Source organism: Ambystoma mexicanum, chromosome 4q (assembly GCF_040938575.1).
Source record: "Ambystoma mexicanum isolate Mex_15411 chromosome 4q, UKY_AmexF1_1, whole genome shotgun sequence".
Classification (NCBI taxonomy): Eukaryota; Metazoa; Chordata; class Amphibia; order Caudata; family Ambystomatidae; genus Ambystoma; species Ambystoma mexicanum.
The window spans coordinates 46,143,293-47,281,191 of NC_090928.1; the positions used below are offsets into that span (position 1 = coordinate 46,143,293).

At 47.2% G+C, this 1,137,899-nt stretch overlaps 2 protein-coding genes across 3 annotated transcripts; both read left to right on the top strand.

Annotated features, from left to right (window-relative positions):
- The first annotated feature begins 105,523 nt into the window (after positions 1-105,523).
- Positions 105,524-655,699, top strand: ABCB10 (ATP binding cassette subfamily B member 10). Of its 2 annotated transcripts, none has more exons than XM_069607430.1 (13): positions 105,524-106,020; positions 135,749-135,949; positions 167,797-167,999; positions 273,784-273,918; positions 356,554-356,700; positions 416,978-417,113; positions 443,684-443,779; positions 477,077-477,286; positions 520,561-520,640; positions 538,811-538,991; positions 566,404-566,447; positions 570,572-570,606; positions 652,565-655,699. In XM_069607430.1, the coding sequence occupies exons 1-13, from the start codon at positions 105,660-105,662 to the stop codon at positions 652,809-652,811; spliced, it is 2,076 nt and encodes a 691-aa protein (XP_069463531.1). In that variant the 5' UTR covers positions 105,524-105,659; the 3' UTR covers positions 652,812-655,699. The 2 variants fall into 2 exon arrangements, with proteins under 2 accessions (XP_069463531.1, XP_069463532.1); XM_069607431.1 differs by lacking the exon at positions 105,524-106,020 and adding an exon at positions 106,699-106,871.
- A 177,409-nt stretch (positions 655,700-833,108) lies between these two features.
- On the top strand, positions 833,109-969,166 carry LOC138467444 (alpha/beta hydrolase domain-containing protein 17A-like). Its single transcript, XM_069607432.1, has 4 exons — positions 833,109-834,600; positions 908,416-908,610; positions 917,540-917,719; positions 968,697-969,166. The coding sequence occupies exons 1-4, from the start codon at positions 834,269-834,271 to the stop codon at positions 968,911-968,913; spliced, it is 924 nt and encodes a 307-aa protein (XP_069463533.1). The 5' UTR covers positions 833,109-834,268; the 3' UTR covers positions 968,914-969,166.
- The last annotated feature ends 168,733 nt before the right edge of the window (positions 969,167-1,137,899 follow it).

Consider the following 1,137,899-nt stretch of genomic DNA (forward strand, 5'->3'; position numbering starts at 1 on the left):
GGGAGAGTGGTAAACAGTGAAAAAAGAGGGGAGAGCAAATACAATTGCAGAAGTCAGTAGTAACACATAATGTCGCAAGCCAGGATACAAGATGGGAACAGCATGATTCAGAGTACAAGATGCAAAGGAAGTTCAGCATGAGAGTTGAGAAAGGGTGATGCACCGTGAACCATTGAAGTCCATAAAAGTCAAATCCAGCATTGGCCACAAGACTGTGATGGTGAAACCAGAATGTATCAGGACAGACTCCTGCAGAAGTAGGCTGAAGGGGGTTGGAGCAGGGTAGAAGAATCAAGCAAAACAGGCACAACCTATGTGCGAGAAGAGGGGGTGGGCACAGGGAACATCACGGGGGTGGGGATGGCTTGTGGGGACAGAGGGTGTAAACACATGTTGGTGTATGCTTACCTGCTGTCTGAGAAAGGGTCGGGCTCTGGATCCTTCAGGGCCAAACAGGAATTGCCCTTTTCTTCATCTGCCCTTCGCTTTGGAGTCCCGGGCAATAGACGCCCTTGATCTAAGAGTTACAAGCAGGAAGGAAGAGGTAGGGCTAAGAAGGCACCAGGTGCCTTTCACAGAGACTTTTGAGTGGGCTACTTCCTTTCTCCAGACCACTCTGTTACTTGGTATGTTGTCTTTTAGTTCAAACTTCATTCACAGGTCTGCCTTTCCTTGTGTTTAATCCACACGTGTGCAGCCTTCACTTGTGATGTAATGTTGCTACTTCAAACTTTAACACACACTGGTCTTTCAGGTTGCTTGCCAACACACTGGCTGTGTTCCAATATCCAATTCATGAGTCAAGGTTAGTACCACAGGCTTGCCTTGCCTCCCAGAGGGTTTTCGACTTGCTGCTCTTGACCCTTGGTCCGTCGCTCTGCTCCAGTAGGTTTGCCTTCTTTCCGGAAGTTCTGCTTGTGTTCTGCTTTGCTCAGAGTGTGTCTTTGGGTTCTGCCTTTTATTTGTGGGAGGGGAGCCAATTGGTATCCGATGTATGCACTTAAGAGTTAAGTGCCTGACTTTGCCTCAGCCGATTAGCAAGACATGTCACGTACCATGTATGAAAGTTAATGTTGTTCCTCTCCGTCAATCTCTTCCTCGGCTCAGTGTTTGTGTAAAAGAAAGGGAGGGGGAGTTGGGACCTCGTGAATCCTAAAAAATAGGATGGGTTGGGTAAACAAAATAAGGGAAATACTGCTTCTCAAAATCGGCTGCCTCACCCCCACTCCCTGAAGTCCCCTCGCCCAGGGTCTGGATCCAAAGGCTATGGCCGTGCCCTGGCCACCTGAGAGAGATCTCTGGGGACTACCGGGTGAGACACCCTCTGGTTTGCCACCAGTCATAGATGAACTGTTCTGACCAGGTTGTTGGACTCTATGGATAGGGGCTATGAGTCCTTAAACTTTGAGCTTTGTGAGGTAAGAAAGGTGCTGAAGGATCTCACGGGAATGGTAATCATTCTCGAGGGTTTTATTGTAGCATCTTCAAGACCACAATGTATCCAGGCATGTTGTGTGAAGCCTAAGAGTTTGATTTCTCCTGCTCTTATCCCACTTGCCTCTGCGGGATTTATTGAAGAGGTGTCGTTGCAACCGGATAGCTCAAAACGTTGCTCTCAGTTTCATGTCTGGGGGGGGGAGAGGGTGGAGATGCACAGACGATCCTAAGTAGTAGTCATATACACTATCACGCCCCCCTGAAGATTATAGAAAAATGAAACCGGTAAAAGAATGCAAAAAAAAATGTTACAGAGCAAGCAGAAGAATAAGGGATCTCAGATTTTTTTTTTAAACCAGCTAAATCTTCAGATCCCTAAGGCACCACCCTCGGCCAAAATAGAATGTGCCCAAAATAACTGCACCAAAGAGGATGCCCCTAAAACAGCTTCATAGGTGGTTGCTGTCCTGGTGGAAGCTCCGACAGGGCGGGGGGGCGTGAGTTGTTAACCAGTTCATGGTCTCTAAAAACCAAGATAGTCGAATAAATAGTGCTGAGGACCCTTTGTTTCATTTAAGTAATGTTTCTGTCTATGATTGCGATGAGGGAGTGTGCTTTGATACTGTGGTGATTCAGGAACAAAGCTCGAATCAGGTAATGGTTTCACAAGCAGGGCAGGGCAGTGGGAAATATTGTGTTCTAAGGGACTGTAATGTGGAATTTTTGAGGGGGACAAAGGCAATCTATCTCTTTACCAACAAGTGTTAATAAGGAGGCAGAGAAAGTGCATCCCCTGTGGAAAATTGAATTTCAAGGGGATTGTGTCCTCCGACGTATTCCAAATCTATGACAGTAATGTCCACAGCTGTGCTGCTTCAGAACATTTTCGGCAGAGGGCCTCCTGCGTCAATGTTGTCGATCCCATGTCCCTCGAGGGTCGACGTCACTGGATGTTCTATATAGGATGCAGGACGCCCGTAGCCTCAGTTACGTTTTTTCCATAAACTCGTTTGCTTCGGCATCTCGGCGCGCTCGATTCTTCTCTTCGAAAGTGATGTCTTCATCTTCCTCTACTACCCCGAGGCCGGGCTTTAAGAAGTGTCAGGACTGTGGGTCGAAAATGTCCATCATGGACCCACACGACATCTGCCTCTGGTGTCTCTGCGAAAGCCACGCCACAGAGGACTGCCAGTCCCTGATGTCTAAAGGTAGGTAGGGGAACCAAGCCCCGTAAATCGAAGTCCACTGGGCTTTCGACCGATGACTAGAGGGGTGACTTTGTGTCGGCGAAAATCCAGGACTCGGTCTAGGAGTGGTTCCCGCCATTCCTCTGCCTCGTCGAGGCATTCTAGGAAGCGCCGTCACCGGTCGCCTTCCTCATCGAAGGACTCCGCCAGACGGTTGACTTGTCCCACCAAGTCTTCATCGCGGGCCGAATTGGATTCATTCCGCCAGCAGATGTTAGCAATTTTTCAGTTGCAAGGCACAGTTCCGTCCGCGCCTTCGAAAGAAGCCTGCAAGGAACGGGCTCGGTCCACCACTCGCACGCCTTTGGGCTCAGGAGGTCGGTGTGATCATCGTGCGCTGTTGCAGTCCCGATCGGACAAGGGAGATCGCCATAGCCATGCCAGGTCCAGGTCCTTGACGCCATTGAGACCATCGAAACCTGTGAAGTCTTCGAAGAAGGCGTCGGCGCCATCGGCGTCGTGTCCGGTGGAGGACGTTTTCGAGGCTCCGGCCTTGAAGTCATCAAAGCCTTTGGCGCCGTGTCCATCGAAGGACTCTCTCGTGGCTCCGCTCTCGAAGTTGGCGACGCCGCCGGCACCTCGGTCGACGCCGATTCCGTTGGGGCCCTCAACGCTGTTCGTGGAGGATTTGTCGGAGTTGCCCCTGAGGGCTGTGGAACCTCCAAGGAAGGCTCTCAGTAAAACTGTGAGGCCTGCTTTTGAGCCCTTTTCTGTTCCTCCTAGATTGGAGTTTTTCCAATCTTTGCAAGAAATTTCAGAGGTTGATGAACTGTCTGATCAGGAGATGGGCTTGCCTGTGCATCCTGAGGTCTCTGATCTTTTGTCTGGGCATAGTCAGATGGAGGAACTCCATCAGTCATTGCATGATGCCAGTGGCCTTGACACCTCCCCGGAGGTGGAGTTTGGCCTGCCTGAACCTGGGGCGCATGCTGTATCTTCCTATCGGCGTTTCATGTCGAGGGTGACGGAGTACTTGGTTGGTCTGCCCCCCCCCCCGTAGAGTTTGATCAGGATGATTTGATGGATATCCTGGATCAGGGTCCATCCACTGACCTGGTGTTCCCCTTTCACATGGCTTTGCAAAAGAGGGTGGCAGCGGCTTGGACTGCTCCATAGTCTGTCAGCAGCTAAGAGGTGTTCCTGAAAAAATCCCGCCATCCAATAGTGACCCCTGCTACTTATCATCGCACCCTTCGCCGGCTGGGTACCCTACCATCCCTCCTGATAGGGACGACAAGCGCTTTGATGGTTGGGCAAAAAAGATATTTTCTGCTGGGAGTATGGCGTTGAAGTCTGACAACTCCACTTGTGCCTTGGCGAAGTTTACACACACTCTCTGGAACTGTGCGTCTTTGGCGGCTCAGCATATTCTCGAGGGGGAGGAAAGGGATGGTTTTCTGATCCTCGTGCAAGATGGCAAGGATGCTATGTGCGAATCCCATCAGTCGGGTTTGGACACGGCAGATAGTGTCAGCCGGTCCATGGCTGTGAGCACTGATACGTAGGTGTGCGTGGTTGCAGAAGTCTGGTTTTGCCCCGGATGTGCAATCCCGTCTTCTGAGCATGCCTTTTGACGGTGTTCATTTGTTTGGCAGCAAGGCTGACGAGAGCCTTGAGAGGTTGCAGACCTCCAAAGCTGCAGTGAATGCTTTGAGTGCTGCAGTACGACAACCTCTGCCTTTTCGTCCTAGGGGACAGCAATGGAGGGGAGGTTCCTTTCGGTACTACTCCTCGTTTGGTAGATCGAGAGGGGCTGCCAGTCAAAGGGGTCAGCTGAAAAATACCCGTGGTGGTCGGGGAAATCGTGGTGCCAAAGCCGCTCGATCTCAGTCATGAGGCCAGGTCCCATGGTTCACCGGTTGGAGTCAGGCTAGCACAGCATCTCGGAGAATGGCGAGCCATTACTTCAGATGTGTGGGTTTTGGATACCATAGCCCACGGCTACGGCCTTCCCTTCCTTCAGCGGCCTCACAACAATCCACCGGGGAAGCTCTCTTTGAAGCGTCCGGATCCGCTCCTTGCGCAGGAAATCCTATCCCTGCTGGAGAAAGGCACCATAGAACTGGTGCCTGTGGCGGAGAGGAACAAGGGATGGTATTCCCCATATTTTCTGATTCCCAAGAAAGACGGTGGGTTGAGACCCATCATGGACTTGCGTTGGTTCAACAAACTTCTCAGGAAGGACAAGTTCAAGATGATTACTCTCTCTAAGGTCCTCCAGGCTCTTCAACTTCAAGATTGGTTGGTGTCTCTTGTCCTTAAGGACGTATACTTTTATGTGCCGGTTCATCCCAAGCACAGGAAGAACCTGAGGTTTACGGCTGGCGACTCGCACTTTCAGTTTCGGGTCCTGCCATTCGGTTTGACCTCCACCCCAAGGGTCTTCACCAAGCTCATGGTGGTGGTGGCAGCGTACTTCAGGTGAGGGGGGATTCATCTCTACCCCTACCTGGACGACTGGCTGGTCCGAGCGCGCTCTCCCGAGCAAGTGTTGGATCATCTCAGTCTCAACTGCCGCACCCTCCACAGGCTGGGCTTCTCCCTGAATTTCAAGAAGGCGCATTTGACACCTTCCTAACAGCTCCAGTACATCAGGGCTGTGCTAGACACGTCCCTGGGGAAGTGTTTGCCTACCCAGGTCAGGGCTCATCACATTGTGCAGATGGTGGACAGGTTTCAACGTGCCCAGCGTCTCCCGGCTTTCAACTTCCTAAGGTTGCTGGACCCCATGGCGTCCTGCATTTGTCTGGTGCTGGAGGCCAGACTGCGGATAAGATCTCTGCAATTGGCTCTCAAACTGCAGTGGTCCCAGTTCTCGGGCAAGATGTCGGATCCCGTTCAGATTCTTATCTCGGTCACACAGGATCTTCTGTGGTGGGCTGACGAAAGGAACCTACTGAAGGGGGGGGGGCCGTTTTGGCAACCATGGCCGGAGGTGACTATTGTGACGGATGCTTCCCTCACAGGATGGGGTGCTCATGCCAATGAGCTCGCCGTCAGCGGTTGTTGGTCTCCGTCGGAGTCCAGACTCCACATCAACCTGTTAGAGCTGAGAGCCATCAGGTTTGCCCTGAAGGCTTTTCTGCTGACTGTATGGGGAAAAAGTGTACTGATCATGACGGACAACACAGTGGCCTTGCATTACCTCAACAAAAAAAGGGGGGGGCAGGGTCACTCCCTTTGTGCAGGGAAGCGATGCAGCTCTGGTTCTTGGCCATTGAACAAGGTCTTTCGATCTTGGCAGTTCATCTGGCCAGAGACGAAAACGTGGCGGCGGACGCTCCGAGCAGGCAGAGCGCAGTCTCTCCCGAGTGGGAGTTGGCTCAGGAAGTCCTTCTGGAGATCTTCGCCATTTGGGGAACCCCGCAAGTGGATCTCTTCACCACCAGTGTCAACCTGAAGTGCGAGAGATTCTGCTCGCGGGAATCTCCTCCGAGAGGAGCCTTAGGATATGCGTTCATGGTGAATTGGTAATTCCCGCTGCTGTACGCGTTTCCTCCAGTCCCTGTCATTCCACAAGTGTTGAGGTGGTTCGGGACCTGCATGACCCTTGTGTCTCCGAATTGGGCCAGGAGAGCGTGGTACCCGGACCTTCTAGAATTGTCCATCTGCCCTCCACAACGTCTTACTTACCGAGAGGATCTGCTCTCGAGGGGGGGGTCGGGTCAAGTTCTCCATCCAGAGGTCAGGACTCTCAACCTTCACGCTTGCTATCTTAAAGGTTGAGATACAAGGATTGGGACCTTCCGGATGACATGATGGAGGTGTTGCTTTCGGCCAGCAACAAAGTCCCTGTACCATTGCTGTTGGCGTAAGTTCTGCAACTGGTGAAGGAGGCAGAATGTTGATCCTTACCAATGTTCTCTTCCTAAGGTTTTGTCTTTTCTGCTTTCTTTAGCCCATAAGGGCCTTCAAGTGGGTACCATTAAGGGTTATCTGGCGGCGCTGTCCATATTTAAGTGCTTGTCTGAAAAGTGTTCTTACTTTAAGATACCTTTTGATTTTGCAGTTTCTAAAAGGGCTGACTAATGTTTTTCCGCCATCCCCTTTCCAGGTGCCGGTTTGGACTTGAATTTGGTTTTGAAGTTTCTGATGGGTGCTCCGTTTGAGCCCTTCCACTCTTGTCCTTTGAGGTTGTCGTCTTTCAAGATGTTTTTTTTAGTTGCGGTCACTTCCGCTCGCAGAGTGAAGCGTTGCAGGCACTTTCGGCCAAGCCACCCTTCACTGTTTTCCATAAGGACAGGGTTGTCCTTCGGGTGCGGCCTTCTTTTCTGACAAAGGTTGTGTCTGATTTGCATCTAAGGCAGAAGGTAGTTCTTCCAGCGTTTTATCCTCCTCCGCATCCTGGAAAGGCCGAGGAGAGGCTCCATAGGTTGGATCCGAGGAGAGGCTCCATAGGTTGGATCCGAGGAGAGCTTTGAGCTTTTACATTTTACGGATGTCCCGGGTCATAGTGGACGATCAGCTCTTCATCGCTTATGCTGGACACAGGTTGGACCAGGCTGTTACCAAACAGACCTTGTCCAGGTGGATCATCCTCACTATTACTGAGTGTTAACGTTTGGCGGGTAAGGACCCTCTGGTATGATTACGTGCTCACTCTACTAGGGGCATGGCTACCTCCACTGCCCTTCAGAGGGGTGTTCCTATTCGGAATATTTGTGAAACAGCCACATGGGCCTCTTTACATACTTTTGTCAAGCATTACGCCCTGGATTCAGTCCACAGGCAGGATTTGGCCTTTGGTAAGGCAGTTCTTTATTCCACCATTTGATTGGGTATTCTAAATTTCCCAAAAAATGTTTCCCACCTCCATAGTTTGGTACTCCTTTGGGAGTCTGTCATAGATTTGGAATACGTTGGAGGACACAATACCTTCGAAGAATAAGTTACTTACCATATCTCGTAAAGTTCTTTCGATGGAATGTTCCTCCGATGTATTCCACATCGCCTTCCCGACCTGCCCCTCGAGAATGTCCTATGCAATTGTAGCTTACGTTTCCGCAAGGCTATCTGCAGTTAGGCTGGCAGGAGATTGGTGCCACACGTTCTGGGAATAAACTACAACTGAGGCTATGGGTGTCGTGTGTCCCATATATAACATCTGGTGACGTCGACCCTCGACGGAGGCCCTCGAGGGATATGGGATCAATGGCATTGACGCAGGACACCCTCTGCCGAAAATCTTCCGAAGCAGCACAGCTGTGGACATTACTATCATAGATTTGGAATACGTCGGAGGAACATCCCATCGAAAGAACGTTACCAGATATGGTAAGTAGCTTGTTCTTCTTCCCAATATTTGAGAGGCTGAAGAGGGATGAAGAATTTGTCCCTCCCTCTAGTAGCCCGCATGTATTGTTGAAAAAAGTGTCCCCCTTGTTTGGAACTATTGAGGGAAAAAGATCTGGCCCAGCAAAAAGTAGGCAATTGCCAGATGCATCTTGTTCAAAGCAGATTTTTAAGGAGCCACAAAATAAAACCCATAAAGGGTGCAAGCTCAAAGGAGTGACTTCTTCAGAATTAAAAGTAGAGAAACCTCTGAATGATGCTAATTGTGTCCATTTCGGTCGCTGATTTGAAAATTCCAATAGGATCCCCCTAAATAGAGCATACATTTTCCCTACTTCTTGAAATTCCAAGCCTTCCGGTTGGTGACATCAGAGGATATAGAAATTGTGGTGTTAGATATGATGGTTGTTTCGCCATTGCTAAAATTTACCTGCAATCTAAAATTATTAAAAATGCAATCTTGGCAGAGGAGGCAGGGTTTCTATCCTTGGGTTTTGAAGTAGTGGATTGGGGCCGTCTGATTCTCTAAAAGCCACCTGCTTTAAGCGGAGATAGAATGCAAATGAGGGCACCCCTTCCTGATGAGTACAGGTATGAGATGTACAATGTCGCTGAGGAAACATTGCCAGGATAGGAGATATTGGTTGCAGGATTGGATGCAAAATATTTTGTTTTCACACATTCCAAGGCCAGGAAATGACTGGGAAGGGTGAAACACTGGGGGGAGGATTCTATCATGGAATATCAGAGGGTTTGCCAGCATTGTGAGTAGTCAGGCTATGTTGACTCAGTTCGATATTATATGCTGTCAGGAAACTTTATCAATGAGCGTTCTTCTGATTGATGGGTTTGATGTAAGGTTTGTTAAGGCCTAGCGAGGATTGAGGGGATGCCTGTATGGGGCAGGGGCTGTTGATGGCGGTTAAGCATAGTTTAGGTTTTAAACTACGACAGAGAACTTGAGGAATGATATGTTGGCTATCCTCTTGGCGTGGCATGTTCAGGGCTCAACTCATCCGAGAAGTGCTTATTGGTCAATGTTTACTTAAATCCTGATCTTGTGCGGTTGGAGGAGGTGCTTTCCTCACTCGTTCATTTTGCTGGGAGAAATCCTAGAGTATGGGCCTACAATAATTGTGTTGGAAGACTGCAATGCAGAGTGTTTGGAGGACCATTGGCATCAGGCTCCTAATGGGGTAAAAACATCCAATATAGTGTGGGAAAGAGATTGCTTGGTTGTAAGCGGATTAGAGGCATGGGGCCTGGTACTATTAAATGGTAACTGCTGAGGTGATCTTCCACCATCCTTTACTTGGCATAATGCTACAGGCCGCTCTACCCTGGATTATGTCTTTGTTTCCAGGGATTTATTTGAGGGAGAAGTCTGGATAAATGTTTTTAGAACACCCTAGCAGGTGTTTTCCAATGCTGATTGGTCAATCTGCGGGCTATACGACCTGGTATAGCCTGCAGATTGATTACAGCCCGCAAATCGGATTGAGCTGCCGGCAGCCGTGGAAGACTGCAAACTGGACACGTTGGTCTCTGTGTATGTTTGGGAGGGAAAGAGTTAACTTTCCGTCCTGAATTACCCACGTTGGAAGACCAACGTGTGCCACGTAGGGCCGTCCACAGAAAGGAAGGCTTCCAGGTAATCATTGTTTTTTTCTTTCCACCGGACAGTCTAGTCTTCAAGACACCTCCGTATATAGGACCCCCTCCTCCCCGGCTCTGCCCTCTTGGCAGGAGTCACAGCCACATATCTTGCAAAACGAAGTGATATCTTTTTGGTGGTTCTTTTCCCACCCAGCACTCCTGGTTCTTTATTTTTCTATTTTTCACACTGCTTTCTCCTCGCTGTATTTCCCCCCCCCCCCCTTTGACCTGCTTTGATGAAGAAATGTCTCATGGCTAGCCCGGAAGCGTTTGATCTCTATCATGAGTCAGGGTTGGTACTGTTGTGCTGAACACCCCTCCCAGGGAAAGCAGCATGGCGATGCTGCGGTGCTCAGCAGTCCACAGCAATTGCTGCTGCTTGCCGCACCTCACTCTCCACACTCTGTCTGACTGTAAGTTTTATATCTTTTTTTCCAGTTTGACATTTGTGCCTTTCCATTCCCCAACAAGTAGAACCGCCTGACATTTCCATCGGTTGTGTGAGAAGGGGAGGAGATGTATTTATGCATTTATGCAAAGTCAGTTTGTAGGTGGGTGTCTGGGGGTACTGGGTCTGCACTTTGCATCCTATAAATAGGACGTTTATAAATATCAGTGTTGATTCATCTCAATACACACTGGCTAACTGTTAATAAACACTAGTATTTATGCTTTATGTAAATCAATATATTTACATTAACTACTTTGGCACTACATTTGCATTTGTCTTTTTTTCAACTTTAATTAAACATGGAGGGTGTTCTAATAGCTTTATAGACCTGCAGCGAGGGCCGTACTGGGCTTTATGGTCCCCCATACCTCGTTAAAGGCTTGAGCGAAGCGAGGGCCATTAACTCTGTCTTCAGGGCCTCTAACGCAGGTCTATAAAACTATATTAAAACAGAGCAGAGTGTCCACTGTATGATAGCTTGGGAAATTACTAGGATTTGCCCGGGGCTACTACGCCAGTTGGGTTCCAAATGGTCACAGAGGATTTCTCAGGCCTTTGATGATAGGATCTCAGATCTTTTTCTGAGTAATGATATGGGTGTAACAACTCCAAGGGGCTTTGGCCGAAGTGTTACTGCCGTGTTGGGTGCCTTGGTTCCGGTAAATAAGTTGGCTAAAAGCTCAAGAGTTGTGGGGCATGCTCATGTCTTTGATCGAGAAGTGAAGGATCATAAAAAGCAGATGTTTCCTCATTAAAAATATTCACTTCCAATGACCTGGGAATGTTGCTAAGAAGGTGGGCATTGTAAAAAGGTATTTTTCAAAATTGTCTGAGAGGGCACACACTTTTTGTGTATTAATGACGCAGAGAGTATGTTGGGATGCATCACCGGGAATAACAGTAATATGTTTTGGAAACTTATTAAACCACAGGGGGCAGATCAGTATTTGCAAGTTCAAGCAATCCAGGAAGATGTATGGTTGGAGCATTTTAAGGAGTTATATGTTAAAAAGGGTCCAACCATGCTTCAGGCATACTCTTCTCCGAATTGGGAGGGGGCCCTTTCTTGGTGTCTGGAAGACGTTGTGTCCCTAATCAGGACAAGTAAAAAGTCTAATGCCCCCAACCCTCATGGGCTAACAAATGTAACATTTACACTTAATCCACAATTCTGGGCAGGTATATGATCACGGCTGTTTGCCAACATACTGTTACAACAGAAATGTCCAGAGTCATGGGGCCCAGCCTGGATTGTTTTCATCTTTAAGGAAGAAGATAGTTTGTCTCCATTACAATATCGCCCTATATCTTTGTTGGATGCTTCAAATAAAAATTTGCCAGAATACTTTAACAGGGACAAATAATTTGGACCGTTGTCAGTCAGGTTTTAAGAAGGGCGTGAGATCATCTTTACACAGTTTTGTATTTTTGCTTTTGGCAATGCAGGCTAAAAACCAAGGCGGCTGTTTTCTTTTGGTCTTCCTTGACATCCGTAAAGCATTTGATAATGTCAATAGGGCTATCCTTTGGAAAAAACTAGATGCTAAAGGATGCCCTGCCCCCTAATTAAAATACTAGAAGCCCTACATCGAGGGACAGAATAAAGATAAGATTGGACTCTTATAGGTTTTTTTCGGTTTGGATTGAAACCAATCGATGGCTCTGTCAGAGGTGTGTCCTAGCGCCTTTCCCATTTAATTTTTATATTATGGACATGGTGTCCTGTTGGAAGATGGCCTGGACAAATCCCCCAGTGTTCGGGCAAGTGAAATTACAATACTTGAATTATGCAGAGGATACAGTCCTCTATGACCTGATGCCAATTGCTCTCCAGCAAGCTTTATTGAGCATTGCAGATTTTCTGGGTAAATTGGACCTTACTTTTAATACTCTCAAATCAAAGATTCTGGTGCTGTATGCAGAGCGCTCCAAATCGAAACGTTTTAAATGGTCACTGAATGGACAAAACATGAAAGTAGTAAAACAGTTTAAGTACTTGGGTTCTGTGATTTATTCCCAGAGTGGGATCGGGGAGAGATCTCCATACAACATTTTTGACAGCAGATTCTCAGTTGACGCTATTTGATGAAATTATATAGGCAAACAATTCTTCCCCCATGAATTTTTGGTGACCAGACTTATTATGTAGGTATAGCTTGGGCAAAACTGGAGGCAATAATGTGGTAAAAGATGTTTTGCCTCCCGAAGTCTGTCCCTTTGGCAGGTATTCTGCATGAATTGGGGCAACCCGCAGTGCAGACTTTCATTACATGGGGACCTTTGAACTTTATGCGAATATATTGGTTCCTCCACCTGCTTCATTTTTTGTGCATTTTAACTATATGTTGGATGAAGTGTTGTGCAGAGTATTAGATTAATGGGCTCAATCTTGTAGTGATCTGTTGGGTAAAATTGAGTCGTCAACTGAGGAGCTAGCTAAAATTCCAAACAGAACCAAGGAGAAGTTGTATAGATATGCATGGCCTAAGTACCGCCCACCTGGTGCCTTTCTGGTTGCTGCTCTTTTTCCCTATGTAAAGAGCCCTCCTGGTTTAAGCCTTGCCCACCTGGTGCCTTCCTGGTTGCTGCTCTTTTTCCCTACTTAAGGAGCCCTCCTGGCCTAAGCCCCCACCCACCTGGTGCCTTCCTGGTTGCTGCTCTTTTTCCCTACTTAATGAGACTTCCAGCCTTTTTTCCTTTGCAGATGGGGAGCAGGAGCAAGTGGATCTAGGTCACCTGGCCTAAACCCCGGCCACCGGGTGCCTTCGTGGTTGCCGCTCTTTTTCCCTATTTAAGGAGCCCTCCTGGCCTAAGTGCCGCACACCTGTTTCCTTCCTGGTTGCTTCTCTTTTTCCCTGCTTAAGGAGCCCTCCTGGCCTAAGCCCCACCCACCTGGTGCCTTCCTGGAGCCCTCTAGCCTCTTTTCCTTTGCTGATGGGGAACAGGTGCAAGTGGATCTAGGTCACCTGGCCTAAGCCCCGCCCACCTGTTGCATTCCTGATTGGCGCTCATTTTCCCTACTTAAGGAGCCCTCCAGCCTCTTTTCCTTTGCAGATGGGGAACAGGTGCAAGTGGATCTAGGCAACCTGGCCTAAGCAACGCTCTCCTTCTTAGCCCTGCCTCTTCCTTTCTGCTCATAACTCTTAGATCAAGAGCATCTCTAACCCGGGCATCCGAAGCAAAGGGCATGCGAAGAAAAGGGCAATTCCTGTTTAGACCTGTTCGGACCAGGAGGATCCAGGACCCAAACCCCTGCCCAGAAAGCAGGTAAGCATGCACCAACATGTGTTTATTCCCTGTTTCCCCACAGGACATCCCCACCATCATCTGGGAATGTCAACTTCTCTGGTGCTGGGGTGAGGACAGGTGCTCTGTGGCACAGTAAGTTGTGCATTTGTAAAAGTTATATTCTCTCACTGCAGCGTGTGTGTGGTCTGCTCATGGCTGCGCCTCCCTGAATGTGTGGTTCCTCGCAACTCCATATCGCATGTCCCTCGCACCCCCCTTCTCCAGCCTCTTGCACCCGGATGACCCCTTTTGCTTTTCCTCATTAACTGCCCTGATTTGCATTATATTGCTTTGTGTTCTGCATTCTTCCTTCTATGCTTACATTGGTTGACTGCTTTGTTCTTTTGTATTTTGTGCTGTGCTCTGCTGTGCTCCACCTTCCTCTAGGTTCTCTTTTTAATGACTGCTCTTTTCCTGATGCCCTGGTAACCTGATTTGTTTACCGGACTGCCTTGCTTTATGCCTGCTCTTCCATCTGAGTTCTTGTTTACTTAGTCAATTGTCCACTATTGTCTTGTCCCTTTCCGTCCCATCTGCTTCCACCCCTCCTGTGTCCTCCCCTAGTGTCTCCCACCCACCTTTCCCCTCCACCCCTCTTCCTCTTTCCTCTTCCCCCCACCTACTACATGGTGCTCTTTGTTTCTCCTACCTTTTCAAACTGCTTCTCTATCAACTATCCTACTCTCCTCACTAAGTCTGGTAGGAAGAAGTTCAAAAAGGATGTCCTGGTCTCCAACCCAGGCCTCTCTATCGCTGACACCTATACCAGTCCTCCCTCCAGACAAACAATCACTGACATCCTCTTTGTCGTTCCGTCGCCAGACCTATGGACTCTTCATATGGTCTCTATGCTCTCTCTCCTTTCGCTTCTTCTCCCATTAATGGTGGCACCCGGTGGGAGGCCCTCCTGGCCCCCTTCCACTCCTCTAAGGTCATCATTAATGTTTACCTAAATGGCACCGTCTTGGTCCAAGGCCCTCAGTCCAACCTTCTCTTTGATAGGCGCTTCCCGCCCCTCATCAATTTCCTTTCTTCTGCTGCTGCCCCTTCTCTCTTTTCTTTGCCTCCCCCCTCTGCCTCCTTGTTGTTTACCTTGCCCTCCCCTCCTTCCTCTTCTGCCCCCCTCAGGCTCCTTCTACACCCCCGCAGGGCGTACCTCTTGATTTGTACCCCTCCCTGGAAGTCTTTCAAGGTTGGCAACCTTCTCCGTATTGCCACTCTCAACTCTTGCTCAGCTGTCAAACACTCCTCTGACATCTACCGCCACCTGGAAGAACTTGATTTCGATGCCCTCGGTCTCACCGAGACATGGTTCATGGTCAGCTCTGTCATGAGCTTTGACACTCTCCTCCCTGATGGCTACAAGATCCTCTCTGCGCCCAGATCCAACTGTTCTGGAGGGGGGTGTAGCCTTGATCTTCCCAGAGTGGATTTGTGCCTGTCATTCCTGTGCAGGCCTACTCCTCTTTTGAATGCCTTGTCTGCAGGCTCTCTCTATCTCGCCGGGCCACTCTTACCGTGGCTGTGTATTGGCCACTTGGTCAGATCACCTCCTTCCTATCTGAGTGGGCGGACCTCTCCTCTTTCCTGGCCTCGACCACTCAACTCCTCCTTGGAGACTTTGACATCCACCTGGATGCTTCCTGTCCTTCCTCTGGACTCTTTTGAGACCACTGCGACTCTCTCTCTCTTTCTATTCTCCCCTCTGGCCCGACTCACTCTGCAGGGTACACTCTGGATGTTCTGATCTCCTCAGACCTCCCCCCTCTTTATCACCCTCACTACTCCTCTCTCCTGGAGTGATAACTTTCTCCTGTCCTTCCATCTCTCCCTCTCTACCCCTCAGGCCAAGCCAACTCCAGCACTGCCCCCTACCTTCTTGGTCATCCGACCTAGGAAGCATGTTTCAGTTGAGGCTTTCGCCGCCACTTTCTCTCCTCCTCCTCCTCCTTTGGCTGACTCACATCCTGACACAGGCCTTTCCATACTCCACTCTTCTATATCTGATACTCTTGATGTTCTTGCCCCTGTCGTGAGGATCCGCTTGAAGCCCAAAGCCAAGTGCAACTCCTGGTATAACTCTGAGCCCGTCACCCTTAAACGCAAGTGCAGGGTGGCTGAGAGGAACAGGCTAGCTTCCTACGCATCCTCTGACAAACTGGCCTCCGGCCTGCTCCAGAAGCAATACCGGCTTTCAGTCTGCACTAAGAAAAGAGCCCACATTGAAGCCTGTGTCTTTGCGGCATCCCCACTGAAGCACTCTTGTGCACCCTCTTCTCAAGAAACCCTCAGCCAACCCCTCTGGTCTGGCTAACTATTGCCCAATCTCCATCACTCCTTTCGTAGGCAAACTCCTGGAAAAGCTGGCCATCTCCCAGCTTAATCTTCACACTGATTCTGTTGGTTGTCTCCATGACCATCAGTCTGGTTCCAGAGCAGCCAGAAGCAAGGAAAATGCTCTTCTGAACATCCGTGAAGACCTTCTCTCTAAACTTGATTTTAATCTCCCCTCTGTCTTCATCTTACTCAATCCCTCTTCTGCCTTTGACACAGTCAGCCATGCCGTCTTGCTCAAACATGTCTGTGATGACCTGTGTATCACCTATCAGGCCCTGGCCTGGATGACCTTGTTCCTCTCTGACTTGGGTCCTTACTTTCCTCTATATTGTTCTCCCTGTGGTGTTCCCCAGGGGTCTAACCTCTCTCCCTGGCTGTTCAACAAATACTTGGCACCTCTCGCCCACCCCATTGCTGCTCTCTGCACCAACTTTCAGTTCTATGTGGATGACACTCAGCTCGTTTTCAGGCTCCCCTCTACCACCATTTCTTCTTCTCTCATCTCTGACTGTGCTATCTAGGAGTGGTGTGCCGCCAACGGTCTCTGCCTTAATGCCAGTAAAACAGAGATTCTCCTCATCGGCACACCTGCACCCCCCTCTCCTGTCACTCTTTGGCCTCCCTTGGCCCTCTTCCTGCTCCCACCTGGGAGGCCAAGTACCTTGGGGTCATCTTTGACTCCACATGGGCTGGACTGTCCCACCGGGACATCCCCCTCGGGGCCTCTTTGGCAAGGAGCGGAAGGATACCGCATTAGAGGAGCAACGATCACATGCATCGTGTGATCCGCTTGGTTGGTTCACATTGAATAGGCTACTGCCGCCACCACTGACCGATGCACGTGGCGCTGGCACATTTCTTTTCTTCCCCAGCAGCTTGTGCCTGCGCATGGTGATGAGGTCCTGGGAACTGCACGTGCCCTGCCTGCTGCTACAAACACATTGCAGCTGGGTGGCTAAAGTGCACTGGGGGAGTGGGCAGGGCAGCAGCCAGCCAGCCACAGGCCGCTGCCTGCTGCTTGTGCCTCCCGATGACTCAACGCCACAACCACTAAGGTCAGTGGTCAAAGTGAGCGGAAGCGGACGGGAGCGGTGCCTCTACTTTTTTAAATTACCTTTTACAGCTCCTATACTTTTATTTAAAAAAGAAACCGTTCCAGAATGGTTTAGTTTTAAAATAGAAGTGTAGGAAGAAGTTGAAACTTGCACTTTCAGTTCACTGCACTGAACGTTCCCTTAAACAGCAGGTGCAAGTGTTTGGGGTGTGTATTGTGTGTGGGAGGGGACGTGGTGATGGGGTTTGTTGGGAGTGGGTGCAGACCGGCAGGGAACATAGTTCCACTACTTCTTTTTGGACACTTAGACCACTGACTAAAGTAGGTGAAAACGGGATAATTGAGGGAGCAGCTGACTTGTTGGTGGTAGACAGTGCAGGCTGCACACCCTGGGCTGCCAGTGTTGACCTCTGTGCTCGACAAATGAGTCCAGGTGCTGACAATTCAGGTGTGATTCGTCTTTAAATGTGTGCCAATAAAAATATCAGCCCTTAGACCTGTACTACATGATTCAGCTGCATGATCCATTTAACATGTAACATGGATCATGCAGCTGCTTCATGTAATCCGTGGGTTTGCATAAGGCAGCAGCAAACCTCTGTCTCTGTTTGCCTGCCTGCAGTGGGCTCCTGCCGATGGAGCAGGCCTGGACACTTGGTGTGAAGGAAGGAAGGCCACTCTCAGCCCATAACATTCACGGTGAGGTGAATTAGCGGTGCCAGAAGGGGGCCAAGTCAGCGCTGCTCACCTGACAGAGCTCCTTTTCTTGATATTAAAGAGAGGCTCCAAGGTTGTGTTTGAAGAGGACTGTGCACGCTGGCGCTGGTCCTTACGAGGGTGCTCAACAAGCCTGAATGACGCTCATCCGCCTTCACACAGTCATGTGTACATATGGTATGAAATTGCACAGCATAATGACAGCCATCCTTATGCAGAAGCGTCATTCTTTGTCGTTAAGCAGGAATGTTGATGTCTGTCTTTTTATTTTTATTTACTGCGCCGTGCTGCACCACGATGAGGCGCACATTGTTCACACAGGTCTGTATTTTGTTAGCATTGCATTGTGGGACTTGTAGTTCTGCACGGATGGTCTACTCGCACGCCTGGTCTGAAGGCAACGGGCAGCTCATCTTAATAATGCACAATAATAGGATATATTTAGTTCCCCTATTAAAGCTCCCCTCATCCCAAGATATGACTACGTTTCACCTATGCCACACTAACTGCACTTTAGTTGCCCCCCAGAAGCTGGAGTGTTTGCCTATAAGTGCAGTTATGCTTGACTCGATCCTTAGCCGGTATAAAGGCTGCATTTTAATACTTGCCATAATAGCTGGAGTGCAACACCTGGCATAACCCTGATTACCCCGCCCAGTATATTAACAAATGTAGGCCTGAAAAAGCCACATACTTATTTTGTCAAAGCACAAGCAATCAATCTGTCATGCATGTGCAATACCTAGGCACATGGTACCTACCATCTGACTAATTTCTCCCGATAGCCATGCTGAGGAGGCATAGGGTGCTCAGCGGCAGTCCCTGCCTTATGGAACAACGTTCCGAGCTACATTAGCCCAGCCACCTCCCTGCTGCAAAACAGTAAACTTGTAAGGGTTTTGCTAATCCATTAAGAGTCAGAAACCTGCCCAAGAGACTATTTTCTCTACACATTACTTTTCGCTCTCCCATTATTACTGCAATTTCCCCAATATCTCTCTTAGCGTTAGTACCAGCTTACTTATTGGTGTGCTCTGATGCTGTACCCTGTATCATGGATATGCCTGGCATACAATGCTGTGTTCTTGGCAGCACCCAGGCTGAGCCTGTCATAAAATGGCAGCGCCTCGCCATATGAGGCTGCACCTAGTATTTGATGGCAGCACTTTTGGGTCTTTGTGATTGTGCTGTGGACATGCCATACGCCGGAAGAAAGCTAACACAACTCACCATTCGTCAACTGCTAGCAACAAATAGATCCCTGTCGCTTAAATGCATTACGTTAACACTTAAATGATGTGTATATATTACCAAAGTCGAGGGCAAATATTATTGCTCACATTTTCAGAGTGGCATGATACCAGGGCACTGCAGCTGAGCAGTGGGGTAGCCTGTAGGTTGCTGGAAAGGAAGAAAGGGAGCCTCCGAAGAAGAAAGGAATATTTGACAGCACAGCAAACCACTGCAAGAAGTAGAACGCTGGGGGCCACCCCATGCCTTATTGCTGAATTCTCTGGGCTACCTCCTTAGTGTAGTAGGCAGACTCCAGTTCTCCTTATTGTCACCCCTTTTCCTCTTTCCTGTTCTCTCTCCCGCACACTGTTTTTATCTTCCACCTGTTCTCTTTCCTATCTCTTGAATTCTCTCACTCCTCTTATGCTCACTCCTCTATCTAAACATTTCTCTCTTATCCACCTCCTTCTCCTTGACAATCTTTTTCTCTGCTCTCTGATTTTATCTCTACAATATACCATTATCTATTGTTATACTTCTCCTCTCTGTTAGAATCTGTTTCTCCTTCCTTCATCCCCTTTCTCACACGTTCTCCTCTTTTTTTGCTATTTTATGTGTTTGTCTCTCTTCCCATGATATTTTGTATTTTGTCACTGTTTCTTTGCCTACCTCCATTTTGAAAAATCCCATCACCATGAAGCACGGATGGGTGGTGCTGGCCAGGACATTGCATAAGTAAATCTTCAAATGTAGACTTCCCAGCAAAGCATGGGGCAAGACATCTGGGCAGACACAGCTGGATCACGGAGGGAGGGAGCCTGGGGGAGTCATGCTATGGATATTTGTTATTGAGATTTACATTGTGTACTGTGTGGTTCTCATTGTATACGTATACAGATGCGCAGTTTACGGACCATAGCATCTGTCATATCGGTATTGTACTCGCCTCTAAATTATATTCAAAGAACTTGTCTGGCTGATCTTCTCATCCTCCCAACATCAACTCCCAGAATCCTACTATCCACTTTCTGACCCTACGGTGTCTTTTGGGACACAAAGCGTGAACATGTTGTTTGGTTATTTATCCACCCATTGACTGCCCATGGCCATGTTACTCCCCATTGCCATTTCCACCTGCTTTCTGCCCTTCTCCACCCAAAACACGTCCTCCTGGGATGTTTTTGAGCTAGCTTTATCAAGCCTTAGCATCAAAGTGTGTGCTTTAAGTGCCTGCCAGTTTTTTCTCAAAGCAGTTTTCTGAGAGTTAATGACTGAAATGGAACTATAAATGTGCTACTCGTGAAATAAAAATGTTAACCAGGTTTGATATGATATGGCATTGATAACACGCCTATACACAAGTGTTTCAAGGCGCGATGAAGCAAGGAAGGGGAAACAGAGGGAAGACAGAGACAACAATCTTACTAGGCCAGGTGAAATTAAGATTGCATAAGTGCAGGGGAAGGGAAGGGGAAAGTGCAGGTGGCAGGGGAGGGGGCAGTGCAGTACATAGGATAAGCGTAAAATAAAGACAATAAATAAAATGTGCGGCCAGCTGGTTGCAAGTGCAAGGGAAAGTGCAGACATCAGGTATCGAGTGCTGGTAGGGGCCTGTACGGATACAAAAACAGTCCCCGAGAGCAGGGGTGCAACTGGCAGGGAGGGGACCTGGGCTCGAGATCAGAGGGTAGCAAGGTAAGCAGTGCAATTTCAGCCAGCATATCAGCAGGGGAGAGGAGAGAAAGCAGAAGCAAAGAGGAAGGTCTTGAGGTGCTTCCGGAGATGGTTCTCCTCAAGTTTCAGTGAGACAGGGAGGCTGTTCCAGAGGAAGGCCCCAGCAGAAGAAAGAGATCTACCACCAACTTGTTGCTTGCAAAAACGACTGACCGTGAGGGAGTTGGAGGTGGATGAGCAAAGAGCTCGAGAAGGAAGATATTTTGGAAGAGAGAGTTGAAGGTATTGAGGCCCCAGAAGGCTTTGTGGACAATGCAGAGGGTTTTGAACTTAATCCTCTCCGCCACTGGGAGTCAGTGCAGAGATTTCAATCTTGAAGAGATGTGATCCCTGAGCTTGAGGCGAAGGACAAGTCTTGCAGAGGGCGGAGAGTAGAGGCAGGCAGATTTAGAAAGAGGCTGTTGCAGTAGCCCAGCCTAGAGAGAACCAGAGCTCTGGAGACAGTGAGCTTCTAGGGGAAAGAGAGGAAAGGAAGAATACATCTGAGGAGGTGCAGCTGGTAGTGTGACTTCTTAGAGATGTCAGAGATGTGAGAAGAGAAGGAAAATGTGGAGTCAAAGATGACCCCAAGGTTTTTAGCCTTGCAGGTGGGAGCCGGTAGAGGGCCAAGAGAGGCCGGCCAGAGAGTGACAGGAAGGAAGGTAGCAGGTGTGCCGATGAGGAGAATCTTGGTCTTACTGGCATTAACGAAGAGGAGGGTGGAAGGTGCACACACTAAATTTCTAGAAATACTGATTCATATGGCAGTTTGTCAATAGTTAAGGATTTTTGGGGTGCAGGGGAGGAAATGTAGCCCTGGCACAGGGTTACTAAAAGTACAAAAAGGAGAGAAAAGAGGATCCAAAATTGGAACCCTCCCGTCCCTTGCACACCTTAAGTTTGCGCCAATATGACGCCTTGAGATTGACTTTTGTCACAATAAATTAGATATATATTCCAGTAAATTTCAAACGATGAGAGGCCACCAGGGGGCGCACAGGCAATGGCAGCCTGATCTGCGAGCTCCTCCTAAGGCCGGGCCGGAACGGGATTTGAGCCCCCCCCCCCCCGAGACCCCCCCACGGAGCGCAGCGGGCCGTATGAAGAGGTGACCCCCCAGTGCCCCTGCAGGGCGAAACAACGGGATCCGGAGACCGCGGGACAACGGAGATCCGCGTACGCGGCGGCTGTGACGGGATCGTCACAGCAGGCCGCGAGCACAGCCTGGGGAGGAGCGAGCGGGCCCATCGGCGCTGGCCTTCGCCTCCCGCTTCATGAGGCGCGAGTCGGGGCGCGGCGACTCCAGCCACAACAGGAGCACCAAGGAAGCCTGAGAGGTACGAGACACGGAGGGGGGGCGGATCCGTGGATGCCCCCCCCCCCGCTCCCCTTCACCGCCAGCAGGATCCCGCGCAGGACGCGGGCAGGACTTCGGGACCCGCCGCCTTAAGATCGCGCGGCTCACCCCTCCCCCCCGCCCCGGTGGGCTCGGCGGGATTTGCTTTCACCCCCCCGGGTGTGTGGCCCCCGCTGAGGGCAGGCGGGGCGTGTGCCCGCCCGGGGGCAACTTATAAGGAGGAACCAGATCTCCCAGGAGGGAGGGGGGGGAAGGAGAGAACCCCAAAAGAAACGAAACCAGCGCTCCACCCTGCGGACTCAAAAACGCCCCCCACACACCCCAGGGGGGGAATATCGAGGGGCCAAAAACACGAGCGAGGTACAGGGGAGGCTCTGTGGTGGCCGCCCTGGGTGCGAGGCCCCCGCCGGAGGCTGATGGGGCGAGTGCCCGCCTGGGGGGCATTAATCAAGACCCAGAAAAGACCACTCAGAAGGAGTGGGGTCAGCACACCTTGCCAGGAGAGACCCCCAACTGAAAAACAGCAGCATTCTACCCAACGGAGGCAACAGCTCCCCCCTCCCACCCTGAAGGGAAATCAATCCTCCGGTAACGTAACCGAGGTACGCCTGAGGCGCTGTGGTGACGGCCCGGGAAGTGAGGCCCCCGCCTGACGCCGGTGGGGCGAGTGCCTGCCCGGGGACAACCGCCAAGACTGAATAAAGGCGCGCCACAAGACTGAGGGGCCCCACTGCCGAAGGGAAACCAACGGCCCAACGAGGCAAGCCCACTTGGACGTGAGGCAACATTTCTAACAGTGCACCCGGGGGGCCAACCTAATGGACTGGCAGCAGAACCTGCAACAATATCGTTACCGAGACCAGGTCCCCCCGGCTGTGGAACCACCCCACGGAGAGAGAATGGCCCATCAGGAACCCCCCGCACCCTCCACGGCCGCAATGGAACGGGGATTTGCCTCAATACTGCAAGAGATCCGAGACATGCGGGCGGACATCGCCCAAAAGTTTGAAAAAATGGACCGTCGGGTCGACAAAGTTGAGGACAGACTCCTTCAGGTCGAATCCAACCAATCATCAGCGGCCACCCTAGAAGTGGAGGTAAACATGAGGCTAGCTGCCCTGGAAAGAAGGGAGGAGGAGAGGTCTAGACAGATGGACGACTTCGAAAACAGGGAGCGGAGAAACAACCTCAGGATTTTTGGGGTCCCGGAGTCGGAAGGGGAAACGGAGAGGGAGCTGACCCGCGTGGTCCGCAACATAATTGCTCTCCTCTTCGAAGATGAGATGACAACTGAACTCACATTCGACCGGGTACATAGAGCAGGAGGACGAACAGGGGGCCCCCGGTCGATCCTGGTGCGGTTCCATTACTACCCTGAGAAGACGCGGGTGCTGGAGGCCTCCAGGAAGGCCCAGGAGATCACATACAACAACTCCCAGATCTCCATATTCCAGGACCTTTCAGCATACACCCTGGCCAAACGGAGGATGTGCCGCCCCCTCACGCAGTTGCTGAAGGAAAAAGGAGTGCGATATAGATGGGGCTTCCCCTTCTCCTTGACATTCGAGTACCTGGGCCAGAGAACGACATTGATTTCGGAGGAAGATATCAAGGGGGCTATCCAGGACTATGTCTCGGATCCAGCGCCCCGGCGGGAGCCGCGGGGACCGGCCCGAGCCGGAGCTGGGGACCCAGGCCCGCCGAGAGAAAGACGGAAAAAATCAGGAGCGAGGAAATTCAGGAGGATGAATACGCCCTCCCCTAGGAACGAAGGGCAGCAGAACAACCCGGAGGGTCAGTGGCTGGGCAGCCCCAGTGTGAACGGGGCCCCTGGAGATCCCGGAGGGCATGGGTGTACTTGAGGGTGAGAAACCCGGCAAAAGATATGAGAAGAGGAGGAAACTAGAGTCCCCATACAAAGGAAGTTGGGTGAGCAAAAGCAGGGGGGGATTGAGAGGGGGGGGGCTCACAATAATGTGCCTGTTAATGATGGCCTGGCCGAGAGGGGCAGGCTGGTGGTCCGGCCAAAGCGCCAGTGATGGCTGAACTATCTGGCTGGACGCCGGGGCAGGGGGTGGGGGGAGGGAAACAAGTTGGGGGTGGTTTGTTTGGGAAGGGATATAGGGGTCAGTTGGGGAAACATGTTAAAAGTGTCCACAAGTCAATTCATGGGGAGTTAGAGATCAGAGATGTTGCGAGGCAGCCATCCGTTGAAATAGAATTCACAGACAATGGCTGATGGTCTGCCGGCCCTGGGGGTGGGCACCCTGAATGTTCGGGGCTTGAATACCCCATCGAAGAGATCCCTAATCTGCAGGGAATTTAGGAGGGCCAAATTGGACCTTCTGTTCGTACAGGAAACGCACTGGGCAAGGGGGAAGGAGCCCCGGTTGCGGGGGGGGGAATCGAGGAGGTCTTCCACGCTTCCCACAGGACCAAAAAGAGAGGGGTGGCCATCTTGGTAGCTAGAGATGCAGGGTTCGAGAAGGCGGATATCCTAAAAGGCCCGGAGGGAAGATACCTGCTGGCCCGGGGCACCCTACGGGGCTCCCCCCTCACTCTGGCAGTAGTATATAGCCCTAATGAAGGACAGGCCCTGTTTTGGGAAACGGTGAGAGACAGGATCAGACTATTTGTGCAAGGCCCGCTAGTGGTAGGGGGGGACTTCAACATGGTCCTCGACCCGACTAGGGACAGGAAAAGGGTAGACCCCCTTACTCCCAGAGCTGCAGAAGAAGCTATGGCACAATCTTTCCAGAGGGTAAACGCGGAACTAGGCCTAACCGACACAATTCCTCTCCCCAGAGGGGGAATCCCTTCCTTCACCTACTACTCAGCTATACACAACTCTTTCTCCCGTATAGACTACGTCCTGGTAGAGGAGACACTCAGCCCATATGTGTCAGGCTACAGAATAGACCCGGTGCCCTGGTCAGACCATGATTTGGTTAAAGTCACAATAGCGATGGGGTGGTGCAGGGAACGCAGAGGGCGCTGGAAGTGCAACAACGCTTTGTTAAAGGATGAGGTCCTCTCTCAGGAAGTCTCGGACTCCATAACAGAGTTCTTTGACCTAAACGACAACGGGGAGGTCGCCACGCACACGCTGTGGGACGCCTTCAAGGCTACTCTGAGGGGGGTCCTTATAAAACTTGGGGCCCAGAAGAAAAGGGAGAGGGGGACACAGGAGAAGACTCTGAGAGATAGGATATCCCGCCTCCAACCGGCGAGCTCTCCGGGGCGCCCATTAACGGGAGAACAGGTGGCCGCCCTTGAAGACTGCAGGCTACAGCTTAAGGACCTGCTCCTACATAAGACAGAAAGGTCCCTCCAACTAACTAAACAAAAGTACTACGAGAAAGGGGACAGGGCGGACCAGATCCTAGCCTGGAAGTTGAGGGAGGTCCAGAGGAATAGAAGGGTGAGGGAGGTGAGGGACGCCCAGGGGTTCCTTGGCAATGACTCCCCCCATATCGGTGAGGCTTTCCGCCAATACTATACAGCTCTCTACTCCTCAGAATATGATGGAGATGATGCCCAGATTGAAACCTTCCTTGACTCAATACAGATTCCATCCCTCTCAAGAGATTTGGCGGAAGGGATAGAGGGCCCGGTCACAGAGGATGAGGTGGACAAGGTGATCTCTGGGATGAGGGTGGGAGCCTCCCCCGGGGAAGATGGCTTCACAGTTTTCTTTTACAAAAAGTTCCGGTCCTCTTTGATCTCATACTTAGTGAGGGTCTTTAATGAAGTCCTGGACGGGGGCATACTCCCCGAGTCTATGATGGGAGCAGTGATAGCAGTCTTGCCCAAGGAGGGGAAGGACCCCACGGAATGCTCCTCCTACCGGCCCATATCATTATTAAATGTAGATGTGAAGATCCTGGCCAAGGTGGTGGGGAAAAGGCTGGAAGGCATAATGCTGAAGCTTATTCACGGGGACCAGGTGGGCTTTATAAGCGGGAGACAGGGCTCGGATAACATCCGGAAGACCCTAAACTTGCTCCACTTTGCCCAAACATCGGAACTGGACGCTTGCGTCCTCTCACTGGACTCAGAGAAGGCCTTCGACCGGGTTGAGTGGCGCTACATGGAGCTCCTCCTTCAAAGAATGGGCTTTGGGACCCACATCATGAGCTGGGTAACTGCACTCTATAGAGCCCCCACAGCGAGAGTGCAGGTAAACGGGACACTGTCTGGGCCATTCCCCCTCTCCCGAGGAACAAGGCAGGGATGCCCACTCTCCCCCTTGATCTATGTCCTCACCATGGAGGCCCTGGCAATTGCGGTCAGAGCGCACCCGAACATTAAGGGAATAAGAAGGGGAGAGATAGAATTCAAGCTCTCCCTGTTTGCGGACGACATTTTGGCCTACCTAGTAGATCCGGGTTCTTCTCTTCCTCCCCCCCTGGCCCTGGTGTCAGCATTTGGTCGATTCTCGGGCCTAAAAATAAATACTGCAAAATCAGTCCTGCTCCCAATGCGAAAAATAGACCCAGTGCTCGACCCCCAGAATAGGTTCCAGGGGATCAGGGTGGAGAAGGTCGCTATACGGTACTTGGGGGTCCTCCTCCCCAGAGATATGTCAAATCTGGGCCCCGCCAACTACGGACCCATGATTGCAGAGATCACCGCGGACTTGAGGAGATGGGGTAAAATGATTCTCTCGTGGTACGGCCGAATGACGGCGGTCAAAATGAATGTCCTGCCACGACTCCTGTATCTATTCACAGCACTCCCGACCAGGGTCCCGGCACAGAACCTCAAAGACCTGCAATCGGGGGTCCGTGACTTTGTGTGGCAAGGCAAAACCCCGAGAATTGGGAGGGCTGTTCTGACCCTACCGAGGGAGGAGGGGGGATTTGGGCTGCCAGACTTTCATCTCTACTTCTGTGCTGCCCAACTGCGTGTCCTCCTGGAGCACATGAAGGAAGGGCTGAGAACGTACTGGTCCTACCTGGAGGACATGGACGCCCATCCCCACAAAGTACGCGACCTCCTGTGGACGCCTCGCAGGGAAATACCGGGGCGTCTAAGGGCTCATCCAACCCTGGGGGTCCTATGGGGCATTTGGAAGGAAGGCCCTCAGACCGCTCACCTCACCACATGGCCGTCCCCAATGTCATCCCTCTGGGGACACCCCATTAACCTGGGAGGAAGAGGGTTCAGACACTCCCAAATCTGGTCAGATAGGGGGATGGAATGGGTGGGGCAAATGTTCAGGGAGGGTGAATTCTTACCCTATGAGGAGCTCAGGGAGGCACTGGGTCGTGACTCAATATCCATCTTTGAATACCTTCGCCTGAAGGGTATCCTCTGTGACCCAGCTTGGGGCACCAATCTGCGAAGACAGTTGACCCCCTTTGAAAAGCTCCTCGATTCGGCGGCCTCCAGGAAGGGGGCAGTTTCAAGTCTATACAGGGTCCTAAACACGTACAACCTTCAGGGCAGGAGGAGCTTCCGCTTGTTCTGGGAAGGTTTGGCAGGTGCCGAAATCTCTGAGGATGATTGGGCCAGGATATTTAAAATTGCATTTCACGGAAATCTTTTCACCGCTGACATGGAACATAATTTTAAAGTACTACAGGGATGGCACAGAGACCCCGCAAAATTGTCCAAGATGTTCCCGGGAGTATCACCAAGGTGCCCAAGAGGATGTGGGGAGACGGGGACCAGAGGCCACATGTGGTGGCACTGTGCGAAGGTCCAAACATATTGGGAGCAAGTGAGGGATTGGATGGAGGAAGTGACTGAGGTCCGTATACCACTTAATCCCCTGACGATGCTGTTGAGCCTCCCCCCAGAGGACACAGAGGTGCACCGATACCCGAGGATGTGGGAAACCCTGTTAAGGGCTGGAAGAGTGGCTCTGGCCCAGAAATGGAAAAGTCCGGAGGCTCCTTCGAAGGAGGACTGGCTGAAAAAGGTCAAAAATATGTTTTTGATGGACAAATTGACGGCCATGGTAAACAACAAGACTAGCTCATTCCTAACGGACTGGTCGGGTGTCCAGCAATCCTGGGGATGGGACGTGCACTGACCCTCCGAGAGACCCCTCATCCTGGAGAGGAGGGGATGGACTCCCTTTTTGGAAGGTCAACCAAACTCAGGGCCACAGGACCCGGGGAAGGGCAGAAGCCAGCCAACTGATGTAGTGGATATGCATCGCAGCATCTCAGCGATAAGAAAGACGGCGGCCTCTCCGTGCGTCTCCCAGGACGAACACATTGGCCCTCATTACGACCCTGGCGGAAATCGAAAAACGATGGCGGAAATGCAATACCGCCATCGAATAGCGCTCGGTGCGACTATGACCCGTCACCGCAAAGTACGAAGCCATTAGCGACACCGTAGTGAACGCCAACGCTAACTGCACCAAGCACGCGCGCGCGCGCCATGCCAAACCGCAAACACCACCATGGTGCAACGGTACGCCAATTCCGACCCTAGCGGACATGTACCTAACGCCATCAGGCATGGCGGAATGTACCATTCCGCCATGGCGAGAAGTACGGCATCGCGAATCAACCGTAAACGGCCCCACTGAGTGCCTGTACACCGCTCCCTGCCCACAAAGTACAACTCCCGGTAGGTGCAATGAAGTCACAATGCAACCATTGAAATGTACAAAGCACCCATGCATGCCAACGAACAAAAGCAACACAAGAGGGGCCAATGGGAGCTGCAGGTCACAGATGGCACGAATACAGAAGCCATCCCAATGGACATGACCACAGTCCCCCACCAAGAAACGCACGCAAACACAGGCACCTGTGCCCAGCAACATTCCGAAAATCACATCATTCCACCAGTCCACCTGGCTGACCGGCATCTGTTACACAAAACCCAATCCCCCGCACCTGAGCATGACAACATTCAAACTGTCATATAGGCAGCCCCCATCCCTGACCTCACGGGCTTAGTAGGCAAACGCGCCCAGTACAGTACCACGCAACTAAACCCCGAAGCTGGAACCCAATGCAGATCTCCTCACAATACATCGCCCCCCAAATAGGCATATGCCACATCACTTGCAAAGAAAAACGCTACACGGGCCAAATCAGAATAGCAATTTATGCACATCAAAGACACCAAGCCCATACAGCCATCAGGCCATGAACTCCAAAACACTAATCACCATTGTGGGCTGCATCCGCAAGAAATGACCAGCCACTACTTGTGTGTCGCCCTGTACCCCCATGGTACACAGAGCCACATTCACGTACGAAAAGGCAACATGGAAGCGCACAGAACCGCAGGGCTGTCCCAATGGGGAGGCACTAGTCCAGCTGAAAGGCCGAAATGTTGCTCCGAGACACCAGTACTGCGTAAGGGCATGTGGGCCATTGGCGATCGTCCCATAAGATCGTAATGCTGCTCCACCGATTAACACGAAGCAGCAGGTGTCGGGAGTAAAATCCATCTGCAGGAGTGGCATACAGATGGCAGTGGCAAAAGGGGAGGAGATACCTGTCAACCAAAAGAAAAGAAAAAGAACAGAATGGCCATCAGAACTACATTCGAACAACTCACTTCAATGATCACACGAAATCCACAGCCATATGCATGCTAGCCCACTCAAAAGGATCATCACCACCCCAAAACCACTTGCGACTCATAACCATCTATATCGAGGTGCAAACACCATCACAAACGAGTGTACCTGTGCATGCGTCTGTCAAAACAGAATCCATCAGATGGGAATGTCAACGTGCATGGACACAAGTGTCTGAGGGCGCCTCGAGACAGGGAGGGCTCAACAAGGCCAGATAGACGATGGTCCCACTATGGCAGGCCTGCATCACATAGCGTAGGGGAGGCGGATAGATCCCAAGAAGCCCTGTACATGGCAAACTCTGTATCAAATCACCTGCCCATGCATCCATTCATCATTCCCTCATCCCGGGATCAAAACGCCTGAATAATTACTCACATGACATTAGAAACATCCATTGAGTCTGTGCGTTATGCAGCCTGCAAAATCCACAGTGCCCCAGCCCGTAATTCCAGTGTTGTGAAGTAACATGTATTTGGGAACGGCCGGCCTCATCGCCCACGTAGCTAATGCGCATCCCAAACTATTCATATCAATCATTGCTCCCTCGCCATGGGCCCTGTCTCAAGGACATTGAACAATAGAACGTTATATTTGCAGTCAGACCTGTGGGCATCTCCTCGCCGCCAGCTGATAACCAAAAGCGCCGCCCTTCGAATTCCTCATTTGCAACATCACGTCGAAAAGGCATCTGTGGCCGTTTGAAATCACTAATTATTCCATCGAGTGCGGCTGTGTGTGAAAATGGCAACTGCCTTCACCCACGAATGGGACGCCCCGCCCGTCGTTGCAACTCGGTACAGTGATGCATGAGGGCCCACCGTTACTCGAGTACTACGTTCCACTGACCCTTCACAAGTCTGTTCGCGACTGCACAGATAGAATGGGAAACAATGGGACCATAGCCGAATGAACATAACAACCAATCCAACACGCCCATCGGGTACAAATACATGATAGCAATAGCAAGATACCATTCCCCGAATTGCAGCGTTGTGCGCGTGACGTGCTCGGCCAAAGGGGAGAGCAGTTTGCACAGGTGGAATGAATCACCACAGGTGGAGGCCATACAGCCTGAAAACACATGAATTGCACAGCCAGTCTCCTCCCACAACCACACCGAAATGCTACCGGCAGGACTCGCGATGTTGGCCCTGGGGGACCTGATAGCACTGCAAGTGCTCCAACTCCAAGAGGAAGACGAACAACTACAACCGGCCGCACGGAGGAGACGCAGGAGGAGGAGGAGGGCAAGGCAGGGCCAGCAAGGCCCACCAGCACAGCCACTACCACCACGCAGGCAGCCCGCAATCCCACGCCTCCGAGCACATCCGTTCAACCTCACTGATGAGCAGATCCACACCCTCTACCGTTTGGACCGGGACACCATAGCCGCCATTGTGGACATGACACAGGCTGACCTTGTCAGCATGATAGATAGCCCAACCGCCATCCCACCCCTACTGAAGGTGGTGTCTGTACTCCACTTCCTGGCCACAGGCACCTACCAGCACACAGTCGGACAGTTGCATGGCATTTCTCAGCCACTGTTCTCACGGACACTATTGCAAGTGCTCGATGCCCTCCTGCAGCACGCAGACGACTACATCTCCCTACCACGCTCGGAGCAGGAAATTACAAACACGAAAGTGGGATTCCATGCACTTGGCGGCATACCGGGTTGCATTGGTGCCATCGACTGCACCCATGTGGAATTGGTCGTCCCACATGCCATGGAGGCCCAGTACCGCAACCGAAAACAATTTCATTCCCTGAATGTACAAATGGTGTGTGACTCCAACAGGATCATTACACATTGTTGTGCCCGATTCCCTGGATCAACCCATGATTCTATGGTCTTGAGGAACTCTACAATACCACGCTACATGGAGCGACACGCAGGGAACAGATCCTGGCTACTCGGTGAGTCTCATTACATGCATGATGATGTGGGGTATGTGAATTGGCAATGACCTGGCAGGAAGGGGGGGGGGTGTGCGTACGTATCAATGGCATTCCACATCATACGTTTCTCGTCCACATACAGGTGATGCTGGATATCCACTGAAGAGATGGCTCCTCACACCAGTCCGGAACCCACGGGACCAGCATGAGGAGGACTACAACCATGCCCACTCACGTACCCGTGTAGTCATAGAACAGGCATTCGGCCTACTGAAGGGCCGTTTCCGCTGCCTCAGCAGGTCTGGCGGGGCACTCCTGTACCGCCATGAGAAGGTTGCAAAGATGGTGATGGCATGTGTCATGCTCCACAACATGTGCGTACGTAGAAATGTGCCCATGCCCCCTGACGCAGAACTGCAAGCACCTGATGATGGTCATGATGAGGGTGGGGATGTGGCAGCACCTCATGGAGTCTGCGAGGCACCGGAGGCCCGTGACATTCGTCAGCATCTCATTGATGTATGCTTCTAGCACTCACGCCTGGTGGCTGATACATGGACACGGGACTCGTGGCACTGCGTGTGTCTGGGACATGCACAATATGGACTGTACGCCTATGATGGCCTAGTACACAAAGATCAATGTCCACACATCTCATTGGTTGATCGTGCACTTTTTATGGCATATGTGATGTCATGTTGAACACCCTATCGACCCGCCACCCAAGTGAGCCCAACACACCCCCTCCACCCCCCTACCTCCCCCCCGAACACCAGTGTCCAAAGATGCTCATTGTCAGTGGGCTGTCGCTATTGCAAGCCCCCTCTGCGGGTATCAGGGGCACCCCTGCCTGTGGAGCGCAGGTTCCTTCCAGATCTACGTTGGGGGCTGCCCTGGACGGAGCTTGCAACGGATGATGTGTCTGCCTGCTCACGTCCATGCATGTCCCTAAGGGTTTGCGAGAGCTCAGTGAGCACACGGCGCACTGCGGCAAGTTCGGCACATACGTCCTTGGCCGTCGCATGCAGTTCCCCCCTGAGGCTCTCGGTGCTTCTCTCCATTTGGACTCTCAGGCTCTCGGTGCTACTCTCGATTTGTGCCCTAAGTGTCTCAGTTGATGTTTCTATGTCTGCCTTAGTGCCCCCACATTCATCAGCATGGTCCTTGAGGAGCGTGGCCAGTTGCTGCTGTTGTTCGATCCACTGGTCGAGGGACTGTTGCCTCTGCTGGGCCAAGGCCATTTGCGGGGGTGTCACAGAGGGGCTGTTGTCCTCATGTTGCATTGCCACAGGGCTTGTGGGGGATGGCCAGTCGTCGTCTTGTGGGTGCCCCTGCGTGGTATCCTCATGTTGTACGGGATGGGACAGACAGGGGGATTGGGACAGGTCATGGATGGATCTGACTTCGGCATCCCCGTTTTCTGTGTCGGAGCATGCTGCCATCAATGGGGTGTCACCTATGGTGCTGCTGCCACCGGAGGCAGTGCCTTCTGTGGCATCCATTGGGGGGACCTGTGGTGGTGGTGTTGTGGGCATGCTGGCTGCTGGGGTGCCTGTTGATGTTCCCTCCTCTGTGCTGCCACCTGATTTGTGCTGCTGCCGTGTCTTGATGCGTGCAGCTGAGGTGGAGGGTCTCTGGCCGTTGGTCTTGGCCCTCTTTGCAGGTGTGCTGGTAGGGGTGTCCTGTAGCTCGTCGTTTGGATCGGACCCTGTGGTGGAGTAGAGGAGTGCGAGGGTTATTGGTGGGTCTGTGGGAATTGGAATTGCATTGTGTCACATGCATTGGGGTGGTACCTGAGGGTGATTTGGGCCGGGCCCTTGGAGGTGCTTTGATTTGTGTGTGGAGTGAGGGTGCAGTTGTTTGGCAGCCTGCAGTTAGGGTGTGCCTGCTGCACGTGTAGTGCGTGTATTAGGGGTTTTTAATTATTTATGTATTTATTGTGGGTTTTAACGTGCGCTATCAGGCCGATGTGTGTGGACGTTCTCCTGGACATGTGTTTCTGTTGCACTATGTGGACGCATGGTACTTCACATGGATGGACTGTGTGGATTTGGCATTGTTTTTCCTGGCCCACCTACCTGTATCTTCGGATGTCTGCACTCCTTTCTCCATCCCTCCGACTCCCTCTATGCTCTCCATTCCGATGGTGGAGGCACAGATTTCTTCCCAGGGGGTCAACTTGATGGGTGATTCAGGACCTCCCCCGGTGGCTGTGGCAATGTTGCGGTTGGCAGAGAGTATGCTGCGGACGCGTATCCGCAGGTCGTCCCATCGCTTGCGGCATTGCTGTGGGGTGCGGTCCCCACCGCACTTACCCGCTGTGCCACCAGAGCCCATATGGCCTTCTTGTTTGCAAGTGCCGTCCTGGTCATTTGCGTGCAGAAGACGACGGCAGCATTCTCCTGGAAGGTCTCTGTTAGCACGGTGAGTTCCTCACGGGAGAAGTGGACCTGCCGCTTGCGGTCGCACGCTTTCTTCGCTGCTTTTCCCATTATTCTTGGTTTCGCTAGGGTGGTTGACGGGTTGGGGTGTGTTTCAGGGTAGTGATTTTAGTGGTTGTGTGGTTTTAGTGTATTTATAGGTGTACGCCGGGATGTTTCCCGTTCCGGGCCCATGTTTTAACTTCCGTTTCCGTATATTTCCGGCCACCGTACTTTCCGGTAGGCGCACACTGCGGTGACCGCTAAGAGGGGTGGCGGTATTGCACCTGGGGCGCCGTACGGCGGCGGTGTGGGCCGTTTTGGGGTCATTTCCGCCATCGCAGACTTTGCACTTCCGCCATGCCGTGGTGCTCGTGCCCGATGGGTCGGAATGGGCCGCACTTTACTCCTTCGTGCAATGGCGGAAACGCTATTTACGCTGTGGCGCTCCGGTCAGTCGCTTTCCGCCAGGGTCGTAATGAGGGCCATTGACCTGGACACGGGGAAGGGGGGGGGATCCAAGGGTGGGGTGGGAGAGGGGGGGGGGGGAGGGGTATCCACGGTTCTTTTTTCTTCGTTCGCCTGTTTGTAAAATTTAAAATGCCAATAAAAACGGAAGTTTAAAAAAAAAAATTTCAAAAGATAATACAATTTTTTTAAAAAGAGTGTAGTAATGACATCCAATGTAAAAGAAGATTCTTTATTCCAAACGCGTGAAACAGGAAGGATTCAATTCATTTGATTGTGGCTGACGCGTTTCGAGAAGTTCATTCTCTTCATCAAGAGCCCAGAATAATGAATTAAACACTGAAAATAAAGAAATATGTACAATCAGCTATTTGTGAACTCTCCACATCACTGCTACATGTATTTAGCGTTCGTTAAACATATAACGTGATTGAACCAGACAACAGTAAAGGCTTCGGTCATACATTGTTTAGGGAAGCAAGGGTAGAATACAAAGAATGGGTCAACATGACCAGCACCTGTAAATAGAATCCAGAGCCACAAGCTATCGGGAGAAAAGAACGGCCATTTTGCTAATGGTAGATTGGAAATGCATTGTAAGTTACTCAGGAATAGGGCAACTTCTGAATTCATTATTCTGGGCTCTTGATGAAGAGAATGAACTTCTCGAAACGCGTCAGCTACAATCAAATGCATTGAATCCTTCCTGTTTCACACGTTTGGAATAAAGAATCTTCTTTTACATTGGATGTCATTACTACACTCTTTTTAAAAAAATTGTATTATCTTTTGAAATTCACTGGAATATATATCTAATTTATTGTGACAAAAGTCAATCTCAAGGCGTCATATTGGCGCAAACTTAAGGTGTGCAAGGGACGGGAGGGTTCCAATTTTGGATCCTCTTTTCTCTCCTTTTCTTACTGGCATTAAGGCAGAGATCATTGGCGGCACACTACTCCTGGGTAGCAGACAGACAGTCAAAGATGGGAGAAGAGGTGGCGGAAGGGAGCCTGAAAGTCAGTTGAGTGTCATCCGCATAGCACTGAAAGTTGGGGCAATGTGGTGGGCAAGAAGTGCCAGGTATTGGTTGATTAGCCAGGGAGAGCGGTTAGGCCTCTGGGGAACACCACAGGTAGTGATAGAGGAGAGGAAGGACCGAAGTTGGACCTGGGAGGGTCGATCAGAGAGGAAAGAAGTCAGCCAAGCCAGGGCCAGATCAGTGATACCCAGGTTATCACAGAGACGGTTGAGCAGGATGGCACGGTTGACCATGTCAAAGGCTGAAGAGAGATCAAGTAAGATGAGGACACAGGGGGTGTTGGGATCAAAGTTGGAGAGCAGGTCTTCATGGATGGTCAGGAGAGCAGTTTCTGTTCTTCTGGCAGCTCTGAAGCCAGACTGATGGTCATGGAGACAACCAACAGATTCAGAGATTCAGTGTGGAGATGTGGCGTAGGGTGCAACCCAATCTCTTCCTCCCCTGTAAGCACACTCTCCTCACCTGAGCTGTCGGTCTCTTGTAGGCGTCGTCATGCAAGGTAGTCTCTCCCCTTCTTTAGATGGATATGCTTGTCATGGAGGGAAGCCACAGTGACTGCTGTTTGAACAGCTGCCCTGTGACTCCCTTTCCGGAACAAAGCCAGAAATCAGGGAAAAACCCAAAAAAGGAAAAAAAAAACCCTGTGGTGTAGCGTCGACCCTTCCAATCCATATGACGGGACAATCGCTGACAGGAGCAATGGTGAGAGGCAAGGCAGCAGAGTTTGTAGCTTTAGATTGTCCAAGTAGTCGAAGCCAAGGAGTAGCGGTGTCAGGGAAGTCGGAAGCTCCTTATGGCAGTTCGAAGATGTGGCACTGGATCCAGGAAGAGGGAGAAGGTAAGCAGTAAGCACAGCTCAGAGGAGCCCAACGGGAATAGAGAACGGGAAGAGAGAGAGAGAGAGAAAAAAAAAAAAAACAAACAAACAAAAAACAACAGGTACATCAGAGAACAGGGAAACCCTCTCGCAGATCCGAAGACGGATGGCAGAGGATTGGAGCGAGGAAACCCAGAAATAGGAAAGCATCCAATGGGGGTTGCAACACACCGTCAAGCCGGGAGGCGGGGAGTTAAATACTCCCAGTGGCGCTGTGCTACGTAACTGGAACTGGAAGCAAGAACACAGAGACGGGACTAAAACACCCTACCTCTGTGTCTCCAGCTCCAATGCGGAAGTATCCGTCAATTTTGGCTATGGCCATGATGGTGGATGACAGTATGCCCCTCCCTAGGCCGCAACCACCCAGGCTTCCCCGGGTGCAAGCGGTGGAATCTGGCAAGCAACCGAGGGGCATGTACCTGGGAAGCTGGCTCCCAGGAGTCCTCTGACTCCGGGTAACCGTGACTCCGGGTAACCGTTCCATGACAGGAGGTATTCCAACCGGCCACAGTAAAACCTAGAATCTCTAATAGCGGAAACCTCATATTCCTCCTGGGTGGATGTAGACACAGGAATTTGCCGGGAGAGAGTCCGGTGGTGTGGATCTGGATAGTAGGTTTTGAGGAGAGAGGAATGAAAAACAGGGGTAATGCGTTTAAGAGATGGGGAGAGTTGGAGACGATAGGCCACAGGATTGACCTTGGAGAGAATGGGGAAAGGACCCAGGAAGCGTGGAGACAGTTTGGAAGGTCGTGTCCATCGGGGAAGGAACTTTGTAGACAACCACACCTTGTCTCCCGGCCTCCAGGAAGGGCATTCTCTACGGTGCCTGTTAGCTCCAACCTTATTCCATCGTCTGCTGTCTTCCAAACCTTGCAATGCGCTGGTCTGAGCCTCTTGGATATTTCTCAAAACTTCTTCAGCAGCTGGTGAGTTGGAAAATCGGGCTACCTCTGGTAATAGAAATCGTGGGTGGACTCCGTAAGTACAAAAGAATGGAGAAAGGCCTGTGGCGGAGTGCTTTGAATTATTATAAGAGAACTCTGCCATGGGAAGTAGAGAGACCCAATTGTCTTGATGCTGGGAGATGAAACATCTCAGATATTGTTCTAGAGCGGCGTTGAGTCGCTCGGTTTGGCCGTTGGATTGCGGATGGAAACCGGAAGAAAGGGCTCTTTCTACTCCCAATCGGGTACACAAGGCTGTCCAGAATTTAGAAATGTACTGACTTCCTCGATCAGAAATGATCTTGTCGGGGAGACCATGCAATTTGAAAATATCTCGGGCAAAGGTCTACGCCATCTTGGTTGCGGTAGGGAGTCCCGGAAGGGGGGAGAAATGTGCCAACTTGGAAAAAGCGTCCACAGTTACCATGATACAAGTGCATGATTCAGATTCCGGGAGATCCACTATAAAGTCTGTGGAGATGAGTCACCATGGGCGAGTCGGCTTCTCCACCTGGGTGAGGAGTCCTAGGGGTTTGCCCGAGGCATACTTGGCCCTGGCCCAAATTGGACAAATCCTTACGTACTCAAACACCTCTTTTCTTATGTTGGGCCAGAGAAACGACCTTGTGATGAGTTCTAAGGTGCCGTCTCTGCTTCTGTGTCCCACCAAATGTGAGTCATGACACCATTTTAGGATCTTTCTGCGTAGCGGGCCTTCTGGAATATACGACTTCTTCTTGTAGAACACCCATCCATCCTTTACTTGGAAGGGGGAATCGGAAAGGAAGGAGATTTGAGGCAACTCTTGTGTGACAGCGGCCTTCACCTCTTGAAGAAAGGAACCCGCCATTGCTAGGATCTGGTTTCGGTGGAACATGGGCTCGGTCTTGACAGACACTGTTTCAGTGTGGGAGTCCTTGCGAGACAAAGCGTCAGCTAGTCGATTAAGCAACCCAGGAATGTATGTGATCCGGAAATCATACTGTGAAAATAGGTAGGCCCATCTCGCCAGTCTGCAGTTGGAACACTCCATTTCCTGTAAGGCTTTCAGATTCTTGTGATCCGTGCGGATGAGGAACTGGTGGCGTGCACCCATGAGGAGGTGCCGCCATTCTTCACAGGCCAATTTCATCGCCAGTAACTCCTTTTCAAGAACGGAATAGTTGAGTTGGCTGGGAGAGAGAGTCTTAGAGAGGTAGGCGACCGGGTGTTCTACTTCCTGAATGGTCTGAAGTAAAACGGCCCCAATAGCAATGGCGGATGCGTCCGTTTACAGAATAAACTGTAGCGTCTGATCCGGATGCTGCAAAATCGGGGCCGAGCAGAAAAGGCTTTTCAGATGACAGAAGCTCTTCTTCGCCTCAGCAGACCAGGAAAACGGGTACGCTTCCTTTTTGAGCAATCGGGTAATGGGAAACACTACTTCTGAAAAGTTCAGAATTAATCTCCTGTAATAGTTCGAAAGTCCCAAGAACCGCTGCACCTCCCGGACAGAAGTAGGGGCCGACCAGTCGAGAATGGCGTGTAACTTGTCTGGGTCCATGGCGATCCCTTCTTCCGACAGAACATATCCCAAGTATTGCACCGAAGGTACGGCGAATCTGCATTTTTCTGCCTTGACCAGTAGATTGTTCTTTTGAAGGCGATCCAGAACTTGCTTGACTTGTTCGATGTGTTCCCTCATGTTAGAGGAAAAAACCAAGATATCATCCAGATAAATGATGACTGATATTGAAAGCATGTCGGAAAACATTCTGTCCCTAAATCTCTGAAATGCCACTGGGGCATTCACCAATCTGAACGGCATTACCTTACCTTCAAATAAGCCCAAAGGGGTACGGAATGCTGTTTCCCACTCGTCTCCTTTGGCAATCCGTAGCAGATGGTATGCGTTTCGAAGATCAAGCTTGGTAAAAACTCTAGCTCCTTGTACAGCCTCAATGATGTCATTGATAAGGGGCATTGGATACCTGTCACGAATGGTAACCTTATTTAGGCCCCGGTAGTCTATACAGGGTCTAAGGTTGGCGGAGTCTCTTTTCTTGATGAAAAATAAAGGAGCTCCTGCAGGGGACTTTGAAGGTTGTATTAGGCCATTCTCCAAATTGGTATCTAAGTATTTCCGAAGAACCTGTTTCTCCGTCTGCGTGAGGGAGAACATCCGACCAAACGGAACCAGGGCATTGGGTTCCAGGTCGATGGTACAGTCCTTTGGCCGATGAGGCTTCAATTTGGCATGAAGGCACTCATGAAACACCTTGGAAAACCCTGAACAAAAACTGGGTAATGCATGGACTCCCACGTGGTTGTTGGAAAAAATCTTAACCGGCTGTAGATCTCCCCGACTCTCCAACAGAAAGCAGTTGGTTGCGCAATACGGGGAAATGAAACTCAGATGATTCTCGGTCAGTTTATCCATGGATTATGTCTACGGATCCATGTGATACCCAAAATAATGGGAAAATGGCGGCTCTGATGATGTCAAAACATAAGACTTCCTTGTGTTGGTTTATCGTCAAGGAAAGTTCCTCCGTGGTATGGGTAATGGGACCAGAAGACAATGGTGACCCATCCACTCCTTCAACCTTCTGACCTTCTTTCCGTGGTATCCGGCGGAGACCCACCCAGTCTGCCCACAGGGTGTCAACGAAGTTTCCCGCTGCACCACAATCCAGTAGAGCTAGGGTTTTTACCTGTCTGCTCTCTAGGTCGAGATGTACAGGAATCACCAGGAGTCTGAAGTCGTCTTTAGACTCGGGAGAGGAAACTGAAAGAGAGACCTAGGGACGAGGAGAAATGTTGGGAGACCCCCGGTCGCTTGTCCCTCCTGACCCGAGGGTATCTGTTTCCCGATCTCTTGTTTGGCAGTTCTGTGCAGTCCTTGAGAAGGTGTTGGTCTGAACCGCAGTAGGCACATAGTCCCTTCTCTCTTCTGCAATGTCTTTCAGCAGCAGATAAAGGTGCTCTGGTGGCGCCGATCTGCATTGGTTCTTCGGAAGAAGTAGCAGTAGAGCGACCAGGGAGTGAGTGTGCAGAGGGTTCTGGAGTATAACCAGGGCTTCTTTGTTTGCGACGCTCCGCCTTTCTCTCCTGGAGACGATACTCTATCTGAAGAGCAGCAGCGAGCAGATCTGAAAAAGTGGGTGAATAAGGAGACCTGGCCAACTCATCTTTGATTTCTTCCTTCAATCCTCTCCTGGATATGGCGTATTGTGCTGTTTCGGGCCACCGTGCTCCGGCTGCCAATGTTTTGAAGGAGGAGATGTATGACAATACATCCAGAGAGCCTTGTTTGACGTCAAGTAAATCTTCGCAGGCGGTGAAGGACAGCTCTGGGTGTTCAAAAGTCTGCTTCAGTAGATTCTGAAACCCGAAAAAACCTGCAAAATGGCGTTTCCACTGGTCAGCAATGGTGTAGCCCAGGACAGTGCGTTTCCTGTCATATTTGAAATTAAGAAACCCACCAGGCTTGATCTGTAGCGAAGGTACGAGGCCTAAAGGTGAAATAAACCATGCATGCTTCCAGAAACTCCTTTACTCTTTTGGGAGAGCCATTGAATTTCCCAGAGGACAGAACCATGGGTGGTAATTCCGGGGGGGGGCAGGTTCTCTAGCTGAAACCATCTGTTTAAGCAGAGCATTCTCAGTCTTTACTCCTTGTAGCTCCTGAGACATTACTTGGAAAGCCTTCCACAGCTCTTGGACCTGTTCCTCAGCAGTCATCTTTAGACCTTTTGGGCGTTGCACTCTGTGGCGTAGGGTGCAACCCAATCCTTCCTCCCCTGTAAGCACACTCTCCTCACCTGAGCTGTCAGAGTTGTCGGTCTCTTGTAGGCGTCGTTGTGTAAGGTAGTCTCTCCCCTTCTTTAGATGGCTATGCTTGTCACGGAGGGAAGCCACAGTGACTGCTGTTTGAACAGCTTCCCCGTGACTCCCTTTCCGTAACCAAGCCAGAAATCAGGGAAATACCCAAAAAAGGAAATAAACCCTGTGGTGTAGCGTCGACCTCCAATCCAGATGACAGGACAATCGCTGACAGGAGCAATGATGAGAAGCAAGGCAGCAGAGTTCGTAGCTTTAGATTGTCCAAGTAGTGGAAGCCAAGGAGTAGCAGTGTCAGGGAAGTCGGAAGCTCCTTGTGGCAGTTCGAAGATGTGGCACTGGATCCAGGAAGAGGGATAAGGTAAGCAGTAAGCACAGCTTAGAGGAGCCCAGCGGGAATAGAGAACGGGAAAAACCAGAGAGAGAGAGAGAATGAGAGAGAGAGAGAGAGAGAGAGAGAGAGAGAGCGAGAGAGAGAGAGCGCATTCCGAGAGAAACAGGAACACCGGAGGACAGGGAAACGCTCTGGCAGATCTGAAGGCGGATGGCAGAGGATCAGAGCGAGGAAACACAGAAACAGGAAAGCATCCAATCGGGGTTACAACGCAGCGTCAAGCCGGGAGGCGGGGAGTTAAATACTCCCAGTGGTGCTGTGCTACGTAACTGGAGCTGGAAGCAAGAACACAGAGAAGAGAAGGGATTAAAACCCCCTACCTCTGTGTCTCCAGATCCAATGCGGAAGTATCCGCCAATTTCGGCTATGGCCGTGACGGCGGATGACAGGAGATTAAGCTGGGAGATGGCCAGGAGTTTGCCCAGGAAAGGAGTGATGGACATTGGGTGATAGTTAGCCGGGCAGGATGGGTCGGCTGAGGGTTTCTTAAGAAGAGGGCGCACAAGGGAGTGCTTCAGGGGGGGAAGGAAAGACTCTAGTGGTGAAGCAGTGGTTGCAGAAGTCAGCCAGATCAGGAGCCAGAGTGTCAATGTGGTCCTTGATGGTTTTGGAGGAACAGGGGTGAACCTGTTTTGACAAGACTTTCATAGATCGGACTTGTCTGGAAACCTCATCTGGGGAGAACAGGGGAAAGGCAAAGAAGGAGGGAGGAGAGGTGGCCGAAGAAGGGCCAGGGAAAGAGCAGGGAGTAGAGGGAGGAGGAGGAGAAAAGAGAGAGGACAGGATGTCCTGAGTTTTAGAGATTTAATGAGATGCCAGGACTGTGCAGAGGGCCTGAGAGGGGAAAGGAGATGTAGAGACTGCAGCAGGATTGGCCAGCTCCTTGCATATTTTAAGGAGTTTGGCCCGAGTTGTTAGAAGCCACAGGACGCAGGCTTGGATGTGGGCTCTCTTCATGGTGTGGATAGAGAGCCGGTATTGCCTTTGGAGCAGGCGGCAGGCCAGTTTGCCAGAGGATGTACCGGAAGCACACAATTTCTGCTTAGGCGCCATGCACTTGCGTTTGAGGGTGATGAGGTCTGAGTCGTACCAAGAGTTGCACTTGGCTTTGGGCTTCAAGCGGATCCTCATGACAGGGGCAAGAACATTGAGAGTATCCGATATAGCAGAGTGGAGCATCGAAAGGGCTGTGTCAGGGTGTGAGTCAGCCAAGGGGAGAGGGGGGGCGGAGAAAGTAGCGGCGAAAGCCTCAACTGACACACGCTTCATGGGTCCAATAACCGTGAAGGTAGGTGGCAGTGCTGGAGTTGGCTTGGCCTGAGCGGTAGAGAAGATGAGCTGGGAGGAAAGGAGAAAGTGATCACTCCAGGAGAGAGGAGTGGTGAGAGGGATCGAAAGGGGAAGGTCTGAAGAGATCAGAACATCCAGAGTGTGCCCTGCAGAGTGAGTTGGGCCAGAGAGGTGAATAGAAAGAGAGAGTGGCAGAGGTTGTGAAAGAGTCTGGAGGAAGGACAGGAGGCATTCCATTTATAAGCTCTATGTCTGTCCCTCACTGAAGTCCTGTTAAAAACAAGCTTTGGCAAAGCCAACAGTTTAGGCTTGTATATCAATATTAGGCATTCACCAGGCACTGCTATGTTATGCCCAGGCAGTTTTACCACTTTGCAGCTGCTACCATCAATGGACAGTTAGTACCACTGTGGCAGTGCCTGGCAAAATGCCTTTGCCATACCTACACAAAAGCCAAATCTCTTGCCATTGCCAATGCTTGTTTATGAATGTTTTTATCTGTGTGCCCTTCCCAGCACGGGATAGGGTGAAATGGATTAGGGAATGGATTAGGGATGCATGTTGTCTGGGCACCTTTAAAAACAGCTGAATTAGTTTTTCTCATCTGCAAAATGTGGAACGTCCCAGGTCCCTCTATCATTGAAGATCTACTTTGGGAGATCATTAACTTATTTAAAACATGGCTTTTTAATCAGTGTATGTTTAAAACATGCTTTAAGTGCACTCATTTTGACAAATTTATTGAAGGTTTTCCTGGGGGATACTGGCAATCCCCTGATAGAAGGGTTGGGCTCACGCGGTGTGCTCGCTTGTTCGGCGAAATATGGGGCCATTTTGAAAACATTTTCCTTTTCTCCTCACTTCTCTGACGTCTCTAAGAAGTCAAACTACCAACTGCACCTCCTCAGAGGTATTCTTCCTTTCCTCTCCTTCCCCCAGAAGCTCACTGTCTGTAGAGCTCTGGTTCTTTCTAGGCTGGACTACTGCAATAGCCTCTTTCTAAATCTGCCTGTTTCTACTCTGTCCTCTGCAACTCATCCAGAACAGGACTGCGAGACTTGTCCTTGGCCTCAAGCCCAGGGATCGAATCTCTCCAGCACTGAAATCTCTGCATTAGCTCCCAGTGGCCGCAAGTATTAAGTTCAAGACCCTCTGCATTGTTCACAAGGCCTCCAACTCTCTCTTTGCAAATACCTTCCTACTCGAGCTCTTCATTCCTCCACCTCCAAAACCCTCTGGATCTGTTGCTTCTCCAAGCAACACGTTGGTGGTAGATCTCTTTCTTCGGCTGGGCCTCCCTCTGGAACAGCCTCCCTGCCTCTCTGAAACTCAAGGAGAACCATCTCCAGTTCAGGAAGCACCTCAAGACCTTCCTCTTTGCTTCTGCATCCTCTCTTCCTCTCCCCTGCTGATTTCCTGTCTGATACTGCACTGGTCACCTGGCTGACCTCTGATTTTTGGCCCAGGTCCCTAACTGCCCAGTTGCACACCCGCACTGCCTCCTGGCAACCCTTGCAAGTGGGTCTGTATCTGTAACCCTATAGTCCCCCTACCTGATGATGTTGGTCATCGCATTATTCCTCAGACTGCATTAAGTTCATGTGTATCCATACTTGGATGATTGGCTCCTGGACAGTCTTTGCGCCCAGGCTGCTGCAGCCAATCTTCAGTCACTGCTTCAGCTCCTGTTCCATCTCAGGCTGTCGGTGAACTGGCGGAATACGTCTGACGGTCTCGCAAGACCTGAACTTTCTGGGTTTCCATTGGGATGCTGTCAGCCTCTTCACCACATGCCAGTTCTTCCTGCAGCCCTCCCATAAGTCAGCCTGGTGGTTCCACAGACTTCTGGGCCTCATGCCATCTTGCGTGTTAGCTCTGAAAATGAGATGCACTCAGCTTGCTCTTCAGAGCTGCTAATCCCAGGCTACAGATCCAGATTCCAAGACGATTCCAGTTCTATCTTGCGTGACGGCAGATCTTCAATGGTGGTCATCCGCCAGCAACCTTTCTGTGTGAGTCTCCTTCCAGGAGCCCTGCCCACAAGTAACAGTTATTACAGACTCCTCCCTTTTGTGGTGTGGTGCGACACTGCGTCACCTCGTGGTGTACGATTTGTGGGTGCCTCAAGACAAACTGTTCCCTATCAATTAGCTAGAGTTCCTGGCAGTTTTTCTGGTGCTCAAGGTTTTTCAACCCTCTATCGAATTTGCACAGACAATTCCAGATTTGTTGTAACTGGGTTATGCAGCACAATGTATGGCTCCAAACTGTACACATTCTGGGCCACATCAATGTGGCTGCAGACTCCCTCAGCCACCATTCTGTGGCGTGTTACGAGTGGGAGATGAACACTGATGTTCTCACCAGGATCTTCCAGCAGTGGGGTACTCGAGAGGTAGACGTCCTTGCAACGTCATCAAACTGGAAACATTCTCTTTATGCTTCCAGGGACAAGCTCAGTGTCTCTTCCTTGCCAGTATAAAAAACATTTTCATGCTGTCTGTGCCTATTTGTATTTTTGCCAAAGGCGCTGAACAATAGAATAATCCAAAAATAAGCAGTACAATCATGTGGGTACAAATGAGAAAAATTGCATCTGCAGAGAAACAGCATGTTAAGGTAATGGAGAAAGGAGATAGAGTTTAAGATTAGTCTGGAAAATACGAAGAAATGAGGGGGTGCAAAGTGAAAGAGAAGGAGCGTTTCAGTGTTTGGGGGCCAAAAGAGAAAAGGAACAGAAATGAGACGAGGCACCAGGGGGTTTAGGAACATTTAGGAGGAATAGATTCTGAGATTGCAAAGAGTGTGACGGCAAATGGAACGAGAGTAAAAAGGAAAGGAAAAGAGGGGCCCAAGCTATGCGTGCATTTGAAAACAATTGAAATAAAGTGATACAAAAGACAAGATTCAAAAGGAAGTAATGAACTTGAAAGTAGGGAAGATGTGATAGAGGCCCGAGAGGGGTGAAGAACAAAGAAGGCAAACACAAGAGTTACAAATAGAATGAAAAGGGAAGAGATGACAGGCAGCGAGACTAAGCAATAAAGATGAACAGTAGTCGATACAGGAAAAAACTAGAGAAAAGAGAAGAATTTTAGTAGCATGAAAGGAAAGATAAGCGCAAGCACGACGAATGTTAAACAAAGCATAACTGCATGAACAGGCAATAGAAGAAATATGGAGAGAAGGATCAAATTTAACACCCAAATTGCATGCTGAAAGAGGGAAGGAAAGAAAAGATGGAGGAAAAAAAAGGGGGGGTGGAGTGGGAGAAATGGTGAAGGGAAAAATAGGACTTCAGTTTTTGAGCGATTAAGATGAAGAAAGTGAGAAGACATCCAGTTCTGAACAGCTAAAAGACCGTCTGAAAACCTAGACCGCAAAACGGGATCAAAGGAAGAAAAGGAAAGAAAGATCTGGGTGTCATCTGTGTAAAGGTGAAAGGAAAGATCAAAGGAAATGATGAGAGCAGAAAGAGGTATAGTGGGAAAAAAGAAGCTGGTCAGCTACAGAGCGTTGGTGAACACCGTAAAGAAGAGGGATCCAGCCCAAGTGACAGAATAAGTCTGTTGTGAAAGATAGGAGCGGAACCAATTGAGAGCAGACCCTGAAATGTGCAGAAATAAGAAGTGTGGTCCACAGTGTCAAACGCCACAGATAAATCGAGAAGAATGAGAATAGAAGACAGCTTGGAGTGACAAGCTGTGAGCAAGGAATTAGAGACATGAAAAAGTGCAGTATCAGTAGAGTGAGATGGGCGGAAACCAGACTGCAAGGGGGGAAGAAGAGAAGGAAGAGCTAGGTAACGGGTTACCTGAGTATGTGTGGCCCATTCAAGAATTTTAGAGAGAAAAGGTAGAAGGGAAATAGGACAGAAGATAGCTGGAGAAGATGGATCAAGAGAAGGTGTTTTGGAGAATAGTATGAATAAGCGAATTCTTAAAAACTGCAGGAAAACAAGATTGTGAAAGAAGAAAGGTAGGGGAGAGGATGGGGATATATTTGGAGGATCAGAGAAGATGGAAGAGGGTAGAAGGAGAAGCCATAGGATGAGCGTGAGTTAAGCGAGCAGAAGTATCGAGGGTTGTAAGGGGAGAAAATGATGAAAAAATGTAAGGTAATGGAAAAAGAGGGGGAGAAGTAGAGGGAGTGAAAGCAAGATGAAGATTAGCTACTTTAAAGGTAACGTTTTTTGCGAAGTCAGAAGATGAAAGAGATGAAAAGACAGAAGGATCGAGAGCTTTTGGAGAAGGAATAATGTGTGATAGCTGATAGACGAGGGTGGTGAAGTAGAGAAGTAAGATTTCTTAGCAGTGAGTAAGGCAGAGTCAAAAGAAGAATGCAACATTGAAAGCGTAGCAAGGTGTGAGGGAGAGTGAGCATTTTTCCAAGGCTGCTCAGCTTTATGCAGATTGTGGCAAAGGGAAATCAAACTAGAAGTGAGCCAAGGCTGTGAAAATTTGATTAGGAGAGAAGGAATGTAGATAGAAAGTAGAGTCAAGAACAGATTGTACAGAAGAGTGTAAAGTAGTAGCAGCTGAGTCAGAGGAAAAACGCAAAATGAGACGGAGACAAGAACTTAATAACGAAAGAAAGGAAAGGAATCAATGGAAGAAAGATTATGATGCGAAAAAGTGCTCGGAGGGGGGACAGAAGGGACAGAGAGAAAGAAAAGAGAGGTAAATGATCAGTAGCATAAAAGGGAGAAGAATACAGACAGAAGAAAGAGTAGAAAAAGAAGAAAGATTAAGTAGAGGCAACAGCCAGACTGATGAGGAGAAGGAAGGAAATGGAGATAAGAATCAGCAAGAGAAAACAGAAGAGGGAATGAAGTCCATCGGCGGCCAGCTCCAGGAACCCAAGTCCCATGCACGGCCTGCCCGACTGATGTTGTAGAGGGGGTGGCGCTAAGCAAACCAACGCCATGAGCCCCAGGCGGCTCTACTCACTAGCACGGCCAACGGGCTCTGGACCTTCAGCAAGGCGCCTCCGTGGAAAGAACCCCACCGGCACACCGTACGAACGAAGGGGGCAGGGCCTGCACGAGGCTCAGATGCCGGGCTACACACGTGGATCGCAGCGGCCACATGGAGAGTGGGGGCTTGGTGGGAGGTCCTGGCACAACCAACAGAGCAAGGGGAACCGGAAGGGGGGTGGCAGCTCTTTTTCTAGGGGCCTAGGGGCAGGACTCCCAGGCTATCAACCAATCCCAGGGAGGGTGAAAGAACTGGTCCCTGATTGACAATCATACAAGCCTGTCACAGAGGATAAAAGGAACTGGACTGATTACCTTTTTGTTGCTCATTGCAGGGAGAAGGAGAGGAGAGTGGAAGAGACTGGTGGGCCTATCCGGGCTCGAGTGAGTGGGAGAAGCCTCCATAGGATTACTTACCCCAGACTTTAACCCCACAGTGACGTAACTGCCTTAAAGTCTGTGGTTCCTCTGTTCTTGAACATTTGCAGGTCCTTGAATAAAGTATTGTTTAGCATCAATACCGGCTCCTGTTGTGATTCCTACACAGTGCCAACCCCACGCCTAAGTAGGGGGGCTTGTGGGGAGTATGAGAAAAGGAAGTAGAAGCAGTATGTAGAAAAGCAGGAGTTACAGAATTATTAGGGGTGATCCAGATTCCTGTTAGAGAAAGTGAAAATTGGAACGAAAAAATAGATCAAAACTAGAATGTGATTTATTACAAATAAAATGAACATTTAGAAGACGAAAGTGAAATTGCTGAAGAGCATCAGGGGAAATGGGGGAGGCAAGACGCAATTAGATAGATTAGATGGACCATGAGGGGGTAGCACTGAAAAAGTGCAATCGGTTATCCTAGATGGGATAGGACAAGACATAAAAGCAAAAAGAAAAAAGAAATGTAGGCAGGTAAATGACTGATCGGCACATGATTTGCCAAAACAGAAATAATGAATGCCAAAGCCTTTCAAAAAAAGGGTCACATGTAACAATAAGGGGCCTGGGGGAGTTCCCAATGCTACATATGGCTCCTTCGGTTAGCAGTCACCAAACACAGGAAGTGGGATGAGATGTTGAACCTGCTGCAATGGCAATGAAATGGCCACAATTAAGTCAAATTGAAGGTCCACGGATGATGATAAAAAGTCAGCGGCAAATGGTAATGAGAGGACAGCACAGACACATCCGCGCTATACATATCCATGGAGTATGCACCAATATGTAACCACATTACAATATAAAAACCTACTTCTGTTGGCTTTACCAGTAAAAAATGCAATGCCACTGTAAATATGTCCAGACTGGACCACCAATGCCAGTGTCACGTAGGAACACTCATGCTGCCTTCAGCCTTGATGCACAGTAATAAATCCCATGCCAAAGTAAATAAACATGTCTAGACTGGACCCATAATTTTGGCCCAGTACCATGTAGGAGCACTTTTGTTGACTTCACCCTTGATGCCCCTCAGGACCGTCAGAATAGCTCAAGGGCAATGTGCTTGTCTTGGAAGCAAGACCGCACGGTGCAGCACAGGTTCAATACCGGTCCTGCGGTTAGTGGCTACACTCTGACATGAAGCATGATATAAGATATATAGGGACGTTATGGTTAAGTTGCCCTAACAAAAACCTGTACACTTCACTAAAAAAAAACTTTCCTTCTCCCCTTTATGCTTCAAATTAAAACCGAATACCCCCTGAAATTCAACAGTTATGGTAAACTAAGCCCCCAACCCGGCCACCACCCCTGTGCACTGCTAACACTAACACCCAGACCATGAAAGATGTCATCCCAAATGTCAATGCTGACATCAATGACGACATCACTTGTTTAGCCCCTTTCTTTTCCTTCCCTGCCATACATATATATGTGCATTCAGTAAAAGAAATTCACTAAAGGAATGTTATACTTCACAGTGCAACCAAACACCACTGCACATTCCCCCATTATAGTAAGCTAAGCAACCATAACTCGCACCATCTACGTGCATTGGTAAGACTAACACCCAGGACATCAAAGATGACATCACATATATCATTGATACAACTTAACCATAACGTCCCCTCAACAAAGTTTTTTTGTAGTGAATTTCACTGGTTATTGGGAGGGCAACTTAACCATAACGTCCCCTTAACAAAGTGTTTTGTTGTAGGGAATTGGATAGGTTTTTGGAAGGTGGAACTTAAGCATGAAATTGTGGCAGTGAAGTCATTGAGCAGAATATACACTGTAATCATGTGATTTTGAGAGATATGTAGTATAATCTACGTACTTGACATACATTTAACATAGAACATACAGAACCCTCTCCCTATTGATATTGGAAAAGGATGGACTGAGCACCAGTTTGCGGACGGGGTTGGACAGGATCAACATTAGCCAAAGAGGCGAGGAGTAGCTGAAAATGTACTATTGTCTTACACAAAAAGTGTGCAACATAGAAGAAGGACATAAAGATATTATAAGTAGTAATAAGTAAATGTGGAAACCTGAAGCTGGGAAAAGAAAATGACACATTTAATAACCATGTAGAATGAAGTGGATTGTACCATATAAAAGAAAGGATGCTTCCAGTCTAATCACTTCACAGAAACTCGGCAGCCTGGAACGACAGTGGACCGACGCAGTAGGACGAAGGGAAATTACAGCAAAAGAGTGAGTGCAGGTCATTTTTTTTATATGGGTGAGGTTTTTTTGTGGTATGTGGTGCAGAAATAATAATTTCTTTCTGTTGTTTTGACTCAGAAATGGCTAGTACTTTGGAGTGGCTGGAGGAGTATTTCCCACATGAGGAAATGTCTGAAGACAGCGACAATAATGGTACACAGTGCTCTGCATATGCAAAATAGTGACCAGTATTTTAGAGGCATTCAGCTTATGTATTTTATTTTTAACTGACCAGGAAAGAAAAGAAGAAAGGGCAACAAATGAGACAGAAGAAGACAGGATAAAAAGGATAGAGCAGAAAATGGACATATTGAACGACACTAGTAATTGAACTTTCAAAGTTTATGGGAGTTTGTGGATGACTGTGTGAGAGGAAAAGTTTGTTATCATTGCCCCACCTGCACCTGCCCTGCTTCTCCATTCCCTAGTGAATCATCCCCAAACCTTGAACAGGAAAGTAGACGTTTTGACGAAATATCCATCCCATCTTCCCTCACAAATCTTTTCCTCATAACCAGCCCGTGTTGAATCTAATTCCCCCATATTTGTTTCAGTGTCCGCTTCCCCCGCTATTTCTTTAGATTGATGTGTGTGAGTGTGTGTGTGTTTGAAATGTTTTTGTACAGTAGTTGTAGAGAAAGTTTGTGTGTAGAATTTTTTTTAAAAAGACGTAAAATGTTCACGAACAGCGCACCTGTTCGACCTATCTGCAAGGAATGGAATGTGGGTGCTGTCTAATGTCAAGTAAGATGGATGTGATATGTGACTGCACCATCTGTTGAAATTGTGCGTACATAAACAGAAAGGGGTGTCCAAAGAATATACTACCTCGCCGTACCGCTTGGAAACGAGATAATAGATGTTCGTAGAACACACCAGATGTCTTGGAATGGGTGTAAATGAGGAAAATGTGTTTCCATTGGTGAAGGACAATATAGCGGTCCGTATCGGGCACAGCCAAAATGGTGCTGTCCGTAGAACAGGCGCGGTGGCCGGCAAGTTTATAGGCAAACAAATGGAGTTGTCCTAAGGACACTGGAACTGTCCGTACACTGAACATAGCATGCGTGCACATGCACTTAGAAACGTAAGTATTGCGAACATCGCGCCTGTTCCTAACTGTCCGTCTCACTTGTGTCGCACTTTGAAGTAGTTTGAGAACCCGAACACTGTCCGTAGGACAAATGTGCGCATGCGCACGTTTGATTCTTTGCATTTGCTGTCCAGGGGACTTTCATTACTGGCGCAGATGTGTTGAGGACATCATCATGTGACTGCACCTATGCTGAGCGTGGGGACTAATTTGCGCAGTTGGTGTGCTTCCGCAACAATACAAAAGAACTTGTAGACACAAGGCAAAGTATTGTACAGTGTAACAATGTAAATTCACACTCGCAAGGTGGTGCCATGTGAAGAGAGTAGTCGTTTGAGTTCCTCCACAGCATCCTCGGTATCCGATCCTCCCACCACAAGAGACACTCCTGTGGGGGAGCGCCTCCCTCCAGCTGCCTCACAAGCCATTTGCAATGCTGATGACCCTTACCTTTCAAAGGTGACAGTAGTGTGCACGTATTGTGATGCAGTACTCTGCAGGGGGGAGAGTTTTCAAAGTGCTTTTGAGGCTGCAGTCACAGAGCACCAGAAGATCTGCTCCTTACCTAAATAAAGCTCACCCTAAATCTTTCTCTGTTCAGTTGCCCTTTTTTTTTATCCCCGTGGCTGGTGTCCCTTCCTTATCCTCCTTTGGCCTCTTCTCCTAGTGTGCCGTGTGCTGTTAAGCAATGAACGTAAAAACAACAAAAAATACATAAAAGGCTCTTTTCAGAGCCGCCTTTCTCAGTATAACAGTAGAACTATGAAGTGATGGTCGTAGACCCCTGCAGAGTTCTGAAAAAGGGAGGGTGCAAGCGGAGCAAACGCAATAAAGTGTACATTGGGAGTAAGTGGCAGCTCTGAAAAGAGCCTTTTGTGGTGTGTTGTGTGGTTCGAAAACAGTGGATTGGGGAAAACAGATTGTCAGATAGGTTAGTGAGATTGCAAAAGAGGTCACAATGCATTTTGTACATTGCGAAGAAAAATCTGATTGCCAGCATATGTGAGGTGGACTCCATCTCTGCGGAAAATGAAAGTGCTGCGAAACAAAATGCTTTCATTGTGGAAAGAGGACATGCCAACATCTCTTAAAAATGCACACACAGTCTTATTCACATTGCGTCTCGCTTTCTCAATTTGTGGACCAAACGCAGAAGAACGCAGCCATATTTGTCTTTGGGCAATACGGGAAAAAAGTATTTGACAATTTGGAAACATGTCCATGAGCTACGCAAGTCCTTCCTTCATTGCAAATTGCAAAGAAATTCCAGATACATGGCCTAAACTGTTTCCTCCACAATGAATGATCAGTATATCTGGAGGACGCTCTGTCAGTAAAATAACACAGGGAGGTACCAAGTCCAGCCATCTCATGCCACGCACGCCATGCCAGTGCACTTCTGCATGAGGAAATCCGAGATTTGTAGATAAACTGCAGCTTTCTGCATGCACCTTTAACCAATGTATCCATTAGTTTCCCAAAATCCAGATAATCTGTTTTCGTACATGGAAAGCCATGGCTGTGTGGTCTCCTGTGAGGGAGAAGACGGTCTTACTAAAGTATGTCGTTCAGAACACACCTAATGAACTTTATGGACCAATCCCTAGTTCCGCTCATTCTCATTTACATGCGGCTCCACCCTTGAATCCCCGGTGGTGATATGTGCTGGCTGCTAACTACCGCCATGTTCGCGGACATGTACAGGATCAGAGCAAGACAACGGTACATTAAAGTACTATTCCCCTTTTTCCCCTTTAAGGAAGGCTGTGAAAAGAGCCGTTTATTTTTTTTTTTGCCCAGATACCGTACAGACATCTGGTATTTTATGTATTTTTTTTATTTTTTGTCCTTGCTTTACTCTTGCAAACATTACAGAACCTTCTCTTAAGCAAGCCTTACGTTCCAAAAGAACATCGCATTTCCCAAAGAAGATAGCGCAACACCATCTCCTTCAAAGTAGTACGCATTGCTTGGAGTAATGTTATCGTGGCTGCAAAAAAACATATCAACTCGTAGCAAAACATACCACATGAATGCACGCATGCCGCGATTGATGATACACCTCCCGATGCTTTGATCTGGACAGAAAACAGAAGTGTTGTTCCATTGTACTCTCGGGAGTAAAGCAGAAAAAATGACTTTCGTTGTTGGGGAGATGGTCATGAGTGCTTCAACCAACTGTGCCAAATCTGCCAGCAAAGTACGTGAAGTCACGTATCCCAAATGGCAAGCACCGTAGTGCAAAATTACCACATGAGGAGTGGTCATTCTAGGCATGCCTCTACTAACTTGCAGAATTGCCGCAGCATTGGCATCAGTGTCAGCGCTCCACATCAACTCCACTCCTCTCACATCAAAATGGTGTGCCACACGCCTACTCTCGGCATAGTGTTGTAAGCCTTGCACAAAAATGTCTCCAAGCATCAAAACCCTGACCCTCTCCACCTCTGCCATCTTCAGTGTGCGCACCGTCTTTCGACACAAAAAAGTAATGTGAACATCTGATTGGCTGATGCCTACAGTCGCCTTTCCATGCAGGATTTGCTGTAGAAACCCATATGTGACACTCCCTACCAGCGGAGAAGCATTGCCTACGTGCGGCACATAACTCTTACCCAGTCCTTCTACCCTTTCTACAGCGGTACCAAAGCGAGTCCCGCATTGGACACAACTAAGCGGTCGCACAATCATCCACCAATCACATAGAACATCGCTAATTTTAACTCCGTCATCAACATTGCGCACTTCAAAATTACTGTCGATGATTCTGAATGGAAGTCGCATACCATTGCAAAGCACCTACTTCACAAGCTACTATGCAAGGATTGTGAATTTCTACGTACAGCTCCATGCATGTCCACATGCATCAGTATAGAGTATAGGTATGCATATTTTCATCAGAGAACATGTGGAAGCCTTATGATTTACTTTAGACAAAATAATGCTGCTAAATGTCCATAGGGAATACATAACAACGCTCCCCCTTTAAAGTGCATTCACAAATCGCATGACTGCTTACTGTCTTCCGCATAACCTGTACATATGTTGCAAGCATGCCTATTTAGGGCAGACCTCAATTTTGTATGTGAAAATGTCAGAGTTGTGTACTCTGTACAGCCTACAGTAATGCTACTTGCAATGTGATCGTATGAGAATAGTAAGCGCTCCCGATTGTGGTGGTGACATTTCCTTCTGAGGGTCGCCGATTTTTCAACATTGTTCTTTTCATTAACAAGTAGAACATGTTTCCCCATCTAGTACTATGCCCTATCGCTTACAAACCTCTCTCCTATGCATAGTACACTTTATAAACAACAAGTAATTGCCATACCCTTAACAGTTTTAGTTATTTTGAAGGACTTTCAAGTACCATATTGCAAGTACTATGCAAAGACTGCACAGAGTGAAGTGAAATGTGCACGTGCACTGGGTTGAAATATGAAAGTTCAATGCTCTGACGAATTAAGCACAAATAATGTCTGCAAACACACAAAGTAATTGATTTTGTTTTTTTAATTCGCAGTGAAGACTACTCTCCTGAGAATCAACAGCATCTACACTGCAGACGACATATCCGAAGAAACCTGGTCATCTTGCACAAAAAAGTAAATACAGTACAACCTTTATATTGTAACTACTCCTTAAAGAGGCTGCATGGGTTATTTGTTTATTTTGGGCACCAAAGCAAGCATTGATTTGTAAACCATTCTACCTACAAATATCCATTTATTGAACAAAGAATAACAGGCAGAATGGCTGACAAATCCCTGTGTGTTTGGTACTCAAATAACATACGTAATCCTTAGAAGGTTAGATTGTGAAAAGAAGTTGCTGTAGCAAGTTTTTGGCATTTCGGTTATTAATAATGGTTCTCGTCACAAGTAGGCCACTTTGTACTCTCATCTGAAGCATGTTGTAGTAGTATACAAACAGTAAAGTAGCCTTACCAAATAATTGTTAGAGTTCACTGTACGTTGGCACCTCATGACAAACAGCTTCCCCATCAGACTTATGCACACATGCACACTGCCCACACACATTGGACAACAGACCAAAGTATATTTTTTTTCTCAACAGACACCAAAGAATGCCTACGAAAAAGCAACTCTGTAGAAAGGATTGCAGAATTAGAGCAAAGAAAAATAAAGGTGCCCAATGTAAGCATCCACCTGTTGTAGAGTTTGTAGAGAATGTTGGTACAAACCAGCTAATGCAGTTGGGTAACAAAGTAAAGGAAGTCTCAACTACCGAAACTGCACCTCCTCCATCAAAAAGTGTCACAAAACACAGAAACGTTGTCAAAAAAACGGCTGCCAGTACAGCTAACAATGTTCCTAATAATCCTGATAGTGTAAGAAGAACCCATAGTAAAAAAAGTATTTTAGCAAAAATGTTTCGTCACAGAGTCCTTCAGAATCTACTAAGAAGAGGACCAAAATCATCCTCACCCCTTAAAACCTACTGTAGAAAGTTAATTCTACAAGCACTCGTGGACAGTGCTATCCTTCTCAAAAGGAAGTTGTTCATATTAGTGTTAAATAGGATGAAAGCACTAACAAAACTAAGTACCAAACTACAAAAGAAACTCAGCAATAAACGGAATGTGAACAAAAATAATTTCTTGCATGTTTGTGGTGGTGAATGGAGTCACACAACAACCACAGAGCCATATTTTAATGAAGAAGCATACAAACAAAATCAAACACAATTGCCATCCATGGCAGTGAACGAGGGTATGAGAAAATCAATACTACCATCATGGAACAAGAAACACTGCTTACAAAATGATCCCCTGAAAACTCAGACTTAACTCTCGATTCAGCAGAACCACACCGTCCAGTATACAAATGGCCGTGCACATCAATGTGTGCCATTCCAAACAAAGCTTTCAAATCTTTACGTCAGTTCCTCAATCAATATGTAAAAGGTAAAGACAAAAGTAAAATGAAAATGCTGCAAAATATGGATATTTGTCCAGTGCGGAAAGACACAGGACTAAAAGAACATTCATTAGCCTGCATTTCTGGGCCTATTTGCAAAAGTACCTTCCATGATATCAAAAGAATATCAGTACATCATTACAAGACATTTAGTGTATAAAATATACTATGCAAAAAGTCCAGCTTCAGAATTAGGCAATTTAAATACCATTCTTCTGCATGGTACACCCAAATACTTACAAGAAGAAATGGACCGTATTCAGAAAAAGTATTTTGGAAGTGAGAGCCACGTACAAATTGCAACAGTTTTATAACAAAGTAGCGACAATTCTGCACATAGCAACCTTCCATTACACACATACAGAAAAGAAATAGTAAAATTTAAAAGGTCATCGGCTGAAGTACCAAACCATGTGTGTGTGTTGCTGCAGAACATTTTACAAAAGGAACACAAAAAATGTGGACATAGCATACAAAATAGAAGACAATGAAGACTCTGAATGGTTGAAATAGCTTTGTACCTTTTAGCTGAAAACAAATATGAAATAACTGAATGCCTAATATGTTGCAGTTAATGTACTGCAAAATTAGACAACAACCACACTCCTTCACGTGCTATTACAAATAATTTGGAATTGTTTCCATTACCAAAAATCTTGCAACAGCTCAATTTGTATGAGAACATAATAATTCAAACAGTTCACCCATTTCAAGCAATTATACGCCTTCATCCAAAAACAGCAAAATTACCTTCCTCTGAATTGGTTAAAGGCATTTGTGGCAAAGTAATTTACTTGCCATTAGATCTAACGGAAAATGTACACACTCTAGAAGTGGAACGTTCAATAGAGCATTCTTTAATAGTCTTGGTAAATGGAGTACCAACAAAGGACAAAATAATTTGGCAACAATTAGTGGATTTACACAAAGTTAGACAAGCATTGCAATATCTAAAAGACAATAATGAGTACTACAAGGAAATAAATATTGATGAAAGCTTAAGGGAAACAACTGAAATAATTCAAGAGCCATCAGAAACTGGACAATTCAAACTTCTGGATCCAGCTACAGTATCCACTCTTTTGGACCATAACGCAATTCATCCATTGCATTCCAATGAAAGCATAGATGATGCACTAGAAACTTACCAAATGCGACAAACCAAAGGGTCACCAATGAGTATTTGGGAAAAAAGTATAGAAGTACGTGCTTTTCCACTGCTATTTCCTACTGGCAAAGGTGGAAGATACAATGATAGACCCACTCAGATTGGGGCATCAGAATACCGCTCATTACGAATGTATTCGCAAGATCCCAGATTTAGACAAAATGTGGAATACATATTTCATCTACTCTATGAAAGTGAATTAGCAACCCTATGTTATGGAGTTGCACACATTCTTAAATCTGGAACGCACTTTCAAAATATGTCAGCTACGTAGTTAATACAAAAAGTACAAGAAAAAGATGAGGTTTTACAATCAAGTATAACAAATTTGTTTGCAAACATGCGTGGTACAAAGGAATACTGGTTCAGACGGCACAGAGACATGGGTTGCATGATCAGAAACCTTGGACCACCAACTTGGTTTGTTACGCTAAGTTAGCAGAATATGCATGGGAAGATTTACATGAGTTCCTACGCATAGCAAATAGCAACAAAAACAACATAGATATATTAACACCTGGATAACTTTGCTCTCTAGATCCAGTTAATGTCTCAAGATATTTCCATCATCGTTTCATTGCAATGCTACACTTTATTTGCAATAAAACTGTTCCTCCCCTTGGAGAAGTGCAACACTTCTTTTGGAGAAAAGAATATCAAGCGAGAGGAGGGCCACATATTCACATGCTGTTATGGATCTAAGGTGCACCGAAATTTGGGCACGACAGTGATAGCACTGTTTTGCAGTTTATCCAAAAATATGTCATGTGTGAAATCCCTTCACAACAGACAGATAGTGAGCTGCATGGGCAGATTTTACAATTTCAAAGACACAAATGTGGCAAATATTGTCGCCGCAAATCCAAAAACAATGGTAAATACTACACCAAATGCTGCTTTGGTTTCCCTAGACCAGTTACAGAAACAGGTGAAGTAAACAACTTCATGTCTTTAGTTCGACATAGTGTTAAAGGTAAATCACCTAAAAACACGTATTACATAAAAAGAAGGGAAGAATCAAAATATATCAATGATTACAATGCAATCGTTGCCCTATTATGGAATGCAAACATAGATGTGCAGTACATTGCAGACAATTCAACTGCTGTTGCACGATATGTTACAGCCTACTTAACAAAAGCAGAAAAAACAAAGCTTCAATACCTCTGGGATGACCTAGCATCAGACAAAACATTATCACAGAAATTGTACACCCTAGGCATAAAAATGCTCTCTCATAGAGATTGTGGGGCCTATGAAGCAGCAGATCGTTTAACCGGCACTGCTTTGTATGGAAAATCAGACAACATAGTATGGCTCAGTCTTGGTCCTGCAAAATCTAGAAAAAGAGTGCTAAAATCATATGAGGACATATAAACAATTGCCAGAAATGATCCCAACAGCCAAGAAATTCTAAAAAACAATTTACTGGACACATACTATCCGAACAAGAGTACTACTCTGGAAAGCATGTGTCTATACCACATAGCTCAAAACTTTGCATACAAAAATAATGTAAAACCTGATGAAAGCAAACATAGATATAGAGTGACCGATTGTGAAGGGAGCTTAGTGAAACTTAACAAACAAAGCTTAATTAATCATGTGAAATTGTCATTAAAAACTCCTCAACAGAAAGAACTATATTACATCTCTCTGTTACAACTTTTCAAACCATGGAGAAAAGAGGAAGACATACTAGATAATTATGAGTGCTATGAAGATGCTTTCAAAGCAAATGAAAGCACTATCACCGATGTGAACTTTACGCAGTACAAAACAATGTTACACAATGAGCAGCAACAGGAAGAACAACTTCAGGCCCAACTAGATAAAGACTCTTCCGACAGTAGTCAACCTTCTGTAACAGGAATTCAAGAACCATTAGGACAACCACTAATAGCAAATGAGGCTGAAGTAGCTATGGCAGAAGTAGAAAACACCATGTATCAGTATCAAGAAGATACAGAAGACTTAACTGTACAACAAGCAAAACTTAACAACGATCAGCGCACCATTTTTGAAGACGTAACAAAACAAATTGTACATGGTGTACAACACGAAAATAAAGAATGTACCTGCCAAAATTACAAACCTATACTGCTGTGCAATGTTAAAGAAAGAAATGCAAGCAATAATAGAAATTAGCGCCACAGACAAACTAGACGTACATGGTATGACAGTACCCATGTGTGAACAAGCCACAACAAGACTAAATAGTTTAGAAAATTCAATCTCCAACACAGCTGGGTTGGAAAAAATATTGAAATTATCCTTAAATTGTAGAGCAATGCTTAAACGTAACCTTGACGTAGAGCAAGGGCTAGTTAATGGAGGACTGGGCACAGTTGTTGGCTTTCAATCATACCCATGTGATAGCAACATTCAGTTTGTAAATATTCGCTTTGATAAAGTTTCAGAAGTGAAAAGGATAGGGCGCTCAATTGCTCGATTCCTTCTCTTCAAAGACATGTATGTATGTAGAGAACAATTTTCTCTAACTCTTGCATATGCAGTTACCATTCATAAATCCCAAGGTCTTACCCTAGACAAAGCATTGATAGATATAGGAAACACAGTCTTTCAAGAAGGCATGAGCTACGTAGTATTATCACGCTTACGTACACTTGACGGTCTATTGCTAATAAACTTTGATTCAAGTAAAGTCAAAGCTGATATTCCTTGCATTCTAGAATACAATAGATTGCGTTCACTGTACACCCCTAATCTGAAACAATACCTTGTTCCAGATAAAGTGAAACGTGGTAAAAGAAAAGTAAATGAAACAGAAATACAACAGAATGCAACAGCAAATTCCGCAAAGAAAAGAAAAGAAGCTAAAGTTTCATCAATTGCCGCAAACATAGAAGAACCTATAAGGGAATGTAAGAAGCAACAGAAAAACCGAAAAATGCACTCAGATACAGAACTTGCTGGCCCATTCAAATTTGCAAATGAAAGTAGGGTAAGTTGCTATGGAAATGTAGCAATGAATATTCTATTTCAATTGCTACCAATTGTTAGAAATATTTACCTGCACAGTACAGACCAATTGTGTTTGCAAATGTTAGTGCTGCATAGACATGCAACAAGCAATCCTGGCAACACATACAGTGTTCATGGAGTAAGGCAACAATTGGACGACTGTGCTGGAATGGTGAGATTCACTATGAACTCACAAGAAGATCCACACGAATTTCGAATGTATATACTATTAGTATTGGAAAACATACATGCACTCTCTGTAGCAAAGTGATACAGGGAGAAATCCCAAATGAGCGATATGTGTATGTTTCCATACCAAATAGTGAGAGCATTTCATTTCAGCAACTTGTACAAAATGCATACCATGCCAGATTATGTAGTATTTGCAATTCAGACAATCGCTCCGCCTTACTGATACAATCGCATAGTGCCTGCATAATACTTATGCTTCTACGTTATAATGCAGATGGCACCAAAAACAAATGCATACTGAACGGATTCACACACGGTCAAGTGTCACTTGGAAAGAAAACCTTTACAACAGTAGGAATAATCTACCATGCAGGAGCTACAACCAATGCAGTTCACTACACTGCATACATTAAAAAGAATTCTGGATGGTTTGAATGTAATGATAGCACCATTAATCTAAAGCAGAGGTTGCCAGCTAACCTAACAAATGCATATTTAATGTTCTTGAAGCCAAAATTGTCAACAAATTATGTGAAAGACTACAAACAGTTAGAATACGTCCACAGGTATCTAACTACCCAACAGGATGGAAGAATGACACAAATATATGATTATCACAGATCGTTGGAAACAAATGCACAGGTAGAATACGCCTATAGGTATCTAACTGTTTTTAAAAATTGGCAGGAAGGCAACAAACAAAACATTAATGGGAAAGATGAAAGAAACAGGATATAACAACGACACAAATTAATGAGTATCACAAATCTGTAGGAACAAATGCACAGTTAGAATACACCTACAGGTATCTAACTATTGTTAAAAATGGGCAGGAAGGCAACAAACATAACATTAATCAGAAAGATGAAGAAAACACTGAAAGGAAAAATGGAAATAGTTAGTACCTTAGGAAATTAAGTTTTTTTTAAATCCGACAAGGATTTTTTTCCCCAGACCAAAGGTTTAGAAAAGCAAACACAAAAACCGAGCGCAATGCACAGTACACTAGTTTGTAAACTAAATATGAGGGTAAAAATAAAAGGTTAACTGTCTATTATGCTATGTAGTAAATTTTAAAAAAATGCAAACACTAACACACCTTTTTCTTTCATCACAGAAATGGAAAAAGTGATACTTCCGCCAAGTACGATAGCCAATTAAAAGAATGTATGTGGATTCTGAACAAAGTAAGGAGTAAGTATATTGGCAGGCATTTTCTACACATGGGAATCTACACGTCTAATCTATGGTACTAATATGCTGCAGTGCCTGTAGGCTGCCCTTCCATCTTCGGTGAGTAACCTACCACCTACGCCTTACAACCAAGGTACAAGGAGTATAGTTCCTATCCACAACCATTGTTGCATATGAATACCATGGTCCTTGTAAATTAGCTGCTTTTCGGATCATCGACTGCAGCCATGAAGTTAAGACACTAGGGCATCAACACAACTAGCGCATTCCGCCACACCCATACTGACTTGTAACTCCACAGTTTATGACTTCAGTCTTGCGTGCATGGGCTTTAGCCATGCACCCAAGAGTGCAGGGTCTCTCCACAAACACCTCAGTGAAGTGTGGTAGTGGCGGTTTTTCTATAGGTGTGATATCCTTCAGTGCTTCTGGCCAGAGGCTTCGCTCCTAGCTGTATGTCCATAGATCTTACATGGGATGGGTGTGCAGTGGCTTGCACGTCTAGTACTTATAAGTTTGTTTTTGGGTGCATGGCCTTTGGCTATTCACCCAAGACTGAACATACTCCCCACAACTTGCCAATCAAAACGCAACACTACGGGTGTATGCAGGGGTGGCACATGCGGCGGTGGTTGTGGCCAGGGCCTACAGTCTTGGAAGTAAGGCCTTCGACCTTCGTCCGACGGCCATGCATCCAAGACTCTAGGCCCTGGCCACACCCACTGTAGCATGTGCCACCCATGGCGGCATACTAATGAATATAATGATAGCCATTGGAAAAAATAATGCATTCACGGCATGTTGTCAATTTCAATGTTGCCTACCAATACGCGTGTGCTTTCAACAGTTACAAATTTCCTGTCCACTGCATGGACTTAAGTGCTATCGTTATTAGACCCCACATTTACTGCGCGTACAAGGTGTCCATAGAAATTACATCATGACGACCGACCCCCAGAACAAATGCATTGATCACCCATGTCTTACTGTCTGAACCTTTCCCAATGCTCTGTGACACAGCAAAATAGTTTCATGAAAAAAGCATGTGTACGCTGGTTGTTGCTCCGCTTTCCGTGGATCCAATATGTCGGGACGCAGAACACGTCTCGCAGCAGCCAATGGGCAGAGACGTTGCATGTCCGCGGTCATGACGCCAGCCCCTTAGCCAATCCTTATCTTGTTCGTTGACCGAACAGGGAAGTGTGACCGCGGAGCGAACATAGATATCACACATTTTTTCAGACCTACTTTTTTTTTTTGAAAATCAATTTTTTATTACGTTTTGTATATGTAGTACGACATTACATAGCATGAGTAAGCATGAGTTAACAAACAACCAATCGTAACACCCCATCGCCCCTCCCCCCTGTCCCTCCCACCACCCCTCTACAGTTCAAGTTCTCGTTAGTTGCTTGTTGCTTGTTTGACAGACTTTCCTGAGACAGTAGTATCATTACATAGTGCACTTGGCGCGCCGAGGTCATGAGTCCAACTGGGAGAAGTTCACAATCAGGTCGGTGTGCAATGGTCCGGCGCCCCTGGGGGAAGACCCCGGGCCCAGGCGCGGGGCGTTAAATTGGTCGGCCATATTTGTCAGAAAAGGGGAGCCAGATTTCCTCGATGTTGGACTTGGACTCATCGAGTAGGTGTGTGAGAAACTCCATGTCATATATGGCCCGCACCTTGGTCACCCACGTTTTTCCCCTGGCATTTCCGGGTGTTTCCATTTTTGTGCAAGGCAGCATCTGGCTGCCACCAACATGATTCAGAGCATATAGTCTTGAGTGCCCTCCTGACCCTCCCCACTGTCGATTCCAAAGAGGAGGAGCCAAGGGCAGGGAGACCGCTCAACCCCGTCCACCCCTTTGATCCAGGCGAGCACCTTTTTCCAATAGTTTTGGACCACTGGGCATCCCCACCACATGTGGATATAGTCCCCCCTCTCAGTCCTACATTTCCAGCAGTGTGGGTCATATCCTGGTTTTATCCTAGCAATCCTCTGTGGGGGGTAGTGCCATTGGTGTAGTATCTTGAGGGCTTGATGGCGATATTGGAGGGAGGCCGTGGATCGGTTGGCCCGCCTGCACATCTCCGCCCATCTTTCATCATCAATCTCCTCTTCTAGGTCCCTACCCCACTGTGTGCGTGCCGGTGGAGGATCCCTGGGGACAGAGAACGGGAAGAGTTTGTAGAGGCAAGATATTATCCCCTTGGAACCCCTCGCAGACAGGAGAAGCGTTTCGAACTCCGTGAGATCCCTCCTGAGGGTGTCGCCCCAGGATGGCTCGGTGAGGACACCCTTAAGCTGGAGGTAGCGAAAGGGGGACAGGGTGCCAATTCCCAGAGCTTCCTCGAGATCACTTAAGGGCAGGAAAGAACCCTTCACCCACAGATGGCCGGTCCTACTAAGACCTGCCTCAAACCACGACTGATACGCCGCTGGTTCCGCTATTTTGGCCAAGAAGGGAGGGGCCCAAATGCAGCTCAACGGGGACGGCCATGTCGTGAGCCACCGATAGTAACCTCCCTCTCCCCACAGGGACCACAGCACCTTCAAGATTGGATGATTCAGGACGCTTCTGGGGATCTTTTTCCTTGGCACCCAAAGCCATTCCTCTATTGTGGCCGGGGCAAGGGGCCTGTTATCCATGGCAACCCATTGTTTTTTCGTATCTGGGGAGAAGTGATCGACCAAAACCCTCAGCTGAGAAGCTCTGTGATACGTTTCCAGGTCAGGATACCCCACTCCCCCATCTTCCTTAGAGCCTCATCAACACTTCGTAGGAAATCCTATGCTTTTTGCCTGACCACAGGAAGTTGAGCAGGACTCGCTTCGTTTCTATAAAGAAAGTCTTGGGGATTATCACGGGGAGTATTTGGAAGAGAATTAAAAACTTTGGGAGGAGAACCATTTTTATGAGGTTAAGACACGCCATCCAGGAGAGTCCCGATCCCGCCCACCTCTCCACATCTCCTCTGATTGCAGACCAGAGTGGGGGGAAGTTAGCTGTGTACAGTTCCTCAAGGTCACAGGTAATCTGCACTCCCAAGTACCGGAATCCCTCTTCAGTCCGTCTAAAGGGGAGCCCTTTCACAAAGGCCATCTACGGATCTGACAGGTTCCCACCCATAAATGCACTGACTTATCCAGATTGACTTTATAACCCGATAGCTCCCCATAATGAGCTCCCCATAACGCGAGAGGCTCTGTAATAACCGGGGGACTGTTTGGGACGGTCTGGTGACGTAGAGTAGGGCGTCGCCCGCAAGAGGCAGATTTTGCATTCCATGTCTCCCATCTGTACTCCCCTTATAGCCTCGTCATTGCGGACTGAGATTGCCCATGGTTCCATTACTAGTGCATAAATTAGCAGGGACAGGGGACATCCCTGCCTTGTACCACGTTGGAGGGGGAACTCTCTCGATTCTGTCCCGTTTGCCACCACTCTAGCCGAGGGGGAAGAGTATAGCGCGGCCATCCACCCCAGCCACCTAGGACCCATTCCCAGAGATGTGAAAACCTCCCCCATGAAAGCCCAGCTGACCCTGTCGAAGGCTTTCTCCGCATCGAGAGCCAATAAAAGAGCCCCCTCGTCCCGGACCCCCACTGTGGCAAGTATATGGAGTGTCTTCCGTATGTTGTCAGAGCCCTGCCTGTTGAGGACGAATCCCGCTTGGTCAGGGTGTATCAGACGTGGAAGGCAGTTCTCAAGTCTGGAGGCCAAGATTCTAGTAAAAATCTTGGCATCTAAGTTAAGGAGTGAGATGGGTCTATAGGACCCACATTCTGTCTGGTCTTTACCAGACTTGGGTATGACGGTGATGAGGACTTGCAGAAACGTAGGTGGAATTGAGTTTCCGCTCCTAATCTGATTGAACAGTTTGGCTAAGGGCTTCACCAAGATCGATTGGGTCTGTTTATAGAAATCAGCCGTGTAGCCGTCCCCCCCGGTGCCTTTCCTGCCTTCAGTCTCTTAATGGCGCTCTCCACCTCTTCCTCTGAAATCTCCCCCTCAAGGGCCCCTAGGTCTTCGTCGGATAGCTTGGGGAGGGGGTGCTCCGCCAAGTAGGCTGAGATATCTTCCAGTGATTCGCCTGCTTGCCTGGAATAAAGTTTGCTGTAATAGTCAGCAAAGCAGTCCGCTATTCCCTCCCGGCCCCTGTGAGTCCTACCTTCCCCATCGCTAAGCTGGGCAACCCCCCTTTCCACCCTGCAGCCCCGGGACCTTTGTGCCAAAAGAGTTCCCACCCTGTCTCCCCGTTCATAGTATCTTTGCTTGGTGCACCGCATTTTCTTAATAACCTCCCCTATAAGAACCGTGTGTAGCTCTTGTCTTTTGCCCTGCATCTCCTCCAGAAGTGCGTCTCTGTCTATCCCGGGAGCGCCCAGTCTGGCCCGCAAGACCCCCAACTCCGCCCGGAGCTTGCCCTCAATCAGGCCCCTTTCCCGTTTACGCCTCGAGACCTCTGCTATGAGGAGACCCCTAAAAGTGGCTTTTCTGGCTTCCCATACTGTGGACATGTCGGTCTCACCATTGTCATTTGTCTCAAAGTAAGCCGACATTTCTTGTTTCATAAAGTCCCGAAACGCGGGATCCCTAAGAAGCGTGCCGTTGCACCGCCAACGGGTGGATCTTGGGGCGACAGGCAGTGACCAGTCAGCCACAAGCAATTTGTGGTCCGACCACGTTATGGCCTCCGCCCTCGGCCGTTAAACCACCCCGTCCCCCTCTTCGGAGATTAGCATGAGATCAATTCTAGTGTAGGTACAATGTGGGGGAGAGAAAAAGGTGTAACCTCCCTGACCCGGGTATGCCTTGCACCAGACGTCCACCCAGTAATGGTCCCTCAGGAGGGCCTGCAGGGCCAGATTATCCTTGGAGATCCCCTTGGGCACCCCTCCCTTGGCAGACCACCAGTCCAGACGGGGGTCAGCTATCAGGTTGAAATCCCCGCCTAGTATCATGGCCCCTTCTGCCCATTCATCCATGACATTAAAGATCCGAGTGAGGAACTGCACTTGACCTGAATTGGGCGTGTATAAGGTGGCCAGGGTGATGCGTTGTCCCTCGCAGAACCCCTTGCCGCCTAAGAATCGGCCCCCAAAACCTCTCTTGGTTTCTACCCCTGTGAGGTGGAACGCTCTTCCCAGGAGAATACCTACCCCCTCTTTCTTGGAGTTCGCATGTGAGGCCCAGTAGTTGGAACCAATATCCTTCCCCTTAATTCTGGATTCCCTTCCCCGTTTGTAATGCGTTTCTTGTAGGAAGAGGACTGTTAGATGTTGTTTTCAGAACAAATTGCTCGTAAGGGACCTCTTATTTTGGGAGTTAAAACCCTTGACGTACAGCATGCCTATCCTTCCTTCAATCATTATCGTCTTTTAGGTTGTGCACCTTGAACCCCTCGTAACATCTGCGTTTCAGAGCCTGCAGCCAAGCAAGTATCTGTGATTTGAACTGGTTCCCCCCCTTCCTCCCCATCTCTTTCGCTGGTCATTCCACCCCCGCCCCCCCAAGCCCAAGCCTCCCCCTTTACCCCCTCCCCCCACCCCCCTTTCCCTTGTAATGTAAGGCGTTCGTCCACGTCCCCCAACAAGTGTCGGGGTTGGTCAACGAACCACCAAGGACTCTAACCCCAGCCCCGGGATTTTTTATATTAGGGAATCTCAAATCTTAAAATCAATGTAGGTCAACCCCACCAAATCCTCGGTGCAAATGACCGAGGTGGTATTCTGGAACCGTGAACCCCCGCTTCAGCCTGTAAACACCAAACTCAGACTTTCTGCGTGGGTCACCACAACAAAACAACTAACATTTAACAAAGTTCTGCACGCCCTCCAAAGCAGCAGGCTGCATGCCGTGCTAACGCGGCGCCCAGGCGTGGCCCCTCCGGGCCCCAGGACCCCTTACTGCTAGATCCTGGAACTGATGCTCATTGTAGGATTTCCTCGACCTCCGGAAGGGTGATGCTGTTATGGCTTCGGGTGGTCCTCGGAGGTCATTGATGGGTGCCTGGTTTTCCGAAATTTCCGAGCCCCCTTGACTTTAGATTTGCCGCTAAGCTGTCCCAGTCTGTCGGGGCCCCTCGGGGGGTCCCGGGCTCTTCCTTCTTGGCCATTTGAGTGGCCCGCCTGGTCGCCAACCAGGTCGTCCGTGGCCCTTTGAATGTCTTCCTCAGACACCAAGCGATGTTTCTCCCACAGCCACTCAAATTCCAAATAGAAGGGGTGGCCCCAGCGGTATCGGACCCCCTTTCCCTGAAGCCATCTTGTGAGATTTCCACATTTCCTTCTCATTGACAGGGTGAGAGCTGATAGGTCCTGAAAGATGGACACCCTGGAGTCACTGTATTGAATATTGCCAAGGTTCCTCGCTTTCTCCAGAAATTTAGCTTTGTCCTTGTAATAGTGCAGCCGGGCCAGGACCGAACGCGGGCCTCTACCCGATGGACCCTGTCAAACTTAATCGCACCTTCGGCGTCTGCTCCCAAGACAATCCTTACTATGTCATGTACTTTGCCCTCAAGGCCTTGTATGGTTTCTCCCTCGGCCTCCACTAAACCAAAAATACGCAGGTTATTTCTTCTCTCCCTGTTTTCCATATCGTCCACCTTGAGTCGGAGTTCTTCTTCGCGTCTTTCCATGTCCCGGAAGCTGATCTCCATTTGGGTCTCAAGGAGGGTTGTGGAGAGCTGTTTTCGACTCCCTCTATTCGATCTTCCAAGGTGGTGACTTTAGTCGTGAGGTCTGCCAATTTGGCACCCATGTCTGTCCTTATCCCGCGGATCTCCTCCAGAATCGTTTGGATATTGTTCTGGATAGCGCCCAAGTCTGGGGGCTGGGTGGAGGGGCCCCCGGTCGCCATGATGTTCTCGCTGGCCACAAATTGGTATTTCGACAGGTTTTCTTTCCAGCTTATGGGAGGTTTGTTTTGGCCACCTGCTAATGGTGGGGTGGCGGGGTAGCGCGTTTTCCGTGGTTGTCCCTGTACGTGTCCGGCTTGTCTGGATCTGTTAGTTACCCCTGTGGCGGTGATTCCCGGATTTTGCGGCTCGGGGGCTCTGGATCACAGGTGTCCCTGGATGTCCCCCTCTAGTGACCACGGGGGAGGGGTGTGTATTGGGGGGGCACGCTCCCGCGTCGGCCCCTGGGCTCCCAGGCCCCCCGGGTCGAGGGGGACTCGCTGTGCGGTGATGGCCTCCTGGTGGCCTGTATGTCCGCTCAATGTGGAGAGGGGGCGGGCGTCCAGTTTCCAGGGCCCCGACACTGCTCTTCTTTACCCGGTTCCGGGGTCCCGGGATCACCCCCGGTAGCGGCCGGTGGGATCGGAGGAGGGGAGGTCGTGGGGTGCGCTCCCGCATCGGCCCCCTGGCGATGTTGCTGCTCTGTGGGCCGGTGGCCCTCTCTGATTCCGCCCTCACCCGCGTCTCTTTTCACCCGGCTCCGGGGTTCTGGGATCACTCCGGGTCGCAGCCCGTCACGATGGGAAAGGGGGACTCGGGGGGTGTACTCCCCCATCGGCCTCCCGGCGACTTTGCCATTCCGTGGGCCGTTGGCCGTTGGCCCTCTCTGATTCAGGCCTCTTCTGCGTTGGGCCACGTCATTCGTACTCTGCCCGATCCGTGCCCAGTATCGAGGGCCAGGGCGGGAAGCCCCGATGCGCTGCGGGTGTACGGCCTCGGGGTCTTCCTCCGTGCAGCGCCGCCTCCTTCTCACCCTCGGCTTCCTTATTCCCACAGTGGGCGCGTGTGCGCGGGAGCTGCGGCGTCCTTCAGTGCGCCACGCCGAGCCGCGGGGGAGGGTCCACGGGAACTTCCAGGCCCGTAGAGCTCGGCCCAGGGGTGTTGGATCGGCACCGGAGTTTGATGCAGCGGGGGGCCACAGGTTCCCGCAGTGTATGGTGGGGGTCTCGCAGCTTGTGGGACCCTCGTTCCATGCTAGCACCGTCGTTCACCCGGGGCTGGGTACGGAGCTCGAAGCTTAGGCGACCATCCTGCCTGCGCCCCCTGGTGGCCTCCCTCAGACCTACTTTTTGATAATTATAAAGAAAAATACTGCAAGGATTGTTACCAAATTTACAAAAGCACGCTTTCTTGACCAAGCCCCTGTGCCTGCCGCAGATTTCGTCAAAATTTGTCCAGCGGTTTCAACTGTAGCCGTGTGCGCAAAGTTTTTTCCCCATTCAGTCTCTGGGAAAAAAAGACGTTTTGGCACCCCCCCTATAATTTTGCCCCCCCCGGGCCCAAACATCTCCAAACTTTGCAAAAAAATTCAGAGTGATCCACATACTTTTTTTGCAAAGTTTGGTGAGGATTCGTCCAGGGGGAGCAGAGTTATAAGCCACCCAAAAAGTGCTCTTCCTATGGAAACAGCAACTTAACCATTATATATATATATATATATATATATATATATATATATATATATATATATATATATATATATATATATATATAAAAACAGGGCCTGCAGTAAATTTTGTCCATGCGTACAGCCACTGGACGGATTTTCACCAAATTTGTGGCAGGAGCGGCGGCTTGGTCCCGAAAGCATGCTTTTGTAGATTTGGTGTAAATCCATCCACTATTTCTTTTTAAAACAACCAAAAAGTAGGTGAAAAAAATGTGGCGAATCATGGTTTAGCCCACGGACTCACTTCCCTTTTCAGTCTGTGGACGAGCCTCCGATTGGTGCAGGGGCTGACGTGAGGTCCACGGACATCTGACGCACCCGCTGATTGGATGGTGAAAAGCGTGAGGTAGGTCAGATCTTTGGAAACACCTGCCATGTTAGATTTGCAGACAGCTGCCGGTATCCGCGGACAACGCAGTAAAAGCCATATTAAAAAACACAACATTGCACTTATCAAACAATCTCTGCGGAGGTGAGGGGTGATGAGGATGGGATGAGATGGAATATGGCCTTAAAAAGCCAGAAAACAGGCTTTTTTCTTCCCTGATGTCCGCAAACGGTCCGGGACAATCCTGTGATGTCCGCCAACATCTTGGATGTTCAGGGCCATCTATCCTTGTTTGTGCATTACAGGGTTGGCGAAAAAAGTTATAAGCCATCCAAAAATACAGTTTTTGGATGGCTTATAACTTTGGTGTCACTCGATGAAACTACATGAAATTTGGGAATTTCATTGTAGACCTGATTCTGAATGGCTGTGGGAAGTGTGATGCTGTTTTGTCAAGAGGGAACAAAGTTAGAGTGGGGTCCCAAAATATTGTAAAGGCTTATAAATGTGGTGCCATTTGACGAATATGCACAAAGATTTGCAAAAAGATTTTAGATCTAGATATAAATGTTTTTGCAAAATTTGGTGGGATTTTGTCAGGCAGGGGCAAAATTAGAGGGGGGTCCCAAAATATTTTAGAGGCTTATTAATGTGTCATTTGACCAATCTGTACACAAGTTTGCAAACATATTTTAGATGTAGATATACATGTTTTTGCAAAGTTTGGTGGGATTTTGTCAAGAGGGGGTCTCAAACTTTTTAGCTGGTTTATATGGTATTTCTTTTTTTAAATGTGCTATTAGTATTTTCGATACAACAGTTACAAACAGTAACAATAATGTAGATAATCATATTCTTCAAATTTGCTTTCCAATGTTTCCTTTTAAACTTACCAACCCCTAATCCCTTCAACTGCCTGTATACATAGTTCTAGCTTATTATTATTCTACCACACTTCCCCCGGTTCCGTCTTGTGAGCCTTGGGCAACGCCATCACTCTCGTGTTGTTGGAACAATGTCACTGTCAAGGCAATCCATTGAAGAATGCCTGTTGCAAGTTCCTGTTTTTGTTCACCCAGTGCCTTTTCCCACACTCCCGTTTCTGCCGTTGACCTTTTTCTCAGGTCTTCCCACCATCTATCGATACTTGGCTCCTTAGAAGCTTTCCACTGCATGGCTATGCTATGTTTGGCTAGTATATAAATTAGGCCTTTGATCTTAACCAGACACTTCTGCTTCATGTTTTTCTTAAACAGGCCCAGCATACATGTTTACGGGGATTGGATATCAAGGTTAATGCCACCTTGAGCTACTTTACTTGCTACCTTCCTCCAAAACACCTTCAGCAGCCAACATTCCCAAAACATATGTATCAATCCTGCATTCTCTTCCTTTAGTTTGGGACATGCCTGCTTACTCGCCCCTTTGAATTTTGCTGTTGCAGCTGGTGTTAGATATGCCCTCTGTGTAATGTAGAGTTGGATTAACTGCAGCCTGGCATTTCTAGAGACTTTTTTGTGGTATAGGACTGCCACTCTTTGTTTTCAAACATTCTCCCCAATTCTTTCTCCCATCTTCCCTTGCAATTCAATTGAACTCTCGATGTGCGATCAATCAATACTTCAAAAATTCTGGAAATAGCATGCCCTAACTCTGAGATGTTTATGAGTGTTTCCGTGTCTTCTCCTCTGTGACGTCTGGCTGCCTTCCTTTTATTGTACTTATCATGGTCCTGTGTAGCAGGAACTGACCCTCATGTATATTCATGGCCTCTATTAGTTCAGTAAAATCTAGCATCCTGCTTTCGTTCCTCAGGTCCCCTATCGTCGCCATCCCGCAAGATTCACATTGTGCCCTTACTCTCGTTCTATGTCCGTGTATATCTGCCATTACCATTGCTAAAGGTGTCTGTGTCGAGACAGGGTCTCCTAGTCCCATGGTTTTGCAGGTCCTCCTCCACATCTGTATCCCTAGCTTCACTAAATAGGGGTTGCTATACTGTTCCTTTGGGGAAGTCCAGATTAAGTTTCTGAGAAGTAGTCTTTTTAATGCTGGTTGTAGGAGAAGTGTATCTCCAGTAGGGTCATCTGCCATCCATTGCACTACATACTGTAGCTGGCATTCCAGAAAGTATCATTCAAAATTCGGAATCTTCAATCCACCCTGTGCATAGGGCCTCTGAAATACATTAAGTGCAACTCAGTGCCTGTTCCCTTGACAAAGGAAGCCCATGCATGTTTTGTCCAGCTCTAAAAATAATTTTTTGGGAATATTGTATGGACATTTCCAAAGCAGTGCATGAGTCTCGGCAATGCCACAATTTTTAATAGTGTCGCTCTCTGTTCTAACTTGATGGGTCCGACTTGATGGTCGTGCAGTTATGTAATGCCTCCGTCCCCAAGTACCGCTCGAGCAGAGAGTAATTACTGCTCAAGCAATCTTTGAGGCCACAGGTGGGAGTGTTGTTGTCAGCCTGGTATCGGGAACGCCGGAAGGACCCCTGAGTACTGTAAGGCAAAGGGTTATAATCAAGGAAACACTCAAAAGGCAATTGGCAATGGTCAGAAGGAGTAAACAAGATGCAGTGACACCAGCTTACCTAAAAGGGGTGAAGTGTAGGTAAGGAACCTATGCAGGGGAACCCACAGCAGGCTGGAATGGTGTAGCTGACACTCCTGAAAGCACCTGGTGGAACAAGACTGAATCCGTGGAAAAGCGTGAAGCAATCCGAGGGTTGCAAAAACTGAGGGGGCAATCCAATAGCAAGTCCAGAGTACAAATAGGTGTCAGATGTCCGGGAAATCCGAGAGCGCGCCAGAGTCCAAGGGTAATCCAAGAGCAGTTCCAAGAAGCGTTCCGAGGTCGAAGCAAGGAGAGAAAACAAGAAGCAAGGGTAACGCCTGGCAGTCCTCCGTAGAAGTAGCTGTGAAGCAAAGAGTCTTGTTTGCCGGCTTCTTTTGAAGAGGCGAGCGGTATCACGTGACGCATCACGTGACTGCTCGCGCACGTCGCGTGGAGCGCAACGTGGCCAGTGATTGGGGCTGTCGGTACGTCCTGGTATCCTGGCGTTGCCGGCTGTGCTGGAGGCGCCATGGCAACCGCCAACGCGGAAAAGGGCGAAAAGAGGCAGGTCTGCCCAACATGGTATTCCGCCTGCCGTGTTTCCCCCGCTGGTGTGAATGGGAAATACGACGGCGAGAAACGCCTGATGAAGGAGACAGGTGTGAGGGGGGAAGTGAGAGATGGGTTGCGTGAGAGGGCGTGACAGAGCCCCCCCTCAAAGGCCCACGACCGCGTGGGCTGGAAGGATGCTCCCGGTGAAACCGGGCCACTAGGCGAGGAGCGTGAACATCCCGGGAAGCAACCCAGGAGCGGTCCTCAGGGCCGTACCCCCTCCAGTCCACTAGATACTGTAATCTGCCCCTGTGCATACGGGAACCCAGAATAGCCCGCACCTCAAATACATCGGGGGACGAGACAGAGACCGGGGCAGGAGGGGCAGCCAATCTGGTAGGGCCAGGGCACGGTTTAAGCAGGGAGATGTGAAAAACCGGGTGGATCCGCCAGGCGGGGGGCACCGCCAGGCGCATAGCCACCGGGTTCAGGACTTTGACCACCTCATATGGACCCACAAAGCGAGGGAGGAGTTTGCGACAGCCAGGGATGTGTAAATGGCGGGTAGAGAGCCAAACCCGGTCCCCCACCTTGTATGCAGGCGCAACCGCCCTCCTCCTGTCAGCAGCGGTTTTCATAGAGGATTGGGCCTCACGCAGGTGGACCAATGTTTGGGCATGGACCGAGACCAAATCCCGAGCGCAGGCCGAAGCGGCGGGGGTATCAGAAGAGGAGAAGTCCGGAATGGGAAGAGTACGGGGATGTTGGCCATAGAGGGCGAAGAAAGGAGAGAACCCAGTAGCAGAGTGCAATGTATTGTTATAAGCAAACTCGGCGAGATGCAAGAGGTTAAGCCAAGTGTCCTGATACTGCAACGTTAGGCAGCGTAGATACTGCTCCAATGACTGATTGACCCTCTCGGTTTGCCCGTCGCTCTCTGGATGGTAAGCAGAGGAATAATGAGCATCAATACCCAACAGAGAGGTGAGGGCCCGCCAGAATCGAGAGGTGAACTGTGTACCTCGATCGGACACCAAAACATGGGGCAGGCCAAAGAGACAGAAGACAGACTTAAAGAAAAGCTTGGCTAAGACCGGGGCTGAGGGTACCCCCTTGCATGGTACGAAACGGGCCAGTTTGGTATAGGAGTCGACAACGACCCAAATAGTATCGAAACCCTGTGTGCGTGGCAGGTCGGTAATCAGGTCCATTGAGACCGTATGCCAGGGACGTGGAGGAACCGGGAGAGGAAGAAGAAGACCCAAAGGTCGGCCCCTGCGTGACTTGCCCTGGGCACAGACTGAGGACGTATTGACGTAATTTTGTACGTCGCGTTTCATAGTCGGCCACCAACACCAGCGTTTGAGTAATTCCAGAGTACGATGCTGCCCGGGGTGACCGTTAATGGCAGCATCATGAGACCACTCCAACGCCAGGTTCCTGGTTTCGCTTGTGGGAAGGAAGAGCTTCCCGTGTACAAAGGGTAGCCCATCCTGCATGACCGGATCCCATTCTGTTAGTGACTGTGGATAGCGGGAGACCCACTGTCGTATGGTGGACTGTAATGAAGGTGATGGTGTGCAGACACAAACTACATGAGTCTCACTCAACAAGGTTTCAGGGAAGAATGGGAGGACCTCCCCCCCAGGGGAACGAGACAGAGCGTCTGCTTTCCCATGCCCGACCCCAGGTCTATGTTTGACCACGAAGTCGAACGCGGCAAAGAAGAGATGCCAACTTACTTGTCGGCTGTTTGTGCATTTCAGGGAGGCAAGGTCTTGGAGATTTTCATGATCGGAAAACACCACCATCTGGTGTTTTGCGCCCAGGAGGTGGTGTCTCCAGGTCTGTAGGGCGTCCTTAATGGCCAATAGTTCTTTTTCTGTGACTGTGTAGTGCAATTCGCTTGCCGTGAACTCACGAGAGTGAAATGCAACCGGATGCAAACGACCAGTGGCAGGACATGGTTGGGACAGAACAGCTCCTAGTGCATAAGAGGATGCGTCTGCCTCGAGGACAAACGGGAGTTCAGGGTCAGGGTGTTGTAACACCGGAGCAGTGGTGAACATATTTTTTAGGGAGTCAAAGGCGTTTTGTTGTCTCTCTGACCAGATATAGGGGACTGAAGGGCTAGTGAGCGCAGTGAGTGGTGCTACAATAGAGGAGAACCGAGCTATGAATCGTCGGTAAAAGTTGGCGAAACCCAAAAATGATTGCAGTTGCTTGAGCATGGTCGGAATTGGCCATTCGTTAATAGCCCGGACTTTGGACTGATTCATAGAGAGACCCCCAGGAGAGATATGGAACCCCAAGAACTCAACCTGACTGGTGTGGAAAATGCACTTCTCGGGTTTAGCAAATAGTGTGTTGGTTTGAAGACGCAACAACACTTCCTTGACATGCGTGATGTGTTCGTCGAGGGAGGAAGAGAAAACCAATATGTCATCCAAGTACACTACCATGTAAGCGTTCAGAATATCGCAAAATACGTCATCCATGAAGCGCTGGAACGTAGCAGGAGCATTACAGAGGCCAAACGGCATAACTGTATACTCAAACAACCCCTGACGTGAGCAGAAGGCCGTCTTCCATTCATCTCCCTCCCGCATGCGTATGAGATTGTATGCTCCCCGCAGATCCAGTTTAGTGTAGATTGTGGCATGAGTGAGTTTGTCTAACAATGGGGTAATGAGAGGTATAGGATAGCGGTTTTTTACCGTGATGGCGTTCAAACGCCTGTAATCAATCCAAGGACGGAGATCCCCTTCCTTCTTTGGCACAAAGAAGATAGGACTTGCAGCTGGGGATGTTGATGGGCGAATGTGACCCAGACGCAGGGCCTGCTGTATGTATTCTTGCAGGACTCGCTCTTCTGTCTGGGTTAGTGAGTAGATCCGCCCCTTTGGGATGGGGGCGTCCGGGACTAAATCAATGGGGCAGTCGTAGGATCGATGCGGAGGAAGACCTTCCGCAGAGCCTTTGTCAAACACAGCCCGGAATTCAGAATACTCAGGAGGTATATTGTATGTGACCGCCCCTATCATGTGAGTGTCCTGGGCGTCGGATCCTTCTTCTATGGTTAAAGAAGCGACTACCCCGAGAATGTCTGCGGGACTAGAAACCCGAGGTGTCTCGAGCAGACAGTAATATTGGCACGTTTCTGATTCAAAGGAGACCTGACCCGTGCCCCAGTTTATCAGAGGATTGTGCCTCTTTAGCCAAGGAATGCCCAGAATAATACCAAACTGAGGTGTGGCTATGAGATCAAATGACATGGTCTCTCTATGAACGTCCTGTATGATCAATTCCATAGGGGCTGTCTGTTGTAAGATAGGTCCAGAGGCTAGGGACATCCCGTCTACTGCATGAACCGGTTCGGGGCGTTTCTTTTTGATCAGAGGTAAGTTTAGCGAACTGGCTAGAGCTATATCTATAAAGCAGCCTGTGGCTCCAGAGTCGATCACTATTTGTACTGCATGGGAGACATCTGCGGCTGGGTTTAAGGTAGCTTGTACCACCACAGGTCGGACGGGACCAAAAGCAGGATCAGAGGTATTTTGTATAGGACTCGCCCCAAACCCTGATCTCAAGGGCGAGTCTTCGGAAAACCCGGAGCTTTGTTCCTTGGCCGGCGGGGACACTCCTTTACAAAGTGTCCGTTGAGACCGCAGTAGAAGCAAGCGTTGTCCGCCCTTCTGCGTTCTCGTTCGGCATGAGTAATAGGACTGCGTATCCCGCCAATCTGCATGGGTTCAGGTAGGGTGCCAGATGAGGTAGAAGGCGTGGTCTGGGATAACCCTGCTACCCCCTTACGTTCTGCCCGCCTAGCGTCAATTTGCAAGGTCAAATCGACTAGGTCGATATAGAGTGAGGGAAGAGAAGGCACCACAGATAAAGCATCCTTCATGGAACCACACAATCCCCTATAATAGACCACTGCTTTCTTGCTCTCTGGCCATGAAGTCTCAGTAGCGAGTTGGTTGAACTTGGTGATGTATTCAATGAGAGTGGATCGGCCTTGAGTAAGATCTAAGAGTTCCATGTCTCTGGATTGGGCTTTATATCTAGTGTCAAAAACCTTGGCCATTTCCTGGGTCAATAACTCAAAATCATACAGAGCAGGATGGTTGCCCTCCAACAATGGATTAGCCCATGTGGCTGCCACACCCGACAAATGGGATAAAAGAAAAAGCCGCCTTAGAGACAGGATCAGAGAAGGCCTGGGGTCGGCATAAGAAATGCAGTTTGCACTGATTTATGAAGGTGCGATATTTCAAGGGATCCCCCTGATACCTCTCAGGGGCTGCTAGAGGAAATGGGGTCTGAACCACCACAGGCGGGGTTGGCAGAGTGGGTGGTTTGACGGGAATCGAGTTTTGGGATGGGGCAGCATCGCCGAACTCGGCATCAACAGGTAAGGGATGTCGTGTGCTTTGCATGGCGTCAAGACGGTGGTTCAGTGCGGTGGTGGCAGAGGCCAGGTCAGTGCGGAGGGCAGTGGTAGCAGCTGCCATATCTGTCCTAAGCGATGTCACTGCTTGCATTAAAGCGGTCACAGGGTCCCCGGCTGAAACATCCATAACTGGACGACCATAAGGCTTCACAGTCTGTTCTAACTTGATGGGTCTGACTTGATGGTCGTGCAGTTATGTAATGCCTCCGTCCCCAAGTACCGCTCGAGCAGAGAGTAATTACTGCTCAAGCAATCTTTGAGGCCACAGGTGGGAGTGTTGTTGTCAGCCTGGTATCGGGAACGCCAGAAGGACCCCTGAGTACTGTAAGGCAAAGGGTTATAATCAAGGAAACACTCAAAAGGCAATTGGCAATGGACAGAAGGAGTAAACAAGATGCAGTGACACCAGCTTACCTAAAAGGGGTGAAGTGTAGGTAAGGAACCTATGCAGGGGAACCCACAGCAGGCTGGAATGGTGTAGTTGACACTCCTGAAAGCACCTGGTGGAACAAGACTGAGTCCGTGGAAAAGCGTGAAGCAATCCGAGGGTTGCAAAAACAGAGGGGGCAATCCAATAGCAAGTCCAGAGTACAAATAGGTGTCAGATGTCCGGGAAATCCGAGAGCGCGCCAGAGTCCAAGGGTAATCCAAGAGCAGTTCCAAGAAGCGTTCCGAGGTCGAAGCAAGGAGAGAAAACAAGAAGCAAGGGTAATGCCTGGCAGTCCTCCGTAGAAGTAGCTGTGAAGCAAAGAGTCTTGTTTGCCGGCTTCTTTTGAAGAGGCGAGCGGTATCACGTGACGCATCACGTGACTGCTCGCGCACGTCGCGTGGAGCGCAACGTGGCCAGCGATTGGGGCTGTCGGTACGTCCTGGTATCCTGGCGTTGCCGGCTGTGCTGGAGGCGCCATGGCAACCGCCAACGTGGAAAAGGGCGAAAAGAGGCAGGTCCGCCCAACATGGTATTCCGCCTGCCGTGTTTCCCCCGCTGGTGTGAATGGGAAATACGACAGCGAGAAACGCCTGATGAAGGAGACAGGTGTGAGGGGGGAAGTGAGAGATGGGTTGCGTGAGAGGGCGTGACACTCTCCCCGCCATCGACAGGGGTAGCTTGCTCCAAGACTCCATTGATTTAACCAAGCCCTCCTTAGCCCAAACTGTTTTAGATGTGTGTTCTAGCTTAGGATCATGGCATATGTTCAGCCTGAGATATCTGAAGGCAGGGGAGTTGCTAGGTCTGGAAAAGACCCGGGGCTAAGCTGATGTCGGAACTGTTGGGACTGGGGGCTAGCTAGTCTTTTGGCTGTAGCTCCTGAGATTCTATCCAGGGCTACAACCAAAAGATCAGGGGCTACAGCCCCCTTAGCCTCCCCCTAGCAACGCCCCTGTCTGAAGGAGTTATTTCTCCATGGTAATGGTAGAACCGGCAAATCTGTTTCTCTAAGAGTCGCCATTCTTGCTAGTGGGAATAGACATGATTTGCTCTTAGTGTACCGAAATTGTCCAACACCTCCAACACATATGGCAAATTCTTCTCTGGGTTACTCAGGTACAGCAACATATCATCTGCGCACATTGACACTATATGCCCCACCCCCATCTATTTCTATGCCAGCATCGCTATATTCCTGTTTCAGAAAGGCTGCAATGGGTTCTGCTGCCATTATGTATAGCATTGGGGACAGCAGGCACCCCTGTCTCGTCCCTTTATGTAGTCCCCATTTATCAGAAAACATAGTACTGGTCCTGACCCTAGACATCGGTCGAGTATATATTAATTTCACTTACTTCATGTAGTTTGGACCTATTCCCATCTTAACCATGGTGGCGGATAACCAATCCCAGTGGACAGAATCAAACTCTTTGCGCATCCCTGTCTTTCGTGCTATGGATGACATGATACAGTCGTCTCAGAGTCCCGGCAATACTCCTCCCTGGGACATATCCAGTCTTATCATTATTGACTAAGGTCGGTATTACTTTCCGAAGTCTATTTGCCAGGAGTGCCTTAAGGATCTTACCATCCTGGTTTAATAAAAACAACGGTCTGTAGGAACTACGGTCTGTGTTTGTCTTGCTTGGTTTGAGGCGCAGGATTATCATAGCCTCTTGCATACTTGCTGGGAGAATTCCCAATTTGTATTCCTCATTATATACCCTGGCCAGTAATGGCACCAACGTATCTATGTAAGCCTTATAGAACTCCCGTGGCAGCCAGTCCATACCTGGGGCTTTTCCCGAGGGCAATGTTCTTATAGTGGCTATCACTTCTTCTGGGGTTATGGGCACCTCTGGTATGTTCCTTTGTTGTTCCTCTAGCCTCGGCAGGGGAATAAGATCTAAGGCGTCCTGTAACTCTTCTTCCCGCTCTGTATGCGGGTCGGTGTATAACTCCTTGTAATATTCTGAAAAAATGTTATTAATACCTGCTTACGTGTTTACCTCTTTCCAATCTGTGTTTAGAATTTGAATGTATTGAAGACCTTGCATTCCTATTTTTATGTAGCCAGGCTAGCATTCGCCCTGGTTTATCCCCTTGTGCATTACTTCTTTCTAGATATATTGCATAGCTAAACTTACCCAGCCTATCCCAGTGTGCTATACACACCTGCCTCAATCTGATTTCTTCCTCCAGGTGTTCCTCTCTCGCGTCCCCCTGCCTTTCCATTTCCAATAATTTACTTTCCGTTTAACTTAAATCTTTAATGATGGCTTTCTGCACCCCCCATGCTGCAGTTATCATCTCTCCTCCGATCACCACTTTATATGTTTCCCAGATCGTGCCAACGTTTTTAACACAGCCCTCATTGACTTCCATAAAATCAACAGTGCTTTTTTTCATATGTTCATTAAACGCTTTATCCTGTAATGATTTGCTTCTCAATCTCCAAGTAGGTATGGGCGGTCTCGGGGCTGACAACCTCCATACAGTTAAAAGAGGGCCATGGGCTGACAAAACCCTAGCCTGGTGCTCAGCCTCTCTAAATTCCATCACGCGTTCTTCCACTGTGAACAAATAATCAAGTCTAGTGTGGAAATGTGAGTATTCTCTTCTGTCTCCATGTAATGTCCTCCATGTGTCTCCCAACTGAAAATGGTTCATGAGTGTGCTCAAGACCTTGGCGGGGGGCGGTCTTTTGTACTTTGTGTTGGACTTATCCATAATGGGATTCAGGGTACAATTGAAATATCTGCCCCATATCACGACTCCCACTCTGTAAGGGCCTAGCCTTGCATGCAATGACCTAAAAAAGACAGTGGCATCATGATTAGGCTCATAAGCCTAATCATACATGATTAGGCTTATGAGGCATAGTGATTGCATGCATACTTCATGCAATCACTATGCATACTTCCTGGTTCTCTAACATACCATGCAGTACAGCCATCCTACCTTCATCATCAGTCTTAGTGTTTAGTACTTTGGGATGGCAGGGTTTAACCCTATTAGGACCTCTCTTGCGTATGTTGACTATGTGGAACCCACCATCACCCCGCCCCATGCGCTAGCAAGTTTCTTATGTTTATGTGCATTCAAGTGTGTTTCCTGTAACAGCACAATCCCAACTCTATGCCTTCTTAAATACGTAAACACCCTTTGACGCTTGACATAGTTATTGAGACCCCTGACATTTCAGGTCATTATTCATACTGCTTCAGCCATCATGCGCTAATTCCCAAAGTACTGGTGGGACCTTTAGACTGCCCTCAGAGCCGACCGGGAGAGTATTACCTATTTTTACAGGCTTCCCCTCCTTCTTCCCTCCCCCCGGTACCCTAATACCCAACCCACCACCAACACATAACAAAACTTTCCCAAACTGTAACTGTCCACTAATACTGCACATGCTTAGACTTATCCCGCTTCCGCTCCTCGAATACCCAGTCAAAATCTGGGGCTCCTGGTGTCCAATGGGTAGGTACAATAGCTTACCTGGTAAAAAGGTGTATGGGCTAGTAGGTGGTCTCCTTTCTTGTGTGTAGTTCCTGTTGCTCCTGCAATAAGTCACCTCTTCTGGCTGCAGAATTATTATCGCTCTTCTTATCAGTTTTATTCCCCAGTTGTCCATTTTAGCAAATCCTCTAGCGTCTAAATGTGTCAGTCGTTCAAGACATCCCATAGGTGCAGCTGGGCCTTCTGGTCGTCTCTCCCTTCTGTGATCACTCCCTGAGTGGTGGGATCTTCTCATTATCCATCCAGTCCTGTGCTTCAGATGGCATCTCAAAGAACAACGCCTTTCCATTGTGGTGGATCTTCAACTTAACCGGGTAAATTAAATTGTGCCCGCTCTTTTGTACCTGAAAAGTATAGTCTGGGTATATAGCCAGCTTCGCAGAGGCCCACTGTATGTCCCCCCATTCCTGGAGAATGCTAGGATCTTCTCTCTGTCCTTATAATTGAGGGCCTTCGCTATTATAGGCCTTGGTAGAGCTCCTGGTGGTGACCTCCTAACCAAGGAGCGATGATCCCGCTCTATACTAAACCACTGAGTCAAGTTTCCAGCGCCTAGTTCCTGTAGCAGTAGATTCTCTATATAATTGGTGGGGTCAGACCCCTCCATTCCCTCCAGTAGGCCCACAATCCTAATGTTGTTACGCCGCGACGGTCCCTCGGCATCTTCCGCTCTTTCCTCCAGTAACTTCACCTTTTGCCATGGAATGTCTACTTCTTTGGACGTCTGCTTACACTCTGTCGTGTTATCTTGCACTTGTGTTTCAAGCTTCCATGTACGCTCCGCCAGCCCATGTACATCTTGCCGCAACAGGTCTACATCTATCCTGACTTCATCAATCTTGGATTCTAGGTTGGCCTCCGATGCAGAAATGGCATTTAGGATTTGCTGATTTCCATGGTCAGCAGCTTCATTGTGGCCATTAGCTTGTCCCGTTTTGCTAAGTTTGATTGTATCCTACAAAGTCTGTTTGCCTTTCGCCTTGGTGCCTTTTCCTTCCATCAGTTCTGTTGAGTCTGGCACCTGCCCACCCTTATGTGGTGCGCTCCCTGGGTCTTTTACAAGTTTATGGCCCTGCGGTACCTGCACTTCAGGTGTTCGTCGGGACATGTTGTTGTCACTACTTGTCGTGCAATTCTTTCAAGCGGCTGTTGTCACTATCTCCTCTGTTGTGCACTGGAGTGCATCAGTGTATTTGATTGGTGCGGTTCACAGTGTCTCTTCCTTGGAAGCTTGTATCATGCTTCGTGGGTTCGCACTTAATTGTCCACTGTGTTTTGGCTTAGCAGTCCTCTGCCAGGCGGTATTGCCCTTCCTCACAGTTCCCCCTCAGCTTCATTGCGGTCTGACCAGCCCTCTGTTGGTGGACTGACCGTCTGATAATTCCATTGATTCTTCGATGTCCACTATGTATCACGCAGAGCCTGTCAGGTAGGAGGTATATACGCTGACAGTGGTGGGTCTGCACGTCTACTATCAGGATTTGAGTTGTTACCTCCTGAGGTCTTTGAGACAGGGGGGCATGTAGGCATCAATGATTATATTGCTCTTGTTTGAAGTCGATGCCTTGGGATGCGTGTTGCATCCCTGTGTGCGTCCCAAGCTTCAGATGGCTGTCGGGCCCTTGATTGGGCTCCCCCCTTTTTATTTTTTTATGTGATGAGAAGAACCTGGGCTGGGTTATATTTCCGCTGCTTGTCCAGCCCGCTACTGTTGGGCCTACATTAATGTCTTACCAATGCCCTCCTGCGCTATTACTCAGGCCTCCGCGTCCACTGAGTCGGTAAGTTGTTGCTGTATCCGATTTTTGGTATTCTAGGCCTTCCTCTCCAGGCTAGTGTACCTGGATATATTATTTTCTGTATAAATAATTTTGCCTTAAGGAGTTTGGTAACTGACGCGCTGCTCGTTTATAGAATGCTCATTCTCCAGGTCTTCGGCAGTCCTATCCATGCGCTGGTTCTCTGTCACCTTGCCCTTTTGTGAAATATAGAGATGCAGCCGTTGGTGTCCTGTTCATTAGCTGGTTATCTGGCAGTCTGCCTTCTTGTGGCATCCGGTGTCTGGGGTCTGTCCTACAGTGAAGCAGCCCCATAAGGACAGGCTGTCCCACGAACCTCTGAGCCGTGTTGTGATGAAAGATCAGTGAACTATTCAGTTCCTTAAAGTTGACGGGAAAGATATTGTAGCTTAGGAACAGACACAGCCCTCTCCCGCCTCTGTAACGCGGCCAGCTCCCTCTCTGGTTCGCTTAGGTACGGCAGTAGGGGTCTGCTTCCAATGTGGTCCGCCCTGCCATTTCGATTTTTTCAGGGTTTATGCACGTCCCGGTGGCACTGTACTACACTGCCATAAGGGGGTGGGGTGGGGCGAGTGCCTCACCGAAGTCTCACCTGTTGTCTTGCTTCTCAAATACCGGCACTGTTTCCGCTGAGCTCACCTTGCCAAGTTTTACACTGCTATCGGCTGGGCATTCGCAGCTCGGTTTTGTCCCTCACGGCAGCCAGGTCTCTTCTTTGCTCGGCTCACTCGCCCAGTCCTTTGTTCTCACAACGCAGCCATCTTACCATCACATTAGCTTCTCCGGTCAGAAGCTTCTCGCAGTCCGCTTTAAGTAGCTGTTCTCTCCGCAATCTTTAAATTAGCACTAGCCTGTGCACTGCACCTTCATGCCTTCAATGGTATCTCTGCTGGCATCTGCACTCAGTATAGCCACCATAATACTCAGGATCAATGTCGGATCTGCAGGAGCAACTTCAGGATGCAACCTACTGCATGGCTGTCTAGCCACGCCCCCAGATGGCTTATAAAGTTATGGCGATTTGATGAATGTGGACAAAAGTTTTCAGAAAGATTAAAGACTCTACCTTGAATGTTTGTGCAAAGTCTGAATGGATTTTGTCAAGTGTGGGCTAAGTTATATGAGTATTGTATGTACGTACATTTTGACACTTTTGAAAAAATCAAACATGGGGCGGATTTCCTGCAAACTTGTGCGAACCCACGAAGCATGATCCAAGCTTCCAAGGAAGAGACACTGTGAACCGCACCAATCAAATACACTGATGCACTCCAGTGCACAACAGAGGAGATAGTGACAACAGCCGCTTGAAAGAACTGCACGACAAGTAGTGACAACAACATGTCCCGACGAACACCTGAAGTGCAGGTACCGCAGGGCCATAAACTTGTAAAAGACCCAGGGAGCGCACCACATAAAGGTGGGCAGGTGCCAGACTCAACAGAACTGATGGAAGGAAAAGGCAGCAAGGCGAAAGGCAAACAGACTTTGTAGGATACAATCAAACTTAGCAAAACGGGACAAGCTAATGGCCACAATGAAGCTGCTGACCATGGAAATCAGCAAATCCTAAATGCCATTGCTGCATTGCAGGCCAACCTAGAATCCAAGATTGATGAAGTCAGGATAGATGTAGACCTGTTGCGGCAAGATGTACATGGGCTGGCGGAGCGTACATGGAAGCTTGAAACACAAGTGCAAGATAACACGACAGAGTGTAAGCAGACGTCCAAAGAAGTAGACATTCCATGGCAAAAGGTGAAGTTACTGGAGGAAAGAGCGGAAGATGCCGAGGGACCGTCGCGGCGTAACAACATTAGGATTGTGGGCCTACTGGAGGGAATGGAGGGGTCTGACCCCACCAATTATATAGAGAATCTACTGCTACAGGAACTAGGCGCTGGAAACTTGACTCAGTGGTTTAGGTAAGGAGCAAGGACCTGAAAACATGGTTTTGCAAATGTCTGTGTTTTTTTATTTTTTGACAAGTGTCATAATGTAGGTACAAAAAAATAAGTAGAATCTACTGCTACAGGAACTACGCGCTGGAAACTTGACTCAGTGGTTTAGGTAAGGAGCAAGGACCTGAAAACATGGTTTTGCAAATGTCTGTGTTTTTTTATTTTTTGACAAGTGTCATAATGTAGGTACAAAAAAATAGTGATATACCATCAGTGACTGAGGTGTCGCCTGCGGCCATGGGCAGTGGCCAGGTTGTCCGGGCCATGGCATAACGTCATGACCCGGACAATCTGGCTAATGGCCATGACCACGAGGGCCGGCCAATGGGGTTAAAGTGACCATGTCCACCAGGGACTGGCTGTGTGGAAAGTTTTTTTAAATTGGCATAGGTTTGAAAGGGTAAATAAATGTGCTTGTATTGCAGCAAATATGCATAAGGAGGGTCAGCAAGAACTGGAAAGCATGGTTTTGCAAAAGTATAAATCGTAAGTACACAACGCAGCGATATAATGTTGGTGTCTGGGCAATGGGCCTGACAGTCAGCAAGGAGAAATGTGTACTGTCATTTGATTATTGGGGCATGCACCGTGGCTGAAGCAGTAGGTTTGAATGGGAAAACCTATTCTGCTTGCGATTACAGCCTGAAGTGGTGGACTAGATTACAACAAACATGCGCGACAACCATTAGCAAGGACCTGCTGGCATGTTTTGGGAAATAGGTCTTGTGTTTTATTCTTCTAAAATGTAAGAATGTAAGTTGAAAAACTGGTGATGATTCCAAGATGGCAGCCGGCAGAGGAGGACGTGCTTAGGTGTCTCTCCCCACCAGGCCGGGCCAGAAACCGAACACAATAAAGCATTGTGTGTAATTAACACAACCCTGCATATCTTTGGACCAAGACAGTGGCGAGCGACCCCTGGCCATGAAGAGCTCAGGCGCAGGCTGAGTGTCATGTCTTGAGATAGCGAGGTGTGGGTATACGCAACACAAATCCACACTTGTGACAGTGCAGCGGATTCGACGGGTGCCACGGTAAAGGTGGCAGTCTCCCCCAGGACACACTGTGGCAATGGGGAAACATAGCCACGGTAAAGGAGGCAGTCTCCCCCAGGACACGCTGTGACAACGGGGAGAGGTATTAGCATAATTGACCTAAAAACATTTGAACACACTTTTTGGGTCTGATTTAATTAAATATATATATATGGGGATGGGTAAGGGTATAGATTTGGATGAGGGGAAGTGGTGGGGTTGCGGGGGGTAAAAAAGGTTAAATAAATTCGATCAAATGTGATTAGGTCAAATGTTTTAGGTCAATTAGATCCAAACCAGAGAAATGAATGCCCGGAGCGCAACAATAGAGTAAGCCATGGATGATCCGCGATCAAGTAAGGGTGAGCGGCCGCTGCGTTATACAGCCTGCTGTGGACACCCATCCCAGCAGCAACAAGGCAACCCCACCTTCAGCAGTGGGGAGAACGCCCCAGACCCGGGCAGCAACAGGACCACGCAGGAACTCGAGACGCGCTTTGGAGCAGGTGCAGCATTGGTCTTGATCGCGAGCTGAGAGTGGAGTGCTGGCAGCTAATAATAACGAGGCAAGTCCGCCTCCGGCTACAGATAGAGCGTTGTGGTCCTGGGCATGAGTGCGAGCACAGAGAAAGTGGTGACTGCAAGTGACAGGAGCTGCAGGGCCCTCGGTCGAGACCCAAGAACGGCAAGTCTGTCCTCTCCCATCCTTACAGTAAACCCATGACCAGTTGGGGGGCAGATCTGGTAAACTATCGCCTGGTTTCCCTACTGGATGCAGACAGTAAACTGTTATTCTTCTCATGCCCACTCGGTGCAGTCTCTCCATCTGGACTGTCTTCTTCGGGTCCTCTGCCAATATTTCTGTAAATAGTTGTTGGATTGTATTGCCTAGGTCTTTGTGGTCCACTGTTTCAGGGAGGTTTTTGATCCGAATGTTGGACCTAGTTCACCGATTTTCCAGGTCCTCACATTGGATTTCAAAGTTGCTAGAGAGGCGTGACAAGAGCTCCACCACCTCTTTGATCTTTTGTGTATCATCTTCCATGTGTTGGACTACTTTTTCCAGGGTATCGGTCCTCTCCTCCAGCTTTGTGATATCTATTTTTACTTCCTGAAGTGATTGTTCTATGTCCTCGTTTAAAGTTTGAAATTGTTCCTGAAAGGAGGTTAGGAATTGATTCTGAAATTCCTTAAACCAACCTTGCATGTCCTCCTTACTCATAGCCACTGCCCCGTCTGCTTGACGTTCTTGGGGCGGCAGATCTTGACCTGCCCCCACACTGCTGATTGCCATTGCGCTGTCCGGACTCCAAAGTTGTTTAATACTTTGGGGGTTTGCTGCACTGGAGTTGCCGCTTTTGTTTTGGCTTTGAACCTATATGCTGTTCCAGTGGTGATGCCCGTTCTACTCAGCCTCCCAGGATCCTCAGATCGCCGGGGCTACACAATGTCTCTGGCGGCAAACCCTTGCTCTGTTATCGTGCCCGGGGTGTAGACTTCTACTTGCCCCTCCCCCAACCACCGGAGATTTATCTGCAGTTGGCTCCTGCAGTGGGCTTCACTTCCCCCTTTTTCTACTAATGGGTATATAGTGGAATCATTATTGGCATACTCCAACTGGAAGGGCAGCTTCTGTAATGAAGTATGTTTTTAAACAAGGCCAACAGAATTTGAGACCATAGAGGTATATTGGACTTGGCTATAACATTTGTAAGAACATTTGGTCCTGCAGCTCTTGAATTTGGCGTGTTCTAATTCAGTTCTGCTATAGGTTCTCTATTTAAATTAAGTGACCAGTCAATACTGTCCTTCCACTCATCCTAACTGTTTGCAGGATTTTTATAGCGGTCATACAAACAATTTATCCAGTCCTCTTCTGACACCGAATTACTCTGGAACTGCATTTGGGAGCCCTAGTCCTTTTTTTTATTAATGACCAGAAATTTCTCGCATTATTGGACACCAGGGTATTGAACATAGATTCTCCATCTTTTTGCTGTTTGAGATATTTTGTCCCTCTCCCAATTTTGATATTCTGACATCAATTTTTTCTTAGCTTGCATAAATTCTGATTTTGATGTGCACTCCTTTCTCTGTGTCCTAATATTTTTCTCAGTTCTTTTTTTTTTTGGCAAGTTGTCATGATCATAGACATGTTTATGCATGAGCCTAGGTTCATATAGGTTTATCTTTTTCCCAAAAAGAGTTAAAACAAGCATTGGCAATGCCAATAGTTCTGGCGTTTACTGTTGTTCTTTGCATTTTGCATTTATAGGCACCTTGGTGCAAGGAGGAGAGTGCAATGTTTTAAAGGAGGATGTGATAAGGTGTGCAAAAGTGCAATGAAATGGGAAGGGGAATAGAGCAACTGAGTAAGCCATTGATAAGAGGGTGCTGGTGCTATAAATGTCCATAAATGAAAGACTAACTGCTTGTTTATTATATGCAGCTAAATGCTGACCGGTATATCAGTGCTCTTAATTCAGGCAGATGAGAGGAGTAAAGAATGAGTAGGTGGGACTCTATGCACAAAATCAAATAATGTGTTCGACCGTAGAGCTGGGCTCAAAATGTGGGTCATGTGCGTGAGCTGCCTGCGAGCTAAGCCTGAACCACATATGCTCCATTCAGAGTGGAGGGCACCTCATATCTTTTAGCAATTGTGGGTTCTAGATTTCCAGGCGGCATAGTGACTGGCGCTTTAGGTCGGGGCACGGGGGCTGCTCTATATCTGTCGCATGTGTATGCCCAATCGATGTGCGTTCACGAGTGACCTGACCAATCAATGCCGGACGCTGCGTTTTCATCACAGCCGAGTTTCATTCAAAAAGGTGTGAGATGCAACTTGATGCAGGCAAGGTGTGACATCAGTGCCCCCCGGCCTCCACAGCTGGATAGGGATGCAATAATTTTGACTATTGTATATAAAGCATGACAGACACACACTGAATTGTGAGAGTGCTTGGAAAACAGGTGTTATCACTCACTCGCTCAAGGTGGTTTGATCTATGGACTTCGGAAAGATGAAAGGCTGAGTTGGACCTGCAAGGAGGCGAGCCAGCAGCCAACAGGTTGCACTTAGATGTCTGCAGGAGGTGCATAAAGCAACTGAGCTAACATGCCAAAGGAGTGGAAAGACATCACCAGGAAAAGAGGTGAGGTATTCCAACCTTCCATAGAACTTCCAAGCAAACTAAGCTGTGTCTTGGCTAGCATATTAATTCCTACACAATGGCAGACCACAAATGCACAATGCGTGTTTCCTACGGCCAAAGGGACACATTACTGCAGCTGACGATCAACAGACTGAGCTATCCAATGATTACAAGGTACACACTACAAACAACAAAAACTGAGGGCTCCTGATTATTTCATAAATATTTCCCCAACTCTGCTCCCTCCCATGGCAGGCATTGCAAGCCTTCGCTTCTTGGGAGTGCCTTGCAGTATAGCTTTTCCATATTGCCTTTGGGGTCTCCATTTCCTACCAGTACAACTCAACCCCATGGCAACACCTTGTACCAACACAGGAGATGTCTGGTGAGGGGGTCTGGGCGAGTTGGATCGGATCTTTGGAGTGTTCTTACATGCTCAGCACAGATTTGGATGGATTCGGCTTTTCCACAATGATGCACTCAAAAAGGGCAGCAGGTCTCCTGGTATTGTGGTTCTGCAGCTTTGGAAGCTCCTAGGAACTCGGGAGAGGGTTTGTTTCAAAGTTCATCATAGTACTGGTTGTTCCCACCAGCCAAAGGGAAGGAGTCCTCTTCGGAGCTCCTCTGTCGCATATAAAACGGGGTCAGGACAGCTGTGGTCGCTTCACTGTCTTGCAAAGGGTCTGCAGGCATCTCTGGTCATCTTCTTCTTTGTTTACTTCTGTTTCCTTTTTTGGTCGACTTGCTTTACACTCCCAAAGCCTCACCTTTTATACAGTTCCAGCATACACACCTCTGCAATCTCTCTAAAGCATTTTACAGAAAGGGCCATTTGGCTGTCCAATCAGGAGAGCAAGACCCCCTGTGGGTGCTGAACCTATTCAGGCACTCTGGCAGACAAAGTACAGGGGGGTGGAAGACTCCTCCCCCACTTCCTGCCTGCCCAGACAACCTGGAGCCTAGGCGGGGATACCTACTGGTTCCTGCTGTGAGAAACCTGAAAGTGTCTCACTTACTAGGCACTGGGGATCTCTCATCTATGTGGCCAGGAGACGGCCATCGCTATTGGATTCAGTTCCTTGGGGTAGACCAATGGGGGAGGATCACCTGGATGGGGGTCTTCGGGGAGTGGAAGTGGGACACTGAAGGTTGAGACGCGGTATTCCCTTCCTTTTGACACCTTTTCCCCATCCTATCCAGCAAGATACTTAGAAACTCCCCCGCCCCCTTTTCCGACACAAACACTTTCTCACCCCGTGAGCGACAACAGACTAATATCAAGCCGTTTACCAGACATGTCCCAACACAAGGTACAGGCAGAGTCAAGCAATCATCAGCAACTACACACATGTTACTGCCCTTTCCCTTCCCCACTGGGCTAAAAGGCGGAGCACAAGAGCACACTAAGAGCAAGGCGGTATGCATGAGAAAGCCGCTATTCCAGGACGGCAGTTCAAGCGGATGAGAAATGCGGCAAGACCTTAAAGGACGTCAAGGAGGGAATTCCCTTGCCCTTTGCAACCCAGACCCGTGAAGCCTCTGACAAAAGAAACATAAGACCGGTAATTGCAGCTAGCGAATGGTGTCATGGATCTGAGCGGTACATGGCACCGTCCCGCACTGATAGCCACGGCGGGGAGATGTGGTTGCCATCGTGGTAGTGTCCTTGACTCCAGCGGCAAAAGAAACGCACACAAGTTCAGCACAGCCAGTGAGTCAGAAGACCTTAATAGTGGGCCGGACTGTGTTAGACTCAAGGTTGCAGTGGCAACATTAAGAAGATTAAGAGACAGAGGTCTCTGTGAATGAACTTGGTACCAGAGATAGAGTGGTCTGGCACCATGTGGGCACTAATTTGAAGGCCTCTGACTGGTACCCCTCTCCTGAACAAGGAAGGTATTGATCAGTAAAAATAGTGAAACTACAATTACCGAGAGGCCATAGAGAGAGCTGGCGTGAGATGTGAAGGTGGTCATGAGAGAGTCAAGCCAAACCCCTTGTACAATCAAAAGCCTTTGACACTTGTGGAAAGTGTGAACTCCACTAAGGGAATTGTGAGACAGGTGTTTGCGCCCGACGGAGGGGAACGTTGTGTGAACTAGTTGTTGTAAATAAACATGCCCTTGCCATAGGCCAACAAAGTGACCTAGCGAGACGTGATTGCCATTGGGAAGTCTTTGTGTTAAAGGTGGCAAGTGCTGTGGAAGGTCTGAGCATGGGTGAGGGGGACTAACAAAAGGTGGTTGTTTAAAAAGACATTGAGACTTTTGAATATTACAAATAAGGAACTTGATTGAAAGACGATAGTGAACCCGACTGAGGGACGTCAAGAGAAAAGTGTAAAGAAGCTAACGGAACAAAATTGTCTGAGCCCAAATGAGGGAAGCTAACCACTAAGAGGATGATTGGAGCCCGGCTGAGGAGGATCCAAGGGTGAAGAGTAATCACCCTACGGGAAGGAACTTTTGTTGTTTTGGCTGAAGAATAATCATTCGACGTGAACGTTATCAGAAAGAACTATTGTTTTGTTATTTTTTATATATCAGGCCCTTTGAAACAAGAGACTTTGCATAAGAAGAGACTTGTGCACAGAAGGCCCTGATATAGAGGAAGGGAACTGTGAGCTTGTGCCAAAGAAGTCCAGGAGTGTGCTGTGCTCAAGAGTCCAGCCTTGTCCCGTGCTAAAATAGCGGGGAAGGAAGACCCTGGCCATAATATCCTGACTTATCATTTTCTGAACACTTCTTTCTTTTCTTGTGAACATTATCCCACACTATTTTGTAGCATAACGTTAAGGATTGGAAATAGGTTTTTGTAGTATAGGCCCTTTTATTTGACTAGACTCCACTAGGACTGTATTATTATTATTTGATGGTCGTAGCTTGCTCCCAACTTAGATTTAGGTTTAGATAGGTGTTTATCTGACCCATTGTACAGTTTAATAAACACCCTTGAACTGTGATCACTTGTGTCTGTCTTACTTTGATGCCATGCCTTTCTTAAACCACTAAACACACACACACCTCCCCCTCCCAGAATGGCAGAAGAAGGGCTAACAAAGAACAACCATGCTAGTAATGGCAAAAAAAGAAGAAGGGGGATCCCAAGTTGGTACTTGGGTTCCCCATTGTGCACAACCGGGGCTATGGATGTGCAGTATAGAAAATACGCAATAGTTGGTAGAACATGTCCACTGCCCCAGCCATATCTAGGTGATTGTCTATGTGACTAATAGGTCACAGGCACAGAGTGAAGGGGGATTCTAAGTACCCTTTTGGCACTCCACTGAAGGTGGTGTGTGCCAATCTCTCAGACTATAGTGTTTTGGGATAGATACTAAGTAAGTATCTCTCTATCCTTAAGAAATGTAGTTACTTGAGGATATAGAAAAAAGGAACTTAAAGGGGGGCCCTAAGGGTCCCCAGCAATAATGCCCATACTTCTCTGTGTGCTGCAGTCATAATACACAGATGCCTTTAAGAGCCATGGAGCAGAGAGACTCCATAGTACAGGTTGAATACAAAGAATAGAGTTCCAAAAGACAGAGCCCAAAAGAATGAATGGGTGGGGAAAGGCTCCACTCATTCAGGATTGAAGGAAAAGGGTCCAAAGGTCCAGCAACAAGTGCTGGGGTCTCACTAGGAGAGAGGATGAAGCGGAATAATGATACAACTCCCTAACAGCCTCCTTGTCTCAGTACCTAAGTGTTGTGCATTGGGAGTAGGTTGTCTAGGAAAATAGGGAAGGGATTGATAATACCCTATAAAGACTTGGGGAAAATAAGTCTTATTGGAAAAGAGAAATATGGATACCATGTATCACCCAAGGCTACTCATCCTCCTCCCCAAGTCTCCTTCACCTGGGTGATCCTCCCTCGTGTATCCATCCCAAAGGTCGGGATCCAAAAGCGACAGCCATCTGGGAGAAGGACATGTTGGGGTAAGAAGTGAGGACACCCTGAGATTCCTCACACAAATCAAACAGGGATGTGCATTGGCTCCTATATTGTTTAATATATATTTAGCTGATCTACCAGAGGCTTTAGGTAAAGCCTCAAATTGCCTCCCATCAGTAAATGGAACCAAAGTGTGTTGTTTGTCGTATGCAGATGATTTGACTATCTTTGACTGCATTTTCTCTTCAATAAAAAGGTCTATGACAGCATTGTTAGAGTATGCTGATAAGAATGGGTTGGTAATTAACCTGGAGAAAACTAAGATGATGCATAGCAATTATAGAAAAGTAAACAGACTCAGACTTGACATTGCGGGGAACAGCACTGAATACATGAGTAGTTATAAATACCTAGGAGTCGAAATAACATCCAAGGGAGATTATGGTGAACTAATAATGACCAAATGTAGAAAAGGTATGATTGTCATGAACTACAGAACACGGCCCTTTTGGACTTCCTGGTCCTTGTCTCAATGGGGCTTACACTCCCTTGTACTTCCAAAATGGCTGTCCACTGTGAAACACCTTCCTCGCTCTACACCTTGGACGTAACGTGTTCTATTAATAGACCACGCCTCCCGCGGCTCCGCGCATCTCAATGCTATTACGAAGTAGCGACCAGACGTGTGCTCCGTAGTTCGCGGTATTGTTTTCCTTGCTTCTTCCAGCCAACCCCATTCCTAGTCCCTTTCCTTCCTTTCTTGATTCCTGGACTCGTGTGCTAATAGCGCACTCTGTAAATTTCCCAGATTCCTGGATCCTTCAATCCCGGAACTTTGAACGTACGCTGGAGTCGGAAGAGACTCGTGCAGCCTTATTCAAGACTCGATCCACCCGCAAGAAGGCATCGATCAAGAAATCCAGCAAAGATCGAACTCAGGTGAGAAGGGGGGAACTCCTTGACAGTTTGAGATGCCACCCGACCAAACTCGATATGGACATGGAAGCGGCTGTCCAGGATCTGATGTGTGGCATGCAAGAGCTATCAATCGAGGTGCAGAATCTAAAGGCGGAAAACGCTGCTCTCAAACAATTAGTTCTATCCCGTGATTCTGCCACAAAAGAAAGTGTGTTGCCGGGCAGCATAGTGGACAAATACGATGGGTCGGCAAAAACCCTTCGCGTATTCCTGGATTCATGTTTGGTCCACTTTACTTTTAAGCCCTACTACTTTTCAACTCCCAGGGCTAAGGTGGGGTTCATAATTTCCCACCTTTCAGGAAACGCATTAACCTGGGCTACGCCCCTTGTTAATTCCGGCGATGCTCTCCTAGATGACTATGATGGCTTCATACAAGCCCTTAAGACCATGTTTGACTGTCCAGAGCAGGTCTATAGTGCCCAGGAACGCCTGTTAGACTTTCAGCAAGGATCCCAGGATATGCTCACCTATGTTACCCGATTCAAGCAATTAGTCAAGGAAGCTGATTGGTCCCCTGAGGCGAGTTTTACCCTTTTCAGGAGAGGACTGAATGAGGAGATTAAGGATGAGTTGGCCAGAGTGGCTCGCCCAAACTCATTCCAGGCACTAATGGACCCTGCCATGCAAATAGATTTCCGTATCCAGGAAAGGAAGGCAGAGAAGAAGAAATCCAGAGGTAATCCTCCGAAGCTGTCCTTTGAGAGTACCACCAAGACGGACACAAACCCAGACTCAGTCTCTGAACCAGAACCCATGCAGATAGGAGCCTTCCATGGACATATACCCCCGCAAGAAAGGATGAGAAGGATTCATACGGGGTTGTGCATGTATTGTGCCTCAGACAAACACTTTGTTAGGGAGTGTCCACTAGCCCCTCCTCAGCGTTCGGGAAATGCCAGCTCCCGATCCTAGATGGAGCAGAGCTTCGAGAGAGAGATGTTTGCTCCACATCAATTCCATCCTTGAACTCTCCTGGACAAAACAATTTGGTGATACTATAGGCCTTCCTGTCGCCCTCCAAGAATAAGACCTATCCCATTCTGGCCTTGGTAGACTGCAGAGCTATGGGAATTTTCATTGATCAAGACTGGGTTGTTAGTCATCATATTCCGTACGAGACACGAAGCATCCTGCAGCCGGTGGAAGCAATCTACGGAAGACCCCTCACTTCAGGACCCATAAGCCTGCAGACAAAAGAGATCCAGCTTTGCATAAACCATCACCAAGAGCGGATTACATTCGACATCATTAAGTCAGCTCATTACCCCATGGTATTGGGTATGCCCTGGTTACAGAAGCACAATCCGTATATCAATTGGGCAGCAGGATCACTATTCCTAGGCTCAGAGTTTTGTATGTCCCACTGTTATTCCTGGATCCCTCCTCGACACCCCCTAAAAAAACACTAAGAGACCAGCAAACAGCACTCATGGTTTCCAATATCATACAAGTCCCAAAGGCCTATCAGGGATATGCTGATGTATTTTCAACTGCCATAGTCCAGGCCTTACCCCCTCACAGATCTGAAGACTGTGCCATAGATACAGATCCCTCAGCAGTGATTCCCTTCGGGAGAATGTTAATCCTTTCCGAACCAGAGAAAAAGGTCCTCCGAGAATACCTGGATATCAACCTTAAAAATGGCACCATAAGACCCTCAAAATCTCCAGCGGGTGCTTCGTTGTTCTTTGTTCCCAAGAAGGACACCAAGGAACTCAGACCTTGCCTCGACTATCGTGGCTTAAATCAATGCACCCTCAAAGATCGGTACCCACTGCCCCTGATCTCGGATATCTTGGAAGCTGTGAGAGGCGCTGTAATATTCACGAAGTTGGATCTCCGGGGTGTCTATCATTTAATCCGTGTCCGGGAAGGAGACAAATGGAAAACAGCCTTTAGAACACCCTTTGGTCACTATGAATATCTAGTCATGCCCTTTGGACTAGCTAATGCCCCCGCAGTTTTTCAACGTTTTATGGATAGGGTGTTTTCTGACATGTTATTCCTCTTCGTCATTGTCTATCTGGATGACATATTGATCTTTTCCAAGGATCCTCTAAAGCATGAAGAACATGTAAGGCAGTATTACAACAACTCCGTGAACACAAACTTTTAGCCAAACCCGAAAAATGCTTGTTTCACGTTACTTCTGTTCACTACCTAGGATTCATCCTTAGCCCAGAAGGGAATTGATATGGATCCTTCAAAGGTAAAGGCCATACTGGCATGGCCCACTCCCACGTCTGTGAAACAAGTTCAATCCTTCTTGGGGCTTGCCAACTTCTACCGGAAGTTTATTTCTACATTTTCCGAGATCGTTCAGCCGATCGTTGCCCTCTTGAAGAAAGACACCCCCTTTATCTGGTCTACACCGCAAGATAAGGCATTCCAACGTTTAAAGACAGAGTTCATGCAAGCCCCATCTTGGCCCAACCCGACATAAATCGGCCATTCCTAGTGGAAACGGAGGCCTCTAACTACGCCATAGGAGCGGTCTTGAAGCAGGAACTTGAGGATAAACTGGAACACCCCATTGCTTACCTCTCACAAACCCTGACTCCCAGTGAGACACATTACTCCGTCCTGGAAAAGGAACTGTTAGCCATCCGCCAAGCCTTCACTGAATGGCGACATCTACTTCTGGGTGCTAGATATCCAGTTCAGGTCCGCACTGACCATCGGAATCTTCAAATTCTACAGTCGTTGGAGTGCAGGAACAGTCGTCAGGCGTGTTGGGCCTACTTCTTTGCCCAGTACCAATTCCAAATCACTCATGTTCCCGGATTACAAAACATGATTGCTGACGCCTTATCTTGACGTCCTGACTATGTAACTACTGAAGACAGGGCCTATCCTAAGATGTTTCCCCACATGATCTTTGTAGCTCAAGCAGTCAACCTCCTGGAAAAAATTTGAGTGCAAACCCAATCCTCTGATCTCTGGAAGGATATTTTTCCATGGAACCTAAGAGTTAAGAAAGGATATTTATTCAAGGACAATGCACTGGTCATTCCTACACAGGAATTACAACAAAGAATAATAAACCTCTGTCATGATCCCCTTCACTCCGGACATCGTGGCATAACCAACACCCTCCGTCTCATACAAAGACAGTTTTGGTGGCCTGGAATGAAGACCAATGTACAGCAGTACATCAAAGCTTGTACTATCTGCAGTCAAAATAAACATAACAAGAGACCGGCGGGTCTTCTACTGCAACCTACACTGCCAACAAGGCCATGGGAATTCATTGCTACAGACTTCATTGTGGAATTACCACCTTCCCGAGGATACACGACCATCATGGTTACCATAGACTTGTTCACTCATATGGCTCATTTTACACCCCTGTGTAAGCTACCATCCTCGTCCGAGCTTGCTGGAATCTTCCTGGAACACATATTTCGTTTACATGGACTTCCTTCCAAGATCATATCTGATCGAGGACCTCAATACGTCTCTCAATTCTGGAAGCATCTCTGTCGCATTTTGGGAATCCAACGCGCCCTCTCATCTGGTTATCATCCCCAAACCAAAGGGACCACAGAACGTGCTAATCAGACCCTGGAGCAGTATCTTCGATGTTTCGCCACCAAGGTTCAGGATGACTGGTCGCTCCTGATACCCGTGGCTGAATTCACCTACAACAATTCCGATCATTCAGGACTTAAAACCAGTCCCTTTTATTGTAGCCAAGGTTTCCATCCACCGGTTCTACCCTCTGTTCTCCCTCATCCTACACCAGTTCCTACTGTCGACTCCTGGATAGAAACCCTCATCAACGTACACCAGGAGGCCAAAGAAAACTTAGAGAAGGCCAAAACACAGACTAAGAGGTATGCGGATTCCAAAAGAAGACAGGGTCCTTCTTATGCAATTGGTGATCAAGTCTGGTTGTCCTCGAAATTACTACCCCGACATCTACGGCCAAACAAGTTGGCCCCTCGGTACTATGGTCCATTTCCCATCAAGGAAATTATCAATCCAGTTTCATACCGGATCAGACTACCATACTCCTGGAAGGAAATTCATCCAGTATTTCACACATCCTTATTAAAACCCTACACCCAATCCTCCCGGAAATCCTGCCGACCTCCTCCTCTGCTGGTTAAAAACCAATTGGAATATGAAGTATCCCGAATATGTGACTCCAGGTATAAACGGGATCAGCTTCAATACCTGGTTGAATGGAAACAATATCCTCCTGGTGAAAGAACCTGGGAACAACTTTCTAATCTCAAGGCCCCTCGACTGCTCAGAAGATTTCACCTTATACACCTGAGCAAACCCAGAGGAACGGGTCTTCGGAGGAGGCATGCTGTCATGAACTACAGAACACGCCCCTTTTGGACTTCCTGGTCCTTGTCTCAACGGGGCTTACACTCCCTTGTACTTCCAACATGGCCGTCCACTGTGAAACACCTTCCTCGCTCTACACCTTGGACATAGCGTGTTCTATTAATAGACCACGCTTCCCGCGGCTCCGTGCGTCTCAATGCTATTGCGAAGTAGCGACCAAACGTGTGCTCCGTAGTTCACGGTATTGTTTTCCTTACTTCTTCCAGCCAACCCCATTCCTAGTCCCTTTCCTTCCTTTCTTGATTCCTGGACTCGTGTGCTAGTAGCGCACTCTGTAAATTTCCCAGATTCCTAGATCCTTGCATCCCGGAACTTTGAACGCACGCTGGAGTCGGAAGAGACTTGTGCAGCCTTATTCAAGACTCGATCCGTCCGCAAGAAGGCATTGATCAAGAAATCCAGCAAAGATCGAACTCAGGTGAGAAGGGGGGAACTCCTTGACAATGATACTTACCTCTTTGATAGCCAAGTTTGCAGATGAAACATTGGGATTCAGCCTTGCAGGGGTATTAGTTCTGTACAAACAGTGTTTCTGCCTTGTTCAGCCTTAGGGTCTAGACTCGCATTGGCCATGAAAGATTGAACTTGGTTCAACATACTCGAAGACACATTTTGGAGGAAGATATTAGGATTGGGACCCTCAGTGTCAATTATGCTACTTAGACTGGAGTTGGGTCTAATCTCACTTCCTGCCATGTTTATCAAAAGAAGAGGTTTACTCTACATCAAATCTAGAATGAGACCAGTCTGCCCAGTTTTAGAACTTTTGGGATTACCAACAAACGAAGTTCATAAACACGTCGATTTAGACATGATATTGGGGGTCATTACGACCCAGGCGGTAACCATGGCGCTAGTAGCGCCATGGTTGCCGCCGGTATTTTACCGATTGCGTCATGGTGAATGGCAGAATTACCGTCCCATTCCAAGGTTGGCAGGGCGGTAATTCCCCATTCACCATTGGCCCTTCCCCATTCCCATTTTTGCCCCCACAGGGCTCAATGGAAATGGGGAAGGCGGTAGTTACGGTTCCGCAAATTGCGGTACTGTAAATACCTCCAAGGTCCCTTTGCGGGTCCAATCCTTAACGGTTGGTAAAAACCAGCCATTAAGGTTGGGACCCGCAAAGGGACCTCGTAATTAGGCGGTAAGGGGTTAACAGCGCCGCCACCTTTTACAGCGCTGTTAACCCCTTAATGCCTGGGTCGTAATGAGGCCCATTGTTTGATGTAATACAATGCAAGATGGATATCACGTGTTGCACAAATCCTTTGTTAAAAAATTCGAAGGTTGGGATTGGACAAATAACTACCCTCATATTGTGAAATTGAAATGTTATAAAGAAATGGAGGGCATTTCCCATCAATTTAAATCCTTCCACACATATTTAATGCTGTCATCTGCAAGGTCTATAATGAGATTTATGTTGCTGTTGCGCATACATAGATTGCTGGTATTGACAATTGTTGGGACAGAATTGGTATAATGGACGATAGCGGTTACTGTTGCATGTTGACTAGCATGAGAAAAACTATAAAACATGTGATGACAGAATGTAAATCACTATGCAAAACTTATATGCGCACGTTAGGCAGATTTGTGTCCCAATATGATAGCATACTATGGCCTGCTTTTGGACAGTATGGTTTAAACTCACAAAATAGAAGTCTGCAAATCGGACTTTACCAGCTATTGCAAAGGGTATCTGATTTTATGAAAACGCTGGAAAATGAACTCACTGAAATCTTAAACAAATAATAGATAATTAAGTGAATAATGTTATGATCAGAAATATTAACTATACTGGGAATTAATGTTCACACTTGATTTAAATAAGGATGTTTAGTATTGTGTGATTTTAGGTAATTTTTTCAATGTTTTTAGATAACAAGTTTTATGTAATGTTTGTGAAGTTGTCTGTCATATGAAATTTTAGGTGATATTTGATGTTTACTATAATTTCATGATTATTGTTATGTGTAAAGTTCTTTGTGAACTAATCACATTAATACTGAATGAATAGATAAAAATTGACTGCAGTACATACTGATTTGACTTGGTCTACCTTCATGTCTGCCATTAGTTTATTCAAATTTGTATTCAATTTAGAGCTGCCTTCTCTAAACACTGACTTCCTATTTTCACCCTGGTTAACTACACATTTCTGTTTCACTTCAGTTTCTATGCCCTCTAAGAGAAAGTTTGCAGTTAGAATTGTGATCGCTATTGACAGTATTCTGAATCGGTTGCCAGACATTTGGTCGAAAAAAATTGGTCGACCAGACAAATGGTCGAACCAATTTGGTCGAAAACCAAATGGTCGAATTTTTTTATTTTTTTTATTTTAACCCTTTTTTTTGGGGGGGGGGGTCCCCCCCAACCCCTTTTTTTCTCTAAACACCCCTTTTTTAACTAAACGAAAACCCGAAAAATAAATATATAAATAAAAAAAAAACATTCGACCATTTGGTTTTCGACCAAATTGCGTCGACCAAATTGCAGTCGACCAGTTTTTTTTCGACGAGTTGACTGGACACCGTCTGAATCGCTATACATATACATTGATGGGACATGTCTCTTGATAACACCAGATAATCAATGACAGAATTAGCCGCCCCATTCTGCCATGTTGGGGCTAGATGGAGATCACCAACACATTTCCATTCCCTATTATCAAAACCCTGTCTTGTATATATGTCGTCCACACCTTCCTGTTATCTCTTGAGATTTGATTATTCTGTCATTTATTGTCAATTGGTAAAGAGTGAGAATTTAGACCTCTCTCTGCTACAATTATACTCATGACCTTGTCTTAAGAACGTGCCTCCAATAAAACTGTGGATAATTGTGTCAAAAAGACTGCTTGGTCGGAATTCGCAGGGTTCCAGTAGAGATTGATTAACGTTATTGCTCCCAAGACTTTGCCGTGTTTGTAATACAATTTGGCAGCCAAGATACCAGAGTATTGATTTTACAAGAGCTCTACGTTTCTTATTTTTGTATTCCACACAACACAGACTTTGACAGAAATGAACACGAAAATACACATGATTTCTGGAAAGGTAGGGACCATAACAAATGGAAAAAAATAATTAGAAAAGAACCTTCGACTGCTAACGCTCGGCGCCGTGGCATTGGGGCCGGGCGTGCCTCCTGCTGCGCGCCTTCTTTTTTTAATCTTCCCGCTTTGCATGCTCCTTCTCAGTCTGCCTTTGCTTTCCTCATAGCCGCACCGGGATACCTCGCAGAACGTTCCCGGTCCTCCCCATATGGGGTCTGCTTCCCTCAATTGTCGGTGAGTTCCCAATGGCTCTAGATCTCACCGGGTGTGGATCAACCGCAATCCCCCGTGGCTAGCAGCTAGCAGGTGCCGTTTGCCATCTTTTCTATAGGGCCTCTCTGCCGCCTCGCCCGTTATGCCTTCTCCTTCTCTTGGTGCGAGGTCGTTCCACTGCTCCCTCTCGTTGCGCGATGCTCCTCTTTCACAGCTCACAATATTTCTGTTATTTGCAGATGCGCCAGATGCCGGTTTCCATGTTATTTCATTGTGCCGGCACGGAGCTCATCCATAGCACGTCCGCTCAGTCCACCATCTTGGCCATGCACTGACAATAACATTTTTCAGCGAACTTCCCCTTCAAATCTGAATCATCAAATAGACCAGATTTAGGCCATTGAATAAGACTGAGGGTTGAACTGACTTACATTTTTCTTTGCTGCTTTAAAAAGAATAACATTCTGCAGCTGGACGTATTGACAATGAATTTCAAAGAGACGAAGTAATTCATTTGATACCTTCATTGTTTCCACCTATATGTACTAGGCCAGAAATGTAACATCTTCCCTAACACAACTCCTCCTTGGAAACACTGGTAGGGGATACTATGTGTATTACCTACCTACTATGTTCATTATGCTATGTGTACTATACTTTTTTTTTTACTTTAAATTATTTATACGGCGCATCCAAAGTGGCCCGGAGGCATACGGGTGCAGATAAGACAGGGAGAGACAGAGGTGTTAGAGGATAGGACGGGGGAATGCCAAACCCAGAAATTAGCTGAAAAGATATGTTTTAAGCTGTTTCTAAAAACACTCCAGGGAGGGGCAATTTCTTAGATCAAGAGGCAGAGCATTCCACTTAGTGGGTGCAGCTTCCCAAAAAGCCCCCTTTTCTTTACCAGTTGAAGGGATGCTTTTGGTATTTGCAACAGCTTCGCACTACTTTGTAGGTAATCTTAAGTAACCTGAAATATATCCTAGCGGCAATAGGCAGCCAGTGCAGACTTCTCTGCACCTCTGACACATGTCACATTTCCGCATCCCCATGATCGCTCTAATAGAGCTAATTTGCACTACTTGAAGTTTGGCAAATTCTCTTTTACCCATCCCCACTAGGGGGGAGCCACAGTAGATGATTTTCGATTAAATAATAGCTCAGGCAACTGTTTCGCAGCCCTTTTGGGGGAGGAATGGGCGAATATACGAGAGGAGCCGTATGTAATAAGCCGATGCTGAGACAAAACTATTACCTGAGCTATCATATTTAATGACTGATCAAGTACCACTCCCAGTATTCTTATTTTCCCTTTAGTGGGGATATTGTGTTTCGCAGTGTGGAAGGAATCATATTCTGCATTGAGCTTAAGTAGTCTAGGCCTAGAACCGACCATCATAAGTTCTGTTTTTTCGTGGTTCAAGGCCAGCCCACTCATATCCATCAACTCATGTATTAGTTTGTAGATTTCTGATACCGTTATGAGATCTTTCTCATAAATGCCTGACAGGGGAATGAGGCATTGAGAATTGTCCATATAGTTTGAGAAAGATATATTTTTCTCCTCTAGTATTTGGAAGAGTGGGGCCGTAAAGATATTGTACAGAACAGGGGATAGAGAAGCCTCCTGAGGGACTATGCTCTACAGATGCATATGTAGTGTATATGAATTGAACAAACATTGATCTTATGATTTTAATGATTGCTGACTTATTAACAACAAATGTAAACACTTAAGAAAGTATATTTCTCCTTTCACAGGGAACATGCCTAACGATGATGTACAGAATATGCAAATACAAATGTAATATGTAAACAGTTGTAATATTTAAAACTGTGTTTTAAATTTGAAAAAATGTGTTCTAAATTTGAAAGCTATGAAATTATGTTTAACTGTGTATTTGTATTTGAAAGGTTGATTTTCAACCGAAACAAATAAAGTAATTTATATTATTTCCAGGGCCACTTTCGGTTCACAGCAGCATTTACAATTGCAATTACATGCTGCCTGCACGTGTGCATTCGGCCGTGCAAATGACCAACATTTGGCGGCAGGGAGCCACCTACTTGTATCTCTACACCTAACAGCTCTCCTCCATCAAATACACTGTATGGGGCAGCATTGGACGGAGTTATATACAGAGTAAGTACGGCACGTGAACCACCATTCACCTGCCTAATGCCTACAGATATGTTGCTTGTGCCCCCATACATAACCACATCTGCCTTAAAGATAGTGCTACGTTCCTGGGGCATCTCTGGCGCTATAACTGTTATTTAATGCTGTACAGCAATGTTATGTTGCACGTTATCCTAGACTGTCTACTGGATCACACTTCCAAACAAGTGCTACAAGACGAAGTGTGGTTGCTTAGCCTTTTATACCTTTCGAGGTGACGTTCGTAACATGTTCACAACCTAACAGCTTTTTACCAAAAAGAAAAAAACAGATCTATTCTTTTTGATATTTGCTGGTTTCCAAGCGTCACCTTCGGCCCCCTCTTCACATCTAATACAAACGATTGAGGGCTACTTTAATTCTCCGCGGGAAAAAAAAATTAAGAAAAGGAATTTGCATGAAGCATTTTAATAGTTTGTTTTAAAAATATGAGCTGCTAGTTTATATTCCCAATCTTTGATGTTAATAAACAGTTCTCACTATGCTTACTTCCTCGTGACAGTAGTACTATAGGATGCATGGGCAATGTGGGCCATGATTAGGTTGGGACGGGTGTGCCCCACTCCTTGCATGTGGGCTGCTGATTCAATGGGCTTGGTAGAGCCGCCGCCCTCCAAAGGGTGAGTTTGCAGGAAGAAGCCCTGAATACTCTTATCGGTGAAGACCAGCACCAAGAAGTGACTTATGACAGGAGACGGGGCGGCTGCTGTGTAAGACAATCTTGACCCGGATATAGGCGTGTCTACGTCCCAACTGGCGGCCATGTTAGTACCAGGCAGTGCCCTCTGACTGTTTCACCCATGGGTAGGGACTTGGCGACTTTGTTCCTTGAGCTATGGCGCAAGCAATAACTCAGGGGGAGGCTTTGCCTGACCCTTGCATGGTTTCCAGGCTGGGCATAGCGTCGCCCATGCGCAGTATGGAGCTCAATGTCCATTGACTAAACAGGCAGAACGGCGCCTGTCACTTGCAGCCGGTTGTAAGAACCTTGCGCTGCTCCATTGGGTACTGCTAGACTGGCGGTCCTGGGAGCAGCGGGCATGGGATTCTATTATTGCTTGACCCTCCTGCGGGGTGGTAGTGGGGTGCCATTGATGCATAGAGAGATGCTACTAAGGGTGCCGTGGAGAGGCTGCGGGCACCTGTTTATTCCACAACACCCCAGTATCAATCGCTTAACACGCTCATGGCACCTTCCTGGACCCGTCTTGCTTCCGACCAGAGCAGGGTTGGCCCCGCAACTATTTAGAGTTGGTAGTGCCCAGAGCCTCGACTTCTCCGTATCTCATTCACCCTCTGCAGAGAACGCGCAGACGCTATCGCCAAACAAGAGAGCGCCCGAGGCGCAGGAGCTGCACCGTCTCCTGGATCTCGCGCGCCCTGAGCGCTGGAGGCTGGCAGGTAACTTGCACAGGGCGAGTCACGCTAGCTCACTATATGACTGTCACACTTGGAAGCACTTCCTTACTTTAGCCTCACTCACCCTAATTAGTGGTGTGCACTGTGCCTGTATTTTGTTTCTGGAATTGTATTCAAAGTCTTAGCAAGCCAATTCACCCCATAGACATTGCGGATCACTACCTTTAATAATCTTGCACCAGTTGTCCCCTAAAATGCTTTAGCATCTATTGACTTTAATGATTTCGTTTCTTGAATCGCAACTTTCTTATTGGAGAATGTATTTTTTTACTTTGAGTGTGTGTCACATTAAACAGGTTATCATTGTTTTAAAATCAATTTACTTTGCATAATCACATTGTCTCGCTTGTGCGCTGTCTTGGGCATTATGGTTGACGAGTCAATACTTGAATTCTCCATTAGGAGCGCCAGTTTCTCGTGTGAATACTATGTGGCTCAGACATATTTGCCAACACTGTTTTATCAAAAAAAGAGGTAGGACTTTCCAAGTTTAAAAAAGTTGAACAAAGAGTAATTAGAATTATGTTGATAGCAGAGGCAACATCAACACGCGACCTTTGACCCGATGACATGACATTTTGATCAAAGTAGATGTTTCCGTTTCTGGCAGGACAATGGCTGACCGGAAAGCATTTACAGGAAACACATGGCAGCCCATACCGCTCTGTATTTCACCTGCCAGCCAGAAAGTCTACCTGTACATTGACAAACTTGTTGTTAATTCGGGAATCTGAAGCTCAATCTCTGTGTTGAAAACCAGAAGTAGTTTGAATATACAGTTCATGCTGTTGGAGTAGGGCGGGGAGACGGAAATGGTGCAAAGAATTGATCAGGTAATCTGTGATTCCTTCTTTTGTCTGCCCGCAACTCATTATTTTAAATACTCGCTGCAAAAAGGAGCTTGAAGTGCAAATGTAACTAGTTCTGAGTAATCCTTGTATACAATGTAACAGCGGTAGGACCACTTGGTGAAATCTGTGGGCAATTGGACTACTTCAGAAGCATTAACTTCTACCCACTTAATTTCAGAGATAATATGGCAGCCTAGAATCACACAGTGGAGGTGCAGTGTTGCACCACTTTCATGTGACACGGGGGTCAGCCCGAATACATTTGCTTCCTTCCAAACCTGAAGACTGGTAGAACCCTTTTGGGCAGTCTTTCAAAACGTTTTGACACACCTGCCAAACATTTTAAATCTCCAATTGTGCGGGGGCGGAGATGCAGAGCAACGGGATATAATCTTACACTCGTATGCACCGACCATCTAATGACTCAAGGCAGTCTAAATACATGGCAAACTTTGTGACAATCTGCAGAAATTTTTTTCATACTTCTGCAGAGTTGGACAGCCCATAGTTACCAAGGGGAAACCTGCTGGAACTGTCCAGACATTTCAAAGTGTGCATGAACTTTGAAAGTCTCTGCTCATTAGAAATCTGAATTTTCTCCGGCAAATCTGACCCACGCATTTGGTCTTGTTCCACGAATGCCTGGCAAGTTGTTTCATTGTAGAAGAATCAGTAATTGTATATAACTTTGCCAAATAACCGAACCTATCCCATACCTCTGTGACAGACTCGGAAAAATACTGCCATCTCTGCCTTTTCAGGTCCCTTAATGTTATTTAGCTGCAGAATTTTTTTTGTAGGCACATTTCAGAACTTGGATCTGCTTCAAAACTACTGTATTCAGAACGTTTTAGATAATGGTTACAATTGTTCTACATGATTCCTGTTCACTGACCATATAGTTCCTAGGGGGTGTGTGTGTGTGTGGGCTTCTTGGTGAACAATTAGTAGAATGTTTTTGAACTTGTTTCTAATTGACCCTCGCAATACCGTTTCAATGTGCTCCACCAGACTCCTCAATGCTCTCTGTACCCAATACGCTCCGGCAAAACCAAATAGTATGGCTTTAACGTGAATACGATTTTGTATTTGTTGTGTCTCAAAGGAGGAAAACAGGTTTATCTGCTTTTCCAATGCGTGTTCATGTAGATCTGCCACTGAAGAGAATCAGCAACGATTCTACTTCACGTTGTGTCCGACGCTTTAGCGAGCTCCCCTTTTGCTCGGCAGATGTACGTGTTTTCTTTTCTCCGGGCGCCCTCTATCATGCATGATGGAGAAATCAGCCAGATCTCGTTTGCTTACCCACGAAGGCCCGTCGTTTGCAATAGATGCTGCTTTCTTCCTGTAAATCGTGTTCTATTTTCATGCTTTATTTATCACACAGGGTAAAGTGGATGGAGTTGAGGATATACAATTGTGTGAGCATAAACATGGACATGGTATCATTTCACTGTACTTTGGAAAAGCTTGTTCAGCACAACAAAGAATAGCAAAAAATATAGGTGGCTTGAACAGAAGCGATGTGCACATACATTACCTCCACGTCCACTCTTCCTCGTCCTAGTACTTACTTCATGAGGCCCCTGCCTCCGACACAGGACCTTCTTCTATTTCTTTAAATTCCTATAACTCCTCCCCCACATCCACGTCACTCAGTTTAATTTTTCCTGCCTCCGGCAGATTGGACTTTTTCTTCCCGGTGCGGGGCACTGGGGAGCACCGATTGCTGGCCCCCTGGGGGGGGGGCTGTGTGGCGGGGCCCTCGGCTCCCTCAGGTACGGCGCTGCTCCTGGGCCACCTGCGGGGCTTGGGGTCACAGTTGAGCGGGATTGCCTCGCTCGGTTCTTTGCTGGGCTCCGGACCGCAGCGTGAGCATTGTGTCCCGGGTCCTGCATGGCCCGGGGGAAGGTAAGGAGAGGGGAGGACTGGGCTTGATGTTTTTTCCCTCTCCTCCTGTTTTGGCCATCTTGATTCGACAGGCCTTTTCCTCGTGCTCTGTGTACACATCTTTATTGGAAATGATGGCAAGCACTTGGCAGTATGGGCTAGCCTTCCCTTTTGTTGTTTGGCCTCTCTGCTTCTTGTCGTGCGGTGAGAGTGGCAGAGAGTCTTTGAAAGTGCGGGGGCTCTGTTCTGTCGCAGGCATGTCACATACCACCCACTCCTCAGACACACACAGCACAGGATGCACCGGATGTTAGCTGCATTCTCTGGGGGAAGGTAAGGAGAGGGGAGGACTGTGCTTGATATTTTTCCCCTCTCCTGCTGGTATGGCCATCTTGACTCCTTCAACATGCCGTTTCCTCGTGCTCTGTATACACATCTTTATTGGAAATAATGGCAAGCACTTGGCAGTATGGCCTAGCCTTCCCTTTTTGTTGTGAGGCCTCTCTGCTTCTTGTCGTGGGGTGACAGTGGCAGAGAGTCTTTGAAAGTGCTGGGGCTCTGTTCTGTCACAGGCATGTCACATACTACCCGCTCCTCAGACACACGCAGCCCAGGATGCACCGGATGTTGGCTGCATTCTTTGCGTGCAGCCTGTGAAAACGGCGCATATTTGGACGCGTCTGCAAGCGGCCTGAAGGGTACCGGCCTGGCATAGTCTACACTTTGGGTTCGAGTCTCTGCGGTGCTGACTCGGCATTTCATCCTTCCTAGACCGACGCATTGGAACAATTTAGAGCTTGGGCTACCAGCTACTGGATACAGGGCTCAAGCCACCTCTCAGTAATGTGGCGAGTTAGTGGTGTGTTTGCGTCTGTGCTAGCTATGGACGCAGACTCCTTGTCCTCTTCCTCTGAACTGTATCAGGGAAGGTCAAAGGAGATGATTTTCTTTTCCCTTGTCAGGCATGGAATTATAGAAAATGTATCATGGAAGTAATCTCCATTCAGAGGGTTCCCAGTGTCTCTTCTTTTAGGGCCTAGGTCCTCCGGTGCTGACGTGTTGCTTTCACGCCTCCTCTCAGACTTGTGGGAAGTGATATGGCACATGTCTGTGCTTAGAGGGGTTCTCGGAGCCCCTGGTGCCTGTGGAGGGGGATGTCACTTCAGTGGGTTTTTCCAGTGTAGGAATACCCCAGGTGGGGGGTTGCCTTTGATGTCTGCTATCCGGGATGGATTGCTTTGCCCTGCTTTGTGACAGTATTCTGCCCTTTTGACGCCAGCCTGGTGGCTCCTCTGTCGGCTGGGGGGGGGGGCCTGGTCTGCTGGACTTCTGGGCTGTCCTGTATCTTCCTTTTGATAAGTCGGATCTTTTTGTGGGCTGTGCAAGCATGCTGTTATATTGTGGCGCAGGCATGCTTCAACGTCCTGTGATTTTCCTCTGGTGCAAGTGCGGTGACTGGCGGTTTTCCCTGGCTCCTCGTCTCTATCTTCTCTGAGGTGTATGGGACCGGTGGGGTTCGGCTTCCTGGCTAATGGGCTCCTTCCGGAGGGGGGGTATCGGTTGCAGTTCCTGTCTCCTCCTGTCCAGGTTTGCATGGTTAGGACTTTGGTACCCAGCTCACGGTCCAAGTAGTTGGCCATGGGATCCGTTCTCTAAGAAGGATTGTTGTGGGTTACCGTCTTGCCAGTTCCTCTCCCTGTTCAGGGTCAAGTTTTCTACTTCCGGGTGTTCCTGGTCCCTATGCCTTCTAGGATGTGTCAACTGCTTATGGGTCTCAAGACCCTGCACTGCTTGTCCGGATGTCTGGGGAGAGTGTACTCTGGATGTTGTGCAGAGGGGGGCGCTTGCTGGCTGGTCTGGGCTGGGTTCTCAGAAGGCAGTGTGTCTCGGCTCGCCTGTTGCTGAAATTACGGGGCACGTGGCGTCTTGCGTTTTTTTCGGTTCCTTGAGCCCGTCTTCGGTTATGTCCCCTGGTGTCTTATTCTCTCTCCCACTGGTTTCCGACGTCTCTGCTTTCGTAGTTGTGTTTTCGGTGTCCCCAGCGCTGCGAGTCTCCCCGCTGTGGTGGCGGGGGGTTTCAGGTCTACAGGCTGAGGTGTGCATGGTCCATCCTCCTGTGGCCTCTCTTACTACTGACGCCAGCAGAAAGGGTCTACATTGGGGGTCCTCTCAGCTCAAGGGTTGTGAGATCTGGGGAGAGCCGGCGATCATCCAATTGGCAAGAGTTGTGCCATTGTCCAAGCTCTGGTGTACTACAAGGAGTTGCTGGACGGTCGGCGGTTTTGATCCGATCAGACAATACGACGGCCTTGGCATATGTCAACTGCAAAAGGGGTTCCGGCTGTTCCTTGAATGCTCTGGCAGCGCTGATAGGCACCTGGGAGAAATCTCATCTGGTGTCTCTGGTGGCCTCACGTATCAGAAGGGTGGGCAATGTTCAAGCGTATCTTCTCAGATACCGGTTTTCACTCCTCGGCGGAACTGGTCCTGTTGGCCCAGGTCTTTGCAGTGACCTGTATCAGATTAGGGTCCCCGGTTCTAGACCTGTTTGCATCCCCGGCCTCAGCAGAAGTTCGCCTCTTCTGCTCTCGGTTTCAGGCCGGGGGGATTGGGGAATGGATGCCCTCTCTGTACAGTGGCCTTGGGGTCTTCCTTTATGCCTTTCCGCCTATTCCCCTTCTGCCCCGGGTAGTTTGGCGCATCAGAGTGTCCAGGGTGACTGTGTTGTTGTTAGCTCAGTTCTGGTCCCGCCATAGTTGGCGCCCCTCTCTGTTGGAGCTTCGGTCCTAGGAACCTTGGCTGATTCCAAGGTGGCCGTGTCCCCTTCAAGGGGATCTGCGGTTGGAATTCCACTGGATGCAATGGGCAGTGTGGCTATTGCTCAGTCTAGGTTGACATCTCGGGGGTTCTCAGATCCTGTAGTTGAGTACATAATGGATGCTCTTAGACCCTCCACTCTGAAGGTGTTCTGATAAAGGGCTTCCCCCTTGGGATCTCCCTCTTGTATTACGGTTCCTTCAAGGGCCTCCTTTTGAGCCCTTTTCCGAGATTGATATCAAACATCTTACACTGAAATCTGCTTTTCTTATTGCCTTCGCTTCTGCCCGTAGGCTTGGGGAGATTGTGGCGCTCTTATGTCACCCTCCTTTCCTGAGGGTGCTGCCAGACTCGGTGCTGCTGAGGTGTGGTCCGAAGTTCCTCCCTTAAGTTGTCTCTCGGTTTTCATACCTCTCAGGATCTGGTTCTCCCTGACTTCTTTTATGATCCGAGAATGCATGAGGGGGTGGCTTAACATTATGTCCGGCGGGACGTGTTGGAGTATTTGGCTAGGTTTGCTTTTTCCCACCAATCTGATAGTCTTCTGATTGCTTGTGGTCCGGCTGGGGCTGGGCAAAACGCATCTGTGGTTTCCATTTTCCGATGGTTCCGGGTTGTGATCCCAGTGCCTATATGGCTTTTGGCCTGCCTGTGCCTGCGCACGATTATGGGCGGTCCGCCAGGGTTTTGGCGGCTTCCTGGGCAAATGCAAGGAGGGTTTTTCTCTGCAAGAGATTTGTATGGCTGCCGCCTTGGCTGGTCTAGGGATTTCCATCAACCGCTATGGGTTGAGTTTCTCCCACTCGGGGGGGTTGGTTCCTTCGTGGTTGGAGTTTTATCTGTGGGGATGTGAATTAAGAGTTATTGTGGGTGTGTTTGCTGCACTGTTTTTAGCTCTGTTTCTCATTGGGACCTTTTTCCCGTTGCTGCTTTGGTATACCTCATGAAGTAAGTACTGGGACGAGGAAGAGTGGACGTGGAGGTAATGCTCTGATTACTTACGGTAATCTTCATTACTCCTAGTCCTACTGTTCCTCGTCACAGTACTGATGACCCTCCTCACCCTCCCTGCGGGGAAGGTCCCATGCTCTGGCTTGGTAATATGAAACTGAGTGACGTGGATGTGGGGGAGGAGTTATAGGAATTTAAAGAAATAGAAGAAGGTCCTGTGTCAGAGGCAGGGGCCTCATGAAGTACTGTGACGAGGAAGAGTAGGACTAGGAGTAATGAAGATTACCGGTAAGTAATCAGAGCATTACCCACCTACCCCAGCAGTTTTGTCAAAACTTTATGGAGACAATTGCGCTATTTTATTTTTATTTATTTTATTTTATTTTATTACATTTGTTACATGCCCAGATCCTCATCACGGCGAGGTTACGGACAGCTTTAGTAAAACATCCGCAAGACAGTTACAATCATAAGGTATATACAGTAGCCAGAGGGCCATAGTTGCAGGAGAAACAATGTGATTATACGTGAGGGGTACACACTGTGTTTACTGTTATTCCGAGCGAGCCAGCACGCGCTCAGTGATAGATCAGTGCTGGCAGGCCCAATCTATTTAGTCGATAGTTGCTTAGTATTGGTTGAATAGCGAAGTTTTCAGGGTTCTTTTAAATCCTGAGATGAATTCCTCATTTTTAATATTGAGTGGGAGTGAGTTCCAGTGGTTAGCGGCAAGGACTCAGAAGCTACTACCTCCAGCTCGAGAGTATTTGTATTGTGGGATCTCCAGAAGGACAAGGTTGGTAGATCTGAGGGATCTACTAGATGTTTTTTTCATTGTGTTCAGGTAGATGGGGGGGGCTTTGTTCGTGAGGCATTTATGAGCGACACATAAAGTTTTGAAAATGATTTTTGCTTTGATGGGCAGCCAGTGAGTCTCCCTCCTGATGTCGGAGATGTGATCACATTTCTTTATGCCCAACGCAGCCCTTAATGCTTTATTCTGCATTAATTGTAACTTGCTGAGGTTGGCATTGGAAGTTCCTAATAATAGGGCGTTGCAGTAGTCCAATTTAGTTAAAATCAGGGCTCTGGCTGAAGTAATACAGTTGGTAGGTGTAAAGAATTGGCGGCTTAATGTGATGAGTTTAGAAGTGTATGCTGTCGATGAAGCAAGTGCTGAAATATGTTTGCACATGGTAAGTTTGGCGTCTAGGCAGTGCTCCAGATTTTGAGGTGGGAGTATTTTACGCATGATTTTTCAAATTGGAGAGTAAATGCAATTTCAAGAGAGTAAAAATGAGTTTTCTCCTCTGCAAGAGAGTAAAACGTATCCAACATACACCCAATGCATAGGTAAAATCGGACCCGTAAAATACCTGTAGAGCAAAAGAGTTGTAGATCAAAGTTGTCTGGCTTGCCTTTAACCATTTTATTACACTTGTGGAAAATATTCTGCCATAATAACTTGTAAGTACATGCTACATACACAGCTTCATTTTCAAAATTCTGGACCCTAGAAACTCTGTTAAGAACTACTATAGATAGACTAATGTATTGCTTGCAGAGGGACGGTGAGTAAGCAAGTGTTAGCATATGATTTACTTACAGGAACTTGCACACATAATCTCAGCAACAGTCACAAACTGCTAAGCTACCTTCCCTGCTGTCTGCTGCAGGAAATTAATGTGGCTCCCCACTTTCTGTACAAAACCAAAAAACATGATTCTGGCAATTACAGTTGGGAAGAAATGCAGACAAGTGCATAAGTTAGACTGGTCCAAAATCCCAGCTTCAACACTAAAGTGTGTGATCCTGGGCAACTAATTTTGCCACTTTGCCTTTTTTAGCAAAACCAGAAATGTCTATGACAAGTGATTTATAACCAACTAGTTACTACTCAAAAAAGCCTGACTGACCCCTTTTCCACTGTTTGAACTATACCATTATTAGTAGTGACCATTTATATAATGCACATGACAAAGGGCCTAATTCATTGAGCGTTTTCCAATGGGGTGTTGCCATTATAAAAGGTTTCTGTGAATTAGGCCCAAAGTGTACACGTCTTGTGGCTTGCTCCTTGCTGCTTCTTTAATATAAATTCACATGAACTCCTCGAGTATTAAAAACTCACCCGTTCCTTCCCCCATCTTGTACTTCCATCATAGTCTTGATTGCCCGATAGGTTTCTTCCAAGATAGTCAAGAATCTGCATCTCTGGCATGACACGCATCACAGCCAATTTAGCCCATAATTGCTAATCACATCAGGGGGATTAAAGAGTGGTGGAAGTGGAAAAAAAGGAACTACTGGTACTCTGGCTGCATCCAAAAAGGAGGGAGTGTGGTGGCCAAACAGATGGGGCGGGTAGGCAAGGGAGGAGTGCGGGACGGGACCAGGATCACAAACTTTGCCTGAACTGTGAAGCAGGGATTTTAATCCACTCTGCAAATTTGACCACATCGCTTCCAAGCTTTACTTGGTACAAATAGCTTGGATTTCAAGGCCAACAGTAATGATGTCTTATAGAGTTTACTTACAAAAAACACAAATTGCATAATAACACCACATGACAACATGTAAATCCTTACAGCTACCTGTTAAGCCAAAAGAATATCATTGTGGTTTTAATGTTCGTCCTGAATGGTATACTAAAAGTCCCAGAATGCAAGATAATGTCAACCTGAAAGATATAGTTAACCCCACAGTACTTTCAGTGATTTAAGACCTGTAATAAAAGATGTTGTGTAATAAACTCAGATATGGATATTCTTTGCAACAAACCTCCAGCTCATTGTTGTTCATGATGTTGAAAACATTTGATTAATGACTTAAAGCAACTTTTTTTTTTTGCGTGTCAAGCTAGTAGACATCATAGACATATAAAGCACCCATTTAATTATGTGTTAATAAAAACACATAATTAAATGGGCGTGTGGGGTTGCTCACTTTAACTATCATGCATATGAAAGGCTCTGCCACTGACAAAAGAAATGTGTTTGCAACCTGAGCACTTAACAACCTGCAGAGCTGTGTGTCTGCCTAATGAGACCTGGTAAACTGTCAGTGCTTGAATGTCGGCCTGAGCCGATTCTAGAACTGGCTCGGGAGAAAGAAAAATCGTCCCAAAGCAAGTGAGATAGCAGCAGCAAAAGGCAGGATGCTCAACTGGCTGGTGTCTCCTGGCGTCACCACTCTTGTGGATTTGTGGCCTCCTGTCTCAGCTGCAAGGCCTCCTATGAAAATATGCAGTAGTACTGTGGAGTGAAGGACACTTGCGCAGGAAATGTCTTGCGGAGGGGAGGGGGCGAGCGCGAGCCCTGGTTACATGTCTCAAAGAGACCGGGAAGGGGCGAGCGGGGCAGAGCAATGCACTTATTATGCCACATGCTGCACATGCGTTAACTCTGCAGGAAGGCCAAAGGTGTGGAGAATGCGTTCACAACTTGACACAGCATGATTGGTAGTGAGCCTGGTTTCACCTTGTTTAAGTTTAAGGCTTCCCTTCCCGGTGGTTGTCCAGACTGCTATTCACTGTTCACACTGCTATTTAATGTTTGCCTCCACGTCCCTGGCTTGCTCTGGCCAATCGAATCAAAAAAAGGCTCCTCCTCCTCGAGCCCTTCAACAAGCGAGGCATTATTGATCCATAAATACCCTCCCCACAGACAATTACTGTTCTTATGAAATGGTTGAATTCTTTGTTTCCGTTTCTCTAGGTTTTACTCCTATCATGCGGAGCTCCTGGCCCACATGGGAATTTTCCCAGAAGTCAGGGAATGCAGCAAAACATTCCCTGGAGGACATCTATGGCCTGTATTTCATTTTTAGGGGCTTGTTCCATAAACCCCAAGACCCAGCACGGCACACTAGTGCAGATCCAAGACACCTTTCGCACTCTAGAGCCATCTAGTGGAGGAAAGTATGCTTTTTTTAATGAAAATAAATACAACATAAACGGTACGCAGAAGAAAATGAAATGCTCCGTAATGGCCATAATTACATGCTTAAAATGGAGCAATACGCACCTTATCTGGAGGGCTGCATCTAGGTATACGCCTAGCGTTTTGATACGCTTGAGTTCTGGAATCATCGTGCCATCAATGTTGATAGCTGCATAATCTGGGTGGAGGGTACCAATTTTAGTTTGGGAGCCCACAATAAGAATCTCTCTCTTCTCATCGTTAAGGCAGAGACTATTGAGTGCTATCCAAATTTGTATGATGGCATAGACTTTGTTTATAGTCAGTGTGTCATGGGCATAGTCCCCAGTGATGGGGATGAGGATTTGAGTGTCATCTGCAAAGTTTGTGTAGATGACACCCATATTGTCTAAGGCTGAAAATAAGGAGCTTTGTATAGGCATTGTAAAGGGTGGGTGAGAGGCATGAGCCTTGGGGGACTCCAATAGGGACGGGTATGGGGTCAGCAGCGTCTTTGCCGATGGAGACTCTGGACGTGCGTTCTGCTAAGAATGATTTAACACAGAGAGTGGCGTAGTTAGAGAAGCTGAAGTCTTTAGCTAGTGTAGATCATAGTTTGTCATGGTCTACGAGATCGAACGTGCTGATAAGTCCAGCAGAAACAAAATGCAAAGTTTCCCTGTGTCTCTAATGGTATCTATCTGGATTTTCAGATCGATGAGTGCAGTTTCTGTGCTATGGTTGGGCCTGAATCCCGTTTGTCTGGACCCTAGGAGGTTGTTCTGTTCAAGGTGTGTTTGTATTTGATTATGTGTCAATGATTTTAAGAAGGAATGGGACCGTAGCTATTGGCCGGTTGTTGGTGAACACGAGTGGATCTAAGGAGTTTTTTTTAAGAGCGGTGTATCCCAGGCTTCTTTGATGCTAGCTGGGACCAAATTAGTGTCAAAGAATGCGTGGACGAAATTGGTGATAATAGGGGTGAGGGTAGGGGCGCATAATTTAACTAAGTGGGCTGGGACGTTATCTACTTTGCAGTTGGAGGCTTTCAATTTGGCAATAGTATTGTACACTACTTCTTGGGAAACGGCCGTGAAATGAAATAATGGTACGTTACATGCTTTGGAGATGGTAGGAATGTTGGGGGTAGTATGTTTTTCAGTTAGTATTTTTCTTTTGGTGATTATTTTTCTTTTGTAGTCATTCAATTTTGGATGCTAGGGCATCCTGAATGGTTGTGCACCATTCTTTGCTCGAATGAACTGGAGTAGAAGTGGGAATGGGGTTTTCCAGCTCTTTGAGGATGGAGAACAATTCTTTAGAATCAGAGGAAGCATTACTGATAGGGATGTTGTAGGCTTCTGCCTTGTGGGCGATGATAGCTGCTTTGTAGATTTTATTGACGGTGTTAAAGGCATTTAGCGGACTCTGGGGTATGCGATTTTGTGTGGAGGTGTTCAAGTGAGTGTTTAATTCGCCTAAGTTATAATAGCTCATTGTTGAACCAGGTTTTTTTGTCGGTGCATCTAGTCTTAGTGATACGGGATGCTAAGGAAGCTATCTTTTAAAACCACTTACCTTTAAGCATAAATGTACTATAAAATAACAGAGATCCATTCACTATAATGTATGGTCACTGCTCACAAAATTCTCACACACAAAAACGCACACTAAATAGAAACATTAAAACAAAACCATGAAAATACAGTTTTGGGTTAGAAGCAGTGGACTAAAGAAAGGCACTCTGCATCCCGGAGCAATTCTTTGTTGTGGATTGCGAGTGTTTTCTTTAACCACACTAACAGAGGCAGCCTTTGACAAAGTGCAAGTTCAAATAATAATAGTGAAAAGGGAGCACAGAAGTTGAAAAAACATCAATGTTCCATTCAGTAAGAATACCAAAAAATGTAATGCAGGACAAAAGAGCAAAGCACATGAATGTATAAAGAAGCGTGGAAGCAAGATAAGCTCTTAAAAATCAATATATTCAACTCCTCTATTCCCAAAATATATAGCAACACCTACACAAAAAGGGCGACGCCATAAGAGTTTTCGCCATGGTACACTCTTTCTGCATTACACAACAGCTGATTGCCACTTGGGATCTTCCTGCTAACTGTTGAAAGAACTCTGACAGAAGGCTAAAGCTCTGTAGCCAGACCTATAAAGTTGGCCCACAAAATACTACCTCAAAGGTGCCTTGTGATCTGAAAGACAAAAGGACTCCACCAGTACCCGGTACATGTTGGAAGGCTCCTTTCATGGAGAGGGGCATATTTTCTCAAATTCCCATTTAAGCACCAACGAGGTATCAGAGTTGGTGGTAGAAAGAAGAAAGCCAGCATTCAAAGATCAGATTAAATCATTTTTGAATAATAATACATATTGTGCTCATGAAGTGATGGTCTAAAAATGAGACTTTGCAGAAGATGCCAATAAAGAAGTCTAGTAGTTCTGAGACAAGCAGACTAGCTTTAGTCCAATCATCTGTGGACTTTTACCTTTAAAAGGAGGAGTCTGCCACCACTTCTCAGATTCACTTTGGAGCCAACACCTAAGAAGAATTTCAATGGGAGAGTTGACTTTCCCGAGCCCTCTACCAGTGAGGTGAAGACTGAGAGTGCAAGGCTGAGGCAAGCTCTGTTCCTGACCTATCCCCAGGGCACATTGAGGGTAATCCTGCTGCGGAACAGACCTGTATCTCTGCCAGTCATAAAGCTACCAGGACTTCAACTTGCTGAAGGTGTGCAGCAGTCTCCCTTGCTGCCTGAAAACAAGGACTGCACTTGTCCCTGAGACCCCAGAGTAGGACTCGGAGCATCCTGAGAGCCAAGCCAGCACAGAATCTGGTGTTTCAACGCATTGCACTGTTCAAACGATCATTGAACCAAATTCACAGCATTCCGAACCAGCAAGACCCTCCGGGTGCCTTTGGCACTCAAGTTCTTCAAACCTGTTCACCGCGGAACCATGCTAGCTCAGCGCATTGTTGCCTCGGCTCGAGCTACAAGCTCTTTGTTGCATCTGCTGCTCGCCCTTCTAGCATCTTCATTGCCAGTCGATCCGACCCTGGTGGAAACTCAACCCTTCGATCATTGGATGCCGCTTCACACCAAGCCTGCGCATCCAGTCACCAGCATCTTTGCATCTACTCGACAATCAAACTAACCCTGGTGGCCCTCACGATCCACAGCTGATCCCACCAACCAGTGCATCCAGTCACCGGCTTCCTCGAACCGACTCTGGTGGCCCTCGCAATTCGCTCGTCCCCAAGCATCTCCTTTGAATTGCAACAAGCTTCGTTCAACCCCTGCTCGACACAGCTTCGAGCAACATGAACAGCTGGCAGTGCCGTGATCAAACCTCCAACAAAGTACTATTGGCCCATAACTGCCCACTTCTTCCAGGTGATGTGTTTTAATTAAGGTGTATATACCTTGATTGACCAATCCCTTTATTCTGAGCTGTGATACTTTGCCATTTGCTTTTATAGCCGTTCCTCTGCCCACGTTACCACAAAGTGTGAAGGAGGTATATCGCTTGACTGTTCCTTTTTTCGCTTTATGATTGGGATCACTGTTAGTTTGTAGAAGTATTAGGGCTGAGTAGGTGGATTATTCACCACTCACTCTTTTACTCCTGCAGAGCAGAAGTCAGTTTGTCACTAAATAAACTGTGCAAATAGGTAATGTATTAACAGGTCTTTAAAATAAAAGAAATTAAATAGGACAGTTATGAAAGTCATGCAGATCTTATGGGATGCTTTGGTTAGAATCGTCTCAGGAAGCACCTGCAGACTTTTCCTTAAAACCCCCCCAACTGCTGCCATGAAGGTAGGTGACTGGTCAGGGGATGAAAAGAGAGGTGAGGAAGGAGGATGCTTCACCAAAAACTAGCCCCAGGTCTTTGAGAAAGAAGAGACATTAGACCCAAGAGAGAAGGGAGAGAAACGAAGGCCTATACCAGAATGTGAGCATACCTGGCAAGCAACCCAGGGAGTAGTTAGGCCTAAGGAGACCAATGTCGATCCATTTCTTTAAGTTGAGGAGTAGGCCAGAATGTAGTACTTGAGATACTGTGGGTGAGATGAAATATACACGTTCAGTGATCACAGAGATCCGGGTGTGGCCATAAATGACTCACTGCCATAAGTGTCCAAGACCCAGTGAGCCAAGACCACTTCTGGCCAGTGTGGTTGGGATGTCTGGAGTTAATTCACATCCTGAGCCTTTGTACAGGAGACAGCCTGCAAAAGTGAAATGTGGCCACCACTGCCAATTGGGTGGTTGCCACAAAGTTTGATTGGAAGCAGCACAGCAATTGGGGCTCAGGTCGAAACCCTCAACTCCATTTCTGATAAATATGCAGGCCCTGCCTCATTGCTTTGATGTATGAAAAAAGATGCCTAAAGAGTGCAGAAAATATGCAGAGAAGCTGCAAGACTTGCTAGGATCTCCTAATAGAGAAACTATGCTGGCATCTAAGAGAACCATATTTCCTGCCTTCCTGCACACGAAAAGGACCAGTGATCATCATTCTCGTCCCAGCGGGGGCACCCAGGACACACTATTAGCAGCCACCGCCTCCCCTGGGAATAGGCAACACCCTGAATTATTTGGTTTTCCTCCCTTTTTGCTGCAGCCTTTTCCCTCTTCCACTACATCTGTACTTTTTCTTTTTTTTTTTTTGGTTGAATATTTATTTATTCATTTCTAAATATACATAATCTACACATATATACAAGAATAATCCAATACCCCACAATCACCATTAATACATCTTATTAGTCAAACCATTCATATATCAAAATGCCTAAAATCTAACAGATCGTCTCCTCCCCACCCACCACCCCAGCCTTTGAGCCAAGTACATACATTAAAGCTACAAAGTCTAGTATAGCGATAGAAATCTCCCCCAAACCTTCTCAAGCAGGGAGAAGTTTCTTTTCCTTTTATAAATAACATTCTCTATATCCGCCAATTCATGCATCCCCTTAATCCATGCATTAAATTTCACAGGTAATGTAGATTTCCAACTAGTCAGAATCCGTTTTTTTTTACCAATCATTGCACCACGAAACAGCCATTTCTTCTGACTTGTAGTCAAATCATCTAGAAGTTCATCACATCCCAACACCAAAGTTTTGAAGTCAGTCAATTCTTTCAACAAGCACTTCCTCCCATACTGAACCAAACTCAGCCGAAAACCCTCACCCTCAAGCAGTCCCATATCATATGCTCCAAAGTCCCCACTTCATGAACACATGCCCAGTTGTCACTACTATCATACATCTCTCTTCTCCACATCTGCTCTGGCGTCCAATAACTCCTATTCAGAATTTTGATCTGCCGTGATCTTTCACCAAGACTAAACAAGCATAGTTTAACATTCTGGCACATATTCGACCATTGCATAGTTGAGATCTCACAAACAATGCGACAACTCCAATCATCCTTCAGACAATAATTTCCTTTGTACTCTGATACTATTTGACGATACATTTTGCTGGCCAATCCTCCCTCTCCTTGTGCGAGATTATTTGTGAAAAAATCAACATCCAGCCCAGAATCCAATTCCATCAATCCCACAGCTTTCCTGAGCCTTCAATAATCACTTACTGAAAAATTCACAATATTCCACTTTCCCTGAAGTTCGCTGACTACCACTTCCTATCTTTGAAAAGATCAGAGACCCACATTATTCCGCCCAGGAACCAGTCTGACCAGAAGATAAATTTGCCATTAATCCTAATTCCAGGATTCATCCATATCGAAGATCATGGGTCCAATAAAGCATCCACCTTCAATAACTCTCACAACTTCTTCCATAAAACTGAAAAATTCAGTCATCGGCTTCTTGACGGTTGTATACGAATTGTTCGAACAACAATTGTTCGAATTACAATTGACCTTTGGACAATTGACCGAATTGTGAAGGTCAATTGTTACATATATGCGCGGGGAAACCCCCCCCCGCAACCCCCATTTAATATATTCAATTGTGCAAAGGTCAATTCGGACCCTCGACTTTCGGTCAATTAGGTAATTCGAACAATTTGGGTAATACCTTCTTGACGCTTCTAGGTCCAGGAGCCGTCGAGATAACTGCTCTAGGCGAAAGAGGACCACTGTAACTAGCCACAACCACCCATTCGTCTTGATCGTTCTTAAGAAAAGGTACAAAAAGATGCAACATGAATGAGAGATGGTAAGCCCTAAAGTTGGGCTCTTTACTACATCTCTGTCCTTGATACGTCACATTAATCTTTAGTCTAAATGGCATCTCCCTGAGTCCTGACAACAGAACACAGAGTTTTAGTATCCAGCCTCGTTTCAAAGTGTGCATTCCAGTGAGAGGTGAGGGTGAGCAAGTCAAGCAGTTCAAGTTCGAAGGATGAGCCGAAAAAAGTAGCCCAACTGCAAGAGTTTAGGTCTGGCAGCCAGACTCTGGCTGGGTCAGCGGTTTTCAGATGAATATATTACCAACCAGCAAGAGATGAGGACTCTCTGGAAATTTGTGGCTGCAGAATCTATGGAGGAGTCTACAAGAGATTTGTAATACAGACACTCTGGTGGGTGTTGAGGACACATTTTGACTCTTGTGTGCAGGCCTCAAGTCCTTAAAAAATGTTAGCAACTCTTATGTCCTGTGTAGTAAGATGCCAATAGGAGACATTTTGCAGTTCAACCATGCACGATTGCTGTGGTCTTGTGGTTAAGTATATCGTTTCAGAGGCCTGAGGCCAGAGTTCAATTACCGGCCGCATCACTGCACCCTGTTCATTTCTTAAACACACAGGGAAGACGCCGTCCTCCCTCTCAAACTAGTCAACCTGCGTGGTCCCTTGACTTGAGCCCTACTTGTGTGTGACCCCTACTTGTGTGTGAGCCTGCTATCCGAGGCTGGCGCTAGAGAGCAATGTTGCAGAATGGGGAAGAGCAACAGAGTAAATCACCAAGTGTACTGCCCAGTACACGCAGAGCTCTTGTAATGCAAGAAATAAACTGCATCACAGCGGATGAGCCAAGAGTGAGGTTGTTCGCTGCAGACGCTTGCTGGTGCCATAGAGGAGAGCAAAACGGGCAGTTGAAATAGGAGGGTTACTCCCCGAAGGCCTCTACTGTGATGATGAACAGAGGAGGACCCAGAGTACAGGAAGGGACGGTGAACACATGGAATGCCTGGGCCTGCGCCTACGGATGGGAGGTTTTGGTGGGCCCTACCCGTAGTGGCGGCACCCACTGCAGTGAGCAGGCCCTTAATACAGTGTCCCTGAAGCGTGAGGCTGGGGTGGGGGTGGCAGGGAGGAAGCAGAGGGTGGACAATTTGGGGTGTGGGGGTAAGGGATAAAGCTGCAGAGAGATAGGAATAGTCTCAGGGATGCTAGAACTGTGATGGGCGCCCCTCCCCCCAACCTTTTATTCTATATATAGCTGAGCCGGCCCCACAACCTCAATCCGCTGATCCAGCTTCAGGACATTTTCTTTCTTCCATACAAGGCCATTTGTCCATCATATCAGATCTGATACTTCGATTGTTTATTTGTGACCGAAACGTGGCTACATGAGACCTCCACACAGGCAGCTGTATTTGCCAACTCACCAGGTTTTAGAATCTGTAGAGTTGATTATAGCAGTGCTCGGAGGGGGGTTTTGCCATTATTGCTCGTGACTCATGGAAATGGCATTTATCCAACATAGATGAGCTGGATAATTGCAAGTGTCTACATCTTAAGCTTAGTGTTAGCTTTAACACCACTGTGGCCTTTGTTGTCCTTTTATAGACCACTACAAAACACACCATTTCAAAGAACAAATTATGTCCCTCCTTAGTGGCCTATTGATGGTTCTTGGCGATTTTAGTCATTGAGCATTTAACAACTCTGATCTTAAGGCCAGTGCCTTAATTTCTGCTCTTTCTGCTATGGATTTTAGTCAGCACATGAAATTCCTACATATAGGGATGGTAACACTCTTGACTGGTCACAATCTTTGTATGTCTGCACCACCTGTCCATGGTCTGATCACTTTCTTATGTTCTTTGACCTTTTACTAACTAGTGCTCCTTGTCGAGTTAACTGTAATCCCAGACTTACCGAGAGAGTACGCTCAGGCTACCTGTGCAGTCTTTGCCAACCTTGCTGCATCTCTACTTATGGGCACGGTTCCCTCTTTGGACAATGAGGTATTAGTGACACGATTAATGGAGCTTACTTCAGCAATAATTGAAACTCTTGCCCCAGAAAGAAATGAGAGCTGTAAAAACCAAAGTTAAGAATAAAACCTAGTTCAATAGCAACATTATTTTACACAAAAAAGTAAAGAGGTCCTGTGAACAATCATGGCGTAAGGGATCCTTGTGCAGAGACTAAGCTTGCTTACCAGCTGGCTGCTGTTGCCTATAAAAAGGAGATTATTTTAGCCAAGAAGGACAGTTTTAACAGCAGAATTGCTAATTCTATATCAGGACCCAAGGAACTGTTCCATTCCTAAAGAGCTTTAGGTACTAAACAAAATGACCGCAAAGATCACATGAGCGATAGTTGGTGTGAAGCTATCCAGATTGGATTACTTCGTAAAATTGATTCTCACCTTTAGAACATTAGAGCCCGACAGGCTGGTCTATCTACAGGGTAATCTGTTGCTGTCATATCTGGGGACCAGTGGTCCAGGTAAAGTGGACACTGTTACCCCTCAGTTTGACTTTTGTCAAGTCACAGAGCAAGACCTCTATAAGACCGTATTTGGCCTCCAGTCCACCACTTGTAAAGATACCTGTCCTGCTAGCATCATTAAAGGGTCTATTAGTTGTCTTGCCCCTTTAATTACCTGCATTTTGAATTTGTCCTTCTCAACATCTAGTGTGCCTACTAGGCTCAAGGAGGTCTGGGTGTCTGCCCTACTTAGGAAGGCATCACTTGACCCTGGAAATACAGGCAATTACCGTCCTATAACCTCTGTCCCTTTGCACAGCTTAGATCCACCTGTGCTTATATGACCAAGCTAATCAAACAGATTAGGCCTTATCTCTCTTTCAATAATCTGTCTTATTTTGCTGGGGCCCTGATAAACACAAACATTGATTATTGTAATGGCTTGATGATTGGTACCTCCAAAACCAATATAAAATCACTACAGATAATTCAGAATGGAGCCATCAGAGCTGTAAAGGGTCTAAAAAGGACGGTGCATGTCACTGGGGCAAGGAGCGGGCTCCACTGGCTTCTGGTGTGTGACAGAATTTCACATAAAATCCTGTCATTAACACATACATGCTGCTCAGGAAATTCCCCTGGCTACCTTGCGAGCCAAATTTCAGGATGCAGTGTCATCTAGAGCACTCGGATCCAATGGGAAAAACAGATTCTCGCAGTCACGCATCAAATTAAAGAACTTTAGTGGAATGAATGTTAGGCAACATTGTATGCAGTACCCTTTGGGTGCACTACAACAACCCTGACTACAGCTAATAGGAAACCCAACCATTGGTATAAGCTTGTACTTCACATGTTGGTAGCGTGTTGAGTAGCCAGGCTTATCTCAAGAGTGGTCAATGTGAGCTGTAGGGGCGTTACATAGAGATTCACAGTGACAAGTATTCAAATAAACACTTACACACAAGTTTTCTTGAATAAACAATTATTAATTTATCAGTCAGTTAGAATAAGCTTTCTTCAGAAGGGAGCAATATAAAAGTAACACACAAATACACTTCAAAACTGTACAATCTTCGTTTCTAAATCAGTAAAGACCATTTTGGGATGGCCCACTGACACAACCTACACCTTCAGTTGACTTCAATAGCTAGGGTGCTGAGGACATTGATATCTTACTGTTTGCATTTAGAATATTTTTTTAGAAGTTGGTTAAAGGGAAAGGTTATTAGAACAAATATTCTTAAGCAGGCAAATACTTTTGGATCCCCCTAAGAAGTGTCATTCAGCACAACAGGCTAAGCCAAAGTCAATGGGCAAAAGTCTGATATGGGATGAAGCACTTCTTGTAGGTAAGTAAGAAAAGTCTTTGCACAATGTTTTAGAAGTCTTTGAAGAAAAGAAGAATCCATGTAAGGCCACAAGCTGTTTAGACTTGTGAGTAATAGAAGATGCAAGCAACTCTACAACAAGAGGTAAGTTCTCTCCGACTTTTACAGCACCTTTGTATTGAAAAATAAGTGCAGCAGATGACTTCTTTTCCTGAGCAGTTCTGGGGACTCCTGCACTGCAATGGGAAGGTCACCGCTCGCAACCGGCAATCTTTCCAACAAGTGGCACTTCAGTTTTTCAGCTCCTCGCTGCGACTACCGCATATAGCAACACTGCGGTTCCTGGCTGTCGAGATGGACTCTCCATGCTTCTGGGGTCCCGCACTCTGTTGAGGGGGCTTAGACTCGGCCAGTCCTGCTTCTTGGGAGTCCCGAGGATCTTCCTGGAGCTCTTGGCCAACTTAAAAGCAACGCACACAATCTGGTGTTCCTCTCCCTGGCTATTGGGTTTCCAGCAGCAACTCTGTGGAAGAGCAACCAGCTCGGAGAGTGTGTCCAGGTGGCTTACTTTGGAGTTGATTGGTCCCACCAACTCAAGGGGAGAAGTCGTCCTTGCAGGGGCTTCTCTGTTGATACGAATTTGGAGTTTCAGCACAGCAGCAGGGCTTCTTCGAGCACACCAACGGTCCAGGAGTACTCTCCCATACATTCCAGCCTAGCTCTCAGTCACCCAGCAGGGTGGCTGTCCTTGCCGGACAATCAGCCGGCCAATCACTACAGAGTGCATTTGGGTCTCCTAGGAGACTAAGCACAGGGAGTTTCGGGCACCTCCCTCCCTCCCTTCCTGCCTACCCCAGACACCCTGGAGCCAGAGGCGGGCTTCACTCGTGAATCCCACCAAAGGCAAAGTGAACAATGGCACCAAACCTAGTTTGGTGCGCAGAGTAAATCTCAAGAAGGACCTTTCCACAAAGAAATGGCAAAAAAAAGGCTGGGGCCTTTTTGACAAAAATGACACCCATGGGTGCTTTACTGCAGCTGCGAACGCAGCCCGTGGTAAATGCACACTACGGTAGTTAAAATTAAGACACTGCCACCAGCAATTCAGTGAGGAAAGCGTAACATAAAAATGTTACATGAGAAGCTGGTCAAAGGGAATACTAGGTAACCCCTCCAGCACCTTAGTGTAAGATAGTGTGCCTAGAAAGTTACAATGTAAGTAAAGTCATTTTCGCTTTACTGCTCTGGCAAACAGTAGTTTATCCCAGAGAAGGTATTTAAACCTTTGGGAAATCTGAAGGACTTCCCTGTGCCACTGCACTGCAGGTGCTGTTTGACACAATGTAAAAGATGATGCCTATGGAGTTTGTCAGGCTCCATAAACAAACACAAAGCTCAGAAATCGGATTAAAATACATGACAGTGGGGGAAAAAGGGTCTCGCTCTCTCCAGGTAAAAAAAATCAAGTTCTCAAAATCCAGCAAAGTTGCTGGGGGTCTCTAAGGTGGAGGGAATTAGCACATTTCTGAGAATTCTCCCTAACAACGAGCTATGACTTCTGTGCTCCAGAGCTTTGGAATAAACCCCCAACTAATCTGCTGGATGCTATGAATCTTGCCAGCTTTTAGAAAACTAGAAAGACTTACTTATTAAATTCAAAGGATTATCTTTGTTCTCCCTGTTTCCTTTTGGACCTCCTGCTATTTCGAATTCTCATCGGAGTATTGATGCATTTCATGTTGTGTTTGTCTTTAGTTTTTTTTGTGCACTGAGGCCTGAGGGCGAGATGCGTGTTATAAGAAGTACAAATAAATAAGTTCATAAGGGGTTGGCAGTTGAAGATTGTACTGGCATTCAAAGCCTGTCTTTCGTAAATCCAGACCAGCCAATTTCTAAAGGCAACCCAGGGCAGTGCACCCGAGCTGGTGGGGTGTGTGAGAAGCGGGCCGCTGGCAAAGGGGGGGAGACTCTTCAATGTCACCAGTCACCTGCGAGTCGTGGTGGAGTTATGGGGTACAACCACGTAAAAGTGCTGGTTGAGACCACGAGGGTCTAGTTCAGCCAAGGGTCAGAGCACGGCACCCAGGGGTACAAGACCTTTGTTGAGGCCATGGGGCATTGCAGTGTTGGCGGGTCTTCCTCCCTGGCACAGTGGGGTCGCCAGTTCATCTTAGAACCCTGACACTGTGATATCCTTTACGGAGGACCTGTAAATTAACTCCTGCGTAATATGGCACGCCGCAGGGGTTTTTCTTCCAACACACCACTTGTCCTGTGTCTTTGTCTGGTTTTGGGGGGTGGTTGTGGTTGCAAAGGTTTGGGGAGGTGTCATTACATGCACGAAGGTGGTATATTTCCCCCTCTAGCCTTGCGGCAGGCTGTTGTGGGCTGCCACTGCTATGCAGTGAGATGCTGAGAGAGTGCAGCAAGCGATAAGCCTGGGTTGCTGTTGAGGTGAACTTCAGGGAAAGCAGTGAGGCACTGAGGGATTGGAGCAAGCCAGCAGCCAGAGCCTTAAAAAGAAGCTTGTTACAGCTGAAATAGAAAACCAGGAACAATATACATTGTTTCAAGGAGGACTCTCATGATCTGGAACCGCGAACATCTTTGGAAAAAAAAAGCAGTTGAAATGCACTTCGCTACTTGCTTATGCCCAGCAACAGACCGGCAACAGCAAATCATTATGTGACGAATCTAGCAATATTGTCACTGGTTCTCCAGTGGGAAGCTTTTCCTACTTGGTCAGGGAAAGGCAGAATCTACCTGAAATTTACCCTAGGGATGGCTATATGCGGGAGAACCACGTAGGGGAGGACAAACTCCATGGAGGCAAGAGAATATTAGATTTCAACAACTCTTCAGTGATAAATCCTAGTAACACCCAAGGACTTGTATCACACTCCTGTATGTAAAGTGGGTGCTTAATTACCAGGCTTTTCTAGCCAGAATCAGTATGCACCCCTTCCCCCCTCCCCTTTTTCTAGTACTGAGATAAAGAGGGAAGGAGTAATGCGGATGACCGAACATTGCAAACCAATGCTGCATTCTAGTTATTGGAATCTCCTAAGTAAGACCGGGCCATTTAAAATACACACAGTTGAGCTAACAGTAGGAGAAAGACAGAGCCTGCTACTGCATCCAAACATGCTCAGAGGTTGTTTGGGACACCAAGGTGAGCGGAGCACAGCTCAGAAGCTGACGGACATGGCATGCAGTGAAGTGAAGCTGGGAGAAGTTCATCATGTCCCTGTCAATGGCTGCCGGAGCTGCCAGACACTGGGAGAAGCAAAGCGGCTTGCAGAAGGCAATACCGGTCATCAGGTGAAACGTGGCGAGGACAAAGACCCACGACGAATGCTGAAGACGCAGAGAAACACCAGTAATCCCTGGGAGAGCACATGGGTTACCGGGAGTTTTAACGGAGACGACCGCATGCCGGCCCCAATGCTAGAAAGCACCAAAAGAGAAGACAATATAATTAATACAGAGACAAACATTGTGAAAAGCTTAAGAGAAAGCGTTATAATTAATACAGATACAAACATTGCAAAGGGCCTACGAGAAGGCGATATAATTGATACAGACACACATATTGTGCAAAGCATAAGTGAAGGCAACAGAATTGATACGAGCATTGGGAAAAGCCTAAGTGAAAGCAGTAAAATTAATGCAGAACCGAGCATTGTTGAAAACTCAAGTAAAGACAGTACAATTGATAAAAAGCTTGTGGCGAAAGGGTCCGTGACCCGATACTGGAGACGTGATGTTTCTTGGATACAAGAGAGAGTGAAAAGAAAGTGAAGAAGCCCTGGCAGGATATTGAACAAGGTTAACCATGAGTCTGGAACTCCCACCCAAATAAGAAGTTGTGACACCCTGGCAGGAGAGTAAATCGGGGTGGAAAGAGAAGTGATAATAAGAAACAAAGGGGTTAAGAAGCCCAGCTGGAAAGTATGGGATAGTCCTAAAAGGTAAGACGCATACCCTTTTGTAAGAATACACTACAATACCCAGGCAGGAGAGTATACCAGGTAGAGGAGAAGGATCAAAGCAACAAACTATAACTGTGGATCCAGAAAGATAAGAGTTTTACCCCTTTGAGGAAGAAATAAAATGAGGGAAGAAACCAAAACAGTGAAACGCTGCAGGAGAGTAAACCCTGACAGGTAGTCCAGATCTTCCCAGTGTGGATTCCTGCCTCTATCATTCTTATGCAGGCATTCTCCTCCTTTGAATGCCTGGTCTGTAGGCTTTCTCTCTCTCCTGGCCACTCTCTCACAGTTGCTACTATCTACTGGCCAACTAGTCTGATCACCCCTTTCCTCTCCGAGTGGGCCGACCTCTCTTTCTCCCTCCTGGCCTCTACAAATCAACTCCTCCTCCTTGGAGACTTCAACATCCACCTGGATGCTTGCTGTCTGGCCAAAGGACTCTTTCACGACCTTTGCGACTCCCTCTCCCTTTCCGTTCTTCCCTCTGGCCCGACTCACTCTGCAGGGCACACTCTTGATGCTCTGATCTCCTCAGACCTAACCCTCTCACCACTCCTCTCTCCTGGAGTGACCACTTTCTCCTCTCCTCTCTACCCTCAGGCCAAGCCTACCCCCACACTGCCACCCACCTTCTCAGTCATTTGACCCATGAAGCATGTGTCAGTTGAGGCTTTTCGTTGCGTCGTTCTCTCCCCCTCCTGCACCTCTGGCTGACTCGCACACTGACACAGCCCTTTCCTCGCTCCACTCTGCTTTCTCTGATACTCTCGATGTACCTGTCCCTGTCATGAGGATCCGCATGAAGCCTAAAATCAAATGCAACTGCTGGTACGACTCAGTCCTTGTCACCCAGTGTAGGGTGGCTGAGGGGAAATGGCTGGCATCTTGTACATCCTCTGACAAACTGGCCTGCTGCCTGCTCCAACAGCAATACCGACTCTGTCCTCATTAAGAAGAGGGCACACATCCAAGCTCGCGTTTCTGCGGCCGAACTCTTTAAAATCTGCAAGTAGCTGGCCAATCCTGCCGCATTATCTACCTCTCCTGTCCCTTCCCAGGCCCTCTGTTCGGCCCTGGCTTCTCACTTCATCTCTAAAACCCAGGACATCCTGTCCACCCTCTCAACTTCTCCTGCTTCTCACTCCAGTATATCCTCTTCTTCCAGCCCGCTGCAGCCACCACCCCTTCCTTCTCTACCTTCCCGCTCTTCTCCCCTGATGATAATTCTAGACAAGTCCGATCTATGAAAACCTCATCAAAACCAGTTCTTCCCTGTTCTTCCAAAACCATCAAGGACCACCTTGACACCCTTGCTCCAGCCCTGGCTGACTTGTGCAACCACTCTTTCACCTCCGGAACATTCCCCTCCACACAAAGCACTCTTGTGCACTCTCTTCTCAAGAAACCCTCAGCCGACCCCCTCCCCTCTGGCTAATTATCAACCTATCTCTATCACACCTTTTCTGGGCAAACTACTGTAAAGGCTGGCCATCTCCCAGCTTAATCTTCACGCAGAATCTCTTGGTTGTCTCCATGACCATCAGTCTGACGTCAGAGCAGCCAGAAATATGGAAAACTCTCTCCTGAAGATCCGTACAGACCTGCTCTCTAACCCTGACTCTAATCTTCCCTCTGTTCTCATCCTACTTGATTTCTCTTCTTCCTTTTGACAGTCAACCATACCATCCTGCTCAAGTGTCTCTGTGATAACCTGGGTATCACTGATCAGGCTCTGGCCTAGCTGACATCTTTCCTCTATGACCGTTCCTCCCAAGTCCAACTTGGTCCATCCTTTCCTCTATCTCTATCTCTCTCTCTCTCTCTCTCTCTCTCTCCACCTGCGGAGTTCCCCAGGGGTCTAACCTTTCTCCCTGGTTGTTCAACCAGTATCGGGTACCGCTCGCCCACTGCATTGCTGCTCTCTGCTCCAAATTCCATTGCTATGCGGATGACACCCAGCCCGCTTTCAGGCTCCCCTCTGCCGTCTCTCCTCCTTTCATCCTTGATTTTCTGTCGGCAATCCAGGAGTGGTGCGCCGCCAATTATCTCTGCCTGAATGCCAGCAAGATCGAGATCCTCAGCACACCTGCCCCCTCGTTCCTGCCACTCTCTGGCCGGCATTCCTTGCCCCTCCTCCTGCACCCACCTGTGAGGCTAAGAACATTGGGGTTCTCTTCGACTCATCACTCTCCTTCTCTTCTCATATTACTGATGTCCCTAAGAAGTCGAACTACCAATTGCACCTCCTCAGAGGTGTTCTTCCTTTCCTCTCCTTCCCCCAGAAGCTCACGGTTTCTAGAGCTCTGGTTCTCTCTAGGTTTGAGTACTGTAACAGCCTCTTTTTAAATCTGCCTGCCTCTACTCTCCGTCCTCTGCAACTCATCCAGAACAGGACTGCAAGACTTGTCCTTGGCCTCAAGCCCAGGGATCGTATCTCTCCAGCACTGAAATCTCTCCATTGGCTACAAGGATCAAGTTCAAGACCCTTTGCATTGTCCACAAGGCCTTCTGGGGCCTAGGACCAAAATATCTCCAGCTTTTTCTTCTGAAGTATCTTCCTACTCAAGCTCTTCTCTCTTCCACCTCCAACCCCTTGAGGGTCTGCTGTTTTTCCAAGAAACTAGTTTGGGGCAGATCTCTCTTTTTGACTGGTGCCTCCCTCTGGAACAGACTCCCTGCCTCTCTGAAACTTGAGCAGAACCATCTCTGGTTCCGGAAGCAGCTCAAGACTTTCCTCTTTGCTTCTGTATTCTCTTCCACTACCTTGCTGATCTCTTGTCTGACACTGCACTGGTTACCTGGCTACCCTCTGAACCACGGGCCCAGGTTCCCGCCCTCCCAGTTGCACACCTGCACTGCCCCTGGCAACCCTGAACTTGGGGCTGTATCTGCAACCCTACAACCCCACTACCTGCACTTATCGAATACTTATTTTTCTGCACTCAACCCTGCACTGTCACCTGCTAGTTGCACTTCTTGTTTTCAATGTTTGATCCCATGTCTTGCACTTGCTCCTCCTCCCCTTCCCCTGGCACTTCTCCCCTTCCATCTCCCCCGCACTTGTGCGATCTTGATGTCACTAGGCCTAGTAAGACTCTCCTGCCTCATCGCGCCTTGAAACACTTGTGTTTAGGTGCACTATACATAAAATATCATATCATAACCAGGGAGAAGATAAGTGAACAAACCTGAAGTTGTGGGATAGTGACAACAGGGGAAGCCATACCCCTTGAGAAAGGAACAAGAAAGAGAAAGTAAATATCTCAAAAAACAGTGACATTGACGGGAAACAAACCCTGCCCCCTTTAACTGTGAGATAACAGTGGATAAAAGGAGTATCCAGGGAGAGAGTTATCTCCTTGGGAAACATTCAAACATTATTCGACTTTGCTGTAAGTGCTGGACTGATTGTGAGAAACTAAAAGAAACCTAGGGGAAGGGAGGGCCCTTTTCCTGATGGAACATTATTCCTTTTTGTTTTGTGAACTTTAGAACTTTGTTTGGCACTTTAAGAATAAGCTATATTGCTCAGAAATCCCTGTTTTGTCTGTGAATCTTGGCATTTTAAATTCAAATCAAGCATTTGCTCTCATTGATATAACATGGCTTGCTGTACAATCATTTCCAAGCTAGTCTCTCGGGTACACTCAGTAAATGTTGTGACATGTACCTGAAAGGTTGGGGGTTCGATCCAATCCTCCAACTTCAAAATTCTGAAAGCGTTGTGAAAAATAACTACAATTTTAATTACAGTAGCCACCCAACCATGCAAACCCGCGACTGACAGTGATTTCCCCGGACTGTCCCGGGAAAACCGGGACGTCTGGTCACCCTAGTATAAAGACCAAATCCAAAAGAGTTCTGGTGATTTCTGTCTTCAATCTCTATCCCCCCCTTTTTTTTAATGTTTCGGAACCAGTTCTAAAAGTCTGAATCACCACTGGGCAATGGTATGATTGTAAATATTAGTGCCTAGAAAGTTCAGATTTGTTAGATTTTGTACATATGTACGACTTATGTTAACTCAGTCTTTTCTTAACAGTTCTTGGTTTTGCACCTATTTATTGTAATCCACATGGACCTACAATTTGATAAACAGCAAACAACTTAAAACAGTTGGGGGCTAGCAAACCCCTAGAAGTGCCAATCAACTCCAGAGCTTCCTTGGGTTGCAAAGTTTTATCATCGGTTTATTTGGGATTTCTCCAAATTCGTGTCTCCACTCAAGAAGCTCCCTAAAAAGTGGGTTGCATTTGTCTGGGCCGAAGAAGCAGAAGAGGTATTTGCAGAACCATTCCTGTTGCTCCCAGATCCTTCTCCGCATTTCTTTGTAGAAGTTGCTGCATCTAATGAAGCCATGAGGCAGGTCAACTACACCCAGTGCTGTTTGTTTTCAAAAAAGCAGTCTGGAAGCTAGTCTGAACATTAAAGACTAAATCCTGCATACAAGTAAAGTGATAATAGCATTTTTAAAACGCTATGGACATGCAAGTCTCTCCCATAAACATTGCAGGAGGAGATACTCCAACTCCATCTATAGATGTCTGCGAACCCTAGAGCACTTTTGGAACCACATGTGGGTGTTGTGTGCAAGCGTGTAGGTGCTTGGCTGGGACCTCGACCCTTTTTAGTTACTTTGGGCTCTTGGGTGGCAGAGCCACTTGTAAGCAGAAACTATTGCGTTAGAGACTTAGAGTACAGATTGGGAGAAGTGGCATATGAGGAGGGACACAAGCTTGAAGGTTATTTGCCCACCTGTCGACTGCCAATGGTCATGCTAATCCCTATGGCTATTCCCACCCCTCCCAAAACACCTCCTCATGGGAACTCTTTCAGCTCGCTTTAATCCAAACTTAACATCAGATGTTGCACTCAAAGTGCCTGCCAGTGTTTTCTCAAAGCAGTCTTCTGAAAGTTAATGATTTAGTTGGAGCAGTAGACACGCTACTGGTGTAATGAACTATCGAAACCCGGTCTGCCTTCAGCCACTCGATTTATAAGCACTATGCAGGTCCTTCACTGTGTTCCTGCACAAAAGCCCAAGTTGTGTGTGAAACTTCAGTAATGTGAAAAAATTCAATTCATTCTCTGAATGTCTAAATGAACATTGTGTTGCGAGTTATAACAAGTACCTTACTGGTGTATGAACCATCCGGTAGAAAGTTCTTCTGAGATAATGGGGGCATTGGACGACGGTTTTCTTAGATGTATTTGCGAGTGCGTATTGATTGTTTTGTGCCGATCCAGGTGCCACTGTAAACTAACAAAACTTCTTTTAACCTTTTTTTATTTTTTATTTTTCCAGCTGCCGTCGGCTTTCTTACAGTATCCAGTGTCATCACCATGTCTGCACCCTTTTTGCTCGGCAAGGTGATTGACGTAATTTACCTCAATCCTTCCGAAGACGTGACTGCCAGCTTGACCAACCTGTGTGCCTTGCTCAGTGGAGTCTTCTTGTGTGGTGCTGCTGCTAATGCTGTTCGTGTCTACCTCATGCAAATCTCAGGTGACTGAAAGTGTCCCACTTTAGTTCCTCTTACAAAGATTTTTTATTTTTAGTAAGGTTTTTTTAACGTGTCATGAGCGAACGGAGAAAAGGTGGTAGGGGGGGTCATCAGTTTTCTTTTGTACATGTCTCTCGTATTTGAGTTCTCGTAGTTGAACATAGTTCTTTGACCAAGTACTACACTCTCTAATTAATTTGTTGCAGGCCTGCAAAATTAAATGCTTAACGTGCAATTTTGCATTGCAAAAATATCACAATTCACTAAACTTGCACTGTCGGAGTTATGTTTAACGCTTTAATGCAATAACGTTTTCACTGCAGACATAATGCTGTAAATTATGCAAGTGTGCAAATACCACTGCGTTTTCTTCTACCAAATCAAGAGACCTCCTGAGATGAAGTTAGCAGTTTCATTAGCTGATAAATTGGTGAATGCAATTGCTTACTGGATGGATGAATGCATCGTCAATGATACAACTAAATCTATACGGAGACTTGCAGATATTGGTTTTAGGGAGGTGCATTGTATGTAACATACTTTTTTTTTGCTCATTATGTTTTCCCATTTGTGGAAATTGCAGGACCAACACTTCTTTCACAATGTCCATTGTGATTGTCACCAGCCCCCACAAAACCTTCCATCAAATGCATCTCTACATGCCTTCACTCGTAGCCCCCCAACTCCCCCAACCACACCATGCTGACTGCACATCACTCGGAACAAGAATGACCACCAGGCCAACCCACTCCCCACTAAGATACCTGACAACCAAAGCCTCCCCTCGTCCCACCACTGAACAGTTCACAGTCACTCGTCACAAGTCACCCTGAATACGCTTTCCTCCACACTTTCAAACAACCTTAATACTGTAAATAAAACCCACAGATGCAAACTGGCAACGTTCTGGCACTCCAAACGGATCTCTGAGGACCTGATTGCCATCAAAAACACTTGCATGGTGCCCACACTCGCCACCCACGAACAGAAATCTGAACTCCTACATCTAGCCAAGTTGTGAGACAGAAAACTAAAGCTAAAACCCATTTTGAGTGCTCAAACAGTGTTAATCCCCTCCAACCATTTCCCATCGCACATTCTCATGAAATCTACCAACGTTAGCCAATTTATCATTGACCAGATTAACACTAAGGGACAACACATTGAAATGCTCCAAAATAAAAATGGATTCCTGCACATTCCCCTCCACAACATCCTTCCCAGGCACACTTGTAAACCACTAACCCTGGCCTCCGTTGACACCACACTTCAATCCCTCAAAACACTTCAAATGGCAATGTTACACTTCCCTTATCTCTTGCACCAGCCACCCATCTGCTATTAGCGATCCTCGTCAACTCCTCCAGCCTACCTAGGCACCTGATGAACTGGAAAAGGAATGCCCCATCACTCACCTCCCTGTCCATGTGGAAAAGGAATGCCCCATCACTCACCTCCCTGCCCATGGCAAAGTCTTCAGGAAGGCAGTGACATACCAACCCCAAGACCATATTGACCACCACAAAATTCTCCTCTGCTACCAATCTACCTTTCAACCATGCTGTTGTGCAAATACTGCTATCATTCAGTTAATTGCTTATTCCTTCAGGAGCTCCAACAATAGTGACCCCAGCCTCCCAGACATCTCTTCAGCATTCTACATGGGTTGTCGCAAAGTGCTGCCCTCCATGCTTCCCTCAGCTGGTTCTCCCCATTTTTTTTGTCAATTGGCTACAGTACTTCTGATTCGAGTCTTTTTGATTCCTCCCTGATATGGTGGGAGGTTCTACTGTCCATGCAAGACCACACATCAACCTGCTAATGACTCACGGCTCTATCTCAAAGATATTGTTTGGTTACGATCAGTCTCTGGTCTTTCCTTGGCACCATTCAAACACGGATGCTCTCAGTTTACCTTAAGTTAAGTATGTCAGCAGAAGCAGACCGAGAATATCATGGGAAGGTTCGCTATGAGGAAAGTGATGCCCGCAGGTTCATCACCTTGAGTCAAATATTTTTGAGCCAGATACCAAGTTTTGGAATTTGTGTGACCTAATTAATTTTCCTAAGTATTCTGTTGCATCACCTTGTGCGTGTATTGGGATTTATGAAGTGTTTTGTTGAAAGTGCTGTATGATATTTTTTTTAATGATGCAACGGAGTACATTAAACAAGCGTGAGTGCTGAGTATGAAAAGGGTAAACTATTAGGGACAGTAGACAGAAGATTAGATTTGAGAGAAGTGGAGGATCTAGAGAGTAGGTAAAGATCGGATGAATAAGGGAAGGGAGTTTTAATATTTGGGAGGTAGTGGTGAAAAGGAGCAGACATGAGATGGACCACAGGGAGGTTTGAGAACAGAAAGGTGTAGAGATTGAGAATGGCGAGCTCATCAAGGAGAATGTAGAGTGGGTATAGATGAGAGAAAGTGGAGTGAATCTATCAATGCACTCGTATGCCGTTGGTTCATCGCTATGATTTTTACCAAGCATTTGTTTTTGATGCATTTTCATCGAAAAAATTCTCCGAAATGTTTGAGGCGATTGGGTAAATGGTTACAAGGTATGGGGTAGGGGATTGGGGCAAACATTTTAAAAATACAAGTTTCAAAGAGATTTTTCGAAACGAATGCATCGGAAAATAAACGTCTGAAATAAAGTGGTTGATGAAACGACATAGAACCAGATGCAATTGTAGACAAGGCAGAGGAAATGGAAAAAGGTGATAGTTGAACGGGAGAAAATAGAAGGGAGATAAATGATAGCGCAGCGTAATGGGGGAGAGAAGAAAAGACAAATAGCCAACATTATAGACAGATGGAAGGAGGGTAAGTTGGGAAACAGGGAGACCAAACAAAAACACACAGCAGTAGTCGAGGCGAGAGAAAATAAGGGAAATAATGAGGAGTGTGGTAACTTGTAACAATTGACTAGCACGTGAACAACGGATGTTGAAAAGAGAAAAATGACAGATCCGAGTAGTGTTAGAAATGTTAGAGGAAAGATGGAGGGGAAAAGTCAAAGGTGGCACCAAGATCACGAGCGACCAAGGGAACGAGTAGGGAAGAAGGGAAAGAAAGAGCAGACGGTGGTAACTTTGGTTGGGGGCACAGTGAGTGAAAGCTGGGGGGAAAAAAGAGGACTTCAGTTTTTGTCAGATTGAGGTGAAGGAAGTGGGATGCATCAAAAACTGGATAGCAAGAGATGGTTAGCGACAGAAGTATGGAGTGTGTCGTGACCAATGAAAAGAAAAAAACTATGAATTAATCGTCTGCATAGAAGTGATATGATAGACTATAGGAGGTTATGAGAGCAGAAAGAACTAAAGTATAAAGCGTAAACAACACAGGACCAAGTACAGAGCCTTGGGGGGAACACCATGTAGAAGAGGATGAGAAGAAATGGGTCCAGCCCCTGGCACAGAATATGTTCCCTCAGTGTGATGGGAGCAAAACCATTGGAGAATGGATCTGGACAATCCCAGAGAGGCAAGTGTGGAAAGAAGAGTAGGGTGATTGACTGTGTCACAAGCCACAGGTAGATATAATAGGATAACTATTGAGATTTTAGCATGACTGATGGAAAGCAAGATTTGAAAGCAGGAAGAAGTGAGTGCAAATTCAGAAATGAGACCTGTGAAAAGACAACATGCTCCGGTAGTTTAGAAAGTAAGGGGGGTGGGGGGATGGGCGGTGGGTGAAGGGGGGGGGAGAAGAGGAGAGAGAGAGAGGGAGAGAGAGAGAGAGAGATACGCGCTGTGGAATTATTATAATTGGGAAGAAAGCAGTGTCTGTAAGAAGGGAAAAGGAAGATGGTGAAGAGGGAGAGGCATAGAGATGAAACAGAATGAGATGAGGTGATGGTAAAAGACAGCAGGAGTGGAATGAAAAAGGTCTGCAAAGTCAGAAGAGAAATGATGGTAAGATAGAGGAGGATCATGGGCCAAGGCAGAGTATGTTATTGAGGAGTTGGAATAGACCAGTAGCATGATGTGCGAGAGAGGGATAGGAATGTCAGAAGAGTATATTTTCTTTATCAACAAGAAAAGAGTAGTCGGAGAAAGAGTGAAGAGAAAAGGACTACAAGATAAGTAGGAGATTGGCTTTTCTTCCAACGCCAGTCTGCTCATTTATGGAAGAAAAGCCATCCTTTCTGTCAGGGGCTTGAGGGCAGAGTCGTGCCCTCAAGCTGAGCGGAAAATAGTGCACACGAGACAGGAGTGTAAGGAGTCCTGCAGACAAGGAATGATGGGTAATAACTACAGACGGGCAACAAAGGCGTAAACAGAAAGGGGAAGGGAATATAACCAAGACAAACATTGATGATGTGCAGCGTTTCCAACTGGGTGCTCATTGAATTTACTTCCCCGTTGATGGTGGCACTGTTAAAATCAAGTGTTCAAGTCTTAGAACACATTTTGATTAACCATCTGTCATCAAATTGAGCCAGTCTTGGAAAGCTTACAATCTCCCACAGCTACTACTCATGCTATTGCTCCCCAATCCGCTGAGCTACCCATCTTGCAAGCTGCTCAACTCTACAATGGACAAAAAGCAGAATACCGTAGAGAAATTGAACAGCGGTTCTCCAGAGCGGGTTACTGAAGCGGCAAATCGACAGTTTCTCACCCGACGGCCTTTGAATTGGCTATCATGGAATATGTGGGGTTACGGGCCTTTTCTCACTCATCCAACTGGATTTTCCATAATTGTGGCCTCAGATTTATTCATTCTACATGAAACGTGGGTTTCCAAGTGCTTTGAAGTAGACAGTTACGTTATACTTCATAACTCAGCGACACCATCTTCTTGGGGACGAGCTAGTTGGGGTTTGGCAATAGGAACCGGGTATAATTTCCAGCTAGAGAAGTTTCGGGGCAATATGAAGTCCCCTGATGTTTTGTCAGCTATGTTCTTTCCTTCCCAAAATTCAGTAGTCAGAACTTGGATTATTAATGTTTATGATCTGCAAAATGGCCTGTATACAAAAATAATTCTATCTTGATTGCAAGTGACCTAAATGTAAAAGATCTTCACTTAAAAGAATATCCTCTGGGTAATTCTGACTGTCAATGGAAACGATTTTTAACCACGTACAGTCTAGAATGTTTGCTTTATAATACACCTACAAACAATGCCCTACATTCCATTTGGACTAACGTGCGTTCCTGTTCTCATATTGATTGTTATTGACTCAGTAATGGCAAATCGCTGTGGCCCAGTCAAGATTCAATTAAAGAATGTGAGTGACCACGCCTCAGTAAATGTTGGCCCTTCTTGCAAGAACATTTTTAGAAACGCCAATATTGGACTTAATAAGCAAGGAAACCGTATTATATGGACTGGCACTATGATAAACAAGGTTAACATTATCCCGTTAGTAAATCAACCTTTTAATGGAGCTTTGGTTGGACCAACACAGTTGGGAAATAGAGGCGAGGATATGGTGTATAACGAAAAGTACTCACTTAAGCAACCTTCATTTGTTCGGTAAAACTGGCAGTGGCCATCTGGTTCCTTTTGGCATTCTGATTCACCAACAAAAGCTAGTTTATTGCAAATCTAGGGCTAATATTAGAGGGTGAGTCATCATGCCTAGTAACGAGAAAGAGGCTTATTTAAATAACCTGGCCACTCTCTACAAGATTTGGCTATGCCAGCACAAACACTCTTTGCGTAATGCCAATTCGAAATTAATGGCTGGCCTGTTTAAGTCAAACGACAATTGCAAATTCTGGTCTTGATTCAACGAATTCCAGATGACTCCTTCTGCATCAGAATTAAATCCTGTCCCAGTAACCTCATGGGGATCCCATATTGCCGAGCTCTACCTTGACCCAGAAGGTGAACGTCATGACGGGATTTTACATTTTTAATATTTTAAAAGATGCACCATTTGGTTACTGCTTGGATGACGTCATCACTATTAAGAACATTAAGGCCTCACAGGCCCCTGTGCCGGATGCATTTCTAACACTCTGTTCAAAGCAAACCCTCAATTCTGGGCCAGTGTCTTGTTAGACATTTTTAATAGAATAGAGTTTAGTGGAGCTATCCCAAATTGCTAGGAAAATGCTATTTTTACACTTGTCTTCCAAAAAGGAGATGGACTTAACCCAGCAAATTACCGTCTATTGGCAATGCTCGATTCTAGCCAAACATTTCTTTGCAACTATATTACTAAAAAAGCCTTTCCAGACTGGATTTAGAAAGGAACACTGCACGCTACATAACATTAGTGCCAGTCAGTATTTGAGGGCAGAGGCTATTCATTCCCTAACCACAACTTATCCTGTTGCTATGTAGATTATAGTAAGGCCTTTGATTTAGTCGTACGTCCATTGCTATGGAAAAAGTTAGTCATGGAGAATCGATTCTCATCTCTTGTTTATCAAAACTTTATACACAAACGTGTCAGTTACTATCCGCTTGAGTCAAGCTGGCGAATTCACAGAATATTTGAACACAAATCAAGGCCTTCAACAGGGCACCTCTTTTGTTTAACTTGTATGTAGCTGACATGGCTGACACCATCAATACCGCTCATTATTTCCTGCCTAAAATCAATGGTGAGCCAGTCTCTTGGCTGGTTTACATAGACGATACCAACTTACTCGCTTTAAATGTGATTTTGCTACATCGCTCGATCAACGCCCTTGCTAATTACGCCATGAAAAACACCATGGTAATCAACATCTCAAAAACGAAAATGATGTACCTTGGAGGAAATATATTCCTAAAAAAACTTTATTTACCTGGAAACTCAATAATAGCAAATTGGTAGTCCTAGATAAATTTTGGGTTTACTGATTAAATGTTATCCTCTTACACGATTCTATGGCAAGTTAATTATTCCAAATATTTGGAAAAAATGGATAGTGGTGAAGCAACATTGAGAGTTTATTGTATGGCTAATCTGTGCTTTCATACAGACACATCAGAAGGCTCGATGAGATTGAGGGAACAATGATATGATTGTGTATGGGCGCTATATAAATAAACTGTGCGTTTCAAAGCGCTTCAGGGCAAGGGAGGGAAGAAGGGAAAATACAATGACATTCTTACAGGCCATGAACAGTAAGGATGTGAAATTAACTATCATACTCAGCCTGACGACATTTCAGATAGTGCAAGAGCTAAGACATAGATAAGGAAGGGAGGGGGAGAGTGGGAAGGAAATGGAAACAGATGGGTGACTACCGTACTACCCCTGACGACGTTTCTGGTAGAGCCGGAGAAAAATAAAAGGTGAGGGAGAGGGATGCAGAAAGGGAGGGGAGGGACAAAATAAGCGACTATCATACTAGGCCTGACGACATTTCAGATAGTGCTAGAGGGTGTGTGGGGAGGGAAAAAACAGTATTGGGAGCGTGGAGGAAACAAACGAGTTTGCCATCATATTAAGTCCAGGGACAATTCTGATAGAGTAAGTGCATAGAAGAAAGTAAGGGGAGGAGATGGGAAAATGGAGAAGGGAAAGGAGGAGAGAACGGAGAGTAAGCAGTCAAAAAGAGTGGAGAAGCAAGAGTGGAGAACAAATACAATTGCAGAAGTCAGTAGTAACACATAATGTTGCAAGCCAGGATACAAGATGAAGATGGGAGAACAGCATGATTCAGGGCCACCATGTGTACAAGATGCAAAGGAAGTACAGCATAAGAGTTGAGAAAGGGTGACGCACTGTGAATGAAGTCCATAAAAGTCAAATCCAGCATTGGCTACAAGACGGTGATGGTGAAACCAGAACGTATTAGGACAGACTCCTGCAGAAGTAGGCTGGAGGGGGTTGAAGGGGTAGAAGAATCAAGCAAAATGGGCAACACCTGTGTGCGAGAAAGGGGGGGGGGTTATAAGGGAACATCACAGGGGGACCAGAGGGGATGGGGATGGCCTGTGTGGACAGAGGGGGTAATACATGTTGGTGCATGCTTACCTGCTGTCTGAGCAGGGGGTCGGGCCCTAGATCCTCCTGGTCCGAACAGGTCCAAACAGGAATTGCCTTTCTGAAGGACAATTCTATGTTCATTAATAAATCTTCCCTGCTCTCTTCCTGTTGAATCTCTAAGAATGGAATTCGGGGTCTCTCCCCTTATTTCAATGTGGTATCTACAAAGAACATTAATTTATCTTAAGATCGCTTTGTCAAAATTAACTTCTAACAAATTGCTGAGCTTAATTGGCAAACTTCTGACTGGTGACAACGATCCGTAAATTTTTAACTACAAAGGACTACTTCACAATATTTATCATCTTGCCACATGAAATTGTTTTGACCACTCCAAATATAGAAGCTGTCCTGAAGGCCAAGTCGAAGATTTGGGGGGATAAACTAAACAACACTGGAAAATGATCTCTGAAAAAGAGACATAATGAATACTCATCAGACCTTCTCCCTAAATACCCCTGAAATATATTTGACCACATTCTGCTCCATTGATTTAAAGCGTTTTGTTTTAAATTTATGCATAAACATTCTTCCTACAATGGAGTATATTGGGGCTTGGGTTAGAAGAGCGACTATGTCGCCTTGCAGGAACAACATAGAAACAAGTCGCCATATATTATGTTTGTGCACCATACTAAAAGTTCAATATGCCGGGGGTTACAGTAATTTTCAGTCAAATCGAGCAGTTTGAAACTGATCAATTTTGTTGCTCACTCCATTGCCATCACTGGAAAGAAACCCTAGAGCTATTTGAGGCTTCTTCAGGTACTCAAACAGCCTTTTAGACAACTTTTTATGAAATTATGCTAATATATAAACTAGTAAAGTTCTATATTCCGTACATCGGTATTGTCTTAATTTCATGAATTATATAATGGTTAACTTTCTTTTCACTTATGTATGAGAAAATCAATTTGAGATGCAGTTTAATATTGTTTTTAATGGTGTTTAAGATGTATTTGTAAATGTGCTTAAGGTTTGTCCAATAGCCAAACACACAATAAAGGGAAAAAAAGAAAAGAAAAAAAATTGGTTCACTCACCTGCCAAGCTCTGTGTTCCTTTTTATATTGTTCTCACAGTTCTTTTTATAGTCGCTTGATGTTACTTACAGGCTTGGTTTACTCCCTTCCAAGTTCTGTCTTCAGATATATTGCTCTCACAGTTCTCATGGTGGTTTCTCTTGCGACAGTCATCTTCCCTAAAAGTACTACCACGAAGAGGCCTTTTTATATCCTGATGTCCTATTCTCAGAAGGATCGCAGACCCTATTTCCCTTGTTACCATGTTTTGGTAAACTGTCACTTGTGATTGCGCAGGGGCTGTCCTCGTTCCCCCACCTTTCATTCATTATGCTTTTTAGGGTTTCCTTCACCCTATGGGGACTGCCAACCACAGGCTGTCACCCAGTTACCTCCAGATTCTTGGCTGCAGTCCTCTGGTTGGTTGCAGGCTTCCCTGTGTTCTTTTCTGATTCGCTGGACCTCTGGCGTTCCTGTCGACTTGCTGTAGCGGTTCCGCCGGCATCTCCCTCTTCGCAAGACCGCCTGTTCCTTTTGGCCTGTGCTGCTCGCACTTCCCACAGCCAGCCTCTCGATTTGTTTAGCAGTACAAGGTGAAGATTGTCCCTTCTACATCTCCATGCCTGGATCTGCATTTGCCAGCCTTCTCTGTGAGCCTCGGCCCCTCTCGTGGTTCCTCTCCGCAGTGTCTGACAATCGGGTAAGTCTGTTGGTCTTTATGCTCCTAACCAGTAAGCTCGGTAACTGAAGACTAGACGTTCAGATAGATTCCTCTCAGTGATCTGTGCATCTCTGTGCCTGTTCCTCGTCACAGTTTCTTGCTTCAGATCTACATTGTATTCATCCCTATTCTTCCTTGTCTCTGTCCTTCTCACTTCTTCCATGCTTCAGAAGTGTATAGTATATGAGGGTGGGGGTGAAGGAGAGATGGTGGTACAAAGTTGATATTGCATTCTCCCACTGTCACTGGTCCACTAGGGGTTTTCCACTTTGTGAGATCCACCCACTGATTACCAACCCCAGGGGGACCATTGTGTAGTGGCCTCACCTCCCTGGCCTCATGGAAAGGGGCTCTCCAAACGGAAGCAGTGACGGCATTCTGGGATTTCGTCACACTACCCATCGGGCTATATGCACTCCTCCAATCTATTCAGCCTTTAGTGGTTTTCTTCCTTCACGTTTCCCTATTATGTATATAACGTAGAAACATTTGGCTAACTTAAGATACAAAACGGGTCCAGTGATGTCCAACACAGTCCGTTATGTGTGTGTATATTGCTGCTTGTATATTATCGACTAGTGCCGTTCCCGCAGGAGGCTCAAATGCATTCAGGAGGAATGATCTATGTCCCCTTTTTGTTGTAACCAACCATAAATCTCTTCCTTAAATCTTTGTTCTCTATGGCCTCATGGGGTATGACACATTTTTAAAATACATTAAGACTCTAGATTTCTTAGTTTGGGCATTGCACTTTGATTTGTGGCATACCTATTTATAAATGGGCCCCACTCTTCATTGAAGGTTGTCCCTTTCTGTGCTGTTAGCTTTGTAATCAAACCTGTCCCACACCATGTGGAACCATTCTCTCTTGGATGGAATTGAATCGTACTTCCACCTTTTTGGCCTTGAGCCATATGGCCTACATTCAGAAGTTCCTTAGTGAGCATGGGAAGGCCAAAACTTTCCCCCTCTTCTATTTGGATTCCTAAGATTATCACACTGGGGTCGAGAGGCCTGATAGTTGCTCTTATTTCTTTAATCCAACTTTGCAGTTTCCTCCAATAAGTCTTCACTAGTGGGCAGCTCCAACACGTGAAAAAATAGCTTTGCTCCTACACCCTCGAGAGGCAGGCATTGTTTACATGAGGAAATATCTGACAGCACCACTGGATCCAAGTACCACTTGTGCAGTATCCTACAGGGTGGTGCTACCACATGTTTGGAGATCAGACTCTTAAACGTAGATATACATATAGTTTTCCAGGATTCGCCTTGTAATGCTACCCATAGGACTCTTTCCCATGCTGCTGTAAATCCTAATCTATTTTCTTTCTCTTTCCTCAGTAAGTATTTATACATTTTTGATATTCTTCCTCTCTCTGGAGCTGATGCGCATATAACCTTCCCGAATTCTGTCAATTATCTATTTAATGCATCCTTACAGGAATGGTCTGTTAGTATCCCTTTCATCCTGCAGGATTGAAAAATACCTATACATACCGTACCAGCCTACTCATGGATCTATCCTAGCTGTTTAAAAAGTCCTTTCTCAAAAAGCTGACCTACCCTTTTCCATCGAACCCATAGGGCACGGCAATGTGGTTAAACTCTCATTCTCCATGATGCTTCTTGATATGCCAGATTATGCCTAGTACTGAGTGTTCATATCCTTTTTTTGGGATTGCTTTTCTTGGGCACCCCAGTAATTATTTCACTTTCGATGGAAATTTCCATTTGTCCTCTCTGTCTACCCATAATCTCTTCACCTCTTTTCTCTGGTAGTATTTTACCACCCTCCGTTTGGCAGCTTTATAATATTTTCTAAAGTCTGGGAATGCCATTCCCTTTTTCTCATTGGGGAGACCTAGAACTTTTCTGACAATTTTTGGGCTTCTTGCCATCTCTCAAAAATTTGGACAACACTGTATCAATCTCTGTAAATGGTGAATCCAGAACTTTAATCAGTAGCATAGGAAACAGAAGTCTTGGTAACAAGTTAATTTTCACCGGAAGCAACCTGCCCCACCAGGAAATGTTCATGGATTTCCGATGGTCCAAGTCCTCCCATTTGTATACCTCTTCAGGTAGAGAAATGTCCCTGACCCGACCCCCCCCCCCCCTTTCCCCTAGTGAGAACACCCTCTAAGTGCAACATGGTTAACATTTTTGGTGACCAGTTTCTTCTACTGCTTATAGAAGCAAATTAGTAAACCCTGCCTATGTTCAGGCGTGAAGCGTATTGTTCTTTCCTTTTCCCTGTGGACGGGTGTTGGTTTTTTTAACTTACCTGAATCCTGGCATCTTTCTTCTCCAAGGTGGTGTATCAGTCTACATGTTTGACCCTGGCTCCTGCCTCAGTTTAGGATTGTAGGTTTCAGACTTTTCAGCATCTATTAGTTTCTCCATAATTAATTGTATATCTAGTTCATCCATTTAGTGGTATCTTTCTCCTTCCCATTTGAAAATCGTAGCGAAGGAAAATCTCCATAGATATCTTATATTTTTGTCCCCAAGTCATGTTGTAATTTGCTGACAAGCCTTCCTCCTCTGTAAGGTAAGGGCTGATAAGTCTTGTAGGATCACCCCTTTCTGGCCTTTGAAAGCTATTGCTCCCTTCCCGGGAAGTTTTTTTCAGGACCGCTTCCGTATCTTGGTAGTGGTGGGCTCTCACTATAATGTGCCGTAGACCAGCTCCTGTTCATGCTCCTTTGTGGGCTCTGTCCAGTTTAATTTCCCTGAATCCTTCTAACTCAAGTATTTGGTTGAACAAGTTTTTGGCTATGTTTTCAAGGTCTTGCGCCATTGCTCCTTCTTTTTCTGGAAGCCCACTAAATCAAGGTTGCACCTTTTTGTTTTCCTTTTTCAATGTTGTCTACTTTATTTGCCAAGTCTTCGCTCTTCTTTCTGAACACTCTAAAGTTTTGATTCCACACCACTTCCTTCACCGCCCGTTGCGACTGCTGGGATTCCATCCAATCCACTTTATCCACGACTTTCTCTATTTGAACTCTGTTAAAGTGGCTGATACTTCATATTTCATTGCTCTCCTCTCGATTCCTCTAGAATGTTGTTTCCATCCTTTTTCGTCACCATTCTTTACCTCCGGAACTTCTATTTGTTGTGCTTACTTTACTTGAAAATGTATGTACTTAACACTGATGGTCTAAACAAGCTTGCTCTCACTGGTGCTTTTAGCGTACAGGGCAGTGGTAAGTTCTATAAGAGATTCTTCCTTGGGATTTGCAGTGGTGGCTGGTTTCTGAACCCCAGCCAAATGTCTTTATATCTTCTTCCAGATATTCTGCATGTTTGGACAGTTCAGACTTCAGGTTTGCGCAATGTCTCTGTATTCTCTGCCTTGGGTACCAGTCTCCGTTTCGTTTGATTGGTCTTTAAATTCCCAGTCATGTATTGTAACGCTCACCTGGTTCCCACGGAGGCGCGGCGTCGAAGGCGCAGAACTCTGAAGATGGACAGGAAGGGCCCCTCTATTCTGGCTTCCCTGGCTCGTTGGATACCCTCCTGTGCGTGAAAAGGGAGTATTACCAACTGTGGAAGAATGCTCAAGCCTCCCACCCCTCCACGATACCTTCTCCACGATTCCCCGTGAAGCCTCACCTTAGGGTTTGGAAGGATGAGCTCTCCATCCTGCTTCTGATGCAGGGGCGCGTTGAAAGCCAGTTACTTCACTGGATTGAGGATTGATGGGAGTTCAGGTAAGCTTGACTGTTCAGGTAAGGCGCTGTAAAAGTACTGTTCAAAAGTTCAAGCTTAATAATAATGTTCGTTGTCTAATTGCAGCAAGCGCTAATGCTTATGTCTTTTTCCCCTTAGGGGCCGGGGTTCGGAGTGCCGGAGATATGGCGCCGACCCGAAGTGAAACAGTTCTGGAAGAGCGCTCAGGAAATGTCTTTGCATTTGCTCATTCAATGTCTTTGTCTTTTTTCCCCATAGGGGCCGGGGTCTGGAGATGCCAGGAAGCGGCAGGACCCGAAAGGCAGTGGGAATAATCCAACAGGTAAGACTTAAAAGGAAACTGAGCTTTCCTTATTCCTTTTCTCCCTCTCACCTTTGTTCTTGTCTTTTTTCCTCTAGGCGCCGGGGCATAGCTGAATCCGGAAGATCGCTGCTGAAGATGGAAGCGCCTTGCAAAGATGAGTAAAATGCAGCGCTGCAGCGATCGAAACGAAATGCCTTTAAAATGATGTCTTCCTTTTCAGGGCCATTGGAGAAATAACTCCGGGATGCAGATTTAGCAGGTAAGGGCTTTTCTCCTCCTATTCTCTTCCTTTCTCCCCTTGCAGGTGTTCCAGGGTGCTGGCAGGCGTGGCTGAAGTCAGGATGCAGGAGCTGACACGGTGAGCGTCCAGCTGCTAGGTGCAGAACAACGCGAAGCACGTGTGGCTGTTCGGGTGGGGCTTAAATAGCCTTGGAAGAAGTTCCTGGTATGTATCCTTCCCCCGACCACACCCGGGTGGTGAAGTAGTCCTACAGGTAAAGTAGTCCCATTCAGGCCTCAAGAGGGCCTGGATGAAGCAGCAAGGTCTGCATCAGGTAAGTGTGCACCCAAGCACTTAAACACATATCCTCTTCTATGAGCCTGGCGCCTAAGGCGCAAGGACTGGGATCCGCTATGAGCCTGGCGCCTAAGGCGCCAGGACTGAGTCCAAAGGGCCCCGACTTGGGCCCGCTGAGACTTCCCTGGGGAAAATGATGTCTGCCTCTGGGGTTGCTGGGCCCGGCCTGGCTCCTTAGAGGTAGGCATCATGATATGTATATTATTGTCTTGCACACCAAAAAGGGGTGAATCTGTTCCTTCTCCCTGCTTGGGAGGCTTTTGATTAACATCTGGACTTGGAGTCTTGCTTCTAGCACCCGGCCCTACGTACTCCCCTGTATTCTATATCGTGTTAGGGTTTCTTCCGTCGCATTGCTTTTTTCAGTTTTGTCTTTCACCACCACCTTGGAGTATCTTGAGTCTTGCCCCTTCTGGGCCTTTCAGGTTTCTCACCCCTTATTAGCTTCTCATGGGTCAGGTTTTTTAACCATCCCTTGATTCTCAGCCCCTTCTTGGGCTATTGTCAGGCCTTGCCACCCTCATCACGGGTTGTGCTAACCCACTTCGTCTATACTGCATTGCTTATTGAAGGAGGTGGTCCCGGTGGCCGGCACAGAGCCGCAGCTCCGGTATCCATCTGGTCCTCTTCGTCATGTTGATTCCTCCCATTGGTACACAACAGGACTTCGGTGTCGATTGAAGCAGGCTCTGGTCGACTGCTCCAGAGCTGGCTCTGTTTTTCTGTTCTGCCTACCCAAGTTCCACTGGCTTCAGGCCATGAGGAAGGTAACAGTGTTCCGTGGACTTAATCCACCCACCAGGCCATCTGCAAGGTGTTGCTCACAGGCTCTGCCTCGAAAGGAGACGTTCCCTCCTCTGCATTCCTCTGTAGGTCGGTCAGGCTCTCCCTCTCTCCCTGCCCTGCTCAATTCCCATATAGCGAACAAACAAATTGGATTCTGTATTTAAGGGATGATGATTAAAATTCCTGCTTGGGGTTTCCCCCTTGCCCTATCCCCTAGGGGTTGTTAGCAGTAGCCTTCTCTCCACCACACAGTGCCAAAGGGGGAGGCTCCTGTGACGGTTCACAAGGTGTTGTCACTCCTCCCCAGGGGGAGCCCTTTTCTATGAGGCTAAGGAGGTGCAGCTGCTACCCAATAGTCCCCTTAGGGGGTGGTTTAATGTGGGAGGACCTCATGGGGAGGGACTCCCCGTCCGGGGATAAGGACAATCACCTGGGCTACAGCCCAATGAATGTTGCCACTCCCTGACATCCCTTAACCCTCCCTAATGTCCAGAGCCAATACATTGGGAACAAGCTTATGTATTGTTGTCACATAGGGCCTAAAAACCAAAGGTACTAGAACGTGGAAGAACACAGCAGACAAAAAGATTATGAGCTGTGATAACACTAGTACAAGGTGGCCCTAAGGAGGCATGAGGACTAAGCCGATAACAAAGAACGACTTGTGTGATCTGCATGGGAGGAATTGGACACAATGTATAAAAATGAACTAAACTCTATTAGATCAGAGAAGCCCAGGGCCGAAGGTAGCTGTAACAAGAAGCACAGTGGTGGCAGGAGCAGCAGTAACCAGTCCTGTTGGGGAAAGCAGTCTGCACCGAAATTCTCCAGCGCAGGAGATTCAAGTGCTGACTGACAGCTGTGGAGAAGTGGAGAGCGGCAAGAGGACACCAAGGTAGTTCTCCACCTGCCGAGTGAAGACGGGCTGCATCCCGAAGCCAAGAAGAAACGCTAAGCCACGAGAGCAGGGGAGAGAAGCCCACAGAGTTGTGCCCTGGTCCCAGGAAGTCCCAGCAAGGTTCCAAAGCCCCGTAAAACATAAGGGGAGCTTTATGAAACCCAGAGGGGGGCTCATGGTTGACACAGAGGCTTAGGAGGCTTTTCTTCAGCCCAGTATTAGCAAAGATGTTTATGGGCATAACGAAGGAAGGGTCTGGCACCCCATCAGTGAGAGGGTTAGCATCAGATGCAATCTTCCTCGGCGCAGTGGTAACGAGGAAACCATGGACCACCACAGAAGGATCTGGGACCCTAAGAAGAAAAGAATCGGAGGAAATAGTCCTCAGCGCAGTGGTAGTGAGGAAACCACTGACCACCAGAGAAGGGTCTGGGACCCCAAGGGTGAGAAGGTGAACATTAAAGGAAATATTTCTCGGCACGGTGGTAACGAGGAAACCACTGGCCACAAAATAATGGTCTGGGACCCCAACAATGAGAAAAGCATCAGAAGAAATCTTCCTCAGCACAGTGGTAGTGAGGAAACCACTAGCCTCCAGAGAATGGTTTGGAACCCTAACCGTGAGAAAGAACTGTATCAAACAATACCAGGGGAAGGGAGTCATTCCCCCTGGCCATATTGTGAATCGAATCTAGCAACACCAGGAGAACGTAGCCATTCTCCTGGTGTAGGCCCAGAAGCTGTGTTAAAGATGGCAGGGGAAGCAAGTCAATCCACCTGGTTCTATTGGGATCTGCTTAAGCTTTATTAGGTAGAAGGGAAGTCACTTGCCTGACAATTGGATAAAGATCGGATGAAGTCCGTAAGCCAGGGAAAGGGAGTCATTCGCCTTGGTATTTTCTGTTAAAAGAGAACATTTGTTGGACACTGTTCAAGAAGCAGTAGAAGGGGGAGCCATTCTCCTGAAGGAGGATCCTTGTTAGCTTGTTTAGTTATAGTGTAAGGGTTAGAGCATAATTTGACACAGGACCGTGGAACTTTGTTTTGACAGACATTCTGACAATTATTTTGGTTTTAGTTCGAGACAGGGAAACCCCTCTTCTATATGGGGACAGTGAGGCCACCAAAACAGTGCCACTTTTGTGTTGGCTTCCTTCTTCGACACGCTTCGACAGGTGGAGGAAGGAAACAGACGATGGGCCCCCCCAGCAATCTTCACCATCTGTACTTTGGGTCGACCCTGTCATAGACTCTCTTCAAGGGCCCCATCTCCAGCCTAGCCTCTGTCTCCAATAGAGAGGAAGAGGACCCAAAGGGTTCACTCGCCCAGGTTCCTACGCACAGCAGCAGCTTCAGGCACTTCTCCGGGGTGGGTCGGGTCCTCCCTTGTCCTGCTGGGCTTGGGGGAGAACCTGTGCTGGGCTTGGGGGAGAACCCCCTGCTCGAAGCTTCACTCTCACCGCTCATCCACTCCTCACAGGTCACCCTGTGGTCCCCGAGGACACAGGGACCTCAGCATTCTTCATCACACACCATCCAGCTCGCCTCCACAATCCTGCTTTTCAACCTTGAGCTTCTCTGCCATAGCGCCACTTCATCCAACAGTGTGGAGTGGGGGGGGTCAACCGAGTCTCCGAAATGAGGCCTTCCTTCTCGGCAGCAGGTCTGGGCATGTTCCTTACTGATCTCGCTAGGATCCTCTCTGCTTCTATTGGCAGGAAGCACCCCTGCTTTTCACCCAGTGATCATCACTCTTTCGACAGCAACCCTCTTCTTCACTTGTCCTGAGCGGGAAGCGGGCCTACCGCAGGCTCTGCAGTAAGGCACCCATTTGCCACATATTTCCCACTGAAGCGCCTCTGTCGTCTTCTTTTCTTTTTTTTAAGATATGAACTCAGGGCCTGGGTACCCCTACATCACTCTTCTTGGACGACTACAACTACACTCAATGGTATCAGAACTCCTCCTGTGGACCCATATTGCTTAATTTCTCAGCCATGTGAGTCTGAGCTCTTCTAAAGAGACACCAGGGTCATTCCGAGTATGCTGGTAGTCATGGCACTATTTGCGCCTTGACTGCCTCCCATACCGGTACCGACTCAGGTTTGGTTCAATGGGGACTTACGGGTGTAGTCTGACCTTTGCGGGACCGGTAAGTCCCCATTGAAAATGCCATTCCCCATTCCCATTTGAGCCCCCATAGGGCTCAATGGGAATGGGGACGATGCAAAAAACGGGCTTGCGTATGTCCAGCCCGTTATTTGCGCCCTGGTCCCTTAACGGGTCCCGTCCAGAACGCCAGGTCAGACTCTTGACAATAGTGTTATGGTTGACTGCATCAAATGCTACGGAGAGGTCGAGTAGCATCAGTGCTGAGTTTGTGTTGGAATCTGTGCTGGTCTTTAAGCAGCGAAGAGGAGAACCCCATGCTAACAGACTCTCTAAGAACTCTACAAATGGATGAACACTAATAACCTCAAAATGAACCCAGACAAAACGGAAATCATGATTTCACCCAACAACCAAGAAAACAGCCAGTATCCCGTGGTCTGCAGAACTTGTAACACCACCGGAACCATCCAAAGTCGTCAAAAACCTTGGAATTGTTAGGGAGAATTCTCTAAAGGCTAATTTCCCAAACCTAGTGAGTCCCCCAGCAGCTTTGCTGGATTTCTGGGGTTTATTTTTTTCTCCTGCTAAGAGAGACTTTTTCTCCCACTCTTAGACATGATTTGAGGTTTTCCTTTGACTTTGTATGTGCTCTATGGGCTATGGGGTCCTTTACCCCATAGGGCCTCATGTGTTTTTGATATGTGGGTTACACAGCACCCTCCGTGCAGTAACCCAGGGGAGTCGTAGTGACCCACAAACATAGACTCCATACCCTGGGACTGACTACTGTCTCCCAGGGCATGTAAAGTCACCATTGGCTTTACTAGTCTCAAATTGTGAACAGAACCAGTATAAACCATCATATTGTGGACATAATGATCGGGGCAATTCGATTGCCCCGGGGTCTGTTGTGCGAGGGGGCACTGTCCAGTCCCCCCCCGACCGAGTTTTGGCTGGTGGCAGTGGATACTACTTTTTATATTCGACCGCAAATATATTTCTATGGGATTTTCCCATTGTTCGAGGCTACCACTTTTTAAAATAGCCTCGAACATACCGCCGGTTTATTAAATTAATATAAATTCACTGGTTGTTTTTTTTTTTTGCCTGAAACTTGGTTCCAAATGGCGTTTGTGTTCGCTTCTGTGACTCCAACCAAAGTCGAGCCCTTTGTTCCACTTTTTGGCGGGCTTCTCCACAGAAGCCTCCAAAAGTGGTGCCACTCTGTTTGGGTACCACAGGGGGTGTGGGAGGGGGTTTAGGCACCCTGGACTGAGTTGCCTCGGCAACTCAAGTCTCACTCTTGTGTGATTGGCCCAATGTTTGAGTGACAACTAGGCTGAATGAATGGGGGTTTTCTGCATAAAAGCAGGGCTTTGGGGACTGGAACTTCAGAAGTCGCCACAGGACCTAAAGAATCCGAGGAGGGAGAAGCCGAGCCGACCTGCAACGACGACACCACCGGTGGAGCCCCGCTGAACGTCTCACCACTTTTCCCGACGACAGAGGAGATCTCCAGTCCGGAGAGTCTTCTTCCTTTGACTAGTGGGGATAACCAGTTTGCCTGTCTTTTCGCCTTCCTGGACCATCTCGTGGCCGCCTTGCCCGTGCCAAGCACCCCGGCAACCGGAATACCACGGTTTACCACTACCGCGAAGAAAAGGGTAGTGACTTGTAACCGGGAAACTCTGCGGCTGGTTTCTTCCCTGGCAGTGCAACAACCTTCATCTTTCCTCCACGTCGAGACCTCCTCTTCCTCTGGACGAAACACAGACTTGCACCCGCAGCCAGGAACAACTGCCCCCGCTGGAGCATTCTCCCCATTTCAGGTACTGTATCCCGCCTGGCTTCCCTTGCGACAGATCGTTTGGGGTGACAGTAAATCCTCGACTTTGTAACCTGGGTTAGCCTGGGGCCTGTTAACTAACTTTTCCTGACATGATCTCAATCTTTTGTGAATTATCTACAAAGACTCTTTGGGCATAGCCCCACTGTGTGATCCTGGACACATTTCGCTTGCTCTCTCTAAAAGTGGGCCTGGCCTTTGAACTTCCTTGCTCTCCAGTAGACTTTGCCTAACCTGCCTCATTGTGGTTCTTTGAAAAGTATTGAAATTGTGTGCTTCCATAACTCTGCCTTTTCCCTCCCTTTTTATATAACTTATTAGAGTGCCATCTTGGGTTAAGCGCTCACCTCTGTCTGAAAATAAGTGGTGTTTCTCACTAAGACTTGTCTAATAAGTAATTAGGGTTGTATATATATATAATAGTGACTGTGTGTTGAATTTACTTACCTCTTTTTGTGCTAGTGTAATTTACAAGTGTGTCTTTAAATAAATAATTATATACTTTTACACCAAAGCTCTGGTCAGTGTTTGCCTGTGCTACTGGATCTCTGTACCTATTGTGTATACTCTATATACTGCCTAACTCATCTTTCGAGAAGTCTGACTGCTCAGCCACAGCTACCAGGTAAATCTAGGTGGTACAGACTGCAACCAATTGGGTTTACTGACAACCACCTGTAGTCCTAAATCTTTTGCAGTGGTCCCTAAAGGAACTGCACAGTTTTCTGCCCAACAGGAATCCTAATCAACATGTTAATTAAGAAGTGCTTCCATCACCATCAAAAAGATACTACCCTTCCTTTCCTTCACGCATCAAATACTTGCCATTATCGCCCTCATGATGTCCACGATAGACTATGCCACCAGCACATACCTTGGAATGCCAGACTACTTGCTTAGGAAAGTGCAGCAAATACAGAATGGAGCTGCCAGACCTCTCCTCGGGCTTTCCCGAAGAGACTCAGGGGCAGCGTGCTCGCCTTGAAAGCAAGACGACATGGAGCAACACAGGTTCGATCCCCGGGTTTGCGCTTAGAAACCTCTGGGTATTAAGCGTGTTATAAATAACCAATCATAATCATAACACCAGCACGAAGGATGCTACATTGGCTCCCTGTCAAAAACAAATCACCTTCAAAATAATGTGCGTAACACACAGAGCCATCCATGGCCAGGCAGTGGAATTACTACCAAAAAATCACCATCTACAAACCAACAAGAACATTTAGATCTAGCAAAGCCATCCGACTAGGACCGAAACTCTACACGAGAAAAAAAACTTTGAGGATCAGCTTTCTCTTGCATAGCTGTAAAACTCCCTCCCCAGAGGAATACGAACTATGGAGGACCATCTAAAATTCAGGAAACTCATAAAAACCTGGCTCTTCAGCTCTGAAGGAGATGAAAATGACCGGGCAACATCTACACACCACAAAATTGAACAAATACATGGTAAGGAGCCCCATAAAACCATGGATTGAAAGAAGACACCCGACATGAATCTAGACCGAGCATAGGAACCTACCCCCACCAACACAATCCAACGTGCTAAACCAGACAAAATCTAGCAAATGAAACCTGCCAGAAAAATCAGGGAGCACAACCACTAAAGTACTCCAGGAAAACCCCCTTTTAAATGACCGGATCCCTTCTACCGTCCTGCATTTAGCCTACCCGCATAGGCTGTCTTATCCTGCATGTAACCTAATTGTGTCAATTAACCACTTCCGGACTTAGCCTGTATGAGTAGGCCAGCTACACTTTGCACCTTGTCTAATAGAATCACTAAGTCGTATGCTCCCTGCTGCGACCTGAGACAGGCACTATAAAACTTCTGGATGGATCTTTTCGGGTCGATCGAGACAGATTGTTGGTATTACCCAAATTGGTTGTTTCTAATTGACTGTATGGTACAACTGACCCAATTCTGGCAGTAGAATTTGGTTGTTTAGAAACGACCAATTTGGGCAATCACTACCAAACATGGGAAGCGGGGGTTTCCCCCGCTCCCCATCTTTGGTAGTAATTGCCTTTGGGGATAGCAGGGGTGACCCTGCTCCCTAAGTCTGGAGAACCAAGAAAAAAAAAAAAGAAAAGCAGACCCCACGGTGTCGGGTCCGACCTGCATAGGGGGGACGGATCCGACGCTGCAGGGTCACAACTTGCACGGATGGCGCAAAGGTAAGTAGGAGGTGGGTGGGGGGGTGTTTGGAGGCTTTTAATTATGTTTTGGCTGTGGCAAAATTGGTTTCGCGGTCGAATTGATCACAGGCAATTCGTCCGCGTACCATTTGTTAGGCAGAATCCCGTGCAGCTCCCTTAGGGAGCACGACAGAAGATTAAGACTACAGGTATATGCAATAAATCCCCTTTGGTATCAGTCTGTACCATACAGATTTAGTTGGTAGCTGTGGCTGAGCAGCCAGACTTATCTCAAGAGGGAGATGAGCAGTATTCAGGGTTTACACAATAGGACCACAGTACTATGGGACAAGGAAACGCCGACCAAAGCTTTGTATCAAAAAGAATATGTATTCATTTTACACACTTCTTAACTCGACACACAAATCACTATTATTAAAGCAAGTTGAAACAGTCAATAAAAGTATACACAACTCCCTATTTAAATAGTAGCCAAGTTTGAGCAAGAGTGAAAACTGAGCAAAATGGCACAGTGTAACCCAAGCAGAAATGGCACTCTAACAATTTCTTCAGAGGGAGGGAAAGGTCAAGTTATGCAGGGTTAGACTCCTAAACACACCAGCAACACTTCCCAATTGGATTGTGAACTAGTTAGGCAAGGTAGTACTTTAGCATAAGCAATACTAGGGTGAAAACCGAGCAAAATGGTACTTCAACAATATATAAAGGGGAATGAAAGGTGGTTATAAGAGTTTAGGTGCACCAACACATTTCTTGATGAAAAGCAATCTAGAGAAGGCAGTTGTAACAGATTCAGCCAAAGTCAATAGGCCTGTGCCAGAGTCAGTGGTACAAGGGATAGTGCCCAGGATCAAAAACTGTTCTAGTAGCTGCAGTCAAGTCTTTAACGGTTGAAAAGGAGGGTGCAGAGGGTAAAAGACAATGTTAGACGAAAGGGACGGCCAGCCCAACAGGTAAGTAAAGGATTTAAAACACCTTTAGCAGTACCCAACGAAACGGGAGGCCTAGCGGAACAATGTAACTTAAAAGTGGAAGCGGCTCCTGCAGTGGCAGTCGTTCCTGGCAGTTCCTGCAGTTCGAGAGATCCAGCAGAGGAAGAGAGGCTCTCGTCATGGAGGAAGGTTCGAGGCACTGCACTGCCCAGGGAAGAAGCCAGCCGCGGTGATGCTGAAACGGAATAAAAGGTACGCTCCTTTAAATCGCGGTCGTGGTGGAGGGGTGCCTGGCTATCCGGTCTCAGAGTGCTTGGTACTGGTGATTCGACCAAGGCAGGTCCTGGAAGGCGATTGGCGAACTGGTTGGTCCCACCAACTCAAGGGAAGAAGGCTCTTGCAGGGGAAGATCTTCTCTTGTCGTTGGAGAAAAGTGGTGAGAATCTGCAGCAGGGCTTCACCGGTGGTTCAGTCGTTGCAGATGTCTTTGGCTTCTCTCCTCTTCGGGTTTCTTTGTTCCAGTGGCGACGTCTTGTCTTCCTGTCCTCCGGTCCCTGCTTTTATGCAGAAAAGCCCCCATTCATATAGCCTAGCTGTCATTCAAACAGTGGGGTGGCTATCCTGGCGGGATAACCCCCCCAGCCTATCAGGGCAGAGTGCGACTTGGGTTGCTTGGGCAACCCTGTCCAGGGTGCCTATTCCCCCTCCCACACATCCTGTCTACCCAGACTCACTGGCGCCTGAAGGAGGGCTTCTGTGTAGAAGCCCACCAAAAGAACGAACAAAGGGGACCCGACCTGGGCTTGGATTACAGAGAAAGACACGAGAAAGAAATATTATCTAAGATCTGGCAATAAAACTCCACCGGAGTAAATTTTTTATTATAATTACTCGGCGGTATGTTAAAGGCTGTCATTAAAAGTGGTAGCCTCGAACAATGGGAAAATCCCATAGGGAAATATTTGCGGTCGAATATTAATGGTAGTAACCACTGCCACCAGCCAGAAACTTTGGAGAGAGGGACTGGATAGTACCCTCTCGAAAATGAACACCAGGGAAAAACTATGAACCCTGCCCAGTACCTCCATAGTAAGATGGGGTGTACTGGTTTTGTTCATAGCTATTGACTAGTAAAGTCAATGGGGACTTTACATGCCCTGGGAGACAGTAGTCAGTCCCAGGGTATGGAGTCTGTTTGGGGGTCACTGTGACACTCCTGTGTTACTGCACTGAGGGTGCTGTGTAACACACATGTAAAAAGATGATACCCATGGATTGAGAAAAACTCCATAGCCCATAAGCACAAAGATAGTCAGAAACACATATCAAAATACAACTAAGAGTGGGAAAAAGAGTCTCACTCTTAGTAGGAGTAAATAATAAACCCCTGAAATCTATCAAAGCTGCTGGGGGACTCTATAGGTCCATCCGTATGGTTTGGGGGGATGCATCAAGAGAGTGTGATCGAGTGTTGAGGGTGGAAAATGAGCCTCTAGGATGGGCCCCGCCGGTCTTTCCCCGAGGCACACTTAGATGGACTGCCGAGATGTGATGTGCGCCACACTTGGAGGAATTGGTTGGGGGGCAGAAACCATGCCCCACATCGATGGAACTTTGGGGACTGGGAATGCACCGTACCTGGATGAATTCCTGGGGCTGGTAATTGCCCCGCACTAGAATCAATGGAGGGGGTTGGAAATGGGTACTTTTTTTGTTGTAATGCTGGGTGTTGGAAATGTATTGCCACTGACCAACCATACTCAAGCTCACCCCTCTGCATACACGCTCACACTATGAACTAAACGCAACCAATCCTCTACAGCACCACAAACTGCACGCACGCTCTTCACACCACCAACCAAAAAGGCACCTACGCTCAGTGACCGGTTTCTGCGAACTGAAGCTGCCAACGACGCATCACATCTCTTGCCCTTCTGCCGCACAATCCCACTAACAAACTCTGAAACCCTCCTTGCACTGCAGATCTGCCAGAACGCCAATAAACCATGCAAGTGGCAACAGTGTGCAGTACAAGCAAGACCCTTTAACATTAATATGACGACACTTCTCCAACAAGTTCAGGCGCCATTAGACCAGTAGGGTGTTTTTTGGCAAAGTATCAATACTGAAAAACATGACATAACAAACTATACTCTATAAACCCCTTGAAAACAAATGCCTGCAATTAAACAGCCTACTGCTCATCTTCAGTTGGCAATTGAAGACATCTCTTGTATACCATTTACAAGGATTGGCATACAGTGGTGGCTGGTGATTAATTTTAAGTGGACGGTGTTAATATTTCCCCCAAATATGCCCTGGTGACCTAGCATAGCGAGGGTGTGCCTGAACCTAGTAAACTGGGTTCTGAGAGGTACCACCCCCCCCCCAAAACTTCAAAATAATAGGTAAAAATGTTGCATTTTATGGCATGCTTATTAGAAAAATTGGGGAAAAAACCCAAACAGTTTGCAATTAAGTTTTGTAGGATAACTCGTGAAAGAATTCAATAGATGCAAGTCGCCACAGTGCATTTCTTCAACACATTTTCATGTTGCCTTTGCTCACAATATATGCTAGTACAAAAAAATGTCATGCTGGCTGCACCAATATATGCCAGTAGATCTTGGGTAATGCGTGCAAAGCCTGATCCTGCTGTTACTCCTATAGATGGCTTGAAGAAGGTGATTTTAAAGTGAAATAAGTACTTACTGATCCAACCAGTAAATACCATAGTGGCGAGTTTCTGCTGTAATTCAATAAACGGGTGATATGTCCTTCTTACCAAGTGGATTATCCGAATAACCTCCTTTATTCATTAATATTTGAGTTTTAAATTCAATCTGGGTAACGCTTTAGAGGTTATAGGAGCCAGATTGGGGCTATGTATAGATAGACTGTGTAGACTATGTGGTGACCAGGTGATTAAATCTGCAAAGCACTTGATAGGATGCAAAAGCCTATCCCCCTAAATGTTTTCTTTTTTTTTCGCTTGTATAAAAAGCCTACTCAGCTTTATTATACCAATACAAATATATGCCAGTATACCCATATAAGAACATACTCATGTTTGCTTTGCACATAATGCCAGTGATGATACTATAAGAAAACATCTCTGCGCTTGTTCTAATATATGGCAGTATCCCCACATACTCCCATTGGCTTTATCCTTAAAAATTAATGCCCCATTATAAAAACATATGCAAACTGTCTGCACCAAAATGCATGTCCAGCTATATAATAACACTTTTCATGCTGGCTTCCTCAAAGCTGCCTGGTACAAAATGTCATGCCACAGTAAGAAATGACTAGACTGTTGGTACCAAAAAGCCACTCTAGCATGTAATAATAGCCATGCTTCCTTTATCATAGATGCCCAGTAAAGAAATTACATGCATGCCCTCTTGGGGGGGGGGGAGAGACACACATGCACACCCCTGGGGACGACTATATGAGGGAGGAGACCGCCTCCGGGGAGATGCTTCGTTGGATGAGGCATGGTATCCCCCGTTTGCCAATTAAGAAAACGCCTTGATACCCAATACTCCAAGGGCCTATTGCCATGCATCTATACCCCCTTTTAGGGAAAATAGAGAAACCTTGATCCAAAACCCTTTAGGCCGAACTTCCATCCCTCGACATAAGGGTAAAGGCTCCAAAACTGTCTTTTCCAGTTCTAATCATCATCTGTCACACCCTGTCTCACAACCCCTTCCTGACCGTGGAAGCCAAATGTTAGTTGACCCCTCCCACCTTGGTTGGCACGTGTTCCTGATTCTTACTAACGGGTAACCTCAAGGCAGCCAATTAGGGGGGGTTAGGGGGTTAGGGAGAAGTTGTGGATAGGGAAGGGGTGGTAAGGAAACCATGTACTTGTAAAGGGGATTGTAGGAAAGAGTCGTACACAACGGACACTGTGAGAGGCCAAGCCAATATCCTAGCCTTTCGTTTAGAGATACCCTTCTTATTTAGGGCCTCTTACTTCTGGTTTCACTTTCCTACAGTGCTGAACACTTCTTGGTTTTCGGACTATGCTGCTCCTAACACTCTTATTCCATCAAGACATAAACATGAATTGCAACATACATAAGCACAAAGAATCAAGGGGACTGAACATGGGGCAACAAGCCCAAGACAGTAACATGAGAATCAGCATGATACTTTAGCACATAGATAAATGACATTAAGCTTGACATGACGAAATTAACTCCTGAACATGTTTGCCAGTGGAGTTATTACCAAAGTTCATGTACTGCTCTCAGAGCTTGTGGAGCAACAATATGTTCAACAGGCAAGCAGCAAAAAACGAGCGTAAGCATGAACTATACACTTGTTTTCAATCAATGTTTTTTCTCAGTTCGAATTCAGCTGCCAACATGCTCCTATCTCTCTCTCCAGTTTATCATTGTCCCAAACAACAAACATTGAGGTGCCAGCCGGATCCCCTGAGGCCTGGGGGTGGGAGGGTTCGGCTAGCACCTCCCCAGGCTTTGATGAACTTGCGTTGTAAGAAGCCGAAAACCCTTGACCTCGCAGGTGCCAATCTTCCTGTGAAGCGGAGGAGCAACTGTGAGGGAGGAGTTATGCAGAGTTAGATTATACCGTCCTTCATTCTACGTAGCGCCGCCAAAACGCCATACCCGGAAAACTCTGAACACTTCGCCGCACTCTCCTCCGGCCTGTGCCTGCAGTAGCCAAAATCACTGGCGGGAGAGGAATCGTATAGGAGGCAGAACTCTGCGCGCACATGCGCGTTTCAATGCTGATCATGGCAACATGGGAAATGTAGTTCATCTCACCGTTACCAGTTCCAACGGCACGCTGAACCAGCCCAACATAATGTAGTTCACAATAGACCGTGGACCCAAAAGACCACACCACCAGGGCTTATTAGCACTTGAATTGTGGCTCATGCCACAAACTCCCCTGCTTCACCCCCACTCTCCATTTCCTCACATTATCATTTGGAAAGATTGCAAGTAATTTCCCAAGTAATCTGCATCAGGCAACCTCCATGGACTCCATCTCCCACAATTACCTAAGTACTGGAACGAGGAGGCTGAATGGAACGATACAGAGCGGAAAGAGCCTCAAGCTCAATGAGCGTGCTAGTTATTTTCAGAATGCACCTGTGCGCAGGACATTTACAGATTGAAAACCAACTGCAAGCTGCTGCTTTCTGGGAGAAATAGTTGCACCTCTCCGCGAGGCATGTGGAACTTGGAAGCATGAACCGATGTGGCGTAGTCGAGGGGCTCGCCAACAACGAGGCAGGAGAACACTGCTCAAGCAGGACATGCCGCAAACATGCCTGGAGCCAAGGGAAGATTCCTGGGCGTTCGGCAATGGAGAAGGCAGCATTGCACCTACCGAGACGTCAAACAAGATAGGCGTGCTGAAGCAAAGATGTGAGAGAAACTAGAAGCAACGTGAAAACATTCTGGAGTGGAACGCGGGTGGAAAAACGTTGCTGCATAAGAGCGAAGGGTACTGAAGACGCCACACAGAGCCGATGAGTCAACCCAAGCAAAGTGGGGAACCAGTGGGGTGTTTCGGTGACTGCGCCAAATGCAATCTGTAAACATTGAAACATTGAAACTGAGGCATTAAGGAGACTAATTGCAAATCAAGGAAACGCACTGCGAACAAAGTTCCCAGCCATATGAGGGTATGGAATGCAAATATGGGGGGGGACCACAGAGTGAATGTTGAATCAATCAGATGTACAATATCCAAGAAGATGTATGCAATTGTGGAAGTAAAAGCTGAACTGTTACCTTTTGATTATAAGAAGTCCTATCAGTCAAGTAAACCCAGCAATTACAAGTGCATAAGAAGTCCTGGCAGGGGAGTATACCAGGCAGTTTCAAATCTACAGGAAGTTCCAAGTAAGGATACAAAGCTAAATTTGGTGAATGTAAAGGAACTTTTGAATGAAGGAATTACACGGCTGAGTAGCTTTATAGCTAAAAGGAGTGTTGTGGGCCAAGAAAAACGCAAAGAACAGTTAGACCAAGAATCATTGGCATTAAGAAGGGAATTGACCTCTAGGATCAAGGCTTGCTACTCTTGGTGCACTTTTATGTTAAAGAATTAATTGGTGAGACAAAATCCAAGAGAAAGCAATGCCCCTGGAACTAAGACTTTTTTTTTTTTTTTTTTTTTTTTTTAACTTTGGAGAAATTTGTATTTAAGAGTCATTGACATTAAGAAAGATTCCTGGGCAAAGGACCCACCCCATTGGAGTCAAAGGTTTTGGTCTTGGAAAACGTTTGTGTTAGAGAAACAATTGTGTGAAAGAACACAAGTTAAGAAACGCCCATATGAACCAAGGTACATTTAGCTTGAATTACATTTATGCTGGAGCTGTTCCATTTTCTTTTATGAACATTTTTGGAATCACCAGGTTAAAGATATATTCCATTTCACATTATAGTTTGGTATGTAGTGTGATGGTCAGGATAGAATGTTTGGAGACAAGGATAGTTTTTGATTTTGACATCCCGACACAGATGGATCCTTAGTTTTTGGTTTTAGGTAGGGAAATTCCTCTTTGAGCAGGGTCAGAGGGCCCTTTTCCCAACCTTCTTGTGTTGATAAGTCTTTAACCACAAACATGATAACGTTATGTCCCACTTCACTCTCATTTCTGACTCCTCACGGGGCAAAGGGGGCAGACATAGTATTTTCTACTAGACATATATCATAGATGCCATTAGGAAAAAATCCTGCCTGCCCCGTGCCCCTCAGCTCCTCACACATGCACACAATCAATGTGGTTGTGTGCATGTGATGCGCTGGGGGGGCACAGGGGGCAGGCATCGTATTTTTTACTAGACATTTATTATAGATGCCCAGTAAAAAAAAAAGAAATACCACCCCTGTCCTCTGGGTCACCCAATGCCTCGGAATGGGAGTTGATTTTGGCCGGTTAAAATTCGGTTGTCCAACCCCCACTCGCCAAAATCAGTTATCTGGACCAGCAGAAGCGCACACTCAATTTCTACAACCTTTACATGCAGCATGCAATCGCTCATTCACACACGTCCACCCATCATCACACAGTCACTCATAACACAAGCATGCATCCATACACATTTAAATTAACGTAAATGTACCTTCTGCTCCGGGTCTCAAGTTTCCTCCCACCTCCTTGCACATACAGACATACAGTTCCCTAGCCAGCATTCTCAATGGGCTATGCAAGGCTGAGGAAGCAAAACGGTCAAGCCTTGCATGGCTCATTGAGCATGCGCGGCAGGGGGAACAGAACTTTCAAAGGGAAACCGCATTTCTCTTTGACAATTCAGCCAGCCCAAGAACGCTCCCTCTGCTACAAAAAGCAGCTGAGGCAGCGCTCAGCGTTTACACTGGGCTGACTCCTCCATAATGGGCTCTTTTTGACGACTATTGATATCGGTTTGTTGAGTGGTTGCAGAAGACTGCTGTAGAACAAAATCTAAATTGAAAATATCAATCCAAGGAGGGCCAGCAGCCCTGTTTATTCTACTTACTTGCCTTTGTACTGTAAGAACACAACCTGCCCGGTCTCCAGTTTCCCTACTAGAATTTCTTTACAGTATGTGGCCGGAGTTTTACTTTTTTGTTTCTGCTCTGGGGGGACTTGGTGCATAAGGAGATTGTATGCAGTGAAAATGTGAACAGCAAAAATGTAGTCTGTGAAAAAATCGTGGTGAAAGTACCTCTGCAGTGAAAAAGTAGCCAAGCAAAAAGCAGTCAAAAATGCAGCTAAAAAGTGGCTAAAAATACAGTGCTCCTATGCAGCCATCTACAACCTGTGGCTCGTCAGCTGTTAGGATCAGGATAGGGGTTAGTCAAGATTTTGCTTGGAATTAGTGTAAGTATTAGGGTTAGGGTGGTTGTGGGAGGGCTGGTGATGTTGGGGTTTAGTTAGGGTAGATTGTCAGGGTAAGTGTTGTTTAGGGGTGATGGTAAGGCTAATAGAGTAATGGTGTGGGTAAGTGTTAAAGAATGAAAAAAGTGAGGTTGGAGAAGGGCGGCTGATGTTGGTGTAGGGATAGGGGTTAGGATAAACCTATAGGTAAGGCTAGAGTAAGCATTACGTTAAGTGTTAGAGTTGTGGTTAGGACAAGGCTAAGGTTAGGATTGCGGCCAGGACAAGGGTTATGGAATGTGTGGTCAGCTTGTGAGGGGGTTGGAATTAGTTTCACTGTTCATTTTCTATTTATTTGGTGTTTTGTAGTAAGTCAAATAAAGTGCTTTTGTGCGCTGAAGGTTTAGTGTCGTTATCGGTTCAGCATAAGGGTTGTAGTTAGGGTAAGAGTTAGAATGGAGTTGGGGTGATTGTGGAGCTTTTATTAGAAGTTTGGCTCATTTTTAGGTTTGCAGCCGTGTACGTTTGTACTTTTGTGTATTCAAGAATAACATTTTTGGCAGCCTTATAACTGGCAACATTGTAAGACATTTTTTTTAAACATTTTTTTGCGTACTACTTTCTCAAATGACTTCATTTTCTTGGACATTTTCAAATATAACTGAGGAGACTAGTTCTCATGCAGCATGAATGTAACTAGCAAGAAACTGTAAAATGGGACCTTGCTTCTTAAAATACCACACGTGCCAGACATCCATTATTTTTCTAAAAAAGTACCAATGGACATCTATGGAGAACATTACATTCTCAATTTTTCTACTGAAAAATCCCCACCCTTGAGTGCTCCAAATCTTAGCATATATGAAATAACGTTGGTGAAAAAACTAATTTAACAGTATGACATTAATAATCGTACATATTAAAAGGTTTAAGAACTTTCTTGATCAGAGCTAGATTTTGATTAACTGAATCTTTTTTTTTGTTTTTCTTAATAGGTCAGCAGATTGTGAAGCGATTGAGAACGTCCTTGTTTTCCTCTGTTTTGAGACAGGAAGTTGCATTTTTTGACAAGACTCGCACAGGAGAGCTGGTTAACCGCCTCTCCATGGATACGGCCCTGTTGGGTCGATCAGTGACTGAAAACCTTTCCGATGGCTTGAGAGCTGCGGCCCAGGCATCTGTTGGCATCGGAATGATGGTATGTATTTGTTCATTGCAAATCGCTAGGTCTGTGCTGCCATTTTACTGTCTCTTATACATTAGGATTGATTGTTTACTTTGAAAGATGGCAATGATTGGGCAAAGGACAATTTTTTATGTCGCGTGTGCTCCCCTTCCTGTCCTCTGAATTGTGCCCATTCTTCATATATCTCATGTTTCCTCTTGGCCATATTCTTATTCCATAAAAATTCAACCTATAACTGGTGCAGCACCCACCCAATGGCAAACGCACAAAAATATTGGGCCAATTGCCATCCTCTTTCAAACCACTGATAAAACCAACCTGGATCCCTAAAACAGAAATATTGTGGTGATATCTACAACTCTCTTCTTTATCATGATGGTTCCAACGGCAGCTGTAGAGCAAGTGAGACGTGACCTGTGGGGCTTATACCTTCAATGACTTTCTAACATACTTGCTGCTTCACATGCGTCATGCAGTGACCGTTTATGTGGTGATGAGAAGTTCTGTACGGGCCCCACAGGAGACGGAGCTGTCTCAAACACTTTGCAGGCAAAGTAAGCCACAGGTTTTTGCAGCCCTGCCGTGGGATGCTGCGCCCTGCGCGGAGAGGACCAGGAACACAGTGAGGACATCAGAGGAGCACTGCAGTAGCCAACAGGACTGCATAGGCAGCGAGCAAAAAAGGCAAAGCACTGAGGGGTAAGTTGAAACTGCAGCTTAAGTCCATCTCCATGCCCACTCCACTCCCCCCCCCCCCGCACCCCCCGGACACATTAGTTAAGCATCGGCATGCATGTTGCTCACTGACGGCGTGACAGAGGCCCAGTGAGCAGGTTGCCTACAGCACCTGGTCAAAGTAGGCCAGGCAGAACAAGCCCATATATCTGCATGGGCACTACTAGTTAGGAGTTCTCAGTATCAAACTTCTAGCAAAGCCATTGCAAGAAAAAAAGATGCTATACAATACATTCTGCTCTTGTGATCAGTTGACCCAAAATATTACGCAACAGCACTTCCGGGTTAGAGGTATTTGTATTTAATATATATATATATATATATAGCGTTTTAATCCAAAGCGTAGACAACAATTACCATGGATTAGCATCTGCATTGCATTCTTCCATGCAACATTTTCTTGGCTGTACAGGAAGAACAGGAAGAACCACCCATTCCATGGAAACGACAATAAAAGGGTCCTAACCACTTTGCACAAGCCTATGGTGGTGGAAGAAAGAAGACCTTCTGGATGCACTGCTGGGCAGGACCAGTTTGAAAATCTTCCTCCCTTGATCCAGTCTGAATCCCAAGGCCTCAATGTTTGAGAAATGCCTCAAGATGTTGTTTAAGCACTATGGAAGAAAAAGTAAGAATAATTCTGGAGCGTTAGCACTTTGGGTAAAGAGCACAAACAGAGGGCAAGTCCGTTGAGCAACATAACAGCATTTCGTGGTTTAGTTGCATGGGTTTAGGTTGATTTAATTGAATCTATTTTGTCATTGAAGAATTGGTCAACTTTATTTTTTTATCAGGTTCATTTTGCCGCATATATATGTGGGGGAGAGCGCCCACATCCCCCTCTACCCTCTGCATTAATTATCGCCTTAAACTGTAATCTAGCAATCCTGCTGCATGTTGTGAGTTTGGTATCCGTTTAGAAGAGCACCTTAGAGATCAGTTCATGCTGGAGTGTAGAAAAAAGTAAAGTACGGGATGCTTTATGGGCAATGGGCAACCATTCACTTCATGAAGTTCCAAGGGTCACAAAAGAAGCAGAGCATGCCACCCAATGTGTCAAGTAACTAGACATGAAGGGTTGAAAGATTGTTATGAATCAGGGTATTCGCCCCCTCTCCCCAATGGGTAGCCACCCCCTTTCTGATTAAGGAGGTGAGCCTGCTAAGCGTCGTACCCCCTGAGGGACGGGGCCAGCATGATTCCACTGGTGGTGACCTTCTTTTGGGGATATCGGTAGTCCTCCCTATTTTCATTATTCCAATATCTTTGTTGGCTATATGTGACTTAAACTGTGGGATGACTTGCTACAAACTGTAAGAATGGGTGATATGCTTTCTGACACTGTGTGCACAGGACTCGCTTAGCAGGAAGGCACGCTTGATTGGCCCCCCTCCTAGCAGAGTTAGCGATAAAGAGCCAATCAGCTTTGACAACGGAGTGAGGTGAAGCTTGCAATGCCAGAGAAGCGCAAGGGCCTCCTCCTGGGAAGTGTGGCAGGAAGAGGGTACACTAGGCTTGGCAAATGAAACTGCTGCCGAGCCTGCAGAAAGCTCAAAGCCCTGCCAGAACAGGAGCCGTAAGCTCCCAGCCCAGAGGAGCAACATGTAGTACCCGGAGAAGCAGAGAACTGGTATACTGAGACGTCAGCACAACAGCCTTGCAGGAAGCCCGCGGGAACAGAAGGGCAAGCTCAGCCCAATATGCAACATCCAAAAGGAACACAGGTGGTGCTGCATTGTCAGAACTCCTTGACTCTCCAGAGAGAACAGATCTACGTGGTGGCTCCAGGAAACTAGGAGAGGGTAGGCAAGGCCCAAAGAGACCCCAAGGTGGGGTGAGTGCCCAGAGACCCCAAGGTGGGGTGAGTGCCCAGACCAGAGACCCCTAGCTGGAGACCCTCAGGCAGGGTGAGTACCCAGAGACCCCCAGGCTGGGTGAGTGCCCAGAGACTCCAAGGCTGAGCGAGAGCAACCAAACCTCAAGGCTGAGTGAGAGCAACCACACCTCAATGCTGGGTGAATCGAACCGAAACCAAATTTGGGGCAAAGACCAATAACTGCCTAGCAGGAGAGCATGCCATGATCTTTTTTGGGGCAATAGTACAAGGATAATAGTCAGAGGTGGTGGGGAGATTGAGCAGATGTCCCCGCGTGAGAACAAAGAAAAGAGATCTTAATGGGACTGAATTGAACAGTACAGACAAAAGAAGGTTGCAGAGCCTACTGTCTTAGACTGCACATGGGGCGGGGAGGCCCAGTTGAGAAAAACACACTGGAGTAGGGCATCAGAAGCCAACCACCAGTCATTTTGCTCAGAGCCTAGACCTTTGTTGAATTTGTTTTCTTTTATAGTGGTAGGAACCGTAATTGGGTAAGCATGTGATTCTGGGTGGAGGACCATCTCTGAAGAATTTCAAACCAGGTAGAAGAAGCTTTGTGATAACTGATACCATTTACATCGGCTTAGGTATTGTTTTGTTACAGAAGAAAGCAGCAAGGGACTTTACCATAGCGTTCATGTCAATTCAAGGAGTTTGAAAGGAGCAGAATTGAACTATTCCAAAATAGAAAAGCATCCTTTGGCCATCAATTGAGCCATGTCTTTTTGTGGGGTACAGAGTTCGAGATATGCTCCGATCATAAACCATTAAGAGAAATTCTAACCAACAAAGGGTTAGATAAAGTGTCGTCCCACATCAGGAGATGAGTCTCAAGTCTTCAGGAATACATAGTGAACGTCGTCTATGTAGCAGGGGCCAAGAACAGAGCCAGTGACTTCCTCTCTAGATGTACACATTTGGAGGAATAAGAAATCTCAGAAGGGGAAGACCGAGTCCTATCTGTCTAAAAAGGGGTCTTGTTCAAGGATGTGTGGGAAGTGGATATGCAGAATGATGTATTCCTGAATAGGATAAAGAATGCATTGGAAAGTGATGAGTGCGATAGAAAGTTACTGCAAGAGCTATGGTGTGGAGCTTTTTGGAGATTCTGAGGGGATCCTGTTTCCCCTCATAACAAAACCTAGACAAGATTGTAGCTCTCTTAGGGATCTGTGATCATGTTGTCAGCTTGGCGAATGAGGAGCACCAGGGAATGACTAAAAAGAGAGTAAGAGAAGACTTTTGGCAGCATGCATGCAATTTAAAATTGGAGCGGGTAGTTTGGGAAAGTCCCACTTGTGAAAGTAGCCAGAAAGTCTGTTCTACTCGCTCACACTAGCCCCATGACCATTTTGACAGATCCCAGTGTACCATGGGAAACGGTAGGCTTCGATCTAGTCTGACCCATACGATGCAACACGACTCGGTCCTACTGCATGATTGTGGAGACCTCCTCATTAGGAATGTAGAATGTGGGTTTGCCATCAACGTTTGCACCAAAGATGTTTACATTTCTGGATTACATTTTAGGAGCAATCCAGGGTATCCATCAATTCTCCTCACTTATAAAGTGAGTCAATTAAAATCTGAGGGGATCGAACACTGAACAAATGCCGGTATACCACCGTGAAACTATGGGATGGTTGACAGTGTCAAAGGGATTCCCAAGAGGAGCCCCCTCATGATTGGAAATAATTGGAACCATGCAGTCCATGAGACTGTCAACCCACACTGCTTCACCCCCTATTCCACTACTCTCGCATCACTTTTTTGAATTTTTCGAGGGCATAACTTCACACTAGAATGTTCCTACCATGGCTCAGGAGAGCCAACCACGTGTATAGAGATGTTAAGCATGGTCAAGGACAAAACGATGGCGTTGCAAATCCGCAAAAAGTTGTTCTACGACAAACTCAAATCCGTAGCTTCATTTAGCTTCAACATCAGAGTGCGAGGTTGAATACAACTTCCACACACTTTGAGGGAACAAGCCACTGCATGGTTTTGTCCATTGTGACGTATCCAGGGAATTCTCCCCTTCTTCCCAAGGGGGAGCCACCCCTTTGGGACTAGGGAGGTGAGCTTGCAGTGCAATACCCTCCCTAGGGGACGGGGAAAGTGGGAACCCACAGCGGGTAACTCAACCCCACCCACCCCCCGACCTCCTCTGTGGGGACGGGGCCCTGCTGATAACATTCCCTCTCCCCTTTACTTGCAGTCCGACATGCTTGTAGGGTATATGGGGAATGAACATGACCATTATGTACAAGGTTCCTTTAAGGTGGGAGGCTGGGTTTTTGACTCAGATATGGTGCTGCCTTTCACTGGATACCTGGACGAAGAAGATCGGAGGAGCGTAACCAGTCAAGGAAGGAGACCTTCGCATGACTTGTGATGAGGTGGGAAGCAGAGGTAGGAGCTCTAACGAAAACAGAGCCCCACATACTACAGGACTGCTGAGGCAGAGCGCACCACCTCCACACCAAGCAAAAGTGAATTGTACCTAGAAACGCAGAGACCACCACTTCCCTTGCAGGCTGAAGCCCAATACAGGCCAGTCAAACTGCCAGGGCCAGTTGAGCTCATCGCCCCCAAAAGGCCAACTGAGAAACCAAAGGGGTGAGACATGCCTACACCCCACGAGGCGCAAACCACAAAGCAACTGGGCCTAGAGGAGCCCACAGCCTTAAAAAAGGCAAAGCAACGAACCGCAGAGGCTAGAAACGCCTATCGCCTATGGTGGGCGAATCAAAAAATCGCATGGGACTCAGAAGCCCGCAGCCCGCAAAGGGCTAAGAAAGGAACTGAAGAAGTGAGAAATGCCAATAGCCCACAGAGGACTACTAAAACTTTGCTGGAGAAGCCCCCCGCCTACCCAAGGCTGACGACAGAAGAGCTTACCGCCCACGAGAGGCGAGTCAAAGCATGAGAACTACACACAATCGTAACTCACAAGGGGTTACCCAAAGCACTGCAGGGGCGAGAGACTCCCACCTCCTAAGTGGAAATACTTATAACCAGGCTAACGAAACCCACTATGGAAAAGCCATGAACTCGGATACCAGCATCCTTGGAAGTTGATGTTCCAATATCTCTGGAGACGGGACACACTGCAGGGCTGGTTGGGAACATTTGTTTGTGTCATTTTGTTTTCACGTAGAAAGAATGTTTCGTCTAACTTTTATAAAAGACTAATTTTGCGCCAGAAAGAATGAGAGACTTCCTGAACCAGTGGGTTTGGGTCAGAAACCAGCCTCCACTATAGTTCCCCGGGATGGAGTAACCCTAAAATAAGCTGCAGCTTAAGATTTGATGCTGTCTTCTTTTCTCTATAGAATAGGCTAGTGATAGGCCAGTATAGGTTTTGGACCAAGGACTTTACTTTTGTTGTGACATCCTGACGAGCACCCGTTTGTTTGCATCTACTACTCGCACCTACATCACGAGGGTTCCAGAATGTGGCACGGTCAGATGGGATGTGAAGAGCATTTTTTTGAGCGAGTAAGACACGTGACCCTCGGGCATTATATCTTCATTGGCTTTCTAACTTGCCAATAAAAAAAGACTTGCCTCTTTAGCTGTTTCACACACTGATCACTCAAACATTCTATCCACCTGCAACCCTCTTCCACCTTTCTCTCTGGACATTCACCAAACCAGATGCATAACCAGAGGCGCGTGGTGTTTTTCTGTGTTTGCCCCTTGCTTATGGAATTCCTTGCTGCTTCCTGGACTTTGTCGTTTCATTTGCTTCTGGTAGAATTTTTAAAAACTCACCTCCTTTACTTGGCGTCCCATTTTTGCACAATATAACTATACAATACAAATCCATTAAAAGTGCCATCCTTCCTGCGGTGGTGCTGCTGAATGATGGAGTGTGAGGTGCAGGGTTTTCAATGTGACAACTCTGCTGCTCTTGCTTGGTTAGGCGTGACTGTGGGCTTTTCAGCAGTCTTATTATTGATCATTACTACATTGTTCATTTTACCACTGCTGCTGTTTCAAATGGCGGCCTCACGGTCAGCAGCAGACGTTTAGCACCTTGGGAGTGTGTGGGGTGCAATTTATATTCAAACTCTAATGCATGCTAGTGGATGTATTACATTGATGTCTGGATTCGTCCCACATTTGGAAAATGGGGTCATGTGTGAGTGCAATAGCAATCTAAACCAGACGTATCTGAGATCATTTATTGTCTTTTCCCTAAATAAATTGCTTGTCAACTGATTATTTTGTGATGCAAGACTAGAAACGTAGCTACAAAATACTGCTGATTTCAATATTTGGTTACTGTGATCACAAATGTACTTCTTGCACGTTGGCCAAATCATGGGAAGAACACACAAATAATTTATCAAATTATTATGTGCTGATTTGTCTTGTTTTTGTAACTTGAAACCGAGACTACGCTATGTAGACTACGCTACTACCATGTATTCTGATCATGGTATTATTGCTTTTTTTAAATTTTGTTCTTATTGTGGTAATCCTGTATTTGTATAGGCCACTTTTGCCAAACAAATTATCTATACATAAAATAAAGAAATACCGTGTCTAAAAATATTGACTTTCTAAAGCAAACGCCTCAATCTGAATTGTCATATAGAGCAGGCAGGGGCAAGATGGGTTAGAGCCTGGCAGACTAGACACGCCTTTAAGGCATCCAGCACTCCTTTTCCACCCTTGTCATATGCATAATAAGAGCCATTGTCAGTTCTTTACTGGAGAAAAAAATACAGGGTTGAGGATTTGATAAAACGTTATGGGGCCTATAAAACATAATTATATTGTAAATGTAATCTTACTTTAATCAACAGAACAGCCAACCTAGTGAGTTAATATTTGGAACAATATGACGATTCTATGAAGGTTTGCCGCTTTTTTTTGCTGAATGGCAACTTTGCCAAATTTGTTTTTCTCCAGATTTACCAGTTTATTTACCACAAACAGCAGGGAGAGAGCCCCTGCACTCCCCCTTTCACTCCCACCCCAATATATGCCATACCCCATATTACTATCTACCGGTTTGTGGTAAAGTTGCCATTCGGCAAACGTGATTGATGTATAGCTAATACAACTGGTCTTTTCAAACAAGAGGCTGCAATTACTTGTTATAATTGAACTTTGATGCCCGTTCGACCAAATAGATTTCTTTAAGGCTTGATGGTAGATGCACCGCCACTACTAAGTTGACGGACTAGATAAGCAAGTGGAATTGCCAACTGTTGTGTGCCATTTCATTTCCCACCCTAGGTAGATACTACAAACACTATGTAAGTGTCTCTCCTGTGAGGCAGTAGGCCAGAAATTGCATTTGGTACATGTAAGGGATCAAGAGTAAGAGCTGGACACAGTTTCAGGTTTCGAGTTTGAAATTGTACTTTTATTGTCGAAATAACAAGAGGGGTTGGGGAAATCCTACCTGTTCCAAGGTCTACGAGGGGTTTTCCTACCGCAACAAAGGTAAAGGGCGTCTGTCTCAGGGTGTTCAACAAATAAAGCATCCTCCATCTTGTGTCCAAAACCCTAAACTGACCCTCACATGCTGAACTAAATACCACATAAAAATGGGGATTTCTCTAAGCTATGAACGTATAACGTATTCTTGAAGTTCTAAACATAAAGTTCTAAGGTGCACAAAAGTAAAGGAATAATGTTCCACCAAGAGAAATTGGTGCTCCCTTCCCCTATGTTTCTTGTGGTTTCTCACAGTAAGTCTGGCACTTCCTGCAAAGTCAGTGTTCCAATGTGCCCAAGGAGATGACTATCTCCCTGGATACTCCCTTTTTATCCATGTTGTTATCCCACAGTTTAAAGGGGAGGAGGAGGAGGAGGAGGAGGGAGGGAATGATTCCATCCTTCAATCCCTTCAGTCTTCACTGATTCAAAGGTCTTCTTGTTATTGTTAGTCAGAAGAAACAGGTTTACTTTTTCTCCCTCCGTTTCTGTTCAATGTCAGTTATTTACTTTCTCTTTCTTGCAAGGGGTACGGCTTCCCCTGTTATCACTATCCCACAGCTACAGGTGTATTCACTTATCTTCTTACCACTGGAGTAGTCTCCTGCCAAGGTTTCACTGTTTTGTTTCTTCTCTTGTTTCTTGCTTTGATCCTTCTCCTCTCCGTGGTATACTTTCCTGCCAGGGTATTGTAGTTATCCTTACAAAGAGGTATGTGTCTTCCCTTTGATTATTGTTGCATACTTTCAGGATGGGCTTCTTAACCTCCTTTTTTGTTTCCTTTCACTTCTTATTTTGCTTCTCTTATCACTTTTCCTTCCACTGGTGGTTTACTCTTCTGCTAGGGTGTCACAACTTTCTTATTTGGGTGCGAGTCCCAGACTCACTGTTTGCCTAGTTCACTATCCTACCAGGGCTTCTTCACTTTCTTTTCACTTCTGTTGTACCCAAGAAACAAAACGTCTCCCATAGTGGGTCACTGATCATTTCATTGCAAGCTTTGTATCAATTTTACTGTCTTTACTTGTGTTTTCAACAATGTTCGGTTCTGTATAAATTCCACTTTCTGCACTTAGGCTTTTTCCAGAGTTCGTATCAATTCTATTGCCTTCAGTTAGGCGTTTTGCAATGGATGTACGTTAAAAGAACGTATCCCAAAATATCAAATTACAGCCCACTTGCCTGCATTTTGTAATTCGATCTTTTGGGATTTTGCCTGTTTGTCCCCCGCACTGCCTTTTATTTATGCGGGGGCACCCCCGCTGTCACATATACTGGAGAGCAGGCAGGGGCAAGATGGGTTAGAGCCTGGCAGACTAGACACGCCTTTAAGGCATCCAGCACTCCTTTTCCACCCTCTCACAATCGGGTACACGTCGGGGGAATCTGATTGTTTCAGCCACACTTCCTGTACACCCAAGATGGCCCCTGGCAGCCTTCCTGTGAATACAGTAGCACGCTCTAGCCTCTGGCCGTGATTGGCTATATAATCCACGCCAAAGGCAGACCCGTGCTTCGTGTTGCATCTGTGGCTTCAAGCAACACGCTCACCGCGATCCTTGAACTTCACCTACCTTGGCATCCACTCCGGATCCTTCGCGCGCACGTTCCTGAACTCCGCATCTAGGAGAAAAGGAAACACAGGAAAGTCAGTACCTATAAGCGCTCGCGCTAGACCCGACTCCTTCTTGCAAGTGCGCACGCAATCTACGGTATCACTTACCCGATCTTCTTGGAAACTTCAAAGCAGCATTCTGAGTTCTTGCGCACGTCTTCCCTCGGCGAACTCATCTGAAAACAGCCTGTGGAGAGAGAACAGGGTTAGAATTAGCATCCGCAACTTCTTTCTTGTGTGCAGAACTCGCCAAGCTTTAAGAACACGCAGCAATCGCGCGGTATAACCAGAACTTACCTGCAAATGCACCAGATTCAGTAAACACCTGGAATCCGAACTTAACTGCAACAGTACCAGTGAAGCACCTGGGATCCAAACTTATATGCAACAGCACCAGTGAAGCACCTGGGATCCAAACGTACCTGCTATATCATCGCTGGGTGAAGAAACAAAGTGAGTGGCAGAACAGAGACTTACCCTGGGTCTAATGAAGTACCGATCCGAGGGTCCCAGAAACACGGCGCCCTTACCTAGTTTAGGATGGAGAGTTCACCTAATTCATCCCTAAGGTGAGCCAAACTCCTACATTTCACCGTCCCAGTACACACAAGGGGAGAAGGGAGAAAGAGGGTTCTGGTTCCAAATCCGGGTAGGCTAAGCATCTCACCTTTCTATTTGACAGGTACCTGTAGTACAACTCTACTAACCTCGGGAAAGCAGGGAAGGGGTCCAGAAGACTGCATCGCTCCCTCAGAGACCCAGGTGAGTGTGACAGAACACAAGGCCATTTGAAACACTGCTTGAGTGATGGAGAATTCTGAGGTTGACCAGTTGGCTCAGTTGTTAAGGGAGTTGCGGGCTGAAGTACATGCGGCTCGCTCGGAGACCAACTCATTGAGACGAGAGCTAGTGGTAAATAGAGATAAGATTGAGGAATTGGCTAGGCAGTTAATACAGACTCGGGCAGGTTTGTCCCCTCTTCCGGGTGGGGTTTCCCAAGGGCTGAGCCCAACACCTTCATCAGAGACACCCATACAAGTAGTCATCCTTTGGAATGTACCCTTGCCCCCCAGTCTCCCCGAGAGGTTCACAGGAGATCCAAGACGGTTCTGAACCTTCATGAATCCGTGTCGCCTACACTTTTTGTGCAAGCTCAGACTTTTCCCTACGGAGCAGTCGAGAGTAGCTTTTGTGCTCTTGTATTTAGGGGGTCATGCAGCGGATTGGTTGGTCCCGTTGGTCAGTGGAGATGACCCCTAACTACAGAACTATGCTGGGTTCCAACGCGACACACAGGGTCAAGCACTTGATGAGGAATTACTGTCTCTTTGGCAGGGTAACCAGGAACCTATAGCTTATGTAGCCACTTTCAACCGCCTGATTGCTGAATCGAACTGGCCAGATGAAAAACGTATCACATTATTTTACCACAGTTTACGAGGAGAATTAAAAGACATCCTTGCCCAAGTAGTTAATCCTCCGGACGGCTGTTGAGTATATAGATTTAGCTATGCAACTAGACTATCGCCTACAGAACCGCAAAGCCGACCGGGCCCGTACGGAAGGTCGGACAATTTACGTGCGACCTAAGGAAAACTCGACCCGGCAACATGCAGAATCACATTCAGAACCCACGCAACTGGGGGTTCTTCGCGGTCCTCTTACTAAGGCAGAACGCGAACGAAGACGCCACGAACAGCTATGTTTATATTGCGGCCAATCAGGTCACTTTCTCCGAAACTGTCCCGTAAAGCCTCCACGAAAGACGGTAGGAGTTATGGACAGTACCAAAGGGGAAGATGAGGCGGGAAACGCCAATGCCCGGCAGACTTAGAGGTCGGTTTGTCGAGCACAAGGAAGATTCACTTGACCTCCCATTTTGCAATTCCAGTCGTCATATTATCCCAGCAACAACCAAACAAAATGCATGCACTTGAGGCGTTTGTGGACAGCAGTGCAGTTGGAAATTACATGGACTTAGAGACTGCGGGCAGGATAGAGTTGCCAATCTGCACGAAGAGGAACGTTGAGAATGTGACGGCAGTGGACAGAACCCAATTACTTTCAGGCCCAGTAACTCAATGCACCGCCGATATCACGTTAATTTGCCAAGACGGCCATAGGGAAAGCCTCTCATTTGATCACATCACTGCTCCCCAGTTCCAGGTGATACTCGGCATACCCTGGTTGGAACTGCACAATCCACTCATAGATTGGCGCGCTCGAACTCTAACCTTTCCCAGGGAATGCAGCCACTGTTACCGTCCAGACTGGGAATCGGAACAGCCACTACCAGCATCCCTTAAGGTAATATCAGGCTTGGGTATGATAGGAACATTACCTACGGAGTATCAGGAATTCCAGGATGTTTTTGCCAAAGAGCAAGCAAACACCTTACCTCCTCACAGGGTTTATGATTGCCAAATTGACCTGATATCTGGAGCACAGATACCCTGTAGTCAAATTTACGCCTTCACCGAAAAAGAGAACGCTCATCTAAATAGTTATTTAGAGCAATATCTGGCAAACGGTTTCATCAGACCCTCTAAATCCCCTGCAGCCTCGCCGCTTTTCTTCGTACCCAAGAAAGAGGGAAACCTATGAACATGCATCGACTATAGGGCCTTGAACCAAGTAACGATAAAGAACAGATACCCCTTACCACTGATCCCAGTATTACTCGACCAGGTGCGATGAGCCAAAATCTTCACGAAATTGGATCTCCCCGGAGCCTACCATTTAGTACGTGTCAAAGAGGGTGATGAATGGAAGACCGCTTTCTGGACCAGGTACGGTCTATTTGAATACCAAGTGATGCCCTTTGAGCTTTGCAACGCTCCAGCCGCATTCCAACACTTCATGAATGATGTTCTCAGAGAACTGCTGGACGTCTGCACAGTCGTATACATCGACGACATCCTCATATATATTCGACCAATATGCAAGAACACGTGTCACATGTACGAGCAGTGCTTCAGAAGTTAAGGGAAAACCACCTATATGCCAAACTCGATAAATGCTCGTTTCATATCACCGAAGTGGAGTTTCTGGGTTTTGTATTATCAGTATGTGGAATTAAAATGGATAACAGAAAAGTGGAGGCAATTGTTAAGTGGCCATCGCCGACATCAGTAAATGGAGTGCAAAACGTTCTCGGTTTTGCGAATTTCTACCGGCGGTTTATACCTGAATTTTCGCATCTTGTTCATCCAATCACTTCTTTATTATGCAAAAACCGAAAATTTTAGTGGACACCAGAAGCAGAAGAACCATTTCGAGCCTTGAAAGACAAGTTCATCTCTGCACCGGTGCTACAACACCCACAAGCAGATCTTCCATACATCATGGAAACGGACGCCTCCAGCGTTGCCATGGGGGCTGTCCTATCCCAACAAAGTCCAGAAACAGGGTGTTTACACCCTGTGGCCTTCTGGCCAGGAAGTATATTCCAGCAGAACTCAATTACGCAGTTACTGAAAAAGAACTGCTTGCGATTAAGGACGCCTTGTCGGAATGGAGACACTACCTGCTTGGGGCCAAACATACCATCACCATTATAACAGATCACCGAAACCTACAGTATTTACTCTCTGCAAAAGCAGTCATCCCAGCAACTCCGGTGGGCCCTGTTCCTGTCCGAGTATGACTTTGTGATTACTTACCGGACCGATATTAAGAACGGCTAGGTTGATGCCATCTCTCACATAGGTAAGGGCGAAGATGCTTACATTACCCCCGACCTGGTAGATATTATTCCATCACAAAATCCTGGGGCTTTGTGAGAGACCTTCCACATCATTAGATACCCTCCAACAAACAATTAAAAATAGCTTCTCAGAAGATGAAAAAAAGGCCTAGGACAAAAAAGGAAAACAGTTCACTGTGCACAATGGTCCGCCTTACTATCAAGATCTATTCCTCCCAACTTTTGCTCTCCAAGAGGAAATTATAACCAGTTACCATAACTCTCCTCTGGAAGCCCATCCGGGAATAACAAAAACCCTTGAAGGTCAAGAAACATTACTGGTGGCCGACATGGCGGGAAGATGTGGTTGAATTTGTAAATTCTTGTGGGGTTTGTGCTCAATACAAAGCATCCAGACAGAAATCAGCTGGTCTATTACAACCCATGGCAATACCACCTGCACCTTAGCATACCATCTCGATGGACTTCATCACAGATCTACCTTCAAGTTCTGGTTATAATACCATACTAGTGGTCGTTGACCTCTTCTCCAAAATGGCCCATTTTATAGCATCAAAAGAAATTCCTTCGGCATCAACATTAGCACAGGTTTTCCTTGAGCGCATCGTAAGTGTACATGGATTCCCCTCTGTGATAATTTCGGACAGGGCAAGTCAGTTTGTGTCTTATTTCTGGAAGAAATGTTGCGCTCTGGCAGGGACCAAGATCCGATTGTCAACTAGCCACCATCCCCAAACCGATGGCCAGACAGAACGCACTAACCAGTCCCTCAAACAGTATCTTCGCTGTCTATTACATCAGACCGATCAAGCTTGGACAGAAATCTTATGGATGATTGAATATGCCTATAATCACTCAATCCATGCTTCTACACAGCAGACCCCCTTTTATACCTTGTATGGCCGAAATCCACGAACCTCGGTGTTCGACCCACCGGAAGCAATTGAAATGCCTGCAGTAAAAACTTTGCATGAGCGAATAACTCAAGAAGCACAAGAAGCAACCAGACATTTACAGACAGCCAAGGCTACACAGAAGAGGCATGCAGACCAACATCAGAGGAAAGCTCCGGCTAGGGGATTGGGTGTGGTTGGCAACTAAATATATAGCCCAGGAAATTTCAACCAAAATACATCGGCCCATTTACCATCGAAAAAGCAATCAATCCAGGAGCCATGAAACTAACCTTACCATCTAACATACAAATTCACCCAGTATTTCACGTCTCGTTATTAAAACCTGTACACTCTGGCACTCAAGTGCAAGTTCCTCAGGCACCAATTGTGGTCGAAGGAGAAGAACCTGAATACAAAGTAAAACATATCCTGGACTCTAAAATTGTCAGGAAGACCCTGTACTATTTGATAGACTGGAAAGGGTATGGACCCCAAGATAGGTCATGGCAACCTAGTGAAAACATCCATGCCTCTCGATTACTACGCAAATTCCACCGAGATAACCCTACCAAACCAGGGGCAGGAAGTATACCCTTAGGAGGGGCCTTGAGAGGGTAGATTGTCACATATACTGGAGAGCAGGCAGGGGCAAGATGGGTTAGAGCCTGGCAGACTAGACACGCCTTTCAGGCATCCAGCACTCCTTTTCCAACCTCTCACAATCAGATACACATTACAGTTGGCCCCGGCCCCCTCGGGGGAATACGATTGGTTCAGCCACACTTCCTGTACACCCAAGATGGCCCCTGGCAGCCTTCCTGTGAATATAGTAGTACACTCTAGCCTCTGGGCATTGTTGGCTATATAAGCCACGCCCAAAGGCAGACCCGTGCTTCGTGTTGCATCTCTGGCTTCAAGCAACACGCTCACCGCGATCCTTGAACTTCACCTACCTTATCATTCACTCTGGATCCTTCGCGCGGACGTTCCTGAACTCAGCATCTGGGAGAAAAGGAAACGCAAGAAAGTCAGTACCTATAAGCGCTCGCGCTAAACCCGACTCCTTCTTGCAAGCGCGCACGCAATCTACAGCATCACTTACCCGATCTTCTTGGAAACTTCAAAGCAGCATCCTGAGTTCTCGCACATGTCTTCACTCAGCGAACTCTTCTGAAAACATCCTGTGGAGAGAGAACAGGGTTAGAATTAGCATCCGCAACTTCTTTCTCGCGCGCAAAACTCACCGAGCTTTAAGAATACGCAGCAATCACACGGTATAACCAGAACTTACCTGCAAATGCGCCAGATTCAGTGAAGCAACTGGAATCAGAACTTACCTGCAACAGCACCAGTGAAGCAACTGGGATCCCAACTTACCTGCTAATCATCACTGGGTGAAGAAACTCAGTGAGTGGCAGAACAGAGACTTACCCTGGGTCTAATGAAGTACCGATCCAAGGGTCCCAGATACACAGCCCTCCTGCCTAGTTCAGGATGGAGAGTTCACCTAATTAATCCCTAAGGTGAGCCATACTCCTACATTTTACTGTCACAGTACACACAAGGGGAGGAGGGAGAAAGAGGGTTCTGGGTCCAAATCCGGGTAGGCTAAGCATCTCACCTCTCTATTTGACAGGTACCTGTAGTACAACTCTACTAACCTCGGGAAAGCAGGGAAGGGGGTCCAGAAGACTTCATCGCTCCTGTAGAGACCCAGGTGAGTGTGACAACCGCAGCCCATAATACCGAAATTCGGAATGGGGGACACCCCCACAACACCCGCTCCTCTGTTCAGTATTATGAGCTTCGATCTAATCTACTATGCAGAATGCACACTAAACATGCATTCAGCATTTTAGGTTTGATCTTTTCGTCCATTTCCTTTTGTAATGGTCGTATCCGTAACAATTATATTGTCGTCTTTTAGGCTTTTTGCAATGTTTGTCTCATTTCTACTGCCTTCACTTAAATGTTTTGCAGTGTTTGTATCTATCACATATATTACTTTCTCTTAAGCTTTTCACAATGTTCATCTCTATATTAAGTTGCCTTCTGTGTTTGGGCACTCTCGAATTTGGGCCGGCATGTGTTATTCGCCTTGAAGTGCCCCAGTAACTCATGTGTTTTCCCTGGACTTATAGGTGTTTCTCGGCATCTTTGGCGTTTGTCGCACTTCTCTGTCCTCTCTGAGTCTCACCCGTTGATTGGCAATGCCTCCTGATAGCCGTTTCATTCCCGCTTGGTCCCCATCTGTTTCTGACAGCTCAGGCTGTCTGTAACAGGGACGCAGCAAACGTCTCCATGCTTCTCTTGCTGCAATCCATATCAGTCACCGTCTGACCTGCATTCCACACTCCGCTCGCTCTGGTGTCCCAAACAGCATCGGAACAAGGTCGCGTGCAGTGACATACTGTCTTTCTCTCGCTGGTTTCTTAGCGGTGTGCATTTAAATGTCCCAGTCTTTCTTACTAGTTTCCAACTACCAGAATGCAGCGTTGGCTTGCTGTTTGGTCATCCCCATTACTCAATCCCTCTGTCTCGTTTCAGTACTGGAAAAGTTGGGGGAATGCTGTTTACCAAACAAACAAAAGGAGAGGTATAAGGGGAATAAAGCCCACATCTAGCGGTCCCTCGTACAGGCGAAGCCTTTAGTAACAGACAATAAAGCGCTAGGGGGCAGGCTTCTCTGTTACTGTAGCAACCTCACAAAGCGTGTTGACTAGGCAAATCTAGCTGTAAGTCGCACTCGTAAGACTCAGATACTAAAAAATAGACAATTTTATTAATAGTAATACAATTTTAAAAAACATGAAAGGAGTTCTATCGATGTAATTCACAAATTATTCTCTGACCAACAATTGGTCATCGGTCATTGGTTAAGTGCAAATATGCAAAAGAAGACTAGGTAACGTATCTGGGGCTTCTAAAGTTTGCTCAAATTAAGTTCCACAGATTGAAAGTGTCTTGTGCTGTGCAAATTCAACGCAATGTTTCTCATCAAACACTTCATTCATACAGATCTTCACTCACTCATACTCGTTCTTTTCATCTCTAACACTCATCCCAACATGTTTCTTTCCATTTATATTTTTGTGCAATGTAAACAGGAAATTCTTCAGGGGTTGTCTGCATTAAACAATATGCCTCAATGACTGGAGTTCTTAGAAATCTAGCATTGTGATCTCTCAAATACTAGAAGGAGCTTGACAATAGCTGTGCAACAAAATATCAGTACAACTTAGTGCGCGCTGAGGGGTCCAAAGAGGAAGATATCAAGTGGAGCCCATCGGTATTCTACAGTCAACCAGCGGTAGTGGGTGTCACCTGCAACAAGAATAATACAGGTAATTATGTATCTAATCTGGGACTTCCTAAGTAAGTTGTGCAAGAAAAAAGACTAATTTAATTCTATAGACTAACCATTAGTTAATTAGGGGTCAATAAGCCGAAGTCATGGTAGCAACTTTAACAAATCAGAACAAAGAGTGTCAAAGTCCTGGAGGAAAACTGAGCTACAGTGTCATTTTGAGAAGGTAATACTACTATGCTTCTAATGAAGTGGCGGCATCTCAAGGTGAATAAACGAGATGAAATAACGAGACCGGAAAGTCCCTTCTACTGATTCATAACCGTATATCACAAGTTCTAGTAGAATTTTAATAACCCGGGAGATAACCCAGCCTTTCCTAGTGTTCAATCACTGCTAAGGAGTAACCTGATATATTGAGAAGTATAGCCGTACCGAAAGATCAGTGCCTCGGTCCTTCCACGTCGTAGAATTGTGCGGATTCATCCGTACGTCCAGAACGGAGGAGGATAGTGGACGTTGAGGGTCCTGTGACAGTTCGGTAGGGTTGGAGGTGTGCTCTCCTTCGTGTGTATAGGAAGAGGAGCGTAGCAGAAACGATCAGTGAAATAGAGTGTGTACATTTTAGCTGGAAAGGGAAGGAGCGTATTAGTATACTGTGTTCCAACTGAAGTGTTACCTTGATTTGTAATCGTATACGTTATCCGTCCTTTAATGAGAATGCTGTTGGTCAGAAAAGCCTCAGACTTCAGCATCCACATTACAGTAAGCCATACTGGAGTGTGGTACAAATACTTGGGTGTTACTAGGATTTACCACTGAAGGGTTGTTTAAATCTAATATTCTATTGCCTCCCTGGAGTTTGTCTTCCTCTATGTGGTCCTACCGAAGATAGCCAATCCCGTGGTAAGTGTCAGGTAGCTTCTGCCTTTCCCTGGCCACGCAAAGGAGGTTTTCGCCCAGAGAACCAGTGTCAGCATTGCTAGATTCGTCACACACATTACAAAATTATAAATCCAAAGGTGGGCTTAGACTGCCATACCTCCAAATATACTTATGGACTACTGAGTTAGAGGAGCTCACTAGATCTCGAATAAGTAATTGGGAATAGCCAGACAAGTTGGACTTGGGAGAATTCCTGCACAAGCCGCTAAAACATTGGTTTGGGTCAGACATGTGACATTTATCCCCTCTTGCAATCTGATACCCACATTCGAGAGCAGAATGGGTATGAATACACAGTTGAACTAGATGTAATCCTGCACCAAAGGAGATACATTTAACCAACAGACATGTGGGAATCTGTGTCTGATGTAGGAGTTTGTGAGAATAGTGGTTTGCTGACAATATCTTTGGGTCTGTGGGACTGTGATGTCATGTACGCCTGGTGGAAACGTACCTGTTGTACTACAAAAAAGACTAGTCTTGGTCCTTACTTGATACCTATGGTCTACTGGATCACCTTTTCTGCAGTTGCGCCATAACATATGAAAATTAATGGAATACTGGAGTACAATAGACTAAAGCATATAATCATACCGTGAAGGGGCACCTTCGATGTACTTTTGCATAGCTGATTAGAGAACGATATTAAAGATCTAGAATTTAGATACCTTCTTAAACTGCGCATTTAGTGCAAAATGAATGACAACTGTTTGCTGGTTTTAGGGTTGATTTCCCGTCTTTGTGGCTAACGTGTTAATTTTCAGAAACTTTTTCTATACATCCAAATACCTTCTAGTTTACTCTTTTATTGAGAAGTAGCTGTGTCATGCTCCAGTCATAGGCATAGCCACACCATCCTATTAAATGCCGTCCTGCTGATGTCATTTGAGAGGGGTCACAGCATTGCAAAAGGTTCTATCTAATTCCAAGTTAAACTGCTAATATGTGCACGTCAGGGGCGACAGCCACTCTGATCACTCACCTGCTATCAGCTGCAAGAATGACCTTAGCGCAGAACCGGAAAAACGAAGAGGGCCCCATTATAGCATGGTGGTGGGTCAAGGTCTGGGGAGTGATGGCCATGGAGAAAATATGTGCACTCAGTGTGGGGGAATACCTAAAAGTCTTGACGGTCTGGACCCCATTCCACGACTGTGTGAGTGGCAGAGAGGCCAATACTTCAAACCCCGTCTTCTCAGGAACACACATGTCATATAAGTTTAATCAACAGTAAAAAGGAATGAACACGAATCAAACCCTATCCATGGACCCCACACATGTTGATCTCTGTATTTTTGAAGTTATGGTTAAAGCAGGGAGGGGGTGAGCTTGGGGAGGGGGGTGGAGGGAAATGGGTGAAGGAACTGAAAATTGAAAAATTAGAACATTCAAAGGCTAAGAGATTTCGATCATCTTTGAACAATATCAGAATGAGAGAGAGGCTGAACAGTAACGATAACTTAATAATTCTGTACTCTTTTGTTGTACCTGTATGCCTTTGATCCAAAAATAAAGTGTTAAAAAAAAAGGTATGTGCACAATGAAATGCACATGTCAGCCCTGCAAGCAGTAAAACCTACTTTAAAATATAGCTTGCCCAGTGCGACCCAACTTCTTGGGTAGTACTAGGGGCGGGGGTCCAATTTCCTGCATTGTGAACAGGGCTGGCTCTGGCTTTTGTCCTCATGGGCCTCCTGCTCCAGGTTGGGAGGTGTCCCTGCACCATTGACAGGCTCATGACCCTGACCCTGACCCTGTCACAGTGCTACACAAACCAATAACATTCCAATATCCAGAGTCGTATGTAATGTTGCCAGCATTCTCCCGCCTCACCCTGTGCCACTAGACCCACTGCGGTCTGAAAGAATGTTGGCCAAGCCTACCGGCATCGCGTTGTGAGCCGCAAGCACAAAGCCCACATATAAGCAACAAAGAAGTTCCTGCACCTAAAATTAGAAGAGTTCAGATGGCCATTGACCTTGTGGTTGAGTAGAGCTGCATCCAGGAGCTCCAGATCAATAGCTGATTTATGCAGGATGCTGCAGAGGTCTGCTCATGAACCGGAGAACTTCCAACATAGCAGTGAAAGTCCAGGCTGCATTTGTAGAAGCGGAAGGCACAGGTGAGAGGAGTCTCCCAATTAACCAGTGTTAATCCAATGCATCAAAGATATTAAAATATCTATTGGGTAAAGTACATGAACGGGACTTCTCCAAAACCCTGAACCTAAATCATAGTCAACCTGGCTAATTTGATGGGGCGTTAACTGCCAATTCCATGGAAGCGCTTTAAAAGAGGGGGAAAGAAGGAAAAGTGTAGAAGTTTGGAGGGTCGCAAATGCACTTTGAAGCCATCACTGGTTACAAATGGACCAAGTTACCTGGGAAGAGGTAAATCAATTCTTGCCCAACATGCAGCAGCTATTCTAGTGAAGGCTAATCCAAAACCCCGACCCACAAAAGGACTGCCTGGACATCCCCTGTCCACCTTAAGAAGTTCTTGGAATGTAACAGACTGTGAGGCAGTAGACTCGTCTCTCTGAGGCTGATGGACAGTATGGACCATCCTCTGACTCTGTCACTGTCTTAATCCAGGCCATTACGACCTTGCAAGCAGACATGACAGCATCCAGTGCTGCTATTAACCAGAAGTTGGATGCCATTCGAGGGGGGTCATAATCTGCTATCAGCTGATGTGGAATTTGGGGATCTAGAATTGTCACAGCCTGTTACAGCCCCTACACCATCGCCTCTGGCAGCCGCTGCTTCTGCGTCTGTTCCAATGCCTTTTCTGCTGTGCCCTCCCGAACACTTTATGGGCTACATACAGAAATATCGTACCTTTACTAACCAATGCACGGTACACTTTTTGTGTAGGCCTACTGCGTTTCCTGATGCAACCTCAAATGCTTCTTTTATATTCACATCTAGGAGGGATTGCTGCTGTTCTATGATGTTTTACTCACTTTACTGATTTGGCCTGTTACTAGTTCCAATGTTTGTTGGCACTTGTAGCTCCCTTTGGATTTTTGGGTAGTCTGTATTATCAAAACGAGAACATTGAATCCTGCATCTCGGAGGTGCTGATGAGCTTAGGGAAGCATTTAACTTGAGGTTCTTTCTTAGGACAACCTAGCCATTCTAAAGGCAGCACAGAAATTGTCCACTAGTTGTCAATATGATAGTAAGTGCTCCAGATTCTACGACTGTTGCGCAGTGAAAGGAATGTTCACCTGCACATTTCCTCCTGGATAATGTCCTCTTTCATATATCTGTTGGGATCATCAGGCATTAGGTTGCAGTCGTGTAGGACTTTTGTTTGACCACCTGGCCTACATTGCTTCAGTTTCCAAGGATATCTTTTTCAAACTCAGTGGTTTAAAAGCTTTTTAACAGGCTACTCAGGATGTACCCTCAAATGAAAATCCTTCACTCTGGGATCTTAACATGGTCTTTTCATTGTTGGCAGATGAACTGTTTCAACCTACCACCACAGTAGATTTGAATTTGTGGCATGGAAGAACGCTTTCCTTGCAGCAGTTACAATGCATCAGTGAGTTTCAGGCTTTGTGTTGTAAAGAAACATGATGTTCTACCTTGGGGTGCTTAGGATGCAAGTTTCGTTTGTCACAGAGGCACCCTCAGAAAGTAATCTTAAAGGAGTGGTATTCTCTGGAGTTTTAATCGACCACTGGACAAGACATCTATTTTTGACCATATATCGATCGATTACATTTTTCTTTCAATGCATGTTACCTTGCATTTTGAGACATTTATATCTGCTGTGAAAAGCATTGGTCCAAAACAACATCTTTTGATAATATAATCAGTTGATGGATTCCCCAAAGTTCAAGAGCCCTGTCGGCAGTACATCCTACCCATCGCTTCTCTATCTGACATCAACAGCCAGTAAGCACCTATTGTCATGACGTTGGAGCACAGCATAGCCAAACTCCCACTGTCCACATCTACGAAATACCGTTTCTGCACGCAAAACCTGGCCAATGACACTCATTTAATGTGTACAAATATTTATTTAGTCGCTTCAGACAAAAGCATTTTTAGCTTTCAATAAATCCAGAGTTGAGAATTTAGTATATTGGTATATTTTGTATTTAAATGCACTTTTTTAAGTACTCTGATTGCAGCCACTCAAACTCTTTACTGGCAAAACCATTGAAAGAACAAATCATCCAACAAGATTTTCAGTGGTGCAAGCAATTGGAAGCATGTTATAAGAAACGATAGTTCGTCCAAATTGTAGATGCAATCATAGTTTTACATTTCTATTTTTATTTGAGATAATTTGCAAAAAACGTTGTTTCTGGGAATATTTCTCATTCCAAGTTGAATTAAGAGTTCTTTATGTTGAAATGCATATGTTGCATTGACACAAAGCACATGGTGTTCCATTAAGTTGGAAAAAGGTTTGTGTAGCATCCGATAAACCGGTCTGTGTGATGAATCCTCACAGCATCCCAGCCTAATGTATCCTCCCATGTGGCCAGGGGAAGGCAGCCGCTACCTGATCCTAACCCTGGAAGTGGTATTAGCTGGGTGGATTACATGGGAAGAGAAGGCCATCAAGGGAATGTGAGGACTCCGTCAGACTATACCTGGTATTTACCCTCTTCTAAGGGTGAAGGATATATGCAGTATTCATCCTCTTCTAAGGGTGAAGGTTCCCTGATGCTTGAATATTTGATGGCATGTTGTCATATTAAGGCATCCTCTCCCAGATTTGCCCAAGATACAAAGTATAAGATTATTTTTTTGTAAACAGGAAAACAATATATATAGTGAACAGGGAGATAAGACAACTACTTTCATTAGTCGTGACTTTCTACTGGGTTTAGAAAAACCTAATGGGGAAAAATTACCTCCTCTGAAAACTCCCCATAAAAATATATGAACCGCTTATTCAAAGTAGATTTAAGTGAGGATAAAACAACTAAGAACATTGTAAACTTCAAGTCCAATAATGACCTTTGTACTGTGAGAAACCAAAGGGTGTCTCACTTACTAGTCCCCATGCATCTCTCTCTCAGGTGGCCTTGGCACGGCCATTGTCTTTGGATCCAGACCGTGGGGGAGGATCACCTGGGTGGGGGGGATCTTCAGGGAGTGGGGGTGAGGCAACAGATTGTGAGACGCTGTATTCCCCCTTTCCTGTGCCCATTCCCCATCCTATTTTGTAGGATTCTCCAGCGTTCCAACCCCCCTGCCCCTTCCCTTCTACACAAACACTTGGCCGAGGAGAGGACAACCGAGAGTAAAGAGGTTAATACTTGCATATCTCATTGGACATGTCCCGTTAATCAGGTCAGGCACTTGGTCTTACTTACACCTGATACCCATTAGCCCCCCCACACGGATAAAAAGAACAACTTAGAGAGGCACTTTGAGCAAGGTGAGACACACGAGAAGGAGCAGATCTTCCTGAGCGAAGGCAAACTCACTATAGCAGGATGACTGGTCGAGGGACCAGAGCGAAGGGTAGGAAACCCCTGAAGATCCCTGCAGGAGGTTGTTGCCTCTGGGGAAACCATGAAGGATATACAGAGAAAGCCAAATCCCAGACAAGAAGAAACCTGCGTTGTTTTTCAAGGACACCAGCGATCCTCTTTTCTGATTGTGGTATGGAACTACCAAGACCAAGAGATACTAGGGCAAATAACATAAGGAAGAGCTGAAGTGAAAGTCAAGAGGTCCTGCAGAGGTCTATGGTAAAAGTCTTGCACATTCGATAGTCTTCGACATTAGTGAAGGGTCCGACTCTAACTGAGGGAGACCGGAAACATGAAATAAGTTGGGGGACGCGAATCCCTAACGAAAGTGAATGAAGCTTGGGGAAGGGAACCCTTGCAAGTGCTGTGATTGTGAGGTCCGAGTCCGGCTGAGGGAGATCTGCGTTGAATCGGGTACTTTTGTTAAAAGGGCCGAGCCTGACTGAGGGAGACCCACATGAACTGTTGATTCCTTGAGCGGTCCGAGCCCGACAGAGGGAGATCTATGTGAACTTTTGTTTAACTGTGAAAGAACTTTTAGAAAACTGGAAATAATTTATAATAATAATTTGGCATTTATGTAGCGCTACGAACCCTCGGGTATCTGAGTGCTGCTTATTATTACCCACGGTGTGTGGTGCTCGTTTATGGACCTTGGAAGGATGAAAGGCTGAGTTTGGCCCCGCCGGGATTCGAACCTGCGCTAGCATGCTCTGCACGGATGTCAAAGCGATCGCTCTACTCGCTATGCCACTTGACTGGAATAAGTGACTTTAATGTGGAATGTCAAGTGGGCCTTGATTCAAGTTTTGAACTGCCTTTTTGTTGTTGTTGTTGATAACTTCAGCCAGATTGTGTTATCCTGTTTACAGGGGCCGCCTTACTCCATGCTGTCCCATGTGTGGAGGAGAGCTGACTCGGCCACCTTGATACTTTGTTAAAACACAGACCTTCCTTTGCATACACGTTCTCCTTTACTCACTTGTTGTATAAGAGATAGGGCAGGCATTCGGTTTTGTTAGTTATAGGCCATTTTTGATTTGTCAGAGATTTACTAGGACTGTGTTTTCTTTATTATTTGATGGTAGAGACTACTCCCATCATAGCTATAGGACAAAGAACTAGTTTTTCGACACCCCAAGAACCTAATAAAGGTTTTGAAATTCTTGTGTCAGAGTCATGCTTGTGCTACCATGACTGCTTTGCAGTACTGAGATGAGGAAGAGTTATACAGAGTTACTAAACTGCAGTGAGCAGTCTAGTTGGTGTAACCACTATGAACACCCTACCTAAAGTCTCTTCTTAGGTGACCAGGGAAAGGCAGTCGCTTCTTGATCCTGACCCTGGCGGCGGTATCAGCCAGGAGGATCACCTGGGAGGAGAAGGGTCCCGGGGAAACAGGAGGACTTCATGGGACGAGAAATGGTACTTGTCTACCACCAGGAAGGTAATATCATTAATGCCAGTACATGTAATAGCATGTTGCCAGAGAGAATGGGTAAAAGTTAGTTATAACAAGGTGAATGAAGACTTTGTGTATTGTGAAGGCATCATGAAGCAAGAGACAGACAATGGACTTAAAGTTCAAACAAAAGATATTTATTAACTTAAATGTCAGGATGGTTGAAGGCCTAATGTGCCCTAGGCTAAGGTGGGATATCCCTACCTGATCAAAACTAAGGAAAGTGAGAGTCAAAGAGTTCAACTTAGGTCTGTGTCCAAAACCTATCTTTGCCCTCACAACTAATACAAAAGAATGTGTAGGGATGTCCATGATTAAAGTAATGGTAATCGTCCAGATTTTAGCTTCTTCTCCAGCTCCCCCTTCCCCAAGTTCGAAGCAATAAAGTTTAAAAGCAAAGGGGTCTTGGGACCTTGTTCTCAAGACAGAGTTCACAATTCATTGAGTCTCAGGATGCCCTTCCCCTAGACTTTGGTTTACACAATGTCTTTGGACTTGCACAGTCCTGGGCTGACTGGTCTAGGTGCAGTTGCCAGACCGCACGTTCCACCCATCACAGGTTGTGCAACCAGGATTCCTAGGTTCTTTGACGCACACAGGTTTTCCAAGATTATCCATGTGTACAAAGTTGTGTTCTTGTAGTGTCTCTTGGTTGTCCTCTTGGCTTATTTGAAATGTTCACACTCATTTGTCTTCTGCGAATAGCCTCTTGGCTCTGGCCCAAAGTGTCACACACCTCTTGCCAGTCTTTTGACCTTGCCACGCTGTAATTGTCCATAAAGTTCATTTTGTGGTGGTCTTGCTCATGCCCCACCTTATTATAACACTTTTCCACATGTGCGCTCTTTCCTATGCTCTTTTTTCCCAAGGGCACTGTCTCTTTGGCTGACCTCTTATTCACTTTCTATATTTTCAAGCTTTAATTCAGTTTGATGTTCCCTGTGCATTTGTTATACTTGAGTTCAAGTCTTTCTTCACTTTGATATTTAAATATGCATCTGTTATATTTTCCAGTTCGATATTCAATAGATATGCATTGGTTAAAGTTCTCACAGATATGCATTGGGTAAAGTTCTCTTTCAATTTGGCATTCAATATAGACTTGCTATGGTTTAAGTTCAAGTTTTTATTTCATTCGGTATTCAATAAATGATTATGCTTAATTACAGCTGTCTGTGCAGGCCTGTAACTGGAATGCAATAATTCCCCACTCGTAGCCCGTTTAGGAACACCCTGGTCATTGAGCACCTCCCCCTGACACTCATTAGTGCTTGGCGGGATTCCCGAACGGCTCCTGCTGCTTCTCTCTTCCATGTAGGTCGCATACCAGTGCCTGCCTCCCGCACGCTGCTAGCTCCACTGCTTCTATAGAGACTCGGATGGCGTTCTCCTTCCTCCTGCACTGTTCAGCAACATTAATCCGGAAGACATGTCTGCATTAATGACAAATTTGCTAAAGACCGCTACAGAAAAGTTTGCTCCTATTAAAAATAAAATGAAATTAACAGAACATAAACACAATTGGTTTTCTAAGGACCTGGCAGAACTTAAAGCCATGAAAAACAAACTCTTCCCTGCATGGAGAAATGACAAATCTCCAAGCAATTTGGAAGTATATAAAACTATGGCAGCAGACTTTAAAAGAGCAAAAAGGTAGGCACTGAATGACAGAATCATCAATGCTAAATCAGATAGCAAGGAGCTGTTTAATATCCTAAAAGAACAAACACTCACTCCAGGACCCACACAAGATTTGATCTGGTCAAAAATAAAGCCTGGTGCACTGAAATTCAATCAGCTATATCTATGAAACTAGAAAAAAATCAAAGAAACAATAGATAATAAAAAGTGCCCTGAATATAATAGGACAGGAAGACACGGTACATGGCCTGACAGACAAAAACAAAGATCTACCTGTATTCAGATTCAGGCCTATCTCTGAAGATGAATTAGCTAAAACCATCAGCCAATTTAAAAGCACAACTTGCAAAGGAGACCCCTGTTCCTCCATTATAATCAAGGAATGTCTACCCATCTTAATTCCGGCACTTATGAAATTTGTCAATGCTTCCCTTCAATCTAATCTAGTGCCAGACAATTATTTAAAAAATGCGTGGATCACGCCTCGCTTGAAAAAGCCTAATCTGTGCCCGTTAACAGCTTCCAACTACAGACTGATTACGAATACTGCTTTTCTTTTAAAAATCTTAGATCGAGTCGCGTACAATCAAATATATGTGTTTTTGGAACAAAATCAAATCCTGCACAAATAACAATCTGGCTTTCGCGCTAACCATGGAACCAAGACAGCTCTTCTCGCCCTCAAATCACATCTCATTCAAAGCATGGACAAGGGTCAGATTGTTCTCTTGATGATTTTAGATCTTTCTGCAGCTTTTGACCTGGTGGACCATTCCATCTTGTCCACCAGGTTAAGGGAGAATGCATTATTTTCTGAAGAAGCAATCCAATGGATATCTTCTTTCTTGAAAGACGGACGAATCAGAGTGGCTTGAGAGTCGGCAGAAGCCGATCCTATGCTTTTACTGTATGGGGTTCTACAGGGAGCCTGCGTATCACCATGTTTTTACAACATCTTTATGATCGCCTTCTTCCAGATGTTGGAAGAGGAGGGGATCATATTCGCAAACTATGCTGATAAGCAATGTGTTCTACCCATTTCGGGCCTACATCAAATAGATGAAGCATTCATCAATAAAATTGATCTAAAAATCCAGAATTGGATGGTCTCTAACGGGCTGGCATTTAATAGTGCCAAAACCAAATTTGGATAATTGCATCATTGAAGTCCTGAATAAGGTTAAGACTCTAGGTGTATACCTGGATAAACACATGAATGTGAAGGCCCGGGTGAATAGTCTTATTTCTTCATCCTCATATTTCATTAAACTCTTCCGCCACCTTTGCCCGCTTATTTCTGAAAAAAATTCTGAAACCCTGGCAAGGGCTATTATCAGATCCAAATTGGATTATGGGTGTAGCCTACTGGTGGGCATCCCGCAGGCAGAGATTCAACGCCTTCAGGTAATTCAGACTGGGGCGCTTAGAGTCGTGAAGGCTCCAACTAAAAGAGATCATGTATCGAAGCCAGAAGGAGTCTCCATTGGCTTCCAATCAGGGCAAGAGTCTTATTTAGGCTTATTCTCATTACCCACAAATGTATCTTGGGTTAAATGCCATCCTACCTAAAAGTCGGGGGAGGGTTAGGTTGGTCAAAAATAGGGAAAGGGGGGATACCATGTCTCGCTTGCGGGCACTCCACTCCCAATCTCTGAGGACCCTCCACCCAGGTGATCCTCCCTTGCTACTCCACCCCCACGGTCGTGATCAAAGAACAATGGCCTTTCCCTGGCCACCTGAACAGTGGATCCAGGGAGTTTAGGCGTGAGGATCCCCACTGGTTTCTCACTGTATTAAGAGTGAGAAAAGCTCTTGTAAACATTTTGACACTCCTAGAAATAGGAAATCCTATGGGTCTCAGGAAAAGCTTGCAGAGATGTCTTTAAAAATGACCAATCTGAAACTGGAAAACCCTCAATCCTCTGTAAAACCAAAAATATATTTTTATCCTTGTGATACTCCTTTGAGGAATATGAAAACAGACTTTTGTGTTATTGACTCTAAGTCCCAGAATTCCCAGAGTACTGGGACGAAGAAGAGGGCTGCAGAGACACGAGGTTGTGCAATGCAGCTCATTAAGGTTGATGACTCACATCTGAAGGTGGTTGAAAGGCATAAAAGGCCCCCTCGGGTGCAGGCCATGAAACCAAGCTGCTGGCATGCGAGGCAGCCGAAGTTGGTGTAGCAGGATAGCAGTAGTAGTAGTAGTAGTAGTGTTTGGAGGAGTTTTGAAGTCTCCAAGAAGCAGCAGAGGAAGACATTGCAGAAGAGCCAGGAAGCCGGGACTAGAGTGGCGTGAGAAGTTGATGCCGGTCCTGAGAGGGTGGTATGGGCTCGAGATTTCAGTGCAGAGGTTGCGCAGCATAAAAGCGTACCTTTTTGTGTAACATTTCCCACTGTAAAACGTTCAGTCACTGGGGAAGCCGTTAGAGCTGGTGCCGAGGTCGCTCAGTGGAAATCGCACCTAGTAGTGACTCTCCCCACTGTGAAGTGGTTAGCAGTGGCGGACGAGCACCGGATCGCGGGGTAGCCGCAAGAGCTCTAAAAGTCCCTGACGCAGGAAGGCGTGCAACAGATGTGGCCAGATGGCATAGAATAACTGAAGCAGACGAGCTGGAAGCAGCGAGGCAAACTGACGCTCACACCAAACCTGGTGAGTTCACTATTCTATTGTGACCACAGAGCACTCCGTGACTGCCCGTCGCTTGAATGCAGTTTTCCTTTTGAATACCGAACTGATCTAAAACAATTTGACTGAGACGCATAACAAGCTGATAGAAACCAAAGTAGATGGCATAAAGAGACTGCCAAGATTCCATCTTGGAGGTGACTGTTGCATATTGGGTTATCCTAAAAGCCAACCACACAAAGGGACAATATCTCCAGAAGTGAACTTAAACCATCATTGCCTAGGCTAACAGGGGCTCACATGCAGGCAATTGATAAACAATCAGGGTTGTGATTCTTGTTCTCCTTGAAGACATTCTCATAACTAATTGTGTGAAGCAGAAGACATTGTTTAAACCTTTTGAAGTCGACTCTTACCACTGAAGTACTTAGAACTGGTAATCTGACATGGCAAGGGAGTATACCAAGTCAAGATCTTTGTGACCATTGGTTCCGTTCTGGCAAGAGTACAGCGGAGCAGAAAGTTGAAGTAGCAGTAAGCCTTGCATGAGAATAAACCAGGTGGAAGTTCATGAAGTACTGTGGTAGGTTAAAACTTATGAAGAAGTAGTACTGAAAGTTTAGTGGCGCCACCATATCCTGACAAAGACATTTTGTTTTGAAAACGAATGAAGTTCTGAAATATTCTTTGTTGCAAGCCTGGCATGAGAGTAAACCAGGTGAAAGTTCATGAAGTACTGCAGTGGGGTCATACTTATGAAGCATTAGTTGAAGAATCATTGAAGTGTTTTGCTGGAGTAGTACTGAAAATAAAGTGATGCCAACATATCCTGACAACATTTGTTCTTAAAGAAAATAAAGTCCTGAAGTATTCTTTGTTGATAAACTGTTTCAAGATCTTTATTGAACTAGACATTGTCGATGGCAAAAAGATGTTTCAAGATCTTGGCTAGAAGTGGAAAGAGAAAAACTTTGTTGAACATCATTATCAATACGTATGCCCCCAACCACAATGCTACCACCTTCTTTAGGTCATTGGGTCCTAGACTGGCACTATACAGGGGTGCGCTGTGGATACTGGGGGGGGGGGGATTTTAACTGCACACTTGACCCTGCACTGGACAGATCGGACGGAAAGCACAGGAAACGGGCACCACCAGCCAAAGCTCTGAGCACACTGCTGCAGAAACGGGCTGAGAGACATCTGGAGGCAGCTGCATGGGGCTCAGAGGGGCTACTCATACTATTCAAACCTGCACAATGTGCACCCGCACATAGACTAAATGCTTATGGGAGCTGGGTCCTTAGGCAAATTTGTTGCAGATGAGCATAGGGCAAGGATCCTGTCGGACGACGCGCCACTCATTGCAACATGGCATAGAGCAATGGTCAGACCCCCAATCACGACGTGGAGACTAAGAGCAGAAGCACTGCTGGATGAGCAGTTCCGGTCCCAGTTGGGGGAGAGGATAGAGGAGAGTTTTTTTGCCGAGAACACAGGGAGCGTAGGAAGCAAAGGTTTCAAGGTAGTGATGAGGGGAGAGGCAATGGGCAAAATGGGGGTCATAAGGAGAGACCTGCTGTGCAGCATCTGAAGTACGGAAGCGCAGATGGAAGCTTTGGCAGAGGACGTGGAACTACCAACAGGCTGGGAAAGGGAACTCACTGAGCTTAGACAGACGTGTATCACAGATTGGGAATGGTTGGGCAAACATGATTACACCAGGTACTTGGAGAGACTCCACAAAATTGGGGATAAGCCTGGGACAGTCCTGGCCTGGCTATGTCGTACAGAGGAAAAGAGGGGTATGATCGGCACCATCAGGGATGAATGCGGGGAGGAGTGGCAAGCTCAAAGCGAGATTAATGCGATCTTTGGCCGATTTTCATCGATAGTTATATAGCGCGGATGTGCAGGGAAACGCTGGAGAAATGGAAGAGACCCGTGTATATATTGCGCTGCCGCACCCCGAAAAAGAGCAGGCGGAGATACTATGTGCCCCACTTAGTGAGGAGGCATTGAAGACAACTATACTCTTGTTACCTACTGGCAGAATGCCGGGGATGGCGGCCTCCCGCAGAATTTTATAAGAAGTATGTGGGTGAACTGGCGCCAAATCTCCTTCAGACACTAGAAGAAGCATTGAGGTCTGGCTACTACTGCCTGCAAGTCTACGGGAATCGATTATAGTGCCAAAACTTAAACCGGGGAATTCGCCACTATAGTGCGGCATTTATAGATCGCTTTCAATAATAAAACAGGACTGTAAAATGCTAGCCGTGCTTCTAGCAAACAGGCTTGGCAGTGTAGTCAAAACCCTAGTGCACCCAGACCAGACAGGCTATGTCCCTAGCAGGAGCACATGCTGGAATTGCGCAGACTGCACCACATAATGGACAAGACCAAGGGGGCTGGAGGAAGCGTATTCAGTGGCTTCGCTGTTTGCGATAAAAGCGCTTGACTCAGTGTGGCGGGAGTGGCTGCACCCGGTCTACAGGGGCTTCGGGGTGGGCCTGCGATTTTCGCGGTAGGTGCATCTGTTATACAAGAAACCGTCCAGGTGAGGATGGGAAAATATATTTCAGAGGCATGGGAATTTTGAAGAGGAACCAAACGGGGGTGCCATCTCTCCCATGCTGTTTATTCAAGGGCTGGAACCCCGAGTGCCCTTCCTCAGGGCAGATTTCAAAGATGCAGGCATCCCGTTGGGCAGCAGCACGCATGTGGTCTCACTGTATGCAGATGACGTACTGTTGTACACACAGAAACCAGAGGTCAATTTGCCATATATGTTGGAGGTTCTGGACTGTTTCCCTAAACTGTCGGGCATAACCATAAGCAGGGAAAAGTAGAGGTTGTTCCCACTGGTGAGCCTAGTGGGGCTGGAACAAAGGTCCCTATCAAACTTGGGATTGCAATGGGAGGTGGATACCTTCAGGTTTATGGGTGTGGATGTTTACCATGACCCAAGAAAGGAGCGTGAAAAGAACACACTGACGGTGCAACAGGGGGTCGAGAGATCCATGGAGTTTTGGCAGAGACTACCTCTGTCCATGATGAGCTGGGCAGCACTTCTTAAAATGGCGGTACTCCCCCGTTTGTTATACCATTTTGTGAACATACTCTGACATCCCAGGGCAGTTCTTCCGCAGGCTTGACTCGCTGGTAAGTGGATTTATCTGGGGGGGGGGGGCAAGAGGTGCAAGATTTCACTGGGAACGCTGACCTACAAAGATTGGGGGATCAAGCTGCTGCACTTCGAAGAGTATTATCTAGCAGGTAAACTGCAGTTTGTCATGGTTTGGCTATCAGATGAAGGCTCGCTGGATACTGGGCTACTTCAGAGTTAAGTCAGACCGTACTACCTGAGGGAGGTCCTCTGTGTGGGAGATGCCAGCTTGCCGGAGGCACCGGCACTGACACTAATACCCGCAGGGCATATATGACCCCACAAGCCTTTTCGCAGTTGCCGGGGGTGGGCGAGTAGAGATGCCTGAGATGGGCAAGTGTTACAGTGGGTATGTAACACATGTTTTGGTTGTGCCCGTTATCAGGTCCTTTTGGCAAGACACAGCAGGCAGGGTCACAAGGGGAGGGGGGGCAATATTCACGAGTGGCCGCCGCAGGCATGCCTGCTGTCACTCTTCGCGAGACGGAGTACAGAAGCACACCTAGCCAATCTGAAGGATCTCATTTGTGTCCTGGCCAAACATATGACTGTGCTAGCGTGGAAGTCAGCAGAGGGCCCCCAAATAGAGTCATGGTGAGGAAACTTAAAGAAGTGGGCCAAAGCTGAGACAGCGGTGTGGCTCGGTTATACAGGGGGATAAAGAGAAGTTAGTGAGGATGTTGCAGCATGGAACACATTAGTGCAAATGATGTTTGCACCACAGGACGACATGCTACCCTGAGACCAGCAAGGACGCAAGGGAGAAAGACCTTAGTGGCAGACAAGGCAGGGACCAGGCTGGGCATTGGGTGGGATGGTAGGGACGAAGAAGCATCCACAGTTTAGTTGTATTTGTTAAAAAGTGGAAGACTAAAATACAGGCAATGGTGGGCAAGACCAGACCCAAGGGGCACTGTGGAGGGGGGCACCAGGAATATGCAAAAGGAGATTGTAGCAACAATGAATGCAAAGATGCTGACTGAGCACCAGGTGCTTCTGTAGCCCGTGAGTGCATTGAGTAAGATGTATGTATGCTTTTTGCTTTTACTCTCTTCATTGCTATGAAATGCCTATTGTCTGGTTGTTGAAATGCAATAAAAAGAAGTAAGAAATAAAGCTTTGAACATTTGTGAATTATACTTTGGAATCCAAGTCAGAACTTTGAGTTGTCAAGTTGGATTAAAAGAGGACTGAAGCAAACCTTTGTTTGAACAGTTAAAAAGTAGCTATTGTGGTGTGGATTATAATGTTGATTTTGTTGTTAAACTGCCAAATGTTTCCTTGTTTATTTGTTGTATTAGTATGATGGCCAGAAACTTTGTTGTTAGAATGTTTCCTTTAGTTTGTTTTAGGCAGGGAAATCCTAGTTAGGGTAGGGATAGTGAGGTGTTTATCCAACCTTTCAAATCTAATAAAATTGCATGTTTTGAAAAACATTCACAAAGTAGTCCGCCTCGCATTTCTGACCCCTCACACTACCTACACCTGATTGTGACCTTTAAACATTTAAAGACCCTTGAGGTGCAGGTTAATGAGGAGAAGCGGCGTGAGCTGGGGAAGATATGTAAGCGGCAACAGGAGAAAGTAGAGGAGAAGCAGGCTCTCTGTATCCTGTCACCTAAGCGCGTAGGGAGCAGTGGGTGCTCCTGTTACAGCCAGCATAAGCGGAGGAAGGTGAGCCAGAGCTGTCAGCCTCAGCGATGGCCCTACGTGTAAGAAAACAGAAGCAGCAAGTCTACCGGAGCCATCCCATCAAACTGGCGAGTTGGCTTATTAGGGGAAACCTGGGGCTCTCCAGAATAGACCGATGGGCACAAGTGCGAACTTTGAATACCGAACCAGTAAATGAAAACCAACAAATGTACTCTCCCATGAGGGAGACAGCGAGCAGAAGAATATTGTAACAAGTATTGCCAAAGACGAGGGGGCAACAACTAAGCAAAGTAGATGTAATCTTCCAAGAGTGAGATGGCGAATGAAAGAACACTATAACCAGTATTCTCAAAGCCAAAAGGACCTGACTAAAGAGCAAAAGGGATACCACTTGTTTAAAGAGGGATATCCAACCAAGGGACAGTATAACCTATATTACCAACAGTCAAGAGGTTTGATACAAATAATTCAGAAACTGTAGGACAGAGGCCATCCTTGTAGAGAGGATCACGGGGGAGAAGAGTATCCTGCATTGCCGAAGGCAAACTGATACATATGAGAAATATTGTCATTTTGGTTCTGTATGTCTGGAAAATAAGTTGTGCTTAAAGTCAAGAGATTGAATCAAGAAGCAGTTAGAAGTTGTGAATCAAATGTGTTGAAAGCTTGAACCAGAAGGATTGAATCATGAGTATTTTATTTCCCGATTGAGGATTTAAATGTGCAAAGATTGGAACAAACCTCACCACAAAGCACAAATAGTAGTGGTAAGAGTTTTATCCTGGCAGGAGAGTACACCAGGAAAGGGACAATATGAGGTTAGTCCTGGCAGGCTAGTGGACCAAGAAGACAAGAAGATGATGATTTAAAGTTCTTTGAAGTGGTAGAAGGTTGTGGTGGAAAAGAAGTGACAATTTCACCAATGTGTTTTTGATTAACTGTTATGTAAGCATCCTGACAAAATGATGTCGCACATGAAGAAGAAATGTGAAACGATAATAAGTGATTTGCTTTCAAGTTGAGACTATTTACATTGACAATTAGTTTGACATCTGAAGAGAGAACCCTTTTTGGTTTACCAAGCAAAGATGAACTCGGCCACAACAAAGGTGTGAGAAACCAGAGGGTATCCTCACTCCACTTTTAAAGGTGGCTGTGAGGATGGGTGCAGGGGAGCTGGAGTGGGCCTGAAGCAGGCCGCCCGTACGGCAGAGCCTGCTGTGCCTCAGTCGGCACAATCAAAGCACGCAGGGGAGACACCGCCGCGGGCTGCGCTGACGGGGAGCACCAGGGAGGAGTCCCTGACAACAGGGACGCCTTGCTGGCGTTTCCGCAGCGGAGCCGCCTTCACTGCCATGGCGCTGTGCCCTCCCACAGAGGCCCTAGTCACTGGCGCTGCGGCTGAGCCGCCCGGGGACACAGCCTGACATAGCAGCCTCCGACGTCAAGTGGCGGCGGGGCTTGGGAAGCCAGGAGCCAGGCTCGCGCCGACCGCTCGGCCTCGGAGGAAAACAATGCAGAGGGGAGAGCAAGAGCAAGTGGGGGCGAGACAGAACCCCCTCCTTACCTGACAAAGCTGCCGACGCGGGGCCTCAAGCGGGACAGACCTTCAGTAGAGCACCATGTTTGGGGGGGGCGGGGCCTGTGGGGAAAACCTGCATCAGGCACGACCCAGGTGCAGTAGCAACCTGGGAGGGGCTGAAGGCGTGGAAGGGGAGATGGGACCAGGCAACCAAGGGAAAGGAGGAGGAAGGCAGAGGGCAGCTCTACTTCTAGAGGGTGGGTGCCTAGAGGCTCTACCAATCAGAAGGGGGGGCGGGGAAGTGTCCCTGATTGGCCCTTTTTCCCTCCTAGCACCGGGTATAAAGGGGACTGGCCTAATAGCAGTGTTGTTCCTTTTTGCAGGGAGAAGGAGAGGGGAGTGAGAGCAACTGGTGGGCCTATCCGGGTCCGAGTGTATAGGAGACACTTCAAAAGGAGAGCAAGTCCTGGTTCTTTTCCCACCGTGAAGCAACTGTGGGACAGCCAGGAATCCAAGTATCATGGTTAATACAGAACATTTAACCAGTGTTTAATAAAGGTCTTTCAACAGCAACCTCGGCTACTGTCCTGATTCCCACAAGTGGCGTAGTCGGCAGGATTGAGAACGCCGTGGAGAAAATTATCCAAACGCTGTCGGAGGCGCAACAGCAGCTACAACAGCTTCTCCAACTACAGGCCCAGCAGGCGGCTGCTGACCGCCAAGCCTTCCAACATGCAATGCAGATGCAAAGTACCTTTCAGTCCACATCCCAGTACAAGCATCAAGAGACTATCAGACACCTGACGGATGCCGTGACCAGCACCCGAAACCAGCCTGTGTTCCCCTCTGCAGTGTTACAGAAATTTAAGGAAGGCGAAGACCCAGCTTTCTTTTTCACCACATTTGAGAGGATCGCTCAAAACACACAATGGCCGGTGGACCGCTGGGGCCAGTATGTCGCACCCCTGTTATCAGGCATCATGCAAGAAGCTTACCAGGCCGTTAACCCAAACTGAACCACCCCTTACGCTGAAATTAAGAAAGCAGTGTTAGTATGGGACACTAGGCTCAAACCTGGGGAGAACCCCCGGCAGCTCTTCTACCGGTTAAGAGAAATGAAATGCAAGCACCGGGAGCAAGCTTACAGGATGTATTGGATAAAATCACCCTTGAGCAGTTCATCGGGGCCCTACCCCCCGATGCAAAGGTGGGTCCGACAACATCACTGACCCAACCGTATCTGAAGCTGTGGACATAGCGTCCGCCTACCAAAAGGCCGGGGTGGGAGGTAAACCCTTTGGAACTGCTCTTCCAACTGTAGTCCGATGCCCCTGTTGGAACCCTTCACGACCAAAAGTCCTAGAGTGGCTCCACCTAGATGGAGATCGATGGAGGAACGTCCTTCCAGAGCAGACGAGAAAAAGAGCAGTCCCGATGGCCGACCCACCCCATTACCCACAGGATTCCAGCAACTACAATGTTATGACTGTGGAGAGTGGGGCCATATAGCCCGGTTTTGTCCCCGAAAAAGAGGCACCGAGCCGATGGAGATTGGATTTATGAAGGCAGAACAGGGGCCACAATGCCAGCGTCTCTACGACATGGACGTCCAGGTGGATGGGAACCCGACCAGGGCCCTAATCGACAGTGGAAGCCGGCAGACGGCGGTGCTACCAACCGTAAGTGATTCCCCTTACCTCACTAATGTTGGTATTCCGATTCGATGTATTCACGGGGACGTGAGCACATATCTCATGAAAACCATCACAGTAGAGGTGGGCCCTAACATTGCAGAGATGAGAGCTGCCGTCCTCCCTTCCTTTCCTGCCCCGGTGGTAATTGTAACCGATCTGCCCCACTTCCACCAGGCCCTAAAAGCCATAGACCAGGGATGGCGGGACGAAGCACCCTTTGCCAGGGAGCCCATCCTCCCGAACACCCAGGGCTGTGAGAAAATCAGTACGAAAAGAAGGGAAACCCGGCTTGCTAAATGCGCATCCATGTATACCACCCAACGGATAGCATGGAACCCCCGAGGATCATGAGGAATCCATCCGGGGAGGTATCCCTGACGGACCCTACCTTGAAATTTGCCCGCGAAAGAGCTACCATAGACGAGGAACCCGACCTTACCAAGGGAGCCGGTTTTACCTCTAGGCACGGTCTACTCTATCAGGTTTACCAGGCGGAAGGAAGAATACGAAGGGAGCATCTACTCCTACCCAAACCACACCGGGGTATTGTCCTCCAACTGGCACACAATCACCCATGCAGGGGTCATATGGCCTCCCTAAAAACGCAGCAGAATATCCTAAAAGATTTTTGCTTCTGGCCCGGGATCTATGGGGAGGTGGCAAAATTCTGTAAAGAGTGCAGGACCTGCCAGCTGATGAGTGGGGAGAAGCCAGCCAAGGCACCTTTACAACGGATGCCCTTGATCACCATACCCTTCCAAAGGATAGGTATGGATCTGGTAGGCCCACTAGAACCAGCCCGTCGTGGGTACCGATACCTGTTGGTTATTGTGGATTATGCCACCAGGTATCCCGAGGACTTCCCCCTAAAGGGGATGTCAGCTAACCAAATATGCGACCAACTCATCCCTTTTTTCTCACAGGTAGGCCCACCCACCGAAATACTTACCGATCAGGGTACAAACTTCCTATCGGCTGTCATGCGACAAGTCTGTGAAAGACTACAGATGAAACAGTTGCGCACCTCCGTCTACCACCTCCAGACGGATGGCTTGGTGGAGAGGTATAATCAAACTATAAAGAAGATGATGAAAACAGTGACCAGTCTGGAGGGGAAGGACTGGGTCAGGATCATACCTCTGATCCTAATGGTATTGAGGGACACCCCCAATCCTCGACCGGGTTCTCACCATTCAAGCTGCTATTTGGGAGATCACCCAGGACTATTCTAGATCTGGTCAAAGAAGATTGGAAAAACACTAAGGAAACGTCTCTAACCGAGTATGCCGAGGGCCTTCGGGAACATCTAACTACCTTAAGGGGTTTAGCAGAAACCCATCTAGGTAAAGGACAAGACCAGCAGGAGAGGACATACAACAAGGGGGGGAGTCTAAGGAAGCTAGAACCAGGGGAGAGGGTACTAGTGTTGTTACCCACCAGTACCAACAAAATGTTAGCCCGGTGGAGCGGCCCGTATATGGTAAAGGACATAGTGGGGCCGGTGAACTATCGAATACACCAGCCCGACCGGACCCGCTCGCATAAAATATACCATGTCAATCTCCTGAAAAAATGGACCGAACCTGCCCCGATCAATGTTCTGACCACTCACGAGACTGGGGTGGATTACACAACCAACCATTTGGAGACGGTACAATGGGGTGAATCAATAACTGAACACATGAAGAACGAGATCCAGGAGACCCTCAAACCCCACCGTGACGCCTTCTCCCATTTACCTGGAAGGACCAACCTCATGGAGCATCGGATTGAAACCTTACCCGGACACATAGTCCGGCTGCGACCTTACCGAATCCCGGAGGCCCAGAGGTTGATCATTAAGAGGGAGATCGAAGAAATGATCAACCTGGACATCATTGAGCCCTCGACCAGTGCGTGGTGTTCCCCCATCGTACTCGTGCCCCAGCCAGACGCGGCTGTCCGGTTTTGTATGGTTTTTAGACAACTCAACACGATCTCACGGTATGAGGCCTATCCCATGGCTAGAATGGATGAACTGCTGGAAAGGCTAGGTGCTGCCCGTTACCTCAGTACTTACGACCTCACCAAGGGGTACTGGCAGATCCTGCTACGGAAATCAGACAAGGAAAAGACAGCCTTTGCTACACCTCAGGGGCTTTTTCAGTATAAGGTTCTACCCTTAGGGTTACAAGGGGCTCTGGCCATCTTCCAAAGGCTAATGGACGTCCTTTTGCAACCACACCACACGACCCGTACGCCGCAGCATACCTCAATGACATCGTAGTGTACATTGCGTCATGGAGTGAACACCTGGTCCATCTACAGGAGGTGGTCTGCACCCTAACCCAGGCCGGGCTCCACATCAATCCAAAAAAACCAGTCCTCGGGGCCCGTGAAACCAAGTACCTGGGACATGTTGTGGGGGGTGTTGTGATCAAACCCCAGGTGTCTAAGATCGAAGCGATCCAGATGATTCCAGTTCTGACCAACAGGAAGCCAATAAGGGCATTCTTGGGGTTTATTGGTTACTACAGACGCTTTATGCCCGGTTTCTCATCCCTGGCCGTGCCACTGACAGAAGCTCTGAAGAATGGAGGTTCCCCAGACCGATCGTCCAATCATGCAGCCATCCTGGCGGTGGAGGAGTTGAAGCGCAGTATATCGACACACACGGTGTTGTTGTGCCCTGACTTTCAGAAGCATTTCTTCCTGCAGACGGACGCCTCAGGCCTGGGGTTGGGGGCTGTCTTGACACAGGAGGTGGATGATTTCCTACAACCAGTTTGTTTTGTGAGCCGGAAACTTCTTCTGCATGAATTGGCGTATTCCACAATAGAAAAGGAATGCCTCGCCATCAAGTGGACGGTGTACACCTTGCGTTATTACCTGCTGGGTAGGAGGTTTACGCTGTACACAGACCATGCTCCTTTACAGTGGTTGGCGAGGCACAAAGACACTAACCAGAGGGTGCTGCTTTGGTTCCTGTCCTTCCAGCCCTTCGACTTTGTCACCTTACATAAACCTGCCAGCTGGTGGCGGACTACTTGTCCAGATGCTCGATCCGGCCCGGATCTGTGGTCGGGGTGTGTGAGGATGGGAGCAGGAGAGCCGGAGTGGGCCTGAGGCAGGCCGCCCGTACGGAGGAGCCTGCTGTGCCTCAGTTGGCACAATCGAAGCACGCGGGGGAAACACTGCCGCGGGCTGCGCTGACTGGGAGCGCTGGGCAGGAGTCCCTGACAACAGGGACGCCTTGCCGGTGTTCCGCGGCGAAGCCGCCTTTGCTGCCACGGCACCGTGCCCTCCCACAGAGGCCCGGGTCACTGGCGCTGCGGCGGAGCAGCCCTGGAACACAGCCTGACATAGCAGCCTTTGATGTCGAGCGGCGGCGTGGCTTGGGAAGCCAGGAGACAGGCTCGTGCCGACCGCTCGGCATCGGAGGAAAACAATACAGAGGGGAGAGCAAGAGCAAGTGGGGGCGAGACAGAACCCCCTCCTTACCTGACAAAGCTGCCGATGCGGGGCCTCAAGTGGGACAGACCTCCAGTAGAGCACCATGTTGGGGGGGCGGGGCCTGTGGGGAACACTTGCATCAGGCACAACCCAGGTGTAGTAGCAACCTTGGAGGGGCTGAAGGCGTGGAAGGGGAGATGGGACCAGGCAACCAAGGGAAAGGAGGAGGAAGGGAGAGGGCAGCTCTATAGAGGGTGGGTGCCTAGAGACTCTACCAATCAGAAGGGGGGAGGGGAAGTGTCCCTGATTGGCTCTTTTTCCCTGCTAGCACTGGGTATAAAGGGGACTGGCCTAATAGCAGTGTTGTTGCTTTTTTTCAGGGAGAAGGAGAGGAGTGTGAGAGCAACTGGTGGGCCTATCCGGGTCCGAGTGTATGGGAGACACTTCAAAAAGAGAGCAAGTCCTGGTTCTTTTACCACCGTGAAGCAGCTGTGGGACAACCAGGAATCCAAGCATCGTGGTTAATACAGAACATTTAACCAGTGGTTAATAAAGGTCTATCAACAGCAACCTCGGCTACTGTCCTGATTCCGACAGTGGCCCAGGTCCAAACCAAGTCTTCTAAAACTAGACTTCCCCCAACCAATGAAATCAGAATCTCTCCATTGTGAGTAGAAAACCAGTAGGGAAGAAAGCAGTTTTTTCTTAGTGGTGGACCCAGTTGTCCAAGAAGAACAACCTAACCCAAAAAATGTGTGTTACCCTGGACCTTCAACCTTGCTGCTTCACAGTGGAGACCAAGAACAAGGTAACATGAACTTCCTCGCCCGGTTTCCCTGTGAAGCATCCCGGTCCAACCCGCATTGGGTAAGGGTATGTGAGAAACCTGAGGGTATCCTCACTCCTACTCCCCCTGGATCCACTGTTCAGGTGGCCAGGTAAAGGCCATCACTCTTGGATCCTGATCCTGGGGTGGAGTAGCAAGCGAGGATCACCTGGGTGGAGGGTCCTCAGAGATTGGAAGTGGGGCTCCCGCAGGTGAGACATGTTATCCCCTTTACCTATTGATGACCAATCTAACCCTCCCCCGACCTTTATGGGTTATTGTAAAACCTCCCCCTTCATTTCCTCACATTTGCCTTTAAAAGTTCTGGGATGAGGAAGAGGAGATGAAGAGTAATGAACACTACACCTCCATTTTTACCACTCTGGTACTGGGATGAGGAAGATGCCTGTAGAGTATAGTGGGAGTCGGGCATGGCACCTTAATTATAGTCCGCCAAACCTACTGAAGGATTCACAACCTACAACCTGTTAGAGGTTTGCAGGTGTATAAAAGGAGAGCCAGAAAACAGAACAGAGAGAATCAGGATGGCCCGTGGGAGGGAAATCAGCAGGGGACCCTATCCAGGAGTCGTCAGCTGTGGTGGGACCTGTGAAGTAGCCAGGACGCCGGCCAGTAACCCAACGAGGGAGCATCTGTGTCGTGGCGCTTTGCAGGATGAAGAGGGACGTCGTTCGCACCCTCATCGTAGCAACGGAGTTACCCCCATGTGAAAGGCAGGCCCTGGTATGCGAGCGGGGCTCCCAGGAACAGCTCCGCCGATCTGCAAGGAAGAAAGAAGCAGCGGGCGCCGTTCGGGAATGACACCAAGTACCAGTGAGTGTCTGGGAGAGGCACTGGATAGCAGGGCGTTCCTAAGCGGGCTGCGAGTGGGGAATTAAGGAATCCCAATTATCGCACTGCACGGACAGTTGCAGATAAGCACAGTGAATGCTTATTGAATACCAAGCTGAATAACAGCTTGAAATTAAACCACGCCAAATACATATTGAATACCAAATTGAAGGAAAACTTTAAACCATGCATGTCTGCCGAATATCAAACTGAAAAACATATTCAGTGCTTATTTAAACACCAAAGTGGAGAAAACCTTGAAATCAAGCATAACAAATGCACATTAAATGTCAGACTGAATGAAACCTTGCAATTTCACTTATTGAATATGGAACTGAATAACACTTTCATGGGCAAAACAGAGGACGGCTAAAGAGAGAGTGCCCATGGGAAAACAGCGTTTAGGAAAGGGCACAAATGTGGAAATGTTTTATTGGAAGGTGGGACATGAGCAAGACCACCATAAAGTGAACTTTATGGACAATTACAGTGTTGCAAGGTCAAAGACTGGCAAGAGGTGTCTGACACTTTTGGGCAGACCCAAGAGGCTAATCAGGAGAAGCCAAAGGAGTGTGAATACTGCACATAAGCGAAGAGGCCGAACAAGCGAGACTACAACAGCGCAACTCTTTACACAGGGACAAGCCTAGAAAACCTGTGTGAGCTGAGGAACCTAGGCATCCTTTTTTGCAAGGCCAGTGATGGGTGGACCGTGTGGTCTGACAACTGCTCCCGGACCAGTGAGCCCGGAACTGTGTGAATCCAAAGACCTTGTGTAAACTAAATTCTTGGGGAAGGGGTGAAGGGGGCCCCTAGGGGTCCCTCGCAATATGGAAACAAGTCAATAACCATACACGAAAAGATGCGCCAGACACGAGGTCCAAATTCCCAATGCTAGGGTTTATTGCAAGCAAAAATAGTCCCATTTGGCCAACTGTGGTCTCACGCCCCGCGACGTGAGTTTCCTAGACCTCGAGGGACGCAAGAGAGCGAATTACGTACATCAGTTACATATATACAAAATGCATATCATACAATCAGCTATGTCATGTTTAACAACCCCCCTTTATTAAGTTTCTTTGAACTCGGGATGACGATGGACATTTCCGACGGGTATGAGAATTATGACACTTTCGATGTCTATTCTAGTAACAATGTGCAATTAGAAAGTGCGGAGGCATCTTTTATTTGTTGAACAGAATACGGTGGTTCTGTTCTTGGAAGCAAGCTGCACACAGGGGAAGAGTCCCATTCCAAGCTTTGTTATCTATGAGGTACTATTCGTGTCCTGGGAGCCGACAGGCTCTAAAGGGTTTTGCGAAGGGGGGCCGTAAGAAGAGCATAATACAAGCCTTTAGCTGCTTTATTCTAACATATTCTACCACAGTACGAGACTGGCTGGCAGCTGTGAAATGATTAAATGCCCTGTAGCTCTCCCTCAAGGCTACAGAGCGGGAGCGTGGGCATTCCTTTCTGGGTTACTCATGAGGAGTTTCAACGAACTCCTCAGTCCCGCGACCTTGCCCTTTCATTTTCAAACAACAATGTTAACAGTTGTGCAGAGTAAGCAGAATTCGCAAGAATTGCAAGCTGCAAAGCAGTTTTAGACAGAAAGCAATGAGCAATGGTTAACAAGCGAAATGGCGATTCTTGCTACGTTTAAAATGACTGCTTGTTGGTCAAGCATAGCAGTCTGTATTTCTATAATTCGGTGCATGAGACGGTTGGCCTACGGCCATCAAGTTACGTCCGTCATTCAAATGAAGGGTATTCACTTTTCCAGATTGACAAACCCTCCTTTTGGCCGTAGGCCAAACGTCTCATTCATTGTATCCTCCTCCGATGAGGATAAGTCTGGGGTATCTATGTCTGAACCTTTCATGCTATCATGAGCATCATCTTCATCATTAATGTCTATAGCCATGAATTGTTTTACTGTTTTTGTTTCATCAGTGTCTGTTATTTCAGCCATGCGTTTGTTTTCCTCTCGACACCATGTGCATACATCCTTTAGTACATCCCTCAGTTATTTCAGTGCAAACTATTGGTAAGCATTGTATGCAACAGCAACAGGTTATGAATATACCAAGTACCACCATTAGTATCGAAATTAACTTCCATCCCCAGGACCGCAATAGTCCCCACAACCAGGATCCTATCTCCCAACCCCCTTCTTCAGTAGAGTGTGTGGAACTTAGGACATGTAATTTCCGGATTGCTTTAAATATCGTAGGGGAGTAATCATCTATATACACACAGCATGCAGTTTTTACGAGTTTGCAAACTCCCCGACGATCAATTAATATTATATCGAGAGCCATCCTGTTTCGTAGGGCCATTAGTCTTATTCCTTTCTCTTCTAACGCCATATTCAATAAAATATCCGTTGTTGAATCTATTGTATTTTTTTATATTCTAGACAGTTTTTTTATATTGTAGGAATTTTCTATTTGGGACAAGAATGGTATAAATGATTTGGCTATATCTATTGCTATCATTCCATCCTCGCTACTCCTTTGAGTTCTACTTTTTGTTCATCTAGCTACTTCTGCTGTTTCTAAGAGGAACACTCCTGGAAACAGTAGACCTAGGTAGCATGTACCTCCCAAGGTCCTAGGTAACCAAGGATATGCTTTTTTCCCACATATAAAGTAAACAGGGTCCCCTACGTACACGGGTTCTATTTTGTGCTTTAAAACCACCGTGTTCAGGCAGTTGCTAAACGTTCCTACTTCATAGGAACCTTTTTTCTGTAAACATAGGGGAGCAGTTTCGGGGCTGTGATCCACTGTATAGGCAGGGGGCACAGCATCTTTATTCCATTCATCCCTCATTCAAAATATCATTACTGATGTTTCTTCTGCTGGCGGGGTTGGTCTATTCTGCCTATGTAATCTATCTAGTCTTGTTGTCTTTCGTGCATTCTTCCTCATGGGATCTGGTGAAAACACGCCAGCTTTGTGGAATATGGGACAACCCACAGGTCTCATGATCACTTCCTCAAATTCATTCGTATTGGTCTCATCTAGCTGACCCGTATTACTCTTGTTCCATTTCCCAAAGAACATTGCACTCAACGATACTTCACATGAATAAACCAATGGTAATGGTTGTACATGCCAGCCTATCCCTTTCCCACCGTGCTTTGGTAAATGGGCACAAACCCAGCAATCTTTTTTCTTTAAAACCGCATGGGTATGTTCATGATGAGCAACAATGTATTGTTGCCATATCCTTCTGTCTTTCTTCCATTGGGGACAAAGTACCAGTGATTACATGAACCGGGCTTTCAGTAGCTGCTTTTGGCAAAAGTGTTTCTAATGGGTGCGCGGACTCCAGGAACCATAGTGTAATAGCTATTATTGTTGGTACTACCATACTTAAACACAGGACCAATGTCCAAATCAGTACCTTATTTCTTTTACCATGCTTTTTCTCTAAATCTATCATCTTTTCAGCAGGGGTGCAGGAGGAGGCTGAAACCGATCTTGATTTGTTCTTCATCGTCCTTCTTCTTGCTGGCAAAGTTCGTCGCAAATGTCTCTCGTTCTTGATGCCAGAAAAGTTAAACGAACATGTCACAGTTCAATTCTGCCAGCCCTTTCACAGCCTAGATCACTTATCCATTCCAAGCAAGATTAGTTGAACAATTCTTTATTGATAGAGTACTATGTGCATCCAGCTTGTCCCGCTCTGGCTTAGGACACATGTACTTTTTATAAGCGCACCGAGGAGCCGTGAGTCTTGAATTGTCCGACTTGCACAACTCTCACACTTCTCTCCTCTACGCCCCTGGCTCCTACTCCGTCCGTGAGTGGAACCAAAGGCAAAAAGAAAAGCCCCAAAGATCTGCGGATCACTTTGCCTGTCGAGGCCACAAATTATACTGTTTCACTCCTGGTATTGTAAGATCCGTGATTAGTGCCGTTGCACTTCCAGTATCAGGCTCAGTGGCAGCCTGCGGCACAATGATGGGTAGCGATGAGCGCCGTGGCAATGATGTAGTTTCTTTCTTTGGCTTTGGTGCATTTGCAGAAACTGGCGGGCACCAAAGGGGTACACGCGTTGTTTCTGGTTGTGTTTGCAATGCAGGGTTTGTGTCGCTCGGCATTGATGTCTCTGCTGAGCAACGTTGGCGCACTTTTCGCCCTTTCCCCTTTCTGGCAGCCTCCTCAGGCTCTGTTTCGAGTTTCACTTCTCGCTTGGGCTTTGTTTCAACTTTCACTTCTCACTCAGGCTGATGCTGTGGCAGTGGACTGGCAACAGTTTCTTTCGTTGCCGAGACTGTTTCCTTTCTCTGGTCGTCAGAAGTTGTCAACAGTCCTGGGAATCTTTTGGCATGTGTCGCATGGATCCATGCCTTCCGTCCGTCCACTCGAATAGCCGTTTGCGTTGCCAAAAGTACTTGATGGGGGCCGCGCCACCTGGGTGCTAATGCTGTCTTCCGCTCAAAGTTTTTAATCAGGACCCAGCTTCCAGGCTCCAGCGAGTGCCCCGGTCCGGTGTATTGCACTGGCAACGCCTCCTGCACCTGCAGATGAATTAAACGCAACTTCTGCATTAAAAGGCCACAGTACGTGCTTAACATAGGATGCGCGACCTCACATAATCTTTTGGGCTGCGGTGCGCACCATACATTTGCCTGTCTCCCCATTACAATTTCATAGGGGGAGAGCCCAGTTTTGGCCTGCACAGACGTGCGCATGCACAATAGTGCTAGGGGTAATGCATCCACCCAACTCAACTTGCTCCCAGCACAGATTTTAGCTATCTTTGACTTTAAGATACCGTTATGTCTCTCAACAAGCCCGGCAGAACTGGGATGCCTGGAACAGTGGAATCGTTTCTCTATCTGTAGACCTGCACAGATCTGTAAAACTACTGCGCCCACAAAGTGTGGGCCGTTGTCTGACCACAGGACACGGGGCAGTCCGAACCGGGAGAAATACTCTTTCCACATTACTTTTGCCGTTGACATGGCAGTGCAGTCTTTTAAAGGATATGCCTCCACCCACTTGCTAAATGCACAAATCACCGCTAACACATTTGTAGTTCTGGCACCTTTCCATTTCTATGAAATCAAAATGGATCACCTCAAATGGCATGGAGGGTGGGCCAAAACTACCTACTGAAGTCACGGTTCCCTTCCCTTCCCTACATTGTGTTGCAGGCACATAATACAATTCTGCACTAGCCTTTCTGCATTCTTTTTTATGTGCTCATTTTTCCATACTGTGGATAAATGCTGTACCATCTTCTTCGCGCAAATGTGGGTAGGGCTATGCGCCATTGTAACCATTGCAGTTACGTAACAATTTGGCAACATCCAGTTCTTGGTCTCTTTGTCCACCCAACATCCTTCCAAATCTAACTCAGCAGAGCCCTCAGCCCACCCCTGAATCTCTTCGGTCGTGGCCTCAGCCTGCATTTCTTTGACTGTGGCAACTCCATTCTCTATCATACAAGGTACTTCCTCAGTCTGTACTGTCATCATCTTATTTCCCAAATCTGTGGCTGTTTGTTTTGCAATCCTGTCTGCAAATGCGTTTCCCTCTCCCACATTACATGTTACATTTTTATGCGCCTCGCATTTCACTATAGCTAGGCGCTTTGTAAACGTGAGTGCAGACAACAATCGCACAATCAAAGGCTCATGCTGAATCCTGGCCCCATGTGATGTCAAGAAACCCCTCTCAGCCCAGAGCCGGCCAAAGTTATGAACCACGCCAAAGGCGTACTGGCTGTCAGTATAAATGTTCACATTCAAATTCTCAGAGTTCACAGGCTCGGGTCAGTGCTATTATTTCTGCGGCTTGTGCCGAATTGTAGGGGATTCTTCTGCTTTCTACAACACTCTCTAGGGTAGTAATTGCATATGCGGCCGTAGATGTGCCATCATGTAATTTAAAACAAGAGCCGTCACAAAACAACTCCCCATCTGGCTCTTTCTGTGGGATGTCGCTCAAGTCAACTCTTCCCTTTGTTTCTTCTTCAGTGACCATTAAACAATCGTTGTCACCAATTTCTGCTATGGGCAGTGGCATTAATTCTGCAGGATTCAATGCGCTACACCTCATAATTTGGATGTGGGGTGCAAACAAGATGAGCTCATATCTTGTTAGTCTAGCAGAAGTGAGGTGTTGCGTCTGTGTTCTATTTAATAGAACGTCTATAGCATGTGGCACCATCAGAATTAAAGTGTGCCCCAATACCATTCCTTCCATTTTGTTTCACTGACGCAGCAGCCGCTGCGACGGATAGCAAACATTGTGGTAGTGCGCGCTACAGTGTCCAGCGCGGAAGAATAATAGCCGCACGGCCTATTTCTTCCACCTTGTTCCTGTGTCAAAACCGCCAATGCACATCCTTCACTCTCGCTCACAAATAGTCTAAAGATATTTTTATAGTTAGGAGTGCCTAAAACTGGCACAGCACATAATTCAGCTTTCAATTGCTCAAACGCTTTCTGACATTCCTCATCCCACTGTAAAGGCATCTCTGCATCCTTTTTAGTTAACTTTATCATCGGCTTCACAATAAACGCAAAATTACTGATCCACTGCCGACAATAAGAGGCCATGCCTATTACAGCTCTCACTCCTTTTTGAGTTTTTGGAATAGGCATACTAGAAATACTTTCTATGTGTTCTGGTGTTAATCTTCTCCCTTCTTTCGAAAGTAGGTAACCCAAATAAGACACCTCCTTTTGATTATACTGGAATTTCTTCAAACTTGCCTTGTGACCATGGGTCGCTAGGTGTGTCAATAGTAATATAGTACTTTATTTGCAGTTCTCTTTTGTGTCAGCAGCTAGTAATAAGTCATCTATGTACTGCAAGAGTACGCAACCTTCGGGTAATTCTAACATGTCTAGCTGCTGTTTTAGCGCTCTGCTGTAAATGCTCAGGCTTTCTGTGTATCCTTGTGGAATGCGTGTGAATGATTAACCTCCTAGAGTGAACACGAACAGATATCTACTGCGTTTATCCACTGGAATGCTAATGAACGCTTTCTTCAAATCAACTATACTAATGTATTCTGCAGTGGCCGGTGTCATTGTTGTGACATCTGGGACCAAAGGGAATTGTGGGTCTACCACTTTGTTCAGTGCGCGCAGATCAATTATGAAACGATATGGTACTTCATTGCCTCCTTTCTTGTAAACTGGAAGGATCGGACTGTTGCACGTGCTACCTGCAATTTCTTCAACCACCCCCAATCTCACTAGGTCAGTAACAATACTCTTTAATCCCTTCTCACCATCAATAGAAATTTTATACTTGGGAATTCGTGGTAATGTGACACCTTCTTTCAAAGTTATTTTTGCTGGCTCTATTTTCAAGCATTCTACATCGTTATCATGCATTGCCCACAGACAGGTTGGTACTCTACTTAGCTCTTCTGGTAACGCTTTTGACATAAATTCCGTCACCGGTGCATAGTGAGGCCACATCGTGAGGAACACCCCATCTGCCGTACAATGTATAACTGCCCCCAATTTTCTCAAATTTAATCCTAGCAAGTTCTCTCCACAATTTTCTGTCAGAAGAAATGGACACTGTTCTGTAAATGGTCCTATTGTAATTGGGACAGCTTCGGACATGGGGTTAATTACTGGTGTACCTGCGAACCCTACAGAAACATTCTTTTGCCCCGACAGCGGGATCTCCGGAACCAAGTGGTGGTCTTTCGAACACTTCTGTGCCCCTGTATCTACAAGGAAACGGTGCTCCTTATTCCCGACTCTCATTTCTACCTAGGGTCCTCTCTGATTCACGGGAATAGACACTGGTTCCGACCCCTGCCGTGGGCTGTCCTATTGCGAAAATAACATTGTCTGATGTGTAGTCACCGGTGCTGCTATATTACGTGTTTGGCTGTGTATAAAAAATATTCCCATTTCCCCCTCGGTGTCCTCCACTCTGATCATTTCTCTGTTGGCCCTGCCCACCCTTATTTTGGTTCGGAACACTTTGGTTCAATACCTGGTTCTGTTGAGCTTGATTTCGACCATAGGATTGGTTTTGATTACCTCTATTGGTATATCCCTGTTGCTGCTGTATGCTATTTCTGCTTGGGCCATTTGACCCCTGATGTCCTCTATGAGGCCTTCTCTGGCCAAACCCACCTCTATTCTGTAGGTGCAGGCATTGCGCTCACCAGTGTCCTTCCTCAGTACGCACATTGATTTACTCCCAATGACACCCCGTGCATATTATTAAAATTTCCCCTGCCTTGTGCATTTCCTCTACCTCTATTGTATCCAATGACCTGCTGCAGTAACACTCCTACTATCGTTCGCATCGCTTCTTTTCTCATCTCCAATGGGTACCCATTACATATCTCACTTACTTCCTTCACTGACGTTCCTTTGTTCGACATCCATCACATTGTTTCCCCCCCCCCATGCCTGCAATCTTTGTTTATCACCTATTTGTCCCGGTACCGGCAAATGCTTTGGACCACCTGGACAAACTGTCGGCCACGATTTTTGCATATAAAACCTGTCATGAGCGCTACTCCCGAGCAGCCAAGACTGGCCCAGCGACCCCTACAGGGGCCCTTTGGACCATGTCCTGGCGCCTCTGGCGCCAGGCTCATAAGGAACCACAGTCCCGGCGGCATGGGCACCGGGCTCATATTCTTAAAGTGTGCAGTAGTGATTGGGTGGACCTACCTGTGGCAGACCATGCTGCATACTCACCTAGAACAATCCAAGCTAGGTGAAGTCCCAGCCACTGGCTGGGAGGGACCAATCCTCTGTGACAGGAACTCTTTTCTTACCTGGGTGGACTGGAGGAAGAATACGCACCAAAGCACTTCTCCACTATTTAAACCACGCCCGATAGAATTCACGTGCTTCGCGTTATTCTGCAACAGCAGCAGGACGCTCACCGAGTCGGCTCCTGCATTCCAGGTCCAGACACACCCTCTGCTTCTCGAGCAGCAACCTCTGGATGAAGAAAAGGCACAGGAACATCTACTCACCAGAATTCAGCCACAAGAGTCCAGTCTCCGACAACCTGCAAATAAAGACATAAGGTTAGAAAACGGGCAACACGCTCGCAGCTGCGCTCGCTTACCTTATCCATCCTTGATCACACCGGAGTTCACCGCGGCCTTCGCTTCGGCAGCATCCCAGCACCTGGAAGACAAAAGACATTGTTAGTGGTGTCCGAGCCGAAGGATTCGCAACTCAGTTATACTTATGCGCTTCTTCACGCGCAGCAGCGGCAGCATCGCCCTCAGCATTTCGGCACCTGAAAGGAAGGAAAAGACATTATCAGAGGCGCCCATTTGGAAACGGCCACAATTCAGTTATACTTACGTGCCACCGCACGTGCAACAGCGGCGGCATCGCCCACAGCATCTCGGCACCTGAAAGACAGAAAAGGACATTATAAAAGGGTGCTCCTTCAGAAGCGGCCTCAGATCTTCTATACTCACGAGCCTCTTCTTGCACAGCAGTGGTGGTGTCGCCAACAGCTCCTCGGCACCTGAAGGACTATTACAAGCCACAAAAGGACACTGAGCCTAAACACTGAAATCATCCAGTGACGTAACTGGATTCCACGCACCCCTGCACCAGAAGCAGGATGGAGAGCTCGGCTTTACTAAACCAAAGGTGAGAGTTCGTGGAGACCAGTCGAGAACCAAGAAGTGGGAAAAGCAGAAGATTGGTGGAAGAACTTATCCAACCAGCTTGTAATTACCCCTTTTTCTTCCACCTGCAGAAAACGCACCTTACAAGCCAGACAGTCAATATTCGGAGGTCCTGCCCAGAGCGTCTTCCGCGTTCTACGCCTCATCATAGTCATAGAAGCAACTGTAGCAGTCCAGTTTGTGTCAGCGCCTCCATGGGAATCAGGTGAGCGTTACAAAACCTCGACGCCTCCTTCCTACCTTTCTTAATACACTCCTGACTATATTCAGGTGTAGCAAACATTTCAGCATATCTATCTTCCATTTCATTTTTCAGTTCAATGAGTTTGTACACATGTTGTCTTACATCCTCATCTCTTTGCTCACTGCGTGCTAACTTATTCAAATCTAACAATCGTTGTGGCGGTAGATTCCCAAGTATCTTTTTCCATTCTTCCACCAAAATTCCCCCCATGCATTCCAACACTACCTATCTCTCGTTGCTTCTTTTGTACCCATACAATGAGGCCAATGCTGCCGTCCCATCGTTTCCTTCTATGTTCCTTTCTGCCTCTTGCTGTAACTCTTTCTTTCTTTGCTTATCGCGCTTCGCGTTACCCGTACAAATCCTGTTCCTTCAGCCCCGGCTTTCGCCTCCCCGGTCTCAATTTCGACTTCGGGAGGGGCGGATGGTGCTGAATCTGTTTCTGGAGCGGGAGGTGCGGATGGAACAAGTGACACAGGTGGCATCTGTGAAGGGCTTTCCTGGGTGCTGGGAAATTGTGTGTCTGCGGTCTGCGCTTGTGGGAGGACTCGAGCTGTGGGTGGGGCTTGGGTTAATGCTTGCGTGAGGGGAAGTGCTTGGGCTTTGGGTCGGGGTATGAGAGCTACTGGTTGGGCCTGCGCAGTTCCTACTGGTGTGTTTGGTTTCGATTCTGGTTTTGGGCCTCGACCCGTATTAGTTAACAAATGTTCCATTAATTCGTCTGCTATGTGTAGTTCCTGCTGCGGGTATATTCTTTCTATGTTCATTTGCTCACGTCTCCCTTCCTGTCTTAGACTTGCCGTCCACTCCTCCTCTTCTTCTGCTACCTCAATCTTCGATTTGTGCCTATGCGCATGCTTCTCTCTACTCCTAAGTTGGATCATTGCTTCCCGCCTCCATTCTTTGACAGTCTCAAAAGCTGCGGGTCGTGCTTTTTTCCTAATCGGCACCCTTTCTAGGTTATCTATCCTCGCAATCTCAAAACTACCATTAATCGGCCACTGATGGTCCTGTTGCTTTCTGGTTTGCCTATGCCAAATTTCACAAAATATTATCGCACCCACACCATATTTTGCATACATGTCATAAGCCGGCTTTCCCCCAGGCGGTGCACTTTGGCCATATTCCAAGGACTGTCTACCGCAGCGGAAAAGCCCCGCTAAAGTGGACAGTACTCCAGGCATGTTTTTAACCTTCCCCTTTGGTTAGCTAACCTTTACCTGGACGTTTGAATTTGCAAAATCAACACTCTACCAAAAATCAGGTTTTTGTTTGAATCGGGGAATGACTCACCTGATAAAACAAGTCGCTTGTCCTAACGCAACCTCTCCCAACGTAGTGTCTGCGCTTCTCTGGCTTCTGCCTCGTCTCGGAACCCTCGCCTCCTTTGCCCTCTGGCCCGGTATGTCGATCAGGGATTAGATGTGTGCAGATCTGCGAAGGAATCTCTCCTCACTTCTACAGGGTGCCCCGTACACCTCTTGATCCCGGCTCGATCGTCCAGTCCTCGCCGTTCTTCCGCCTTTACTCCGTTACAACGTATACGATGGGGCAAGTGGGGGAGGGTCCCTATTGGGGTGCCATCTTGAAGGGGGCCCCTAGGGGTCCCTCGCGATATGGAAACAAGGCAATAACCATACACGAAAAGATGCGCCAGACACAAGGTTCAAATTCCCAATGCTAGGGTTTATTGCAAGCAACAATAGCCCCAATTGGCCAACTGTGGTCTCACGCCCCGCGACGTGAGTTTCCTAGACCTCGAGGGACGCAAGAGAGCGAATTACGTACATCAGTTACATATATACAAAATGTATATCATACAATCAGCTATGTTATGTTTAACACCACCCCTTTATTAAGTTTCTTTGAACTCGGGATGACGATGGACATTTCCGACGGGTATGACAGTTTCGATGTCTATTCTAGTAACAATGTGCAATTAGAAAGTGCGGAGGCATCTTTTAGTTGTTGAACAGAACACGGTGGTTCTGTTCTTGGAAGCAAGCTGCAAACGGGGGAAGAGTCGCATTCCAAGCTTTGCTATCTATGAGGTACTATTCGTGTCCTGGGAGCCGACACGCTCTAAAGGGTTTTGCGAAGGGGGGCCATAAAAAGAGCATAATTCAAGCCTTTAGCTGCTTTATCCTAACGTATTCTACCACAGTACGAGATTGGCTGGCAGCTGTGAAATGATTAAATGCCCTGTAGCTCTCCCTCAAGGCTACAGAGAGGGAGCGTGGGCATTCCTTTCTGGGCTACTCATGAGGAGTTTCAACAAACTCCTCAGTCCCGCGACCTTGCCCTTTCATTTTCAGACAACAGTGTTAACAGTGGAGCAGAGTAAGCAGAATTCGCAAGAATTGCAAGCTGCAAAGCAGTTTTAGACCGAAAGCAATGGTTAACGAGCAAAATGGCGTTTCTTGCTACATTTAAAATGGCCGCTTGTTGGTCAAGCATAGCAGTCTGTATTTCTATAATTCGGTGCATAAAACGGTTGGCCTACGGCCATCAAGTTACGTCCGTCATTCAAATGAAGGGTATTCACTTTTCCAGATTGACAGGGTGAGAATCTTGAAGATGTCTCAACCGCCAGTCCCTGGTGATCTGGCATCCAGGTGGCCAGGACACAATCATTGCTTTTGGATCCAGTTCCTGGGGGTGGACCAGTGCAGGAGGATCACCTGGATGAGGGGTTCTCGGAGAGTGAAAGTGGGACACCGGAGAGTGAGACGCGGTATCCCCTTCCCAATAACACCTTTTCCCCATCCTACCAGGTCGGATACCTAGGAACTCAACCCCTCCTCCCCCTTTTCCGACACAAACACTTTCTCTTGGACAGTTGCACCGTGAGCGACAACGGACTGAACATAAGACCGGGAATTAAAGCTGAAGAATGGTGCATTGTGTGTTGAAGGTACCCAAGGCTTTCCTGCATTGATGGCAGAGATGGGGAGGAACGATTGCCACTGTGGTACTGTCCTGGGCTCCGACAACAAAGCCGCTCCAATAAAGTCTGCACCGCTGGTGAGTCAGGAGTACTGTTAGCAGACCGGTATGTGTTGGAACCAAGGTTTCAAGCAGCAACTTTGTCTGAAGAAATCTGCAAAGAGCAGAGTTTAAGGTGTATGTGAGGAGTGATGTGAATATAATTGACTATCCAAGGAGTCACTTAAACTTTTGAAGCTGTCCGGCGCCACGTGGGTGCTAATTCGAAAGGTCTTTTTTAGGTATCCAACTGAGAGTGGAAAATTGTGAACTGGGACATCGAAGTGGTCCTGCAACAGGTCAAGCCAAACCATGTGCACATTCAAACGTCTTGGATAGCTAATACAATCTGTAATTGTGAAAGGGGGATCCGGGATGAATCGTGAGTCACCTAAGAAAAGGTATACTAACTGTAATTGGTCCGAGCCCGGCTGAGGGAGATCCAGGGTGAAGAGTGAATCACCTGACTTGAGTGAAAGGGATATGAGCTCGGAAGAGGGGGATCCGGGGTGAACCGTGAGTCACCCGCAAAAAGATATTGCTGTGGCAAATGTGAACCTGACTGAGGGATGCCAACTAATTGAACTGAGACTGGTCTGAACCTGGCTGAGAGAGACTATAAAAGGAATCTGAGCCCAGAAGAGGGAGATCAAGGGTTAAGAATGACTCACCTGACTTGCATATTCGTGAAAGAACCTTTCTTTTCTTTTGGTACATCAGGCCCTCTGAATCAAGAGACTTTGATAACATGGGCGACTTGAGCTCAGAAGGCCCGGATATTGGTAATGGAAATGTGTCCTCGTTCTGAAGAAGCCCAAGAGTGTGCTATGTTTGAGTGAACCGCCTTGTCCCGTGCTGAAAATGTGGGAAGGCAGGCCAATGGCCTGAACAACCTGACTTATCATTTTGTGAACATTTCTTTCTTTTTCATGAACATTTCCCCACACTATTTGTAAATTAGCAGTAAGGATTGGCAATAGGTTTTTTAGTATTGGCCCTTTTATTTTGACGAGACTCCACCAGGACTGCACTATTACTATTCGATGGTCGTAGCTTGCTCCCATCTTAGATTTAGCTTTAGATAGGCGTTTATCGCACCCTTGATAAGGTTCAATATACACCCTTGAAATGTGGTCACTTGTGTCTATCTTACTTTGATACCATGTCTTCCTTACAAAGGGCACCATGAAACTCAAGGAATTGTGAATCCTGTCTTGATTGGAACTTGGGGAAGGGGGAGCTGGAGAAGAAGTTAAGAGCTGGAAGCAGCTCAGCACTTTGTTGATCACCAAATATTGTTGTTATTCACATCCCTACACATTATTTAGCTTCTGTTGTGAAGGCCAGGATAGGTTTTGGACACAGACAGACTTTTAAGTTGAACACTTTGACTCAGTCTTTCCTTGTTGTGTTCAGGTAGGGAAATCCCACCTTAGCATAGGGCAAGTTAGGCCTTCAACCATCCTGACATTTAAGTTAATAAACACCTTTTGTTTGAACTTTAAGTCTGTCTGTGACTTGCTTCATGATGCCATCACAAAGTACATTTTAGAACTGTGCATTTTACATGGCTATTGAAACTGATCTTTCGGTTTAAACCATCCTGTATTGATCCAGGGGAAGGGGGATCCAACCTGGATCACAAGGATCCGTGTTTGTGTTTCTGAATTTTATGAGTTATTGTGTAAAGCCCACAGAACCAGATATTTCCTGTTTGTTTTGTCGTATGTATATTAGTGGGTAGGGAAATCCTTGCTAGGTTAGGGAAAGATAAGCCGGTTATCTAACCTTTTAATTATTTTATAAAAGGGCTTCTTTTTAGAACACTACTTGTCTGTCTCGCTTTTCTGACCCCTCACTTCTATTTTTGAGCTTGATTCCCATTTGTATTACTGTCACGTTGGCTCGTAGCACGGGAACTGTAAAGGGGCAAATGAAGGCAGCACAGTCATCGTCATCCCAACTCAATAAAATAATCAATCCATTGGAAATGGAGATGCTTCAGTGCTGAGAATATATTCCATTCAACGGAATATGGCTTACTTGGCACACATGTTTTTGTCACATAACTAGGAATCAATACAAAAGTATTTCAGTATTTTTTGACTGGTGATAAATGTAAAATTTTCTACATTTAAAGTATAGATGATTTCTTATAGATTCTGCAGATAGACACCCTGGCTGTTCTGCCAATATTTTTCGGTTTTGGGTGCTGGCAAGGTTTGCCTGACATTTTAAAATGTTTGTCCATGCAATACTATTGACGGAAATCAACAGTGGATACACATTGTGGATTTAGTACTGCTGCTTTACTAATTTTAATTGAGGATTGGCATTTCTAAAAAACACAAAATGGTTACATGCATTAAGACACCAATATCTACCGACAACCAAATTATTAATCATTGTTTACGTTTTAGGTCCTATTCAAGATTATAGTGTTCTATTAAAAATAAATAACATTTCATTTGCATCATGTTCAGAGCATCTATCACTGTATTGTAGTGTCATTTTTGCTTGTCTATTACTATTTCACTCTATGTAGTATTTTAGGAACATAATATTCATTCTATATGGTCCTTTTCAAAGGAATATGCCATCATTAGAATATGTACTTCCTAAAATCTCAGGCATAGAATCATCGAGAGAGAGAAGTTTACTAAAGCCACTCACCTAGATCACACTTGATTTCAATCTTCGTTTATACTTTATTCACTGCATAACTTTTTCAAAGTGGAATTTACCAATCAAACACAAAATCAAATTAAAATTGTAGAATTGTTATAGTACAAACATTTAATTGTTAAAACAATTCTTCTTCGAAGACGCAAGTAAAATTTAGTTTTGTTTTATTCATTATGTTCATTTGTTTGTGACTTTTGACAACAAATAAGCCTATATTGAATGAAGCTTGATTAGAGAAAGGAGTGGCTGAGTGTCCTTGTTTAACTGCAGTAGAAGACAGCGACATTGATCAGTTTTTATAAAGCGTTTTCCTTGGGAAAACTGCTTAATTGTTCCCATCGAATACACTTGATACACACAAAGTTAAATAGATGCAAACATATGTTATGTTAGTAATATTGAAAAATGGTATGGATATCTGGGGTATTTCTTTAAAGAGAGTGATGGAAAGAAAATTATTACATACAGTCAGAGACCACTTGAGATGGAGGGAGGGGATAATGAGGTATAGTGAAGGAGGTAGGCAGAGGCATGGGTAGATTGGCAGATAGGGTAACAATAGAGTAGGGCAAGGACATTTAGGTAAGACATGTAGTAGTACAGTCGCTGTGTCTCAATTTATAGAGGTATATTATTACAGATAGAGACACAGTCAGAGATGACACAAAAGAGAGACACAGACGGAGACATACAGGGAGTGAGAGATTAGTGTTATATAGAAAATAAAAGAAACAGAGAAATGGTTGGAACAGAACGAACACAAACTAAAAATTGATGTTGAAGGGAGAGAGAAAAAAAACAAGTAATTTGTTAATTTACTACATTACATTCTAAGTGGTTAGTCTTATAATGATCACGCCTGCAGTTATTGACAAAACAATTATTGATAGTGATTTTTCTTTACTAAATTGACTTCACACATTTAATAGGAACCCATGTAAAATTGTATATATTGATTAAAGGAAAATGTGGATTCATCTACAAAAATAATTAAACTAATTTAAATATGGAAATCAGTAAATCAATCAAGACAAGCCAATACAGATAGACAGGATTGAAATAATTATTGAAATTGGGAATTAAAGATCATTTGAAATTAAGGATTGAAATAGAGAAATATTGACCGTAAGTATACTCTAATATATAGAGATACACATTATAAACAGAGAAGTAGGTAGCAACGGCTTAAAAAATATATTTTCACAGGTACATCGCCTTCACCTTGTAAACCGAGAAAAAAATAGATGGCAGAGACAGATATAGAAATAGAGCAATACAGATGGACACAGAATTGAATATATACTAAGAGAAATTATGAGCAATATATAGGGATAAATAATGACAAATGGATATAAACAGATTCATGAACAAACATTTAGAGATTGTAAAGAAAATAGACAAAAAAGAAGCTGTTTTAATTAGCGAGAGTAAAAACAGGTAAAAAAATAAACTGCTAGAGAGATTCAGACAAGGTGATAGAGAAGACAGACCAAAACATGAAGTGAGGAATAAAGAGATAAGGCCACAGATATGGATAGAAATAGACCTATAGTATTTTGTGTGAGAGTTGAAAAGGTTGACAAACGAGAATTGCACTAACACAAATCTTAATAAAGAGCACAATTATAGACAGACATAAACACAGAAATATATAATGAGTAATAGTTGAACAGAGAATGAGAGATTACAAAATTGAAAAACAGATCTATACGGTTAAATATAAAAACCTTTGTTTCCAGAGATGCATAGAAGGATCGATCTAAAAACCGATGGAGGGAGAAATCATGAGAAAGAGAGCAATGTATCTATAAAGACAGATGCTGAAAAATGAATAAAAATATTGAAAAATGGATGGAACTATAAAAGAAAGATAGATTGACATGCCAGACATAGATTGAAATATGGTTTTTGAAATATGTGTAGATATAAGGAAAAATAGACGCATAAAATATAGAAATATTGGAAAAAAGATTAATTGTGTAGTAGGAAGAAATATAGGTGACGAGAGAGAATAGAGATGGTAAAGTATAGAAATATATTGGAAATTTAGACGGTGAGAAAAATGAAAAGCGAGAAGTAGAGAAAAAGCAAATATGTTGAAATGGATACAAACAGGTCCCACAAAGTCTCATCTCAACTCACAGCAGTTTGAAAAGCGGCATCACGCTTAAGTGGTGTGGCCTGAGACTTCCTATTGTTCTTTTTCTTAGCCCTCTATTAAAAAATAATTATTTCTGATTTTATAGACATCAATGTAAACCTTACAATATAATCTACTATAACAAATGTCAAAATAACAACTTTGGTCAAATGTATGAATAACAATGTGTTTTTCTAATATTTTTTTTTTAATCGGCCAATGTGCTGATATCTCCGTCTGTAATAATACATATGAAATAATTGGTCATCATTTATAGATCTGAAAGTAAGCTATGAACATGAATTTGAAAAATCATCAATAATGGTAAGTGAAAAATTATCTGAACATACATTAATACTTATAGAAAGACTTCTAGTTTGACCTATACAATACAAACTAATTCTTTGCATATGAATTTTTTATAAAAGTATGGATAATTTCATTGAATGATGTTTGTGCCATAATAAAAGTGTAATGCTATGATTTTGTATCTATTAAACAAGGCTACGCACAAAAGATGAACACAATTTCAAAGCAATTCCATACAACTTGAAAAAGGGCATACAGGCATACACTTATCATAAAAAATATATAGAAACCATTTTCAATTTTAAACATAATGGCAAACAAATGTCAATTGAACGTTTGTACCTGTGTCCTTGTTTTTCTTCCTGGTCCACTGCATCAGTAGTAGAGTCCTTGTACATAGCACATATAAATACTATCAAACCTTATTAATCATTTGTATAGTCTGTTTCTCTTTCATGTCATGTGAAATATACTACATTGTAAAATATGCTACATTATAAAGTGAGAATATTATTGGTCTATGTACCCAAACCATGGATGTGAACACAGAAAAATGTGCTGTATAGCCGTCTACCCTGTGTGTGCTATTGCTTGGTATGTAAACATGATTTGCATTTGCAGCATCATACCACAGCACAATAAGTGAAAAGAGATGCAAATTAACATCATTATAAAGGCATAATCTTATACATAAGGATCCAACAATCTATTTACCTAAAAAGATGGTTATTAATTCACCATTAAATAGTGTTACTTATGGCAAACCAGAAGGACTCGGACTACAATGGGTCATTGTATAGGTTGGTTTATTCAAATAAAAAGAAAAATGCCTAGCTGGCCCTATCGCTATGAAGGAAGTTCCCTGCCTTCTAAAACAAAAGCTAAGGGTGCTTGTCGTAGTCAAAAAAATAATGAGTTCTGTGTCCAAATTGTTAGTTACTAACTGGCCCTACCACCCTACCCTAACACTTTAAAAAACCTAACTATAAGGAAAAGGAGGCTTGCACAATAGCCTTGGCATGGACTTCTGCCTGGCCCGAATTTTAGAGCACTTGCCGTTGCAATGTCTTTACACAGTGCACAGTCTTCATATGTAGTTTGTTGGTTAAAATGTTAAATGTCTGTCTTTGGGCATGGATGAATTGTTCATCCTGTCTGTCTTTGGACATTGACGAATTCTTCTTCCTATGTGCTTTTTAGCTGTTTACCACTAGTTAAATTCTTCCAGGATCACTGTGCATATACTTTTCTGCATCCCACCTTTGTGGCACTGGGACTCCCCAAAGTCCTGTGGCTCTTTGGTAGGGTTATTGGTTCTCAGTCCAACTAATCTCATATTTGTCGGCTTCCCCAGCCTTGAAACGAAGTACACATATCCCTACCACTTACTGGTTCACCAGACGTGTCCATACAGATTATTATGCTGTGAACTTCTTCCCAATCTTCATACAGAGTTCGTATTTCTTTAATTCTGATTTATTTGTGTTGCATGCCCATTCCACTATTACAGGCTTTCACACTCTTGGCGGCTTCTCCAGCCTTTATATGCAGTATTTGCATTTCACTCACCCAGTGTTAACTGGGACTTGTGCCTGTTCCGGTTTCCCAGCTTCTCCCACTGTGAATGTCTTTGGAAGTCTTTGACCCCACAGTTTACAGCCCGCGCTGGCAACCTCACATTGGGAGCATTTGCTTACCTGTTTGGGCTCACCTCGCTGGTACGAGCACTCGCTGTGTGGAGCTTGGAGACTTGTGCTCCTTTCTTTCTCCTGGTCTGTGTCGATTGCTGGGTGTCCGTCCAACCACTGTTTTCTAGTGGTTGGGCCACCAGGGAAGACGGTTTGCTTCCAGTCTGTGCTCCGTTCCTGACTTGAGCCTCTTGCTCTGTTCAGCTCACCCGCCTCGAAGCTTCCTGCTAGTGGGTCTCTCTCCCGCTACACCACCACTGGCTCTGCGGCTTTGTGTAGCTCCGCCCTCCAGGGTGTGTCCACAGAGGCTTGTCTCTGTGTATCGTGGATTCTCCTCTAGGAGTTGCACACACCGTAGGAGGTATCTCTCCATTCATAGTTCTTACTGTGTTTAGGTACACCATTCCACTCAAAAAAGGTGTCTTTCCACATTACCTACACAGTGGAAGGAGGATTGCGGGTATTTGTGGTTAAAATCTGAGAACAAACAGTTCTTTCAAGTGCAATGTAGGTGGACAATGTAGTCAATTCAGGGATGTCCTCATTAGACTGGGAGTCCTTGTCCCTGAGAGGGTAGTCACTCCCAGTGAGGCCCCACTTGCCCAGACCCCTAGGGAGGGTGTAGCCGTGCAGGCTCACGTCCCTAGCCTCATAGGGGGTGGCTCCCCGCTAGGGAGAAGTGACGAATTGTCCAGGTTTGTCACATACTGTAGATATTTTTTTGAAGCCAGAGCTGCCTCTAACCTGCTTTAGCACACTCTAACTATAATACCTAGGTGTATTGTAGTCTCTGTGCTTTATATTTGCTGGGCAGCACGTGAAGTCGAGCCCGGTCCATGCTGTACGGGCTGTTGGGCTGCGGAGCGAGCAGGTACTTTGCTTTTTTCTTATTCATTGTACACAATATATCGTTCTCGCTATGCATCCTCTGCAAGCGATAGCTAGAGCCAAATCTAACCAATGCTCTGCTTCAATAACACGATAGTTCAAAACGTGCACAATAATAGAGTTAGTGTACTGTGAAGGCATCAGGAAGTAGACACAGACAACTGATGAAAGTTTGGGCTACAAACCTTTATTTAAAATTTAAGATTTCCCTACCTAACTGAAACTAATTATAGTATGTTTCAGGAAGTCCAAAGTAAATGTCTGTGTCCAAAACCTATACTTGCCCTCGCATCCATTTGTTCAAACTGTGTGGTGATGTCAGCATCAAATGAAAAAGTGTTAAAACAAATGTTCAGCGCTTCTTCCAGCTCTTGGTTGGAAAGGGTTTCTCCCAATAGTTTCCAAATAGTTCACTTTCAATCTAGTTCATTTTCAATCACAAGGCATTCTCTTCCCCAAGCCATTCAAGTCTCCCACTCTTTTCTCAATAACACAATTCCTCAGGATTCTTCTCAGCTTTCAGGCTTTTTGTCTTTCATCAATATCATAAAGTTCAACTCTTTGATCTCACAGTGTACCAGCTTCTCTTGTTCTCCAGCATGGGGTGTGGAGTGGATTCACATTCTCATCAATATTCCCTGTCGTCTGGTTGGGAATCCTCTGTAAAAGAAAAAACAGCTTCACTTTAACTTTAAAACTGTATTTCTCCTCTAAACCAATCGCTGTCCTCTGGATCATAATGCTCTCATCCAATGACAGTCCTCGCCCTAAGCTCCACCCATGGTGGTCAACTTCAGATTTGTACTGCACAATTGTGTCGGGAGTCCTCGTTGCTTTCCAGGCTATTTCTGTGCTATTTTGAATTTATTTTCATAAAAAATGTTGACGGATTTTTGCTTGTTCGTCTTTGACGAAGGACCGAGACCGGCAGCTGGGATCTGCTACCGGCGAAGATCTTCATCCACCGTCGGATCGTCATCGAAGTTTCGAGAAGGCCCGGTCTTGGGCCTACTTGGCGCCTTTCAGCCATGTCTGAGGAAAAGAAGGAAAGCAGACGCATCTTCAAACTTTGCCTGAAGTGTGGATTAAGGATCATATTCGTGGAAGATCGGCATCATAAATGCTTATTTTGCTTGCATCCGGACCACAATGAGGAGGGATGTGAGGTGTGCCATGGTTTCTTGAAGAAAACCAAGAAATACTGCGACATCAGACTGTCAGCGTGGCTCAAGTCGAGAGAGGCCACTGACTCTGCCTCTGGGCAGGGCCAGGCCTCATATAGGACTGGCCGGTCCGAGCTGCGGACTCCCTCTGAGAGGAGGTCGCGATCCTTTAAGGACACCCCACTTGCGGGGGTCTAAGAGAAGGCCAAGCTCCGCGACGCTGGCTCCTCTAGATTCGCGGAAGCTTCTGGTCCTGAGTCGGGCAGAATGCATTCACCATCACAGTCCACCGCCACAGTGAGCGTGTTGACGAAAAGGACCTTTTCTAAGAGAAAGTCCCTAAACCTGTCCAAACTGTGTGTCAGTGGATAAACCGATGAGGGATAAGTCTGGAGAGGACTCATCAAAGGTAATGAAGACCTTGCAGTCTGCCAGGTCAACTGAGTCAACAGCGGCGCCGTCAAGGAGGGCCTTGACGGGCACATCGTCAACGAAGACGACGTCTAACACAACAGTTAGCTCCTTGGCATTGAACAAAGAAAAAACTGAGGTGTGGCTTGTTGGCTCCAGTCAGAGAATAAAAGTTAGGTCCATGGTATAGCCACTTCACCATATCCAGTTGTTATTCCAGTAAGCCCCTTTGTTCAAACACTAGGGGCCTTATGATTAGTTGGGCAGTATCCTGGTGGTAATACCGCCCAACTGTATTTGTGTTAGCGCCGCCCAGTCCAACATTATTAGTGCTGGATCACAGGTTGGGCATTAACGGTAAATCCCCATTGGTTCCATCTAATACAGCCTGCGGTAATTGCGCCGAAAACAGGGTGCTAAATGGGATTTTCACAGCCCATTTAGCGCCCAACCTGTGATCGGGCCACCACTTAAATGCAGCGGTAATAGCGTTACCGCCGCAATTAAGGGGTACCGCCCAACTCGTGATGAGGCCCTAGATGTCATCTTAGATTCTGGGTTGACAATGAAGCGACATGTAAGTCCGAGAGCATTCAAAACACACCTCTTTAAATCTAATGATTAGTCTTTTTTTTCTGACTGCTTATTCCCCGGTTTGATCTCTTTTACTTTCTGACCAGGTCCTGTCTTTCTGTGCACTAAGGCCTTTGGGCGTATTGCACAGTATAAAAATGTTATAATGATATTAACATTTTAAACAAAGTTTTAAAGAAATAACTGGCATACTTTGCTAGTGTCATTGGAAAGAGCTAACAGTTTGCACTACTGTATCCTATGGCACATCGTAGATAAAAAGTGATTGGAACACAATATAAAATCAGAAACGGAAAAATATTCTTGTACGCTTCATGCATTGCATATGGAAAGTAGAATTCACATTTAAAAGAAACAGCAAGTAAATGTAACTAATCACACAATTTCACTTTAATGCTCACTTTTACACATTGATAGGTACATCACACCACAATACATAGTAAATTATGACTCTTACTTTAACTATTCTACCTGTGCTCCTTGTGTTTCCTCCAGCTCCACCGCATCAGTAGTAGACTCCTTATAAATAGCAAAATATGAAATAAGCATATGAAAAATGATTGATAGAATGAACACTTGCTTCAATTGCATTTCATTTTTGATTACAGATGTGGCACTATATGTAGTTCATAGTCTACATATGGTAATGTTATAAGGCATTTGTATAATGTGTAAGGAAGGCATGGTATCAAAGTAAGACGGACACAAGAGACCACAGTTCAAGTGTGTTTATTGAACTTCATCCAGGGTGTGATAAACGCCTATCTAAACCTAAATCGAAAGATGGGAGCAAGCTAAAACCATCAAATAATAACGCAGTCCTAGTGGCGTATCGTCAAAATAAAAAGGATCTATATTAAAAACCCATTGCTAATCCTTATGGTTCTTATTCTTGAGGGCTTGTGAAAGAAGTGGTTTTCTTCCTCTGAAAAGGCCAAAGGTAATTCCCTCCTTGCAACCCTTTATGGTCTTGCCTTCTTTCTGTGAAAAAGTTTGTGTTGGGGAAAGCGGGAGGGTGGGGTTTGAGTTCCTATGTATCCTACCTGGATGGGGGATGGGGGAAAAGGTGTTATTGGGAAGGGAATACTGCGTCTCACTCTCTCTGGTGTCCCACTCCCACTCCGAGGACCACTCATCCAGGTGATCCTCCTGCAATGGTCCACCCCCCAGGCCGTGTCCTGTCCACCTATATGACAGATCGCAAGGCACTAGTGGGTGGGACGCCTTCAGGTTTCTGACAACTGGCAATGGTAGGACCTCAAAGCGTTGTAGGTCGAATGACTTTGGAAGACCATAGGCAGAGGTTTGAGAAGTGATGAGGATTTATTAAAAGCTTCAGATGAGAGGACAGGTGACATGATACATTGTCAAACATGCCAGGAGAGCCAAGAGAGTAAAGAGTCAGGTTATGTGAACGGCTGCACCGAATTTTGCATGGGACTCTGCTGTATACTATTGAAGGTGGCCCTCGGGCCGAGAGTGCTGTGTGTGGAGACGTGTGGGCAGAGCCCCAAGTGGGATGCAGCTATCCTATGTGAGATGGAGCACTTTGGGCCCTACAGGAAGAAAAATGCAAGCGCGGCAGCGCAAAACAGCATTAAAATTCAGGACGGGAAAACCCACATCCTTGACCATATGGGAAGAAAAATGCAAGTGTGGCAGTGCAAAACAGTATCAAAATAGTAGCAAAAGTCAAGAGGGAAGACCCCATATGGAAATAAATGCAAGTGTGGTAATGCTAAACAGTAGAAATTGTAAGAATGGAAGCCCCCCACCCTGGACATTATGGGGAAAAATATGCAAGACTGATGATGCAAAACAGTAGCAAAATTCAAGTGGAGACCCCCACACTGGGCCCTATGGGAAAACATGCAAGTGCGGTAATGGAAAACAGTAGAAAAATCCAAGCTGGAAGCCCCCACCCTGGACCCTTAGGGAAAAAACGCAAGTGTCGTCATTCAAAACAGCAGAAAAATGTAATGTGTGGTAATGAAAAACAGTATCAGCAAGTCCCTACCTTGGATCCTTAGGGGAAAAGATGCAAGTTTGATCAAATAAAACAGTAGTAAAATTCAAGTGGGGACCCCCACCCTGGACCCTATGGGAAAAAACACAAGTGTGGTAATGCAAAACAGTAGCAATTTCAAGACAGGAAGCCACACCCTGGATTTTATTGGGGGTGGGGGGGAGAGCAAGTTTGGTAATGGAAAACAGCAGAACAATCCACACGGGAAGCCCTCACCCTGGACCCTAAAGGAAGAAAATGCAAGTCTGGTACAACAAATCAGTACCAAAATTCAAGTGGGGACCCTCACACTGGACCTTTTGGGGAAAAAATGCAAATCTGGTAAAGCAAAACAGTAGCAAATTCAAGCAGGAAACTCCCATACTGGACCCTATGAGAAATAATGCAAGTGTGGTAATCCAAAATAGTAGCAACTTTCAAGCAGGAAAACGCCACCCTGGACCGTTTAGGAAAAAATTAAAGTGTGGCCAAAGAACAACAGTAGCCAAATTGGGGTAGCAGACTTACAATTTGTGGTCTCTGGGGGGGAAGCTGTATGAGGGGCCGAATATATGAACAATGGCCGGCTTGAGTGCAAAAAACCTACACTTGGAACAGAGAGTTATGATGCCAGTGTAGCAACAACCCCAATGGTAAGAATCAGTGAAGACGTTCGTAGCTGAAAGTAGCTGCAGAGGGTAGACGTGCCCTTTGGCGGGCTGGGGTGCACAGGGCATCAGGTGCCCTTTGTCGGCTGCCTGGGCAAGGCTGCCCTGGGGAGGACTTTTTAATAGTGTGGGTCACGTGGTCCAGCAGCTGCCTCCAATCAGTGGCGGATGCGTGGGGAGGAGGGAGTGGAGCCGGGATGCGCTGTGGGATCTCCATGGGTGTGTTCTCACCTGATCCTTCTGTGTCTGCTGGGGAAATGGGAATGGCTAGGTGGGTGCGGTGTCCCTGAGCATCTGTGTGGGTCCCATGGTCCAGAAGTTGCCTTCAGTCACTGCGCGGATAAACAGGCAGGAGGGAGTGGAGGCAGGGGTGGGTAGAAAAAGATGCTGTGTGGCTGCATTGGGGCTGGGGGGCCGTGAGGATTATTTGCCTCAGATGCAGGAAACCTTGATAAACACGAAAGAGCAATCAGGCAAGTGGATTTGTACTATGCTCCTGAAATGAAGGCAGCCGTAACCTGATTCAACTTTTATATGGTAACGCAAAGAGCTGAGGAAAGTATAGAAGCATTTGACTGCTTTTAAAACCTTAGCACTATCCTGCAGATTTAGGACAGGATTAACAATCGAATATCATACGAATGACCAACCAAAACGTACAAGAGAGACAGTGGATGTGTGGTGTTCAGTCCTTGGAGGCAATGGCAAAGAAAACAGAAGCCATACAAATCAGTTCACGGGACATAAATATGGAGATTGTATTTCAAGGAAAAACGGAGAAAGCGGGAAGTGTTTATGGTGCAGTGCAAATAAATTTAATTAACCAAAAACTCTATACCATGACTGAAAGAAAGCTATAATAAAGGATAGAGGACAAAAATTCAAAGAGTTTGACAAAGACCGCAAAAAGCAATGGCACATGACAGGTGGAAATGAGTTTGAAATTGAAAAGAACAATTATCAAATGGCATAATAGGCCATTATGCAAATTTGAACTAGTGCATTGTTGAATATCTGTAATCGGAAAGGCCATTGAGATGTAGTGTAAGGGATCAAGAGTAAGACTCAGACAAAGTAACTAGTTTGATATGATAAGTTATTGATATCGCACCTGTACACAAGTGTTTCTAGGCGCAAAACATTATGAAATGGGAAATGTATTGTTAAAATTATAATGAGGGTTGGGGAAATCCTACCAGTGCCTAAATCTGAGGGATTTCCCTGCCTCAGCAAACAAATGATCATCTGTGTCAGGGTGTTAAACAAACTAGCGTCCTCTCTATTATGTCCAAAAACACTAAACTGACCCTTACACTCTAAACTCAATATAATGTGTACAAGGGGATTTCTGTAAACTATACTCTTGTAGCTTTCTCTCAAAGTTCTTAACATAAAGTTTTAAGTTGTAGAATAGAAAAGGAACAAACGTTCTGCTAGAGAAAGGGATCTTGCCTTCCCCTGTTTCTTCTAGTCCTTTTACTGTCTATGCAGTGCTTCCAGACAAAGGTCAACAATGTTCCACTGTTTTAAACAAAAGGGGTTTCTTCACCTTTCTCCCAATATTTAACTTCACAGTTTCAACGGGGGCAGGAGGTGTCTTCTTGCTTGAGTTTCTCCACTTGTTATACTTCCACAGTTTTAAGGAAAAACCTCTTGCTTGATTCCTTCTGTTTTCAATACGTAACACTTGAACACAGCTCAGCTTTACTTAAGGGGGATTAATCTTCCCTTGAGTTTAGTTTAAATAAACAGTTGGTTGTTCAGTTTCTCACACTCTGTATCGCTATTAGATTAGCAAGTGGTAGGGTCCTCCCTCTTACATTCACTGTTCTTCTTTCTGCCCCTGGTATACTCTCCTGCCAACATATTTGCAACTTTATTATTGATCCTTAAAAGGGGTATGATTCTTTCCTTTGGTATTCGTTCATCATTGTTCCACAATTTCAGATACACTTCTCTTCTCATTCCTGGTTTACTTTCCTGCCAGGATATTCACTGTTTCACAATTTCAGGTTTACTCCTCTTCTCACTCCTGATTTACTCTACTGCCAGGATGTCACAGCTTTATATCTTCCTCTCCTGGGTCCTAAACTCACGGTTTGCCTGGTTTACGAACCTGCCAGGGCTTTTCCGTTCTCCAATTACTCGCTCTTTAATCAACAAAATAATGCTTTTCTAATGTTGGGTCACCGCCCATTTCTTAACAAAGTTCATATTTGTTTCAACTTCTCTTCTGAAGTATTGGATCACTTACCATTTCTTAACATTGTTCATATCATTTTCTTCAATGGTTTCAGTTGGTCTCTCTCGTCTTGGTAATGCCATTCACCCTCCGCCCTGGTAACCCATTCACTCTCCCTGGGCTTACCAGGCAGCTTTGTTGTTCCTTGCGTGTTTACTACTTCTTCCTTTTAGATCCGCTGACTGGATGTGCGTCCCATCAGCCGGTTAACTCTTGCTTTGCCTTCCACTGCTCCAGGCGGCTCCAGCTGCCTACGGCCATAAAGCAGTAAACTCCTATCGGCTCGGTCTTCCTGCATGCCATTCATGTCGGCCTCTGTTTTGCTTCTTACAGTCTGCTTGCTTCCGGCTTTCCGACCGGTGTCAGAACAAGTTGCAAACAGCTTCAGTCTCTGCTTCGGTTTCGTAATCTGGTCAGCTGTGGCCATTTTAAATTTCCCGGCATTGGTTAAATTTTTCCAAAGACTAGAACGCAGCAATGGTTTACTGCTTCTGGTTATCTTTATTGCTCCAGCCCTCTTCCTCATTTCAGTAATTAAAATTGGGTTCTACATTCTTTATCAACACCACAAAAAGCCATAAAGGCATGTTAGAAAGATGTATAGGTGCCATTAGGAATTATTGCTGCAGGATTAGTTTGATCCAGTATTTTCCTGCCGCTCTGTAGTTTATCTCCCCTCCCCGCCCCACATGGTCCTACCGCATATGGCTATCCCAAGGGACAGAGTTGGGTAGCTTCTGCCTTTTCCTGGCCACGCCACGCAAGAGAAACTTCCGTCCAGAGAATAGGGGACGATATTGCTAGATTCATCACAGCAGGAACAAAAGAAAAGTGGCATTCATGCAATAGGATAACAGCTTGGAGGAGGAATGAGTGATGATAGTAAGAAACAAAACAGAGCAATTGGTTACACAAAACACACTTGAAATGTCCAATCTGCAAAATCAATAGATAATTGGAGAGTGAAGATGGACAGTGGCTCTCTTTATACCGTAATATCAATAGACGGGAAGAGTGGCGGACATTAAGACTTTGCACACAACTTAAAAAGTCAGATATAAAGAACACTGGTGGATTTGAAGGGTCAAGCATTGAAATTCTAGGATTGTTACATTTGGTAATTGAGTTCAAAAACAGGTTTACCATAACAAAGATCTGTGGCAAAGAATTGAGTTGACATCTTTGGATGGAAAGATCAGGCAGCACTTGGGCAGCACTAAACTATGAATAGATCCATGTCTAGATGAGTCTGTATTAAGCATTCAAGGTGAGGCAGAACAACAAAAGAAGAGTCCAGAGATCTACAAGCAAGCCATAGGGTTTTGTCCTTAAACCAACAGCAGTACCATCAGCTCATAAGTAGAGGCCCGTGCACCTTGCACTTAGAACGAGTGGAGAAGGAACTGGATAGATTAGATGAAAAGGGCAGAATAGAAAGAAATTAGTTGGCAGAGTGCATCAACCCTATTTTAGTTGCGGTAAAGAAAAATGGTACACTCAGGATGTGTGGACCTAAGAGACCCAAATAGGAATATACAAGTTGATAAATACCCATTGCAAGTAATCTGACATGCTGAACTGTCTAAAGGGCATCAATCTATTTAGAGCATTGGATTTAGCAGAGTACCACCAGATTACACTGAGAGGACTGCAGGAATATCTCAGCATTCATAAATCCAATTGGATAATACAGATATTGTAGAATGACATTTGGTCTTGCTTCTTCCACTGCAGTGTTTCAAAGGTTTAAGGTGCATATGTTATCAAGACTTCATGGAACTTTGGTGTACAGGAAGAGGGAAAGAGAGCACGATAACAGATTGCACGCAGTAAAAGAGGAATTGACGGAAGGAAAGTCTCCTTAGCCCATGATGCGTGCCTAGGAATTCCGGGGACCAAACAAAGTTAAGGAAAAATATTGGTGGCCAGGTGTTGATTAGTGTGCAGAAACGGTTGTGGATAAAACCTCTGGCCTTGCCAGACCTCTGACAAGTGTTGTAAATTGAGGAGGCAATTGACATCCCATTGTGCCTCATGGAGACAAAAAGGAATAGTCATTTTAGGGCTGTATCACACGGTCTGGTGCCAGATTTGTGTTGGTGATGACAAAATATTTGTCCAAGTGGCCGGAGGTAAAATTGGTGAAGAAAGTAAGAACCTATGATGTAATAGAGTTCATGGACCAAGTTTCAGGGAGGAGGGATTTCCTCAGAGAATAAGTGACAAACGTACCCCAGTTTTAGGGGAAGCCCATGATGGATTATGCAAGGAAGGTAGGGAGGGATAAGGTGGAGGTCCACAGCAAATTATCACCCTGAGACGAATGGATTGGTAAAAGGTTCAACTGTGTTGTAGCAGAGACTATTGAACATTCAATAAGGAATGCGACAGAGATTGGGAAGGCAATGGTGTGACGGATTGCGCTTTGGCAAGGTTCTAAACAATACAATGATGCAGGTAATTCCATCTCTGAGTGGTAATCTGCTGATGAGATTCCCCTTTCATGAGCTCCATGCCAAAAGCAGTGTACACCTTGCACTACTGCCTCAGTAGCCTGATTGCAGGCCTTTCCTTAAGTGGCACAGAGCAGGTTTAGGTTGCATGTGCCCTCTTGAGAGCCAAAGTCACTGCAGCAAAGGCGTGGCATTTAAGATATGCCCCCTGTTCTAAAGTATCATGATTAAGAGTGTCCCATGCTGGTGATGGGCCAAACTCTAAAAAAATAAGCAATGCCCGACCAAGAGCATGGTGCATGGCACTGCACATAATCATTGCAGCAACATTCAATTTGATATAACATGCGTGTCAGGCCTATAGGCCCAGTTCAGCTGTGGAATGGTTATATCTATTCTACCCAGACAGGCTGCACCTTACCCTACTGGCATGAATGTAGCCTGAGGGGATTGTCCCCATTATTCCTTTGTAAGGCCAGTTAACACCCTTTCTCAGCGACAGCCACTCCACAGGAACCTGACCTGGAGATAAGAATCAAAGGGCTATCCATTCACAAAATTCTTGGCCTCACAGTACGGTGCTGCACATCTAAAGGCCTTTGATCCTATTAGGAAGGGGTGGGATTAGTGTAGACCGGGAGTTCTCTGTACATGTGCCGGAGCTTTCCACCATTTTGTTCTCTGCTTCTTGACCCCTCCACTTCCTCTAGCACAAATCACTTCAAGTGTTGTCAAAAAGACAAAGTCCACTTGTTTCAAGAACAGGAATTGTACCCCTAAAGCAGGCTAGCTTTAGTTCCAATCACCTGTGAAACTTCACCTTTAAAAGCAGGGGTCTCGCACTACTTCTTTGAATAGTATTGTGGACTTCAACATTTTGTGAGGGGTCAGAAATCCGAAACGGACACAACGGTAAAGTTTTCTCAGTTTGCCATGTATTCAAAGTAAAAAGGGTTCTGATAAATGCATAATGTACCCTAACCAAACAAAGCGTTCCCTACCTAGCAAACTAAAACTAAAGCAAACCTAGTGTCCAAAATCCTTCTTGCCCTCACACTAATACATACAAACAAATCATACAAGGAAAAACAGTTTTTACTATTCAATCTCAAATATTTCTTGGAAACATTCCTTGTGATCAGGGTTCTACTCCCACCCCCTTGATCAATTCAGGAATTTTCAAATTATAGTTCTGTTCAGAGAAATAGAAAAGTCTTTTCCAACCACAAAGTCTTTCTTGAAGATTTAACACGTTTTCCTTTTCCATAATGGAATAATAGTTCAAACAACACTGTCTTCCACAATATCCTTTTTTTTAAAAATACTTTGTTCCACAACGGAAGTTCAAAGATACTTGCCTTAAATGGAATCACTCTGTTATCCTGGAAAACCTATTGTCAAAATAGCATTCTTTTGTCAGGATAGCAAACAACAACTTGTTCCATTGATGCTATGATTTGGTCAACATTGAATAAAGCAAATAAGTTATTTCATTCAACAAAGGTTCTTTCCACACTTCTTTCTACTACAAGGTTATTGAATTGATTGTTTATTTATATAGCACTTATACACAATGGGCCTCATTACGACCCTGGCGATAGTGATAACGGTGCCGGTAGTGCTGCTGGCGCCGTTACCACTCTACCGCCACATTACGAGTTCTGCTTGCGGGGCCGCTCTTCAGGCCTGGTCAGACCAGACGTGCAGTGCGGCACCCGCTAGCAGAATAGGATGGTAGCAATGGTCCTGTTAAGAACAGGACCATTGTTACCATCCTCCCCATTCCTATTGAACCCTATGGGGGCTCAAATGGGAATGGGGACGTACCAGATCCGGGTCCCACGAATGGGAATTAGCGGGCCTGCAAATGTCGGAATGGTCCGGTTATTCCCATTTTGCGGGACCCTGGACTCGAGTTTGGGGGTAGCCATGCCGGTAAAAAACGGCATGGCTACCTCCAAACTCGTAATGAGGCCCAATGTGTTTCAAAGCGCTTCAAGGGAGGGAACAAGGGAGAATCCAGTGACATTCTTACGAGTCCTTGATACGTTCAGAATGTGAAATTAACTATCATCTGCCTGGCGACATTTCAGATGGTGCAAGTGCTTTTGACAATAAGGAGGGTAGAGGGGTGGGAAGGAGAATGAGACAGACGGGCGGCTACATTACTATGCCTGACAATTGAGGTAGTATTGGAATTTAACAATAGGGTAGGGTGGGTTTGAATAAGGGATAAGGCGAGGAACAAAACAAGCGATTATCGTACTAGGCCTAACGACATTTCACATAGTCCTGGAGGGGGAGGTGGAGAGGGAGGAGAGAACAAATGAGGAAGGTGGGGGGGGGGGAGACAAAACAAGCAGCTATCATAAAGGTCAGTTGACATTTCTGAAAAGCGGAAGTGCTAAGGATGCAGTGAAGGGAAAGGGGGATATGCGAGGGGGGGCAGCAAGAAGAGGGATTCAAGTAGGCAAACATTTCAAGAAAACCCTAGAGGGCGAGATACAACAGGTAGGCAAACAGGCAACCAGTGGGAAGGTTTTAGAACGGAAAGAGAGAGAGAGAGAGAGGGGTAAGGATGGACAATGATGATTGCACAAAGCTCAATGTATAGAAAATGCAACGAAATTCAAGTGGCTCAAGCATGAAAACACAGCTAAGTTAGAAAAAGGCCCAGATACAGAATTTAGAAGTTGTTGTGAACATGTAATAAAGTGCAAACATGGGGGTCAGACAGAGAAGGAGGCTGAGGCAAAGGAGGGTAGAGGCGAGTGCAGAGAAGGCAGTGTACCCATAGTTATTGAGTGTTATGGCAAGTCAAGAATTCAAGATGGGGTTATTGGTGCACCATCTGGAGCTTCAAGTCTAGGGGTGTGCGTACTCTCCAGTTCTTTGGATCTTCACCCGTTGGGGTGACTTCTGCTGGTGGGCTTCTCTCCTTGGCTGCACCTGCACCATGGACGGCTTGAGCTTCTTCTACTGCGCCTCCTGCACGGATGCAAACTGCTTATTCCTCTGCTTCAACTTCATCACAACACGCCCAAGACTTCTGCTGATTCTTAGCCTGGGCTTTAAATATCCAGCTCAGGTGTTCCAATTGATAATGACTAGATTGCACCTTTGAACACTTGTACTTCTAAGTCTCCAGGGCCTCGGAGTTCCTCTTCTTCATCCCAGTAAGTACATTTGGCATTCTGGGAAATGGAGATATTAAGAAAATGAGAGATATCAAGTTGTTCTCTTTTTTTGTCTATGGCCAAGGAGCAGAGTTCCTAAAGAAAAAAAATACTGTCTACCATCTGACAAGATCACTCAGATCAAGCAACAACATTCCCTTAGAACCAAAACCATACAAGAAAAGAAAATTCAGAGGATCATCCTTCACTCACCTGGTAGCTCTAACCTGGAATAACATACCAAAAAACATAAGTAATACGCAGGATCATCTGGAGTTCAGAAAACTACTGAAAACCTGGCTTTTTGCTCCAGTCTCAGGAGGAAACATCTAGAAAGCAGGGACCCTAAGGGAAACGTGAGCCCCCCCCCGGGAGGAAACTATAACCAAGCTCCTCCGTTATCTTGGCGGGGGTGGATGCACACCAGCCACCCATGTCCACGACGTGCGGCCAATCCTAAAGGGAACCTGGATAGGTGGTGACATCCGACAGGATTGGCAGTGTGGGACCAGTCTTGTGAACAAAACACTACCGTCCGCAGGGCAGGAGAACTAGCGGGAAGCAGATAGATACACAAACCACTGGAGTCACACAAAGGAGGGCTCCCACTCCGCAACATGCCTGCCAACTAGACTGAAAAACTACAATACCAAACACACAGGACAACCATAGAGGTTGGACGCAGAAACGCAAAGTCAAAGTGGTAAGAAATTAACAAAAATTAACAGTACCTTTATGCCCTCAACTTTCCACATACTCCCCACAAAGAAACTCGCACTACCACCTCTCTGCACAGCAATCTGCATGCACTTCACCACATTGCAACAACAGAATAACAGTACATAGCCCGGCACAACAGCACATGGGAATTTTGCACCGAACTGAAAACCGCAATTAAGCTCAGCGAACGGTGCAAACCGAACTGAAGCTGCCAACAGGACGTCACAACTCACTTTCCTATTCCCACTGAACCCTACTACCACCCCAATTTTTCTCACTCTCCTTTTCAGTTCCACCAGAGCACCTGGCGACCACAGCAGTGGTGACGGTGCGCAGTACAAATACCTTTAACATTAACTTTAGACTGTTTTATAGACTTAGTTATCAGAGAAAGGGGGCTTCTGATAAGAGACTTTATTTTCACATTAGAGGAAGAGGTTCTCTTTCAAATAGACTCATGAAATTCAAATGCTTTTATCTCTAATTCCTGAGCTTCTAAGGTGCCAATTTGACTCTGTGTGACTGGTTCTTAATAATAGGTATTTGGAACCTTGATGCTCGAAGGAGAAGAGCATTGATAATATGCCATTAAATACCTGGGAATGCTTTCACCCTTACCTTCAGAGGACCAATACTGCTCCTCTTCTACTGGAGTGACCACTCCCACCTGAATAGCCGTCTCCTCCCATGTGATCTTTCCCTCTGAAACCACCCCCAGGGTTAGGATCAGGTAGCGGCTGCCTTCCGCTGGCCACACAAGAGGAGACTTTATGCTGGGGATTAGTGATGACTCTCCACAGTTCTTGCTAGAGAGGTAAAGACTGGGTGTCCTAGGCAGTGGCAAGCTCTGTCCCCCAACAACCCCCAGGGCCCATTGGGTGGAATGGGGGGGGGGGGGCTGCTTTTGGGATAAGACCTTCCTCTCTGCCAGCGACAACAATACCCAATGCCTCACCTTGTTGTAGGACTCCTGCAGTTGTGGAACAAGAAGGACTAGAAGGACTAGAATGTTTCCTTGAGCCCTTGGATTGGGACTCACAGCAACCAGAGGACCAAGCCAGTCAGGAATCCTGTGTTCTCCAGTCAAACTCCTTCAAACCATCATTCAAGCCTGCTTTGCCTCGTGTTTGAATAGGTTTACTGCCACTCTGCGCCAGCTGAGTGTGCCGTTGCCCGGGCTTAAACCAGAAAATCTCCCTTGCAGCCTTCAAACTACTAGCACCTTCGTTGGTGATCTTTGACAGTCAAGGCAATGGGGGACGCCTTCGAACAGCAATCTTCAAATGCCACCTTGAACCGCTCAAACCTATCTGCAAAACCATTCACCAGCATCCTCGTTGTCATCTGGACAAACATACACAGGTGGCTCTCACAATCCGCACCTCGTCAAAACCCTAATGAAACACAGTTCCGAACTGCAACATACTTCTGGCTCAACACCTGGTTGCTACCTGGAACCACGCAGATGCTGCACTCCAACTCTTTGATCCAATGTGCTTGCACTCATTGAAAAACCTCAACACTGCCTCGTACCTCATGGGGCCAGTCATCTGCCCAGCTCTAATCAACTGTTCCTTGCCAGCTTTAGACTCGAACCAGGATGGTTGTCACTCACCGACTGTCTCCAGGCTGTTGCCACACGAATCGATCACGCTCAACCCCAAACTAACACATCGCCGGACTGCATACTCCAATATGAAAGTCACCGTTTTGAACCCATACCAGACCACAGTGCAAACTGCTGGAGAGCCACTGACTAATCCTAAACAGCAGATACTCCAGTCTCGAACCGGTTTGAATTCAAACCGACCATGGTAAACATTCTGACCTACATCACTCGAGTGCTGTTTTCAAACTCCTGAGCTACAGTATACGGCTAGACTCGACACCCTCTCCAAGCTTAGATAAGCTACGACAGTCATCGAACTTGATTCTGCACTTGCACAACAGCTTGAAGCATGGTTTGACGCTATCGAACTGCCAAGAACCACAAGACGCTGCTATTGACAATGAACAGACTCCTTCGTCCAGTTTTGGGTCCTTGAGACTGGTTAGGTCCTTAATCCTACTTTGCATCCAAGAAACATATCCTTTTTAAAGAATCTTGTGGTTTTAACTTGCCTTACACCTCAGATTCATTACTGAATTGTGCTATCTTTGCTTATTCTCTGTTCTTTCCTCAGGGGTGGGTTTTGTGTAGTGTTTTTCTATTAATGTTTGTCAATAGTGGGCCTCATCACGACTTTGGCGGTAACCCTTAAATCTGGCGGTAGTGCTATTACCGCCGAATTTAAGGGTCCGGCAAAGCAGGACTATAGCGGATTTCTCCCCAGCTCTGAGCTGGGGGGAAATTCCCCTGAAAATTTGTGCTATTACTGCCGGCGGGAAATCCTCCGGCGGTATTAGCGCGAAATTTCCCCATTGAGCCCAATGGGGAATGGGGCATTCCCGAATGGGCTCAATGGGGAATGGGGATTGACATTACCGCCGAACTTGTGATCCGGCGCTATTAGCGCCGGGGAGTTCGGCGGTAGGGCTAATACCGCTGGCGTTACCGCCCAAGTCGTGATGAGGCCCAGTGTCTTTTACTAAAGTATATCTATTTGTATAGAACCTTCATTGGTCATTCCCTTTATTTTGGACTGTTATGCATTGCTGTTTGGGTTGCTACTGAATCACACTTGCACCCCTTGGGAGTATAGTTTTCCCCCAGCCCACGTGACCACAAAAGGCAAAGGAGTTGTATATCTTAACTGGGTCTGTTTTACCTATAGGATTGTGTTGGCTCTTGGTTTGGAGCAGTATGAGGGCTGAGTGGGCCTTTTAGCCTCTACTAATTCTTGTACTTCTGCAGGGCAGAATCTAATGCATCATAAGTGAAGGATCGGTTGTGGCGTATTAGGATGTCGCTGAATAAGTTGACTGGGTGTCTCCTTTTCACCTTATGAGAGGTAGGGAATATAATACCAGGCTAAATCGAGCTTGGGTAAATTCCTTGGTGAAAAATGATGAGGTTTCTGCATGGGATGTGTGAGAAACCTGAGGGCGGCCTCGCATCTACTCCCCTTGGGTGGTCTTCTCAGGAGGCCAGGGAAAGGCCATTGCTTTTGGATCCTGATCCTGAGGGTGGAGAAGTGAGGAGTATCACCTCGGTGGAGGCTCTTTGGGGATTGAGAATGAGATGTCCTCAGGTGAGACACAGTATTCCACATTTCCCTTTCAGGAAGAACCCTGTATCCCAGAGGCAGTTATAGGGTACTGCTTCCATGGTCCCATTGACCAGGAAAATACCCCAAGATACTACCAAGCTAGAAACCGCAGAAAGAGGGTGAGTAAAAGAAGGGTACCGCCAGGCAAGACATGGAATCCTCCTTTTCCCTGTGAAAGCCAACCAAAGCCGCACACCGGCCTTTCTGGGCATTGTACAACATTTCCCCTCCATTTTCCTCATTCAGCCTACTACAATTCTGGGACGAGGAAGAGGCGACTAGGAGTAGTGAAGACTGGTAACCAATTTCACCACTCTAATACTGGGATGAAGAAGATGCCTGCAGACTATTGTGAATGTTGCGCATGTTGTTCTAATCGCAGTCAGGCAATTCTAATTGAAGACTCACACCTGCAACCTAGCAAGTGGTTGCAGGTGTATAAAAAGGGCGGAAACCAGCAACACACAGACCAACAGGGAGGCCTTTCTGGCAGAGTCCAGCAGGCAGTCCCGTTTGGAAGGAGGCAGCCGTGGTGGGTGCTGCAGTGCAGTCAGGAGGCCAGCAGAAGACCCAACAAATTTGTGGTGTGCAGGAGCATACTGGCCGTGAAGGAGACGCAAGTCTGGTACCTCTGTGGTCGGAGCAGTGCAGCCAAAGCTGCGGGTGGAGAAGGGGAAAGACGGAAGCTAGGAAGCGAGAACCAAAGAGCCCCAGGAGAGCGAGGAGAGCTCCAGAACAAGGGGAAATCGGCAAGTGAGTCTGAATACAAGCAACGCAGCCACCCAGAAGGAACGCACAAGACTGTTGAGTGAAGAAGGCAAGTCACTTGGACCAGGGCGCTCCTAGGGGTTGTGGGGAATGAGAGGAAACTGCTGAACAAGTGAAATTGTATGAAATTGATCAAACGAACCCGAGGCCGTGTGTTGGGTGAAATCGAAACGGCAAAGCAAACGGAACAAGTATTGAATGCCACACTGCATGAAACTTTTATGAGCAAAGTTATAATACATAAGATATGTATATAGAGTACAACCATTTGTTTTGTAAAAGCCAAGTAAGTGCGAGAGAACATAATGGCAAGGTGAACTTTTATAATTGAACACAGTGTGGCAAAGCCAAGGATTGATCTAAGTTGTGTGATACAGTGTGGCAAAGCCAAGCGGCTGACAAGGAGAGGCCAAGTGAGTGGGAGCACCCACATAGGAATAAAAGCAGAGGAACCTGTGTAGGTCAAAAGGCCTAAGGTTCCTGATTGCACATCCTGTAATGGGTGGACTGTGTTGTCCGACAACTGCGCATAGACCATGGAACCCTCAACTGTGAAAGATTACGTTGAAAGAGTTATTAAGCTTATCCAGAAGGAAAGATCACCTTGTTTTGAACAGAGACAGAGGTCAAACAGAGGTTGGCAAGTTGAAGTCTTGGACAAGGGAATCCGGAGACTTTATGAACTTTGATGTAGTTTTGAGTGCGGAATCCTCAAGCCCCTCTTCTGTGAAACTTTGTTGCCTTGAACTTGGGGAAGGGAACCCTGAGGATTTGTGGAACTGTTTTGAACTTAAGAACTGCAATCCAGGGCAAGGCCACGGGTCCCGATGGGCTCACAGCTGAGTTCTACCAAGAGCATGTTGCCATACTAGCGCCCATACTCCACGGGGTCTGGACGGAAGCACTACGTACACTCATCCTTCCTCCCTCCCTAAGAGAGGCATTGATCACTGTCCTCCCCAAGCCCGGGAAACCCCCAGACGAATGTAGCTCCTATAGGCCCCTGTCGCTTATTAACACCGACACGAAGATTTTTGCCAAAATAATTGCCAACAGGTTTCTCCCGTCCATGCCCTACTTGGTCCATGCCGACCAAAGCGGATTTGTCCCTGGGCGCTCCACGGCACTCAACATCCGGCGCCTCTTTAATGTCCTGTCCAGAATTGATCCAAATGCCGACGCAGTGGCAGTCACACTAGATGCCCAAAAGGCATTCGACATGGTCTCATGGCAATACCTATGGGCTGTGCTGGAGAAAATGGGGATAGGCCCGAACATGATCTCCTACATAAAGTTGCTATACACAAGGCCATCGGCGAGGGTCCTCATCAACTCCGTCCCCTCCTCCCCCTTCGAACTACACAGAGGCACACGCCAGGGCTGCCCGTTCTCCCCCATCCTCTTTGCGCTGTCCATCGAACCCATGGCTGATCACGTTAGGAACCGCCACACCCGTAAGGGCGTACGCTTGCAGAACTCACCAGAAATCATCTCACTATATGCGGACGACGTACTCCTTTATGTCAGACAGCCCTCCATACACCTTGACCCTATCATTCGCGACATAACCAAAATAGGAACGTACTCGGGCTTTACTATAAATTACTCCAAATCTGAAACCTTCCCCCTAACTAAAACAACTCAGCAACCGTCCTGTGAGTTCCCCCTGCGCTGGTCCCCGGGCGGAATTAAATATCTAGGAGTGCAAGTGTCATTAGCTAAAACATCCCTGTTGGCAGACAATTACGCAGCCACAGCTCAGCTCATCGAATCCAAGCTGCTTAAGTGGCGCAACCTGCCGCTATCCCTGGCGGGCAGACTTTCCCTAATCAAAATGATCGCGATACCCAAGCTCCTCTACATATTCGCCAACGTGCCGGTATGGCCAGGCAAGCAGTACTTCAAGAACCTCCACACAGCGTTTGCCCAATTTTTATGGCACTCCGGAGCAGTCCGCAAGAAGTGGCTACACATGGCCCTCCCTTACGAAAGAGGGGGCTTCACTGCCCCCGATTTGACTCTATACTGGAATGCTGCACAGGCCCAACATGCCACCCACTGGTACACTCACCCAAATCCGCCCCCACACGTCAAATTAGAGAAAATGGCTGGCGATGGCACCCACGCCATGACCTTACTATTACACTATACATACCGTACTGATGCCCCATCGGACCCAGTGGCCACTACAATAAGGGCTTGGAACAATATCCTCCCTTCCACTCGGGAGCAGCGTCCGTATTACAAGTGGCTCCCCCTATGGCGGTTCCCTGGCCTTCCTCCGACACATGATCACCTTCTCTCTCGGCGGTGGGAGGACCTGGGATATCGGGCCCTAACAGATCTCTACCACGATGGCACATTTATCACTCCCCAAACATGGCGCTCAGGACACCCCGGCTCAGCACTGGACCTGTTGCAGTACTACAGGTTGAGAGCAGCGGTACGGGAGATGTGGCCCTCCTTCCCTGATGAGCCTCCTGACTCCCCTGAACTCCAATATATAGCTAACTCCTCAGGCTGTAGGGGTATAATCTCCTCCCTGTACAAAATGCAGCTGGACAGACTGGGTAACACGACCCCAGACTCACGTCGAGCATGGGCGGAGGAACTGAACACAGAGATCACCGACGCAGTCTGGAGCAAAATGTGTGCACACACGCGCAAAGTCTCACTCAATGCCAGGTTCCGCTGCATGCAATACAAACTTCTCAATAGACTCTACTACACGCCACATAGAGTGGCAAAATTCGCATCCAACTCCACACACACATGCCCGAGATGCAGAGCTCCCGAGGCAGACCACGGTCATATGTTCTGGTCCTGCGCTGCGCTCGACACATTTTGGGGGGAGGTCACAGAAGCGCTATCGGAGATAATTGGCTCCCCAATTGAGTCGACCCCACTAGCCTTGCTGTTCGGTATTTGGACTGGGGAGGACGAGAGGAAAAAGTCGAAATTCTTAAATGTCGGTGCTATTGTTGCCAAAAAATGTATACTGCAATGCTGGAAGCGCCATAACCCCCCATCCTTCAACATGTGGCTGAGGGCCCTCACGTGGGTACAAACGTGTGAAGAGGAGTACATTGGATCCCTGCCCACCCCCTCCCGCCCCAGGAATGTCTGGTCAGAATTTTGCAGCTATTTAAGTAATAAGGATGGGGTTGAATGGACCTCCACCCCCTCACCTGCCCAACCGGAATAAAAATGAGGCATACCCCGCCCGAGCTATTCCACAATATCCCCCCTGCTCTTATGTACTGTTGATTCTATCTGTTTTGCAATGCATTTATGTGCTGCCATGATGCTCGCTTACATGTATGCTATCCATGCTGTACCTGTTTTGACTTCCTGCCAATAAACAAAAGTTCAAAAAAAAAAAAAAGAACTGCAATCCAGAGACTTTTGTGGAGCTTTCTTGAATTTGAAAAGGGAAGCTGAAAAGGAAGCCAAGAACTGGAACAAGTTCAGAACTTTTGTTTAATCACCATTACTGTTATTGACATCCCTATGCATTCTTTAGCTTTAGTTGTGAGGGCAAGGATAGGTTTTTTTAAGTTGAACTTCCAGACTCAGAGATGTCTTAGATTTGTTCAGGTAGGGATATCCCACCTAGGCGCAGGGCAAGTTAGGCCTTCAATCATCCTGACATTTGAGTTAATAAATCCTTTTATTTTGAACTTTGAATCTGTTGTCTGTGTCTTGCTTCATGATGCTTTCACAGATGTTAATCAGCATATTGTGGATGGGCAATCCAAGTGCAGAAAATTGGTCGGTGTTAAGAGAACACCAGTTCACAGGATGATCCAGCCCGGAGACTGGGTGAGGTTTTAAAAAGAAAAAAGGGGCAAGCAGTACAGATCCACTGTATCTGGTCATGCCAAGGGAAGTGTTTACGAATGCTGTAAGATTCGTGGATGGTTGAATGTGGAATTTAAGCAGGACCGTGAAGTGGAAGTGCTCTGATCGCAAATGGGAGTTTAGCGTTTAAGAAGGGGTTCTACAAGAATTACATGTATTCTAATAGCAGGCTGAGTGTGTGAAGGAGAAATCGAACTTTCTCAGGATGAGGGAACAGTATGTCTAAGGAGAGATGATTCAGGAGAACCTAGAGGGGAGCAAAATACAAAAGTGAAGTATGGATACAGAGACAGCTGGATCGGTTACAGGTATTTAATGAGACTCATCAAGCCCATTAGCAGTGCAGTGGGGCAGCCTTCTCACCTCCACCTCTTTCAACTGTCCCTCCTTCACCTGCTTCCGATTCTCCTCCAGAACACACTCAGACGCATAGATTCCACTCATACACACACATGCCATCATCGACATGCATCACTAAGCACACTACAAAAAGTTAGAGAGGTGGCATATGGTAGATGTGTACCATTATAAGGAAAATAAATGCCTCAAGGGTGCAGAGACCGCCTGTGTGGGCAAAAGAATATAAAATGCAATGTAGTAAGGTTCCGAATACGATTAAACTTGGTGTTCCAGTTGTGACTTCACTCGCAAGTTGTGTAGGTGGCGTTTCTGTTTAATGTAGGTTATTCTTCAAAGGTTCACTGCAAATAATTATTTGAGGGGCAGGGGATGTGTTGTATGCAGGGCTGCATGTTCCACTTTCCAGGCCCTGGAATGTGGAACATGTAGAGTTGGTGACAGAGGGGTTCAGAAGCAATGGTTAGACGCGGGACTGCTAGAACGGTGAGATTAGTCACAATACTCTCCCTCCGCTCAATCTCTTCTTCCCTGCAGACTACGTGCTGGTTAACCTGGGCGGGGGCACACCCCGCTTCCATCAAGGACAAAAGCATAGTAACAACTTCACATACATTTTCTGCTAAATTCGTCTTCCTCGCCCCCAAATTACACATACAAGAAATTGATTATTGTAGTGCTGAATTCTTCAGTCAATATAAGGTTGATTTTGTTCAGTTAATACATTAAATCAAATACAAAATAACATTTTGTATTATATTGTTTATTAATGTTTATTATGTTGACTTTAGGTATTCATTAGATTACACATAACATAGAAATATTAAACAATATATAATATCATATCTGATTATAGGCATTTATTGTATGTATTAAAATTAAATATATTTGTTAGCGTTACGGTCACTCTTGAAGACAGAGCTTAAGCAGCAGCCCTCTCAAGGGGTGCCTTCCACAGAGGGCAAAACACGTCTAGAAGTGAAACTTAGTTTTAGAATGTGGGCTGGCAGTGCACTGCGTCCCAATGGAATTGTTGAGCATTAGCTCTTTAAGGAGCAATAGCCTGTTAATGCACGCTATGCACGTTGGGGGGATGGGGAGGATGTGTGTGAATATATTAAAGATCCAATACTGGGGGGACAGTACAACTGGATAGTCAAATATTTAATTTAAAAAGCTGTTCTCAAATGTTAACACATTTTCCAAGGTTTATTTGTACTAAGGCAGAGAATTTGAAAAATGACTGGATAACTAGAAGCAAGCATAAACATGGAGTAGCATGGCATTGACAGGAATGCCCATACAACAGTGTTTGCAAGCATCACAAATCCCATTAGTATGGGATTATATGGAATTATAGTGTGGAAATGTGGAAGTACATGTGAAATGTGTTGTGCTAGACAATGGCAATAAGCAAACATGTCCTTATTACTTTTGGCAATGAAAGTGTGTATGTAATCTGGTTTACCATGGGTAAAAGACATTTTATTTGCTGTTAAAGAAATACATAGTCAGCTAGCTACATGTTTGACATTTGTTTACAAAAGAAATCGTACTTCAAGTCTTTATTTTCAATGACAGAACACTCCACGCAACAGAACCATTTTAATCAGTGACTGTCATTGTTTCCAACAGAAAAATATAAACTGCTCCACCAGAATTATATTTTAAAAACATAAAATGATGAATACGCCAGAGACAGAAGTTTAAACATGTTTATGGATGCTTGTGATCATCATGGAAGAGAACCTGTAAAACTAAACAACAAAAAGAGTTGGTGAGTGTTAAGGCATTACAGGTCTACAATGTTTCATGTATGTACAAGTCACTTGTATTTAAATCGGAACCTCCCCTTCTTGTAAAACCTAAGATAACTGAAGACTTCCTATAGCAGAAAAATAGAATTTGGGCCAAAGGGCACATTTCAAACCCACATTTCTTATAGAAAAACAAAACTTTGTTCTATAAGACTTGTGTGCCGCATATTGGTGTGCCCTCAGTAACCAGCAGGATTGTAAATGTCATTTTGGAGAAGCAGATTTTTTAAATATAGAGTTTCTCAATCGTAAGGATCCAATTCATAAACATAGCAGCAACACAGCGCATGACTGAGTGTGTAAGTTCCAAAAAATAGCTCTCACTATATCAGGCACCCCGGAAAATGCCTCCCGGCTGCCAGCATGCACATACAGAATTAAAATGGGTAGATGACAAACTCAAATGAGGGCATTCAAATGAGAGCATCTATTTAGAAAATAAAAAGGTTCCACAAATAAATCATGCCGATTTCCATGGAGATCGGAAGCTCCTATAGGAAAGAATGGACAGGGTTGGTAGAATGTAATTAAGATGGGGTTTGTCACAAAAATCCCCCCAGAATGACTGAAACACCTGCCAATGTGGGGGTGGTGCACGAAGAGACTGACACTGCTTAAGAGACAAAAGGTTTTCTGAAATGAGCAAATCGAACATGGCACTCTATTGTCTTTGGATTATTTTCAGTTCAGTCAAAGATATAAGCATACTTTTTTTTAAAGGTTATTTGGAGAACTAGATGCTATGGGCCTGGACAAGAATGCCTGCATCTGCTTATTTGGTGGTGTAAAGAAGATTCTGGAGGAATTTGCAGTTTGTAAAACTGAAAAAAATTGGTAGGTGAGAACAAAAAGGCCCTGAACAAGAAGCACCATGCCAAGTAAAGGCGTAGTCTACCTAAGGAAGAATTGGAAGGAGTTTTCATTTAATGAATCATAAGTTGCTTGTGCCCTTGTCTGCTCAAAACTACTGCAACTCACTGCTCTGTGGCACATCCTTCAAAAACATAAGCAAACTTCAAACAATCCAAAACCATGCACTGCGTGCAGCACTTGACATTGGGAAGCGCCGTCACGTTAAGGAGGCGAGAAAATCCGCCCACTGGCTACCGGTAAAGGACAGAATCCACTTCAAGGGCCTCTATATTACGCACTGCTGTCTCTCCAACAATGCCCCTTTGCACCTTGCAGCAAAGCTCAAAAGACACTCACCGGCAAGGCCCCTGATATCGACCTACAAGCATTGTCTCGCCAAGTTCCACCGCAAGAAGGCAGCCGGGTACATCTTCCCAATTCGTGCCTCCACTCTCTGGAACAAGCACCGAGACGAACCTTTGTATGGCAGCTTCAGGAAAAAGCCTAAAGCACACCTATTTAACGGACACTCCGATTCTCTGTCGTTTCACTCCCCTGTTCCTATTCTTTGCCTGACTGTAGCTAGCACCCAGATGCCCATGGGCTGGGTGCGTTTCTACAAATGCCCAAATACATAAATAAATAACTGAGTATGCCTGTTATGTAAATAGGAGTAAAATATAACGTGTACATTTTAATACCTAGGTTTAAAAAGACTGTTTGTGTTATGATCGTTTGTGCCATTTATATTTTGTAGATTAATACAACTGCCATTAAATGAGAGCAAGTCACAAACTGTTTACATGACCATGTATACAAATTCACAGCAACATGACCTGTATATGCTGAGCAGCAGATTGCAAGATTAACAATCAGTTTAGTGAAAACATGCTGTGAGAAAGACTGCAAAGAACAAAGTAAAACAGCCACTTGTAAATGAAGTGGTCATCCCCATTTTTGTTGACATGTTCTAAAAAGCGTTGATCAGATTCACAAAAAATAGATGCCTAAATTTTGTCTCATCTTCAACATCCAAGTTTTTGTGAAATGAATGTAATACGTGGCTGCATGACATAACTTACAATGGCGACAATTTTAGGAGTACAAACGATTAGGCATGCTTGCTTTATAAAACAAAGGGTGATCACACAAAGATTTATGATGTAGGCTAGAGGTTTAATTATAAGGGTTGCAAGATGCTCAAATAAGGATGACTTCAACTTATTCAATTGCCACGAAGCAGAAGGCATGAATATAAACCCTATCGCTGAGTGGATAGGGTAGTGGATTGTCTACACTCAGCCCAATAAATGTCATTTCTTTCTGGCAGGGGAGAAACAGAATTTAGTGAGAATTATGACTAAATTTAGTGCCATGTTATGGGAATGGGTTGAATCTAAATTGGATTATGACAATTTAAAAAGGTGGTTAACTTAGCTTTTTCTGATAAGAATTCAAAGTTGGCTAGTCACCATTAGAAACCAGCTAATTTAAAGATCTTGTATCATACAAATCAAGCCTATGATCAATCCAAAGTTGCAGCTAAGAATGTATACAGACTGGTTGCAATGCGAAGGCTGACACAGTAGCCCTGTGAAACTACAAGACCACGTTGATCTTCCACGCTACCTTTCCCAGAGGGAAAGATGCATGGGGATCATGGACTATAATTAGCAATCTAAATGTTTAGCATGTGTGAAATCATATAACAAGTTCAGAAGTGTGGCCTTTACAGCATCATTGACCAAATAAATCACTTTTTCTAAAAACTGTTCTTGATTCAGTAAAAAGTACAAGTTATAAAATAAAACGATCACATATATACCTGTTGGATTTTGCCAGTGTCATAGGGACTAGACGTCATAATTAGCATCACAGTCTTCTCCTTTAAATAACATTTCAAAATTGGTAGGAACACAGTAGTAGTTGCAGTAGTTGAAAGATTGTGTAGTTTTCTTGCGGTTTTGGTCTTTGGTATAGAAACACGTACATTGAGCATTTAGTGGAGAAAACAAATGATAGAAAAGACAGTATAGCACAATCACATCTACAAAGCAATAGAACTTAAGAATACTTTCATAAAAAGGTCAAATGTGATACACATTAAAAAAAAGTCTAAACTGTGTATGTGATACCACTTCATGAACAGTTCCAAATTAAGAAGAGTATGGTGATAACGTACCAGTGGGCTGCTGTTTATGAACGCTAGTTGGTATGTTTATAAAGATGACAAAATCAGGGAAAACGAAGAAATTCATATTAAAAATATTTTTCAAAAATATACATTTTAATACCACAAATACAGGTTAATGTTTCAAATATAGCATGTGACGGCATACAGCTGCAGTCTACATGCTCACACACTTATAATTATAATAGGAACACTTGAAAGGCAAGTGAGGTCTCCGTTGATCCAGGAAAATTGGTTGATGTTGAAGCATGATACTTTTGGAAATTAATGCATCCATGAACATACTCTATTGATGGATGATTAAATACAAAATATTGCGCCTAGAAACACTTCTGTACAGGCTCGTTATAAATGTAATATCGTCTTAATCTCTGTGCATGTCTTAACAGCTCACTGGAGGGTTAGTAGAAATGTCTATAGTCTCTTCTTCTGTACACGGCTGTACTTCCATCTGCTGTGTCTACGTAATTAAAAATGTTGAAATTAATAAACTAAAATATCTAAGAAAATAACAGATTTCCATTTCTTGCTAACCTGAAGGATGACATTGCTGTTTTGGTTACCCAAAGTTAAGAATATAAGCATACATAAAAAAATTCAAGTGGCCATATATGACCAGCTTTATTATATACATTTTTAAAAGAAATGTAGCAGACCATCATTACTGTAGAAATCTGGCCAGCTTTTTTATGGATATTGGGAGTAATATATACAATAATTATTGGTAGTACATGCTTACCCATGTGTGTGATGATACACAACAGCATTGGGAATTAACTTTCAAGACAACCTGGAGAGACCCTTTTGAGTGAACTTGTAAGATTAATACATATCTGATGAGTGGATTTTATTTATTATTTTTTTCATTTATTAAGCGCACCAAACCCCTGGGAATCAGGGGGTAGTTACAACCAGGTACTCTTACATTGTGGGTCAGACGGTAGTAGAAGCAGAAAGGGGGGGGAGAGACAGTAGCACTATGTGAACAGCCACGTTTTCAGTGCTTTTCTGAAGGCCCAATATGATTGTTCTCAGATGTGGTGGGACAGTGTTCCATTGGTGAGCAGCCACATAGGGGAAGCTTGAACTTCCACCCCTGGCCAGTTTGAATTTGGGCAGGACAAGTCTATGGGCGTAAGATTTTCTGATGGGTCTGGAGGACTTGGCTTTTGCAAAGCTTTGGGTGAGGTACGGTGGTGCTGAGTTCAACATGCATCAGTGTCTGATGGAAAGAGTTTTGAAGATGATCCTTTCCTTAATTGGCAGCCAGCAGGCATTGCTTCTTGCTTCTGAGATGTGGTCTCCTCTGAGGATGTTGAGGGCAGCCAAGATTGTATTGTTCTGTATCACTTGTAGTTTGTGAATGTTCTGGGCGGAGGTTCCAGAAAAGAGGGCATTGCAGTAATCCAGTCTTGCTCTGACGATCTCTCTCGCAATGGTAAGGTAGTCAACTGAGGCCAGAAAAGGTCTGGCAGTCTCGGTGAGCTTTGTTGTGTTGGCAGCGGATGTGGCAATGGCTTTGACCTGCCATGTCCAGTAGACTGAGGATTCTAGGTAAACTCCTAGGGTCTTTAGGGAAGTGGAGACTAGAATCTGTAGGTTGTCAATATTGAAGCTGGCATATTGGGGGGGGGGCTCTCTAAGGACTGATGGTGGACTGACTTTCAAGATCTGTCTTCTCGTCATGAAGACAAAGGCTGTTAGTAGCCATCCATGCCTGGATGCCAGCGTAGATAGAATTTAGGGTGTGGGAGTCATCCCTGTGGTTACCCATTAGGGGAAGCAGAATTTGAGTATTATTGGCATAATTGGTGTAGGATATGCCGATGCAATCCATGAAGTCAAATGGGAGTTTGGTGAAAATGTTGTAAAGTGTCAGGGAGACACATGAACCTTGGGGCACTCCACAAGTGACAGGGGAGGTGGGGGTGCAGGTGGTGTCGGAGAAGACTTCCATAGTTCTGTCAAATACGAAGTAGGCTACCCATGACGTAGCATTTTCCGAACAATTGGCAGCTGTGGTGAGGTGGTGACAAAATGTTGTGGTCAACCAAATCAAAGCAGCAGAGAGGTCTAGGAGGATGAGGAGGAGCAGTGCAGGCTTGCCTTCGTGTCTGAGGGAGTTGTGAGAAACCTGAAGGTGTCTCACCTGCTAGTCTCTGGGGGATCTGTCATCCAGGTGGCCAGGACACGGCCATCGCTTTTGGATCAAGCTCCTGTGGGTGGACCAGTGCGGGAGGTTCACTTGGATGAGGGGTCCTCTGGGAGTGGAAGTGGGACACCGGAGGGTGAGACGCGGAATCCCTTTCCCAATAACACCTTTTCCCCATCCTACCAGGTAGGATACCTAGGGATTTGACCCCAACCTCCTTTTCCGACACTCTTTCTCATGGACAGTTCACAGTGAGCGACAAACACCAGAGCCGTATACCTGACATGTCCCAACACAAGTGTCGGGCAATTACTGATAATTACACACACCTTATTGCCATCACACTTCCCTTCATGGATAAAAGGCGGAGCACACAAGCACACTCTGAGCAAGCTAAAACACACAAGGAAGCAGCAGTTCCGAGATGGCAGTTTAATACGAGGAGAAAGACGGCAAGACTAGAAAGGATTGCAAGGCGGGAATTGCCCTTGGCCTTTTCATAGGAAGGAAGCCGCTACTTTCACAAGCCCTTGAGAATAAGAAAGTTAACACCGGCAATTAAAGCTGAAGAAAGGTGCATTGATTGCCAAGGTGGGGAGGAGCGATTGCCGCTGTGGTACTGTCCTCGTCTCCTACAACAGAGCCGCCCCAGTAAAGTCAGCACAGCTGGTCAGTCGGGAAGACTGATAGCAGACCAGTCTGTGTTATAACCAAGGTTGCAAGCGGCAACATTGTATGAAGAAATATGCAAAGAACAGAATGTCAGACGTACGTGATGAGCGACACAAATATAATTGAATATCCTTAGAGTGACTGAACATTTGAAACCAAGGAAGATGCCATATACAGAGTGGTCCGGCGCCACGTGGGTGCTCATTCGAAGGTCTTTGTTAGGTATCCAACTGAGTGTAAAATTGTGAAGACTGAAATCGAAGTAGTCCTGCAACGGGGCAAGCCAAACCCTGTGCACATTCAAAAGTCTTTGATAGCTTATACAATCTAATTGGTCCGGTCCGAGCCTGCTTGAGGGAGGCTAATTGTGAAAAGGGAACCTGAGCCTGGCTGAGGAGAATCCAGGTTGAAGTGACTTACCCTACTTGAATACTTGGAAAGGAACGTTTTCGTTTGTTTGATACATCAGCCCCTTTGAATCAAGAGACTTGGGCATAGAAGGCCCTGATGCTTGTAATAGAACTGTGTCCTCATGCCGAAGAAGCCCAAGAGTGTGCTATGCTCGAGTGAACTGCCTTGTCCCATGCTGAAAGTGTGGGGAAGGGGAGGCCAACAGACTGAACATCTTGACTTATCATTTTGTAAACACTTCTTTATTTTTCATGAACATTTCCTCACACTATTTGTAAACTAGCGGTAAGGATTGGCAATATTTCTTTTTTAGTATAGGCCCTTTTATTTTGACGAGACTCCACTAGGACTGTTATTATTTTTTGATGGTCGTAGCTTGCTCCCATCTTTAGATTTAGGTTTAGATAGTCGTTTATCACACCCTTGATAAAATTCAGTAAACACCCTTGAACTGTGATCACTTGTGTCTGTCTTACTTTGATACCATGCCTTCCTTACAGAGTGCAGTTGATTTTTTAGGTCTAACACGGCTGATTCTGTTCCATGGCCTGGTCTGAAACCAGACTGGCATAGACCCAGAACCTAATTGGATTCTAGATATTGCTGGATGTGAAGATAGGCAACCCTATCCAGGTACTTGAGCAGGAATGGGACTGTCATGATGGGGCGGTAGTTGTTGGGCATGGCAGGATCAAGCAATGTTTTTTTAGGCGAGGGAGGACCCAGGCTTCCTTTAAGAGAGATGGGAACTGTACTGGAGGTGAAGGACGTACTGATAAAACTAGTGATGAAAGGGATGAAGGCTTATCCACCTTCTTTGATGGTGGTCTGGCAGGTATCTCCATTACATCTTGAGGGTTTAAGACTTTTGAGGATGGTGCACACCTCGTTTTCAGAGACCTGGCGGAAGTGAAATGAGTCTGGGTGAGGGTAGTCGGTTTGTGGCAACGAAGTGGCTGGGTTGTGATAGAGGTTTGTTAAATCGCAATTTTGTCTACACACATGGAAGTGATTACCCCATACGTCCTCAAAGAAATCCTTGACTCGGCTGTGAACCTTGGAATCTGGGATGATACCATTGAGCAACCATACTTGTATCCAATACATGCCCTCTGGGAACAAGTACAGCGCTGTACTGGAAGTCCTAGCATGGCTGCAATTCAGACAACCAAAACCATACAGAAAGGCATTGTTTGCGGCACAAGAAGCTCCAAAATTAAATTTGAAAAGGAAATTTTAATTATCGAAGTATCAAACTGATGTATAAAACAATACACATGGTAGTTACAAATAATAATGTTTATACCCTTTTAAAGATAGAAAAATGCAATTGATTGTGGAAAATATATAAATATTGCAGATGTAAATAGGGAGGAAAAACAGCATAAAATATACTATACATAAACTTGATGGATAATAATGAGAAAGCTCAATTACCTGTGGTTTCAAAAATATACGTGTCTATTCTGCAACAAAGACAAATAGTCGCATGATGCTAATATCCGTAGCAGAATGCAGTGGTTTCTGACTAAAGATTTGAAGTAGATTCTATTTACTTGAATAGGTGAGTATGTATTTTAAATTTGCACGGGGAAGGACTGCCCTTAAGTTCTGTTGCTAGTTTTTTTAAGGGACATGATATACATTCAGGACATACCCTAATATGGCTGTGTGTAAACCTTGAGGTGGGTGCAGAATTGATGGCGTAAAATAATGTTCAAGAACATGGCCCCACCCACGACCATTGGGAGTATAGGGACAAAGTGAGAACTGAATTTGATAAGAGTGGCTATGGGGGGGGGGCAGGATGAAATGAGCAGAAAAGGTCCACGCCTGCGTGGGCGATGACCTACAGCTCCTGATTCAGTGGACATTGTCTTAAAAAGGGGAGTATGTAGACACCAGGTCGGGGTGACCATGTTGCCAAGGGACAGTACATTCAAGACCCATTTGAGTTGTACATTGTGTTCTGGTCCTGGGAGGTTCAGGACAGGGCCCCACCCACCTGAGCCCCCTATACCCCTGATGGAACTCTGTCAAAGCAGTCAAAATGACGTGTTGATTGGGCACATGAAACTTATATTTTTAGACTCTGACGTATTGATGGGCTATGGTCTTGGTGGCTTTGACATGATCTATTAGTAATGTTTCATATAACTAGATCATTACTTTCATTTGAAATGCCATAAAAAGTGACAATACTTTGTTCACATTTACTTTTTCTACTAAACTTTTAAGTATTAATTAATGTAACACCAGAAAATGTGCAGTACGCGAGGCAAGGATAAGAATAAGAAATCCTTCTCATTGGGACGCCTCCCCCCCACTCCTTGCCTCCTACTGTGGTCGCTTTTCCTGGGCCCCCTCCCCTCACCCTCATGTGAGGCTAAAAACCTATGTGTCAACTTTGACTCCTCTCTCTCCTTCTCACCTCCTGTCGCTGACCTTGTCAAGAAGTCTCATTTTCAGCTTCACCTCCTCATAGGCATTCTCCCTTTCCTCACCTTCCCCCAGAAACTCAACGTCTACAGAGCTACTGTTATCTCCAGACTGGACTACTGCAACAGCCTCTTCCTTAATCTGCCTTCTTCCCTCAGCTCTCCAACTAATCCAGAATAGAACTGCAAGACTTATCCATGGCCTCAAGCCCGGAGACTGCATCTCTCCAGCCCTAAAATCTCTCCACTGCCTCCCTGTGGTTGCAAGGATCACATTCAAGACCCTCTGCATCATCCACAAGGCCTTCTGGGAACTTGGACTTCACTACATCCAACTCTCTCTCCCTAAATACCTCCTTGCTAGAGTCCTTCTGTCCTCTAGCTCCAACTCTCTGCAGATCAGATGTTTCTCCAAGCAGACAGTGGGGAGGGGGGGGGCAGATCTTTCTTTCAGCAGGAGCCTCCCACTGGAATGGCCTCCCTGCCACTCTCACTTGAGCCTTAAGTTCCGGATGCTTCTTAAAACCTTCCTTTTCCCCTCCTCCTTTCCTCTCCCCACCACTGCTAGTCTCCACCTGCCACAGCATCTGGATGCCTGTACCCTTTATGAGCCTTACTGGGGCCAGGCCCCCCCTCAACTAGTCTTCTTCCTTACCCCTTTTTCCAGCACTTGCCCTCGGGCACCCTTACACAACTAGCCTACCAAGTCTGGTCCACCACCTTTCCTTGCACTAGTTGACTCCATCCCTGGTTTCCCCCAAGCACTTGCTCTCCTGGGCTCTCGCCACTTGCTCAGCCCCTGTGCCCCCTCCCGCCTGCACTTATCCCTCTTCACCTCTCCCTATTCCATCCTTTTGCCCTAATCTGCCCCTTCCCCCTGCACTTCTTACTGCACTTGCACGAAGAATTACAAGGCCTACTGGACTGTTTTTGTTATTTTCGCCTCTGTCCTGCACTCCCCCCTTTTTGTCTTGTGACGGCTTGAAACACATTTTGCCGTGTAGGCGCCATACAAATTTTCCATAAATCAATCAAATAAAAAATAAGCAGTGTGATCTCTTATAGAATTCATGTAGTGATGTGTATTGTCACGTAGGTTTAGGCTTTACAGCATGATGTGAAACCTATCAAAACAACATATGTTTATGTGGGTTTACAGTAAAACAATTTAGAAAAAAAAACATGACTATCAAATAATATTAAATTGTTGTTTCTCATTCGAAGTATGACTATTTTAATACATTGTTAAAGTTTGTCAGAACCCTTAGCTTAAAGAAATTTTAGAACAATGATAATAACTGCAAGTTATATTGATTAGGACTTGGGATAGTCTGCACGAATGAAGTATATTCCCTAGAATGATTTGGAAATTCGTCCCAGATGGCTTTTATGACACAAGCAGGCTTGACTAGATAAACTCAGAACCCAATGAATTCAACACCTGTACAATGTACAGGCCACACACCTGAACCATCTGTGTAAAAAAAAAAAAAAACATTGAGAAAAAGTTGTCTTCTAATTAAAATAAATTATTTGTATATTTTTCGCAAAACTTAAAAGTAGGTATAGATAGGAAAAGCAAAACATATATTTGGCGATAAGGCGTTAAACGTCAAATAGTTACAAAATGAGACATGCAAAATGATATTTCCAGGGACTGAAATATTTTAAAGGAAGTATTTTTGTGGTAGGTTATTCTTGTGACAAAGAAAGTTGAAGACTAGCAAAAAAAACAAGATTGAATCGTTGAGCATAACATAAGTAGAATACATTTGTCAATTGAAATATAGTGAAGTCATGAGATCACATTACCAATGTAAAATAATTTATAAGGCAATGGTGCAAAGTTTGTTTCACAAGTTTGTGGACACAATACTTACTCATTGCTGGTAATACAAGGACAAACTATTCCACTAAGTTTGTGCATAAGCACCATCCTAATCCTGAACATGGAACATCTAAGGTAGGCTAGCCGGTAAGTCTCGTTGCTGGGTCACGCATAGTGGGGGAGGCTCATTTTTGGATATGTAGGCCAAGCTGCTGGAGTTTTCACTACAGCATGTGTTTTCGATCAAAATTTAAATAAATGTACATCTAAGGCAAGTGCAGCAACTGCAAAGTCTTCCATTCTTGTGAATCATTGACACCACTTTTAGTTGTTTGAACATTTTGTTGCAGGCTTTCCCTCGCAAGCATTTCCTCATCCATGTATTCCAGTTCATACATGAACTCCTACTGGCCATGATGTTTTAGAATTGTAATTGGTGAATAAAAACTTTGGTTAACATTTTTTTGCATTTATAATAAAGTATTTAAACATATATAATGCCTTAGCTCTAGCACAAGGTATAGTTAAGGTTAACATGAAGTTCCTATCGAGTGTCAGAAAATGACTTTTCTTAACTTCTGAAGGCTTGCATGAAAAAATCTGAAAGTATTCCAGAGTAATATTCTGAGGCAGCCGCCTGTCATTGTAATATTACAGACTTATACATGAATGGCTTCATAGTTTAAAAAATGTTTACTTTGATTGTGTTTAACATGGGGGTGTTCGCATAGCAAACAAAAAAGAATGTGGCCAAAATATCTCGAAATTGGCAGCTTCAATTTCCTAAATGGTTTGCAAGCGCCTAGATTGTAGCTTGAATTGGTGCACTGAAAAATTATCTGAAAATTGATTTGGCCAATTTTGAGATAATAAGGATTGAAAATGTATCTATATTTGACGCATGTGCACCAGATTTTCGAGCAAAAAAATACAAAATAAGTTAAAATAATACATGCCAACCATACACTTAGCAATCACACAACCCCTAGGCACAGCAGCCATGACCACACAATGCATACGCACTCACCCCTGCGTTTTTACACGTTCCAACAGAGTAAAGCAAGGAAATACATGATCGAGCACCAACCACGCCACTTATACGCACAGCAGCTGCAACCACACCCAGCATACACACTTGCCCCACTGCATACACATTCCAACATACTCAAGCAAGAGAATACCAAATTCGTACACACTGCGTATTCATCCCAACATACAGTCAAGTCTTATGACCACACACAACATGCCTACTCGGCCCACCGCATACACATAACACACCTACACTAAAGCAAGGAAATACACAATTTATTTACAAAAAACAACCATGTTATATACACTAACAGAAGTAAAGCAGCCCATTATTGCAAATATTACAAAGCCATTCACTAAAATTAAATGATTCTCCTTATTACTTAAAGGGGTAGTCCAACTAAAAATGTTATTTAAAAAATAGATAGGCAACATTAAAAAAAAATACTAGCACTTTTTTTTTAAACTTCCTATGTAAAATTTTGAGCTATTCAAGCTCAAAATTCGCAAAAGCAAGCTCATGGGCGCATCCATTTTGTTAAATGGATGCCCGCCTGTGCTGGCTTTTACTTTTGCGGCACTAATGAAGGAAAAGCCACTCAGCTGTAGTAAACAAAAGCTCCCGCTGGGTGGCTTTTCCTTCATTGGTGCTGTACGCGGAGGACGGGGACTGGAGACCAGAGCAGGAAAGCTGCAGCTGAATCTCGGTAAGTGCTATTTTATTTTTTTTAAAAAATAAGCACTAGCTGCTGTTTTGTCTCTAAGTTTTCCGGGCTGGAGGAGCCCGGAAAACTTAGAAATAAAACCGCAGCTTTAAAAACGCTTTTGAAGCGACCGCAAACATAAATACAACGTTATTGTGTTTGAAAACGCTGCGGTTTTTCTTTCCAAGTTTCTCAGGCTCCTCCGAAAAACTACAGCGTTTTCAAACACAATAACGTTGTATTTATGTTTGCGGTCGCTTAAAAAGCGACCGCAAACATAAATACAACGTTTTTAAAGCTGCAGTTTTATTTCTAAGTTTTCCGGGCTCCTCCAGCCCGGAAAACTTAGAAAAAAAACTGCAGCTAGTGCTTATTTAAGAAAAATAAATAAATGGCACCTACTGAGATTCAGCTGCAGCTTTCGTGCTCTGGTCTCCGGCCCCCGTCCTCCGCATACAGCACCAATGAAGGAAAAGCCACCCAGCGGTAGCTTTTGTTTACTACAGCTGGCTGGCTTTTCCTTCATTAGTGCCGCAAAAGCAAAAGCCAGCACAGGCGGGCATCCATTTCACAAAATGGATGCGCCGATTTGCTTGCTTTTGCAAATTTTGAGCTTGAATAGCTCAAAATTTTACATAGGAAGTTAAAAAAAAAAAGTGCTAGTATTTTTTTTTAATGTTGCCTATCTATTTTTTAAATAACATTTTTAGCTGGACTACCCCTTTAAATGTACTCCATCAACTCTAAAACGACTTTCAGTTTGACTTGTTAAATTGTAGTGAAAAATATAATGTAGGCCATGTTGAACTGCAAATTTATACATACAACTATTTACATTAATGTGGGCACAATTTATTTTTTGATGTTTCACACTTCCACGCATCCAAGTACGACATGCTGGCAAGCATGAAAATACAGTTGTGTTTCCTGGAAACAATCCTGATAGCCGGACCAAGTCATTTTTGATTTCAAAACATAATTCAGTTCCTCTTCCGCATACCAAATTGGAATTAAGCATAGTTAGCAATACAAAATGTTCTTTCTGCAATGCAACACAAGATAACCAACAGGTTGATTCTTTAGAAGAACCTATTGCTCAATTAGGTATTCCATGAGTTTTTTTGCTAACATTGACCATGAACTTTTACATGAAATATGTCTTTGTGAATGCATACACTTTAAACCAACCCAAAGGTTTTGAAACTTGCAGCTCGTGTCAGTGTCTACTTGTGATACCATGCCCCCCCCTCAGCTATGGTGTCAGATAAAGATTGTAAATCAAGATTGTCATGGAATTTAAAAGATGCTACATCATTTATGTAAAAGAACAAGAGCAAATTAAAAAAGTGATAAGTATATAAATTAAATGAATCTCAAAATCTGGTAATAAAATGAATTCATACTTTAACATGGTTCCGCAATGTCTGGTGATTTTTGTAATGATACCCAGAAAAATGTGAACAATCAAAGTATTCATATTATAATGTGTATATTAAAAGAATCTTTAATTGGGATTTTGCAAAAAAATAATTATAAAACAAATAGAATATAATTAAGGGATGGCTCTCGGGGGCAATGTGGAGGCGGTCAGACAATTAAAATAAAACATTTCAATGAAATAATTAGCTAATTACCATACATGAAAAATTGCTGTATCATTTAAAATATGCCTACACAATTTTATTTTAAAAAATCAGCAAGCACATTCCTAGAGTTATGTAATTAAAGAATATAACAAATTAAATTTATTAATATAACACATTAGTATACCTTTACAGAAATTCGAGATATTATGTAAAGGTATACTAATGTGTTATATTAATAAAGATATTTTTTATATTTATAAAATATCTTTATTAATATAACACATTAGTATACCTTTACATAATATCCCGAATTTCTGGTGATTTTTCGAAATGATGCCCAGACAAACTTTGAACAAGTAAATTAAATCATGTTATAAATTGTATGCAAATAAAGCCTTTCATTTGTATGTTTCAAAAAGCTGTTATACATCATGTCATTATAATTGAAACTTTAAAAAATGTTAAATTCGTTTTTTAATTGGACTATTTTTAAAAGGTTCTTAACATTTATACTCGAAATAAGTGGTGTTTTTTTATATTTTAATCCAACTCTTGATAATGGATTATAGGTATAGATATTATAATGTAAGTTTTTAATTATCTTTTTTATTTGAAAAAGATGTTGCACTTTCTTCGAATTTGTTTTAACCATGTACATTTATTTTTGTTTTAATAGTTTTACATGTTTTAGAATAACATTTTATGATGCGCATGATTTTACTATTTTTTAAATAGTGTTACATTTTTGGCTGAGTTAAGATTAACATTTAATTTTAATATTGCTATTTGTATAAATGTTTAGATAACAATTATCTAACTTTTTGTTGGTTTAACCTTAATTCTTTTGTAAAAGACATTTTTAGAAATTCCTTGCAAATTTCCATAATTGCACAATTGACAGATGCGTGTGCTAAAGCAGATATACAAAATATTCATATATTAGTACCTGGTTTCATGTGCAAATTATGACTTTGCATCTTTTTGCCTATTGCTGTTTTTTGCATGGTGAACAAGCCTTAAAGGCCAGAAATAAATTTGACGGACACGAAGGCAGGAGAAACTATAATGTTGTCATGGACAAAGGGTTTGATATTTATTGAGTGCTGAGGCGTCTTGAATTTCTACGGAGACACGTCAATACATTGCGTCCGTAGGACATTTCTCTAAATCGTGCCCAGACATGGTTAGAAGGGGGCGTAGTATAGCAGTCAGACATGCTGGTGTCACATAGAGGGGCGCGTGTTATGATTTATTGCTGCTGGGACATTTGAACTTGGAGCAATCCCTTCGACTGATTACATGTCACAAGATGGTGTAGATCTAAATGTCTCAGAATCTACGGTAAGATGCATTGAAAGAAAAATATAAAAGATTGATATATGGTCAAAAATAGATGGCATGTCTACTGGCCAATTAAAACTCCTGAGAACCTCAAAATGTTTCCCGATTTGTTCTTTTTGGAACCTCAATCGGAAGTCGAAAGGTCACTTCATTGTCTGGTTGCAGCAATGGCTCTTTAATTTTATCTGGAATGGAAAAAGGAATTTGGGTCCAATGGCCGTATTTTTGTCACTTATGGTGGCACTTCTTTGTTCTGTCGTCCATAGCCAGATGGGTAGTGTCATGTATTTTGGATACATTCAAAGTTAGTAAATAAGTGTGTTTTCCCTCCTCTTGGTTGGTACTTTAGGGTATGGATTTCACCTGGGCTCTATGGGATGGGATGGTTTGTGATTAATTTGCAGAGAGTCACGTGCGCTGAAAGGGGAAAGCTTATTTCAAGCTTGGCCACCATTTAGAATTTTGGAACTGGACAATTTGTTGTGGAGGACTCCTTCAGGAAGCTCTGCTGCTATTACCGACTTTACTCTTGGTCTTTCTGCTTGCTGTAAGAAACCAAAGGGTGTCTCACCTACTAGTCCCTGAGGGTTCTCTTTCAAATGGCCAATTTATGGCCTTCACCTTTGGATCCAGACCCTGGGGGTGGACCAGGGCAGGAGGATCACCTGGGTGAGGCGACCGATGCTGGGACTTGGCATTCCCCCCTTTCCCGTACAGATGACCCATCCAATTTTAAAGGATTCTCCAATGTCCCAACTCCCTCCACCCCCTCGCCCCCCTTTCTACGCAAAAAGTGGGCCAAGGAAGAGTGTGACTGAGAGTAAAGAGGCTAACCTTTACATATCTCATTCGACATGTCCCGCTAATTGGGTCAGGCAAAGTCAGGCACTTGACTTTAAGTGCATTCGTCCGATACCAGTTAGCTCTCCTCACATGGATAAAAAGCGGAACATAGAGATACACTCTGAGCAAGGTGGAACACGAGCAAGAGCAGAACTTCCGGGGCGAAGGCAAACCTACTGGAGCACAGTGACGGATCAAGGGGCGAGAGCAAAGGGTAGAGAACCCCAGAAGTTCCCTGCAGGAGGTTGTTGCTTCCAAAAGGCAGTGAAAGACGTGTGGAAAAGGCCACATCCCAGACAAGAAGACTGCATTGTGTTTCAGGGATGCAAGCGGCCCTGCCGGGTGAACCGCAGAGTTGGGGAGGCGAGACCAAACCTCTGGCACTAAACTTGACTCATGAATTAAAAACTTCAAAGACAAGAAAGAAATGCACACAGCCTTTGAGTTGGCAAGCGACATGAAAAACCGGTGTGTGTTGAAGAAAGATTGAAATTGCAATAGTATATCGCACAATTGAATGCTGCACATGTGTGGATGAGGCACAAAGGAAGGCAGACCTGTGATGAACTTTGAATTACTTATAGCTGTGAAACCAGCGATGCTGAGTAGCCGAGTGGTCCGGCGAAAGGAACTAGCCCTCTTGAAAGTCTGTGAAAGGTGAAATGTTTTTGACTTGAAGTGATAAAGGGAATGAACTATACAAATGTAAGTGAGCACAATTAACCGTGGATAAAGGGAAGGGAGTAAAAAGGTGAACATTGAACTTTTGTGCTTATGACATCGAACTACCCAGACCAAGAGACACTGGGGCAAATAACACAAGAGTGTGACCTAAAGGGAAAGTCGAAATGGTCCTGCTGTGGTCTATAGTAAAAGCCATGCACATTCGAAAGTCTTCGACATCAGTAAAAGGTCAGAGCCTGACTGAGGGAGACCGGAAGTGTGATACGTTAGGCGAAGGGAACCCCTAAAGGATGTGAATTAAGCTAGGGTAAGGGAATCCCTGCAAGTATTGTGTTTGAAAGGTCCGAGCCTGACTGAGGGAGACCTATGTGAACTTTTTGCTTTGAAAAGGTCCGAGCCAGACGGTGGGAGACCGGCGTGGACCTTTTTGTTGAACTGTGTTTTGAAAGCTGGAAAGAGAGACTTTAACGTGGAAGTCCAGGCGGGCCTCGATCCATGTTTTGAACTGCCTTTATGATATGATATATGATATGATAGTTAATTTATATAGCGCCTAAATGCGATTTGTTTTGAAAATCTGAGCCAGAGTGTGTCATCCAGTCTACGGGGACCGCTTTACTCCGTGCTGTCTATCTTGGGGAGGAGAGCTGACTCCGCCACATTTATTCTTTGTTCTAACACTGATTTTCCTTTGCATACATATTCTCCTTTACACACTTTTTGTACAAGAGATAGGGCAGGCATTAGGTTTTGTTAGTGTAGGCCATTTTGATTTGACAGACTCAATTAGCACTGTTCTATTTATTATTTGATGGTAGAGACTATTCCCATCTTAGCTATAGGGAAAAGTAGGAGTTTTTCTAAACCCCGAAAATTGAATAAAGGTTTTACAAATGTTACCTTTTGTGTCAGTGTCATACTTGTGATACCATGCCTCCCAACATTGCCTATCGTATACCGGTCAAAAACCACCATTTCAAGCCTGTCAAGCTGTCTGGTACTTACATAGCTTCAACGTCTAGTGGGCAGTAGCAACTTTATTTCCCTTTTCTCATGTCAATTTTGCTTTATTTACACTTTAGTGTGTACCCGTACGGCCTCCCCACTCGGTATCGGCCGAAAAGGGCAATACAAAATAAAAAAAGTGACCAAAATTCTGAATCCCATTATAACGAACAAGGGGAGTGGGGTTGTCCCCTGCTCCCCTTGTTCAGTATAATGGGTTTGCGAGGATGTCACCTGCTTCCAATATATGGATTTACATGTATAGCGAGGTACAATAAAGTTGAAAAGAAAAATAGGACCCTGCAGCACCAGGTCCGACCCACCTTAGTGAAAGGGTACTGACGTTGCAGGGATAGAGGGGAGTCGCCAGCACACAATGAAGTGTCGCCCAGAGCTAAGTAGGGATATAAAAGGGTAGCAGGAAAAAGTGATCTATGTGATCACTGTGCTGCGTGATTTTCAAAGTCGACATTTTCATAGTCGCAAATTCGGGGGGCACGCATTTTGTCACCTCCCCGCTTTCCTTGTGTACGACACATAATGGAACAAATGTCCCTCTGAATTGTTGATGAAGAATAAAATATATTCCCCTGATTGCTTGTGGCTTTGCAGTGTTTCAAGATTATTTCTTTAAAGAGGAAAGTTTGATTTCCTGTGCTGAGGGTTTGCATATTGCCAGGGAGTTGCAGTGGCTATCTAAGGGGGGGGATCAACCTGATGTGGAGGGGAATTTTGATGGGTGCCTGCCCCACCCTTTTCACATGGTGGCCCTGGGTGTCTGTAGGTGGAGGGTGAGTGCACATGCTGCTGTGATGGCCCCCTGCCTTATTAAGGGGAGCTAGTTGGGTTAGCCTGGGGATCCACTATATATCTACTCTGGGTCCAACAAATATTCCCATGTTGACTTTGTTCATCGCAATATCTCTGGGTGGCAATACTATACACTTATTGTGAAAAACAGCAAGTGCTTTCACTGGGACATACATGTTGTTGTACTTGTGCTTGAATTGCCATATTTGAAAATGTACATTTGCTTCAGTTCGACCATGTCACATAGTGGCTTATAAAACCTTTTAATTTTTTTGCAGTTTTTTGTTTCACCAAAACTTGCAGCGTTTGTTTTGAGTGTTGTGCCACCTCTTGCCATTATTGCTGTGGTTTATGGAAGATATCTGCGGAAGCTCACCAAACTCACCCAGAATTCTTTGGCAGAAGCCTCACAGGTAACCATCCACATCCTTGTTTGCTTTTATTAGCTGTCCTAGCATAACTACACACATTTTGCTGTATTTAGTAAGAATGATGAGTGGTCATGGAGAGATGTAGAGTCTTTTCCCTGGAAAATGTGTATTGTCCTTGCAATTCTAACTCACAAATTAAGTTTTGTGTTTACACCAGAAAACTATAGAAAAGTTCAATTGTTTATTTTAATTTAAAAAATTGACGCATAAAACGAGATTGATTTAAAATAAAAGAATGGTATCACTACATAATATTCCATTCAAAAATATTGGCGATATTTTTGTATGGCGATATTTTTGCAGGGATATTAACACATGGAACCAAAAGAATGCCTCAACACAATACAATAAGTACAGAGTATGGGTGAAAATCCTGCATTAGCCGTATAGGCTAATATTGAAAATTCTCAGGCATTCTGCTGCAATGTACAATTAAACCAAAATACAAATGGATTAGCAGCCTTCAGGTATACGAAATCATATGCTAATTAATTATTTTTTGCCTTTAATCTTTCTTTCATAGAAAGTGTTTGCAGCAGAAAGTATATCAAGTGATAATAGTAGGTTCAGTTAAGTAGCAGGATCAGATTGTTAGAGTCCACTACTTAAATTTGTCTTCTATCTTCAAACTCATCCTCTCTCACCCCCTCTTCAACGCCTACAATTCCTTCTGTCTCCCCACACTCACCAATGTCTTCATTCCCCCTTCTCATCAATTCTGATGCCTCCTCTGTTCTTGCTAAAGCCAACCCGACCTCTACATCTTCTGATCCTCTTCCCCCTCGGATTCCTTCGGCAGGGATGTCATTTGGGGGATGCCAGTGGTCGCAAATGCGAACCCCAGGGGCCCTAGTTGCAACCCCTGGGACTCCCTTACAACACCAACTTAAAACATCTTTAAAAAAGAAAACGGGTGCTCCTGGTGTAGCGGGCCCTCCCATGGCTCGGGGGGGGGGGGGGGGGCGCCACTCCAGGTCTGGGGAGTCCTCGGCCCAGTCCTCACCCATCAGGTTGAAGGCAGGGCCGGGGATGCACTCTGTAGGGGTTGGAGTGGACCGTGACATGTGGCACATGTCACATGCCACGTTAGCACCAACTCCTTCTCCCTTGACTTCCTTGCAGCTCACATACAGGAATCAGGAAGCTCTTGCAGCTTCCAGGTCCCTGTTTGTGAGCAGCACATAGGAGCTGTTGGGGCCTGGAAGGACACACTGAAGTTGCAAGAAAAAGCAAAGAAGGCTTTTTAAAAAAATATGATTTGTGTTTTGCATGTGTGAAGTGCGTGTCAGATATATTGTATGTGAATGATGGATGGATGAATGAGAATTGATGTGTGTTTTTGAATATTCTGTGTGGGTGGGTGTGTGCCTGTGTAGTGAATGCAGTGGGTGGATGGAAGAGAGGTTGTGACTGACTGGTGGGTGAATAATAAGTGATGTAATGTGTGTTTTTGAAAGTTCAGGGCAGGTGGGTATGTGCCTATGTAGAGCATGCAGTGAGTGGATGTAATGGAGGGTGTGAGTGACTGGTGGGTGAATTAGAAGTGATTTGTGTTTTTGAATGTTCTGAGTGGGTGGGTGGGTGCCTGTGTAGAGAATGCAATGAGTGGATGGGTGTGTGCCTGTGCAGAGAATGCAATGAGTGGATGTAAGAGAATGTGTGTGTGGGTGAATGAGTATGAATGTGATGGTGTTTTTTAATGTTCTGGGTGGGTGTGTGTAGCGCATGTGTAGAAAATGCAATGGGTGGCGGTAAGAAAAGGTGCATGATTGAGTGACTCGTGGTGAATGAGTATGAATGTGATGGCGTGTTTTTGAATGTTCTGGGTGGGGTTCAGTGTGTGCCTGTGTGGTGAGTCCAGTGTGAGCGAGTGCAAGAGAAGATGTATGGGTGAGTGACCGGTGGGTGGAAGGAGATGCATGTGTGTGTAAGGCCCTGGTAGACGGGATCACTGGGGCATTTTTGCTACATCCTTTATTGACTTTGCATGTTTTACTGGTATTTTTGGGCAAAGGCAAGTTCATGTGTGCCATTCCCTGACTAGACTAGCATTTCGGTGCCGTCAATCTAGCCATTGCTTACTGTGGCATGACATTTATTACTCTGCATCTTTAAGAAAGCAAGAATGATAAGTAGTGTTACCTCTCTATACTGATGTTTTGGCATAGCGGCCTGTATATTCTTCACTGTAGCATGACATTTTATTGACTGAGCATCTATGATGAATTAAGCAAGGCAAGTGTTCTTATGGGTCTAGATTGGCTTACATTGGAACCAGTTTGGACAGGTTTTCCTATTGCGTCATGTCACTTTTAATGGCCAAACCAACGGGAACATAGGGGTACTGGCAAATATTGGCAGAGCCAGTTTTGTGCCCAGTGCAGTAATGAAAAACGCCTTAAAGCGAACATAAGTATGGTCTTGTATGTGAATACTAACATATGTTGGTGGAGCCAGCATGGAAATGTATGGGCACAGCCAGCATACAAATATTTTTATACTGACATATATTGCATGGACTGGCATGATAATGCATTGGGAAATGCCCTTTGCACTGTTGGTGACTTGCTTTTTTCATGATTTTCCCTACACCCTACAAAACCGATTGTTGGCCTTTTACCCACATTGTTGGACCTTTACCCACATTTTCCCAGAAAGTGTGCTTTGCAATGCACCATTTTAACCCATTATTAAAAACATTCCCTCTGGGGAGGGAGGAGAATCCCACCGGCTCCCCCCAACCCATTTTCGTTAGTTAGGGTTCCCTCGCTAAGATCACTCGCAATCACATACTTGTGGCAAATATTTACACCCCTTCTCTCTATTACATTAAAGATTTAAGCTTTGATTGAAAAGCATATTTACATCTTTCAATTGCAGTAGAGCATGCCCCTATAGCAGCATAATCATCATGGACATTCCGCACACGTGGTGGTCCGTACGGGCTGGGTTGTGGCATGTACTGTGCTTTGTTAAAGAGCCTGGGGTGGGGGGGGGAGGTGCCCACACAGCATGTCTCGCATGGGAGCTGCCAAATTGTGTGCTGTGCCGTTGGGGTCTGACAAAGAGGTAGTGTGCAGTGCGCGCCTTGAAGTCTGCCAGTGAGTCCCCGGGTGAGAAGCAACTCATGGGTGTTTTCAATTTTAAATAACTGTGTGGTGCTATGAATTTGTGTGCAGCAATGATATTACATTAAATGGTGTTTTTAAATTTTTTTCAAAGTCCTCTAGAACCCAGTATTATGCTTGGATAATAAAAACTATGGGGCGCTCCTGAGTATATTGAAAAACATTCCCAGGTATTATACTCCAGCAAAGATAACATTATCAGGTGCACCCCCCTCTGTGCATGCAGACCAGTCTTACAGGTTTCTTCTATCGTAGTGGTAGCTGAATCATGTATACATTTATAACCAGGGAATTTTGTTGATACTAAATCCTGGTCAATTATTTAATTGTCAGGCCTTGCTCGAGCCACATTTTTCTCCTGGTTGAACAGCTGTGCACACCTCCCAGGGCAGTGCTTTATTGGCTTGTTTAACAAAGCAACGCCACAGATAACACGTACTTCTGTGTACATGTGTCTATAGATGTTTCATACACCTGCTGTAGCCTGCATTACAGATTTTGGTCACCCAGTTAGAAATACTGCATTATGTATTTCTTACATATGAACCCCAGGTCGAATCTGGAAAATTGCATTCCCAAATGTGTAATCATGGACAAATCATGCCTCCCTCTGTGCCTCGGTTCTTATATCTGGCTGAAATGAGAGCACCTGGAAACACGGGTGCTAGATGCATCTAAAAAATCTGTAGGTAGTACGCCATCACGTCCTGTGACGACATTTCGGCGTTCAAATTACATCACTTCCTGTTATGTCATCAGGGGTCAAGGGTTGTGTGATGTCATGTCCGCTACCCCAGGCATTTTAGTGAAATGACATCCTTGTCTCATGGATCCCTCTAATGCTTCCCTTTCTATTATTATTATTATTTATTATTCGTAGACTGCCACCCTCCCATGGGTCTCGGAGCACTAAAAAAAAAAGGAAGAGCAGATAGAGCAATAGGTGTCTGTCACAGAACATAAGAAGGATCAACAACCAAGATCAGACCAGGAAACAAAGAGGAATCTAACCAGGAGCAAATACATAAGTCTTAAGAGCTTTTTTGAAACATAGGGTAGAAGGAAGACCGCAAAGGGAGGATAGGCGACTGTTCCAGAGCGTTGGGGCGGCAAAGTCAAACATGGAATTGCCTGTAACCTGAGTCTGAAAAAAGTCTTTGAAGCAAAGACATCTCCTGGGAATAGAATGTTTGATGCGGCTTGCAAAGTTAAAATCTTGCCTGGACTGGAAGCCAGTGTGGAGACTGTCTGGCAGAAGTAACATGACCCCGACTGGCAATATTAAAGACAATATGGACCGCACTGTTCTGGATAACTTGCAATTTAAGAAAAAGTTAGCTTGAGAAGTACCTATAAGAAGGCTGTTGCAGTAATCCAGCTTTGAGCCCATGATTGCCCTACCTAAAAGACAGCAGTTGGTGTTCGAGGTGGGCTCTGATGTGTCTGAGTAATTTAAGACCATACGCATAAGAGGATCTAAACTGGTTAATATGAGGCACCATAGAGAGTTCAGAGTCCAAGATAAATCCTAGTGTCTTGACTTTGTCAGCGACTTGGTACAACCACTGATGGAAAAGGAGCAATAGTGGGCTTCTAACTTTTTGATGTGTTGTACCAAGGATGAACAGCTCAGTCTTTGCATCGTTCAGTGCAAGAGAGTTAGCCATCCAGGCCTGCATGCCGGAATAAACTTGATCAATAGCCACAGAGTCTTTGTCAAAATCACCATGTCCCCTTTCCTCCATACTGTATGCGGCGTCCCTTCCAAGGGACAGGAGACAGAACCTTTTTCACTCGAAAAACCTTCTTCCCCTTTAAATTTGGAGGCGTGCGGGGGTGCAGCCCTGGGAGCATGCGCTGCCCTGACTCCACCTTCCGGCGCCGCACCTCATTCCCCTTTTCCGCGTCGACGGGAACAGGCCAAATTCACCACCGTTCCTGGGTTTGGCTTCGGCCATTTAATTCCACACGCAGATACTTCTTCTTTGTCTTTTTTGTCTTTTTTATCATTCAGGTACTCAGTCTTCAGGTGTCGCGCTCCTCCCCGGCGCATGTGGTCAAGAAAATCAAACAGTGGTCTGGTGTAGATGTTAGAGAGGGTGGGAGCTAAACAAGATTCCTGAGAGACGCCACACTCGAAAAGTAGGTGATGCAGAAGCATCATAAGCAAATACTTTGGCTTGTCTATTAGAAAGAAACGAGTTGAACCAGGCAGAGGCAGATGGAGATAAGTTAGCAACAGCAGCAAGGCTATCAACCAGGATGGCAATGATCGACCAGGTTGAAAGCGGCCGATAAGTCCAGTAGCATAAGAAGTGCAGCATGGCCATGTTGGAGGGGTTAGCTTTTAGATCAATCAAGGCAGTTTTCAGTGCAATGGTGCGATCGGAAAATCAATTGCCTAGTGCTTAGGATACTAGGAGTTTCCAAAGAGTGCTGAACCTATAGGTAGGTCACCCTATCAAGAATTTTGAGCAAAAAAGGGGAGACAGGTAGTGGGCCTGTAATTGGAAGGAATTAGTGGGTCAAGTGGTTCTTTTTTCAAGAGCGGAGTAATCCAGGTTGTTTAAGATCACTGGGTACAGAGGCTGCATCAAAGCAGGCCTTAATCCTGTTAATGAGAGGTATTAATGACTGGGCACAAGATTTAATAGAGGCAGGACAAATGTCTCACTTACTTGCTGTGGGCTTGTGATTATTAATTAATTCTCTAGTAGTGTTTTCAGAGACATAGTTAAAGAGTAAATAAAGGAAGAGGAATTCAGAAGGAATGATGGTGCCAGGGCAGGCCAGCAAGGGTTGGAGTTCCGATCAAGATTGTTTTGAATGTTCAACGCGTCTGTAATTGGGCCATCATGGCATTTGTGAATCATCTGGCACCAAGCATCCTCCTCAATAGTACAGGTATCCTGGATGTCTTTGCCCTCGAGTTCTTTCGGGATAGTAAGGCTCTTCTTGATAGTAGATTTGGTCGAATTAATACATGTGTCAAAAGCAGTTTCTTTTTTGACTCAATTGTGTTTATATAACGCACCACAAGCATAGACTACTGGGATTTGTTCACAGGAGATGATAGCTTATGCCAACATCTCTCAGCCTTCCTTTTCTCCTTGCACAGGGTGATATTATCAGAAAACCATGAACCTTTATTGATGTTTTATTTATTTATTTTGCATTTATATAGCGTTACGAACCCTCAAGCATCGGAGCGCTGCTTATTATTACCCATGGTGGGTGGTGCTCATTTATCGATTGCACAAGTATTAAAGGCTGAGTTTGGCCCTGCCACGATTCAATCCTGCATCTGCAGGATCTGCAGGGATGTCAAAGCAAGCTCTCTTACTCACTGTGCTATCTGACTGGCTGGTTTTGTTTAACCGGTTTCGATTTAGATGGAACAAGAGTCAATAGTAGTGGTACAGCAACATTATATAGAGGCACAAGGTCAGAGACATGGGACAAATCATTCATGTGATTAAGTAGGGATTGGATGACTGAGGCAAAAGTTTCTGAAGTGACTCTCAAGGTTGCGACAGGTTATGGTTTTTGGGGGGGAAATGAGGAGGAATACAACGAGATGGTGTATGAATATCAAAGGCCACAAAGAAGTGGTCCGACCAAGAACGGGGGTAGTGTGACAAATCTGAGGGTATTCTCACTCCCAGCACCTTTGGATCCTCTGCGCAGTGAAGGGCAGGCATGTCCCTTTAATCAGAGTCAGGCAGGGCTGAATAATCATACACACCTTCAGCCTGTCAAGGGGCTGCAGGTGTATAAATGGAGCCCAACCCAGTGTCAGACGAGAACGACAGGAGAAGGACCAGGAGGCCGGTGCAGGCAGCAGTGGGCCTTGGAGCATGGCGTGGGAGTGGGGCCACCCTGGAGCAGACGAGGAAAGGTGAAGGGAGCCATGCTAGAAGGCTGTCCTGTGCCTTTCTATTCAACATGCTTGTTTCCCTGTGGAGGAGGAACACCCCCGAAGTGTCTGAGGGGAAGGAACTGGAGCCCCGACACTGAAGGAAGAAGACTGTGTGAATCGTGCTGCAGCACAAACATTCAAAATGACTGGTGAGTTTCTGGTGCTCGAGAAACCTGGTGCGCGTGTGTGAAATACATTGAAACTAACAATTATATTTGTTAATTATATAACAATGGGAAATATTTTGTATTAAAATGGGCACGTTTGGCAAGGAACACGTTTTTTTCAAAGGTCTCCGCACTATGAACTCTTCATTTAAAGTGAAACAAACAACTATGGAACTTTTATATGAAGGGAAAATGAACCCTAAACCAAGAGAACCAATTATTGAACACCGAATTGATTTAAATCGTTGCTGCTAAACGGAATTGAAGAGTTTTGTGGCACTTTGAAACACAATTCAGTTGTATAAGCGCCTAACAAATGCTCAATAAAATAAAGATAAAATAAACTGTTAAAATCTAAAAGAGGAAAGTTTTAAATACATGCAAACCATCATATATTTAAGTGCTAAAATGAATGTAATTATAAACCAACCACATTATGCTGAAATATAACATGATTTTAAAGGAGAGGAAAACAAAGGAGACTGAAGCATGATTTAGAGAATTCTGTCCTTCATGCCACCTCAACATCCAATTACCACTTGCGCGACCCTACCCAGCACCAATTTATCCAATAGCTCACAACCATTGATAATTGAGGCACCTCTAGTGCTACTGACTAGCATCCCTTGCCCTACTATAGACAGGAATACAAGACTCCGAGCTAGATTAGCCAAAATCCACGAGCCACTCGCCCGTTCCATACCTACCTCCAAGAGGCCCAGAACCATTCCTACTAGCCCTAACACCCACAAACCCGAATTACCTCTGAACCACCATACTAAACATCCCCCTCATCCTACTAACCAGAGAAGTACCAAACTTACCCAGAAATTGTCGGCCGCTATCACTACTACATCCATAGTGAGCCCCCAAATTAAGGGAGCTCTAACCAACGCTAGATCACTAGTAGCCCACGCAACTGAAAGTGCAGACCTAATCATCAATGAAAACCTGGATTTCCTTGCAATCACAGAGACCTGGCTCCATCCGGCAGCAGACACCATGCTTATGTTAGCAGTCCCTGATAATTACACTATCCTGAGACAAGACCGTCCTCACGCTAGAGGAGGCGGTGTCGTCATCATTCATAAATGTAGCCTTCCGATTAGAGCAGCTACCACCATCACCGTCCCTTCTTGCGAACTACTCTCAGCCAAAGTTCCTATTAACAATACCCAAACCCTCAACATCCATGTGATCTATCGCCCTCCAGGCACATTCGATGAGGATCTCAACACTATCCTATCCACTAACCTAAAAAACGCCACACAGGCGCTCACCCTAGGAGACTTTAACATGGGTTTCAACGACCCCGAAGACCAAGCTGTCATTACCACGATTAACACCCTCACCGAATTAGGATTTACTCAAAGAAGCCTAAAACCCACCCATGACAAGGTTGGAATACTTGACTGGGTAGCTGACCACAATTGCCTAGCCAGCATCACTGACATCTCACCATTAGCCTGGACCGACCACCACTTGGTATCATTCTTGCTGTCCACCACTAGACCTCCTCCCACGCAGTCCATTAGGGCCCCACCCACACTCACGAGAAACAAAAAGAGCATCACTGTGGAGAGACTTATCCCCAACCTACTCCCCACGCTCAATTCTCTCCCTGACAATCTGGATCCTGAAACCCTGGTCGAGGAATATAATAAAATCATGTCCACTTCCTTGGACCTAATTGCCCCTCTCAAACTCGGGCCAAGTAAGCCCAGAACACACCTGAACAACTGGTATACACCATTCCTCAAAAACCTCAGACAGCAAAAAAGAAATTGTGAAACTATCTGGAAAAAAGACCCATCAGTAGCCAATAAAATCAAATTCTCAAAACTAGCGGCCCTGTATAAAAGGCCCTGTATAAAAAAAAATCATACTAGCAAAACGTACCTCCTTTGACTCCCGTATCACCCAAGCCAGTTCAAACATGAAAGAACTATTCTCCATTCTGAAAGAAATAGAAACCCCCATAGTACCAGCAGACACCTGCATTAAAGATAAGAACTGGTGCACCGACATCCAAAATGCCTCGGCTAACAAAATCGCCACGCTACAAAACAAAATATCTTGCAAAAAAGCATCCTTAAACAACCCTGCCTTGTCCAAGCCACCCGAGAAGCAGACCACAAATGAACATACACGTTTCAATTTCACCAAAGTGACCATACTTGAAGTTGAAAAAATCATTTTGTCATTGAAGCCTTCCAACTGCCAGGGAGATTTATGTCCAGCACAGCTCATAAAAGACGCGGCCCGTGACCTCTCCCCATTTATCACAAAGCTAATCAATGCCTCCTTCTCCACTGGGTCCATCCCTACCAACCTAAAAAGATCTTGGGTATTACCTCTATTAAAAAAAAAACACTCTTGACCCAGCTACCCCCACCAATTACAGGCCCATAACAACCGTACCATGCCTCCTGAAAATCCTGGATAAGGTCGCCTATATTCAAATACAGAAGCACCTGGACGTGCACCACTTGCTAGGGGCTAGACAATCAGGCTTCCGACCCCAACACGGGACTGAGACAGCCTATCAACCATAAAACACAGATCGATCTGCTTAGAGATAATAGCCAAGCAGCATTACTCCTCCTCCTCGACCTCTCTGCAGCATTTGATCTGGTCGACCACCCGGTCCTTTGCTCCCACCTTCACACGGCTGCCCACTTCTCCCCCGAGGCCATTACATGGATTAGATCTTTCCTCGATCGCAGAACCATGAGGGTTTTCTCGCCTACAGATGCTGCAGACCCCATACCCATCACTTGTGGCATACCTCAGGGCTCTTGTGTCTCCCCTACACTGTATAACATATTTACCAAGCCCCTTTTCGATGATCTGGATCATCTCGGTATCACCTACACTAACGATGCAGATGATACCCAGATCCTCCTTCCGCTTTCTGGAGATTATGGAAAGGATTTGGCCTTGGTGAATACGGTATACATCATCATCCAGGCATGGATGGCCATCCATGGTCTATGCCTGAATGATGATAAAACTGAACTCATCACCCTGGGTACCACCGCCAGCCTAAAGAAACTAAGCCCAGCTTACTCATCCTTCATAATTGATGGAAACACCACATCAGAGTGAGACATGAAGTCAAAACACTGGGCTTCTACTTGGACTCCAACCTCTCCTTTAACAGACAGGTGAATGCACTAGCCTCCTCCACGGCTTACACTTGTAAACTGATCCGTACAGCCAAACCTTTTCTATCCGTCACCAGCTGCTTGACCCTTGCCAGAGCCCTCATACTATCCCATTTAGACTACTGCAACGCCCTTTATCTTGGGTGCTCTAAGGCCACTACCAGCAAGCTACAAACGCTCCAGAACAATGCTCTCAGAGCGGCCTTGGGCGTCTCAAGAAGAGGCCACATTACAGCACATAGCCAGCAGAACTGGACCCCTATCCTAGATAAAATCTCCCTAAAAACTGCTTCACTAACCTACAAGTCCCACAATAACGCGGCCCCCACCTACCTGACCGACAGATTTCACAGACTGACATCCTTGAGACCGACAAGGACAGCATACAGAAACTGCCTCTCAGTCCCTAACTTCAAACGTTCCCCCATAGGTGGTAATAGTTTCCCAGTAAAAGCGGCCAAACTGTGGAACTCCCTACCACCCACTCTCAGAATGGACCCACCCTACCAAAACTTCCGCTCCAAGATAATGTCTTGGCTGAAGACAGCCGCCGTCTGAAACATAGTGGGCTAGGCTCCGCCTCTCCCTTCTGCCACCTGACATACCAGGACACACATCTGCTAACTGTATATATGTACATATTCCTGCTTTCCTTCTTTATTACTGTGTATATGCCATGTATATGCCATGCTTATATTTTATTGTCTGTAACTAAGTTTAGCAAATTCATGTATCTGCTGCGCCTTGTTACCCTAGGGTATTCTGGCGCATTACAAATAATAAACTAAAACTAAACTAGAGTGACATTTTCACCATGTGTGAAACTTACAAAGTTATCTGAACTGTACACTTGAAAACAACATTACCTAAACTGTGGAAGACAAGGACATTTTGTGTTTCTTTTGGATTTGTGGCACTTGTAACATGGGAAAGGGAACCCGGAGTCCTGACTAGAAGCATTTAATTTCAAGGTCATTTAAATTGTGTGATTTGGAACTTGGGGAAGGGAACCTCGAAGCCTGACATGGGGAAGGAGACCCCGAGATCTGAAAACACTATATTGCATCTTAAATTCACAAAAGGAAATCCTTACTCCTTTCTGTATGGAACTGTTTTATATTTGGGGAAGGGAGCTGAAAGATAGCCACGAGCTGGAAGAAGCTCCGAACTTTCTTGAACACTGTTTTCTCTTGGTTGCTGACATCCCTACACATTGTATAGATTAGTTGTGAGGGCAAGCATAGGTTTTGGACACAGACGAATTCCTAAATTGAACTCATTGACTCAGACTTTCCTTAGTTTTACTTCGGTAGAAAAATCCCACCTTAGTGTAGGGCAAGTTGCACCTTTTTCCATCCTGACATTTAAGTTAATAAACTTGGTTGTTTTGAATTTGGAATCTGTTGCCTGTCCTTCTTCATGATGACTGCACAGTAGTTAGAGGGTCGGAAGTGGATATCTTCCTGGTGAGGTCGCAGACGAGAGTGTTGCCCTCTGTGTGAGTAGGAGAGAGAGTTTTTAGGAAGAATTAATTAGCAGTAAGCATGGACTGAACGGAGGCAGCACATTTATCAGTAGAATCACTAGCCCAATAGTTGAAATCACCTAACAATAGCATACATGTGGATAGTTTCCGCAAATCAGACAAAGCGTATAAATGATTTTCTAAGTCCTACATAGATTGAGCAGGTCGATAAAGAGTAAGGAAGTTGAAAGTGAGGTTGTCACGAAAATGTAACCATGTTTCAGATAATAGCTAAAATACATAAATCATTATCAATAATATAGTCAGAAATCTCAGTACAGTGATTCACAAGACAATAAGTATTGAGTAACACAGTTTTTAGGCTATCATAGTGTGGCGATAATGCACAGGAGATTTTATTAATAGATTTCGGCAAAGAGGCTGATGGCATGTCAGGAGACTTGGTTTGGGGATTGAGTTTAGCTAACATCATAGCTAGTTGTTACAGTATCAGGCGCAGAGTTAGGCGTATTAAAAGGAACAGTAGTATTCAAAGTAGGGATGGACCATAGAACACGATGAGGGCAAGCCATGGGTTAGATCGAAACAGCATGACTAAGTGTAGTATCATCAGGCTTATGAGCTATGTCATCCTTAGGAGAAGGAAGAGCAGTGGATTCCATGTGACAAGTGCAATCGGAGCCAGGATAGTGCTCGAAAGTAGTAGGGTCTAAAGACAAAGCCACGATGAAGGATTTAATATTAGAAGGGAACTTAAGTCAAAGAATCTGAAATATAATCAGCTACAAGGTATGTATTAAAACTACTATTAAAAGCACAGAGTTTATCAGATACATGTGTGGTGGGCGGTGCATTAAGGCTAGTAGAAATCTTAAAAATCATTGAATCAATTAATGCCAATGGGTTGGTGATATATATATTCAACATGTTGAAAAATCAATAAAAAGCTGTAGAGCAGCAAATGACCCCTTAAAGGTTTAGAAGCAGTCGAACACACTGTCGACGGCTGCAGTGCATGAACGAAAAAAGTAATCCTGTTTCTCTTTGGCAAACAGCAAGAGAGCTGAGGTATCAATCAAAACAAAAATAAGACACCAGATGAGGGAAATATAGAACATGTCACACATCAAAGTCCCAGATTGGTGAGGATCGAGAAGAGCGTTAGCAGAGATATGTGAGGAAACCTGTACCAGACTGGTGAGGAGCGAGAAGAGTGTTAGCAAACATATGTGAGGAAACCTGTTTGCAAACTATACACTCGAGGAGCTTAGAAAGGAAAGATTGAAGAGAAATAGGCTGAAAAAGAGCAGGCAGAATAGGGGCAAGAGAAGGTTTCTGCAAGATGGTAAGGGTAGAAGCGTGTTTGAAAGAAGAAGGGAATAGCACCGGCACCGGTGTAGTGCCGCTAGCTGATCCATTTGTAGCTGTTGATTCCTTTTGTAGCGTTCTCTTCTTAAAATGCCAGTTACACTTTATTAACCTTAGCCTACAAGCCTACCAAGTGTTGTGTCCTCTTGCCTTATTTGTGCGTTCTATTGAACTTGCAGGACCTTTTCACCTGTGTTTGTTCTATATTTCCAAAACACACACACGTATTGGACTTTAAGGGTCTCAAACCTAGAGACTATCCTAATCAGCTATGTCACACATCAAAGTCCCAGGTAAGTTTAATACTTAATTTTCTATTGTCACCAAATGTGGCCCTAGTTTTCCTTGCCCTTCAACCACACCGACCTAAACCCTTGTGTTGTTCTGCCCCTAGGTTGTGCTTGTTGCTCCGCTTATCTAGGGTGAGGGGATAGTGGAGAGAGCGTGCCCTATTACTAACCTTTTTCCCACAACGTCAAGATGGTTGTTAAGGTTTTGCTAAAAGGCACATGTCATGACCATCAGGGCATGTGTTGTCTGCCTTACAAATGAAAATGTTTCATTTTTTTAATTTGGCTTCTTAGTTTGGCAGAAGTGTGTAAAATCAGCAATTTACTTAAGTACTATCGGATCGTGTATTTTTGTTTGGAAAAACACGAAACAACCAGTACATGCTGTCAGGAAATTCCCTACAGGTTTATATTTCAAAGATCTATTTAAAAAATATTTCAAAGGTAAAACCCCATATTTTACACAGAAAAGTGTTGAGTAATTCGATCTATGCCCCTCCTCGGTTTCTTGGAAGGGACTATTTCTGACCTTTCACCAGCTCACTGGTCAATTTGTTAAAGCAAGGTCGGATTAAGCCTACCGGTTTCAGTGGACAAATGTTAATGAGCCACATTCTTCAGGGCTGTTTACAGCACAATACTATGTGCTGTTTGTAATGGGTTTCAACTGAATATGCATTTTTCTTATGGTACCCCACCTGCAGAGGAGAGAGAATGGGGTACGGGGTAGAGAGAAAGATATGAAACTTAATTTAGTAACACTGTTCGTGTCTATATTTGTTTCTTCACCACTACAGAGTGCACAACATGAGAGGGTTAGTTTTGCTTACACTGCTCTTCATGAATTTGATTTCTTAATTCTTTAGAAGGAGCGGGTGAGGTCTGCTATTTCATTTTCCCAGATACCACAATTCTCAGCATTCCATAGTACCTAGAAAGTTCATAAATATATAGTGAACTGCTAGGCAAGTTTGCGGCAAGATGAATGCAGGCTTACTGCTCATATTTCTTTTGATGTCCAATGGTTGTTTTCAGCGTCATGTTTCAAAGAACATGGCTGTTTTGTCATATACATATATATGTTAAGAGATACTCTGTGTTTTAAGGGTTTAAGGAGCTTATCTGTGCTCCCTCACTGCATGGTGGTGGTATTCAACACGCAGTTCTTCTATGTGGTGTACCCGAGCAGTGTCTGGCCACTGCCCGGCTCGTGCTCACTGTAAAGCCATATTCGTAAGTCACTGATTCTCGTGGGAGTTCTCTTACCTCATATGGCGGCGTCAGAGACATCCGCCGTCACTCTTTCATTCAGAGCGGTATGTGATGTGAATCGCGTCTGCTTCCATATTTGTTTGTTTTCCTTTCATCGCATGGCATGGCCAGGCCTCCTAGAGGTACCCTCTCACTTATGGAGTACCTCAAGGTTTCGTCCTGGGTCCCTTAAGTTTTCCTCTCTACACAATCCCACTTGCTTCTATAATTTCATCCTTTTCGAATCTCCCATCTTTATGCAGATGATTCTCAATTTTTCTATCCTTTTCTGCCTTCACTCTCACTATCTGCCATTTTCCTCATGTCTCCTTGCGATCCAAGCATGGATGACTACCCACTACCTTCACTTAAACCGAAGATAACATTTTGTCCTGCTTCTACTGCCCCCCCCTCTTCCGTATATTTCTTTTCCACCATCCTCAATTGTACCCTCACCGATGGGCCACAATTTGGGTGTACGCTTTTACTCTTCTTTATCTTTCTCTGCCCATATCTTTGCAGTCCCTTGGTCCTGTTGCTTTCAACTTTACAATATTCATAACTTGTGCCACTAAACCTTTACTCTCCTCTCGTTTTCTTGATTTTTTTTTTTCCTGCTCTATCTTTCTTGGTTTCTCTGCCCACCGACTTTCCCTCCTCCATTACATCTATAATTACGCAGTTAATCGACTTCATTTTTCTCCTGGTGATTCCATTTCTTCTGCATTACTTTTCCTTTATTGGCTTTCTTTTGACTCTTTATTATTAAAACATTTCCTTTGCGGGGGATCCAAGATGGCCGCCGGCGAGTGCAGTCGCACATAATCGGCGCTCCGCCGGGGCCGCCAATCTAAAGCACTACCCACAGCAGCAGCGGCCGGCTTCGCGCCCCCCCCGAATCCCCCCACGGACAGCTGAAGGCCTCCCCGCCCTTCTCCCCCCGGGGGGTGCTGGAGCGCCGATCGAGCGGACGCGCGAAGAAGGAAGCGAGGAGAAGCGCGGCCGCCCCCTCCCCCACCGGGGTCGAGTGGGACCGGCTCTCCCGCGCGGGGATCGACGCGCGGGGCAAAGCTACGCAGGGAAGCGGCCCGCGACACTACAATCGCGGAGGCAGAGCGGGGCCTCGCTCCGGGGGCCCCCGGGAGGGAGAAGCGGCATCAAGGAGATCGGGGCGGACCGCTGGAGAGGAGGAGCGGAGGCCGCCCTGAACAGAAGCCGGAAAAATAGAGGTGAGCCTGCCCGGGGAGGGGGGCACAAATAAACCTCCCACCCGCCCTCACATGGACTGGGCTTCCCCCGGGGCCCATAGAAGGGATCTTCCACAACAAAGGCCCACCAAGGCCTAGGCAGACAGAAGGACTTGCCCACTAAGGGCTGGTACGACTGACCACCCACAAAGCCCAACCCAAGAGGGCACGGCAACCGGGGTGGGGGTCTCGGGAGGGGAAAACCCGAGAAGCAACCACAATCAGCCACTAGAGAATCCTCCGACGGGCCGACGTGGGAAGGAGCAGTTTCCACTCCAAGCCAGGGTTCCCCCCCACCCACAACAGCACAATAGGGGAACAGAACCGGAGGGGGACATGACGACGCAACGCCCCCCCCCACAGGCACCCCAACGAAGCACAATACAATGTCAAGAGCAAAAGGTAAGGGGAACCCCACCCCACAGACACCCCAAACGTCGAAACAAGGTGCAGATATACTTCAACTGTGGTCAACAGAAGGGTCAACGCAATCAAGGGGGAGAACTCAGGGAGAACCGATGGGAGAAGCAGAGGCTATCTCCCAGAGTCAACAACCACTGACCAAGGGAGACATGCAAAGCTGGCTCATGAACCTGCAGGAAAATCTCATGTCAACAGTCCAAGAGCAGTTTACGACCATGAAGGATGAACTAAAACAAGTGGTGCAAGACATGAGAATAGACATAAATAACCTCGAGGAGAGAACCGACGTGGTGGAGAAAGCAGTACAAGGTCTTGAAGAAGACACGAGACAGATTAGCGAGACACAAGAACAATTGGTGACGCTCACACATAACATGGAACTACAATGTGAAGATCTGGAGAACCGCTCAAGACGCTCCAACATCAGAATCAAGAACATGGCGGAGACAGTACTAGACAAAGATCTGAAATTGGCGGTAAAGGAAGTGTTTAGAGACATTCTGGGGGTACAAGAAACAGAAGACATCGGAGTCGACAGTCCATAGGGTTGGACCAAAAAGAACGGGGGCCCCAGGGGAAAGACCACGCGATGTCCTAGTGGCCCTCTCCTCTTACCCGCAGAAAGAACAGATACTCAGAAGGGCCAGGGAAATGGAACATATCAAAATGAATGGGCAAGACATCCAACTGTACCAGGATCTGGCTCTGATTACCCTTCAAAAAAGAAGAGCAATGGCCCCATTGGTGAAAGTGCTTACGGAAAAACAAATCCGCTACAAATGGACGTTCCCATTCGGACTCCTATTTTCCTGGGAAGGGAAACAGAGGAGGGTGACAACATTGGAAGAAGGCCTAAGCACCTTGGGGCTACCGGAAGGGGAGACGGAGCGGGGGGAAGCTGCTAAAAGGAGTGAGCGCACGAAAAGGCTTATGGGCTGGGAAACAACCAAACGGAAGAAGGCAATGACGGGGAGGGAGACAAGGAGGAAAATACCTTGAACTCAATAAAAGTATATCTGAGGGAACGGATTCGGGTATGGAGACACCGGAACCGGGTGGGGGGGGCGCGGATGCTGCGTCGAACGGACAATACACTGAAGGCGGTCTGGCGGAGTCCAGGCGGCTTGGAACTCGGTAAAGTCCAATGGAACAATGGGGTTTAGGAATCCCCACCACATACCCCCTGAGAGATGGGAGGGCAGGGAGCGAAGGGCGCAACGCCCTAGCGTCAATAGGAACCCTTGCCCCACTCGGGGGACAGTTTTTGTTGGGGTTTAAAGTTAATGGTTGGGGGGGAGAGGGAGTTCAAGGGAGGGGGAAAAGTCGGAGAGCTCTGATTAATGAATCATACATCACAGGCGCACCGAAGCAACGGCACTTGAACAATACAACATGGGGATGATACGCCTTGTTTCATACAATATTAGGGGGATGAACCACCCAACGAAAAGAGCGAAACTGGAGCAACAGTTCAAAAGGGGGAAGGCCGACATCCTACTCCTTCAAGAAACCCATATCAAAACAAGGGACAAACAGAAAACAAGGATAAAAGGTTACAAAATATGGGCACAAGCGACGGCAAAGGAAAAAAAGGCAGGGGTCCTGATTGCGGCGAAGGAAGGGAAAGATTTCAAACTTCTGGACATAACAGTTGATAAAGAAGGCAGATACGCTTTCGCCAATGCAGAAATCGAGGGATCTCTCGTCACACTAGCCTCGATATACGCACCAAATCAGGGGCAGGATGGCTTCCTCAGGGGGACACTGTCAAAACTGGAGGTCTTCGCGAGGGGGGATGTGATCCTGGGAGGGGACCTTAACATGACGTGGAACCCACAATTAGATAGGAGTACAGGTAAAACACAATGCCAGGGGGCACCTACAAAGCGCCTGCGACAACAAATGGACCAATTGGCCCTAAATGATGTATGGAGGGAGAGAAAAGGCGAACAAAGGGGCTACACCCACTTCTCACATGTCCATAACACCATGTCCAGGATTGACTACTTCTGGGTGTCAGTGGGCCTGCTGGGAAAAATACAAGATGTAGACAAGGGAGCAATAGCCCTCTCAGACCATGCCCCCCTTTGGCTAGACGTGACTTTCCCAGGGAGAAAGAATGGGCTGTGGAGATGGAAGCTACCCCAGGATCTGATCCAGGACCCTATAACCGGGGAGGCAATCAGGGAAGCGATTGAAGAGTACTTTATTCAAAACGACACAGGGGAGGTAGCACTGAGCGCAGTCTGGGACGCGTTCAAAGCAGTACTGCGGGGAAAGATGATTGCGCTGAAATCTACGAGAGACAAACAAAGGTTTCAGTGGGAAAGGGAATTGGAAAAGGCGATTGAGGACATTCAAGAAAAAATGCTAACACATCCCACGAAGATACTGAAAAAATCACTAAAACACACACAGGGCCAACTAGAGATGCTACGGACGAGAGGCGCAGAAAAAAACCTACTCTATCTGAAACAGATATTACATTAAAGCAAACAAAGCGGATAGACTCTTGGCGAGACAGCTCAGGACAAAACAGAAAGAAACAACGATCAAGGCCATACGCGATTCGAAGGAGGACATTCATACACGCACACACGACATGGGGGAAACACTGAGACAATTCTATCAAACTCTCTACTCCACAGAACGCCCAGACACTTCCGCCCAAGACTCATATTTAGAGGCCCTACCGATTCCGAAAATATCAGAAGAAGAGAAACAGACATTAGAGTCCCCTATTAGTGAAGAGGAAATCAGGAAAGCAATAAAAGAACTCCCAGTTAACAAAGCCCCAGGCCCAGATGGGTTTACGGCCCAATTCTATAAAAAATATTCTGACATACTGACCCCGATATTAACCAGGCTCTTAAACTCCTTTAGAGAGAAGGGCAATATAACTCCCACAATGAACGAAGCGAAAGTATTAGTTTTCCACAAACCAGGTAAGGATCCAACGAATCCGGCGTCATATAGACCAATCTCCCTGATTAACTTGGATGCAAAAATCTACACAAAGATTCTGGCCACAAGATTGTCCCAACTACTCCCGAAACTAATCAGCGAAGATCAATCAGGCTTCATCCCCGGTAGACAAACGCATGACAATACAAGGAGACTCGCCCACCTGGTGGAACAAATAGGCATATCCCACACCCCTGCGATTCTTCTGTCTGTAGACGCAGAGAAGGCCTTTGGCCGAGTCGAATGGTCTCTCCTATTCAAAATCTTGAAGTGTATGGGGTTTGGGGAACAGTACATAGCGAGCATCAGAGCGAACTATAACTCCCCATCCAGTAGAATTGTCATTAACGGCGAGGTTACGGATAAGGTAATCATATCAAGAGGCACGAAACAGGGATGCCCCCTCTCACCCTTACTCTATGCTCTATTTTTAGAACCACTCCTAATAAAAATACGGGAGTCAACCAACATCAAAGGGATAGACATGGCGGGACAACAACATAAAGTGATCGCCTACGCGGATGACATGCTAATAACCCTAGAGGACCCCGAATTAACCTTAGCAGTAGCGGTGAGGGAATTGGAACACTATGGAACCATCTCGGGTCTAAAAATCAATAGGAAAAAATCAGAGATCCTGATCCTGGCAGGAGACACCGCAAACATAGAAAGGGAAGCCAAGTTGCAGGACCTTAAGATAGTAAAAAGTAGCATAAAATATCTGGGAATAGTGCTTCCACATAACATCGAGTTATTCTACGGGGAAAACTACCCATCACTAATCGCAAACATTAGAAAGGAACTAGCAAAATGGAACCCGCTACAGATTTCGTGGTGGGGCAGAATACAAACTGTCAAAATGTCGATCCTCCCAAGGGTCCTATACTATTTCCAGGCTATCCCGGTGGGAGTCCCCGACACCTTTTTCAAGACCCTGACCAAATTAATATCATCCTTTATTTGGAAAGGGAAAACCCCCAGGATAGCAAAAATGGTCCTAACGGCCCCAACCAGGGATGGGGGGATGGCGCTCCCACATTTTAAAAAATATTATCAGGCAGCACAGCTCAAAGTCCTGAGGGAATGGATAAGGGAGAACCTGCAGAGGATATGGGCCAAGCAAGATAGGGCAGTAGCTAGGACCCCACTGGTTGAACTCCTTTGGAAACAGAGGCAATACAGACATGAAAATCTGAGGATTAGCGAAATTATGAGGACCACGCTAAAAGCATGGGACCACCAAACACGAACAGGTATTATGTCCACGGAACTCGGACCCTTTACTCCCATTTGTAGAAATCCACAATTTCCCCCGGGGATGGAACAAGGGGCATATGACAGATGGGAAGAGGAGGGCATAACCAAAATAGGGGAGATGTTTGCAGACAAAGAAATTATCCCACTGGAATCCTGTTTTACTGGCTCAAACCCCCCAAAAGGAGAGAGATATAGATATGAGCAGCTGAAACACTGGCTAAGTTCCCCGAATATCACGGAAGCAGCAACCAGAGATCTCACTGCCTTTGAGACATACCTCATATCCAACACGGGGGAAAAAAAGTGGGTGGCAACTCTTTATAAATTCATAAACACACAAGGGGAGGATATTAAATGGTCCTATAGAATAAGGTGGGGCAGAACATTAGGGAAAGAACCAACGGATAGACAATGGGAGGACCTATGGAAGCAGATCCCCAAGATGACCCGCTCGGCACAAACCAGGGAGATGTGGGTCAAAGTTATGACTCAATGGCACTACACCCCAGAGCGACTCCACTCCATGTACCCAAATGTGTCAAATCTATGCTGGAGAGGATGTGATGAAGTGGGTACCTGGAGACATATTTGGTGGGACTGTGAGGGTATTAAACCATTCTGGGAAGAAATCAGAAACGACTTGGACAAAGTATTCCCAGATGTGGGGCTGCTTGGGGAAGAGGTCTGGCTATGTGGACTCAGGGATGGCACTGCAAGACTATACAGTAGATCACAATGGAGAGCATTCACAGGTCTACTCATCGCGGCATGGACCACCATAGCACAGAAGTGGAAGAGCAAGGATACTCCACTGAAATTCACATGGTTGCAAAAGTTTGGGCCCACATTACAATGGAGAAAATCACCCACAAAATACAAGGTTCCGGAGACAAATTCGGAAAAGAATGGGAAGGAACCCTGCAATACCTCCAGTCAGACTTTATGGAACAGTGGTGCCCCCACAATATTAAAGTCTCAGATATTTTCAATGCCTAATAAAAGCCAGAGACAATTAGAGCTCTCCGATACAGGGGGAGGGAGGGGGGGGGTAGAAGGGTTTATTAACCAAAGTTTCAAAGTTAATTCTCGTTGTATCCATGCAAACTAATAAAGATATGTTTTTAAAAAAAAACATTTCCTTTGCATTGTCTTTAAATGTCTCTATGGTCTGCCCCACCCTACCTTTCCTCTCATCTCTTTTTATTCCCTGTCTCGATCTCTAAGGTCTCATTCCCAATTTCTTCTATTTACTCCACGTTCCCCCTGGGCTTCATCTCGCTTTCGTTTTGTCTCTCTTATAACCCCTGAATCTTGGAATGCTTTCCCATTATACGTTCTATCTCTACTTCACCCCTTTTAAAAAAATTGCCTCAAGGAACATCTGTTCTCTGCCTAATCAGGATGCCTGCAATTTGTTGTACCGTACTGTTTTCATATTTGTTCAGAGCTTTGGCTTAAAGCGCTATAGAAATACAATAAAATACAAATGTAAAATCCAAATGCATGATACAGGAAAACAACTCTACTAACATGCTGTCACAGATGGAGTGGATTTCTCACAGTGGGTGACCTCTGTCTCAGGGTCTGACCAATCCCATGATGACACGACGTGTCGAAGATGGCTCTACAAACTCCTAGACTTTAAAGTGTGATTCAATAGTTTTTATTGAAAACACAATAAGGTGTTCAAACTTACGTTGTTGGAGCCGGCACTGAAGCATCCCCCTCTCGTATTTCGAGAGCTTCCCATCTCCGTAGTCCAGGTGTACATTAACCCCTTTAAATGCTGAGCATTAATCAAGTCTATGCAAAAAGGATGAGCAAACTCATAATTGGCATTTAAAGGGGTAAACCCCAGTGTGGTAAACAGAGATGGGTAACTCCTAACCCCTTTGATGTAAGGCCTAACTAAAGTGAGGACCTAAAGGCTATAGCCTTTGTTTCCCTCCTGGATTTCCAGTGCTTACCTATACTAACCCTTCCTTAGGCCTGATTGTGTGATACTAGGTTTTCCAATATTGTGCCTTTACAAAAGCCTGGCTTAACCCACCAAACTCTCACAACCACTCTTGCACAATATACCGTTCTCTCACACCACCAACACTTTACTTGTAATATCCTCTTCCTATTCTCCTTAACACTTTGCTCCACTGTCTTTTCTCAAGCTGGTCCCTCAGACCTCCTCCTCTTCTCCTGACCTGACTACAACACAACTCACTCTGCCCTTCATGTGTCTGTCTTTTATATTCCACTCTTCCTGTTCCTTATCCTTCCCCCTCCACTCTATTGGTCTGGCTTTTCACCTTACTACCTGACCCTTCAGCTGATAACGCCTTTATGTCCTGCCCATCTGAATTCAGGTTTGGGCTCGGGATACTGGTGTTTGTTCTGCTTGCCCCCCTCACACTATGCAGTAAGTGTATTTGCTTCAGTACGGCAAACGTCTCTCTTATTGCAGGTGCTTCAGAGACTTTGGGAGCTCTTCTCCTTTCTGGCGGTTTCTTCATGTCGCAGTGGTCTGGCATTGGCAGGGCATGCTGTTTTTTTATTTCTGAAATGAGACAAAAAGAACTGCGGCCAGCACTGCAGCGTCACGGTATAGTATGATTGCCATTGGCACCATATTCATTCAACAGATGGCACATGCAGAAGGGTGCAAAAAAGATTATGGTCAACCCTACTCTCTCATTCAACTTCTGTGGCAAGTCTGGCTCTAGTAAAAACGCTAATATACTGCCTTCCCCTGGCTGGAAGGGTCCCAGTACCCGACTGACTGGGTCAAGCCCCCATTCTCTTCCGAATAGATATGATATTGAGAAACCTGAGAGTATTCTCCCACCTACTCCTTCAGGATCTTCCATTCAGGTGGCCAAGGAAGGGCCATCTCTTTTGGATCCCGACCCTGGGGGTGGACACGCGAGGGAGAATCACCTGAGTGGAGGGTCAACAGGGATTGGTAGGAGGATAAACAAGGGCGAGACATGGTATGCCCCCATTCTCAATAATACCCCAACCCACTTATACCCCAACTCACTCTCCCTGAGCCTTCATGGGGTATTTTCATTCTCACCCACCCCAGCAAATACTGAGACGAGGAGGAGACAACTAAGGTCAATGAAGATTACTCGTAGAAACAACATAGGGAAAGGGAGGGAAACCTATAGAAAGAACACAAAATGTCCCAATAATAGTCGGGCAGGGTCAGGCATTTGATAATGACCACTCACACCTGACTCCACTGGACTGTTTGGTCAACCATAAAAGTTGTAGTTTTTCACAGAGGAGAAAGCGAGCTGGGGATGTTGTCTGGACAAGGAGCAGAGAGCAGCAGGACCTGAGGCATGGAGGAGAAAGGCGTGCAGAGACACTGGTCCAGTGTTTGTGAGGGGCTGCAGCATGGCAAGGGAGCTGTCTCCAATGAGCAGGAGCAAGGCAGCCTGCATTCTGCTGTTGGTATCCAGCAAAATTCTTGTTCCCTTGGTGTCTGTCCCAAGGGTGTCTGAAGGTGCAGGTGGTGAGACCCTGACCTCAACCCTGTGTATCCAGAGAGACCGCTCATCAACGCAACGCTACGCTGCCGGTGAGTTTCATGTCAGTTAGAGAGAAACTCAGGGGCGTTCAGTTGATTGGAAAAAGCGGAGAAAGATACAGTTTGTAAAGCGGCCCAGCGAGCGAAAGTTAATAAAGCCGCATGAAGCGAAAAGCGAGAGGAAGCTTAAATAAGCCATTTAAGGAAAGCAGAAAGAACTAAAAGGCACTGGTGGCACAGAAGGAAAATACATACATTTAAAGTGTGTGCAAGTGTGCATGTTAAGGAAAGGAAAGCGTGTAAAGTGTGCAGAGGCACTGGAAGAAAACGAACAAGTGCAAGTGTGCGCGTTAAAGAAAAGAAAGTGGAACAAATCAAGAGTGCACAAAAAAGTAAAATAAACAAAGGGAAGCAAGAAAGGGGTGCAGGAAACACCTAAAGGTGAGAAGTTGAAAGGAAAGAGCAAGGAACAAATTGAGGGGATACCGATCAGAGTGGTCACGCCTAGGAGAAGCAAAGAACCTGGCGGTTTTGAAAGTCTCTGATTGTACCCCACACGTAAAATGTGTATGAAAGAACTCAATATAAAGGAAACGTACATCCTGACAAACTGAACTTGTGTTTGAATCCAAGAGGGGTCTAAACTCTGAGGGGCCTAACAAAGTGGAGTACCTATTATTTTGTGACAGCTGAACTTGTGTTTGAATCCAAAAGAAGGGGAATACTTATTGGTTTTGATGCTAAAGGAGATAAAGCTTGGGGAAGGGAACGCTGAGGATCTTGGAGAAGAACTGTATATATTTTTGATTGTGTTTTTGGAACTTGGAAGAGCTAAAGCTTGGGGAAGGAAATTCCAAGGAACTTAAGACATTTGAAGCTGTAAGACTGCGACAGGAACTATGTAGAAGGTCTGCTGAAAAACCCTTTGTTGATTGAATTATTTTTTGTGAAGCTGACTACCCCACACCTGGTGAGAAAGTCTCCTGAAAACAACTATGGTTTCCTATTTTTTTGTTGAACCACTATTCTTCGTTTTTGAAGACTTCCTAACACATTTTTGTAAAGAGTAAGGGCAAGCATAGATTTCGACACAGACAGACTATTGTTTTGGACTCTTGGACATCGACGGCCCTTAGACACATCAGTTAAGGGAACAATCCCTTTATAGTTGGGGCCAGCTAGGCATTACACCAACCCCGAGATCCGTAGAAAATAAAGGTTTTGAAACTAACACATTTGTGTCTCTCTTGATACCATGCCTGTCATATATATATATATTCACAAAAAAAAACTGGAATTGGGGAGACCAACTGAGCGCACCTCAGCTGCGTGGAGTGAGAGTGTATATAGGGGAGAGTGATTTATTTCCGCTCCTACTTGCTCAGTTTTTCTTTTGAAATACCACCTTTTTTTTACAAACCAACCAAGGTGGCAGATCAGGTTGAAGCAAAAAGACGAGCCGCGGCACAAATTCTTTTTAGCCATGATAAAGCAGCCACAGCAGACGTGGCAGATGGGAGCTTACCAGCAAGCTTAACCGTGCAGCAGAAACTAGACAAATTGGAGAAAATAAAAGAAAAAGGAAATTTCCAAGTGGTGGGAGGCGATGACGCTCCAAACATATTTAGAAGTCCGACGCATCCCAAGGGGCCTCAGAATCTTAACCATTCCCACGTTCGAGGATATAGACCCTAAACTAATAGAGGAATGGACACAACATACCGAGTGTTCCTTTAAAATGATTGAGAGCCTAATTAAATATGCTAAAACTGAGTCAAGCTCATAAAGGATATTGAGGAAATGGAAGAACTGTTTGCCTCTGAAGATGGAGACGAATGCAAGAAACGTATGCCAAGAGTGGATGAAAACCTTGAAAGACACGGGGGTGAAATTAGAATTAGAAAACAACAAAAATTCAAAAGAGATCGTTTGGATTATGAACAGGGCAGAATATACACAATCGCCAAACATTTCGATGCCCCTATCAAACAATGACTTGAGCAAATGGCAACTAATACTCAAACTCCTGCTGGATTGTCAGAAGAACCTAGCAGTTCAGAGATAGACATCTCGGAAACAGATGGAGCCACCTCAAAAAGGCTACATTTTTTAGAGTAATTCAAATTACTGCATCTAGACAGAAGAATGGACAAGAGGGGAAAGGGACAATATTCCGGACAAGGAAGAGGTGCAGCAGGAAGAACAGGAAAAAGAGGACGAGGCAGGGACGCTAGCACAAGCAATGCATCAAATATGATCACCCGATCTGGCAACAATCCGAGGGGGAGACCGAGAGGCAGGAAGACTTACAATTAAAGATTTTCAATATATCTTCCAGAAGACTTGCTGAAGAAGAAAACTCGGTATTGTCCCTAGGGCTATCCTTCAGCCCCACGTACCTCTGACTACACATCTACGAGGGTCGATCTCTTCAAATTCCTTAGAAAGTTGAAATTAACCAAATTTCATGCAATGAAGGTTAATGAAGGAACTAGAAACAGAGAAACATCCACTAGAGAAATATATCCCCTCACAGATAAGGGCATGACAAGTCTAATATGTCTTGCGAATATGGGATCACAACTTCAATCTGAATGGGAGTTGGCGTCAACATTGGACAAGGCAACATTGGAATGAGAATTTGGGATACCCACAGACATCACTTGTCCTAGCAAGTTAAATCCCAAATTGATTTTTTGTCCAAACATCATTTGTGGCCCTATTTACACTTTTGAAAGTTTGGTTATGAAAGATCTTAAGAAATTGCCGGTGAAGATACCTCCATCATCTAGGAATCTTAACTACATGCAACATAAGGCATTAGAGAATTTAAGAGACGACCACACTATAGTAATACGCCCTTCGGATAAAGGGGGTGGCATGGTGATCTTGGACAGTGATCAATACAACATGGAAGCAAGGAGGCAATTGAGTGTCACCAGTAATTATACATTGGCAGAAAACAGTGTATTACTGGAAACCAACTTATTATGTTACTCAATATTACGTAAGTGGTGTGACCTGGAATTGATAAGTGATGAAGAGTACTGGTTTTAAAAAAATCCTTTTCCAGTTACTACTCTAATCTACTTTAATCCTAAAATCCACAAGAGCCTAACTGATCCACCTGGTCGCCCTATAGTCTCTTCTATAGAGGGTCTTCTTGAAAATACCTCTAAATTCCTAGACCATTTCCTACAACCGTTTATCAGTCTCAGTTCACATATACGAGACACTTCTGACCTGCTTACTAAAGTAGACAACGTCAATTGCGAACCACAATACATCCTAGTTTCCCTTGATGTTGTCTCGCTGTATACATCTATTATACACAAAGCGGGTATTGAAGCATGTAAATTCTATTTAGAATTTAGATCAGTTAGTCATTGACAGCATAACAAAATGTTATTGGAAATGCTTCAATTTTGCTTGGAGCACAACTATTTCTTACATGGTACCTCCATTTACAAACAAACTCGGGGAACGGCCATGGGGTCTTGCATGGCACCGACTTAACGCCAATCTCTATATGGGTTGGTGGGAGACACAGATAGCTTGAAGAGAAGAGATGGAAGAATTTACTAAGCACATAGATGACTTGTTCATCCTATGGGACGGTACCGTGACTCAGCTACATAACTGTCCACACTCTCAATGTTAACAATTTGAATTTGGAATTAACATGTATACACAGTTAAATAATTGGTCTTTCTGGATGTGTTGTTAATTGTTGAGATTAATAGTTTAACATCTAAGTTATTTAGGAAAGAAACAAGTTTGAATTCCTCTCTGCATGCTAAAAGCCACCAGCCTATTCAATTAAAAAATTAAATTCCCTATGGAGAGTTCCTGAGAGCAAAAGGAGCATGTAGTAAAGAACCAGATTATCAGGCAGAAGCCAAGCAGATAGGTAGAAGATTTGTCAAACGAGGCTACAATAAAAATGTAGTTACAGACGGCTTTAATAAAGCAGAGGTCAAAAAAAGATCAGAATTGTTTGGGGCACAAGCCCATAAGAAAAAGGAAAAGATAAGATTCATAACAGGGTACAATCATCAAGCCAATAATGTTAAACTAATTATGAAAAAACATTGGAATGTGCTCCTGACAGATCCTGATCTTAAAAAGGTGTTAGATGAAGTTCCTAATGTGACATACCATAAAGCGCCTACTCTTAAGAATATATTGTCACCGAGTATGGTCGGCACAGAAGCCATCAAGTCAGGCCACTTTATGACACAGGATCTGGGAGGTTTTCGCAAATGTGCGAATTGAAAATTGTGTAGTTTTGTATCGAAAACTCAATTTGTTAGTTCTAAGGGTTTATTATGGAGATACAAACACAAAATGACTTGCTTGGCTAAATTTGCGGTATATGCTATTACTTGTACCTGTGGTCTTCATTATATTGGATCGACCATAGGAATGCTCAAGCTTAGGATCCTCCAACACTATAGAGCCATTAAGAATGGAGATGTTACCAACCCTTTGACAGGACACTTTATAGAGAGACATGGTGGCAATGTGATGGAAATGTCGTTTGTTGGTTTTGCCCATGTCCCACAACATAAGAGATTGGGAAACCGAGAACTGAAACTCAGGCAATTAGAGGCATCTCTAATATGTAAATTTGATACCTTAAGACCTAATGGACTCAACATTGAACCAGAGTTGTTTCTATTTCTCCAATAGATTTGATCTATGTCTATGAATGTGTATGAAATAACGGGAACCCAGTTGGCATTTTTTTTATATCTCTTTGGTGCTGTCTATCTAACTTGAAGGAATTACTTATTTTAATGCACAAGAAAAACTACAGCTGTGTAGTATTAAATTACAACGCAGGGTCGATTGCACTAGCACTTTATTATTTAACATCATGTTGATATTTGAAAACCTGAAGCATTTGCACTATGACAAAGTTTTGCGGTTTTCTTGCCACCCGCTGTATGAGATCACTAATCATTTGTTGTCTATATTAGTATGCACTAGTCACGTTATGAAACCATGTCTGCTGTGGTAAATATATGTACCTTTGCAGAAACAGGATTGACTATCGAAATGGAAATGCATTGTACAGGTAAATGCAATCATTGTGGAAATTATTCCGAGCATGCTATAGCATTATGCTGAAGACTGAATTAAAACAGTTATCGTTTTTCTCCACTAGAGGGCACTGTGTCTTGCACACACAAATGAGAGCTTTGGTTTTTAATGGGGTTTGTTGCCGTGCCGTGTTTAGCTTGTAATACAACACTACAAACCCAGGGGCATAATGGATAGACTCTCGTCAAGGTTGATGAGGTCTACCCATGTTAGAGAAAGGCGCATTGGCGCAATAAAACACAAGAAAATGTGTAAGGAAATTAAAGATTTTAATTAAGGAAATGCAGCGTGGAGCGAAGAGCTCATTTCCCCAATACTCACATTTTATGCTGGCATTTAATTTATGGCCAGCACACTGTGTTCACAGTGAACACAATGACAACATAGTCATTCAAACAGGGCGGCCCGCTTTATGTGGTTTTCATTGCGGTATTACGCGATCACATGATCGGAGATAAGGGGGAGGAGCTGCTCGCTCGAGGGGGAGGAGCTGCTCGCTCGAGTTGCTTTGCTTATGTTTTAAATGTGTTGTGTTTTCACGGATGTGGAGTTTGATCAGCCTGAGGAAGCTTGGTATATCCAGGCGGAACACGTGGCGATTTCCCACCCTGGCGGGTGAGTGTTTAACCTGTATGCCATGGAGAGGTTTTTGATTTATACCTGCCCTTTATTGCATATTTGCACAGTTGGTTGTTTTTATAATGAATAAAAACGAAGTAATTTTTGTAAAAAAAGGTGTTTTGGTATTGAGTGCTGGGAAACCTTGTGGCATGTTTTGTGGGCTTTTTTTTTTTTTGTAGTGCTACAACCCTCCATTTACATGTTTGTCATATATATATATATATATATATATATATATATAATATATATTCACAAAAAAAAACTTTGTTTTGTTAAGTGAACGTTATGGTTAAGTTGCCCTGCTAAAAACCTGTGCAATTTACTAAAAAAAAAACTTTGCACATGTGACATTATGGTTCAAAGTAAAACCGAAAAACCCCTGAAATTCGCCAGTTATGGTAGGCTAAGCAACCATAACTCGCACCACCACCGCTAACTCCTAAGGACACTGTACCTGGCCTTACAGTCTGCACATCCTGTACGCACATGCGCACTACACCCATAAGTACTGCGAACATCGTGCCTGTCCCTAACTGTCCGTCTCACTTGTGTCTCACTTTTAATTCGTTTCAGGACCCGAACACTGTCCGTAGAACACTTGCACGCATGCGCACGTCCGTTACTCGCGGATGTGTTCAGGACATCATCATGTGACTGAACCCATGCTGAGCGTGTGGACTAATTTGCGCACTTTGTCTGCTTCCGCAACATTGCAAAAGAACTTATACAAACATGGGAAATTATTTTACAGTATAAAATCACCATTTCACATGTCCCATACAATGGCTCTACCCTTGAATGTATTTAGAATTTTTGCAATGCTTTTGAGGGATCAATATGGTCATGCGCCGCACCCCTCCACCCCTATAAATGGCCACACCCCCGAGCTCTTCATTGTGCTTCTGGCTATAGCAGATTGAGTTGTGCTGCCTTTACTGCTGTATCGACCATTAGCCAACTAATCCTTATGGCATCCATGGCTACTGCTGCTTCATTAGCCTCAGCACCACTCCCAAACCCTCCACCGCCACCACCTCCCCAGGGGCCTGCAGAGGGAAATACGGGTGAGGATGTAGAGATCGAGGAAGAAGAGAATGAGGTGGAGGAACTCCGCACTACAAGCACTCGCCGGGAGTCGTGGGTGTGGCGGTTGTTTTCCGTTTTTGGGAATGTACCAAAAGCACGTGCAAACCTGGTCAGGTGTAACCAGTGCCAGTTGGTGCTGAGTCGCGGGAGACCTGGTACGTACAGCTTTGGTACGACAACCATGAAGCGACACCTAAAATTGTTCCAAAGTGCGGACATTAGGAAGGTAGTACCATGTGAAGAACGTAGTAGATTGAGTTCCTCCACAGCATCCTCTGTGTCCGATCCTCTCACCACAAGAGACACTCCTGTGGGGGAGCGCATCCCTCCAGCAGCCTCACAAGCCATTTGCAATGCTGTTGACCCTTAGCTTTCAAGGGTCACAATATTGTGTATGTACTGCGACAGAGTACTCTGCAGGGGGGAGAGTCTTTGAAGTGCTTTTGAGGCTACGGTCACGGAGCACCAGAAGAACTGCGCCCTACCTAAGTAAAGCCCACCCTACATCTTTCTCTCTCCACCTGTCCTTTCTTATCCCTGTGGTTGGTGTCCCTTCCTTACCCTCCTTTGCCCGCCTCTCCTAGTGTGTTGTGTGCTGAAAAGCAAAAATCTTTTCAGAGCCGCCTTTCTCATTTAACAAGAGAACTATCATGTGACCGTTGCAGGCCCCCGCGCATTTTTCAAAAAGTCAGCGGACAGTCGTAGGACGCACAAAAATGGAGGGTGCAAGCGGAGCAAAATCAATGCACTTTTCGCTGGGAGTAAGTGGTGGCTCTGAAAAGAGCCTTTCAGTGGTGTTTTGTGTGTTTCAAAAACTGTACATTCGAAAAAACGGATTGTCAAATGGGCGACTATGAATCCAAAAAAGGTTGCAATCCATTTTGTACATTGCGAAGAAAAATCTGATTGCCAGCATATGTGAGATAAAAGTGCTGCGAATCAAAATGTTATCATTGTGGAATGAGGACATGCCAACATCTCTTAGAAAGGCACAAATAGCCTTATTGAGATTGTGCCTCGCTTTCTCCATTTGTGGACCAAATGCAGAAGAACGCAGCCATATTTGTCTTTGTGCAATGCGGGAAAAAAACTATTTGGCCATTTGGAAACATGTCCATGACCTTCGCAAGACCTTCCTTCCTTCATTGCAAATTGCAAAGAAATTCCAGAGACATGGCCTAAACTGTTTCCTCCGCAATGAATGATAAGTATATCAGGATGACGCTCTGTCTGTAAAGTAGGACAGAGAGGTACCAAGTCCAGCCACCTCATTCCACGCACGCCAGTGCACTTCCAAATGGCGAAATCCAAGATCTGCAGATATACCACAACGTTCTGCATGCACCTTCAGCCAATGTATCCATGAGTCTCCCAAAATCCAGATAATCTGTTTTCGAGCACACAAAGCCATAATTGTCTGTTCTCCTCTCAGGAAAAAGACGTTCTCACTAAATCTCTCCGTTCAGAACACACCCACTGAACTTTACTGACCAATCCCTACTTTCGCAAATTCTCATTTGCATGCATCTCCACTCCAGAATCCCCGTTGGTTATATGCGCTGCCTGCAAACTACCACTATGTCCGTAGGCACGTAGAGGATCAGAGCGTGACGACTGTACATTTAAATATTATTCCCCTTTTCCCCTTTAAGGTGGGCTCTGAAAAGAGCCATTTTATTTTTCGGGCAGATGCCCGACACCTGTTTTGTCATTTTTTGTATTTTTCTTCTTACTTTACTCCTACAACCATTACAGAACCTTCTCCAAAGCAAGCCTTATATTCCAAAAGAACATGGCATTTCCCAAAGAAGATAACGCAACACCATCTGCTTCAAAATAAGCCGCATTACTGGGAACAATGTTCACGTGGCTGCAGAAAAACATACCAGCTCGTAACATGAAAGCACACATGCCGCGATTGATGTTACACCTCCCAATACTTTGATCAGGACAGAAAAAAGAACTGTTGTCCCATTTTCCTCTAACAAGTAACCCAGAAAAAATTACTTTCGCAGTTGAAAAGATGTTCATGACTGCTTGAACCAACTGTTCCAAATCTTCCAACAAAGTACGTGAACTCACGTAGCCCAAATGGCAAGCACCATAGTGCAAAAACACCACATGGGGAGTGTCATCCTACGCATTTCTCTGCAAACTTGGAGAATTGCCGCAACATTGCGATCAGTCTCAGCGCTCCACACCACCTCCACTCCTCTCACATCGAAATTGTGTGCCACATGTCTACTTTCGGCATAGTGCTGTAAATATGGACAAAAATATCTCCAAGCACCAAAACCCTGACCCTCTCCATCTCTACCATCTTCAGTTTACGCACCGTCTTTCGACACAAAACAATGTGAACATCTGATTGGCTGATGCCTACAGTCCCCTTTCCATGCTGGTTTTGCTGTAGGACCCTGTATGTGACATGCCCTAACCACAGACAAGCGTTGTCCTAGTGCGGCAAGTAACTCTTAGCCAGTCCTTCTATCCCTTCCACATCACTCACAAATCCATTCCTCCATTGGACAGAGCTAAGCAGTCACACAACCATCCACCAATCACATTCAACATCTCTACATCTAACTCCGTCATCAAAATGTTGCACTTCAAATGCACTATTGATCCCTCTGAATGCAAGTCGCATATCATTGCAAAGCACCTACTTCGAAAACTACTGTGCAAGTGTTGCGAATTTCTACGTACAGCTCCATGCATGCGCACATGCATGAGTATAAAGTACAGGTATGCATATTTTAATCAGAGAACATGTGCAACCCTTATGATTTCATTTAAACAAATTAATGCCACTAAATCTGCATAGCCAGTACATACCAACGCTCCCCTGTTAAGTGCAAGATGTCCGATTTTTCATTGACAAACCGCACTACTTCTTACTGTCTCCCGCATAACCTATACATACGTTACAACCTTCCCTATTTAGCGTGAAACTCGATTTTCCATGAGAAAATGTCACAATTTTTTACTGTGTACCGCCTACATTAATGCTACTTCCAATGCAATCGTATGAGAAAAATAAACGCTCCCAATTGCTGTGGTGACATGTCCCACTGTGGGTCTCCCGATTCTTCGGTTTCGTACTTATAATATGAAAGTAGTGAAATTTTTCCCATCTACTATAATGACCTATCACTTACAAACCTCTCTGCTATGGATAACACAGCTTAAAAAAGGGCATTTTCATAACCTAAAAATTGTACTCCTTTCTGATTCACGTGCAACTAACGTACTGCAAATAACATACAAAGGCAGTACATAGTGAAGTGAAATGCACACATGCATTGTGTTGAAATATCAAAGGAGAATACTCCGACGAAAGATGCAAAATTAACGTGTACAGTAACATCACTGCTTTGAACACCCTAAGTTACTAACTTCTTCTTTTTACAATCTCAGTGAAGACTACTCTCCTGAAAACCAACAGCATCTACACTGCATACGACATATCCGAAGAAACCTGGTCATTCCGCAAAAAAAGTTCAGTACTACCTATATATTCTTACTATTCCTCAAAGAGACTGTGTGGGTTATTAATTTAATTTGCGCACCAAAACAAACATTGATTTCTGAACCATTCTATCCACAAATCCCCATTTATTAAACAAAGAATAACAGGCAGAATGCCTCACAAATCCCTGTGTTTTTGGAACTCAAATAACATACAGAAGCCTAATAATATGTAAGTACTAGAAAACAAATAGCTGTTTCAATTTTATACCATTGCGTTCACTATTAATGCTTCTGCTCACCACTAGCTCACTTTGTACTCTCATCTAAAGCACATTGTAGTAGTATACAAACAGAAAAATAGCCTTCCCAAATCATTGTAAGAGACCAATGCACATTCACACACCACCACAAAGAGCTTCCCCATCAAACGCATGCACACAGCACACATACATGTTACAACAGACCAAACCATGCCTTCTTTTTTTCAACAGACCCCAAAGAATGCCTACCAAAAAGCAAGTCTGTAGAAAGGAACGTAGAAATAGAGCAAATAAAAATAAGTGTCCAAACTAAGCATCCATCTGTAGCAGAGTTTGTAGAGAACGTTGGAACAAAACGGCTAATAGTCATTTAGCGAAACAAAGGAAGCTTCAACTACCAAAACTTTACCTCCTCCATCAAAATGTGGCACGAAACACAAAACTCTTCACAAAAAATCGGCTACCAGTACTGCTAACAATGCTCCTATTAATCCTGATATAGTAACAAGAACCCATAGTAAAAAAAAGTATTTTAGCAAAAATGTTTCGCCACAGAGTCCTTCAGAATCTAATAAGAAGAGGACTGAAATCATCCTCAACCCTTAACCTACCGTAGAAAATTAATCCTGCAAGCTCTCGTGGACAGTGCAATCCTTCTCAAAAGGAAGTTGTTTATATTAGTGTTAAATAGGATAAAACCACTAACAAAACTAAGTACCAAACTACAAAAGAAACTTATCAATAAACGGCATGTCAACAAAAATAACTTCTTACATATTTGTGGAAGTGAATGGAGTCACACAACAACCACAGAACCTTATTTTAATGAAGAAGCATACAAACAAAATCAAACAAACACAATTGCCATCCATAGCAGTGGACGAGGGTATGAAAAAATCAATAATACCATCATGGAACAAGAAACACTGCTTAGAAAAGTATCCCCTGAAAACTCAGAATTTCCTCTCGATTCAACTGAACTAGACCGTCCAGTATACAAATGGGCGTGCACGTCAATGTGTGCCATTCCTAACAAATCTTTACGGCAGTTCCTCAATCAGTATGTGAAAGGTAAAGACAAAATTAAAATGAAAGTGCTGCAAAATATGGATATCTGGCCAGTGCGCAAATACACAGGACTACAAGGACATTCATTAGCCTGCATTTCAGGACCTATTTCCAAAAGCACCTTCCATGATATCAAAAGGGTATCAATACATCATTCAAATGTAGGAAATATAGTGTATAAAATATACTATGCTAAAAGTCCAGCTTCAGATTTAGCCAATTTAAATAACACTCTTCTGCATGGTACACCCAAATACCTACAAGAAGAAATTGACCGTATCCAGAGAAAATATTTTGGAAGTGAAAGCCACTTACAAAAAGCAATAGTTTCAGAACAGAGTAGCAACAATTCTGCGCATAGCAACCTTCTATTACACACATACAGAAAAGAAATCCTAACATTTAAAAGTGCATTGGCTGCAGTACCAAACCATGTGTGTGTTGCTGCAGAATGTTTTACAAAATATACACAAAAAATATAGACATAGCATACAAAATAGAAGACAATGAAGATTCCAAATGGTTTGAATTAGCTCTCTACCTTTTAGCAGAAAACAAATACCAAATAAGTGAACCCCTAATATGTTGCAGTTACTGCAGTACAAAACTGGACAACAACCAAACTCCTTCACGTGCTATCACAAATAATTTGGAATTGTTCCCACTACCAAAAACCCTGCAACATCTCAATTTGTATGAGAGCATCATAATTCAAACAGTTCACCCATTTCAAGCAATTATACGCCTTCAACCAAAAACAGCAAAATTACCTCCCTCTGAATTGGTGATAGGCATTTGTGGCAAAGTAGTTTATTTGCCATTAGATCTAACAGAAAATGTACAGACTTTAGGACTGCAACGTTCAATAGAGCATTCTTTAATTATCTTGGTAAATGGTGTACCAACAAAAGACAAAAACAGTGGCAACAACTGGTGGATTTAAATAAAGTTAGACAAGCCTTGCAATATCTAAAAGACAATAACGAATACTACAAGGAAATAAATATTGAAGAAAGCTTAAGGGAAACTGAAATAATTCTACAGTCATCAGAAACTGGACAATTTGAACTTCAAGATCCTGCTGCAGTATCCACTCTTTTGGATCATTACACAATTCATCCATTGCATTCCAATGAAAGCATAGATGATGCAGTATAAACTTACCAAATGCGACAAACCAAAGGGTCACCAATGAGCATATGGGGGAAAAAAAGTATAGAAGCACGTGCTTTTCCACTGCTATTTCCTACTGGCAAAGGTGGAAGATGCGATGGTAGACCCACTCAGATTACGGCACCAGAATACCGCTCATTACAAATGTATTCACAAGATCCCATATTTAGACAAAATGTGGAATACATATTCCACCTACTCTTTGAAAGTGAACTAGCAACCGTATGTTACAGAGTTGCACACATTTTGAAATCTGGAACCCACTTTCAAAATATGTCAGCTATGCAATTAATACAAAGAGTACAAGAAAAAGATGAGGTTTTACAAACAAGTATGACAAATCTGTTTGGAAACATACGTGGTACAAAAGAATACTGGTTCCGACGGCACAGAGACGTACGTTGTATGATCAGAAACCTTGGACCACCGACTTGGTTTGTTACACTAAGTTGTGCAGAATATGCATGGGAAGATTTACATGAGTTCCCACGCATACCAAACAACAACAAAACCAACATAGATATATTAATACCTGGAGAACTTTGCTGTCTAGATCCAGTTAATGTGTCAAGATATTTCCATCATTTCATTGCTATGCTACACTTTATTTGCAATACAACTGTTCCTCCCCTCGGAGAAGTGCAACACTTCTTTTGGAGAAAAGAATACCAAGCGAGAGGAGCACCAGATATTCACATGCTTTTATGGATCAAAGGTGCACCTAAATTTGGTCACGACAGTGATGCCACTGTTTTGCAGTTCATCCAAAAATATGTCACTTGTGAAATCCCTTCACAGCGGACACATAGTGACCTGCATGGGCAGATTTTACAATTTCAAAGACACAAATGTGGCAAATATTGTCGTTGCAAATACAAAAACAAAGGGAAATACTACACCAAATGCCACTTTGGTTTCCCTATACCAGTTACAGAAACTGGTGAAGTGAACAACTACATGTCTTCAGTTCGACATAGTGTTAAAGGTAAATCACCTAAGAACACATATTACATAAAAAGAACAGAAGAATCAAAATATATATTGATGATTATAATGCAATCATTGCCCTCTTATGGAATGCAAACATAGATGTACAGTACATTGCAGACAATTCCACTGCTGTTGCACGATATGTTACAGCTTACTTAACAAAAGCAGAAAAAACAGAGCTTCAAGACCTCTGGCATGACCTATCATCAGACAAAACACTATCTCAGAAATTGAACAGCCGAGGCATAAAAATGCTCTCTCATAGAGAATGTGGCGCCTATGAAGCGGCAGATCGTTTAACCGGTACTGCTTTGTATGGAAAATCAGACAACATAGTATGGCTAAGTCTTGGTCCCGCTAAATCTAGAAAGAGTTATGAAATCATGTGAGGACATAGAAAGAATTGCCAGAAATGATCCCAACAGCCAAGACATTTTAAAAAACAATTTACTGAACACATACTATCCGAACCGGAGTAGCACTTTGGAAAGCATGTGTCTATACCACGTAGCTCAAAACTTTGCATACAAAAATAATATAAAACCCAATGAAAGCAAATGTAGATATAGAGTGACAGATTGTGAAGGCAGCTTAGTGAAACTTACCAAACAAAGCTTAATTAATCATGTCAAATTGTCATTAAAAACTCAACACTAAGAACTATATTACATGTCTCTGCTAAAAACATTGTAAACCATGGAGAAAAGAGGAAGAGATACTAGATAACTATGACTGCTATGAAGATGCTTTCAAAGCAAATGAAAGCGCTATCACCGATGTGAACTTTACGCAGTACAAAACAATGTTACACAATGAACAGCACCATGAAGGAGGTCAGGCCCAACTAGATAAGGACTCTTCCGACAGTAGTCAACCTTCTGTAACAGGGAGCCTTGAACGACTAGGGCAGCCACTAATGGCAAATGAATTAGCTATGACAGAAGTGGAAAACACCATGTGTCGCTATCAAGAAGATATAGAAGACTTAACTGTACAACAATCAAAACTTAACAAAGATCAGCGCACCATTTTTGAAGACGTAACAAAACAAATTGCACATGGTGTAGAACACGAAAATAAAGAATGTACCTGCCAAAATTACAAACCTATACTGCTATACGTCAGTGGTGAAGCTGGGTCAGGAAAAACATTCTTAATCAAAATCATCAGCAAGTTCCTTCAACGATTGACAAACAATAAACTGTCAGCTGTTGTAACTGCCCCCACAGGTTTAGCTGCCTACAACATAGGCGGTGTCACTTTACACTGATTACTACTCCTTCCAGTAGAACACCAAAAGAAATGAGACTGTTACAAACTTTCTGCAGAAGCTGCAATGGAACTACGCAGAGTATTAAAACAAATGAAAATGCTACTAATAGATGAAGTGATCATGGTCTCCAACCTAATTGTTGGCTTTGATTCACCTCAGATTGCAAGAAGTACTTAAAACAAACTACAAAGAACTCTTTGCAGGGAAACACCTTATCGTTTTTGAACATCTTTTACAATTGACACCAGTGAAAGGTGAACCTATTTTTAAAACCTTAGGACACAAACTCTGCCGTAAAACTGTTGGCAGCATAGGAAATGTCAACCTTTGGCAACATTTCCAATACAGAGAATGAGCAGAAAACATGCGGCAATCTGCAGATCTCACTTATGCCAACATCTTAAAGTATTAGAGTTGGGGTACTATCTCAAGAAGCACAAGCAATATTGAAAAACCGGCACATTCATGCACTTTATGGCACTAATGCATGTGCTACTGATGTTATGGAACAATTAGCGCACAAAAATGTCTATTGTATGGCCTTAATGCCAACTCTTGCAAGCTGTTTCAAATTCAATGAAACAATGTTCAATAAAGAAATGCAACCAATAATCGAAATTTGCGCCACATACAAACTAGTCTACATGGTATGACACTACCCATGTGTGAGCAAGCCACAACAAGACTAAATAGCTTAGAAAAATCTCCAACACAGCTGGGTTGGAAAAAATATTAAAATTATCCATAAATTGTAGAGTAATGCTTAAACGTAACCCTGACGTGGAACAAGGGCTAGTTAATGGGGCACTGGGTACAGTTCGCTTTCAAACATACCCACGCAACAACATTCAGTTTGTCAATATTCGCTTTGACAAACTTTCAGAAGTGAAAAGGATAGGGCACTCAACTGCTCGATTCCTTCTCTTAAAAGACATGTATGTACGTAGAGAACAATTTTTTCTAACTCTTGCATATGCAGTCACCATTCATAAATCACATGGTCTTACCCTAGACAAAGCATTGATAGATATAGGAAACAGAGTCTTTAAAGAAAGCATGAGCTACGTAGCACTATCACGCTTACATACACATCAGGGTCTATTTCTATTCAACTTTGATGCAAGTAAACTGAACGCTGATATTCCTTGCATTGTAGAATACAATAGACTGCGTTCACTGTACCCCCCCCCCCACCTGAAACAATATCCTGTTCCAGAAAAAGTAAAACGTGGTTAAAAAAAAAACGAATTCAAACAGAAATGCAACAGAATCTGACAGCAAATCCTTCAAAGAAAACAAAAGAAGCTAAATTTTCATCAATTACCGCAATCAAAGAAGAACCTATTAGGGAAGTAAACCAGGTACTTCTTCAAAGAAGGAAGAGAAACTCTGAAAAAAGCACTCGGGTACAGAACTATCTGGTCCATTCAAATTTTCAATTGAAACTGGTGTAAGTTGCTATGCAAATGTAGCAGTTATTTATGTAAGACATATATGGATTCTGAACAAAGTAAACAGTAAGTATAATTACAGTCATGTCATACATATTCAAATCTACACATCTAATCTATGGCAGTAATATGGTGCAATGGCTATAGGCTGGGCCTAGCGTCTTCGATGTATAACCTACCACATACACCCTATGGCCAAGCAACCAAGACTATAGGCCCTACCCACAACCATCGCAGCATATGAAAACCATGGTGCTTGTAATTTCACTACTTATAAGTCAGTAAGCCAGTACCACCAGGGGGCGCAGAGCATGGCAGCCTGAACCAGCGTCTCCTTCATTCAGGCTGAATCATTCTGAAATAAAACAGTTTTATCTGCAATTCTGCCCCTCACCTTTCTCTGTTCCTGTTACTCACCTACTGGGGCTCCTCTGACGGCATTTCCAGCAGGAATCGGGTCCGCCTTGTGTGGTTTTTAGATCAAGCCTTGGGGCGGCCTCCTCCTGCTCTACCATCGGACCCGGCCCTTGCGGGATCCTTACCGCCTCGTGGACGTCCTGATCAGCGGTCCTCCCCTCCTGCCGTGACTCACCCGGCGCCTACTGCAGCTCCTAGGACCTCCCTTCGGCTCCTTCCCATCCTGGGTCCTGATGGGGACGGGACAGCTCTGCGTGCCTCCACACTGCCTCCGGTGCCCCTTCTTCGACACCCAGTGATCTGGTGAGTCTACAGCCGTCCGTGGAGCCAGCGTCTGGACCTGTCTGCTGCAGCTCCTGGGGCCTCCATTCGGCTCCCACCCTTGTGTCCCGGCGGAGACAGGGTGGCTCTGCGTGCCCCCGTAGCCACTCTAGAGCACTCTGCTTTTTCATCAGCTCTCAGAGCCCTGGCGGGATCGCGGCAGTCTGGGGTGCCGCCATCTTCCATCTTGACATTGACCCGCTTCCTCCATTCCTCCGTGCTCAGGTGCGGGTCCAGCCTTCCTCTTTCTCCTTTCCCAGTCCTGTTCCTACGGTGCCCCCCCCACCCCTGGAGTACGGCGTTCTGTGTCCTGGGATATCTGCTTCAGTCCGGGGTGCCGGCATCTCTACTCCTCTGCTGCAGCCCTTGGAGCCTCCATTTGGTTTCACCCTCCTGTGTCCCTACGGGGACGAGACGGCTCTCTGTGCTTTCACACTGGCACCTGAACACTCTGCCTCCGCACCGGCTCTCCGAGTCCTGGTGGGATTGCGGCGGCCGGGAGTCCCACCATCCTCGTTTTGCCCGCCTCCTCTACTCCTCGGCCAAGAACGGATCCAGCCTGCCTCACTCTCCGCTCTAGCCCTGCTCCTACGGTCCTCGGTTCACTCAGCTCCGGATGCAGGCAGGACGTGGCTTTGCCCTCGTTTTTCTTCCTGCTTTGGGCTGCCTTATCAACTGGTGCACTTACAGTCCCTGTGGGGTTGTCGCTGCCTGGGGTAGCTCCATTCTACCCTGGTGCCACCTACAGCGGTCCTGCCCGCCTGAGATCGATTGCTCACACCCAGGTACGCCTTCTCCATCCTGGCTCCTCCTGCCCTCCACCTACAGCGGTCCTGTCCGCCTGAGCCGATTACTCACATCCAGGCACTTGCAGTCCCTGTGGGGTTGTGGCTGCCTGGGTACCTCCATTCTAGGGCCTCCCTGCCTTGGACCAACGTGGCTGACCGGGACCCCCTACTACAACCATCTTCCTCTACTGCTGCAAGTCCTCCCGCCGGTGCCTCCTTTCCATCTTCTACGACAGCTGGCAATCCTCCCCGCCCAGGGGTTGGTTGAGAATACTGAGCATCGCTGCACCGGCCATCTAACCTGACTCTCTTCTCCTGATACCTCCACTCTAATCCCGGACCATTCCCTGCTGTCCCCTTGTCCTAACGTGACTCCAGCTTCTTGGTTCCCTCTACCTCTCCGCATACCTTGGCTGCGTGATTTCCTCCACTGGCGCCTCCACACTGTACCTGGTGCCACTGCTGTCCTAACGTGCCTCCAGCTTCCTCGGATCCTTGTACCTCTGCATACCTTGGCTGCGTGATTTCCTCCCCGGGCGCCTCCACACTGTACCTGGTGCCACTGCTCTCCCCTTCTAATTGTGGATCCAGCTACCTACGCCTCCTGCACTTTTACCATTCAGGTACAGCAGCCCAAAATTGCTACCTCATTTTCCTGCCTCAGGTACCTGGTCTTCTCCAACTACAGTTTTGAGTGCCTGCTCCCTCTGACTCTATTGGTTCCTGCCGGCCATCTCTCATCACTGGACCCAAGACCACCTTTGGCGCCATCCTGTACCTACTCTTGTTACTATCCTTTCCCCATACCACACTTTGGTCCTACATTGCACACTGCCCCCCCTTTCTGTAACTATCACACTTGTCTCTACACCCTCCATTTCTAACTCCTACAACTACGGCCCTTCTCTACTCGTCCTTTCTCTGTGTCCTTTGGTATGCTATCTTCCATAACTCCTTTCCACCTCCCTCTCCCCCCCTTCTCCACCCTTCCACCTTCTCCTTTCCCTCCTACTCTCCTCTTTCCTCCCAATGCCTAGTCCTCTTCACTATCCTCACCCCACTCCTCCAGTCATGCTCCTTCCTTCTCTCACCAGCCTAATCTTCTTTACCCCCCTACTCCCAGCGACTCTGCCCTCATGAACACTGCTCTCTGGAACGGCAGATCCATCTGTAATAAAACCACAGCTATTCTTGACTTATTCTTTCGCCTTAACCTTCATTTCCTCTGCCTAACTGAAACCTGGATTCCCCCTCATAACACCTCTGTCCCGCCTCCTTAACGACCTCCTCTTCCTCCTTCATTCACACCCCCCACCCCTCTAGCCGTGGCGGAGGCGTTGGACTCCTCTACCACCCCAAATACATCTCCTCCTCTTCCTCTCCAACTCTCCCTTCTTTCCCTTCCTTTGAATTCCTCTACAAGTCCTTCTCCTCTCCCCACCCTATTTCCTTCCTGATCATCTATCGTCCCACTGGCCCTCTCTCTTCCTTCTATGAAGACCTTGATCATCTCCTTTCACGTATCTCTCCCTCCCACTCTCCTCTATCAGTACTTGGCGACTTTAATATTCATCTTCCTTCTCCCCCTCAATCTTCTCCCCTCTTCTCCATCCTTGACTCCTACCTCCTCTTCCCCCTTCCTTCTTCCCCTGCTCGCTCCTCTGGCTCCACTCTTGACCTCATGTTCAACTCTTCCTATCCCTCTTCCCCTGTCTCTTCTCTTCCTGTTTATCTCTGACCATGCCTTATTCTCATTCTCCCTTTCTCCTCTCTCACACTCCCCTACTGCTAATCCTTCCCCTCCAATCTACTCACATCGTGACCTTCGTGACTTCGACGCTACCCTCTTTTTCGCCACCTGCTCTTCTTCTCTTCCATCTCTCCAGGAATTTGCTTTACTCTCTGCGGACGATGCTCTATCCTCCCTTTCCTCCTCTTATCTCCACTGCTCTTGATCAACTTTACCCCCTTTCTCTCTTCCGTCCTACCCGGAAGCCTTCTCAACCCTGGCTTACTTCCCATCTCCTCTCTAAGTGGCGCCTTCTCCGACGGTTGAAGAGACTCTGGATCAAAACTCCCTCGCTTTCTAATCAAACCTCTTACGTCTCTTACCACGCACTATACAACTCTTGTCTTGCAGCAGCCAAATCCTCCTACTACTCTAACCTTCTCCAGTCTCAAGCCTCCCAACCCTCGTCGGATTTTTCAAACTCTCTCTCGTCTTCTCTCTCCTCCTAATCCTGATCCCTCATCCAATTCCACACTTTCTCCTTCTGACTTTGCCAACTTCTTCTCCTCCAAAATCCTCACCCTCTGGCAAAAAATCAACTCCCTCTCTGACTCCCCCTCTCCTCCTCCCCTTCTCCTCCCTCTTCCTTCATGTCCATCTTCTCACCTGTTTCCCCTTCCGAAGTATCCTCCCTTCTATCCAAAGCCCACCCCACGTCTGGCCCTTCTGACCCTCTCCCCTTCGTTCTTATCCCCAAGATCTACCCTCTTCTTATCCCTTACCTTACCACTTTCTTCAACTCCTGCCTCTCCTCATCAACCTTTCCCTCTGCTTTCAAACATGCAACGATTATTCCTATTCTAAAGAAACCCTCTGCCGATCCACTTCTCACTGCTAACTACAGACCTATCTCTTCTACCATTGCTTTCTAAGCTTCTTGAGCGCCTTGCCTACTCTCAGCTCTCATCCTTTGTCACTACTTCCTCTCTCCTTCCTCCCTTCCAATCTGGCTTCTGTCCCAAACATTCCACAGAAACTGCTTTCACCTCTATCCTTAACTCCCTCATCTCTGCTTGACATGCCAAGCAATCCTCTATCCTTATTCTCCTTGATCTCTCCGCAGCTTTTGACACTGTCGATCATCCACTCCTGCGCCACACTCTTTCCTCCTTTGGGTTTAAAGGCCCTGTTCTAAAATGGTTATCCTCTTACCTCTCCTCCCGTTCCTTTGCGGTATCATGGGGAGGCCAGACCTCTCCTTCCTTCCCTCTTATTTACGGTGTTCCTCAAGGTTCTGTACTTGGTCCTTTCCTCTTCTCTCTTTACACCTCCCTCATTGCACCCGTTATCTCCTCGTTTGGCATCTCCAACCATTTCTATGCTGACGATACTCAACTCTGTCTCTTTCTCCTCCTTCTCAACTGACCTTCAACTTAAGCTCTCCTCCTGCCTCACTGCTATCAAGAACTGGATGTCCTCCCGCTTTCTCTCGCGTAACACAAATAAAACCGAAGTCCTTTTCTTCCCCTCTAATTCTCTTATACCCTCCTTCTCCTCCCCCCTTCATTCACTTTCCTCCCTCCAATCTCCCCAAGCTCGTAATCTAGGCGTTCTTTTTGACTCTCCTCAAACACATTTCACTCACCTCTCGCACCTGTCGATACCACCTCTACAATATTCGCAAAATCCGTCCCTCCCTCACATTCCATGCCACCAAACTCCTAATTTCCTCTCATCTTTTCCCTCCTCTTCTACTGCTCTTCTCTACTCTTTGGACTTCCCGCATCTCATCTTGCCCCTCTTAAATCCACCTACCACTCTGCTGTTCGTACCCTTTGTCTCCTTACCTCCCGTGACTCCATCTCTTCCTCGCTCTCTTACCTTGCTGGCTACCATTCCACTTACATCTAAAATTTTACTTTCTCTGCCTTGTCTTCAAATCCCTCCATGGTCTTGCTCCTCCTTATTTCTCCTCCCTTCTCTCCTTCTACTCCCCCTCCCGGTCCCTTCGTTCCGCTGACCATTTCCTTCTCACTGTAATTCCATCCCCATGCGCTTCCTCCCGTTTCCGCTCCTTCCAACTCCTTGCACCTCTGCACTGAAACTCGCTCCCTCTCACCATCCGCTCTATCACGACCTTCACCTCATTTCGCACTTCCCTTAAATCCCTCTTCCTCCATTCTCCTCCTTGAAAACTCCCCCTCAGCCCTCTCTACTTCCCCTCCCCCTCTCCCTTCCCTCTGATTTCTCTCTCCCCTGCTCCTCCTCTCTCCCTTCCATTTTTCCTCGTCCAACTCATCTCCACCCCACCACACCTAATCCCACTCCCCTTCCCCCCTTCAGTTAATTGCTCTTTGCACTGTTTTGTCGAATGATTCATGATGTCATTTTGCTCCCACTGTTATTTGTTGTTGTTATCTTGTATTATGTTGTTCCACTGTACAGCCCTTGGTGTAAAGCGCTCTTTAAATAAATAAATCAATCAGTAAGTTTCCTCTTGGGTGCATGGTCTGCAGCCATGCACCCAAGACGCTAGGTCGTGCACACAACCACCGCACCACAGCACACTCATGTTCACTTATAACCTCACTACTTATGACTTCAGTCTTGGGTGCATGGCCTTTGTCCATGCACCCAAGACTCTGGGTCCTGGCCAGAACCACCATAGCATATTGCACCCATTGTGGCTTCTAATTTCACTACGCATTAACTTGGTTTTGGGAGCATGGCCTTTGGCCATGCACCCAAAACTCTACGCCCTCCCCACAACCACCTCAATGATGTTTGATAATACGAGTGTACCTATACCTGTAATATGCTGCAGTAGTTGTGGCCACAGGCTACAGTCTTGAGTGTAAGGCCATAGATTTTTCAATGTATGGGTATGCAGTATATAAAATCCATAGTGGTTTATAACTGCAGTGCTTATAACTTTGTTCTTGGGTGCATGGCCTTCGGCCATGCACCAAAGACTCTACGTCCTGGCCACAACTACCACAACAACTACCACACCATATCGCACCCATTTTGGCTTGTAACTACACTACGTATAAATGTGCTGATTGGTGCATAGCCATCGTCCATGCACCCATGACTGCAGGCCCTCCCCACAGCCACCTGAGTGATGTTCAATACTACGGGTGTACCTCTAGCTGTGTTATGCTGCAGTGGTGGTGGCCAGGGCCTAATGTCTTAGGTGTATGTCCATACATAAACCAATGTATGGATGTGAAGTGGTTTATAACTCCAGTGCTTATAACTTTGTTCTTGGGTGCATGGCCTACGTCCATGCACCCAAGACTCTAGGCCTTGGCCACAACCACCGCAGCATATTACACCCATGGTCGCTTATAAATCAGTAGCACACCCATAGAATGAAACATTGTAACTGTAGCATGTACTCAATTTCTGCCCAGGACTTTAGGCCCTGCCCACACCTACCAGATACATGATCGATTGTATAGGTGTGATGTACGAATCTCATATGCTGCAGTGATTGTGGGCAGGGTGTACACGCTTGGTGTATGGCATACAGCCTGCAGCCATGCACCCAAAAGTCTACGTCCTGGCCACAACCACTGCACTATATAAATCCCATGTTGGCTTATAAATTAAGAGGTTAGAACTTTGTTCTTGGGTGCATGGCCTCTGGCACCCAAGAGTGCAGGCCCTCGTCCACAACCACCTGAGTAATGTGCGATACTAAGGGTGTATCTATAGGTGTGGTATGCTGCAGTGGATGTGGCCAGAGTCTAGACTTCTAGCTGTATGTCCATAGCTATTGCAATGTATGGGTGTGCAGTAGCTTATAACTCTAGTGCTTATAACTTTGTTCTTGGGTGCATGGCCTTCGGCACAAGTCTCTACACACTCTCCACAACCATCTGATCAATAAGCAATACTACAGGTGTATCCATTACTGTGACATGCTGCAGTGTTTGGGTTCCATGTAATAATGTTGCCACAAAAATCTCGCCATGCAAAAATATAGCCGAAAAATGGCTGTTTTTTGTGGCGACATTATTGCATGGAACATGCGAGGTACACCCCCGCAACCTCCAAACTTTTTTTTTTGTAAAAAAAATATTTAATTTTTTTGTCCCTGGCCCCATATATATGGTCACCCAAATAACATCGCCACGACATTTTTGCGGCAATATTATTTACGCCGACCATATATATGGCGATATTATTACCGATACCGGTGGTTGTGGCCAGGGCCTACAGTCTTGGAAGTATGGCCTTCGGCCTACGGCCATGCATCCAAGACTCTAGGCCCTGGCCACAACCACTGCAGCATGTCACACCCATGGCCGTGTACAAATCAATAGCACACCCATAGAAAAAAATAATTTAATTACAGCATGTACTCAATTTCAATGTTCGCTCTTAGAACAGTTTCAAGTTGCCTGCACACAGCACGGACTGAAATACTACCCTTGTGAGACCCCTCACTTTCTGTTCTTACAAACATCCCGAACAATGCGGGCATAGGGAATACATCAACACCTACTGCCTGAAAAAATACATTTTTTCACTCATTTCTTACTCATCGAACCTCCCCAAGCACTCTGACACAGCAAAACAGTTTTCGAAATAGCATTTTGCTGCTGGTCGCCGCGGCGCTGTCGGCGGATCCAAGATGTCGGGCGCATCCAAATAATCTGACGCAGAACACGGCTCACTGCAGCCAATCCGCAGAGACGTTGCGTGTCCGCGGTCATGACGCCAGCCCCTTAGCCAATCGGTATCTTGTCCGCTGAGCGAACAGGGAAGTGTGACTACGGAGAGGACAGAGATATCACTCATTTTTTTTAGACCTACTTTTTGGTCATTTTAAAGAAAAGTACTGCACGGATTGTTATCAAATTTACAAAAGCACGCTTTGGTGAAAATCCATCCAGCGGTTTGCCCTGTAGCCATGCGCAAAGTTCCTCCCCGCCCCCATTCTGTCTATGGGAAAAAAAGATGTTTTGCCCCCCCCCCCATAACTTCCCCCCTCTGGACGAATCCTCACCAAACTTTGCAAAAAAATTGAGAGTGGCCCATATACTTTTTTTGCAAAGATTTGTTCAGGGGAAACGAAGTTATAAACCGCCCAAAAAGTGCTCTTCCTATGGAAACGGCAACTTAACCATAACTACACAGCCACTACTGTGAAAATAGTAAAGTCCATATGAGCCAAGTAACACATTCTACAACGCCACCTAGTTGCCATCGCTGGAAGTTCACCCACAGTTCTGAGCCACAACAGCAAGGCATTGTGGGTATGCAAATTAGCTCAAATGCAAACCTTTTTCTCTAGGAAATTGTCTTTGCCTAAGAGGGCAGTGCTACTTTATACATACCTTAATCAACCCAAGACAGACATTTGAAAGGCTGCCAGGACAACTACATACCTGGTTTCACCCTTATTAGGGATCATCAGTGCAGTATAGTCCTGACAGCCCTGTCAACCACAGGGCTGTCGGGACTATACTGCACTGATGATCCCTAATGTATGGATGAGTAGGTCAGTGTGAGTATTAAATTGAGTTTGGACTATTTAACTGTGTACTATTGAATAGAAACCTTTGCTTGTTTTTTTATGGGACTTTTACAGTTCTTTGTCACTCCCCATACAATAATGTATATTTGGAATACCTATATCATCCATCAAAGATATGTCTAAGTTATTATAACTTTGATGGATGATAGTATCAAGAGTCATGGGTATGACCTTGTCAAGGTGTCTGTGGGACCTCTCGCAACATGAGGTAGGCAACATATCATGGCAGCACCAGAGTCAAACCTCCTCTGGGGTACATATGCTCCAAACTGCCCAGGCATGATACATGGGAGATGGTGAGCAACAGCGGCGGGACTGGAGCAGCACAGTACTAGTGTAGACCACAGAACACTGCCCAAAATGTTAATGACAGACTTGAGCCAGGAGAGAAACGAACAGCAAATGATGCAGGCGACCTCATAGCAAGAGTGAAGGAAATGGTAGCTGAAAATGGAGCTGGGCTAAGGGCCCTTATAAAGACTTGCAGAGGAAACGTAAGCCCACAAAGGGAGCAAATGGGATTAGCTGAGTTTAAGATTGGCTTGCGAAAGCAGCTGACTCAATCATCCAATGCTAGTAGAGGGAATCTTATAGACAAGAGGAGGGCTATGAAAAGCCAGCAGAATCACTTGTCAGTAAAAGGTATTTGGGTGACGTTGGAGAAAGACCAAGATACCAGAGAAATGTGCAGCAGATGAAGGAGGACTTGGAGGAGGATTTTGGTGTGTTTGGAGAGAGTGAAGGTAAATTGTTGGAATGAAGAAAAGGATTCAATATTTATGCTTGGGGTGATTGAGGGTGTTACTGAAGATAATGTTGTAGTGAAAACAGGATAGGTTTGAGAGAATTAGGAGTGAGGAGAAATTGGACAGGAGCTAAAGACAGGAGTATGGAGGTGTAACGCTCACCTGGTATCCACGGGGACGTCCCTCAGCCTGTTCTGACCTCTTATGACCTCGAACCCTTCCCTGGGGGCTATTCGACTGGAGACTGGGACTGAAACACAGGATTGATAGAGTTTAACTCTCTATTGTCTCTGTGTGCTTGAACCCCTTCTTCCCCGGTGTCCAACCTTCCCTTTGATCCACACCTCACCTTGTTTTCTTGGATAGTGTGCTCTCTGTCCTGCTTTCAGCGCAGGGGCGCGTTGATTGATGCAGGCTCGTTGCTGCCTAGTTACTTCTCTGGCAAGAATCATACCGGTAAGTATAATGAGTCTTTTGAACAGTTCTCTAACTTCATTCCTTTCCTTCCTTAGATGATGGCCGGCGTCCGGGGATGGCGGCGTGCTGCTGATACGAGTAGCGCTGAAGGCGAGTGAGAGCACAATGTGCGATTCACCCCTTTCGTATTTGTATTGAACTGAGTTCTTTTTCTGTGTCTTTTAGGTGCCGCAACGTTTTCAGCGTGGATACTGGTTATGAAGAACAAATGCTGCGAGTAAGTGTGGTATGCGGCACCTCTAGATGTTTCCACGCTAACCTGGAGTGTCTTTTCCTTCTTGCAGATGGATGAGAAGTTCTGGAGCCATAGTTCCCCCAGAGCGGCTGGGATTCAGGTAAGTGTTTGAAGTTCGAACAGTATTTAAAAATAAGTGAAGATTTGCAGAATGCTTACTAATGCCTTTTTTCTGTTCTTTTCCCTTTTCTTTAGGAAGCGGCGTGCCGGGATGGGAATGACGCCGCCGAAGATGCCCACAGGAAAGGAGCGATGAATGTTGGGCAGAAGTACTGCAAGGTAAGGCTGTTCCTAACGGCGTTCTTGTTCATGCAGGAACTGAGCGCAGAAGAAAGATGCAGGCCTAAAGGAGACCGATCCGAACACAGTGAGTGTCACGCTGCAGGTGCAGAAAACGCAAAGCATGTTTCTCAGCCTGGGCGTGGCTTAAATATTCTCTGGGTATCCCAGGTGTCTATGGGCTGAACCACACCCAAAAGACTAGACTGCACATGCAGATCTGGGAACCAAAATATGTGGGGGCATCCATCTTGTCCCCATCAATGCACTGCAAGTCCAATCCCCAATGTTATCCTAGGGGAGTGAGTGAGTCTGGTGCCACAAGCGCCAAGTCTGTCTCCAAGTGGGTCTTTGGAGGGATGGAGAGGCCCTTGAGGGCCATGTAGGTGATCGTGGCCTGGCTCCAGCCTAACATCTTGGAGGCCTGGGGACATGAGTGGCAGGAATCATGACAGCACTCCACCCCCCCACCCCCCAGGGCCCCTCTCAAGGTGGCTCTTCTGTCTGGTCCTGGTTTGGTTGGATGGTTTTGATGAAATAGTCTAAGCAAGCGAGGTGCATGGATGTACTCACAAGGCTCCCATGTCCTGTCTTGTGGACCATACCCCTTCCAGTCTACTAAGTAGTACAATAAGGAGAGACACGTGGAACACAGGATGAATCTGCATGTTTGACGGCAAAGCTAGTCTGACCGCCACAGGATTTATCACGGAGGTGACGGTGAATGGACCCAGGTATCTTGGACGGAAAGTTTGGGTTCCTTTAATGGACACGTGTTTAGACGCCAGCCAGAATTTGTCTCCCACTTGGTAGTTGGCGGGCCTTTGCTCAGTGTTGATCAGGAAACTTCTTTTGGCGATTCTTAGCTTGAAGTAGGTGTTCAGCTGCCCTTTTAAAGGTTTGTGAAATGGTCATGTGCAAGGTTTTGACTGCTGGCATTTCCAGGGTTGTCGGAACGTCCAACTCAGGAGTACGTGGGTGCCTGCCATACATGGTATAAAAGGATGTCTGCCCAGTGCTGGTGTGTAGGGAATTGTTATAAGCATATTCAGCTATCCATAATAGGTCGAACCAGCTTCCTTCAGCTTGGTGTAACATGCAACGCAGATACTGCTCGAGCGTCTGATTTGTCCTCTCAGTTTGACCATCCGTTTGGGGATGGTGACTGGTGGACAGCCGGATGTCGATCTGGGCCATAGAGCAGCATTTTCTCCAGAAGTTAGAAACAAACTGGGTACCTCGGTCTGAGACCAAAACTGAAGGAAACCCATGGAGCCATACGATGCCTTCAAGAAATACCTTTGCCAGAGTGGAAGCGTTTGGGAGCCCTTAAGAGGAATGAAATGTGCCATTTTTGAAAATGACTTGTTTTGAGCACACACTCCCAAGATAGGATGAATTGGATAATGTTTTTACGCCACGTGGGCCACCAATAATTTCGTTTTACCTTGGCTAGGGTTTTAGCGATTCCGGGGTGGCCCTCGATCAAGAAATCATGATAACCGGACATGACTTGTTCTCGTAGTTATTGGTTTGGTAAGAATAAACGATTCCTGAAGTAGGGCAACTGATCTTTTATCATGTAATGTTCTCCTTGCACACTCCACGCTTGTAATTGCTCCGGACTCATCAGGTTTTGGATTTCTTCATGTAATTCTTTGAGTTATGGTTGCTGTGATTCCTAGGAGCTTGTCACTCGGGATGAGTGCTATTGGGTCAGGGGTCTGATACCCTGGCTCTTCTACCCCCATACGGGAAAGGGCATTGGCCTTCCCGTTTTTCATCCTTGGTCAAAATGTAATCACGTAGTCATATTCAGCAAAAGAAAGAGCCCAACGTAGTTATCGTGAGGATTGGGCCTTTGACATTTTTAGGTACTGGGGGTTCCGGTGGTCAGTTATTGTGTGTCTGGCGCCCATGAGGTAGTGCCGCCATGCCTTAAAGGCTGACTTAATGGCCAGGAGTTCTTTGTCTGTGATAGCGTAATTGAGTTCAGGGGGTGTGAATTTACGCGACCAGAAGGCAACGGGGTGTAACTGGCCCGTTTCGGGGTCCTTTTGTGAGAGGACGGCTCCCATAGCCATGCTTGAGGCGTCCGTTTCCACCAGGTATGGGAGATCAGGGCGAGGGTGGCGTAAGATTGGGGCAGATGTGAATCTTGCTTTGAGTTCCTGGAAAGCCTCCTCGGCTTCTGTTGTCCACTGGAACTTTTTGTTGCTTTTCCTTAGTAATGACATGATGGGATGCACGATTTGTGAAAATCTTGGGATGAACCGGCGGTAGAAGTTTGCAAAACCAGGCATACTTTGAACCCCCTTGAATGAATTTGGGGATGGCCAGTTCAGGATAGCATCTACCTTATGTACATCCATTCGGATTCCATTCGGACTGAGAATAAAGCCCAGGAATTCCACCTCGGAGACCTGAAATGAGCACTTTTCAAGCTTGACGTAGAGCTGGTGTTGATGGAGTTTCTCCAATACGGATCAGACGTGTTTAACGTGGTCCTGCTTTGATGCAGAATATACTAGGATATCCTCGATGTACACTAGAGCACAGACATCAATCAATTCCCGTAGGACATCGTTCATGAAGTATTGAAATGCAGCAGGCGCGTTGCAAAGGCAAAAGGGCATTACTTGATATTCGTACAAGATGTATTTGGTGCAAAAAGCGGTTTTCCATTCGTCCCCCTGTTTTACACGAACAAGGTGATATGCCCCCCTCAGGTCTAATTTTGTGTAGATTTGGGCATCTTTGACTTGATCAAGAAATTCAGGGATCAGTGGCAGGGGGTAGCGTTTTTTTACGGTAATCTGGTTCAGTGTACGATAGTCGATGCAGGTTCTCAAGTCCCTCTCCTTTTTTGGTATGAAGAATAGAGGACTGGCTGCTGGAGACTTTGAGGGACGGATGAACCCGTTGGCCAGGTATTGGTCAAGATAGGCTTTCAGGTGCTGGTTTTCTGGTTCCGTGAGTGCGTAAATTCGCCCACAAGGGATTTGTACACCGGGTATCAGGTCGATTTGGCAATCGTATGGTCTATGCAGTGGCAGGGTATTAGCCTGTTCTTTCTGAAAGACATCTTGAAAGTCCTGGTATTCACTTGGAAGGGTGCCGATTGCCACAATCGCAAGCGTGGAGGTTCTGGTGTCTATTGGTTGTTTCTCTTGGCGATAACATGTGTGCGTGCAAGTCTCGGGAAAGGCCAATTCTTTTGTTTGCCAATCGATTCGAGGTTTGTGAGCTATCAACCATGGCATTCCCAAAATCAACCGGAGCTGGGGTGCTTTAATGAGGTTGAAAATGATAGATTCTTGGTGTCCATCCTAGCACAGAAGGGTTAAAACTGCAGTGCATTGGGATACTGGACCAGAAGCTATTTCTGTGCCGTCGACAGTGGTAACAGTCTCGGCGGTTGATTTAGGGCGTAACGGAAGCCCCATCTTTGCCGCAAGATCCTGGTCGATGTAATTCCCAACGGCTCCACTGTCTATGTACGCTCTTACTGCGTGCATCCGAGATGGTTGTTGGTGATTGATCAAGACCACAGATGGTGCAAAATGGGAGGTCTGTAGGTCACTTTCTTCACTCGACAAGTGGACCCCTACACTTGCCGGGCTGGGGAGTTTTCCGATTCCTTGATGGTATCTTCCTTGTCCGTTGTCAGGTACTGTTAGGATACAGTGACATATTCTGAATTACATTAGGTCTGGGGAAAATTAGTATAGAAAGGTTTTTGGAAGTTGTTATGAGTTTAATTTTAAAACAGCCAATTTTGCCCTTAACATTCATTGCAGTCTATGGAGAATGCCCCAAGCGAAGATGGAGGTCCTCAGTCTAAGTTCTGATTGGCTGGTGATTGTTTATAGGGAAGACAGTGAACATTCTAAACTGCCTTTCATCGTCTTTGCCCAGCTGAGAGGTCGTGTATTAAGCTGCTCCTGCTTAACTTGTTCAGGGGTTTCAAGTTTCAAGCGGTCGAGCGGCTTATTTGGAAAAGCAAACAGGAATCTTGCGGAGATTCATTTTGGCACTGAACAGGAGTAAGAAGTTTTCGAGTTATCCAAAAAGAAAAAAGTTTCAAAGACTCTTCACAAGATAAGTCCTTTTAAAATTCAAGACTCTTTCATAGTAGAAGATTTAATCTGATTTTCAAGTTCATATGAAAAATATTTACTAAGAACTATATTGCGTTCGTATGTTTGGCTTTGCTACGCTACTTTTTCCATCAAGCGCGTGGTTTTTCCGTTAACAGAAGCCTGCGCGTGAGAGTCTTCGCTTGAGTATCTTGCGCGAGCTCTTTGGTGTCGCGTGATACTATTGTGCGTGTGTTTTTTCTACCCGCGGTTGGATTTCCGCGCGTGTGCTTTTTGTATTAAGCGCGTGTGGATTTTTCCCGCTGTTTCGACTTTAGCGCGTGTGATCGCATCTTGGACTAAGCGCGTGTGGATATTTCGCGCGGTTGAACTTCAGCGCGTGTGCGTGTGATCGCATCTTGGACTAAGCGCGTGTGGATTTTTACCCGCGGTTTGTCATCAGCGCGTGTGCGTGTGCTCGCATCTTGGACTAAGCGCATGTGGATATTTCCCGCGGTTGAACTTCAGCGCGTGTGCGTGTTTTCGTTTAATCGCGTGTGGTTTTTTCTCTCGCGGTTCGATTTTAGCGCGTGTGAGTTTACTCGCTCCTTGGATAAGCGCGTGTGGTTTTTCCTGCGGTTTAATCTTCAGTGCTTCAACGATCTTCACTCAGTTTGGATCCCTATGCGAGTTCAAGAGATTTCCACGTGAGATTTTTGACGCAAGTTTCAAGAACTGTTTATTTAAGTAAAAACACTCTCTAAAATAAAAAAAGAAGAAATATAAATACTTTCCAGAAACACTAGAACTTCCATTTACTTTTAATGAACTTAAGACTTTGTTCAAGCTTCTTGAGTTTAAAGAAGATTACCTGCAAAGTTAATTTCACATTCATGGACCTACTAAGAAGGCTGAATGATCGTTGAGATTCAAGTCAACTAGTAAGGAAGTCTAGTCAGCTTATCACTTCTCTGGGCATTTTGTAGAGAAGTTCCAGGTATGGTTTTTACTTTATTTGGTAAAGGATATTGATACTTAAGGTTAGTATAGTACCCCATGAATAACAAGGTGTATTATATGTTTGTTTTACTACAGGTGAAGAACCAGCTTGCCTTAGCTTCCAGCCTGGTGTTTGTTAATTTGTCCCTTCCCCCTTTCCCCTGGAAGTGAGGTAAACTGAGCAGTTTATAGTATCAGCTCAGAGTGCCACATTTTGGGTGGATTGTCGGGGGCTCAGCAGCTTCTGCAGACACCAGGATCTCAGCCTGACATCCGTGTACCCTACCGTCCTCCTCGGTGGCTTCACAGGGCACTCTTTAAGGAAATGACCTGACCTTCCACATTACAGACATAACTGCTGCTGTCTCCTTTTATCCCTTTCCGCCTTAGTCCAGGGGGATCTGACCCCCCCCAATATGCATTGGTTCTCCTGAAACTTCCGTTGTTCGGGCAGTATTGTCCTTTCAACGCACATACTTAGGGCGAGGGTCTGGTCTGGTTAGATCTGTCTTTCGGGGGGTTCACTACTTGTGCGAGAACATCCTTGAGCTCCCCCCGCAATCCCTGATGAAATAACGTGGTTCTCTTCTCCACTGGCCATTCTGCTTCAACTACGAGTCTATTGAACGTGGCTATGTATGTTAATAGGTCTTGATTCCCTTGGCGTAGGGACAGAAGTTTGTTGTCTAATGCCTGCCCATGAGTACGACGGGCGAACAGCTTTTCCATCTCCTGCTGAAAGCCCCTGAAGTCATGCAGCAAAGGATCGTCTTGGGCCACAAAGGGTACAGACCAGTCCGCGGCACTACCACTCAGGTAGGATAGCACAAAAGCGACCCGTGATTGGTCATTCGGAAAGGCCCGTGGCCTACAAAGGAACTGCAGGCGGCACTGGTTCATGAATGTTGCAAACCTCTTGGGATCCCCCGTAAATCGTTCGGGCGGGGCCAAGGGAACTGCCCCAGGAAGGGTTATCTGAACGGGATTGGATGATGGCGCTGGCATCGAGGGCACGCTTCCCGGCAATGGTGCATGCCCTGCTCGTGACTGGAGAAGTTGCCGGCTTAAATCATCAGTGCGTTCTTTGGCTACTATCAGCTCTCTCCTCAGGGTGTTGGTCTCCTGCCTGGCTGCATGTACTTCAGAACGTAGCTGCCCCAACATGTGGGCTAACTGGTCGGTTTCTGACTTTTCCATGACGCCCAGGTGGATTTTTATGTGAGGCTTTGCGTTTTGTAACGCTCACCTGGTATCCACGGGGACGTCCCTCAGCCTGTTCTGACATTTTATGACCTCAAACCCTTCCCTGGAGGCTATTCGACTGGAGACTGGGCCTGAAACACAGGATTGGTAGAGTTTAACTCCCTATTGTCTGTGTGCTTGAACGCCTTCTTCCCCCGGGTCCAACCCTTCCCTTTCATCCACAGCTGTTTTCTTGGATAGTGTGCTCTCCGTCCTGCTTTCAGCGCAGCCTCTAGATGTTTCCACACTAACCTGGAGTGTCTTTTCCCTCTTGCAGATGGATGAAAAGTTCCAGAGACAGAGTTCCCCCAGAGCGGCTGGGATTCAGGTAAGCGTTTGAAGCTCGAACAGTATTTAAAAATAAGCGAAGATTTGCAGAATGCTTACTAATGACTTTTTTCTGTTCGTTTCCCTTTTCTTTAGCAGCGTGCCGGGATGGGAATGACACCGCCGAAGAACAGAAGGAGCGATGAATGATGGGCAGAAGTGCTGCAAGGTAAGGCTGTTCCTAACGGTGTTCTTGCAGGAGCTGAGCGCAGAAGAAAGTTGCAGGCCTACTGGAGACCGATCTGAACACAGTGAGGGTCACGCTGCAGGTGCAGAAAACGCAAAACATGTTTCTCAGGCTGGGCGTGGCTTAAATACTCTCTAGATATACCATGTGTCTCTGGGCTGAACCACACCCAAAAGACTAGACTGCACATGCAGTTCTGGGAACCGAAATATGAGGGGGCATCCATCTTGTCCCCATCAATGCACTGCAAGTCCAATCCCCAATGTTATCCTATGGGAGTGAGTGAGTCTGGTGCCACAAGCGCCAAGTCTGACTCCAAGTGGATATTTGGAGGGATGGAGAGGCCTGTGAGGGCCATGTAGGTGATCGTGGCCTGGCTCCAGCCTGACATCTTGGAGGGCTGGGGACATGAGGGGCAGGAATCATGACAGGAGGAGACTGGAGGCAGGAGAATGAGGGAACTGAGGAGCAAGCGAGGAGAGGCAGAATTATTGTGTTGCATTAAGAGATACGGGGGGAAGAGGGTAAGGTCAGGAGGAAGCTCCAGAGTAGAGACAGGAGGAGCAAAAGGAGAGATTACTACGAGATGGAGTATGGATAGAGAGGAGACCAGTGAGAATGAGGAAACGGTTAAGAGAAGGTGAACTGGAGGGAGAATGCCAAGGCAATCAGACTACCCTGCTAGCCCACGTAGGAAGTCCCTGGGATAGTTAGATAGGTACTGTGACAACTCTGTGGATGTCGTCCCTTCTTACCTACGGAGGAGACCCTGCCCATGGGCCTAGAGTGGTGCGTCCACAGTACAATAGTCCACCTGGGCGTGATGAGCAGGGGAAGGATCACATGGGAGATGAAGCCCTGTATGGGATCAGGGACAACCGTTCGCAGAGAATGTGCTATAATCCTGCTTTATCTCAAACCCCTCTCCCCTTTACATAACACCAACCCTTCTTTCCTATCTTGAGATAGGGCCAGCATCCTTTGTTGTACTGTCATTCAGCTTAATACCTTGGACCAGACTAGAATACCGAGGGACACTATTCGCTTTCCACATAAGGATTACTCAAGCACTGTGAAGAAGATGATGTCCAGGAGGATGCAGATCTCTCCAGAGAACCGGAGTGAATGATCTAGTCTTCTACAATATTTAATTGGTCCCGATCAACCCAACCGGGAAGTGCGGTAGTTCAAATCCCTGTCAGCTGGGACACAGGGAGAAAGCTACCCTCCGAAGAGGAAAGTTGAGGGCAGCTAGCAGCTGCAAAAACCACACCGTCAACCCCGGTAGAACAGGGGGAGACGCTATGCATGGACAATGGCAGTACGCCCCTGGTGGTGAGTGCAAGTACCCAAATCAACCTCTGGCCGTTCCCCGAACCGGAGAGTTGCAACACAGAGCAGAGCCGCTCCGAGAAGGAAACCGAAGAGGGAACCAAAGGCAGCGAAACAATGAACAGCGAAACCAAGTCTCCATTTGCTGCCAGAGCCTCGCAGAAAAGCCCCATTCCCCAGGAGATGCAAACCAATTGAAAAGGTACGTGGGCATACAGAGAACGGCTGGAACTCTGGGGAAGACGGGGGAGAAGTATGGAAAGCATTTGAGTAGAGTCTGGTACTCTGAAAGCAATATGAGAGAGTCTGGTATGCACACCTGCATTAGAAGCGGAGAACAAATGGGTCTGGGACCCTAGAGAGTGTCAAGACATTTAAAAAGGGCATATTTACTTGGCAGGAGTGTAAACCAAATAGTGCTGTTGCAGCATTGCGAGTCTGGGACCCACACCAATATGAAAGCATGAAAATGAAGAGGGTCTGGGACCTCAGCACAAGAGAGATAGAATTCTATGATTGGCTGGAGAGTAAACCAAGTTGTTATGATTCAAGACTGCGTCGGGCAACCACACCCATGAGAACCAGAGGATAATTGTATTTATTTATTTGTAACACATTGTTAACCCTCAGGCATCTGGGCACACAAAAACACAAATACAACGGGACGGGAGCCGGGGCATTATCATAGGGATTTAGGAGCTAGGAGATCGAAAGACAGAGAGAAGAGCAGAGAAGTTCATCTATCAGAGAACCTATGAAAAGAGTCTAGTTTTCAGGGCTAAGCGAAAACGCCTAAAGTTCCAGAACTGGGCTTCCGGTATCGGAAAAGCGCTTCTAAGGCCCTCAATCCTTTTAAATTTGGAAGTGTATGATATAATACGATTTGATAGGTTATTTATAGCAAGCTTAATACCCAGATGTTTCTAAGCGTGGACCCGCGGATCAAACCTGTGTTGCTCCATGTCGTCTTGCTTCCAAGGCAAGCACATTGCCGCTGAGCTATCCTCCCGAGACTAAATGAGGTTTGCTGAACGGAGGGCTCGACTAGGTACATACAGTGAGATACGTGCTCTCAGGTAAACTGGTGCTTTCCCAGAAAGACTTTTGTGAACTAACAGAGCTGTCTTGAAATTGATCCGAGCAGAGATGGGGGAAGCCAGTGTAGTAATTACCTGAACGCCTCTAATAATGCACAGAGAGTCATTCTGGAGAATCTGTAGTTGTTGCATACATTTTTTATTATCCTGCACCAGTAGGGCATTGCAGTAATCCACACGTGAGAAGATGGTGGCCTGAGAAATTGATGCACAGATGACTTCGGAAATGAAGGGCTCAGAGGTTTTAGGTAATAATGGCAGTTTTTGGAGACATGGTTGGTTTGACTTTCAGTGCTAAGTGAGGCATCAAAGAAGACCCCCTAACTCTCGACTTTGTCCACTGCAGGGGTGAGGCAATCCTTAATTCTGAAGCGTGAGTATTCTCACCCAAGTTTAGATCTTAACATGGAGCTGCCGAAAAGCATGGGTTTGGTTTTTGAACCATTCAGACAAAGCCAGTTCTTGGTCATTCATTGTTCGATGGAATTCAGGTTCATTGTGTCAGTGTTATAGTCCCTGCTGATATCCAAGATCAGTTGGGTGTCATCTGCATAGTTGGTAAAAGAGAACCCAAGGGTCTCTAGCAGGTCACAGAGGTCTGACATATAAGTTGAAAAGAGTGGGTGAAATGATGGCTCCCTGTGGGACACCACAAGTAATGGGGGTGGATCTGGAGGAGGCACTCTGCTAACTAATCGAAGATTGTCTATACGCAAGAAACAATCTAATCCAACTGGTGTATTGGTGAGCACAATTTCCCAACTCCGAAAGGGAATGGATCAGACACTTGTGGTCCAGCAAGTCACATGCTGCAGATAGGTCGAGGAGGACCAGGAGACCCAACTTCCCCTGGTCCACCAACTCAGCCATATTAGTTTGCAACTCAATCAACGCAGTCTCCGTGCTATGTGAGGCTCTAAAGCCTCACATAGCACGGAGTAGGGAGGAAGGATTATAAGTGGGCTTGTAATTGGAGAGTGGCAACTTTATCTAGAACTTTCAACAAAACAAAAAGTTGTAGTTGTTAATTGGCCTAAGATTTTTAGCGACCTTATGGTCTAAGCCTGTTTTCTTCACTAGTGGGGTAATAGTAACTACTTTAATGGCTTCTGGAACGGAGCCAAAGTCAAAAGAGGCATTAACAAGAGATGATGATCTCCCAGCATGAGGTATGGTGCATGGAAAAAAATATACTTTCCATCTCAGGATGAGTGACATTTTTAAACAAAAACAAAAATGTAGGTTGTCCTTCTCTATTTTCAGGCGGCTGCAGGCAGCTATCTTCCGAGCTTAAGATAAACCGTAGGTCATGTCAATTTTTGTCATGGGCGGCCTTGAGCTTATCAGAGAAGGCTTGTTGAACTTCTGCACAGTCCTAGTCAGACGGGCAGATTGGGGGAGTTAAAACTTTAGGATTTTCTAGACTTCAAGATTTCAAAACGTTTTTTACAGTCCTTTTTCTCCCCAAATATTTCTTCATTGAAGACATTTTTCTTAGCACATTATTTTATCTTTAAATTTGCGCTCTATAATCTTATAATCTTCCAATTAGCCTTATTAGTGGCGGTAGGGAGTTTAGCCCAGATTTGTTCCAAGCTCCTCTTCTGTTTCTTTAAGACGGAGAGCTTTATAGAAATCCACTTTTTATGATTAAAAGTACCCCTCATCAATTTCCTCCTGATAGGGGCAACTTTATCCCACATTTTGGAAACTATCTTATTGTAGAACTCCACAATAAATTCAGGTGAATCTGTGTCTGCTGTATTAGACATAACATCAATGAGACAGTCCTGTAAGTAAGGGCGTGTTATGTTTGTGAAGCTCCGATTATACCCCACCTTGCTGGGGGTAGATGGTTTTTCAAAAGTATCTACTAACATAATAGAATTTATAACACAGTGGTCTGACCATATGCAAGGTCTTTAATAATCACGTTGAGATTTCTGGAAATTACCCAATCAAGACTATTGCCCGATTGTGCTGTGGGTTTGTGGTTTTTCGACTTTAAAATTACTTTCCAGGAGTAACTCCTCTAGAATGGTTGCTTCTTTATCTCTAGGATAAGTGGGTCTGGGACCCTGAGAGCCAAGGAGATAATAAGAGAAGCTATATATATATGCTTGTCAGGAGAGTACACCAAGCTGGCACACTTCTGCGTGGCGAGTCGGAGACACGCACACTAATGAGAGCCAAAGGCTAATGTGACCTTATTCTGAGAGAGTGTTGTGAGCTTTCAAGAAGACCACATAATAAGGAGTTAGTTAAGTGTAAGAGTGCAGAATCCAGAGCAAAGGAGCCATTCCCTGGGATTACAACATTCAGCTTGATTCATGGAATTATTTGTGCGAAAAACGCAGATTTGCACGCCTTTCTGCCTGAAAATCCACATTTGAAGTATGGGGATTTTCGGGCAGAATGGCGTGCAAATCTGCTTTTTTTTCACGCAAATAATTCCATGAATCAGGCAGATTGTTTCTTTTTGGAAAGAACATTTGCTTATTTTGTTGGCAAAGAACCTTCTACACTATTTCCTTAGTTGAGATAATATTCTTTCACATTGGATTCTGGTTAAGAGTGTTAGGGTCATTGATAGGGTTTTTGGACACAACAAGTTACTATTTGTTTGACATTCCGACATCTTCATAGGTACTCTTTGACGCAGGGAAACTCCTCTTAGCTTTATGATATGGTATTTTATTTGTATCGTGCTTGTACACAAGTGTTTTTTGTGCATGACCAGGCAAGGGAGGGGAACAAGGGAGAACAAAAACAATGATCTTACTAGGCCCAGTGACATTGAGAACGCGCAAGAGCATGGGAGGGAGAAAGGGGAAAAGTGCATGGAATGGGGGAGAATTGGAAAGTGTGGAGCAAAGGAAAACAGATAAATAATTAAATGCATAAATAATAGAAGGCAACAGACCATGGGAGTGCAGCCGGCAAGTGCTCGGTTTAAGGCAGCAGACAGGTGCCGAGAGAGAGATCAGAAGGGGAGGGGAGGGGCATAGGGGATGGAATGACATTTGCCAACCCTTTTTATGTCGAATTAATGTTTCACCCAAAACATGTCACCTCTGTGTCCGAGATTTGATTCAGCACCCTTACAGTATGTAGTCTAAAGTCCGTAGACTACTCTATCGTAGGGCTAGCCTAGACAGTAAGATTCACCTGGCTATTGAGGGAAATCTGCATTGTCACCAGACCTATTGGGGTAGGGAGTCGGGGCTACAAAAGTGGGACCCACCCTTTCAAGGACGAGAGAAAGGATACAACCCTATACCTGGGCACATAGTTGGCTTGTTTGGAATTATTTTGATAGTTAAAGTGGAAAACCTATTCCTTTCCTCATGTGATGTGTTGACAAATGTGTCTATGAAATTGTTGAAAATATACATGTAACCTTTTCCTGTTTATAATCTGCATTTAGTTACATGGCACTATTTTGAAGTAATTTATTATGAATTCATGTTCATTAGTGTGACTTTCCTTATTTTCATGCAGGAGTCATACACTACTAAACATTCTATTCCTTCCTTCTTGTTGTTTTCTATGTGTGTTCTAATCTAGTTCCGCAATTTAATTCTATGTCTCATCACTCGCCATTCGTTCCATCAGAAGGGCTTGGGCTAGACAAATGTAAGCTTTTCCACACTGTGACCCATAACATGTCTGTGCTTAATGTGATAACTCCCCCAAACATCTGCCTAATTCCTAATGGTTACAGTGGTGGCAACAGCCTGTTAGAATCTCAGAATGGGAAAGAAAAAAGCATTTTCTTCTTCAAATGGCCAGCTCCACCAAGCCACAGAATCCAGTACCATGAATGGCAGTTAGATGTATTTAAAAGCATAGATTTGTTATCATTGATTCAATTGGGGAACTGCAATTTGACTTATCCAACCTTTACATTGGCCCACCCTGATATCCTGTATAACCGTATGAGGGGCAAATTGAAGATCAATGTAGCTATATGTTGGTACCCAGTTCAAATTATCTTTCCCAGTCTGATCAGTGTTAGCAACCTGGTGCTGACCTGACACGGTGTTCTTTACATTTGATTTGGATAAGTTGATGCTCAATCTCGCTTTCCCCTACATAGTTTAAAATTATCAATTAAGCTTTTGTGTGCCCAAAGTTCTTGGGGTCATCTGCATCATTACTGCATCGTCCAAGTGACTAGCTCCAGTTATCTTGCTATCCTTTGTGACGACTGACCTGCTTAGCTTGGAGGGTAAGCAATGAGGTGACCATGGGGGTTGATGCCACCATCTGCTAAAAGATGCAGGACCTACGGCCGATTTGGGGAGGATATCCTGTCTACCCCCTAGGTGCATTACAGGGACCTGTCGCATAATACCCTCAACAGGCCCTCTCCCTTTACGGCAATGGTATTGAAACTTTTTCATACCCAGACCCCCTTGAGTAAAATATTGTTTGTGTGCCTCCCCCAACCCCCACCTAGGGGTTGCCCCCCCCGTAGGGGGTCCAAAGGATGCCCAACGGGGCCCACGCTATTTAAAGGATTAAGGTGACTGCGTTTAACAGAAAATATAAGCAGTAAAAAATATGCTTGTATGTTATATGACAGTCATCTTTTTAAAGGGTCCCCCCCCTAAGCCCCCCAGACAACCTTCGGACCTCCTGGGGGGAACCGCCCCTCAGTTTGATGACCACTGCTTTTAAGGGGTGTAGAGACATGCAAACACACTTCCTCAGAAAGGGGATATCAGAGCAACTGCTACACAGTGGCGACCTTGAGGGGAAAAGACAGTTCTGGCCATATCAGTGTCTGTGAGAGCCCCACATGCAGGAGGAGGAGGAAGAGGAGGCCCTGTTCTCGAGTGCCAGAATTCGAAAAAAAAACTCTGAAGACTCACACAGCACTCTGCAGAACTGACGGAGCATACGTGAATACCAAATCCAAAATGTCGCCGGCCCCAGTTATCGGTTGAGTTAAACTAACAAAACCGAAATCTGGAGCCTGCAACATTTTGGATTTGGTTGCGTCACATGCTCTCTCAGTAGTGAAAGGGAGGAGCCCACAACGCGGGCAAAGCCACGACAGTGAGTACAAATCAACCATTTCTATTTGAAACACAGTTATCCTGCACACCTGAGAGATATTGAGGAGGGAAGGTTCCAGGAATTGGAGACCAGCCACTGTAAACTAGGCAGAGTTTGGCAGAACGGGTAGAGAGCAGAGGTGCAGAGAAGAATAATGTTGGAGTCGAGCCAAGAGGGCTGGATGGTTTGGAGGTGGCTGGAGGAGAGGAGGTGATTGGGGGTGGAGAAGAGGTGACATGGAGTAGAGATTGAAGAGGAGGTGGAAATAGGGTGAGGGAGGAACTGGAGAGGTGCTGAAATGTCACGAGGAGGGGAGGAGGGAAGGATAAGGGGACGTTGTGGGCAAATCAGAGTAGAGGGTGAGACAACATGGGAAGAGGGAATTGTGAGGATTACCACAATGTATAGAGTGCCCAGATTACCATTTGTAGTTCAGCCAGGAGTATAGTGCTTGACCCACTTCTTCTGGCTGCAGGGTTATAGTGCCATTCCTAAGGGATGTTGCACACTTCTCAGTCTTAAGGTCTACAGCGCCACTCCCACTAATAGATTATCACACCCGTTTTACTGGAAAGCAGTCGGAATTTTCAGGGGTTCCATCTCCTAGGTTTGTTCACATTTTTCAACATCAGCAACTTGACCAGCTTTCCAGGTGGGCCCTGGACTCTTAAAACATCTGTATTTGTGTCTATAGTACCTCTGCGGCTCTCCTGCATGGGGCCGGTCCCTTCGCTGCCTCTCTGCTCACTACTGGAGCACCACTGCTGCCCTGTCTGTCTTGTTCTAGTCTACTTTACTTTCATAGGACTTTGCCTCCTTCTTTGGCTACCTTATTTTCTGATTGGGTCTTAACTGTCTCATGTGGTATGAGTCTTTTGGATTGGTTTCATTGCCTAGTTGTATTAGCCGTCCCACCTGCATAGAATCTCTTAATGTGTTTAGTATTGCTCTCCTGTGGCTTCTTGTGTCCTTTGGCATTTCTACTGCCAGCACTGCTATATATACTGGAAATTGCATAGCCGGTATGGACTTCGCGTGCATCTGCAGGGATTCCTGTTTGAGGACAGGCCCATGTGAAGGTATTTTGTGCCTGGCTTTGTTCTTTGTTGCAGTGTCAGCACAGGATGCTGATCATGCAAGTGCCCATAGTGTAGATGCTGTGGGTTCAGCATGTTTAATCTCAGTTCTACAATGCAAGGCACTCTTAATTTGGGTCTCCCCTAGTCCATAGGGCTTTGCATAGAATACCCCCCCCAGTCTTGGGTCACCATAAGATTTTCAGAACACAAGTATAGCCTATGGTCACTCTTAAAGCAACTGGGATCACCGTCTCCTCGAAATTCATGGAGCAACTGGGAATAGGATATTGAGAAGAGGACCAGTGTGGTATCCTCATGTTCGGAGCCCTCTACCTCAACCTCTAAGACTACCACACTCTGTTGAGGGTATGGTCTGTTAGTTGTAGTGATGCTCTGCAGCTTCCTACCTGTCCCGCCTAAAGGAAGTCAGTGATTCCACTTTGTCAGAGGAGAAACCTCTGTATTTGTGTTCTTATTAGATTTTTATAGTGCTTGACACCTGAATGCCCTACATAATAACAGTAACAGTTAACATGAGCAAACAATCATAAAGCCAACAGATAAAAAGGTTAGAAGATATGTTTTTAAGCAAGACTTGGAAAGAGAAAAAGAAGAAATGGTATCTAGTGAGAGGAAGAGCATTCCAGGACTTAGGAGCAAGAGGGGAAAACGTGATGAAGCACATAGAGGATAAAGAACAATTAATAGGAAAACAGATTCAGAACGAAGTGAACAGGATGGAGTATAAAAATAAATTAAAAAATAAATATCAGGAGGGGCAAGCCATTAGAGGGATTTAAAAAACATAAACTAAAGGAGACCATTTTAAAAGGAAAGCCAATGCAAAGCTTGAAGAGCAGAAGTAATTAACTCTCGAGGAGCAAGAGTACAGAGAACACAGATGGAAGAATGATATAGCGCAAGGGGGCCAGATGAGAAGCAGGAAGTCCAAAGAGAATAGAGGAACAATAAAACACAAAAAAACTAAAAAAGAAACCAGCTCAGCCATAGAAAAAGTAAGAAAACAGCAAGTATTTTGGCTATTGAGTTGGTAACGACGAGAGCGCAAAATAGAAGAGATCTGAGTAGAAAAGGATAAACAGAGTCAAATCCTTAACACAAGGGTTCCAGGGAATTGCAAAATAGTTTGCCTCAGACTGTAAAATATGGCTTTAGAGCAAATGTGTCAAGCTAACTTTCATATTTAGTCAGACTCTGAATCACAATTTGACTGGCTCGATACACATCTCGACTTCAATATAATGCATTGCCAGTTCTGTATTTGTAACAAATGTGGAGCCTGAGTTATGTAGGCCCCATATACACTTACATAAACAATTATCTTCTAATGATAACCCCTTCACATCTACCATCTACCATCTCCCATTGTAAAAAATCACAAATGACCTTGTGAGCCACAACATCTGGGTCGAGGATTCTTCTGATAAATATGACTGCTGGATATACTATTGTGGTTGAAAGCATTTCCCTTGGTGTTATCCCACCGAATGTTCTGACGTACCCTGGTCCCCACATTATCCTCCAAGTGAGGGAATGTAACATCAACAGTCTTAGTCATTGACCATCTAATGGTTAACAAGATTGCATGGTAATCACTAAAAAGGTCGTTCAAAAAAGTAAAATTACAAATTGAAGGCCATATATTGATAGAAACACAAAAAGAATCAATTGTCGAAACACCCTGGTGACCATTAAAAGTATATTCCCCAGGGCAGTTCAGCCTAAATTTACAATTCAAATAACATAGACCATGCTACAATAACAAAGTAAACACTTTGGGATCCTCAGAGATCATTCTGGTATCAAGCATGATTGGCAATCCTACATTAAACATACAATCCTATGTTATCATAAAATTAGTCCTCTGAACCATGGACCATTTTGTAGCAGAGTCAGAAACAAAGTCCAAAGCTTCCACCAGATTACTAACCAATGAATATTCAGTGTAGTGGCTATTATAAAAATGTATTTAAATTAAGGCATCACCTTGAGCATTTAACCTTCTTACAACTGATATATTTGGGCTATCAAATGGGATCTGTGTGTCTTCCAGAGATGATGATGATGATGATGATGAGAAGTATAGATAGGTCAAACAAAACAGCGACCACAGTTACTAATATTTCTAGCTGGTACATACCAAACGTAATGAAACCATCAAGAGATGTATCAGAGGTTGCCCACATCTCTTGAAACAATATTATATCGTACGCGAGTAATTTTGTTCTAATTATTAGAATTGTAATCTTACGGTTATAAGGTTGTCGAAGAAGGAAGCGGACACAAAAGTGGCCTGGTGGTTGGCAAAAACTTGTATTTGTAATAAAAGAAACCCTCGCTATCCCGATCTTCTAAAAGGGGTTTCTCTGCCTTAAACTAATGCTAAAGATGGGCTGTCAGAATGTCAGTTGAAATTAAGCTCCACCGTCCTATGTTACAACCTACTTCTATTCCTTACACTTGTGAGGTAGGCATGGTATCAAAAGGTAGACACAGACAAAAGGAAGCATGTTTGTAAAACCTTTATTAACTTGAAAAGGGCTTGAAGACTTCCTAACTGGCCCTATTTCTAAATGGGACTAGTTTCAACCATTAAACTAAGTCAAAAGGTAGTCGAATGGCTGTCAGTCAAAATAATAGAGGTCTGTGTCAAACCTATGCTTGGCCTCACTTCCTTCTAGAGCAATAATGTGTACAGGATTGGATCAAAATAAAATAGTGAGTCAAAATAATATCAGGATGGCCCTGGAGCTGTCGCACACCTCCCTTCCCCAAGCTTGAGTTACTTGACCTTCAACAAAGTTCCTTGGGTTCAAATAATTCACACAAAGTTCCTTCACGTTTCTAAGGGCGTTCTGTCTCTAAAGACTTAGCCCTTCTCGTCTCCTTCTCTCAGGAATTTCACAGTTCACAATATTTTGCTTTAACAAGACTCTCCTGCTCTTGTTTCATCAGGGGTTTCCTCCCCCTACAATTCCAACAACTTGACAGTTCAATGGTTTCTCTTCACAACAGATTCTCTTGTTCAAAAACGGGGTTCCCTTCCCCGAACAGTTCTTAACAACTCAAACTCTTCATATCAGAGATTTTCGCGAGCACACAGTTTTACTCAGCCCTGTGCGGGACCACTCGGATACCTTTAGCTTCTTTACTTTTTCACAAACAGGTTGTGCCCCAGGCACTCTTAATCATCTTCTGGGGTTTCAGCTCGCTTTTCCTATCTTGCGCCGCTCCACTCTCATGCTTTCTATTTTGCTCCTACTTCGAGCTTTGCACAGCTCCCATGCACTTTCGGAGAGTGATTCAATTTCAACAGAATCTTTCAACAATGTGTAAATGTAGACGGAACCACTCTATTACTTTGTTTCCTTCGCTTTCACAATTATCACTTTCACATTACCGTTCACAATGGAAAATTGAAGGTTTCTCTTCAGCACGTCTTTCATCCTGCGCTTGTCCTTCACTTGTAACAAATTATCTCTCGCGCGTTGCGTCTTTCACCAACCGGGCTCCCATCTCACTTTGAACTCACTGGTTGTCATTACTCCACCGTAGCTTTTGCTGTTATGTCGTGTCTAGGTCGGGGGCTTCTTGCCTGCTCCTCAGACACTACTGGGCTGCCTCGCTGGCCCAGGGGATCAAGCACCTCTTCAAGGATTTCCCTTCAGAGATGAGCATACTACGCATTCCCCTTCTGGCTCCTTGGAGACACAGCTCCCTCGCCACGCTTTCTCTAGCCTTCTCAAACCACAGGCTCTCAGCGTCTCAGCGCTCCGTTCTCCGACAGCAGATCTCGGGTTGCTCATGCCTTCCCAGTTGCCTGTCAGCTCATTCTCTGACTCCGGTTCCTTCTTAGGCTCCAACTTGTTCTGTTTCTTGCCGCTATTCCTTTTATACACCTGTGGAGTATTAACATGCTTCAGGTGGATACAATCTTCATCCAGTGCCTGACTTTGTCTGAATGTATTAGTGGGACATTCATGAAAATAGTAGAATGCATCTGAATGTAGTTTCTTTGTTTCAATGGCACTGCAATTTTTTTGGAAAGGAAGATTATACTGGTGAAATGCTCCTCTTCCTCGTCTCAGTCCTTTCATCAAAGGAATGGGGAAAGTGGGTGTCTGAGGAACAGTAAGCCATGTAGGCTGAGGTAATGTCAGGCAGGGGGGGTTACTTGAAAAGGGGAGATAGCATGTCTCACCTTTGGGTAATCCCTCCCCGAACCCAGAGGACCCTCTACTCCCTCGCTAGTCCACCCGCAGGGTCGGGATCCAAAAGCAATGGCCCTCCCCTGGCCACCTGTTTAGAGGATCCCTCAGGACGACTTTCAGTTTCCTTCCACTCTCGGCACCAGGAGAATGACTCCCTTCTCTTGGCAAAGTCCCAAGTCCTTCCCAGGACCTCATTGGACTCTTCTCTGCCACTCTGACAAGGATGCTTTCCGCTGATACTTAATATACTTCTGTCGGGGTCCCAGACCCTTCTGATGGTCAGTGGGCTTGTTGCTGCCACTGAGATGAGGAAGTTCTGTGATGCTCAGTATCCTTGCATTCGGGTCCCAGATCTTTCTCGGGTCGTCAGTGGGATAGTTGCGGCCGCTGCGACAAGGACATTCTCTGATGCTCAATGCACCCTTCCCAGTATTTTTACTGTTACTACTGGGTTGGCGGAGTGTCACTCGAGCATGCCTCTCTTCCATCCCTGTGTCCCCTCCAAGTCTCTCGTACTTCCTGTTACCTTTGTTGGGACTTTGGTACACCACCAAGGCTTTTTGGGACTGAGGCGCGTCTCTGGCTCTTCGTGCTTCTCTTCTCCACTTCTGCAGCAGCGCGGTGGTTCTGCGCTCTCTTGGACTGCTCGGCTACCTCTGCCTGCGTCACATTCGGGTCCGCTCCAGCTGGACTCACAGAGAACTCCCTCAGCACCTCGCTGGTGTCCTCCGCTAGTGGTTCACTCCAGTCAGCCGACAGGATTCGAAATTCCCACTCGCACCTGCTGCTTCTCCCGGCTCGGCTGGACGACATCTCCAGTCCTCCTCCTCTTCTGATATTACGTTGCCAGGCCTGCCATGGCGGATTGTCAAAGTCCTTTGATGTTGTTGATGGATTGATCTTTATGCATCCTCTGAGTCACCTGGTACTAGTACTAGCACAGAAAGTAATCTTCATGTCTCCTGTGCCCTACTTCGTCCTGGTACTTTCTGTTGTGGTTATTTCTCTTACACTACAGAAATACATGGATCTACTTTCAAGAAAGTTGTTTGGCATGGGGGGAGTTTTAGGGAAGTTTAGGTTGTGATGTTGGCCATTGGGCTATATACCCTTTGTGATCGTCCTTATCCCCATAGGGGGAGTACCGCCCCATGACGTCCTCCCGCATTACAACATCCCTAGGGGGACTATTGGGTAGCGGATGCACCTCCCTAGCCTCCCTGGGAGAAGTGACGATACCTTGCAAATTGTCACACTGTACTCCTGATATGTTCCATGAAAGCAATGATATAGAAGTTAGCACATCAGTATTACAGTTATTAGATTTAACATAATCATGTTCTGTTGTAGAGCATGAGCTGCATGATAGATTTAATGTGGGAGTAGAGCCGTTCTCTAGGCAATGTTCTTTTTTTTTTAAACTTCTTTTTATTAAGTTTTCAGCATACAAAAGAGAGAGAAAAAAAAAAGAAAAACGCTCTCCTACCCCCCCCCATCCATCCTCCCCCCACCCCCAAGGCAACAGAAGTCCATTCATATCTCCATGGCTTCCTGATGCATTCTCTCCATGGTTGTGCCTACAAACCCAACAGTACAGTACCCCCCAACGATCCCACCTCCCCCCGGAATGGCTTCTCCTTGTTCCCGATCCATTAACTTAATGAATCATTGCCAGCACTCAACACAGGTCCAATAGTTGCAGGCGTTGAGGGCGCCACCCAATCAGGAAATCGTCTTTAAGAAAAGCCAACATTTCTTCCCAATCTCCAGCCAAGGACTGTAGTTTGTTGTCCTTCGCATACGTTGCCCATTCAAGTGCAATGATTTCCCAAAGTTTGCGTAACAGGTCCTGCAATAAAGGGACCCCCTTACTCTTCCATCTTTGTGCAATTACCGTCATAGCTGCAATTGTAAGAATTGCCCTTGCTTTCCCTCTGGATTTAGGTTCTCCCGCACCACTGATCCACCCTAAACCCATAATAATCTCCTCAGGGGGTCTGCTACCCCCCGGGCCGAAGGCCTGCTCCTCAGCTCTCTGCACCTCCAGCCAAAAAGGCCTTATTTTCGGGCATGTCCACCAAATATGCTGCATCGTGCCCTCCATCCCGCAGCCTCACCAACAGATCCCGGGGGTAGCGGGGTAAATCTCCCGCAGTCGAGCTGGTGTATAGTGCCATCCAAGTAGAACCTTATACCACATCTCCTGTAGTTGGGATGCTCTAACTAGCCTGGGGATCATCCTCCACAATCTTTCCCACTCCTCACGCTCAATCCCCCTTCCCAGAATCCGTTCCCACCTTCCCATGTACGCCCAGGGGCTTCTAATAGTGGCTTCGTCTAAAATCCTATAGAGATTAGATATGAGACCCTTGGAGCCGTCGTTAGATAGAAGGAATCTCTCAAACCTCGTGTTCCCCCTTGTTGCAGCTTCTTTGTTCACTGGGTGAAGGGCCCAGTGGCGCAGTTGTGCGTATCTAAGTCTTTCTCCCTCCCTCTTACACTCCTCAAAAGAGAGAATCTTCTAGTCACGAAACGGGTCACCGAGCCTCCTACAACCCCCCTCTCGCCAGTGCTCAAATGCCCCTCCCTCCATCCCCGAGGTGAAATCCCCATTTCGAAACAATGGCATAAAGGGGGAGGGGAAAGTTGTGATTCCTTTACTCCTCACTAGTTTGTCCCAGTTCTCTGCCATCAGTTTCGTAATAGAGCTCTCATATACATGCTTGGGCCTGAGCTGCTTCGGGAGCCATAAAATTTCTGCCAAGTTCCGGTGTGCCACTGCTCTATCCATTGCCACCCATTGCTTATCCTGTGAGGCTTCCCCCTCTCGAAGCCAATCTCTAATCACCCGCAGTTGTGTTGCTTCGTAGTACTGTTGGAAGTTTGGTAATGCCAGGCCCCCCTCCCGCCTCGGGGCAGTTAACAGGTGTCTACTGATTCGTGCTTTTTTCCCTTCCCACAGGAAGTCGCCCGTCACAGACCTCAATTCTCGAAAGAAGCTCCCCGGTATGGCCTGGGGTATAGCCTGGAAGAGATATAAAAGTCGCGGGAGAATCGCTATTTTAATTGTGGCCATTCTACCTAGCCACGATATCCGGATGGATAATTTGCATGGTACCATCCGCTCAAGGTTGGTGTGATTTTTACCCCTAGGTATTTAATCCCCCCAGGACTCCAGATGAAAGGGGTAGCTTTTCTCAATAATTCCCTATCTTCTACTCCTAGCGTTAGATTCAGGAGTTCCGATTTACTAAAATTAATTTTAAGACCAGAAACTTCCCCAAAGTCTTCTAATAGCTTCCTGCTCAACCAAATAGATTCCAATTGTGATGTTAAGGCCAATAACATATCATCGGCAAAAGCTGCCACTTTTTGTTCCACTCCTCCAAAGTAAATCCCTTTTATCCCCTCCGCCTCCATGATTGCCTGTAGTAACGGCTCCAGATAAATTGCAAAGAGCAGGGGGCACAGGGGACAGCCCTGTTTAGTCCCCCTACTCACTTTGAAGGCTCTAATCGTGGCCCCATTCACCGCAATTCTCATAATGGGCGTTTGGTAATTAGCCTGTACCATGCACAAAAAGTCCCCTTCAATGCCCATCTTCTGCATCACCTTGAACAGAAACGACCACTCCACACGGTCCAACGCCTTCTCCGCGTCCAGCGATAAAAGGACCACGGGAGTGCCCGTTCTATTAGTCTTTTCCACCAGGTGAGCCACCCTCCTGATATTGTCCACCGTTTGCCTGCCTCTTATGAACCCAGCTTGGTTCGGATAAATTAGGTCTGGGAGAAGGCCCTCCAATCTATTCGCAGGATTTTTGTGAAAATCTTAGCGTCAATATTAATCAATGCTATCGGTGTATAGGAGGACCGCTCCTCGGGGTTCTTATTAGGTTTCAATATAAGGGTCAGTCTAGACTCTTCCATAGACGGAGATATTTTCCCCGCCAGCCGAAATGCATTAAAAAGTTGAGTTAAATATGGGACCAATACCGCGGCAAAGGTTTTGTAAAAAGCTGCAGTGTATCCGTCGGGGCCTGGGGCTTTATTTAGAGGAAGCCCTCTGATCACCTTCGCCACTTCCTCTTCCATAATCTCCCCGGATAGTTGGGCCAGCGCCCCCTCCCCAATCCTTTCCAACTCTACCTTATCTAAAAACGCTGACTGCAAGCAATCTCGGGGGCCCTGTGATTTATAAAGAGACTCATAGAAGGATACCAGCAGCTCCTGTACTTCCCCTGATTCCGTTACCCTTTCCCCAGTCTCCGTCAGTAAGGCTGTGATCGCGTTCTTGGGTTTCACTCCTCTTAGTAAGCGGGCAAGTAGAGCATCCGCTTTATTCACTTTGGCGTAATAATGTTGTCGAACCCTTAAGAGAGCCCCTTCAGCTTTTTTTGTCCTAAGGATTTCCAACTGTCCCAGCGCCCCTCGATACTCCCTCATGGAAGTTCTCGTTGGGGCCGCCTCCACCTTGCGCCGTGCCCTTTCGACCTCCTCCTCGAGCCGGTTTTCCAGCTCTTTCAATTCTTTCGCCCTAGGAGATGCTGCCGCTATTAGTTCCCCCCCTTAGCGTGGCCTTAAAGACATCCCACCTTATCTCTTCCTTTGTGTCCCCCTTTCGGTTGGTGGCAAAGAAGTCCCTGATTTTGTCTTCTATGTCTTGTCTACTGATCGGGTCCCTGAGAAGGTGTTCTGGGTACCTCTAGGCCCACCCCCTCCTATCTCTATGACCCAGGTCCATTTTCATTGACACCACTTTGTGATCCGCTATACCTATAGGGCCCGTTGCCACTTCCTGAACCTGACCCACCAGATCCGAGGATACCCAATTATAGTCTATCCTAGATTGGGATCCATGGACCCCTGAGAGGAAAGTATACCCTTCTTCCCTACCCCGGATCTCGCGCCACACATCTCTCAACCCTGCACCCCGTATTCTGTCCTTCAGGTCTTGCGAGGGCACTGCTCCTCCCCCGCCCACCAGTCGCCCCGATCTATCTCGTTCCTTCTCCCATGCTATATTAAGGTCGCCTAGTAGAATGATTGGTCCTCGTGCCCTTTCCCCCAGAATCTCCAAAATATGTGACAGAAATCGCTCCTATCCTGCATTTGGTGCATACACCACTGCCAAGGTGTACGGGTTGTTCTGATGCATCCCGAGGGCTATTATGTACCTGCCTTCCTTGTCCCTAATAATTTCCGACGTTCTAAAGCCCACTGAGTTTTTAATTGCCAAGGCTACCCCCGCTGATCTACTCCCCCCCCCCCCCCCCCCGACGCCTGTAATATCAGATCAAACCCCCTCAGCTTGAGACGCCCCTGGTCCCTGGGCTGGCGGTGCGTCTCTTGCAGCCCCAAAATATCCAGATTCTCTCGCCTCGTAAATTGCTCTAGCTTTTTCCTCTTGAGGGGCGTGTTCAACCACCTCACATTATGCGTTAGCCACTTTAGAGAGGATTAATACAACTTCAGTGTTATAGCCCCTGGCCTCCCTGCAGGACCCGCTCACATTTGAATGCCACACCGCTGGAGCGGACCAGGAATCCCCTGTGACCCCTCCCTACTGCCACTGATGCCGTGTAAAATCCCCGCCTTCCATACCCTGGCTCTTGCATGAAGCTTCTGTTGCCCACCCCTCCGCCCTCCACCCTCCCGTATCCCCTGAAGGGCGTGCCCTTCCCGCCTCCCACTCACCCCACAACTCGGATATACCCATCCTTACCGATCCATAGAAGGGTGCTCACCTCCCTGCCAATTGTCACCTTTAGTGGCCCACCACCCGTATAAAGTTACTACTACTTTGTGGTCTCCTCCTGTGCATCCCCTTCCGTCCTTCCAGAACCATCCATGTTGCTGGCCAGATTGCTTTTTGCAGTTAGCTTCATTTTCCTCCTTTTCTCTCCCACTGTTGACCAGGCCCATTGCCTTGGTTGTTTCTCAACTATTGCAACCTCCTTCCTAGATTTTTTAGGGGCGGCGTCATCCTGGTCCAGGCGCAGAATACCCTCACCCTCCTGCACAGTAGTTATGCGTCTCTGAACTCCCACTCGAACACCAATCCGAACGGGAAGGTCCACCTATACTTGACCCCTTTCGCATTTAGAACCTGCAAGACGGGAGCCATCTGGCGCCTCTTCGTTAGAGTGCTACTTGCCAAGTCCTGAAATAACGCTATGCGATGCTCGCGATAGAAGATGGGCTCCTGTCTCCTCGCTTCCCGGAGGGTTTCCTCTTTTTGGACATACTTGGTGAAGGCCACGAAAACATCCCTGGGCCTTGACTTCGCCCCCATGCCCCCCTCTTCCCACTCTGTGAACTCGATCGAGCTCAATGCTTTCCGGGGGAGAGATTCCCAAAATCCCTGCGAAAACAGATTGTATCACCCCTTTTAAATCCTTGTCCTGGACGGTTTCCGGTAGCATTTTGACCCTTATGTTACTTCGGCGAGATCTGTTTTCCATGTCCTCCATTTGAATGTCCAAATTACGCGTAGCCACGTCAAGTCTTTCAATTGCCTCGCTATTAGCCGTCACCTCTTTGTCCAGATCTTGCAGGCCCCTCTCCAATAAGTCCGCCCGCTCCCCTTGCTGTCGCAACTCCTGTTTAATTTCACCTAAGGCCGAGTTGAGGTCTGCTCGAAGAATCTGGATTTGATCCTGGAACGTTTTTGCTAAATTGATCTGCAGGGTATGAATCTTCCCCCCTGAGATCTTGTCGTGACATCGCAACCATACACTCCCCGTCCGGGGGGGAGGCGCCTCCCTCCGGGTCCCCCTTCGCGATCCCAGAGGTTTCCCTCGCCTCCTGGGTTGGCCAGATGCTGGGAAGAGTACCCAGAGCCTCTCCTGGGGTGGACAGCGTTTTCCCGCTCTTTCCCTTTACCTTCGTAGCCATGGCCGTACTCTGGAGACCTCACTCACCTCCACGGGGTCTCCAAAACCTTCCCCACCTCGATTTCCTTCGGTGATCTTCGTCTCCGTTTGCTCCGATTACTGCTCAGCAGTCCGTATCATACAGACACTGCCCCCGCCTCCGAATAAACACTACTCCAAAAAAAAAAGGGGCGGGGGAAACGGCCCCCCCCGCCTTTCCTCGGGATAGGGGCCCAGCGGTGCCACCCGAGTCCGGGGGGGTAATACTCTTTCTCCTCACCACTCACTCAAACCGGGCCGCCGACCAAAGTCCTGCACCGCGCCCCGGCTCAGTAATGACTTTAATCGGGCCTTTATGTTGCTCCTCTAGGCCCCTGGGCGGTTACTGTCTGTCAGGGGGGCCTCCGCCAGTCCTGCCCGAGTGTGCCCAGTGAAGATGTCCCCTGCTGTTTTCCGTGGCTCCCGATGGAGCCGCAGGGGTCCGCTTCTTTGCACCCCTCCGCTCCTTCCCCCACCAGTGCGGGGGACGGTCTTCCAAATCCACGTCCCACTCCGCAATGCCAGCGGGCGGGCGCTTTCCCCTCCAAAGTCTGGCCCCCACGGGACCCGCTCCAACAATCCAAGCGACGGGCTCTCCCAAGGTCCGTTGCGGCTCCCGATGGGGCCGCTCAGCTACCGCTCTCCCTCAGCCGGTGCTTGTTCCCCTGCCTCCAGCCCCACTCACTGCCCTCCTCAGGGGGAGCAACCTCTTTTTCCTTGGGGCTGTGGGAGCTGCGCACTTCTCCTTCTATATGTCGTGGACAGCCAGCAATCTCCCGAGAGCCTCCTCCGGGGGACGCGCACCGCTCTCCCTCGGTTCTTCCTAGGTCACCGGAGCAAGCAATCCCGCTCTCCGCTCCGCCAGCTCTCCCTTACATGGTCGGTTCCCGACCCGCTCTTCCACCGCGGGTGCTCCCCTTCCTCCGCCTCCGCTCCGTCTCTCCCGGCGCCCGCGTTCCTTGGGCCTCCGGGCTCCAATGCTCCGCCAGCCCCCGCAAGCCCCGAGGCTCCGATCCGCCTCCACCTCACCAGCTATGTCGCCGCTCCCAAAATATGTCCTGTTTTGCCGGGATGCAGATAGTGTCGCTAAGCCTCGTATGCTGCCGAACCAACAGGGTGGTGGGCTTTCCCCAGTGTTAGGGTTCGGGAGCTCCGCCGGCGCGTCTATCTGCAGCAGGCGGCCATCTTGAATCCTCTAGGCAATGTTCTAATGAGACCATGCCTAGTCAATCTATCTATTCAATTGTGGACAAAACTTCAAAGCGGTTCCCTGTTAAAATTGAGCCACTAGTATTTTGGGATGGATTTTGTACAGATGGTGCAGGTATATTGGGGGGCACGTACAGTCAGCCGTGAAGAGCAAGACAAAGATTGAGTATTAGAATTCAGAGAATTAATCGATTGATGAGAGGAACTTTGAGATAAATGCTGGGTCGCACCTTTATGTAGCAAAGAATGAGATACATGGGGAACAATAGGGTAAAGAGACTACACCTAACCATTTGGAAGGGGATTGTATTATAATAATCTTTGGAATGATCCACTCAAAATGCAGAAGAAAAAAGATAGACCAAGAAAAATACTTCCAAATATTTTCTAGCCATGGAAGGCCCAGTTTTGTATGATAATTTAATTGTAGTTAACAAAATGGGTAAATAACACTGCCATCAATTTGAAGATACCACATGGTGCTCTCACACAAAGAACTTTACCTTGAGTGTAGAGTTCCAAGCCTCTTTATCAAGAGTCAAATTACCCAAAAAGAAGGTAGCAATATAGCAACACAACTCCTACTTAGTTTTCTGTGCTATTTATTCAGTGCCTCCATTTCACTTACGCCATGGCCTATGATCTCTTATCCTGCAAAGTCCACACACTATTTCTTTAAAGCACTTGATGGCATTGTGTTTTTGTAGCCTAGTAGGAAATTCCTCTGTGTTGCCTGCATCTTGCATGCTTTATGTAACTCATTTTATGGAAGATTTGCTTTTCGTTTTTTTCCCATGTGGCTACCATATTGCTTACTCACCTTTGTTTTGGCTTGCTTGTTTAATTTCTGCTCATGCAAGACGTGCCCTGAGCCACGCTGAGTTTCTCCTCCGGCACCCATTAGTGGAGCGAGAACCCACCACCCCCTGTCAAGGAGTGCACCGTCCCACTGATGAGCTGCGACCCAGGACTTTTGGACTGTGGGGTGGCGCACTACAAAATACTTGCGTACCTCCTCCATACAATTGTCTTGTACATGAGCACGCCTCCTAATGTGCACCACCTCTTTGCTGTTTCAGCCCTTTGCAGTGCATACACATAACTCCCACTCCGTGTTCTGGGCACATCGAAATGCCTAGTAGATGGGCTACAGTAACAGACCGTTTCCATTGAATGCATTAATGGAAAAGATATTTCACCAACTGAGCGTGCATGTCCGCATTCATGCCACCGAGATGGTTGGTGTAACAAACTGCTGCAATATTGTCCATCTTGAGCAGAATGCATGTCTCCACCTTGTCTCTGCTCAGTGCTTGGATTGCAAAAGAACTTCAGGGACCACATTCTTCCTGTGGACACTGTGCCACGCTGAACACCACAGTCTACTCTGATGGTCCCTGACTCGATGACCAGGTTCAACACCAAGACTGATATAGCTCCGCCGCTCCATGACTCCATTTGATCACACAAGAGACAAAACATTAGTAACCTAACACAACACAAAGTGATTTTAGTAGCACAATATCAAACAGTAATCTCAATAGATCCTATTTTAGGAATCCGGTGCAGAATTAATGTTAGACCTACAAAACACATTTCAGGAGGGGTATCATCAGGACAAACTAAGTAATAACTAAGTTTAACTAGTTATTACTTAGTTTGGCATTTTTATAGTACGCACACTCACTAATAATTAACAACTTTGCAGACCCTGCAGAAACGGCCCTCGGATTCCTTTCAAGGTCTTTCAGAATCCCAGCACTTCCCGGAGAGCCTATCCACATACCACTCCTGTTTTGCCCATGCGGGCAGTGCAACCTCAGTGGTGGCATTGCAACATTCCTGCAAAACGCATGCACGACGATCTAGGTCTCCAACTACCAAGCCAGTCCCACATTGGGGGGATTCCTCTATCGCTAATGGTCTCATGCTACACTAAACCCCAAAAAACACAGTAACCTCCTCGTTCTTAATGCCTTTTTTCCCCCCTCTGGTTCAGCTTCTTTCAGCAACGGCTGGGGTGGCTCTAGCAAATGAGGTTCAAGTAATATGTTAAGGGAGGGAATAGAGAGGACGGGGTGCATAGAGTGGGCAGAAGTCACCCATACTTCACATGGAACCCTGATGAGAACTGCTACTTTGCATTACTGCTCCAAGTGCTCCTCTGCCTGCATATCCCCCGAATAAGGGCGAACAAATTCTGCCCCAGTGCGCGATGGCTGATAAAGTTGTGAAAATACAAACTGGAGAACATCCTAAATCATTTTCACCCATGTTTAGTTTTGAATTGTCCTGAATTTGAAATGGTTTTAATTTTGTGTTGCAGTTACTGGCAAATTGTCGCCTAACATTTATGATAATGGACTGTATGTTTTTGATTTACATATTTAACCCCCTTGCTCTCCCTTCCAGACCGTCCCCTCCAAAAATTAACAAGGCACCTTACCTCTCACCCCACACCACAAATGATTACTATAACATAGCATGGCGATCAAGAAAGCTGCAGCCCCTCCTGCTCAATCCCTCCCTATCTCTCATCCCAGGATGGCTTCAGGGTGAGGGTGAATGGGAGCTTAGGAAGTCGCAGGAGAGCTAGTGACCAAGAGGAAAGTTAGAAATATGTGTCCAATACGATACACCAGATCCAGCTAGTAACAGACATTGTTTAGCTCAACCAATGTATTTTCTGCATTTCACCATAATCCTTCTCGAAACAAAGTACTCATGAATGAGATTTACATAGCTTCTGAGAGATTTCGGACAGAGTGGAGAATTAACTGAAATAGGAACAGTCTTCTATCCTTTTCCTTCCAGACAAGTAGTAGGCCCTGGTCACAGTCAAAAGCCGAGCACTGCTTCCATTAAAGGAAGACACTTCACTTTCATAATCTGTACAGATGTTTTTCCCCCTACTTCTTTTTTGATTTATGTTTGCCTATTTACCGAGTTATGCCTTACATCCTGTGTTTTGTGGTCAGCCTTGACATGACTATAGATGTGTTACTGGGAACGAGGTTGCAGCTGTTCCACATCTTGTGGTGATCCACAATGTTTACACTTGCACCAATACCTCTGAGTGAACATTGATTTTCAGAATACACTTGATTCTTCATTGTTGCACCCATCCCTCCCTCCCTCCCTCCTAAAGACAGTGGTACCATATCCATGTCCAGGGAGACTACATTTGTGCCGTGAAATCTGTTAGAATTGTTTTGCCCGTTTTAGAGTACATATGCTACTAGAATCCGAAGCATGCCATCCTGTTCCTGTAGTAAGAGACCTCTCCCAGCTGGTATGTTTATGCTATGTTTCCTTTTACCAGCCTGAGAACTGTCACTCGACATACATAAATGTGCCACAGATCATTCAAGGACGGACATTTATCCTGACCCCCTCTGTAAATCGGTGTAAATTCATAGCATCAATGTACTCTATGCAGTGAGTTACACATTCAATTTCTATGCAGATTGTCTGATCCACCTGAACATGATGTTAGTTTCTAACACCTCTGTCAGTCTGGATACGAGTCTGTCCAGCAGGTTCGCTTGAGGAGTTTGCGATTGCTTATAGTGTGTTATATTTATAGAGTCATGGGGTTTCTGTTTTTTGCCTTTAAACTTAGTTAGCCGAGGAACGCATTGGAAACATCCGAACAGTCCGAGCTTTTGGGAAGGAGATGATGGAGATGGAGAAATATTCAAGCAAAGTGGACTATGTTTTACAGTTGGCAAAGAAAGAGGCAGTGGCTCGAGCAGGCTTCTTTGGAGCTGTAAGTATTCATGGGCTTGACTATTTTATTAATTGTGAAGATCTTTACCCAAGGTGTGCCGGAACACCTCACATAATATTGTGTAAATATAACAACGTTTGGAATAGTCCTTGCGGGGGAATGTGTGTGCAGGGTACGTATCATGTGTATGATGATTTCACGGGAAGGCCGCAGTGATTAGGCAGCTGCTTAATATAGGTACGCAGATTTAACAGTAGATGTGTTTTGGTGCATGCCTGTCAGGCTGTTTTCACTGGTGCCAACAGCACAGCTATTGGCAACCCATGCCACAGTATCTATTTCTTTGGTTAATTTGTTTTTTCTTGCTTTTCCATTTTCTATCCACTAAGGTCCAGGTTTCTTCTTAGTTAGCTTTCATGTCTGTTTTTCTTCCTGTAATTTCTCTTTTTGCTTTGTGCGCGTCATAATTAAAAACAGATATTTAAAGCAATATATTACATTTTTGAATATGACCGTATGACATTTTTAACTGTCTTAAGTGGCAAACTGAAGCACAAAAGCTTATCAGCAGGAACTCTTATTAATGGGGAAACTGGAGGACTGAGTGGTGTAATAAATTCTTTTGATGAACTATGGGGGTTATCTAGTGGTTTGACCAAGGGCATTGGGTGCATTCCCAAGCTACTGTATAATGGGCCCACTGGTGATCTGGTGTGGATCCCCATGTCACCCACACTTTGTTCCAGCCCATTTGCAGAGGGCCTTCCCATGAGCGCATTTCCGCACAGTGCCACTCTTATGGAGACCACTCCTACACTTGCTGAGCTAAAACAATATGCATTGAGAAATGCAATGATTCCCAGTTCTCAGAGACATACCTTTTTGTATTCCTGCAATAGATGAATTTGTAAACACTTCCCCTTTATGAAAATTGAACTCTGCCATCGAAGGAAGCCCTGTAGTGAAGGAATTAAATCTCCAGTATGCCGGTAGAGAACACGCGCCCAGACATAAGACATATATTCCTTCAGCACTTGCACAGCAAGTCCACTCAAACACTAGGGGTACACCATACTAATAATTAAACCATTTAGAAATGGATGAGCCACAGAGCTCGTGCAGGGCAATGGTGCCGCATTCAAAAGTGTGTTTAGTTTGTTCATTATCATTTGACTGTCGGGCCACTCTCCAGGTCACTGGCAAATGAAAGGAACTCTTTGGACAGCCTGGAGGGGGAGCATCAGCACATTTGGTCAAAATAAAAAACACGACAGATCAGTCTTTTGAAGTCCTGATCCACCCCAAAGTTCTAAAGCAAACGCAGGTAAATCAATTAACTGCAACCAATCACAGCCCCTCACTCATTCACATCAACAGGCACAGACTCTCAAAGGAAACCAAACCCCACATGAGGTGTCACAGGTTTCCCACCAAAGCAGTGTGGGCTTTTGAAGTAAGAGCTGGCGGTAGGAGTTTGGAGTGAGTTGTGTAACGGGAATGAGTTTTGAGTGACAACATAGAGAGAAGGAAGATGGAGAGAAAAAGGGGACAAAAGTAAGTCAAGAGGAGGATAACTGGAGACATTGGGCGGTGTCTAGGTGGATACATTGGGAGAGGGCTGGCTGAAGACATTTGAATGAAGCAGGCTTGAAACATGTGGGAGAGGTATGAGAAAAGTGTTAGAGGGAAGTAAGGGGGGATGCTAGCAAGGCCTTAGCTAGCAGGATCCAGAAGGTATGAGAAGGAACGCTTTGCCCACGGCAAGGGGGTAGGTATGAGACCGCATCTGAAGGGGGTCAAGCCCACTTTGGGAGAAATGAGCATCTAGCATGGTGTCGAAGGAGTGGGAGTAGATCAGAATTAAAGGGCTAGTGAAGGGTGAGGCCAGGACCCTACGAGAGAGAGGTTACTGTGCCCTCTTAAACACGTCCCTATAAACTGGGGAAGGCAAACCAAGTTGGCTCCGTCTTACAGTAGAAGAGAAACTCGATAATTTCCTAAGGCTTGTGGTGGAGACACAAGAATATCTACAGGAACTACAAGGCGAACCAAAGGTGGTCATATCCCACCAACAATCTGAGATGAGCAGGAAGAAGCTGTGCGACAGATTACCCTTGAGTCGGTCAGTGACTGGGAAGTACCCAGAACCATGTAAATATTTTGTTTTGCGTTTGACCCAGTAGAGAACCCATGTATGTTATATAAAAATCTGTTTGGTTTCTGCACAACCCACTCTACTGTATGAAAGAGGAGAAACCCTGCGCTTGTGTATAGTTTGCCACCTTGGTGACAGGGACTATAGTGAGCCTATACCCCTTCACCAGCTTTGGAGGATGACCAGATGGCACTTGCCTGACAAACCTATTAGAGGGCTGGCCTTATATTTTAAGGGGCAAGGAGCTGGTGAGCCTTTCATGTAACGGGTGATTCAGCAAGCTGAGGCCAGGCCGTCTCACCCTGGAGCTATGCCTGTCGCTATGATGTATTGCTAGTGTGCCACTATGGTGTGGAGAGGCTGCCAACTGAGGGTGACTGAACTCCTACTGGAATGCTTGTGTCTTACCGGAGGGCCGTGAAGGTGCTGGGTTCTTGGTTAAGATGATGGGTGACTGCTGAGTCCCCAAGGCAAATGTCCACCCAGGAGAAGTCTTTCCTGCAACAGGGCTCATCACCACAGGATATTGCTGGTCCCACCTGAAGGCAGTATGATGCTAGAAGGGGCATGCTATATGCACAGTCCATGGTGTCAACATGATCTTATGGGGAGCAGCTACTGCTGCAAAAATTACAAGAGGTACTTTTTGATGTGGAGATCACCCAGAGCATGTGGGATGAGAGAATGCCTGTGGTGGATGGTCCCTTTTCATGAGGCTATGCCTCCAAAACAAGTTTCAGCCAGATGACTAAGAAGTGGATGTGCATCGGTCAATTAATGGGAGCTAGGTGGGTGGAACAGGGCACCAATGGGCAGTGTGGCTGTGTGGACAGAGACCAAGTGCTATGGAATCATGGACCCTCACTCACAATTTATATAACTGTGAATGGGCCTGGGGAACAAGAACCTCTGTTGCATCTCTCTTGCAGAGGCAAATGAGACCCTGTTTGAGACTCTCGGGCCGTGGTTAAGCAATGTGATAGTTTACTGTGCGTGGAGACCATGTGTCAGGAGAGGCTATTATTCTTATTATTTTCAGTGCTTGATTGTGGTTGTGTTGTTGCTCACTGTGACTTGTTTGTAAGGTAATGTGGTTGGGGCTCTAGGGCATTTTGGTGATCTTCAACGGCTGCAGAACTGTTATGTTTCCTTGGGACCCACTTTTCTCTTCTACTCAAAGGAGGAAGGGATGGAGAGTTGTTGGTATGGTGATTTCAATTTTAGTGAAGCAGACGTGTAGAAGTGGGACCTATAGCAAGTGATATGCGTGTGACATAGCTTCCTCCTGAAGTAATTGACTTAATAAAAGGTTTTTAGACAGAAAAAGCGAAATATATAAATATTAAGAAAAAGAAAGACTGGCAAGCAACTTGTCTAGGGCGCATGTTCTGAGACAAATGAGTACTGTATTACAGCATGCTGGCACAAGGGTGGGTGGTATGAACTGGAACACTTGACTGCAGCGTCCTCAGGGGGAAAACTGGCCTGGATTGTTGCCTGACCGGGGTTCTCATACCACTCAACAAGACCAATGTACTGGACTTGTCACAACATCCTATGACACATCAAGAGTGGTCTAGCCATTCCTGCTTATTGGAATAGGCCAATGTTCACGTTTTCCACATAAACATCCAGGCACAAGAAGAAGGTGTTGGCCTGTAAGTTGTCCGTGTTTTCACTAGGCAGCTACAGGATGTTAGCTTCAGTTCCAAAGAGGCAGTCATTATTTAGAGGTTACAGTATGCTACGTTAATGCCATCTGGCTTCAGACCATGTTTACAGAGAAGCCTCTGATCTTAAATTGTGCAACTGTGTCACCTCTTTCAAAATTCTATAGGTGGGCGTCAATGTTTTGTCATAGTGGTTTAGATAATTTCTCCCCAGTTGGTCTCAGGTTCTCTACCTACCCCTGTTCTCTTCTTCCCTGTCTAATGTTACTTGTGGGGTCCCCCAGGTCTTGGCTACTTCCTCCCTGCTTTTCAATGTCTGTCCTGCCACTTGCTAGATTAATTCCCTCCCACGGGTGTCTCTTCTACGCTTGCGGATGACACACAGTTTGTATTGCAGATTGATTGCAAACATGATTCTGTGGCATCCCGCCTTAGGACCCGTTTATCCAAATAAGGCCATTGGATGAATGACAATTGGCTTAAACTTAATGTAGAAAAGACTGAGGTCATTGTGGTGGGTCGTTCTCCGGACATATAATCTTTGTGTACGTCTGAGTTTAGTCCCCCTTCACTGGGCCCTCTATCCCACCCCTGTTTCCCTAGCCAAGAGCCTAGGAATTAATATTGCTATGTCCCTCTCTGCTGAACTGCAATTGGATGCCAGATGTGGTTCTGGGCATCTCAAATTAAGAACACTTAGAAGGGTGATCCAGCTCGTCCCCATCCACCTGCAGGGTATTGTGGTGTCTGCTACTATCTCAGGGACACAAGATTACTATAGCTCCATTCTTTTTTTTGTCCAAGCCTAAATTTCATCTTGCATTTGGGAACGTACTGAAGATGTTCTTATTCCAGTAGACGAGAGATCCTGCTCCCTTTCTCTCCTCATGGTTGGCTGTTCCAGCATCACGATACCCACGGGTTTAAGTTGCGCTCTACAAGTTCAGATTCATTCATTCATTCAACTGTTAGAATTTCTATGTAATGATCTTTGGTATTTCACCCATTTGTAGCCTGGTAGTCGGAGCATCCGGACAAAGGCGGGACCACAGCCGAAGGCCTCCAAAGTTTTCCATAGATAACCCCAATCCATGCAATCTAAGGCCTGTGTAGTGTCCAGAGCAGCAATTTCTGCCCAGTTCGTCTGCCCCAGTCAATGACATTGGCAGCCCTCCTAGTGTTGTGCCCAGTGTGCCTGCCCTCTATAAATCCTTCCTGATCAGGATGAATGATCTTGGGGAGTACCTTTGTCAATCTCCGAGCCAATGTATCTGTGTAGATCTTTGCATCATTATTTGATAGGGTTATGGGACAGTAACTGCCGCACTCCATGGGGTCCTTCTGTGGCTTGAGAAGCAGCATAGTGGCGGTGATACCCATGTCCCATGAGATCAGAACCCTCTCCCGGATCACATTAAATAGCCTGTTAAGGGTGGTATTAACCATGGTTTGAAAGCTTTTTAAAAGCTGTTCCCGAACCCATCTGGGCCCAGAGACTTGTTGGGTGGTAGGTAGTCGATAGCTTTACCCACTTCCTCCGATGTGAGTCAGGTTTGCTCTCTGTATAAAGGAGTTTTGATCTATCTGTTCCAGCTTTTCTGTTCTCACCCACTGCCTATAATATGCCTCCATTAAGCCCATCTTCTCCCCCTCTTCCCTACATAGCTCCCCAAAGTCTGCCTGAAGCTGCATGATACAATTCCTGTTTCGTTGCTTCCGTTATCTGGCAGCCAAAAAGCAGTTAACCTTCTTCCAATTACAATAGTATGACTGTTTAGGCTGGAGCAGCATCTGGGAAGATCCACGGTGTGCGCCTCCAAATGGGCTCTGGTTGTCTGGAGCCCTTGCAGAGAGTTTATGGTGTTTTTGTGAACATGGGCCTTCGCTGCTGCCCCACCTCCTGTTCTAGCGCCACCCATACTGAATCCCTCACCAATACAAAAGCTGCAGTATCAGAGATGAGCTGCCCTCTAAATGCTGCCTCAATAGAGTCCCATACCACCCTCCAGTCGATCCCCTTCATATCATTCCCCTGAAAATAATTCCGGATAGTAACCTCCATATGTGCAATACTAATTCGTTCAACCGCCAGGGTTTTTCTTTCTTTCTGCAACACTGCCCCCCCCACACCCCCAACTCAACCTGTGCCAAAATAGGGGAATGGTCCACGAGGTACCACAAACCTATGTCCACAGAGATGACCGAGAGAACCAAAGAATCCGACACCAACATCAAATAGATTCTAGAGAAAAGCCTGTGCACAGCTGAGAAGTGTCTGTAATCCCTTTCCTCCTAACGGAATAACCTCCAGGTTTCAATTAGGCCCAATTCCTTTAGAAACCTTGCCAATTCCTGTCTATGCCTAGTGTGTTAAGATTTTGGAGGTAATGTTTTGTTAATTTTAGGGTCCATTACACAATAATTCTCTCAGGCGCAGCCCCAGCATCTTAATGAAATGCTTCTGCCGTTCGTTAGGGCCATACAAAGTGTACATTTGGTCCCCAATCAGTCCTTTAAGAACCAAAAACCTCCCCTACGGGTCTTTGTAGAGTAACCGTTTAGTGAAAGTGACAGAGCCTCCAACCAGGATTCCCACCCCTTTTTTCTTGGTCTCGGAGGTCGCATAACACTGCTGAGGGAATAGTTTGTGATTCATCTGTGTCGCACCAGCTAATAAGAGGTTCTTCCCATGAAGGAAGACTATTGAAGCCCTCAGCTCAACCAATCGCCTATGGATAGATCCCTGTTTTCAGGGAGAATTAAGCCCCTGATCATTCAGTGTGACCATCGTTATCTCTTCCATCCCCTTTTCTCAATCTCGCCCTCATCACACCATCCTGAAGTGAAGAAGCACCGCCCGCCACATGTACTGTTGGACCCAACATCATGCCACAGCAAACAATAAAAAACGTACCCTGAACCAACTCCCTCCCCAACCTTGCACCAACCTCCCGATGCTTCTTCTGCCCTTGTATTATGGTATGGTATCCTACCATATTCAAAGTGCAGACTGCAAAGGCAGGTCCATCGTTACTGCACTCCCTTTTTTCGCAATCCAACCAGTTGGCATCCACGGGCTCTTCCTCCTTTGCAGGGCCACCTGTACCAAGTCCTGGTAGTCTTATGGAGGCTTCTCTAAACCTTATTGCATCTCGTTACCTACTGCTCCCATTATATCCCCTCCTTCAGCTGAAAAAGGTGGACCTTGGTGAGCACATCTGGTGCATGCGGTCCAGGACAATTTCTTCCTCCTCCGGAGTGCCCAGCATATATCTAAAGAAGACCTGCACATATGCTTCCAGATGTGCATCTGGTATTCTTTTAGGGGATCCTCATTATTCCGTCTGGATATGTTCTCTGCATTCATCTGTTTATTCATCACTAGCTCCATCTACTGTTCCAGCTCCTCAAACACTTCGAGATTTGCTCCTGTTCAAAACCCTGCTCACATAGGATGGTCTCTGCTTCCTTGACTCTTTTTAACCATCACTACCTGCTTGCTCAGATCTGCAATGGTCTTAGATAACGTTGCCATGCTGTCCTTTATCTCCCGTTTAATTTCTGCTAGCATCATCTGGAGAGCCAACCTTCTGGTGGGGCGTCTTCAAAATCTGGCTGCTGGATATCCGGAAGTGCACCTGGGCCGCTGCCGCTATCTGATTCTTGTTGGTGCCCTCTTGGCCCTGCAACACAGACTTGATGCCCCCTGATGGAAGACCCTCAGTCTTGGCTGCTTGCTTTGCCATTGCAAAAGGACACTTGCACCACTTCCTCACTTCCAGATCCTCACCAGGGTGATGAATGGGTAGTAGCTCCAATCCAGCCTGCAACCCTCACCAGGCGCTGCCCAATAGAATGCTGTGTGGGAGGCAGTATTCTGAAGGGTTGCCTCTGCCGGCACCAAGTCGTTGGCCAGCATGAGGGATACTCCAGCCCCACCCCGCTGCGTATGTCCTGCCTACGGGAGCGGGCTGTCATCCCCGCTGAGGGTAGATAAGCCTTAAGAATGGGGCCTGAGCCGACTGCTTCAAAAAAGGGCCCGGCCAGCAATATGCGACACACCCGCTCTCCCGTCACGAGGGGTCTGGTCTCCCTCCTCTGCTCCCGGCCAGGCTGGGCCACACTTCCTCCACTCGCTCCGTTCAGCTGTTGGCAACTGAATTAGAGGCACTCGTCCCACAGCACCCACCCAAGCCAGACCACTGCCAGTGGGGTGTGAAAAGACGCTCCTCAGCATTGGTAGGCATGCCTGCCCCTCTCAGCATGCAGAGCTGTTTCTACACCGGCCGGCATCATGGTGTGAAGGCGGCCACGCAAGTCACAGCCCTAAAAGAAAAACATTGCTTCTGTACCTTGGTGGGGGCTAACATTTCACCTACGTCTGCCCTCAACCTTCAGACACTACCTGGGGCCCACAAAGGAACTGATGCTCACATCAGTGAGATAAGGAAAATGCCAGCAGGGGGCGAAGCCTGGAGCTCACCGTGAGCACGTCGTCATGCTGCACTGGCCGACCACGCCCCTTAACTACTTCTATTCTACTCTCTCTCTCTCTCTTTATTCTCTCTCTCCCTTTCTTGTCCTAGCTCACTCCTTTGGTCATCTTTGTACTGTCTCTTCTGCCCTCCCTCCGACACTCTCCTCTCTTTTGCTCACTGCAAGCTTTTTCTTTTCTCTATTCAACCTTCTACTTTCCTTCTGTCTTCTACTCTTCTCACCCATCTACTGTACTCTGGTTTCTAGACCACTTACGACTCTCCTCTCTCCTTGCCTCACCACTCTTCTACCCATTATCCCAGTCTACATCTCTGTGCCCTAACCATACCACTCACTCTCCAGGTATCGCTTGTAACTACCTTCAGCTCCACATGACTCCACCTTCACCACTCCTCAAACTACCGCTTCTCATTCTCTCTCCACCCTCCTACTACACTCTCTCTCGTACTTGCACTCTCTCTAATCCCGCCTACGCCTCTGCCTCTCATCTATCTTTGTTTCTCTGTCACTCACCTTTCTCACACTCCACTACATACAGCTGATATCACTCTCGCAAACATCTCACCTGAACTCTGGTACATTCTGCTCCTCCGTCCATACTCCACCTCCTCTCTCGTTCACCTCTACACCTCCGGGCCTCATCCCTGATCCCCATCTGCTTTTATACTGTGGTCCTTCTGGATCGGTCTCCCTTTTCCCCCTCCATTGGCTGTAGCACTCATCTGACTCTAGGGACGTAGCAAAAGGTGTTTTTTCCCAGGAGCTGGGTAATACAGGTGAGAGGCATAAAAAAAGATCTCTAATCCCTCAACATTCTTCATCAAGGTTGTGTTTGCGGTCTCTGATAATCTCTTTTGCTGTGGGTCGGGAATTTCATTTTTTTTGTTTCATTTCCTCCTGTGCTGGTGAGTTTGGTTTCAAATTCAGTTTTAGGAGGATTTCATTGTCTCTCCTCTTCTCCTGCAGTATCTTCTCACTCCATAAGTTTTCTGCTGCTCCCTCATTAATCCGGGTCTGCTTAAGGTTGGCAGGTCATATTTTTGGTGTTCGCTATCTGACAAGAGGAAAACAAGTCCAGTCCCTCTCTGTTCTTGATTCCGTTACCCAGGCTTCGGTATGGGTTTTCTTGGTGGCACCCAGGTGCACTCTGGAAGCTTTAGTCCTGAAACCGAAAAGAGAAAACACAGGCCAGAAAGAGTACAGGGAGGCATCAAGTGATAGTAATATTAATGACATTAATTGAACATGGGGTTCAGGGTCTGCAACCGCCCCCCTACCAAACTACCACTACATGCAACAGGGCTTGCTCTGACTTTTCTCCTGGTAAGCCTCGTGTCCCAGAATTGGGGCATCTTTGCCACCCTTGACAAGATTATGACTTTGACCCTGTTGCAGGCTTCTGGTGAACCCAATTTCACAATATTCCATGTTTTCCGAAGAGGTGAAGTGAATCGATCTTAAACTGGATCGCTTGCTTTATAATTTAAGGCATTTTTTGTAGCTGTCGCTCTGGTCACAAGACATTTGTGAGTATTGGATGGTCCAGCTGAGGGCCTTAGGTTTCCAGCTCGGGTGCAGTGGGTGGTGGATATTTTGTGGGACGCCCGGGGCAACAGAAGGTGTCTGAGCACATGAAGCATGCACTCCTTATAGCAGTATGTAGTTGTATGTGCTTTTGGGTTTCATGCATGCGCATACTAAGCCACAACATGACCAACAACACATTCAGAATAACACACTGTCACAAAGAGATCAACACAACACAGAAGCAGTCAGCGTGGTACAACAAGTTTTATTAATCACAAAGGGAATGGTTTGGCTAGTACCTACATACGCTAGGAAATGTACTGTAGAGACATTACGTAATACTTATACTGAAGGTGTTCATTTTGGGCAACTCAACATGATGTAGAGAACTATCAGTGGGAATACAGGCCTTCATTTCTTCTTGCCAACTCATATACACTCTGGGGTTTAGAGCCCCTTGACTACATCTTAAGTTCACAGTCTCAGATATTAACACCAAGCTGTTTCTTTCCTTTACTGACTCTCAGGGATGAGTGCCACATTGCTTTTTGCTTTCCCTACTGGCAAGTTCTTCTCTCACACACCTTGCCATAGGTTCTGCATCAGGTTTCAGATATCACTCTGTGAGTCGCCCTTCTGGCCCAATGAGAATAAAAAAAATGACACGTTTTTACATTCCACCAATAAGAATGTATTTCTTCCTCATCGCTTAGGCTTTTGGCCAAGCTATTTTCTATTACCCACTATTGAGATATAGGCCTCAGCAAGGTTTTCATCTCTTCTTGGTCTCTGTATCTGATCTCTGTCAGGGTCTGAGATGTATCCCTCGGCAGGCTCCTGAATGTCTCTTCTGCTTGGTTGCTAGTCTTTGCCAGGGTCTTTGACATAAACCCTAGAAGACATTTTATCTGAACTATTTTGCGCTGCCTGGTCTGTGTCAGTGTCTGTGATCTAACCGCCAGTCAGATTTGGGGGTTCTCTGCTCCTCTGGAATTGCTTTGTACATGTGTCTATAGGATATCCCTCAGTGGGCTTACTTCATAGTCCTTTCCCTGGTATGCCCCTGGTGCTAGCTCTGTTTTTGGCTCTGCTTCTCTACTCCTTCCTCTTTCCACTTTCGAATTGATAGCCTGGTCTATGACCCTCCCTGAGCACCATGCGCCAGTTTATACTGTGGTTGATTGCTTTGATTGTTTAATGTACTCCTTTTTCTTTTTGCCGCATCTTTCTAACCTTGGGTCCCACTTAGTTATTCCCTATTTTTCCTTACAAATACCTTGAAACTGAACAATTGTATTCCCCCTTATGGGTTTTCTTCCTTCTCTGAATGGGATGTGGGTTCTTGGCCAAATGAATGGAAGTTCTGATGGTTTACGCCGGTAAGCAGAGTGGCACTCATTCACATCTGTGTACATGTGTATGTAGGCTGTGCATCCATCTGACACACTCTGCAGCCCATATGATCCTCAACTCAAGCACCCCTACTGCTTTTAGGCTCGTTAATAAAATGTCAATTATTGTGCCATGTTAATGGTAATCTATTTAACTTGATGAAAAGCTAAGTAGGCACTGCCGCAAGATTCGAACTTGCGAAGTGCCTTTTGCCCTTGTTTTAGAGGCCATTTTTGTATTGATATGTTTTGTCAAAAACAATCAAAACAAAACGCCCACCCAAACCTACTGTCTGACCCTCTGATCCTCTGTGTCATCTATCAAGTTATTTTACAGAACATTTACTGCCCCAGTTCAACCAGCTCATCTTTTCCCACACATACTTTCTGAATATGTTTGTATAAATAAAATAAATGCACTGCTCTCAATCTGCATAAACATAGTAGTTCAGCATTTATCACTGCCAATATAGTCCAGGGGTCTCAATAGGAGGCTGGCGGAATGGGTTTAACGGCGCCGGCACCGTTCATCCTATTCCGCCCTATTACGAGGTTCCCTTGCAGGACCCGCTCTGGACATCTGGTCAGACCAGACGTCCTTTGCGGGTCCTGCGAGGGGATCAGGGAGCGAACAACAGACCCGTTATTTACGGGCCTGTTGTTAGCTCCCTCCCCATTCCCATTGAGCCCTATGGGGGCTCAAATGGGAATGGGGATTGTCCAGGTCCGGTTTCCCTGAATGGCCTATGTCCGAATGGCCCGGTATTTCCCATTCAGGAAACCCGGACTCGAGTTTGGAGGCAGCCATGCATGGCTACCTCCAAAATCGTAATGAGGCCACAGGACTTGGTGCTATACATTTGCAATATCAAATATCATTGCGATTCACAACAGATTGTCAGGGTGATGTCCTCCATGAGGCCACATAGATAAAAAATGGCTTAGTAGTTTGCTCACTAGGTTCGACACAGTGTCTTCTATTGTAAACCCCATTATATTATGTTTTGTTCTTAGTACCTCTTTCCAAAAGACCATTAGCTTCAGACAGTACCGCCGCATTTGTAAGAGCTCACCAGTGCCCTTCTAACATCTACAGGAATCTTGTCAGATGTTGGGGAACTGTCAGAAGGCCCACATTTCACTCTTGTTCCTGCCACTTGGGGGCATGATTTGGGAACTGTTTCCCATTGGACTTTCCTTCGAGACCCTATGACACAGTACTTTGATTTGGGAGCTCCAATCCCCTATTTTCCATCCCTTCCAGATCCATTATGGGTTTTGTGGCAGCCAGTATGCTTTTTTATTCAAAAGACCAGGCTACCCAGTATTCCTTGCCCACTGCTTCATCTCCACCCTTGTAAAATAAAGTGCGGTGGAGGTGAGGGAACACACCTATGGCTGCAGGTGTGTTTTGCGTTTGCTGAGCCACATGGGGATAGCTTTGTACTTACCGCTCCTTGCCCCCTGGCAAAACCAGTGATTGGACTCAGACAGGCACGAAATCACACCTAGACCATTATGTATGGTAAAACATATATATATCTCAGCAAACTGATTGCTGCACTTTGGGAGGACCCGTGAATTTTGTAATATATATTTTGGGAGGACCCATGTATTTTGTAATATATATATGGTGTCACCCCAAACCCCCCCCCTTTTTTTTTTTTTTTTTTTTTTACTAACGAAAGCAAAAAAAAACATAATTTAAAAAAACATTGGAAACATTTTTTTTTCGACATTTTGTTTTCGTCAAAATGGCATTTCAAAAATGTTTTCGTAGTATAAACCGGATACCAGTCAATTACATAGAAATATAGGAAAAAAGTTCATCACCGTTATTAATGTAGCAGAAGGCACCTTCATCTTGGCCCATAAAACACTGCTTAATCCCAGAGCAGGTAGGCAAAGAGATAATGCGCAATAACAGGGTCCGGAGCGGAGCCTCTTCCCTCTCAGCGGAACTGCATCACCCAGGGGTCCAGATTCTAACTGTTATAGAGGAAAAAACGTCTCTTTATGGGGGCATGACCCCGCGCTTCTCAGTTATGACTGCCCTCGGTCTAAGAGCAGATCACAAGTGGAAGGGAGCTAAGAGTGGAAAAAACAGCTAGAAGTGGAAAAACCCAGCTTCCTTCTCCTCTCATTCTCCCAGGACCCCTTATCACTGCACCTGCAGAGCGCTCCGTCTCCCTCTCTGGCTCGTCCTTCGGCAGACAATACAATAACTATTCTCTACAGTCACTCCAGAATTTGTAAATTCAATTTTTGGCATTCTTCTTTGGCATCAATACCAGCACAAAAACTCTGCTCACAGCGCCAAAATGTTTTTATATACTGGAGGGGCAATTTGAATACGATTTTATGTCTAGCAGAAACAGATCGGTTTACCAACCCCATGTGTTCGGGGGTTTCTACATGAATGGCTTCTTTCATAGCATGTTCCCTTAATCTTTGGATGGCCTCTTTCATTGTGCACCATTTTCTTCTCTTCGGTCGACCAATCCGATGTAATCGGATACTTGTGGTTGCACCTGTGGGCTGCTAATTGTAATAGAGCTATTTGCCCCTCATCCCCATTAGCGTCACGAGGAGGGCCTGCATGTAGGGTCTCCTGTATCTGGGCTTCCTTTGTAAACGGTAGGAACCTAGCAGAATCTGTAGCATCTTCCAGGAGACCCTCTCCCCCTCCATCTAATAGTCTAACCATCCAGCCTAACAAAGATTCGCCAGCCCTCTGTTTCAATTGGTTAATGATCTCCGCAATCTCTTGTGAATAATCCTCCAGTGCGGTCATATCCTCCACTCCTCCTCCAGGATTCATAGGATGACGACCCATCCTTCTACGTACTACAGGTTTGACCGGTACCTCTTTTCGGCCAGGTGCCGGCTTGGATACCACCTATGGCTTGGAACCACTTTCAGTACTAGTGCTATTGAATACATCTCCATCCCATTGATCTGGGTCCCAATCGACCCCTGCAGAGGCAATCACAGTCTCCACTTACGAGAGTTGTAGCAGGCCACCCTGACTGTAGCTCGCTCGGGTACTGCCTGATATTTGTCTGCCTTGTCATGATACAATTTCATTTGAAGCTGCTGCATCAAGGCAATCTGTTTTTCAGCCGGCAACACCTCCAATCTTTTGACATTTGTCTGTAATTCCACATTTTGTTGATGCATCTTTCGAAAAGCATGCAACAAAATCCAACCCCTTCTTCCTAGAGCTGAACACTCTCTCCCCATCTCTACTAACACCTGTTGCAGACATTTCGCCACTTCATCTGGGCTTGCCTCTCGTATACTGGTGTCCCAGGTTTCGCTCAACCCCGCACCACATGCCCAAGTTTGTGCAACCTTATCATATGGACTCTTAGTCCACCCTGGGATGGTTACCTCAGGACAGTCTCTGCCTATGGAGCTTCCTTTTTTCCTAAATAGGGAACTCATTGTATCAAATGGATGATCCACTTCCTCATCATTAATACTTCAATACAATAGACATACACCCCCTTCCCCTTTTTTTTTTGTTGCCATTCTGAGTCCAATTACTGGTTTTGCCAGGGGCCAAGGAGCAGTAAATCCAAGGCTATCCCCATTTGGCTCAGAAAAAGCAAAACCAGGTGCTAGCAGGTATCAAACCTGAGGTCTGTGATCGTTAGCCAGCTTTAAAAGCCTCAGTTTGCTTCAGTCCAGCGCTGCTCATTGTTGCAGTGTCTCTTTGTGATTGGTCCCTTCTTCCTGATTCATATGCTTAGTTTCTAGTTCCTTATTTCTTGTTACTGGATCCTTGCAATTTCGGATGTAGCGTGCGTATTAGTATTTTCTGCTTCCTGGATTCCCTTTCTGTTTTCCTCTGTTTTGAAGACTGCGCTTTCCAGAGCTTTCCTTTTCCTGTGCTGCCCAGTTGGTCTGTTCTTTAATTCTTTGACCATGGCATGTTCTGCACTGGAGCCGTGATCCTTTGGAACACCCCTCATTGAGAGAGTTATTATTTGTGTACCCTTTTCCTTTACTTCCTTGGTTTTGGGCTTGCAATTTAGTTGTTCTGGCTCCTGTTCTTTGACTTTCCCTTGGAGTCTATTCGTGGTTTCCCCTTGCACTTCTCTCTTCATTCCTTATTGATAGGTGTGCTGTTGTGTCCAGCTCCTTTCAGAATGCCTATATTTTCCTTACTATTCTGTAAGCACAATTCCCACTTGTTAGGAGTCGTATGCATTAGGTGGGCCTCCCCTTGTTGTTATAGCCTTTCTGGGTCCCTGTTTGATCAGCAGGGTTCATGTGCTTTGCTAACATTCCAGATGGTGTTTCTCGTCCTGAGTATCCTCTTTCAGTTGCCTGATGAAATATCGTCATGGGTGACGGGTCCTGTCATTACTTGTTCTGTATGTGGGCTTAGCGCTGACGGTTCCTTTAACAGCAATTTTGGGTGAGTAGCTTGCAGACTTTCTTTGTAATCATACCGAGCTTCGAAGTGCCTACCCCACATCCCTTTTCATATGTTTTTATCACGTTCCACTTGCACATCTGGGATTAGCATGCATGTTTCTTGGTTCAGGAGTGCATGTTGTTTGAAACATATTATTCCCTGTGTGATCTGGAGCACATTTTCCAAACCATATCCTCTGCCATTTGCCTCCCCATGACATGAACATGCAGTATACCCTACATCGGATCTGGGGCCAGCCATACATAATTTCATACAGTAACTCGTTTTTGTTAGATGTACAGCTATTCCTTTTCTTCAAATCTATCCATGGGTTTTCCAGTCTTTCTCCGATATAGGTCTCATGGCAATTTCCCACCTTTTCATGAAGTTAGAGCTTCAAATTAATCCTCTTTTGTAGAATATATATATATATATATATATATGCGGCAGATAATACATTTCTCAAAATCAAAGATCTTGCAGCAGCTGCTTTAAATTCAGTATGTAGAAGCCTGCGGTTTAGAGGCGCCTAATGTGGTCTCTCGATTTCCCATATTACAAATCCTATTTTGCGCTAGCCAACAGAGTTCATGTCCTTTCTTACAAGCATCCCGCAAGCACCCTTTAGTTCTTGCCTCCGGGGTTCAAATGGGCCCTTCACTAGTGCAGGAGTGAGTTACTGTAAAGGATGCCGGGAGTGCAAATGTGGTACATCCAGTCTTCCCTAGCAAATAAATCTGGATGGAAAGTGCATTACTACTGAATTTTCCCAAACATTGAAATCCTCTTTAAATGCAGAAAATCCAATTTTACTCAGTGGATTGCATTTGGCTTCCTTTTGGCTAATGCACCCAAAATATGTTAATTAGCAATCCTCAGTGGCAGAAATCCAAACGCAATGCAATCCCCAAACAATCCACCAAAAATCCAAACGAAATGCAATGCGCAAACAATATACTAAAGATCCAAAAGCAAGGCAATCGCCAAATAAATAAAAAAGCGATGGATTGCATATGGCTTCCCTTTGGCTTAATGCAACTGAAATATGTTAACTAGAAATACTTCCTGGTAGATATCCAAATGCAATGCAGTCCTCAAACAATTCTATAAAAATCCCAAAGCAATGCAGTCCCCAAATAAACCTTTACAAAAGCAATGCAGTCCCTAAATATTCCTTTAAAAATCTAGAGGGGAACTCCCTGAATAAACCTATAAAAATCCAAAAGCAATGCAATCCCTAAAATAGGCCTGTAAAAATCCAATGGCAACGTCCTACCCAAATAATCCTTTAAGAATAAAGGCGATGTTTTGGTTTATGCACTGGAAATAAATCAATTTTAGAAGTTTGAATCCAAAAACAATTTTGTTGACTATAATCCTGAAAGAAATCCTTAAACACACATTTGGTGGACCTTGTTGAATTGGCTCGAAAAGGATCAGTATGGCTTGCTGCCCATTTCAGAGAGCTGGATTTTGAATTGCTATTAGAACAGTAGTGATTACACGTATTAGGTCTTAAAAGTCAGTCAGGTAAAATGGCCATGAAAGTCAATACAATTTAATGGGATATTACCTTTATTTAAAAAGAAGTCATTTTTCCCCATTGTATTTTTTAAATGAGGCACCCAGGGGTTCAACCGAACTGTGTACATAGCACAAAAGAATAACTGTAGCAATCCCAGAAATGGGTGCTTTACAATTAGTTGAAATGCAAGGTTGAAAAAAACACAATAACAGAAGGTTAGAGAGAGTGTGGGATAGATCTATAAAGGGTGGAATGTAATGCAAATCCCACCCCGGAATGTGAGGTTTGGGAAGAAGGAAGCCCAGACCTCACAGAGTGATGGGAGGGTTAGGAGGCCAGAGCCAGTCCAGGCATCCAGGTAGTAGGGGGGACCCAGAGCTAGCCCACGAAGCAAGAAGGTGGCCAGGGAGCAAAGGGGAGGTGGAAACGAGAAACAGCCACAGTGGGGGTTGGGGGCTTGGGGGAAGAGTCTGGATGGGACCCAGAACCTGCAAGTGAGTTAGATGATCCCCATTTCCCCCCAACCCAGAGAGCAATGAATCAGGAGGGGAGTCAGAACCAGCCAGGAAGACAGCTAGGTACCCACCCCAGAGAGCAAGGAAGTCAGATGGGGACCAGTACAGGGAGCACGAGTGAAAGGGGACCCAGAACCAGTCCAGGGAGTCAGATTAGTATCCAGGCCCAGCCCAGGGAGCAAGGGAGTCGGATGAATATCCAGGTCAGAGAGTAAGGGAGTCAGGTGGGAACCCAGTCCAGGGAGCAACAGCGAGGGGTAACCCAGAACCAGCCAGGGAATCAGATGGGGACCCGGGCCCAGCCCATGGAGAAAGCAATTAGGGTGGGGTCAGGGCCAGGGCGCAAGGTTGGAACCCAGAACCTGGCTAGAGAGCAAGGGAACCAGATCGGGACCCAGGTCCAGCCCTGGGGGCAAGGGAGTCAGGTGGGGGCCCAGCCCAGGGAGCAACAATGAGGGAGGGGAACCCAGAACCAGCTAAGGAGTCAGTTGGAGGCACAGACACAGGCCAGAGAGCAAAGGGGTCGGGTGGGAAACCAGAACCAGCCAGGGAGTCAGATGGGAGCCCAGCTCCGAGAACAAGGGAGTTAGGTGGTGACCCCGCCCAGTGAGCACAGAACCAGTTCAGGGAGTCGGGTGATGGCCCAGCTCAGGGAGCTAGGGAGTCGGATGAATATCCAGGCCCAGCCCAGAGAGCAGGTGAGTCGGGTGGGGTCCACCCTAGGGAGCAAGGGTGAGAGGGGACCCAGAACCAGTCCAAGGTGTCAGGTGGGGAACCAGGCCCAGCCCAGGGAACGGGTGAGAGGGGACCCAGTCCAGGGAGTCATACGAGTATTCAGGACCAGCCCAGAAAGCAATAGAGCCAGATGCGCACCCTTAATGCACAACTAAACTTGTGTAGAAAAGACCATGTTTGATGCCTTCCTTTTCATCCCATAGGTCCCAATTTTGTTTTGAAGGGCTTTTCTGTACTCTGTTGCAGCGAGTCTTGGAGAGCCAATTTCCTTGTATTTTACATGAGTACATTCTGAAATGCAAAAAAGGTTTGTGGAAATAGTTTGAAAAGAGCAAGAAAAGAACATCCAATGAACAGGCATATGCGAGGAGGTGTTCAGGCATTATGAATTATTTATAGAACATGTGCCTGCCACAGGGAGATACATGGTTGTGTGAAATTAAGAATAGTAGACCATTTTCGCTGTACACAATTTAGGTACCTTGTATAGCTTCCTGTCGATGACGATCCAATGTTAACCTCCCCTCTGCTGCCATCAGCTCTTTTTTGGTGAACAAAAGATCCAGGAGCTTGTTCAGAAGGTGACGTGATTGGTTGCTAGTCTGTGGTGATTTTTTGGTGATCATGACAATCTCCTTCAGGTTCACAGGGTTCACCAATACATCTGCAAACCTGCATGTTCCATCTGTCAGGTCATTTTCTCTGTGCACACAAGAAATGAAAAATTGCTACATTTCTCAAAACTGTCAATTTGGACCAAACCATGGACATTCCTTAGATTTTAATATATATTAGAGCCACTTCCCCGGGAAAACTCTTTCTCTGTTTATCTTGTTTTCCATTTCTTTGCATTATTGTTATATTGTGAAGAAATTACCAATCTCATGTTTCCCATGCACAGCGTATTGGTAAATGAGCTATAAAAGCAAAACTAATAACATTTAGTACTGCAAGCAGAAATGGAGGCCAACCATATTTATTTCTTTGGGACTCACGCCTTATGGGCCATAGTGTAGGCATTTAATGAGTGATGGAAAATAAGTGGTGAATACATGAACTACAGTATTTGAGATACCTTTTCCCACTCAACAGTGGTGTAGAAGCCCTGTGGCTTCACAGGAATGTTGGGGAGGAGAGTTGGAGATTGGGCAGGAGGGACACAGATTCTTACACCCGAGTAGCATTTTTATTGAGAAAATAAAGCATGCATTTATTTCATAGGGGCACCAACCAACTTTTGTTCATCTCAAAAGGAACTTCCCTCTGATGCAGTTGATGGGCCAGGATTGGAATTTGGATCAGGATCAGATAAAAATGTTTCAGTGGTTCCCGTCCTCCTCCTCCTCCTCTTTTATCCACTGAAGGGCCAGTTCCAAGCAGTGCGCAAATGCTACCTTCTGATGGGAATCCATTGTGTCCCAGTATGCTGAAATAATAGCACAAATATTATTACACATTTTAATACAGTACACATTCTAATTGCAATTAGTAAGATTACAATGCAGTTATTCAAAGCACATACCGGTTAAGCTTTCCATCACATTGTCATCTTTTTCTATCGGGGACTGATCAACCCTTTCCATTGATCCTGGTCCATAGTCCCAATACACCCCCTCAAGACACTGCTCATGTCTTCATGTTGACTTGGATCAGCGTCTTGTGCACAATGGGCTTTTCCTGCCCCAACAAAGTCATGGTGCAAGTCTAGTCTGCGTGGCATAAGATGTGACGCAGTGCATTGTGGGGGGCTCGGGCATGATGACCTCTTGGGCATGTTTTGAACATCTGATGAAGCCTCAAAGTTAGGTTGCATTCCCATGTCTTGTCCTGTAGAGCATGATGTGGCAACATAGCCTCAAGAGTACCTGTGTGCTGTGTATGATGGTGCCCTCTTTTTGGTTGGTCAATGGTGTGGATTGGATACGGCTCTGGTTTGGCTGGATATTGTGATATGGTTCACATCCTTGAGCAGGTGTAGTCCATTGCCCTTCAGAAGGCGAAATAGCCTGGAGAGGTAGAGGCAGTGGTCTATGGAGGCCTTGATCAGATGTACTTTGGAAACCCCTGAATTTTGGAGGTGTCAAAACCTCTGGATTTTCAAGCCTCCCTACAACTCCACTTTTGAATTGGAGACTGTCCCAAATTTTGGCTCCTTGGAATCTAAGCTTTGGTTTGCACCTCCCAAGTACCACACACACCTCTGCATTAGCAAACTATACACAACACTCACATCACACACCCAGCACAACAAACACTCACAAACAACAAACAGCCCTGGCACCTCTCCCTTAACAATCCAGCACCCAATTCCAAACCAACCAAGAAAACAGATCCGCACAGAACACCACTTTCTCCTGGTTCCAAAAGCATGATACGTATGATATGAAATTATAGGTTATTTATAATGCTCTTAATACCCAGGGGTTTCTAAGGGCATACAGAGCCTCTACTTGACTCTTCCCTTAATCACAGTAAAAATCTACTGCCACAAACACATGTGGTGGAGTTGCCCAGCCATAGAAAACTTCTGGAAGGATATCAAAGAGCAAGCAGGGAAAGTGGTGCAAGGAACTATAGGGTATGGCTGGCAGGCCTTCGGAACCCGGCACAGAGAACACGCACACAAAAAAACAGCAGAAAGGTATAATGATGCTAATCCTAGCAGCCTGACTAATGATAGCACAGCACTGGAAACGGACAGGCCCCCCCCCCCCCAACACAACTGCAATGGCTCCAGAAGGTATGGAATTTCATTTCATTGAAGTGGATGACGTATAAAATTCAGGGGACTCCAGAAGAATTCCAGTCAAACTGGGGTACCATCCTGACATATCTGTAGAGCGACTACATGCTTCAATGGAGCCCGCACAAGATCTGTATCCTGACCATAATATAGCAAGAACAAGAGAACACACACGACAAACTCAAGGAAGACGCCCGCCATCCAGGGGTAGTGGGAGGGAACCGGGAGGGGGGAGGGGGGGGAAGAGGGGAGGTGTGGGTGGTTTGTTGAAATGTTGATATTTATATTCAGATGTAAAAACAATACAAATATTCAACAAAACAAATCTACTGCCACAGGAAGCAAATATGGTATTGCTGCTATGCCAGTGTTTTCCCAACCCCCCCACACCACCATTTAAGAATACTCTTCATGTTGGTGACCCCGGTACAACCCTTATGGAAAAATAGTAACCTCGGCGAAGTGGACAAACGACAGATCTGGCTGGAATGGGTGGAGGCCCGGATCATGGTGGTGGGAGACATTCTCACGGAAGGGAAGATCATTTCTTTTCGAGGAGTTGAGATGCATGTCTGGACTCTCGAACACGGAAGAATACCACCATCTACAGCTTACCCAAGCACTACACAGGCATCAACATTCACTCTCGGATATTCCACAATATACCCCATTAGAACGCAACGTTCTTCCGGAACATATACCCACCAGAGTCACATTATACAACGCTATAACTGCTTTCGCAACACTGGAACTGTCCAGCCTTAAAGCGAAATGGGAGGCAGATGTGGGCGCTATTGAACCAGAGGACTGGGTAGTGGCAGTGATGTACTCACAGGAGATAGCTATTGCTTCTAGACTCCGTCTAATACAGCTCAATATTTTACATTTTACATCAGGTGTACTATCCCAGGGTTGCGTTATACCGATGGAACCGAGCCACCAACCCAAATTGTTTGCGCTGTCAGGAGGGGGGAGGGTACTTTTATTCACATTCTATGGGAATGCTCTCAAATTCGAAACTTCTGGCAACAATGCTGTGATAAATTGGCTGGGCTGTTGGCAAGGGAGGTACCAATGGACCCCAAGATGCTGCTGCTGGGCATTGGAGAGGAAGGTGCCATCTGCCGAAATGAAAAACTGTTTCTGTCCACAACGATCGGACTGATCAAACGGAACATAGCTCAGCGATGGGGGGTCACATGAACGCCCTCAATTCCTACAATGGGTTGCTGACGTGGACATGTGTTTGGCCATGGTACGTCGCATATATACAGCATGATGATGCCCTGACAAGGCAACGAAGATTTGGGGTAAATGGGAAGAAGGGAATCGACATGTGTACAATGTTCTGCCTGTTTGAATGGCATTGTGGGCGGTAAGATCATCAAAGGTATATGAAACACTGATTTAATGGTAATACTGGCATGCTATGATGAAGTGAATGTCTGTTAGGATTTATTGTCTACAAAATCACTTAAATGTTATATTTAAAAAAAAAAGAATTCTCTTCATGTTGACTTGCCCTCAACGTCAGGAATGCACCTGCAATTTTTTTAATAATCTTCCATGGCCCAGCTTCTACTTTTGTAAGTATTCCCTGAGCAAAATTAAATTTTGATATGTTTCTAGCAATTAAAAACTATAAACCTAGAGGGTGAATAGCTTCCAGCCTGTGTGGGGGATGAACTGTTTTAAACCCAGCAAAATGGCACAGCTGTGCTCCAATACTTGGACTGTCAAAGCAGTACTGTCTCCACTCTCAGCATGTAAGAGCACACAGCAAATGGGCCTTGCCGGCAAGTAAAAAATGGCATGCTACAAAAAGAAAATGTACAGTCTGCCTGCCTCATGTTGATGATAACCCCCGCCCAACCCTCCTCTATAAAAACAACGGTCATCCAGTTGACTTTACCCAAAAATACCAGCTAAACATGCAAGAAAATGTCTCCAATGCCCCTTTGTTGCTCCCCAAATTTGCACGTACACATTGATACCCATGGTGCTTGTTTTTTTGTTTGTTTTGTATTTTTAAATTAGAGGGGTGTGTACATGACAAAAGCACGATTTCTGTGATGCCGTTTGCAAATAGTCGAGAACTTGGGCTATATTTGGGCTTAGTTTTTTGGTCTGTTGGGCTACATGGAGATATCCCTTTCAGCCCGTCTGGATTATCAGGCAAGCACCTCCATTTTAAACGTAAATATGTTTTCAGTATTTTGTTTTATATATACCCTGTCACAGACTACAGACATCCCCCTAGCTCGTACCCATCCTCTATGGTAGAGCTATACAATCAAACCCTACTAGCAGCCGTAGACAAAGTAGTACCTTTGGGTATGCATAAAGCCAAGCCATTTTCCCACCTTAACACACTGTATACCCCTAACCTTAAAACCATGCGTAGCACCAAAAGAATAGCAGAGACCAACTGGAAAAAATATCCCAATTAATCTAACAAAGAGAGCTTTTCTATCGCCTCTAAAAACTACAAACATGCTATCCTCCAAACTAAAAGTGCCACTTTACAGCGAGAGAATCACCAAAGCAAATTCTGGAAATAAAGCGCTTTTCTCCATTCTCAGTGAATTAGAATCCCCAGTGCCACCAAAATAATCCTCTCTCAAAGACATGACTTGGTGTACAAACATCCAAAAAGCCCTACTCGACAAAATTGCCTTACTACAATCTAAAATTGAATTCAAAAATTGTAACTTAATTCCAGATCCACATACAAAGGTGCTCACCACCAGCCTTGTGAAATCTAACACACAATTCGAATTTGCACAAGTCTCAAGTCCTATAAAATCATCACAAGCCTCAACCCATCCAGGTGTCAAGGAGATATCTGTCCAGCCTCAGTCATTATAGATGCAGTAGCTGAGCGTACCGCTTTCACCACATCACTAATGAATACCTCCTTCGAAATCAGCACCGTCCCAACTAACCTCAAAGATGCCTGGGTCCTACCACTACTTAAAAAACCCACATTAGATACTAACATCCCGACCAACTATCTCCCTATAAAAACAGTACAGTTCCTGCTTAAAATACTGGACTGGGCAGCCTACCTGCAAATTCAAAAACCCTTAGAATCCAACAACCTCCTTGGCCTCCGCCAGTCAGGCTTTAGACCCGGACACGGCACTGAATCAGCCCTCGTAGACCTCAAAACACAAATGGATGAGATTAAAGACAACAGCAACCTTGCGCTCCTCCTCTTACTAGACCTCGCAGCGGCCTTTGACTTGATCAACCACAAAATACTCTGCAAACAACTTGCCTCTGCCGCCCATTTCTCAACCAATCCTATACACTGGACACAATCCTTCATATCCAATAGAACCATGAGGGTATTCGCTCCGACAGCAGCAGCAGAACCAGACCCAGTCACTTGCAGAGTTCCACAAGGTCTTCACAAAACCACTATTTGACCATCTGGACAACTTGAGTGTCACATACACTAACTACGCTGACGACACCCAAATTCTCAAATCGATCACAGGCACCTATGACTCAAAATTACTAAACGAAATTCACCAAACTTTCCAGGCTTGGATGGCTGTTCACGGTTTATGCCTAAATGATAACAAGACCGTGTTTCTCCTCGTAGACTCTCAAAACTGACTGAATAAATTAGGTGACATTTTCAAATCCTTCGTCATTGACCGCATCACGATCAAAGTATCTAAAGAAGTGAAAACTCTAGGCGTCTACCTCAATTCTACCCTCACATTAACCAGACAAGTCAACGCCATGGCCTCGGCGGCAGCTTACGCCACCAAGCTCATTAATGCCAGCAGATCATTCCTCTCCTCAGACAGCGATGTCACCTTGGCTAGAGCCCTCATCTTATCCAGACTAGACTACTGTAGCACACTGTACGTGGGCACTAACAGCTGCAATTTAAAAATAACGCCAAGTGATCCAAAGTAATGCCCTAAGAGCAGCCCTTAACATCCCTAGAAAAAATCAGAATACCAAGGCAAGGCGGAACGTCCACTGGCTACCAGTGCAGGATCGAATCTCATTCAAAACTCTCTCACTGATGCACAAGTGCCTATCCAACTCTGCTCTCAAATATCTGGCAGACAAATTTACTAAAAACCAAACTAACAGACCAACTCGTTCAACCCAGGCACACTTACTTACCATTCTGAGGTACAAACGTCAGAAAGCAGGGGGCTGTAGCTTCCCTGTGGTAGCTGCCAAACTTTGGAACACCCCTGCACTGCCATTAAGAGCTGAACCTTCATGCTGGACCTTTAGAAAGTCTGAAAACCTTGCCTTTCGCACAAGAGCGGTAATTATTACCTTCCCTCATAACAAAACTTTTGGCTTGATGTTATTTCTCTGCATACCTACACGCTTCTGTGCAATTATCTCACTGCTACCATATCTGTATTTGTATTCTGTACCTACATTGTAATTGCATTGCTCCATCATGAAATTACATGTATACAATCTCTGCAGATGTAACCTCATTGTAACTATCAAGAATTGCGCCCAGATGCCTGAGGGTTGGGTGTGCTGTACAAATGTATAAATAAAAATAAATAAATCTAGATTGCGGATTGCCGTGCGGGCCCGCCTGTGAGACGGTGCAGCGCCCTCACATCGATCACATCAACTAGAAGTGTGGCGGCTGTGCTGGTACAGTCGTGCGCCCCATACATGCATGAGCAGCACGCCAACACAAAAGAAATATGCCGGCAGTGATGTTGCCGGCGCCCGTGCTGGATCATGCATGGTTGCACGCCATCCCCCCTGAAAACAGCACGTACCAGCCTGCGCTGGATCACAAAGAAATATGTGCCGGTCGCCATCCCCTTGGCCGGCACATAAAGCAAATCAAGAAATTCAACATTGCGCTCAGCCAAGCGACCACACGGGCCTGTGTGGCCTATAAAAATGCAAGCCACATGCATCTCTGCAGGAATATATTCCAGAAGTAATCTTCAGCTCGATCCAGTTCAGAAATTCCAAGTGCGTTTTTGAGGCAAATTGACCATTCACACATCCACATGACCCCACCTCTATGCAGTTTTGCTGGTCAAAGGGAAAAAATAAGCTGACTGCCCCTTCAAAACAAGCTGACTGCAAAACAAATAGCCTCTAAAACACTGTGGATGGGTCTCTAAAGTAAGAAAAACAACAATAACTCAAACATACATACAACACAAACATAATATATTAGAACAAAAAGCATTTATTAAAATTGCATTTTATTTTTCTAACAATTCGTGTCTTTTTATTTCTTGTATGTGTGTGACTTATACAAGCACATCATTGACTTTTTGGATCCTTGGCTTCTCTGGTCCATCATCCAACTGGTCCTTGATTCGTTGCTGTGCTGCGGTACGTTTCTTCTTTGTATACCTGCCACATGGTTAGACTGGGACAAGAAATAGGCCCGGGCCCACAAAAAAATAGTGGCCCTTATCCGTGGATTGCAGCAATTCACGACGTTACGTAAAATGCTACTTATGAAGTTTGTCGGGTTAATGGTGTTTGTTGAATGTGATGTTTTGTGTAAAACTGTCTGCTCGCACTTCCTGGTTTATTTGCCCATTTTTGCACCGCCAGAACTTAAAATAACGCCATGCAGTAATAACGCTCGGATTCGAAAATGCCTATTGAAAAACTATTTGCATATCCGGCCCCCTGTGCCTTCTTTATGCAAGGCAGTCTTTCATGCAGTATTTTCAAACCACATGAAAAAATTGCAGCACACTGAAACACATCAAAAGTTTCCGGTATTTACAAGGTCATTTGAGCGTCTTTTAGACACTGGTCAAAATGAGCCCCAGAGTTGTAATGTTCAACACAGTGACAGTAACTTTCAAAATGCTATGACCGAGGCCGACACACTCTCATTGCGTTCCTCTAGTCAACTGTTGAACCTGTAAAATGACAAAAAGAAGACCATATTAGTCACGTGATGTGCTGTGCCATCTCCCATGCAGTGCACCATCTTCATTAATGTATATTTACCGTCCTGTAACGTACTACCCTGCATCTCATATATCCTCTAGTGTGCCCTGTGACTGTATGGCAGCTCATCGTGTCGGTTGTAGGTCAGATCATGAAAGGCAGAAACAAAAAAACATGCAACCTTGCTAGTGGCAGCAGAGCCACTTGAAGAGCAAGGAATTCTGCGGGATGAACCGGGTTTGTATTATAGGCTGTAAAATGGCCACTAAAGGGATGGACAATTATTTGGGAGAGGATTGGAAGTGCTAAACTCTTGTAGGTAAAAAGCGTAACCTGCATGGGGCTCTAGCGGGGTGCGCCCATGCTATATGTGCGGGGATCTATCTCCTGCCAAAAAGATCATAATGGGCCTCATTCCGAGATTGGAGGCAGCCATGGTGCTACTAGCACCATGGCTGCATCCATTACCGGTACCGACTCCGACCTGGTTCAATGGGGACTTACCGGTGTAGTCCGACATTTGCGGGACCGGTAAGTCCCCATTGAAAAAGGCAATCCCCATTCCCATTTGAGCCCCCATAGGGCTCAATGGGAATAGGGAGGGAGCTAATAACGATACCGCAATTTGCAGTACCGTTATTTGCTCCCTGGTTCCTTTGCGGCTCCAGCTAAGGGTGCCTGGTAAAATCAGGCGCCCATAGCGGGACCCGCTAAGGGACCTCGGAATAGGGCGCAAAGGGATTACTGGCACCGATGTCCTTAACGGTGCCCGGTATTCCTTTGCGCCCAGCTCGGAATGAGGCCCAATGACACTTGTCATGAATTCTCTGCACAAGTTGTAGTAGTAGTAGTAGAGGCAGCACAGGTCTTTCTTAAGATCTCCATGCAGGAGACCCATGCCATGTTCCCTGCAACAAAGTACCCTATGGGAAATCTGGGCTTCCAGTATGAACTCCCCCATCAAATGATGTCGCATTGGCTCAGAGCCCTGCACAACTGCACCCCTTGTGTCCACTCCGCTGTAAGAAACACCCCACCGCGTTTCCTCCCTGCAAAGGATTCTGTTGCGTGTCGTGTCTACGGCTAGTACTGCTGTGCTCCATGCACGAGCAAACTCTGAACCTCACGCTGCTGAAAACGTCTGAACAGCAGCCAGAAGACCGCTGCGCTGCACAAATGCTTGGCAGCAGATGCATGTCGTTGCTCACTTATCACGCGGCTGGGCCGAGATGGATCTGCTCCAGGACCAAGTGTTGCACAACCACCCCGGCCCCCAAAGCTAAAGTGGCCACACATGCAAACAAATGAATAGCGCGCGTTCTAGCACCTGATTGTTTCATTCAGAAGGGATTGGGGGGGGCGTTGCCGCCAGGACTGGCTCATGGTGTCACGCATGACATGGGTCCCCCCACTTGGCAGCGATGCCATTGTGCGTTGCCCCTCTCTTTGACTCCCTTGTGAGTCACTCTCCTCTGGTCAGTCGCCCTTCTGGTCTTAGGAAACCACACTGCTTGCAAAGACAAAGTGCTGTCACTGTTACTCCAGTCCAAAAAAACTGCTTTAAGGGAGCGCATAGCAGCGCTGTTAATGTATGCAAGCACCCAGGATGCTAAGTAAAGGAAATGTTCACTTCTGCCAAACATGATGTATGAAAGGAAAATGACAGATATTAAAGAAAATAATAAACTGCAACTGTGTTAAATGAAGATTGGATGCAATGTCCAACAAGACAATGGATAGAGTGCTATTCCTATTGCTGCCAATTGGTTGGTTTGAGAATAGCCTGAAGATCAAGCTTAGTGACTGGGCATTATTTTCTGATGAAATAGTGAAGTGCAGCTGAAAATAAAACCTAAACTCAGGCAAATGTTTTACATTAAATTGCTAAATAACTAACCAAAAAGTGGAAACTAGGTTGACATTGTTTTGCCAGAATTTCAGGAAAAATGTTTGCCTATGTTACTGGATTGCTTGCAAAAAATCCATAATAAATCCAGTAAAAATGTGTGGTGTTACTGTATTGTTTTTTTTATTGAGAAACCAGTTTAAAAAAATCCAAAATAAATCCTCCAATTTAAGTCAAAACAATCCTTGCTTGTAAAAAAAAAAAAAATCCTAAATAAGGCCAATACATATCTGCCACTTGAAAACAAGACAGAAGAAATCCCTCCTTCCTATTGCTTTCCTCGCCTTCCAGTGTCCTGCCTTTCCTGGTCCCTCCATTTACTGGCTGCCTCCTTCCGTTTTTCATGCCTGCCCTTAAGACCTGCTCAGCAGCAGTTCTGTGTCAACTGGCCTTGGCAATCTGTTTTCTTGCAAGTGCCTTCCTTAGAACTTCAGAGGTTTTTTTGCGAACTGTCTTTTTAACTCTGTGCCATTTTGGTCAAGACTACCCTGAGAGCATAGCTATATTCCAGGCTACATATCCTAGGTGGCTTTCTACCGTGATAGTCCCTACTTCTACCACAAGCACCTGACACTACGCAGGCGGTAAGTGGGGATTGGGTCTATTTCAGAATTTGGTATCCAAACACCCTGAAATGTGACAATCGCACAGTGAGTAGATGCATATGAAACATGTACTTAGAAAACAAGATACATACGCGCTAACATCCAGGATGTGCAAGTAGAACGTGATAAGAATACAAATATGTAAAAAAGAATCTGGGATGAGCACTTAGAAACTCCTTATGATTACAGGGAAAGTTAGCAAGCTCACCGACCACAAATGCTATTACAGGTGCAGCCAGCGCTAAGCCCACATAGGGCAAGCAATGCCACTGTCTGTGAAAGGACATCTATGATGAGATTACATAAAGGTAACATAACGACAATTCTAAAATGGACGAGAAGAATCTTGAATGTCAGTGAAGACCAAAAACCCTGCTGGTCAAACAGGTACCTAGAAAGGCTATATAGAGAGGATAACTTAAAACATATGACACCCGACACATAGGAATAGTGTTTACAGGATAGGCAGGAACACGGGCATTCATACAGGATCTGGACACAACAGCACACCACACCTAACAATCAAACGAGGAACAGACTCAAGCAGGGTGTCGAGGAACAGGAGCAGGGAAAACGAATTTACAAACCCCAAACCTCCCTCCTCCCGACCCAGGGAAGGAAAGGAAAAGGGTACAAAAATAGGAATTTCATCAGTGAGGGGTGTCAAAAGGTTAACTGTTACACTGCCGTACAGTGCAAGGTCAAAGAAATATAAAACGCTTACAAATTGGGCTGCACAGGAAAAGGAAAAAACTGGAAAGCGCTGACTGCAAAACAGATAGAGGAAGCTTCAAAGTGAATCCAGGAAGTCGAACGTACTAATAAGCACACTAAATTCGAGATCCTGAAACTAGAAACTTAAGAATAAAAAGGCAGAGACAAGGGACCAGTCACAAACAAACTCCACAACAATGTTTAGAGCTGGACTGAAGCTTTTAAAGCTGGCGATCGGTTTTGTGCCTTAAGTGTGATGTTTGCTAGCATCAGCTAGCCACATTTGCTCCTTGCATTTGCTCTTTATCCTCCACCGCACCTGGTTCTGCTAAGATGGAGATGAAGTAGTGGGCAATAAATCTGGAATGGTTGGTCTTTTGAATACCAATGCCAAATACCCAAAATGGATCGGAAGGTAAGCTAAATGGAAAGTCCGGTAGAAGCCAGAAAATGATAGAAAAGTTGGATTGCTGTTTTAATCCTTTCCTATTGTGATATTTATATGTGTATGTTGAAGGCCTACAATATTTTAGTATATTATGGAAAAATTAATTGCCCCTATTATTATATTGATTGCAATGTAATGCTGTTAATGTGCTTAAGGTTTCTTTTGATCACCAAAGGCATGAATTTAAAGAATAAAGAACCAAGGTGCAGGCAATGTTCTATTTGCTGCAATTGTTGCGGCAAATCCTGCCGTTTATTCCAGATTAAGGCCATGCGATGGTGGTGGGTGCCTTAACGAATGCCCATCTGGACTACTGTAATCTTTTGATGGGCTTCCCAGCTAAACAACTGTAAAGGCTTCAAAAAGCTCAGAATGCGGCTGTCAGATTGGTCTGCAATCTAGGCAGATCGGCCCATGTACTCCCTTCTCATTGAGTATTGCATTGGTTGGCAGTGGAGGACCACATTAAATTTAAGGTGGTGTGCCTTATTTTTAAACACTTAAACGGACTGGCTCCTGCCTGTTTGAGACGAGATTTGTCGCTACCAACCTTCTAGGCTTTTACGGTCAAGAAATCTGCTCTTAACTGTTCCCCCGTCAGTATTTGTGTCGAGGGGAGACCGAAGATTTACAGTCTTTGGTCCAAAGCTGTGGAACAGCATCCCCATAGAGATCAGGGTCCTTGAGACGCTCCATCAGATTCTCAGAGCTATCAAGACGTTTCTGTTTAAGTAAAGGGGCAATGGGATGGTGATGGGGGGCCTTCCTGGTTATTAAAATTGATATTTGTGTGTACACTGCTTCGTTGACTCTTCACGTCCGATAACAGCTGCGCCGCTATATGGTTAAGTTCATCATGAGCGCGTTATAAATACTCAAAATCAAATCAATGGGCCTCATTACAAGTTTGCCGGTCTGGAAACAAGGGTACCAGTAAGCCCACCAGCACCCATGTTTCCGGACCGGCAGACTAGGAGTCTGCCTGCTGGAGCTGCTGTGCCCGACAAGTCTCTCCCTGCGGGTGCAGTGCCCACGGTAGGCAGACCGGTCACGGAAGAGCTGGCACCATTAACAATGGTGCCAGCCTTCCAAGTCCCCACTCCCAGAGTCCTATGGGACTATATGGGAATGGGGACTTAACATTTTACCGGCGCCTGACTTCCCTGGCTGCCAGAGTTGTAATCTCCCAGTGGCACCGGGAAGTCAGGCGGTGGTAACATTTTACAAGTCCGGCTGCAACCCACTGGTAGCACCGGCAGGGTTACCGCCGGACTCATAATGAGACCCAATGTCTCCCTGCAGCTTCAGACAGATATGCAGTCTTTATGGGGGCACCTGTCCTCGTAGCGCAAACCTTCTCACTGGGACCGGGGCTTTGTGACTAATCTCAGGGTGTAATCACTGCTTCCGTAGAGGGAGCCCATGGGGCCAGGGAGGTGAGGCTGCTACTCGATAGTTCCCCTGGGGGTGGTACAGAGCAGGTGGATCTGATGGGAGGGGAAAGCCCTTTGGCACCAGTGACGAACCCATCGTGAGAATGCAGTATTCCCACACAACACATGACCCTGATTTCCATTTTCAGAGGCACCCCACCTTTCCTTCCTCCCCTCACTCCTCTTCATGCTTAGTCACATCCCATTTATTTTGCAAAGTCCAATCCAATAAAGAATACTGAGACGAGGAGCTCTAGTGAGTTACCACTTGGGACTCACACAAGGAGTAAATGCGGAGCAATACCGAACCGCATTGGAACCGTGTTCAGCAGTCTAGTGGTTCATGGTCAGAGATTGGCAGAAGCAAGATAAAAACCAGCAAAGGACGAGAGGGTCAAGCCTTCCCGGGAGGAACCACGAGAGCCAAGGAGAGTCTGACGGGGACACAGTGCAGAGGTGGAGCGAATCTGGGGCCGGTTCAGGAAGCGAGGATCACGTGGCACAGAGGTGGAAAGGAGACTCCAGGCATCCCAGCGACTGATGGACTGCGAGGGCACATCATGCTGTCACTGAACAGAAGAGACCTGGGGACCCACTGCAGTGGGAGAGACGGTCCGGGAAGTTACCGGAGTATGGCTAGTGAGCCCAGCTGCATCAAGGGAGCCAGCATTCACATATACCACGCAATAAGGTACGCAGGAAGCTACAGGGGCTTAGAAACCTCAAGGAGGTCATTGCTGAAACCGGAAAGGCGAGTCTGGGACTTGCACCCAAATAGTACACAGACTTGTAATAAGGTTTGGCAGGTGAGTAAACCAAGCCTACAGAAAGCAGGAGTAAAGCCGGAAAGGCTAGTCTGGGACTTGCACCCAAATCATACATGGAACTGTAATAAGACTTGGCCAGGAGAGTGAACTAGGTCTACGGCTTGGAGAGAGCATCCAGGCAATGCTTTCACAGTGCATGACTTGGTGAAAGGGAACCAGGCCTGCGGGTCAGCGACCCACACAGCTTGGAAGGAGCACACAGGCAACGCTTTCACAGTGCATCACTTGGTAAATGGGAACATGGTCTGCACCAATGAGTCAGGGACCTATCCAGCTTGGAGAGAGCTTATAGGCAAAGTTTTGCAGTGCTCTAGCTGGCGAGGATAAGCCAAAGCTACCAACCAAGGTCTGGGACCCCAAAGAAAGGATTTGGAAGTCTGAGAAAGGCTGGGGAAAGACAAACATTTCTCCAACAGCCAAGGAGTGGCTGGAGATAGATGAAGAGAATCTGACAAACACTGCTTGCCTTTTGTCCAGGGGAAGGGAGATGCCCCTCTGGATGAAGAAGATACTTCCTTTTTGTTTAGTTACCTTAGTGTGTATGGGACAGAGTTAGGATGTTGACACTGGACAGTGGGACGTTTACTTTGGACATTCTTACATTGGTGTTTTCTGTTGAGGCAGGGAAACCCCTCTTCGAGTTGGGGCAAGTTAGGGTTTTCTTTTCCTTTTGCACCTTTCAATAAAGGTTTATAGCCAATACCATAACCCCTTCGTGTCAGTCTTACTTCTGCACCCTAAGAGTTCCTTAGTGGTGAAAGCTTTCAGTGTATCTACACTTGCAGTTCTGGTTCCCCTTATTCACCAGCCTCATGTAGAACTGGACTATGGGTGATTGGATCTAAACCATTTCTGTTGCGATACAGTGGCCCAGACTTAGAAAGTATGCCAAGACACACAGATTTTGTTCCAACTTTTTGGGGGGTTTAAAGTACACAAGATAGGTCACATTCACATAACAACAAGGTATTTAACAAATAATAAGATTGTCCGAGTCCCCAGTTTGGATTGCCTCTTTCATTTTAACCAGATCCTCCTGGTTATACCAGGTCATCGGTTTGCAAAAAGGATTCATCACTCCCCTCATAGATCATTTTGCATTGCAAAACCTATCTTCGTTTACTAATTAGCTGCAGACCTCTGGGTCCTGCACCCCAAAGACTAACTCTAGCCAACCGCCCTCCAACCATTCAGAGAATTGCTTTTTATCCCAGGAATATCCACATTGTCCCATATGCTTTTGCGAGTAGTTTTAGGGTAAGGGCATAAAGTGGGGTCAGGGGGAAACCTTGTCTCGTTTCCCTTAGTAAGTGAAAATTCACAGACTGGTAACCATTTGGGTTGGTCTCAACTGTGGCATTTTTAAAGGTGGCCAAAATGTGGTATGGCTATATATTTACAAAACCCATTTTATCTAAGACCTTCTCTGCGAATGACCAGCTGACCCGGTCAAAACCCCTTTGACATCTTTTCAAAACATTGGATGACTGGATGTAAAGTAGCATGTACATGTCTACCATGAATAAAAACAGGTTGATGTGCGGGGTGGGGTGGGGAGGGCTGGAAGTTAGGACATAATATAAATCATAGTGGCTAATTTGACATCCGAGTTAATCGCTGCAATCGAGGGTATATTGCACATTGGTTAAGGTCCTTGCCCGCGTTTGTGATTAGGGAGATGTCTGCCTTAGCCATTGATGTAGTGACTACAATTATGTCCCAGAAGGAATTGAACAACTCGATCAGTGGTTGTTTAATTGTCTTGCAATCGTTATGTAGAGGATGTGGTAAAGCCATTAGGGCATGATGCCTTATTACACTTGAGCCCTCTAATAACCCCTGTGACATCCTCTTGGGAGATCAAGAGTCCAGATAAGCTCTTTGTTTTTCCGTTAACATGGTTATGGAAATGTCTTCTTGGTAATGACCCTGCTCAGTTTCCACTCTCCTCCTCCATGCAATTTTTGTGAACATGTCTTGAATGCCCCTAATTTTCTTTGTTCCATTGGAAAGGGTTTGCCATTAGAAACTAATGTTTCAAATGGGTTGTGTCCTCCAACGTATTCCACATCTTTGACATGTAATGTCCACAGCTGTGCTGCTTTTGAAATTTTTCGGCAGAGGGCGTCCTGCGTCGATGGCGTCAGGTCGATGTCCCTCGAAGGCCTCCGTCGAGGGTGACGTCACCGGATGTTATAAATAGGACGCACAGCGCCTGTAGCCTCAGTTACGTTTTTTCTGCAAACGTGTTTGCTTCAAGAACTCTGCACGCCTCGTGTGATCTTCTTCGAAGAAAATGTCTTCATCGTCTACCCCTCCGACTCAGCGGTCTGATTTTAAGACATGCCGGGACTGTAAGTCCAAAATGTCGATTACGGACCCGCACGACATCTGCTTGTGGTGTCTGGGCGAAAGTCATGATACCGATGACTGCTCGAAGGGCCAGTCATTGACTGCCAAGGCCTTGCAAGAGCATAAGGGGAAATTACAGGTAGGTCGGGTTTCTAAACCTCGGAAATCCCCAAAAACTGCAGGTATTTCCACTGACGATTCGAGGGGCTTCTCTCCTCGTCAGAAGGAGTCCTGGGGATCTCGATCCCGGAGTGGGTCCCGCCACTCGTACTCCTCATCTCGCCACTCCAGGAAGCAGAGTCACCGGTCGCCTTCCCCGTCCTCGTTGGATGATGGCTCTGTGAGGAAAACGGCCTGTCCCACTAAATCCTCGACCTCTGAGGAATGGGGGGCATTCAGGGAGCAAATGCTGGTGATTTTTCAATCCCAGGGCACAGTTCCTTCTGCGCCTTCAGAAGAAGCCGGCAGGGAACGGTCTTGGTCCGATGCTCACACGCCTTCGGGCCCGGGCACTCTGCGTGATAAACATCGGCAACCGTCGAGGTCCCGTTCGGACAAGGCTCCGGTGGATGGCCAGAGACGTGCCAGATCCAGGTCTCGGTCTTTGTCCCCAGCAAAACCACAGAAATCTGGTAAGGACTCGAGGTCGGCGTCAGAGCTTTGCCTTCTATCCAGCACTCTGATCCTTTGGCGCCCTCAAAGCCTTTGGGGCAATTTGGCTGCAATTTGCTGGTGGAGGCCCCGGGTACTGTGGATCCTCCGACCAAGCCTTGATGCTTGCGAGCTTCAGCGCGTTATAAATATATAAACAAATAAAAATAAAGGGCTTTTTCCAAGACGGTGAGGCCTGTTGTGGACTCCAGGGCTGCTCCTGTCCCTAGGATGGAGTACTTTCATTCTCTGCATGATATTTGAGGATGAGGAGAGGTCAGATATGGAGTTTCAGCCTGTTGAAACTCATGAGGCTCCTGACAATGTCTTTTCTGAAGACAGTCAGTTGGAGGAGTTGCGTCAGTCGTTGCATGATGCCAGTGGCCTTGACACGTCTCCTGAGGTGGAGTTTGGTAGGCCAGAGCCTGGGGCTCATGCTGAATCTAGGAAAGAGGTTGATGTCGAGAGTTACAGAATATACAGAATATCTCGGGAGGACCGATCCTCCGGTTGCATTCGATCAGGATGACCTGACTGATATTTTGGATCAGGGTCCGTCCACTGACCCAGTGTTGCCTTTTTATTTGGTATTGCAAATAAGGGTGGCGGCTACTTGGAAGACCCTGGAGGCTCTTCCGGCGGTCAACAAGTCATTAACTAAGAAATACCACCTATCCAGTAGCGACCCCAGCTACCTATCCATTCACCCCACTCCGAAGAGTTTGGTGGTTCAGGTGGCTACGGCCACCTCGAGGCAGGCGGCGTACCCTACCATCCCTCCTAATAAGGACAAGCGGTTCGATGGCAGGGCGCGCAAGGTATTTTCAGTTGGGAGTATGGCGCTGAATTCGGACAACTGCACTTGTGACTTGACAAGGTTTTCACACACTCTGTGGAATTGTCTCTCTAGCAGCCGAGCATATCCCTGAGGGGGAAGAAAGGGATGGGTTCCTTGCTCTTGTGCAGGATGGCAAGGATGCCATGTGTGAAACTCTTCAGTCTGGGTTGGACACGGCTGATGGTGTTAGCCGGTCCATGGCTGCGAGCACCGTGATACGCAGGTTTACGTGGTTGCGGAAGTCGAGATTTGCTCCAGATGTGCAGGCCTGTCTTCTGAACATGCCCTTTCGATGGCTCTCATTTGTTTGGCTGCAAGGCTGAAGAGAGCCTTGAGAGGTTGCAGACCTCAAAAGCTGCTGCTAAATCTTTGGGGACGCAGCTGTGCGTCAACCTCTGCCTTTTCATCCTAGGGGACAACAATGGAGAGGGGTTTCCTTTCATTACTACTCCTCTTTTGGTAGAACGAGAGGAGCCGCTAATCAAAGGGGCCACCGTAAAGGTATCTGTGGCGGACGGGGAAATAGAGGTGCCAAAGCCGCTCGGGCAGCTGCCTCTTTGCCTTCAGGCACTGCCACAGCTGCTCCAAAACAGCTATTAGGCCATGTTCTATTGTTCGCTGGTTGGGGGCAGACTATCTCGGCATCTCGAAGAATGGCAAGCTATTACTTTGGATGCGTTGGTCCTGGATACAATAGTCCACGGCTACTGCCTTCCCTTCCTAAAGCTGCCTCACTGCAATCCACCAGGGAATCTCTCTTTGAAGCTTCCAGATTCGCTCCTTGTGCCGGAAATCTTGACCCTGCTGGAGAAAGGCGCTATAGAACTAGTGCCTGTGGCAGAGAGGAACAAGGGATGGTATTCCCCATATTTTTTTATCCCAAAGAAAGACGTGGGACTGAGACCCATCTTGGACTTGCGTTGGTTGAACAAGTTCCTCAGGAAAGACAAGTTCAAGATGGTCACTCTTTCTCAGGTCCTTCAGGCTCTTCGACTTCAGGATTGGTTGGTGTCTCTGGACCTACAGGATGCTTATTTTCATGTGCCGATTCATCCAAAGCACAGAAAATACCAGAGGTTTGCGGCTTGCAACTCACTCTTTCAGTTTCGGGTCCTGCTGTTAGGCAGAAACCTGTGCAGTTCCCTTGGGGACCACTGCAAAAGATTTAGGACTACAGGTGTTAGCAGTAAACCCACTTGGTAGCAGTCTGTACCACCCAGATTTACCTGGTAGCTGTGGCTGAGCAGTCAGACTTCTCTCAAGAAGAGTGAGGCAGTATGCAAAGTATACACAATAGGCACTCGGACACACCAATACAAGCAAACACTGACCAGAGCTTTGGTATCAAAGTATATAATTATTTATTTAAAAACACACTGTTTGACACACTCCAGCACTCTTATTGTAAAATATTCTAAACACAGTTACTATTGTAATATATACACCCCTTTTTCCTTATCAGATAAGTCTTAGTAAAACACCACTTATTTTCATACAGAGGTGAGCGCTTAACTAGATGGCACTCCAATAAGTTTGTGAAAAATGGAGGGAAAAAGACAGAATATGGAAAGGTACACCACTCTAAGATTCAGGAACACTGTTAGCAAGGCAGAAGAGCAAAAGTCACTGGTGAGCCAAAGTCCAAAGGCTGGGCCCACTCTTAGAGAGAGCAGAGCACAAATGCGCCCAAGATCACACAGTTGCACTAGGCTTAGAAAGTCTTGCAGAGAGTTCAAAAAAAGAGTTTAGAGAGGCTTAGGAAAGTTTAGCCAGGGTGTCCCAGGCTAACCCAGGTTCGAAAGCCAGGGGCTAAATCTACCCCGTACAGTCGGTAGCAAGGGAAGCCAGGCGGGACACGGTACCTTAAGTGGGAAGGATCCTCCAGGGGTGGCAGTTGTTCATCGCAGTGGGTGCAAGTCACGTCTTCGTCCAGGGGAAGAGAAGATCTCGACTTGGAGGAAAGATGAAGGTCGTTGCACTGCCAGGGAAGAAACCAGCCGCAGAGTTTTCCGGTTAAAGGTGGTACCTTTTTATTCGCGGTTGTGGTAAAACGTGGTGTCCCGGTTGCCGGGGTGCTTGGCACAGGCAAGGCGGCCACCAGGTACGTCGGGAAGGCGAAAAGACGGTGAAACTGGTTATCCCCACCAGTCAAAGGAAGAAGACTCTCCGGCGGGAGATCTCCTCTGTCGTTGGGAAAAGTGGTGAGACGGTCCAGCAGGGCTCCACCGGTGGTGTTGTCGTGGCAGGTCGGCTCAGCTTCTCCCTCATTGGATTCTTAGGTCCTGTGGCGACTTCTGAAGTTCCAGTCCCCAAAGCCCTGCTTTTATGCAGAAAACCCCCATTCACTCAGCCTAGCTGTCACTCAAACATGCTAAGTGGTGAGCCGGCCGGCTCACCACTTGGGCCAATCAGGACGGAGTGCGACTTGAGTTGCCCAGGCAACTCAGTCCAGGGTGCCTTAATCCCCCTCCACCCCTCCTAAGTACCCCAGACAGAGTGGCACCACTTTGGAGGGCTTCTGTGGAGAAGCCTGCCAAAAAGTGGAACAAAGGGCTCGACTTGGGTTGGAGTCACAGAAGAGAACACAAACGCCATTTTAGAATCAAGTTTTGGCAAAAAATACCAAACAGAGAATTAATATTAATTAAATAAACCGGCGGTATGTTCGAGGCTACCGTAAATAATTAAATAAAGATAGTAGCCTAAAACAATGGGAAATCCCATAGGAAAATATTTGCGGTTGAATATAAAAAGTAGTATCCACTGCCACCAGCCAAAACTCGATCAGGGGGGACGGAGACGTGCCCCCTCGACTAACAGACCCCAGGGCAATTGAATTGCCCCAGCCAGTACGTCCACAATATGATGGTTTGTACTGGTTCTGTTCAGAATTTAAGACTAGTAAAGTCAATGGTGACTTTACATGCCCTGGGAGACAGTAGTCAGTCCCAGGGTATGGAGTCTATACTGGGGGGTCACTATGACACCCCTGTGTTACTGCACTGAGGGTGCTGTGTAACACACATCACAAAAACACATGAAGCCCTATGGGGTAAAAGACCCCATAGCCCATTAAACACATCTAGATTCAAAGAAACACTCTCAAATCATGCCCAAGAGTGAGGGTAAAAGAGTCTCACTCTTGGCAGGAGAAAAAAATAAACCCCAAAAAATCCAGCAAAGCTGCTGGGGGACTCACTAGGTTAGGAAATTCAGCCTAAACAGAGAATTCTCCCTAACACCTGCCATTCGGATTGACCTCCGCCCGATGACCTTCTCCAAGCTAATGGTGCTGGTGGCAGCGTATCTCAAGCGAGGGGGGTGTTCACGTCTACCCCTGCCTGGACGACTGGTTGATCCGAGCGCATTCTCCAGAACAAGCTTTGGATCATCTCAGCCTCACCTGCCGCTCCCTTCACAAGCTGGGCTTCTCACTCAATTTCAAGAAGTCGCATATGACACCTTCCCAACAGCTCCAGTACATCGGGCTGTGTTGGACACGTCCTTTTGGGGGGGGGGGGGGGGGGGGGGAGTGCTTGCCTCCCAAGGTGAGGCCTCATCACATTGTAAAGATGGCCAACAAATTTCAACGTGCCGAGTCTTCCGGCTCTTGAATTCTTAAGATTGCTCGGCCTCATGGCATCCTGCATTTTTCTGGTGCCAGAGGCCAGACTGAGGATGAGATCACTTCAATGGGTTCTCAAGATGCAGTGGTCGCAATTCTCAGGCAAGATGTTGGATCCCGTTGAGATTCCACTGTCGGCCTCGCAGGATCTTCTATGGTGGGCCAGCGAAGGGAATCTGATGAAGGGGTAGCCGTTTTGGCAACCATGGCGGGAGGTGACAGTGGTGACGGACGCTTCCCTCACAGGTCGTTGGTCTCCGTCGGAGTCCAAACTCCACATCAACCTGTTGGAGCTGAGGGCCATCAGGCTGGCCCCGAAGGCTTTTCTGGCATCTGTGCGGGGGATGTGTCCTGATCATGACGGACAACACAGTGGCCATGCATTACCTCATCAAAAAGGGGGGGGGAGGGTATGGTCACTCCGACTATGCAGAGAGGCGATGCAGCTCTGGTTCTGGCTGATACAACAAGGAATATCACTCTCCTGCAGTCCATCTAGCCGGAGAAGAGAATTCGGCGGGGGACGCTCTGAGCAGGCAGAGCACGGTCTCCCACGAGTGGGAGTTGATTCAGGAAGTCCTTCTGGAGATCTTCGCTGCCTTTGGGGAACCCCTAACGTGGATCCATTTGTGACCAGTGCCAACCGGAAGTGCGAGAGATTTTGCTCACGGGAATTTCCTCCGAGAGGAGCCTTAGGGGATGCATTTGTCATGGATTGGTCATTCCTACTTCTGTACACGTTTCCTCCGGTCCCCATCATTCCTCAGGTGCTAAGGAGGCTGCAGAGGTTCGGATCCCACATGATCCTCATTGCTCCAGATTGGGCCAGGAAAGCGTGGTACTCGGACCTTCTAGAAATGTCCCCACAGAGAGGATCTTCTCTGGCGAGGAGGTCAGGTGGGGGTGTCGGGTTCTCCATCCAGAGGTCAAGACTCTCAACCTTCACGCTTGGTTTCTGAAAGGTTGAGCTGTAACTATTGGGACCTCCCGGATGACGTGATGGAGATGTTGCTTTCAGCCAGGCGGCCGGAAACCAAATCCCTGTACCGTTGCCGTTGGCGAAGGTTTTGCAACTAGTGCAGAGAACAGAATTTCGACCCTTTTCAGTGTTTCATTCCAATGGGGGTTCTTGCTTTCTTTGGCCCACAGGGGTCTTCAAGTGGGTACCATTAAAGGTTACCTTGCGGCACCGTCTACTTTCAAGGGCTCGTCTGAAGAATGTTCTTATTTTAAGATTCCTTTGATTTCCCAATTTCTAAAAGGGCTCACTAATGTGTTCCCGCCGTCCCCTCAGGTGCCGGTTTAGGGTTCTGAATTTGTTTGTTTGTTTATTTTTATGTAGAATGCGCACCAGAACCAACGGTAACTAGGCGCTTGTTTGGAAGGTAATGGTTACAAGGCACAGTGAATACATTTTATACATGGTTATGCAAAGGAAATGCAGTTTGTATAGTCAGGATGATATTACATCTCATAGTATATACATTTATACATAGAAGCAGTTTGTGTAAACTGGATATAAATACATACATAGGTAATTTAGGTTGGTCAGTATACATGGAAGTTATGTCATAGCAATAGTCCAGGCAGTGGAGGCAACAAAAGAGTAACGTTTAGGTTTTGTTGAGTATCCATGCAATGGCGTGGCTTCTAAATTTGTCAAATTCTTAGATAGTTTGAATGTTGTAAGGGAGAGTGTTCCATAGCTGAGCGGCTAATACTGGGAAACTGGCTCCACCAGCTCTTTTTTTAAGTTAAATCTAGGTAGGTACCACCAGACAAGTTGTGTTGGAAGATCTTGTGATTCTATTGGGCACTTTCCAAGTGAATTTGTCTGTGAGATAGGGCGAGGCTTGATGATTAAGCGCTTTGTGAGTGAGGCAGATGATTTTAAGGTCTTTTTTTTTTTTTAATTTTCTTGTATAGAGCCACTTGTGTTGCTTTCTAGTTACTGAAATGTGCTCTCTTTTGGGGATATGTAATGCCGCTCTAAGCACATTATTTTGCAGGATCTGTAGTTTATTTGTAATGGATTTATTGGCACCTAGGTATAGGCTGTTACAATAATCCAGTTTGGATTGAATGAGGGCTCTTGCCAGTGTAAGGCAGCTTGTGGGTGATAGTAAGGGTCTAAAAGCCCTAATCAGCTTGCCGGTATAGGCAGTGGCTGAGGAGGTCATGTTTACTTGTTTGATTAGGTTAGACTGCGCATCAAGGTAGAAACCTAATGTTTTCACATTTTTGACTACGGGTATATTATTTCCATCGATGAGGATACTTGTGTAGTTAGGACTCAGTTTAAGAAGGTTATTAGGTGAACTACTAGAAGTAACTTGGTCTTATCATTCAGGCAGAGACCGTGTATGGCCATCCATGCCTGAATAATGATGTAGACCTCGTTGATCCTTGCAACATCCTTGTCATAGGTACCTGATAAGGGTAGGAGTATCTGGATGTCATCTGCATAATTCGTGTAGGTGACACCCAGACGGTCCAGTTTGTCAAATAGTGGCTTTGTAAAAATGTTGTACAAAGTGGGCGAGACACAAGATCCTTGTGGGACACCACATGTAATGGGAATGGGATCAGCAGCCACCGAAGGTGCGAATAGAACCATGCGCGTGTTCTCAAGGAAGGATTGGATCCAAGTGACTGCTGAACTAGAGAAGTGAGCTGCTGCTGATAGGTGGTCACATAGTATTTTAAGGTCTACCAGATCAAAAGCGGCTGAAAGATCCAATAGGAGTACGATGGCCATTTTGCCTTTGTCTTTCAATTCGTCAATCTGGCTTTTGAGATCAACAAGGGCAGTTTCTGTCCCGTGCTTAGGTCTGAAGCCATATTGGCGGGTTCCGAGTAATTTGTTGGTTTCTAAGTAGTCTTGTATTTGCAGGTAAGCAATTCTATTCAGGATCTTCAATAGGAAGGGGACTGTCGTGATAGGTCTGTAATTGGTAGGTATAGCCGAACCTAGAGTCTGTTTCTTCAGTAGTGGGAGAACCCAGGACTGTTTCAGATTGCTTGGGACGGAATTACTGGAGAAAGGCGATAATGAGTTTTGTGATAAATGGGGATAAATCTCTAGCTGCGTCTTTTATAATTTGCGCAGGGCAACTGTCACCTTTGCAATTAGATGGTTTTAGGGATGCAATGACTTTTTGAACTTCCAATGTAGAGACTCTGAAGCCTGAATTACTGTGAGCAGTAGGAAGTAGCGTTGGTTTATTGGATGTTAGTTGTGTCCTTTTGTCAGCTATTTTAGTCTGGAGCCCCTTGATTTTATTAGATAGGGTGTTTTGAATCTTGAAATTCCTGATTGGTGCTCCGTTTGAACCACTGCACTCTTGTCCTTTGAGACTGTTGTCTTTCAAGACAGTTTTCTTGGTGGCAGTTCGATCTGCTCGCAGAGTGAGTGAATTGCAGGCACTTTCGTCTAAGCCACCCTTTACTGTGTTCCACAAGGATAGGGTTGTACTGAGGGTACGTCCATCCTTCCTACCTAAGTTAGTGTCTGAGTTTCATCTGAGCCAGAAAGTGGTGCTTCCTGCTTTCTATCCTCTCCCCTCATCCTGGTAAAGAAGAGGAGAGACTCCATAGGTTGGACCCTAGGAGAGCTTTGAACTTTTATATTTCTCGGATGTCCAGGGTCAGAGTGGACGACCAGCTTTTTGTGGGGTACACTGGACACCGATAGGGCCAGGCTGTTACCAAACAGACCTTGTCGAGGTGGATTATCCTCACCATTACTGAATGCTACAGATTGGCGGCCAAGGACCCTCCTGAGGGTTTGTGAGCTCACTCCACTAGGGGCGTGGCTACATCCACAGCCCAACAACGGGGAGTTCCTATTAAGAATATTTGTGACGCAGCAACGTGGTCTTCCATCCACACCTTTGTCAAGCATTACTCCTGGATACGCTCCATGGTCGGGATATGGCCTTTGGGAAAGCGGTGCTTTATTCTGCCATCTGATTGGGTATTCAAAATTCTTCTCCCTCCTCCGTTCACTTATACTGCTTTGGGAGTCTGTCAAAGATGTGGAATACGTTGGAGGACACAATCCATTCGAAGAACAAGTTACTTACCAACTGGTAACATTCTTTCGACTGATGTTCCTCCAACGCATTCCACATTGCCCTCTCAGCCTGCCCCTCTGAAGAATTTCCTATGCTATTGCAGCTTGCGTTCCCGCAAGGCTAAGTGCAGTCAACCAGCAGTTGTGCAAGAGCATGTTACACGTTATGGAGGAAAAAACATAAACTGAGGCTACGGGTGCCGTGCGTCCTAGTTATAACATCCAGTGATGTCACCCTCAGCGGAGGCCTTAGAGGGTCATCGACCCGACGCCATCGATGCAGTACGCCCTCTGCCGAAAAAATTGCCGAAGCAGCACAGCTGTGGACATTACATGTTAAATATGTGGAATACGTTGGAGGAACATCCAGTCGAAAGAACGTTACCAGTTGGTAAGTAACTTGTTCTTCCTGGACACTAGACCTTTTCAATTTGGCTTTGTGTCTGGGTTCAAGGAGTCTGTCTTATTACCACACTCATATGTGTTTTGTTTCACTATTAAGAGGGACCGTTCTGTGTTATCAACATAGCGTTTAGTTGGCTATTAGCAGTGTGTACTTTCTGGAGGTTTTTCTTGAAGGAGTTTCGACATGGGCTCTCTGCTTCTTTTAGTTCTACTGAAATCTTATCTTTATTCAACTCCCTAACCCTTGACCTGTTGGCTATAATCTTGTCACTGAAGACTGCCTTTAAAGCATCCACTACCACTGACCTAGGCGGTCCTGAGTCTTTGTTGAAAACCGAATACTTTGTTTAGATATATCCTGTTCACATATGGGATCTTTAGGGCTGGTCAGGCTAATGCATCTAGGTGGTTTGACATATATTTGTAGGATACAGTGGCTCATTGTTACTTACCTCTATGCAACCTATAACTGTGCTCATGCTATCACAATATAGTGCATCGCTAACCATGATGTGACCCACACTGATATATGAAGGATGCTTATGTGGATAAACCATTAACTCTGCCCCCCCATCCTTTTCTGTTCTGGAAGTCCATTTACAACTGACACTGACTGCCCCATGTTTGTCTGTTGTGGAATTCCATTCCAAATACTAGTCCCCAACCAGATTCCCCCCAATATGTGAAATCTGCAAGATCTTGGTGGATGGAAAATGAATACCTCTCAACTGATAATTGGACGTTATTATAGCCAAGGTAAGGTTTCTGGGCATGTGTCATGCCTGCTGGACATACCTCTGGACCAGGAACGACCTCTCCATACAAAATGAGTTACGCCCATAGAACCATTAGACCATTCTACTCAAAATGGAGGTTGTTCGATGCATTGCCCGGAAAACGACGTCTGCATTTTTCACGTCGTTAAAATTCACGTGACTTAGGTCCATCACGTGTATCACGGCAGTGCGTACATAAGCAGCGTGGAAACTCCGATCGCTGCTTCTGATTAAGTCAATTTTGGCGTTTTGGTAGCTGAACTCCGGACCTGCGTTCTCGCATTCCCTTCAGCAACTTCTTTGGCCTATTTTGAGCGTGTTTCCCTACACACGCTAATTCCGGAGCTGCGTGAATCCTGTTCGCATGCCAAATCTCCACGCGGACGCTGTCTGCAAGCGCGACTGTCCTGAGCTGCGTGAATCCTGTTTGCGTGCCAAATCTCCACGCGGACACTGTCTGCAAGCGCGGCTGTCCTGAGCTGCGTGAATCCTGTTTGCGTGCCAAATCTCCACGTGGACGCTGTCTGCAAGCGCGGCTGTCCTGAGCTGCGTGAATCCTGTGTGCGTGCCAAATATCCACGCGGACGCTGTCTGCAAGCGCGGCTGTTCTGAGCTGCGTGAATCCTGTTCGCGTGCCAAATCTCCACATGGACGCTGTCTGCAAGCGCGGCTGTCCTGAGCTGCGTGAATCCTGTTCGCGTGCCAAATCTCCACGCGGATGCTATCTGCAAGCGCGGCTGTCCTGAGCTACGTGTATCCTGTTCGCGTGCTAATATCTACACGCGAACGCTGTTTTCAAGCGCGGCTGGTCTGGCTGCGTGCATTCTATCGCGTGTAATCCTGCACGTGGTTTTCTGAACTATTTTTGAACTTTTGGTACCTGTGACAGTTAACAGGTGAAATTCTTATTTCTGTTCATCGTGGGAAAGGAAGTATTTCATGAACTATTGGAAAGTTATTGTGCACAGTACTTTGGACGCTATCCTGTGGTGCACCAACCCGGTATCTAGCGAGAGCCTCGTGCCGTTCGGGATAAGTCTCCCTTACTAATATTCCCTTCCTTTGTCGTTTGTTCAACTCCTGGTTTTCTTCAAGGAACTTCGTGGATTACTTCAGTTTTTGCCATAAGGTCAGTGTCTGAATTAATGCTAAAACTGTGTTATCTTAATAATTCGATTGGGACAGTTTCTTATGATACTTTATCTATCCTAGGCCTACTTCCTACACAATTCCCACGCCCTTTCCAGTGATCCATCTCTCTGCCTGTTTCATCCAGTCAGAGAGTTGTATCATTTGGAAGGTCTAAATTGACCTACCTACAATCAAGTCGTGTGAAAAAAGGATCCGGAAGAGCCCTACCAATTGTATTCTTTTTTGGTTACCGTATCCTTTTCAATTGATACATTGGTGATTTATGACAGCATGATGCCCTTCAGCATGCAAAAACAGACATTTCTAACTCTGACGTCATCCAGTTTGAACGGAATATCTTAATGCAATAATCTATACACCAAACATGTTTTGGGTTTTGCATATTTCACATAGGCCTGAGGGTGTTAAGGCCTGTGTTTGTACATTGTTTGACTTCCTCGAAAGTAAGTGGGTCTGCAAGCATATTTTTTCTGGTTAGCCTTCAGACTTCAATTTTTTATGTGCCTTAGTTTCTCTTTCCCGCTTGTTTGTATTGCGTGCAACGACCTAAAAAATACAGGCAAGCCCTGTGATACAGGGTTAACCAACAACCCCCAAACTATTAGTAGACTTAAAAAAAATATATATTTTTCACTGTTTTTGCGAAAAGACATTATGTGCTCAGTTTTACACAAATCTTCCGGGCAGGAGTTAAAACAATGAACTTTTAAAGTTAGCAGTTTAACAATCGTCGAGTCGCTTCTCTCACAGCTATTCAGTGACACAACTATGTAGACCTCGCCTGTGGTGACATATATGTGATGGATGACGTAATTACCTTTCTTGAATCTTCCCCATCTCACCCCCCGGGCAAAGCATCAAACAAGAAATAGAGTAAGAACCAATACACATTAACCCACACGTGTCACAATTAGTAGGTGCCCAAGGCACGGGAGTCTAACAAAGACCAGTCCCAGATACTCCTGGTACGTGAGTGCCAAATGTCTTCAAACAGCCCAGTCCCCGACCTCTCCAGGTTCTCCCACTCTCCATCACAAACATGGAAGCATTTAGGCACCAGATCATCCCCTTTACCACCAACAGTGGTTTGAGTTGCATCAATAGTATTTTCCATGAAGTCACTAGAACAAAAGCCGGAGCCCCGAGTAAGAGGAGATCAGAATCAACCAACAGCATAAGGTAGTTCATCATGGTGGGGCTTCTCCCATAGTGCTCTCATGAGCTGCAGTATCTCTGCTTTGTGACCTTCCTCCAGACAATGGGAAGTTCCTGATCTTTTGTATTCCTCTTGTTAGCCCTGTGGGTGTGGCGCGGTTGTGTGTCAAGATCATGAGGGAGATCTAAGATTCTGAAAGATTCGAATGGTCTCATCTAACTTGGCTACATAGTGTACTTTAGCTGTAGCGAAATGCCAGGCCAAACCTATGTGCCTATCTGTATTATATAGTTTCCTGCCTTGGTATTCAGGCATTATTTCCGATCTATCTCCAAGATAAAAAATATTACTGGATCAATATAGTGTGGCCCTTAATGAGATGTCTTTCATTCTCTTTGATGCAATCAATAATTATTCTTCCTGTGTAAAGTTATGGACTTTAGTATGGACATCTCTGGTTCTACCTATTCTTCAAGCTGCTTTTGGGCCTACTCTGTGCCCTCTAAATAGTTGAATTCCCATGGCCAAAAGGTCCACATTATTGGCACCTTCAGGTATTTTAATCTGATTGGTCTCAAGTCTGGGTCTATTTTTCACATTTTAGACCCATCACCATCTTTTGCTGCTCTGTAGATGAGTTCTTTTTGTGTTGCAGACTGAAAGGTGCTGAGGTTTTCAATCTGTTTCTCAGCATCTTCTAGTCTTTCATCCACTGCATTGCGTTGAGGCCCTTCTGAAGATGCCAACATCTTTTTCACTATATCGCATTGCGGTTCCTGGTGGCCCTTTGGCAAATATTTTTATTTGTTGCCACAACCTGGTCAGGAGATCATCAAGGTCCACTTTAGTCAATGAATCAGCCAGGTTTGCAGAGTTGTCACCAGTTCTACTGCTGTGGGTTGCCATGTTAGTTGTGTGGTTAGCGTGTTTGGGTGTGGACTGTGTGCCTTTTTATTCTTAGCAACTGATATGTCTTTTTGCCCAGGCTGTCTTGGGAGGAAGGAGGCATCACCAACTGAGGCAGGATTTCCGGGACATTCCCATTCGCATGCAGTTGCCAAACACTGATCGGCCTCTTGAGGACCTCTGAAACACCAGCTCATCGGGTTCCTTGTAGATTTTTATGAATCTTCTATAGGCACAGCTTATTCCCTGGTCAACCAACACAATTTCTATGCCCGTCATTATTTTACTGGTATTTCTTCCTTTAGTTGCCTTGGTCATACTTGTGTGTGCTAAGCCTCCCCGGCAACTTTCAAGTTCCCTCCCCATATGCTGGAGATACTGTTCAACTTATAGAACAAAGGGACATAGGCTACCCTACCTGTCTGGCACTTTCCGGTAGTGTTTATAGCACACTATTACTGATCATGACGTTTGATCTGTACATCAATTAAAGAGCACCAAATTATACATTTGCACATTCAACACATTTTATTATCTAGTGTAACATAAAAAGGACCTAATGAGGTCATTATACAGACATAGTTCATTGTGACCCCATCTTGTATGGGAATTGGTAGAAATTATATCATATTAAATATTCATATAATGGCAATTTGCAGTTGTTTTTCTCACTGTGGGGGTTAGTACAGTTTGTGACTTAGAATGTGGTTTCTATAAGCAAAACCTCTGTCTCGTCGACACTTGTGGTGTTTCTGGCATGAAAGAGGTTGGTATGGTATTCTAATGCCGTCTTCAGGACTGTGGAAGTGGACTGAGTGGTGTCACTGGGGTTTCCCTTGAGTGAGACATCTGAGCCATTGGTATCAGTGTCACAGGTACTGAGAAGATATGAAGAGTTCTTCCCTAAAGGTGCCTTCCGTGCGCCTTTGGTTGCTTGATCCTGTTCCGCGAACACAGCAGACCACGAAGGAGGCTGCCGCAGCTGAACCAGCTGCATACCAGACCCAATGTAAACCGGATCAAGCAACCAAAGGCGCATGTCTCGGGGCCTGCAGTTGCTTGGGACCTTCTTTCACTTGGCTTCTCTGCCAGTTTGTTGTCGCTGTTGTCTGTCTCTCGCTCTCTTGTCATTTGGCACTCCTGTGTCCCTTTTGGTACCATTTCCATGGCTGATCCCTCAGCGGATTAGTGTCAACGTCGTTACACTACAATGTCTTGATGGTCACACGACCAGTGGGTTTCTGGCTCTCGTACTCTTGGTTCATCACTGACCCTGCACAGTGGCTCTCCAGCATCCGCTGCTCTCGTCCCCTTCTGGTGTATGCATCTCTCCCTCCTCTGGTTTGGCATAGCCTCTCTTAAGCCTCCTCCATGCCATGAATTGGAGGTTTGTCCTTAAAGAGACAGATGCTGTTCCTTGATTATCATGGTGTATGTCGACTTTGTCTTCACGGTTTCTGGTTTTATTGCTGTTAGGCATGTCAGACAGTCCTGTGTATGCCATCATGGGGAATTGCTCAGGGAGTTCCTCAGAGGAACGGGTCTCCTTGTCCCCAAAGGAGGAATCTTCCCCTTGAGGAAAAGGGACAAATTCCCTTGATTCGTCTCACTCCTTTCCCCTTATGTTAGTGTCTTTTCCTTCTGGATCAATAGAAATGCTTTAAAAAGTCTATATTGCCTTGTTCCTGGCCCTTTCGATGTTCAACAGTCAAGCAAGAAGGTTGTAAGCCCACAAACCACCTAATTACTTGGGCATTGGTATCCTTTCGTAAGCTCATTCAATTCAATAGTGAGTGGTCAGTGATCAACCTGAATTGTATTCCGGTCAGTTAGTACCTTAAGTGAATGACAGCCTATTTCATAGCCAGTGCTTCAAGTTTGACCGTAGCGTAGGACTTTTCTTTGGAGAAAAGCTTTATGCTGGTATACAATACTGGCTCAATGGCATCATGTTCCTGTGAGAGCACTGCTCCTAACCCTACCTTTGATGCATCTATTTGCATCAGAAATTCTTTAGTTAAGTCCGTCAACACTGGCTTGATCTTATTTTCCCCACGGTAGATTCTGAGGCTGAGCGTTCTTTAATTTGTAAGTTAGGTTAGCGGCTATGCTGGAATAGTTCAGTATACACCTTCTATAATAGCCAGTTTACCCTTGGAAGACATGAAGATCACTCTTGGTCTTTGGAGTAGGCATTTGTTGAACTGCCTACACCTTTTTCTGCTTGAGGTTTGTATCAGGCCATTTTCCATGAAAAATCTGAGGTACTTTACTGCTGATTGTGCTAGATGACATTTCCGGGGATTTGCTGTTAGCCCAGCTTTTCTTAGGGCTTGGATGATTTCATAGAGATGATGAATATGCTCAACCAAACTATCATTGTGAATGACGATGTTGTCTAGATATGCTCCGCAGAATGTGGAGTATTGCTTTAACACTATCCATTAGTCGCTGAAAAATGTCTGGTGCACCATGTAGACCAAAAGGTAGGACCTTGAATTGGAACAGGCCCCGTAGTGTTCAAAATGCTGTCATTTTTTTAGTCAGCTGGATTCATTGAGATCTGGCAGTAACCAGTGGTGTGACCTAGAGAGGATATGTATTTGGCTGAACCCAGCTTTCCAATCAGATCGCTGATTCTTAGTTGTCAAATACCAACATCGAATTAAACTTTTGAATGGATTGTGTCGTCCAACGTATTCCTCATCTTTGACATGTAGTGTCCAGCTTTGGCTTTTTTTTTGGAAATTCTTCCGCAGAGGGCACTCTGCATCAATGGTGCAGAGTCGATGTCGCTCGAAGGCCTCCTTTGAGGGTGACATCATCGGATGCTATAAGTAGCATACACGGCGCCCATTGCCTCAGTTCTGTTTTTCCGCAAAATTGTTTTCTTCATGAAACACGGCGCGCCTCGTAATTCTGAAGTATTTGCTGTTAGTTTTTGTTATGTCTTTGTCTTCTACACCGACACCTTGGTCTGGATTCAAGAAATGCCGGGACTGTGGCTCCAAGATGTCCATCATGGACCCGCATTGAGTCGCCTTTGGTGCCTCGGCGAGCGCCATGACACGGATACCTGCTCCAAGTGTCAGTCTATGACCGGAAAGGTCTTGAGGGAACGAAAGGGGAAACTCAAGGTAGGCAATGTGTCCAAGCCCCATAAATTCCGACCGACCTGCTGGGCATTCGACCGATGAGTGAAGAAGCGACTCTCCTCGGCGGAAGAAGGGCAATCGTTCATGGTCCAGGAGTGGTTCCCGCCACTCGTCATCCTCGTCGAGGCGTTCGAGGGGAAGGCACCGCCGGTCGCCTTTCTCGTCGTCTTCCTCAGGCGACACCCCAGAGAGGGTGAGATGCCCGTCCAAGAAATCGACACCGGCAGAATGGGAAGCTTTCCGTGTGGAGATGCTTACGATAGGACAAGGCTTCGTCCGTGCCTTCTGTGGAAGCCGGCAGGGAGGGGTCTGGACCAGATACTTTCACGCCCTCGAGCCCGGGTAAACACCATGATCCACATCGAGAGCCCTCGGGGCCTCGCTCGGACATGGTTTCGAAGGGTAATTCAAGACCTGGAGAGAGGTCAAGGTCTTCGACACCTTCCAATCCTTCCAATCCTTCGAAGCCCTCGAAGTCATCAACGCCATCAGCACCATGCCAGTCGATAGTGCTCATCGGGTCCTCCACCCCTGTCAGACCGCCAATGCCTTTGACGCTGTTGTCGACGCCGACCACATCGGCGCAGTCTCTGCCAATTTTACCGGCGCAGATACCTGTGACTGTTGAACCTCTGAAAAAGGCGGTTGCTAAGTCCAAGTCGACTACTTTGAGGCCTCTGGGTACTAGACCAGAGAAAAGGCATACCTCTATACCAAAAAAGGATTTTTTTTAAGTCTCTCACTTCCATTTTTGAGGAGGAAGAACATGGTCTCCAGTTTTGGACCCCTAATGTGCCTGAATGCCTCATTTCGGAGGAGACTAGGATGCAGGATCTATGTGATTCCTTGCATAATGCTAGTGGTGTAGACACTTCTCCTGAGCTGGAGTTCAGCAAACCCAACCTGGGAGAGCATGCTGAATCCTCTTACAGGCAACTTATGTCGAGAGTGGTTGAGTATCTGGGCTGGTCAAGACCGCCTGTGCCTTATGATCAGGATGATCTTGCGGACATTTTGGACAAGGATCCACCTACAGATCCTGTATTACCCTTCCATGTGGCTCTGCAAAAAAGGGTGGCCAGGAATTGGGAAACCCCAGACCCAGACACTAATTTGGCGGGGAAAAAGTCTCTTACAAGGAAATAGCGCCCCTCCAGTAGCGCCCCCGGCTACCTGTCAACTCACCCCACCCCTGAGTCTGGTGGTCCAGGCAACCCCGGCTACCTCAAACAGGCAGCGTACCCTACCATCCCTCCTGATGGGGATAAACGCGTGGATGGATGGGCGCGTAAGGTATTTTCGGTCGGGCGTATGGTGTTGAAGTCTGCCAACTTCACTTGTGCCTTGGCTAAATTTTGGTACACTCTGTGGGTGTGCATATCTATGGCGGCAGATCATATTCCCGAAGGGGAAGAAAGGGGCGGCCTCCTGGCTATTGTTTAGGACGGCAAGGAAGCCATGTGTGAGTCCCTTCAGTCTGGGTTGGATTCTGCAGATAGCGTAAGCAGATGGCTACGAGCACCGTGATACGCAGGTTTGCGTGGTTGTGGAAGTCTGGGTTTGCACCTGATGTGCAGGCTAGGCTTCTGAACATGCCATTTGACAGGTCTCATCTTTTTGGCAGCAAGGCTGACGAGAGTCTTGAGAAGTTGCGGACCTTTAAAGCAGCCGTCAAGTCTTTAGGCACAGCTGTTCGGCAACCTCAGCCTTTTTGCCCTAGCGGACAGCAGTGGAGGGGTAGATCTTTTCGCTACACCTCCTCATTTGGAAGGGCGAGAGGAATGGCCAGTCAAAGAGGCCAATGTAAGTTACTCATGGTTGGCGAGGTACAGGTGCCAAGCTACTCAAGCAGCAGCCTCTTTACCATTGGCCTCTGCAGCAGCCGCTTCAAAACCACTCTGAGGCCTTGTGTCACAGCTCACCAGTGGGGGGGGCAGACTGTCTCCGCATCAAGAAGAGTGGTGAGGCATTACTTCAGATGCTTGGGTTCTGGAAAAAATAGCCCATTGTTACTGCCTTCCTTTTATACAGAAGCCTCAGAACAATCCACTGAAGAATCGCTCTTTGAGGATTCCGGATCCGCTCCTTGTGCAGGAAATATTGACCGTGCTAGAGAAAGGCACCCATATTTTTTGATTCCCAAAAAGGACAGGGGACTGAGACCCATCTTGGACTTGAGATACTTGAACAAGTTCCTCAGGAAGGACAAATTCAAGATGGTCACTCTTTTTCAGATCCTCCAGGCCCTCCATCTTCAGGATTGGTTGGTGTGATTGGACCTTCAGGATGCTTATTTTCATGTGCCAATCCATCTAAAGCACAGGAAATACCTGAGGTTCGCCATTGGCGGCTTGCATTATCAATTTCAAATCCTGTCATTCAGATTGACCTCCGTCCTGAGGGTATTCACCAAACTGATGGTGGTGGTAGCCCATCTCAGCAGTGGGCAGGGGGGGGTTCACATCTACCCCTGTCAGGACGATTGGCTGATCAGGGTGCATTCACCCCAACAAGCCGTGGATCATCTCAACGTTACCTGCCACATCCTTCACAGTCTGGGCTTCTCCCTCAATTACAAGAAGTCCCATATGACACCTTCCCAACAGTTCCAGAACACAGGGACTGTATTAGACACATCCTTGGAAAGTGCTTGCCACACAGGGCGAGGGCTCAAGACATTCTCCAGATGGTAACCAAATTCCAGAGTGCCCAGAGTCTTCCGGCCTTAGAATTCTTGAGGTTGCTCGGCCTCATGGCGTCCTGCATTTTTCTGGTGCCAGAGGCACGCCTGAGAATTAGATCACTTCAATGGGCTCTCAGAACGCAAGTCCCAGTTCTCAGGAAGGATGTCGGATCACCTTTCGAATTCCCGGTCAGAGTCTCACAGGATCTTCTGTGGTAGGCCTGCGAGGAAAATCTTATGAAGGGAGAACACTTTTGGCAACCATGGCCGGAGATAACTGTAGTGATGGATGCCTCTCTCACAGGGTGGGGAGTTCACGCCAACGATCTGACTGTCAGCGGTCGCTGGTCTCCATCGCAGTTCAAACTACACATCAATCTTTTGGAGCTCAGAGCAATCAGGCTAGCACTGAAGGCTTTTCTGCCGCCTGTATGGGGAAAAAATGTCCTGATAATGATGGACAACACGGTGGCCGTTCATTACCTCAACAAGAGAGGAGGCGTAGGGTCACTACCACTGTGCCGAGAGGCAATTACGGCTCTAGTACTGGCCGATTTAAGAGGGAATCTCCCTAGCGGCTGTTCACCTATCCGAAGAGGAGAACACGGCGGCGGACACTCTGAGCAGGCAGAGTGCAGTATCCCACGTGTGGGAACTAGCTCAGGAAGTCCTTCGGGAGATCTTCGCCCTTTGGGGAATCCCTCAAGTGGATCTGTTCGCGACCGGTACCAACCGGAAGTGCGAGCAGTACTGCTCAAGGGAATTTCCCCCAAGAGGAGCTCTAGGAGACTCGTTCATGGTGGATTGGGTATTTCCACTAAAGTGTGCATTTCCTCCAGTCCCCGTCATTCCTCAAGTTCTCGGGAGGTTAAGACTGTTCGGGACCCCCATGATCCTCATTGGGCCAGGAGACCGTGGTACCCGGACCTTCTGGACATGTCCATCTGTCCTCCGATACATCTTCCACAAAAAGAGGATCTTCTCTCGTAAGAGGAAGGTCGGGTTCTCCATCCAGAGGTCAAAACTCTTAACCATTGCACATGGTTTCTGAAAGGTTGAGATATAAGAATTGGGACCTCCCGGATGACGTGATGGAGGTGTTGCTTTCGGCCAGACGGTCAGCAACAAAGTCTCTATACCGTTGCCGTTGGAATAAGTTTTGCGACTGGTGCAGAGAAAAGAATGTTGATCCTTTTCAGTGTTCGACTCCGGATGTTCTATCCTTTTTGCTTTCATTATCGCATAAGCATCTTCAGGTTGGAACCATTAAAGGATACCTTGCAGCGCTCTCAATTTTTAAGCACTCCTCAGAGGAATGCTCCTATTTCAAGATACCACTGCTTACTCAGTTTCTAAAAGTACTCACAAATGTGTTCCCGCCTTTGCCTTTTCAGGTTCCGTTTTGGTCTTGATGTTTCTGATGTGTGCTCCATTTGAACCCTTGCACACGTGTCCGCTGAAGTTGTTGACCTTTAAGACTATACTATTGGTTGCTATAACATCTGCACGTAGAGTGAGCGAGGTGCAGGCACTTCCTTCCAAGCCACCCGTTACTATATTCCACAAGACAGGGTTGTACTGAGGGTAAGACCCTCCTTCCTACCTAAGATAGTTTCAGACTTTCAGTCAGAAAATTGTGCTACCAGCCTTCTATCCTCCTCCGCATCCTAGTAAGGAAGAGGAAAGGCTCCATAGGTTGGACCCTACAAGGGCATTAAGCTTTTATATTTCCAGAATGTCCAAGGTCAGGTTGGCCGACCAGCTCTTTGTGGGGTATACGGGACACAAACTGGGCCAGGCTGTTTCTAAGCAGACCTTGTCTGGGTGGATCATCCTCACTATTTCTGAATGCTATAGATTGGCCGGCAAGGACCCTCCTGAGGGCTTGCGTGCTCGTTCCACCAGAGGCATGGCCACTTCGACAGCCCTGCAAAGGGGTGTCTCTATAAAAAACATCTGTGATGCTGCCATGTGGTCATCAGTACACACGTTTACTAAGCATTATTTCCTGGATACTTCCCATGCTCAGGATGTTGCTTTTGGTAAGGCAGAACTTTACTCTGCCCTTTAAAAACAAATGTCTAAATTCTTCACCCTCCTCCACTCATGGATACTACTTTGGGAGTCTGTCAAAGATGAGGAATACGTTGGAGGACCCAATCCATTAGAAGAACAAGTTACTTAGCTCTGGTAACGTTCTTTCGACTGGATGTTCCTCCAACGTATTCCTCATCGCCTGCCTAACCTACCCCTCTGTAGAATTTCCCATGCTATTACAGTTTTTGTTCCAACAAGGCAGAGTACGGTCAGGCCTGCTTTATGGGCATGTCCGAAACGGTTCCATGTGTTAAAATCGCAGCACAAATGGCTGTGGACGCAAAATATCACGGCAAAAAGGCACTGGTTTTGCCACTGCAATCCATGTTAAGGATCCGGGGGACACCCCCGCAACCCCTGGACCCATTATACAATTTAAGGGAAGTGGGGGACACCCCCACTTCCCTTAAATGGTATAATGGGGTACGGTACACCTTTACCGGGTCAAAACACAGCATTTTTGCCGTTATTTTTGCACAGGCGACATTTTTGCTGCAATTTTATCTCTGCATACCTCTGAAACACAAGGAGGGAAAAACAGAACTGAGGCAACTTGCGCCGTGCGTGCTACTTAGAACATCCGATGACGTCACCCTTGACGGAGGCCTTCGAGCGACATCGACTCAACGCCATCGACGCAGGGCGCCATCTGCCGAAAAATTTCTGAAGCAGCCGAAGCGGGACACTACATGTTAAAGATGAGGGTAAGTAACTTGTTCTTCTGAAGTCTATGCAGAAGCGGCAAGACTGATCCGGTTTTGCGATTAACAATGGGTGAGGACCAGGGACTCTCAGAGGGCTCGATTATATCTGCCTTGAGTGTTTCCTCTACCTCCTTCGCAATTACTTATTTCCTGGGATCCTGCTGGGTTTTAAATTAATGTTTTGCCTGCCGGCGTTCAAAAATAGTGGAAAAAGTTAGAAATCCTTAAGGTGATGCATTTTAAATTTGATTGCACATTTTATTTTGTCTGCATGCACTAGGTAGTTGGATGGAGCACTCTGTAGAATGGAGGCCAAAATAGGTGCTCCTGCTCTAGGAAAAACAATCTAGAATGACATTTTCTGTATTAAAAGAAGCTTGGAGAAGATGTTATGATAAATTAATGAGCACCACCCAATTTTGGTTGAATACCCTTGTAAGAGCACAGTACGCCACTCCACGGAAAAGCCTAGGTTCTCTGAAACAACTATAGAGCTGATCTGACACAGTATAAAACTCTATTAACCGAACATTCTAAAGGGGTGTATGTGTATGAGAAACATGCAAGTCGCCAGTTCTAATACCAATAATATAGGTTAGTGGGGTAATGTACCCGCTTTAGATATCTATATGTAGGTTATAGGATACGATGCCAGTAAGATCCAGGATAAACTTGCCTGTTGCAAATGGGTCTGTGTGTATGTCAGATTGCAATACCAGCAAGAAAATTCATGTGTTAATTTGCTTACTGCAGAGTTGTTTGTTAACATGCTGGTTGCAGGTTCCAAAACAGTATAACTGAAGGGGCTAATGTGCCTGTTGCAATTCCATCTGTAGCATGCAGGTAGATGGTTTCAAATCAGCAAAATAGCTCAGACTACCGGAATATCTCCAGTGTCCATTCAGACTTTCATTGTGCCAAGGTTGATGCAATGAGTACCTTTTGAGAGAGGTAAAAGAAACTGGAGCACTACAGATCAGCGGGGATTTAAGCTGCTTTTACTTTCTTAAAGCAGGGAAAAAAACTCCCAGGAAAAAATAAGAATGAGTCAATCTGCATGAAGTAAGATTGAACATACTTGTAAGTGCAGGTTCCAATGATGGATCTTGCACTTGTAGTTAAGCTTCTCCTCATCATCCAGAACCACTACCCTCTATGTTCAAGTCCTTTTAATACGGGTGGAAAGTACAGTGATTCGAGAGAAGGAAGACACAAGACACAAGCACAGAAAGTTTGAGCCGCTAGCTGACAAGTAAAGTCCTGATCTTCAACATGATGGCAGTTCTAAACCTCACAAGTTTGAATCCTGCGGCATGGCTGACTTAGCCTTTCGTCTTTGAAAGGTTCCATAATCAAGAGCCATAAAATGGGATCGCTACTGCGCTTAGAAGCAAGAGCAATTAGCAACTGGGTGGGGGGAGCTAACCAATCATATAGCTAGGAACACGGGCTTGAACTGCCGGTACAAGCCAGAGTTCCAAGCTGCCCGACGGCCGGCTTCCCCGCCGCCATCTACCCCCACCCTCTGGTCACTTTTATTTTCTTTATCGATCCCCCACCCCCTTACTGACCTCTTTTCTGCGGCTGCGAATCCCACCGCCACATCTGCTCCTTCTCCTTGCGTTCCACAGGCCGCCATGGAAAGGGAAGAGGGGCTCCGCACATAGCCCCAAATTCTCTTTCCATGGTGGCCATCTTTGTAAAGGATTTTACCTCATTCAACGGGACATGCGCAGCGTCCTGTTGAACGAAGGAAAATCTTTTTTTTTAAAAAAACATTTTCTTAGCACCCCAAGTTATAGCTTTGGTAACCCGGGGTGCTAATGGCCTTAACACCCATTCCGGCACACCGATTCGGCTGTTAACGCCACATTGAGGCGCTACATAAGAACATACATGATTATAATTATAGAAGGTGATACAAGTTTGTGGCTGAACATTCAACCCATTTTCGGAATTCCATTTTTTTGTGCAAGGAATGTTCAGATAGGCTGTGTTGTGGCAAGGATATCACACGAGTCCTGAGGAATGGGAATGAAGCACTATCAAAACAAACGTTACTGCAGTAGGTAATTTGTACTTCATGCTTGTGGGGAGGGAAAATGTTACCTCATTAGTATTCTTGGTGGGCGTAGTAAATATTTCATAAATGTATACTGTAATAACTTTATATTGACTAACAATTGACTGATTTTCAAAAAAACAATACATTCAAGATCTTGTGTATTCACATGGGCCTAAAAGGGCCTCCCTAAATAAAAAGAACTATGTGCTTTTCCTGTTGCAAATTCAAAGCCCTGTAGCACTCTGAATGTTATGTTAGTGAAGCTTGTATAGAGCTGCTGCGACCCTGGGGTATCCTGGAGCTAAAAGGATCACACTTTTCTGAATTTGTGTTCAGCTCCCATCTTAAGGCTCTTCTAAGAGATGGTATTTTCAGAAGGATACTTTGTTTTATTTTAGTTTTTGTTCTTTTTTTATTATTGCACTTTTGTTAAGGTTCATATAGCTCTGAATACTCTAGACATGTCTCATTTACTACTATAGATTCCTGTGGCTGTATTGAATATGAATCAGTAGATGCAGAGAACAGCAGTTTGCTTTCATGGCCCTTAATCCAATAATTGTTTTTTTCGTTGTGGATGAAATCCACGGATTTGCAGCTGCTAAAGTGAATGTTCTTTTCTCCACAGACTGGATTATCCGGGAACCTGATTGTGCTCTCTGTTCTGTACAAAGGCGGATTACTAATGAGCAGTGCTCACATGACCGTCGGTGAACTCTCCTCCTTTCTGATGTATGCCTTCTGGGTTGGAGTAAGCATTGGAGGTATGCCAACAATCTGTACCTCCTGTGCAGAAAAGCTATGTGTGAAAAGGTTCCAAATCTGTCTTTTACTAAATAAACAGTACATAATTTTCTGACCCTGTCCATGATGGATAGCAATGGGACTAGCAGGTTGTGGCATAGTACAAATGTCTAGTTCATTCACCTGGACCTCATCTATATTGATCTGATGAATCAAACATATCTTAGTATATACTCATTCCTCAATCACTGAGCATTATCAGAATGCAATTCTATTCTCCATATACTGCATAGTTAAGACTGCCCCAACAGTACACATACAACTAAACTTGTTTGCAACTATTTGTGCGTATCCATGTGTAGTCTTGGAGAAACCTGTCTGATCAAATCCAAAAATGTCCTTCATTCATTCATTACTGTAAAGGGTTGATCAACTCAGTTTGTTTTAGAGTTTGAATTTGGATTGCAATGTACACTTCACTGTTGGATCAACATTCAATACATTGATTTAAATCGAAAACTGGATATCCATCAATTCAACATTGTGAGCATGACTGTCCTTGCAACACTGTTCCTGTCTATTTTAAAGGCTATAGCTCAGCTCATTTTTGGACTAATACCCCTTCTTAGGGACCAATATTAACAAAACAGTCATAATAGTAGAACATGTATACTTAACTGCAAAAATATTACTAAGTAGTGGTTTCTTTCAAAATACACAGGGGCCGTTTCTGACACATGCAGACTTTGTGATGTAGTGTCAACATCAGAAATCCAACCACAGAAATGTCAGATAGCTTGGTATTATGATATCCAACAATACACATACGAAATCAACAAAACCTGATTAGAATACTAAAAGCCACTACCAACAAGGCTGACACCTACTCTATGGATGAAGTGCTTTCAGACAGATGACACAAAACATTATGCATATGACCCTTTTATTAAGACCTATGCATAAGAGTATTTCAGTCAAAATGTTTGTAGTAACACAAGGCTGAACAAGTAAGTTACTCACTGCAGTAGAGACAGTGCGTGTAATCCATCAGCCCTGCTTGCCATGCTCCTGAGATACCATCCATGGGAAAGGAATGGGACCAAAGCTTGATGTACAGCAGCAAATAAAATTATGTAGCGGTGCATAAGCGACCCCCACCCTCGCACATGCCCTCCCTTGAGCATGGTACAACCCTAACCGTCGATCTATAGAAAAGATGGGTTCAGGAGGGTACCCAGTTTAAATAGGAGTACAGTGTCAGTACATGGAGTAATGTTCGCGTTCTCCTACATTCTGAACCCTTTCAAAAGTTATGGGAGATCATAAATCAGCAAACACAAGGGCTGTTGGAACTATTCTGTCAACACTGTAAACAAAAAACCGACCAAGATTCAGCTAACAAGGTCAAAAGAACTCATTGTAAACCTATCAACTGCTTTGGGCCTATTGAGTAGTGTTTATAGAAGGCATATGTGCTGCCCACCGAGATGCTTTTCTTTACAGTTTTCCTCGAAAACCATGTGTCTCTAGAAAGCAAAAGATACAGACTTGGCTCTCACTAAATGTGAATTTTCACAGATAGCTTCACAGAACTCCCTCACTCCATGGTGTCACCTACAGGTAGGTTTTGTGATTTATAGGGTATTGTGCCCGGTTACACTAGTAGTGGTCCCTCTGTCATCCTCCCATGGGTTCCGAAGTTACAGGGTTCTTCAAAGTGGTCCCCATCTTGATACTCTCCTGATTGGTTTGGAAGAAGATTATTAATATTGTGCCTCCACAGGCACACGGCTCCTTTCTCTTACCACTTGCTTGCTCTCTTGCTCTCCCTCTTGCTCTCCTTCCTCTGATGTTCCTACTTTTCATTGTTTTCTACTCTTATCCCTCTCCCTCTACTTCCTCTGGTCTCCACCTTCTCCCTTTGTCTGTTCCACAGATATTCAAACATTCTCCTCTCTCCCTTTCTTCCTCCATCTCCTCTGCCTACTCCTGTGCCCTCTCCTCTCTCCTGTGCCCTCTCTATCTCTCCTCTCTCCTGTCCCATCTCTCCTCTCTACCATGTCCTCTCACCCCACATTCCTCTCTACTCGCCCTCTCTCTATGCCTAGTCTCTCACTCACCCTCCTTACGCTGCACCAAGCCCCTTTCACTCTCCTTACCAAACACCAACACATTCCCAGCCTCTCTCAATACCACCACTTTACCATTAACAATCTCTCTCCGCTCCACTGTCTGTCCTCCACCTAGTCTCTCAGACCACTGACTCTCTTCCTGACCTCACCCGAACACCCCTTACTCTTTCTTTGCCAATCCTTTTATACTTCTCCTGTCCTGGTTCTAGCCTTATCTCCCCTCCATTGATTCAGTGCCTCAACTGATACTAGGGCCAATCTCTATCTGTACATTTCCCTCTGGCTCGGTTTTTGTGTTAGCCTTGATAAACCCCTTTTGGCCCGTCCCTTTTTTCCCTGCGACAATCAGTTAGTTCTGGACAAGTTGGGATTGTGCCCTAGCATCTTTGGGTGGTGCAGTGAGTCCTGTTTTTTCCTTAGCGACATGGGTCTCCTTGGGTACTGGAGCTTTGGAGACTTTGCTGGGGCCTCTGGTTTCTTTCTTCCCCTCGCTGCAGTCTTAGGTGGCTGCATGGCATGCTGGTATGGCCAACATTGACTTTGCAAGGCATGGAATGATTGTGTCATGAATTCACGTCTTTGGTCAGTCTGGGCTAGATGCATGCATCCTCTACATTTTATTGCCAACATTGTCCCCTCCAAGATGGCACCCGCGATAGGATGCAGGCTTATTTTTGTTCCCAGCCCTATATGGCGGCACGTAATGTGGCGACATCTCACGTTCCACAGATGCTGCTTGCCCGAGAGACCAAATGTACTGAATGATCTACTTGAGCCACTCTTCAGAGGAACTCCCCGCATCTCAACACTAAAGTACTGGATCCTAGCTCAGCGCTTCATACTCTTTGCCTTCAATCTTCCTAGTTCTTGTTCTCCTGGCTTCCAATCGCTGTTCCTGGTTTCCTCCTTATTCCTGCTCTCTCCAGTCTCACTTCTCTTTGCCCTGCTGCCTTCCTTCCTTTTCCCAGACTCTGGTTACTCCTTAGCTTCGTATGCTGCTCTCAGTCATCCTTTTGAGCTCAACTTGTAACTGAGCTTTGAATATCTTCATCTTGCTCTCCTTGAACCATCTTTTGAAGCAATAGGTTTTTTCCTCCTTGGAGGGTTTTTCCCTATATACTGGAGTCTGGCCCAAGGTGTCCACCTGTACTGTGTTCACTGTTACAGCCAGGGTGGCATCTGGAGAAAACCATCCTTATCTACAGAACTCCAGATTATGGCCTCGACATTGGTGCAGCGAATCCTCTTTACCAATCTGCTGCCTCAGAGCTCAGGTGAATCCCATACCTGTCAGTCCGAGAATGCCAACAAAGTTCTGTAGTCATGGATCCTATGGAGGACCTTATACAGGCTATGCAAGATCTTTCTACTGAAGTCCAGACCCTTAAGGCAGACAATGCAGCCTTGAAACAAATGGTTCTGGCTCGGGATGCCTTAACACAAGAGAACCCCGTTTGGGGCATTATTCTGGACAAATATGTTGGTTCCCAGAAAAAATCACGCCAGTTTCTGGGCTCTTGTATGGACCATTTTACTTTCAAACCCTTGCTATATACATTGAAAATCGCTGCAGTGGGATTTGTAATCTCTCGTTTGTCAGGCAATGCCCTATCCTGGGCCACTCCAAGGCATAAAATAAGCAGTGTTGCATAGCAATTTGCTATGCAATTATGTACGTTTGCTAATCATATGGACACTTGTGTAGCAAAGTTAGCTATTTAAGATGACCTCTACAATGAACGCACAGCTCGCCCTGCATTCCTCTCTTGCCCATGCTCTCTTCACCTGCTTTTCTCAGTTCACTTCAAGTGCTAATGGAGAGAAAGTGAAGCAGTAATAATCTCCTCCAATCGTAAGTGCCAAAGGCATGTGTGGGTGTGCAAGGCAAGAATTTCTTTTTCAAATAATTGCAAACCAGAAGTAATCGGGTTGATACTTTTATTAAGCTTTCTATATCCTGCCTGGTGAAGACCAGTATGTTTCAACTTTATATTTATTTACAAATAGTCATGCACTTCCATTCCTAAAATGTAAGTTGTTACATAATGCATAATTACAGTATTGATACTGTAACATACTGCATCATCCCCATGTGTTACACTAACCTAAACTGGTATCTAAATTTCATAGTGTCCACTGCATTTCATTTTGTGGGGAAAGATGCATCATATTGACAAGTGAACACTTTTGAAACTGTACATGATCAAATGCTTTTGATGGCAAACCTAGTTCTATAACCTGCAGGTTGTATACATCTTGTAGCTGGTGCTCAACCCATGAGCCAAACCCATATTCCTGGAAATTCTGTATTATCACTCTGTTGCTTTATACCAGGTACCCTAAAAGTGAGATGACCACAAACTACAATATTCCACGTAGTTTGTCCTTTTATATGGCTGCTAGACAATCCACTCTGCTTAGTCTCCTTTCTTAACTCTTACATAATGAATACACAAAGCGAACTAGGTGCTTATGCAAAGTACTGATCAATAGTTCCATCCAGTCTGTACATCTACAGATCTACTGCAATACCAAACACTGTAGTTGGCCTCCAGAGTACGCTTTGTTTTATGATTGAATTTTATATAACCACCTGCAGACAGCTGGCTAAACTGTTTTCAAAGCCTTTTTTTATCATATCTATTTATTTGTGTCCATTCATGCAGCTAACCTTTTACATTTTACTGACACTCATCTATGGCTCGCAGAGTCTTTTTACCCACTCACACAGTCAAGTAGATTTTTATAAAGGGCAAGAAGCATTCGCAAGAGATGTTTGAAACTTTTATTTAACATTTACTTTGCAGAAAAAATGTCAAAGGTTTCACTGCGAATGGCTGGCCTCTAGGTGGCAGCAGTGTGCCAAACATTAGTGGGTTTGTAGGGACATGCAACATTTTAAAGAAATCACATTTGACATTTTTAGGTTGAATAAGTATACTAAGTTACCCTACCTGTAGGTCTAGTTGAAGTTTAAAGAATTTGCAAGGCCTGACTCCTCTCACTAATGTCTTATTTCAGCGGTACGCAAAACTGCTGCATTGTTGCTTATTTCATGTCTTGGGTACAAATAACTTCTGGTGACATTAACAATATTAGTACAAAATTGCTAATCAAATGAGGGTGTTTGCTAATAAAAAATAATTTAATTTGCAAACTCTGCTAATCAATGTTTGAAAACTAATTTATGCCTTACCATTCCTCTATTCACCGCGAACGACCTCCTTTTTGAGAACTATACAGCCTTTCTGACAGCATTTAAAGCCATGTTCGATCGACCAGACATGGTCTTTCCCGCCTAAGAAAACCTGCTTAACTACAGACAAGGTTCACAGGACCTAATGACCTATACGACCAGATTCAAGCAGCTAGCTAAAGAAACTGGCTGGGTTGATGCTTGTTTCACTTTCTACTGGAGGGGCTTAAACAAAGAGCTCACGGATGAGCTGGCTTGGGTCCCTAGACCTGATAGCTTTAATGCCCTTGTAACTTTATTCCTCCAAATTAACTTTCCAATACAAGAAAGGCACTCGGAGAAAAGAAAAACTCGCCTTTTTGTACCCAAAGAAGTCGCTCTATCCTCAGGCTCTAGCACTCACACTCCTTCAGATCCTGAACCTATGCAGCTCAGAACGGCTTGTGGACCAATGACGTCAGAGGAAAGAGCCAGAAGAATGTCTCAGGAACTTTGTATGTATTGCGCTTCTCGCAATCATTTAGTTAAAGACTGTCCCATTGTGCCACCTCGACATTCGAGAAATGACTCCCATTTCTGAATGGAGTACGGAACTGGGAGAAGGTGACGAATGGAAGACAGCATTCAGAACACCCTTTGGTCATTATGAATACTTGCTCATGCCTTTCGGACTTGCTAACGCCCCGGCGGTCTTCCAACGTTTCATGGATCGGATGTTTTCGGATATGCTATTCCTTTTTGTCATTGTGTATCTGGATGATATCTTAATATTCTCGAAGGACCCACTCAAGCATGAGGAACATGTTAAGGCAGTGTTACAACGGCTACGTGAACACAAGCTCCTGGCAAAACCCGAGAAGTGCCTCTTTCATGTCCCTACTGTCCACTATCTAGGATGTGTTCTTAGCCCAGAAGGTATTGGAATGGATCAATCCAAGGTAAAGGCTATACTACCCTGGCCAAGTCCGACCACCGTGAAACAGATCCAGTCCTTCCTGGGCTTAGCTAATTTCTATAGGAAATGTATACCTTCCTTTTCCGAGATAGTCCAACCGATTATTGCCTTGTTGAAGAAAGACGCTCCCTTTCATTGGGGAACAGCTCAGGAGGAAGCCTTCCAATGCTTGAAAACAGAGTTCACTCAAGCTCCCATCCTGGCTCAACCTGATATTAATTGGCCCTTCTTAGTGGAAACAGACCGCTCTATCTACGCCATTGGAGCAGTTCTGAAACAAGAATTTGACGACAGACTGGAACATCCTATTGCTTATCTTTCACGGACCTCAACTCCCAGTGAAACCCACTACTCTGTTTTAGAAAAGGAACTGTTAACCATCCGTCAAGCCTTTACCGAGTGGCATCATTTACTCTTAGGAGAAAAACATCTGGTCCAGGTTCACACGGACCATCGAAATCTTCAAGTATTACAGGCCCTGGAATGTAGAAATAGCCGTCAAGCCCGTTGGGCCTTCTTCTTTGCCCAATACCAGTTCCAGATTCACCATGTCCCTGGAACGCCGAATATAATTGCTGACGCCTGATTACGAACCTCCTGAAGACCGGACATTCCCTAAGATGTTTCCACATAAGATATTTGTAGCTCACGCAATCAACCTCCTGGAACAAATTTGCTTACAAACCCAGTCCTCTGAACTCTGGAAGAACATTTCAAGGAAGAATCAATGGGATCTGAAAACCAAGGACGGATATTTGTTCAAAGATAATGCCTTCGTCATTCCCACACAGAAACTACAACAAAGGATAATAAACCTTTGCCACGATACACTTCACTCTGGACATCGTGGCATTACCAATACCCTCCGTCTCATACAAAGGCAATACTGGGGGCCTAAAATGAAGACTGATGTTAAGCTGTACGTCCAAGCCTGTTCTGTCTGTAGTCAGAACAAACATAACAAGAGACCGGCGGGTCTCCTACTGCAGCCTACACTACCAACAAGGCCCTGGGAATTTATCACTACAGACTTCATTGTGGAATTGCCAGCTTCCAGGGGATACACGACTATCATGGTCACCATTGACTTGTTCACTCATTTGGCTCATTTTACACCCCTGTATAAACTACCATCCTCATCGGAACTCGCTGGAATTTTCCTGGAACACATATTCCGGCTTCATGGTCTCCCTTGCAAGATAATATCGGACAGAGGACCCCAATACATTTCTCAGTTTTGGAAACACCTTTGTCGAATACTAGGAATTCAACGGGCTCTCTCCTCAGGCTATCATCCCCAAACCAACAGAGCTACTGAACGTGTGAATCAAACCTTAGAACAATATCTTTGATGTTTTGCTACCAAGGTCCAGGATGATTGGTCCCTAATACCTGTGGCTGAATTCGCTTATAATAACTCGGATCACTCGGCTGTTAAAACCAGCCCTTTCTTCTTTAGCCAAGGGTTCCACCCTTCGGTTCTACCTTCTGTCCTCCACCATCCTACACCGGTTACTACAGTCGATTCCTGGATTGAAACACTTATCAATGTACAAAGAGAAGCCAAAGAACAGCTAGAAAGAGCCCGGAATCAGACCAAACATTATGCAGACTCAAAGAGAAGACCAGCGCCCTCCTACTCAATAGGCGATAAAGTATGGTTATCCTCGAAACTACTGCCTCGACATCTACGGCCAAATAAACTGGCTCCCCGATATTATGGGCCTTTTCCTATAAAAGAAATCATCAACCCAGGCCTTCCACCTCAAATTACCAGATTCCTGGAAGATTATCCATCCAGTTTTTCATACATCTCTAATAAAGCCATACATCCAGACCTCTCGGACTAACCTCAGACCTAGCCCTGTCCTTGTCAATGACCAACTGGAATATGAAGTCTCCCGAATATGTGACTCCAGATATAAACGTGGTCAGCTCCACAGCTCCAGTACCTGGTGGAATGGAAAGGATATCCACCCAGTGAACGCACTTGGGAACCCGTCTCCAATTTGAATACCCCCAGGTTACTCCGAAGGTTCCATTTCATACACCCGGACAAACCTGGCGGGATGGGTTTTCGGAGGAGGCATGCTGTCATGACCCATCCGACACGCCCCTTCTGGGCCTCCTGGTCCCTGTCACGTCGGGGCTTACACTCTGTTGTACTACCAACATGGCCACAATCACTGAACGCTGCCTGCCAGCCTTCACGTTCATTGCAGCATGCTTGATAAAATAGCCACACCCCTGTGCTTCTGTGCGTCTCAACGCTACTGTTAGCTGTGGCTAGACGTGTGCTCCGTAGTTTGCTTTCTCTGAACCTTGTTGCTTTCCTGGTTCCCGGACCCTTGCTTCATTCTATCCCTTCTCCTTCTTACCCAACCTTCTCCCGGAATCCGTGCACCCGCCTCCGAGTGCTTCCCATATTTTTCTTCCTGGATTTCCTGGAGTTTACTATCGATCCCGGACAAGAAGTTGAACGAACACAGGCAGGCGGGCTTGTACAAGACCGGAACCATAAGGAAGAAAACTTCTACAATGGAATCCATCAAGCAGCGAAAACAGGTGAGAAAGGGGGAAACCTGTGACACTTTGCCTTTCTTTAGTTGTGCATTGCTGCCTCGTATGGTCTCTTATTGGTAATTCCCCTTATTTAGGACCCTCAGTGACGTACTCCACCACTTTATGCCGTGGTTCCTTCCCCTCAATCCCTGGCAATCATCCCAGCAATCTGTACATAAACACCTCTGTGTGTAGGTATCCCTCTCATTGTGCTGTGTGCATGGTATGCCTGAATCAGTACTGCCACTCGGGCTGGGTACATTCCCAGTGTGGAGCACACCATCCCATTCTCCGAGAATGAAATTGTGGTGTTCAATTTGCTGAGGAGGTCCCCTCCCAGAATATTGATGGGAGTGTCATTTGAATACAGCAGAGGTGCTACAATATGCTGTGTCTCTATTGTCAAGGGTCAATCTTTTGTCAGAGGAACTTTCAAAATTGTCCCCAAAAAGCCTTGTGTGTCCAAACATTTGTTAGATAATGGAAATCCTTCTTCCTTAATGCACGATCTGGTTGCCCCAGTATCTATAAGAAAGAAAATTCCCCTCTGTCCTATCTGAACTGCTACCTTTGGTTCCTCATCTGGGTCTTCAGTTACTGCTAGAACAGGACACACTTGCACGCACTCCCCGTGGGCAGCCCTATTGGGAAAAAGTGTTTGTGGATGACGCAAATGGTTTACTGCCCAGCATTGTCACTCCTGTGTATTGGGCTATGGTATTTTGTCCCAGTATTGTTGCCCTTCTGGTATCTGTGTCTGTGCTGGTGCCTGAAGTACGCTCACTGTACCTTGAGTTCCTGATATTTCCCCACTTTGTACCTGCACTTCTCCCTGGGTAGTAATACCCTGTGTCTATGCGGGCTGTATCTGTAATTGCTGTTGCTGCAGCATTACCTGCACTTGCTGTGGAGTCTGCTGCATGTATGACTGCTGTGGTTGCCCTGCATGTGCAACAAGTGGCCATGTTCATACGACCTGTCCATAATTCCCACATGTGAAGCACTGTACTCCAAAACGTGGAGTCCTTCCCCTGTATCCCATTCCCCTACCACGTGCATATTATCCTCTCCCAGCCTGATACTGTCCCATGTATGCAGTTGCTCTGCCTGCCTGCATAACCCCTGGCTGCTGCACATTTATGAATGCTGTTTGCTGTTGCATCTGTACAGTTCCCCACTGCTGGTTGGGTGGCACCTGAGTGTAAACTCATGCCAGCATTACCGCAGCCGCTGGAAGCCCTCCTTACTGTGCCTGTGGAACACCTGTGAATATGGCTCCCTCCATTTGTATTTTCGGCATTTTTTTCAGAACCAATTTGTTTACTGCCTTGGTAGCATTATCAACTGTCTCCTTATCCTTTTCCTGCTTTCTTTTGCATTAGCGTGCAATTGTCGCCTGTATCTCCGGCTACCACTTTGAATCTATTCACACTATTTTTCTAAAGAGACCCGCACATCCGCAGGGAGCCCCCTCACTAAGATGTGGTAGAACAAAGGTATTTGTTCGTCCCATTAATATTTATTTTCCTGCGTCCACATTTCCTGTATGGATCGTATGTATTCTGCGGGATCCTCATCGGGTTTCATTTTGAGAGCCAATATAGAAGCCATGTCTGACGTGTCTGGCTGCAGCTCCCTTAGAGCCTTCCAAACATGTGCTCGATGGTTGTTAAAAGGTACTCCATTGTGTATATTGGAGCTTAATTTTACCCCGGATTATCTGTCCTGTTGTCATATTTTTTCACTCCTCCCCCCAACCAATACTGCCAGTAAACCTTTTATGCATCCTACGGCCAATAAGATTCCTGCTGTCTCTTTCTCATAAACATAAATCCACTTGCTCGCCCCCACCATTAACAAAGGTAAACTGTAAACTAGATTGTCCCTGTCCATTGTCTGCCAGGGTATGTAATGAACCTAGCCCCTTGCTTTCTGTAAAAGGGGCATTTGCGTGCGCGCTCTGCGTTTATTGCCACACTGTGGTCTTTTTGCTACCGCTATTCTGGTTTTCCTGCTTCAGAGCCTGTTTCCACAGTCATCCAGTGATTCTTCTCTTTCCTCCTCTTCTCTTCTCCTTTCCCGTCTCCTGTCTGTCAAATGGTGGGTGTCTGTTTTGTCATTCCTTGATCGCTGTTAGCACTGTCTTCCCAGTCTGATATGGTGTGCCCTTCTTCCACCATGTCAGTTTCACTGTTGCCCTTGTCCTGTCTCCACACGTCTATTTTAAATTGTATACGTCCTGCTGTCCACCCCTGTTCATTGGCTCCCTCTTGTGTTCCTTTCCTTTTTCCTCTACTTCCCATTCCATTGCTTTTTGTGCTTCGTTGAACACACTGCCCTTATACATTCCCACTCGAGCCCTTTGCTCCTTCACCTCCAACTCCCTCAGGGTCAGTTGCTTCTCCAAGCAACGATTTGGTGGTAGATCTTTCTTCCGCTGGGGCCTCCCTCTGGAACAGCCTCCCTGCCTCTCTGAAACTTGAGGAGAACCATCTTCGGTTCAGGAAGCACCTCAAGATCTTCCTCTTTGCTTCTGTTTTTGCTCTTCCTCTCCCCTGCTAATCTGTCTGCTTTGGCAGCAGGTACCTTGTTACCCTGTGATTTCAGGCCCAGATCCCTGCCCTCTCAGCCACAGACCCGCACTGCCTTCTTGCAACGTCAGGCACTTGGGTCTGTATCTGCAAGCCTACAGTCCCCTTCCAGCACTTAACAGACACCTGTTGTCTACACCTTATTCTCACACTTACCACCTGTTTGCCGCACTACCTGTTGTTGTTAATCACGTGTTCAGCACTTTTCACTGCACCCGCACTTTCTCCCTTCCCTCTCCCCTGCACTTGCACGTTATCAGTGTCACTGGGCATAGTAAGATCGTTGTTTTGTCCTCCATTGTTTCCCGTCCCTTGCCTCATCGCGCTCTGAAACACCTGTGTATGAGCGCAATACAAATAAAATATCATCACTGTCAAGTTGTTGCTGCATGCTCTTTTTTATGTAATTTAAATATTTCTGCCTCTTTTGATCGTCTATGTTAATGATGCCTGTGTCGCTCTCCTCTTTTTTTCTCTGTCTCTTATTTATCTTGAGATACTCGTTTAGGATTTGTATACCTTGCAGCTGGTTTTAACAATGGGTATATCATATAGGGAGGGGGATGTGCACTTCCCTGCTCCTCCTTCTCGTTGCCCTTCACTGTTTCTTTCTCCTTTTCTTCCTACAGTTTCCAAAGCCCTGTCTCTCTTTAAGCTTTGCCCCTTTGTGAGTCACTGCCAAGTAGGAGTACATACTTTCTCTAATATCTTTATCAAACGTTCCCTCTGCGGGCCACTCTTTATAACACTTGCCCACTATGTTGTGTACACACTCAAAATGGTACTTTGATATTTTATCGTTGTATTGGGGCAACTTCCCACTCGTTGTTAAACGGAGCAGCCATCCAATAGGACGTCCTTGTCTCTGCCTTATTTCTTTCTATTGAAATATTCTTCTCTCCCTACTTCTTCCTTACCTTTATTAATTCAAACCTTTTAAAATGTCACTCTCTCTTCATGCAATACCACTCGCTTTATACTTACCACTTCGCTTGATCGCCCTATTTTCATTCACTTCGGCCTTCTCCACAGGCCCTGCCCTTTCACACCTCACAACCAATGCTTGCACACAATGTCCTTCTCCACATGCCTGTCTTGTTATATCGGATTAGTACAGAAATGGCCTTCTCCACAGGCCCACCACCATATCAACAAAGTCTTATATTAATGTGTTAGAAAAAGCTGTTATTACTCCTCTCGCTCAACTGTATCAGCAACTTGCGCTACATGGCTCTGCGCTACTTACAAGTTAGTTTTGGCTCTGGCTTTTCTGTTATTTTCACAGTGTGAGAAACCAAGCCGTGTCTCACCCGCTAATCCTTTGGGACTTTTCATCTAGGTGGCCAAAACATGGCCATTGCTTTTGGATCCATTTCCTGGGGGTGGACCAGTGCGTGAGGATCACCTGGGTGAGGGGTCTTCGGGGAGTCTGGGTAAGGCGATTATGGGTGAGATGCGGTATTCCCCCCCTTTCCCAAACCCATGACGCATCCTATTTCAAGAATTCTCTGATGCCCTGACTCTCCCTCCCCACCCCCCTTCTACACAAACACTGGGCCAAGGAAGAGGGCGACTGAGAGTAAAGAGGCTAACTCTTACAAATCGCATTGGACATGTCCCGCTAATCGGGTCAGGCAAAGTCAGGCACTTGACTGATACCAATTAGCTCTCTTCACACAGATAAAAGACCGAACCTAGAGACACGCTCTGAGCAAGGCATAACACGAGTACGAGCAGAACTTGTGGGACAAAGGCACACCTACTGAATCAGAGCGACGAACCAAGGGACGCGAGCAGCGGGTCAAAAATCCCCAAGAGTTCCCTACTGGAGGTCGTTGCCTCCGACAGGCCATGAAAGACACGTGGAGAAGGCCAAATCACACAAGTGAAAACTGTATTGTGTTTCAAGGACGCCAGCAACCCCCCACCCACCGGTGAACGGCAGAGATGGGGAGGCGTGGCCAAGCCTGTAGTACTAACCTTGACTCGTGAATCTGTAATCGCAAAACCACGAAAGAGATGCACACATCCAGTGAGTTGGCAAGCAACCTGAGAGACCGGTGTGTGTTAAAGTTTTAAGTAGCAACATGATATTGCAAGTGAAGGCTGCCCACGTGTGGGTGAGACGTGAAGAAAGGCAGACCTGTGATTTAACTTTGAAATAAGGACAGCTGTGAGATCACCAATACCAATTGGTCCGGCGAAAGGAAGTACCCCATAATCCTTGGCATAGATGGGGATATGTATAATGCCATTTTTAATTGCATGTTCTTTCGCACAATCTCAGCAGAATTGGCTAAATTGTCTCTTTCTTGGATCATACACGGTTATTGTTCCCTTAACTCATTTTCATACCTTGATTTACTGTTCCTCAGTTTGGGATTTCTCTGTTTCCTCTTATGTCCACTCCTGACCTACTAAGTGTGCCACATCCCTCCGCTCTCACCCGAATTTCTTGATATTCCTCCTCATCGGACAGGGAACTCAAGTCTTACTGTGTGTCTGTGTGTGTTTGGGAAGGGGTGTTAGGAAAGATTTCGTAATTGTGGGTAATTTTCCTTCCATGTGGCAACCCCTAAACTTTTTGCTGTTTTCACCATGATCTAGACTTTGCCAGAGAAGTGCAGCCTTCTGCCGCACTCCTCTGGGCTTTCGCTCCATTCTTACAGGGAAACTGACATGCCCTTAAGACAGTCAGTACCGGGAAACGCTGTTTTCCGTAGTTTCTTTTATCATGTTGCGGCTTTCGTACAACATGACACAAGAGGGCACTGTAAGCTAAGTTACTGCTCTCTTGGGTCTCTAGCCTTCTACAGACCCTAGATACTCTTTTTGGATTGTAACTGATCGGTGCAAGTGAATCACGGACGGGAATGGTGGCAGCGATCGTTTCTTGTGTTTTGTGCTCCTTTTGGCGTTTTAAGCGCGTTTCTCACTCTTAGCTCAAAATGGTGGCCTGGCTCCCAAAATGGCCAGACCACGAGGCTCCTTTGTCCCGTCCGCTGACCGTCTTGCTCCCTTCACCTTCCCCAGGTCGAGCCGACCCGGGGCCTTCCTTATTTGGGCATGTACTTTCCCGCGAAACACGGATGCTTTCGCGGGCTTCTACAGGCCTTGTGTGTGCCTCCAGGATGTTGGCTGGGATGTCTGGTCCCAATACACATCCTGGGTGCCAGAGAGTCTAGGGTGGTGTAAATGCCTGGGACCACCGTGGTCCGTGATAGGTCCACGTATGGTGTGAGTGTTGATGAGCGGATCTCCCATTGGGTCCCCACCGTTTTGGCGCGAAGGGAACCGTGGATAAGAGGGGGCTGGAAACACCACTACCATGTCGATCTCCTGAGTTCTCACGAACGAAGGAATACCGGAGCCCAGTATCCTGCAACCACGAGGCTGAACCGAGGAATCGCTGGTGACCCGCTCAAGGACTGCTCCTCTGCACTGCTGTTGCCTTGTGAAACCCTTTTTACCTCTGATCGAACCAGAAGGCCTGTACTGGTACTTCGACCCTTGGAATAGCGGGGACAGCTATTCTCGGCATCTTCACCATCTCCTGCTCGTAAGCCTTCGGAAGTGTCTCTGGGCCATCCAGCAGACTGACCAGCCTACACAGGAATCTTGCTCTGTAACCGCCGCCAGGTTGTGTAGTATTTCTAGTCCTTGTCACTCTCACACGATTCGTACACTTGGCGTTCCCAGGTCTGAAGTGAGTAGTGTACATTTGACTGAGATACACACGGCCGCTCCATTGCCCTGCTGTGGTAACAAACTGTGCGGGTTCACTTCGTTTGGGACATCTTTAACTCAACTCTGCTGCTGCAGAATCAACACGACGACGAGACGTCCCCTGCTCTCCTGAACCTGCCAGCGACTGAAACTGACGCGGAGAAGCCTGGGTCTGCTTGCATCGGGGACCGGTGAGTAGCATAGCTAGGAACTGGTCGCCCTCCTGCAGGAGCCCATAGCTTTTCCCCGCTGTGTCAAAACAGCACGCCTTTCCGTACTCGCGCTCTGCTTCTGCCCACAGTGGTGGCTGCGCTTGAGTCGCGGAACTCTGTTCTTCTTCATTTGTGCACTAAACTGAACTGCCTGATTCCCTCGAAGAGACTCCCCCTTTTGCCCGTTGGCACCAGCGTGTGCAGGTACTTTTGAGCACAAGGCTCCACTCTTCGTAGGGCTCGGACTTCCTTTTAGTTAGGTGCCTCTGAAGGCGGACTGGGTCTAAGCATTATTTTGCACTGCCTGTTTTCCTTCCCTTTTAGGTGGACTACACATTTCGTGCATCTAACGCTTGAGACTTGTTTGTATTTGTATATATATATTGTATTGGTATGGTATGTGTTGGTTTACTAGAGTTGTATTGTGATTTCTCGCTACGGTCATTGTTTTAAAGGCCTTGGAATAAATGTGTATATATTTTTAATATAACACCTGTTTGGAGTAGTTTGTAAGTGTCCTTGCTTTGTGTGCTCATTGCGGGCTTTCAGTCACCCTCACCCCTCTTGAGACCTAGTCTTGACCGCCGCGATCGCTACCCTGATTGGTCTGGCTTGTCCAGAGGTTACCCTGTTCCAAGTAATTAGGTTGGCCTTCTGAACTTCTGCGCCGCCAGGACAGAGTTCAGAAATCCGTCTTAACAAGGGGAAATGGCATGTCTGGTGCTCCTGTATCCTTAAGATGGCTATGTGCACCAAAGCCACCAGTAGGACTCTGGAAAGGCTCTGGGCAGTGGAGAGAAAGTCTCAGAAATTGGAGATAAGCTTCCTTCTTCCATGAAACTTGTGTTTTGAAACTGTGATTTTGACTCCACTGAATAGCTTTAAATTCTTGTCTCGGTCTAGCATCATGGTGTATTTCAATTATCATTTGCTACTATAACTGTACCAGTTGTTCCCTAGATTCATTCTGATTAGCCTGGGTAGTGTCGAACCCTCTTGTTTTGGAAGCCAATTACTCTTTCCTGTTTTGTAACTCCTGCCAGGAATCTTTTTCTTTATAATAAATATGTAATTTTTCCACAGACTCTTGATTTATCGATTGTGAGCTAGCTAATTCTTTCTCCAGGCGCTCAACCTCTGACATTGCTTCATCCAGATCTGTCATTCATTTTTCTGCCTTTTCTCTCACTGCCACATATTCTTCTATTCTTCCCACTAACTCTCATGAAGTCACCTTTCTCCGATCACCCTTTGCTTGTGCTACTGCCAATTGTAATGTGAGCTGATGTTTCCTGAATTGCAGTGTCTTTTCCTGAGCTAACCGGGCCCTTTGCTTCTTAGTGATTTTTATATAATTGTATAGCTGATCAAAATCTGCTTGTGAATCTAAATGCTTCATAATTAGTTTTGCAGCTGTTTCTTTATTCTCTTTAATTTGTGTTTTTATGTCAGCGCCTAGAAACACTTGTGTACAAGCGTGTTCTAAATGACTTATGTCATCTAATAAGCTATTGATATAAGCAGCTTGATCAGTTATTTTGTCTTTTAACTTACCATGTGTCTGCATGCACTGGCAATGAATCGGTCATTCGCATTTAAACATTTTTTCATTAAGCATTATTTGGCTTCTCTGCACACTTTGTTTTGTATTGCCTCTGATATTAACACATGCTTGTTACCCAGAGTTTCATACAACTGTTTTAGTCCTTGCTTTTGCAGATTGCTAGCTTGTTTGAGTGTTAATTCTGCTGAAGTATTTTGAGCAGTTTCTGTATATTGGTACAAATAATGTATGTTTTCATCCAATCTGTCCTGCGTCAGCTTGAGGTGAAAGAAGAGATGGGAAGAAAAATGTGCAAGCCTCTGTTTTCCTATCATCGCCATAGAGGTCATATTTCATTTTTGCAATGCCTAAATATCTATTCCTATATTTTGCTCAATTCCTTTAATTTTGTCTCTCCATGACTCCAGTATCCCATGTCAGCAATTGCCCATGCACAAAATGTCTAGTCAATGCATGATCAAGGGCCACCTCTAGCTCGGCCCTGCTGTCCTGTGATGACATGGCTAGACAATATATCTGATGAGAACTAGGATTTAATTTATACATCTCAATCGCTAACCTTTAAACAAATAAAGAAACTACCATTTTTCTCACATCACAAATCCACTATTTCTCACTATAGAACAGCACAGAGTCTAAGTCTGATTACTTCTATAATTCAATTATTTCTATAAAATCTAACAACCTGTGTACTCAAATGGGATCATACAATGGGGATCATCTAATTCAACGAAGTAATGCAACTTTACACACATCTGTGAACTTGAGCACAATTTGTGTCACACAATGCATTTCTGCCTCTCTTTTAATCGTCTATTATATGCATACTATCTCCCCCTCAATTCAGGGACAAATATGAGGCAGGCTGTATTTAGAATCAAAATGTTATCTTATTAAAAAAAAAAATCACTTGGAAGGTGGTCTCCTAATTTGTCCTGGGGAAGTCACTACAATAAAATATTGGTACATTTATAACTGTTTTACAAAGGTAGCGGGCGCCCCTCTCTCGCAAGAACAGACATAACCTGTTCAGTGGTTATTAACCACTTGAGAGTTCGCAGCCACTGCTTTTACTCACTGTGCCTTTCACAGATGGGAAATATCCATTTGCATATCAGTCTTTGTCCTGCCCAGGGGCAGTCCAGCACCGAAATACAATGGCAACTCCAATCTGAACGAGAGTACCACCAGCAACCCCATACACGTGTTTCACCCTTGTTGGGGATCATCAGTGAGGTGAAGCTGATGCCTCTCTAAGCACAGTGAGAGGGAGACCACGTCTGGTTGCCCCCAGGAGACCTAGGGTTACCAATCCCAGGTTCCTTAAATAGTTTTACAAAGGTAGCGGGCGCCCCTCTCTCGCAAGAACAGACATGATAACCTGTTCAGTGGTTATTAACCACTTGAGAGTTCGCAGCCACTGCTTTTACTCACTGTGCCTTTCACAGATGGGAAATATCCATTTGCATATCAGTCTTTGTCCTGCCCAGGGGCAGTCCAGCACCGAAATACAATGGCAACTCCAATCTGAACGAGAGTACCACCAGCAACCCCATACACGTGTTTCACCCTTGTTGGGGATCATCAGTGAGGTGAAGCTGATGCCTCTCTAAGCACAGTGAGAGGGAGACCACGTCTGGTTGCCCCCAGGAGACCTAGGGTTACCAATCATAACTGGTAACAGAAACGAGAATTGGCCTGCCTGTAGGAATCTTACTAGGAAACCGTGCACACATGCAGTCACAAAATAAATCAATTGTATTTGTGAATCTAATTCTAATAGGACAATGTCATTTCGAAACAAAACAATCGAAGTCCATAATTGCATTGCTGCTTATTGGCCAATGTATTTTAAGGGCAGCCCAATTTACAGGGTTATGCTTAATTATAAGGGTGGGCCTAATCACACTCACACCAGAGTAAAGTACACCACTCTAAGGAAGTAAGGCCAAGAGTCTATCTTGCAAGGATAACAAATGTATTATTTACAGAAATGAGGATGGGGGCAATGAACTCTGCTCCCTGAACGGCCTTCTGTCCCTCTTCCGTTCCTTTCTCCCGCAAACTGAGCCAGGCAGGAGCTTTTATACTCATGACTTGCTGTGGTGGCATCGCTGGATATGGGCATGGCTTTACCCCAACTCATCCTGCTTCCATACAACGGATGCTCCATTCTTGCTTTCTTCATTGTCAGTGATTTCTGTTACGACATGCTACTTTACATATTGCTAGCCTATGCAAAAATACACTGTATGATATATTTTATTTCTATCGCGCTCGTACACAAGTGTTTCAGAGCACGACAGAGCTCATGTTTTTCATCATTTTGCTACCTATGAACTTTTATATATAAAAACATGTTCCCGTCATGCTCTCCATATTTCATTCATTCTACTCATATTTTTATGTTGTCCTGTAATTTCTTTTAAACCCGGTTTTCATAATTCTGCATGTCGTCCATTGAGCATGTTATAATCCCCTTTTAGCATGCATGGGCTTTTCACAGACAGCTGCTGAGCTACTTCGTGCTGCTCTGCCAGCCTTAGTAACGCAACACTGCATGAGCCCTCCGATCCATTTTTAGCACAGACTCCATTTTTCCCAGCAGTGAGCTTGCTTCTATCATGCTTTGAGATTTTAGAACTACATAGGATTAACATTTACAAATGTATTCAGCTAATAGTTATTTTCACCTTATATTTAAATAGCTGCCTTCTTTTAGTGCCTGCCCATGTCTGTGTATATGATTATATTTGCATGAGAGAGCTTTCCCAGTGCCTCTCCTTCCCCCTGATGCCTTGTAGTGCTTAGAGGGAGTCAAAAGAAGTCTTGCCTAATTCTAAAGCGCTTGGGGGTGAAGGAAGGCGCTAGCTCCTTCCCAACATTATCCAACTACCAAATATGACATTTACATAGAACTACTTTTCTTTGTTAAAAAATAACAGATTAAAACCTTTGTCTCCAATATCAAAAGTACGGGTAGCAGAGAAATGTTGCATAGAAAAACTGCAGTAATTTAAAACATATTTGAAATTAATTCCCCCTATGTGCAGATGTGGAGCTGTGGGTAACTAGCATATGCATGTTATTTGAATGCAAACTGTTCTGAGTTGCATGAAACTGTTTACGGATGTGTTTAGGGACACTGTGCTATCAATTTAGAATGTACAGCGTTGGGGTTAATCCACTCAACATTGGAAAATAGCTTTTTGATTTTATATTAAAGAAGTAAATACCCCTCCCACTTTACTGCTCAGATCCGGTCCCGTTGGTGCAGGATCCTCCCCCCTACTGTATGATTTTATGTCTGAGGAGCTAATGTAATTTACTTTGGCATCATTTTTATGGAAATGAGACACACAACTAAGATCCCTTTCATCCCCAAATCTTTTTAAATATTTGTGGATTTCATAGGTCATAAATTATCAATCAGTCATGAAGATGTACAAATGGCATCCTTCCACAAATCAGTTGTCGGACGACATCTGTGAAAACCTGCAGGGTTTCATGAGATTGGCTTTGGATTTACTAAGAGCTGTGCTTTATCTGTGCAGAACTGCTATATATCCCCATGTAAATCAAACCTGCTTGGTTTTATGCAAAGTGCAGTTCCCACTTCACATGCTCAAGGTTGCCCTAGTAGAGGTCCCCCAGCCCACCCACTCCTGGAACTTAGCAGACAAATTGTTCTGGAAGGCCTTTAGCTAATTACATTGGGACTTTCACTTGTGAACAATTATCGAAGGTAATGAACCAGCAAGGACCCTCCATTGTTTCCAGGGAATGTCCAGTCATCTGGCCTGTTCTAGTTTCTGTCCCTTCTCTAGGTAAGCGGGTCTGCCTCAGGTTTCCTCATGGATAATGCCCATCATCTTCATATAATATACAAGCTCAGCACGCTTTTATTTGCACCAGCTGCTCCCTTTTTCTCCAGCCTTAACAATCTCTGCTCTTCTCTGCTCATTGCCTTTGTGTTTTTACTTTTATAATGAGAATTATTCTTACACTGTCATTGTGACCTTAAACTTTCTGATTGGCCAAGTCTTTCCATTGCCTTGCTTAACAGGCAGACACTCCATCAATACAGCCCTCAATTCTCATAGGTTGGTCATATTTCTAAACACTTGACGGGGAGGGGAAGTATGCTCTGGTCCCTTTTGACTTTCAAATCATATTTTAGTCCATATTTCATTGTAGCAACATGACACATCAATGCAATCTGGATTTCTGAATTCCCATTAAAGTTTCAGAACAGCTTTCCTTTTAATTCTGTGCCATATCATTGTGGAGTTAGTTAAAAAAAATCATATTTAAATGTATTTCTGTTGCTAACTTGCTAACTTTAAGTTAGTTTCATATCCTTCAGTTATGAAATATTATGTCCAGGCATGCTTTTCAGTTAATTATTAATCTAGTAAGTTGACAGTGGCTTCCTTTGTTTGAAAAGCCTCTCATAAAGTCGAGTTGGATAATTGTATTGGACTTCATTAAAAGTTTAGATCATAAGTGCAATTATCTTCCTTTGAAACATGGCATGTTGGAAACAGAGCTCATAGAATGTGAATTCTATAAATACTTTGCTTCAGATGGATCCGTGTGAGTGATGTCTTGAGCAGGTGGTTTTTGTTATAGGAATTTCAACATGTTTCAACTTGTTCATTTTATGCAAGTTGAATGAGCCTGTTCATCTCCAAATGGCAAGCCAATATCCTCGGATGTCAACTCAACACCCATCAACAATATCTGCAGGGCTGACCATTGGTTCAGCTTGTTGTCAAGTTCTCTGGAAAATCAGAGTTGCAGTGATAGTTATACACTGCAGTATGCCGCAAAGGGTCAGATCATGAATTTGTAGTGAGAAATAAGCTTCGTTCAAGACTGCCAGCGTTCCATGGTATGATAGCTGCCATTTGAGAGTTGGACTGCCAGTTGGCATAACTGAGGACACCAGAATTCCCCTTCCACCCTCCTTTTTGAAAAAAACCTGACTGCCATCTTGTCCATTACGATCAACACCCTGCAGCCACAGATGGAAAGACCTCCTAAAATCTGTCCACCAGGCCAGATTCTAGAAATTCATCTGAACACTTGCCCAGCACACAAGCCCTCTGTCGCTTCACTTTACGGTTTTGGTTAGGCCTCTCAGGGTTCCCTTCCCCAAGCTCTGGCCCCTTTCAGTTTCCAACTGAAATTCTGTTTTGTCAGGATGTACTTTGCTTTCTTTATTAGGCCTCTCAGGGTTCCCTTCACCAAGCTTAGGCCAATTGTTGGTTTCAAAGACAAGTTCAACTTGTCAGGATGTACCTTTCCTTTTTAAACACAGTTCTTTCACACACACTTCACTTGTGGGGCACAATCGGAGACTTTCCAAACCGCCTGGTTCTTGGCTCCTCCTAGGCGTGACCATTCAGATCTGTAACCCCTCTCTTTATTCCTTGCTCTTCTTTTTAAACCTTTCAGCTTCAGGTGCTTCCTGCACCCCTTCTTGTTTTCCTTGGCTTCATACTTGCGCACACTTGGACCTTTCCTTTGCTGTTCCTTCTGTTCCTCCGTCCACTCTTTCACTTTCCTTTTACTTTCCTATTGAGCCTCTTGCGCACCTCACATCCTTTTGTTTCACTGTGCACTCTTGCACTTGTCCATTCCTATCTTGTGCTTCCTGCACCCTTAACACACTATCTTTACTGTGCATGCTCTGCACTTCTCTTCCTCGTACATGCTTTTCAATCTTTAAATTCTTCACATGCCTTTCTTCCGCTTTGCTTTTCTTCTGCGACACTAGCGCCACTTTTTTCCTTCTATTTCTCTTCTTATTTCTTATACTATCTGTCCTTCGCACACTTTCAAACCTTTCCGCTTTGTGCCGCTTTAAAACTGTGTCTTTATCCTGCTTGCTTCAGTCTAACACACGCTCCTGTGTTTCTCTCTCTCTTACCGGTAGCGTCGCATTGACAAGCGGTCCCTCGGGATACAGGGGGTTGAGATCAGGGTCTCACCACCTGCCCCACAGACACTCTTGGGACCGGCACACGTCCCAAGGGAACAATCATTTTCCCAAACACCACCAGCATGATACAAGCTGCCTTACTCTGGCTCCTTGGAGGCACAGCTCCCTAGCCACGCTGCAGCCTCTCACTAACACCGGGCCAGCGTCTCAGCATGCCGTTTTCCTCCAGGCTTTACTACTGCTGCTCCCTGGCTTCTTGGGTCCTGACCGCATCGTCAGCTCGCTCTCTTCCTTGTGAAAACCATACCTTTTTATAGTTGAACAAACAGTCAAGTGGAGTCGGTTTGTGAGTGATCATTATTAAATGCCTGGCCTTGCCTGACTCTATTAGTGGGACAACTTGAGTTCTTTCTACAGTAGGTTGCCCTTACTTTCCCCATGTTGTTTCTATGGGTAATCTTTACTTCTCCCAGTTGCCTCTTCCTCGTCCCAGTATTGTTTGGAAATGGGGAGGGGGCTGATGGAAGAGTTTTGAAGGATAGATCTATTTCCTGCTCTTCTATCAGGGAATCGCCAATGGACATAGCAAAATCCTTTAGTCTTGTTTTCCCTCAAGGGGATGGTTGCCCATTTCCGTGTTCATGATGGTTGATTAAATAAACATGAGTTTTGAGGGTATTCCCTGTGATTTGAATTGGTAGAGGATGAATGGATATTAACATCAGACTCCTGGCTTTGTTTCAGTTAGTTTTTCTTCCTTCCCAATTGACTCGTTCCTTCCTCACCCTTGGGTCATTGATGACGGGATTGGAATTTGGGAAAATGAGACCTGGATTAGGGTGATTGGAATCAGTGTATCCCATGAAGGCACCCAGAACTTCCTTCTCCTCCTCTTCTGTCGCCCCGTCCGAATACCACATCTTGGCTGGGGTATTCCCAGGAAGGCAACCCCAGTGTCCCCTACCCAGGTGATCCTCCATCGCTCGTCCACCACGAGGGTTGGGATCCAAGAGCAATGGCCCTCTCTTGGCCACCTGAATAGTGGACTCTCAGGATCTTAATGGGGGAATATCCCTGGGTTTCTCACAAATGATTGTATGCTTGAATCACTAAGTAAATACTTCAGATTAGGCTTTGTGCTCAATTCATTTTTCACCACACTCGCCCTTAACATGGAAGAGTACAACCAAAAAAAGAAACATTTTTATTAAGTATAATATGGCTACGATAGTATCCAGTAATGCATAAATATATATACCAATATGTAATCACACGCATTGAACAATAGTAAAGTGTACCATAATATTGAAACACAGATCGCTATTCAAACAACCTTAGCCTCTGAATGTGAAACTAGAACTCCTTGCAGTACAATGGGGCTGAAGAGCCTTCTGGAGAAAATGCTTCCTTTCAGTCCGTCACATTTTAGCCAGGTCTCTTAGTAAGGATGTCTGTGCACATGCTCAGTTCCCAATGAAGAGGCATCCTAAACGGATTTTATATCTATAATATAGGGATTACACAGTGTTAATGGAGAGCCCGATGGGCACCAAATGTAGGTGGCATAAAATGAGTTTGGTTTTTCTGCATGATGGGCAGCAGTGTAAAACCAAAGTATTCAAAACATTATTTATGCATTTCATAATGCAAACCCTTATACTTGCACTGTAGAGCAGGGTTACAATCTTAATTTACTATAAAAGTGATTTAAAAAACATAATGAAATCATGGGAAATATGAGCTAAGCAAATCTTGAAACTTGTTTGAAATCTGAGTGCAGTATCGTCGTTTCAGACACAAGGAGCTGCACAAAGATCACCCATCCTCCCAAACCCGGAAGTCAAATCGTTAGTCAGTCTTGAAGGGCAGGTTCTGAGAACCTGAGGAATTCACCCTTTTGCAAAAAGCACGTTTTACATCCATAAACCTGTTTTTTCGTGTCTGGATGTATTCTGCATGTCTCTGCTGGTTAGTTTGCTTATTTGTCAGTGTTTATAAAATACCAGGTTTGCATTTTTCCATACACTAGTTGTCCATCGCAGTCTCATTACTTCTTACTTAACTACAGCTTCAAGTGAGATGTAAACCCTATATTGTTGGTGTTCTGTGGGATCATTGCCACAGTTTGTGCCTCAATTATGAGAAATTAATGTGCGAGTGTAGACGTTTGTGTTGGTGAATGTAGAGGAAGCAGAGCGAACGCTGGAAGCTCAGGGGTAATGGGGAAATCAGGGGGTGGCCAGCATTGAGTGGTATTTGGGAAGAGGGCATTGCTGGGGGAGCAGGAGTCGAACCCCTACAATACAGTGTTTGTGGAATTGCACTGTAGGAATTAGCAATATTATTGTGCCCTAGTACTCTATCTGCTTGTTATCTGTTTCTTCACCTCTAGGTTTGTGCTATACAACCTCAGCACATACCTATGCAGCACACATTATGTGCGGTGGAAGCTGCCACTGGAGTGGAGTGGAGTGGAGTGGAGTGGAGTGGAAAGATGTGCATCAAAAGGGTTCCATTGTTCTTTAACATATCATAAGGCACAGTAAAGCTGTTGGCACAGCTGTGGCAAGGCTGCCTCCTTGACATGCTCAGTCAGATGCAGGGATTTAATGCAGAACCAGTCCAGTAATAAGTGTAACTGAAAACTGTTCAGTTGTATGACTGTGTTGCACACTCGTGAGATAGATCAGCAAACGGGAAGCTATGTCGGGGGAACAGCCATATTGCCTCGTGGTCTTCAGACTCAAGATGTCTAATGAGCATGCTCTGAATTTCCATAGTGGTTATGCTAGAGTATACCTTTCTAGTTAGCTGTGCATGTCTCGTTCAGCTATTTTAGCTCTAAACAGTACAACAAGCCATCCATTGAATAGACCGATCGCTTTCAGTCAGCAACACATTTGTAGTTTGGTTACTGAAGAATTGAAAATTAAAATGAGTAGGGTGGGATTGGCAAGGGAGTCTGCTGGACTTCCACTTGTGTTTACCCGTGCACTGTGCTGATGTCCACGTCAGTAGACACACCTGTACGGAGTGTGCTTTTCTTTGAAAATTGTTTGTTTATATCTCATTTCAAAATCATTTATTGTTGTTGGTCATCAGTTCTTTGTGTGTGGACATAGATGAACAATATTGTGAATGGGGGATGGATGGTCAGAGAGAAGGGAGACAATGGCTAAACCAAGGAAGAGTTGCAAAAGAATGTCAGTCAGTCAAATGAATGTTAAAGCATCCGAGCCCCACAAAACAAAGACAACATTGAAATGAATGCAAACTCTTATCACTTGAATTTGCACTTCTGGATTTCTGCTTTAGTGGAAGACTCATTAAATCAATATAAGTGAGATGTTTTTGGTAAGCAGAGCATGCACCGGCGGAAAATACTCTAAACGGCTACAAAATAGGAAAATAACTGAGGGCCTGTTTGATGAGCACATTCATGCTCTGCTTAATCACTTCCACCTTGCTGTCCTCTCCAGGATATTGGTTACAAATAGTTTTCTCTAAATCACAATCATTTCAATGTTCATTTCAGCTGATCAGTGTTAGAGGTCCACAACAATAGATTAAATAAAACCCCAAAGGAAATAATTTGTGGATGAAGAGTTTGCAAAATGCTCTCATAGTCCGCTCAATATGCCTTTAGCTCAATGTAATAGTGACGTTTTGTGATTTTTTTTTTTTCTTTTTTTTTTTTTGATCCAGGTATGAGCTCTTTCTATTCGGAATTGATGAAAGGGCTTGGAGCAGGATCCCGCCTATGGCAGCTACTCGATCGAAAGCCAGTGATGCCATTTAATGGTAGGTTTTTAGGATTTTGCTTTTGTTTAGGAATAATTCTATGTTCTTCCTGTATTAATGGAAAATGTATTCAGTGCTGTACCAGGTGAAACTGTCCGAGCCAAAAAGAATGGATTACTGAATGAAAGCACTGCCTAAACTTGAATATTCTGGCCCGAGGCTATTGAACTTGATTAACGCTTGTTACCTTGAATACCCTGATTTAACATGCCAGAACATAGCAACCTTGGCAGGAGAGCGGACGCGGGGACTTCTCCCAGTGTCAAGACATTTATTTCAAATTCTTGAGGCCAGGAGGAGACTTGCAGCTCCTTTGACATCAATTACTGGCTCGTCAAGAAATGATTCTCCTTGTAACATACTGAGGACAACTAGGCATTTCTGGTTATGCCGCAGGCACAAAGACAGATTCCCACACTCTCCTCACTGGCTCCTCATTACATGAATATTGTTTCCTTTCTTCGCTGACAACCTCTGACTATCGATGAACCATCAAGTCTGATTTCATCACTTTTCTTCCCCAAGAAATCTTCTTTCCTCTCTCTCTGCTTATTAGTTTGCGTCCCCCTTCTCCCCTAAAATCACCAAAATATGGGAAACACTATCCACCCTTATGTTGCTCTCCACTCACTTATTTTTGCAACCTGTCACCTGCCCCCACCCTCTCCCCTCTATCCCCCTTCTCCCCCCTCGTCCACTGAACTTCTACCCATCCTTCATTTGGCAACCCATCCTGCTACCCAAAAAAATACTATTCACCACAGTGTATAGGAATTTGAATCTCAAATCCGCTCACCTGTCTTATTTAACCTGTCTCTCTCAACTGGTGTCTTCCCAGACAGTTAAAAAACAACCACAGTCTTACCTCTCCAAAAGGACCAAGTACTGACCCTAACATCCCCTTATTATACAGACCTATCGCACATCTTCCCTCCCCTCTAAAGTCCTTGAGAGGGTTGTCTTCAACCATATAGCCCAATATCTTGAGGTAGATTCACTCACTGACACCTCCATCTGTATCCTGTATCAAATACTCCACCTAGACTGATCTCATCCAGTCACCAATGGTCTTACTACTGCCCACCACCATCTCCTCTTCTCCATTGTCAGCTACCTTTGACACTATGGACCATTCCTCCCTCCTTCAAACCCTTTGTGGCCACGGTACTTGAATGGGTGTCCTCCTAAACTCTGTCTGCTCCTTCTCAATCTCATGGGACTCCAGCATCTCCTCCCCGACACCTCTTCCTGTGGTCGTTCCTCAAGGATCAAGCCTAGAGCAGTACTTTTTCTCCTTGTACATCACCTCTCTTGGCAAACTCATTTCCTCCTCTTTGGCATTAATTGTAAACTCTTTTGCTGACAATGGTCTGATCTTCTTGTTGACTGCGGCAATCTCCCAATACATAACCAACTGCCATCCACCACTGAATGGCTCTAAACTGACTCATGCTCAACTCTTCAATGGCTGTGGTCATCTTAATCCCTGCATTTAACATCAATCCCACTCTCGCCTGTTTCCCATCTAATCTCCTCACCCCACACCCATTGTTCACAACCTTGGGGTTCACTTGAACTCGACCTCAAACCCTATGGTTACATCCTGACAACTTACACTCCAGACAGACTCAACCTCTTAAACATTAGAAAGATCAGCCCACACCTTATACACCACTCAACTAAACAACTAAAACCCTTACCTTTACTCTGTTGCTCAGCAAACTAGACCACTGAGTGAACCTACTTCTTGGTGTACATCTCTACTCTTTTGCTCCCTTCTCCAAAGTACTCAACTTTGTGTGACGATTCCATGGATGTCATCACTTCTCCCGAAGGGGGAGCCCTTTCCCATGAGGCCAGGGAGGTTAATCCACTACCCTATAGTCCCAGTGGGAGTGGTACACAGCTGGAGGATCTCATGGGGGAGGGACTCCCCCTCTGGGGTCAAGTAAGAACATCTAGGGTACAGCCATTATAAGAAAGTCACCCACACCCACACTTTGGCCCCCTTTCTTCTAACCTCTTTGTAGACAGCAGATCAATGCATTGTTGCAAGTTAGAAAACCTGAGTATCCTTGAAAGCACTAAGACTTAGAAGAGCTACGGGAACCCAAGTAATCCAGGCACTGGTACGAGTTGGCACAGCAGAGTTATTAACATGGATCCCGGGAAAGAGAGGAAGGACTTAAACAATGCACCCAAATCAGCCTGGCAACTCTGTATATGAATCAACAATGGACTTACATTGTTGTCAAGCCAGACCCGGAGTAGCAGCAGGCATGGAAGCTGTTGAGACGCAGGGAATGAGCAGTAGCACAGTGAAGACCAGAGAGCAGTGAACACTGGTGGGTAGCAGAAGGCAGCTCTCCAGGATCGGAAGTCAATGGGTAAAGCAACAAACATGCTAGACAGTGGTACAAGTACCGTGAGAAGGGGGACTGAACGGTTCAACCATAAAACCGATACTGCAGGGAGCCAAACCACGCAGAGCAGACAGCTACCGAAGTCCGAAGCAGATGACCGGAGGAAGCAGGCGGAAGACCAGCTCCAGTCCCAAGAAGTGCAGGCACCGGACGCAAAGGTCCTTGAAGATAACGGGCAGGTTGGCAGGGACACGAGCAGTGCAAGAGGGTCTCCAGATCACACCACATGGGTCGCTGGGCTGAGAAAAAGACAAAGAAGGGTTTGGGACCCTGCGAAGAATTAAGAGGAAAGCTTCCTCATTGGGGTGTTCAAGTAAATCTCACTGACTACAAGGGAAGGGTCGGAAAGATACAGAGAAGTTGTATTCCAAGTCATCTTCCTCGTGCCAGTCCTTGGCAGGAGAGTGAACCAAGGGGGCCTGGTAAAAGAAGAGAACCAAGGGTTGTGGACCCAATACTGAATAATCTTCAATGTGAGAAGTCCTTTTCCTTGTGGCATTATTGGGCAGAGGAGTGAGCAGGTTAGCTCAAGTGCAAAGAAGAGAAGAGGAAAAAGAAGATCCAGGGGAATGGAGTCATTCCCGCTGGACTTGGCGATCATGGCAAGTCATACCAGGAGAAGTCATTATCCTTGTATTCGTCACCTAGGTACAATTATTAAGAAGCCATGGGAAGGCAGTCATTCTCACTGGTCGCAGTAATGAACTATAGAGTGGCCGTTCAGCCTAGGCAAAGGAGTAATTCCCCCTGGTTTTGGCTGAAAGAATAAAACCCTTGTTTAATGTGACTTTTTGGAACCTCATACAGGAGAAGGGAGCCATTCTACTGGTAATGGAACTTTGAGTTGTTAAGACTTTAGTTTGAAGTGTTGGGGACAGAGATAGGATTTGACGCATGACAGTAGACTCTTGAAGTTATCGACATTCTGACCGCGCTAGTAGTATTTTATTTGAGGGAAGGAAACCTCTTAGGATTAGGTAAAGTTAGGTTTTCTCTTGCTTTTGACTTGGCTAATAAGTCTAAAGCCCCAAACATGGCACCTGTTTGAGTCTCCTCCTTCTGCACCCTTACATTTGTGACACGCACTTTGTTTTCAAACAACCCACTTCACCCAAAAACCTCACCCTACGGTTGCTATGCTAGGTGGCACTCTATGCAAAATTGCTCTTTCAATTTCTTCCACTACTCTATGAACCAATCAATTTTCTCGCCTCCCACCACCATGTGGACTGCATCTCACAGTACTCGCTATCTTAAACATTCAGCTTCCTGTCTCTTCACAACCTACGAGTCCCCAACCCATGTGCCTTCTCCCACTTTTGCTCCTTTTTCCTAATTGCTCACTCTACCGGAATAGTCTCTGCTAGCGTCCAGGTTACCTCTTCAGTGAAACTCTTCAAAACAAGGCTCAAACTACACCTGCTAGAGATGGATTGAGCCCCTCCCACAATGCATCCAAACTAACCGCCCAACTCACTTTACCTGCATTCTGGCATCCGAAATATTGTATGTTATTTGCACACATGCTAATACTGGCCTGAGTTTCTCAATGTTAAAATATGACATCCTCCAGGCACTAACCCCGATGAACGTTCCTGCTATTACCCCTTTGTTATGGCATCTTATTCTTGGACTACCTTCCCACTCTTATATTGCTTACCTTGAAAGTCATTTCTGTTCAGTACAACTCCCTGTTCTTCTATAAGTGCATACAGTGCATTCGTTGCAATGTGGTGACAGTCTGTTTACTCCATCCACTGGCTATTTTATTCAGTATATGGGAAGGTAAAACTTCTCTAATGCGCGTTTCATTTGATCAAGTCTCACTATTTGTACAGCCCTATGTCTTAATTCTAACTATTCCAATATATTCATGGTTTGGTCTCACCTTCCGGAGTACATGATGCTATGCCCTTGTCTCACCCGGAATTAAGAAACTGGTGCTTTCAGCTTTATTTATCTGTCCTTAATCATATCTCATCGGTATATTTATTGGATTTTATATGTTCCTACCATTTCTTGCCGTCATCTATTGTCTGCAATGCCCCATGGATATTTTTGGATCTATCTCCAACTTTTCTTCTTGGTTCTTGGGTTCCTTTAAGGAAGCATGAATTTAATGCATTTTGCATGTGCCTATTTTTCTTTAGAGCCCTAGTTCTGTACTTAAAGCTCTCTGGCGCAGGACTTCAGAAGCTTGCTGTATACATTAAGGACCTGATAACAAGTTTGCTGTTATTACCTGTGGTGATACCAGTAAACGCAATTACTGTTAGCACATGGTCTGGTTATCCCCCGTTTTGGAGTGTCATTGGAATCCATTGGGGGGGGGGAGGGGGGCACATGCCATATTACTGCATGCATGAATACTGAATGACTAACAACATATTAATTGATGCATTTGTCTGCAGGTAAGTACCTCTACATAAAATCGAGTGTTATTTTCTGAGTTTCGGTAATGAAAGCCTTTAGGTGAATCAATGAAACAGGCTGTTCAAAACACAGCTCATTTTACCAAATTCGTAATTAGGCATGTGTGCATTTTATATTATGCTTTGGGCTGTATATGCTTAATATATGCCTTGTATGCAAGTGGTACCTCTCCTTACTGATTACCCAATAATCGCTTTTTGGTTTACTCAAAGGAAACCCAGGTGTTCATGTAGATTTATATAGGCTTTTTGGCAAAGTCCCTTGCCTGACCTTGCAGGGTGGTGGTCAACGAGGCCAGGTGCCACCCCAAGCAAGTGGTTGCTGGGATACGAAGACGCATATGGGGGATCCCAGACCACCCTCACTGGCTCTCCATACTAAGGCAGGGGGCGGTCACATGGAGATAACCCCCTTTCACCCTTTATTGGAGGGTAATCACAGGGCCACCCCCACTTCTTCATTCCTCCTGCCCTTGCCAATAACCAAGATAAGGACCAGACGCTGCACAAGATCCCTAGATAAAAATCATTCCACTGAGGTAATGGTTCCCAGAGAGCTAACCCAGCCGCTTGGCCAGACCCAGATCTCCGAAGCAGGAGGGACAGTCTCTTACATGAACAAAACCTTTTTTGCAACATTTGACATTCTCTGCTGTGCGGGTAAGTAACATTTCTCATGTAGCGCAGGCCCTAGAGGAAACCATTTGTAAAATAATCCATGCTTCTTCACACTGCAGGGGTCCCTTGGAATACTTGAACGATACACATAGCACGCTTTTAGCATTGCTGGTGTTAAACACCTACAATCTCTGTACAGCCAGGGGGAATTAAATGTAGGAAACAGCCTCCCCTGCTTACCGAGAGGTTTTCTATCTCAAAATTCAGAGCAGAGGGAGTCAGACTCACACAGACATTAAATCCAGGACTTTAAGGGGAATGGAGGTAGACTCCAGACATTCAGCAGGCCTTCCCGTAAGGCTAGGTGTAAGCTTATATCATTATATAGAACCTCAAAGGGTGAGCTGATAAGCAAGAATTTAACATTCACACACTTCAGAGAGGTCAAGATTTGTAGAGTCCTAAAATAAGCGCGAACATCAAAGTGCAGTTGTGACATTGTCGTGGCAGATACTAGAGTTCCATGTGAGAGGCATCAGTAAAGCGAAAAATCTACTCTAGTTTCAAATGTTGGAGTCCTGGTGCACGGACTACTCCAAATCCTTCCTCTCTGTTGGCAGCGTTTTGGGAGGAAGAAAAGGACACTACAATATCACCACACGCAAGAAGGGCACAGCAAACTACGGTTGTCACAGTTGGAGCGGGTGAGTTAACAGCGACTGAAGATTACTGATACTTTTGATGTATGCGCTAAGAAGTAAGGTGAGTAGGCCGAAAGGAATGCCAAAGGAGAATTCCCCGACAGGATGAGACCTCTGCTTCCAAAGACCTCCCTAACCCCCCCCCCCTCAACAAGCCACCAAGCACTTACCCTTGGCCTGGTTGTTCGGAGTAAGTCCCATTCGGCTATTGATAACATCAATGGACACCAACAATGATCAGCTTCTTTTCTAGAGCCACTGGGTCAATGGACTCTAGAAAGCCAGTGTGACTTAGAAAAACAGACCCTTGATCACAGTCAATTCCACTTTTATGTAAACATGGAAGAGTCAGCACTATCAAACAGAAGGTAAACCGCTGCACCTTCACCTGCACCTTCCTAGCACACAACCTTTAATGTGGTGTTGAACCGGAACTCATTAAATTACTTGCCAGATCTAGAAGTACAGGGCTCGCGCAGCCTGAAAGACATAGAAAAAAAAAATCAAAAAATATTTTTTAAATCCTGTGTCCAAAAATAGAGGTTCACAAATGTTTCTGAGCCTGGAGTTTGAGATGATACGAGTATCAGGATTGAGGCTCCAAAGGGAAGTGGCCCAGATAAAGAAGATAAATAGAAGCTGCAAATAAATGCTCCTAATGATACCCAAAGGAGCACAGAGGGTAACATTCAACCTTTCCCACAGAAACCCGTCATGTGGAAACTGATTTGGCATTGGATGAACTGTCAACCCATGATGAACTTGGGATATAAGAGAACAGCGCAAGTCCATGCAGTCCGGTCACTTCTACTATCAGAGGAAGGTCTTGATATGGCAACAATCCTAAACAAGCCACTGAACATGCATACAAAAAATGAGCGGCATATCAATCACCACCATGACTGTAACAGGCCACAGCAGGATTTGAACATAAGTTACTACAAGTCTAATAAATAACTAACTTGAAAACTATTAGAAGACTGTCACTGCGCACGGGAAAAGTATTCAACTAGTGAAACGAAATGTTCAGATAGTAGCAATCATGAGCCGATGCTATAAATAATCGAATCCACACATCAAATTATGAGAAATTTCTTCTTTATATTGCAAAGTAATAGCTGACACGTGTTTCGTCCCCGACAGTCGTTTTCAAGGCATCTGAATGCACAAGTTGTTGTTCAAGCCTTGAATAGGATATTTTCAAGTGACCTTGAGTCAAGATATCGCCTGGTCAATTGCAAAAAGTCAATGGGTTGCGAGCTTTCGGACTGCGGGGATTCCTGTACCCATTAAAGTGACGCAGGGATTTAACCCATAACTTTTCCTATGCGCAGTGACAGTCTTCTAATAGTTTTCAAGTTAGTCTTATGCACTGTGAACCATTGAGTGGGGGGTTCACCTTTAGAAAGACTCCTGCTGCCGGTAGTATCTTTATGCATTTCATTTACTAACGAATCTAAAGGCTGGTAAATAGCGCACAATCTTCAGTATCTCTCCCACTCAAATCAATTTATGCAAGTCTAATATATATCCTGGGCACCCAACTAAACGGTTTCATATTGATTTTGCTCCTGTGGATAGGTTGCCTAAAGAAAAATCCACTATATGCTGCCTTTATAGATCTATCCCCAGCATTTGACAAGGTGAGCTGGTTACAACTATGGGGGAAACGGGCAAGGTGGAATATTCCAGACACATTGTTGGAAATCCTTAGGGCCATACATAGGAACACTAAGGTTAAGGTAAGGCTGGGCATAAGAAGTTATATGCCCATTAGCACAAAACGTTGTTTGAGACAAGGCTGTATCTTAGCGCTGGCCCTTTTTAATTTGTATCTGTCTGATATAGGTAAGTATTTGGGTAACGCTAGAGCCTTTCCCCCTCGCATTCGGAGATTCACTTTAGTATTTGGCATACATGGGTGACCTGGTATTTTAACCCAGCCAGGTATATGAAAGAACATGAATTTGAGGTGAACTCCAGTAAGTCAAAAGTAATGATTATAATTAATTATAATTATTTTATAATGCTCTTAATACCAGCGAGTGGTTTCTCAGCGCGGGATCAGGATTCAAACCTGTGTTGCGCTGCGTAGTCTTGCTTCCAAGACAAAAGTGTTTCCCCTGAGCTATCCTTCCTCCCGGATCTGCAAGAATAAAATGAGTAAGAAGAATTGTATCTGTAAATTGAATTGAGGGGTGGGGGCGAGTGGAAAAAATGAACCACTATATCTGTTTAGCATTCACATTTATAAAAGACCAAATAGGGCTGCCCACTTTGAAAAACTGCATTGCACAAAGGAAAATATAAACAGAGATTGTCGATTTTCACTGCTACCATTACTTAAATATTACCATACAAAAGTTGTCCTTCTCTGTGACTCTGAAACACTTTTTAACATGAAAGATGCAACATGGCAAAAGTTGGACGGGTTGATCTGAAGAAAATGGCAAAAGTTGGACGGGTTGATCTGAAGAAAAGTCTTCTCCTTTCCAAACTTTGTTCCAATGGTGGCTCTGAGATACGAGCAATGGTGGGCTCCTTTCTCTGGCTAGTCGGATAAAATGGAAAACATTATGCTTCTACAGGAAAATTCTGAATTCCCAAGAAGTTGCCTGTTCACTGTCTTAAATCATGAAATGTTAGGGAAACCCTGTTCGTACCTGAATTTCGTGGATTCACTATGATTAACTCTTATAAAGAGAATGTGATTGAATGATCTTTATAGAATCATGACTGGTGTGTTATATGCAATACCATAAATAAATATACTCTATTTTATTACCTTGTTGGTGAAAAGCGGCACTACAATGCGTTAAACACGTATGTAAAATAAATTCCCTGCCCAAATGGAGATATACCTTTATCAGATTAAGACCAAATATATTACCAGTCCTGGACGTTATAGGTGTTAGAAGATGGGTCCCACGAGATTAACGTATTTGTCACCTTAGCAGGGTCAATAACTCCATAGAGACTTTAAAACACTTGCTGACCGAATGTCTGGTAACCTCTGTATATCGTTATAAATACTGCAAGGTTTTCGTAAATGATTGGAACATATATGATCCTTCACAATTATGAGCGAGGATACGGACAGGGATGCAGATATCTGTTATTAGCAGCGTTAAGATGTATTAATGATATTTTACCTATTCTTGAGAGCAAGACATACGATGGACCGGCCACCTGAGGATAATTGTTTAAAGACCTGCATTTATGATTAAATGTTCAGTTAGAAAAGGATTATTATGAACATTCCATGACGATTGCTATTCGTATGTTGTATTTATTATTGTTTCTTTTAAATAAGAATTGTATGGTTATAATGAAATGTGCTGAGATGAATGAATTTTATATAACTTAGATTTTGGAATGTATTTTATAATATTTTAAATGTTCTTTTCTTTTTCTTTTTTTTCTTCCTCTTATCTTTTTTCAAGATATGATTGTGTAAGGTTTAAACCAGAACACAAATAAAATTATATAAGATTATGGGGGTAATTCATGGAATTAAGCACAGAAGTGCCGCACGCGGCTGGCGCACAGAAGTGCCGCACGCGGCTGGCGCACAGAGTGCGCGTGCGGCAGCTTGCGCCAGCCGCGTGCGCCAAAACCCATTTAGACGCGCAGCGTATTCATGGATTTATACATCCATAAGCAGCCTTGGCGCAGAGTGGCGCAGCGAGTCTGCAGCAGCGCCAGTTACGCCCCCATCCCCGCCCCATGCGCCAAAAACATTGCACAAATCACCTACATGGCGCAAACCAGTATACAGCCCCCCAACAACGAAAATGCGCTAAAAACGCCACACGGCCCTCACGTGCCAGCGAAATCACGTGTAAAATCCCCCGCGCACCACTCGGAATATGCGGACCCCGCTCGCGCCAGCGAAATCACGTGTAAAACTCCCTGTGTACCCCGCTCGCGTCAGGTAAAATGCGTGGAAAAAGTCCCCCCTATGGTGTGGGCTGCCTGTGGGTCATGTGGTGCCTGCAGGTCATGGTGGATGGGCTGCCTGCGGGGCATGGGGAGGGTGGATGGGCTGCCTGCGGGACATGGACTGGGGTGATGGGCTGCCTGCGGTTCATGGTGGAAGGGCTGCCTGCAGGGCATGGGGAGGGTGGATGGGCTGCCTGCGGGTTATGGGCTACCTGCAGGTCATGGTGGATGGGCTACCTGCGGGTCTTGGGGAGGGTGGATGGGATGCCTGCGGGGCATGGGAAGGGTGGATGGGCTGCCTGCACGTATTTCGGGGGTGCACGTGGACTTTTACACGCGATTGGCCTGGCGCAAGCGGGGTACGCATATTCCGAGGGGTGCGCAGGGAATTTTACACGCAATTGGCCTGGCGCGAGCGGGGTACCTGTATTCCGGGTCTGTGCAGGGACTTTTACACGCGATTGGCCTGGCGCAAGCGGGGTACGCATATTCCGAGGGGTGCGCAGGGAATTTTACACGCAATTGGCCTGGCGCGAGCGGGGTACCTGTATTCCGGGTCTGTGCAGGGACTTTTACACGCGATTGGCCTGGCGCGAGCGAGGTACGTGTATTCCGGGGGTGCGCGGGGAGTATTACACGTGGTTTCACTGGCACAAGCGGGGTATGCGTATTCCGAGTGGTGCGTGATGAATTTTACACGCAATTGGCCTGGCGCGAGCGGGGTACGTGTATTCCGGGGTGCTCGGGGACTTTTACACGCGATTTAACAGTGTGGGCCCTCCCGGGTGTGCATCCCCCTCCCCATGTCCTGCAGGCAGCCCACACCACAGGGACCACCCCACACCCCTGGCCATGCCCCGCAGGCAGCCCATTCACCATGAACATGCCCCGCAGGCAGCCCACACCACAGGGGACCACCCCACACCCCTGGCCATTCCCCGCAGGCAGCCCATCCACCATGACCATTCCCTGCAGGCAGCCCACACCACAGGGGACCACCCAACACACCTGGGCATGCCCCACAGGCAGCCCATCACCCCACACCATGGCACTCGGGATCCCTGACACATGTCCCCCACCCCCAGTGATGGGGTCCTCTGACACATGGCCCACCAAACACCATGTCATACCAAAACAGACCCATGGCCCTAATGCCAACCCAAATCCCCCCCCCCCAGTACAAGCACACAACCATGCACTGCACCCATTCCCCAATTACCCATGCCATGAGAGTTTGAAAATAACCAGCATGGCCATGAATAAATGAAAAACAGAGCCACACATTGGCAAAACATGACTGAGGCAATGCTCATAGAGACATGCACAAAACCAATGAGAGTACACAACACCAATAATGAAGATATATGAAATGTATTTAAAAAAATGACATAATGAAAATCGCACATTCAAATGATGAAAGCAATTCCAAACATAAAGTAAAATCCAATGAAAAACAAAAATCGACGACATGAAAACAGAAAAAGTGGTCCATCGCCAAAGTCCATAAAAAACAAAAGCACAAAAAGCCATTGCCCCATGGAATGATGAAATAACGAAAGTATGTACAAGTTTTGTAATATTTACAGTGAAAGTCAGAAGGGTCCATGATCCCAAAACAAAAGGAAACCTACCAAAAAACCTATGAAATATACAACTATATACAAAGAGTGGAGCAAAGTCTGTGAACTCCAAATATAAACTAAATGAAACCTAAGCCTAAATAACTATATGCAAAGGTGGCAGGCTAGTCCCACGGCTCACTTTTTGATGTTCCGGACCAGGCCATCATCCAACTCCACGTCGATGTTCCGGAGGCGGGCCTGTTCCCTGGCCTCGAGGTCTCGCAGGGATGCAGCCATGGAATCCCTCAACTCCCTGCGAGTTTCCTCCAAGGCCCTCCACCCGCCTCAAAGCTTGGTGCATGGAGTTCTCCGCCCTGACCATCCTGAGCCGTGCCCTCTCCGCCTCTCTGCATCTATCGGCCCAACCGCTGCCACATGGAAGACACTCCCAGTCCGGGGTCCTCCTGCTCCTCAGCCGATGCCTGCCCCCGGGGTATTGATGGCACCAAACCATGATTCCTCCCACGCAGAGCCTGCTACTGCCTCTGACACAACTGCCTCTGCCACCATGACGGCCTCCGGGCTGATGGAATCCCCCGGCGCCGTCGTGCACATGCCTTTCCCGATGATGTTGGCACATCCTCCATCTTCTGGGGTCCAGTTGGTGGGGTGGCCACCACTGCTGGACCTCTGACTCCCGACTGTGGCAGGGATGGGATCTCCACCAGGCTGGCTGCGTTGTTTGGGGCAGGTCCACAGGGGGCCCTGGTGGCATCTGGGCCAGAAGACGGCACGGAGAACGACTGGCGTATAGTGTGCACAGAGGAGGAGAAGGCCGCAAGACTGTCCGACACCTGGAGGAAACCCCGACCATCATCTCTCCCAACTGGGACACGTTGCCACACAGCTCTTCGTGATGATGTGCGTGGTCCCCCCAGGAACCACGCACGTTTTCACGAATGTAACGTGTGCGCAACGCAACCCCAATCAGGACGGACTCAATCCTGTCATGGGTCCCCTCGTCTGCAGGTAGAGGAGTGCCAGATGACGGGGACCTCACCCCCCCCTACTTGCGGACGGGCCCGGGATGGGGCATCCCTGCTGGTGCATGGTGATGCAGTCACAGTGTCAGTGTCTGGGACAGTGACATGCACAAGCCCCTCCGCGGCGACCTGTGCTGCCTCCTGCCCCTGGACTGCACCACTTGCACCAGTGGTACCACCCCCACCAGGTCCCATGTTCGGCTCTGTAGCGTCCTCCTCCTCCGCACACGCCAACAACCTGGATGGCTCTGCACCGTCTTCCACCGTCGCAAGCCCCTGTGGGGGCTCACCAGCCTCTTCCGCTGCAGCCGTAGTGGCAGACGCGGCACCAGTCCCCTCGCTCCCAGATGATGGAATTTCCTGGGAGCGTGACTGGGCCCTGCGTCGCCGACCGGTGGAGGCATCTCTGCCGCTTTCCTCCACAGCGCCGTCTCCACCCTCTTCTTCACTCGCCGCTGTGTAAAGGGAGACATTGAACACAAGCATCAGGTTACTGTACAATAGTCCCCTAGACAGGAAGCAATAGCAGATGAGTGGCACTGTCAAACGTCACTTCCATCATGTCCCTCCACAACACATGGGTCAGTGCAGGCAACACCCATGCAGAAACAGGCATGGCACATGCAACGAACATTTGCATCCATGTCCAAGGCACCGTAGATGCATCCATGGTGGGCTGAAACTTACATGCATCATGGGACATGCTGATCACATGCACACACATCACCGGAGGGTCATGCATCTGGCCCTGTATACCCCCAGACACAGTGGATACAAGGATGACTAGGCAGTATCAGTGATTCAACACATCGTCACAGACATGTGTCATGCATCCATGGCGCACACACTACTCAGACACACAGACATGTACACCATGCATGTCCATGACGGCAACACCTATCTCTCACACCCTAAACATGTCAAAGTACAGACACAGGCATGTATGCATGTGTGCATTCCGCATGCTGCTCCGCATGATGCATTGTAACACATACACCATCCATGTGGGTTGCACATGACTGGACTCAAATGCAGCGCCATCATGTCCCTGCACACACACATCCATACATGACCCATCTCACACATACAGCCTTGTAGCTAACTAAAAGCACACTGCAACATGCACAGTTTAAAACGGGAATGCATGGGCACTTACTGCTCGACTCCAGACGGGCCTGCATCCTGAGGAGCTGGTGATGAAGCACTGGGCGAATGCGCTACAGGCCCCTCATCTGCTGGGTGGTAAGGTGGACCCGGCGACCCACTGCATCCACTGTGTTCAAGAGGCGCCAGGCCTTCTTGAGGGTCCTGGACTTGTAGTCCTCCCAGCGCTGCTGGACATGTTTGATGTCACGAGGTGCCACCCCCTCTGCGTTGATGGCACCCACTATGTCCTTCCAGATCCTCTTCCGTCCTTCCTGGTCGGCGCGCGATGGTGTGAAGAGGGCATCATAATGCCCCAGGACTTGCTCCACCAGGATTCCAACATCCTTATCACTGAAGCTGGCAGCCCTCTGCCTCTGTGCTGGGGGGATTGCCACTGGTCCCGGATGGTGTTGGGTCGGACATGGCAACCCTCAAGGCAGGTGTGGGTGGGCAACTGGGTCCTGGGGCTGGGCTGTGGAGCGATGGAACTGCAGTCGGGAGTCTTCTGTTCCAGCAAGGGTGGTCACAGTAACTGGACCCCTGCAGATGGCTGATGTGCAGGCACCAAATGGCAGAGCACTGTTGGCAGCAGGCAGGCAGGCAGCAGCAGATGGCTTATAGGAGGCTGCTCGGGACTCTGGGGGGCATTAAATCGTCGTCCTGGGCAGGAGCATGGTCTTCCGTGTGTTGTTGCATGGCCAGCTTGATACGGAGTGATTAGGCACGTGAAAAAACTGCACGTCCGCGTGTAATTCGAGGAAAGGCCCTTATCGCGTTAGCGCGTATGTAATGTAACACACGCAGGCGTTTCCCTCGGCACGGGTTAAAGGTCCCACATGGGTTCCCATCGCTCTCTACATGCTTTTCGTGGAGAGCGGTGCGTGTTTTTTCCAGACGTTGGGGTTCACACGCGATTACTTCACAGCAGCTACAGTGCATTCTTCTTCTACACGCTATTTTTCCCACTGCGGGTGTCCGTTTGTCGCATACCCCTTTTTTCGGTCATACTAGCCCGCATGTTGAGCACGTACGCATTTTTGTGTTCCTGGCTGCCACAGTGTGCTGTTTTTTTTACATTTTTTTTATTTTACACGCACAAGGGCTACAGGGGTCGCGTATCTCTTTTTCTTGCTATTTTGGGATGCCTGATCATTGCATGACCTGTCATTTTTCCTAAGGGGCTACAGGCAGCTTTGCAGGAGCACAGGGGTGCTGTTTGCATCATGTTCCTTGCCCCCCTCACCCAAGTTGCCCAGGACAATTGTTGTGTGCACCTCCCATTGGTACTAGTACATCTGTGCTATGGTTGGGAGGCCATAAAAGGTGAGGGGCGCCTCAGTTGGGTGGCCTCCACGTGCCCTTTCCCCTTACATGTGCAGCGCCTGTGTGTGGGGTTGGGGATGTGGGGGCACCACCATGTCCACCGGTACGCCCCGCCGTCTTGCAACATTGTGCAGGACACATGCCTCCACAATGATCCTGCACACTACTGGGGTGCATACAGTAGCTGCCCTCCAGAGCGGTCAAGGGACCAGAAGCGTGACTTGAGCACTCCATATGTGCCCTCCACTATGGGCCAGGTTGCAATATGGCTGCCTTGTATCTTACCAGGGTTGGGGTGGTGGTGTTCCGTATTGGCGTCATCATGTGGGTGCTCAGAGGGTAGGCACTGTCCCCTTGGGAGGTGATAATGGTTGTCATTAGTTTGGTTTGTGTATTTGTCTGTGTGTGACATGCATGCATGTGCACAGGCATTTGTACTCCCCAATGAGCCATGTGTCCCATGCTTCACAGCTTTCAGGTCCTGGCTCAGGGCGAACATTCTGTATATGAAACTGTCATGGGTGGACCGAGGATAGTTAGCATAGACGGAGGTAATGATCCCCTTTGCATCGCATACAACCTGGACGTTGATGGAATGCCAGTGCTTGCGGTGGATATTCCCTGTGGCCCTCGGTGGACATAGGGCTACATGGGTGCAATCTAGGGCACCAAGCACTTTGGGCAAGTGTGGCACCCTGTAAAAGTCCTGGACCATGGCCTGCCCTTCTGCGGGTGTTCTGGGCATGTATATGTGCCTGCGGACTGAGGGTCGCCCAGTCATGATTGCCAACACCTGGTGTAGGCAGCGTGACTGTGTGGGCTGTGAAACCCCCCCCCTCCCCACTACGGCAGTGGTCCGCTGAAATGACCCAGTGGCCAAGAAATGCAGTACATTGAGTACCCTTTCCAAGGGGCTCAGTGCTTGGGAGCACAAGGTGGGTGATGTGAGGTCATCCTCCCACTCCTGGAGCAGGTCTAGGATGATTTGAGGTGGAAACCTATACCTGCCATAGACCTGGTCATCCGGGAACCCAATAAGGCTGGTCCTGGACAAAACAATGCGGGGCCTGGCTATTCTCCTCCTCCTGTGGTGTCCCATGATGAGTGCTGCGGAAAATGGGACATTCATCGTAGCTGTATATACACGTTTGTTGTTTGCGTGCACTTTTATAATGCGCGGGGACGCTACCGCCTGCCTTTGTACGGCGGACGTGTTTAGGCCTGTGCGTGTCTTTTGCCATGCGCTGGTTTCCCCTATTCGATTCCATGAATACGTCTAGTTCGCGTGCGTATGGGCGTTCTGTGTACTTCCCACCAGTACTTTCCCAGTTTGTTCAGCTAGAGCTGGTGTGAGCGGTCGCCCGTAGCCCGGTGTGCGTGTTCCGAGGCTGCCTGCCAGGCCCCGCTGGGCCTTCAGTAAGATTTATTCATTTCAGGCACTGTAGTTTATTTTTGGTTTAGCGCTCCGTGCGCGTTTGTGCTGCCCCCTGCCCCCTCCCTCCAATTCACTTCCTGGTTCCTCCTCTCTCCTCCCGCCTCCCTGCCCGCCCACTCCCCCCTCCCCTTCCTCTCCTCCTGCCTAAAAGCCCACCCCCCTGGGCATTCCCCTGCCCGACGGCCCCCATCGGCTAAGGGCCCCCTTAGGCAAAGGGCGGCTCCTATGGCTGCGGCTCCCTGTGTCTGCAGGTGTCCGCAGGGTATGCCAGTCGCCGGTCCGCCTTTTCTGGTTAGCTCCACCTGCTCGCCCAGCCCAACTACCCACTCCTTCCCTTTCCTTTTCTTTCGCATGGTTTCTACACTTCAGTGTGTACCGCCAATTGTGGTAAATTAGGTCTGCTTTTCTCCCCTCGCAGGACTCTCAAATTTAGGTGGCCTCTACACTGGGTACCTAATTCGTTTTTACTGTGTTACTGTTGCACTGAAACTGTGGTAACTAGGGCTTGCCGCTTCATTCCTTTCCTCTTGATCTCGTCTGTCTTCCCCCCACTCCCTCCTTATTCCATGGTGCTCTCTATCTCTCATGTCTTCTCTAACTGCTTCTCCATTGACTATCCTGCTCTCCTCACTAAATCTGGTAGGAAAAAGTTTAAAAAGGATATCCTGGTCTCCAACCCAGGCCTCCCTATCGCTGACACCTACACTAGCGCCGCCTCCAAGGAAACACTTACTGACATCCTCTTTTTCGTGCCATCCCCTGACCAATGGACCCTTCATAAGGTCTCTGTGCTCTCTCCCTTCTCCTCTTCTCCCATTAACGGTGGCACCCGTTGGGATGTCCTCTTGGCCCCCTTCCGCTCCTCTAAGGCCATCATTAATGTCTACGCTAATGGGACCGTCTTGGTCCAAGGCCCTCAGGCCAACCTCCACCTCTTTGATAGACGTTTCCCGCGCCTCATCAACTTCCTTTCCTCTCCTGCTGTCCCCTCTTCTCTGTCCTCGGCTACCTTGCCTCCACCCTCTCACCCTGCCCTTTCCCTGGCTCCTTCTTCTTCACCTCCACACGGCGTACCTCTGATCTGCACCCCGCCCCGGAAGTCCTTCAAGGATGGCAACCTCCACATTGCAACTCTTAACTCTCGCTCTGCCGTCAAACATTCCTCTGATCTGTCGCCTTCTTGAGGAACTGGACCTTGACATCCTCGGTCTCAGTGAGACATGGTTCACGGCCAGCTCTGTCGCCAGCTTTGACACACTCCTACCTGACGGTTACAAGATCCTCTCCCTGCCCAGGCCCAACCGTGCTGGGGGGGTGTGGCCCTTATCTTCCCTGAGTGGATTCCTGCCACTGTCACTCCTACACAGACCTACTCCTCCTTTGAATGCCTTGTCTGCCGACTCTCTCTCTCTCTCTCCTAGCCATTCCCTTACCGTGGCTACTATCTATCGGCCACCTGGTCAAATGTCCTCCTTCCTCTGAGTGGGCTGACCTCTCCTCCTCACTCCTGTCCTTAACCACTCAACTCCTCTTTCTTGAAGACTTCAATATCCACCTTGAAGCCTCCTGTCCTCCCTCTAGACTCTTTTGTGACCTCTGCGACTCTCTCACTCTCTGTTCCCCCGTCTGGGCCGACCCATTCTGCAGGGCACACTCTTGATGCTCTGATCTCTTCTGACCTTCCCCTCTCTGTCCCTCTCTCTACTCCTCTCTCCTGGAGTGATCAATCTCTCCTTTCCTCCCACCTCACCCTCCCTACCCCACAGGCAAAGCCACCCTCATCACTGCCACCCACCTTCACGGTCATCCGACCCATGAAGTGTGTGTCAGTTGAGGCTTTCGCTACCACCTTCTCGTCCCCCCCCCCCCCCCCCCCTCCGCCCTTCGGCTGACTCCCACCCTGACACAGCCCTCTCCACTCTGCTATATCTGATACCCTTGATATCCTTGCCCCTGTCATGAGAATCCGCCTGAAACCCAAAGCCAAATATAACTCCTGGTATGACTCAGATCTTGTCACCCTTAAACGCAAGTGCAGGGTGGCAGAAAGGAAATGGCGTGCTTAATGTTCATCCTCTGACAAACTGGCCTGCCGCCTGCTCCAAAGGCAATACCGGCTCTCCGTTCTCACTAAGAAGAGAGCCCTTATCCAAGCCCGCATCTCTGCGGCATCTAACAATTCGGCCGAACTCTTTAAAATCTGCAAGGAGCTGGCCAACCCTGCTGCAGTCTCCACCTCTCCTGTCCCCTCCCAGGCCCTCTGCACAGCACTGGCCTCTCACTTCATTTCAAAAACTCAAGACATCCTGTCCTCACTCTCCTCCTATCACCTCCCCTCCCCTATTCCCTGCTCTTCCTCTGGCCTTTCGGCAGCCACCCCTCCTCCCTCCTTCTCTGCCTTTCCCCTTTTTTCTGCTGACGAGGTTTCGAGACTAGTCCGATCTATGAAAGTCTTGTCAAAACAGGTCCACCACTGTTCCTCCAAAACTATCAAGGACCACATCAACTCCCTGGCGCCTGCCTTGGCTGACTTCTGCAATCACTCCTTCGCCTCTGGAGTCTTCCCATCCCCCCTCAAGCACTCCCTTGTGCACCCGCTTCTTAAGACCCCTCCTCCGACCCCTCCTGCCCAGCTAACTATCGCCCAATCTCTATCACTCCCTTCCTGGGCAAGCTCCTGGAGAAACTGGCCATCTCCCAGCTTAATCTCCATGCTGAATCTGTTGGTAGTCTTCATGACCATCAGCCTGGCTTCAGAGCTGCCAGAAGCACGGAAACTGCTCTCCTGAACATCCGTGAGGACCTGCTCTCAAACCTTGACTCTAATACCCCTTGTGTTCTCATCTTGCTCGACCTCTCCTCTGCCTTTGACACTGTTAACCACACCATCCTGCTCAACGGTCTCCGTGATAACCTGGGTATCACTGGTCAAGCTCTAGCGTGGCTGTCCTCCTTCCTCTCCAATCGACCCTCCCAGGTCCAACTGGGTTCCTTCCTCTCTGACATCTTTTTCTCTACCTGTGGTGTCCCCCCAGGGATCTAACCTCTCCCCCTGGCTGTTCAATCAGTATCTTGCACTTCTTGCTCACCGCATAGCCGCTCTCTGTCCCAACTTTTAGTGCTACGCGGATGATACCTAGCTCATTTTCAGGCTGCCCTCGGCCTTCTCTTCCACTTCCCTCATCTCTGACTGTCTTTCTGCTATCCAGGAATGGTGTGCCGCCAACGACCTCTGCCTTAATGCCAGTAAGACTGAGATTCTACTTATCGGCACACCCACTCCCTCCTTCCCTGCAGCTCTCTGGCCGGCCTCCCTTGGCCCTCTTCCTGCTCCTATCTGCACAGCAAAAACCCTCAGGATCATCTTCGACTCCACACTCTCCTTTTCTCCTCACATCTCTGACGTCTCTAAGAAGTCACATTACCAGCTACACCTCCTCAGAGGTATCCTTCCTTTTCTCTCCTTCCCCCAGAAGCTCACTGTCTCCAGAGCTCTGGTTCTCTCTAGGCTGGACTACTGTAACAGCCTCTATCTAGATCTTCCTGCCTCTACTCTCTGCCCTTTGCAACTCATCCAGAACACGACTGCGAGACTTGTCCTTGGCCTCAAGCCCAGGGACCGTATCTCTCCAGGACTGAAATCACTACACTGGCTCCCAGTGGCTGCAAGGATTAAGTTCAAAACCCTCTGCATTGTCCACAAGGCCTTCTGGGGCCTTGGGCCGAAATACCTTCCACTCTCTCTTCCTAAATATCTTCCTTCTCGAGCCCTTCGCTCATCCACCTCCAACTCCCTCAGGGTCAGCCGCTTCTCCAAGCAACGAGCTGGTGGTAGATCTCTCGCCGCAGCAGGGGCCTCCCTCTGGAACAGCCTTCCTGCATCCCTGAAACTTGAGGAGAACCATCTCCGGTTCCGGAAGCACCTCAAAACCATCCTCTTTGCCTCCGCTTTCTCTCCCTCTCTCCCCTTCTAAAATCACTGAACCTGCACTAAATCTGCAACTGGGCCACTCACCGATCTCATGTCCTGGCCCAGCCACTCTTCCTTGCACTGCCTACATGCACTACAGGACTGTCTCTGTATCCTACAGCCCCTTCTCCTGGCACTTACCTTTGCACTTGCCATCAGCTGGCCCTATTATTTATCTTGTATTCTACTAACCATGTACTGCACTTCCCCTCTCCCCTGAACTTTTTCCCAGTCCCCCTACCCTTGCACTTGCGCGATCTGAATGACACCTGGCCTAGTAGGATCGTTGTCTGTCTCCCTCTGTTCCCCCCCCCCCGCCTCGTCGCCCCTTGAAACACTTGTGTATAGGTGCGCTACAAATGCCATATCATAACATATCATATCAGTTACACCCTTATTTTCACGCATTGTTCCCCATTCCGGGTGTTCCGCCCCCTTTTTGGTGTGTGCGCTAACGTTGTGTGCTTTCGCTGTGCGCGTTGCGCACGCCATTCGGGATGTTGCAGTGACGTGTGCGCCATGCGCAGATTTGGCGCACATCCCGGGGAAAACACGCACAGGGCCTTCCATGAATCGCACGTGTGCGCTTGCTTTTTCACGCTTGCGGCGCACATTTGTTCCATGAATCGCCCCCTATGTCAACCTTATTTGTGAAATCTAGGTGTGCTGTTTTATACGTAATGGGTATATCTTGATCAATAACGACCCACTGCAGAGGCTGAGAAATCATTGTTTCAAATAGGGCAAGCGCGCAATCCATTTTTAAAAGTCCTAAAATAGCCACAATGAAAATGAAAATGGGAGAGGGGCTCTTCTTACAGCCCCTATTTCGTTTCAAGGCTGTCCATTGCACAGCAGAGGTGGTGCCTGCGATCAGGGGTGTTGCTAGGTCTGGAAAAGATCAGGGGCTAAGCTAATGTCGGGCCTGGCGGGATTCGGGGCTAGCTATAGACTTTTGGTTGTAGTCCCTGAGCTTCTATCCGGGGCTACAACCAAAGGACCCGGAGCTATAGCCCCCAAAGCCCCCCGCAAGCAACACCTGTGCCTGCGATGCAAGGAAAGAGGTGTGCGAGAGGAGTGGCGGGTGGGGTGTGTAGTAATGGGAGGGAAGCCCAGTTCATGAAGTTGGTAACAGAAGGTAGGACGGTGGGAAGGCATGAGCAGCTGCAGTACAGAGCTTGCTCAGTACCCTGTTTTGGCTGCCGCACCCACTCAAGGTGCTCAAAACATATGTCTTGCATGTAATCTTATTTTAATAAATGTTAGACATCTAGTGTTTGTCTTAATAATTTTATTCAGAGAATAATTAGCTATAATATAAAAGCATCTTCATAAACATTCTTTCTTTAACGCCATGGCCTGTTTAAAATTATGGCCATACGTCTGTTTATTAAGTGCTCTAATTGGAAAAAAATGTACACAATTCTGTTGGATAAAGCGCCTTACAAATGCACAATAAAATGCATACAAATAAAAAACATTGTTCTCTGCTGTAAGCCCCCTATGTCGTTAAACGAGTATCCATCTACCAGTGAACAATGGTATCCAAGCTGGTCAGCTCAAAAATCCCATTACTTATAAAGAAGTATTCAAAACATTGGTGGCATAACTTTCTTCGTAGGGGCTTCTATGTAAAGTGTAAGATTTTGCTTTAGTTACGTTGCTTACACGTAGTCCTCGCATTGTGTATTTAAACATGGAGAATTGCTTTATCGATCTTTAAAATGCATCATATTTGCATGGCAATGTGTTTGCAATAAACCACACTCGTGCACACGACTTGCTCCGGAGAAGAAGTCTGTCCGCTTTCAAGCAGTCCATTAATCAAAAAATAGCCAGCAACAGGTTCTCCCTTTATGACTGACTAGTTGTTAAAAAGGTTTTAAAATTCAAAGATTTGTATCCTTAAAAAATCCTTTCTCTCCAGCTCTTACTCTACCCTACTACTGCCCAGATCGGAACAGTTTCTAGCCCTCCTGCTTAACCCTCCATCCCCACTTTTCTAGTGTTCGCTAGATATTACCAGACAGCTGGTATCTGTTAAGCAATTGTCAAATCGATATTTCGCTAGTTTGCCATAGGCTCAAGAGTCAAGGGGCTCAATATTTGGTATGGAGCTTAGCCACGTGGTGCTTTATAGTGATAAACGCCGCTTTCTGGGCCGGGCTGACCAGGTAACGACCCGCCAGTCCGCGCCAGTTAGGCCGGAGTGCAACGAACCCCAGAAAGATATTTTTTTTAGAGAAATTGCAGCTTAAACACATGCCTAAATGCCCTTAAATGCCTACAAACGAAGATGCCCTCTTCATTCCCCCGCCCCCACCGAAAATAGTAAAGGTTGTAGGTCACTTACCTACTTCAGTGGCAGCCATCTTGGTAGGGAGGGTGGGGAAAGGTTAGCTAGGCAGAGGGGTGGGGGATTCGGGGAAGTGAAGATCAAAGGGTACGGGGGGGTTCACGGAGTGGGGGAAATGGGCGAGCACATAATGGCAAGCCCACAGTCCTGGCCTTTTGAAAGGCCACCGTGTCCCCAGGCTGCTAATAGCCAATCCCCAATGATTACAGCGTCCCACATTTAAAGGATAGTTCCGGGACTTTTTTTTTATTGTCCCTACGGTTCGGCCATGTGTTTTTAAGCATAAATCGGTAGATCGTAGAAAACTTTCCTATGGACCTTACCCGACTTTTCGTCCATTAACGCACTCGAAATCAGCTGCCATTTTCTGATAATCCTATCATTTCCCCCCATCGACCTGGCTCACCTGCTTTTGCGGCACTAAATCAAATCCCCCGCCCCTGAAACAGACTTTATCAAAACATTCATATTCCCTGCCTCTATCCGTGACGTGACTGTGCTGCGTAGGCAAACGCGCCCAGGCGTCTTCTACACGACTCCACACAGAACCCGGAAACCAACACAGATCGGCTCACAACACAGCGTGCCACAATTCGGAATATGAAACTGTACTTTTAAATCAAACCGCAAGATTGTAAATTTGGTAAAGTACATTTATTTGACATCAAATGTTCAGAGAATATTCAGCGATTTGCATTTTTCTTTGCTCTTGATCCAAAATAGTTCGTTTTAGGGCGATGTTCGTGTGCAGTACACAGGGTGTTGGTTTACGATAAAATAAGCTCTTCGGTCGCACTGATAATCGCATGGCTGTTCCAACAACGAGGCACTAGGCCACCACAACGGTCTGTATGTTGCATCTAGCCGTTAGTACCGCGTAAGGGCATACTTGTACTTGGCGATCGTCCCATAAAATGGTCACGGTGGTAACGTTGTTCACGCGGAGAAGCAACTGGCGGTTGAAAAACCCATCCGCCGGTGTCTGGTACTCGTGACACATACAATAATGAAGGATGTACCTGTTTTAAAAACATAAAAAATGAAATTAGTCTCACCATCCGATCTTTATTAAAATTATTCATTTTATATATTAGGTAGGGAAATTATTTCATAGCTAGGACAGTGCAACAGGGTATTATACGTCATTTCCAGTAACCCACCCCCTCTCCTCCGCCTTTTTCAGAGCCGCCTGAGCGCCAGTGGACCACTTCGTCACTGATATGATATAATATGGCATTTGCAACACGCCTATACACAAGTGTTTCAAGGCGTGGCGAGGCAGGGAGGGGGGGGACAAGGAGAAGACAGACAACGATCCTACTAGGCCAGGTGTCATTCAGATCGCGCAAGTGCAGGGGTAGGGGGAAGGTAAAAGTGCAAGGGGAAGGGGAGGGGGAAGTGGAGTACAAGGTAAGTAGCATAAAATAATAAATACATAGGGCCAGCTGGTGGCGAGTGCAAGGTAAGTGCAGAACAAGTGCTGGGAAGGGGGGGCTGTAGGATACTGAGACAGTCCCCCAGTGCAGGGGTTGACAGGGAGGCAGTGCAGGTGGAGAGTGGAAGGGCCCAGGACCGAGGTCGCAGACAGTGGACCAGTTGTAGCAGGGGAGAGGGAGAGAGAAAGCAGAAGCAAAGAGTAAGGTTTTGAGGTGCTTCCGTAAAAGGAGATGGTTCTCCTCAAGATAGTGCGCGGTACAAAACAATATGCCACATAGAACTAACAAGTACAACTTAACCCGTCTTTAAAGCTACTGTATAGTAATTAAATTGCGGTATAAACTCATCTAAAGAGTTACTTACATTATATTTGCATTTTCCATTGTGTCTGTGCGTAGGGCAGCCCTGAAATACCACTCCTTCTATGCCGACGTTATTTCTTCTAATAAACAAACATTAAATGGCTTTCGTTTCTGAAATTATATTCATTATCGTTTCTTACGTTATTGCAACACACCCCCAAAAAGAAGTCTTTCGGGATGGTCCCGGCCTGTCAAGGTCAAATAACAATAGAACCTTATACTGAGTCGTGGGCCATTCCGGCACCCAAACAAAAAATCAAAGCAGCTGACCTTCACTTTGAACGAGCACACATTCCTAGTTAGCTACATTCAGTGTAAGGCCATCTCACAGGACTTGAAATTTATACTCCATCTTTGCATTTTGTCTGCGTGCATTTGCAGCCCCAGCGAACCATAAATACGGAGACATTCTATATTTTTTGAAAAATGATTTATATTACTGTTTAATTTAATGCGCAAATGAACAAGGGTGGAGAGACACATTGCATGTACACTGAGCAATCACTTTTATTTACACAATACATAGCTACACATATTCAATGGGCCTGCGACATGAGGAGACTCGAGAGAACAGACAATCAAATTACAATCATTTAAACCGTGATGTGTATTTCTCAATGAGCTCTGCTTTAGGTGGACATGGAACAGAGGCAATGTTGGGTGGCAATGCAGTTGTCCCCTGCACAGGTTCGTTCACAACTCCATGTATGTGCCTATCTAGGACATCAACAGTAAGTCTCTCAATAAACTCATATTGCATATCCTCAAACACTGGTTTGATCACCCATTGTTTACTTCTTTTAGTGAAGGCCTTATTGTAGCGAAGCGTCCCTAAAGTTCCGGTCGTCCTACTTTGTTGACGGCCAACATTATGGTTATGTGCCAAGACCGCTAGAAGAGTCCGATTTATCATGTCCTCCATGCCAAAATGCAATAGTTTTGGCCTGTACTTTAGGCACATATTGTGGAACACCTCCAAATCTCCTGTGTGGCAGAATTCCGTGAGTCCCCTCAAATCTCTTGTTATAGTTTTATCAAATACAATCTTTTCAATGGCTTTGTGAGTGGGTGATGAAGGAATCAACCACTTCTTCTTCCGTGCCTCCTCTGTGGACAAATGGCCATGTTCACAATTGTGGAAATGTTGGTTTGTGGTCCAGCGGTGAACGTTGCTACAGTGTAGCATTACTGACCACCATTTTTCCAGTAGAATTTCCAACGACCCTCCACATGTTTTTGAGCTCCACCAAAGATGGTTGCTGATTGACTTGGACCACTTTGAAATACCTTGCATATCTTTTTTTTTTACCTGCAGCCGACATTTTTTTGATTGTTTTTGCAAGATGCCAAACGTCAAATTGGTGATTTATATTTTTGTACTCTTCTCTCATTGTCTTGGCAATTGAAACGTGTCTGTCCGTGGCTATCAGGTCGATCACCATTCCCCGCGATTGTAGTTCTTGCAATGATGCTACAAAGCCAACTTTCTCCATGGCCACTGAGGATGTGCTTTGTGACACCTGCACGACCACCGAACTCACAATTTTCTTACTTTCCATGTCCTGAAAGTGGTAGGTGCAGTACTTGGCTGAAAATCCTGGGCTGTCGCACTGTCCATCACCGGCTAGCCTGAACCGTTTGCCCGCGAATGTACTATCAATAGACATTTTTTCCATTCTCCAAGCTTCGCTAATGGCTGGAAATAGATAATCAGTTTGGTATTTGTAGAACTGACTTTTCGCAATGAAATGGATTCCCACAAACTGAAAGAAAGACTCTAACTTTTTAAAACTTGAACCACTAAAAAGTGCAGCCGCTGCACAAAGTAGATTGCCTGCTGGCAGTTGCCCCAGCATGGGTTGTGCAGACCATGAGAAAGGATGATATTTTGTACAGGTGGCATGTATTTTAAGGTTAGTGCCTCGAATTGCACGAGTCACATTAATCAATGGCTCCCCACATACTTCCCCACCAACCGAATGCCCACATTTCATCCGAATAATAATATCAATCAAACAACTATCGAATACAATGAATTTGGCCTCTTTCCTTATACTGTCACTCTGCATCCCAGCTGGTTCGGCCTGTAACGTTGAGGACATGTCACTCACATGAAAGGTAGAATCTCTGATATCGTCTTCCGCTATGTTCAGTGATATTGATGGTGTTTCATTGTCGTCCACTTCATTCTCTTCCATTGCAACATCTGTTCCTTCTCCGGCGATGGGTGAATAAAACAATTTCTTCAACTTTCTCGCGGTCTTAGTTTTTGCGGGTGTGGATTCTGTGAATTGATCTCCGACTGCATCCGAACTACCAGGAGGACATTCACTATCGATGGCTGGATGTGGTATAGCTCCGTTGTCAATCACTTCATATTCTTCCCATTGGCACGATGCATCTCCAGTCTCAAGTCCCTGCCGAAAGGTTTGACGAGCAACATCTCTCGTTCGCTTCACTGTCTGTGTAGATCTAGTTCGTACACCCACTCGCAACTAGAGGACAGATTGGAAAAGGGATGTTCAGTTTAAACACAACTTACAGTATTGAACTATTAACAGTGAAAAACAACATAATATAGTGACCAGGACACTAACCTTCTTTTGCTTTCTTTTCTTTGAAACTTTCTTGCCTCGAACTTCAACATCGGGACGCTGTTGCTCCGACTCGTGTGTGCATGTCTCCACTTCCTCTTGCGCTGCAACGACTATATTTTCATGATAAGCACATCCATCACGCACTGACGCTCCATCGACTCCCTGAAACATAGAACTTTCATTAGTATGTATAATAATATTGAAAACACAAAATGTACTTGGGGACCAATACCCACGTACATCTCAATAGCAAAACACGAATGAACGATTTGTGTAGAACATACAAACGACAATTATTCACGCATTGTTGATCTAGTTAGATGGAACTGTCAAGATCCATACCTCGGGCTCCTCATAGACTTCCATTGATGATATTATTGAAGATGATGCTTCAGTAATCCCTGAAACACAGTAATTGCATTAGTATGGTTTTCTATTTTGTTAAAAAGAACATACACTTTGTGCAGGCGTCAACGGCTCATCTAAATAGACCTGCACAAATGATCAGTTGTCTAAAATAAATAATGGATATCTAAATATGATTCGATTTGCTCGATCGTTGGAAGTGTCACCACCCAGAAATCTGCATCAACTACTAGGGGTGATGTTCTTGTAGAAGAAGCTCCGTCATCTCCCTGAAACATAGTACTTGCGTTAATAAAGAAGGAAGTATAGCGGATGTAATCACGTCATATGATTTCGCTTGATCGAACTGTCAGTATCCATACCTCGAAATGCATAAGAACATCAAGGGACGATGTAACTGCGGTGCACACTTCTGCAAGCTGTTGCGCCGACCCGTAACTGCATGCTCCCCCTTCTTCTTGGACTAATGCTCCATCGACTCCCTGAAACATAGGACTTTCATTAGTAATGAACACAATATTGAAAAAAGAAGACACATAGGATGGCGACGACAGAAGGACATATCAATGGCTAAAAACGAAAGAAACATTGTGTGTAACAATCACGCTACAAGAATGCAAGATCTGATGATCTCCATCGATGGAACTGTCCGGAAACGTACCTCGAGCATCTGAGTGACATCAACGGTTGTCGTCAATACGTTGGACTCCTCAGCATCTCCCTGAAAGACAGTACTTGCATTATTTTGGATAACAATAATTATAACTGAAAACAAAGACTAGAGGACGAGTACAAGGGTGTACCATTAGGTAAAATAATTACACGATAAATTAAAACTATTGATTTACATGCCTAAAACAAGTCAGTGGCAGAATAGCTAAGTAAGATTACCCGATAGGCGCTTGAAGTGGCTGATGACTGCAATAACGACACGGATGGAGAATCTTCCGCCTTCATATTGAGTGGATACATAAATGGGGAAATTATTGTTAGCTAATGCTACACACTACCGCAAGGCCGAGAGATAAATACATAAACTTGACTCACCAGTTGAGGGATGTGGACGAATAGAGTGGGAATAGCGGTTGAGAGCAATTTTCGCCTCGCTCGCGGTGTGTTCTTCTTTATTAGCAATGATGTGGAGTACATGTCTGAGCTAAAGTGCCTGCTGCAGATGCGGTATCGATCACCCCTCTTGTCCGCAAAGACTTCTAGGACTCTACTTTCAAGCTCAGACGGTGGATATCCGCAATATCGGACCCATTCTCTTATCTGATCTATTGTCTTAGGGAAAACATGCATTATAGTACCTTCAGATTTATTATGGGTCTTCGAAGGGCAACCGCCAATGGAACAGGCAGGCATTGTGGAAAGTTCTGAAAAGTAAAGATCAACAATTCTCTATGAATACCAATGTGTTAAAAAATTAAATGACACATAAAAGGTTCAATGCAAGGTTCGTTTTGGTTCTTGGAACTATACACGTTATTCACATGCGGATAAGTATTTGAATAACTTTAAAAAAATAGAAAAATAATTTGACTAAACTCAGAACATGTGACTAGTTCCTTGCATGTACTGTCTTGAACGAAAAGAAATTGGATGCAAAATGATTATGGTACATGGCCTTACCTAGACGAACAAACAGTTAGATGCAGGGATCAGAGTAGTTTCTTGTCGTAGAACAGGGAGCAGTTCACAGGTTGCAAACTGACGAGTTTCCTCGAAGTGGTCACGGAAGTTCACAGAGACGAAGAGCAGATAACCAGCACCTTCACGGGTTGACTAGCAAAGCGCAAAGAAGTTCTCATTAGAAATATGAAGTGGGTTATAAAGAATTCGAAACAGGGGTGTGTTTGTGAATGAATGACGTGTATATGTCGTGGCATTATGCGGTTTGCAGGGGGGCGTCCAGCGTGAGGGGGGATGCTTGGCAGGAGACACGGGGTCTGGAGGTAGACATGGGAACAACAACCCATGCTCTATAGACCACTTTGAAGTGTACATGGTCTTTGGCACCTCTTGGCCTTTATCGCTCCTTGACAGCTCCACTTGCCAGCACAAGTACCCCGGTGCGAACTGCCTTTGATAGGGCGGGGGGTGGATTGGGGCGGTGGTCGTGCAGACAAGACACAGGAAGACTTGTGAATGGAGACACACTTATGTGGATTGCAGGGGGCCGTCCAGCGTGAGGGGTATGCTTGGCAGGAGACACGGGGTCTGGAGGTAGACATGGGAACAACAACCCATGCTCTATAGACCACTTTGAAGTGTACATGGTCTTTGGCACCTCTTGGCCTTTATCGCTCCTTGACAACTCCACTTGCCAGCACAAGTACCCCGGTGCGAACTGCCTTTGGTGGATTGGGGCGGTGGTCGTGCAGACAAGACTCGTTTGACAAGACATGTAAGAGGCAGGCTGCAGGATCTAGTACATGGAAGGCAGGGGGTGAGTTTATAAATACCTCACCCTCCCAGGAGAATATATGGGTGCAGTTCACCCTGGAGACCCTGGATGCCTAGGCAGTTAGTCAGCAGCAGGCTGGCCTGTGGTGGCAAGGTGGCACGGGCCAGAGGGGGTCATCTCTGTACCCGGTGCCCAAAAGGATGATTTATTATGATCAACCATATTGATTATTTACCTATAACCATGTTTTGTATCAATAAAATCCAACGGCCTTTTATGGCCAACGCTTGAACAAAGTGGTGTGGTGAGTATTTTTGGGGGAGGAGGCAAGGCCGGGAGGCTTGATGCCAACCCGCAAAATAACATATGTATGTCTGCTGCATATGGGTTCAACGGTTATGTGGATTGAAGGTGGGCGGCCAGCGTGAGGGAGGATGCTGGCCGGAGACATGTGGTGTGACAAGACAAGGCACAGGAAGACTATTCAATGGAGACACACTAGATTCATTTAAAAAATCAAAACAACCATTGTTAAAATATATGTTGGGTTTTATTTTAGATCTTAATTTCAATTGAACATAAATAATAAACATTACACATTGTAAAGTTCCGGTTGCAGCACATCCAGGGAAAATCCGCGGTATTGTCCACTGTCGCTGGGGAAATGTTGTCTAATGGCAAGTACCGCACAGGCAGGTATTACTCTCCGAAAGCGGTGTCCGAGCCTCCCGTGAAGCCACCAAGTGAAGCAACGATAGGCCACCAGCCTGTACCACCTGTGAAAATGAAAGATGCAAACTGTATTAAAATGACAAAACTTTCTTATCACTGTCGATTCAGGTAAAAAAATGTCATTCTGCTTTGAAAAAAATTCTATCTAGAAAATGCACAATATGGAACCAATTTACATGCATTCGAATGATATGTAGATGTAATTTTATATGTGGGAGACGACCATGAAATAGTAGTGGCATCACTGACATCACAACCAGAGTATACTTACTCGTTACTCTGATTACGCGGACGAACAGAGCCGCGAAGTTCGTGCATAAGCACCATCATCATCCTCAACACGGTCCGTGAGAGGCAGGCTTCCCTGAACTCTGGCAGCTCGGTGATGCATTGCGGACTTGGCTCGCCTTCCGAAATGTAGGCCAAGCACCCGGAATTTTCACAGCAGCAGCAGTTCTCCTCCTCAGTTGGCATTAGCTCGCACCGATTGCACGTGCACCAGGTGGAGACGCCGTCCATGCTACATGGTCCAGGCTCTTCATCCGTTGACTGGTCCTCCCAACTGCCGTCCGAATCCCCATCGTTTTCGCGTGCTTGCCTTTCCAGTAGTTCTTCCTCGGTGTACTCGAGCTCGTACATATGCGGCATTATTGTAGCCATTGTGTGGTAAAGAAAGTAAAATAATTTACAGAGATGGTACAGGTGTTCACAAGGCCTAGAAGCGGCGAAGGTAGCTGACCAGAGCACAGAAACGAGTCACAGAATACTCAAAGTAACACAGAGAGAGTAATGGAATCGAAAATCTGCTGCTGTGTGTTGTGAAACGGTGTGTTTATACTTATTGAGGAAAGAGGCGTCCTGCCATTTCCATGGCGACACTTCATTAGCTGAGGCGCAGCGATTGTTGACACGAAACGTGCTTTGGCTTTGGGAAACGGGCGGTACGCGTCTGCTGATGTCAGGCTCAGGGGCGGGGGATTTGATTTAGTGCCGCAAAAGCAGGTGAGCCAGGTCGATGGGGGGAAATGATAGGATTATCAGAAAATGGCGGCTTATTTCGAGTGTGTTAATGGACGAAAAGTCGGGTAAGGTCCATAGGAAAGTTTTCTACGATCTACCGATTTATGCTTAAAAACACATGGCCGAACCGTAGGGACAATAAAAAAAAAGTCCCGGAACTATCCTTTAAGTATATGACAAAGCTTTGTGGCTCTTTCAGAAATACACAAAGAAACTTGCCGTTTGAGGCAGGGTTTTGCTTTGTTATTCTAATGCATTTCTTGCATCATGTTAACACATAGAAGGTCTGCACCTGTGTAAGCATCTTAGCAGCGCGTCCTAAACTAATGTTGCGGCTTACACAGTTGGTTTTGATTAACCTATAAAATGCGCACTGTAAAACCAAGCTTCGAGTATAATGTATAATAACAGTATAATGAATTTGTATTAAGTGTTTCAATGTTATCTCAGTATAGTGCCTTTGAACCACACACTGTGGGCCCTTGATTTCTAAAGCATTGGACTTACAAACACTAGTATATTGTCTATGGCACTAGTCCATTATATATGAACGGGTTTGAATGTTACATATCTGTATAGTGCGTTGAAAACATGACCTCTGAGAGTTTAGGAGCATAGCTTAATCTGGTAATTGAAATGCATTTGGTGTTCGTTACACATTTATAAAAAAAAACATTCACACTTTATTACAAACTGTGGTACTCTGGGCATGGGGACTGGTCACTTTTACTGAAAGCAGATCCCCCCCCAATCCACACATCGTGTGACCAGGCATCATTTAGATGCTGGCACCTGTGGGGCCACTGAAGAACTGGGAGACCTTTCCTGCCGCCTTGTGGCAGGCTGTGCTCATTACAAGTGTTGCCTTTGTGGAGGGTGGCGAAACTCCGCCATAATTGTGCCTTTTGCTGCACCTAACTGCCGGCGCTCAGTGAGAATGCCTCGCTCAAGCATACTTGTTTATTTTGGTCTGGTCTTGATGTGCAACGTTTAATGTTGTGGCGCAGCACAGTGTATTTTTGACACGGTCATTGATGGCATGCAGACGTTTTCTTGGGTGCTCGGTCTTGAAATGCTGTATATTAAGTGGGCTATTGTTTTTTGAGCAATCTAATTAGAACTCAGCCACACATCACCACCAGAAAGTTGATGCTCCGTGGATATGTTTGTTCGAGCACAGAAAGAACGGTTGACTGTGCACATTACGTTATATTTTGAACATGTAGCCTCGTTATTGGATGTATTCCACATTTGGCTAGTTTATACAAATAGTAGCTGTTTTTGCCAGATGGTTGTGAAAATATGCATGTAAAGAAGCTGCCTTTACTCGTTTTACTTATGCCTTTTGTCATCAATAGTGTTTTTCCAATTGTTTGACTGGTTAGGTGATTTTAAATGACAACATGATGTTTCTGTATTTTACAGAGGGAATTATTTTAAGCCCAGAATCTTTTAGAGGTGCCCTTGACTTCCGGAACGTGCACTTTGCCTATCCAAGTCGTCCAGAAGCCTCCATTTTCCAAGGCTTAGATCTGTCCATCCCAGCAGGCTCAGTTATGGCTGTGGTTGGTCCCAGTGGCTCGGGAAAGTCAACACTGGTCTCTCTGCTGCTGAGGTTGTACGACCCGATTTCTGGTAAGTTTGGGGTTTTCATGTGCGGTTTCTGTTGGGAAAGGGGTAGCTTCAAGTGTGCAAACGTCTGTCTGCATGCGTCTGGGCAGGTAAAGGCAATAGATGATTCGGAACTGTTCCTGGAAATGTACAGTATTTCTGCATTCAGTACCTGCAGCCGCAATAAGAATACATGCAATCATATAAAAGTGCATCAAGCAACAACAGTAAAATGTATCTGTGAAAAGCCATTGCATTATTATAGATGAACTCACTGAACCTATTCAATTGGTAATTCTAAGTGGCTGTTTAAGAACTAATCATGAGTAGTAACACAAATACTTTTATTTTTAATTCAGTGTTAACTCCAATAGAATCTTACTGAAAGGAATTTGGTCCTTGGGACTGTGTTGGGCCAAGGGAATGGATAGTTCATTAGAGCATATCTAGAAGGAGACCAAATATGCTTGACGCTGGTGGAGGCAGTGGCTGTCTCAGAAAAGGAGCCGCCTGTTGTGTTGCATATTCCACTAGCTCTACTATTTTTGTAGCCAGGCACCACAAGCTAGGACACGGCAAGCCTCTGCAATGCACAAAAGACTAAGAGGCCGATTCATGGAATAATTAGCGCGGCGCAAGTGGGCAAAAACGTGCGAATCGCAGTGGAATAGCGAAAATCGCAGTGCAAGTGCGAAAATCGCACGAAAAGCAGCGCACGTCGATTCATGGAAGTCCGTGCACGAGAAAACCAGCGGATGTGCGATAAAGTGCGCGGCGCACGTTGGCGCACAGGCCATCTAACAGCGTGCGCCAGGTCACAGCGAAAATCGCACTGGCCACAGCGAAATTCGCACATAGCGCGGCGCACGCAACAAAAGTAGGCGGAACCCGGGCGTAACACTCGGAATGGGGAACAACTTGCCAAAACGTGGGCGTCACGGGGGAAGTACAGGGCACAAGTGCGCGGAACGCCCACACGCTCGCCTACAACACGTATTCATGGAATAGAATAGGGCAAAAAAGCGCACGCTCAAACCAGCGCACAGGCACAAACACGACCGCCACAAGAAAGCAGGCGGTAGCGTCTCTGCGGCTGTAAAAAATGTGCGCCAAAAGGTGCGCCAACAAATAGCACCTATATGCTGCCATGATGAATGTCCTATACTGTGGCCCTCCAGGACAAATGACGTGCAAAGGGGTACCCACAAACACGGACACCCGCTGACAAAAAATACGTGTGCGTGGGAAGTCTCACACGCGATTTGGCCGGGTACGTGGATTTCAGGGGTGCGCGGGAAGTTCCACATGCGATTTCAGCAGGGTACGTGTATTTCAGGGGTGCGCGGGAAGTTCCACACGCGATTGGCCCAGTGCGAGCAGGGTACGTGTATTTCAGGGGTGCGCGGGAATTTCCACACGCGATTTCAGCAGGGTACGTGTATTTCAGGGGTGCGCGGGAAGTTCCATACGCGATTGGCCCAGTGCGAGCAGGGTATGTGTATTTCAGGGGTGCGCGGGAATTTCCACACGCGATTTCAGCAGGGTACGTGTATTTCAGGGGTGCGCGGGAAGTTCCACACGCGATTTCAGCAGGGTACGTGTATTTCAGGGGTGCGCGGGAAGTTCCACACGCGATTGGCCCAGTGCGAGCAGGGTACGTGTATTTCAGGGGTGCGCGGGAATTTCCACACACGATTTCAGCAGGGTACGTGTATATCAGGGGTGCGCGGGAAGTTCCACACGCGATTTCAGCAGGGTACGTGTATTTCAGGGGTGCGCGGGAAGTTCCACACGCAATTTCATCAGGGTACGTGTATTTCAGGGGTGCGCGGGAAGTTCCACACGCGATTGGCCCAGTGCGAGCAGGGTACGTGTATTTCAGGGGTGCGCGGGAATTTCCACACGCGATTTCAGCAGGGTACGTGTATTTCAGGGGTGCACGGGAAGTTCCACACGCGATTTCAGCAGGGTACGTGTATTTCAGGGGTGCGCGGGAAGTTCCACACGCGATTTCAGCAGGGTACGTGTATTTCAGGGGTGCGCGGGAAGTTCCACACGCGATTGGCCCAGTGCGAGCAGGGTACGTGTATTTCAGGGGTGCGCGGGAATTTCCACACGCAATTTCAGCAGGGTACGTGTATTTCTCGGGTGCGCGGGAAGTTCCACACGCGATTTCAGCAGGGTACGTGTATTTCAGGGGTGCGCGGGAAGTTCCACATGCGATTGGCCCAGTGCGAGCAGGGTACGTGTATTTCAGGGGTGCGCGGGAAGTTCCACACGCGATTTCATCAGGGTACGTGTATTTCAGGGGTTCTGGGGAGTACCACACGTGAATTGGCCGTGTGGGCCCTCCCAGGTGTACGCTCCACAACCTCCACGGACCCTGCAGGCAGCCGACACCACGGGGGACTACCCTGCACCCATGCTCATGTCCCGCAGGCAGCCCATCCACCATGGGCATGCCCCCCAGCCAACCCACATGTCACCTTGCACTTCTGATCAACAATGCATGTCTCCCACCACCCCCACCCCCCTGCCACCATGGGCAGCCTCCACCAGGCCCCCACTCATGTCCCCCACCACCCCCACCACCCAGCCACCAGGGGCAGCCTCCACCAGGCCCCCACTCATGTCTCCCACCACCCCCACCCCCCTGCCACCATGGGCAGCCTCCACCAGGCCCCCACTCATGTCTCCCACCACCCCCACCCCCCTGCCACCATGGGCAGCCTCCACCAGGCCCCCACTCATGTCTCCCACCACCCCCACCCCCCTGCCACCATGGGCAGCCTCCACCAGGCCCCCACTCATGTCTCCCACCACCCCCACACCCCAGCAGTGCAGGGGCAGCCTCCACCAGGCCCCCACTCATGTCTCCCACCACCCCCACCCCCCTGCCACCATGGGCAGCCTCCACCAGGCCCCCACTCATGTCTCCCACCACCCCCACCCCCCAGCAGTGCAGGGGCAGCCTCCACCAGGCCCCCACTCATGTCTACCACCACCCCCACCCCCCAGCATCCAGGGTCACCCTCCACCAGGCCCCCACTCATGTCTCCCACCACCCCCACCCCCCTGCCACCATGGGCAGCCTCCACCAGGCCCCCACTCATGTCTCCCACCACCCCCACACCCCTGCCACCAGGGGCAGCCTCCACCAGGCCCCCACTCATGTCTCCCACCCCCCCACCCCCCAGCAGTGCAGGGGCAGCCTCCACCAGGCCCCCACTCATGTCTCCCACCACCCCCACCCCCAGCAGTGCAGGGGCAGCCTCCACCAGGCCCCCACTCATGTCTCCCACCACCCCCACCCCCCAGCATCCAGGGTCACCCTCCCCCAGGCCCCCACTCATGTCTACCACCCCCCCCCCACCCCCCAGCAGTGCAGGGGCAGCCTCCACCAGGCCCCCACTCATGTCTACCACCACCCCCACCCCCCAGCATCCAGGGTCACCCTCCACCAGGCCCCCACTCATGTCTCCCACCACCCCACCCCCCTGCCACCATGGGCAGTCTCCACCAGGCCCCCACTCATGTCTCCCACCACCCCCACACCCCAGCAGTGCAGGGGCAGCCTCCACCAGGCCCCCACTCATGTCTACCACCACCCCTACCCCCCAGCAGTGCAGGGGCAGCCTCCACCAGGCCCCCACTCATGTCTACCACCACCCCCACCCCCCAGCATCCAGGGTCACCCTCCACCAGGCCCCCACTCATGACTCCCACCACCCCACCCCCCAGCAGTGCAGGGGCAGCCTCCACCAGGCCCCCACTCATGTCTACCACCACCACCACCCCCACCCCCCAGCATCCAGGGTCACCCTCCCCCAGGCCCCCAATCATGTCTACCACCACCCCCACCCCCCAGCAGTGCATGGGCAGCCTCCACCAGGCCCCCACTCATGTCTCCCACCACCACCCCCCTGCCACCATGGGCAGCCTCCACCAGGCCCCCACTCATGTCTCCCACCACCCCCACCCCCCAGCAGTGCAGGGGCAGCCTCCACCAGGCCCCCACTCATGTCTACCACCACCCCCACCCCCCAGCATCCAGGGTCACCCTCCACCAGGCCCCCACTCATGTCTCCCACCACCCCCACCCCCCTGCCACCATGGGCAGTCTCCACCAGGCCCCCACTCATGTCTCCCACCACCCCCACACCCCAGCAGTGCAGGGGCAGCCTCCACCAGGCCCCCACTCATGTCTACCACCACCCCTACCCCCCAGCAGTGCAGGGGCAGCCTCCACCAGGCCCCCACTCATGTCTACCACCACCCCCACCCCCCAGCATCCAGGGTCACCCTCCACCAGGCCCCCACTCATGACTCCCACCACCCCACCCCCCAGCAGTGCAGGGGCAGCCTCCACCAGGCCCCCACTCATGTCTACCACCACCACCACCCCCACCCCCCAGCATCCAGGGTCACCCTCCCCCAGGCCCCCAATCATGTCTACCACCACCCCCACCCCCCAGCAGTGCAGGGGCAGCCTCCACCAGGCCCCCACTCATGTCTCCCACCACCACCCCCCTGCCACCATGGGCAGCCTCCACCAGGCCCCCACTCATGTCTCCCACCACCCCCACCCCCCAGCAGTGCAGGGGCAGCCTCCACCAGGCCCCCACTCATGTCTACCACCACCCCCACCCCCCAGCATCCAGGGTCACCCTCCACCAGGCCCCCACTCATGTCTACCACCACCCCCACCCCCCTGCCACCATGGGCAGCCTCCACCAGGCCCCCACTCATGTCTCCCACCACCCCCACCCCCCTGCCACCATGGGCAGCCTCCACCAGGCCCCCACTCATGTCTCCCACCACCCCCACCCCCCAGCCACCAGGGGCAGCCTCCACCAGGCCCCCACTCATGTCTCCCACCACCCCAACCCCCCCCACCCACCATGGGCAGCCCCCACCAGGTCCTCACAATCCCCAATCATGTGCGTAATGGACAGCCTCCACAGCCAAAAAGCCCTACCAAGTAACCCATTCACCCACATGGAAATGGAAATCACATGTTACACCCCCAATGTTCATTAAGCTAATGAACCCATGTCCGTCACACACAATGGTTGCAATTGAATGGGAAAACACACAACATGACATGCATGAAACCAATGAGATGATACCACACAGTGAAGTATGGAAACAAAATTGTATTGAATAAAATAAAGTATGCTAAAGAAAGAAAACAAACTACAATGTGAATGAGAAAAAAAAGCTGCATGTCCGTATAAAAACACAAAACTGCAAATCAGAATCCAAAAAATATTTGTCAAAAGTTAAAAAATCTCCATGCAATAAAGAACTATGGAAAAAACTACCAAGGGTCCATGAGCCCAACTGAACAAAGGAAACCTACTAAAAAGCCTACCTAAAAATCAACTATATACAAAAAGTGGAGCAGTGTCCGTCGACTCCAAATCATAATAAGAAAGAAAGGAAACCTAAAACTAAAGAACTATATACAAAGACGGCGGGCAAGTCCAGCGGCTCACTCCGTGGTGTCCCGGGCCAGGGCATCATCGAACTCCTGTTCGATGTCCCGGAGGCGGTCCAGTTCCATGGCCCAGAGGGTCCGCAGGGACGACGCCGTGTCCTCCTCCAACACCCTGCGGATTGCCTCGAGGCACTCGGCCCGCCTCAGGGCCCTCCGCATGGAGTTCTCCGCCCTGACCATTGTGAGCTGCGCCTCTTCCGCCCGCCGCCGCTCCGCACCTAAGGCGTGGCCCAACCGCTGCCACACGGAAGACACTCTCTGTCCTGGGTCCCCCTGCCCTCCGGCCGATGCCTGCTCCTCCGATGTCGAAAGCCCCGAGCCTTCATGTCTCCCACCATGTTGCTGCTGCTGCTGCTCTGCCTCTGCCCGTGCACTGCCTCCTGCTGCCTGCACATCCTCCGCCGGCTGGGGTGCAGTTGTTGATGTGGCCACCCCTGCTGGACCTCCGACTCCCGACTGTGGCAGGGATGCCTCCTCCACCAGCCTGGCCGCACCATCCGAGGCAGCTCCACGGGGCACCCAGGTGACTGATGGGTGGGAAGATGGCACAGAGGATGACTGGCGCGTAGGGGGTCCAGTTGAGGAGGGGGTCGGAGCAAGCCCCATCAGACGGAGGAATCCGGCCTGGGTGACCTGTCCCAGCAGGCTGACGTGGTCAACGAGCCATTCGAGATGACGTGCAGTCTCTCCATGAAAAGACTGCAGGTCACCTCGCATGGCCCGTTGACGCAACGCCACACCAGCCAGGACAGGCTCAACCCGGACCTGGATGGCCACATCCGCAGGCAGAGGAAGGCCAGTTGACGTCAGCTCATCCCCTGCCTGAAAACTGGTCTGGACGTAGGCATCCCTGCTGGTGCAAGATGATGCAGGGACAGGATCGGGGACAGGATTGCACAAAGGCACCTCCGCGGCCACCTGTGCTGCCTCCTGTCCCTGGTCCTGCACTGCACCACTAGCACCAGTGGGATCCCCACCTCCAGACCCCGTCTCTGGTGCTTGCACGGCCCCCTCCTCCACCAAACCCCCCACCAACCTGGATGACTCCGTGCCATCTTCCCCTGTTGGGCCCTGTGGGGTCCCAGCTGCCCCTTCTGCTGCCGAGGAGTCCAACTGCAACCTCCGCCTCTTGGACCTCCTCCCGGCAGCTGCGGCCTGGGACGCGGCACCGGACTCCTCACTCCCCGACGAGATGACAACACGGGAAGGGAGCCGGGCCTTGCGTCTCCGGCTGGCGGTCGGATCCCCGCCGCTGTGCTCCACAGCACCTTCTCCGCCCTCTTCATCAGTTGACGCTGCAGACAGGGAGAAACAAAACACAGGCATCAGGGCACTGTACAATGGACACATACACGCATGACAGTTGCACATGAGTGGCATTGGCAAACCTCAGACATGTTAACACAATCCCCAACACACATGTCATTGCAACTCACACACATGAGCCATACCACAGCCATATCATAACTGCCGCCACCATCCCTACACATACAACAGCATCAGCAGCCAAAGGGGAGCCAGACATCACATGCAACACAGGAAGTGCACCACACATGTACACACAGCACCACACTTGCATGCATGTCTACACCTCTGCCAAGTGTTGCACTGTTCAGACGGGCATCCATGTCACATCTGCCAATCAGGCTTCCACATACCGCTGTCACATGCATCCATGTTGCATCACTGTTGCACCCTTGACAAATACACACACATGCACATGTACACAGTGCTCATACATGCAGCCGAAAACAACATGCATGCCTGACATCGCGGACATGTCTACTTACATACACATTCATCCAAACATGTGTGCACGCACAACTGCATTTGCCATGCAAGCCCACACACACAAGCACCATCCATGTCTCACACATTACAGCCCTCGCATGTGTCAGACCCACGGCCCTGTACACCCCCACCCATACTCGACCCCATACAAACAGATGTGCAACCGGCACAATGCCGAATAATCACCACACGCACTGCTCACAATCAGGATGCATGTACACTCACCGCTCGACTCCAGACGGGTCTGCTTCTCTAGGACCTGGACGTGGAGTGCTGGGGATATGCGTTCCAGGACCCCCATCTGTTCTTCCGACAAGTGGCCCCGGCGCCCCTTGGCATCCGCTGCCTTCCTGTCCTGGACCTGAAGTCCTCCCAGCGCTTCCTGACATGTTGTAAGTCCCGGACTGCCACCCCCTCCGCGTTGATGGCAGTCACGATGTCAGTCCAGATCCGAGTCTGTCCTTCCTTGTCGGCGCGGGAACTTCCGAAGAGGGCATCATACTGCCCCAGGACTTGCTCCACCAGGACACCAACTTCGGTGGCACTGAAGCTGGTGCCCCTCTGCCCCTCTGCCTCTCTGGCCGGGGGTTGTCAGTGGTCACAGATGGTGTTTGCCCCGACATGACAACCCCAGAGGCAGGACTGGGTGGGCAACTGGGTCCTGGGGCTGGGCTGTGGAGCGATGGAATTCCAGTCGGGAGTCTTCGGTTCCAGCAGGGGTGGTCACAGCAACAGCACCCCTGGCTGATGTGCAGGCAGCAAATGGCAGTGCACGTGGGCAGCAGGCAGTCAGGCAGCAGCAGATGGCAGGTGGGAGCGTGCTCGGGGCTCTGGGGGGCAGTAGTTCGGCCTTCTGGGCAGGAGCGTGGTCTTCCGTGTGCTGACGCGTGGCCAGCTTGGTACGGAGTGATTTGGCACGTGAAAATCCTGCACGTCAGCGTGAAAACCGAGGAAAGGCCCTTAGTGCGTAAGCACGCATACGCGAATCTATTGGACCAAAGGCCCTCAGCGCGTAAGCGCGTCTGTGACGTGACCCGCACGGGTGTTTCCCACACAGCACGTGATGACAGAGCACACGTGGAAAGACTGCACGTCAGAGTGTCATCGCGTGTAATTGGACAGCACGTCAGAGTCTCATCGCGTGTAATTGGACAGCACGGCAGAGTCTCATTGCGTGTAATTGGACAGCACGTCAGGGTGTCATCGCGTGTAATTGGACAAAAGTGCGCGTACACGCGATTGGCCTATGTACGTGTATATCAGGTGTGCGCGGACACTTACACACGCAAGTACGTCAGCGCACCTGTATCCCGGTGTGCGTGGGAATTTCCACACGCTATTGGACTGGGTACTGGATTTCAGGGGTGCGCGGGTCACACGCTCGCCTACAACACGCGCAACGCATTAATTTGCGCGCTAAAAAAATAACAAGCTCAGACCCAGGATGAACATACCGTTCCTAGCAGCAGTGGGCGTGGCCTACCAGAGGAGGAGGAGGAGGAGGAGGAGGAGGAGGAGGATAGTCGGGGCCAGAATATTCACACCCAGAACCAGCCTTTTCGGGATGCCTGATGACCAGGTGCATGAGAGGTACAGGTTTCCACCACACATCATACTGGACCTGGTGAGTGAGTGGGAGGATGACCTCACATCACCCACCCTGTGCTCCCAAGCACTCAGCCCCCTGGAGAAGGTCCTCAATGTACTGCACTTCTTAGCCACTGGATCATTTCAGCGGACAAGTGCCATTGTGGGTGGTGTATCACAGGCCACCCAGTCACGCTGCCTACACCAGGTCTTGAACATCATCACTGCACGCCCATCAGTCCGCAGGCACATATACCTGCCCAGAACCCCTGCAGAAAGGCATGCTGCCGCCCCGGATTTCTACGCTGTGGCACAATTCCCCAAAGTGCTAGGTGCCATCGACTGCACCCATGTGGCTCTACGTCCCCCCAGGGCATCTGAGCACATCTATAGGAACCGCAAGCACTGGCATTCCATCAACGTGCAGGTAGTATGTAATGCCAAGGGAATCATCACCTCAGTATATGCCAACTATCCCAGGTCCACCCACGACAGCTTCATTTACCGAATGTCCACCCTAAGCCGGGACCTAGAAGCTGGGCGGCATGGCGATACATGGCTGCTTGGTGAGTATGAATGCCACTGCACATGCATGCATGTCAGATACTGAGCAAGGTCACAACCCCACCAATGATACCAATCACCACCTCCACAGGGGACAGTGCCTACCCTCTCAGCCCCCACATGATGACGCCAATTCGGAACCCCACCACGCCACCCCAGGTAAGATACAACGCAGGCCACATTACAACCTGGGGCATAGTGGAGCGCACATTCGGAGTGCTGAAGTCACGCTTTCGCTCCCTTGACCGTTCTGGCGGGCAGCTGTTGTACGCTCCCCCAGTAGTGTGCAGGATCATAGTGGCAGCATGTGTCCTGCACAACGTTGCAACACGCCGGGGCCTGGCCGTGGACATGGTGGTGCCCCCCATCCCCAACCACATGCACAGCCGCTGCGCATGGGAGGGGAAAGGGCACGGGAGGAGGCAGCCCGTACACAGCTAGTGGCTAATTACTTCACATAGAAATCACACCCCTGTGGAGTGCACACTGCCCTGGCACATTCCATCTGACAATCAATGATGACTCAACCTGACACTGACCCTGAATGTCTGGAGAAAGAACCGTGAAAACCATATCAGCCTGAGATTGTTCACCTGGAAGTGTCACAATGTGTGCATCCCTACCCACACAGACACCACCAATGCAGTTTTGTGAAGTTACACATTCAAGCAGCTAAAATGAATACCCACTTGCAAAATGCAACAAGAGGACAGTGCCATGTCAGCCAACCCAACCCCAGCACCGCCACACCACACACTGTGCCATGTCATGCTATTTGCAGGTAAACAAAGTAATCCCCACAACATGACACTAGTGTCACAATGTACAGTGTCCCTATTAGAAACTTGCAACACCTGAAATGCTCACAGTAATGCCGGACCAACAACAAACTTGAGCACGTACTACCATTAACATGACATCACTAATGTTAAATATTAGTAGTCTCACCACCTGGAAATGCCTGCACTCCCACCATTACCAACTGTGCAGTGTTGGCGCCATGTAGAGTTGTAGGTGCACTGCTGCCAACATGGACCACATCTCCAGACTAGAGGTCCTTGTGTAGACATGAGGAAGGGACCTGCAAATTGGGAGGTAGACACCGAAGATGAGTTACACATCAATGCAACATGCAGTGTACAACACAACAGCAATATGCACTAGGAATGTATACACAGTATTGACTACAGACTGCCCACACAGCTCATGGGAGTCCAACGTCACTGTGTAATTCACTGTCACTTGGGCACACCCTTTGCAAGCCCATGGAAATGGGAAGCAGGAGGGGTGTGTGTGACTCAAACCCAAGCATCTGAACCAAATACATTACAAGCCTGCATGTGCCCAGCCACAATGCAGCGTATGCCCACAGGAACCACGGAAGCCAACAAATCGTCCCATAAAAATTGGTGGTAAAATTGAAAATAAAAATGAAAATAAAAATAAAAAAAAATAAAAAAATGGCCATTGAAGGGCCGGGGGAGGTTGGGGAGGCCACCCAGGAGGTCCGAGGACAGGATGCACACCAGAACCCACCTGCGTGGATCCTGGGAAAAAAAAACACCTCCATGGGCTCATGGCCCACACGGCTACCCTATTGTGGGAGTATCACTGCTGTCGCTATTATCACCCTGTGCAGCTGCATCCGGAGGTGGTTGCACTATGGGAGGCAGCCCACGCAAGGCCCTAGTCTGCTCCTCCATGGCTGCAAGCATGCGGGTGTGGTAGGTCTGGTTCTGGAGGATGAGTGTGCGGAGGTCCCCATGCAACAACTCACGGGATGCCCGGACCTCCGCCCTCGTTGCCTGCATCTCAGCTGAGAGCGTACGGGTGAGACGCTCCAGCTGCTGTTCTGTCCTTTGGTGTGTTGAAGCCTCAAGCTCAACAAGAGTCGTCCTGAGGTGAAGGAGCTCCTGCCTCAGGGCTTCCCTGTGGCCCTGGGACTCAATGGAGATGGCCTCCTGCAGAGTCGCCAGTGCCGCCCGCCTGTCCCTGTTGGACCCCAACATGTCCTCCCTGTGTGACTGGCAGATGGAGTCGGTTGCCTGCTCTAGTCGCTCCATCAGCCTTTCAGGGGAGACAATGGAAGTGGCCACCTTATCCATGGCCTGAGCCATCATCTCGGATGATGCTGCCTGTTGGGTTGCCATACCGTAAATGGATTGCTCCCATGCGGTATTGCCAGGTGGCGTACGGCCACCACGTCGGCGGGCACCACACCTGTCTGGGGCAAGGCGAACTGCGCCTTGCTGTGCCGGCACTGCCTGAGGCTGCAGGACTGCATTCCCCCTCTGATCTGCTGGCCTAGGAACAGGATCAGATGTCGCGGAGTGTGACCCTGCATCCGTAACCACCAAAGGCGTAGCTGTCAACACTGACATCCCCATTGAGGGTTCTGACCCTGGTGCAGGTGGGTGGGACAGAACCGAATCCCTCCCTGGAACACTCACCTGCGACGGCACGTAGGTCTCATCCGAATCAACACCTGAGTACAGCTCGGGGGAGGTGCAGCCAGAGACACCCCTTGAGAGCAGGACCTGCAGCACTTGTGGGTTCTCACCCACCAACACACCACGTCCCTCACTGGTGGTTGGTCGGCCCTCGGACCCCTCCTGGGTCTGCACCATCTCCACAACCCCAGCAGTATCAGGTGCGTCTTCCCCTGCAAAGACATAAAAACAAAGAAATGGAAACGGGCATTAGCACCATGGCACACAATGAGGGCTGAGAAGCAAGAGAACCAGTACTTGTTTGACACATGTCCCACATGACTAAAACCCTCCTATGCATGCACCCTCACTGCGTATGAAGGGCAGGCAAATGGCACACACTGATGACACCAAGATGGAAGATGAACACATTTTCTGCATGCTGCCTGGCAGTGGCATCACACATTGGCCTGTGATTGGCAGGTGAAACACACATGCCATCACACAGATGGCATGTACCATTGCTATTGAGTGAAGATGGAGAGGAGGGCAGCACCTATTCATTCAGTCCAGTTCCCGCATGTAATAGCTTTTCTAATTCAAACAGGTCAGATTCTTCACCTGGAGCTGCCAGTCCGAAATGGTGCAATTGCACAGGGACATGTTTGAACAAATGATATCCAGGTAACACAGTCACTCCACTTTACCATAGCCATGTCAGACATGTGACTAGAGGACTGCGACATGCCTAGTAATAGTGGTGGAATGCAAACAATCTGACTAAATGAACAGTGAAAAATCGAGCAACAATGTTGTGGCAAGGTGACACTTCAAGGGCAACTGGCGTGCAGTTGGGCTAGATGTCTACTGTTGGCAGAAGGGATACTGCTATGGCCAAATGCAGCTGCGCAGGATGTATTGCATGAAGCACATGGCTGACCCATACGACTCAGGCGCACACACTCTCACCTGTCACACAAACAGAAGCCCTCACACACACCATGCACATGGATGACACACACATGCATGTGCACTCACCGGACAATGCCTCGTAATCAGCCAAATCTCCCACGCCATGGATCTGTTCCTCCGTGACGTAGGTCCCAGCGACTGACTCATGTGGAGTGAGTTCCATGTCTACTACTGGAGACCCACCTCCAGTCACTAGAGTTGCGGCATGACTTGAGGCCAGCTTACTCTTTGCCCTGCGCTTTAGGTCATTCCAGCGCTTATAGCAATCATTGGCTGTGCGCCTCACGATTCCAAGGGCACTTACGATGTCCGCAACGGTCTGCCAGTGTGCCTGGCGTCGTGCAGGTGTGGTCTTGGATCCTGCAACAATGACCATCTCGTTGTCATGTGCGGACACATACTCGACAAGTGCATTCAGTTCGTCATCCGTGAAGCTGGGCTTCCTGGATGGGCCGGACTGTGTAGCCGTGTCTGGGGCATCAGCCTGTGCCGGACGAGCACTCTTCCTGTTCCGCTTGGAAGGTGGTGGTGATCCTGAGTGTCCTGCGCCGCTCTGGACACTAGGGGCAGGAGCCCTGGTGGACTCTGTATCAGGAGTGTGGGATTGCACACTCAGCATGGGAGTTGGTGCAGACATTGGCTCTAGTGTGATGGTGTCAGGGGGAATGTCAGCAGCATGGACTAGGACCGACACTGTCCGGGCTGGGTGTGTGAGGGCTGGGGTGGATGGAGCCGCAGCTGCCCCTGCAGCCTCTCCGCCCTGCCTACTTGGTGCAGCAGATGACCTTGCTGCCCCAGATGCACGGTGACATCGTGCACCAGCGCACGTGTCATAGGTCTGCTGACCTGGAAGTCAGCCATGGAGTCAGCCAGGTCTGGTGCCGCAATGGCCTGGTCCAACAAGGGCTGAGCATGGATGGTGTCAGCCACATCAGCCTCAACGGGAGGGGGGGGGATTATGGGTGCCCTTGACTGGTCCTCCACACATGGGGGGGACAGGCTCACCCTGCAAGTAACGACCACGTCCCCTACCGGATGCACCACGGCCACCACTTGTGGCTCTTCCACCTTTGCCTCCCTTACGGAATCCTCGCCTCCCAGCCATGGCACTGATGTTAATGTGCCTATGGGAGTGGCTGTAAAATATTGTCCTGGGCAATTGGGGGTCAAAGGGGTTGGGTACCAGATGGTAATTGTACCCTAGTGCTCTTGCAAGGCTGATTGTAACCCCTGGGGAAAGATGACGGGTCACGCTACGCACAGGAGCCCCAAAAAAGGGAGATGACGTGCACGCAACCCCTCCTAGACCACGTTTGCAGAAAGAAAAACCTGCACTACGCTGTGGCACCCAGTAACACAAGAATGAACGTATGCGTGTCACACGCAGCCTAGAATGACCTCTGAAGGGGTAGGCTACACACGGGGCAAGCACAGATGTTAGATACGTGCGTGACTCACCGTCTGCCAGGTAAGAGCGTGAAAAAGGAGCGCGTTTGGTTAGCAACACCCCCGCTAAAAGAAGATTTGTACGCTGTCTGAGGAGACAGGACAACAGTAGAAGGGAACACTGTTTGAGGGAACAGGCCCAGGTAAACCAGTAAAGGAGAAAAAAGAGAAAAAGCTGTCAGAGGTAACAGGGAATACGAACTTTAAACGCCGTGAAGTAAATCGCGTGTGAAACGACAAGAAGTACAGAATTCACCCACTCGCTCTCCACGAAAAGCACGTACAAGGAAATGGTGTTCTACGCGTACCTTTCATACAGGCCCACACGTCCAGCGTCACTTACGCGGCGTGTACGCGCTAGGGCCATTTCCACCAATTACACGCTTTGTCACTTATGCGTGTAGGGCCATTTCCACCAATTACACGCTTTGTCACTTCTGCGTGTAGGGCCATTTCCACCAATTACACGCTTTGTCACTTCTGCGTGTAGGGCCATTTCCACCAATCACACGCGATTACACTCTGACGTGCAGTCTTTCCACGTGTGCGCTCTCATCACGTGCTGTGGGAAACACCCGTGCGGGTCACGTCACAGACGCGCTTACGCGCTGATGGCCTTTGGTCCAATAGAATCGCGTATGCGTGCTGACGCGCTTACGCGCTAAGGGCCTTTCCTCGGTTTTCACGCTGACGTGCAGGATTTTCACGTGCCAAATCACTCCGTACCAAGCTGGCCACGCGTAAGCACACGGAAGACCACGCTCCTGCCCGGAAGGCCGAACTACTGCCCCCCAGAGCCCCGAGCACGCTCCCACCTGCCATCTGCTGCTGCCTGACTGCCTGCTGCCCCTGCACTGCTGGGGGGTGGGGGTGGTGGGAGACATGAGTGGGGGCCTGGTGGAGGCTGCCCCTGCACTGCTGGGGGGTGGGGGGGTGTGAGACATGGGTGGGGACCTGGTGGAGGCTGCCCCTGCACTGCTGGGGGGGTGGGGGTGGTGGGAGACATGAGTGGGGGCCTGGTGGAGGGTGACCCTGGATGCTGGGGGGTGGGGGTGGTGGGAGACATGAGTGGGGGCCTGGTGGAGACTGCCCATGGTGGCAGGGGGGTGGGGGTGGTGGGAGACATGAGTGGGGGCCTGGTGGAGGGTGACCCTGGATGCTGGGGGGTGGGGGTGGTGGGAGACATGAGTGGGGACCTGGTGGAGGCTGCCCCTGCACTGCTGGGGGGTGGGGGTGGTGGGAGACATGCATTGTTGATCAGTAGTGCAAGGTGACATGTGGGTTGGCTGGGGGGCATGTCCATGGTGGATGGGCTGCCTGCGGGACATGAGCAGGGGTGCAGGGTAGTCCCCCGTGGTGTGGGCTGCCTGCAGGGGCTGTGGAGGTTGTGGAGCGTACACCTGGGAGGACCCACACGGCCAATTCACGTGTAGTACTCCCCAGAACCCCTGAAATACATATTCCCTGCTGGTATCGCGTGTGCAACTTCCCGCGCACCCCTGAAATACACGTACCCTGCTCGCACTGGGCCAATCGTGTGTGGAACTTCCCGCGCACCCCTGAAATACACGTACCCTGATGAAATCGCGTGTGGAACTTCCCACGCACCCCTGAAATACACGTACCCTGATGAAATCGCGTGTGGAACTTTCCGCGCACCCATGTAATACACGTACCATGCTCGCACTGGCCCATTCGCGTGTGTAACTTCCCGCGCACCCCTGAAATGCACGTACCCTGCAGAAATCGCGTGTGGAACTTGCCGCGCACCCCTGAAATACACGTACCCTGCTGAAATCGCGTGTTCAACTTCCCGCGCACCCCTGAAATTCACGTACCCTGCTCGCACTGGGCCAATCGCGTGTGGAACTTCCCGCGCACCCCTGAAATACACGTACCCTGATGAAATCGCGTGTGGAACTTCCCGCGCACCCCTGAAATTCACGTACCCTGCTCGCACTGGGCCAATCGCGTGTGGAGCTTCCCGCGCACCCCTGAAATACACGTACCCTGATGAAATCGCGTGTGGAACTTCCCGCGCACCCATGGAATACACGTACCCTGCTCGCACTGGCCCATTCGCGTGTGTGACTTCCCGCGCACCCCTGAACTACATGTACCCTGATGAAATCGCGTGTGGAACTTCCCGCGCACCCATGTAATACACGTACCCTGCTCGCACTGGCCCATTCGCGTGTGGAACTTCCCGCGCACCCCTGAAATGCACGTACCCTGCAGAAATCGCGTGTGGAACTTGCCGCGCACCCCTGAAATACACGTACCCTGATGAAATCGCGTGTGGAACTTCCCGCGCACCCCTGAAATTCACGTACCCTGCTCGCACTGGGCCAATCGCGTGTGGAACTTCCCGCGCACCCCTGAAATACACGTACCCTGATGAAATCGCATGTGGAACTTCCTGCGCACCCATGGAATACACGTACCCTGCTCGCACTGGCCCATTCGCGTGTGTGACTTCCCGCGCACCCCTGAAATACACGTTCCCCGCTTGGCGTTTGCTGTTTGCCAGCCCGGTGAACTGGTCCAGGGTTAGCGCAGCCCTTTGCGATGATTTAGCGATTTTGATGGCTTTTCCTTGCGCGAGGGCGTTCTTGGGGGCGTTACTGGCGCTGCTGCAGGGTCGCTGCGATTCTCTGCGCCACTGCTGGTTTGGAAGCCTAAAATCCATGAATACGCTGTGCGCGGAAATCGGTTTTAGCGCACGTGCCTGGCGCAGTCAAACGCACGCGGACACTCTGCGCCAGCCGCTTGCGACACTTTTCTGCGAAATTCTATGAATTACCCTGTAAGTCGGCTCTGCAAATATTGTAAACCTTTTGTTTAGCGCTTGGCACTCCAAGTAGACCCAAATCTGTGTCTGCCAATAGATGTGCTCCTGTTGAGCTTCACCAGTTTCCAATGTAGTACCCACTGACCCATTGTGCTTTGCTATATTGTTTGTTGTTACCCCTGCCCTGCTCCTAGGCCACCATTGCTTCGACCAACCTTGATGCCAGCCTGCCTGTACCTTTTGCACCAATCGGAAAAATCTAAATGAGCACTTGTGGAGCATTTATAATCAAAACAACCACCAATGTCTAGCAGTGCTTTGCCACCTCACACTTAAATTGCTTTATCATAAATGTTTTACAATCACTACCCCCTATTCACTAATTCCCAGCTGGCAATCAGGAGAGCCAGAGAATATGGCCCAAGTTAAACCACATACTCCATCCTCAAATGAGTTTAGTGTTGCAATGTGTTCAGTGGCAGTAATTAAATGAATCACTCCCATGATGTGATGAGGGTCCCACTCTTCATTTCCTGTATGCCCCAAAGCACCAATGCTGGCATAGCCTGAGCAGCAATCAATTTATCCATGCAAATATGTTGTTGTTCAGAGTTGGGCAAGATAAATAACCAAGAGCATCAAGCTTGTGCTAATACCTAACATAGTTTAAGATTTAGAACTGCAATCTATGCAGAAGCAGGTAACAACACAGCCCTGATCACGCAGCTACTAAATGCAGCAAAGTCAACCCTGGCCCAAAGATGGAAAAATTCTGAACGCCCAATAGTAGCGTGCTGGTGGGTCAAAATATGGCACATATTGGCAATGGAAAAGGTTGGGGCAATAAAGGACAACAAATACTTGAAATTCAGGGAAGTGTGGGACCCATTCATAGACTATGTCACAGACAGGGAAGCCTATTTCCACAGACCTAACCTGCTGAGAGCAATTCTGAACTAAGGCCCCTGATAAGGCCGAAACTCGAGGAGACCCACAGCAACTAAAGACCTAGGCAAATAAAGCCCGAACTACAAAGGCATTACCCATCGTTGTAAGAAAACGGAACCAGCCCAGTTGGGGGGAGGGAGGTACGAAAGGGGATACAAGTTCATAAAGTTATTACAGAGGGAGGGGGGGGTGTTACAAAATAAAAACTCATGGACTTCCAACAGACTTTGAAAGAGGACTGGGGGGTGGATAAAAGTACAATGCAACATTTCTGTATGTTCCTCCCGCACGCATGTCTGTAATTTCCGCCCATGAGAAGAAAATAGTCTGTTAAAAAAAAGATTTAGAACTGCTAACCTCCCTGTCACATAAAGAGGTAATCCATCTCCTGCTAGCCGGTTGGTTTGGGAATTGAGTAAAGAACATATTTGAGAAAAACACTGGGATATTTAGAACATTTATTGAGCAAGAGTGACTATCTTAATTTGTGTGATATGGCAGCCTGCCACAAATAACCATAATGACTCCCAGACAAATTCCAAGTGGTGTTTTTTTTTTTTTTTTTTTTTTTTTTTTTTTTTTTTTTTTTACAAAATATAAACATCGGCTGGCTCTGGACTTGTAGGAAAGGCCTTTTGGGTGTACTGGGATCTCTGGGAAGTTGGTGCTAGGGTCGTCCCACTCTACATGGTTCCCACTGGTTTTCCCCCTCCCTAGCCCAGGCGTCCCTTACAGGGAGGATAGTATCTTGCCAAAAGGGACACCTTTCTATCTGATGTTTCTTACTAAGGCTGATGGTGTTTTCCCTAACACGTTGGTTAAATAACTCCCTTAGGGCTTTCTACTCTTTCCCTGACCTAGCCTGCTTAGTACTCTAGGAAGTTAGAAAGGTACCTTCTTTTGCCCGGTGTCCCTCCTCCGTCTCTCGCATACACTCTCTGCCGACCCTTCTCCACACTGGGGTCCCAAGATGTACTCCTCCCACTGTACTAAAAGTCTCTCTGATCTCTCACTCTGCTTTTCCACCTCCAACCTTTGATCTTTCTTCTCTTCTTAACTCGTTCACTTACTATTATCACTACCTCCGCTATTCTCCTGGGGTAATCTGTCTCACTCTACATTGATAGTTAAGTTACTCCTATTCTCCCACTCACTGTCACTCTTGCTATTCTAGCTCTCCTACTATTTCTACTCTGTACTTAACTCCTTTTTATCGCCTCTACTAGCTACTACTGTTCTACTACTTCTTCTACCCACTCAAGCTCCCTCCACTTCACTCCACTTCCAATATTATCATTTACCCACTAATACCACCACCACTACTACTACGTACTCCCTCTCACTCGCTTGTTATTCCGCTACTCCCACTTTCTTCACTCCCCACTACTACTACCTCAGCCAAAACTATAACTCAAACTCACCTACTCCTACTCTATCTCTACTCCTCCCACTTTCTGCACTCACACTCAAACACTCCACAGACCCCCCCAACCCCTCTTACATTAGCCTCCGCACTCCAATTGCTCTTGCCTCCTCTGATCTCTTGGAGGCCTCCTTCCCCACCTCCTGTCCTCACCCTACTAACCCACTCATCTATTCTCACATACCTCCTTAAATACCCCACCCAGTATTGGTTAATTAGCGTGGCATATCGCTGCCCTTCCTTTAAGGGGCGAGTCTGGGAGGCTTAGTGGGGTCTTATAGGGGCTGGTAAGCTCTGCCCCTTTTCCATGCAGTCTAACTGCTTTTCTAACTTTGAGCTGGTAATGCCTCTCGGGCACTCTCAGGACCTCCTGGAGGCTCTTCCCCTAATAAGTTCCCTGGTGGGTTAGTGGATTTGTCCTGAAGCTCTCTATCGCACCCTTTCCTAAATGATGACAAGCCTCTCCAGGTAGCTACTGGATTTGTCCTTATGCCTGGGCTCCAGCTGAAACTGCCAGCTAGAGCCGTGCTCTCTTCTTGCTGTAGTGACTGTTGTTGTCACGGCTGCTGCACCCCTAGGTTTTGCGTCTGCCACCTCCTCCTCCTCCTCTGTGACTGGTGTGGTCATGTTCACAGCACACCGCGGGATGTTCCTGTGCCCGGCCGTGTGAGTCGGCCTGGCCTCTTCCACTGCTGCTCCCTGTTGCAGTTCCCCTCTACCAGCGTTTTCCCATGGCGGGGATGCCACAATCTGTACAGGTTAGGTGGGGAGTGGGCCTGCGTGCATTTGTACCTTGTGTTTGGGATGGGTTTTGTTTTTTTTATTTTTACCGCGCACCGAACCCTGAGGTAACTGGGCGCCAGAGACTTAGAAGCAGGTTACAACAGAATAAAGACATACAAGATAATAACAAGTGTAAATGACTGGGTTACATGGTGGTCGAGGGGCAGACACAAGAAAAAATACAGTAGTGGGACATTGGTTAGTGTATCAGACAATGGGAGAGTTCTTGTTGGCGAGCCAAGACTTTGTTTTTGCTCTGAAGGTCCAAAAGGATGGTTCTGCTCTAAGGTTCATAGGTATAGCTTTCCATTGTTTGGACGCTAGGACCGGGAAGCTGGAGTCGCCTGCTTTTTTTTTTTTTAGGGAGAATTCGGGGCTGGATAGGCAATGAGAATACAACTTTCTAGTTGGTCTGGCTGAGGTGAGTTTGTTGAACTTGTCTGCCAGGTTCTTTGGGGTGTCATTAGAAAGGCATTTGTGGACGATGACGAGTGATCTAAGGGTGATTCTGTCTCGTACACTGAGCCAATGGGCATCTTATCTGAAGCTGGAGATGTGTGCGTGCCACGGGTTACTCAGAGCTGCTCTGAGGGCATTATTTTGAAGCACCTGCAGTTTGTTCAAATTGCGCTCTGAAGTTCCAAAGAAGAGTATTGCAATAGTCGATTTTTGAGAGCACTAGCGCTCTGGCTAATGTAATGCAGCTGGAAGGCGAGAGGAAGGCTGTGCAGGCATTGTTGAGCGTATTAGTGTAGGGCCATGGAGGAGGCTGTGGCGTTTACTTGTTTTTGGATCGAGAGTGTGGAATCCAAATAAACCCCTAGGGTTTTAATTTCTTTGGCCACTGTGATTAGGTTACCATCTATGTTGATAGAGGTATGATGAGGGTCTTGTTTGTTTAGCCGTGGTTAGGAGCTCAGTTTTCACGTCGTTGAGACATAAGCCATGTTCTGCCATCCAGGCTTGGATCTCCATGTAGAGATTGGTAATCCGTGTGGAGTCCTCTTCATAGCAACCTGATAGGGTGATGAGGACCTGGGTATCGTCGGCATAGTTTGTGTATGTGACACCCAGGTCATCAAGGCAGTCGAACAATAGCTTTGTGAAGATATTGTATAAGGTCGGCAAGATGCACGAATCTTGCGGGACACCACATAGGATGGGGTGGGCTGAAGCCCCCAACGAGAAGATCTGGGTGGTTCAGTCGGCTAGGAAGGATTGGACCCAGGCGGTCGCCTGACTGGAGAATGCCGCGGACGCTGTCAGATGTTCCGTGAGGATCTGGTGGTCAACGAGGTCAAAGGCTGCTGAAAGGTCATCTCAATTTTTAAGTCCAGAAGGGCTGTCTCTGTTCTGTTCCTTGGCCTGAATCCAGATTGTCTAAGGTCCAAAGGTTGTTCTCTTCCAGGTGCTGCTGGATTTTCAAGTAGGCCAATCTGTCTAAAATCTTTAGGATGTAGAGGACAGTGGTGATTGGCCTGTAATTAGTGGGGTTGTTAGGATCTAATTTTTTTTTTTAAGAAGGGGCATGACCCAAGCCTCCTTGACACTTGTGTATAGGCGCATTTCAAATGCCATATCATATCATATATCATATCATATCATATCTTGAGGCTACTAGGGACTGAGCTTGTTTTCAAGGAAGCGTTGATTAGGGCTGTTATGAAAGGGGCCAGATTGTTGGCGCCTTCCTGAAGGATGGAGGCTGTGCAGGAGTCCCCTTGGCATCTTGAAGGCTTGAGGCCTTTGATGATGCTTTCCACTTCTTCCGTTGTGACAGAGGCAAAAGAGAAGGGAGGGCAGGTTCAAGTTTTAGAAGTTGGAGGTAGTGGAGTGTTTACTTTTTTGACTAGACTAGTCTTTTTCTGTACGATTCTAGATTGTAGCATGGCAATTTTGTCTGCCAAGGCTTTTTGGATTCTCTCACACCAGTCTGCATCCTTCACACAGGTTTCTGTAGATGCGGGATCCCTCCCTTCTCTGACAGGGCCAACAAAGTAGACAGCGGGGAAGCCGTTGTGGGGATGGGGAGAGAAAACCTGTCCGACGTGATGGCGTGATCACGACCATCCTGTGGTGGGCCATTGCAGAGGGGAACGCTGACAGCTTCCACCCGTCGGCATCCCTCAAACACAGTAGCTGGCAGAGACAAGAGGAATGGTACTTTGAAGAAACCAGAGACGAGAAGTGAGAACATGAAGCAGGTTACCAGAGTGAGTGCTGAGCTTTGCGATGTGGCCCTGGACAAATGAAGGTACAAGGATGAACGGGAGAGGCAGGAGGTCGCCGGGGCAATCGATTGTAAAGAGAGGAACACGTGAAAGACCTGAGGGCTACATTTGAACAGTAAACCTGAATAAGATTTCAAAGCACAGGCTAAAAAAATTAGTGACCGATTCATAATGAGAGGTTACTCTCAGAATATGGTGGATTAGAGTCCATCAGAAAGCCAGGTCAAGAAAGAGATCAGATATATTGAATGTGAAATCTAAGGTAGATGAAACTAGTACCATCAAATTCATCACTAGATATAATGTACAAACTGGTTCTATGAGGAAGATTCTGTCTAAGCACTGCCCAAATTTGTTAAGTGATGAGGATTTGAGTAAGGTACTAGCCAGTTCACCTCAGATAACATTTTCTAAAGTTCCAAATTGAAAAAATACAATTGAACCTAGTATGCCCAGATAATTTGAAAATAACCATGTTAATTGGCTGTGTAATGTTAAGACACCTAATGGCTTCTATAAGTGCAACAAATACAAACGTGTCCCCATGCCAAGGTTTGTGATCAAGTGCAACATGACCAAAAAAGGGTATGGAAGATCCAGCATGTCATTTGTATCACAAAGTTTGTGATATACATATTAGAATGTCCTTGTGACCTTAATTGCATTGGTTCGGCTCTACAACCTTTGTAACTAATAATTTTGCAACATCACAGAGCGATTTTAAAAAGGGTGGTCCAAGTTAATTCTTGGCTTTGCATTTTAAAGAATTTAAAAATGGTGATGTTGTATCAATGTCCTTTGTTGCCCTTGCACATATTAGAGAACATAAACGAAAGGGTAACAGAATTCAAAGTGCACCAATTAGAATCATGGTTGATAATACAGTTTGGCACTATGAAACGAAAAAGGCATAATGGTCATGAGGAGTTAAATGTTTTTTTTGAACTAACGTTCTCAATCTTTGACTATGTACTATGCATAGTGCAGATCTTGATTATATGTATTTTGGATCAACTGTGTGTTTTTCTTTTCTAATTGCTATGAATGTTTGGTATGTATTTGAATTGAGGATAGATCAGGTCCACTTGGGCTGGACAGCTTGAATTAATCTTCATGATAGATTTTTTTAGGAATACTTGGGCTGCTGTTATTGCTTTGCCCCATAGCTCATGAATTTGTCACAAATTTGCGCAATTTGTAATTCGTGATGGTTTAATTATTTTGTAGACATTGCGTTTCCTTATATAGGCTCCATTCCAAGATGGTGCTTCCATTGGAATTAGTTTGATTGAACCTCATGGTCGCATGATGTGATGAATGCTAGAGGAAGTAGGCAGTGAGGGTTCTGGTTTCCTTTATATTCATTGAGCTTTCAAATAACAAATGTAGAATTACCTGCTGCAATCCTGTTGAGGACAGAATGTGTGGTGACGTTTAGAAACCGTTTCATTGGTTTTTTACCTTATCCATCGGTGTATTACAAGCCAGAATGATGGATCTTTGGCTCTTTATTAAATGAAAAGCACTTTTTTGCACTTTAAGCACTTCAACAGAACGTGTTTTATTTATATTTGTATTTGAACCTTGATTGGACAGTGCTTTGTTTTAGATTGACACACACACACCACACACACACTCTGAAGATGGCAACAAACTCAGATCAAAGATTGATGCTAGTTTGATTGCATATTAGGAAGAAATAAAGCAGCGCAAACACAGAAAATGTATTCCAGATAGAAATGACTAAGACACTGGGAGGAGGTGTATACGTTTGCTGAACGTGTTAACTTTCTCCATAATGCACTGAGGCCTCAACTGGGAGAATCCAATCCCACAGCGGTTACATCTGCATCGGATGTCTAGAATTCTGAGAGTGATGAACACATTGTTAAGATTAATTTTTTAGGTGAGATGTGACTCCTGCGTCCAGATGGCAAATCTCAAAAAATAGGCAGGGGTCACGCCAGAAGTCAGACGCCATGTGTCAGTTGGAAGAAAACCTACAGAGGCCAATGTGGACGACGACTCAAGCGGGGACCCTCGGAGCAGATTAACTCGCTTTCGGGTTTGAGGCAGGAAGTCAAATCCATTGCTAATATGCAAGTGATCAATCTTTCGTCTCACCAATTGACTGAATCCGACTAATCTTTAGCGTTGGGTCTCCATTTTTGCCCCAGATTCATCTTTTGATTATGTTCAAACACTTTGGACTTTGATCTATTTTTTTACTAATTAAAATTGAAAAAGTTTTCTGCCATCAACCCAGCTAAGGGTAGTACTTCCATATCTCGTGTTGGCACAAATTAATTACTCATCTCTGATATTGATTCTTTGTCAGACTTGGCGTTGTTGGTTGATTCATCCTTTACCGCCACCAATATTAACTTTGAATATTTTGAAATAAATACTGACTGGTTTTGTTCCTCCCATTTGAAAAGCAAATCAAAGTTTAATCCCCCCATGCCTACTAGAGGTTGTATGAAAGCTATTCATGATTTATGTACAGCTGATTTACGCAAATGATCACAAGCATCCTCATCTCTCCGTGGTCGTAATCTCACTCAGTACCAATCGGACTCTTTGGTGGGATTGCAAAGATTGAGAGACATTATTATAAAGCTCTCGGATAAGGGCTCCAATTATTATCCTCCAAGATCAAGAGAACTATGTGGCAGATGCCCTCAGACAATTACAAGATTGTATGTGTTATTCACACATGTCTGCTAATCCTTTTCCTAGGTTACACACGGAATTAAGCTCATTAGTTACCAAATGGTGTGAGGTTACATTTGTGGATCCCCTTTCTTTTACCATCCCGAGTATTTATTTTTTGGCTAAAATTCACAAATCTTTGGTTAAGCCACCTGGGAGACCCATTGTTAATTTATCAGGATCACTATTGGAAAACATGTTCCCGATTTATTGATGAAACTTTGATTTCTTTTGCTTCAGTTTTGCCCTCTTATTTGCAAGACACAAAGGACTTCATATGGCACATTAATGAGGTCCCATGGGAGGAAGGTTTGATTTTGGCCACTTTGGATATTGTCATGGTACACCTCCAGAGATCATTTAGTGGGTGTCAATGCTTGTAAATATTTTTGGCAAACACGTTCACTCAATTTTTGGCCACACAGTACTATGATTTTGGAAATGTTGGAATGTTGTATCACTAAGAATTTGTTTCTTTTTGAAAAATTCTTTTTTCATCCAGTACGGGGGACAGATTGTTGCTTGGTGGTGTTATATTGATGACATCTTTGTCCTATGTTGGGGAGATTTTGTTAAAAAGATCAACTTTAACAGTGTAAATTTGGCTTTTACAGAAAGTCCTAGTACCTCTGAAATTGTTTATCTTGATGTCGAAGTCACTTTGGATATAGGTTGGTTACACACTTCTGTTAATAAAACAACCCACCAGTCTGAGTCTTCCATTTACAAGCTAGCACTAGCCACCCGTTAAGTTGTAAGAGGAGTATTCCATGTGGTGAAATTGTGCATTATCGCAGAAATCGTTCAGATCTTGTGCAATTTAACAAATGTTGTTCAGAAGCTTCTCAATTATTTAGCTCATGGCTATTCAAAGGGTCTTATAGAGAATGCTTATGTGAAGGCTAGACAACTCCATAGGGATCATCTTCTCGGTACAAATAGATCAGTTCATGAGACGATAAATGATTACCTGTGTTTTATTGTGACATATGGTGCTTCTTCACAAAATTGGCATGTTCTTAGGATGGACAAGGATCTATTGCCATTGCTTTCTTTGCAACCTACCCTAACTTTCAAATGGCTGCCTTCACTAAGCGATAAATTAGTGTCGAGTTTTCTCCAGCCCATGACCAGAGCTTCCACACAGACTTCATGGTTATCTACATCGCCAGTGAGGTTTATGAAATGTCACAAATGTAAGGTTTGTGTCCATGCCACTCCACGGAAAGCATTTGAACATCCAATCACTGCCTTACACCAGACTATCCAACAATTGATTACTTGTGACACCACCTTTGTAGTATATGTACTTTGTAGTCTATGCAATAAATGGTATGTGGGCAGCACCATATGTAAGATAAAGATTAGGATTTTGTAGCATATTGGAGCTATTAATACTTGAGACCGGTGCGATCAGATGGCTAAGCATTTTAAGGAGTAACATGATAACAAAGCACCGTTGTTAACCTTCTTTGGTGTTGCTCACATTGCCATTCATACCAGAGGTGGGGATAGGACTTTTAAATTATGCCTGCTGGAGACAAAACTCATTCTAGATTTTGACAATATAGCTCCACTTGGCCATAACATTGATGAGGAACTGTGCAACTTTATTGGAGTCTGATTTGCACTGAGTTTACATTGTATGTATCCCTATTTTCTAGGTGTTTATTGATGTTGTCTGTGACTTAGGGCCTCATTACACGGTAGGCGGTAGGGATTTAACGTTACCGGTAATGGAATACCGGTAACGTTAAATCCCCATCCAAATTACGACCTGGCTCACCGCTATTTGCGGCACCGCTAAGTATGGTGCCACTAATAGCGGCCAGTCCGCGGGCGTGCGACCCTCGTGTCCGTAATTTACGCCATGCCGCTATTAGCACATCATCACAAGCCAGGCGGATGTGCCAATAGCGGCATGGAAAAGCATCCAAAACCCCTTACCGTCAAGGCGCTAATACCACCATCACGAACCACCCGTTAAGAGAACTGAGCAGTGTTCCCACCTGCCACAGGTGGACACAATCAGCACAGGTAGAGGCAATGGAGACTCAGGCAGCACAAATGGAGCACACCACACCCCTTCCCACACCAAGATGGTTCCAATACTAGCAGCATTACATGGGCTGGAGGACATGATCGCAGCGCAGCAGCAGCAGGCAGCACAGAGGAGACGCAGGAGGAGGAGGGCAAGACGGGCACAGCAAGCACCACCATGGCACCTTATCATACCACAGAGGCACCCACCAATCCCCAGGATCAGAGCCAGTCCATTTAACCTAACCCCGGAGCAGATACACACCCTGTACCGTCTGGACTGGGATACCATCACCAGCATTGTAGACATGATACACAACCACATTGTGAGCCTCATAGATATCCGAACTGCCATCCCCCCTCTTTTAAAGGGGGTGATTGTTCTCCACTTCCTGGCCCCAGGCACTTACCAGCATACGGTGAGGCAGATGCATGGCATCTCACAACCAGTATTCTCACGCACGCTGACCCAGGTACTCGTTGCCCTCCTGAAGCATGCACCTGAACACATATTCATGCCACGGACTGCCCAGGAGATTGCAAACACCAAAGTTGGCTTCTATGCACGGGCAGGCATCCCAAGTTTCATCGGGGCAATCGACTGTACCCATGTGGAATTGGTGGTACCACATCACAATGAAGTAGTGTACCGAAACAGGAAGCAATTCCACTCCATCAATGTCCAAATGGTATGTGACGCCAACAAGATAATCACTCATTTCTGTGCCCGATTACCTGGATCAACCCATGATTCCATGGTCCTGCGGAACTCAACTATCCCACGATACATGGAGCGACAAGCCGGACAACGTTCGTGGCTACTTGGTGAGTAGCAGGGCAAGCACATGGCAGTGTGATTGGGGGGGCAGAGATGCATACTCCGATTGGGTGTAGCTTGTTGTCCGTTGGACAAATGCACATACAGATGTACGCCAACATCCATCTGGGTAGGCCCAAAACGTACCAGAGATGAATGGACATGCAAGTGTGAGCTACATAACATAGATGACAATCAATGTCTAGAAAAGTCAAACATCCATCCACATTGCACAACATTAAACACCTCAAAATACACAAATCTCATACATGCCACCAACATAGTCATACAAAATTAGCGCAGCACAACATCAATAATGCATTGTGGCCTTGAATGCATGCGAAGGGATCACCCCTAGCCATAGCATTACACCACAAACTTATAGCACAACTCAAGTGATGCCACTCAGCATGGCAACATCAATGTTGGAATGGCAGTACACCAGCAGTGTGTTACCAAATCTGCCTAGGACCAAGGATCCCCTAACACACGGCTTCAGCCAGGACATGTCAATTACTGTTGTAGGCATTGACTGGGCATGTGTACTTGCAGGGTCGCCCTTACCTTTGCACATTCTAGTCACACAGACAGTATGTAATGTATGTTATTAATTGTGCACTTCAATCACAATGCAAATTAAAAAAGCCTGAAATTAACTGGCCGCACTTGAGCTGAACAGTAACAGGTCCCCATTCGTCCCCCCCATACACGTGATGCTGGCTATCCCCTGAAGAGGTGGCTCCTTACCCCTGTACGGAACCCACAGAACAGGCACGAGGAGGAATACAATCGTGCACATACCCGTACCCGCAACGTGATTGAGCAGAATTTTAGCCATTTGAAGACACGGTTTAGGTGCATTAGCAGGTCTGGTGGCGCTCTCCTGTATGGCCATAAGGAGGTGGTCAAGATCACCAATGCATGTGTCATGCTGCACAATATGTGTATCATACGGAATGTGCCACTGCCCCCTGACGTTGAAATGGAAGCACCTGATGAGGATGATGATGGTGATGAGGACGGAGGTGAAGGGGATGCGGGACATGCAAGAGGATTAACGTGGTTTTTTACTGTCACATGGATATGGGTATGAATGCACTGGTGTATGTTTGGAAGCACGCAATGGACCCTGTCGCCAATAAAGTACACAAACACAATGATGATGTCCAAGCCTATGTTTTGATCAGACACCAGTGTATTAAGTAACGGAAAGATGAAAAAGTGCATGTCCCCAAACATCCCACCACCCTTCCACCCACCCTCCACAACAGACCCATAACACCCTTTCCCCCACCCCCCACAACAGACCCATAACACCCTTTCCCCCACCCCCCACAACAGACCCATAACACCCTTTCCCCACCCCCCACAACAGACCCATAACACCCTTTCCCCCACCCCCCACAACAATTCCTCATGTGTCTGCCACTATGTTTCCGTCCGGCCATGCACGCAGAAGCTTCCCCATGAACTCCCTATTGGCCATTGTCTGCAGCAGCATTTGGAGGCTGGCTAGACGTGCGTCTGGTGGTGCGTGTGGAGCGGCGGAGGCTTGTCTGCGTTGAACCGGCGGATGACGACGTGGCTGACTGTCCTGGTGGTGTGAAGTGGCGGTCCATTGTGTCCGCTATTCGAATGAGGACCTCCCTAAGTCTGCCTATCTCCTCACACAGCCTGTCTGTACAGGCCTCCGTCCCCTCCCTGGAGTGCCTTGCTGTCTCCACAATCTCCTCCCTGAGACGGGCAGCCTCCTCCACATGCTGGCCAACCAGCACAGTTAGTTCCTGTTGCCGCTGGCTGATGGTGGCCAGGTCGAGGGCAGTGCTGGGTGCCGGTGGAGTGGCTGCTGTGCCCTCTGATGCATCCATGTCAGCAGGTGAAGCCACCGTGGGGCTCATAGAACCTAGAATGTTATCCTTGCCAGTGGCATCAGACCCAGGTGTTTGGAGTGGTGATAGCTCAGGGTTTCCAGGGGGTTAGGGTGTGCATCTCCATTGTGACATCTGTTGTGTCCTCAACATCAGATAGTGGGGCAGTGGCTGCTGCCTCTCCTGCGGAGCTTGGCGCAGCTGATGGTGGGCCCTCCGTGGCTGGGATTGGTGGTTGTGGGTTCACCTCTGGTGGTGGGGCTGTAGTTGGTGGTGTGGCTACTTCTATCCTGGCAGTGGCACTCCTCCGATGCTTGACACTCATCATGTGGAACCTCCCCCCCCTTGCCCCTTGATGTCGTGGGGGTGTCCTCAGAGTCCTGTGCCCTTGTTCTCTTACTTGCAGGGGGTGCCTGAGATGCATTTCCGGCATCCTCACTGTCTGTATGTGAGCCTGTCAGGGGCAAGAAGGGGGATGTCATTAGTTACGTTTCTATGTACATTATGCAGAATACAGCAATAATGCAGTTGTGGCCATTGGGACTTCATTGTTGGGGATGTAGGTGATGTCAGTTCAGTGCCTCACCCATGCATGGTTGTGTTTGGCACTTGTCTCTGATGATGTGTGCATGTGTGTGTGTTTGGGTCTGACACTGACATGGGCAGGGATGGATGCATGTGTGGATGTTTGTCCATCCATGAGATGATTCTGGGCTCACATTTGGGGGGGACCAGTACATTCACATAACATCCTGTCATGTGTACACTCGCCTCCATCTGAAGTGGTTGCCACGCCATGCCCCATAGTGCCGACTCCCTCAATGCATTCCACTCCGATTAGGTTCGCACAGGTCTCCTCCCATTCCTTTAGTTTGATGGGTGAACCGGATCCACCTGCAGTGGCTATTTTGTGGTTTTCGGCAAGGATGCTTCTCACCCGGAGTCTGAGGTCGTCCCACCTTTTCCTGCACTCCCGCACATTGCGGGTGGTGGTGCCCACTGCACTAACTTTCACCGCAACATAAGCCCAGATTGCCTTTTTTTTAATGAGTGTCTCCTGCCGCATGTCGTTGGCAAAGACAACGGCGACATTGTCAGGTAGGGTCTGGGTCAGCATGATTAGCTCCTCTGAGGTGAATTTTTCTTTCCGCTGCCGGTCGGTGTTTTTTTTGGGCATGTTGAGGGTGTCCCTGATGATTTGCAACTGCAAGCTACTCCAAACCGGTCCAGGGGGCAGAGGATGGCAATGGATTGTGTTTTTAAAGATGGCTGCCGTGCTCTTTCCCGTTCCTGTGCGGTGACCGCTATTTGCATGCAGCGTGAGGGCGGAGTTGCTATCTGCACTTTCGTCGAGGGCTGTAAGTGACTTTTTGGGGTCTTTAGCGGCATGCGGTAGGGTCATTACCGGCATGGCTCTATGCTCGTGTTCGCGTACTCGTAATGGTACGCTATTAGCGCCCTCTTGCGAGGGCGGACACTTTAAGAGCGCCATGCCGGTAATTTGAGATTTTTACCGCACAATGTGTAATGAGGCCCTTAGTCATTGTATGTTTTATGATGCTGCTGCTCATTTAAATTTTATGATTCATTTTTAGGTTTAATTTTCCTTTATTTATTGGTCTCAGTTACAGGGTTTTGTTGCCCTTTTTTTTAGATCATGACCCCGTTCTGGCATATGGTTTCTCTTGCATTTTTCACCTTCAGTCCAATTGGCCTTGGTTGTAGGTAAGTTTAGTTTGAGTGGATGGTTGTTGCGTACGTGGTTCACAGCACGTGCGTCATTATTCCCTCATGATATATATGCATGTGTGTGTATATATATATATATCCATGAAAAAACAGGGTATTATGGTTACAAGTAAAACCGAAAAAAATCAGAAATTCACCAGTAATTGTAAGCTAAGCAACATAACTCGCGCCACCGCCGTGCACTGCTAAAACGAACACCCAGGACATTAAAGATGACATCACAAATGTCATTGATGACATCACTTGTGAAATTAATTTTGATGAAGTCCCTACAAGGGGTTGTGTTTATAATGTTGGTAACAAGATGTCCAGGGAGACCTATCATGAACTACCTAACCTATTAAACGATGTACTCCTCTGAACAAAACATTGTATTGGAGTGTTGTTGTTAATACAGGAACCTAATCGTACATAAACAAAGGCAATGGCTGCAGCATGCACGATAGAAGTACAATATTTTTAATCTTGTACATTTGGATAGTAAAATTCAGGCCATACCACACACATGAGTTGGGTTCTGATTTTCAACAATGAGGCAACTGATTTAAGTACTACAACCCCCAAGGGAAATTTTTAAGCAATGTTCTCAGACTTTTCCACCACTCATGTGGTTTCTGCAACCGATCTTAGCAAGGCGGCATCCCAACAGCAAAAGGGTTTCATTCTTTGTTGTAAGAAACTATTGGTTTGTGATAAATGCCATGTCTCTGGGTAAGGACAGCTAATGCAAAGCCATTTCTCTCATGGCAATATCGGGTGAACCCCTTCTTATTATCCTGAAGCCCTGAGGCAGGTGCAATGCTCAGGCTAGTCTTTATCCCAGTAAATACTTCTTGAGCCTCTGGGGACCACTCCAGAGGCTATATGATGTTAACTCCGCTGTACTGTTGTAGGGCTTTAACAATCTCAGCATATCCTAAAATGGATTGTCTGCAATATCAGACAATGCCTACACATGCTCTGATCTGTGTGGCAGTTTGGGGTTTCAAACTTTTGGATATTGCTTCTTTTCAGGAGAGGGCTTTTAACGTGTGACCCTTAGTAATGTCCCGACCCAAGTAGGGAATTGTCTCCCTACATAGCTGTAATTTCTGCTTAGAAGCCTTGTGTCAGTTTTCTGCTAGGGCTATCAGTAAGACTTGTGTTTTGATTAATTTGATTCTGCTCTACAGGAGTACAAGGATGATTAGGGGTAAAATGGCCCACTCAGCCCTCAAACGTATACAAACCAAAACACAACTCAATCATAAAGGTAAAATGGGGACAGTTATGAGATATACCTCCTTCACCTTTTGAGGTAACGTGGACTGAGGCAAGGCTTATATTCGATATTCTGCAATTGTATAATCTCCTTTCCATGTGTCTGGTGTTCTTTTAACATCATGCATGGCAGCATGGATGGTGTTTCGACAATGGAAATTGGTCAGTGGTCGGGTCCTTGCGGACCGAGATTACAACAGTCCTGTCTGCCATGCTGACATCAAGCAACAGTGTCATAATGGCCTTCTGTCGTCACTGGACATGGGTGCTCGCTCTGTATGTCTTCACTATGTACCATAAGATTCTCATTTGGCTCAGGTTTGTGCTCCATTCAAGTGCTGGGCAGATAGAGACCCGTGGAGTCGGACGAGAGGGAAAGAGCACTGTCATTTGCCACCCAAAGGGAGGGCTGGTCGGGCAGTGTGAAAAAGACACCTTGCTGCCCTGTTCCTGTAGCGAGAGGGAGAGAGGTCAGGCTGTCCATTGGGGGCTTGTTACAAGCTGCAATAAGTGTTTTTTTCTATAGAAGGGAGAGTGCAGCATAAACCAGAGAAAAGTAAATGCACGCACCCCCTGTCCTGCCAACACATGTAGAGTGAGCTCTGGGGCTCATGTATACAGCACTCGTTGTGCTCCAGTTCTGACTAAATGGGTGTATGTAAACAATGGAGTGCATTGGTCGAATTGTATGTTATCCCGGCTTCTGAAAACTTTTTCAGGTTGAACTGTTTTCATTTTGCTAAAATAAATGCTTGTGTAAAATCCTTTCCCTTAATTTTCTTTCAAAATGTATAGATTAGCCGAAAATAAACAGTGAAAATGTTTTTATTTTAGCATCCTCTTGTGGAAACAGGTCACAGAGATGTGTAATGTTTACATTTTAATAACAACTAGGTAATAAATTTAAAGCTTAGACTAGTGTCTGTTGAACTTGACTTGAGGTATGTAATCCCTTCTTTCAGTTTGGAAGGGGGGGGCATGGATTTCGGGGGTGACATGGGTTTTTGAGAGGGGTGGGAGTAGGAGAAGGGTTTTAAAGGGGCTGCCTATGCCCCGGCCCCAGAAACTGTTAAGATGTTCCTGTGGTGGAGTGGTTAGTTCATTCACTCATGGACTCCATTACTGATTGGGTCAATGGGGAATGCGCTCTGGGAAAACTGCTAAGAGTGGGTGAGTGAGCTTAAGCCGCTTCTTACTCCAGTGAGTACAATTATTTGGATCTATTGGCAGGCTACTAAACTTCCGGGGCAGAAGATGCCCTTTATGCCAGAGATGTTTCTGCAAGTTGGGTTACATATTCAAGCATAAGGGAGGGGTGGCGTAGGACGAGTGGGGCATGGGGCGTTTATAGGAGGCATCTACAAAGAGAACAGGGCCATCGCATTTCAAGAGTTTAGGGCTGCACACCCGTCTGTCTGCCTCAACTTTCTGAAGTTTGCTACTCTGATGTCAGGGGGTTAGGACAGCCAAAGACGCTTCGGATCCATTGGAATTAATGTGATGCCCATACAACTGGCTCGCTCTGGTGGGAATGTTCCTGAAATACATGCCGTGGATAGAGCTGAAAAGGAATGTGGAGGCATCAGCCTTTAAGCCAAAATGGGAAGGAGATATAGGGGAACAGTTTACCGATGGGGAATAGAGCAGAGTGTTAATACACATGAAGCAGGTGTCCAGGAATGTCCGGTTCCAATGAACTCAATATAAAATTGTGACGTGTGCATATATAACCCACGTGATGGTAGCCAAGATGATACTGGGCACCGATCTGAAGTGTTGGAGGTGTAAGCGGGTACTAGGGTCATATTTTCACATGTAGTGATATGATATGATAGCTTATTTATAACGCACTTAATACCCAGAGTTTTCTAAAAGCGGACCCGGGGATCTAACCTGTGTTGGTCCCTGTCATCTTGCTTCCAAGGTGAGCATGTTGCCCTTGAGCTATCCTCCCGAGATCGACCTTGGGAGTGCTACCTTGTTACATTGTTCTGAGAGGAAATGTTTTTTGTTGTAAACTTTATTAATTACTCGACAAGGAGAAACATATCAATAACATTATACAAGGCATCATGAATAAACATTGATCGTATTCAGGTAGTGTTGCGGCATAGCGACACTGTGTGATGTTAAAACCGAGAGTGACAGTTCTGTGACTTGTACATGCAGTAGACAAGGATCAAGAGGGGTCAGGGTGCTCAGGGGACACTGGGGGGGGGGTCATTACGAGTCTGGAGGTAGCCACGCCATGGCTGCCTCCAAACCCGGGTCTGGGTCCGGTCTGACAGAATGGGGACTTACCGGGTCTTTCCGACCTTGGAGGAACCGGTAAGTCCCCCTTCTGTAGACCATTCCCATTTGAGCCCCCATAGGGCTCAATGGGAATGGGGAAGGTGCTAAAAATAGGCCTGCACTTTGCGGGCCCGTTATTAGCTCCAGGGTCCCTTAACGGGACCCGCAGAGAACAGCTGGTCAGACCAGCCGTTCCTGCTGGGACCCGCTAAGGGACCTCTGAATAGGGCGTTAAGGGTTTACTGGCACTGGCATCATTACCGGTGACCGTTAACCCTTACCACCCAACTCGGAATGAGGCCCTGTGTCTCTGTGCCCATCTGCGGCGACTGTTTGCAGGTATGCTCGGAAGGAGGGCCAAATGTATGGTGGCGTGCAGCTGGTTGGTTGTAGTGAGATCCAACGTTCCTCAACCTCCGATGCTTATGTGACATCGCGAAGCCAGTGTTCAAAAGTAGGGCCAACCGGTCTAAGCCACAGTAGCAATATGCGGCGCACAGCTAGAATCATACAGAGACTGGCAAGTTTATGGCTGGTTCCCTTAAGTGTAGAGAACTCGTGAAACAGGAAGTTCATAGGATCAGGAGCAATTTCACAGTCTAACATAGCTGATATAGCAGAACAAACCCCCGGCCAGAATCCCGAGATGGTGGTGCAATCCCATATCATGTGAAAATAGCCTGCACCATCGACGCAGCATCTAGGGCAGCAGGAGGAGAGTGATCGTGAGACATGGAGTGTAGCCTAGCCGGGGTATAGTGAAATCTATGCAGCACCTTGAATTAGTTGAAAGCTGGCGTTGAGGGAACCCTCCCGGATTCGCATGCACATGGTCTCCCAGCCCTCGTCAGTGATATTAATTCCCAGTTCCCTACCCCATGTCTCCCATAGCCTAGATAGCGGTTTGTCATTCTTGTCATGGACCAGCTTGTACAACCTAGATACCACGCCAGTAGGCACCGCGCTGCCCATGACTAATGTTAAGAGTGGTTTTTCCGGGGAAAGCGAGGGGAACACCATCCATGTCTTCTTGACTGCATGGCAAAGCCCTGCATAATGCAGCCACCGGGATGACTGCGCATTCAGGGATTTAGGTAGATCAGCCCATGCCACAAATGAACCCATGTCGTACATGTCGGCCAGAGTTGAGTAGCCATCCACCGCCAAGCGGCAACAGCTGCTCTGCTTATTTTAGGGAATTCCGGGCTGAGGTTCCCCAGTGGGAGATCCCTGAAATGGGTGAGGATTGCCGATCGGGCTCCTTATTTTATCCCACGCCAACGCTGTGATGGGCGCAGGACTAGGCGCGCCAGGGTCTTTCCACAGTGGAGGGAGCACCAGAGAACGAATGTACGGAACCCCGGCAGTATACCTCTCGATTTTAACATGTGGAAGCAGAGGGCCATCACCAAACAAGTACACTGCGTATTGAGCCTGGGCCGCTAGACAATATTTACCAAAGTCATGGCCAGCCAGGCCTCCTTGATTGTATGGTCTCGTAAGCATGGACCGTTTAGCCTCAAGGCTCTGGTATGCCACAGGAATCCATTCACCTCAGTCCTCAGCTCATCAAACAATGCAGTACCAGGCCATATCGGGACATTCGAAAAACAGTAAAGTAATTGCAGGAGTATTATCATTTTAAGGCGGGACACCCTACCCAGGAGGGTGAAGGGCAGTTTTGACCAAGTACGCAGTTTCGGCTTAAGCCGCTGTAAGTAGGATCCATAGTATTGAGCAAATACTGAACTCTTGTTGCCTTGAGATTATAATCCCAAAGTACATGACCGCAGAGGCAGACCAAGTGAATCCCATGAGGTCAGTGGGGACTGTAGTAGAGTCGGTTAGCGGAAATAGTTCAGACTTGGCGCAGTTGACCCGCAGCCCGGTCAGAAATCCGAAGACTTGGACATCATGCTTGATGGGCGTGAGATTCTGCTCAGGGTCCCTAATGAAGAGTAACGAGTTGTCTGCGTACAGGGAAATGATCTTGTGAGAACCCGTGAGTCGTCTCCCCTTGTGCGCATGTTTCAATCGCAGCAAATCAGCCCAAGGCTCTATTACTATTGCGAATATGAGTGGGGAAAGTGGGCAGCCCTACCTATTCCCACCTGCATATGCCGAATGAAGCTGAAAGCCAGCCATTAGTGCAAACTCTGGCTACTGGCATGTTGTAGAGTAATCTTATCCATGAAATGAAACATGGGCCGAAGTTGCACTTATCAAGGACCATCCAGAGGAACTGCCAGGATACGGAGTCGAAAGCCATCTGGACATCTAGTATAGCAGCAACTGCCCCAACATCTGGATCGATGCGGGCCAGGAAGTTGAAAAGGCACCTGGAGAGATCCGGGACAAACCCACACTCGTCAGCATGCACGAGATAAGTCATGTAGGGGGCAAGCCTGCGGGCTAGCACTTTAGCAAATATTTTTACATCGCTATTGATGAGTGACAGGGGGCGATATGAGCCACAATGCGTTGCCGGTTTACCAGGTTTGAGGAGTACTGTAATGAAAGCTTCTCTGTGTAGGGGGTAGCTCTCCCTTCACACAAGCTTCGGCCAATAGGGCAGACAGTTGGGATACGAGGAGGGGCTTATAGCATTTGTAAGAGTCCATGGTGAGGCCATCGGGCCCGGGGGCCCCACCAGAGGGCAACGCGTTGATGGCACGTTCTATTTCCACAGCGTCAATCGGCCTGTTGAGGGCCTCTCTGGACTCATCAGAGAGTACCGACAACGGGAGTCCATCTAAGAAATCGGATATGTCAGATCTGGTGCCTCAACGTTATTGCCATAAAGCCTTGCATAGAAAGAGCGGAATACTTTGTTGACCCCCAGTTCAGTGTGGACTAAGACCCCATCCGAGTTCTCAATTAGTGGGATGTGTCATTCCCCCTTTCTTCTGTCGCACCAATCTAGCCAGTAGCTTACCTGGGTGCTCCCCCTCTCCGTATTGCCTTGCCATCCCTGGGTTGTCAAGGAACTTTCGCTCCCTATTAGCGTGACCCCTGAAGCTGTCCAACGCATCTTTGATTTCACCCAATGTGGCGGAGACAGGATTAGCAGCATATTGTTCCTCAAGTTGCTTAAGGGAGGCCTCGCTTTCCCGTATGTTTCGGCGGATTGCCCTGAGAATCCCGGACTCCTTGGCTAGGGCCATGCCACGGATATATATGCTTTGAAGGCATCCCAGAGGGTGGCAGAGGAATCCACTGTGTCCATATTCATCTTGAAATAATCGTCAACACACCCCACTAGCTCAGCTCTGAATATAGCGTCTATAAGCGCTTGAGACTTAAGCCTCCATGGGCGTCTGGGGGATTGCCTATCGCCTCAGGTCCTTGTCAGGGTGATCGGGGAGTGATCAGGGTAAGTCCTGACGAGTATGTCTGCTTCCACAACAAGGCTTATTAGTGTTCCAGACAGGAGCCACCGGTCTATTCTAGATTGTGAGTCATGAACTGTGGAGTAAAATGTTTATCACCGAGTTTGGGGGTGTAGCAGTCTCCAAATGTCCTCAACCCCAATTCAAGCCTGTCTATTGAGTACAGTATGGGCAGATCTAGACAGCTGTATGGCCCTACTCCCGGTCCTGTCCAGATTAGGGTCTACAATGGTGTTAAAATCCTCTCCCCATAATACAGGGATCAGGGAGTACAACGCCAGCAGGTCCGTCATTTGGGTATAGAAATCTGGGTCATCTATATTAGGCCCGTAGATATTAAGCATGACCACCTCTAGTCCAGATAGCACACCATGTGTCAGCACATACCTCCCCAGGGGGTCAACATGCGTGGCCTTAGCTACATATAGCAATGACTTTGGAATAAAATCATAACGCCATAGCTTTGTGTGGAGTATTGCGTGTAAAAGCGCTGTGTTCCCCAGCTTTTGGCAAACCTGACGCAGCCTGCCGCCAGTCCGTGTTTCCTGTAGGAAGAGAATACAGCCCTTCTAGTGTTCGGCGTACAGCTGCAGCTTTCACTTTTTAACATGGTTGCCCAGGCCCCTAATATTCCAACTCCTACACTTCAGTTTGTTATCCGCCATCCGGCCATTGCAAGTGGTAAGTAGTGTACCCTGCATAAGCAACTGGTGAGCACCTTGTAAGAAATACGTTGGTGGATGATTGCCCGGGAGTAGCCCTGTCGTGCTTGTCAAGCATTTTCATTTCAACCCTGCCCCTCCTTCACACCTCTCCGAATCAGAGGAGTGAATTCCCCTGAACTATGTAACCAAGAACATTTGCATCTTAGCATGGGGGGCTGTTTGCCCCTTACAGCCCGGTACAGTGGGGCAGAGAGTAGCAGGTCTTGAGTGTACATTTGTTTACAAGTAGAAACATCGCAGGGAGTGAATGGCGTCTAGCACTGGAGCCCAGGTGCAGAAATGCATATGATTCCTGCGATGATGTGAAGCAAACGCCAACGAGGTCGGTGACCAGCATAAGGGATGGTGCAATGGACTCATCCGGGGAAGTGTTGGTCCAGGAATTTCATTGCCTCGTCCGGAATCGTGAAGAAGTAGAATTTCTTGGAGTGTTCTATTCTCAGCTTGGCGGGGGAACAGCATGGCGTATTGGATCCCCCAGGTCGTGTTATCTCTTTTTAACTGCTATGAAAGATTTCCGTTCCTGCTGCACTGCGATGGAGAAATCTCGATACAAGTGAATTCTGTTAGAACCCAGCATAAGCTCACCTTTGGCTCTGGCAGCCCGCAACAGTGTATCCTGTCACGATAATTCAATACTCTGGCGAGGATCGGGTGAGGGGGGGGCGGCTCTTGGTTTGGGTTTTGTGGTCAGTGCGCGATGTGCCCTTTCTATGGCGAATTGAGGCGAGAGTTTAGGGCTCTCGAGCAGAGAGAAGGGTGCACTCCACTTAGTTTTCCTTAGAGCCAGCGATGATGATCTCTGGGATGCCAATTATACGTATGTTGTTCCGGTGTGAGCGGGATTCCAAATCTTCGTTTTTCTTACTGACAATCTGCACTAGCTTGGTGAGTCCTATCACTTCCGATCTGAGCGACTTTGTCGTCTTCTATCGGTTTTCTCCACACAAGCCTTAATGACACTAAGCGTGCCACTCATCTCATCAAATTTGGTGTTAAGAGTTGTAAAGCCCACACGCGTAAAGTCCATCATCTGCATCTCTGTGGGGTCCCCACTGGTGGACGGGGAGGGAGCTGCCCCAACCTCGTCTGTCTCCCCAGATGTTTTGGTGGCAGCTTTGGCGGACATATTTATAGAGCTTTGTTTCCTGCCCCCTCCTTTGGCCATGGCACTTCTTATTAGGGTATTGGAAGGAGGGGCTGAGTAGACCGATGTCAACCAATAAGAGGTGTGGAGGGATCGCTGACACAGGGAGCGTGACGCTCGGTCCATGAATCCTAACCTGAAGCACCAAGTGAGCAGACAGTGGCAATAGTGCCCAGCAGGTTGTCAGCAGCCCGACCTAGCACAAGAGAGCACCCAGGAGCTAGCACTGAGGAATTAGCAGAGGGGTGCACAGGGCAGCAGTCCAGTTAAACCCCAGCGAGGGCAGCCTAAGAAACTGGAGAAGGAGCAATTGGGCACCTCAGGAGATATCATAGGATTTGTGGGCTCTAAGTATGGAAATGCGCAGCCACTCACCACACCCCTGCTGGACAAGATGCGCACTTTAGGATATTTATATCACAGCATCCCGCTCTTAGCATGCTGATTGGCGGGGTCCTGCAGCCTCATTGCACGTGCACTGTGCAGTTCACCTAGCAACTGAGAACAAGTAGAGCCAAGTGGGCCAGTCCAGTCAAGGTTGGTGCAGTATCCAGGTGCTGTAGTAACTTGTAGGATGTCCAGGGATCAGTGCGGGCCTCCGTGCAGCAAGGTGGGGGAATAGCAGTAGTCTGTGGGAATCACAGGAACTCCGGTCACACAGGACAGCAGAGCAGTGCCCCCGGGATACAAGAGTAGCTGCGCGCCGGAGCAACCATGGGGGCGAGCCGTCACTTGTGCAGCTGTGATCAGCAGGGGTGGCCCACGCAGCCAGGCCCCAGGTCATCAGCAAGGGGGCCCGATGTTATGAGAGCCGCGGCATGGGGGATCAGCAGATGCAGCAAGAGTTAAAAGAAAGCGACTGTCAAGCTCGATGCAACTCAGGCAGCATGGAGGTAGGTGAGAGCCTCGCGCCGCGTCCGACCAGCACACTCCCCGCCTGCGCCACGACGAGCGTATGGGCTCCTCAGGGACGCCAAGCAGGCAGGCTCCACAGGGTTCAGGAGGGTATGAGGGTTGCAGGGTGCGATCGTCACTTTGCCCCTTTGGGCTGCCACCACAGCCCCAATTACGGATCCAGTCCTTCACTCTGGAGTCACCGGTGCGACCAGCACTGCCGTAGTCATCACGTCGGCAGACCGGGGCCCGGCAAGGGCCAGCCACGGCCCAGATGCAGCAACCGGTCCAGTAATCGGCAGGGAGATGTTCACCCTAGGAAGGTCACCTGCTAATTTCGCAGCGTTCAGTGCACCAGAATGCACGTGCCACTGTGTTATAGACCCTGCAGAGACCCTGGATCAGGCGGCCATCTTGCTCACGAGTAACAGCGCCCCCTCACAGGAGGAAATGTTTGAGCTGACGGTGAAGCACTGGCTTCTGGGGGATTTGGTAGAAAAGTGAAGCATAATAGGGCGCTGAATAGTATATTACAGGCCTCATCTTGGCAAAGCGTGCAATGGCGTTGAAGGTGCAGAATGGACCTAGGATAGGTGACTGTCGGAGGGCGACGCGAAAGTGGATCAGAGTGTAGAGGGATGTGGATTCATGTATGGGTCTTTCGGAGGATAGTGCTCACTGGTGCAGTGTCTGGTATGAAGTATGGGAGCTGCTCGAGACCCGCTCAGACCTGAAACCACCATAGGCTATCTGCTGGGTTGCTGCTGTTGTGTGAGTGCGGGGGTCGACTAGAGAAAGGTGTGGCGGGGCGAGATTGCATGTATAGCATAGTTGGGAGGAGTCACAATAAAGGTATATATTTCTGGTTACCCACGGGCTAGGGGGTAAAGGAGGGGATGGGTGGGGTGGGAGGGGGTATTTTTGCTGAGGGGAAGGCGTACTACGTTGCTGGGGTGGAATACCTGACAATAATAATGGTTGTGTCATGGGGTTTCGGGTTGGAGGGATAGGACCTTCTCTAGATGGAGGGGTCTATGTTATGTCCAAAATGTTATTTGGCACCACGCTGTTGAAATACTGAATGTGGACGGAACAGCCGTCAAATTATATGATAAATGCTGCATTTTTAAACTGAATAAAGAAAAGTTAAAATCAAAATATAGAAAGATGGTTGCTATGCTCCGCATTCCTGTCCGGTAGTGGGGGACTGGCTTAATGCACAGAACTCCTGTGTACTTAGTTCATAACCACTGCTAGCACGTTCATGGAAAGTTCCCGAGTTCTGTTCCAGTTAATAATGCCCCTGTCTAGATGGAGTATCACAGGCCTGCTTTATTTCTCACAGGATCCACAACTACCCGGATTTAGACTGCTGGTTGGTGCGGGCCTCCTTGTCTCAGAAGAATCAGTACACGCTAAAGCCTATCCCAAGGTGCAAATGATTAACTCTTGGTGGGAGGTGCTCCTGTCCTCTGATGCTAGTACATCCATGAGTTTGCAAGAAGGGGGGCGAAGAGTACAAGAATCCCTTTAGTGAGCAACGTGAACTACTGATTGTCTGGAAAACCTTCCTCGTCCACATCTCGGCTTTTTCTCATTTGGCTGTTGCCATCTGTTTGAGCATAGACAAATTCATGTAATAGAAGAAATGGCTTCCCTAGTGCCTGCTGCAACTTTTGACTTGCCCATGAGTATTACACATTTGCCAGGCACTGACATCAGACGGCCAGGTTCTTTAACCATGTTGTACCTGCTAACATCATTAGCCTGTTAATACCACTATACCACTTTCCCATGCCTGCACGAAAGCCCAAACTGTTCACATTGACAATGCTTGTTTTAAAAAAAAAAAAAAGGACTGGCCATTGTTTAATGGAGCGGATTTGATTTGAACGTTTTGTGAATACTAACGTTTCTTCATCTTGGATAATTGAATTCAGGTACCGTCTGCATTGATGGCCATGATTTACGAGAGTTAAACCCTCTGTGGTTAAGGAGTGCCATTGGAACAGTGAGCCAGGTAAGGCGAGCAGCCACTTTTAACTGATGTAATGCAGTGCATGCGTATAAAAAAAAGGTGTCACTTGGGTTAATGTGACTAAAGAGGATGATTGCTAACCAGTGTCACAGATGGCTTGAATAATTCCACGAGGTTAGGGAAAATGGTTCATCTGTATATATTTTTTTGATTGGAAGATGTTGAAATAAGGGGCATCCCAAACTAGTCCCTCTGTCTCCCTTGGACTCCCACCATCCTAATCCAGGCATCCCCATGTCCCTGGTTTGTAACTAGAGAGCGGTAACCCCTTCTGTCCAATGTAACCTACTCTGGCAGTGAAGGCCCTAATGTCCGCAGCCTTATCCATTTCACCCCCTCCAAGACTTTCTAAGGATTCCATATCCTCTTTGTCCCCCTCAAAGTAACCAATTTGGTTGGAGGTGGTGCCTGTTCTCTTACTCTTTCTGTCACTCCTTTCCCTGATCTTGTCACTCGTTCTGTTATTCCTCTACTATCTCTCTAATCTTCTCCTTGCCCTCTCTCTCTCCACTCCTCCGTCTGTCTCCACTCCTCCGTCTCTCTTGTCTTCTGTCTTCTCTCTTCCCACTCTATCGTCTCTCTGTCTCTCCACCCTGCCTTCTCTCTCTCCCCTCTCCTGTTGCTTCCACTCCTTCCTGTCCTGTCTTGACCTTCTCCCCTCATCTGTTCCTCCGGTTTTCTTATTTCTCTCGCTCGCTCTCTCTCTCCCCTTCTTCCCTCTCTCTCTCTCTCTCTCCCCATCCTCTCCTCCCCCCCCTTCTCTCTCTCCCTCTCTCTCCCTTTTCCCCTCGCTCTCCCTCCCTCCATCTTTTTCCCCCTCTCCCTTTCTCTCTCGTATCTCTCACCACCACAGTTTCACCCTTTCACACTTGGTACCACGCTCTTTCACTCTCAGTTCCTTACCTGCACTCACCACTTCATACCGCCATCACCTGACCTCACACGAATACCTGTTGTCTTGTTTCTTTGTGAGGATTGCTCAAGCCTGGGTTTGTCTGGCTTCTCGTTCTCGTTTCGCCGTGATTAGTTATATTCATGCAGGATCATGGGAGGCTGGTGTGCACTGGAATTCCGAGGTCTGTTGGATTCAGCGTCTATCTGCTTGCTCGATTTCTACACCAACCCTTTGCATTCTGAATCCTGTGACCCTAATTGTAATAAAGCAAACACTGGGCAGAGAAGAAGGGTGGAAGGCATTGAGTGATCGCCGGTGGTACCACCATTATCAAGCAAGGAACATTCAGGGGCTTCAGGCACTGCCCTCTGTCATGTCCGGGACATACACATCTTTATGTGTGAGGCAGGGCTACGGTGGAAAGGCAAGAGAGGATGTGACGGAACGAGGCAGGAAGCCTCGGGGTGAAAGTCGGTTTAGATTAAGGTTGAGCTGATGCCGGTTATTACTGTGTGAGCCTCCTTCATTTCGCACGCGCATTGCAATTGTAGTATTATTAAATATTGGCAACCACCAGCCTGGACGCTGGATATGGACACCCTCCACCCCAACTTCCTCACCCCAGCCCTGTGGTAGGATCAGCTCTGGCAAACACCCTGGTAGGCCGCCTCCCCCAGGTAGGGAGGGGTCCCTGTTGCCACTTGAAGTCCCTGACCATGTCTCACTAGGAGCACACCACATAAGTTTCATACAAAAAGGCCAACACATACCTGGCAAATTGTACCGCTTGTTTTTCTTGTGATGTACAGGGCTACAATTCGATGGCCCGTAGCTCCACAATGTATGTGAACATTCTTTTCCGATTTCACTAAACTGTAGACCTAAGGATTGTCACAAAGTATGAGTTTTTGCTGGGGTGAATTCATTCCATGGAAGACGTGGAGGAGAAGAATAGAGCCTTAACATGCTGTACTACAAGTCCCACCCCATCTGGAGTGTCAGTCACAGACCGTCATGAATCAAGTCTTCTTAATTTATCCCAGCTGAACATTTTGTAGCTTTTCTGCTTTCAAACATTAACCATAGAAACAACTTGGGGTCACAAATAGTCAACATACTCTAGCCGTGTTAACATTTGCATGACCAATGTGAATTCTGGATTAGGGTCCTTGAATACAATTTTACTCGAGTCCCATAAAAACATATTTAGAAAATGTTGACGTGCGCCTTCAGCAGGACAAGGCCCTGGAGCTGACAGACTTGTAAGGACCATTCTAAGTAAATGTCAAAGGTTGGTTTCGCTGTGCAAAGTTACCTCTACTGTTTTTTTTCCAACCATGGACTGGTTGCAGGCAGTGTCAGAGGAAGTCTCAATACAATGGATCTTTTCTACTATCTAGAAGGGGCGCATGCTACCTTTTACTTAATTTTGCAAGGAATTTGGGGTTGGTCACCCTAAGTTACCTGGGGAACCCAGACGTGGACCCCTTGCTCACTGTGCTCAGAGAGGCACAGCTCCACCTCACTGGTGAGGCCCAACCAGGCTGAAACAGGTGTCTGGGGATGCTGTTGGTACTCTTATTCAAAGGAGGTTAGCCTGGCATTTCGGTGCTGGACTGCCCTTGTGGGCGGGACAAAAACTGATATGCAAATATATATTCCTCCTTTGTGAAATGTACAGTGAGCAAAAAGTGATGGCTGCGGACTCTCAAAGTGGGAACAAACCACAGAACAGGTTATAATGCCATGTTCTATCTAGAGAGGGGTGCCTGCTACCTTTTTAGGAATCTTTTCTACTGGTGCCTCCGTTTTTGAAGCTGGAGGGTAAAGAAAATATTCAGTGTCGGAGCATGTGTGAAACATAGCTGTGGCTAAATAAAAAATCCTCGGATTGATGCAGGAGTAGCTCCTGCACAGTTCTTTTGTTGGTGCGGAAAGTCCTTGGGGCAGTCTCTGCTACACGGAGTGAACGAGGCCGCGGCCGTCGGCAGCTGCTCACATTCTTTCAGAGGCTCCTTTTCCTTAATGACCACGTGCAAAACTGGAGATGTCCTATCACCAGAAACGATGCTGACCTAACTGGTACTTTTCTCTGTTTCTGCGTCAGCATTGTCAGTTCAGCACAAGACTTCAAGGGGTTTTGCAGAAGCATCTCCAACCAGTGACCCATAACTTGGGCTGCTAAAAGCTTGAACCCCTTTTCAATGGCATTCTACGGAATTACTTTGCAATTCTTAAGGCTGCCAATTGGACTTAAAGGTAGGTGCCATCAAACCAGTTTCCGACTGTGTCTAGTGAAATGTCCTACCAGACAGCGAGGCCAACATGGAATGGGGAATCTTTATTCTATGTCCAAAAACACTGTCAACACCGACAGAATTGGACAGAGAAGGCATGGAAGTAGACGGAGGAGGTGGATGGCAGAGGAGAGGCAAACAGTTTCCTACTGGACTATGGTGAATAAGAAATTGATGGAGAATCAAACAAGACCGGCCATGTGAGCGAGTGTGAGACACTGAATGTTTGACACATACCTCGGAAGCAGTAACAATGACATGACTGGGTTTGATCACAGAATTCAGGAGAAGATACTGCAGAGGAGGGTCCAGAGCGTGAGGTGGGGTGCACCGCCAGACTTGGAAACCAAGCTGGAGGAAGATTTGCAGATGCCAAATATTGGCACGGAAAGGAACAGGGGGAGAAATCTTTGGCCGAGTGATGAGGTACGGAAATAAACTCAGATGAGGTGGTTGGAGCAATTGATTGGCTGCTAGCAGTAAATTAGAGGAGAGGGAAATGTCCTTGTAACATGGGAGAAAGTTCTAAAGGGATGAGGCAGCTAAGGAACTTCGAGGCAAGAGCCATTGCGGAATGGAGTGTAAAGAGAACCACTACATGCTGCGCCTTGAAGTCCACGTTCCTAGAGACACTGATAATCATGAGAACCATTGCCTGGTGGGATTAAAAGGCAAAGTTCCTTGAAACAACTAAGGCTACCTGAAAGTAGAAATGCTGTGTTTGTGGGAGCTAGAAGACCAATTTCCAAAAGGTCTTGTGACTGAGCAACATTGTAACAAAACAAAGGAACAGTATAGAGATCTGTACCACCGGACAAACTCTGTTAATCTAATATAAAGTATGAACTTTGTTGCTTTGTTGAGGTGCTTCATTTGAATATCTTGTCTATCACTTCAGACTGGTAAAAGACTTTGCACAACCATTCTAGCTTGCGATGGGGGGCAATTATACCCCAAGAAGATTGCATTTGGTATTCATGCTGGCACCTTTTTTGGGGACGGCTGAGTTTGTGGTTGGTACAGAATCTAACCAATCAGGTTCCCTCTGGAATCGACCAAGTAAACCAGCCAAGTTGGGCTAAAACCCGAATTGTGTTATGGGTTCTTACTGAATGGGCAAACATATAAGATCATATAACCCAACAATGGGAATGAGCTATTTCTTGGGATTCAACAGCAAAATGTCTCTGGGTTTCCTGTTCGTTCTCGGGGACCCTCCCCAAATAAGTGTCTCAGGCACTCTGTTATGGAGGTATAAGTGTCCCCACAATTCTTTCTCGACTGCTTCCACTGCCCGAGTCCTCAGCTGCTAGTTGTGGCTTCCTGTGCAAGACTACCATTCTGAGGTCGCTGGGACTTGTGTGTGCCTGCAAGCCACCCCGCGGTGACCGTAAAAGTCAAGGCTGAGTGGTATGGTCAAACCACTAAACTTTGATCAGGCAGCTGGCTAGCTAAGCGGTTCAGCCAGTATAGGTAATCTGGGCACCTGCTTTCTCCGACCCAGGGCTCCAGTTAACGTCCACTGCAACTAACCTTGCCGATTTTTGCAACCACTCCTTTGCCTCAGAATCCTTCCCCTCCCCTCTGAAGCAATCCCTTGTGCATCCTCTTCTCAAGAAACCCACAGCTGATCCTTCCTTCCTGTCTGGCTAACTATCGCCCAATTTCCATTACTCCCTTTCCGGGCAAACTCCTGGAAAAGCTGGCCATCTCCCAGCTTAACCTTCATTCCGATTCTGTTGGCTGTCTCCATGACCACCAGTCTGGCTTCAGAGCTGCCAGAAGCACGGAAACTGCTCTCCTGAACATCCGTGAAGATCTTCTGCTCTCCAACCTTGACTGTAACATTCCCTCTGTCCTCATCCTACTCGATCTCTCTTCTGCCTTTGACACGGTCAACCACACCATCCTGCTCAATCATCTTTGTGATAACCTGGGTATCACCGATCAGGCTCTGGCCTGGCTGACCTCTTTCCTCTCTGATCGACCCTCCCAGGTCATACTGGGATCCTTCCTATCATCTATCTCCCTCTCCACCTGTGGTGTTCCCCACGGGTCTTACCTCTCGCCCTGGCTTTTCAACCAATACCTGGCAACTCTCTCCCACCTCATTGCCATTTTCTACTCAAATTTCCAGTGCTATGCTGACGACACTCGACTCATTTTCAGGCTGCCCTCTGCCACCTCCTCTCCCATCTCGGATTGCCTTACTGCCATTCAAGATTGGTGTTCCGCCAATGATCTTTGTTTGAATGCCAGCAAGACTGAGATCCTCCTCATCGGCACACCTCCATCCTTTCCCCTCACTCTCTGGCCGGCCTCCCTTGGCCCCCCTACCCCCACCTGCGAGGCTAAGAACCATGGCCTCATATTTGATTCCACACTTTCCTTCTCCGCCCACATCTCTGATGTCTCTAAAAAGTCAAATTTCCTACTGCACCTCCTCAGAGGTACTCTGCCTTTCCTCTCCTTCCCCCAGAAGCTCACTGTCTCCCAAGCTCTGGTTCTCTCTAGTTTGAACTGTTGTAACAGCCTCTTTCTAAGTCTACCTGCCTCTACTCTTCGCCCTCTGCAACTGATCCAGAACAGGACTGCAAGGCCTCAAGCCCTGGGATCGTATGTCTCCAGCTCTGAAATCTCTCCATTGGCTCCCAGTGGATGCAAGGATTAAATTGAAAACCCTCTGTATTGTCCACAAGTCTTTATGGGGCCTGTGTCCAAAATATCTTCAGCTATCCCTCTGCAAATACCTCCCGTCTTGAGTTCTTCGCTCCTCTAGCTCTAACTCCCTCGGGGTCAGTTGTTTTTCAAAGAAACAAGCTGGGGGTAGATCTGTCTTCGGCTGGGGCCTCCCTCTGGAACAGCCTCCCTCCACTCTAAAACATGTGGAGAACCATCTCTGGTTCCGGAAGCACCTCAAGACCTTCCTCTTTGCTTTTGCCTTGGCCCCCCTCTCCCCTGCTGATCTGTTCTCCCTTGGCACCGTGCACCTGGCCACCCTCTGTCCTCCGGGGCCAGGTTCCTGCTCACCATGCCACCCTCCCGCACTGCCTTCGGGCCACCCCTTGCACTGGGCTCTGTATCTGTACCCATACACCCCATCCCATTTTTTTCTTCCTGAACTTATCTGACCTACCCTGTCTGCTGCCTTTAAACTCAGCACTTGCCACTTGCTGGCTGCACTATCATTTGTGTTCCTTTTATTATTTATTCTGTTCTCCTTTTGCCCTGCACTTTCCACTCCCCCCCCCCCTTCCTTGCACTTTTCCCCTCTCCCATGCACATGCGTGTTCTCAATGTCACTGGGCCTAGTAAGATCATTGTTTTGTTCTCCCCTGTTCCCCTGCCTTGCCTTGTTGTGCTCTGAAACACGCGTGTATGAGCGCGATATAAATAAAACATCAATTCAATTCAACCCTTTTTTTACCTCTTCTGAGTCGCAACGATCTGATGCCTGATGGAGTTTCTTCAACACCTCCTATTCTCTCCTCTGCACTACTTCTCTCCTTCACCTCCCTGCCACATGCTCGCACCTCCTGCCATCATTATTCTGACAGGCTGATAACACACAAAGGTGCAACTATGCTTTCGAAGGAATTGAAGTCATTCCAGGGGCAAGACGAAAATGTAAAGGCGCATTAAGGTTGAAACCTCAGAGACCATTTGGGATTTTATTTTATAAACCATGTAGAACATGTCTTCCATGTGTATTGAGTCTGCTACAGGTTAATGGACCGAACAAGTTTAGGATTTGGCAGGCTATACACAGGCATGTCTTTTTTTGTGTGATACTAGATTTGTTGCATGTAGTGCTTGTTTTATAAAAAAAAAATACGTTTTACAGAATAAGATTTTATGCAAAGGAATGGATTGTAATGCAATAACTCCGAATCGAGTCATATATATTATACGCATTTTCCAGAATAAATACAACAGAAATTAACCGATTGACATACAATGATTTCATAATATGAACAAGTGCATGAGATGACCTGTAACTGGCTCGTTTTGACCCTGCTGCAGGAGCTCTTTGCACCGTTCAAAATGAGTAAATCAACTGAAATATTTATGAACTCGATATTCTGAAAGCTGCTAATTGTGTGAATGCAGGGGCCTAATAAGAAACTGTGCCCACTGCGGGCGGTACTGTGGCAGCTGGAAGTGTCTGCACCTCTCTGGAAAAGGCCTTGGTGTTTATTGTGCCACTTTGAAGACTGGCAAGAATCCATTTTTGAAACCAGTCGGGCTTTGGTTTTATACTTGGTGAGGGTGGTGCCTATGGTTTGACAGTTATGCTATGGAAGGGGCCCTGAGCATATTTTGCAGGGGGGCGGGGGGTTCCACATTTTGCATTAGGGTACTGCATATTACAATCTGTAATTAAAGGATAGTTCCGGGACTTTTTTTTTATTGTCCCTACGGGTCGGCCATGTGTTTGTAAGCATAAATCGGTAGATCGTAGGAAACTTTCCTATGGACCTTACCCGACTTTTCGCCCATTATCGCACTCGAAATCAGCCTCCATTTTGTGATAATCCTATCATTTCGCCGCATCGACCTGGCTCACCTGCCTTTGCGGCACTAAATCAAATCCCCCGCCCCTGAAACAGACTTTATCAAAACATTCATATTCCCCGCCTCTATCCGTGACGTGACTGAGTTGCGTAGGCAAACGCGCCCAGGCGTCTTCTACGCGACTCCACACAGACCCCGGAAATCAACACAGATCAGCTCACAATACAGCGCGCCACAATTCGGAATATGAAACTGTACTTTGAAATCAAACCGCAAGATTGTAAATGTGGTAAAGTACATTTATTTGACATCAAATGTTTAGAGAATATTCAGCGATTTGCATTTTTATTTGCTCACGTTCCAAAAAGTTTGTATTGAGGAACGCGATGGTCCTTTGCTGTACACAGGGTCTTGGAGCATCTCACAATACAGCGCCACAATTCGGAATGTGAAACCGTGGTTTAAAAGCAAACGGCAAGATTGTACATTTGGCAAAGTACGTTTATTGGACATCAAATGTTTAGAGAATATTCAGCGATTTGCATTTTTCTTTGCTCTCGATCCAAATTAGTTCGTCTTGAGGGAAGCGATGTTCGTGTGCAGTACACAGGGTGTTGGTTTACGATAAAAATAAGCTCTTCGGTCGCACTGATAATCGCATGGCTGTTCCAACAACGAGGCACTAGGCCACCACAACGGTAGGTATGTTGCATCTAACCGTTAGTACCGCGTAAGGGCATACTTGTACTTGGCGATCGTCCCATAAAATGGTCAGGGTGGTAACGTTGTTCACGCGGAGAAGCAACTGGCGGCTGTAGAAGCCGTCCGCCGGTGTCTGGTACTCGTGACACAGACAGTAGTGAATGATGTACCTAAAAACATAAAAAATGAAATTAGTCTCACCATCAGATCCTTATTAAAATTATTCATTTCATAGCGAGGACAGCGCTACTGGGTGTACACAAGTGTTTAAAGGCGTGGCGAGGCATGGAGGGGGGGGGGGAGTGGAGTACAAGGTAAGTAGCATAAAATAATAAATAAATAGGGCCAGCTGGTGGCAAGTGCAAGGTAAGTGCAGAACAAGTGCTGGGAAGGGGGGGCTGTAGGATACTGAGACAGTCCCCCAGTGCAGGGGTTGGCAGGGAGGCAGTGCAGGTGGAGAGTGGAAGGGCCCAGGACCGAGGTCGCAGACAGTGGACCAGTTGTAGCAGGGGAGAGGGAGAGAGAAAGCAGAAACAAAGAGGAAGGTTTTGAGGTGCTTCAGTAAAAGCAGATGTTTCTCCTCAAGATAGTGCGCGGTAGAAAACAATATGCCACATAGAACGAACAAGTACAACTGAACCCGTCTTTAAAGCCACTGTATAGTAATGAAATTGCGGTATAAACTCATCAAAAGTTACTTACATTATATTTGCATTTTCCATTGTGTCTGTGCGTAGGGCAGACCCGAAACACCACTCCTTCTTTGCCGACGTTACTTCTTCTAATGAACGTGGCTCATTGTTTCGTTTCTGAAATTTTATTCATTATCTTTTCTTAGTCTTTCAGGATGGTCCCGGCCTGTCAAGGTCAAATCACAATAGAACCTTATATTGGGTCGTGGGCCGTTCCGCCACCCGAGCAAAACATCAAAGCAGCTGACCTTCACTTTGAGCGAGCACACATTTCTAGTTAGCTGCAGTTAGTTTTAGGGACATCTTGTCTGCGTGCCTTTTTTTTTTATTGTCCCTATGGGTCGGCCATGTGTTTGTAATACGGAAACATTCTATAATTTTTGTAAAAATGATTTATATTACTGTTTGGTTTAATTGCAATGGGCCTGCAACATGAGGAGACTCGAGAGAACAGACAATCAAATTACAATCATTTAAACCGTGATGTGTATTTCTCAATGAGCTCTGCTTTAGGTGGACATGGAACAGAGGCAATGTTGGGTGGCAATGCAGTTGTCCCCTGCATAGGTTCGTTCACCACTCCATGTATGTGCCTATCGAGGACATCTACGATAAGTCTCTCAATAAACTCATATTGCATATCCTCAAACACTGGTTTGATCACCCATTCTTTACTTCTTTTAGTGAAGGCCTTATTGTAGCGAAGCGTCCCTAAAGTTCCGGTCGTCCTACTTTGTTGACTGCCAACATTATGGTTATGTGCCAAGACCGCTAAAAGAGTCCGATTTATCATGCCTTCCATGCCAAAATGCAATCTTTTGGGCCTGTACTTGAGGCACATATTGTGGAACACCTCCAAATCTCCTGTGTGGCAGAATTCCGTGAGTCCCCTCAAAGCTTTTGTTATAGTTTTATCAAATACAATCTTTTCAATGGCTTTGTGAGTGGGTGATGAAGGAATCAACCACTTCTTCTTCCGTGCCTCCTCTGTGGACAAATGGCCATGTTCACATTTGTGGAAATGTTCATTTGTCGACCATCGATGTACGTTGCTACAGTGCAACATTACTGACCGCCATTTTTCCAGTAGAATTTCCAACGACCCTTCACATGTTTTTGAGCTCCACCAAAGATGGTTGCTGATTGACTTGGACCACTGTGAAATACCTTGCAATTCTTTTTTTTTTACCTGCAGCCGACAATTTTTTATTGATTGATTTTGCAAGATGCCAAACGTCAAATTGGTGATTTATATTTTTGTACTCTTCTCTCATTGTCTTGGCAATTGAAACGTGTCTGTCCGTGGCTATCAGGTCGATCACCATTCCCCGCGATTGTAGTTCTTGCAATGATGCTACAAAGCCAACTTTCTCCATGGCCACTGAGGATGTACTTTGTGACACCTGCACGACCACCGAACTCACAATTTTCTTACTTTCCATGTCCTGAAAGTGGTAGGTGCAGTACTTGGCTGAAAATCCTGGGCTGTCGCACTGTCCATCACCGGCTAGCCTGAAGCGTTTGCCCGCGAATGTACTTTCCATTGACATTTTTTCCATTCTCCAAGCTTCGCTGATGGCTGGAAATAGATAATCGGTTTGGTATTTGTAGAACTGACTTTTCGCAATGAAATGGATTCCCACAAACTGAAAGAAATACTGTAACTTTTTAAAACTTGAACCACTAAAAAGTGCGGCCGCTGCACAAAGTAGATTGCCTGCTGGCAGTTGCCCCAGCATGGGTTGTGCAGACCATGCGAACGGATGATATTGTGTACAGGTGGCATGTATTTTAAGGTTAGTGCCTCGAATTGCACGAGTCACATTAATCAATGGCTCCCCACATACTTCCCCACCAACCCAATGCCCACATTTCATCATCATAATAATATCCATCAAACAGCTATCGAATACAATGAATTTGGCCTCTTTCCTTATACTGTCACTCTGCATCCCAGCTGGTTCGGCCTGTAACGTTGAGGACATGTCACTCGCATGAAAGGTACAATCTCTGATATCGTCTTCCGCTATGCTGAGTGATATTGATGGTGTTTCATTGTCGTCCACTTCATTCTCTTCCATTGCAACATCTGTTCCTTGTCCGGAGATGGGAGAAAAAAACAATGTCTTCAACTTTCGCGCGCTCTTATTTTTTGCGGGTGTAAATTCTGTGAATTGATCTCCGACTGCATCCAAACTACCAGGAGGACATTCACTATCAATGGCTGGTGGTGGTATAGCTCCGTTGTCAATCACTTCATATTCTTCCCATTGGCACGATGCATCTCCAGTCTCAAGTCCCTGCCAAAAGGTTTGACAAGCAACATCTCTCGTTCGCTTCACTGTCTGTGTAGATCTAGTTCTTACACCCACTCGCAACTAGAGGACAGATTAGAAAAGGGATGTTCAGTTTAAACACAACTTACAGTATTGAACTATTGACAGTGAAAGACAACATAATATAGTGAACAGGACACTAACCTTCTTTTGCTTTCTTTTCTTTGAAACTTTCTTGCCTCGAACTTCAACATCTGGACGCTGTTGCTCCGACTCGTGTGTGCATGTCTCCACTTCCTCTCGCGCTGCAACGACTATATTTTCATGATAAGCACATCCATCACTCACTGAGGCTCCATCGACTCCCTGAAACATAGAACTTTCATTAGTATGTATAATAATATTGAAAACACAAAATGTACTTGGGGACCAATACCCATACGTACATCTCAATAGCAAAACACGAATGAACGCATTGTGTAGAACATTCAAACGACAATAGTTCACGCATTGTTGATCTAGTTAGATTGAACTGTCAAGATCCATACCTCGGGCTCCGCATAGACTTCCATTAATGATATTATTGAAGATGACGCTTCAGCAACTCCCTGAAACACAGTAATTGCATTAGTATGGTTTTCTATTTTGTTTAAAAGAACATAAACTTTCTGCAGGCGTCAACGGCTCATCTAAATAGACCTGCACAAATGATCAGTTGTCTAAAATAAATAATGGATATCTAAATATGATTCGATTTGCTCCATCGTTGGAAGTGTCACCACCCAGAGATCTGCATCAACTACTAGGGGTGATGTTCTTGTTGAAGAAGCTCCGTCAGCTCCCTGAAACATAGTACTTGCGTTAATAAAGAAGGAAGTATAGCGGATGTAATCACGTCATTTGATCTCGCATGATTGATCTGTCAGTATCCATACCTCGAAATGCATAAGAACATCAAGGGACGCTGTAACTGCGGTGCACACTTCTGCAAGCTGTTGCGCCGACCCGTAACTGCATGCTCCCCCTTCTTCTTGGACTAATGCTCCATCGACTCCCTGAAACATAGGACTTTCATTAGTAATGAACACAATATTGAAAAAAGAAGACACATAGGAGGGCGACGACAGAAGGACATACCAATGGCTAAAAAACGAAAGAAACATTGTGTGTAACAATCACGCTACAAGAATGCAAGATCTGATGATCTCCATCGATGGAACTGTCCGGAAACGTACCTCGAGCATCTGAGTGACATCTACGGTTGTCGTCAATGCGTTGGACTCCTCAGCATCTCCCTGAAAGACAGTACTTGCATTATTTTGGATAACAATAATTATAACTGAAAACAAAGACTAGAGGACGAGTACTGTGGTGTACCATTAGGTAAAATAATTACACGATCAATTAAAACTATTGATTTACATGCCTAAAACAAGTCAGTGTCAGAATAGCTAAGTAAGATTACCCGATAGGCGCTTGAAGTGGCTGATGACTGCAATAACGACACGGATGGAGAATCTTCCGCCTTCATATTGAGTGGATACATAAATGGGGAAATTATTGTTAGCTAATGCTACACACTACCGCAATGCCGAGAGATAAATACGTAAACTTGACTCACCAGTGGAGGGATGTGGACGAATAGAGTGGGAATAGCGGTTGAGAGCAATTTTCGCCTCGCTCGCGGTGTTTTCTTCTTTATTAGCAATGATGTGGAGTACATGTCTGGGCTAAAGTGCCTGCTGCAGATGCGGTATCGATCACCCCTCTTGTCCGCAAAGACTTCTAGGACTCTACTTTCTAGCTCAGAGGCTGGATATCCGCAATATCGGACCCATTCTCTTATCTGATCTATTGTCTTAGGGAAAACATGCATTATAGTACCTTCAGATTTGTTATGGGTCTTCGAAGGGCAACCGCCAATGGAACAGGCAGGCATTATGGAAAGTTCTGAAAAGTAAAGATCAACAATTCTCTATGAATACCAATGTGTTAAAACATTAAATGACACATAAAAGGTTCAATGCAAGGTCCGTTTTGGTTCTTGGAACTATACACGTTATTCACATGCGGATAAGTATTTCAATAACTTTCAAAAAATAGAAAAAGTAATTTGACTAAACTCAGAACATGTGACTAGTTCCTTGCATGTACTGTCGAGAACGAAAAGAAAACATGGATGCAATTTGATGACTACTAGCAAATATAAATTAAAAAATTGGGCGCAAAATGATTATGGTACATGGACTTACCTTGACGAACAAACAGTTGGATGCAGGGATCAGAGTAGTTTCTTGTCGTAGAACAGGGACCAGTTCACAGGTTGCAAACTGACGAGTTTGCTCAAAGTGGTCACGGAAGTTCACAGAGACGAAGAGCAGATAACCAGCACCTTCACGGGTTGACTAGCAAAGCGCAAAGAAGTTCTCATTAGAAATATGAAGTGGGTTATAAAGAATTCGAAACAGGGGTGTGTTTGTGAATGAATGACGTGTATATGTCGTGGCATTATGCGGTTTGCAGGGGGCCGTCCAGCGTGTGGGGGGATGCTTGGCAGGAGACACGGGGTCTGGAGGTAGACATGGGAACAACAACCCATGCTCTATAGACCACTTTGAAGTGTACATGTTCTTTGGCACCTCTTGGCCTTTATCGCTCCCTGACAGCTCCACTTGCCAGCAGCGCAAGTACCCTGGTGCGAACTGCCTTTGATAGGGCGGGGGGTGGATCGGGGCGGTGGTCGTGCAGACAAGACACAGGAAGACTTGTGAATGGAGACACACTTATGTGGATTGCAGGGGGGCGTCCATCGTGAGGGGGATGCTTGGCAGGAGACACGGGGTCTGGAGGTAGACATGGGAACAACAACCCATGCTCTATAGACCACTTTGAAGTGTACATGTTCTTTGGCACCTCTTGGCCTTTATCGCTCCCTGACAGCTCCACTTGCCAGCAGCGCAAGTACCCTGGTGCGAACTGCCTTTGATAGGGCGGGGGGTGGATCGGGGCGGTGGTCGTGCAGACAAGACACAGGAAGACTTGTGAATGGAGACACACTTATGTGGATTGCAGGGGGGCGTCCATCGTGAGGGGGATGCTTGGCAGGAGACACAGAGTCTGGAGGTAGACATGGGAACAACAACCCATGCTCTATAGACCACTTTGAAGTGTACATGTTCTTTGGCACCTCTTGGCCTTTATCGCTCCCTGACAGCTCCACTTGCCAGCGCAAGTACCCCGGTGCGAACTGCCTTTGATAGGGCGGGGGGTGGATTGGGGCGGTGGTCGTGCAGACAAGACCCGTTTGCCGCAGGGCCTCACCAAGGAGAGGCCATCTAACTGAATGTAAGAGGATGGCTGCAGGATCTACTACATGGAAGGCAGGGGGGTGAGTTTATAAATACCTCACCCTCCCAGGAGAATATATGGCGGTCATCTCTGTACCCGGTGCCCAAAAAGAGGATTTATTATGATCAACCATATTTATTATTTACCTATAACCATGTTTTGTATCAATAAAATCCAACAGCTTTTTATTGCCAACGCTTGATGCCAACCCACAAAATAATATATGTATGACTGCTGCATATATGGGTTCAACGGTTATGTGGATTGAAGGTGTGCGGCCAGCGTGAGGGAGGATGCTGGCCGGAGACATGTGGTGTGACAAGACAAGGCACTGGAAGGCTATTCAACGGAGACACACTAGATTCATTTAAAAAATCAAAACAACCATTGTTAAAATATATGTTGGGCTTTATTTTAGATTTTAATTAAACATAAATAATAAACATTACACATTGTAAAGTTGAGGTTGCAGCACATCGAGGGAAAATCCGCGGTATTGTCCACTGTCACTGGGGAAATGTTGTCTAATGGCAAGTACCGCACAGGCAGGTATTACTCTCCGAACGCGGTGTCCGAGCCTCCCGTGAAGCCACCAAGTGAAGCAACGATAGGCCACCAGCCTGTACCACCTGTGAAAAAAAAAGATGCAAACTGTATTAAACTGACCAAACTTTCTTATCAATGTCGATTCAGGTAACACATGTCATTTTTCTTAGAAAAAAATTATATCTAGAAAATGCACTATATGGAACCAATTTACATGCGTTCGAATGATATGTAAATGTAATTTTATATGTGGGAGACGACCATGAAATAGTGGTGGCATCACTGACATCACAAACAGAGTATACTTACTCGTTACTCGGATTACGCGGACGAACAGTGCCACGAAGTTCGTGCATAAGCACCATCATCATCCTCAACACTGTCCGTGAGAGGCAGGCTTCCCTGAACTCTGGCAGCTCGGTGATGCATTGCGGACTTTGCTCGCCTTCCTGCAGACTTTGCTCGCTTTCCGAAATGTAGGCCAAGCACCCGGAATTTTCACGGCAGCAGCAGTTCTCCTCCTCAGTTGGCATTAGCTCGCACCGATTGCACGTGCACCAGGTGGAGACGCCGTCCATGCGACATGGTCCAGGCTCTTCATCCGTTGACTGGTCCTCCCAACTGCCGTCCGAATCCCCATCGTTTTCGCGTGCTTGCCTTTCCAGTAGTTCCTCCTCGGTGTACTCTGGCTCGTACATATACGGCATTATTGTGGCCATTGTGCGGTAAAGATAGTAAAATAATTTACAGAGATGGTACAGGTGTTCACACGGGCTACAAGCGGCGAAGGTAGCTGACCAGAGCACTGAAACGAGTCACAGAATACTCAAAGTAACACAGAGAGAGTAATGGAATCGAAAATCTGCTGCTGTATGTTGTGAAACGGTCTGTTTATACTTATTGGGGAAAGAGGCGTCCTGCCATTTCCATGGCAACACGTCAATAGCTGAGGCGCAGCGATTGTTGACACGAGACGTGCTTGAAATGGGCAGTACGCGTCTGCTGATGTCAGGCTCAGGGGCGGGGGATTTGATTTAGTGCCGCAAAGGCAGGTGAGCCAGGTCGATGCGGCGAAATGATAGGATTATCACAAAATGGAGGCTGATTTCGAGTGCGATAATGGGCGAAAAGTCGGGTAAGGTCCATAGGAAAGTTTCCTACGATCTACCGATTTATGCTTACAAACACATGGCCGACCCGTAGGGACAATAAAAAAAAAAGTCCCGGAACTATCCTTTAATGTAGCACAAAAGCGTGTTGCTCAATGGTAGACCATTAAAGTACACTACTTCAGTGACATCTCTTAAGCTATTGTTTGCTCAATAAACGCGACATCTTCTGCTTATATTATGTTCTGCCGTGTTTTTCCAGTACTAAGCAAGTATTCTAAAATGAAGTTACTGTTATGTGGTTGTGTTTTTTATGCTGATTTTTTTGCAAATCAAGTGAATTGTTACCATCCAAGTAAATATAGTAAAACGTGTTGGTTTCTTTATTTTGCACATCTTATAAGATGGAACGAAAATTCTGCATATCAATTTTGCCAATTCCAGAAACATTTTTGTTGCTATCAAATGTTATCCTGAACATGTGTGGTTCAGAGAACCAACAAGCTCTTTCTACAGGCATTGAGGAAGCCTATTTAAATTATTTTTCTTATGAAGTTTTAAAGAAAATAATGCATTTTGATTACATAATTACCACTATGGAGCTCATGTTCCATGAGTCATATTGTAACTGGAATACGTTGAAGACTTGAGTAAGGCTTTCACGCCACAGCTAATTTTCAAACATTTGTTTGACGAAGAGGAGGGGCGGAACGTAACTTCTGTTTCTGCCGCCTCCCTTCCTCTATGCCATACATATGCTCCATTTGCGCCAGCATGGATTTTCATGCCGGCGCTAATGCTGGATATCCATGTGGAGTACGCCTGCTTTATTCATCACTATAAAGCAGGCAGACTCCATTGAGATCAATTGTAAACGCTGCCTGCCCTGATCGCATGGCAGGCAGCATGTACAATTGCAATTAAACCCTGGCCAACATTTGCGAACATCAGACAACATTTAATTGTGATTGTAAGCACTGCTTGTCATGCACGCATGGTAAACAATGTTCAAAATTGAAATTAAACCCTGCTCGTATGTTGGGCAGAGTTTAATTGTAATTGTGAGCACTGCTTGGCATGTGAGCATGCAAGCGGAATTCACTATTAAAAGTAAATGCTGCCTGGCATGCAACATGCCAAGCAACGTGTTGTAATGTGTATCTTGGGTGAGGTGATGACATCACTGTACATGGAATGTGGTGAGGTCAGAGTGAGTGGAGTGTTGGGATGTTTTGCTCTGAAGCTGGGGTTCTATGTTTTACAGTTGAGAGATATGCTGGCTTGAGGGGACATGCCAATGTTGTTCCTGGCAACTATACTACAATAAACCTACTTGTAACTTACCTGCTGGTCCGGGTGTTGCTTCAGGTACCTAGTTACTACACAACATTTACTCACTTTGCACAGAGGAGTGCAAAAGTGAAGGGCAAATGGCGGCATAAGCAGGTGTACGCCACCTTTTGCCGTCCACGTTTGCACTACGCCGTGCAAATGACAAAAATGTGGCAACGGGAGCCACATACATGTATGTCAACGCGTAACGGCTCCCTGCAGCCAAATTACTCAAATCATTAAAATGGGCCCCTTTGTCTCTATCCTTCTCTGTAAGAAGAGACTGTGCTATAGACCATCTTCATAGGCTGCCAAAGTGACCTGGAGGTTAAGACCTTTCAAAGGTCTTTGTTTTTGATTTTGACAGCTTCAGATTCTAAAGGCTCGTGGTGGTTCATGTTGTGACCCTGCTTCAGTAACAATGCTTTTTAATCTGACAGGAACCGACCCTTTTCTCCTGCTCTATTGCTGAAAACATCGCCTACGGCGCCGAAGACCCATCGTCGGTTACTGCTGCAGATATCCAACGAGTTGCTGAAATTGCCAACGCTGCTGCTTTCGTTGAAAACTTCCCCAAAGGTTTCCAGACTGTCGTTGGCGAGAAGGGTATTCTATTATCAGGTGGGCCTTTTTTACTGACATTAGATGACCGTGAAAGAAATGGAATTATAAAGTAACTGGCTGGGTGGAGAGATACCCCCTAGAAATATTAAATACGCCAGAGCCAGAATTCGAAAAAAATAACTGGCTGGCATAATGCATTTATTGTCCTTAACTATTGTGTTTTTCAGTAAAGTAACATTGAAAGTCCTATATTTTTAAATAAACAATCCAACAATATTAGACACTTAAATGGGAGTTTTACATCGCCTGTTTGCTGCCGTTTTGTGTTTTCTTTTTTGAGATGTATTGTGGTCCAGGCCTTGGATGGGACATCGGTGTTTCTTTCTGGAAAACCGCAGTTTACAGTGCCTTGAGCCGAAGAAATGGTCATCTGGATTAAACGTGGGGAAATGTAGAGATGGATGGGATGGGCAACCGTGACAGTTGAAACCAAACTAAGCTAGAACATGAGGGTTTGGAGCAGCGGTGTGGACGTTTGGAATGGGGAAACGGTGGCGTTGCATTGCACAATGGGAAGTGTCACTCATTTGTGCAGGCCAACAACGGTCTTGCTTCATAATATTGCCTCATCCTTCGTTGTGTGCTTGTATTGTACGATATGAGCTCATAGTGAAAGCACGGCTGTCGCAGAGCGCACCATTCTATACTGGGGGGAGGTGAATGGGCTGACGAGAAGAGCAGGTGTACAAGCAGAGGGTGAATGGCTTTTTGTACTGCTGCATTCAGTTACCATTCGCAGAGTCCTCTTCAACCCCTATATTGAGCCATGGTCGAGGCCTAACTATTCAGGGCGAATAATGTCTGCTGCATCCTCTACTGTCCCTCTGAGAAGGGAGTGGAACAATCTCGGCAAGAAGCAATAGCCTCCTAATTCAAAAGCAAGGCTGTCATGGAATCGCAGCAAACAGTGAGGTTTCTCAGGAGGATTAACTTGTAGAGCCTACACTGCCCCCTCGACAGTTACCCTAATATTTATATTGTGTTCCCTGTGATACTAGGAGTCCCTCATAATGATCTCACGCAATGTCTGAACACCCCTTTGTGGTGATAAAATCATCACTTCAAGTGTGCCTCTGAGCGCCCTTTGCTGGAATAGGGACAGTGCTCCCTTAAGGGGTGATTGGCACGGCTTTCCATCGTCGTTGTGTGCCAGAACGTGCACAAGCGCTCTTTCTGTGAGAGAAGTCGGTCCCAGAGTATGTAATAGTCACCTGCCCTGCTTGGCATGCTCCAGTGATGTGCTTTTGGCTTTTCTTCATTGTGTGCAACACGTTTACAATATGCATGATATGATTTGATATGATAGGTTATTTATAACGCGCTGGACCCGGGGATCGAACCTGTGGTGCTCCGTGTCGTCTTGCTTCCAAGGCGAGCACGTTGCCGCTGAGCTATCCTCCCGAGACTTATGTGGCAAATCATTATTATTCCGGTGTATTGATGTGCAATTGGTTATCTTTGTATTGCAGAAACTCGCAGCACACCGCCAAATAATCCAGTAGAGAGACGGATAGCAAAGTTGGAGGCGACGCTCATTTCCACAGAGCTGTACAGTATTGGGTCGAGAAATCAACATAGTGTCCCTATCAAAAAAAGGTTGGCCACAAGCTCGGGAATCTCAGGGGTATTTATATAGGTATACGCCGTGCCCCTCATGCAGAAAATGCAGTATGCTCCATTCAGTCTGACATGTTAGCAATGGACTTTCTAACGGCGCATCCTGGTGGCGTGGCTTTACAGGACCACCCAAGCTCAATGTAATTCTGCTCGACCGACCCACCCATGAGACATAGGTCACCTCCTTTTTGGAAGCTTCCCATTACTTTTTTATTTTTTATTTAATTTTTTATTGGCAGAAATGCCTTTAAAAAAGAACAACAGATATTACACTACAATTTATTCTCTCTTCTCTCCTTAAATGTCCGGGTAACTCATCTGTTTAAACCTTAACATCATAAGATCACAGGCCGCATTCGAGCCTTCGCCAGCTGGGAGCCTCTTTGATGCATTCTCACAGTTTTGCCCTTGTTTTAGGTATTATGTCAGTAGTTTTTTCAACAGGCTCAGGAAGCGAATTAACGCGTAGTTCAGATGTTTCTCCCGGCTGTCGAACAGGGCTTGCCACCAGTCGTCTGCACTTGGCGTTTGAAATTTCGTAAGATGAGGCCCTAATGTCCGTGTTCTCTCCCGATGTAGTCTCTTGCAATGGAGTGTCAGATGTTTTAAAGTTTCTTCCTTCTGATTGCAAAATCTACAGGCTACATTAAGTTCTTCTGTTTTGCGTAGCTCTCTAGACCACTCTCTTGTTTTAAATGCGTTTAGTCTGAAATGTAGAAACAGGGCTCTACTGCCGTTATCTGGGAACAATTCGATATAAGACTGTAGAGTGTTTAGATTTCTAGCTTCACACGGGACATCCTTCATTAAATTATTAGCTGATCTTAAGTTCCCAGTCACAATCCAGTCCATTCGCCAGACCTTAGTTTTTGCGGCATCCGGGTTGTCGTGTAGGATTTTTAAGTCGATGTCATAGAAAGCCAATATTTCCTCGCAGCGTTTATACCACAACGACCGCAGACAGTTGGGGTTTCCTTTGCTAGGATTTTGTAGTATTTCAAATTGCAAGGCCACTTTCTTCATGTTCACCTTTCTGAAGAGGCTCAACAGATTCCAGCTAACTCGTGCGTTGATTGATATTAAGTTTAGCTCGTATCTGATACATGCAGTTGATGTACCCTTTGGTAGTTGCAAAACTCTTACCCAGAAGATGTTTTCTAGGGTGGACCAGACATCCGCAGAGCATCCGAGAGCGTTTTCTGCGCCAAAGATCAGGGCCGGCTCTACCTTTTGGCAGTAGAAGTTCCTTACCGGTTTTATTGAGAATTTTCCATATTTCTTGTGTAATACGCTAGCTTGGCATGCAAATTGCCAGCAATTGGTTTTGGCTAACTGTTCCCATTGACTGTCGTTCAGGCTTGAATTGATTTGCATGCCTAAGTATCTTGTGTTTGTTGCATTACTTAGCCACTCTTTTCCCAAGTGCCATTTAGGTTTTTTGTGCTTTGATGTTTTCAGGTTTTGCAGTGTTAGCACCTCACACTTCTTTTTGTTGATTTGTAAGCCGTATATAGTTCCACTGCATCGATCTTTCGCTGTAGGCCTATAGGTGTTACATCTAACAATATTAGGTCATCGGCATATATCATCCAACTTAGTGGGGCTCTGTGTATTTTTGGAGAAAAGGAACGTACGCTGTCAATTGCTCCTCCAATGTCCGATAAAAATAAGTTGAATATTATAGCAGCCAGTGGGCATCCCCGTTTAACCCCGCAGAAGGTGTTTATCGCTTTGGACAGGGTGCCTTTTTGATCCAGGCGAATTTTAATGCTTGTACCAGTGTGGAGCTCTTAGATAGCCGCTATTAGATCTTCCGGAAATTCCCACGTCTTAATTTTCTCCCATAGTAGCTCTCTATGCTGTTGAAGGTATGTGAGAAGTCTATCAGTGCGAGGTACACCTTGGTTCTTGTTCTTATGGCTTCCATTTTGAGGAGAATGATTAAGAGGAGATTCAAGGCGCAGCCTACACCCTTGACAAAACCAGTCTGTCGTGGGTCCAGATGTTTTGAGTCAGCTGCCCATTTCACAAGTTGTTGTAGAAGAATCGCGAACACTTTGCCTATCACATCTAGCAGCGCGATGGGTCGGTAGTTTGTCGGGTCAGATCGATTCCCTTTCTTGAAAATTGGAATGATTATTGCGCATTTCCATGAATCCGGGCTTTTACAGTTAGCTACTATTCTTTTGAACATCGTGTGGCATAGCTCCGCCCACAGCTCCGGATTTTCTTTGATTGTGTGGTTTGTTAGACCATCCGGGCCTGGTGCTCTGGAGGGGTTAGCTCTTTTTATTATCTCCTCGATGTCATTTGTATCAAAATCTATCTTCCATTTTTCTAGGTTAGATGCTGGAGTCTCTACTGCGGTTGTTCTTTTACTGTACAGCTTCGAGAAGTGTTGTATCCACTCAGCTTCAGTAATTAGATTTGTCAGTAATGCCATTTGCGGGGCTCCTTCGTTGTTGATTATCTTCCAAAAATCAGAGGAATTTTTGTTTTGCAATTTTTCCATTATTAGTTCTGAATCATTCTGCATCATATCTGCTTTGTGTGTTCGTAACCAGTTTTTGTACTTTTTGTTTGCAATCTCTTTTTGCATTTTTATAACTATTGTAGTCCGTTTTCGGTAGATGTCTTATTTGCGCTCTTAATTCTCTTTCTTTTTCTCACCTCTAGGTCAAATTTATGTTTTGCAACAAAGCCACGAGCTTTGGATCCTTGATGTTTTTCTTTGAAATCGTCTAAGAGATGGATATATTCAGTCTCCTTTTGCTCATCCACATATGTGGTTAGTATGTTTTTAACCTCTGTCTTCTTTAATTTCAGTCTGACCCTGTTGGATTCAATCATTACCGGGAATTTCCATGTTGAGGATTTAGCTCCATAAGCTGTGATGCATGACAGAATGACTAAGTCATGATCACTATTAGGGGTGTCACGGTATTAGTTTTATGACGGTACGATAACCTTCTTGCCAAATGACGGTATATCATGGTTATCACGGTATAGCAGGTGGAGTTGACTAACCTTAACAAATATTTTCTAAAAGGTCATAAATTGTCAGATTTATCATCACAAACACCAGACACCCAGACACAGAATTGGGGTTTTCAACATACTTTCCACTGAAATGCCACCCCTTGCTTCCACCAAACACAAACACACGTGTGGAGAGGAGGAGGGGGGAGCCCTGTGGCGACTGGCAAAGCAAACTGAATTGCTTTTCTTAAGTGGTAATTTAGGCTCGGGCCAAAAGGTGTTAAGTAATCAGACATGTTACCCTTTGGTATGGCAGCAGGGAATACCCACAGAGATTAGTGAATTTCGCAGTGTGACTTATTATATGTAAATTCAATGATAGAACCAGGGAAATCCCCAATTGTCATATGTTTAGAGAACATTATCCATTATAAATATATAAACCCCAAAGCCGCCAACCCAAAGTAAACCCTTTTCCTTCTTGACACTGTATCTATTCTTCCTATTGCTAACATATTGATTTTGTCAGGCACGTGTGGTTTATGTAATGGCATTAAGAACTGCTCCAACTGAAACTATTTGGCAGATGACACATCCAACATTGCAATACCAAGACTGCGCAGCACTTGCTTACTGCAGCCTTTCCAAATCAGATTGAAAAGCACACTTAACGTATAACGGTATAAACAATGTGACGGTTATTATTGTTCAATTAAGTGGTTCACGGTATCTTTAACGGTATACCGTTATACCGTTACATCCATAATCACTATTGGTCATAGGGTGCACCACGAGTGATATTGAGTGTTGATGTATTTTCTCACTGACATAAAAGTAGTCAAGCGTCGATCGTTGGGTACCTCTAGACCAAGTTGGTTTAGCTGGAATGTCACCTGCTAAGTTTCCGTTCATCAGCATGAGGTTTCTTAGCTCCATCTCTGTCGCCCATTGACTGGCGAGTTGTGTTTTGTTAGTTATTTGGATTTGATTCGATGTTTGATGTTAGACAGTTCATATTCAAGTCTCCACAGATCACAGTATCAGCGCCAACGTCTGATTCGAACCAATCATCTATGACAGTTGTAACTTGGTCTATATATTCATTGCCGCTTATTATCTTGTGGTTCCAGTATAGATTCAGGATGTGGATTTTCTTGTTTCCTACGTTACTTTGTGCGATTGTCGTTGCCTGAATGTAGGGAGTCACGTTTTCGGTATTGAGGATTTGGTATCCAGAGCTTTTTTTGACCATGGTAATAAGGCCTGCCATGGGCCTACCCATCAGTTGTTTGATAGCTGGATTGAATGTGATCTCATATTCTCCAGAGATGGGACAGTTGTCCAGCCACGTCTCTTGAAGGCACACGACATCCAACCCTGGAAAGCAGCTCTCTTGGTATAAATGTACAAATCCTCTGGTGTTCCAGGAGCCAAACTTGACTGTTGGGGGCGAGTTTTCTAGTTGGCATTAGCTTTGAGTTGTTTTATTCAGGGCTTTTGCAAGCCACCCCCAGTTGTCTGATGATTCGTTTTCATTATTTTCCAGTTCCACTGTGCAGTTTTTCTTGTTGATGGCTTGAGTGCCAACGACTGTGATTTGGATTTGTTCCACCAAGTCGTTTTGAGCGTATTCCACTTTTTTTAGGCCACAATCGCTGTCGATGCTCTGGTTTCTATTATGTCGGCCAACCTTTCGCGTTTTCTCAGAACTCTTCACTTCATTACTTTTCTTCCAAAAGGGTGAGACTAACTGTGGTTCTGGAGTTTTATTAGAGTGGTTTTTATAATTATCTTCATTGGTTAATTCCAGAATGTCGAATCCAAGCGACATCAGCTCAGGCGTTGCATCTAAGATACTGTTAGTTATCATTTTTGATTTCAGATGTAGTAATACGAGATCATTTTGACCTTCCTGTGGAAATTCCACTGTTTGGATGTCATACGATTGTATCGTTCTCAGACGCGGGACACTGTGGAGTAATCGTAGAACATTATTGCGGTTCATGATCACGTCATCTTGACTTTCTAATCTTTCAATCTTTATTTTATAGATGGATATGGAAGTTTTGTTGCCTGACTGCTCATTTCAGTGAGGGGCACTTCCTTTTTCTTCGCAAGGCGCTTGTTTTATAGCAGGAGCTTTGATCGCCGAAAGTCCTTTCCCATAGCACTTGTTTGCAAATTTTCGAACATTGGCATAAAGCTCTCGATTTTCGTTCCTGCGTTCTGGCTGGGGAAGGCTTTTGGGTACTTTTGTCTTTTGACACTCTCTAACCTCGTTTTTCTTGAGCATCATTTCCCGTCTTTCTGTCAGAGTGAGGAAGATAGAACTAGCCTCCACAGGTAGGGCTTTTTCGGTGTTTGCGATCTTGGGGATCATTGTGCAAATTCTTTGTGGCGTTGTAACATGTGAAGACAACAATGTAGATGTTGGTTTTAGTTCTGTAATCATTTTTTCTGTCTCTTGTGAAGGCTCATTCTGACTTGAAGGTGACCCAATTGAAATCTTAGGTTCCGTTGGCTCCAATTCGTCAGTGTCCTCATAGGTTGACATATTCATCAGCTCGTTCATTTGTTCGGCTTCCTTGTCAGATTCCTCACTTTTATGATCAGAGAGCTCACCTGTCACCTCCTTTTCTAAGCTCTTTTTATTCAGGGTTGGATCCACAGGTTTTATGTTCTGGTTTACGGTTACATTTACTGTTTTTATGTTACGTAAGAAATTTCTGGAGTTGTTGCCATGTCGAGAGTTCTTAGTGCATTGATTTTTGGTTTTTTTAATTTGAGGTTGCTTACTAGTTTGATTTAAGTGTGTCCCAGTAATCTGATTAGTGTTTCCCTTGAAGATCGCAAAGATGCCATTGTTCCTTTCAGTCTCTGTGTCAAGATGCCCAGAGGCGCAATCTTGCAGTCTGCTACATTTCTCGATGTCAGTTGAGGTAGTTGGTGTTTGTGGATCGAGGGAGGCTGGATTCAGTGTCAATCTCGTTTTATCTAAGATTGTTTGAAAGCAAGGCTTGTTAAGTTGTTCCTGTAAGTGCATATTAGGTGGAATAACTTTTGTCGCGTTATCAAGTACTTCAGGAATCCTTATCTCCTCCGATCTTATGTCTTCATGTAAACTTTTCTGCTGTGTGGCATCATCTTTGGTTAGATCTATAGGTGGTGGCAGAGGGCTAGTCACCTGTTGGCTTCCGATTGTGATGCTCTCAGGTTGTTGCAATGGAGAATCACGTTTATTCAGATCGAGCTCCAGGTTGGTGCTCGCCCGAGGACATGTTTTGTTAGTCATGCAGGTCAGCTCTTGGGAATCCGGACGGATACTAATGCGTTCATCGTTGGCAAACTCTGTTGGGGTTTTCCTTGTTTTTAAAAGTTTGAGTGCTTCTTTAGCGATTTCTGCCAGTAACTTTTTTTCCGATCTGTTAGTTTTCCTTTGATCCAGAAGAGTATTCAGGTAAGCCTCAATTCTTTTGTTGGAGTCTCGTTGCACTTGGTTCGTCAATGTGATTTCCATGTCCAGACCTACCATTTTTGAGTTGATCATTGCAACTAGTGTGGACAGATCTGAGGTTCCCATCTACTTGCTCGTATAGTTTTAGAAACGGAGCTATGGGTATTGCAAGAGAAGACATCACAAGTGGTTGAATCGCTTTCATTATACATCCGACTAGTTCAGAAGAAAACTCCTCATGCTTATTTTGTGGGGATTGGTGCGTTCAGGGTTTGGGGCACCTTGGTTTGTTGTACTGTGGCTCTGAGTAAGAAGAGTCTGACGATGATGACGAAGGGAGGGGTGATTGTCTCGTCTCAAGGGCACCTCCGTGCCTGGATGGGGGTGTTGTTGGTCTCATTAAAGTCTGTAGAGGGATTTTTGTGCCTTTTCTCTGTGAACACGGTAGGGTAGGAGATAAGCTGTGGTCGATACGCCTACGTTTCCCATAGGTGTTTTTCCATTGCGATAGAGGCAGAGCTCCCAAGGTCTCCTTCATTACATCTACAATATCTTCAATGGCCTCGGTGACACTGGGCTTGTGGATCGGAGTGTCCGGTCTGTCTTTTACTGTGGCGCCTCGTGTTTTATTTATTAGTGAGATGTCATTTAGTATCTTGTTAACGACCTCCAGTGAATTTCTCCTGTTGGATCCCATAGCATTAGACTCATTGATGCGAAGGGTCTCGATTGTGTCATGACGTGCTTGATGGAAAACTTCGTCGTTAGGAGAGCCGACCCATTCGTCCCTAAGTCCCATTTTTTTGCTTTAGATGCAGATGCACTTCTCCGTTTGCCGGTAAGCTCTTCGAGGAGATTGAGGAGGAGTCAGATCTATTTGTGGTTGGGCTTTCCTTCGTCGCTTCCAGCTCGATGACCTGTGGTAAAATGCCACTTTCATTGTGGATCAAGGCCTGGCCCATGTCGGTTTCTAGAAGTAGTTTGCGAGGAAAACCATTAGTGCCTGACTCGGCGTCGCAGTTTCATTACTCAGGAGCGCGCTTGAAGGATCACTTTCTGGGGCTCCTTCTGTGTTAAGGGGAGCGAGACATAAAGCCACTGGGCAGCTCGCTATCCGGTTTTCCCCTGCGTTCTGCAGACTTATAGTGCGCAGCTGATTTTTGGTCATATCATCAGGAGTTTTCAGTTGTCCTTCTCTTATTTGCATCTGGTCTAGATCTTGGTCTAGATCTTGTCTGTTTTCGGGGTCAGATGCTGATGATAAACAGTTTATCTCCCCCGTGCAGTCACCGTCACAGTCTGACTTGCATTCGGGTTTGCAATCAGGCTTGCTCGACTGCCGCCGTGTGGGTTTGTGTGAGGTAGCCAGCGAGTTCCATCTTTGCAACTGTAATCTTGTTTGTGGGTGTAGCAAACTTTCCGCGTGTAGGCGGCCAGCAGACGCCGTTTTAGTCTGTACTAATAGGTCCGCGTTAAGTTTTCCAATAGGGCCTTGTGTTTCGGTCATTCTCTTTTTGGTGTGAGTGCTCGAGTCTCTACAGGTGTGTGTTCAACTCAGCTCAGTTTTAGAGTGATCTCTGTACTGTGGGGGATTAGGGATCAAAGGGGTCAGCCCCCCCCCCCCCACAAACACCCGAAAACACCCCACCCAAATGATAGACTATTTGAATCTGGCGTTATGCGCTTTTTGCTCGGCTTTCAGAAATAGATAGTATTGGATATTTACTTAGAGTGCGGGGTTAGCTCACCTTGTTTATCCGAAGCAGTGAGTTCAACCGGACTCCAGTCTCAGCTCTGGGTAAGAACACTCAGATGTTTATCCGTCAGTCTGTTACCTTTAAATTGCGCTCCTCCAGCGCCAAACAGCCGCACAACAGCCAGTGCCCTTTACCCCGTCGGGCTTATCGCCGCAAGGGTGGATTGGGCTGTGCTTTGTGACGAGGAAAGGTCACGTGACTGTTCACGTGACAGCCACGGTGCTCCGCCTCCTCCTGGAAGCAAGCGGGTGTCTTAGCGCGAGTTCTTGGAAACTCCCAGCGCAAGACAGCCGGGAACAGCAGCAGGCAGCAGCAGGCAAGAAAAGCGTTCGTTTTTTTCAAAGTTGCAAAACACGCGCCGCTCGCCTGGATTGGGTTGTGCTTTGTGGCGAGGAAAGGTCACGTGACTGTTCTCGTGACAGCCACGGTGCTCCGCCTCCTCCTGGAAGCAAGCGTGTGTCTTAGCGCGAGTTCTTGGAAACTCCCAGCGCAAGACAGCCGGGAACAGCAGCAGGCAGCAGCAGGCAAGAAAAGCGTTAGTTTTTTTCAAAGTTGCAAAACACGCTTCCCATTACATGTACTGTACACAACTGTAGACTCATTGCGCTCCGTTTCTCAGGCAGCTAAACCCACTGTCATGATCTAATATGGGCATGTAGGTAGGAGTATCTGTGCTTCGGTGCGCTAGCTTACCTCATCCGCACAAGGCCTTGTGGGCCCTCCTCCACCTGCCAACCAATGGCCAACCAGTGGCTATTTGTCCACTTCACTTCACGTAGCATGGCTGCAGCTTCGACGTCATTGCTACACTGATGGCTGGCATTTAGCACTGTCTGGGGTTCCTATATGTCCACGCACCTAAAGTAAAACACAACAACTTCAACTTTCATTTGACTTTTTCACGGACACAATTTCATTATTCATTTTTATTCACCCCTTTATGCCCCCTTATGAACTCCTCTGGTGTCTCATCTGCACCTCTACAGCCAGCTATCCAGCTCTATTCAATGCTGGTCATTGGGCTGGCTCTGGCCGGATCCGCGATCCGGCACCAGATGTGTAGCCGGATCTTGGGATCCGGCAAGTCAGCCGCCCCAAACCCCTGCTCTGCTTGGGGAGAAGGGGGAAAAAGCGCACGCGAGCAAACTGTTACTTCCTCTGGTGACCCCATGCAAGAGGACACAAGAGGAAGTTACAGTCCTCAGCCAGGACCTGGTCCCCAGCCACGTCCCGGTTTATTTAGGTATGCAATGTTTTTCAGATACATGGACCAGATTTATTTATTTATGCAATGTTTGTCGGAAACCTGTATCCACACAAACATTGCATAAATAAATACCCCTATTAACATCACACACGATGCAGCCACCCAACTGTTTTCACAGGGGAGCTGCAGGAGCTGTGCCGGGTGTGGTTTAAGTAAAAGAAAACGTTGTTTATGGCGAACAGAAAGCACTGTGTTTGAATAGTACCAAAGGTGGCGTTTTTTTTAAAAATAAAATGGGATGCAAATTGTGCATTTTAAAGAATATTTACTCAGCAACACTGGTCAAAACTATTATCTGCATAGTTAAGTAACTCATCCCCACTGCCATGCAAGTGGAATTGATTTACAGTTTGGAAAAGAAGCAGCATGAAAGAAATTGCACCGTTTTAAACTATTATTTTGGACATTTTCCTTTAATCGGAGGTCTGCCTCCTTAAACCCTGCCTCCTCGGGCAGCGTCCCTCCCCCCCTACCAAACTCCACCCTGGCCTTTGTGGAATCCCCCACCAATTGTTTTCCATTTCCACCACTGGCTATATAGGTATAATGTTAATGTGTTTAGAATTTTCCTTCATTGGCACTGGACACCACAGTTGCATTAGAACGCCAACAGTTGAGTACATTATGTGTACTCTGTTTACATCATCCTGAAATCTTCCCATCCATTAGGTAACGTGTGCAGCGTGGTCTTCGCCATGCTGTACTTCCGAGGGGAGAAATGTTGAGAGGCCGCGTGCGTGCGTGCGTGCGTGCGTTCTTACGTACGGTCGGCGTGTAGTCATGTAGGGGGTGGGGCAGAAAGAAACATTAGGAAGCAGAAGCAAATGTGCGCGTGCCATTTGGGATAGGCGGGGTGTGGAAGGTCAAGGGGTTGTGAGGGAGCTTGAGTAAGGAGTTGAGGGTAAAAGATGGCGCCCTCCTTGGAAAGGAACAGGTAGCTGTGACACCGGGCACACAGGGAAAGACAGCCCCTGTGTTTTTTACTGTGCGAAAAATAGCACAGTAAATGCATGCCAATTAAAGTTATGGAACCCATCCATTATTCTCAAGTCATTTTTACAAACACCCAGAGAATCAACATACTTTAACTCACTACGCCTAACTATAAAGGGGCATGATATGTTCATTGCGGATAGAAATATTTCTTTTGTGGCAGTTCCTAAAGGCAGCAACAGAAACAAAACGGGAATCTTACTATTGCAATAGCGATGGGCATTATGATCCCATTAGAAGGGCCAATTCTACGGTATTACTGCAGGTAAGTGTATGGCAGGGCGGTCAATTGGTGTGTGGAGGGAGACCACCAAGCGATGTTCAAGATCATCTTTAGGATGCACGCAACTGTCGTTCAAAAAGAAAATATTGGTACCAGACCTCTACCTGACCCCTCCCAGAACACTGTTACCGCAATGGTTATTAAATGGCTACCTTGTTACTTTATAGATTGTCCAATTGGTGCCTAGGCCAATCCGTATGTGTGGCTTCACTTGGGGCATGCTTATTATATAGCTGATTTCCCTTTTGATGCACCCAGCACTTACCCCCCACCCCCTTAGTCCTCCCCCTCTCTCTGCACTTGCACGTTCTGAATGCTCACAAAGCCTAGTAGGTCCGCCTCTATCTTTCATATTGTTTTTTTTATTCATTCCCATGTCCTCTCCTTGTTTCCCTGTGGGCGCTTTGAAACACAGTTTACTTGATGTAGACGTGCCTTACAAATGCACAATAAAATAAAATAAAAATAAAATGTGTGCCTCATATCCAAGCCAAATACAGACCTCAACAGCTGTGGTTCTTAGAGTCCTATACCCCTTCATCAATCTACATGCAAAGCTCACTGCACCCCGAAGGGTTACATCTTCATCTGATCTACCCAGAACAAGCCTGCTTTGTGACAGAGCAACATTTGACAATAGCAGGAAAATCAGCCGTTTACTAGACAAAGTCAACAGATTCCTTAACCGTTCTGCACTTCTCAACCGTGGACAATGAAAAGTCCTTTGGTATGGTCAATTGGACCTTCCTGCATAAAACATGAATGGCCATAGGGTTGGGAGATCTATTGATGAGAAATGTTTTGCCACCTACACAGCCTCCATCACTAAAGTTATGGTTCATTGCAATCTTTCAACAGTAATTAAACTGGTAAATTGCTCTCATCAGGGGTGTCCCCCTCCCTGTGATTTGCTATTGCCATGAAACCACTGGCCTGACAGATCAGAACAAACCCGAAAGTTCATGGCATTCAAATCAGAAACGCAGAATACAAATTGGCTATGTTTGCAACTGTTGCAGTTGCATCACTTTTCAAACCAACTAGAAGCCCAGAACTAATGCACAAACATTTTTTTCTGAAAAAAAGTGTTTGATTTCTGAATTTAGTGATTTAACTGTCACAAATTACATATTCACTTGTCCTAATTTGTATGAAGCACCATACACCCATGAAAGGATTGAACCACAGCAAGTAGAACTACAATTAGCACATGGAGATAGTTAATCAAAATGTATAGAGTGCAGTCAATAACTGCGGATATTGACTGCATGGTAATCATTCTATGTTCAAAAGCAGACAAGGGAGAAACAACGCCATTCCCATCCAATGTTTATTTCAAGAAGATGTTTACTATTTAACTCACGATACCGAGAGCTAAAACGTGACATTATTTCACTTTCCTAAAGAGAAACTGTTTACTTTTACATAAATCGAATGCTTGTTAAACCCGTTTCAGGTCAACCAAGTGTGCAATTAAAATGCTGAACTTATGAAGGCATCATGTTACTTAAATACTGCAAAATAAAACCATATTTCATTTATTTTCTGTCTATTTACCCGCTTTTAAAGTGCCGTTCCTTGCTTCAGCATGAAAACTCCAAAACACGTACTGCTACTACCACTGATTGGTAATAGCCGTATGGACCTTGGAGGGGTCATTATCACTTGGGCGGGTCTTCGCCACGTGGCCCATTCTGGAGGTCTGGGCGTTCCATGTATCAGGAGATATGTGCTTGCTGCGCCGCTTATTCCCTTGTTTGATGGGTTCAGGTTTCGACTGTAAGTTATGGGAGTGGATCTTGAACAAGATGCCCCATGCGCCCCTTTGTCCTTTCTGCGGTTCCTATCTAAACCTAAAAGATTCCTCAGAGGCTCTTCTCTGCACGATTCATGCTACATTATTGGGCCGTGCCTTGAACATCTTTAAACTTCGGGCAGGGTTGGGTCCTGTGTCGCCTGTCTTTGGGAACCCTTCTGTTTTTCATGGCATAGCAAGAGGAGACGGGAGGGTCCTCAAAACATTGTCTCAACTATACAAGTAAGTTGCTACCCTTTGCTTCCTGAAATTTAAAAAGCATTTTGTTTATTGGAATGTGAAAGATTCAGGCACTGGATCTTTAACCCCATAGTCGGATCAGCTGACTCGAGACAGCCCTCTGCACTGGGCCTTATCTTCATACTACGTATAAGTCGCTGGATCACTTTGACCCTTCGCAGAAGCTGCCCTACATCTGAAGGTGGGAATGGGAGTTGGGAGCACCAATCTAGGTGGGAATACATTTGTGGGGTGCACTGCTCGCCCTCAGAAACAGTCGGGTCCTCAGACCAGTGGAGTAAGTTTGCTGAAAATGTTGGGGGTGGGGGGGGACAGGGGTGAGGTGGTCAGAGGGCGGGTGGTGGCTCTTAAAGCATCGTTTCGGGCAAATTGTTCAATAAAATTTGGTTGAATGGTAGATTTGACTAAATTCGGTCACCACCATTAGTTCGAAGCCGAAGATACCGAACATGAAGAGCTGGAGTTGCGGGGCTGTCCCCCGCACCCATGTTCAGTATTTTTGACTTTGGCAGTTGTGGGGGTTTCCCCTGCTTCCTCAGCATCGGTAGCAGGGAACCCAACAAAAAAAAAGAAAATGGGACCCAGCAATGTCAGATCCAACCGCGTTAGATGGATGGATCTGACACTGCAGGCTTCAGGAGAGGTGGCGGATTGAGAAAAGGTAAGATGGGGGAGGGGGGTTATGGGTGTACTGGTGGTTTGGGTGGACATGGTTTTTTTTTGTACCGAGGTAAAAATGTATTCGCAGCGAAAATGACTACGGTCAATTTCGCCATGATTTTTTACCTCGGTCAAACAACCTAAATCCCTGAGGGATAACACTAGACTACTACACCACAAGAGTCCATTGCAGATCCTCTGTTATAACTTTCATTAGACTGGTGGCCTATCTTTAAAATTCAATTGGGCCCCCACACATCTCCAGCCGGCTTGCCATGCACCCAGTGACACAACATAAAATTCACAAACTTAAAGGCATGGTCTAGTAAAAAATGTTATTTAAAAAATAGATAGGCAACATAAAAAAAAATACTAGCATTCTCTTTTTTAAAACTTCGGAAAGAAAAACCGCAGCGTTTTCCAACACAACCGCGTTGTGTTTCTGCCTGAATCTGCTTTCCCATTTGGGGCTCTCGGGCTCCCCAAAGGGAGCCCGAGAGCTGGGGAGCCCGAGAGCCCCAAATGGGAAAGCAGATTCAGGCAGAAACAACGCGGCATTGCGGAAAACAACCGCATTGTTTCTGCCTGAATCTGCTTTCCCATTTGGGGCTCTCGGGCTCCCCATGGGGAGCCCGAGAGCCCCAAATGGGAAATCAGTTTAGGCAGAAACACTGCAGCATTTAGCATTTCCCATTTGGGGCTCTCGGGGACCCCCGTGGGGAGCCCAAGAGCCCCAAATGGGAAATCAGCTGTAGGCAGAAACACTGCGGCATGTAAACACAACCGCGTTGTGTTTCTGCCTGCCTTGGCTTTCACTTTGTGTCTCCGGTGCTCCCCTGGGAGCACCAGAGACCCAAAGTGATAGCCACAGCAGGCAGAAACACAACGCAGTTGTGTTGGAAAACGCTGCAGTTTTTCTTTCCAAGTTTCTCAGGCTCCTCCGAGCCGGAGGAGCCTGAGAAACTTGGAAAGAAAAACTGCAGCGTTTTCCAACACAATAACATTGTATTTATGTTTGCGGTCGCTTCAAAAGCGACCGCAAACATAAATACAAAGTTTTTAAAGCTGCGGTTTTATTTCTAAGTTTTCCGGGCTCCTCCAGCACTTAAATAGCACTTACCAAGATTCAGCTGCAGCTTTCCTGCTCTGGTCTCCGGTCCCCGTCCTCCACGTACAGCACTAATGAAGGGAAAGCCACCCAGTGGTAGCTTTTGTTTACTACAGCTGGCTGGCTTTTCCTTCATTAGTGCCGCAAAAGCCAGCACAGGAGGGCATCCATTTCACAAAATGGATGCGCCCATGTGCTTGCTTTTGCGAATTTTGAACTTGAATAGCTCAAAATCTTACATAGGAAGTTTTAAAGAGAATGCTAGTATTTTTTTTTTTATGTTGCCTATCTATTTCTTAAATAACATTTTTTACTAGACCATGCCTTTAATTCCAATAGAACATACAAACAATGCATTATTTATAATTTATTCAGACACAAAAGTTAACACAAATATGCTTGCATACACTGTCACTCACACACAAATGCACCCAGCACCTCCAGCGACATACACTGTGTGCACACAACATGTATATGTACATATCCAATAACACATGGAAACAGTGGTGCAACGTCCATTGAGCAGACCTGAGTTTATCAAACCCTGATCCCTAATATTTTGGGCTAAATTGACTTGACCCAGCTATATTAAAAAGCCAAAGCCATGACGGAAAGGAACAGATTCACTCGAATGTCAGCAATTCCCTTGATTTTTCCTTTCATTCAAAGAAGGAGCCATCGGTTAATGCAGTGCAGTGGGTGACCAAGTATACTTGGTATTAATTTCTAAATGCCATATATCTCCAAACTTGGGTTCTGCACAGCACCTTTTATGTGTACGTGCTGATAGATGTTTTCTACAAGAATCTGACTGATTAAAATTAAGGTATGTTTTCCTGTGTTCAAATGGCTCCAAGCAGTGGAGTACCAAGTGGGATAGGCAAGGGGGGCAAGCTACCCCTGTGGCTCTGTTAAGAGACAGACCAAGACATTTGTCATTGGGACACCTCTCCCGTTCGGCACATCAAAGAGGGCGCCCAACAGCAATGATGTCCTGCTGGCAGGACAATGTGTGCTGAGCAATTCCTGCTCAACACGCTCATTGTCCTGGCAACAGGACACCTTACCCGTTCCGATTGGTAGAGGTGTCCCGCTGCCAAGACAATGTCCCACGGAGCTCCGGGCAGCAGAAGGTCCTCACGTTGCTCTCTATCAACAGAGCACTACAATGTGAGCAATTAGGCACTGATGGGAGGGACGATGGGGTACTATTAGCAGGGACTTTTGTCCCTTTAGGCATGGGACTGCGAGAAATGAGAAGGGTGCATAATGTTGCATGCTTTATGAAATAATTACTATGGCTTTAAAACGCAAGGGGGATTTATTAGGCTCACCTTAATCTCTACATGATGCTATTGTGACTTTGCATGCAGAATGGGGAGGATAAAATGAAAGCCATACTCCCATTTCTCAATATATTTCTATGACAATGTATATAGTGTATGGTTAGTTTACTATGGAAGGCTAGTTTATTATGTAATGTGGTTTGCTTCCAAGGCATTGCTATAAATAATTATTTAAGCACATGAAATGTAAAGCAAAACCTTAATAAATATCTATATCAACTAGACCTGGAAAGATATGCGCTGTCACTTAAATTGTCCACATCCCAGTTTCACCATTTAACCAAGAGTGTGATCCTGAGCAAATAATTTAATCGCATTGTGCCTTATCTGCAGCTCTGCAAGTGACTCTGATTCACTTCAAATCTTATGTTAATGCATTATGGTATTGTAATGGAAAAGCCTAATGACTATAGAGTTGCTCCACATATAACAAAAGTGCAATTTAGGTATTTTGCACCACAAAGTTATTTGTCACTTGGCTTATTTATGGCAACTTATTCTAAAGTCATTTCCATGGTGCCTCCAAGTATCAAGGACTGATGATGCACCTTACAGTGTCCTTTTCTGGCAAGTCACTTTTGTTGGTGCAATCCATAAAATAATTAGCAAGTTTGCATGTATTTTGCCACAGAAGGCTTGTACAGAGCTCTAATAGATGAGTTTCCTGCATCTGGAATTATCCTTCAGTTTTATTTTATTTGTTGCGTGTTAAAATGCCATCTTCCACTAATGTTACCAAAAACGTAGATTGGGGTCTGGGTGGGTGGTTTGGGGGCGCCAATGAGACCATGTGAAATTACACACACTGCATTCCCCCCCCTCCACTCTTACAATGGTGGACACTCCCCTGCTTAACTGCTTAGTTTAGTAAGTGAAGCAGTTTTTGGTGGCCTGTAATCTGAACCATGACACCCATTTACTAATTTGCACCAAACTGTCCTGAAAATGTGTCTGCAAAACTTGAAATACTTTTTACCAGTTTGGTGAAGATTATTTTTGGCAGTAGGGACAAAAGTTACATATGGCTCCTAAAACTGTGCTTTTAACACAAAATACCATACAGTTCCTTCTGCGCACCTAGAGCAAAAACTGCTTAACAAAGGTTCACCATGTTTGGAAGGCGCATATCACTCAAATTAATTTCACAGAATTTGCAGAGTGCAACACTTTTGGGTCACAGGTTTTCTTAGCTCGACTCTTTCCACTCTACTTGGGGAGGGCGCACCTTCCGCCAACTTAATTTTGAAATTCGGATGGTGGTACTTTAGTAGCATCTGAAAAGTGGCAAGACTAATTTTAGAGGCGTTGCAGAGCTGTGGCTTGCCACAGAGCATGCACCATTTGTTATTAGTGTGTCTACATACCTGGGGCCTTAATGTGTAATGTGAGCTCTGCTCACAATGTCCAAATGTGACACACGCCCTCACTAGGGTCAGCCCACAGCCCAGCCCCCCAACAAACATACAAAAACACAATCCAATATATATATATATATAATTTTAAAGTACCTCTGCTCTGCTTTCAAATGCCGCCCGGGCCATGTCTCATGTTACACTAACCTAACCTCTTCTCACTCACGCACCTCCAGACAGAAACCAGCAAGCTGAAGGAGCTTTCTAGTTCCTGTCCGTGTGTCTCACAAACACAAAGCAGGAAAGTGATCCTCTGCGCCGTGGCCCCTGGAAGTGATGCTGCTAGTGTGGCAGCATAGGAGCCAGGTCCTGCAACACCCAGTTCAGCACCCTGGCTGCTGACTTTGAGTCAGGCCAGCAAAGGTGAGCGACTGAGCCATGCAGGGCATCCCGGCCCTGAAAGTGTTGCAGCGTGGCTGGCAGGCATCTCATCATTATGTAATGAGACAGCGCAAGCCTTGCTGTGCACCCCAGCCGGGCTCGCACTGTCCAATTACATCATTGATGACTGAGGCCCTCCTGGACTCCCTCCAAAAGTTGGGGGGGACAAAAAGGCATGCTACAGAAGTTGGGGGGGGGGGACCCCCTGCCCCCCTATAATTACGCCCATGCCTCAGACAACATCTAAATTGTAGATGGTTTTAAAGAATTCGGAGAAAGGGCATTCCATAGCTTAGGTGGCAAAACGCTAAAAGATTGGCGCGAGAACCCATACACGCTTGCCAGGTAGCAATTACAATGGATCCCTATGGAGCCTGCCTGGTTTATGCTGGTGCATAAAGTGTGTGGGCTTCATAGGGATCCCCAGCATTTGTGCCGGCATGACACAAAGCTGAAGACACCGCAGTCATAAATACAACGCAGTTGTATTTATGATTTCCTTGTTTTTCCTTTTAAGTTTCCCGGGCTCCTCCGTTCCGGGGGAGCCCAGGAAACTTAAAAGAAAACCATGGCTATTTATGATTACGCTGGCTTTCGCTTAGTCTCACGGGCTCCCCCGGGGGAGCCCGGGAGACTCAAAGTGAAAACCACTGCCATCATAAATACAACATTGTTGTATTTATGATTTCCGTGGTTTTCTAACCACGGCAATCATAAATACAACAACGTTCTATTTATAATTGCTGCACCTTTTATTGTAGGCAACTCCAGGCAATTATGAATACTTTGCTGGCATCCGGCAGAGTATTCATAATTGCTGCAACTTTTTCTAGTTTCCCGAGCACGGGAAACTAGAAAATAAAATTGCAGCAATTATGAAAACTCCACTGGCAGCCGGCGAAGTATTTATAATTGCTCTACCTTTCATTTTACATTGTCTGTGCTTCCCTGGGCTTGGGGAGCACAGAAAACGTAAAATGAAAGTGAAGGCAGCCTCCTCTACATTTTAAGCTCTGCTCTTGCTGCAGTAAGCAAAAGCTCCCAGTAGGGAGCTTTTGCTGCTTGATTAGTGCCACAGCAGAGCTTCACATGGACAGAGGAGGCTGCTTGAAATCACAAAATGGATTCCCCCATGTAAACACTTTGAGCCTCATTTGCTCAAAATGTTACATAGGAACTTTCTTTAAAAAGGTGTTTTAATATATGTTTTTGATTATTGCCCATTTTTTAAGACAATAACATTTTCGAGCGCACTATCCCTTTAAGTTCTAGCTGACATTATTTTTTGTCAATCGTTTTTTATTGGAATATTGTGATTCACACAAAACATCACCAAATACACTCCCTTAAAGCAGATGTATGCATAGACACAAAATCAGGCACTACAATCCCGTACATCCAAGTCCCCACGACCTCCATTACAAGAACATCAGGATTAGGTATAACCAGTTGGAACGATGGTCTCAGGCCGGTCCCAGACCCCTAACAACCAGAGACCTTTCGTTCCAATAACAATGGGCACGACAATACAAGAAACAAAAGGGGACAGTCCAGGAGAGAGCACATACACCAAAAACAGATTATGCAGCAACGGAAGAGCACTTATGCCAGTGGGGGCTGCAAGGGCTCTATGAATAAATGTTTAGAACAATCTTTCCATTTCTAAACTAAAAATATTTGAGTTGGAGTTAATATACGTCTGAACCCAGTCACATTCTCAATGTACTTGTTTCGGCAACACAATCCATTAATTTGATCCAAACCTCTTAGACTTAAAAACAAAATGACCAGAAGTGGCCAACATACACAAAATGTACAGTCCCAGCGCCATCTGCTGGAAATTAGACCAAAGTACAAGGAATAAAAAAAACAGCAATTTGTATATGAATATTTTGCAAGCACGCGACTGCATCTGGCCCATTCTAACTGTACTGTTTCAGGGCATTTTAATCTAGGTTTCTCGGTTTTTCTTTGGTTTATTTAGTCATTTTGTAAGGTTGTTTTTATTCAGTAGCACATGAAAAAAGGGAGTCTGGCCGTTAATGTGTATTCCCAGATTAAATTCACGCTTCATAAAATGAATTTCTCGGTGTTATTGTGGATTACTGTTCGCACTTCTATTGTAATGAATTTTATTTCTGTACTGTTTGAATAGTGCGCGGCATAACGTACTGCGGTCTAGTATCTATTTTGGGGGTTTCAATGCTAAGAAGGGTAGCGAACCTTAGTGAAACATCGTTTGACCCGCTGGAGGATGAATTGGCTGGTATTCTGCCTCCTGCTATGAAAGATACTAGAACCTGGAGGGAGGGGGTAGGCTTTGGAAACTCCTACATGGTTGGGAATTGCACTCAGTCAGTGGTCGTTTCCCTGAGGATGGCCCGGGGAATTTCACTTTTCTCTCTACTTTGGGATGTTCGACTATTGATTATTTTGGTACCTCAGTCAAGTTTTGGAATTGTGTCCACGGGTTTAGGGTACTGAATGACTCAGACAGCAAACAGTAGGTTTGACCTGTCCCCAGGCAATGCCACAATCCGCCCAGTACCGCCGGCTGAAATGGCAATCAGTGGACTGTCAATGCTTACTGAGGAGAATTGAGAGCCAATCGGCAGATTCTGGAAAGGTTCTTCTGTGGTAGTGCGCATCGGGGGGGTTATTTGGTCAGATTTCACACTTCTTCGGTCCAATCTTTCGGCCACATTTACTTTGGGGGGGACGGGCAAAAGGAAGGAAAGTGCTTATCCTAGGTGATTCAATTCAGAGTGTGAAAAACTGAAGTCTGCCCTGCTAAGAACACCGAAGAATCCTTTGTCCACAAAGCTCAATATAATTGAGGCCTGCACAGCGTATAAGAAAGCCACTGCCTGTAGAAAGCACGCAATTGAAGGGGAGACATGGAAGGAATGGATCAATTCTTCTGCTACCAACAACGCCAAACTCCTTTGGGAAATTGTCAGCAAGGGACCCTTTTATAAATGTATGTCTTGTAGGCAATCTGTGATGGTCTCGGAAACATCATGGATAGCTCACCATTCCTCCCTATTCAGTAGCAACTCTGCGAGTAGGTATAGCAATAGCCAATTTAGTTTGGGCCCTAGGGTGTCCTTTTGTCATATAGATAACATCGTATTCACAGTGGAAGAAGTTTGGCGGGCTATCAACAACCAAGGAAGGAATAGGGCCCATACCACGGATAATATCCCTGCAGACTTGTTCACGGCACAGCCACACCTGTTGGCCCCTGTTTTGACTATGGGATTTAATGCTGTTTGTGATGGAGGCCCTATTACCGCTTCTTGCTCTCGCTCGCTCGCTGACCTGTCCAATATATAAAAAAGGACCAAGGGCACAGCCGACGTCCTATAGACCAATCTCCCTCTTAGAGTCAGTATTTAAGATCTTGTGACGGGCTATCTTAGGGGAACTAGAGTCTTGGGCCCAGAGTTCGAACATCTTTTCCCCCATTCAGTTGGGCTTTAGACTAGGCCTGGGAACAGCAGAGCAGGCCCTGAATCTCTACTTGGTAATAGCACATTCGCTGTTCATCAAGGAGGAGCCTATCTTTTTGGTCTTCATGGATCTGAGTACAGAGTTTGATGAGGTCAACCGCGCCAGGTTGTGCAGTGTACTCTGGTCCATGAATTGCACTGGTGGAACTAATGGAGAGATTGCACCTCTCTACAGTGGCTCAAGTTAGGAGCAGTGGCAGGGGACAAGTCATCCCTAGTTTTCAGGTGGAATGTGGGGTGTGCTAAGGCTGCATCCTGCCCCCCCTGCTTTTCTGTCTTTATGCGAACAGCCTACATGAATATCTTTTGAAAACCTCCTCTGACTTTCCTAGGTTAGAACACAGGCGTTTGCCTTTACTTGCCTATGCTGATGACAGTTTTATTAGCCTGCACCCCAGAGCATTACAATGCTTGGTTGATGATTATTGTTGTTTTATGGACACACTCGAGCTTAAGGTAAATGTCCGGAACTTGGCCACTATGGCTTATTGCGTAAGGAAGCATTCCCCAAGGTTCTCAGCTGTTTCCTGTAAAAGGGCGGCAATCCAGAGAGTGAATCCTTTTGACTAGCTGGGGGTGAGATCTTCTGCAAATTCTGGGGCAGAGGCACATGCCGAGAAGCAGTCGCAAAGATTTAAGCAGGCAATAGGATGGTTAAACAGAGCTTTGTGTTTGTTTAAAGCAACGCCAATAGAATTTGTGCTGAAAGTGTACCATTGCAAAGCCGCTTCTATGACAAGATATGGTATGGGGCTTTTGTAAGCTGGAGACTATCCAAGTGGTGAAGAATGTTTTAGTAGTATCTTGGGGCTGCCTAGGTCTACCCCCAACTTTGCTGCCCATCAAGAGCTTGGCTGCCGGCTCCTGGGTGATCTGGCCGAATTCTCACCGGCTAGTCATGTGCTCAGGATTTGGGAGAACCTTTTTGAACCAGGAATTAATGAGCTACTTGGTGTCTAAAGACCCATATTTAAAAATCCCACGGATTAGATATGTTAAAGCGAGGCTGGCCAAAGCGAGGGTGGTTAATTGTTTCCATAGGCCAACTCTACTATCTTTAATGGATTCAAAGTTGGCGAGCACAAGAGTGCTCCAGTCTCTCTTGGCTAGAAAAGAGGCTTTGGAACTCATGAAGCCAGCCAACAGGGCACATTTGATTATTATATGTCCGGCATTCAAAAATATCACCCGTCCAAGCACTTTCTTGTCTCAAGGACCTGCTTCAACTGTAAACATTTGAGAGCCATGATGCCGATTTGGTCTAAATGGAGTGTGGATCAGTCATGTCCTTTTTGTAGGGCATCTAAAGAAGATCTGGCTAATTTATTTTTTGTTTTGTTCTATTTTTTTTAGAGATTAGGGAACAAACATTGAATATCGTTCTGCAGGCCCATGGCTTTCGTTGTTATGAGCCTGCATTGTATTATCTGTTACGGGCAGATTCGGTCCATGTGGGTTGGGGCGTCTTGATGTCATTCCTAATGCATGCCTCGTCACCAAGGGAACTTCTACTAAACTCTGATTGTTTATGAAAGCTCTTATGATGATTTTATCTGTTTAATGTTTTTATGGATATCATGATGTAATGTGTTGTGTTTTTATGGTATACTAGGTCTTACCGAAAAACTTTATTTAACAGAGGAAACCTTTTATGCTGTAGCATCGAGATAGAGGAGTCTAGCATTTAAATCAGTAGGGCAGTGAAGAAATATAGCAGCCTGGGGATCATGTTCATCTTAATCACCGTTCAATCCAGGAGGAAAGGGATGTTTTTAGGGGTATTGGCATTTTGGCATGTCATTTCATCAGTGGGTGTTTCTAAGAGTCATGTTTATTTTATAAGGGGATTGGATAACCAAAGAATTCGGATGTTTACAGGAGAGATACTCGATGCATGAACAATAAAGGTTTCATAAATTAAAATCTATAAAGTGCTTTGAAAAAGGTATTTGGGAGATTCGTGCACGGTGCCAGTTCCATTCTTTCTTCTGAAGTGTGGTCACACTTGATGCATAGCAGGTAATTATCCCCGAGTTGTGCTATGGTAGAGTTAATGGTTATCGTAAAAGATTTACTTAATATATGAACTAATTTGGCATGTCGTTGAAATGATGTTTTTAACGTTTTGTGTTGAATGATATTGGGCTTTGTGATTATTATTTATTTTTTATTGAATGTTTTATTATTCATTATATTTTGTATCTTGAATTGTGTTGTACAGCTGTGTGAAAGTTTTTGGGTTAAGCCATAATCACATTTTAATTAATAAAAAAAGAATTTCAATTTAAAAATAAAATCAAAACTAAGCATGTGTGGTCTCATTTCAAAATGCAACCCGTATGTATGTATGTATGTTTGTTTTTTGTAAATGTGTAGAAGTGGGATTGGTAATACACACTTACCGTAAGGCACAAAGATATGTTACACATTGCCCGAGCACTGCCCTTAGATTATGTCTCAATAAGTTAAGAATTAATCGGCTACCGTTATTATGGATCTATGGGGCTAGGTAAAATATCCCACGTCAAGCACACATTTGTCGTATTTGTAAAGGTAAGCTCTCATAAGAAACGGCTAAACATCAGTTTACTGAGAGCCCTTGGTTAGGATCCCTTATTAGGACAACGTTGGGTACATTTGTACATTGTCACGAAACTATTAAAACAGACTCTTTCTGGTCATATTGTCTCAATACTGAGTATGAAAGGGTGCACTTTGCCCTTTTCAGGATGTAGGGTACGATTAAAAAAACTGTTACCAAGCGATTATTGCCAGATTTCTGGAATAGATAGAATAGTAGGTTGAGAATATTTGTTAGAAACGCTGCCTTTATCAATTAAGAGTTTAGGTTTGATCTTAATATGCAGACTTTGTCCTGCAGTTTTACTATCTATAATAATAAATTTGTATTTTGTAATTTGGATAGTTGTGTATGTACTTTATTTTGGGTTTTTAAGGCTAAGGGAAGTTCATGATAAAGGCGTGTTGTGTTGAAAGTATGGTCCCCGCCCCCTCCTAATTAGGATTGGGCATAATAATAATAATAGTAATAATATATATACTATATATAATAGTAATAATATATGTGCACTGTATTTTAGAATATGAATTTTAGATTATGAATTTGAATTTCCAATTACAGTTGTGTAACTGATTGTTATATTGTTATCAATGCTCTCTATTGATTGAGCACATCATAATTGTTTTAACTGTGGTATAATGTGTTTGAGTTGTATGAAATATGAATGTATTTGTAAAAGTTTAAGTACTGTATACAAATATAAATAAATAAATTGCCCCTCTGTCAAGGGCTGTGTCACTCCCAATAAGCCGTTGGGAGTTTCAGCTGCAACCCTACATATACTGACTATGTGGGTGGTGGCAGCAGCTCGCAGAGATTTGCTGTCCTGATGCAGCAATAGTGTTAGGAAATATTTGGGCCCTGGCACTTATTGTTTGTATATAAGTGAAGCAGGTAACACATGCAGTCTTTTTAAGGTGGTTCCTAGCTTTCATAGCTAGAAGCACAGAAGAGCAGGGTGCCTGGGCACCCTGACTGTTGCCTATGCCAGGGTAGAGAGACCCCAGCACAGCCTGTCTTGCCACCTATATGGCACCTCCTTCCAAGGGAGTAAATGGGATACCTTCCCAATGTGATCGGAGTAATGGAGAAGGGAAACGGTTTAGAGTGCATGATCAACAACTAACCTCTGCCAGACTCCTCTGGGCATGCCAAGAGGAAGTCCCATGATAGACTCTGGCCATAAAGTTCACTGCTAAGTCTCTTACTGCTTTGCATCTATTTTGAATAGCTCATGGTGGCAGAAGTGTTTTATCACCCAAAGTTGTCTTCTGCCTTTGAACACAGGAAACTAACTTAAAGCTCTCACATCTGGGCAGAAAGTGGTTCCCCTTGTAAACAAATTCTCACTCGTAGCCACATTAAAGGCTCGGGCATGGGGTAGGGCCATAGGCTTACATGCACAAGTGCTACACAGCAGCACTCCCAAACATGGGACATACCATTCCGTGCACACTAGCCTCCACAGTCTTGCTGGGTGACAACCCATTTCGCTTGTCCCATAATCGCCACAAGATCAGTGGCCTATCTCTCTCCTTCCCTTGCCATACACTAAAGGGACAGTGCACAGGGTTGTCCAACTCCAAGCCTCGAAGGCCAGATCCATGCTTTGTTTTGAGGATATACCTCAATATTCATGAGATAAATGTGCATGCTATGGTTCTTAATGTATGCACATTTTGCCTCATGAATATTAATGAGGTATATACTGAAAATCTGTCCAGATTCCAGCCATTGAGGACCGAAGTTGGAAAACCCTGGCTGTAGAGGGAATACAAACACTGCCAGGCTATAGAACGTTATGGTGGTATAGAAAGAGCTTATGATCTTCAGACAGGGAGATTGCTTTGACAATGCAGTTATGTTTTTTGAAGATGTAGCACCCTAATTTCTAGAGAAGGTGTCCTAGCCTGAGCGGTTGCCTTTTTAATTTGTCATGTATGGAAGTGCTTATATGGAAGTGCCGATTTTTATTTGTACTTCATATTTCTCTATACCTCTAGGTGGGCAGAAACAAAGAATTGCTATTGCTCGCTCTCTTCTTAAGGTACGTTCTAGAATTGTCTCCTGTGTGTTTCTTCTACAGCATTCCCTAGATGTGTTGGTTAGAAGGGACTGCAAATGGTCAATTTGTCAATGAAGTATGCCTTCCTTGGTTTTAATTTTGATGGCCCTGATTGTAAACATTTCAAGGGAAAGAGATAAACTCTTCTGTTTGAAACTGCCACAATTTCAGGACTATTTGTTTTTTTATTCAAATCTGTTAATTCAAGACAAAATAGGAATAGTCAAATAAACAAAATTCTAGGCATCATTCCTCAGGCCATAAATGATATATCACCTTGCAATACATTCTGCCCTCTTTCACGAACCCAAGTGGGGAGCAATCGGATAAATAGACCAAAGTGGCAGTTTAGTGGAGTTTTGTTTGGAAAGGTAACAAAAGCAAGAAGGCTTAACTCAAACCTTAGGATGACTTTGCCTTGTATTAAAACAAGCAAGTAGACAAGTCTGTTTCGGAAATCAAGAGCCTTAAAGTCTGGGTCATACTGCCCAACAAGCCACAGGGGTTCATAGTCACTCACACTTAGTGGTGTTATGAGCTCCCTCAACATAACTTTCCCCAAGTCTGAATGGTATATTTTACTTACTGGATCTGTATGTTCTTGGTCCAGGGGTCGTGCACTGGTAGAGTCCAAAACTGGGAGACCCTTGGAAGGAGGCTGTGAGGCACAATGTTGTACCCAAGGTCTTCACCTAGTCTTTGTTGGCAAGTTATCTGGTGTCTCGGCGGGCAGGTCAGTCTTCTTGGCTTCAAGGGTTCCCTGACTAACCATCAATCCCACCCACTGGCTGCCCTCCTTGCACTACGTAATTCTCTTCCTTTCTAATGTGTTGTTCCTGCTCTCCTTATCCTCACTACTCACTCAAGGCCTCACTCTGAACACCTATCCACTACACTACTTCACCACATGCTCATAGCTCCTCCTGCCTCTGCTTGTCTGCCAAATGTCAGGCATATCTGGGCACTTTCCTCCTCTCTCTACCTTCCCACGCTTTCCTTCTTGCCTCTGCCTTTTTCTTTCTCCTCCAGTTCCTGTTTCACACTGTCTTCTTCTTTCCCCACTATCATTCTCCCGGGATGTCTGTTCTTTCACACCTCCTGCAAACTTTGCATGGCTTCTTCTTGCTTTTGTAGTTTCCAATCTTCCTTTCCCATGACTCTTTTGCCTCTGCTGCCCCTATATTTACATCTTTTCTCATCCTTTGATTCTCTGCCTTCTGCCCTCTCTACAGAACTTCCCAGGTCTCTCTCCTTTCAGACTACTTGGTCTCTGTCCTCCCATTTTCCTTCTGGTCTTCAACTCATCCATCCTTCCTTGTCCCAAAGCAACCTCTCCATTCTCCTCGAAGTCACCACCTCCTCCTCGTCCCAATCACATCACCTCATTTCCACCAGATGCTTCAATATTCATCTCCTCGTTGCCTCTCGCATGCTCCTTCTGCTCCCCACCTCTCTCTCCACAAACTCCCACAGTCCTTCCCTTTTAGAGGGCCTTGATCCCCGGCTTCCATCCTCACTCCAAGGGAACTTGTGTGCATCTTTTTATGTAAATGGTATGGAGAAAGGTTGATGACCGCCACCCCTGGTGACAGCTTTCAATTTTGATGCAGGACTTGGAGGTTGGTTAATGGGCATTCCTCTCTGCTTGTCCTACCGTCCGTTAGGACTTTCTCAGTGGGTCTGGTTATGGTTTCTGCTGCCACACATGAGGACCTTAGTGTGCATGAGTTGTTAGCTCTGCGGTACTGCTCCTTATGATCTGTTCCCTTAAAGGGACCATGCTTACACTTTGACGCTTGTGGCAAGTCCCTACCGTACTCATGCTAGTGGGTGGGGTGGTCCATGGGATTCCCCCCGCACCAATTCCAGGCCCTGTATCATGCAGCTGGTTGGTCACCCAATCCCCAAATCCTTGAGCAACGCAGGGCACTTTGTCACATCTCCCACCACGCCGTTTTTGTAATTCTCTTTTTGATCCCAGCATAATGTAAACTCCTCATGAAAGCATGAGATCACAGGGGCAGAGGGAAGGTGTGGGGGGGATTGTGATAATGAACTCCTTCACAGATCAATAGGGCATTTGGCACAATCCCCCAAAGCTGAGCGATGCAAGGCCAGTCCTCAAGTGCAGATATTTACGAGCACCCTCATTACAGTTCATCCTTCCCAGGATTCCAGATAAACAAAGAAGAGTAAGGCCTTTTCCTGTCTGTTACCTGCTCATAAACAGCCACACTGTCTGTATTAGCCACCTCATCATGCAGGCTTTTACTCGTTTGCCCATGCCAAGCACCAATATCTTTCTAGTCACTTGACGACTCATAGCAGATAGTGTGCGTTTGCTTCAAGTGACAACTCCATTTTGGATAAAAATCTCTGAATTGTGCATACCGCGCACAACCAACTGGGAATCTTGCAGCAGAGAATCCTCCAAATTTGTCAAGAGGAACCGATCATCACTATTTCTCCCAACCGGCTGCCTCCCTGCAGTTGTCCATTTTCACTGCACTTGTTAGTTTGGTCTGTGATTTTAAAATATGGCCCTCCGACCTACAGATGGCGTCTGGAGCCATGTATCGGTACCTCATTGTCACCATGCTGATCAAATCCGGTACATGGATTACTGTTCAAGGGAACACCTCCATCAACAATAGAGGTCCTCAACTCCTCCAAAGCGGTCACCCCTCTAGCAGTACACCTCATGTAAGGAAGTAATTGTGATGTGATAATTGATCAATCCTTAATTGTCTGCAAAACTGAGGACTTTTATTCACCGGGCACTCCAGTGCCCCACACACATTGAGAAATCTAATAGCAGCTAGCTTCCTAAGTGTACCATCCTGACGGCCCCCAGCATCTGCACGCTGTCACTGTACACCCTGCCTGCATATAAGCATTGTGGTAACCACTTTTAGTCTCCTAAAAATAGGAGAAATCTTGCAGCAAAAAAAGAATAGGGAATATAAACAATCCCAACAAAAAAATGGGAAACATTGGAGGACATATGGGAGCCTGCCCCTTGCTTCGTCCCATACAACCCCATGAATATGTTCAGGGTCAGAGGTACTAGCAGTGCCACAGGAAGGAGTTCTGATATTAAGAGGAACAGTAAGGTAAAAATGCTTATTTCAATATACTTTAATAACTAGTTTCAAATAAGTATGGATTACAAATAGTAGATACAATAGTTGGAATGGGAATTCGTTTTTTAACTCCAATAGAAATCATTTTACTCCCAATTTATAAGAACTAAACTTCATCGTATCTGGATCCTTGGGTACACCACTGCGTTTCCCAAATTGACTAAACCCCTCCCGCCGACTTTGTGTTGGAAGGAGACATGCTTTTCTGCCTCTCTGGTGCTCAATGCCTGCACCAGGTGCGGCCTGCAGATAGCATTGAGGTCCATCAAAAGGCATGAGGGGATTGTCAACTCTCCATTCTATTGCAGCTTTTAATTCTTTTATCCTGAGATGTATTTATTTTCCCTCATTGTACCGCTGTATCAGCAATGCGTTAATCTACTAAGCCGATGGATCAGATAGAGATGGGAAATACCGGGGGTGTTGCTAGGTCTGGAAAAGATCAGGGGCTAAGCTAATGTCAGGACTGTCGGGGACTCGGGGCTAGCTCGCCTTTTGGTTGTAGTCCCTGAGATTCTATCCAGGGTTACAACCAAAAGACCTGGGGCTATAGCCCCCTCACCCCCCACCTAGCAACGCCTCTGTGCAGACCTAGTATCTCTGTCTTCCTGTAGGCGATCTGCAATTCATAACGTATGCTTTACTGATGCGAAAAGTTCTAAAGAGCGGTGAAAGGGGGTAGAGGGATGCTTTTGTCAGACTTGACATTTTAATGAAGTCCGGTGTTGCTCAAATCCAGTCCAAGCAATAATTTTACAGATCAACTTCCCTCATGTAGTATAAATCACTTTGCTCACGACTTGCTTGGCAAAGTTAACTTTCGTTTGCAGAGGTTTTGTGTATAGATAGTTTTACATTATCATATGAGAAAATATACATTTCCACTGTCATAAAGTTGAGCAGAACTAAAAGCACTTGGATATTGCCTGCATTTATACCAATGTGTTCTGTTCTATTCTCCAGAATCCAAAGATTCTTCTGTTAGACGAGGCAACAAGGTAAGTAGATGTGAACTCTGTTTAGGCAATATTGCCCTGCTTTAAACATTAAGTGAAATGGTACATTTCTGTAACTCTCAAAAATAGCTTACCTTTGGGATATCAGTTGCACATTAATCATGTGGCGCCTATATCACTGTTGTGGCCGAAAATAAAATGTCCAAATCAGTGCCTATTATTCTGCAACTGTAGCCAGTAATGCCATGTTATTATGCAGGAAATTGCAGTCATAATGTCCTGAAGCTCTTTAAATGCTGCAAGTGGGATGACTGCGTGCATATCGGGGATCCGGTTGTAAAGCGAATGAATGGTACTGATCATAGAAAAAGACCTGTTGCCTGAACTAGAGAAACCAATTTTTAGGTTTTGGGTGATCTTATGCTAGTAGAGTGGTGAGTGGAGGAGGGTAATGGCAAATGGATACACATCTGCTCCTGCTTTAGCAATGTCCTCGCCCTCTCCACATTCATAGAGGCCAGGCATTTGTGTCCCATATCACAGTGGGACATGTGCGCATCTGCCATTGGCCCTTTGCTGCTGTCATTCAAGATCTTGCTCTTCAGATCCTAAATGAATAAACACACCCTGGATTTGGAATCTCTGAAGTTCAGATTCTGAATGACAGGAATGTGCCTATATGTCGCTAGGACCTAACCTTTTTCATTTTAAGCCCCATCTTTCCCCCACAATTTCTCCATTATGAAGCTTCTAGAATAGGGACAACTTTGAAACTTGACATTTTTCACTTGACGGTTACTCTTCCTCCTGCCTTTCTGATCAGCATGTACATATAGGGGTTTGGGTTAACAGTGCTGGAAAAGATGACTGTGCCAGGGGTACATTGTGCGCAGACCCCAAACATAAAAGAAGAAATGTAGGGTCTTTAATATATTTCGTGACATGGTCGACGCACCATCTGCCAGGTAAGTGCAGCTTTTTTGCTCCTCGCCATCCCCCCTTTTAGGATTTCTATACATATTTTCACCCCCCAGGAATGAAGGAAATATTGTGTTTGTGTCTTATACCAGGGCAATCGTTTAGGAAGGGAAAACAATGACACATGCCCCATGATGACATACATTTTGTGTTGAACATCCTACAGGAAAGGGAAGCCTGTTTTTTTTTATTTTCTTTTAAAGGCCCTCCTTGGTGCCATCACAATATTTATTTTTATGTCGAGCCGACAAGGAAGTTCCTACAGGGCTTCTCTCCCGACCAGCAAGCTTGAATTCAGTGCAAGTTAACATTTATTTAAAATGTCAGATTTTTCTCTTAATATGTGCACAACTAAAATGTAAACTAAATGTTACACGAGTTGTTGTTTAGTGGGGGAACTGATGAGGATGAACTCTGTCTTGTGGTAGAAGTTTGAGCTAGGTAGTCAACATCCAGGACGGATTATGACGAGGTAATCTCTGAGACGACTGTCCTGTGGAGTTTTTACTCTCATGTATAACGAGTGTCGTCTGCGCACTGGTGCGTGGCTACATTGGGATCTTTATACGAGGGTTCCCATTGGCTCCATATAAAGGCTAAAGAGGATCAATGAGAGGATGGAGCCTTGGAGGACACAACAGGATACTGATAGTCTTTTAAAAGTCAATGCTTTTATCTAGACGCCCTAGTGTCTGTCCAAGAGGAAGGAGGTAAATCTATTCTGGACAATGCCAGTGATTCCCATCCTGTGGGCGAAAAGGGAAGGAGGGAGAACAGGATGTGGTCGTTAACTGTGTCAAATGCCGCCAAAAAGTCAGTAGTTGTGGAGCGTTACTTTTTCCAAGATTTTGCTGATAAGCAGGAGGTTCGTAAAAGGTCAGTAGTTGACCAGGTTGCCTGGGTCTAGGGTGTTTGTTTCAGGAGGTCGTATAAGACAAGTCTTGAGGGTGTACGGGAATGATCCTTCACTGAGGGAGGTATTAATGATTCTTATGAGTGCGTTGAGCACCGGGCCCATCAATTGTTTACAGATGGAGGCTGGGGTGATATCCGAGTAGGAAGTAGGGTTGAGGGAGGGGGTGTTTTCGGAAGGTCCCTGATTGAGAGCGTATAGAATTCGGTTGAGAGGGGCAGTGTGCTTGCTGGGGTTCAGGGTTTGCTAACACAGTGAGAGGCAAATTAGAGCATCTGTCAGATTCTGTTTTTTCAATGAAAACGTTGATTCTATTGCATTTTTCCTAATTCCTAATTGATAGCACTTCTGGGTCGTGTGAGGGCTTAGTACAATGCCTTTCTACTTTGAAGAGTGAGTTGCTTCTGTTACAGTGGCAGGAGTCGTGAGCAACTTTCGCCTAGATGATCGGTATGCTACAATTTATACAGATAGACTTGAGGTTGGTGGGATCTACAAGATTCTTTTTTTTTTTTTTGCACCCCTGTTTCTCTAGAGCTCTGAATCTGTATTTTTTGGAGTCGAGATTGGGGATATACAAAGGGGCGCATAGTTTCGTCTTGGTGCAACTAGTTTTCAGGCATACGTGTCTGCCAGTTTCATAGTGGTGGTGGTGTTGAATAATTCTAGGAGGACTGAAACATTACCTATGGCATGGAAGTCTTCAAAGTTTGCTTGTAGCTCATTGACAGGTGTTTTTCAATGAGCGGTGGTCAGTGAGGGGGAGTTTAGCATGACCTTTGTGGGCCGTGTTCGAGTTGGTGATCACCAGCGGGATGGCTGTTTGGTCGATCCAGCCGATTGGCATAGGATCTGTGCAGGTGAGAAGGATCATGTAAAGACTAGGCCTCGGTGTTGCCTTTGTTGTGCTTGTGGAATACAACAACATTGCTTAAGGTCCATAGATCTGTTCAGTGCGACGAGGGGGCTTAGAGTGTGGTTGTCGGCATGTGATTCAGGGATGTTAAAATCTATGAGAAAGGCATTGTTATTGTGTGCTAATTTGGTAGAGTAAAGTAAGTTGGAGATGTCGTCAATGAGTCACTCCTGTGAGGTGGTCTGCAGATAAGGCGGAGGGTGATGAATTCCTTTTGTGATAAAGGGCCACAGAAGGATAGGTCGGGGGCAATGTGCTTGTTTGGAAGCAAGACAATGCTGATCAGCATGGATTTGATCCCCATCTCCAAGCTTAGAGGCTGAACTCATGCAGAAAGTGCGATATAAAAGCCCCATTTTTATTTTTATAACGAACTAGCAGGCGGGTGATTCGAACAAGCTTGTTCTGGATGTGGCTTAATGGAGTATGGCCAGTCGCTTCTGTGGGTGATTGCCACTCCACCTCCTGCCCTGTAGGCATGCTGGGTGCAGTAGTCAGGCGGACGGTCGGTAGAAGGACATCAAAAATATGAGGGAAGGATGGGATAAACCATGTATATATTTTTTTTTTTTTTTTTTTTTTTTTTTTGCTGAGTGCGGGGTTCAAGGTTGTTATACAAAATAAGGATGGCGATCTCTGCGGCGTGCGCGATTTCTGAGATCGGAGCTGGACATTTAGGGGTGCACTGGACATATGATGATAATCTCTGTTATTGTGACTTGTATATGGTGACTTACCCTGCATGTGATGGCATTGTTTGGCCATTTGAGACTGCATAAAATGGCAGCATCCGCAGGACTAGAATCTTCATATAGTGACTTAGAAGTCATATAATTGCATTTTAGCTACACCTTTCATATGACAGCAGGACCTGCACATTTGAGAGTACAGTTTGGAATAATGAGTGACAGCTAAAACTATATTTAACTTGTATTAAGGTGAAACTATCGCACAGCAGAGCAGTTTTTGGCCCAACTTCTAAGCATACTGGTATTTACAATGTCAATACATTTGTCTGTTGTGGATAGACTGACTTACTGGCTGAATGGGTGGATGGATGATTTAACAGATGTGGCTGGAGTTGACAATGTGGATGGATATGGGTTTGGGTGAAGCGATAGGTTGTGTAATTTGAATAATTGGTTGTCTCTTTATGCTGAGGTCGCAGCTGCATGGAGCAAAATGAGGTCTAATGTTTGTTGTGCCCAGAACAGCACTGCAAATGCCAGAGTGCTTACGGCAAGGTGCAGAGCAGAATCAGAAACGTGACACTTGAGTTTTTATAACATTAAAAAAACTGTCCTATTCCCACCGCCCATTCAAAAATCTATTTACAGCATTACATTTGAATGATTGTAAAAGACCGTTTGGAATATTCATAGTCTATCAGATCAGTCATTTTCATTTATGATGCAAAGTGTGAGTGATCTTTGAGGAGTTTCGATTTTGAAACTGAGACATGTTTTGATTAGTTCAGCTTGTTTATATATGAAGAACCCAATAACCCCGCTTTAAAAAACTAAATAAAATAACCACTGACCTCAAGAGATTTGTAAAACATGATGGGGGGAGACCACGATCCAAATGGCAATGAGCAAAATTGAAAAAAACCTCTTTGTGCCAGTGAAAAGACAGAACCTGTCTGTGCTTTTGAATGGTTCGGTGCGCATCCTCGAGGTCTAACCGCATCAACCAATCGCCTGGCCTTAACATGTCTTGTAACACAGCAATTGTCTCCATCTTGACGTGACTGTATCTCACAAACTGATTCAGAAACATCAGTTTGAAGGCTGGTCTGAAACCTTTGTCTTTTTTCCACACTAGGAACATATTTCTTTACAGATTACCCCTTCTGCCTCCATGCCCACCTGAATTGTTCTCCTTCTCTACTACCCAGGATTGCTCCACTGACCAATGGAAAGCATAGAGGGCAAAGAAGTTTGACCCAGTTGAGTGACAAAGTCTGCATGAAACCCTTGTACTGTTTCTAACACCTCAGCATCTCCTGATATGCATGCCCAATACCTCAGAAAAAACTAAATGCGACCACCCAACAGACCTATTCTGACATTGACATCCTGCATACCTACCACTAAATCTGAATTCTGGATTTCCTCTTCTGAATCCTCTAGCCCCATGCCTCTGACATTGGGGAAAAGTAAACTGGCCTAACCCTGCTGAAGTGATGTGCTTCATCTGGGCTTGCCCCGTACATGCCATATCACCCAGGTTTTCTAGGGGACTGTGCTTAGAGCGACCGGCCCTATTGGAATCCTGTGTTTTGGAACAACCTATTCAATGATATTTGGGCCTTAGCCGGAGCTCTAAATGTAGAAACAAATGTACTGCTCTGTTTCATGGCCATATCCACAATTGGCACTACTTCTTCATCAGCATCCTGTACCAAAGAGAGAAGCAGCTCAGTTGAAGCTGTGTCTTGATGCTGTCAGGGGTTGGATGGAAGCCAATTGGCTAAAATTAAACGGCAGAAAGACAGAATTCTTGATTATGGGCCCTAACAACACTTCCGCTAACTTGACCTCTGACTTTTGGCCACCTTCTTTGGGACCACTGCCACAGCGGCAGATGTGATTCGGAATCTGGGCGTTAAAATATCTTCCTCTTTAACTATGGATAGCCAGGTGGTGAATTCTGTGGCCTTGGCTTCCTTAAGTTGAAGCCGCTAAAAAAGTTCTTCCTTTCATTCCTAAGGAGCTCCATGCCCAAGTAGTTGCAGCCTGCTTTAATGGCAGTATTGACTACTGTAACGCTACCTACCTCTCCCAGCCTATATACTAATCCATCGTCTTCAGGTTTTTCAAAATGCAGCAGTTCGTTTGGTTAGATGTACCCCATTTGGGCATCATGTCACAAAGCACTGTCAATCTTTGCATTGGTGCCTGTTTCAGCACAAATTAAGTTAAAAGCTGCCTGTATCATCCATCGAACTTTGAGTGGGAAATGCTCCCTGGCCATTAAGGATAAATTGCAGCGTTACTGCCCAGGTCGTTTGCTTAGGTCCATGGAGGCGGCACTACTATGTATGCCAAGCTACCGCAAAGAGTGAGTAGGCGGTAGAGATTTTTCCAACTCAGGGCCGACACTTTGGAATACTCTGCTGTTGGCCCTGTGGTGCACAATGGATTTTGAGCTTTTAAAACGTGGATTAAAAACGCATTTATTTGTGTGATTGCTGTCTCTCTCTCTCTCTCTTTCTCTGTATCGTACTACGCCATGATGCCTTTGGTGATACCATCATCAGGATCCCCTTAACATTCTTTATGATGGATGCATTTGCATCACCCATCAACATAACGCCATATGAACCCAGACACCCACCCACACGCCCACCCGCTCACTATGTCGGGATCTAGAGTTGCAGGGGGTCCTGTGACATTTAACAGGCGGTCTTGGCAAGTGGCCCACCCCATTGGCAATATTCTTCCATTAATGCAAGAACGTTTTCGCATGCGCTAAGAATACAGTAATGGTAGTTCCATTTGGCGGTATGAACACAGGCATCACAGTCACACTTTTAATGGGCTACTTCTAATTACAAACCAAAACCTAAATAAATCACACATCACAAAACATGTCTTCCCCATTGTAATCTTATGAAAAACAAAATGTGACAATAGGGGGCGTGGCAAGCAGTGCCACCCATGTGGCTGCTCTATTGGCGGACTCGTTCGAATTGACAGCAGAATAACACTCCTCGGTTGATGCCACGGATCTTAACACCAGCAAGCAGATCCTGAAGGTGTCGGGCATGCTTTGACAGCTTCAGAGACATGAAGCGGCCTGGAGACTGAAATTAACACTGGGGTCGGCAATATCGTATTGTCTGCAACGAACTCCCAAAATGGCGCTGTGGCACTGCTAACGAAGCAAACAGACAGTGATGCAGTGATCCTGCTGGACACCAGGCATGATATAACCCACCCTCCCTCCTCACCATCGAACCACTATACGGCGAGCCGACAGCCCCGGCTGAAGAACAAACAACACCATTCCTTGGGGGGGGGACAGTCTTTTATGAAGAAGGACAGACGGTGCGGGAACTGCGGAAACGCTAGAGCACCCCGGGAGCAATGTGACAGCTGCTCCTTCTTCGCTGCTCCTCTGCCAATGGGAGGCTAGAGAACCACAGCACGGAGCCGCTCACCCCGCCGACCGGATCACCCTCGATGCGGGCCCGCGTGAGGGACACACCACACGCCAGCCCTGTGGGTACACAGCCTTCCCAAGGGAGACAGCGACATGCTTGCTGTGGGATTACCCCCGGGGAGCCCTGAGTCGCAGGTCGTCGGGGGTGGCTCCCTCCCCTGTGCCCTCGCCGGCAGGATTCTGATGGCCCACGCCTCTACTGCACCAACGCTCGCCAGACACCAGGGCGGCAAGCGGGCTTTCAGCATTTACGGCGAGCAGATCACAGCAGTCCCCCAACGCCAGGTAGGAGGCATAAACGCACTCCAGAATGGAACCTGTGCTCACTAGAAGACAGGCAGCACATAGAGGGAGAGAGAGCTCCTAAAAGCTGAAACACAAAGTTAACACTTTCAGCCTGCTACCCCCGCTCCCTTCACCAGCGGATTAACGCACAGGCCCTCCACTTACCCAGCAGATTAGTCCATTGTGCATATGCACTGCCAGTTGAGAGGCATGGACACTTCCTGAAGCGAAACACTCTTTCAGTAAACACCAAGCAAAGCACAAGGGGAAAGGGATCTCAGGAGTCCTATTTGCTTTCTTCTGATTTAAATCCTGACCTGGGCTCTGCTCGCAGTGGAAGGCCTTTATGGTGACCGGACAAGAACCTACATTGAATTTTGCGGTATCCAGCAGGGACCGCCAGGCGCAGTGTTGAAATGCCACTCGCTTAGGGGACTCTGTGCTCCGGGGTGCTCCCTATCCTCCCACACCTTCTGAGGAAGAGGCAGCAAATCGCTTGGTGAACCCCAACTTCTGGGAGAGAAGAATGTCTATAGAGAATACATATAGTAAAGTGAGATTCCACACGTCTCACTCCTAGGATCATCAACATGTCTAAGCATCCTAAGGCCCAGAAGAGTGTGGACATCACCACCATGCTTCTCCCAGCGGAGAAGGGGACAAAATTGGAAGTATCAAAGTCCCCGCCTCAAGCCCCATCTGGCCCCTCGGGGCAACTAGCTACCAAGTAGGACATTCAGGCGTTGATGCTTGACATTAAAGCAGAATTCCGCAGCTGCTTGACTGAACTAGCTACCAAATTAGAACATACGGACCAAAGAGTGATTGAACTAGAACAAAGACTGGGAGACGTTGAGGAACAAGCTTGAGATCATGCAGCCACCCTACTAGAGGTGCAACAGAAAATCTGGGCCTTGGTGGACAGGAATGAGATACTGGAATATAAACAAGAGGACATGGAGAATAGGTCCTGAAGAAATAATCTCCGTATTAGAGGGGTGCCCTCATCAGTTCAAGACCAAGATTTGTCAGAGTACATAGGGGATCTGTTTCAGTCTCTCCTGCCACACGTCGAGAAGCCTCAGCTTCTACTAGATCGCACCCATAGATTACGCACTCACAGGGGGCTAGACTCGGAATACCCACCGGATGTGATCACCCGAATCCACGACGAAGGACATTTTAGCAGTGGGTCGCACCTGAGATGAACTGACATTCCAGGGTTCTCCCTTACAGATCTTTCAGGACCTGGCGACCGCCACAATACAGAAACTAACAGCTCTCCGACCCCTAACTCTTTTCTTGCGGGATCAAAAGATCACAACGCTGGCTGTTTCCCACATACGTACAGTTCATGTTTAAGGGTGTTTCTCAGTCGATCTCATGCCTGCAAGATGCCAAGGGGATCTTGAACAATTCTTCACCAGGCAAGGGCGGTAGCTCCCCACCAGATACCCTTGTGGGAGCCAAAGAGCCTCCAACCAATTTCACGGCGCTCGGCCTGGTCAAGAGTCCAGAGGGGCCGCAACTCCAGTAAACTGCCTTCACACACATGATCAACTGGGAGTCGGCTGCTGCAAAGACCCACTAGCCCGCTCTCGACACCCAACAGCCTGGTCTGCTGGCATCATGGGAACATCGAATATTGCAGCGCTTAAGACGGGCTTCACGCGGTCCGCGCCTGACCTCAAGGAGGATGTCATCTGAAGTCCCTTGTGGTGTTTTGCCAACATTTTTTGCCAACTGGAAAGTTTGGAGTTCACGGTTTGGACTCTGTTTTGAGTTGTTTTGGGTTCATTTAGTTAAAACCGCGGTTGGAGCACAATATCAGGAATTCTCACACTTTGGATGGCAGCTCTCACCCACTTGATACCCCCCACCGCGGTGAAGAAGGAAAGTCCAGGGATACCCCATCAGAACTTGAATTTTGTCTCTATGAACGTAAAAGGTTTAAACTCTTCCGTATTTAGAAAATGTATTCTGAAGCGTCTGAAGGATGTAGAGGGTACAGTAACTTTCCTACAGGAAACTCATCTCCCGGAAGACTACACCCACCTTTGGAGCAGAGACTTTCCTAAGCAATTCTTGACCTCGGGGAGATCAAAAAAGGGGGAACTCGATCCTGAGGCATCCAGTTTGAAGAGTTGGACACTATCAAAGCCCCTGGAGGCCGGTATGATGGACTAAAAGGTATGCCCTTGGGTCAACTATATTCATTGATTTTGATCTACGCCCAAATGAAGGCCAAGAACTCTTCTTTGGGGGGCTAGAGGCATCCCTCCTCCCTTTTCTGGAGGGCAAGGTCATTATTGGGGGGATTGTAATGGCGTCCCTGACCCTGGCAAGGACAAAACACACACTCCCTCCTCCAAAGAGTTCAAGATTGCCCTAAGTATTCTCCATGTGTTCAGCTCTCTGGGAGTGGTAGATGCCTGGAGAGTACTACATCCAGATGAAAGGGACTTTTACCTTTTTCTCACAGTTTCACTGCTCCTCCTCTCGTATAGACTTGATTTTGGCTTCGCCCCAGCTCATGTCATTTACAAGTAAAGTGACAATTGCTCCGAAGGTTCTCTCTGACCATGCCCCGATTTTGCTACTAGTTAGGGCCTAGAATCCAGCCCGACTGACCAGACACAATGGCGTTTATATGACCCAATCTTGAATGATATGGCCTTAAGGGATGGGGTAGCGAAAGCCATCAGGGACTATTTTTGGGAGAATGCCACTGATCTAACATCCCCCACCACGACATGGGGCATCAGGGGAATTTTAATATCACATATAGCGGCATATTACAAACGGAAAAGACAAACTCTGGCCCTACTGGAGCAGGAAATCTCAGAGATTGAAGGCAAATATAGGAAGGGGTTCCCCATAAACTCTATTCAGCCCTCTGCATCGCCCAAAATAAATTAGAGGCCCTATACGCCGAAAAGACGGCGCAAACCCTGATGTCTGTCAAATAGGGATATTATGCGAAAAGCAACAAGGCCAACCAACTTTTAGCAAGGAAGTTGGCAGAGGCCGGACAATGTAATTTTATTATAGGTCTTAAGGATCAGCACAGGGTAACTCATTACGGGGGAGCAAGATAAACTGAACATAGCAAAGGCCCATCTACTGGAAACTATGTCCGCCCCGAGTAGATCGGCCTCGGCTCAGAGAAGGTACATTGCAGAAGCGATCCTGCCCCGTTTAGCTTGGCAAGAGAGGGAGGCATTGGAAGCCCCAATCCAACAGGAGGAGGTGGAGGCGGTAATAAAATCCCTGAAATCTAGAGCAACGGGCCCTGACGGGTTTTCACCAACAAGTTTTCAGTAGCCAACTCCTCTCTCCCCTAACAGCACGTTTTAACTCCTTTAGAGAAGTGGGTAGTGTGACCCCCCACCCCCCCCAGAAGGAAGACGGGTGATAGCATCAGACGGGCAATAAATCTAATGGTCTACCACTAAGAATAAAGGGAAGATGGCCCTCCTAGCCCTAGATGCAACTAAGGCGTTTGATAAGGTTGGCTGGTCCTTTGCATTTGATTTTGGACCCCGATTTAGAAGTATGATAGCTACCAACTATTTCTCCCCGAGCACCTTACTCCAGGTTACCCGCGAACGTTCACCTCCAATTCCCCTGACATGCGATACACAACAGGGTTGCCCCTTACCCCCCTTCTGTTTGCCCTCATTGTGGAACCAATGGCGCAACACATACGCAGGAATGTTTCAATTGAAGGGGTTGGGGCTCACGATTCTCCCCACAAGGTATCTCTGTACGCTGATGACGTACTTCTTTCTATTACTAACATTCGACTGTCCCCTCAAGCGGCCCTCCAAGAACTCTGAGCCTTCAGACAAGTAGCAGGGTTTGAAATAAATTATGGGAAATCAGTAGCAGTAGGGTTAGAGATATTGGCACAGGCCATCAGTTCCCTCCAATCACTATGCCCAATTCACTGGGATACCACAGCTATTGAATATCTGGGGGTCTGGCTGACGGCTTCCCCAGCGGATCTCTTTATGGCCAACTTTCTCCCCCTCATTAAATCACTAGAAAAGGATCATGAAAGATGGGCAGGCCAGGAAATTTGTTACGCTCACCTGGACTGGCCCACCTAGCTTCGTTTGCTTGGCCCGTAGGAATATTATTCTGCAATGGAGAAAGGGAATTAACCACCCGTGGAGTTGAGCGTAAACCCCCCACCCCGCTGTTCTCCCCACTGATCACCTTTGATGTCCCCTCTTATAGTCTCACCTGATGGTTTGGAAAGATGCTCTCCATCCTGCATTGAGCGCAGGGGCGCGTAGATAACCAGTTGCTTCACTGGTTCGAAGAAATTGGTGAGTTCCAGAACATGAGATTTCCGGCAAGACGCAGTAAGTATGTAGTTCGTAAGAGTTCCAATGTCTGACTTTCACTCTTGTCCAAATCCTTGCAGGTTGCAGCTTGACCCTAGCGAAGAGTTCCTTGTGGCAACCGGTAATATTCAGGTAAGGATTTGTATTATCGAACACCGTTCGATAAAATAATGTCAGTATGTAACCTGTTGCTTTCTCCCTTATTCAGGCGCTGAGAGAAAGCATGAAGTCTCGGCGGTAAAATTAGGTAAGTCTATTGTGGCGGGGAGGTTTCCCCTTGTTTGTCCCTTTTGTTTCACCTTGCTGTGCTTTTGTTCCCCTTAGGAGCCGGGGTACGGCGAGGTTGTGGTGAGGCTGCGCCGACCCGTGAAGAGGAATACTACCCCCGGTGGTAAAATCAGGTAAGTCTATGGGGGGTAACTAATATTGCCTCTGTTTATTCCCTTGGCTCACCTTGCTGTTCTTGTGTTCCCCTTAGGTGCCCGGGTGCGGCGGGAACATGCAGAAGGATGCGGTGGATAATGAAGATGTTGCGAAGGCCGGTGAGTTCAGCGCGGCGCTGCAGCAGGCGAGGCGACGCGCATCAAATAACTTCTTTCTTCCAGCTCGGAGGCGCAGTGGATCGGGAATTCAGGTAAGGATCAAAGGTATTGCTCTTGTTCTAACCGTTTCTCCTTCTTTCTCCCTTTTTCTAGGAGCTCCAGACTCGAGGCGGGCGTGGCAGAAGACTGGATGCTGACTGCAGGCACAGTGAGCGTTACGCTGCTGGATGCAAAATAACGCAAAGCGTGTGCTGCTCTTCGGGTGTGGTTTAAATAGCCTCCAAAGTAGTCCCAGGTAAGTATTCCTCCCCGACCTCACCCGAATAGAAAATAGTCCCAAAGTAAAGTAGTCCCTTTCAAGCCTCTTTTGGCTTGGAGCTCTTGCAGCATGGTCTGCATCAGGTAAGTTTGCAGCATGGTCTGCATCAGGTACGTTTTAATCCATGAGCCTGGCGCCTATGGCGCCAGGCCTGACTCTCCATATGAGCCTGGTGCCATAGACGCCAGGACTGCACCCAAATGGCCCCTAGCAGGGGTTGTTGGGCTTGCTTGGAATAACTTGATGCCTGCTTCCGGGGCTGCTGGACTTGATCTGGATCCCCGGGGATAGGCATCATGACAATTTCATTGATGGGCCGAATCAAGGCAGTGAAAATGAACAAACTTGCTTTCCTACTTTACTTTTGTTCGTCCCTCCCGGTAGAAATTCCAAAAATAGTATTGGACGTCAACGTAAACTCCTGGGATTCATATGGCGGGGTAAGAAATCTAGGATCCCTAAGCAGCTGATGATGGGGGGGGGGATATTCACGGTGGGGGGGGGGGTTTGGGTGTTCTCAACCTACGTAAATATGCATAGGCGGCACAGCTTTCACACCCGTCTACATGGCTGTCCAGGGCTCCCTCACCAAAATGGATGGAGATCGAACAATCCAGAATTTCTCTCTCCCTCCACTTTCTATCCTTCATCCCCCCATATGATACGAAAACAATGGCAGTATTTGCTCTCATCAACAAAAGCTACCCTAAAGGCATGGGGCGAGGCACTTAAGGGGAAAAAGATCCCCAGGGGCAAAGGCCCATTGTCTCCAGTCTTTGGCAACCCTACCTTCACACTGGGTGTGCAACCAGAAGCTTTTGGGAACTGGAGGAAAGGGGGGGGGGGGGGTCTGCTCACACTTACACAGCTATTCAAAGAGAGCCAACCATGCTCTTTCGAGGAATGCAAAAAGAAATTCCACCTTTCCGAAACATACAGGTTCCCATACACTCAGTTATGCCATTGGATCACGCACCCGGAAGTAAGGCAGAAGGCCACTCGAACTCTGAGCCCTCTTGAACGGACAATCTGGGAGGGCTTAGACACAGACAGGATCTCAAAACTGTATTAACTTTTGAGGATTATTCCGCTGACCTCCCACCGCCCGGACTATATGACATATAGCGGAAGCGGACTTGGGCCACCAACTGGAAGACGTAGAGTGGCTAGATATCTGGGCCAAGGGCCACTCCTCATCCAGATGCATGACCAACAAGTGCGCCTTGAAATTTGTGTTCCGCTGGTACTATTCCCCAACACAGATGCATCACTTCCAGGATTCGATTCCCCCCCCCCCCTCATCCCCCTGTTGGCGAACTATGGGACACGCGGCTCCTACTTCCACATGTGGTGGGATTGTCCCCTGATTTGCTCCTTCAGGGAAACCATTGTGGAGACCATAGATGCTAAAACGGGCAGCAAACTCCTGATGTGTCCCAGAACTTTGCTCCTTGGGGCCCCCACATGAAGAGGTATTCCCGAAATCGAGGGTACGGGCAAGGTTGTTGACACATTTACTACTGGCGGCTCGCATCACTATCACCTGTCGCTGGAAGTCCATAGAGGGCCTGGACTTGGCTTTATAGTGGATTAAGATTTGGGATGTGCTGTTGTCAGAGAAGGTTACGGCTGCAAAGGAGGGAATTATTCACCAATTTCAATCGATCTGGACTCTGCTATTGGACTATGACCTTAAATACCCAGCCTTAACCTTCAAACCCTGCTTGGTGCACCTATATCTGTGTCTGTGGGAAAGCGGGTGACAGTGGCAGGCCTGGGAGAAATAAACCTGCCGAACAGTGTGGGGTCTGGGGGGGAAACTGCTTCTTTGGGGTACTGTCCATCCAATTATGTGTACACAGAAGTACTGAAGTTGATTACTGTAACTTATGTGCTATGGTCATTTTGTCATGTCAGATGTTGATTTTGTATGCTCCAACTGGCTAATTAAGTAATACAAATATATATATTTTTTAAAGAAATGTGACAGTAGCTTTTGCAACTATTCTATGTTGGTGGGTCGTTTCTGCACTCTGAATATACCCAACCAGTTGCAGTCAGAGTGACTTAGCCATTCTTCCAGGGTGGAGTACAAATATTTCAGAAATTGCATGAGATTTATTTGAGTATACTCATGAGCTGTAAGGATTACATTATTCAGATTACTCCTCATAGTTTTTCTCTGTGCTACAAAGTTTGCTTTAGTCAGTGGATTAGGCATATCAAGATCCAAAAGCAAATTATGAGGCCAAGTATGAATTAACATAATTCACGTGTGGATATTGGAACTTCAACACACAATCCGTAGTCAAACCTGTAGGATGATCAGTGCATTCAGAAACCCTAGATTAATTACATCTGCATCGCTCTGAGGTTGGAACCAACGGTAGAAAGACAGATTTGTCGTATTGGAACACTGTGTGTGTTTTCTATGTAAAGAAGCCACCCACAAAATGTATTGGTAGGGCGATGAATACCAACACTTGGAGTTCGATATTCGAGATTTCCAATGAACAGTATTCACAGGTGGAACGGAATGACCTAAACGATAGTTCGAGGGGATTGGGTCCTCCGACGTATTCCATATCTATGACATGTAATCACCAGAGCTGTGCTGCTTCGGAAACTTTTTTCGGCGTCTGCGTCCTGCGTCGATGACGTTGATGCGCCGTCGTCGAGGGCCTCCTCCGACGTCATCCGATGTGATAAGTAGGACGCAAGACGCCCGTAGCCTCAGTTCCGTTTTTTCCGCGAACGTGTTGCTTCGTGTTTCTCGGTTTAAACGCCTCGACTCTTTGGAGTTCTGTTCTTCTCGGTTCTTCGAACCTGTTCGTTTTGTGAAAATCCTTCAGAAGATGTCTTCTACTTCGTCTTCGATCCCGCGTCCGGGTTTCAAGAAGTGCGGGGAGTGTGGGTCCAAGATGTCGGTGACTGACTCGCACGACGCCTGCCTCTGGTGCCTCGGGGAGGCCCACGACACGAATGACTGTATCGACTGCCAGTCGCTCACGTCCAAAGCCTTACGTGAACGTAAGAAGAAGTTGTCGGTAGGTCGGGTGTCCAAGCCCCGGAAGTTGAAGTCTGCGGGGCTTTCGACGGATGATTCGAGGGTGACTCTCCGCGTCATCGTCGGAAGTCTCGTGGGTCTCCTTCTAGGAGTCGGTCTCGCCACTCCTCAGCCTCTTCGAGGCATTCTCGGAAGCGCCGACACCGGTCGTCTTCCAGGTCCTCTTCGGAGGACTCTGCCCGGCACGTCGCTTACCCCTCCAGCCGTGCGACGCCGGAGGAATGGGCTTCCTTCTGGAAGAAGATGCTGGCGATTCTTGAGTCGCAGGGTACTCAGCCGTCCGCTCCCCCGAGTGGGGTCGGTCGTGTGAGGTCGAGAGACACCGCTCGCAAGAGTGGTCGGCACGAGTCACGGGAGAGGTCCCGTTCAGACAAGGGGACTCGTTCTCGACGTACCCGTTCCAGGTCCCGGTCCTCGACGCGTTCGAGACTGTGTGCACCGGTGAGGTCTTCGAAGAAGGCATCGACGTCTGCGGCGTCGACAGGCTTTCTCGAGGCTCTGGCTCCGAGGAAGTCGTCGATGCTGTCGACGCTCAGGTCGTCGAGGGACACGCTCGGGGCTCCGGCCTCGAGGGCTGCGTCGACGCCGCCGATTCTGGAGGCGCTGCATCTGACGTAGACGCCGATTTCTTCGACGTCGACGCCCATCCTCTCGGCGCCGATGCCGGTTCGCTCGACGCCATCGACGCCTTTCGTGTCGGAGGTACCCCGTGGCACGGGTGGACCCCCTAGGAAGGCTCTGGTTAAGAGCAAGCACTCTAGGGTGCCTTGTTTTCGCCACCTGGACTATATTTCAGAGGCGGATGAGGATTCTGATGGCCTGGTTCCTAGTCAGGTTCCGGATGAAATTGTCTCGGGCCATAGTCAGTTTGACGAGTTGAGACAGTCACTGCATGATGCCAGTGGACTGGACACCTCTCCGGAGGTGGAGTTTTGTAGGCCTGAGCCTGGCTCTCATGCTGATTCCTCGTACCGGCGCCTTATGGCTAGGGTTTCTGAGTACTTGGGATGGTCTGCTCCCCCAGGGGAGTTTGTGCAGGATGATCTGACGGACATCCTTGATGTTGGTCCCCCAACTGACCCGGTTCTGCCGTTCCATATGGCTTTACAGAGAAGGGTGGCGGCGGCTTGGACTGCTCCGGAGAGTCTCCCGGCGGTGGGCAGATCCTTGTCGCGAAAATACCGTCCAGCCAGTGGCGACCCCTGCTACTTGACCAGGCACCCCACTCCGGAGAGTTTGGTGGTGCAGGCGGCCACGGCCCCGGCGAAGCAGGCGTCGTACCCTACCATCCCTCCTGATAGGGACAACAAACGTTTTGATGGCTGGGCGAAAAAAGTGTTTTCTTCTGGTGGTATGGCGCTTCAGGCGGCCAACTCCATTTGTGCCTAGTCGCGTTTCACGCACACTCTGTGGAACTGTGTTGCGTTAGCGGCTGAACATATTCCCGAAGGGGACGAAAGGGATGGTTTCCTTGCTATGGTCCAGGATGGTAAGGATGCCATGTGTGAGTCCGTTCAGTCGGGTTTGGACTTAGCTGAATGCGTCAGTAGGTCCATGGCGGCGAGCACCGTGATACGCAGGTTTGCGTGGTTGCGGAAGTCGGGGTTTGCTCCGGATGTGCAGTCCCGGCTCCTCAACATGCCCTTTGACGGTGAGCACCTTTTTGGCAGCAAGGCTGACGAGAGCCTTGAGAGGTTGCAGACCTCGAAAACTGCAGCGAAGTCGTTGGGCGCTGCAGTTCGCCAACCTCTGCCTTTTCGTCCTAGGGGACAGCAGTGGAGGGGTGGTTCCTTTCGCTATTACTCGTCCTTCAGTAAAGCGAGAGAAGCTGGCAGTCAAAGAGGCCAACGCAGGGGTACCAGAGGTGGACGACAGGGTACCCGTGGTGCCAAGGCCGCTCGGGCAGTTGCCTCTTTGCCCTCAGGTAACGCCGCAGCCGCTCCCACTCAGTCATGAGGCCATGTCCCATGGTTCGCCGGTTGGGGGAAGGCTGGCGCAGCATCTTGTAGAGTGGCAAGCCATTACTTCAGATGTGTGGGTTCTGGAGATCATAACCCACGGCTACTGTCTTCCCTTTCGGCACAGGCCTCACGACAATCCACCGGGGAACCTCTCTTTGCGGTGTCCGGATCCGCTCCTTGCGCAGGAAATTCAAGCCCTGCTGGAGAAAGGCGCCATAGAACTGGTGCCTGTAGCAGAGAGGAACAAGGGATGGTATTCCCCTTATTTTTTGATTTCCAAGAAAGACGGGGGATTGAGACCCATCATGGATTTGCGCGGTTTGAACAAACTCCTCAGGAAGGACAAGTTTAAGATGGTTACTCTCTCTCAAGTCCTCCAGGCCCTTCAGCTTCAGGACTGGTTGGTGTCACTCGACCTCAAGGATGCTTACTTCCATGTGCCGATCCATCCCAAGCACAAGAAGTACCTGAGGTTCGCGGTTGGCGACTCGCACTTTCAGTTTCGGGTCCTGCCGTTCGGATTGACCTCCGCCCCGAGGGTTTTCACCAAGCTCATGGTGGTGGTGGCAGCGCATCTCAGGCAAGGGGGGATTCACGTCTACCCCTACCTGGACGATTGGTTGATCAGGGGGAGCTCTCCTGAGCAAGTCCTGGATCATCTATCGGTCACTCCCTTCACAGGCTGGGCTTCTCCCTCAATTTAAAGAAGTCCCATTTGACGCCAACACAGCGGCTCCAGTACATCGGAGCAGTGCTCGACACTACCCTGGGGCAGTGTTTTCCTCCCCAGGTGAGGGCTCTTCACATTCAGCAGATGGTGCACAAGTTTCAGCATGCCCAGACGCTCCCAGCGTTCGAGTTCTTGAGGTTGCTCGGCCTCATGGCATCCTGCATTCTTCTGGTGCCAGAGGCTCGCCTGCGGATGAGATCTTTGCAGTGAGCACTCAAGACGCAATGGTCGCAGTCCTCCGGCAGGATGTCGGACTCGATTCAGGTGCCGTCCTCGGTTGCCCAAGACCTTCTGTGGTGGGCCGTCGAAGGCAACTTGATGAAGGGGGCTCCATTTTGGCTTCCCTGGCCGGAGGTGACGATCGTGACGGAAGCATCCCTCACGGGATGGGGAGCTAATGCCAACGGGCTGACAGCGGTCGTTGGTCTCCGTCGGAGTCCAGACTCCATATCAATCTGTTGGAGCTGAGGGCCGTCAGGCTAGCCCTGAAGGCTTTTCTGCCGTCTGTGCGAGGGAAGAATGTCCTGATCCTGACGGACAACACAGTGGCCATGCACTACCTCAACAAAAAGGGGGGGGGCAGGGTCACTTCCTCTGTGCAGGGAGGCGATGCAGCTCGAGTTCTGGGCCATCCAGCAGGAAGTTTCGATCTCGGCAGTTCATCTGGCCGGAGCCGAAAATGTGACGGCGGACGCTCTGAGCAGGCAGAGCGCGATCTCTCACGAGTGGGATTTGGCTCAGGAGATTCTCCTGGAGATCTTCGCCCTTTGGGGGACCCCTCAAGTGGATCTCTTCGCCTCCAGTGTCAACCGGAAGTGCGAAAGGTTTTGCTCGCGGGAATTTCCTCCAAAAGGAGCCTTAGGAGACGCGTTCGTGGTGGAGTGGTCATTCCCGCTGCTGTACGTGTTTCCTCCAGTCCCCGTCATCCCGCAAGTGCTGCGGAGGTTACGGAGGTTCGGTTCCCGGATGATCCTCATTGCCCCGGCGTGGGCTCGGAGGACGTGGTACCCGGACCTTCTCGACTTGTCCATCTGCCCTCCACGTCGTCTTCCCTACCGAGACGATCTGCTCTCACGGGAGGGGGGTCAGGTTCTCCATCCAGAGGTCAGATCCCTCAACCTTCACGCTTGGCTTCTGAGAGGTTGAGGTATAAGGATTGGGACCTCCCTGAAGACGTGATGGAGGTGTTGCTTCCGGCCCGAAGGTCAGCAACAAAGTCTCTGTACCGTTGCCGTTGGCGTAAGTTCTGCGACTGGTGCAGAGTTCAGAATGTGGATCCTTTTGCATGTGACATCCCCATGGTTCTGTCCTTTTTACTTTCTTTGGCCCACAGGGGCTTGCAAGTGGGTACCATTGAAGGTTACCTGGCGGCGCTGTCCATCTTTAAGCGCTCGTCTGAAGAGTGTTCTTACTTTAAAATCCCTTTTAATTTCACAGTTTCTGAAAGGGCTCACTAATGTGTTCGCTCCGTCACCTTTCCTGGTGCCTGGTTGGGATTTAAACCTTGTTCTTAGGTTTCTTATGGGTGCTCCGTTTGAGCCTTTACATTCTTGCCCTTTGAGGCTGTTAACTCTGAAAACTGTGTTTTTAGTTGCGGTTACTTCTGCTCGCAGAGTGAGTGAGTTACAGGCACTTTCAGTTAAGCCTCCCTTCACTGTATTTCACAAGGACAGGGTTGTCCTTCGTGTTCGTCCTTCTTTTCTTCCGAAGGTAGTGTCGGAATTTCATTTGGCCCAGAAGGTTGTTCTTCCGGCATTCTATCCTACTCCGCATCCTGGTAAGGAAGAGGAGAGGCTCCATAGGCTTGATCCTAGGAGAGCTTTAAGCTTTTATGTTTCACGCATGTCCCGGGTCAGAGTGGACGATCAACTCTTTATTGGTTACGCTGGGAAGCGTTTGGGGCAAGCTGTGACGAAACAGACTTTGTCTCGCTGGATTATTTTAGCCATCTCGGAGTGTTACCGTTTGGCGGGTAAGGACCCACCGGCTGGCTTGCAGGCCCATTCTACCAGGGGTGTGGCTGCATTTACTGCACTGCAGAGGGGTGTTCCTATTCGCAACATCTGTGATGCAGCCACCTGGGCTTCAGTACATACATTTGTACGTCACTATTCCCTCGATTCCATCCGAGGGCAGGATCTGGCCTTTGGCAAGGCGGTCCTTTGCTCTGCTATTTGATTGGCTATTCTAAATTTTGATTCTAAATTCTTTCCCTCCTCCTTGCTCTGGTACTGCTTTGGGAGTCTGTCATAGATATGGAATACGTCGGAGGACCCAATCCCCTCGAAGAACAAGTTACTTTCTTACCTGGTAACGTTCTTTCGATGGGATGGTCTGACGACGTATTCCATATCGCTCCCGCCCTGCCTTCCCCGCTGCAGAATTTCTTTTGCGATTGCAGCTTACGTTCCGCAAGGCTTTGTGTCTGACTGGCAGTTGACTTATGTCACACATTCTGGGGGGAAAAAACTACAACTGAGGCTACGGGCGTCGTGCGTCCTACTTATCACATCGGATGACGTCGGAGGAGGTCCTCGACGACGGCGCATCGACGTCATCGACGCAGGACGCAGACGCCGATAAAAGTTTCCGAAGCAGCACAGCTGTGGTGATTACATGTCATAGATATGGAATACGTCGTCGGACCATCCCATCGAAAGAACGTTACCAGGTAGGAAAGTAACTTGTTCATCTCATTAATAAGCTACATGTGGTTATCAGGTTTGCACATTTCTATTTGTTTCCCTCTTTTGGAATGTACTGTTTGCAACTGCTCTTGAAAGCGTACACGGCTAGACTGTAATCGTTGGAATTGAAGGTCATCGTACATGTTTGAATTTAGTGTAATGACTCGGGTTAATATCTTTACTGGAGTCAGCTGGATTGATTTGGTCCCTGGTCTTGGTTTTGTAATCTTACACTGAGCTAGTAATGGACACCAATGCAGCTGCCTACCTCTGGTGGCCATTAAAAACACCAACAAGTATGACAATACTTTAAATAAGCTTGTTCCTAGTGTTAGACCTTTGCAAGTTTCTGCTTTGGACTAGTTTAGCAACCTCACATTAAGCTCCTGACTGATTTGCTTTGTACCCCCAATGAGTTCACACTCTACATTGTTGTAAGTAGACTGCAAGAAACCAGGACTAAAATAATGGTATGGAGAGGGTGGCATTAGGTGGGCTTGAATCTGTCGCACTTGTGAAATATCAAGTATTGAAGGGTTGTTGCCTCTCACTAGCCCCTTTTAATGTTAATCGGCTGCTTCACTTAATGCTGAGTCTGTAGTTTAGGCCCCACTAGTGACACTGACTCTTGAAATTACTTTGGAGCGTAACGTGATGACATCACTCTATCAAATATTGCCTGGGTTAACAATGTTTTCTATTTTCTTACACCAACCAGGCCTCACAACTCATTCTAGGACCCGCATAGTTATATAAACACACGCCAGTCATAGAACATGTGTGTAAAGCTCTGGATAGTTGGGAGGTGGGGGGGGGGGGGAATTGTTCTCCATTGCAACGTTTTCCAGGTACATTAAAATCTTGAAGATACAAAGATGCTGTCGAAGCTGTTCAGACTTGACACGTCTACAGCAGAGTTGTTTCTCTGTGCCTTCCATACCAAACTAAAGAATCTTGCGCCAATTTTTCAGGGTTTCACTGTACATGGTTTTTTAAAATAAAAAAAACGGTTTCCAAAGTCCAGGCCTGTAGACTCTGGTATCTGTCAATTACTGAGCATGAAAACATTTCAAAGTCCAAAATACAGAATTTCGCAAATGCACATTTCCCTACAATGATATGTGAGGGGGGGGGTTGGGGGTTATAAAAACTGAGGGGAGTAGTGGGGGTTGCGTGGGGTATTACCCCCGCATATAATTGTGGATACATTTTCAGAAGAAAAGTAAACAGTATTTTCGTCTTCACATCTTGTTTTCCGAAGTGATCACTAGATCCGGAGACTCCTTCCATTCTTTGATGACTGAAATGAACAAGGGCAGAACAGTTTTCCAATTTGACCTTAGACCTGTAAGTCCTATCAACCCTTTTCTCTCAGACAAACCTCTGGCCACAACTGCCAGAGTAATCGTTCGGGGTATCTGAGCCAATAGCAAGGTCCTCCCTTGGGAGATTTCAAAACAGTAATTTTGAAGACGTCCACATAATTCCTCATTCTGCTGCCTTGGACAAAAACGACCTATCGACCACCTACTATTTGTTGCCTATAATTCAAGAATTGCATTATTTGCATGTACAAATTATGTAGCTTTCAAGCACAAAAACTGGCCTATGCACCTTGGTATGTTAAAAAAAAACAGGCTCCAATCTGCATGTACTCTTCATTCAAGCACTGCTAATGTTCTCATGGCTACATAGATTAAAGGACTTGAGGGGAAAGAGTGTTTTGGTAGCAAGGAGCAGACCAGTTTCTTAGCAGTTAGAAAAGAGTAAAAGGTGTAAATTGAGAGATATCCTCATATCGGGATCCCGTTTAAAAAGTTAGCTTATGAAAGAAGTTACGAAAGGGTAGGGATACGCCTTGTTAGTTTTAGGTGATATTTAGGTGAATGAACCATTGTGATTTTAAATAACTATTATATATCAGTGTATTATACTTTTTTTTTAAAGAATTAATTTTTAATTACTGTTTTGATGACATGTATAATGTAATTTATTCGATCGTTTGGGATTTGGCGTTACCTATTCAAAATGTTCAAAAATTAGAAATGTGCTTTTCCCAGCACCGGCAGCATACATGCAGGGTGGAGAATTGTAAGCAGACCAAGCCTTAAGAAAATGACAAAAGGAAATGAAACATTTGCATATGATTAGACAATTGTAAATACTAAAAGATCAAACTTGATATGAAATGGTTTAATAACCTATGGAATTTCTTTTTTCAAAATTTTAAACATTGTATTTTTAGTTTTTTATTTATGTGTTGGTTTGGCAGATACTTTTACCACATATGCCATACATAGGACAGCAGTACAGCTAATGGAGGCAGTCCCTGGGAAGGATGCCTTTTACATTTTAAAATTATTATACCTGAGTGTGAGCCCATAGATGAAAGGTAATATATAATGGTACTTGGGACATTTAGTAGCAAGGACTGTAAATTCATATACATTTAGACACTGGGCCAGTACTTACTCGGGTGCAGTGTACTAATGTGCAATTCTTTCGTCTCCTGCTATGGCATGCCGGGCAGTCAGAGGTAGAGGGATGTCCCTTCACAGTCTAGCAAGTGGAGTTTGGGTTTGGTCTTGAATAGTTACATAGATTGAATTCCTTTGACAGCTGGGAGAAACAAGTATTTAAAAGGCATGAAGGTAGTAATTTTTCAAGGCCATACAGCATGCTGGCGTTACGTTGAGGTGGAATGGATCTCAGTAGAATGTAAAGGGTCCATGGAGCACAGCTCAGTACTTTGTTTAGGGGATTAAAAGAGTAGAAGGGAAAGCGTGGTTTAATCCTGGCCACTGCAGCAGTGGTAGCGATGAAATGATTGCGTTTGATTGCACAATCAATGGTACCTCAAGATTGCTGCGGGCCTTGGGTGGTGGGCTGAAGAGGAAAGGAAGTAGGAGATGGGAGAGTGGGTATGGCAATTGAGGCTGGAAGGAAGAGGACATCTGTCTTGGAGGATTTTAACATCAACAGTGCAGAGCCATCCAGTGACTTATGGTGGAGTGTCAGTTTGTGGTGTGCTCCAAGATGTCCCGGGGGAGGGAGGGAGGGAGGGAGGAAGGGGGGGAGGGAGGAAGGGAGGAATGAATGATCTGGGTGTCTCAGCAAAGAGGTAGTAGTGAAAGCCAATGTGTGTACCCCGGGAGGAGATGTAAAGTATGAAGGGAAGCCGGTAAATGACTGATACCTGAGGCACTCGCACTGAAAAGTGGCTAGGAGACGAGGTGTTAGAGTTCCAGTAGCTGAAGAAGGAACAGTCAGGTAGCCATAAAGTCTCGGAGGAAAGCGTTTCGAGGAGGGAGGGGTAGTCCACAGTGTTAATAGCTGCAGAGACATCAAGTAGGAGGAGGATGTGAGTGGTGAACAGTGGCAAGAACATTGAAGATAAGGTTGGGAGCAGTTTCGGTACAGTGTTTAATGTGGTATCCAGATGCGAGGGGGTCAGATAGTGCACATTTCTCAACGTAGTTCATGTTGTATTTGAGGACAACTCTCAAGGATTTGGTAGTGGTGAGGCAGAAGATAAGGCAGCAAAAAGAGGATTATTAGGCTGATCAGTAGATATGTTTCCTAAGGTGGAGTATGACTGTGGCCACCTTGTAGCAGGCTGTGAAGATGATAAATGCAGATAGATGGAAGTGAGAGGAGACATGACAGTAGGTGATCCCGGGAGGATAGCTCAGTGGCAACGTGCCCACCTTGGAAACAAGGCGACACAAAGCAACACAGGTTCGATCCCCGGGTCCGCGCTTGGAAACCTCTGGGTATTAAGCGCGTTATAAGTAAGTAACTAAGACATATTCCTGTAACAGCGCCTCGATGCCCCTGGGCTATGTGAGCGCTTTAAAAATGCAAATAAATAAATAAAAATTGCAGCCCAAACTATCAAACTGTGTGCCAAGAAACTCGCTGGAGCACACAAAGGTTAGCAGAATAAAATGAAGGGTGTTAGTTTGAAAGGGAAGCGTAAGCAAGTTAGCTAGATACGAGAGGGGGGGTGTGGAGTGGAAGAAAAGAAGGAGGAAGGGAGAGGAGAAAAGAGGGTGGGCAGGGTTTCCCATATTTTGGTGGTGTTGGAAAAGGACTATGAGGCAAAGTCATAAACAGAGAGGGAGGAGGCTATGAAGTGAAGTTTAGGTGAGGCAAGCATAACCTGGATGGTAATCTAAAACTTGCAAGTGTGCAAGCAGAGAAAGTATTATACTGGAGTATTGGGAGGATTTGGCAGAGTTGAGAGCAATGGAGATGTATGGTTTTCCTCATCTGTTGGATGGCTGGAGTGTTCTATGATAAAGGGCGGAAGGAAGGGAAGGCGTCCACCTGGATAGTGGTAGTCCAAATGGTAACCAGTGGTTTGCTGAACTCAATAAAGATTAGTTTGATAGTGAGAGATTACTGGAGAAGAAAGCTTGGAGGGATGTATTAAGTATATATGGTTTAAAATAAATCTTTATACTATACAATTCTACAAAATGTATCCATGAGACAAGCTCATATTAAGTTTGGACCAATCCATTCAACCTTTCATAAATTAATACATAAATTACCATAAATATACATTTTAATTGAAAGCTTCTGACGGTTAGCATTGGTGTGGCTTGATGCTTGGGCATCATTGGTGGGTCCTTTTCTGTAGCTCCTATGCCCGTTAACCCACTCAGTCCGTTCTCAGCTTGCTCGCCCACCTACAGCCACCCCATCGCTTTGGCATCCTTACAGGAGGCCTGGAGAGTTTGGAACTAGTGTTGGTAGCCAAGTGTCAGAAGTATTTCGTAAGGTGCTAATTAAGAAATATTCCTAGGCCATGATCTAAGATAGGGACTGTCCTCTTGGCTCTTCTTGGCCCCATCAGTCTTGCTCTGTGCATATTGTGCTTACTGAGTCCACTGGTAGCTTTGGTAAGATCTGTATATTGTGTAATTCAGGAGGGTTCCGCTATTGCCGCCCTTGAGCAGAAAGCCATTGCAGTGTGGCCCACTGCGCTAGAAGGACATTGCTGTCGGGAGCTGCTTGGGTGCCTAACCACAGAGTACCATCCTGCCACATCAGTCCCCACGCCATGAGGTGGCTTTCTTCCTGCCGCTATGACGGAACCTGGTGGTGTTCCCCGTAAGCTGTGTTGGAATACTGTGCAATGTATTTTTACCACTTATTGGATTATACCCTAATGCTGTGAGATCATGTGACAACGTTTGACAAAGGCATATATAGTACATTGTATATAGTACAAAGTGTATAAAGTATATTAAGGGTTTTCAGCCAAACGACTGCTGCAACCCACAATGTCGAGGGTGCCACTCCTACGCCATTAGGGCGGGTGGGGATGCCTAAGAGAGCTCTTCACTTCCACAGAGAATTGACTGATCTCTCGTTTACACTACCGGTGCCGTGGGGGACAGTCAGACTAAGGGTGCCCCTTAAGCCTTTGGACATTCACAGTATAGGTTGCACAATTGCTGCTTGGTGATCGTTACATTAATACTACAGCAACAGCAACCTTCATGGACCAGAAGACCGCGACCTTGGCGTATGCACTGGCCTTAACGGCCCTACAGAATTGGTAGGCTTTCTTCTTCCTCACCTTGAACAATATACCTAGTAAAGGAACATATATCCCTTGTTTTACACTTGCCCTCCATGAGTCCTTAAGAGCTTATAGCACTATGTAGAAGTGATCCGTGGAGGGATGGACATTTGACAGGCCCCTTGAGCTAACTTGGTGTTCCCGATACACGGGTGATATATCTCGTATACAATGGCTAAACATAAGGCCGGAATTTTGGAATTGCTAATTGTGCCACCAAAATAAAGATCAGGGTCACCCACATTATCTGCTTTCGACTTAGAATCAGTAAATGGATCCCAGGCTAAAGTTCTCATCGTGGAAATGGTACTGCTACTCGGGCATTGTTATACCTAGCACTAACTTTAAATCAAAACTGGCGGTTTCGGTGGATAAGACGATTATGGATGAAATTGGAAATTCACCACCAGCCCGTCACCATACTTCTGTTTCTCAATTAATAAATCTGATCCTCATATCCCGCATATAACTAAGGAGCTCATTGCACCTGATTTAACTGAGACACTGCGACAAAAGGACCAAACTGGCAGGGTATAACTATAAAGTAGCAGTTGTTACCCACAATTAAATTAACCCCAGGTTACCATGCTCCAACGGATTGCCCCCCTACAAGAAACACAAGAATTAGAAGATGTGGAATTAGATACAGAGGTGGACACTAATCACCTCTGTACTGTGACTAATAATACTGATGAAGGCCTACAAAATAAAAAGAGCTTGGACACAGACAATACTAGCTCAAGTCCTCTTCCTTCCTCAGCAAAGGTGATAAGTAACACTATAAAACACAATCCCTAACTGAAGGTTGCGTACACCGCGAGTCTCTGACTGGAAAAATTGAGGATTTACAAAATGTTATATCACATATAGAAGTGCAACCAGAGAGGCCACGAGGGGGCGCAGGCAAAATGGAAGCCTGATCGCCGCGTTCAGTCCCCTGCCCGGGAGTTTCTGTGGAGCTTGGGATCCCCCGATGGCGCACCCCCAGAGAGGATGAAGCAGTCCTGAAATAGTGGTGCGGAGGTTAAACCCCTGCGAACAAACGAAGAAGCCCATGCAATTGAGGCCTGCTCTGGAGGTGCAAAGAGCGGCTTGGCAAGAGAAGACCATTACCCCACAGGAGCACGTCCTTGGGATTCCTGGGGACAGAGCTGCAGTATCAGCGGGGGAACGCCCGCCCAGTCGGGGAGGCAGCCCCTCACCACAGAAGTTGGAGGAGAGGGCCCGGGGGGCTGAACCCCGTAGCAGTGCCCACTGAGTAGGAGGAGGTAGGGGGGGCCATTGCGGTGTCAGTCAAGCCGCAGGGGCCTCAACGAGGGGTGGTAGGCCCATAAGGAGCAGGAATCCAGGCGGAGAGCGGCCCGAGAGTGCCGCAGGGCCATGGGCATGCCGAGGCTCGCATAGCACAGTGGAGGCTGGGTGTGCAGAAAGCCTACGCCGCCAGCCTGGTGCACAGAGGGGCAGCAGCGGCAAGCTGGGATACCAGTCCTGGACCCAACATCAGCAGTGGAGTGACCTGTTGTGCAGCACACCACATGGGGAAGCCGGCAAAGGAATCCAGCTGGAGGCAGCATGAAGCAAAACACCTGGTGCGTGTTGCGTCAGTGCGCTTCTGGCCCGACGCTCAGGAAGGAGGCGTGAGGGAGTGCAGCAACACGAACCACAAAGCAGGCAGTCTACGCCAGATGGAGAGGCTCCATAGGAGGCCAGTGCGGCACCGGCAATAAGAGAATCATCTGTCAGTAGCAGACAGGCCCGGCTGCCAAGGTGGGAAACAGCTGGCCATTGTTAAGACGGATTTCTGAACTCTGTCCTGGTGGCGCAGAAGTTCAGAAGGCCAACCTAATTACTTGGAACAGGGTAACCTCTAGACGAGCCAGACCAATCAAGGTAGCGATCGCGGCGGTCAAGACTAGGTCTCAAGAGGGGTGAGGGTGACTGAAAGCCTGCAATGAGCACACAAAGCAAGGACACTTACAAACTACTCCAAACAGGTGTTATATTAAAAATATATACACATTTATTCCAAGGCCTTTAAAACAATGACCATAGCGAGAAAATCACAATATAACAATAGTAAACCAACACATACCATATCAACACAATATATATACAAATACAACAAGTCTCAAGCGTTAGATGCACAAAATGTGTAGTCCACCTAAAAGGGAAGGAAAACAGGCAGTGCGAAATAATGCTTAGAACCAGTCCGCCTTCAGAGGCACCTAACTAAAAGGAAGTCCGAGCCCTGCGAAGAGTGGAGCCTTGTGCTCAAAAGTACCTGCACACGCTGGTGTCAACGGGCAAAGGGGAGTCTCTTCGAAGGAAGTAAGGCAGTTCAGTTTAGTGCATAAAAGAAGAAGAACAAGTTCCGCGACTCAAGCGCAGCCTCTACTGTGGGCAGAAGCAGAGCGCGAGTACGGAAAAGGGCGCTGTTTTGACACAGCGGGGAAAAGCTATGGGCTCCTGCAGGAGGGCGACCAGTTCCTAGCTATGCTACTCACCGGTCCCCGATGCAAGCAGACCCAGGCTTCTCTGCGTCCGTTTCAGTCGCTGGCAGGTTCAGAAGAGCAGGGAACATCTCGTCGTCGTGTTGAGTAAAAGACGTCCCAATCGAAGAAACCCGCACAGTTTGTTACCACAGCAGGGCAACGGAGCGGCCCTGTGTATCTGAGCCAAATGTACACTACTCACTTCAGACCTGGGAACGCCAAGTGTACGAAGCGTGTGAGAGTGACAAGGACTCGAAATACTACACAACCTGGCGGCGGTTATAGAGCAAGACTCCCGTGTAAACTGGTCAGTCAGCTGGATGGCCCAGAGACGCTTCCGAAGGCTTACTGGCAGGAGATGGTGAAGATGCCGAGAATAGCTGTTCCCGCTATTCCAAGGGTCGAAGTACCAGTACAGGCCTTCTGGTTCGATCAAAGGTAAAAAGGGTTTCACAAGGCGACAGCAGTGCAGAGGAGAAGTCCTTCAGCGGGTCACCAGCGATTCCTCGGTTCAGCCTCTTGGTTGCAGGATACTTGGCTCCTGTATGCCTTCGTTCGTGAGAACTCAGGAGATCGACATGGTAGTGGTGTTTCCAGCCCCCTTCTATCCATGGTTCCCTTCGCGCCAAAACGGAGGGGACCCAATGGGAGATCCGCTCATCAACACTCGCACCATTCGTGGACCAATCACGGACCACGGTGGTCCCAGGCATTCACACCACCCTAGACTCTCTGGCACCCAGGATGTGTATTGGGACCAGACATCCCAGCCCACATCCTGGAGGCACACACAAGGCCTGTAGAAGCCCGCGAAAGCATCTGTGTTTCGCGGGAAAGTACATGCCCAAATAAGGAAGGCCCTGGGTCGGCTCGACCTGGGGAAGGTGAAGGGAGCAAGACGGTCAGCGGACAGGACAAAGGAGCCTCGTGGTCTGGCCATTTTGGGAGCCAGGCCACCATTTTGGGTTAAGCGCGGAAAACGCGCTTAGAACGCCAAAAGGAGCTCAAAACACAAGAAACGATCGCTGCCACCATTCCCGTCCCTGAATCACTTGCACAGATCAGTTACAATCCTAAACGAGTATCTAGGGTCTGTAGAAGGCTAGAGACCCAAGAGAGCTGTAACTTAGCTTACAGTGCCCTCTTGTGTCATGTTGCACAAAAGCCGCAACATGATAAAAGAAACTACGGGAAACAGCGTTCCCCGGTACTGACTGTCTTAAGGGCATGTCAGTTTCCCTGTAAGAAAGGAGCGAAAGCCCAGAGGAGTGCGGCAGAAGGCTGCACTTCTCTGGCAAAGTCGAGAACAAGGTGAAAAACAACAGCAAAAAGTTTAGGGGTTGCCACATGGAAGGAAAATTACCTACAATTACGAAATCTTTCCTAACACCCATGATCTGGTAGCTGCAGCAGTTGGGGGCTCGCTGGAAAAGGTGAGGATTTGATCCCCAAGGTAGGAGCGTGCAGTACCAACACCTGAGTGCTTTAGACTGCTGTGGTGACTTCCCCGGGACTGGTGTGTCCCCCTGCACACACTAAGGCACCCCCTCAGCCCCCTGAACACGACAGAAAAAAGAGGGGCGGTGAGGCCCGCTGGGAGGACTGCCCTAGACATCTGCCAGGGGCCAAAGCAGTGAGCAGGGGGTCCAACCAGGCTGGTCGACGAGAGAAGCTCAACAGCTGGTTGAAAGAGGCAATATTGTGGTGGACAGAGGGGCCTGGGCGGCACAGAGTGCTGTGTACAACCCCCCCCTGGTTGAGGTGCAGCAGAACCCCCCCCCCCCCTGTGAGGTGGGGGCAGTGTGGGGTGGAATGAAGTGTGAAAGGAACCTGGGGAGAAGGGTGGTCTTGTGAAGCTTTTTGAGGCCTCTGTCTAGCAGCGATGGGGCAAGGTGGAAAAGATCTTTTTGGATCAGCAACTTGGCACACAAACGTTGGGACTGGAAAGAGGAAGGAGAGGGGCATCTCCGCCTAAGTGTGACCCAACCTACCATGCCGACGAAGGAGGGCATAGGTATATAAGCTGGAAAGGTGCCTTCATGCAGTATCGATACCAGGGCGGCGAGGAGATCACGAAGGCCAAGGGAGAGGGGTACCACATCCATGCTTGGCACAGATTGGCACGATTAAAAGTGAAATCCAGGTCATCCTGGAAGAGATAAGAGGAATGAGGACAGACATAGGGGTGAAGGTGGCAGACCTCTCAGCAAAGGTGGTTACCCTGGAGGAGAGAGTGGAAGAGGTGGAAGCTAACCAGGCCTTGATGGGAATCCTGGGAGCGTGATTAGAGGCACGCTTCCTGGAGGTGGAACAGAGGGAGAGGAGCTGCATCACAAAGTGGACGACATTGAGAACCTGGAGAGCCGGAACAACCTCTGGTTCTTTGGACTGTGGGAGATGGAAGGGGAGCCCCCCGTTGGCTTTGAGAAGAATATTCAGGACATAATGAGAATGGTTTTGTGCTCCAAAGAGGGTGAGCGAGTAACCCTGCACAGGGTGCACCGTGCAGGGGGAGGGAGTAGAGGTCCACGCTCGGTCCTGGTACAATTGCACTATTACGCTGATAAGGGGAGGATCCTTGAGGGCGTGCCACCTGGTCAACATTGAGTACGGTGACTCCAGGGTGGCCATCTTTCAGGACTTGTCTGCGCACACTCTACAGAGGAGCAAGAAATGCAGGCCCCTCAGCAGATGGCTCCAGGAGAAGGGTGTGTAGTATAGATGGGGCTACCCGTTTTTGCTGGTGTTTGAGTGGGAAGCAGAGTGATGCCAGCTGGCCATGGAGGAGGTTGTCAAGCGTGCCATGGAGGACCTGGTGGGGTCCCGACGTTGAACCCTCCAAGAGGAGGAAGTGGGTGGAGTAGAGACTCGCCAGGAACCACAAGGCCCGAAGTCCTCTGTGGGAAGGTGCAAAATCCAAGGGCCCAGGTAATTTCAGAAACTCAACACCCTCTTGCCCCAGAAAGATGGCACATGAAGGGGGTCTGGGGGCTGCCCTGACCTTTGTGTCCTTTTATGGGCTCCAGACCTTGCTCTGGGGTATTTCTCATCCCTGTTGTAAGGGGGGAGAGATGGGAGGAGTGTCACGGCCCGTGATCCAGAACCCCACTGGCATGGTCACATGCCAGGTAGGGTTAGGGCTCGGGGTTCATTTGGGACCCCAAGGGCTTTGCATTGTCACCGGAGACTCTCCTGGAGTCAGTCCTGGCGTCTTTGACACCAGGCACATATTTGGAATGGCACTTGAAGGGACAACTTTTCATTTGGAGGCCTGCAGCCAACATGGAGGCACCCACAGTCTAGTCCCTAAGAACCAGACTGTGCAGTGCAGTGTTTTCGGTGTGGTAGCCCGGACTACTTTACCTGGACTACTTTACAGGGTAGGCTATATAAACCACACCCAAGCTAAAGAACGTGCTTCGCGTTATTCTGCAGCCAGCAGCGTAACGCTCACCGTGTTTAGAGACCAGCACCCAGCGTTCCTGCAATCGCGGACCTGCAGAGGAGACAAAAGAACATTATTAGCAGTTCCAGTTTACCTGCAGTCTTCCATCCTTCGATCCCAGCTGCTCGTGGTCTTCCATCCCATTGGCAGCATCTTCTGGACAGCGCGCTCGCACTGGAACGAAGCACCTGGGGAGGAGAGAAAAAGGGACAATGTTAAACGGGTTATTCACGCCAAGTTCAGCAGTAACCAAAATCTTCTCACCTGCCTGGGCATATCTTGGCCGGTTCCGATCCGGAAAACACTGCACGCCCAGAAAGACCATCATAACCTGCAAAGGAATATAGAATACAGGTTAGCCCAAAAAGACATTAGCGCACCGCACTTTGCGCTGAACCTACCTTTCTTCATACGCTCCGAGTCCATAAACCCCGGCAGGAGCCGAACCCAAGCGGCTCACCCAGCAAACCTCTGCATACCTAAGGAGGAAAAAATCAGGGAAAGACATTAATAGCCCGCAAGACTACTATAATCGAACTTTCCTCTTTAAAGACACTTGAATGGGTTGGCATCATTGAAGTTAACTCTGTCGCTTCAACCCGCGGAAACTACGCGCCCCTGGGCAGAAAGCAGGACGGAGAGCACCCCAGACATCATAACAAGGTGAGGAGGGGGGGCCTTCAGGTCGAGTCCAAGGGGCTGGTGGGAGGAACCGAAATCTGAACCTAAGCCCAGTCCTCCTGTGTTTTCAGGCCCTCCTACCATAGAAGACATCATCCCGAATTGAGTACATGTGGGGGAAATCCGGCAACAAGGGCATACAGGCGTCCCTGTGGATACCAGGTGAGCGTAACAGGAGTGGGAAAGGGTGCGCCCCTGTTCTTCAGGATGTTCATAGTTGGCATTTTGTTGTGCCCGGGGAGGTGGGAAGGGGTAATAGTGGGGCTGAAGGGGAGAGTTTGAGGGGGGGTTTAGGGTGCTTCAGGGTTTTGTTGGAATTAAGTCTAGGAGGGAGTGGGGGAGGCACTGTGGGAGTTTGGGGGGGGTAGATGGTGGAAGCGCAGGGTAGGTAACACGGCCAGAGCAGGGGCTGTGTCCCTGGTTATTCTACTGGTGTGGCCAGGATGAACGGGACACACACTCGGGCACCTCAGGGGGGAAATGGGGAGGGGATAGGGGAAAGGGGTAATGGGGGAGAGGAGGGAGGGGATCCCATGTAGCGGTCAACACAGAGGGGGAGGGAGGGATGCCTCCTGGTCGTTCGGAGGGTGAAGGTCTATGGCCGAGTTGAGGGTGGCCATGTTAAACGTAAAGGGGCTTAACTCGCAGAATAAGAGATCGTTGACTAGCAACATGTTCCACAAGCAGCGCCTGGCGATCCTCTTAAGATATTGGTAAGACTTATTGGACATCTCAGAAAGATCGTAAGAAGGAGGGGGGTAGGCATTCTAGTTGGAAAAGCCTTCCGGATGAAGGTGGTGAAGATCAAGAGGGGGCACGGAGGGAGGGTCCTTGCGATAGTGTCTCTACCAGTGAGTGTCGGTTACATTGGCCACATTATTCGCGCCGTACGCGAGATTCCTATGCCAGATCTTTGTGATGGAAGGCTGGGCAGAGGGGGCCACCATCCTGGGGGGGTGATTTTAATCTAGTGGCCAACCAAGCATTAGATTGGTGGTTTGCGAAGGGGCGATGCCCTAGGGTAGCGACCAAGGAAAACACTGACTTTCAGAACTTTCTGCAAGACTCCTACTGGGTTGACATTTTTCGGGGGCTATACTTTCTTTTCTCCCCCTGCACCAGTGGTACACTAGGACAGACTTGCTCCTGGTCCCCCGGGAGCAGGTGAGAGAGGTGACTGGACCTTAAGTTGCCGTGGTAACTTGGTCGGACCATGAATTAGTGATGGCAGAGTGGAAGGGGGCGAGACCAGCGCAGTGGCAGACGTGCTGGATCAGGTGTTGTAGGACTTCTTGGGGAAGGAGATAGGGGTGCATTTTGAAGCCAACGACAATGGGGCGGTGTGCATGGCTACAGTATATGAGACGGCCAAGGCCACGTTCAGGTGATTACTGGTCACGGAAGGGGCTCGTAAGAAAAGGGAGAGGTGCCTTTTTGAGGCCAGGCTCTGCGAGGAACTGAAGGCTTTAAGAGCGCAACTGGTACAGAAAGGCACCAATAGGGAGAGGCTTCTGGGAGATATGAGGGACAGGAGACAGGAACTCCATTCGGCATCAATAGGCAAAGAGGTTTATGTGGCAAAAGTACTACAAAAAGGAGCGATGCGATTGGCGTCATTCCTGGTGAACAGGGTGAAATGATGCAGGGTGGAGAGGCGGGTGGACAAGATATGCAGATCCAACTGGGGAATAGGGGACAAAGGGGAGGGGAGGTCATCCCAGCCCAATGCGCTGCTAACTATCAGCAGCTTTATGCCAGGCCGGTGGAGGCATAGTGTGAGGAGATGCGTGCCTACCTTGATGGTATATGGCTCACCAAGCTCACACCGGCAGAAGGGGAAGCGCTCGAGGCAGAGAATACGGGAAGAAGTGATAAGGCGATTCAAAAGCTAAAAGCAGGTAAGGCCACCGGGGAGGATGGGTTCCCTACGGACTTCTGAAAACCGCATCAGTCATTACTGACGGCTCCTCTGGCCAAGCTGTTTAACTCCATTGTTGGGGAGGGCTCCATACCACTGATGTTCCTCCAGGCCCGATTAGCGGTGATCCCAAAACCAGGCAAGGACCGTACAAATTGTGCTTCGTATAGGCCCACCTCCCTATTAAATGTGGACACGAAAATATTTGCCAGGGTGCTGGCATCTCGCTTGGAGTCCTGCCTCCCCCTGTGGATTCATGCATACATACAGGCTTCATTATGCACAGGCAGGGGGCAGATTATATGCGTAAGACGCTCCAGATCATCAAAACACCTGTGGTGGCAAGAGAGGGGGCCCTACTGTGGGCCTTAGACACAGAGAAGGCCTTTGATCGGGTGAGTTGGGCTTTCATGGGGGAGGTCCTCTCGTCCATAGGGATGGGCCCGAAATGGAGGGGGTGGATCGCAGCTTTATATTCCAACCCATCAGACAGGATGGTGGTGAATGGAAACGTGTTGCAGGTCTTCCCATTGTAGTGGGGTACGTGACAGGGGTGTCTGCTCTCCCTGTTGCTCTACGTGCTGGTTATGGAGCCGTGGGGATCAGGGAAGACTAAGGAATAAGGCGGGGTTAACGTGCAAACTCTGTCTCTTCGCAGACAATGCCCTGCAATATATCACTAAGCCAGCGCATTCGGTGCCATCTCTACTAGAGAGTTTAGGGAAATATGGGGAGCTATCTGGCTTCAAAGTCAACCTGGAGAAATCGGTGACCTACGTAGTTGGGTGGGGGTGTTGGTGGTAGGAAGGGAGTACATGAAGGGATTCAGGAGCAAGAGGACTCCTTTGATATCTGGGGATACGGGTACCACACCAATACGGGGACCTCTTCACAAAGGATTACCTGCTGTTATGGTTAGGGGTACGGAAGGATATGGAGAGGTGTGCAAGTTTGTGGCTCTAGTGGATGGCTCGCCTAAGGTGTATTAAAATGGTGGTGTTTTCCAAATTCCTGTTCTTGTTTCAAATGCTCCTGGTGGTGGTACCGAAATCGTTCTTGGGGGACGTTAAGGCGGCACTGTTAAAGTTTCTATGGGCAGTAGTCAAGCATAGGATCGCCTACAGGACATCGACCCTACCAAGGGAAGAAGGCAGAGTGGGGTTCGCTGACCTCTCAACATACTATAAGGCAGCCCAACTTTGTGTCCTGGTGGAGCATCTCGGCCCACGCTCTGACAAACAATGAGTGCCGAGGGACAATGTGATCTTGGCCCCTGTCTCACTGGGGGAATGGCTATTGGTGCCCAGGTCGAGCATTCTGAGGAGGGTGTGCACCACCCAGTTCTGGAAGTCCTGTGGTCCCTTTGGAAGGAGGGGGGGTGAATTGATGGCTATCCACGTGGCCGTCATCCTTGAGTTGTATTTTGACCCCACCGCTGCGGGACAGGGTTGAGGACCTGCTAGCGGTCCAGCTGTGGTATAAGGCGGGGCTAAGTAGGGCTGGGCAGATGTGGGAAGGAGGGCTTTCATTTCACTGGGTAGGTTAGAGGAATGCTTGCGGGTGGGAAAGTTATCAGTGTTTCACTAACTACAATTGAAGGGAGCCCTAATGAACCATCAGTGGTGCAATAACCTGCAAAGGGAGTTGACTGAATTTGAGCACATCCTTATCACGAAGGCGGGCTCTCTGGGGCTTATTGCTCGGTTGTACAAGGCAATACTGTTAGCGGAACCAAGGGACCCACTCCCAGCCAGGATCAGATGTGGACAGGACTTGGGGAAGGACATTGATGACGCCTTGTGTGCACTGATCTGATCTCACACACAACTGCGTCCCTGCGGTATAGACACCAGGCCCTGAAATTGCTGCATAGGTGGCACTACCCACCCACTGTGTTAGCTAAAATGTGTAAAGGGTACGACTCACATTGCTGGAAGTGTCACATGGTGAAGGGCAACTACAATCATATGTGGTGGGAATGCCCCAGCGTGCAAGCTTACTGGAGGGAATTTTTCTCGTGGATCAAGGGATGTACGGGATCCACAGGAAGCTCTCGCCATGGGTTCTCCTTTTTAGAGTGTGGCAAGAGGAGGAGGAGGACGAGGAGGAGGACAGCGTATGGTACAGGTCATGCTGGAAGCTGCTAGATGCTGCCAGGCCCAGTGGTGGAAGAGCCTACGCCTCCCGACAGAAAAAGAATGAGTGGCGAAGGTTAGAACATCTGTGATATGGAGTTGCTAACACACCTTTTGGACGAGTCCCGGTCCAATATTGAAGGCTTGTGAATGCCCTTTTTTGAGAAGTATGGCCATTGAGCAACACTAGGAATTGGGGTACCAAGTATGGTTGAGTTGTGGGGTTTGGTCGGGGAGAGGGGTGAGAATCGCTGGGTTGTGATCTATGACGAATTGGGGTTGTTTTACTGTGACTCAAACCGTCGCAACAGAAATGACCGCATGGGAAATGTACGCAATACAAACATGTTCATACATTTCCCATGCAGACATCCATTGTAAAACAACCACAAATCCATACAAACACACACCCTCCACCCACACCCCAAGCACCCTACATACCTGTCCTTCCAATGTACTGCGTCCCTGCAGCGCCGGTTTCCTTTCACTTCTGTGATCGGGAACCGGCGCTGCATGGTCCTTTTCTTTTCTTTTTTCTTTTTTTTTACTTTTGATCGGGTAAGCTGCGGGGGCGTCGGGGGGGGGGGCGCTGCAGCCCCTGTAGCCTTTGTGTTATTTTTTTTTTTTCACCGACCCCACCAAAAGACCCAATATCACAAAATGTTTGAACTTTTGATATTTAAAACTTTTTGTGGTGTGTGGTAGGTCTTTTGGTGGGGTTGGTAGTTTGGATACGGTAATTTTGGCCTATTCCTCTTTGACCGCGAACACTGACCGGAGATGATGACTCACTGTGGAACAGCTGTATAATCAGACTGGAGACCCTGAGACTGTCCCACCAGGAGGGGCTTATACCTTCGGTATGAGCCTACGGGATTTAACTGAAAACTGCTGAATGGGGAGGGTAAGGGGGTATGCAGGTAAAGAAGGTGGGGGTAACCGCAGAGCGGGATGTTCTGAGGGGTCTGTTTTTGTTGGGGGAATTGTGAGGATTTGTAATGTTCTGTTGGAAATGCCAATAAAGTTCAATTTGGAAAGAAAAAGTACAACCAGTCCTCCAGATAAGTGTCGTAACATGCCTTTTTTTTCATAACATGTTATTGGGTTTTACAGATGAGCATTACATTGAGCATAACGGCAATAACAAATCAGCAATTGCTAGGTATGTTAAAGTGATAATGTCTCTCTGTGAAATCGGTGGGAGGGGGACCAATTTGGTGGACTGAGCATTATTGTCCGTGGCCCACTCTGTCCGCAGTAGCCAAGCGGGTTTCGTTGTGCTGGATTGCTATGGTATGAGACTGTAGTTCAATAAAGCGGGCTGCTTTGGAGCCATCTGGTTAAAGGAGGCCTTCTGGTGAGAGCTGGAAACTTGGCGGCATAGTCCATAAATGGGTCCCGTATGTTTAGGGCTCTATTCAGAGAGCCTGTTCGGATTGCGGTAATCTTTTCAGCAACCGCTGTGTCCCAACATTTAGCCCCCCAAAGTGCCACTGAGGGTCCTTCTTTGTCTTTCCACACCCGGGCCATTGCAATTTTTGCTGCTCGGAGTAGGTGCATGCATAGCCGGGAGATTTGGCCTGAGAGTGGGAAAGCGCTGTCACCTGTGTCGCCCAAAAGGATGATTCCGGGATCCCAGGGGATGGAGAGGGCAGACATTTCCTTGATGTGTTTAATTACCTCGCTCCAGTACATTTCTGCCTTCGGGCATGTCCATACCATGTCGAATAATGTGCCGGGTGCCATGCACCCGCGCCAGCAGGTTCCGGGAATATTCGTATTGGCCCTGTTGATTTGAGCCGGAGTTGCATAGTACCTGTAGCAGAGTTTATAGCCCCCTTCCCTGTTTGTGATGCATTGTGAGCTTTTATGCAGCCTGGCCCAAATTTCCCCCCAGTCTTGGCCTTCAATTTCCTTTCCCAAGTCCTTTTCCCATTCGAGCATGCATCTTTCCTTTTTAGATGGGTCTGCCCTATCTAGGAGTCGGTAAAGGGCCGAAGTTCTGCCTTTGCTGGTTGGGTTCGTTAGAGATAGTTCCAACGCCGTTAATTCTCTGGAGCATTTCTCTCTGGTTACCCTGTGGGACAGCCAATGTCGGATTTGGGCATATTGGAATCTTTCTCGTTCATCAACCCCGAATTTTGCTTTGCACCTCTCAAATGAAACGGGTGCTCCTGCTTCTAGGAAATCGCTGGTCTTTTGTAAGCCTCCCTCTATCCAGGGTTGGAAGCTGTGCGGAGACATGCCTGGAGAAAATTCAGGGTTGTTCCAGATGGGAGTTAGGGGGCGCAGAGATCCGCGGATGTCACATTTCCGGGCTGCTGCCTTCCAGCAGCGGACTGTTATCGTTGCCAGTAGGGGGCTGTTGTTTGCTTGTGGTTTTATGGTTGGTAGGTGTAGGTGTGGGAGTGCAGAGGGCGCTACCGGACACCAAGCTTCTTCGAGATATGTCCATTTCGGTGTATCTGTCTCTTGAACCCATGAGAATGCGTGGGACAGTTGCGCTGCTAAGGTGTATCTGGCCAGATCGGGAACTCCCAAACCTCCCTGTGCTATCACCCTCATTATTCGTTTGCAGGTGCAAGGTTTTTCCCCCCCATACGAATTCTTGAATTTTCTTTTGTAGGGCTGTCCGGGCCAGACCGGGGATATGAATTGGTAATGCTGTGCATTGGTACAGCCATCTGGGGATTAGATTCATCTTGATGGCGGTAATCCGACCAAACCAGGATATTTCCTGGGGCTTCCACCTTTTAAGATAATTTTGGAGCTCTCTAATCAATTGTGGGAAGTTGCTTGAATGCAAGCGTAATGGGTCGTTGGGGATATGTACCCCGAGATAGTTAATTGCACCTGTTGACCATGGGATCGGCATTAGGGGGCTGAGGGAGTATTTTTCTTGTTTAGAGAGATTAACTGCTAAGGCAGCAGATTTGGTTGGATTTACCTTGAACCCTGATAGGGCCCCGAATTCTGCGATCTCCCCCCACAGGGCACCCAAGGACATTGCCAGGTTTGATGCTGTTATTAGGACATCGTCCGCATATAGCGCTATTTTATATTCATAGCCTCCCACGGATAGTGTTTTGCCTGATTTTTGCTGCAAAAGGCTCCATGGATAGAGCAAAGATTAGGGGTGAGAGTGGACATCCCTCTCTAGTGCCCCTGGATATGTGGATTGTCCCGGATCTGGTGCCATTGACCCGCAGCTGTGTGGTCGGAGATTGATAGTTAGCCATTACCCATGTGATAAAATTTGGGCCGAAGCCAAAGTGCTTGAGGACTGCCCAGATATACCCCCAGTCGACCAGATCAAAGGCTTTGTGTGCGTCTAGAGATATAACAGCCATTCCTACCTTCATTTTGTGAGCGCTTTCGATAATGTTTATCGTCGTCCTGATATTATCGTGGGTCCCTCTCCCTGGGATGAATCCCGTCTGATCTTGGTCAATCAGGGTTGATAGGATCGGACCCAGCCTTCTGGCCAATACTTTGGCAAAAATCTTACCATCATTGTTCAGGAGTGAGATTGGGCGGTATGAGGCGGCTATTTTGGGGTCTTTCCCGGGTTTATGCAGCAGTACTGTGAGCGATTCTGCCATTGATCCGGTGACTGACCTCGAAGATGGGAAGGAGTTAAACAGGGCTGCCATTTGGGGAGCTAGGATTCTGGCATATTTTTTATAAAAGTTTGCGGATAGACCGTCAGGGCCCGGGGCGGCAGGTTTGAGAGTTTTTATAGCTTCCATGATTTCTTCGATAGAGATGGGAGATTCTAGGGCTTCCAGCTGGGATGTGCCATGGGGGGTATGGTGCGCAGATAGTCTGGCAGATTGTCTAGTGCAGTGGGTTTTCCGGACATTATAGATTTATGGCGTTTCATCAGTTCTTCGATTTTCTCTGCCTCAGAGTAGTGCAATTTTCCATCTTCCCCCCCTTAGTTTGAGAAAATTATTTCGGGCGCAGATTTTTTTCAGTTTTTGCGCTAGAACTTTGTTTGCCTTATTCCCTTTACTGTAATAGAACTGCCTTGTGAACGCTAAGGATTTGGCCGTGCGATCGGCACAATGCATTTCGAGCGCTGTATTAGCTTCGTAACATGCCTTTTTACTCATTAAAATCTTGTAAATACACCTTTTATCTTTCTATGCGTACCGTTTATGCACACGTTGAGAGCAGAGGGCAGTGCAAAGGGAAAGTGACTTTACAGAAACCAGAACACATCTTTTAATTCTTATCTGCCAGGAGGAAACTGATATTTTCTTTTCTTCTCTAAGCTGTGTGCACAGAGGAAAAAGTCAGTAACAGCACACAGTGAGATGAGAAATGGTTACTTTCTATTCAACGTCTGCTGTCATTTGGGTCTGTATATGCTAATGAGCTTTACGCATGCATTATTTTCCTAGCATTTTAGGATTTTACCAGCAATAAGATGTCAAACTTAGTTACAATTGGGAAGCATCATTTAAACAAATAAATGTGTTTTCAGTGAATGCAAGCTTTCATTGCACAAAAGTAATTTTCAGAGTTCCTGCGTTGTGTGCATTTATCATAGAGCTGCATCTGTGTGGTTTGTTAATACAAAACAAGGTGCAGGAGAACTTTTTCCACAAATGTAATAATGTGCTTGAAGTGAGACAGCTTTGCTACACAACTGTTTTGGTTAGGTCTTATATTTCTCCAGCATGGGGTCTGGCATGGATTCACATGCTCATGAATATTCCCCGTCGTCAGGCTGGGAATCCTCGGTAAAGAAAAAACCAGTATCAGTTTCGTTTCTGATCTGTCTTTCGTAGTAATAACCAATCACTGGTCTCTGCGTCATACTGACCACAGCCAATGACTGCCCTCTACCTAAGCACCGCCTCTGGCAGCCATCTTCAGATTTTTACCGCACGTTCATGTGTTGGGATCCTCGTGCTATTGCTCTCGAGCGTTAGTGCTATTTTTTCACGCTTTTTCACAAAAACTTCGATTCTTTCGGTCAAAAGAGCCTCAAGCTCCACCGATCCTACATCCGATCAACGGGGACCCGTGTCGGATTCATCTGTGCCCCTCAAGGGTGAAGATTTCGTCGAGCTACACTTCGGAGGACTCCAGAAGCTTCTCAGGCCCGGTCTCGGAGATGGCCCAGGAGAAGGGAAGCTCGACGCCCGGAAAGCTGTTCAGGGCCTGCCCTGGATGCCAGCTGCAGAACGTCTTCAAGGAGGACGAACACTCTTTCTGCCTTTACTGCCTTCATGAGGACAAGACGCACGTGGAGAAGGACTGTGCGTTTTGCGGCAACATGTCGGAACGGACCATGAAGGACCGCCATCAACGTCTCGCCAACTGGCTGGAGGGTAAGAGCCCGTCTGGCGAGAAGAAGAAATCCGAGCGGTCTTCTAAGACCTTTGAGGGCGCCCCGGCGACGGGGGCCCAACATAAGGCCAAGCACCGCGAGTCCGCTGGCACCGGGAGCGCCGAACGGTCGGGCTCTACGGGCGCCAGGCAGGGCGCACCCTCCCCGGCACCATCAACCACGAGCCAACGCTCTGGGTCGGGTAAGAGGAAGGCCGAGCACCCGGCGAAGCTCCTGGAGAGGCCCCGGTCGAGCTCTAAGGCAGAGGAGGAGCGTGGCAGTGCCCCCTCCCTCAAGGATAAGGCGGTGAGCGCACCTAAGGTGGTGAAGGCCTTGATCCATTCGACCAAGCCCTCTATCGAAACGGTCGCGGCGGCCCTGGCCCAGCCTGTGGAGGCTGCACCAGTGGTGGCGGCCTCGGGGCCCAGAATCTCCCTGCCTCCTCGGAGGGAGTCTTCTTTTGTGCCCATCGATAGGACCCCCGTGAAACCCTCCGTGGGGAAGAAGGGGGGGCAGGGCGTCGTCGTAGATTCGGCCTCAACCTCAGAAGAGGAGCTGATCGAGGTCTTAAGCCACGGCCTAGGCGTGGAACAAGACCAGCCCGTCGGAATGGGCCCCGACGCAGGTGACGACGACGACATCGTCGAGGATACCGACGGGGCCCCTGCTCGCCCGTCGGATTCCCCTCTGCCAGCGCCGCAAGACAACTCAGCGGCCATTTTGTTGGCTATACAGTCCTTATGCTCCGAGATAAGGACGAGACTACCGTTACCGACGGAGGAACCTCTCCCGTCGGGGGATCCAGAACCGGGACCTTCTGGTGTTCCCCCTACCAAGAAAAGAAGGATCCATCCACCACCTCCTTTTCAACCGTCGCGCCCCGTCCAGCCCTCCTCCCCGTCCACCCGAGGGGATGATACGGGGACTGACACGGCAGCGACGGGTACGGACAACGAGGCATACGACGAGGATTTTCCGTCGTCGCCTCCCACCAGGGCTTCTCCGCCCGACGAGATTGGATCTTTCCACTCAATGATCGCCAGGGCATCCGAGCTTTTCCAACTCTGCCCTGAGGAGAAGAAAAAGGAAGGCTTCCTTTACCAACGGCGCGAGGCCAAGAGGAAGACGGTCCTCGCAGTGCCTCTGTTGGACGACATTTGGGATGAGGGCCTTTCCCTCCTCAAGAACCCTTCCACTTCGCCAGCGAAAAGAGACCGGTACGAGAAAAAGTACCGGGTCCCGGACTCGGCCCCCCTATGCCTCCGGGCGCAGCCTACCCTGGACTCCGTCGTCTCCGCGGCAGCCAGGAAGAAAGCGGGGGGGGGTGCGGCCTCCACGTCGACTTCCCCGCCGGACGGCGAGGGAAAGAAATTGGATGCCATGGGACGTAGAGTCATCTCGTCGGCGGCGACGACGATTAAAGCGGCCAACGCCTTGGCTATCGTGGCCCGCTACGACAGGGAACTCTGGTACAAGATAGCTCCCCTGCTGGATTTTCTGCCGGACGACAAGAGGGCGGAGGCCCTTGAGATCCTGCAGGAAGGTGAGGTGGCCTCGGACCACGCCATCACCGTGGCGACGGACATCGCCGACACTGGGTTCCGCCAGCTGGGCAACGGCGTTTGCCTTCGACGTCGTGGATGGCTCAAGGCTACGGACTTTCGGCAGGACGTCCAGACCAGGGTCCTGGACATGCCCTTCGACGGGAACAACCTGTTTGGGAAGACAGTGGACGATTCCCTTCAGGCCATCAAGGCGGATACTGAGACGGCCCGGGCCCTTGGAGTACTGCAGCAACGGCGGACGCCCTTTCGGAGCGGCGGAGGCAAGGGCGCCTCCAAAGGTTCCGGCGGCGGTTTCGCTTCCTACCGTCAAGCGGCCCGCTCGTCGTCGCAAGAGGCCTACAGAGGACGAGGCAAGTCTGGCGGACCCCGCCGTCGTCGCCAAGGAGGTCAAGGCGGCAAGGCCGCGTCCAAGCAGGATTGAACCGGCCGTGGGGTCGGGCCCCCACCGAAGCACCCCGGTGGGAGGCCGGCTGGCGGGCTTCGTCAGCGTGTGGGAGTCCATCTCCACCGACCGTTGGGTGCTGGACGCCCTGGCCCGGGGCCACGCGCTCGAATTTCAAAAAAGGTGCCCGCGCGTCCCCCCCGTGGCCAGGAAAGAACTTCACGTCCCTCAACTTCTCCGGGAGGTAAAGGCGATGCTCAGAAAGGGCGCCATCGAACTCGTCCCAAAGAGGCTTCGGGGCTCCGGAGTCTACTCGCGATACTTCCTCGTGAAGAAGAAGACGGGAGGATGGCGCCCCATCCTGGACCTGCGACGCCTGAACAAGTTCATCAAGGCGCAGAAGTTCCGGATGGTCACCCTCCAGCACGTCCTGGGTCAGCTGGAGGAAGGAGACTTTCTATCGTCTTTGGATTTGGAGGATGCCTACTTCCACATTCCCATCCTAAAGGGGCACCGAAAATTCCTCAGATTCGTGGTCCAAGGGCGTCATTACCAGTTCAAAGCCCTTCCCTTCGGACTACGGTCGGCACCCAGGGTTTTCACCAAGTGCCTCGCACCGGTGGCGGCGCAGCTGCGCCGCGAGGGGATTCACGTCTACCCCTACCTGGACGACTGGCTCATCCGCGCCAAGACGAGGGAGCTCGCCGTGGTCCACACGGCAAGGACCGTCCAACTCCTCACGGACCTGGGATTCTCCGTGAACTACGCCAAATCCCACCTGGTGCCCGCGCAAGTCGCACTGTTTCTGGGAGCGAGGCTCGACACAGTGTCCCTTCTGGCCTCCCCGTCGGAGGAGAGGACCAGGACCATCTTGGGCAAGGTGCAACGGATGTTGGTGGCCGACGCGGCCAAGGTGAGGTCCATCAAGTCCCTCCTCGGGATGATGTCTTCCTGCATCTACCTCATTCCCATGTGCAGGCTCCGGATGCGCCCGTTGCAAGAATTCCTGGATGCGCGCTGGATCCAGACGACGGGCAGCTTCGAGGAAAGGATCAAGCTCGACGAGAGTTTCCGACGAGCGATACGGTGGTGGGGCACCCGCGCGCATCTGACGGCGGGCATGGACTTCCAGACCCCAGCCCACCAGGTGACTGTGACCACGGATGCCTCCCTAGAAGGGTGGGGAGCGCACACCGAAAATCTGCACGCAAGGGGACTCTGGCTCCCGACGGAGAAGTCCCTGCATATCAACGTCCTGGAGCTCCGTGCAGTGTTTTGGGCCCTCAGGTCCTTCCTTCCGTCCCTCAAGGGCAAGGTGGTGAGGATCTTCACCGACAACACCACCACCATGTTTTACATCAGGAAACAGGGCGGAACCAGGTCCCCAGCGCTGTCCAAGGAGGCGCAGGACCTGTGGCATTGGGCCGTCGCCCAAGGGATTCTTCTGGTGCCGTTTCATCTGGCAGGGATAAAAAACACCATCGCCGACTCACTCAGCAGGGAGCTGCGCTCGTGCCACGAGTGGGAACTACGGCAGGATCTGGTGGATCGCCTCTTCCGACGGTGGGGCACACCCCAGATCGACCTGTTCGCGACGGCGACGAACACCAAGTGCCGGAGGTTCGCCAGCAGGTTTCCCCAGACGAGGAGCATGGGCGATGCTTTCTCGTTCCCCTGGGAGGGCCTGTTCCTCTACGCGTTCCCTCCCTTGCCTCTGCTAATCCGGCTCGTCAACCAGCTCAAGAGGTCACGGTGCAGGATGATCCTCGTCGCACCTGCGTGGCCGAGGCAGATATGGTTCCCGGACCTTCTGGACTTGTCGGCGTCCCTGCCAATCAAGCTGCCGGCGGACGCGGATCTACTCTCCAGGGAAGGAGGCGCCATCCTCCACCACGACCCGAAGTCGCTGAACTTGCAGGCCTGGCTCCTGCAGCGCTAGAGTTTGGAGGATACGACATACCGGCCGATTGCAGAGAGGTTCTTGCAAAGGCCAGGGCGTCCTCGACTCTTAAATGCTACGGACACAAATGGAAGAGGTTCTCTGTCTGGTGCCACGCACAGAAGATTAACCCTCTACGGATTACGGCTCCCCAAGTACTGCCGTACCTGCTGACGCTGGCCAAAGCTGGTCTGGCACACGCGTCCATCAAGATTCATCTTGCTGCGATCTCCCGATACACCAGAACCACGGGCCGGACGTCCTTGTGGTCTCATCGTCTGGTGAAAGAGTTCATGAAGGGACTGTTCAGATCGTTCCCGCCGGTGAAGGCTCCGGCCCCGGCGTGGGAGCTCAACGTGGTGCTGACCAAGCTCATGGGACCTCCGTTCGAGCCTCTGCACTCGGCCCCGTTGAAGTTTCTATCGTGGAAAACAGCTTTTCTCGTGGCCATCACCTCCGCACGACGAGTGGGAGAGATCCAGGCCCTTTCCTGCAAGGCCCCGTACTTGACTTTCCACGACACGAGGGTAGTGCTCAGGACGCACCCCTCCTTCATGCCCAAGGTACCGTCGGACTTTCATCTCTACGAACCCTTGGTGTTACCTGTGTTCTTCCCGTCGCCTTCGTCGCCGGCTGAGAGGACTTTGCACTCGCTGGATGTAGCTAGAGCGCTGAAGTTCTACGTGGACCGCACGAAAGGTTTTCGGAAGACGTCACAACTCTTTGTGAACTTTGGACCTGTCAATCAGGGGAAGGCTCTCTCGAAGGCTTCCATCTCCAGATGGCTCTCCGGCTGTATCATGTACTGTCACCGGTTGGCAAACCGACCGCTGCCTGGCCGTCCGAGAGCCCATTCCACCAGAGCGATCGCAGCTACCACGGCGTTCCTATCTGGTGTGCCCCTGCTGGACATATGCAGGGCTGCTACGTGGAGGTCGACGCACACCTTCACGAAATTCTACTGCGTCGACCGGGATTCCAGGGAGGAGTCCAGGGTCGGCCAAGCAGTGCTGCGCAACCTGTTCGCCTGAGGTGAGCCTGGTGAGGAGGTAAGATGCTTAATGTTGAGTTGATGTGATGCTTAATGTTGAGCCTTTGCCACCTCCCGTGGTTGTGCATGTGTGTACTGCTATGTATTCTTTATTCATGAGCATGTGAATCCATGCCAGACCCCATGCTGGAGAAGGAACAAGTTACTTACCTGTAACTGTTGTTCTCCAGCATGGGTCTGGCATGGATTCACATGCGAACCCTCCCGCCTACCCCTCTGCGGCTCTTCACTTGGTCATACTGCCACTTCACGTGCTTCCAAATCTGAAGATGGCTGCCAGAGGCGGTGCTTAGGTAGAGGGCAGTCATTGGCTGTGGTCAGTATGACGCAGAGACCAGTGATTGGTTATTACTACGAAAGACAGATCAGAAACGAAACTGATACTGGTTTTTTCTTTACCGAGGATTCCCAGCCTGACGACGGGGAATATTCATGAGCATGTGAATCCATGCCAGACCCATGCTGGAGAACAACAGTTACAGGTAAGTAACTTGTTCCTTATTTTCAAGGTTAGTCATATTCTGGTTTCCGGTCTCATACTTTTTACACTCTTGCTGACGTACATTTTCTTTACTCTCAATTAAATGTACAGTCTAATTATTAAAACTGTGTAAAATACAACCATTTCAAAACATTATCTGGGCATGGATTAGTGTGCAATGTCTACTATAAATGTCCATTAAATCTTAACTTGGAGTCAATGTGGTAAATGGTCAGCAGCAGCAGAGCCCTCGCTCAAGAGTGTGATATCATTGCACCAACCACACTTTCAAATGTTAAAGACCACACTTAAAACATTCAAAACCTGACTATCCAGCCAGGGAAATCACTTAGAAAACAACAATGAAATGGTTACATTTGCAAATAAAATAAAGCCAGCAAAAGATGTCCCTATGGTGCTAATCCTGATAGGTGTTTAAAATATTTATGTAGCGCCTCGTGGAGGATTTCTCCAACTTCTAAGCATTGTGCTTATTATTAGCTCAGCCAATAGCCAGTTTACTGACCTCTGAAGGATGCAAGGCTAACTCGGACCAGCCAACATTTCACCATGAGATTAGAAATCAATTTTAGCATTGAGCACATGCCTCTCTGCGCCTTTGTATCAAAAAACGGGCATACTATTAAGTAGTACTAGTTCCAGTAAATGAGACCTTTCATTAATCAACAGAAAATTCTGCTATCAACTTCAAAACGGAATACAAGCCATGTCTGCTTAACTGTGCAATTGGCCAGGTTTTTTTGCGTCTTGCACATTAAAATATATACAGAAGAGATTAACCACTCTGCATGTAACCCTGGACCTGCTGTACTTGACCCCCTTCCCCTCCCTCTTCCTGTTCTGTTCTGCACACTTACACGATCTTGAATGTTCTAGGCCTAGCAAGTCCGTCTGTCTAGTCCTCCCTCTGTCTCCCCTCCCTAGCCTGGTTGTGCTTGAAATACTCGGGTGCACTGGATGACCAACCATCAAGCAATCTGAAATGTTCGCCAGACAAGTACTGTTTATTGAGCTCTATGTTCCTTTCCCTCTTCTGCCCCCCCCCCCCACTCTTTCTCCCCTCACCATTTTTCAAGCACTTAACTAGTAAATATGCCTCTGGTCTAGTATGCTAGTTATTGTTGTTGGGTCATTCGGAATCTTCAAGGCCTAAGAATGACAATGGTATTCCCTTGTTCCTTTCCCAACTTGAAGCGCTTTAAAGCACTTCACTTGTGTATAAGCGCTCTACAAATAAACAATTACAATGGACATACATCTGTAGAGGCAAAATGAAAGACAGAACCAGCTGTAGAGTTGCTGGGAAATGGTACACAAAGCTTATGTTGTACTGTTAAATTCCTTCCAATTACTGTTTGCTAAATTCCCACTATGTGATGTTTCTCTGATTCCGGAAGCAGTTAGCCTTCGTATTTGAACTAGTCGCTATTAATGCTATATTATTTCTATCTGTGAGGAGCTTGCACTGCAGAGACAATTAACTGTTCCAGTTCTATATGGGTGGTTTTCCCACTGCTGTTATGGTATTCCTATTCTATGTGAGAGGAGCTTGTACCACGGAGCCCCTGCTGGGCAAGTTCTTTATGATGGGAATTTGTACTAATGAGGCATGTGATGTTCCCATTCTATGCTAGTGTAGCTTGCATTTCTAACTGCCTTAATTTTCCGGTTCAGTGTGGGTGTGCTTGCAGTGCTCCATCCAATGCTGTTCCTTCTCTATATGTGTGGAGCTCCTACTGCTGAGACTGACGACTTATCTGTGGTAATCTTGTTCTATTGAGACCCACAATGTTCCTATTCCATAAAATTCAAGCATGATCTACTATGCCCCATGTCACCTATGTTGCACCTTTTCTATGTGAGAGGAGCTTCTACTGCAGAGTCCCATGCTTTATCCGATTTCTGTTTGGGTATTTAAGGGGTCAGAAATGTGAGAAGGACAACGTTGTGAAGCTTTCTCCACAAATGTCATTTGGTTATAATATAAGGTTGGATGAACACCTCACTATCCCTACTCTGACGAGGATTTCCCTGCCTAAAATAAACTAAAGGAAACACTTCCCTCACACTTAAACATATAACAAATAAACGAGTAAAATGCATGGCAGTTCAAAACAATATGATTGTGTTCACAAAGTAACCAAAGTCTCTCTTCTAAACCTGGGATGAACTCCCCTTCCCCAGGTTTAAAAGTGATTCTGCTTCACAGTTCAAGAAAAGAACACAAGGAAATCCTATTCACAACTAAGTTCCTATATAGTCTGATGTAACTTCAACTTGTCAACAGAAAGTTCCAACACATATGTTTACAAGATTCTCCTCCTTGGAAAAGGTTCTTAGTTCCTCAATAGCAACAATGTTTATATTAGTCAGGATGACTTTAACACTACAGGAAATATAACGTCTCCACAACAGCCTTGCTTGGCTCTTTCCCAGTACTACTAACAACATAAAATGTCTGGTAGGACCACCTTGTTAGTACTTCTCCAATGTTCACCTGGTCTGCTTCTTTGCCAGACCTGCAATCCCCAAAGGTTTGCCATTCGGGTATACTCCCCTGCCCGAGCAGCATTTCACAACAAGTGCTTTTTGTGGTCAATGTCAACTGACTTTCAGCAGATGACCGCTTCAAGATTTTCAACAACTTTTCAGAGAAGATAACTCACTTGGATGCTCTTTAATACTTTTCTGCAAATGATGCTCCTCTCCTTATGGATATCTTTTCCCCACTTCACAAGCAACAAAAGACTGATGGGGATAGGGTCTATTCCTACCCCTCCCTTGCTTTTGAAAATGTGTGTACCAGATGTTGCATATAATATGGGCAACCAGTTCCAGAGTTCATATACCTTGCATTAGCCCCCTTCTGCCTTTTGGAATATTGGCTAGAGTTTGTTTGCCTTACTTTCAATTTCTCTTGGCTTGGGCAATGCTGATAAACTCTTAATAAAGTCGCCCCCACAATTGGTTGGGTTTTCCACAAAATCCCACTTTGAATAGTACAGTCATTTGGTTTTGGTATATTAGGTCTTCGCTGCTTTTCCATTGTTATGTATTCAGAAATCGCTTGGGAACCACTTTCACTCTTAGGCGAGTGCTGCTTCTGCTGTTTTTCCAATTAATCTTTTTATTTGATTTTAACAGTAAACATCTCAGGCACCTCAATTAACATCTTCTGTCATTCGTTTAGAGATGAACATAACATAATCAGGTGGGGATGGGGGGGTACTCTGGGGGAGGGACAATCGGGGGTGCTGTAGTTCTTGGGGGTGTTTTGGGCAGTTGTCTTTCACCATGAGGTCTAACTAGTCAATGTCTGCGGTGGGGCGCTTCTGGGGTTTCGCCTTTCCCTCCGCTTCTCTTGGTTCTGAGTTGGCCTCACTAGGGATGGTGAGTTCGTCGTGGGTTTCGGGGCTGGTTTTGAGTTGCGTTAGTTGTATTTGTCTAGCCTGCAGAGGGTTGGTGGTTTCCTTGCCATTCTAGGGAACTGGTCCGCGTAGTCTAGGAAGGGAGCCCAGGTGTCAAAGAACTTGTTTCCATTTCCCAGGTGGATGGCGGTTATTTTATCCGCGACTGCGATGTCCCAGCATTTGGCCCAACACAGGCTCACTGCAGGGCCCTCTGGATGTTTCCATAGTCTTGCTATGGCTATCTTTGCTACTGTGAGAAGTTGTGTGCATAGGCTTGCCAAGGTGCCAGTCAGCGGAAATTGGCCATCCCCTGTGCTGCCCAGTAGGACAATTCCTGGGTCCCATGGAATCGTCAGGCCTGTGATCTGCTTGATAAGGTCCAGAGTTTCCTTCCAGTATTTTGTGGAACTTGGGCATGTCCAGAGCAAGTGATACAGCGTGCCTGTGTCTGCGCATCCTCTCCAACATTGCGGTGAGATCGCTGGGTTGCTCTTGTTCAGGGTCTCTGGGGTTAGGTACCATCTGTAGCAGGTTTTGATCGACCCTTCCTTGTTGGTGACGCATTTCGAGCTCTTCTGTGTTCTGGTCCAGATGTGCCCCCATTCTTCCATTTCAATTGTTCTGCCGATGTCCCTTTCCCATTTTCCATATAGGCCTCCTTTTGGTTGGGATCTCCTCTGTCCAGTAGTCCGTATAAGGCTGATGTTTTCCCTCTGGGGGGAGGCGCTGTGAGCGTTTGTTCCAGCGCCGTTAGTTCTCTGCAGCCCTGGGATTTCATGGGCTTGTGCGAGAGCCAGCGTCGGATCTGTGCATAGCGGAATCTCTCTGTTTCCGGCACCCCAAATTTCCTCTTGCATTCTTCGAATGTTAGCGGGGATCCCTCCGCGTAGAAGTCTCCCACATGTTTCAGGCCTCCTGTTTTCCAGTGATCAAAATTATTGGGCGTCTTTCCGGGGGGTGAAGTCCAGGTTGTCCCAGATCGGGGATAGGGGGCCTATTGTGCTCCCACTGGTCCATCTCCTGGCTGCCCTCCTCCAACTCTCCACTGTGGTGTTGGTTGCGGTGAGGGGCCCCTCTTTGGGGGGGTCAATGGGTCTGACGATGTGTGAGAGCGCTTCTGGGGAGCCCAGGCACCAGTCCTCCTCTAGTTTCGCCCAGCGAGGACTGTTGGTGGTTAGTGACCAGGTGAATGCCGGGGAGAGTTGGACAGCCAGGCAGTATCTCTCTATTTCTGGGGCTCCCAGGCCTCCTGCTCCCTTGCCCCTCGTCACCACCCTTCTGGATATTCGTGGCTTCTCCCCATCCCAGATGAATTTCATGATGTTTGTTTGAAGCTTCTGTAGGTCTTTCCTGGGGATGGAGATTGGGAGGGCCTGGCAGTGGTCGACCACTCTTGGCACCATATTCATTTTTACTGCTGTTCTTCCCAGCCATGACACCTCTTGCTTTTTCCATCTTATTAGGTCTGACTAGAGCTCCTTGAACAGCGGGGGGGGGGGGAGTTCAGTTTGTGCGCCTCTTCCGTTTTCCGTGGTATCTTTAGCCCCAGGTAGGTGAAGTGCGAGCTGGCCCACTGAATGGGGTGGCTGGCGGCTAATGTTTCTATCATGCCTTCTGGGGTGTTAATCCCCAGGGCTGTGGATTTTTCGGGATTGATGGAGAACCCCGAGGCCGCTCTGAAGCTGGCCAGCTCGTCCCACAGCGCCTCCAGGGATGCCTCAGGCTTGGTCAGGGTTAGCAGGACATCGTCTGCGTACAGAGCTATTTTGTATGCTTCCCCCCTCACCGCTAGTCCACTTATTAAGGGGTTTTGGCGAACTCCACAGGCGAACGGCTCCATAGACCGTGCAAAGATGAGTGGGGATAGTGGGCAACCCTGCCGTGTGCCCATGGTGATATGGATTCTGGGTGATTTGGTGCCGTTTATCCTCAGTGCCGTGGTTGGGTGCTGGAAGTTGTCCAGGGTCCATTTCCGAAACTTTGGGCTGATGCCTAGGTGCTTTAGGGTTTCCTCTATGTATCCCCAGTCCAACATGTCGAATGCTTTATTTGCGTCTAGTGACAGGACTGCCATTTGTTCCCCTGTTCTGCTTACTGATTTGATAAAGTTTAGAGTGTGCCTGGTGTTTTCGAAGGTGCTTCAACCTGGGATGAATCCCGTCTGGTCCGGGTGGATCAGTTCTGGGAGGTATTTTGCCAGTCTGCTTGCCAGAATTTTGAAGAAGATTTTTGCGTCGTCGTTCAATAGTGTGATTGGTCTGTATAAGGAGCAGAGCTCCGGGTTTCTCCCTGGCTTCAATATCAGTACCGTCAGGGACTCCTCCATTGAGGGGGTGATGGAGCCAGAGTCCAGAATGGAGTTATAAAACGAGGCAAGGTGGGGGGGGGGGATCAGAATGTGGGAGAACGTTTTGTAAAATTGGGCGGTTAGACCGTCGGGGCCCGGGGAAGTGTTTTTCAGAGACCGGATTGTGTCTGCTACTTCCTCCGCAGTGATGGTGAGTTCTAAGGTGTTGAGCTGTGGGAGCGAGGGGTCTCGTTGGACTGATCGCAGGTATTGGGCTTGTGCTTCCTTGCTCGTGATCGGCCCGGACATGATCCCCTTGTGGTACTTGATGATTTCCATCTTCTATGCTTCTGTGCAGCAGGGCTTGCCCCCTTGGTCCTGGAGCGTTAGTATCCTGTTCCGCGAATGTAGTTTCTTTAGCTTCTGGACCAGCAGGCGGTTTCCCTTGTTGCTGTTTATATAGTAGTATTGTTTTGTATAGGCTAAGGCTCGGGCCGTCCGGTCTGCCAGGTGCATTTCGAGTTTTACCTTCGCTTTTTTAAGTTCTCTGCCACCCTTCACGGATTGGCGTGCTTTTTATCATGCTTCTGCTTCACCCACTTCTGCTTCCAGCTTGTAGAGTTGGAGTTGGTGCCTCCTCTTGTGTGCTGCTGTGCAGTTGATAGCCACACCTCTGATGACTGGCTTCATTGCATCCCAGACCATGGCTTCCGAGGTGTCTTTTGCTAAGTTCTCTGTGAAATAGTTCGCAAGGGATTCCTGGAGCTCGGTGCTAGATGCTATGGCTGCTAGAATGTAGTCTTGGTGTTTCCAGGCTCTCTGCGGAGGTGCTTGGAGGCCTTCGACTTGTAGGCTGGCTATGACTGGGGCGTGGTCAGATATGAGACTGCAGCTAATTTGAATATCTTCAATGCAGGGGTAGAGTTCGCTTGACATCAGCAGAAGATCAATCCTTGAGTAGCCTCTGTGTACATGCAACTAGAATGTGTAGTCTCGTTCTCCCTGGTGAGCCAGTCTCCAAGTGTCAACAGTGCCTGTGTTCCTTAGAAATTCTGCCATTCCCAGCGCCTGGGAAAAGTCCTTCCTGGAGGGGGTGTCTTGTCCATGTTAGGGTCTGGGGTGAAGTTGAAGTCTCCTCCGATTAGCAGGCGCCCTTCTGTGAAGGAGGTGAGCGTGGGGAGGATGTTGCTGAGAAAGCGATCTTGAGCGGTGCTCGGGGCGTATATCACTGCTATGGTGATCAGGTCTACCACCAGACGCCCTTTGAGCAGCAGGTATCTTCCCGCCGGGTCTCGTTTGACTGAGATTCGTGTTAGTGGTACCGCATGGTCGAGGAAAATAACAACCCCCCCCCTTCTTTTCTGGCCTGACGGGGCAAAGTGTTTCGTAGGGTATTGTTGGAAGTTTACTCTCTTCTCGTCCGATTGCAGGAGATGTTTTTCCTGAAGGCACACAATGTTTGCTTCCAGGTGGGCTAGTCTGTGCTCCACGGATTTCCGTTTTCTGGGCCCCTGCACGTTCCAAATTACCATGGTGAGCTCTTTAGTGGTCTCCATATTCCAGGGTGGTGTTGCTTATGTATTCCTTAGATAGCCTCCGCTGATACTCGTCCCGTAATCCAGCCCCCCCGGTCGATTACTGTGATTCTGTCCCTTATCCCCCCATCTTGCTCCCCCCCCCCAAAACAGTTTGAGTCTTTAACCCTTTAAGTGCCATGGGTATTTCTCCCCAGTGCCAGGGCCTTTTTTTGGTGATTTTGGTATGTGGCCATTCAATGGCTTGTAACTTTTTTGTTACATGAGATATCTCGGCCAAATTTGGCTCCTTTTTTTTCCCACACGTAGGCGGTCGTAACGCCACCCAGGAATCCCAGGTTGCTGTAGGGGGGTGAGAGGAAATAAGGAAAAAGTGTGACAGGGTGGCAGGGACACCTCATGCAGGCCTCCCTGGGCCTCCTACAAACGGCTGCGTGAGGTACACCCCACCTCCATTTGGGGTGGGGGGGGAGAGGGCCACCACAAAAGGTGGGGCAGGACCCCCAATAGATGGGGCAGTAGGGTTTGGGCACCCTGGGGGCAGATTGCCACACTAATGTGGCCATCTGCACCAAGCGAAGTTGGGTAAACAAAAAAAATAATACAAATTCATAGGCTGCTTTTTAGGGGGGCTGAGGGGAACCCTAAATTGGCAGCGAATGATGTACTGCAACGGAGGGTGGCCCTCAGCCCCCTCCACCCCAAATGGAGGGCCCCACCTCATGCAACCCTCCCTGGGGGCCCCCTTCCTGGCGGCAGATGGGGGGGGCCGCACCTCTTGGATCCCTCCCTGGGGTCAGATGCCCCTTTCTAGGATCGCGCGCCCTGCGCCCGATCCGTGACCAGCAATGCCTCATATGTGGTGTCCTTGGAAAGGGGAGAAAGTCCCCTTTCCAGGGACACCACTTTTTGATCAATCCCTGGTGGTCCAGTGGGCCCCAGGGCCCCAAACCCCCTCCCATCTCCCCTCGATTTTTTTTTTGCTTTTATTTATTTTTATTTTCACCCCTGGGGGCAGTGATTATCTTCCCCCAGGGGTCTCTGGCGCTGTGGCCCCATGCCTTGGGGCCACGGGGGGAGGGGGGCCGCTTACCTAGTAAGCAGCCCCCCTCCCTCCCTGCGTCACAAACGGATCTGCGTTGATCCGCTGGCATTGCTGCCCGCGGATCGCGCGCCCTGCGCCCGATCCGCGGGCAGCAATGACTCATATGTGGTGTCCTTGGAAAGGGGAGAAAGTCCCCTTTCCAGGGACACCACTTTTGTTCCATCCCTGGTGGTCCAGTGGGCCCCAGGGCCCCAAACCCCCTCCCACCTCCCTCCATCCCTCGATTTTTTTTATTTTTTTTTAATTTTTATTTCACCCCTGGGGGCAGTGATCATCTGCCCCCAGGGGTCCCTGGCGCTGTGGCCCCATACTTTGGGGCCACGGGGGAAGGGGGCCGCTTACCTAGTAAGCAGCCCCTCCTCCCCCCGCGTCACAAACGGATCTTCATTTGATCCATGATGTTGCTGCCCGCGGATCGAGGCGCCCTGCGCTCGATCCGCGGGCAGCAATGCCACACAATTGGTATCGTTGGAAAGGGGAGAATCTCCCCTTTCCAACGATACCTGCCTCGATCTCCGGCTTGAAATACAGCCGGAGATCGAGGCTGACAAAGAAGGGAACTCACCTTCTTTATCCACTGCAGCAGCCGAAAATGGCTGCTGCGGTGGATTTACTTTGTTTCACGCCGACGTGAAACTGAAGGTAATCCAGCCCCCTGGCAGTGAGGGGGGACCTCTCCCCCACATAGCCCGGGGGTTGGATTACAGTTTTGAGCGATCCCTGCTTTGCAGGGATTGCTCAAAACAAGGTGCCGAAAAGGACGAGCTATCTCGTCCTTGGCACTGCGTGTGCACTGTCAAGGACGAGATACCTCGCCCTTGGCACTTAAAGGGTGAAGGTCAGCCTTCGGCCAACGGAGTGTCCGGCCGGGCCAACACAGCCGACTATCTTGGAGGCAACTGTGCCTCAACTGGTGTTTGGTGACATGGTGGTTTTTCTGACATTCCAGAGCCCCGGTTTGCAGTTTCCAGGGTTGTATGATCTGCACTTTCACAGGGTGTGGTCCTTGTCGTGGTTTTCTGTTCGATGCTCATAACTTGAGTCCATCAGTGGGGGGTGCGCTCAGTTCTAGCCGTTCGGCTTGCTCTTGGGAGGTGGTCCGCGGCGTCTCTCCACTCGGGTCCAGGGGGGGTAAGGATTCCTTGCTCGAGCTGGCCGGGCGGATGTGTCCTTATCGGGGTCGTCATCTTCTGTAGCCGGGTTTAAGAGCATCTCGCCCTCCTGTAGTGTATGGATGAGGCGGGGCTTTCCCTCCCAGGTAAAGGCCAGAGCTGTGTGGAATGCTCAGTGGTAGGTGGTTTTATTTTTTCCTGAGCCATACCGTGATGGGTCGTAGGGCCTTCCTCTTCACGAGTATGATGGTGGCTATGTCCTGGTACAGGGAGATGGAGGCGTCTCTGAAGAGAATGCAAGGTGAATCCCTGGCTTCCTGCATGATTTCCTCCTTCACTTTGTAAAAATGGACTCTGGCAAGGACGTCAGGTGGGGTGGCTGCTTTTGCTCTGGATCTTGTCCGGTGCACTCTGTCCAGTTCCAGTGGGGCCTCATCTGGGAGGGTCAGAATGAAGCGAAACAGATCGTTGACCTAGGGGCCAAGGTCTGCGTCCGGGACTGTCCTAGGAATCCCTCTCAGGCGGATATTGTTCCGACAAGAGCGATTTTCAGCATCTTGTCTCGACTCCATGGCTTCACATCTGGCCTCGAGTACTGTGATTCTATCCGAGCCTTCCCCGGTCTCATGGCCGTGTTCGCAACAAGGTTGCCTTGACCTCTCCGGTTCTTGCCTCCACTTCTCCCATCCGTTTGTCCAAGACTGTGATCTTTTTCATGACCTCTTCTGTGCCCTTCTGATATTATTTTGTGAGGGCCTGCAGCAGGTCTTGTAGATCCGATTTGGTCACTGGTTGTGCCATGGGGCCAGGGTCCGCTTCCACGTGTGAGTTTGCAGCCGTTGTTCAGGTTGGTCTCCGCTTTAAGGCTTGTCTATGCTTGGGGTTGCCAGCAGGGTAGAGATGTCTGTCTGTTTTGTGGCTTTAAGTGCCTTCGACATGTTGGGGGGGAGGGGGCTAGTGTGTGCTCTTGCAGTGCCTCGGAGGAGGGCCTGTTTTCGCTTTTGTGGGTCTTGCCTGATCTCGGTTAGGCTCGGATTGAGGGAGGATTAAGGTCCGGGGTAGCAGAGCTGTCTGGCTGGGGCTTCTAGGATGGCCTGTATGGGTGTGGATTGCTCTGTGACCTTGAGGCTGGAGTTTCAGGTGGTTAGTCCTGTGCCCTCCAGGGTTTGGCTGTGGCTGGCCGTAGGCTGTCTCTTTTCAGGGTATGGAATACCCGAGGGAGATGGCTCCTTTGATGCTGGTCGGCTGGCCAGAGGCCTCCCAGGATACCCCTCTGAATCTCTCTTCTTTGTTGGTTCGGCTACGGGAGTAGGGCAGAGCTTCTCTGCTGTCCGGGTCAGGCGATCCTCTCTTGTGGTGAGTGTGTCACCTCCGGGACTGTCTAAGCCACTACGCCGCCGGACCCCGTCCACCAAGTCAGGCCGTTAACTCTACCACCATTTTGTTGTCCGGACGGGCACCTCGCTCCTCCGCAGCTCTCCCCAGATCTCGGGATCCCCACATCTTGGGGTGCCCAGCGTCTGGCACCTCATGCCTCACTGTTTTAAGGCTCGAGAGCTCTGAGCATTTCTTATGGAAAGTCGTTATCACCGGTGCATTTTCTTCAGATGCGCGGCGTCGGCTGGGAGCTCTCACAGAGCCCTTCCGACCTCCATGGCTCCTAGCTCAGCCTAGGCCCTGTGGTCCTTCTGGCCTCCGTTATTGTTTATGGGTTGCTGGTGGAGAGTTATCTCCGGCTGGCTTTGCTTTCTGTGCCTCTATCCTGAGTGGTTCTCGATGGTCAGGCAGCTTGGTAGTGCCTATGATTGGCCCCTGTACCTCTAGGGGGTTGTGTCGCTTGGTGTCCTGTTATGCCACCTCTGTGCCGTCTTTCTTCTCTGGCTTGGCCCCTTGCCGCCAGGGCACACACGGGTCCTACCCTCCTTGAGCATTTTGGATGTTGGGGGCTTCAAAGTCCACATGGGGACCCCCTCGCTGTTAACGGTCCCCCTGTTGTCTAGGGCTCTCAGAGTCTGGGGTCCTGTGTCTCTGTAGTAACTTCTGCCTTGGTTCTCCCCCAGCATTTTGAGCCGCCTCCTCCTTCTTTGGACTTGGCTCCGGTGTAGCTTGCGAGCTATTCTCCTCTGTGTCACCTTAATACCTATTTTTGTGCACTGTGGGATACTCTTCCGAACGCTGTTCACCTCCTGACGGTGTATTGGTGTCGGTAATGGCACATTTGTTGTTGCGCCTCCACCTACGGTCTGTTTATATTGTTTTCCCGCCTTGAGGTTCTCTATAAGGTGGATTCCATCTATGTACTTTGCTGTTCCGTAGGCTCCTTGGTGCCCGTTATGCTCCGTGCATCACAGTGCCCACACACCATGTACCCTCTTCTCAGCCACTGCGGAGAATTCAGGCTGTCGTGGTGGGTGTTCCACTTGTGTTTCTATATCAGTATCACCCCATATCTGATGTCGGACTCCCAGTTCTCTGGGCAATTGGGCCGTTATATTGTCCTTGCGCTGGTGAGGTTTGTATATTACGCAGCCCCTTCCATGCGCACTGGGCTCGCTTCTACACCCACGTTCTTTTCTGTGCCCCCGTCAGGGTATTGTCTATGCAGCCCAGAATCAAGTCGAGTGCCACTGATTAGCTCAGTATGGACACTGCGCCAGCCCCAGTCGCCTCAGGCGCTGTGTGCGCCCTGTATCGCTGCCGCCACACGTACCTTATGCCTCTGCTATATGGTCCGGTTCCGACGCAGGGCTTCCCTCAACCCTCCACGGAATGCACCGCTCGCTCACAGCGCACACGGTGGTCCGTCGGGGAGGGGAGACTGCCCCAGACGCCGGGTGATCGGCAGCTCTTACGTCAATAATCAGATGAAGGCTGGGCCAGTATACCTTCTGTTCGGCGTCACCTCTCATGCCTTCACAATATGTCAACGCTTCGCTCGTTACGTTCTCAGCGTCCACGCCCGAGATTCGGCAATATGTCGGATGCTTCGACCGGTCTCGCTGGAGCTCACCTCGCTGGCGCTGAGCCGCGCTGCTATTGGGGGATGGGCAATCGGCAGGGCTCCCGCTCTCTGGCTCAGCCCAGCGCAGCCTGCCGTTCACTTCCCGCTGGTTTTCTCAGGGATTTGTAGCTCAGCTGTGATCACAAGGAGTTCCTCCGGTGCTCCAAATGACAGCCTGTGTCCATGTAAGTTGGGCCCATTCACGCTAAGCTGGGTAGGACGTTAGGATTGATGACCTTATGGCATTCTAGGCCCTTGCCAGGGGGCAGCTATCTCCTGCTGTGTGCTGTTGTGCTATCTGGCCCTGCTTCTTACGATCTGGTGCAGGAAGTCAGACAGCCACCCATCTCCACTTGTCTGCCCTCTCTGTATTAATGGGGCCCAGGTCACCGGAAAGGGCGTACTGGGAGAAACGACTGGCTTCTCCGGGGATCTTGCTGTATCATGTTCTGTCTCTATCCGGAGACAGGCCCAAGCTTGAAGGAGGCAAAGCAGGGTGACAGGGGACCCATTCGGAGTCCCTGCAGGGTTGTGGTGCAGGGAGACCAGTGGGGGGGAGGTTGCGGTTCCAGGTGGCACCCCCGTATGTATTCCGGAGCTCTGAGGGACCCCCCTGACATAGGCTGCTGCTGTTATGGGTGCGTGGGGGTCCCTCCAGCCTCTGGGACAGGTCACGCACCTTCAGCGGCGCTCTCCTGGCCGCGCTGACACCTCGCCTCTCTGCACAGCAACAGCCGCTGTCCGGGATCACTCTCCAGCACACAGGAGCTTCCAGTCACCTCCGGGAACCGGGTGTAGGGGGTAAGAGGCGGGGTCCAGGGAGCAGGCTAGTGATGGTGCCCTGGGCGCCCGTCCGAATGGCAGGTGCTCGCTAGCCTCAGCCCCTCACCTCGCGCACCCAGCTGCAGCTGCTCCCGTCGAGGCAGGTGGTGTTCGTTTTAAGGCTTCCGCCTCACACACTGGGAACAAACGGCCGACGTGAGCTGTAGCTCACCACTCTCAGGGTCGCTGCCAGAAGGATTACCCACGTAGCTTCCAGTTTGAGTGGGTAGGTGCACATTCTTCCGCCAGTGCGGGAGGTTTTGGCGCGCACCGCACAGCCCAGGCTGTTTGTTGTTCCCTCCGCTCCGGCTCCCCACAGGCACCAGAGGAGTCAGATTTCGCTCAAATTGCCCATGTTGGTTCCTCGTCAGGTGCTGTTAGGAAATCTTGATTTCTTTGTGCCGGCTGACGCTTTGCTCCGCAGGATTTCCATGTCAGTCTTACATCAGGCGGCCATTTCTGCTGGCGCACAACAGCGCCCCCTGCTTCTGCTGTTTTTACAATTGTTCCATATTGAAAACAAACGCTTGGCTTACTTTTATTCACATACGAGTCCTGCTTTGCACTGAGTCTGCTTCTATGCAAGCATCTCACTCACACGCCTGCTTCCAACCTGTGAGCGGGGACAGAGCGCTCCAGATTCACTGACAATCTGTGAACTCACCAGTTTAGAAGTGCGCCTATGTTCCCCTCACATCTCACAGGACCCTCTGGTGCGCGCCAGCCACCTGAAACAGCCTCCTGCACGCTTACCGCTGTGCAGCCTCTGCAGAACAGGTCACAAGGGGGAAGCCTTCCTTCTGCACGCTTCCCCCTGTGCGACCCATGCACTTCAGATTTCTGAGAATACAGACCCTCTCACGACTGGCAGCTCAGGATCGGCAGCTGCTATCTGCCATGCAGTGGTCCCGGCTTCCTCTTTCCTCCAGCTTCTGTCTGAGCGGCCAGCTTTGTGCCTTCTGCTTCTGACTTCCTCTGCACTTTTATTCATTTCGAAATGGTTTATTACAAACTTTTCACAAACAAATTATTTCCATCCCAGCTTTCTTTTCAAATCACTTCTTGAATTTGACCTAATAAATCCTTAATTTAAAATGCATCAAGCCAGCCCCCACAAACAATGGGCCCCAGATATACTGAAGCAAGTTCATTAGGCTTAAGCCCCTAAAAACTCTCCAGAGAGGCATCCCCCTTCAACTCCCTCGGCCATTCTACTGCTTCCCTCCCTTGTTCCTCCATCCTTACCCTCCCCTCAATCAGTACATCTCCAAAATCTCTTTCACAAATTTCATTACTGCAAATATTCATGTGTTGTGCTCTCTTATAAGGAACATATTCCACCACTCATGTTTTGTTAGTGTAGTCAGTAAGTCCCTCCCCACCCCCCCATCAATTTAGAACTTGTCGACGCCAATGCAGAGCAATCTAGAATCAGGTGTTTGGATGATTCCACCTAGTTCTCATTTCTGCAAAATCTACAGTATGCTTCCTTTTGGGCTAGTTGTTTCCTTATGGCCATAATTCCTCTTATCGGTAGAGTTTTTAATCATAGTCTTATAAATAGCTCTCTCACTTTCAGACATGGGAATTCCCTTAAATAAAGTGTCAGTTGATTAATTGCCCTACTTTCATGGATGAGGTGAAGAGCCTTTTTATACCTCGCTCTTTTTTCTTGAGTATCAATACAGTCTTGTAGGCGTAATATCCTTTTCGCTCCCTCCGGGTTGCAGTTTAACGTCTCAGTAGATATTTCCAGCTCCCTCTGGCATCTTAAGCATCTACCATTCCATTCCCCAATAATCCCCTTTTGGGTATTTAACTTATTTCTTTTTACAATCGCAAAAGGCAGTGATACTTGATCCAGTATGCATTTGCGGAAGAGACTTCTATAATAGCACTGACTGCAATGATTGGAGTGCCAATTCATATCTTATTAGGACGATTGGGATGGTTACTGGCAGATGCAAAACATGCCGCCAGAAAAGAACCTCAATAAATTTCAAATCTCTCACGTCAATGTCAAGATGCCTTCCGCACCATATGTTAATATGGGTAAATCCTTCTGCTTGTAGAAGATTATTAGAGGTTTCATAGTGAACTTTCCATATTTCCTGTGTAGGCAATTGGCTTGCATTGCTAGACGTTTTACTTTTGATCGTAATTCTTCCTGCCATTTGTGCTCTTGAATGCTCCCATTCACTGACACTCCTAAATATTTCATAAATGGCACACATTCAAAGCTAGTATTTGCTACGTGCCATTTGAATAGTTTTTTGAACTGCACTCCCAACACCCCATCCAAAGAACATCAATTTTTTTTTGCATTTATCTTAAAAATAATTGTCCTTCGTGTAGGTTTCCAAGGCTGTCCATCTTGTTAGCAGACCAATGGGGGTCCGATCGAGAATCAACAAGGCGTCTGCATACATTACCCAAGGCACTTGCTGTCTGTCCCTGAGTCATCGCGGAAAGGCTCATAATTTTCCTAGAGAGGGTCCCTTGTTGTGAGAGTCTTACTTGAATTGAAATGTCTGAGTAAAGCGGTGCATAACGCATATACTAGATCCATTGGGCAGTTCCAACCACTTTGTTTTAGCCATAAATGTTCTCTATTTATGCTGTCAAAGGTCTGTTTTAGCTCTATGAATGCTGCATATTTTTATTTTCGTTTTCATGGCTTCAATTTTAAATAGGTGGCTATGAACAGGTTAAGACTCATTCCTATCCCCGTTACCAACCCCGTCTGTCTTGGATATATTCTTTTGTTCTTTATTATTAAGCATTCCATTAAGTGATCCAACAGGAGAGAAGCAAATACCTTGCCCATAGAATCTAACAGCCCATTTGGTCGATAATTGCAGGGATTGTTTGATTCCTTTTTTAAATATCAGAATAATTACGGCTGTTTTCCAGGAGGGAGGCACTTTTTTTATCAACATAAAACGCTTGAATAGCGAGGGTTGCCCATTCTTCTGGATTGGCCTTTAGCATGTCGTTTTGAGATGCCATCCAGCTCGGGTTCCAATATAGATTTACGATTTTCATTGATTTCCTGACCTTTTTTTTATCCCTCAACTCTATTGTTAAGGCTTGGGTATAAAGGCTAGGGTTAACCTCTCACCACCATAAACCCACAGTCGTTCTTGAGATAATTAGTCCCGAGCGAGGTCATCCGCTCTTGCCTCTCTCTTCTGGATTTAAGTGTACGGTGTATCCATCGCACAATGGGGTTGATCTCAACCATGTTTCCTGTAGGCATAAGATGTTGTATTCTTTCAAACTCTAATTTTCTCCTAAAAATAAGTTATTGAATTCTCTAGTATTCCACGAGCCAAGCCACAGGGTGTTCCAGTTGTTTAAATTGGATGTTAATTGCTGTTAATGTTTGAGAGAGTATTTAGAAGCCATTGCCATTCCTCTCCCCCTTCTTTCCTCCTAATATTTGGCTGTGGATCATCTAATACACTTGCCTACTGCTTCTGGGAGTTGAGTCCTGACTTTAGCATAGATCCAATTGCATCCTGAAGGGCAGTTTTTAAGAACTTACCACTTAATCCCTTATCTTCCCTTTGTGTGTGGCTCAACCTCTTACTTCTCCGTTTTTCTCCATCCCACTTGTTTATTTGTTGTAGGGTCATTATTAGTGACCCCTCCGTTAGCTCATAACCCAATGTTAGCATATCAATTGCTGCTTCTAGGAGTAATTTCCTTACCAACAAAGAGTTTTAAGTGCAAAACTACCCAATCCATCCTTGATTCTTCCACAAATTGACCGATTCTTATGTCATCTGTTTCGGTGTTTCTAAGCTTGGGTATACAGTGCGTCAGCTTCATAATGTTTGCATGATTTAGGATAAACTCATCTCTTGCTCCAAAGATTCTCTCGATGACCACTGTGCAGTTTTTTGTATATTTCTTTTGTTCTACCAATTTTCCTATCCTTTTTTGGTTGGCTGGCTCCCCCTTTCTCCTCTCCTTTATTCTCCAGCAATGTTTACTCTTCATCCGTCAATGTTTCTCTTTTCCTTATCTATTCATTCAATTGTCGATGGTCCTGATCCTTTTTTCTCTCTCTCTCTCTCTTCCCCCCCCTCTCTCTCCCTCTCTCTCTTCCCCCCCTCTCTGTCTCTGTCTCTGTCTCTGTCTCTCTCTCTCTCTCTCTCTCTCTCTCTCTCTCTCTCTCTCTCTCTCTCTCTTCCCCCCCCCGCACCCCCACATTGGCTTTCCCCATCTTTGGATACCGGCTCCTCAAATGTCAACCTTTCCTCTTGGGCTTCCTTCTGCTCATCTATTTCCATCAAATAAGTTGAAAGATTCATCTGCAACATATCCTCCAGGCAACCCAGTTCCTCCACCTCTAGTTCAAGGTTTTTATCCATTCTAGATTCTCCTTCCTTTGTTTGTTGTATGTTCCTTTCATTTATTTCAATCTCCTTGTCTTGATGCTTCTTTTTCCCATCAATTCCTGGGTATATTTTAGCTGGTGGTGTTTTAAGATTGCGGAGGAATGCTCAGGAGCTGTTTGTTGTTGCTTTTTTTTGGTGGGTGATATTTTTTGAGTTCCTGGATTTCCTTTCTCTCTTTTTCAAATATTGCAACGTTTTTTGGTTGCTCTTTGTTAATTTTCTCCACCACTTCCTTCTCTTGGGAACACTGACTTTTTCGATCTCTCTCTGTTCTCTTTAGTATTTGTGATTTATTTTGTGATGTTATTGTATTCCACCCTTCCACTTCTACATTCTTCCATATCTGTAGATTGTTGGTTTATCATTTGAGCCTCTACTGTTTTAGTGCTTGTGAACGGAACACTGAAGGAGGGATATCAGCAGCGGCCCGCCGAGAAGGAGATCAAAGGAGAACAATAACTTAGCGCGCAATGGAAGGAAGAAAGCATGATTCGCCCGGCATAGCCCATACGAAGGGGGTAGAACAACAATGTCAGGGACATACACGGTAACAGGCAGCTGATGGCCGCGAGTACTCGGAAGGCGGGGTTATAGAAGACCTGAATAGAAGCCTCCCGGCCGTACCCGCTCCCCTCTACCCGGGAAATATACTCTCATGCAAGCAGGGTGACATTAATCCGGCCTGATATGCTCCCCAACAGCCGGTGGATTACCATCGAGCGGTTCCGTTCCCATTGCAGCAGAAAGCCGCGACAGAGAAAAACGTGTGAGTACCGTATTATGGAGTTCCCCGCCAATGCTCACCTTTCATTTCTCATTGCAACGGTCCAACGGTCGCGGCAGTGCCGGCTCGTGTGGAAACCGGCGTTCCTCTCAGTTACCCAGGCTTGGCGGACCAGGCAAGGAGGCAGCCTTCGTTACGAGAGGAAGGGGGCGGGGCTTATGGGAACATTTATAGACAACCTGAACAAGACCTCCCTGATTGGTTCACTACACTCCAGCTCCTATATAAGGTGGACACAAATGACAGACTGTATGTGTCTTCTCCATTCCCTTGTAGGAAGCCGAGAGAGAAGGAGCTACACCCAAGACGCTGTGGGCTTATGAGGACTAGCTACACCTTCGTGAAGCCTCATCCTTACTATAGAAGAAAGAAGAAATCTTTCTTAGAACCTTTGAATTGAATCAGTAATCTCTGTATCCTGAATAAAGGCCTATTTAGTTCAACAATCCTTGCTGCCAGGACTCTCATTTTACAGTGCTCTTACTTTTTATGTCTTTCCTGCCTATTTCCATCAGTTTTATATCATCATAAGCTGATCCAAAATTAGATTCTCCTTTTTCTCCAGCATGGGGTCTGGCATGGATTCACATGCTCATGAATATTCCCCGTCGTCAGGCTGGGAATCCTCGGTAAAGAAAAAACCAGTATCAGTTTCGTTTCTGATCTGTCTTTCGTAGTAATAACCAATCACTGGTCTCTGCGTCATACTGACCACAGCCAATGACTGCCCTCTACCTAAGCACCGCCTCTGGCAGCCATCTTCAGATTTTTACCGCACGTTCATGTGTTGGGATCCTCATGCTATTGCTCTCGAGCGTTAGTGCTATTTTTTTTACGTTTTTTTCTCAAGCTCCACCGACTCTCCATCCGATCAACGGGGACCCATGTCAGATTCGTCTGCGCCCCTCAAGGGTGAAGATTTCGTCGAGCTATGTTTTTGGAGGACTCCAGAAGCTTCTCAGGCCCGGACATGGCCCAGGAGAAGGGAAGCTCGACGCCCGGAAAGCTGTTCAGGGTCTGCCCTGGATGCCAGCTGCAGAACGTCTTTAAGGAGGACGAACACTCCTTTTGTCTCTACTGCTTACATGAGGACAAGACGCACGTGGAGAAGGACTGTGCGTTTTGCGGCAATATGTCGGAGCGGACCATGAAGGACCGCCATCAACGACTCGCCAACTGGCTGGAAGGGAAGAGCCCGTCAGGCGAGAAGAAGAGGAAGAAATCCGAGCGGTCTTCTAAGACCTTTGAGGACGCCCCGGCGACGGGGGTCCAACACAAGGCCAAGCACCGCGAGTCCGTTGGCACCGGGAGCGCCGAACGGTCGGGCTCTACGGGTGCCAGGCAGGGCGCACCCTCCCCGGCACCTTCAGCCACGAGCCAAGGCTCTGGGTCGGGTAAGAGGAAGGGCGAGCACCCGGCGAAGCTCCTGGAGAGGCCCCGGTCGAGCTCGAAGGCCCCATCGTAGGGGGAGCGAGGCAGTGTCCCCCCCCCCTCAAGGATAAGGCGGTGAGCGCACCTAAGGTGGTGAAGGCCTTAATCCATCCGGCCAAGCCCTCTATCGATACTGTCGCGGCGGCCCTGGCTCAGCCTGTGGAGGCTACACCAGTGGTGGCGATCTCGGGGCTCAGAGTCTCCCTGCCACCTCGGAGGGAGTCCTCTTTTGTGCCCATCGATAGGACCCCCGTGAAATCCCCGACGGGGAAGAAAAAGGGGGGGCAGGGCGTCGTCGCAAATTCGGCTTTAACCTCGGAGGAAGAGCTGATCGAGGTCTTAAGCCACGGCCTTGGCGTGGATGAAGACCGCCCCGTCGGGATGGATCCCGACGCAGGTGACGACATCGTCGAGGGTGCCGACGGGGCCCCTGATCGCCCGTCAGATTCCCCTCTGCCAGCGCCGCAAGACAACTCGGCGGCCATTTTGTTGGCTATACAGTCCTTTTGCTCGGAGATAAGGACGAGACTACCGTTGCCGACGGAGGAACCTCTCCCGTCAGGGGATCCTGAACCGGGACCTTCTGGTGTTCCCCCGCCCAAGAAAAGAAGGATTCACCCTCCACCTCCTTTTCAGCCGTCGCGCCCCGTCCAGCCCTCCTCCCCGTCCACCCGAGTGGATGATACGGGGACTGACACGGCAGCGACGGGTACAGACGACGAGGTATACGACGAGGATCTACCGTCGTCACCTCCCACCAGGGCTTCTCCGCCCGACGAGATTGGATCGTTCCACTCCATGATCGCCAGGGCATCCGAGCTTTTCCAACTCTGCCCTGAGGAGAAGAAAAAGGAAGGATTCCTTTATCAACGGCGCAAGGCCAAGAGGAAGACGGTCCTCGCGGTCCCTCTACTGGACGACATTTGGGATGAGGGCCTCGCCCTCCTCAAGAACCCTTCCAAGACGCCAGCTAGAAGAGACCGGTACGAGAAGAAGTACCGGGTCCCGGACGCGGCCCCCCTGTGCCTCCGGGCGCAGCCTACCCCGGACTCCGTCGTCTCCGCGGCGGCCGGGAAGAAAGCGGGGGGGGGGGTCGCGGCCTCCACATCGACTTCCCCACCGGACGGCGAGGGAAAGAAATTGGACGCTATGGGACGCAGGGTCATCTCGTCTGCAGCGACGACGATTAAAGCGGCCAACGCCTTGGCTATCGTGGCCCGCTACGACAGGGAGCTATGGTACAAACTGGCTCCCCTGCTGGACTTCCTACCGGACGACAAGAGGGCGGATGCCCTGGAGATCCTACAGGAAGGTGAGGTGGCGTCGGACCACGCCATCACTATTACGACGGACATCGCCGACACTGGGTTTCGCCAGTTGGGCAACGGCGTGTGCCTTGCCTTAGGCGGCGTGGATGGCTCAAGGCTACGGACTTCCGTCAAGACGTACAGACCAGAGTCCTGGACATGCCGTTCGATGGGAACAACCTGTTTGGAAAAACAGTGGACGATTCCCTTCAGGCCATTAAAGCGGACACTGAGACGGCCCGGGCCCTTGGGGTTCTGCAGCAACGACGGACGCCCTTTCGGAGCAGCGGAGGCAAGGGCGCCTCCAAAGGTTCCGGCGGCGGTTTCTCCACCTAACGTCAAGCGGCCCGCTCGTTGTCTCAGGAGGCCTACAGAGGACGAGGCAAGTCTGGCGGACCCCGCCGTCGTTGCCAAGGAGGTCAAGGCGGCAAAGCCTCGTCGAAACAGGATTGAACCGGCCGTGGGGTCGGGCCCCCACCGAAGCACCCCGGTGGGAGGCCGGCTGGCGAGATTCGTCGGCGTGTGGGAGTCCATCTCCACCGACCGTTGGGTGCTGGACGCCTTAGCCCGGGGCCACGCGCTCGAGTTTCAAAGAAGGTGCCCGCGCGTCCCCCCCGTGGCCAGGAAAGAGCTTCACGTCCCTCAGCTTCTCCTGGAGGTAAAGGCGATGCTCAGGAAGGGCGCCATCGAACTCGTCCCAAAGAGGCTTCGGGGCTCCGGAGTTTACTCGAGATACTTCCTCGTGAAGAAGAAGACGGGAGGATGGTGCCCCATCCTAGACCTGCGACGTCTGAACAAGTTCATCAAGGCGCAGAAGTTGCGGATGGTCACCCTCCAGCACGTCCTGGGTCAGCTGGAGGAAGGAGACTTCCTGTCGTCGTTGGATTTGGAGGATGCCTACTTCCATATTCCCATCCTAAAGGGGCACCGAAAATTCCTCAGGTTTGTGGTCCAAGGGCGTCACTACCAGTTCAAAGCCCTCCCCTTCGGACTACGGTCGGCACCCAGGGTATTCACCAAGTGCCTTGCACCGGTGGCGGCGCAGCTGCGCCGCGAGGGGATCCACGTCTACCCCTACCTGGACGACTGGCTCATCCGAGCCAAGACGAGGGAGCTGGCCGTGGAGCACACGGCAAGGACCGTCCAACTTCTCACGGACCTGGGATTCTCCGTGAACTACGCCAAGTCCCACCTGGTACCCGCGCAAAACGCACTGTTTCTGGGAGCGAAGCTCGACAGTGTCCCTTCTGGCCTCCCCGTCGGAGGAAAGGCCCAGGTCCATCCTGGGCAAGGTACAGCGGATGTTGGTTTCCGACGCGGCCAAGGTGAGGTCCATCAAGTCCCTCCTCGGAATGATGTCTTCTTGCATCTACCTCATTCACATGTGCAGGCTCCGGATGTGCCCGTTGCAGGAGTTCCTGGATGCGCGCTGGATCCAAACGACGGGCGGCTTCGAGGAGAGGATCACACTCGACGAGTTTCCGCCGAGCGGTCCGGTGGTGGGGCACCCGCGCGCATCTGACGGCGGGCATGGACTTCCAGACCACCAGGAGACAGTGACCACGGATGCCTCCCTGGAAGGGTGGGGAGCGCACACCGAAAATCTGCACGCGAGAGGCCTTTAGCTCCCGACGGAGAAGTCCCTCCATATCAACGTCCTGGAGCTCCGTGCAGTGTTCTGGGCCCTCAGGTCCTTCCTTCCATCCCTCAAGGGCAAGGTGGTGAGGATCTTCACCGACAACACCACCACCATGTTTTACATCAGGAAACCGGGCGGAACCAGGTCCCCAGCACTGTCCAAGGAGGCGCAGGACCTGTGGCATTGGGCCGTCGCCCAAAGGATGTTTCTGGTGCCGTTTCATCTGGCAGGGACAAAAAACACCATTGCCGACTCACTCAGCAGGGAGCTGCGCTCGTGCCATGAGTGGGAACTACGGCAGGATCTAGTGGATCGCCTCTTCCGATGGTGGGGCACACCCCAGATCGACCTGTTCGCGACGGCGACGAACTCCAAGTGCCAGAGGTTCGCCAGCAGGTTTCCCCAGGCGAGGAGCATGGGCGATGCTTTCTCGTTCCCCTGGGAGGGCCTGTTCCTCTACGCGTTCCCTCCTTTGCCACTGCTAATCCGGTTCGTCAACCAGCTCAAGAGGTCACGGTGCAGGATGATCCTCGTCGCACCTGCGTGGCCGAGGCAGATATGGTTCCCGGACCTTCTGGACTTGTCAGCGTCCCCGCCAATCAAGTTGCCGGTGGACGCGGATCTACTCTCCAGGGAAGGAGGCGCCATCCTCCACCACGACCCGAAATTGCTGAACTTGCAGGCCTGGCTCCTGCAGCGCTAGAGTTTGGAGGATACGACATACCGCCCGACTGCAGAGAGGTTCTTGCAAAGGCCAGGGCGTCCTCGACTCTTAAATGCTACGGACACAAATGGAAGAGGTTCTCTGTCTGGTGCCACGCACAGAAGATTAACCCTCTACGGATTACGGCTCCCCAGGTACTACCGTACCTGCTGACCCTGTCCAAAGCTGGACTGGCACACGCGTCCATCAAGATTCATCTTGCTGCGATCTCCCGATACACCAGAACCACGGGCCGGACGTCCTTGTGGTCTCATCGTCTGGTGAAAGAGTTCATGAAGGGACTGTTCAGATCGTTCCCGCCAGTGAAGGCTCCGGCCCCGGCATGGGAGCTCAACGTGGTGCTGACCAAGCTCATGGGACCTCCGTTCCAGCCTCTGCACTCGGCCCCGTTGAAGTTTCTGTCGTGGAAAACAGCGTTTCTTGTGGCCATCACCTCCGCACGACGGGTGGGAGAGATCCAGGCCCTTTCCTGCAAGGCCCCGTACTTGACTTTTCACGACACGAGGGTAGTGCTCAGGACGCACCCCTCCTTCATGCCCAAGGTACCGTCGGACTTCCATCTCAACGAACCCTTGGTGTTGCCTGTGTTCTTCCCGTCGCCTTCGTCGCCGGCTGAGAGGACTTTGCACTCGCTGGATGTGGCTAGAGCGCTGAAGTTCTACGTGGACCGCACAAAGTGTTTTCGGAAGACGTCACAACTCTTTGTGAACTTTGGACCTGTCAATCAGGGGAAGGCTCTCTCGAAGGCTTCCGTTTCCAGATGGCTCTCCGGCTGTATCATGTACTGTCATCGGTTGGCAAACCGACCGCTGCCTGGCCGTCCGAGAGCCCATTCCACCAGAGCGATCGCAGCTACCACGGCGTTCCTTTCTGGTGTGCCCCTGCTGGACATATGCAGGGCTGCTACGTGGAGGTCGACGCACACCTTCACGAAATTCTACTGCGTCGATCGGGATTCCAGGGAGGAGTCCAGGGTCGGCCAAGCAGTGCTGCGCAACCTGTTCGCCTGAGGTGAGCCTGGTGAGGAGGTAAGATGCTTAATGTTGAGTTTGATGTAATGCTTAATGTTGAGCCTTTGCCACCTCCCGTGGTTGTGCATGTGTGTACTGCTATGTATTCTTTATTCATGAGCATGTGAATCCATGCCAGACCCCATGCTGGAGAAGGAACAAGTTACTTACCTGTAACTGTTGTTCTCCAGCATGGGTCTGGCATGGATTCACAAGCGAACCCTCCCGCCTACCCCTCTGCGGCTCTTCACTTGGTCATACTGCCACTTCACGTGCTTCCAAATCTGAAGATGGCTGCCAGAGGCGGTGCTTAGGTAGAGGGCAGTCATTGGCTGTGGTCAGTATGACGCAGAGACCAGTGATTGGTTATTACTACGAAAGACAGATCAGAAACGAAACTGATACTGGTTTTTTCTTTACCGAGGATTCCCAGCCTGACGACGGGGAATATTCATGAGCATGTGAATCCATGCCAGACCCATGCTGGAGAACAACAGTTACAGGTAAGTAACTTGTTCCTTCTGTTGGTATCATTTTATTAGGTGCATTTATTGTCTGTAGCCATTTCACTATGTCTATTATGCCAGCGATCATTATCTTTCTTTCAGAATCCTCCCCTCTTGCCAAATCACATAATTCAGCTTGCAACTGTGCTGATTGTTCCGCTTCTCTGTTCAGTCCTGTCTGTACTGTACTTGATAAGGACTCCAAAAAAGTCTGTTTGGAGTGCACCATTGCTAGAAGGGTGGCTTGATCTCTCAAGGTGTGATTTAATGACTCATATGGTTTAATAAATGGGGCAAGTGCTATTGTCACTGATGACATGATGGTATTTTGAAGTTGCATCATCTGTCTTGGTGAGAACTGCTCTTGTTTTTTGCAGATGTCCTCTCACTACCTTCATAATAGGGACTTTGGTCCGCAGTTGAGCTTTCAGTACTTTCTGAAGCTGCTGTATATGTCAGTCTTTCTCTTAGATGCAGTGCATTTAATCTCCTTTCTGTTGTAGTATAGTGCGTTGATTGTCTTGCTCTTTTTCATTTTCACACTGTGGAATCTTCAGTTGCGGGTCCTCTCTTTCGGGAATTCCGTAAGCAGGGTTTGTTGTTAGGTCATTATCCTTTCCAATTGTCAGTTTCCTTTCTCCTCTAGAGCTGCGATTGCTTGCTTTTTTTGATTTATTGGGAAAACTTTGCTTTGTCTCCTTTTGCAAACCATTAATCACTGTATTTCAGCGATTTCTTTGACTAGGCAAGCCACTAATTCCCCTGATTTGATATGTTGAGGATCTTCTTCTCCAAGGTTCCTCAACAGTTTTTTTTTTTCTCGCCTTCTTCCCAGTCTCTTACAATATCGATGCTCGTACTCGCAAGGACCTTCTTTTTTCCAAGTTCTTTCATCAATTCAGGATTATTGTAATCATATACTATGCTGGCCCTTTGACGGGTTTGGGCTTTGATGTATTCTGTTCCTCCCTGTTGTGGCATCACTGCGCTCAAGTCTATTGTCTATGCAGGGCTGTACAGTGCTTGCAACCCACTCACTCTAAAAATTCGGGAGCTGCAGGAGATCTGCTTTCATCAGTTGTCTCCCTGTCCGCCTCAACAGATGGTGCTTGGTGAACCTCCATTAATGATTTTTCGTACGTAGCTTGCACCTCCATTGTCACCTGATCTATCAGCAGGTCGCTTAGCGAGTCAACAGCATTAGCAGAGTTAGGCTTGTACGAGTTAGGCGCATTAATAGCGAACAGTACACTCACCTCTGTAATATCTGTTGCCAGCCGTCCGTTCATCATCTGGTCCTCAGACTGCTTCGTTTGGCGTCTCATCCCTGGGCCTCTCACTTCCTCTTCAATTATTAAGTCATCTGTCTCCTTCCACTCTCGCTCCGGTTCAACTCCGCCAACTCACCCACCGGCGCTATGCGCCTGTCAGGGGTTTTATGAACAAGGTAGTCTCCTGGAGTTAAAGTGACACAGCAGCAGTCTCTCTCCTTGTTACTCCGGTTCACCTTCACCTCACTCACTTCCTCTGCTCTTCACCAGCAAAGTCAACTCTCAGGCCTGCACCTGAGGTGGGCTTTTCAAGCCTCTCTGCTTCCCTCCGGTGTGTCTCATCTACATTAATGAACGGACCACTCTGACATTGCAACTCTTCCACCCTCTTCCTTGTCCCAGTACTTGGGGAATTATGGGACTTGAAGTCCCTAATTATAGAATTATGTGTTTTATTTCTATGTTCTACTTTCAAAACCCAATTTGTTCCTTGTAACATTCTTTGAAGGAACATTATGAGAATTAGTCATTTGTCTGGTGTGTGACGGGAAAGGCAATTCTTTTACACTGGTGCTATTCCTAAATTTTCTTTCACTGCATTTGTGGGTATTAGGAAGTTTTTCAGTTTTATAACTCTAGAATTTTAGAAGGATTTTGATTTCTCCCATGGCCTAGGGAGTGTATGATTAATTTCGACCTTATTTAAGTGTATCTTTTGTGGAACAGCAAGATGGCTATTACAACAAGCCCAGCCTTATGGAGCCATCCTCCCTAAAGGAAGATAAATAACGCTCATTCTACTGATTCTTCCCACTCCCCTGGGCCCTTTTTCCTCCCAGGTGATTATCCTGCAGAAAAGCACCCCCAAGGTCAGGATCAGAAAGCGTCTGCCTTTCCCTGGCCACCTGGGAGGAGACTTTAGGTAGGGGTTTAGTGAGGGATCCATAGGATTCATCACAGTATCTTCTATCCTTTATTTACCTTGCACTAATCCACTCGACCTGTTCTACATGTTGAAATCTTGTATTGCTGTACCCCAGATCCGTCTTTTCAGTTTGTGTGAGCAAAGCATTAAACAGATTACCCTGCTGATGTACCTATTCATGCATGCAAGTTAAGCTCTGTGTGGTGGTGTTCATATGTTCCATTTGTGAGAGGGTGTTTGTTCTACTGCACACTGCTTAATCTGTTAATTGCGCAAGAAACCTGCTTTTTTTGTAATGTTGCGAGCCGCTGCTGTATAATGATTTCCATAGTTTTAACTTATTGCATGCGTTGGCTGGATTGCACATACTATTTACTCTCTTGTGAAGGAGAAAACAATGTTTACTCCCTTAAAATCACATTTACTCCCAAATTTTAAAAATGGGGAGTAAAATACTCCCACCTGAAAATCTTATCTGTAGCACTGAGAGCAAATTAATTATTTTGTTGATATTTTAAATATATTTAGCAAAACTCTATTTAGTACAGGTGGCATTCATACAGACAATCAGTTAAACAGTAAAGCCTTATCCCCCATTGTAATACAACCTACTTAAACCAGTGACATTCAGACTAGGTCAGAACCAGATAACAAAATAACAGTGCCAATAATGTTATCTGTGTCCTCAGAAGTCCCACACACACAATAAATAGGAAAGTAACACACCAAAGTGTTTGCAGATGCAAGGCAAATCCCTGGCAGCGAGGGATGGGGAAAGGGGTAGTAATGGCCCTCTAATTAGTGGACTTCCTCCAACTGAGGATACTGCTACCAACAGATACTAACAGACCGGAAGGCATTGACATGCAGTGTTTATAGATGCAGACCCAAAACGATCAGGGAAGGTATGGGAGAATACAGAATTAAGGAATGCATACACTGGCTACTGTAAGGAACTCATGATGGCAACAGTAAAGATGGACACAAGTGATCACAGTTCAGGGGTGTTCATTGAAATTTGTAATGGGCGAGATAAACGCCTAATCCAAACCTAAATATAAGATGGGAACAAGCTACGACCATCAAATAATAGGGCAGTCCTAGTGGTGTCTTGGCAAATAAAAAGGTCCTATACTAAAAAAAAAAAGATTGCCAATCCTTGGTACTAGTCACAAAAAGAGTGTGGGATAATGTTCACCAGAAAAGAAAGAAGTGTTCACAAAATGATAAGTCAGGATGGTATGGCTGGGTCTCCCTTCCCCATGTTTGAAGCACAGGACAAGGCAGGACTCTCAAGCACAGCACACTCCTGGGACTCAACAGCACAAGGTTCGCAGTTCAGTTCAACAATATCAAAACCCCCTCAGAGGCGAAGTTTCTTTCCTGCAAAAGTCTCTTGCCTTAGAAGATTTGCTGATTCACAGTAACAAACAGACAAAAGTTCTCTGTGATCTTGCACCTTTGACGATTGCTCTTCGCCCCTAGGAGCTCACTCCACTGGGCTCGGATCCTCCTTGCAAAAATGGGCCTCCATCCGTCGGATTCACTATGGCCTTTCTTTGACACAGTTCATATATTCCTAATACAGTTCGTGTATTACTCAGTTCCATCAGAAAGCGGGAATTCTTTCTCCTAGCTTTCTTTCAGCATCCCTCTGTCGGGTTCACATTTGCCAATTATGACCGTTCACAATCGTAGTGGAAAGCGGGGTTCCCTTCCCCCAGCTTTCCTCTGGCAATCGGTCAGAGACTTTCGATTGAACAAGAGATTTGACGTGACCCTTGTAGGACCACTCTGACTCCTCACGCCACCCTTTCCTAGGACCTTCTGGTTCTTGTAGTTCAGCTCCTGGTCAGAGCCTTTCGAATGAGCTCCCACGTGGTGCTGAACCCCTCTGCACCTGGAACTCAACCGGGCTTTCTTTAAAGTTCAACCATACACACAAGTTCTTTCTTCTTGCGTTCGATATTTGGCTACCCGCAACCATGGGCTCAACACAGTTCGGTTTGCTATCAGCTTCCTCCGACTCGCCTGCTGCGCTGAACCCGTTGGTATCTTGGTTCTCTGGAGTCAAGGATAGTACCATGGAAGCCAGCTTGCCTCTCCGCCTGTGTTATCAATGCGGGAGGCCCCTGTGTACCATTGACATCTGCTGCTCCGTACACCAGCTGTAACTCTGGGTCTTATCATTTCCCTTTCAGAGGCATCGCAGGTCTACATTGAATAGGGCAAGGGAAATTCCCCCTTCATCGTCCTTCCAGGTCTCACCACTTTTCTTCTCCCTTTGTACTGCCGGTTTGGTGTAGCTGTCTCCTTGTGCATTCGGGCTTGCTCAAATTGTGCTTTCCTGCGCCGCCTTTTATCCCTTTGGGGAATTTATCCCTGTGGGAAAGGTAAAGGGCCGTCGGGTGTGCATGGTTATTGTGAGTTGCCTGACTGCCTGTCACGAGTGTTGGGCTATGTCCGTTAAACGGCTTTGGTGTTAGTCCGTTGTCTGTTACCGTGTAAGAAAGTGTTCATGTGGGAAAAGGGGGGGAGGGGGGTAGAGCTTCTAAATATCCTAGGATGGGGAAAAGGTGTTTCAGGGAAGGGGATACCGCGTCTCAACCCTGTGTCCCACTTCAACTCCCCGAAGATCCCTCACCCAGGTGGTCCACCCCCAGGAACTGGATCCAGTAGCGATGGCCATGTCCTGGCCACCTGGACGACGGATTTCTGGGGACTAGTGGTTGAGACACCTTCATGTTTTTCACACTACATCATACGAGATGCTGGCTCAGCGTGATTCGAGAGTCGTAGATCTTAAAAAAGAACAACCACTCATCATACTGGATTATTGTCTCCCCTGTAGCAAGCTTTCCAATGAAAATGTCGATGGAAACCGCTGAGGGATAACCTTGCAGTATTTCAACACTCAAATCAAATTTCTTTCATGGAACATAAGAGGCCTGGGTAGCAGCGAAGACTGTTGATGGACACAAATTAGTCTCCGGAGCACAGATTATATGTCTCCTGAAGACTTGGAAGATTGAGCCAGACAAACCTGGATATTTAACATTGTTCTGTCCTGCCTCTAAAGGCCCTAGAGGTCGCCCAAAGAGGGGATGGGGGTGATGATGATACAGATTCTTTACAACCTTGAAGTAAAATGCAGACTAATTAATTAAAAGTTCCCAGACATGTTAGGTGTTAACGTCAATTCTAAAGCCGGTGTGGTTCTGTCTGCACCTGCTTAATGTTTATCTGCGCGCCTCTCTAGAGTTATTGATATAATGATGGGATCCTTAAAAGAGTAAATCTGTAGTATCCTGATCAAATATTGGTAACAGGAGATTTCAATTGCCAATACGAATTTAATGGTTCAATATCTTCAGAACAGGCCTCTGAAGATGAATACTTGGGCGTACCAGAATTATGTTCACAGGTCACTCGGCGACCATAAGTACTAGACAAAAAGCTAGCTAACAATATTAACTCCCATGGCTTCAGGGCATGTAACGGCAGTATGACTGGGCACTGTTCTGCTGAGCATACTTTTAGGACCAATGTAGCTCAGACTTGTGTTGATTATATACTGGTGGATCTTTAGTTTTGGTGGAGTGCCATTTCGATGGAAGTAGTTGAAAGTCTTGAGCGAACCCCAATCCCTGATAGCTAGTGTACGTCTTAGCAGAGACTAATGCAGCTGCTACATGTCTCGGAAGGATAGCTCAGTGGCAACGTGCTTGTCTTGGAAACGAGACGACACAGCAACACAGGTTCGATCCCCGGGTCCGCGCTTAGAAACCTCTGGATATTAAGCGCGTTATAAATAACGTATCATATCATATGCAATCCAATTAATTTGCGACCATTTGACAATAATTAAACCCTGAAATGGCTCACGCTCGATAAGGAAACTGTACTGCCAGCGTTATACGTTGTAATAATGCCAACATTAACTGAACTCATGGAAGTAGGATTCCCCTAATGCTTATTTGTCTTTCTACGATACGGTGGCGGTCACTGTTCGGCCCTTTGTCACGGGTAGACTAAACATACATACAAGGGAAAATAAAACCTATAAAACACAATGGTACAATAAGGATTGTAGGTTAGCAAAGGCGGACCTGTTCCTGATATTGAACAAGCCAAGGGGATGAAACCCTGATGAAACAAAAACGCCTACAGTATAAAAATGTAATATCCAGGAAAAATGTAATTGCCAGGAAAAAGGGAATCCTAATTGAGAAACAATGGAAGACATTGGAACTAGCCATATCACATGACCATGGGGATTTCCGGAGCATAGTCACACATGGGATGTCGCCAAAAATAGTGACAACATTAACGGGCTCTGAATAGAGAGAACACAACAGAGCCCTGTACGCAGTTGACCAGCACATGAGAGATCCTAATGTAAGTGAAGCTAATGTTCCCAACATAGATGTGGAGTGCGAACAACCTGCCTTCCTAGGGGAAGTAATCAGGAAGGTCCTTTGCTATTTTCCTTCAATGAAGTACAGATTGCTTTTAAGCTAAGCAGGTGACTCCTAATAAGGCTCAGGTCTGGATCTCTTACCAAAAGATCAGATAAAGTGAGCCTAAAAGTAGTGTTAAATGTCCCTGAGAAGACCTGGAAGATAGTGTTTTTAAGTTTAAAATGTTGATGTTTTTAGATTATTTTATCATCAATCAACTTTATTTCGGTGTACAAACCCATAAAAGCAACATGCATAACATTTCAGACAATGCAAATAGGCAGTTAATATAGATAAGCAATAAATACATCTAAAATTACATGTTTCATACAAGGAAACAATTCCCAAAATATGTTGTCTCATATAGATCATTCAGTCAACCCCTATATTTTGCTTAAATGAATAAAAACAGTAAAAATAACAATTTTAATTCCTAAAAAAAAGTGGCTGTCATGTGAAAGCTAAAATCCCAAATCGAATTCCTTATAACCATTATAAAGTTTGCCCATTGCTACACAACACAATCCTCCTTCTGATCCACGCTCTATGAATATACTTGGCAATACAATGTAACATATTAGAATCTACACATCCTCTGCCAAAAATCGTATGCCTCTGATACCCTCCTGTGACCCTGTTGTCTACATATTGGCAGTAGATACCCTGCCTGGCGGTCGTTATACCTGGGGCAGAGCAGCATAAAATGAATGACAGTTTCATTCTGAGTGCGACAACACCAGCAAACAGGGCTGCTATTTTTCATAAAGAAGGCCACGCACAAGATCCTTGCTCTCAAGTCGAACGGTAATGAGCGAGCCAAGCACTGACTGATAGCATCCAGATAACGTTCAAAGCCAAATGTACCCTTCACCTGTAGATAAGACCAGCCACTAGATAGCCTTGCACAGGATGACACCAGTACCTGTCGACAGTGTTCTCTGCAGGCACCTTTAATTACTTGCCGTAGGGGCTAATGCGTGTGCGTGTCGGTTGCTCCCAATAATGTTTTAAGGCCCAGTGTTGTACACACACTTTTAACATACCTAAGCCAAGGAGTCATACCACTTTCTTCTATAGCCAAGGAGTTAACTAATAACTCCTTGAACACGCACAGCCCGGATGTTGACCATAAAAACAGGTTTGAAGGCCGCTACATGCTCTATGGGGCGCACATCGCATTCTAAGTGCAATGTGGTGTTCGGGGTGCTGCTTGGTTGCAACATTATTGACTTTAAAAATGTGTTTTTTGCGACCCCTGGGATTGTAGACCTTTTGCATCCCCAACTCTGTGCCGTATAGTGCTGCCGATAAGACCTTACACCGGTGTAACTCCAAGAATGGAGTTAAGGCACCTTTGCCATGCATATGATTACATTTCTTAATTCCACCACTATATTTAATCAAATTTGTGGTGGCTTTAGAGACAACTCGCCATGCAGCATTCTCTGCAAAATACAAGCCCAAATAATTGTAAATTCTAACCTGCTCTAGCACGTCACCTTCTATTTGTACACGCAATTTTGTTTGTCTTGTCATTCTGCCTCTAAAGACCAGTACCTTCGTCTTGGTCTTATTTATCTCTAGATGGATTTAAACTCTCTGCTTCATTCGCTGTCGCACTTCCCAAGTTGTTGTGTGGTAGAATTGAAGACAACTCTTCTAAGTATGGTCAAAGCTCTATACCCAGCACTCTTCACTCTCCCCAACTTCCTACTTGTATTGCACTTTGTTATGGTAATAGATAGATCTTTCCGTATATCAATTTTTAGCGATCCTCCGCTAGCTGCAGTGACTGCACTTGGTGCACTTGCTTCCACACACTGCAGGGGATAAAAATAGTTCAAAGTTTGTGTTCACCTCAAAGTGGTCCGTAGAGCAACTATTGCTCCTCAGTGATCAACTCACCCTGGATCGGGGACCATTTTGAGGTAGGGGACTATGGCGTCATGTTTTTTTTCTTTTCCAAATGATCAAAGGAGTGGAATGCAAGAGTTGAGGGGGAACTTAGATGGTGAAGTGGATGAGTGAGCGATGAGAGGGTGAAACATCAACAGAGTACAAACGAGCTGAGGGAAGAGGATAGGAAGTTGAGGTAGTGCAAGTGTGGTTTGGGAGCTTGTGTAATGTAACGAGAGAGTGGTCTCAGAGTGAAGACCAGCTTTAGTTGATAGCCCATGGACGGGGATGTTGGGTTCATGTCCCTTGAAATTATACCTATGTAAAATAGGATGCTTGCAAGGACTTTCTTTCCCCAGCACTCTAGTTTATAATACTGAACTATAGCCTTTCTGTTTTTTTACCTAGTGCACTTGATGCTGAAAATGAATACCTCGTCCAGGAAGCTCTTGATCGGCTTATGGATGGAAGGACGGTCTTGATCATAGCGCATCGTCTTTCCACCATTCAGAATGCTGATGCCATTGCAGTTCTTGACCAGGGCAGAGTCATTGAGCACGGGAAACACGAAGAACTTCTGTCAAATACAGATGGACTATTTAGAAAACTGATGGAAAAGCAAGCATTTCTCAGAAATACCTCGCTCAGCACTTGAATTCCAGAGACCATTTTTAAATAAAAATGAGACAGAAAAGTGTACAAAAATTAAATGTGGAGAAGCTCAAAAGAAGTTAATTTATGCTCCAATGAGTTATATTTTATAAATAGATTATAAATATATATGTATTTTTTCAAAGACTTCATAACGTATTGTCTGACGCTTTTTTATTCTGAATTTTTAATATGATTTGTACATACTTAAGTTGTATCCCACTACCCACTTACATTTATTGAATCTTTCATAAAAACAATATACATTTGGAATGTGTTGGTCCTTGCGTTTATGCTGTGATTACAGAATACTTCTAACTCATGCTGTTATTCCCTCGGAACATTTTTGTAGAGCCTGAATCTTTGACTGTCAGCAACACAGTTGCATTTGGTTAACTGCTTATAAAAGAAAAACAGCTTTATGACGCCCCTGCTAGTGGTTACACCATTTTAACATTTTCCTTTCTTCAGGCCATGCCCATTGTTGCCCAAGAGGGTGTTGAATGTGTTCCATTTAGTGCTTTATCACTGTGGGGTTTTGCTTTCTTTGCTCACTGAATTTATCCTGCACCTACAAACAGCCACAGAAATGTCAAAAATGAGGTTTATGACAACGTACAGCACCAACAATAAAACAATTAAGAAGATTTTGGAGAGGAATTGGAACATCTTAAGAACAGACAGCGACATGATGCACATCTTGGACAACCAACCAAACATTGGCTTCTGCAGATGAAAAAAAAAACTTCAAACAAATACTCAGTCCATCTTTTTTTGACAACATCAAGTACCAAAAATCGAAGAAGACAATAACCCAAGAACAACAGTCATGGCTCAAAGTACCAACGCAAGGAAACTACAAATGTGGCCAATGCCAAATTTGTGCACACATGGAAAATGGCAATAAAACGATTTTGAAAGCCAGTGGAATCCAGTCCATCATTAAACATCAAATCAGTTGCAACAGTACATATGTCATATACTGCATAGTGTGTATATGTCAGAAGAAATACATAGGCAGCACTATCAGGAAGTTATAAACAAGAGTTGGCAAACGTTTAAGAGCCATAGCAAATAGACACAAAATCACTGCTGGCAGTGCATTTTCAGGAACACCATCAAGAATCAGACATAGCGAAAATTAAGTGCTATGGGATTGAAAAAATACTGACCCCCAACACGGGGAGGACACATGGAGAAAAAACCGCGCAAGAGAAGCGTTTTGGATCTCTACAATGGACGTCAACTACACTGGTTTGAACATTGATCAGGAGCTACATTACTTTCTGTGATTAAGTGTATTTTTGTCTTTGTTCCAGGTGTATAGCATGTCATATCAAAGACAGGCACAATAATACACAACATAAGCATGAAAAACAAAACTAAGCAATGTTGGGGGGAAGCGAGGAAACATAGAGATAGCACAGCCTCCAAAGATTTGTTGTATACAGTTGCCCCATATGTTTCATAGGAGTACAACACATCACGATAAAAAACAAACCTACACGTATAGGGACGATGTATGCCCTAGAACAGATAATTATTCCACTCTCAGCCCAGAGTATAATATTTTTCACAAACTAGGCATTTGTAAGTAGTATTTCACAGTGATCCTATACATAACACATCATAAAAGTGAAAAGATAAGTTTGCAAGCATAAACAGTGACCACAATACGTTAAATATCCCTATCCAATATGGCCGACAAGCACACCAGTATCACGCGTTGAGCGCATGACATGAACATGCACTATAACAACATTGTACATCGTTGCTAGATGCACGGCAATCATACTGCACAGAGAGAAGGCACGGAATACAGCAGATAATCCGACCTTTATTCGAGAACAGGGTATGTGCATCCGTTTTATAGCCTAGCGTAACTGTGCCGTATAGGGAGTTGGCAGGCAATCTCTGGACACATAGAAAAATCCCAGAAGTAAATAATGGTGATACGTTCGCTAGCAACACAGCCAATGATTCGGAAATGGATACAACCACGATGCTTGACTGAGGGCCATTAAGCTATATAAGTCTGATCCATAGTAGAGTAAAAGAAACATGAATTTCAAAATATAAGTACATACTGAGAACGATCCTGTCTATCTCTCATATTTCTGCATTGATCAATCCAAGAATGTCTCTTTAGAAACACAGTCGGCAATCAGGACAACAAGTCCAGACGCACAGCAGCCACAGAGAATATACAAGACTTAACGAATAAGCTTGCAGATTTTATGTACTACACACTGCAGCAAGATAGCACAATACAAAGGGGCTAACCGAGCTTTTTTTCTCGATTTTAAAATTACAACGAATTGACAAATCCAAGTAAATCACACCAAATATGATCCCCTGAAGAACCGCCAGCACTTAGGCAGGGAAAGACGTGTCGGGCAAGCAAGGGTGCCGCCTGGTAATGGGCAAATAAAGGCATATCCCACAAATTGGTACAAGGACTAGAGGTGAAAGAAGTGCACAGAAAGCACAGAGACATAAGGACAAGTGGTGAAATAAGTGCATAGAAAGCACATGTGCTTAGAAAGAGTTGTGTATAGACGCATTATAAATGCCATATCACATCATATCAAAGCACATAGACAAAATCAAATCAACCAACGGGCAAGCAGTACCAGCACCATCCATACAAGCAAAGGGAGCATGTATCCGCAGCATACTGGGACCATTTCACTAAATGCAAGCTAATTCAATGAAACAAAACAAAGAGACCAATGTGAACAGCAAGATTTATTGTACCTTAATGACACACAATTAGGAGTGGGAGTTACCTTTTTGAATGTATGAAAAGAATACACTATTAAAATATATATTTTTTAAGGTTTATGTGAACACATCAATAAATCATAGCTGCGGAATACAGCATAAATCAAAGGAGTCCATTTTCTTTTTCTCAGCTAGTGCGCAGCGCGAGAATATATGGTCCAAACCCCTTTCCCTGCAAGTACATTAACATTTTTCCTGTACAGCCTCAGGACTGGAACCATATCCGCATGCAAGCGCTACCTACAATCAATTCAAAGCACAACGATAAAAAAATAATACCAAAGAGTAGCGCCAGATCCTGTTAGGCTGAACTTTTGGACCTTTTCAAATCCTGCACCTACATGTTTTGTGGTATTGGCTAATTGGTGTTAGAATTAACGATATGACCATCTGTTGTAATTATATGCTATTGCTGCTGTGGAGATCCCCTCAATCAAGTAATGCAGTGTTTGCTTTCATGTCATCATTTTCTTTATTTGCTTTATTTTTATTGTGCTATGGTTAAATATTAAATCTTGCACAAAAACCTTACAAATACAATATCCAAAATGCAGATACAAATTTGTTATCGAAACGATAAGATAAAATACAGATACAAATTCATCATTAAACAATAAAATGCTTGACAAATTCAGGCAATTCGTCCCATCTCTCCAAGGGGCAGCCACCACCTTTGGGACTAAGGAGGTGGGCCTGCTACACAAGACCCTCACTAGGATCAGGGCAAGCGGGATCTCACTGGAGATGACCCCCCTCTGGGGACACGGAAGGCCCTATGCAGGATATTATTCCACCTCCCTCTATTCACACTACGGCAATGTCCATGAGCTACATGAAGAGTAAACAGGTTAGTAGGGGACAGGGCCGCTTTAAGATGGATGGCTGGGAGACTGATTTTTGCTCACTGCAACCTCCCCTTTCAGGGAGGGACTTATGGCATGCCGAAGGACTTTGCCAGAGAGAGAAGGAACCAGGCAGTCCTGTTATACAGCCTGCACTGAGACGTGGAGAGCAACCAGCAGAAAGCTTTGCTATCCATCCTGTGCCAAAATGCAGAGATCAACTAGCAGAAAGTTCTGCTATCCAGGACATGGAGACGTGGAAAACTGCCAGTAGAAAGTCCTGCTATCAAGGATGCGCTGAGATGCAGAAAGCTGCCAGCAGGGAATCCTGCTATCGAGACAGCACCAAGCCCAGAAGAAGGTGGTCCTCCCGACCAAGAGAGGCGACCCACGTGGAATCAAAGACATCCAGAGAGCTCCAGCACTGCACCGACGGGTCAGACTTCGGAGGAGAGGACCCAGAGACGCCCATGGTAGCCGAGGCAGGAAGCACACTGTCCAGAGAATCAACAACCGGGCACAGCCCCGACAAGATGAGGAACAAATGCCAAAGAAATGCCCACGCAGACCGAGAAGGAGATTCAGAGCCACCAGGGACCGAGAGCTCAATGCCATCAGTACACCCCACTGCAAGAGAGAAGGTACAGGGCTGGAAGAAGAGCGGAATGGACAGCGATATCCAGGGCCACAGGAGTCCTGAGCCCACAGAGGGCAGAGGTATAAAACCCAATAGAGAGAGTGTGCCATTACCTAAAGTCATGGCAACCGAAGACCTGACCCAAAAGAGGGCAGAGAAGTATCAAACCCTGAAATTGGGTGACACAATACCACAAGCCAGGGCAACCAAAGTCTTGAGCCCACATGGGGCAGAACAATATAATGCCCCAGAAGAGGGCGACGCAAGACCCCAGAACAGGGCAATCGAAACCCCAAGCCCTACAGGATACAGAGAGGTATAAATCGCTAGGAAGGGGTGTCCCAATACCACAAACAAGGACAACCCAAGCCAGAGCCCAAAGGAGGCGGAGAAGTATTAAAATCCAGAAGGTTTTATCAGAAACAATCAACACTGCAGGGTTGGGGAAACCTAGACCCAATCTGGGGCAACTCAGTGGAACCATAAAATCATGGAACTTTGTGACGAGTGGACATTTATATCCGCCAAGGGAACAGAAGTATATCCCCGAAGGTGGCACAAATCCAGGGATTATTGAACTTTCTTTTTGACAAGAAAATTCATATTTTTTTTTTTTGTTGTTGGGCAATTTCTACTTGACGAAGAGCTGAACAAGACTTTGGAACTCAAGTTGGGGTGGAAGTCAGAGAGTACTAGCCATCACCAGCCTTAAAAGGGGAAAGCGTGGTCCCTACACTAAGCACATGCTTGGTCTTTAATTTTATCTTTTATTCTTTGTAGATAGTGGACCTCATAAGTTTGCCGGTCCGGTAACTACAGTACTGGTGAGCTTGCCGGTACTTGAGTTCTTCTCACGGGTGCCTTCCCGCCCGGCAAGTCTGACCTGGCGGGCATACCGGCACCCGCGAGCAGAGCATGTCGGATGCACCGGCACCATTCGGAATGGTGCCGGTGCATCCGACCTCCCCATTCCCATTGAGCCGGGCTCAAATGGGAATGGGGACCATTTCAGTCCGGCGCCCACCATGAGCAATTACCGGTCCGGCATTACCCGTAATGACCCGGTAATTGCCCATTTGTGGGCGCCGGAAAATTTTGTACGTTTGGAGGCAGCCTGACGGTTTTACCGGCAAGGCTATCGCCAAATTTATGAGGCCCAGTGTGGAAATAGTTTAGATGGTGTTTGGACAGAGGGCTTAAGGTATATGAAGACGTCCTCATGAGCACTATTTTGTTATTTTGAAGAGCAGGGCCCACATCTTAAAAAGTAGGAATTAGATGAGTTTTCATTAGTTGTTAAAGAAGGGTTGAATCCCTGTTTCTTCTTGTCCGTCTACTAAGTCTGACCAACCTCGATACATAATTAATCACATTAAGCATTTGAAAGGGGGAAATCTTTAAAACCAGACCTTCAATTGCTCTATATTAAAAGCACTCAATTTAGGAGGGTAAGGGACTATCTGTTGTATAAACTTCAAAGTTTATGATGTTCGTGCAAGCTGTTTACCCTAAAAATACATTGCCAAAATGCCAAGGAGTTTATTGACGAGGAACAGGATAGAAATTTGTCAAAGTAGGCTTCCTAATTCATCGAAGCGAGAACATTGCAAGCACAAAAAAAGGTCTCCAGTTCAGACGTCACCAAACAAAAACAGCATATGCGATGAAAGTGCGCGGTATGCCTGTTCTTGCCCCCAGAACGTCATGCGTAGGTAATGCGTTCAATCTAAAATGAAATAATTCATTTTGCCATTTATAATTTGGAATTTATTTTAGCTATGGTTGTTAAAAAAAAAAAAAACACACTTCTTCCTTCACTGGAAACAACACACTATAATGTATAACTCAGGATTTATTCTCACATGGAGAGCCGCTTTAAATCCCAAAGCTTTTTCTTTTTTACATTGGTACTGTTTTTAATTTGAGTTAGAGATGCTACTCCATTCCTATGCAAAAGGGACTCCCAGGTAGTATTAAAAGGGTTGATGGCATCATGCTGGAGGTAAATCCTTCACTTTAATGCCAAAAATGTGCAGAATTATCGCTTGTGGTAATTCCACCAAAATCCCAATGGAGGCCCATGACTCCAAAAATGGGGATTAATACTGCTTTGCCACTGCTCGTAATACTGTGGTAAATCCCTGGGATAGAGTACCAGTAACAGTAGTCGATTTTGCTGATAATTCTGAGGTTTTATTTCCAAATTATCGCCAAACTCGTAATGAGGTGTATAGTCTGTTCTGTGGGCTGGGACTCAATTATGTACGTTGTGTAGTAAATAATATCCATTTGAGTATCGGTCTGGCCCGATCCACAAGGGCAGTCCAGTATACAAATGAAATAAATTTAGAAAAATGTTTTCACTATAGTAACACTGATAGGATTGTGTGTTTCCATACATGGAACATACAAGCTCACTGATGTTACCCTGTCTGAAAGTGTGCGACCATGTACACAGAAGCTCAATAAAGTGTTTCTCTTTAGGATCTTGCCTAGCCATCTTTCCCTACCAGCCCCCCGCTTGCGAAAAGCGACGCTACCTACAGGAAGACAAATAGAGCCATTGGAACTAGAGCAGCCTGATTCCTACCACCACCACAGCAGGGTTGTTAAAATGCAATGCATGTTTTTTCGTTTGGGGGTGAATTGGCCACAATAATGTTGTAGGTGAGGATTGCACATTTGTCTAAGAATACACTTTGACTTGCTGTTGCTTTAGTGCATTCACCCAATCAGCTGTGGATATTTTAGCCTTGATCCGCCTTCTTACAGATGCAGATCCTGCAACTTTCAATTGCTTATTGTCTTGCTCGGACAAGGGCAAGATGAAACGAGATGTGTGCCCAGAGCTTTAGAAATGGACCGTGTGCGGCAGCTGTACTGCTCTTTAACTCAGGACAGAGGCGGGAAAGGAGTGTGTGTTTGTAAAGCTACTACTCATTGTCCACCATCTGCACCAATGTCCCATATCCTTGGTCAGGAGTGGTGTCTTTTATGTTCCTTCCTCACTGTGAATTGTAAAGAGTTTTTAGTCTCTGCGTAGGTGGGAGATTATCCAGAGCTGCCAAATTGTCAGTTTGTGTATGTAGGACCTTTTCATGTTTACAATGTACTTATCTGTGACAGTTCCACATTGTTTGTGTGACATTTTGAGTGGCTCTTAAAGGGGCATGGCAACCTGCGCCCTAATACAAACCGGAGAACAGAATGTGGCAGAGAACAGCTGGTTTTGCACAGTGGACCAGAGTAGGGGGATTCCAAGTTTGCAGAAAAGAGCTCTGAAAGGACATCTTGTCGAGGGAAATGTTACTGATGAACACCTGTTCCTTCCTACAGGAGGTCTTGAGCATTACATCAAGGCATTCTTGCAACCCTGCTCCTATGTGAGGCATTTTCCTTGACTTGCTGGAATGTGGCAGAGTGCCTTCAAATGCTTGAATGTCACACTAGATGTCTGTGTGGTAGGGTCATGGACATGACCCTGCCGGGGGTGGGGGGGGTGGAGACCCCTTCCAGAAGTGGGGTGAAGAGGGTGCAGGCTGAGGTCAAGTCCCTAACCTCTGAGTGTGCTGGGTACATGACTGCTGGTACCACTGTCCCTTCCACAATACCTGCAAGTTTTTTGTCATGATCTGCGGTGCTGCCTGGCTTATCACCTCCTGGGAAAGTGTAGCTGGCGGTTGCCATGGCACTTTGACCCTTGCCATCGGAGCAGAAACCGCAAATCCCTGCATCCCCAGCAGCCCGTAATGTCATCACGCAGCCAGGTGCCCAACCAATCAGATGCCCAAGAAAGACGTGAAAGCGCCCCAATGAGGAAATATAGTACCCACATTATGAAAGAACTGCGCTCCTCATATGGTCTTGGGGGCCATGAGTTGCGCTGCTTTTTGTGCCCATTATACCTGTAATTAGACCCTGGCCACCTGTTTAAGAACTTGCCTTTGAACTTTCCCTTGAGTTTTGTTGTTTCCAGAGATCTACCTACATTTTCTCTGGCTGAAAACATTGATTAGATCCCGATATTCAGTAGGGAGAATACCATCAATGACCCCAACCTCATGGTCTATTCCACCACAGGGCAATCGGAAAGAGGGGGCTCCCATCTACTGCCCTTAGGTGTTTGGGAGTCTCCTCCTTTCTGGTAGGTATCCCCTCCTGACGTGCCAAATTGATATCCATATAATTATCGGTTGCCCCAGAATCCACTAACATGGAAACCGGAGTATGCCCTGAGCCCAGGATCCCCAAGAAAGCTTGGAGGTACCCGGATAACGGTGAGGCACTAGAGGAGAAACCAGGCAGTGAATATTCAGGACTCACCCAAGAGGCCCCTTATATGGATGAGTTTTCAAGTTTTCCGTCTTCTTTTGGGACTTGACTGGGCAAGTATGAATATAGTGCTCTCAGCGCTCCCTTTCCTCTGTCGTGAGAGTCCCCCTTAAACTCCCTATATGAATAGGTTCAGGCGTGTCCGAGTTGCGGTTGAGGACAACAGATCCCTTTTTGTAAAGGTCTAAAGAAAGACTGGCGGCGCAAACCTCTTTCCAAGCTCGGCACATCCGCTTGCGGTACAAGTCAGTGTAGGAAGTAGGGAGCGAAGGGAAGCACTGTGATAAAATCCAGGACACGGTGAAGATGATATGGTTTTATTCTTGACCCCGAAGAGAAGCAGCCGACAGGGCCTCAGCAACAAATCAACTGACACGCCTGGAATGTTGATCTACGAGGTAGAACAGCATTCCACTGGTGCCAGACTACGACACATCTTCCCCCCTCCCTTAACACCCCAAAACCATATGCCATATTTTGAAAAGCAACTAAAATTATAGACATGGAAAATAACAATGCATTATAACAGTAGCACACATAGTCTCTGAAATTGATAAAAGATGGAAAAAATAACAGAATAATTATATATTAACACACACAGTCTCTAAACTTGATAGGAGGGCCACACCTCCTAAAAGGACCACCTGAACCATAATGAACCACATTGTTGAGCAAACCATTGCTAGCATGTGCTACATCATTGAATGACCTATTGCCATTGCCCTCTTCTGCAATGAGATCAGCGGAAACCACATCTCTTGGCCGCACCACATTCTCTGCAGACACACTCCCATGAACTCCCTGCAACTCTGGATAAAAATCCAGAGTTGCACCATCCAAACCATAATCCAGATGGTTACCCATTAACACACCATCTTTGCCACCGTCCGACACCACCATGCATTTTTTACTCCACCTTGAACCATCCTCCAATTGTACATGCCCCTCCCCACACTTCACAACTCTCATGGGGGGCAAGAATACACTCCTACCCTCTGGCACGAACCTGGGATTCTTAACACGAACCACATCATCCACACTCACACGTAACCTTCTTTTACTGTTTTGACTCATTCTTACAAATTCTTGACGCGCCAACACCCTCTGCTGCACACCACTAAGCTCCATTTGACATGGGCTGCCTCCACTCTATGCCATAGACCTTAATCTCGACCCTGCCTTCCTTCCTCTCATTAACTCAAAGGGTGTCTTCCCTGTGGCAACAGACGGAGTCCTATGATACGCAAATATTCCGCAACCACATCTTCCCATTCCAGACCATTGGCAAGGGCAAGTTGGATGGCACTCCTAATTACACCGTTTACCCTTTCTACCAGCCCATTGGCAATCAGGTTGTACAGAGTGGTGTAATGGTGCTCCACACCAAACTGCTCCAAAAATTCCCTCATTAGTTTGGAAACAAATTGAGCACCATTGTCTGTCACTAAGCTGGCATGCACACCCTGCCTGTCAAATATTTTTTTAAGAAAAGCAATGACACACTCTGTCGTCACTCTGCCAAAAGCAGCCACTTCTACCCACTGGGAAGTGTAATCAACTAATACCAGCAGAAATCTGCACTCGGGTTGTAAACACTCAAACGGACCCATAATGTCCATAGCCACCTTCGACCAGACTTCTCTGGGCACCTCCACCAGATAAATTGGCTGGGGATGCACAACCTTGCTCCAGATCCATAGATGGCCACCAGTATTCCTCCTGCAACCGCCTCTTGGTTAGGGAACGACCTAAGTGACCCTTGTGTGCCACCACCACCAATTTACTCCTTACCCTCACAGGGCGGAATTAATCTCTCGCCCCTCGACAAGCCCCATGGCCCAACGGCTAGCTCATCCAACACCTGGGCGTAACCCCTTCCTTCTGCCCTACCCCTGACAGCATCCCAACCTTTGAGCAGACCCTCCTTAATCCAACATAACTCAACATCCTTCTCGCTTTCCACCTCCCACTCTTCCTTGTCAATTGTAGGAAGAATACTAGCAACCTGAATATTCACCTCTCCAGCTACCTCTACTTGTACACTATTGGACACTGCAGCCGGTAAGCGAGACAAGCAATCAGCCACAACATTCTTCCTCCCAGGCAAATACTCCATAGTAAAATTGTACTCTTGGAATTCCACTACCCATCTGCTTATTTGTGGGGAAACAGATGCGGTGCCCCAGGTGGAGAATACATGTACCAACGGTTTGTGGTCAGTCCTGACCACATAAGGAATGCCCCATAAAAATGTTCTAAAGTGCTTGGAGGCCCATGTCACCGCTAGAGCCTCCCTCTCAATCACTGAATACCTAGCCTCAGCATCCCTCAGGGCTCTGGAAGCAAACGCCACAGGACCATACTCCCCATCACACCACTGCTCCCACACAGCTCCAAGCCCCATCTCACTGACATCCACCGTGAGAACTGTCTTACACTTGGGATCAAACAATCTCAGACACGGGGCATGATCCACTTCCTCCTTTACCAAATCAAACTCCTCCTGACACTTACTAGACCATTCGAATTGAACACACTTCTTGAGCAAAGCTCTCATAGATGCCGTCTTTTCTGCATAATTGGGAATAAACTTCACATAGTACTCCGTTAATCCTAGGAATGATCTCAACTGATCTTTGTTTGTGGGAGCAGGCATCTCCTTCATGACTTGGACCAATTCTGGTTTGACACCACCAGCACTGAGTGTATGCCCTAAATACGATACACTGGGCACATCAACTCGGCACTTGGAAAATTTCACCGTAAGTCCCTTCTGGCCTAGGACCCTCATGACTTCATGTACACTGTAATCATGTTCCGTGCGGCTATTGCCCCAGACCAGGATATCATCCTGAAAATAACTCCCACCAGTCAAACTGCTAAACAATTCTTGCATAAGACGTTGAAATACAGCAGACACTGATGCCAAGCCAAACGGCATGCAGAACAATCGGTAAGGACCAAAAAGAGTTATGAAAGAAGTAAGGGGCCTTGAATCTACATGTAAATCGATCTGATGGTAAGCAGCCGATAAGTCAAAGGTTGAAAACCATGTTGCTCCGCCCAGGGTCAACAATAACTCATTGATATTTGGTAACAGGTGGCGATCTACCCAGATGCTAGCATTTAAAACTCGGAGGTCCACACACATCCTCAACCCCCCATCACCCTTCTTCACAAGTACTACAGGAAACAACCATTCGGAGCACTCTATTTCTTCAATAATTCCCTCAGTTTTAAGCTTCTCCAACTCGCATCTCAGTCCCTCTCTAGCCAAAACCGGAATGCTCCTCACCTTGTGTACTTTGGGTATAGCTCCCCTCTTGAGAACAATGCGGGGAGAAAAACCTTTAAGCTTCCCCAGCTTATCAGAAAATACACCTGGATATTTATCCCGTAAAGACTCAGCTGTTAACCCACCCCCATATTCACCTCCTTTCCAGGGGGCCTGGCAGCAGTATGAAGCATGGTAATAGGCATCACCCAAAGCAGTTGAGTGATTCAGTACAGGTGCTGCCCACCCCAGTTTACGTAGGCAGTTGTCCCCTGTCAGGGGCACAAACAATGTGTTTGCCCCAGGAGTCCCTTTGCCGGCAGCGCAAGGATGCGTTAGTGTAAAGTCAAACAGTACTTGCCATGCAACGCTGCCCGTGTTAGCTGAAGAGTGCAGCGCGGGTTGTGCTACTGTAAGATCAAATAGTACCTGTAACTTGTAGTTCCTACGTGTAACTCCGTCGTAGCCAAGTGCACCTTGATGAACAGATCCTCATGCTTGTCATCTGACAAATTTAGCAGGGAAACTCATGCGAGCCGCGGCTGCCACTATGCCCATGCAGGCCTGGAATTGATCTGCATACTTCAGAGGACCACATCGACTGCCCGGGTTTCGTCAAATCACACCTGCCTCCTCCCGGGTAGCAATATGGTGCGCTTCAATAGGCCGCTGCTGATGGCCAATCAGGGCACGTGTACGCCCACATGACGCCTGAACAGCTGATCCTCCTCAATGGCCAATTGGGTGCACGAGGCAAGCCCACAGTTTCTCACCTCTTTCCGGGTAGCAACATGGTTCTTCAATAAGCCGCTGCTGATGGCCAATGAGGGCGCGTGTATGCCCACATGACACCTGAACAGCTGATCCTCCTCGATGGCCAATTAGGCGCACGAGGCACGCCCACAGTTACTCCTACATGGGTACGTCCACACACCACCTGCCGCACGCCTCCTTCCTCTCCGTCCGTGTGAAAGCAGCTCACACCCTTGCAGCACCGCCCACTCCCGTTCCAGATGAACGCCTACCCACAGCAGGCGCTAGCAGTGTGCCGGCGAGACTGCGGACGAAAGGCGGATGGCAGGGCCTGGGTTCGCGGGAAAGCACTGACCCCTCCACCCGTGGGGCGGGGTCCACAATACCTTCGTCGCCAGTGATAAAATCCAGCACATGGTGAAGATATTACGGTTTCATTCTGGACCCCGAACAGAAGCTGCCGACAGGGCCTCGGCAACAAATCAACTGACACGCCTGGAATGTTGATCTACGAGGCAGAACAACATTCCACGCGTGCCAGACTACGACACACTGCTAAGGCGTCCTTTAATGCCTTAATAGAATACAGCAGTGTTTTTGCTGTCAGACCACAAGGTTTCTGTGGCCAACTGATTAAACTGTACAATATATGTGAGCGTGCCATGTTTTCCTTGGGGCAAGTCTAGCAAGACGAGACCCTATGCTTGGGCTTTGGACCTGGTGTCAAATACCTTACCCAAGGCAGCCAACATGGCCACAAAGTCATAAAAACAGGATTGTCCTTTTCTACTAGGGGAGGTATCCGCCGAAACCTCCTAAATGGACAGAATAAACACTGACTTAGTAGTGGGGGTAGGAAAGGCTGACGGTTGGCACAAGAAGTGCAATTTACACTGGTTCACAAAGGTTCCAGAGGTAGCTAGTTCCCCACAGAACCTTTCCGGGGAGCCAAAGGAAAGGGATGGGGCATGACTACTGACAGTGGGCAGTAGGCACTGCTGGGCCTGTTGCTGCAGGAGCGGCTGCCACTGCCTCATCCTTCTGGGTCACGGGGCAGGGCATACAGATGACTCTGCAGTGCATTCATCCTTTGAGAGACGTGTGTGTGCCGTTGTCATGTCTGGCGCAATGCAGTGATGGCCTGAATAAGGGCACTCGCCTGATAGCGGGTAAGGCCTACGTCCATATTACAACCCAGAAGGGGGACTTAAGGCTCCTCCCACTGTTGCATAACTTCAGGACCGTACCAGAAGTATCCTTGAGGGCTGTAGATTTTTTAAGCACCAACAAAGAGAAATGCAAAAACCTGACCCAAGTGGAAAATGGACAGAAAACGAATGGAACACTGAATCAGTGGTTAGCGAAGGAGAACCAGCAAAGAACCAATTTGTCGGAAGGATCCAGAAGAGTGTATTGGGCTGCGAAAGCAGTTGCTTGCAAAGTTCCAACATCCAAGGTTCAAAAAGCCCATCCAAATGTGAAAGAACAAAAATAAGGAAGGAAAAAAAGGAAAAGGAAAAAATACCAGGGATGACTGGAAAACGAGAACATTCATGAGGAAATCCTATAACAGCAGGCTGTGGTCAATGTGCAGAAAAGTTACTGAAAATACCAGACATTCAAGGAGAATCCAAGGGCAAGTCCTTTAACAGCAGGCTGTGGTTAGAAAATGCAGACAGATCACTGGAAACATCAAAAACCAAGGAAAAGTCCAAAGGATAGTCCTTAAAAAGCAGGCAGGGTCTAAATACAGGTAGAACAGGCACAAAAAGCAACTCTACTCAAAGGCGCTGAGACTGTTTGAGAAGTGGGTTTCTTTCATGATGCAGCTACTATGTTTCCACATTGGTGAGCGTTTGCGTCTTTCTGAGCACCTGACTGATTGGTCACCTGGACGCTTGTTATAATGGGCCGCCGGGATGCTGGGATTTGTGGTTTCTGCGACAATGCCAGGCGTTCAAGCGCCATGGCAACAGCCATCAGCGCAGTCCCCGTGAGACGAAAAGCTAGGAAGCACCACGGATCGTGACACCTCTCTTCTGGGCAGAGTTCTCTTGATTTGTTTTTCACAACCACAACTCCCAAAATGCACATAGGTGCAACCAAGAAAAGCTTGACCGGAACCAGAGGAATGGATTTGAGAACAGGAATGTTTTAGGTTTTATTTTTTTTATTTATTGCATTGTTACACGCCTTAACCCTTGGGTATCACAGCGAGGTTACAGACTGCTTAATTAAACATTTGTCAAAAGACCATTTCAGTGTAGATACAACGGTAATAGGGCGAAAACAGTAATACAAGTATAGAGGTATTTACAGCAATGCAGAGATGTAATACAGGTATATAAGCAGACTACAAACTGTTTACCCCAAAGCAGGATTGCAACACAGATACAAAGTTATTCAAAAACTGGGTGGCAGCTTTATTGGTATTGGTTAAATAACCACGTTGTTAGCAGTTTTTTAAAGCACATAAAGGATTCCTCAGATTTTCTTATTCCAAGGGCTGCCCGTAGGGCTTTGTTCTGTAATAGTTGTACTTTATTAATGTTGGCCGTGGATGTACTGAGTAGCAGTGTGTTGCAGTAGTCGAGTTTTGATCAAATCAAAGCCCTGGCCAGACTAATGCAGTTAGTGGTAGTCAAGAACTGGCGGCTTAGTGCAATTAGTTTGGCAGTATAGGAGGTGGAAGATGAGAGAGAATTGATGTGATGTATTTCACCATGGTGAGGTTAGCGTCCAAGTAAACTCCTAGAGGTTTTTTTTTATTTGGTTTTATTAAATCTTCATAGAAACATGTCCCACAAAAGGGAGAAGAAAAAATAAACCTATACATATACATTTGGTTATGCACCAAAATATAATTTTCAATAATCCAATATCTTTGTTTAGCATATGCTTGGTTTGCATTTTCATTTGCAATATATAGAATCCTATAACCATTCCCGCTCCCATTTCTTCGGCCTCCTCCCACCCCACCGTCCACCCCCCTTTAAGGCTGGGCTTTTGTGTCACAAGAGTAGTATGGTCTTATGTGATGGTGGTTACTTTTCCAGATTCCGGGGGGCTCCCTTGTCAGGGAACACCTCTTTTGTGTTTTTCATCGCTTTTTGGATTACATACGGGACAGTGTCAAACATTGGGAGGGTATTGTATGAGAGAGGTGTTTTCGAATTTGGATTCATTATGTGTTTCTACCCCTTAATGTATTGTCCCTGGCGTGTATTTGTTCCAAAAATCCATCCACAGAATATCACATTGTGTTGACCTGCCATGTAGGGATGACGTTATTTTTTCCATGGTGCATATGTTAGACACCACATTGACCCATTCTTTCTCGGTCGGGGTTGTTGCGGATTTCCACTTTATAGCCAGCAGAGCCCGGGCGGCAAGCAGTAGTTGGGCGGCCAGACCCTGAACTCTCCTCCATTCATCCGCCTATTTCGCAAAGCTAAACAAGATGAGGTAGGGTCTGCCGTTCTTTGGATCCCGTCCAGGTTTCTGATCCACCCCAGGACCTCCTCCCAGTACATGTTATTTCGGGGGCATGCCCACCACATGTGCCAATAGCCTGTAGCTTCTCCACATTCACGCCAACACAGTGAACTGTCTGACTGGTACATTTTGGAGAGTCTATATGGGTCATACTGCCACCGGTGTAAGAGTTTGATGGCATGTAATTTATATTGACATGATATAGATGTTCGGGGTGCTGCTCTGCACATTTTCCCCCATGTATCTTGATCAATATCTTCCCCCAAGTCTTTTTCCCCATTTTGCTCCGAGATGTTCCGTAGTTCCTATACCTGCCTCTATCAGTGTTTTGGACATAGCCGATATCAATCCCTTCATTGCTGTCCTGGAGTCCAGTAATATTTCAAAAGGGGTAAGTTCCCTTCCTAATTTATCTTTCCACTCTGGTTTTGTCAAAATGCCCTTAATCTGTAAGAATTGGAATGTGGACAGTACCCCTATCCCTAGGGCCTCTACTAGCTCTGGGAGTGTGGTGAAGGAGTCACTTTTCAAAAGTTGGCCTACTCTTTCCAGTCCCACTTTATACCAAGTCTGAAACCTCTCGACATTGAGGATATGGTCATTGATTCCTGGGGACCACAAGTGACTCAGCGGTGATGGCCATGTGGTAACTTTCCTCATCTCCGTGCCTTCCCTCCATATTTCCCATATAGTTTCAAGGATTGGGTGTGCCTTCGATCTGTTCAGTACTCTCCTCCGTGGGGCCCACAGCCACTCTGAGACCTTAGCCGGGGATAGATAATAATTGTCCATTGAAATCCACTGTGGTTCTTTCTGACTATGCAGGTGGGTAATGAGCACCCGTAATTGGGCCGCTTCGTAATATTTCTTGAGATCTGGGAGGCTCACCCCGCCCTTGTCCTTAGGTAATGTCAGGGTGTCCTATGCAATTCTAGTTTTTTTCCCTTGCCAGAGGAATTTTACAATCGCCTTCTTCATCTCTAGGAAGAAGCGTCCTGGTATCTTAAGCATTTAAGAAGGGGTACGGAAGCATTTGGAAGGGGTACAAAAACCATGGGAGACGGACCATTTTTTATCGCGTTCAGGCGTCCTAGCCAGGATATTGTCAATTTATCCCATCTAGCCAGGTCCCCGTGGAAATTTTTAAGAAGTTTTGGGAAGTTGGCCTCATATAGGTTTCCTATTTGTTTTGTGATTCATATTCCTAAATATTGTAACATATTGTGTTATATCGTTAGACCAAGGAAGGAATATTTGGCTTCGTTTATCTCTGCGGACCCTGGTAGGGGGAACAAAATTGACTTAGTTCTATTGACTTCGAATCCTGATATTCAGCTGTACTCCTCAAGGAGGAGCATAGCTCTACAGATGGATGTTTTCGGGTTGGCTACATGCAAGTGTATGTCATCGGCATACAATGCCACTTTATACTCAATCTGACCTAATTGCATTCCCTCCACCTGGGTATTTTCTCTCATCTTCTGTGCCAATGGCTCCAGTGAGAGGGCGAAGAGGATGGCCGAGAGGGGGCATCCCTGCCTAGTACCCAGTTTAAGTTCAAACAACCTAGAGTATTCCCCATTCAGAAATACTGAGGTGCCATATAAACTACCTGAATCCCCCTTCTGAATCTAGGCCCTATCCCAACCTTGCATAAAACTCCCGTAATGAAGTCCCATTCTACCTTCTGAAAGGCTTTTTCTTCATAAGTGGAGAGCAGGGCGGGATCGTTGTTCATATCTTGGGAGGCGTGGACCAGGTGCAAGGTCTTGCGCATGGTGTCAGCTCCATGTCATTCAAGTATGAAGCCCACTTGGTCAGGGTGGATAAGACGAGGCATAAGTGTCTCCAGTCTAGAGGCTAATACTCTTGTCTACATTTTCACGTCCACGTTAAGCAGGGATATGGGACGATACAATCCACATCTTTTGGGGTCTCTTCCCTCTTTCGGAATCACCGTTATGAGGGCTCTAACGAGGAAAGCCGGGAGTTTCCCTGTTTCTAGGATCACGTTGAACAGTTCAACCAGAAATGGTGTGAGATGGGTACTAAAGGATTTGTAGAATCCGGCCGTAGATCTGTCTTCTCCTGGGGATGTGCCTGGGGTCAACCTTTTTATTGCGTTCTGTATCTCTTCCCCTTTTATGGGAGTTTCTAAATAAGCCGATTCAGTGTACGTTACTTTGGGCATGTTGATGGCGGCTAGATAAGTTTCTATGCCAGTCGGATCTGGGTCTGTCACTGGGGTATACAGTGTTTCGTAGAAGTCAGCGAAGACTTCAGGGATGGTGGATTTGCTTGCGTCCGAGCTAGGCCCTCCATCAGTTATGTCTTGCACCCTGCGTTCCGCTCGCTGTTCCCTCAACCTAGCCGCTAGCAGTGCATCCGCTTTGTCCCCTTTTTTGTAGAATTTTTGTTTCAGTAGGTGGAGTTTGCGTACAGTCTGATCATCCTCTACGAGGCAGAGTTCCTCCCTCTTCTTTTTTGCTTCACTAATTTTGGTGGGATCTACTGTGTCTCCCCTCTTGGCTTCCTTATCCAGCTGACAGATCTCCTCCCGGATTCTATTTTCAATAAGGGATCTTTCTCTTTTCTTACAGGATCCCTCCCTTTATGAGGACCCCCCCTCCAGGTTGTCTTTCCCGCATCCCAGACCCCCTGTTCAGAGACTTCCCCAGTGTTATTCAACCTAAGGTATTCAGTGATCTCTGTTTCCATCTCAATCTTGAAGACGGGATCTTTCCATAAGGCCTCATTACATCTCCATTTCCTGCCCCTAGCTGGTAGGTGCTCCCACTGTGTGTCGGCGATCACCATATTGTGATCCAACCATGTGATTGTGGTGATCTCTGTGTGTCGTATTATATAAATCTCTTTGAGAAGTAAATATAATCAGTGCGAGTGAAGGTGTTGTGCGGGGCTGAGAAAAAGGTGTAGCCTCTTTCGTTGGGGTGCATTCGTCTCCACACATCACTCATCCCATACACATCCATCATATCCGTAAACTCAGTATATTCCCCTTTAGTTCTGCCTCTCGTTTCCAGGTTACCAGTTTTTCGATCCAATGTGGGATCTGCCCATAGGTTAAAGTCGCCAACTAGGATGACCTGGCCAGTGGTCTCGAGCATTATTTTGGGGATTGTCTTAGACAAGAATCTAACTTGGCTTACATTTGGGGAATAAATCGTGGCAATTGTCACCTTCACATTTCCGATGGATCCCGTTACCAATAAAGCTCGGCCTTCTATGTCTGACCAAGTCTTGGTGACCTGAAAGTCTATCCCCTTGTAACTCTCACCTGACTCCCACGGGGGCGCTGGCCTGGTTCGCGCTGCTGTGACCTCGTCTAAGGCGATGCGCAGGGTTCGGAAGACGGACTGGACCGGGCCCCAGATCTGGCTCGTCTGACTCGCAGAAGTATCCTTCTGTAGGTGAGAATAGGGGGTTAACTGTCTGTGGGGTAATGCAATCGGCCTCCCACTTCCCCCCTCTCACCCTCCTCAAACCCTTCTGTGCTTCCCCGTAGCGTCTCACCTTAGGGTCTGGAAGGACGAGCTCTCCATCCTGCTTCTGATGCAGGGGCGCGTTGGTATCCAGTTACGTCACTGGATTTTCGGATGGGTGAGAACCAAACTTGCTTGGCTTCCAGGTAAGTTTTTCTATAAGTGGTTCCCCTTGTGTCCATGCATTAATGTTCTATTGCTAGTGTCTTTTTCCCCATAGGGGCCGGGGTACGGAATGCCAGGGAACAGGCACCGACCCGAGGTGAGCGGTGAAATCCTTGAGGAAATCAGGTAAGTCTTTAATGAGTGTTTTGGTAATGTCTTTTCATTCACTCATTAACGCTGATGTCTTTTTCCCCTTAGGGGCTGGGGTCCGAAAATGCCTGGATGCGGCGCGGACCCGAAATGAAAAGGGAATGACCCAACAGGTAAGTCTTGACATGGAGTTTTAGCTTCCCTTTTCCCTTCTTTCTCTCACCTTTGTTCTTGTCTTTTTCTCCCTAGGCGCGGGGGCGCGACTGCGAATCCGGATGGTCGCTGCTAAACATGGAGGCGCCCTGTAAAGGTGAGTAGAATGCGGCGCTGCAGCGATTGATGCGATGTGCTTTTAAAAATAAATGTCTTCCTTTTCAGGATTGTCGGCGAAATGTCTCTGGGATGCAGATTTAGCAGGTGAGGCCTTTTCCTTCTTCTGTTCTCTTGTTCCCTTCCTTTGCAGGTGATTCAGGATGCTGGCAGGTGTGGCAGAAGTCAAGATGCAGGAGCAGACACGGTGAGCGTCCAGCTGCTAGATGCAGAACAACACGAAGCACGTGTGGCTGATCGGGTGTGGTTTAAATAGCCTTGGAAGAAGTTCCTAGAATGTGTCCTTCCTCCAATCAGGTATGTATCCTTCCCCGACCACGCCCGGGTGGTAAATGAGTCCCACAGGTAAAGTAGTTCCTTTCAGGCCTCAAGGAGGCCGGGGTTCTGCAGCATGGTCTGCATCAGGTAAGTGCACCCAAACACTTTCATAATGAGCCTGGCGCCTATGGCGCCAGGACTGACGTTTTCTATGAGCCTGGCGCCATAGGCGCTAGGACGCTGTCCAAAGGGCCCCTATAAGGGGTTGCTGGGACCTTCCCCGGGGACTTGATGTCCGCTTTCAGGGACGCAGGGCCTGAGCCGGCTCCCCGGGAGTGGGCATCGTGACAGCACTCCCCTCCCCCCCCACAAGGACCCTCCCAAGGTTGTTCCCTCCGGGGGTTTTGGTTTGTTTGGGAAGAGTCGGTGGAATTTCCTGACTAATCGAGGTGCATGCACATGGTCACTGGATTCCCACGACCTCTCCTGAGGTCCGTATCCCTTCCAATCAATTAGGTAGAAAAGCTTTGACCTAAACATTTTTGAATCTAAAATGTTCTTCACTTCGAATTCGGGTTCCCCATCTATTTGAATAGGTTCTGGAGGTTTGAGTAGTTGGGTTCCGGGGACCACTGGTTTCAGAAGTGACACATGAAAAACAGGGTGAATTCGCATATTAGCTGGTAAATCAAGTTTAACCGCTACTGGGTTAATTATTGCCGTAATAGAATAAGGTCCCAGATATTTTGGGTTAAAAGTTCGAGGCCCTTTGAGCGGTAAATGTCTGGTAGCTAACCACACTTGATTCCCAATCTGATACGGAGGTGCTTCTCTCCGATGTAGGTCAGCATTCTCCTTGTATTTTCTCTTGGCTTGTTGTAAATGCGTGGTTGCCTCTTTGAAGGCTTGGGTAATGGTAGAATGCAGATGTTCTACTGCAGGCACTCCGAGGTTCTGAGGTGAGTTGAGGTTCGAGGGTGATGTCCAAACAAGGTATAAAAAGGACTATGGCCAGTTCCAGAGTGTACCGAATTATTATATGCGTATTCGGCTATCCAAAGAATGTCTTTCCAGTTGCTTTCAGATTGCTGTAACATACACTGCAAGTACTGCTCAAGAGTCTGATTTGTCCTTTCGGTCTGACCATCGGTCTGAGGGTGGTGACTGGTCGATAATCTTACGTCGATTTGTGCCATTTGACAACATTTGCGCCAGAAGTGGGAAATGAATTGGCTTCCCCGGTCAGAGATTAGTATAGATGGGAATCCATGTAGCCGAACAATATTTTCGAGGAATTCTTTGGCTAGGACAGAAGCTGAAGGTAAACCTTTCAAAGGAATGAAGTGGGCCATTTTGGAAAACAAATCCACAATTACCAGAATGGTATTGTATCCCGAACAAGGAGGCAAGTCCGTAATAAAATCCATTGATAGGGTGTGCCAGGGTGCTGGTGGTATGTCTAGAGGTTGAAGGAGACCGGCTGGTCTTTTCTTTTGACCTTTATTTTGGGCGCAAACACCACAGGACATCACAAAAGATTTAACATCTTTTCGCCAAGAGGCCCACCAGAATTGTCGTTTCACCTTTTCCATTGTCTTGGCAATACCGGGGTGTCCCTCTATTAATGTATCATGATAACCTGAAATAACTAGTTTGTGTAAATCCTTGTGGGCAGGAATAAGCGTCCTTGGTAATAAGGTAAACCATTATCTATGGTAAAGTCTGATCCCTTTTGTATCCAATCCTGTAGGACTGTAGGGTCCAGGAGTTGTTTCACTCTGACTTGAATGTCTTCAAGCGTCTGTAACAAAGTCATGCCTAGAATTCTCTGTTGGGGAATTATTGGTACTGGTTCTGAGTTTGTATCAGATTCTCCCATTCCAATTCGGGATAAGGCGTCTGCTTTGCCGTTCTTGCAGCCAGGTCGATGGGTAATCACGAAATCAAATTCAGCGAAAAACAAAGCCCATCGGAGTTGCCGTGATGACTGAGCCTTGGCGGTTTTCAAATACTGTAAATTCCGGTGATCAGTGATCACCGTGATGGTATGTCGAGCGCCAAGCAGGTAATGCCGCCAGGCTTTAAAAGCGGACTTTATGGCTAACAGTTCTTTGTCAGTGATTGCGTAATTAATCTCTGGTGCCGAGAATTTTCTGGACCAAAATGCTACAGGATGCAGTTGGTTGGTTTCAGGATCTCTTTGAGACAGAACTGCTCCCATGGCTAGGCTGGATGCGTCAGTTTCGACGACATACGGGAAATCTGGACGTGGGTGTTTCAATATAGGTGCGGAGGTAAACTTAGCTTTTAAATCCTGGAAGGCCTGCTCGGCTTCTTCAGACCATTCAAAACGTTTATTTTTCCTCAAGAGTGCAGTAATGGGTTGTACTATGCGTGAAAATCCCGGGATAAACCTGCGATAGAAATTGGCAAAGCCGAGCATGCTTTGAACCCCTTTTACAGAGCTAGGTGATGGCCATTTGAGGATGGCATCCACTTTTCTTGAGTCCATTCGGACTCCTTTGGGTGTCAGGATGAAACCGAGAAACTCGACTTCTGTGGTATGGAAAACACATTTCTCCAGTTTAGCAAATAGTTTGTGTTGGCGCAGTTTTTCCAGAACTGCCCTAACGTGTTTTCTGTGATCAGATTCCGAAGAGGAGTACACTAGAATGTCATCGATATTGACGACAACACAAACATCGATGAGTTCCCGAAGGACATCATTCATGAAGAATTGGAAGGCAGCAGGCGCATTGCACAACCCGAAAGGCATTACCTGTATTTTGTACGGAAGGCTGTTTTCCATTCGTCGCCTTCTTTTACTCGCACCAGATGATATGCCCCCCGGAGATCTAACTTGGTGTATATGCAAGCGTCTCCTTCACCTGGTCAAGGAGTTCAGGAATCGGAGGCAGAGGATAACGGTTTTTAACCGTTATCTGGTTCAATGCGCGGTAATCAATGCAAGTTCTAAGGTCGCCTTCTTTTTTAGGCACGAAGAACAAAGCCGAGGATGCCGGGGACTTTGACGGGCGAATAAAACCATTGGCGAGCTATTAATCCAAATATTGTCTCAAATGCAGGTTCTCAGGTTCGGTAAGGGCATAAATCCTGCTACAAGGGGGTTGTGCACCGGGCACCAGATCGATTTGGCAATCATACGATCGGTGAGGAGGTAACGTGTTGGCCTGTTCCTTTTGGAAGACGTCCTGAAAGTCCTGGTATTCCGGAGGTAATTGCATGGAGGCAGAGGTTACAGATGCTAGATTAATCTTCAGGTTTTCTGGGTAGCATGTTTGTGCACAATCCGGGAAGGTTATTCTCTTAGCTCGCCAATCAATTTGAGGATTATGTGTCTCTAACCAAGGAATTCCAAGAATAACCTGAAACTGTGGAGCCTTGATTACATCAAACACAACTGCATCCTGATGGCCGTCAGGACCAATAAGAGTCACCCCAGTAGTGGAATGTGTCCAGAGGCAATTTCAGTTCCATCGACTGTGGTGATGACATCTTTACTGGTTTTAGGTCTGAGAGGAAGGTTAATCCTAGAGGCCAATTCACAATCCACATAGTTTCCAATAGCCCCACTATCGATGTATGCCTTTATTGCATGCAACCGCTTAGGCTTTTCTGGATCTACGAGAACCATTGGCACAATGAAATGCGAGGTCTGAGAGTTAGTTTTCAAGCTCAGCAAGCGGACCCCTACGCTTGTCGGGCTGAGTCGTTTCCCGAAACGGAGTCTTCATGGTTTTTATCAGCGGCTCCTACCGCTTTTCGGGGCGGTTTTGCCGGGCAATCTCGTAGAAAGTGTCCAGAGTTCCCACAATAAAGACATAATTTTAACTGCCGCCTCCTTTCGCGTTCCTTTTGAGTTAAGGGTTCTTTAACCCCTCCAATTTGCATAGGCTCAGAGACATCAACTCCCTTGGGGTTAGCGTGGGTCTTGACCAACACCCGGGTCTCAAACCTGGACCGATCTGTTTTGAAGTCTGTGATCCAATTGGACCACTAAGTCTATATATTCTGTGCATTCTTGGGGCGGATTTACAACTTGGGCCAAGACATCTTTAAGTTCTCCGCTTAGACCTCGATAAAATAACGTGACTCTTTTATCCTCTGGCCATCCCGTTTCCACAATTAGTCTATTAAAGGTTGCAATATAGGATAGGAGGTCCTGATTGCCCTGTCGCAGGGATAGAAGTTCGTCATCCAGAGCCTGCCCCTGAGAGTGTCGAGCAAATAACCTTTCCATGCTTGCTTGAAATCCTTGAAAATCACGGAGAATCGGGTCATCTTGAGTAACCAGTGGAACTGACCAATCAGCAGCGCAGCCGCTGAGATATGACAATACAAAGGCTACTTTGGTCTGATCATTAGGGAAGGCCCCAGGTCTGCATGGGAAGTGCAAACAACACTGATTCATGAATACGGCGAATCGTTTGGGGTCCCCAGCAAAGCGTTCAGGTGGGGCCAGCGGCATGTTTCCAGGTAGATTAATCTGCACAGGGTTACTGGGAACCACAGGAGCGGGGTTCCCTCCGGAACAGGGTAGAGGAGTTTGTCCAGCTTGACCTTGCAAAAGCTGTCTGGCCAGGTCATCTGTTCTTTCCTTTGATATTATTAATTCCCTCTTGAGGGCATTAGTCTCTTGACGAGCGGCATGTACTTCGGCCCGTAATGCCCCCAGTAATAGGGCCAACTGATCAGTCTCAGAAGTTTCCATAGCGCCTGGGTGGGAATTTGTAGGAAGGCTTCGCGTTCTGTAACGCTCACCTGACTCCCACGGGGGTGCTGGCCTGGTCTGTTGTGACCTTGTCTAAGGCGATGCGCAGGGTCTGACTCGCAGAAGTATCCTTCTGTAGGTGAGAATAGGGGGTTAACTGTCTGCGGGGTAATGCAATCGGCCTCCCACTTCCCCCTCTCACCCTCCTCAAACCCTTCTGTGCTTCCCCGTAGCGTCTCACCTTAGGGTCTGGAAGGACGAGCTCTCCATCCTGCTTCTGATGCAGGGGCGCGTTGGTATCCAGTTACGTCACTGGATTTTCAGATGGGTGAGAACCAAACTTGCTTGGTTTCCAGGTAAGTTTTTCTATAAGTGGTTCCCCCTTGTGTCCATGCATTAATGTTCTATTGCTAGTGTCTTTTTCCCCATAGGGGCCGGGGTACGGAATGCCGGGGAACAGGCACCGACCCGAGGTGAGCGGTGAAATCCTTGAGGAAATCAGGTAAGTCTTTAATGAGTGTTTTGGTAATGTCTTTTTATTCACTCATTAACGCTGATGTGTTTTTCCCCTTAGGGGCCGGGGTCCGAAAATGCCTGGATGCGGCGCGGACCCGAAATGAAAAGGGAATGACCCAACAGGTAAGTCTTGACATGGAGTTTTAGCTTCCCTTTTCCCTTCTTTCTCTCACCTTTGTTCTTGTCTTTTTCTCCCTAGGCACGGGGGCGCGACTGCGAATCCGGATGGTCGCTGCTAAACATGGAGGCGCCCTGTACAATTGAGTAGAATGCGGCGCTGCAGCGATTGATGCGATGTGCTTTTAAAAATAAATGTCTTCCTTTTCAGGATTGTCAGCGAAATGTCTCTGGGATGCAGATTTAGCAGGTAAGGCCTTTTCCTTCTTCTGTTCTCTTGTTCCCTTCCTTTGCAGGTGATTCAGGATGCTGGCAGGTGTGGCAGAAGTCAAGATGCAGGAGCAGACACGGTGAGCGTCCAGCTGCTAGATGCAGAACAACGCAAAGCACGTGTGGCTGATCGGGTGTGGTTTAAATAGCCTTGGAAGAAGTTCCTAGAATGTGTCCTTACTCCAATCAGGTATGTATCCTTCCCTGACCACGCCCGGGTGGTAAATGAGTCCCACAGGTAAAGTAGTTCCTTTCAGGCCTCAAGGAGGCTGGGGTTCTGCAGCATGGTCTGCATCAGGTAAGTGCACCCAAACACTTTCATAATGAGCCTGGCGCCTATGGTGCCAGGACTGACGTTTTCTATGAGCCTGGCGCCATAGGCGCCAGGACGCTGTCCAAAGGGCCCCTATAAGGGGTTGCTGGGACCTTCCCCGGGGGACTTGATGTCCGCTTTCGGGGACGCAGGGCCTGAGCCGGCTCCCCGGGAGCGGGCATCGTGACACCCCTTCCTGATAAGGATTCCCACCCCTCCTTTTCGCAGCGGGCCGCAGCCCCAAAATTCTATTCCAATTAGTTTCCCTAGTACTGACCTCTCATCGCCCTTCATATTTGGTCTCTTGTAAGAGAAGGATATCCATTTTTGCTCTGCGGAATTCTTTGAACACAAGGGATCTCTTGGTCGGTGAATTGAGACCTTTAACGTCAAGTGTTCCCACCCTTATGAAGCCCTTTCTTTGAGATTCAGCGGTCATCGTAATTATGGAGTCTCAGAGTGTACATAATGTTCGACCGCAACCACCAACATTCCATCCGTTCAATTGACCACATTACATTTCTCTCTTTTTCAGTCTCTAAAGATGTCTCCCTAGCCCTTCCCTTAGCCTTACCCCATAACCCAGTCTCCCTCTCCCCTCCCCTTTCCCTATTTGGAGGCGTCCGATCAAGTCCAGTTGAAAGCACTGGGCTTGCATCAAACCACCAGTGGAGACCGTTGCCTCGCGGTCCCTTGCAAAATAAAAACTATTTTTTTTAAAAAAATGAGCCCCTACTACCTTCCCCTTGCACTTAACATATAAATAAAAATCAAGCATCTGTCTCAATGTTAATCTAATAACCAGTAATCGAACCTTGTGTTATTGTGAGACATTTAGATTAAATATACCATGTCTATCAGGGTCTAGTTGCCCCCGTCGGGGGAAATGTTGCCCCTGCAAAATTTCCTCGAGCCTTTCACCCTTCTTCTCTTTGGGCCTTGAATGCGCCATTCTCTTCCATCCTTTGTCGGGTCGTCTTGATTTTCTTTATGCCCTTTTCTGATATACACGCTTTGATCTTTCTCTGAACTCAACCTGATCTTTGTACCTTCGTGTTCAAAGGAGAGGGAGAAGGGCTATCCCCATCTATAGCGAGTGTCCCGTTCCTTCAACCATTTCGTGAGGGGTCCACACATTCTCCTGAGAGCAAGCGTCAGGAGGACAGATCTTGATATTTCGTTATTTGTGCTCCTCCTAGGGTGATCACGCCCCCACTCCTTACTTTCTCCAACACCCTAGCCTTGTCCTGGTAATGGTGAAATCCGGCGAGGACCAATCTTGGGCCTCCAGGGGGGCCACCGGCACGGTGGATGCGTTCTGTTTTGGGTTAATTGATGGCTTCGTCCGCGACTAGCAGCTTTATGATGTGAAGCGTTCTCTTGAGGTCTTCTTCAGTTTCCCCTTCTTGTTCGGGGATTCCAAAAAAGCGTAAATTGTTCCTCCTTTTGCGATTTTCCAAATCGTCCATTTTAAGTTTGAAATCTTCTTCTCTCTGTTCCAAGTCTGTTATTTTGTGTTCCAGCTGTGTCTCTAAAGTGTCTATTGAGCTTGATTGTTCTCAACTCCTTCTAGTCTATATTCAATGCTGTCTAGGCGCTGTGTGAGCTTGTCAATTTTCCCGCCTATATTGGCCCCCATGTGCTTTATCTCTGTCAGTAAGGCAGCAATGTCCCCTTTCGTGGCGGCAGTTTCAACATTCGGCTTGCCGTGGTTGCCATTCTGGGGCTGGTGGCGTAGTGAGTTGATGGAGCATATGCATAGATGGCGAGCTTCTGTTGCACGTTCATACACCTTAGATGTCCCCTTTAGTTGTCTCTTCAGGGCTCTGAGTGTTGCGGGTTTGAGAGCTGGGGTGTTGGGGTCATTCAGTGGGGATAGCTTTGGTTCACAGTGTCCGCTGAGTTCAGTCGCTCTTCGCTATCCCCCTCTATCACTCGACCTATGGCCTGGTCGTGGAGATTGTGCTGGATAAATACTTGGTCGCTGAGTTCGAAGCGAAATAGTCTGTGATTCTTGAATCTAGTGCCTGGCGTCTGCACCCCTTTCACTTGTTTTCTTGGGCATATGTTGCGTTTTCCTTCACATGCACAGCAGTTTCATTCAGTTCAGTGCCCCTCAGATGTGACCTTGGTCACAAGTGGCCCAGGTGTGATTTCAGGAAATATGGGTATTGTTAGGGAGAATTCTCATTTTATGGCTAATTTCCCTTACCTATAGAGTCCCCCAGCAGCTTTGCTGGATTTGAAGGGTTTGTTTTTTTTCTCCTGCTAGGAGTGTGACTCTTTTTCCCACTCTTAGGCATATTTGCTATGTGTGTTCTAGGCTATTTTTTTGTGCTTAATGTCCATGGGGTTTATCTAACCTCCATAGGGAACCATCTTTATCCACATGTGTTACACAGCACCCTCCGTGCAGTGACACAGGGGTGTCGTAGCAACCCCCAAACATAGACTCCATACCCTGGGACTGACTACTGTCTCCCAGGGCATGTAAGGTCCCCATTGACAGTACTAGGCAATATTTATGAACAAAACCAGTACAACCCATCTTACTATGGAGGTACTGGCAAGGGTTAATAGTTTTTCCCTTATGTTCATTTCCGAGAGGGTACCGTACAGTCCCTCTCTCAAATGTTTCTGGCTGGTGGCAGTGGTTACTACCAAAAATATTCAACCGCAAAAATTTCCCTATGGGAGGGTGCACTGTTGCGCGGCATTGAGAATGGTCACAGCCTGAGAGCGCTCTGCTGGAGGCTACAGATCCTTCTCCCACCGGAGCTGTTTAACACGCTGCAGATGCTCGGCTCTTTTCCCTAACCATGGCAGAATACCCGGGGAACACCTGGACGGCAGCTTGAGGGCTGCGGATGGCGGATTGCGGCAGCTGGCCTCGGGGCCTTGAGCGGTCTCGGACGTATGGAGCTGGTGTACCCCTCCCCACCCGCCTCGTGGAGCCCTGTGCATCGAGGGTCTTCGGTGGTTGCAGGGAGTGCTGTGGCCGCGGCTTCTGGGTGGACGGCGCTTGGAACTGGTGTGTGCGCCATCCCGGGATGGGGGCGGCTTCGCTATCCGACCCATGGCGCTGGTGCCCCTGCTCGGAGCCGCGGGCCCTCCTTTGGCGGATCGTTGCTTGGCTGCCGCTCGGCTGCCCCGGGCTTTGGAGGTGATGGGGGTGAGGGGTTGTGGGCCCCGTGGAGGTGGGTGGAGCTGCCCCTTCATGCTTGACATCAGTGCTTCGGGGAATGCCTCCCAGCGGCGAGTGGCTTTGGGCACCACTGTCCATTTGACTGTGGCTCCCTGAGAACTGTTGTGGAGAGGGGGGGGGGGCATTTGAGACCTGGGGCAAGTGGCGATCTTTTGTGTAACAGTGGCACTGTGGGAGACACGGTGGGGTAACCTCGCGGCACCCTTCTTAGATGTGGAGTGAAGTGCCCCCCCTTTCCGTGGAAGGCTTTTTTTTTTTTTTTTTCCTGCATTTCGGCTTCTGTACTCCTGGTGGCTCCTCCAAATTGGACTCATGATGGGATGGTCTGTGGGCTGGTCATTGGTACCCTCCCCCACCTGTCTGGGCTAAATAACGGTGGAGTGGGGCGCAGCTCGTGATCGTTCTTGTGGCTGCAGGGGGAGCCTGGATCTTTGCCCTCATCTTGTGTGTACTCGCCCCTCAAGTCTGGCAAAGTCTGGCTCTTAAGAATTTCACCTTCCTGTGCCTGGTGCCGGAACGACTTGAGCGTGGCCACCATTTCTGGGTCCCTGTATCCTCCTAGAATGGGTAACCCAAAGAAGCAATCCAAGATGGAGCAATTCGCGAAGGCGGACAGAGCAATTGCCGGCCAGGGGGAGAAGTCCGGGGATGCTCACGTGACATGTCTGCCTTAAATCAAACCCTACTGGCCCTCAAGGGAAGTACTGACAGCTTGGGAGCGAAAATCGATGCTCTAACCTGTAAGGTAGATGTATCGGCGATACAAATTGAGAAACTGTGCGGAAGGATGGCAGAGGCGGAGCAGAGGATTTGGGATGGGGAGGACAAGATCTCCGTTCTTCAAAGAGAGGTGACATCCTTGCAACAGACAGTTAAAAAAAATAACAGCAAAGAATGGTGACTTGGAATGGAGATCAAGGAGGAACAATATAAGGATAACTGGGGTGGCTGAGTCTACTTATATTGATAACATGGAACTCTTTGTTGAAAAGCTACTGAAGGAGGTTTTGGGCAATCCGCCAGTTTCGAATATGTTTATGGTTGAAAGGGTCCATCGTTCATTGGCAGTTAAACCACCCCCGGGCGGCACGGAAAGAGCTATTATAGCCCGAATTTTCAGCTACAGGGATCATGATACCCTGTTGCGGGTGGCCAGGGAAAAGAAGAACCTGCAATGGGGCTCATCGACAATACGCTTATTTCCTGATTTTAGCCAACGGGTGCAGGATCAGAGGAAAACGTTCTTAGGCGTCAAGGCCATGTTGCGGAAGAAGGGGATCCGCTATGCAATGATGTATCCTGCTAAATTTAGGGTGGTACATGATGGTAGGGTGTCCTTCTTCATTAATCCTGAATTGGCTGAGAGGTTTGCCTCGAGCACTCCGGACCCTGCGCCTCCTGCTCCGGTGTCCCCCTGACTGGGAGTAGGCTGGCGTGGTCACAGGGCTGCTCATTGATGCACGGCGGGTCCCGCTTGATGGCCATGTAAGATATCACTTAGCAATGTGACCCTACCAAGTAATTCTGTCCCCTGGTGGGTGATCAAAATGTGACATGTAACCATGGTATTGAGCCTCAAAGCTTTATGAGCCGCAGATGCCGCCAGCTTCCCCCTAAACCCAGTGGCCACTTAGCTTGGGTTTGTGTAATGTTTATGGGGTTTAGCGTGGTGGATGGGATGAGGGGGCCAGTAGATTGGGGTTTCTGGCGTCGTTGGAGGGAGGGGTCTGGGGTCTGGTTTGTTATTTTGTTAGAATTGATCAGGTGTTATTGGGGGGAGGGGGTTTCCCAGGTTACTGTATGCACAGACGGAGAATTAAGCATGATTATAGCTGGGGAATTATTTGTCTTTTAAATGACTCTGACCCGACTTCATACCCGTTGGGGTTCTTTCCTAGTCCCGGGCGTGGTTGTCCTGTTATACTCGTATCCAAGGGATGGGAGGGGTGAGCTTTCATTTAACATATACCCATAGAGTGGTGACATGAGTTCCCCCTCTGGGCCAGGATCCCCTGTCCCCTTGGACATAACTTTGCTTACATGGAACATTCGAGGCCTCACTAATGCGAAAAAGGTTCGACTCCTATCTAATTATACAAGGAATCATCAGATTAATGTGTTATGTTTACAAGAGACGCACCTGGGGAGAGGTCACAAACTCCCTGTCCTTTCTGGCTGGGGAATTCATAGATATGGATCTTCTTACTCTACACACTCCCGGGGTATTGCAACATACATACATCGCTCCTTAGGGTTTAAACTTCACAAGCAGGTGGTGGATGAGGAGGGACGATTTCTGTTGGTGGCTGGGGAGATTGCGACCCAATATGTCCTATTTGTTAACATCTATGGCCCTAATTATGACTCTCCCAATTTCTTTGAAGCATGCTCGGAGCATCTACAACTGTTCCCTGGTTACGAGATAGTGTGGACGGGGGATTTTAATGTAGCCCTCTCTTCCACTTGGGACAGGTTGGCATCGACTCAACGGTCGATTCCTCGCACAGTGCAAAATGGCAGTACATTATATCCGATTACCCCTTGTTTGATGTTTGGCGACGGTGTCATCCCGACGCCCGGGAATTTACGTTTCACTCTAGTGTAGACTGGAGTTCGTCCAGGATTGACTACGTGTTTATGTCCCTGGGCCTGGCCCGCGGGGTGGTCAGGGCAGATATTCTCCTGCGTACCCTTTTGGACCATTCCCAGTTCTTGTGAAATTCAAGGGACCCCCCCCATCTTATCCCAGGCAGCTTCGTTGGAGGTTTTGTGCCTGGGCGTTGGAAGACTTGGTGTTTCAGGAGGGGCTACACCAGGCCATTACAGAGTTTTTTCAATTTAACACGGAGTCTGTTCCCAGTCCAGGGGTGGTTTGAGAAACTTAAGGTGTTCTTGCGAGGCTGGTGCATGTTGCAGGAAGGGGGGTGCTTAAGAGTATTCGCAGAGCGATTGCACGTAAGGAGAGGGAAATTAGAGATCTGGAACTCCTTCAGGGAAGTGCAGATTCTCCAGATCTGCAAGCTAATCTTGCAGCGAGGAGGCGGGAGGTCCGGGCTCTGATGGATGGCGAGGAACGGTTCCAGGGCGACCCAGTGGCTGCAAACACCTCTGGGGAGCTGTCGCTGAGGTGATGGAGCCGGTGTTAGCGGCCTCGATCCCCTTCACTCCGGAAACTTGGGTGCTTTCGTGGGTAGATCTTCATGTAAGCAGTGATAGAAAGCTGTTTGGTATGGCCTCACTGGTCGCCAAGTTTCTGGTGGCAAGTGCATGGGGGGCATCTAAGGTAACTTCAGTACATCAATGGGTGAAATGCATGTCGATGTATGAGCATAGGGAGACGCAATACAACCAAACGCTCCCTCTTAACAGTAGACCCAAGGACTATTGGCACTCTTTCAGAAGCTACATGGCTCGTGAGTCCGACTCTGAGAGCGCCCTCTCGCCGCAGGACAATGTGGAAGGCACCTCAGGACGGGGCTGAAGATTATTGACTTTACAATTTGCTCAGTGTCTTCGTTAGGCTGTGGGCCTATTAGTGTCTGGCTCATTGTTTTATCAGGATAGTCTAGGTCAATGTGCCCTAGGAGGAGTTCTTAACATTTGGATGCTTTCTGCTGCATGTACAGATGACCTGGTGGTGGTTTAAGGGGAGGTTGTGGGGGGGGAGGGGGTTGGTCCCGAGCCGGACGTTGTTGATTGTCTTTTTTTTTTCTTTCTTTCTTCTTGAAATGCTGTATTGGCATTGTCTGATGTGTTGTTTGTTATGCAATTGGAAAACTAATAAAGAAATATAGAAAAAAAAAAAAATCCCTATGGGATTTTCCCATTGTTCGAGGCTACCACATTTAATGACAGCCTCTAACATACCGCCGGTTTATTTTTATATTAACCTTACTCCAGTAGGTTTTATTTGCCAGAACTTTGATATAAATTCTTTCTCGTGTCTTTCTCTAAACTCCTAACCCAGGTCGGGCTCCTTTGTTCGTCCTTTTGGCGGGCTTCTGCCAAGAAGCCCTCCTTTCGGCGCCACTGAGTCTGGGGTGGATCCATTGTGTGGGAGGGGGAGAAGGACCCTTGGACAGGGTTGCCTCAGCCACCCATGTCGCACTCTGCCCTGATAGGCTGGAGGGTCTCCCGCCAGGATGACCACTCCACTGTGTGAGTGACAGCTAGGCTGTATGAATGGGGATCTTTTTGCATAAAAGCAGGGTCCTGAGGACTGGAAGAAAGACGTCTCCGCTGGAACTAAGAAGCCAAAGAGGAGAGAAGCCAAAGATATCTGCAACGACTGAACCACCGGTGAAGCCCCGCTGCAGCGTCTCACCACTTTTTTCCACACGACGAGAGAAGATCTTCACCTGCAAGAGTCTTCTTCCCTTGAGATGGTGGGGCCAACCAGTTTGCCATTCGCCTTCCTGGACCTGCCTTGGTTGAATCGCCAGTACCCTGTACTCGGAGACCGGGTAGCCAGGCATCCGTCCACACGGACTGCAATTTAAAGGAGCGTACCTTTTATTCGTTGGGCAGCACCACGGCTGGTTTCATCCCTGGGCAATACAGTAACTCGATCCTTCCTCCACAACAAGAGTCTCTCTTCCTCTGCTGGATCACCCGAACTGCAGGAACTGCCAGGAACAACCGCCACCGCAGGAGCCTCTTCTACATTTCAAGGTACATTGTTCCGCCAGGCCGCCCTTTTCGCGTGGTAGTGCTAAAGGTGTTTTAAATCCTTTACCTACCTGTTGGGTTGGCCGCCCCCATCCTCTAACATTGTCTTTCACCTTCTGCATCCACCTTTTCGAATTGTTAACCAAAGACTTGACTGCAGCTACAAGAACATTTTGCTCCTGGGCCCTTTGCCATGTACCACTTACTCTGGCACAGGCCTATTGACTCTGGCTAAATTTGTTAGAACTGCCTTCTCTAGATTGCTTCTCAACTAGAACTGTGTTGGTGCACCTACTTCTTATAACCACCTTTTTCTTCCCATTTTTAAAACTTGTGAAGTGCCATTTTGCTCAGTTTTCATTTACGTATTATACATACAAAAGTACTGCCTTGACTAAACTTGTTCACAAATTTATGGGAAGTGTTGCTAGAGTATGTAAGAAGATATTCCTGTATAACTTATGTTTTCCCTCCCTTGTGAGAAATTGCTAGAGTGCCATTTGTGTTTGGTTTTCACTGTGCCGTTTTGCTCAGTTTTCACTCTTGCTCAAACTTGTCTACAATTTAACTAGGGAGTTGTGTATACTTATCTTGACTGATTTTAACTTGCTTTAATAACTGTGATTAATGTGTTGAAATAGAAGTGTGTAATAAATATATATATATATATTTTTTTTAATACAAAGCGTTGTTCAGTGTTTCCTTGTACCCTAGTATTGTAGTCCGATTGTGTAAACCCTGAATACTGCTCATCTCCCTCTTCAGAAGTCTGACTGCTTAGCCACAGCTACCAACTAAATCTTTGTGGTACAGACTGATACCAAAGGGGATTTATTGCTCATACCTGTAGTCTTAATCTTCTGTAGTGCTCCCTAAGGGAACTGCACAGGATTCTGCCTAACAGGTATATTTTAGGGTGTCTCGGGTCAATGGAGTTGTCTGTACTGTCCCAAGACACATGGTGGTGGTGCCCTTGTCACGGCGTTTCGCTTGGGGGTGTCTGTTCGTTTTTTCTTGTGCGCGACCTGTATGGGGAGTGGGGCCGTGTGTCGCCTCCTGCTGTGGAAGCAGCTCATGAGTGCCCGCTCCGGGATACTGGAATGGCGCAATCCCAGTGTTTCTGCAGAGGTTCGGTGAGGGTGAGCCCTTTCCTGCTCTGTATCTCCCAAACTTCCTTGGTGACGGTGTTCCTCTAGTATCAGTGGATTTGCTGTGCTTTCGGGTCCCGCTGGGGCCTGTCAGCTGTTAATGCTCACTAACGTTTGATTATCCTCTTGACGGGCTGGGCCTTCCTACGTGCTGGTTGGGGGGGACCATGCCCATCGTGCAGATACGCATCCATCCGGGCCCTGGCTATGACCCGTTCCTCCCTGGGGGTCACTCTCTGCTTGATTGGGGGCTGCTGGGGTGCGTCGATGTAAGGGCTACTGGAGGGGGACGTATTGCTCGAGGCAAGAAGGGCGCGCGGAGCACGGGACTGCCGCATGAAGGCCTCAGCTTCGTTCTCGCTCAATGCAGTCGTTTCACTCACCCTGCGGTCGCGGGATCCAGGAATATCCTTCGCTGCCTCTGAGTGGCTTCCTCCTTTGCAGGACGTGCCGTGGGGGCCTGCAGATTGACCACGGGGCTCGAGGCTCCGCAGGAAAGAGCCGCAGTCTCTCCGGGTGTTGGGGACAGGGGCTCACGTGCCGCGGCCACCCGTCTGAAGAATGGGGATTTTCTTCACGAAAACCTGTCTGATTTTCTTTTCCCCAGGTTTCGTCCAGATGGCGGTGGTCTGTTTCAATACTAGTTTGTGTGCTTTGCTGCTTTCGGGGGTGCCTGCAGGGGGGTCTTTTACTGCTTTCGGGGACCCGAAGCGCAGAGCTCACATGGAAGAGGAGAGCATCCGTGCGCCCCCTGGTGGCCAACCCTCCTAGAGTTTTTACTTGTTTCAACACAGGTTTCATAGTGCCGTCAATGTTGATCGCAGTGTAATCTAGATGAAGTGCGCTTATTTTGGCCTGGAACCCTACAGTGAGAATCTCTGTCTTCTCATTCTTAAGGCATAAACTATTTAGTGCCATCCAGTTTTGAATAATGTCAAAGATTGTGTTAATAGTCTGTGGGCTTCATTACGACCGAGGCGGTAAGGGGTTAACGGCGCCGTAAAAGGTGTCGGCGCCATTAAGCCCTTACCGCCTAATTACGAGGTCCCTTTGCAGGTCCCGACCGAACGCGCAAAGGGACTTTCGAGGTAATTACGGTACCGCAATTTGCGGTACCGTAATTACCGCCTTCCCCATTCCCTTTGAGCCCTGTGGGGGCAAAAATGGGAATGGGGAAGGGCCAATAGTGAATGGGGAATTACCGCCCCGCCAACCTTGGAATGGGGGCGGTAATCCTGCCATTCACCATGGCGGAGTTGGTAAAATACCGGCGTCAACCAAGGCGCTAATAGCGCCATGGTTAAGGCCAGGGTCGTAATGAGGCCCTGTGTATCTTGAGTGTAGTTCCCTGGGAGTGGGATGAGGATCTGGGTGTCATCTGCAAAGTTGGTATAGATGACACCCCTATCATCTTGGGCTGAAAAAAGAAGTTTAGTCTATGCGTTATAGTGGGTGAGAGGCAAGAACCTTGGGATACTCCTACAGGGACAGGGATGGGATCTGCAGCTTCCTGAATGAATGGACTGGGATTTTTCCTGTCCGAGTGGAGACACCCAACTCCCAATTTACCAACCCCACACTGACCACAGGCAGCAGCAAACTACCAGAGTGGGAAGAGACTGCAGGTGAGACACGCACACACACACATCTTCCCAAAACCCAAACGGAAATTAAAAACGCATGGAGAAAGCTACAAGAAAAACAAGCAGCGTGAGAATGTAGCTGCCACCCTGCAAATGGTGATTGAAAAGGTAGTAGGGCTAAACCCTTTCTTAAAGCCTTCTGGGAGATGGCCCAACCCCCAGGGGAATAGCTTAGCACAAGAGTCGCCATCAAGAGCATGTGACCAGGCAGACAAGAGGGAGCCAGGAGGAGTGTTGGGATGGAGGAGGCTGGCAAACCAGCACAGTAGAGATTGAAAGGTGTTTTAGTGAAATCATGTGGAGTAATGGTGGAGCAAGAGACCAGGTGGTGGATGGATGGTGGAGCGGATTGCTGAGGAGACTGGCAGTGTTGTGCCTGTGCAGGTAAGGTATTGCATGTGAGAGTGAGGGGTACCAGTTGTGTGTAGTATAGTGAGGAGGGTGGTGGTGTGAAAGGAGTGTAAAACACGGAGAGTGGGAAGAGAAAGTGTAGGGGAACTAGAGAGACAGTGTATAGTAGGAGGGTGTGGAGAGAGTGCACGGCCACAGTGGGAGTAGTGGCTAGGGAGGAGTGAAGCAGGAAAGGGGGGGCGGCAGTTGGAAGAGATAGGCGGAAAGAGTGTGATAAGAACAGGACACTGGTATAGATAAGGGATTGAGAGGAGACGAGAAGGAGAGTGAGGAGCATTGAGAGAGCAGAGATTGGGAGGGGAGGATTGGAGCTAGAGAGAACAGAGTAGGAAGCTCTGAGGGAGTGGAGTGGAGTGGGGATGTGGAAATAGAGGGAGAAATCGATGCTGAAAGCTAGAGACACAGAGTGAGAGACTGGTGGAGTGTGAGTTGTAGCTGCTGAGGTCTGATGAGGAGGATATGCTAGGACTACGGGAGACCGAGATAACGTCCCACATATGAAGGAGCAGCCAGGTCTGCAGTAGTAAGAAAGGGCCAGAGCCCTAGCACTGCCTGGAGACTGACAAGGATGTGTACAAATAGGACCGGCCTGGCCTATGGAAATCATACTTTAAAGAAATAGAAGCAGCAGCAGGGAACCAGCGGTACCCGTATTCTGTAGGGGGTGCATGTTGATAGCAAGCCTATGTATGGCATGTTGGACAGCGGTAAGCCTCCAAATAAGTGGTACCAAGGGAACTGGTGAACCCCTTAGCAGGATAAAGTGTATATACAGGGATTTCAAAACGAGTCCTACCAAGATGGTGCAGTTGCAGGTTGAAGATAAGGGAATAGGAATATGGGTGGCAAACCTTGCCTCCCTAACAGCCCCAGTAGTGATTGGTGCTAATAATCCCTAGTTAAAGTTAAAGGTATTTGTACTGCACATCGTCACCACTGCTGTGGTCCCCAAGTTCTCTGGTGGATCTGAAAAGGAGGGTGTCAATAAGGGGGAAATGGGGGTGGGGGTTAGTAGGGTGTAGTGGCAATAGGAAAGGGAGAGTTGTCATGTCCTGTTGGCCGCTTCAATTTGGTTTACACTGTTGGCTGAGCTGAGTGCGGTTTTCGATCGGTGTCAGAATTCCTATGTGCTGTTGTGGTGGGTTATGTGTTAGTCTGTTGTTGCAATGTGGTGAAGGGTGTGCGGATTGCTGTGCAGAGAGGTGGTTGTGTGAGTTTCTGTATGTTGAGTATGCAGAAAGTTGAAATTTTAAGGTACGGTTATAATGGTTTTCAAGTATTTGTCAATTTCTTACCACTTTCTCTTTGCGTTTCTGCGCTCAACCTCTGATTATCCCTGTGTTTTTAGTACTATACTTTGACTATCTAGTTGGCAGGCAAGCAGCGTGGTGGGAGCTCTTTTGTGTGGCCCCGGTGGTTTGTGTCTAGCTCGTCTAGCTCGTATCGGCTACTCCCACTGCCCTTTGGCAGGTGTAGTTTTGGTCACAGCACTTGTCCCTTATTGTCCATCCTGTTAGCTGTCCCCACCTATCACAAATATCCTTTAGGGTACCCCTGCTTTTATAATGGGGGTAGGTTAGAGTTTGATTTCCTAGAGGGGTATTCACAGGTTTTGTTGTGGACCTTTCTTCCCAGTTGATTCTTCCTGAATCTGGAGCAAAGAGACATGTTTTCTGAACTCCAAATGACCCCTTTCGTGGCGTATGTTTTTTGGTAGGTTATTCCAGGTCGAGGTTGCCAGGTGAGTGAAAGATGATCCTCCGAGTTTTCTTTTGTTGTAAAGTTTAGGTACTAGGCGAATGTCGTTGCTTGATCTGAGTTATCTAGTCTGTCTGGTGGTAGACAGTTATTTTTTTTCTTTTGGAACTCTGCTCCCTGGCCGTGGACTGCACTGTGCGTTATGCACATTGTTCAGAACTGAATTCTCTTTTATTAGCAGCCAGTGTAGCATTTTCAGCACTGGGGTAATGTGTTCTCTTCATGGTAGTCTGAGTATGATTCTTGCCGCAGTGTTCTGGATGTGCTGAAGTTTTTTTAACATTTGTTCTGGCATTCCCAGGTATATGTTGTTGACATAGTCTACTCTGGACATGATGTGTGCAATGATGGGGGGTGTTTTGTGGGTGAAGAAGAGGAATGGTAGGATCCTTTTTACTGTGTGTAGCAGGAAGAAGCATTTCTTGATTATGGCATTTACTTGTGGTTCAAGTGTTAGTTCATTGTCCATCAAGACTGCCAGATTCTTTCTATCGTTGATGGAGTCAGTGCTGTACCCAGTTCCATTGGCCATGGGATGTAGTGCTTGTTTTTCTCACTTTTAGCTATGATCATTATATCAGTTTTGCTTGGGTTGAGTTTGGGGCTGTTTGTGTTCATCCAGCTGTAGAGCTCTTGTAGGTAGTCGTTCAGCGTTGTGCTTTCTTCCTCTGTATCTTGTATTTTGTAGACTATGTGAGTGCCATCTGCATAAATGTAGCATGTGAGACCGTGTTTTTTGATGAGTTTTATTAGTGGCATCAGGTATATATTGAAGAGCAAGGGGGGGGAGATGATCCTTGTGGTACTCTGCAGTTTGATTCCCTTGAAATATATTTGAAAGGCTTGATCCAGACTGTTTCTGTCCTGTTTGTTAGGAAGGATTTAATCCATAGTAGGGCTGTATCAGTGATTCCTATTTTTTCTAGTCTCCCGATGAGGATTTCATGGTTGACTGTGTCAAATGCTGCGTAGAGGTCCAGAAGGATTAGAGCTTTGCTTTTGTCTGAGTCTGCATTAGTCTTTGGATCGTCCTAGATTGAGAGCAATGTTGTTTCCGTTCCCCTCATCGGTCTGAAAACTACTTGCACTTGGTCCAACAGTTGGTGCTCTTCTATGAATTCTTGTTATTCTGTAGACATATGTCTCCAGTAGGTTAGCTGGGTAGGGGGATGTAGGATATGGGTCTGTAGTTGGAGAGGTCTTCCACGGTTCCTGCTGTAGCCTTGAGGAGTGGCTTGATGTGTGCCGATTTGAATGATTGTGGTACTTTCCCTGTTGAAAGTCATTGATTGAAAAGGTTTCTGTAGTATTCCATGGGCTTTCCTTGTGTGAGGATTGATTGATTTATGTATGTCTGGGGGGCATAGATTCATTGTGGAGCCTGCATTGTTGCTGTTGCTTACCAGCTTGAAGAATGTCTCGGCTGATATTTGGGGGGAGCTTTGAAATTTGGTCTGGTGATCGTCGGGTGACTGGGTGGGTCACATGTCGTAGTTGATTGGTCTGCTTTGTATGATTTGTTGGATGGTGGTGATTTTGTCTTTGAAGTGGTCTGGGAGGTCATTGCATAGCTTCAGTGAATGTATCGGAACATTGTTGCAGCCAGGAGGGTTTCTTATTTCCTGTATGATTTTAAACAATTGTTTTTGGGTGTTGGTGTCTTTGGTGATTCTATTGTCGTAGTATTTCTTTTTGGCCTTATGGATTTCCTTCTTGTATGAGTGGATTTGTCGCTGGAGTTGTAATTTCTTCACCTGATCCTTTTTTTTTCTCCCTTCTAATTCAAGTTGCCTGTTTTCCCTTTCCATGTTGCAGAATAGCGGGTTAAACCATTTTGCTGTCACTTTTTTGCGTAATGGGTTTGAAAGGTTTTTCCTTTGAGATCCTGTTGATCGTTCCAGTGATCCGTTTATGGAGTAGTTCTGTTTTTATTTCGATGTCTACTTCGTCCAGGGTCGTTGTCAGTGGATTGTTGATTTCTAATTGTTCTGCTAGTTTGCTAGCTCTGACGGCTCTCCAGTTTCTTTTCCTGATAGTTGGCAGTTTGTCTTTTTATTTTTGCCGTTGTCGTGGGGAGGGTGTTCATAAATGGAATGACGAGGTGGTTGCTGCAGAGGATTTGTAGTAGTGGTGGTGTTGTGGCGATGAGATTTTTGTTGGCAAAGATTGCGTCTAGCATATGTCCCGCAGTGTGGGTTGCTCCTTTGACTAGCTGATGTAGTTTCATTGTCTTCATTTGTTAGGCTACTGATTTCTGTGAGTTAGTGGATTCCTTGTCAAACCAGATTTTAAAGTCTCAGAGGATTACCAGGTGTTGCTGCTCGATGGCTAGGTTGGTAATGGCTTCAGAGAATATGTCGGCGAAGCTTTCATTGTATGTTGGGGGTCTGTATACCCGGACAAATTTGAGGTTTGTTTTGGGATTTGCTATTAGGTGAAGGATCATGGATTCACAGTTTTTGATGTTTAGTGTTTTGTCTGTTTTAATTTTGAGGTGTTGCTTGTAGAGGTATTCCTTGTATGCTGTTGCCAGTCCTCCTCCTTTTGTATTTCCTGTTTACTTGTGAACACTTGAAGTTGTCAGGAATGCAGTTATGTAATGTGGTTTTGTAGTTGCCTAGCGTCGTTTCGGTTATGAAAAGGATGTCGATACCACCTTCGCACAGAAGGTCGAATCTCTGTGGCATGTTTGGACATTGATCTGGCATTGATGAGGTTGTAGTGGATCTTTTTGACGTGGTTAGAATAGTTTTTTAATCCTTGCTTTGCCTTGTGGTTGTTCTGTTGGGCCTCTTCTTTGTTTAGGTCACAATATGGTTGGTGCTCCATGTATTCTGCTTCCTTGCAGAAACAATCTGTTAGGTTGATTGTCTGAATGATGATAAATTCCTCTACTTTTTCATCCTCTGTTTTGCTGTGGTTGCTCGCAATGCCCTTGTGTTTTTGTGATGTAATGGGTGAGGGCGTTGATTTCATTCCTATCCCTCCTTGCATCATCTCTTCTCATCCTGCGCGGTTCCGGTCAGTTCTTGGCATGCTTGGACGTATTGGTGTTGATGAGTTGTCGAGGCGGTGAGCTGGTTGCGAGTTACAGTGTTAGATTTAGGGATTTATCTCTTCATGTGATATTTGTTTGGTTTGCTGCAGTGTTTTCCTGCGCGTGTTCTGTATTTATGACGGTTTTTGCTGGAGTCGGGCGCGTATCTGGTTTGTTTGTTCTATTTTCCATTTCTCTTTGGTGGCGTCCTGCTCTTTGACGGAGCATCTTAGCTTCTTTGGTGGTGCGATAGTTTAGGCTTAGGTTACAGGGGCTGAAGCCCGCCAGTAGGGTTTCAACAGTGGTTGGCCGGGTAGTGATTTATTTATTGTTCTGGATTTCTATCTTCCGATGGGCGAGTGTATACAATGAGCACAGTCTGGTTACTAATGGTTTTTCAATGGTGGGTGCGCGTCGTTGGACTAACTAGCTCCTGAAATTAGACTGTAGGTACGCGTTTGACTGGGGCAAAGTGCGGCTCTAAGCAATTGCCTTATGTGGCTAGCTGGGTGTTCCCTGAAGGTTGTGAGGTCCTGGGGTTAGGTAAATGGAATGCGCTGGGGAGCACACCTAGATTTGAGGTTCTTGTCTACTGGTACGGCTGCTAGGTATCACAATACAATAGGCAGGTATTGGAGGTAAATCTAGCTGTAACGCTCACCTGGTTCCCACAGAGGCGCTGACCCGTTCTGGACTGCTACCAATTCTTCTACAGTAAAGCGCAGGGCCCGGAAGATGGACTGGACTGGCCCTCCCCCGAATCTCGACTGTCTGGCTCGTAGGATAATTTTTCTGTAGGTGGGAAAGAGGGAGTTAATATCTGCTGGAAAGAGTATCTGCTCCCCCCTATGTCCCCCTTCTAAATCCCCTTGTCGCTAGTTCGGTTTTTGTGGGCTCTCACCTTATTTTCTGTAAGGATGAGCCCTCCTTCCTGCTTCTGGTGCAGGGGCGCGTTGATTCCAGTTACTTCACTGGGGTATTTAGTGGGCGCGATTCCTCTGGCTGTTCGATCCCACTTCGGGATTGCCGTAAGTATGTAGTCTTTAGATTATATTAAATGTCTTTTCCTCTTCGGGGCCGGGGTCTAGAAAAGGCAGAAAGGCCCTTCTGACCCGAATGGAGGATTGAGTTCAACCAAAATCTGGTAAGTCCTTAGGTGAGTATTCCCTCCTGTATCAAGTCCGATGCTCACCCTCCCCTTTTGCAGGAGCCGATTCGCTGCCGGCGTCGAAACCGCTGTTGTTCGTGGTAAGGCCTCGTAAAGGTAAGTGGAATAGGTGTGGCACAGGGTGAAGCGGAGCGCTTCTAATCTTGTCTTTCCCCTTTTTGCAGGTGCCGAGGTGCGGCAAGCTTTGTAGCCGTTTCTGCACGTGGCGCGGCCACGATAAGGTAAGAGAAAGCGGCGCTGCAGCGAGCATTGTGGTGCACTGCTAACCTTGTGCTTTTCTTTTGCAGGATTGTCGGAAGAAGGTTTCCCGAGTGCAGGATTCCGGTGAGTAAAGCTTTGGATGCTTGTCTTTTCTCTCCCTTTGTCTTTCAGGTGTTCCAGGAGCTGCGGGCGTGTCAGGAGCCAGGATGCAGGAGCCGACTCGGTGAGCGTCCTGCTGCTGATGCAGAATAACGCGAAGCACGTGAATTCCTTCGGGCGTGGTTTAAATAGCAGAGGAGTGCTTCAGGTGAGTATCCTTCCTCCGGCCCCACCCAGGTAAGAAAAAGAGTTCCTGAAGAGGAAAAATAGTTCCTCCCAGCCTAAATGGCTGGAGACCTCAGCCAGACTGGATTGCTCTGGGTGAGTAAGCAGCATGGTCAGCCTCAGGTAAGTCCACCCAAGCATTATGACATGTTTTGACCAAATGAGCCTGGCGCCTGTGGCGCCAGGACTGAAGCCTTTTATGAGCCTGGCGCCAGGACGTGGTCCAAAGGGCCCCAGTAGCGGTCTGCTGGATCCAGTGATGTGGGTGATAGGTCTGCTTCCGGGGACGCTGGGCCTGGCCTGGCTCCCCGGAAGCAGCCATCATTACACTAGCTTGGTATTCCCGTCTAGTGGGAGAAGGCCTAGGTTGCACGATATATAGGCAGATTGGGAGCGCACGCCTAGACTTGGGGTTTTGTAGATTGGTATATAGGCCTACGTTTCACAATACTATAGGCTGATATGGGTGAGTCGCACCCAGATTTGCGGTCACTGTATAGTGGGAAGAGGCCTAGGTTTCCCAATTCAATTATGAGATACAGGAGAACACACCTAGATTTGAGAGCCCTGTATAGTGGGAAAAAGGCTAAGGTTTCACAATACAATAATAGGTTTCACAATATAATAGGCAGCTATGGGGACACACACACACACACACCTAGATTTGAGAACCCTATATAGTGGGAGAGAGGCCTAGGTTTCACAATACAATTTGGGTACTGGAGAACACACCTAGATTTGAGAGCCCTGTATAGTGGGAAAAAGGCTAAGGTTTCACAATACAATAACAGGTTTCACAATATAATAGGCGCATATATGGGGGACACACCTAGATTTGAGATTCACGACGCCAGTGGGCTGGACACCTCTCTGGAGGTGGAGTTTTGTAGGCCTGAGCCTGGCACTCATGCCGACTCCTCGTACTGGCGCCTTATGTCTAGGGTCACCGAGTACTTGGGGTGGTCTGCTCCACCAGGGGATTTTCTTCAGGGTGACCTTACGGATATCCTCGACCAAGGTCCACCAACTGACCCAGTACTGCCGTTTCATATGGCTCTACAGAGGAGGCTGGCAGCGGCTTGGACTGCTCCGGAGAGTCTCCCGGCAGTGGGCAAGTCTTTGCCGCGAAAACACCGCCCAGCCAGTAGCGACCCCTGCTACTTGACCAAGCACTCCAGTCCGGAGAGTTTGGTGGTGCAGGCGGCTACGGCCCCGGCAAAGAAGGCGTCCTATCCTACCATCCCTCCTGATAGGGACGACAAGCGTTTTGACGGCTGGGCGAAGAAAGTGTTTTCTTCAGGGGGTATGGCGCTTCAGGTGGCCAACTCTGTATGTGTCTTGTCATGTTTCACGCACACTCTGTGGAACTGTTTCCTTAGCGGCTGAACATATTCCCGAAGGGGACGAACGGGATGGTTTCCTTGCCATGGTTCAGGATGGCAAGGATGCCATGTGTGAGCCCGTTCAGTCAGGTTTGGACATGGCAGATTGCGTCAGCCGGTCCATGGCGGCGAGCACCGTAATACGCAGGTTTGCGTGGTTGCGGAAGTCGGGGTTTGCGCCTGATGTGCAGGCCCGGCCCCTCAACATGCCCTTTGACGGGGAACATCTTGAGCGGTTGCAGACCTCCAAAGCTGCAGCAAAGTCGTTGGGAGCTGCAGTTCGTCAACCTCCACCTTTTCGTCCTAGGGGACAGCAATGGAGGGGAGGTTCCTTTCGTTATTACTCATCCTTTGGTAAAGCGAGAGGAGCTGCCAGTCAAAGGGGCCACCATAGGAGTGCCAGAGGTGGAAAAACAAGGTACTCGAGGTGCCAAGGCCGCTCGGGCAGTTGCCTCTTTGCCCTCAGGCAACGCCGCAGCCGCTTCAGCTCAGTCATGAGGCCATGTCCCATGGTTCGCCGGCATCTTGTAGAATGGCGTGCCATTACTTCAGATGTGTGGGTTCTGGAGATCATAGCCCTAGCCCACGGCTACTGTCTTCATTTCCGGCAGAGGCCTCAAGATAATCCACCGGGGAATCTCTCTTTGAAGAGTCCGGATCCGCTCCTTGCGCAGGAAATTCAATCCCTGCTGGAGAAAGGCGCCATAGAACTGGTGCCTGTAGCGGAGAGGAACAAGGGGACAGCATTACCCTTATTTTTTGATTTCCAAGAAAGACGGGGGATTGCGACCCATCATGGACATGTGCGGTTTGAACAAACTCCTCAGGAAGGACAAGTTCAAGATGGTTACTCTCTCTCTCAAGTCCTTCAGGCCCTTCAACTTCAGGACTGGTTGGTGTCTTTTGACCTCAAGGATGCTTATTTTCATGTGCCGATCCATCCCAAGCACAAGAAGTACCTGAGGTTCGCGGTTGGCGACTCGCACTTTCAGTTTCGGGTCCTGCCGTTCGGATTGACCTCCGCCCGAGGGTCTTCACCAAGCTCATGGTAGTGGTGGCAGTGCACCTCAGGAAAGGGGGGATTCATGTCTACCCCTACCTGGACGATTGGTTGATCAGGGCGCACTCTCCTGAGCAAGTCCCGGATCATCTGTCAGTCACCTGCCACTCCCTCCACAAGCTGGGCTTCTCCCTCAACTTAAAGAAGTCCCATTTGACACCAACTCAGAGGCTCCAGTACATCGGAGCAGTGCTCTACACGTCCCTGGGGTAGTGTTTTCCTCCCCAGTTGAGGGCTTGTCACATTGAGCAGATGGTGCACAAGTTTCAGCTTGCCCAGAGTCTCCCAGCGTTCGAGTTCTTGAGATTGCTCGGCCTCATGGCATCCTGCATTCTTCTGGTGCCAGAGGCCAGGTTGCGGATGAGATCTTTGCAATGGGTACTCAAGCTCCAGTGGTCTCAGTCCTCCGGCAGGATGTCGGACCCTGTTCAGGTGCCATCCTCGGTCGCCCAGGACCTTCTGTGGTGGGCCGTCGAAGACAATCTGATGAAGGGGGCTCCATTTTGGCTACCCTGGCCGGAGGTGACGATTGTGACGGACGCATCCCTCATGGGATGGGGAGCTCATGCCAACGAGTTGACAGTCAGTGGTTGTTGGTCTCCGTCGGAGTCCAGACTCCATATCAATCTGTTGGAGCTGAGGGCCGTCAGGCTAGCCCTGAAGGCTTTTCTGCCGACTGTGCGAAGGAAGAATGTCCTGATCCTGAAGGACAACACGGTGGCCATGCACTACCTCAACAAAAAGGGGGGGACGGGGTCACTTCCTCTGTGCAGGGAGTTGATGCAGCTCTGGTTCTGGGCAATCCAGCAGGAAGTTTCGATCTCGGCAGTTCATCTGGCCGGAGACAAAAATGAGACGGCGGACGCTCTGAGCAGGCAGAGCGCGATCTCTCAATAGTGGGAGTTGACTCAGGAGATTCTCCTGGAGATCTTCGCCCTTTGGGGGACCCCTCAGGTGGATCTCTTCGCCTCCAGTGTCAACCGGAAGTGCGAAAGGTTCTGCTCGCGGGAATTTTCTCCAAAAGGAGCCTTGGGAGACGCGTTCGTGGTGGAGTGGTCATTCCCACTGCTGTACGCGTTTCCTCCAGTCCCCGTCATCCCGCAAGTGCTGTGGAAGGTTACGAAGGTTTGGTTCCCGGATGATCTTCATTGCTCCGGCGTGGGCCCGGAGGACGTGGTACCCGGACCTTCTCGACTTGTCCATCTGCCCTCCACATCGTCTTCCCAACCGAGACAATCTGCTCTCACGGGAGGTGGGTCAGGTTCTCCATTCAGAGGTCAGATCCCTCAACCGTCGCATTTGGTTTCTGAAAGGTTGAGGTATAAGGATTGGAACCTCCCTGAAGACGTGATGGAGGTGTTGCTTTCGGCCAGAAAGCCCGCAACGAAGTCCCTGTACCGTTGCCATTGGCGAAAGTTCTGCAACTGGTGCAGGGTTAAGAATGTTGATCCTTCTGCATGTGACATTCCCATGGTTCTGTCTTTTTTGCTTTCTTTGGCCCATAGTGGCTTGCAAGTGGGTACTGTTAAAGGTTACCTGGCGGCGCTGTCCATATTTAAGCGCTCGTCTGAAGAGTGTTCCTATTTTAAAATTCCTTTAATTTCTCAGTTTCTGAAAGGGCTCACTAATGTGTTCCCTCCGTCACCTTTCCTGGTGCTCGGTTGGGATTTGAACCTTGTTCTCAAGTTTCTGATGGGTGCTCCGTTTGAGCCTTTACATTCATGCCCTTTGAGACTGTTAACTCTTAAAACTGTGTTTTTGGTTGCGGTCACTTCTGCTCGCAGAGTGAGTGAGTTACATGCACTTTCAGTTAAGCCACCCTTCACTGTATTTCAGAAGGACAGGGTTGTCCTTAGAGTTCGTCCTTCTTTTCTTCCGAAGGTGGTGCCGGAATTTCATTTAGGCCAAAAGGTTGTTCTTCCGGTGTTCTATCCTCCTCCACATTCTGGTAAGGAAGAGGAGAGGCTCCATAGGCTCGATCCTAGGAGAGCTTTAAGCTTTTATATTTCACGCATGTCCCGGGTCAGAGTGGACGATCAACTCTTCATTGGTTACGCTGGAAAGCGTTTGGGACAAGCTGTTATGAAACAGACTTTGTCTCGCTGGATTATTCTGGCTATTTCTGAGTGTTACCGCTTGGTGGGTAAGGACCCACCGGTCGGCTTGCAGGCCCATTCTACCAGGGGTATGGCTGCCTCTACTGCCCTGCAGAGGGGTGTTCCTATTCGTAACATCTGTGTTGCAGCCACCGGGGCTTCGGTCCATACTTTTGTACGTCACTACTCCCTCGATTCCATCCGTGGGCAGGATCTGGCCTTTGGCAAGCAAGGCGGTCCTTCACTCGTGATTTGATTGGGCATTCTAAATTTCTGTATTCTAAATTCTTTTCCCACCTCCTTGCATTGGTACTGCTTTGGGAGTCTGTCATAGATATGGAATACGTCGGAGGACCCAATCCCCTCGAAGAACAAGTTACTCTCTTACCTCGTAACGTTCTTTCGATGGGATGATCCGATAACGTATTCCATATCGCTCCCTCCCTGCCTTCCCCACTACAGAATTTCTTATGCAATTGCAGCTTACGTTTCCGCAAGGCTTGGGTGGTCTGACTGGCAGGAGACTGGTGCCACACATTCTGGGAAAAAACTACAACTGAGACTACGGGCGTCGTGCGTCCTACTTATAACATCCAATGACGTCGGCCGTTGGAGGAGGTCCTCGAGGGTGGCGTATCGACGTCATCGACGCAGGACGCAGACGCCGAAAGATTTTCCGAAGCAGCACAGCTGTGGTGATTACTGTCATAGATATGGAAAACGTCGTTGGACCATCCCATCGAAAGAACGTTACCAGGTAAGAGAGTAACTTGTTCTACACATTCATATTAATCCTTCCCTTATCTGCTTGCACCTTCAGCATGTCACCACCACACACAAGCCATAACCAAATAGTCCATCCCTCTCCGCAGAGCACACGGACAGAGAGTGAAGACTCTGACTCCTTTCCTATCAGTTGCCGCATACGCGATTAGCTCAGTAATCAGAGACAGTTGAACCACACTTGGTACGTCCCGCCAGACTCTCATTATTGCACTCTGTGCATCTTGAAAATTAAACAAAATACATAGCAGGGGATGTGCCCTTGCTTAGAGGCAGGTAGCACAGTCCCGTGTGCAAGCAAAGCACCTGGGTGGAATCTGCTGACAAGCACTGTGCTTTGGACAGTGAAAGATGTACGTTTAGATTAACATTCTAAATGTTAACCTAACCATGTACATCTCTTACCCAAAGCAAGGGAGTGAGGCCCCTTATTAAAAGAGCCACAGCTGCCAGCTGCACCCTACCCTAGAGACATTGTGAATACCCAAAGAATCCTAATAAGGCAAGTGACTTGCATCACCAACCTGACGCAAGAACAGTGAGTACCCGATGAAACACCCTACCCTGGCATTGTGACACCTATCCCTACTCCTCTAGTGGTAGAAGGTATTGAGAAACTGCTGAAAGTTGCTGGATTAAGATGCCCTGAAAAAAAGAACCTCAATGTTGACCAGATGACACAGAAAAATTTGGAGTAGCTGAAACTTCCCCACGTTGAGGATCCAACAAGCCTATTCTGGCACCGGCCATTCTGCTGTGAAAGGATGCAAGGAGGGCATGTGTTTCCTGTGTGAACTGGGCACTATGTACTGCTGATAAAACCCACATACTTCAAAGAGGCTAACATAGTCAACCATCGGAGAGTAATGACCTTTCATCTGGAAAACCTCTGCTACGTGTTAGCCTGCAGTGTTCAGCCCTACAGATCAGGGGTGCATCAGCCACTTTTACTCCCTAGAAATTGGCAAATACCTCCCAAAAAAAATAGGGGGTAAAAATACTCCGAACAAAAAATAGGAAAAAAACATGTAGAATCTTGCGCCCCTGATTTCACCATCATAGCTCCCTGGATATCATTGGACCAGTGGTTCACGTAGTACCACAGGAAGAAACTGCTATTTTAACTGCCTGATTGGAAGAAGTAAACATGTATTTTTTAATGTGCATGAATAACTAGGTGTAAATTTTACTCTCAACTTTAAAAGATGGTGGTGCTGCCACGCCTCCTGTATCATTTTGTGAACATACCTTATGAGATCCTGGGGGTGTTCTTCTGTAATTTAGATTCTATGGTGCAGGGATTCATCTGGGGGGGAAGAATTGTGTTGAGAACATTCAGCAGGGACTATAAGGGCAGAGGAATTTGACTGCCACACTTTGAAGAATACTACCTTGCTGGCCAGCTGCAGTTCATTATGACCTGGCTGGCAGATGAGGCCTCGCTGGACACCGGGTTGAATGAGGTTAGGCCATACAATTTAAAGGAAGTGCTCTTGGCGAAGGCTGTCGGCTTGCAGCGGGAGTCTGCCCTAGTGTTACTGGGGCGGAAACTATGGCATAAACTATGGAAGACGGTTGGCATGCAGGACCCGTATTCAGCCAACTTACCTTTAACGGCAGTCTGCGGGAGGGATCAAGAGGAGGTACGCAGCTTTAGACTCCACTGGGAGCCGAATGGCGTAATCACCCTGGGAGAACTGTGCCAAGACGGAATATTGGTGGGATTCCCTGAATTGTGCTAGGCATATGACATACCAATGGGACAGTTTCTGACACACCACAGGTTTATCAAAATAGTTGAATCTAGATGGCCCGAAATAAAGAAGGGCATGCAGGGGGATGTCATGCTGGAATCTCTTTACGATCTAATGGAGGTGATCTGTAGGCTATATGAAATGATACTTGACTCACTGGGGGGTCAGGACTAAGTGTAAGGGCCAAATGGGAGGAGGATGTGGGACGCACTGTCTGTAAGGAACTCATGCCGGCAACAGTAAAGACAGACACAAGTGATCACAGTTCAAGGGGGTTTATTAAACTCTAAATGCAGGTTGGAAAAATGCTTATCCTAAACCTAAATCTAAGATGGGACAAACTTTGACCATCAAATGAAAAATAAGGCAGTCCTTGTGGCGTCTAGTCAAAATAAACAGGCCTATACTAAAAACACCTATTGCCAAATCCTTACAACTAATTACAGAAAGAGTGAGGGATAGGGTTTTCAATAAAGAAATAAATATTCATAAATAATAAGTCAGGATGTGATTGCCAGGGGTCTCCCTTCCCCACGTTTTGAGTACAGAACATGGTGGAATCCCCTGAGCACAGCCCACAATCGAACTTTCCCAGCATGAGCAGACAGTGCTGTACCAGCTATCGGGTTCTTAGATAATTAAGTCTCTTTTCAATAAAAGTCTCTTGCCTTCGAGGGCCTGATGTATCCAACAAAACAAACAAACAAAAAGTTCCTTTCCTAATGTAGCTCCACGAGTTCCAGGGTGGGGGGTGGGGCAATCCTTTTCCCCCGGTCTTTCGCGATCTCCTGTCTGCTAAGTGCCAAGGGGGACAATCCACTTCCCCTGGTCTTTCGTGTTTCCCTCAATCGGGCTCAGGCACCTCTCGATTTTCAGCCTCCCTCAGCCCGGTTCACCATGGCTCTCGTTCCTACGCTTTCTCCTTTTTATATTCACCAGTCTTTAGGGTGACGGTCTTCCACCCTAGGATCCCCCTCATTCGGGCTCATATTCCTCTTGACTGTCGACCTCCCTCTATCGGGTTCACGATGGTCAACAAAAAGTTCCTCTCCAAATGAATGTTGGGGTGATGACTTTCCACGCCCTGGATCTCCCTTGGTCATGCTCCGATCCAATTGTGAAGGGGGACAATCTACTTGCCCTGGTCTTACAATCCTTCTTGCACTCACAAATCTTAATGTCTTTTCAAACAATTCACTGTGGACATACCTCTGCTGAGTTCACTCTTGTCAACACGCTGTTCATGGGACTTCAAACTTCGTACGTTCTTATTAGCATCCCTCCGCCGGGTTCACTCTTGTCAACCTTTGCAACGAACTGTTCATGCACTTCTTTCCCCACGTGTGATTCATTTTCCTTGGCTTCACAATCATATGTCGGTCAAAGACTTTCGACTGTACGGAGGATTTTACAAGACCCCTGTATCACCACTTTGACCCCCTTTCTCCTTTCCCTAAGGCCTTCTCATTACGGTAATTGCTACAATTGTGTAATCACTCCCAGAGTTTCCTACGTGAGCACCCGCATGCTGCCAGACTCCCCTCTTTGCTGGTTTTCCCCCTTTTCTATCAATAGCTCTTTAAGCCTTTCACAGTTCAAATTAGCTGTTTGCTGCTTTTCGTTCATCACAGTTCGGTTTCTTTTCGACTTTCCCCTCGACTCACCAGCTGTGATAAACTGCTGGGCTGTCTTTCTTCTTGGAGTCAAGGTTGGTACCACGGAGACCAGCGCCTCTCCCCTGCTTGGTTATCAGAGGAGGAAGGTTTCGTGTACCATTGACACCTGCTGCAATATTCACTCTTTTGTTCGCAGTCGTATGGTTCCGTCTGCAGAAGTTTCACGGGCCTTGATCGGAAAGGGCAAGGTCACTTTTCCCCTTGTCACCCTCTCAGTATTTGCCATCTTTTGCCTTCTCTTGAACTGCCTTGCTGAGTTAGCCCTCACGTTGTGCAGTCTGCCTTGCTCGACCTGTGCTCTCGTTCTGCACGTTCTATCCGTGTGAGGAAGGGAAAGGTCAGTTCGGTGTGTGTGATTCTGGTCAATTGCCTGACCCTTGTATTAGGCTATTTCAGGTAAACAGCTGTGGTATTAGTCCATTGTTTTTCATGTTGTGCAAAAGTGTTTGTGTCGGAAAAAGGAGGGGGCAGTGTTTTAGAATGTCGTACGTGGTAGGATGGGACAAAGGTTTTGAGAGAAGGGGGATACCGCGTCTCACTTGTTGGTGTCCCACTTAAACTCCCCAAGGACCCACCATCCAGGTGATCCTCCCTCACTGGTCCACCCCCAGGAACTGGATCCAACAGCGATGGCCGTGTCCTGGCTGCCTGGATGACAGATCTCTGGGGACTAGCTAGGGAGACACCTTCAGGTTTTTCACCTTTCACAGATGGGGAGTAGACCAGGGCGCTGATGTATGTGCAGAACATATCCAGGAATGCCAGATTCAAACAGATACAGCTATAAGTCACACACATGGCGTACATGACCACACACATAGTTTTACAGTCCACAGGAATGCGTAAGTCAATCAGCAGACATGCTGCATATGTTTTCGTCATGCAGAGTGATCAGGGTCTTCTCACAGGACATTGCGAACAGAGTCGCAAGTGAAGGGATAACAATGTACGAGTTGCTGCCTGAGGTGTGTCTGCTGGGGATATTTCTGCATTGGCGCACCAGGGTGCATTTAACCAGGATGAAAGACCTCATCTGTGTTTTGGCCAAGCACAAGATTGCCTTAGCGTGGAAGTAAGCAGAGGGCCCGCATGTAGAGGTATGGTGGGGGGGACCTGAGGAAATGGGCAGAGGCAGAGACAGTGGTGTGGCACAGGGTGGTGTACAGGATATAAAAGGGAGGTCAGTGATGATGTTACAGCATGGAACGTGTTAGTTCAAATGTTGTTTGCGCCCTCTGACGATATGTCCCCATGAGGCCTGCGCAGCAGTTCCTTGAGGTATACTGAACAGAGGAAGAAGTGGGAGAAGGGGTGGGGGTGGGGCTGGACGGGAGGGACATGCAAAAGTTTGGTTACATTTTGTTCAGAAGTTGCGGCCCGAGAGTCTGGTCTGGCCATCTGCAAATGTGCACACATGGAAGTGGCGGACTTGGAGGGGTGCACTATGAGCATTTATCACAAAGTGGTGGTGAAAATTGATATAGTGACACTGAAAGTGAACTGAATGAATATGTAACCCTCAATGTCATATTGTACATGAATTGCAAACATTCTGTTGCACTCTCATGCGCTCCTTCTGCTTGCTGCACAAGACCTCTTGTTTTTGTTGATGAAATGCAAATAAAAGATATATTATTTTTTAAAAGGCAGCATCAGTCTGGAGGAAGAATTCACTAGAGAAATCTGCTACTCTCAACACATGGTTGGTTCTGGCATAGGGCTCGTTTCAAGGTCGTATAACAGATTTCCTCCTCTTCTTCCCATCTGATCTTTTGGGGCTCAGCATTTTTCAATGTGTCTGTCAGTCTGGATGTTTTGCTAGAAACATTTTTAATAAATCTGCGATAATATCAAATTAATCCCAAAAAGGTCCTTAGATCTTTCTTAGTTTTTGGAGGGGGTATATCAAGCACAGCTCTCTCTCTCTCTTGTTGTGGTTGGACTGTGCCATTGTGTACAAAGAACCCCAAATACTTTACTGCAGATTGGACTAGCTTGCACTTTTTGGGATTAGCCGTCAGTTCTATTTATAAATAAAAAAATATGTAAATACATTTCTGCTTTTCTTAACCCTTTAACTGCCTTGGGCATTTCCCCCCAGTGCCAAGGCGTTTTTGGTGATTTCGGTATGTGGCCATTCATTGGCTTGTATTTTTTTTGTTACATGAGATATCTCGGCCAAATTTGTCTTCTTTTTTTTCCCCACATGTAGGCGGTCGTAACGCCACCCAGGAATCCTAGGTTGCTGTAGGGGGTGAGAGAAAATGGGCAAAAAGGGCGAACAATTTGTGTTTTTTCAAAAAATGCCAATAAAATGATGTACAAAGAAGCCTGTGTTTTTTTCCTTGTAAGAGCTATGAACAAATGGTTTGCTGTGCGGAATTCCCTAATTCCCTAATTTCCTGGTTTTCAAGAACAGGTTGAGTGGAAACATTAAAAAAAATATTTTGATGTGGTTATCAACTGTTTTGTGAGAGGTAGGCGATTTTGGCTATTTTTGCTAATTGGACATGCATGGACGGAATGGAAGAAAAGGGTAGTAAAGCCTAATTGGAGGACAGAAAGGCATATCTTTCTGAAAAGTACACAAAATTCCAAGTTCAGAAAGGTGTGATTTGCTTAGGTCGGGAAACAACTAGGTAGGAGAAAATGCCATAGATTTGGGGAAAAGCGGGAAAATGACCGAAAAAAAAGGTATGTGGTGGACATGGTTGGCTTGGTAATGCAATGGCTTCTATGAATTTTGAGAAAATCAATGCTCCACTACATTCCCCCGACTCTTGCAGTTAGGAGAGCACACATGTTTTCACTAAACAAAACAAGCAATACCACAAGCCTAAACACTGAGCCATGGTACACAGGAGTTTTATGCTTACGGCCTGAACAGACGCACTTAGCATGTGTAAATCACGAAAACCAATGTGGTGAGGAATAGCAAGCATACTTTTTTTGAAAGAGCACAGGCAGACCTTTTCAAGGGTAGGTGACTTGTGCAGGTTACAAAAGTGCATGGTGCCTAAAGCAGCGACTAAATGTAGGGCACATTTGGGAAATGAAAGGTTTGTGTGACAAAGGGCACCAGCAAATGGGTCAAAACGTTATGAAAACCACACAAACACAACAAATGTTATACCTTCCCGCGTTCCCACAGGTGTCCCGATGAAAACAGTACCTCACATGAGTGGGTGCACCTACATGGGCGCCAAGGGGAAAGCCTAAAACACAGGTAGCCCCAAGTCTGTTTTGAAACCTGAATTTCACACTTTCTCCAGACGAGCACACCATACAGATATGGGCCCCGGGTGTCCAAGCCACCAAGGAAAACCTCTCGCCCTCAACACAAATGGGTTGCGGGGGCACCTCATGCAGCCCTCCCTGGGCCTCCTACAAACGGCTGCGTGAGGTACACCCCCCTCCATTTGGGTTGGGGGGAGAGGGCCACCAAAAATGTGTGGGACAGGCCCCCCCGGTGGGTGGGGCAGTAAGGTTTGGGCACCCTGGGGCCAGATTGGCCCACCAATGTGCCTCTCTGCGCCAAGGCAAGTTTCATAAACAAAGAAAGAAATGGAAAATGGTAAACTACACTTTAGGGCGGGCTGAGGGGCACCCTAAACCGCCAGATAATTTTCTAATGTAGTGGGGGGTGACCCTCTACCCCCCACACCAAATGCAGGGGGGGGGCATTTCATTCAGCCCTCTGTGGGGGCAGATGCCCCTCCCAAGGAGCAGATATCTACCCACGGGGAGGACTACAAGGGGTGCCCCCATTTCCCCTTGGGGTGAGGGGGAGAGACCCTCCCCCCTTTTCTGTAAAAGAAATCCCTGGTGGCTAGTAGCCCCCCACTTCCACCCAAAATTCCCTTTTGTAATTTTTTTTATTGCATTTATTTTTCATTTTGCCCCTTCCCTGGGGGCAGATGATCAGCCATCTGCCCCCAGGGGGCCCTAACCTGCAGGCCCCATCCTTTGGGGGGCCTGTACACTTATTCCTGGTGGCCCTCCTCCCCACCCCCCAATTGGATGGGCCACCTCATGTACTCCTGCCTGGGGGCATAAATCTGCCCCCAGGGAGTGGTACAAGGGGTGCTCCCCCTTTCCACTTGGTGTGGGAAGGTGGGCCACCACCCTTTCAGGGGGGCAAACATATTCCAAGGCCCGCACCACTCACCCCATTGATTCTTTTTTTCTTTTGCCCCCTTCCCTGGAGGCAGATGATCAGCCATCTGCCCCCAGAGTTTATCAGATATGTGCCCCCATGCTTTGGGGGCTAGGGGGGAGAGGGCTGCTTACTGTGAGCAGCCCCCTCCCCCCCCACGTCACAAATGTATCCCTGGTGATCAAGTGGGTTGCTGGTCACGGATCGAGCGCACTGCGCCGATCTGTGACCAGCAATGTGTCATACATGGTGTCGTTGGAAAGGGGAGAATCTCCCCTTTCTAACACCACGTTTTCCTATATCCCTGGTGGCTAGTGGGCCCCAGGGCCCCAGACCACTTCCCACCTCCCCCCTTCCTTCAATTTTTTTTTTTTTATTATCTTAACCCTTGGGGGCAGATGATCACTGCCCCCAGGGGTCTCCAGCGCTGTGCTCCCATGCTTTGGGGCCGGGGGGGAGAGGGCTGCTTACTGTAAGCAGCCCCCTGCCCCCCCATGTCACAAACGTATCCATGGTGATCAACTGGGTTGCTGGTCATGGATCGAGCGCTCTACGCCGATCCATGACCAGCAATGCGTCCTACATGGTGTTGTTGGAAAGGGGAGAATCTCCCTTCCCCCTGCTCCCAAAACAGATCCCTGGTGGTCGAGTGGCCATTGCTGGCCATGGATCGAGCTCTGCGCCCGATCCGTGACCAGCAATGCTGTCACACAAGGTATCGCTGGAAAGGGGAGAATCTCCCCTTTCCAACGATACCTGCCTCGATCTCCGGCTTGATACAGCCGGAGATCGAGGCAGATGCAAAAGGGCTCTTACCTTCTCTCTTCACCGCGGCAGCCAAAAAAGGCGTGAATTTACTTTCAATTTCATGTCGGCGTGCGTCACACACGCCGACGTGAAATTGAAGGTAATCCAACCCCCGGGGCAGTGAAGGGGGACCTCCCCATCACATAGCCCGGGGGTTGGATTACAGTTTTGTGCGATCCCTGCTGTGTAGGGATCGCACAAAACAGAGTGCCTGAAAGGACAAGCTATCTCGTCCTTGGCAACAGGGAGGGAATCCCAAGGACGAGATAGCTCGTCCTTGGCACTAATGAGGTTAATACTCTCATGATTGTTTAGAGGTGGTGCAAATAATGTTCCCATCTCCTTGTAAGATTTTATCTATAAGTCTCTGGAATATTGAAGGAGCACCATGCAGTCCAAAAGGCAGGACTTTAAAATGGAACAAACCTATGGGAGTGGCAAAAGCAGTTTTTTCTTTATTTGGTCCATGCAAAGAAACTTGTCAATACCCTTTTGTGAGATCAAGTGTTGAAGGGTAGACAGCAGTACCCATCCGATCTATCAGATAATTGATACAGGACATTGGGTAAGCATCAAAGACAGGGATGGAATTTACCGTATGAAAATCTATACAGAACCTCCAGCTTCCATCAGGGTGTGCCACCAACACGATGGGTGAGGACCAACGGCTATTAGAAAGGGTTCAATGTTAGCTTCTAGCATGGTAGTCACTTCCTGAAAGATGGTCTATTTTCTAGCCTCAGGTAATAGATAGGGTTTCAGGTGTTACACTTTACAGGGGTGCAGATATGATGATAACTACCGTTTACTGTCCCAGGCTCTTCTCGAAATACATCAGTAAGCTGCCTTATAAGCTCATATAAACCTTGTTTCTGATTAGACTCTAAGGTTTTCCTTCCACTCCTTCAATAGATTTATGTGAAAAACCTGGGTTTTAAAACGGCAGTCTGGTTGTGAGATTTTATAATTACAAGAACCTACTTGGTCTAGTACCTCGTGGTCCATGCCATCTCGACACCAGCTTGTTTTTAGAAGTAGGCAAAAGTACCGGCATCTTTTCACCAATGGATAAGCACCTCAATGAAACCTTTTTTATTATAGAAGGTCTTTTGTTGTTCCTGTGCTTTAATCATATGAATCTGGACTAGCGATCTAACAGCTGTCGTATGTTCTTTCAGTCTATTTGTAGTTTGGGAGACTGGGATTGGGGCCTCCTTTCTCTCTTCCCAGGTTTCTCTCAACATATCCAGAACATTCTGTGGTTCTCTTCCATAAAGGAGTTCAAACGGGCAAAATCCTGTTGAGGCTTGAAGGGTTTTCCGGACTGCAAACAAAACCCTGGTTATCATTTGATCCCATTTCTTACCATCCTGCTCAACTAACTTTTGGAGTATGGTTTTGAGGGTCTTATTGAATCTTTCCACAAGACCATCTGTCTGGGGATGGTATACAGATGTTCTGAGGGTGGCAATGTGTAATAGTTCTTTATCTTCCCCCATGGGTTTGCTCATGAAAGTAGAGCCATGGTCAGTCAATATGTCTTACGGAAATCGTACTCGCGAGAAGAAAGGGAGCAGGTGTTCGTTGTGATATTACTGCATTTAAAAGAGAGAACAAAAAAAATGATTTTTTTTCCTGCCGTTTTTTGTGTTGGCTTTTAAATGCGGCAATATCACATCCTACCCACCCCCCACGTCCCCAAGATGACCCCTTCCACATCCTCTCCTGCTGGTTTTTATATTAAATGGGGTTTACCCCCATAACCCCTGACTTTCCCCATCCCCACCCACCCCTTCCCAGCACCACACACACCAAATCTGCATACATACGCTCACAAAAGAATTCACACAGAAACACACCCAGACACTCACCAGACATCCTGTCAGCCCCTGCGTGCACTTGTGTGTGGTAGGGGCTGACTGGTTGATTTAGAATGACCACTCTGTGCGGTCACAATGCGGTCATTCTAAATCGATCTTTTTCGGTCTAGTGAAAACTATGTTTTCACTTAGGACCGTTTCAGGATTTTTTGTGTTGGCTCTCAGTGGAGAGGCCTCGGGATAGCGTGTGGCATAATCTACAATCGCCAGGATGTATTTGATTCCCAGTTTGAAAGTCTCCAGGGGTCCCACAATGTCCATACCAATTCAGGAAAATGGAACCTCAATTATTTGCAATTAATTTAAGGGAGCTGGTGGTGGTATGTGTGTACTAGTTTTCTGGCAGATGATGCATTATTGAATGAAGTTCTTAATGTCCACATGATTTCTGGGCCATTAAAACATGTTTGCTATATGTGTTTGAGTTTTGGATTGCATCAGATGGCCTCCTGTCAGATATGAATGGACTATTTATAGGACCACCAATTGTGTTTTTACCACGCCCTCTGCAGTGGTACCTCCTCTATAAAGAAGCCCATGTTTCAAAAAGAAAAAGGGTCCTCCTTTCTCATGGCCTTCTGGCTCAGATGGGGCCTGTAAACATGCCAATAAGGGAGTGTTCCTTTGGGCAAAGGCTGCGTCGGCAGTGTTTCGGGTTCTTCCTCTGTAACATTTCTGGGTTTAGGGTTGGGAGGGCCTTCAGGTGTCATCTGCCTCTCCAAAGCCTCGGGTACCTCTATCAGTTTTCATCTCCCCAGATTCCTCCTTAACCCTGGGGAATACTGCCTTCTCAAGCACACCTTTACCAATCTTATCTCCTTGATGAATTTGGAATTGGGTCCTTCCTGTGATTTTGTAGCAAGACCTTAACATCACCTCTAATGTCCAGGTCTAGTACTCCCGATAATATACATATATTCCAAATCTCCATGCCAGCCCTGGCTTGGTTGTGATTCTGATGTATGTTAATGTTAATCTTAATGTTAAAGGTATTTATATAGCGCACCGTCACCAACAGAGTTGGTCTCCAGGTGCTCAGGCAGACCTGTAAACAAAAAAGGTGGGGGGTGGGTTAGTGGGTGAAGAGGGCATAGGAAAGTGAGAGGTGGTGTACTGTTGGCAGCTTCAGTTCGGTTTTCACTGTGCGCTAAGCTTGGGTGTGCATATAGGTGCAAAGCGGGTCCTCACGTTCTGTTATTGTGATCTATGTGTTATTTGTTGTTGAGGTGTGGTGAAGTCCGTGCGGTTTGCTGTGGGAGAGGTGGTTGTGTGGGTTTTTGTGTGAATTAAGTAAGCAGAAATTTGAGGTTTTGGTTAGTGGGTTGTATGTCTCATAATCCCTGAGGTTTAGTTTGTGTGTCAAGTTGTCATACTGGGTTGGTATATTCTTTCTCTTGGTTTACGGATTGTCCAGTTTCTGTAGCCATGCAGTGGCTGGTTCTAGCAGATAAATTGGCTAAGTACCCCATGTTTGGTGATCCATGTTCTCTAGTTCAATAGTGGTGTTATATTATCCGTAACCAGCTCCTAGGTATCTATTTACTGTTATTGTTCCATTGGGTGCTATAATCTTCTCTTTCCTTTCCTTACCCTATAGTTTCAGGGGTTGAGGCTGGCCTCTATCTAAATTTGACCTTAGTACACCCAGGAGGGGAGTATGATCCCTGCTTAGGTAGTGGAGTTATATTATCAATCCCCACTCCTTCCTATCTATTACTGTCAGTGGTCCATTGCTGCCTGTGCCTTCGAGGGATGCCCGGTGCTATTGCTGGGTCATACCCTGCCCTCCCGAAGGATCTGGGTGTTCCATGGTATGATTGATGTGGTTTGTTTTTAAATTGATAAGTGGATATGTTACAGATCCATATGTCCTTATTTTATAAGGGTGATGATTGAGGGAGTAAGGGTAGGTTCTTCTCTCAGCCTAGTTCCTCTGTGTATGTCCTTATCGGTATTCCTTCAGGTTATGGGGTGAAAAGCCATGATTTGAGGAGGCCCACCCTAACCAGCTCCTTGCTATCTATTTACTGTCAGTGGTCCATTGGGTGATATAATCGTCTCTTCCCTTTCCTTACTGTATAGTTTCAGGGGTTGAGGCTGGCCTCTATCCATGTTTGACCTTAGTACACCCAGGGGGTGAATATGATCCCTGCTTAGGTAGTGGAGTTATATTATCAATCCCCACTCCTTCCTATCTATTACTGTCAGTGGTCCATTGCTGCCTGTGCCTTCGAGGGATGCCCAGTGTTATTGCTGGGTCATACCCTGCTCTGCCGAAGGATCTGGGTGTTCCATGGTATGATTGATGTGGTTTGTTTTTATATTGATAAGTGGATATGTTACAGATCTGTATGTCCTTCTTTTATAAGGGTGATGATTGAGGGAGTTAGGGTAGGTTCTTCTCTCGGCCTAGTTCCTCTGTGTATGTCCTTATCGATATTCCTTCAGGTTATGGGTTGAAGAGCCATGATTTGAGGATTTTCCTGAATTGTAGGTGATCTCTTGTGTTCCGTATGTTCTTTGGTAGTTCATTCCAGTTTTTGGGCGAGGTGAGAAAAGGAGGATCCTCCGAGTTTCCTCTTGTTGTATGATTTGGATTCCAAGCGGATGTCGCTGCTGGATCTGAGCGGGCTTGCAGTGTGATGAACATTTAGTTTTCTTCTGAGGAACTCTGCACCTTGGTCGTGGATTGCTCTGTGGGTTATGCACATTGATTTGAACTTGATCCGCTGTTTGATGGGAAGCCAGTGTAGCATTTTCAGTGCTGGTGTGATGTGTTCTTTTCTCTGTAGTTTAAGGAGCAGTCTGGCTGTCGCATTTTATATGCGTTGGAGTTTATTTAGCAGTCGTTCAGGCAAGCCTAGATATATGCTGTTGGCGTAGTCTAGTCTGTACATAATGAGGGCGATGACAGCAGTTGTTTTGTTGGTGAATGAGGAATGGTAGGATCCTTTTAATTCATTGCAGGAGGAAGAAACATTTCTTGATTAGGGCGTTTACTTGTGGCTCTAGAGTGAGTTCCTTGTCCATCAGGACTACCAAGTTTTTTACAGTCGATGATGGGGCTGGGGTTTCACCAAGTTCGGTTGGCCATGGGATGTAGAGGTTGTGTTCTCCGTTTTTGTGATGATCATTATTTCTGTTTTGCGTGGGTTGATTTTATGGTAGTTTAAGTTCATCCAGTTGTATATTTCGCAAAGGCAGTTCTCTAGTGTTGTGTTGTCTTCTTGTGAGTCTTGTATTTTATTTGTGTGTCATCAGCGTAATTGTAACAGATGAGGCCATGTCTTTCGATGATTTTAATTAGTTGTGACAGGTAGATGTTGAGTAGTAGTGGCGAGAAGGATGATCCTTGTGGGACTCTGCATGATGATTCTCGTGGGCTTGATTTGTAAGGTTTCATCCATATTGTTTCTGTTCTGTTAGTTAGGAAGGATCTGACCCAAAGTAAGGCGTTGTCAGTGAATCCGAATTCTTCCAGTCTCATGAGGAGGATGTCATGGTTAACTGTGTCGAATGCTGCAGAGAGGTCTAAAAGTATGAGAGTGGTGCTGTTGTTTGAGTCTACGTTAGCCTTTAGATCATCACAGATTGAAATAAGTGCTGTTTCTGTTCCTCTCATCGGTCTGAAGCCTACTTGTGCCTGGTTTAGTAGGTGGGACTCTTCTATGAACTCTTGTGTTCTACATATGTGTGTTTCCAGGAGTTTAGTTAGCTGTGTAGGGGATGTTGGAGATGGGTCTGTAGTTGGAGAGGTCCTCTGTTTCCTGTTGTATCCTTGAGGAGTGGTTTGATGTATGCTGATTTGAAGGCTTGAGGCACTCTTCCTGTTGAGATTGATTGGTTGAGGACCTTCCTGTAGTATTCCATTGATGTTTCCTTGTGCGAGTATTGATTTGTAGATGTCAGGGGGGCAGGGTCTGCGGGGGAGCCAGATTTGTTGCTTTGATTTAAGAGTTTGATGAAAGTCTCCACTGATATGTGCGGGAAGTTTCGAAGTTTGTTCTGGTGTTCCTTGCATTGCACAGTGTCTTCAGTGTAGAGGTAGCATGGTCTGTTTTGAATGGTCTGTTGTATGGTCATGATTTTATTTTTGAAGTGGTATGCAAGGTCATTGCATCATTTCTTCGATGGTATTGGAGCGTTGTTGCAAGCCGAGGGTTTTTAATTAGGTTTATGATTTTAAACAGTTCTTTTTGGGTATTTGGTGCTTTGAGGATTCTGTTGTCGTAGTATTTTCTTTTTGCTTTTTGTATTTCCTTTTTGTATGAACGGGTATGTTGTTGAAGTTTGAATTTTGTTTCTGCAGTCTTTATTGATCCTCCATTCTAGTACTAGTTTTCGGTTTTTCCTTTTCATGGCACTTAGTAGTGGGGTGAACCATTTTGCCGTTGCTCTTTTGTGGGATGAACTGAAAGGTTTTGCTTTTGCGATCTCTTCGATTGTTGTGGTGATCCAGTTGTGAAGTATATCTATTTTAGTGTCTAGGTCAGCTTCGCCCATGGTCGTTGTTTGTGGTTTGGTGATCTCCAGTTGTTCCGTTAAGTTGGAGTTTTTTATGGTTCTCCAGTTTCTTTTCATGATGATTGGTAGTTTATCTTGTTTCCTGGTTATTGGGGAAGGCAGTGTGATTATGAAGGGGATGATGATGAGGTGGTTGCTCCAGAGGATCTGAATCGGTGGTGCTGTGGTAATTTGTTTCCTGTTGGCGAAGATTGCATCTAGTGTATGTCCTGCCGTGTGGGTTGCTCCTTTGACTATCTGGTGTAGTTCCATTGTTGTTAGTTTGCCGGTAAGAGATGTTTGTGAGGTTGTGGTTTCTTCATCGAACCAGATGTTGAAGTCTCTGAGAATAATCAGTTGGTTACACTTGATAGCTAGATTGGTGATTGCTTCTATGAAGTGGCCTATGAAGGCTGCATCGTACATTGTTGGTCTGTATATCAGTATGTTACGCTCACCTGATTCCCACGGGGGCGTCGATATGGACAGGCCCGCTGTTGCTTCCACCAGAGTAACACGTAGAGCCGAGATGACAGACTGGACAGACCCACTTAGCTTCGTTTGTTGGATTCGTACGAATATCTTTCTGCAATAGAGAAAGGGAATTAACCTCCCATAATCTGAGCGTTAACCCGCCTTCCCACTCCCCTTGGCTGCCCACAGAACACTCCTGAAGTTCCTTCTAAATCTCACCTGAAGATTTGGAAAGATGAGCTCTCCATCCTGCGTCGAGCACAGGGGCGCGTAGACGACCAGTTACTTCACTGGCGTGGAGGAATTGGTGAGTTCCAGTATTGACTCTAAGTCCAATTGTTCGTAAGAGTTCAAAAGTCTGATCTTCACTCAGATTCCTTGCAGGTTGCGGATGTAAACCACCAGAAGAGTTCCGAGTGGCAATTGGTAAGATCCTGGTAAGTCTATTGTGGTTCTCCCCTTTGGGGCCGGGGTACAGCAATGATGCAGAATTAACTGCGCCGACCCGAAATGAGGTGAGTACCCCCCTGTGGTAAATCAGGTAAGTCTTTGGGGGTAGGTTGTATTGTCCTTGTTTTTTCCCCTTAGGGGCCGTGGTGCGGCAGTGATGCGGAATTGACTGCGCCGACCCGAGATGAGGTGAGTACCCCCCTATGGTAATCAGACAGGTAAGTCTTTGGGGGTGATTTGCATTGTCCCTGTTTCCCCTTAGGGGCCGGGGTGCGGCAGTGATGCAGAATTGACTACGCCGACCTGAGATTAGGTGAGTACCCCCCTGTGGTAAATCAGGTAAGTCTTTAGGGGTGGTTTGTATTGCCCTTGCTCACCTATCTGTTCTTGTCTCCCCCAGGTGTTGAAGAATGGCCTGGAGATGCTGGATTCGCGATGGAGTAAAGGAATGCAGCCCTGGTTGGTGCGTTCAGCGCGGCTCTGCGAGGTGCGTGGCAATACACCTGAGAAGGCTTCTCTCTTCCAGATCGACGATGTGCTGGATCAAGGATTCAGGTAAGGGTTTTGTTCTGACCTCTTCTCCTTCTCCTTTTCTTGTTCCAGGTGTTCCAGGGCTGAAGCGGGCGTGGCTGAAGACTGGAGCTGCTGAAGACACGGTGAGCGTTACGCTGCAGCAAGCAGAATAACGCGAAGCACGTGTGGCTGTCCGGGTGTGGCTTAAATAGCCTTGGAAGAAGTCCCAGGTAAGTATTCTTCCACAGCCCCACCCGAGAGGAAAGGAGTCCCTGAGGTAAAGTAGTCCCTTTAAGCCTCATTTAGCTTGTAGCTTCGTGCAGCATGGTCTGCATCAGGAAGGTATGCAGCATGGTCTGCAACAGGTAAGATTTCTGTAATGAGCCTGGCGCCCATGGCGCCAGGACTGACTTCATTCTTATGAGCCTGGCGCCATAGGCGCCAGGACTGTAGCCAAAGAGCCCCTAACTGGGGTTTTTGGGCATGCTTCAAGTAGCATGATGCCTGCTTTTGGGGTTGCTGGGCCTGGTCTGGCTTTCCGGGGGCAGGCATCGTGACAGCACTCCCCCCTCAAGGCCCCTCCTAAAGCTGTTCTTCCTCTCGGCCTTGGTTTGTCTGGAAATTCTTGGTGGAACCTTTTCACTAATTGAGGTGCATGCACATGGTCACTAGGCTCCCAAGATCTTTCTTGTGGACCATAACCTTTCCAATCAATGAGATAGAAGAGTTTTGATCTCACCCTTTTAGAGTCCAAAATATTCTTGACTTCGAATTCGGTTTCCCCGTCTACGAGGATAGGTTCAGGTGGGGTGGTTAGTCTAGTTCCTGGTCGCACAGGCTTCAAAAGAGACACGTGAAAAACAGGATGAACACGCATATGACCAGGCAGGTCCAACTTGACGGCCACTGGGTTAATAATAGCCTTAATAGAATAAGGTCCCAAGTACCTGGTGTTAAAAGTCCGTGTTCCCTTGAGTGGTAAGTACTTGGTGGCTAACCATACTTGGTCCCCTACTTGGTATTGCGGTGCTTCACTCCTGTGTTGATCAGCATCCTTCTTGTATTTATCCTTAGCCTTTTGTAAATGTGCAGTCGCCTCTTTAAAGGCTTGTGTGATAACAGCATGGAGATGGTCCACCGCAGGCATCTCTAAATGCTGGGGAGAATCTAAGTCTGAGGTTCGAGGATGGTGACTATATATGGTAAAAAAAGGGCTTTGTTTAGTTCCTGAGTGTACAGAATTATTGTATGCATACTCGGCGATCCAAAGATTGTCTTTCCAATCCTCCTCAGATTGATGTAGCATACAACGTAGGTATTGCTCAAGAGTCTGTTTGGTTCTCTGTTTGACCGTCGGTCTGGGGATGGTGGCTGGTTGACAGTCTAACATCAATTTGTGCCAGCTGGCAGCACTTCCTCCAAAAATGTGAAATAAATTGGCTTCCCCGGTCTGAAATTAACACGGAAGGAAAGCCATGTAGACGGACAACATTTTCAAGGAATTCCTTGGCCAGGATTGAAGCTGAAGGTATTCCTTTTAAAGGAATGAAATGGGCCATTTTAGAAAAAAGATCTACAATAACTAGAATGGTGTTATAACCTTTGCACGGGGGTAAATCCATGATAAAGTCTAATGACAAGGTATGCCAAGGAGTAGGTGGTATGTCTAACGGTTGTAATAATTCAGCGGGTTTGTTCTTTTCCCCCTTTATTTTGAGCGCAAATGCCACAAGACATGACAAAAAACTTGACATCTTTTCGCCAGGTGGGCCACCAAAACTGTTTCTTGATTTTGGCTTCAGTTTTAGCAATGCCAGGATGTCCTTCCATCAAGGTGTCGCGGTAATGAGAAATGACAAGTTTCTGTAGTTCCTCTAGTGGCAAAAATAGCCGGCCTTGGTAATAAGGTAGATTGTTGGTGACAGAATACTCTGGGCCTTTCCTTGCCCAGCCCTGTAAGGCATCGGAATCAAAGAGTTGATGGACCTTTTCTTGAATGTCTTCCAGAGAGTGTATGGATGTCAGACCAAGGATCCTCTGTTCAGGAATTATGGGTACAGGTTCTAAAGCTCTTTCTGTTTCTCCCATTCAGGACAGGGCGTCAGCTTTTCCATTTTTACAACCTGTAATAGGTTATTACAAAATCAAACTCGGCGAAGAACAATGCCCAACGAAGTTGGCGTGAAGATTGGGCCTTGGCTACCTTTAGGTATTGTAAGTTGCGGTGATCAATGATGACCATAATGGTATGCCTGGCGCCCAGCAGATAGTGCCGCCAAGCCTTGAAGGCGGACTTGATAGCCAACAGTTCCTTGTTGGTTATAGCATAATTTAATTCGGGAGCCGAAAACTTTCTTGACCAAAACGCCACTGGGTGCAGCTGATTAGTTTCGGGATCTTTTTGGGAGAGCACTGCTCCCATAGCTGAACTGGATGCATCTGTTTCCACTATGTAGGGAAGCTCTGGGCGCGGGTGTCGTAATACAGGAGCGGACGTGAATTTCTTTTTTAACTCTTGGAAGGCGTTCTCGGCTTCTTCTGTCCATGTAAAGTGTTTATTCTTTCGCAATAGTGTTGTAATGGGATGTACAATGTGTGAGAAGTCCGGGATAAACCTGCGGTAGAAATTGGCAAAGCCGAGCATGCTTTGAACTCCTTTGACTGAGCTTGGCGAAGGCCAATTAAGAATTGCGTCCACCTTCCGTGTATCCATCCGGATTCCTTTCGGGGTCAGAATAAATCCAAGAAACTCTACTTCCGTAGTGTGAAAGATGCACTTTTCCAGTTTAGCGTATAACTTATACTGGCGTAACTTTTCTAGGACTGCTCGGACGTGCTTTACATGATCGGATTCTGATAGGGAGTATACTAAGATATCGTCGATGTAAACGACTACACAAACATCGATGAGCTCTCGGAAGACATCGTTCATGAAGAACTGGAAGGCTGCTGGAGCGTTACACAGTGCGAAAGGCATCACCTGGTACTCAAATAATCCATACTTGGTGCGAAAAGCAGTCTTCCATTCGTCACCCTCTTTGACGCGTACCAGATGATATGCCCCCCGAAGGTCTAGTTTTGTGTATATACAAGCGTTCTTTATCTGGTCTAGTAGTTCAGGGATCAAAGGCAATGGGTACTGATTCTTGATAGTTATCTGATTCAGCGAGCGGTAGTCAATGCATGTTCTAAGGTCGCCTTCTTTTTTTGGCACGGAGAACAAAGCGGAAGATGCAGGGGACTTGGACGGGCGGATGAAGCCATTAGCGAGATATTGGTCTAGGTACTGGCGCAAGTGGAGATTTTCAGGTTCCGTGAGGGCATAGATTCTGCTGCAAGGTGGTTGTGCTCCTGGTATGAGATCTATTTGACAATCATACGATCTGTGCGGTGGTAAGGTGTTTGCCTGCTCCTTTTGAAAGACATCCTGAAAGTCTTGGTATTCAGCAGGTAATTGTATGGCAGCTGGGATTATTGGGGCCAGTACTGAATTTAGAGTTCTCTTTGGGTAACAGGTGTTAGCACATTCTGGGAAGGTTAGTCTCTTCTCTCGCCAATCAATGCTGGGATTGTGTTTTTCCAACCAAGGGATTCCCAGAATCAGTTGAAACTGTGGAGCCTTGATTAAATCAAACACCATAACCTCTCGGTGTCCATCCTGACCCAGCAAAGTCATCTCTGCAGTGGAATGAGTTACGGGCCCAGAGGCAATTCCAGTTTCATCAACAGTGGTGACGATATTGGTAGTGGTCTTTCGGGTGAGAGGTAGATTCATCTTGGAAGCCAATCCGTAGTCCAAATAGTTTCCTATGGCTCCACTATCTACGTACGCCTTTACCGCGTGCATGCGTGATGGCTGCTCTGGATCTATAAGGACCATGGGTATGGTGAAATGCGATGTCCGAGTGTCCTTCTTTAAGCTCGGCAAGCTGACCTCTACGCTTGCCCGGCGTGATTGTTTCCCGAGTCAGGTTTCAAGTGGTTTTCGTCTGCTGCTCCTATAGTTTTCTTGGGTGCTTTTACAGGGCAGTTCCGAAGGAAAAGACCAGTAGCTCCGCAATATAAACATAATTGCTGTTGCCGTCTTCTTTCCCTTTCCTTCTGGGTTAAGGGTCCTCTAACCCCCCCGACTTGCATGGGTTCTGAGGCATCTACCCCCTTCGAGGGTACGTAGGTTTTAACCAAGACCTTGTTTTCAAACTTGGTTCGATCAGCCTTTCTGGTTTGAAGTCTGTGATCTAACTGGACCACAAAATCTATATATTCAGCACAGTCTAAAGGCGGGTTCACGACTTTGGCTAAAACATCCTTGAGTTCTCCCCGAAGCCCTTGATGGAATAATGTAATTCGCTTGGCTTCAGGCCATTCGGTTTCCACAACTAATCTATTGAAAGTTGCAATGTAAGATAAAAGATCCAGATTACCTTGCCGTAAGGATAAAAGTTCGTTATCCAATGCCTGTCCTTGGGAATGTCGGGCGAACAGTCTTTCCATGCTAGTTCGAAAACCTTGGAAATCTCGAAGAATCGGGTCATCCTGATTTACTAACAGAATAGACCAGTCCCCTGCACTGCCACTGAGATATGACAGTACAAAAGCTACCTTGGCTTGATCGTTTGGGAAAGCTCCAGGTCTACATAAAAAGTGTAAGCGACATTGATTCATGAATATAGCAAACCTTTTAGGGTCTCCGGCAAAGTGTTCAGGCGGAGCCAAGGGAACGGCTCCAGGAAGGTTTATCTGCACCGGGTTACTCGGTGGCACTGGAGCTGGGCTGGCCCCGAGTCCAGGTAGAGGTGTTTGTCCAGCCTGGCTTTGTAATAGCTGTCTGGCCAAATCATCAGTTCGTTCTTTTGACACTATCAATTCCCTCCTGAGGGCATTGGTTTCCTGGTGGGCGGAATGCACTTCGGCCCTTAGTTCCCCTAATAATTGGGCCAACTGATCGGTTTCCGAGGTCTCCATGACGCCCAGGTGGGTATTTGTGGGCAGGCTTCGCGTTCTGTTACGCTCACCTGATTCCCACGGGGACGTCGATCTGGACTGGCCCGCTGTTGCTTCCACCAGAGTAACACGTAGAGCCGAGATGACAGACTGGACAGACCCACTTAGCTTCGTTTGTTGGATTCGTACGAATATCTTTCTGCAATAGAGAAAGGGAATTAACCTCCCATAATCTGAGCATTAACCCGCCTTCCCACTCCCCTTGTCTGCCCACAGAACATTCCTGAAGTTCCTTCTAAATCTCACCTGAAGATTTGGAAAGATGAGCTCTCCATCTTGCGTCGAGCGCAGGGGCGCGTAGACGACCAGTTACTTCACTGGCGTGGAGGAATTGGTGAGTTCCAGTATTGACTCTAAGTCCAATTGTTCGTAAGAGTTCAAAAGTCTGATCTTCACTCTGCCAGATTCCTTGCAGGTTGCGGATTTAAACCACCAGAAGAGTTCCAAGTGGCAATTGGTAAGATCCTGGTAAGTCTATTGTGGTTCTCCTCTTTGGGGCCGGGGTACAGCGATGATGCAGAATTAACTGCGCCGACCCGAAATGAGGTGAGTACCCCCCTGTGGTAAATCAGGTAAGTCTTTGGGGGTAGGTTGTATTGTCCTTGTTTTTTCCCCTTAGGGGCCGTGGTGCGGCGGAATGCGGAATTGACTGCGCCGACCCGAGATGAGGTGAGTACCCCCCTATGGTAATCAGGTAAGTTTTTGGGGGTAGGTTGTATTGTCCTTGTTTTCCCCTTAGGGGCCGGGGTGCGGCAGTGATGCAGAATTGACTACGCCGACCCGAAATGAGGTGAGTACCCCCCTGTGGTAAATCAGGTAAGTCTTTGGGGGTAGGTTGTATTGTCCTTGTTTTTTCCCCTTAGGGGCCGGGGTGCGGCGGTGATGCGGAATTGACTGCGCCGACCCGAGATGAGGTGAGTACCCCCCTAAGGTAATCAGGTAAATCTTTGGGGGTGATTTGTACTGTCCTTGTTTTCCCCTTAGGAGCCGGGGTGCGGCAGTGATGCAGAATTGACTACACCGACCCGAGATTAGGTGAGTACCCCCCTGTGGTAAATCAGGTAAGTCTTTAGGGGTGGTTTGTATTGCCTTTGCTCACCTATCTGTTCTTGTCTCCCCCAGGTGTTGAAGAATGGCCTGGAGATGCTAGATTTGCGATGGAGTAAAGGAATGCAGCCCCGGTTGGTGAGTTCAGCGCGGCTCTGCGAGGTACGTGGCAATACACCTGAGAAGGCTTCTCTCTTCCAGATCGACGATGTGCTGGATCAAGGATTCAGGTAAGGGTTTTGTTCTGACCTCTTCTCCTTTTCTTGTTCCAGGTGTTCCAGGGCTGAAGCGGGCGTGGCTGAAGACTGGAGCTGCTGAAGACACAGTGAGCGTTACGCTGCAGCAAGCAGAATAACGCGAAGCACGTGTGGCTGTCCGGGTGTGGCTTAAATAGCCTTGGAAGAAGTCCCAGGTAAGTATTCTTCCACAGCCCCACCCGAGAGGAAAGGAGTCCCTGAGGTAAAGTAGTCCCTTTAAGCCTCATTTAGCTTGTGGCTTCGTGCAGCATGGTCTGCATCAGGTAGGTATGTAGCATGGTCTGCAACAGGTAAGATTTCTGTAATGAGCCTGGCGCCCATGGCGCCAGGACTGACTTTATTCTTATGAGCCTGGCGCCATAGGCGCCAGGACTGTAGCCAAAGAGCCCCTAACTGGGGTTTTTGGGCATGCTTCAAGTGGCATGATGCCTGCTATTTCCTGGACTTTTTTGTCAGGCTTCTGGGCCCACCCCCAAAGGGTCTGAGATCATGGTAATTAGATTTTCTCCCCTACTAGCCACTATACACGTCCCAACCCAGTGTTGGGGACCGGGTCCTTCATCGGGATCCTCAGATCACTTGTTTTTATGGTCATTATGTATGAATGATTGTGCAGCCTATATGAAAGGCTGCTTTGATGTTAGCATTACTATTTTCTCGTTTCTTTTTCTTTATTTCACTGTTTGGAGAACATACATTTTTAGTGTCTCTTTTTAATCTATAACATTTGTGTAGGTAATTTCAAGACACAGATGAATCTTCATGAATGTTTATACGGGAATGCTACGTCCTGACGAAGATGGACATCATCTGTAATCCAGCTAGATGTGTTTTCCATCGAAACTACCTGGTTTAAGGCGCCATGCTCACGATACTGTTTTAGGTATTTGTGGTTTATTTCGCATGTCACCATAGTAGTTGACGTATAGCATCCCATGTTAGACTTTTTAGAGTTGCTGGGCCTGGTCTGGCTTTCCGGGGGCAGGCATCGTGACACAGTATGAATTTCAGGTTTGTTCTGGGATTTGTTGATAGGCGTATGATTAGGGATTAAAGAAGGCACAGAAATCAAGCCAGCGGATATAAACAAGTCCACTATAAACAACACAATCCCACCAGTATTCGGGGCGGTCCCTCAATCAACCCATCAGATCACTACACGTAATACATAGACAAGTTTTTTTGAAAAATGTATTTGTTTATTTAATTAGAAACATTAAAATGATTATTAAATAGATCAGAGCTCATATAAGAGTAAGTATAAATATAGGACATACAGTTATACAACATGAATAAAGTGCAAAATGTGAAGAAAAATGCTAATATCACAATAGAGCTGCTGGGAACTTGCTGCCCAATTACAAGCTGGGTAATAATCACCATCGTCAAAAATAAGTCCAAGTCAATGTCGAAGGATAAAATCCACTCGAGAGAAGGGAATCCCTCGGGTGGAAAAAATCCTAGTCAACCGAATATAGTCATGATGGTTTCGAAATGAATTCGAAGATGGATTAAATCCTGATAGTGGCAGCAAAAAAAGCCGTTAGTTCCGAATCTAGGAGTTTAAACATTGCAATAAACAAGAAACGGAAAGGTCTTCACAAAAATTAAATTCATAAACCCATACTCTAAAAAGTCTAACATGGGATGCTGTACGTCAACTACTAAGGTGACATGCGAAATAAACCACAAATACTTAAAACAGTATCGTGAGCATGGCACCTTAAACCAGGTAGTTTCGATGGAAAACACATCTAGCTGGATTACAGATGATGTCCATCTTCGTCAGGACGTAGCATTCCCATATAAACATTCATGAAGATTCATCTGTGTCTTGAAATTACCTACACAAATGTTATAGATTAAAAAGAGACACTAAAAATGTATATTCTCCAAACAGTGAAATAAAGAAACGAGAAAATAGTAATGCTAACATCAAAGCAGCCTTTCATATAGGCTGCACAATCATTCATACATAATGACCATAAAAACAAGTGATCTGAGGATCCCGATTAAGGACCCGGTCCCCAACACTGGGTTGGGACGTGTATAGTAGCTAGTAGGGAAGAAAATTGGGGGTGGGCCCAGAAGCCTGACAAAAAAGTCCAGGAAATAGCGATCCGGCCACAACAAAACAAATCACAATTGAATTAGATCTGTAAAAAATGAGAGAAAAGAAGGCCACAAATTGGTCATGAATTTCTCTGGTTAACAGATTCTAGCAATATACAAGCAGCCAAAGAGAAAACCAGAAGTAGAAACATAGATAAATATAACTCTAATGAAATAAACATACAAAAAAATACATATGTATAGAAGTGAGGAGCCCAAAAATGGGACCCATATGTTAAAGATAAATTAAAAGAAATTGAGAATTAAAGTGAAAGAAACGAATGAGTGATGCAGTGGTATCCATAAAAATAAAGGAAGATCCTGCACCCAAAGAAGAAGGATAGAACCGACATCATAGTTGTCATTATGCACACCATTGATCAAGCCCAGATCTGTCAATCAAGAACCATCAACAGATGATTCCTTAATGTGTAGAACGACCTCAACTACATGTACAGAATCGGATGTCGAAAGGTTCCCCAGAAGGGTGAATCTCCAAATGTCATTAAAGGATAGGCGAAGTCTGTGGGGCAATAGAAAGTACAACAAACTAGTAAGACATCTGTAATGTCCCAAAGTATCACATACATAGAATGCAACACTACGCTGTATGGAATCAAGTCATGAAGCGTAATCTGAAAGTTTGTGAAAAAACTGAACTTACATCAGTCCAAACAGGATCTGTGTGTCTGTTGTATAGTGTCATAAATCACCAATGTATCAATTGAAAAGGATACGGTAACCAAAACAGGATACAATTGGTAGGGCTCTTCCGGATCATTTTTCACACGACTTGATTGTAGGTAGGTCAAATTAGACCTTCCAAATGATACAACTCTCTGACTGATAAAAGAGGCAGAGAGATGGATCACTGGAAAGGGCGTGGGTATTGTATCGTAAGTATGCCTAGGATAGATTAAATATCATAAGAAACTGTTCCAACTCAAATCACTATGATAGCACAGTATTCGCATTCATTCAAAACACTGACCTTATGGCAAAACTGAAGAATTCAACGAAAGTCTCTTGAAGAAAACCAGGAGTTGAAACAACGATAAAGGAGGGGAAGATTAGTAAGGGAGACTTATCCCGAACGGCACGAGGCTCACGCTAGATACCGGATTGGTGCACCACAGGATAGCGTCCAAAGTACTGTGCACAATCACCTTCCAATAGTTCATGAAATACTTCCTTTCCCACGAAGAACAAAATTAGATTTTCACCTGTTAACTGTCACAGGCACCAAAGGTTCAAAATAGTTCAGAAAACCACGTGCAGGATTGCATGCGACAGCATACACGCAGCCAGGCCAGCCACGCTTGGAGACAGCGTTTCCGCGTGGAGATTTAGCAAGCAAACGGGATACACGCAGCCCAGGACAGCCGCGCTTGAAAACAGCGTCCACGTGTGGAGATTTGGCGCGCGAACAGGATACACGCAGCCCAGGACAGCTGCGCTTGAAAACAGCATCCGCGTGTAGAGATTTGGTACGCGAACAGGATACACGCAGCTCAGGACAGTCGCGCTTGCAGACAGCGTCCGTGTGGAGATTTGGCACACGAACAGAATACACGCAGCTCAGGACATCCGCGCTTGCAGACAGCATCCGCGTGGAGATTTGGCACGCGAACAGGATACACGCAGCTCAGGACAGCCGCGCTTGCAGACAGCGTCCGCGTGGAGATTTGGTACGCAACCAGGATACACGCAGCTCAGGACAGCCGTGCTTGCAGACAGCGTCCGCATGGAGATTTGGTACGCAACCAGGATACACGCAGCTCAGGACAGCCGCGCTTGCAGACAGCGTCCGCGTGGAGATTTGACACGCGAACAGGATACACGGCTCCAGGAATTAGCGTGTGGAGGAAAACACGCTCAAAATATGGCAAAAGAAGTTGCTGAAGGGAATGCGAGGACGCAGGTCCGGAGTTCAGCTACAAAACGCCAAAAATGAATTCATCAGAAGCAGCGATCGACGTTTCCACGCTGCTTATGTAAGAACTGCCGTGATACACATGACGGAACTAAGTCACGTGAATTTTAACGACGTGAAAAATGCAGACGTCGTTTTCAGGGCAATGCATCGAACAACCTCCATTTCGAATAGAATGGTCTAGTGGTTCTATGGGCGTAACTCATTTTGTATGGAGAGGTCGTTCCTGGTCCAGAGATATGTCCAGCAGGCATGACATATAGTCTTAGTGGCAGTACTACAAGGTCCCAACATATAGATAAATCTATATAGATGTTTGACCTAATCTTGAAAATGAGAACTAAAACAGAGCCAAAAGCGTGAAAGATTCCGCCTAGCTACCCGTTCAAAGTTACTTACCTCAGCGGCAAAGGCCATAGACACCAAACCAGGAAGTCGGTAACCAAGCTTCTTGTGTTGGCATTTGTCTGGGGTTAAATATGTCAATGGGCGAATCAGGACTGACGTCTACAACGTCTCTAGTGCACGTGACTATTGGCACAGAAAGGCACGTATAATCTTGGGCCGCGTACCGTGCAATGGAAGGGGGCTGAATGGATGTAACCACGCCCCCAGAAGGTATACAGACGGCCCAGCGTTACCCGTTCCACCATGGGGTCAAGACAACAAAGGAAACATAAAAATAAAGGAAAAAATAAGTTATAATGCACCCCATGCAGTGGTAGATCTCTACCAGTATAGAGGTAGACATAACACCTAGAATGATTAACAATGGAATGGAACAGGCTAATAACGCCTGAAAGCCGTATCGAAGGCACCAGGAATAACCAAAGCCTATAAAGCTGAGTCCAAAAGACGTCACGACATAGAGGATCTATTGAAATAGCGCATGCCATTCTTCATGGGCATTCAGGCCCAGTATATGGCTTTGGGTGTTAAATATCCACCACTGTTCCCCTCGGGACAAATTCGTGGCTATGGCATAATGGTCTGGTCCCGTAACTCTTTCAAGACACCACCAACGTAAGTTTTCACAGTCATGTTGGTGTTCAACAAAATGAGCAACTAAGGGAGAAGAAAGATTGCGAGTCCTGATTCTAGACTTGTGCTCAGAGATTCTCAGTTTAATTGGTCTAGAGGTTTTTCCTATATACGATTTATCACATAAACACATAATCACGTAAATCACGTTTTTAGAATTACACGTAGTGTGATCCCTCAGTTTTCAGACTCTGTGGTTAATGGTGACAGTGTTGGTCACTGTGGTAGATCCGCACTGACAACAATTGCCACAGGGATAGTTGCCAGTAACTCTTTCCATACCCCACATTTCATTGATGGTTTTGGGTGCCTGGCTGGTCTGCAGTCTATCTGCCTGAGGTAGCCAGCTCTTCAAATTCCTGCCCTTTTTGAATGCATTGATGGGATGTTCCAAATCGGGCATGTTCATTTGAAGTAAATGCCAATGCTTAGCAATAGTCTTCTTGATTTTGGCATGGTGGGTATTGTAGGTCATGGCACAGACTATACGTGACTGGTTCTGGGTGGTGCGGATATTTTTAGTCAACAGGACTTCGCGATGTTGATATCTCGCCCTTTTACGGGACTGTCGCAATATGTGAGCTGGATAACTTCGCTGGGAATGTCTGTTTTCCATGATGTTAGATTGGGACATAAAATCTTTCTTGTTGGTGCAGTTCCGCCTAGCCCTCAAAAATTGACCGTACGGAATACTTTCCCTTAAAGACTGCGGGTGAAAACTATCAAAGTGGAGGATAGTATTTCGATCTGTAGTCTTACGGAAAAGTTCCACAATGATAACACCATTCTGGTGTTTGAGTATTAGATCCAGGAAAGAAATAGACGCACTGTCCACCGACATGGTAAACTTGAGATGGTCATTCAATGAGTTAATCCAAGTCAGGAATTCTTCATGATCTCCCGTCGTTTTGTCCCACACAATTATGATATCATCTATATATCTTTTATAAAAAAGAATAGATGGCAAAAAGGGATTGGAGGTATCAAAGAAAGAGACCTTCTCAAAAGCCCACATAAAAAGGGTCGCGTAAATGGGTGCTAATGCTGCACCCATTGCGGTACCTTTAACTTGTAGGTAGAAACTTTCTTTAAACCTAAAGTAATTCTTGGTCAGGGCAATTTGGAGGAGATCCACAATGAATTCGCTTGGGACCAGCTGCGGGTCATCTCTGAGATCCAAGAAACATTTAATAATGGGCAATGATTCTGACTGTGGGATATTCGAATAAAGGGATTCGACATCAAGAGTGATAAACAAGTTTTTGTCTGGATCAAACGGAAAATTTTCCAAATGGACAATAGCATCGGTGGTATCGGCCAGATAGGTTGGTGTACTGGCTGCCAATGGTTTGAGAAAATAATCAATGTATTTTCCCAAAGGATCTAAGATAGAGCCACAAAGAGACACTATTGGTCTACTTGGAGGATTTAATATATTCTTGTGGATTTTTAACAAGATATAGAACAGAGGTATGCGTGTTCCTTTACCAGTAAGAAATGAAAATTCTTTGGTACTAAGGATATCCGCATCTTAAGCCCGTGTAACCAGGGCTAAGATTTCACCTTTTATAGTCTCTGTAGGGTCCCCCTTGAGTTTAAGATAGAAGATCCCATTGTCCAATTGTCTAAGTACTTCTGAATCATAGAAAGTTGCGTCACAGACTACCACTCCTCCACCTTTGTCTGCCTGTTTAATGATGATAGAAGTGTCTCTTTTAAGGTCTTGCAAGCAGGACCATTCTTTTTCAGAAAAGTTATAACATTGATTAGAAGTGGGATTAGCCTGTGCTGAGAAAATGGAATGGAAATCACGAAGAACGGCACGTTCAAAAGTGATCGTTTCGCTAGAGACCATCTGTGATGTGGGCATAAAAGTCGATTTGGGCCTGAACGGAGTATAGTTGTTTTCTAAATCACAGCCGTTTGTGCCAAAATGGTCTCTAAGCCGAATTTTTCTAAAAAAGCTCAGAAGTTCTACTTCAAGGTCCATCTGGCTTGGATTGCGCATAGGAATGAAAGAAAAACCTTTCTCAAGTACTGCAGTTTCGTTGGTGGTAAGTATCCGTTTTGAGATGTTGTAAACTGCCGATGTGTTAGTTAACTTTGGTAAGACCTCCTCCTTGTCTGAAACATGTTCTCTATAGGCGGAGGTCCTACTTCGGCGGGAGGAAAAGGGATTCACATTTGTTGATGTTTAATGGGTCTTCCGCTTTAATTTCCAGGTGTTCCTTGTGGATGATTGCCACTCTACCACCTCTTTTTATTTTCCAGTTTACTTGGATGCACTTGAAGGTGTCGGGTAGGCAGTTGTTGAGGATGATCTTGTAGTTGTCATCTAGCCATGTTTTGGTTACAAAAGGATGTCGATGCCTCCGTCACTTAGGAGCTCATAGATTTCGGTGGCATGTTTGGACATTGATCTTGCATTGATTAGATTGCAGTGGATCTTTTTGGTGTCATATGGTTTATTTTTTGTTCCCGGTGTTGGTTTGTGGGTGTTCGGTTGTGGTGCTTTTATGTTGCCTCCGAGCGGTAGAGGTTCTGTGAAGGCGGCTTCATCGTTGAATCGGTCCGTGAAATTGATAATTGGGTTGCTGACTTCTATTGTTTCTTCATCTCTTGTCATTTGGTGTGGGTATCGATCGAGCTTATCTGTTTTTGTGATGTACAGAGTAAGGGGGTTGGTGTCATCCCATTCTCTTCTCTGGTTCCCTCTTCTTTTTTTCCGTTGTTCTGGTGTTATTTTTATCTATCTGGAAATGTTGGTGTCGTTGGAGTGTCTCGGTTCTTTGGTTGGTGCGAAGTACGGCGTAAGGTATAACAATTTTTCTCTTGTGATGATTGTTTTGTTGATCGTATTGTTTTGCGGGGTGTGTTCTGTATTGACAGCTTCTTCTGCTGGGGCCAGTTGGGCTTCTGTATCGGTGTTATTTGTACAGTGTTCCTTTTCTCTTTGTCTGCGTCCAATTCTACGTTGGGTCATTTTGGTCTTAGTTGGGAGGAGTTGGTCTGGGTGTTAGGTTTATAGGGGCAGTTTCCAATTGTGGTGCATCGTGCCAAGCTATTGTGGATTTTAATCTTCAATTGTTCTGTCTGCTCGTTTCCAAGGGTGTGTCTTTGTTAAGTCAGTTGGGTATGGTGTTCCTCTTATAACGGGAGGGCTGTCCTGTGGGTATTGTACGTTAGGGGGTGGGCGTATGGATCTGGCTAAGGGTGCAGGTAACTGTGGGGGGTTTATGGTACTAGTTACAGGCTTACGTGCTTGCTGGATGTACTGGGTGCCAGGTTCTTAGGATTCAATAGTAGCAGCTACTGATAATACCTAGAAGACTAAGGGACAGGAGATGGAGAGTTAAGAATTTTACAGGCCAGGTGGTTTACAGAGAGATTGTATTCTTGTGTGTGTCCAAAGCGATGTGGGTTTCAGTAGGAACTAAGCTGATTGAAACCGTTTGATTCTGATCCTTGGACGGTAGTCGGTAGGTTCGGTTCCACAAGGCAATCTGTGATCAAGATTGGGACCTTAATCTATCAGGAGAGGGTTTGGCTTCGCAGAGGGCAGGGGTGATCGAGTATCAGGTTGGAGACGCCTGGGTAACAGGGGAGGTTTAGCTTTAAAGGAGGTAGGTGGTAATTAAGGCCAAATTGACGCCCAGATATCGGGAGAAAGGTTCAAGGCTCTAAGGCTGGCAGCAATTAGCACCTAGGCTGAGAGACCAAGGCAGCAATTGAACACCTAGGATGGAGTATCTGGGTAGTGAGAGAGGCTTCGGCCTCACAGTGTGGCAGGAAAGGTTAAGATGGAGTGGTGACACCTAGAGTAATCTTTCTCACAGTGTACGTTGATACAGGAGAGAAATGAACCTGAGGGTCTTGTATTTAGGTGGAGAGGCCTAAATTCAGAGTGCAGTATATTACAGGAAAGCAAGCTGTGATTCGAGATTCATGTGTAGTGGGAGAGGCCTAAGTTTTAAGTGGTTTCAAGTGATTGAAATGTAGTTTTAATGGGGTCTCAAAATATAGGGGAGCACACTTAGGGAGTTTGCTGTATTGTGGGTTGGGAAGCCTAAGTTGCAAATGCAATTTAAAGTGATTTCAAAAATGCTGTTCAATGTAGTTTAAAAGCAGTTCAGCGCACTTTCAAGTATAGGGCCACACTTAGGCGGAACCTGTATAGTGGGAGAGAGGCCCAAGTTGGAAATGCAATTTCAAATGCAGTTTAAAGCCTAAGAGGGCCAAGTTCCACAATGCAGTATGGTACAAAGGGTTTGTATGATGGTGTCAGTATATGTTGAAGATGGAATAGATTGTTCCTACCTTATCCGTTGATGCTGGTTGACGGCAGCCTACTTGTCGTGAGTCTTGTCAGGGTGCTGTGGCCAGTTGCTGGTATGGTGAGATTACTATGCAGCCACTGCTAGATGGCTGAGGTAGTGCGTCTATGGGTTAGTCTTGCGCTTCTAATTCAGGGCTAGCTAGGCGGAAGGCACACTTATTACGTGGAAGCCACAGGCAGGTGGATGCAGTGATTAGTCTTTGGAGAGTGGTAGAGGAAGGCCGCTGGTGACACCTGCAGACACCAACTGGAGCCGCTACTTCAGGAGCTGCCCTGTGCCTAGGCCCTTCGCCGCAGGGCTGCACGGGCAGAGGGCTGCCCTGTGAGGTAATGCTAAAAGGGAGGAAAACCAATCAGGGGAGAGGGTGGGAGGGAGGAGGGACCAGGGCTGGATTGAAAGGCAGGGGAAGGGGAAAATGACATGTGCGGAGGAGCACTTTGGAAATCACACAGTTGAAAAAATTGGGCCTAATTACAAAAATAAAATTCAGGTAGGCCACGTAGCTTGCTCTCACCTGAACTCTGGTCTGCTGGAGCACTGCCGAGGACTGTGTGGTCTTGAGGCCTGGATGGGAGGACAGCCATTCAGGGGAGGAGCGGGAGGGAGGAGGGACCAGGGCCGGATTGAAAGGCAGGGTAAGGTGAAAATGACACGTGTGCAGAAGCGCTTTGGAAATCACACCATTGAAAAAATGTGGCCTAATTACAAAAATACAATTCAGGTGGGCCAAGTAGCTTGCTCTCACCTGCACTCTGGTCTGCTGGAGCACTGCCAGGGGCCGCGTGGGCTTGAGGCCTAGATTTGAGGACAGCCAAACAGGAGAGGGGGTGGGAGGAAGAGGGACCAGGGCCGGAATGAAGGCAGGGGAAGGGGAAAATGACACGTGCGCAGGAGCGCTTTGGAAACCACACCATTGCAAAAATTGGGCCTAATTACAAGAATACAATTCAGGTGGGCCAAGTAGCTTGCTCTCACCTGAACTCTGGTCGGCTGGAGCACTGCCGGGGGCCATGTGGGCTTGAGGCCTAGATGTGAGGACAGCCAAACAGGAGAGGGGGTGGGAGGAAGAGGGACCAGGGCCGGAATGAAGGCAGAGGAAGGGGAAAATGACATGTGCGCAGGAGCGCTTTGGAAATCACACCATTGAAAAAATTGGGCCTAATTACAAGAATACAATTCAGGTGGGCCAAGTAACTTGGTCTCACCTGAACTCTGGTCTGCTGGAGCACTGCCAGGGACCACGTGGGCTTGAGTCCTGGATAGGAGGACAGCCAATCAGGGGAGGGGCAGAAGGGACCAGGGCTGGATTGAAAGGCAGGGGAAGGGGAAAATGACACGTGCACAGGAGCACTTTGGAAATTACACCATTAAAAATAAGGGCCCAATTACAAAAATACAATTCAGGTAGACCAAGTAGCTTGCTCTCAACTGAACTCTGGTCTGCTGGAGCACTGCTGGGGACTGCGTGGGCTTGAGGCCTAGATGGGAGGACAGCCAAACATGAGAGGGGGCGGGAGGGGGAGGGACCAGGGCCGGAATGAAGGCAGGGCAAGGGGAAAATGACACGTGCGCAGGAGCGCTTTGGAAATCACACCATTAAAAATAAGGGCCTAATTACAAAAATAAAATTCAGGTGGGCCAAGTAGCTTGCTCTCACCTGAACTCTGGGACCCACGCCAGGGCATACCCGTCCCACTCGGGGTGATTTACACAAAACAAAAGAGGTGATGGCTGGAGGTTTAGAATGAATCCTAAAATCTGGTATTGCTCCGGGCAACCCTTCGGACCATCATTCTTCACCTGCCAAATTATTACAAAAGGGGAAAGGCCATAGGCATCCCTACAGTTACAGATATCAAACCCGATAGAGCCCTTAGTGACTTTTGAGGGGTCTGATGCTCTGGCACTTAGCTTTTTGAATTTTAGTGTTCCCCAACGTGTATTGGTTGAGCTAAATCCCACTCTGACACCATTTTCCGAAGCCAGCATGAAGTACGACACAGACAACAGATCCAGGATTCAAAACAAAGTAATTTATTAACTCAATGTCAGGATGGTAGAAGGCCTAACTTGCCCTATACTAAAGGGGGATTTCCCTACCTGAATAAAACTAAGGAAAGTCTGAGTCAAAGATTTCAACTTAAAAGTGTGTCTGTGTCCAAAACCTATAAAGCTAAATAATGCATAGGGATGTCAATAATAATTGAATAAAATCGTGTTTAACTCAAAGTTCTGAGCTTCTTCCAGTTCGTAGCTCTCTTTCAGCTCCCTTTACCAAGGTCAAGAAAGTTCAACAAAAGTCTCAAAATGACCTTCTCACACTCGAGGTAATACAGTTCCCTACAATCTTCAGAATTTGTAGTTCATCAACTCTTAGGGTTCCCTTCCCCCAGATTAGCAACTTGTTTTACAGGTGCAGTCTTCCAAAGGTTCAATACAAATCTAGGTCCACTTGACTCCCCTCCTGGTTTATTTCAAAAGTTAATTTGCGTTGCATTTCTTTAGTTTATTTAACAATGTCTTTGGGTTCCCATCTCCTCAGACATCCCCCCTCTCTAACCCACTCACCACACCTCTCGAACTGACCACTTTCTGGTTTCCTCTATCCTGAAACGCTCTGTCGCTCAGGCAAAGCCTCCCCTGAAGTGTGTGTGTCAGTGGATACCTTTGCCTCTACTTTCTCTTCTCCTCCTACTCCTGCTGCTGACTCACACTCTGACACAGCCCTCTCTAACCTGCATTTTTCTATCTCCAACGCTCTGGACATCCTTGCCCCTGTCATAGGAATCCGTCTGAAGCCTACCTCCAAGTGCAAGTGCAACTCTTGGTATGACTCCAACCTCGCTGCCCTGAAACACAAGTGCAGGATGGTTGAGAGGAAGTGGAGGGCTTTGGGGACATCCTCTGACAAACTTGCCTGCAGCCTGCTACACAGGCAATACAGATTCTCTGTCCCGTCCAAGAAGAGAGTCCACACCTAAGCCTGTGTCTCTGCAGCCTCTAACAGCACAGCCAACTCTTTAAGACTACCCAATCCTTCTGCAGTCTCTAACTCTCCTGATCCCTCCCAGGCCCTCTGTACAGCTCTGGCTTCTCACTACACCTCTAAAACCCAGGACATCCTATCCTCGCTCTTCTTCTTCCTTTACATCTCCTGGCCCCCCTCTGGCCACTTCCCCCTTTCCTCCTTTCTCCTCTTTCTCTCTGACAACGACGACAATGTTTCTAGTCCAGTCCGATCTATGAAAGTATCATCTAAACGGGTGCTCCCCTGCTCCACTAGAACCATCAAAGACACCCTCGCCCCAGCCTTGGCCGATTTCTGCAATCACTCTTTGGCCACTGGATCCTTCCTCTCGCTCCTCAAGCACTCCCTTGTGCATTCCTGCCCTAAGCCTTCTGCTGACCCTACCTGTCTGGCAAACTATTGCAGTGATTTTACCCAATAAAAAATAGAGAATGAAATTTTAACTAATAGAAAATACTGAAAAAATACAATTTTTTTAAAAAAAAGTTACGTGGGGGTGAGGGTGGGGTAAGTGTGTAAATCTGGTGGGGAGATATTTGGGGTGGGGTGCTAAACATGGAGAAACTGGGGCTTGGATGTAGAAATTCTGGGGTTTTTCTCAGTATTTTGGGTTTGTTAAAAATTTCATTCTCTAATTTTGGGTTTGATAAAATCACATAGATCCACTATCGCCGATCTCTATCACTCCTTTCCTGGGCAAACTCCTGGAAAAGCTGGCCATCTCCCAGCTTACTCTCCAAACTGAATGTTTTGGTTGTCTCCATGAGCATCAGTCTGGCTTCAGAGCAGCCAGAGGCACGGAAACTGCTCTTATGAACACCCGTGAAGATCTGCTCTCCAATCTTGATTCCACATGTGGTGTTTGCCAGGGCTCTATCCTCTCTCCCTGGCTCTTCAATGTCTACCCTGGCCCCTTTGGCCCACCTGATCTCTACCTTCTCCTCTAACTTTCAGTGTTAACGGATGACACTCAGCTCTCTTTCAGGCTCCCCTCAGCCTACTCTCCTCTTTCGCTCATGCCTGACTGTCTATCCACAATTCAGGATTGGTGCGCCTCCAATGATCTCTGCCTTAATGCTAGTAAGACAGAGATCCTTCTCATTGGGACCCCTCATCCCGCTTGCCATCTCTCACACTGGCCGCCCTCCTTGGGCCCTCTTCCTTGGCCTTCCTTTGAGGCCAAAAACCTTGGTGTGATCTTTGATCCCACTCTCTCCTTCTCGCCTCACATCATGGACCTTGCCAGGAAAGCCCCCTACCAGCTGAACTTCCTCAGAGGTAATGTTAATGTTCTTACTTTCCCCCAGAAGCTCACTATATCCAGAGCCCTGGTTCTCTCTAAGCTGGACTACTGCAACAGCCTCTTTCTCAATCTGCCTTCCTCTACTCTCCGTCCTCTGTTTCTAATCCAGAAAAGGAATGAGAGACTGATCCTTGGCCTCAAACCCAGGGACTGTATCTCTCCACCCCTGAAATCACCACACTTGCTCCCGGTGGCTGTAAGGATCAAGTTCAAGACCCTCTGCTTTGTCCGCAAGGCTTTCTGGGGCCGGGGCCCGCACTACATCAAACTCTCTCTTCCAAAATACCTTCCTTCTTGAGCCCTTCACTCGGCCTACCTCCAACTCTCTGAGGGTCAGATGCTTTTCCACGCAGAGAATGGGGGGGGGTAGATATCTCTCTTCTGCAGGTTCTTTCCTCTGGAATGGTCTCCCTGCTCTCTCACACGTAAGCCGGACCACCTGAAGTTCTGGAAGCTGCTCAAGACCTTCCTTTTCTCCTCTGTTTTCTCTCTGTCCCTCTCCCCAGCTGACCTACCTGCCTGTGCCGACTGGTTGCTTGGCTACCCCCAGAGTCTCACTTGGTACCAGGCTCCTCCATGATCAGTCTCCCCTGAACTGCCTCCGGGCCTACCGTGCACTTAGAGGCTGTAACTGTAACCTCTGTGGCCCCCTGCCTCCTTGCACTTACTCAGAGCCGCACTGCCCTGGCTGCACTCACTCAGAGCACTGCAGCTCTGATTGCACTTCCCCTTCCCTCTCCCTGGCATTTCCCCCCTACTCTCCCTTCCCCCTGCACTTTTGCGCTGTCGCACTTGCATGATCTGAATGACACAAGGCCTAGTAAGATACTTTGTCTTGTCCTCCCTCTGTGTTCCCCCTTGTCGTGCCTAGAAACACAGTGTACAGGCGCGTTTATAAATGACATATATCAACTCTCTGACAGTCAAACGCTTCGCGAAGGAGAGATTAGGAGCAGCTCTCTCTCTATGGCTGGTGCCTCCCTCTGGACCAGCCTCCCTGCCCATCTCAGACTTGAGCCGGACCTCCTTAAGTTTAGAAAATACAAAAAACTCTGCTCTTCTCTGCCTCTTTCACTTCCCTGATAATCACCCCTCTGCAGCGGTGATCCTCATGAATCCCACAGGATCCCAGGCCCTTGCTACCAGTTAACACCAGCACCCCTCTCGCACTGCCTTGCCCAGCGGCCCCTGCTTGGTGGCTTCACTTACCACCTGTGGTGTTGCACCAGACTTGCAGTGTCACGTGCTGAGGAGAGCTTGCTCCACGTGACATGAGGAGGAAGGGGAGGAGAAAAGAAGAATAAAGTAGCACGAGCGCCGTAAACTGAGCTCTGCGGAGTAAACCACCGATTTGTGTTTGCGTTTATTAAGAGCTCGAGCCGTGCAGCCTTACCACGAGACTGCCCCATCTAGATTAACCCCAGTGTATCAAAATGGCGACAAAGATGTGAGAGAGAGCCACTGTATGAGTCAGCTCCCCCACCCATCACGAGGACCTGGTTGTGCAGCCGTGCGAGCACCAGCACATAATACCAGGCAAATCCGTTGGTCGCGGCACAAGCTGCTAGAACGAACAAACTGGCACAGCCAGAGAGTGGCAGAGGTGGAAGCTGGAGTGTGGCCTGCGGGTAAGGAGAGCCCCTCTCTCCCAACCCCATTGTGAGCGACGCAGTCTCAGGGGAGAATCCATGTTGCGACAAGGACAAAAGAACCACCCGCCGTGAATAGTGCACACAGCGCCCCCTTCAGGAGACTGTAGACAAAACAGAAAGATGACGGTCATAGAGACACGGATGAGCAGGAAGACGCCTAAGATGCTCCTGCAGTACATGGGAAGAGTGCACAACTAGTGAAGGCAGCAGTGCAGCATTAACACTCCCAACAGCAGACATGGCGAGCCCATCAGGGAGCACTGCTGAGAGACACACACCCAGGAGTGCAAGAAGGGCCACGAATGACCAAGAAGGGCCAATATAAAACCCAGACACCAGGTGTGGAGCTTCTATGCGCCCCTTCGATCTGTATGCTGTAGGTGCAGCTCTATGCTGGGAAATATGAGTCCAAAAGTTTGACCTCCACACTAAAGCAATTCACGGAAGCTGAAGAACAGTGAACACTACTAATGCTCAACTTGGGTACACTGGCCCTCCAACTATTCAACACGTTACCCGACTGAGGAACAGCCACTGACTATGAAGCCGCCAAGGCAGCTCTAAATGGAAAATTCTAACAAACTAAACCCGGACTATGAGCGGTTACAGATGAGCATGGCACGACAGCGCAGAGAATATATTACTTCCTTGCGCGCCTCTGGGAGATGGCTATAGGTTGCAAATTCCCAGATGAGAACTTTGCGATACGCCAATAGGTCATCCACAGGACCTCATCGGAAAAGCTAAGAAGGGCTATCCTGTCTGAGAAAAACCTGCCCCTTGACAGAAAACTAGCAATTGGGCAACAAAGGGAACGGACAGACAAACAGGCAACAGCAATGGAAGCTGCCATGAATTGACTACCCATAGACACCCCGAAAGAAGAAGAGAACATTGCAGCTATTAACTCCCGGCCAGAGCGCAAGAAAACCCTGCTAGACCTCGATGGCCACCCAGCAAACGACAAGGCACGTGAAAATGGTGTGGAGGCGGGGGGGTGCCACAAGGGCAAACCCTGCTCAGCCGTAGGCACCACGTGCCAAAAATGCAAGCCGCTGAACCATTTTGCAGCTGTTTGCCTCAACCCTCCACTTACAAAAGACACGAAATAGACCCCTGTTGCCCCAGCCATCAGACGAAACAGAGGGAAGGCTAGAGCTGTGGCGGAAAACCAATAAGCGACAAGTGGAAATGAAGCGGAAAATACCTCAGATAGTGACTCATCTCAGGACCGGCAGCCAGGGCGACCCAGAAGGCGAAATTAATGAGTGCACCTGATTTCTGCAGTCAAATGTTATGATATGATATGATATTTTATTTATATCGCGCTCGTACAGAGGTGTTTCAGAGCGCGACCAGGCGAAGGGAAGGGAACAGGGGAGAAGCAAAAACAACGATCTTACTAGGCCCAGTGACATTGGGAACGTGCTAGTGCATGGGGAAGGGGGAAGGGAAAAAGGGGGAAAAGTGCAGAGCATAGGAGAGAACAAAATAAATAGTAAGTAAATAAATAATTAAATAGGGTGTTAGCGGTGGTAGGGCAGCCTGTAAGAGGCAAAGGTGCTAGGTTTAGTCAGATAGGGTGTATGTGATAAGTGCAGAAGAAAAGTGGGTGGGGAATTGTATGGGTACAGATACAGGCCCCAGTGCAAGGGGTGGCTCGGAGGCAGTGCAAGAGGGTGGCAGCGTGAGCAGGTACCTGATCCCGAAGGACAGAGGGTGGCCAGGTGCACAGTGCCAAAGGAGAAGGCAGATCAGCAGGGGAGAAGCGTGGCAAAGGCAGAAGCAAAGAGGAAGGTCTTGAGGAGCTTGCAGAACCGTAGATGGTTCTCCTCAAGTTTCAAGGTGGCAGGGAGGCTGGGGGCGTGGCTACGAGGGCCATGTAGGAGGACGTGATCTGGAGGAGCTCCCGAGATCCTGAAATGATCCGGGCGAAAAAGTGTGCAACGATGGGCCGACGACCGCTGAAAATACACATGTCGGTGTGTGAATGATTGGGCCACGCTTGGTGAACTTCTGGAAGGTGTAGGAAGAACGGCGGCAGAGATCTGTGCGGAAAGGATAAGGAGCGCCAGAGACAAAAGATGACACAAAATGGCCGACCAATGTCCGGAACAAAGGAAGGAGCAGGCCGCACGGTGACCGAGCGAAAGAGGCGTACTGGGTGCCCATTTGTCATTTGTGCAAAATACAGGTCCTCTGGGTCATGTCGAATAGAACGGTGAGGCCGAAGGCGAAACAGCCCACCTTAGACGACTTCGCTAAGACGTCCCCTGGTCAAGACAATACCAAGAGCAGGGATAAGCCGCCTGCAAGCGGCAAGACGACAACGGGCGCTAATCAAGAATTCCTAGCTGCGATTGCCGACCTAAAGGCGGCCTGGGAATCTAAACTCGAACTAGCCGTCACTGAACTGAAAACGGCACTGGACCTCAAGGTCGGAGAGGTGCAGGAGGATGTTAATCTACTCCGACAGGACATCAGGGCCTTGGCGGAGCGCACAGAGTCCCTTGAGAAGGAAGTTAGCCTGAATACCGCAGATTGTGCCTCCCACAAGGCCGAATTGCATGCCCTGATACAAAGAGTGGGCAACTTGGAGAGCAGAGCGGAGGAGGCGGAAGGACGTTCCCGACGAAACAACATCCGCATCGTGGGCCTGCCGGAGGGATTGGAGGGCCACGATCCCACAGAATTTATTGAGTCCATGCTACTGCAAGAGATACCCGGAGGAGCCTATCTCAAGGATTTGCGGTGGAAAGGGCACATAGAGCTCTAACAAGGAGGCCGCCGCCGGGAAACCCGCCTAGGCCAGTGATAGCCAAAATTCTTAATTACCGAGATCGGGAGAGGATATTGGAACACTTTCGCAAGGGAGGAACGATTACACGAGGAGCGGCAAACATCGCGGCCTACCCGGACTATACCCTGTCTGTGCAGCGTAGCCGCATGAACTTTGGGACGGTAAAGCGGAGATTGAGAGAGGCGGGCCACAAATATATGTTACTGTATCCGGCAAAATTGAAAGTCATACATAAACACAAAACTTTGTTTTTTGAGACCCCGGAGGATGCCATGGGATGGCTCGATGCGCAGGGATGTCCCCAGGAGTCAGAAATTCGGACGGAGAAAGAGCACGGAAGAGATAAGTAATGCACGAGGAAGGTGCCACAAGATGGCGCGGCATGTGGGACTTGAATATAGTAATTTGCGCAGCCTTCAGTAGAGAAGGTCAGACTATTGCACTAGATGTTATGAGCACTGTAGTTATTATCGAAATAATGGGAGCCTTACAGAGCAGATCTCTTTACCCCACAACAATTTTAGTTAAGTGGCCATTAGGGCGACTTCGCCCTACTGAGCTCTGTGCATTGTTTGGTGCTTGCAGGGCTAGATGTGGGGGTGCCTGAGTTCCGAGAATGGAGCTTGGCAGCAGTTGGGGTGTGTGGTGTTGGGGAAGGGACGGGTGGAGGGAAGGGAGGGAAGTTGGGAATTTGCTGTGTACATAGTTATGGATAGTTTGAGCTGGTACAAGAAGCTACAAGTAAAGATGGAGAGCTGTATCTGTATGACGTGGGCAAGGGGGATTCGCTACACGGAAGGCAAGAAGACACTCATGAGCCATGGGGGACCTTAAGATCGTAACATGGAATGTCAGGGGACTTAACAGTTACTTAAAGAGAAACAAAGTCATGATGTACTTGAAAAGACAGAAGATCGATATTGCGTTGTTGCAGGAAACACATTTGACCCGGCAAAAATTGGAACTGGTGGGGAAGAAGCGGAGAGGTACTGTAGTAGGCTCTCTGTATTCTGCCTACGCTAGGGGAGTGCTGGTCTGGGTAGCACCGCACGTTCTGCTCCAACTTACACAAGAGGTGGTGGACACGGAGGGGAGGTTGGTCATATTGAAGGCTTTGGTAGAGAATAGAGAGGTGTGCATTATAAATACGTATGCCCCCAACCAAAATACTGCGGCATATTTTAGAACTCTGTGTACTCATCTGGGCGCGTGTATGGGAGGAGCGGTTATCTGGGGAGGGGATTTCAACTGCGTGCTCAACCCAAAGGCAGACAGATCTGATGGGAAGATGGGAAGATTGATAGGCTCACCCCAGCGGCCAGGGTATTGCAGACATTACTAGACGACTTTGGGCTGGCAGAAGTTTGGAGGCTGAAACACCCTAATGAAACACAGTACTCGCATTACTCAGCTCCGCAGCAACTGCACACGAGACTTGATTACTTTTTTGCCATGCCAGATGTGGTGATAGAGACCACCCAAATAGACTATAGAGCGAGGGTCCTGTCGCCTTAGCTGGGGGAGACAACCAACTCAAAATGATAATTAGGACTTATTGGGAATTGGTCGGGCTGGTCACATTGGGAGATGTATGGCAAGAGGGGATCATTAAAGATTTCGAAGAACTGGGAGAAGAGACAGGTTTGCACAGAGGCCAATATGTCACGTATCTTAGGCTAGTGCAGATTATTCGTAAAACCTGGCCAGAGACTATACTGGCGGAGGAGCCAGACGTCCTAATGGGAACAATATATGACATATCAGAAGGAGGGCACGAGATCTCTAGACTGTACAAGGTGGTGATGACCCGGGTGGGGAAGGATTTGACTCATTTGAGGCTGGACTGGGAAGCAGAGGTGGGGGCACAGATGACCGATGGGATGTGGGAACGTGCTATGGGATACCACAAGAAGGTGTCCAGAAACGCCAGATTGCAGTAGATACAGTTATACATAACGCATAGAGCCTATATGACCCCGAAGAGAATATCTAAGTTTGTAAACGCAGGAAGACAAGCATGCCCAAAATGCGATGAAGAAGATGCTGATATGACACACATGTTCTGGTCTTGCCCAGTGATTGAAGTTTTTTGGGGGGAAGTGGCACGAAAACTAGCGGATAAAGGGGTCACGCTCAACATAGATACGGCCTGGGCCTGCCTGTTGGGAGGGTTTCCCAGACCACGGAATACTAAACATGTTGGGAATCTGAGGGACCTGGCATATGTGCTTGCTAAAAGAAGGATTGCCATGGGCTGGAAGCAGTGCCACAAGCCACGGGTTGAGGTATGGTGGTGGGATTTGCAAAAATGGGCGGAGGCTGAAACGGTAGTGTGGCAGGAGGCATGTAGCAAGTGCAGGGAAGAAGAAGTGGGTAACCTGATGGCTTGGAGAGTGTTAATAACAGGACTGTTTGGCACAATAATGGATTCTGCAGCTTCGGAAGGAAGCGATACCTGGCCATACGCAGCAGATACAGAACGAGAAACGCAAACAAGCTCTTGAGGGGGGAGGGATTTGGGGAGCAGTAATGTGCGTTAATTGATGTTCACGAGTCTGTTGTAAATAATGCTGCAAGTTTGGTTTGTATTGTTTATTTGTTTTCAAAATAATAAAAAACCTTTAAAAAAAAAAAAAAAGGTGGCAGGGAGGCTGTTCCAAAGGGAGGCCCCAGCCGAAGACAGCGATCTACCACCAGCACGTTTCTTTGAAAAACGACTGACCCTGAGGGAGTTAGAGGTAGAGGAGCAAAGGGCTCGAGAGGGGAGGTATTTATGGAGGGATAGTTGAAGGTATTTTGGACCCAGGCCCCAGAAAGTCTTGTGGACAATGCAAAGGGTTTTAAATGTAATCCTTGCATCCACTGGGAGCCAGTGAAGGGATTTCAGAGCTGGAGGAATAAGATAATAGGGCTTGAGGCCAAGGACAAGTCTTGCAGTCCTGTTCTGGATTAATTGTAAAGGGTGGAGAGTGGAGGCAGGTAGATTTAGAAAGAGGCTGTTACAGTAGTCCATCCTAGAGAGAATCAGAGCTTGGGAGACAGTGAGCTTCTGAGGGAAGGTGAGGAAAGGAGGAGTAGCTCTAAGGAGATGCAGTAAGAAGTTTGACTTTTTAGAGACATCAGAGATGTGTGGGGAGAAGGAAAGTGTGGAGTCAAAGATGACCCCTAAGTTCTTAGCTTTACAGGTAGGGGCAGGATGAGGGACAAGGGAGGCCGTCCAGAGAGTGAGGGGTAAGGATGGAGATGGTGTACCAATGAGGAGGATCTCAGTCTTGTTGGCATTTAAACAGAGATCGGTGGCGGCACACCAATTTTGAATGGCAATGAGACAGTCAGAGATATGAGGGAAGGAGAGGAGGTGGCTGAGGGAAGTCTGAAAATAAGTTGGGTGTCATCAGCATAGCACTGGAAATTTGAGCAGAAGATGGAAATGCAGTATGCAAGAGTTGCCAGGTATTGGTTGAAAAGCCTGGGTGAGAGGTTAGACCCCTGGGGAACACCACAGGTAGAGAGGGAGATAGAAGATAGGAAGGACCCAAGTTGTACCTGGGAGGGTTGATTAGAGAGAAAAGAACAAGAAATCCATAGGCAAGAGAATGACTGTCAGACCTACCTGCCTAGTTGTAGCAGATGGAACCCCCACAAAGATAGTAATTGACACTGGGGCAACAGTGAACATAATGCCGCTAGCAACATTTAAGGTTCTGAAACTGAGACCACAGCTTCAGGACAAAAGGGTGCAACTTTTGGCATATGGAAGCAAAAAGCTGTTACCCATAGTAGAATCTTTCAAGTCCGACCTAACACACAATGGCACCTAATGCAGAACACGTATCTGTGTCGTTGATGTCGGAGAGCCTGTTGAGCATTAGACCTGACCGTTGCCATGGTTTTCAGCAAACTCAACCTACGATCAGGCTACCACAAATACACCTGTGTCATGGGGAAGGCACCCAAAATCTTGAAACTGGTGGGGCCATCCCAGACTGTGGCCCCCTTGGGGGCTTATCAGGCCCCAGCCAGGCTCACCTGGACTCAGTCCTGGCACCAGGCTCATGGAGGTGTTAGTTACATGGTCCATTAACTTGGCTCTGAGAGGCTGAGCCATTCAGTTCAGGGTGTGGCCTGGAACTACTTTACCTGAGAGAAGGGATACGGAGGAGAGGACTATTTTCTTGGAACTACTTGCAAGGCTATTTATCCGCACCCAACAATCTGAACACACTTCGCGTTATTCTGCACTCCTGCATCGTAACGCTCACCGTGTCAGATCAGTTCTTGCTTCCTTCTGCCACGCCCGTCCAGAGTCTTCCATCCATCGGCACCTGCGAATAGAGAATAACAAGAGTTATTTAAGCATCGAAGGCCTTACCTGCAGTACATCCAGATCTGATCTCCTGCTTTCCCACGGATGCCGCATCTGCAGAACAGAACTAAAAGCACCCTCTCGGGTAGCTACTCACCTGATCGGCCTGCTCCAGGAACTTCATCGGACAGTTCTTCACTCAGCAGCGCGCCGCAGCTCGACACCGCCACACGGATCATCTATTCTTCTTCCTGGACTTGCGCCATACCTGCTGAACAGAAAAGGACAAACAGGTTAGTCGCACGTAGCAAAGGAAAGCTACAGAGGCGAACATTCGCGCGCCCAGCACAGCGCTATACTTACGAATCCTGAGCATCATTGTCAGGAGGGTCATCCATCATCCAAAGGTCGCTTAACGCTGCACCTGTAAGACAATAACGGACATTAGTTATCTTGAACAGAAAGACTTAAAGGCAGTCATTCCAAGCAGTTATTGGAATAGAGACTTACCTGCTTACTCCCGGGTCTTCTACTTCAGCAACTTCCTTCAGATCAGTGACATAACTCGATCCAGGAAAGACTGTGAACTAGGCCCCTGCCAGAGTGTGCAGGACGGAGAGCTTGACCATTAAAAAACAGAGGTGATCCAGAAGTGAAGGATAGACCGGAAGGAGGTGAAACCACTGACTAGCTCCCTTCGGTAGCTAATATCTTGTTTCGACTTGCAGGCTAACATCTCCTGAAGCAAGGACTAAGGGGAGACGCAAGCTAGCATCACCAGCCAAGCAGAGCAGCATCAGGACAGACAACACCCTACGCACACGAGCATGCCCCCGTGGAGACCAGGTGAGCGTGACAGCCTGCCACGAGAATCCAGATACATCACAACGTTCTCCTCACACCTCGACCTCAGGAGTTATCGCAGGCTCAACTTTGGGATATTCTCAGCAGCCAAGGTTTTTCAGAAGGAGATTCGGAGGGTGCTACAGGGGCTGTCTGGCACCACCAACGTCAGTGACGACATCTTAGTGTACCGAACGAACCAACAGGAACAAAAGCCCGCCTCAGCACCGTTCATAACGACTAGAAGAAGCCAGCCTAACTCTACACGCAGAAAAATGCTAATTCGGCAAGAACAAACTTGTGTTTTTTGGCTATGTTTTCAACGCTGAGGGCGTATCTCCAGACACCGCAAAAGTTGATGACACACAGACAGACAGCCAAAGCGCCCACCATGGTACCAAAAGTCAGGAGTTTTCTGGTAATGGTCACATACTGCGCCAGATTAATCCCAGACCTGGCCACCATAACTGCCCCACTGAGGACACTTACAAAAAAGAGATGCCATGGGTATGGGGAGAAGATCAAGAGAAAGCGTTCAAACGAATCAAAGACTGGCTCACAAAGAAGGCAAAGATGTTTTTCTTCGATGTTACAAGGAACACCAAACTACTACTGGATGCTAGTCCTACTGGCCTGGGACCTGTGCTAACACAGGTTGACTCAAATGGCAACACATACCCCATTGCCTTCGCTAGCCGAGCAGAACTATGCACACATTGAGAAGGAGGCCAAGCGATCCTATGGGGGTGCTGCCACTTCCAAATCTACCTCCTCTGCCAGCCAGGGAAAGTATATATAGACCGCAAACCCTAGATCCCCATATTCTGTGGGTGGGTGCCACCCCCCCTGCCTGGCTGTAGAATTGGATGCTGCAACTACAGCCATTCGACATAGATGTCATCTATCGGGCAGCATCAGACAACTCGGCGGACTACTTGTTGCAACACCTCCAGCCAGCGACCTACCAGGAAGAAGAGCATGCGCGGGAGACAGAAGAATACGTGATAGCATGTGCTCGTCCGAAGGCGATGACACTGCCGGAAATAATTGAGGAAACAGAACAAGACCGCTGCCTCCAGCGAATGAAAACAACTATACAATTAGGTGACTGGAAGAACTTTCAAATGGAAGTGTCATGCCTGTGCATCCCAAGAAAATCCCCAAGCCCTATTCGGAATCAGCACGGAACTAACAATCTCCCAAGAAGGCATTGTTATAAAAAGGACATTGAATCGTCCTACCGGCAGCACTGGAAGAACGGGCCCTGAGACTCACCCAGGAAGGGCACAAGGGGGTGGTTAAAACCCAGAAATACATAAAGTCACAGATCTGGATGCCACTGCATGCAACAAAGAGTGATCAACCTGATTGAAGCCTGCATAGCATGCGAGTCCTCGCAGTGGCAGCCCGCACCAGAACCCACTGCTAATGCCCCCAGGAGATAGTGAAGATGGAAGTCCATTAGTATTGAGTTTTGCACTATCGAGAATGAAGGGCACCTTCTGGTTGTAACAGATGAATTCAGCAGATACCCAGAAGTGGAGCCGTAAAATCTACAGACGCAGGAACAACCATAAAAGCACTAGAAAAGATCTTTGCCACCCATGGTTTGCCCAGGAACCTCAAGAGCGACAACAGCCCTCCTTTCTCCAGTTGGGGACTAAAGAACTTACCTGAGAACCTAAACGTGCAGCACCAGAAGATCACCCAGTGTTGGCCACAAACCAACAAGGATGCTGAAAGATTTATGGGCTCCCTCAACAAGACAATACGGATTGCGAAAGACCAACAACAACCATGGCTCCCAGCAGTGTATCGGTTTCTGCAGTCTTACCGCTAGACCCCACACACGGCAACGCAAGTGAGCTGAGGTGCTCTGAGGTTCGGAGTGCCAATCCGGATGGAACTTCGCCTTCACATCAAATGGGTGGCACCCAAAATAGACCTTCAACAAGTAGAAAGGACCCAAAATCAGCACAATGAGAAAAATAGCGCACCCGGTGAGCCCAACACAGGGAACTACAAGTTAGCAACACAGTGTTAGTAAAAAACAGGTCACCCTTCCCAAGAAAATAACAATGCCTTACGAGTCTCATCCATGGACGGTGGCTGACACCAACCACAGCATGGTGATGTCAACTCTAGGGACAGAAACTGTCACCCAAAACATATTACCCTCCCACAAGGTACCTCTGCAGATATGGAGGGAAAAGACAACAGAATTGCCAGAGGAAAGTGTACCAGCTGTCCAGCAACTGGTGGACCCGAATGGAAGAGATGAAACTCTTGGCACACAGATGAAGCAGCTGCCACAAGCGAAACCTCCAGTCTGAGGGCAAGTTCCAGGCCGCGCAGCGGGCCCACCACAGATACCAGAGAAAGTGAGAGGGATGCAGAACGCAGTAAGGGAACATCTACAACCATCATACAGCACACAATGTTTCATGATGGATGGCATATACCATCAACAAGAAGCACCGCCATGAAAACCAAGAACAAACCGATAAACGTTTGAAGAATTGTACTGTTGGTGGTTTTTACAATTCTGTTGAAGAGTTACCTATTGTTTTATAGATGCAAGTTTGGGAGGAGTGTGGTGTTGCACTGGACTCAGAGTATCACGTGCTGAGAGAAGGAGTCCGCTCCATGTGACATGATGAGGAAGGGGAGGAGAAAAGAAGAATAAAGTAGCATGAGCGCCGGAAACGGGCCAGTGCGGAGTAAACTACTGATCTGCGTGTGTGTGTCCTTTATTAAGAGCTCCAGCTGTGCGCTTCCTTCTGCTGTTGCCTGGTTCTCAGCTGGGTTGCCGCCTTGTCAGCTGCTCTGTCTCTGTTCTTTCCGCTCCCCCTCTTCGCTTCCCTTATCTTCACTTCCTTTCTCTCGCCTCGCTTTGCCTTCTTAGTGTAGAGTTCTCTCTTCTGCCACCGGTTCAGGCTCCGGTTGTTATATCCCTGTTCCTTGGGTCTCTACCTTGCCTTTGGTACTCGCTAGTATTTCCTTTTGTGCAAGTGGAGCCTACCTGCCTGAGGATCCCTCCTGCGGAGCTACTTCCTGGATCCCAGAGACTACACCATACCTACGTTCCACTGGGGTTTTTTATGCCATAGAGTGGCTTTTTCCCCAACAGTCGATCCCAGAAAAGGAGTCAAAGGTCTGCATTTGGGAAAGCATTCACTGTGGCTTCCTCGCGGGGTAGACCTTTACTTCATTAAAAAAAAGGACTACTGATCCCCGTGTCCACTTGTTCAGACCAGTCTGGATTCGAGTCTCTCAGGTGAGGAGGAGGAGAGAGGGGACTCTGGGGAGGACCAGGCTAAAGGATCTGACAGCATCACACCACCCTTGAGATTCACCTGTACTAGCACTTAGGCTGTGGTGCTCGCCCCTGGCTCCCCTCGCACTTCCCTCCCGGGCCCTCCACCAGCACTTGTTCACCCTTCCCCTGCACTTCTCACCAATTCACTTGCACGGCCGAATGCCACAAGGGCTAGTAGAACCACGACTTTCATCACTGTGTTGCCACTGTTATTATTTCCCGTATTCCCTTCCCATTTAGCCTTGTGGTGCTTTGAAACACAATTGTTGTATAAAGCACCTTACAAATGTTCAATAAAATAAATAAATAAAGGTTATTTGCTCCACTCAAGCATGAACCCCTCTCTGTTTTCTTGACTTCTTTCTCGTGCCCACTGGCACCTTTCTTTCCTTCTCTTGCACACTTCCACCTTCCTCTCCGGTTTGTGCCCACTGGTACCTTCTTTAAGCTTCTCTGTGCACACTTGTACCTTCTTCTTCTGCTTGTGTCCACTGGCACCTTCTTTAACCTTCTCCGTGCACACTTGCACCTTCTTTACCTTTTCTGTACCCACCGGCACCTTTTACAGCTTTCCCATGGACACTTGCACTCTCTTTCCACTCTGCTGGGTAGCTTGCACCCTTCTCTCGCCTCCGGACGCTCGCGCCCTCTTTCACTTTGCGCCCCTTGCGTGCGCAGTTTTCCTTGCTTTCTCTTTCTTTCTCTTCATCTTGTCATTCCTCTTTCAGTCTATATATCTTCACTGGTTTCTTTCCATTTCCTTCCTCTTTTTCGTTCCGTGCCACTTTATGCATTTTCTTTCGCCTGCTCCGTTTCATCAGCCGCATGCTCATGAGTCTTTCTCTCTCTCTCTTTCTCTTACTTTCACGAGACTCATCCGGACAGCAACGCAGTGACAAGCAGTCTCTTCTGGTTATCCTGGCCTGATGTCAGGGTCTCACCACATACCCTCAGACACGCTTGGGGCCGGCACAGGTCCCAAGGGAACAAGACATTTTCTGGCCGCCAATAGCAGCGTGCAGGGTGCTTCGCTCCGGCTCTCTGGAGACATGTCTCCCTAGCCACGCAACAGCCCCTCAGAAACACTGGGCTCGCTTCTCGGCATGCCATTCTCCCAGAGCCATCGATCCTACTGCTCTCTGCTCCATGGCTTCTCTGGTACAAACAACATCTGCAGCTCACTGAAAAACCTGTCTGGAACCACACCTTTTATAGTTGGATGAGCAGTCAAGTGGAGTCAGGTGTGAGTGATAATTGGTGAATGCCTGACTCCATCAATGGGACAACTTAAGTTGTTTCTATAGCCGGTTTCCCTTATACTCCCCATGTTATTCCTATGGGAAATCTTCATTACTCCTGGTTGCCTCTTCCTCGTCCCAGTATTTGTTGGAAATGGGGAGGGGGTGATGGTATGAGTTTGGAAATACCCCAAGAAAGCTGAGGGAATGGGTTTTGAGGTGGAATGGGAAAAGGGGGAACACCATGTCCCACCCTTGGATGTTCTCCTCCCAATCTCCTGTGACCCTCCACTCAGGTGATCCTGCCTCGCTTGTCCACCCCCAGGGTCGGTATCCAAAAGCGATGGCCCTTCCCTGACCACCTGACTAGAGGATCCTGTGGGAGTAGGTGGGAGAGCACCATCAGGTTTCCCACAGTATTCAATAATGTCCATTTGGTCTCCAGACCCATTCATTATATACATTTACTTGTTCGACAACTTCCTTGGCCCATGTTAAGCCCTGGAGTGCCCACAGCATGAGTGTTCTCTCCCTGTCAATCACTGGTGTACCGGATCTCCTCTCGGTGCTTGCATGTTCCTCTTCCGCTTTTGCTCGCTCCCCTCTTTTACATCGGGAGCACCAGTGTGCTGCGCTTGCCTCTTCTGAACGTTCCTGCTGCCGCCTGCAGTGTAGAGGAGATTTCTGTGTCCCACCAGATCCAGCGGGGGACACACGGCTTGGGACTCTGCAAAGCTCTTGACTGTCTTGCGGCTCTCTCCAGCATCAGCGTCCTTCCCGCTCTCCTTCATTCAGCAGTCGGTACCCTTTTCACAGGCCCCTCTCCAGCTTGCTCCACCTCGGCCCGGCTTCCCAGGCGGTTCTCCCACTTCATGCGGGTCTCTCCTTGTTATATGCAGCTGTAGCCTCTCAAGTGGGTGCATGTGCAAGTCCTTTGCCTGACTACAATTACCTTTTTCAATGGGACATGCCTGACATTTAGAGTGATGTTCGACAGTCCTCTTCCCAGTACCAAAGGGGTGTGCACAGATGGAAGTGTGCATTTATTTATTACATTTGTTATACGCCCGACCCTAAGGTATCACTGCGTAGTTACAGACAACTTGGTTAAGACATTTTTTACAGTTAACAGTCGGCGGTCCGGGCCGAGATACAAAGTATAGAAATACAAAATACAGTCAGGATTTCATTGGCAAGGACGAGAGTAGTCAGATTGTGGCAGATGAAGCAGGTTGGTAGGGTCTAGTTGGCTCTATTGGGTTAGTTATTATTCCTAGACGCCTCGTCCCAGTCTTAAAGGGACATGAATGGGATACAGTGGGAGTGTGTGACAGTGGGGAAGATTGGTAATAACCTATGAAGGTCAGTGGAGGGGAGGATGTATTTTGGCGAGGGACAGGGGGTTACCATGCCTCACCTAAAGGCACCTTTCCTCCACTCCCCAAGGTCCCTCCACCCATGTGATCCTCCCTCACAATTCACCCCCAAGGTTGGGATCCAAAAGCGATGGCCCTTCCCTGGCCACCTGAGAGGAAGATCCAAGGGGAGTAGATGGGAAGATGCCCTCAGGTTCCTCACAGCATGCAACCTGCTATTTTATTTTTAAATACACTTCAACTGCCTTTAATCATGTTTTGAGGAGGCGATAATGAAATGGAAAGAGGGGGGTCGCATAGATAGATGAATGTTAGCTAAGGAAGAAGTATCAAGAGTGTAAAACAAGATATTGTGCATCTTTCTTAGAGTACATTTTCTCTGCATTGTTTTACAAATTCTATGTCAAGACCAGAGGCTCATATTATGCTCATCTTTCATGTTTATGTCTATTGAGTTTATATAGCGCTTTACACCAAAGCGCTTTACAGAATAACAACAGATACAGTAAGGAATGAAGCATAATATACAAACGTGAAACAAATCATTGGAACAGTATCTAGAACATTTTACTCAGAGGAGGGAGGGGGAAGGAGGGAGTGGTGGGGGGCCGGGTGACCTCCTGCGCACTATGGTGGTTATGAGGTCGATGGGAGGAGGGGGAGGGCCGAGGAGAAGGGAAGGGGGGGGCAGGGTTGAGGGGGAAGAGAGGTAGGGAAGGAGAGTCAGGTGACCTCCTACACACTAAGGTGGTTACAGTATCCAATATGAGGTCAACTGTAGGAGGGGAAAGGGGGGAAGGGAAGGGGTGCAGGGTTAGGAGGGGGGAGAGAGGTAGGGAAGGAGAATCGGGGGAGTGGAGATGAAGGGCTTTCAGGGAGGAGCGGAAAGATAGGTAGGTGGGGTGGAGTGGATAGAGCGAGGTAGGGAGTTCCAGTGGAGGGAGGCCAGGAGTAGGAAGGAGCGAAAGCGTGAGGAGGCACAAGGGGCTGGGGGTACAGTGAGAAGGTAGAGATCGGCTGAGCGGAGAGAGCGGGATGGAGAGTAAAATGAGAGGAGGGAGGAGAGATAGGGGGCGGCGAGGTCATGGAGAGATTTGTAGACAAGGCAGAGGAATTGAAATCTCAATTGTGAGAGGAAGGGTAGCCAGCCGAGTTGAGAGAGTGAGGTAGAGATGGAGTCTCGAGGGCCGAGAAGACATAGAGTGCGGATAGAGGAGTGGTAGATACATTTTTGGGGAGTCAGGTGAGAGACAGGAAGTCCAAAGAGAAGAGAGGAGCAGTAGAAGAGACGGGAGAAAATAAGGAAGGAGATTAGGAGTTTAGAAGCATTAAAGGTTAATGTTAATGTTAAAGGTCATTTGTACCGCGCACTATCACCACCGGAGTGGTCCCCTGGCGCTCTGGCGGCTCTGAAAGAGGGGGGGAGGGTGGGTTAGTGGGTGGAGGCTGGAAAAGTGCAAGATTGCAGTGATGTGCTGTTGGCAGCCTCAGCCCGGTGGTTCCGTCGGCTGGGCCTGGGGTGTATGCGGCCGGTAGTCGTCGTGTGCTGATGTGCGAGTCTATGTGTTTTTTTTGTTTTGTTGTTACAGTGTAGTGAAGTACATGCGGTTTGCTGCGCTAGAGGTTTGTGGTTGTGTTTGGTTTGGAGTTTGAGAGGTGTATGCAGAGAAGGAAATTGTTAATGGTATTCGTTAGTCATCTCTATCCTGGACTGAACCGGTTAGGCTCGTGTAATCTTACCCACCCTGAGCCTCAGGAGGTACGTGCCCGTTTTTCCATTCGAGGCCGTTTGAGGATCTAGCTGTCCCCTCCGCCCGCTCCCTTAATAACCTTGCATGCTCCTCACCCCCTCCACATGACTAGCGCCGCTGCTAGTGTCCATACACCCGGTTGTGTGGTGATTGGTGGTATCTTGTTCGTTCCACAGTCTCGTGGAACCTAGTTGTGGCTGTACGGGCGGTGGGGGATGGTAAGGGTTGGCTGGAGTAGTTGTATCCATTTCTCTGGGTCTCGCGGGTGGACCCCTGTGTCCAGCGTCAGCCCTACTGGTGCCCAGGGTACTTCTGTCAGTTCTAGGGGTTTGTCAATGTCCTTTTTTGATGAGTCGTTTGTCTTATTGTTGTTTCGGTTTTAGTCTCCGGTGTTGAAGAGGCAGGTTTTTAGTAATTTTCTGAATTTAAGGTGGTCTTTGGTGTTCCTTATTACTTTTGGGATGTTGTTCCAGGTTTTCGCGGCTAAGTGGTAGAAAGCGGTGCCTCCGAGTTTCTTCTTGATGTAAGGTTTTTGTTCCAGTCGGATTTCGTTGGTTGACCTGAGCGGTCTCGTTGGCTTGTAGATTGTTATTTATTTTTTGTAGGAATTCTGCTCCTTGTCCGCTGATTGCCCTGTGCGTTATGCACAATGTTTTGAAGATGATACGCTGTTTTACTGGGAGCCAGTGTAGTGTTTTTAGGGCCGGGATGATGTGGTCTCTTCTGGATAGTTTGAGGAGTAGTCTGGCTGCAGTGTTTTGGATCCGTTGTAGCTTCTTCAGTAGGTATTCCGGTGTACCGAGGTAGAGGCTGTTTGCATAGTCGATATTTGACATGATGAGGCCGACGATGGTGAGTGTTTTGTGTGTGAAGGAGAGGAAAGGTAGTATTTTTCTTGCCGTGTGGAAGAGGAAGAAGCATTTCTTGACTGTTGCGTTTATTTGCGGTTCTAAGGTTAGGGTGTTGTCCATCAGGACTCCCAGATTTTTTACTACCTTAGATGGTGATGGTGTGGATCCCATTTCCGTTGGCCACGGGATGGCGGTTTCCTTCTCTTGGAAAGGTGAGGGAGAAGCGGATCTTGCGGATGTTGAAGAGGTGGTGCCGACAGGCACGAGAGGTTAGAGAGATGTGGTTGGAGAAGGAGAGAGAGGAGTCAATATGGAGGCCAAGATTGCGGGCATGGGTCGAGATGGGGAGATTGGAAGGGGTAAAGTGGATGAAGGGAGGGGGTGAAGGTTAGAGAGTGTTAGGAGAGAAGAAAAGCACTTCAGTCTTGTCAGTGTTGAGGGAAAGAAAGTGGGATGACATCCAACTTTTTTATGGCCGTAAGGCAGGAAGAGAGTGTGGTGGAGGTCGGAGGTGAAGGAAGAGAAGGAGAGAAAGAGTTGGGTGTCATCCGCATAGAAGTGGTGGGAGATGCCGAAAGAAGAGATGACGGGGGCGAGAAGGGAGATATAGAGAGAGAAAAGGAAAGATCAGAGTACAGAGCCCTGGGGAACGCCATAGTTCAGGAGGAAATTGGAGGAGGTGCGGCCGCCCCAGGAGACAGTAAAGGATCGGTTCGAGAGGTAAGAGGAGAGCCAGGAGAGGACAGAGCCTTTGAAGCTGAAGGAGGACAGGGAGCTAAGAAGTAAGGGGTGATCTACGGTGTCAAAGGCTGCCGAGAGGTCAAGGAGAATGATCAAAACTGAACTAAGAACTACAATTCCCTTGAAAGGTAGTCTCTTTTAGTTTTACAGATACAGTAAATTGTGTAAGTATTCCACTGAGCTTCCTCCACTACAGAGGCTTTATTATTCTCCTTAATCTGTACACCAACCTATATCTTGAATCGGAGGGACAGGCCAGCACAGGTCCAGGGAAATAACACTAACTCAATGTCACTAAACTCACAGGATTACAACGGGACACTGGACTACATGCGCCCCACCATGTTACCATAACTTGGTATAATTCAAAACTATATATAAATTCTGACATATTCAGTTTTAACATATATTCTTTTAACAGTCTTGCCAACATGTGTTTCAACCTCTTCACATAGGTCTTCTTCAGGGCTACAATAGCTTCCAAACACATTCATGTTGTAGCACAAAATTACATACAAAACAGAACATATATATTTTTTCACATAACCACCATATTATATGGAAATTCACATATATTATGCAACCATTTAAATTACAATCAACAATCACAAGGCACAAAACGTTAAAAAAAATCCCCAATTTCCATAATCAAACAGGAATTGCAAATGGTTATTCAACACATACATCGTAAATATAATAAAACAATGCAGACCAGATGCCATTTCAGAAATGGTTTCTAGTCAGAGGAGAAAAGAACAAAAAAAAGAAAAAATGAAGACAAATAAAAATGTGTAATAATTACTACTGCATTCAAGTAATACATACATAAATACTTCTGAATCTATATTACCAATACTTCACCAGTTTCCTCTTATGTTTTATATTAAACCTTCACCATTTAAGAACATATTGCCACCACCAAATGCCTAGCTCTATGTGCATCGTGGCCAATGCCATTTGCTAATATCAATATCCATCTTAATAGACATTCGACACACCGTAAAGCAACAGTGCAAATCTCAGCTACTAAACAACATCCTTGAAAGATGTGATCAGTTTGAATATTTACCGAATATCTGGTAGTACTAAATGATGTCAATTCTTCACTCAGTCCAGGGTGTATCTTCACCAATCTTCTTTACTCATAGGCAAACTGGCAGCAGGATTACCACCCTATATATGTATATAAATTGCCAACAATGTTATGCCCCTGAGTGCTGCACAAAATACTTTAACAGCCTCCAAGGCAAAACCAAATGTAACAGAGCACTCGATCCAACTAATAAGTGCAAAACAGCTTTATTGAGTTTAAAAACGGTTCATAGTAAACATATTTACTAGCATGGACTTACAAATGCTTGCAAAGTCAAAATACACCCATCTTCTGTGCCACACATTCCACCCCTATGCAGGGACTACCTTGGGCGAAGTGTATCAATCTGTTTGTGGTGAACCTTCCTCTATTTCTACATTTTATAAGGAGTTGACCTGTATTAAAGTCATGTGACTTATTAGTAAGGTGTTCAACATAATATTAGAATAACTCCGGCCATCTTTGACCTGCTAATTTACACTTGTCTGAATAGGCGTTTCCTAAAAGTAAATGATGTCATTCTGCTCTCTGTAACTGTTGCGTTCTGCTTCCGGGACACCAGAGCGGGACACGAGTTCCAGGATCACCTGGATTCACTGCGGACACGCAGTATGTAAGACCAGAGGGGACACCCTCTATCAGCTAGGTCACCGGCCAATATTACTGTACTGTGGGCACACAGGCCAAGGCTAAATCCAGGGCCATGATCACACAGCAATCAAGCACACCAATAATGACAGGAGCCAGGAGTTGCTACTAACTGGGTCTCCACTGCAGTGCCGCACGTGCCTACAGTGGCCCCTTTTATTAACATGCATGATGCGTTCATGACACCTGTCTCGTCATGACCAAACATGCCCCCGTTTAAAGGGATAAAACATTACACTCCTCCTTTATTATAACAAAACCAAAACAACATTAACATTGGCCCTATAGTCGAGCCTGCAACTTTCGTGCATTCGAGTCCACGCACCCACATTACAAAACAGCAACCCACAACAAACGTTTTGGCACCTCAAGCGTGAGTGTTTCCCAGGCTAGAGCAGCCGCCAGCGGCCGTTCGCTATATTCCTGAGTCAAACTGTCCAGCCTGAGAGGCCGCGTTCTGGTCCTCTATCCTTTTCCGCGGCACCCCTGGCCACTTGTACTGCCACAGGACACGAGGAACACATCCTCTCCATCCTCCTCTTCCTCGTGTTCGTATTGCCGCCGCTGATTTTCTGCCACTTGGACCACTGCAGCTCTGGGCGTTTCCCTCCCCATCGCTTGTGTTTGTTTCCCTTCCTCCTTGGGCACTGGCCTCCATGTGCTGACCGGTGCCAGTGCTAGTCACACCCTTGCGAAGTGACCCTCTTTTCCACACCTCCCGCACGTGTGGCCTTTGGACGGACATTCATTTGCATGCGGCAAGTCCCATCTACATTGAGGACACATGGTGCCCGTCTCCTTCCGTGGCCATTCCCCTCTTCTGGCCGGTTTACTTCCTTGCCATTTGCCTATGGCACATGCCTCCTCCAGCTTCACCCGTTGTAAAGGTTCTTCGAGCTTGATATACTGCCTAGAGTTCTCCATTACTGACGCACGCACTTCTGCCAGCTCCTGGGCCCGACCCAGCTCCAGGATTCTATCCATACTCAGCCCTGGTTCCCTGAGAACCTGCTTGCGCAGCTTGGTGGAGCTACAGCCATATATTATGTGGGCTCTCACCTCGTCCTCCTCGTAGTTTCCCAGGGACCAAGACATAGCAATGTTACGAAGCCTGCCATGGAAAGCGTCCAGGCTCTCCCCTTCCTCTTGTCTCATACAGCGCATCCTGAACCGCTCATAGTCCTGATTGACCATGGGCATAAAGTACGCATTCAGTGCGTCAATGGCTGCTGCATATGTTAGGACTCTAGGCCGCAGTGTCTTCAACACTCTCTGGACAGTGTTGTGTACTGCGTACACAAGGTACGCATGCGCGAGCCTCTAGGGAGCTCGCACATGCGCTTTTGAAAATAAAGGCGGTGCCCCGGCAGTTCGCGCCGGAGACCGGAGCCATCACACGTCTCCGGCGTGTGTTCTATGCATGCATGGGTGCGTGTGGATGTATGCTTGTGTAACGGCTGACGGCCGGCCCCCGAACACACAAAACTGGCGACAAGGCGGGATCGGAGCTGTCTTCCCGTTTCCGACAACATCGGCGAAGCGGAATACAACTCCGCAGTCGCAGACCCGCTCTAACAGCCGGCGGCCATTTTGAGTGCTCGTGCACTACAACACACGCAGTGGTTGCGGCCCGTTTGGGTGCTCGTGCGCCACCTGCCCGTTGCAAGCAGATGCAACCATTTTTGGACACTCCACAGCCCAGCTGGTGCAGGGCTGTGACACAGGAAGTGGCAGAAGAGCCAGCAGGAAGACTCTGCCACAGTTGGGAGCCGGATCACCCATCAACTTGCCAAGAAAATACTGTGAGTACCTATTGTGATGGGCGAAGAAACAGATGATGAGGGCGCCGTTGCCCCAATACCACGCAGAGTGCGCACCACTCTAGCTCCCATGCCTGAATTTGATACCACGGGGCCCCCATCGAAACTTGGCCCAAAATGGCTCATATGGGTCAAAAGACTGGAAATGATGTTCAGAGCCTCGGGGGAGACAGAGGACGAGGCAAAGATCGCCATCATGATGTACTCCGCAGGCACTGAAGTCCAGAAAATATATGACTCCCTCGACATTCCAGTGGCGACATATGACGCTGTCAAACAAGCACTTCGGGATCACTTCCTACCCTTAGCGAATGTTGACTTCGACAGGTTTGTCATGGGGGCAGAAAAACAACGGAGCGAAGAGTAACTGGACCAGTTTTGTGCCCGTTTGAGACACCTAGCGAGCTCCTGCAGGTGGGTCAACGAAGAGGAAATGGTCCATAACCAATTGCTGCAAGGATGCTGCTCAGGAAAACTCAGGAGGCAAGTTCTGAGGGAACCAGGGTTGACTCTCCGACAAATCCAAGACATGGGAAGAACGTATGAACTGGCGGAGGCCAGAGGATCGAAAATGGACACAGCCACGCATCCCAAGAATGAGGAGGAGGCACTTGCAGTCGGACGTTTCACACCTGGGAAGGCCAGATGGACACCGAAGAGGGGAGAAGGACCCACGACATCAGGTACCCCTCAGTCGTGCTCTTACTGTGGATATGACCTCCCACACAGAAGTGAATGCTCAGCCAAATCACGAACATGCGGCAGGTGTGGGATACCTGGGCATTACGCTAGAATGTGTAGGGCCGCCATGCCCGTGGCAGCAAGTAGAGGACCAGAGAGGGCCGGTAGAGGTGGCGCTCGCACCGTGAGGGGCATATCATTCCTTGAACAGGACGTGCATGACCTACACATTGCTGAAGAAGAGGAAGAAGAGGAGGAAGAAATTTTCTTCATTTCCAGCATCGCAAATGGCCCTGGAACTCGACGAAGACCCATATGTACTGTAGACATTGGAGAAATTCCCACTCCAGTCCTCATCGACACGGGAGCTTCAGTCTGCGTACTGGCGGACAGACATTACAACGCACTTGCAGGCCCACCAACCCTGTTGCCCTCCAAGGCTCAAATATACGCTTTTGGTGAAGGTACTCCCCTACCCATCCAAGGGGTATTTGTAGCCCCAGTGACCCATGGCCAGAACAGCATCAAAGCAAGGTTTTTTGTTATCAGCGTAAACCCGCACTCTCTCTTAAGCTGCGCGGCATCTGAAGCACTCGACCTTGTTCATTTCACTTTTGCTGTATATCATACAGATCTGGACAGCCTGCTGACACGCTTTGAGAGGCTCTTCAGAGGCATAGGGAAACTGAAGGCTGAGCCAATAAGGCTCCACATTGATGAGTCAGTCAGACCAACGGCGCTGAAACATCGTTGCATACCGTTTCATCTGAGGGCTCAGGTGGAAAAGGAGCTGCAAGACCTAGTGGAACGAGACATCATTGAAAAAGTGGAAGGACCCACCCCGTGGGTCTCTCCAATTGTAGTGGCCCCAAAGCCCAAACAGCCTGGGGCTGTACGCATTTGCGTAGATATGAGACTTCCTAATCTGGCTATAAAAAGAGAACGTCATCTCACTCCCACTCTAGACGACATTGTTGGAGAACTTCAGGGTGCGAAATTCTTTTCGAAACTAGACCTGAGAGCAGGTTACCACCAGTTGGAGCTCCACCCAGAGTCTAGATATATTACGACCTTTACAACCCATGAAGGACTGTATCACTATAAAAGACTCAGTTTTGGAATATCCTCGGCGGCAGAAGTCTTCCAAAATGCTATCAGGGGGGCTCTGTCTGGACTAAAAGGAGTGATAAACATGTCAGACGATATCCTAGTCTTTGCTAAATCTGAAGCAGAGCATATCAAGTGTCTGGAAAACACTTTTCACAGACTCCACAGCCTCGGGCTGACGCTGCACCAAGAAAAGTGTGAATTCCTGAAGGACAGCCTAGAGTTTTTCGGATTTGTCTTCCATGCGGGAGGCTTATCCCCAGATCCTGAGAAGGTGAAAGACATTCGAGAGGCGTCACCTCCCACGTCCCCGGCAGAAGTCCGCAGCTTTTTAGGGATGGTGAACTATTGTGGGCGTTTTATTTGAGATTTGGCATCCCTTTCTGAACCCCTGGGAGCGCTCACTAGGAATGAAGTGGCATGGACGTGGACTGGAAAGGAACAGAGAGCATTCACGGCCATCAAGGATGCTCTGTCTGAACAAGATACCATGGCATATTTCAACCCAGCCCGGGAGTCTGAAATTATAGTGGATGCCAGTCCAGTGGGACTTGGGGCGGTTCTCATGCAGGCGGATCAACAGGGATCCATGCGACCCGTTGCATACGCCAGCAAGGCACTCACAGACACAGAGAGAAGATACTCTCAAATTGAGCGCGAAGCCCTTGCAATACTATGGGGCTGTAAACATTTTAGATTATATATCCTGGGGAAACCTGTTGTAGTGGTGACGGACCACAAGCCCCTAATTCCCATTCTGGCAGGCGCTTCTTCCAAACCGCCACCTCGGATAGAAAGGTGGATGCTATCACTCATGGAGTACGGGGTGAAGCTGGTATACCGCCCAGGTACGCACAACCCTGCGGACTATTTGTCTCGTCACCCCGGCGCAGGACGATCCAGAGATACTGCAGAGGTTGCAAATTGTGTAGACACCATTCACATGGTTGTCGAGTCCGCACTTCCCGTTGCCTTGACAAGACAAGAAATTGCCAACGAATCGAACTCGGAGGAAGCATTTCTGAGAGTGAAAGGTGCGGTAGCCACAGGAGCATGGCGGGAGCTCCTCTTGAACAATGCCCGGAGAAATGCAGAAACGCAAAGGGATTTGCAATTGCTCTGGAGTGCACGACATGAACTGTCAGTAACTGCCAATGATCTCCTGCTGAGAGGGCACCGGATTGTGATCCCCAGGTCACTCGTGCCGAAGGTCCTTCAGCTGGCACACAACGGACACCAAGGGATGACCAGAATGAAGGCACGTCTCAGACTCAAAGTCTGGTTCCCCGAATTGGAAAAGAGAGTGGAAGATTTTGTGAAGGCATGCATCCCGTGCCAAGCCACGAGCCCGGCGGAGAAAGGACCACCGATTCAGACCATGGCAAGGAGGGATTTACCCTGGGGGACAGTACATGCCGACTTTGGTTCTACCGGAAGAGGACTACACTTCCTAGTAGTAACTGACCAGTGGTCCCGATATCCAGAGGTGGAACTGGTCGAGTCCCAGGCCACCGACCACACCACCCTGGCCATGGACAAGATATTTGCTACCCATGGTTTTCCCATCGAGTTATGTTCTGACAATGGGTCACCTTTTCAAGGGCAATCGTTTGCTCGCTACTGTGACGAGAGAGGGATAAAATACCGAAAAGTTACCCCACTATGGCCAAGAGCCAATGGAGAAGTAGAGCGTTTCATGCGCACACTAAACAAGGTGTTTCGCATATCCGAAAATGGAGGTGAAGACCTCTGACGAAAGTTATTCGAATTTCTCCGGGAGTATCGCACAACACCTCATCGATCAACTAGAATAGCCCCTGCGGAAGCACTTTTCAAGAGGATCCCAAGAGGACTCATACCTGAATCAGAAGGGAGACAACCAGGAGTGATCGACAATGACCAAGTACAGTTAGAAAGGTCATGGAGAAACGATAATGAAACAGCGCGGAGAAGACTGCCGGAAAAACAGATTGCAGTTGGAGATACCATGTTGGTACGAAACAGAAGAGCAGAAGGAAAGTTGTCGAACTTACGAGACCCAACCACTGGGTGTAACACACGTGAAAGGTACAATGGTCACCGCAGCCAATGCCAGAGGAACCATCACCAGAAATGTGTCATTCTTCAAGCGCATCAAGGCCGCTGGTGGCGAGGCAACAGCAGAACTGGTCCCGGAACAAGGGGAAGAGACAGGGACGGAGGAAGCCACTCCACCTGCAGATCCCGAGACATCGGAGGCCCCTGGCGAAGCGGCACCCCGATACCCGAGCAGGGCTGGACGACGACTTCCACAGAGGTGCCGAGACTTTATCATGGACCCTGCACCATAGGTGGGGAAATCTGTTGTTGTAAATCCGAAGAAGGAACCAGGTTGTCTTTCTGCAGTTAATTGTTAATTGTTGTTGTTTCTGAAGTTAATTGGTAATTGTTTGTTTATGGGGAAAAGGTGGGATGTTGTGTACTGCGTACACAAGGTACGCATGTGCGGGCCTCTAGGGAGCTCACGCATGCGCGATTGAAAATAAAGGCGGTGCCCCGGCAGTTCGCCCCGGAGACCGGAGCCATCACACGTCTCCGGCGTGTGTTCTATGCATGCAAGGGTGCGTGTGGATGTATGCTTGTGTAACGGCCGACGGCCGGCCCCCGAACACACAAAAGACAGCAGGACCGGTCGAATGCAGGAGGGTTGATCATTTTGCCCTCTCCTTTACCTCCACCGCCTCAAAGTACAATTCCAGGTTCTCTACCCATGCCATCCAACGAGGTCCTAAACTGGCAGGTGTTCCCACCACATGAAAGATATGCAACGGTGCGAGCTGTCCATTCTGTCTATATGCCCCATGGGCGTCATTTTCTTCTTTGCTCGTGATGGGCTCTTGATGCAGCACCGTAGGCTGCAACTGCTGATAGGCCTGTGGTACGGGTCAAAACGGCGTCACACAGGGCGCACAAGCACTCCTTGGGGAGCCGCTACCCTTCGGGGTTCTTAGGTGTCCCACTGTTGAACACTCCCTTTCAGACCGCCATGTGACACCACCTTCAGGTCTGCCCCAATCCGGGTTGTCCAGGCTGTCCTTATACCCCTGCACTTAGAGGGATATGATGCTTCTGGTAATCTCTGCACCCAGGTCTGGCACTGGGACTGCAGGCTCCCTGCCACGTGTGGTGCCAGTATCCTTCTCTTCCCCTTTGTATGGGCCTATCGTGCTGTCCTAAGCCCTTGCTATGTCGTTTGATCCGACAAATTGCTTCTGTGCGTATGTGTCCCTGGCGGGGGTTGTAAGGGCAGTGCTGCGTGTTCCAAATGATGCCCCCCCAGGCCTTTCAAAGCTGGTGGGGTGCGTGTACTATTCTTTGGCAAGTTTTCCCCCATGGCTGTGCGTTGGCCATTGCAGCCATGATGAGTGGGGAAAGAGGGGCGGGCCTGTTAATGGGAGGCGCGCCGACGTGCGTACTAAATGCCTGACAGCATTCTTCAGGCCTCCGGTCTGCTGTGTTCCGCTCCCGCGGGCCTCCCAGCGCTGCGCGTGAGTATGTGTCCTTGCCCGCTAGTGCTGCTGCCATGTTGGACTGGGTTATTGGCCCGCCCCCGTGGCCTCACCTGCTCAGTTCCGGGGACCGGGAGAATGCACACCGAGTGTGCTCTTTGCAGCGGTGGGCCGGAAGACTGCATGTACCCGCTGCTCCTCGCTCCAGGGTCTGTTGCAGCTGCCGGTTGGGCCGCCACATTCACACGGCCTCTTCTTCTTTGATGGAGCGTGCACGCCCACGCAGCTCCCTCCTGCTCCGGCTCGATCACCGCTGCAGGCTTGCCGCACTTCACGCCTCGTCCACTCTCCTTGTGCGACAATGCCGCTCCACGCACTCACTGGGCACCAAGCAGCCCCTCGGCAGCCTGTGCCATTCGACAGCAAGGGGGCACTGGACCACCTCGTCGCCAATGTTACGTCCCGCTTCTGGGACACCGGAGCGGGACAGGAGTTCCAGGATCACATGGATTCACTGCAGACATGCAGTATGTAAAACCAGAGGGGCACCCTCTATCACCTGGGTCACCAGCCGATATGCCTCTACTGGGGCACCAAGCACTATGATGCCTCGGCACTGTGGGCACACAGGCCAAGGCTAAACCCAGGGCTGTGATCAAACGGCAATCAAGCACACCAATGACGACAGGAGCCAGCAGTTGCCACTGCAGTGCGGCACGTGCCAGCAGTGGCACCTTTTATTAACATGCATGACCTGTCATGACACGTTTATTGTCTTGACCAGACAGGCCCCTGTTTAAATGGCTAACACATTACAATAACGGACAAATCATTTTGTCAACTCACTAATGTGTGCTTTTAATTGTGCTTAATAGCATGTTAAAATGTGTTCGCTAAGGCCAAGTGGCCACTTTATTCTGATTATAGCGCTAAGGCCAAGTGGCCACTTTATTCTGATTATATCGTCATAACAGTGTTATCCTGCATGGAGAGGGTGTATGACTTTGAACAAGCTTCAAATCCGTTACGTTTACGCGGCAGCACTTTCTAATCATTCTACATTTCCTGCTTTCAAAATATGCAAACAAGCAACTTCGTATATAAAACAATGGCTCTCGCTCAAGTGGGCTGGATGTTCACTCTATATATAAACATAACGTGCCCAATTGCTCATTTCCATAATGACACCTGCCTGTATTCAAGGATTTAGAAAAAACGTACCTGTCTACATGCATAATAGCACTGTGATCACAATTCTAAAAAACATAGTCAAACTTGCATTATCATAGCAATGCTCGTCTGGTGTGTTTGTGTATTCACTGAGTCCTGCCCAAGTGGGCTTTAAACTTTTTCTAAAAATACTGTCACGATCCGCCGTCCCTGGAAACTATGGTGGAAATGGAAGAAGGGCTACTGAGCGGAAAATAATGCAGCGCTCTAGTTGTTTAGGCGCATCACGTACATTTACGCATCATGCCTAAGCGACGATGCATTGCAACCCTCCTTCTTTAGGTATTCACGCTTGTTCTCCGTCTACTGTTCTGGTGGTTCTGTTTCCCCTAGTTTTACCGCTGCCTTCCCGCCTTCCTTGCTTTGCCTTCTCCGTGCCTCCTTCCTCACTTTCTCCTAGCGGTTCGTTCTGATCTATCGGCCGCCATTCTGCCCCTCCTCTGCGCTCCGCTTTCCTTGGGAGCGTTCTTCCGCCCAGAGCCTTCTCAGAGTTTTCCCCTTACTCTTACCTTGTGTTTCTACTACGCATCTGTTAAGACGCATTTGCGTAATCCTCTTCTGCACCTTCTGGAAAGACTGGATATGCCTTTTTGTCGCACAAAGTCGACTGCATTCAAGAAACAGCAGTTTAACATCGTCCCAGGGTTTTTCAGCCTTGCTTTTCCCTGGTTGTGGGGCGGTCCCCCTGGAGGTCCCCACTGCCGGGCCGTCTGCTATTAGGCAGGGTGGCCTCCGGCGGGGGCTCTTCCTAAGACTCATCCAAAAAAGCCAGAGCACGCCTTGAGAAGCCAGAGGGAGATATCTTCAGAAGACTCATCCAAGGAATCACGGACAGGGGAGGAGGAAGGGGAATCTGGGTCAGAAGATTTGTTCTTGGATAGTTTACCCCACATTCATGAGAGTTTGCAACGCCAAGAGATGGCCAGTTTAGAACAATACCAAGAGCTTGTTACAGCCATACAAGGTATTACAGTCAAACTACAGACTTTAAAAACAGAGAACAATGCATTGAAGGCAGACGATGCTGCATTAAGACAACAGTTCTTACGTAGAGAAGAAGATCGGGGAGATCTCCCACCAGTATCCTTGCCATGCGGCAAATACGACGGGAATCCCAAAAGACTTAAAGAATTTCTGGACGCCTGTCAAATTTACTTCACTTTTCGCCCCAAGATGTTTGAATTAGACCGGGCAAAAGTCGGATTTGTTGTCTCAAACTTAACGGGTAATGCCCTGGCCTGGGCAACCCCGCTGGTCACTGATGCCGATCCAGCACTTACTGTTTATGGAACTTTTATCCAACAGTTCCGGACCAGGTTCGAAAGACCAGAGGTGTTATTTACATCTTATAAAAACCTCTTAGACACCAAACAAGGCACATCTGACGTTCAGACATATGTGACCAACTTCCAGAGGATAGCCCAGGAGACTGGATGGCCAGACTCTGCAAGACAGACTTTGTTAAGAAGGGGTTTACAAGAGGAGATAAAGGACGAACTGTCAAGAATTGCTAGACCTGCATCATTTCAGGAACTGATTTCCCTAGCTCTACAAATTGAATTCCGACTGTCGGAGCGCCGGGCAGAAAGAAGACGACCCAGGTTGCTTGCTCCTCACCTTCCTTTTCCCAGTGTGCAGACCACCCCAGAAAGGAATAAACCTTCAATCGAAGAACCCATGCAAATCGTCACTAACAGAGGACCCCTAACGGTTGCAGAGAGAAAACAGCGAAAGGACTTGAGCCTGTGCCTGTATTGCGGATCTGACAAGCATCTCCTAAGGGATTTTCCTGAGGTCCCTCCTAGGAGGTCGGGAAACGAACAACCCCGTCCGTGAACAGGGACACGGAAGGGGTCTATAGGCCAATCCCTGTGTTTCAAAAAACCCCATAGTAGAGGAAGTCTCACACCAGCTCATGATCCTCAAGGTGGTATTAGAATGGAAGAAGAACTGTAAGGTGGAATGCCTGGCCATGCTAGACTGCGGAGCAGCTGGTAATTTCATGGACGATGAATGGGCAACAAATCACACCATACCTAGAAGAAGTAAGCATCTACCAATACCTGTGGAAGGGGTAGATGGCTCTCCCCTATCTTCGGGTCCCATCAAACAAGAGACTCATGAATTAACAGTCAGGATGAACACCCATCGAGAAAGAATTGCATTCGACTTGATAAGGGCGGCCCACTTCCCAGTGATCCTGGGAATCCCTTGGCTAAGGAGACACAATCCCGGTATTGACTGGAGCGCAAATACGCTGGAATTCCGCTCTGACCTCTGTTTACACACCTGTTTGTCTCAAGAGAATGAGCCGATTCAAGCTAATAACACGATGCCCATCAAGAGCGTGATTTGTATCCCAGAAGAATACCAGGAGTTTTCAGATGTCTTTTCCGACATTCAACCAAAGCCTCTCCCACCTCACAGACCAGAAGACTGTAGAATTGAATTAAAACCAGAGGCAGAGGTTCCGTTTGGGAGAATGTTCCCATTGTCCCTACCAGAGAAAGACGCCCTGAGGGAATATTTAGCCACCAATCTACAGAATGATCTCATCCGAGAATCGACTTCTTCTGCAGGGGCTTCTCTGTTCTTTATTCCCAAGAAGGGTACCACGGAGCTCAGGCCCTGTATCGACTATCGAGGTCTGAACAGTCAGACAATCAGAGACCGCTACCCGATGCCTCTTATCAAGGACATTCTGGAGGCTGTGCAAGGAGCAAGATGGTTTACAAAATTGGATCTCAGGGGTGCATATCATTTACTAAGAATACATAAAGGAGACGAATGGAAGGCGGCTTTTCGTACACCCCTGGGTCACTTTGAGTACAGGGTAATGCCCTTTGGCTTAGTTAATGCTCCCGCTCAATTCCAAAGGTTCATGGACAAGATTTTCTCTGATTTGTTGTTCAGCAAGGTGGTAGTGTATCTGCACGATATATTGGTCTACTCAAAGACCCTTGAGCAGCATCGTCTGGACGTAAAGGAAGTCTTGAAACGCCCAGACATAATCATCTCTTCGCAAAATCTGAAAAGAGCCAGTTTGAAGCCTCTTCTGTTCCTTATCTGGGATTTATACTTTCGGAAGACCAACTGACAATGGATCCGAACAAGGTCAAGGCAATATCCCAGTGGCCCACTCCCGCTTCGGTCAAGGATGTACAGCGATTTTTAGGCTTATCCAATTTTTACCAGAAATTCATCACCAGGTTTTCCAACATTGTCCTACCAATAACCGCCCTGTTAAAAAAGGATGTAAAGTTCACATGGTCAATCGAAGCCGATCAAGCCTTCCATCAATTAAATGAAGCTTTTACCACCGCTCCAATACTTAGCCAACCTGACCAGACACAGCCTTTTATCATTGTCACTGACGCTTCTTTAGGGGCCCTCGGAGCCGCTCTTTTACAGAAAAAGGAAGACCAATTGGAACACCCAATTGCTTACTATTCAAGAACCCTCGATTCTAGTGAGAAGAATTACTCGGTGATCGAAAAGCAACTCCTTGCCATTCGACAAGCTTGTGAGGAGTGGAGACATCTTCTGCAGGGAGCAAGGTTTCCCTTTCAAGTCCGCACGGATCATAGAAACCTTAGCATCCTACAACAAATGGAATGCAGGAATTCCTGCCATGCCAGATGGGCATATTACTTTTACCAATTTGACTTCGAACTAACCTATCTACCAGGGAAGGAAAATCATTTAGCCGATGCTCTTTCTAGAAGTCATGGGGAAGAATCAGGAAAGTACTCAGGTCACAAATACTTACTGCAGGGTAAAACCTTTATCAACTCCATAAACACTTTCTTACAAGATTTTCTTGAAGCCCAGAAAGACCCATCCACCACCCTTCTTCCTCTCTTGACTCAAAGAGGGAACCTTTGGTTTCGGGAGGAAGGATTGTATCTTCCAACTCAGGAACTCAGGACCAAGGCACTTACATGGTGCCATGATATACCTACAGCAGGCCACAAGGGTCAGTCTGCCACTCTGGAACTATTACGTCGACATTTCTGGTGGCCTAGGATGGCTAAGGATGCCAAGGAGTACGTCTCCTCATGTCCCACCTGTGCAAGAAACAAATATAATACAGCTAAGCCCTTGGGACTCCTTCAACAAGACGGTCCTCCTTCAGGACCCTGACACCACCTCTCGATGGATTTCATTGTAGAATTACCAGACTCGGCAGGATACACGGCAATCATGGTGGTAGTCGATTCCTTTAGCAAATTGTCTCATTTCACTCCTATGAGGGGCACTCTGTCAGCTTCGGAGACGGCCCTTGCCTTTCTCAGAGACATTGTGCATCTACATGGAATACCGTTTACCATAGTTTCTGACAGAGGTACCCAATTCACCTCGAAATTCTGGACTGCTCTCTGCAAACCACTTCAGATCCAAAGAGCTTTATCTTCAGGTTTTCATCCTGAGTCCAATGGACAAACGGAGCATCTTAACACCACCCTCGAGCAATACATAAGATGTTTTTGTCACCAAACACAGGATGATTGGCATCAGCTATTACCGGTGGCTGAGTTTTCTTATAACAACACAGTACACTCAGCAATCGGAATGAGTCCATTCAAGTGCACCTATGGATACCATCCTCGTCACATCCCTTTTTCTACCATGCAACCCATCTCGTTACCTACCATCGATCAGCTGCTGCACACACGCACAAGGAGGTTCAGGAGAATCTGTCGGACAGCCTCCAGAAGAACAAAAGATGGGCCGACAAGGGTAGAAGACCCAATCCTAAATGGAAAGTCGGTGATAAAGTGTGGCTGTCAACCAAACATCTTCCGAGATGGGTCCATCCTGGGAAGTTTGCCCCAAGATACATTGGTCCTTACTCAATTGAAAAATGTGTCAATCCGGTAGCCTTCCAAATCTCTTTGCCATCTTCCTTACGCAGAGTCCACCCTGTATTTCACACATCCCTGCTCAAGGAATACAAATTCGACCCATATAAAAGGTGACTGAGAAAGAAGACACCGACTCCAGAAGACACCCAGTAATATGAGGTCTCTCAAATATTGGACTCCAGGTACAAACAAGGCAGAGTCCAATACCTCATACTCTGGAAAGGGTATCCCTGGTCCGAAAGATCATGGGAACCCGAAAGGAATGTGAAGGCTCCCAGGCTCCTACGTCGGTTTCATAGAAATCATCCAGGCAAACCAGGAGGGGTGCCCATAAGAAGGGGTCATACTGTCACGATCCGCCGTCCCTGGAAACTATGGTGGAAATGGAAGAAGGGCTACTGAGCGGAAACTAATGCAGCGCTCTAGTTGTTTACGGCGCATCACGTACATATACGCGTCACGCCTAAGCGACGATGCGTTGCAACCCTCCTTCTTTGGGTATACATGCTTGTTCTCTGCCCACTGTTCTGGTGGTTCTGTTTCTCCTAGTTTTCCCGCTGCCTTCCCGCCTTCCTTGCTTTGCCTTCTCCGTGCCTCCTTCCTCCCTTTCTCCTAGCGGTTCGTTCTGATCTATCGGCCGCCATTCTGCCCCTCCTCTGCGCTCCGCTTTCCTTTGGACAGTTCTTCCGCCAAGAGCCTTCTCAGAGTTTTCCCCTTACTCTTACCTCGTGTTTCTACTACGCATCTGTTAAGACGCATTTGCGTAATCCTCTTCTGCACCTTCTGGAAAGACTGGATATGGCTTTTCGTCCCACGGAGTGGACTGCATTCAAGAAACCGCTGTTTAACATTGTCCCAGGGTTTTTCAGCTTTGCTTTTCCCTGGTTGTTGGACAGTCCCCCTGGAGGTCCCCACTGCCGGGCCGTCTGCTATTAGGCAGGGTGGCCTCCGGCGGGGCTCTTCCTAAGACTCATCCAAAAAAGCCAGAGCAGGCCTGGAGAAGCCGGAGGGAGATATCTTCAGAAGACTCATCCGAGGAATCACGGACAGGTGAGGAGGAAGGGGAATCTGGGTCAGAAGAATTGTTCTTGGATAGTTTACCCCACATTCATGAGAAATACTCCACTGTATTAATACAATATCATTGACCCGTACAATACTTTCTCATGCCAGAGTGCTTTGTGATATATGCAAAATCACAAAACAGATAAAAGACAATACAGCAATCTTACAACCAACTCAATAAAGTGATCAAGTGCTCTAAGGTGCTATATCATTCGCTCTCAACTGGAATAAAGTGCTGAACTACATGTATAAGATGTCTTACTGAATTACATGTGCAAATTGTCGCTATCAGTCTCAGAGACTATGATGTTAACTCTCAAATTGATTAAAGTGCTAGATCAATTGTGTAAAGTCTCGCAAATGGGCTCTGTCACTGAAAATCAGTGACTGCCCTCATTTCTGTATCTACACAGATGAATACTGTTTCACATTCTAAGCAATAGACGCCAATGTAATCTTATAGTAACAGGCACATATATGAGGCACATAAAGTTGTCCAAATAGTTAACCATGTTAATAATTGAATATTAGTTCGAAATGGCGAACTCTACCTAATCTTCCATCAAATGTATGGCCAATTCTTCCCCAGTATTGTGACCCCCTGGCTTCTTAGTATTGAAGGTCACTATAAGTTTAGATTCAAGTTTATGCAATTTGCGTTCTCTGTTGCCTCTCTTCTTGTGTAGAGGTATATGTGCAAGTGCAAAAAAACCTCATCTGAGACACATCACTATTATGTCTCTCAGCAAAATGAACGGCCAGAGGATAGCTGTTATCACCATTCAATATTGCTCTATAATGTTGGAGAATTCTTATTTTAAGCTGACAAATAGTGTACCCTGTGTGCATTAGATCACATGGACATACTTCCAAACATTTTCTCGATGGATATGTCACGGGTCAATTTGTTTGAAAAGTAGGGATCCAACCTCTAATTAGTGATTGGATGAGAGAATCACTAGTAGAGTTCCCTGTAGATTGTTAGGAATATAAACAACTGCAGAGGAAGGTGCATATATTAATCCTTAGATATAACGGGGGCTATTTTAACAAAACCAGCATGGCAGAAGAAATCGAAGCCAAGCGTTTTGCGTCGCCACAGGCGCTTTTCAAGACAGATAAAGACAATGCAATGACACAAGGAGCTAGCAGCTCAGTGGGAATGACAGACAGTCAACGGATGGACCAACTAGAATGCATTAAGAAAAGAGAAATTAGCAAATGGTGGGAAGCCATGACGTTAACTATGTATTTGGAGGAAAAATGATCCCAAGAGGATTGAGAATCCTCACCATTCCAACCTATGAGTAAATCGATCCTGAACTCATAAAAGAATGGACAGACCACACTAACAATTGTTCATTTGGCATGATTCAGACATTAATTAAATATGTCAAAAAAGATCGGGCTTAGCTCATCGTTGAGTTAGAAAAATGAGAAGAGCTTTTTACATCTAAAGAAGCAGATGAGTGCAAAAGAAGAGTAACCAGAATGGAAGAAAATCTGGAACGCTTTGAAGGAGAGATCTGCACCAAAAAAACAGCAGAAATTTCTGAGAGATGATAAAGATTATCAGCAAGGCAGGATTTACACTTTTGCTTGAAAATACGATGAGCCCATCACTGGTGCAGAAGCCCATCATATGGGTTGCGCACCTTCCCAAGATGGCGGTGCTTAAATCCTCAATGCCTCATTGTACATCAGATTTCTAGTCATGCAACCAGAGGGCACTGGCAGCAGGAAACCTGAGCTTCACTGCTTTGCATTTAAGCTGTTCAGAAGCAGGGATCAGCATGTTGCTTCATGAATCTTTTCCTGAGCTATACGCTAGTTTGCTAGTTTTCTCTCCTTGCTGGGTAAGCACCTCTGCCTTTTCCATATTAGCTCCACTAGCTAATTATTTTTGAGTTCTCTGCTCAGACATTTCCCCTCTCTTTTCTTGTTGTTGCCCTCCTGTATTTTGCAGCCTTACGTCTTGCCTTTCCCTTCCGGCGGTTCTGCGTTCTACTTTTTGCGATCCGCCATCATTCCCATTTCAAATTTGCCACGTTTACTTCAGCGGTCCGGCCTCGCAGGTTGCCAGCCAGCGTTCCATGCTACACGGTTATCTCGCAGCTCTCTTTTGCTGCGAGGCCACAGGGCTGTTGTTGCCAACTTCATTTGTTTCTTTTGAAATTGCTGCGTTGCACTGCTGCGGAGCGGCATTGCTGATCCTCTGCTCGCGTTCCTCAAAGCGCTGCAGGTTACAGCACTTTTCATTTCCACTCGTTCTTAGGCGGCTCTCTTTACCTCCTGAGCGTCTACTGTTCTCCTCTGTTATACAAGCCTCATTCTGTGCTATATGGGACACTGTCTGCCTGGCCTCACACTGCAGGCTTTTGAAAACGTACCTTCCGGACCTCCGTCTGCATCTTTTTGGACACTTTTGACCAGGGCAGTCCTCCTACACAGCCCTCCTACACCAAGCAACTCAGATCACTATTGGGACATCGACTGCATACTACACCCGGAAGACAGAAGAACAACACAAGGTTTTTTTCCCTTAAGAGGGTTTTTTCTCTGGACTTTTGGGCTTGGCCCCAGGAGCACCTCCTTGACTTCCTTTTTCTATTGGGGGACAGGAGAGGCCTCTGGGGGCTTGGTTCCACATTCAACAGTGCACCAGATACAGACCATCAAATAAGACGGGCAAGTGCTTTATTTCTATCTTGCTGCACATCATTCATTACTGTGTAAGGGTGCAAGGTCTAACAAGTAAGCAACACCACCCCTTCACAATGGATCAGATGCATCAAGTTATGATCGCAATTCAAGAATTTACACAAGGGGTCCAACAGTTCAAGACTGGTGATCTGGAATCCCTCCAGCAGCCTTCATATCAGGAAAATTAGATGGAAACCCCAAGAGATTAAAAGAGTTCATAGAAGCTTGCGTGGTGCAGTTTACTTTAAAACCGCCTTTTCCCCGACTGACCGTACAAGAGTCAGTTACATGGTTTCCAACCTTACGGGGCTGCCTTGCCTTGGGCTACCCCGTTAGTGGTCACAAACAGTCAGATATTGGACTCCCCTTTTCTGTATAGTCTACAGTTAATGTTCAGTCGTCAGGAACTCACCATTTCAGCTCAGGAGACACTTCTTGATATCAAACACAGTAAGATGCCTATATTGGCTTGTGTCACAGAATTTAAGACCTTGGCAGCAGAGACAGCCTGGCCGGATGATGCATTATTGACAATATTCTGACAGGGTTTATCAGAAGTATTGAAAGACGAAGTATCCAGAGTTCCCAGACCCCCTAACTTGAAAAAGAGGATTTCATATGAAGGGAGCCAACTTCTCTACCCATACAGGTAGAGGGTGTGGACGGCACACCTTTTTCCTCAGGACCCATTATCGAAAGTACTACCAGAATTTTTCTTCAGATTTCCTCTCATCAAGAAGAAATTAACTTTGACATCATCAAGGCAGCACATTATCCTATCATTTTGGGAATACCCTGGCTCCGAAAACATAATCCTTTTAAAAATTTGGACAGCAGGTTCTATGTTCTTGTCTTTCTCATTGCCTCCAGGAAGGAGCCATTGGATTCCACACTCAGGCTTGCAAAGAAGACAAACAGCATCATTTCTCGCACGATTACCTGAAGTATACCAGGAATATCATAAAGTCTTCTCTGAAGAAGAATAGAAGGAATTACCACCCCACAGACCAGAGGATTGTCACATAGACCTAATTCCTGACAATCAGGTACCTTTTGGTCCGATGTATACTCTTTCAGCTCCTGAAAAGGACGCCCTTGGGTCTTATCTACAGGCAAACTTACAAAATGGACTGATCAGAGTCAAAATCCCCAGCAGGGGCTTTGTTTTTCATTCCAAAGAAGAATACAAAAGAACTCAGACCATGCATCGATTACAGAGGATTAAACCAGATCACAATTAAAGACAAGTAGACACTTCCTCTCATTCCAGATATTCTTGAGGCTGTGAGAGGAGCAACCATTTTTTCAAAATTGGATTTAAGAGGAGCCTCCCACCTTCTTCATATACATTCAGGCGACGAATGGAAGACAGCTTTCAGGACACCATTCGAACAATATGAATATCGTGTTATGCCATTTGGTTTAGCTAATGCCCCCTCTGTTTTCCAAAGATGTATGGACCATCTGTTTGCAGACTTATTGCTACATTCTGTAGTAGTATATTTGGATGACATCTTAATTTTCTCTAAAACCATGGAAGAACATCACCACCATGTCTCTGAAGTGCTAAACGGGTAACAAAGGAATACGCTTTTTGCTAAACCCGGAAAATGCTCTTTTCATCAACCGTCCATTAGTTATTTGGGTTACATTCTGTCCCAAGAAGGAGCTTCTATGGACCCGGACAAGGTTCAAGCGATTCAACATTGGAAAGAGGTTTCTTCAATCAAAGAAATCCAGAGGTTTTGGGGTTTTACAAATTTCTACCGGAAATGTATTACAAACTTTTCCGTCCGGATCCTACCCCTAACGGCTCTTCTCAAGAAGGGTTCTCGCTTTATATGGACTGATGCCACCAGAAAAGCTTTCAAACAGCTAAAAGAACTTTTTACTCCGGCTCCCATACTGCGTCTGCCAGACCAACAGCGACTTTTCATCGTGGAGACTGATGAATCTGATTCCGCCATACAACCAGTACTAAAACAGCTTTTTGAAGATGATTGTGAGCACCCGATGCCTACATGTCAAAGACCTTGACAGTCTCTGAGCAAAACTATACTGTTTTGGAAAAAGAACTGTTAGCCACAAAAAAGGCATGTACTGAGTGGAGACATTTGTTAATCGCAACGCAAAATCAAGTTACCATTAGAACAGATCACATAAATCTGTGGGTTTTACAGCAGAAACAATGTCAAAACAGTTGTCAAGCTCGGTGGGCGTATTTTTCTCACACTATAATCTCCGCTTTACATATCTACCAGGAGTCAAAAACCAGATGGCTAATGCTCTTTCACATTCTCAGTTTCTTCCTGAAGCAGACAGAAGAACAACACAAGGTTTTTTCCCTTAAGAGGGTTTTTCCTCTGGACCTTTGGGCTTGGCCCCAGGAGCACCTCCTTGACTTCATTTGTCTATTGGGGAACAGGAGAGGCCTCTGGGGGCTTGATTCCACATTCAAAGGTGCACCAGATACCGACCATCAGGGAAGACGGGCAAGTGCTTTATTTCTATCTTGTTGCACACCATTGCATTACTGTATAAGGGTGCAAGGTCTAACAAGTTGCAGAAGAACAAACAGACTGCTCCAAGCACAAATGTGTTGGCAGTGGCATCAACCTCGGGGGAGACCACCAGGAGGAGGAAGAAGAGGACAAACAGGAAAGCCAGCAAGGGGAGGAAATGTGGGGGATGCCAATACACAGAATATTATCACACGTTCTGGGAGAGGACAAAAAACAAACGGAGAGGAGCACTAAGCAAGAATTGAAGGCAAGATTATTTAACATTTCAGAATGAAAAATTACTGAAAGTGAACAAGTAGTACTGGAATTGGGACTATCCTGTTGCCCTACACAGAATTTTGATTATGCAGAAACAAGAATTGATCTTTTCAAATTTTTCAGAAAAGTCCAACTAAAGAAATTCTTTTCAACATAGACTGGTAGATATGAATCCCGCTCCCTTGAACCCATACCGGAAACTAGCATTCTTAGTGTGAAAGATTTGGAAGCAGTGAGAGTGCTTGATAGTCTAAAAGAAACTCAGAATCATAACATAGATTCTATACTTAATGATCAGGACACCACAGAAAAATATGGGATAGCCACAGATGACATTGAAGAAAGTGGTTTCAAAACTAAATCTACATTCAATCCCGCCATAATCTCCAATCATATAGATGTTTTTGAAGAATGTGTTCTAAGTAGTCTGCCATAAAGTTTCTGTAATACCCAGTGAGACCTAAAAAGGCTCTCACATGGGTTTCTGTAATGGGGATAGGCTAGTCTTGTACTGCTTGTACTTTACTGGGTAGAGGCTAAATCTTCCCTCCACCTACTTCATGCCGAAGGTAGACCACTGAGCCTTGACCAATCTGGCACTTGTTGGCCTTTATGGTCAAGTGGGCCTTCTGAAGAGCCTGCAACACAATTCTATGGTGTTTCACATGATTCTCCTAGGTGGCACTGAAAACTGCTATATCATCCAGATATGCAAGACAGAATTAATCCAACCCATTAAGGGCATAATTCATAAGCCTCCGAAAAGTGGCAGATGCATTCTTCAATCCAAATGGCATTACCCTGAACTGGTAAAGGCCTTCTGGAGTTGAGAATGCTGTCTTCTCCTTAGCATGTTCTGCTAGTGCTATTTGCCAATACCATGCAGTGAAGTAAAATGTGCTGGGGTACTTGGAGGCACCCAAGGTATCTACCAGCTCATCTAGGTAAGGGATGTGCATCTGTCTTGGTGAAAGCATTCAGAGCCCTGTAATCCACACAGAACCTCAACTCAGAGGAACCTGCTTTTGGAACCAGAACCACAGGACTGCACCAAGGACTACTAGAGGGTTCAATCACCCCGAGATTTATTTTTTTTAAATTCTTTTTATTAGGCAGCGTGGCAGCAAAACAACAGGCGAACAGCGCCCAGCAGATACAGACTGACAATGCAGTTCATGGTACATTCATATGGAGATTGCTCACAAAATGATTCAAAAACAGGCTTACAAGCGACATGCGGGGAGGGGTGGCTGAGCAAAATAATATGGGAGGAGCTCCCACACTAGTGAGAAGGAGCAGGTGGAGGGGAAGCAACCGGAGACATGTCAAGGTCGGACAAGTAGGAGCGGAACCTAAGCCAGATGTCCCTAGGCTTGGAGTGGGTAGGTTGCATGTGAGACCAAGTTCCCTCGGTATCAGAGGCCCAAGTAACCGCTTTTAGCCACTGGGCATGTGTGGGGGGAAAGGGGCGAAGCCAGCAGAGCAGGATGGATCGAACCGCTAAGAGCATGCAGAGGCCAGTCAGTTTTTAGGAGTTTCGAGGGAGGCCAGGGAGGTCGTGGAAGAGACACAATGCTGGGGAAGGATCAATGGGGTGATCAAGCATAGCAGATACCGTCGAGCAAACCGCTCCCCAGAACTGTGAGAGGCGGGGGCAGGACCAGATCATGTGGATGTAGTCTGCGTCATCATGCCCGCATCGAGGGCAACTAGATGGATGCTCACTGGACATGCGATGCAATCTGACCGGAGTATGGTTGAACCTATGCAGCACTTTTAACTGGATGAGTTTAAATCGGGAATTAAAGGACAACCGGTGAGTGCGGTCGCATAAATGTGCCCAGCGGTCGTCTGACATTTCCACCCCCAGGTCCCTCTCCCAAGACCCCCTGAGTTTAGAAAATACTGGGAAGGATCTGGACTGCAGCATGGAGTATAACCTGGAGATTTTACCTTTCATGGGTGAGGGGGAAGTGAGTTCCTCAATGGCCGGGTCGTCTGGTGGTAACGCAGGGAATGTTGGATAATTACGCTGAAGGGTCATACGGAGAGACGCGTATTGAAGCCAGACACTCCGGTCACTCCTCAAGGGTAGGGGAAGATCAGTCCACTCAATGAATATGCCCTGGTCAAACACATCCCGCAACAGCTCATAGCCCGCTTCGGCCCAGCGACGAACAGTAAATGGTGCTACCTGGGGGCCCCCCGGGAGGAAGTTCCAGAGGGGAAGGTTGCCATGGAAGGCGCGGGCTATTCCAAGCAGCTTCCATGTTTTGGCTAATGCAAGGGATGTGCAGGCGACCGGACTCTGTGAATCCAGTACCAGAGGCGCGGGTTGTATAACCAAAGAGCGGATTTCGCAGTCACAGACCGCAAGTTTCTCGAGCCGGACATGAGGGTGGGGTCAGTTGTGTTGCACCAATGGGAGATATATTGGATCTGGGATACTAGCCAATATTTAAGAAAATCAGGGGCACCAAAGCCCCCCTTGGCCATGGGGGTGGACAAGGTCTCATACTTAAGCCGGACCGCTCCTGAGTGCCAAAGGAAGGAGTTAATTGTACGAGTCAAGTCGCGAAAAAAATCCGCGCCTGGCCACAAGGGTACGTTGGCAAACTTGTAAAGCAGCTGAGGTAACACCACCATTTTCAATAGACCCATTCTGCCCGCGAGAGAAATCGGGAGCTTGTCCCAGGCTAAAACCTTAACGGACAGATGTGTAAGGTACTTCCGAAAGTTCTCTTCGAAGGTCAGTGTCCGTTGACGCGTTACTGCTATTCCCAGGTAAGTGAATGTGGATTGAGCCCATGTGAATCCCAGAGTGTCAGGGGGGGGGAGAGTGCATTCCGTAAGTGGGAAAAGGGTGGATTTCGAGCAATTCACCCTAAGGCCCGAGACCCGGCCAAAATAAATGATATCCTCCAGCACTGGAGGCAAGTTGAGGGATGGAGAGCGAATGAACAACAACGCGTCATCCGCATATAGGGAAACTATGTCCGCCCTCCCGGCAGTACGGAGGCCTCTGTGGGCATGGCGGTGACGAAGCATGTCCGCGAAGGGCTCAATGGCAATTGCAAAAACCAAGGGAGAGAATGGGCACCCCTGCCTCGTCCCCCTGGCGATCCCAAAGGAAGGAGAGCAGTGGTCACCTGTACGGACCCTAGCCACGGGGGACGAATAAAGTAGCTTGACCCAAGAGAGAAAGGAGGAACCAAATTTACAGCTCTCGAGAACCCGCCAAAGGAATTGCCATGATACCGTATCAAAGGCCTTTTGCATGTCCAGCGTGGCCGCTACAGCCTGAGTCTCTGGGCTAATCCTGTCAATTATATTAAATATACGTCTTAAGTTCAGGGAGGTGGACCGCCCCGGGACAAAGCCCGCTTGATCGGAATGAATGATGGATGGTAGGATGGGGGCCAACCTGAGAGCCAGGGCCTTTGCGTATATTTTGGTGTCGCAATTTATAAGGGAAAGCGGACGATACGATCCGCAATGCGAGGGGGGTTTGCCAGCCTTTAGCAATACTGTAATCGTGGCCTCACTTAGTGAAGGGGGGAACACACCTGTCTCGACCGACTCCTCCCACACAGCCAACAAGTGGGGAAGGAGAAGTGACTTATAGGACTTGTAAAATTCGACTGGGATACCATTCAAGCCGGGGGCCCTCCCCGAGTATAGGGAATCAATAGCGTCGGAGAGTACCTCCAGTGTAAGTGGGGAGTCAAGAGAGCCCGCGGCCTCAGGGGATAAAGTTGACAAGGGAAGGGAATTGAGAAAGGAGTCGATTTCTTCCACTGATACTTCATCCGAATTGGATTATAGGGACTCGTAAAAATTAAAGAATTCCGTGTTGACGTCCCGGGAGGAGACAGCCAAAGAGCCGTCCAGTCTCTCAATCCCGAGAATGTGTGGGGAACCTGTCTCATGTCGGATCAACCTCGCAAGGAAGCGGCCAGGGCGCTCGCCCGCCCCGTATTTCCGCGCGATGCCTGGGTTGTCCAGAAACCTCTGTTCACGATCAGCCAGGGAGCGAAACGTATACAATTCCACCCCAATGGCCGCAAGGTTACCTGGAGAAGAGTGAAGCGAGCACGCAGCCTCCAGGGTCGACAACCTGGATTCACTCTCGGCTAGATCTCTCCGAATCGATTTGAGGACTCTGTTTTCCTTGGAAAGTGCTATCCCTCTAATATAGGCCTTGAAAGACTCCCATAGTGTGGCTAGTGATGGTACCGAGCCTACGTTTAACTCAAAGAACTCTGCAATAGAGTCCTCGAGTTCGGAATGAAACTCTGGATCGTAGGGCGAGGGGTTTCAGTCTCCAACAGCGGAACCGGCCAGGATCAGGGGCCCAGCTCACGGTGATGGTCACTGGAGAGTGGTCGGACAAGGTTCTGGGTAAAATCATTAACTGTTTCACGTCTTTAACCAAGACATTGGAGATCACCCAGCGGTCAATTCGGGAGTATGAGTCGTGGACTGAAGAGTAGAATGAGTAAATGCGAGAATCGGGGTAAAAGAACCTCCATGCGTCCACCATGGCCAAACGGGGTAGGGATGATAATGCAGCATAGGCTGCCCTGGAGAGATGCCGGGGCTTGGACCCAGATCTATCAAGGGCTACATCGAAGATAGTGTTAAAGTCACCCCCCCAGAGAATTGGAACAAGGGGGAAGCCATCTAGAAGGGACGTGACCTGTCTGTAGAACTCAGGGTCATCGAGGTTGGGGCCATAAATGTTCAGCAAAACCACTTCTTTCCCTTGAAGCGTGGCGTGTAACAGAACATACCTGCCCAGGGGGTCAATATGTGAAGAGATGAGGGTGAACCGGAGACTCTTGTGAATAAGGGTCATGACCCCACGACTTTGAGTAGAGAAGTCGGTAAAAAATCTGTGAGGGCCCCAGGTTTTGGCGAAACGCACGCATTGTGCCATGCAAGCATGTGTCTCCTGCAAAAAGAGAATCTTGGACCCGTGGCGTTCAGCCTGCAGCTGGAGCTGCCTCATCTTTCTGTAGTTCCCCAACCCCCGAACGTTCCAACTCATAAAGGTTAAGACCCCCTCAGCCATAGATGTGGTAGTGGTAGAGTCAAAAAAGGTGTCCAAGACCAATGGGTGAGTGCTGCACCACGGTCCGCCTTCGCTGCCAGCGCCAATTTTCTGGTAATAGAACCCCAAACATGTCCCACCCACATCCCCCTCCCAAACAGAGGAATGACAATCCCAAACCCCTTAAACCAAAACCAAACTAGAGGCATCAGCGCCTGGGGGCCTGTAGGCCGGGCTGGCCGCAGCGCTCCGAGTCGCAGCAGGACCAGTAGAGCTTAAGGTGCAACTACAAACATTGTATGTAACTTAGACAGGGTGTCTTGCACTTAGCAGTATGGTACGTCATTGAAATGAGAGGAGAAACTTAAACAAGCCGAATCCGGGAGAGAGGATCAATGCGGCACTGGTGACGGGGAAAGGCCGGACCCGGCCGCCCCCCACAGGGCCCAAGGGGGAAGCTGCAGAGCTGTGGACAGAAGAAGGAAGTCAACCTGGGAAGTGTTCGTCCATAAATTTGGAGGCCTCCTCCGGGATCGTGAAGAAGAACACTTGATTAGCATGTTCTATGCGCAGTTTGGCGGGGTAGAGCATGGCATATTTTATGGAGTGGTCTCGCAGCCTCCGCTTCACAGCTTGGAAAGTCTTGCGTTCACGTTGGACGGCAATCGAGAAGTCAGGGTAAAGATGAATCCTCGCGCCCCCCAATAACAGCTCGCCCTTGATCCTTGCGGCTCTGAGTAGAGTATCACAATCCCGGTAGTTCAGGACCCGGGCGATGATGGGACGAGGCGGAGCCCCGGGTTTGGGTTTAGCGGAAAGGGCACGGTGCGCCCACTCAATAGCGAAGTGAGGGGAGAGCTTGGGTGAGTCCAGAAGTGACATTAATGTGTGCTCAACGAAGTCCTCCATTGGCTCGCGTACTTCGTTCTCAGGGACCCCAATAATACGAAGGTTATTGCGCCTTGAGCGGGATTCCAAGTCCCCGTTCTTCTTCTCCACCTCGAGGACTCGGCCCGAGAGAGCGACAACCTCGGAGCGCAGTACACCCAGTGCATCCTCGGCGGAGCCGACCATGTCTCGACCTCAGACACGCGACTATCGGTCCTCTCAATGTGGGCCTTGATCGAAGATATTGTGCCGTTCATGTCATCCAGTTTTGAGTGTAGGGCAGTGAAGCCCTCCCTGATAAAGTCCATCATGTTTTGGGATTCTGGTGCCACTGCGGGCGATGACGCAGCAGGGGTCTGCTCAATGGAGTCCTCCGGGGATTTCGCAGCTGCCTTCGCAAACATGTTGATGGAGCTCTGTTTCCTCGCGCCCCCTTTGGTCATTTTGACAAGGGTGATGGTTGAGTGGGGTAAAGGGGGAGCCACCAGCAGTCCCGAGAGGGAGATGGGGGGGTCCCAGGCCGTGCAAGCCGATAATCCAGGTAGGGTGCGTAACAAGAGAGGGAAGCAGGGAATGTCGTTGCCACGAGACTATGCCGGAGAAGTGTAGACCGCAGGGCTCCAGCCCGATCAGGAAGGTGTGGAAGACACCAGTGGGGGGCCATGAAGGTGGGAGATCCCAGAGGTGGGAGAGTGGGGTCCAGCGGTATTGACGGCACCCCTCTGCAGAGTATCACTCCGGGTGGAGTGGCAGCAGCCCCCAAAGCAATGAAGCGGGGAGAGGCCAGCCCCCAGTGAACGATAGGGCCACACAGGACGAGGGACTCCAGCCGAGGTAGAAGCAATGTGAAGTTGGTGAAGGCCGAGTAGCCCCCCAAGGGGGGGGAGGGCAAGAGCTGGGCCTCAAAGCAGGAGAGCCAGGAAGGTCGGGGCTCACCAGGCGGAGCCGGTAGTCGCTGATTGTGGGCCTCCAACACCCCTCACCGCAGAGGGTAAGGCCCGCCAGAGAGGGGCGACCCCAGAGTCCCAAGGTAGGGAGGCAGTAGTTCAGGCGCGAAAAGTCAATGGGGCCTCCCCAGCACGTATCTGGAGGCCGCGTCGCTCCAACAGCGCAGCGTGTGCTGTCGGGGGGAGAGGCTCCAGCAACCTCCCCACAGACCGCGGAGACCCCCCGGAGAGGGCAAGGAGGCCCCGAGATGAAGTATGCAGCAGGGGAGAGAGAGCGGGGCGGCCGCACCACAGGCCCGACGTCCATCCAGGGACACGGGGGCAGCGCGCCCCAGGCCGCCCCGTCCCAGCAGAAGCAACAGCTCGGCCGGCGGGTCACGATCCCAGGTCTCCGTCGACCCCGCCGCCGGGTAGGATGAGGCACGCCGGCCCCCACCGATGACTGGCAGATGCGGGAAGTAGCGCGGCAGGGCCCCAGGCGGGTACGTCCACTCTCCGCCGGGGCTGGGTTTTAGGCGCGCATGAGCACCGTAGGCGGGGGGATGGGCACTACGGAGTCGGGGAAAGCCCCTCCCGGCTCTGGTTCGCAGCAGGACCGGGTCCACAGGATCCCTGAAGCAGTGGCAATAAAGTTGTGTGCCCCGTACACGGCAGCAGTCTGAAAAAGCACCAAAAAACAGGGTTATGAGGTGCGCTCGCCACGGAGCTCACGCATCAGGCGGCCATCTTGCTCGCCGCACAACAGCGCCCCCAATCACCCCGAGATTTAACATCTTGTTGACCTCTGTCTTGATGTAAGATCACACCTTATCTGACATCCTGTATCCCCTACTTTTGGTAGGTACACCATCCCCTGTGTCAATATCATGTTTGCACCAAAGGGCCTCATTACGACCGTGGCGGTCCGGAAATAACGGTGGCGGTAAACCCGCCGCCACCGTTGTTTCCGGACCGCCTGATCCCGACCCCTGCAGGCGGGAGGTGATGTTCCCGCCAGGTCTGACCTGGCGGGTTTAACACCGCCCGCCTGCAGGCGGACGAGGAAACACCGGCAGCATTACAAGATGCTGCCGGTGTTTCCATGATCCCGATTCCCATTGAGTCCCATAGGACTCAATGGGAATGGGGATTTACACCATTCCGCCTCCGTGATTCCCGGAAAACCGGGGTTGTGATGCCCCGGTAATTCCGGGAATCACGGAGGCGGAATGGTAATACGAGTCCGGCGTTAACCAGGCGGTTTTACCGCCTCGGTTAACGCCGGACTCGTAATGAGGCCCAAAGTGTCAAACCAGGTTCTAGGGAAAACAAGGGGGAGAATTGCCTCAGCAAACTTCTCACCTCATCTTGCTGAACAGAAGTCAGGCGAGTGGCCACTTTTACACTCTCTATGGAGCTGTCTGAAAGACTGTCCTGGAACAGACCAGGAAGAGGTTCAGACTCTTCCTCCTCTACATCTGAAGCCAACAGCGGTGCAGCTATTTCAACTCTAGGGATGAACGCATTCAGCTTATTCACATGGAACACTTTTGGAGCCTGTCCAGCCCTTCCAAGGTCCACTAAATAGTTAACCTCACCCAATGGCTCCACTACTGAGCAAGAGCATGACCATATTTCATGTAAAGCTCTAAGCCCTATAGGGTTCATGATCAGGACTTGCTGGTCTGGTGTTAAGTTGACAAGAGAAGCTTTCTGGTCATACCAGTGTTTCACCAGAGCTTGCCCAGCCTTCAACTTACAACTAGCCTGGGCAATCAGGAGAACCATTCTCTTCCTTAGACCTAGCACATAGTCCACTACATTGTTAGTGATAGGGGGAGTAGGCATCTCACACTCCTCCTTGACTGTAGCCAAGGGTCCCCTTACATGGTGACCAAAAAGAAGCTCAAAGGGGCTGAAGCCAACCCCCTCTTGAGGCACCTCTCTGTAGGCAAACAATAAGCATGGAAGAAGGAGATCCCATGTTCTCTTTTGGGGCTCCTCCAGAGCCCCAATCATGCTTTTGAGGATTCAATTCTATTGAACCTCTCAACTAAGCCATTGGTTTTATGGTGATATGCTGAAGAAAACTTGTAAGTAACCCCACACTCCTTCCACATGGCTTGCATGTACTTGGACATAAAGTTGCTGCCTCTATCAGATACAACATCTTTAGGGAAGTCAACCCTACTGAATACGCCAAGTAAAGCTTTTGCAACTGACTTGGCAGTAAACGTTTTTAATGGAATGGCCTCAGAATACCTGGTGGCTCGGTCGACCAGCAACAGGATAAACCTATTGACTGAGGATGTTTGAGGGTCAAGGGGACTGGCAATGTCAATCCCTACCCTCTCAAACGGTACCCCCACAACTGGGAGCGGTACCAATGGAGCTTGGATTGCTGTTCCACTTTTTCCAGATAACTAGCATGTGGCACAATTACTGCAGTGACATTCTACCTGGACCCCCATCGTGTGCCTGTAGAAGTGCATGGCTAACCTTTGCTTGGTTCTCCTGATGCAAAGGTGACCAGCAAGGGGGACATTGTGCGCCAGCAGCAAGAGGAAAGGTTCTTACATGAAGGGGAACCACCAACCTCCTATTGTCTCCTTCTGCAGACTCTGTGGGCTCACTGCAGAGGAGCCCACCTTCCCAATAAATCCTGTGCTTCTCAGGAGGTTCACCCTGAAGCTGTCAGCAGGCCGGCCTCAGATAGGCACTCATGTTGGCCTTTACTAAACGCAACCCTATCAGGACTACCTTCAACCAATAAACTTTGGAGTTCAGGATGGTCATGTGGATTAAGCATTTCAGGCAACACCTCTTCCTCTCCAGGTTCAGGTGTTGTGTTTGGCCAACTACTTCCACTTCAGTGGTAGGTGAGCTAGTGGGAATGTTTTCCTTCCCTCTCTTGTCTTTCCTGAGTCCTTAGCCTTGGGTTTCCCCTTTGGCTTGGGCTTTGGTCTTGGCCAAAGCAGCCCTCGTTTGTGACCTTGTGCATGGTCTCTCTGCTATGTCACCCACAAGACCTAGGTCTATAAGATCATAATCCCAAGCAGGACCTTACCTGGGACTTGCCTTTGTATGCTCATTGGAATCCTGACCATAGTACCATTTAAAGTAAGATTTACAGGCATTACTGGGAGCCTGAGAGGGGAGGAACCAGCTAACTTGGTGGGCATCAGGGGAGCTCTGGCAAGCTCCTCTGGGTTTACCAAAGTGGAATCCACCACGGTTCTGCTGGCCCCACTATCCCTAAGGGCAGGAGTACCTACTCCATTGTTGAGCATACTGTCCTTCAAGTAGTGCTTGGTAGTGTATGGAATGCTAGCATAAACCTCTGATACTTTAGGCTCACAGGAACCCAGGAAAACTAGGACTACCTCCGTTTCTATCCCACTGGTGAAGGAGTCTGATGAGAAGGATGCTCCTGTGATCTCTTCCTCCTCATAGGAGGGGAAGGCCAGACTCGGAGTGGACCCCCAAGGTTTTGATCTTACATCTGGAGTCCCCCTTCACATGGTAATTTGATCCATAAGTCACACAAGATCCACTGGGTCTTGGGACATAGGGAGGCTTACTATAACCAGAGTTCTGTCTGGGAGTATAACTCCCACTACCCTGAACATTCTCTTGGGACTTACCCTTGTTTTTCTTTTGTGGCTCTTTTGGGAGGATGTTTGATCACCCAGCCTCCATATATCTTTGTGCTTTTCCCCCTCCTCCTGCTTACCAGGAGTAGTCTTGTCCTTATGGGACACTATGTGTGACACCCACAAATCTGCTGCACTAGCCAGTTTCTTATGATCTATCTCCTTTGAATCAACCAAGTGCTGCTTAAGCTCAGGGGAACAAGATGTAAAAATATGTTCAAGCATGACTAAATATATCATACCCTCAAAGGTGGTGATCTTATAGCCTTCAACCCTGCCAGTCACGCTTTCAAAGAATCATTAACATAGAACACCCAAGTGTTAGCTTCTTTCTTTTTGTACTCTCTAAATCTCTAAGTATTGAGTATACCTTGAACACCCAAGCTGAATATGAGCCAAAATGTATCTACCCTGCAGCTCCACTTCTTTTGCTATTATTTACAACCCTACCATTCCCTTAAAAGCTATTAGGACCCCTACCCTTTCCCCCCTATTATTAGATTGAAGAATATGCGGGTAGACCTTGATCCTTAATTTATAGCTATCTTTCTTAGCTATATGGTCTCTTGCAGGGCCACAATGTCTGGCTTTCCCTGCCATAGCAGTTCGTCTACCTTGCATCTTTTAACCGGTGTGTCCAAACCCCTAACGTTCAGCGACAGAAGTTGGAGCTCTCGTTTACCCCATCAATCTTTTGGCATGTTAATTAGTTCCTTTGCAGCTGCCCCCCTGTACCCTGTTCTCCATCCCCCTCCATCTCCCCCCAACACACTCCGGTCGGCTCAACCCACTCTTCCCTGTCCCATGCAACAAGCCATGGGGGTCGAATGTCACTACTCGCCGGGAGACACTAAGTGCAGGTCTTATAGGATCCATAACCTCCCCTATTCCAAGTGCATGGATCACCTCATACCTACAACAGCACCCACACAGCACTATTGATTACCCCACAAATATATACGCATCCTTTACCTAGAATGTTTCAGAACGTTCCCCTTCCCCTCAGAATCCTGAACGTCTTATACCTATTTATCTTTGCAACTTGGTACAGTTGTCGGTTGTCCAACAGGTCCACTTGGAACCTTTTTCTTATGGTAGTCCTCGTACTTTTCTCCATTCCCAACATGTATAGCCTTTTTTGTCTCTTGACAGCTGCAAATCTTGTTGCTCACTCCCATCTCCCTCGATTTTCAAAATCATAAGTCCTTCACAAGAGGTGATACAATGTTGTCATCCCTCCCATGAAAACAACTACCCAAATGGAAATGTCCATCAATCTCTTATTTGAGCCTGCAACATAGCTTTGGCCACTGGTCTCATCGATCTGCACTTCACCAAAGGAGATTGTGCTAAGTCTTGATATCACTGTATTTCAACACCATTCACTTTGATAGGACTTGCCTTTCTCGCCACCCGCAAGATTGCTTCCTTTTGTCCTTACCGTTGGAGCACTGTTACAACATCACAGGGTCTGGCACCTGGCTCCACTCTTCTAGGACCCACATGATGTATATGATCGAAGGGGACCTCTCCTCCTGCCTCCAGCTCGAGCGAATCAGCAAACAACTTCTGCATCGTATCCTTCAGGTCATAATCCTCCACTCCCTCAGGAAGCCTGTTCACCCTAATGTTAGATCTCCTCGACCGATTTTTGAGATCTTCATTCTGTTGCAAGTTGTTCAGTTAAGGCATCTATCTTACGTGTGTCCTCAGCCAGCTCTTGAATGGCATTTTGAGTGGTATCGATTCTTTCCCCTAATTCACCAATTTCCCCTTTCACCTTCTGAAGGGATTGAGCCAATTCCGATCTGATCAAACTCAGCTGTGATTGTATGGTCTCTGTCATTTGATCACTAAAATCTTTGAAGCATTGTTGAAATACCTCCTTCGTGATCGATTGTCCTGTTGTCAAACTTGGAGACCCTACAGAACCCTCCTGCTCCTGGGAGGTACATTCATCAGCCATCCCCATCTCTCCTTCTTTCCGGCAAAGCTTTTGCAGGGCCCCATCTTGCTGTTTCTTTGCCACTTTAGGGGTGGGAGCCCCTTCCTTGGGTTCTTTCAGCTTATTCCTTGACATCTTAAAAGAGGCTTATGATTTACTTTTCTTTTGCCGACTGCAGTCAAGAACAATTAGCAGGGCTTTTTCTTCCTTAATCCTATATTTCATTTCTCCACAGAATTTTAGTCTTTAAAAACTCACAAACACCCCTTCACATTCGCTGCAGTCACACCTTTTTCACGGATCACCATGCCACCCGTTTTCCTACTGTCAAATGTAGCAGTCCTTATTGATCCCCTCCTCATTTACTTTTGGGTTCCACCTCAAATGCAGTAATTGTTGGGTGCGTTGTTACTGTCCACAAAGCTCCACTGACTTTATATCCACTGCAACACTCAACTCCACTTAGGTACTCTTGCAGTATGTTACAATCACCTCTGATTATCCCAAAAGTAAATACCTTTAGATGTACTGCTATATAGCCCACTGCCCAATGTTGTCCGGCATAGACCGCTATTACTCCAGAGAAAAGGGGGTCAGATCCGTCCTCTGTTTTCTTTCAAAGGCCTTGTTTACAAAATGGCGACCGGATCAGTCAACTCTGGGACCTGTTGCTTATCCCTCACAAACTGAAAGAATCCATCTCAATACTGTGGGTTCTGATTACAAAATCTACCAGGAGTTGCTGCGCTGATTCACCTTCTTCCCATTAGAGTGCAGGATGCCTTTCTTTATTGTTCTAGAGGTGCCGGGTGGGAGCCCTCTCCTCACAATGTGAATGTCTCGGCGGCCATCTCGGAAAAAAATAGACGGTTCTTACTTTTAAGAAACAAAAATATGTCAATAGCACACATTATTCATGCTGAAAACATTTTTTTTAAACGAAGTGAACCAAATGTAGTTTTCTAAAATACTGCAACGTAAAGCTTCATATGCAAACTTAAAATGGCTTTCCTCCCTATAAAGTGGTGACATATACTGACCTTGAGTGGCTTTCCTTCTCATTAGACAGCAGCATATGTGCAACCTCACGTGTGTTTTGCTTTTCACAAAGTGCACAGATATGTCTATTTTTCTTGCCAGCACACTAAATGAAAACTTTGGATGCTGGAGGGCAAGTATTCACACAGATACACTCGGCTAGGCTGTAAAATGTCTCTTATACGGCCGCTATATTCACCAAAAGCATACATCAATGAATAAATGAAGCAAGAATAATAAATGAATAAATGAATGAATAAAAGAAATCCAAATACAATATATCACTGTTGACACAGCCGCAAGACACACCCTCATCTCGTCAGAAGTCCCTGAAAAGCTCCCAAACAGTCAAGCAGAGAGATCTTGGCATCAACAGGGCTGGAGCGATGCATCCATTCTATACTAATCAGGACTCCATTCCTGTTCAGCTTGTTTATTTGCGTGACAGAACTCCTACATTCTGAGGCATTCCTGCAGCGACAGTGGGATATTTGAGGTCCACACTTTACGTGGGCTCTTCTATTGATTATTTACCGCCATCCACATTCTGGCTAGGTATGTCATTCGATTTTTATATATTTCATACTAATGTCTGTTACTTTTAAACAATGAGCTTGACATTGATCAGGCTCTGTTATTTACAGATTTCTAGTATCTTTTTGGGAATTGGCCGTGTCTCTAGGAACTAACTGATACACAAAGACAGTCTGTTTACTTATTTTTCCTGCTTCGTCGGGTTATTTCTTTCTGACACTTTCTACACACAAAGGTAACGACTTTCGCATTTCTTCCCCACTAGATCGATAGATCTTAGGAACTACTAGCTTTTTTCCCCTATATATTCACTTTAGCTTATGTTTCACCATCCACTTGATAGGTCCCATTAGAGGGATCATTCCACTGAACTATAATATGTTGTACGTTTTACTGTCTATTTTACAGGAAGGGATGTATTAATTGACCTTCAGTTTCTCTCTCAAACATGGACCACATAATTCACCTTATAATGTTGCATGTATTACAACGCATATTATGACATGTTACGACTAACGTCACCAAATTTTCCAAATTGTAAAATTGAATATGTTATGAACAATCTATGAATTGTGCCTACAATATTTTCTTTACTGAATTTGTGTTTTTCCTTTTACATTAAGAGTCCAAGTTTGGCCTTATGAAGAAGAGGAGAACTTCCTCAAAATGCGTCACTATTTAATTTGGACTCAATTTTTCCTCAATTTGAGCTTCATCTATTGATTCCATTTTGTTTCTATGCACTGTAAATAATTTCTCTCTGAACTATAATTCTTGCTGAAAATAATATAGCTTGGCTATAAATATATATTTGTTTATCTCACACTTCTGTGTCTGACCATATTTGTTAGAAACAAACATATGTACAATGCCTATAACTCAATTTGAACAACTGTATTGGATTAATCCAAACATTTGAAAGTGTGCAGGGGACGGGAGGGTTCCCAAGTTGAATCCTCTTTCTTTTTACTGTTTATTGTCGGGGTCTTGTGCCATGACCCCAGTTCCTCTCCCGCACCTAAACATTTATTTAAAATAATCCTTGAATTTCGTTACTAAACTTACTTACCATAGGTGTGCACTTCTATCTAAACACAAAACTCTTCCCTTTCTCAAGGAAGCAGCAAAAACAACTACATAACTTCCCTTCAGCTTTAGCAAAGTCCATGATAGCGTTATTACTTACCAGCCAGCACCCTATGCGTGCATCTTCTTTGCAGTGTGTCCTTGGAGCAATGCAGACTAATATAAGCAATGGGAAGCACTGAAAACATATTTACTAGTGGAATAATACGAGGTCTGAAGAAAATGTTCATCATGGCTGTCAGTGCACCCAAAATGCACTGCACACAGGCACTATGTTTTAGTCAAAAGCATTGCAATCCACCCTTGGACATTTTACTTCCATAACTCAGTGGCACTAAAGTGGCTTCTGAAAACAACAAAACATCATAACTAAGTTAGGAATACATTGAATACAACAACATCATCAAATTATGATACCAACAATCACACAAATACAAGTAAAGATGTAACGCAGAGTTCCTCCAACATCTGAAATCCAAGAAAACAACCAATCCCACCTATTCCCAGTATGATATTGCGTTACTTGTTCCATTAAGTCTTTCAAACTTTGAATGTGATTTTCAATAGACTGGGAATGGTCACTTAAATTGAAACAGCACATGCCTTCAAATGCGTTACAACCCAGGTTATTTTTCAGCAACAAATTATCAATGGCAGCTTAATTTTGGAAGGTTGCCTTTCTGATAGTTTGGTTATCTAGATGCAGTTCCTCTAAAGCTTGGGAGGTATGGTTGAGTCATTTTATCACTAAACATGCTAGCTTAATTAATGATGTATAACCTCCAGCCAGCCGCTAATCCCCTAATGAATATGCAAGAACCAAAACTCCTGATTCTGACAACAGGTGCACATTTGACTCACAGTCTGGGGATAACCCTCTAGTAACAAAAGTTGATCTTCTAATTCGATGTAATGTTGGTTGCAAGGGAAACATCATTAAACCAAGCCATGTTAAAGCACATGGTCTTCTGGAAATGTTACAAGTGTATGTAGTGTTGCCACACAAAAAAGCCATCCTATAGGTTTCACATGGTTCTAGTCACTAGCAGCTAGAACTGTATGATTACAAAACATGGTGTCATTGACATTGATACATGTGCTTGGAGCGCGTGAACACAACTGCTTCTCAAACACTGTTCGGTTTTTCTCTTTGGTTACATTCAGCTGTTGATATTTGCCAACCTCTTATGGTCGACAGGTCATTTTATAGCAGACGTCACCACGGGTGACATTGTATGTCACTATCTGAGTACAGTTTCTTCACTTTTGGTTTGTTTCTTGTAAAACAAACAATATTTGTAAACTGAGAATGATTGTCGCACATTGGAATCCTCCACTAAAAAAGTATTGTGCAAAACTCTTAAAAATCTGTCTCAAAACTGAAGCAGGTGTTGGCACCTCTACTAGACATGTGGTCAACAAGTCTCCTGCATTGTGCATGTCAGTCAAACAGAAATGTGAAATGTTCAGAAACTTCCCTGCACGATATGCCCACATGTTCTCTGTTTGGGCAATCATCAGCAAATACCTCTGCCGTGCTAAATCCTGTCCAGCCAGCGCCATGGTTTCTTGAGCTCGTGCCTCGCATGTTTTCAACGCTTCACGAATCTGGTTCTTCATACCTACTGTGGCTGGTGCATTGGCGCTGGCAACGGGCGGTCTGTGGACATTATTCCTCATCGGCAGACTCACATTGGTCGGCTGTGCAGTTACGACACTTTGCTGTAGTGTGCTGCCTAACCCTCCCGAATGGAGTACATTTAGTATCATAAAACACCAGCCAGGCACAGATTCTACAAGGGAAACCCAGAAAAAACATATCAGTGTTGATAATCATTCTCTTAAATAGCATTTCAATGCTGGCACATAGTCCCATTTCTCTTTGCCAGGCTCCATTACCAAAACGACTTGGTTCTTGCCTGATGCTATGACCTCGGTGGGTATGGGTGGGCCACTTGATTTTTCTACCCACACCTTCGCCCCTGGTACCATGCTGTCTGATGAGCCAAAACCATGGTCCCCACGAGTAGTTAACACTGTAGGGGCCTCCCCCTTTCTAATCATGGACCATTTAACAGGTATGGCAATCAGTTGGGCTATCCAGTCTCCCTTATGCATAGGTAGCACTTGGTCTGTGCTGTTCATTCGAATGATTTTAATTTCTCCTTGGTAATTAGTGTCTGTTATTCCTCCCAGTACTTGGATGCCCTTTAATGCTAATCCGGATCTAGGGGCAATCAATCCCAAATGTTCGGGTGGAATCTGTACTCCAATCCCAGTTTCAATTACTACTATACCTCTTCGCTCTAACCTGATTTCCTGATGAGAATGCAAGTCTACCTCTGCAGATTCTGGGGTTGCCCGGTTTGAAGCTAAAGCACCTGGCACTGTCTCCCAATATAACAGAGTCTCTTCAGCTGAATTAGGTTGCATCTGTAATGCGGGTGTCAACATTCGCATCAAGGGTGTCTCATTCTCGTCAATGATCCATTATTCCAAATTTGGACAGCATCAAATACACGATCACGCCAGCCTGCCAGGCTGCCATTGACTGATTTGCCCAATTGTTCTTTCAACAAACCATTCATGCGCTCAATCAAACTTGCCACTTTGTGGTGATACGGTACACGATAGAGCCACTCAATGTTCTTTTCTTGACCATATTCCCGAATCAACTTGCCTGTAGTTGTGAGCCATTGTCACTCTGAATTTGCAAGGGCACGCCGTAATACAACGCAATCTGATCTAATAATTTAATGGTGTTCAGTTGTGTGGCTCTCTTACATGGCAGTATCATCAGATATCTAGAATATGTGTCCACAATTGTACATGCATGCTGTGTCATGGCCACCAGTCAAGGGACCAGTGCTTCCTCTTCCCCAGGGCCCCATTGGACCCAGTCCTGGCACCTCTGGCGCCAGGCTCATGTGAAAGTGTGCGCTGCATACTCCATACCAAGGGCGTGTGCAGCTGGGCCGGGCGTGGCCATAGAACAGAACTGGAAGGCACGTGCTACAGTCCCAAAGAAGGGCAAGGTGGAGTCAGTAGGTGGGGCTAAAGGGAGGGGCCTGAGCCAGCCTAAATAAGGCCAGCCCCATCCACGTGCCTTTGCTTCGCATTATTCTGCTTTCAGCAGCGTAACGCTCACAGCTGTGCTTACCTGCGCATCACTGGATCCTTGCAGCCTCATCTTGAAGATATTCCTGAGAGCGCTCCTTACCTGCAGTCTACCGACACATCTCCGTGCGCGCCTTTCTTTTCAACTACTCCAGTGCTGAGGGCGCTACTTACCTACTGCCAGCCGCTACATCACTGGGCGTGCATCCTACCTGCTGCCAGCCGCTACATCGCTGGGCGCCACTTACCTGCTGCCAGCCGCTACATCGCTGGGCGCCACTTACCTGCTGCCAGCCGCTACATCGCTGGGTGTGCATCTTACCTGCTCCCAGCCGCTACACCGCTGGGCGTGCATCTTACCTGCTACCAGCCGCTACATCGCATCGCTGAGTGCACTTCTAACCTGCAACTCATCGCGGCCGGAGCAGATTCTTCTTACGGCATTCCATCTCGGTCGGAGCTGAAGTCTTCTTCCTCACCGGCATTCCTCCACGGTCTGAGTCGGAGTCTTCATCCTGCAACTGCAAAGCTACATCGGGAATCCGGACACTGTTCTTGTTGGTCGACCTGCACTTACGAGGGAATAAGACCACAACAGGTTGGAACTCTTATGCTTATTGAACACACGGCCACATCATACAAGGGACCAGAGTTCCCAACTCAAGACCAATTTACCTGTGACTGTTGAAACTCTATCAACCTCTAAGGTCTTCCGGACTCTGTCTTCGGTCCCGATTGCTTCTCCGTAACTATGGAAAAGGAATGAGACATTACAAGAACTATTAGACGAAATACAGACAGTCTAATCGAACAATAGTCATTACAAAAGACTTACCTTCTAAGAGGATTGGTCGCAGCTGGTCTGGATCAACTCCCCCACAGGCCAGTAAAGTAACCTGGTCAGTTCCACTGCTAGGATAAGCAGGATGGATAGCTCAACATTACGAAACTACAGGTGAGTTTATATGGGAAAGCGCTTGCACACCGTATTTTGGCACGAAAGGGTTGGGGGAAGTCACGATAACCCCACTCCATTCTCATTGTCTCTCCTCTTCACTCAGGGGCAACACCCATCTTCTGAGCCGCAGATCCAACCACCAGCTGGATGGGAAGGCGATTCCAAGGAATCAAGTCAAGGGAGGGCTCCAACCGTGCCCCAACGCCCCCGCGGAGACCAGGTGAGCGTAACAGAATGCAAAGCCTCTCAAAATTTCCGCCTGGGCGTTATGGAAACTTCCGAAACCGACCAGTTAGTCCAACTATTGGGAGAGCTACGGGCCGAGGTGCATGCCTCAAGGCAGGAGACTAACTCCCTGAGGAAGGACCTTATTATAGCCCGAGAATGAACAGATGACCTGGCAAGACAAATGCTGCAGGCGCACGCAGAACAAGTCTTGTTACCCGGAATCACACCATCTCCGTTGCGGGAGCCCTCACCACCAGTACAGGTGGTACTCCCAGGGGCGGTTCCACTTGCTCCACCCGAACGATTTTTTGGCGATCGGAACAAATACGCTTTGTTCATGATTCAGTGCTGCCTCCACTTTTTGTGTCGACCAGGAGCCTTCCCTAATGACAGTGCTAGCGTGGCCTTCATGCTTTCTTATTTGGGAGGCTGCGCAGCTGATTGGTCCGTACCATTAGTGGCTCAGGATGACCCAATATTCCGGAACTTTGCAGAATTCCAACGGGAATATGAAAAACTGTTCGCCAGACACACTCAAGGGCAAGCATTAGACAATGAACTACTGTCTCTGAGGCAAGGAAACCATGACTTATTGACTTTTATTGCTGCCTTCAACCGCCTCGTAGCACAGAACAACTGGCCAGAGGAGAAAAGAACCACGCTGTTTTGCCGGGAGCTTCGTGGTGAGTTAAAGGACATACTAGCTCGTGTTCTTAACCCACCCAAATGCTGTGCAGACTATATCAACCTAACTGTGCCATTAGATCACCGGTTACAAGATCGAAAAATGGACCGCACAAGAGGTGAAGGGCGATCGGTCTACATAAGGCCTCGGGACACTCACACCAGGGGTCATGAAACCCCCGAACCGATGCAATTAGGGGGTTTACGGGCTCCCATTTCCAAGGCTGAAATAGAAAAAAAGAAGAGAACAGAGGCTTTGTTTATATTGCAGAAAAGCTGGACATTTCCTAAGGGATTGCCCTTCAAAACCCCCCAAGAAGGTGGTAGGTGCCACAGATAATGACAACAAAGACAAGGAACAAGAGCCGGAAAACTCGGATGCCCGGCAAGTGTAGAGGTCCACTTGTCGAGCGGAATCAAGAACGTTGTAACAACCTCACACCTGGTCATTCCAGTATTAATAGCCCACCCCAAACAACCATTGAGAGTACATGCTCTAGAAGCCTACATAGATAGTGGTGCAGTGGGAAATTACATCGATCAGGGGTTGGTGGCACGGATAGGCCTTCCACTTCAGCAAAAACCACACTCAGAAAATGTCACTGCTGTGGATGGCTCTCAGCTGTCTTTGTGGCCAGTAACTCAACACACCGACGAGGTAATGCTGACATGTCAGGATGGTCACCGGGAAAGCATTTAGTTTGATCTCATAGGGGCCCCCCAGTTCCAAATGATTCTAGGAATGCCGTGCCTGGAAAGCCATAACCCAAGGATCGACCGGCGCACCAGAAAGCTGACCTTTCCTCGAGAATGCACCAAGAGCTGCTACCTTAAGGATGTGAGGAGCTTACAACACAAGGAGAAACCCATCCTGGGAATGTCGGGCTCTTTGCCTTCCGAATATCAAGACTTTGCGGATGTGTTCCAATAGGACAAGCCAACACCCTACCACCACACAGAACTTATGATTGCCAAATCGATCTGGTCCCTGGGGCACAGGTTCCCTGCAGCAGAATCTATGCTCTGACTGAGCAGGAAAATCAGCATCTATGAACATATCTTTTTTTTTTTTTAAACTCTTTTTATTGAACTTTTCAGATTTTAACATCAAGGCAACAATAAAGAAAGAAAGATTGCCCCCCCATCCCTCCTCCCCAGGACGACGAGCATTCAAAATCCCTCATAGTCCCTCTCCCAGACAGTTCCCTCACCCTATTGTAGCTCAAGGAGTCTCAGTCGCTGAGGACACCATATCACTCTGTAGTCATCCTTGAGAAAAGACATAATCTCTCCCCATTCGGCAGCAAAACTTTGCGCTCCATTTTCCATGGCATATGTTGCCCACTCCAAGGCTACTATGTCCCAAACTTTCCGCAGCCAGTCTTGTTCCTTTGGAATCTCTGGGCTCCTCCATCTTTGGGCTATCAGCAAAAGGGCTGCCAGCGTCAAAATTACTCTTGCTTTCTCCCTACCCCCATCCTCCCCTCATCAGAATTCCCTTGGACGCCCAGGAGGATCTGCATCGGGGTCCGTGTGTCTCCTGGGCCAAAAAGCCTCTCCTGCGCCCTTTGTATCTCGGCCCAAAAAGAAGCAATCTTGGGACATTGCCACCAAACGTGTTCTGCCGTGCCTACCTGCCCACACCCCCCCCCAGCACCCATCTGGTCTCGTGGGAAACATTTTATACAGTTTGGCTGGGGTGTAGTGCCATCGGAATAGCAGTTTATACCATGCTTCTTGGAGCTGGGAGGCTCTGGCTAATTTGGGTATCTTCTTCCAAAGACTTTCCCACTCCCCTCTACTGATTTCCCTCCCTAGAGCCTTTTCCCATTTCTGCATATATGGCCACTGAAGATCGGAATCAGAACTATTCAGGATCTTATAAATATTGGAGATAAGGCCTTTCGCACCGTCATTGGTCAGCAGAAACCTTTCAAATTTTGTCGGACCCCTAGTTGCCGCTTTCCTAACTCCCGGATGTAGTACCCAATGTCTTATTTGAGCGTAGCGCAATCTTTCCTTCTCCTGTATTGCAAAAACCCTCTTGCAGTCCTCGAATGACAACAATGCCCCCTCCTGGAACATGTCACATAACTTCCCACATCCCCCTTCCTGCCAACACACAAAAGCCCCCCTCTCCAAGCCCGGGGAGAAGTCGCCATTTCCGAATAGCGGCGTAAATGGAGACGGGAAAGAAGTAATTCCCTTGGCCCACACCATGGCATCCCAGATGTCCACCATTAGTTTGGTGATTGTGCTTTCATATAGGTGCCGCTGCCTATGCTCCTTCGGGAGCCATTGGACCTCTGAGAGACAACGGTGGGCTACAGCTCTATCCATTCTCACCCAGATTTTTTCTCGCTGGCTCTCCTCTCCCTGCAGCCATTCCCTGACAATTCGTAACTGAGTGGCCTCATAATACCGCCGACAATTCGCAAAGCCAGGCCCCCCTCCTGTCTAGATGCCATTAACAAGCCGCCCCGCACTCTCGGTCTTTTCTCTTCCCACACGAAATCCCCCGTCAGAGTCCCCAGCTCCCTAAAGAAGCTAGGTGCAACAGGTTGTGGGATAGCCTGGAATAAATACAGCAGCCGCGGGAGCACAACCATTTTCACTGCTGCGATCCGCCCTAACCACGACACTCTAAGGCTCCGCCATCTACGAAAGTCACTGCGAAAAGCTCTAATGAGCGGGGGAAATTCGCTGAGTACCACCCTGAGATTGTTGCCGTAATCTTTACCCCCAAGTATTTAATCCCACAATAGGGGAGTACTTTCCCTCATCTCCTCAAGTTCTAGTCCCCTAAGCGTTAGATTGAGGATTTCTGACTTGGTAGCGTTAACCTTGAGACCCGAGGCCTCCTCAAATTTTTCCAATAGGGATAGGCTAACCTGAAGCGACTGTTTGGGCACCTTCAACATCAGCAGCATGTCGTCAGCAAAAGCTGCGATCTTCTGCTGTTCCCCCCCAAACGGGATGCCTCGTATATCTGGTGTTTCCCTGATCGCTTGCAGAAGGGGTTCCAGGTACAGCGCATAGAGAATAGGGGATAGGGGGCAGCCTTGCTTAGTCCCTCTCTGCAAGTTGATCTTTCTAGTAGCTGACCCGTTAACCATTATTCTAACGGATGGTGCTTGATAATTGGCCTGGACCATCGTGAGAAATTCTCCCCTAATGCCCATCCTTTCCATTACAGAAAAGAAAAGGCCACTCCACACGGTCAAAGGCCTTTTCCGCGTCAAGCGCCACCAAAACCGCTGGGGTAGATGTCCTTTGGACTTTTTCAACTAAGTGAGCCACCCGTCTGATATTATCTGCTGTCTGCCGGCCTTTGACAAAGCCCGCCTGGTCTGGATGCACGAGAGAGGACAAAATAGTGTTCAACCTATTTGCCAATATTTTAGTATAAATCTTGGCATCTATAATTATCAAAGCAATGGGGCGGTAAACCGTTCTCTCCTCTGGATCCTTATGCGGCTTGAGGACGAGAGTCACCTTTGCTTCTTCCATCGACGGGGAAATCTTACCAGTCCGTCGAAACGTGTTGAATAGGGAAGTCAACTGCGGTGCTAATTGTGTAATAAACATTTTATAAAAGGCAGCGGTATAACCGTTGGGGCCGGGGGCTTTATTTACTGGAAGAGCCCTGACCACCCCCCTTACTTCCTCCTCTGTGATACTCTGTTTAAGGCTTCCCTCGAGTCGCCATCTATTTCCCGCAGCTGGACGGATTGTAGAAACCTGTCTTGCGCCTCACTAAGGGGGTTCTGGGACGTATAAAGGGAGTCATAAAACTCTGCAATGGCCTCCTTCAATTCTTCCTTCTCAGTTATCCTCACCCCATTGCCCAGTTTCAAGGCCGTGATGGCATTTTTGGCCCTTGCTCCTCTAGGTAGCCGTGCTAGAAGCGTACTCGCTTTATTTGCCTTTGCATAATACTTTTGTCTCACGACTAGGAGTGCCCCTTCCGCCTTTTTGGTACGTAGCAATTCTAACAGGCCCAGCGCCTTCCTATATTCCCGCATAGCTTTCCGGGATGGAGTTGCCCCTGCTATCTGCCTAGCTGCCTCAACCTCCACCTACAATTGCACATCCAAAGCTCTTAACTGCTTCACTCGAAAAGCGGATGCAGCAATTAGATCCCCTCTGATAGTCGCCTTAAAAGCGTCCCACCGTATCCCTTCTCCCGTGTCCTCCAGCCTATTTATAGCAAAGAAGGTCTTAATCTTCTCCTCAATTTCTCCCCGAACTACCGGGTCTCTCAAAAGCGCACTAGGAAGCTTCCAGCCCCATACACCCCTCCCCCTTCTACCCAAATCCATCACCACTGATACTACCTTATGGTCGGCTATTCCAATCGGTCCTACCTGTACATCCCGAATATAACCCACTAACCCAGCTGAGACCCATATATAATCTATTCTAGATTGAGATCCATGGACCCCAGATAGAAAGGTATATCCCTCCGCGTTTCCCTTTATCTCCCGCCACACATCCCGCATCCCCAGGTTCCTTATCTTATCCTTCAATTCTGCCGACAGCACTGCCCCTCCACCCCTGGATCCGTTACCACTTCTATCCCGTACCCCATCCCATGCGATATTCAGGTCTCCCAATAGGACAATTTGCCCCCAGGACTGTTCTTCCAAAACATTCAACACCGACAGTAAAAATTGCTCCTGACCAGAGTTGGGACTGTATACCACCGCTATTGTGTAAGGGGTACCCTGGCATTCCCCTCTAGCCACCAAGTATCTCCCCTCTTTATCTCTCGTGACCGCTCTCACTCTGAAATTAACTGTGTTCCGGATAGCCAGTGCCACCCCCTTTGCTTTACTATAACCTGAGGCATGCAATATCTGATCAAAGCCTCTCAGCTTCAACCGACACTGGTCTTTGGATAGCAAGTGCGTTTCTTGGAGTCCCATAATATCGGGTCTCTCCTTTCTCACAAAGAGTTCCAATTTTTTCCTTCTTAGGGGAGAGTTTAATCCATGCACATTATGCGTTATCCACTTAAGAGGTTAATAGTTACGACTGAGATCTTCCTCTGAACAACTGTCTTCCCTCCCTCCTTCTCCTTGAATGTCACGCCCCATCCCCACCCCTTCCCACCCCCCCCTTCCACCTTCCCTCACCAAACCTCTCCTCCCCCTCCCTGGAAGACTCCCCCCTTCCTGCCTACTCATCACTCCCAACTCGGGCATCTCCGCCCTTACTGTACCCAAAATGGTTGCTCCTCCTCCGACCCAAGTCCTCATTTCTCCTTCTAGAGGCCCACCGCCCCTCCTTTCGAGTTAGATTTATAAGACATTGGGAGAGCTACGCCGGTCTTCATTAGGATTTCCGTTTTGCCTCCTCATACCATCTTTGCCACTTTTCCTCTTCCTCTCTCCCACAGTTGACCAGCTCCATGGTTTCGGCCTGTTGCGTCCTATTGCTCCCCTAGCTCCTGAGCTCGTCGGAGTTTCCTCTAGTTCAATGTAAATTACGTCGGCCCCTTCCTGCAGGGTTGTCACTCGCTTCTGGATGAACATATCTTGATCAATAACTAGCTAATGGGTTCATCCGCCCATCCAAGTCTCCAGCCTCCTCAGCTCTCTTCTTCGTACCAAAGAAAGAAGGGGACCTCAGGACCTGCATAGATTATAGGGCGCTAAACCAGATTATCATAAAAAATAGGTATCCTCTGCAACTCATTACTGAGCTACTCGACCAGGCAAAGAATGCTCATATTTATACGAAGTTAGACCTACGAGGAGCTTACCACCTGGTCAGAGTGCAAAAGGGCGACGAATGGAAAACAGCATTTCAAACCAAATATGGGCTTTTCGAGTACCAGGTTATGCCCTTCGAGCTATACAATGCACCATCCACATTCCAGTTCTTTATGAACGACGTACTCCACGAACTGCTAGATGTCTGTGTTCTCATTTATATCGACGATATCCTCATGTATTTAGCATCCAAGGAGGAGCATGTGGGCCAGTTCTTGGAAAAACTCTGTAAGCACCAATTATTCTGCCAAACTAGAAAAATGTTTTTTCCACATTACTGAAGTCGAGTTCTTTGGCTTTATGCTTACCCCACGAGGGGTACACATAGATACTCGCAAAGTGGAAGCAATTCTTCAATGGCCTTCTCCGACATCAATCAAAGGTGTGCAGAGCGTACTCGGGTTTGCCAACTTCTATCAGCGGTTTATTCCGGGATTTTCACAAATTGTCCATCCTATCACCTCTTTGCTAAGAAAGAATAAAACGTTTTCTTGGACTTCCGATTCCAAAAAGGCATTCCAGGAATTGAAATCAGCTTTCACTTCAGCCCCTGTCCTCCGGCATCCACAATCCAATCTACCTTATGTGGTTAAGACAACGCCTCCAATGTGGCCATGGGAGCGGTGTTATCACAGAGAGACATAGACACCGGACAGTATTTTGGTCCCGCAAGTTTACAGCACCTGAAAAGAACTATGCTATAACTGACAAAGAACTATTGGCAATCAAAGGAGCCTTTAAAAACTGGAGGCATTACCTTCTGGGGGCTAGGCATACTGTCACCGTTATCACGGACCATCTCAACTTGCAGTATTTAAAGACAGCCAAGGCCCAATCATCTCGTCAGCTTCGCTGGGCTCTCTTCTTCGCGAAGTATGATTCCATAATCACGTACCGACCTGGAGTGCGGAACGGGAAAGCGGACGCTCTGTCACAAATGGGCGATAACCAGGACGCATTTATACCATCAGATCCAGTACCCATTATTCCGGAGGAACAAATTCAAAACCAGATTGCAGTAACCGCCTGTTGGGAAGAATTAAAGACCAACCTCCAATCGCAAAAGGATCAGACTGCCCAACATGAATGGTTGAATAAGGGGGATCAGTACTCTGTCATTGATAACTTACCCTATTTTCAGGGAGGCTATACATTAAAGATGAAGACACCCAAAACAAGACCATCGCCAGCTACCACGACTCACTAGTGGAGGGACACCCCAGGATTACTAAAACACGGGTCAAGATCAGGAATAATTATTGGTGGCCAACTTGGAGAAAGGATGTAGCCCAATTCATTGCGACCTGAGGAGTCTGCGCACAGCAAAAATCTCAAAAGACCTGCCCCACAGGGTTATTACGCCCCCTAAGCATACCACCGCTCCCGTGGCATACCTTGTCCATGGACTTCATTACAGACTTACCTCCTTGTGACGGCTTCAACACCATTTTAGTAGTAGTGGACTTATTCTCTAAAATGGCACACTTCATTCCACTAAAAGGACTTCCTACTACTGAAATCCTGGCCACCGTGTTCCTGGAACAAGTAGTCAAATTGCATGGCTTCCCCTCAGTACTGATCTCTGATTGGGGAACACAATTTGTCTCAGCCTTCTGGAGAAGTTGCTGCAAGATAGCACAAATTGACCTCCGCCTTTCTACCAGTCATCACCCCCAGACTGATGGTCAAACCTAAAGGACTAAACAGAACCTAGAGCAGTACCTGAGGTGCATGCTGCAACAAACCAAAGGATCCTGGAAAGATGTCCTCTGGCTAACGGAATTTGCTTACAATAACGTTATCCACGCTAGCACAGGACAAACCCCATTCTACATCATGAATGGTCGGCATCCCGGGACATCTTCCTTTGACCCACTTGATGAGCTAGAAATGCCGGCAATTACCTCCCTACATAAAACTATTACTCAAACCCTCAAGGAGGCAACTAAGAACTTAACTAAAGCCAAAGAACAACAAAAGAAGTTTGCTGACCGGCACAGAAGGGAAGCTCTTCACTACCAAATCGGAGACAAAGTATGGTTAGCGGCCAGAAATATCCCGCTAAAGGGCCTCGGGTCTTCCGCCCTAGTTATCTTGGGCCTTATCCCATCAAAGCCATCATAAACAAAGCCGTAGTAAAGCTGGAACTACCTGATAATTTGCGAATCCACCCTGTATTTCATGTTTCCCTTTTAAAGCCTGTGAAGCCTGAGACAAGAATTACACAACCACCAGAGCCCGAAATCATCGAGGGAGAACCGGAGTACGAGGTTAAGGACATCTTGGACTCTAAAATGGTGTGGTCAAGAGCCTGTGGAGTTTATCCATGCGCCTCGACTAATCAGGTGATTTCATCGCAACAACCCCAAGCCTGGACCAGGGAGAAGACCACCCATGAGAGGGGCCTTGCAGGGGAGTACTGTCATGGCCACCAGTCAAGGGACCAGTCCTTCCTCTTCCCCAGGGTCCCATCGGACCCACTCCTGGCGCCTCTGACGCCAGGCTCATGTGAAATTGTGCTCTGCACACTCCATACCAAGGGCGTGTGCAGCTGGGCCAGGCGTGGCCATAGAACAGGACTGGAAGACACGTGCTACAGTCCCAAAGAAGGGCAAGGTGGAGTCAGAAAGTGGGGCTAAAGGGAGGGGCCAGGGCCAGCCTATATAAGGCCAGCTCCAGCCACGTGCCTTCGCTTCACGTTATTCTGCTTTCAGCAGCATAACGCTCACCGCTGTGCTTGCCTGTGCATCACTGGATCCTTGCAGCCTCATCCTGAAGATATTCTTGAGAGCGCTCCTTACCTGCAGTCTACTGCCACATCTCTGTGCGCGCCTTTCTTTTCAACTACTCCAGCGCTGAGGGCGCTACTTACCTACTGCCAGCCGCTACATCGCTGGGCGTGCATCTTACCTGCTGCCAGCTGCTACATCGCTGGGCGCCACTTACCTGCTGCCAGCCGCTACATCGCTGGGCGTCACTTACCTGCTGCCAGCCGCTACATCGCTGGGCGTGCATCTTACCTGCTCCCAGCCACTACATCTCATCGCTGAGTTTGCTTCTTACCTGCAACTCATCGCGGCCAGAGCCAGATTCTTCTTACGGCATTCCATCTCGGTCGGAGCTGAAGTCTTCTTCCTCACCGGCATTCCACCATGGTCCGAGTCGGAGTCTTCATCCTGCAACCACAAAGCTTCATCGGGAATCCTGACACCATTCTTGTTGGTTGACCTGCACCTACGAGGGAATAAGAACACAACAGGTTAGAACTCTTATGCTTATTGAACACACGGCCGCATCATACAAGAGACCAGAGTTCCCAACTCAAGACCAACTTACCTGTGACTGTTGAAACTCCATCAGCCTCTAAGTTCTTCCGGACTCTCTCTTCGGTTCTGATTGCTTCTCCGTACTTATGGAAAAGGGATGAGACATTACAAGCACTATTAGACGAAATACAGACGGTCTAATCGAACAATAGTAATTACAAAAGACTTAACTTCTAAGAAGATTGGTCGCAGCTGGTCTGGATCAACTCCCCTACGGGCCAGTGAAGTAACTTGGTCCGTTCTACGAGCCCCTCCTAGGATAAGCAGAACGGATAGCTCAACATTATGAAACTACAGGTGAGCTTATATGGGAAAGTGCTTGCACACTATATTTTGTCACGAAAGGGTTGGGGGAAGTCACAATAACCCCACTCCATTCTCATTGCCTCTCCTCTTCACTCAGGGGCAACTCCCATCTCCCGAGCCGCAGGTCCAACCACCAGCTGGAGGAGAAGGCGATTCCGAGGAATCAAGACAATGGAGGGCTCCAACCATGCCCCAACGCCCCCGCGGAGACCAGGTGAGCATAACATACTGATCAACTTTACTGATTGGCAGAGGCCTGATATAATCGATCTGCCAGATTTGACCCAGCAACTTACCCCTTCGTAAAGTGCCCGGGACAATATGAGGAATGGGTCTGTGCTGCTGATGTTGACACACAGGACATTGCAGAATGATTGTTTTCACTACCTCTAAAGGGATATTAATTCCCCTAGTTGTGCCCACTTGCAAGTAGCCTTTTCTCCTATGTGTCCACATTTCTGGTGTGCCCACTTTGCCAAACTCTCTAAATCGCCTTCCTGAACCTCTGTGTCCACAGAGGAAATCTTGGTGTGTTTGTCTGCAACATAATTGAATCAGCATTCTAATGAGTCAGTAGCACAATGTACATCCACATGATACACTGTTACTTCAATTTGTGATAGCATTTCCCAGATATCTTGCCACAGTTCTTTTCCCCACAATTCTTTGGAATTAATTTTCCACCTATTATTCTGCCATGTCAGCAGCCATGTAGCTAGCCCATTAACCACTGACCATGAATCTATGTACAAGTGACATTGATCAAGTATTTCTTGTTTCAAAGCTTGATATACTGCATAGTGTTCTGCAAACTGGCTGCTCTTTCCTTTACCTGACGTGGTTACAGTCTTTTTGTTTTGGGATTATACGACACAGCTTTCAAATAACTAGGATTTGTATTTGGGATGTTTACTCCAATGTTAAAGAAATTGTAGTTTATTCCTCAGATTGTGTTATGGCTGTAACATAATCTGAGGAATAAACTATGATATCTTTAACATCAGAGTCATTTCAGTGATATATATCTCATATTAGTGGACTCTTTTTCAATTTTATGGTTTTTGAGCGCGAGTAAACATCCCAAATACAAATCCTACTTATTAATACATTCCACACTTTGTGGGAAGTTTGAGGGGAGTAGATTGTTCGCTGCTACCCTCTCTAATAAGAATTCAAGTTGGAGAGTAAAATTTGAGAGCGGCAACTAGCGCACACGTAACAGATCGATCCCACAACTACAATCAGCTTTCAAATAACGATCAGTTCCTAGATAACGGGCTGAGCCGTCAGTGAACCAGGCATGTTCTGTCTCTTCTACCGTCAAATCCCCATAAGGTACTCCCCATTTTACTGGAGACTCATGACTTTGGTCACTTCCTGCAGTATATAGTTTACAGGTGTACACTAGCCACCTGCTCGTGTAATATTGCATCCCCACCTTTTTCTGATTTTGCTCAATCTTGGAAATACCATTTCCACTTAATTAAACTGGCTTCTTGGGGGTGTTGTATCCTGTGTTTTGGGAGAACTCAGAACCCACTTCGTAATTGGGATTTCGGGCCTGATCATGACCCACTGTCTTTGGCTTGGTATCAACAAGAAACCAATAGCATGCTAGCAATTGCTTCTCAAACAGTGTATTTATCACCAGCCTCTGGTAATTTGTGACTCTAAAATCCCAAAGGAACCCATTATCTGTCTTGCTTTTGTCACAAGCTCCAGGTAACATAATTTTCTTTTACCGACACATTTAACTCCACTTCTCCTGACTTCAAGTGTCACAAATCAAGCACACGCTGCACAGTGTCTTTTGCCAAGCAAACGCTCTCTGTTGTTCCTCTCTAGACTCAAACTCATCCTTCTTTCACGTCACCTTTTCGAGTGGAGCCAATATTTGCCTTAAATGTGGTATATGCTGTCTCTGAAACCAAAACAGCCCTATGAACTGCTGAGCTTGTTTCTTGTTCACAGGGATGGTAAACTCAAGTATCTTTTGCCAGGCTTTTGGCACCATTTGTCCATGCGCATTATACCACTGAATTCCCAGAAATACCCCAGTCTCGACTGGCCCTTGAATTTTGTTAGGGTTAATCTCCCAGCCTTTCTTCTTCAACCCATCAATGATTACTTCTAATTGATTTTGCACACTTTGCTCATCCTTGTCCTGAATGAAAATGTCATCAATGTAGTGCGAAATCTGTATATCATGTTTCATGGTATTTTGACTAAATGTTCTGCCACCAGCCGGTGACAAATGGTTCGGCTGTGAAAGTACCCCAGAAGCAACCTGGTGAAGGTATACTGCTGCCCATTCCAAGAAAATTAAAACTGCTTCTGGCACTCCTCAGCAATTGGCACAGAGAAAAGGGCATTTGCTAAGTCTAATACGGCATACCAAGTTTCCTCAAACTTTTGCATGTTCTCAATCAAAGTGATAGCGCCTGGGACTGTATTTATTAAATTCTCTATAATCCAGTGATTCTCCAGCTCCCATCCGCCTTTTTCCCAGGCCAGACCGGGTTATTGCAAGTGGTAGTGCTTCTACATACCCCTTAATGGTGTCCGAAATGTCCTTATGTCCCCCAGGAATGCAGTATTGCTTCATGGATAGATGCTTTGTTGCCAAAGGCACATGCACGGAGGACTTTTCAATTTCCCTACAATTACGGTTGTACAAATTAATGTGTTCACTCCAAATTGATATGTTTTACCTCCTAGTCCCAAAGTCAAACCCTCCAGAATGTACAAAACAATAATATACTCAGGTATCGGGACGATCAACGCTTGATATTCCTGCTTTGACAAATTGCCTTTCTGCATCTCCACTCCTGTCTGTAGTACGGGTGTTTCCTTTCTCGCAGCCCAGTAATGGTAAAGTGTCGACCTTTAAATCCTGAAGGATGTCCATGAATCAATGAGGCATCTGCCCCAATATGTATCAAAGCCCGGAACTCTTCTGTGTTTCCAGGCTTCCAAAATATCTTAACATTAACATGAGGTCGTCTGTCAACTTTCATATGAGCGAACGCTGCCGGGGCTTGGCCATACTCCTAGTCAAATTTCCACTCAGACTCTAACATTGCACTCACCACTTTTCTCAAATCAGCATACATTGGCTGGTACTGGGAAGGCGTCCCCATATACCCTTTTTCCTGTTCCTCCACAGGAGTAGCTGAAGGTGAAGTGTCCCTTTTCAGCTTAGTCATCACCTACCTCTTAACTTGTTTATAGTGCTCCTTCCCAGCCAAACCCTCTCTTTTTGTATAACTCATACATCTCCCTGATTTCAATACTATCAATCTACTTCCATAGTAAACCATCTTTCAACAATGCCAAAACATGTCCTTTCTTGACACCCAGGAGTCTCTACTATCCTGTTTACTGCCCTCTGTTCTTCTCTCACTGAGGCCTGCTCTCTCTCTCGGTCTATCCTCACCTTTGTCCCAATCACCCAGTTCTGACAGTTGCTGAATTGTATCAACCACCTCATCAGTTGGTTTTCCCAGTCATACCTACTAACAAACTCATAATGACACTTTTGTATGTGGGTCGGACAGTTCTTATAACCATATTTCTCTTTGAGACTGACAGTGGCACCACCCCCCATATGTACTGGTTTGTCTAAAAAAAATTGCTTCATTCATGGCATGCTCCCTGATTTTATGAATTGCTTCTTTCAACATGTACCACTTCTTTTCCTCACAGGGTCAGTCAGTGGTCATAGGATATTCACGGTTACACCCTTGGGCCACTAGGTGCAACAGGGGCACCCTGCAAAGCTTGCTCATTCGCGTCTGGAGGAGGCACTGCCCGCTATACTTCTTGTATATTGGTGTCATTGCACAGAGGCAGGAGGTGCAGGGAATCTGTGGAGTTTACCAAAAGGCCCCCGGCACCCCATTAAACATTCGCACCATCCAAGTAAGCAAGGGCTTGCCTGTTCTCTGCCTCAACAGACTAATAATCTCCCCAACCTCTAGAAGTGTGTAATCTTCCAGAGTAGTCAAAACCACAACTCACCCTCCCGGATTATGGGGATGGGGGCCAGCTCTACGTTAGTTACCGGTTTGGCAGGTACTGTCTTTTTGTTAGGTTTCAGTTTAGATTCTGCATCCATCTCTAGGCTACACTCCAAGTCGGTGGTGGTATTCCAACTATCACCATCCCACTGATCGGGGTCCCAAACCACCCCAGCCGTGGCAAAAACCTCACCATTTGTTATATTTATATTGAGCAACCCTGATAGCTGCCCGCTCAGCCACTGCCTGGTATTAATCTGCTTTGTTGTGCCAAAGTTTAATTTGTAATTGCTGCATAAATGATATGTGCTTTTCGGCAGCTAACTCTTTCCTTAAACGCAAAATATCTTCATTCAGCTCAACATTTCTCTGGTGCATTTTTCTGTATGCATGCAATAGCATCCACCCCCGGCCCCCTAGCGTGGAGATTTCCTTTCCCTTTTCCATTGAAACCTGATGTAAACAAAAAGCAACCACTGCAAGTCCTGCCGCACCTAGACTTTCATCCCACTGTTCAATCAACCCTGCACCTCATGCCCATTCTTGGGCCAATTCATCAGATGGGCTCTTAGCTCACCCTAGGATCATAACACCAATGCACTCTCTGCTATTGAAGGACCCCTTATCTCTTTACTTAAAGTGTTCATATTTGCACTAAATTATAATGATCTATCTACAGCAACTTATTCACTGCAACCTACATGCAGTCAAGCAAAGTGCATACACAAAACACTTATTAAAACAGACTGACTCCTCCAGAGCCGAGGACTTCCCCGTATGAGGCTCAGAGACTGATTGCAGATGGGAAACACACACTGTTCGGGGCCAGGGAGGGAGGGGGGTTTTGGTTGGTATGTTGTTGTTAATAACGTACATGGGGGAAATGATGAGATGGGGGAACTCTTTGTTTTAATTCTTGCTCTCTACGTGTCTCCTTTTATAGACTCACGCTTATACGCGCACTGCTCTTGGGATATGAAGGAGAGACTTGACGATCACCTTGATTCTCATATGCTCATGTTGTATTGGTCGGATATAGCCAATAAAAAGATGTTTTTTTAAAAAAACAGCCTGACTCTTACTGCAAAGGGAAGGAAGAAAAAAACCTCACTTTCACTATAAATCTTGCCCACCAGCGTTCAAGCACAGATCCTTTGATGCCTGAAATTCTTCATCACAAGAAACCCTGCTCACAGCACCAAATGTTTTGCTTTTCACAAACTAAAGAGATACATTTCTATTTTTTCCCCATTACACTGAATGAAAACTTTGGACGCAAGTATTCACACACATGTATTTTATTTATTTTAGTTATTTATTTACATTTGTATAGCGCACTTGCAGCCCAGGGGCATCGAGGCGCTGTTACAAGAAGTTGTTGGACTTTTGATTCAGAGAATAGACAGGTGACCATAGGTCTCTTGCTTACACAGATACAGGCATAGATACACAAGATGCATGATATGAATTATACAGATACATAATGATTTAAGGTGCATTTCATACAAAGAGCTTGGTTTTAATGGCTTTGCTGAAGGCTTGGTGGGACTCAATCATTATTGCGTGAGGTGGCAGTGCGTTCTAGTGCGTGGCTGCCTGGGTGCGAAAACTAGAGCCACTGGCGCGCACCTGGCGCGTTTTAGGCGTGACAATCGTGTTGGAGTAGCACTTTCTTAAGGGTCTTGTGGCAGTGTGCTTGGTGATTCTTTGGGTCAGTTAGGGAGGAGCAAGTTCATGGAGGCATTTGTGGGTGAGGGTGAGTGTTTTGAAGACAATTCTCTCTTTGACAGGGAGCCAGTGGGCCTGTCTTCTGATTTCGGAGATGTGGTCTTTTCTGCTGGTACCTGTGGCCGCCCTACGTGCGTTATTTTGGACTAGCTGAAGTTTGGCGAGGTTTTTATTGGACGTCCCAACGAGAAGGGTATTGCAGTAGTCAAGCCTTGATCCGATTATCGCCCTGGCAATGGTGAGGCAATTCTGGCGCGACAGGAAGGGCCTGGCGGCGTTGAGGAGTTTAGAATAGTAGGCTGAGGAGGAGGCAATGGCATTGACCTGTCTATGATGGAAAGATCAGAGTCCAGGATAGACAGCTCTACTATTGCAACGCTCACCTGGTATCCACGGGGACATCACTCAGCCTGTTCTGACCTCTTACGACTTCAAACCCTTCCCTCAAGGCTATTCGACTGGAGACTGGGCCTGAAACACAGGATTGGTAGAGTGTAACTCCCTATTGTCTCTGTGCGCTTGAACCCCTTCTTCTCCGGGGTCCAACCCTTCCCTTTGATCCACAGCTCACCTTGTTTTCTAGGATAGTGTGCTCTCCGTCCTGCCTTCAGTGCAGGGGCGCGTTGATTGATGAGGGTTTGTTGCTGCCTAGTTACTTCACTGGCAAGAGTCCGACAGGTAAGTATAATGAGTCTTTTGAACAGTTCTCTAACTTCGTTCGTTCATTTCCTTCCTTAGATGATGGCCGGCGTCCGGGGGATGGCGGCGTGCTGCTGAGATGAGTAGCGCTGAAGGTGAGTGAGAGCGCGATGTGCGATGCACCCCTTTCGTATTTGCATTGAACTGAGTTCTTTTTCTGTGTCTTTTAGGTGCCGCAACGTTTTCATCGTGGATGCCGGTTATGAAGAACAAATGCGGTGGGTAAGCACGGTATGCGGCGCCACTAGATGTTTCCACGCTAACCTGGAGTGTCTTTTCCCTCTTGCAGATGGATGAGAAGATCTGGAGACAGAATTCCACCAGAGCGGCTGGGATTCAGGTAAGCGTTTGAAGCTCGTACAGTATTTAAAAATAAGCGAAGATTTGCAGAATGCTTACTAATGACTTTTTTCTGTTCTTTTCCCTTTTCCTTAGGAAGCGGCGTGCTGGGATGGGAATGACACCGCCGAAGATGCCCACAGAACAGAAGGAGCGATGAATGATGGGCAGAAGCGCCTCAAGGTAAGGCTGTTCCTAACGGTGTTCTTGTTCTTGCAGGAGCTGAGCGCAGAAGAAAGATGCAGGCCTACTGGAGACCGATCTGAACACGGTGAGTGTCACGCTGCAGGTGCAGAAAACACAAAGCATGTTTCTCAGCCTGGTTGTGGCTTAAATAGTCTCTGGGTATCCCAGGTGTCTCTGGGCCGAACCACACCCAAAAGACTAGACCGCACATGCAGTTCTGGGAACCAAAATATGTGGGGGCATCCATCTTGTCCCCATCAATGCACTACAAGTCCAATTCCCAATGTTATCCTATGGGAGTGAGTGAGTCTGGTGCCACAAGCGCCAAGTCTGACTCCAAGTGGGTCTTTGGAGGGATGGAGAGGCCCTTGAGGGCCATGTAGGTGATCGTGGCCTGACTCCAGCCTGACATCTTGGAGCGCTGGGGACATGAGGGGCAGGAATCATGACAGCACTCCCCCCCCCGCACCTCCCAAGGCCCCTTTCAAGGTGGCTCTTCTGTCTGGTCCTGGTTTGGTTGCATGGTTTTGATGAAATCGTCTAAGCAAGCGAGGTGCATGGATGTACTCGCAAGGCTCCCATGTCCTGTCTTGTGGACCATACCCCTTCAAGTCTACTAAGTAGTATAATTTGGATCTGACGTACTTTGAATCGAGGATGTCCTTGACTTCGAATTCTGGCTCCCCGGCGACTACTACTGCCTGTGGTGGCGTTGCTACCCGGGTCCCAGGTTGAACAGGTTTAAGGAGAGACACGTGGAACACAGGATGAATCTGCATGTTTGACGGCAAAGCTAGTCTGACCGCCACAGGATTTATCACCGCAGTGACGGTGAATTGACCCAGGTATCTTGGACAGAAAGTTTGGGCTCCTTTAATGGACACGTGTTTAGACGCCAGCCAGACTTTGTCTCCCACTCGGTAGTTGGGGGCCTTTGCTCGGTGTTGATCAGCAAACTTCTTTTGGCGATTCTTAGCTTGAAGTAGGTGTTCAGCTGCCCTTTTAAAGGTTTGAGAAATGTTCGTGTGCAAGGTTTTGACTGCTGGCATTTCCAGGGTTGTAGGAACATCCAACTCAGAAGTACGTGGGTGTCTGCCATACATGGTATAAAAGGGTGTCTGCCCAGTGCTGGTGTGTAGGGAATTATTATAAGCATATTCAGCTATCCATAATAGGTCGAACCAGCTTCCTTCAGCTTGGTGTAACATGCAACGCAGATACTGCTCGAGCGTCTAATTTGTCCTCTCAGTTTGACCATCCGTTTGGGGATGGTGACTGGTGGATAGCCGGATGTCGATCTGGGCCATAGAGCAGCATTTTCTCTAGAAGTTAGATACGAATTGAGTACCTCGGTCTGAGACCAAAACTGAAGGAAACTCATGGAGCCGTACAATGCCTTCAAGAAATACCTTTGCCAGAGTGGAAGCATTTGGGAGCCCCTTAAGAGGAATGAAATGTGCCATTTTTGAAAATAGGTCCACGACCACAAGAATAGTGTTAAACCCTTGACTGGGTGGTAAGTCAGTAATAAAATCGAGGGACAACGTGTACCAGGGTGCTGGTCGGATTTCCAATGGTTGTAATAGCCCAGCCGGTTTCTGCTTGGATGACTTGTTTTGAGCACACACTCCACAAGATAGGATGAATTGGATAATGTCTTTACACAAGATAGGATGAATTGGATAATGTCTTTACGCCACGTGGGCCACCAATAATTTCGTTTTACCTTGGCTAGGGTTTTAGCGATTCCGGGGTGGCCCTCGATCAAGGAATCATGATAACCGGACATGACTTGTTCTTGGTTTGGTAAGAATAAACGATTCCTGAAGTAGGGCAACTGATCTTTTATCATGTAATGTTCTCCTTGTGCACTCCACGCTTGTAATTGTTCCGGACTCATCAGGTTTTGGATTTCTTCATGTAATTCTTTCAGAGTTATGGTTGCTGTGATTCCTAGGAGCTTGTCACTTGGGATGATTGCTATTCGGTCATGGGTCTGATACCCTTGCTCTTCCACCCCCATACGGGAAAGGGCATCGGCCTTCCCGTTTTTCACCCCTAGTCGAAATGTAATCACGTAGTCATATTCAGCAAAAAAAGAGCCCAAAGTAGTTGTCGTGAGGATTGGGCCTTTGCCGTTTTTAGGTACTAGAGGTTCCGGTGGTCAGTTATTACGGTGATTGTGTGTCTGGCGCCCAAGAGGTAGTGCTGCCATGCCTTAAAGGCTGACTTAATGGCTAGGAGTTCTTTGTCTGTGATAGCGTAATTGAGTTCAGGGGGTGTGAATTTACGCGACCAGAAGGCAACAGGGTGTAACTGGCCCGTTTCGGGGTTCTTTTGTGAGAGGACGGCTCCCATAGCCATGCTTGAGGCATCCGTTTCCACCAGGTATGGGAGATCAGGGCGAGGGTGGCGTAAGATTGGGCCAGATGTGAATCTTGCTTTGAGTTCCTGGAAAGCCTCCTCAGCTTCTGTTGTCCACTGGAACTTTTTGTTGCTTTTCCTTAGTAATGACGTGATGGGCTGCACGATTTGCGAAAATCCTGGGATGAACCGGCGGTAGAAGTTTTCAAAACCCAGCATACTTTGAACCCCCTTTTATGAATTTGGGGATGGCCAGTTCAGGATACCATCTACCTTGTGTACATCCATTCGGATTCCATTCGGGCTGAGAATAAAGCCCAGGAATTCCACCTCGGAGACGTGGAATGAGCACTTTTCGAGCTTGGCGTAGAACTGGTGTTGATGGAGTTTCTCCAATACGGATCGGACGTGTTTAACGTGGTCCTGCTTTGATGCGGAATATACTAGGATATCGTCGATGTACACTAGAGCACAGACATCAATCAATTCCCGTAGGACATCGTTCATGAAGTATTGAAATGCAGGAGGCGTGTTGCAAAGGCCAAAGGGCATTACTTGATATTTGTACAAGCCGTATTTGGTGCGAAAAGCGGTTTTCCATTCGTCCCCCTGTTTTACGCGAACAAGGTGATATGCCCCCCTCAGGTCTAGTTTTGTGTAGATTTGGGCATCTTTGACTTGATCAAGCAATTCAGGGATCAGTGGCAGGGGGTAGTTATTTTTTAAGGCAATCTGGTTCAGTGCGCGATAGCCGATGCACGTTCTCAAGTCCCCCTCCTTTTTCGGTACGAAGAATAGAGGACTGGCTGCTAGAGACTTCGAGGGACGGATGAACCCGTTGGCCAGGTATTGGTCAAGATAGGCCTTCAGGTGCTGGCTTTCTGGTTCCGTGAGTGCGTAAATTCGCCCACAAGGGATTTGTGCGCCAGTTATCAGGTCGATTTGGCAATCGTATGGTCTATGCGGTGGCAGGGTATTAGCCTGTTCTTTCTGAAAGACATCTTGAAAGTCCAGGTATTCACTTGGTAGGGAGCCGATTGCCACAGTCGCAAGCGTGGAGGTTCTGGTGTCTATTGGTTGTTTCTCTTGGCGATAACATGTGTGGGCGCAAGTCTCGGGAAAGGCCAATTCTTTTGCTCGCCAATCGATTCGAGGATTGTGAGCTACCAACCATGGCATTCCCAAAATCAACCGGATCTGTGGTGCCTTAAGGAGGTCGAAAACGATAGATTCTTGGTGTCCATCCTGGCACAGAAGGGTTAAAGCTGCAGTGCATTGGGATACTGGACCAGAAGCTATTTCCGTGCCGTCAACAGTGGTAACAGTGTCAGTGGTTGATTTAGGGCGTAACGGAAACCCCATCTTTGCTGCAAGATCCTGGTCGATGTAATTCCCAACGGCTCCACTGTCTATGTACGCTCTTACTGTGTGCATCCAAGATGGTTGTTGGTGATTGATCAAGACCACAGATAGTGCAAAATGGGAGGTCTGTAGTTCACTTTCTACGTTCGACAAGTGGACCCCTACACTTGCCGGGCTGGGGAGTTTTCCGATTCCTTGATGGTATCTTCCTTGTCCGTGGCCCCTACTGTCCTCCTCGGTGGCTTCACAGGGCACTCTTTAAAGAAATGACCTGACCTTCCACAGTACAGACATAACTGCTGCCGTCTCCTTTTATCCCTTTCCGCTTTAGTCAAGGGGATCTGACCCCCCCGATTTGCATTGGTTCTCCTGAACCTTCCGTTGTTTGGGCAGTATTGTCCTTTGAACGCACATACATAGGGCGAGGGTTCGGTCTGGTTCGATCTGCTCTTAGGTCCCGCAACCTATGATCCAGTTGAACAACAAGGCCAATGAATTCTGAGCAGTCTTACGGGGGGTTCACTACTTGTGTGAGAACATCCTTGAGCTCCCCCCGTAACCCCTGATGAAATAACGTGGTTCTCTTCTCCACTGGCCATTCTGCTTCAACTACAAGTCTATTGAACGTGGTTATGTATGTTAATAGGTCTTGATATCCCTTGTCGTAGGGACAGAAGTTCGTTGCCTAATGCCTGCCCATGAGTACGACGGGCGAACAGCTTTTCCATCTCCTGCTGAAAGCCCCTGAAGTCATGCAGCAAAGGATCGTCTTGGGCCACAAAGGGTACAGACTAGTCCGCGGCGCTACCACTCAGGTAGGATAGCACAAAAGCGACCCGTGATTGGACATTCGGTAAGGCCCATGGCCTACAAAGGAAGTGCAGGTGGCACTGGTTCATGAACGTTGCAAACCTCTTAGGATCTCTCGTAAATCGTTCGGGCGGGGCAAAGGGAACTGCCCCAGGAAGTGTTATCTGAACGGGATTGGCTGATGGCGCTGGCATCGAGGGCACGCTTCCCGGCAATGGTGCATGCCCTGCTTGTGACTGGAGAAGTTGCCGGCTTAAATCATCAGTGCGTTCTTTGGCTCCTACCAGCTCTCTCCTCAGGGTGTTGGTCTCCTGCCTGGCTGCATGTACTTCGGAACGTAGCTGCCCCAACATGTGGGCTAACTGGTCGGTTTCTGACGTTTCCATGATGACGCCCAGGTGGATTTTGATGTGAGGCTTTGTGTTCTGTAACGCTCACCTGGTATCCACGGGGACGTCACTCAGCCTGTTCTGACCTCTTACAACCTTGAACCCTTCCCTGGAGGCTATTCGACTGGAGACTGGGCCTGAAACACAGGATTGGTAGAGTTTAACTCCCTGTGTCTCTGTGTGCTTAAACCCCTTCTTCTCCGGGGTCCAACCCTTCCCGTTGATCCACAGCTCACCTTGTTTTCTTCGATATTCTGCTCTCCGTCCTGCTTTCAGCTCAGGGGCACGTTGATTGATGCATGCTCGTTGCTGCTTAGTTACTTCACTGGCAAGAGTCCGACAGGTAAGTATAATGAGTCTTTTGAACAGTTCTCTAACTTCGTTCCTTTCCTTCCTTAGATGATGGCCGGCATCCGAATATGGCGGAGTGCTGCTGAGATGAGTAGTGCTGAAGGTGAGTGAGAGCGCGTTGCGCGATGCAGCCCTTTCGTATTTGCATTGAACCGAGTTCTTTTTCTGTGTCTTTTAGGTGCCACCACGTTTTCAGCGTGGATGCCGGTTATGAAGAACAAATGCGGTGGGTAAGCGCGGTATGCAGCGCCTCTAGATGTTTCCACGCTAACCTGGAGTGTCTTTTCCCTCTTGCAGATGGATGAGAAGTTCCGGAGACAGAGTTCGCCCAGAGCGGCTGGGATTCAGGTAAGCGTTTGAAGCTCGTACAGTATTTAAAAATAAGCAAAGATTTGCAGAATGTTTACTAATGCCTTTTTTCTGTTCTTTTCCCTTTTCTTTAGAAAGCGGCATGCCGGGATGGGAATGACACCGCCGAAGATGCCCACAGAACAGAAGGAGCGATGAATGATGGGCAGAAGCACCGCAAGGTAAGGCTGTTCCTAACGGTGTTCTTGATCTTGCAGGAGCTGAGCGCAGAAGAAAGATGCAGGCCTACTGGAGACCGATCCGAACATGGTGAGTGTCACGCTGCAGGTGCAGAAAACACAAAGCATGTTTCTCAGCCTGGTTGTGGCTTAAATAGTCTCTGGGTATCCTAGGTGTCTCTGGGCCGAACCACACCCAAAAGACTAGACTGCACATGCAGTTCTGGGAACCGAAATATGTGGGGGCATCCATCTTGTCCCCATCAATGCACTACAAGTCCAATTCCCAATGTTATCCTATGGGTGTGAGTGAGTCTGGTGCCACAAGCGCCAGGTCTGACTCCAAGTGGGTCTTTGGAGGGATGGAGAGGCCCTTGAGGGCCATGTAGGTGATCGTGGCCTGGCTCCAGCCTGACATCTTGGAGGGCTGGGGACATGAGGGGCAGGAATCATGACAACTATATATACTAAGCTAGGCTGTAAAATGGCTCTTATACGGCCTCTTTATTCACCAAAAGCATAAATGAATGAATAAATGCTGCAAGAATAATAAATGAATAAAAGAAATCTAGATAAAATACATCACTGTTGACACAGCCACAAGGCACACCCTCATCTCGCTAGAAGTCCCTTAAAAGCTCCCAAACAGTCAGGCAGAGAGATCTTGGCATCAACAGGCCTGTAGCGATGCGTCCACCCTACAGTGAAGCATTCTGCCTGACCGCCCTGGTGCCCCTTATTTAAAGCCATCCGCAAATGCGTGATGGCATTTTCAAAAATGTTCTGTCTTTCGAAGTCTCTACCGGTTGACAGTTCTCATAGGAACCTGATTGGAGTGACCCATGGTAACTTCAAGAGGCTAAACTCTTCCCTTTCTCAAGAAGCAGCAAAAACAACTACATAACTTCTCTTTGGCTTTAGCAAATTCCATGATAACGTTATCAGATACCAGCTGGCACTGGCTCATTGTAGGCTATGCGTGCATCTTCTTTCCAGTGTTTCCTTGGAGCAATGCAGACTAATATAAGCAATGGGAAGCACTGAAAACATGTTTAGCAGTGGAATAATACGAGCAATCATTAAGAGTTCATATCAAGTGCAGATTTCAAGATATATGCAAACATTGTGTGCTAGATTCACCTCTAAGTGCACATCATTACAATCCTGTAAACGTTATTCTCCTCATTTCAAAATGCAGTTCTGTTCTGCTTACATTGTTTCTTCCACAATATTTGCCACATTTGGCACCTATTTGAATCTTAACCACTGCTATAACGGCACAATTCTGTTAGACTATAGGGAATTATGATAGCACAAGGTATTCACACATACATTCTCTTGTATTCCCTTAATAACACATTTATTAGAACTTCGCTTACGCTATTTACTATTCACAATGGCTGTTTCAAATTTCACAATCACTCTCAAAAATATATGTGGCCCATAACATCTGGAAAAGTATTCTACACTATTTTCTCAAATGTAAGCCTCAGACCATATCCCGACCCTTCATCCATGCCTTGGTGGCCACAAAATATTCTCTACTGAGCTAAATCTAACCAAAACTAATCACCCAAAAATATGGATCATACTGTGGTTTTAAACTTGAATGCTCTGAACAGGAGCATCACGTGACACTATTTACCAATCATTGGGACCACAGCGCCATAACCCCTCTAGTCCATCATAGCCCTTCCTCCTTCTTTGCTGCTCGAGCAGCAGATGAGTACCTAGGTTACCTTAATTATGTGCTAGCATGGGGCGCGTTAGTTTAGCCTTAGGCTATTATATTATAAGGAGGTGGCTGTGAATGCAGGGAGCGTGGTCCTGCTCAGCGAAATAGTCCCTGAAGGGATTCTGCTTCGGCGAGCCAAGTTTTAACTTGGAAGCGCATCACTACATTTTGGGCAGGTGCAAATAAGAAGTGAGGCAGCATGATACGTCAGACCCACGTAATGCAGTTCTGGGCACCCATTTATCACTTCCTTCACAAGCCCAACCACACTACGGGTTTAGCTTAACAGAGCCACTGCAGACCATTTCCAAATCACGGAAGACACCAGGAACGGTGTGTACCCAGTTCACACGCTGCATTTCAACTGTGCGCCGGTCCGTAAAGACGTTTTAGGCATGCCGCCTGCTGGGGTCCAAGTGGAATCGCAGCACCTGCTCTGAAAGCAGAGCTTAAGCTGATCAGGCTAGAACACTAGCCACCTCATAACACGCTGCTACGGGTTCAGGTCCCAAGACAACCTGTGAGATCATTATTATTATCATCATATAAAAGCGGCAGAAGGGCAGCGGCATGTCCTATAATAGTAAACCCCACAAAGTGGGAAGGTGCAATGGATTCCTCAGAGGAGGACTCCTCCAACAGTGGGTCACTTGAGGCCCTCTCACAACTTACGGTAACCCGCCAATGGGCAGATTCATGCAAGAGGCAGTATGGGCAGGGCTTGGGCCCCTATCCAAGAGACTGGACTTTATCAATGATTGGATTAACTTAACCAGGCCCAGGTCCCACAAAGAGAGGAGACAGTGGCAGGGGGACAATTTCGCCAGAAGGCACAAAACCTGCAAGGCTGGAAGATCTTGAAGATCTTTCCCCAACCCCCCTCAAGAACAGCAGGGCGAAGAATCCCCTGGGTCATCGTGGTAAAGTGCCGAAGAGGACTCTCCTTGAGCCTCTTGCAGCGAGGAGGAGCCTCGAAAGAAGCAGAGGAAGTGTGCCAAGGACCAGAGGGGAGATCCCCGGATGACGCATTCAACCCAGATTTATTGATTCACCCAAGGTCTTCGGAACCGGAGCCCGCCACCAAAGTCACAAACTACCTGAGGAAGGATCTATGTACGCATTTGAATAAAGAAGCCAGGAGTAAGCTCAAGGCGGAGTACCCCAGGCCTTTGCTGCCTGACAAAGTGGTGGAGATGCTGGAAGTCGATCCTAGAATGCTCACCTTCATGGCTGAATACAGTAGGGATATCAAGAAAGGAATAGATTGGCTCTGGAGGGTATGTCAGGATAAACTTCTGGACACTGTGGGCCCGTTGGCACTGTTGGCCCGTTTGTCAATCTGGAAAAGTGAATACCCTTCATTTGAATGACGGACGTAACTTGATGGCCGCAGGCCAACCGTCTTATGCACCGAATTATAGAAATACAGACTGCTATGCTTGACCAACAAGTGGCCATTTTAAACGTAGCAAGAATCGCTATTTTGCTTGTTAACCATTGCTCATTGCTTTCTGTCTAAAACTGCTTTGCAGCTTGCAATTCTTGCAAATTCTGCTTACTCTGCTCAACTGTTAACATTGTTGTCTGAATATGAAAGGGCAAGGTCGCGGGACTGAGGAGTTTGTTGAAACTCCTCATGAGTAGCCCAGAAAGGAATGCCCACGCTCCCTCTCTGTAGCCTTGAGGGAGAGCTGCAGGGCATTTAATCATTTCACAGCTGCCAGCCAGTCTCGTACTGTGGTAGAATATGTTAGAATAAAGCAGCTAAAGGCTTGAATTATGCTCTTCTTAAGGCCCCCTTTGCAAAACCCTTTAGAGCGTGTCGGCTCCCAGGACACGAATAGTACCTCATAGATAGCAAAGCTTGGAATGTGACTCTTCCCTCGTGTGCAGCTTGCTTCCAAGAACAGAACCACTGTGTTCTGTTCAACAACTAAAAGATGCCTCCGCACTTTCTAATTGCCCATTGTTACTAGAATAGACATCGAAAGTGTCATAATTGTCATACCCGTCGGAAATGTCCATCGTCATCCCGAGTTCAAAGAAACTTAATAAAGGGGGGTGTTAAACATGACATAGCTGTTTGTATGATATGCATTTTGTATATATGCAACTGATGTACGTAATTCGCTCTCTTGCGTCCCTCGAGGTCTAGGAAACTCACGTCGCGGGGCGTGAGACCACAGTTGGCCAATTGGGACTATTTTTGCTTGCAATAAACCCTAGCATTGGGAATTTGAACCTTGTGTCTGGCGCATCTTTTCGTGTATGGTTATTGCCTTGTTTTCATATCGCGAGGGACCCCTAGGGGCCCCCTTCAAGATGGCGCCCAAATAGGGACCCTCCCCCACTTGCCCCATCGTATACGTTGTAACGGAGTAAAGGCGGAAGAACGGCGAGGACGGGACAATCGAGCCGGGATCAAGAGGTGTACGGGACGCCTTGTAGAAGTGAGCATAGATTCCTTCGCAGATCTTCACACATCTGATCCCTGATCGACGTACCGGGCCAGAGGGCAAAGGAGGCAAGGGTCCAGAGACGAGGCAGAAAAGCGCAGACACAACGTTGGGAGAGGTTGCGTGAGGACAGGCGACTTGTTTTATCAGGTGAGTCATTCCCCGATTCAAACAAAAACCTGATTTTTGGTAGAGTGTTGATTTTGCAAATTCAAACGTCCAGGTAAAGGTTAGCTAACCAAAGGGGAAGGTTAAAAACGTGCCTGGAGTACTGTCCACTTTAGTGGGGCTTTTCCGCTGTGGTAGACAGTCCTTGGAATATGGCCAAAGTGCACCGCCTGGGGGAACGCCGGCTTATGACATGTATGCAAAATATGGTGGGGGTGCGATAATATTTTGTGAAATTTGGCATAGGCAAACTAGAAAGCAACAGGACCATCAGTGGCCGATTAATGGTCGTTTTGAGATTGCGAGGATAGATAACCTAGAAAGGGTGTTGATAAGGAAAAAAGCGCGACCCGCAGCTTTTGAGACTATCAAAGATTGGAGGAGGGAAGCAATGATCCGACTTAGGAGTAGAGAGAAGCATGAGCGTAGGCACAAATCGAAGATTGAGATAGCAGAAGAAAAGGAGGAGGAGGAGTGGACGGCAAGTCTAAGACGGGAAGAGAGACGTGAGCAAATGAACATAGAAGGAATATACCCGCAGCAGGAACTACACATAGCAGACAAATTAATGAAACATTTGTTAAATAATACGGGTCGAGGCCCAAAACCAGAATTGAAACCAAACACGCCAGTAGTAACTGCACAGGCCCAACCAGTAGCTCTCATACCCCCTCCCAAAGCCCAAGCACTTCCCCTCACGCAAGCATTAACCCAAGCCCCACCCACAGCTCGAGCCCTCCCACAAGCGCAGACCGCAGAAACACAATTTCCCAGCACCCAGGAAAGCCCTTCACAGATGCCACCTGTGTCACTTGTCCCATCTGCACCTCCCACTCCAGAAACAGATTCAGCACCATCCGCCCCTCCCGAAGTCGAAATTGAGACCGGGGAGGCGAGAGGCGGGGCTGAAGGAACAGGATTTGGACGGGCAAAGATTCTTCAGATGGTGGAAGAGGCCAAGGAAAACAACACTGCTGTTGAACTGCTAGTGTTAGCAGGGTAGGCCCAGAGAGCCATCTGTCTCATAGGCAACACAAATTGTGCAATCGCGGAAGAGCATAGGAGGTCTATACTCATCAAGATTCACCCCAAGCTCTGTGAGCTAGCGTCATCGGAGGCTGCAACTGCAGTAAAGGGCTTACTCTTCAGCAACGTCTTTGTGAAAGACATGGCGAAGTTCTTGAGCACCTTCACCGCCCATGACAAGGCTCAGGCATCCTTGAAAAGGGTTTTCGCCCCCAGGGATTTTGGACGGGCTGGCAGAGGAGGAGGCCACTCAGCCAGCCATGGAAGGGGGCAGATTCCCTACAACGTCAGTGCCCGGCAAAGTAGGAGGACAGAAATCTTAACACCTTCTTCCCTTCGCGGGGGAGGGACAAAGGTAGAGGTTGGAGAGGCACCAGCAGACTGCAAGTCGCCAACCCAGGTGAGTAAAAATGGGTTCTGCCCCGGCATAGAGGTGAGCACTGCTATACCAGAGATGGGCAGCAGGCTAGCAGAGCATCTGGGAAAGTGGCAAGAAATTACAGGGGACACCTGGGTCCTAGAGACCGTGCAAGTCCAGCCGATCATAGAACAGAAGGCTTTGTGAGCAAAATGTTCTTGTTAAAAAGGAAGCAGGTCAGGCGGGTTATCAAACTCAGGGCCCTCAATTATTTCCTTATTTATCGCCACTTCAAGACGGAGGTGATCCACCTCCTGTGGGGCATTCTGCAGAAGGCAGACTGACTTGCCCGGATAGACCTACAGGACGCCTATCTCGCAGTGGCCATTTTCCAACTTCACCGACAGTTCCTCCAGTTTCTTTGGCAAGCATCGATGGGAGTTCACCTGTCACATGTTAGGCTTGTCGTCGTCAGCATGTTGCTTCACCAAACTGCTCAAGCCTGTAGTGGCAAGATTGCGCCAGCAGGGAGTGAGGCTTATAGTTTATCTGGACCGCATGTGCTTGACGGCGCAGGATGCACATCGCCTGCAGGCACAGGTGTCAGAAGTGAAGAGTCTCTTGGAAGAGTTGGGTTTATGGTCAACTGGCAGAAATCTGAGATCTTATCTTTGCAAATATTAGAGTTCCTAGGGTTTGTAGCAGACTCTGTCTAGGGACTCCGAGCCTTCCCCTGCTGGTCTACTACATGAAGAGAAAAATCAGGTTGATTCTGTCCAAGGACCTGATATCCCTGAGGAAGCTGGCAAGGCTCGTATGGCATTTAGCACCCTCCATCCAAGCAATCTTCCCAGGGCCCTTATATTATTGGGTTCTGCAGCACTTAAAGATCCAGCACCTCAGGGAGGGGCTATCATAACATCAGAAAATACCTATGTCACGGGAAGCAAGGACAGAATTATCTTGGTGGTTCCGCCACATGGAGACCTGTAACGGAAAGGCCATGTTCGGGTTTTGCCCGGACCTACGGATCGAGTCAGATGCCAGCTGCATGGGCTGGAGACCCTGCTGCTGCTAAACTCGACTTGGGGACGCTGGTTGCCAGAGGAGACCAAGCTACATATCAACTGCTTGGAGCTCCTTCCAGGTTCCTTTGACATCCAGTGCCTCACCCATAACAAGGTTCAGTGTTGTGTGCTCTAGAAGATGGACAATACTTCAGCCGCATGGTACGTCAATCAGCTGCGGGGAAAGACTTCTGCCATTGTTGGAAAAACAGAGGCCTGAGCGGGACCGCGGAATATATGCATGGGTTAGCCAACCAGGGGACGGAGTAGAATTCCAGGCATCTCTGGGACTCCAGCGACTGCCAGTTGAACTAGTCAGTCTTCCGCAGGATGATGCAGTTGAAGGGTGAGTGCAGGGCATATCTGTTCACTTCCAGGCTGAATCGCCAAATGGATCCGTTTTTCAGCTGGAGACCGGACCCAGAAGCGGCGGTTACTAATACCTTCATGCAACGCTGGTGACCAGGCACAGACTACACTTCCCCTTGCCTTTGCGAAGGCCGTTAGAATGGTATCATAGACAAGATATCAGCAACCGAGGCTGATACTGGTGACACCGGCCTGGGAGATTCAGGCAGGGTTCCGAGATCTCCTGGTGTTTTCGTCCTGTCCGCTTTCAACACAGTGAAAACATACTGCAGGACCCTGCAGGGTTTACTCACCCCCTGGTCCTTCAAGAAACTCTGAAATGAATAGTGTGGGTGATTTCAGGGGTGCCTGGAGAAAGCTGGTGCTTTCGGGAGAAGCTGAGCGCTTCATCAAGGATTCCCTAAAACAGCAAAGTCTTACAAGGCAGCCTGGGCCTAGTGTTTGGTTGGTATGTATCAAGGGACGTGCATTCCGTTACTGCAGATGTAATTCACGTGGTGAACTTCCTTGCACCGTTGGCTGCACAGGGAAAGGCTCACAAGACGGGGAACACCTTCAGATCGGCCATTTCAGCAGGCCACGAGCAAGTTCTCAGGGCACACGAGTTGATTTCTAGATTACTCACAGGAGTAAAATCTATCAGTCCCCCGGAGCCCAAATATTTGCACTTATGGGATATGAAGTCCTCCAAGCTCTTTTCGAGCTGGCCAGATAACACTGAGCTAACTAGGAAATCACTCTTTGCCAAACTAGCAACGCTTTTTGCTTGCTAGCGTGCATGCGAGTGTCGGATGTGAGTGTGCTGGGGTTGGACAGCAAATCTTACACCCCAGAAGGGGTAACCTTTCATATTAGAAGGGCAAAGACAGTGATTAATAGAGTCACTTTCTCTGCCTTTTCTGGAGCAGCCAAAGCTTTGTTCGGTCCGGAGTCTGAAAGCGTACAAAAGTAACTTTATGTATACTATACAACCCTTTGACCCGGAGGCTTATGGGCGCCACACACATAAGCATAACCTCTGAGTGTTTGCAGTTTCTTTTTAAAGTTTTCATTGATACTCCTCTTGCTGAGCTCTTCTGGGAGGGCATTCCAGGCCATGGGAGCGACTGCATAAAAAGCACCCTTTTTCACTTGGGCAAGCCGACATCTAGGCTCCTTGAGCTGATGTGTATTGTTCGATTCGAGTGTTCTTGTGTTAGCCTCTACAGACAGAGCCTCGCTCAGATATGAAGGACCGGTGCGTGTGAAGCTTTTATGCACAATAACTAGAAGACAGAACGTAATCCTTTCTTCAATAGGTAACCAGTGTAGGTCTCGTCTTGTATTGGTTATATGATCTCTTTTTTTGAAGAAACTCGATCGCTCTCCATGCGTTATTTTGTATGATCTGAAGTCTGGCATATTCTGACTTATTGATGCCCACAAGGAGGCTACTACAATGGTCAATCTTTGACCCTATATTGGTTCTTGCTATTATCTCACAATTAGCTTTTGAGATAAATGGCCGAATTTGGGTAAGCAGTTTTATGTAATTTGCTGACGACGATACCAGGCTGCTCACTTGGGCCTTCATTCTAAGATGTTGGTCCATATAGATTCCCAGGGTGTTAACCTTTTGTTTTGGTTTCCAGATCACAGCCTGCCACCTTGAACATCTTGCAATTATCACCAAGCTTTTGGGTTTTATTTGCTGTCCCAACTATCATTAGTTCTGTCTTTTCTTTTTTTAAAGCGAGACAGTTTTCCACCATCCAACCTTGTATGATGTCATACACTTCATTCAGTCTTGTGGTGTCCTGATCATAATCGCCGGAAAGCGGGATGACACATTGAGTGTCGCCCGTGTAGTTCATAAACTCAATACCTTTTTTATCCAAAAGCTCAAAAAGTGGGACAGTAAAAATATTGTACAGGGATGGCGACAGGCAGGCTCCCTGAGGAACTCCAAAATGCAATATTCTTGGTATTGCTTCCGCCAAGACACCCTGCAAGTTCTGTTTCCTAAAAAAGATTTTATGCATGCTATAGCAACATCGGAAAATGCCGTCACCTCCTTCAACCTGGTGAGCAACAATGTATGGTCCACCAGGTCGAAGGCAGTCAATAAATCGAGCAACATTTGGATAGCTGTCTTGCCATTATCTAGGTTACGGATTAAATTAGACTTGAGGTCCAGCAGTGCTGTGTCAGTACCATAGCCTTGTCTGAAACCAGATTGTGTTTCATGTAACACCTTGTGATTATTAAAATACTCTAAAGTCTCAGTGAACGCCACGCAATCTAAAATCTTCAATGAAAACGGGGTAGTAGTAATAGGCCGATAATTCAGTTCTTCAAAAGGGCACAAGCCAACGTTTTTTATTAATGGGGAGATCCTTGCATTTTTTAAATGATCAGGAACATGACTTTCTAGAAATTAACCATTAACAAATTTGGTCAGGATACTTATCATAGTATGGGAACATGCTTTAGAAATGTCTGCTGGGCATGTATCCCCTTTACAATTGGTAGGTTTCAGCTTGTCAATAATATCAGATAATTCTATCTGTGTAACTGGGCGAAAATTAAAAACAGGTTCTCCTGTTCTGGCGGCTGGTCTTATGACCTGTGATTTAACACGATCAGCCCCTTTACTCTCTACCTCAGTCTTTTGTTTGCACTTGTTCAATTTATCAAGCATTGTATCTTGAATGGATGAACACCACTCTGCATTTTTTATGGGTCCATCCTGGGAGCGTGGGCACGGGTTGCCTAATTCCTTCAGAATCCTAATAAGTTATTTTGACTCATGCTGTGCTTCTTGGATCATGTGATCAAACATATTTCTCTGGTTTCGGCCAAAAAGACTGAATCCAAATGTCGGACCCAACTAAAAGTTCTAAAGGTGATACCACTAATTGTTCTACTTACCAAAAGTTAAACTTTTGTTAAATAGCTGTCACAAAAAAAGAAAATCTGCAGCTGACCTGAAGAAAAAAAAAAAGAAAGGACCCTGCAGTGCCGGTTCCCGATCACAGAAGTGAAAGGTAACAGGCGTTGCAGGGACACGGCGAAACAGAATGCAAGATAAGTAAGGGGGCGGGGGAGGGGGGGTGACAAGGGTGTGGGTAGGGGGTTGGGCACATTGAGAATGTTCAGGGGAGAAAAGACCGAAGATTATTTTGAACAAATAATCTTCGGTCGTTTCTCCCTCGAACATTTCCACCTCAGTAAAACAACCCCAAATCATTTCTCTTGGCTACTATAATGGTGTTTTTAAAAGCTTAGAATGCTTCATTATAGCCTTCGTTATCCTTCTCAGATCTGGAATGTTTCCATAGGAAGAACCATTTATTTTTCTTAGATTTCAATTTTTTAAGCTCTGATGTGATCCAACTATTACTTTTCCTTGTGGTGACCAATCTCGTTCTCAGAGGCGCAAGGACATTCACTGCCTCCTCTAGTGTCCCCTGAATCGCTTTGCTTGTATCATCAACATACTGTATACTCTCTGCCCTTATGACTTAAGGTAGGAGCCAGTAAGACCGAACATCTCAGACCTCTGGGAGAGAATCAAGTCTTTATTGCACAACGCAAGCCTTTCAAGGAGGAGTCAGTAGCCACTTTAGCCAGATGGGTCAAGTGGCCCATGCAACAGGCGGGCATAAACACAATCTGCTTCGGAGCGCACTTTGCTCAAGGCGCCATGGCTTCAAAGGCTTTTTGTAATGGAGCTCGTCTGCAGAACATTATGAAAGCCGTAGATTGGTAGAATGAGTCAAAGTTTAAGACTGTTTGCTTCAAACCAAACAACCAAGTAACCTTCTTGGTGGTAAGTAAGCTTTGAACAAGCATAATATGAGCCCCCGATCTTGACACAGAATTCAGATTTTCCATACTAAACAACAGGAAAGTCATGATTCTATGAAGGACATGGAGGCAAATTATTATCCGCCCGCGCAATCACTTAGTTAAAGAGCAAGCATTTTGAGGCAGGGCTACGTGGCATGCCGAAGACGTTAGAGGCGTGGCCAGGTTTTCGCAAACAAGCTGAATGGTGTTGCGATTGCCCGCCCATAACAGATCTGGTTTTTGTTTGTTGTCATCCTCTCCAGGTATGGAAGTTAAACCAGCAGGCTCTTGAGGAGCCCTGCAAGTGAGTTGCTAATGCGGAGGCAAAGCCAGCGGCATCCAATGAGTGGTCAGAAAGTTGTTTACCATTACCGGGTTGGGGTATCCCATTCAGTTGTCCTTCTGAGATTCGGTTACAGCATTGTCAAGTACTGCAGTGGAGCAGAGAAAGAAAGAGAAAAGGCTTTGGTGGACTTGAGGGGTTATGGTGCTACGGTCCCCATGATTGGTGAATAGTGTCACGTGATGCTCCTGTTCAGAGCAATCAATTGTAAAACTACAAAGAGATTACCTTTCGAGGACATTCTATTTCTGGTTCTATGCTAAAATAACGAAATTAAAACACAGAGACCCGAAACATGTTTTACTCAAACTCATTTTTTGGCACTTTCAGTTATACCCTAACCAACCCCCCCATTTATTTATTAGAAAAAGGGGGTAAATAATGCAAACATTCGAGCAAACAAAATCGGTATTTTTGTCCTCGTTGTTTTGGGATTCGTTTTTTAGGGGGCTGATTACTCTACTTCTTGGTTGTTTTGAATGTTGAAATGTTACTTTTACTTTTGCTGCTTGTGTTGTAAAGTAAAGCGCTAAGCATAACCTTCGAGTCTTTAATAGGATCATGACTTTCCTTTAAATTGGAAAGGAAAATCTGAATTCTTTGTAGTTTATTAGCTTCTGTGGTATTCCCATGTTGTCAGGACGAGTATGGATTACGTGACATCACTTCCTGTGTTGTCATCCGCGTCAAAGGGTACATACATGATGTCACTTCCCCTACCTTGGTGTACCATTTTGGTGATTGCACCCGCCCACAACTAACTGCTCAGGTCTTCACTTTGACAATTGGCACTCTTTTTCGAACTAGATGTTAAGTAAAAGTATACGCGCGACACAGCCACTCATCTTCTCAGACAAACATGGGAGTTTGGCTCACGTATGCACCTGACTGAAAATTAGCCCGTTTTTTCAGTTTTATTAATGAAGCACTCAGCCGCTGAAAGGAAGTTGAATGGCTCTCGTTACTAATGTAGTTGCGTGTTTATAGCAACCTATGTCACTCGCAATAGCGTGTTTATATTTCCTTTCTAATCTGTTGCAAAATACACCATGAATTTTACACGAAACACGACGTAAAGACGTCTCTGTGACGAGCTCGTGCACCGGGTTCTCGGTTTAATTATAGTCAAGTTTCAACCGCCTGCAAATGACTGCATCATGCGCATTGAAGCGTCGCGCAGTACACACGAGGTGGGGGTTGACTTTCATTGCAGTCTTTGGCCGGCGGTATCTGGCTCTCCTTAGATTCTACCACTTAGCTCTCTACCCGTTTATCCTGGTACCAAAGTGTACTTCTTAGTCTCCCTCCAGCTTCTAAACAAACCCGTTTGAAGGGAGCGCGTATGAAAGAACATGACGGCAGATGGCCGGTATTTAGTTATGTACTTTGGTACGCTAGGCTCTGTAGTTTAATTTAAACGTCTGCTTTCAAGACGGCCATTATACACTTTATTGTTTGAGATGGGACAGTTATTAGCATTTTATGTGCAACAGCAAATGTCCAATATTATTTAAAAGGGCTATTTATAGTTCAACACGTACCCTTGTCGAGTTAGTGCCAGTTTACCCTTACGCTGTCCATGAAACGTCACTTGTCTAAGGTACTTACCTTACGGTTTAAGTTTCAGTAAATTACTCTTTTAAACTTGAAACCCTTTGCTAAAAGGGTAAACGTGGTCCTGTTATTTTGGGGAAATAATATGCGCTTCTTTAATACAACTTTTAGATTAGGGAAGGAAATGCTGGTAAAGTGACACGTGTGGGTTGTGCCTGCTGTGTGCTGCTTTAGCTCGTAATTGGTATTTTTCTGGTTTCCTAGCACCGCCCCATCCCCAGTTCTTTTGAGTGTTACAATATGTAAAGTTAGCTTGCAGTTTTTAAACTTTTGCATGGTGGAGGAGGTTCCGTGCAGTGAATTGTTCTGCATCTTCTGCTGTCCACCATGTCCTCGAAGTGTTGCCTCTAAATTGGGCTTTCGACCCCCAAATCCAACCTATTCCATTGAGCCAGATACCGAGGCTGCTAAGGAGTCCTCAAGTGTCGGCACTGGCGCTGTCCAAGGAGCAGCTGGTATTGATGCCCGCTGGAAACTGCACTTAAATGAAAATGCTTTTTTCCAATATGGTCAGCGAGAGCTTGACGCAATTGATGTGTTTATGACGGAGAACAGTCGAGGAAACAGAATCGGATGCATGTTCATTCATTGTATACCGGAAGCAAGGTAAGGAGTTTTCTAACAATCTGAAAGCAATAAGCAGGGTAAGGAGTATTCTAACAATATTCCGAAAGCTATTTCCAAGTACCCATATGAAAGGTAAGTATCCGATTGGGATCTCCTGGCGCTTTCAAACACAATAAACCACATTTAACCTTCTTGTGTGTTTTCAAAAACTAACAGATCTTATTGAAACTTCCTGGGTATTAGCTGAGGTCAAAGGAGGTGACTGTAAGCAACTGAACACCAAATACCCACTCCTAGATGATGGCGACCTAGGGGAGGGGTGGTACATTGGAAATTAGAGCACTCCTTCCTTGCCACTGATTTACTGCATGTATGATCATTTTGTTTCGCTTTATGTTTATATATAGTTCTCCCTACCCACATAACATAATTCTAAATAATTATTTGAGTAGGTCTTGGTGATGTTTTCTCTGTTAAAAATATGTTTTGCTGTAAGTGCAGACAGAAACATAGAGAAGGCACTGAGTGCTGAAGATTCATTATCTACCACACCAGCCCACTCCGTCTGGATGTCTTTAATAGCAGATTCTTGATGGTGGAGGATGGAGAATATTGCCAAAATCATAAATTGCGCTAAACTATCCAGGATACATTGGGAGTAATTGCAGTAAGAGTCAGCATCCCCAAAAATATCAAGTATTAGCAGCTATCAGAATTGCTTGCGCAGGCCCATCTGTACCACTTTTTGAGAATGATGTTGAGCTCTATGGTTTCGTTGCATAAGATGGGATAAGGGACAATGCACTGGTAGAACCCACATCAAAACTAAGGGCATTTGTTGCAAAAGGGGCGCAATACGGTCATAGTTAACACAACAGCAGTGATAGTTTTGGCGTGTTAGGCAACATATTTCTAATCTGTGTTGCCCAGACCTCTGACAGAATAAATTGAACCTGTCTATGAACACAAAGTACCTGGTATGAACAATAACCAAAACATAGTTGATCCATGACATCAATCTCTTTCAAATGGTAGATATGTTACTGTACTTCATAAGAAGTTGTAGCTGTAGCCTGTTTCATTATTATACGGGGACCGAGAGCGCTGGGTAATCTTTTATGCAACCTTTGACAAGCCACAACACCCGAGGCTGAAGCAAAAGATTCCAGGGGATCCTATAGCATTGATGCTAGCTCTAGCACACCACACACTGGTTTAACCAACACCAGTTCTGATGAACATCCTTTCCTGGGAAAGGGGCACAGTATCTGCTTACACTTTTCTAGGAAGCCACTGTCTCACCGGAAAGTGTGATAAAGTAGCCTGATTTTTTTTTTTTTTTTTTTTTTTTTTTTTTATTGGTTTGTTACAAACCTTTAAAAAATAAGAAAAGAAATACATAGGAGAAGACTAGAAAAAGCCACCAAACTAGAGCGCCCACAAGAGGACAGAACAGTCAGTGAGTCCTTCATTCGACATATATTTGTTGGGACAATGTTTTGGGTTGATTTTACATTCGTCAAAACTTCAAAGCTAGGTGTTTATAGGAAAGGGACAGTTCTTTCACTGATGCTGATTAAACTTCCGCCTCTGATAACTTCGACGATTGTATTTCCAAATTAGGTTCTGCCTTTAGTAGCTTCTCCATCATTAATTCTAAAAAGAAGGTTAGTTCAATTGTTAGGCTGCGATCTGAGTCTTGAGAGAGTCGTGTCCACCATTCTTCAGCGGATAATGAAGGCTTTGCCATTATAAACCTTCCAAAATGCTTTGTGCGTTCCTGTATCAGGTGACTGCATTCCAGCGTCAGATGTTTCAACGTTTCAGTATCTTTCCCACACAGTCGGCACGTTGTGGAGGTTTGATCCATGCCGTTCCAAATGTATAGATTTTCTTTGGTCGGAAATTGGTTGAGACGATATTTCATGAACAGTGCTCTACGTTTTTTATCTGGAAATTTGTGTAAGTATGGCTGGGTTATGTTCAATTTCCTCTCTCCGTTTGGCATCAGCTTCATTATTCTGTGTTTTTTGCACGTATCACCCGTGTCAATCCAGTCTTGGATCCACAACAAGGATTTGACCTTATTTGGATTTTCTTGCAGTAGATTTTTGTCTGCTCCTATGTCGCTGAGGATTTTTTCACAAAGTTGGAGCCACATTGTAAGCACAGAATTATCATGCTCTATAACTGAAGTTTTTAAGATGTTATATTGGATGATCGGCTTTTCAGCAGATACTTTGCGGAATTCATTTAGGGTGTTCCACGTTATCCTTCCATTAATAGATGGGAGGCTCAGCTCATATCTTATACAGGCGGTTGGTACGCCAGGGGGTAGACACAAGACCTTCGACCAAAACGAGTGTTCCAAAGAGGCCCATAGCTCTGCTGGGCAGCCAAAGGCACATTCAGCTCCATGGATCAAGGCCGGTATGACTTTTGCCTTATAGAATGTTAAAACAGGTGTTAATGAGTGTTTCCCGAATTTTGCGTTTATAATGCAAGCCTGCGCTGTCAGTTGTTTACATTTTGACTTGACTTTTCCTACCCATGGGGCATCGTTTATACTTGAGCTGAGCAACATACCCAAGTACAGTGATTGTTTTTTTAGCTCAATTTTGCCATCATCCAGTTTCCACGTGAACTTTTTTTTCCCAATGGGATCTTTGTTCTTTTGCAGATCTTGCAGGATTAAAATTTCTGATTTTTGTGTGTTCACATTTAGGCCGTTTAGCTGGATATATTGTGCTAAAATCCCGAGTTTTCGTTGCAGACCTATTGGCGTCAAGTCCAAGAGAACAAGGTCATCCGCGTACAGAAGCCAATGAAGATCTTTTCCATTAACTTTTGGAGGAAAAGTGTTTGCACCTTTGTATGCATCGCCCAAGTCTGAGATAAACAGATTGAAGATGATAGAAGCCAGAGGGCACCCTTGTTTTACTCCTCGATATGTTTTTATTGGAGCCGATAGGGTGCCACTTTTATCTAGCTTTATTTTTATCTCCGTATCGGTGTGTAATGCTTTTATTGCTGAAAGTAGACTAATTGGACATTGCCAATCAAACATTTTTTTCCAAAGTAACTCTCTGTCTATACTGTCAAAGGCTTGTGATAAGTCCACAAATGCCAAATAGATTTTTTTGTTTCTTTGTATTGCATCCATCTTAAGTAGGTTTAGCAGAAAAAGGTTTAGGCCACAGCCTACACCTTTGACAAAACCCGCTTGACGGATGTCCAGATGACTTGACTCTTGGATCCACTCTTGTAGTTGTTTCTGTATTTGAGTCGCAAATATTTTTCCCACAACGTCCAGCAAGGCAATGGGTCTGTAGTTTTTAGGTTCAGCTCTATTGCCTTTTTTAAAGATTGGAATGACAATTGCAGTTTTCCAACTGGTTGGGACTTTTGCTTCATTAGTAATTGAATTGTGGCAAACAGTTTTGATAAGAAGTTTGCCCACTCTTCAGGGTTTTGTTTGAGAATAAAGTTCGCCAGGCCATCTGGTCCCGGTGCCCTGGAGTTGGAGCGGAGCATCTTTGGATACTCTGTAGGATGTCCTCTTTAGCGAAGTACAAGTCCCATTTTGAGAGCTCAGGGAGTAACGGGTCATTGGTGGTACTTTTTTTCTCGTATACCAAGTTATAGTGGTTGATCCAATCTTTTTCATTCACCATATTCGATTGAGTTGCGTCTTGCGTGCAGTTAAGGTTGTTTATTAGTTTCCAAAACTCTGAGGAATTTTTGTTGTTAAGGCTTGCAAGCATTGTTTCGCTGTCGTTTTGGTACATGACTGCTTTATGCGATATTTGCCAATTTTTGTATTTCTGTTTGCTAATTTTAACTGCCTTCTTTCGTTGTTCAACTTTCAGGTTTCTATGTTGCCTCAATTCCTTTCGCAGTTGTTGTTTTCTTTCCCGAACTTGTTTATCAAAACGATGTATTGGTAGAATGGAGGGTTTTCTCAGCCCCAAGTCTACCGTCATAAATTGTTGTAGAAGGCAACTATATTCAGCTCTCGATTCTGTTGCACTCAGTACATACTTGTTATAGGATTTTGTTAAAGTCTTGACTTCTTGAGGTTTTATTCTCAGCCGAGATCTGTTAGGTTCGACAGAGATCTGACTGTGCCATTGTTGGGGCTTCTTAATGTTTGACATTTTTATTGTCAATTCTAGTTGGCTGTGGTCACTGTTTAGGTTTGCTGTGATGTTGACAGCAATGACGCGTTGTTGCAGATTGTCAGATATGAAGAAGTAATCTATGGTGGAGGACTGCTTTAGAAATCTCCACGTTTTTTTTGGCGGAATATCCCCCGTGGTGTTCCCATTTAAGATGGTGACATTTCTTTCCTCTAGATCGTCACACCATTTTTTTGCCAGCTTTTGTAGCAGGGTTTTAGGGCCAGGCGTCTTTGCCTCATTCACGCAGTCCAGATTAAGATCACCACAACAGATAATGTTTGGATTATGGTGAGCACTGTTTATTCCATCAATTAGATCACACACCATTGTTATAAATGTATGTTTTCCTGCATTCTTGTGATGCCAATAGATATTGATGATGTGAATTTGGGTTGTGTTGTTGTTCATCTCATTTTTCGCGGCAATCACAGAATACTGTATGAAGGGTGATACGTTTATTGTTTTCTCTAATTTCCAACCAGAGTTCTTCTTTATCATTGTTAAGAGACCGGCAGATGGACGTCCCTTGGCTCTTGTAATAGCCGGGTTTATAGCTATCTTGTATACGTCGGACACAGGACAATTTGCCATCCATGTTTCTTGCAGGCAGATAACGGTTTGATCGTTGCTCCAGTTTTTTGGGTCATTAAATAGGTGAATGAAGCCTCTTGCATTCCAAGAAAGAATGTTAATGGTCGGGCCGACTGGCCCTTGTTGGCATTAGCTCGATTTACTGCCCAGGGCACCCGCTAACCAGTTCCAATTTGGTCTCTTATTTGGCTTTTCTATGTCTTGTATTGCATCGTTTTCATTTGTTGCAGTGCTTATGTTTCCATTTATTGTAATTTTTATTTGTTCGCCGGGTGTAAAGCGTGCATGATTTTTATCACTAAACTCCTTTTCAATCTGGAGTATTACTGGTCGCTCTGCTGCCTGCTCGCTTGTAGACCCTATTTGGGCCACACCAGATTTCTCGGCATGTCTATCCTGACTTTTGGAGTCTTCTGGACTTCCACTTTGGGTATCAATGGAAAATCCCGGGCCGTATTTCTTTCTTCATGAATGTCAAATCCCATGGACAGCAGAAACTGGATTGCGTTCATGAGCAGGTCACTTATTAATCTGGAGTCAATGTGAAGCCGGACTTTGTCATTTCGATAATCACTTACAAATTCGACTGTTTGAATATCATTTGACTCTATGGAGCGAAGGCCGGGCACATGATGTAATAGGCGTAATACGTTATTTCTATTTAACGTTAGGCCATCTTTTGTATCTAAAATTCGTTCCAGGATCAATACGTGCCTCCCAGGCTTTTTGTGTTTCCCGTTTTGTAGACTATTTTTTTGGATGGCTTGCCTCCAGGTTCCGTCATTCTTTTTGGCGGTTGATCCTATTGTAGGATGCTTTGAGTATGTTTTAAGTAAGGGTTTACCTGGTGGAGTGTGGCATCTCGGTGTTCCAGCAGCATCCTTCACCTTTAGACTGTTTGTTATAGTCCCTGTATCATTTCTGTTGTGTGGTATTTCAATCAAACCGCTACCAGCTCTTAGCCATTTTCTTTTCTCATCCATTGTCTCGAATTTGGTCTCTTGTTGTACTGGGTCTGGGGCTTTTAAGTCTTCAATGGGCAATATTAGCTGGCAGATTCTTCCACAGTTTGCCATAACTTGTGTGTGTTTTACCAGCTGCTTGTTCTCAATTTGTGGAAAACTTTGATTGGCAGAGTCCTCAGCAGTTTGCTCTTCAGTTTCCTCATAGCATGAACCATCTTCGTAGGTAGAGAGATCAAGTAGTTCGCTCTGTGCAATTTCTACGCTTTCATCTACGACAATTGTTTCATCAACAATGGTTTTTTCGTTTGTTTTAGGATTTGGCAGAGCTTTTTTGAGACTTGCACTCGGCTGTTCTGTGTTTACGAAGACATTCACTGCCTTCAGATTCCTGAGAAATTTTCTTGAGCTGAGATTATTCCGTTTTCTCTTGCATTTTTGATTTTTTGTTTTCTTTTCCAGTTCTTGACTTGAAGTGGCCAGGTTCGGTTTCTGAAATAAATCGTAAGTTTTAGTCTTCCTTAAATTTTGACCAGAAATATTTCCTCCACTTGAACTAGAGACCTCCACTTCATTTGTCGGACATGGGGATGGAAGGTCCGTTTCATTTGGTGTGTTGAGGATGCTTACGATCTTTTTCTTTTCACCTGTAGACTGAGGATTTTGATTAACATGTGGAACTTGCAAATTGAGGTCACCGGACTCTGTGATGCCATCGGCATTGGCAGAAGTTGTTGGGCACACTTCTGTTTGGGGGGTAGAATCCTGGACGGCTGCAGTCTTCTCTTTTTCCAATTGATTGCAAATGTTTGGTTGGCACGTTACAGGGTAAAGATTATGAGTAACATTCGCCACATTTGACGATGGGCAGGAAACCTGTATAGTTTGCATCAACGTGGTACATATAGTTCCCACGATAGACGGTTCCATGCCTTCCATTACTCCAGGACGAACTTGTGTTGTTTCTTTGTCTGGGTGTCCAGACAGATATGGTATTGCCGTACCGGTCCGGCTCACCGGTTGTTGATTCAGCCCCTCAAATCCTTTCATTTGGGTAACAACAGACCTCGATGAAGATTGCTGAGATGTCATCGTGTTTGGATCCACTTCATCCCTTCTCAGTTTTTGACTTTGTTTTAATAGCCCCAGTGCCTCTCTGGTCACCTCAGCTAAAACCCTCTTGTCTTCAGTATTATTTCTCTTTTGGTCTGCAAGGTCCTTAATGGACTGGTCTATTCTTTGGATGTTTCCCCATAGTTTGGCAGTTGTCATAGCTCCCTGGGTATCTGCGAGAGGCAGTTTCGAATTCATCAAAGCAGACAGGGTTGAGAGATCTTTTATATTCTCGTTAATTTGCTCATACATCTTAAGCATAGGCTATCGCTATTGTCAGCGAAGACATGACAAAAGGTCTTAATTCATTTAAAGCCTCCTTGATTAGTTTCTGAACTTTTGCATCGTTCCTACTTCGATTTGATGGAACTCTATTACTCAATCGTTTTGGTTTTGAATTATGCCTTTGTTCTTCTGGAGAGTATGAGAGAGATTCATCATTGCTAGATGAGGCTGGCCGTTTTTCTGTACTTAGGCTGAGAATAATCTTAGGTGAGGAGCATCTCTCTTGATGATTGCCGTTTAAGTTTGTCGAAGGAGTAATATCGATTTGCCTGGGTCTATTCTGTGAGCATTCGAACGGAGGTGACAGACTTTCAGCTACCCGTCTTCTTTTTCTTGCACCACCTAGCCAGTGATTCCGCGGGGTAGATTCTTTAACTGGTATCGGTGGTGTTTGCTGTGTTCGACATGGTTCACTGTGTGTTTCTTCTAGATTGCTTTTTGATTCAATGGCTATGGCTGGTTTTGAGGTTAGAGAGCCATTCAGTTCAGTCAAATCTAGCAGCAGTTTGTTTACAATAGCCAGCGAATTTTGTTTTTTTGCAGGGGATTGCAAGCTTTTTTTCATAGTGTTGCTCTTTGAACAAACAGGATTTATATTTTCTTGTGGCGAGGCAATCCTCGCCTCGTCTTGGCAAGAGGCGTCATTGCATCTTTCCAGTTTTTCAGATGCTGGGTTCTTGACTTCACAGTTTACATCTGTTTCTTCCAACAAGTGGGAAACTTCCATGCACTCCTTATTACAATCTGTATATTTTTTTCGAGTCTCAGTGGTGCAAACTGTATCGTTATCACCTAGCTCTGGTATGAGGGCAGGGTGAGTAATTGGTTTATGAAACTTTTGAGCACTCACAGGGACTCCTGGACAGATCAGCGCGCATTCTAACCAGTCACTTGTGCAGTCTGAAGTTAGGCGCCTGTCTCTTGGCATTATGACTACAGGCACCGGGTCTGCGTCCAGTCCAGCCACTTGCGCGGCTTGCAAGGCCAACACTCGCAACTGCGGCGGCTCGGATATGAGATTCCCTCCTCCCGTGGCCCCCAGAGGATCAGGGTCACCCCTCTCCCTCCCCCGGGCACACTGCACGCCTTGATCTCTTGGATCGCGGCTGATTGACCCTTCTTTCGCCGCCGCCTCCTTCTCGGTGCACCAGCAGCCGAACGCGGCAGCTGCATACACCCCGGCGGCCCCCACCTCACCCGCCCCCAATGGAGCCAGCCGACTGTGAGGGAAGGACTCATGATTTTTAAACATGAGGTGAGCCTGGAGTGGGTCATCAAATGAGTATTCCATAGATGTTGCCTCAGTTACAATGTTATTAGCTCTCGTGTTTGAATGATTTTCACGAGGCTTAAGTGTTAAGGGGTCTGGGAGAGAGATAGTACGAGGGGCCGGGGAAGAAAGGCCGCATATTTTTCTTACTTGTGCAGTCGCAGAATCCTCGTTATTTGGGCTTGTAGTTTCGGTTGTCTTCGAAGGTACTCCTCGCTCAGTTCTGCGCAGCTGTAGACGCGTTAGAGGGTGGTGGATGATTCGCGGTAGCTGCTTTTCGCGGTCCATGTTTACCACACACTAGATGGCAGAAGGTGCCTCGTAAGCCTGGTGAGCCTCCAGAGACTCGCGAGACTCTGCACCGACTCCGCGCCGCTCCGCGGAAAGAGGAGGTTTTTAAGTCCACACCCCTCTGGTTGATAGTAGCAATAGAAGAAGGACAGCACTTCTCCAGCAGGAACTCCAGGTAAGCAGTGGGTCAGAGACTCACGAGACTCTGCACCGACTCCGCGCCGCTCCGCGGAAAGAGGAGGTTTTTAAGTCCACACCCCTCTGGTTGATAGTAGCAATAGAAGAAGGACAGCACTTCTCCAGCAGGAACTCCAGGTAAGCAGTGGGTCAGAGACTCACGAGACTCTGCACCGACTCCGCCTGATTTCTAGTTGGGTGGCAAGAGAAACCTTGCTCGTAGAAGTACACTGGAGCCAAAAGGGAACTAGAACTTTAGGTCAAATGTAGAGAGATGATCGTATGCAGAAAGAGGAACGCAGATATTGGGAATGGTGGTGCTGCATTGTACATTTTGAGATACTAACTCATTGCATAGATCTTCTCACTGCTCCACAGAGCCCCTAGACGTTTTTACAAGTCTAGACCTTTCAGGAGTAGCATCCCAGAGAAAGTCCCATTCACTCTCATTATATGGCATGCCACCCACATCACATATTGTATGCAGCAATTGTAGCATCCATGGATTTTTAAAATCTTTTCCTCATCCCAACTTTTCATGCACTGCAAACACATAGGAGTTGATATTTCAAGTAATTTAACAATTTTGAATGTTTGTCTGACAATGCACCTGCGATAAAATTTAGGTATTTTACATAATGGGATCATCTGTAGTAATCATGGAGCTTTTAAAACTGTAAATGTCCAGATAATGAATCGTTGGATATTTTTTAATCACTTTAACAAGGCTGTTGAAGTCTTCATCGCTTTTGCAGTGTCCTGTATTTCACAATATTTTGTTTTTTTTCTCTCTAAGAAACATGTTTGTTTGCATGAGTTATCATTGAATACGAGTTTGTTCTGTAATGATTCCTCAATTTTTTTATGAAGCTGTTTCAACATTGCATTCTGTCAGCTAAGACGGACCTGTCACTTGAGTAATGTAATTTCTACTTTTGATTTGCGCAATTGATGATCTCTTATCTTTATTGGAGGATCACTGTGTGTTTAAATATTTGCATCACACCATATGTGGCACTCTGCCTCGTTTTTAGAGCATTGATCACTGTATTCCCTGCTTTCACACTAGTGTGTGTGTGTGTGTGTGTGTTGGCTCTTGACATAAAGTGTGGGTGTTCAATTATTGAATGTTATTTTACGCATAGAAAGTGATTGTTCGTTGTTATTGGTACCAAACCCATATTTGCGGGCCAAAAATCCGGAGTGATTCTGTATATTTTTTTATATTCTCATCTGCATTTCATATGACGTCAGTCTTATCAACCCTCCAAGACATTTACTATTTCCAGAAATCAACTCCAACAAAAGCAATGTTCTGTGACTTAGGTTGGTCCTAGATTGAAGAATTAACCATGTTAAAACCAATCCAGTACTTGCTAAAACTCTGGTCTTGCCCATACCTGTGCAGACCTAAAGACACAATATGTGATGTTCAGGCTCAAGATGGAAGTGCTAATCTACCCCGTTTTAAATTTGTAAAATCGGCCTTTAAGTAAGATCAGTTTTCACAAGGCTTGGATAAACCCAGAAACCATACAGAAACCAACCACAAGCTAAAGGAAGCCTTCCACAAGTGGGCAGAGGAGCAACAAAGACCATGTGAAGTATTAGCAGCGTATTAATGGCACAATACTATATGGTGAAAGCAGGCCACGGTTCCGAGAACTATTTAGATGAAATGGGGCCTCCATGTTCATGTGCCCCTTTTTGTTTTTTAATCCAATTTTGTTTTTTCTCCAGTTAGTTTCAAAATCATGGAATTTCAATCCCTCTGAAATGTGTGTAAAACTGTCAAGAATCTGTCCAACATTGTATGTTTCTGTATCTGTTGTTATAACTAAGCACGTTAATTATTGAATCTGCAGACTTAAGGAGGCTGACTTTATTTGCAAAGATACATGATTAGGTAGGTGTTCCATATACTGTAACTTTTTGCAGATATTGCTGAGATGCAGGAAATCATCATTGCAAAAAAGTGCCCAAGGCTAAGGAAGTGTTATAGAGTAAAGTGCTTAAAGGTTAATTAGAATGTATATATTAGTTCAATTTCCATAATTTGTAATCACTGGTGTATTTTGTTTATTATAAGTGGAATAATGTGCTTTTATTTTGAAAATTATGTTTAATTGACTGTTTTAGTCATGGCTCAAAATGTGAACTACCTCTGTTTAATATCTCCCACAGGTTTTTAACCCTTGTAGGGAAAACTTGATGTTGATTGACATGTGCCCCCCACACCTCACCCCGCCACACCTGCTGGAGAGTTTTATCAGACTCTTTTCAAGTATGTCTTCCTCAAACTTGGACATTAATGTGAAATTTCTGTCTTGGTATATTGCCAGTTTTCAGAGTAAGATAGGGGTTCAAGACTGGCATTCCTTTCCAGAAGGTTTTGAGATTCTATGCTTACAAGAAACCTGGGCTATATAAAGTTGGATATTTGTCCTTTTCCACTCCTGCAGTCTGTAGCCTTGAGGGTCACCTGAGTTGGGGTTAATTGATATGGTTGAGTGCGGTCTAGCTTTATTCTTTAATAATAAAGATTCTAAATGCTGAATTATGGATACATCAACGGAGCCATTTTCTGGCCATCTCAAGCTAGCCTTATCTTTAGACTGTGTGCCATGAACTGTTGAATACCATCGTCCCTAACCCATATTTGACATACATTTCATATGCCAGGGTTCCTTGTGGGGGTGCAGGCTGACCAAATTCGAAGTAATTTGCAGAGTGAATGCAACAAAGTCCGGACCAAGATTTACAAAATTTACTGGGACCAGGCATCGGAATAAAGTTCTGATTTTACCTGTCAAAAAGAAGGTATTTGCAAATATCTTCTGTTTAACTCACCCAACAAAGGCTTACCTGCCAAACAGCTATACTTACTGACAAAGTTCTGTCTCCGTTGCTCTGGGAGAAATATTGCGTGCAGTTCGAAGGACCCCAGCCGGGAGAGGGCGAATATGGAGAGAAGAACCGCTGATGGAGGCTAGTGTCAGCTGCAAGCAATTAAATCTCCACGATAGCACAGATCCCCAAAACCAAGCGGTCCATTCAGCAGATTCCTCTCCGTCACGTCTAGTCAAGGTGCCCTAATCCTTGGTGGGGCCCCACTTTGGGTGCCATTTTGAGACTTCGAAGCGCTATAGTTCAAACAAAATAGAGCATCTGAGACAGAGTTCCAAAATTGCAAGGTAAGATTTAATTTGCGCATATCATACTCTCGAGCGTACTTCAGGTTCATCTACGACCAGTTTGTCATGGTTAGTGTAGAAGTGAAGTGCCTAAATGGTTCACTGTGTTACTACTTATTCAAAAACAGAGCCCTCATCAACCTAGGTCATTTGTTATTCATTTGCAAAAGATAATAACGCAAATATGTTCCAACTACATACACAATGTTACACCTAATCCCCAGGGGGCAGGACAAATTGCATATTCAACACATGTTATTGCTATGTATGAGAAACCTGAAGGTGTCTCTCTGACTAGTCCCCAGGATCTGTCATCCAGGTGGCCAGGACACAGCCATTGCTATTGGATCCAGTTCCTGGCTGTGGACCAGTGAGGGAGGATCACCTGGATTGGGGGGACCTCGGGGAGTGGAAGTGGGACAGTGACAGATGAGATGCAGTATCCCCTTTTTATAACCGCTTTTCCTGATCCTACCACTGGCAATGGTGCGGTAGCTGGTTGGAGTAAGGAAGTGCCTGGCTGCATGATGAGTTTGGCTGTGTAGGAAGCCGAAGAGGCGAGCGCATTCACTTGTCTAGTGAGGGAGCGGGATGCGTTCAGGTCGACACCTAACGTTTTTACGGACACTGAGACAGGGATGTAAGTCCCATCTACCGTGAAGGCTGTGAATTGGGCACTGAGCTTTTTGACCAAGTCCTGTGAGCGCACCAGTAGGATCTCCTTTGTTGTCATTGAGGCATAGGTAGTTTGTGGCCATTCAAGCTTGGATAATTGAGTATATTTTGTTGATGGTGAGAAAGTCTGCATCATAGATGCCTGACAATGGGATGAGGATTTGTGTGTCATCGGCATAGTTAGTGAAAAATATGCCGATGTAGCACAGAGAAAGCTGAAAACAGAAGTTTGCTAAGCTCCAAGTGCCTGTTTAGGAATCCAAACCAGGAGGGCCTGGAAAACATGTATTAACTCTGGCAATATAGCCATCTTAAGGGCTGGCACCCACCAAAGCCATGAGATATCAGAGTTGGTACACCGGAACAAGTCAGTCTTGGCCAAAGAAAAGAGGACAGGGATGTTCCTGGTGTATAGCAGGTGAGTGGGAGGGTGTTATCTGAACCCCCACGTATTTCAAAGAGACCTCTGTCCATTGAGAATCATACCCCCCCCCCCCTGGAGTTCTTGCACCAACTCGGGTGTCTCAAAGACGTTAAGAATTGTAAATTTGGTGTCGTTAATTTTTAATCCAAGGAGCCAGTGAAATGATTCCAGTAGAGAAGCTATGTGTGGGAAGGGTCGTCTGAGAGCAATGCATAAAAAAAAGAGAATGTCATTGGCATAAAGCGCAACCTTATGCTGATGCCCAGCAATATCGATACCTCCTATATTGTCTGCCTGCCGAACCCTGCTAGCTAAAGACTCCATGGACAATGCAAATGGAAGGGGAGATAACGGGCACCCCTGACAAGTGCCTCTAGACAGGGCCAATGGCTTGGACAAGGCTCTGTTTAATTTTATGTGAGTGGTTGGATGGACAAAATTAGCCTGAACTCTTTTGATAAAGGAAGAACAAACCCAAAACTGCCCATTACTTCAAAAAAGATACCCCCAATCAATGCGTTTGAATGCTTTTTCCAGCATCTATTGATAAAACAACCAGTTTCTTGTTGTCCCGTCCAGCACATTCAATCACATTAACAGTCCTACCAACATTGTCAAAGGTTTGGCACCCCTGGATGAAACCTGTTTGGTCAATTTGGACAACACTCAGGAGTTTGCCTCGCTAACCCAGCTGCTAGGACCTTCGAATAAATGTGCGAGTCATAATTTAGGACCGCTATTGGCCGATATGATGAGGTGAGGGTAGGATACTTGTCCGGCTTGAAAATAAGTGATAGCAGGTATTCACCCATAGTAGGTATAATGTCCCCAGTGACAGTAAAGCTATTAAATAAGCTAACCAGATACGGGGCAAGAAGATCAACACATTTCTTATAAAATAAGGCCAAGTAGCCATTGGGTCCAGCTGCCTTCTGGGCCTCCAGTTTGTATGCGAGAAAGTGTGATGCTTTGTTGGAAGTGCTTAAATCTGCTTAGTTTGGAGTAGTTTTTGAGAGTTATCAGATGCCCAGAGCGCCTTTAGCTCAGATCTAGCTACTTGGAGCTGCCTGTAGACCCTTCTAGCTCCCCCCTTTTATATTGCAAGTTTAATTCTAACACTCGTTTCTAGGCTTCTTCCCTTTGGGACATTAAAAACCGCTTCCTTGCGGAGGCCAAACTAATAAGATCACTCCGCAGCATGGGCTTGAGAGCATTCCAAACTGTCGTAATTGGTTCCTCCCCCTGTATGATTTTCCTGAAAGTATAAAGCAATCTGTTCAGAGATAGCAGTACTATATGCTACATCCGAAAGGTAGGAGTTCTTTATTTTCCATAAGGCAGTTTTCCTGGCCCCCAAAGTGAATGCATTGACCTGAAGCGCAATTGGAGAATGATCAAAGACCACTCCCAGCCCAATAGTAGTGTGAGCCACCTTTGGGGGCCAAGGAGTGGGAGACCAAAAATAAGTCAAGCCGGGAGTGACTATGGTGGACATGGGAGGAGTCTGTATAATCTCTCTAAAGAGTGTTGTAGCCTCCAATTGCAAATCTATCAGGGCTTGCCTAAGAGATTCGGACCTAATCGCATCAGACCATCCCACTAAGGCGAATCTGTCAATTCCATCATCGAGCATCACATTAAAATCACCCACCCCGCCAGTATGAGTTAGCCTACCTGGAAATAAGCGATGTGTTAGTGTTTGGACATAAAACGCATCCTGGGATTGATTGTGCCCATAAACAGAAAATAAAGTAAGATCGGCGTCTCCAAGACTAATATGTAAGCCCAAGTACCGCCCCGGAGAATCCTTAGTCATTTTTACCATGGTAAAGTGAAGGGAATGGGCAGATAAGATAGCTACCCCAGACCGCTTAACTTAGGGTAATGCAAAATATTGGCATGGAAACCATTTAGAGCGAAGCCTGGGCTAATCGGCTCGCAATAGGCACGTTTTTTGCAACAGTACAACATCGGCTTTCAACTCTTCAGTTTGGTCAACAGACTCTTCCTTTTCCTAGGGTAATTAAGCCTCTGCACTGTGAAACCTGATTGTATGGAGAAGCCTGGTTTGTTATCATTATGGAATCATTACCCATTGTTAGAGAATCATTACCCATTTAGGGATCCAGTTATTCATCATTTATTCTGATTAGTAGTGACATGAAGTAGTGACTATCCACATTATTCTGCCACTTTGTATGTATTTGTATTTGCTATAGAATGAGGCCTGTTATATTTAAAGTGCCATTTAGAGACACATGTTATATTTGTAGAGACACCTTATATTTGTAGAGATATGTTATGTATTATGTATGCAATGTAGAGAGACACGCATTGAGTGTTCACTTAAAATATGTATGAGTTTGCATTATAGATAGCACTTGGGTTTGCAACTGAGAGAGTAAGCACTAGAGAAAGAATGAGGCCTATGGCATTATGAAGCCATTCCAATGAGACACACGGAAGCGCTGCGGAGTGCAGCAAGTTGTTATGAGTTACAGTGTACAAGTATGCGTAAACAGTTGCTTGGCAGAGATAACATGACTTTTGGTCCGAGTGGAGAAGGCAAGTGAGGCCTTATCAGCCTGGCTGGTGCTTCACAGACAGTGAGAAGGTGGGGGTAGGCAGCACCATGAAGAAAGAGGGAGAGCTTTGCAGGGAGAGACATGCGAGGAAAGAGCAAGTGAATGGAGAAATATGAGGAGATGGTAAGATGGACCGCAGGCAGACAGGAGGCTATGGTATAGATATGTAGAAAATGTCACGTTGACCAGAACACGCAGTGATTGAAAAGTACAAGACATGCATCACAGACATTTAAGTACTGCTCACATTTAGAAATGCTGACCGACAGAAAGAGAGGCATTTTAGCTTGGAGCGAACGAGTGTAACCATGGATATGTATACGTCATTGAACAGTATAATGAGAGGTGAGGCTTTGGGAGTTTCTAGTTGTTGGAGATGAGTTCTGGATGGAGCTGCTCTCTGAGAGATTGAGAAATCGAGAGATGTTTGGATGACTCTGAGATCGAGGGAGCAGATGGGGAAACATTCTGAGCCGAGCTGATGAGACCTGGCAGGGATCTGGCAGAGGGGCCTGGCCCTGACTGACTGACTGGCTGGTTGCAGAGTTAGTGGGAGAAGAGAGGCAGAGCAACACAAGAGGAAAAGGGGAGTATTGCTGAATAAGACACGTGCATAGGGAATTAGAACAGACACTCACATAAAGCTTTGGCTGACATGATAGATGGAGTAATCCGACAGGGTTTGTCTTAGAGAGAGAGAGAGGAATGGTGTGGATTGGAGTTACTAGATTGCTTGCATTAGAAGCTTGTAAGACTTATAGTAATTGCATTGCATGGTAGATTTGCACCAAAAGCATAAAAGGTGTAAATTCGACATTTGCATTATAGTAGTGTTTGCATCATGCATTGCTATGTATGAATAAAAGTTTCTATTGTTGAATCGATTCATGTGTTTTCTTTGTGTCTTATGTTAGTGTGTCCATAGGAGTATGTTGTTAGGTGTAATCTAGGAGTAACACAGTGCACAAAGGCCCTGAGATACAAGAGCAGGGTGGGGCATAGTGATCCACACCCCCTAGGAGATTGTCTAAGACTGGAAACAGGCCACCCACGCGGGGCTAGGCCAAAGGTAAATTTGTTGCACTTCACTTTCCACAGCACCTTCAGTGAAACCAATTCAGAGAGGAATCCCACAGTTCGTAAACCACACAGCCATTGTCTCGTGCCAAGGCAAGGGACAGACTATGCCCTAAGAACAGGAGACAGTCCCAGCACATTGCACTCCCCACTGAGTGATGAGTGATCGGAAACCACCCCTTCGAAGTCAGCCCCAAAAAAGGGACCCTAGTGCTACACAGAACTTGAAAAAGAAAACATCCATCCCATTCGGGACAATTTTTGGGCCACCAACGAACCCAACGATGGCGGGTACTCCTGTTGCCCTGCCTGTATACTTCTGAACTCAATAACTATAAGCAACTTTGTGGACAACGCAGAATCTACTTGGCATACATATAACAATGGTGAAAATAACCCCCAAGAGCACAGTGCAGTCCAGAGGAGACTAATGATCAGGCAGCCCCGTAGAGTCATGTAGGCTCTTCGAGCCATTGCTTCTTTCTTTCTGTCCACAGAGGGCTGTAAATGATCTCTGCGCCTACTATTCCTGGAGCATAATGGTTAGCTCACTGTTTGTTCAGCCTTGGTCCTTGAACAGCTGGGACCAAATAATATAAGATGTAATGAATGCCTTCCCGTCTGTAGATGATAATTGCAGGAGACACACCAGGAAAGGGTTATCCTAAATAAATTGAAGATGCAGAGTAACCTTCAGTTGTGCAAACAAAGATGAGAGGAATGGGAACATCTCCTCGCTTTGGGAACAGTCTGTTATCTTGTAAGGTTAGAGTGTGCAAGCTCTGAGCCGCTGACAAATGTATGTTTTTCTGAAAACTCTATACGTAGCAGGAAGCCATAAAAATTCTAGGAAATGACAACCTCAGCAAGCCAATATGAATAAAAGACAATGTTTTCTTTCTGTAAATTGCTAATTTCACTACGACTAGGGTTGTGATGGTTGTGATTGAACCTAGGTCCGCTTAAGCAAATAAACTTGTTTGTATTTTACTCCGCTTCTGATGGTCTTATTTTATTTGCAGTTACCGGTTTTGGTCTTACAGCCTGCTTAACTGAGAGTGAAGTAAAATGTTTGTAGGGGGCCCATTTGGAGTGAAGCCTGGGCCAATCGGCTTGCAATAGGCACGTCTCTTGCAACAGGACAAGGTCGGCTTTCAACTTCACCAGTTTGTTCAACACATTCTTTCTTTTCGTTGGGGGAATTAAGCACCTGTACATTCAGTGAAACCACTTTGTTTGCCCATTCAGAGGGGAATCGCGCAGCTTGTAAGCCACACAACCATAGCCCCCCCCCCCGCCAAAGCAAGGGCCAGACTATGCCCAGAGAGGAGACGATGCCAGCACATTCCACCTCCCACTGAGTGATCAGAAACAACCACCTCGAAGTCAGCCCTGAAAAGGGTACCCCAGTGCTACGCAGAACTTGGGCAAAAGGAAAGAAAAACAAAACGTCCATTCCATTCCATTCGGGACAATTATTGGGCCACCAACGAACCCAATGAGGGCAGGTACTCCTGTTGGCCTGCCTGTATCTTTCTGAACTCAATAACTAAGCAAATTTGTGGAAAACACATTATCTACTTGGCAGAAATATGACAATGGTGAAAATAACACCCAACAGCATGCTGCAGACCAGAGGAGACGAACTATCAGGCCACCCCGGACAGTAATGTAGGCCCGTCCGAGCCCTCGCTTCTTTCTTGCCTGTCGACAGAGAGCCGTCTATGATCCCTGCACCTACTATTCCTGGAGCACGCTGTGGACTAATACTTTTTAGGGCATCTTGCTCAAAACATCAGGTAGTTGGAGATCTCCATGGGGAATTTTTCAATACTTCAAGCACAGCAGCAAGGGAAATAAATTGATGTTGGACACCTTTGTAGCTAAACATAATGCAGAATGGGCATCCCCATTTGTACTGGATGCCTTTTTTCATCAGCCACTGAGTAAGTGGCCGCATCTGTCAGTGCCTTTGAATTGCCCTCTGTGCCAAGTCTTGATAAATGTGCAGTTCAACCACTCTAAACATGATGTTGTGTTGTGTTCTGGTTTTGTGAAAGGTAAGTTCCATGGTCCGGAAAAAATGAACTCTCGACAGCACATTCGGGAGAAGATTCTGTCGCTGCTGGAAGTTTGAATAAACCCTACGTTGTACGATCCAATGTGAGATCCACCTGGTAATCTGCACCAAGAATGTTGCAAAACAGATCCTGCACATACGCCTCCAAGTCCTGATCCGAGACTTCATGTTTGGTTCCACAGATCCAGACTTTATTTCTTCTAGAACGGTTCTCACCTTCTGCATTTCCAGCACTGCCAAACCCTGCCCAAGTTGGTTGTGAGAATTGGCCTGGTTGCCAAAAGCAGACACTTGGTCGCTGAGGCGATGTTCCGCTTGCTGAACATTGAGTGAGTTGGAAAGAGCCCTTCAGCTCCTGAAGAGTGGATGCCATTTATTTCTGAATATATTGAAGTAAATGCGCGATATCCCCCTTGGTGGCAGGCTGGGAATTGTAATCCAATGCAGGAAGCAGTTCCATCCCTGCCGACCCAGCTGAGGCCGATTTAGAATATTTCAGTAGATCTTTAATGGAGGCTATAGATTTGTCTTTGGATTTAGCAGACTTCATAAGTAGGTGACCAAGCCTGAGCGGGAGAGCCCAAACTGCTGCTCAAAACATAGGAGACTTCAAAGAAACGCCCAGAACCCAGACATGGAGGGCAATGAGGAGATAGGGCTGCTCCAGATGGTCCACAACTACAAGGGTAATCCAGATCAAATACGTCCAGGACAGCTATAGGTGGAGTCACAGACAGAACACAGGCAGAATGAGCTCCAGAGCTCCAAACCAATCAGTCAGCTCTAAAGGGGCTCCAGTGAGAAACCAGCTGCCCAGAACTGGAGCTCCATTAATAAGAGGCTGTACCTGCACAGTCATAGGGGGAGCAAGGAGCGCTTCCAATGTCAGGTGACTCACCAGCTTACAAAGCTCCCATGAGGTGGACCACTATTCTAGGTGTAGTGCACTCCATAGGGCAGCAAGGTAGGATCAGCCGCCACACAGTTGGTTATGGGTGAATTGTGAATAAATCAGTTGTGGGCCAGCCAGTCCCCCGCATACTCGGTCAGCTGCCCTCAGGGCTCACGTTCATGGAGAGCACACCTGGCTGGATACAAAATGCAGGTCCAGTCGCAGATCAAGGTTCCTGCTCGTGCCGCAGACCTGGAGGGTTCAGCAGAGCAAGCTGCTTCACTACGCAGCACTGCAAGAATCGCAGTGGCGGCTGGGGCCCAACTGTTGCTGGACCACTCGTCGACCCCACGGGGGGAGGCCAGCTCGCGGCAGGACCAGTGTGGAACGGCAAGGCCAGTAAGTGATGCGCTCGCTCCCGGGGGGAGTCCCAGATGTGGCTGTGCCTTCCCAGTGCTCCGACCTTTCCCTCAGCCGCATATTTATTAATTACATTTGTAAAGCGCATAAGCCCGGGGGCATCGGGGCGCTGTTTCATTTGTTTACATGTCTGGTTACAGAGGGAGAAACAGTTGCATTTAAATGAGGATTCATACAAAACAGATAGATGTATGGTGGTACAGGGACGTTGAACATTGGTGCAGGAGAAAACTTAATGTGAGCTACCACAGGCAAGATAGTCAATTTAGGCAAAGAGCTATGTTTTTAGGACTTCAAAAAGTCCAGTAGGAAGACTCAGACCTGAGGTTGGGGTGCGGAGGGGAGTGGTTGGCGGCCAGAGTAGGGAAGCTGGACCCTCCTCCTCTTACCCTTTTAACCTTAGGCAAGGAGAGGCAGTTTTTTTTATTTTTATTTATTAACTTAATACAAACCAAACCCGCAGTGCACACATCAACAGTTCCATTGTTCATTATTTAATTCCAGTCCCTGCTCCCCCACATCCCACCCCCCATTCCGAGCCTATTTATTCTAAACCCTCTGTGTCCGCCTCGCGTGGCGGGGTCTTAACTTTCCGTGGATTCCGACCGATCTTGTGCTGCTCCAAACAATTTTGCTATTAATGATTTCCACGCCATCAGGGTTCCCGCTTCCTCCTCTCCCCCCACATTGCTCGCCTCTTGCCATACCGTAGTTTCTGCCTCTGCCCATTTTTGCAACTCCTTCCACCACACCTCCACCCGTGGCCTGTGACATGTCTTCCACCCCATGGCAATCCTTCTTTTTGCGAGCACATATGCCAAGTCCTTCAGTTTACTAACATGTTTAAGTTTCTGTGCTCTGGGGAACCCCCCTCCCCCAGCAAGCATGCCCAGGCCGTGTCTACGACAATAGTGACCCCTTTTTCCGCCAGTCTTTGTGCTACTTCCCTCCAGAAACGCTCGACCACTGGGCATGACCAAAACATGTGTACCATGTCAGCATTTTCCTCATCACATTTGGGATATGCCTGTCTGGCGTCTCTGAACCTAGATATTTCCTGAGGTGTTATATATGCCCTATGCGTAATGTACAGTTGTATCTGCTTCAGTCTGGCATTCCTTGAAACCTTCTTATGGTATCCCAGGGCCCGCTCCCACATCCCATCTTCTATTGGGGCCTCCACCTCCGCCTCCCAGTCTAGCCTCAATTGCGTTAATTCTTCCCTGACCATAGTCATCACCATCTCGTACAGTCTAGAAATCTCATGTCCCCCTTCCGATACATCATATATCACATCCATGATAGCGTCTGGTTCTTCTTCCAATACTGTTTCGGGCCATGTTTTCTTAATTCTCTGCACAATTCTGTGATATGTAATATACTGGCCCCTATGTAATTCCATCTGCTCCTCCAGCGCTTCAAACTCCGTGATAGACCCCTCTCACCAGATATCTCCCATCGTAACCAATCCTACCGATTCCCAATGGGTCCTTATTATCATTCTTAATTGCTCATCCCCCTCTACCAGTGTTGCGAACGGTATCTGCGGGGAGCACTGGAGTGGGTTGCCCTTCATCCGGCACGCCTGGTGCCACATCTTCCACCCAAGCCTCATCATCTCAGGGCACTCTTTCATTTCTGCCTTAGGCAGCCAGATCATTTTTCTTAAATAAAATGGGGCACAATCATAAACAAACAACCTAGATTTGGGGGTCGCTTCGTCTGAGAGCCATTTAGCAATGTATTGCAGCTGGCTCGCTACATAATAAACCTCATAGTTGGGCAGTTTTATCCCCCCTTTTTTGTAAAAGTTCTTTAGCTTCCTTTGCACCACCCTGTTCCGGGTACCATGCCATAGGAAGTCCCTACACATGCCGTTCAGTTTGGTGAAAAACTTCTTATGGATTAGGTATGGAATGTTCCCAAAATAATGCAGGAGCCTGGGCAGGACCACCATCTTCAACAATGCCCCTCTTCCCATCATTTCCAGGGGTAACTTCACCCAGAATTTCATAGATTTCTCAATTTTCACAATAGCTACTTCAGTATTATACTTATGTTCTTCCTTGACCGTATGGTACACTTCTATCCCAAGGTACCGAAAGGTACTCACCGCCCATGGTATCTGTAACACTGGCAGCCGCCCTCCAGGGATCCCCTTATAACTGCCTAGCGGAAAAATGGTGGATTTGTGAGGGGTCACCACTATCCCTGACAGCCCCGTGTATCTCTCCATCACCTCCAGGATGTATTGGAGATTCTCCTCCGGGTACCTCAGATACAGCAGCAAATCATCTGCATATAGGGAGATCAGGTGTCGTTCCCCTCCCACCTCGATACCTAGAGTATCGTATTGCTGTCTCAAATATATTGCTAGGGGCTCTAGGGCTAGTATATAGAGCATTGGGGACCACAGGCATCCCTGTCTGGTGCCTCTGCCGAGTTGCCATCTTTCAGATATTACCGATCCTGTTCTAACCCTAGCCAGTGGTTCACTATATAGCATTTTCACCCATCTTACATATCCTTGCCCCATTCCGTAACCCACCAGGGCTGATAACAGCCATGGCCACTTGACCAAATCAAAGGCCTTAACCGCGTCTAAGGACATGATCACCATTTCGCCTTCTTGCTTACTTCCCCATTCGACAACTTGGTGGAGTCGTCTATGGTTATGTGTTATATTTCTGTTCGGGACATAGCCCGTCTGATCAGGGTGTATAAGTTTGCCTATAACTCTCCTCAGTCTGTTTGCCAAGACCGCCGTTAATATCTTGCTGTCTTGGTTCAACATCGACAGCGGTCTATAAGCGCCACTGCTATGCCCCGGCTTGTTTGGTTTGGGAAGCGGTATTATGATCGCTTCCCTTAGCGACTCTGGCAACCGTCCCACCTCAAATGCCTCATTTAGCATTTCTAGCATTGGGGGGGAGCACTTCTGCACTATAGACTTTGTAAAATTCACTAGGGAATCCGTCTGCCCCCGGAGTTTTACTCGTGGGTAGCTGCTTCACCACCTCTTCTAACTCCTCCAACGTGATTGGTGCGTCCAGCTCTTCTCTTTCTTCAACACTTATTCTAGGCAGTCCTATGTCTTCTAATGTTTCCATTATTTCAGCATGACTACTCCCCTCATTATCCCCATATAATACCTTATAATACTCCACAAACTCCTGGTTAACTCCCTCTTGGGTATCCGCTATAGTACCATTGTCTCTGGTTATCGTTCTGATCATGGGTCTGGGAGTCTCACTCTTATATAGCCATGCCAGAAGCCTCCCTGTTTTTTCACCTCCCGCATGCTGTCTCTCCACATATTTTTTATAATTGAGGTTGCACAGCCTTTCCCATTGTTCCACGCATTTCTGTTGCAATTTGAGTATCCTCTCTGTGTCTCCACCCCCTTTACTTAATGCCCTTTCTAGTTCCTTTTCTGTTTCTTGTAGTTCAGCCACAATTCCCCCTTGCAGACCTTTTGATTTGGCTATGGCTTCCCCTCGCATCACTACCTTGAAGGCTTCCCATAATGTGCCCGCCGAATCAACACTACCCGTATTTGCCTCAAAGTAATTTATAATCTCTTCCCTTACATCCTCCCTGAAAACCGGATCCTTAAGCTCCTCTGCCCGGAAGCGCCGTGTCGGGATCCTTGCTCTCGGAGAGCACTATTGCCACCCGAGAACCAGGGGCGAGTGGTCCGAAAGGACCCTTGCTTTGTATTCTGCTTGAGTAATCTCGATTAATACTTCCGCTGTGGCAAAGACATAGTCCAGCCTCGTGTGTAGCTGGTGCGGGGCAGAATAGTGTGAATATTGCCTTTCTTGGGGGTGTTTTGTTCTCCATACATCTGCCAGGCCAAAGTCGTCTAGCAGTGTCTGCAATGCTTTTGCCGCTGGAGTGGGTCTCTCTACCTTGCCATCCGATCTATCTACTCTGGGATCTAGTACACAATTAAAATACCCTCCCCAAATCACCACACTACCCACGCACATGCTAAGGTTGTTACATAGGGTCCTAAAGTACGCCGCCGTATTCTGATTGGGGGCATATGTATTTACAATACTGATCTACTTGTTCTCCAATAGTCCCCGCAATATCACCATCCTCCCATCCGTTTCAGCCACCTCCTGCAGCAGTTGGAACGGGACGTGTGGAGCCACCCAAATAAGAACCCCTCTAGCGTAAGCAGAGTATGTCACAACCCCTTTCCATTTCTTCGCAATCGTTCCCATCTTTTCCCGTGTCAAGTGAGTCTCCTGCAGCAGTGCTATATCTATCTTTTGCCTGCGCAGGTACAGCATTACCTTGTTCCTTTTCAGATAACTGTTAAGTCCCCTGACATTCCAGTGATTATTTTAAGATCCCACATGACCGAAAAGAGTTCCCATTCCTCCCCCCGCAAGTGCGATACAGATCTAAAACTACAAACACTCCAAACTCCCCTTCCCCCCTCCCTCCCGCCTCCCCCTCCCTCAACTACAACAAACCACTGCACACAAACCCTTCCCTCCCCCCTCCCCGCCCTACCGCAAAAGATGCCCAGCACCATCCCTGGATCTCAGGCTCCCCTGCGTTTGGACCTACCCCGGAACCCCAGGTCAAGACCCCAGCAGGGTGTCACCACACTATTGATGACCTAACTAATTCCAAAATGGGGGTGTAAAGTCCAGCTCTGCAAGGCTCCATAATGAGGCAATAGTCGCAGTGCTCGTGTTTCACTTTTTATTCCAGTCTAGTTCTACCGGCCAATGGGCCACATCAATGACTATAATCAAGTCCCATAGTCCCAAGCCACACCTCCGTCAGGCGCCCCCACCGTGCATTACTTATCTCCTCCATCTCCTCCTCTCGTCTGGATGTCTGACTCCTGGGGGCAGCCTTGCGTATCGAGCCATCCCATAGAATCCTCCGGAGTTTCAAAAAATAAGGTTTTGTTTTTGTGAAAGACTTTCAATTTCGCAGGGTAAAGCAACATGTACTTATGGCCCGCTGCTCTCAATCTCCTCTTGACCGCCCGAAAGTTCATTCGACTCCGCTGCACCATTAAAGTATAGTCCGGGTAGGCTGTTATATGTGCCGCTCCCCTTTGAATTGTTCCACCTTTGCGGAAGTGCTCTAGTATCCTTTCTCGATCCCGGTAGTTAAGGATCTTGGCGATCACTGGCCTAGGTGGATTACCCGGTGGCGGCCTCCTCATCAGAGCCCTATGCACCCTTTCCACCGTGAACCCCTTAGACAGGGACCCTCCAGGTATCTCCTGCAACAACATGGATTCGATAAATTCCGTGGGGTTGTGGCCTTCTGCTCCCTCCGGCAATCCCACAATGCGGATATTATTTCTCTGGGCCCGTCCTTCCGCTTCCTCCGCTCTATTCTCCAAATTGCCCACCCGCTGCACCAGTGCGTGTAGTTCCGACTTATGTGAATCACAATCCGCCATGTTCGGGCTCACTTCTTTCTCGAGGTTCTCAGTGCGCTCCACGAGTGACCTTACGTCCTGCCGGAGAAGGTTCACCTCTTCCTGCACCTCTCAGTCCTTGCGGTCCAGCGCTGTTTTTAGTTCAGTCACAGCCAATTCAAGCTTGGCCTCCCATGCCAACTTCAAGTCTGCAATTGTCGCTAGGACCTCTTGGTTTGTGCCAGCGACGGCCATGCTGCTCGCAAGGGGCTTGTCCTTGCTCCTGGCCCCTTCCGACCCGGGCAGCGTCCTGGCGTATTCGGCCAGCGTAGGCTGCTTCCCTTTAAGTCTCAGAGGTTTGTTGGAAATGGCGCTACAGCTGTAGTTAGTAGGTCAGCCCCACCGTGGTCTGCAGTTCCAGCGGCCGCCTCTGAGGTGTTCCGAGCCCAGCCCTTATTCGCCGCAATGGATTGTGCTCTCCAACGTAATCTTATGAGTCCTCTCCTCGCTTCCTCTATGCCTCCACGGGGACGCCCTATGATTCTTATCCGGATCAGTGGCGAGTGACTACTACTACTGAAGGCCCCAGTGTCAGTTATCAGACCCCACCCATGGGTTTTGTCGCTTCCAACCGCATCCTGATTCCACCATTCTCTGGGCTTGCCGACCAGTCAGCGCACTTCTCTTTGTTCCAAGCGGGGGGCGCACACCTAGGCCCAATGTCGTCAGTGGCACCCAGTCCTTGGGACACCAACACTGCAACGGCTCCTCCAGCCCCCCCCCTCAATCAGTCCTGGGCGGCTCACAGTGTCCTGTAGGTCTGCTCCCTCCCTACTTCACTGCTGCTTGGCAGTGCCAGGTTGCCAAAGGTGGCCCTGCCCTCAACCACAAGCGTTTCTGCCCATGGGGGTGCCTTGGTTGTGCTTGGAAATGTTCTGACAGTGTTGTGTGCTATCCGGATTATATGCACACTACCGTTGCTTTTGTACTAGTGGCCCAGCCCAGGCATTTCGCTTATCACCTGAGGGTCGCCACCGAGCATCTGCATCAGCTGTTTGAGCAGCCGGAGCGTCCCTCGCCAGCCCTGGGGCTGCAGCTCATGTATCTTGTGACTCCTATACAATAGAGCCTCCTCGTTGCAGCATGTACCCCCACGGAGCACACCCCGTTGGCTTCCTCCCCGCACTTACTGCCAGCGCTGCCGTAGCACGACCATCCGAGTCCCCAGGTCCCAGCTGGCAGCTCCTTCCTCACGATCCTTACACACTGCCAGTCAATCAGCTACTGTTTCGCGGCCTCCGGGCATGGGCCTCGTTATACATTGACATTTCCTTGGGCTGCACACTCCCATCTGAGACATTGTATCTATCGGACTCTTCGCCAGCTCTGCAGTCATGATCCTGCTCTGTGGCAGCCCCCACCACCATCCGGCCTGTGCGAGCGGGTGCTGGCGCCGCGGCCCTCAGCTGTCCCAGTGGCCCGCGAGCCTCCACTACCGTATGTCCGAGCAACTCCTGCTTTAGCATCACATGCGCCTCAGGCATTCATATTCTTCCAAGCCCGCACGTTATCACAGGGGGCTCTACTCATTGCGGTGCACAATTTCATCTCCAGTCCGCCGCAGCCGCCTCGCCATCTCGAGGCCATCTGATTCCTTTGTCCTGGCTCTCAGTCGGCCATTTTGCCTCCTCCGTCTGTCCGGCCCTCGTATTTTCGTTTCATTAGTTCCTTCGTCACGGCTCCACTCCTATGCTCACAAGATTTAGCAGGCAGGGCCTCTCCATTCATAAGCCTGCATATGGAATTTCAGCGTTAGTAGGCATATAGTAATGCACTATTCAGCAGGATCGTTGTAGGATCACAGGAGCTCCTGTCCTCCTACATGGCCCTCTTGGCCACGCCCCCCGCAAGGAGAGGCAGTTAGTGTGGGTAGATCTTACTGGTCTTGAATATTTGGGTCTTGTGAAGATCTGGGCTAAGTGTAGGGGGGCTGCATTGGATAAGCACTTGTGTGTGAAGGACAGAGTTTTGAATATGATCCTCTCGCAAATTGGCACCTGTGTACTTTTTTTCTGGTGGCAGAGATGTGGTCCCTTTTAAAATGTTTAGGGCTGCTCAGAGAGCATTGTTTTGGATTACTTGTAATTTGTTGAAGTTCTTTGTTGATGTTCCTGCAAACAGGGCATCGCACCAATCAAGTCTTGGCTCAATAGCTCAGGTGATGGTCAAGCAGCTGTCAGGAGAGAGGAAGTGTCTGGCCGCGCTGATGAGCTTAGCCGTGTAAGTGGATGAAGAGATGAATCCCAATATAGTCTGGTCCTGTCTGACTAGGGCTCCCAGAGGTGCCATGGCAAAGATTAAGGGCTGTAACGGGCATCATTGGCCCGTGCCACGTCAACTCTTCACCTGGGTGGAGAATTGCCCATTGACCATACATTTTATGGATGGAATTTGGAAATTGGCTATTACCATGCGTGTGAACTCGGGAACACAACCAAACGCCATTAACGTTTGTCTTAGAAACCTCCAATCTAGGCTGTCAACGGCCCGCCTAGCATCTAGGGCTGCTATAGAGAATTTTTGCCCTGTCTGGACCCTAGTCAATTATACATCTATGGCTTGTCTAATATTAATATTGTCCTACGTATGCCTGGCACAAATCCATCCAGCCTGATCGATGTGGATCATTTTGGGCAAGACCATCATCAGGCTACCCGGGAGGATTTTGCCATATATTTTACCATCCCCATTTAACAGGTAGATGGGTCGATTACTGGCGCAGTCCATAGGGTCTTTCTCTGATTCGGGTATCAACAGTGTCGTGGATATTCCCATGTCCCCAGACACTGTTCCAGCCTCCCTAATACTGTTAATAAGCCTGGTAATGGGGTGTAACAGCCATTCCATGAACGTCTTGTAAAAGCCATTCCCGAAGCCATCTGTGCCCGGTGTTTTAATAGCTTGGAGGAAGTTGATGGCCAAACCCACTTCCTTCAGAGTGATCGGGCCTTCTAAATACCCCCTGTCGTCCACCTGACATCTGGGGTAACCCTAACCTTTGGAGGTAATCAAATTGGAGTCTCGGGTCCTTGTCCTCGCCTTTCAGTAAGTCTGTATGAAATGATTTCATGATCTCAAGTTTCTCCCCGTACGTATATCTGAGTGTACCTGTGCTGTCTCTTAACTGAGTTCAATAATTTTGTGCTCTCTGCTTCCTTAATTTGGCTACCAAGAAGCGGTTGGCTTTGCCCCCTTTCGTATAATAAGATTGTCGCTTGTAGTAGCATCTGGGCTGAGCGGTCTGCTATATGGGCTTCTAATTGTGCCCTAATCTTCCCGAGGGCCCTTGGTGATTGTCAGGGTTCCATTCGATTCCTCTTTGTCTGGTCATGGATCGGTCTCAAACAGGAAGAGACATTCTTGAATCCCCAGTAGACATTACAGTTTACGTTCACCTGGGAACCCTGGTTCGTCCTTGTTTACGCATTCCTACAGAGAACACTATGCGTTGCCTTGGAGACGTTGGCGCCCCTTGCATTCACGTAGGCGTTCAAGCCTACAGCGGCGCGTTGTGCGTGCAGTCAGCTGATCTGTATTTAAGCCTCGCCCCCAGCGGGGCTTCTGAATTTGTACTTTCAAAGCTACGCATCTTGCTATCTTGTGTTCAAGCTCTTCGAATTCCTGGTCTGCTCTGTGACCTTCCTTGCCTCGTTCTTGTCTCTTACCTGCTTATTGCCAAACTCGGAACGGCCACGGACTGCATTTGTCTCATCCCTCACGTCTTAACCTGCTTATTGCCAAACTCAGAATGACCACGGATTGCATTTGTCTCATCCCTCACGTCTTAACCTGCTTATTGCCAAACTCAGAATGACCACGGATTGCATTTGTCTTATCCCTCAAGTCTTACCTGCTTATTGCCAAACCTGCAACGGCCACGGACTGCATTTGCCTCATCCCTGCACATCTTACCTGCTTTCTGACAAACTGGAATGTCCACGGACTGCATTCGTCTTATCCCTCACGTCTTACCTGCTTATTGCCAAACCTGGAACGGCCACAGACTGCATTTGCCTCATCCCTGCACATCTTACCTGCTTATTGCCAAACTCGGAACGGCCATGGACTGCATTCGCCTCATCCCTGCACGTCTTACCTGCTTGCTGCCAAACTGGAACATCCACAGACTGCATTTGTCTCATCCCTCGCGTCTTACCTGCTGGTTGCCAAAACAGAAAATCTATTGGCTGGCTTCAACTCCAACCATCGTCCCATCTTCCCTCTCTTACCGCTCAAAGACTTTAAGGAACTTAAAGGACATTAGCGCATCGGCGCAAGGATCAAAAGACATTAGCGCAACTGCGCAAGGATCAAAGACTCTTTAGGCGTACTCGTGCCGGCGGGAATAGGAAACAAGACATTGTATTTCCAGGACTGCCACTCCATTACTACAACTTCATCCTTCAGAATCCATCCAGATCACTTATTGGTAAGTACACTGCCTGGTTCTTCCTTTGCCTTACTATCCTGTACTCATGGTAATAGTCACATCTCTTGTTTCAGGGTACTTACCAATCTAGCTTGGAACTTGTCAGTCCAGTCTACTTTTCTTGCTTGTGAGTATCGGCTCATCACCTTGCTTAGATATTTTGTTGTCTTGAGTCATATGTTAATACTTGGTTAATTTCTCTTGCAGCCAGCTGTCTGGGTACCAGGGTGTACCAATATTTTCGGGCAGTACTCACCTCAATCTGTCCTTTTGTACTCTTGAGGGGTATATTGTCAGAAAGACTCAATTGCATCACGACGTGTCGAGCCACCACTGCTGGATTTAGCCCTTAGGCCCTAACAGTGATTTCAGGGATTTCTGGGTTTTATGTACATTGTTGGCCTCCTTCACGTCCCCCTGCAGGTCAGCTCGTTGCAGCGCTCTAATTTGCGTGTATGCAGCTGCCTGTGCTATCGGTTCCCCCCCAGAATACTGCTTTGCCTGAATCCCAAATCACTTGCCAATCTACCTCTCCTGTATAGTTTTCCCAGAAATAGTTTCTGATTAACGTTTCCATGTGAGCCCGAAGGGCCGTATCCCTGAGGATCATTTAATTGAGTCGCTATTGCGTCCTATTTTGGACCACAGGTCTGGCAGATTTTATCTGTAGGATCACCAGAGTATGATCCATAAGGTATCATACCCCAATTTCTATTGCCACTACCTGGGGAACAAGTGTAGCCGAGATCAGGTTCATATCGGTCCTCGAAGCCTCTGTATGCGGCCGAATAGTGTGTGTAATCCCTTTCATTGTAATGAAAGAACCTCCATGTTTCAATGAGGCTTAAGTCCCTAAAAACGTTCCCCAGGGCTTGTTGAAATTAATATCATTGGTCGTGGGGGCTAACGTTTTGTCTAACGTACTGTCCATAACACAATTAAAGTCGCTGCATATTACCACCTGCCCCTCACACCAACGCCCCAATTTCTGGAGCAACATTACCAGGAAATAGTCCTGACATTCATTGGGGGCATAGATTGAGACAAATGTGTATAATTGGTCTTCCAATGTCGCTTTAAGCAAAAAGGATCTCCCCTCTGGGTCCCTATATACAAAGACCTTCTTAAATGTTAGGTTCGCACCCAACTGTATCCTTTCTTTGTCCCACTAGTAGCATAGTATTGTTGGGGAAACAGCTTATGTTTCATGCGAACTTCGTCTGTAGGGAGCAAGTATGTCTCCTCAAGAAAGACTACCGAGGCCTTTTCATTCTGCTAAGCGCCTCAGTACTGAGTGTCGCTTAACCAGCGAGTTCAGCCCCTGCGCATTCAGGGTTATCATTATCTTTTCATCCATTCTCTAAAAACTGTATGGCATCTTGCAGTAGTACACATTTCTGTGCTTTTCTATCACCTTGTGGATTCCTGTTCATGCCACCAACAAACTTAAACTGTAAACCCCCCCAACTTCCCTCCACCATAGTATTCCCAACAGTTCACATATTGATGCTCCCCGTGAGGACCTATACAATGTCCCAGGGTTCATTGGGATTAATCCCTCAGCCCTATACGATTCCTCCCCCCTTGCCCCAGTACCACCACTTCAAGCCTGCTTCTTTAGTCCCCCCTCCCTCCCCATCCATGACTGGACCAGGCTGAATCAATCTCCCATCCCTCCCTCATACAACTATGCTCACCCCACAACCCAATCTACCCCGCCTGCCACCATTTACACCTAGTAATCCAGACGTTACTCGTCAGGCCGACCAACACCATTCAAGAGTCTTCGGATATACAAGTCCCTACCCCCGCCCTATAGCATAAGGACGCCCTTGTCGCCATTCCTTCCTTTTTGGAAGTGCCTATCGGGCGTTTTCGTGTCTCTCTGTCCGGTGAGGCCTATTTCAAATGTTGCGAGTAATCATTCTCCATTGGATCGCTATTTCTTCCTCTCTGGATACATGCTATGTTTTGCCTTGGTGATCAAATCTGAGTCCACATGGGAGGGTCCACCTGTATTGAATGCCTCTCTCCTGCAGCCAGCTCATAACCGCACGTAGGTGCTTCCGCTTGATGAACGTCACCCGGGCCACATCCTGAAATAATGATCTAGGAGAGTCCTGAAATTTGACCGATTCCTGCCTCCTTCCCGACTGCATAATTCTTTCTTTTGTCTGAAATGGGTGTACCTTTGGGAGTACATCCGGGATTACGTTTTTCTTTTGTTGGTAGGAGGTGCAGACTCTATGCGTATGGTCTAGTACAATGTCCTCACTCTCAGAATCATTTAGCAGATAGCAAAGTAATGCCAGCACACATTCTTTCAGCTCTTTGTTTGAGATAGCCTCTGGAATCCCCCGCAGTCTAATGTTATTTCTTCTGGAACTGTTTTCAGCATCCTCCTGCTTTATGACCCATTCCAATTGGTCTAGTGACTCCATTCATTTGGCCAGCTCCTCTTGCTCATGACCCTGTTTGCAAAGGACCGTTTCGGTCTCGTCCACCCATTTCTCCACTGCCAGCATTTGTTTGATATGATATGGCATTTCTAACGCAACTATACACAAGTGTTTCAAGGCGCGGGTCAGTATTGAGGTCAGTAAATGATTTGGTGAGGCTGAACTGCCACCTTTTCTTGGAGATCTGATCTTCTCATGGGTGGGATGTCTTCTTCTGACTGGGTAGCCAGGTTTGGGGGCAAGAGTGGATCAGTGCAGGCTTCTGTTGGCTTTGTTTTGTGGCATCCTGGCCTTGAATCATGGATTTAATGTCTCCAGAGAGGGGGCTGTTCTGTATACCTGGCTGTTTGGCCATTTCCTTTTCTTTTTGGAATTCCTTCTTCAGCCGCCGTGTCCTTTTTAGTTTTCCTGCCACCACTCACCATTTGGGTCTCACACTCCTTCACCCCGCCTTCTGGGACCGTACCCGGTACTACCGCTCCTTTCCCTGTCAAACTATGCTTTCTCCCTAGGAAGAAAGGCCTAGTCTCACCCAGGTTGGCATGCCCCTCAGGCTTCAGTTCCTTGGGCCGTTTATCCAGCGGAGATATAACTTGTGACCCTCCAATTGCCACCAGTATGGCCCATTTCAGGCACCCTCAAGAGCCTGGCCACTCATCAATGGGAGACCCACTTCCCTTAGCTGCTCCCATGCTGGGCCGTCCGTTAGTGCCCTGACTGCTCCCACTGACACAGGAGAAGGGGGGATTTGCTCCCTTGATCCTTTGTAGGTCCGCTTTTCCTTTTGTGAAATAACAGGCCCCCTCACATTATCTACCGGGTCCCCTCTTCTCCCTGTGCCTCTTTGCTGTGACCTGGGCCTTTGTCACCCCAAGGTGGGATTAGGGGCAGGCAACGTAGTGTGGGCCAGTCTCCCCTACCTCAGGCACCTCGTGAGTTAGCAGTGTCTGTAGGATTCAGCGGGTCCTTCCCTGGAATTATTAGGTGCCGTACTTAGATACAATGTCTGGCAATGGCGCGTCACCTTATTACAGTGGGTTTGGCTTTAATGCTGAGGTGTGTGCAGTCTTTTTGCTTATTGCCGTTGCCTCCTGCAGCTCTGTACTCCTGATATAGCCGGTTCTTTGCAGGTGACCTCTGATAGTGGGCATGAGCTCGGGTGCTCACACTGCTCGTCCGTCTAAGGCCAATCGCCTGTACCTTCCCGGAATGTTGCTCGCCCTCACCATTCTGCCTCGGAAAATGCCTGTCACCACGTGTTCAAACTTCAGCACTGACCGAGTTGCCTTCCACCGTCGGACCGGAAGGATCCACTGCCGCCTATGAGCTGCTACTCTGAATTTTAGCTTCACGCTGCCCTGCCCTGTGACCGGAGGCTGGGTTCACTATCAGACCCTGTTAGGGAGAATTCTCCTTCAAGGGCTAATTTCCCTCACCTAGTGAGTCCCCCCCAGCAGTTTTGCTGGATTTCTGGAGTTAATTTTTTTCCACCTGGTAAGAGTGTACATCCTTTTTCCACTCTTACATGTGTTTTGGCCTACGTGTTTTACTCATTGTGTGATCTTGGGCACTGGAGCACACCACTCCAGGTGCCCCTGTTCTTGTATGTGTTACACAGTACCTTCAGTGTAGTAACCCAGGGTTGTCTTTAAGACTTCCCTTCGACTCCATTTCGCTGGGGCTGACTACTGTCCCCCAGAGAAAGGTAAAGTTGCCATTTACTTTACATAGTCACTTTTACCACAGACCCAGTACACCCCATCTTACATGGAGTACTGGAAAGGGCTAATCTGTACCCCTTTTCTGTCTGTACCTCCCTGAGCATTGTTTCGCTCTTTTAACATTTAGACTTGGCTGGTGGCAGTGGTACCTACCCTAACTTTTCTACCGCGATTATATTAGATAAACGTGCTAATGCTTTTGGCTATTTTAGCAGCCTTAAGCATAAACCCGCTTGACCAAATCGTCTTTCTTTTTGCTCCAGTTGGGTTTATTCGCCATTTCTTTTTGTTAAAGTCCTTCTTGTGTTGTACTTTGCGCGGCAAACCAGGTTTGCCTTCTTTGTTCACCGTCATTTGGCGGGCTTCTGCAGTGAAGCCCTCCTCTTGGTGCCTGGGTGTCTAGGTAGACTGAATGTGAGGAAGGGGTGTAGTCACCCCCTGCACACGGTATCCTAGGAAACCCAGGTCGCACTTTGCCATGACTGGCTGAGGTGGTTGTCCAGCCTGGACAACCTCCCTGCTGTGTGATTGACAGCCAGGCTTTGTGAATGGGGGTTTTGCGCATAAAAGGCAGGTCTCTTTGGCTAGAAGTAAGTTGCCACTGCAACTACAAGGAACCAAAGAGAAGCGGAGAGAACGTCGGCTGCTGCAACTACCCCATCCCGGCAAAGCCCTGCTGCAGTCCTGAGCTATCTACCCTTCAACGACTAAGAGAAGATCCAGTCCGGAGTCTTCTACCCGTGAGCTTGGTGGGGATAACCAGCTCATCATCTTCAGCCAGAGGTCGCTGTTGTGGTCGAAATCGCTGCACACTGCTGTCGTGGTCCGGATAGCCACCTGACGAGCCTCTCCTGTTTTTAAGGACCACACCTTTTATTCGTTGTCGCTGCTGCCGGCTTCATCCCTGTGTGGTGCAGACCCCCTCCAGATGTCGTCCTTCACAACTAAGCTCCAGGAACCGTGGGTCTGCAGGAAACCAACAGGAACAACTGCCAGGGCACCAGCTGCACCATGGAATAAGGTACTGTGTTCTGCTTGAGGAAACTGGGCGAATCCCTGTTCTTCATCTTCAAGGCTTGCCCTTGTCTTCCCTCCTTCTTATAACTTTTTCTTCCGAACATTGACAATATCAAAGTACTCTTGGCTACGTTGAATCGTGAACTGTCTAACGGTGTGATCTTCGGCAACAGGCCTCCGGTGTCACTTGAACTTGGCTTTGACTTTTGAACTCCTGTTTCTGAGTGTTTCTTGATTCTGTCTGCCTAACAAAAATATTGCCTGTTTTTTTTTGCCACCACCCCCCTCTGGGTATCTCAGGTGGTAAGTGTATTTTTGCCCCTGTAGCATTTCATGTCACAGATACACGTTTATTTAGTAGGCTGAACTGTGAAAGTGATCGCAACCGTATTCGCGGTATCGTGTTTTGTTCATAACACCGGTTCATTCAAACACAGGGTACTTACCTTGAGACATACTGTACAAAGTGAATTGGTTAGTTGTGTATTTAACTTGTGGTTTTATTTAAAGTTTAATAGAAGTGTTGTGTTTATAACTTATGGTTTAAAAATAAATGTACTTATATTTTTTATCTGAAACCTTGAGTCAGTGTTTGCTTGAGTCACAGTAATTGTGGTCCCTTTGTGTAATCTCTGCTACTGCTCATATACTCTTGGGATAAGCATGGCTGCTCCGCCACTGCTACCACTCTGACATAGTAGTTACAGGCTTGTACCAAAGGTAAACTTGTATTGCCACCTGTAGTCTTAATTGTGTGTAGTGGTCCCTAAGGGCACTGCACGGAATTCTGCCTAACAGACATTTTTTTCAGCGGTGGGGGGATGAGTGTTTTCCTCCCTGCCGATCCCCTTAGCATTGGGATGCCGGATTACGGTGCACCTGCCATTTTGGCTTCCATGCAGGGTCAGGTTTTAGCAGGTAGGTTGGTAGCAGCTAAATGTTTTTTTGAGTCCTACTCTTGGGCCTTTTCATTTTAGGGGCTTCCTTTGTTCAGATAAACCATGAGGCACTCCTTAGAATGGCTGTTCTGCCAATGTGTGCCCAAGATGGCAGCCTCTGTATTAGTATAGACTTGTTTAAAATTCACTACACTTCCTGTGGGGGTGGCCCTGGATGTTTGGTGGTTCTCCAGGCCAAATTGATTGGCTGGCTGCCATAAATCCCCTAATGGGATTGGTGGGCTGGTAGAAGCCAGGCTCTGTGAGTGAAGGGATAAATAGTGGAAACCCTGTTCCAGAGCTCAGTGTAGTTGGAATTTTGGATGGTTACCAGGTTTGCTTACCTGCTCGAGGATTTCCGTCATTTTTCCACCATTGCTGCATTTTTATGCCTTCTTCTGGCCGTACTGGCTGGATGCAGTGGCCTCGGCTTAGCTCTGTTTTGAGTTTTCTGCTGCTCAGTGTTCTTTGCAACCTTTCCTCGTCCTGATACCTGTCCTACTCCTCTGCTAGTCGCAGGCCTTCCATCCAGGGGCCATTTTCTGGACCATGTTACTGTGTTTTACTGCCATTTCCAGCCATGCTATGCCACCTTGATTTTAGAATTTGCTGCTGCCGCTTGGAAGGCTGTTGGCACGCCAACATCCAACCAAATCTCCTTTGAATGGATTGTGTCCTCCCATTTATTCCTCTCCTCTTATGATATATCCATGTCCAGCTCTAGCCGGTTCAGAAATATTTTCCAGCAGGGAGCGCTGCGCGTCAATGCCTGTCGACTCAGTGTCCCTCGAGGGCCTCCATCTAGATGTCGACATCATCACTGGTATATAGTGCGCACAGCGACCGTTGGCTTCAGTTCGGTTTTTCCATGAGAACTATCGCTTCAGAAGATCGGCGCGCTTCGGTTCCTTCGAGAAACCCATTGAATTTTGTAAAAAATAATGGCATTTTTATCAGCATCAAATTGGGGTTTAAAAAATGCCACGACATGTGGGGCAAAGATGTCCCTTACAGACCCCCACCAGGTGTGTTTGTGGTGCTTTGGATCCGATCATAAGACATTGGGCCTCATTACAAGTATGGAGGTAGCCATGCTGCTTTTAGAGGCATGGCTACCCCCATACTGGGTACCGGGTCTGGGTTCCTTGAATGGGGAAATACTGGGCCATTCCGACCTTGGAGGGCCTGGTATTTCCCCATTCAAGGAATTCAGACCCAGTACATCCCCATTCGGCTCCCGTTGGGTTTATTCGCCTATAGGGCTCAATGGGAATGGGGAGGATGCTAACAACGGTCCCGTTAATGATGGGCCTGTTAGCATCCTGGACTGCTCGCAGGACCCGCGAGCAGACTGCGTAATGAGGCAGTAGGGGGTTAACGGCGCCAGAAGCTCTACCAGTGCCGTTAGCCCCCTACCGCCTGGGTCGTAATGAGGCCCATTCTGCCTATCGATGACCATGAAAGCTCTCTGTAGAAAAAGCAATCCTCTTTGAGTCGAGGGCCGATGCTCCTCGTCGGAAGAAAGCTAAAAGATCTTGATCTAGGAGTGTGCCTCACCACTCGTCATTGTCTTCACGACGTTAGAAGAAGAGGTGTCACAGATCGCCATCAAGTTCCTCCCCTGGAAAAAGGGTTGCTTGCCTGACCAAATCGGCCTCACTGGCTGAATCGGAGAAATTCAGACTGAAAATGCTTCAGGTCTTCGAGAATACAGCCTCAACCCCCTCGAAGAAGAGCTCGAGAGTCATGCCCAAGAGAAGGTAAAAGACAAAACCTGTGTGCCCTCTGACCCGGGTGTCCAACAGAAAACTACCAGAACCTTCGTAGGTTCCATTGAGTTGAGAAAAAGCTCCTTTGAAGGGAAAATCTTAGACGTCATCCATTATGAGGAACATGAACCCTCTTCTGATGACTCACGTTCTTTTGGGTTACAATATGGGACACAAGGGGCCTCATTACGACCCAGGCGGTACCCGTGCCCTTGTTAAGGGCGCGGCTGCTGCCGGTAATTACATTTTACCGGGTCCAAGAAAAGGGCAATAACCGGGTTATGCCGACCTTGGCGGACCCGGTAATTGCCCTTTTCTTGGACCTGGTAAAAATCAATGACGTTGTTAGCATGCTGGCCCTCTTGCAGGACCTGCTAAGGACGTCTGGTGAAACCAGACGTCCAGAGCGGGCCCCGCAAGGGGACCTCGTAATAGTGCATCCCGTAATGAACGGTGCCGGTCCCGTGCCGGCACCGTTCATTACAGGAGCACCAGGTTCGTAATGAGGCCCAAGGTGTTTCAGAGGCTCTGATATCAGAGGAGTGAAGGATAACAGATCTGCATGAGACTCTAAAAACTGCAAGTGGGAAAGATACTTCTCCCGAAAATTGAATTTGGAAGACCAGATCCCTCAGACCATGATGATGGGTTGTACAGACAACTAATATCTAGAGTCATTGAATATTTGGGATGGAGTAGAGGATCTTACAGATATTTTAGATGAGGGACTGCAGGAGGACTCTATTCTTCCCTTTCATGTAGCCTTACAAAGGCAGGTCAATGCCAACTGGGAGACGCCAGATTTAATACTAGCAGTAAATAAAGAATTAACAAGAAAATACAGAGCTTCAAGCAGTGACCCCTTTTACCTAACTAAACATCCTACTCAAAGTCTGGTGGTACAGGCTGCCACATCCACATCTAAACAGACTGCATACCCAACAATTGCCCCCCCGACAGGGATGACAAACGATATGATGCAATGGCAAAAAAGGTCTTCTCTGCAGGAAGTATTGGCCTTTAGTCGTCAAATGCCACATGTGCACTGACTAAATTCACATTTTATCCTATGGGAATGTATATTGATGGCGGCTGAACATATCCCGAAGGGGAAGAAAGACGGATTCCTAAATCTTGTTAAGGATGGGAAGGACGCGATATGTAAATCCCTTCAGACTGGTCTTAACTCTGCTGACAGTATCAGCAGAGCTATGGTGGCTAGCACTGTAATGCACATATTTGCCTGGTTAAGAAATTCTGGTTTTGCTCTGGATGTGCAATCGAGACTTCTTAACATGCCCTTTGATGGCACACATTTATTTGGCAGCAAGGCTGACTCGAGCCTGGAGAATCTGCAGACCTCCAAAGCGGCAGCCAAATCCCATGGTGCTGCAGTCAGACAATTGAAAACTCGCCCCAGTGGAACAGCTTGGAGGGGCAGGTCCTTTTTGTTTTTATTCCTCAGTTGGAAGAGGGAGAAGGCTTGACGAATCAAAGAGGTCAGAGAAGGTGCCCCCGTGGTGGACGGGGAAGAGGTGCTAAAACCATCCAGTCAACAGCTGCTTTACCGTCTGAGGCCTTATTCCACAAAACCCTGGTCGGAGGCAGACACTCGCAGCATCTGCAAGAATGGCGGCGGGTATTACTTCAGATGCATGGTCATTGGAAACAGTAGCCCAGGGTTACTTCTTCCCTTTCTAAAAAAAGCCTCAGGATCCTTCCCGGGGAACAACTCTTTCAAAGTTCCATATCCGCTCCTTGTGCAGTAAAATGTTGACGCTGCTGAAGAAAGGTGCGATAGAACCAGTACCTGTAGCGGAGGTGAAGGTTTGGTACTCCCCTTACTTTCTAAACCCCAATAAGGAAGGAGGATTGAGACCCATCGTGAATGTAAGATACTTGAACAAGTTCCTCAGAAAGGACAAGCTCAAGATGGGTAACCTTTCTCAGATCCTTCAGGCGCTCCAACTTCAGGAATGGATGGTATCATTGGACCTTCAGGATGCTTACTTTCAGGTGGCAATCCATCACAGGCACAGAAAGTACCTGAGGTTTGCTGTTGATGGTTCTCAGTATCGGTTTCAAGGTCTGCCATTTGGGTTGACCTCCGCCCGTAGGTTTTCACAGAGTTGATGGCGGTGGTGGCAGTGAGTCTCAGGAGAGGGGAGGTTCATGTTTACCCCGATTGGCTGATCAGGGCCTGTTCTCCCGAACAGGTCCTGGAACATCTGTGTAACCTGCCACTCCCTCCACAGACTGGGCTTCTCCCTCAATTATAAGAAGTCTCACATGTTACCATCTCAAAAGCTCCAATTCATCAGGGCAGTCCTGGATGCCTCCTTGGGAAAATCCTTGTCACCTGAGGTGAGGGCTCAGGACATGCTGCAGATGGTCACCAAATTGCAGAGTGCCCAGCGTCTTCCGGCCTTCAATTTTTTGAGGTTGCTCGGCCTCATGGCATTCTGCATTTTCCTGGTGCCAGGGTCTTGCCTGAGAATGAGATCTCTCCAATGGGCTCTCAAGACTCAATGGTCCCAATTCTCAGGTAGGATGTCAGACCTTCTTCAGGTTCCGAGCAGAGTTGCACAGGATCTTCTGTGGTGGGCCTGCGAGGAAAACATTCTGAAGGGCGAACCCATTTGGCAACCGTGGCCGGAGAAAACGATAGTTACCGATGCCCACTCACTGGGTGGGTAGCACATGCCAACGATCTGACAATCGGCGGTCATTGGTCTCCATCGGAGTCCAAACTAGACATCATCCTTTTGGAGCTGAGAGCAATCGGACTAGAGCTGAAGGCTTTTCTGCCCTCTGTACGGGGAACAAATTTCCGGATAATGATGGACAACACTGTGGACATGCATTACCTAAACAAAAGAGGAGGTGTAGGGTTACTACCTCTGTGCAGAGAGGCAATGCGGCTCTGGTATTGGGCAATTCAAGAAGGAATCTCCTTAACGGCAGTTCATCTAGCCGGGGAGGAGAATATGACCGCGGACGCTCTTAGCAGGCAGAGTATGGTGTCCCACGAGTGGGAACTGGCTCAGGAAGTCCTTCAGGAGATCTTCACCCTTTGGGGAACCCTTCAAGTAGACTTGTTTGCGACCGGAATCAACCGGAAGTGCGAAAAGTATTGCTTAAGGGAATTTCCCCCGAGAGGAGCCCTAGGGGGACACTTTTGTGGTGGAGTGGAACTTCCCACTGCTATACACGTTCCCTCCAATTCCCGTCATTCCTCAAGTCATCAGGAGATTGAGACGGTTCAGAAACCGCATGATGCTAATTTGCCCCGGATGGGGCCAGGAGAACGTGGTACCCGGACCTTCTATACGTGTCCATCTGCCTTCTATTAGGTCTTCCTCAGCGAGAGGACCTTCTCTCACAAATGGAGAGCCAGGTTCTCTATCCAGAGGTCAGGACTCTCAACCTTCATGCTTGGTACCTGAAAGGCTGAGATACAAGGATTGGGACCTTCCAGATGACGACATGGAGGTGTTGCTTTCGGCAAGAAGGTCAGCAACAAAATCTCTTTACCGTTGCCGCTGGAAGAAGTTTTGCAACTGGTGCAGGGAAAAGAATGTTGATCCTTTTCTGTGTTCTATCCCAGAAGTGTTGTCTTTCCTGTTGTCCCTGGCACATAGAGGCCTCAATGTTGGGACCATTAAAGGTTATCTTGCAGCGCTTTCCATTTTCAAGTGCTCTTTGGAAGAATGTTCCTACTTTAAAATTCCTTTGATAATACAATTCTTAAAGGAACTCACTAATGTGTTCCCCCCTTCTTCTTTCTAAGTCCCAGTTTGGGACCTTAATCTGGTTCTAAAGTTTTTAAATGTGTGCCACTTTTGAACCCTTGCACACTTGTTCATTAAGATTACTAACGTTGAAAACCGTTTTCTTGGTTGCTTTAACATCTGCATGAAGACTGAGCTAATTGCAAGCACTGTCTTCTCGGCCTTCCCTATACTGTGTTCCACAGGGACAGAGTTGTATTGAGGGTTAAACCCTCATTCTTACCTAAAGTTGTGTCTGATTTCCATTTAAATCAGAAAATCGTTCTGCCCGCATTCTATCCTCCACCTCATCTCATCCCAGTAAGGAGGAGGAAAGATTGCACAGGGTGGACCTGAGAAGAGCTCCAAGTTTTTACATTTCTAGGCTCTCCAAGCTTAGAGTGGATAATCAACTTTTCATTGGCTACACCAGAAGGAAATTGGGTCAATCGGTGTCAAAACAAACCCTATCACGTTGGATTGTGCTTTGGTCATCGCTGCACACTTTTTCTAAATTGTATAGTCTGGATGCTTCCCACTCTAAAGAGCTTGCTTTTGGTAAAGCGGTGTTATATTCAGCTATTTAATATTAAAAATCTACTCCCTCCTCCAGAGAGCTTTCTACACTGCTTTGGGAGTCTATCTAAGAGGAGGAATACGTTGGAGGACACAATCCATTCGAAGAACAAGTTACTTACCAACTGGTAACGTTCTTTCGACTGGATGTTCCTCCAACTTATTGCTCATCGCCCTCCCATCCTACCCCTCTGTAGATTTTCCGGTGTTATTACCACTTCAACTCTTGCAAGGCTGACACCTGGCTACCTACACTATCTATACAGCAAAGCAAGAGGGGAAAAAGGAGGCCAACGGGCGCCACATGTGCTACTTGTATACGCGATGACGTAACCCTCGACAAAGGCCTTCGAGGGACTTTGACTCGACGACATCAACGCACGTCGCCCTCTGCTGAGAAAATATTTCCGAAGCAGCTAAAGCTGGATGGAATACATCTAAGATGAGGAATACGTTGGAGGAACATCCAGCCAAAAGAATGTTACCAATTGGTAAGTAACTTGTTCTTCTATACTGAAGGGGTTGGCATGTAGCTTGGATTATGCAGCTAGCTACTTTGAACTTAATGGTTTACATTTAAATCTTTCCAAGACAAAGATAGTGGTCTTGCAGTAATATTCCTAAATATACCTGGTCAATTCATAATGTTAAGATCGAAGTAGTGAGCACTTATTTTTATCTAGTCTTTTTCAGGCAATTGTTCCTGGACCTCGCATAAAGAGCAGGTGGAAAAAGGCTACAGACAGGCCTGGGCGTTCGATAAATACATCCAGACTATGGAGGCAAAGGTCTACTTGGCTGTCCTGTGCAGTAGTGAAATCTGGGGCAACCAGAATTGGTTGGTCCTGGATCGTATCCAGTATGCGTTTTTGAGGAAGCTACTGGGCCTGGGCCCGAGCACCCTAGGAGTGTCCCTGTTCTCGGAAGTGAGTATTCTCAGCATTACTCTGCAGGTAGAATTGGGATTTCTTGAATTCTTCTGGCAATTATTCAGTACGCCCCCAGAAAACCCAAACGTTAGGAATGCTATGGGGGAGATGGTGTCAAAGGGCCCCCATTTTAATTATCCCTGGTTTAGGAAGTGCGCCATCTTGTGCAAGAAATGTGGTTTAGATAGTGCTCAGCTTAAGGCAGGCACCATGAACAAAGCGTTAAAAACAAAAACAAGGGAGGTGGAATTTAATCAGGCCATGGAGGGTATTGTGAAGCTGTGTTCATTGAGATATCTAGCTACTGCATGTAGCTTAACCTCAGTGAACACCCCAATAAGCACAACAAGATCACGTGCCCAAAGGCACATTGTGGCAATGGTCAGGCTTAATACTCTACCGTTAAAGGATCGTGTGTCCTAGCTTTTTAGAAAATTAACAGGGGAGGCCACCAGAGGGCGCACTGAAGCTGGCAGCATAACCATGTGCTTGCGCCCTGTGAGGTCTGAAAAGTAATTTGAGCCCCCATTTCCAGAACCCTAGTGGGATAACACAGTGCGAGCAAGTGAGTTACCGGTGACCCCCCGGACCACCATCCCCCTGACCCCCCCCAAACTCCCTGAGTTGAAGAAACGGACACAATCGGTGCCCGGGGAGAGATGTTTTGGACAGTTGCGCAGACAGCAGGAAAGCAAAAGTGACTTTCTCTGCCCGCAGCGTTCGGCGCGCTATATGTAGGAGGCTGGGAGGGGAGACACACACAAGGCCCTGCACTGCCCCAGGTGAAGAGCCCCATGCTACAAACCCGGTTAGCCACAGGTGGGTTCCCTGCCCCTCTGCTCCTCCTTGATTGGTACCGGAAGCCCCCCCCCAACCACTCCCACAAGGCCAGGATAGTGGGGGTGCTCCCCCGGCTGCCACAGTGATCCAGAGGGACAAGAAAGAACACCAGCACCCGGGGGCAGCACAGGAGGGGCCCCATGAGAGTAACCCCCAACGCCCCAAAAGGGGGGAAAGTGGATAGTGGATGGAGCAGGCCTGATGCCCTGGGCGTGAAAGAAACACCGGAGGCCACACAAGGGAGTTGCAGTGCTCTAGCATATAAGGGGGTGTGGACCCCCCACAGCGGGGCGTGTGCCTGCCGCCCCAGAAGATAGTGAGCAGTTGAGAGCCTCACACACCATGGCAAGACTGGAGGGACGAACCAGTGAGGACCTGGGGGGGGTGCCCCCACGGCAGCGGAAGCGAAAGCAGCAGCAGACCCCTGGGACTGTGATAGAGGGGGCCCAGACAGCCCTCCCATACCATCCAAAGCAGAAGAGGGCATGCTGGGAGCCCTTGGGGCAACTGCGCACCGCCCATCAGACATGGGGAGCACAAGGGCCCAAGAAGGCGTGGGTCCCCGTGACCGGGGCGTGTGCCAGCCCTCGGAGGATAGTGGCCCAACGAGAATGGCCATAATCCAGTGGCAGGGAGAGAAACTTGCAATAAGTGCACCCCGCACTGAATTGTCACACGGTGCACTGGGACCCTCGACGCAAGAGACTGAACCTGAGAAGCACCGGGGACTTATCCTCACTCTAGATACCCCATATGAGAGCACTCTGTGTGTGGCGGTGCCGCATGGACTGGACATCAAGGCTTTCAGGTTTTAGCTGCACCCCGAGGACTAACGCAGGGATAGAGAGTGACTGTGAGACCATGGCGGGGAAAGAGGAAGACTCCATGGCTACACAGAAGGATGTGGCCTCAATAATGGATGAGATCCGAAGCATGAGAGCGGACATAGGCGGAAAGGTTGATAAGATCACGCAGAGGATTGACAAGAAAGAGGAGAGACTTCTGGAGGTCGAGCACAATCAGTCCTCAATGGACATACTAGAAACCAATATGGATGTAAGGATGGTCGAAATCGAACACAGAGAAGCTGATATGTCCCTAAAAATTGAGGTTTTTCAGAACAGAGAGAGGAGAAATAATCGCAGGATCTTTGGGATACCGGATAAGGAAGGGGAGACGGAGAGAGACCTGAAAAGGAATCTGAATGAAATCACGAAACTCATTTTTGGAAACTACTCCACAGATGAATCAAAAATTGAGAGGATACATAGAGCGGGTGGCACCCCTGGGAGTCCAAGATCCGTCCTTGTTCACTTCCACAATTACCTAGAAAAGGTCAAAATTCTCAAGAGAACAAAGAAGGTTGGGCTTGTTACCTATGGTGACGCCAGAACCACAATTTTTCAGGACCTATCCTCCCTGACCCTCACCAAGAAAAGGCTTGGTCCGCCCCTTACCAAGTGGCTAAATGACAAAAGCATTCGATATAGATGGGGGTTCCCATTCTCAATCTCCTTTGAAATCGACAGATACAAACATAAATTGGTCATGGAGGGGAGATGAACGGAGCGAAGAATTAACTCCGGGGAGACACGCAGGCCTCCTCAAGATCGCAGGCTGCAAGCACGGAGTGAAGGCAGTGGAAGCCCAAGGGCTCAAGAAGAAAACGTATTCCCGGTGCCAGGAAGTACAGGAAACTAGTGCATCCCCAGCAGTCGGAACCTGAACTGCATCAGATGCAGGCTCACAGATAGGAAGATCTGTCCCAAGGCCTGGAGAGAGGGAGTTAGATGTGTTGAAGGGGCTGACTTCAGCAGACATACGTAAGAAGTAATTGCTGGCGGCGGGAGGTGGGGGCCCATGGAGTGTGTGTGTGCGTGTGCGTGGAGAAACTTCATGATCTTGGTGCCAAGGGGAGAAATTGGAGGGGAGGGAGGGAGATCAAAGTTTCAAGGGTGCGAGTGGAAACGACCTGCGTAGCGGGTCAAGTTGGTGGTTCAGCCACATCCTAAGAGGGATCCTGGGGGTGGGCTGAGTGCCGAGTGGGAAAGAGGAGGTTTCTGGGGGGAAGTTGGGGGAGCAGTGTAAGGGGGAACGTTGACTCTTAATTCTGTTGAGTGTTGGTTTGTTTCACAACAAAGTTCACATCTTACAGTGGCATAGCAAGTGGATTAGAGGGGGCTCTGACCGCAGGGTGACATGATGGCTGCGCTGGTTGATGGGCAGCAAATGGGCTCTCTGAGGGTCGGTACCCTGAATTTGTAGGGCCTTAATTCCCTGACAAAGAGATAATTGGTGGCCAGGGAATTACGTCGATCAGGGCTGGACATCGGGCCTCATTACAATGTTGCCGGTCCGGAAACAAGGGTGCTAACCGGCACCCTTGTTGCCAGACTAGCAAACTGAGTCTGCCTGCCTGAGGCAGACTGGCCACAGAAGCACCGGCACTGTTGCTAGCGGTGCCGGTGCTTCTGTCTTCCCACTCCCATAGTGTTCCATAGGGCTCTATGGGAATGGGGACTTACAATTTGCCGGCGCCTGACTTCCAGGGCTGCAGGACTCGTAATGAGCCGGGGGCACAGGGAAGTCAGGTGCCAGTAAAATATTGCGGGTCCACCGGTAGCACCAGCAGGGTTACTGCCAGACCCGTAATGAGGCCCATCCTCATTTTACAGGAGACAAAATTAATGAAGGGGAAAAACGGAACATCCCGAATGACACGGTGGTACATGAATTCTGGGGCTCCGGGCCCTGTAGGAAAGCAGGAGTGGGCATCCTCGTACATAAGGCACTGAGGATGGTGGTTTCAAAGGTCTGGTCAGACATGGAGGGGCGGCCCTTTTGGTTACAGGAAGCATTTGGAAGGTGAACTTTACGTTTGCCATGATTTACGCCCCTAACCAGGGGCAATTGATATTTATGAAGGGTACCCTCCCTAAGATACTGAATGAAAGCATGGCACACCTGGTTCTGGGAGGCGATTTCAACACCTGGGCTGATGTGACGATGGACCGGCAGGCCACACTCAATAGGAAACAAGGGCACCCAGAACCGGGTTACGGGGAAATCAGGGAGACACTAGAATTGCACGGTCTACACGACAGCTGGCACAACTTCCATCCTCCGGAAAGGGGCTACACATTCTTCTCACCCCCACAGAACATTCACAAGGATAGATTATCTGTACATCGCTAGGGACCTGTGAGATGTTGCCCAGGGATCCGAGATTCACCCTAGCTCATGTTCTGATCATGAGCTGGTTATGCTCGATCTGGGCTGGTTGGGGATGAACTCTAGGGGCTTGAGGTGGTAGTGCAACAAATCCCTGATAAAAGACCCATTGTTCCAGGATGAACTACAAACCGCAATTAAGGAATTCTTTACCATACATCACAGAGGGGAAGTAGCAAAGAGAATAGTTTGGGAAGCGGGGAATGCGACCTGGCAAGGGATACTAATTAGAGAGGGGGCACAGAAAAAGAGGTAGAGGACGCTCATTGAGCGGGGGTTGCGGGATGAGGTCCACAGACTTGACAAGCGGGCACAGTCAACACTTGAGGGAAGGGAAGAATGCCTCGTGGAGGCTAGGGGAAAGAGAGGAGCTGATACTACTTGAGGAAGGGGAAAATAATTTGGAATTTGCAATTCCTCAAGCAAAATTCTATGAGAAGGGCGACAAGGCGGACGCACTGCTGGGGCCAGGCTACCGGGACAATGAGCGGAGAGGTGGGTTTGTGAAGTCATGGGGAAAGATAATGTGCCACTGCCATCACCAGAACTGGTATTAGAAACCTTTGCCTCCTTTTATGAGACTGTATAAATTGGAGTCCACGCACAAGGAGGGAAGAATTGACTCATATCTGGCAGATCGCTCTTGACAGCTTGGGCAGGGGGCTGAGTCCAGGGATTTGGATGCCCCCATAACAGGAAAGGAGATTAGGCGGGCAGTGGCGCAAATGCCTCTTGGCAAGGCGCCAGTTGAAGATGGGTCCTTGACAGGGTTTTACAAATCATTCCTTGAAGTTCTGCTGCCCTTCATGATAGAACTATTCAATTACATACTTGAGACGGGTGTGGCCGCCGATTAATTCTCAAAAGCACTCATCACGATAATACCCAAGAAGGCGAAGGATCCGAAGACTTGTGGGGCGTATCGGCCCATCTCTCTCCTTTATATTGATGCCCAAATATATTCAAGGGTTCTCACGGCCAGGTTTGAGGAGTACATGCCCCAACTGATACACCCGGATCAGGTGGGCTTCATCAAAGCCCGACGGGGAACAGACACGATGAGGAAATTACTGCATTTATTACACTAAGCAATAAGGATAGCAGGTAACCCTGCCTTCCTCTCAGTGGACACGGCAAAGGCTTTTGACAGGGTAGAGTGGGACTTCCTGAAAGAGGTCTTGGTAAAATGCAGTAAGGGGGACAGACTTCTGCAGGGGATCATGGCAGTGTATTCTTCACCCAAAGCATGTGTCACTGTTAATGGTGGGTACTCGCGTTGGCTCAGTTTGGGGAGAGGAACTATGCCGGGCTGTCCGCTTTCACCGACTCTTCGCGCTCTGTTAAGGAGAATTCTCTGTAAAGGCTAATTTCCCAAACCTAGCGAGTCTCCCAGCAGCTTTGCTGGATTTTTGGGGTTTCTTTTTTTTCTCCTGCTAAGAGTGAGACTCTTTTACTCCCACTCTTAGACATGATTTGAGGTGTTCCTTTGTCTTTCCATGTGTTTTATGGGCTATGGGGTCTTTTACTCCATAGGGTCTCATGTGTTTTTGATGTGGGTTACACAGCACCTTCCGTGCCGTAAACCAGGGGTGTCGTAGCGACCCCAAACATAGACTCCATACCCTGGGAATGACTGCTGTCTCCCAGGGCATGTAAAGTCACCATTGGCTTAACTAGTCCCAAATTATGAACAGAAACCAGTACAAACCATCATATTGTGGACGTACTGGTCAGGGCAATTTGATTGCCCCGGGGTCTGTTGTTCGAGGGGGCACGTCTCCGTCCCACCTGATCGAGTTTTGGCTGGTGGCAGTGGATACTACTTTTTATATTCGACCGCAAATATATCTCTATGGGATTTTCCCATTGTTCGAGGCTACCAACTTTAATTATTTAATTCTTATAGCCTTGAACATACCACCAGTTTATTTAATATTAATTCACCGGTTGGTATTTTTTGCCAGAACTCTATTCTAAAATGGCGTTTGTGTTCTCTTCTGTGACTCCAACCCAAGTCAAGCCCTTTGTTCCACTTTTTGGCGGGCTTCTCCACAGAAGCCTCCAAAAGTGGTGCTACTCTGTCTGGGTACCACAGGGGGTGTGGGAGGGGGTTTAGGCACCCTGGACTGAGTTGCCTTGGCAACTCAAGTCGCACCGGCTCACCACTTAGCATGTTTGATTGACAGCTAGGCTGAATGAATGGGGGTGTGCTGCATAAAAGCAGGGCTTTGGGGACTGGAACTTCAGAAGTCGCCACAGGACCTAAGAATCAGAGGAGGGAGAAGCTGAGCTGACCTGCAACGACGACACCACCGGTGGAGCCCTGCTGAACCGTCTCACCACTTTTCCCCACGACAGAGGAGATCTCCAGTCCGGAGAGTCTTCCTTTGACTGGTGGGGATAACCAGTTTTGCCTTCTTTTCACCTTCCTGGAGCATCTCGTGGCCGCCTTGCCAGTGCCAAGCACCCCGGCAACCGGAATACCACGGCTTACCACTACCGCGAAGAGAAGGGTAGTACCTTTTAACCGAAGAACTCCGCGGCTGGTTTCTTCCCTGGCAATGCAACGACCTTCATCTTTCCTCCGCGGCGAGACCTCCTCTTCCTCTGGACAAAACACCGACTTGCACCCGCTGCCAGCAACAACTGCCCCCGCTGGAGCTTCCTTTTCCACTTAAGGTACTGTGTCCCGCCTGGCTTCCCTTGCGACAGATCGTTCAGGGTGACACTAAAGCCTCGACTTTCTAACCTGGGCTGGCCTGGGACAACCTAGCTAACTTTTCCTGACTTTAATTTCATTCTTTGTGTGCGAACTATCTACAAGACTCTTTGGGCATAACCCCACTGTGTGAACCTGGACCCCTTCTGCTTGCTCTCTCCAAGAGTGGGCCTTGCAATTGACTTCCTTGCTCTCCAGTAGAACTCTGCCTATCCTGCCTTGCTGTGGTTCTAGAGACAAATTCTCCCAAACATGGGCTCCCTTTATGGACTTCACCCAGAAATTCCCAGGCCTAGCACGGCAACCCCCCTCCCTGCGATGGATGGACAAAACTGAATAGACACAAAGGGGACAATGCAGAGCTGGAATACAGATTGGCCTAGGGTCCCGCCGGCTAATAAACCCGGGAGTGAGGCATCAAGGCCCGGATAAGCTGACGCTCGCCGCGGCCCGCGTATGACTCAATGCCTAAAGAATATATAAGGATCCCCTTTTCGCCCGCCTGTAACCCATCACTGCCCACTAGGGCTAGACTAATCGCTTGCTTCTCCCCTTGAACTGCCCTCTGACCTGTTATTAATGTTGTTTGTTTTGAAGGACGTTGTCCTTGTTGTTTTACTACTTGCACATCTAAGCTCAACCGCGTTGCTTGCAGCGCTCTTTATGTACCGACAACCACTCGATGCAATATGTGTACAAAACCAATAAATATATATTTGGAAAAAAAAAAAAAAGTATTGAAATGTGTATGCTTCCATAACTCTGCCTTTTTCCCCTCCCTTTTTAATAACTTATTAGAGTGCCATCTTATGTTAAGCTCTCACCTCTGTCTTAAAATAAGTGGTGTTTCTCACTAAGACTTGTCTAATAAGTAATTAGGGTTGTATATATATATATATATATATCATAGTGACTGTGTGCTGCATTTACTTTTCTCTTTGTGCTAGTGTAATTTACAAGTGTGTCTCTAAATAAATAATTATATACTTTTACACCAAAGCTCTGGTCAGTGTTTGCTTTTGCTACTGTATCTCTGTACCTATTGTGTATACTCTATATACTGCCTAACTCTTCTTGAGGGAAGTCTGACTGCTCAGCCACAGCTACCAAGTGAATCTGTGTGGTACAGACTGCTACCAAGTGGGTTTACCGCCAAACACCTGTAGTCTTAAATCTTTTGCAGTGGTCCCAGAGGGAGCTGCACAGGTTTTTGCCTAACACACTCTGCTGCGAGTCTCTGGCGTGGAAGATCAGTGGGGAACCTAGAGTCGAGGGGTTCTGTATGGGAGGGCAGGCCAGGAGTACAAAGTAGCATTATATGTGGACGACATGTTGTTGCATGTCACAAACCCTCTGAATTCTGTGCCAACGGCAGTTCAACTGATTGAACAATACGGCGGCATATCGGGTTTCAAGATCAATCGATCCAAGCCGGTCATCCTCCCCTTAGACAAGAATGAAGTCCTATGCGTAGCCAGATTCGCGCCTCTCAGCGTGCAGGTGAGTCTGGGGCCGTTCAGGTACTTGGGAATCAATGTTACTGGGGACCGCAGGGATTTATGTGGCTAATTTCACCCCACTGACTGCGAATATAAAAAAAGGACTGGGCAAAGTGGAATAAGCTCAGTCTCCTGGCTGGGATGCCTTAATGGTAATTCTTCCAAGGATCCTATATTTGTTTCAAATGCTACCCATCCAGATCCCGGACTCGTACCTTAGGTAAACCAAGGGCACCATACTGAAATTCCTGTGGCAAGCGAAAAAGGCTAGGATCCCCACAGGGACCCTCATCCTTCCAAAAGAAAAGGGAGGCTTGGGCCTACCAGACTTAAGTCTACTATAAGGCCGCCCAACTTAGAATCCCGATACCTCACTTAAGAGCGCAGCAAGATCTCCAATGGGTCGCCCTAGATAACACACACACATGCACCCATGGACAGTCAGGGAATGGCTGTGGGTCCTGAAAAATAGGATACTACGTAGGATTCAGGAACACTCGATTGTTGGGACGGTCTGGCATGTTTGGAAACAGTGTGTGGAAATGAAGGGTGTGATGACATGGCCCACACCACTGGAGCATATTTGGGTACGGGGAGTCAGAGATGCCATACGAAATCCTGAAAGGTTCCCTTCCTGGTTTGAGGTGGGACTAGAGAGAGTGGGACAGCTCTGAAAGGGGGGAGATTCATTGCTATCCAAGAACTTGAGGAGGCTCTTGGCATAGGCAAACTCCCAGTCTTTCTATGCCTCCAACTCAAGGGGGCACTAACACGGATGATGCTACTTGGTTGTATTGTTCTAAAAATGTTTTAAAGACTATTTTGAAAGAAACAAAATATGCACTTTTTTGTGGAGGCTATCAAGGATTTACCTAATTTCCTGTTAGCCTGCAATATACTAATGGATTTAAGGAGGCAGTGGGTGCATTGTCATATCATACGTAACATTATTTTACCACATGTTTTATGAATGGAGGAGTCGAATTGACCGGCAACCTTTTTTCCACAAATAGAACAATATCAAGGGGCATAGGTGAAACAGCTTCCCTCTCAATGATAATCTAACCTGCACAGTCAATTTGGTCAATCATAATCCAGTGATGCAGAGTACGTAATGCAAATGCAGAATGATATCACCTTATTTTTTTTTTTTAACTTTCTTGATTTTCATGAAGAAACATCAAACATTCTAACCAATCCCCTTGCCTCCCTCCCGCCCGCCTCCCTCACCACGAAACTCGTCTCGCTTAAGCATATGTTCCGAACACTAGCACACCTCCCAGCCACCAGTTACCTTCAACATATCTCAGCCAGATCACACACTTCTACAAATCCAGTAGTTCATAATCCGAAGTCACACCTCCACAGTATCAAGAGGGTCCAACCAGTCCAGGGTCCAAGTGAGAAGACACCTCATCCATGTCCGCCACATATCTCCGGAACGGATGCCAATAGTCCAAGGGGCGGCTAGTTGAGGGTATGCACATAGTATATCTAGATTCCCTTAATTCACATAGTTTCATATTTTCCAACCAAGAAACAAAAGCGGGCGGACTCTTCTTCCCCCATTTCCTCGCCACCACAGGCCACGTTTACCGCCGTACCCAGAAGTTTCTTCTCTGAACGGGATGCCTCCTCATTTAGAGCTAGTAGCCATACCTCAGGTGCAAACTCCCGTCTAGTGGGAAGCATGACTCTTATAGCCTTCTCAATCTCCCTCCAGAAGTCCCCAATATTTGTGGGCATCCCCACGCTACGTGATAAAAATTAGCAGGCTCCCCGCCACATCTCCTACAAACCGGGGAGCAATCGCTATAAATTTTGCTCAATTTCAAGGGAGTATAATAAGCTTGGTGTAAGAATTTGAAGTGAGTCAGCCTTAAACAGGAATTCAAGTATATTTTACGGGTTTGGCCACATATGAGCTTCCACTGTCTATCACTCGGGTCATATCCCAGGGATGCCACCCAGAATTTCTCCCCCCATGCACTGCATTGCGGGCCACTTTATAAATGACAGACACCAAGTTAATTGAGGACTGGGGCTTGATAATTAAATGCTGAATCATACTGGGACGCAGCACCCTAGGAAAATCAGGCCAGATTGATTTCAAAACCCCTCAATCTTTAGTACAAAAACAGGGTCACCGAAGTGTGTTCACCTTTTTTCATGCAACTCTTCCCATTTTATAAACCATTTTATAAACCTCCCTTCCGGTATTATATCCCCCTATACTTGCACCCCCAACCTGAGGAAATGGTCCTTGAATACCTTTTTGTGCGTGAGTGGAATGCCTATTACATCGTAGATTGACTAATCTGGGTAAAAACGTGATGTCCCATCAGACAGCCAACAAATCCGATACCAGGCTTTACATGACACATTCACTGGTTGAACCTCTTCTCTCGGGGTACCTTCCCTGTTGCCCCATAACATGCCCATCAGGTTATTCGGAAAGGCAACCGCCTTTGCCGCCATTTCATGCGGGCGCGCCTGGCTCGGAGAGCCCCATCCCCCAACATGCTGTTGGGAAATACCAGTACACGTTCGGCACCTCCAGCCCTGAATGTTCCTAAGCCAGCGTCAGTGTGTCATAAGCTATTCGAGGCTGCCCACCCGCCCACACCAATCTGGACATCATTGCCCTCAACCGGGACCAATAAGAGCCAGGAGGCCAAATCGGAACGTTATTGAAGACATATAACAATTTGGGCAATACAACCATCTTACCCAAGGCTATCCGAGCCGCCTGTAAGATAGGAAGAAGTATCCAAGCTTCCACTTTCTGTTCCAGCACTTCAAGCACTTTAACATAGTTGTCTACATACAATGCCTTAACGTCGGTAGAGACCATAATGCTCAAATATTTCAACCCCTTCGGACACCATCGCAATTCATTACCCACATCTACTTGTAGCACCCCGGGCGTCAAGGGCATAACCTCAGATTTATTCCAATTAATATTCAGACCAGATAGCTCCCCAAACCTGTAAACCTCCCGCATTATAGGAGCTAAATTCTGCCCAGGGTACTTAACATACAGAAGGATATCATCCGCGTAAAGCGAAACTACAGCCCAATGCCCTCCCACTCCAATGCCCCGATGCAAGTGAAGCTCTCGAAGATGGCAAGCCAGAGGCTCCATAGCCAGGGCGAATAAAATTGGGGAAAACAGGTATCCCTGTCGAGTACCACGAATAGGATATAGGAACTCGGACGTTACCCCTCCTGTATATATCGCTGCACGTATGGCCGTATAAAGCAACCTGACCCAATTTATGTATGCAAGACCGAGTCTGGAGTGCCTCAATACCTCAAACAGAAAAGGCCACTCGATCGAATCAAATGCCTTCTCGGCATCAAGCGCAACCAACACTATTGGGACCTCGGGATTAACATTATGGAGCAGTGTAAACAGGCCCCTTAGGTTATGCTGAGTGGACCGGCCCGGAATAAAACCGGCCTGATCAGGGAGCACCAAGGCTGGAACATGAGGCAGTGTTCGATTCACTGATACCTTGGCTTGAATTTTATTCTTGACATTAATTAATGACAGAGGCCTATAAGATGCCATCAAGCGGGGATCCTTCCCCGGCTTGGGTATCACCGTCACCACCGCAGACCTAGTTGTCTCAGGCAGCATTCCCGTGGACAGAGCATCTTCATACATTCCTAGCAAGTGAGGAACCACAAGATCAGCATAGGCTTTGTAAAATTAGATGGTGATACTGTCCATCCCAGGTGCTTTACCATTGGGAAGAGACTTTATCACCATACGATTTCTTCCTCCGTAATAGGGACATTTAGCGCTCCGCCCTGCTCGGTTTACAGCCAGCTCATCGCGACCTCGTCTAGATATTCCATTAGCCTATCTCGCCCCCCTACATAGCGCGATGCATACAGCTCTCCATAATAATTATAGAATTCCCTATTTATCCCACTCAAATCCTTAATGGTCTGACCACTTGCTCCCACTATTTCAGCTATTGGGGTGGCCCGCTGCTCCTTCCTAATTGCCCACGCTGATGTTCCACTCGGGCGATTCCCCCTATTTCACTGCTAGAACAGGATCCCCAAGATATTTCTCCTCCCTCCACGCCAGCTGCTGGAATTCCTCCCGCATCGCCCTCAACTCAGACCCAGGTTACCAGAATCGCTAAGCCTAATCTCCAAGTCTCTGATAGCCCCCTCCCGTTTCCTCATGGACCCCCATAGTGCCTTTAGGGAACCTCCTTCATGAGATATACAACATCCTCTGACACACCCTTTAAACACCTCCCAAATTGTGCTAGGGCTGGGCCCTGGCCCCACATTAGCTTGAAATATTTTTTGAATATCCTGCTCAATTCCAGCATAGAAGGCCGCATCCTCCAGTGAGGATGCTCGGAAACGCCACCTTGGCGCTGCCAGAGGGACAGCCAACTTAGTAATATGTACAACGACCAGCGAGTGGTCCGACAGGGTACGCGGAAGTATCCTAGCCCCTGCCGCACATCTAGCAACCTCAGCCCCATAATATAATCAATCCTGGAACTGCTATAGTGGACCCCGGAGAAAAAGGTGTATTCCCTAGTAGTTGGGTGTTCCTCATGCAATAAGTCATGGAGATCATGATAGGCCGCTATGCTAGCCCATGCCTTAGCTGCTTGCGGAACCACCTGTTGTTGAGAAACCGATCTATCCAAATCTAGCGTTAAGGCCAGGTTAAAGTCGCCCACCCAGAGTATAGCAAACCCAGGGAACTTATGTATATGCTTGGCACATTGATGAAAAAAATCTGGGTTATCCACATTTGGGGCATAAATATTTATAAACAGGATTTTAACACCTCCCACCTCCCCCCGCCAATAGTATAAACCGACCATCCCCATCCTTGATTTGTTCATGGAGGCGAAACTGGAGTGACCCATGGATATAGATCGCCACCCCTCTGGCATGGGAAGAATAGGATGAGCAGTATCGATGTACGCCCCAGCCAGCCAGCTTGGGAAGACAAACGTCATCAGCCAAGTGGGTTTCCTGTAAACCAAGAACATTGACCCAGTGATTCTGACTGTAATTGGCTATAAGACGGGATTTCTTTTTATTCGTAAATCCCTGTATATTCCATGACATTGTCAGCTGACTGAACTTCCTCTCACCCATATCGAAACAACCACAAGATACAATGGACCTCAACCCCTATCCGTGTCACCTCAGAGCGAAGCATTGCCGCAGAGAATCGAGCATTATCCACTCCAACACTAGTTTCAGAGCATAAGCGGGACAACCCAACAGCCCAAATAACACCAAACCGCATCAACTGTAAACTAGACATTTCCCCTCCGTTCCGGCCCCCCACCCATTCCCACCCATGCCAGAAACCAATACCAACCGGAATCCTACCCACCCCCTCCGCTCACCCCGCTTCAACAAAAATAAAAAATAAATTATAACCTCAACAAACCACCGCAGTGTCAGTGGTATCGGGACCACTGAGGCAGCTTCAGTGCTCCATATGGCAATGGCTAATCCACAAGACATGTTACTCCCCAGACCTCCCAGTACCCCGCCCTTCAGGAAAACAACAGTGTCCCACAACTCCCTGGCCCCTCCTTATGAAATAGCAGTGCTAGCTCAGGCGGGCCTGCGAGGTGATCCTCCAGGCTCTGGCAGATTCCTGGTGAACTGCTCAGCAGATTCCGGCGTCGTGAAGAACACAGCAGCCCCGTTGTGCTGTACGCGAAGCTTAGCCGGGTACATCATGGAGTAAATTGCCCCTTTGCTCCGAAGCAGACTTTTAGCTTTTTGGAAAGTTTTCCTTTTGTCTTGAACAGCTGGGCTAAAGTCAGGGAACAACCTGATAGAATATCCTTACCACCTTAACTCTTTCTTCTCCCTGGCGGCTTTCAAGATGGCGTCTCTATCCCGGTAGCAGAAAATTCTCGCAATGATAGGGCGCTCCTGTGTGCCTGGCGGGGGCCGGGGAGCTAAGGAGCGATGAGCTCGTTCCACCATATACATGTTAGATGGGGGCGAGTTATCCAGAACGTCAACCAGCAGCTTCTCAACAAATCTCTCCATGTTATCAATGCTGGTCGACTCGGGGACCCCCGTAATCCGAACATTATTCCCCCCCGATCGCCCCTCCAAGTCGTCATTCTTAGTCTCGATCCTCTTCACCAGCTGCTGACGGGAAGTAACCTTGCGCTGCAGCGAGGCAACACTGTCTTCCGTGGACCCTATCCTCTGCTCAGCCTCCACCATGCGTCTACATAGCTTTTCAATTTGAATAGCGGAGATGTCAACCTTACAAGTAAGGGCATCTATTTTGGCCCCTAACATGTCCATGCTCCCCTTCAGCGCCAGCAGAGTCTGGTTCAAAGCCGCTATAGCAACTTGCTCCACCCCCACACCCTGCGATGAGGTCGCCTGGGGCTGACTTTGTTCCTGGCGGGCAAATTGTTCCATCCTTGCTTGTCTCTTCTGGTTACCCATACAGGCCTAAGGGTGAAGTAGCCAGGGCAGACTGTCCGGCCCAGTTGATGTCAGCGATTAAAAGGATCTAAATCAAGTCCCCCAGATCCGCCTGAGAGATGGCGATCTCCCATGCCAAGTCCGTCGCGCCCGCTACTTTCAGGCGCACAGTAACCCCACTCGAGCTCCAATCGCGATCCACACTCAATTGACTCTGACACAGGTGAACCAGGCCGCTGTTACTACCAAGGCAGAACTCCAGACCGCCGACCAGTGCGGGGCCGATTACAGAGGATCAGAACCCAGAACTACATTCAGCACAGCCAGGCATCGTACAGGAGCACCCCGCCCAATTGGCCTACCTGCAGTATTAAAGCGAAGCCAGAGCCTGGGTACCAATGTTCCATCACGAATTCAGTCTCCACAGCAATAGATGTAGTACCTCAAATCCCCCCCTCCCCCACCGCCCCCGGTGTTTCAGCACAGGAGCTATATCAAGTCCCAGATTTGCGAGGGCACAATCGCTTTGGGAACGGCTCCACCAGGCTCCATCAGGCTCCAGCAGCAGAGGAGTTTAGAGGAAGAAGGGTGCTGCAAGCACTCGGCCCCCTTATGGTCCTACAGCCCTCTCCTCACTCACAAGGGGCAGAGAAATCCTTAATGGCTGTCGAGCGATTAACCGGTGCCCTGTGAAAAAGGACCAGCCTCCTCCTTCCCCACCTGAGGATTCCAGACCCCCTATCGGCACCGCCGAGTGAGCACCCACCAGGATCGCGAGCCTGCCTCAGCAGAACTCCCAAAGAGCCACAGGTCGGGGGCCGTGTCCAGCTGCAGTCCGCTCAACGGGCCACTGTCACGGTGCCAGGTATCAATACGGCTGCAGGCACCACCCAAGCACTGCCCGGCCTCCAGAGCCCCACAGCTGCCATGCCTCCCTTCAGGCCGCTCACACGCCGTTCTGCCAGAGGCTCCACATGCACCGGCTCAGCCCCCTTGACTGCCGCAGATCTCCCGGGCAGGTCGAAGGCACAGCGGCGCCAGCGCTGCAGTCCGGGAGCCTTCTCAATGGGGAACCGCTCCTCCGCCGCACTCTTCCAGCGGGACCTCCGCGGGTCTCCGCCACCCGGACCCACAAGCGACTTTGCAGGGTCGTGCTGGGGTGATAGTGGCAACTCAAAAGGACTACGCTGCAGGTCAGGGGCACCAGAAGCGGGGATAACAGGATAACTACAGGATTATCTTACAGCAGTTGACGGAGTTTCTCAGGCAGCCACCATGTTGGAGAGCTGCGCAACAGCGCCCCCCAGAATGATATCACCTTATATCTGGCTAGCCAAAGCGACCCAGATGTACCGGTCTTTGAAGAACATCTATCGAAATCAGCTCATGGCCACTCTTCTCCCCACAGAAATCTATTCATTGGTTTATTAATGCTCAAAAGCAGTTCATTCGGGAGCGGCAGAGGAAGCATACTGAAAATATATAATTTGGCAAGAAGTAATTTTCACTACACTAACCTTGCCCCAAAGAGCCCATTTTAATTTCTCGCATTTACTGCAAAGTCTGCCTATATCAATACGTTTCTGCCAAATGTTATTGACAAGAAGAGATTCAACATCCCTGTCAAAATGAACACTCAAATACTTACAACCTGAGTCAGCCCACACCTCACACTCTATATTAAATAGCCCCCTATGAAATGAAAGGGAAATCAGAAAAAAACGAATGTATTTGAGACATTCACCTCATAGAGATATTTCCAAACCTCTGCAATGATAACAAAAGCTCCTGGTATGGGAGCTCCGGGTTGGAATTCAACACCAAAAGATCGTCTGCATATAAGAGGACCTTCGAAGTGTAATTCCCAAATGGGATGCCCCTAATATCTGGATTGTTCCTCAGCACAACTGCGAGAGGCTCCATAAACAAGTCAAATAACAGGAACAGAGGGCAGCCCTGAGAAGTCCCTTTTTGGATTCGGAAAAAATCCCATATAGAGCTCTAAAACGTTTGACGAAAAGTGGTCCACAGTTAACTTTAAGCAGGTCTTGCCAAAGGAAAAGCCAACTCACCCTGCCGAAAGCTGTTTCCGCATCTATACTGACAGCTGCATAAGCGTCAACAGAGTTTCTCTTGGTAGATGACATCGAACAATGCATGCAAATTATTATAACTATTCCTACCATATATAAACCCTGTCTGAATTTTATGAACATTCTAGGATGTAAGCCATTCAGTCTTCTGGCGAATACTTTCGTCACGCGTTTAACATCAACATTTAAAAGTGAGATAGGCTAATAATTCTCTCACAATGATTGATTTTTAACTGGTTTGGGAATAACCGTGATTAAGGCTGTCTGCAAAGACTCAGCAACCGCCTCAGTATGTGCAATCTCCATAGAGAAGCATAATATTGTCTGAACTCTTCACAGTTGTGTTCATTTTTCCTTAGAATGTTGCCCCCTCATCAACAACAAAGAGCACTTGCCTTTTTCCCTCCTGCTGCTTTAAACAATCTCTGCAGTAATGCTCCCGACATCTCACCTCTCTCCTAGAATGCCTGCATTGTATAGAATAACTGTCTCTGCTTTCAGGCGAAGTTCGCAGTCTAAAGCATTTTTAGCATGGGACAAAGCCAACATACTCATCGCTAGGACTATGGGGGTCATTCCGAGTGAGGCAGTAAGGGGTTAACTGCACCATTACCGGTGCCGGAGCCGTCAACCCTTACCGCCCCATTACGAGTCTGCTCGCGGGACCTGCAAAGGGTGCCTGCTAAAACCAGGTGCCATTAGCGGGTCCCGCTAGCAGACCAGGGAGCCCGTTGTTAGTTCCCTCCCCATTCCCATTGCGCCCTATGGGGTCTCGAACGAGAATGGGGATGTACCGGGTCTGGGTTCCTTGAATGAGAAATTACCGGGTCCTCCAAGGTTGGAATGGCCCGGTAATTCCTCATTTAAGAAACCCGGACCCGGTAAGGGGGTAACCATTCCGCAAATTGCGGCATGGCTACCTCCAAGGTCGTAATGACCCCCTATGTCTCGTAGCTGTCTTGTATGCATCCTCCAACCCGACCATAACTTTCTCTCCCTCTCTTGCTTCTTGTATAAAGCAAAACAAATCATTTTACCTCTGATTGTAGCTTTCAAAGCGTCCCAAACTACTGACAACTTGTCAACCTGATCCAGATTGTCTGTCAGAAATATAGAGATTTCCCTCTTAATTTGACTGACACATTCTGGATCATTGAGCAACTGGGTATTCATTTGCTGTTTTTTTAGATTTCAAACCACCTGCAGATCCATCTAAAGCTAACTTAATAGGGGTGTGGTCTGAGATCACAATGTCACCAATATCAACTCTGCAAACATCTCCACAGAGGTTCCTTCTAATTAGAAAAAGGTTGATAGGTGAAGATGTCCCATGAAGAGCCGAGTGGAAAGTGAAACATTTACTCCCACCTATCAAAATCGCGCCAAATGTGCAAATCCTACTTGTTTAACAATCTCAAAAGTCCTTTCCTAGCCTTGGCTTCCGCATATGAACCAGTCTGGTTAGACTTATCCACTTTCACATTACAGTCCCCCTCTCCCCCAATAACCACTAACGCACTGCCCAACTTGTCCAGGACTCCATCTATTTTTTTTCAAAAAGCAGCCTGATCTACATTTTAGCCCAACAAACCTCCCTTCAGGATCAACGCACACAACTTCAATCCTATATCTCAAATAATTCCTAAACCGGATAGAGACACCATGATTATTATAAGCAAAATAGCTTGAAAATTCTTTTACATACAAAGTATTCAAGATATAACCAGCTTGATCCCCGGTCAGGTGGATCTCCAGTAGGAATACTATGCTCGGTCTTTTTTTACCTATAAACGTCAATATCTCTCTCCTCTTAACCGGGTTGTTTACACCTTTAACATTTCAAGACAAGAAACTCAAGCATGTGGCCATTGTCTCCAACACAACAAAATGTATATATAGACTAAATTGCACTAACACACAGCGCCAATCATTTGAGCATACACGATGACGTAAATACATATGCGAAAGGTGCAGCAGAGTGATGACACATTACGAGAAATGAAACAAGAGTAAAACACAAGGAACACAGACTAGAAATTGAAAAAAGAAAGGGAGGGGAAAGAAAAGGTCAAATTAAAAAACGCAGGGGCATAGGGATTAACACATAAGCAAGGCTATTTATCATTTTACACAATCAATCATGTTTAAACTCAGAAAAACTTGGTCTACTTCCCACCAAACTAGAACTGGCTAAACAAGGATAGCAGAGATACAGTAACATCCACCCACCAAACAAAATGTAAAAGACAGGTGTATTTTAACACATCAAATAGTAATAGCGATTAAACTTGCATCTCTAAAAGATACTAGAACTAAAGGGTTTGGGGGCACAAAACCCAAATAACCATGTAAATAAACAAATTCACGTGGGAGGTTATAATCTTGCACGCATACACATGCACACCAAAACCCACATATTTCTGTCTTTGCATACGCACGCACATGCATACAAATGTGTGTATATTCAAATTCATACATATGCATACACTTGTCTATACACACACATACATGTACATTTTCACACACACCCAGACATAGGGCCTCATTACGACTGTGCCGGTCCGGAAACACTGGTGCCGGTAAATCTACCAGCACTGGTGTTTCCGGACTGCCACAGTACGACTCTGCAAGCGGGTGCTATCCCGCCCGCCAGGTCAGATCTGGTGGGCAGGTGGCACCCGCCTGCATAGTTTCACAGACGCACCGTTGTTAACGGTGCCGGTGCTTCCTTGGTCCCCATTCCCATGGAGTCCTATGGGATTCCATGGGAATGGGGACTTACAAAATTACTGGCGTCTTACTTCCCGCCCGCTGGGGTCGGAATACCCTGGTGTTTTCCTGGGAATTCAGGCGCCGGTAATTCATTATGAGCCTGTCGGCAACCTGCCAGTTTTACCGGCACGGTTACCCCAGACCTGTGAGGCAAGATACCCATTCAGACAACCATTTGCAAATATACATAAGTTCCAAAATCATCCCAAAACCATGCCCCAAGACGTAGCGAAGTTCAGTTGGATGTAAACACCACACCAGGTAAAGTATGATACAGAGTGCAACTTCGGGAATCCCATACCCATAGTTGTTCATAATGTATAAGCACTAACAAAGCACAATGTTATACCCCTCAGCCAGTTACACGCGCATCAATCTTGGTCATGCATCCATACAGACACAGCATATTACTTCAAGATAATGCACTAATCACACAATTTAACGGTGTCTGCGCAGTGCAGAACAATATTTTTGGATGTCGGTCATAATGAAAAGGTCTAACATGAAGTTGAGATGTTACATCATGGCCTCTGTGCAGTTCAGATGGCGCTGTGGGGAAGGGACACGTGGTATGAAGGCATGAGTCATCAGTTTTGTGAACAGCAATAGGCTCTGGCAGCTCAACCGGGCTAAACAATCCACTCTTTTCTGCTCCTTACAATAGGCACCAATATTTACCCCTTTTTGGCTGACAATTCATGACCGTTGCCTTTATTCCAAGTTCACTTAACAATGGGGCTGTTGGGAGAACTCAAATGAGAGTGATAAAGGGCGATGACAAGAGTCCAACTTTAACGTAGCACAAATGTTGAAAGCACGTATCTGGCATCTTAGGACATCTCGGTTTATGCACGCCTCCCAGTCAAGTTGGCAAAGTAGTCTGTTAATCCGAACCCAGCTACTGAATATAAGCTGCCCACATCACGTTATAGTTGTGTTCCTCCATGGTAAATCATTCAGCTTAGCTGCAGTAGATATACACGGCATAAATGAAAAGTGACTCAGCAACATAGAACTTCTCACATGGGCAGTCACAGTACACGCCTCGCTTACCTAAACCAATGTTCAGACATAGAACACAAAGACTACTTTGTTTCCGGATACTGCAGAGCAAAACATCCAGTAACCGTGTGGCTCCTCCCAGGATTCGAACTATTTGGGGGTTCCCCACATGTGCGGAAACACCGCGCTACGCACACGAAGGAGGAACGAACCGCGAAGCAAATTCTCCTCACAGACGAGGCACCGGAAATAGCAAACGCTTCCCATGAGCGCCATGATGTGATGGCTCACTGCAAGGGATTAGGGATAATATGTCCGTGTGTTACTAATAGAAGGCAGTAACTGTTGCCCACCACCACAGAGTTAACTATAAGTCACGCTCACCATGGAACGTGGCTACGTGACTTGGGGGAGGGAGTTTGGCGGAGGGAGACAGGCGCGCTGTGGCGCCAGTTACGAAATACCAGCGGTTGAATAAAGACTTGTTTATGTTTACCTCCATCCTTTGTGCGCGTGTTATTTGAGAGGCCCAATCCCGGGCAACACTGGCGACGAGGACGGTCCCAGCGCACGACTAGTCCTCCAACGTGGCATCCTGCCAATCTCGTCCCCTGCTGATCCTCCTCCTCCTCCTGCTGTCCACGGCGATCCCGCCGCAGCACTGCAAAGCCCCCCCCTGCACGTGGGGTATCCGCCCACTCCTCCTCCTCCGCTCATCACAGTGCCAGCGATCCCGCTGAACGCGAGGCCGACTAGGGGCACTCCGCCCTCCCGACCCTGCCTCTTCAAAAGAGCGCCAGCGATCCCGCGGTGCATAAATACAGCATCGGGCAATCCGCCCCTCCTCCGCCTCTATCTACACGGCGCCGGCGATCCCGCTGGGCACGTCCAGGGCAGTGCAGCCGCCCACCACATGGTTTCCTCCGCCCTCACTGACGAAAGGGCCCGCAGAGCAACGAATGATAACCACAAGAGACGCGTGGTCTCAAAAGATTAAAGAAACCATCGGTGAGTGTAGACACCCATCCACAGCCACCAGAAGCCTGATTCTTACACATGATACGAGGCCCAATACGCCGGTTTGCCAACAGACCCAACATCATTTTCGCAGAGTGACGGTCACACCATTAAAGGCACCCTGCTCCACAGGCCCGAGCACAGCCACGCCTCCACAAGGGCTCACTACCCTCCAAAATAAGCAACCCTGCGTCACCACAGCCGGCATGCGCAGCAAAGTCCATTCAGTTAAGGATGCCGCCACCTTTCTCTATGACACCATAAGCCACAAAAGGACCGAGGTGGACTGAGTGGATGGAAGACTTCCAACATTTTGTGAGAGGATCAGGGGATGGCGACTCTCCATACATACTGGACATTTTTCTCAACCTGGTTGGGGGGAGGGTGGGATAAAAACCATCGTCAAGACCATCCCAACTGCGGAGCAAAATGACTTTGCAAAACTGATCGAGGCTTTGGACAAACTACTCATAATTGAGACTAATCGCGATTACGAGAGATATCTTTTCAATCAATGCTCCCAAAAGCCACAAGAAACAATAGACAAATTCATAACCCACATAAGAGTAAAAGGAGTGCACTGCAAATTCGATGAATACTCCCTAGAAGAAGCGATACGCCTCAGAGTCATTGAAGGCTGCTTATCACCCGCACTCAAAAGCAGTTATTAAAGAAGCCCCTCACAATCCCTGAAGTCAGTGAACTAGCCTGCATGTTCGAGAGAGTTGACGCATAGGCTACGTCCATGTCTGGGAGCAAAAACCCGAAGCAGGGGTCAACGGAACACCATTCAGACCTCATAGCTGCGGTCCAGTCCCCTCGCAATAATGACAGAGGTGCACACCCTCAGAGGCCACTGGCACCACCAATTCCACGTCAACAGAGACAATGCTACCGTTGTGGGATGGCATACCCACACTCAGGGTCCTGTCCAGCACTGTCACAAAGGTGCACAAACTGTGGCCGTGAAGGCCACTTTCAATCAGTATGTAGGGACGAGAGACCTTTCCCCACGATGCCACCCCAAGCTCCAGTCAGGATGCCTTTCCACCCACCGCCTCCACAATACGGGGCACAAAGATACTACCAACAAAATCAGCGGAGAAACATAAGAGCAGTTGATGAATATCCTGACTACGCTCAGGCCCCTGAGCACGCTGAGCGAGTCTAACCATTAACTGATGAACATGACAATCCCCCAGAAATGCAGGGAGAAGACGTCCAATACTATGATCTGCCAGCAGCGGCATACTACATGCAATACGACCCACACAATCCCGACGAATACGTCAACCTCATACTCGATAATGAAGAGGCCGGGGACCCCAAAAGATACCGATCAAGGTTGAAAACTGTCTGTTCCACTTCATGATAGACTCAAGCGCCACTGTAAACATTATCGGTGAACAAGAATACATGAAAATGTTGCGTCCACCAGCACTCAAGCACGCGCATTCCAGGATTTTCCAATGGGGCGCTGCCCCGCCACTACAAACAATTGGAAGTTTCACACGCAGACTCCTTTTAAATGGGCGACAAGTGGACGCAACCATCCATGTTGTTAGATCCCTCATCAAAGGAAGATGTCTACTGAGCTATCACACATCCTCTCGTTGTCAATCAAGGTTTGATTGAGATCCATGTAGGTGCGGGAGACACCATCACGTCCACAACCACCCACCAGGTGGCAAAGGAACAGATCAGGACAGTACTCCAAGAACAATCTCGGGACCTGATTCCGAAAGCGGACATTGTTCACAAATTCCTGAGCATTTGTGCGGGTTTAGGTAAAATCAAAGGTCCCCCGATCAAACTACACATAGACCACAACGTCAGACCGGTGCCACAACACCCGAGGAGAGTCGGTTTCCACCTACAAGAGGCTGTATCACGGGAACTTGAGCAACTACTGGCTGATGGCATCATCGTACCGGCAACGGGACCTACACCATGGGTCCCCCCCCGCCTTGTCATAGTGCCCAAAGAAGGAGGCAAGCTACGGCTATGTGTCGACATGCAGGTTGCCAACACTGCCATCCAAAGGGAGAGACACCCGGGGCCATGCATTGAAGATATGATTGTGCAATTGAACAACGCACACATGTTCTCCAAACTTGACCTATGACACGGCTACCATCAACTGGAATTACACCCGGATTCCAGAGCCATCACAACTTTCGCAACTCATGATGGCCTGTTCAGATATCGCAGACTAAACTTTGGCATCTCCTCAGCCGCTGAAATCTTTCAAGAGACTGTGCAACCCATAATCAGGCCGATACGAGGGGCATTGAACTACAGCGATGACATTCTTGTTTTTGGCTCATCGAAAATAGCACACGACGCAGCGCTGGCCATTCGAGCTTCGAGCCGCGGGACTCTCACTCAATATTGAAAAATGCAGATTCAGCAAAGCCAAACTAACATTTTTCGGACATATCTTTTCCAGTGAAGGGATGATGCTCGACCCCGAGAAAGTGGACACCATCTCGAACCTCAAGGAACCGCAACAAGCCGCCGATGTCTGCTCTTTCTTAGGCATGGCCGTTTATTGTGCGAGGTACATATTGCATTATGCATCCCTCACTAAGCCGCTCAGAAAACTTATACAGAAAGATGTGGCCTTCGCATGGACTATTGGATGCCAACGCGCATTTGACAACATCAGGAAAGCCTTCACAGAGGCTCACCACCTAGCCTACTTTAACCCGGACTGGCACACTGAGGTAATCGCGGATGCAAGCCCAGTGGGCCTAGGTGCAATCTTATTGCAGACCAGCGGCGCAGACGTTAAACCCAGACATGTTGTTGCATATGCCAGCAGGGCACTGTCCAATCCTGAAACGGCTTACTCTCAAGCAGAGAAGGAAAGTCTTGCAGCAGCCTGGGCATGCAAACATTTCCATAACTTCCTAATTGGGAAAAGGTTTACTTTGATAACTGATCGTCAAGCACTGCTATCTTTGTTTGGTAACCCCCACACCAAGATGCCCCCGAGAATAGAACGATGGGGCATCCGACTGCAGGAATACAACTATATAATTCACCGACCAGGTGGCGACTTGAACCCCGCTGACTACCTGTCACGTCATCCTGTGGGGCCCCCGATAACACGGAGGGGAGATGTTGCATACGTCAACTATATAGCTGAAAACTCCCTACCACCAGCGCTCTCATTGGACACGGTCGCTGCAGCCTCCGCAGCTGACCCAACTTCTGCACTTGCTATCAATTTGACATCTGCCAACAAATGGAGAGACCACCGACCAGCAACGTTGGCTCACCCGGGGGTGTGCAGAGAAGAAATTGAAAGGCTACCGAGGGTATACAGTGAATTAGCAGTAAAAGATCATAGCATCCTACTCAGAGGTTGCCGCATTGTAATCCCAGCAGCGCTCAGAAGGGAGGTTGTCCGCACGGCACATGAAGGACCCAGAGGTGCTGAGAACACAAAGAAACAACTGAGGTGCCACGTCTGGTTCCCGTTCCTGGACGCTGCAGTAGATGAATGGGTAAAAAACTGCCATGCATGTCAGTGCACGGCCCCAGCCGAGACCCCGCCGCCTCTGCAACACACGCAGATTCCAAATCATCCGTGGGAAAGAGTAGCCATGGATTTCTACGGACCCACAGAGTCAGGTGACTACCTCCTACTCTTGATAGACGAGCACTCGAGGTTACCCATAGTAAAGAAAGTAGCCACCACAGCGTTCTCACAAGTGGCAGCTGTTCTGGAGGAAGTCCTCAGTGAATGAGGAATTCCACGAGTGATCAAGTCAGACAATGGACCCCCTTTCTGTGGACATGAATTCGCAAGACTGGCCAGTCATCTGGGTTTCAAACACATGAAGATCACACCTCGCCACCCTCAAGCAAATGGGATGCCGGAACTGTTTATGGCCTCCATAAAGAAAACTATGCAAAGAGCACGAATCGAGGCAAGCAATCCACATCAAGCGCTATGCCCATTACTCAGAGACTACAGGAATACACCACACAACGCCACCAACAAAACACCTGCTGAACTCGTGGTCCGAAACGAGGTACACACTCGCATTTCACGAAACCAGACAAGAGAAGACGGCTCTGACCCAGAAATCCTGCAACGAGATGCTGAAAGAAAACAAATGGCAAAGCAAGACACTGATACCAGGCGCAAAGCAACAGCCAAAGACTTTCAGATCGGTGATGAGGTGCTAGTACAGCAACCCATGATACGAAAGACAGACTCTCGATACACGCCTAGCCCCATGAAAATCACGGCGGTTAAAGGAACAATGGTGACGCCGCAAGACTAAGACAAGGTCATCGCAAGGAACTGCCAGCTGTTCAAACACTATGTCAAGAGAGAAGAATACAAGACTCCTTCGAGACCAAGCACCCCAGAGCAAAGGGCTCTCAGAGATGACCCATGGGACCCCCCGCAGGAAGACACGAGCGGGATGGACCAAAGTGAAGAGATCCAGAGGGACAGCAGAGGAGCGGTCCGATATGAAAGACCACAACGAGTCATCAAGCGACCAGCAAGGTTGGTTGAAGAATGTTAAAGAGGCGTTTGACCCTGATTCCGTGGAGAACATCCGACACCTTCTCATAAACTGCCCGACTTTGAATGGAATCCGTGCCCCATTTTTGACACCACTCTGGCTGGAGTCGGTTCAGATCGATGAGTATACGTGGTGGTGCCGTCTGATATCTGGCAAAAAGTCCCGATGGGCGGTAGTCACGGCTAAAATATTGGAAGCAGCCTTCCTCAAACTTGGTGGCGCAACTTAAAGCGACCGGCCGGTCTTGGATGTTCAATCGCCATCCCTTCTGTGAACACCTGTGAACTTAATACTTTGAGACTTTTCCCTGTGTACTCTCCTTTTTGATGTACATTAACTGCTATTAGCAACTTCTTGTAAAAATCATTTTAATATTGATTATACACAAGTAAATAAAAATAAAAAAAAAAGGCGTTTGGACATTCGTCCGGGGGTGGTGTTGCCCCTCCACCACAGAGTTAACTATAAGTCACGCCCACCATGGAACGTGGCTACGTGACTTGGGGGGAGGGAGTTTGGATGAGAGAGAAAGGCGCGCTGTGGCGCCAGTTACGAGATACCAGCGGTTGAATAAAGACGTGTTTATGTTTACCTCCGTCCTTTGTGCGCATGTTATTTGAGAGGCCCGACCCCGGGCAACAGTAACTTCCAACCAACGGACTTTCACAGTTAAAAAATGCCATAATCATAACCTCTGTATTATAGAATAGTAAAATAAAAAAATAAAGTGCAAACACCTCCACAGATGCGTATATATGCCATGAATATCAATGCTTTTAGCATCGTGCCCTTGTTGAAAATGTTTCACCAAGAATAGGATGCAGTCCTTTCAAGAAAGAGTGTCTTGAGCTGATGAGAGAACGAGTGTGTAATCCCATCTACAATCACTCAATGGAGCTGGATCAATCGGTCAAGTGGCACAGCGAGTAGAGCGCTCGCTTTGACATCCGTGCAGGGCCTACGAACGCAGGTTCGAATCCCGGCAGCGCCAAACTCAGCGTTTCATCCTTCCAAGCTCGATAAATGAGCACCACACACCGTGGGTAAAAATAAGCAGCGCTCAGATACCTGAGGGTTCGTAGCGCTATATAAATGCCAAATTATTATTATTATAGAGTGAGCAACCTTGTTCTTTGCCAACTTTTTAGCCTTACTAAACTGCTTTCTTTGCATAACAATTTCTTTACTGAAATCATTAAAAAGCATGTTTGCATGTTTCTCTCTGCATTTCAGCACACCTAGTTCTCTGGGTCTTTTCAGCACGCATTTCTTTCACTGGCGACATATCGGAAAGACACAAGAGCATTTTCTGAGGCAATGTTGTATGTCTTGTCTAGGTGTTTTACCTCTGATCTACTAAGAAAACAAATGCTTTCAAAGTTTGCCATGGCCAGTTTGCTGCAGACATTCAAGGGAGGGGAAATCTTACCCGCGCTCACCTTTGACTGAGGCTCCAGAAGCATTGCTGGCATGTGGGTCTGAGAAAAGTTGACAGAGAGATGGGGGGGGGGGGGGCAGAGCGGGAGACTGGTGGTGCTGGACAACTGCTGGAAAATGTGAACCCTGATGTGTTCGGATGGTGACAAGATTTAACTGCTGCCCACCATGGGGTAGCTGGAGCCGACATGTCTTATCTTGTCCAGTGAAGGAGTGGGAGTTGGTGGGGCATTCTGATACAGGATTGCTCGTATGGATTGCACGAAAGCTTCCATCTGGGCTAAGCAAGAGATCCCTGTTGGTAATGATACCTGTATCATCGTTTTAGGATTTTAATCCGTTCAGGTACTGGATAGGGTAATGTGTTGGGGACTTTTAGCAATCTCTTATTGAGAGGAAGAGTGGCATGTGGAGCAGGAAGACTAGCTTTGAAACAAGGACCGTATGTGGTTTCTTTTTGTTTTATTTTTTTCATTTTTATTTTTTTACTTTTTTTTGTGTCTTTCTTTCCTGGCAAGCTCTACATCTGGACCTAGCACCAGTAGGTCGTGTTGTCACCGAGGCAAGCTAGAAAGCGTTTTTTTCTGTGAAACATGTTTAGAATATAGGAACTCCTCCCTAGAAGCCTTTGGATGCATTGCCTGATTGCATCGGCTAGCGTTATTGCCATTGTCTACACCGAGGGACAGCGCCAGTGTAACCAGATCAGCCTCTTGCATTGCACTTTTTGCAAGGTTTGATGTCCCAAAAGTCGAGAAATTAGAAACTGATTTATTAGACGAATGTCTGAATCAGTTGGAAGAAAAGAACTGAGGTATGTTGGCGGTTGCAGAACCATGAGAATTGCCATCTACACCTGTTGCTAATGACACTCACAATGCCATATCTGAGCCACTCTTGAAGGGTAACAAACTGCCTTCTGATGGCTGTGTCGGGGGGTTTCTCCCAGGGTCGGCTGGCCTTCTGTGGACCTCCGGGCTGGGAAGCCCCAACTCCTCCCGCGTATCCCAAAAATGAGTATGAGACACACACAAGAAGCAAGGTGTTTCTGCTGTTTATTGAATAACGGCAGGGATGGGTCTAGGATCGTACGCGTCCGTCCAGACTCTCGAAATTCGTGGGGCTCGCAGGCCCCTTTTTGCCTCAGTATGACGCGCTACTTGCGTCACCTGGGAAAGTTAGCAAAAAACCTATCGCCACTCTGGATTGGTTCCTCGAGTGGTAGGGTTAGTATAGCATACGTATAGAGAACGCTGTTAGTGGTTAAGGGTCAGTCAAGTGGTATACTTGGGTTGTCCCTTCTATTAGATACTTGAAAATTGTTACACAAAGACCCCTAATGATTGGTTAATGTTAGTGGCCTCAGTGATGATTGCCCCATGTTCTGATTGGTCGACTCGCGAGCCCCCCAGCCTGGGACCATCGCTGTTCCCAGCTCGCGGTGTACCTGTCATTTGCAACAATATGTAATTATGTGTTCGTGTAGACAATGCGTGGATTTGCTCATATGCCTGAGAGCAGACCATTCCCATCGCTGTAGGTGTCCATTGGGTCATTTCATTGTTGCCGCCTGTGTGTCAAACGTGGGACCCAGGCGACTTCTCCCTCCTGGGTCTGGCACCCTGTCAGGTTTGGCTTGGTCACGTGAGGAGGGACCGTGGTTGAGGCAGAGTTCTGCACATTTAAAGTTGTATTTTCCACTGTGTATCTGGCTTAGCTTGCAGGTGTTACCTTGGCGTCGGCTAGTGGCATGCAAGTTGCAACATTGCTACCTTGGCTGTCAGTTCTCGGTGGGCGCATTCTGCAATTGTACTCTTGCTCGTCCAATGTTCGTGGAGGCTCTTGCTTGCGGCCTACTTGGGCCTGGTGCATAGGTGGGGATGTTTAATGCACTGCACTTTAAGTTGCGGTATCACATTGCTTCATAGGCGGGATCATGCCTTCGTTGTATTTTCATCACAATGCAAGGGTTAGGAGAAGCGTCTGCAAGCATTTAGATGAGTGCTTTGTGCGTCTTGCGTTTCTGCATTTCGAAAAACCTATGTGAAAATAAAGATGCGCGTCAGTGGGTGTGTCCGTCACCTATGTCATAGCACTGAGTATGTTCTTTGTGTGGATTGGTGTGGGGGTGTCTAGTGTGCATGGTTGCACGGGTGTTCTGACAGTTGGCTAGGTCGTCATGGCATCTCTAACGATGTGTTTATTTACTGTTGAAGGGTTTAGTCGAGTTCATCCATGCCGCAGGTGTCGGCTTGAGCAGGGCAGGCTGGTGGGCAGGCTGATGGGCACATCCGTATGTTCCTGTACAAGGGTATTTGGTCGTCTGGTAGATAGGCAAATTCATCTCGTGGCGGGTGTCTGGGTCGCGATCCTCTAGGCCAGGGGCGCAAGGAAATTGGGGGGGGAGTCTTTTCTCCCATTCTCCCACTTCAGCTGTATGTAGATTTTCTAGATTGTCTGCGACTGGAGTTGAGGAAACCTGTGGGAAGAAGGTATCCATTCGAAATATAGATTGCTTTAACCTACTGTTTTAGAGGCAAGAAATACAAAGAGAATTGGTAGTTGGCAGGAATGGCTACAAATTAGGGACCTGATTCACAGAAGCGTTTTACAATCACGCAATCTCATTGGAAAACGCTCCATGAATCCGGTCCTAAATCTTAATTCCAAAAGCAGTATTAATGTGATATGGCAAATATTGTGATGTATTGTTTGGCCTTTAACATGATACGATTGAGTGGAACTGGTTAAAAGTGCAATACACTCAATCCCTCCGATTACTCCAACCATTATTGAAGTATGCCCTACTAATATTTACCTTACTTTTTCCACCTATAGCTTACCTTTTTATGAGACCTTGCAATGCCATTCTCTAGAGTTGGTCAGTGCCATATGCAAGTGATAGTTTGCTTCCTGTTGCTCAGCCTTAATCAGCTACTTTTTTTGCTTTCTAATCAGATTCACAATTCTTTTCTCACACGGAAATGGGGAAGACCTTGGGTTGGTGAGCAGCTTCTACATCTACCTGAGCAAGAACATAAACTGCAATATCTTCTCTTATGACTACTCCGGGTATGGCGTCAGCACTGGGAAGCCATCTGAGAAGAACGTTTATGCTGATATTGATGCAGCTTGGCATGCCTTGAGAACTAGGTGAGTAAACTCATTTATACTCTGAATTCAAGGTGACAAATTCCTGCAGGATTTTTCCTGGTGATTTAAAATGTGATGGAGTAGAAGAAAAAACGGGTAGCTGCATACACTAAATTTGACATGTATACTTTTAGCTGCATTCATGCTTGGTAAAAATGGGTATGCATTCTTGTACCTATTGTCAGAAAGGTCAGTCGACATTTTTATAAGCGATGAAGCAATGATCCTATTTCAATATTTTCTTTTGAAAGGATAGTTTGATTTAATATGGTTACATTTTACATTTGTTAAAACCTTTCTTCAGAATAAAACATTCCCTGTATTTTCCTATGGACTAGTGCAAGACAGCGAGAAATGAGTCATGTGGGATCTGTCCACTCAGCTTGATATGTGTGTGTCCTCAGAAGTTTGTGGTAAAATACTAGTATTTAGACTAGCATGGCCAGCCATTTTTTTTTAATTCAATTTTATTGGTTTTTAAAGACAACAGAGAGCATATTCAAATCAACAACTTTGGGCACATGCCCCCAATAATTCCAAAAGGAAGCCATAATTCCCTGATGTATTTACCCACCCTCCCTCCTCCCCCCAAACCCAAAGTCTCGGGACATAGGATTTGCTTGTCCATGGTAAACCTCTTTGGTCAGCTCCGATCGGGCTCAAGACCGTCGGTGGCTGACTGACTCCCCTAAATCAAGGGCAATGTGTTCTGTAATAAGGCGGGTTTCGGGCCGGGTCGAGGGCCCATGTGGTCCTCAGGGCGAGTCCTCCGTGTTGACGAACACCTCCATGAACTGTAGCCAATCAGTCTCTATCTGTACACTTGAGCCCTGTATTGCTGCTGTAAGTCTTTCCATAAAGTAAATGTCCTTGGCCACTGCCACTCATTCTCTCCTCGTTAGGAAGGGCGGCCCTCTTGCATGTTCTAGCCCGAGCGGCTCTGGCAGCCAAAAGTAATGAGTGCGTCAAGTCCGGGAGTTTTTCCCAGTGTTCATCCCTTTGCTGTAGCCCATATATTAAAAGGATTGGGTCTGTGGGTAAACCCCCTTTCCCGCCTCCTTGAGCCATCTGAGCACTTCTGACCAGTAAGCTTGAACTTTTTTGCATGACCACCACATGTTCCAATAATTGGCTTTTTCCCCGCATCCGTGCCAACACACAGGGACGACATCCGGGAACATCCTAGAGAGTGTGATCGGGTTGTACTGCCACCTGTGGAGGAGTTTGATGGCATGCGTTTTATATTGGCAAGAGATCGATGTCTTAAAAGCCCTGCTACAGAGTCTCCCCCAGAGACTCTCCCCGATCCCACAACCCAAGTCCCTCTCCCATTTTCTTCTAAGGCTTTTGGTTGTTCCCTCCCAGGGAAGCAATCCATAAAGGAGGGAGATGAGTCCTTTCATTTCTACATGTGTGTCTAGGATTTTTTTGACCGGGGTGAGCTTTCTTTATGTGCATGGCTTTAGTTTCAACTTCATTAGGACTCCGTTAAGCCGTAGATGTAGGAGCGGAGAGAGCCTGCCGATTCCCAATGCCGCCTCGAGCTCCTGGATGCTTATGAAGGTGTCCTCCCTCACCAGCTGGCCAACCCTACTGAGTCCAGCGTCGAACCAGGACTGGTAATGTTCATGGCCTGGGATTTCTTCTATCACCGGCGTGGACCAAATGTGGCTCAGTGGCGAGGGCCAAGTGGTCACCTTTTCTCTATTTCCCTTCCCTGCTAACGCTTTCCACACTGTTCCCAGTATTGGGTGGTCCCTGATTCTTTTTGGGAGCTTTTTCAATGGAACCCACAACCATTCGCCTACTGTGACTGGGTGCAGGTGAATGTTTTCAAGGTAGACCCATTGTTTGTTGGGGTCCTCTCTAAGGTGGGGGGCCAGTGCCCTTAGTTGGGCCGCTCTGTGATAGGTCTGCAGATCTGGGAGGGCAACAACCCCCTCTTTCTTTGGGGAGGGTGAGGGTCTCGTGTCCTATTCTGGGTTTTTGGCCTTGCCATATGAATTTCATTATGTGCTTTTTGGCTTCTTTAAGATAGGTTTCTGGGGCCTCCAGTGGGAGCATCTGAAAGGCGTATAGCCCCCTGGGGAGAAGATTCATCTTTATGGCGTTTATCCTTCCCATCCACGATATTTGCCCCTTCCCCCCCCAGCCCTCCATGTCCCTGAATAATTTATCAAACAGTGGGGGGTAGTTTGCGTGACTCAGATCCTCATTGGGTTTAACAATGTTGATCCCCAGGTATTTTATCCCCTCAGTGCAGATGCAGTGAAGGCCCAAGAGAGTCAGTTCAGCCAGGTTTCTATCCGTATCTGGTGCAAAGGGAACGATCATTGACTTGCCTATGTTTACCCTGAAACCTGAGAAACGTCCAAACTGTTCAATAACCTGCAAGGCGGCTGGGACCGATCTAGAGGGCTCCCTCAGATGTAACAAAATATCATCTGCATAAAGGCTGTGTTTAAAGGTACGGTCTCCCACGTCAATGCCCCTTACCATCGGGGATCCTCTGAGGTATTCTGCGAGTATCTCTATGGTCATGGCGAACAAGAGCGGGGAGAGGGGACAGCCCTGCCTAGTCCCTCTTTGAAGGCTAAAGATGCGTGACAAGTGCCCATTCACTGTGACTCTATCTAATGGGGCTGTGCATAAGGCCTTAATAGCTTGCCGGATCCCCTCTCCGAAACCCAGTTTCTCGAGTACCCTGTGTAGGAACCCCCATTCCACCCGATCGAAGGCCTTTTCAGCATCAATGGACACCAGGACTGGGTTATCCCCCCTCAGTGCTGCCTCCCTCATAAGGTGCAGAGTTTTACGAAGGGTGTCCGCCTCCTGCCTCCCCTGTATAAAACCCTCCTGGTCAGAGTGGATAAGCCCCGGCATATGGCCGTTCAGCCTCGTAACAATGATCCTGGTGAATAGCTTTGCATCCACATTCAGGAGAGAGATTGGTCTGTAGGACCGGCAGTCTGCTGGGTCCTTCCCTTCCTTCGGGATCACCGTGATTAGTGCTTTGCCAAATGAAGGGGGAGCCCTTCCCGTCATCATTATGTTAGAAAATAGACCTGCTAGGAACCCCGCCAGTTGGCCCGAGAAGGCCTTGTAAAAGCCTGCCGTAAACCCATCCTCTCCTGGGGCCCTACCCAGCTTCAGGCCCGATATTGCCTTAAGCACCTCCTCCTCTGTTATCGGGGCGTCCAGGGCAGACGCCTCTGGGATTCCAAGGACGGGAAGGGTGACCCATTGAGATAGGCCGCCAGTGCTTCCTTCTCTGCCTCCCTTCCCTCCCATATAAGGTCTCATAGAAACCAGCGAATTTCTCCGCTATGCCTTCCGGATCCGATCTTTCCCCCTCTGCCACACTCACAATTCTTGCCACCCATCTGTCCGCTCGCTGGCCTCGAAGTTTAGCTGCCAGCATGGCGTCGGCCTTGTCGCCTTTTTCATAATATCTTTGATGCAGGTGTTGAGTCCAGCTACAATTTTACCCAACTCCAATTCCCTCAGTTCTTGTCTCTTCCCTCTTGCAATGCCCAGGTCCCTCTCCTTCTCTTCCTCCCCTTTCCCTTCCGACCTCTCCAGTAAAAGTATCTCTGACCTCAACCTCTGAGCCAGGAGGGTCCTAACCCTCTTTTTGGATGCCCCTTCACTAATCAACCTACCCCTCCAGGTTGCCTTCGCCGCCTCCCATACTATCTCCCGATTACTTCTCCAGTATCATTCAGCTCAAAATATTCTCTGATTGCCGTTATCATCTCCTCCTTAAAAACCACGTCCCTAAGTAGGAAGTCATTGCATCTCCATAGGGATTCCCTGGGTTTCAGGCCTGATATGCTAATGTCTGACCAGACCAGGTCGTGGTCCTACCAGCTGACCGGGCGGACCTCACAAGCGTCTATTCTACTCATATACTGGTGCTCCGTGAAAACGTAATCTATTCTCGTCCTAGTGCCATGGACTGCGTAGTAGAAAGTGTAACCTTTTCGGATTGGGTGTAGCTCCCTCTACTGCCTAGCGGGGTGGTCTTCCCACTGTGGCCCAACTCCCGGTCGCCCACATGTTGAAATCCCCACCCAGAAGAAGGAGCCCTTCCGCTTTGGCCATCACCTATCCCAGGGCTTCTTGAATGAATTCCATCTGACCCACGTTGGTGCAGTATATGGCCGCCAGGGTGACTCTGGAGTTGTGCAAATTGCCTGACACCCCCACAGCCCTCCCATCCGCCCTTCCCCACCAAGTTACCTCAGTGAGCTTATGGTTCCTGTGTAGTATGATTCCGACTCTGCCTCTCTCTGTGGCTGGATGCCCAGAAGGTCTGGCCCACATGCGGTCCTGGGATGGCCCTCTCCTCCCCTTTCACTTTTCTAGTTTCTTGCACGAAGAGAACATCTACTCCCGCATTCTTCATTTCCCTCCCCAGAAGGGAGCGCTTTGCTGGGGAGTTAAGCCCCTTAACATTGAGAGGGCCCATCCTGAGTGTCTTGACCCCCGGCCCTTCCTCTCATTGTCTGCCATTGGGTCTTTGCCTTGTGTTTGTCGTCCTCCCGGTCCTGTGGGAGCCCGAGAACCCATAACCCCAACTCCCTCCTCTTTCCCCTCCCTCCTTCCTCCTCCCTCCCCTGTTCACGACGCTTGCCAACGGGCAAACCACCAGGGTGGATGTACGTCCGTCCACCGCAGCTCCCCTGGTGAACTCCTTGTCCCCGGCCGAGATTGCTTGACTATTGCCCTTGCACGCCCTAAGGGTGTGTCTTTATTCACCTAGTCCTCTCCTTCATTCCTCGTTGGGGTTTGGTTTCTTGAATTTTCTCCTGCCCTTTGTCGTCTTCTTTGTGGACCAGGGGCCCTCTGGTTCTCTCCTGGTTTCTGGTAATGCATGTGTGCCCTCCTCGTTTCCTTCCTCCGGGGCATCTCCCTTGAGCACTTGCAGCACTTGTGAGGCCTCCTTGCCACTAATCACGCCGTAGTTTACACCGGCTCGTTCGAAGGAAAGGGCAAATGGGAACGACCATCTGTATTTTATGTCCTGGCTGGTGAGCCACTGGGTGAGCGGACGGCACGCTCTTCTGCGGGTGAGGGTGGACAGGTCTTGGTAGATCCTGGTTGTATCCCCTTCAAAGATGAAGCTCCCCAGCCTTTTTGCCTTCTCCAGAACCTCCGTTTTCTCTCTATAGCAAAGGAACCGCACCACAATGGTCCTGGAGCCTCCCCCACCGCCTCCTCCGCCTCAATGTGCTCTTTCCAGCTTGACTTCCTTGCCCCCCTCCAATGTGAAAAGTTGATTTATCAGACCTTGGACTTTCCTCCCCACATCGGCCGCTGTCGCCCCTCTTTGCTGGGTCACGCCCATAACGCGCAGATTATTTTGGCGTTCCCTGTTTTCAAGATCGTCCATCTTCAGGATTATGTCCTCCTCCCTTATTTCTAAGTCTGTTAGCCTCGCCTCGTATTTCATGTCCAGCAGGTCTGCCTGGAGGTGGTTGTTTTCCATTCTTTCCATTTTTTTATTCTTCCAGGGTATCCACTCTCCCTCTGAGGTCCACTATTGAGGCCTGTATATCAGTGCGGATTGCTTTGATCTCCTGGAAAATGTCCTTAAGGTCGTCCTTAGTGAGCTCTGCGGGTGGGCGGTTGCTACCTGCGGGCATGGTGGCTCCATGAGCCTCGCTTGGGGCTGTATGCGACCTGCGAAAGCGTTGGAGTGAGAGGATTGCCCCGGTGGATGGGGCCTGCTCCTGGATTTCGCTCTTTAGAAGCACCTTGGTGCGGCGCCACTATCGGGACTCGCTTGGCCGAGTCCCAATGTTCCACTCGGCGGCCCCGGCCCCTCTTCGTTTCAAGGGTACGGTGTTCCTGTTTGTGGACCTTAATGTTAGCCCAAAGCTCTGTGACGGTTCCAAAACTTGGGACCGGGGCCTTCTTTTCAGGATAGGCCTCTGCTGTCAGGGCCGCAGGAAGCGTGGAGCTTTTCACAGGGATAAGGCAGCGTCGTCCCTCTTCTTGGGTGGGTGGCTCGCCGTGATCTAGCCCTGTGGGGGTCGAGCGGAGGGGGAGGAAGGCCCTCGCCGCAGCATCCTCTCTGTCCCACTTCCTCCCCGCAGTCTCCTCACCGCTTCTTGGTTGCCGCCTCCGTGTCGGGCCCCGCTGGGTGACTGCCGGGGCCTGGTGTGTGTCTTTCGTGCCCGCGGAGCCGACACTCTGGGCCCAGGCTCTTCCTCTGTGAACACTGCTGTGTGTTGGTCGCCGTTCGGGCTTTCCAGCTCTAGAGGCAGTTTGGGGGGCCCCTATCACAGTTCGAGGGGAGGGTTCATGAGGTCCTCTGGGGCGCAACCCTCCACTCTCCTGCTCCAGCGTGCTGTTCGTAGTGGGGTCCCCGGGTTGGGCTCCTCTCCGCACCTGGGCCCGTGCGGCACTTCGTCTTGGCTGGGTCTGTGTCACGTCACCCTCTGCTGGGGATTGTGTGCGTTGGGACACCACCCCCAACGCCCGACTTCTGGATGTGTTCTGTGGGTGCGGGGGGGGGGCCTCCGTATTTGGGCTTGTATTCACATGTCACTGACATATTAACATTCATGAGGTAACTTTTGCATATGGGCCCCATGGCCAAAAATATAGTGATGGATGTCTACAAGTCATCTTTCATTAGAACTGCTGTCCCTTTAAGTGGTGTTGAGCCAAGTGAAACGCACAGAAACGAGAGACAAACGGCCTGGTCACAAGTTGGGCGGTGTCCCGGCAGTAAATCTGCTCAAATACCACCCAGCGCAATTACCATTACTGCCCCTTGGTCCAGTGGCATTACCCCACCGGATTACAAGTGGTGGTGTAAGTCACCATTTATTGATTTTTAGTCCAAGAGACTCAATGGGGCATTTTTGGTGCAATTTCTGTGGCAGTAATTGCGCCGCTATAATTGCACCGAAGATGGGCAGAAAGTTGGCACATTCACCTCCAGCTAGGACCTGGAGGTGAATCCTCCAACTTTCCCCCCTAAAACCGCTGATTGATCAGTGCGGTAATGCTATTACCACCACATTTTTACCACACCATCCAACTTGCGATGAGGACCAAAATCTAATTTCACGTGTTTTATTGACTGGAGTTTGCCAACAACATGCAAATTCAGTAGCACACGTGTCTTCAAGTTCTGTCTCCTTATGTTAGTCAGTAATCTCTGTGGTCTCTCTATGTCTAGTAGCACTGGGATTGGTCCATGTCCATCTCGAGTGGTCCTGTCCTTCCTGCCCAGCAACTCCCGCCTTCTCAGTGCCTTGCCACTAACTGTTTTCCGGGCTCTAAACAAGTCCTTTCTTTTCTGCCGATCTCACGATCTGCATTTCCTTGCTATGCGCTTGTTCTTCCATATGGATCTTTGTGTTTAGGCTCTACCGCCTACATTTTCTTACTGCTCCCCTCTTCGAATGGTTGTGTCCTCCCACGTATTCCTCATCTTTGATATCTTCCCAGCTTTAGCTGCTTTGGAAAGAAAAATTCTCTTGTCTGCAGAGGGTGCTGTGCATCGAGACGGTCGACTCGATGTCCCTCGAGGTCTTCCATCTTGGCTGATGTCATCGTCGAGTACATATACCACGGCTGCGCCCTTTGACTTAAAATTCTATTTTTCCACAATAGTGATTGCTTCGTGATTAACTGCGCGTTTCAGTTTTCTTCGAAAACCTGTCGATATGGCCTTGTCTTCTGCTCCGAGTACTCCGAAGACGGGCTTCAAGAAGTGCATGCGATGCAGCTCCAAGATGTCCATCACGGACTAGCATAAAGTTTGCATCTGGTGCCTGGGCATTGAACACGTGGGACCTCACGCAGAGTAGCTGGGGTGCAGCAGTTACATGCGTGGGACCTCGCGCAGAGTAGCTGGGGTGCAGTCTTTACTTACATGGGGCCTCACACAGAGTAGCTGGGGTGTAGCCGTTACTTACTTGGAACCTCGCTTACAGTGGCTGGGGGGGCTGTATGTCGTGTCGGACGTGGACACGGAGCTTTGCGGAAAGGTTGGTCTTCAACTCTTTTTGGTTTGCGTGGAGGCGTGTTGTGGGTGTTCCTCGCGCAGCTCAATTCTCTTTGTGTGTCTGCTAGAAATGCGTCTTTGGATCCATGAATACGCATAGTGCACTTTTTATTTTATTTTTTTATATATCTGCGTGCAGGCTTGCGCTGTGTCCTTCTCGTTGTGTGGCCTCTGTGGGATTTCTGCGCACATTTCCATGAATCGGACCTGAAGGGTATGAGCACATATTCTGATGCTCTTTGACAATAGAGGGCAAGTGTTTCTGGCGCGAATGAAGAGGATGCACTAGTGGAATCCTGTGATGATATTGTTGGGAATAAGATTGTTGGGAGTAGAATTATTTTTTTTCCCACATCCAGGAATTTCCTCACATATTATATGGCTGGAGTTCCTTTATATAATCATACCAATACTAGTATTTGAGGAAAGCCTGTTTAGCCAGAGAAAAAAACATCGTCCACCCAACTATTTTTTTTGCCAAAAGTATCATATAGAACCACATTAACATTTCCTTTCCATGGCGCCAGAAAAACATTCGAGTATCTGGCTCTTAAACTTTACTGCTTTGAATAAAAAGTATTACTCGTTTCCTAAAAAGTCAGTTTTTTTGTCTCCAGTAGCTGGGAAATGCACTCCAGCTTTTTACCTGCAGAACATTTAATCGTCAGTTCTTTCCAGTTCAGTATTGGTAATCATAGGTATTTCAACTGACCACTGTTTACTATAACAGTGGGCCTGATTTTGGTAAGACTGTTTTTGACTGACTTACGGTTATGCACTACCTATCCCAGCACCTTGTAAAGCGCTTATACAATTGTGCATGTCCTTCTCAGATGATCAAATAGTGCATCTGCTTCATGTGTTTGTTAATTTCCTTTTTTTAAATATTTTCTTTATTACCAGGTATGGAATTTCCCCTGAGAACATCATTCTTTATGGCCAAAGCATCGGGAGTGTCCCAACGGTGGATCTGGCATCGCGTTATGACTGTGCTGCCGTTGTTCTCCATTCACCACTCAGCTCTGGACTGAGGGTTCCCTTTCCCGACATTAAAAAGACTTACTGTTGTGATTCCTTTGCCAAGTGAGTCCCACCAGTCAGGCTGGTGTCTACAGTTATTATTTTAAATTGGGTCCTGGTGTTGGTCAGATTTACTTTATATATTGTAAAATGTTTCTATTCATCAGTTTAAGCCCCATGACTGAAGCAGTACAGTTAATGCAACAGCACAAAACCATGAGTTAAAGTAATTCAAAGAAACTTATAATTTAAACACTATTGAACATCGCATCACTCAACAAACTCGCTAGTGATAATACGATTATAGGATGGTTTCTACTATAAAGGGCTTAGTGCATGTCATTCCTTCTATTGGGATAATATTGTTCCACTAGAAACCTGCTATCCTTTCTGTCAATTACATAACTGCTTAGAAAACCCGTTAAAGGAAAGAGAATTACCACAAAAACCCGTTTACTTTTCCTAAATGTAAACGCTCCCATCTCATTAGTGCCGCTGTCAAATGATTATACTATATGTTAGCAACCGCTTTCATTGAAAAAGACGCAGCAACCCAACCCCACAAAACCTTACATGCCACAAGCACTTATACAGCGGTTATTTGTTAATTGTGATTCATCTAGGCGCCACTCGCAAATACAGTTAGCTTTTAAGGCGAGTACACGAAGAACACTAAAAGACGGAAAAACAAACGCTCAAAGGGGAAAACTGAAGGGAGAGAATGAGTACCAGAATGAAAACACAATGCAAAAATGGGTACAAACTCTATTTGACAGTAGTTTGACAAACACACTTTCTTACGCCTGTTAAAGTGCTGGGTTGCTCATATGTACAGCATTTAATTATTAGGATGAGTCTTCATCGAATGTATCATACTCGTAAATACTTGCGAACTCCTCTTTATCCAGCAATATTCGAGGAAGCAAGTACAGGGCAGAAGCAGATGGTGTCAGGGGGTCTTCCAGTTCCTCACGTTTGCAATATTTCTGTTATCTGGCTGTTCACAAGATGGCCCTCGTATTTCCACTGTGGGAGTCTGTCCAAGGCAACACTCTAAGAACATATCAATGAACAAGAGGTGATGGGCATCTCGAGGGGCCTTTATTGTCAGGTCAGGCCAGGTTAATTTGAGAATTTCTCAAGGTCCCTTGGAAATGCAATCTCTTCAAAGATCTTTATCATCACTCTTTACTAAGCATGTAACCACAGTGCCTTGGCTCCGCACAATTCCCTGTGAGTGCCCTGTATAGCAATTTCTCTTGCGGCATAAATATCCAGGGACTTACATCCCAGACCGGTTTCCACTTTTGTCTCCCTGACACTCAGAAGTTCATCCTTGAGGCCGTTTGTCCGTTGAATTTGAATCAATCAGTGGCAGCAAGTGCGTTTTTCAAGTGGAGGGATGCACATGTTTCACCCAAATTGGCGTGAGCTGTAGAGGCAAAACTATTTCGGGGTGTTGAAGAGGTATTGAAGTGGTGCATTTTACAATACAACATTCACAGTATTTGCGTAAAATGGCCACATAATTTGCATTCAGCCCTGAAAGGAAACACATGGGAAACTCCATAGATGCCTGGTCACCAACAATACACAAGATAATCTTGTCACACATTTATATGCTGGCTGTGTCAAAAGAATAGATACCTATCTCAATATAATCCCGAGTGGAACAGGGATAGCCAGAGACGGTCCGGAGTTGGTGCTGCCTATACACTCAAATCATTGATGACTAGGGCTCAGGGAAAAGTATATCTACTGTTAATTGTGGTGTTGTGGAGAAGCGATGTGACCTAGTTCTTGTGGATGGCCTGCCCTTTTGGGGGTGGGACCAAACCTGATTTTCATATGGATATTCCACTTCTGTAATGGCATGGGAGGCTGAAAAGCAATGGTCTGGTGGTTTACTTCGAGTAATGCCAGTGTTTGAATCATTCAAAAAACCTTCCAGCACTATTCAGTTTTGTATCTCAGTATATGCCAGCATTGCTCTGTAAAACATATTCAGATGGTATGTGTCCTCCCACGGGAGAGAGTGCAGTGCGTTGATAACGGTCGACTCGATGTCCCCATCTCGGAGTCTGGATCGTTGGTATATATACCACGCTCAGCGCCCATTAGCTTCAGTTCCCTTTTCCCGCGATAACTAACGCTACCAGAAATGTGGCGCGTTTAGTTTTTTGTGTGAGAAAGACCTCGATAATTGAGTATGATGGCCTTGTCTTCGACACCATCAACCCTGAAAACTGGGTTTGAAAAAGGCTACAAATGCGGCGCCAAGATGTCCCTCACGGATCATCAGTGTGTCTGTGGTGCCTTGGCATGCAGCATAGGACTCCAGACTGCGAGTCCTGTCAGTTCATGACTGGTAAGGCTCTGAAAGAGCGTAAAGGGAAATTAGCGGCGGGTAGTCCCCTTACTAAATCCCTATCGACGAATCTGTCGAAGAAAAGATCGTCCGATGAGTCAAGAGGTTTTTCTTCTCGAAAGAAGAGATCGAAAAAGCATACTCGCTTCAGGACCTAAAAAGGTATCAGACCTGGCGATACAAAAAGAACTGAAGGGCGATAAGCAGAGTTCAAGAAGGCAGGGTTACGGACACGTGCAGTACCCTGCGTAAAAAAGAGAAGGACATATTTTTCAATTTGATGCTTTTTTACAAAAGTGCTCCGGACCCGTCCCACTGGACAGAATGTCCCAAAAGTATGGAGGAAAGGGGACTATGGACTAGGAGTAAGATAGTCCTCATGGTGAGTAACTTTGTTATTTGGCAGCGCTGTCAATTTTCAAGCCCACATCGCAAGAGGAATCTTATTTCAAGATGCTGTTAATCATTCAATCTCTTAATGGGTTCACTAGCGTGTTCCCTCCTACACCTTTCCAAGTACTGTTTTGGTGTCTCAATCTTGTGTTCACATTTCTGATGTGTGCTCCCTTTGAGACACTCCATTCATATCCACTAAGACTACTAACTTTCAAAACCATTCTGTTAGTTGCGTTGACATCAGCCCGCCGGGTGAGTGAGTTACAGGCCTTATCTAGTAAGCCTCCATTTACTACTTTTTACAAGGAGGTTGTCTTATGGTTAAACATTCATTTTTGCCAATTTTATTTTCAGATTTTCATTTAACCCAGAAACCGTGCTTCCCACATTCTATCTGCCTCCTCATCCTAGAAAAGAAGAGGAAAGGATTAATAGGCTTCATCGCAGAAGGGCTTTGAGCTTTTACGTTTCACGAATGGCGAAAATACATCAACATGGCCATTTTTTCATTGGGTAGACTGGACAAAAGCTGGGTCTTCCAGTTACAAAACAACCCTTGTTCAGATGGACAATTCTTGCTATTACAGAATGCTACAGATTGGCCGGGAAAGATCCCCCAGAAGGCCTGAGAGCTCATTCCTCAAGGGGCATGGGAACATCTGCTCTGCAAAGAGGGGTGCCTATAAAAGACATTTGTGTATATGGGAGGGACATCCAGTCGAAAGAACGTTACCACGGGTAAGTAACTTGTTCTTCTGGTTGTGATAGCTGAAAGGCAAATGCCTTCTTTCAGACTCAAAATTTCTAGGTGAATCCTATCCAGGGTTCCCGAAGAAAATAGGAATGGTGATTCCGACTGGATAAAGTGGCGTTCGTCTATCCGGGCTCCACTTGCCCTGTCCTCTCACGCCCTTATACTCCTTATCCTAGACTTTTCTGTTTCATTTCCCTTCCTTTTACTTGCCTCCCTGTTTTTCATCCCAGTATCTCTCCTGTTTCTCTCTCTGCTGTCCTTCTGATTTTCCTCTCTCTCACTCTGCCTCTTAGTCTCCACTACTCTCCCTCTCCAGTTACCTACTACTTCACTCTCCTTCCTCCACTCTCTATTTCAGTCTGCTCCCTCCACTCACTACTACACTCTCCTCTCTATGTACTACTACACACTCCTCCCTACTACCCTATCTTCCCTACAATACACACCACCCACTGGTGGCCCGCTGCAAACCAAGTCATTTCTGGGGTTCGAATATCCTTTAGGCTGAGGGTCTATACTGCCGGTGGGGATGTATGCAGCATGCATCAGTGGCCGCCTCTTCTCTCCTGTGCGCCACAAGTTTGCTTCCCCAACGCTAGTCATGCTGGTGTCCTATGAATAGTGGTGAGCATGGTGTGCAATGGGTACTGAGCAAGAGTTTGTGGTTTTTAACAGGCCTAGGTAGAATGGACATCTGCCTTTGGGGCAGGACGTCTGCCTACATCCTGCCTCCAGGATGGGCTCTGGGTAACCTTGTGGTAGGCATCCTGCTCCAGGTTAATAGGGGTCCCCATCCCCTCTTGATAGGGCCAATGCACATGTGTTTGTGCATGTGTGTTTATATTCTGTGATGAATCGAGGGATTTCCTCCCTTCTCCCAAAGGGGGGCAGCCACCCCCTATGGGACTAGGCAGGCATGCTAAGCTCAACACTCTCTAGGGGACAGGGCAAGTGTAATACCACTGAAGTGAACCCTCCCCGCCCCCTGACCCCCACCCCGACACCCACTTTTGAGGCCAGGAAATTTCCAGAAAGGGATATAAATGGTTCTCCCTGTTCCCAAGATTCTAAAAAATTTTTTTTTTATTATTGGCATCATTTGGTTTTTACATGTAAAACCTTTTTGCCACCTTATTACATTCATATTTCAACAGTTGCTTTTAAAATGACCACATCCACAAGAGTCAGTTTATTATTTTTTTCTTCACCAACTCTTGCTTCTGTGTTTCGAAGGGATTGTGTCCTCCGACGTATTCCTTATCTTAGATAGAAATCCTTCAGCTTTGCTGGCCTCGGAAAATTTTTTCGCCAGAGGGCGCTGCGCGTCGATGATCGCCGAGTCGATGACCCTCGACGGCCTCCGTGCCGACGTCGACGTCATCCTGCCTATAAAGGCCGCGCGCAGCGTCCGTTGCTCAGTTCCGTTTTTCCGCGCTTCGTTGTGCCTCGGAACACCGTTGCTCAGTTCTCGTCAAGATAACGTATATAATAACTACTATTTACCTCGATATCGATGGCATCCTCCTCCGACCCGACGACCCCTCGGTCCGGTTTCAAAAAGTGCCGAGACTGCGGGAAGAAAATGTCGTTGACGGACCCTCACAGGGTCTGTTTGTGGTGTCTGGGAATCACGCACCAGAGTTCGGAGTGTGAGGAATGCCTTTCCATGACGGCGAAAGCCTTGAAGAAGCGTAGGGGGAAGCTCGAGAGAGGTAGGTCAACTTTAACTTCCTCGAAAGCTTCTTCGGTAGAGTCGAGACGTTCGTCTCCTCACCATAAAAAACACTCTCGATCTAGATCACGAAGTGGCTCCCACCACTCGTCGACATCGAGACACTCGAAGAAGAGACGTAGGAGATCCCCTTCGTCATCTTCGTCGAGTTCTCCTGAGAGAGTTCATTGCCCCACAAAACGCAGCTCGCAAGCTGAGTGGGAGGAATTCAGGAAAAAGATGCTAAGCGTCTTCGAGAAAGCGGCCTCGTCCCCCTCGAAGACAGCTGAGGGTGATACCCCGGGTAAAAAACCCAAAAAATCTAAACGCCGCGAGTCGCAGTACCCGGCGGAAAAGTCAACCCGAAAGCGCCTCGAGCCATCGGGAGATAAAGCATCATCGACGCCATCGTCGAAAACTCCTTCGAAACAGAGGTCGGCGCCATCGACGCCGTTGTCGAAGGATTCATCGGCGCATCAGTCGATCGAGTCGACGCCGACGTCGACGCCGATATCGACGCCGGTGAAGGAAAGAACCACGGCTACTCCACAGCCAACGGTTAGACAAAAGACCTCCGACTCGACGCCGAGAACGTCGACGTCGTTCTCGAGCAAGACTCCGATCCTTTCGAGTTCTTCGAGGCCTAGTACACATTTCTCGACGCTTTTCACGGCGCCTTCGAGTACTTTCACGTCGGTGTCGACGACATCGACGTTTTCAAGGCCTGTGATGATGGCTCCTTCTGCATTGGAAATGGGGTTTATACCATTCCAAAAACCAATGTATCCCCCTTTAACCTCGATTTTTGAGGAAAGGGAGGATTCAGACCAAGATATTGATTTACAGAGGACCACATCACCAGAGCCAGAGACTTTCGCCTCTGAGGAAGGAAGATTAAAAAATCTTCAGGATGCACTTCAGGAAGCTAGTGGCTTGGACACTTCTCCTGAAGCAGAATTTATCAAACCAGACCCAGGAGAACATGCGGAGACTCCATATAGAGCTCTGATGTCTAGAATCATAGAATTTATGGGTTGGTCTGCACCTTCTCCTGCCTTTCAGCAGGATGACCTCACTGACATACTGGACAAGGGCCCACAGGAGGATCCTGTGGTTCCATTTCACTCTGCTCTACAGAGAAGGATTTTGACAAACTGGGAAACGCCAGAAATTATCCCGGCAGTAAATAAAAAACTGTCAACAAAATACAGGGTGGCTAGTTCTGACCCTGAATATTTGTCAAAACACCCTACTCCTGAGAGCTTGGTTGTACAGGCTGCAACCTCATCAGGCAGCACATCTGCATACCCCACTGCTCCGCAGGATAGGGATGACAAAAAGTATGATGCCATGGCTAAGAAGGTTTTTTCTGCCTGTAGCATGGCGTTAAAGTCTATTAACGCGACCTGTACGCTCGCTAGGTTCAGCCACACCCTTTGGGAGTGCGCTTCATCAGCGGCTGACTGCCTCCAAGAAGGAGAGGAAAGGGACGCATTTTTAAACATCATCAGGGATGGTAAAGATGCGATGTGCGAGACCCTACAAACTGGCCTAGATTCTGCTGACAGTATCAGCAGGGCCATGGCGGCAAGTACCACAATCCGCAGGCATGCGTGGTTGAGGAAGTCTGGTTTTGCCTCTGACGTGCAGACCAGGCTTTTGAATATGCCCTTTGACGGTTCTACCCTCTTTGGAAAGAAGGCGGATGACAGTTTGGAGAAACTGCAAACGTCCAAGGCAGCAGCCAAGTCATTGGGAGCTGCTATCCGTCAGAATACCTTTCGTCCTTCGGGATCATCGTGGAGAGGACGGTCCTTTCGTTACTATTCCTCATATGGAAGGGGCAGGGGACGACCGGCTCAAAGAGGCCAAGGAAGATTTACCCGTGGTGGACGGGGTAGGGGAAAGAAAGCCGCACCCGCAGGAGCAGGAGCCACTTTACCTTCGGCAACTGCATCAGCCGCTTCAAAACCACTCTGAGGTCTCCCCTCACAGAACACCAGTAGGGGGCAGGTTAACTCACCATCTGACGGAATGGCAGGCTATTACGTCAGATGCTTGGGCTCTGGAGACAGTGGCCCAAGGTTACTGCCTGCCCTTCCTACATATCCCTCAGAGTCATCCACCGGGGAACAACCCTTTGAAGCTTCCAGATCCGCTCCTCTTGCAGGAGGTTTTAGACCTGCTAGAGAAAGGTGCCATAGAACTGGTACCTGTAGCGGAAAGGAACAAGGGTTGGTACTCCCCCTACTTCATAATACCGAAGAAGGACGGAGGACTGAGACCCATCTTAGACTTACGGGAATTGAACAAATTCCTCCGAAAGGACAAGTTCAAGATGGTGACTCTCTCTCAGATCCTTCAGGCCCTCCAGCTTCAGGACTGGTTGGTATCTCTAGACCTCCAGGACGCTTATTTCCATGTGCCGATCCATCCCAGGCACAGGAGATACCTGAGGTTCGCAATTGGCAGCTCTCATTATCAATTTCGAGTTCTGCCATTTGGGCTAACCTCCGCCCCGAGGGTCTTTACCAAGCTAATGTCGGTTGTGGCTGCAAGTCTAAGGAGGGAAGGGATTCATGTCTACCCTTACCTAGACGATTGGTTGATCAGAGCTGTATCTTCGGAACAGGCTCAGAGACAACTAGATTATGTTTGCCACTTCCTTCACAAGCTGGGCTTCTCCCTCAATTTAAAGAAGTCACAGATGATACCATCACAGAGACTCCAATTCATTGGAGCAGTCCTGGACACTTCCCTGGGAAAAGCCTTGCCACCAGAGGTGAGGGCTCGAGATATTCTGCAGATGGTCATCAGATTTCAGAATGCCCAATATCTCCCAGCCTACGACTTTCTGAGGTTGCTAGGCCTCATGGCATCCTGCATATTCCTCGTGCCGGAGGCTCGCCTGAGAATGAGATCCCTCCAGTGGGCACTGAGAACTCAGTGGTCACAGTTCTCAGGAAGGATGACAGATCTCCTTCGGATCCCGGTCAAAGTAGCCCGAGACCTTCAGTGGTGGGCCTGTCGGGAGAACATCCTGAAAGGAGAAATGTTTTGGCAACCATGGCCGGAGATAACAGTAGTCACGGATGCCTCACTCACGGGGTGGGGAGCTCACGCCAACGACTTGACCATCAGCGGTCGTTGGTCTCCATCGGAGTCCAGACTACATATCAACCTGTTGGAGCTGAGAGCCATCAGACTAGCGCTGAAGGCTTTTCTGCCGTCTGTACGGGGAAGAAACGTCTTAATAATGACGGACAATACAGTGGCCATGCACTACCTCAACAAAAGAGGAGGCGTAGGCTCACTACCACTGTGCAGAGAGGCGATGCAGCTCTGGTTTTGGGCAATTCAGGAAGGAATCTCTCTATCGGCAATTCACCTAGCCGGAGAGAAGAACTTGACAGCGGACGCTCTGAGCAGGCAGAGCACAGTCTCTCACGAGTGGGAGATAGCTCAGGAAGTCCTTCAAGAGATCTTCGCCCTTTGGGGAACCCCTCAAGTGGATCTGTTCGCCACCAGTATCAACAGGAAGTGCGACAGATTTTGCTCAAGGGAATTTCCCCCGAGAGGAGCTCTAGGAGATGCGTTCGTAGTGGACTGGGAGTTCCCACTTCTGTACGCGTTCCCTCCGGTCCCTGTCATTCCTCAAATGATCAGGAGGTTGAGAAGGTTTCGGAAGACCATGATCCTAATTGCCCCGGATTGGGCCAGGAGAACGTGGTACCCGGACCTTCTAGACATGTCCATCTGCCCTCCAATTCGACTGCCATACAGAGAGGATCTTCTCTCGCAGAAGGAAGGTCAGGTTCTCCATCCAGCCATCAAGACCCTCAACCTTCACGCTTGGTGTCTGAAAGGTTGAGGTACAAGGATTGGGACCTTCCGGATGATGTTATGGAGGTGTTGCTTTCGGCCAGAAGGCCGGCAACTAAAACTCTATACCGCTGCCGTTGGAACAAATTTTGCAGCTGGTGCAGAGAAAAGAATATTGAACCCTTTTCTTGTGGTACACCTATGGTGTTGTCATTCTTACTTTACCTGGCTAATTCAGGCCTACAGGTTGGCACAATTAAGGGCTATCTCGCAGCGCTATCAATCTTTAAGCGCACTGCAGAGGAGCCTTCATACTTCAAAATTCCATTGGTAATACAATACCTAAAAGGATTAACTAATGTTTATCCCCCGAAACCTTTTCAAGTTCCCTTATGGGATTTAAACCTAATTTTAAACTTCCTAAAGGGTGCCCCTTTTGAACCACTACACTCTTGTTCATTGAAGCTTCTCACCCTCAAAACTGTTTTGCTAATAGCATTGACATCTGCTAGAAGGGTTAGCGAGTTGCAAGCCTTATCGTGTAAACCTCCACATACAATCTTTTACAAGGACAAAGTTGTTCTTCAGGTGAAGCCTAACTTCCTCCCGAAGGTAGTCTCGGAGTTTCACATCACTCAGAAGATTATATTACCTTCTTTCTACCCTCCTCCTCATCCGGGGAAGGAGGAAGAGAGACTGCACAGGCTGGACCCTAAGCGAGCCTTGAGCTTCTATATCAGCAGATTGGCTAAGATCAGACAAGCAGACCAACTCTTTGTAGGTTATGCAGGACATAAGTTGGGCCTTCCAATAACAAAACAAACCATCTCCAGATGGATTATTTTAGCCATTCTGGAGTGCTACAAATTGGCAGGAAAGGAGCCTCCTCAAAATCTAAGGGCTCATTCTACCAGGGGTATCGCAACATCCTCAGCCCTTCAAAGAGGGGTGCCAATTCGAGATATATGTGCGGCTGCCACATGGTCGTCCGCACATACATTTACCAAATTCTATAGCCTGGATTCCTCCTCTAGTCAAGAAACTAGATTCGGCAAGGCTGTGTTACACTCTGTCCATTCTGGAAGGGTAACATAACTTTTATTACTCCCGCCTCCAGTCACAATACCACTGCTATGGGAGTCTATCTAAGATAAGGAATACGTCGGAGGACACAATCCCTTCGAAGAACTAGTTACTCTTACCTTGTAACGTTCTTTCGATGGGATGTTCCTCCGACGTATTCCTTATCGACCCTCCCATCCATCCCCGCAGTATGACTTCCTGTGGGTTTGCAGCCTATGCTCCTTCAAGGTGATTAGTCTAATCCAAAAACATTACTGGGGACTACAAAACGGAACTGAGCAACGGACGCTGCGCGCGGCCTTTATAGGCAGGATGACGTCGACGTCGGCACGGAGGCCGTCGAGGGTCATCGACTCGGCGATCATCGACGCGCAGCGCCCTCTGGCGAAAAAATTTTCCGAGGCCAGCAAAGCTGAAGGATTTCTATCTAAGATAAGGAATACGTCGGAGGAACATCCCATCGAAAGAACGTTACAAGGTAAGAGTAACTAGTTCTTCTATTGTAAAATATGTCCAGTAACAACTTCACCAACGCCAAGATGAGGGTGATCCGTTGGCCTCTCAACATTTCCAACTACCAATCATCATGTGTTTTTCCCACTTATTTTTTGTGATGTCTACCATGTATCTTGTTTGTTTCTGTTCCAACCCTGGGCAGAACATAACTAGGTGTTTTAAGGTTTCCACCGTCTGGATTTTGACACCATCTACATGTGATTTTTACCTTTTGACTTGATCTCACATTTAAGATTTCTCCCATAGGAAAGAGGTACAGTCTGAAAGGTAGGTATTGGTCTCTAAATACCCAGTTTGGAAATTGTTCTAAGTAATGTGGTAGCGTGTTTAATTTTTGACTTTCCACAAATGGTTTCCTGTAATATTTTAGTTCCTGACGTTCGTGTTGAGTTGTTAGCCAATCCGCACTATATAACTTCATCTTTATTCTGTCTGGATTTTCAATTACCGTTAGCTCTGTTTCTCCCAGATCGCTGATTATAGCTCGACAAATCATCTTCCATTCTGCTAACGTGGAGTTCGCTTCCTTCATAATTTCTTCCTTGAGTACTTTGAAGCCTCCTGGTCCTGGGGGGCTCTAAACATTTACAATACAATGCTATTGTTTTCCATGTTACAATTGTCTTTAATGATGTGAGCCCCAACTCCATCCATAGTGCTTGTATTGGTATGCTTAGTGGGACTCATTACTCTGAACCAAAACATGCCCTCAACGGCCGTCCAATTTTCCTGTTTGAATATAAATATATTTCGAAGGGATTGTGTCCTCCGACGTATTCCTTATCTTTGATAATACGTTTCCAGCTTGCTGACCTCGGAAATTTTTTCTGTAGAGGGCTCTGCGCGTCGACGTCCGCCGAGTCGATATCCCTCGACGGCCACTGTATCGGCGCCGACGTCACCAGGCCCATAAATAGCCACGCGCTGCGTCCGTTGCGGAGTTCCGTTTTTCCGCGCTTCGTGGGGCCTCTGAACGTCGTTGCTCAGTTCAGTCAGGTTAACTATCTTTCTCTACTCGAATATACCTTATCGTTCTGGATGGCTTCTTCATCAGAACCGACGACGCCGCGATCCGGCTTCAAGAAATGTCGAGACTGCGGTAAAAAAATGTCAATAACGGATCCACACAGGATCCCAAGCTTATGGTGCTTGGGATCCGAGCACCATTGTTCGGAGTGTGAGGACTGCATGTCCATGACGGCGAAAGCCTTGAAGGAGCGCAAGGGGAAGCTCGAGAGAGGTAAGTCAACCAAAACCTCCTCGAAAGTTTCGTCGGCTGAGTCGAGGCATTCATCTCCTCCCCGTCAAACATTCCCATTCTAGATCTCGAAGCAGCTCCCACCACTCGTCGAGATCAAGACACTCAAATAAAGAGACGTCGAAGGTCCCATTCCTCGTCGTCTTCTGTGTCCCCAGAAAGGGTCTCCTGTCCCACTAAACACAGTTCTCAAGCTGAGTGGGAGGAATTCAGAAAGAAAATGAAATGTTAAGTGTCTTCGAGAACGCGGCCTCGACCCCCTCGAAGACAGCTGAGGGTGATACCCCGGGTGAAAAACCCAAAAAATCAAAATGCCGCGAGTGGCAGCACCCGGCGAAACATTCCACCCGAGAGCGCCATGAGCCATCGGGTAAGAAGGCACCGTCTTCTTCGTCGTCGTCGAAGATTCCTTCGACGCACGGATCGGCGGCATCGACGCCGTTGTCGAAGGGTTCCTCGACGCATCGGTCGATCGACTCAACGCCATCGTCGACGTCAACGCCGATGAAAGAGAGGACCAAGGCCACTCCTCAGCCAACGTGATTTCAAGGGCCTCCGGCACGACGCCGAGGCCGTTGTTGATGCCCTCGAGTAGGATCCCGATCCTCTCGAGTTCTTCGAGACCCCTTCCAGTTTTTTCGACGCCGTTTTCGGCGCCTTCGAAGCCTGTTACATCGGCGTCGACGACATCGACGTTTTGTCGTCCAATAACGACGAGTTTGGCTCCTTCTGCCTTAGAGATGGGTTTTACTCCATTTCAGAGGTCAGAGTACCCTGGACTTTCTTCAATTTATGAAGAAGGGGAAGATTCTGACCAGGAAACATTCGGGTTACAGAGGACCACACTGCCTACTGCAGAGGATTTCACCTCTGAGGAAAGAAGGCTGAAGGAACTACAGGAGTCACTACATGAGGCAAGTGGGCTGGACACTGAAGTGGAATTTGTTAAGCCAGACCCAGGGGAACATGCCGAAACACCCTATAGAACCCTGATGGCAAGAATAATTGAGTTTATGGGTTGGTCTGCGCCTTCACCTGTTTTCCAACAGGATAACCTAACAGATATATTGGCCAAAGGCCCACAAGAGGACCCGGTGGTCCCCTTCCATGCAGCCTTACAAAGGAAAATTGCATCTAATTGGGAAACTCCCGAAGTTATCCCTGCAGTCAATAAAAGATTGTCAACCAAGTATAGGGTAGCGGCTGCTGACCCTGAATACCTGTCAAAACACCCGACCGCAGAGAGCCTGGTGGTTCAAGCGGCAACTTCATCTAGCAGTAGGACCGCTTAGCCCTACTGTCCCAGAGGATAGAGATGACAAGAGGTACGACTCTATGGCAAAGAAAGTTTTCTCTGCCTGTAGTATGGCGTTGAAGTCCATCAACGCCACCTGTACGCTCGCCATGTTCAGTCACACACTCTGGGGGTGTGCTTCATCAGCGGCTGACTGCATACCCGAAGGAGAGGAAAAGGAAGCCTTCCTTAACATTATTAAAGATGGCAAAGATGCCATGTGCGAATCACTTGAAACTGGCATCGATTCCGCTGACCGTATCAGCAGAGCTATGACGGCAAGTACAACAATCCGCAGGCATGCATGGTTGCGAAAGTCGGGCTTTGCCCCTGATGTACAGGCCAGACTTTTGAATATGCCCTTTGACGGCTCTTCATTATTCGGGAAAAAGGCTGATGACAGTCTGGAAAAGTTACAGACTTCTAAAGCAGCAGAAAAATCTTTAGGAGCTGCTATCCGCCAAACTCCTTTTCGCCCCTCAGGAACCTCTGGGAGAGGAAAGTCCTTTCGCCATTATTCCGCATTCGGGAAAGGCAGAGGACAGCTGGCTCAAAGAGGCCAAAGGAGATCCACCCGAGGTGGATGGGTCAAAAGTACTAAGACCGCAGCAGCAGCAGGTGCCTCTTTACCCTCGGCATCTGCATCAGCCGCCCCCAAACCACTCTGAGGCCTTCCCACACAATACACCTGTAGGGCGCAGGTTAACTCACCATCTGACGGAATGGCACGCTATAACGACAGATGATTGGGCATTGAAGACAGTTGCCCAAGGTTACTGCCTACCCTTTCTAAACATTCCTCAGAGTCATCCACCGGGGAACAACTCTCTAAAAATTCCAGATCATCTCCTCTTGCAGGAAATTTTGGACCTGCTAGAGAAAGGTGCCATAGAACCGGTACCTGTAGAGGACAGGAACAAGGGCTGGTACCCCCCCCCCTACTTTCTCATACCCAAGAAGGACGGAGGACTGAGACCGATCCTGGACTTCTGAGAATTGAACAAGTTCCTCAGGAAGGACAAGTTCAAGATGGTAACTCTCTCTCAGATCCTTCAGGCGCTCCAGCTCCAGGATTGGCTGGTATCTCTGGACCTTCAGGATGCTTATTTCCATGTGCCAATCCATCTCAAACACAGGAAATACCTGAGGTTCGCAATTGGCGACTCTCATTATCAATTTCGAGTTCTGCCATTTGGGCTGACCTCCGCCCCGAGGGTCTTCACCAAGCTGATGTCGGTAGTGGCGGCGAGTCTAAGGAGGGAAGGGATCCACGTCTACCCCTACCTGGACGATTGGCTGATTAGGGCCATATCTTCGGAACAGGCCCAGGCCCAGCTAGATTATGCCTGCCACTTCCTTCACAGACTGGGCTTCTCCCTCAATTTAAAGAAGTCACAGATGATATCATCACAGAGACTCCAGTTCATTGGAGCGGTCCTGGACACTTCCCTGGGAAAAGCCTCGCCACCAGAGGTGAGGGCTCAAGATATTCTACAGATGGTCACCAAGTTTCAAAATGCCCAACGTCTCCCAGCCTTCAACTTTTTGAGGTTGCTAGGCCTCATGGCATCCTGCATCTTCCTTGTGCCAGAGGCTCGCCTGAGAATGAGATCTCTTCAGTGGGCACTGAGAACTCAGTGGTCGCAATTCTCAGGGAGAATGACAGATCTCCTCCGGATTCCGGACAAGGTAGCCTGCGACCTTCAATGGTGGACCTATCCAGAGAACATCTTGAAAGGAGAACTGTTTTGGCAACCATGGCCGGAGACAACAGTAGTCAGACGCCTCACTCACGGGGTGGGGAGCCCATGCCAACGACTTGACCATCAGCGGTCGTTGGTCTCCATCGGAGTCCAGACTACACATCAACCTATTAGAGCTGAGAGCAATCAGACTAGCACTGAAAGCTATCCTGCCATCAGTACAGGGGAGAAATGTCCTGATAATGACGGACAACACGGTGGCCATGCACTACCTGTTACACTTCGCCCTCAGCCGCACCACGTTCCCCAGGTTCTTCCTCGTTCCTCCCGTGTACACAAGGACAATTGGGGAGTTCGCCAGAATAAGGGACAGGAAAGTGATCGCCCTTCATAAAGGGTTACGGCGCCGGCATGCGCCCTTCTTATCGCGCTGGCAGCTGCTGTGGAAAATTGCTACACGAACTACATTACCCAGAAAACCTGTCAAGGGTTGTAGTTCCCGGCGTTGATACGGGAGCCTCATTTTCAAACGGTACGCCTCCTTGTTGTTACTTATTCCACAGCGGCGTACAGAACGCTGCTTCTGTTTAAAGTTACAACCGGCATACTTTCCGAAGTGCTCTCTCTGTACCTTGATTTTGGAAGTTCCTGTTTTCCCGTGTACCGACCCTGCCTGCACACGGAATCCTTCTTCTTAAACCTTATTTTGATTTGTTTGCTGACCGCCCGTGTACCAGACCTCTTGCCTGCTTCCTGGACTCTTGGATAGTGATTTTGCTGTGTTAATTGACCGCCTGTGTACCAGACCTCTTGCCTGCTTCCTGGACTCTTGGATAATTGATTCTGCTGTTTTTTGATCGCCCGTGTACCAGAACCCTTGCCTGCTTCCTGGACTCTTGGATAGTGATTACTCTGGTAAGAACAACTCCATAATTGGAATCCCTCTTTCATCAGACTGTCATCACGTCTGTGGATTTTGGCTTCATTTCTAAAGTGTATTTTGGAACGCTTTGCTGTGGTGCACCATCCCGAAACCAGTGCGACCCTCGTTCCACTCGGGGATAGCTGCCTTACTAACCTTCCTTTTTTTTATTTTATACTTTCGTTGTTACCCAGGATTCTTTACACCAATCTTACTTCCACCAGTGGTAAAGTATAGTTTTCTTGGTTTTCAATATTGGAGAGTTACACATTTAGCTATATACTAAAGCCTCTTTGCTTTATAGGTTGTTCCAGTTCTTTTGGCTTAAGGGGAGTTAAACCAGGTACTACTTAAGGGCTATAGTCTTGGGGAAACCAGATTTAGAATTGACATATAGTTTAACTTGTTATCCTTTCCTTTACAGCCTGGGTTCGAGGCGGTGTGTTCTCCCCGCTCTTTTGATCGATCGGTCCCCTTGTCTGTACTGTTCAGCAGGTGGTCATATCGGTTTAAAGAGTTCTTTCCCTCACAGAGAGGAGGCTTGGGTGGAGGCTCCAACCCTTGCTCCTTTAAGCAACTCCCCAGCACTAGAGGTCCGGCCTGTTTTACGTACTCCCCATTCTGGTGAGTAACAAAAACAGAAGCCATGGAAGAATTCGATCCTTTAACCACCTTGGTTCGCTTGGTATCTGAACTTCGTTCTGATATGACAGCCGCACATAGTGCTATCCATCAAAGGATCGACACTTTGCAGAATTTTCCAAGCCCCCACACCCTGGGGGTGGATACGTCTGCTGCTACTGCATCAGGTTCGACCGGTCCTACAGCCTCTGCCTCTGGCTTTACGGCTACCCCGGTGCTTATGGCTACTCAGTTCCCACTGGCCCTCCCAGAACGTTTCTCTGGGGATCCTAAACATTATCGCACGTTTATCAACCAGTGTAAATTACATTTCCTCTGTCGGGCCACTGCTTTTCCTAATTCTACTACTAAGGCAGCCTTTGTTCTCTCTCATCTTGGGGGTACAGCAGCCGCTTGGGCTAATCCGTTACTTGAATCCAATAGCTACGTCCTTTACGACTGTGATGCTCTCATCACTGCCATGAACAGAGTATTTGACACCCGCTATAAATCTCAGGCTACTGACCTGGATTTCCTCAATCTGCGTCAAGGCACATCCTCTTTGTTTTCATACCTTACTAAATTTAACTAACTGGCGGCTGAAACCGATTGGCCGGAAGAGAAAAAATCAGCCGTGTTTTACAAAGGGTTGTCGGAAGAATTAAAGGACGTTTTGGCCACAGTACCAGTGGTTCCTACCACTTTTGGTGAATTGCTGGACCTGGTTTTACAAATAGACGCTAGAAGAACCGAAAGAAGGGGCGAACGCAAGTCGCCAGTCCCTGTTACTCCTCAGGTGGACCAGTCTTCTCCTTCTACTTCGCTTCCGGAACCTATGCAAATCGGGGCAGTAAGAGGTCCTTTGACTCCTGCACAACGAGATTATCGCAGATCACATAATTTATGTATGTATTGTGGATCTGCTGAACACCACCCACTTGAAGGATTGCCCTAAGAGACCTGTCAAAAAGCCGGGAAACGCCAGAACCCAGCGATAGACAGGGTCCCTACGCCGGGGGTGCTTTCCTTGGACTCTCATGGTGCTGTTTCTGCTCCTGTTAGCCTTCCTGTGGTGTTTACCACTGAGGGTAGTACTTTTTCTTCTTTGGCGATCATTGATTCTGGGGCCACCGGGAATTACATGGATTACGATTACGCCACAAGTAAGAATGTTACAATTGTCTCTAAAGCCCAACCCGAGGCTGTTCACGCTGTGGACGGTACATCCTTGATCTCTGGCCTAGTTACACAAAATACCTCCTTAATTCATATGCAAACAGAGGAAGGACATGCTGAGTCAATTTCCTTCGATCTAATTAAAGCCCCTCAATTCCAGGTCATCTTGGGCATCCCTTGGTTGCAACATCATAATCCGGCCATCGATTGGACAAGGAAAACCGTGCAGTTTCCTTCCACTGAGTGTAACGAAAAGTGTTTCCTAGACACTAGTGTGTCCCCTGAGTCTTCTTGTCGAGCCTTGGTAGCATCTATGTCTATAATTGGAGCCATCACTAAGTCTCCTGAAACCAAAATCCCTCCTGAATACAAGTCTTTTTGTGATGTGTTTGACAAAGGAGGGGCAGACCAATTGTCACCTCATAGGCCTTACGACTGCCCCATCGACTTACTGCCAGGTGCTAAGGTCCCGGCGGGTAGGGTCTATTCTCCTACGGTTCCAGAAGATAAGGTATTGAAGGAGTACATTGACAAGGCATTGGCCATTGCGTTCATTAGGCCTTCCAGGTCCCCTGCGGCCTCTCCGCTCTTTTTCGTCCCTAAGAAGGAGGGCGACCTCCGTTCCTGTATCGATTATAGGGCATTGAACGTGGTGACGGTAAAAAACCAATATCCCCTCCCGCTTATTTCAGTGCTCTTAGACCAACTCGGTTCTTCTGTAGTCTTTACTAAGCTAGATCTTAGGGGTGCATATAACCTCGTTCGAATCAGGAAAGGGGACGAGTGGAAAACCGCCTTCAAAATACGCTATGGATTGTATGAATATTTGGTCATGCCATTTGGTCTCTGTAACGCCCCGGCCACTTTCCAGGCGTTCATGAATGATATATTCCATGACTGTTTGGATCAATTTGTGGTAGTATATTTGGACGATATCCTCATATATTCACCCTCCAGAGAGGAAGACACGCGACACGTGCAAATTGTCTTGCAAAGGTTGAGGGAAAACCACCTATTTGTCAAAGCTGAAAAGTGTGTCTTCAACTCCACTGAGGTGGAGTTTCTTGGTTATGATCTAACTAGTCGGAGTATACGAATGAGTCGCTCCAAGGTTAAGGATGTTTTGGATTGGCCCGTTCCTACATCGATTAAAGCCTTGCAATCCTTTTTGGGGTTCTCGAACTTCTATAGGCGCTTCATCCGTTCTTTTTCTTCTATATCTGCGCCGCTGACGGCTTTGACCAGTTCTAACAAATCCTATCAATGGAACCAGGAGGCACAACGAGCCTTTGATGCCCTTAAGGCAGCATTCACTTCCGCTCCAGTGTTACAGCATCCTTATCCCTTACTCCCATTTTTGGTGGAGGCCGATGCTTCTGGCTCGGCTATTGGGGCAGTTCTATCCCAGAGATGTCCAGACTCGGGGGAAATCCATCCGATTGCATTCTTTTCAAGGAAATTGACGCCTTATGAGCGCAACTATCCAATCACAGAACGAGAACTCCTAGCCATAAAAGACGCTTTTTCTGAATGGCGGCATCATCTTTTGGGGGCTCGACATCAGGTCACGGTCTTTTCGGACCATCGGAGCCTTTTGGCATTTAAATCAATGAAATGTCTTACCGCCCGACAGGCTCGTTGGCATCTTTTCTTTTCCCAGTTTTATTTCACTATCACGTATCGACTGGCCCGATCGAATTCTTGTGCAGACGCTTTGTCACGCATTGCCTTCCATTCTGACAACAATGTCTCTGGCAAACCTCTCTTGTTACCTTGTAACATTGTTTGTGCCTGCACCCCTCAACCTAGCCTGCGGACTTTGATTTCGGATTGGGTCTCCGCACATAAGGAAGAGTGTGAAACTCTCAATCTTGATGTGGTTCAAGGCCTACCCTACATTCAAGGACGCGTGTTTGTGCCTCCAGGTCAGGCACGCTTATGTGCTCTGACTTGGTCTCATGACTCCCTAAGTGCGGCTCATCCGGGTCAGCAAAAGACGCTGGAGGCATTACGCCGTTGGGCCTGGTGGCCTACTATGTCAAGGGATGTGATTGACTATCTGGCATCCTGTTCAGTATGTTCTCAATGCAAAGTCTCCCGTTCTAAACCTGTGGGTCTGTTACGCCCTGTCCCTGTGCCCCACAAACCATGGTACATGGTTTCTATGGACTTTCTTGTGGATTTACCTCCTGTGAAAGGCCTTGATACCATACGGGTAGTCATTGATTATTTCACCAAGATGGCACTGTTCATTCCCTGTTAGGCCTGACTTCTGCTCCTGTCTTGGCTTCCCTTTTTCTCCAGAACGTTTTCCGGTTCTTTGGATTGCCTGCTATCCTGATTTCGGATCGTGGCTCTCAATTTACATCACGTTTCTGGAGGGCTTTGACTACTTCATTGGGTATTGACGACCGGTTCAGTTCTGCTTATCATCCTCAGACGGACGGGAAAACTGAAAGAGTAAATGCCACCCTTGAACAATTTCTCTGGTGTCTCTGCCTTCGTTTTCAAGCATCCTGGTTGACGATGCTTCCTTCTGCTGAATTCGCTTACAATAATTCTATGCATACTGCCTCAGGGGTCTCGCCATTTTTTGCCCTATATGGTTGCCATCCACGGTCTTTGCCTTTTGATCCTACACTTCCCATTGACAACCCGGCGGCTCGGGATTGTGTCAGGGAACTGGTGACGACCCGTAGAACGGTTCGCTCACATCTACTTCAAGCTCAAGCAAGGGCAAAGAAAAATGCTGATTGTCACAGAAAACCGGAGCCTCATTATAAGGTGGGCATGAAAGGCTGTTTGTCCACCCGTAATTTGCGAATTCCTGGCAAACGCTTGTTGTTGCCTAGATTCGTGGGTCCTTTTCCCATTACTGAGATTATAAATCTGGTGGCTGTACGCCTTTCTTTACCTACCTCTTGGAATCAACATCCTGTATTTCATGTCTGTCTCCTGAAACCTTGTCCACCCTCTGTTCGGTTGCCCGATCGCCCTCCTCCGGTTCAGGTGGACGGGGATGATGAATATGAAGTGGCGGAAATCCTGGATTTTCGTCTCCGTAGGGGGCGCCCCTTTTATTTGGTTGATTGGAAGGGGTACGGTCCCGAAGACAGGTCCTGGGAGCCTTTATGCAATATACATTCTCCGGCTCTCTTACGCAGTTTCCATGCTCGGAGGGGGTCTGCGCCGCCTTTGGGGGTGGATGCTGTTACACTTCGCCCTCAGCCGCACCACGTTCCCCGGGTTCTTCCTCGTTCCTCCCGTGTACACAAGGACAATTGGGGAGTTCCAGGTAACGCCAGAATAAGGGACAGGAAAGTGATCGCCCTTCATAAAGGGTTACGGCGCCGGCATGCGCCCTTCTTATCGCGCTGGCAGCTGCCGTGGAAAATTGCTACACAAACTACATTACCCAGAAAACCTGTCAAGGGTTGTAGTTCCCGGCGTTGATACGGGAGCCTCATTTTCAAACGGTACGCCTCCTTGTTGTTACTTATTCCACAGCGGCGTACAGAACGCTGCTTCTGTTTAAAGTTACAACCGGCATACTTTCCGAAGTGCTCTCTCTGTACCTTGATTTTGGAAGTTCCTGTTTTCCCGTGTGCCGACCCTGCCTGCACACGGACTCCTTCTTCTTAAACCTTATTTCGAAGGGATTGTGTCCTCCGACGTATTCCTCATCTTAGATATATCCTTCCAGCTCTGCTGGCCTCGGAAAATTTTTTCTCCAGAGGGCGCTGCGCGTCGACGTCCCTCGAGTCGATGTCCTTCGACAGCCGCCGTATCGACGCTCGACGTCATCCTGCCTATAAAGGCCGCGCACAGCGTCCGTTGCTCAGTTCCGTTTTTCCGCGCTACTCGGTGCCTCGGAATACCGTTGCTCAGTTTCTTAGTCAGATAATCCTATTTACCTCGAGTTATTCGATCCGTACTCGATGGCTTCCTCGTCGGAACCGACAACTCCTCGATCCGGATTCAAAAAATGTCGAGATTGTGGGAAAAAGATGTCGTTGACCGATCCTCACAGAAATTGTCTGTGGTGCTTGGGAGCCGAACACCATTGTTCGGAGTGCGAGGACTGTATGTCCATGACAGCTAAGGCCCTGAAGGAGCATAGGGGGAAGCTGGAGAAAGGTAAGACTTTTAAAGCTTCTTCTTCGTCGACGAAGTCGAGACATTCGTCTCCTCGTCACCATTCGCGCTCCAGGTCTCGGAGTGGGTCTCATCACTCCTCGAGATCGAAGCACTCGAAGAGGAGACGTCGAAGATCCCCTTCTCCGTCTTCCTCTTCCTCTGTTTCGCCAAAAAGAATCCCTTGCCCCACGAAACATAGTTCCCGGGCTGAATGGGAGGAATTCAGAAAAAATATGATGAGCGTCTTCGAGAAAGCGGCCTCGACCCCCTCGAAGACTGCCGAGAGCGATGCTCTGGTCGAAAGACCCGAAGGTCAAAAACGCCGCGAGTCGCAGTACCCGGCGAAAGAAACCTCTCGAGCGCGTCTCGAACCCTCGAGTAGGACTATGACCTCCAAACCTTCCTCGAAGGTTCCGTCGACGCCGTCGACCAAGGTTCCGTCGACGTCGAGGTCGATGCCTTCGACACACGGGTCTGTCGACTCGACGCCGGCCTCGACACCGGCGTCGACGCCGAGAAAAGTCACGGTGACCACACATCCAGTGACGATCCCCAGGCCCTCGACGTCGATATTGTCGAGTAGAATTCCAATTCTATCGAGGTCCTCGAGGCCTCCACCTCTGTTTTCGACGCCGCGCTCGAAGCCTTCGACGTCGGCGTCGACGACATCAACGTTTTCGAGGCCAATAATGACAAGTTCGGCACCCTCTGCCTTGGAAATGGGATTTACTCCCTTTGAGTTCAGAACAATTAAGAACTATATCCTCAATTTTAGAAGAGGGTGATTTGTCTGAACAAGACACATTTGAGTTACAGGGACCTGTAACCCCAGTTAGAGAGGAATTTTCCTCTGAAGAGCGCAGATTAAAGGATCTTCATGATTCTTTACATGAGGCAAGTGGGTTAGACACTTCCCCTGAGGTGGATTTTGCTAAGCCAGACCTGGGGGAGCATGCTGAAACCCCCTACAGAGCCTTAATGGCCAGGATTACAGAGTTCATGGGGTGGTCTGCACCTTCACAATCTTTCCAGCAAGATGACCTCACGGATATTCTTGACAAAGGCCCACAAGAGGATCCAGTGGTGCCCTTTCATAAAGCTCTTCAGAGAAAGATCATGACAAACTGGGAAACCCCAGATGTAATACCAGCAGTAAATAAAAAACTGTCTGCAAAGTACAGGGTATCTTCCACAGACCCAGAGTTCTTGTCTAAACATCCATCCCCAGAAAGTCTGGTGGTACAAGCAGCATCCTCTACCGATGTCAAGACGGCTTATCCTACAGTCCCACAGGACAGGGACGATAAAAAATATGATGCTATGGCAAAGAAAGTCTTTTCAGCATGTAGCATGGCGTTAAAGTCTGTTAATGCTACTTGCACCCTTGCTAGGTTCAGCCATACACTTTGGGAGTGTGCTTCTACAGCGGCTGACTGCATCCTGGAGGGAGAAGAAAGGGATGCGTTCCTGAATATTATACAGGACGGTAAAGACGCTATGTGCGAATCCCTCCAGACAGGCATTGATTCGGCTGACAGTATCAGCAGAGCAATGGCGGCAAGTACATCAACCAGGAGGTTCGCTTGGTTGAGAAAGTCGGATTTTGCCCCAGATGTGCAAGCCAGGCTCTTGAACATGCCATTCGATGGCTCTTCTTTGTTCGGGAAAAAGGCGGATGACAGTTTAGAGAAACTGCAAACTTCAAAAGCAGCAGGAAAATCCCTAGGAGCTGCAATCCGTCAGACTCCTTTTCGTCCCACAGGAACCTCTGCGAGGGGCAAGTCCTTTCGCTTCTACTCCGCATTCGGAAGAGGTAGAGGACGACCGGCTCAAAGGGGTCAAAGAAGAACTACCCGAGGTGGACGGGGTAGATATTCTAAAGCCGCAGCAACAGCAGGTGCCTCTTTACCATCTGCATCAGCCGCCCCAAAACCACTGAGGACTCCCCTCACAGGACACCTGTAGGAGGCAGGTTGACTCAACACCTCCAGACGGGCATTGATTCGGCTGACAGTATCAGCAGAGCAATGGCGGCAAGTACATCAACCAGGAGGTTCGCTTGGTTGAGAAAGTCGGGTTTTGCCCCAGATGTGCAAGCCAGGCTCTTGAACATGCCATTTGATGGCTCTTCTTTGTTCGGGAAAAAGGCGGATGACAGTTTAGAGAAACTGCAAACTTCAAAAGCAGCAGCAAAATCCCTAGGAGCTGCAATCCGTCAGACTCCTTTTCGTCCCACAGGAACCTCTGCGAGGGTCAAGTCCTTGCGCTTCTACTCCGCATTCGGAAGAGGTAGAGGACGACCGGCTCAAAGGGGTCAAAGAAGAACTACCCGAGGTGGACGGGGTAGATATTCTAAAGCCGCAGCAACAGCAGGTGCCTCTTTACCATCGGCATCTGCATCAGCCGCCCCAAAACCACTCTGAGGACTCCCCTCACAGGACACCTGTAGGAGGCAGGTTGACTCAACATCTGACGGTATGGCAGGCTATCACGTCAGATGCTTGGGCATTGGAAACAGTCGCCCAAGGTTACTGCCGGCCTTTCCTACGTATACCTCAGAGTCATCCACCGGGGATCAGCTCTCAGAAAGCTCCAGATCCGCTCCTCTTGCAGGAAATTTTGGACCTGCTAGAGAAAGGTGCCATAGAACCGGTACCTGTAGCGGAGAGGAACAAGGGCTGGTACTCCCCTTACTTTCTCATTCCGAAGAAAGACGGAGGGCTGAGACCCATCTTGGACTTGCGAGAATTGAACAAATTCCTCAGGAAAGACAAATTCAAGATGGTCACTCTTTCTCAGATCCTCCAGGCCCTTCAGTTTCAGGACTGGTTGGTATCTCTGGACCTTCAGGACGCTTATTTCCATGTGCCTATCCATCTCAAACACAGGAAATACCTGAAGTTCGCAATTGGCAACTCTCACTATCAATTTCGAATACTGCCATTTGGGCTGACCTCCGCCCCGAGGGTCTTCACCAAGTTAATGTCGGTAGTGGCTGCAAGTCTAAGGAGGGAAGGGATTCACGTCTACCCCTACCTGGACGATTGGCTGATCAGCGCTGTTTCTCCGGAGCAAGCTCAGATCCAGCTAAATCACGTGTGCTACTCCCTTCACAAACTGGGCTTCTCCCTCAATTTAAACAAGTCTCAAATGATACCATCGCAGAGACTCCAGTTCATAGGAGCGATCCTGGATACTTCCCTAGGAAAAGCCTCGCCACCAGAGGTGAGGGCTCAAGATATTCTACAGATGGTTACCAAGTTCCAACATGCCCAACGTCTCCCAGCCTTCGACTTTTTGAGGTTGCTAGGCCTCATGGCATCCTGCATTTTCCTTGTGCCAGAGGCTCGCCTGAGAATGAGATCCCTCCAGTGGGCACTGAGGACTCAGTGGTCACAATTCTCAGGGAGAATGACAGATCTTCTTCAGGTTCCCGGCAGGGTGGCTCGAGACCTTCAGTGGTGGGCCTGTCAGGAGAACATTCTGAAAGGAGAACAGTTTTGGCAACCCTGGCCGGAGATAACAGTAGTCACGGATGCCTCACTCACGGGGTGGGGAGCCCACGCCAACGACTTGACCATCAGCGGTCGTTGGTCTCCATCGGAGTCCAGACTACACATCAACCTGTTAGAGCTGAGAGCCATCAGACTTGCGTTGAAGGCTTTCCTGCCAGGTGTACAAGGGAAGAACGTCCTGATAATGACGGACAACACAGTGGCCATGCATTACCTCAACAAAAGAGGAGGCGTAGGATCACTACCCCTGTGCAGAGAGGCGATGCAGCTCCGGTTTTGGGCAATCCAAGAAGGAATCTCTCTATCAGCAGTTCACCTAGCCGGAGAGAAGAACTTGACAGCGGACGCTCTGAGCAGGCAGAACACAGTCTCCCACGAGTGGGAGCTAGCTCAGGAAGTCCTTCAAGAGATCTTCGCCCTTTGGGGAACCCCTCAGGTAGATCTGTTCGCCACCAGCCTAAACAGGAAATGCGACCTGTTCTGCTCAAGGGAATTTCCTCCGAGAGGAGCTCTGGGAGACGCGTTCATAGTGGACTGGGAGTTTCCGCTTCTGTACGCGTTCCCACCGGTCCCTGTCATTCCTCAAATGATCAGGAGGTTGAGAAGATTCCGGCGAACCATGATCCTAATTGCCCCGGATTCGGCCAGGAGAACGTGGTACCCGGACCTTCTAGACTTGTCCATCTGCCCTCCAATACGACTTCCGCTCACAGAGTACCTACTCTCACAGAAGGGAGGTCAGGTTCTCCATCCAGACATCAAAACCCTCAACCTTCACGCTTGGCTTCTGAACGGCTGAGGTACAAGGATTGGGACCTCCCTGATGATGTTATGGAGGTGTTGCTTTCAGCAAGGAGGCCAGCAACAAAGTCTTTATACCGCTGCCGTTGGAACAGATTTTGCAGCTGGTGTAGAGAACAGAATATCGACCCATTTTCATGTGGTACACCAATGGTTTTGTCCTTCCTACTATATTTGGCAAATTCAGGCCTTCAAGTTGGCACCATTAAGGGCTATCTCGCAGCGCTGCGGAGGAACCATCCTATTTCAAATTACCCTTGGTAATACAGTTTCTAAAAGGGTTAACCAATGTTTATCCCCCAAGACCATTCCAAGTTCCCCTATGGGATTTAAACTTAGTACTAACTTTCCTGATGGGCACACCTTTCGAACCTCTCCATTCTTGTTCGTTAAGATTCCTTACCCTTAAGACTGTTTTATTAATAGCACTTACATCTGCTAGAAGGGTGAGCGAATTACAAGCTCTTTCTTGTAAACCCCCCTCATACAATCTTTCACAAAGACAAAGTTGTCCTGCAAGTGAAGCCTAATTTCCTCCCAAAGGTAGTTTCTGAATTCCATATCTCTCAGAAGATTACCCTACCATCTTTCTATCCTCCTCCTCACCCGGGGAAAGAGGAAGAGAGGTTACACAGACTAGACCCTAGGAGGGTTTTAAGTTTTTACATTAGTAGACTAGCCAGGAAAAGACAGGCAGACCAGCTGTTTGTAGGTTACGCAGGTCACAAGCTGGGGTTACCAATAACTAAGCAGACCATTTCCAGATGGATCATTCTAGCCATTCTGGAATGTTATAAACTGGCAGGGAAAGAGCCCCCTCAAAACCTTAGGGCTCATTCGACCAGAGGTATTGCAGCTTCATCGGCCCTCAAAAGAGGCGTGCCGATTAAAGACATATGTGCGGCCGCTACATGGTCGTCTGTCCATACCTTTACACGTTTTTACAATCTGGATTCCTCCTCTAGTCAAGAGACTAGGTTTGGAAGGGCTGTACTGCATTCTATTCATCAATAGAAGACAGCGTGAAGTCAGTACTCCCTCCTCCGAATATAGAATACTGCTATGGGAGCCTATCTAAGATGAGGAATACGTCGGAGGACACAATCCCTTCGAAGAACAAGTTACTTCTTACCTTGTAACGTTCTTTCGACGGGATGTTCCTCTGACGTATTCCTCATCGACCCTCCCATCCATCCCCGCAGTTCTACTTCCCTTGTTGTTGCAGCTTACGCTCCTTCAGGGTGATTAGTCTAGTCCAGACAGTAATACTGTGGGCTACAAAACGGAACTGAGCAACGGACACTGCGCGCGGCCTTTATAGGCAGGATGACGTCGAGCGTCGATACGGCGGCTGCCGAAGGACATCGACTCGAGGGACGTCGACGCGCAGCCCCCTCTGGAGAAAAAATTTTCCGAGGCCAGCAGAGCTGGAAGGATATATCTAAGATGAGGAATACGTCGGAGGAACATCCCGTCGAAAGAACGTTACAAGGTAAGAAGTAACTTGTTCTTTGATTTGTTTGCTGACCGCCCGTGTACCAAACCTCTTGCCTGCTTCCTGGACTCTTGGATAGTGATTTTGCTGTGTTAATTGACCGCCTGTGTACCAGACCTCTTGCCTGCTTCCTGGACTCTTGGATAATGGATTCTGCTGTTTTTTGATCGCCCGTGTACCAGAACCCTTGCCTGCTTCCTGGACTCTTGGATAGTGATTACTCTGGTAAGAACAACTCTATAATTGGAATCCCTCTTTCATCAGACTGTCATCACGTCTGTGGATTTTGGCTTCATTTCTAAAGTGCATTTTGGAACGCTTTGCTGTGGTGCACCATCCCGAAACCAGTGCGACCCTCGTTCCGCTCGGGGATAGCTGCCTTACTAACCTTCCTTTTTTTTATTTTATACTTTCGTTGTTACCCAGGATTCTTTACACCAATCCTACTTCCACCAGTGGTAAAGTATAGTTTTCTTGGTTTTCAATATTGGAGAGTTACACATTTAGCTATATACTAAAGCCTCTTTGCTTTATAGGTTGTTCCAGTTCTTTTGGCTTAAGGGGAGTTAAACCAGGTACTACTTAAGGGCTATAGTCTTGGGGAAACCAGATTTAGAATTGACATATAGTTTAACTTGTTATCCTTTCCTTTACAGCCTGGGTTCGAGGCAGTGTGTTCTCCCCGCTCTTTTGATCGATCGGTCCCCTTGTCTGTACTGTTCAGCAGGTGGTCATATCGGTTTAAAGAGTTTTCCCTCACAGAGAGGAGGCTTGGGTGGAGGCTCCAACCCTTGCTCCTTCAAGCAACTCCCCAGCACTAGAGGTCCGGCCTGTTTTACGTTCTCCCCATTCTGGTGAGTAACACTACCTCAACAAAAGAGGAGGCGTAGGATCACTGCCACTGTGCAGAGAGGCGATGCAGCTCTGGTTTTGGGCAATCCAAGAAGGAATCTCTGTATCGGCTGTCCATCTAGCCGGAGAGAAGAACTTGACAGCGGACGCTCTGAGCAGGCAGAGCACATTCTCCCACGAGTGGGAGCTAGCTCAGGAAGTCCTTCAAGAGATCTTCACCCTTTGGGGAACACTTTAGGTGGATCTGTTCGCCACAAGCAACAACAAGAAGTGCGATCTGTTTTGTTCAAGGGAATTTCCCCCGAGAGGAGCTCTAGGAGATGCGTTCGTAGTGGACTGGGAGTTTCCACTCCTTTACGCGTTCCCACCAGTCCCTGTTATTCCTCAAATGATCAGGAGGTTGAGAAGATTCCGGAAAACCATGATCCTAATTGGAGAACGTGGTACCCGGACCTTCTAGATATGTCCATCTGTCCTCCAATCTGTCTTCCACTCAAAGAGAATCTTCTCTAGCAGAAGGGAGGTCAGGTTCTCCATCCAGACACCAGAACCCTCAACCTTCACGCTTGGCTTGTGAAAGGTTGAGGTACAAGGATTGGGATCTCCCTGATGACGTCATGGAGGTGTTGCTTTCTGCCAGACCAGCAACAAAGTCTTTATACCGCTGCCGTTGGAACAAATTTTGCAGCTGGTGTAGGGAACAGAATATCAACCCTTTTTCATGTCGTACACCAACGGTGTTATCGTTTCTACTCTACTTGGCAAACTCAGGCCTTGAAGTGGGCACTGTAAAAGGCTATCTTGCAGCGCTTTCTATCTTCAAGCGCACTGCAGAGGAACCATCGTATTTCAAAATTCCTCTAGTGGTACAATTTCTCAAGGGACTAACAAATGTTTACACTCCAAAACCATTCCAGGTTCCCTTATCGGACTTAAATTTAGTCTTAAACTTCTTAATGGGCACTCCATTCAAACCACTTCTTTCTTGCGCGCTGAGATTTCTCACGCTTAAAACTGTCCTATTGGTAGCACTAACATCTGCTAGGAGGGTGAGCGAGCTACAAGCCCTCTCCTGTAAACCCCCACATACAATCTTCCACAAGGACAAGGTTGTCCTACAGGTGAAGCCTAATTTCCTCGCAAAGGTGGTTTCTGAATTTCATATTACTCAGAAAATTACCTTGCCTTTGTTCTACCCTCCTCCCCAGCCGGGGAAAGAGGAGGAAAGGCTCCATAGGCTGGACCCTAGGCGAGCTCTCAGCTTTTACATCAGCAGAATTGCTAGGATCAGGCAAGCAGACCAACTGTTTGTAGGATACTTGGGTCACAAGTTGGGACTACCCATAAGAAAACAAACCATCTCCAGGTGGATTATTTTGGCCATCCTGGAATGTTCTAGACTAGCAGGGAAAGAGCCACCCCAAAATCTCAGGGCTCATTCAACCAGGGGTATCGCAGCCTCTTCGGCTCTCCAAAGAGGGGTACCGGTCCGGGACATATGTGCGGCTGCCACATGGTCGTCCGCACATACATTCACAAAATTTTACAATCTGGATTCCTCCACTGCTCAAGAGACCAGATTTGACAAGGCCGTATTACATACCACTGCTATGGGAGTCTATCAAAGATAAGGGATACGTCAGAGGACACAATCCCTTCGAAGAACAAGTTACTTCTTACCTGGTAACGTTCTTTCGACGGGATGTTCCTCCGACGTATTCCTTATCGGCCCTCCCAACCATCCCAGCAGTGATAACTTCCCTTGTGGTTGCAGCTTACGCTCCTTCAAGGTCACTAACCAATTCAGGCATGACTTTTCTTATACTACAAAACGGAACTGAGCTACGGACGCAGCGTGTGGCTATTTATGGACATGGTGACGTCGGCGCCGATACGGTGGCCGTTGAGTGACATCGACTCGGCGGACGTCGACGCGCAGCGCCGTCTACAGAAAAAATTTCCAAGGCCAGCAAGCTGGAAACGTATTATCAAAGATAAGGAATACGTCGGAGGAACATCCCGTCGAAAGAACGTTACCAGGTAAGAAGTAACTTGTTCTTTCGGCTCCACATGTTAATATGGGTACGACTTTTAGTCTATAAAACTCGATCAGCGGTTTAATTTTAAATCACAGTATTTCTTCATCAAGATTCCCCCTGGCTTGGAAAATTCTTAGCTTTTGCTTTCAGCATTATTAGCCTTTGTTCATCTGTTTTCAAGGTGTTTAGTAATACTCCCAAGTACGTAAATGCTGCAACTTGAGGAATCCTTTTTCCTTCTAAATGCCAGGTATGGTTATTTTTTTGATTTTAGTGTTGCTCTCACCAAACACCATTATCCTGGATTTCTGTTGATTAATCTTTAGCCCACTGACTTGCATATATTTTTGCAAAGCTTCAAGTCGACATTGCAGTCCCACTGGCGTTTGGTCCAGCAGGACTACATCGTCGGCATAGATTAGTCTACCTATTTTTGTTCCGCCAATGTTAGGGGGGGGAATCCTCTGGTGTCATCGAACGCGTCTTCTATGTCCCAGATGAATATATTAAATAGGCTTGTCGCTAGCTTATTTGTTTTAATAGTTTTTGTTAACGTGCCAGCTCAATATAATCTGATCTGTACTGAAGTTTCGGAGTGTAACTCTTGAATCGCCTCTAAAATTGGAAGTGGGCAACTCCATTGTGGTAATTTGTTCCATAGTTTTGGACGGTCTGTTGTATCAAATGCTTCGGTAAGATTGATGAAAGCCATGTGTATTTTTTTCCCTTTTTCTCTTTGAGCTTGTGCTTTCAGTATGTTTTTTTTTTGTTGATAACACATTTTATTGGGTTTTGAAAACAAACAAACAACATAAGCACACTGTCGATACAGGTCATTAACTGTTTCCCACCCTCGTTGCTTACAACATTTTGAATTTGAGTTCACTGTCCCTCTGCAGGAGCTACATTTGATTCCCCCGCTTTGAGGGCACCATCCGCTTTGAGGGCACCATAGACGTCGGGGGGCGCCACATTTTCTCTTCCTGTCCACTTGTGCAAAGTCACCTTTCAGTGGGCGTCTTCCCACTTTTGCCATACTTTCTGCGCCTTGGCCGGACATCCTCTGGCCGTGCATACCCTGCGCTCCATTGCAAACAGATGTCTATGTCTGTCTTCCATTGTCCATAACTCTGAGTCATCTCCGACCCCCATTTTTGAGCGATGTTTTTTTTGATAAGTGCGGTAGTGGTGAACACAAACAGCTTTTCAGATCTTGTCAGGTCAACTTCATCGTCTATTCCCAGCAGTAGTAACTTAGGATCTCTAGGAATCTCTTTGCCTATGACTCTAGATAATTCGTTACAACATGCCCCCCAGAATTGTTGAATGTGTGTGCATGTCCACAGTATGTGGAAGAAGGTGCCTTCTTTTGTTTTGCATCGCAGACAAGTTGGGTCGCTTATCCATCCCCATTTATAGAGGGCTACTCTAGGATAGTATACTCCGTGCAATATCTTTAACTGAATCAGCCTAAGTTTTGACGATATGGCTACCTCCCTAGGGAACATCAATGCCATGACCCATTCTTCCGGTATTATTGCACCCACATCAGTCTCCCATTTGGTCTGTAGTGCTAGCAATTCTGTCGTGCCAAAGGAGGTTATGGCACTATATAGGACCGATGTCACTTTTTGGGTGATTCGCTCCGGGAAAATGTGTGCTTTCAGTATGTTGATCAAAAATATGTTTAATGATGTACCAATTCCTTTAATAAAACCACTTTGCCCCAGTCATTCAATTTATTTGCGACTAGTGCTGCAAAGACCTTGCCCACCACATCTAATAATGCAATAGGCCGATATTTGTTTGGCTCTGTTCTTATTCCTTTATTGAAAATCAATACGATTGCCAGCTTCCAGCTTCTCAGCCCATTGTTCTGGATTTTCTTTCAGCTGGACATTTGTCAGGCCATCTGGGCCTGGTGCTCTGGACTTATTCAATTTTTTTATTGCTTCAAGAATTGTTTGGTTATTCACTCTCAGCAAATTCCAATTTCCTGTTTTGCTCTTGGAGTTCTTCAACCTTCGGATCGTATAAAATTTGTAGAAATGACTTGTCCATTCTTCAGCAGATATTGGATTTGCTAAAATTGCCTCTTGTGGAGTGTCCATGTTATTAATTTGCGACCATATTTCAGCAGTATTTTTTTTCCTAATGTTATTTAGCATAGCTTTTGCATCAACTTGCTGTGTCAACTTTTTTTTTTTTGCCAATTTCTGTATTTTTGTTGAATGTTCTTGGCTGCATTTTTCCGTTGCTGATCTCCTAGTTGTTTTAATTCTCGAAGCTCTTTTTTTCTCTTCTGTTCCCATACTGCGTAGTCAAAGTTATGTTTGTTTGAAATTTGATTTTGTTTGATAACGTTCTCTTTATCTCAAAATCGCGATAACAATACCGTGTAGTCTGCTGTGCCTGGTGTTTTCATACTATGGTATTCAAATATTACATCTTCTAGATTTTTTGTAAACTTTTAATCTGTTCCTTATTTAGTTTTAGTCTATTTCTATTTTAGTTTCATTTCTACAACACCAACTCACCTTTAGCATGTTATGGTCACTTTGCATTTTCTCCACCACTTCCATTATGATTTGTCGTCTCAGTATGTTATCTGGGACGTAAATGTAGTCCAAAATCTGCCCCGTTTCCTTCCTCTCCATGTTATCCTTCCTGGTTTATTTTCAACCCTATTATCCGTCAGGAGATAAGGGTTTCTTGAGATCATAGTTCTCCTCCATTTCAACCCTCTCTGCTTCGCAGTTGTTAAAATGACTGGATCATCGTCAGTCTCATGCCATCTGTATTCCAAAAGTCAGCGTTCAAATCTCCACAGATCAAGAAATATGGATTATTCCACTTGCTGCTTTGTTTGTCAATCTGGGTTGCCACTTGTTTCCGGAAAATCCCATAGCTCTTTTTTGACAGGGTTCCAATATACATTTACTATTATTACTGTAGCTTTGTCGTTAGTTGTAAAGCATAGCTTTCGTACAATCACTTGTATATGTGGATTTGGCTTAGTTGTTTCCACAATTGTCATTTGAGCAGTGTTTTTGATTAATGTGAGTAAACCTGATGGTCTACCTCTCGGCCCCTTTATCGCTGGTTTGAGGTATGCTGTGTATCCTTCCACGATTGGGGGGGTCTCTTAACCAAGTTTTGTGCATGCATATAAAGTCACATGCTTCATCTATTTGATTTTTCTATTGAATAGATGTGTGAAGCCTCTTGTGTCTTACTTGCCAGCGATATTCTTGCCTTGCTACATACTTGTGTACTCTATGGCTTATTCATTTTTGGGGATACAAGCCAGTTGTCTTCTGTCCCTTCTTTTCCACTTTTGTAGGACTTGTTCTAATTGTGTGTTTTTTCCTGTGGTCCCTGCCATTTTCTTGCTGCTTGCCCATTTTTACTGCACTGTGTCTTATCTTTATCGTCCTCAAAACTTCTTTTTCTACTGTTCCATTTCTGACCATTGCTTTTCCCCCTTGGTATTTGATCTTGTGTTACTTCTCACTTGGTCCAAGTCAAAGCCCATCGGTCTTAAATGACTAGCTTATTTTAGTAGTAGATATTTGATTAGAGAACTTGATAAGTGGATGATTACTCTATCCATTCGTTCATCATTCGGAAATTCTATAGTGATTAATCGTTAGTTGTCAATAGTCTCAGAGCTGGTAGATGATGAAACAATCTCAGGACATTTGCACTGTACAGAATCAACCCATCATTTGTCGGTATCATTCGTTCCAACATGAGCCGGTGATCTGCTTTATCTAGTTCTTCTATGTTCTCCTCCATCTGTAACTGGGCTTTTTTTTAAAATAATTCTTAGAGGTGATATAATATGCGTATCACTTCCCATCATTTTTGACCCTTTTGTTTTACTGTTATCTCTCCCACAATTTTGTGCTTCTTTGTTAGTTTGTTGAAATCTTTCTTTTTCCTCCTCAGGTTCTATGATTTTAATTCGAAGCAGTGGCTTATCCATCACCTGATCATTTGTCCTTTCTTTTTGTGTAATATTCTGGGATTGCTCTCCTTTCTTTTCTTAGTGTTTGTATTGACTTCTGATTCGATGGTATATTTTCACTTTGTTTTAGCATCATGGCCTTTGGGCTTTTCGGCCGCCCTTTCCACTCCGGCTTCTTACAAGTATGTGTTTCATCATCATTTTCTAATGAAGCAGGCTCGCAAGATGATTCTTCTTCCGTCGCTGTTCTCGGATTGTTCCCACATCATAACTGAAAAAGTTGAAGTCCATTAAGTTAATCTGCGAAGCATCTGCTATTAATGTAATATCATCAGTACTCTCAATGTCGTCAACTTTCGTGCTTCTCTTTGTGTTTACATCTGTTTGCGTCATTTTCGGCAGTTTGATGTTTTTAATGAAGCACTTATTTCCATTTGATCTTGGTTTCCCCGCTCCCTTCATATTCTTTGTTTTTTTGCGTTTGCTGTAGCTTCTCTTTGGTTCCAACTTGGTTCTTTATTTGAGTCTTGGTTTTGCTTCTTAGTGTCTCTGACTTACAACCAAGTGATTCTCTGATCATCTTTGTAGATTTAGCAAAAATAGGGCATATCTCTACCACAGAGTCACCTTGGGGTTGGTCAATTTTTTGGTTGCAGTTGGAGTTTACCGTCCTCTGCTTGCCCTTTACAAGCTCATTAACGTTTGACCCAGTGATTCTTCCATCTTTTGTTTTTTAAGTTTCAAGGATTTCACCACTATTTGTCGATTACAGCCTTTGCTCCAACTTTGCCCATTATTCTGCGTCTGCTCATTGGCTTTAGTGGGTTCCCTTGGGATGAGGTGGGCTGTCCCTTCTACCACTATTTGATTTTCCTCCATTAACTTTGATTGTGATGTTACCTTAATCGGGATGTGAGGGGATTCCTCATCTTTCTCGAAAGTTCTTCATAATCGTCGCGTTTCTTTCTCCTTTATTATCGGGTCCAGAATGTTGTGCAATAGCACAGATACTTTTGCAGTGCTATTGTCTATGTCCTTTTGTACTCCCATTACAAATGCTTCTACATATACCATTTTTCAGCGTAGCATTGCTAACACTGTTATGCTGTCCCTTGTTTGTTCTCCAATCTGCTCATTAGAGCTTCATGAACGGGGCTAGGACTGTAGGTAATGTTGAGATCAATAAAAAGTAATTTTCTTTATTACTTATTTGGTGTTCAACTATTTTCTCCTCATTCTCGTTTGTTTTTTCTGTTTGTGTTTCAACTGTTGCGTGTTCTGACAAATACAGGTCTCCAACACGTGGTCCTTGATTATTAGCCTCCGTCAGTTGTACAAAATCTTCTCTTGTTTCATTTAATGCCATACTATATTGGTCCTGGAGCTTCTTCAAATGTGGCAGAACTAGCCAATTCCATTTTGACATTAATTCCGGGGAACTCTGGTTGTTATTATTCCTGCCTTCCTTTGCCGTGGCTTGCAACTTTGCACTCGCCGATTCGATTGACATGGAAGTTTCCAGCATAAGTTTGTCTGATATTTCAGGCAGTTTATCTAGCCCCTTCACATTGTACTTCTCGGGTCCCCATGGAGCCTTCACGCTGATTCTTTCTTCAAGAAGGAGTTGATTTTTATTCTTTAAAGTGTGGGTCCCTGTTATTTCTTCATGTACCAGATGTTGCGTTTTTAAGCTTAATGGTTTCCAAATATTTGTTCTCTTTTATAATATCGTCGCTGCTCTTGCTGCAACCAGTCATGTTTTCTTTTTTGGTGTATTGGCATCTGTTTCTTTTCCCCACCTTTAGTAATTGTGCTAAGTCTCCTAGCCGTCATCTGCGTTTCCCATTCTTTAGCATTTGCTTTCTCCAGTCTCGGTTTCTACGCTTCTGATTGTCCCACACTTACATTTTCCTGCTCTTTTACTGTGCTTTTTATGCATACACGTTCTATCTGTAACATTTGCAGTCCCACTGCATTCAAGCCACTTTGACTATTTGGGCTTTGGGAACACTGATGAGCACCCCCAGACAATCTCCTAGATTACTTGTGCTCTCAGTGGTTCTTTCTCTTATTATTGTATTCAGTCCATTTTGTAAAATGTTGATGTGGGTTCCTGTATGCGCAGTAATCTCCACCGACACATTGAATGGCATCGGCGGTTGCAGCCTGCGCTCTAAGTGTATGGGTATAGTTACTTCTTTATGGGACTTGTATCGCGTATTAACACAAGTCATCCATGTTATTGCTTGTGTTAAAATCTATGCTGTCAGAACTTTCTGTGCTTTCAATATTTTGCACACACAAGTTTGCATCAGACTAAGGCTTGATTACATTTTCCTCTTCACGTGAGGGTTCAACTACAACTAGACTTACCTCGTCGCCGCTGGACGGTGGCAGCTTATTTTCGCTCTGGAGGCTGGTGTTCCGTTGCTGTGGACACTGCCTCTGACAATCTTCATGATTACCCTCCTCCATTTCGGGGTTTATCCTCAGTCTGTTGCTGTTCCAATGCAATTTGATAGACCGTTTTTTTCCAGGCGTCAGCTGACTCAACTGACTCGTCTGTGTTAGCGGAAGCAGTCTTCCTCTACCCTTCAGGCGTGTCGATGAATTGGTGGAGGCAAGCAGGGTCGGGCTGTCGACAGCGGTTCAAAGGAATTACTTCCTGCAGTCACCGCTCTTGAAACTCCTCCGACAGCCTCGACACCTGAGATCACCTGCAGATCACTTTCACTCCACTTTCCGTTCCGCGGCGGAATGGAGTTTAAAAACACTTGCACAGTAGCTCGCTGATGCGGCCACTCCGGCTCCACAATAGAAACAGTGATCAGAACGAAGTGCTTTTCCAATGGCCACAGTCACCTGCAGATCACTTTCACTCCGCTATTTTTCTTGCTACATGGGGGTTAAACTGTGTGATGACTTGACAATGTGTAGTATAATAGTTGTAAGGATGACAGGAGGCGTCTTAGTAATAGTGATGTCCTTTATTCAGCATACGACATCATTCATCATATATAGATAAGTAGGTGGTAAATCCACTTGGGCAGCTTGCTGGGAGGCTGTAATGTCTTCTGCTAGGCCTGGGGCCTAATTCTCGGAGGAGCTGGGAGAGGACGTCTTCCCGCGTCCTCTGCTGCTCCCGTAATGCGCGCCGAGCACGGCCCTAGTGGCCACGGCTGAAATCACGCGAGAGTTGCGGCTCTCGCGACATCTCTACACACCTCCCCCTGATAATGCAAAGGCAGTTCATTGCAATACATAGTCATTGTATCTGACCGGTCTTCTGTGTTCTCTTCTTGGCCGGTCACCTTTCTCGCTGTGGGCATCCTGGTGTTCCAGTTCTCGTTCTGCTGTGGGTGCATCCGGTTCCATCTCTGTTTCCTCCCTTTCTCCGTCATCATTCTCTGGCTCACGTTCTTCTTCTCTCTCGCAGACCATTCCTCCTTCCGCTTCTGATCTCTCTGGGGTCCTTGCTCTCTCTTGTCTCTTCTGGAATAGGGCCACTCTTTCCAGGTTCCAAGTGCGCCCGTCTTCGGTGCGGACGTGGTTGGTTCCTCTGTGGATCACTTTTATTGGTCTGCTGTACCGAGAGCTCGTGATTTGATCCTTTGTCGGTAGTCGTATTTTGATCCAATCTCCCTCTTTGACGTCTGACACTTGTTTAGTCCTTCTTCTTCTGTCACTCCACGTTTTCATGCTTGTTTTACTGTTTTCAATTCTCCACACCACCTCTGACATGTCTACTTCTTCATCTTCTCTTACTTTGGTCAACCATGGTGGTATAAGCGTCGAAGCCGCTCTTCTCCCTCTTAACATTCGAAACAGGGATATTTGAGTGATCCCGTTGGGAGTAAGTCTGTGGGCCGCTATGGCCTCTTTGGTTGTTTTGAGCGGGTCCATTCCGGAAGCGGTTGCTAGCTGGATAGCACCTTTTATAACCCTGATGGCTCTCTCTACCAGTCCATTGGCTTGAGGATGATACAACGCTGCTTTCTTCTGGTGTATGTGGTGCTTCCTCAGCAATTGTTCCATGTCCCTTGAAACTAGTTGTACCCCATTGTCCGTTACCACTTCGTTGGGGGAGTCCTTCCCTTTGAAAAATTTCAGTGAGGACTTCGATTACTGTCGCGGTGGTGATGTTTGGGACAAACTCAGCCTCAACCCACTTTGATAAGTAGTCCACTAGTACTATGCCATAGCGATGTTCGGGCGCCATCGCCTCCAATGGTCCTATAAAGTCTATACCTACTTTTGACCACACCGCTTCTGGTATTTCTGTGGGAATCAGATACGCCTATCTGACCTTTAAGCGCTTGTCGCTGTTGAGGCATTCATGACATCTCTCTATCATGGTGCGAATCTCTTGATCCATGGACGGCCACCAGTAGGCCTCTCTCACTCTGCAACGGGTCATGGTGTTCCCTAGGTGGCCCGCATGGGCTCTGCAGAGAATGGTCCTTCTCATACCTACGGGTAGGATTATCTGGTCCGTTTTCAATATTATTCCATCTGTTTCTGATATCTCATCTGCCACCTTCCAATAGGGCCTCATGCCTTCTGGCATCGCTTTTTCATTTGGCCACCCTTCCCTGATCCACTCTCGTATTCTCGCCATGGTTGGGTCCTTTCCGTCGTCTTCCAACCAATGCTTCTGACTGAGTTCCAAGTAGTCTGGTGCTTTGAGATCTGTGATGGATGCCACGATGCATTCCTCTTGTAAAAACGTGGTGGCCTTGTCTTTACCCTCAGGTAATCTTGACATGCAGTCTGCCTGCGAATTCTTCCATCCTGAGATGTGCTGTACTTCAAATGTGTACTCCTGCAGTTTGGCTGCTATGCGTGCCAACCTAGGTGTTGACGCTTTGGTGCCTCCTGGGCTGAGCATGTGGGTGAGGGGTTTATGGTCGGTTACCAACCTAAATTTTGTGTCCCACACGTATGTTCTGAAATGTTCTACCGCCCATGCACACGCTAACATTTCCTTTTCTATGGTGGAGTAATTCTGTTCGGCCGAGGATAAGGCTTTCGAGGCAAAGGCTACCACATGTTCCGTGTCACCTTTCTTCTGCGTTAGGACAGCTCCTAATCCGTACGCACTGGCGTCTGTGGTGATGACTGTACCCCACTCGGGGTTAAATGGTTGAAGACCCGGCGCTTCCATTATGTGGCGTTTTATGCTTTCTACCGCTTTCTGTTGGGGTACTTGCCACAAGTACTCCGACCCCTTTTTGAGGAGTTCGCGGAGGGGTGCTGAGGTTTCCGAGAACTTAGGGATAGATTTTGCATAGTACTCCGCCAGTCCGAGGAATGACCTTACTTCCTCTTTGCTGGTGGGTTCCGGTGCTTTAATTTTGGCCTGCATTAAATTTTGTTTGGGACTTATCCCTTTCTCGGATATTTTGTACCCTAAGTACTCAACTTCTTTCGCCTTGAATACGCATTTCTCGTAGCGTAACCTCACCCCCGCTTCTTGCAGCTTGGTTAGGACTGTTCTCAATGTGGCATCGTGTGTCTGTTCGTCCCTTGCATAGACAAGGATGTCATCCTGACAATATGCCACATTTTTGACCTTCCGTAGTAGGACATCCATCATTCGTTGAAAAGCCGATGCAGCCGAAGATAAGCCGAATGGCATCTTGGTGAACTGATAGGTGCCAAACGGAGTGATGAATGCTGTGAGAGGCTTGGATTCCTTGTGCAATTGTATTTGGTGGTACGCGTTTCTCATATCCAGTTTTGAGAATATTTTGGCTTCTTTCATCATAAGAATCAGTTCATTTATGCTCGGTAGCGGGTAACTGTCCATAATGACTTCCAAGTTTACACTGCGAAGGTCAATGCAAACCCTTAGCTCTTGTGAGTTGGGTTTCTTTATGAGCACGACTGGGCTCAGCCACTCTGAAGCTTCAATTTCTTCAATGACGCTATCCATCCTCATTTTGTCTAATTGCCTCCTGAGTGTGTCTCTCGTGGTTGCTGGTACTGGCCTCACGCGATGTTTGACTGGGACCGCATTCCTTTTAAGCATTATTTTGTGGACAAAGTCTTTGATATGCCCCGGCTCCTCCGAGAAGAGTTTGGGATAATCACTTTTGACTATTGGTACGCTCCTCCCGCAGACAGAGAGTACTTGATCTTCTGTGCTGGGATCCAGTTTTATTTTCAATATATCTTGGTCGTCCCATCCTAATACTGCGGGGCCCTCTTGGCTGAAATATACTCTGGTGGTGGTTTCCCTTCCTTTAAACTCCACCTTCCCATTGATATAGCCCAGTAGGTCAACTGACGCACCTCCAATAACCGTGGGTTTGTGCCGTGTGGTGAGCACTCGAACCTTTTCCATCCCCAACATTTCTTTGTATGTGCGTAGGGGGATTATGGTGAGGTCAGAACCTGAGTCCGCCATGACTTTTGTTTCCATCCCGTCGATTTTGATTATGCAATGGGGTTTTTCTCTCCTGGCCCGTGTGCTGTTCACCATAATGACCGTGGGTCTCCCTTCATCTTCCGAGGACGACTCTCTTTCCGTGTTGCGACTCATGTTAACGTTTGTGACTTTCTTGTTTCTCCACCGACACACAATCGAGAAATGGCCAATACGTTTGCAGATAGAGCACTCTTTATCTCTGGCTGGGCACTCCCTGTCAAACGCCAAATGTTTCGTGCTTGTACACCTGTGGCATTTCAGTGGTTCTCTCGTGCTCCCTTTTTCTTCTTTCGTGTTCGATACTTGTCTCTTTTTCTTCGGGCGAAACGCCACGGCTTGTATTTCAGTGGAACTATGGCTTCCCGTGAGTTCTTTTCGTCTCCCAGCTGTTTCTTCGACTGCTCTGGCAATCTCCATTGCTTTCTCTAGCAGCAGTTCCCTCTCCATAATGAATTTATCTTGCACTTTCCTGCTGTTGGTGTGAACTACCAGCATGTCGCAGATGAGGCTCTCGGCATTGTTGCCAAAGTTGCACAGCGCTGCCAATTCCCATAGCTTTGTGACGTAGTCGTCAACGGGTTCTGAGGCTTTTTGTCTGCGGCTATAGAAATGTATTCTGTGCAGAACCGTGTTCTTTACTGGCAAACCTTTTTACGATTCTTCTTACCGCTTCCTTGAATACGTCATCGTTGTCGCCAACCACCGGGCCCGGGGTGAGACTTTCAAACACCCTCTGTCATTCTGCCCCTAGGGCGTTAAGTAAGATTGCCCTGCGCCGTGCCGCCGAGAATCCTGCACCGCCCACTGCCTCTACGTATGTCGAAAATAAAGGTTGCCATTGCGGCCACGGAATGGCAGGTTTACCTGGAGTTTGTAGGAAGGGCGGAGGTGGTGTCGCGCCTTGCATGGTTTACGTGGGTTGTAGTGGTGATCCTCGTCGCCAATTTATGTAGTATATTAGTTGTAAGGATGACAGGAGGCGTCTTAGTAACAGTGATGTCCTTTATTCAGCATACGACATCATTCATCATATATAGATAAGTAGGTGGTAAATCCACTCTGGCAGCTTGCCTCTAATGTAAGGGGTTGCGGCTGGGAGGCTGTAATGTCTTCTGCTAGGCCTGGGGCCTAATTCTCGGAGGAGCTGGGAGAGGACGTCTTCCCGCGTCCTCTGCTGCTCCCGTAATGCGCGCCGAGCGTGCGGGGGCGGCCCTAGTGGCCGCGGCCGAGATCTCGCGAGAGTTGCGGCTCTTGCGACATCTCTACACAATGCCTGTAGGAATGACTGGTGTTGTTTCTGGCCCTTCAAATACACAGTATTTGTTGGGAATGAAAGAACAGTGTGAAGTCCCACCCCCTTGCAGAGGGAAGGATAAAGCACCAATCAGGATTGAAGAGAGCAAGCTGACAGGCGTGGCAAGCATAACTGCGGCAGAGCCCGTGGAACACTCAGAGCCCTGCTGAACTAGGAGCCAGCTGAGAGGAACCACACAGCACCACGAACAACCAGCCTACCGAGAGGCCAGCACCAGACATCACACGCCAGCCAGCTCTGCCCGGTGCAGAGCAGCAAGAACATGCTCCCAGAAGGAGAGGTTAGAACCAAATAAAAGACACTTCAAGACCACTCGATCAACTGATCTCTAGGAAGAAAAACATACCTGGGTGGGGGGCAAAAAAAACAACCACCATTCATGTGCAATGACCGAGGGCCTAAGTGTACCTTTGTTTGTTTTATAATTAGTTGTAAGTAGTAGGGACATAATCCAGGTTAACGTAGGGTTTCGGACAGAAGACTTTCTTTTGTAACAACCTTCCTGACAAGCACTGTTTCTCTTATTGAATAGGGCCAAGATCTTAGACCTAGGGACAGCGTAGGTTTATAGCTGGTAATAAAGCAAAGTTGGTCACAATATCACCTGGTTCGCCTCTGATCGATCACAATTCTCACATGCACATACTTGTGTCTGGAATTGAGCATGCATGCATGCATGCATGCATGCATGTATGTATGTATGTATGTATGTATGTATGTATGTTTGTTTCGGTGGAGGCAGTGACTGAGCAGGTGGTTCTATCTGGCAAAAAGAAGGCTTTGCTTCAACATCTGAAAGTTATATCGAGACACATAATAGCTGTTCGTAGACATTAAATGGCAGTGCTAGGGGAAATTTGAGCTGTTCATAAGCATTGGTAAGCTAACTCGAGATATAAAACCTCTCTGATGAGGCATATGACTTGAGTCCCTGTGTGTAGGACAGTAGTATCAGGCCACATGACATTTCTACCTCAACACAGAACGTCATCAAATTTGGGCATAATGTGGTGGCATACAGTGGTCTTATCTGGGCATTTCAGGACTGGTATTTATGAACATGTCCAGATTTTAGTGAACATCTGAGGATATTTAAAAAAATGAAAAATGTTTGGGAACATCTGTAGATAGATTTTTTTTTTTTTAAACTTTTATTTTTTACGCTTGGCAACACAGATACAGGTGAGCATCAACAAAGCATATAAAAAACAAGCAGTTACAACATCGCATAATCAACACATCATGTGGAGGGGCTCGCCTATGGGCAACGGAAGTAATAGGACACTGTAAGGCCCGGTGGAGGGTCACTCAAGGGTCTGTAGGGGACTGAGGAGAAGAGGTTGCTGGGGAAGTAGGACCTGAGTTGGTGTCAGGGGAGGACATGTATAATCGGAACTTGAGCCAGATGTTCCTGGGTCTAGAGCAGGCGGGCTGTTGTACCGCCCATGATTCCTCCGTATCAGAGGCCCAAGTGACTGCTCTAAGCCACTGTGCGTGAGTCGGGGTGATAGGCCTAAGCCAGCAGAATAGTATTGCCCGCACAGCCAGAAGCATACAAAGGCCGGCCAGTCTCCTAGAATCACTGTGTAAGTCGGGAAAGTCATGGAACAAGCAATTCATCGGTGTAGGGGGAATAGGGTGGTCGAGAATGGACGAGATGGTGGAGCAAACAGTGTCCCAAAATTGGGTAAGGTTGGGACAGGACCAGATCATGTGCAAATAGTCAGCTCTATCATGGCCGCATCTAGGGCAACCGGGAGAGAGAGTATTAGAGATACGGTGTAGTCTAATAGGGGTGTAGTGGTATCTGTGGAGTAGTTTGAATTGAATTAGCTTGAATCGGGAATTGAAGGAGACCTTCTGGATACATGAGCACATTTGGGTCCAGCGGTCTTCGGTCATTTCCACTCCAATATCAGACTCCCAAGCGAGCTTTAATTTAGAGAATGAAGGGGGCGATCTGGATTGTAACAGGGTGTATAGTCTGGAAGTTTTCCCCCTCATAGGGAATGGAGAAGTCAGTTCAGTGATCGCCAGCTCATCCGGCGGTAGTGTTGGGAAACACGGGTACTTATGTTTGAGGGCTTTACGGAGAGATGAGTATTGGAGCCACACTGAGGGACGCTGTCTGAGGGGCGGAGGGAGGTCAGGCCATTCTATAAAATTACCATCCACAAATATGTCTCGGAGCAATTCAAATCCCGCCGCAGCCCATGTGCGAACAACCGATGGGGGGATCTGTGGGACTCCCGGGAGAAAGTTCCAGATCGGGAAGTTACCGTGAAAGGGATGGGCAGTGCCCAGCAATTGCCACGTTTTGGATAGAGCCAGGGATGTGCATCGCAATGGGTCTAATGTGCCCGAATCTGTTGGTATGGGTGCGATCACCAGGGATCTGATGTCGCGATCACCAATCGATAACTTCTCCAGTCTGACATGGGGAGGGGGATCGGATATGTTGAACCAGTGGGCGATGTGTTGGAGCTGAGCTGCCAGCCAGTACTTGAGAAAGTGGGGAGCACCGAAGCCACCCATCTCCATAGGGGAAGCAAGGGTTTCAAACTTGAGGCGGACTGCGCCAGAGTGCCAGAGAAAGGTATTGAGGGTGCGTGTCAATGTCTGGAAGAACTCAGTGCCCGGCCATTGTGGGATATTAGCAAATCTATACAGCAGCTGGGGAAGCACCACCATCTTTAGTATTCCCACCCTGCCTGCCAGTGAGATCGGGAGTTTGTCCCAACCCTGAATTTTTTGCGTTAGGTTTGTAAGGTATGCTTGATAGTTCATCTCGAAAACTCGATCGGTATGACGCGATACCACTACCCCCAAGTAGGTGAACTCAGTTTGGGCCCAAGAGAACCCTAGGGTATCGGGAGGAGGGAACGTGATGGGGGTGAGCGGGAAGAGAGTCGATTTAGCACAGTTTACTATCAGGCCAGACATGCGGCCAAAGAGAGCAACGTCCTCCAGTATTGGGGCAAGGTTGATTTCCGGGGAGCGAATAAAGAGTAGAGCATCGTCAGCATATAGAGAAACTATATCGGTGGTGCCTGCTGTACGTAGACCTCTATGGGAATGAGATTGGCGAAGCATATCTGCGAATGGCTCCAGCGCTACCGCGAAGATTAACGGGGAGAAGGGACAGCCTTGTCTAGTGCCTCTAGCTATTTGGAAGAGGGAAGAACACCGGCCTTCGGTACGGACCCTTGCCACAGGGTTTGAGTATAGCAGCTTGACCCAGGAGAGAAATGTGGGGCCGAATTTACATTTATTAAGTACCCGCCAAAGGTACCTCCAGGAGACGGAATCAAAAGCTTTTTGCATATCAAGTGTGGCGGCCACAGCGTGAATGTCCGGTCGCACCCTGCTTATGATATTGAAGAGTCGTCTAAGATTCAGGGAGGTGGAACGTCCCGGAATAAACCCTGCCTGGTCTGGGTGAATGATATGTTGCATGAAGGGGGCCAGACGTAAAGCCAATAGTTTAGCATAAATCTTGACGTCGGAGTTGATTAATGAGAGTGGGCGGTAAGAGCCACATTGCGTGGGGGATTTACCCGGTTTTAACAGGACAGTTATGGTGGCTTCGCGGAGCGTGGGAGGGAGCTGGCCCGTCTCTAACGATTCTTCCCAAAGAGCGACCAGGTGAGGGAGTAGTAGAGATTTAAAGCGCTTGTAGAATTCAATCGGCAAACCGTCCGATCCCGGGGATTTACCTGATGAAAGAGAGTCTAAGGCCTCAGAGAGTTCCGAGGAAGAGAAAGGACTCTCAAGGGCACCGATGGTATCGGGGGAGAGAACCGATAGGGGAAGGCTGTCGAGGAAAACATCTATTTCTGCTATAGTGGCATCATCTGCGTTGGCATAAAGAGATTGATAGAAGGAGAGGAATTCGGAATTGATATCGCCGGGGGAGGTGGCAAGGGATCCATCAGGTCTCTCAATACCGGGAATGGGGGGAGCGCCGAACTCCCGGCGGAGAAGCCTAGCCAGAAGACGAGATGGGCGTTCACCCTCACCGTATCTCCTCGCCAGTCCAGGGTTGTCAAGGAACCTCTGCTCTCGGTCCGCAAGAGCTCGGAAGGTGTCCAGCTCCGTGCCGATCAGTGCAAGGGTATCAGGGGTGTGATTTAAGGCATATTGGGCTTCCAGCTCAGATAGTGTGGCCTCGCTCTCAGCAATCTCTCTACGGATAGTTCTGAGGATGCCATTTTCTTTAGAGAGGGCGATGCCTCTGATGTAGGCTTTAAAAGTTTCCCAGAGGGTGGCCTGTGATGAAACAGAGCCAGTATTGGTCTCAAAAAATTCCTCAATCGCCGACTCCAGCTCAGAACCAAAAACCGGGTCGAGTAGGGAAAGTGGTTTCATTCTCCAGTGTCTAGGCTGGGCGTGATCCGGGCCCCAGGCTAGGGTAATAGTTATTGGTGAATGATCGGAGAGAGTCCTGGGGAGAATCGACATGCCTGAGATATTTTTTATAAGTATATCAGAGACAAGCCATCTGTCAATCCGGGAAAAGGAATCATGTACCGAGGAGTAGAAGGAGAAGGTGCGAGAGTCAGGGTAGAGAAGTCTCCATGCGTCGAACAGGGCCAGGCGAGGGAGTGAAGACAGTGTATAATATGCAGCCCTTGTGAGGTGACGGGGACGGGAGCCAGATCTGTCGAGATCAACATCGAATATTGTGTTAAAATCGCCTCCCCAGAGAATAGGTACCAGAGGGAAGCCATCGAGGAGGGCCGTGAGATGTGTGAAAAATTCGGGATCATCAATGTTGGGACCGTAGATATTCAGTAAGACCACTTCCCTATTCTGTAGGATGCCGTGAAGTAAGACGTATCTGCCTAGGGGGTCTATTGTCGTGGCGATGGGGGTAAATCTAACACTCTTATGAATAAGGGTCATAACTCCGCGGCTCTGTGTGGAATAGGAAGTATAGTATCTCTGAGGTCCCCATGTTTTAGCAAACTTCTCACAGTGATCAGTTATCGCATGTGTCTCCTGAAGGAACAGTATCCCAGTTCCATGCCGTTCAGCCTGAAGCTGTAGCAATCTCATTTTCTTGAAGTTCCCCAGTCCGCGCACATTCCAACTCAGGAACGTAAGGGTTTGCTCACCCGACACATTTATGGTAGACATGGAAATAGACCGGTGAATGGAACGGCGCCCCCCACAAGCGGGATCCACCGCCGTCAGATCTGTAATGGCATAGCGATCCTGGTTTCCCGTACTCTACCTTCCCTGCAGTTACCAAGCCTTTTTTAACATTAACTCCCCTACCCCCCACCCCCTCCCACATCCCTCCCCCAAACAGAGGGATGAACAACCCATATGCAACCAACAGGGTCAACAACATTGGCATCAACGCCTGGGGGGCCTGTACGTCGGCCTGGCGGCGATGCTCCGAACCTTGAGGCAATTTGAGGATAATCTTAATACCCGGCAATACAAGCAGAGTGTGTACGGGGGTGAACCCGCGGGGGGAGAAAAGGGGGGGGGGGAACGGTCATCAAGTATGACCAATGTAGCGAGATACTTAGAGTGATCCACCGTGAGCTTGAGTGGAATGGTGTATGTGTACAGGATGGATAACAGGAACTGGAGATTACCACGGTGTTTCGGGGTAATTAAACGGGCGAATGGTGTATTATGGTGGGCAGCTGTGACGTACAGACGGTAGGAAGTCAGTGCCGTCCTCAGATCAACAGCCAATTCCCATAGTGTCACAACACAACACCAACAATTGCATCACTTAGAGAAAAAACAAGGTCATAAACATGCACAACTGTAACACCAGCAGGCTGAACTGTACAACATCGGGCCAGCCCAGGGGTCCACGCAGTACCAGAGCAAAGGACGGCGGAGTGCCACTAGACCAATCGAGTTCTGGGTAGGGCTCAATGGTGGCGACCCCGCAAACAGGGTAAGTTGTGGTAGACCAAAAGTACAGCGAGTGGACAATGGAGAAGGGCCTAGGTAATGGGAGAGAACATTATAAGTACAGTTCAGCCGGGAAAGTGTTCATCTATGAACTTGGAGGCCTCCTCTGGAAGTGTGAAGAAGTATACTCGATTCGCGTGCTCAATCCGAAGTTTGGCGGGGTATAGCATAGCGTATTTAACCTGAAGCTCACGCAATCGTCTCTTCACCGCCAAGAAGGATTGTCGCTCTCGCTGAACCGCAATCGAGAAATCCGGGTATAGGTGGATTCTGGCCGCGCCCAACAGCAGGTCTCCCTTGACTCTCGCCGCCCTGAGTAGGGCATCCCGGTCGCGGTAATTAAGGATCCTGGCTATAATCGGGCGAGGAGGAGCGCCAGGCCTAGGTTTCGCAGTCAGTGCGCGGTGCGCTCTCTCGATTGCAAACTGTGGGGAGAGCTTTGGGGAGTCGAAGAGTCGAAGTAGCAAGCTCTCAACGTAGTCCTCCATGGGTTCCTGTATGCCATCCTCGGGTACCCCGATTATGCGGAGGTTGTTGCGTCTTGAGCGAGACTCAAGATCCTCATTTTTCTTCTCAACCTCTGTTACGCGTGCGGATAATGTGGAGACCTCTGCCCGAAGGGAGCCCAGGCCGTCCTCAGCGGTGCTTACACGTGACTCGATCTCAGTTACACGACCATCAGTCCTCTCCATGTGTGCTTTAATGGAGGATATCGTACCGTTCATATCGTCAAGTTTGCTGTGGATCGCGGTGAACCCCTCACGGATGTACTCCATCATTTTTTGAGATTCGGATGGTTCCAGCTCCTGTGCAGTAGGTAGTTCCTGTGTAGGTGTCTCCGCGGCGGATCCTCCCGGAGGCTTCGCAAACATATTGATAGAGGATTGCTTCTTTCCCATCCTCGTTGACATGCTGTCAGTGAAAGGTAAGCCAAGACTTGTGGACCGGAGGGTAGGAGGACTAGAGGGACGCCGAGAGAGAGCACCAGGTATGCGTGTGACTGCAGCCGGCTGGCGGCAAGAGGTGTAGCGTTTCGAATTAGAAGGAGGAGACCAAGCTATGTTGGGTCAGCGGATATATGTGATAATAGTGAACCACGAGAGCTCCACCGGGAACCCGAGGAAGCAAGGTCCATGGAGGCAACAACCAACAGGAGAGCAAGAAGAACCTCAGGAGCTATTGCGGCAAGATGGAGTAGCAGGTGATTGGCACTTTAACGAGCAATAAAGCAATGGGCTCGAGGGACAGAGCATTCCCGGAGTTGAAACATGATCAGTGTTGGGTAGGCGGGGGAGAAGCCGCCGCCCCTCGCCGCTCCTATGGATCCAGGGAGCGGCACGGCCGATGATGGAGCAGTTAGGTAGCTAGGGTTCCAATAGAAGGCTGGGTGTGATGTGATCCGGTGGCGTCAATATGCAGCAGTTCCGTAGGGGTCAGGGCACACCCCGTTTCGGCGAAGTGTGAAATGAGTGGGGGGGGTCAATGTCTCGCGTGGCCCCCACGAGCACAATAAGCGCTTGAAGATGAGCCTCGCCGGGGGATGGGCTCCGGTGGAACCTGCCCCCCCCCACTGAGTATCAGGATGCAGGTGGGGTGTTTAATTGTCCCAATGTTCAATGACGTGTGAGCGACTCCGACGAGCCGCGGACCGAGGCCGCAAGTCAATGCGGGGAACGGCGCAGAGGATCGGGGCCCCACTCACCGCCTGGATCCACGGACCGGGTCGAAACAGCACGCCGCCTCGGATGGGGCAGCGGAGCGGGCGCTCTCGGATCCAGCCAACAGCTCACCCCAAGTTGGCTATGAGCGGTCGCGCAGGGAGGGAGGGAAGCCCCTCCCCCAACGGAAGGCCGCAAGCCGCGGATCACGACCGCGGTTCACTGGAGCCCTGAAGGGGATCGGAGGAGCGCGCGCTCCCGGTCTTCACAGAGGGGCCAGCAGCTCCGCAGCGAAGGGGGCTAGGAGGGCGGAAAAAGGCCAGCAAGATCACGGTCACATCAGCTTCCCCCTCAGACAGTTGTGAGCTGAAGCGCCGAGGCAAACGGGTGATTTTGGTTCAGGAAGCGCCTCTCGGTTCGGAGCTGTTCAGCAGGCAGCCATCTTCGTCAAGCGCAACAGCGCCCCCCTGTAGATAGATTTTTAAACCTGTTTTTTTAAAAATTACAAAAAGTACCTATGATGATTTATCCTAGTCTCTATCGGTACTCCATGGGCTTGGTTTTCTGAAAACGTGTCTAATGTTTGGATTTTTAGCCTACATTTTTTTTAAGACCATCAGAATGATCTTCGTGCACAAAGATAGGGCACATTGCAGCATGCCTTGATTTTTGTAAACATGGCTACAGGCAATCGTCTTCAGATTCTGAACATTAAAAAAATCCCAGCCTTTTTGGCAGGCGTTCGTGAATACTTACGACCATGTTGCATTACCCTAGAATAGGAGTCTGCAACCTTTGCCTCTCCAGATGCTTTCGACTGGCACTCCCATCATCCCTAACCAGCATACTGAATAGCAAGATATCATGGGAATTGTAGTTCGAAACAGCTGGAGAGCCAAAGGTTGCAGACCCCTGCCCTAGAAAGAAGCATGTGATTTTAAACGGTGAATATAACCTCCCTTTCACATCATACACGTAAAGGGAAACCTCTTGAATGCCATGACTATCGCAGGCCAAGGAAAATACATCATTTACCACAACCCCTGTGGTTTCCCTTACGGTAATACATCAAATGTATTCCTTCACTTATAAATGTACTCTCAAAAGCCAGTAAATTTAAAGCAAAGTGTACATTATTTCATTTGTTTTAAAGATAGGATTTGGTGTTTTGCATTACTGTATCTGCATGCCTATGTTCTATATTTATTAGATTAGTTGTAATAGCTTATTGTGTGAACACTCATATATCCTTGTATTTTTCTAGCATTGATAAGGTGTCAAAGATTACATCCCCGGTCCTCATCATCCATGGCACATCAGATGAAGTGATCCACATCTCCCAGGGCGTGGCACTGTATGACCGGTGCACTAATTCGCTGGAGCCCCTGTGGGTCAAAGGGGGAGGTCACAATGACATTGCCTTCTACAGCCGCTATATCCGCCGCCTGCGTCGCTTAATCTCTGTGGACTTGAAAAGATAACATTGAAAAGATGAAAACAGACTTCAAGTTTGGACTTAAAAACAAACCTTCCAATAAGGCAAGGTATGATATGCTGCCACCTCTGTGCCAAGTACCAACTGCTCTGTTTGTCACCAGAAGGGGGAAAACACAAGATAAAAGGAGAGGCAAGAGTAGAATGCACTGCGTTTTAGGTTTTGCCACACCAGCAACCTAAAAGCAAATTGTACATCCTATATTGTTGCTACTCAAACTAAATGTGAAAGGAACTTGGATTCATTTTGTCGAGTTAGATTCAAAGTGTGAGTACCAGAGAACTGAGGGTTTCAGCTTGAGGATGGCATTGGGGTATATTTCAGATACTGTGATAGCAATAGATATGTTGCTCTCTTTTTCTGCCAATCATGTAGCCTACTGCTTTTCTGACAAATGGAAACAAACTCATTCCAAGAGTGAAGGCAGTTCTTAATTCCATAGCTTGGAAGCATATGTTAGTGAACTCCACTTACTGAAATGTCATTTCCCACCCATTGTTCATCCACAGAGGGAGAAGAATAAGGGTCTGATCCGCATTGAAGTCTTGAATCAACCAGGGATCACATGGGTGTTAATGAATATACAAGTGCATGATAGCAACAAAGCACACCAGGCTTTGCCATACTTATTTTTTCACATTTATTACTTCAGTTTATGTGGTTGATTCAAGTAAGGGTTGAGGGAGGATCAATGATTAATAATGTACGTAATGTATAAAGTATGAACAGGACCCTGAAAATGAACCTGGAATTTAGAATGTCTCATGAGAACAGACGATGAGCCCCACATGGTTAGAGAGACTAGTTAGCAGACGTGGAAACTGATCTAGTGCCGCTTACCCATCGCCTCCCTTTTCCCAGAACAACATACAATCAGAAAGGGTTTTCTAGTGAGCGATTTGGTCTTTGGGTGTGTTTCAGGTAAAAAGCACATTTTAGTAACCACTGCATGTCTTTTTAGGTATTCTGCTTCAGTGTAGAAGAAAAAAGAAAAATACTACTTTGAGTTTAAACAATTGATTTGTTGTCCTTTTTTTAAACTCCGATCCCATTTAAAGCACACATGTATCCCTTTTTTCCCTTTTATCCTCGATAGGCACAGTCTAAGCTGGCAGTATAGGAGGAAAAGGTGGCACACATTGTGTGAAACAGAGTAGGCCCCTTGAGTAGGGAAGTGACTTGGAATAATGGTGTGCTTCCACGCATTCTTTGTGTAAAAAGGGATTGATTGGGAAACCACAGAACGTCCAATTGAACACACTGATCCACCATATGGTATTCTTAACACAAACCGCCTAGTTAGAAAACCTAGTATACTTCAGCATGCAAAAGCTAAACATGGAATTACAGATTGAGACGTAATAGTAATTAGATTAAATGTATATAGACTATATCATTGCCTAAATATGCAAGTCCTACAAGAGCAAACGTACATACAGTGAAAAATGTGTCACAAAGCAATGCATGGTCTAGTCGGAAACAGGCACTAACCAGTTTACTGATGTACTGTCCTGTGATGTTTACAAGTATGACTTTTAAAACAACGTTTCTTGACGGTGTTTGCTTCTGAAGAGATGTGCACGATTAGTCTCGGCTGGTGTACGTAAAATAACCACAGAGGGAGGAAGACCAGACAGTGTGGGACAAGTATGTAATGTCTCTAGCTCTCGCCACAATGATAGTCTCAATGTCATCTCTACGAAACGGAATCTGTATATCTACTCGTAGACAGATATTTTAAGAGTCAGTGCACATTGAGTGAAACATTTGGGTGTTGTATAGCAAAAATGTTAATCTGCTTGAAATACGTATATCTTGTTGTTGAACTGTATGTCAAAACTCCATTACCATAATGGATGAAAAACTGTCCTTTCTGTAGAATTTGGAACGCCAGTAAAAAAAAATGTGTTGCCTCATTGCACCCTCAAATTGTTGGAAATAATTGTAGAAGTGGCTATCTGACATATTGCTGGCTGCAGATGTCTTAGCTTGCAGAAACTCTTCAGTGTACATTTGTAGCTGTAGTGCCTTGAACAGCTAATGTTGTAAGCACTGTGACCACAGATCTGGTGTCAAAATCATTAGCTTCTCCGTACTTTACTTCCGATCATACCTTTGGGTACCTAAGAATGGTCTGGCTGACACCCACAAGGGGAACGCAGGTTCCTAAAATAGAATTTGAATAACGTGGATGGTGGAGGTAGTGACAGCGCTCAAACTTTAAAATTCAAGCTTGAGAAAATAGTTTGGACCCACTGCACAGACACGTCTACAGGACAGTACATATTTTCCATACCTTTGTTACAGAAAGTCATGATTCTATTAAAGACTTGGAGGTGAAAGATTATGCTCTCACTTCTCTTTACTGACTCGAGCAGCAGTTCAACCAAACAACATGAAAAACAAATAACAAGAAACTACAAATCCCAACAAAACTATCATATTTGTAGTCCGTTTTTCATAGGTTGTTCAAATCACATGACTGACTTTACTGTCCAATTACATTCCTCATATCCTCTATAACTCTCTCTGTCCTCATAGTCCGTCCTCTTTCTTTTGCTGAACGATCATCCAAACTTGCGCCCCAACCGGTAGATGACTTTAACTTCACCTTGTTCCCCTCTCAAGGCGTTGTCTTCTGCTCCGTCCCTGCGGAAACAAGTATAAACCATCACTAATCTCATCATGAACGGGTGGGCAATCGCATAACAAGAACATTACTATATCAAATACAACATCAGATTATTTCCTCAGATATCATAAGTACACATTTTTATTGTAGCGATTGAAATTGGGTGGAATAATCTTTCGCCTCCGAGTCTTTAATAGAATTATGACTTTCTGTAACAAATGTATGGAAAATCTGTATTCTATGTCAATACTCGGAGGCTCAGATTATGCTTGTTTAAAGCTTACTTATCACCAACGACGCTACTTGTTCCACTGGTCTAAAATAAAAATTCTTAAACGTTACCTCATTAGGCCAGTCTGCCGTCTTCAGAATATCTTCTAGGCGGGCTCCTGCCATAAAGGCACCTCTTGTCCTCCAAACTGACCTACATCTATGCTTGCCTCTGCCATGCACCACCTTACCAATCTAAACAACGCGGCGGATGCTACTGCTTTAAAAGGCTTGCTAATAGCTATCAGCAATTGATATTCCTCATTAGGTCTCACCCTGTTCGCTCTGTCTTCGTACACCTTCAAACATCTAACCGGACACAATTTAGGTTTCCCCGGAAAAGCCATATACTCAACCGATTTAATGTTTCTTTGTTCTCTTCTCTATACAAAATACTACTCTTAAAGGTGAAAAGGATTTCCTATTTACCTCTAAAGCCTTCACATCACTCTCTTGAATGAAATCAAACATAGCAAAGTAGTTAACTTAGCCCATAGCGCTTTCCTAGACAAATACTCATTGTCTGGCCAAGTCTCAAACATCTTTAACACCACACTCCCATCCCACAAATGTGAATATCTGGATGTGGGTGCCCTCATGCATCTGATCCTTTTCAGAAGTCTACATACCAGGGGGGTGCTCACCTACCGGCCTACCCTCTATGTACCCATGACTGGCCGATATTGCCGAGCTATAATTGTTAATGGTCCTGTAAGCATTCGCCTGAGCCGCCTGTGCTGCCAAAAAATTGACTATGTGCATTACATCTGTTCGTATGGGATCAACCTTTCTCTCCACACACCAATCACTCCACTTACTCCATGCCACTCTGTAGGCTTTCCCGGTAGTTGGGGCCCATGACTCCCTAATAAACTCCTGAGCCATCCTCGAAAGTCCTGGTTTAGGCCAGTTTTTCCTGAAATTGCCCATGGTATCAGGTTCAAGTTCCCTGACCGTACCAATGGGTGAGTTTCTCCTGATGGATTTAACAATATGTTTTCTCTGCGTGGCAACAGAATTGGAGCCTCGTAAGACAACTCCAGAAGGCCCGGAAACCAAGCCTGACCCCGCCAGTCTGATGTCACTAGAACCACCGTAGCTTCTTGTCCCCTGACCTGTGCCACTGTATGCGATATCATGGTGAACGGAGGGAAAGCATATTCTCTTGCTGGTCCCCAAACCTGGAGAAATGTATATATTGCTATTGCTTCCGGATGTGGTCTCCAGCTGTAAAACCTGGAGATCTTCCTGTTCAATCTCGACGCAAACAGATCTGTCTGGCACAGACCTCTCCGATGCATTATCTCCTGAAATACTGAGCTGTCCGGTTGCCAATCCCTCGAGTATCAATCTGCTACCAGATTGAGATCTCCTGGCAGGTGTTCCGCTTTTACACTGACTCCCTTCTGTAGGCATATCTGCCAAAACTCTTTGGCCATCTCTGTCAGCATCTTCGATCTCGTTCCGCCCAGTCGACTTATGTATCTGACTGCCGAAACATTGTCCATCTTTAAAAGAATGGCACCATTCACTCTTTCCCGAGTCCAACACCGGACTGCGAAGGAACTCGCCAGAAGCTCCAGGCAGTTGTGCAGACCCGGCTCCTCGCTCAACCATCCCCCCCAGTCGATTGGTTTCCACATCTGGCTCCCCATCCCCATCAACTGGGATCCGACTCTATCACTAGGTCCGGGGATGAGCCAAATATCGCCCTGCCATTCCATGCCTCCATGTGGTAGTACCACCATTCTAGCTCCAGCCTTGCTTCCTGTGACATAACCACCTTCTGTTTGTAAGATAGACCTCTCCCGAGATGATCTATCTTCAGCCTCTGCAACGCTCTGTAATGCAGGGGTCCTGGAAATATCACCTGAATTGATGACAGACGAACTACCAATCTCGCTATTTTCCTCAATTAAATTTCCTTCTTTGCCATCATACCCTTTATCTCCTTCTTTATTGAATTCACCTTCTCTAATGGGAGCTTGCGAGAACCCTGCACCAAAACTGTAGTTATCCAAACCTGCTCCACCAGAGTCTCCCTGTCCTGACACATCAGGTAGATATTGTCTAGATAAATGATCATCCTGATTCCTTGCTCTCTCAGGTATCTTACTACCGGTTTCAACAACTTGGTAAAACTCCATGAAGCTGACGCCAGACCAAACGGAAGACACTTGAACTCCCATTTCGAATGGATTGTGTCCTCCCACGTAGTCCTCATCTTAGATATATATCCTTACCTTCAGTTTCGCCTCAAACTTTTTCCTCTCTCCAGCAGAGGGCGCTCCACTCGAGGCGACGATGTTGATGTCCCTCGGCAGCCTCCGTCGAGCACTGACGTCATCCGTTGTATAAAGGCCTCGAGCGCGCCCGTTGGCTTCAGTTCCGTTTTTTCCGTTAGCTTCGCTTCGCTTCGGATCGAGATAAACGGCGCTTCAGTTATAGCTAATTATGTCTTCTTCGAACCCATCCACACCGAAAACGGGTTTTAAGAAATGCCGAAGGTGTGGGAGAAAAATGTTGCTGACCGACCCTCATCGCAGTTGCCTCTGGTGCCTCGGTTCCGACCATGAATCGAGGACTGCGGTTCTTGTCAGTCAATGACCCATAAGGCCTTGAAAGAAAGAAGAGGTAAACTGGCGGTGGGGGAGGAATCCTCGAAGTATTCTTTGAGAGGGAAGAAAAACTTGGCTGAGTCTTCGGTGAAACACCATAAAAAATCCAGATCGAGGAGTAGATCGAGAAAGCCCTCTTCTTCTTTGTCCAAAAAAGCGAAGAAAAGACGGCACCAATCTCCCTCTTCCTCGACTACATCGGAGGAAGTTTATTATGTGTCCAACAAAGCGTGACTCCCCTAAAAAGTGGGAGGAATTTAGAGCATTGATGAACATTTTTGAGAATGCGGCCCAGACCCCCTCAAATGTCTGATGAAGACCATGCCTCTACACACAAAAAAAGTGACAGGGGAATGTCTAAAACTAGGAAATCCGACAAGAAATTGTCAAGGGTGCCTTCTAGGGATTCTTCCCAAAAACCTAAAAAGAAAAGTCTTCCAGTGCATAAACAGGAGGCAGACCTTAGGAAAAAGACCGTAGACATTGATACGTCATCAAGAACCTCGACGAAAACATCTTCGAAGCCTCCATCGAAGGCTGTCAAGTATAAGGGGTCGACAACCCAACCGAAAAAGTTACGTCGAGTACACTATCGATGACCTCGAAAACTCCTTTGACGGCGTCAATTGTCTCAAAGGCTCCTTTCGACGGCGTCGATTGTCTCGAAGACTCCTTTGACGACATTCATAGCGCCTTCGAAATCATTGAAGAATACCTCGACAACATCCAAGGTAATAGCCACAACTTCGACGCCATCGACGCTTCTGTCGACGTCGACACCAATTACAGGGGTGAAATCAACACCAATATTAAAGCCTATACCTGAGAAAGTATTTCACCCAGAAAGCAGGCATGATTTTTCCCAAACTATGTCATCTATATATGGAGAAATGTCTTCAGGAAACGAGGAGGATGAAGAAGAGGATGAACCTGAAGTTTCATCAGCAGAGCTAAAATATGGTACAAGAGAAGTCCCTGAGGAATTAATTGATCCTCACTCAAAAATGCAAGACCTTTATGTATGTTAACAATCTGCAAGTGGACTAGATACGTCCCCTGAATATGAGTTTGAAAAACCCGATGCAGCAGAGCATGCTGATTTGGGTTATAGAGAAGTTATGAATAAAGTAACAGAATTTATGGGATGGGGTAGAGACTCACCTGTATACCAGGATGATGACATGACGGATATCCTGTCAGGAGGTCCTCAACCAGACCCCATACTTCCCTTTCATATTGCCTTGCAAAGGAGAGTAAATGCTGCTTGGGAAAAACCTGAACCCATTCCAGCAGTAAACAAAAAATATGTGGCAAAATATACACCTTGTAACTCTAATCCAGAGTACTCGAGTAAGCATCCATCTCCTGAGAGCCTGGTAGTTCAAGCAGCCACATAAATGCTGCATAACCTACAATTCCCCCTGATAGGGATGACAAAAAGATTGATGCATGGTCAAAAAAGGTTTTTACATCAGGGAGCATGGCTCTAAAATCTACTAATGTATCTTGCACTCTGGTGAGATTCACAGATACTCTGTGGGACTGCATGCCGGCGGCAGCTCAACACATCCCGGAAGGAGAGGAACGTGATGGTTTCCTATCCATAATAAAGGATGGCAAGGAGGCTTCGGGGGAATGCCTTCAAGCAGGTTTGGACACAGCTGACAGTATCAGCAGGTCCATCTATCGCAGTGCTATGCAGATTTGCGTGGCTAAGGAAGTCAGGTTTCGCACCAGATGTTCAATCTAGACTTCTTAATATGCCATTTGACGGCTCGAGGTTGTTTGGCAGCAAGGCAGATGAAAGTTTAGAGAAGCTGCAGACCTCCAAGGCAGCAGCAAAATCACTCAATGTAACGCTCACCTGGTATCCACGGGGATGTCACTCAGCCTGTTCTGACCTCTTACGACCTCGAATCCCTTCCCTGGAGTCGACTCGACTGGAGACTGGGCCTGAAACACAGGATTGGTAGAGTTTAACTCCCTATTGTCTCTGTGTGCTTGAACCCCTTCTTCCCCGGGGTCCAACCGTTCCCTTTGATCCACAGCTCACCTTGTTTTCTTGGAAAGTGTGCTCTCTGTCCTGCTTTCAGTGCAGGGGCGAGTTGATTGATGCGGGTTCGTTGCTGCCTAGTTACTTCACTGGCAAGAGTCTGACAGGTAAGTATAATGAGTCTTTTGAACAGTTCTCTAACTTCGTTCCTTTCCTTCCTTAGATGATGGCCAGCGTCCGGGGTGGCGACGTGCTGCTGAAATGAGTAGCGCTGAAGGTGAGTGAGAGCGCGATGCGACCCTTTCATATTTGTATTGAACTGAGTTCTTTTTCTGTGTGTATTAGGTGCCGCAACGTTTTCAGCGTGGATGCCGGTCATGAAGAAGAAATGCTGTGAGTAAGCGCGGTATGCAGCGCCTCTAGATGTTTCCATGCTAACCTGGAGTGTCTTTTCCCACTTGCAGATGGATGAGAAGTTCCAGAGACAGAATTCCCCCAGAGTGGCTGGAATTCAGGTAAGCATTTGAAGCTCGTACAGTCTTTAAAAATAAGCGAAGATTTGCTGAATGCTTACTAATGCCTTTTTGTCTGTTCTTTTCCCTTTTCCTTAGGAAGCGGCGTGCCGGGATGGGAATGACGCCGCCGAAGATGCCCACAGAACAGAAGAAACGATGAATGATGGGCAGAAGCGCCGCAAGGTAAGGCTGTTCCTAACGGGGTTCTTGCAGGAGCTGAGCGCAGAGGAAAGATGCAGGCCTACTGGAGACCGATCCAAACACGGTGAGTGTCACGCTGCAGGTGCAGAAAACACAAAGCGTGTTTATCAGCCTGGGCGTGGCTTAAATAGTCTCTTTGCTGAATCACACCCAAAAGACTAGCCTGCACATGCAGTTCTGGGAACCGAAATATGTGGGGGCATCCATCTTGTCCCCATCAATGCACTAAAAGTCCAATCCCCAATGTTATCCTATGGGAGTGAGTGAGTCTGGTGCCACAAGCGCCAGGTCTGACTCCAAGTGGGTCTTTGGAGGTATGGAGAGGCCCTTGAGGGCCATGTAGGTGATCGTGGCCTGGCTCCAGCCTGATATCTTGGAGGGATGGGGACATGAGGGGTAGGAATCAAGACACTCAGTGCCACTATATGGCAACCTCAACAACGCCCCTACACAGGCTCATCTTCCTGGAGGGGTCGTCACTTGCGTTTTTACTCCTCATTGGGAGAGGAAGGGGACAGGCCAGTCAAAGAGGACAAAGGAAATTTCCTCGGGGGCGAGGGAAAGGTGCTAGATCTGCCCCAGCAGCGGCATCTGTCCCTTCAGCCACTGCTGGAGCTGCCGCAAAACCACTCTGAGGGTTTGACCCACAAGACCCCGGTGGGAGGCAGGATCTCACAGCATCTGAAAGAATGGCGGGGCATTATCCCAAGGTTACTGACTTACCTTTCAAAAGAAACCTCAGAATCACCCATCGGAATACAACTCAACCAAAAATCCAGACCCGCTCCTGTTGCAAGAAGTTTTAACCCTGCTACAGAAAGATGCAATAGAACATGTACCTGTAGCGGAGAGGAACAAGGGTTGGTATTCCCCATATTTCCTCATCCCAAAGAAGGACGGAGGACTTGAGAAACTTGAACAAGTTCCTCAGGAAGGAAGAGTTGAAGATGGTCACTCTTAGATCCTTTAGGATCTCCAAATTCAAGACTGGTTGTATCATTGGACCTTCAGGATGCTTACTTTCATGTGCCAATCCATCTCAAGGACAGAAAGTACCTGAGGTTCGCGATTGGCAATTCTTACTATCAGTTTCGAGTTCTGCCATTCGGGTTGACCTCGCCCCAAGAGTTTTCACCAAGTTGATGGCAGTAGTGGCAGCGAGTCTCAGAAGAGAGGGGATTCATGTCTACCCCTATTTGGACGATTGGATGATCAGGGCACATTCTCCAGAACAAGCCCAGGATCATCTATCCAAGACTTGCCACTTCCTTCACAAACTAGGGTTTTCTCTGAATTAAAAAAAGTCAAACATCATACCATCATAGAAGCTCCAGTTTATACGAGCAGTATTGGATACTTGTTCGGGCAAAGCCTCACCTCCCGAAGGGAGAGCTAATCACATTCTGCAGATGGTAACAAAATTCCAGAATGCCCAGTATCTACCAGCCTTCGATTTTCTCAGGTTGCTCAGGCTCATGGCATCCTGCATTTTTCTGGTGCCAGAAGCCAGATTGAGAATGAGATCCCTTCAATGGGCTCTCAGGACTCCATGGTCCTAATTCTCAGGGGAAATGTCAGATCTTCTACAACCAGGGTGGCACAGGATCTACAATGGTGGGCTTGCAGACAATGCATCCTCAGAGGGGTATCTTTTTGGCAACCATGGCCAGAGATAACAGTAGTGACGGACGCCTCCCTTACGGGATGGGGAGCTCACACCAACATGTGGACGATCAGCGGTCGTTGGTCTCCATCGGAGTCCAAACTACATATCAACCTATTAGACCTCAGGGCAATCAGACTAGCACTGAAGGCCTTCCTGCCAGCTGTACAGGGAAAGAATGTCCTGATAATGACGGACAACACAGTGGCCATGTACTACCTCAACAAGAGGAGGAGGAGTAGGGTCACTACCACTGTGCAGAGAGGCAATGCAGCTCTGGTTCTGGGAAATACAAGAAGGGATCTCTCTGTCTGCCAGTCACCTAGCAGGAGAGCAAAATACAGCAGCGGACGCTCTGAGCAGGCAGAGTACAGTCTCCCACGAGTGGGAACTAGCTCAGGAAGTCCTTCAAGAGATCTTCACCCTTTGGGGAACCCCTCAAGTGGATCTGTTTGCGACCGGTACCAATCTGAAGTGCGAACTGTACTGTTCAAGGGAATTTCCCCCAAGAGGAGCTCTAGGAGACACATTCGTAGTGGACTGGGAGTTTCCGCTGCTATATGCGTTTCCTCCGGTCCCTGTGATCCCTCAAGTAATCAGGAGGTTGAGGAAGTTCGGGAAAACCATGATCCTAATTGCCCCGGATTGGGCCAGGAGAACGTGGTACCCGGACCTTCTTGACATGTCCATCTCCCCTCCAATACGTCTTCCAAAAAGAGAGGATCTTCTCTCACAAGAGGGAGGTCACGTTCTCCATCCAGAGATCAACATACTCAACCTTCACGCATGGCTTCTGAGAGGTTGAGATACAAGGATTGGGACCTTCCGGATGATGTTATGGAGATTTTGCTTTCGGCCAGAAGGCCAGCAACGAAATCGCTGTACCGGTGTTCTTGGAACAAGTTCAGTAACTGGTTGCAGGGATAAGAATGTGGACCCTTTTCAATGTGATATTCCAATAGTATTGTCTTTTCTGTTACATTTGGCTAATCTGGGGCTCCAGGTTAGTACGGTAAAAGGATACGTAGCAGCGCTATCTATCTTCAAGCGCTCGTCAGAAGAAAAATCTTACTTTAAGATACCTTTTGATAACACAATTTTTAAGAGGTTTAAACAATGTATTTCCACCATTACCTTTGGTACTGACATTTCTGACATGTGTACGATTTGAGCCTTTACATTCCTGTCCATTAAGGCTTCTTACTCTGAAAACAATACTTCGAAGGGATTGTGTCCTCCGACGTATTCCTCATCTTAGATATCTCCTTCCAGCTCTGCTGGCCTCGGAAAATTTTTTCTCTCTAGAGGGCGCTGTGCGTCGACGTCCTCCGAGTCGATGTCCCTCGACAGCTGCCGTGTCGACGTCATCCTGCCTATAAAGGCCGCGCGCAGCGTCCGTTGCTCAGTTCCGTTTTTCCACGCTTACTCAGTGCCTCGGAATACCGTTGCTCAGTTCTTGTCAGATTAATTCATATTTACCTCGAGTTATTCGATCCATACTCGATGGCTTCCTCGTCGGAACCGACAACTCCTCGATCCGGCTTCAAAAAATGCCGAGATTGTGGGAAAAAGATGTCGCTGACTGACCCTCACTGAGTTTGTCTGTGGTGTTTGGGAGCTGCACACCATTGTTCGGAATGCGAGGACTGTATGTCCATGACAGCTAAGGCCCTGAAGGAGCGTAGGGGGAAGCTGGAGAAAGGTAAGACTTTTGAAGCTTCTTCTTCGTCGACGAAGTCGAGACACTCGTCTCCTCGTCACCATTCGCGCTCCAGGTCTCGGAGTGGGTCCCATCACTCCTCGAGATCGAAGCACTCGAAGAGGAGACGTCGAAGATCCCCTTCTCCGTCTTCCTCTTCCTCTGTTTCACCAAAAAGAATCCCTTGCCCCACGAAACATAGTTCCCGGGCTGAATGGGAGGAATTCCGCAAAAATATGATGAGCGTCTTCGAGAAAGCGGCCTTGACCCCCTCGAAGACTGCCGAGAGCGATGCTCTGGTCGAAAGACCTGAAGGTCAAAAACGCTGCGAGTCGCAGTACCCGGCGAAGGAAACCTCTCAAGCGCGTCTCGAACCCTCGAGTAGGACTATGACCTCCAAACCTTCCTCGAAGGTTCCGTCGACGCCGAGGTCTGTGTCTTCGACGCCGTTGTCGAAGGGACCTTCGACACACGGGTCTGTCGACTCGACGCCAGCTTCTACACCGGCGTCGACGCCAAGAAAAGTCACGGTTACGACACACCCAGTGACTATCCCCAGGTCCTCGACGTCGATGGCTTCGAGATTGTCGAGTAGAATTCCAATTCTGTCGAGGTCTTCGAGGCCTCCGCCTTTGTTTTCGACGCCACGCTCGAAGCCTTCGACGTCGGTGTCGAAGTTTTCGAGGCCGATAATGACAAGTTCGGCACCCTCTGCCTTGGAAATGGGATTTGCTCCCTTTATGAGTTCAGAACAATTGAGAACTATGTCCTCAATTTTGGAAGAGGGCGAATTGTCTGAACAGGAAAACAAATTTGAGTTGCAGGGACCTGTAACCCCAATTAGAGAGGAATTTTCCTCTGAAGAACGCAGGTTAAAGGATCTTCATGATTCCTTACATGAGGCAAGTGGGTTAGACACTTCCCCTGAGGTGGAGTTTGCTAGGCCAGACCCGGGGGAGCATGCTGAAACCCCCTATAGAGCCTTAATGGCCAGGATCACAGAGTTCATAGGGTGGTCTGCACCTTCACAATCTTTCCAACAAGATGACCTCACGGATATTCTTGACAAAGGCCCACAGGAGGATCCTGTGGTGCCTTTTCATGAAGCTCTTCAGAGGAAGATCATGACAAACTGGGAAACCCCAGATGTCGTACCAGCAGTAAATAAAAAACTGTCTACAAAGTACAGGGTATCTTCTACAGACCCGGAGTTTTTGTCTAAACACCCATCCCCAGAAAGTCTGGTGGTACAGGCAGCATCCTCTACCGATGTCAAGACGGCTTATCCTACCGTCCCACAGGACAGGGACGATAAAAAATATGATGCTATGGCAAAGAAAGTCTTTTCAGCATGTAGCATGGCGTTAAAATCTGTTAATGCTACCTGCACCCTTGCTAGGTTCAGCCATACACTTTGGGAGTGTGCTTCTACAGCGGCTGACTGCATCCCGGAGGGAGAAGAAAGGGATGCGTTCCTGAATATTATACAGGACGGTAAAGACGCTATGTGCGAATCCCTCCAGACGGGCATTGATTCGGCTGACAGTATCAGCAGAGCAATGGCGGCAAGTACATCAACCAGGAGATTCGCTTGGTTGAGAAAGTCTGGTTTTGCCCCAGATGTGCAAGCCAGGCTCTTGAACATGCCATTCGATGGCTCTTCTTTGTTCGGGAAAAAGGCGGATGACAGTTTAGAGAAACTGCAAACTTCAAAAGCAGCAGCTAACTCCCTAGGAGCTGCAATCCGTCAGACTCCTTTTCGTCCCACAGGAACCTCTGCGAGGGGCAAGTCCTTTTGCTTCTCCGCATTAGGAAGAGGTAGAGGACGACCGGTTCAAAGGGGACAAAGAACAACTACCCGAGGTGGACGGGGTAGATATTCAAAAGCCGCAGCAACAGCAGGTGCCTCTTTACCATCGGCATCTGCATCAGCCGCCCCAAAACCACTCTGAGGACTTCCCTCACAGGACACCTGTAGGAGGCAGGTTGACTCAACATCTGGCGGTATGGCAAGCTATCACGTCAGATGCTTGGGCATTGGAAACAGTTGCCCAAGGTTACTGCCTGCCTTTCCTACGTATACCTCAGAGTCATCCACCGGGGATCAGCTCTCAGAAAGCTCCAGATCCGCTCCTCTTGCAGGAAATTTTGGACCTGCTAGAGAAAGGTGCCATAGAACCGGTACCTGTAGCGGAGAGGAACAAGGGCTGGTACTCCCCTTACTTTCTCATTCCAAAGAAAGACTGAGGACTGAGACCCATCTTGGACTTGCGAGAATTGAACAAATTCCTCAGAAAAGACAAATTCAAGATGGTCACTCTTTCTCAGATCCTCTAGGCCCTTCAGTTCCTGGACTGGTTGGTATCTCTGGACCTTCAGGACGCTTATTTCCATGTGTCTATCCATCTCAAACACAGGAAATACCTGAGGTTCGGAATTGGCAACTCCCACTATCAATTTCGAGTGCTGCCATTTGGACTGACCTCCGCCCCGAGGGACTTCACCAAGTTAATGTCGGTAGTGGCTGCAAGTCTAAGGAGGGAAGGGATTCACGTCTACCCCTACCTGGACGATTGGTTGATCAGGGCTGTTTCTTCGGAACAAGCTCAGATCCAGCTAAATCACGTGTGCCACTTCCTTCACAGACTGGGCTTCTCCCTCAATTTAAAGAAGTCACAAATGATACCATCGCAGAGACTCCAGTTCATAGGAGCGATCCTGGACACTTCCCTGGGAAAAGCCTCGCCACCAGAGGTAAGGGCTCAAGATATTCTACAGATGGTTACCAAGTTCCAACATGCCCAACGTCTCCCAGCCTTCGACTTTTTGAGGTTTCTAGGCCTCATGGCATCCTGCATTTTCCTAGTGCCAGAGGCTCGCTTGAGAATGAGATCCCTCCAGTGGGCACTGAGGACTCAGTGGTCACAATTCTCAGGGGGAATGACAGATCTTTTTCAGGTTCCCGACAGAGTAGCTCGAGACCTTGAGTGGTGGGCCTGTCAGGAGAACATTCTGAAAGGAGAACAGTTTTGGCAACCCTGGCCGGAGATAACAGTAGTCACGGATGCCTCACTCACGGGGTGGGGAGCCCACGCCAACGACTTGACCATCAGCGGTGGTTGGTCTCCATCGGAGTCCAGACTACATATCAACCTGTTAGAGCTGAGAGCCATCAGACTTGCGCTGAAGGCGTCCCTGCCAGCTGTACAAGGGAAGAATGTCCTGATAATGACGGACAACACGGTGGCCATGCATTACCTCAACAAAAGAGGCGGCGTAGGAATACTACCCCTGTGCAGAGAGGCGATGCAGCTCTGGTTTTGGGCAATCCAAGAAGGAATCTCTCTATCGGCAGTTCACCTAGCCGGAGAGAAGAACTTGACAGCGGACGCTCTGAGCAGGCAGAGCACAGTCTCCCACGAGTGGGAACTAGCTCAGGAAGTCCTTCAAGAGATCTTCGCCCTTTGGGGAACCCCTCAGGTAGATCTGTTCGCCACCAGCCTAAACAGGAAATGCGACCTGTTCTGCTCAAGGGAATTTCCCCCGAGAGGAGCTCTGGGAGACGCGTTCATAGTGGACTGGGAGTTTCCGCTTCTGTACGCGTTCCCACCGGTCCCTGTCATTCCTCAAATGATCAGGAGGTTGAGAAGATTCCGGAGAACCATGATCCTAATTGCCCCGGATTGGGCCAGGAGAACGTGGTACCCGGACCTTCTAGACTTGTCCATCTGCCCTTCAATTCGACTTCCACTCAGAGAGAACCTACTCTCATTGAAGGGAGGTCAGGTTCTCCATCCAGACATCAAAACCCTCAACCTTCACGCTTGGCTTCTGAAGGCTGAGGTACAAGGATTGGGACCTCCCTGATGATGTTATGGAGGTGTTGCTTTCGGCAAGGAGGCCAGCAACACAGTCTTTATACCGCTGCCATTGGAACAGATTTTGCAGCGGGTGTAGAGAACAGAATATCGACCCTTTTTCATGTGGTACACCAATAGTTTTGTCCTTTGTACTATATTTGGCAAATTCAGGCCTTCAGGTTGGCACCATTAGGGGCTATCTCGCAGCGCTATCCATCTTTAAGCGCACTGCGGAAGAACCATCCTATTTCAAATTACCCTTGGTTATACAGTTTCTAAAGGGGTTAACCAATGTTTATCCCCCAAGACCATTCCAAGTTCCCCTATGGGATTTAAACTTAGTACTAACTTTCCTGATGGGCACACCTTTCGAACCTCTCCATTCTTGTTCGTTAAGATTCCTTACCCTTAAAACTGTTTTATTAATAGCACTTACATCTGCTAGAAGGGTGAGCAAATTACAAGCTCTTTCTTGTAAACCCCCTCACACAATATTTCACAAAGACAAAGTTGTCCTGCAAGTGAAGCCTAATTTCCTCCCAAAGGTGGTTTCTGAATTCCATATCACTCAGAAGATTACCCTACCATCGTTCTATCCTCCTCCTCACCCGGGGAAAGAGGAAGAGAGGTTACACAGGCTAGACCCTAGGAGGGCTTTAAGTTTTTACATCAGTAGACTAGCCAGGATAAGACAGGCAGACCAGCTGTTTGTAGGTTACGCAGGTCACAAGCTGGGGTTACCAATAACTAAGCAGACCATTTCCAGATGGATCATTCTAGCCATTCTGGAATGTTATAAACTGGCAGGGAAAGAGCCCCCTCAAAACCTTAGGGCTCATTCGACCAGAGGTATTGCAGCTTCATCGGCCCTCAAAAGAGGCGTGCCGGTTAAAGACATCTGTGCGGCCGCTACATGGTCGTCTGTCCATACCTTTACACGTTTTTACAATTTGGATTCCTCCTCCAGTCAAGAGACTAGGTTTGGAAGGGCTGTACTGCATTCTATTCATCAATAGAAGACAGCGTGAAGTCAGTACTCCCTCCTCCAATAATAGAATACTGCTATGGGAGCCTATCTAAGATGAGGAATACGTCGGAGGACACAATCCCTTCGAAGAACAAGTTACTTCTTACCTTGTAACGTTCTTTCGACGGGATGTTCCTCCGACGTATTCCTCATCGACCCTCCCATCCATCCCCGCAGTTCTACTTCCCTTGTTGTTGCAGCTTACGCTCCTTCAGGGTGATTAGTTTAGTCCAAAAAGTATTATTGTGGGCTACAAAACGGAACTGAGCAACGGACGCTGCGTGTGGCCTTTATAGGCAGGATGACGTCGACGTCGATACGGCGGCTGTCGAGGGACATGGACTCGGAGGACGTCGACGCGCAGCGCCCTCTAGAGAGAAAACATTTTCCGAGGCCAGCAGAGCTGGAAGGAGATATCTAAGATGAGGAATACGTCGGAGGAACATCCCGTCGAAAGAACGTTACAAGGTAAGAAGTAACTTGTTCTTCTAATTGTATTGATATCAGCCCGCAGAGTAAGTGATTTGCAGGCACTTTCTAGTGGTGCTCCTCACACCATCTTTTATAAAGATAAAGTTGTCCTCAAAGTCAAACCTTCTTTTTTGCCAAAAATCGTTTCAGACTTTCACCTGTCGCAGAAAATAATACTACCTACCTTCTACCCTCCTCCTCAGACAAGTAAGGAAGAGGAAAGAATACATAGGTTAAATCCTAGAAGGGCTCTTAGCTTTTATATTTCAAGATTGTCAAAAATACATCAGTGCGACCAACTGTTTGTGGGATACACTGGCCATAAGTTAGGACTACCTATAGCTAAGCAAACATTATCAAGATGGATAATCTTAGCCATAACAGAGTGTTATAGGCTAGCTCGAAAAGATCCCCCTGAGGGTTTACGAGCTCATTCAACTTGGGGCATGCCAACTTCAGCAGCACTTAAAAGGGGTGTTCCTGTACAAGATATTTGTGCAGCAGCCACATGGCCATCCATGCATACTTTCATAAAACATTATGCTTTGGACTCAACTACCTCTCAAGGAGGTCTATTTGCCAAATCTGTACTAAATTCCGTACATGACTAAAAAGATATCTGTACTTCCGCCTCCAATAGAAAACTGCTTTGGAAGTCTATCTAAGATGAGGAATACGTGGGAGGACACAATCCATTTGAAGAACAAGTTACTTACCAATGGTAACGTTCTTTCGATTGGATGTTCCTCCCACGTATTCCTCATCGACCCTCCCATCTTGCCCCACAGTACAGTTTGTGCTTTACACTCTGATTTCTTTTGAGGCTGGGGTCAAAAGAGGCACGCCTCTGATACACGAAAAAACAGAACTGAAGCCAACGGGCATGCTCGAGGCCTTTATACAACTGATGATGTTGGTGCTTGACGGAGACCGCCGAGGGACATCGACGTTGTCGCCTCGAATGGAGCGCCCTCTGCTGGAGAGAGGAAACATTTTCCGAGGCGAAACTGAAGGTAAGGATATATATCTAAGATGAGGAATATGTGGGAGGAACATCTAATCGAAAGAGCGTTACCATTGGTAAGTAACTTGTTCTTCTGTCCTTTACATATAAACTGTAGTAGTCTCCTCTGATCCTTTTGAATTGGTATCGTTAGGTATGCATCTCAGGACTCTTGGTCTTGGGCATTCCGCCTTCAGCTTGCTCCTTGCTTGTCTGGTCAACGGTGCCCTCAACCGTCTCCTGTTATACTCTGTAAACTTTTCTGGAGGATCCCACTCATTGGACCTTGGATGCACCAGTACATCTGGATCAAACTCATCTTTCAGTGGGTCCTCCTCATCCCTCCTGCCTTTTTTGCTCTTGGGCTCCAATTCATCCTTATCTGTGGATGACTGAGGCTCCGATGAACTATATACCTCAGATTTTGAACTGCTCCTGCAGTAATCATCCTCTGACTCACTCGAGCTTGTGGCTCATCTGTCACGAGACCTCGCCTTCCTTTTCCCCGCTGTGAATCTGTGAGGTGAACCCGGGGGGTGGGGTCTGGGCGCTACAGTCCCTGCTGGTTTTACTCTTACTTCCCCCTTTTTTCCTGTGCGCCTTGCCTTGCGACAAAGCAGCCAGGTCACGTAAAATGCCCCTCTCCCTATGGGGCCTCTCGGCACTCTCCATTCTTTGTACCGCATCGCTCATGCGCATGCCGCTTACGTGGGGACCTTCTAATCCTTCCGAGTAATCCCTCATCCTGTGCCAGTGCTGTGTAAAATATGTATGCAGTTTACTTGGGCTACCCCCGTCAATTATGCTTATTTGTAGCTAGGCGAGTCTCCAGCTATGTTAGCAGTTTGTCTTGGGACTGAGCCCGTCAATGGGATATTTAACAATATCCTTTACACTTTTACCTCCCCAGTCAGGCAGTGTAATAAGGGGTTCATATAAATTTACCTGGGCTGGGCCCTTTATACGAGTCCTGGCCAGCAGAGGCTTAAAGCCTATCACGCTGCCTATGTTCTGCCACCAGGTGGCGCCTGTATTCCAGACAAGTGCTCTGCTCGTTCACCACCTCTAGCGTTGTCTAACTCCAATAAGCTCCGTAGTTGATAGATTCTATATCAAGATTATGCTGCTGCCTCTCTGAAGTGGAAATTCGCAATGGTGCCGATACCCCAGAGTCCCGTCGTGCCGTTACGAATTTCCACCTCACGGTGCCTCCTATCAAAGCCCCAACGCCGGAATTCCTAATCCCGTCGCGTCCCTAAGCGGATATGCTCTGCCACCATCCTACGCGCTCTCCTCGCGCTTGCGCTCTATTAACCGTAATCACTATAAAATTCCACAATACACAATTAAAGAAAATTTAATTCACAAACTGCTCGAGCAGCAAAGAAAGAGGACGGACTATGAGGACAGAGAGAGTTATAGAGGATATGAGGAATGTAATTGGACACTGAAGTCATGTGATTTGAACAACCTATGAAAAACGGACTACAAATATGATAGTTTTGTTGGGATTTGTAGTTTCTTGTTTGTTTTCATGTTGTTTGGTTGAACTGCTGCTCGAGTAATTAAAGAGAAGTCAGAGCATAATCTGAGCCTCCGAGTCTTGACATAGAATCCCCACAATCTGTACCTGGAGGGTCAGGCCGCCCTTACAATCCAGTTTGAGTAACCCGGTTTTGCTTAAAATTCAGTTTGAATAACAAGCGTTGCCATCTAGTGAGTCACTCACCTCAATCGTCACCAATGCAGTTATAGACATAGAAATGCACACGAATAATCAGAAATATGAAGTACAAGGCATAACATTAAAATAACAATCAAACAAGAGGAATGAACAAAGAATACATTACGTTTTAGCAATCACAGTTGGGTCAGAATAAGAAATCTGCATAAACTGTTCGATTGACTAAAGTATTGTTGATCTGTTTCAATCTATGATTGCTTGAATACACATTTATTTATAACTGATTTTATAGCGCTCACCAAAACATTGATTATTGCTGGACAATCAGAGGGAGAGTAAGCTAGGGAAGAGAGGTGGGGGGTTAAAAATAGAAAATATGGAGGCCAAAAGTCAGCACATTATCTGCTGTCATATGTGGGGGCGGGGTGGTGGGCAGGGGATAGCAGACGGGGATATCATGAGGCAAAGCGTTGTGTTTTAAGTGATTTTCTAAATTGAAGGATTGAGTTGGCCCAGTGAATCCATAGAGAGAGTCTCTTCCAAAGAGTGTGGGCCAGCAACCAAACATCTTCTGTCCTCCCTCTGCTGCAATGCATAGCGATGGGCATTTTCAGGAGAGGATGGTCTGCTGATTGTAGATCCTTTCATGGGATGCATGGCAAGATCTTGAAGATATGTCTGAGCTTATTTGAGAGTTGTGTGTAAAATAAAGAATCTTTAATGTGATGCATTTCTGTACAGGTAGCCCAAGGAGTTCTTTGAGGAGAGGGAATATAGGCAGGTGTTTGTGTATGCCTGCAATGAGTTGTCCGGCAGCATATTGAAAAAAGTGAATGGGCATAATTGAGGTGGGAATTAATGAGGGATCCAAACATTGGAACATGGTGGGCTTGCACAGTGAATGGCAGGATTTTCTTGGGCGATTTAAAGTGTTAAAAGCAAAATGTAAGCACAGCAGCAATTAAGCGTTGAGGCTTAGGTCACTGTCCCAAAGGAAGCCAACATATGCGTAGGAGTGCAAGTGAGTTCATGGTTTTATAGGCGGTCCATAAGTGGGTGTCAAATATATATAAAAGCAGAGTTGAGCCCAGCAGAAGTCCAAACACTATAGAACAAGAGGAAGTAAGTTCAATGAGGATGACTTGTTTTTGATGGTTCTTCAGAATATTTTGGAACCATTACATGAAGGGTCGGCCTAGGGCTCCAATGAAAAAGTAGTCCGCAATCACAAATTGCAATTCATTATTTTTTGTCACAGACTGATTGAGTAGTGCCAATGGGGAATTTTTGGGTAAAATGTGTTGCAGATATTGTGCATTTCAAAGAAAGGCTGACCTGTACGTGAATTTGTTTGAAGAGACAGTGGTGTATTGTGAAGAGAACCCTTTTAAGATGAATGTGGTATGGATACATCGACATTTTCATACTTTGGGCAAACATAGAAATTGAAGCAGACGAATCTGTACAATGGCTTGCTGCTCTGAATAGATGTCTCACCGTTGCAGCCACAATGAGCAAATCGGAAGTGAATTACTTGGATATTACAAAATACCATTCTCAGGGGGCATTGTGGGTCAAACCCTACATGAAGGAGACAGATAGAATGCAGTACTCCATTATGGAGGTCACCATGCCAGACATGTCAAGGATAATCTTCCATTTGGCCAATTGTTGAGGCCTAAACGCAATAGTAGCACAAAAAAAGCCTATGAAGTAGAAGCCAATAAGTTGATTACTAAGTTAAGGACTCAGGGTTATTCCTTGAGACTAGTGAAGAACTTGGCAGAACAAGCTTACAACAATAATAGAGAAACGCTGTTAGAATATAAACGACAAGCCAAAAAAGATGATGTGTTAGTCAGCACATTCAGTAATATGTCTTACTAAATCAAGAAAAATGGGAGAAAATGATTCTCCAAATCATTTCACGGATCCTATTGTGGCATTCAAAAAAAGCACCACCATTAAGAATATGATTGTTAGAAACTACATTGGGGAAAAAAAGTTGCAGGACACACACAGCACACGTTCTGGGGTCTCCCTCCCATGGTGGGCCATTATCCTTTCTGTAATTGTGTTATGTGTGCCTTTACGACCAAAATCTTAATTGTTAATATTGGTCTAGAACATAAATGGGCTGTAACTGAACATAAAAATTGCAATACAGAAAATGTCATGTATCTCATTACTTGGCCATGTGATTTTCATTATATTGGGAAGAGGAACAGAAAATGTAAGATGTGACTCACTGAGCACAGAAGCTGCATCAAAAATACAATTGAAGCGATGTTGCGCGTCATTGCACACTAGACAGGTCTCTGTCTTGCATGCTCCGACACTGCATGAGTGGGGCCGTAAATGCCCTCAAACTACATATTTCAGAGCCTTCCCAGCAGCAATGAGTAGCAGGACGGCTGGGGCACAGCACACGCCGCAGAGAGTCTGCAGGAAGACAGCAAGAGGGAAGAATCTGCCCTTGAGGGCACGCACCCAGTGACACCAAACGGTAGCGTGGCACTGAGGAGTGCACACCAGAGGCGGCAGACACAGCGGACCAGTGCTGCAGTGCACCAGGAGCAGGAGGGTTTCCAGTTGAAACCCACCTGGAAACAGCCCAGAAGAATGATTCAAACCAGCCGTGAAGGAAATGTACCCTGTTGAGGATACAGGGAAGAGGTGAGCGCTCCTCCGTATGGCGCTTCCAAGGGACCTGAGCAAATGGTCGTAGGGTGGGGGAGGGGAGCGGACACAGGCACCCTCCCCTTAGGAAAGCAGCAGTGGATCAGCTGCGGCGTGCAGCATTTTCCTAGATACCTGGACAGATCTCCCCTTGCTGGGTGGGCGGAGGAAAGGAGGCAAAGGTGCAACAAGAGACAGACCCCAGTGAGGGACGTTTTTTTTAAACAATTTCTTTATTGAATTTTCCAACAGTTTTAAAGTTTATTACATTACCTTCCCCCCTCATTCAGGGTGCCATTGTAACACAGCCTCACCACCCATTCCTATCATATTCTCCTTGGTAGTTGATCACTGTCTCATCAGTTTCCTCCCTTGTCCTCAATTTGCTTATCCCAAAAGTCATTCACAGGGGTTTCAGGTCCTGAGTGGACGCCAGTTAGTTCAGTACCTGTCCCCAGTCCATTACCACAGTGTCCTCCCCCTCGGAGTCACTGTGTTTGTTCAGATAAGCTACCTGCGCCATAACCCATCTACACACATCTTGTAGCCATTGCCTTAATGATGGGCTCGCCGGTCCCTTCCACGCCATTGCTATTCATCGTTTGTCCAATATCAACAGAAATCTTGCAATTTTATTACTCGTTTTGCATTTCTTTGACCCGGCTAAAAGTCCCCATAAACATACATCCTATTTGCATTCATATCTACTTCCCAGCAGAGTGTTCAGTCACTCCATCACCTCCCTCCAATATTTGGTAATAACCGGGCAATCCCAAATCATGTGCCAGAATGCAGCATCACCACCCCCACAACACCTCGGACAAGTAGGGGGCACAGTTTGGTTTCTTGCAGGTATCCTGTCGGGTGTTAGGTATGCGCTGTGCAGATAATAAAATTGGGTCCGTTGAAATCGCGCATTCCTTGAAGCCTTTCGGACTTGCTCCCACATTTGCCTCCACCTCCCCCCTGAGATTAGTTCTCCCGCATCCCTTTCCCATTTGTCTTTAGCCACCAGATCCTTATCCCGTCTTGCTGCCTGTAGGGACCCATATACCCATGACACCTTCCCCCCCACCTTCTCCGGAGTCCATAAGCGTTTGCATTAGTGGGTTTATGTCCGGTTCTTCCGGTATGCCATCCCATAGTGCCGCCAGGCGTCTAACCACTTTTGCATACGTGAGAAAGTGTCCACTCGCTACATGTGCCTCCATTCCTCAAATGTCTGCAGTTTACCCCACTCAAATAGATCCCATAAATGTGGCACAATGCAGTTCCTTCAATGTCCCACGTCCTATGCTTCTTAACGCTGTCCGTATGGTGGGGTCAAACCCAATGGTTAAGTCTCTGCTATACAGTCCTTTGACCCGCATCTTACCTAGTAGTTTTCCTCATATTGCAGGTACCACCCTGAAGATATTAGTTTCCCCTTTGCCTCCTGTCTGTCCCCCCAGAAGTTCTATACCCATCCTTTCCTGTGGTACTCTGCCAAGCAGCCCTATCGTCTCTCATACCGGACCTGAGTGCCAGTGAGCTACTGCCTGTAATTGTGCCGCCATAAAATAAAGTTCAAAGTCCAGCATGTTAAGCCCCCCCCCTTCCTCCCACCTGTGCCACAAAGTGTGTAATGCCACCCGGGTGCGCCCTGTATTCCATAGCAGTTCCCCCGGTGTCTGTCCAACATTTTAAAGAAAATTCTCTTGATGACATACAGGATATTTGTGAATAAGTACAGCAGAATCGAGAGGACTGCTATTTTACACAGTGCCACTACCCTCATTAGTGAGAGGGGTAACTTCTTCCAAAACTGTACTGCATCCCCTATGCGCGAAAGTGCCCACCCTGCATTGTGTACAAATGTCTCCTCCACATCGGTAAAGATCCTAATTCCCAGGTATGTGAACGATTCCCGCTCCCAACAGAGCCCCCAATCTGGGAGGGCATCCTCCCTCTGTGCACTGAGCCCTGTGAGCGAAAATAGCAGCAACTTTTCCTGGTTTACTTGAAATCCCGACAGCGTACGGAAATTGTCTAAGAATTCCAGAATCACTGGTATGTTTTCCTGTGGACTATCCTCGTCTGCATAAAGCGAGATGTTGTGAACCGACGGACCCCCACCACCCCCAAACCCAGATCCCTGTTTCTGGAATATACGTCCTAAAATACCTTGCCCATGGTTACAGCGCCAAGGCGAATATAATCTGGGATACCGGGCAACCCTGCTGTGTACGCCGTTCCAGTGTCCACCCCAGCGATACCCATCCCCCTGTTTTGACCCTGGCTGTCGGGTCATTATACAGCAGACGTAGCCATTTCGATCCCTTGCCCAAACCCACAGGCTTCCAGTACTTTAAACAGCCATGGCCATCTGAGTGAATCAAAGGCCTTGACAGCGTTTAGCTGGCCATCTCCCTCCGCAAATCCTTGACCAGGTCCATCACATGATGCAGCCTGTGTAAATTCATACTAGTATCCTGTCCTCCCACAAACCCACACTGGTCCGAGTGTACCAGGCTGGGGGACACTCTCTCCAGCACCTTCCCCAGAATTTTCATGTCCACATTCAATAGGGAAATGGGCCTATACGAAGCACACTGTGTCAGGTCCTTCTCTTTTTTCAGAAGCACAGTAATCACTGCCTCCCTTATTGACTCTGGTAGTGACACCTTTTGGCGTGCATTTTCATAGACCCTCTTCAGCTGGGGAGCCAGGATCTCTGCAAATTTATAAAACTCCACCGGGAGTCCGTCACTCCCCGGAGTCTTTAGACTGCATCGCCTTTATTGACCCAAAGATCTTCCCTTCCTCTATGGGTGACTCCAGCCCCTCCCTGGCCACCTCTTCCGGTTTGGGCATTTTCACTATGTCAAGCAGATCAGAAGCATCTTATTTCGAGTAGGTGCCTTCCGTTGTGTATAATCGTCTATAGTACCCCTGGAACACCTTGTTTATCTCTCGCTGTGTTGATACCAATCTTCCTGATGAGTCCTGTATCTGGGTGATTGTGCACCCTGGGCATTCTTGATTAATTAGCCAGGCCAGGAGCCAGCCTGCCCTGTCCCCTACCCCATGTGCCCATTTGGTGCAACAGCCTCCCTTAACGTCTGTGTATTGGCCCTGTCCTCCAGTAATCCCTGCCTCATCTGCCACAATTTCGGTCCAGACTGATTTTGCCTAGCCCCCACCCTCGTCACCAATGGGGCGTGATCCGATAGGGTCCTGTCCAAATATTGTGAGTCGGTGAACCAATGAAAATGTCCCTGTCTACAATCGGGTAATCCAGTCTGAAATAAGAGCCGTGGACCCCTGACTGATACGAGTAGCCTCTCTCTGACCCATGCACCTCCCTCCACAATTCCACTAGGTCTAGTTACTCAATTACCTGTCGCAGTGTTGCATGCGCCTAAGGCTTCGTGGGTCCTCCCTTACCTTTCGGTCCAGTTCCAGGTTTAAGGCACAATTAAAATATCCCCCCACACATACAGCCCCGTGCGATGGCCTGGTCATTTGCAGTACTGTGGTGAAGTAGTCCCTACCGTCCGAATTCAGGGCATACGAGCATCTCGCACACATGTCCTGCCCATCACATTTCCCCAGTATGTCTATTGGTTCTCCCCTCCATACTTCCCAGCGTTCTGTCCACTTGTAGGGGAGTCCCTTGGGCCACCGATATCAGCACTCCCCTTGCATAGGTTGAGTATGATGACATAAATACTTTCCCTCCCCACTTAGTCTCCAGATTCCTCAGGTCCTCCACTTGTAAGTGTCTCCTGCAGCAATGCCAACTGTATTGCATGCCGCTTTAGATATGACCCCACTTTGACTCCCTTTCCCTTGCTCCCCAGGCCACGCACGTTCCACGTGCATATCTTAAGGCGGTTCCCACCTGTGCCAGTGTACTATGAGTTTCTGCCTGGGTTTGCTGTGTTGTCGAGACTGTTCCACATGACACCCATGCCCCTGACCCGTCCTATCCCCATCTCTGAACAAACAACTCCCCCCCAACTGCCTTACCCCAACTACCCCTGGCCCCCAACCATCCAACCCCCCCCTCCCAAGCCTCCCTCCATCCCTTCCCTCAACCTAGTCCAACCGAGATGAACCTACCCCCTCCCAACCCTCCCACCATCCCCTCCCTCAACCTACCCCAACCGAGATACACTTCCATTTTGCACTTATCTCTGTGTGGTAGAGGGATCCCAGTGCCTGGGGTCGACTTGGTTTCTCTCCCACTCCAGTCGTCATTCGTAACACCCTCTTGCGCAACCTCGTCGATGGGTTTCACTCTTCCCCATTCAGGAAATCTTGCATTCCGCTCTTGTTCTGCCTCTCTGCCCTGTTTCAGTCTTTTACTGGGCCTCCACCGTCCCCCTCTCCCAGATATTTGTTGCCAGCCTCTGTGAGTATCCCTGTTGATGCCTTCCTGTCCAGCAAGTCCCATGAGTCCATTTGCAACTGTCAACCACTTTCATCTTAGCCGGGAAGATTGTCATGTAGCATAAATTCTGTTCACGTAACTGTCGGCAAGCCGAGTCAAAGGATCTTCTCTGTCTCTAGACCTCCTGTGTGAAGTCCGGAAAGATTCGGACTCTAGCTTTATCCAGCTCTATGTATGCACTTGTAATATCATGTCTCTATCTTGGGAATTCAGAATTTTGGCCACGATTGCTCTGGGCTGTCCTACTGGGGGTGGGGGTCTGCCCAGTACTCTGTGCGCCCTTTCCACTGTGAACAACTTTGATAGGCCTTTCGGGTGTAGGGATTCCGATATCTTCTTTTCCACGCATAGCTCCGTACATTGTCCGTCTTGACCCTCCGGGACCCCCACCAATCTAATATTATTTAAGCGGAAGCAGCCTTTGGAGTCCTCTGCTTTCACCTCCAGCCCTCGTGTCACCCCTATGAGACCGAGACCATCCACCTGGTTCTTGAGCAATGCCACTTCATCCTCACTCTCTGTTCCACTACTGTTACTCTTTCGCTGACTTTCCTCAGGTCGGCCTGCACCAGGGACGCATCCATCCCCACTTCCTGGATCTTCCCTTCCAGCAATGTCCTGGACTCCTGTATTGCAGCCATCAGCCCTTCCAGTGTGACTTCTGTACCCTTCTCCGCCCCTGCTCCTGCAGAGTCAGTCTCCCCTTCTGGTGTCTTGGATAACTTTTGCCTAGGGGCAGCGTAATGCTCCTTCTTCTGTTGGCCCTTCACCATTGTTTCTCCTGGGCACTGACCGACTAGTGGCTGCTTCGCTCAATGGGGTGCCACTGCTATCTTCTGGGGTCACCTGCTCTCTCCTTTTGTTAGAGGTCCTGTGCTTTTCCCTTTTTCCTCGTTTGTCCAGTGATCTGCAGTGACCCGCTGGTACTCTCCAGGTCATGTAAGTCAGGCCCACACTTCTGGGGGCATGTGCCCCTTCCCCTAAGCAGTTCACTGTGTCCCTCTTGGAAGCAGGGCTACTTGCTACCCCTCTTCCTTATCACGCTGGGCCGTCCCGTTGTCCCGTGTATAGTTTCTTTCTGCAACAGCCTTTAGTGCTGGTTGCTATCGATATATGCAGGATTCCTCGTGGGCCTTATATTTTGGACCCCTGCGTACTCGCCGGGGTGGTTCTGAGACACTACCCCGGCTCACGCGTTATGCTCACGCTAGGGGGCTGGGCTCACCTTGGCTCACCTTCAGTGTCTCCCGCCTCTCTTCATGATCGATGGCCCCAGGTCACTGTTCCTCCAGATGCTCCAGGAGCACTTGGCAGGTATGTAGCGGGTGCCTGCCTGTGTTCCCCGTCCGTGTCTGCCGCTTTCGTGCAGCCAATGACTTCCTGCTGTTTGCCCGCTGCTCCTCCTCACAACGCTGCAGTGTTTTGGTTACACTGCTGGCCCCCGACACTGATTTCTGACCCTCCTCCACTAGAGGATGGCTCCCCGCCTGCTCTCAGGGTCTGAGCAGCCGCTGTCTTCCTGCTGCAGTGCTTGTACGGGGTTGGCTTTTCCATCCCCTCCACTGTCCCTCTCTGTTCCGCCGTGATGGATTACCCCCACTGCCGGGTCCCAGCGCTAGCTCCTGGTGCTGTCTTCCATGCCCTGCGGGACACCGCCTCACCTGGGCTCGCGAACCAGGTCGTCGGAGCTTGATGGTGATCCTCTCACCAAACTACAGTCTCACTGGTTATCCCCTCTCCCACAAGCGGCCATCTTGGGGTCCGTCTGCACACTTTTCCGCTCCACCAGTGTCCCCGATTCACAGCGTGTCGTTCATTTATGCTGCCCAAAGTTCTTCGGGTCCACTGCCAGGGTTTTTCCGACCCTCGATGCTGTCCTTTCTCCCCTCCGAGGTGCACTGTAAACAGGGTTTGTGCCGGATTTAGTGCGGCTTGGAGCGGGAGCTACAGAGCTTTACCCTCTCATCTGTTGCCCGCTACAGTGAGGGGAATTTTAAAACGACAAGAACCACCACAAAGGACAGTGGCACAGAGCCTCATACACATAAGGGCAGTGGGAGATCAGCAGTGTGGCACTCAGGGAGATGGCGAAAGGGAAGGAAATGCCCATGCAGGCAAAGATCGATGCGTTTACGGTCCCCCCCAAAGGAACCCTTGAGTTGCGGAAAGGGTGGGAAAGACGCTGGCTTGGGGACACCCCACACCCTTGTTGGGCGAACTACTCCTCGTTATCAAGGACTCTAAATTCTTGCTGGAGAGTAAGGTGGATGCCATAGGGGCAGAGGTCAGCTTCTTAAGGCAGGACCTACAACAAAATGTTGCAGAGAGTGGGGGAAGCAGAACACAGGATCTCAGAGATAGGAGAAGGTACTGCAGCTGATGAAGAAAGACATCTAAGACCTACAAAAGCAAAACACAATTCTTAGAAGAACAGGTGGAAGACGGGGAGGGGAGGGCACCCTGCAACAACATTCGGATGCTGGGTCTTCCAGAGAAAATAGAGGGCCCCTCCATGGAATTATACCTCAAAGGCTGGCTGGCAGACTGGATAGAGCCAACAGAGCTGTCCCAATTTTTCTCAGTGGAAGAGGCCCACAGAATCCCAAGCAGGGATGCAGACCCGGGGGCCCACCCCAGACCAGTGACAGGTAAGCTATTAAATTATCAGGATTGTGAAGTGGTACTGCAGAGGTTGAGGAAGAAAGGGCCCACGCTGGTGAATGGATCCAGAGTAAGGGTATATCCAGACCTTACGAGAGCAGTGCAGAAGGCCAGGCATTCGTTTGAAGAGGACAAGAGACGGCTACGTGAGGCTGAGATTAAGTACACCATGCTCTTTCCTGCCACCCGCAGTGTGGTGAGACTCCGAGGTGTATGTTTTTTCACAGTCTAAAGGAAGTTAGGGACTGGTTTGACAGAACCAGTCATGGGAGGCTGAGGGGAGCACAGCAAGTGTAGCAAGATACCTGCATTGGATTGAGACTGGCAATAATTGACATTTGAGACCTGGCAAGAACGCTAACATTATAGCAGTCGGAGGAGGGGATGGACACAAGTGATATAGTCAGGGTGGATCTGGAGAAACATGGCAAGAACCCCCCAGATCGTGGGATCGACCATTGTTAGGACCACAGTTGGGGGCCACAGATGCTTCAGGTTGGGTGTAAGCTTGGGGAAGGGGGGCTGTTTTTTTAGGGATGTTTTCAGTTAATGTCTTCAGTACGACCACTACGTGAGGATGAGGAATTAAGGCAATCTATGGGATCAAACAAAGGCCTCACCCCGGACATGGGCCCAGTTTACAAGACGGGAATGGCAGGAGTGCATAGTTCACGGTTTAGGTCTCTTAGCTGAATGTCATGGAACGTTAATGGGGTCTTGGACAAAATTAAACGAGGCCTGGTAGCTAAACAAGCATCCCATCAAGCAGAAATAGTGCTATTGCAAGAGACTCATATGTTGGGGATGGCATGTGAATTCTTGGGGAGAGCTAGGGATCTGGTGGTGGAACACGCAGGGTTCGCCAGCAGTTACAGGGGTGTGGCTATTTTAGACAAGAAATTGTTACCGTTTGAGGAGCATCATGTGAAAAGAGAGCAGGAAGAAACAACAGTTCTCCTGAAGGGATCCCTGAGGGGTGAAATAGTGTGTATCATTAATGTGTATGCTTCCCCTACTTTACAATCAGAAACAGTAACACTGGTACAAACTCTACTAGCCAAACACGGGGGGCTGGGGGGGTCATAACACTGGTGGGATGATTTTAATGACACAGCCAACGGTAGATATAACACTGTATAGGGGAAGGGCTGCACCCCCCCCCCCACTCCCACAACGAAACTTAAAACATTTATTGAAGCCACGGGCACATGGGATGTCTGGAGAGACCTGCTCCATAGGGAACAGGGCTTCTCTTTCTATTCAAATGCACACTTGTCCTTCTCAAGGATCAATTATGTATTTCTCCCGAGCACTACAGTGGGCAGGGTGCCCATGGCCAAATTCCTCCAGGGAGGTATTTCATATCATGCCTAGCTTCTTTTTACTATGCAGGGGGTGGAGATTAAACAGAGGGGGGTTGGAGGCTGTATGTGTTCACAAAAGTGATGGGTGGAAGGTTTTGAATGAATCTGTACCACTGGCGTTGCTCTGGGCAACCTTCCACACCAGTTTTTTAGCCCATCTGCGCCATTGCAAAAGCGGTCCAGCCATATGCAAATCAGTCTGGTACTGCCACCAATAGTAGCAGCCCAGCCCGAACTGCTAGGCCAGGTCCCCTCTGCACGGAAACACAAGCAACCCCAGACATGTTTCGACCTTGTTGGGTCTCCTCAGTGAGGTGCAGCTTGGTTCCCTATGGCGCAGCGAGCAAGGGACCCACGTCTGGGCATACCCTCTCTCACATAGTGAGACAAACTGTGACCACAAAAGTGATGAGTGAAAGGTTTTGAAACTAGCAGTTCGGGCTGGACTGCCCCTTTTGGGGTGGGTGGGGCCAAGCCTGGCAGGCAAAGAACGGTGGTCTGGAGGGTTGCCCAGAGCAATGCCAGTGGTTAAGATTCATTCTAAACCTTCCAGCCATCACCTCTTTGTTTTTGCTTTGTCACCCCGAGTGGGACGGGTATACCCAGACGTGGGTCCCGTGCCTGCTGGGCCTAGAGACCCAAGCTACTCCTCACTGATGAGCCCCAACAAGGGCGAAACATGTTTGGGGATGCTTGTGGTCTCGTGCAGAAGGGATGCAACCTAGCAGTTCGGGCTGGACTGCCCCTTTTGGGGTGGGGCCAAGCCTGATTTGCATATGGTCTTTCCCCTTCTGTAATGGCTTGGCAGGCAAAGAACGGTGGTCTGGAGGGTTGCCCAGAGCAATGCCAGTGGTTAAGATTCATTCTAAACCTTCCAGCCATCACCTCTTTGTTTTGGCTGTATGTGTTCTACTAGAAGGACGAGAAGGAGGAATCAGAGGTCTATTTCCGGAATAATTTGGGGCATGGTGGTTAACTGCTCTACGTTTTGGGAGGCCTATGAAGCAGGGGAGGGTGATGCAGGTTATAAGGCAGCATCTTAAGGAGCACAGAGAAAGGATGGACCAGTTAGAATACGAGGCTGAGGCACACCATGTCAGGTATAGTACAGATGTAAGCAAGAGGGCTCTAACCAGGGAGATGAACCAGTACGGCGCGGTGGCCCAAGATTAGGTGAAGGCAGCCCACTGGCATAAGCAGGCAAGGATTTTTGACGTGGGGGACAAGTGCGGTAGACTCCTGGCGTAGCTCAAAAAAAAGGAATGTGGGGACCAGGTGGGTGAGGGAAATCAGGCGGGCTGATGGGGATTTGAGGGGCAAGAGTGAAGATATAGCAGAGGGAGCTTGCAGACTATTACAGGGAACTATATAAAGGACCAGGCAATGGGGATTGCTGCCACAGTAGCATGATAGAGCCACTGGCCGTAAGGGTGAGATCGGAACCCCAGCTGAAGGGCTTTGTGTGGCATGAGGGAGGGGAAGAGCGTATACCGCTCTATGCCGACAATATTCTTATTTATCTTGGAACCCAAGCGCACTGGCCAGAGAGTGATGGAAGTGTTTAGGGAGTTTGGGGAAGTAAGCGGCTTCAAGATATATCTGAGCTTATGCAAGAAAAGAAGAGGACGAGGTGATACCAAAGGGGTGCCCGCTCATGATCACAAGAGAGTCTATTAAACACTTGGGTATTAGAGTCAGGGTGGTGGAATCAGCGTTTATTATGAACAATTTGGACCAGGTTCTGGACAGACTTAATGGTGATGCCAAACACTGGGTGACTCTGCCTATATCATTGTTGGGGAGGTCAAACCTATTTAAAATGTTATTACCACATGTCCTCTGCACACTCCAGAACGCTTAGCTGAAGGTGCGGACGGGGGTGTTTTGAACCAAAGAAAAGCTGCAGAGGGAAATTATATGAGGAAACAAAGTCCCAAGAATTGCATTAAAGACGTTGAATAGGGGTCCTGTTGCGCCGGGCGACAATGCAGACGTGAGCCTTTGGCGCTCCTCTCAGGCTGCCACTATCCTGCAGTAAAAATCCTTCTTCCACCAAAAATCCTGCCGTGAGACGTACACTCCCGGAAACCGGAGTGTATGAGCCACAACTTACTTTGCTCCGGTGGAGAAACCAAGGCTTAGGGACCACAAAAAAGACAACTGCTGCGACCGGCAGGGTGCCTGCATGCCCACCACGCCAGAACCCGGTGCAGTGTGGAGGAGGAACAGACAGCATTCACGCTGACAGAAGTGTGGGACACTGGGAACAATGCCCACAATCAAGGGCTTGCTGGTCACGGGGGGGTGCGGAGGCCCGCATTCCATATTGGAGCCAGGGCTGTCATTCAGGAGGCACTTCTGGCGTGTGGGGAGAAAGCCTGCTGTGCCGGCTCCTGACCAGTGACAAGGGCTGCTGAGGAGGCAGAGACACACTGAATCCGCCACTAGAGGTGGACTTGTAGGGAAGCACCGGTCCCAGGGGCCACTCAGGCACAGAAACGCACCCTGCCAAGGTGAGGGTTGTCTGGAGGCCAGAGCAGCATACACATTTGACATTCTACGACAGTGACTGGAAGGCCACAACATGGGGTCCCCCATACACCAGTAGAGGGCATACCATACCACAGCTCCCTCCTGGCCACCAAGATCAGATTGGACTGTGTATCTGCTAGTGTCATCCTAGTAGAGCGGAAAGGAGAGGGTGCGTGGCTTCCCAGGTCATAGACATATCCCGTTGGTGGTGCGGCTGCAACATAACCCACAACACTGGTGCCCAAGAGTAACTAGGTGCGGAGGGGCCGCTGTAAGTTGGCTGGCCCACCAGACCCGCTTCGAACGGCACCATGGTCAAGGACAAGGGGAAGAAAACAGGACTGCAAAATAAAATAGACCAAAATACCACCATCGGACCCCCGTCTCACAGCCAGAGGAAGGAGGGCATGGGGGGCCGGAGCCTAGACTCCCAGCTCTCCCTAACTGACAATCGATGGCCTGGCATTGGAAGTGTCCCTTTTGCAGCAAGCTATGGGAAACTCGCTACAAGAGTGGGGGCATCTGAGCAGCGCATTTCAGACTCCGAGGACGCCATCAGGTGCACGGAAAAAAAGTTTGCGGCAGTCTCTCAGTAGCTTACTCACCAGGAAATCCGAGCAGAGGACAGCAAGGGAAGATCACACTGTAACAACCCCTGCATCCGCTGGGTGCCAGAAAGAAAAGAAAGGTAGAGCATGGAACTCTTTCTGGAACACTGGCTGTCCGAGTTACTTGCACCAAAGAAGCTATCAAAATTCTTCTCTATTGAGTGCCCGAATAGGGTCCTGACAAGTCGACCAGTCCCGGGAGCACCCGCCCACACAATCATTGCGAGACTCCTTAATGATGGGGATCGGGACGCTCTGCTGCAAATGGCACAGGCCATTGGCCCAATTACTTAAAATGGCTACAGGATAGGTCCAGAAGGCTCGCCAATCCTTTCATTCAGTGAAGAAAAAGCTAATCTCGCTGGGAGTTAAGTATGCCCTCTTCTTCCCGGCACAACTTAAAGTTTATTGTGGCAGCACGGTCCATCTCTTTCACAATCCCAAGGACGAAAGGACCTGTCTTGAAACACAGATCTTGTCGGCGCCTGGGGCCAAGCCACTTAGGGAAAGGCCGCAGTCGGCACTGGAACTGGAGGCATCCCTGGTCCTCTTAGAAACACAACCCGCGTAGCGGCCCGCTGACATAGAGACTGTTTCGGAGCGAGATGACGATGGTTGAATTGGCTGCCATGATGGCGCTGGCTCTCTGACACTTGCTCTTTTAATAATTGGGGACTCCGATTGTTGGCAGGCCTGAGTTGGGACCGAGGTTCCTAACGGCCCTGGTAATGGTCACCCAACACTTGGTTGATGAAGTTCTCCCATGTTCAGTTGGTGCGGGGTTAAGGCGACAGGTGCTTCTAGTTTGGGGGAAGTATGGGGCAGGGGATAGTTGGGGAAGTGGACATGAGACTAGGGTTACAGGTGCTTCTGGTTTAGGGGGGAAGTACAGGGAGGGGTTGTTTGGTGGGTCATGTTGGTGGAGGTACGTGGGGCATGAGGAAGTCTCACAAGGAAATGGGTTGACACAGGGTGGGTCAGGGGGTGAAACGGGCTGGGACGAGAGGCCAGAGGTATGACGAGGTTTCTCTGGGATGATGGCTCATAGTGGGAAGGTGTTGCTGATGACCAGGAATGTCAACGAGCTATGCTCGAGTGTTAAGCACAGGCTGGTGCTAGAATTTCTTAATAGGCAGTCCCCCAACATTGTATTCCTTACAGAGAAACATCTTGCGGAAACGGAGGGCACGTTTTTCCTTAGTTCCTACTACATGGTGGCTTTCCATGCAGGTTTCTGGAGGGGTTCCCGAGGGATATTTATTCTCCCGCATAAGAGGATAACATTTCTGCTCAAGAAGGCGAAGTCTGACCCTAGAGGAGCTTTGTATTGATCAGGGGGGAGGTGTGGGGGTGCCACCTGGGGTTTGATGGCTGTGTACACGCCACCGCCGCTGGCGCCTGACCTTCTTTCAGAACCACAGGGACGCACCCTTCAGGGCCATGCCAAAATTTGTATGTGTTAGGGTGTACTTCAATGAGGTGATTGTCCAGGGTCTAGACACCACGCACGTGGGTACCAGGAACCCGACGCATTGCACTAAACTGTGCTCCTTCACCCCTGCCCTGGGCTGGGTGGATGCATGGAGATGGCTTCGCTCAACGGAAATGGGGGTTCTCTTTTTTTCCTCTGGGGTTCATGCTTTCAAGTCCAAGATTGACTATTTTTTCATAGTATAACGTCCTTTCATCGCCATGCTTTATAACGTCTGCCTTTTAAACTTGGAGAAAATAACGAAAACGTTAATTGAATTTTTTTGTGGTGGGTGGGAAAGGGCAGATAATGGGTTTGGGGGTCGGGAATAGTTAAAAATAGGTGGTGGAGTGGGAGTTTGGGGAGGGGAAATATTTGATGAACGTTTTTGTTATTTTCTCCACGTTTTATCCCATCAAACCTGTTGTCCGCTAGGTTCTTGGCCAGAGAGATATTAGACCACTCTCCACTAGTCTACAAGCTGAAAATTGGGCAGTCCAGGCACACCAGGCGCTGGCGCTTGAATACCTATTACCTAGAGGACCCAGAATTAGTGCAAGATCTGTCCTTTAAGATTGAGAAATATTTCACTATCAATACGGGGACTGTCGACAGACCTGTTACCCTGTGGGAGGGCTACAAGGCAAGGCTGCGGGGGGAGGTGATCTCACTGGTAGCACCTATGCGCAAGAAGCACACCATGGCAGTGGAGGTGGCGGAGAGGGCAGTAGGACGGGCAGAGGAGGAGTTCCTCTCCTCTAAGGTGCCAGAGGCAAGGTTGACCTTGACCACGGCGCACTGGGCTAGACAAATTCAGATACATGAAGTAGGGGACAAGGCAGGGAAAATGTTGGCCTGGCTGGAGACAAAGGATAGGGGGCGCAGGCATGTGTAGGCTATACAGGATGCACATTGGAGGGACTTGGACTTAACAGATGACACAATGTGTAAGCCTTAGCCCAATTTTATTAAACACTTTATTAATCACTTGATGGAGTGCTTGGGGGAAGAGGGGGCAGACACGTTGGACCGGGTGCCTCTTCCAAAACTCACCACTCAGCAGGCTTTAGGTATGGAGGCAGACATCTCTGAGGAGGATATCTCGGCTGCATTGGCGCAGCTACAGATGGGTAAGGCACTGTGACGCAATGGTTTCCCGGTGGAAGTATGGAAACGGCTGGGGGAGCGGGTGGTCGGATTACGGCATCGCCTTTAATGTAGTGTAGACAGGATGGGTACCTCCCGCTGGATCTTAGAATGGCAAGCATAGTGGTTCTCCTGAAGCTAGGTAAGCCACCAGAACAGTGCGCCTCCTATAGGCGGATCTCTCTGATAAATGAAGAGGCAAAGATCCTTGCCCGGGTCCCAGCCAATCGCTTACTTGGGGTAATTGGTTCTCTAGTTCACCCCGACCAGTGCAGATTCATGCAATCTAGGCCCACACGGATGAACCTACACAAAGCGCAACTCGCCATAGGCTTGGCTGCTGAAATGTCATACCCACTGGCCCTCCTTGCAATCAACTTTGAAAAGGCATTTGACTCTGTGAGATGGGACTCACTTTGGGAGATCATGGGTTGCATGGGGTTGCGGGGAACATCTTGCCCTGGGTTTGCCTGCTTTACACTTCTCCGGTGGCGACAATTAGAGTGAACAGAGTCTCTTCTCGGACCTTTCTCCCTCGGATGGGGTATGAGGCAGGGGTGCCCCCTATCCACACTATTGTTCACTCAGGCAGTTGACCCACTTGCGATACAACTCGGAGAGAGCCTGGAATGGGTGGGATTCAGATGGCCCTGGGATGGGAGGGAAGAATGTTTCTCACTATACACGGACAACCAACTAATCTACATGAGCAACCCAAGAGTTTCATGCCCAGTAGTAACCTGCATGTTGATGACATACCAAGGCTTGAGCGGGATCCAAGTTAATTGGCAAAACTCCATTCTTTTTCTGGTACAGTGGGGTGAAGACCCGATTCTGCAGGACTGCCAATACGCAATTGTGACTTCGGGTTTCAAATACCTAGGCACCCACCAGAGCCTGAACGTATCCGATTTTCCCGGCTTAACCTCTCTTTCATTGTGAATAGGTTTGCACTAGATGTAACACAATGGCAAACTCTCCCATTGACTCTGTTGGGCAAACAGCTCTTTTTAAAACACTCTACATATTCCTCTGTCTTGAAGAATGCCTTGCTCCCAATTCCCAGACAAATTGTACAGAAATCGAGGGATCCCTACACGGGCTACTCTGGCGTGGGATGCAGCTGCGGGTGGCACTGAAGATGCTTTAGCAGCGGTCTGAATGGGAGGGGGGTATAGGCCTGCCCAACCTCCGTAGGTACTACTGGGCTGCACAATTGGGGGCAGTAAATGACTGGTTGCATGGAGAGCCGACACGCCCTCACATTGCGATTGAGCGTAGGAGGATGAAGGGACGGACACCTAGCAAGGTATTGTACGGGGCAAGCAACAGAGGGGCTCTCCCCAGGTTGACATGGCACACTTGCCAAATATGGGTTAAAGCACATCAGGACATTGGATGGGGGTAGACCGACCCCTGACCAGCCTATTTGGCATGATGCACACCTGAGTGAACTGCTAAAAGGGGGATATTTTAGGAGCTGGGAGGCAAAGGGGATAGCCACCATAGCTGATGTGCTGGAGGGCCGACTGTTCATTTGAGATGCTGCAGGGGAAATCTGGTCTGCCAATGGAGGAACAGTTTTGGTATGTGCAAATTGCACACACCATGGGTGCTCAGTTTCCCTCTCTCGAAGAAATTCTGAAGAGCTCACCCCTGGAGGCTAATTTGTTCTCAGGAGGTATGCCCTCCAAAGTAACATCCACGTTATACCAGGTGATTACTGCCTATAGGGCCAAGGAACTGACCTGCCTGAAGGAGGGGTGGGAAGGGAATGTGGGGCGGTTGGAACCAGAGGAATTGGTGGAGGCCTTAATGTTTCCAAGAGAGGTTGATTCCCACCTCTCTTGGAAACATTAAGGCCTCCACCAGAGTCAGACTGAGGCTAATACAATTCCAGATACTCGACCGGTTATGCTACTCCAGCACTGCATTGGCCAAGTGGGGTGTCATGGGGAGCGATGCATGTCTTCAATGTGGACAGGAAGGCGGCACCTTTTAACACCTACTGTGGGACTGTGCACAGGTCCAGGTCTTCTGGGGGAAATGTCTGTGTAAATTGTATGCTACAGTGGGTACTCGGGTGCCTCTAGAACCGTAATTGGCTCTGCTGGGGATCTGGGAGGATACCGGGTTCACATAACATTAAAAATCATTTCTGGGGGTGACCATGGGGCTTGTCAAAAGGTTGATTGCAGCATACTGGGGTTCTGCAGAGCTTCCAAGACTGAGACAATATTGGAGAAGTGGACGGATGTTCATCCATACAGAGGAGAGTGTACAGGGCGAGGGGCTGCCCCTAACATTTTTGAAAATATTGGGTAAATGGGTAGGAGAGGGCTGAGGGTGTATTGTAGTCTGCTTTTTTTCAATCCCGGACTGTTAAGATGGTGTACGAACACCCGCTGGCATCTTCTGTTTTATTATGTCATTGCATTTATATCGCCCTGTGGTATCACCATGTGGCGACTGTTGTATCATGCTTCGACGTACCTATGTTTGTTTTCCTGAATGTGCAGCATTATTATTGGGACTCCCAGATCATAGCGGCTAATTAGTGGTTATTTGGAAGGAGGGGAATGCCACATATTGAGGTGAAAATGAGGAGAATGGGATCTTGGTAACCCTTGCAGGTACTTTATGGGGGTAAGCCGTCACAGGTGTTGACGCAACCAGGGCTTACACACTAGAATCTCGTAAAGCAGCTCTTAGAGCGATGGGATGGGGCGGCAGTAGAGACTATGGAAGATCCCATTTGGGGAAACACAGATTTTCCAGAGATATATAAATTGGGTATGCAGAAAAAAATGGCAGGACAGAGGTATTAAGAAAATGAAAGATATCCTGGTGGAAAATCGCCTTGCCTCATCAGCTACTGCAAAAGGAGTTTGCCTTACAGTGCCAGGATTGTTATACTTAAACTAGGCAGCAACATGCCATGGCCCAGAAATTACGGGATGCGTGGGATATACCCAAGAGGTCCCTGATTGAGGCCAACCTTATGGAAGGGGAAATTAAGGGGAAGGCAATAACGCAATTATATCAGATGCTCAATGGTTTCACATCTAAGCCTCTGCTGAAACTTATAAATGGGAGGAGAACCTGAGGACTCTGGAGGAGGAAGACTTTGTCGAAGCGCTGTGCTCACCAAGAGAAGCAAGCATAACAATGTGATTGCATTTAATACAGTATAAGATATTACATAGAGTATACTATGGCAGGTATAACCTTCATCTGATGTGTAGGGCGACTGATCTCCTGTGTGTGGGCTGCGAGTGTCCCAAGGTGCAATCCTTTTGGGATCGGGAGAGAGGCAAACTATCGAGGGTGGTTAGCGTACCAATACCAGCCTGCCCCAAGGTGATGCTCTTACATATTTGGGGGGACGCGTTTCAACAGCAGGGAAAATACCTCATCCGAACTGCCATGATGACGGGTACAAAAGTCTTGGCAATGGACTGGGGTAATTTGTCGCCACCTAATATACACAGATGGGTGGAGGGGATGGACTACTTTGTGGAATTAGAAAAAAGGGCATACAAGGATAGGGCATGTCCATAACAGTTTGAAACGATATGGGCTTGATGGATAAATATGGGCTGAGCAGGGGCTTGAGGGAAACCAATTTAGGGCGTGGGGGATTATCAGCCTGCTGAGGTATGGGATCTTATGTCGATGACACCTACATCTTCATTAAAATAGGAAATGTTGAGGAAACTTTCCTCGGGGTAAAATCATCTCTTAATGAAGTGAGCAAGTGGATGTCGGAAACCCAGCTACAACTCAACCCAACCAAGACTGAGGTGGCGTTATTCAGACCCAAACACTTGCTTGCTGCTGGGAAGTGCCCTCTGGCCCCTGGCTTTTTGGGCACTGAGCTGAAGTTTGCTACTAAGATCAAAAATCTGGGCTGCATCTGGCAGGATAACCTTGGCAGTGAAGGCCAGGTTAGTGCCAAGGTTCAGGCAATCCTTTACTCTTTGAGGTTATTACGGCAAGTTCTACCGTTTGTTCCAGGGAAGGACTATGCAGTAGTGGTTGATGCTCTTTTGAACGCATGCCTGGACTACTGTAACAGCATTTTGGCTGCTATTCCAGCCAAACAACTGCAAAGGTTACATCAAGCACAGAACGATGGTCTGTCGATTAGGTAGGTCCGCCCATGTTTCGGCCTTTCGACAAATTCTTCACTGGCCGGCGGTGTAGAACTGAATCAGATTTAAGGTGGCGTGTCTGATCTATAAATACCTGAACGGATTTGCCACTACCTATTTGGGGACCAAAATTAGCAGGTACCAGCCAAGAATGTTGCTACGTTCAGGAGATCAGTTGTTGCTGTCGGTCCCTGCTTCCTCCTTTATGTCAATGGGAGATATAAAGTTTGCCGTCTATGGCCCCAGATTGTGGAATAGTCTTCCTCGAGACTTCAGAGCCCTTGACTCTCTGTATCAGTTTCGTAAGGACCTTAAGATCCACCTTTTCAAATAAGGGGAAGTGTTTTTTTTTCCCCCTCAGTTCTATTTCTGGTAACTGGATCTCGGGATGGTTCCCTAGTGGCTACTTTTTGTATATCAGCTGCACCTTTATACAGTTGAGTCCGTTCTGTGTGTTACAAATGCCAAAAGAAATGTAAAAAAATGGCAACATGGTTATAAGGGTGGTGGTTTCCGGCGGGAGCGGGATCCATATTAAGGAGGCATGGGGTTGGGAGGTGGGTTTACTTAGGGTTGTTGTACTGAGAGACCTTGTTTGTTTTGAAGGTTGTGAAGCGAATAAGAAAAAACAATCAAACTTGTTTAAAACAAATAATAATTGAACAGGCAACTTTTTTCAAACATTATATGGAACACGCACATTCTTTTACAGATTAGATATGGGTGATTCTTAAATAAGTAAAAGAGAACTCCTGGGAAGAGAAAGAGAACTCCTGGGAAGAGATTAACATGAAGCTATTAAATCTCGAACAAAAATGTATATTTTGAACCGGGAATCACATTGTGGGGCTCAATGAAAATGTTGGATGGCAGGGGTGGTGTCAGACACCTTCTGTGTCAATGGTCAAGTCTGGGTGGCATAACCATGTTAATGTGTGCTTCCATTAATAGGATTGCATGAAGCACCATTATAATTAGCAGTGGCCCACTGCAAGATAGGCGATGGTTATCCTCAGCATCTATACCATGGGTGCATTTTGTAAAGTCCCAGCAATGATGGAAGTGTCCATTGATGACATGGTACCAGGCAGTGTGAAGTATGATGCTGTCCCTTTTGCAACTGTATTTTTACATTGGTGTATACCAATGTGGATGTTGTATTTGTGCTGGGGATGAGAAAAATCCAGCTCCAAGATATTGGTTAATTTATGCCAAGAATGATCTTGAGCGAAAGTTCGTACTGTAACTTTTGACTGTGTTTTTTCAAACTGAGAGTTGCATGATGTAATTGCGCGGGTGACGCAATGACATCATGATAGGTTAGATATAAATTACAGCTGCCATCTTAGTAGCGGTCTGTTTGGAACACCGGTAAAGGTTTTGGGCACCTAGAGAATGGAAACAATGTGAAACAGGTGAATTAAGCAAATAATATTATGGGTATTTCCCTTCATTTACTTTGATTTGTGGAAGTCTTAGTGTGGTAGAACTTCATGACTTTATGCGCAGGTGATTTAAAGTTAGGAAAGTTGAAGACTGGGTGAACGCCAGGTTAAATATTTGTTTTCCATGTGAAGGCTGGTGTTGCTTTGAAGTAGATGACTATAGGTAAGTATTTGAATGGTTTGGTTTGGTCTAAACTTATATTTAGTGTAAATACAATAGGACATTACAACCTAATTCAAGGTTTTTGGAGGCTATCTTTCCTCTTTCTTTACAGAGTGGTTATTCGGGTGATCGACCAAAGACTACCACACAGATCAGTAATGGTGGGAATCCAACATCCATATATGGCTCTCTATACTTGTAGGTAATCCCTGGCAGATACCTGGAAGACCTATGCTTTCTGGGTAGATGGTCAAGATTTTAATGTACACAAAAGGTTACTACACTTCTAAAGATTATTGTGGCGCCCAGGAATGTTAGGGCAATTATAAGAGTGTGAAGAGAAGGAATGGATGACTCCACACTCCAAGTCCAAGAATTGTTGTGTACAATTGTTAATCTTGGCGAAGAATATATACATGTATGTTGGATGAAATATTGTATGTGCCATATTGTTTTTTGATGATGGTGGACTGCACGAATGTTAAAACATTATGAAATGTTATTTGTATTGTGATTGACATTACATATAATAATAATAATATATTTTATATCCTACTATCATAGTGAGGGCCTATTATTTCAGGACTACCTCTCAGTTTTCCAAGCCAGTTTTTCAAGCCAGGTGTAGGTGAGAGAAACATTGTTCTAAGCCTTCCTTTGCAATATGAAATTGCTGTTCCACAATGGGTATGAAGTTAAAATGTGTTCCCTTATTTTTTTATTTTTCTAGGATTTCCGTTTCAGACTGGGGTTTATGACTGCCTTCAACGAGTTGTCCGGCAGCATACTGACATAAAGTGAATGGGCGTAATTGAGGTGGAAATTAATGAGGGATCCAAACATTGGAATATGGTGGGCTTGCGAGATGAATGGTATGATTTTCTTGGGCGATTTAAAGTGGTCAAAGCAAAATGTAAGCACAGCATCAATTTAGAGTTAATGCTGAGGTGACCGTCCTAAAAGAAGCAAGGATCTTTGACTTTCGTGGCAGTTTTAGGGTAAAGGGAGGGAAGACATTTGTTTTTTTTAGGCGCAGAAGCTTTATGAATAGGAGAATTTCCATTTTGTTCTCATTACCTTTCAGGTTGTTAGACCGTTGGACACGTTGAGATAGGAGTTTTCAATGTTGCTAACATGTAGATAGATTTGCACATCATCTGTGTAGGAGTGAAAGTGATGTTATGATTTTGTAGGCGGTCCATATGTGGGTATCAAATATATGTAAAGGTAGAGGTGAGCCCTCCAGAACTCCGAAGACTATAGGACAGCAAGAGGAAGTAAGGTCACCGAGGTTGACTTGTTTTTAATGGTTCTTCAGAATATTTTGGAACCATTGCAGGAAGGGTTGGGCTAGGGTTCCAATGAAAAAGTGGTCTGCTCTTGCAAATGGCAATTCATTATTTTTGTGACAGACTGAGTAGTACCCATGGGGGGAGTTTTTTTTTTTTTGGTAAAATGTGTTGCAGATTGTGCATTGTAAAGAATATTTGGTCAGTAACTTTTGTCAAAACTACTAGCTGCACAGTGAGCCAACTCATCAATCTAGCCCAATTTGGCAAAATAACTGGCTCATGTTAACCAGAAAACTGGCTCACACTAGAATATTGATTCTGCAATCCAGGCATTGCCCTGTTTCCTTCCGAACCTGATTTCAGGGTGTTGCCTGAGACGCCAGAAATCTGTTCCAGACTTTCCAGGAGGCATCCGTCGGTGGCTGACTGTATCTATCGATAGAGCGCATTCTATGGTTGGCCCATATAAAACAGTTATTACTTCAGACTGGGCTTCACAATTGACTTCCTCTAGTCTAGAAGGACTTTTAAAAAAAGCGAATGCAAAGTCAATGTACTGGGAAATCTGCAATAGTCTGCTAATTGATTCCAGTCTTAAACAGGTGTCTCGCATCCGATTATTTAAAGGCATGGTCTAGTAAAAATGTTTATTGTCCCTACGGGTCGGCCATGTTTTTTTAAGCCTAAGTGGCTCGATTTTAGAAAACTTTCCTATGGACCTTACCCAAGTTTTCGCCCATTAAACGCACGTGAAAACAAGCACCAGGGAGCCGCCATTTTCTGATAATCCTATCTTTTCCCCGATCGCCCTGGCTGACCTGCTTTTGCGGCACTAAATCAATTCCCCCGCCCCTGAGCCTGACATTATCAAAACATTCATATTCCCCGCCTCTCCCCGTGACTTTACTGTGCTGCGTAGGCAAACGCGCCCAGTCGTCTTCTGCGCGACTCCACACAGAACCCGGAAACCAACACAGATCAACTCACAACACAGCGTGCCACAATTCGGAATATGAAACTGTACTTTAAAATGAAACAGCAACACGGTACATTTGGTAAAGTACATTTATTTGACATTAAATGTTTAGAGAATATTCAGCAATTGCCATATGAACTCAGGAAGCCATTTATTTTCTTTTATCTGTATCCGCAATAACTGTTCCATTTCATCTTGAGTCACGCGCTGTTCCTTTATGGTACACAGGGTGTTCATTTTCACAAAAAGAATCACTTTGGAAGCACGGTGAACCGCAAGGCTGTTCCATCAACTAGGCACTAGTCCAGCCTAAAGGTTGTTAAGTTGCTTCTAGCCACTAGTACAGCGTAAGGGCATGTGGGCCCTTGGCGATCGTCCCATAATATGGTGATCGTGCTCCAGTTGTTGACACGAAGCTGCAGGTGTCTGCTGAAGAATCCATCCGCCGGTGTCTCAAACAGATGGCAGTGGCAGAATGGGATCAAATACCTGTTATGAAAACAAAAAAATTATAATTAGTCTCGCTAGCCGAACTTCATTAATATTACTCATTTTATTTATTACGGCCGAGCAGAAACTATTTGCTTGCAAGGATAGTTCAATGGAGTATGTTCATCTCTAAAATCAATGCGAAAAGTAACGAGATAAATCGAGGCCAACACACAATGATAAACGACAGTTAGTCCACATGCGTGAGGAATGATATGATATATGATATGGCATTTGTAACGCGCCTATACTCAAGTGTTTCTAGGCGTGACGAGGCAGGTGGGGAACAAGGGCAGACAGACAACGATCCTACTAGGCCAGGTGTCTTTCTGATCGCGCATGGGGAAGGGCTGTACATGGTTAGTTGAATACAAATTAAATAGGGCCAGCTGGTGGCAAGTGCAAGGTAAATGCCGGGAGAAGGGGCTGAAGGATACAGAGACAGTCCCGTAGTGCAGAGAAAAGTGGCTGGGCCAAGGACCGAGATCGGTGAGACCAGTGGACCTGCATGCCCATGTGCCCACTACGAACAGTTTTACTTGCTTTTCCTAGCTCTTCATTCATTCATTTATTCATGCATCCATTCATTAAATCTTCATTCCGGTGTAAAAGCGTGTAAAGATTTACTTACATTATATTTGAAATTTCCATTGTGTCTCTTCGTAATGCAGTCTGTAAAACGGACCGTGCTCTTGACAACGATTTTTCGTATACTGACCTAAAATGAAACTCGGTCTGGTTTCTGAATTTTCTGCCTTATCGTCTCTTACGTTATTGCGCACTCCCTTCAAATGTAGTTCTTTCGGCATGGTCCCTGTCTCAAGGTCAAAAAACAATAGACCCTTATACTTCCAGTGCGACTTGTGGGTCTCATCTGGGCGCTGTCCTTCGCATTCTTTATTTGCAACATCACGTAGTATAGGCATCTGTGAGAACTTGAAGTTTAGAATCCGTCTATGTAGTACGCCTCAATGTGCAAATGCGAACTGGCTTCTCTCCCAAATGCCACGGCCCGCTTGGCTGGCGCGTTCTAAGTGCCCCAATTTTGTCATCGTTGTCTGCGAGCTTTGCAGCCCAAATTGAGTCATTTAATTTTTGGCGGAAGGTCAGGGAAAGTATAAAGTACCACAGGAGTTAAGTTAAAAGTGAGATTTATTGTTTGTTTGTTTTATTATTTGCAATATGCAAGCCTCCCCTCCGTTAACAGTGCGCAGCATTTACATTTACATGAGATGAGATATGAGAAAAATATATACATACACATATGTGAGGTGAATAGAGAGAATTCAAAGATGACAGCCAGCTTGTTCGCCACCCATGATGGTGAAGGTACGGGTTAGGTTTACAGGTACACTGTACAATAACATTTATTTACAAAAAGACAATCGTATTGCAATTATTTAAACCGGGATTTGTACTTCACAATCAGCTGTGCTTCGGGTGGGCATGGCACAGTCGCAATATTCGGTGGCAATGGATCACTGCTCTGCACAGAAACGTCCAAAATTCCATATCTGTGCTTCTCTAACACAGCAACATTAAGGCCTTTCACAAAGTCGAACTGCATTTCATCATAGACTGGTTTGATCACCCATTGCTTACTTCATTTTGAAAACACCTTAGTGAAGCGAGGCATCCTTACTTTACCCCTAGTCCTAGATTGTTCACGTCCGACATTGCTGTTATGGGCCAAGACCGCTAGTAGAGTGCGATGTTTCATGCCCCGAAAGCTAAAATGCAAGCGCTTTGGCCTGTACTTTAGGCACATATTGTGGAACACCTCCAAATCTCCTGTGTGACAGAATTCTGTCAGTCCTCTCAAATCTCTTGATAGAGTTTTGTCGAAAACAATCTTCTCAATGGCTTTGTGTGTCGGTGAAGATGGAATCAACCACTTCTTCTTCCGTGCCTCCTCTGGGGACAAAGGGCCATGTTCACATTGGTGGAAATGTTCATTTGCTGTCCAGCGGTGAACGTTGGTACAGTGGTGCATCAGCGACCGCCATTTTTCAAGTAGTATTTGCACTGGCCCCTCACAAGTTTTTGAGCTCCACCAAAGATGGTTGGTGATAGAATGTGACCACTGCAAAATACTTTCAAAACCTTTTTTTTTTCCCTGCAGCCGAGATTTTCTTATTGATTGATTTAGCAAGATGCCATACGTCAAATTGATGTTTAATATGTGGGAACTGCTCTCTCATTGTCTTGGCAATTGAAACGTGTCTATCCGTGGCTATGAGGTCGATGTGCATTCCCCTCGATTGTAGATATTCCACTGATTTTATAAAACCTAGTTTCTCCATGGCCACTGAGGATGTACATTGTGTTACCTGCATGACCACCGAACTCACAATTTTCTAACTATCCATGTCCTGAAAGTGGTAGGTGCAGTACTTGGCAGAAAATCCAGGGCTGTCGCACTGTCCATCGCCGGCTAGCCTGAATCGTTTGCCTTCGAATGTACTTGCTAGAGGCAATTATTCAATTTTCCAAGCATCACTAACGGCCGGAAACAGATAATCACGTTGGTATATGTAGTACAGCGCTTTAGAAATGAAATGGAGTCCCACAAACTGAAAGAAAGCCTCTAACTTTCTAAAACTGGAGCCACTAAAAAGTGATGCATCTGCACACAGTAGATTGCCTGCTGGCAGTTTCCCCAGCATCGGTTGTGCACACCATGAGAACCTATGATTTAATCTACAGGCGGCATTTATTTTGATGTTACTGCCTTTTATTTGACGAGTCACATTAATCAATGGCTTCCCACATACTTTCCCTCTAATGGAATGCACACATTTCAGCATACTTATAATTTCCATCAAACAACTGTCGAATACAATGTATTTATCTCTTTCATTAGACTGTCATCCTACGTCAACGTTGTTTCGGCCTTTGATGTTGTGGAGATTTCAACACATTGGAAAGTAATATCGCTGATATCAAGTTCTGATGCGTCTATGGATGCTGCGGCTGGTTCATTCTCTGTCATTTCAACATCTATTACTTCAACATTTATGGGAGAACACAAAAATGTCGACAGGTTTTTTGGTGGCAAATTTTTGGCGGGTGTAGATTGTGTAAATTCATCTGCAACTACTTCAGAGCTATCTTCAATACATTCAATAACATCTTCTTGTGGTGGTGCGGTCGCACTGTAGCTATGGTCCAATGCAACTTTGCTGTAGTCTCCAAACACAGTTAATTCATGTTCTGGCCATTGGACATGAGCATCTCGAGCCTGAACACGCCTCGCCTCAATTAATAGTTCCTCCATAGTGTACACGGTCTGGCAAGCCACATCTCTCATTCGCTTCACTGTCTGTGTGTGTGTATAGTTCTGACACCCACGGATAACTGGAGCAGAGATTGGAAAAGGGATGTTCAGTTTAAAGACAAGATGGAGTGTAGTAGAATTGACTGGAAAAAACATAAAATAGTCCCCAGCACAAACATTTTTTTAAAGTTATGAACTGTTTGTAACTAACCTTTTTTTTGTTTTTTTTTCTTTGCAACTTTTTTGACTCGACCTTCAACATCTGCACGCTGTAGCTCTGATTTGTTTCCGCATGTCCTCCCTTCCTCTTGCGCTGCAACGACTATATTTTCTGTATCCGCATAGACAGCACGGAATGAGGCTCCATCGTCTCCCTGAAACATAGTACTTTCATTACTATGTATCAAAATATTGTTAGCATAAAACACACGTGAGGACGAACACACAGGTACATCTCAATAGCCAAACACGATTTAAACATTGTGTGCAACAATCAAACGACAAGTATTCAACCAGTGATGATCTATTTCGATGGAACTCTCAGTATCCATACCTCTGGCTCTGCATGGACTGCCATGAATGGTTGTATTGGAGAGGAGGCATCCGCATCTCCCTGAAACACAGTACTCGCATTAGTATGCTTTTCAATATTGGAAACACAACACACACTTGGGGTCGACGGCACAGGTACATATAAAGAGATAACCACAAATGATGCATTGTCCAAAAGAATCAAGGAAAATCAAAATATGATCACATTTCATCGACTTATTTCAACGATTCCTTTACATCTGCATCATCTAAATGAGATGTTGTGATTGTGGTGGAAGCTCCGTCGTCTCCCTGAAACACAGTACTTGGATTAGTATGGTTTTCAATATTGGAAACATAACACACACTTGGGGTCGAATGCACAGGTACATATAAAGAGATAACCGCAAATGATGCATTGTCCAAAAGAATCAAGGAAAATCTAAATATGATCACATTTCATCGACTTATTTATCCAATTTATTTACATCTGCATCATCTAAATTGGATGTTGTGATTGTAGTGGAAGCTTTGTCGTCTCCATGAAACACAGCACTTGCGTTAATAGGGAAGAAAGTATAGCAAATGGAATCACGTTATATGATCACGCATGATGGAGCTGTCATTATCCATACCTCGTGCTGCTGAAGAATATCTATGGATGTTGCAAATGTAGTGCGCACTTCCGAAAGCTGTTGCGCCGATTCGTATACGCATGGTCCCGCTTCCACTTCCCCTGGAGTTACTTGAATGTCAGGCTCTGCATCAAGTGCAGGGGTTGACGCTCCAACTGCCTGAAACATAGTACTTGCATTAGTGAGGATTACAATAGTGAAAACATAACACACACCTGGGGTCGACAGCACAGGTACATATCAACGGCTAACCACGAATGAAACGTGTAGAACAATCAAACGACAAGAATTCCAGCTCTGATGATGACGCTCAATGGAGCTGTCAGTATCCTTAACCTCCTGCTGTTCAAGAACATCTAGAAATGTTGTAGATGTGGCGGACGCTTCAGCATCTCCCTGAAAGACAGTACTTGCATTAGTATGGATAACACTAATTATAACCGAAAACAAACACCAGTGGACGATAACTAAGGTGTATATCAATTGGAAAGCACTAACCAAACATTCCGTAAAATGATTTCACGATAAAATAAAAATATTACTTGACATGCATAAAACAGGTCTGTAGCGGATTAGCCTAGTAAGATTACCTGATATGCGCTAGAAGTGGTTGATAACTGCGACCACGTCAAGGATGTAGAATGTTCTTGCTTCAGATTCAAGGGATAGTCAAGAAGTTGTAAAGGTAAATTAATGATTGATAATGAAATGCCAATATTAAAAATAGCCATGTAAGGCGACAGAATACTTGTAAAATGCGCAATACAGCACAGTTCCCTGTTCCCATATATATACATTGCGTTTGTGGGTTATGAAATCGAAAAAGAATATATTGGTAAATGTCATTATTCAAAAAACTATACAATCATATCAATATCGAAATTATTACAAGGGATAGAACACCTAAAATATCAATTAATCCGTTCGGATACCTACACACTACCCCAAGGCCTAAAGCTAAATCCGGACACTTGACTCACCGGTGGCGGAATGTGGACGAATAGAGTGGGAATAGCGTTTTCGAGCAATTTCCGTGTCGTTCGCCGTTTATTCTTCTTTGTTACCCAAGATGTTGTGTACATGTCCAAGGAAAAGTGCCGGCTGCAGATGCGGTATTGATCACCCCTCTTGTCCTGTAAGACTTTTTTTAAATTTTTTTTTTTAAAACCTTTATTTTTGGGTTTTAACAAGAGCATACAATAACGACCTTTGACGACAGGTCAAGACAACAAAACAAAAGATGAACAGTGCGTTCATTACACCTACAATGCAATTTTCACTGTCTGTGGGTCATTTTCTCAGCAGCTTAGATAACCTTTAGGACAATGTGCTGGGGAGGTTAGCCGGGGTCGGACTATCAGCGATGTTATGGTTCATGGTTGAGGATTGAGAGGTAGTGACATCAGAAGTGGAGAGTAGATAGCTGATGTAAGGAGCCCATATATCCGGAGGACGTGCGTGTAGAGGGAGAGTCCGTAGGAATTCAGCGTCCATATCTTGGCAGTAAAGAATGTCGCTTTTCCATGCCGCTGGTGAGGGAAGGGGACCGCAACCCCAAGTCAGGGCTATTCTTCTGCGGGAAAGCACTAGGAGCAAAGAAGCGAGCCTTCTCCCCGGGGCCTGTAGGTGTTTTGTCATGCTCAGGAGGGTGATGGTTGGATGCGGGGCAATCACCTCACCGATCACATCACTTGTGTGCTGTAAAACTGAGGACCAGAAACGGGCTACACCCGGGCACTGCCATGCGAGGTGAACAAAGTCAGCGGCTGGGGTGCCGCATCTTTCGCAGTGATCGGAGACTTCGGGGTGATGGCGCTGCCTCTTTTGGGGAGTATAGTATGTCTAGTGGATGAAGTTGAAGTGTATCTGCTTATAGCGAGTGTTTAAGGCTACTTTTTGGGTTTGTTGAAGGATGTAGGTCCATTTGACGTCGGGTATCCTGGCATGGAGGGCTCTCTCCCAACGCTGTTTCGCAATGACGGCGGGTATAGTTGTGTCGGCGAGCAGTGATCTATATATCGTGGAAACCAACCGCCCCTCTCCCCCTGCCTGTATCACATTGTGTAAGAGGGTCCATGTCGGAGGTTGTTTAGGGAATGTTGGGAGGAGGGCCTGCAAGGTGTGCCGCAGCCTGAAGTAAAGAAAAATGTCAAGCAAGGTGTTGCCCCCTCTCTCTCTGATCATTTGTGGGGTTATGAACATATCCTCTGGGAAGAGGTCCCCAAATGTTTGGATGTTAGTTTTGTCCAGCCAGATCAGGAAGACTTTTTTGTTAGTCAGAGGTATACCGGGGATAAACTTGATGGGTAATAGCGGAGAGTATCTTATCTGTATTTCGTATTTGCGGGCTATTTTCTTCCAGATGGCGTATGAGGACTGGACTGTGTTTAATGTGTTGTGCGGAACCGGTTGCTCGCTGAAGATGACTGCTGTTAGGAAGTCGGGGGACGCCAGGGCGCGCTCAACTTGAACATGTGGGCGGATATGTTCAGAGGCATACCAATGGCCTAGGAATTGGGCTTGGGCGGCCCAATAGTACTTTTCTATATCGGGAAGTGCGAGGCCGCCTTGAGCTACCGGTAATGTCAGTGTCGTATATGTGACTCTTGCTGGCTTGCCCGCCCATATTAGTTCCAAGATGAGGGTTCTGATTTTCTGAATAAAAGCGCGTGGGAGTATTAGAGGTATATTTGTGAACAGATAGAGGAGCTTGGGAAGAATCACCATCTTGGTGAGTGAAACCCTCCCCCAGAGTGTTAATGGAAGTGACTTCCATCTTTGGACGCGCTCACGAAGGGAATGGAACACCTGGCCGTAGTTGTCTTTAAAGATTTCGTCGTGATTAAGTGACATGAGGATACCAAGATAACGCACCCTGGTGCTTTCCCACTTAAAACCGTGGTCATCGCGAAAAATAGGTGTGGATGTCGTCAGTGGAAATATTACCGATTTCGAGTGGTTTATTTTGAGCCCAGAGATGCCGCTAAATCGGATTACCTCGCGCATAATTGGATTAAGATTTGTTTGGGGATCTTTAATAAAAAAGCAACACGTCGTCCGCATAGAGGGAGACGACCAGCCTGTGTGGGCCTAGAGTGATGCCTCTATCCACACGGTGTGCTCTCAATCTAGAGGCGAGTGGTTCCATAACTAAGGCAAAGATAAGGGCGGATAGGGGGCACCCCTGCCTAGTTCCGCGGTCCAACCTGACTCCAGGATATCTGGTGGCGCCGAGGGTGATGTAGGCCATTATAAAGTAGAGAAACCATTTTGATGAAAGTTTTGCCCAGACCCATTTGTGTGAGTGTTGCAAAGATATAAGGCCATTCGACAGAGTCGAACGCCTTCTCGGCGTCTAACAGTACCGCAATGGCCTGCTGTGAGGGGTCGAGTGCGGCAATGACGCCAAAGAGTCGTCGAATACCGTATGTCGTGCTGCGGCCTGGGATAAATCCGGCTTGGTCACCTAGGACTAGTGCGGGCATGAGGGGAAGGAGACGGTTAGCGAGAATCTTGGCCAGGATCTTGTTATCCAGATTGATCAGTGAAATCGGCCTATAAGAGGCACAATCGTCCTGTGGTTTGCCTGATTTATGAAGGAGAATTACATTGGCTTCACGGAGGGTGGGAGAGAGTATCCCACGCTCCAGGGCCTCTTCGTATACTTGCAGGAGTATCGGGGCTAGCACGGTTGCATGGGTTTTGTAAAATTCGCCTGTCAAGCCATCGGAACCGGGTGCCTTAGTGTTCGGGAGAGATTTTATTGTTTCAGTAATTTCTTCTAGGGTGATAGGTGCGTTCAGTGGTTTGCGTAATTCATGGATTACCCAGTACAGTTCGGTGTCGTTCAGGTAGTTCTGAATCTCTTCGGGGTTACTAGTGATATTGGAGCTATACAGGTCTTGGTAGAATTTATGGAATGTGTTAGTGATTCCCTCTTCGGTGTATGATAGGGTTCCCTGCGTGTCACGGATACATTCAACTCGGGGGGGGTGTTTGATCTAGTCTCAAAAGGCGGGCGAGGAGCGCCCCGGGTTTCTGCCCCTCTCCATACTGTTTAATCTTGTGTTTCCGGCTCAGAAATTTCAGTTCACGTTCAGCTGTCTCTTGGAATTTGTCTAATTCTATCTTTAGTTTGGCCTGGGTCCGCACGTCTGGGGATGCTGATTGAGTATTTTCTAGATCTTTCAGGCGTTGTTCACATTCTGTCAACTCGCGCCTAATTAGTTTTAGAATGCCGTTCTCTTTGGCCATGCACACGCCTCTCACATAGCATTTAAGTGTTTCCCATAAGGTGCTAGCTGAATCGACTGAGCCCTGGTTTATCACAAGGAAAGTGGTGATGTCTTGACGAAGCTCGTCAGCGAAGATAGGATCTGAGAGTGAGCCAGGTTTAAATCTCCAATTCACGGGAGTTCTAGGAGTCACAGATAGTGTAAAGTCGAGTGTAACCATGGAGTGGTCGGAGAGGGTTCGTGGCATGATGTGGCAGGGGCCCCAACTGTATGGACTGTGTGTTGACACCAAAAGATAATCAATGCGGGAGCTGGTATTGTGGACCGCTGAATGAAAAGTATAGTCCTGGGAATTCGGGTGAGTGTGTCTCCAAATATCGGATAGTTCAAAGGCTTGGCAGATCTCTGTGACTTGGCGGCTGGCCCTGGAAGTTCTGCTGTTGCAGCCGTGTGATTTGTCGATTTGGGGGTCGAGCGGGGTGTTGAGATCTGCACCCCAGACGACCGTCGCAGAGGTATATGTACCAAGGTTGGACATGATCCAATAGAAGTTATTTGGTCCGTCGACATTGGGGGCATAAGTGTTCACCAAAACTATTTCTCTCCCAGCAAGCAGGCCTCTCACTAACAGGAACCTGCCCTCCTCGTCCTTCTTGAAGCTGATCAGGCTGAAGCTGGCTTTTTTGTCAATCAGTATTGCCACTCCTCTCGCGTACGAGGAGTACAAGGAGAAGTATCTATGACAGCCCCATGAACGGGCCCAAAGTTGCTCTGCTGTCGAAGTAAGGTGGGTCTCTTGCAACATTGCAATGTTGACCTTGTGCCGCCGTAGGTATTGTAGGACTTTCCTGAGTTTGGAGGGCTGGTTTCCACCTCAGATGTTCCAAGTAGCAATTTTAAGTAACCCCAGATTGCAGTGATGTAATGGAGGGGACCAGTGCCATTTCGACCCTGCAGTTCGTACAAAGCTCGAGGGTGTTGATGGGCGTGTTACTGGTCACAGGTTTCGGCATAAGGATTTGTAATTGTAGTGTGCTAGAACGTGGTCGATAGGGGAAGACCAACTTGGTAACTCCAGGATCCCTCCCTTGCGCAGGCAACCCCCAACAGGTCTGTGGATTACCCACCCCATTCCTTTCGGGGTGAGTAACTTTTACAACCCCCCCCCCTGCGTGGGCAACCCCCAACCCGCCCACGGTGTACCCACCCTTAACAATTAAGCTACAGACAGTGCTGTGCTTGGGGCGCTAGACGCCTTGCGAGAAGCAATGTGGCTCAGAGACAGTTAGTTGTGAAATTCTGCCGAGTCTGGGAACTTTATGGTGGGTTCCTATGGATGCGTTCTCCACGACGCGGGCTCTGGTTGTTGGGAGCAGGCCGACAACCAGCTCGATCTAAATACTCTGCAGATTCCTCGGGTGAGGCGAAGAAATGAGCTCTCCCCTCATGTTGGATGCGGAGTTTGGCGGGGAACAGCATCGAATAGAGTATGTGGTTGTCTTGTAGTCGCCGTTTGATTGTTGTAAAGGAACGCCTCTGTGCTTGAACCGAGGGTGAGAAATCGGGGAAGAACTGGATAGAGTCGCCATCAAATTGGAGTTTCCCTTTCTCTCTGCTGCTTTAAGTATTGCGTCACGGTCTTTGTAATTAAGTAATCTGGCTATAATTGGACGTGGGTTCGCTCCTGGGATCAGTCTAACCGTAGGGATTCTGTGCGCTCTTTCCACGATGAATAGGCGTGAGAGAACTTCCGGGCCGAACAGTTCAGTGCAGATGTGTTCAACATGGTCCTCCATCTTAATCTGGAGTTGCTGCTCTCTGACTCCAATAATTCTGATATTGTTCCTACGGGAACGGCCTTCTAAATCTTCGTTTTTAGCAGCAATGCTTTTTACCTGGGATTCCAGCGCAGAGACCTTAGTGGTCAGGGACACTGCGCCATCATCCAGATAGGACACACGCTGTTCGACAGTGTCTAGTCTCTCGGCGTGTTGGTCGAGGCGATGTTGGATACGATCCACTTTAGACAACAAGTTATCTAGTTTGCTTCCCAGGTCACCTATACCAGCTTTTTGGTCCAACAGGATTTCTTTGATGTCGAGATCAGGGATCTGGACTTCGGTGGAACCGCCGTCCGTAGCCGGGGACGCGGGTCTGCTCGTGGCATTTGTTGGCCTGTGTAACGCTCACCTGATTCCCGCAGAGGCGCCGGTCTTGACTGGGTGAATGCCGTATCTTCAAAGGTGATGTGTAACACACGGTTGGCTCTTTGGGCTGGACCTGTGTGCACTGTATGTCTGACTCGAAGAGTAAGATGTCTGCAGATAGAAAATATGGGATTAATGAACTGGGGTTATTGGGTGCCTCTCTCCTCTTCCCTTTCTCTTCTCCTGTAGAACCCCAAAGGTTAACGCCCTCACCTTAGGTAAATGAACGCCAAGCTCTCCATCTGCCTCGGGGCAGGGTGCCGTAACCAGTTTCTTCACTGGATAGGGGTGCAGGCCTCTTGACCTCAGAGGACTGCTGTCCGTCGTTAACTGCACGAACGGTAAGTTCTGGGTACTTCAAATGTCTTAAAAGTCTTTTGTAATGATATTTCTTGTTTTGCAGGGTTCCGGCGATGGCGGATGGCGGGCTGATGAGAGTTGAGGATCGAACCCGCGTGAGGAATAGAAGCGCCTGGAAGCACGTAAGTAAGCGCTTGTAGCCTGCTTCACGATGCGCACTAACTGTCCCTTTTATCTTGCAGGTACGAGTTCGGAGCTTTAGAGAAGCTGAAGGGTGCTGGAATACCCACTGGATTCGGCGTGGGAAGGAGTAATGGCACGTGAGTAATAAAGTTGCCCAATGTCTTTAAACGCACCTTCTTTTGTCTTTCAGATGCGGGATGCAGCGCCGAAGGCCTCCGGAGCGTGCAAAGAGCTGGTAAGCTTTTGTCTTTCAGATGCCGGAATGCAGTGCGAAGACCTCCGGAGCATGCGAAGAGTAGGTAAGCCTTTGACTTTCAGATGCCGGAATGCAGCGCTAGGCGTTGGTGACAGCCGATGGACCAGGTAAGAGATGCGCTGCCACTGAAGACCGTAGTGCTAACCTGTTCTTTCTTTGTCTTTACAGGTGCTGCTGAAGACTGGATTCCAGGATGGTAAGCCTTTATTCCCTTAGGCCCAGGATCAGAAGCAGAAGACATGATGAGCATTCTGCTGCAGAGAATGCAGAATAACGCAAAGCAAGATTCATCCATCGGGTGTGGTTTAAATAGCCTCCTGTAGTGCTTAGGTGTCTCCTTCCACATCCACGCCTAGGTAAGAAAAGAGTTCCTGCTTTCCAGAAGAGTTCCAGCGTTCTGAACCTAGGGAGTGGCTCCTGCCCCACCCAACAGGAAAAGTAGTCCCAAACAGAAGAGGATCAGGGGTTCAACTGGCAGGTAAGTAAGCAGCATGGTCTGCTGCAGGTAAGTCCACCCAAGCATTATGAGCCCGGCGCTTCCAGCGCTGGGACTGGGCATCTTTATGAGCCTGGTGCCACTGGCGCCAGGACAGGGTCCAAAAGGTCCCAATTGGGACTGGCTGGCACTCGGAACCGGGGTTATGGGTCTGCTTCCAAGGGAGTCGGGCAAGTCCTGATCTTTTGGAAGCAGAGATCATGACAGCCTGGTGGAGGAGCTGGCCTCAAAATTCAGTTTTTTTTGGGACTTGTCGTTCTTCCCCATGATATGTGACCGCCCAAGGCACCTTCACCCGACAGGGCACGTGGTTAACGCACTATCAAGTTGAAGCGAGGGTCAGCGTAATGAGGTTGCGGTAGTGTTTGGAACTTTGCTGATAGTTGCTGGACTCCCTGTCGTGGTTGGGCGTGACTGGGCCAGGGAGGGTCCGTGCAGCACTACAACTGGCCGTCGTTCCGTTCTGGGAGCGTGTATCAGCAGGGCTCTGGGTGACCGACACCGCCGGTGGAGACCTCCTCGCTCAGTGACTGGCGTGTGATCGTATATTATCTGGCGCTGGTCTCCTTAGGCAAGGGGATGGAGTGCGAGGATAAAGCGTGGCCAATCATGGTATTTCTCCCCGAACAGGAAGGTTCAAATCGGGCACAGCGTAATTTGGGGACACTGGCGTGTCCTGGTGAGCCCCTTGTCGGATGTTCTGCAGAGTGAGTGCACAGAGCAATGTTCTTATTGTGCCAGAGTCCCAAAAGGAGTAGCTATGACCACGTAGAAACACTGTGCTCTGTCAGGGTGAGCGGCGTGTTGCTGTCCTGGAGGGACTTGCTGGATTGGGCGTTTCTTTACATACACGCTTCAGGAACACTAGTGATGGTGCACAGCTCCGAGTGATGGAGTTTAATAATGGTGTCTGCACTGTTCTCGGGATACGGTCCGGTGTAGCTTCAGAAGTGCCCGGCAGGGCTCTTACCTTTGTGCGGGGAGGGAGACCACCCGGTCTCTTCGTGCACAGGGGGTGGACACGTCAACCCGCTCTCCTTGGGGCCTTCTTCCAGATGGAGGGCACGGCTGCGGCGTATGGTGTTTCACTGTCGTGGCAGCCAGATCTGCAGGGCCATCTCCACACCCCCGCAGCGTGGGCCCGGGGGGAGTGTTGCGGCCCGGGTGCCCTCAGCCGCAGCCGGCGAACCCGCCACCCAAAGATTCCGCTCCAATGTAGTGTAGTGGAGGACGGCCGCGCCTCACATCCGCGGCGCCGCAGGGCCGCGGGCTCCGCACACACGCGGAAGCCACTCCACGGGTCCCCCGCTGGACGTGGGTTTCTTCGGCTCCGAAGGACCTCCCCTCGCTCGGCGTCGGGCTCGAACGTGGGCGCCCGGATCTCCGCTGTGTCGTCTCACGGGCCTCGGGTCTTACACCCAGCTCCAGACCTCCGATCCCTCCTGGGATCGCACCGTTCAGCTGAGGGAGCTGGCAGGTTACAGGACGCGGGCTCGCTCGGGGCGGGAGGGAGTCGGACCGCTGTCTGGGCTCACGTTGAGGCGGCTCTCTTGCCTCAGCTTTATACGTCTCGCGGGCGCCGATAACCGGCGGATTGCGGCCTGCAGCCAGGCGCTTGTATCTCGGGATGTGGACAGAGGTGCGAGCCCAGGAAAGCGTTGGGGCGCACAGCTCGGCTTCAGGAGTCAGATTCTGGCGATCAGCGGCGGAAACGTTCCCACAGAGGAATGGATTAGACAGGATTAATTCTGAGCCACACGGAGCTCCCTAGGAAGCCGCCATCTTGCTCGGCTCGCTAGCGCCCCTGTCCTGTAAGACTTGTTAGACTCTACTTTCCAGCTCATCCAGTGGATATCTGCAATGTCTGATCCATTCTCTTATTCGATCAACAGTTTTCGGGAATACATGCATTGTAGTGCCTTCAGATTTCGCATGGGTCTTCGAAGGGCAACCGCTAATCGAACAGTCAGGCATTGTTGATAAATCTGAAAAGTAAATATCGACATTATTATACAATCTTCAAGAATAAAGATTTGATACAAAAGTAAATGAATCATACAATGATCAATGCAAGGTTTGTTTTGGTCGCAGGAACTATACCAGTTCATTATGTGCGTCTTAGTGTTTGCATAAGTTGCAGAAATGTATAAATGATGTGACTAAAAACTGAACATGTGACTCATCCCTTGGATGTTCTGTATTGCACGAGAAGGAAACATGCTTACATCATAGACTGGACCCCCGAAGGATGCAATTCGATGACAATTGACACAGATGAAAATAAATAGATCTATTGATAGCATAGCAATGGAAATTCAAGTCAATAGCAATGAGACCAATGAACGTAGCACTATTGGGTACTCTACTCGCAAATAGATAGAAATTTAAAAATCTGCGAAATATGACCAGGATACATGGCCTTACCTTGACCAACAAACAGTTGGATTCAGCATGCAGAGCAGTATGTTGCGGGAGAATAGGTGGATGGCCACATGTAGCGCACTGATGGGTATGCTCGAAGCGGTCACAGAAGTTCACGGATAGCACAACGACGAGCAGATTAGCATAGATCTCAGTGGTTCCCAGGTAGCACGTTCAGGAGTTGACTTGCAAAGCACAAAGATGTTCTCATGAGACATATCGAGTGGTTTTTAAAGTATTAGAAACTGGGGTGTGTTTGTGAATGAATGACGTATGTATGTCGTGGTATTAGGGGGGCGGCCTGCTTGAAGGGGAGGCCTGCATGGAGACACGGGGTCTGAGGAGGCCATGTGACTGATGGCCCCTTGGCGTGGGACACCTTTTGAAGTGTACATGTAGTTTGGCACCTTGGCCGTTTGCGCCCGTCACAGCCCCCCATGCCAGCGCGCATCCACCGGCGCGAACCGCCTTTGATACAGGGGGGTGGGATGGATGGCCCTGGGGCGTGCAGATAAGGCACAGGAAGACTGCTGAATGGAGACACACATATGTGGATTGCAGGGGCGCGGCCTGCTTCAAGGGGAGGCCTGGCTGGAGCCACGGGGTCTGAGGAGGCCATGTGACCGATGGCCCCTTGGCGTGGGACACCTTTTGAAGTGTACATGTAGTTTGGCACCTTGGCCTTTCACACCCCTGACAGCCCCCCATGCCAGCGCGCATCCACCGGCGCGAATCGCCTTTGATACAGGGGGGTGGGATGGATGGGCCTGGGGCGTGCATATAAGGCACAGGAAGACTGCTGAATGGAGACAAACTTATGTGGATTGCAGGGGGCGGCCTGCCTCAGGGGAGGCCTGCCTGGAGACACGGGGTCTGAGGAGACGATGTGAACAATGGCCCCTTGGCGTGGGACACCTTTTGAAGTGTACATGTAGTTTGGCACCTTGGCCGTTTGCGCCCGTCACAGCCCCCCATGCCAGCGCGCATCCACCGGCGCGAACCGCCTTTGATACAGGGGGGTGGGATGGATGGCCCTGGGCCATGCAGATAAGGCACAGGAAGACTGCTGAATGGAGACACACTTATGTGGATTGCAGGGGGGCGGCCTGCTTCAAGGGGTAGGCCTGGCTGGAGACACGGGGTCTGAGGAGGCCATGTGACCGATGGCCCCTTGGCGTGGGACACCTTTTGAAGTGTACATGTAGTTTGGCACCTTGGCCTTTCGCGCCCCTGACAGCCCCTCATGCCTGCGCTCATCCACTGGCGCGAACCGCCTTTATATCAATATATAGTATATCGCCGTTATATCAATGATAGTAGATTGTTGCTTATCAATAACAAATGCCACACACCGGAGATTCTTGTGAGCACAGACCCACACTTCAACCGGTGTATTATAGTGGTCAAGACCCTAAGGCCTGTATAATCCAATGGTAATTGGTAGTATAGATCTATGTGTGACTTTTATAGAGACATAACCTACTGAAAGACTTTGAACAAGTGTTATTTAGTGCATGCATTATCAAGAATATGTTATGTTAGCTTAGATAGATAGTGACCACCCTGCTTCACAGCGACCAGACCTTCACCCATTCCGAGCACAGATGTCTGACGTCCATCCTTGAATGGAGAAACACTTGATTCATTTAAAAAATCGAAACAAACGTTAAAATATATGTGGTGTTTTATTTTGTATCTTATTTGCATGACACAAAAATACAAGCCTTTAAAGATTATACAGGTCAGGTTGCAGCACATTGAGAGAAAATCCCCTGTACTGACCGCTGTCACTCGGGAACGTTTCTCTAATGGCACGAACGGCACAGGCGGGTATCACTCTTCGAACGCGGTGTCCAAGCCTCCCGTGGAGCCACCATGTAAAGGAACGATAGGCCACCAGCCTGTACCACCTGTGAAAAGGAATGAAACAAACTGTTTTTAAATGACCAATATAAGTTTAATAAACGTTTGTTGTCAATGACAATTCTTGTAACTAATGGCATTCTGCACGGACAAATGCTATCTAGACAATGCACACTATTGAACGATTTACATGCGTTACAATGATATGTAGATGTAATTTTGGATATAGTAGAAGAACATGAAATAGGAGTGTCATGACAAGCAGAGTATACTTACTCGTTACTCGGATTACGAGGACGAACAGTTGCGCGAAGTTGCGCGAAGTTCGTGCATAAGCACCATCATTATTCTCAACACAGCCCGTGTGAGGCAGGCTGCCCTGAAGTCTGGCAGCTCGGTGATGCATTGCGGTCGTGGCTCGCCTTCCGAAATGTAGGCCAGGCATCCTGAGTTTTCTCGGCAGCAGCAGTTCTCGTCCTCAGTTAGCATTAGCTCGCACCGATTGCATGTGCACCAGGTGGAGACGCCGTCCATTCGACTAGGCCCAGGCTCTTCATCTGTTGATTCGTTCTGCCAACTGCCGTCCGAATCCCCATCGTTTTCGCGTGCTTCCCTTTCCAGTAGTTCCTCCTCGGTATACTCGGGCTCGTACATGTAGGGCATTATTGTAGCCATAAAATAATTTATAGCGGTGGTACTGGTATCTGTTCACACGGGCTACAAGCGGCGAAGGTAACTGACCAGAGCACTGAAACGAGTCACAGAATACTCAAAGTAACACAGAGAGAGGAATGGAATCGAAAATCTGCTGCTGTGTGTTGTGAAACGGTCTGTTTATACTTATTGAGGAAAGAGGCATCCTGCCATTTCCATGGCGACACGTCATGAGCGCAGCAAATGTTGACACGAGACGTGCTTTGGCGTTGGGAAATGGGCGGTACGAGTCTGCTGATGACAGGCTCAGGGGCGGGGGAATCGATTTAGTGCCGCAAAAGCAGGTCAGCCAGGGCGATCGGGGAAAAGATAGGATTATCAGAAAATGGCGGCTCCCTGGTGCTTGTTTTCGCGTGCGTTTAATGGACGAAAACTCGGGTAAGGTCCATAGGAAAGTTTTCTAAAATCGAGCCACTTAGGCTTAAAAAAACATGGCCGACCAGTAGGGACAATAAAAATGTTTATTAGACCATGCCTTTAACGATTAAAACGAGACATGGCTGTTAGAGAAATCTTGTTTTTTTAACTGTACCCACTGCACGTACACTATTCAAAAGATATACTTTTTTATTTGTGTTTTTGGTATACAAAATACCTACTCATTAAAAGGAGAAGAAAAACGAAATATAACTTTAACATACAAATATACCAATTTCTACAGTTTTGTCTATTAAATTTCGCTTACAGACGCTGCCTCTTTAATTGTTTGTAGGCATTTTGAGGAAAATGGGAGATCAGTGAACTGCTATGTTCCTGTTATATAAGAGACATTGACACGCCTTTTCATTTTATGTTTATCTCCCTGCACTATTTGCACATTCAAAACCAATACATTGTCCCTCTTCTTCGCAAATATGGCATTTCACTATTATGTAAAGCATATCACTACTTCAGATATGCAGATGGCGATTGTACGTTTTGGCTAGCATGGAAATGTCAAAGCAAGAATAAGAATTAAATCTTTTGTTTAAAAAACGTTTTTATAAAAATTTGAATATATTGAATTTAAAATGTTTTGGTTAACTGCTCTGGCTTTTACTAATTTTAATTCTGAATGTAGCTATATGAATTATAGACCAATAGAGAGACTGCATTTATATTTTCTGTTTTTTAAATAGATGTTATCATGTAGTTATATGACATTGTGCTTGACAAAGCTCATGGCGGCAACATTAATTGAAATTATGATTCTGATAAGTTGCAAGGACGTTTTTTTTTTATAATTCATGGAGTGATTCTGTTTGTGTATGTGTTTTGTAAATATTTGGGGTTTGTCTGTACAAATGTTATCTGCAATGCTGGTTGTGTTTTGGTAAACAGATTGCATCTGAAAAATGTGCTACTACTACTATATTGAAAAGTAGCGCTTAAAGGCGTGAACCCTGCAAAACTGCAAAGAGGATAGAAGAGCACGAGGAAGTAAAGTTACCAAGGCAGAGTTGTGTTTGGCGGTTCATCAGAACACTTTGGCACCACTGCGTCATAACGTTGGTCAGGGCTCCAATAAAAGTGCAATCGCAAATGACAGTTCATTACTTTTGTGACAGACTAATTTAGTAGTACCCATGTTGGGCTTTTTGGTCAAATGTTTTGCAAATTGTGCATTTTAAAGAATATTTGTCAGTAATACTGGTCACAGCTACTATTTGCACAGCAAAGTAACTCTTCAAACGGACCTACTTTGGCACAATAATGGGCCAAATCTGATGAAAACAAAACTGTCACACACTATAATATTGGGCCTGCACTTCAGGCATTCCTCTACAGGACAGTCCAAACCTGATTGCAGGGTGTTGCCAGCAATGTGTTGCAGACGTACCATGAGATTTGGGTGGCTGATTGCATCGAAAGCATCCAGGACAGCAACACGCCGCTCACCCTGACAGCAAGAGTGTTTCTACGTGGTCATCGCCGCTCACCCTTAGCAAGAGTGACTACCTGTGATTCTCCTGATAATGTTTTCCAACTAAAGGATTTAAGAGCAGAAACATGTTGAGCAGTTTTTAGGATACTGACAGTTCACAGTGCCATATTTAATTATTGTATTTATATGTGATTTGTCTCTAGTTCACACTAAGGTCCTCATCTCGAGTTGGGCAGTAGCCCTTAAAGGCGACGGTAACGGTATTACTGCTGCATTTTCAGTGCTGGCCCTAGCACGAGTTGGTTGCTAAATGGGCTGTTTTACCTCCAGCTTTTTGCTAAGTACGGGGAGAGGCAGGCATTGTAGATAATGTTGTTGTTCGGGGCCTAGAGTCTCAGCCTGAAAAAGGGAGGTATAATAATCCGTGAGAATGTTTAGCTTAGTTACCTTGTCAGAACAGAGTTCATCCTCGGGAGCCCCAAGACACCTAATATGCTTCCTAGTTTGGAGACAGCGCAGTTTCCATGCTAAAACCCTATTTGCTTTAGTACGTCTCGAGTAATAGAATTGTTTCATGCGTAAAAGAGATTTAGTTGCTTCCCCTGTAAGTAGAGTCTTCAACTCCCCTTAAGCATTCCTCAACTGACCATAGGTTCTCTGTGAACTCATCTGCTTATGAACCTGCTCCAAAGCCAGAACCTGAATCTCAAGGGTGGAAATCTGTGCAAGTATTAACTTGCGATGTGCAGCAGATAAGCTAATAAATTCGCCCCCAACCACAGTTTTACATGCCTCCCATAGCGAACCCAGAGAAACCTCACCTGTGTCATTGAGTTGAAAATACTGAATGATATGGTTCTTTACCTTCTCCTCAGTAAGGGGGTCTCTTAACAGAATATTGTTTATGCGCCAAAGGGGTTCCTGGGAAGCTGATCCTGTCCCACCAAAACTGTAAGTGTCAGCAAAGCATGATCCAAGTAAATTTTACTTCCAATGGTAGCTTCAAGGACAGTGTCCAACGTGGAGAGGGGGGAGAAAAACATATGAATCCTGGAGTAAAAGCCATGCACGTGCTAGTAAAATATATATTCCCTATCGACGGGGTGTAAATTCCACGAGAAATCCTCCAAACCCAAATCTCGAACCCCCTGGGAGAGAGAAGCCGCAGACTGGATGCATGCAGAGGAGGCTAGCAAGGAGTGGTCCCTTACCGGATCCATTACGGTATTAAAGTCACTCCCAAGGAACTATTTGCCACTTGTCAAGTGGGCTATGGTTGGAAAAAGGTGGTTGAAGAAGGAGCATTGCTCATCATTGGGGCCGTAAATAGAAAATGAAAGTAACGGGAGATCCCCCCCGAAACCCCAAATATCGCCCCTTTTTATCTGTAAGTAGCCGTCTCTTGCCGAAAGGTGTCCTTGCATTGAGCAATATTGCCACACCCCTCCGTTTAGTGCCCCCAGTAGCAAAAATGGATGAGGAAACCTATAAGAGGTCAGACGCCATTCATCAGATTGCTTCAAATTAGTTTCCTGCAAGAGAACTGCATCGGGATCAAAGTGAGCAAGACGATGAAGTAACACTTTCCTCTTAAAGGGAGAGTTAAGCCCCTGTGTGTTATGGGTAATGATTTTAATGGACTGTGTCATGTGTAGCAAGGAAACATTTGAGACAACCAACTCTAGGCATCACATCAAGCAGCATAGCTCCCCCATGATGCACCCAAAAATTGACTCTCCACCAGAAACTGGGATGCTCACTTCATACTCTGAGGTAACACCAACAGAGAAGACCTTCTCAGGGGTCCCCACATTAGCAGCAAGCAGAAACCCACAGCGAACAATACCCAAACCCAGAGTTGCATGCACACACCTCCTCCTCTTCCGAGAAAACAGAATGTGCAACTGTCAAACGAATAAAAGAAAAAAAGAACCATGGCAAACGCATGGAAGAGCCAACATGGCTAGTGTAGCCCCCAACAGGACCGGAGAAACAAAGGCGATCTAGACAACAATGAAGGCTGGAGACTGTATAATCCAAGGGAAATGTAGCGCAAGGGGGAGGGCCCGGCAGCTGACATAGATCAGATCAGTTAAAGGTTGGAGGGCATTTTTCCAAAAGTATCGGGATAGTGAGCATCGCAGAGGCCCCCCACCCCAAGTCCACCAACACAATCAAACAAATCCATAATGAGGATCCCAGCTATAGCTAGATGCTCCAGCAAGGAGAAAGTGGACAGGTGCTCAAGATGGGCTCTCCTCTCGGCATCGCTCAAGAGATTTCTGCTGTATTCGCCTCCGCCTATCAGGGCCTGTTGGCTTGCGTGTCCATCGAGGACGATCCACCGCACCTCCAGCGCGATCCGGGCCGTCATCTGAAGAGAAGGCAGTTCCATGCTTTTGCCGACATCCGATATGGCTCGGACGAGATCCACTTTACATTCCAAGATGTCTTGTCTGAGCTCCGTCAGCATCTCACTTTTCAGTGTCTGAAGGAGAGGAGAAATATCCACTTTTGTAGCTAGTGCTGGAGTGTCATCCTTGTCCTCCATATTTTGAGAGACCCTGGTGGAGACCGTGAGCACATGCTTATGTTGGACCGGTATGGTCAAACATTATTTGATGTATGAAGATTTAGGCTTCTTTGTCATGCCGGAGGACATGTTAGATCCAAAAAAGGGAGGAGAGCTACCCCACAAATATTGAACCGTTACACTAGGTGAGTCAGTGCCAAGATAATATTAAAGACGCCCGACTACCAAACCGAGAGCACACCAGAAAAAAAGGGCTTCCCAGAGGTACTTTCAGAGCACCACAAGACCAGCAAACCAGGGGGGGGCACAAGTGGCATAGGGAGAATGCTGAGCAATTATTTGGAGTAATGCCAGAAGGAACCCCCTGGTACCTGTAGTAAGGTACACATGGGATCTGTTGGGGAAAGTTATGTAACGGCAAACAAGCGAAACATTGCAGGTAGCTTATGAGACTCTCCAACCGCCAGAGCCACTATTATATGGATCCATGCCACATTCAAATTTCGAAGTCAATGGAGGCCTCATTATAGCTTATTGAGTGGCGTAGACTTGTTAATATTGTTGCATGTAGCTGTCCAGCTTACCCGGTGGGGCCCAGGGTTCTGCCTAACCTGCAGCAGCAACTCCAATTTCACAAAAAGGGGCACTGTCAACAGCGTTTAACCAGCACCTTCCACCCATCCAAGCTTGCACCAACCCCCACAGCCTTGGGGCCCACATTTGAGGAATTTTTGCCAAAGCAACAATTTGGCGAGCAACATCAGTTAGAGAGCTTCATTAGATATAAGGACTGTCAAATGTCAATTATATCAGCCCGTCAAGCACATCGCAGGCAGTCATTGAGAGGGATGTATCATCCAAGTCCACTTATGGAGGCTCTAAGCTGTTAAGGCAGCATGCAGCGAAAGGCATTTTCCATAAGAAATTCCACCAAGGCGAAGAGTTGTGCAAAAGAGCACACTGGAGAGGGTTCCCTCATGATGGGTAACATTAGCTCAGGCAACACGGTCGATCGGCCCCTGTCGCTCTGTGCAAACAAATGCCTCCCGGGTCTGAAAGAAGACAAAGCAGGCAGGTAGGGTGCGGCTGTTTTCCACAGCCGAGCCCAGCTCCTCCAGGGCTCAGCCGTGTAGCTGCTCTTCCTCCCCACCACCATTCATGCACACGCAGCACCCAGACCAGCGCCTGGGAAATGCTCTGCTCCAGCTATCAACCGCTCCAAGACAGCAGGGCAATCCAGCTTCAGGCTCCAGCAGCAGCCAACACCACTCTGCACCTCAGCCATATGTATGCAAGCCTAGCAAACACAGCTTGCTTAGCGGTTGCATGTCCCAGATGGCGCCATCTTTGGACCCTTGAAATGAGGCTGTGACAGTGGGGGACAACTCACCTACGAAAGTGCTGTTCATCTCAAACTTTCACAAAACTGTCTCGAGAGAGACCTCCATATATAGGCTGTCTTTTTTTCACTGATTACAAAATTGCTTGGTGTATTCTCCTGCCAAGCAATAACCCGTTCACAGGCTGTCTTTCGTTCTCTTACAGGGTCCAAGACCCTTTTATCTGTGTTCACTTTAGGCTCCTTCATTTCGTGTGGGTCCTTGACTTGCAACGTCTCTGGTTTGTTCGGTTCACTTCTCTCCCAAATGTATCACCTTTTCTTATACCATTCCCAGGGGCCCAGACCCTCTTGTCTTGCACTTTGTATTGGTTTTCTAGCTCCTCCCGGACGTCCAGCACCCTGAGCTGCCTGTGTCGTGATCATCTGGTCCATGTCTTCCAGTGCAAGGCTCTGCCAGTATTCAGCTGCCTTCTTTGTTCGGTGGCGGCCCAGACAATTCATTCTTCTTGTTTTGGTTCTCGTCAGCCCGACATTGTTATTTTCGGCGGCAGCTGCGCCAACAACACGTTGCATCTCAGGCTGCAGTCTTCATTGTGAGCAGCTCCCAAGACCTTGCGAGGCCTGGAGGGGTTTGCGGACAGCATGACACGCGGGACCTGTTTCCTGGGCTCCCTTGCATGCTTATGTCCTACTCGGAGCACAGCATCCTGCAGGTTGCCCCTATTGGTGACCCTGTGGTGCAGCGTCTAAGCTGATCGGCTTGTGTCTCCGCTCACAGCTACCCAGAGGGTTTCTTTCTGCAGTGAACCTAGGGCCCCAGCTAGCCGTCTGGGCTGGGTGGCTGTTCAGTCTTTCCTGGAAACCCCAAGGGTCCTCCTGCTTCCTGCTTCAGAGCCTCCCCTCCAACATCAGCAGCATGTCGTGCTTGCGCTTCACTCCACCAGGGAGTGACTGACAACACTTCCTGGTTCCCTTCCTCTATTTCTTGTGGTAGGGAGCCAATAGGAAACCAGCAACCACTAAAATGCTTAGAGTAGTTCCTGGAGGTAATCTTCATTCCTTGGTATTTCTCCCTCATGCCAGTACTTACAAGGTAATCTTCATAAGGGCAGTTTACCCTCTTCCTCGTCTCAGTACATGGCCTCAAATATAAGTCCATACTTTGCATGAATGAGTTAGTTGAATTGACTGTACCATAACACATTTCAGTCATATCAGGACAGATGGGAGGAGAATGTAACTGCTGAAAAGGGGTTTAAGGACTTTCAACGGGATTATACTGTATCTCCTGAATCGTCCCCAGTCCCATAAGGGGCTTCCCTTCCCAGGTGATCCTCCCGCTGTGTAGCGCCCCAGGGGGATTGTACTGTGGATGCACCAACCTGGTCCCCTGGGAAAGGTCTCCCGTTAGAGGAGCAGGGACGATATCTTCAGATTCGTCACACCAACTTCTTTTAAATTTGTTACAAAAGAAACACATAACAGGGTATTATGTAATTTTCCTTTTGTATAGGCACACAATGAAGAATATAGCAGCTGAAGTAGGAACCTCCTACTTGGCAACCCAGAAGAGACAAACCAAAATCACTGCATTGGTCAGCGCTTTTGTAGTGACATCAGGGATCACAGGGCATCAGTGTCCATGGGCATTACAGCCTTTTTCGGAACTCTAGTTCCCTTGAACCCTTCACTGCACTAGTCTCCAGAGCAGCTTCTACTGCTGGATCCTTAAACAATGAAGCAGTTTGGGCATAAAAGCAGCGGCACAACCAGGGAGCATTGAGAGTCTCCACTGGTGCCCATGTCCTGTCTTCAGGCCCATACCTCTTCCAGTCAATAAGGTAAAACATACATACATCCAATATGTCCACCACCTCATATTCCTCCAAACCCTGAACCTCAAGGAGTAGTTTGGGCGAAGGTAAGTGAGTTGCAGGAACAAAAGGTTTTAAAAGGAAGGTATGAAAAACAGGATTCACCTGCCAGAATGCGGACAAGGCCTGTCTGTACGCCACTGGATTGATTACACAGAGAACATTTTAAGTGCTGATGTGGTGAGTTAATAACTTTCGATAACCAGGGATGCAACAATGTCTTATGGACAGCCAAACTTTGACATTGACATGATAGATGGACCCTTGTCTGCGATGTATATCCACTTGTTTATTTTGTCTGCTCCTGTGCCTGAAACAGAGGTTACTGGACAGCCTTTCTGGTTTGTTGGATCTTCTCCAGGCATGCATTAGCTGCTGGAGTGGAAGAAAGTTTGAGAGCTTCTTCAGGAAGTGACCTGGGCTGCTGACTGTACATCGCAAGAACAGTGACGTACTAGTACTGTTGTGCAGGAAATTACTGTAAGCAAATTCTGCAAAGGCCAGTAAGGAGAGCCAGGTTTCCTGGAACTGCAAACATTTTAAGTACTGTTCCAACGACCGATTAGTCCCTTCAGTAGGACCATCCGTATGAGGACAGTATGCAGCGGACAGTCTACCATCAATGCCCAGGAAATAATTGGTGGCCTTCCAGAAATGTTAGGTGAATTGGGGCTCTCAATCGGAAATGATTATGGACAAAAGCTAAACAAGCAAAACATAATCCCACGAAGACAGGAGACAATGGAATGCCTTTACAAGGTATTTATTTTCCATTCTGGTGAATATAACAACTACAACTCAAATGGCTTATACTACATGGATTTTTGGTAACTCCCCTATGAAATCCATGGTGATCATATACCATGATTTATGTGGAACTGGCATTTGTTGTAGCATGCCCATTGGTTTTCATCTATGGTTCCTACTTTGGGAACACACAAAACAAGTGAGAATATAGTCTATTACTGCCTTCTCTATACCTTGCTGCCAGCACCATCTACATTGTACTTCCATGGTTTTCCTCACTCCACAGTGGCCAGCGATTTTGGCATCATGACACCATTGTAGCACCAAGGTTCACACTGTATCAGGCAAAATTAAGAGACTGTCATGCACATAGGGATGACTGTCCAAGATAGAGGCATTAAGGTCTGGTAACTCCTTTGAATATTTCATAACCCATGACTGGATCTCTACCAAAAGTAACCAGGAAGGAATTGTGGTAAGGGCATGTGTTTCAACAAAGTGGTTTTATTAAAGGAGTGAATGCATCCTCTGTCCCTAGCTCTAAAATGATGGTTCCCTACTGTTCAATGAAAAGAATAAGCTGGTGCTCATCACGATAGCTCACATAAATTCCGTCCTATGTACAAACCTATTCTAACCTATCGTCTGTCCCTAACACTTATCAGAAAACAAAAAACTTTGCCTAGGTAAGACTAATCCATATTTTCTTGGCTTGTGGTGGCTGGTTTCTGGCCACCAGCCACTTGTGTGCTTGGCTCTCTCTCTCACAGGCCTTGGCCTGCTTTGACAGTTCAAAATGTGTCTTTCAGTCTCTTTCTCTTCCTAGAGCCAGTTGCTCCAGATCCACCAAGCACATGTTCTGATCAGTTCAAACAGTTCCACACTTTATTGGCCTTGTGAGTCAGTCCTCTGTCTGTCACAGCATGCTGTTTGAGTCAATCTTTATTTTCTTCATTTCACCTGAGAATGTATTTTAGCAGAGCTTGTGGTCTCTGGTATTCTAACATGTATGTGATCTGTTTCTTCACCTCTGCTTGATGTCTCACCCCCTTGTGGTTTTCTGTGTGTTTTAGATGCCCATCGGCTTTCTGGCTCTTCAGCCTGGTTCAACTTGTCACCTCCCTCACCCCTTCGTTGGATGCCTGTATTCTCAGCCTAGTGCGCACTGAGGCCTGTGGGTGTGTTACATGTTAAAAGTAATAATAATAATAATAATAATAATAATAATAGGCTGGAAGACTTCTCAGCTAGTTTCACTCCCTCGTGGGTTATCTCATTTCTCATCCTATTGTGGGCTGTCTGGCCTCTGAGGTCATATGTGCTTTCTTTTTTTATTTTCTGTTTATTGTAAATGTTTAAAAAAACATTTACAACATGGTTAAATGAAAAATACAGATTAAAACATTCTTCCAATTAATTGTCACTGTATATAAACATTTAAAAACATTTTATACTGTCACACTATTTTCCCATATTCTGTTTTTTAAAGAAAAAAATCACTAATAATAAAAATTTCCACTTAAAACATAAAACAGCTCCAAAGTATATTAAAATCTGGTATCCAAGGCGCAGGACTTAATAAATGCCGCTTCAGCAAGACCATCTAAAGTATGAGGACTCATCAGGCACCTCCTCCTGTGAGAAACCAAAGGGTGTCTCACCCGTTGGTCCTCAGGGACTTGCCATCCAGGTGGCCAGGACACAGCCATTGCTTTTGGATCCAGTTCCTGGTATCCGAGGCGCAGGACTTAGTCAAAGCCGCTTCAGCAAGACCGTCTGAAGTATGAGGACTCATCAGGCACCTCGTCCTGTGAGAAACCAAAAGGTGTCTCACCCGTTAGTACTCAGGGACATGCCATCCAGATGGCCAAGACACGGCCATCGCTTTTGGATCCAGTTCCTGGGGGCGGACCAGTGTGGGAGGATCACCGGGGTGACGGGTCTTTGGGCGTGAGGCAGCCGATGGTGAGATGCAGTATTCCCCTCTTTTTTGTACACTTAACCCATCCTATTTTTTTAGGATTATCTGATGTCCCAACCCCCCACCCCCTTTCTACACAAACACTGGGCTGAGGAAAAGGGTGACTGAGAGTAACAAGACTAACTCTTATACATTGCATTGGACATGTCCCACTAATCAGGTCAGGCAAAGTCAAGCACTTGACTTTAAGTGCATACATCTGATACCAATTAGCTATCCTCACACGGATAAAAGGCGGAACATAGAGACACAATCTGAGCAAGGTGGAACACGAGTAAGAGCAGAACTTCCGGGGCAAAGGCAAACCTACTGGAGCAGAGCAATGGACCAAGGGACGAGAGCAGCAGGTTGAGGAGTTCCCTAGAGGAGGTTGTTGCCTCCAAAAGGCTGTGAAAGACATGTGTAGAAGGCCAAATCCCAAAACAGAAGGCTGCATTGTGTTTCAAGGATGCAAGCGACCCTCCCGGGTGAACGGCAGAGTTGGGGAGGTGAGGCCAAGTCTGTGATACTAACCTTGACTCGTGAATTGGAAAACTGTAAAGACAAGAAAGAAACACACACAGCCGATGAGTTGGCAAGCGGCCTGAGAGACCATTGTGGGTATGTGGTCTTTCCATCTAAACCCTTTCCATCAAATACCTTTCCATTGAATTGGCTTTCCATCGAACAGCATATTCATTGAATAATTTTCCATGATTAATTTCGATGGATAGGGTTAGGGGTTAGGGTTGGGGCTAGGGTTAGAGTTAGGGCTATATTAAGGGTTACATTAAGGGTTAGATTAGTATTGGGTTGGGGGTAGGGTTAGATTTAGGGTCAGATTATGGTTAGGGTTGGGGTTGGGTTAGGGTTAAGGGGGGTTGTGCATGGGGGTTGGGAGATCTGGGGGGGACCCCCCAATATACAACAAAACATTAAAACATTAAAAGGAGCTTGCCAGTGCAGAAATGTCAGCACTGGACAGCTCCATGTAACTTTTTAACGTAGAAAATAAAAGCATTGAAATGCTATCTTTTGATTTGATTTGATTTTATTTTATTTATAAAGCGCAAAAAAACCAGGCCCAGGGGCAACCAGGCGCATACTCTTAAACATGTTACATTTAAAAGTACATATCCATTCGATGGAAACGTTTTGATGGATATGTACTTTTCTTGTTAAACATAGAATTTCGATGCATTTATTTTCAATGCATATTTTTTGATGCATTGTCTTTTCCATGCCTCTTTTTCAATGGATTGACCATAAACCAGTATGTGTTAAAGAAATATTGAAGTTGCAACATTATATCACAAGTAAAGGCTGAACGCGCATGGATGAGACGCGAAGAAAGGCAGACATGTCAAAGACTTCGAAGTAAAGATAGCTGTGAAACCAGCGATAATGAGTAACGGAGTGGTCTGGCAAAAGGAAGTTGCCACTCAAAAGTCTCTGTGCAAGGTGAATTATTTGTAACGATATAGTGAATGAACTGTGAAAGCGAAGTGATCAAAATTAAACCCGCAAGAAGGGGAGAGTAAAAATCTGAAGGTTGACTTTTGAGTCGTAGTGGTCCTGCGGAAGTCTGTGGAGAAAGCCACGCACATTCTGAGCCCGACTGAGGGAGACCTGAAGTGTAATAACTTTGGGGAAGTGAGCCCCTTACAAGTATTGTTGAACTTTTGTTGTGAAAGGTCTGAGCCCGACAGAGGGGGGCCAACGTGAATTTTTGTTGATGTTGTTTGTAAGACTGGAAAGAGAGACTTTAACGTGGAAGGCCAGACGGGCCTCGAGCCACGCTTTGAATGGTTTTTGTGTTAAAACCTGAGGCAGAGTGTTTCATCCTGTCCAAGGGGACCGTCTAACTCTGCGCTGTCTAACGTGGGGAGGACAGCTGATTCAGCCACATTTATCCTTTATATTTGAACACTGATTTGGTTTTACATAATATCTCCTTTATACACTTTTTGTACAAGAGATAGGGCAGGCATTAGGTTTTGTTAGCATAGGCCATTTTGATTTGACAAAATCCACTAGGACTGTTTTATTTATTATGTCATGGTTGAGACTACTAAAGGTTTAACAAATTGTACCTTTTTGTGTCAGTGTCATACTTGTGATACCATGCATTCTCTACACTCCATACGCTATCCTTGTCCATTCACTCAATACCATCCATCACTGTTTTCAAGTATGACATACGTTTTTGCTGAAGTACAGGACAATCCAACAGTAAATGCTTGGCCGTCTCCAAAACTGCTTCGTACATACAGAACCTACATGAGGCATCAGACTTAATCATTCCTCTTTTCAATTGCACTTCCCAAGTCGGTAGGAGATTCCAGCGTAAACGCATTAAAAAATTGCGATAACATTTATTGGGGAACAATGAAAGATATGGTGCTATAGTTCCCCGCCTTTTTGTATTCATATCCTAAGTGACTCAAAGAAGATTAGCTATGGAATGTGTCAATAGTGACTATCCAGTCCTGACTGTAGAGTGCCCCCGGTAACTTTCATAGAGTTAGCGACCAATAAGTCTGCGTTCATGTCAATAGCAGGAAGAAAAAGGTCACAATGGGTTCTCAGTTTACACACAAAACCCGAAGGGACACCTTGAGTAGCACCCAAGACGAGCGCCTCAGCATAGATAGAGTCCTTAATCGGGGAAATAATCTTACGATACAGAAACAGCATAGAACACTGTACCGTAACCCTTAGGGACAACAAGCCCAGCTCATACCGCATTGCTGACACTGGAACGCCATTGGGGACCACCAGCACATGTCTCCACATCCTCCCCTCAATGGCATCCAACCAAAGGTACAAATCCATAGGCCACAGCTCCAAACAGTAGGTCAACTTGGGGACCACCTTCCCCCTCATGAAGCTGGACAGCTGCCTTGATGGAAAATCTCCCACATTTCCTATCCATAATTACAAGCTGGTTTGTTAAGCCTAACGCCTTAGCCGCTGTAGCCCTCTGAATGTTAATCAACGATGGATAAGCCAAAATGTAATATCCCAAGTGTGTGACGCTCCCAGTGGCCTTATGGCAACCTCCTGGAAGAGCCAACTACGTGAGGCGCCCTTCCTGCCTCTCGACAGACCCAGAATTTTGGTTGTTGCAGGATTCACCAAGTGACTATTCTCGCTGGCGGAGTTGGAAAAAGACCAAAGAAGCCTCTGCATGCCAATCCAGGAGCTGCAGAAAAGCAGGAAGTCATCCGCATAAGCCATCCATGATAATTTTACTGAGCCAAATTTTGGAGCAATAAATGCTGCAGGTTTCAGGCTTTCCCCTAAGTCCGAGACAAAGAGATTATAAAGGCAGGGTGCCAACATGCAACCCTCCCTTAAACACGAGGAAGTGTTAATTTGGTGCAATAAGTCACCCTCTCGATTCAATCTAACATAAATACCTGGGTCTTGATGGATACCAATAATTAATCTAAGGGGGCCACCAGGGATTCCCCATTTTACAAGTTTGGCCCATAATCTGGCGTGGTCTATGTTAGGGAGAATTCTCTCTTTAGGCTGAATTTCCTAACCTAGTGAGTCCTCCAGCAGCTTTGCTGGATTTCTGGAGTTTGTTTTTTTCTCCTGCCAAGAGTGAGACTCTTTTTCTCCCACTCTTGGACATGATTTATGGTGTTCCTTTGACTGTTAATGTGTTTTATGGGCTATGGGGTCCTTTACCCCATAGGGTCTCATGTGTTTTTACTATGTGTGTTACACAGCACCCTCTGTGCAGTGACACAGGGGTGTCATAGTGACATCCCATCATAGACTCCATACCCTGGGACTGACTACTGTCTCCCAGGGCATGTAAAGTCACCATTGGCTTTACTAGTCCCAAATTATTAACGGAAACCGGTACAAACCATAATATTGTGGACGTACTGGTTGGGGCAATTCGATTGCTCCGGGGTCTGTTAGTCGAGGGGGCATGTCTCCATCCCCCCTTATCAAGTTTTGGCTGGTGGCAGTGGATACTACTTTTCATATTCGACCGCGAATATATCCCTATGGGATTTTCCGGTGTCCAGTCATTTGGTCGACTGAAAACTGGTCGAATGACATTTGGTCGACGCAATTTGGTCGAAAACCAAATGGTTGAATTTTTTTTTTATTTATATATTTATTTTTCGGGTTTTCGTTTTTTAAAAAAAGGGGTTTTTAGAGAAAAAAAAAGGGGTGAAAATAATAAAAAAAATTCGACCATTTGGTTTTCGACCAAATTGGTTCGACCATTTGTCTGGTCGACCAATTTTTTTCGACCAAATGTCTGGCAACCGGATTTTCCCATTGTTCGAGGCTACCAACTTTAATTATTTAATTCTCAGAGCCTCGAACATACCGCCGGTTTATTTATTTAATATTAATTCGCCGGTTGGTATTTTTTGCCAGGACTCGATTCCGGTGGAGCTCTGCGGAACCAACTCGCCACTTCCGGACGGCAGAGAAGATCTCCCGGCTGGAGAGGCTTCTTCCCTGACTGGTGGGCACACCCAGTTTACCTTCTTTTCCTCGCATCCCAGGATGTCTTGTGGTCGAATTGCCCGTGCCAAGCACCCCGGCAACCGGATAGCTACTTACCAGTGGACCGCGAATAAAAGGACCGCTCCTTTTACCTGAGAACTCCGCGACTGGTTTCTTCTCCGGCAGTGCAACAGACTCCTATCTTACTCCCCGACGAGATCATCTCTTCCCCCCGGACGAAGCACCGACTTGCATCCGCTGCCAGGAACAACTGCCCCCGCTGGAGTATTCTCACCACTTTAAGGTACCGTGTCCGCCAGGCCTCCCTTTCTAAAGATTGCTACAAGGTAATAATAATCCCTTAACCTTCTGGACTGGGCTGGCCGCCTTGACCCTCTAACTGGTCCCTTTCTTTTGGTCCAACTCTTTCTGAACCTTCGCAAGACTTTTGTGCACTTCAACTGTGTGACCTTGGACACATTTCGTTCTGATCCTCTTAAAGTGGATCCGGCCTTCTGAACTCTAACTTCACGGTTTTTACTTGCCTTCTTCTCTTGTTGTGTTCTTGGGAAAGTGTTGGGATCTGTTTCAAAGTATACCCTGCTTTTCTCTCCCTTTTAAAACGAATTATTAGAGTGCCATCTGCGTTAAGCGCTCACCGCTGTCTGAAAATAAGTGGGGCTTTACTTAAGACTTGCCTAATATTCTTCTAAGGGAGTGTATATCTTTTAGTGACCATGTTTTTAACTGCTTAACATTAGTGCCTGTGTGTTTTCCTAGATGTGGTTTTAATTAAATAATTATCTCTTTTACACCAAGCTCTGGTCAGTGTTTACTTGTTCTACTGTGTTCTTTCGACCCATTGTGAATACTCTGTATACTGCCTAACTCTTCTTGAGGGAAGTCTGACTGCTCAGCCACAGCTACCAAGTGAATCTGTGTGGTACAGACTGCTACCAAGTGGGTTTACTGCCAAACACCTGTAGTCTTAAATCTTTTACAGTGGTCCCAGAGGGAACTGCACAGGTTTCTGCCTAACAGTCTACCCTATCAAAAGCTGAGGCAAGATCAAATTAAGGCCATATATGTTCAAAAGATCTTATTGTCACACACCTTTTCCTGGAATTCTCTTATTACTGCCTCACTGATATTAGAAGAGAAGCAAATGTCTAATATACCTGCAGAGAGTGCCCATTCCTCAAGTTGTCACAACAAAACTGCTACAAATATTTAGCTGTCTACATCAATTAAGGCTATGGGCCTATAATTACTCTGGTCTGTTTCCCACCCTTCTTATAAATAGTGACCAGGTAGGATGACCGCCACAAGTCAGAAAAATGCTCACTCTCTATCACATAAATTCTAATACAGTCTTCCCAAAGTTATCCACGTTAAAGCATTCAATTTATGTCCTCAATTGCCTTGGGGGAGGGGGGTCCCCTCAACCTATTTCCATCTCCATTCACAGTTAAATAGACCAGTGGGCTTTTTTTGATCTTTCCACAGCATCATTCAAAATTGTCACTCAACATGGAGTGGTCCCTACATTGGTTCTGAAAGGTAGAAAAATGAGAACAGATTAGAAAACGACAAATATATAATCCTAGGTTGACGAACTACTACCCCTATGCCATGTTGCTAGATGTTTGCCAGAAGCATTCACTGCATCATTCAGCTCATATAGCCTGATAGGCGAGAAGGGTAGAGGCCTGTAACTTAAAGTTCGAGGAAGGGGTGGGTAGAATGACATCCCAATAGTCCTCCTTTATATTCAAGTCTGGGCAGTCTGCATTTAGGTCGCCAGCTACTATGACATGTCCTCCAGTATTTTTACATCGCCATGTTACAATTAATTCAGTAATTGACTGCAAAAAATGATATAGATCTCCCACGCCCTTATGCCAGTAGATGTTTATTAAAAGAAGCTAAACAGATTTCCCAGAACCATGCACATGGACCCCAAAGCTCCGAATGGAAAGTTTAAAATGTCCTCAGCAGAATATCCCATTCCCGACTTAATGGCTATAAGGAGTCCTCCCGCCGGACGTCCTACCCTACCCAACCTGGCAGATTGGAAAAGCACCCGATATCCATGAAGAACAGGGCAGGCAGTCAGCCAAGTCTCCTGCAAAAAAAATACGATTGATCTTCAAACGAGCATCATTTCCGTATTGGTGCCCATGTGCAGGTTCCCTTGAGAATTCTAAGTGACTAACTTAAACAGATTTTCTAAGCACAAGTCACTTTGGTCATTTACCCCCCCCCCCCTTATTCCAAAGAGCCCACGCTGAATCCTGCATGTCCATCATCAAAACTGTGGTGGCAAGTTGGGCAATTGAGTGGCTCCTGCATGGGCTTAGCTAAACCTCTAGTTTCATTCCTCCCATTCTTCTGAGCAAAAAAAGGGACACACTTCTCAATGGTAAAGCCTAAATTATTAAGCTTCCTGGTTTCAGACGACACCAAGTCCATGACCATACGTGAGTAAAATGGATAGCCTTTGGGAGCTCAATCCTTTTAATATTAGACGAAGAAGAGCGCCTAGTGCTGATATTTCAGACAATATAGTCAATAGATTGATTCTGTTCAAACAGACCTATACATCACAATCCAGCAAACTCCTGGCAGAGGGGGAGCAGGTGCAAGTGGATCTTTCTCACCTTGCCTAAGCCCCGCCCACCTGGTGCCTTCATGCCTGCCGCTTTTTTTCACCACTTAGCAAGCCCCACCCACCTGGTGCCTTCTTGCTTCCCGCTCTTTTTCACCACTTAGCAAGCCCCGCCCACCTGGTACCTTCCTGCCTGCCGCTCTTTTTCACCACTTAGCAAGCCCCGCCCACCTGGTGCCTTCTTGCTTGCTGCTCTTTTTCACCACTTAGCAAGCCCCGCCCACCTGGTGCCTTCCAGCTTCCTGCTCTTTTTCACCACTTAGCAAGCCCCACCCACCCGGTGCCTTCCTGCTTCCCGCTCTTTTTCACCACTTAGCAAGCCACGCCCACCTGGTGCCTTCCTGCTTGCTGCTCTGTTTCCCTACTTAAGGAGCCCTCCAGCTTCTTTTCCTTTGCAGATGGGGAGCAGGTGCAAGTGGATCTAGGTCACCTGGCCTAAGCCCCACCCACCTGGTGCCTTCCTCCTGCCACTCTTTTTCACCATTTAGCAAACCCCGCCCAATTGGTGCCTTCCTGCTTGCCGCTCTTTTTCATCACTTAGCAAGCCCCGCCCACCTGGTGCCTTCCTGCTTCCTGCTCTTTTTCACCACTTAGCAAGCCATGCCCAACTGGTGCCTTCCTGCTTGCCGCTCTGTTTCCCTACTTAAGGAGCCCTCCAGCTTCTTTTCCTTTGCAGATGGGGAGCAGGTGCAAGTGGATCTAGGTCACCTGGCCTAAGACCCGCCCACCTGGTACCTTCCTGCCTGTTTCTCTTTTTCACCACTTAGCAAGCCCCGCCCACCTGGTGCCTTCCTTCACCATCACTGTCTTGTGGCCAATGCTGGATTTGACTTTTATGGACTTCATTCATTCACGGTGTGTCACTCTTTCTCAACTCTCATGGTGGACTTCCTTTGCATCTTGTACTCATGGTGGCCCTGAATCATGCTGTTCCCATCTTCATCTTCTATCCTGGCTTGCAACATTATGTGTTACTACTGACTTCTGCAATTGTATTCGCTCTCCACTCTTGCTTCTCCACTCTTTTTGACTGCTTACTCTCTTTTCTCTCCTACTTTCCCTTGTCCCTTTTCCTATCTCCTCCCCTTACTTTTTTCTATGCACTTACTCTATCAGAATTTTCCCTGGACGTAATATGATAGCAACCTCGTCTGTTTCCTCCACCCTCCCATTACTGTTTTTTTTCCTCCCCACCATCCCTCCAGCACTATCTGAAATGTCGTCAGGCCTAGTATGATAGTCACTTGTTTTGTTCCTCCTCTCCCTTTCTGCACCCCTCTCCCTCACCTTTTGTTTTTCTCCGGCTCTACCAGAAATGTCGTCAGGCCTAGTACGGTAGTCGCCTGTCTGTTTCCATTTCCTTCCCACTTTCCCCTCCCTTCCTTATCTATGTATTAGCTCTTGCACTATCTGAAATGTCGTCAGGCCGAGTACAATAGTTAATTTCACATCCTTACTGTTCATGGCCTGTAAGAATGTGGTTGTATTTTCCCTTGTTCCCTCCCTTGCTTGAAGCGCTTTGAAACACATTGTGTATAGGCGCTATATAAATAAACAATCATATCATATCCTCATACGCAAGCGGTGCCCCACGCTATCCTGCCAAAGCAAGGGCATCCTCTTACTTTCATTCGAAACAAAGGAATGCCGACACGGGCCATGAGAACCCTGGCCCGTGTCTGCACCCCCTTCTGCATTGCATAGAATGCTATGGGTCGTAAAACTATTACCCCTTAGCAGAGGTGTTTGTTAGGCTACAGAAGGAGCAATGAGTCCAAAAAAGGCCCATTCTTCGCATGCAACCTTAAACCCTCATATCTACATTTACAAGACTCTTGTTAACATGTTATGTTATGTTATATATATTTGTAAAGCGCACGGTCGCCCAGAGGCATCATGGCACTGGTAGGGAAGCTGCGAGCTCAACAAGGACAGACACGTTAGAACAGGGTGGTCTTCAGGGCTTTCCGGAAAGCCAGATGATTAGCCCAGGATTTAAGTGATCGTGGCAGAGTGTTCCAGAGCTTGGCTGCGGTAATAGAGAAGGCTCTGCCGCCATGTCTTTCCCGATTGAACCTGGGGACCTTAAGAAGGTTGGTTGTAGAGGAACGAAGGTCACAATCCGGGATATATCGGGAAAATTTAGCTTGAAGGAATTCCGCTCCTAAGCCATGAACTGCCCGGTGGACAATGCATAATGACTTAAACTTAACACGCTGTGCCACCGGGAGCCAGTGAAGACAGCGAAGTACCGGTGAGATGTGGGTGCCATAGGGGGACCCAGTGGCCAGTCTGGCTGCCAGGTTTTGCATACGTTGGAGGCGTTGTAGCAAACCCGTCGGTTGAGATAAGTACAAGGAATTACAATAATCCAGCCGTGAGAGAACCAGTGCCGCCACCACTGGGGGACGCATGGTTTCTGGGATCATAGGTAGCACCCTCTTTAGAACCCTGATCTGATGGTGTGCGGACTGACAGACAGCCGAAACCTGATTTGACATAGAAAGGGATGCAGAGAGGATAACCCCCAGATTCTTTACCTTGTTTACAGGACAGGGTAGAGGACCCAACGATGTGGGACAGAAAGCGGTGGTCCATAAAGACGGATTAGGAGGGGAGCCAACAAGCATTACTTCCGTTTTATCACCATTCAGTTTGAGCCAATTTTGGTCCATCCAAATACCGACTGACTTGAGGCAATCATGAAGACGAGCTGCGACCACAGATTGATCCTGATCAAGCCGGATCAGGATCTGTGTGTCATCCGCATAGGAATAACAATTAAGTCCGTAAGAGTGGATAAGGCAGACCAGTGCCCAGATATAAATGTTGAACAGGATCGGAGAGAGAGAAGATCCCTGGGGAACACCACATGTGAGTGCACAAGGGGCAGAAAGAAAGGGAGGCATGGTGAGGGTCTGAGTGCGGTCAGAAAGAAAGGAAGTGAACCAGGCGAGAACAGAACCAGAGATCCCAATCTGTGCGAGACGTGATAGAAGGATGGAATGGTCCACCGTGTCGAATGCGGCAGATAGATCCAGCAGGATTAGGGCCCCTACTCCGCCCGCATCAAAAAGTCTGGACATATCATCTTGTACGGAGACAAGTACACTTTCCGTCCCTCTACCAGGTCTGAAGCCAGCCTGTGCATGGTCAAAAATATTAGAAGATTCCAAGAAGGAAGACAGAAGAGGTGAAACCAGGGATTCCAAGAGTTTAGCCAAGAATGGGAGAAGAGAGATCGGGCGGACATTGCAGGGATGGTGGGATCAAGAGAAGGCTTCTTGAGGAGGGGAATGACCCTGGCAGATTTCAGTTCAGGGGGGACCAGTCCTGTTTGGCAGGAGTTGTTAATGGCCGCAGTAATTTCAGCCAGAATGTCTGGGGCGATCATTTTCATAATGATAGCAGGGATGGCGTCCTCAGGGGAAGAGGATTTAATCTTTGATATGACTGCCATGACTTCTTCCTCACTAAAAAAAAGGGAAGGTCGACCAGCTAGGAGACAAATCGGTAGGGGGGGGGCACAAAGTCAATGGTGTCAGGGGGCAGTGTCGTCAGAGATTTAGCAATGTTAGATCTAATCACATCAATTTTGGTGGTGAAAAAGGAAGCAAGGTCATAGACTTCGACCGCTGTCCAGAGCACCCAGTCCGATACAATTTGCCCAATTTACTGTTCATATTCACATTGATGTTATGGTCAGAGGGCTGGTTGTGAGTAAAATCATCCACTTGCCCTAGGGTTTGATCTACATCCACTCTGACATGGAATTGTAGGGTTAACCATTGAATGTACTGATCAACACTTTAAGTCCCCACAAGGCGGTGGTCCCAAAGATACCGCCTGAGAATATGAACTGACATTATTATCCCCACAGCAGAGATCAGTCAAAACCGGTCCATTCAAAGAAGCATCAGCTGGGCCCTCTCAATCCAAACTCAGTGCCCTCTACTTGCACACACGTGGGTGTTTCATGTAAGGCTGGTCGTGAAACCAAGTCCACTTCAGTTACAATTGTAGTAAGTGTAGGACACAAAGCACCAGAAGCACTGCCAACACCCACTTGAGCACTTGCAGAATTGACAGAGGTAAATTTATCCGATAGTCGAGTCTGATTGTGAAGAGCCGTATTTTGATTAAGAGGGGTGGCTAGCGGTAAAGGTTCAGAGCATGGAGTACACCCCAAAATCCCCACGGCCGTCGACCCACAGCTCCTTAGCATTGCTTCTACAGATAATATATTATTAAAAAACTTCTTTGAAGACACGCTTTGCCTTCTTGGTCTCTTGATTTTTAGATTTATTTTAAGAAAAGTTGCAGCCCAACGACACTAGCACCCGCTGACCCTTCCTTGCTGCCGGCAAAGCACATTTAGAAACCTTCCCCTTCAGAAATGGTCAGATCAACCACCTCTCCACACCCCTCAACAGACCCCATGAATTTACCTCCACTATGGGGATTTTCATTGAAGCTCCCAAATGTACAAAATCTCCTATAATAATAATAGGGCTGGAGTTATTTGTGCATGCCAGGGGAAAAGGTTGTTGGGGCTCACTCAATGGGGAGGATAGAAGATCCCCCGTAAGGTCTAGTTTTAAGGCAATAGCATTAAGCAAGCTAGAATGTGTCTTAACCTCCTTGTTAATATTATCGTAGAGTGATACGCATGAACTTAAAACCATATTCAAAGCTGACACTGTTAGTGACGTCAGACGGATTCTGTCATCGGCCTCTTGTAGCGTGTAATGGAGAGCAGATCTCTCGCTGTGGTGGTCAGCATCCCCGGAATCCAACAGAAGGCTCCCCTCTGGATCTTTATCCATCAAGTTAGTCAATTCAGTAGGCAAACCCATTACTGAACCGTCACATGTTTGTTGGCCCACCCTATCCAGAGGCAGAGGCACAGGGTCCAAGGCTTAAGATTCTGCAAAATCTATCAAACTCAGATCATTTACATGAGTGCAGTCAACTTGTGCTATGGCTTTAACCTCTACCACTGTTTTTATTTCTGTACTCATTGCCGGTTTCCCATAGTAATCAGTGATTTTTGTTCTCATTACCGGGGAATGTTTGCAAGAATGGATGATTGGTTGCAGGGATCTTTCGCAGTGAACTTCCCTTGAAGTCACCACGCTCCCTGTGCGCTGGAGCTGCTACACAGGACTCTTTGCCTCATCTGTTCCCTCTCAAATTAATCAAGGGTTCTGCCACAATCATGTGCTCCTGAGTGGAAAAACAGTTTGCTGCCAGACCCATCCGACGAGGGCCTGCAGAGTCAACATAGGCAGTCTGTTTTAATGATAATTCTATGATAATTCCCCTTACCATATTCTCTCAAATACTGCCCCTGTCACAAAGAAGGGACTCGGGCTTCTTGGGGATTACAGACTGCAGGCTGATTGTGGACCCCAGATGTTACCTTCATAACACTGCCACTCTGTGCAGGCAATTGAAGTTCCCTTAACCCATTGAATGGATTACCTCCATTGCATCTGTCCTGTTCAGGATTTAAAGAAGCCCCCAGGCACCGCCCATGCCCAAGACCTCCTGGGCAGAAAGGATAATATATTGAACTATAATAATCCAAATTCTCCCAGTCTTGTGCCCTGTTCCCCCCCCCACCCCAGCTACTGCTTGCCCTGCGCCTCCGTGGCTTCAGCCTGGTTAAGTGTACCTCACTCTCTGCAGTTAGCTATGGCGCTCTCTATCCCTCGTATCTTCTCAAACTGCTTCTCGATCTCTTATCCTTCACCCCACTAAGTCCGGCAGGAAGAAACTCAAGGACATACTGGGCTCTAAGACAGGCCTTCCAATTGCAGACACCTACGTCACTGCCTCTGCCAAAGAGACTCTCACCGGCATTCTCTTTGTCGCTCCCTCAACCGATATATGGACTCTCCATATGATCGGTCTTCTCTCTCCTTTCTCTTCCTCACCCATCAATGGTGGCACCTGCTGGAAGGTCCATCTTGTCCTCTTCACCTCCAGGGTCATCAACAATGTCTACCTCAATGGTACCATCATGGTACAGGGTCCTCAACCCAACCTTCTACTCCTTGATAGGCTCCTCCATCACCTTATCAACCTCCCTTCTCCTTCTGCACCAGCTCCTTCAGCATCCTTGGCTCCCTTGCCGCCTCCTAACCACCCTTCTACCCTGCCACGCCTCCTTGATGCCACCCCCCACATTGGCAACCTTGTCAGCTTCCTCCTCTCTGGTGAACCTGCCACCCACCAACACTGTATCTGAGGCTCCCTTACCACCTGCAGCACCTACTGCACTGGCTCCCTTCTTAACCACTGCGGTCCCGGCTCCCTTGCCGGCCTTTACTCCTCTGCCCCCTTCTACCTGTGTCCCTCAAGCACTCTCGCCACTTATGGGGGGGTGGGGAGCTACCACTGCCCCCTGCTTCCTGTTACCCTCACCTGGCTCCCACAGGGGCGTCGGTCGGACCTGGACGGCTGCGGTCTCCACCAATGTGATGTGTAGTGCAGAGATGACTGACTGGACTGGCCCTCCTAATCTTGTCTGCTTGACCCGTAGAAGTATTCTCCTTATACTCTTGAAAGATGAGCTCTCCATCCTGCAAGGATTGCAAGGGCGCGTTGATGCCAGTTACTTCACTGGTTCGAAGGCGTGGGAGAGTTCCGGAGAGAATTGACTCTGAGGTTCCTGGCGAGGACCAGTAAGTATCAAGTTCATAGAGTTCAATATGTCCGATGTTCACTCTTGTTCCCCCCTTCCTTCCTTGTCTTGCAGCAGAGTTTGTGAGACGATGCTCTCGTGGTAGCTGGTGGCGCTCAGGTAAGAGTCTGTATTACCCGACGCTGTCCGGTAAATGTTGCATGTGTTTAACAGGTTATTTTTCTCTCTCTTTGCAGGTGCGGCATATGAAGATGTGGAGAGTTATAGAATAATGCCTCTGGTGGTAAATCGGGTAAGTCTATGGTGATAAGAGTTATGTTTGTTGGTTTTCTCGGCTCACCTTGTTGTTTTCTTTTGTCCCCAGGTGCCGGGGTTCGGCGAAGAAATGATGGAGGCAGTGCCGAATCGAAAGATGCTGCAAGGACTGGTGAGTATGGCGCAGCGCGGCGCTGCAGCTGGAGATGCGACGCGTACTGAAATGATGTTCTTTCCAGGTCCGGAGGCCAGATGGATCCGGAATCAGGTGAGGAATTCGAAAATAGTTAGTTTTCTAACCTTGTCCTTTTCTTTCCTCTTTGTTTTAGGAGGTCCAGATTCGAGGTGGGCGTGGCAGAAGACTGGATGCTGACTGCAGGCACAGTGAGCGTTACGCTGCTGGATGCAGAATAACGCGAAGCGTGTGCTGCTGTTCGGGCGTGGTTTAAATAGCCTCCAAAGTAGTTCCAGGTAAGAAGTTCCCCAGAACCACGCCCGAGTAAAAAATAGTCCCTGTAATAAAATAGTCCCATCCAGGCCTCACGTTGGCTTGGACTCACTTTCAGCATGGTCTGCATCAGGTAAGTAAAGTCTATGAGCCTGGCGCCTATGGCGCCAGGACTGATTTCTATGATGAGCCTGGCGCCTAAGGCGCCAGGATGGAACCCAAACAGCCCCCAGCCGGGGCTGTTGGGGTTTTAATAAATATCTGGATGCCTTCTTCTGGAGCTGATGGGCTTGGTCCTGAAGCCCGGGGGTAGGCATCATGACAGCACTCCCCCCCCAAGGCCCCTCCCAAAGTTGTTCTTTCCCTTGGCCCTGGCTTGCCTGGGAAGTCCCGATGGAATCTCTTCACCAACCGAGGTGCATGAACGTGGTCACTAGGCTCCCATGTCCTTTCTTGTGGCCCGTAGCCCTTCCAATCGATTAAATAAAAAAGTTTTGATTTAACCATCTTGGAGTCCAGGATATTTTTTACCTTGAATTCAGGTTCTCCATCTATCAAGATGGGGTCGGGCGGTTTGGTTAATCCTGTCCCTGGTTGAACTGGTTTTAAAAGTGAAACATGGAAGACAGGATGAATTCGCATATTAGAGGGTAGTTCCAATTTGACGGCCACCGGGTTGATAATGGCCTTAATGGTGCAAGGTCCCAAATATCTAGGGTTAAAAGTCAGAGTTCCCTTCAGAGGTATGTGTTTTGTAGACAGCCAAACTTGATCCCCAATCTGGTATTGTGGAGTTTCACTTCTATGTTGATCAGCATTTTTCTTATATTTCTCTTTTGCTTGTTTCAAATGTTCCGTTGCCTCCTTAAAGGCTTGCATTATAGTAGAGTGCAAATGACTAACTGCAGGCATTTCTAAGTGCTGAGGTGAATCTAGTTATGAGGTTCGAGGGTGATGTCCATATATAGTATAAAAGGGGCTTTGTCCGGTTCCTGAATGTACAGAGTTATTGTATGGATACTCGGAAATCCATAAAATATCTTTCCAATTACTTTCGGTCTGGTGTAGCATGCAACGTAGGTACTGTTCAAGGGTCTGGTTGGTCCTCTCCGTCTGACCATCGGTCTGGGGATGGTGACTGGTTGATAACCTCACGTCTATTTGCACCAATTTACAACATTTCTTCCAAAAATATGAAATGAATTGACTACCTCGGTCAGAGACCAATACAGAAGGAAATCCGTGTATTCGAACAATGTTTTCGAGGAACTCCTTGGCTAGAATTGAAGCAGAAGGTAATCCCTTTAAAGGAATAAAGTGGGCCATCTTGGAAAAAAGATCCATAATAACTAGAATGGTGTTAAATCTATTACATGGAGGTAGATCTGTAATAAAGTCTAAAGATAAGGTGTGCCATGGTGTAGGTGGAATATCCAAAGGTGGTAAAAGGCCAGCTGTTTTTTTCTTCTGACTTTTGTTTTGGGTGCAAATGCCACAAGACATCACAAATGACTTTACGTCTTTTCGCCAGGGGGGCCACCAGAATTGTCTCTTAATTTTAGCTTCAGTTTTTGCGATACGTGCATGCCCTTCCATCAGGGTGTCATGATAATTGGAGATGACTAGTTCTTGTAGTTCCTTGTGTGGTAGAAATAGTCGCCCTTGATAATAAGGTAGGTCATTGATGACTGAGTAGTCCAGGCCTTTCTTTACCCAGTCCTGCAGGGCTGTTGGATCGAAGAGTTGTTGGATTTTTACATGAAGATCCTCTAGTGTCGGTAGAGTAGTTATGCCAAGGATTCTTTGTTCTGAAATTATAGGCACCGGTTCCGGGTTCGCATATGCTTCTCCCATCCCTATTCGGGATAAGGCATCTGCCTTGCCATTTTTACAGCCTGGTCGATAAGTGATCACGAAATCGAACTCGGCAAAGAACAATGCCCATCAAAGTTGGCGCGACGATTGGGCTTTGGCTGTTTTTAAATACTGCAAGTTTCGGTGATTACAGTAATGGTATGCCTGGCACCGAGAAGATAATGCCGCCAAGCCTTGAAGGCAGATTTGATGGCTAATGACTCTATCAGTAACTGCATAGTTTAACTCGGGTGCTGAGAACTTTCTGGACCAAAATGCTACTGGGTGAAGTTGACCGGTTTCAGGATCCTTCTGGGACAGGACAGCTCCCATGGCTAAACTGGATGCATCAGTTTCAACTCTGTATGGAAGTTCAGGGCAGGGATGCTTTAAGACAGGTGCAGACGTGAATTTCGCTTTAAGCTCTTGGAAGGCCTTTTCAGCCTCTTCGGTCCACAAGAAGCGTTTGTTTTTTCGCAAAAGTGCTGCGATGGGGTATACAACATGTGAGAAATCCGGAATAAATCTGCGGTAGAAATTAGCAAATCCGAGCATGCTTTGTACCCCTTTAACTGAACTGGGTGATGGTGATGGCCACTTGAGATTGCGTCCACTTTTCGAGAGTCCATTCGGACTCCTTTTGGAGTCAGGATAAATCCAAGGAATGCAACTTCCATAGTATGAAAAACACATTTTTCCAATTTTGCATATAACTTGTGGTGGCGTAGTTTCTCAAGGACTGCACGCACGTGCTTAACATGGTCTGATTCTGAGGAGGAGTACACTAGAATGTCGTCTATGTATACGACAACACAGACGTCAATGAGTTCACAAAGGACATTGTTCATAAAACACTGGAAGGCTGCTGGTGCATTGCACAACCGGAAGGGCATCACCTGATATTCGAATAATCCATACTTGGTGCGAAAGGCAGTCTTCCATTCGTCGCCTTTCTTTACACGTACCAGATGATATGCCCCTCGGAGATCCAATTTAGTGTAGATGCAAGCATCCTTTACTTGGTCTAGTAATTCGGGGATCAGAGGCAATGGATATTGGTTCTTCACCGTAATCTGATTTAATGCGCGGTAGTCTATGCATGTTCTGAGGTCACCTTCCTTTTTAGGCACTAAGAACAAAGCTGAGGATGCAGGGGACTTGGATGGACGAATAAAGCCGTTAGCAAGGTATTGGTCCAAGTATTGTCGTAGGTGAAGGTTTTCGGGTTCCGTAAGGGCGTAGATCCTACTGCATGGAGGTTGTGCACCGGGTATGAGGTCGATTTGACAATCGTATGATCTGTGAGGTGGTAAGGTGTTTGCCTGTTCTTTTTGAAAAACATCCTAGAATTCTTGATATTCCTGAGGTAACTGCACGACTGGATTAGCGACTGAGGCCAGGCCTTAGTTCAAGGTTTTTTCCGGGTAACAGGTGTGTGCACAATCCGGGAAGGTTATTCTCTTCTCTCGCCAATGAATACTAGGATTATGTGTTTCCAACCAAGGTATCCCCAGTATTATTTGGAACTGCGGGGCTTTGATTAAATCAAAGACAATAGTCTCTTGATGCCCATCTTGACCAATAGTGTCATCTCTGTGGTGGAATGAGTTACAGGCCCAGAGGCAATTTCAGTTCCATCAACTGTGGTGTTGACATCCGAAGAGGTTTTTTTTGCAGAAAGGTAGATTCATCCTAGAAGCCAACTCGTGGTCCATATAGTTTCCTGCGGGGCCGCTATCAATGTATGTCCTTACTGCGTGCATATGTGCTGGCTGCCTTGGATCAATAAGGACCATTGGTATGATTAGGTGCGAGGTCTGAGTGTCCTTCTTCAAGCTCGGCAAGCGGACCTCTACAATTGTCGGGCGTAGTCGTTTCCCGAATCAGATTCTGTTTGATTTCTATAAGCGACTCCGACTATTTTCTTGGATGGTTTCATAGGGCAATCCCGTAGAAAATGTCCTGAGGCCCCACAGTATAGACACAATTGCATCTGCCGTTTCCTTTGGAGTTAAGGGTCCCTTAACCCCCCCGATCTGCATATGTTCTGCTGCATCTGTTCCTTTGGGGGTGATGTTGGGTTTAACCAATACCCGATTCTCAAACTTAGCTCGGTTAGCCTTTCTATTCTGAAGTCGATGGTCTAACTGGACCACTAAGTCTATATATTCTGCGCAATCCTGAGGAGGGTTCACAACTTGAGCCAAAACATCTTTAAGTTCTCCCCGAAGTCCACGATGAAATAGTGTAATTCGTTTTACCTCTGGCCATCCGGTTTCCACCACCAACCTATTAAAGTTTGCAATATAGGTCAACAGATCCTGGTTACCTTGTCGTAGAAATAAAGGTTCGTTATCCAGGGCTTGTCCCTGGGAATGTCTAGCAAATAGTCTTTCCATGTTCATTTGAAAACCCTGAAAGTCCCGAAGAAGAGGGTCATCCTGATTGACTAGTGGAATCGACCAATCAGCTGCACTGCCACTCAAATATGATAATACAAAAGCTACTTTGGCTTGGTAATTTGGAAAAGCTCCAGGTCTGCCTAAAAAGTGCAAGCGACATTGGTTCACAAACACGGCGAAGCTTTTTGGGTCCCCAGCAAAGCGTTCAGGAGGAGCTAAATGAATAGCCCCTGGTAAAACCACTTGCACCGGATTGTTCGATGAAACAGGAGTTGGATTTCCTCCCCCGCCACCCGAGTCCTGGTAAAGGTGTTTGCCCTGCATGGTTTTGCAGCAGCTGCCTAGCCAGATCGTCAGTGCGTTCCTTCGAGACAATCAGTTTTCTCCTGAGGGCATTAGTCTCTTGGTGAGCGGAGTGCACTTCCGCCCTAAGTTCCCCCAATAATTGGGCCAGTTGGTCGGTTTCTGAGGTTTCCATAACGCCCGGTGGGGATTTATAGAAAGGCTTTGCGTTCTGTTACGCTCACCTGGCTCCCACAGGGGTGTCGGTCGGACCTGGATGGCTGCGGTCTCCACCAACGTGATGCGTAGTACAGAGATGACTGACTGGACTGGCCCTCCTAGTCTTGTCTGCTTGACCCATAGAAGTATTCTCCTTGTACTCTTGAAAGATGAGCTCTCCATCCTGCATGGATTGCAGGGGCGCGTTGATACCAGTTACTTCACTGGTTTGAAGGCGTGGGCGAGTTCCAGAGAGAATTGACTTTGAGGTTCATGGCGAGGACCAGTAAGTATCAAGTTCATAGAGTTCAATATGTCCGATGTTAACTCTTGTTCCCCCTTCCTTCCTTGTCTTGCAGCAGAGTTCGTGAGAAGATGCTCGCTTGGTAGCTGGTGGCGCTCAGGTAAGAGTCTGTATTACCCGACGCTGTCCGGTAAATCTTGCACGTGTTTAACGTGTTGTTTTTCTCTCTCTTTGCAGGTGCGGCACATGAAGATGTGGAGAGTTATAGAATAATGCCTCCGGTGGTAAATCAGGTAAGTCTATGGCGATAAGAGTTATGTATGTTGGTTTTCTCGGCTCACCTTGTTGTTTTCTTTTGTCCCCAGGTGCCGGAGTTCAGCAAAGAAATGATGGAGGCAGTGCCAAATTGAAAGATGCTGCAAGGACTGGTGAGTATGGCGCAACGCTGCAGCTGGAGATGCGACGCGTACTGAAATGATGTTCTTTCCAGGTCCGGAGGCGAAATGGATCCGGAATCAGGTGAGGAATTCGAAAATAGTTAGTTTTCTAACCTTGTCCTTTTCTTTCCTCTTTGTTTTAGGAGGTCCAGATTCGAGGCGGGCGTGGCAGAAGACTGGATTCTGACTGCAGGCACGGTGAGCGTTACACTGCTGGGTGCAGAATAACGCGAAGCGTGTGCGGCTGTTTGGGCGTGGTTTAAATAGCCTCCAAAGTAGTTCCAGGTAAGAAGTTCCCCAGAACCAAGCCTGAGTAAAAAATAGTCCCTGTAATAAGATAGTCCCATCCAGGCCTCAAGTTGGCTTGGACTCACTTGCAGCATGGTCTGCATCAGGTAAGTAAAGTCTATGAGCCTGGCGCCTATGGCGCCAGGACTGATTTCTATGATGAGCCTGGTTTTAATAAATATCGGGATGCCTGCTTCCCGAGCGGATGGGCATCATGACACTTCCCCCGTAATCCCTGTATGTTTTTCACAGATGGCAATCTGTTCCACATTGCCACACGTAACACTCGCTCAGCTGTTAAACACTCCTCTGACATCTACAACCGCCTTGAACTCCTGAATCTTGATGTTCTTGCCCTAACTGAAACTTGGTTAGCTCTCACATGCGTTTTGGCACACTTCTCCCAGAAGGCAACAAGATACTCTCTGTGCCTAGACGAAACAGACCACGTGGGGGAGTAGCAATGATCTTCCCTGAGTGGATCCCTGTGTCTGTCATTCCCACTCAGGCCTACTCATCCTTTGAGTGCCTGGTCTGCAGGCTCTCCCTCTCTCCTAGCTCTTCACTCCTGCGGGCCACCTTCTATCGGCCACCTGGTCAGCCCTACTTCTTCCTTTCAGAATGTGCTGACCTGGCCTCCTCTCTCCTTTCCTCCTCTTCTCAACTCCTCCTACTGGATGATCTCAATATCCATCTTGACTCACCCGATTCCTCAGGGCCTTTCTGCAATCTTTGTGACTCTCTCTCTCTCTTCCCATCTTACCCTCTGGCCCAACGTGCACCGCTGCCCACACCTTGGATGCTCTCATCTCAACTGACATGCCTCTATCTATATCTCTAACTACTACTCTCTCCTGGAATGATCACTGTCTCCTCTCTTCTCACTTGAAGCTCTCGTCTCTTCTTGCATCGGTAAGCCCTCACTGCCTCCGGTCTACAAGGTCATCTGACCCATGAAAAGAGTTTCAGTAGCTGCCTTTGCCTCTACCTACTCTGCTCCTTTTACTCCTGCGGCTGACTCCCACCCTAACACAGCCCTCGCTAACTTTAACCTCTCAGTTTCCAACACTCTTGATATTTCTGCCCCTGTCATGAGGGTACGACTGAAGCCTACCAAAAAGTACAACCCTTGGTACAACTCCGAACTTGCTGCCCTTAAACACAAGTGCAGGGGAGTCAAACGGAAATGGGATTCCTCGGGCACACCCTCTGACAAACTGGCCTGCCGCGCCTCCTTCAAAGACAGTATAGACTCTGCATCCGCTCCAAGAAAAGAGTCGTTATTCAAGCCCACATCTCTGCGGCATCCAATAACACGGCCAAACTGCCAGGTACTAGCCAACCCGACCGCAGCCTCCTCCAGCATTGCACCCATCCAGGCCCTTTGCTTGGCCCTGACTGCACACTTCACCTCAAAAACACAGGATATCCTATCCTTGCTCTCTTCCTCATCACCTGATACACCAGCATCTCTTGTACTGCCCTTGGCCACCTCTGCTCCCCTTCCTCTCTCTTGTCTCTCCCCTGTCGCACCTGAGGAGGTCACCAGAGAATTCTGGTCTATGAAAGCCTCCTCCAAACAGGTTGACCCCAGTCCCCCCAAAACCATCAAGGACAACATTGACTCTTTCGCCCCAGCCTTGGTCGACCTCTGCAACCTCTCCTTCACCACTGGAGTTTTCCTCACTGCTCTTAAGTACTCCCTTGTGCACCCTCTCATCAAATAACCTTCTGCTGATCCTTCAATTCTGGCAAACTATCGCCCAATCTCCATCACTCCTTTCCTGGGCAAACTCCTGGAGAAGTTGGCTATTTCTCAGTTTATCCTCTACAGTGAATCTGTTGGTTGCTTTCATGACCCCCAGTCTGGCTTTAGAGCATCCAGAGGCATGGAAACTGCTCTTCTGAACACCTGTGAAGATCTGCTTTCAAATCTTGATTCTAACTCTCCCTCTGTCCTCATTCTACTCAACCTCTCCTCTGCTTTCGATACAGTGAACCACAATACCCCGATCACACGTCTCTGTGATACCCTGGGCATAACTGTCACGCCCTCGCACACAACTCATCTCTCACTTCCCCCCTCACACCTGTCTCCCTCATCAGGCGCTTCTCGCCGTCGTATTTCCCATTCACACCAGCGGGGGAAACACATCAGGCGGAATACCATGTTGGGGGGACCTGCCTCTTTTCGCCCTTTTCCGCGTTGGCGGTTGCCATGGCGCCTCCTGCACAGCCGGCGACGCCAGGGTACCAGGACGTACCGACAGCCCCACTCGCTGGCCGCGTTACGCTCCACGAAACGTGCGCGAGCAGTCACGTGATGCGTCACGTGATACCGCTCGCCTCTTCAAAAGAAGCCGGCAAACAAGACTCTTTGCTTCACAGCTACTTCTACGGAGGACTGCCAGGCGTTACCTTTGCTTCTTGTTTTCTCTCCTTGCTTCGACCTTGGAACGCTTCTTGGAACTGCTCTTGGATTACCCTTGGACTCTGGCGTGCTCTCTGATTTCCCGGACATCTGACACCTATTTGTACTCTGGACTTGCTTTTGGATTGCCCTTCTGTTTTTGCAACCCTCGGATTGCTTCACGTTTTGCCACGGATCCAGTCTTGCTCCACCAGGTGCTTTCAGGAGTGTCAACTACATCATCCCAGCCTGATGTGGGTTCCCCTGCATAGGTTCCTTACCTACACTCCACCCCTTTTAGGTAAGCTGGTGTCACTGCATCTTGTTTACTCCTTCTGCCAATTGCCAAGTGCCTTTTTGAGTGTTTCTTTGATTATAACCCTTTGCCTTACAGTACTCAAGGGTCCTTCTGGCGTTCCCGATACCAGGCTGACGACGACATTCCCACCTGTGGCCTCAAAGATTGCTAGGGCAGTATTTTACATTCTGCTCGAGCGGTACTTGGGGACGGAGGCATTACATAACTGCACGACCATCAAGTCTGACCCATCAAGTTAGAACAATAACTGATCAGGCCCTGGCGTGGCTAACCTCCTTTCTCTCAGACCACCCATCTCAGGTGGAATTGTGGTCCTTCCTCTCCTCTATCATTATCTCTATGTGCAGTGTCCCCCACGGATCTAACCTATCCCCCTGGTTTTTCAATGGCTACATGGCCCCCTTGGCCCATATGATGCCACCTTCACTTTCAACTTTCAGTGTTACGCGGATGACATGTAGCTCTGCTTCAGGCTACCCTCAGCCTCTTCCTCACTCATACCTGACTGTCCACAATTCAGTCATGGTGTGCTGCAAACGACTTCTGCCTCAATTCCAGTAAGACAGAGATTGTCCTGATTGGGACCCCTGCTCCCGCCTTCTCTCTTTCTCTCTGGCCTGCCTCCCTTGGCCCTGCGCCTCCACCTCCCAATGAGGCAAAGAATCTGGGGGTCATCTTCGAATCCATGCTCTCCTTCTCGTCTCACATCGTGGACATCTCTAAAAAGTCCCACTACCAACTGCAGCTTCTCATGGGTATTCTACCTTTTCTCACCTTCCCCTAGAGGCTCGCCATCTCCTGACCTGGTCCACTCTAGGCTGGACTACTGCAACAGCCTCTTTCTCAACCTGCCCTCTTCTACCTTCCATCCTCTTCAACTCGTCCAGAACAGAACCGCAAGACTCATCCTTGGCCTCAAGCCCAGGGACTGCATCTCTCTGGCGCTGAAATACCTTCACTGACTCCAAGTGGCTGCCAGGATTAAGTTAGAAACTGTATGCACTGTCCACAAGGCTTTCTGGGGCCTCGGCCCACTCTATTTAAAACGCTCTCTTCCTAAATACTCACCTTCCCGAGCCCTCCGCTCGTCTTCCTCCAGTCTCTGTGGATGAGCTGCTTCTCCAAACAGAGACTTCGGGGGAGATCTTTATCCACTGCAGGTGCCTCCCTCTGGAACAGCCTCCCTGCCTCTCTCCATCTTGAGCAGGATCTCCTTAAGTCCCAGAAACTCATTGTTTCCTCTTCGCCTCCTCCTTCTCTCTCTCCCTCTACCCTACTAACCACCTCTTTCTGCTCTCCCGCTCTCTCTCCTCTACTTCTGCCCAGTTTCGCTGACTGGCTGCCTGGTGTACCTTCAGAGCCTCACAGGTCCCAAGCTTTCCTTGCCAGTCTCCTGCACTTGCTCCCGGGCCTTGCACTTGCTGCAGCACTACTGCACTTCGGTTATGACCCATGAGAGTGGTATCTCTCTGCACTTAACCCATTTTCTGATGGGACTGGGCGCTCTTGGTCCCTATTGCCCCCATGCACTTACTGTTCTGTTCACCTGCATAATCTGAATGTACCATGCCTAGTAAGATAGTTTGTCTTGTCTTCCCTAGGTCTTCTTCCATACATGGTTGCGCTTTGAAACACTTGTGTATAAGGGCATAATAAATAAACAATCATTTCCAGGAGACAAAGCTCCACTCGAGGTTCGTAGACCTAATCGTCCCTTCTTTGAAATAGTAGATAAAACGTTAAAGCACACCGACATCACTCGGAATAAATTGAGGTCTCTGCTCACTGTGCAAAAGAAGAAAAAGTCCAAACACTCTCAGCTCTGGCTCTAACCCCTACCGCCCGGACCGAGGACTGCAGACTGTGATCCTCACCCTTCACCAACCCTCACTGTCTGTGATTAATAATTGTGTCGAAATCTCATTTTACATGAATGAGAATGGACATTTCATTGCTTTATTTTCATTATAATTTTTATGTTGTGCAATGATCCAAAACAATCAATGTGTAATATTACATTTGACAATTTTGATTTGTGTGCATTCTGTCAAACATGTTGAATCTGTACTTACAATTATGGATTGATCAACACAGCCTATTACGGCCCTGATTTGATAAAGGCCCTCAAGATAAACCAAAACACGTGTCATCACTAAGGGCAACTATTTCAAATAATTCTATGTTTTGAGCACTAATGTTGGCGCTGTCTGATAGCTGAGTATTTTTGATCTATACTACTTACAAGTGGTTTATTTGGCTTTGTAACCACAACTCAGGAACACGCGACAAAGGGTATACCATTCTTAAGATAATTGAATAATTATTCTTGCTTAAACTATTTGTGTCGCCTTGGCAGACCGGACCCTCAAAGCCAAAACTACCTTTTAACTGCAATCACTTGCCATTCACTTCACGGGAGTGGGAGATTTTATGGGAGAAAAGGCATAGTCTGGCCAAAGCCAATCGTGGATCCAAGGAGCAGCACAACACCCAGTCAGCAAACAGTAACACCTCCTGCAGACTGCAATCACTTGGCAGTCACTTGTGTGCTTTGTAGTGTGTTCACCTTCTTGTGTGGTGTCTTGTTGCTCAGCTTGTCATGAGCTATCTGGCCTCTCAGACCATCTGGGTTTTGTAGTGCTTTCACCCCAAGGGGTATCGTGTTGCTCAGCCCGTCATGTGCTATGTGGCCTCTCAAGATGTCTGGTTTTAGCAGAATGTTCACACCCTCATGGGGTATTTCATTGCTCAGCCCGTCATGGGATATCTGGCCTTTCAGGCTGTCTGGGTTTTGTAATGCACTCACCTACTTGTGGGATATTTTGATTTCTCACTGCCCTCCTCCCGCTCCTCTCGTTCTACCGTGCACCTGGTTCTTGGCAGCATTGCTCACCAGGGGAGGCAATTTCTCCATTCAGTGTGGAACCGAAACTCTGGTGGTCGGGTCTCCCATTTTGGTTCTTCCTGTCAGCGACTGATAGGACTTTGGTCCTGGTGGACACCGGTGGGCCACGTTGGTGGCGGCTCTGTCTCTTGGTCTCTCAACATTGCAGCACTCCTTGGGCTCTAACCCCTTCATGAAATCTGCGGCGTTCCACAGGGCTGTGATTTCTTCTGCCCACACAGCCGAGGCCTTCTACTATCGGAATACCATAGCAGAAGTCGACACCAAACGCAGAGCCCTCTTCAAAGCATTCAAGCAGTGCATCAACCCGCTACCCAACCCTGCCATACCACACTCCATCGAAAAATCCACTGCCAACAACATCTTCATTGACAAAATCAGCAAGATTCGCCAGCACATGGACATCAGCTCTGCATCCACAGACCCACCTCACTTCCCTCCTCGCAAAATATCCACACTCTGGACAACATTCAAGACCCTCTCGACAGAGGACCTGGTAGAAACCCTGACCGCCCTCAAAGCCACATTGTATACAGATGACATCCTCCCAGAATCCCTCCTCAAGACCCTCCCCGCTGAAGCTCTCCTTCCCTCCCTGGAGATCCTCAACAGCTCCCTACTTCAAGGCACCTTCCCATCGACCATAAAAACATGACAAATCCGCCCTCCACTAAAGAAACCCACTCTGGATCCTGACAATCTAGGTAGCTATCACCCCATTACTCATCTTCCCTTCCTAGGTAAGATCATTGAGAAAGCGGTAGCCGCACAACTGCAGCAACATATCAACACCAACAATCTCTTCCAAACCTACCAATCCAGATTCAGACTCAGATGCAGCACAGAGACAGCAACCATACAGGTGATCGATGACGCCCTCAACGTCCTTGACGATGGCCACCCCTGCCTTCTGGGTCTACTTGACTTCTCTGCCACTTTCGACTCAGGAGATCACCAGGTGCTTACGGACACTCTACATTGGTGCATGGGTATCAGCAACCTTGTCCTACGCTGTTCAAGTTCTACCTCACCAACCGCAAGCAGTTTGTTCAGATGGACTCCTCTAGATTGCCAATGCTACCCGTCACCTGTGGAATCCCGCAGGGTTCCATCCTCTCCCCAGTGATCTTCAATCTACACATGGAGCTGCTAGGAGCCCATCAGCTATAAAGAGCTATGTCGTCCTTTTTTTAGGGGCTGTGTGGATGAGGACTAAAGAATTGAGTATACAAAAAATTTCACAAAAACAGCTTCCTCCCTTCAAGCTATAAGGTTGTTCTCAATATCCCACTGACACTTTCACAAACACCTACTCAACATGAATTTAGTTGAGGATACATAGATTTAAAAAAAATACATATTTAAATGTTTATAAAACACAATCACTATAGACATATGTTTAAAAAATCTAGGCAACATTCACTAGTCTAAATCATGTGTATGAAACACCATTTCATTCTGATATATATGCATCACAACAAACAATTCAATATTGTCAATCAATGAAAACAAGTTGTTCAATTAATTAATCATGTGCCTTTGTAAGACTCCCTTTTTGAGAAGGGTGAATGTGTCAATACTCAACGTGTGTTTCTAGAACCAATATTCAGTTATCGAAATACAACCAAATTAATATTATTCGCATTTCCCATTGGTGCTGTCTTCAGGACACTCTTTGTTTTCATCATGTAGTAGCATGTAACGTGTTGCATACTAGGAACATAATGCGTTCCAAACAATCTGTAAATCCCTCCTAGCCAACCACAACATCCACATCCACCAATACGCTGATGACACACAGCTATACCTCAAGATCAACACCATCAAGGACATCCACAGGCTAAAAACCTGCCTATCGCTGATACAGTCTTGGATGTCCAGTGCATACTTGAAGCTCAATTCCGCCAAGACCAAATTCCTATGCCTCACCAACAACAGTGAACACCCAGAAATACACACCTCCTGCGCCATGTCCCTTGGGTTCCACATCAACAAACACCTCTCCTTTAAGACACATATAGCTAAGAAAACTCAGACAGCGTGGTATCAGCTCCCTTCCTGTGAATGGTCAAGCCCTTCCTCCCTCCCTCTGGACAGCTTTAGATCGACCGCTCAAACACTGGTCCTACCCCACTTGGATGGGGGCAATGCACTCCTTGAAGGCCTCCTGTCATCCTCCCTTGTGCCCCTGAGAAGTGTCCTACACACAGTTGCACGCCTCATTAAGGGTCTACGCAGATGCAAGCACATCACCCTGGCCCTCATCGACCTTCACTGGCTCCCACTGCATGCACAAATAACCTTCAAGTCTTGTTGCATCATCTATAAGGCAGTCGCCCTCAAGTCACCTAACTATCTTGCGGAGAAACTCTGCATCTCTGGCGGACAGCGGACAACCAGAAGCCAGGACACGTGCAGACTTGAAATCTGCCGCTGCAAAATGGAAAGGACCAGAAAACAAGCCTTCTCTGTGTATGCTCCAAGACTATGGAACCTCCTCCCCGTCAGAATCAGACTCGCACCCACACTCCTATAATTCAGAAAAGACCTCAAGACCCACCTCTTCAAGGAATCGCTCCTCCTCAGCACCTAAGCCATCACGCCTCCCGCCCGTCTCCTCCCCGTCACCCGTTACAGCTTACCTTTCCTCTGCCCCCCTCTGTATTTTACCCCCGCTGTATATCTGTTCTGTTGTTACCACTGGAAAGCACTCTGTTATGCATCTGTAATGTTATACACCTCTGTAAAGCACTCAGTTATGCATCTGTATTGGTGTATACCTCTGTAAAGTGCTCCGCTGCTTCTCCAAACTAGGTCTGCGCTCAATAAATACCATAATAATAACAATAAAATACCTGTGAGCCTGTTTTGTAGGGAGGCATAAACAAAACTTCCTTGTGGCTTCCTTGTCCCCAACGGGGAGGGTGAGGTCCCCCCCCCCCCAGCGGAATCCCACGTGCCCTGTCCTCTAGGGTTCTTAAGCTTAGCGGTTCAACTGCTTAGTCGCAAAAGGGGTGTCTCTCCCAGGGAGAGAAGGCACACATATCCTACATTCGGCACAGAGAACAGGTACATACAAAATGGGGAAGAGCATGGATCCCGGATTTCCCTGTAATCTTTCTTTTCAGGAATACAGGATAAGACATATATCTTGCCATGTTGGGAGTCAGGGCGATACAGAATCATGAAATGGAACATTGCAAAGAACAAATGCCACCAAGCTTATATGGCACATGCAACACTGGAGATTAACTACAGTCTGCAGGTTACAATGATCCGTGCATACTGTGATGATGTCACCAGTCCTTAAGAGTGGCTTTAATGGCAAGGTGTTCCCTTTTTAGGATGGAACAATTCATTTCTGCATTGGTTCGTTTTCGTGAATAAAAAGTTACTGGATAAAGCAGATTACTAGCTGCAAATCTTTGGAAGATAATTGCTCCTATATCCACGGATGAAGTATCTTCTTCCACTATAGAAGGATAGCACGGATTGAATATTGAAGCACTGGTGTCACTAATGTACGCCCACTTTAGTGTTTCAAAGGCTGCTTGTGGCTTTTTTCGACCATCTGTAAGGCATCGAGGGTGAAATGTGCTCCGTCAAGGGACCTACTATGATGGAAAATGTAATTCACAAATCTCCTGTAGAAATGTGCAATGCCCAGAAAAGGTTGAAGTGCCATTAGATTAGAAGAAGGAGGCCAATCATGATTCGCCTGGACCTTTGCAGGATTCATGTGAATTTCCTTTAGCGCCAGACTGTACCCAAAAAACCTTTGTGACATGAATACCATTTTTTTTCTATTTCAGGGAGGAGTGCATTCTCTCTAAGGCATTGCAACATTGCTCTCATATGCCAAATATGCGCTTCAAGGGAAGGTGAAAAAAGGGAGGATATCATCAAGGTACACAATGAGAAATTAGTCTAAAATGTCTTGAGACAGTTGTTTATAAAGTGCTGAAACATGGCTGCTGGGTTGCATGGGCCAAAAGGCATGACCACATATTTGAATAAATTACAATCCAACAAAGTGTCCAAACCTAATGGACACTCCTGTCCCCTGCACACCTGTCTGTACTGAAACATATCTTCAGTCAAAATGTTTTTGTATGTTATAATGATGTTCAAGATCTTCCAATACAATTCTTATATACCAAGGTAGTGTCCAGGATCTTATTAAGTATCTTTCATCAACAATTTACTAGTTATATACATGTTCAACTCACTATCTCAGTCAGTTTCAACATTGGTATCAATTTGATAGAGTCAGAGTAAGTTAACAAAACAATTTAATATAGTATTGTCTTGCTCATACAATATTTAAGAAAAAAACATTTTAGAAAAGAACACTTTTTAAAAAGAAGTTTTACAAATTGTAGATCTCGACGCATTTCGAGAATGAATTCTCTTTTTCAGGAGCAAAATATTACTTCATCTTCAATTTTCATATTGCAAACACATTTCTATAAAATACATTTTAAACATTCAGATATTAGTCTGGCCCTCGTTTGTCTGATTATACGGAACTACTGTCTGTTATCAAGGTAGAATTGTGTATCTTCATATTTCACTTCAAATTGCTTGGCTTTGGGAACGTTGATGTAGCTCTGCAATGCTTATTACAGATTCTGGGGATCACTAGACACAGATCACCTGTAGATAATATATTTATATTATATAAGTGACTGTTAAGGACGTTAAGAAGCCATCCTCACTACGTTATGTGTCTTCAAATAGACCTATTACCTTATTCAAGCAAGTGATTGTTGCAGCAAGTAATTAATTGCCCTGGTTGACGTCCCTTCTCCAACTAGTCCTCCGCAGTGGATGACCTCGCTTGTTATCCTTCTGTCTGATTGTTGCGCGATTTCATACATTAGATGGCCGCCGACCGAAAAATGCTGGCGGCGGCTCTTCTGTATTGTTAGCCGTTGCTAAGCAACTTCTTTCCTTTATGCTCAACGTGGTTGCGTATTACGTTTGTACGCTCCAGTCCGTTAGGCCGCTGGGATTTGGGGTTTTCAATATATTATTCACTTACGTAAGCATGAGATTAATCATTTGGGTTAAACTCAGATTTCTAAATAGCGTGTGATATGTGAGCACTTGTATCTGTCCCTGCATTGGTTAATTACATGCACAACAACGTTTCAATTCAAATTCACTGTTGTTTATGATTTCTACATTGAACCATAGTTACTATAATTACGTGTGTTTATCAGTATCATCTTTGTCTGCAAAGCTCCCAAATGCCTCTCTCCCCTTAACCTCATTCTTCATGATGACATGTTGTACATATTATTTACATGGTGTGTACATTATCAAAAGCAATCTTTTTGTCAATTAGGTGATCTGTTGAATGCATGTACATCGGACCATAATAATTTACATGGTTAAGCATCTTCTTACATACATGGGCCTCATTACAAGTATGGCGGTAAGGCAACAACAGCTCCAGTATCGCTACCGGCACCATTGCTACCGCACCACCATACTAGGAGTTCTGCTTGTGGGTGCCCTTGCAGCCACCAGGTCTGATCTGGTGGCCGCACCGACACCCGCAAGCAGAACATGATGGTACACCGGTACTATTATTAACAGTACCGGTGCTACCACCCTCCCCATTCCCATTGAGCCCTATGCGACTCAAATGGGAATGGGAATGTACCAGGCCCGGCACCCATGAAAGGGCAATTACCGGGTCTGGCTGGGCCGGAATAGCCCGGTAATTGCCCATTCGCGGGTGCCGGACCCGGATGCGAGTTTGGAGGTAGCCTTGCCGGTAAAACCGGCTACCTCTAACCTCGTAATGAGTCCCAATGTCACTTTACAGTGCAGTGTCAGGTAACATAGATTACACATTAGATATTAGTCTAGAATTCACAAGCCCATCTAGGTATTTTCATCACTTCAATCGTACAAATGTACTAATTATTGTTGATTCACAGTATGTGGTATTCAATCCATTGCAGTTAGTCATCTGTAAACATCTATGGTGATTACATACTGGACAACTGCTAAACTATCACCAGAAGTCAGTGTATTATCCCTTTAGAGAAAGGATGCTATAGAAAATTATTCGTTCATTCCACGTGGTTCTAGTGAGTACAATTTATGGACCGAAAACATTTCTCTTTGTGTCATGATGTCCTGCATGTTACCACCTCTTAGTAGTCTAGATATTGTTTCAAGAATCACAAACTTTAATTGGGATATGGAGTGATGTTTTGACTCAAAGTGTCCATACACCGGTGATTTATCGCTCTTGGTGGGTATATTTGACTTGTGTTCAGAGAGTCTTTCTTTCATGTTTCTAGACGTTTGTCCTACATAATATTGACCACATGAGTGTATAGATTACAAATTTGCTGTCACATGTTGCAAAATCGTGAAGTTCAATCTTATGTCCTGTATATGGATGTCTTATGTTGTTACCCTTTTGTTCATTGTTGCAATGGCAACAATGAAGATAGGGAAATGTGCCTTTCTTTGGTTTGTCAATAAAAAGCTGCTTATTTTTCTCAACTTGTTCTGCTTTGACTAGGGAATCTCTCAAGTTTCTTCCTCTGGTATACATTATTAATGGTGGTTTTGGGAACCGTTTGCTGAGTTGGGGATCCAGTCTAGTGATTTTCCCATTTTTGCACAGGATTCTTGATATTTACATGCTTTGCTGTGAGTATTTCGTCAAGTAAATCAATGGTGGATCTTCTTCCAGTCTTGTTGGGGGAATCAGTAGGCTTGTTCAATTTTTAAGTTGACTCTTCATCACAGCTTCTGTTAGAACTTTATCAGGGATACCTCTTTCTTTGAATTTTTAAATTTGATCTAGTGCCGCTTCCTTGTAAGTGTCTTCGTCCGAGATAATTCTTCTAATTCTCAGAAGTTGACTGAGGGGTAGGTTATTCTTGAGATGTTGTGGATGGTGACTCGTATAATGTAAACTGTTGTTGATATCAGTAGGTTTACAAAAGATTGTTGTGTGTAGTTTGCTGTCACCTGGTGTTATCTTTACATCAAGGAAGTGTACTGCCGGAGTGCCCACTTCCAAAGTGAATTAAATTCTTGGATTACGTGTGTTCAGATAACTCAGGAAAGATTTTAGTTCTTCCTTGTGACCTTTCCAAATTCTGAAAATGTAATCTATATACCTTTTCCACATGGCCAGTTTGTTTGACCATGTGGGATGATTAAGAATGTGTTCTGACTCGAAATAGAACATAAAGGTATTAGCAAAAGGTGGCGCCATTGATGAACCCATAGAGTTGCCTGAAATCTGAAGATAGAACTGTTCATTGAATCTGAAAATGTTGTTATACAGAATAATTTTGGCTAATTCAATTGCAAAAATTTTGTTTGATGGAAAATATTCTTGTTGTAATAATAGCCATTCTAGGGCTTCGAGGCCTTCACTATGAGGTATACATCTGTAAAGGCTTTGGACATCTAAAGTAAAGAGTGTCCAATGCTCCTCAATGTGTTTCATTTCGTTGAGTGCATTCAGAAAGTGCATTGTATCACGTAGATAAGTTGATGTTCTTTGGACTAGAGGTTGTAAAATTTTATCTAAGTATTTAGATAACAGATCAAAAATACTTTCCGTTGCTGCCACTATTGGTCTGAAAGGTGGGTTCATACAGTTTTTGTTCACTTCCGGTAGTCCATAGAACACTGGGGTTATTGGAGTTTTATTAGACAGAAATTCCTTAGTTTCTGTCTGTGATCCACTCTTCTCTATGTGCTCTGTTGAGAACTTCCTCAATCATTTTCTGGATGTCATCTGTTGGATCATGTTCCAAGATGATATAGGTATCTCAGTCCTGTAGCAACTGTAAACATCCTTTTTTGTATAGGTCTGAATCCATGATTACAATAGCTTCTCCCTTGTCAGCCGGTTTGATTTCTATTGTCCTGTCATCTGAAAGTTGTTTTAGAAGTTTATATTGATGTTTGTGAAGATTGTGATGTTGAGTGTTGGAACATTTTATCAATTTTAAATCATTTCACATCTTTGTTTCAAATAGATCTAGTGCAGAGTTCTTGACTGCAGGGTTACATTTGCTCTTTACTTTCATTTCCAAGGTATCAAATTATACTGATCTTTCTTGTGTTGGTGGGATAGAATCAAAAATAATTTAAGTTTCATTTTCCTTATTAGCTTTGCTATGTTAATTTCCTCATTAAACAAGTTTGAGTTGTTTGTGGGGACAAACGATAATCCTAGGCTCAAGAGTTATAGCTGTTGTTTTGAAAAAGTCTTACTAGAAATATTATTAATCAGGTTTGTGTTTTCTTTTTGCTTCTTTGTTGCCTCTCCTGGCCTTCCTTCATCTAAAAAAGTACGAGTCTCGTTGGTCGTGTAGTTATCTGCCCCTCCAGTGGGTGTATTTACAGTTGGGACCGTAGGGATCTCTGGTATTGGATCTTTGCTCCCACTTGATGTGTCCCTCAAGGGTTCTGTGTTTTTGTGGAGATCTCTTGGGTGGCTGTTGATAAAACTCCTGCTAGGTATATACTATGTCCCGTGAATAGTCTAGTGTGTCCCTGCAAAACTTTCTGATCTTTCTTTGTTCAATCTCATGCTTGTATGCGCCTAATTTCAAATTCGTCTCATGTAATATAGTTTTCAGTTCCTCTGCAGATGATAGATTAGTAAATTGCTCCTTTTATTCATTAATTTCCGAATCTATTTTAGATAAAGATGATGCGTATTCTTGTATAGTCAGAAAGATAAGGTCAAGTGAACACTTGGTTAAAATAGGTTCCCATCTAAGTACAAAGTCACTGTTTTCTCGGCAGAGAGTAGGTCTTAAATAAACTCTGAGTCCATGGGGGATTTGTTGAGATTTAAAATATTCTGCTAATGTGGATGCGTGTAATTTCTGAGCAATTTCTTTCCTGATGAGTTTTTCCATATTATTGACGAGTCGTTCGGGATTTTCTGACGTTGAAGTTGATTTCCCAGTGTCTGTGATAAGGATTAGAATCTGTGTTGCTTCTTCTTCACTAAATGCTAAGGTTTCCCCATGGTTAGTTCTCAATGAATTTATTTTTGAAAAGGACATAATTTTCGTGTTAGAGAATCTAGTAATAGGTAATTATTTGAGTGGGTGCTGACCACTATGTGATGCCACTCCAAAGAAGATTGGGATCAAATAATACAAAAAATGAGGAATGGCTAAGCACACCCAGTTTCAATATTGAAAATCACAATTAAGATTTAAGAAAATTAAATCCCCGGTAGGAGGAATTTGAGGTATGATGAGGGTGCAAGGGAGAAATATATGACTCTGGCATCAAATGTCAATGCATAAATTACAATCCAACCAAGTGTCCAAACCTAATGGACACTCCCATCCACAGCACACCTATCTGTACTGAAACATATCTTCAGTCAAAAATGTTTAGTATGTTATAATGATGTTCAGGATCTTCCAATAAAATTCTTGTATACCAAGGTAGTGACCAGGATCTTATTAAGTGTCTTTAATCAACAATGTGCTAGTTATATACATGTTCAACTGACTACCTCAGTCTGTTTCAAAATTGGTATTAATTCAATAGTCACAGTAAGTGTAACGCTCACCTGATTCCCGCAGAGGAGCCGGTCTTGACTGGGTGAATGCCGTATCTTCAAAGGTGATGTGTAACACACGGTTGGCTCTTTGGGCTTGACCTCTGTGCACTGTATGTCTGACTTGAAGAGTAAGATGTCTGCAGATAGAAAATATGGGATTAATGAACTGGGGTTATTGGGTGCCTCTCTCCTCTTCCCTTTCTCTTCTTTTGTAGAACCGCAAAGGTTAACGCCATCACCTTAGGTAAGTGAACGCCGAGCTCTCCATCTGCCTCGGGGCAGGGTGCCGTAACCAGTTTCTTCACTGGATAAGGGTGCAGGCCTCTTGACCTCAGAGGACTGCTGTCCGTCGTTAACTGCACGAACGGTAAGTTCTGGGCACTTCAAATGTCTTAAAAGTCTTTTGTAATGATATCTCTTGTTTTGCAGGGTTCCGGCGATGGCGGATGGCGGGCTGATGAGAGTTGAGGATCGAACCCGCGTGAGGAATAGAAGCGCCTGGAAGCACGTAAGTAAGCGCTTGTAGCCTGCTTCACGATGCGCACTAACTGTCCCTTTTATCTTGCAGGTACAAGTTCGGAGCTTTAGAGAATCTGAAGGGTGCTGGAATACCCACTGGATTCGGCGTGGGAAGGAGTAATGGCACGTGAGTAATAAAGTTTCCCAATGTCTTTAAACGCACCTTCTTTTGTCTTTCAGATGCGAGATGCAGCGCCGAAGGCCTCCGGAGCGTGCGAAGAGCTGGTAAGCTTTTGTCTTTCAGATGTCGGAATGCAGTGCGAAGACCTCCGGAGCATGCGAAGAGTAGGTAAGCCTTTGTCTTTCAGATGCCGGAATGCAGCGCGAGGCGTTGGTGACAGCCGATGGACCAGGTAAGAGATGCGCTGCCACTGAAGACCGTAGTGCTAACCTGTTCTTTCTTTGTCTTTACAGGTGCTGCTGAAGACTGGATTCCAGGATGGTAAGCCTTTGTTCCCTTAGGCCCAGGATCAGAAGCAGAAGACACGATGAGCGTTCTGCTGCAGAGAATGCAGAATAACACAAAGCAAGATTCATCCATCGGGTGTGGTTTAAATAGCCTCCTGTAGTGCTTAGGTGTCTCCTTCCACAGCCACGCCTAGGTAAGAAAAGAGTTCCTGCTTTCCAGAAGAGTTCCAGTGTTCTGAACCTAGGGAGTGGCTCCTGCCCCACCCAACAGGAAAAGTAGTCCCAAACAGAAGAGGATCAGGGGTTCAACTGGCAGGTAAGTAAGCAGCATGGTCTGCTGCAGGTAAGTCCACCCAAGCATTATGAGCCTGGCGCTTCCAGCGCTGGGACTGGGCATCTTTATGAGCCTAGTGCCACTGGCGCCAGGACAGGGTCCAAAAGGTCCCAATTGGGACTGGCTGGCACTCGGAACCGGGGTTATGGGTCTGCTTCCAAGGGAGTCGGGCAAGTCCTGATCTTTTGGAAGCAGAGATCATGACAGTAAGTTAAAAAACTATTTAATATAGTATCGTCTTGATCATAATATATTTAAGAAAAAAACATTTTAGAAAAGAACACTTTTTCAAAATAAGTTCTACAAATTGTAGAGCTTGACCCCCGGCCCCAGAAAGCCTTGTGGATGATGCAGAGTGTCTTGAATTTGTTCCTTGCAGCCACTGGGAGCCAGTGGAGAGATTAAAGGGCTGAAAGAGATGTGGTCCCTGGGCTTGAGACGAAGGATAAATCTTGCAGTCCTATTCTGGATTAGTTGAAGCGGGCAGGAGGAGGAAAGTGGCAGATTGAGGAAGAGGCTGTCGCTATAGTCCAGCCTGGAGAGAACCAGAGCTCTGGAGACGTTGAGTTTATGGGGGAAGGTGAGGAAAGCGAGAATGCTTGTGAAACTGGTGATTTGTTTCAACTGTGCAAGAAAGTGGCTAAGAGGAACATTCTTTTCTTTTGGATTTTGTAGGAAAGCTTCAGGAATGTATTATTTTGTTTGAACTGTATTCCAAGACAAGAAACCTAGGAGGTCAAGAGCGATTTTGTACTGAGACATTTTGTTCTCAGGAGGTCAAGGTCCAACCAGCAGAGGTCAATAAAGGGGGGATGAGAACCACTTCTATAGGCCAAGTTTGTCTTTCTGTTATTTAGTTGTAGAGCCAGTTAGATAAGGATAGGTTTTAACAGAGGGCTAGTGGTGTTTGTGTGACATCATGATGAGCATTGTTTGTAGGTCTGTAGAATAGGGAACTTCGATCATAACAATAGGAAGAGGAACCGATTTTTCTTTAAGATCAATAAAGCCAAGACTTGAACCAAAATGTCCAGTTGTCCACCTCCTATCTCTGACTTACCACATATGATACATTAAACTGAGTGTATTCCATCAACTTGAAAGCAGGCAGAGATTGTTCCCGTATTTCAAAACGGCGAGAGACAGCTACTGCACAATTATGGACCTGTGTCTCTAATTGTTGGCATCTCTAAATTGTACGGTAAAATTGTGGATGCTCTGGAAAACTGGGTTTATGAGCAGAATATAATTCCAGATGTGCATGCAAGTTTCAGGAACGGGATACGCTTCATAGATCAGGCTTTCACCTGATACTGTTCAGATCAAGATTCTAAAATTGTAAGACACTCTTAAAGTATGGTATTATGGCAGTTTGATGGATAAGTGACAATGTCAGGTTAGATCTGTGGCTATCTATTTTTCAAGAAGTCCTATGATGCTGTTATTTTTGGGAATTTTATTGAGTCTCCAGAGATGAGTGCTTTGTTTATTAAATTTAGATGAATATGCTTCCTTTAGCTGAATTTACTTCAGGATTAAGGTATTTTAGATCTACAAGTTATTGTTTTTACTGTCTAACAGACATTGAATCTGTAACTAATTTTCTTCTTAAATGACTCTTGTACAACGGTCTAAGGTCGTAACCCAACTATTATAACTCACACCTAATTACACTAGGAGACGCACCATGTCTGCAACAGAGCTTTGTACATACCAGAAATATTAAATGTATAAGATTTTCTCAACACATCGTAGGAGCTTAGAGAAAGATTGTTAAAGTCAGCTAATTGATTCTCGTGCATTCATTTGTTACATTTACTGCATTATATTTTCACAGTTTTTAAAACCAGTAAATATTGTAATGTTTTACTGCAATTCGATGCAAGGTGATGGTTTGTTAACAACAAATACGTTTTAAAAAAGTAATTATAATCTGTATTTTGGAATGAAATAAATTGTTTTATGTAATCTGCTTTTATGGCGTTGTGCCAAAATAAAGCTGACTTTGAATTTGTGCTGATATTTCCATACATGCCCAAACACACATACACACGCCCTCACCACTCACTTACATTATGGTGGGAGGGAAAAAACTAAAGGAAAAATATACTATGAAGTGTACAGTCTGCAAAACACACCAGATAATCTGCTGCACCCAACATGCATGAGGGCTGCCATACATGTGTGGGAAGGTAGAGGGACAAAATGAAATGAGAAACAATCCGCTGAATAAAATGTATCCCACAAATCACACTACAACATCCACAGCTACCAAGCATGTTAACAATAAAATGCAAGTACAGTCCATTCCCCAAATAGTAAATGTATAACGCAAATGAAAACATGACATCCTATACACACACAACAAACAAAACATTATTCCAATAAACTGAATAAAAAACAGTAATCCAACAAAGGATCCAAGACAGAGATGTAACTTGCTAAACACGTTTTTTTTTAACAATTAAATGAAGAGGAGCAAATGTGAGAACCAGAGATGGCTAGGTCTCCTTAAAGGTGATGAAGGCAAATGAATGTGTGCTGCACTGTTCAGAAGGCTGTAGGGTATTTGTTTATAGAGTAGTTTGCTTTAGTTCAGCAGGTGTTCATAGTGAAAGTCGCAGTGCAAGTTACATCCTCAACATGACAGAGCTGCTCTTAAGGCTTTGCATGAAAGGCAAGTCGATTGTCCGCTTGGGAGTGTTTTGGTGCTGTCATAGCTACGAGATATCGCTGCTGTTTAACTCTTAGACCGTAAGCAACTCTCACTCAGGTTCCTTGCCCCATCATCCCATATTCAAACCGACTCCTTTTCTGGGACTGGGTACCTCTCTTTCAGAGGTTGCTCTGTTACGATTGGTTCAATCAGTCCCATGAGCTTCCTTGGCTAGATTGGGTAGGCTTGTATTGCACCACCTTCCCCTTTCCATTGAGTTCCGAAGCTAGTTCTAGATCCATCAGATTTTTCATATGTGGCTGATACCATATCTTCAAATGGGATTTTCTTGTTCATTAGGTAGTAAAGTCAGTCACCTAGCAACATTTGGTCTAGCAGGTTATTCTTTTAGTAGGAATGATTCCCCTTCCACAATGAGATAGAACACTCAGGTAATATTAAGCTCATTTTTATTTTAAAATGTTTTTTATTGGCATTTATAACGTACAGTGGCATCATTCTGTTCCGTTTTTACAGCCAAATAGTGAATACTTGAAGTAAATACTTGACGTAGATTAGTGTGAACTTGTAACCTTTACGAAAATAACAAAACAAACCAAACAAACAGTCTTCACCACAATTTTCACATTTAGAGGCCCATAGCCCCAGCACACGGGCGGGTCGGGCACTTACGGTGCCTCTGCAAGTTCAAGAATGTCAGGCGCGTTAGCTCAGGCTACCCCAACGCTGAGGTTCAGCGTCTCATAGTCGCCCACCATCCCGCAGGCAGGCGCCATCTCTTCACGGGGGTTTGTCGTCGGATGGGTGGAACATGTTCCAGATTAGAGTTTTGGGGAACTCGTAGGCCGGGCTTGCATCACCTCCTGCTTTGGCTACCCCATCGCCCCAGACTCTGGTTTCAGATCCGACCAGTGTTCTAGCTCGCTGTGCCACTAAGTGTATTGTGGGCCCCTCGTTGTTTTCCAGGCCATTGCGATGGCCCTTTTGGCCAGCACATAAACCATGTCCATGAATTTGACATGTCTGATTTTGTTTATTCGTGGGTAGGCACCCAAGAGCCATTCTTTTCGTGACCATTCATACCGCGTTGCTCCAGCCTTTCTGCAAGCTTGCTTTATTTTGGCCCAGAAGTGCTGTATCTTCTGGCACCCCCAGAACATGTGTAACATTCCGGCCTCTTCTGAGCTGCACCAAGGGCAGAGTGGGATTGTGGTTTTATTGAACTTGGTCATTCTGCCTGGTGTCATGTATGTTCTGTACATGACATTTAGTTGGATTAGCCTGAATCTGGCATTTCTTGACACTTCCCTGGGGTGCAGTAGGATTCTTCCCCATTCTATTTCAGATATAATGGTTCCCAAGTCTGCCTCCCATGTTTGCTTTAGTGTGTCGCTTTTGGGGTTAGGTCTATCTGTGAGTTGAGTATACAGTCTAGAAATCGGTTTCCACCCATCTCCCAGGTTATGCAATACTGTTAGGTACAGGTCTGCCTCTGATTCCTCCGGCCATTCTTTCCAGATTGCTTTTGCTACCTCTCTGATTCATCGGTACCATAGGAATTGGCCTCTAGGTAATCCCTCCCTTGAGCCCATGGATTCAAACTCCCTGAAGACCCCTTCCTCATACACATCGCCCCAGGTCTAAATGCTGTGCCTCTCCCATAGTCATATTGGCGCCAAGTCCGCTTTTGCTACGCAGACGTCAGCCGCAATCGGAGTCTCCGGGGAATACGGGTGTCTGCATCCTATCATTTTCAGGGCCCTGTCCCAGACTTTCCTACCTAGTTGCACAATCATGGGCATCTCCCCCAAGCATCCCTTCGGAACCCATAGCACCTCTTTCAGGTGTGCCGGTGCTATCAGTTGCCCTAGTAGGCCCGTTTCCGAGGTAGTCTCGTCCGCAAGCCACTTGGCCACAAAGCTAAATTAGGCCGCCAGGTAGTACCTCTCCAGATCCGGTAGCTGGGCCCCGCCCGCCTTATATGGTAGCATTAGCGTGCCCAGGGATAGTCTATGTCTGGTGGAACCCCACAACAGTTCTCTCAGTAACTTTTCCAGCAGCCGAAAAAAGGAGGCCGGTATTTAGTAGTAAACGTTGTGGAAAAAGTATAGGAATCGTGGTAGCACTATCATCTTGGCGGCTGCAATCCTGCCCATCACTGACAGCGGCAACCTGGACCAGAACTTCATGGACTTCCTGAGCCCCTGCACCGCAATAAGGTGTTGCCCCTGTGCGCTTTTATGGCGTCGAGGGAGAGTACCGCGTACGGTTCCCGCGAGTCTGTTGTTTGCACAATAATGTGTTGCAGCCTGCGCAGGTTTGCTGCCGTGTCTCAATTTGGTATGAACCCATTCTGATCCTCGTGTACTAGGGCTCCTATAACCCTTGACAATCTTTTGGCCAGTATGGTCATTAGGATCTTTATATCATAGTTGAGCATGGCTAGTGGCCTATATGAGCCACACTCGGTTGTTGGTTTCCCAGGCTTAGGTATCGGGACCACCAGTGTCTCCCTCATGCTTCTCGGCAGCACCCCCGTTTCATATGCCTCCTTGAAGACTTCATGGAGGGCGGGGGCTAGTTCTGCGTCAAATGCCTTATAAAACTCGGGGGGTATTCCATCGCTCCCAGGGGTCTTGCAAGTGGTTTGCGTTTTGATCGCCTCTCCTATGTCCCCGACCGTGAGTTCCACATTTAGTGTATCCCGCTGGGCTTCAACCAATGCAGGGAGTCCTATCTCGTCCAGTGTGTCTAGTATGTCCCCCTGAGGTATAACTGGCCCGTGACTGTTCAGTTGAGAGTAAAAGCATTTAAATGCATCATTAATTGCTGATTGAGAGGTAAGCACCCGATCTAGTGGATCCATGATCTCCACGATCGCCTGTTTTGGGTTCTCTCTCTTGCACAGCCACGAAAGCAGTCTGCCAGGCTGGTCCCCATCCGAGTGGGCTTTAGTGGTTTTTGCAATGTAATCAAATTTGGCTAGTCTGGCCCAGGCTTCCTGACATTCGTTCCTAGGTGCTGCCAGCTCCTTCTCCGCCTCCTTAGTTCTTCGAGCCCCTGCTTCCATCTGTCTGATCTTCCCTTCGCCTGCTTCTAGCTCTTCTTTCAGTGTTTTCCTGATTCCCCCCGTGCTTCCAATTACCTCCCCTCCATCAAACCTTCGTAGCCTCCAAAATCGTGTGCCAGCTGCGCACGCTCCCCACATTATTTTCCATGTACTCTTTTATTTTACCCCAGAGCCCTTCCCTGAATGCGTTGTCTGTCAGAGGCTCCGTAGGCATTCGCCACAGTGGTATGGCTGGTCTGAGGCCCCATGCCTTCCATTCCATGAGGAGCAGAGAGTCGTCCGATATGGTTTTACCCAAGTAGGACACCGATTCACTTGCACCCTGTCTATCAGCAGATAATCTATTCTAGTGTAAATCTCGTGCAGAGATGAATAGTAGGAGAATTCCCTAGCTCCTGGGTGTTGCTCTCTCCACACCTCTGCCAGGTCCAGGTCTTTTATCACCTTATCTAGTGAGGAGTGGGTCAAGTTGGCCAACTGTTCCGGGGGCTAGACCTATATAGGATTTGGTCACGTATGCAATTGAATTCGCCTCCCCATATAGGAGCCAGTCTCGCACCCAACTTTGTCAAATATGTCGAGGTCCTGCTGTTGGGAAGGTAGGTGTTAACTAGGCAGACCTTGCACTGTTCTATGCTTCCCCGGAGTATCAAATACATTCCCTCTGGGCCCACCTCCTTCAACAGGAGTGTAAAAGGTACGGTGTTGCTTATCCATGTATATACACCCCAGGAGTATTTGGAGTATGTCGCGCCAAAGCCTTGCCCTCCCCACCATTCCGCTACTTTTGAGTTGACCTCAGCAGTGAGGTGCGTTTCCTGTAGTAGTGCAATGGAGACCCGTTTTCTCCTCAGGAAGGATCTGGTCATGTTCCTGCGCATGTAGGTGCCCATCCCCCTGACGTTCCATGTCATTATCTTAATGTCAACCGCCGTTGCTATTCAGTGGTGCCCAGTTCTGCCTACCTGATGCCCTTTGTTTCCCTGTATTTGTCACGGTGAAGACTGTAAAATATTTCAAACAAAAACAAAATTAACTTAACCAACTGCACCCAGCAGTCGCGCATTGCCGGCAATGCTCGGGTGCCCCCACTCCCTCTCGGCCTTTCCAGGTCATCTTGAGCGGGTATGAAGCATCAGCAACGGGCTGGCGCCTGTCCATTCGTGGGGGAGTGTCTACTGGCTCAGGCCAGGCGGCGCCACTGCCTCCATTCCTTTGTGCAAATTATGGCTCGGTCATTTCAGATTGGTATGTCCATGTGTGGTCGTCAGGGAATTACCTTGTGTTATCTCTGGTGCGTGGTCTGCGGCATCATCCTCTCCATCCGCCATGTTGTTATGTTCCAGCCACATGTTGACCACAGCAGGTGTCTCTAGGAAGATCGCTCTGCCCTTGTAGAGCACTTTGAGTCTGGAAGGGTACATTAACATGTACTTGAGGTTTAGTTGCCGCATCCTTGCTTTAATCGGCACAAAGGAATTTCTTGCCCTTTGCACTGCTGGGGTGTAATCCGGGTAGATAGCAATCTTGGCATTGTCTCTCCTGATTTTGCCCCGTTCCCACGAATAGCGCAAGAGGATCTGCTTGTCTTGGAAGTTGAGGATTCTCGCTATCATCGGCCAAGGGTGTGACCCTGGTGGTGGTTTCTTCTACAGAGACCTGTGGGCCCTTTCGACAGCGAATCCCTGTGATAGGCGGCCGGCACCAATTTCCTGCTGTAGTAGGGACTGTCATAAATCAGCCAAGTATCTTATGTAAAAGGATACAGGTATAACCATAAAGGATTCACTTGGTAGGGCTCTTCCGGATCCATGATGAGGCAAACGACTTGAAAGTAGTGAAGTCAAAATAGACCTTCCAAATCACACAACTCTCTGACTAATAAAACAGGCAGAGAGAGGGATCACTGGAAAGGGCATGGGAGAATTATTGGGAGTCAGCATAGGATACAATAAAGTATAATGAGGAAGTGTCCCACCATAAACTCTCACTAATAGTACAGCAATGGCAACTAGAACAACACTAACCTGTAGATTTGGATAACTGGGGCTCCGCCAACAAGTCTCTGAAGTAATCCAAATAAGGAAACAACGACAAAAGGAGGGAAGGTTAGTAAGGGAAAAATTATCCCGAACGGCACGAGGCACACGCTAGATACCGGGTTGGTGCACCACAGGATAGCGTCCAAAGTACTGTGCACAATCACCTTCTAATAAAACAGTTGTCGGCAGTACTTCCTTTCCCACGTAGAACAGAAATAAGAAGTAGAAATCCACCTGTTATCTCATCACAGGTGCCAGGGTTTAGTTCAAAAGCGTAGCAGAACTTGAGTGTGGAATTACACGTGCAATGGTACACACAGCCAGGAGCAGCACATTAGAAATTCAAGAACCCGCGTGTGTTTTTACACGGGACAAACTTACACGCAGCCAGGAAAGCCGCACGTTCTGAGTTCAGGAACTCGCGTGTGTTTTTACACGTGACAAACTTACAAGCAGCCAGGAAAGCCGCACATTCAGAGTTCAGGAACCCGTGTGTGTTTTTACTCGCGACCAACTTGCACGCAGCTGGGAAAGCTGCACGTTCATAGTTCAGAAAACCGCGTGTGTTCTTACATGTGACAAACTTACACACAGCCAGGAAAGCCGCACGTTCAGAGTTCAGGAATCCGCGTGTGTTCAGAAACCCGCGTGTGTTTTTACACGTGACAAAAGTACACGCAGCCAAGAAGCCGCGCTTGAAGAGTTCAGGAAACCGTGTGTGTTCAGAAACCCGCGTGTGTTTTTACACGTGACAAAAGTACACGCAGCCAGGAAGCCGCGCTTGAAGAGTTGGGACTGCCAGAACTCGTGTGTGCAGGAAAAGCCATCCATTGGTTTTCTAGTAGATGGCTGCCGACGATAGCGTGTAGAGAGATGCACGTGAACAAGGGAAGCTGCTGTAACTTCTTGGAAACAGGTTTAGGAGTTCGCGTGTGGAAGCAACACGCAGGAGGAAAGCCAAAGAAGTTGCTGAAGAGATGCAATGACGCAGATCAAGTTTCAGCTACAGGACGCCATGTTGATTCAATCAGAAGCAGCGAGCGACGTCTCCACGCTGCTTATGAACAGTAACACACGTGACAATCCCTAATCACGTGAATTCAACGATGTGAATAATGCAAACGTCGTTTTCCAGGCAAGATATCAAACAACCTCCATTTAGAATAGAAAGACTTAGCAGTTCTATGGGCATAACCAGTTCTGTGTGAAGACAGTGTTCCATGTCCCGAGGTAAGTTGCCTGCCATGCATGACAGGACTCTGAAATTGGTTGGGTTAGGGCCCTCCATCCCCTCCGGTATTCCGAGTAAACACACATTGTTGCGCCTGGATCGCCCCTCTGCGTCTTCTGCCCTTTTCTCTAGAACCTTGTTGCGTCATTCCAGCTCTTGCAATCTACTTTGTATATTCTTCAAGGTTTCAGCTGTTTCTTGTTGGGCTGACTCGGTGGTAGTAACTCGCTCTGTGAGGTTGCGCATGTCTTGGCGCATTTATAGCATGTCTGATTTCACCTCCTCTATTTTAGTGTCTATGAAAGAGCACAGCCCGGCAATGGCTTCTAGAACCTGCCTGTCTTTCGTCTTGCATTGGTGGTTCTGCAGTGGCCACCTTGGCTTCCTGTCTCGGTTCCTTTGATCTGGTTGCTGCAAATGACTCCATGATGGTAGTCTTGTTCTTTCCTCTGGAGGATGACATGGCCCTTGACGGCAGGTCAGGGTCGAGCTGGGCCGCCCACCGGTGCCTTGCCTTATGCTGCTTGTGATCTGACTGGTTTAGTCATCTGTACTAGTGCCGCCTCGCTAATAGTTTCTACTTTGTGCCTTCACTTGTCGATTGGCAGTCCTGCGTTGGTAGCTGGGTTCCGATGGTTGCGAGTGGAGTCCCACAGGTTGGGGCAGTCTCTTCTGTGTACTAAGTAGCCGTGTGTTGGCGACGGTGGCCTTTCCCTCCTCCCATCATTTCCTATTGGCACATTGGGCCTCAGGCGGCAGTTCCACTCCTCAACAGTGTGCGCTATCACCAATGTGATTGTACTGCCCACCCGCTTCCATGTGGGAGCACCGTGCTGTTGGGAGAGGTGCACCTTCTCCAGGCGCATGAACTTGTATCGGCGCCGTGTTGTTCAGCTCCCTGGTGTAGGCCAGTGCTTAGCAGCCGGGCTTGTGTGGGCAGCGTGGTCCATCTCAGGCGGCCTCCCCAGCCCCTTTCTGTGCAACCTTTGTGCGGGCTTGGGTTGTCCACATCCTGTGGTGGATCACTGCAGGCACTCAGTCAGGGCCGGCCGACACTCCGGGTGACAGTGTGCTGGCTGATTCTGCACCCTTACAGTGGTTTGTGAAATGTGTTTGACGCCGTTTGCATGCTGGGTAACCCCCAGGTTTCACTACGCCCATGGGGCTCCCTGTAAGAACCTTCCCCGGTCCAGTCAATGTGCTTCCAGCAGTGTGCTCAGCGCTAATACTGCCTTCTTAATTGGTGCTGCTGCTCTCCCTCTTCAAGTACTTCTGCGAGTGAAGGATAATACACGTGACTACTGTGTTAGGGTAGCCCATAACCCTACTGCCTGGCTCTGAGGGCTTGATGGCACCTATGTGTTGTTCTCCCCCGGGGCGGCCACCTGCCACCACCTCGATCAGCGCTGGTGGCACTCGGAGTTTCCGTCACAGTGTAGGTGTCCAGGCTTCTAGTCCTTACCGATTGCGCTGCAGCTCTTCTGCCGGTCCCTCCAGGTATCCGCCTGCGGTTGCTCGCCTGGGACTTATCTGTGCAAGCTGGTCAGCGTGCCCCTCTGGCCTTGTCTAGTGGGCTGATGTGTTGTCCCTCCGGGTCTGCTCCGCGCATTTGACAGGCACTCTTCCCGATGCCTCCGGCCCCTGTTACGCGTCAGCTCCTCCAGTCCGTGGTTGTAGCAGCTTGCGGTTCATATGTCACCAGGGCCCCCAAGCCAACTTCGCAGCTCGTCACAGTCCGGAGCCGTTCCAATTATGTGGAGCGTTTGTCCGTTTCCACAGCCGTCACCTCGCTCTCGCCTTCACACAGCTTGCGGCCCCTCCTCTCGCCTAGAGCGCCGCGGCGCCCACCATCTTGGCTGCTTGGGGGTTGAAGTTCGGAGGCTCCGGTTACACGATTGCGGACTCCGATTTACAGCAGGTTTTCTCTGGTAGTGTGCAGGATCGGTTGTTCTTGGGCGGGCATCCTTTTATTCAGAATTTGGTGGACCTTTGTCTTGTGTTGAAAAGATCAGCAACAGGATCAGGACGAGAGCCTAGTTACAGCACGTCCTCACTCCATAAGCGCAGGCAACGCCCCCTCGTAATACTAAGCTCATGATTGTGGTTGCTCCTGAAATGCACCTAATTTCCCTCACAATATTGGTTAGTGCTGTGATCAATGGAAGCCCTTTTTAACTTTGTGACAGCTGGATTTTAGTTTACTATAGGTTGTACATAGTTGTTCTTTGCAGACTGTTTCCTGCTGGCATGATCATGGCTAGCGAATAATGTTTCTGCAATGGAGTAAGTTTTGGAATCAATTTAGTGAAGTACCACTTCGATAAATCCTCTTGCTTTGTTCGGCATGATCCCAGAAGAGCGTAGAAAGCATGGAACGGATTCCCCCTTCTTCTCTTGCAAAACCTGGGTGAGGTCTGGTATTTCTCCTAACACCTGCATAGACTGTGTCAAAGTGTTTTCTTAAGAGTTCATAATGTGGTCTAGTGTAGGGGTCATTTTCCTATCTGTTTGGATGAATCTTTTTTTGTGATCTAGCAGCAATCCTTCAAATACGAGTTGACCATTTCTGGCTGCGGATGTGGGATATATCAAGTTGTCCAAAACCTATTTTGATGGTTGTTGTTCTGTAACGGAAGTTCAGGAAACCTTTGATAATTGGTTTAAGTGTAATTCTAATGCACAGTTTTGAAATAGACCTTCTATCTTAGCAGATGTTTTCATGTATATGAAGTGTTTCTCCATGACCTCCACAGTACAGTGAGTGCTTATATTTATAATACCTCCATCTGTCAACCATCCATATACAGCTAGAGAGCATTCAGTAGGTTGTACCGTTGTATCTCCATACTAATTTCATATGTAACTTTGCATTGGTAAGCTTAATAATCTATTTAACCCCTCTCGTGTGGCCAAATATGGAGATTTTAAAAAATCAACAAGATTGATTTTTTTTTTTATAGAATGTGTAAACAACCGTTTTCTAGTTCTAGGTTCTATAGTCTAAGCCATAGTGACAGTGCCTCATTGTGCCCCATCTCTCATGATTTTCATCATACCCGGCTTGCAAGAGCCTAACAAGCATTCAAAAGTGTTATATCATATGCAAGGCTCTTGAGAGAGTTGGACGTCTCTGCTTGTTGCAACAGATGCCTTTTTTTCCTGCGGACATGGCAGACTTACTATTGGACAGCAGAATTGTTTTATGTCTACTCGTAGAATATCTAGGAATCAGTTCCGATTACTTGTTTGTAAATAATTAATATTAGCTGTCATCAATAACTTCGTTTTATTGCTAAACAAGCAATATAGTCCCTCTTTACACTCATAAATAGAAACACAAATAATGTGTGTACTTTTATTGAGCATGTATGTACACTTATTCTCTTTTAGACCACAGTTCAGTGATTCAGCAAACATAAGTTGATAGTTTATATAGCCAGGAGCTACCCTCACAAAATTACATCATGGCCACTCGTGCTTATTAAAGACCATGGAAAAGAATGATATATGTGAACAATTGTATTTAGAAGTCAAATTCAAGTTTAAAAAATAAACAAACATGAATTAAACATTAATTTGTAAACATTGACAAACAGCAATCATTTTAAGACCAGAAGTTAGATTTAATCTGATTTGGACCCTATATTTAGAAAAGCTGCTGCTATCCTGATATCCAAGCAGGTAAATTCTTTCTTAGCTCTGCCGCTCACGGAATATGCTCACCAGTGGATCACCAAACTCTGCCTTTAACACAACCATTGAGACCTTACCACATAGGGTTAACTGGCATAGCTTTTCTTAACATCATGTTTCCTAACAGCCAATCCTGCTCTTATAATGCCATTTTGTGATTTTCACCTGGAGGATCCGGCTTGCCTTCCCTATACTTTAGAACAAGTTATTATATAAAGCATGCAAGAGATTGACAATGTGATGTCACAGCCTGCAATCGTAATCACCTCCCATAAACTGAAAGCAATTTACTGCATGTACTTAACATGGAAATTATGTAATCAATTAAATGTGTCCCTCCCATAACCTGCCGGCATTTTACTGAATACAGCTAACATGGAAAATGTTGTAAACAATTAAAAGATGGACATTGAGAGCAAGAAGGGGAAGACATTTATTGTACCATTCGAACATATACAAGTCTAGTATTTTCCCTATATAAAGTGGACTTTGCAAAATTGCTAAAAGGCTGCATTATACTGCCATTAATTCGAACAATGGAGAAATGTTAATTACCTTGGCAATCACAGCATGTTTACAGTATACAAGGGCATATACTTTTGTAAAATATAAACATTGTTTACGCTGCCTCACTTCTGCTGTTTTTATAATGCAGTGCTACCCATTACTGCATCCATGTGTTACATCTGCCCTCCGCCCCGCTACGTGGTGACGTAGGGCGTCTTAATAAAAGCCCCGCCCCTGCGCAAGGGAGGCAGTTCCGGGCACAGACTCCAACAACGTGTGTCGTGTTTTCTTTCGCTCCGGCTGGAGCTGCGCCATTGAGGCCTACCTCCGAGGCCTACTACGTTCTGCCTCTGCGCAGAGCTAGAACATAACACTGGCGACGAGGGAAACGGGACCCAGCACACGCGCTTGGCACCCGACCATCTCATTCCTCCTGCATCGCACGACCGACCAGCTTTCCTGCGAGCCACTATGACTGCTTTTAGCCGTGTGGGCCTACCGCACACGCAAGGTGCATGTGCGTTCACGACTGTGGACGGTTGAAGAGAGGCAGCAGCCCTGTCTGCCAACGGTTTCATAGACTGGCCTCAACAGAGACCATCAGAGGACGACACATGACATGGCGACCGGCACGTCCACCCCTGGGCCTAGTATGCCATCCAGAATCGCGGCGAATCTGTCGGTCATGCCACCGCCAGCTCGCCCACAAAGCAACTCGTCTACAATGATTCAGCCATTCGATCCGTTCACGGACCCATCCTCGGTTGGCCCCTGTTGGCAGCTATGGCTCAAAAAATTTGAGATGGCTATGGAGTGCAAGGACGTAACCTCGTCCAGGAAGATGAGATCGCACCTACTTCTGAACGTGGGGGACAAGGTGCTACGCATTTTCAACGCGCTAACTATCGCAGATGGCCAGGAGCTTTACCAACTATCGAAGGACGCTCTGACGGCTCATTTTCTCCCGCAACTCAACCCTGACTATGAGACTTTTATATTCTGCACCACGTTTCAGGCGGAAGAGGAGACTTTGGATGCCTATCACACCCGGCTAAGGAAACTGGCAATGTCATGCGAGTTCACGGATGTTGAGAAAGAAATCCGGAGACAACTCATCAACGGCATCCAATCCGAGAAACTAAGAAGGTTGGTGCTGGTTGAGAGGGTTATCTCTTTGACGCGCATTCTGGAGCTAGGTCGTCAGAGAGAGCTGGCACATGCCAGGGCCACCAACATGGGTATGAGACTGCAGAAATTACAGCCGGCCCTCGCGTCATCCATGGTGGCCCAGGTCACAAATAGACAGTCGACAAGAGATGAATCCGGTGGTAATTACGCACCGCCCAGATGGCAGCCACGGATCCCGGGGCCCACGGAGTGTGGATGGTGTGGTGGTCACGGACAGCAAAATTACCCGACACAGGGCACAATGTGCGGGGCATGTGGCAGGAAGGACCACTATGCCAAGGTGTGCCGTTCTTCAGGCGCTCCACTACCGCCTCCGCCGAACCCTCAGGAGAGGAGTGGAACAAAGAAAAAGAAACAGGGAGTCACGAGGTGCGTCGAAGCGAACAACTCGTCGACTGAGGAAGACGGGAAGACATCACAGGAACCCAACTGGACCACGGCAGAGAGCAGCGGACCAAAGGAAGAAAAGTCTACCTAGTGTCAGCCCTGGATCGAGGGCGTGATACGCAGAAGAAGGGGCTCCGGAGGCGCAAATGCCAGGTCAACCTCCAAAACCAGCAGATATGGATGACCATTGACATGGGAGCCTCGGTGAACGTCATGCCCACGTCCACGTTCAAGACACTGCAACCGCGACCACCCCTCAAGGACACTGACACTCTCCTGTACGCATTTGGCTGCAAGAAGCCGCTACTGGTAGTTGGCAGATTCCGCACGACCCTCAGCCACGGTGAGAACAGGCTACTGTCCAAAGTGTACGTAGTGAATGCGGGGATTGAATGCCTTCTGAACGTTGATGCGGCTGAGGAACTAGGGCTGGTACAGTTCGTCAATCAAATCAAGGAAGCCCAAGAGGTCGAGAAAATCCTGGCGCAACATCCCAACCTGCTGAACGGGATTGGGTGCCTGAAGGGAAAGACGATCAAACTCCACATTGACAAGTCGGTCCAGCCAAGGGGACATCGGAGGACCCCATTCCACATGCACGAACAGATGGAGATTGAACTAAAAGCGTTGGAAGAAGCAGGCATCATCGAGGAGGTGACAGGGCTGACACCATGGGTGTCCCCGATGGTGGTCACAAGAAAACCCAAACAACCGGGGAAGGTCCGCATATGCATAAACATGCGCCTCCCGAACACCGCCATCAAGAGGGAGCGCCACATCACGCCAACCCTTGACGAAATTGTGGCTGACCTCACGGGATCGAGAGTCTTCTCGAAAGTTGACCTGAAAGCAGGTTACCATCAGCTGAAGCTACACAAGGACTCTCTGTACATTACAACCTTTTCTACACATTTGAGTCTGCGAAGATACAAGCGACTACGTTTCGGCATATCTTCGGCGGCCGAAGTCTTCCAACAGACCATTCAAGAAGTCATCCGGGACATCCCAGGTGTCCTCAATGTGAGTGACGACATCCTGATCCACACCCAGGACAAAGTCGAACACTCGAGAAGGCTAAAGATGCTCCTGGACCGTTTGGAGGTTGCGGGCCTAACCATCCATAAGGAAAAATGCGAGTTTTTCAAGATGGAGATATCCTTCTTTGGCTACAAATTCAGCAGCTCTGGCATCTCGCCGGACCCCCAGAAGGTCGCCGACATACAGGCTGCAGGCTGCAAGTCCGCCCAAGACACCCACCGATGTCCGCAGCTTCCTGGGGATGGCCACGTACTGTGGAAGATTCATCCGAAACCTGGCCATGTTGTCGGAACCCCTTCGTGAACTTACAAAGCTCAACGCGAAGTGGGAATGGGGAAAAGCTTGCCAGGATGCCTTTGAGAGCATCAAAGAGTCGCTGTCCGTAGATACGAGAATGGCGTACTATGATACCGCTCTTCCCACTGAACTCTACGTGGACGCCAGCCCTGTCGGCCTGGGGCCATCCTCATGCAGGTCACCAAAGAAGGCGAGAAGAGACCCATCGCCTATGCGTCGCGTGCTCTCACGGCGACGGAGCAGCGGTACTCTCACATCGAGAAAGAGGCAATCGCCGTACTGTGGGGGTGCCGCCACTTCCACCTTTACCTGTATGGCCGCAAGTTCACAGCGATTACGGACCACAAACCCCTCCTACCCATCTTCATGGGCACCTCCTCGCACCCACCGGCCAGAATAGCCAAATGGCTGCTACACCTTCAGCAGTACAATTTTGAGCTGATTTACCAGCCGGGATGCGGCAACCCGGCAGACTTCCTCTCCAGGCACCCGAGAGCGGCGACGCCACAGGAGGTTCAGGTGCCCGAAGAGACCGAAGATCACATCTGCCAGGTGGTGCGGGCCATGAGGCCAAAGGCGGTCAGCATTGAGGACATTGCGGAGGAAACAGGCAATGACCCCTGCTGCGACTTGGTGAAGGATGCCATCATTTCGGGCGACTGGAAGTCATTTATGACAAACACGCACAACAGGACGGAAGAGGCAAAGGCGTTCCTCACGGGAACATTCACCGTCCGCCAGGACTTGTCGATAACAGAACAGGGTCTGCTGCTCTGCGGAAATCGCATCGTCATTCCGCCAGGCCTGCACGACCGGATAGTGGCACTCGCCCATGAGGGCCACCAAGGGATGGCTCGAACGAAGGCTCGCAATCGGCACCGAGTGTGGTTTCCACGGATTGACGAAAAAGTGGAAAAACTTGTCAACACCTGCCTGCCGTGTCTCATAACCGGAGCCCCACCTGATCCGGAACCCATCCTATCGGCGGAACGAGGCGCTGGCAGGTGGGACGCAATAAGCATTGACTTTTGAAAAATATGAAAGGGCCTGTACCTCTTGGTGGCTATCGATGACCACTCCCGATACCCCGAAGTCAAGGTGGTCGAGTCCACGGCAGCGGAAGTGGTCATCCCGGCCATTGAGAAGATGTTCGCGACACACGGACTCCCAACCATGATCAAAAGTGACAATGGAGCACCCTTCCAAGGGGTGGAGTTCAAACAGTACTTACAAGATCTGAACATCCGGTATCACCACATCATGCCCAGGTGGCCCCAGGTGAATGGGGATGTGGAACGATTCATTAGAACGATCAATAAAGTGTTGAGGCTATCGAAGGCAAATGCCAGCCTGTGGAAAGTCGACCTCTATCGATTCCTGAGGAACTACAGGGTCACCCCGCACTGCACTACTGGCGTTCCCCCAGCGGATCTCATGTTCGGCACCGTCATAAGATCGTCCATTCCACATCACCCCAGCAGAGGACCGGACGAGATCGACGAGGGGCGCACCGATAGAAGCAGAACGGACGCCAATGCCCACATGAGTGCCAAGAGGAGGTCGCGACCATCCAACCACCAGGTGGGCGACCAGGTGGTCATGCTACGGAACCCGATGAGGTCCAAAATGGATTCCCGCTACGAGACTCTCCCGTGGACCGTCCGTGAAACACGAGGGACTATGATAACTGCACAGGTCAGGTGACGCGCAACACGTCGTGGTTCAAGGCGGTGCCGCGCAACCTCTGGACTGATGGGGACTGTCCCCAAGAAGATGAGGATTCGCCGCTGATCGAGAACGAACCCGAAGATCACCAGGGCGAAGAAAATGCAGGTGACAGAACATGGGAGCAGTGGAGCGAACAGGACCTGGGTGAGCCGGAGGTGGAAGGTGAGAGATCTGTTGAGACTGTAGAACCCCCCTCCTGGGGTGGTAGATATGGCCTGAGAGCTGCCACTCAGCTGCCATCTCGGCTCAAGGACTATGTGTGGTAGTTTTGACTTTGAAGTTTGTGAAAGGGGATTGCCTTTGTATTTTGTTAATAAAAGCCCCGCCCCCGCGCAAGGGAGGCAGTTCCGGGCACAGACTCCAACAGCGTGTGTCATGTTTTCTTTCGCTCCGGCTGGAGCTGCGCCATTGAGGCCTACCTCCGAGGCCTACTACGTTCTGCCTCCGCGCGGAGCTAGAACATAACACCATGCAGCACATTTTCAAATGAAAAACAGCCAACAATATAAACATTTAATGTCTTGCATGTTGAAAACAAGCCATGTACATTACATGTCTGTCATGAGGCAGAGACACAGGTGGTTCTTGTGGCAGCGCTGGAAGTACATTACAGTGGTTTCCCGGCCTACCTTCAAGATGGTGGCTAATAGCTTTTGAAGCAGACCAGTCTTTCCACTGCTGTCTAAACACTGGGCTCCGCCCGCTGCAGCCGCAGAGATTCATAGGGATCTACGACCAGAGGGACAATGCGTAGCTACTCTCTACAGCACGCTCATCGTGAGATCGTTACTAGGGAATTTGGTCCACAGTCTCTTCTCCTCTTGTTAGCCAATCTCATCTCTAACGTTATATTGCAGATTTCGTCACTAGAAGCCCACACCTTCCGATACTCGCAGCCGAAGCACACAGACGCCATCATTCCGGGTGGGGTTCGCATCTACATTTCCTAGGCAACCTGCGCTACTCACTTCCGCATTCTAATCAGTCTTCTCTCTTTTCATTTACAAACTGACAGTTGCTCGCCTGCAGTTACAAGTAACCTCTGCAACGTGCTCGGAATAGTCTTGCTGCCTGATTGAAGACAGCGTTGTTTCAAACTTGGAGAAATCTCCCGATCCCAACTCGGCAGAGCCATACTCCTCCCTGTCTCCCCTGACAACCAGTAGGCTGTATTCTCTCCACCCACAAACCTCTTTTCTCCTTTGGCTAGTAAGTCACGTTCATACTGTCTTCCTCATTCAGCTTCACCAAGAGCAGCAACTATTGGTACAATCACACGCGCCCATTGCACTTTAGAAATCCTCTCTCCTGAGACCACAGAACCCTCCCTCACATTGAAACCTGGGTAATGACAATTACAGCATGACACTTCAATGGAAGAGTGGGGTGTACTGCTGAGACTAATACCCTTCTTTATTGCAGTTTCACGGCACCATCCCGACCTTGAAGACAGCATCACGCAAACAGAGTTCTGAAGCACCGTAGCTACAACACAGGAGACGACAGGAAGTTTCTCTTTGCTAGACACCACAGGGTTATATTCCCCAGAGGGTTTCCCTGGAAACCCTGCCCCTTCTTAGCTGTTGGCAGCGGGAGGAGGCAGGGCGACCAGGAGGATTCTCACATCGTCAACTGCTGCGTCAATCCAGGTTAGTGCTGAAACCTGTATTATTCATTATCCGAAGTTGTCTATGCATTACAGTTAGCTATGCCCAAAAGATAGATAGATAGATAGATAGATAGATACAGACAACATCACTATGGATCAGATGTAGCAGTTGATGGCTGCAGTTCAGTCTATAATCACTGAGGTCCAAAATTTGAAACAAGAAAACACGGTTTTACGGCAACAGATGGTTCGTTCCCCACAGAGCTGGAAGATTCCTCCATGGCCCTTGGATTCCTTCATGGCCCTTAAGGAATTTATCGAAGCCTGTACAATCCAGTTTACATTCAAAGCTGCCTTTTTTCCCACAGATAGGAATAGGGAAGGTCATATGATCACTCGCCTCACAGGTCCAGCTTTGGCATGGGCAACACCCCTAGTCACGACTAATAATCCCATTTTAGACTCTTATCCAGCCTTTGTAAATAGTCTCAAAACCATGTTCAGCCGTCAGGAAATAACGGTGCCTCCCAAGAGCATTTGCTAGATTTCAAGCAAGGCACCCAAGACGTGTTGTCCTACATCACCCAGTTCAAATAGTGTCATGAACCGCCAAATTCGTCCATTCTGGACTTCATGGTCCATGATGCACCGCGGTATGAACTCAGTGATCCTTCCAACATGGCTGATGGTCCTGAAATGCCGCACTCCAGCCCTTGTGTGTAATGTTCGACTTCCTAGAAAACAGTCACGCCCCCGTGGCTCTGCGCGTCTCAACGCTACTGCTTGGAGTAGTTAGAGGTGTGTTGTCGGAGTCCGCCTCCGTGCTCTTACCAATTCCCTTTTTCCTTTCTTCTTGTTCCTGGAGCCCCGTTTGAATCCCTCCTTACCTCTTGTTTGTGCGTTTTCCTGGATTAGTTCTGTGCTCGGTCCTACGGCGCTTCGGACACGTTCCGAGCCTGGAACTCTAACCCTCCTCCTGGCTCCACGTCCTGGATACTGAACGCTACCCGGCGAAGGACAGCCGGTTACCTCACGCTGGAATCCGAAGACCCACACCCAGGCCTATACAAGTCTCGGACAGCGAGAAAGAAGGAAGTCATTTACAAGAAGGTCACAAGCAAAGAGAAACAGGTGAGAAGGGAAGAAACTTGTGACAGATTGAGACGCCTGAATCCTGATACAGAAACAGATATGGAAGCCGCAATTGAAGACCTCATGAGAGGAATGCAAGAATTAACCACTGAGGTCCAAAACCTCAAAGCTGAGAATACAGCATTAAAGCAGCTAGTCTTATCCCGAGACTCTGCAGTCAAAGAAAGCGTCCTGGTGGGGGGAGTAGTGGACAAATATGACGGATCTTCTAAATCCCTAGGTGCCTTCCTTGATTCCTGTTTAGTACATTTCACCTTCAAACCGTACTATTTTTCCACCCCACGAGCAAAGGTCGGATTCATGATATCTCATCTCACGGGCAATGCCTTAACCTGGGCAACCCCCTTAGTCAATGCGGGAGATCCTCTCCTGGATGATTATGATGGATTTGTGGAAGACCTTAAGGCCATGTTTGATCGTCCAGAACTTGTTTATAGTGCACAAGAAAGACTACTTTAATTCCAACAAGGGACTCAGGATATGCTTACTTATGTGACTCGCTTTAAACAGCTAGTCAAAGAAGCCGATTGGTCCCAAGAAGCCAGCTTCACCCTCTTTCGAAGAGGTTTAAATGACGAGGTAAAGGACGAACTAGCTAGAGTAGCTCATCCGAGTTCCTTCCAGGCTCTCATGGACCTCTCCCTACAGATTGATTTCCGGATCCAAGAAAGAAAGGCAGAGAAAAGGAAGATTAAGACAACATCCCCAAAGGCAGCCACAGGCTATCCCTGTTCAAAAGAAACAGCTGCTCCGCAAGCCTCAGATCCAGAACCCATGCAATTAGGCACCTTCCGAGGACCAATTTCTCCCAGAGAAAGGATCCGTCGGATTAATACTGGACTTTGCATGTATTGTGCCTCTTATAAACACCTTGTAAGAGAATGTCCTATAGTGCCACCTCGGCGTTAAGGAAACGCCAGCTCCCGATCCTAAGCGGAGCACAGCTTCGGGAGAAAGATGCCTGCTCCTCATCCATTCCTTCCTTGAAATCTCCAGGACAGAACACTTTAGTGATTCTACAGACATTCGTGTCACCTACCAAAGAAGAATCCTACCCCATCCTGGCCCTAGTGGACTGTGGTGAAATGGGTATTTTCATAGATCATGATTGGGTTGTCAGCCATCACATTCCTTGAGAAACCAAAGAGGTAATACAACTTGTTGAAGCTATTGATGGTAGACCTTTGTCTTCTGGACTCATAACTCACCAAACTAAGGAATTACTACTTTCAATAAACAACCATCAGGAAATACTTAGATTTGACATCATAAAATCTGCCCACTACCCCATAGTTCTAGGCATGCCCTGGCTTCAGAAGCACAATCCATACATAAATTGGGCAGCAGGGTCCTTGTTTCTTGGTTCAGAATATTGCATGTCCCATTGTTTGTCTCTTGACACATTGCAAGATCCTCCAGCGAACTTCCAGAACCACAAGCAATCATCCATAAGTTTATCCAATATTATCCAAATTCCAGAGGTTTACCAAACATACTCGGATGTGTTTTCGACAGCTATTGTTCAAGCTCTTCCACCTCATAGGCCAGAGGATTGTGCCATTGATACAGATGCATCTGCGGTGATCCCATTCGGGAGAATGTTTATTTTATATAAACCATAAAATAAAGCCCTCTGAGAATACTTGGATACTAATTTGGCAAATGGTACTATCCGACCTTCCAAATCCCCAGCCAGTGCTTCTCTCTTCTTCGTTCCTAAAAAAGACACTAAGGAACTTCAACCTTGTCTGTATTACCGTGGTCTCAACCAATGCACTATCAAGGACCGCTATCCGTTACCACTTATTTCTGACATCCTGAAGGCAGTAAGGGGTGCTGTCATTTTCACTAAACTCGATCTTATAGGTGCTTACCATCTCATTCGCATATGAGAAGGTGATGAGTGGAAGACGGCCTTCAGAACTCCCTTTGGCCACTTTGAGTATCTGGTAATGCCCTTTGGTCTCGCCAATGCCCCCGCAATTTTTCAACGTTTCATGGATTGGGTTTTTTCTGATATGCTGTTCCTTTTTGTCATTGTACATCTGGATGATATACTAATTTACTCCAATGAACCTCGGGTCCATAAAGAACATGTAAAGGCAGTTTTACAACACTTACATGAGCACAAGCTCCTGGCCAAGCCAGAAAAATGTCTCTTCTCTGTCTCCACCGTTCATTATCTTGGATTTGTAATTAGCTCCAAAGGTATCGGAATGGATCCTTCCAAGGTTGAATCCATCCTTTCTTGGCCCGCCCCCACTACTGTAAAGCAGATTCAATCCTTCCTGGGACTTGCACATTTTTACAGAAAATTCATACCTGCGTTTTCTGACATAGTGCATCCCATTGTAACACTCTTAAAGAAGGACATTCCATTTAAATGGTCTACAGCTCAAGAGATGGCCTTTCAACAACCGAAACGAGAATTCACTCGAGCTCCAATCTTAGCCCAACCTGATATAGATTGGCCTTTTTTGGTGGAAACAGATGCATCTGACTATGCCATTGGTGCGGTCTTGAAACAAGAACTTGAGAACGAGATGAAGCATCCCATTGCATACCTATCCCGCACTTTGACTCCCAGTGAGAGTCAATATTCCGTCCTGAGAAGGAGCTGTTAGCCATCCGACAAGCCTTCACTGACTGGCATCACCTTCTTTTGGGTGCCAAACACCCAGGACAAGTACGAACGGATCATCGAAATTTACAAGTTCTACAGTCTCTGGAGTGCAGAAACAGCCGTCAGGCCCGTTGGGTCTTCTTTTTTGCCCAATATCAATTTCTTCACTTTCCTGGAACACATAACATCATTGCAGACGCCTTATCCAGGTGTCCTGATTATGAGCCTGTTGAAGCTCGGACCTTTCCTAAGATGTTCCCTGACACCGTGTTTGTGGCTCAAGCCATTTCTCTCCTGGAAGACATTTGTGCAAAAACACCTTCTTCCGAACTCTGGAAGGAATACAAAAAGAACAACAAAGGAACCTCATGATGAAAGACGGATATCTCTTCAAGGAAACACGACTGGCAATACCCACACAAAAACTGAGACATAAGTTTATGAATCTCAGCCATGATACCCTCCATTCAGGACATCGAGGCTTCACTACCACCCTCCATCTTATACAGAGGCAATTCTGGTGGCCAAGGATGATAGACGACATAAGAACATACATCCAATCTTGTGCATTGTGCAACCAGAATAAACATAACAGAAAACCAGCAGGTTTCTTACATCAACCTGCAATGCCAACACGACCTTGGGAAATCATCGCCACAGATTTTATTGTGGAATTACCCCCATCTAGAGGATAAACAACCATAATGGTTACCATCGATTTGTTTACACATATGGCTCACTTTACATCCTTGTTCAAAGTACCATCCTCTGAATTGGCCGGAATTTTCCTAGAAAACATATTTAGACTTCATGGACTACCTTCCAAGATAATCTCCGACAGAGGACCCCAATACATATCCCAGTTCTGGAAACAAATATGTCAAATATTGGGCATCCAGCACGCGCTGTCTTCAGGATATCATCCACAGACTAATGGAGCAACTGAACGAGTCAACCAGACCCTGGAACAGTACCTCTGCTGTTTCGCAACCAAGGTCCAGGATGACTGGTCGCTTTTGATTCCTGTGGCTGAAGTCGCTTACAACAATTCTGATCATTCAGCTATCAAGACAAGTCTTTTGCAGTCAAGGATTTCATCCTTCAGTTCTACCATCTGTTCTTCCACATCCTACCCCAGTTCCTGCAGTCGATTCCTGGATTGAAACACTGGTCAACGTACACAGAGATGCTAAGGAACGACTGGAAAGAGCCAGAATAGATGTCAAACGATTTGCAGATACCAAAAGGAGACCTAGCCCTTCTTATGCAGTGGGAGATAAAGTTTGGCTATCTTCGAAACTACTTCCTCGACATCTGCGACCAAATAAACTGCTCCCAAGTATTATGGACCCTTCTCCATAAAGGAAATCATTAATCCAGTGGCCTTCCGACTCCAACTTCCGGAATCTTGGAAAAGGATTCACCCGGTCTTCCACACTTCCTTGTTAAAGCCATATGTACAATCCACCCGAGCTGCTCCAAGACCTAATCCGGTAATCATCAATAATCGACTTGAATTCGAAGTCTCCAAGATATGTGATTCCAGATACAGACGAGGTCAGCTCCAGTATCTGGTTGAATGGAAAGGATATCCTCCCAGCGAGCGCACCTGGGAACCTGTCTCAAACATGAATGCCCCCCGTTTAATACAAAGATTTCATCAAGTCCACCCAGGCAAACCCAGAGGTGCAGGGTTTAGGAGGAGGCATACTGTCATGAACCGCCAAATTCGTCCATTATGGACTTCATGGTCCATGTTGTACCGCGGTATGAACTCAGTGATCCTTCCAACATGGCCGATGGTCCTGAAACGCCACACTCCAGCCCTTGGGCGTACTGTTCGACTTCCTAGAAAACAGTCACGCCCCCGCGGCTCTGCGCGTCTCAACGCTACTGCTTGGAGTAGTTAGACGTGTGTTGTCGGAGTCCAATTCCCTTTTTCCTTTCTTCTTGTTCCTGGAGCCCCGTTCGAATCCCTCCTTACCTCTTGTCCATTCCTTTTCCTGGATTAGTCCTGTGCTCGGTCCTACGGCACTTCGGACACGTTCCGAGCCTGGAACTCTAACCCTCCTCCTGGCTCCACGTCCTGGATACTGAACGCTACCCGGCGAAGGACAGCCGGTTACCTCACGCTGGAATCTGAAGACCCTCGCCCAGGCCTTTACAAGTCTCGGACAGTGAGAAAGAAGGAAGTCACTTCCAAGAAGGTCACAAGCAAAGATAAACAGGTGAGAAGGGGAGAAACATGTGAGAAACATGATGCTCTGGTAACATTATTCTGCAGAGGGCTAAATGAGGATTTTAAGGACGAGGTTTCCCGGGTTCCTAGGCCACCTAATCTTGCAGAGATGATTACATTAGTTATGCAATTGTACCACCACATGCGTGAAAGACTGGCAGAAAGAAGAAAGTATAGATCCCACAGGTCCTTGGTAGAACCCACTGCAACCCAGGCAAGACCCTCCAGCACAGGAAAGACTCTACCACGCGAAGAACCACCCGAAGAACCTATGCAGTTATGTGTTGCATGAGGTCCTTTGTCTCCAGAACTGTGGGAACAACAGATCATGCTGAGGCAACCGGTTCCCCCTCTGCTGAGTTAGCCTGTCATAACACCGACCAACCCAGAAACTCTCCTGGTGGTGATCTTGGTCACATTTTCATGGGAAAAGACAAGAATTATAGGAGTACCAGCACTCATAGACAGTAGGGCTGCTGGGAATTTCGTAGACCATAGGTGGGCACTTTCTCATGGTATCCCTTGTTCGTCAAAGAAAGTCTCGAGCCCCGTGGAAAGTGTTGACGGTAGTCCTTTGACCTCTGGCCCTATCTGCAAGCATACACAGCCCCTCCTTATGACCATGGCCTCTCACCAGAAAGAGATCCGTTTGGATATCATTAAAACAGTACACTACCCAGTTATCTTGGGTTTACCTTGGTTGAGGGTGCATAACCCTTTCATCAATTGGACAGCCAAAACTTTTTTCTTAAGCTCTGAATATTGTCTCTCCCACTGCCTGTCTCAAGGCGCAGTGGGATTTCATGTCCCGTCCATCCCAAACCCTAAGCACACTGATACCACGGTTCTTAATCAGGTTCAAGAGATACCCGCCCCATATTTATGACATCAGGAGGTTTTCACTGTTTCAGAATATTCTGAACTTCTGCCACATCGCAGAGACGACTGTGCGATAGAATTGATACCAGACCAACCAATACCTTTTGGTAGGATGTATATCCTGTCTGCAAGAGAAAGAGAAGTCTTAAAGGAATAACTGCAAACTAATCTGTGGAACGGTCTGAATACTGAATCCGTGTCATCAGCAGGAGTATCACTATTTTGCATCCCCAAGAAAAATACCACTGAGCTGCGTCCATGCATCGATTTCCGTGGCCTCAATAAAATCACTGTGCCAGACATATACCCCATGCCACTCATACCCGAAATCGCAGAGGCCGTCAAGGGGTTGGTCATATACACGCAGCTGGATCTAAGAGGTGCATATCACCTCATTAGAATCAAAGCAGATGACAAATGGAAGACCACCTTTCGTACCTTTTGGTCACTTCCAGTACAAATTAATGCCTTTTGGCCTTTCCAACGCCCTTGCGGTATTTCAGAGGTTCACGGACCACATCTTCTCGGATATCCTCTTACATTATGTCAAAGTCTATCTAGATGACATCCTTGTCTTTTTAGCTAACCCAGAGTCACATACTCTTCATGTATTGGAAGTATTGAACCGTTTGAAAGTCAATCATCTTTTTTGCAAGATTGAGAAGTGCAAATTCAACCGTAGCCAGGTGCCCTACTTAGGTTATGTACTCTCGAAAGATGGCATCTCCATGGATCCCTCCAAGGTGTCAGCAGTATTGGACTGGCCGCCCCCAACTTCTATGAAGGACATACAACGTTTCTTGGGGTTCGCTACTTTTTACAGGAGTTTCATTCCTGACTTCTCAGCGACTATCCATCCACTAACCCACCTCTGCAAGAAGGGGCTCTAGTTTGAATGGTCCTCGGACGCCCAACAGGCCTTTGACACATTAAAGTGGGAATTTACAACAGCACTCGTATTACGTTCCCCAGATCAGAACAAAAGGTTAATTCTGGAATCTGATGCATCCCATTATGCATTGGGTGTGGTCCTCCTGCAAGAAGACACACAAGGTTTGGAATGTCCTATTGCTTATCTCTCTAAAACCCTGTCCTCCTCAGCAACTAATTACACATTACTGGAGAAAGAAATCCCTGCCATTAAAAGAGTTTTCGAGGAGTGGAGACACCTGCTCTTGGGAGCCAAGTACCCGATCGAGGTGCGGACAGATCCCCATACTTTAAAAGCATTGCAATATGCACAAAAACGTAATAGTCCTCAAGCTCGATGGGCCCATTTCTTCTCTCCTTATAATATTGTCTTTCGGGTCATTCCTGGTAAGAATAACCTGCGGGCTGATGCACTCTTAAAAAAGGAACAAGCATTGTTGTCGCAGTGTCACTCGGAACCCATCTTTCCCAGGGGGAGATTCATACACGTCATACAAGACTTCCTGCAAATGATTGAATCCAAATCCCGTCACCTGGATACCCAGAGTCCCGAATTCATCATGGAACATGGTTTGGTAAAGGACCGCGGCTTTTATTTTAGAGACCAGAACGTCTTTGTCCCTATGAAAACCCTTCAAAAGGAAGTACTCCGCTTGTGCCATGACTCCCTTGCTGCTGGTCATAGGGGGATTACCAACACTACAGAATTAATACAAAGGAACTTTTGGTGGCCCTTGATTCATGCTGATGTCAAGGACTACATTTCATCTTGTGTGATTTGTCTTCAGACTAAGAATCCATGTGTTTCTCCTCCATGTACAATGGTCGAGATGCCACTGCCAGATCGTCCATGGCAGATAATCTCCACTGATTTTATTGTGGATCTACCACCCTCCCAGGATGCCACTACGATCATGGTAACCATAGACAATCTAACTAAGTTGGCTAGTTTTGTCCTTCTACCCGGGGTATCCAAGACTTTTCGCATGGCCCTTATATTCATCGAGCACATCTTTTCCAAACATGGACTCCCTGAAACGATAATCTTGGATAGAGGTTCCCAGTACACCTCCCTTTACTGGAAACTCGTCTGTTCAATACTACACGTCAATCATGCCCTAAGCTAAGGGTACCATCCGCAGACAAACGGACAGAGAGGCTCAATCAGACAATGTAAGGATACCTCCGCTGCTACATCTCGGCAGCCCAAGACGATTGAGTGGAACTGCTTCCTCTGGCAGAATTCACCTATAATAATGCACCACATGCATCCCTAAAGTCCAGTCCTTTTTTCTACACCTATGGGTTCCATCCTTCCTGTTTCCCGCTCGTCCGACCGGCTGCCACTCCATTCCCCGGTGTCGATGCCCTATTGGCCGCTATACAGAATGGCCACAAGGCGGCCAATATAGTTCTTCAGTTTTCACAGGACTGTGTCAAGTTCTTTGCTGATCAGCACCTTTCTCCCATGCCCTCAATTCAGGTGGGTGAACGTGTCTGGCTGGCTTCCTGATTCTTGCCTCGTCATCTGCTACCTTCGAAACTGTCTCCTAGGGAATTTGGGTGTCACATATACTGGAGAGCAGGCAGGGGCAAGATGTGTTAGAGCTTGGCGGACTAGACACGCCTTGCAGGCCTCCATAACTCCTTTTCCACTCTCTCACAATCAGGTACAAATCACAATTGGCCCCGGGACCCTTGGAGGAATCTAATTGGTTCAGCCACACTTCCTGTGCACCCAAGATGGCCCCTGGCAGTCTTTCAGTGAATCTAGTAGCATGCTCTAGCCTCTGGGCGTGGTTGGCTATATAGGCCACGTCCAAAGGCAGACCCGTGCTTCGTGTTGCATCTGTAGCTTCAAGCGACATGCTCACCGTGATCCTCGAACTTCACCTACCTTGGCTTTCACTGCGGAAACTCTGCACGCACGTTCCTGAACTCTGCACCTAAGGGAAAAGGAAATACAAAAAAGGACAATACCTGTAAGTGCTCGCGCTTAGACTCGACTCCTGGCTCGTTCTTGCAAGCGCGCACGCATGCTTCAGCATCACTTACCCGATCTTCTTGGGAACTCCCGAGCAGCATTCTGAGTCCTCGCAAACTTCCTCTCTCAGCGAACTCTTCAGAAGAAACCTGTGGAGAGAGAATAAGGATTAGCTTGCATCAGCAACTTCTTTTTAGCGCGCAGAACTCTCTGTGACCTAAGAATACGAAGCGACCACTCGGAGTAACCAGAAAACTTACCTTCAGATACTCACCCATTCACGAGCTGAGAAACAGCACCAAATCCACTGAAGCAACTGGAAATCCGAACTTACCTGCAACAGTACCAGATCCTGTGAAGCAACTGGAAATCCGAACTTACCTGCAACAGCACCAGATCCAGTGAAGCAACTGGAAATCTGAATTTACCTGCAACATCTCCGCTGGGTGAAGAAACACAGTGAGTGTCAGAACAGAGACTTACCAGACCCTGGGTCAAGTGGAGCAACTGATCCGTGGGTTCCAGAGACACAGCGCTCCTGCCTAGTTCAGGATGAAGAGTTCGCCTAATTAATCCCTAAGGTGAGCTAAACTCCTAACATTCCACCATCACAGCACACTAGGGGAGGGAGAAAGAGGGCTCTGGGTCCAAATCTTGGTAGACTAAGCATCTTACCTCTCTATTTGGCAGGTGCCTGCAGTCCAATGCTACTAGTCCCGAGAAAGCAGGGAAGGGGTCCAGAAGGCTTTATTGCTCCCGCAGAGACCCAGGTGAGTGTGACATTGGGCCCTTCCAGGTCCTGGAAAGAAAAGGGTTGGTGGCCTTTCATTTGCACCTTCCACCTTCTTGGTCTAGGATTCACCCGGTGTTCTATGTTTCCCAACTCAAGAAAGATGTTCTGGATCAATTCCGCTGAGGTATGATGGGTCGTCCTCCCCCAGTCTCTACTACTTCTCGCCCCGAATTTGAGGGCAGCCATTTGTGACTCCCGTTATCGCAGGGGTACTCTCCAGTAGTTAGTGGATTGGAAAGGTTACTCTCCGGCAGAGAGGTCCTGGGAGCCTGCCTCTGCTGTACACGCACCTTGTCTGGTCAGACGTTTCCACATGTTTCACCCTGGCAAGCCAGGGGGTTCTTCTCTTCGCGGGGGGCATACTGTCATGAGGCAGAGACACAGGTGGTGCTTGTGGCAGCACTGGAAGCACATTACAATGGTTTCCTGGTCTACCTCCAAGATGGTGGCTAATAGCATTTGCAGCAGACCAGTCTTTCCAATGCTGTGTCAGCACTGGGCTTCACCCCCTGCAGCTACAGAGATTCATAGGGAGCTACGACCAGAGGATCATCACTCGTCACTAGAAGCTCACACCTTTCGATCCTCAGAGCCAAAGCACTCAGATGCCATAATTCCAGATAGGGTTCGCGTCTATGTTTCTTAGGTAACCCGCGCTACTCACTTCCGCATTCTAATCAGTCTTCTCTCTTTTCGTTTACAAACTGGCAGTTGCTTGCCTGCAGTTACAAGTCACCTGTGTAACGTGTTTGGAATATTCTCGCTGCCTGATTGAAGACAGCGTTGTTTCAAACCCAGACAAATCTCCAATCCTACCTTGGCAGAGCCATACTCCCCACTGTCTCCCCTGACAACCGATAGGCTGCATTCTCTCCACCCACGAACTTCTTTTCTCCTTTGGCTCGTAAATCACGTTCATTCTGTCTTCCTCATTCAGCTTCACCAAGAGCAGCAACTACTGGTACAATCACACGCACCTGTCACACTTTAGAAATCCTCTCTCCTGAGACCACAGAACCCTCGCTCACATTGAAACCTGGGTAATAACAATTACAGCATGACACTTCAAGGGAAGAGTAGGGTGTACTGCTGAGACTAATACCCATCTTTATTGTAGTTCCACGGCACCATCCCGTCCTTGAAGACAGCACCACGCAAACAGAGTTCTGAAGCACCATACCTACAACACGAGAGACAATAGGAGGTTTCTCTTCACTAGACACCACAGGGTTTTATTCCCCAGAGGGTTCCCTGGAAACCCTGCCCCTTCTTAGCTGTTGGCAGCGGGGGAGGCAGGGCGACCAGGAGGATTCTCACATTGACCACTGCTGCGTCGATCCAGGTTAATGCTGAAACCTGTATTATTAATTATCTGAAGTTGTCTATGCATTACAATGTAAGCTTTGATTCAGTGAACGTTAAAAAAAAGGGTGAACGCCTGCAACTTGTGTATGGCATAGAGATAGACGTTTGAGTGGTCTATCATTCCACTGGCAAAGCAAGGCCTGAATGCTAAACTGTAAAATGGACTAGGCCAAAACGCCTGTCATTCTATGATTTAAAATATTTTTATTTGTAAACATACATCTGTATCAATTTGTAAGTTACAGCATACATCATATGGTGCAGTATTCAGATTATGGTAACTGAAAACTTTTAAACATTTAAACATTCAACAACAACAAACAGTGACGGTCTACTAGCCAATTGAGGGCCTATCTATCCATATGTTCGTCGGAGCGTGTTACTGGTATTGCAGCACTCGGCCTGGAGGGGGCCAGCCTGGGTTATTATTTCAAAGACAGCTTTGCGTTGAACCTCATCTGTGCACTATGCAGTTCAGGGGGGTCAGTCATCTGCTGGGAGGAACATGTCTTTGATTAGTGCCTTCCATGCCTCGAATGTTGTGCTCAAGTCGCCATCTGCCATAGCCATTCCTGCGTTCCAAGCTGCAGTCTCCGCTGTCGACCATCGTTCTAGTTCTCTAATCCATCTCTCATATTGTGGGCCCCGGGGTGCTTTCCATGCCATTGCAATTGCCCTCTTCGCTAGTATGCACACCATTTCCATTAATTTCACAATGTGTTTGTGTTTACTTAGCCTGAGGTATGTGCCCAAAAGGCACTCCTTTGGAGTCTTATCATATCTGTTCACCCCTGCTTTGCAACAGGCTATTTCTATTTTCACCCAGAACCCTTGCACTCTACAGCACCCCCAGAACATGTGCATCAAGTCTGCCACACCATGGGCATGTTGATTGAGCTTGTTTGGTAAAATCAGCTACCCTTAGGGGGGGGGTCATTTAAGTCCTATATAGTACATTTAGCTGTATTAGCCTAAATCTGGCATTCCTAGACACCTCTTTCGGGTATGTCTGCACCCTTTCCCATTCTTTTTCAGTGATTGTGAATGCAAGGTCACTCTCCCACTTCTCTTTTAGTGTAACGCTGCGGGGGTTGGGCCGATCTGATAGCTGACCATACAGCCTGGACACAGGTCTCCAGCCGTCACTTAGATTGTATCTCTCTTTAAATAGGGGGTTTGTTGCCGGCTCCTCTGGCCAGTCCTCCAATTCCCCTTTGGCTGTGTGTTTAATCCGTTGGTACCATAGTAATTGCCCGCTACCTAGCCCCTCCCGGGTTCGTAGTGATTGGAAGACCCTGAAGACTCCCTCCTCAAACATGTCTCCGCAGGTGAACAAACCCGCCATTTCCCAGTGTCGCACTATGGGGAGGTCAGCAGGGACCCTGCAAATGTCCCCTAGCATCGGGATGTCTGCTGAATAGTAGTGCTGCAGGTGAAGCACTGACTTGGTCCTATTCCACACTTCTCTACCCAGCCAAACTATCATGGGGGTGTCTGTTGAGCTCATCGGTGTGTACCACAAAACCTCTTTAGGGTGTAGCAGAGCAATTAGTCGCTGTAGGAAGTCACTTTCAGCCGTGGGCTCGTCTGAAAGCCACCTGGTTGTGCAGCTAAGTTGTGCCGCCAGGTAGTACTTCTCTAGATCAGGAAGTTGTATCCCTCCTTCCCTGTGTGGCAGTGTCAGCACAGCCAAAGACAGTTTGTGGCGGGCAGCTCCCCATAGAACTATCTAAGCATGGCGTCCAATTTTTTAACTGTGTTTATTTTTTAAACAGAGCCGTGTGAATACATTACAGGTAGCAGTATCGCATGGCAATCAGCTTCTTAATTTTCCTCCGTCCCTCCATCCAGATGTCCCCCCCCCCCCGAACTCCCATCCCCAGCCTGGGTCTCTGGATTCACTATGATTCTTCTTCTGCTCTGGTAGTTTCCGTCCTCTCCAGAATTCTTGCGGCGTTCCGGGGTAAGTAGGTTAGGGCCAGGAACTTTCTGTTGTACTCTAGGAAGGGGGCCCAGATGTCCTGGAAGCAATGCAAGACTCCGGTTCTGGCTGCTATCTTCTCCGCAATCAGGATGTCCCACATTTTCCCCCACCACAGCGTCACCAGCGGACCTTCAGTAGATTTCTATGTGCAGTCCACCATGATTCGTGCAGCCAGCAAGCATTGGGTTAAGAGTTTCGCTTTTCTCCCTGATCTGGGGTAGCACCCCGGGACCGGGGCGCCCAGGAGGATAGGCTCAGGTTCAAGTGGGATCATCGTATAGGTAATGTCTGCAAAGCGAATATGGTTACACACTGTGACCAGAAGAGTTGAACTTTCGGGCACGACCACCACATGTGATAGAAGGAGCCCGGTTGTCCACAATGTCTCCAACAGGCAGGGCTCAGGGCCTGGTTTATATGGTGGAACCTTATGGGGGGGTAGTACCAGTGCAGCAAGAGTTTGTACGCGCATTCTCTGTTTGTGATGCAAGCGGAAGAGGAATGGGTTCGCAACCATATGTCCACCCAATTCTGGTCAAATAGTGCGTGCCCTAGGTCCGCCTCCCACTGGGCCATCCCCCGGTTTTTGGAAGTAAGGAAGTCTTCCATAAAGCGTTTGTATAAGGCTGAGATCCTTCCTCGGGTCGGGAGTTCTTGCAAGGTTAATTCGCGCGAGGAGGGGGAGCGCGTTGCTGCTTGCCGGGTCTGCGGGTTGGTACACCAATGTCGGAGCTGAATGTAAGTGAATATGTCTGCTTCCGTCAGCTGGAACGTTTCTTTGCATTGTTCAAACGTTCTAGGGCGATTTTCCACAAAAAGTTGGCCGAATGACTCCAGAAATCCCCTGATTCAATTCTTGAAATTGTGAGGGTTGGTTCCAGGGGTGAAGGAGGGGTTCATGAAGACCGGGGAGAAGGGGCCTAGCCCTTTCGGGATCTTTTTGCGACGTCGGGCACAGTCCCATGCGTTCAGCGTGTGTTTTGTGGAAGTTAGCAGCTCATACTCGCTCTGTCGGAGGTGAGGTGTGATATACGGGAGGAAACGCAGAGGAAGGGGGAGCCGGGATTGTTCTATCTCCACCCATCTGGGGCGCCCCGAAGTCATTAGCCAGGCATGGATGTGGGCTAACTGAGCTGCAATTTGGTAGTTCTGCAGGTTGGGGACTCCCAGACCTCCCAAGCGTGCATTCCCCAGCATCGTTCTCAGGGGGATCCTCGCCTTTTTGCCCTTCCAAATAAATTGAAGCAGTTTCTTCTGGAGCCCCTGAAGGGCGGCTGGCAGAATTGTTACAGGAAGGGTGGAACATGCATATAGGAATCGGGGGTGGAGATTCATTTTGCCCGCAGTGATCCGCCCCATCAGGGAGATTTCTTGCATTGCCCACCTCTTCAAGTCTCTTTCTAGTTCGCGGAAGAGTGGGGGGAAGTTTGCTTGATGTACTGATTTTGGGTCTGCTGGGATGTGGACACCCAGGTAGGGAATTGACTTCTTTTCCCATTGTATGGGGCATAATGAGGCGAGGGCCTCTCTGTCGCCAGGCACCAGGCCAATCGCCAGAGCCACCGATTTGTTATAGTTAATAGAGAAACCTGTGACTTTCCCGTAGTTGTCTATTTCTGCCAGGACGTGCCGAAGAGAGGAGGTGCGGTCCGCGAGGGTGAGCAAGACATCGTCTGCATAAAGGGCTATTTTGTGTTGGGTAGGGCCGATCTGCGGGTCTTTAATGTTAGAGTTGGCTCTGATTCTCTGGGCGAATGGCTCCATCAAAAGGGCAAAGAGCAATGGGGACAGCGGGCATCCCTGTCTAGTCCCACAGGTGAGTGGGATCAGGTCCGAAAGTGCGCCATTGACACTAAGGTGCGTTTTTGGAGCTTGATAGTTCGCTAGGACCATCTTGAGCCAGAAGCGGAAGGCTTCAAGAGTTTGACCCATAAAGGCCCATTCCACCCTATCGAACGCATTAGTGGCATCCAGGTCCACCAGCACTAGTTTTTGTGAGTTCCGGGCCGAGAGTTCGACCAGGTCCAGGGCTCTGCGAACGTTGTCTCCCATGGATCTATTGGTGATAAAGCCTGATTGGTCTGAGTGTATTATTTCGGGTAGAATGGTCGAAAGGCGGTTGGCCAGGATTTTTGAGTAGATGTTGGCATCAATGTTCAGTAAGGCGATGGGTCTGTACGAGGCTGGGTCTTTGGGGTCTTTTCCTGGCTTGGGTAGTAAGATCGTGAAGGATTCCGCCATGGAGGGAGTGATAGTGCCCGAGTCCCTGAATGAGTTGAAGAGGGCTACCATGGGAGCCACCAGTTGTGGCCGGAAAAGTTTGTAGAATCTCGCCGAGAACCTGTCCGGCCCCGGGGCCCGTGATTTGAGGGACTTGATGACCTCTTTGACTTATTCACCTGTGATGGGCGCGTATAGGTTTTCTCAGGCTGCGTCTTTCAGGTGGGGTAGAGCCGGGTGTCCAATTATTTTAAAGAATGTTGATTTTATGTAGTAGCATATGTTCTGAAAGTAGTAGAGGAATCTTGGGAGAATTATCATTTTAGCTATGGGGGCGCTGCCTATCATAGATAGGGGTAGTTTAGACCAGAACTTCATGGAATTGCGTAAACCCTTTACTACAGCTTCTGTATTGCTCTCGTGTGTGAGCTCCGGGGTGTGCTTGATATTGAGGTATCTGAACTCGTTTGGTTGCCACCTGATTCCCACATTCGGTAGGTCTAGTGCGTTCACTTCTCTTAGTTTCGCCAGCGGGAATGCACAGGACCTTTGTTTGCTAAACCGTATTCCAGATACTCTTGCATAATTGTCCAGTATCTCTAGTAATATTGGGGCATTGAGGTGCGGGTCTCTTAAATATAAAAGATCATCAGCATATAGTGATATTATGTTGTACTTTCCCCCGACCCTTATCCCTGCATCAAAGCGTTGTTTCCTGAGGTATATTGCTAGTGGTTCTAGACCCAGGATATATAGCATAGGTGATAACGGACAACCTTGCCTGGTGCCTCTCTGTATTGTCCATGCTTTCGACACCGTTCTGCCAGTCTTAACCCTAGCCGTTGGGGCAGTATAAACCCCTTTACCCATCGCACAAAATCTTCCCCAAACCCAAATTCCTTCAGAACTTCTATTAACCATTCCCAATATATGGAGTCGAATGCTTTGATAACATCCAGAGATAGTATCACCATGGGGACCTCGCTTTCCAGTGTCTGCGCCATAATATGTTGGAGTCGAAGAAAGTTGGCCGTCGGATTGCGGCCAGGGACAAAACCATTCTGGTCCTCGTGTACCAGGCACCCCACCACCCTGGCCAGTCGCTTGGCAAGTATGCTGGTCAGTATTTTATTATCGTAATTCAGCATAGCCAGTGGGCAATATGAATCGCAGTCTGTTGGGTTTTTTTTGGGCTTGAGTATCGGAACTATCAGGGTTTAGTTCATGCTTTCCAGCAGTTTCCCTGTTTCATATGCCACCTTGAAGACTTTGTGTAATAATGGGGTCAGAGTGGACTCAAAGGCTTTGTAGAACTCCGGTGGGAGTCCATCGCTTCCTGGGGTCTTACTAGTGGATAGTGATCTAATTGCATCTGCAACATCCTCAGTGGTAATTGCCTCATCTAGTAATTCTCGTTGCGCTTCATTTAGTTTTGGAGTCCTATCTCCTCTACTGTCTCTTGTATGTTTGATCTCGTTACCGGGGTGTCATGGAAATATAGTTTGGAATAGGAAGCAGCAAAAGTTTCATTAATTGACACTTGTGTCTTGTGTATCGCCCTCCCTCGTCTTTCAGCTCGGTAGGTAGGTGTCTCGGGTGTTCCCTCTTACATATCCATGCCAATAGTCTACTAGGCTTATCTACCTCCTTGTGTGCTCTGGTGGTGTATGTTATATAATCGAACTTGGATAATCTCCCCCAACCCCCTTGCCAGTTGTTTCTAGCCTCTATCAGTTTGGCCTCGTCTTCCCTGGTTTCCTGGGTGTTGGTTTCCAGTTGTTGTATTTCCTCTTCTAGACATTCTAGTTCCCTGCTTAGCGTTTTTCTGATACCGCCTGCGCTCGCTATTGTGTCCCCTGTGTCACCACCTTAAGTGTTTCCTAAAGTGTGCTCCAACGTTCCACACTGCCCTGGTTAATGCACACACATTTTTCAAGTTTGTCCTAAAGCCCTGCCCTGTCAGTGCTCCAGTGGGCATTCGCCACATTGGTATAGGTGGTCTGGGGCCCTTGATTATCCAGTGCATGAATAACAGTGAGTGGTCTGATATGGATCTGCCCAGGTATTGGACAAATTCTATTTGTGAGTATAATTCTTTATCTGTAAACAGGTAGTCTATTCTAGTGTATAGGCCGTGGGGAGAGGAGTAGTACGAGTAGCATCTGTCTGTGGGGTGTAGTTCCCGCCAGACATCTACCAGGTCTAAGTGGTCTATCGTTGTGTTCAGTGCCTGGGGGATTGCATGCGTTTGGGGTTGTGGCAGGTTAGATCTGTCTAGGGCAGCGTCTCTTACGCAGTTGAAGTCCCCCCCCATATGAAGAAACTGTCCCGGTGATGTGTTATTTTTGCGCATAATAGTTTGAGGTGATCAGGTATGCTGTTATTGGGAAAGAAGGAGTTCACTATGCAGATCTTGTTTTGTTCAATAGTTCCCCACATTATTGAGTATCTACCTTCTTTGTATGATTCCGTACCCATCAATTGAAACGGAACCTCCGGCTCACCCATTTGAACACCCCTCTTGCGTATTTAGAGTAAGAAGCGCCATGTCCTTGGCCCCCCCAGCATTCTTTCAATTTGGCCATGACTCTGCAGTGAGGTGTGTTTCTTGCAGTAGGGCTACCAAGACTTTATTTCTTCATAAAAAAGGATTTGATCCTATTCCTCCTCAAGTATGTGCCGATTCCCCTTACATTCCATGTCAATACCCCAAGTTGCCCCAACATATTCATGCATGTTTAACCCGCCAATCCATTTCCAGTGTCCCCCCACTCTGTGTCAGTTTAACTCCGCTCAGGGTTTCTCGATCCAGTTTGTACCCCCTCTCAGTTTGTGTGTTATTAGTGCTCGTAGCTCCCAACTTTACCGTAGTTTCGTAGCTCGAAGACATTCGAACATTTAGAACTAATAACGTAAATCAAACAAATACGCCCAGCTGTTGCCTTCCTCCTGCAGCGCTCGGGCGCCCTCGCACTGTCAATTCCCGTCTCGGGTTCAAGCGCAAATGTTCTTGTGCTGGCAAGAGGCCCGCACTAGTCATTTCGTGGGTTAGGTCTGAGTGTTCAGTTGGGGAGCCCCGGCCTGGCCTCCAGCCATTCAGTTAAAATGTAGTATTCGCGTAAACTTTTACTATTGAAAAACAAAAAAGGACATTCCTTCACTAGAGGCCAAACACATTTGTGGATTTTTGCATCCGTTTCATTATCTGCATTGAGGCCTTTCAGGTGTTCCGTTCAGCTCCGTCGGCCAGATTGTTGTGCTCCATCCACATAGTCGCGGCAGCTGATGTTTCAAGAAATATTGCCTGTCTGGGGGTGTGGCCAGCGAGCACGCAATGGAGACGTGATTATTCGGTGCTCCCGTGACCGCCTGAAATATCCTGCAAATATCCTGTGAAATGGTATTTGGTTCCGCATGAAAACGTCAATTCTGGGCAGCGGAACCCTACAGTAACATGTAGCAGCTGAGGGAACCGAATCCGCTGAGTGAAACGCGAGATATCAGTGTCGGAAGGCTGAAGAGAATACCGCCCAGATCCAACTAAGATGGCCGCCACCTCCGAGATGCAGTGAAAATATGACATACAAGCAGAGGCTGCCTCCGACGCTCGACTGCCAACCAGTTGCTGATCCAGCTCCTCTTGAGTGGTCTAGAGACACGCCGCCGAGACCTGCTGCTGTCCCCGAGTGCAGCGGTTGCTGGGGCGAGTGGAGGTGAGGGGGGTGTGCGGTCCCCCGCGCTGTGCTGCGCTACTGTGGCACCTGCCCGTGACACCAAACAGGACTGCCTCCGGGGCCGCGGGGTGCCGCCCGCGGGACATGGGGCGGACAGCTTGGGGCCGCCTCCGGGGTGCTGCCCTGGGCAAGGACAGCGAACAAGTTCCTCCTGTGCACGGAGCCGGCGCAAGCGGTGACGGCGCGTCTGCCCCGGAGGCCAGTGGGGAGGACCCCCGGAGTCACACTTCTGTACCCGGCGGCCCAAGGGAGTTGTGGGCCTGTCGTGCTTCTGCTCGCAACTGGTAAGCCGCTGCGCTGGAACTCCCAGCCGTGACTCTGAAAATATACATATGCAAACTCGGGGTTGCTTAAGGGGGAGCGCTTCTGTGGCAGGCCACATTATGTGCCCACACACGCCAACCTGCTAGCACGGCAGCATTAATAGCAAGGACATTACTAAACATCAGAGTGGCGCCGACTGTGAGGTGAAGGGAACGATCTGTGTGGACAAGCTGTGCTCCTTATACTGGCGCTGGCACACATATAAGTAATCTGTGAGCCAAGACGCAACGGAGGAACAGGAGGATATCGCACAAAGAATGGGGCAACCACCCGGGAGGCTCTGCACATTGACACCGCTATACCCAGCGTCACATCCCAACCATTAGAGTGCTGGCACTACGAGCTCCCTGAACGGCAGCGGGAACATCGACAGCCCCACAGAAGTAAAGTAGGGAGAACCGTGGCGATTCTCTAGCATGCTTGTGTACACATCTCCATGAACAGACCCAGACACTCTGGCTTCTGACACCTTGGTAAAGGACGTGCCGTCACTGTCCTGCAAATAAAAACACCAACGTAGAGTGACCAGTGCAGCAGACCACGAAGGAAGGTTAACACTGGGCATTTCTGGGCAGCCGCGGCGCTGCGGGAGTGCAATCTCTGGTCGCGCTACTGACCTGCAACTCTAGGTCATGTGGTAGGAGGACATTGATGGTGACACGCTAACTACTGCCCGCAACCAATACGGAGTGAGCCCTTGCTACAGCCACGACTGGTGAGCAGATCTGGCCTCCCCGTGGTGCGTGGCCACAGCCCTGTACTCAACTTATTAGCCCACCTTGTTGGGCAGCTGAAACGGACTGCCTGGAAGAATAAAGGCACCACTGTGATATTCCTTATTGATAACTGGTAACAGAGACCGGAACTCCGCACCTGAGCCTAAGTGAACGGAACCCCTCAGCACCCCTGGAGGGTCACTGCCGCTCAAACTTCAACACGGAAGCAACACAGCAAGGGCACTTTAATCACTAATAGAGGCTCGATCAACGCCACGAGAAAGAGTGCTCCTCCGGAGATTGCACCGGACGTCCCGCGCAAAGCAATATTATGGGCAAAGACAAAAGTAAGAAAACCTCGAAGCAAATCACCATGGACCAATATGCCACGAGCACATCTACTGCACCGAGCGTCGAGGACCCGGGGGTGACCTCCCCCCCCCGCCAGACGAGCCTCTGTCGCTAAAAGATGTGATGGCCGCCATTGCCAGCTTGCGCACCTCGGTGGAGCAGAAAATAGACACCATCTCCACTGAGGTCTCATTCCTCCGCCATGACCTCCAGAAACTTTCATCCCGGACGGGGGAGGTGGAACAACAAATGTCCGGCGTAGAGGACGACCTCGGTGGGGTACACCAACAGCTTACACAAGCACTGACTCGACTGAAAGCCTTGGAAGCCCGAGTTGACGAGGGACAAGGCAGTTCCCGCCGCAATAATATTCGCATCCTGGGCCTGCCGGAACGCACAGATGGACCCAGCATGGAACTTTTCCTGGAGCAGTAGCTGGCGGACCTCTTTGCGCCAAAGACCTTTTCGAACTTCTTCTCAGTGGAACGTGCACATCACATGCCGGCTAGACGCCCGCCCCGGGTGCACCCCTGAGGACAATCATTGCGAGGCTTCTTAACTATCGCGATAGGGACGCCATTCTACAGATGGCCCAAACAAAAGGGTCGATCACATACAACAGAGCCAGAATCGCCTTTTTTCCGGATTATACTCACGATGTCCAGAAAGCCAGACAATCCTTCGAACACTTGAAAAGGAAGCTTCACTCCACGAATGTGAGATATGGGCTACTGTTCCCAGCCCAGTTGAAAATCCAACATGAAGGCAAAACTGTCCACTTTTCTGATCCACAGGAAGCCTGGAAATGGGCGGAGACCCACATCGGAGGAGACTGGACCAGATCCGATCAAAACCGCAGGGGAAGACCGGGACCTCGATCAAGGGGAGAAAGACCTGCCTAGCAACCCATACCGGAGATCCTGATTGAGCCGGACGGAGGCCCCATCCCCTAGCACGGTTAAAAAAGGACACTGACCAGACGCAAAAACTGATCGAAACACTAGTGTACTCAATGATCAGCCCCTTTCTTGGCAACCACTTGCAACAACACACTCCTCCTGGATCGACATCAACGGAGGATTGCCTTAACCCCTGCAAGATGGATCAAATGAGTCATATGCTGTCATCAGTAACATACCATACCATTGGCGGACGCCACACCCCCGACTCAAGACGCTAGATCCACAAAGGAGTAGTAAATCGGTGGGAAGGGGAAAACAGTTTATATTACGTTGAGCTGGCGACATAGTTTTTAGGTGTCAGTAGAGTTTGGGCGACAGATACTTCATGTTGGGGAGGGGGAAGGGAAATTGTTTTATGTTAAGTTATTCACCACACCAGTGTTTACCAAGACGCCGCTAAACACACTGTGCTCACTGCTCATGCCCCTACCAAGCGCAAACGCTGTGTCTCCACGGCCAAACGTACCACGTACCTACCTGGCACAACACCCCAGACCCCCAGACAGTAATGGCCACACAGCACCATGATGATTCCTCTAGTGGAAATGCACAAGCCCCAATGATATCCAACGAACGCCACAGATCCCTAAAAATCTTTACCTGGTATGTAAATGGCATGGGTTCAAGTATAAAATGGCGGCTCATTATGCAGTTCCTTAACAGACGCTCTCGTGACATGGCCCTCCTTACTGAGACCCATTTAGCGGGCTCAACCTGTCGGTTCTTCCGTAGAACCAACTACCGACTAGCGTACCACGCGGGGTACACGATGGGATCCCGGGGCGTCCTGATCCTCACTACATAAGCGGTTCCCTTTTGAATTATCGGCTGTGGAGCAGCACCCCTGTGGCCGTTTCGTGATGCTCCGGGGCACACTGTGGGGGGAAGACAGTGACTATCCTAGCGATATACTCCCCACCTGGTTTGGGGGAACAGTCTTCTGAGAGAGGAGACAGCCTTGATGGCGCAACAACAACCAGATTTATGGATTCTGGGGGCGGGGGACTACAATGATGTCATGTGCAACACACGAGATCGGACCCATATCCGTAATGGGAACCCAAACAGACCAACGAGGCTGGCGACCTTTGCATCAGCGCTTAGCTTAAGTGATGTGTGGAGAGAACTCCACCCCACATATCAAGGATTTTCCTTCCACTCGGGAGCCCAAGCATCCTTATCCAGACTAGATTACTTCTTCCTCCCAACCCCCGAAGCATATAGGGTAAAAACGGCAGAACTCCTTCCCTGTGGTATATCTGATCATTCGCTCTTGGAGGTGACGCTCCGCACAGATCGACCCCTACCGGCCAAAACATGGCGGTTAAACAGTTATTACCTTGCTTTCCAGAATTCGTGGAACATATCACAGAAAAATCTAACGAATTCTTTGAAATAAACATGGGCTCGGTAGAGGACGCAGTGATATTATGGGAGGCACACAAGGCGGTACTTAGAGGGGAAATGACTGCATGGACGTGCAACAAGAGGAAAGAACACCATAGGAAAGTGACCGAGACAGAGGGTGAGGTTTGAGAAATGGGAAACTAGATACATCTCCGACGCTACCCCGAAATACACCGCTCCCTCTTGAAGGCTAGAGCAGCCCTCCATAACACGGCGCTAGATAACGCAAGACAGGCGCATAGGGAGTCAAGGACCAGAATTTATGAACAGGGTGACAAAGTTGGCAAACTACTAGCCTGGCTGGAACGACGTGAGGAATGGCACAGACACATCAGTCAGATTACGGATAGCCCAAATGGGACAGTCCAAACGGACCCAGAGATAGCGGAGGCCTTCGCCAACTTTTATGCCACGCTCTATGCTGCCCCAACGTCCTCTATAGACCCATCCCTCCTCGATGAGATTGCGCTCCCGCAGTTATTGGAGCAGCAGAGAACACATCTAGATAGGGAATTAGACGAAGCTGAAATCGCGGAGGCTATGACCCAGCTACAATCCAGGAAAACACCAGGCCCAAATGGTCTTCCAGCCGAGACCTGGAAGAAGCTGGGCAGTAATAAGATGGCAACCCCTCTCTGTGACCTGTTCCTTGCAGCCAGAGAACAGGGCACCCTTCCGCTAGACCTGCAAACAGCCAATATTGTGGTTATTCCCAAACAAGGCAAACCCCCTCACTGGTGCACATCGCACAGACCGATATCGCTTATCAACAGTGAAGCCAAAAATCCTGGCCAAAGTATTGACCAACAGGCTTCAACTGGTAATCTCCTCATTGGTCCATAAAGACCAATGTGGCTTTATGCCACAAAGATCGACCAGAATGAACCTACGCCGGTTACACCTGCTACTGGAAAGGGTCCCAACTCTCGATACACCACTCGCTCTTCTCGCAATTGATTTCGAGAAGGCGTTCGACTCAGTGGTGTTGGAAAGCCTCTGGGCAACAATGAGGTGCATGGGCATCGGTGAAGCCTTCCTTAGCTGGGTTCAACTTCTATATGAGGCCCCATTAGCTGCGGTCAGGGTAAATGGCTGAAACTTCCGGGACCTTCCCGCTGGGTAGAGGCACCCGGCAGGGCTGTCCTCTACCCCCCCTCCTCTTTGCCCTAGCAATCGAGCCACTGGCCCGATGGCTCCGACAGGTTACCACATGTTCCGGATTCCGCTGGCCAGACGGACGAGAGGACAAGGTCTCCCTTTACACGGACGACCTATTACTCTATCTGAGCAACCCAGATCACGCATGCCCAATCATAATCCGAATGCTAACGACCTATGGGGACTTCAGTGGCCTCAGAGTAAACTGGGTAAAGTCAGTTCTTTTCCCAGTAAAAGGCAGTGACCTAGCAATTCACCGGGACGTTCCATATCGAGTAGAGAGAGAGGGCTTCCGCTACCTGGGCATATGGGGTTCTCTCGGACTATGTGCTTCAAAACTTGCATCCATTAATTGAACGCTTTGCTGGGGATGTACAGCACTGGATGCTCCGCGCCCTTACACTTATGGGTAGAGCGGCCCTCTTTAAGATGATGGCACTTCCACGCTTTCTTTACGTACTGCAAAATGCCCCACTGGCCATACCGAATTCGGAATTCATTCGGGTGGAACGTCTCCTTAGGAAATTGATATGGAAGGGAGGGCAGCCACGAATTGCACTGACTACGCTGCAGCGATCCATCTGGGAGGGGGGATATCGAAGTCCCACACCTTAGGTCCTACTACTGGGCCAGCCAATTAAATGTAGTCAATGACCTCCTCCACAGGGATCGTGAACTTCCACACATCAGGGCGGAATTGCCCATCATTCAAGACACCCCGCCACTCGAAACAATATACCAGAGCCTACCCAGGCCTCCCTTACAAATGATATCATCCCACATCGCGGTCATCTGGAGGCAGGCACACACTCACATAGGCTGGGGGAACAGGATCACCATGGCACAACCACTGTGGCATAACTACATGTTAACAGAGGTACGGAAGCTTGCAGCATGGACCCGGTGGGAGGGGGCGGAGATAACCACGATAGGAGATGTGGTTTATAGTGATAATTTCAACAACAAAAATGTCGAAAGTCAAAATTTCGAAAAAAAAATGACGAAAAAAAAAATGTCGACTTTTTTTTTCAATGCATTTTTTTTTTGAAATGGGGGATCCCCCAACCCCCCTTTTTTAATTTTTTTTTTAATTTTTCCCTTTTTTTAACTCCCGAACCCCTAAAATAAATATATAATTAAAAAAAAACGAAAGTCGACTTTTTTTTTCGACATTTTTTTGTCGACTTTTTTTGGTTCCATCCTTCCGTTCGAAGCGCTGCAGCAGAGATTTGGAATCACAGCAGCAGAACGCTACCACTATACACAATTAACACACACCCTCAATGGACACAGGCAAGCACTTACCGATGCACCAGATTATACACCCCTGGAACGCAACCTACTCATACAACATATCCCCACCAAGGTTACAACTATTCTATATAAAGCTATTAACGCATTTGCCACCTCGGAATTGGTCAGCCTCAGAGCTAGGTGGGAACGAGATGTTGGGACCATTGAACCAGAGGACTGGATTCAAGTTCTCATGCACCCACGCAAAATTGCAATAGACTCCAAAATTAGACTGGTACTGCTCAAGATACTCCACAGGTTGTACTACCCCCACGTGGCCCTTTTCGTTTGGGGAAGAGCAGCGGATCCCAACTGTTTGAAATGCCGGGGGGAGGAGGGCAACTTCATTCATCTCCTCTGGGAATGCCCCAGAATCAAGACCTCCTGGACGCAATGCTCTCAAATACTAACAAGAACCCTGGGACGCACGATAGCACTACAACCTGCAATAATGTTACTGGGGGCCCCAGATGAAAACATTTCGAACAAATGGGAAGGTATCTTTCTCTCCACAGCAATGGGCCTGATAAAGCGTGATACAGCACAGAAATGGGGAGCCCCGGAATGCCCGACAGTGGCCCAATGGTCTAATGAAATGCACATCTGTGCGGCGAAAGAACACAGAATTTAAACAGCACAGGGGTGCCCGGCAAAGGCTACTAAGATTTGGGGAAAGTGGGAAGAACGTGTGACCTGAAAATTGCTGGCAGAGGGGGAGAGGGGGTGCAACACGGAACACTGCAAGTAATGTATAACTGAAAAGTAAGGCACAGAGTGGCAAGATATGAACAGATCAATGAACCACCCGGGTGATGGGGGGAGAGAGGGCAGGGGGGAAACTGTTGGTATGTTGTATGAATGTTTGAAAATCAATCAATTAAATATGTTATAAAAAAAAAGAAATAATGCATGTCCCTTGTGTATTACCTTCAGTCTGGACGGGTATAATAGCATGTATTTCAGATTCAGTTGCCTTAGCCTAGCTTTGATTGGTACAAAGGAGTTTCTCGCTCTTTGTACCGCTGGGGTGTAGTCAGGATAGATGGTTATTTTGGAGTTGTCGCACTCTATTACATCTCCCTCTCTGGAGTGTTTAAGGATGATCTCTCTGTCCTGAAAGTTGAGAATCTTTGCAATCATCGGGTGGGGGTATGAGCCCGGGGGAGGTCTCTTTTGGAGGGATCGTGGGCTCTTTCAACTGCAAAGTCTTGTGACAGATTGCCAGCACTGACTTCTTGTTGTAGTAAGGTTTCCACGTACCAGGTAGGATTGGGGCCCTCTATTCCCTCAGGTACCGTCAGTATCCTGATGTTGTTGCGTCGGGGGCGTCCTTCCGCGTCCTCAGACTTAGCTTCCAGCATGGCAACTCGTTTTTCTAGCTCAGCTACTCTGATTTTCAGGTCGGTGGTGTTCTCTGCTGTTTCCTTTAGTGTGGTTTCAGTATTGGTGACTCTGTCAGTTAAGTTGTGTGATGTAGTTTTGGGTTGCTTCTCGCAGCCTGCTCGCGCCACAGGAGATGGTTGTGTTGCGTTCCAGTTGTTCTTACTCTGTGCAGCAGCTATGCCTCAGTCTCTCGTGTTGGGTATGGTGCGGCTCAGGGCCGCTCGGACTGCCCTGTCAGAATTCAGCGTGACCGCCCCTGCATTGGGGCTTCGGAGGAGCTAAGTGGGGCTGCTAAATTGTGTCTGCAACTACATGTTCAGTTTCACTGCAAAGTAGGTCCGTGTTACGCTCACCTGGTTCCCACAGGGGCGTCGATCGGACCCGGACAGCTGCGGTCTCCGCCAACGTGATGCGTAGTGAAGAGATGACAGTCTGGACTGGCCTGCCTAATCTTGTCTGCTGGACTCGTAGAAGTATTCTCCTGCAAGTGGAGAAATGGATTTAGCCACCCGTGGACTTTAGTGATGGCCCCCCCCAACTGTTCTCATTCTCCCCACTAATCACCTACGATATCCCCCCTTGGTAACCTCACCTTATGTTTTTAAATGGTGAGCTCTCCATCCTGCATGGCATGCAGGGGCGCGTAGATACCAGTTACTTCACTGGTTTGAAGGTACTGGAGGAGTTCCGGAGGAATATTGACTCCAGTGTCTATAAAGTTCAAAGAGTTCAATATGTCCGATGTTCACTCTTGTTCCATTCCCTCGTTAGGTTGCAGCTGGGTCCAAAAGAATATTGCCTGGAGGCAGCTGATGGCGTTCAGGTAAGAGTCTGTATTACCAAACACTGTCCGGTAAAAGTTGCATGAGTTTAACTTGCTGTTTTCTCTCCCTTTACAGGTGCGGCATAGAAAGATGCAGCGAATTAAAGGATAATACCTCCGGTGGTAAAGCAGGTAAGCCTATGGTGGCAAAGAGATTGTCTTTGTCGGTTTTCTCGGCTCACCTTGTTATTCCTTTTGTTTTCCCCCCAGGTGCTGGGTTTCGACGAAGAAAATGATGGAGGCAGCGCCGAGTTGAAAGATGCGGTGGACTGGTGAGTATAATGCGGCGCTGATGCTGGCGAAGCGACGCGTGCTGAAATAATGTCCTTTCCAGGCTCGGAGATGTGCTGGGTCCGGAATCAGGTAAAGAATCAAATAATGTCTGTGATCTAACCTCTTCTCCTTTCTTTTCCTTTTGTCTAGGAGCTCTGGATTCAAGGCGGGCGTGGCAGAAGACTGGATGCTGACTTGCAGACACGGTGAGCGTTACGCTGCTGGATGCAGAATAACACAAAGCATGAGCTGCTGTTCGGGCATGGTTTAAATAGCCTGCAAAGTAGTCCCAGGTAAGAAGTTCCCCAGAACCACACCCGAGTAAAAAATAGTCCCTGTAATAAAATAGTCCCATCCAGGCCTCACGTTGGCTTGGACTCATTTGCAGCATGGTCTGCATAAGGTAAGTAAAGTCTATGAGCCTGGCGCCAGGACTGATTTCTATGATGAGCCTGGCGCCTAAGGGGTTTTAATGAGTATCTGGATGCCTGCTCCCGGGGCTGATGGACTCGATCCGGATGCCCGGGGGTAGGCATCATGACAGCACTCCCCCCAAAAGGCACCTCCTAAAGTTGTTCTTCCCCTTGGCCATGGCTTGTCTGGGAAGTCCCGATGGAATTTTTTCACCAATTGAGGAGCATGAACGTGGTCACTAGGTTCCCATGACCTTTCTTGTGGTCGGTAACCCTTCCAGTCGATTAAATAAAAAAGTCTTGATTTAACCATTTTAGAGTCCAGGATGTTTTTTTACCTCAAATTCAGGTTCTCCATCTATTAGGATGGGGTCAGGTGGTTTGGTTAATCTTGTCCCGGGTTGAACTGGTTTTAGAAGTGAAACATGAAAGACAGGATGAATCCGCATATTAGAGGGTAATTCTAATTTGACGGCCACCGGGTTGATAATGGCCATAATGGTGAAAGGTCCCAAATATCTAGGATTAAAAGTCTGAGTTCCTTTCAGAGGTATATGTCTTGTAGCCAGCCAAACTTGGTCTCCGATTCAATATGGTGGGGTCTCACTTCTATGTTGATCAGCATTTTTCTTGTATTTCTCTTTTGCTTGTTTCAAATATTTTGTTGCCTCTTTAAAAGCTTGTGTAATAGTAGAATGCAGATGAGTTACTGCCGGCATTTCTAAATGCTGGGGCGAATCGAGTTCTGAGGTTCGAGGATGATGTCCATATATGGTATAAAAGGGGCTTTGTCCGGTTCCTGAATGTACAGAGTTATTGTATGCGTATTCAGAAATCCATAAAATGTCCTTCCAATTACTTTCGGTTTGGTGGAGCATACAACGTAGGTATTGTTCAAGAGTCTGGTTGGTTCTCTCTGTCTGACTATCGGTTTGGGGATGGTGACTGGTTGATAACCTTACGTCGATTTGTGCCAATTGACAACACTTCTGCCAAAATTGCAAAATGAACTGACTACCTCGGTCAGAGATCAATACGGAAGGAAATCCATGTATTCGAACAATATTTTCGAGAAATTCCTTGGCCAAGATTGAAGCAGAAGGTAATCCTTTTAAAGGAATAAAGTGGGCCATCTTGGAAAAAAGATCCCCAATAACTAGAATGGTGTTGAATCCATTACATGGCGGTAGATCTGTAATAAAGTCTAAAGACAAAGTGTGCCATGGTGTGGGTGGAATATCTAAAGGTTGTAAAAGACCAGCTGGTTTCTTCTTTTGACTTTTGTTCTGGGCACAGATGCCACAAGACAATACAAATCACTTTACATCTTTTCGCCAGGTGGGCCACCAGAATTGTCTTTTAATTTTAGCTTCAGTTTTTGCAATACCTGGGTGCCCTTCCATCAGAGCTTCATGGTAATTGGAGAGGACTTGTTCTTGTAGTCCCTTGTGTGGTAGAAATAGACGCCCTTGATAGTAAGGTAGGTCATTGACAACTGAATAATCTGGGCCCTTTTTAACCCAGTCCTGCAGGGCTGCTGAATCGAAAAGTTGTTGGATCTTTAAATGAATATCTTCTAAGGTCTGTAGAGTAGTTATCCCAAGAATTCTTTGTTCAGGAATTATAGGCACCGGTTCCGGGTTCGAATATGCTTCTCCCATCCCAATTCGGGATAAAGCGTCTGCCTTACCATTCTTACAACCTGGTCGATAAGTGATCAGGAAATCGAATTCGGAAAGGAATAAGGCCCATCGAAGTTGACGCGATGATTGGGCCTTGGCTGTTTTTAAATACTGCAAGTTCCTGTGATCGTTGATTACAGTAATGGTATGCCTGGCACCGAGAAGATAATGCCGCCAAGCCTTGAAGGCGGATTTGATGGCTAACAACTCTTTATCGGTAACCACATAGTTTAATTCGGGGGCTGAGAATTTTCTGGACCAAAATGCTACTGGATGAAGTTGACCGGTTTCCGGATCCTTCTGGGACAGGACAGCCCCCATGGCTAAACTGGATGCATCGGTTTCAACTATGTATGGGAGCTCGGGGCGTGGATGCTTTAAGACAGGTGCCGACGTGAATTTCAATTTCATTCTTGGAAGGCTTTTTCAGCCTCTTCGGTCCACAAGAAGCGTTTGTTTTTTCGCAAAAGTGCTGTGATGGGGTGTACAACATATGAGAAGTCAGGAATAAATCTGCGGTAGAAATTAGCAAATCCAAGCATGCTTTGCATCCCTTTAACTGAACTGGGTGAATGCCACTTGAGAATTGCATCCACCTCTCGAGAGTCCATTCGGATTCCTTTTGGAGTCAGGATAAATCCAAGAAATGCAACTTCTGTAGCATGAAAAACACATTTTTCCAATTTTGCATATAACTTGTGCTGGCGTAGTTTTTCAAGGACTGCACGAACGTGCTTAACATGGTCTGATTCTGAGGAGGAGTACACTAGAATATCGTCTATGTATACGACAACACAGACGTCAATGAGTTCACGAAGGACATCGTTCATAAAATACTGGAAGGCTGCTGGTGCATTGCACAACCCGAAGGGCATCACCTGATATTCGAATAATCCATACTTGGTGCGAAAAGCAGGCTTCCATGCATCGCCCTTCTTTACACGTACCAGATGATATGCCCCTCGGAGATCTGATTTAGTGTAGATGCAAGCATCCTTTACTTGGTCTAGTAGTTTGGAGATCAGAGACAATGGATATCGGTTCTTCACCGTGATCTGGTTTAATGCGCGGTAGTCTATGCACGTTCTGAGGTCACCTTCCTTTTTGGGCACGAAGAATAAAGGTGAAGATGAGGGGGACTTAGATGGACGAATGAAGCCATTAGCAAGGTATTGGTCCAAGTATTGTCGTAGGTGACGGTTTTCGGGTTACGTAAGGGGGTAGATCCTACTGCATGGAGGTTGTGCACCGGGTATGAGGTCGATTTGACAATAGTATGATCTATGAGGTGGTAAGGTGTTTGCCTGTTCTTTTTGGAAAACATCCTGGAATTCTAGATATTCCTGAGGTAACTGCATGACTGGATTAGCGACTGTGGCCAGGCTTTTGTTCAAGGTTTTTTTCCGGGTAACAGGTGTGCGCACACTCCGGGAAGGTTACTCTCTTCTCTCGCCAATCAATACAAGGATTATGTGTTTCCAACCAAGGTATCCTCATTATTATTTGGAACTGCAGGGCTTTGATTAAGTCAAACACAATAGTCTCTCAATGCCCATCTTGACCCAACAATGTCATCTCTGTGGTGGAATGAGTTACACGCCCAGAGGCAATTTCAGTTCCATCAACTGTGGTGATAACATCCGAAGTGGTCTTTTTGCAGAGAGGTACATTCATCCTAGAAGCCAATTCGTGGTCTACATAGTTTCCTACGGCCACGCTATCAATGTATGCCCTAACTGCGTGCATACGTGATGGCTGCCTTGGATCAATAAGGACCATTGGTATGATTAGGTGCAAGGTCTGAGTGTCCTTCTTTAAGCTCGGCAAGCGGACCTCTACGCTTGTCGGGCATGGTCGTTTCCCGAATCAGGCTCTGTTTGATTTCTATCAGCAACTCCGACTACTTTCTTGGATGGTTTTATAGGGCAATCCCAAAGAAAATGTCCTGAGGCCCCACAGTACAGACACAACTGCATCTGTCGTCTCCTTTCTCTTTCTTTTTGAGTTAAGGGTCCCTTAACCGCCCCCCGATCTGCATTGGTTCTGATGCATCTGTTCCTTTGGGAGTAACATTGGGTTTAACCAATACCCGATTCTCGAACTTAGCTCGATCAGCTTTTCTATTCTGAAGTCGGTGGTCTAGCTGGACCACTAAGTCTATATATTTTGCGCAATCCTGAGGTGGGTTCACAACTTGGGCCAAAACATCTTTGAATTCACCCCGAAGTCCACGATGAAATAATGTAATTCGCTTTACCTCTGGCCATCGGGTTTCCACTACCAGCCTATTGAAGGTTGCGATATAAGTTAGCAGGTCCTGGTTTCCTTGTCGTAGGGATAGAAGTTCGTTATCCAGGGCCTGTCCCTGTGAATGTCTGGCGAATAGTCTTTCCATGCTCAATTGAAAACCCTGAAAATCCCGAAGAAGAGGGTCATCCTGGTTGACTAATGGAACTGACCAATCCGCTGCGCTGCCACTAAGGTATGACAGTACAAAGGCTACTTTGGCTTGGTCGTTTGGAAAAGCTCCTGGTCTGCATAAAAAGTGCAAGCGGCATTGGTTCATGAACACGGCAAACCTTTTCGGGTCCCCAGCAAAGTGTTCGGGTGGAGCTAAAGGAATGCTCCCTGGTAGAACCACTTGCACAGGGCTGCTCGATGAAACGGGGGTTGAATTCCCCCCAAGTCCAGGTAGTGGTGTTTGCCCGGCTTGGTTTTGCAGCAGTTGTCTGGCAAGATCATCAGTGCGCTCCTTTGACACAATCAGTTCTCTCCTGAGGGCATTAGTTTCTTGGCACGCGGAGTGCACTTCTGCCCTAAGTTCTCCTAACAATTGGGCTAGTTGGTCGGTTTCTGAGGTCTCCATTACATCCGGGTGGGGATTTATAGATAGGCTTCGTGTTCTGTTACGCTCACCTGGTTCCCACAGGGGCGTCGATCGGACCCAGACAGCTGCAGTCTCCACCAACGTGATGCGTAGTGAAGAGATGACAGTCTGGACTGGCCTGCCTAATCTTGTCTGCTGGACTCGTAGAAGTATTCTCCTGCAAGTGGAGAAAGGGATTTAGCCACCCGTGGACTTTAGTGATGGGCCCCCCAACTGTTCTCGTTCTCCCCACTAATCACCTCCGATATCCCCTCTTGGTAACCTCACCTTATGTTTTTAAATGATGAGCTCTCCATCCCGCATGGCATGCAGGGGCGCGTAGATACCAGTTACTTCACTGGTTTGAAGGTACTGGAGGAGTTCCAGAGGAATATTGACTCCAGTGTCTATAAAGTTCAAAGAGTTCAATATGTCCGATGTTCACTCTTGTTCCATTCCCTCGTTAGGTTGCAGCTGGGTCCAAAAGAATATTGCCTGGAGGCAGCTGATGGCGTTCAGGTAAGAGTCTGTATTACCAAACACTGTCCGGTAAAAGTTGCATGAGTTTAACTTGCTGTTTTCTCTCCCTTTACAGGTGCGGCATAGAAAGATGCAGCGAATTAAAGGATAATACCTCCGGTGGTAAAGCAGGTAAGCCTATGGTGGCAAAGAGATTGTCTTTGCCGGTTTTCTCGGCTCACCTTGTTATTCCTTTTGTTCCCCCCCCCCCAGGTGCTGGGTTTCGACAAAGAAAATGATGGAGGCAGCGCCGAGTTGAAAGATGCGGTGGACTGGTGAGTATAACGCTGCGCTGCTGCTGGCGAAGCGACGCGCGCTGAAATAATGTCCTTTCCAGGCTCGTAGATGTGCTGGGTCCGGAATCAGGTAAAGAATCAAATAATGTCCGTGATCTAACCTCTTCTCCTTTCTTTTCCTTTTGTCTAGGAGCTCCGGATTACAGGCGGGCGTGGCAGAAGACTGGATGCTGACTTGCAGACACGGTGAGCGTTACGCTGCTGGATGCAGAATAACACAAAGCATGAGCTGCTGTTTGGGCGTGGTTTAAATAGCCTGCAAAGTAGTCCCAGGTAAGAAGATCCCCAGAACCACACCCAAGTAAAAAATAGTCCCTGTAATATAATAGTCCCATCCAGGCCTCATGTTGGCTTGGACTCATTTGCAGCATGGTCTGCATAAGGTAAGTAAAGTCTATGAGCCTGGTGCCTATGGCGCCAGGACTGATTTCTATGATAAACCTGGAGCCTAAGGCGCCAGGACTGAATCCAAACAGCCCCAGCAGGGTTGTTGGGGTTTTAATGAGTATCTGGATGCCTGCTCCCAGGGCTGATGGACTCGATCCGGATGCCCGGGGGTAGGCATCATGACAGTCCGCTAGCAGCCACTAATATTGGCAGGTTCACGCTGCGGCTTTTCAGTTCTGTGATGTAGCTGTGTGGTGGGGCTCACGATTTGCAGTTTGCCCAGCACTCAGTAGCCTATTTGGTGACACCAGCATATTATGACCGGCCCGTGGTGGCACGGTTGTTACTATTGCACTGAGCTTAACCTCGCTGTTGGATTTTAATTAGGGTCATTCAGTTCTTATCTCATGCTGTCACTCCTGCCCTGGTCTCCTCAGGGCGAATCTTGCGCCCTGACATGCCTTGCACTGTTTAACTCAGTGTCCGCCTTTTATAGGTTCAGGCTTGTTGTCACCCAATTTAGCTCACTTTGCTCATTTCATGGGTGCTTGTTTGCATTAGGTACCCCCTCCACTACAATGCTTTGCCTTTGTTTGTTTGGCGCTTCAGATGGCAGCCCCAGCGTATGCTCGCTTTCAATGTTGGGTCATTTAGCCGCGGCCTTGCTGCTCACCTGGATCTTGGTCCTTATGTCGTCCAGCGTCTCGCAATCTGCTTTGTCGTCCTACACTGCGGCGGCCTGCTGCAGTGTCAGCCGCTCGTCGTGAGTTGGAGGACTGGGGTCTCACTCAGCCCGAACATCCAACTGCAAATGTTGCCAATCCGGTGTGAAGGACCCTTATAGCTTCTGCGGTCGTGCAGGGTGCACCGTTGTGTTCAGGCCTCACAGCGGTGCAGGGGGTCTAGTCTGCGCCGCAACGCTACAGCTCCAAACTCGCTGCGGCTTCCTGCACCTTGGGTCGCGCTCGCATCTCTGGCTTTACTATGCCCCCGTTCCAGTAGCTCCGGTCGAGGCCTGTTGGAGCTCTCGTTGTGCACTCCCGTGGCAGCGCACCACCCTTCTTCCTCCTTTAACATCGCAGGCTCACGGGCACGCCCGCCATGTTGTGGAGCCCAGGGGGTTATGTTTTGTAGGTTTATCTCGGCTTCCCCAGGTCCGATTTTGCCCGGATTCGTTACGGTAGTTGCTGGATGCGCTTTATCCACAGAGTGGTGTCCTTGTTTTTGCTTTTTATTTTCGTTTGGCTGCCGTCGTAGGATCGAATATCAGGATCTTGGCTGGAGCTCAGTGCCTCTGCCTCTTCACTCCATGAGCACCAGGCCAAGCCCTGAAAGCCTGCCATTCTAGGACTATTGATTCAAAGGATTTGTTTTGCAGATCAAGTGTGTTTGTTTGGCAGGCTTGAACGTTACAAAAGCCACAGAGCCTGTATATGTATTCACCACAAACAATTACATATGTAGCATGCCAAAGCCAATGTTTAGCTTGCTGTGTAAGCAGTTCACTTACTGTTCAGATATGAATTTGATGTATTCATGACACATGTTTCTATTATTGCCAGCTCTATGAGCACCAATGAAATTGCTTCATCATCCAAATTACCTGGTCTTGCCACCATTACAAGACAACTCTGTTTAAATCCGAGCAACTGGATGGGACCAGTATACAATATGTTATGGTATTTTGATTTGTATTTTTATTCCTGCCACCATGGCAATGTTGCCACCCCATGCACAAAGCTGTTGCCTACTCCCATGCCCCATCGTTTGTACTTGTATTTTTATGTATTTGAAGAACAAACAGGGATGTGCATTTCTATCAGAAATTACTTTCAATAACACATTTACAGATGGCAATGACATTCCACTTAAGCAACTACGTTACTACGTTACACCATACTGATTCAGTTTACAAACTGAATCATTATGGTGTAACGAAGTTGCACATAGGCGGAGACCTATTTAAACGAGAAATCTGATTTAACACTATGCAGACCAGATGAAACAAAATACTTATCTCTGTGTGGATTTATGAGATAAAGGTTGTCTTCAAAACTGTACAATATGCAAGACGACACACTTGAAAAAAACAGGATCTTTTTAAAAAACAACACATGAAATTAACAAAGACTCACCAAAAAAGTAATAGAGTGGACAAAGTGACTGGGCGTGCAGAATCAGAAATCATAAGAAAAGTATTCAGAAATAAATTATTGATTAATAAAAATCACAAAGGCTAAAGAGACATTGCAATGGCATAGCAAGTTTTAAAGGCACGGGTTTCAGCACCACCTCTCATAAGGCAGGATACAAGTATGATATGCAACAGTGTTTATTTGTGGTTAAGCCAAAGGGTGTACAACAAACAAAATGAGCCTGCTTGGCAGAGAGGAGGTTTTGAACCAACACAAATTCTCTCCCTCTGACATGATGGCTTAGTCAGCTGGACTCCTCATCAGAAGTTTGGCGGAGCGGTAAATATGCAGCAGTAACGCTATTACCGTTGCAGTGCAGTAATGCACCACCCAATCCAGAGTTTGGGTGGAAAGTGGGAGGTTTGCCTCCAGCTTTTTGCTGGAGGTAAAAACCTCATCTTTCTGCCCATTTTCTGCGCTATTACCACCTGCTGTAATAGCGCCAAAAAGCCCCATAGAGCCCTGTGGACTCAGAATAAATGGGAATTAACAGCGCCACTGCAACTCGGGATCCGGCACAAATTGCGCACGACTGAGTTGCGTTAACGCTGGTAGCGTTGCGCGGTATCCCAGCACATTTACTGCCGGAATACCGCCCAACTCGTGATGAGGCCCCATGTCTGGAATTTGAAGGGACAGCCTGTACTAATAGAGCGGCAATTCTCCCCTTCTACACGATTCCTGTTCTTGGATAGCTGGATATAACTGGCTTATGGGTTCCCCAACCGAAGGCCCCTTATATAGGAATCCTTGGGTCAGAGCAAGGTGAGGCAAACATCTATAGGACCTTGAGACATAGCTAACCAACAAACATAAGGCAGTCTTCTCATAAATCAATGTCAGAATAGCTGGATAAATAAAATCAAATGAATGGAGTATTCTAAGAGGTCCTAGCATCACATTTCCAGTCCATATTCTAATCAACAAAATTACAGGGAGTCTACACCCAGGAAAGCATCCCTCAAAAACATTCACAGCCTGTGGGAGTTTTGAAATGCCACAGAACACTTAATTACTTGGCAGATGATCCCAATTATAAATTGTCTTCCAGGACTCTGTAGCCATTATGTATTGCTACTGGGGCAATACCAGTCTAAATACTTCTCTTGCCCTAGGGTTCTCATGCTGTTTTTTTACTGATGCAAGAACTTGCACTCATTCCCCTATTGGTCCTGCTCATGCCCTACGGGTCAACCATCAGCGTATTCTTCAGCCTGCAGTAATTATAACACCACCAGCCAAGGGTTTTGTCCATGAGTTTGAGTCCACCACATGCTCAGCTTAACTTCTCACAGATTGCAATTCTTTTTTATTTGACTCTGGTTGCTTTGCAGCTACCACTAGTATCTTGGCTAGATCTTCACCAGGCTGCTCTCTTGCACCTCCTCTTTAAGGCCTTTCCGCTGCTAGTCTTTTCATAGATTTTCCAAGCAGGCTTCTTACTCTAGCCTTTCATATGAGCCTTAATCCATCTCCCATGCAGCTAATTTGGCTTGGCAACCTATGGAGTTTGCTTCTCGTTCTTCTGCTCCTCTCACTGCTAAAACACTAACTTACTCGAATGCAGGCCTGCCCCCTCCACTATTAGCTTGTTTCTGCTTCCTTTTATATGTTCGTTTGGGCATTCATTTGTCAAATGAGCATTCAGATTTGTGGGTCTGTTTCAGCCTTAGACCAGTGTTGTGTGGTTGGTGGGGTGTCATATCCACCTCCTCCCCATGTGTATGTCCCTGTGTGACACATTTGTTCAGGCGTTTCTCTAATGATTCAATTTGGCCACTGTCCCGTGAGGAATTGCCATCTGGCAAGGGTGTAGAAGCCGTGGATTATACATTTTTTTCACCGCAATAAGTATAATTCTATCTCAGAAAGGGTGGTTTGCTAATTAGATGCCACTTCCAGTAAAGCTCAATGCCAAAAGCATAGTGTACACCTGTGGCCCGATCATCCGTCTCCTGATCTTCAGCTCCTGCTCCTAACTCAGAGCAGATTCAGAGATCAAAGGTGCCCTGTTTCATAGCTTCTGTGCCAGCAAAGCAACTGCAGTGCATAGGCCACAATTAAATCTGCACCTCTGGTTCAACACCTTAATAATCATGATAAACTATCGCCTGGTGGCAGGATAATATTGAAAAGTAAGACATACCCATGTTTTGGTATAGTGGATGACAGGTCACATATCAATTATTGAAGCTAGAGCAGATCTGAATCAAACACTTGTAACACTGTGAGCCCAAGCCAGTCTAGTGTAGTCAGATTGCCATCTCTGCTCAGCCAGTAGAACAATGGGCAGGATGACTGTGCCTATCTTTGATCCTTTGTGAGAGCACCATTCTCCAGCCCAGAAAAGAACCAGCATAGGATTCCTGGGAACTGAGTTTTAAAGGGCAGAGTCTGTGAGGAAGGCATGGTATCGAGTAGTAGAGACAGTCACAATTGATACAAGTTTTGAAAACCTTTATTCAATGATTTGCTTGGGATGTGTAAGGAAGGCATGGTATCAAATTGTGAAGACAGACACAAGTGAACACAATTCAAGGGTGTTTATTGAACTTCAATGGGTTGGTTTAACGCCTATCTAACCCTAGATCTAAGGATGCGAGCAAGCTACGACCAACAAATAATAATAACGCTGTCCTAGTGGAGTCTCTGTCAAAATAGAAGGGTCTATACTAAAACACACATTGCCAATCCTTGCCTATAAGAACAAATAGTGTGGAAAAATGATGTATAAAATAGAAAAGTGTTCAAGAAATAATATGTCAGGATAGTTGAGCAGTTAGCTTCCCTTTCCCATGTTTTCAGCACGGGACAAGGTGGCACACTCAAGCTTCGCACACACTCTGGCTTCTCTAGCACGAGGATACAGTTGAGAACATAGATATCTGGGCCTTCTGCGCCAAAGTCTATTTCCCAATAAAAGTCTCTTATTTGCATTGCAGAGTTCCTGGATTAACAAACAAATGGCAAAGTTCCTTTCTCACCAGATTATTTACATTTGAAAGTTCTCAGGTTTATTGTTCATCACAGGTCTCCCTCAATCGGGATTGGACCTCCTTAAACACAAGTTCACAATAGGTCTCCCTCGTTCGGGCTCGTACCTTGTAATCTCACTTTCCTTGCTTTCCCAAATTTATCAAAAATCGAAGACCCTGACTGTGCAATGTATTTTTCTTAAACCGTTGCAGGACCACTTCGATTCACTTTACTTTAGCTTCTGCCACTTCTTGGCTGGATACCTCAAACAGAGCACTTTCGATTGAGCACACCCGCGGTGCGAGCCACTCTGTTACTTTGTATCGTACCTCCTCTGATTCATATTAAAGTTCAAACATCCATCAGTATTTGAGCTTCACTCGCGT

Excerpts from the sequence above, each read along its gene's own strand:
- LOC138467444 (XM_069607432.1), top strand. The coding sequence starts at position 834,269 with ATGGTGGAGGAGGTTCCGTGCAGTGAATTGTTCTGCATCTTCTGCTGT. Across the intron at positions 834,601-908,415 it reads CATTGTATACCGGAAGCAAG|ATTCACAATTCTTTTCTCAC; the intron begins GTAAGGAGTTTT and ends CTTTCTAATCAG. Across the intron at positions 908,611-917,539 it reads TGGCATGCCTTGAGAACTAG|GTATGGAATTTCCCCTGAGA; the intron begins GTGAGTAAACTC and ends CTTTATTACCAG.
- ABCB10 (XM_069607430.1), top strand. The coding sequence starts at position 105,660 with ATGGGATTCTATTATTGCTTGACCCTCCTGCGGGGTGGTAGTGGGGTG. Across the intron at positions 135,950-167,796 it reads CTACCTCATGCAAATCTCAG|GTCAGCAGATTGTGAAGCGA; the intron begins GTGACTGAAAGT and ends TTTTCTTAATAG. Across the intron at positions 443,780-477,076 it reads GCCAGTGATGCCATTTAATG|AGGGAATTATTTTAAGCCCA; the intron begins GTAGGTTTTTAG and ends TGTATTTTACAG.